The 1,153,433-nt window shown below is 37.5% G+C and overlaps 1 protein-coding gene across 7 annotated transcripts; it reads right to left on the minus strand.

Moving 5' to 3' along the window:
• Positions 1–27,377: 27,377 nt before the first annotated feature.
• On the minus strand, positions 27,378–706,759 carry CNTN5 (contactin 5). 7 transcript variants are annotated; one of them, XM_049823513.1, is made up of 25 exons: positions 706,674–706,759; positions 705,797–705,898; positions 406,198–406,327; positions 290,742–290,960; positions 277,972–278,095; positions 271,523–271,698; positions 224,848–224,943; positions 202,539–202,742; positions 186,549–186,651; positions 171,908–172,089; positions 163,365–163,501; positions 161,240–161,369; positions 158,875–159,025; positions 97,376–97,503; positions 96,286–96,461; positions 81,437–81,557; positions 67,514–67,672; positions 66,936–67,085; positions 56,242–56,312; positions 52,876–53,110; positions 42,638–42,747; positions 34,080–34,266; positions 33,513–33,625; positions 31,949–32,117; positions 27,378–30,266 (listed from the first exon to the last, which is right to left on the minus strand). In XM_049823513.1, the coding sequence occupies exons 3-25, from the start codon at positions 406,253–406,255 to the stop codon at positions 30,163–30,165; spliced, it is 3,303 nt and encodes a 1,100-aa protein (XP_049679470.1). In that variant the 5' UTR covers positions 406,256–406,327; positions 705,797–705,898; positions 706,674–706,759; the 3' UTR covers positions 27,378–30,162. The 7 variants fall into 7 exon arrangements, with proteins under 7 accessions (XP_049679470.1, XP_049679472.1, XP_049679474.1 ...); XM_049823515.1 differs by lacking the exon at positions 706,674–706,759 and adding an exon at positions 475,602–475,778 and having other exon boundaries at positions 705,797–705,947; XM_049823517.1 differs by lacking the exons at positions 705,797–705,898; positions 706,674–706,759 and adding exons at positions 475,602–475,778; positions 597,213–597,307.
• Positions 706,760–1,153,433: the final 446,674 nt, after the last annotated feature.

A 1,153,433-nucleotide genomic window follows, 5' to 3' on the forward strand; every position in this document is an offset into this window, starting at 1 on the left:
TCACAAGTTTAGCTTAAAATCCAATTATTGTCAAGGAATTTCTTCCTTAACAAGTTTTATTTGCAGTAAACTTATGCTGCGGTATTTCTGTTTTAATAGAAAGTTATTTTGGAAAATACCACATTAATATGTTTTTCCTATTCTGGGATGCTTTCTATCGTATAAAAGATGACTCAGTGTGGTTTGTGGAGTCTTACAAGATATACCCAAATACTTAGATGTCTCAGGAATGCAGTGAACTGACCTAGTAGGAACTGGAATCCTAGTAAACCCAGCTTGTTTGCAAATGTTAAACTAATGTGAACCCCAGCCACATTTTCGTATCATGTGCTTTCATTTCATCTGGAAAAGCCTGTGAGTGGCATGTTCAGCCTAAAGGTTGTTCTCTGGTATACAAAGATTTTATCACAGTCAGGAAGAGAAAAGATTACTTTCTCACTTTTAATTCCAACAGCAGGAGAATTTTGTACAAGAGATACGGTGTGCGTAGCTGTAAGGCATATTTCATTATTCCTTCTATACTTATATTTCTCCCTCTACCCCAATAAAAACTGCAGGGCCTGCCAGTGTGCACATTCCTTTGTGAACACCTGTGCCTTTCACAGCATCACAGAAAAAGACTCCATGCTCCCTAGAACTTAAGAGAAAACGGCTAGCTCTCTGCAGAAAACAATCATCTTGCCTCATCATTTCATTATATCCTGACGCAACAGGAAAAGAATCAAAATTTTCCTCTTGAGTTTTGACTTTTGCAAAACTAGGTAGTTGGGTAATGCCCAAGAAATGATATTTCTTTGCAAAGTGAAGTCTGCATATCTGTGAGGATGTCAGAGTTTTGAGACCTGAGTAATCCATTTTATTTGGAAATCTGTGGGCTGTGTGGCTCTTAGAAAATAGATACTTCTGGAACGCAGTGCTTTTTGGCAGTGATTTTTCATCTGCAAAAGTCGTTTTGCAGTTGGTGCAAATGTATATTGATGTATATCACTGAGACTGAGGTGCCTGCCTGGATATATATCTGGATGGGGCACATGAAAGGTTTTATTTGTACTTGCATATTTCTGTGAAGTGGAGAATATGGATGGAGGTCTCATGGAAAAAAACCATTGCAATCTTCACACTCTGTTCAGTGCGGTGGAGAGGCTGTTCCTTTTATGTGTCAGGAGGAAGAGGAGCTTAGAGGCACCAGTGCCTGTGGAGAATACCAGAGATCACTTTCTCCTCTTTTGCAAACAAGTTTGAAGAAAAAGCGTGATTGCCCGAAATGTAATCTCTTCCAGCCCCTGGGGTGATAGAGTTTTGCTGCACCTTCATTCAGGTTGCTGTCTAAACCCTACAGTATTATTTTAAACACGAAGAAGCTGATTTTTGTTTGCTTAGTTTTCAAAACACTGAAACAAATTCACCTTAGTGTTAACAGACTAAAGTAGGCAGAGCTTCAGGCATTTTCATCAAGGCTGAATTTAGTTTTCTCAGAATATGTTCAGAGGAACACAGTGCATGTGAAGTGCTTCTCTCTCACTGGCTTTCCCTGATTTTACTCAGAAAGTCTTCTTTCTTGTGTGAAAGTAGCCCTGAGAAATCTTCATACAGTGAGAGTGTGTTATATTGTGAACATGGTATATCTCTATTTTCTGAATGCTCATCAGCTGTTTTGGGCCATAAAGTATAACTCTTGTTAGAAGTAGTTTTAAATGAACGGCAATTATTTATCATCAAACATGTAAGAAATACTAAGGCATACATACCAGTTTGTGGTAAAGAGAGAGGAAAGATTGATTAGTAAAGTGTTCAAAGTTGACCAGACATGAGTGGGACCTCACAAATGGAAGCAGGTGAGTGTTAGCAAAGCTACAGTGCTGCAAAACATGATTGGAATTAGGGCATCAGCCTCACTGACAACTTCCCAGGATTTACATTTCAAAGGACTTCAACTTTTCAGTTCTCCATTCAGAGGTGGGTAACTATCAGCAGACAGCACTTATTTATAATGTGCAAATGAGCTTTCTACAGAAAATAGGAAAAATGAGGTTTAAAGTCAGATGCAGAAGAGATTAAGGGAAATACTTTAAATCAATGTAATAGGTGGGATGGAGCCTAATCTAACTAAACTTAATGAAAAGTTTAGCCCCAAGCTGAGGGCAAGGGTATGACAACCGCTTCCCTATTCTGGTTTTAAGCACCTCCTGCAGTGCTGTCATCATTCCCAGCTACTGTGGGAGCCAGAGCTCAATGGCTACTGCAGTCACTCACAACATATCAAAATTGTGGTTCAAGTGCTTTCCTTTCAGAAGCAACAAATTAGGCTCTTATTAACCACAAAGCCAATAGTCTTTGAGGGAAAATGATGAAAATGCTCATCTTCATCAGTGAATTTGCTGCACTTAATGGAAAAAAAAGTCATCCTCTCTCCCTCCCTGGCAATATTCTGGTCCTGAAGCCACAGAACTCCACTCCCCCGTGCAGTTCCGCCTGGGATGTAATGACTCTTTGCCTCTTCTGCAGAGCTGAGTCGCTCCAATAACACAGATGGGTTCACGGTGTCTACTTTATGTTTAGCTGTATATTTTTAACTTTGGAACATAATCATTCTGTACAGGCTCCTCTAGAGGTTGTTCAGAATAAGAGTTTGTTTCTGTGTCCTGATCAAGCACATGTAAGAAAAATGAGGAAAAACATTCAGCCTCAGTGATACTAAGGTGCTTTGGAGTGTGTGCCTTGTTAGCAGAGTTTTAGAACTTGTAAAACTCTGGAGCTCTAATCATAGAATATTTATGTAGTAAACTGAGCTATATCTAACTCCAAATGTTTGATTTTCAATGAAAAATGCAATATTTTTTTTTTCCCCACTTGCACTGATTTTGTACTGGTATAACAGCACTGTGGTGGGTTAAGCTTGGCTGGATTCTAGGTGTCCACCAAGCTGCTCTATCACTCTTTCTCCTCAACAGTACAGGGGAAGAAAATATGATGGAAGCGCTCAGGGGTTGAGGTAAGGACAGGGACATCACTTACCAGTTACAGTCATGGGCAAAACACACTTGACTTTGGGGAAATTAATTTAATTTATTGTCAGTAAATAACAGAGACATACAACAAAACTAAAAGCACCCTGCCCCCATCCCTCTACTTGTTCCCAGGCTCAGCTTCACTCTGCTACCTCCTCCCCCTGCGTGCCACAGGGGGATGGGGAATGAGGGTTGTGCTCAGTCCATAACACTTCATCTCTGCCACTCCTTCCTCCTCGTAGTCTTCCCCTGCTCCAGCGTGGGCTCAGTTCCATGGGATATAGTCCTTCATTAACTTCTCCAGCATGGGTCCTTCGCATGGGCTGCAGTTCTTCAAGAACCGATCTAGCATGGGACCCTTGTATGGAGTGCAGTCCTTCAGGAGTGGACTGCTCCAGCGTGGGTCCCCCACAGGCCACAGGTCCTGCCAGAAAACTTGCTCCTGCGTGGGCTCCATTCCACAGGCTGCAGCTCCTGCCAGGAGCCTGCTCTCGTATGGGCTGTCCACGGGCTGCATCTTCCTTCAGGGCATCTCCACCTGCTCCAGCCTGGGATCTTCCGTGGGCTGCAGGTGGATATCTGCTCCACTGTTCACCTCCATGGGCTGTAGGGAAACCACAGCGATTTCTTTGTATAACCAAATAAATGTTTCTTCTCCAGTCTCCTTTAGCTTCAATTACCTCTTTCCCTCTTCACACTGACATTGTTGTCTCCTCCATTTGTGTCTTCCATTTATGTCCCACAGTTACACATGCCCCTTCTCTCTCTTTCTAGGAAAAAAAAAAAAATCATTATTGCATCATTAATTGTGTCTGGTAATTGTTTATCTTGTTCTAAGACATTGAGCATACAACACTTTCCAGAAGAGAACACAGACCGATACAGTAAGAAACTCAAATCTGAAAGAAACAGGAAAGTAGTTAATCTTAACTAGGTGTTTCTGGGTTATTCTCCAGTGAACTCCACCATCCCTGCAACACTCACCCAGGATGCAGTATCCATTCATTAGAGTATGTGTCACACTGAGTCCTCATTAAGATAATTTTTTAAAAGGATTTTCTCTGGAACAGTGTTGCTATGAATCTCACTTGCAGTGCTTGCCTTGTGCTTGCCGACCTTAGGTTTGCCCATGACCAAAATCAGGCCTCTGTCTAATGTTAAAAATAAAGAAGAAGTTGCTTCTTTTGATCCAAATTACATGAGAAAGACAGGGAAAGGATAAAATCATGGGTAGACTTCTCTGACAACTTGAGTGTCTAGGCCAGACAGCACATGCTAAGGTTACCATTAACAGATGAACCCAAACCCAGACTGATGAGTTTACTCATCTTTTCCAGGTGTCTGAAAAAAATTGAAAAAAATTGGGTGTGTGATCATCTAATCTGCCACAATTACTAAAGGTTTCCTGAGGAAGGAGAGATTGGAGTTCTATGCTTGCACAACATGGGGAGTTGAGCATAAACGTGGTAGGTCTAAAGTTTCTCTGTGTTATATCTCTTTTCAGACTCTAGCATGAGCTATGAGAATATGCTACAATTATACATAGAATCGTGAGTGTAAAATCATTTAACCTCTGCTCGTCTATATTTTGCCCCTATCGGAGACAAAGACAGATAGGAGTCCATGTACTTACAATTCTGTGCGGTACAATATGCCAAATAAAATAGCAGGTTTCTTAAATGGTTCCTCATATTTGCTTATTCTGTGATTTACATGAAGTTTTGGGTATGGTGTGGTTGACTGGTAATTCTTAATTTCTGCTCTAAGCATAATTACATTGCGTACTCTATCAAAAGTGTGACAGAGCGCTTTGTTCCTATTTCCACTTCTCCTATCCTTGCCCTTTTTAAAAATTTTTTAACCACGTATGTGGTGTTGTGTGTTGAAGAATGAGTAATGATTGTGTAAATGCTGTGTTAAAAAATCTTATGAAAAAACATTGCTGCATATAATAGCCTTTGACATCTGAACAACAGTTGATTAAACCTGTGATGTAGAACTAAGGTTAAAGATTCAATTGTTTTACCCATGAATAGCTGAAGCATTCATGTGATAGTTATTAATTAGAGCTGAACCTAGACCTTCAGTTCAAAATGACAGGTTCAAATATTAGAATAAAAAAGCCAATTTATCTGTAAGATGGTGGTAACCCATGGGGATCACACTTTCAAAGGGCACACATCAGGACTTCACAAACATCAATGTGTTATAGGGACATCCTGGCTTTAAATATGAAAGAACAGCTTTTTGTTGTTTGGGGGGGGGGTGTGTGTGTACAAGAATGTCTTTTCACTGTCACGTATTTATCTTTGTCTAGCTGATCTGTTTGAATTCTTTGGTATTTCAGCCATATAAGGCTGTACCCTGCATGCATGTCTAAATGGCAGATGCTTTTTTGATACTTTCTTCCAAAGCCTGCTAAGTCAATGTCTTTCATTTCACAGTCCTGTGTGCTAGCTAGTCCCCCTGAATGCTTCTGCATGCCCTTTTGACTTTATTTTAGGACTTACTGTTTCAGCTCTTGTTTCATCTTTTTTCACTCCCCAGAGAGGCTTGGTTTCTTTTCTCTTTCTCAGTATCTTTGTTCTCATCAGCTCTAGTCCCTGTGGCATTTGCTACATCTGATAAGGCATTATTTCCATGGAGCTATTATATGGGATTTGGAAATGTATCATCACAAAGCACAATAACGAAGCTGAATGTTTAATGCTCTTTACACGGACAGGAGTTGGCTTCATGTTGTTTTCTATGAAATTAAATAACGAAATATTCACATAGAGAACAGGAAATTAGAGCAGAGGATTATCAGAATAACACAGAACCAGCTGAATTTTAGATCTATTCCTGGTGTTGGAAAGAGTAATTGAAAGGTGATTATAGGTAATTGTAGATGTTGTTCATATGTGTGGGAATGAGATTTTCTCTCTTTAATTATCAGTACAATAACAGCCTAATGACATATCTGTTTTCCCTGTTTTCCCTTACCAATTCACTTAAATTCCTCTTCAAAACAGCAGCTAGTACTTATACAGCATGGACCAACTATTGCCCCCTCAGCGTTGCATACAAAACACGCTATATTTCATCATATTTCTGTGTTGAGTGTTTTCCAGACCTTTGTGCTGTGGACCAGCTCTAGTCCTTCATCTTAAATTGTGAGAACCATCTTACAGTCTACCTGAGCCCCCCAAAACGCTGAAAAGTTGGCAGACTGTAGCTGAACATGGTACCAATGGACACTCAGCATGCTTGCTTGGAAAAGGGAAAGACGTTAGTTCATCCTGTCTAGAGAAGAACCTGCTCTAATTCAATGTGAGGTAGTAAATAATAGTTCTTTGTGCCTCTTGAAATAGCCTTATAACCAGGAGAGAGAGTCCTGGAAGCCCTATGAAGAAGCAGGCAAAGGGGAAGTCAGTTCTGCTGGATGAGCTCACAGGGCGAAGATTAGTCTGTAGAAAATTAGGTTACGCATTTTTTACTTTGGACTAGCTCTAGCCTGGCCACATGGCCTCTATACGTGTTAGTGGAGGGACCATATCTGGGTCAGTCCTGGAGTGCAAATTCTGATGTAGTTACATCTGAAGGAAGTTTAATTCGTGAGCTTTGAGACTGCTCCAGGGTGAGAACTGGAGAGCATTAAATTAGTGTGATCAGGAGATTCACTTCAGGAGTGTACTCCCAATCCAGGTTAAAATGCTAATGTAGATATACCCTTAGACTCCTAAATAAGGTGGTCTGAGTTGTCATGCTGGTTGCTAATTTCTATGGGTTATAGTGCACATATTATGCATGAGATATAGATGGTCTATATCTGAAGATACACCTTTATCTCTGCTTTGGTACTATGAAGCAGAGTAAAACTCTAATCCCAAAGGAAGCCTCAGAGCAACTGAAATGTCAGTTCTGAATGATTACAGTAAAACAATTTTGATATGAATTATTTAAATTATGGTGCTGTAAATAGAATCTAGAGTGTGAAAAACTAGAACTGTAATTGGGTCTGGCCAAGCAGACAACATGATCTGATGCTTATTTGTCTGCCTGAAGAATTGGAATTGGTGTTTTTAGTCTTTTTAATAGTGGATAAAGATCCACCTCTCAAAGAACATCAATACAAGTGAAGCAAGACGGCAGTCACATCAGACGGCTTAACACAGAAATTAATTTGAATAGTAAGGAAATCTCCACTTTCTACTTTAGCTCTGGAAATGGTATAAAAGTTCAATTTTAATTCTATTTTAATGTCACTTATTTGCTCAGTTCATAATTTTTAAGCAGCAGAGAATTAACTTTATGAATTATTTTTTGGATTTGCCATATTTTATTTGTATGAATGAAAAGAGGAAACTTGGGAATTCACATATACCTAGAAAAGTGGCTCTCAACAGCTTTCTCCATATTGTAAATTGTTGTAAATCACATTTTCATGTGTTTTAATATTTTACATTTTTAGACAATTCTGTCCTCAAAGCTCTGGATTAAACAAAATTATATTAATTTTAGCAATTTAAATGGAACTAGAAGACCAATGGATTAAATTCTACAGTACAAATGTATATACAAATCCAACACATAATACATCAAAGCATATGGATGCTACTAACTTGTCTTTTTACAGAATTACTCTCCAGGGACTACACCTCATTGACATCAGAAACACCAGCACTGTAAGATGCCAGTTTATCGTGCAATTTTATGACCATATTTGACATAATCAGTGTTTAGTTCTGGCTTCCGTGAGAAAGAGTTAGTCTATATTTGTAATTATTTTGGTTTTTTTCTTCCTAGTTTGTTCACTCTTTGCTACTGCAGGGGACATATTTGTCTTGTATGAGTGATTGAAGATGGTTTTCTGCTTGGACAGTAGACTGAATTAATTTCTGACAACAAGGCCTTTTACAGTGTACAGAAAAAGTTGAACACAAATAGACCACAGGTTATTGTTGGGGACAAGAACAATATATTTCCCAAGCCAGGGCTTAATGTTGTGAAACAGATTTATAGTATATTGGCATTTTCCAATTCTTCCCTTGAATTTTTATTCTACAGTCTCAACTTTGCTGAACTCCCTACAGCCGTAGCTGGGGTGTCCATTGAGCAAAAATAAGATTGCAGACTTCATAGTTTGAGTTAAGCAAAAGCTCTGGACTGTAGCTTAGACAGGACTGATATGATAATGTAAAAGTAGAATGAGACAAAGCAATGGAAAAATCATTTATAATATTACTACAAAATTTTATTTGATGCATGGTGACTCACAGGCAACTATTTTATTACAGTTAGCCACAGATAAAGAAACATTAAGCAAAATGATACCTCACCATTATTTAAGTATATATGACTATCTTCCAGATGGAATCTCCTTAATTTAGCTTTATATAAATTTTAACTTATATCTCTAGGGCAGAGACCACTTGGTGAATAATTGCTTGGTGACCTTTCTAACCTTAACTCTAGGGACTATTTTGTTGCTATCATTTTGTAAAAGGAAACAGATTTTCTATGACAAAGGGTGGAAATGCATAAATTCAAATACATAGGCAGATTTTTGTCTCTAATCTTTCTTGAATAAACTCTTTGCTAGAATTTTTCACATTTAAAGATAGGTGCAATAATGTCTCCATAGTAGGGACATTTCAGTGGTCGTTTAACATGGTCAAATATTTAACATTTTAAATTATCAATAAGTAAACATTTAATACCTCTTTGTTAGTATTTATATTTGTCTGTAATATTTTCATATTTTCAAATTTTTATTTATGTTTATCTGTAGTCTGTGTGCAGAAGCAATATGTCTAATCTCTTTGCCTCTGTAAGGACACTACACTAAAAGAAGAATTGCATTTTTATAGGTATAAACACGAGAAGTGATGTCAACAGGTAGCAGTTTAGAGTATGCAGTGTCTCTAATAGGGTTCATAGGATCCATTAAAAATGTCATGCCTTGAAAGTAGCTCCTGGTATGTGATTTCAACTCCACTAAAATTAAAGTCTCTGACATGACATTCTGCAGCTGTTTAACAATATTCAGTAAGACCATAAAAGCTTAAGATTGCGAAGAAAAGAGGAAGTTATGTCAATAACTGATTTTCGTATTTGTTATCTGAATAAAAAATATATTGGGGTCTGTGCAGAATTAATTTTTTACCTTCCTTAATGAAATGAGAGACTGAAGTGTTTTGTTTTATGAAAAATAATTCCATTTAATCTTCCGCCAAGTCCATAAATATTAACTTTAAAACATTTTCAAAATCTTGTAATGAAAAAGTGAATAATTATATTCTAGAAGTGCTGAAATTAAAGGTCTTTATTCTTTGTTGTATATGTCTATTTTGCTGAATCTGTGAAGTTTTTGTAGGTGTTGTGGTCTAATCCCAGTAAGGCAGCTAAGCAACACACAGGTGCTCACTCACCGTCCCCCAGTGGGATGGGGGAGAGAATCAGAAGGGCAAAAGTGAGAAAACTTGTGGGTCGAGATAAAGACAGTTTAATAGGAAAGCAAAAGCCACACATGCCAGCAAAGCCAGATAAGGAATTCATTCACCACTTCCCATGGGCAGGCAGGTGTTCAGGAAAACATTTCATCTCCAGGAAAGCAGGGTTCCATCACACATGACCGTTTCTTGGGAAGACAAACACCATCACTCCAGACGTTCCCCCTTCCTCCTTCTTCCCCCAGCTTTATCTGCTGAGCATGACGTCCTATGGGCTGGAATCTTCCTTGGGTCAGTCGGGGTCAGCTGTCCCAGCTGTGTCCCCCCCTCCCAGCTCCTTGTGCCCCCCCAGCCTGCTCGCTGGTGGGGTGGGGGGAGAAGCAGCAAAGCCCTTGGCTCTGTGTGAGCACTGCTCAGCAGGAACGAAAACACCCCTGTGTTATCAACAGTTTTCAGCACAAAGCCAAAACATCGCACTATACAAGTTGCTGTGAAGAAAATTGACTCTATCCCAGCCCAAACCAGTACAGTAGGCACAACAGTTATTTTTCACTACGCTCAAGTTTTTGTGCTTGTCCTCATGTTTGTGCCTTTCTCCAATCCCGATCTTGTGCAGAGTATGTGAAGCACATAAAACCAGTTTGTATCATTGGATCTGTGGTGCTGTTACTGTGTTCCTAGAAGCTTCAGCAACAGAAGTGACTGATAGAATGCAACAAAATCCAGCTCTTTTCCACTGTTGCATTAGAAGGCCGTGGGCTGGCCAGGCTTAACTTAAAGACAATGTACACGGTGTAATGGGGCAGGACCCTGCTGGGCAACAACCCCTCCCAGCTCTCTCGATGGTGCAATTCAAGTGTACAGCATCTTCTGTGCCTGTGACACTCCAGAATTTATCTAGCAATCTGTGTGCTATCACGTTCCTTGTCAGTGATAATAAAACCTGTCTTGCCTATAGAGGATTTCCTAATGAGGCACGGAAGGCAATACAAGCAAAGCCTCTGTGCATTGGTGATCATTCAATAAATCACAATCGTAAAAGGCGAGGAGGTAGCTCGATTTAAACATAGAGAATTCAAGACTTTTATTCTGCTGTCACTAATGCAGTAATTCCATGTGCATGGAAAGGTCCCATGATGCTTCAAGTTGTTAATTTAATGCTACCATTTAATGAATAATGTAATAGTATTGTACAAAACAGTGTAAATTGCCACAATGTCAGGCAAATTGCTTCAGGCTGATCTGGTTTATGCATGCCAGACTTCATGAAATTCTTTTTTTTCCCTGTGCTTAAGCTTGATATATTTATGCATACATAGATCATTCCCCATATTGTGCCTTTTGTGATATTTTAGTGAGGGGTTTTTTTGTGTTGTTTTTCTCACTCTAACCTACTTCATAGAAATATCTCAAAACAAACTGTAAATATGAAGGTACCTGCATAATGCTCCTCCTGATGTCTTATGTATGGAGGCAGAGGTCTTAAAATTCCTGGCAGGATTTATAAAACTTAAGCAAACCGATTTCCAATACATCATCTGAGGACTAGCTATGGCATTCCTATCTCTCGGTGAAATTGCAAGTATTTTCCAAAGTCTGATGGAGTATTCTGCACAGTGCAAGCAAAGCACAGTGTAAGGATGCTACAAACACTCATTTTCCCTTCTGTCAGCTCCATAGTCTGCTCTGACAGATGCGCAAGATTTTTTTTTTCTTTAGACTTTCATGCTCATTAAAAGTGAAGGGGAAGGATTACTATTTGCACTGAAATATGATGAAAAGACTTCAAATACAGCAATTTCATTTTGTTTTTATAAGAAAAAGTCCCAAATGAGCAGAACAAGATTGGTTCTGGCAGGAGATTGTTCCTGGAGGGTACTTCTTATGAGTGCATTTTGGATTCCAAAACTTCCATCCTTACGTTTTTCCTGAAAGGCAAGTATCAGTGGAGGAATTTCATATATACTATGTATTTTTCCTTGTTACACAAACTCTTGTCCCAGGAAACCTGTACAGGACTCCAATGTAGTGTTAGGAGAAATGGAGAACTTGCCCAGTGTGAGCAAAGATCTCAGGATTTGGCTCATGGTCTGAAAGAAACCTTGCAGCTTTGTGTACTTTAGCTGAAGGAAATCTTTCTAAGAACATGGCTTACTTTCAGGTATATTGGCACCATTTAGCTACTAGGTTGTCTTGGGCTTGCTGCAAAATTGCTCTTTGTAGAGCTTAGGAAAGGATGGAGGGATTTGGAGAGCGAAGGGATAGTACAGGCTGCTTTGTACCAGCTTCAGTGCATTTTCATATGCTGTACACTGCGGGAGAAGAGCAGTGGATGTCGTCTTTGCCTGTGACAACTCTTTCCTGAAATAAAATTACTAGAAGACGCCAGCATACTGTGGAATAGCACAGTCCTAACACTCACCCTGTTGGTTTAGTTTATCCTCATGGTTTGTCTGGGCTCTTGTTCTCCATGGCGGAGGCAGGCAGCCACTTTTTCAAAAGGGAAATTCTCCTCTACAGAGATTTCTGTGACCCTTTAGGAACCATGCTTTTACCTAGTTTACTCATCAGAACAAGTGCATATAGGAGCTACTTGGAGAGGTAATCTTCACTGACTGTCAGGATGCCAAGTCCCAAGGAAAAGGTGTAAAAGATCCAGAGAAGAGATTTCAAGTCTTCTAATTTAATTCAAGACTTCCAGCCTGCTAGGAAAGGAAAGAAAAGGACATTGTCTGAACATGCTTTAAAATCTTTTTTTTTCTGTCTTGAGGCATCATTTTTTTTCTGCTTAACAAAAGTGGGACATGTAGGAAGTTTGACTCTCTCTCTCACTGATGTTGGCATGCTCATCTTTCAAACGCTTAGCTTTCATGTTAGCCAGGGCTGCCTTTTGAATGTGTGCCACGTCACCATCACCTGCTGATTTGCAAAACTTGTTTAGTTGAAATGCTTTCTTTAACAAAAGGGAACCTGTATTCCCAAGCAGTGGCCTAACATGTAACTATTTGCAGTTGATAGTGTTTATAGAAAAGGTTGAGAACTCTTTGAGAATATTCTCATACATTTTCAGTAAGAGGCGGATGAGAAAATTTGATAGTTAAACAAAACTCAAGCTGTTTAAACTCATTTGAGCTAATGCCACCTACCCCTCACCTCTGAGCTTGTGTGTGCTCGCACATACATATATATTTTGCTCATTTATTTAGATCTTGCAGCCTTATCTCTTGCAGAGCGGTATTCTAGTTCTGATAACACTTGAAATAAATGAAGGCTGTTCCCTTAGCAACTGCCAGCTGAATAACCTTAAAATGCAGTGGGAATAAATAGAGTAACTAATATTTGCTGAACTTCTGGGGTTTGTGAAATATTCCTTTTCATAAATCTAGTAAATGGCTTCTGCTGAATAAAGGGTGGGTTTTAAAATGATGTGTTATTATTTTGATGTGCAGTGTAATTTGTTTTCTTGGACTGGGATGTCCTGCCACTTTGCAGCTGAGTATACTGAGGAAAATTCTGAAAGCCAATTTAATTTTTTCTCCTATTTATTTGTGATTTATGTTTGCTTTTTAAACAGCTCCTTATACATGAAGCTATTCACTTCAGAGATAACTGTTTATATTACACTTATATGCGAACTTAATTCTCTTTCCTCACTTTCTATTAATTTACATGAAAATGGTATTTACATTTTGGAGGCCAGATCCAAAAGAAAATACCTCCATCTTTTGAAGCATGATAACTGGGACTGTGAACTATTGTTTGCTTTCCAAGCTCTTTGGACATGTAGTGAATGTTACTCTATTGTTTGCACAAAGCCCTTGTAAAATGAAATGTTCTTTTTGGTTGTCCTTTGACTCTTGTGTTACAAAAATAAATAATTATGAAACAGATCAGTTTAGGGGAGAGGTTTCCTCTGACCCCTAGACTGCTGGTTAGCTGGATGTTGCTTGGCTTTCTGCCTCCTGGAAGGGCAAGACAAAGTCTGTCTGTTGCTGTGTTCTAGTTAAACGTGGCGAAGGCAATGGTTGGCATGTTTATTCCTCTCACAAAATCCTGGTAAATTCTGACTGGAGGAAAAAAATGATCAAAATATCATGATGCAATGCAGTAGCTGCCACTAATTAATTTTGAATATTAAACAATTTTTACAACAGAGGTGCAAGCTACAAAATGCTTGAAAAACCTTACAGGTGGAGCTTCTTCAGGAATCTTTCTTGGATAGCTGAAAGACTGCTGAAAGGACAATGGTGGTACTACTGTGCTGTAAAAATAATGCCAATAGTTATTATACATCAGTATGTTACATTCCCTGGGAATAGAATAAGAAGAAAAATATGATATGCTGATACTTTAGGTTGATAAAAGTTGGTATATACCAAGCTGCTCTGAGTTTATTCTTGTGAAAGAAGGTAAGAAATGTGCAATTAGAACAGAGATGATGAGGGTACCTGTGCTTTAGTTCTTGTAGAATTTCAATTGCTGTCTCGGAAAATTCTCAGAGGACATCTGTTGTGAGCAATGAGCTCTGCTTTTATGGTAGAAAGATTTTGTTTTGTTTTGGTTTGGTTTTTTTTTTCCTCCTGACAAATACAGCTGTTCACTACTATTTTTCCTCAGAAGTGTTGGATGACTTTTTTTAATATAAATATATACATGCACACAGTGGATCCGGGTGATCAATCATCTTGAAAATAAAGACCAAAAGCATTAAAATGAACCTGAGATTGTGGCAGAACTTAGTATAGAAGTGTAAGAACAGTTCAGATGTGTTGTCCAAAAGGCGGAGGGTTTCATGCCTACGTATAGTGCTTTATTGATGTCTAGGTGGAATATTACAAAGCTGGGACCAGGATGAGACAGAGGCTCCTAGCCAGCTTAGAATGGAAATTGCTGTGTGAGAGACTATCCCTGGCAGAGAAAGCTAATACTCTGATAGGTCCAGATTTCCTTAAGTGATATTAAATTGGGAGTTTCACAACAATAAGTACTAGCATTATGTTGCTGGTGGGTTTGAGTTACGTGACATGAACGTAAGCAAAAGCTGTTTTATAGAAACAGACATAAGACAGCTAATTTATTATACTCTGAAAAACCTTTCTCTTAATTAGGCTGCAAAATCACTTCCAGTTAGAATAATTTTCACTTATTAAATGAAAAAGCAGAATACATTAATCTATTTGAATGACAAAATTTAAAAGCAGAGTAATACTCTCTTTAGTAAAGTGTTGCTGCTGAATACCAACAGCTGTACTAACTGTGTCCGTAACAATCATCTGCACTACTGATCATTAACTTCACAATGAGTAAGAGTGCTGATTTATTTAATGAACCTGCAGGTAATTGTTGTTTCCTTTACTAATTACATCAGGAAAATGAGACCTGTTAGCACTGAAATGGCTTGAAATGCTTAAGCAAACCTTTCTGAAGGGTAAAATGCCTGGCTATTTTTCTCTTACTTTCTGCCCTAAGTTTTTTTTGTTATTCCCCTGCTGTTCTAATTAGCGAGAAACCTCTTTTTCATCCCTTAAATAGTGAGCTGTGGACACATCATATGCTTTGGTATTCTGGGAAATTCCCCCACATAATTAGAACGTACTGCTTATAAAAACTAGAACACTTCTGTGTTTACAAGGTAAAATTGTATAAGAAAACATTTAAAGTCAGTCTTAAATGCTGAAATTATTGAAGCTGTGTTTTCAAAAGCTTGGCCTAGCGCAGTACAGCTCTGCTGTTGCTGCTGGTGAGGCGGGTCTGGGGTGAGACCTGCCGGGCTCCTCTTTCACCTCAGAGCTCTGCACATGGGAGTAGGGCTCTTGCAACTTTTCTTGGCTTACACGGATTACGGATTCTCATAACAGAGGAGAATAGCCTGGCCAGTTAATCTTAACTTTCTGAGAAGAGCAGGTCATAATACTTGATTCAGAATTTCCTGCGTAGAAACCTTAACTTCTGGCTATCCCTAAGTACTTACTGGCCAGCTTCTTCTCTCTTGTGGCAAGTCCATGAGAAGCAATTGTTCTAGTGTTTATACCTGCTGTTAGAGACATATATCTTGCTCATAGTCTGTTTTTGTTTAGCTTCAGCTTCCAATCACTGAATCTTTTTATGTTCTTGCCCGTTTTATCTAACATCATAAATTGCATTTCCTCTCAGGTCCCCTTGTACTTTACCTAGTGAAGTGCCGATAAGTATACAACCAAATTTTACCTCATCCTTGTTCAGGTGTAAGTTACTGTGAGGACAGGCTCCTCTGTTATTGTGGCTATACTAAAAATTCATTAGGTCAAAGAGAAGTGACCTAATTGCCAGGGAGCAGGATTGACTGTGACTTACAATGCTTAGATAATCTGGGATATCAATTTCAGTTCCTGCTATCGCAAATACTTGACTTAATTGATTATTGGCAGAGCCTAACATCAGGACTTAATTCTTCCTATCTGAGCTTTAGCATTGAGAGTCATGCAACAATAGCTTAATTCCCTTGTAAAAACGTGTGAGGGGTAGTACACTTTACGCAGTAGGGCTTTTTCAGTGAATGCCAGCCTGTTCTGCCTAGATGATCAGAAGGCAAAAAGTCCTTGCAAAATTATGATTTGAATGATTTGAATTTGGTAACTTCCCAAAGATGAGGAAATTCACAAGCAAAGGGTGGAAATACAGGAGTCAGAATGTGTGTTTGAGAGGAGGGAAAATCAGTAGAATAAATTTCCAGAAGGCCTCTAAGTTCAGTTACCATCCATATTGGGGCAAACACCAGGATCCTGCTTTCTGGAGAAGCATCTCATGATAAAGTCTACATTCCCTGCTATCACTGTGCCATAGCTCCAAAGCCAAACCACAAAAAAATGTCCAAGCACTCATTTTACAACTGTGAAATACCTGATAGCAGAGAGGACAGTAGAAGCCATCTTGCCAAGGCAGAATTTAATTACACAGGAAGCTATTCTACCACATAAGGAGGGCCACCTCTTGGAAAAAGAGCACTGACCACAAAGGTCTTAGCAACCTGCTGCTGGTATTATAATTGAAACAGAGCAAGCTTCACATTAGTGATAACTTTGATGTGAAAAGACAGAATGATCTTGATGTTCTCTTGCAATTTATAAAGATTTTAAGTTGAATGAACAGTTCATCTGTTAGTCTTTTCATTTGTCCCCTGTTGTCTTTCCATGCCCTGAAAAAACAATCATTTTAATTGAGTTGTTGACTCTCACAGCTCCTTGTGCTAACCCAAGCAAACACTCGGTCACTACTCTCACCTTGCCTTGGTCTAAAACTGCTACCTTTTGCCAATGATTTTCTCGAGGACTATAATACATCTTTCCACTTCATTATATCGGGTGTCTGGAATGCAATTTAACTTTAAAAAAGGATCATTATTGAACCTAGTTTACTTTGATCTGTGAATTGACTTGACTGTAAGTTTTAAAGAGCTATGTTTTTGAAAATTTTTTTCTTTGTACTACATTGAACTAAATTTTTTTTAACTTGAAAAATAATTGCAGCAGAAATGAAATAAAATATTTGAATAAACATAAAGCTGTGGAATTAAAAAATTGAAAAAAATGTCTAACTACATCTAAATTAAACAACATGAGACTGGCATGACTCATTTCAAGGTGTCTAATACCTAATGAGCATCAGGTTCTGAGGTGAATATTAACAACTCAGCAATACTTGTGGGAATGAATAAATGTACATTAGACTTTTAATCTAAAACTCTCAAACTGCATTACAAATAAATACTTCCTCTTTTGCAAAGGTGATACACAGAAAACTGTGTCTATTTTTAAGTAGACCATTATTTAATCAGTCAGTATTGTCTCTGGGATTCCTAAGAATAGATTGTGAACCTGATACCTTGGAGTCTTACAAGGTAAAATACTGCCTTTTACACAGACTATGCTATAATCACATTTGGCTAGTTCATGGATAAAATGATATTTTTTCCCCCATTTTCATGACAGATTTCTTGAGGAGTGTTTTTACATTCTACTGTGACTACCTGGAAATATTTCTTTCCCCCATTCTCTGCCCTTGTGTGTGTTCTTGTGGGGAATATTAAAGGTCCATCTTCTTATGTGGAAACAGCTGAAGGTAAGCTCTTCTGACTCTCTCTCTACATTGAGCTGGTCACTTCACTCAAGGGGAAGAAATAACAACTTCTTCCTATGATACTCATTTAGAAATAGACAGCTATACTGACCAAGGACACCCCAGCATGAATTTCTCATAATCTTTCATAAATTTACAATCATCTCATGTGTTTTATACAGTAAATATAATTTCTATACTCCTTACCTTCTCTATGTGCCACCAGAATTTGATGTTACAGAAAGCAAGCTACATGTTCAAAGGAGAGATGGAAAGGTACAAAAAGACCACAAAATAAATCCCTGTGGAGTACATTTCCAGGTTTCTGCCTTAAGCAGAATCATTTTTTTCATCATCATAGGTTACTCCCTTCCCTCTCTTAAACCTCCCAGCAATAAAACAAGGCAGTAGAGCTTGAATAATTAGGAAAAAAGAGGACTTTTTTTTTTTTTTTTAATGTAAATGAACTTTCCCTGATATGTAAAACCAGAAAATGTCCTTTCGAACTGATTTTGTACCCTAGAAACCTGTTTCCTGTTACCTATGCATCAGAGGTCTTTGCACCCAATTATAGGATATATACTTAGGATCTTTGCAAGGTCAGTGTGAAAGATGCTTTAAGTATAACACAGATAATTTAAAATTTTCTTCTGTGTGAAAAAACATCTCTGCCTAAAATGGGTTCATTTTTACTTAGAATTGGGCCTTGAAAACTTTACAAAGCTCAGTGACATTTCCTCTGAAGTAGAACTATTTTTCAAGTTAATAATACAATGCAGTGATACACAAATCACAGTTTATTTTACATATTGTCTTGAATTTTTCACTTTTCCAGTAGAATTGTCTCTCTATACCTGGAGTGCACTTATAATAGGTATTCTTATAAATGATGCTGAGTATATTGCCTTATAAATTTTGTCACATTCAGCAAAATCATTAATATTTTACGAGGATTATACCATTAAAAACATACTTTGTTGGAATGAAAAGGTTATGAAAATGAAATGTCACACACTATGATTTTGCCTTAAAGATCCTAGTCGTTTACACAGCATTCTAGAGTGGTAGTATAAAAAAGAACAGTCTTTCTTTTTGATAGGTTTCATTCAGGAGCCAGAGTTTCACATTTCATGCAGCACGTTATGTATGGAAATCACTTGGAAAAGGTCACCATCTATCCTAGTCACTTCTTGCTTAATTAGGCTCTCTAATATCATTCATTAAGCAATGCTGTTTTAAAGGAATTCAAGGAAAGGTAAGAAATCCTAACGACAATGTCAACTGATATTTATTTCGGTACATCAGACACGTGCACATGCCTACATGTGTGCTTGACAATGAATGTGAATTGTATATAGAACCACTACATCACATAAAAAGAGGTTTTAAACTCCCACTTCTTTGCTGCTGTAGTATATGGGGGAATCCTTGGGCTGAAATACAGACACTACAAAACTGAATGGAAAACTCCTTTTAGCTAGACTATAATTTAGGTGAATGAGTAAAATTGTAAAATCAATTTTAAACTTAAACCTGGCCCAAATTTTTTTTATAGTTTCAGCTCTTTAAAATATGCTAACGTTTCAAATGTCATGAATGCCTTTGTGCATTTAAAGGAAAGGGTTTTTTATTCAGTGGCTGCTTTTCACTGTTTTGGACACTTACGAATGTTGGCAAAGTGAGAGGTAGTGTAACACGTCTCTCTCTTGCATGTCTGCATAATGTAAACGTGAATATATTTAGGTTGCACATGGGCCATTCTGAGATATTCTGAGTGGACAGTCAGGGAAGCTGTTGTTCAAGCAACATACTTGAAACTATTTCCCAGGGTTGTGATGAAGGTAAAACTTTTTAAGATATTATGAATTATGAAAAATGAACCCTTCAAAACATGTTCAATATTCACAAGCCTTTGAAGTCCACCTCCACAGTGTACTTTAGGGTGGGGTAGGCATTTTTATTCCTAAAGCAGGTCATGCAAGGCTATGCAGGAACTATACAGCTAAAATGGAAGCAGCTGCTCCTCAGCAGCTGCTCAGGTTAGACCTGTTACTGAGGGTCAGAATGAAGGCCAGGGTTTTGTCTTCAGTCAGTTCAGAATTACTGGTGGGTGAAGAAGTCTTCACCCTTCAGGCATGGAAGAGGCCATGAACATAGGGAGCATCTCCTTCCTCCGATCAACAGTTTAGAGTGAGATGTACAGGCAAGGGAAGGAGAGCTGGCAGGCAGGATCCCGTAGGAATCCAGTGTGTCTTCCATTAACATTTAATAGTGGAAGAATGGCCAAGAAACATTTCAAATTCACCAGACAGATAGGAAATTTAAGTTAATTCCTTCTTTGCTGGACCTTTTTTTTTCAGCTAATAATATGCAGTTTCTGAGATTTAAAATTATGTGCTTTGGAAACATGGGGGTTTTTAAGTTTCTTTTATTATACTTTCCTGCATTCATTTGTCACTCTTGTTTCCACCATACTTCTGATCAGTGAGATCCCAGTTTCCTATCTGAGTTCCTTGAATTGACAATTTGCATTTATACTTAGATGCTGCTGTGTAGATAACCCAGTTTCTGAAAACACTGAATGCAACATTTTTATTTATATAGGGTGCTTCCTCTGAATGATAGCTCAGTGCCTGTCCTTAGGAGCTCAAGGAATAGTTCAAACACTTTTTTTTTTTTTTTTTTTGTAAGCTCTTCTGCATCTATGCTAGTTTAAGAAGTTATTTCCCTCCCTCCTGATTTTCACTGTGCCTCTCTGGAAGCTGTGCCTCCTTTAAATTTATAGGGTAAGTTGAACATATGAGTTCCTTGTTTTTCTTAATCAGTTAATTCAAGGTTTTCATATTAACATGCAGAATTTAACTAGAATTTATTTGCAGATTCAACTCTTTTGGGCTGAAGTGAACCCATACAGAAGCAAGATGGAAGAAACACTCAATGTAGCTCTGTTAACCCAGTCTGAGATGGTGACCCAAGATCCTGCAGTCCAGGAGGAGCTTTGCCCACAGTTCAGTCAATTCTGTAACAGGCACGGCAGCCTCCTGCAAAGCCTCCCAGATTTACTTTGTCTCTGAAAGGGATTTTGTCTGATATTGAACAAGCTAATATGTTAAAAATGTGGCCCGATATACTAAAGTGTAGTCCTAATTGGAACTGAGGCTAAGGAACTAAAAAGAGTAACTGAATTGCCCATTTTTCAAGTGTAGATATTCTGTGCTCTGTTAGTAGTGTTCCAAATTACCTCAAGTGTATTCAAAATACCATCTATTTTTTAATCCAGGGGATCAGCTGATGTATTTAATTTCTGGATGTCTCTACAGCCCAGTTAGCTGAAGTATGCAATGGCTTTAAAAACTTCCAGAGTAGAGCAGACAGCCTCTGAAGTCACTAGGTTGCTTAACTGTGAGTCAGCAACAGCTTTACTAAGGTTAGTTTAGCTCAGCTATAATACTTGGAGCATATGGGACCACTAAAAATAAATTTGTTTTTTTTTTAATGGAATGAGCCAAACATACGTTTTATGTGAAAACACCCACAACAGTTTGAAAAATATGATTCATTTTCTTATGAACAGAAATGTAAAAGTTTAAAATGAAAATGTCAGTGATCAGATCTAGAAAGATGTCTTCCTATTTAAATAAGCTGCAAGTCCAATGAAAAGCACACCAAGACTTGTACCAATCCTTAAAAAGTGCTAGTGAGAGCTGAATGCCGAATAGCTTCCCAGGTGGCACGTTATGCTAATCACTATGGCAATCAGTTATTTATCATTCTTGCAGACATGTATTTTCCATTTATGCTAACAGGGTGGTTGATTGGATTTTGTTCATTAAATGAGCAGAGTCAAAACTGGTCTTATAAACTGCTGTTCAAGTTAATTAGTGAGTATGTGTGTACTCAGAAGCAGAAAACTAAGTTTTAAAATTATAACCTACATCAATCAGGCGTCTTTTCTGTATTATACCAAAATCATCCCACTTAGTGTGTTCAGCAGAAAAGAAAAAGTAAAAATGCTGCATTTTCATTTCCCCCATTCTCTGATGGTCTGGCAGTAAATGTGATGTTGTTACTCATAAAAGAGTAAGAACAGATATTTGCTTTTGCTCTGCTGTCTTCCCTAACACTGTCCCAGGTTCTGTGTCTAGCTTAAGAAATAGTGCAGGGATAGGAAGATCCTTAGTAAAGTTTTGTGTTTGTTCTTTTACAGTCTTTAGTTGATTAGTTATTAGCAGGTAACAAAGATGGCCTGCAAGCACTACCATGAGGTTACGACCTAAACAGTAATAATTAAAACAATAACAGTAACGATTTAAAGGCAATCATTGGTGGAAATGCTGGACTTTGATTCTGGAGATCCAGTTTCAGCTCTGTCCTGGTTTCAGCTGGGATAGAGTTTATTTCCTTTCTAGTAGCTGGTATAGTGTTAAGTTTTGGATTCAGTACAAGAAGAATGTTGATACACACGTAGGTTTTCAGTTCTTGCTAAGTGGTGTTTAGACTAAGTCAAGGATTTTCCAGCTTCTCATGCCCAGCCAGCAAGAAGGCTGGAGGGACACAAGAAGTTGGGAGGGGACACAGCCAGGACAGCTGACCCAAGGTGGCCAAAGGGATATTCCATACCGTGTGACGTCATGCCCAGTATATAAACAGGGGGAGTTGGCCTGGGGAGGGTTGCTGCTTGGGAACTAACTGGGCATTGGTCAGCAGGTGGTGAGCAATTGCATTGTGCATCACTTGTTTTGTATATTCCAATTCTTTTATTAATTATTATTATTATTTTTATTATTATCATCATCATCATCATCATTATTATTTTCTTCATTTCTGTCCTATTAAACTGTCTTTATCTCAGCCCACGAGTTTTACTTTTTTTTGATTCTCTCTCCCACCCCACTCGGTGGGGGCAGTGAGCAAGCAGCTGCGTGTTGCTTGGCTGCTGGCTGGGGTTAAACCACGAGAAACTCCTACATTTTATGTCCATGTGGGAGGGGTGGTTTCATTATCCTGGGTACTTTCACAAGTTTCCCATGCATGCTTGTGAATGTCCCTTTGTAAAACAGAGGCAGATGTGTTTTTTCTTCTGTCTACTGCAAGTGATTTAAAGATCCAGGTCGGGATTTCACAGATCTCAAACGCCTTTTCTTTCTAACTTGTATCACATGCCAAGGAGTAGATTTGATAGCTCTGGCCCTGGGAATAGGGGGTATTCTGAAACAGCATCTTTTCGATATTAGAGTTTTCTGTGTGACTAGTTCAATATTCATTGGACAGAAAAAGTAAGATCTTTAACTTTGAATTTAAAGCACTTGGGTTCCACAGTTTCCAAACAGGAAGAAGACGAGGTTAGGGAGTCAGTCTTTCACAGACCTTTTTAGTGCTTTGTCTGTTGCACAGGAGAGAACAATGGGAGAGAAAGTTGGGGTGTGATAGCTTCTTATCCATTGCCCACTTGTCTCCAAACCAAGGAGTCCTAGCCCTTTTAGCCTCTCCCCAGGTGGCAGATGTTCTAGATGATACCTTTGATCACTTTAGTTGTCTTTCTCGTCACTATTTCTATTATGTCCTTTTTGAGCTGTGGAGACCTCCAGTGCACACAGTACCAGTACTGTGATAAAACCAAAGTTTTTTCTTGCAGAAAAGTGTTGTTTCATCTCACTGTCTATAACCTTCCTGATGATACCCAACTTTTACATTGTAGCAGCTGCTATATGGTGAGCCATGAGTTTCTGACTCCCCTTGAGATTATTCCAAGTCCCCTTTCCTGAGTTTCACCTGTCAGTTCCACACTCAGCATGAGGTTAGTGCAGTTTAGAATTTCTTCACCTCACATGTATTGACATTGAAACACACTTGCTGCCTTTTTCCTCCATCACTCTCTTTTGTGCAGTCCTTCTGGAGTGCTTCAACATTATCTGCCATTTAATTACCTGAAAGGGCTTAGTATCACCATAATTTTGAGATTTAGATGTTCAAAGTGCATATAAGGTGGCCAGATGTCTCTCACCTTACTTCTGAGCTCTGTAAAACTGGCAGCATGAGCCACAAAACAGACAGAAAGCTTGTTGGTCCCTTTTCCTGGCATGTCTTCCTCCCCTATAGCATCTTGCCAACAGCCTCGTGAGAAGTTGTTACAGCACTACAGATCCCACCCTACTGAAATTCAACAAATTAAGGTGGGAGTGGGGGTGCAGGGGAACAGACCTCCCACCCCACCACATCATCTGGATGGAGAAGGTTATGTGAGTCCCATAGTTTCATTTTGGGTTTGGCTTGTTTGCTAGTCAATACAAGAAGACCTACTGGCTTTTGGGGCTTTTTTCCCCCCATATTTTTCTCACCTTTTTTAGATGTTTACAGTATCTTAACAGCTGTACTTTTTTACTAGAAGTAAAAAAGAGTTCAGCAGTCATTTGAGAACAGAAACGCTTCCCCACCTCACTGTAGTTCATGAAGGTAAATATTTTCTTGGTGGAGGGAAGAGTTGTGGGAGTAGCTATGCCTTGAGCAAACAGAGTATGTTTGCCAATTTGCTGTCACACCAAGGTTTAAGGTGCTGCAGATCTCTTGTGCTGAAGGACTTGCAGTGCCGTAGCTCTTAGTAAATCAGAAATTTTCAAGAAATGTTTTGGTCTAACAAAAAATGATCCAAAAGGAAAAACTCTACCATTCTGCAAAGCAAACTTGAAGAGATCCGGCAATATTCAAGCCATTTATGACCTAGAAATCTGATGAAATTTTTGCCTCTTCGAGCCTGTTTCTCATACTTCAATAATACATTCAGTCAGCAACCTGCCAGCTTTATCTCCTGCATTTAATGGCCAAAGCTTTTGTGAAGAGCATTAAAGTACTTTTGTTGGTACTCTGGGTACTCAAATGCTTTTTTTTAACAAGAAATTTGTAGTGATGAAATTCCCTTTACTTCCCATTCAAAAGCTGTGGGATTAGCTTCTGTTCCCCTGAGAAAGTCAAAACAGATAGCAACCCAACTCAGTGGAAGCTTAGCTTAGTTTTTTGGGTAATATCTAGTGCAATCATTCTCAGATGAGGAAAAATCCTTCCTCTTCTGTACATTTGGAAGGGAAAAGGCTTACCCTTGCAGATAGTTTGTTGGAAGGCAAACACTGCTAGGTCAAGAGGCTGGGTGAACTCCAGGTCATCCTTGTGGGGAACTGTGCCTGTGGATTTCCTCCTCCTTTTGGCTCTCCTCTCCCCCCACTCCATACACCTACATACCCTTTTGCACGTTGTCGCAGGACAGGGCAGGGGCAGGAAGAAGGGGCTGCGCAGGGACGTGCAGAGCAGGGGGAAGTGCTACTTTTTCATCTCTGTAACTGGGGCAGGAGAGACACTCAGTGTACCATGGGTGATTTGGGTTTTCCTAGTAGGACTTAAAATAAATGTAGTATAATGAGAAAGCATCAACAATTTGCTTTTCAGTCTTGTCCATGTGAGAAAAGAACTAATACCAGGCTTATGCATTACTTCTACTGATCATCGGACAGCCCATGTGATATAATCTAGTGGTTCACAGCAGAGTGGGCATTCAGTGTTTTCACCTAAAGCACATGTGAAACTTCTTCATTCGAACAAACATATATATAAAATGTCATCACCTAGAATGACTCTCTCCAAAACAATGATAGTTTTGTGTGTGTATATTACTCAAGAATAAGGGATTGAATTATACAAAACTAAGCAATTGAATTGAGGCTTCTTTTCTAAGTCAGTCAGTCACTCCACATGGTGAAGGTTTAAAGGAATATCAGAAAGACTACCCTATTTTACTATCCCATCTAAAAAAGTCCCCAACATAAGAGATGGGGTCATTATGAAATGGAAATGCTTGCTCAGCCAGGCATCAGAGCAAGGCAGCTTAGAGTAAAATTGTACTTGCTAAAGCTTTGACCCAGATATGCTTCAAATACATTCAGTATCTTTTTATTCACGTTTTCTGTTACTGAAAGTAAATTGAGGCATTTTCCCATCTTATTTTCTCTATGAAAATCAAAATATGCTGAATACCATTATTTGTGATTAACACATATAGTGCCTGACTTTGTTATTCATCTTGATAACTGTGTCTTTCAGGAAGACTCTGATGTTTTTATTCTCTATTTTTTTAGAATTGATGATTTTGAGTTTAAAAGTGTGTGTGTGGGGGGAAACCCAAAACAGCCAAAAGGAGGGTATTTTTCTCTAGCCAGACATACCTATTTCATCATAGTAAAAGATGAACCAAGAGGCATCACAGATTTCTTTATCGGTTTGATGACTAGGTAGGTTTCTTATACAAGCTGGGGTGCTTAGTTAATAATCTGGCAGCAGAAAAGGAGCACAGGAAGGAAGATTATCTGCACATCTAAACATCTGTGCCAGTTTGCTTAAGCAGCTGACCTCTCTAATAAATACTGTGAATGTTGAAATTGTTGCGTACAGTTTTCAATAGATTTTTCTTCTAGGCTTGTGAGTCTTTAATATATATACACTATCATTATCTTGTTTAAAGTATTAAAAAGATGTACTACAATAAAGACAAAGTCAGTGCTCAGGTCTCTCTTTACTGGAATTAAGAGAAAAGTCTTAGAGCAAACTCTGGACCTGTATTTTTGGAAGCAGCCTGTGCATCGGCATGCTTAGGGAGGCTGTTTGTAATAGCCTAAAGCCAACTAACCTATTGTGATAAAATGCTGTTCATTCTCTTTTATCCCTGACATTGTTTTACTCAAAAGCATAGGAAGTAATTAAGAAGGAAAATGTCTTTCATCTTCAGAGGAACTGGGATGATGGCCATAAAAGGGCAAAAGTGGGTTGCAGTTTGGTAGAAGTTCTGATAGGATATGGATTTTCAATATGCACAGTTCTCCATGTCAGCAAAAACAGGTCATTACAGTTTTCTGTGACATTCATAACTAATTTAATGGAAGTCTTGATATAATATGCCATTTAAGCCCTACCCATTTTGTAATTGAAGTCTCAGTTGAAATGGTGACTGTGGCAATCTATTTTTATTTCCTAAATGGGCTTTTTGACTTCGTACTGTGTTGCAAAGTCATCTACCCCTATAGATATGCATTTCATAAAGAGAAGTGATGGGGCATTATTAAAAACTCAAATAAAACTATCAAAAAAGAAAATATTTGCTGTAATTGGGTCATCCATTATTACCTTTTTTCCTCCAAAAGGGTATGTGTATTTTTGAAAGCTTTTTTGTTATGATGTATCACACAAAGTATATCAAATATAAGACAAAGCAACTAAACTTTTCAACTGATCATGAAATAGTCATGCTGTGCTTTTGTGCCTGCACAGCCATGGGGTATCAGTGACACTTGAAAGAATGTTATACATGCCAGAGAGGTCCCAGAATCTATATAATACTTCAGTATACAGAGGATTGCCCTTGGTGGTTTCCTTATAAAGCACTTCTTTTCATGATTTTTTTTTTTTTTTTTTTCTTTTTTAAATGCAGAGAGCTTTTATCTCTGAAACTAATTTGCAGACTTATTTTGAAATTTTTTGTTAGGTATAGTTTCATCTTGAGAGTTTCAGCCTTCTTGCACCTTTCAGTTATTTAATTATAAAAGTAGTATCTAGCCAGGGAAACCAACACATATGTGGAATTAGAATGATGCCAAAAATTATTTGATTTTTAATGGCTGCATTTTCCACATTCACTGTTGCAGATTCATCATTTTCTTCTTGAAAGTCATATAATTAAAAGGTTGCGGCTGCTGGAATCCAAAATGTTTGTGTCACCCTGTCCCATATGAATATAATTCAGGAGCTGACAGGAGATAAGATAAAAGTCAATAAAAAGAGAATTATTTATTAAAAAGGTCTAATGTTACAAGAACAGTACACAGGAACTATTATATTACTGTGTCTTCCACATCGTATATACCATTATATATAGCATATATACAGATTGTATACAATATATCTAACATTTTGATATGGGCTGTGACAGTATCTTTCTTTTGGTCTGCAAAACAAAGTTTTTCTCTATTTTTTTCCTAACAGATCTTGTGGCATTATACAAAAATACAGTCTCCTCAGTGACGCTGGACTGCACTATTACAATCTTTTACATGAAAAAGGACAGAGCTTTCCTTTGCAACTAAAAAATAGTATGTCATGATAAGGAAACATCTTCTTCTACAAAGTAACAAATAGGTAATACATAGGTACTTAAACATTTAAAACATGTTTATTAATATATTTAAGATGCAAAATACATATTCTGTTCATGTTGAATATAAAACATACCCCTTTTTGTCCCTGCAATACAACAACATTACCTGATGGTATGTTCAGTATTTCTATCTGTATCTTGATACTAGAGATCGAGATATATCTAGATGCAGCTCTATCTCCTTATCAGACTTTCATTCTTCTTATAAAGCATAGCCATTTATTGTATTCAGAAAGTTGTTTAACCAACACGCCACCAGCAGTGACTGTAGCCTTTTTGAATACTCTGAACTAAACTGCATTGGCAAGCAACTGTATAAAAAATAGAGGAAATTATGCTTAACTAATTTATAAAATAGCCATTTTGCTTTTTGGTTTATCACTTTACTCTTGTTTATTTTAACCTTTTGAAAAATGATGGTTTGCTAATGCAAGTTCTCCGCACAGTAGCAATGCTGCTGTATTACAAATGACAGCAGGTAGTTATTTTCTGTGAGTTTGCTCTATCAGCAAGGTTCATTCCACCTTCCTTTCTTTGATCTTGAAGGCTTTTCCAGACGCAGAGATATAGGTCTTCTGTCTGTATCTACAGTCTATGCTCGGATAGATATCCTGCCTTTGTTTTCCCAGCAACATGGTGACTAAGTAAACTTAAAACCTATTTTTTAGAAAATTATTTAAAATATTAGTGGGTCATAAAGAATTGAGTTGAACCATCTCTGAAAAATTTTACTGGTAAAATATTCAAGAGAAAAAATAACTTAGTCATCAGTCAGCTTTTTACCTTCCAAGCACTTGATTTGTGTTGTGCTTTCTTGGCTTCTATTTTAAAGCTGTGAAGAAAGGGCACAGTTAGAGAGTACTAGATAAATGCCAAGTAGTATTTTGCTAGTAAACTGGTGAAATAATAGCAGTTTAGACCTAGAACCCATAAACCAAAATAGATTTGCATGAAAACTTTTAGAGGGATGGACAGCTAGAACAGCTACTCTATTAGGACTTGCCCGTTAAACTCTTTTGACTTCATTTTTCCCAGGCAAGGGAATATACATCCTAGGTGCAATCCCTAGACATATGGTAGTAAAACACCCTCCGTCATAATACTGTGCACACCATAATTGTACAAACACGCACACCATATACTGTGGGCATCATCTTGATTCAGATGCCAATATGTGGAAAGGCCTTCCACTGTAGAAAAATTGTCCAAACTGTCTATTGAGTGAAAAATTGGTACAGCAGAAAGTGGGCATTAAAATTGATAGAATACAGTCCCTACAAGAATAATCTCTAGTGAGCTATAGAAATAGAGCCAATTAGCTAAATATCTGGAATGATGCTCAGTAGCACTTACTTATACAAGAATTTTTTTTTTCAAATACAGCATTCTGCAAAGTATATCCTACTGGAGTCTGTATATATGTGAATGATTACATTTCAAAAAATGTTAATATTGTCTCCATAATATGCTTTCATATACACTTCAACTTGATTACCAAATATACAAAGCACAGAATCTTACTTAAAAATGGACCCAGAGGAAAAAAAGAAAAGTTACAACTGAGAAGTGATTGGAAAAAGTATGTTTATCTCCTTGCATTTGCCCACTTAGCAGCCTAATGTATAACATGTTTAAACGCCCAGTGGAGATATCATTGTCATATGCATTAGGAATTGATTTTTTATTTGCTATTGAAAAGAAACATTTGATTCATTTGACATTAAATCATGTGGTATTTGATAAAAAACAAACTTGCTTTCCTTTAAGTTTGTGTTTATTTTCTGTTTACCTTGCAATAAGATAAATGGCTTTTCTGCTCCATTTTGCCACTTTCTGAGTGTGCTGTCTAGTATTTTATTGACAATTCTTTTTGTTAATTAAATACATATTCATCCATTTTCAGAACAAATTCTCTATACTTTTGCAGTGGGCTGTGTATCTAAACTATATTTTTCTCTCTTGTCAGTAGGAACAGCCAGCCATAGGGGATGCAAGAAGTGACAAAGCTGTATCAAACTTTTTTCTATATTTAAAAAAGGATTTTTTTCCAAACGAAACAGATGTACTGTACTAGACACCACTGTATAAACAGCTAATGATACATGACTGGGGTCACCAAAATCGAACATTTTAAAAAAGCAAAGTACGTTCGACAGAAATTACCTTTGCTTACAAAAGCTTATTACATACAATCTGCATATTTTGGGGCCAAGAAATGTCCCCTCCCCAGAGGACTTTTACAAGTAAAGGAGAGAAAAAAACCTGATGAATTATTGACCGTGTCTCCAACACTCCTCTAAGTGCACCACAGGCATTTCTATCGGTCTTTAAGCATTAGCTTGGGTTTCCAGTTTCTCCACGGACATAAAACTCCATCCCTTGGTGTCATCAAGCTAAAGCAAACACATAACAACAACAACAAAGTCTGCAGTCTTCACCATGAGGTTGAAGGAACCACCAGTGCCAAAAGCAATGTTACAGAGGACGAGGAAGCAGACAACACGTGTAAGGTGGACTGAGCACTTGTTACTTTCCCTCCTGAAATGAAAAACAAAGTAATTAAGGAACAAATGATGCAAAAGGTTCTCAGTACATTTAGGTACCAGATTTTGCCCCAAACTTGTGTTCTGTTACGCTCAGCAAAAGCCTAACTTTTAGGCAATGGATTACCTTATGAGAACTCCTCTCACAAATTAGGTTCCTTATGCAGACATAAGGAAATTGGGGTTTTTATGATGATATCTACAACAACTCACATGCTGAATTCTCATATTCAGTCTGCGAATGAATAGGAAATTCCAAAAGGGTATGTGGTTTTATACCTTAATCCTCAAAAAGTATTGGGATGCAGAAGATGCCCTGAGTCACAATCCCAGTGTTCTTCCTGGTACAAGGAATGAAAGCTAGCCCTTCATCTTGATGGCTGTCCGGAGGAAAAAGTGGTCTTTTGCCCAGTAGCACAGTGATGCTTTTAGATCACTTCAGTCCCTTAAAAAGCCATGCTAAGGGGCAATGTGCTATGGGCTGGTGCTGGCAACAGGTCACAGGATGGGAAGGGAACCAGACTGGGTTTCTTTGGAACACAGTTGTCCTAAGTAGAACTGATCTGTTGTGCATAGTCTAATAAAAAATATCAGATTAGAGGGAATGAAAGACTTTGTGGCCTAGAGTTATGGGTCAAAAGATACATGAAACAAATATTCCATGGTGTCTTCTGCATTCTGATAATAGCACTGTAGTTTGTGACTAGACTAGAGCTGAAATTTTAGGTCTAGATTGAAGTTTCAGACTCACACCTTTTGGACAGTACTCCTTAAGGACTAAAAAGTCAATGTTTAGTAGAATTTTGAAGTGTTAGCAGAAAGTTAGAGTTAAGATGCCTCGTTATGTTTAGGCAAAAGACACTGTCATTTTCTGACTGTTCTTGCCACTAATCCTTCCATCCCTTTCTTACCTGTGTAATACTGATACCTTAAAATCTTTCAACATATCCCAGTAACTGAGGAAATAGAAGCTAGACATCATAATTTACTTCATGATAATACAGTAATACTGTAATATGTTAATAATTTAATAAAGTAATGTCTACTCAAGGGAGTCAATGGAACCTACAGAGAAATTCAGCTTATTCTAAAGCAGGCACACACACAGGGTTCAGCTGCCTAAATGCATGCCATTTTAGCTGTGTTGGACAGTACACCTCTGGCTGGTGGTCCAGAATGGTGTGCATATCCTCTAAGTAAGTCCCACACCATATCTGTCAGCTCTGTGCAAATGTTTGGGATGCCTGAGGACGTCTCAGATGTCCTTATATGCCTATGTCTGAACATTTAAATTCAGAAGATCAGCTGCATTGCTGTCTAGGCAATTCCACTGTCAGTCTGTATGGATTACAACCCAGCTGACTATAATGCTATTTGAGACACCTAGTGCATGTGTAGACATCTACACCTCAATTAGGTTTCCAGCTGTCGTCCTAGAAGGGGAGAGGCTTCCTGTAAATCCTCTGCTTTGTTCTTCAGCCCCACATGGATGCCTCAGATACTCTTGAGCATCTCAAATATCACTAGATACCTTTGTTTCAGCATAGAACTGAAGTCTCTGATTAATGATTTTATCTAATAGCTAGACAACTGTAAGAATTTTTTTCGGGTAGAGAATAATGGAGTTAATGAGCATTGGTATAACCACTACTATTCCAAATATAAGTGTAACCTTACCTGAAAAAGATGGAACTCTGATCTGGGGACTCGCAGTCCCATCCCCTCCTTCACTGACTGCACACACCTCAATGATGTAGACACCAACATCAGGAAGAAGTACCACTGCAGAGGTTTTCTGTGTTTCTATAACTTGACTGTTGCTCTGGCCTTCTTGCCTAAATAATACCTATGGTCAATAGAGTAGATAGTGGTTATAGTGTTCATTCAAGTTATATACCAGACATTTTGTGTAGATAATGCAGTTACTGGAATGTTAACTGTTTCATGCTTTCATTAAGGATTTCTTGACATTACATTTGAACAGTTATCTGCTTTTACTCTCCCCTCCACCCAATGGCTTCAAAACATAATAGCAAAGTATATTAGCAATTAATGAACGTGAAAGGACATTGATTATGATCCAGAGTGAAGATATAGCATTTTCCCTATCCATCATTAGGTGTTACAAAATTTTTTCTCCAAAATTTCTTCAAAATGCATTTTAGGTTCCATTTGATTAAAATTCTTATCCCCAAATTCATGTAAATATTCACATTTTTGGCTCAAGCACCCAACTTCGAATGTAAAGAAAATGCCCTAAATAATGTCCTTATTGTGTTTACTGTAGCTGGCTAATTCAACCGAGAATAGCTCAGATCTGTCCCTTCATCTCCTGTGAAACTCAGTATAAGCTTATGGTGTGTGGGAGGGAAGCAAGTGAGTACATAACTGTCTTTTTGGTACTTCTGCGTACGAACTTCTGTTCCTAGACAAAATTGAAAAGGTCAGAGAGGTGTAAAAAACCAAAGTAGTCAACTCAACTTTTTCAGAATCTGAACTATTCTGATAAAGGTTAGAGCAGTTTCTGGTTTATTAGAACCATTTTACCCTTTCTTGGTGATATTTCCTGATGTATTAGAGGGAATATCAGATTGTAGTCTATAGAAATGACTGTATATATGCTTCCCCCCCGCCCCCCCCAACAAAAAAAAACCTTGAAATCATTCTGCTTTGATTTAAAAGATTGCAATGAATTCCACTGTTTTTGATGACTTGTTATGTAAGAGTTAATCTGGTTTTTACTCTTTAAAACTTCAAAACTTCAAATGCCAGATATTACCATCACTGATTGTTGAACATCACCAACATGATCACAAAACAAATAGAAATATTTGTGTTTCTGCTCCATAAAAATATTAATTTTAATGTCATTTTAAGATGCTTCATTCTTCTGCATTTCTCTAAATCCTACCGCAAACACAGTTAAATTGAAGTGTTAGTAGGAATTTCATTGCAAACTGGTCTTATTAATAGACACTTCTGAGTCAGATATGATGAACTGATCCCCTCAGATAGAGCTTACTTAGTTTATAATCAGTAGTTGAAAATCACAACACAAAACTTTGGGACATTTCACTCTTTTCAATTTTATTTATTGCTTTTCATGGTGATAACTGATTGCAGACAGTGTTTATAGCATACTTTACTAACAGAGAAAAAGAAGAAAGGGAAAAAAGCCAACAAGGAAGAGGAGTAGTCATTTGGAAGAGAGAAAGGTGAGCAAGGAATGGGAAGCACTGACCTTGTAACCCATCACATCAGATTCATTAGCTAGAGGTCTGACTGGCTCCCACCCAAGAGATACATGAGAGCCGTCCTGTATCCACATAATATTGCTTGGTGCTTGGCTGGGAGCTGAGGACAGAAAATAACATGTACATAAAAATAATTTATAGGTAGTTTCTTTAAAATCAAAAGAAAAATATTTCAATCTTTCATTACATTTACAACTGGTTGTATAGCAGGCTCTCAACTCTAGCTGGAATTTTTAAAGTGTTTTTTTTTTTTCACCAGAATTGTCATTTAATAGATTGCGGTGAATTTACTCAGCCCACCCCATAAGCTCTACAAAGCTTATGAACTTGAACTCTTTTCTCTCCCTTTGTCAAATATGGCTCATTTTCTAGGAAGATAACCTTTGTTATGAATGCAAAGTCATATGAATTCATGTCTAAATATCAAAGCAAAGCCATGAATCAAAACTGCACATGATTCCTGATTATTATACACTCTTATCAAAGGAAAACCCAAGAGGGCAGACATTGCTCCCTGACTTCTTCCTTTAAGCAAAGGTACTAAGATCACTTACGGGACTTCTTTGTTGCTGCACGCACAGCAGTGCTAGGTGGTCCATACCCTGCAGCGTTGTACGCCCTCACCGTTAGGTGATATAATGTGTTTCCTTCCAATCCTGTCAGGAGGATGGATGACTCATTTCCCTCAGTTTTGACCTTTTCTGCTGCTTCTTCCTGCTCCATGTCCTTCCAGTAACCAACCTGAGGAACAACCAACAAGTGACCAAATGAAGGATTAATATAGGCATCTAGGAAGTTCATGCTTCCAGATGCTCATACTTGTTACCTTGCGGAGAGTTTTTTTGCCATTTCTACCTTTTGTCAGATCATCAGGCCCTTTTAAACACATGGGATTTGCAGCCTAACCTCAGAGCTAAGCAATGCTTACTTCTCCAAAATGGCAAGACTCAGAAGATCATGGTATTACCTGAAGCACATTGAATTGCTCTGTACTGGCACAAGAAGGTGTAACTACAAGATGGAAGAGCAGAGGATGAACATTGGCAGGGAGTCAAAAGTATTTCAGAGAATTCAAGGAGAGCTCATCCTCTGGTAGGTCACCAGAATACCACGCTGGAAAGCTCTGACCACATCAGTTAAAAAATGTTGTGAGCAATATTCCCTTTCTGTCTCTATGCAACTCAGAGCCATGAGATTTCTTATCAGTATAATGAATGGGAAATGACAGAACACCAAAGGAAATCTTTCATTCATCTGAAAAAATCTTATCTGAAGAAAAAGACGGAAGTGGATTCAGTTTTAGTTCTTGGATATAAACAGGGTTCTGGTAAATGCAATTTTGATAGTCTGTTTATGCCCTTCCTTTTCAGACATAAACTCCCTAAATGATCTTTGGTGGGTTTTAGTCCATATTTCTGGTATCTGCACTGAGTTTATCATAATCTCAAAGAGCTTATAGAGCTGAGCTAGGAATTTGACTAGTCTCTTTCCTCCAGGTTTGCAGGGCATGACTGGAAAAAAGCAGTACTGTCTCCGTTTAATGTATTTAGCTGACCTACACAAGTACGGTAATTCTCATGGGGCCCTATTTTCCCTAACGGGAGATGTCACTAATGTGCCATTCAAAGACCTATATTCAGCTTACAATTATTCATGCTGAGACCTACTTGCATTTATTCCACATTTTGACCTTTTCTGTGAAGTTGGTTATTTCATAATAAGTTATTCATATTGTATCTGGATAACTTTTCCTCTGAGAAAAAGGTCATGGACAATACAGCACTCTTGTGAATGTATCCCAGAAAATGGAGAACCAAAAAAACCAAAGGGTTCATAGGAAAATAAGACCAATGAGTACAATGCTGACCTTTTATAATTGCACTAGGACTGCCATCTGAAAAAAAGGAAAAATCTAGAAAGGCCTGGCTGCAAAAATATACATTTGAGGTCATATCTTCACTTGTGTAAAGTTGCTCTGTTAACTTTGATTGAGGGTATATCAGTTGGTGTCAACTCAAAGTCTACTCTTTCAATTGTAAAATGCATGTAAACATCTTTTTTTGTGTGCCTGCATTGTCTCATGTTAAAATGCTGTTGCTTTAATTCTTAGGTTAATTGCAGCTCAGATAGCAGATCCAGCTGTCATTACCACTTGTTGAAACAAGTGTGATTCACTGAAGTATTTTTGTTAGCTGCATGCTTAACCAACACTGTTGGGATCTGAAGTAACATCTAGTCACATCTTTTTGGAAAGAAAAAAAAACAAAAAACCAACCACCATTTATTCAGACACTACGATCGAACCTGCAATGCTTATTTTTTCTTGGGCAGTCAGATTCCTTTCATTTTACTTGCAATGTATCTTTACAAACTTGACACTACAGTGATGAGAGCCACACAGTTTTAAGCACTGTATGAACAGGTAGTGAGAGAGAGCGTATGTCCTTGAGACCCTATCAGCCAGTTAATGAAGTCTGCTGAGGATCCAACGGAGAAATGGTCAGAAAGGAAAAGTGACTGGTCCAAGGTTACACAGGTGGACAGTAGCAGGGATGAAAATGCAACTGAAGTAGTGAAATCCTGGTTCTAGAAAGCCAGGAGCAAAATTATAAGTAGTTCAATAGCTCTCATTGTTTATTCACGGGGCACAGCATGTCTCATGTGAATGCAATGTACAAGACAGTAGATAGCCCGCAGCTTTTGCACTGAGCTTTTGTTTAGTATAAAGGAGTTGTGAAAACCTGATTTTCAAAAATTGGTGTTAGGACTACACAGATATAAAAACGTGATGAATGTGGAAGAAAGCTAGAAGCATAACTCAGCCCTTTTGATATTTTGCATGTGTTTGGAAATGCTCTCCACCACTGCTTATATGGCATTATCAGTTTGGGTACTAATTATGTTTTGCACATTAAGTCTGCAAAAATAACCATAGTATGTGCCTTACCAGTTCTGCTGCACCACATGGCAAAGGTGTTCCCCCTTGGCAAAGAGGTATTCTTGGGGGAATGAATATACTGTATTAAGCACCAAAAGCATGAAATGCAGTTTGGCAATACTTCTATTTCTGTTTCTCCTGTAGTTCAAAGCCCTTAAGTGTTTGGTCCCTGCTTTTAAAATTCCCCTTAAAGTTTTGCTATTTGAGTTTGGACTTTGATCTCAAAATATGCTTTTCTCTTTCTTTTGTAATGCCCACATCCGTTTGTTGATGGCCAAATGTACTAAAAGAAAAAGTGGTTATAAAAAAAGAGAACTCCAATGATTGTTGACTGACGTTGATGGTGGGGGAACATACATTGATTTGAACTGAAATGAAGATACTGCTGATGTTCAAAAGTGTTGGACATATTTCTTAAAACAGAGGGCTTGTTTATTTACACTTCTATGTGTTTGAGCTGTTTTTTTTTTTAAAGTCTTGCTATTTTCTGTAACCTTAATTAATACTGCTCAGAAGGGATTTACCATATTGGAGTAGGTTTTCATTAATATATGAATATTGATATAGCATGAGGCATAAATCACAAAAGAGGAGGCCACATTTGAAAAATGAAAGAAAAAGGTGGGGGAAAAAAGCATTTGGTCAATTTAATGCATTATTATTTGTGAGGTTTTAAATTTTTGCTGGGCTTTCTGTTGTTTTTCATTCAGCTAAAGAATAACAGGTTTTGATATCTGATTCCTATTTGATATCTTCCATCTCTTTGAGCTGGAGAGAAAGAAATAATGATATTTGAACAACCAAATAGAGGAGATGCAGGAACGTGCAACCTGCGTTGGTCTGACTGTGCGTTAAGCAGTTGTTAAAAGTAAATTATCACATTAAAAATTTGTTTCTGTCTAAAATTTTTCTACCTCTAATACTTACAGACCACTTCCTTGAAGTTTTAGATTACAAGAGATCTTAAATAATATTAGTCTTTTTCCCAAGTTGGTTTCTAGGGTGTGCATACTTTGGTATAAATTAGTCTGATCTAATTGCAGGCTCCTTTCTCTAAATTCAATAAAGTCAGAGTTATTGTCTGGATAGTCTTTCTGTTGACCAGATAGAATTAAAGCTACAAATTGTCCATATCGAGTAAGATCCTAAATTAGGTAGGATGAATCAAAGTGGGCAAAACACACAAACTTTCCTGGGCTCTCTGACTATTTACCAACATCAACAGTACTGACATAACTGAAAAAGAAATCAAAGAGAACTCAGAGTACAGAAAGTGCTAGGGGAGAAAAAGCAGTGAGCTGGAAGAACTGCTGCTAGCCCTGAAAAACAAACCAACCAACCACACCATGGTTCAGATTTGATAAAAACTGTTTTAATTATCATTATCAGAAAACCTATCAGTGCCTTGAACTGGTACATGGAAGTCATGCAGCTGTTAGCGCAATGGTAGAACCAAGCACTTAGGACAGAAAAGCTGCTTTGTGTATTGTCTCAAGACATTGATGTGACTGTCCTTCAGAACAAGGTAAGAGGTTCTTGCAAAAAGGTCGATCAACCTCAGTTCCTTCCCTCTCACCAAAACAATTGCTGACTGAAAAGAAGAAAGAAAACACTGTTCAGTACTCCTAGGTTCTGGAGTCTCCTCTGGAGTAGCTTGCATCCTCTACCTCTCTCCTCAGGTACTCTCTTCTCACACATAGCCCTGTGTACACATGGGATGAAAACTGATATTGTAACTCAGCCTTGAGGACTATCATCAAATATCTAGTCATATCTTCTTATGAAAAATCAATAATTATCTAGGTTTCTGATTGTAGGTAATAGAAAGCTAGTAGTCTTGCAACTAGCCATTCATGATGCAGACATTGCAAAGGGTATGGCTCTCCTGAGGCCCTCGTGAGAGATGTAGGGTGTGATCCAAATGTTAAGGACTTAAACAGCAGTAGTACTGCTCTGCTATAAACTCCTGCTTATAGTCTGTAGAATTTTAGAGGGGTTTGAATCAGCATATGAGTAACTTTGTAGGCAAAACTGACTCATATATAAAACCATTCAGTTGCTAATTTTGTGTTCGGGAAAATTCATTCATTCCAAAAGTGAAGTCTGATAAATTGATATTCAGGCTGGTGAAACACCAGTTCCTTTTTTTTCTGTTTTGCTTTACCAGCCTCTGGTAGAAACATCCATATGCTGTTTCTAAATTACCTCAAGATATACTTTACTAAATTAAAAAAAATAAAAAATGCCAGTACCATGTAGACATAATTTTCTGTTCCGCTGTAAAAACAGATGAAATACGTCTAAGAAACAGCAAAAACTTGAATAGTTCTCTTTGAAAAGACAGAATGTGATATAAACAAGTTATTATGTCAAGTAATCCTCTCTGAAAATAACATTCAAAATTTTCTGTCTTTTATATTTCTTTGTTGCAAGTTGATCTTTTGATTAGGTTAGTCAGGCTCTGATCCCTTGTGGGAATTCCAGTGAAAAAGACATGAGCTTTGTGATCTATACTTAAGTATTAGCCTTGGTTTTCTGGAAAAGAAAAAAGAAAACAAAAATATCTTTTCTTCCAGCCAGTAATTCTTTCGCTTTCCCTTCCCTACCAGTAGTGAGTGACAAAGAAAATATTGCCTAGGGCTGAAATAGATTTTATAACCTTCAGGTTATGGATTCTAAAGAATAAGTATGAACCATGCACTATATTTTTCTACCATTCTGACAAAGTTTTCAAGCTGCTTCTACTTTATCAGAGTGGCATATATTTAGTAAGGCATATATTTAGTAAGGTCGGGCGGACAGCTGACAAACCGGTACTGAAGTCAGGAATAATATGTGCTTTGGAAGATGCAAATGAGTACAGCAAACCTTGCATAAAACTCATGTGACATAACAGTTAATACTGCCTTTCAGGGATGACAATGTGAAATTGCACAAGTTACTTTGCCTTTCATTACTTCTTAGTACAAAGTGCAAACAGGACCGGAGTGAAAGCGTGTCACTGTGAACTTGTCCATATGCAGTAAATATTCTGTCACTTTTGTTGATTAGAGCCCAAACACTCAAATGCTAAAAAAATAGCTCACCCTTTTATAGTGCTGTTGCTAAAAGGCCAGGAAATGTGAAGACCATGTAGGTGGTTGTCACTGTTGTGGTGACCACAGGCAGAATACAAATTGAGACACGAAAACAGAGTGGCTAGTCAGATTATTTTGCATTCAACTTGAATTGAAGGCGACATTTTACTTGTGGTCCACAATAATTCTACATTAGGAAATAATTGTTAAAAAAAAAAAAGATAAATCTTTTATCTATAAAAGATAAATCTTTTATCATCTTTTTATCAAAGTCACTGGATTTCTGTACATTATGTATTTGCTATTTGTGGATTAAGGGAGTACTACAGGCTATGTTCTGTACCGTACTACATATGAAAAAATGTTCAGAATCAGTCCTCAAATTAAAACAGAAGCTGAAGAAAGTGAATCATATAGAAAGCATAAAGTTGCTCTGTACTTTTGGTTTTTTTTGGGGGGGGAGATTAGCCCCAGTGTCTTGCTATACAGATTCTTTTTGTGCTGAGGGGATGCTTTAAAGAGAAACTGTCAGTATGTTAGCAAAATTGGACTGATAGTGTGGACTTAGTGTTCCTAAGTGAATACTGTAATGCACTCATTGTACTGATCCTATAAGTCATTATCTCCTTTTTGATGAAATCCTTCCCAAAAATGGAACTGAAAAGATCTAGCAATACTGTCCTTGGATTGTGTTCTGTCCTGCTGAATTATGCAGGAGAGCAGCATTTACTCTTCTGTTTACTGAGTAAGGGCTGCCCTGATCATAATTCTTCCTGGGAATAAGGACAGAAAAGAGCAAACTACTCCCTGAAAGATTTATCTGTCAGAAAGCAGGCAGAGAAATTCTGGCTAAATGAACGAAGAGGGAAAAGGTGGGAGGGGGAGAAAAAAACACACCCTCCTCTCTCCAGGTAAAGTTATACCTCAAAAGGCTCCTCTAACTCCCTCATGGGACGAGGTAGAAAGGAGCAGTGAGGTATTTTTATTTTTATATTTCAATCTTTGTTCTGTCAACTGCAGGGCTTGAAATATTTATTCTGTAATCTTCATGCTAGAATCATAAAACCGGTGTACAGCACAGTGAGGAGCGAAATTATTATATAAGGTTCAATGTTAGTAACCCCTACTGTATCAATAACAATTTCCAAATTCATTCCTAGGAAGTCCCTGAAAGACATAGAATAGGTGAGTGTTACTGTTCGGGTCAGAGTAGGCTGAACTCCAAAGGTCTAAACACTTTCCAAGTCAGGAAGACCACCTCTGGTACAAAAAAGTACCCACTGTCTTATCTGTAACAACCATCTATTGCTAGGACACATCTGTAGAGCTAAGGGAAGTCTTATGTGACAAGCAGGTAAATGCAAAATACATTCAAGTTATGAAAGAATAAGTTTCTAGGGAAACAATTTTCAATTTTAGAAAGAAAATCTATTTTTCATTTTAAAATATGTAAAACAAAGTTAATAGAACATTTTGAGAATCAATGTGATCAGTGGAATGAGGATAAGAGTAAAAATAGTAGGTGTAATTTAAAAGACGTCAAGATATCTGAGAGGGAGTAACAAAACAGCCACCTTTCTGAAGAGAAAAAGACAGGGTGCAGCGAGTAAGTTATTTCAGAGGATAAAAGGCTGGCCTGGAAATTGAAGACAAAGGTTAGTAGCAAGTGGAACACTTCAATGCAGAGAGGGATAGCATCTGCAAGGTGAATAGCAACTCTATCAGATACAGTTTTGTTCTTTTTATATATAGCAGTTCTAAAGGTAAAATGGTTAGATATCACCTTTGCTGCATGAAACAAGCCATGTGCAAAGGGGTAAAAACACGTTTAACGTAAGGAAGGAGTGGAGATAAAATACCATGAGAGAGAACTGGCAGAGGGTTTGCAGAGTTCAGCATGGGGATGTATATGGGAAAGAGACCTGGACGAATGAGAGACCCGAGGGGACATGCCATAGTCACAGCCTGCTTGGACTGTGCTGGATAGCAATACAGGAGGATCTAAGTATCAAGAGGCTACAGCAATCAGGTAAAAAAAAAAGTTAACTGTTTGTGTCTAAGCTGTGGGGTAAATGTGCTGTGGTGGTCATGGCTGTCCAGCCTGAGGCTGTGTTGGAGAGTGTGGTGGCTGTGGTGCTGCCTGGGCACCGACGTCGTCTTCCTAAGGCCACTAGTGATGGTCACCAGCCCCCAGGTCTTGTCTGCACATGCTGCCGGGGAAACACTATGTGCTAGCAGATCACAAGATGTCTTTAGACATCCTTATGATTGGTATCTCGCTCAGATTTACCTTTACTCTCTTTTCGTTGTTATTGTAGAGAATCAGGAAAGAGTCAGCGCTCTCTAAAAGACTAAAGCAGGTCAAACAACCTGCACCCCCAAACTTAGTAAATTGAGCCTAGCTGAGTTATTTCATGAGGGTCAGCATAGCCTGAACCACAAGGTCAGGATGGGTCGTGGTGGCCCCAAAGGATAGGTTTAGCCCTAGATCTGATCTGCTCCTGGAGGTTTGGGTTGTAAACTGCATCTAAAGCTACAACTGGATCCAAAAGTGCGAGAAGGCCCGTGGCAGGGCTGGTTCTCTTTCCCAGGTGAGGAAAGGCTGTCTCTAGGCAGAGCTTTATTTGTGGGCTGTGCAGCTGCTGCTTTCTCTCCTGACACCCGGCCTTCCCTGACGTGCCCAGCAGATGTCCTGTGGCCACGGCGGGAGGACACCACATGGCTCCAGGGGCTCTTCCCTTTCTCTCTGTTGATTGCTCTCAGTAAATAACAAGTTTGAACTGGTCACTTAGAGCTGGAAACAGTCAATACCTCATCTTCCCCAGCCTGTGAAAGAGGCATGCTGGGTCACTTGCGGCTCCTTCAGCTCTTTTTGAAGTGTCAAAGAGATGTTAGAAGAAATGGTGTTGAACAGTTTTCAAGCACAAATAAATAAAAGATGCTCCGGTGCTACAGCTGTGACCGTTGTTCTACAGCTAGTTGTATGTATGCTAAACCAAGCATAATTTCTATTGAAGTTTCACTACTGCACATGTTAATAGAATGCAACGCTGGCAAAGGCAACAAGACTTCTCATTATGATATTCTGTGTTCATACCTCAAATCCCTGTGGTCTTCCTAGACTTTCTTTAATATGTTTCCACGCAACAAGAATCTCTGATACAGACAAACTCGTAGCTTTGACATCGATGGGAGCAGCAGTGGGTTCTGTATTAAGAAAAATTGAAACAATAAACCTCCACTGTAACAGTTTGTATTTATCAAAAACACTCCATCTGAAACTGTCATTTACTTCCTTTATTCTACCTTAGTACTCACAAGAAGGTATGACACTTATGGGGAACATGAAAAACTGAACAAGATGAAAAGATTATTATTGTTGTATTTCTTTATTTGTGTCATGCTACATCAATATCTCATCACTGATGATGGGCGCAGCAAACTGTGACAGAAGCTCTTGTCTATGATTTTTTTCAAAAAAACTTTAATATTTGTAAATGCCTCCCCCCTCCCCCCTTCATAGCCCTTGATCAGCCTAACTCCAGCAGTAAATGGAGCATTCATTCTCTTCCTGGCTTTTTAGTGCCATTCTGTCAGCTCAGGATGAGCAATATCTTGCTAGGGTGTTCAGTCAGTCCTGCTCCAGGGTTGTACCAAGTAAAAAGGGATACCCAGAGCTGTAGTGAAATGCTACATAAAAGAGATTTTTAGGACTATGTTCTTATGTCCTTGAAGTCACAAGCACTGGTGTTCGGGGCATGCCACCTTCTCTCTGCTGTGAAGCATTTACTGTTTTAGGCCTGGGATGCACATTTTTCTAAAGAAGGCACTAAGACCTAGGTTCGTCCCTCTGATTACCTGTATTGTTAGCATTGGCCCTATGTCTGTGTTTCTATCTCCACGCTATTCATAGGACACTGCAGTCCTGGCCTCCTTTATTAGGAGGACCTTTATTAGGATTATCTGGAGCAGAGGACCCTCCCTGCCTTCCGACCAGGGCGGGTGTCCTTCAGGGCTGCTGGGGTATGGCCAGGGTGCACACTGGAGGTTTAGGGCTGCAGCATGCTTTACCTGCCCAACGGGGCTGCCACAGGCATGTTTTACTTTGCACTTTCGTATCATTGAACACTTTGCAGAGGTCCAGCTTCTTTCAGTGGGTGGGAAGTTGGGTATATGTACACAGAGATTTCCCATGACCGGCAGTTGAGCATACCACCAATTTGTATCACCAGTCAGCGCACTGGGAGTGAAGAGTGTCCAAAAAAATTGTCACATATCAAACTGAGACATGAGTTAAGGAAATCTTTTGGATCTTTTGCTTTATTACCTGAATATTATTGAAAATTTGCTTAAGACAAGCTGTGGTGACAAGGCTTGAACACAGACAGTGAAGCACACAGTAGTGGCATTTCTCCACCGTTCTTGTGTAGTCACTTGCTCAGCAAAAAGGTAAGTTCACATTCCCCTGCAGTCACAGAGCCTGCGATTTCTTCCTTGGCCTAATGTTCCTCATTACTTTTCTAATGTGTTGATCTGCTCTTGAAAGGCAGGCAGAGGTCTTGGCTTTTATGTTACAGGGAGGCACATCAAAGAGCTTTCTAAAAATTTTTTTTTTTTGTGGCTCATTTAATAGGGTTACAGAAAAGGACTTTCCTTACGGAGCAGCCTGAGTTAAAATGATACATTTTTCTCAGTGATCAAACTGCCTTAGTAAGATGCCTAATATCAGACTTGACTCATTAGCTCCCCTCCTCTCTCTGATCATATTGCAGGCATTGTTCTGGCACTCCTGCCCTACACTTTGTCTCTGCCATGGCTTGTACGAATTTTTCATCCTTTTTGATGTCAGATTTTTAATGTTTGCAGCTCTTTTTGATCTTTTTTATTTACTTCTAAAGAAAAGAAGCATTTCTGATGTGATGTAAAACCGTGTTTGCCAACAATGAGTATGACTAATAAGCATAAAATATGTATGGAACTTTTCAGGTGACAAAGAATAAAAAAAGGTATCTCCAGAAATAAGTGAAATGATCTTCTGAATTCAATACTGAAAGAACTGTGCTATGAAGAAATATATTCCTCATAATTTGATTTCCTGTTCAATAGTTACACCCTACTTTCTATTTTATGTACTACTAAGATTTGTGTGGCAAAAGCTATTTTCTAGTTTTTGTATTATTGAAGCAATTACTTTGTTGTCAGAAAAGATTGCAGTGGGATAAATAATTTGAGATGTACACAAAATGTTGGTTGGCAGCCTTTACACTTTCTATAAATGTAGAAATCATTTCCTCTTCACAGCATTCACTAGGGGTGGTTTATGTATTGCTCAGAATAGAAACACAGAATATTTTCTGATATTTTAAAAAATTGTTTTCAACAAATGGAGTAGAAAGTTTGGATTTTTTTATGTGAAGAAAATGCATTTCTTACATATCCAGAAATTATTCACTGCAGTTTCACTGATATTAGACATAGAGAATGTCAGTGTTCAGCAAAAGAACAGAAATTATATATTTAGGAATAAGGTATATTAACACTGTCTGAAAGTTTATAGAGACTAAATAGCATTTTTTATTGATTCAGATAAGATGAGGACCATATAATTTCTAGTGATATAATACAGTCTGTGGTTCACTCCAATGTCATGCTTTATTCTGTGTGTCTAAAACTAATGGTAAGTTTGACAGGTTCATTAGGTTTTTCTATAATGGTCACTGATGTTATAATCATATTCTTTTCCTAATATCTTGGCATTATGCTAAACCTATAGGTGTCTGCCTGAGGTCATACTGCTTGAAAAAAAAAAAAGGGCCAACATCTTTAATGGTCCCTTTAATAGTCCCTGATTGAATTAAAGGTGCAGCATGGCAAGTTCTCAAAAGGCTGTGTGCAGTGTCTATGAAACAATGTCTTTCCATGTGCTGCAATCACCCTTTAAGGAAACATATTCAATCTATGTAGATCTTTGGGATGGCTATAACAAAGCAGGAAAAGGAATTCACTAATTGCATTGATCTAATGTTCAGAGAGGGATAATCCTGAATTTTGATTCTGGCAAGTAAGAGAAAGAAGAGTTATTTGCTAGCCCTCATTGTGTTCTCCCTATTTATGACCGTAAACTGATTTGTTTTTCTGAAATATTAATCCTGAAAGATTTCCACGTGATCTAACTTGAAAAACAAGTCCAAGGGCCTATTCATGTTTATGTTGTTTTAACTCTGCTGTGGAACAGAGCCCTAGTCAGGACTCCTCATCCAATCACTTAAAATCCATTCACCTCTCGTTTGGACTCCAGAAAGGATTTTTACACACTTTGCTAATTCAAAATCTGAGCTCTCATTTGAAGCTAAGAACCGCAGCCTGGGGCAGTTCCACATAGCTGAGATTTTGAGACTTCGGCTAGAACCCATGACTGTGATAATTCCTTTCTGTGGAAAAATCGGCCAAAGAGATCTGTCAGAAAGAAAATCACGAGGAGTAATCCCTCTTGTGACAACCTGTAGGTAAAGAAAGTGGTAGCGTTTGCTCCCTTGCTGGAAATAGCCACAGGGACTATCTTCCAAATCAGGGGATCACCAGTAAACTGTTTCCATCCCTGAGAAAAACCAAGAGACATTATGCTCATGTCCACCTCTCAGCCTGTTTGATGTGTGTCGCTGGTTTGGCAACTCCACTAGATCTGTGGTGGCATGGATGCCTGCAGGGTAAGTCTTTCTCCAGAATCTTGTGCTAGAAAGGAAACAGATGTCTGATTTCCAAAGCACCAAAAATGAGGTGACTGATTGTTTCCTGGAGATCCCCTCAGACTTTTCCTCAAGTCCTTTCTATTTTCACCTTCTCTCTGACCGGTGTCTTTGCAGAGGGCTTTAAAACAGAGAAAAATTAGAAGGGTGAGGAAATGAGCGAGCAGTGAGGCAGTGATCAGGCCGTCAGTGCTGAACTCTGCCCTGGACCTCTTTTGTTTAGTGGTGAAATACTCTTGTCAGGCAGAACTTCTGAAGCCCACTCCTGTAACGCTGCCCTCCTGCGCACTTGCTCACAGTCTACATCCTGCTGTGGCTCTCCCTTCTCCACGGAATAACCTGGATTATTACACAGTGGAGTGTCACGTGGGAGTAAGGAGCCGCCTTATTCCATGAAGGCTTTACCAGCATCTTACCTACACACAGCTTGCTCACCTTGGCACGTGAGTAGAAGTTGGACAAGCGGACTGATAAAACTCAGGCTTTGTTAGATTGAAAGTTCAGAGGAGCGTTGCCGTCTTCATGAATATAAATGGTTCATTTCCACCAAGTGATGTGGCAGCCAGAGTTATCCTCAGGATGTGAGGAGGGGATGTGCCTATTATCTTGATTTGCACATCTGATTTCCCATCGGGGCTAGTGGCATTAATCAAAGAAATGCTTAATAAACTTTTACATGTCATTTTGTTCTGTAAAAAAAACATGGAGAGAGCTCTAGCTGAACTTTTAAAGGATCTCTTCAGATGGATCAGCTGGAAGAAACAGGAAATCCGCTGTAGCTTACAGCTAATATGCCAATTTATTAATTTTCAGGTTCACCTAAACCCCAGGTAGTTCAACTTTAGCTATGAAATGAACCACAGGACTTCACTTCATGAATGTAAGATTTTAATTAAAGACATGGAGGCTGTACTTAAAAGTGTGTAATTGCATTTTCTTTCCTCTAAATGAAAAGGGTAGTTTATTTGTTTGTTTAAATAAGGGCTCAGGGTGAAAAGTGAGGGGAGGTGGGCCTAACCAGAACAACCCTTCATTCTACAGTGTCTTGTTTAATATCCCATCATCCACTAGCTGGCCTGTTGCAAAACTTCTTAAAGTTATGAAGGAATAAAGTCACAAAGGCTGTTATATGGCCCTTTCAGATAACTGAAAGCTTTGGCTCTCCATTGGCTCAATGAATTAGTACAAATCCATACAAAGCAAGAACAAAAGCTCTGTGCAGTATCATTACATCTTGTATGTATTACAGAAGTGTATCTGGGGTCCCTCAGGAGGTTTTAAACAGCAAGACTAAGAGTCTTCAGGCTTTACATTGTACTGCTCAGGGCTCTCTATTTCATATCTAGAAGTTTTCAGTAGTATTCACTACACTGTTTATCAAAATGATAGAACTTTCAAATTTTGTGAAGATAATTTTGTCAGGTGCCTGAAGGAGGAGATAGATACTGAAATTAACAGAACTGATTCTGTATCATCCATTGTGGTCATCATTTAAAAAAAACCTTTACAAAAAGACTTAACTCATCTTGAAACCAGTTGGGTTCCCTCTTTCTCCCAGAAGCTTATTTCTATTTCCTTTTATATTCTCACCTATCTCCACACTACATGTATTCTAATTCATATTTATTCTTGTGCTGATAAGCTGTGTCTATACTTGCAAACTAAACAGGGATAGAGAGACAAGACACGAGCCTGAGCATGGACATACAGTTGTCCATAGCATTAAACAGTTAGCATGATTTGTGGTGAAATAATGATTCTGGCCAGTTAGTGCCACCCCAAAATCTGTTCAGGAAGTGCCTGGCTAGGGATGTTCCCAGGAGGTGTATGGAGGCAGCCACCATCTGGATAGTGACAGATATGATCTCTTTTTGGCCAGATGGCTTCAAGGATAAAGAATGGCTGGCTTGTTTTATTTAAAAAAAAAAAAAAAAAAAAAAAAAAAATGTAGCATCATTGTCCTTTACCTTTACAAGCTCTTCACTATCCCTAATAATTTACCTGATTTGCAGACAGTGTCTTATCTAAAATCAGCTTTTTTTTACTAGGACAAAAGAAACAAGCTCCTCTAGTCTCTACTCATTTCCTGGGTATATTTTAGTGGGTACATCTCTAGATCCTCAGATGTAATGTACTGCCTTATAAATGTACCATTTCTTCTGCTTGAGGTAGATTTTACACCTTTGGCTCAGAGACACTCCAAAACACTTCCATTTGTACTCTCAACTGTTAATTTCAGCTTATTAAAGAATTTCCTGCTATTGAATGATGACTTGTTCCACTGTTATTTGTTATGATCAACTTTTCTATAGTGTCTTAATTATTCATCAAAACAAGACTATAGTACCGTTATTTCTTCTCAGTTAGTTGGTACTGGAAAAAGAATGCTAATTATCACAGCTAGAACACAAGGCCATTAGTTGTATTTACTATCCAAATTACTCTGAGCAGCTAAATTCTCTCATAAGTAACAGTGTCCTATAATATTTATCTAAAATTAGAAAGGTCTTTCACAGCATCCAAATTGATCAGGGCAATCAGCAACTGATCTCTAGTTCAACTCCCAGTTTCTTTAATTGCCCTTTTCTGAAAAGACATGGAACCCAAGGATATTCCATTTTGTCCCACATTGCGTTTGTATTTCCTGATATGTTATCACATAACCAGCATGTATGACATCCAACCATTTTTATTTTTATTTTTATTATTTTTTTTTTTATTATTTTTTTTATTTTGTTTTTTCCTGTGTAGCTCATACTTTGTCTAGTCATGCTTGCTAAAAGAAGCCTACCTGGCCATCATTCTTATCAGTACAGCCTCTTCCATCTTCTTGCAATCACACCTGTATGCTCTCATATTTCCTTTTCCATTGCTATATTTCTGATTTTCCCAGTTTTCCTCTTTCAGTGAATTAAAACTACACATAGAGATTGCATATGATTTCCCTGAGACTGAAAGCTTGTATTAGTAGTCTTGGCATTCTTAGCCCCTCAGTATTTAAGCAGAATGTAGTCATCAAGAAAAATCTCCAAAGAATATATAAATCTTAAAACAGAGAATGCTTAACTCTGCTTTTGTTCATTGTTTGTGGGTTTTTTTCAATATCTTGTGCCTTTACCATTTTTATTCTCTATGGATTAAAATCATCTGTGCCTGCACTGAAGTTCAGTGCTTTGTTTCAATATGTTCTAGCATGAATCTGATACCATTGTTTTCCTGGCAGAAAGTGCAGTCAGAAGATTTCTCCCTGCTCTCTTCATGCTCCTTTTCAGTCCCAGGCCTGCACATTGCAATTTTTTTTTATGGCAGGCAGCCTAAATTGCTGTGCTCTCCATGTGCTCTGGTGTCTCTTTCTCTTATTAAAGGGTTCCTGTATGAAAGGTTTGGGCTTTTCTTTGCCTGGTGCTGGAACATGTCTATTGTGTCCTGCTCTGCCTTCTTATTGAAGATAATTGTGCATCTTTTTTTCTGTCCTGTATCTTCTGTGTATCAGTCTCATTCCCACTTCAGAACAGGTCCCTGGCTGTCATAATCTCTTTTACTTCACTAAAACATCTGACCTCTCTTTTTCTTCTTCTCTCCTTGATTGCTTGCTTTCTTCCTTTCCTAAGGTCTCCAGGAAAGACTCCTCCTTCAAACTTTTTTACTGCATTAGGCCATCTTTTCCAGAGGGTCACATTTGCTTTTTTTCCTCCTGGGTTATCCAGCTAGTTTTCTACAACCTTTTTATCTCCATTCTATTCTCTATTCTTCCATTACATTCATCTGCATCCTTAGATCCTGGATAGTCTCTCCCATGAGCTGTATCCTGCTGATGTTTCCTATGAAGTCAAAAGGCCAATGAAGGAGAAGAAACGTCTTAAAACATCTATAACCAGTCAGGCTTTTTTCCTGCTTCAACTTTAGGTTATCACCACCGATTCCTCAGTAACCAATGGTATCGCATCATCTTCTAAACATTTGACTTAGAGAAAGAGATAAAAGGATTAGCCCCTCTTCTAACTTATGAAAAAGCACTCAGTGTTTTGCTCGTGTTTTCTGAGATTTACTCAGAAGGTCATTCTTTAAGCCTTTTGCCTCAGTCGGAGAGAGACTTTATGTAATCAGAGTGCAGCCAGCTGTGTTCACAGAGGGGAACATCCTCCTCAATACCACCTGCCAAGCTGCTTGCCTAGGCACAGCTCAGAGTCACCACAAATGGGCTCTGAATGTAGATCAGAGAGCACACAATATGCGGTCACAGACATACGGAAAAGAGAGAGATGCATTCGTTCTTAGCAACTGGGAAATTTCTTCCCTGTCCAGAACCCGTCCTATGCAAACTCTTGTTTATTAACTGTATGCTTAGCAGAGGCAACAGGTTTTAGACTTCCTTAGACACATTTGTTATGCCAGTAAACTGTTGTAGATCCATCTGTAGACATGGGAAATCCTTTAATACGTAACATAAAGTTTCCTTAACGTTTAATAATTTTATCCTAGGCCTTTATTCTAGATGTTTGTAGAGCAATGAATTGAGTATGTGATGAAAAGCAAGTAAGCTAAGGGCTTGCTAGATCAGCCCTAGGACCATAACATATTGTACTGTCAATCTTTATTTAATATCTCCTCTTCTGTAGAAATCCTTGAGAAAATGTGCCTTCAGTTGTTTAGCTCCTTAAATGTGAAAATCCATGTCTCTTCCAGAACTGGTTCCCCCTTTTTTTATAGCCAGCTGAAATGTCTATTGTCCTCAGTCTCCATATTGCCCAGAACTTAGCTGTAATAAATTGTTTTGTTATTCCTTTAAATTTTCATTATATCACCTAGGGTTTTTCTGGAGAAAAGCTTTTTATAAACTAATTTTGCACTGTATTGTCACAGCTTCCCATATTTTTTCCTTAATTATTATAAGTCTTTTAAAGTATTTAGCCCCATAGAATTCCTCTTAGCAAAGGAAAGTCTAATGTACAGACACATGCAGAGACTGAATTAGCAAAGCTATGATGGGTAGGTACTTTTAAATAACTGAATTATAATCAGAAAAATTGGTTTCTAGAGATAGTGTCTGGGAGCAGAGAGAAAGTTAATTTTAATAAATCTATTAAGATAATTTGTAAAGTTCATAATTCAAAAGGTATGTTAGAAAAATTGATTTATATATTACTGATTTTTCCATTTCCACTCTTGTCCAAATAACAAGCAAAGGACTACTTATTACAACTCAGCATTCAGCTTTTGTTAAAACAGCTTTTGCTCTTTAAAAAAAAAAAATCCCTTAACATTTTGCAAAACTTACCTTGCAAAACTATTTTTATTGAACTTTCTGATTAGAGTAAGAAATTGTTAAATAACAAAAACATTACCATTGGTCTCACAGTATCATTTTCCATTGAGCAAAACAGAAGTCAACTGTAAAATTTCCAAGTTGTACCGGCAATTTTTACATTTTAAAATGAAATTGTTTTTATAATAATATGAATACTTGGTAATGTTGATCCAAACAGTGGAACACAAATTACTGGAACTGCTTTTAGCAAAAACAGCATTTCCAACCTCTGTAATTACTGTGAGAGAAGAGTAGTAAATAATCTCTGCTACACCATGGCTCCAAAATTACACATTAATTGTGGGCAAATATGGAAAAGCATTTAATGTTTTCCAGCTTCACATGAAATACCATTATCTTCACACTAGATTTGTGTACAGATAGTAAGAAATTCCTCCCATCTGTACTAGGGCTATACTTATTTTGTTCTCCTAACAGGACACAGTGGGATAACTCAAAGGTAGTATAGTAAAGTAGAACTGAAGTATATGATTTCCAGTAATGGAGCTGCTCAAAATATTCCCATGGATAACATTTATTTACCTTTTGTGTGTATGGAAATTTCTATACATTGGCTGCTGTCAATACAGAACAACTTCTTTTACTAGTACAAATTAGTCTTTTTTTTTTCCCCAAAACATTGTTTAGAGTTATATCAAGTTGACATAGAAATTTTTGAGAAATATTTTTCATTTGTTCTTCTGAACTATTCCTATAATTCACATTGAATATTTGGACATTAACATAAATTCAGAACTTTCATACTAATAAACTAAAAAAGAAAAAATAATAGAAAAAAAATAATACAAATAAGAACAAAATTGCATTCTGTGCACTTTTAGTATCCATTAACTAGGAAAGGAATATTCATAAGTGAATTTATTTAGACTTTGAGCTATTGTCTGATTAACCCATCAAAAAAATATCAAGAAACTCAGAACATTAGAAAATATCAGCCTTTCTTTGATCCTTGTTAGAGCAGCCCAGCTTGAAGTTAAGACTACAGAGTTCATGTTAGGGATGAACCTTCATTAAAAGAGATTTTTTTTGGTTAAGACTGATGTGACCTGAAGTCTGTTCCTAAACTTTGTAACTTGCTTTCTAGGTAACTTCAACAAGGTAGTTCACTTTCTTTTCTGCAAAATATGTTTAATGTTACTTAGCACTTCTGGAAAGAATTTTGAAATTTAAGATTGAAAAAGCATGGTATAGTAGGACACATGATATAAAAACAGCTTAATATAGTTCATAATATAGAAGTTAATCTCATGTTCAACTGACCTCCTTCAGCTGAGCAGATGACCACAATAGGGCTGAAGGGACCATCACCTTTGTTGTTGTAAACACCAACTTTCACCTCAAAAGGAGTCAGAGGTGGCACACTTTCATCTCTGTAGATGAACTTTGAGGCATCTGAAGATGTCACCATTTTTTCCTTCCAGCCACGTGTTCCATTGGGTCTGAAGGCTACAATATATCCAAATCCTTCTCCATTCTGAAACTCTTCTGACACTGGCTAAAAAATAAAGTTCAGGTAATGATCAGACGCAGTTTTACTAATTGAGAAAGCAGTCACTCAGTGGCTGATCATAATCTGGCTGCTTGTGTGAGGGTGATCCCTTACAGCTGCAGTATAGGATTTTAGTTATCATGCCTGTGAACACATAGGGACAATTGCTTCTGAAGCAGAACCTTGTAAGAGAGTTTCTTCACCTAATAACCATAGTTAGGTTACTGTCCTAGGACTTAATAAGCTGTTCAGCTCAGAATGATTTTTTGTTCTGTATCTCCCACTTTGTGGTTAATGCTTTAACCAGCGGTCTATTAGTGGAATAACCCCTTCCAGTGACCTTGTTAAAATTATAGAGCAATATATTGTTAAGGGCTCCTAAAATATGATGTGAGTGACACTTACTACAGCAGGACTCTCTCGGGTTTTAGGTGCCAGCCTGTCTGATTTCTGTATCCAAATGGGGTGTCAAGTCTTAGGGATTTAAGTCTAGGGTTCAATTTGAGACTTAGGGTATAATGTCATAAATCTAGTTGTTCTAACTCTCACACTGAGTCTTGGTGGAAAAAAAATATCTCATTTGCTGTTCTATGCTCAGAGGATCTGCGAAATTAGCCACTTAAATGGGGACACATCTGCCATATTCAGGCAGTCAGCAAAGGGATTTATCTGTTGAGAGGCTAAGCACTGTAAAAGCTAGATCTTACATGTCCAGCTCAAGGAATGGAAATTTTCATGCTAATTTACTGCCTACACATTTCTTATAAAGTCAATGGACTAGTTTAGGAACTAGGTTATGTTTAACAACTGTCAGCATATTAGGCCTATTGAAAATGCCAAAAAAAGAGTGTCTAAATTCCCTCTCTTGAGGTGTCCATCCTAGACCTGCAACTAATGAACATGTAAATCAGAACAGGGGCACAGGAGACACCAAATCTTCCCTCCACATTGCAAGTGAACGTCTCATCACCAGGCACCTCACTTGCAGACACCATTTTCTACCCATCCTTCTGAAGCTGTGCACTGTGCATCCATGAGAAAAAAAAAAAAATAATAATAATAAAAAAAAAAAAAATCATGACTCCAAAGGCAGAGGAGGCAAAACCAAGACAGACATTGTAATCTAGTGAGTTCAGCTGGAAAGGAGGATCCTTGCATCTCTTTGCAATACTGATGGAGTTGGCAGTAGACAGTCACTATAAAAAAAGAGAAGTAGCAGAACCCTTGGATTTCACTGCAAATGCTAAATACAGAGTCTGTGAATTAAAGTTATGTGAATAAAATTTTGTTTGAAACTGCTGAGTATAATTCAGGACCCTAGGTAGGTTAGTCTTTTCCTGAATTCCCAGATACCCATATACCATCTCAGTATCTCTTCAGACTTCAAAGTACTTTGTTGAATTCCTATTGCCTGTGTAAGACTTTTTTGGATCCTGCGAAAGCACATGGAGCTATGGTAACCTACACTACGGTTGTGCCTTATGGAAATGCAGTGGCTACAGCAGACAGCACAGTAGTCTGTAGTCAGCTGTTGGAGTGTTATCCAATGCACTAGGATTAGTTCTTTAGCAGAAATTTCAACGCTTACTTTTAATTGCACGTTTTTGTGTGTTTTGTTCTATCTTTTTACCATTTCTTGAAGAGACAGTGACTATAATTAGAAATGGTAGCAATCTTTCAAACAATTAAAAAATGTAAATATGACCACTTCACAAATTATATTCAACACAGATGAAAAGCCATGATGTTTTTGTAATCTTAATTTGATTAATGACTTCATGCAGTTTAAGAGGCATGTGAAACAGTAGTGTGCTGACAGTATTAACACTAGGAAGAACAGCACTACGTGTTGATGGAAACAAGGACTTAATCAGAATCAAGGCCGAAGGATCGACACCTTCTGTCTTACTGGCAGTTTGCACTCCTTAGCTATAAATGAAGAAGCATCAGTTGGCCTTTGTGGGGAAAATGTTAATGTATATTGAAAGTTATGCTATCAGAATTGCTAGTTTTTAACTGTCTGTTGTATCTGTATCGCAGGATGGGACACCCATGGGCCTCTGGTTTCTGTTGGAAGAAAACTTCAACCCTTGACAGAGAGGGAGATATAACACACTTCAGTAGTCCTCCTTTCCAGTCACCTGGGTAACAATTTAGATACACTTAATGAGAATACGACATACTAATATATCGTGTTAGGTACTGGGATTAGGCTAGTTTACATCAGATACACCTCATGTTTTTGTTTGGGATTCTGCAAATTCTCTCCCAATAGAAGAGATGCTGCTGTTAATAATTATAGACTATAAAGCAAACTGAAATCAACTCTGTCTCAGCTGTCTCAGGTAGCTGATGTCAGAGAAAGCAGATGTGTCAACAGAAGACAGCCTCTTCAGATGTCCTAAAATTTACCATTTTAAGCAGTTAGTCAGAATTCTGTGTTTCTCTTACCATCTGAATCTCCTCAAGTTGGCTAGGCTAAAACTTTTTTCATTAAAACCCCAAATGCCATGTCTTTATTTGATGGAATTTTTCTTGGTTTTTCTGAATCTGAAACTTCATGATGAATCTGAAGTTTTGAAAACTCTTCAAGAAAAGTCTTTCTTCTACTGTGTTATCTATGATTAGCAGAGAGAGCAACTCCCACTTCTCCAGTTGCCCATTGGCACAGCCATACATCTGTGCTGCATCTTGCATTACAAATATCTTCTCAAAATAAAGATCTATTTCAGGTCTTTAATTTTACTTTTTAAAGAAATCCTTAAAAAAAAAGAATAAATTCTTTCTTAATTTAAATTTAAAAAAAGTTACAAGGCTTTCCTTCTCTTCCCTTAGCTATTATTTCATCTGGTATAGTATTTACATAAGATCCAGAAAAGTCAAATCAACCCAAGCAGTAGATCAGGAAGAAAAGGCTTAAGAATTAGCACAACTTTGTAGCTGCTGCCATAATGCCCTCTACTCAAACCACATGAAAATGCACATTACTTTGAAACTTTAGAACATATTTAAAGAACAGTATTTTGTGTTCATGTCTTGCCAAGATTTGCTGTAAGGAAACCCCGGTACTGTACTCTTTACTTTGCCCTCAAAGAAGTAAACATGAAACAAAACCTTTAATCAGAAAAGTCCCTTACCTCCCATGCTATTACTAATTCATGTCGCCTTCCACTTCTGCCACTTACATTACCTGGAGGTGTCTTTGGAACTGTGAGCAAAAAGGAAAAAAACAAAACAAAAACAAAAACCAAAAAACAAAACAGAATGTCCAAGTTATTGAAGTTTTCCCCATAGTAATAAGTTGCTGCAGAAGACATGAGGCTGTTAAATCAGAGCAGAAATAACAAACATAGCACTCCATGGTATAAAGAAAATTTGTTCAAGTTTCATTTCAGAGCATTCCAGTCAAGTTTGTAATCTCAAAGAAAGCATAAGCTGAGAAGAAAAATAATATTGGAATAAAAAGCTGCTTAAGCACTATGTCAAAATTTCAATGTTTCATCTAAGAGATAAAACAGGAATTATCTTGTCAACATTTGTATTTTTTGAATAGACAACTCAAAATCAAATGCCAGGGAACCTGAGATATTTCAGAATTCAGGTAAAATCCTAGGACATAAATAATGTCTTTACTATTTCCCAGGTCATTAGTGATTTAGAACATTTTAGTTCTTGTAAGTCTGTTCTTGTATGCTTTACCAAGAAGCCGTTTTTCAGAAATTTTAAAGTAACCATCCTTAAACACCTTTTATTGTTTATCGCAAAATGCTGGAAGCAGTACTACCGACAGTTCTTTAAAAATTGAGACCACCATTATGGCTTTAAAAGCACATGTGAACAGCTGATGAAATTCTTTAAAAGAAATTATAAATATCATCATCTGTGTGAATTGTGTTATCATATTTTGTAAAGCTTCAGAAATCTCAATTGTTCATTGGAATTGTATAATTTCTTTTATCTTACTTGGTGCCTCTAATGAAGCTCCTAAAATGACTAATGTCTTGAATTTATTTACTATGAGCAGGTTACACTTGGATTCTTTATTTGATTAAATATGTCCTAAGACATAATCCTTTCTCTTTTCTTCCTTACAACAGTACATAGGTCATTGGTAGAAATGTACTCTGAGGCATTAACTGTTAAGGCCTTATTGCATGCTGTTTAGCTTATTTATTGAGTAGCACTTTGCCTTTGAACTGTACATGGAAAAATACATTTAAATAAATGTACACAGTCCTCTCTATTTCCCAAGTTGATCATTAAGAGCTTAAGTTCAATGAAAGTGCATTTTTTACTAGATCCTGGAAGTCCACATAAAATTTCAGGATTTGTTTGTGTGTTATTTTTCTGAACTCTGAACTCCCCTTTAAAGAACATAAGCCCAATTCTGTTTTTTCTCATAAATGATGCAAACCCATAAAGCTTATGAATTGCTTCTGATTTACAGTGTTGGAAATGAGGTAAGAGCCCTTTTATCTGTGGTTCTTACCAGACTGATGGGGGAGATTTCTGATGTGTAAAACATGTCTCTCCAATAAAGCTGGGTTCATCTGGCAAACATGGTGCCTTCGACTTTTCCTCCCTCTCTCCCTCCCTCCCTTCCTTCCCACTACACACAAGCTAAATGATATCTCTCATAGTTACTCTCTGCTGAAAGCTCATGACTTCTGTATAATCAGATGATGAAATTGCTTTGCAGCTTAACTTTAGGTAGTGGGAAACCAGGTATCCAGACTGAGCTTGTAGTCCAGGCTCCTTCTCCAGTGAATACAGAGCTTTGGGGTGGTTCATCCCATCCAAAGATAACTGTCTAAACAATGGGGATGATTGTTTAGACTCTACTGACTGGAGAGATGAACTAGTTTCAACTAAGACCTAATCTTGACATGGCAAAAAGTTAATAAAATTTTCATTTCAGGAACAGAATTGCCCTCTGGACTGAAAAAAACCAAAAGATATCAGTGTGCAACACTGGGATGAATGTTCTACAGTGGAAAGATGCAGATGAAGAATAATCTGCCAGTTAATTAACATGCAAAAATTATGATGCCATCTCTAATGGAGCATATTTAAACCTTGTTTGGCACCCATTTTTCTTTTGCTTTTCTAAGACATTTTTTGGTTAAGTTATAAAGAAAAATGAAGTTTTTATGTTGGTGCCATGTTACTGATGAGAGAGTGTGCTGTACTCCTTTGAAGCATCCAACATGATGGACTTATTTAACCTGTAGTGTCCTCTTTCTAGAGTTTTACTGTTAACAAATTTGCAGACTGAAGCCCTATTTAAATGAAGAAACGTTACAAGAATAAAACTTCTAAAACAATGAATTTCTTTTGCACCAAACTAAAATGTACATTCACACAGCGTAACTCTCGCAAATGAATAACCATTAAAAGAATAAATGTGTCAAAGGAAAACATTTCCCCTGTACTGCATCAAAGCAGATTATACAGAGTTACAGGGGCACATTTTGAAATGAGTAAGTGAAGGAAACTATTAAAAGGAAATATTTTTTTCCCAGGCACTGAAGTTATATTTTAGCAACCCTTTCAGCAGCATCACCTTTATATCAGTATTATACCTGAATTTACTCACTCGTAGACTAAGTTTATTGCCATGCAATTAGTGACTTCCCAATCTTTAAGTTGTTAATTCTCAGCCATGACATTCGTGGAGATGCACTTGCACCAAATATGCAAGTATGGTGACTAAACTTGGCGCCTGGACACAGGATCCATGTGCCTGGGGCGCAATGACATGAGGACCTCTTTTCTTTAGTGTTTATCAAAGCTGAGAAATTCAGTATCGTTTCTTCTGAATAAATACATCCCAACTAGTAGCAAAGATCTCTTTGCTGTGCTAATATGCCTCATTTAACAAGAAGATGAGACCATGTCACCTACTGGAAAATTAATCACTCCTTGGCTTAAAACTGGTCCTTAGGATCATAAAATGCGACTACGCTTAGCTTGATCGTGTGTCTGTAATTCTGATCAAAGCCTTCTCATTAGCCCCTTTGCCAGCTACCTATTCTCAGTTCTCTCCTGTTTTATTCTTAGACTGCAAGCTCTTTGAGATCAGGTCAGCTCTTCTTTTCTTTTGTTAAAAGCAAGGTCTCTCCTTCATTCTGGTAATGTGAACAACAAATAATACTAAAACCTGTGTTCTGAAAGACATGGTGACTAGATGTAGTTCACAGTAAATAATGGGTCTATGCTGGCACACATTGATGTTGAAACCTTCACTTAAGGCAAACAAATAAAAATCTTGAAATTACTTTGCCGGGAGTTTGATTTAAACAGAAACAGCAGGATTTGTTTCTTATTATTTTCCACTTTCATGGAAGTACTGTGCTATGCTGAAAATGCAAGTGAAATGAAACACTAATAAAACTTATCTCCCCTAAACCAAACAAAAAACCCCTTTAACGTTTTCTCTAAAAGCAGGCGTGAAGAATGTAGCCCTCAGAAATCCTATGAAGCATTTGACAATATGCTTAAAATATAAAGGAAGAAAAGGTGATACGGAAAGGTAAAGCTTATACATGAAGCCACAGACAATTGTTTAATAATTCGTGTGTATCTTATCATTATAAGCTAAATATGCATGAAAAGCAGTGGGTTTTGTTTAGGACAAAATGTATGCACAGAACTGATGTTGCTGAAGGCTTTGTGTGTGGGAGCAGTGGTTATAAAGTGCTGAAAAGTGCCGACAATGCTACCCATATATTTTAAACCATATATTTAAATCAAAAGTTTAGGAAAGCTTTTGGAAGTGGTAGGTAATGCCACAGCTATGAAACCATGAACATTTGGGGTAGATGTTAACTTTACTTCCAGGATTCCACTGTGTCCCCCATTTTGAAAACTGCTCTGTACTTTAGAGTGCTTAAGTTAGGGGTTTGGTTCAGGGTTTTAAAAACTCCTTTTTCTTCACTCTGTATGGCTGATGGATTTTCTGTTTTGTTTGTTTCTCTCTCTCTTTTTTTTTTTTTTTTTTTTAAATGAACTATCTGGATTCTGGTAGACTGTAAAGATGAGCCCATTCAAAGATTTTGGGTACTCACTTTTGGGGAAAACATTGAAAATTACTAAATTTTTCATTTTGACATTATAACAAATGAAAAATAGCCATTTGTGTTTTAAAAAGAAGTATAAAGTGAATTTTACTTCTGTTTTTTTTAAAAATGGAAAAATTTAAACTGGAAAGACAAATAATAATATTTTGTTTTGAGTTTACAGAGATTTTTAATTTTAATCCAAAATTATTATTTTATTTCATATTTGCTGAAGAAAATAAAGAAAAACTACATTTTGTTTAAAATCATTTTAATTCTCTCCATTTTTACTTCAGTGAGTGAACTGAACTTAAACTGCTCAAGCTCTGGATTCCTTTCCTTACAGAGAGGAAAATAAAATGTCACTTTGGACCTAGAAAAACTGAAAGTACTTGAAAAATGGTTCATTCATCTTTTTAATATTCCAATCTTGTAAAGAAATTTTAAAAAATGTTATTGAATGAATAGTTAGTAATTTAAAAGGTTTTTTTTTGTTTTGTCTTTTTTTTTCAAGGAAATGTCAATTCTGTTTTTCAATTCTGTGTGTTTTGTTTATTATGAAGAGAAATTACAGCTTCTTAATTTTGTAGTGTATCTTAATTTTTGTGCAGAACAAAAGTATTTAGCAGCCAAGATTATAATTGATTTTAGTATTGCTGTAGAAACATGTAGCTAGATTTAGTCCCTACCCTTCAATTTTGCAATCTGAATAGGTGAGGTAGAGAGAAGACAAAGAATAGCAAGAGCTTTACTAATCTCCTGTTTTTAAGAGCAAGAAATGCTAAGGTGAATTGCCCAAATTCAGAGAGTTTTCTGATAAGCAATTGAGTCCAGAATTCCCAAATCCCAATTCTATACTTTAACCACAAGATCTTTCTTACTCTGCTTGAATCCCATATTCATGAAGATATTTTCCACATGGATATTTTTTTGTATAAAATCTGAAACATCTTGTCAAATAAAGCAAAATGAAACGAAATGTTGATATTGTAACGCTTTTGGGGGAGATGAATTATTAAACTTGGTTTTAATCCCTAAGAAAATGTTTGCTCAAGGTACAGTTGCAGTTATTTGTTTCTTTTATAGCTTTTTGTATCTTTTAAGATAGAGATGCAGTTTGAAAACCAACTCTGCTTAGCTGTGGAAATGGTATGGGGGGGGGGGGGGAAAGGTTTTGTCACCAGCTTTTCAGAGCTTCCTAATGTAAGGACCAAAGCAACAACACACTCAGTAGTTTTTTCTTCTCGGTTGTTTTCCTTTATATATCTATATCTATATCTGTCTCCTGCAGTACACAAATGGGAAACAAAGGGATGTTAACTGAAAACTCTTTCACTGTGTGAAAGACCAGCCCTCAAGTTGTCACCCTCCCAGGAAAACATTTCACATCTGATCTGTTCAGGAATGAAATGTAAAATGTGCCAGCATCTCAGAAGCAGATGATACACTGTATTCAACTATTGGAAAACAAGGATGCCCCAACTTGTCTCAGGATCTCAATTTCTATCGTTCTTATTTCCTCTGCATTTTTAATATTTGTAATTTAGTAGGAGATAGAATTCAGTTCTATTCACTGATAATAGTGTCCTGCGTGGCTGTGGGACTCAGTCTGAAAAGCCTCCAAATCACCACATATAGGACTGAAATCTCAAATGCTGTGGCACACATGCCAGAGAACCAGTTCCTTAGCTTTTTTGTTATGTCTTTTAGTAGCACACACATCTGGGGATTCTTTGTCAATATATACTGCATGTCAGTTTGAGGCTGCAATACTGTATGTTGGTAGCCTATTGGTTCTAAATAAACCCATGCAGTCAATGATTAAGGTCTGCTTTCTCTTCTCCTTTTGTTTTTCTCCTACGGAAAAGCACATTTTCTACAAAGGCTTTAGTAGCCCATGTAATCACCACTAAATGTCACAGATACAGCAGGTTATTAATTTTTTCTAGAGCAAAAATAGTTATGATGATGGGAAAAGCCGAAAATTCTTTTATACAGGTCACAAATAAATAAAACGCCATCCCCAACATCAACCAAAAACCCACCCAAAAACCTGAAAACAAAGCCAGTCTAAGACAGGTAATTTTTTTTTGCTGGGACAGAGGCATTTCTTGTTATGCTATGAAGAAATTCTAGCTGAGAATAAGGGCGACTTAATGGAAAATAAGGACTTATTAAAAATAAAGCCTGTGTACAATCTGCTACTAATAGAGTGCATTACATTGTTACCTCATAAAATGAAGTTTATATGCATGATTAGCAGGTTAAACTTTGATTCTACTCAATTTCTCTCTCCCCATGTTTCCCCATGAATAGATAATGTAATTGATGCTTTGCCCCCAGGCTTCAAATGCCCGACTGCCTTAGTGGAATGCCAGACATGTTTAAATTCATGTTATTGGCTCTTTTCACCTTGTGGACCTGTAAAATATGTATCAAGGCTAGAACTGACAGAAATGCAGCAGCTGGCTATAAGTTAGATGTGCCAGAAAATTGTGGTATTATCCATTTCGATGAAAGTAGCTATGAAAAGCAATCATGTTAACTAAATATGAACTAAGTAACAAGATTAGGGTTTAATTAGAAAATTAAAGCAAGTGGAAACCTGTTTATTATTCTGTTGATTTCTTTACACCAACCCAACTATTGTTTCCAGGGGTATTTTTAGATAATGGACTAGTATAAAATGTTGTTACTATCTTGGGGAAGAAGTGATAAAATAAGTGAGGTATGGGGAGAGAAAAAGACTTTAGTCTCCAGTCAAATTAGCTTGTGCCATTAAATTTCAGATACCGATTTAGACTGAAGTATAAAATAATGGAAGCAGAATCACACATTTGCTGCCTCTCTGGGTTGTCTACACAGCTGTCATTCAGCCTTGTGGATCTCAACTCTCATCTGAGCATGAGCCACAGTTGCCTTTTCTGCTGGGAGACTGGTATTTCTGGAGGTTTACCCAGTGCAGGGGCAGCCTGCCTGTTCTTACTTGTAGGCCACATCTAACATCACTGCAAATAGCCAGGTTATTCTGCCTGGGTCATGAATAGAGCGGTTGATGCCATGTTCTTTCTGAAATATAATGTCCTTTCACATATGTGTCTTGAGAACTATGAGATTAGAACTGGAGCTCATGTTAATAGAGATTTTCCCTTGAAGTTTTCAGTTAAAAAATTAGTGATAGAGGGACTCTGAAAAATAATGGATCACTGTACTACACTAAGATAGATATTAATGTGCCAATTTGGAAAACCAGGTATGAAACCCAATGAAAACTGTTACTAGCTTTCCTGTCTCTTTGACTTTGGCACCTAAAAACTACACCAAGTGTGATAATTCACACAGTCACTGAAAGTGTCTCAGAGGAGAGAGCTAAACAGGCTCTGGACATCAGGAAAAAGTGGCTGCCTGAATTAAGCAGATCATGAAGCCTCTGGCAGTTCAAGAGTGCCAAAAAATTATAAGCAGCATGCTATTTTGCAAAGAATTATATGTGTAACAGGTTTTTTTTTTTTTGTTTGGTTCTTTGTTTAAAGCAGAGTCCATTGTGTTATTGTTCTGACTTTACAACTCTTTACAGGTTCTAACAAATTGGGAAGTTATATCTTATTGTAACTTCTGCCTTCTCACTCCTGCTATAGAACAAAAATATGAGACTGCATCTATCTTTTTTTAATAAAAAAACCCCAAACCAAACAAAACAACCCACAAAACCTGAAACCATTCACAACTGAAACAGAAACCAACCTTTTTCTTAAGGAAAGGTCTCTTGAAATTGAGGCAATGGCAACAGACTTCCGCTGTACCATGCTGTGTTAACCAGGCACACCAAATAAATTCAGTTTCAGTTTCTCTGAAGGCTCTTAAGTTGTTTTACTGGCACCTGTCTGGATTTCAATGTCATGCTACAAAACAGTCCCTTCTAACATGACATTCGTGCAGCTGTAACTCTGGTAGCAAGAAGGTATTCCGAACTGGGAAGCTGAAAGTGCAAGTAAACATCTAGTGTGGTCTTTTTGCTATTTGAACTAATACGTTAGTGATTTATTATTCAAGAAGACCTGCATTATTATCAGCTACAGTGCTTTTTATCAGGAGAAGCCCCATGTACTGGAGTACAGATCATTGCTACCAGAGTTAAAGATTCTGTTCCTTCCTATGGCAGCTATAGTGGACTTACCCAGAAATTAATACAAATCACTGGGTGAAAATGCACTGCATACTTCATGCTTTGTCTGTCCTACATTTTTTTTTTACTGATCATTATTATGATTTATCAATTCATTTTTACAGAGGTAAAGTTGCAATGATTGTCTAAAGGAATATTAAAAATGGATGTGCATGAAGAAGACTTTCACTAGAGTTGTAGGAATATGTTTTAGTAAATACAGCCTTTGTTTGGTAAACACTGGGAAAGAAGAAGAAGAAGAAGGAACCTAAAACCCATGACAGCTAGATGAAATCTAACATTTTCAAACTTTAGTTTGTGAGAAAACCATTCACTCAGAGCTTAAATACATCTGGTCGATTACAATCCTGAACCATCCTTTCAAAAACAGGGAACGTACATACTCACAAATCTGAAAGAACATAATCCCAGGGGTGCAACCTATTCCAGGATAACTTTTTGCAGAATGTTTGTGTTCTCTCTGATATGTACCACCTGAATAAATCGAGAAGTCATTCAAATATTTGGGTCCAGCAGAGTTTTCATTGCCAATGAAATATGGTAAAAAATCAAGGAAAGAATAATGGTGGCGAAAGAAGTTTTTTGTTGAAAATCATTTGAGATGAAAGTAGCTTGTGTTTTTTATTTCATTTTCCTTTCCTCCTTTTCTTAATGGAACAAAGTATGTATCAGTGGAAGCTTCTGTTATAAAGTTATCAAGTTTCACAATGAGGAGAGCTTGCAGAAGATGAGGGGGAGAGATGGAAAGGAAGCATCCTTCCACATGAGTGAATGGGAATCAAATCACTTCAGTGCAGTTCTGTGATTGTACAGTGAAATTTAATATCAGCTAGCAGCCACACAGTTATTTAAAGCAGAAGAAAAAAAAAAAAAAAGTCTTATTACAACTGAAGATAGGTTTGTTAGACTTCATCTGAAATGTGTATCCAATTTTTGGTGCCACAGTGAGAAAGCTGTTGATCAGCTAGAGCAAGTTCAGGGGAGGCCACTGGGATGGTGGGGCTGGAGCACTTGCCTTAGAGGGAGAGGCTGAAGGAACTGGTCTTGTTCAGCCTGGAGCAGAGATGGCTTTGAGGGACCTAACAGAAGCTCCCAGTGCCTACAGGGAGGTCACTAAGGGGACAGAGATGGGCTCTCCATAGTGATGCAGGGTGGGAGGGCAAGAGGCAGTGGTCATAAGCTGAAATAGGGGGAGTTCTGGCTGGATATATTGAAAGAAAAATCACAATGAGATTAGTTAATGACTGGCACAGGTTGCCCAGAGAGGATGTGCAATCTCCCTCCTTGGAGGTTTTGAAGGCTCAACTGGACAAAGCCCTGAGCAACCTGCTCTGAAGCCAGTTTACCCAGCTATGAGTAGGAGGCTGGACCAGAGACCTCCTGAGATCCCTTCCAGCCCCAATTATTCAGTTGATTCTGTGGTTCTGTCTAAGAAAATCAGCCTGAACGTTCTGCTATGAATGGCATATATATGGACCCGTGACATATGGAGCTGAGGCACAAGATTAACATATCTTAAAAGATAAGAATTTTACTTCAGAGTGAGACAGGCGGACACATTTTGGCATTGCCACTTGTAACTCTTATAATCTCCCTTAATGAGAAGACAGAGTGCAACACAACTGCTGTATTCAAGCAGATTTTTTACAAACACAAAATTGGTAATACTTTCAAATTCAAGTGGAATCTTTGAATTTTCACTCTTGTATTCTGTATGATCAATAAACTATGTACAAATTATTCAGCTGAAGAAACATCAAAACAAACTCAAAACTCTCTAGGCCTCCTAAACAACAAAGAAGAATGAAGAAAAATCCGAAAGTGTTCTGAGATGCAGTTCTCTTTTGAGGCTTTCTTCAAACACTATCTCTATCTCTTTCTGCCTCTCAAAACATGTCTCTCTAGCTGCCCAGTGATTTTTCTCAGATTCCCATTCCTTCTTTATCTCCTTTCATTCTGCCCAAGTTACTGTCAAGGTTTCCAAACTTTCTGAGACCACTGCAGTTTTTCAAATAGGATATAAAAAGTTTTTCCTGGGCTCCCACTGTACCATCCCAGTTAGAAGTATAATGAAATTTCTTTAAGTGCAATAACAGCTCATGGTAGAGTGTGCATGACAAAGAAACACTTAAAGCACAAGGTATTTCAAATTAGGCAGCTTCCCATGGCTTCACTGTCTTGCTGAAAAAAATTCTGTGCACCTTCAAGGAGAGAGGTTATGAAGAATAAGTGGGGAGAGGCTGCTTGGGAGCAGTTGTTTGAAGAGACTGAGAAGCAGCCTACAATCGAAGAGCAATGGAAGTCTGCCAGAGGGCAGGCAGCAATGGCTTAAGTGTAAGATGAAGAGTAAGAAAGCCCAGATGAAGTAAGACAGCAGGGAATGGGTTTATTTGAAATTTCTGTAAATTAAACAATAATCCTGTAATTAAACCAAACTGGCTCCCCATTACAAAGAATATCACCCTGGAACAGTGATGACTGAACACACAGATGTGTACCAGGGAAAAGAGAATAGGTCTATTATTATACTAAAATAGTTTTTGTTTCTGGTAGTCCTGGAAAATTAACCTTTTTATCCTCTTCTTACCTGCTTCATTGGTTCTGATCAGTCGTGATGGTGCACTTGGGTCTCCGGTCCCAATTTTGTTGGTTGCTACAACTCTGAACTCATACTCCACCCAAGGGTTCAGTTCAACAGCCATAGCAGACTCCATGTCACCACTTATCACATCTGGAACTGTAGACAGTAAAGAAATGTGTAGGTCACTCAGAAAACTAAAGCCCACATGCAGTGCCTCAATGGCAAGTGGTCTTTGTGATACAATACGTCCATTAGAAATGATAGACATCAAGGATCTAATATGTTAGAAATCACAGCTAGGTTTTTGGCACTGTGGTACTCCTGAAAAGACACAGATTGAAGGATTTAGGGGAGAGCTTTCTGCTTATTCACAGATGCATCATGGCAGGTGTCTTTCTGTTGTCCTTTCAGAGCTGTTGCTAAGTAACGTGAAAGGAATGAAAAAAGAAAAAAAAAAAAAATCAGTGCTTTTAATTTATTATTGTTCCCTTAAGAGTATCTGTTCCTGCAGTTGCCGGTGGTTATTATTGTGATGAGCAGGAGTTTTGAACAGTCTACTTGTGCTGTGTGAAAGTTTTTCTCACCTGTTTTTACGGTCTGCCAGCCAAGAGAAAATGGACTGCGTGCTTGCAGGTTGTAGAGGGAGATAGGGCTGTGATTGTCTGCCCCAGGACTCCAGGAGAGAGTTGCTGTGGTGTCTGTAATTTCCTCCACTATTACAACCCCTGGGGGACCAGGAGGACCTAGAAATAAAGTGGAATAATCAAACAGACCACACCATCATCGCAGTTGAGCATCAATAATACAGGAGATGCATTCTGTAGAGACCCAGTGGAGTTCAATATCCATGAAATACAAGGGTTAAAATTCACACTACTACTTCACAGAGATACCTCATTTCCATGATTTCTGCTGGTAAATTGTGATTGTTTCTACTCTTTAAATGCTGTGTGGATGAGTATCAATTAACTTGTCAGAGTGACAGTGGAAGAACTAGAAATAGAAACAGATTAAAAAATCCTCCGTTATAATTGTTCTGAACCTAAAATTAAAGGAAAAAAAGAGCAACTTTAAGAAGCATCCAGGCTAGACTGAACAGTCGCATTCACATCTTCTCTTTGTGTGAGACATGACAGCAGGAAAGACAAATAGTCATCAATATGAAGCACAGGTGGATGTGCTTCTTGAAGAACAATAGTATTACTAATAACTGAATCAAGAATACAGCATTCATCCTTTCACTCAAATTCACTCATTCAGGGAAGCTGCTTGGATTACTACCATGCTGGAATTCCATTAACTATTTGATTGAAAGGTATTAAAAACAAAACAAAACCCAAACCCAAATATTTTGCATGCTGATAATTACTATGGTTCCATTAAAAACAAACAAAAATGAAAGGATTATTTATTTCACTTAGCTGCACCAAATGAGAACGTGCTAATCACCATTTGTATAGGCCATGTGACTGATCCAATAAGTGATATCTCTTGTAGCAAACAAGACTTTGCAAAGAAAAATATGGCTATAAGTTCCCACCCCCACCCGCAATGTTATTCTTTAATTCTTCCTGATACTGACGTTACTTGCGTTTGAAAACATTGTCCATTTGCACTTGCCAAAACAAATCAGAGGCAAAGTTCTCCTGCTTCAGGAACCTATTCCACAGTTGCTGTAACCAGATGTTTAGGGGAAAATGTGCATCTCTGTCACGGGTAAATGCAGAATAAACTTCTCTCTTGTGGTTTATTATACTCAAAAGCTTATATAAATCCTGAAGGACAGGACTTAATACTTTTGTAAAATATTAATATTATTAATAGCTATAGTTATTTAAGACAAGTCTGAATTTTCTTGGAATCCAAGAGCCTTCTGATTCTTTTCCATCCTCCTGTTTTTGAATGTTGAAGTTTTGCTTCTGCTCCTGCACACATGGAGGACTGTGAAATCAGAAATGCACTACTGGACACTTTCTCCCAAAATGAAACTGCAGGAAGCGTGATGAGAGAAACAACTTTATTAATAGAAAGCAATTGCTACTACACTTTTGCTGGAGCTCAGTGCTGTTTGCACGTATCATGAGCTGTAGTGGAGCAGGTCCTTTGGATATATCTGTTCCCATGGGCCGTGATGACTGGTGGTCCCACTTGCTGAACTGTCAGAGCTCAGCACCTGTGGATCAGGGTGGCAAACACTCAGGTTTGGTGCTTCAATTTGAAGCGGCAGTTGTAGCCAGGATTTCTGCAATACTGAGCTCAACATTATTATATCTTAGTGCTATTGCATGCAATCAAACCTTTTGCTGGCTAGAATCCTTAGTCCATGAGTAGAAACAAATCTATCTGAATATCAAAGGCTAAAAAATCCCATTAACTGAAATATTTTTAGTTGCTGTGATTTTTTTGCCATTGCAGCTGCAAACAGCTTTATATTTCCTTTGATATGCCTTCAATAGAAGCATGTTTACATGAACTATGACAACAGTATGATCAGAGTTTTGCAACAGTTGGGCTCAATAGCTTTAGAGTGAAAGAGACATTGAATCTTTCAAATGAGAAAGCAATTTATGCCATTCACTTGCCTCTGTTTGCTTGGCAATGATGTACAAGCAACTAATTGACATTGGAAAAATATGGCATTTAGAAATAACAGCAACAACAACAACAAAAGACTGATGTTTGAGATTCAAAGGATTCAGTTCCTTCAAGTCAAAGAATGGAAGGAATTCAGAAAAGTTTAGTATTATGGATGTACGATGGAGGAAGATTGTCTCCACAACACACTGCAGTCCTCTTCCCTGGAGCCCAGGGTGCATCTCTGGGGTATAGGAAGAACAAGGTTTTCCACTTCCATGGGTGGTGAGCAGCTTCAGTGCTGGGAGTCTCTCCTCTTCCCTTGCTCTGCCTGCTCAGCAGGCTGGACTTTGCTGCTGTCAGTGCCTTTCATCGCATCACAAACAGTGCTGGGAGAAGACGGTGCCACCCCTTGGACACCTTGTGACTCTTGGCCTTCTGGAGTCCTGTCTTCATTTGCAGTTGAAAGGTTTTGCTTTTCTTCCTGGGAGAAAACATGGCAGGCAGAAAGATGTGTTCTCTGCACTCCTGCTTTCCTGCCAAGTGTTTTCTGTTCTTTGATGGGAAGCACCAGGTCATGCCTTCGTCTCAGAATAGCAAGTCCTGGGGCTAATTTAATAAAATAGGGTGATCTTCAATCTCCATCATCTATTGTTTCAGGCTATCTGTTGATGTAGGAAAATACTAGTGAAATTTTTATTTGTAGCCATGAGGGAAAGTTTAAAAGAAAGCTGGGATCTTGATACAATCATATGCTTTTACTGGGTTGGAGCCCTAGGCCCAGAATTCTATCATGGTCCCAAGCACAAACAAAATTAAAGGGAAATATTTTAGTACTTTTCCTCTACGACAATATTTTTCCCATGCACACCGAATGCTGATAAAGAGTTTCTAGCCACTGTATTACAGGCAAAAGAACAGGCATCTTTCTTATATTAAGGGATGTAAAATATATTTATGCAGATGTCTCCTGCTAAATTCTCAATATAATTTGTTGTTGGAGATCTCTCATGTTTTTTAAACCTTTTAAATGCATTCCTAGGCATGACAATGTGTCATTATGCTTTCTGAGATGTGTGCTCTGACAGTCTGCAGGATGACTGCTAAAAAGCATTTCCATTTCCAACAGCAGGCATTCGTGAAAGCAGATTAATAAAGGACAAAAGCCTCAGTGATGACAAATGTATGACAGCTAGCCAGGACCTGAGTGCTATGCAGATGTCACTCATTTTTGTAGAAATCTCATTAAATTTTATGCTTGGATGTAATCATTCATGGTGTCAGCCGGATGGCTAATGCAGAGAAGCTTTTCTCCCAAGGGCTGTGTTATTGTTCAGGATCTCTAAAACAATTTTTTAGTTGAGAGTAGCCAATTGAGGAAAAAATGCATGGTCTGCTCAAATGCTTCTCTGGAAACTGTACAGAAAATGGTCATAAATGCACTACAGTGCAGTCGACCTTGATAGAGAAGACATTTGGGGATGCGATAGGCTCTTATGCAGCTCTAGGAGCACTGGAAACCCAGCGTCAAGGATATTAGTCAGTTATCTTCTCTCAGAGCAATTCCATAGATTGACACTTCATTTCAGGACATGCGTGACTGCATTTTGGCAAACTTGTTTTATGTGTCTTTTTATTGTTGAAATGATCATCCTGAGGGGTCCTTTAGATTACTTGCCATTGTACAATGTTAATGTGAGAGTTCTTGAAAGACTATTACCAATAATAGCCATAGTCATTCAGGGAGGCAGTGCCCTTTCCTGTGAATTCCAGAATGTGCACTGATTTACTCCACTGCTGCCTGACCAGGATAATTCTTACTTTTACCAAACAACTAAGAAACCTGATATGTAGCAGTTCACAAACACAAATTTCTCAACCTGAAGCTTTTGCTTTTTGAATGACAAGGTGTACTTGTTTGTCATCAAGGGGATGAGAGGTTAAGAGAAAGAGGAAAAGAAAGAAGCAGTAACTACAGAATAATAGAAAAAGTGCTTGATAAAACAGGAGCTTGACTGTTGCAGCATAAATCCCTTTTGCTGTGCCTGCCTATGGCAGATGATGTGTTTGCACATGGTGGGGGACAAGAGGATGGAGACAAAGTTCAATGTATACTAAATGCGATAGGCACTATGGCTTTAGTGGATACATCCATATCCCTAGTCCCGCCACGCGTGGTGTACCCAAATGATTTTGGTAAGGTAGCTACATAAGGGCCTTGGGCAGATGAAGAGGTTATACCCCAACCAGCAGCAGGATAGACAGGGAGGTTACACTCAGGGTTGGAAGGTAAGAAAGAGAAGACATCGATGTTCCAACTTAAATAGTCTTGACTCATTCCAGGGATGAGGGTCAGGAGAAATCCCTGGTGTCCTGCCTGAGAAGGCCTTTGGTGGTACATATGTCCTGTTGTGCTCCTTTGCCCTGATGACTTCTCTGCCTTGTACAAGCCTAAAAATAGGGGATTTGGGCAAGGCAACCTTGAGATCTGCTCAATCTTGTGAGCTCAGATGTCAGACTGCAGTCTGGAACTTCTGAGCTGAATCTTTGTGTAGCGGCAGTTGTGACTTGACACAAAATGTATGGCCAGCTCAGGGAACATGAACTCATGAACTGAAACTTCACCTTAGGCAGAAAAGCACCAGTAGCCTATGAATTGCATTGTGTATGACATAACTAGCAGGTCCCAAATAGGGTAAAAGGCTGAGGTTTAGACATGCCTCATTCATTGTGATGTCCTGCTGACTACCTTTAGCACTGTAGGGCATCACTTGCAGCTGTCCCAGTTCTGGTCCGTGCTGCCTCCTTCACTCTTTGCAATCACAGCGCAGGCACCAGCACTCCCAGAAGTGCATGGGTCTCTTTCTTTCAGGCACGAAGTTTGTGAACATCACCACATCTGATTTGTGTTTTTGTACTTGTTTCTAGGCACTTTTTTTGACTGAAGTTATAGATATAAGTTAAGTTGATGTTTGTAAAGAAGTTTCTTAGACAGAACAAAGGATCTTTTTTTAAAACTCTTTAAAAAAACCTTTTTAAAGATATGAATCTCTTTCCCTTTCACACCATTGGAGATATAACAAAGGTCCTGTTACAAGATCAGATTGCTGGAAATATTTTGGTCTGGAGTCTGTGGGTTAAAGGGCTGACGCTCCATCTATAGTAGTATACTATCTTCTAATACTGTAAACGTTTCAGTTGCACTGATATACTGAAAAGGGCCACAGCACACATATGAACTCTAGCAGTGATTCTATGGGCTATTATGTTGTCAGGCAGTCCCTATCGTAATTTCAACCCTCTGCAACTATGAGTTTCCCAGCCAATGCCTTGACACAATTAATGGATTATCATGGGCTGGGGCAGATCCCAACAGGCAGTTTGTCGTGCTCATCCTGTTTTGAGAGGGGAGGGGGACTGGGAATGTAGCTGTGTGGATGGGAACTCTACTGTACCCATTGGCCTTAGGGAGCAGTTTACTATTATGGACATATTCTGTGAGTCCAGTTAATGGGGGTCTGTGCTTAGGGCATCTTCCTGGCTTTTGCTACAGCTCAAATGTAATTTCAGGGACCAGCAAGAATCTGCTGACCTTGTTTACGTTCCATTTAATAATGTTGTGTTTGATGGCCTTTAAACCCAAGTGCTTGTCTTTAAGTTTTATTGGCAATATCACAACTGAAAGGAGCAGCGTGGTCAACCTAACCAGCAGTTCCTGCGTTATATTTGCTCCAGGTCAGCGGAGTTCAGAGGAAACATTACTTCTCCAAAAATATATCATGTGAGTGAATTTCTTGCTTAGATTGGTAGTTTTGCCAGTCTACAAGATGAATAGCTTTAACCTCTTTTTTATTTTTAGACCACAAAATTTGTACTCTTAAACCACAGATCACAGTCACAAAGGCTTTCATCCCTTCACACTACAGGATTGCTCTCTGCTCCATTTCAAGATCCTACAGCTTCCAGGTAGCTGTTTGATCTTAAAGCTCATTTTACTTACAGTAGGCATGCACAATGCATTTGGTTAGCTTTCCGTGCACAGTCTTACAATATATGTTATACATTGTAGAAGAAAGCTGGTTTTCATCTTATTTGTAAGGAATCTTCCTGCCATGAATGTTGTAGTAATATTTGTATAGTTCAAAGGATTTTACTTAGCTTTGTATATGCTAATAAGTTTCCAAGGGTGTACAGCATTGATACAGAGAATTAAGAAGACTGTACATTATTTTTTTCTTCCTCTAGAAAAGCACAATGTCTATTGACATCCATAACAATAGAAAACATGTTTTAAGCAGTAAGAGTGAAAAGGATAATAAAAGCAAAAAACAGTGAACAAACTATTACTAAAATACCCAGAAAATATCTGACATCTAAATCTACTAAAATCCTTAAGTAGAGACCAATGAGATAGTACTGGAAACAAAATTAACTCTATTAATTCTTAGAGAGCACAATTCTATCGGTAATAAGACTAAGACCAATAAATTATTTGTCTTTGGTTTCTCCTAAATCATATTATAGAATATATTTGTAATATATAAAATATTTTTATGTAGATATATGAAATACTAAAAGTACTAGATGTGTTGAAACAATCTTTTACATCATCATTGATGAATACAAAGAAACACTCATAAAATTTTCTGCATTTTATTTATTTGACCTCTTTTTGTTCCAGATGGCACTTTTTGTTAGTTAGCACCTCAATTTAAAAAATTGAGCAAACTTGCCTGGCTATTGCATTACTGTAGTTCCTTTGCAAAGAGCTACTTGTATTGTTCTTTGCTATGCAATCCAAGACTTAGTTACCTTGTAGCGTCATCTGTTGCTACAGGTTACAGTTTACACTGTTTCAATTGCAGAAAGTTAAACATCAAATAAGTCATTTTGGGACTAGTACCCTTTGCTCCTTTGCAAAACCAGATATCTAGAACAAGTAAGTGGAGCAATGTGAAAGAAAGTTTGGTAATCGAGATGAGCTGGTTGCTCCATATACTTTTGTAAGGCAACGTGTAATGCAGCATCCAGCATCTGAGTGGTTTGCAATCAATGCTACTTACTCTCTTGGGTATAATGTATTGTAAACCAGCTTTGCAAGAGTAATTTACAAATAGGACTTAAGTGATAGAATTTATTTGTCAAGTTAAAATTACTGAAACCACTAGTTTATTATGATAAAAAGCTTTCATTTATTAAATAAATATTAAAATACTGGAGACTTGGTACCGTGGATTAGGCATTGAAGCTTTTACAGATGTAAAAAAATCCTTTAACTTCCAACCTTGTATTTCTAACTCAGTCATGATGATCCTAAAAAGAAATAATGCATCATGATGATCCTAAAAACAGATGATGCAAGAAAGGGATAACTGTGAAAAATAACCTACACTGGTGTTTGTGGTGTCACTATCATTGCTAACAATATAGAGGTATATATAGAAAAAATCACTTGCTCAGTTCTAAATGTTTGAAGCATTGTCCTTATCCACATCAGGTAATAGCATCATGGTAAATTTTGCAGTGATTCTCTAATCTGCAAGAAACTTCCTGGTGTTTTCGGAAACTGCTGCTGCACTTGGAGTATTACTCACCTCAGTGCAGGTGACAGGGAACTCTACTCTTAACAAACTATAGGGAGCCTCACACTGATCTTTGTGAAAGCATGTCAGACTCCTGTGTGACATTCCCAACTCCTACTATTTTTCTTTGCTGATCTGTACAGATGCTTTTCTAAGCAAACCCTCCAAACTTGCAGAAGAAAGAGCAAGGAATATACAATAAGTAGTTTTGATAGGAGGTTTTTTACTCAAGCTTTTACTTATTGCAGCCTTTGGCAAAACAATGCTTTAAATGAGTTCATTAGAAACTTTAAAGAGCAAAGGGATACTTTTTTTTTTTTTTTTTTTTTTTTGCCAGAATTGAATGTAAGAAGTAGCCTTCTGCTCTTAGCTATAAGTTCTGCTGGTGTTCTTCAAAACCTCCCCGTCTATGAGTAACAGATTTTGTACTGATGAATTAAATACATACTAAGTGAAAACCACTGTTGACCTTTTTAAATGGAGTTGATTGGACCAACGTAAGGTAATTAAGGTTAGCCCTTCACAGTGTCAACCTTTTTTATGACAGAAGTATTTGGTGTTTTAAATGTCTCTACAGTGAATCATGGTGGAAGCACAGGGTCATGAAGACATCCTTTATAATGAAAATATGAATGCACAGATTGCTTTGAATTTCTACAGCATAATGGGGAAATAAGAATATAAGCCCTTTTTGGAGGACAGGCTTTAAAAACCAAATTAACTCACCAAGCAGGTATTGTCTTGAGGAAACCTGACACATTGCTGGCTACAAGATCACCGGAGACATCTGTGAGATGCAGGTCTCCTGGCTGGTACTTGGGTGCTTGGTAACCGTGTTTGTGATCATATCATTAGTGTCAGAACATGACGTGCATATTTATCCTGTATTAGAGCCTTATGTTTTGGTAATCACTTCTTTGTGAAAAATCAGTATAGAGACAGCTCAACTTCTGGTGTACCAGGGATAGATGGAAAACCAGCCAAGCTGAAACATTCTGCTATTCTGCTTCTCTGCTACTTAATATTCACTGAAACTTGAAGATCTGGGTGGATAAATAAAGGCTGGTAGCCAGACAAAGCATGTGACATGGGAAAACTATTCTTGGGCTGATGTCAAGAACAGTATTGACATTCATAAAAATGATAAATCACTTCTGCTTCGTAAATGGCTGATGACTTCATGTGCTGGGGAAAACATTTGTTGACTGTATAGCAAATATCTATATTCTCCTGTAAACATCCTTGTTTGCATGGCAAACAGCTATTCTGCACATATTTTCCTCGAGTGAGCAAACAACAGAAGGCATAAATGAAGTGAAATCAGGCAATGACTTGGGTGTCAGGAATGTAAGTCCATAGCTGTGATTTTTGTTGTATTCATTCACTCCACTAAAACTATTTCTTTGACCATCAGACATACATAATTCCTGTTACGGGATTCCTCTGAAGCGGCACATTTGTGCAGGCCTGGTGCCAGAATAGTTACCACTTAATGTGAAAAGCTGTTTTCTCTTCTGGATGTCCTTGAGCTGTATCAGCCTGCCCTATATGCCTTCTTCTGCTGCTAAGGGCTCTGATGACTGTCTTCCAGAAAATCTTGCAGTGACACTGAAGGTGTTACCACTACCTGCCTCATTGCCCTGCTGGAGGGCAAGTCCGGTGCAGAGGGCGCATGCCTGTTATTTAGCTTTTCCCTTTCCCAATACACACTTCAGTGTACTGCCTTAAGCTGTTGGCAATGGTTCCCCTGAGGTCTATGTTCATTTTTGGGGCAGCAGCCAACTAAATGAAAGAAGCAAATATTTGAGTTGCTGAAGATACCCTAAATTGTGCCTTACACAGTCAAGCTCTCATTTGTTTGTCTCCTGACTTCTGTACTCCTGGTTTCTCTGCCTCAGAAAGGGGGTTGAACACATCTTGATGCCACTTAATCTACTGCCTTCAGGGATGGCATGTTCTTGAGGAGAGACAAGTGTGATTCTGAGCCTGGGTCTGAGACAGCTAAAAAGAGATATCCTACCTTGTAGATGAGCACTGCAGTTACCGAGCTAAGCTGTAAGAAGTTGGCATCCCCTATTCTGCCTTAAATCAGTCCTTGCCTTTGAGCTGAATCCTCTCTCTCATCCTCCCCGTATTCAGATGGTAAAGGACCCCTCTGGGGACTTCCACAGCATTAAGGTGTTTGACTAGAGGGGATGGTGGATCTCGGATGGATGAACATAAGATCATGACTTACTTATTCAGGTGCATAATAATAAGAAAAACTCTTGATGATGAATTGCAGAGAATTTTGTAGAACCATATTTTGGAGAGGAAATGCTTTTGCATGTTAGGTAGTAGCCTACCTGAATATAAACAGATGATGTCAGGTATGTCAGGACAGTAGACCTCTGAAGGTTACTGTTGACTAGCATGAGACTACTGAAGTACTTCTCATTCACAACCTATTCCAAGATTAAAATGCAAGACACTTAAGTTGGAAAGCTAATGGATTGCCTGACAGGTCCAGCTACCAGCAGAACATCTCCTCCTAATGAAATCCTCATTATTGGTAGCATGAGAAAAATGAAATAGGAAGGGAAAAATAAATAACTTGGGCTGGGAAAAAAGCATTTAAGGAGCAGAGAAATTACTAGGGACCACTAAAGAGTTGTTTCTTACTTTAATATCCATAATTTAATCACATTTTCAAAGCACTTAGTAAAGTATTTAGGTTTGCTTTGAGTAGTAGGTGCTGATGGGACTTGAATCTTGGTTTTGGCCAAACATGATCTATAATATCTTCATATATAGTTTTGAAGTGTTCCTGAAAGAGATGCACTAGCTAAAAATCATTATGGAAATAATATTAGACATGTATTTCACTGCAACTTACCTAAAATCAAGAACTGTGAGGTAGTGAATTTGAAAATGGTTTAAAAATGGTTTAAAAAAAAAATCTATAACCCATTGTAGAAAGTTGCAGAATAGCACCTTGCTGCTATCTTGATTTCTTTTGTTGCTCACACACACACTTTCGTACATATGTAGTAAATTCAGAAATCTTCTTGCACCATTAATTACCTTCTTGTAAGTAGACTCAAAAGAATTGAGATTTACTTGGCACTATTCATTATCTGTTCTTAAGATTGTCTTTCACTGGTGACATTTTTGGAACTTAACTTCTACTGTATAATACAGAACAAAGAAGAACAAGGGCAAAAATAGTGACAGTTCCCTGGCATATATTCAAGGGATCTTCCAATAGAGCAATTATGAAGAATGGTTTAAAAAAAAATAATTATGGTTTAAGAATACTCCATGCTTTCTTCACAATAAATGATACTGAGACATTGCAATTGCTTGGAAATGCAGTGGTGAATGTCTGCCTGTTGAAGACCAGCGTGTTACTTATGAGCAATAGGAGTCTGCAAAGAATTTGTTTCTCTTTCCTCCATCTGGAGAGGCTGCAGCAAGGTATAGCTGTCTTCCAAGCCACTTGTAATAAAGTTCTGGAAAACTGTCCTTTGACTTAAAAATAATGCACCAGTTGAATACATAATTTGGTATACATTTAGTCATTTTGTTAACAGCAATAATTCTGATATACATGAATATCTAAAGGAAAGAAAATTAGATGATTTAGATTTAATTTATTCTGTATGCCCAATTTATTTCCTGTAGAAATGGTGTAAGCAGAATATTTTTTGGGGTAAAAATTACAATGATATATTAAAAAAAAACCAGATGAATCTTACAATATAACTGTTGTATGCTGGTATGATATTATCAGCATTCAAGTCTGGCATTCTCTGCAGAGGTAAAAGGAGAGAGAATAAGGTGAGAACAAGGATGTGCTGGAACTTTGCTTATATTGGTACTTCTAAGAGTTCATAACAAAGCTTCTGCTATCTCAGTTTGGCCATGGGCTGTAACATTTAAAACACAAAGATATTTTGTAATATGCATTAAATGAAATTATTTTACCTAGAAACTATACTGGAAATAAAGTGTAATATAGCTTTGGATTTCAGACTTTACTGCATGGTGGCAGTAATGGGTTTTCTTCATAGATGATGACTTCCTCTGTCAGGTGGGATTCTTCAGAGTTTACTCAAATATTTATTGAAACATCTGTTGCTGCTGGTCTCTTCTCCTAAGCAATGTCCAGTATGTCCAAATGCTAAACCTAAAGAAGTTTGAAAGGAGCTGCAATTTGGGATCATCAGTGTCAAATTGCAGACCACTGAGTGCACTCTATAAACTGAACTAGGGGGAGAAAAAAGAGTTAAAGATACTGAAATGAAAATGTAATGCCTGTAACAGTATAAGGAGAAATAGATTAGATTCTCCTGAATATTTTGGATTTTTGAAATGCTGAAGTCTATAAAGGATAATCATTAACAACTTTGCACTGAATAAGCTTTAAACATTTTCTGCAATACAAAACAAAGCCATCCTACATTTTTTGGCAAAAGAAATACTGTCACTGTAGGATCTTATTGCCTTCATTTGCATAAGTTTTACAGATATCTTAAGGAAATTAACTACTTCAACAAACCAACCATGTCCTATAATTTCATGAAAACTGAATTTTACATCAGGACAAAAGCAGTCACACAGTATAAAGCATTTTGTGAAAGCAATGGGAACATTTCTTACTGTATCCTATAATTATCCAATTGTAGAAACAAGAACAGGAGAACGTTGTAAGCGTAAATTCAAATATATTTGAATTTAAATTCCATTATAAAGCAGTCATAGTTTACATTTCATCAGCAAGGTGGTATGGTAATGAGACACCCACATGTATACATTCTGATACTGCTTACAACGCCCCCTTTTTTTTTTTTTTCATCTCAAACCTCTTACTCAGAGAAGCATTTATTTTCTACACAGATGCAATAAACTCATTTATATAACCGCTATACTTAAAAAAATAATTTTGTAGCCTGTCTGCAGTGTCCTGGAGAATAGTAAACTAAGAGATTATTGTCACTAATAAGTTCAATGGCATTAAAGTTGAGATTGCCTTGCCTATCCACAGAGCCTCCAGCTCCTGTCTGAGAGAGGTAAAGGTAACACATAAGGTCTTGCGTAAGCCACAAGGATGAATCAGATTTCATAAGGCAGCTCAAATGGCATTACATGTCTGTGTTGAAGCAACTGAATACCACCATCCCAATAGTGCCATAGCTCATAGAAATCTGATGGTCCTCAAAGTGACTTTATGGAAATATTTAACAGCTACTTTCATCAAAATGTGAAGAGCCCTGCAGTCAGCCAGAAACATTCTTTATCATTTAAAGCATCTATTTGTCCTGAAAGTGATGGATACGAACATATCAAATCTAAATATGTGGTGCAATGTGGTAGAATAAGTACTTTGAAAGATTATAATCTCTAAATAGTTTTGATTTTTTTTTTTATCTGCAGTTTTTCAAATGATAATAAAATATCTACCTTGATTTATTCTTTCAAAAAATGTATAAACCATAGTAAGGCTACCCAGCTGTGCTACCTAGCAGGCATCCATCTATCTTGACATTGGAGGACCCAGTGGTTGTAATGCCAGTAAGTGGAGTGTAAGTGCTCAAGTCCCATCAGGCACTGAACACACATGTGCGTGCACAGACACACAAGTAGTGCAGAAGGCAGAAATACTCTGCTTAACGGAACACACATATGGTGCTAATGTCCTGCTTTGGTGTAAGCTGGTTGGTGTCCTAGATATAATCTGGGATCCTGCAGGACAATGACTCTATGTTCCTGTGCATAATCAGGAACATTAAATGACAGGTAAAGCAACTCAACAGATTACGGGACTGGGTCTAAAGACGCAGTCAAAATTTGGCGGTGTCAATTCCATGTGTGAAAACCCCCAAATCTCTGCCATATTAGGGGGCGGTTGGTTCACTGTTCATATCTATCATTTTACAAAACACTGCATGGTCCCTCCTCTTTGGAAGTGAATGAACATCCCTAAACTGTTAAACCTGAGAGAATGGCTTGACAATAAGTTGAAGTGTAAAGCATCACATAAAAAAGCATAGAGCTCATCATACCTACCTTACACAGGCCTGTGAATGCTAATTATCTACATTTTAACTGATCTGGATGCCTTTTGTGCTATTGCCTCTCTTCAGACTGTATGTCCATTAACCAACTGCCTTCCGTTTTTCATTGCCATGTCTGCAGGTCAGTTTATGGTAAAAGTGCTTTCAAAGACAGTAGGTTAGTCACAAATGTTTTCAATGGTATAAAATCTGAATAATGCATAGCACAGATGTCCCCGAAGCCTACATATTTTAATTCCCTGGTACAATAGTTTCTGGTGATTGCATTTTCAGGTGGCACCGCGAGCATACTCACCCCTAACAAGCAGCTCTGTCTCATCTGACACGGTGTCCGCTGCGGTCTGAACCCTGCAGCCGTATCTCCCAGCGTGCATCAGGAGGATGTTCCTGATCATTAAATCTGCAGAGGACGCTTGCTGAAACAGGGATGAAGTGCCAGTTTAAAATTCAGTAAATCTGTGTTCAAGGTAGTTCACGAGGCTGTTTTTTACAGTGTGAGAAACTCATGATCGCAGCTTTCATCTTACGACATTTATGTGCCCTAATACCCTCTTTTGAGGATTATCAGAACACTGCATTTATACAATTATTAATAGGGATTAAAGAAGAGGATTTCAGGTTTTTAATAACTTTGACTTTGCTTGAAGCACACTGTGCATATTTGCATGCTCAAAGAAAATGATTCCAAACTAGCACAAAGAAATTCATTAAGGAGATGAACAGAGATATTTTGCATGCAATCCTTGGTATTAAAATTCCTTTTAGAAATGAAGGGCTCTTTCTTCCTCTTCCTCTTCCCTACAATGTAGCGACATTTGGAGTATGTCTCGCTACTGTAATGAAATTAAGATAACTTGAAAGATAATGTTGATTGATTTTTAGTAATATAGAGGACATTAATACTAAATATGATTGAGGAACTATGAACAGATTCTCATTTTTCTGGTTGAAATCTGTATATATTTAAATCTGAAACATGCAATCCCTGAATAAGTGTACACAGAGAATCAGTTCTAATTTTTATTTTTTAGTATTCTAGCCAACAGTAATTACAATGCCCCAAAATTATGAACACAAAAGAGAAAATTGGAAAGTAGAATAGCCTTTTGGAGGATAAATGGCTTTTGCTAAGAATCTCTGTATTATTTCATAAATTCAAAAGATAATATTAGATTTTGCATGTACAAAATCATTGTTATATCCAAAATTACTGCAGTCAATAAATGTTGCTCCATCAGATTTAATGAGCCCCAGTCCTTAGATATTGTTGATTTAATATAGTCACTACTCAGGGAAAGAACAGGTAAGTGAGAACAAAAGTCACCCTTACCACATGGTGTAGCAATTGCAGTTTACTTTCTCAATTCTGTCTCCTAAAAATGCTTACAACTTTTTGATGTAATGTAAGCACTAACAATTTTAGCAAATTACTATAAGTATTTTTGTTCCTTTCAGACCCTTTTTTTTCTCTTAAGAGTCAAATGGAAATAATTTTAACATATTAACCGAGGATAGGCAGAGTGTCCTGCAAATATCTGTAAATTCCCTTATCATTGCTACTTTGTACCTTATGCGAACCTAAAATGTTTTTTCAACATTAATGTAGGTTGTTTAACATTATATTCTAGATTACTTATAATTAATATTTTTATTTAATTATATAATGTATAATATAGACTTATTACACTTCTACAATCTATAACATATAATGCATAATTTTAATAATTACACAAACAATAACATATAATTTGCAATATATAATAATATATATAATATATTGTTGTATTACATAACCACTATTATATTATCCCACTATTCATTATTATATTATCCCTGTATATATTATTATTATAATATATCTACATATAAAATATATAAAAGATATTACATCATGTAAAGTACATTTTATCCAATAATATAATATGATATGATGTAATTAATAAAAATAATACAATCTGGTATATAATATATTATATAGTTGTTAAATTATATTTACTGTATGTCATATATTGTATATTACATATTAATAATTGACTACTATATGGCTAATATAATATATTATAGATTACTCTATATTCTATATTATATACAAGTGCACCTCCTCAGTGTTTCACTTTAAGAAACATTTATTGAGTATAGGCATTTTCCTTCTCAGTTTTTATTTACTTTGTTAACCAAGCAAAGATTGACAGTCTTTCCTTGAACGACGTGTTCCCTGTGTCATAATATTCCTGTGCAGTGGTTCTAATTTGAGTCATTTTGATCCTGAATGAGTAGAATTGTCCCCTGCATTCAAAATAAAGTCTTCCTATGTGTGTACATGTTGATATTTCTCTAGCTGTGCTGGAAATATGTCACTGACTTCCCCTAGATTTGTATTTGCCTAGTTTTTTTGGCACATACTTATTCTGTGCTCACGTAGTTGCACTCAGATCTTTATCCCTCTCAATCATTTCAAAGTTATGAGCTCCCACTTTATAACCGGTCGTCGATATGTGCATGACTTTGTGCTTTGAAGTATTAAATTTCTTGTCTGTTCCCATGTGTTATTTTCATCATCTGCTGTATTGGTAATATGTCTAATTTTCTACCATACAATTGTCATTTGCATAGTTTTATCTCTTATGCCAAGGTCATTAAAGACAAGATGAAATAGGATTGGTTCCAAGCTCCAATCTTCTATAATTTATTTTTTTCTTTCTAGGCAGAAGAATTCCTTTTCAGCACATCTTGGCACATCTTCTTCAGCCAATCTTCTCTTTGTTTGCATTTTTGGAACTGCACTTGTCATAATATTCCATGTAGCACCAGGGCAAAATCTTTACCAAAGCATATTCACATGCAAGGAAGGAAAAGGGAGGTGGGACATCAAGGTTGCCACTGAGATCAAAGTGAAAGTGGGCATGATCTATAGCTTAATAACCCTGTAGATCTAAGAGTGAATACAATGTGGTGTTTTGCCTTCTGAAGTGGCCTTGTTAATGATGCTGCTGGAGGAAAGATACTGAGACCAGTCAGGCCATAATGCAATTCTGATATTCTTGCTCTGGCATATCAGAAATCGCAACACTGGAAAAGAATATCTGAGTACTCTGCAGCTCTAAATGCAAAAGAAGAGCACACGCTCCTACCAGGAGTCAACTACAGGATACGAATTTTTTAAGTTGTCTAGCAGAGCAGCTCTCATCAGCCAGTGAAACAGGGGTTGCTCAAGATGATTAGTGATTCTGGTACAAAGCCTTAGCTATTAGAAAGATAAGACCAGAATCAGTCCACACTTGTCATCTCTTGAGGGTAATTTACATTTAATGTCTGTTTTGTTGTTAAGTGGGAGGAAAAGCATAATGGATAGCAACTGTCTGGTTTCATTGCTCAGGAGCTGTTAAAAATCTTGGCTGTCACTCTAACTTCCAGAGGGTTCATGACTGTGTGAATCCAAATATTCTTATCAGGAGAAATATATGTATTTCATCTGTACACCTGTGTGACTGGGCAGACAAGCAGCAATTGAAAGAATCATTGCTGTAAGTGGAGAGCAGTGCAGCACAATAGATCCCCATGAAACACTTACATTTATTACAGCATAACAGGATGTGCAGCCAGCATTGCTTAGGTTGTGTGAGTGGAGAGAAATTAAACTCATTGTGTTTAAGACGGGTGGATATACGCTCAGACATTAGATTCTTGATCATGGGAAATAATGAGACATTTTAGCTTCCATTTGGATAAGTAGGAACTATGTTTGACTGGGACCTCTAAAAAATACCACATTATTTTCTGTTCAGTAGTATTTATAAAGTTTTCATGAGCATTACAGACTCTTCCAAGTCTTGGAAGACAGATTATTTTGTTGATCAGTTTATCCTGTAATGAGAGCTTCAATACCACAACAGGGCCTCGGTGAATTAAACTGATGTGCTGGCCTTCCAAATCTTAACAAAATCTCTGCACCGTGTGGCATTCCTCAGGGGTCAGTATTGGGACTGGCGCTGTTCAACATCTTTGTTGGTGACATGGACAGTGGGATTGAATGTACCTTCAGCAAGTTTGCCAACAACACCAAGCTGTGTGGTGTGGTCGACACACTGGAGGGAAGGGATGCCATCCAGAGGGACCTGGACAGGCTTGAGAGGTGGCCCTGTGCAAAACTCGTGAAGCTCAACAAGGCCAAGTGCCAGGTCCTGCACATGGGTCGGGGCAATCCCAAGCACAAATACAGGCTGGGTGATGAGTGGATTGAGAGCAGCACTGAGGAGAAGGACTTGGGAGTGTTGGTTGATAAGAAACTCAGCATGACCCAGCAATGTGTGTTTGCAGCCCTGAAATCCAACTGTACCCTGGGCTGCATCAAAAGAAGTGTGACCAGCAGGTTGAGGGAGGTGATTCTGCCCCTCTACTCCACTCTCATGAGACCCCACCTGGAGCACTACATTCAGCTCTGGGGCCCCCAACATAAGAAGGCCATGGACCTGTTGGAGTGAGTCCAGAGGAGGGCCACAAAGATGATCAGAGGGATGGAACAGCTCTCCTGTGAAGACAGGCTGAGAGAGTTGGGGTTGTCCAGCCTGGAGAAGAAAAGGCTCCAAGGAGACCTTATAGCAGCGTGCCAGTACCTAAAGGGGGGCTACAAGAAAGCTTGAGGGACTTTTTACAAGGGCATATAGTGATAGGACAAAGGGTAATGGTTTTAAACTGAAAGAGGGTAGATTTAGATTAGATATTAGAAAGAAATTCTTTACTGTGAGGGTGGTGAGGCACTGGCACAGGTTACCCAGAGAAGTTGTGGCTGCCCCATCCCTGGCAGTGTTCAAGGCCAGGTTGAATGGGGCTTTGAGCAACCTGGTCTAGTGGAAGGTGTCCCTGCCCATGGCAGGGAGTTGGAACTCGATGATCTTTAAGGTCCTTTCCAACCCAAACCATTCTATGATTCTGTGATTCTATGTTTCTATGTCATTGCAGCTGCTGCTGAAATTTGAGCAATTACAATCCAGTTAAAAAAAAACCTGCTAGGTGGAAATGTAGCAGAAGCTCCATTAAGAAAAATATCTAAGGTCAGGAACTTTGTCTTCTGCTTTATGTCTTCTTTCAGTAAAAAAAAAAATAATGCTTCAGCAAAAGCAGAGACATACCTTCCCCTTTGGGGAAGACAAAAACTGGGTGACAGGGATGCATACATTGCGGAAAGATCTCTCATATGCAGTAACGTGAGTTAGAGCAGCCTGGTGTATGTGCAACCATGTGGTCCCAATATTATTGAAAGCTGAAATTAGTGGTGTTTAAATGTCTTTGCCTACATGTAAATTTCAACTATTAAGTGTATGTTTTTAAAAGCTGCTTTTTATTCCACCGATTTTGTGCTCTTCTGTGACAGGGCATATTTTGCAATAAGTGCACTATTTCAAAGTAACATTTTATTAGAAAAATCTATAGTCTTTGGTGTTCTGAATATCATATATTACCCACTTAGCCAAGTATCAAATGTATTTATATTTGTTCAATAGAAACTTCTACTGTATGGAATATATCTTGTACTTTACCAAAGCTAAGGCTTAAAAAAATAAAGACCAAAACAGATAGGTTTAACAGCCAACTTCTAATGATTTTAAGGAAAGCTAAATGTAACCTTAAAGGCCGGCATCAGCTATGGACCTACTGTAACACTGAACATGCTCCTGGTCTTCATTAAGCAGTGAATAAGTAATGATACAGCTATCAATGCTATCTGTAATGACTAATAGCTCTCTCTAGGACAACAAATTATTGTATAATTCATATTATGCTCCCAAGTATCCCATTCATCAGTTCTGGGCAGCTCCAGTGCTGAGTACTGTGTCAATCTATTGTTGTCTCTGCTGCAGTGTGGCACGTTATCAGAGGGCATAGTTGTATCTGTAATGTATCTAATTATCTTTACCTGTAAGGTATTGCTTGAAGTCATTTTTCACGAGAATTGGTGCCACCTATACATAACATTTGATTTTGATATGGAGATAATTCCCCAAACTAAAAAAGGCTCCAAGGAGCATGTAATATGCATACTTTGCTCCATAAGAATCAGCTTGTTTGTTTGGGGTTTTGCACCGATTGCACTAATACTAGGGATTTGTAGAGGAGAAAAGAAAAGCCAACTTGCAAAGAACTTACTGTTGGTGAATTAATACCTCTTCAGCCATCCCACATCCCCACAGAGAGGAAGTTGTATGTGGGTTTTTTCCTTTCCATTTCATAACTCCTAAGAGGTTGTGAGATGCTTTGCAATAAAATAACTTTTACATATGGTTCTTCAAGTGAAGAGAATTACACTTATTCTTCCTGTGAGAGCGAGTTCATTATCTTGAGCCAGTTGCTAGGAAACCTCCCTGTTAATCTGTCCATTCATTTGCTGAGCTTTTATCTCTAAACCAAGGTGGTTCATTCAGTATCCAACCTTTTCTTTTGAAGGTTTTGCACAAGGACAATCTATAATCTGCCTGCACTTGAAATGGAGCTCACAGTTACACCACAGAGAACTTTTTTAACATCTAGTAAGTCTCTTGTTTACTTCCCCCTACCTCTTCCATGGAAGAATTAAACGTTGGTTTGATTATTACACAGTTTATAAAATATGTTCAAACTACCGAGTCATATGTGGAAAATATATATGAAACCTAGGAACCTTAAATCATTCTTTTGTCATTATATCAATGCTAACTTTCATTTAATCTATTTCTAATGCTGTTCATTTTCCACATTGATCATCATACTTCCCTTCTGCACTCTAACTGCAGTTCTGTGAACGTAGATCTGATTTATCTTGGAAAGAGGGATAAAAAGGCAAGGAAGTTCAAAATACTGGGTAGTCAATAGAGATGATGCGGTGACTTGCAGCTCTCAGCTTCTGCACCACAAAGGCCTGGGGTCTAGAAAGGCTGCTTATTATTGTACTCAGGATTCAGGTTGGGAGCTCAGCCTGGGCAACATGCAGTGAAAATTGTCTCTATGCTTGGGAAAAATATGTCTAAAAAGGGTAGTGTGACTATTATAAATGTTCATGATTCAACAAAAGCTTAAATCAATGGGAAAAAAAGAGTTAGCAAACACTGACTGTCATTGCAGGAAAACTTCTATGATGAAAGCCTAAGGGGTGTTTGATTCATTTTTTTTACTGTGACTACAGGGGTTTACTGAGGCTTGCTGGCTGTCATCTAAATCTCTTGACAGTGAGAGGTGAAGATACTTTCCTACAAAGTGGTTTCTATGCAGAAATGCTTGGGAGGTACAAAAATCTTGAAAAGTACCTAAACATTTTTTAAGGTCATATTCTGTATAAACTGAGAACAATAAAACAATGGTCTATAATTAAATGGGACTGAGATTTGATCCTAAAGAAGAATGACCTGGGTTGTTAACGTTATCTTATTCAGCTTAAATAATTATTTAAAATGTATGGGTGTTTTTACAGATGACACACGTTAGGTGAATTCCTGACATACATTTAATGAAATGATTTAATGAAATAGCCTTTATTAATGAAATTCAGTCAGATTAAATTGAAAATGATTTCACAGTCGAATCTTGATTGTTTGACATACTTGATGAGCAATGGAGTTTATTTTTTGTGAATTTATCTGAAGCAAACGAATGATCTTACAGAATAACCTCATGGCAATGTTAGCTTTGTACCATCAACAGTAAGTGAAAAATAGCAATACAATAAAGTTCTTTTAAATTATGCTAACAAATTATACGTGCATTACGACAGATTGTTGGCTTCAAGCCAACTTCTGTTCATAATACATTTAGGACAATTTAAGTGCCATTTCATGCAAATTCTCAGGTTTGAGCACATCAACCACTTGCCCCTTTACTGCTTATGATGTTTACAAATTGCAAATATTTATTCTGTTAAAAAGCAGCAGATTTCTCAGTTGATACAGTGATAATGGAAAATTATGTTCAAAGTTCTGTCTGTTAATCATCTAAGCAGATTTGGAACAAAGAGGATGAAATAGTTGTTATTGGTTTTGTTGTGATTAATGGTTTGTGGTACCATAATAACTGGTGCAGGTTGACGGAGAGATACCTGATAACACACAAGTTAAGTTACATTTTCCTCATCTATAGGAATTAAAAAAGATGGTTTTCAAGATTTTCAGGTTTGTGGATCCATAAGAATTATCCAGGGGAGGTGTGGACACTTTCAGTGGCATTATTTTTAATCAATTTGCATAGACAAAGCAAGAATAATAAAAGCAGTTGTTTTGGGTGAGCGTTGGTGGTTGGGAGCAGATAACAGAGAGCATTGGGGTGTTGGGAATGGATAAGGAGGACTTTAAAGTGCAGCTTGAGTTGCTGCAAGTGGGTTTGATTCATTTTATTGAGAGAAGGCAGAGGAAGAGATGAAGTTAAATGACTATCAAATATCAGGTAGTATGTCAGGTACTGGGGTAGTTTTGTGAAATCTAGGGATTAAAGAAAACAAAAAAAGTATCAAAATGGGAAGGAATGAGAAAAAAAAAACCTGAGATGTGAAATGGCAAGCTTCAGGACAGAGGACCACTACACTCATGTTGCTAAACTCATGTTCTGTATCTGAGTTTTTATTACCAGAAGAAAAAAGAAAGAAAAGAACAAATAATATGGGGTACCTCTGGTCCTGTTTAAAGATGCAGAAAAAGGGGAAAAAGCGAGCAGGGAGCTACACGTATGATCTGAGTGGAAGGGTGGTGATAGTGATGGATGAAGATGACAGAAAGGAAAGCAAAACCCATCTGGGACAAGTGTGCCATTTTGAGAAGACATCAAAACAGGAAGCATGAAGAGCAGATATGTGATTGGGATTTCATTAGTGTGCTGCATGAAGAATGTTGTGACAGCCTTACGTGAATAGAGATTTATTAGCAGGGCCCATAGATGATGGCACACTCAACTCTAGCAAAGAAAGCTACCTAGGTAAGAAATAAAAAAGGCAATAAGGAGAGAGAAAGGGAAAATAGAAAACTCTTCCTGGTGGCCAGCCAGAAAGACTATTCTCCTCTTGAGGCTCTCTCCAGTGCAGTAGGTGGCAATGAGGAAGATGATGAGGAGGATTATTTTTTGCCTTTTTTTTTTTCCCCCTAGTATTGTAACCTTTTCTTTGGGACCTACTAAAGCTTCCTATATGTTAATGTTGATTGGAATATGTTAAGTAAGAGCAGCTGTTGCACAGTGGTTGATTGTTATGGTTCTGAGCAAGTATATTGTTGGATAATATTTATTAAGTATTTACATGACCATTATCTACTTCGCTGCACACTGTGGTTTGATTTACAAAACAAGAGACAAAGAAAGTGTGCAGGAGGGAGTAGTGAGTATCAGGCCAGTGGGAGCTTCTTGCCACAAGACCCCACCATAACAAAACGATTGGGGTTTGAAGGTGCAAGGCTACAAGAACAGAACCAGGAGATCAGCAGTTCAAGAACTGCAAGGGAGAAATACTGCCCGGGAGGCTCCAGAAAACACTGCCACACAGCTCGGGAGAAAGGTTGCAGAGCTGCAAGTGAAAAATAGACAGCAGAGCTGCAAACAGAAGGCCTTAGCCTTAGGAAGGCTGATATTGATCAGGTGTTCAAACAATTGGCTGTGTTTTTATAACCCCGATTAACACTGTACCGAGCAGTTAAATGATCCATCAGCTGCAAATAAGCAGGGGAAAGAATGGATTGTCATGAACTATCTTTTAGGTTCACCAAGATTTTTCTCTTTAGAAAGTTTCTTGTAAACAAGGGAAGGTACAAAATACCTTAATAGAATAAACCAGTGTAAAAATTATCTGACTATGTTTCATGACTTTCTTGTTACAATCATTTTTTTATAGTAATTGATATTTAGGAATGTTAAGAAACTCACAGTTTCCAAAATGCTCAGTTATCTCCCTCCTCCAAAGTAAAACTCAGTAGAGGAGATGTTACTTATCACCTGTCTCCCTTACTCTCTACTCATAGCAAAAGCCACAAGCACTTGGGCACACCAGTTTATGTACTTGTTTGGTTCTAGGAAATGTTCAGAGTGTCCCAGTCTAACACAGCATGCAGGTATGTCTATAAATTTAATTAGTTCACTGGGACTGTTTATATCTTGGAAGCAAAACATGGTAAAGTGCATTACTAGACCGTGGTCTTTTTGGATTTTGGTTTGCAGTTACCAGTCATAAATCAAACATTTCAAAGTTTTTTGATTAGAAAACCTTATTCCATTTTGTACCCTCCCTAGTTTACAAACAATTCGTGTTACCAAACAACAAGATAAATCTTTTATTTTGGAATTGCTTCTGATCACTCAAGTATTTAACTGCTGTAGCGTGACAAATAAGCAAAACCTGGTAATGAGCATAGGGCTGAAATATCTGGAGATTTGACTTGACAGTAATGGCTGTCAACTCCATCAGCAGGAAAGTATTGTGACAAACAGTGAAACAAATTGATAGCAATGAAGTTGATATAGCAGCACTATCATGAACAGAAATTCTCTGTGCATAGAACACGTATCTTCTACAAGTCTTTTGACAACTATTGCTGGTTTTCTCAGTGTGAGGAGGAAGGAAGGTGTTAAATAAAACCTCTATTTAATTGGCCTCATTTGGTTTTATGTCCAATAAAGAGGAAAGACATTATTATTAACAGCCTGCTGTTTTAATTGATTCCATGTAGTGTAGAACGTTGTGCTGCCTATGTAGAAAATGCTTAGGAAATTTTAATCTTAACTTCTAAAATATGATTAAAGTACTACAGCAGACTAAAGAGAGACTTGAAGATGTAAGGAAAGGTGTAAAGTTATGCTCTCTCGCAGGTTCTAGTTTATCAGATCGAAGTCTTCAGTGCTAGACAGTAGTTAATGTATTGTCCGGTCTGTATCTATTGGCCTTTTCTAAGTGAAACAGCAGCTTTCAATTCACTTCCATGTGAACAAATTACAACTGTAAAATATAACATGACAAATTGTGCTTATTGCTTCCCATGGTGGTGGTTGCAGTTAAGATCAAAGCCCAAGAAGATATTGAGACTAAATCACTTTCCTGAGTCTGAAAGGTACTCATGCAGGTCAAGGTGAGGGACACTAAGAGCAGTGCTGCTGCTTACCAGTCTCTGGATAACCACAATAAATCATTTTGCTTGGCTGCCATAAAAAAAGTATTGGCTTTCAAACACAGAGTTGGAATCAAGATCGTTGGATAAAAATCTACTTGCAAAATCAGATGTCTTTAGCTAGTAAAGGGATACCTCCAGGACAAAATTAAGGTCAGTGGAGATCTTAGAAAAGAAAGTTCTGAATAGAATTTTGAGCAGGACTTCTGCATTTGGCACAAAGGACAAAAATTCTAAGTTACCCTAATCAAAGCAAGCAAGTCTACATTTTCTGTGCTCAGGCTCACTGGTGTTGCTAGAAGGAAATCTTGGCAATTCAGACTTCCAGGCAAAATTGTTTCTATTAATTACACAAATTACTCCTCACAGACCCCTAAAATGTTATTGGGTCTTTTGCTAGACAAATTAAGACTTTTCTAATGCCAAAGGATTCTGGGTATATGTAACTCATTGCATTATTGTTCTGCTACCAGGTGTACCATGGAGTTGTGCATACATTTGGGATGTTTTCTTTTCCTAGAGTAGCACAGTCTACAACTGTCACTCTGGTGGGGTTCGGTCTCTTTTCCTTAATATTCCTTTCATGCACAGCTTTGTTCAACTTGACATCCTTGCCACACTTATCGTCTTGCCAGGCAAGTCCCTGAAGTACCTGAATTGCTATAGGTACTAAATCCTCGATAGCTCCATAAATAACAGCAAAACCACCTTAAATTTGTATTATACAATTAGTGTTTGTATTATATAATTAGTTCCCAGTATGAAAAATGGTAACACTTTTTTTTTTTGATACAAAAGCTACAGATAGAATTTAAAAACAAGCAAAATAATATGTATTATTAAGAGAAGCTTTTCCTTTCCTTTTAATTGTAATTGCTAGGGAGCATGCAATTTTAGCAAGTGGAAATATATCTACAGTCCAAATAAATGTTACTTTGGTGATAGCTTTTATAACACTGCATTAAACACCAGGATGTTCATCATACTTAACACCTGGTTCTGCCACAGTGAAAGTATGAGCAATGCAACCAGTGGTGAGAGGTTGGCAATGGTTTTGTTATTAACAAAACCCACTCAAATAATGTTCAATTTGTCAGGCTTTCAAACAAACAAACAAATCCCAAGCAAACCTGAACATTTTTTATCTGATGAAGTATGAGTGTGTGCAGAACAAAATGGATGTATAATACTATAACTTCATGCACACAAAGGGTATTATTTTTCTTAACTGTACTGCATTAACAAACAATTTATTCAGGATCAACTCATGAAATTTTTTAAAAAATTCATTCAGAAATGCAAAATAAGGGATATAGATGGAATTCTATCAGATTTCAAGTTTTCTTCAAGTTCCTTTTTTTCTATATTCTTAAACCCATGTCTTTATCACATTGTGTGTCACTCCTTTGAAAATGGATAGGTTAAAGGAGATTACATGATAGGAAAACCAGAAGAGTTTATTTTATCTTGCTTTCCACTAGTACTTAGTCATGCTTTAGGTTTCAATGAAGTAAAGAAATACATTTTCATCCTTGTGATTAATTTCACATGCTATGTGGTTAACAGAAATGATAATGAGATGCAATCGACAACATTTCACAAATGAGTAGTTACGGAAATTGTAGAGTTTTTGTGTCAAAACACAAAAAATTTGCTGTATTACCACAGTCATTACTTTTGAGTTTTGCATCTCTCAACTGTTTCATCTTCATTTGGGGACAATGCAAAAATCAAGATATGCATTTTGCTGAATGGAGATCCACATATATTTTGACTTCTACTTTCAAAGAGGGAGAAAGATGTGTTATATTATGTTTCCAATAGCATTCAGAAAATGTCAGTGAGGATTGTCCTAACAGGGTCATGTTTTGGTATCTCTGTTGTGAAAAGGAGTGTTCCCCTGCCTCCTGCCTGCAACATGTTAACAGCTATTTTCAGCCCTCTTCCAGTTGATACAAGCCTACCCATCCATTCTCTCTTTAGAATGAAAACAAGAAAAGAAATGTCTTGACGTTTAAATGAGTTAGAAGTGCAAGTAAAAGAAACATGGCCTCACCAACTCGTGTGAGCAATCTTCTAAAGGAAAATTAAGCTAGTCCAGTCTAAAACTATCAGGTTCTAACATTTCATTCTGGTATTTCTTTAGAGGTGCACAATATTTCACTAATCTAATTTTGTAATATTTTTCAAAATATGCAATGCCTTCTTTTCAGCTTGATCTTGTTTTCTGATCAGCTAAAGTTTGCTGTTTGTAAAAAAGTATATTTTAGGAAAAAAAAAAATGCTTGTATGCCTCTGAAAAGAAAGATGCTAGATTTTTACTTAATAAACAACTCTTTTTTTCCACTTAGTCATTTAGACATTGAGCATTGACTCCATTATAAGTGATTAATACTAGTTAGTTAGATTAATACTAATTTCACTTAGTAAAGTAGCAGTGACTCTTTAGCAAACTAGAGAAGGAAGTCATAAACTCATAATAAAATAGCTGGTTAAATCTACTAGGTTTTGGCAAAATTTTAGTCATGTCAAGACAACAAAAAGAATCAGTAATTTCAGTGAGGTTTGCATGAATATTTGTCTGAAAATAGTCCCAGTATGTCGTCTACCTAGTTCTCACCTTGAATGAGCCTTACTTCTATTAATTTGAGGGCTTTCTCTGGTAGAAATGAAATTAATAAAGAATTCTTGTTGAAAGATCTACAAAATCCCGTTTTCATAAAACAAATGAAATTACATTAAATTAGCTTTACTGTGATAGGAGAAATTACGTTGGAAATTTCCTAGCCTGAGGATTTTTCCCAGTGATTAAAAATTCCCTTCAGCACAGAAGATGTTGAAATGCATTGAAGGAACCATGTAACACATTTCAGATTTCAAATTTTTGGAAATGACTTGAAATTAAATTCTAATCATAGGGTGTTTCATTGAATCAAAGAATGTTTTAACCTTCAGGAAAAAAAAAAAAAAAAAAAAAAAGATAGTTTTCCTTCCTATATATTTAGTGCTGGATTTTGTGTATTGGACTTTCTCAGATGAAGATAAGTATGCTAAGAAACTTCACACTAAGATAAACCTTACTAATGTTTTTCATTGCAAAAGCTTATTGAAGTAACCCCAAATTTAAAAAAAAAAACCCACACCACAAAGTGAATATAGTATGACTTCCATAAAGGCAAGCAGAAGAATAAATTGATTGCAGCTGACAAGGTTTTTAATGCAAAGTTAACTTCGCTACATTGTATTCAAATTAGATACATTAACTTTTTGAAATTTCCTGACCTTTGTGAGCTTCATTTTTCTCTGTTAACATAGCATGGACATTTGATTTACATTTCATTAGTGGGAAGATTGAGTTAAATGACTGTAGATTCTATTTTCAAACTTGTTCACATTAAGAGATTTCTTTCTACCAAAAGTTCAAACCATTTTACATGGGACAGGTTTGAATTACTTTATCGTACTGTTTGATCATATTAAATTGTTTTTGAATTGAGGGGTAATATTTGAAATTGATATGCATATTTTTTCCATATGATTCTTATTGACTTAAATAATGATTGCACAGCTAGAACCTACCTCATGCAGGGGGAGTTGGAAAATAATGTATACTCCTTGCTATTTGGATATTAAAATATATCCTAGGGAAGCAAAAGCATTGGGAGGTGAAGGCATTCCAACAGCCATGTTATCTGTGAGAAAGACATCAATGCTTATAGCAACATCCTCTTTATATTAAAATCAGCAGAACAATGTAAGGAGGATTCGATTCAAACTACTTTCTGTTCCCTCACAAAGATCATCAGGTGCCTCACTAATAACAGGATGTATAAGCTTACATTTAATATCTTCTTGATTAAAACTACTTGAAGTAATTCTAGTCACCTGCACTTCGCACTTCCTCTAGCTAATATTTCTTTCCAACATTAGTGAAAACAGTCATCTTTCAATTTGGTCGGAATCTGGTGAATGGGAGACATGTAAAAGCATGCAAATTTCTATCAGTTCACAGCACACAGATGACAAACGCATGGTCACTTACTGCCTTGATGCTTTCAAAGTGTCCACCTTCTTTTTCAAAGTCAATTGGCTGCCCATTGAGAGTCCAATAGAAAGTGACATCTAGTGTGCTGTCATGAAGGGCTTTGCAGCTGAGGACAATGCTTTCTCCAACAGTTAACTCTATCTTCTTAGGAGTCAGCTCTATTCTTGTAGGTTCTTGAAATACAGAAGGATTAGGAACATTTAGATGGAAGTCTAGTTATAGTGCAAGGCCAAAGTAATATGTTTGAGTTCTGCTTAGGCTGCTCAGAGCTTACATTTACTGTTTGTTTCAAATACATAGTGTCAAATACTGAAATATACTCATAATGCACACTAAGACATGACAGTGGTGTACAGAAGGTACAGCCAGTTCCATGGAAGCAATAAGGCAGGATCCTAAACAACAATCTCTAGGACTTCTGAGATGGATTAATTAATTAATTTTATTAGTGTCAGAAAAAGCTGATAGCTTTTTTTAAGGCTGCAGCACCTGGAATCTTGTGTTTGCATGAAAATCTCAGTTTTGCCACTTAAAATAAAAAAAAAGTTTCCAGGCATACTGGATACAGGAAGAAGCTTGAAAAATGAAGTCAAAAAGTTGAACACCTAAAACCAAAAACCATGATCATATAAGAATTTGGCTGAAAAGTGGCAAAAATGTGGTTTAGAAATTAATTGCAACTCAGTGATTTGATTATTATTACTATTCTAAGGAGCTATCTTTCCTCATATTTTATATTCATACAATTATTACTTTAATCCTAAGCTCTGTTCCCATGCAGAAAGAAGTAGGGGTAAGAGAGTTCCCAAAGCTGAAATGTGTTAAAAGGGATATTGATTCTTTTATTTACAGAACTATTTATAATCTGAGTGATTTAATACATATACTAATTCTTCTGAGATACATCTATGATACAACAGCTGGAGTATACCATCTGATGCAGGAATATGATGTTTGAGCCCTAGCTTGTTGGAAATGTTTTTTTCTATTCTGCATCTACAATGCTGTCGTATGGTTGGCTGGGGATTCTAAGCAATAATGAAATATAAGTAAAGAGAAATTATCATTATCAAATATTTTTTCATACCTTTAACAGATACTGAAGCAATGATTTCTGCAGATCCAAATACATTTACCCCTTGGCATAAGTACCGTCCTTCATCAGACTTGGAAGCATTCAGGATTCGCAGGCTCCCATGTGGAAGAATAGTTATTCTGAAAAGGATAAATACATAAATATCTAAATATATCTCCTGTTCTAGCAGCCAAATTCCATAATGATATCTTTAGAGCTAATAAACAGGATTAAGGACTGCTGCCTCTGTAGCAAGGGATGATGAAGATGATAACTGAGTTATCTTCTGTTTCTTTCAAAAAGGTTGTAATAAACCCATTTTACTCCTTCACCTTCCTAATACAAAAAGTTTCAGGGAGTCATCAGTGGATTAGTATCCTTTGACACTTATCAGTGGTGAATTTTAATGAACCTTTTGTAGAAAGTAAAAAAAAGTGATTCTTCATAATTTGTCTTTAAAGTTTCACTGCTATATTATTGTCAAATCACATTTCAATATTAAGCACAGGCTATTCCATTTAGAAAAAAATGACCTTAAAAATCAAATCTGCAAAGAATGGGAAGTCAAATGTAAAAAAGGACTAGAAGAAGCATAAAATTAATTGTATCTGGTCAAAATATGATTTATGGCATCACTAAACAGTGTAACATAGGGACTTAAATATTCTCTGCTTTTTTGTAGCTCAGCTTTTATTTTTTTCCTTGAGTCTTGTATGATTGCAGCTCCACTACATCTCTAGGTAAGTAACCCCACGGAACCATACTCATGAGAAATGTTGTTCAACCATTTACATTTAGGAGTGTCAGATTTTGGCTTTGCTTACACTATATTAATCATAAAGTCCATGAAGATAAAGAGAGGTGAAAATTAACACATTTTTGCTGTTCTAAAATGACAAAGCCTCTGAATTTATTACATGTTAAAGCTGCAGCCCTGGAAGAGCATTAAATAATCATTGCTCCTTTCCTGACAAAGAACTACAAACCTAAATGGAACACAGCAACTCTTACATGGCATTCAATACAAGCTCTGCTTGCAGCTGTTGTCCATCCTTTCCCAGGTTGGGTAGTAATTATGGATCTCTCAAAGGACATGGGAGATGCAGGTTGGAAGCCCTCCGGCAGGCATGGACACTGAAAGCAGATAATCCTCAGCAGGTGTCACATAGAAGTGGAGGAAGAAACGAAGGAGTGCTTCCTTCTGTATTTTGACAGTAAGATAAGACCTCTTTCTGTGTTAGAGAAAGAGTCTAACTAAGTAGGTGGGTGGCTCTTCCTCAGCAATGGTTGGATTTTCAGAGATACCTCTCCAGAGAGGGCTTTCTATCTGTTAATGTGGTGTCTAGCACTTCTTCGGCTGGGGGGTCCCCTACTGAGGCTATGATCAGAAATCATGGAGGGTACCGTGTTGTGGTTTACTCTTGAGAAGTATTTAACCAGGAGTAAGGTGCTTTGATCATCCTGGTCTCGTTGGGCTCTTCAGCAGCCAAAAAAGGGAAGGAATTCCCTTTCTAGACTGGTCATGTTAAAATGCAAAGCTGAGTTACCTTTGATTTAAACTAGGAGTGATTTACCAAAGTCTTAAGATTCAATAATGTGCTCAAACTAAATCACTAATATCAGACTGTATTATTTTTTTTTTTTTTTTTTCTGGAAAAATAATGATGCCCCCTATTCTCTGACTCTGTTTGTGAAAAATGGTGTTTTATTATCTGAGGTTTATAAACATTGTGGTGGAGAAAACAGAATTTCATTCTAGTGAAAAATGTACTTCTATTCACTTCAGATGTGAAACCACTCACTGCTCTCAGCAGAGAGACAGAAGAAAATAATAGCTTCAAAAGTGAATGGGGCAGAGGAAGGACATGTCAACTCTCAAATTCCCTAGTGCAATCTGATGATGTATCTCCCATCTTGCTCTAAAAAAATATGTATCAGTATTTGAGTCACATTATTTGTCTAAAGGTAATTTTATAGAAAATATAATTATATTAAGAAAATGTCTCTGTATCAGAATTTTGAGGTTTTGGGGTTTTTTCCAACAAATAAGAAGGCCTGAAATTTTGTTCTAATATGTCACGCCTTTGAAGAAACAATCTGACAGGGATGTAAGCTTCCTTCCTTTCCTCTTGGTGTAAGTTTTGTTTTCCTATCAAGATGCTCTGTGATCAATGCTCTGAGGACATTGTATCATTAGTATGACAACAGCCTTTGCAGAAACAGTAGTAGTTTTCATAAATATACTGTCAGCATCAAACAAATGGAAGGACACTCCTACAGTGTTTACAAATTATAAAGGCTTATACACAGCGTTAAGTCCTGATATAAAATTATTTTTCATTCTGAGCTTGGAGGAAAAGGAAGTTAGATGCATATGGAAGATTATCTAATGAATCTTATACATATTATCAGCTACATTTCTATTCAGCTAAAAGCTCTTTCTATCCATGAAGAAAAGAGTAATCACTCAATCAACGGAATTGCAAATTATTTGGCTCAGAAATTAATTTTTTCCTTAAAATGCCTAGCATTCATCTGTTGTCCCTTTTTTTTGTGTTTGGCAAAAAAGCCAGAGGCTGGTTATGATGGAAACTGAAATGCTTTATTTATTCACATTATACTTGCTGCACACAGCAGGGACATAGACTTCTCCTCCTTCCCTGCCAATATCTCTCAGTCATGGAGAGACCACCTGTGTAGTATGTCTACATATTTTAGTAGAGAAAATACCATAGCAAAAGGTTTTTAACTTCATAAATAAAAGGGAAGCAACAAGAGAAGAAATGGGGTTGGGGTAGAATTAAGGTTAATTCAGGAAAAAAACCCCTAAATTATTAATGTATTAGAAACTGAGGGAAAGATGATGATAGATGAATGGGTAGAGAAAGGATGCATGAGAGATCAAGGTGATAGTTTGGAAATAATTGTATTTAAGCATAAGAAAAACTCATTGTAATCACATAAAGGAGATAGATGTTGTCCATCCAAGGACTCTGAAAAAATTGACATGAGATTAGTGTCTATCTAGAAAAGAATTTTCTTCTGTCTAATAACATGGAGAAAAAGAGATGAGCATTAATGTCTTGGAATCAATAAGCACGTTGGCTTAAGATCAATAGCAACAAAGATTTTAGCAGGAATTATTAGGAAAAATAATCAAGATATGACAGCAAATGGACATGAGATAAAAGTCAACATGATTTAACTAAAGTACACTGAATAAGACTACATTTTTATAATATTTAATAGGAATAAAAATTTTCTAGAGAAAATAAATGCAGATTTGCTCGTCCATGTGTTTCAAACATGATTTTCATGCTGAAATTCACATGACTGGTTAAACAGGTTTAATACAAAAATTTAAGATGGTTAAGAAACTGGTTGAACAGAAAAGAAAAATTAATATTTTTGAAAGAGAAGTGGTTCTTCGTACTATTGCCTTATTTTTCACCAGGATACAAAAAGAAAGGTGCTAGAAAATTGATTAAATACACAGTTCATTGACACAGCAAGATCAACATATCAAACAGGAGGGTTTTGATGACTCTGAGCACCAGACTCATAGAAAAGTAGTGAATGTGGCTCTGAATGAACAGTACAATGCAGCAAAGACAAATTCAACCCTAGAAAATATCAGATACCAACCTGCAGCTCGTTATGCACGTATTAATACATAAGGTGCTGAGGAAACATAATATGGAATATAGGACAATTTTGATCATCAGTATTTAGAAAGTTTAATTCTAATTGAGCTGGCACTCAGCAGGATCATCAGGATGACCAGGGAGGAAAGAAAAACTTTTGTTCTAGAGGCTGTTTGTAAAATGAAAGCTGCATGTGAGATGAGTTTCTATTTTACATGTTAATTTACGGAGCTTGTCAGTAGTCAGTGGAACCTCTAGTAACAGTAAAAAAGTTTAGATGTCTAATTCACATTGTCATTATCTGCACTCAGATATCTTAACCTTGCACTGATTCTCACCCTCAAATCTTGATTTAGTTGCCCAGATACAAGTCCCTGTTATAACCTGACATCATCTGAGGGACAAAATCCCAGCTGCTGTTCACATCAGGAGTGTGACTTGGAAATTAATTTCCCTATTCTCCTTACTTGCTGTGGCTTTGGTTTGTAAAATGAAGCAGTCTGAGCACATGAACTTCAGCTGATACTAAGCTGGCAGGGATGCTTGAGGACTGCATTGCTTTTCAGCTACAAATATGTATCCAGTCCGTGGAGTGGGACTAGAACTATTCCAAAGAGAAACTCAGAATTAGCCAGTGTGGACACTATCAAGTTTTTGCTGCTCCAATTGATCCATACTACCTGCTCGTATGGAAATAGCTGTAAGGTATCCAAGACACCTGCACAGGGCTGACAAATGTGATACAAGACCTATGAGAGGGCTTAACTGCTACAGCACAGACACAGAGGTTTACAGCAGGTGTAAGTGTGTCTTTTTGAAGTCTAGATGTGAGCCAGCATGACATTGTAGGACTCTCAAAGAGCAGCAGAATTCTGTGTGGGGGTAGCTGACTCAAGCCTGTAAGTGTAACGTTAGAGACAGTCTAAAGAATTAAGGGATATAAAGTCTGCTGATGGTGGTGAGCACCAAGTGTGATGCTGGTCTTTGAACTTAAACACCCACGGTCTCAGAAATCAATTAACCACAATCTTCACTGCATACTGTATGCCCATGAAGCTAAAAGACCCCAATGAATTAATACTGACAAGAGTTAAATTGAAATTGGAGGCAAATTACAAAGTGTATTTGATATCTGTGCATATGATATTTTTCCACTATGATTTTATCTGAAATAGTACAGCTGTTGGATGCCCAGCTTGCAATGCCTGTGGCTTTCCTGTATAGAATATCAGCAAGTTTGGAAATACATATTAGTAGCATTTCTATAATGTCAGTTTTGCTAATGACAGCATAACCCAACAAACTAAGTTGAGAATTGTTACAAAAGCATAGAAGCACGAATGAGAGTGTAAATTTTCTTCTTTAAGGCTCCAGGATTGGACTTAGATTGACAGTGGAAGACTGCAAAATACTGAGTAATTATAGTCTTCAGACAATATTTCCAAGTGATTATTTTCATTGTAAAAATATTTGCAATCTATTCAAAGCTACTGTTTAGTAGTAACACTTAAGATTGGAAACATTCCTAGTACATTTTTTTAAACAAAAATGCATTAGCTTACACGGATCAGTCATTTCATCAGTTTTGTTCTTCTTTTACCAATAAAGTATGTACCAGAGAGAGTAAGATCCCTGATAAAGAATGTGCTGTTTTATCTGGAAGGATGAAAGTTCATACTGTGCGCATATGGGATGTTGATGTGAACCGAAGGGTGTTCTCTGAGACCGAGTGTCTGCTGAGAAGCTGATGGATGGAAATTAGGCTCATAGGAAATGCTGGATCTTTGCTTATAGGAGGTGTTTGGAAGTCCTTTATCTGGCAGTCAGAAATGTCTTCTCTTAATCAGTGTTGACTGACAGAGACGTAAGGAAATATACTGATGGAGATGGACAAGATGGAAGGTCCCCACAAATGTGAATGACAATATTCAAGTTCCTTCAGGCTTCATGTGATTTGGAGAAGAGGACTGAATAGAATATAGTGTTTAAGAGTTGCTCATATGGGGAGTTTGGCAGGATTTTAAAGAAGTATCCTTTATTTTACAGTATTTTGATTAAAAAGTAGGAAGCTTTTTTCTTCCTGCTGTTTTATGCACAGAAAACTTGTGAGAGTGACCATAATCTTTGGCCTTTCTTGAGGGCAAGTATAAAGAAGTAGGAAATAGTCATCATTGTTTTCGTATAAAAAAGGAACGTCTATTCTGCCTGCCATATTGTTGTGATTATCCTCCATTCGATTAATTCTTAAGGATAAGTGAACTGTATGAGTAGTCTGGAGACTTTTACTGCTCCACTGTCTTACAGACAAAATATTAATTTATTAATATCTGGTACCACCCAGCCTGGAAGTTCTTAGATATTATTCACAGCCAGTAGAGGACATTCTGGTTTAGGTGGTGGAAATTCTCAGCTCTCTTTATCACCAGGGACAGTTTTACCTTGACCCACCAGGGCCAGGATGTGCATTTGTTCTTCCTATCACATGTAAAATCAATGAGCAGAGACTTTCATCAAGATTAAGATAATGCGAAGGGTAAACTCTAATTTTCATTCTGTTGCATCATTCATAGTGGATTCTCACAAATAGATGTCTTGATGCTGTGGCTAGAAACTGTTAAAAATTCTGCAATGGACCCTGGAGTCTGGGTGCTGAAGGAGCTGAGCAGTTAAGGCAACAGAAGTTACAATTGCTACACAACCTTTAGGATTTTACTGAGGACTTGTAGCAGAGACAGTGACGCAGTGTCTGGATCTTAATAGAAATGAATGCCAGAAAGTTTATACTTGGAGCTTTATATTTAAATAACAATTACAGAGTAAGAAAAAACACAAATAAATTGTGAGGAAGAATTAGCAATGAGTAGTTTGATTGGGCTATACACACTTTTACCTTTTTCTGTTTTCAATTAATTTTTTTGGTATTGTATTTTGACTTTATCTTTCACACTAAAGTCAAATTTTATAGGACTTTAGATAAATAATCACAGCAATTAGGGAAGCATTACAGTTAAAAGCTTTGCAAACTTTAACACCTACTAACTGGGTAAAAGAAAAGTGTAAGTTATTGAAGTGGTTAGAAATTTTTCCCCTGCATTTCTCATTGGGGTCTAAAACCAGGAGTAAGAAATTGTTTTGTGTGCATGTTGGAAATAAGAATTTTAAAGATGCAAATGGAGAAGCTGCACTGACTCATTTAGCCTGTGGCCCCTGACAGTGTTCTGATCTGAGCAATCTGTCATTTCACATTAGCTTGGTTATGGGATCTGTCAGTATCCTTTAATGTAGATTACAAGGAATCGGAACAAGTATTTGTAAATAGTTGAAACCTTTATTTCTCCTTGAATGGCTGTGGGCTCTCTCTTTTCCCCTTGCTTTCCCTTGCTCCTTTGTAATAGATGTACAAGCCTCTAACTCTCACATAAAATGGATACGAGTTATTGCTATAGTAAAACCACTTAAGTAAGCAGAATGCCATCTACTTTATATACATTTTTTATATCATCACCCTAGATAGAGTCTTTTTATTTAAATATTGTTGACCTAATTAGAAACCAGACTATGTTTGACCGAGTCCCTTGGCAAAACATAAAATTATTTGGATTTTTTTCACTTCAGATTTTCAAATATTTATAATGGTGTGATTCCTGTGTGTGATATCTTAGGTAATTGGAATATGCTAAGACTTATCATTAATGTACTGCAAACTACTTCCAGTGCTGTTTAAGCTAATGTATGCAAACTGTCTTAGGGCATTTTTTTTTCAAAGGAGCCACAACTGGGCCTCTCATTTTGTCCTTGCCATTTGCTGCACTGTAACATTTGTGCATGAAAATACACAGCTCTTGCCAGTGTGAATGGTGTCCACATATGTAAATATAATTTCAAGTGGCTGACACTAAAAGTCAGGTTTTGCTAACAAATGTAGCTTCTGTTGTAAGCACAGGGAATAAGTACGATTTCTGCAGTGTTGCTCAGCAGTAAACCCTGGAAACTACCGGTATGTCAGAAATAACACGGTCTATTGGAGTGTTTTTTTCTTTGTACGAGTAGGTTGGTCATTATTGGTTTTAACAGTGCTTCATGTTAATGACTTTATTCAGACCAGTACTTAAGCACATAGTTTGTTTTAAAGACTCTGTTAATTACATTAATGTCAATGATGATATAAAGGTCCTAAAATTTAAACAACTGCTAAGGTATTAAACTGAAGCAGAGCCTAACTGTAAATGGAACAGAGGTTCAAATCAGTAATCTGTTACCTACAGAAATTAAACAACCAAGATGACTTTTACATTATTGTATATTTTCACTGGTACACTTGAGGAAGAGAGATCAGTTGGTACATTTTGAAAATTTAGCATCACTTTGCTGATCGGCACCTTGCCATTCTGCTCAAATATTTTGCCCCAAAATGTGTTTGGTCTTATGTAAAGAAGAAAAACTGAAATAATTCCTCAAAAGATATTTCAGGGTAAGTGTCCCAGGGGGTAGGAAAGGCCATGTAAGGTCTTTTCTGCTCTGCATTTTAGCCCAAAAGTTCTTTTAAAAGGTTTTAAGAAATACATTGGGTTTAGGAAATATATACTGCTAAACATTCTGAAATTACTCTAAAATTATGAAAATATTATTTTTTATTTTTTTTTTACAATCCATACTGTACTCTTGATCCATCTAAAATTAAAATCTCTTTTAATATTTTAATACTTTTCATAATTAAATTTATTTCCTTTTTTTTACACACTATTTCAATGTCAGAAAAATTCTGCTACTTAGAAGAGGTTCCTGCTTTTCAAGGAAAAGGCTTTTATCACAGTAATTTTTCCCATGTTCCTAAGTGACAGCAATTAATTATTAACTTATTCTATTTTCCTCAGAAGCTTTAGAAATAATAAGGTGCTTGTAGGACTTCTTAATTCCCTCAGGAAAAGAAAAATACATGGGAAAACTTTAGTTACTTTAACATATTTCCATGTTTCACTTGTTAGCTAGAAAAGTAGCATTAGTACTCGAAGGCGGACTTGGTATTCAAGAGGCAAAATTCAAATAGACTAGGTGCTCAAGGGAGCAGATCTTTAGCCAGTGTAAAATGACATAATTTCATTCAACTACATGGATCTATTTTGATTTATACTAGATTAAGAGACAGCTCAAAACAGCAAAACTATGCTATGCTTGAACTGTTAACATTAACTTCAGCAATATAATATGAACAGCAGAAACTTTAATTTCATTGAAATGAGATTCTTGTAAATTTAAGACTGTTAATTAGATGTTTACATTGGAAGTTTTCATATGCTCAGGACAGCAGTCATCTAGCTAAACCATTATTGTTGTAAGCTCTGTAATAACGTCCAGTCAGATGGAACCTGCTTTCCAACATTGATTCATGTTCTGTAACAACACTACTAGAATACTAACTGCAAGTGGCATTTCCACGTAACACGGCAATGAAATTTAATCTTTCCCACCTCCCTGAAGAATTATTTTGTTAGAGATACTGTTACTGCTTTCATATGAATAGAAGAGTTGGGTAGATGAGAACAACTGACCACTTTTGCATTAGACCCTTGCTTTCAGGGATTAAAAAAAAAAAAAAAGAAAGAAAGAGAGAGAGAGAAAAAAACCCCCAATGTAGATTGTAATAAATTAATATGCATTGTTTAAGATCACCCTGATGGAGCTGTTTTCTGCTTTTAGTGTCTCTCCCTTGCATACATAGACAGTCAGTTATTTAAGGGTCACTGGGAGCTGAATGCTGTAATCCCAAGCAAGATGGCAAGGTACCAGCAGCCAAAGTGGCTGCTGACTGCTTGCAAGGGAGCCTGACAGCTGAGAATCAAATCAGCAAGAGGGCTGTGAATCCATCCAAATTAGCCAGCATGGAGGTCTGAAAAGGATTAGGGCTTGAATACATGCTTTCTATGTCCCATTGATATGATGCATTAAAACCCAAAGTATGCATCTTCTTGTCTGTCATTCCTAGAAACAGACACTAGAATGAGATGAATCTGCTCACAGTACGTGAGGGCTGAGATCATTTTAATGATCTACTGATACATGCTGTCAATGTATCATTCTGTTAATTTCTTACTTAATTCCTTCGAATTTGAGTGCTTTTTGAGAAACTGTGGTTTCAACCATCTCATATGTGTAATCTCAGTGTAGTTCAAAGATGGGACAGATGAAGATGGCAACGGCTACCACAGCCTCAGATCAAACTGACTCCATTGTCAACTGAAGAAGCTCTAATTGTATTTCTATCATATGGTAGTACAACTAGATCCTGAAAGAACGAAGACTGATTGCCTTCATCAGTCCCCTGTCTCTGGAAGAGTATATAAAGCCTGCACTTACTGCATGTTTGCCCAGGTAGAAACTCTTTAGGGGGAGATTCCGTTAGCATGATGAACATTTTGCTTAGATCAATAGCTACAAGTTCTTCACTAGCTGTTTAGAAATTCATTTATTAGATGCAATGCTCCACAGCACTGCTGGCCTTCTAACTATTTTTGTTGTGAAATGGCCCCTATTTTCTCCCCTTCTAATAACTATAAGGTCTCAGCTGGAGTACAGCCTAGTTTGACACAGTTTTCATGAAAGCTACAGATCTAGAGGGGACAGAGTAAGGAGGTAGAGTAAAAGAGTCTTTTAGTATAAAAATGACATCTGAAAATGGGAAAGGAATAATTTGATCATGTTAGGCTTAGATTATTTTAGCTCTCAAAATAAATTTCCTGAGATGTTTGTGGAATTGTCAACAGTGAGAAGCTTGGTAGGCTGTATGTAACAAACAATAGCATAAGTTAGTATAGTGATAGAAAAGATAGAACAGTAAAACTGGTCCTGCTTTGTAGTAAGAGCCCCCTGAAAGCTGTCTGATTATTCAAATCAGAGATCACCATGCTGTGACCAGTAAGTGGCAGTCCTTACTTGCGTGGTCAGTTCTGCAATAATTCTGAGTTTACCCTTGGAAATTCCAGCACTTCTTTCTTCTACCACCTTCATTGATAGTTAAATGTGGTGGGAAAGATCTAAATAATCTGTCTCTACATCCAGAAAGAAAGCCAAGGGTAGAGGCAAAAAGCTGCCTCATGGCTCTATTTTCACTCCAGACGACTTCCCGCACTGAGACAGGAGCTCTTAAGTGAAGAAAACTGCATGATAGAACAGACCACAAAAAATGTGACAAGTGAATGTGCACACCTGACAAGCAACCTTCCCTTTCTAGTCCCATGACACTGTCCTAATCTAGCTCTGTGATATAGTGACATTAGCTGTGGATTTCTACATTGTTTGCATCCAACACACTTCCTGACCGCGTCCTTGATGAGCGGTGTGTTTAGAAGTCAGTACCTCTTGTGAACACGTGCTTGTTTATTAAGATATTGGTGCAAGCTGAGGATTCAGAAACCTCAATTATGAATAGCAGTGCAGACTAAAGGCTGTACTGTTTCTGCAACACATGCAAAATTATCACAGGAACATTTGATCTGGGAGACAGCGTTTCTGGAATAGTACCTTGTTTCTTATCATTGACAGTTCTCTCTAATTATGTTTCTCTTTTGATAGTAAACCCATGGGTTAACAATCATACTGACAGGGTCTTGCAATGTTTAAACTTCTACGAGGGGTTAGAAAAATATATCTAATTAAACTGAAAGCTGACTGAGCTACATCAGCTTTCTTACATTTTGTGAAAGAACCAGTCTGACCTGTGGATGCAGACATATTGCAGGAAGGAGAGACAATCAGTTCAGTGAAGATGCAGTTTAAAAGCATTGGCTCAGCACAAAAATTCTTCTACACTGTAGGGATTGTAAGTGGGATTTTGACCATAATGGACTAGCTTCTTATTGACACCAGTTTTCAGGTTAGTTGAGTTCATTTTGCATTCTGGAAGAGAATCTGGTACTATGGCTGGAAAACTAGGTAAAACAAGATCTATTTTATTCTAGTGTCACAAGGTGAAATACAGTCTTTTAACTGGGAAAAGGCAGTTAAAGACATGTGTTCCCTCCAGAGAACTGTATTGCCACTAATACTAAGGGTGAAAAGGGTACAGAGTTCTTACTGACAAACAATCTATTGATTAGGGTTGTTTGAACCTTGAAAGCTTTAGTTCACTTTGGAATACCTTGCACTTTAGCCATGACTCAAAAGATTTTGATTACAAGTTGTAATAACAGTTCAGTAGGAAGTGCTTCTCTTTAAAACTGACATATCTATCTACAGCTGTATCACTGTGCATGAAAGAGAACAGATGGAATTACCCTGGTGACATAAGTTATGTGCAATAGAGCATATGAGACAGTAATAATGATAGAAGGAAAAAACTTCAGTGACTTTATCTGTGCTAGTCTGGCGAGCTGCTCCCAAAGATGGTTCTTGTTTTAGATTGGGGTGACCCATCATGCACAATGAGGGTCATAGACCTCTTTGGGAGAAACATTTTATGTGAAAAACAGCATGGCCTCAGGCTCAGCCCATTTTACTTTTTTGCACAAACCATCCATGCACATCCTTTACCTCCTCTCTCTCAATGTCTCTATTGCTTTTGCAATGATGGCAAGTTGTGATAGTCACACACTCTGGAGAGGACTAGGAAGCCAGCAAGAACCAGTGAGAAGCACCTGGGGAGAAGATGCAATTGTTAATGTGGTGATGCTGGATGCCCGCATCATTTCAAGGATTTGTATTGCTCTTGCATTACTCTTGCTGCTGCCAACCACAAACTCTCTGATGGATGGGATATAGTGCCCCTGAGCTCATATTTATTTATCATGGTAAGTCTGGGTACACATGATTACATCCCACTGGTGAGACCACATAGTCCCAGATGATACAGATGATCAGTTGTGGATTGCTAATTTCAAGATACAAACTGTCATGGTTGCGGTGCTACACCACCAATTGGCAGCGGGCGTTGGAGAGGATCCTTTATTGGTCTAGAGGCAGCAGTGAATTGTTGTGTGGCATCAGCTGTGTCACACCTACAGACCGGTGACACAGCAGCTGTGCAATCATTCTAAGGTCTCTGCTCCTGTAATTGTAATGGAAAACTCTAATGCCAAGACTTTCCGGTTCTCTTCATACCAAGAGCCTCAATGCGTCTTCCCTCACCAGCACTGAAACAAGAACTTGATACTTCTTCAGTGACATAATCTTCCATGTTTTCCTAAGCTCTGTTTGCTTTCTTCAACCTTTTTTTCTCCTCAATCTTTCTTCCCTAAATTTATTTTCCTGCACAAACCAGCATGCTATGGCCTTCCTAACTGTTGCCCCACCTCTTTTCTTCTCTAACCTTACCTATGAAGTGCATCATCAATGACATGGGTATGGAGCTAGCAACATGAGAGTACAGAAAATAGGATGAAAAAGTTACTGTGTCACTGGGGATAACTCACTGCCAGACAGGCAGGTGTGTAATATAATTATACAGATAGACTAATCTGAAAAACCCATTTTGTAAATGTATATAACTGTAGCAAGCTCCCTTCTCAGGATGGCAGAGGATTACTGCATCAACAGACCTCTCTGCTCACTATATAACCACATCTCACTTTGGCACACAGAATTAGTTTCTATAGTAATTTAAAAGTACTTTGATCTCTTTTTAATTACGTTGCTTGTATACTCTGAATCTATTAGACCAGGTCATTACTTCCCAGGGACCTAGCAAGGCTAAGTATCTAAAGCCAGTAGCGTGAATGAGTCCTTAAAGCAGATAGTGGAAGATGGCACTGGTTTTGCCTGCCATTTTGTAGTTCACTATGGCAGTACCTCTCTTTCCCTCTCTTCTGAGGTCTGGGAACAGACACAGTCAGGGATCAGAGGTGATGAAAAGAAAGATATTTTTCCTAGGGATACAGAGAGGACTACACAGAGCTTCTTGAAACCTGATGAAAGTTTGCTGAACCAAGAGCAAGCCTGAAGGGAAGGTTGAGACTTCCAAGGACACAGTGGATGGGAATAATCTGTTTATAGCTTCACTTTTCTGTTGCCAAGTTTGCATCATTTAAAAAATGTTCCTTGATTTTATTTCACTTCTAAGAAAACATAGTTCCTGTGGTTCAAAGATTTTTGGTGCTTTAGGAGTGCTCACTTTGACAAAAAGTTGCAGACAAATCCTCAAAACTCTGGTTGACTCATGCTCCTGTCACACTTATGTACATTTCTGCTGAACTGAGATTACACTGGTAACCTCATTCATCATTTTTCCCATAATTTTTGAGTGTTTGAACTTGGAACCTTTGCAGTGCTCTTCACATAGTTGCTTGGATATGATTACAACATTATTTATGAACTGCACAAAAGTAGAAGAATGTAAAGAGCAAATGACCTTTCTTTTAATTCAAGATTTCATAGCTTCTTCCAGGGACAATCAGCAAAAGCAAAGACCTTTTTTATAGGACTATTTTATTTATTGCTTTTATTGAAAGTTGAAACCTGAGCTGTCATTTAGCAGCAGGGCTGTGGAAGGGAACATTGTAAGATGGAGTCTTTGCTACAATGATCAGGTAAAAACGTCCCTTTGAGAGTGGAGTGTAGTTCAGAACCTAAAAAAAGGGAGGATTGACCTTGATAAGGTTTAACATGTGATACCCAGAAATACCTGTATATTAAAGGTGCTGCTTGACAGGTTCCAACATCACATATTGACTTTTATTTATGGACATAGATAAAGCACTCCAACCTCTGGGCTTATATTTATTGTAGAGGTATTTTGATTTATAACTTGAAAAACTGAATTTAATGAGATTTCTACACAAATACAAGCTGTTAGCATGAATTGGGACATATTTGAGCTAAAGCAAATTAGCTCAGTTTGGTATCTTTTTATAATTCAGTAACATTACCTTTTTGAGTTCTCTACCTCTAATCTTCCACAGCTATCCCTCATACTCAGAAAAGTGGCCTTTCAATACTTAAAGAGGGCTTATAAGAAAGATTGGGACAGACTTTTTAATAGGGCATGTAGTGATAGACAAGAGGTAATGTTTTTAAACTAAAAGAGGGTAGATTCAGACCAGATGTAAGGAAAAAAAAATTATGATGAGGGTGGTGGAGCACTGGAACAGGTTGCTCAGAGAGGTGGTAGATGCCCCATCCCTGGAAACAGTCAAGGTCAGGTTGGATGGGGCTCTGAGCAACCTGATCTAGTTAAAGGTAGAATCATAGAATCACTTAGGTTGGTAAAGACCTTTAAGATCATGGAGTCCAACTGTAAACCATGGTTGGATGATGTCCCTGCTCATTACAGGAGGGTTGGACTAGATGACCTTTAAAGGTCCATTCCAACCCAAACTATTCTATGACTATGAAAATAGGGACAGTTAGTGGAAGAGAAGAAAACAGACTTAATTTAATGACAATGTAAAGGGCCATGGGTTTTGTCTCATACAAAAGGAGACACAACAAATGCAGAATCAATGCTCAGCAATTTGAGTGTAGCTACTTTTGTAATCCAAGCAGGGAAGACACATTCTATGCCTGTAGTCTGTAGCAGAACAAATGGACAGCCTGGCTCTTCGGTTCAGCTGTGACACAAGCAGTAGATAAATCAATTTGTTAATCAGTTGGTCCCACTGCCAAACATGAAATAAGTATGGATTTGCAGTAATTATCCTTGCAAAGGGGACATTAGTGGTCACTATACCTTGTGTGAAGAGTTTGGGACCTCTGAGTCATTTATGAACTGTGGTCCATTGACTGCTCTTTCACAGGCTACTGTTTCAACCTAATTGGGATTTGCATCTAAAAGCTTTTCTTGGTCAGGCTGGAATTAGGTGTATTTATAATTTGTCTCTCCACATTTGGTATTTATTTAATCAACAAAGTAATGATTATCTAAATTACTAAGCATGTCTTACCTCAAGGCTTGATGACTGTTAAACAAAGGAATTTGTTAAGAGGGAGATTATTGCTATCCTTGCAAAGATATGCAAATAACAGTGAAGGTACAAGAAAACTTTATTATTACTTTCTAGGTAGTATCTTGCAAGGACGAGGCACTTTAATGAGTTTTTCATAGGGAGGACAGCAGATATTAGAAAAGAGTGGGGAAGGGCAATCTGGGATGGAGAAGGTGACAGAGGTTCTTTTGCAGCCTGTGCTTCCTCAAAATGATTTCCAGCTCTTTTCTGGACTACTCTAAGATTTGGGCACTGTGATTCAAAAGTCACAATCAGGTTGTAAACTAAGAGTATCAATGGCTAAGTAGTGTTGGAATTATCAAAGAATAAAGTACTACACACTGGAGCCCTTAGGCAGTGCTGTCATAAAAAAATAAAAACCAAAGGGTGAGATGAAAGATTCATGTTCACTTTGACTATAAAGGAATCTTATAGCTGCAAGGTAACATCACATCTTCCACAATTATTTTCATCTCAAAATGAGAATGTTTATGTTGTTGATATTATACATCATTATAAACTTGATGCCCAAAGTTCACCAAAAAGCAAGGGGTTTTGAATCAAGATATAGGTTTAATCCCATTAGACATTTTTCTGATCTGGTTTCACATCTGACAGTTTGAAGGCACAGTGTTTGAGATCTTGGTCAGGCTCAGCTATGCTTTAATTCTTACAATTCTGTGATCACTCAAGTGTTTTATTTTCTCTTCCTTTTTAGGTTGGCTTTAATTAAATTCTATTTTTTCCCTTTAAAGATGAAATCATCTAACTCTAAGAATATTTACAGAAGGCTAGTCTTTCTTGGAACACACATTAATGACAAAACCTTTGCTTCTGTCTGCTTTGCTTCTGCTTTGACTATAGAAATCTAACCAGGTTGTAGGCAGCACTGAAGCCTAACAGACCACTGGATACATGCATTTCCATGTTCACTTTTTCGGATAGGTACATTATGAAGGAAATTTTTGGCTGATCCTCTGCCTGAATTTCAAACTCAATCAGAATTCAGTAGACTACTACTTGCTTGTTCATTATCACAAGAAAAATGTAGACCAACAGCAAATTCTTGGATGTAACACTGGCCTTGCAACATATTCTTAGCTGTGATGGTACAAACATTTATTTAAAATATAAATTATGCTGGTTTCCTTTCCATGTGTGTGACAATTTGCAGGAAAGAAAGAGATAATATTCTAGGATAATATTCTAGTACTAGATAATTCAGGTTTAGATGATATTCAAGTGTTCTAGAGATAATACTCTGGTAGCTATCTCCATAGAATTAGCCATGGTTGTGGAAGGTTCAAGTTTGCTTCAGGATGTTATTTTTTTCCCCAGATTTCCAGAATTCCATGGATTTTGAAAAAATTTTGAGCATACTTTGAACCAAATATGTAATAAAAATGCTTTTAATATTCAACTTCTTACAACACTAGAGATATAAAAAAATGTAAAATATTTGTGTTCTGGAACACATTAAGACCTAAAGTACAGTTCGGGCATTGAGTCAAAGTATTCACTATAAGAATGGCATGAATGGAAAAAAATAAAGTTTGTGATCAAAGATTGGGACTTTAAAAAATAATTTGATAGGTTTTATCTGACGAAGCTTTGTAGCAAGTCACAAAATCATATTCCAAATAAATAATGGCAAGCCTTACCTCCTCCCCTTTATAACTTATTTTACAGATCAATATTCCTATGTATGGAAATTTGTTTAAATAATTCATAGCTGCTTGAACAGAAATGCTATTGGAGTATTATTTTCATGTGCAAAAGGTTGCCAGTTGGGCAAAAATCACCATCTTCCTCAGATAATATCAAATATTAGAAATTTAAAAGGATTCCATTTAGATAAAGCCTGTGTTCATCAAGGTTTACAGATTGAGTCTTGTTTCATTCAAGGCAATATGCCTCTCTCTAATTACTTTATTATAAAATTACCATTTTCATCTTTGTAAATGCCAAATGAATTAATCACCATGTCTAAACAATGAATATCTTGGCAATTAAATAATGACTTGCATTTCACTGTATGTTGTTAAACTAGGTCTTGGTCTTCATGTTGGGACACTAGCCATAAGATTTCATTTCATTTGATTTAATTAATAAGAAACTGTTCAAATGAAATTCACAAATGCAGAAATTTAATTTAAATGTTCATACACCTGACTGAAGACAGCTGAGACATAGATAACAGCACTTGAAAACAGATCTGCTTAAAGTGAAAACAGGGTGGATTGGTAAAAATATCTTGCAAAGTAGGAATATATTTAATCCAATTTACTATTTTCAGCTCTGGAACTTATGGAGGAATGGTGTATTTTTTTTAACAGATGAAAAAACAGTTTCTAATTCCTAGTGTCACTGGATCTTACTCTGTCATTCCACAATCACTCTGGATCATTTTCCACCATTAATTTGAGACAGATGAAGAATGGGCATTTCCATCCAATTAGCCAAAACTCAATATTAAGGGTTTATGACAGTCTTATGTTTTTATTGGCTTTCCAATGGCAGGGGAGGACAGACTACTTAATTCACACAGAGATTAGTGAGACTTTATTTTTTTAAAAACAATTCTGAATCAGCAGATTGCTTTTGTGCTGGCTTCAGTGTTTCCTTACATAGCTTCAGCATGTTTGGTTTCAGAAGAAGCAATCTAAAAGTGGATTTACTTTCTTGTAAGTCACAGCTATAGGAGGAGCTTCTGCAAAACAACGAAGATTCACCAGTGTAGGACACAGTGCTCCCACCAGGTGGGCTCCATCACTGTCCTGTGCATTTGACAGACCTTCTAATCTTAACAGAATAGGTTTGAATACAGTGCATGTAGGGAGTGAAATTACTCATGTATCACAGCACAGGAATTTGGATGTATACATGTATTATTTAAAATCAATATGTTGACATAAAAGAAAATGAATTTTAACATACTAATGGAACTTTCCCCTAATGCATGCTTTTCAGATTTGGTGTAAGATTAAGATGGAAGTCTCAGTAATAGCTGAAATATCTTAATTCATGAATGTAATGACTGCTTCCAGTTTTTATTTTATCTACCTGTCTTTGACATGGACACTTCCTCAGTTTCAAACTGGTAAAAGACAGTGTTTTGGGTTTGTGTGGCAGGGTTTTGGTAGCGGGGGAGGGGCCGCCGGGGCGGCTGCTGCTCAAAGCTGCCGGAAGCTTCGGCGGGTGGGAGCCGGCCCCGCCGCTGGCCCAGGCCGAGCCCGTCCGTGAGGGCGGTCGTGCCTCTGGGAGAGCAGAGTGAAGAGGGGAACCTGCAGGGAGTAGGGGATTGGGATGGGAGAGGAACCCCTCTGCGGGTACCGAGGTCAGGGAGGAAGGAGGGGAGGAGGAGCGGGGGAGGAGGGGATGCCCCCCCAGCCCGTGGGGAGACCGGGCGGCAGGCCGTGTCCCCCCAGACCAGGGAGGGAGGGCAGCCCCCGGGGGAGCAGAGGCCCAGCTGCAGCCCGGGGAGAGAGGAGCCCACGCCGGAGCAGGGGGACGGATGCCCCCCAGCATGGCCGGGACTCCAGGGGGAAGCCCGCGCTGGAGCAGGCTGTGCCTGAAGGACTGCAGCCCGTGGGAAGGATTTGCCTTAGAGAAGTTCATGAAGGACTGTTTCCTGTGGGAGGGACCCCATGGTGGAGCAGGGGAAGAGTGAGGACCCCTCCCCCTGAGGAGGAAGGAGCGGCAGAGACAAGGTGTGGCGAGCTGACCCCAACCCCCATTCCCTGTCCCACTGCACTGCTGGGGGGAGGAGGTAGAGAAAATTGGGTGTGAAGTTAGCTGGGAAGAAGGGAGGGGTGGGGGGAAGGTGTTTTAAGATTTGGTTTTACTTCCCATTATCCTTGTTTTGATTTGATTGGTAGTAAATGAAATTGATTTTATTTCTTCCCAAAGTTGAGCCTGTCTTTTGCCCGTGACCATAGGGGGTGAGTGACCCCTCCCTGTCCTAGTCTCTACCCATGAGCCTTTCTTTATATTTTCTCCTCATCATCCAACCAAGGGGGAGGAGTGAGTGAGCGGCCTGCTGGGCTTAAACCACAACACACTGACAATTAAACCACTGGCATAACATCACTTTTTCATCATTACAACAAGTTCAGTATTACAGTTCTATTATAAAGGAGCTTGATATGCAAAATGTACAATGAAGATGCAGTCAGATTGAAGCACGGAGGGTAGCACAGTGGTAACGTATTTACCTCAGTGCTATAGACTGCTTTATGTCTCTCTCTAGAACTGGACAATAACCCTGTTAATGAACATAAAAATCTAGTTCTGGGTTGTTGTCATAGAGACTTGATTACTTTTGATATTACAGAAAGCTCTGCTTCCAGCCTCCATAATATTTCTTTTATAATTTTTATCTAAGAGAATTCCTTAATGCTGCTTTTAGGAGGAAATGCAAATATTCTCCTTTGACCTTCCCATTCTGTCAAAACTGGTACTATTACATCTGTAGCTCAGCCAGATCACATGCATGGCACCCTGCTTCTACTTAAGTTTTGCTATTAGAGCTTGAAATCAGTGCATATGCCCTGGAAAAACTACTGATGGAAGAACGTTATGATCTTCATGCTCTTTACTGTCTTTATACCACATACAGAATCCTGTGAATGTAGCTCAAATAGTTTTTTTTAATCTATCATGTGGTAACTATGGCAGCACCTGGTTCTACTTAACCATGTCTTCTTGTAAAAACTATTAATCTGAAACAATTCGTCAGCTGATCAGTGTGCAGAGACACATGAATTTGGAAGACAAAACCCCCAAAACTCTTGGCTGTAGATTTAGAATATCTGAAGAAAGTAATCCCAAAACTTTATTTGATTCTGAACTGTATTCTTTGGCTAACAAAAGATAGTACTTTTCCTCTCCCTTGCCTTATTTGTATACTTAAAGTTTCATTGTGCAGCTACTCTGGATTAAAAATTCAGTCATGTAATAACTAAGAATGTCACACAATACTTTCATAACTATTTGTTAAAAATATGTAGTTTCTTCTTAGTTTTCTTTTAATTAATGTATTACAGGTTACACACAAAGCCATCCATTTTCTGATTTAAATAAACAAATCTTATGAACTTTATTATAACAAAGAGAAGGAAGATAGAGATGGGATTTACTATCATGCCTAGTTTTAAATTTTTGTGATTAATGCAGGTATATGGGGTGTGATCATATACATAGAAACAAATTTCTGCATCTGTTAAACATATATTTTATCTCTATAAAGCAGTGAAGCACTTTGATTTCAAAGCAGCTGTCTTGTTCAAGCTGAAAATAAGTGGAAAAGAAAAAGTTGCCTCCAGAATTCCAATGTCTTCAATGCACAGATGAATAAAAGCTGTACTATTGCATAAAAAATAATAATAAAAAAAAATGCCGGTGTAAGAAACTGATGAAGTGTATGCTCAAACATGAAAATAGAAGTGTCATCTTCATTTATTATTTTGAATAAAAAAGAAGTAATATTCAAAGACTAAGCGACGTAATTCAAATTCCCAACAGTGGTACATAGATGATTTTGCCAGATCCAGCTGAGTAAACTGAATAAATCGTTTCTATAAAGTTAACTCAGCAACAGAGAAATCTGTGGTTACAGAACAGTGTATATGTAACTGCACAGATAATGGTGACAGATAAGTCACATACCGAAATCAAATATATCGCGAGCAGTAATGAACAAAGGACTAAATCCTATAGCACATTGAAGAATATATCCAACAAAGTGGATAAGATACCATTATGTTACAGATAATTGACCTAAACCCAAACAAATGACCATGAACCCAAGAGGTCGAAGCTAATAACAACATGCTGCGAAAATAAAAGTTGCAGAAGCATCAGGAAAAGGTACCTATCACTTCTATATGGGATCTTTACAAAATATTCACTAGCAAATGTGAATTGTTTTCTTTCTCTTCCTCACTTTCTGTGATTTCTAAATCTAGAAATGTATTTAAGTATCACAGAGCTCTTAAAAAAAAGAATATCACCCAAAATTTGACAATTAATGAAAATTTTACTATCATTCAGTATCAAAAACCAAGACGGAAAGCTGGGTATGTGATTATTTATTTACATCTATAAAATGCAAAAGATCATCGATATTATTGTTTGTTCTGAGGTCTCAGAAATTAGAACATGTATGTTACAAATTTGTGTAGTAACTTAGATTTCTCCTAATATATAAAGTTAAATCCCACCCTACTGGAGTTGGCCAGATTTTTTCTAATAGCCATTGTGCAGCAATATAAAGAAAACATAATTACAAAAAAAAAGAGGAAAATGAAAAGGAAAAAGAAAAAAAAAAAAAGGAAAGAAAAAAAAAATTCAGGTGCAGATTTCCATACATTTATCACTGAAGATAACCTGCCATGGGTGTGGCTATATTTAGGCAAGTCTGGGCAATGTCAGTGACAGCCTTAGTTGGAGGTCCAAGGCTGCCTTTGGTCCTTCATCAGCTTTCAACAATTTATCTCCTCTTGAAGTTTTGGGAACTCATGTTCCCATCTCAGTAGTGCAGGCTGTCCATACTTTTTCAACATCACACAGGTGGCAGGGACCCAGAGAAAGCATAAGAATATTATGCACACCCAGTGACAGCTTGCTTTTCCCTTGCTGCCACCTAAATTCAAGGGAATGTACCCCTGCCATGTGCTATCATGCAGAAGACAGGTGGCCCAAAAATCCCTTGAACTTGCAGGTAATGGCTACACTTATGGAACAGCAAATACCATAATAATCCCATGATACTTCACTTTATTTTTTAAGTTATTTCTATTAGTTTACCTTTTGCATGTTTCCTGTCTCCATTAATAAAAAGTGATAGAAGAAATCTAAAACCTGAAGTCCAGGTGTGATTTCTTCTGTACTCAATGGGAGTGACCTGTCAAAAGCTTGTACACCAGTGCACGCGGGTGATGACGTATCATTTGAAAACCCTCCCTTACAACTAACACTAGTATTCTTAAACTTTAATATGAAAAAAAAAAGGTACATCTTAGCCAGGTTTGAGTGCAGCTTTGTGTTTTAATGTCCTAACACAACAGCAGGACAGCTGGGACAGCACTGGAGTATATCCTAAAGATGAAAGAGAGAAGCCTTGGTTAAATTTGTGGTTTTCTCCTGACTGCTTTCTTGTTTGCCTTTCTTCCCCTTTTGAAACTTATTTCATGTTTGACTGCCAGGGGAGGGGTGCAACTCCTCCTCTGAACTCATGGGTACTTGCTTCTTAAACATAAAGAGCAGGCTGAAAAACATTTCAGAAGGGAAAGAAATGGACAGTTTGAAGTTCAGGAAGAAGTGGTGGGCTGAAATGAAAAATTTTGGAGCAAGCTGAAGACTGCTCACAGACAGATAGACAGACTGATGGGCTGACTGACATTTATGCTGTACTATATGTGCCTGTAAATATGAAGAAGGAAAAAAAGATTGGGGCCCTCTATGAGAAGTTGGAGAACAGCTGTCCAAACTTGGGACTCATTCATGCAACTAATATGACTGCCTCAGTGTTAGCATATCTTGAAACTTTCTCTGACTTCTGATACTAAAAAAGACAAAAAGAAAACACACTGTGTTGTTACCTCCCTCACTGGCCAGTGATGTTTGTATGAATGTTGAACTACCTTGGTGTGAATCCTCCTCTAAAAAAAAACAAATAATAAAAATTAAATTTTTTGTTGTTGTTTTGAAACCCTGGCTTGGACTTTCTGCCCCTTGCCACTCCCCCAAAAAGAAAAGATTACATAAAATGCTGAATTCAGCTCTTTTTACTTTCACAGTGTGCTCACATAATACAGAAGGCTGTAACTTTGCCAGAGCTATCATTATACAATGTTGCTAGAAACAGAGCATGCTGTGCAAAAGCAAACTGGGAAGAACTTCATTTCTTAACCTGAGACTTGGGGGAAATATCTTCTTTTGGTGAGTTCTGGTGAGTATATGGAGCGTTTTCCCAATGACAAATCAACAAAACATGAAAAAGAGCATAGCCTCAGGCTCCAGAGAAACATATCAGAATCTCAGCCTGTAAAATTTTGAAGCTAGTTTTGAGCAGTGTAATTAGAATATAACCTAATAGGAAAAAAAAGAAAGAAAAAAAAAAGTAGTTTCAGCCTACCTTATTTGCAATACCTTTAAAAAAACACCATCTATATTTGGGCTAGGATTAGATGTAGACAATATTTATTTAAGGTAAGAGTTTTGAAAAAAAATAGTCTTATGAAATAATTAAACACTCCTCACAGACAAACCTGAATAATCCACACAATCAGCAATAACAATAGCAGTGTGATACCTTTAGTACTCATATACCTCTCAGCCCAATTGACAAGGGAAAAATTACTTCTCTTCTAACATGGGTAAATCCTTGATGAACAACAGATAATGTCATGAGAAGTTCAGTTCTATTTGACTGTAAATAGTTCCTTATTATTCACTCAGAATTGTTGAAGGAGGGGGGCTTGGCACATACAGGACAATGCTGCTGACTCCCCCGCTTTAAGATAGAAACTGGTAGATGAGACCATAGGCCTGTCTAGAGCCACAGTTCATCTGTAATGGTAGTGTTTGATAAATGCTTCTGAAGAAAAGCAAATAAATCTATCACAATCTATTTCTGGAATCCACATTAGAAATTAAGCCCCAAAGATCTTTTAAAAGTTAATAAATATAATATCTTACAATTTGGATATTATTATTCAATTAAATGTCTAATCCTCCACTGAATCTTGTTAAAACCTTAGTTTCTGTGATAGTCTATTCTGATAAACTCTACAATGAGAATATCTGGAATGGAACTACCATAATTTGCCTCAGATGACAATGGGCACGGTTTTCTATGAACTGCTTTTTCATCATGAAAGATAACTATACCAGATTGCATTCTGAACACAGCTGAACAGCTTGGACTGGAGCACTTTGATTCCACTTTTGTGTATACAACCAGAATTAGAAAAAGAATGTTGAGTGAATCTCAAAAATTACATTGCCAGTAAATTGATCTATATCTGTTTACCTAGACACATTTCTGTGGATGGGTATATTTTTTATAAAACTACCTTTTGAAGGAAAGAGAAATCAAATCATTCAGTGTTTTTGATAACAAATCAAAGACAAGGACATTAGCCAGGTGGTCATGCTTATAGTTCCCTTATTCCTTTCTTGAATGGCAGTTTAGTAAACAGCCATTGTTGGCAAGACATTTCATGCAGAGAAATTCTATGTCCTAACAGTAGTCAGCCAACTGGACAGATGAAGAGAAAAATGATAGACGTTGAGCTAAATGTTTATTGACTTCATGAGTACCTGCTTGTTTAATTCAGTCAAGGAATCTTTGCTCAGCGTCTTTTAAATCAAAACCATTACAGAACTCTGCCTGTGGCTTTAACTTTGTGACAATATAGTACTGTCCATGTGAGGAGAGTGAGTAGACCATCCAGGATTTTAAGTAGGAAAGGTGAGAGCTAAAATGTCTAAAGAGATGGCTCCAATTCAGATGCTGTAAATATATGCTCAGCTTCAGTCCTGATTTTTTGAGATGATAGAGTTAGACAGCTAAGCTTCCCATACTACCATGTCAACCATTTTTTAGCCAATATTTTATGTCAATCCATTAAGAACTCAATAATACCTCACTTCATATCATAAAGGGTAGGAGAGGAAATGAGGAAAAGAAACCCCACCAAACCCAAAACTTTTTACCTTAGTCTCTCAGACTGATGCTTTGGCTTACACAATAAGAAATCCTACCCTATCAAATCAGTGGAGACAGTTTTGGTTGGCAACTGAAACAGTCTACAAGAAGTACAGCAAGCCACAGGTAGCCAATAAAAAGTACTAGCCAGGGAATTTTATTAGAAAGTTGTCAAAGCCTGGGCACCTAACCCAGGTCTATGTTCTTACTTTTCATATTCAGCAAAATAACTTGAACTTCTAAATTCATATGAAAATTCAAGAGCCAAAGTATTAGGAACTTTTTTTCATTGAGGTTAGGCACACAACTGGAAGGTGCCTTTTTAAAAATTAGGTGCATAAACTCATCCAAAAAGTAAAGTTTTGGGTTCTAATCCTGCTCAACCCTAATGGTGCTCATATTTCTGACACCTCCATAACTGTGAGACTCTAGGAAAAAAAAAAAAAAAAAAAAAAAAAAAAAGAGTTGGTCAGTTCTGCAGCCTTCCCTGGAACTCAAGGGACAGAAGAACTAATAGATATTAACACTGTAGCCTCAATTCTGGCATTCTTAACTGGTGAAATTTTGTTTTATATTCTGTGCAAAAAAAGTTGTTCAGGACTGTTGAATCAATATGCCAACATCCGATGTGTTTTGTGTCAGACTCAACATTGTGTTAACTGTTTGAAGAGGACCCCTTGCCTTCACTGTACGTTCCAGAGCCTCTAATTCATGTTGAGGCTTGATTTCTATATCTTCAGTGTAGGCCAGTTTAGGAACAATATCTCCAAGTAAATTCTGCCCACACTCAGAGGGGCCTAATGAGATTTCTCTAGCTCAAACAGTCTAGGCTTTTGAAATTGTTTCCTTGGGCTTAGTTGCTTAAATTCTTATGGTTACTTCTATTCATATCAGTGAGGCACAGAGGCTATACTGTTAGTATGAGCTTCAGGGCTATGGCAACTCAGCTCCATAGTTTTTGAAAGGTCTGGACCACAGGCAGAACACAGCTATATCTGCCTGTTATGTAGATGAACCCTTGCTTTTATTTTGTTTGGCCCTGTTAAACACAGGACATGAGTGTTTCAGGTCTTCTAGCATCTATTTTTGAGTTCTACACAAACCTTTTGGGAGCCTTCTACTAAGCTTGGTTCCTTTATGGCTGTTTTTTTCCCTTTATCACCAATATTTTAGTCTGAGATAATTTTTTATTTGCTTATCTAACTGCTTGCCTCATTTCATTTAACTGTGGTTATGACTTAGGCTTTCAAATATGACCTAATGGAATCTATGAAATAAAACAAAATCTTTTATCATGCATTGTTCATTTTGACCCTGCTGTCTGCAGTACACTGGTTTGTTTTTTAATCTCTAAGATTTGCATTCCTGTTAAGTGATGTAGCAAAAATCAGTGAAGAATATAGTAATTATCTTCATTTGAATGAGTACATTAATGACTGACAATTTATTCTTGTTCAGTAGTAGTAAATGAGTATAGCTGACATTAAAATACTGCATTATTGCATTAAATTTGTGATTTCTCACAGAAACTCATTATATTCCTGTGTATTCCACCTAGAAGGTTTAGATTTATTATTTATGAATTTGATTCCTCCTTCAACATAAAATATTAAGAGTAGTTCTCTAAGCCACTGAAGGAAAGAACTCATTTTCATCTAAGATGTATACAATAGTAAAAAAAAAAAGAAAAGTGAAATAAAACAGCATCATAATCTACTTTTTGCTTTAAGAGCTGAAAACTTTCCTTATTTCCCAGCAAGAACTTTAAAAAGAAACATATTTAGTTAGTTTTATCTAGGCATTCAATTATTAAATTGCTAAAACAGACTGACAGATAAAAGCAGCATTTTCAAGGTTTGTCTGTTTTCCCACTTCCATTATCAAGGTCACAGAGTGGAGTTTGCTGCTGTTTGTCATGCTTCAGAAACGCAGCGATTGCCTGATGAATAAAATCAGAAGAATGACAGGTGCATGGAGTCGGACCTTCGGAAAGGCGTATGTACCTCATTTAGTAAGGATATCAGCTACTCCCAAGGCTCAGATGACTGGAATGGAATTTGTCTTTGATCCAAAGTAAAGAATTGAGAGGACTTAAAAGCAGCATGCTTCAGTGCTGTCGTGCTGTCTGAAACTGCCACTCGACTCCAGCTCTTCCACATTCACACTAATTGACAAAGATCGTGCAATATTTGACTAGTGTCTCCCTTCTAGTCTACAAAGAAAGGAATTCAGCAGTGCTTTTGGTTAAATAGCTCCTGGTAAAAAGTAAGGCACATTATGGGAAAAGAAGCTCTGACTCCTTTATAGTCCGTGCTATGTGTCTAGCTGCTCCATTTCTGCTTTATCAAAATTAATTCATCTGCTCACAGAGGTACAAAGGGGCAAACCTTGTAAAAGGATTAGCATAATCATATTCAAATGAAACTCAATTCTAGACTTTGGCATTTACGAACAAGTAAATTCAAGGAAAACAAAAATGAAGAGTTAAGACTGGAGATAGCAGCACTAGGTACTATCTTCCACCTCTGTCCGTATGAGTGCATGTTAGCCGCGCTGGCTGCATCAGCTTAACAGGTAGTGAAGAACGAGTGAATGCTTTGAATCTTTGGTTATTTCTTAGACTAATTCTTTACCAGTCTCCGTGCCAAACCTGATGCCCATCGTGCCCACACAGGCAGCCTGAGCTCAGTCTGTCTCTGTGACACCACGCTGTTACACTACACAGCAAAATCAGTGTCACACATTGTCGTGCACTGTCGGTGGGTCCTGTCCCAGTTGTTATAGTTCTGAAAAAAATGCCGCTATTGCACATGCAAACACTTTTGAAAGTAATTGTACATCTTTGGCTTTGCACGGAAGGGCTCAAAGTAGAAGAAAGTTAGGAGGCCCTGCCTGATCTTGCCCTCATCTTCACATGCCTACAGTTCTGTGGATTCGTAGGCACTCACACTGACATCTGCTTATCTGCACTGTGTCAGAGGGCTATTGATTTAAACGGTATCAATTATGTCAAAAGTAACTATCCACTCATGTAATTTTGAAAGGAGACATGCAAGAAAAGAGTTGCAATTAGAAATAAGCTTATAATAATCTCGATAACTAGCAGATTTATTAGTGTATACTGTTATTATTAGCATACATTTTGCCATACAGTACTCAAGACTAACCCTCCCTAGTCACAGAAACCAGTGCCTTAATTATCCTTAATATACTTGGGGCCAGGATTTCACTTTTTATAACACATTTGACTGCTCGTTGCTTAAAACTTCCTTTCAGGAACACTTAAATAAAGGGTTTATAGCGCTATAATTTCAATTATAGTCATAAAATACTGAGACAAGATGGGTCTGAGAAAATATCTAATGCCAAAATCTGTTATGAACTCTCTTCAGAAGAATAAATTAATAAGAATTTTTATTTTCATTGTATCACCTCTCATAATGCATTTCAGAAAGACAGAAACAAGCTGTTCTATCTGGAGCTCCTCAACTGCCGTCAGGTAATTTTGAAAGTGATAAAATATGACATTAATGTGATTAATGCCAGCATTTTGAAACAAAACAATTAAAAATAAAGCTGAGTATTAGTTAAAATTCATGGTAATTGCAAACCTTCATTAACACTGCACAGCTGAGGACATTAGATAAAAGTCTTAAGAACTGCTTGTTTTTCAATCAAGCCCCTGCTATTGAGTGTTTTGTAAATAGTAATTTATTATCAACTTGCAAGATAGTTCCTAACGTCCTTAAATCACTTAAAATTTTAATCTAAGCTGTTTTCTTTAGTTTGTTTTTCTGTTAAATGTAAGAAGAGCAGAGGTGCTGGATTTCAATGGCAGAAGAGAAATCTGAAATGGTTATTATTCCTAAGAAAACTGATAACATCAGAACAGAAGCAATCTTGTTGCCACACTACTTTAGCATAATGAAACCTGGCAGAGTAGCATCTGTTGTGTTTTAAAGCCTGAGTGGAGACATTTCCCTGCTACCTCTGATTGATACCAGAGATCCATCACTCAGTACAGAGGCTGAGCACAGCTAATGTATTTTACTGGTATCTTATTCCATCCGTATTTGACAAGGGGTAAGATAAACATAGCGACATATGAACATGGTACAAAACTTGAAAGTATGCTCTCTGTTTTTAGGGGTTTGTGTTCATTTTTCTCCCCCCCCCCCCCCCCCCCCCGAGGGCATGATTATTTAAGAAAAATAGAATACGACAATTAAATCATTTTGAATGGACAGTTTAGCCCTAATCTGTTAATATCACTCAGCAGTGCATGGTGTTCTCTCCTACATCATACGACAAGGTACAGCTTCACAAGGCCCTCCATTCTCATTTGGACAGCAATAGTCTGTGGCACTGTGTTACAACCCTAAAAGAGTAGCTAGGAGTTTGCTAGAGAATTTGGAAGTTATAAGCATTTCCCAGTCTTGAACAAAACAAATCCAAATTTGGGTAGTACTGCTGCTGCAGAATGCAAACCTCCTACAAAATGATGGATCCTCTTACTTCTGAATTTCTCTAACTCTTTTTGGACTCACATGATATTTAGGTAGAGAAAGAAGAGACTGGTGATTTTACTTTGACAGGTCACACTTATGAGAATGACACTGGAGTACTGTATACATTCTATGTTTCTAAATTATATTGTAAAAAGACAAATAATTTTTTGAAAAAATAAAGTGAATTAAGAGCTAGGAAAAGCATTATATATTGAAAAACTTAGAGTTCCATCTGCTTGGTTAGTTTAAAAGACTTATTTCATAAATCTTTTTGGGGCAAGTGAATGCTATGTCCCAAAGGGCTTCATAACCTAGAAGGGAAAGGGATTAAAAGAGCAAATAGCAGGGAGCTGCAGACAAATGAATTAAAATTAGAAGAATACATTTCAAACTGTGAGAGAGATTAGTTGCTGGAAGAAAATCCCCAAAATTACCAAGGGAAGAGCCAGTTCCCCAACTTTTTATGTATTTGTATTAAATCTAGTTTCCTTTCTAAAAGAAGACATGCTACAGTCAAACATGCTATTTGGCAGGGAATTAGGAAGATCTGAGGTGTAAAGCAATTCAGACTAGATTATCTAGTTGCCCATTACAGTTCTAACCTTTATAAAACTATGAAATATTCAGTTATTGTGTTCTCTTTGGCTCTTCTCACAAGCATTGACAAAGGAGCATTTGCTTGGCTGCCGTTAGATGTTACACTGCATCCAGCAACACACTTCATAGCAGAAGAAACCTAAGACCATTTAGTGTTACGGGGACGTCATTCCAAATATGCAGCTTCTTGTTTGAAATGGATCATCCCCTGGAAGTGATGTGAAGCATGTGAAAAGACAAGCTGCTTCTTTCATGTTTCCATGAATGCAGAAGATCCTTCTTGTCTGTCTATTGCCGCTGGATTTATGATACAGAACACATCGAGCTATTGTAGAACCTGTCCTGAGGTAGCAGAAATTATAATTCCTTGGATCTGACAGTTGCTATCTACCTCTATAGTAAATAGCTCCTTTGATATATTATAAAGTAGAGTACAGCAAGATTTGTTCGATGTTTTGAATTACCAGAGAAGCAGATCTGGACTGAGCTGATAAAAGCTCTTTGTTCTATTTCTCTTTGCAGTAAATCACAATACAATACTCAACACAGTAACTATATTTGATGTCAGCATGTTTTGCTTTCTTTCATAAATGTATAATTGCTGAATATGCTAATTTGGTCTATCTAATATTTGGTTATGGAGAAAAAACAAATACATCTGATAAAAAAAAAAAGCAACAGAAAAAGAAAATCATAGTTGATAACTAACACAGCCATTTCACTGCAACAATAAAAACATCAACAACAAATCAGAAGGCTAAACTCAGCCTTACCGTAGTTTGAAGTGGGGTAACTGAAGACACTGGAGCTGTATTTATATCAGGCCTAGACATGGATAGGACATGATAAAGCATTTGCAGGTTTTCTGACTGATAGAAGGATAATATAGTTGTGCCTACTCCTGTTTCTTATAGACATTGTGGAAGGTTCTTATATTTAGGTAGTGAGAATATATACAACATTTAAAGGAAAGGCAAGATACATTCAGGTATTCATCAAACATATTTCATTCCCACCTCAGTGGGATCAACTGTTTGTCTTCTGACTGGAACAAAAATGTGTATAGGCAGGAGATGTAGTACTAGAAAGCTATTGAACTAAATGTGTCCTTGTTACAATGTTTCCTTTGTCTTTCAAAGGGACTTCAACGGTTTATGAGTAAAATGTATGAAAAGAAAAGACCCCAACCTTGTTGACAATCCAAGCCAACAAGAAGTTAATATATGCTATTGCAAGTTACTGACATTAAAAAAAAAAAAAAAAAAAAAAAAGCTTTAAAAAGTACTCTATTCACTTGGCAAGAAGGATTACATTGAAAAAAAAAACCAGTTGGCAGCATTTCTGTTTTGTTCAGCCAGGAACCAGAAGCTATTGAGAAGTTGATAGTTATCAGGATAAACATGTCCTCTTTTCCAGTTATCTCTATTTATTATACATGGTTTGATCACATCCATTGTCTGGTAGTATCCATCATGTGCTATGTATACTTTTTCTAAGAGTATATATCACTGCTATCTTGGGCACAAATCATCACTGATAAAAGAGGAAAAACAGAAAGTAAAAAGCAGGAAGGGAAAGCTAGAACGTACAGCATACACTGTGTTGTCTGTTGTTGACTTGCAAATATCTTTAGAAGACAAGGAAGATATTAACAGTCCGAAGACACTAAGAATTTCTGTTCTTTTAAGGTAAAAACTTATAATCAAAGTGAAAACCCGTTTGTACACAGAACTTTAAATAAACTGGTTTTTTAAGTAAAGTAAAATTAAGCTATGTATTAAAATACCATTTTAATTTAATTGTAAGAAACATGCAGATAGGAGAAAGTTAGTAGATCACTGCAGTATTATCTCTTTTGAGGTATGGCTTCTATTGGCAACAACAGTATAACCAGTATTGGTATGATATGATTTTGGGGTTTTTTGGAAAAGTCATAGAAACAATGAAAGTTTCCAACATTTATGGCACAGTTTCCATTTAGCATGATGCTTATCAGAACATCACTTTGAATCATATTTTATCTATAGCTGTCATTAGATTTGTTTGGCAATGATACCAAACTGAGTGGGGAAGTAGTCACTTTGGAAGGGAGAGCCACCCTGCAGGAAGACCTTAATAGGCTGGAAGAGTGGGCTACCAAGAACCTTATGAAGTTCAGCAAGGACAATGCAAGGTCTTGCTCCTGGAAAAATGTAATCCAGGACTGCAGCACAGCCTGGGATCTACTTGGCTGGGGAGCAGCTCTGTGGAAAGGGACCTGGGGCTCCTGGTGGACAGCAAGCTCAGTATGAGCCAACAGTGTGCTGCTGTGACGAAGAAAGCCAACAGGATGCTGGGTTGCATCAACAAGGGGATCACCAGCAGAGATAAAGAAGTCATTACCCCACTCTACCCGGCACTTGTCAGGCCACACCTGGAGTACTGTATTGTGGTCCGTGCTATACAAAAAAGCTGTGGACAGACTGGAGAGGGTCCAGAGAAGAGCCACAAAGGTGATCAAAGCACTAGGAAGCCTGCCATATGAGGAAAGGCTGAGAGAACTGGGTTTGTTCAGCCTTGAGAAAAGAAGGCTTAGGGGAGACCTTATCACCATGCTCCAGTATTTAAAGGGTGGCTACAAAGAAGATGGAGACTCCCTTTTTACAAGGAGTCACATGGAAAATATGAGAGGTAATGGCTGCAAGTTACTCCTGGGGACATTCTGACTGGACACGAGAGAAAAATTTTTCACAATGAGAACAATCAGCCATAGGAATAATGTCCCCAGGGAGGTGGTGGATTCCCCAACATTGGACACTTTTAAGATCAGCTGGACAGGGTGCTGGGCCATCTTGTCTAGACGGTGCTTTTACCAAGAAAGGTTGGACCAGATGACCCCTGAAGTCCCTTCCAACCTCGTATTCTATGGTTCTATGACATATTTTATTTTAAAGTTAATTGAGGTCAGTGCCCCCTTAAGCAGTTGGTGCATACTGTCATTTCATTGCAAGGACCAAGAGCTTTTGAAGAGTCTATTGCCTTTACGCGTATTTGCTTCTATGCCATTTGTGACAATACAAGCACTTAATGTAAAATTTTCTCATACGTGACGGGCCATGATGGGTTCAGATGACACTGAACACTCCATCTCCTCTGTCACGGAACTGTGCCATTCACAAGCTAAGTATTTTTCTTGACACTTGAAAGCATTTTTTTTCAGAGATTATTAAGATATCTCTACACTGTAAGATAGGAAGAGGCAGGGTTCACAGACATATCTGGCTTCTCTCAGCATAAGCTGAAGTGAAGCATCAAATGCATGAAGATTAGTGCAGTTTTCCATCTTTATAAGAGTAAGAACTGCCTACAGGCTCACCACACATGGGAAATCCCCCATCAGTCAAAGGCACCAGGGGAGAGAATGAACCACGAGAAAACCATCCAGACAAAAGTTAAGGCTTAACTTGCTCACTTGCCGCTCTGGAGCATGCTGTGCAGTGACCTTTTACAAGCAGGTCAGAGGACAAACAAGAAATTTCGGTCATGTAATTTCCAGGATAGGAAATACAGGAAAAAATTATCAGGAAAAAAAAGCATCGACTTGTGACCATAACAAAATTGTACTTGGAAGGCAATGCCAGTGGTTGCAAACAATATAAGAAGCAGAAAATGTAAAGATTATTGCCTCAAGAATGCTGCTACTTAAGAATGCCCAATTTTGTTTTCTAATAAACTTGTTGTAATAATTCATAACATTCCAGGGCCCACAAGCTGCAGAAGGAGATTGTGTCCTTTTCAGAAGATAAATGAGTGGACAGATTTTGGACTAATATGTTACCAATTCTAAGTTTATTTACTGCATTTACAATTCTTATAGCTTTGAAAAAAGATAAAATCAGGCAGGAACAAGCCTAGCATATTAACTCACAAATTAGGACAAATGACACAATCAGAACAAAGCTCTTCATTTCTTTAGTATCTCAGATGATTTAAAGCTAGACAATTTTAAAATCTGCTCAGATAAGGGGTGTTTTTTGTGCAATCGTTCAAAAAAAAAAAAAAAATTAGAAACAGATTTGTCTTACAGTTCAGGAAACCAGAAATTTTCTGCCACGTATCCTGGCATAAAGTTGCACTAGGAACACTTAAATAACTTGAAAATAAATACTTTTAAGTTGAAAATAAATACTTTTAGAAGGTGTTGTTTTTTTTTTTAATTAAAGACATGAAAAATATAAAGTTTCAATAGTTTTTATTTGGCTCAAAATACCATAATGCCTTTTTAATCATATTGCATCCAGTACAAAATAAAACTAATCTGTCCTGTGCTAGGTAGCTATAACTTCTTGTTTGCACTACATGTAGGGACATTAGCCAAATTCTAAAAGTATGATCTCAAGACTAATTTCTATTTGAATGATGCTTTCTCCCAAACTCGGTTTATTCCATTGTGGCAATATGAAGCCATACTTTTTTTTCCCCCAAATGCTTGCTATTAATTTTATTATTTATTGAAAAATAATTTTTAAAGTACATTGAAGTACTGTGACAGGCTGGTCTGATTCAGTGTTTACTCTGCTTTGATCAAGAGTGACTACAACTAGTGACCCTCCAGGGTCCTTTCCAACCTGAATGATGCTCTGATTCTATGAGTGATTAATCCTGAAAACCTCTGCAGAATAAATTAGAACACTATTCCCATCCCACTAGTCAAGATGAGGAATCCAAAGAGTTAAGTGACTTAGGGCAATATCAGTCCTTGTCAAAGTCAGGTTTTAGTCCCCAGAGTTGCCCTATCTTCATTCAAAGAGACAACACCACACACTGACACTTTAAGAATGTTTTATGTAAAACTCAAAAGAAATTAAGACTGTTTCAGATGATTACCCAGAAGTTTTGATCTCTACTGAACTGAAACTTTGGAATATGACGAGGTATTGAACAAGAAGCAATGATAAAAAGACTCTTGCAAGGTCAAGGTTCTAGAAAAATAACTGAAAATATTCAGAGACATGGAAACACAGTGAGTTGGCATCTTTCCTTTGCTGGAGTTCTGTTCCTAAATTTAGGTTGACTTTCTGTGGCAGAATCCCTAAAAGTAGTAGAAAGGTACACACCTCCTCCCCTCCCTTACGAGATTATCAAACAATCTCAATGATTCTTGCCATAGGGAGATGCTTTCTGACTGGCACAGGGCATGTCAGCAATACCTAATCAGTGTATACCTGTTTTATTAACCTTTTGTTTCTTTGTTTCAGTTTAAGAGCTGTTCTCTATGGTCAGTGTAAAATAAACCATGAAGACAAGTAAAGGGGCATGGGACTGCCTCAAATAGTTGGGTAATTATTCTGTATCTGCGGTGTATTGCTCATTCAACCACACAGAAAAAAAAAAGAAAAAAGAAATCTTAGTGGTATTTACCAAAAATAGTACATGCACCTCCTCTATTATAGTAGCAAGAAACAAAATCCCATGATTAGATGCATATAATAACTTATGTGTATCTAAAAATTAAAATATGTATAAATTATTATGCATATTTATTATACATAGTTATTATATAAATACATTATTATTTATAAATATGTATAGTATAGTGTATATTCAGTATATAGATAAATAACATGTACCCCATAATAAATACGCCCCAGTATTTGCCCCAGAGCATACAGAAAACATTCTTTATATTTAACATACATTTATTGCAGGTATTTCATGTTGTAATACACGTGGATGAGGATTTTTTATCTCTTAAATTTTTTAATGCAAATTACTGTTTTGCTTCTTGTATTCCTGTATATACCATGTAAGAGCAGATTCTCTCTAGTTTAAGGGTTAAGCTCCTTAGAAAACAGTCTTGTGGCACTTCTAATTAGGTCTATATTTTTTGGTCATTCTCCTGAATGTGGCTGACAAAGGTACCAGATGATTTTTGCTATGTGCTCCTTCAGTAATTGTTCAAGTCGGTGATCTTACAGAGACCTTATCCTCATTACTCCAAATGGGGGTCACATTACAGGTTTTCTACACTAAAGATCAGTACGGTACAGCTCAACTTCTTAGAAATACTTCTATCCTATTCTAATTAGAAAATTGAGGAAATTAAACATATTGAGCCTGAATCTCGTAACATAGGAGGGAACTTGAAGATAATTGGAAGAATGTAGCAGTGCCATCCAAATATTCTCATTTTAACAAATGCCAATTAAAATCAGAGATATTATAAGCTGAAAGATATTTTTTCTTTAAAGTCCAGCAGCCTATGATTCTTTGTTGATGAACTTGGCTCAGTACCTAGAAGGAAAACCATCTCCAAATTAGAATAAAGGTATTCTGAACCCTTAAATGAACATATTTACACTGTTTCAGTCCATAGATATTCAATCCCCACTTAACTAGGATAATGGTTGAGCAAGTTTTTAGCACAGTTTTATCTCATGGTTATATGCAGTTCTTTGCATTAACAGAAGGAAGGGAATATAAACAAAAAGAATCTAAAACAACAAAAATGACAAAATCTATTAATTCCATGATAAGGTATGTCTCCATATCCAAAGGAGAAGTTGAGTATGATTGAAAGCAGTGTAATAGCTGGGCTGGAGTCAGAAAATTTATATCAGTGCCAAATCAATTACAGGTTGCAGGTGTCCAGAATTAATTAAAATAAATTGCTATAAATCAAGCATACCTGCCATGAGTGGAGAAAAGCAGAAAAGAAAGTCAAAATAAAAAAGTATATTTTTTTAATAGGGAAATGTCTCTTCTCAAACTCCATTAAAGTGTGCTTCATTTTTAGAAAGGGATTCATACCAAATGACTTTGTTGTATCTGATGTTTATACTTTCTGTGTTTAAGATTAAAGAAAATACAGCTAACAGACATTAAAATAACCTGAATTCTATACTACACAAACAGAAGCTTTGGTGCAGGTAAATAAATATTAATTGATACTTGCAAGTATACAGAAAAAAAAAAATATGGACAAATATTTAAGGATCCTAAATGTTAGAAACCATACATATAAAAGTGCTAATATGTAAATAAGTATGAACATTTTTCAATACTATTCTTTGTCATTAAAAATTGTTAATTTGTGAAGTCATATCAAATAGACAATTCAAAGGTCAGAAAAATTGCTGTCCTATAAAAATTCCTACAAAAACACAGAAGTCCAATAACTGAAATAATGCAGTGTGTTTTCCCAAATTCTAGGAAAAGGATTGGACAAAGTCAACTTCTACATCTACAAAGTTCCAAGGACAATGAATTGCAATACACGTGACAGAAGTCACAGCAACGTTGTTTTCACTGTAGTGGGTGACTTTCCAAACTAAAAATGTTTGTGAAATATATCAGTTTCCAGTGGTTCAAAGATCTGTCTGAACATCCAATACATCAGAGCCTTGCTTCTTCCTTTCTCTGAAGTTAAATTAAAACTTAAACTGTAACCAAAAAAAAAAAAGATAAAAGAAGAGCAGATAAAATTCCAGGAAGATGGAAAAAAGAGAGAGAAAAAGCAGAACTCCAGACAAGTATACATGCTCTGCTATAATTACAGCAGGATGAAGAACAGAGTATTAGGGAGTGAATAAATCTGATTCTGCAAGCTTGCAGCCATGAATGTGAAGGTCTATTTGAGTAATTGAGGCAGGAAAGTCACTACTATTTGGAATGCTCTTCAAATAGAAAGATCTTAGGTCTGTGCCCAAGACTCTATGTGGATTTACTCTCACAGAAAACTGCATTTGATGGTGAGGTCTTGAAGATGGGATTTGTCTTATCTCAGCTACTTAAGAGTGTTGTGTCTTGTCTAAACTACGTGTCTGGTTCTCTCTCCTATAGTGAGCAGACAGAAATAAGCATATCAGGACAATTCACATCACTAATCTTGGAAGGGTATTTTGGGCTGAGTGCAACACTCTGACCAGCTTGTGCTTTACTGTTTACGAAAAGACAAGATGACTAGCTTAGAAAAAGAGCCCATCTTCTGGATTGCTAAAGCCTGGTGTGACTCAAACCCTCAGTTTCTGCTGAGAAAAGGAAAGTAAAACCTGTTTTGCCCAAAGTGGAGCATGAGGCAATGCAAAAATCAGAGACATCACAGTTCCTCTGCTGACAAAATCACACCTGCAGGACCCGTGGGGCCCATTAAGCTCGTGAAATGCCTGCTCATTATAGCCATTCCTCCACAGACACTCTCCTGCAGTCTGGGCACAGACTGAGGAGGATGCCATCAAGAAGCTGCTGCTGCTGAACACTTGCGTAAAACACACAAAGATACTCAAATCATTATGAAAGGGCTACATAACATCTGAATGAAAAGCTGGGCTGACAGTGGATATCAAAATGAATCCAGTGCACTTTCTGATTTTCACAGACTTCTGCTTCTGATCCTTACTAATATTTAAATCAGGAAATGCGAAAAAGTGTATATGTGTATATATATATAAAAGCACATAATATGTATGAGTGTGTATGTATATATACATATATGTAACATGCCTAGCATTTTTTATTAAAACAATTGTTGTGCTGTATTTTAGTCGTGACTGCACATTACTCAGATGGGTGTTACATCAATAAAAACTATTGTTTTTTTTTACATCCTGTGATATTTGGTTAAATGTGTTTTTTTAATTGATAGCGTTTATGAATACAAAAGGGATGCCTACTAAGACAGGGCATTTAGTCCAAGATAACTGAAAGGGAGAAAAACAACAAAAGAGCTTGATGGTGAGGAGAGGAAGGCAATTTCTGTTGTGCATGGGAGCAGAGGGTGAGAGAAAAAGACGCTGGAGTCAAGGAAGATGAGGCGGTACTAGCTACAACACCCCCAACACTCACAAAAGCATCTCAAAACACAGTGTGGAAACCTCATGTGTGTCTGAATTGCATGCAGGGATGGTACAGGCCTGTAAATTCCCTCTGGCTTTTGCTGTGTGGTACATGACACATGCAGTCCCTTCTGCCTGACAGAAGTGTCAATAAATTTAGTTACCTATGCTATCTTGAAGAGGAAAAGGGGTGAGAAGAAAGCATTGTAAAAAGAGAGCTACCTACCAAAAGTAGTAAGTCTAGTCAAGAAGCTATTAGCAATGAATTTCCTTAGTTACCTGTGCTACAGATCCAAGAGCCCAGCTTTTGAACTGGCTTTTCAGGTAAGTTAACTGAAAGCACATACACTTGTAAAACAAGGGGATGACAGCGGAGAATGTGAGAAATCTGTAAAAGAGATGATGAAAGGAAGACTAACAACTCAACATTATAACATGTCAGCTAGTAGACAGTCTCACTGAATCGGTTTAGTGGAGACACAAAATACTAGAAACCTTGTGACCGGGGACAATGATTCTGGCCGGTTTGGGGGTTTGTGTACTGTAAAACATCTATGAGTTTCATTTGCTTCTAGATTTCTGGTTTGAAAGAGGAAACATTATGTGAGTCAAACCTGGGTACCACACAGTCTGAGTTACAGCCTCATTTTTCTGCTAGCTTGTTTCACTCGGCTCCCATTCACACATGGTTTCTCAGGGCATAATTTGGCCTCAGATCTCATCCACCAAATCAAAGCTTCGTATTGTTTTTTAGAGGCAACACACACAGAGGCAGATAGATAATAAACCTGCATCGTAGTTACAACCTGTGCCTGAAGATTTTTAATAAAATGTTGCAGATTAAAATGACTGTTCTCATATATCATCATTAATGTGGTAAATGGCTCCCATGACCCTTTGCCTGTCTATAAATCACAAACTATGAAGATGTACCAGGACGATCAGATCAGTCAGTGGACATTTAATTAAGTGCACAGTTTTTCAAGCTTCTATTTATAAACAAGCAGAAGTAATTTTTCTCCTGCAGTTGAAAATTAGAGTCTAGATGAAGGTTTAGATTAAGATACTTTTTTCTGGATTATATGTTTAACCAAGAAATGTGCTCACATTATCTCACTGAAAAAGCGCATATCAAATCCTACAATCTTTTATGGACAGTGTTTAGCATTTAAAGAAAGTCTGATAAGAGCTTCAGCATGTGTCAGAGAAAATATTTCTGTTGTTTCCATGTGTCATATTTAATATCAGTCTCACTAATACCACTAATAATACTTCAAAGTCTTTCATTATGCTGTGCTTGTGTCTCATGACAAGCAACGTGTCCTGGGACAAACTGCCAGTGCCAACTTTTCTACATGGAAAACATAAGCTTTTCATCTTGACTTTTGGAATTTAAATAATGAATTACATTTCTTCCACAAAGAATGACACCTGCTTACATAAGCAGCATTTGTTGTACCAACTTGCATCCTCATCTGGGAACTGCATGTGCCTAGCACAGTGGATGCTAAAAGCATTCATATCAAGTGTGTTATTTGCACATTTTTGGTAGTTGAATTGTTATAACAAAAAAAAAATTTCTTGGGAAAAGAACAAACGCAATTTTATTCATTCCTTTCCATTCAATTTTCTGCCTTTGTTTGGATTATGAAATAGCATTTTATGAAATTGTTGATCTCAATTCAGATGTTAGTAGACAAAGTTAAAAGACTATATATAGATCAGTCACATTTATGTTCCGATACCTTTTGGCTAAAAACTAACAAACCCATAAAATGATAAGCAAAGTTGTTGTTCAATATTTGTGATCCTCTGATTTTACCTGAATTCAATTATTCACCGTCCTTGATCTTTCTCTCCTGACTTTGAATAAATTACATTCATTCAAATATAACATTTTTTCTCTCTATAGACCTGGGATAGAAATCCCCTGGGATAGTTTTAAATGCTAAAAATAATCAGCTGGGATAATATTCAGTCAGATATTTCAGTTTCTTCACCATGTTTTGGGCTCAGCCTATGAATCTTTTAATGGGAAACTGGTATTTCCTACAAAATGAAAAAGATGCCAGTTTGCAGTGCTTTAACTGTTTCTTGTTTTGGCCTTGTCTGATGGTAGTTCTTTGCTTATGGTCAGTTTACTGTTAAGAATGTGGCAAGAGCAGCAGTTTGTAATTTGTCAAGATTCCTTGAGACTTCTTTTAGTTGCTTCAGTAAGTTTAATGCCTATCCACAGAGTCCCTTGTCTAGAATCCTTCCTATTGATCAAAGTCCTCTATTTGCTAAGTGCAAAATCCAACGTAACATTATACGGATAATAATGTCGCAGAGCAATCTACCACAGAGCTCTGCAGAGTGCTGTTAAGAACCTGGGGCATGGATACTCATTTTTTCAATCACCCTGCTATGAGAACGATAGCAGTTGAAGAGAAATTCCTAAGCTTCCAGAATGTGCATTAAAAGTATGGCAGATGTGTGGGTTTTTTCCTAGCAAGGTTTCAACATTGTACTAAAGAACATTAAGCCACAATCTAGCATGAGAAATTCCTGTCCTCAACATTTAAGGAGAAAGGAAACTGCTTCTGAAGCCCTGAATCAAGAGCTTTAAAGCAGAGTATGTTTTCCTGCACTTTGTGTTCACTGAAGAGTCACTTCTTTTTTTGGATGAGCTATTCTTGATCATTCTCAACATTCTTTCATGTTTTCCTCCATTTTTTACTTGAAATGTCTATTGTGGAAAAAAGAATGCAAACCTTGTTTTTTGCAATATTACCAGTTGTATTGGGTTTATGTGGCAAGGTTTTGGTAGCAGGGGAGTTACAGGGGTGGCTTCTGTGAGAAGCTGCTAGAAGCTTCCCCCATGTCCAACACAGCCAATGCCAGCCGGCTCCGAGACGGACCCACCACTGGCTAAGGCTGAGCCCATCAGCAATAGTAATAGCATCTCTGTGATAACATATTTAAGAAGGAAAAAAAAGTTGCAGCGGGCACAGAAATGGCAGCCAGAGACAGGAGTGAGATATGAGAGCACCAGCCCCGCAGCCCCCCAGGTCAGTGCAGCAGGAGGGGAGGAGATGCTCCAGGCGCCGGAGCAGAGATTCCCCTGCAGCCCGTGGGGATGAAGACCCTGGTGAGGCAGGCTGTCCCCCTGCAGCCCAGGGAGCTCCACGGGGGAGCAGATCTCCACCTGCAGCCCGGGGAGAGAGGACCCCACGCCGGAGCAGGGGGATGCCCGAAGCAGGCTGGGACCCCGTGGGAAGCCCGCGCTGGAGCAGGCTCCTGGCAGGATCTGTGGCCCCATGCAGAAAGAGAGGAGCCCACTCTGGAGCAGGTTTTCTGGCAGGACTTGTGACCCCATGGGGGAACCAAGCTGGAGCAGTCTGTGCCTGAAGGACTGCAGCCCAGGGAAGGGACCCACCCTGGGGCAGTTCGTGAAGAATTGTAGCCCGTGGGAAGAACTCACATTGGAGAAGTTCATGGAGGACTGACTCCCGTGGGAGGGACCTCACGCCGGAGCAGGCAAGAGTGTGATAAGCCCTACCCCTGAAGAGAATGAAGCGGCAGAGACAACGTGTGATGAACTGACCCCAACCCCCATTCCCTGTACCCCTGCACTGCTGGGGGGATAGATAGAGAATCCAGGAGTGAAGCTGTGCCTGGGAAGAAGGGAGGGGTGGGAGGAAGTGTTTTGAGATTTGGTTTTATTTCTCATTACCCTACTCTGATTGATTGGCAATAAATTAAGTTAATTTTCCCCAAGTTGAGTCTGTTTTGCCCTTGACAGTAATTGGCGAGTGATCTCTCCCTGTCTTTATCTTGACCCACGATCCTTGTTGTATTTTCTCTCCCCTGTCCAGCTAAGGAGGGGGGAGGGATAGAACGGCTTTGGTGGGCACCTGGCCCACCACACCAGTGAAATGCTTCAGTTGCTTCTGTAATTAAACTGTTAATTTTGTACTATCGTGAAGGCTCAGCTAGTTCAATAGATGATAATAATTTTGTCATAAAATATTTCCTTTTTCAGATGCTTTTAAGGCACAATTAATTATATAGTTTTGATACTTTCCTCTAGCTTAAGAAAGTATTTGCCTGATTTTCTTTTGTCTTCCACGTAAAAGTTGAGCAGAATTTTAATGTAATTATCTGTGTCTAGAGTATCCTTCCCTTCAAATCCTTCTCCAGTCTACCCTCTAGCCATTCTTTTAGCCAAGCGCTTCTCAGATGGGGCTAATAGGGCAGTCTGTCTGTCTGCAGCCTCCTTGTAATAAGGTCTGACCCTTTGTTACTGTGCTCATGACGTGATACAGACTGGTACTTTAAGGACTACTGGGAAGCTCCAAACAGAGAGAAATTTAATTGCCAATGTTACATTCTGATAATGCTTAAGTACTGACAATATATTGACATGATATGTAAAAATAATAAACTTCTTAGAGCTCATTTCTTTCAGTTTGATCAATTAAGGAAGTCTGTAAGTCTGAAATGGTTGCAGGAAGAATCAGATTTGGTTTTGGGCAGACATCTTTGAAATATTAGCAAGCAAGCAAATGCCTCCTAAAATCATGTCACAGTTGGAGACTATAGTGTGGATAGAATAATAAATAATAATCATGGTTAATGCAGTTATTTCTGAACATGACAGACAACTGACTCTTTTTTACCATGTTTTTTCACTGTCTTAATAATTCTGGATACAGGACCTGGGAGCAAGGACAGAAGCTCAGTGACTTGATTACGCTTGATTAAACCTTGGGAAGCTACTCACTGGACAAAAGACCTGACTGTAGAAAAAACTGATTTTTATTAAATCAAATGTGCAAAAATTATAAGGAATTTGTATCTCAAGAAAAAGGAGAAACTTACCAGTGGAAAAGGGCTTCAGAACTAAACTAGATAGATAAATAAACAGTTTGAAAATTATCACAGAAATCAGAAAAGAGGCTATGATAGAGGGAAAGGGCAATATACAGAAAGGTAAACTAGGTTTTGCTACACACTGAAAACCAAATGATGTATTGCATAGGGAGTTAAAGCAGGGGGAAAGAACCGTTGTTTGGGTCATTTGAAAGGAAGACAAAATGAAGTGTCTAAATTACAGTACTTTCTCAGTTAATGTCCTTCAATTCATGTTGAATAGAATGAATCGAGTATAAAAACAAGTGTTACTCTGAATAAAAGAACCCTCAGAATATAGGAGATAATACCCAAAGTTATCCTTTGGCTTTTCTCAGCTGACCTCACATCACCGAGAAGTTAACCATATGTACCACTAAGGAATATGCCTGGCTCCAAAGAGAAACATACTGTCCATGGAAAGAAAAGCAGCTGAAGACTGGTCCTCTGAAAATGAAATCATATGATACATCGAGGTAAATAGAACCATCTTTTTTTGTGTATTTACAAAACAGATGAGGTAAAAAGGGGAGTAGGCCTTCCTCTCTGCAGTAATCTGGAGAGGAGCTACCAGCAAGGTACAGTTATCTATTTCTAGGCCTTTTGTGCAATCAAGCATTTTGAGACCAAACAGATGACAGGGCGAGAATGGTGCCACAAGTTCAAGAATATAGGCAATATGCTTTTTATGTGTTCACAAAGCTGTGTGAATGGTAGTACAGTAAATGCTACATAACTGTCATTAAAAAAAGGGCCACAATAATTCCCATGTGTGAGTTTAATTCCAATGACTTGGTAGAAGTCTTTTTTTTTTTAAATTTTATGTCTTATTTCCTAAAATGATACTCCATTCCTGAAAGCAAATTATCTACATTTAAAAAACCCCACAAAAATCAACGCACACTCAGAAGCAAACAGTAACAGACAGACAGGGGTGAAATTAGAATGGCTTAATTACAGAATTAGAAGTTAAATAATTGAGGATATGATCTGCAAATGAACAGTGTTCCCTATTCTATTATCTGACCTATGCACAGTCAGTTTTATTACACAGTTCTCTATACTCTGGGGTCCTGTTGGAAGTGTCTGAATTAGTTTATTTCAATATTATGTTTACACAGTGACTTTTTTTCATTAATATTATAGGGCAAATTACATTCAACAGAACAGGAAACCCCTTGCTAAGGAATAAATGAATTTTAATAAATAAGGATTCATTTACTGCTGTAGTTGCAAGTATTTCTTTTTATAGAAGTTTGTATTAGACACAAGGGATCCTCTTCAGTACAAAATCTGGATTATACTTTCTGGTATATGCTTTTATCTAAGTGTCACATGAAAGTGCAGTTGAGCCATAATACAGAAATCAAACATCAAGCAGGAATCATGTCTTAAAGGAAAAAGCACATGTGCTTAAATTCAACAGTCTGAATCGCAGGAGTCTTTTAAGCAGACATAAGAGTTTAGAAACCACTGTGTATTAAGGGAATATCAAAGAAGATGTATGGTATCCCTGAGTGGGTATTCAGTGGACAACAAAGGACTATCATATTGGCCTTGGTCCTGAAAAGGGGCACAGAATGAAAACCCCAAACAAAACAGACCAACACAACTACAATAATACTCTCTGCCTTGCATACCCAAGTGAGGAAGTATTGAAAAACTGATCTAAGACAAAATCACCACTAAGGGGAATATGGTGGTAAAAACTTCAACTGATAGACCTTTCTGAATGTTGCACTTAGCTCTTGAAGTAGTAGGAATTTTAAGTCCCCACAAATACTACTTTTCATCTGAAGGATATTCAGTACAGAGGTAAAGTATATGGTACCAGTCATGGCTAATTGCTATTAAAACCAAGAACTCACAGTAAAAAACAGCATCTGTGTTGTCATATAACCCAGGCAATGTAAACACAGAAGGTCTTTTACTTCCCATGTTTTTACCTAGAAAAAAAATGTACTAAGTATTATAATTGCCATTACAAGGTTGTCAGAGCAAAATTAGTGCATGGTGTGCTCTGTGACACGGATTGTTCAGAGCTTGCTGATGCATGAAATCGGAATGAGGAGAAATGCTAGAATGAGGAGACAGGCTGAGAAAGATTTGTCTGCAGCTGCAGAGATGTCAGCCATGAAGTTTGAGCTGTTTAGCATATTTTCTCCTGAAGCCACTTAAGGTCTAAGGTAAATTAAAGGTACATTAATGTTAATAATTTTTTACCTTTATTTATTGGAATGTTTGCTTACAATATAAGGGATTTCAGTTTCTGAGTTGTAAAAGATTCTGTATATTTCTGTGTTAAATAGCATGCTACTTTCAATACATCTGCTAGCAGCTTACAAACACATGGCTTTGGCACCTTGTTTTACTTTTCTATAAGACTGTAGGCTGACTTTCTTTTGGAAAGAAAACTAGACCTATCCATTACAGATTCTAAAAGAAGATTTTTAACATCTAAATTATGTTCATTATTTAGATTGTTAAAGCAACCACAGTAGGGTTTGTGCTGCAGAGAAAATAAAGAATCCTTCAAAGAAATGGCCTGTTTTCTTCAGTTCAATGTCTTTAAAGTCCAAAAATGCTACTCATCAAAAGGTAAACTTTATGCAGAAAGGAAAATTTTGGGATGGAGAACAACAATTGCACCCACAACTCAATCCCAAGTGAGTCACTGATTCTTAAACCCATACATGAAGACAGAAATCCAGGGCGACGCATGTTACTGTTGTTGCAGTGCAGGGTTTTGAGTCTTCATGTCCTAAAATCTTGTTTGGCTCTTCCATCAGCCTGCTGCAGAGCAGCCGCTACTCTGCAGAAACCTCCGTCCAAGTCCATATACTGCCTGATACATATTGAAGCTTGAGGTCAAACATGTACCAAAGGCTGTAAAACCCTCTCCAGCACTGAGCTATTGCTACCTTTACAGTAAAGGGATTTCTTTCCTCTCTTCCCTGACCAAAGAGTTGCAAAGTCTTAGTGTAGCTTGGATTTATAACACAGGGTAATTATAAAAGGTGATTTTTAAAAAAAAAAATTTCTTTAGAAATATGAGGTGGACATAAGATGAGGTGACCAGGAAAGTATTGAGAAAAAAGCAAGTTGAGAGTATGTTCCCATCCCAGATGAAAAAAATACAAACGGACAATGAAAAAAATCAGCTATAGAACAGACACAGTTCCCAAAGCACAGCAAGCAGTAACCAGCTATTATTGCTACAGTTCCCATCTTCTTTTGAGAGCTCTTTCTGGCATCTTCTAGTGACTTACCATTGCTGGTGAGGGTTGTTTTCTGGAGACTTTTGCTTCTATCAACTAACAGGAGGCTTCTGTTGCCTGTATTCTGGTTAGAGGTGGTCTGTGCTTTCTGTCTTCAGCTGACTGCTGTCAAGAAGCGACCTGAGCACCTCTTCAGCTGGTGCTTGAGAGACAGCTGCGTAACTGTCAAGCTGGAGTGCCACTAACAGAGACCTAGCAGTTGTTAGTGCAGCAGGCGTGCAGACTGTGAGACGTCAGGGAGGACGGACAGGAGATTGACAGGGTCTTCTCAGAGACCCTGAAGACACAAAAGCCCAAGCTATGTGAAGCAAGAAAAGAGGGCCAGCTATAGGCTACAGTCAAAGGAACAGTAGGTGGAAACTCACAAGATGGGGGAGACTGGAAAAGCATGACTTCAGGCAACAGCAGTCTTTCTACGTCTTGACCTGAGGATTATTTACACCTGTAGAACTGCAACTTCAGGACAGGCATAGTGCCCTGAGAGCAGCTGAGGAGGAGGAGTACTCATCAGAGAAGGCATCAAAGCTGGCTGACCCTAGATGAAGCATTTGCGTAAAGAGGAAAAGGTGAGTGATCATCACTAGGGGCTTCTTCAGGTGTGGTGGGGAATGAATTGGTTGCACTGTCTGTTTCAAAAATCTGTAATCAGTGATATAAAATTCAGCTGGTGGCTGGCTACTAGCTGGTATCCCTCCTGGGTTTATGGAGGCGCTAGAGCTGTTTACTGGTCTTATAAATGGCCTGTACAATGGTGAGGAATATACTCAGCAGATTCATAGATGATATCAAATTAAGAGGGTGATAGATATGCTGTAGAGCAGGGTTGTTATTTAGATGGACCTCAACAGATAGAGAAATGGGCTGAGACAAATCATGGGATCTTTAGTAAAGTTCTAAATCTGTAAAAAAAATAGCTCTGTGCCTACAGACTCAGCATGACCAGGTCTGCAGGAAAGGACCTGGGGTCCTGGCTGACACTAAACTGAATATGAATCTGCAATGTATCCTTGCAGTAAAGAAAGTCAACCACCTTCTGAGAGTAAAAACGCAGCTGGCAGGTTGAAAGAGGCAATTCTTCACCTCTCTTCGGCACTTTCCCTTTTGGGATTGTATCTGGGGCATCGAGTACAAGAAGGACATTGACATACTGGAGTGAGTCCAGAAGAGAGCCACAGAGATGGTCATGTAGATATCCATGGAGATATTCAGGACTGGACTGGACATTGTCCTGAGAAACATGATGCAGTTAGTCCTGTTTTGAATGGAGCGTTGGACTAGATAGTTTCTAGAAATCCTATCCAATCTCAGTTATTCTATAAGTCATGCTTTCCAGGAGCACTGTCATGTTATGGAATAATGCAAAATTGAAGAGAAAAAAAGGAAAATAAAGAAAACATCAATGGAAAAAAAAGTGATATTTTGTTTATAGTAAGTCTTTACTAACTAGCTCCTCATGGATATACATTTTGTTATGGACTGATGACTGTGAAAGTCTTGGATTTGACATTGTTAACAAAGGTTATAAGAATCCATTCACAGCAAAGAGGTACCAGAGGTGTAGAAAGGAAAGTTAAAAAAAATGCTGATAAAAAAAAGAATAGGAAAGTAAATATGTTTCAAAGTTGTGTGTTACTATATCAGGAAGATAGAATTGTGGATAAGTCAAAGAAATTTGTGGATGTTAATTTCTGTAGATAGAGGGATAAGGAATTATCAAGATAGGCTGAGATTATTTGTAGACTTGTTTGGGCTCTTTCTAGGCTGGAACTTATTTGTGTATTTTTTAGTGGGGGGAGAGCTGTCTTTTGATTTTTACTAGACAAGACACTTTGAGGAAAGACTCATTAGTTCTTGGATTATGAGAATTTTCCAGCCAAGCTACAGAAAAACTTTTCAGTTCTAAACTCAAAACCATGAACAGTTAATGTTCTATGGGTGAAAGGGTTTCTTTAAAAAAACAAATTTGTATTATCACTAAGTATATGTCACTTGCCCTAGTAGTGACAAATGTACTACGCCAGGGGATGTTCTTGGGGTCATGTAGCTGCTGTACATATTGAACAGAGAGAAAATTTTGAAGAGGAAAGGGAAGATACAAAATTACAAAAATACAAATATAAGATTAATAAACAGTCACTAAACAGTCAAAAGTCTAAGAAAGAGTCCTCTGAATAGTGGTAGTTGTTCTTGCCAAAGAATCAGTAATGAATAGGTGCAAGAACGTTGAAAGAGGTCATTCCTACAAAAGTAACAAAAATGGGGAAGTGAAAGGTCTTTCTGCTCTACGGTTTGAGAACCTTGTAAAGCTCAATGGCTTATGGAAGCTACATCGAACACTTAGCAGCTTCAGAAAGTGCATTTTCTGATTCCTACATAATCATACTTCTATCATACTGTATCACCTTATTATAGTGGTACAATACCATATCATCACTTTCTAACAATATTAGACTATGTAATGAGGGGATTTTACGCATTGTGACCTTAAGTCACACATATGAAAATAACACACTTTTCTCATAGGTCTTGCTGAGTTTTTAACTAGAAACTGTAAATTTTTAATCCTTTAAGGATGTTTCAACAGCTTTAGCACAGTTAATTTAATGACACTGTGGTAAAATTTAAATTATACATTTCCCAGCTTTAGGCTGATTATATCTGCTGTGAACATAGGCAAAGAGATAATAGCCAATGAGCATAATACAAAAAGCATATTAGTGACTGTGTACAGAGATGACAGACTATGGCATCAGGGGAAGGAAAAAAGTATATTATATTAGGTCCAGTGAAGTAGTAGTTTTACTAAATATTTTTTTAGAAAACTGATAAACCCAGCATATTAAGTAACTTGGAAGCTATTACCTGCTAAAGTGTAAAGACAGAATACAGAAATGTTTTTTAAAAAGGATCTAGCAAGAGGAAAGTGGAAGGGAAGGGCAAGGTTGAGGAGTGCTCGTTGAAAGTCTTCTACAAATGCTAAATGCCTTAATTGTTTGCTCTTATTAGAATGTTTTCTCTTTTTTTCAAGGTTAGTCTACTAAACAGAAGTCTCAGTACATTTTTAACCTTCCTGTGTGCATTACACTTGTGATTCTTTTCCTTCTGCCTTTTTTTTCTTTTTTCTTTTTTCTTTTTTTTTTTTCTTTTTTGTAGGGACTGTAGCTGTATACAGCCACTGAAAAGAAAATGAGAAATACAGGAATCTCAGATATGTATGTTGAAAATCCACTTCCATGGAATTCACTAACATCAGAGTAGTCTGATTTTCACTGATGCTAGCAATTTGCCATGGCAAAACTGGTGTTATACACAACTAGATCATATTAGAAATGTTTTCTTTTGTGGTGGTAAATGGATTTACAATTTACAAGCAGTGATGGATCATTCATGTTGCTGTTTTTCATAAACATTTTGAAATTCTTGCTTCCTCTCTATCATTTATTAAGGAGAAACTTTTAAAGTTCTTTTAAATTAACCCCTTGCCCAAAGGAGAACATGAGATTGACAGTGTTAAAGACAAGGAATGTAACTCGTAATCAGTAATAGGATGATACTGATTTGTGATACTAATTGCCATACTACTTCAGTAAATTAATACTTTGGCTTTCCTTATAGATAAATTGGTATAGAATTTTCATGAGGAAGTATGATTTTATTTTTTTCACAGTGAAGCAAATCTGAACCTCAACAACCGCGAAGACTGATGTTCTACAGTACTTGAAAATATACAAAAGTGCAAACTTGACAGACACCCCTTGTCCTGACATAAAGTGTCTTTTTTTTTTGCTGGATAAGATGTAGTTTCATTGCCATATATTGCTTAGAAATACATCATGGAGACTGCTGATTGGATAGTAAGTTTATGGTCATTTATGTATTGAAATCTGCTCATAGAGTTAGACAGAGGCCTGAAAATCATTGATCTTGAGTTGTTATTTTTTTATCATCACTAGGTGGATTATTTGTAGCTTGTTTTCTAGCCTAAAGTCATTCTTTTTTGTTACTAATCCCATTAGACTGCTAGTTTCCACCATACTTTTTTCCTAGATGTCAAATCACTTAAGTTTTTGTATACAATTTAATTTTCTGCAAAGCATATCTAACTTTTTTTAAAATATGCATAGACTTATTCTTCTCTGGGAGCAATTAGCATATAAATACTGACAGTCCATGGATTTTCAAGATTGACAGAATGGAGACTGTCAGAATATAATGTGAGAGAAGATGCCAAATGCATCACAAATTCCCTTTAAATTTGGAAATTTATTAATAAATTTCATAATATAGCTACAAAGATCACTAAATCTTGATGCAATAGGTGATATTCTGTTGAAAAGCCACCCTAATTTAGATTTATGACAGATAAGGGAGAATATTCCATGGGAAGGTGGCTTTCCAGTGCAAAATGAATTTCAGCAGCCCATGTGTAGAAGATCTTTGTAGTCTGCACACAGATCATGGATGCTGACTAGCAGATCTAACAAAATACTGAGAATCACTTAAAATGTAGTTTATGTATAGGCCCTTTATCAGGCTGTAAATTAAGATACACTCAAAGTATATGCTCGTATTTTGAAGTCTGACAAGATTTCTCAATCCAAACAATCTGGGTTCCTTTCAAAAATTTCCCAGAATACCTTCGGAATTTCTTCATTAATATTCTGTTTCTTCCTAATTTAGAAATAGACTTGGTATCTACAGACTGAACATTTTATTGCTATATGGTAACATGTCACTGAATGACAGTAATTATTATTTATCATGACACTATTTCAGTGTGATTGATTCAATGATAATGCCCAGAGATTCTGACTGAGGTAAGACTCTCATGTGTTGCACAACTTCAACAGTGATTATTTCTCTATCAGGGAAATAAATAGGCATACTCCTTTCCTATATTGAAGCCAGCTATCACAGAACTGTTTCCATCCTATTAAACGCTGTTAGCCTTTAAAACATGATGGCAGCACGTGGACAGCCTAGCAGGAAAGGCTTTTGGCATGCACAAACTCCTAAGATGCCCAAGGACTACTTGGGACAGCTACTTGATATAGGCTAAAATCTACCCAGGGACTAACTGCTTAACAGCATAGCTGATTGCATCCCAGTGCAATCCCAGGTAACATTACAACCAGCTTTTAATTTACTTGTGTAGGTAAATCATCTGCCCTAACTGGTGTACAGCACATATAGGCATGAAAATATGAGACTTGCTCTGTGTGCTGTCCTGGACACTCCTCTTCTGTGAGCAGCTGTCTTTGTCCATGGCCAGTCACTCCAATCCTTCCTGGGCTGCTCTGGCACATGCATATCTGCATCTGTGTGACCAGCTGACAAGGGAAATGTTCTAGCAAAAAAAATAGCCCAGGTGAAATAAAGGGGCTATTTTTCACCCGAATCAGACTCCTAAATCTTTTCATTGTAAAGCAAAAGGCCTGAGAAGAGGAAGGAAATTTCAGCAATTTAACTTTGTCACTGAAACCAGACCTGATTGGACCCATAGGTACAGAAAAGCAAATCTCTTGCCTGAGGTCCACAAAGAAGGAAACATTTCAGGCATGATGGATACTGGACTGCTTCTTTAATTGTGTTCTCTCTAAGAGAACATGAGTAAAGAGTAAGAGTTGTTTAGGAGCATAAACAAAATCACTGTGTCATCAAAACTCGTGTAATACGATCAATTAGTAAAACAGTGCTGCTTTTGAACAAAGATCCTTTTTTGTGAAGGGATGGTCTTGCCATTTGTTTTCACTATTTAGTCAAGGTTATCATTGTTTCCCTTTCCTACTTTATAACCAGATCTCTAATTCCCATTATGAACCTGCCACAGCTAAATTAGACCATGATTTATGCAAAAATTTAAAAGAAGTGACTTGTGGAACTCTCTCAGGAAGATAAGAGTTTCTGTCATGAAGTTTCTCTTTCTTAATGCCCTCAGCATTTTTTTTCTTCACTATTTTTTGATCATTAAAGTGCCACTTGGGAATCTGGGGATCAGCTGGTGGCAGGAAGTTAAGTGTTTAAATTCCCAAGAATTTTAGATGAAGTTTCTGTTAAGGGCAAATTATGCTGAAAGTCATAGTCTGAAGAGCCTTAAGCAAAGAAAACCCTTTAGGTGACTGATGACTTGTCATATTCTGCCTGTGTGATGCATAAACAGGCAGCCATTTATAACAACAGCAGAGAAATGAATCACAGTTAGAATTCATGAAGTTTGCTCAACTGATAATTAGTTGAGTTGTGTGAGTAGATATTCAAGCCATGCACAGCAGATCAAATATCTTGTGGTTGTTAGCAACTTAAAAGTGTGGAGCTCTTCAGCTTTTTCTTTTCAGTAGGGCTATGGGATATCTATCTATCTATCTATCTATCTATCTATCTGGGATACTTACAGTTCAGTAACTGAGAAAAAAATCAAGAAATGCAATTATATGGAAATGCCAGAAAGTAAGGTCATATAGGGTAAGACTCAGCTTCCTAAGTATTAGTGTCTAGTCAGTAGGTGACTGAAGAGGTCCAAAACATCCATATGCGCTTGATGGGTACTATGGAGTAATTATGTGAGACTTGCTCTCTGCTGACAAAGCAGCTAGAGGCCAGGGCTGTTATTGTAGGGAACTGCATATCTGTTTTTACACAATTAGATCCTATTTGAATTGAAAATTGGTAAGATATGGTGGAACAACACTTCTTCAAACATCAACCCAACAAGTGAAGAAGAGAATGTTTTTCTAAAATAATGTATATTTCAATGCACTGTTATGTAAACATAAAATCAAGTGTTATTTCCCTCAAAAGAGTTAGTGAGTGCCTAAATAGCTGTACAGCAGTATATGAAGTACTCCATTAAGGAAAAATAATATAAAGTATTGTCCTGAATACCATTCCTGGGAAGAAAGACTGGGATGTTTCAGTTCAGAGAAGTCATTTAAGATCTAGATAACAATTTCCTTGAATATAGCCAAAGAATTCATTCGGTAGCCTGTGGGAAATGCTCTTTGTTAATGTAATTGAAACTCATGTGTAGCCATTTTCTTTGGATATTTAACTGGGGACACTAAGTAAAATCTTCAAACTGCTTAATATGCTGCTTAATGCTGCTATAGTTGGATTAATTCTGAAGATCTTTCTTTATCACCAGGAAAAAAAAAAAAAGTGGTATTTTCACCAAAAAGTGGAAGGGCAGTAGACTGAGCTACTGTGCTGTCTGTGTGGCTGATCACACAGGTGCAGAAAAGCTGGTGCCAGATACAAGTTGAGCCTGGTGCAACTTAGGAACTATTAGAAAAACTGAAAATTACAGTTCAGAGTAATTTTCCATCCATTTTACATATATATTTTCTTTTGCCTTCAAAGTGCACAGTTTTCAGTATAAACAAACTTTATATGCCACAGTTAGATGGAACTGAAATTCTTTTGGAAAGCTACCACCATGATTATGAAGAAAGCATATAATATATACCTCTGCTACATGCAAATATATTTAAAAACATAACACAACATGTACTAACCAAAGCACTGTAAAATACAAATTTCACCTGCAAACTCAAATAATATATTTTTTTCTTTTTTTCTGCTCTGAAACACACTCCTTTTTATTTTCTCCTTTGATTTTTTTTTTCATAGCAAGTGAGCTATAAAGCCATTAAAATAGGAATTTATAATGGAAACACTGTCAGGTCTTTAAATATGGTAGAGTGAAGAGTAAAACTGTAATAAGAACTTGTCAAAACTGAAAATGAAGGAGTCTGGGAGACCAGAAGAATATAAAAACATGTCCATTTCTAAGTTTTTGAAAGATGATATTTTTAGATTTAAGTACTCTGTGTGTTTCCACTAATAGCATAGCAAAGTGCGACAGATGAAATATCTATGCATACAGGAAAACTACTTCTGTAGTTCAAAGATTTTGGTATTAACCTGAAGGTAGGTACAAGGCAATAGTCTCAGGCTTCCCTGTGTCTCTGTCTAGAAACACCGTAGAAATCCTATATTAGTATTTGGAATTTAAGGTCCTCATACAAGATGTCTTTCTTCTCTTTCTTTTCTCTGACTTCTTTCACAGCTGCTGAATGTTAGAGACATGTAACTGAAAGAACACAAAATTATACAAACTTAGGTAAAGGCAAAATTTTAGCAGCCTCAGTTCACTCCCTCGTGTACTATGTTACACACAGCTTGAATGCTTTGTCCCCTTCAGTGGATTTATTCTTCATTTACTACCTATAGCTGATGATTCTCACTAAATGGGTACTGTTTAGTGTTTTCCTGCTCTTCATAGGTCAATGTGTGACTTGAAATTTTATATCCACATGACTATAAAGATGGAATTTCCTCATTAATATTTATCCATGTTTTTAAAGCCTGATAGCTTCACAAATATTCACGTCTCTCTATTTTCAGTATCCACTAATTTTATTTATGATATTTAAAGACTGACTGTCAGAGCACTTACTGTTAATATCCAGTACTTTGTTGTTCAATGACAGGCTTCTCTATGGCTGCAAATGAGTCCCAATGATGTCAGATGAGGCACACAGTACATGAAGGACATGTCAAGCAGACAGTAATTTTGCTACATGGCAATACACAGTGGGCAGGTTTTTGTATGAGTGACATCTTCATTTTATGAATTTGGGTGGCCAAGCAGGTTTGGGGCAGCTCTGAATGAAGATTTTCATGTGTCATGGAAGAATTGTTGATATTAATTCATTATATGGCCATAATTATTATAGATCAGAGCCTCCCAGCTGATCGACACACTGATCAACTGATATGTGCACTGATGGGAAGGAGTAAGCAGACAGAGCCAGACTCCTCGCAGTGGTGCCCAATGACAGGACAAGAGGCAACGGGCACAAGCTGGGATACAGGCAATTCCATTTATACATCAATTCCATTTAAACATAAGAGTATCTTTATTTTTTTACTGTAGGGGTGATTAACTGGAATAGGAACAAGTTTCCCAGATAGGCTGCGGTGTCTCCATCCTTGGAGATACTCAAAACCTGACCGGACATGACCTTGAGCAAACTGTTCTAGCTGACCCTGTTCTGATCAGGGAGGTTGAATGAGGTGATATTCAGAGGTACCTGCCCCTCTCAGCTGTTCCGTGTTTTCTTGATATCATTCAGAGAAAAAGGAATAAAAAGGTTTTACCCACTTGCAATCAATAAAAAACCCACCATGATGTCTACTGCAGGAATACGGATATTGAAGTTTGTGTCCTGGCCAAACCCAGGCCAGGCTATTGCATTAAAACCATCTAAAATTCCCTCTGCTGCTTAACTTGCCAAAAGTTTTCTTCACCTTATCTCCAGAACTCCTTCAAGAAGAAGTGGAATGCAGGGAATTAATTGCTCCATAGGAAAAATGGCTGAACTGAAGTGGCAGGTGGAGTAATGTTACCATTTATTTTCCTTACAGAAATGCTTAATATATTTAGGTCCTCAGGCAAAGTTAACCTTGGACCTAGGTGAATGAATATGAGCAATTATACAATGGTCACAGAGAGACTGTCACTGTTCTGCTCATGATGACTTATTGTGGGTCTGAACTTCAGAGACAATGTTTTTCTGCAAAGCTCGTTCTGTCATGTGAAGGAGAAAGCTTAGACTGTGCCATATGGAAAGGGAGCAGTCAATAAGTGTAGAACTATACTACTAATGCATACATATATGTTTAGACATTACTGTATTTAGATTTTTTTTTAGATTAAATATTAATCTGCGTACAAATTGAGATATACAAGAAATATTGATAAAATAAGCATTATTATTTGTGAAACTTCAAAAGGAAAAGGAACAAAAGCAAAATAAAGCAGCACACAATTGGCACTATAAAAATCCTGCTTCCTCAGTTACCCATTTGTTGGTTATATTGTGCTATTTTTCTTATTTCTTGGTGGTCTGAATGGAGAAGAAAAAATAGGGACTGAATAGAACTCTGAGCTGTTAAGAGTGCTTTTGAATGATTTTATTTTAACTATAATTAATGGATATGTAATGGAAATAATGAGCTAGAGTGAAAATTCAATAGAACTTTAATGAGAAGAATATTTTAGATGTAGGAGAAGGAACAAAACCAGATGAACAAAGACTTATAATGTTTTTTAATACCTATGACTCCTCAAGCGTATCTGTTTAAACATCAGCTGTAGTCACTACTACAGAGCAATCTAGACAAGAAAGGTAGGTGACTTTAAGAAAGGGGTGAAACAGAGATTACAGCTCATGGAGCAATGGCTCACAAAAATTTGTGCAGTAGTAAATCATTAGAAAATACCTGCAATTTACAGAAGCCTGAACACAGGAACTGAATGAATTTATAAAAAAATTTTGTCCAGAATTTAATCATTGACTTTATTAGCATTACTCATGATTTATATTGATGTAACTGACAGCAGATTCCAGTCTATTCTACTGTGTATTATAAAGTTTACGTCTACATAAAATAATGTTATTAAAATACCACTTTTGTTGCCTTCTTTTAACTTCATACATAAGTTTTAGAAATGTTTCATTAGAAACAGTCTTGTGACTGGCTTTCTGATCTGATAGTCTAGGTCTGGGTCTTGTTTAGAAGTTGATGTTGAAATAGTAAATGAGAGTTTGATTACAGATTAGGAAGTATCTGACTGGAATATTTAAGAAACTTCGCAAAAATGTTTGTTGATCACCATACTCTTGCCCAAGGGCCCCTAAATGCATGTTCCAACTAAAGATTTTATTACAAATCAAAGCTTAAACTTATTTTTTTAAGACTTGGATCCCAATAGAATCCACTTTTCTATAAAACTGAAACTGCTTATGAACTAAAAGATTCAGAAGTTCTTTACAAACTTCTTATGGACTAAAATCTCAATGTTCAAATCAATAACCAGAGTACACATTATCACAGACTGCCATAACTGACACACAGTCATCTATCAACCTATGAGGCAATACAGTCCAGAGGCAAGTGGTTAGTAAAGAAAGTTAACAATTTTAATTATTGTGAGATGACTAATGAAAATATGCAGCTTAAATGTGTTCCTCTACCTACACAACTCCCATTGCTGTTGTGCTCATGTGTGTTCTAATTTCAAAATAAAATTATAACAATAGCTTTTTTTCCCCTCCTCTTAACTTTTAGGTGAAAATGCTGATGAAATTATGTTTTTTGAATGTATTAACAACTCACTGAGATTATGATATATGAAAGAGTTTTGAATTTTACATGTAGTTCCTTTCAAATGCTGATAGTGATCATTAAATGTCCTGTATCAGTAAGCTTCACAGCCTATGCCTTTTTTTTTCTTTGAAGTTTTAATCTTCTGCATAGTAGACCTCCAATACCATATATTTTATTTCATTAAAATGAGGCTTTTGCAGCAGGTCTTGATCTTTACATCTGGTTAATAGAATGAATTGTGAATACTTTGGAATCTTTATTGAATAAGTATGTTTCTATAGGAGTCATTTAATCAAATTTAAAACAGTTACGAGATTGTAACCCTCAGAATGATATTTTTGTCAGCAGGTAGTTGTGAATATCCTACTTTTTTTGCACTATCATATAGACTTGCCACTCATTCAGAACCCAGTTCAAAAGAGCTGTTGTAATATACAGATGCTTTCCAAGTGGAATCAAATGATCTGATTGCTCAGAATAATGATTGCTCACCAGAGCACTCCTAGCATAGGTAGACTGTGAGTATGAAGACCTTGAATTGGATAATCTGTTCAAAGATAAAAACAGACCAAGAGATGGAGCTCATGAAGACTCTTTCCATAGCTATGTTGCCAAGTGAGTGGCTTTAGTCTTTCGAATGAATCTAAAACATTTGAGGCTTTCAGACTGCATCGAATTCCAGGAGCTGGAGTCACGGCCTGACTGCAGTGAGAACTGTACCTGGCCATGAGTCCCACAGGAACAAACTCAGCCTTCTGCTCAGTTACAAACAGAAATGTCACTTCAAGTAGTTCTGTCAACCAGCTTTTGGTTGTATGAAGGAACACTTAAGGAGGCACCACATCTTGGAAGATGTGGAATAGATGATAGCAGACCCATTCGTCAAGTGGAATTTCTTCTTCTCCATGGAGGAGAAGGTCTCTTTTGTATTGAGACTTTTCTAACAGATATGCATAAATGGAGGGAATCCCTTTTCTGGGCTGTCAGACTTGGCAAAAATAAACCACAGCATGTATTTGGTACAAGCAGTCTAGAAGAGGAATAAGCTGTGGTGGAAAAGAAAAAAATATATCCTGCTGTTCTATCCTTGCCCTTCCTTATTATTTAGTCAGAATGCTTTTTTTAAAAAAAATATTTGATGGTTTAACACTCTATGCAAACTCATTACACGACAGTTCCTAACTGGTTTTTGCTGGCATTTTTATCAGCAGTCTATGAAGAAAGCCTAGTTTTAAAGTATATAGATGTGCTCATCATACCAGATTATTCCTTTTTTAAAAATGTTTTACACAGTTCCCTTCCAATGGTTCCCTGTCAGAGTGCCCAAAACATGGAAACACAGATACTACCTCCATTGATTTACGGTTCCTTTCCCCAAATCATGATAAGCTTTCTCATCTCCTCTTGAAACAGACTTTATTATTGGTGTTTAAATCATACTGTCTGTAGAGGGAGAACTGAGTTCCCTTGAAACTGATATTCCCCTCACCCCTCTATAAACAGTAGATGCAAGGGAACTGCTCTGAATGACACAAGATACTCCCTGAACAGCTGACTAAAAATTAAGTTGAACACAACCAAAGTCTTTCAAAGCTTTGAAATAGCTTTCAACCAGCTTTTTATCTTCTGTGTTTCATCATTTGCCATTCCAGCTTCTGTCAAAATAAGCAAGTATCAAAAGCTGCAAATACCAAAAATGTACCACCAGATCTTATTTTTATGAGATTTTAACTTCAGAGTTAGGCTATGTTTGGACAGACATCAAGTAATTACCAAAATGCTTAACTGGTCTTGGATTAAAATGTGATTTACATGTGGTGATCAGAGAAACCATAGTAAGTTTTGTGGACATGAGAGGAAAAGGTCATGTAGTGAAAACAGTTAACTGTGTAGCTACAACATAGAGGCATCAGTCTCAGAATATTTGATATTATTGGCATCTTTGTAATATCCTTCTGTTATATCTTGTCAATGTGACAATACAACTCATACCTGTTAGTAAAATGTTGTATATAATGCTGTTTTGCTCCGCCCCTGCCCAAAGAGCCAATACGGCATGAAAATTTACACTTTTTTCCTTCTCAGAACAAAACAAATGGCATCAGATGAAGATAAAACTCACCTGAATGAAATGGCTTTTGCAGCTAACTAGGACAGATGCACTCTACTGCTTTCATCAGTATTGCACAAATGAACAAAAAGGCCTTGCTTTTATCTTTTTGACTAATGGCATACAAGTCAGTTTAAGTGGTTCATTCACATACATTACTGGAAAGAAGATAAGATTGCTCTGTGTACTTAAAGACCATGTGCAGGGTGGCAAAACTATTCTAGTGTAGAGACATGCAATCTTGTAAAGTGCAATTACAGCTGGCATTTAACCTGCAGTACTTAAACTGTGTTTAACATACAGAGCTGGACGGAACTTATTTAATTAAACTTATGCTGTTAAAACAGATGTGCTGCTGAGTACAAAAATTACTTGTATAATTAAATCCTATAACGGAATCGTATTTTTCTTCTCTGAATCATTTTAAAGCTATTCTTAGGCAGACTTCCATTGTGATCAAGCTGCAAATCTGCCTTATTAAAATTATTTCAAATGAATAGGCATATTTGATATTTTATGTGGTCCTGACTGCTTCAACCTCTATGCTTTTAATACCCTCAGATACTAAATTTGTAGTATCTCTACAGTGTAACTGAAGCATTTTTTGAAATGAGCAACAGAAAATAGAGAAAAAACCCAAAATGATAACTGCTTTTCATCTGTCTGCATCTCTGAACAATTTTAAGAATTTTTATTTCAATATTGTCAAAACAATAAAGTCACTACTGTCAGACAAATGAGCTTGACAATAATTATGCCATACCCATGTTAACATATGCATGTTCTTGTCACTTGCTGTATTTTCATATCGTATCACATCACAGAATCAAATATGCAAACACAGTATTTAGTTTACCGAACAGGCTTCTGACCTCTTACTCTCCCTTAACGCTCTGTCTCCTTTCTTCCAAGTAATGGTTGGCTTTGGAGAGGCTTGTGGCTTGCACTCAATGACAACTTCTTGGCCCTTGGTAATAATTATTGTTTTCCTCATTTGATTTATTGGGAAAGTGGGAGCTGAAGCTGTTAAAAAGAAGTACATTAACTCTACAGAGAACAATCACAGCTTCCTGTTTCATTACATTTTAATAGAAGATTAGAATAATAGATTCTGTTTTGGGGATAGAATCTCCATTTTTGGCTTGGAAATTACTACACCGCAGATTAGATGGAATTTTACAAAATATTTCAAATCAGCAGCTAAGACTGGATAGCAGGTCTATAATTTAATACAGTTATAAATTAGCAAGATCTCCTTCACATCAGTGTACAAAGGAAGATTGCTTGAGAAGTCCAACAGCTTTAGAAATTAAATACTATTGTTGATTTAGCTACACCTTTTCAAAAAATTTTGGATTTCATAGATAACTTGTTAGAAGTAACTAGTTCAAAATGAAAAGAAGGCTAAATTCCACAGCTAACCAAAATACACTCTCTATAGTTAATTCCTACAAAATGTATTAATGATAGAGAAATTTTATTGCCTTCTTTTTTTTTTTTTTATTTATTTATCTGAATGCTAGGAATTGAAAACTGAGAACTTCTTAACAGAAGATATTTAACCATGTCTTCTTTTTAGTATTTCACTTTTCAAGAAGTCCCATTGATTACAATACATCAGCTAAGTTAATAAATATATCACAAAATGACACTAAGTACTGTAATTTCACACCAAGAAAGGACAGTTGTTCTCAAGTAATCTCATTTGTTTGTGTTTTTCTTAAACTAGTTTTGCAAAACTAAATCCTGCGCTGCAACTATCTCAGCCATACATATAGGAACATATTACACTTCATTGCCTTAAATGTGTAGGAATTTCCTACTATTATTTTGGGTAATTTTCATACCAGAGCTATTTATATGGACAATTTATTCTGTTCTTTTCCCTTTAATAATCTAGAAAATTAAACACAACTGCTTTTTTAATGCAACATTATGGTTAAAATTTAACAGGGGTACAATTTCACAAATGACAAAATGAAAGGCTGATTTTACCGCAGCAACATATAATGCCTATTTCCGATATTAGTGAACATCAAAGAAAGTTTACAGCTACCTGATATAATAGGTATACCTATTTTATAATAGCTATAAAAAACAGAGCAAAAGAACCTTGCAACCAACAGGGATTTCTTTGCTGACTGAATAAAAAATGACAAAGGAAAGTGATGGAAAGGGAGCAACCACTGACTGTGGGTTTTAATTTATGGTTAGACAGAAATATCTTTAAGAGTTATCAGTGAAATTCTAATGTTGGCAAGCTAGGAAATAGTGGAAATGTACTAGACAAAAGAACCAAACCTTAGCTCAAATGTACTATATTGTTTCAGTAACTTCAGCTTTATTATTCATTTGACTGGGAATTTACAAGAATGGTTCCCAGGTGTAGGTTTTGAAATTTGCAAGGTTTGAGCAGTGCAGAGACCTCTAGTCTCTGATATGGCCATTGAATTACTTTGATAGACACCTGTCTTCCAGCTATACCATACTACAATAAAGATCATAAGACTCTTAAAAGTCTGTCTCACTTAACCCCGTGGAAGTCCTCTTATCACTGTTGTCCCATTGTGTATTACCACAGTGTGCTTTAAGGAAAACTAGAGTGTTAGAAAGACATGCTTCAAGTTTTCCTTCATTAACTCCCCACTTCAGCTTTTGAATAATGAAATTTTTATTGTATTTCCAGGTAACACTATGTAGTGTATTTGCTTTACTATGGATGATATTAGCTGAAGTATGTAATTTCCAGTATTCAATCAGTTCTGGTGACTTCATAGGAAATGTATACACCTTAAAAACTAAGATTATGCTTAATTGCCTTTGAATAATGGCCTTGTCATTCTACCTTGTCAGGTAGAAGTAATACTTTAATTTTAACAGAGACTGAAATATATTTACGTTCTCTAAGTTTCTTCTCCTGCATTTATTTTTTAGGTAGTAAAAAACATTTTTCCATTCATTTGAACTGAAATAGCTTTATATGAGAAATAGTCACCAAAGGTAACTGAGTCAGTAATTTATGAAAGAAAGTTTTCAGTTAACAGAAGGACCTGTGCTCTCTCTGGCAACAAAGGACCCACTCACACATAAAAAAACAAGAATAAAAAGAAACCTACTTTTATCTGCTCTGCTAAGTTTGGACTGGCAGAAGCTATTCTTTATCATAACAGAACAAGAACAAATGTAATTATCAAAGGGAAAAAAAGGAACAGTCTGTTCTTTTTCAATAATACTCACCTAAAATCTTCAGCTCTGCACTGGCATAAATGGTGCCATACTTATTTTCTGCTAAGCACTGATACATTCCAGCATCTGAGACATTCACACTGTGGATCATCAGAACACCATTAACCATCTCAATCCTGCTCTGTAATGGAATAAAAGAAAAAAAAAATCTATGAAAGCAAACAGGCACTGGAAATTTGCTGTGTTATTAGTTAAGGCAAGGGGACAGAAGACATTATTAAGCTAAAATAAAACTGAGCAACAAATTTCCTTGGGACTACTTTTTTCCTGTTATATAAGGAAAGACAAGAATAAAGCAGATGAGGAAGGGCAGAAAAAAGCTCCAAAAATATTTAAAGGTAAATATTTTTCAGTGCAAGTTCACTATCTCCAAGGCTTGCTCTTGTCTGTTTGCTTATTTGTCTGCTATTACCTTCACATGATTTTTAAAAGCAGTTCATCTTGGGAACTTTAATGAGGCAAGAAGTATAACCCAAGAAGTTGTGGGTATAACATATCTGATGATCTTCACATCTCCAGCAAATGTTTGGTTTCAGTCATGGTACTATATTCATGAAAGTAGATATCAAAGATTGCTTGCATGAGTAAGAGTGAAAGGGTCTAATCACCTTCATCATTAGTGCAAATTTCTTATTTGAAAGGTCCAGTAGTAGAAAATAGTTACCACAGCTGGAAGAGAAGGGGTATTCATAGCTGTTTATGGAAATGTGTACTTCACGGAGCCTGTATAATGAATAATTTGAACAGCTATAAAATATCTCTAGTTTCCATTATTACAGTTGTTGTAGGTTTAATTAAAAATTGATAAAGAATAAAGTGTTTGGGAATGCAGAGGAAACTGTGAAAAAAATTCTCTCACTTCTAAGCCCCCAGTTTAAACTGAAATTTAATTTGAAATTTCAGAGCCTGATGCAACTAATGGTTTGGAAAATCAGAAAACCAAAAAGTAAAGATATTTAAATTGCTTCAATTTCAGGACTAATAGCTCCATCTAAAAAGGCAGAAATGGATAAAGTAAAGGCATATAACCTTATTTTCAATGCCTCACAGCTTCAAAAGTAAACTGTGTTTATGTTTCCTTTCTCATTGTTTGCATAATTGGTTGATGTTCACAGATAGAAGCGACATTCAGTGAAATGAAAGACATTATATCTTTTATTTTCATAAATCCATTCTGTGAATTCATTTACAAATGGAGACATTTTCTCCCAGAATTGAACAGCTTTATTTTAATCTGGAAAAATGCATGAAATAAATTTAGAAAACTTTTCTTTCTAAATAATTTGAGACTATAAAAATGGAAAGGTGCTAGGCAGAAACCCACATGATGTGGGCTGATGTGTTGATGATTCAGTGAGAGAAACAGAACAAAGTGAAAAAAAAGGCAGGCCATGCCATAAGTGGTCTTTTAAAAGGAAAAGAGAATTTTATTTAGATCTAATTCTAAAATGTATCAGATAGTTAAGACTTTACATTCTAGGATTCTTACATGGAGCATTTTAATGGTCTTGATGGTGAGTTCTGTTACTTGCAGAGAATTAATGGAGTTGAAAAGCGATGAAAATATAATAGTCATTGTACCTCTTACATCTGCCTGCTAGTGTTTTGAAGAGTATGATTATGTATAAACAAAATGTGGTAAATAACATCAGGTAAAATAACATTGGGGAAAATATGAAGGAAGCTGATTCAGCAAATACAGCGCATCTCTGAGTTGTTAGTATCTTATTATACAGAAAAAAAAAAAGAAGATACAAACAGAGTAATACCACTATCTAAAAGAAAAAAACCACCAAACTAAGCATATTAGATATTGCTTAATTGTACATTATAGTACAATGGCAGATGTTGCTGCAGACACAGTTCAGAAGGTTCCATCTCCCATATATCTCTGAACTACAGTGAATTACTGGTGAATGCAATTTGACATTGCTTGAGATGGTTCAGAAGGGACGTGCACAGAAATCCTGCCTGTATACCAACACTTAAGAAACTAGCACAGAAAACGGTCATTTCTGAAGTACTTTTCTGAAGTACTTTTCAGTACCTTCTGTAACTGACTTTATCTGAATGAAAGGAGAAACGTAATATAGTGGTGACTCCTCATCTAATGTACCTGCGGCCAGAGAGGAACTCCATTTTTCAGCCAACGATATGTGGGCCTTGGCTTTCCAGTGGCTTTACATTCCCATCGGAGCTGATCTCCACTGTCTAACTGAGTATCATTAAGTTTCTCCACCCAATGTGGGTAAGCTGCAAGAAAAAAATAACATGCTGTATACAAAGCGTATAAACTGGTAAGTCCCTAGCAGATATGCAATGACCTAATCAATTATGGAACTTAAATTATGTCCTTTACAAAGTTACCTTACCCTCAGAAAGAAGCACATTTAAACAAACAACTGAAACTAAAAAAGTAAGTAATAAAATTAACAAAACTCCATAACTTTAAAGAAAATGCTGTAATGGCATCAGGTGGTGAGCAGTATCATGACCAGGAGTAGAAATCTTCCTGATTTAATAAAGTACAATGGATTAAATCACAGTGCTATATATTAATGCACATTGTTACTGAATTTAAGAGCATTTGCTTGGTAGTCACAACAGAATATTTAGTAACTTTTCAAGACCTAAGATATTTAAATTTTGGTGAGGAGGTTAATCATCATAGACTCTGTTTCATGTAGTTTTCTCAGTTTGCTAGGAAATCATGATTTATCCAGCTAGGAATAACTGGGCATTCGGTAAGATATTTGCACGTATTTTTCTTAAACTATCTTGAGTTAGATTCATATTTCAAGGGAGAAAATGCTTTTAATGTTTTTAAGCACAGAACCCACAAGAATTCTGGCATTCATCAGGAATATAAATCACACAGTAAGTCAATGTTAAAACAGACTTTTTTAAAAGGTAGACAGTTGTTAGGTGTATATGTAATCATTAGTACCTAAATGTCATGTAATAATCTCTTAAAATGCAGGGAATACTTTTTGCAGAGAAGCAGATATTTAATACATCAGTCAATCAGATAACTATATATAGGATCTTATAATTTGGAAAACTTTTTAAGACTCAGTGAGGAACTGAGCATTCATATGCAGAAAAAAAAATGTATGCTTAAAAGCCAGCTTTTGGGTTTTCATGCTGTAGCCATATCAATTTGTATAGCAAAGAGGATGATAGATGAAATTAATTAACTTAATGATATTAAATGTTGGGGTTTTTTTTTTTCAAATAGTAGAGAATAAGTAGCTAAAGGTCTTCATTGCTAAAGGAATGTAAAATGCTTCTGCTTGGTATGAATAGAAGTCCAGATCTGTCACAATGAAGTCTCTGCTTCAAACCTCAGATAATTGATAACGTACTTAAACATGGGGAAGCAAGTTTAAAAATAAATCTTTGAATCTAGCTGGCATTTGACAGGTCACCAGTCAAAGACGTGGGAAGATATGAAAAGGCATGGCAGGTGACTAACTGCTTCTAGCTTACATCTTGTGCATGGATGATAAAGAAAGTGAATGCGGTGTCTATCATTCCTAAGCAGAGAATAGTCTGCTTCAGAGTCCCTGGCCAGACAGTTGTCAGAAGCTGGAAACATATCAGGAAAAGAATCACTCATTTCCCCTTTGGTAGCGGAAAACAGATAAGATTGACCCAACCTCACTCCCAAACCCAAGACCAAAACCATCTGCTCCCTTATTCTTCTTATTACAGTCAAGGCAATGTATGACATGCTCCATATGTATTCCGCTGCGCTGAATCACTTGATTCTTAAGTTATACCAAAGTGTCCCATGAAATCCCCAGAAGCAGTTTGTGGGAGTCCCTGCTCACTTGTTCTCTATTAATTGTCCTAAAAATATAATGTATAGTCGATGCTGTTATTTTCTTTTTGAATGTTGCGGTATGCACAAAGCAGCATGCTGAGAAGCAATTGTTTCCTTTGAAAATGGGTACGCTAATATCACTTTGGAAGATGTGACAGTTAAATGTGTAACTAAAAAGTAATAAAAGTTAGCCAATGGTGCCAGAAAATCATATCATTTCAAAGAGGCACTAAACCAGTTCTATTTATATTTCATTCTTTTCATTATTTTGCTTTTCTGAAAAGTCTACTGTATGACCCAAAGCATATCTAGTCTCATTTTTCTATGTTGAATTTGATCTCACCATGAACCAGAGCATTCAGGATGAGAGTGTGCACCTGTTTACGCTGAAATAAAACCATCTCCCCAAGTCTGGCCACAGACACATTCTCCTCAGTATACCCTCTGTCTCTGGCTGTCTTGATAGCACAGTCATGGCTCAGGGTTTCCTCGGTAACCATAAACTTGCAAATTACAGTGGTATGATGGATTGGTATTAACAACTTTTTTTACATTAGTTGGGCTATTTCCACCCTAAATTTTCTCCTCATAGCCTAAATGGCCTTTGGTTTCATAATTTTCAAGCTGTTGAACTGGCCATCAGCCAAGGCAATGACTCAGGTTCTCACCTCTTTGAGAACAAGGTAGCAAAGCAACAGGTAGATGTAGCAGGAATAGAGCTAAATGCATGATTGAGAGAAATATTTTCATAACTTTTTGGCTTCCTTTCCTCTCTCTATGTACTCCTTACTTTGCCACACAGAGTTCCCTCTCTGCTTGTTAGCAGGCGTCACTCTCATAATATCATTACACTTGTTCTTAAACCCTGTCAAGAATTGAAAAAGTGAAATGTTTAACCGGACGTACAACTTCTGACTCAACGTATTATTTTCTTTTTTTTTAACAAAAATGTGTTAACATCATCCTAATATACATGTGGGCAAAGAAAGCTTCATTCCATAGTTGCATTTAATTTTAATTAGAAAATATAAATTCTAAGAAGCATTTAAAAAGATTTCAACACTAATAGGTTCTTTTTTCTTTCTATAAATGCAGCATCCATCTTGGGGAAAAATGGGTGTTTGCCTGGTTTTTAACTGACAAGTGAAGAGTTTTGGGGTGAATGTAAGAATAGAAGAATGTGGTTTATTATTCAGTAGTCTTTATGGATATTGTGCCACAGCTTTATACAGTGCTCCTGAGATTTTAAAATCACCATCCAATCCCTGATTTATTTTATGCTGCATTTCTGCACCTGTTTATTCAAGGATGTCAAAATGTTTTACAAACACAAATTGGCAATAAATCTACAAGCTTACAGGCCAGTTTTTACATCCTCTGTGCAAAATGAAATTCAGGTGCGGAAAACTCAGCCTACTTTCTCAAATTATTAAGCAACTTTTGACCGAAAGAAAATTCAGGACAAAATTTTTCATAGACAATTACCTTGGATAGAGTCCTAAAATGTGAATGAGTACAGTTTGGGGTGAAAAAAAATTAATTTTCTGAAAATGAGGCCAATTTGGAAGTATACAGTAGGAGAAGAATAGGTAGCTATCACAGTGAGAAAGATAAGACGGCAAATTTAAACTGAAGGTGCAAGTCTGACCAGAAAAATCTCTTCCTCTCTAGCCAGTTTTACTGCATGGAGCTAAACTGTAGTGGCACCAGTGGATTTTCTTCCATACAGGTTTTATAAGGAAGTGATCAAAAATGGTTTTGAAAATCAGGATGGTCCGTTACACTGCATTACAGAATATTCCTGCCCTCAGCTGCTTGTTTGACTCCCGTGTTCTGTCAAACCTCCCCTCCTGCTGTGGCAGCAGTGCTGCTCATGGGGCACTGCTGTGAGCAGGATCAGGGAACTGATCCAGCCAAAAGAAAAACAGCCAAAAAAAAGCTTTCTTGTGGTCTGCTTCCCATCACCACCCTCTGCTGAACTGGCACAAGTGAGTAGGTAACACAGAAGAAAGCCCAAGAGGTTCAGAGTGAGAGGAGCAGGAATTGCATAAACCAGCGCTTACTGTTGGGAAAATGCTGCAAGCCAGGATTTGTGGAGGAACTGTGATTACAAAAGGTTAATGGCCAATTTCTCCACCTAAATTTTAATTTTTGTGCTCTGTTCTATTAATCAATTTGATCTTGAATAAAATTTCCTGGAAACTTACAGGATGAGTGGATCACTTGGGGGGAAAAAAACCTCTTAAAATAGGTTGCGGTGCATATGAGCATGTCTTGCATTATTAAAATTATGTTTTTAATGTCTTTGTCACTTCTACAGCTGAATTTCCACTAAGTGCTGAGACTACAACAATCTGAAATTGTCAGCATCTGAAATACCACTTTCTGAACAACATCTGAAGTGTCAGCTGCATCAGGCAGTCATGGTATATCTGGATTGCAGCATCAGGTAAGAAACGGAAAATCACTAGTTTGTGATTAAATGTGACCAGACAGGCAGACTTGGGCATCCTGGGCTTTCTTCAAACTACTCTGTGGTGACCCAGATCAGATGCAGCTGACAAAATGAAGAAGATTCAAAGAGACAACGAGTGAGTTCCTACAGAGATACGCAAATAGTCAGGCTGCAGTAGGACACAGCTGGTCCTACAGCCTGCTCTGAAATTTTACAGGAAACGCCTGGTAAGGAATGACGGCCTACATCTGAATTTCTGAATTGAAATAATCATTGTCTCCTGGAGGAATAAGATGTCAGTGAAAAGACAATGACCCTAAAGGTAAATAATTCGTGTTGACTGTTGTTATGAGTAAGAGGTACAGCACGAAATGCCGTTTCAAATAATGCCCCCAAATCCTGCCATATCAGCTGTCAGCAAAGGAAGCTGACGGTTTTGTAAAGTAACATTTGGCTAAACTTTGCACGGCTAAAGCCTTCTTACCCAAATCCTCTTACACCCCTGGAAAGGGTTGTCAAGGTTTGTAGGCCAGTGAGACACTAACGCTGTCTCCGGGAGCACCGAAGGCTGCGAGCGGCCCACTGGGGACTGTTTCACCTCAAGGCCAAGAAAAGGCCCTTGTTGAAAAGGCTAGCAATAGTTTGTGCTTCTTGTTCTGCTGTACCAGAGGTTGCTGCCAGTCTCCTCTGTCTGGAAGCCCTCTGTTACCTGCTCCGGCCTTGCTCCCTGCTAGTGCAGATAGGTGAAACTCCGACTCCGATCTAGTTTTGACTTCTCTGTTAGATAGTCTAAAGTATCATAGTAGACTTAAAGGAAACTTAGTAATATACTAGTCTCACAAATCTGTTAGTCAGCGGAATGAGACAAGCTGAAGTGGAGCCCTTTTCTATGATGTTAATGAAGTTGGTCTGATATTATTGCAAAAAATTCCGATTAGCACAAACTGTGCAGTATCCATAAAGGCAGTGACTGTAAAAAATATAATTTTGACAGTGGTGGAGAACTAAAAATTTGTATTTCTATCTGAACAGAATGGAACAAACCTGACGTAGAAAATGTTTTCTATGGATTCCTAGATTTGAGTATCATCTTTATTTCTGCTCAAAACAAAAATGTGTCCAGGCTAATTAGAGAGGCAGAGTTGTGTAGAACACTACATCATGTTTGCTCTGATTTTATGCCACAGGTCTGCAGGGTGCTCTTGAGGAAATAATTTCATTTTCCAGCATCTTGGTTTCTCTCTTGAAGAGCACCTTTTATATTCCTTTAACTCTGAAAGAGGGAGGCAGAGATAATTATAGCACTTTATAAGGTGCTTTATCATCTAGTAGTTTCACAGCTCTAGAAAACAGCTAGTAAGTGTATAAGCTGGGGTACACCTTATAACTCAAATTAAATTTTTAAGAAATGTTGTTGAAAAAGACCAGGCATGCTGCTAAATGTCCCTGGACCCCAGGTCCCTAGCAGGAGCTGCTATAATTTCATGGAAGTAATTGACAGTAGGAATTTGTAATACCAGAGAAATATCGCTGGGGTATTGGCATAGTAGGAGGCATCAAGTAGTTCCTGGGCTTTGATTGCTGTTTTCAGTAAAAGCCTTACAAAACTATTGCTTCAAGTGCAGTATGGATGGCATATCCAAAACAAAAGGCGCAAACTACCATCTTTGCCATCACATATTTTTTCCAGCATGGACCAAAAAAAAATTGAAGACAAAAACCTGCCCTTGGCTCTAGATGGATGGAAATGAAAAGCAAGGAGAGGAGCATCATCCAGAAATATGCTGATACTCGCTAAAACCAAGGGAGCTAAGATAAAGATATTGGAAAGCTGGAGGAGACAGCAAAATTGATTATGGACCTGGAAATATTGACGTATGTGGAAAAAACCCTAAATATGATGCCAATCTATGGTTATTTGATGAAAGTGTGTAACAAAGACAGAGAACTGTGTATAGTTAGTAACTGGGGGGAAAGCACTAGGAACCATGTGATGAAATCAAGAAAAGAAAAAGAAAATTGATTAAAAGGAGAAATTCCTTCTTAAAGCTATCTATTAGCCTGAGGAACCTGAGGAACTGTCTAAACTGCAGCAGTTGGAATTCCACTGACTGCAATATTTGAAAATAGAAAACAATTCAGAGCTTGAAAGATTTGTTGCATGATTTCCTGCAGTAGACCTTTCCTGCTAAGTATTTAAGGTTGTAGGATTCATGGAATGGTAGCAGGTGATGTAGCTTTAATTTATAAGAAGTAAGTGGGAATCAAGCATACCTTCAATATAAGGAAAACTTTGAGTTGTAAGTATTCAGGGTATGTCTTATATAGGCTTTTGTTTCTAGCCTCTAGGATCCAGCAACAATATTATATAAATTCCATGATTTTTGCTTGTGCTGGTTTTGGCTGAGGTAGAATTCTTCATAGTAGCTAGTATGGGCCTATGTTTTGGATTTGTGCTGAAAACAGTGTTGATAAGACAGGGATGTTTCGTTCCTGCTGAGCAGTGCTCACACAGAGCCAAGGGCTTTGCTGCTTCTCCCCCCACCCCACCAGCGAGCAGGCTGGGGGGCACAAGGAGCTGGGAGGGGACACAGCCGGGACAGCTGACCCCAACTGACCCAAGGGGTATTCCACACCATATGACATCATGCTCAGCAATAAAAGCTGGGGGAAGAAGAATGAAGGGTCCGGGGGGGGACGGACATTTGGAGTGATGGTGTTTGTTTTGTGTTTCCATGGATAAGCCCGCGACAGAGCAGGTACAACCCCGGAGGGACTGCTGCCATGGGCAAGGCCGTGTTGGAGCAGGTTTACTTCTGAAGGGACTGGGGCTGTGGCTAAGGCCACGCTGGAGCAGGTCTATCTCTGAAGGCGTTGTGGCCCATGGAGAAGGCCACACTAGAAGAGGTGCACCCGAAAGCCCCTGTGGCTGTGGATAAGTCTCTGCCGCAGCAGGTACAGCCCTGGACAGACTCTGACTCATAGATAAGGCTCCCCTTGGAGCAGGTACACCCCTAAGGGACTGCAGTCTGGGGATCAGTCCAAGCCGGCGCAGGGACAAGGGGAGGAGTTCGTTGCAGTGTTAAACCTGACGGTCTGGTCCAAAGGGACCGGGGTGGAGACTGTAGTGGAAATACCTTTAAATTGTTGTAACCTGTGATTTGAGTTGCGTGTTATGGGAATTACTATAGCAGGAACCACCTGAACCAATGGAGGACAAGCCTTACAAGAAGCGGTACAAGGGCAGCAGTGACCTGACCTGAGCTGGCTTTGGTGCCCAATAACTCCAGGCAACTGTCCTCTCCTGAGTGACCAGCATACCAGATGGAGCCTAAAGTCATGGACTAAATGAACTCAGTGGGCATTTTGGGGACATTTGTGGACATTTATGAACATCTTACAGACATTTCACAGGGGCGGTGCATAGACTAAGGGAGTGATATCTGTGTACTGTATCAAAGGATGGGAAGGGTGGTGGTGGTTAATGAGGATGTATTGGATAATGTAGGACCTGAGCATGATGTAAATGGCATGGAATAAAAGGTGAAGAACGTGCTAGTTTTGGCTGGGATAGAGTTGATTTTCTTCATAGTAGCTATAGTTACCTCACTTTTACTCTCCTGATTATCTCTTCCATCCCACCAAGGGGGAGTGAGCGAGCAGCTGTGTGGTGCTTAGTTGCTGGCTGGGGTTAAACCATGACATTACTAAATATTTTTAATTTCTTTAATTAAAGGTTATGTTTTTTCTTTTCAATGTGATACATGATTCAGGTTTTTTTATGCTTACTCAAAACACTTTTAGAAAGACCAATCTGAGAAAATCTTTTGCACTTTCTGAAAATCAAAACTTTCAGAAATTGTGCATGCCTAGACTGATAATTTTCTACAAAACCAGAAGCACTACTCCTGGTCTGATTTCTGTACAATGAATTTGACAAAATGCAGCACTCAGGCATGGCAAGGGTGAAACATTAATAAAACTGTGACAAAAATCCTAAGATATTTCTAATATTGTTTTCTGAAATATACGTCATGCTTAGATTGCATGTCATTGTTATGTATCATATCAGGAGAAAAAAACAGACTTTTAAAATTATATTGATACTCTTAAAAAAGAAAACAAAACACAACAGAAACCCATAAACATCAATCATGAAATTGTATTTAAGCCAGTTCTTTGAGGGGGTCAACTTTATTTATATTTCAGACTTTAATGCATTGCTAAGGAATAAAAATTTATAGCTTAATTCAATACTTATTTTATTTCAAAAGAAAGATATTTTGTTTCTACCAGACCTTAGCATCATTCATATGCAGTTGAAGTCTTAAGTGTGGACAAAACATTGCTGGCTAATACTGTGTGCAATTACACTTACTGTACACTTGTAGTTGTCCTCTGAAGACATTTCTTCCACGAGAGTTTTCAGCCTTACATTCGTACATTCCCGCGTCCTCTAGCTGCACATTAGGTATTTCAAGCACAGCTTGGGATTTTCTCAGGCGGGCTTTACTTGGATTATGACCATTAACTTTCCTCCAAGAGATTGTTGGAACAGGGCTGAAATATTTATTAAAATTACTGTTAGCACTCTTCCACTATCGAGTATACAGATTCTGTTATCTGGTAGTTTAAACACTTAATAATCTAAGTAGCAATAAAATATAACCACAATTAAGGTTCATATAATGCTTGATATACCTCACTTCCTGTAGGGAATCCTTAATAAATGGTTTGCTACTTGGAATGTGTCTCTTTCATCCACAGGGGAGGCCAAGTTTTTATTGAGATCAAGTAAATCTTTTGAAATGCTCTCTCTGGAGCTTTTTTAGCACTCTGCGCTTTATTCCTGAACACTTCCACTTGATAGGCAAAAGAAAATAACAACTTCAAAACCTGGAAGAATTTAGCAAATTCTAACACATCCTAATTTTCCTGCAATGAAACTGCAATTCAGAGATCAGTAATTGATAACATCCATCTAGGTGGGGGATTTCAGTACCACTCTGTCTTGGATAAATTAAGGTGACCAAGGTTTGGAGACCTTTTCTGTTGCAATATTCTTTAAGTTACAAAACTGATTGTTTAAGAAGTATGTATTAATGGCATTACTGTTTCTGACTGATAGCATTACATGCCTGCTTGTGGGAGTAGAAGGGTTTTTCACTGTAGCTTGCTATTCCACACAGGTCTACATGGAAACTGTGTCATTTACATTTATACTGAGGGAAGAAATGGATTAGATAGTGCTTGCACTCATTCAATTTTCTTTTTAGCCCAAACACTCATCCGTCCTTGTGCACCCATTGGGCTTTTTGGTACAGACATATATTTGTTGAAATATGGCAGATACTTAAGGGGGAAGAAAAGAAAAAAGAAATAGAAGACCTGTAGTTATAAAATATTTGATTATGATCTGAAAAGTAGTCTGCTTCAGGTATTCCAAAAGAAGCTGGAGGACATCATAAAAGAAAATGTAACTGTTACATGCTGATACTTTTTCAAAAAATATTTTGTATTTATTTGAAATGATTTCAAGTCTAAGCTTAGATATAAACACAGTTGGATCTTGTGGCAGTTTAGATGGGGAAAAGTACTTTGTAGCATAGATTCAGATTCAAAGCTTCTATTAATTTCTTCCATCATTTGCTAACTTCCACTTGCTGTACTATATGAAGCTGCATTAAAAAATCACCTTTCCCTCAGTATTTCGGGGTGTCCAATTTGAGACACAATAAATACAGACATGTCTACCAGCCATGGGTAAAACTCTAGCTATTCTTCAGCCAGTTAAAATCAGGCTGTGAGTTACTGCAGTTGTACTCAGACTTCCAGACAAGGTGCTCCAAATACTACTACTTTATAGAGATCCAGAAAATTCCCAGACTTGTAGTTGGAGGTCAAATGGTTTCTCTAATCTTGTTTCCCAAATGTTACAAATCACTGAATTTCATTGAGCCTATTAACATAATTACCTTCACAAAGCTAACATATAGTCCCATATGGAATGGTAACACTATTTATTTGATTATATCAGAAGGAGACAATCATTGTTCCCCTTATCAATTTGCTGCACCGATTGCTTAACGTGACAAAAGGTATTTTATTTTGAGAGTGTGTGGATTCATATCTGAGGCATAGTCCCTACAATACCTCTGTATTCTTTCAAAATGGTCCCTTATCAATTTCTTCCCCCATGGAAGAAATACATGTGTGGAAATCAAATTACCTTTATTTTTTCCTTCGTCAACAAAACAGACTCATCTCTTTCTCTTCAGCACTCCAATCATGTATATCTTTTTCTTTTTAGAGAAGGCTGTGGATCATATGAGCTCTTTTATTTCCCCTACTGTATCACCACAGAAGCTTGATAGCTTGCTCATTATTAGTCTTAAATTACTTTCTTGCTGACTGATTTCAAATTTTGATGTCTTGTAAGTTCGGTTTGAGGACTCTTCTGTGCAGCTTATATGGGTCTAATTTATAAAGTTTGTTTCCTATTAGAATTTATTTTACATACTTTTCAATTAGAAGATTAAAAGAACTTCCATTCTTATCTGGCACAAGTGCTTCAACAAGTAAATATGAAGAATAAATAGAATATTTCTGTCTCTGATGCACTAATAAAACTTAGTGTCTTTAGCCCTACCACTTACAATATTCCTTTCACATCCTTAGCTACATATTTTGATTTGCTATACTTTGATAGCTATTTGTATATATTAGAAGTAGTACAATTAACAATATTAGTTTATTTTTATTCCCATTTATTAGCTCTCATATTTTATTTCTAATTGCACACTTCACTTTGACATTCAAATTTATACTCTCTCTTGAGTGACTTTCTGGAGATTTTGTAAGTCTCTTGTTGTTTTGCATTCAGCTTTAAGTGTAAACTCCTTATATGTTTGTCCTCTTTCTATATGGAATACAATTATGTCATGATTGCTGGCTTCAAAATAGCTGCCATGGCCAGGCAAGTGTTTCATTAATCATTATTAATCACAACACAGGTCCACAGGAGGAATACTTTATGCTGGTACAGTGCAATACTACTCAGCAAGTGCTGTTTTATGAATGAGATAGGTGTGCAGGTACATTTTATTTGGCACCATAAGGGTCCCATGCTCGTTGCCCTTATTATTGCTTATTTGCCCTTCAGCCCTACTTTTAGTAAAATCAGTGGCAAAAATGCTTTTGCTCTATTGTCATGGAACAAAACTGGTTCTGCTGAACAGAATTGATAAGTGGAATTTTTTCATAGTGTATATTTCTGAGAAAAAATGGCGACATTATAAACCATGAAGGTTGTCTCATTTAGCTGCTATGAGATTATTCTGAAATTCATGTATTTAGAAAATTTCATTTAAATTGCATTTAACTAATGTTTTTGAAATTTGCTTTTGTGTCTGCTACAGAAAGTAAATGTGTATAACATGGCAAATACAGAGGAAACTTGTTTTTCTCTGGGTCATTAGGAAACATATTTTAAAAAAACCTCAATCTTTTCTTCATCAGTATGAGGTAGTAAGTGTAGTTTTTCAGGGAGATAAAGTTACTTTAGCTGTGTAGATTTAATGATTTCAAAGGAAAGTACTCCCAAACTGCATATCGCTATTTGCAGACAACTTGTAGTTCTGTTTAATGAAGCTTTTTTTCCTTGCATAACTTACAAGTGAGTATGAATTTTACATCTAAAAAAAAAATTAAATCTGTATCTATTTCTCCTCTGTGACTTCTGTGAGAATGAAATGAAATATATCTGAGGATGTGAAGAATAAAATTGTGTGACTGTTCTAGAAAACTCCTAAAATGCACCATAAAAGCTACTTAACATATGCACACATCATCATCTTTTTAAATGATCCATAGCTTTTTGAAAAATAGAGCAACAGCAGAAATATCTCTAACTTTACTATGAGTTTAATGTAATATGCATAATTGTTAAATCTTATAATCATTATAATCCATTTTTATTTTGGTCTCAGCAGACACCTATGGAATATAGTTTCCTTGTTTATGATAACCCTGTTCACTTTCAGCTCCTTTGAGTAACTTTATTCAAGTTTCAATTGAGTTCAAAGATAATATTTCTTCTCACTTTTGGAAATAATCTGTTGAATACTACTGGTAAACCTTAGCACCACCGAGAAAAAAATCCTACTTGATTTCAGAAATACCATCATTAAACTTCTCATTTATCTGAGCTGAAATAAAAGTTCTAAGAGGTCACTTGTGACTGTGGTAGACATTACTGTGGGTTTGTTCACTTTGAAGAAAATATGTGTTACAGTTTTAAATTTACATCTAGAAGAGATTATAAAAGTCAATTTTCAACAATATATTATTTGGAACAAATGTTATTGAAATTGTTGGGAATAGTTCACAAGTTTCTTTGGAAATGTATTGAAAAAACTGTTGGAAGCAATTTTATTTTATTTTTTTTTTCCAATTTGATCTTAAAAAGAATTTAATTAGATCTATAAAGCATATGTTTATTTCAAGAAAGGGGTGAGGTATTTTGAACTACCTTCTACATGGATCTGAGCTCCTAGTTTTTCAGCCATATCTTAAATAAGAATGCATAGGTTACTTTTTCTATATTTGGTTGGTACAAGCTGATGTGCTCTTTTGAAACATTTTACCTTCTACTGTAATTTCAATTCCTCTCCACACTATTTCTCTTTACTGTGCATCACTGTTCTGAGCTGTGCCTTCAAACCCACAGGTTCACATAATAATGTATCTTGAAAACCTCTGCATGCCTGTGCATTTGAGACAAGAAAAAACTTTTCTCCTTATGCCCTCCAGCCTTGCAACTGTGTTAAATATCTTCTAAGTATTACAGGATAATTATGTAGAATTAAAATGTTGAGGAGTATCATGAAATTATCTCCATCAGATACTTCCAGAAACACCCATCAACCATTCACACGATTCTACCTTTAAAACGTCACATATAAATCTGTTCTGGTCAGGTGCAGAGATTTAGGAGACAAGGTAATAACTTTTCATTTGGTTATTAAAAGATAGTTAGTACTCATAAAATATAGCCGAGGTACTGGTGATTTAAGAATAGAAAAAGAATGGAAGGAAATAGTGATGAGTTTGAAGCCTGTGTGCAAGAACAAGTTCAGGTCTGCGAGTCACGTCAACACACATCCATAACCGTACTAAAAAGGTCTGATGCATGTATCAGTGTCATATACTAATGTGGATGTGCTTTCCCACCACTGCTGGCTTGTTCTTTACAACACAGAGCAAGGACAGTGTGCTTGCTTGGCTGCATGTCCAGCTCCACATCGTTTTCCTCACATTTTAAGTCCTAACATGTTAATCTCTACAGGTATGGCCAGTGTATGTGTACAGATGAATTCCAGAGGACTAGTTACAATGAGTCTAGGACTTCCAGAAACAACAGGTCTACTGCCAATCATGATGCAAATGTAAATGTAAATCCAGTGTGTCTGGGTTGCACAAGATGGCTTTGAACCTGCTGATCAGCTATAGAATTTGAAGACAGTAAGCGTGACAATTTCTGCAAGTGCTGGATTTAAGGCTCTTGTACCACACAGTATTATATGCCTTTATTTCTTTGTGGGAGATCCTGAAGAGAAATATGACGGTAACTCTGAGGACCTACTATTGACGATTGCCAGAATCTGTTTCCTTCTGATCCTCTCAACCTCTGACACAGAGACAAAACCTGCATATGTGCTTCTGGATAGTAAGTTTGGAATGCAGAAGAATGCTTCTCCATCTTTAAACCAAAAGCAAAGCTGTGTAAATTACTGAAGAGAGTTTTTAGTAGCATTTACAAGTTTTTTTCATGGTCATAAGAGAGAAAAGGAAGGAATTGGTAAAATTGTTTCTTCAAGAATGACGTTCTGCTGATGGGAACTTGCAGTTTGGTGGGTTTTTTTCCCAATTTCCCTATACCATATGGTAAAAACAATTAACTCTAAATTTTTAGATGTAAGTATGAAGCATTTAGTCAGACTGAGACAGAATGAGGCCTGGGAGTGCTACTTAAGATTTACCAGAGAATCTTTATTACATTACTATGAATGATCGTAGTATTTGTAACAGCATTATAAAGTTTATGCAAGAACAAGCCCACTTAAAGAAAGGCAGAAATCAATCCAGCCTGAAAAATAGGAACAAAATCCAATCTTGGTCTAGCACCTTATGACATAAATTCTTATTCAGTATGAGCTAAAAATAAACTTTAGATTGATGAAAGTCTTAGAGAGATTTATTTGACATAACCAATATGTGCTATGAAAGGGAAAAAAATCTTGGATCTATCCCTGTCTTACATAAACAAACTCAGCCTGAAGATGCCATGTTCACATTTAAAGAGGTTCCTTTCTCTCATCACAAATTTATCTCCAGGGGAAAGGAATTACCTACTTATAACACTGACAAATGCTGTTCTACTGAGAGTGTTCATTTCCCTCCTGAGATTGTTTTGTTATCAGTAAACTTTAGGAGTACCTTCCACAGCTTCCAGTTTTGGCATCTGATAGAATTAACAAAATATTTTTTCCTAAAGTGAGGTGTGAAGGGGCATGGAGGAACATGATTTTTTTGTCCTATGGGACTTAGAAACATATATTTATATGCCAGTTTTTGTCTCTATCTTGCCCTTTGATTTTGGGCAAATAATTCTATTTTAATACCCTATACCATGGTTTCTCTGTTTTAAAAAGAGAAAACAGTCTCTTTATGTCTCTGTGACCTGTAGATGAAAAATAGAACATCATGACAAGAGTTGTCTTTGAGGGTGAAGGCAAATTACTACTTGTGGACTTAGATTATGAATTTGCTAAATACTTGACAATGCTAAAATGCTAGCACTCCTTGTTCCCCTAGCAATTCTCCTATATGTAGGAAAAAACACTGAATATTTGAATCCCTAGTTCCAACAAGGAATTGGATGCATAGCATCTAGAATTATTTGCTCCATTTAATGCAAATCTTGGCAGGTCATTAAATTGTGAGTACCATAATATATTTAAAAGACAAGTCAAAATTAGCTTCGTCTTTGTCTGCAAATTGTATATTAAATCTGGTTAGAATTCCTCAAACCTCTGACCTTAATTTATCAACGCAGCGATTCATCATGTCCTTTCATGCTTTGTTTTGACCAGCGGTTCCCATGCAGGGGATAACAATGTATGCGCTACTGTCATAGGATTCAGTGGAAATGAGGGCTGTTAATGTGCTCTGAATGTCCTTAGTATAGAATCAGGTTATCTGTAATATCAAAGGTGTTTCCGTGTGTCACCATTATTGTGGGAAGAGGCAAGAACTTTTTTGTGTTCGTGGAAAAGTACAAGGAGGCTTAATCATTTCCGAAAGAGAATACCTAGAAAGGAGCAGCTGCTGGGGCTGAATGGCCATTCCATGAGCTATGTGTATCCTTAGCAAAGAGGTACTCACTCCCTGAGGAGCTTCATGCAGTTGCCCAAGGAAAAGACAGCTTGTACTCAGGGAAAAATCTGTGCTTGTTCCAGTCACTGAATTCAAGCAAATGCCGATCACACTGTGTCATATATGGAGGGGAAATACCTTCAGGTAGATTAGTTGCCTTAAAGTGGACTGAATTAAAAAAAAATAGCCTTTTCTCTTTGTTCTGCAATTCGTGCATCCCACTCAGGATGCAAACCTTTCATAAAATATGATTTTATGATTCCATGATTCTGTGTCTCTTGACTGCCACCACACTAGAAAGATCTGCTGAGATATCTTAAAGAAATGGCCAACGGAACTGTCATACTTGGCCCTAAAAACAGTGAAGCCTGTTTTATATCAAAGATGTTAGCATCATTTTATACTCATGTTATATTCCCATGTTTATACCCAATAAGACTCAGCTGCTGCTTGCCACCTTGACCACTCACTCATCTCGAAGCCCCTGGGAAGCAGCATAGTGCAGTTAACATAGGTTAAGTTTGTTTTAAACTGTGATCAGTGGATTAGGTCTGCTACACTTTAGCATGATAGCAGGGTTGGAGTAAGAGGTGGATTCGTGGATTTGTATTAAGGAGATTTGTGTCAGAAAAGAATTTGATCTCAGAATAGAGATACTCATGAGACCTTTTTTGACACTGGATTAGTGGGAAGGGGGTCAGGTTATGGGAAGGTCTTGTTGGTTTATAGCAGGAGATGCCTCCTGCTGGGCCTGAAGCCAGGAAGAATCTTGCTGTCTACAGCCAACACACAAATACCTGTTCTGAAACATTCTGGACCAGTATAAAATAGGTAATATTGGATTTACCAAGATCAGCCAACAAAAGGATAAATGTCAGGGAGAAAGATATGGAAGACCTGGGGCATAGTTTTATGAGGTAGACTGAAAGGAAAAGCTGTATTTTACAAATCTGAAGAGCAGAGAGGGTTAAGTTTTGTCCTTTGCAGTTAGGAAACAATATGGTGCAATGCTGGAAACTTCTACTCGCCTATGCTGAGGGACCAGATGGGTAACTGCATATGTTAGAGAAATGTGCAACCTGGATCTGTGACTCATTATAGGATTATAGTTTGTGAATTTTGTGTTCCTGGCAAAAATCACATATAGTTAAAGTTCCCAGAAAGAAAAGAAAGGACCCGGGTATGATAAAGCCTTTGAGCAAAGGCTTTGTACTTCTTGGGTGCCTTTAATCTTCCTTCTTTTCTGAAATCACTTTCTTCCTCATTACATTGTTTGCCAAACACTGACTAGACCTCACAGAAACATCCTTTTAACATGTGGACTTGCAAAATCTATCTTTTTACACCTCCAAAAAGATTTGCAATATCTAGAAGCCTTCTGTATAGCCATTACTGTATGTCATTGTCTTAATGAGTGACACCAGCAAAAATAACTTCTTCAGATACTTCATGCAGTTCTCCACAGTTGCAGTCAAATGCTCTTCACCAGATCATAAAGATTTTTTATATCCCCACCCTGATCTTTGCTTAGATATCGTATTCACTTATCCAAACACTGTTCGCTTTTATTTCTGCATATTGAAAAATCTTCAGTAAGGTCTCTTTACATGTACATAGTCTGCAATGAAAATATTGATAGTGACATAAAATAAATAATAGCATTTTTAATAAAAGCTTGAAGAACAATTTTAAAAGTGTGTTAAAAGAAAATCAGGTCAAGGAGAGAAAATAAAAACCTAAATTCTATGGATTGAAAACTTTGAGATATTTATTAATCTGAATTGATTCAGAGTTCATTCGTTCAAGAGAATATTTTAGAACATTTCCTGGATTGCGTCACTAAATTTCATTCACTTGTGTGACTTATTTTTATTTTATTTTATTTCATTTAGAAAGCAAGATTTAAAAATGGACTATCAGCTGAGTGTTTGCAAGCCATATTACAAATGGGATGAATGTTTGTGACTTAGCTATAAATCTCTTCAAAACAAAGTTCACAATAGAATTATTAAAGCAACATTAAATATAACAGCATGAACAATGCTTCTATCATAACAGCCTCATCATAATTCAGTAATAAAAGGCAGTCAATACCTCTGTTTCATTCTTATCTTTAACAAAGAAAATTTCACAGTAAAAACATAGTCTTGACATTACTAAAGTGAAATAAGCTAGCATTTAGAAAGAATATTGATACCCTGTGTAGATGTTACTATTGTACAGAAGCAGCACAAGCATAAAACGGTATCTAAAAATACAGAAAAACAAGCATATGGGTTGTAAGAAAAATTGGCTGTCAGCAATGTTCTCTATTGATTCTTTTGATTAAAATCTCTAAGTGTTGATCTATGTGGTTAAAAAATAACCATAGTGAAAAAAAGGATGCATAAAACTTAATTTTTTTTTAGCAAAACAATCCTTTTGGCAGTCTACATGGCTCAGGGATCCTATTTTAAAAGCAAAGATTGAAAACTTTGGGAACCTACAAGTACAGGAATAGCCCACATCCTCTAATTTGTTTTAATGAGAAATAAAATATGATTACTCAGTGTTGGGCTGTTGGCACTATCATAACACAAACTGTACTTTTTTTTTCCTGGATGGAGCCAGAAAACCAATGAAATAAGAGGTTTATATGGGAATAAAATAGAAGCTGCTGTATGGTGTGATGCATGACCAAAAATGCAGCGAGGAAAAGGCTGAAGTGTGAGGATCAAGTAGGTTGTGTGCATGATACACAATTTGACATTAAAAAATCTGTGTGAAAGAATGGGTGTGGAAGAATTATTTGAAAGGGAAACAAGAAGTCAACCTAGAGTTATATGCAGAAAAAAAAAAATAATAAAAAAATAAAAAAGAGAGAAAAAAGGAAAAAAAGAGCCATAAATTAGACACTTCCTTTTTTCTTGCTTTCCTGTGAGGGCAAGGCTCTGTGCTCATTGAGGAGGGTTGAAATTTACAGCTTTTCATGTGAGCTTGGACAAACCAGTCCTATATCATTGTTCAAACTATGAAAACTTGTTCATTTTGAGGCTTTTAAAAAACCCTATATATTTCCATCTACACCTGCTTTTAAGTCCCATGTTAAAATAATAATATCAAAATATATAACTATACACCAAAGTCAGGAACTGTTAAAGAATGCTCAGGTGGCCGTCACTGGAAATACTTCATTAATGAATATGTCATGTGGTGGGGACAGAACATAAAGTCCTTTTACCTATCAGCACCATTACCTTCATAGCTTTTTAATGGGGAGTTAAATGAAGACATCAGAATTCTTCCTTTTAAAGCAGTACATAAAAAAAGAAATGAAAGAATTAACCAGTTGCCTCCAGATGTTCTTGGAAGCAAAGTCAGTAATATTTGAGAGGAAATGAAAATGGCAACCTGCTGTCACAGAAGGCAGTGCCTGAGAAATTGCATTTCTGGAGCAGGAAAAGCCAGGAATGCTGTGATCTGTGCGAGAGTGTCAGCTGGGAAAATGATGGCTTCTTCACCAGAACTTAAGCAAAGAAGAAGGTCGTGATCTGTCTTCCTGATTTACATAACAAACTTAAGTTCTGACATTGAAATGATGGACTTGTTAGAAAAACAGGATTATCTGGACTACAAATAACCTCATTACTAATAATCTTATTTATTTGTTTTACCAAAAAATTAGCTTGTCTTTTTAAATAACAGAAGACACAAGCAGTGCAAACTGTATTACTCAAAAGCAAATACTAATATACTGCTGGTTAGATTTATTTTTTTTAATGTAGATGTTTTGAATTCTTCCTTTCAGTAAGTTTTAAAGGAGATTTTTTTCTTTTTTAAATTATTATTTTATTATTTTAACAATGCTTAATGTAAATCTTAATCAGGATTTAGCAATTATATAAAATAAAAAGATGTACTTCTCTTCTTACGAAAAGTTAAAAAAATAGAAGATGGTAAAAGTTTGTTATTGCCAGTGGTTTTTTTAATTACTCTTTTGAAAAAAAAAATGATCCTCTGTCTTGTCAGGAAACAAACAAAAATACAAGTGTTCGTAATAAAAATTATGTAATTAAATGGGTGGCAGAAAACATCTTTGTGCTAAATATACAGATACATATGAAACATAGATGTAATTGAAACACAAGTTTTTGTGCAGGTGTGACAGTGAATATGGCTCTAAAAACAACCTTTCAACAAAAGTGGGCCAGCATAAATACCCGGCACAAATCACAAAACATCACTAATTGCAAAATGCACACTCTGATACAAAATACAGTAAATTTTATTTGCCTTTTCTGTTTGTCATGTCTTCTGTTGTACCTTAGCAGTAAATCATGGCTATATGCAGTGATTTCTTAGCCAATGACTGATGCTCATTGTAAGCAGTATTATCTAATGCAAATAACATAATTTTGAGGTATTTCACTCCTGTATTACTTTGAATTCTTTAGCAACAACAAAGTCTATTTATAAGTGTCATCAGTAACATAATATTTTCATTTGTAACTGTACCAGCTACATATTGCTTGGGTCAGAATAAAATTCTTCTCAGAGAATTTCTGTCAAGCAATTAAGACATTTGCTTTTAGTTTGGAGACAAAAGCTGCACAGCTCCAATTTATTTAATTCCTACAGCCATAGTGACTGGCAGTTCTAAATAAACACTATTAATAAATCATTAATCTGTAACTAAAGACTAGGCTCTTTCTGGAATATTTGCCAAATGCTTACTTTAGGAAATCTCGCTGGAACGTCTGTCATTCTCACAATTACAGCAGAGAGAGAAGACCAAACGTTTCAGACAGCTAAATTAAAGCATGAGAAAACCAGCAGCATATTGGTTTTGAGACTGTAATAACTTCTGTGTTATTTACAATAAGAATTCAAAACACCAAATCTCAAAATGACAAATAAAGAAGGAACAAATTAGTTGCTGATTCAGTTAGGTAATGGGGACCTATGGCAGTGTAACGAGAAAAGATCCTTACAAGCTACTGGGCGGACAAAAATGTTAATGAAAATGAATAGGAAATCTGATGTATTTCTACCTCCCACCTCAGCCTCCAGGTTTTAAACGAAGCCTGAAATGTCATTCATGTAATTATTACCATATCAGGTTGAAAGCGATTTCAACTCAGCTGATTTGATTGTGCATTAATGGCTGCGAAAAGAAGATAAGGAATGTGCACGGTAAAAATAGCCACCCATTACAATAGCAGCAAATGGGGTCAACTTACTAGATAACCTTAAATTCCTTGATCATTCAGGTGGCGCTTTTTTTTTTTCGTTTATTAATGGTTAACACCAAATACGAACGTGGAAATAAGCTAATTGAAGCCTTTCCTGTCAACCTTCACCTTCCTTATGTGACTGAAGAGTGACTAACTCTTTTTGAGAGAGTTTACTGAATCTCAGGATGCTGATGATGGAAGGTATCAGTAGCTGCGATTCTTGCCTGTCAGTGATGGTTGTGAAGGACAACATGTGGCATACCTTCTCTTCACTGGAAAGTGACAGCTGACTTGTAATCTGTCAGCAACTGCAATTTAATTCCAGCAAAATGAAGAAAACAAGAACTAACACATTGGTGACTGCTTCAGCCAAGAGTCTAAAAGGGCCTCATTGCCAGCTATTGACCTGGCAGAAAATTGGTTAGTGTTGCTGATAGGAGAGAGCCTGGAGCCACCAGCCTCTACAGAACAATTCTTTTCCTCATATATTTCAGCATTTCAGGGAATCTCTCAATTTATTGTTTTTCTAACCCTCTGTCACGTACGCCTTTCCTTATCCTTAATATATAAAACATAAGACTTGTGTTTTACCCTACAGAAATTCTCCCCTCATGTTTGCTTTCTAAACTACTGCTTACATTTATGTTGGGAATGAATCTGCAAAAGCCGCTGTCACTGTCTAATGGCTCCGTATATGTGGGCTATGGTCTCCCACATTTTGTTTGGACTGGATTGGCTATATCTTGTCTCTCCTTTGACTTCACCGGGCCTAAATAGATACAATTAAAATACTTTGTCAGAATTTCTCTCTACTTATTTATGAATACTTTCTATTGACCTGCTTACTGAGAATATCTGGATGTTGGTCAAACAGGAAAAACAGGCAAGAAGTGAAGCAAGTTTAAGACATATCTCATTCAAACAGTAAATAGGAACTGTTAAGAGAAAAATCTGAACAAAAAAATCCAGTGACCAGAGATACATGAAGGTCAAAATGACTATAAAAACATATAAAGTCCTCTCAGGTAGTAGAGACAACCTTTGAAAAGTTGCTCCGGAAAACCTACTGAGCAAGCTGGAGTGGTGATTCTCAGGAAAATAGACTATTGTCTTAAAATTCCTTTCTTCTTATCTTTTGTTCCTGCTTAAGTAAATTAGTAAGAAGAATTGGTATGGAAGATACGGTACTCCTCACACTAATTGCTTTGTGAAGTTCCTCCGCAGGAGTTACAAAGACAAATCATTCCACTATTCTTAATCAAAGCCAGGCTGTAAGAAACTTGTATGTGCCTTGATAAGCTATGAAATAGACAAGCAGGATATATGACATTCAGCAGCATGACTTCGGGGGTTGGGAGAGAGATGGCTGAGAGAAACACCACTATAAAAAGGAACTGAAAAGAATTCAATACAGTAAGATTTCTTTCAACATCCCCCCTCACATCACCTCTGCCCCCTGAATTTGATGTGGTATTTTTGAAAAAAAAACCAAAAACCCAAACCTATGCTTTATATTTGTTTATATGTGTCTAGTGAAACATCACTGATGGAACACCTGGTTTTAGCTACATGCATGTCCAGAAGAAAGAATAATTTCTTCGAATGACTAGAATTGCTTAGTTCTGTTTGACTTCATACTACCCTTGCCACCCTTATTCTTGGCAGCAATAATAATAGTAACTGCCAAAGTAAAATTGAAATGTCATCAGTTTCATCCTACATTCTGTAATCTTAATTGTGTATAGAAGTAATATTAATTTCTTATTTAATTTGTATGAAATAGCAAAGAGGTGTTTCTAAAATCTTTCTCTGCCTAAACCCATTTATCAATAAACATATAAAAACCTCCTTGACATGAATACTAAACACCTGTTCTTTAGTAGTGCTATTAGGTCAGGTAGAAACTAGAGAATTGGCACTGCCACAAAGTGTGTTAGGACATGTTTAAAATGTTGTGCTCTCAGTTTCATGTATAAAATATGCATTTGGTGGACCCGACCCCCCCCCCCAGGTCTTGTTTATTCTTCAACTATAATATTTTGGCAGAATAAATTCTAATTTACTGATTTATAGGATCACAGTGAATAAATGGTTGAGTCTGGTAAAATTTTCAATACAAAAACTTCCCTCTTTTTGTTTACAAGAGAGTTACATTTCATTTTGACAGAGTTTTTTAACTTGTATGAATTACTGTCCACAGAAATGGCTGGGCAGGGAATTCATAATTGGCCACTTAGTCAGTTGGTTACTTTGAGTGTGAAATAAGGACTGTCTGTGAAAATGAGATCCAGCAAAATAATGAAACCACAAATTAGGCATGTCACATCTTAATAAACAATGATGTCTAATTATGAAAGAATCTGTACTTACTTGCCAAGTGCAAAACACTCCATCTTAACAGTAGTTCCCCTTGCAGCTGTAACTGTGTAAGGAAAATGAACTTCAATTTTTGGTTCATATTCTCCCATCACACCTAGAAAATAAGGAATGTTGAAAATATGAAATATCATCAGTTTTCCACTTGCTGACATTATCACAGAAAAAACCTATGGCTTGCTTTTTGAACCAGCCCTACAGTAAAGCTAGTAATTGATGGAAATAGCCTTGTTTGAGCTGATATGCTCTGCTCAGGTCCAGTACATATTCTAAAATGCTCTTCAGAGTTACCAACAGCACAACAGTGAGCTTAAGAAAAAGGATTTATTTTCTCAAACATGGGTTAATATTTACATTTTGAAAGACTAAAGCAGGCAATCAATTTTAGAAGGGTGAGATTTTTCATAGACCAAAGCTTTGTTTACTGGTGCAGTGACAATTATGACAAATAAATCAACGTATCATGCTGTGTTTGACTGAGTACCTTCTAAGCTCAGCCAGAAAAACTCAAATTATGTAGGAGCATTTGTGTACGGAGATACAAACACAGATATGCAGACACATAGAAAGTTCAGTTATTTCCTTTTCAGTGACCCTTTTAATTTGGGACATGATTAATTTTATCAGGACAACTGTATTGGCTCTGTGTGGCAAGGTTTTGATAGTGGGGGGGGTTACAGGGGAGGCTTCTGTGAGAAGCTGCTGGAAGCTTCCCATGTGTCCCACAGAGCCAATGCCGGCCGGCTCCAAGACGGACCCACCACTGGGAAAGGCTGAGCCCATCAGCAATGGTGGTAGTGCTTCTGGGAGAACAGAGTTAAGAAGGGGAAAACTGCACAATTGCAGCTGGGAGAGAAGAGTGAGAAGATGTGAGAGCACCAGCCCTGCAGCCCCCCAGGTCAGTGCAGCAGGAGGGCAGGAGATGCTCCAGGCGCCGGAGCAGAGATTCCCCTGCAGCCCGTGGGGATGAAGACCCTGGTGAGGCAGGCTGTCCCCCTGCAGCCCAGGGAGCTCCACGGGGGAGCAGATCTCCACCTGCAGCCCGGGGAGAGAGGACCCCACGCCGGGGCAGGGGGATGCCCGAAGCAGGCTGGGACCCCGTGGGAAGCCTGCGCTGGAGCAGGCTCCTGGCAGGACCTGCGGATCTGTGGAGAGAGTAGCTCACGCTGGAGCAGGTTTTCTGGCAGGACTTGTGACCCCGTGGGGGACCCACGCTGGAGCAGTCTGTGCCTGAAGGACTGCAGCCCATGGAAGGGACCCACGCTGGAGCAGTTCGTGAAGAACTGCAGCCCATGGGAAGGACTCACATGGGAGAAGTTCATGGAGGACTGTCTCCTGTGGGAGGGACCCCACACAGGAGCAGGCAAGAGTGTGATAAGTCCTGCCCCTGAGGAGGATGAAGTGGCAGAAATAACGTGTGATGAACTGACCGTAAACCCCAACCCCATCCCCCTGTGCCACTGCGGAGGAGTAGGTAGAGAATCCAGGAGTGAAGTTGTGCCCGGGGAAGAAGGGAGGGGTGGGAGGAAGGTGTTTTGAGATTTGGTTTTATTTCTCATTACCCTACTCTGGTTGATTGATAATAAATTGAGTTAATTTTCCCCAAGTTGAGTCTGGTTTGCCTGTGATGGTAATTGGTGAGTTGATCTCTCCTGTCCTTACCTCGACCCACAAGCTCTTTGTTATATTTTCTTTCCCCTGTCCAGCTGAGGAGGGGAGTGATAGAACAGCTTTGGTGGGCACCTGGTGTTCAGCCAGGGTCAACCCACCACAACAACACACTTAGTACTGTAAGATACAACTAGGAAAACATTCAAGAATGAGAAACTCAGTAGAGTTATATGAAATTTGGTGTTGAGTGACCGACAGCTTTGGAGCATCACAAGAATTTAGAAAATGAGAAATGAGCAGGGAAGGGAGACAGGTTTTACAAGGCGAGGTGAGAGGTTTGTATTTGGTATGACTTAGAGGAAATGACATAATCAGCATGACAAGAGAAGAATATGACTGTAACAGCTGTGTTTGGTTAGACAGAAGATGGGTTACTGGGGTAAGTGATACTCGGGAACTAAAAGCTATATTAAACAAAGTAAGAATTGTTCAGATTTTTAGATGAGGAAAACTGAATAAAATCTGATTTGTGGACACAGTAGCAACAAGACAAGTCTAGTCTAAATTTATAAAAATCAGTGAAGATTCTCCAAAGAATCCTAGAGCAAGCAAATAGGAACAAGAGAGGGAAAGAAAGGAGAGAAAAGAGCTATCTTATGCAAGAAAGAGAAAAGAAAGGAGCATAAGGAGGAACATGGAAGCAGGGGAATAAGATTTGCAGCTGAGAGACCAGCTGACAGGGTTAGATGGAAAAACAACCCACGACCTATTAGAGAAAAAAAATAATATATAAGGCTGAAACGGCAAAACATACACTTCTAGCCCTTCAGTTGTTCCTTATGGGACTCAGGTGTTTCCAGTGGGGCTGTGCTCTCTTCCTTCTGTTGTCCCACTGTCTCCTGCAACTTGGTTCGGGGAGGGAGTCTAAACATGTATGCATTTAAACATGTCTTTGGGGGCCTAAGTTTAGTTAGAAAATCTAAATGTGTCTGATACGTGACTCAAATAACAGAAGTAGAAAGCATAAAATGCTTTTAACTCAAACAATGTAATTCCATAAATAATGTGGCTTTATAAGTAACAGTAGATTTCTTTTTAAAAAACATAATCATGCAAGTATTACATGTACTAGCAATAGTGACCCATTTTTCCTCAAAAACATGACTAAATCAATGTTTTGACATTGCTTTATGAACCTGTGGAGAAATACTGCCCCTTGTATGAAAAGGCAAATTCTGAACCAGTTCTGTCATTAAAGCTTAAAAGATATTATTTCGTAGAAAAAGGAAATTAACCTTTGTGTCCTGGGTATTAAAATAAAGTCAGGGCATCAACCAAATTGTAGTCAATGAAAATTTTCCCTAGCCTAGACTGAAATCATTCCTAGTCTAATCTGGCATAAAACATATTTTCCCACTATTTTGTACTGTGTCAATAAATTTAATAATTTAATTACACTCCTTGTGACTTCTTTTACTGCTTTCTGGCACTTTTTTTTTTTTTTTTTTTTGTGATTATGAATACCAGTTTCTGATTCATCTCAGTTGAGTTATTCATGATTTTATAAGATAAGGTAAGTCATATCCCCTTTTAGGTGTGTCTTTTACAGACCGAAAAATTCCAGACTATTAATCCTTCCTTACAGTGAATCTTTAATAAACTTGTGATCATTCTTCATGCCTATGTTGCACTGTTTCAAGTTCTATTCTATCATTTTGAGATAGGAAGATGAGAACTGCACAGCAATAATGAAGCTGTAGATCTTTCAATCACAGGTTTTTTTCTTGGGTTGGGTTTTGGGATATTTTTGGTTTTGTTTGCTCTTTATTGCTTTCCTCATGATTCACTTCTATTTGCCTTTTTGCACAAGAGCTCATGTTCATCCACAATGGTACCCTAATCCCTTTACTGATAATATCTAATAAAGGTATCATATTTTTAGGTTTAGGTATTATATAAATTTGTACCAGGTGACATTATTTATCACCTATCCACTCTATTATCATTATATCCTTTTGCAGCTCTTCACGGTTAGTTTTAATTTTAACTATCCTTAATAATTTTAATAATTAACAATCAACAAATTTTCTAGCTCTGTGTTCATTTCCCTTCCAGATCATTTATATGTTGGATGGTGAAGTCCCAGAAAAGTATTCTGTGCCTTCACTGGCAATCTCCCAGTTCTCCAAACTGATCAGATACTGCTACAACAGGTGGATTTTTTTTAATCTGTTGTTAATTCAAAATGGGGCTGTCCTTCAACCCCTCTGAGAATTTCATTTTTTGGACAGCCTTTGATGAGTCACCCTGTCAACAGCTATTTGAAATGAAAGTACACAATGTTACCTTGACCATTCCTATTCATGTTCTCTCAGACTCCTCGGGAAAATTGTATACGGATCGAAGCATGACTTCCCTCTTTAAAAGCTGTGTTCATGTTATATGACTGTATGGTAAGATTACTGTATGGTAGTGTGATAAACACATTCCTACTAATTGTACTTTTCTATTTATTTTCTACCAAAACACTTGACACAAAAGTCAGACTTACTGGTCTATAGTTCCTCAGATGTTACTAGGAGTAACTTTTTTAAAAAAAGCACCTTTTCTACCTATGCCCCTTCTGGGCCTGAGGCCTGGTGAAGGAAAATGGTACATCCTGCTTCCTTCTGTATGTGAGTTTGGCCTTGGGGATTTGTCAGTATTTGTAATGTCAATATTTCTTCTAAAATGTCTTCTATTGAAACTTCAATTACAAGAACTCCAGTCTCGATAGGGGAACCTCCCTAAGTTCCCTTGTAGTGAACACTACTGAAAATAGTTCATTTAGGTTTTATGAAGCAGTCTCATACTCCTGAGGTGTTCCTTTTACATCTCTGACTGTGCATATGCACTGACAGGTTTTGTGACTGAAGGAATTTTAAAAAGTTGGGGTTTTTTTGCTTTTGTGTAAAACTTTGTTCCTGAAAATCATTGTGTTGAATTGTCATATACTATTAAACATTTGCCTTTTTTTAGTCCTGAAAAACATGCAACTTAAAATAGGATTAAATTATTCTTGCCTTTAAAATAATACAGTACTTATGAACACATCTGAGGGACAATACTATCTTTCAGATCTTATGTTTTTAACTTACATTAACTCCCTTTAGTAGGTGCAATCTGTACAAGCATTGAATGGTCTTTGTGAGTCATGCCATCATTTCATATTCCTAATGAAATGCCGATCTACTAAAGCTTTGTACCATGTCCTGTTCTTCTGGGTTTTTGTTACACTAGCAAGCAGCACGCCTGCAGCAACTGGCAGAAAAATGTAGAAAAATTACTGAGCAATTGCTTTGTGTCCCTATGAAAATTAGGAAACAAAAGTCTATTATTGCAAAAAGATATTTTTCATCCTTATTATTTATGATCTTTGAGACCAAGGAAGCCATTGCAGTTGCATAGACATCAAGGGAATTATCGAGGCCTTACCTTCCCACGTTACACTATAATTGCTTTGCTATGGCTGTTGTACCTCCAGGCTCTTTATCTTTCCCAGTTTCTGTTTTGGTCACTATAAGTCAGTAATGGTAAAACAACCACCATCTGCATTTTCATCAAGTTTTTTGTTCAATTGTATCAGGTGCTAAAAGGAACCTGAACTTTTAAGAAATATTGAGGCCTTGAGTTATGTGCATTAGAATCAATCTCTCTCAGACTTATATAAATGACTCTTTCAGAGCTTTGGTTAAGACCATAAAAAATTCTCTCAGTCATTTTTTATTTCCAGTTATCAAACATGAAATATAACAATAAATAAAATTGATCAGCACAGAATAAAAACATAATATACGATTTTCAAGCGGCTAACAAATCACAGAGCTCATGGGGTCTGAGTACTATAGAGGAAGAGGGAGCTGTTCTCAACGCTACTGCGCTCTGCCTTCCCATGAAAATACCTACTTTCAGACAATCTTTTACCTCCCCAGAGAAGCCCCCCATGATTCAGTGTTCCTTAGGCTAATTAGTTAGTTTACTACACTCCCTACTTCTCAAACTGTGCTTTTCAGCTGAGTTCAGATCTGGGTATGAAAGTGCTGAATTTGTAATTGGTATGAAACACACTGCTTCAAAATAAATCTAATTTATCACATCTTGAAATTTTGTCTGGGATTAAAAAAAGAGGTTAAAAGCCAAACTTTTCTGTTTGTTTAAGTAAATCTTACCCCTGGGCTTTATTCTGAAACAAGTCATCCCACCTTACATTTCCCATTCTCTGGGTCTCTGTCCTTTCAGTGTGTATGAGAAGGAGAGCTCTCCACATTTCTGTCCATTCTGCTCCTGAGATGAAACACTAATAACGCTTCTGTTTGTTGTATCTCTGATTACCGAAAAAGGCACTGATTGAAATGACTGAACATATCCCAGACTAAGCAGAGCTTGCCTTATTAGAATTAATGGCCTGTTAGTTACACAGGCAGAAATGGAGCTCAATATTTACAGAAGAGATGATTTCCCTATTCCCTCCTTCAGATATTTTTTTACAACAGTGAAATTATCACAGAGCTATTATTACATATTCTCCAACTCAGGTAAAGAAAAATCTTCATAAAATCAGCTTTAATTTTAATAAGTGGTTTCATTTAACAAGTTGTTCCTCTGACTTGGCTGCAAATCTGTGATTTGAGTTCAAATCTACACTAACCAAAGCATCCTATGAACCCTTAGCTACAGTGTTGTCTGCATTTCAGTTTTCCATCAAAAAAAAAGAGATGACACAATTCACTAAACCACAGTAATGTGATAAACTCTGATTGTGAGGTGCTTACATACCACATGAATAGATGTAATAAAATTTCAAACATTTACAGATTTTACTACAGCTAAAACTGTTTACGTTATCCCCTGTGGGCCATTTAATGGAAATGGAGAATGGAATAAAGTAGCAAGATCAGTTTCTGACTGCCAGTCCTTTCAGCTAAGAACTAGTGAAAGAACTACAGACAGGATAGCAGTCATTATCACTTTGAAAAGGAATGCTCTACCTCTTCATTTAGCCTGCCACTCACTCTGTGACTTTTACAACCTCAAATGAAGAGTGTAGAAAAATTGTGAGTCTATGACTATATCCACACAAGAAGGCTTTTTGCCTTCATGGGGAAAAAAAAATCAGACAATTGAGAAATCATGGCACATCATCTTACTCCAGCTATGTAGAGGGTAATGCTTCTGTTCCATTAGTCTTTCAGATATTAACTACCCTCTTGAATCTCCCAGAACATAAACTTCCATGATGGCTCCTTAAACCCTTTCAGCTAAAATTATTTGGGGTTGTTTCAAACTGTTTAAGTAATAGGTCTTTAACTTACTTCAGAAACTAATTTTGAATGGAACAGTTTACAGGGAATACTTGAATGAGTGGCTGATAAGCTTTTAAGACAGCAGCTAGAAAAGAATATAAGGTTCCTGGCTAAACATCATCGGAGTGCTAGGGAGAATATGAAAGCCACAGATTTCCTATACTCAGGAGCAAGATTAGGCACAGATTTATACTTGCCATTATTTTATTAGCAAAAGATACAACCCCCAGTGATTACGAGTGTTTGCCTGAGAGCTTTGGGTGAAGTCCCTGATCTTAATCAGATGGTGCAGCAATGTTAATCCAGTTCTCTTACCACATGGATAGTGCTCTAATCACAGAATTATTGGGCATTCTTATTGGTTTGGATGTTCCTCTCAATTTCTGGGAAACCTCTTGAGGAGTGATGAACTTGTCCTGCTTTATAAGAATTTGTTAATAATTTTACAGACGGGAAATTGAGTTTCCTACCACACCGTAATTATGATCTGTTACGTGAATATGTATACAAACCCAAGAAAATTTTGATTAAGAGACTATGGCAAGAATGTTCATGTATAATTTCTTCTCCTATCAATAATCTGTGATGCAAACTAGGGTTGTTTATTGTGTCGGTCTTTTTGTGACAAGTGAATATTTAGCATTTTCCCTGAAGACCTGCACTATTAAATGTCCCCAAATATTTATTTGGAAGAGAGAGCTCTGAATAGACACATTTACAGTGACAGTAAATTCACAGCACAAACCAAATTAATTTGAATATAGTGATGATACCCACCATTACATCCTGACTGCAGCAGAAATTTTCAATGCGTTGGGAAGAATTTATTGACTCACCTGCTATTAATCTTATTCTAAATGGAAGTACCAGCACCTGTTGTAAGTCTCTAAAAGTTTACTGTGGGTATGTTTGTTTTATGATAATTGTCCACAATATTCCTTCCACTTAGAGATTTCTTAGCCAAGTTTTGAGGTATAAGTTTATCCTTTGAGATGCCCTAAAAATGCTTATGTGAAATTGCATTCTGCAACGCACTGAACACTAAAGTACCACCAATGTTTTCATATGTTACTCAGAGAGAAAATCCTATCACATATCACTGGATGGAAAGAAGTCTTTACCAGAATCTATCCTAATATGAAAGAAAATTTAGTAATTCAGTTTCTGGAAAAAATATCTTAATGAATACACCACAGGAAGGGAAACAACTCTTCTTCAGTTTACAACTAGGAGATGAACTGTTCATGTATTTCTAATTATGGAGGTATAAACGTAGAAGAAGGTCACACTTAACCAAAACAAAATGTTTACCTGAAGCTTAAACAGAAGTCTCCTCTTCCTACTTTAAAATCCATCTTTATATTATACTCCACTTCACTAGTTCAGCAGTTACTCTCTGAACTCTAGAAAGCCCTTTCTAGAAATTGTATTCCTATCTAGAAATATTTTAAAAGTGAGTTATTTATAACTAATAAATGTTGTGTATGTATGTCATACATACAAGAGAGATTTCTACCTCTCTTAAACAGCAAATACAACTAAAACCACTTCATTCTCAGTTGTAAGTGGGTGTGTTATGACTGAAGTAAAGGGAACTGGGGCCAAACCCTAAGGACACAAAAGCAATGAGGTGAGCTCAGAATAAGCAATGAGGGGAGCAGTGGTATTTTCTCTAGTTCTTCAAACAAGAGGCCACAATTTCTAGTCTACAGTTTGGGCTGCAGAGATCTCTGTTTACCTGTGTTTGAAAACATCAAACGGTAACGATGACCAAGATTGTTGGCTCTCTTTATGTAGAGAAGTCTTTACTGAGTCATAACTTAGACTTCAATCCATCAAATTTCTCATCTACATGTAATTTAGCATCTAAGCTCTTCTGTTAAACTCAGCACATCTGGCATTGGATGAAACCAAACTTCACCCTTTGGACATTCAGAGATGAATGAGTGAGGCCATCTGAATGGCTTGTATACAACATTCCAGTACGAAGATTCGTGCATATATCATTGTATGGAAACATGATAAACTGAACATTTTCACTGACTATGTATATATATAATTTTTCTGAGCAGCCACACACATCAAGAAAAATCAGGACTCCACTATAATAGACAACATGCCATCTTGCTTGAGAAGTCTAAGAATATGAGTCAACAAAAAGCCAAAATAACTATCATTGGGGGTTTTTTTGTTCCATTTGTTTTTACAGGGGAGGAAATTGTGTTGAACTTGGCACAAGCAATCTGTGGCAGATTTCTTTTAGGCGTTGCTGGCCAATGTTTATTGTTCCTCCTTTCCAACTGCCTGCTGTTCATCCAGGTCAGGCTCACAAAAGCTATTCTGAAACCTGGAAAATATTATTTAATCTAAATGATTTGGAGGAGGATCGTATTTTCATGGGGTTTATAATTAACTTCCTGATGGCATGTTAACAGTTCTTGAAGAACTTAATTTATCCTATAGCAAATGACATAATTGTTTGTACTTCAGATATGACCTTAAGCTCCATTTTTCTTGCAATCTGCACTGTTCTTCTACAGGATGAAACCAAAATATCCCCTTTCCAGTTAGGTACCAAAAGTGTCAAAATTGTTGTAGTGTGCAGAGAGGAATTTTTCATTTGATTCTGATCAATTAGAACACAAAGTGGTGTTGCTCTAATATTCACTGTTATCTAATTAACTGGAAAGAGCTTCCTAAATAGAAAATGTTTTTCAGTTGAGACTCTTGATATAACCATGCAAATACAAGTACCTATTATTTCCTCAATAAGAAGGATCAGACTAACACTAAAATTTCTCCTCCATTAGCAACAGCTATTGAAATACCCGTTGTTTTAGACCCAGCAGCAACAAATCATCCCTATTATAAACTTATTGCACTCCTAATCTCAAGCAAAATTCCTGTTGTTCACAATCAAATTATTTCACTATATTGACAAGAACACCAAACTGACACATCATTCTTATTTGAATATTATGCTATATCCCATGATTGAAAAGCAAGCAGTCACTTGTCTATTTGTATCTAAGATGCTGAGACAGTAAGATACATAATGTTAGGTATGACCATTCTTAATAATCTGAGACCATTCACAATTATAAAGGTTATTTTAGTTATCAATTTGCACAAATTTTAATTTAGTCACCATTAATTAAAATATTACCAACACACTTTTGTCTGAAATCTTAATAGCTACAGTTTGATGCAATATCATTCCTAACCCTGAATTGAATTTAGTGGAACATTTTTTCTCCAGTTCATTTATTTTATGCTTTGTATACTCTGTATATGGATCAGTTAACCCCTTCCTTTGTGTAATAGTTTCATAAATCATCACGAGGAGAAGCAAAACAAGAAAACATGAGTACAAAAGATGTGTAAGATGATATATGTCTAGAATCTTAAATTACTTCAGCTAATTAAAAAAAAGCAACAGCTTCATTTCCAGCAGATAGTGTTTCTATAAACTAGTGGGAAAACTTAGCAATTAAAACTCCTTGAAAGAGGTTATCTTAACAGAGCTCAAAGTAAACTAAACTCAAAGCAAAGTGTTTCATGGTGTAAGAGATCTTGTTCTACACTGAATGCTGGAACCTAATCTTTTCCAAACCTTTCCCAGTTTTCCTCCTGAAATAATCCCCTGGGTTCAGCCCTTTTATATTGTCAAAAGACCATCCCAGGATGTTTTTTCTAGACTTTTTTTAGGTTAAATCTTTTACAAATAGTGTCTTTGAACTTTTGTGTGCTGTTTGATAGTGCATTTGAGCTATGCTACAATCCTTACAAAACACACTGTAAAGGGTTATTGTATAGGAGCCTTCCATAAAACTTCCTGCCTACCTATAGATTTTCAGAAAGGACCACTGGTGCTGACTGTAACAGATTTTCTAAATGGAGTGATTTTGGAAAAAAAACGCACCAAAACCCAAGACCAAACAACATTACCCCCTCTCCCCCCAATTCTGACTTTTATCCTATTATTTCTCACAGCCTTGCAGTGGGGTCTGAGCACAAGAGTCAGAATAAAGCAGACAAAAAGTGTTTCTTCAAAATACCTGTAACCCACAAAGGATGTATTCTTATTAGAGAAAAGCAGAGATTGTGGGAAGTGTTTTATTTGCAGTGTCATAATGACCTATCATTAAAATATCTCACTACAATTTTAGGGGAGAAACATGTTTACTACAGGACTAATGGATGTCCAGGGACATTGCCATTTTATCAGCCTTCCCCTGGAGCAGACTCTGAGTAGTTTGATGTTTCTGTCAGTGTTATCTGTCTTTGTATACCACTAGAGATCAAACTTGATTTTGCCCAGTTTGGCTCTGATTGAAAAAAATCAAAGTAGTATTATTTCAGGTTTAAGATCTGTCCTGGAGCATTAGGAGCGTTCCCACAATTTCCAGCCAGTCTTGCATAGTTTTTATGGACTTGCACAATTCAAGTATGAGATGTGACTGGACACTCAAAAATGTAAGTTAATGATCTTGCAATATGACCCACGTGAAGGAGGCAGCCTACAAGGTTGGAAACTAGAAAACCTGTCAGGATTAAGTCACAGCTGGATAAGTATTTTCAACTCCCATTACAATCCAGGTATGCTTTGTGTCTTCTAGAATTCAGCTCCACATGAATAAACACATTAGAAGACAAAACTAGTAATGCAAGTAGGAAAAAAACCCAAAAAACTGTGCATTTCTAGAAAGGGGAAAACTGTCAGATCATAAACATTAGGGTTAATCTTTAAGCAAAACTTCTTAACGCTAATTATCAGCTAATTAACAACTATCAGCATTCTTCAGGGATGGAAATAGTCTATGTCTGTGAAACTATTGCTTTTGCTCCATCTTTATTTTTATGTATTATTTATTACCTTACTATCTTATACTGGCCCTTTTTATTCCACCATCAGGGAAATTATTATGACTTCTTCCAAACTTTTGTTAATGATGGGAAAGAGATCTTTAGATAACCCAACGATGTTCAAACAACATATTCTAGAGTTCCATCTGAATAAACACATGCAGAACACATTCCATCATGGAAAAGTAGAAATTAACATCCTTAATACCTTGATAACTATATATTCTATCATTATGTACGACTATTAATCACATAGAATTAATCAATAGAATTAGGACAGACAACAATCCGTTCACAGCACTATAATGACATGGAAAATAAATTTGAAGGTCAAGGCTGCATTCAGTTACATGAGAATACGTCTGGTCTGATACACTGAGCTCTGTTGAAGTATAAACTAATTTGCCCTATTGGAACACACTAGAAAGTATCCTCCGATGTCTGAAATTGTACAGGTTCTCTTTTTCCTGGAAATTTCACCATAGCAAAGCCACTAGGCAGTATCTACACAGAGATAAAATGAAGAATTACTTAATTCTCTCCTGTACAGTAATAATGTTAAAGTTAACATATTTTCAAGAGAAATAAAAAAGATTTAAAAAGGAAGAAAAACTGGAATGAAAATGTGTGAACTTGAAATAACTGCCTTATGCTATCAAGCATCAAAGATTATTTATCCCTAGGTTTCTTTTTCCTAAATTTGAAGACGCTTTCTGTTGTTTTTATTAGTCAAGATAAATTACTGCTTCCAATCAGTATCCAAGCCTACAAAGATACATTTTAACAACCCTGTTTATTATTTGTAAACAGTTATTAAATAATTCCTCAAACTTTCTAATGCATTATAAAGGCAGTTAATGAAATTATGTATAATTTTTTTCCTGATAAAACTTTCTATCTCCTCAGATAGAATTTTAGAGTGTTTTTATAACTCAGCTTGAAGTGAAATTGAATTGTATGAAATGACTGATTGTCAAGGACATCTGAACAAATGAGGTATTCATTTTATTCAGAATCCATTGAAGGATTTCTTGATGTTTTTATTTAATTTGCTTCATATCAAGGAGTTAAGCTCCCCTTTGAGACACATCACAAAAGAAATAAAAGATTAATAAAAGGCCAGGAAGTTCCTACATTCTTGCAGAGTTTGACAGAAAGCCTTAATATTATTCCATTTCTTCCTCATAGATAAATAGAGACCAATGTTGTCATAGGAGTGTTTTTTGTCACAAGCTGTCTAGTTCCCTAGGTACCAGTATTGTTTATGTATCAAAATCCAAGAATGATGATAAATATATCAAGTAGAATATTTCTAAGTTAATGATACATGTGTCCAGAAAATACAGACTATATAAATTGTTTTATTAATTTAGTGCCATTTGTACAAACTGTTTAAAACCACAAGCTCTTCCTCTGTTTTCTGACCAATGTGCTGACTGCGTAGGATAATGTCAGTTGTGATGCCAATCATCAGAACTCAGAAAGCTGTATGATTTTTAAACTTAAGTGAATATTTGAAAAGTTGAAAGTGATTCAATTCATTTTATAATCAAAAAGCTTAAAAAAATCCAAGCCATATTCAAAATCATAGTGCCAAGTAAATTTTCAGGTACTTGGATGTTTGTTTTGATGTCATTCTTAATTTCTCACTTCCTTATTAGAGTCCATCCTCAGCTGTTTCTTTCTCCACAAATTACTTTAATTTTCTTTAACTCTGATGAACACCTCTTTACGACAGGTATAGTATCCCACATTTTGGAGTATAATGTATATATATTTTTAAAATTTTGTCATTGCCCTGTAATATTTGTCAATGGACAAAGCAATATAACCTAAAGCAATCTCTATCAAAAAGAAAAAGTACAGTACCATTAATGGAATATTTTAATTGCGATCCCAGATAGTTTTTAAAAGGCCCATATTATTGCATTCTGTGGAGGAGGCAGAACAAGGCAGACGTCCTAAATAATAAATATGATTTAACAACCAGAATATTCCTGAATAGTTTTTCAAGGTAAGTTTATGGAGACTGCAAGGTTAGGCAGAAAGTCCGGGTCTCTTCACTGAGAAACTCACTCAGTCGTACAGGAAAGCAAACAATTTACTAAGAAATACTAAAGAACTCCATTACAATCTACTAGGAAATACTAAAGAACTCCATTACAATAAAGGGGCTTTTCAGAAATCTGAACAGATAAAAATTAAGGCATAGAAACCTGGTAGAAACTCATGCGTGTGAAAAAATGAATCAGGAAATTGTTGAGGAGCAGTTCATCTATGTGCAAATGCCTCCCCAATACTCCAGCACAGTTCAGAAGGTTGGATTATCACAGTTGTATGACAGTCAGCCGTGAAACACTAATTTGCTTGAGGCTGGTATATACTACCCACTTGACATTTAAGAAAATCTGTGCAGTTTTCCTTCACAGATTTTTTTTCTTAGCGCAGTGATGTAGACTGCTGCCTTTATCCTTATTTACTCTCTCCATTTCTTATACTGTACTGTGTGCCTAGGTACTGTTAGTAAGATATGGATAATTAATCTGTTGAATTTCTGCACAAAACTGGAACCAAATAAAAGCATGAAGAAATGTCATTAAAAAATATAGAGCAAGATATGAATAATAAATATGACAATAAAATTCTATCTTTTTTTGTCAGAGTTCAAACTGATCAAAAATACAGTCAATGTTTGGGTTTTAAAATTTTCAAATGTTGGTATTGAAAAGATCAGGTCTGCTATGTTAATTCAGTAAAACTAAACACCTGGAACTCAATAATTAGCACAGGTACTAAACCAGCAAAACAAAATAGGGAATAAGAGAGTAAAATGTGCAGGTTTTTGCTGCAGAGGCTGCATTCTGTGCAGACAGAAATTTCAGCTTGTTATGATGAATAAACATTAACTTAATTCCATTCTAATCTGTGAACACATTTTTTACTTACTCTGTTAAACTGTCATGGGTGTTTAAGTCCAGCTTTTGTAATGCTTCTAAAGCACGGGACTAGTTTTAGTTCTAGTAAAAGCTATAAGCAAGAAAAAAGCCTCAGACTCTCTTACCCTCTCTCTGTTTCTCTCTCTCTCTGGTTCATGTAAGTATGGATTCACATACACTGAATTGCTGAAATGTATTTCTGAAGAACTAGAAAGCATCATTAAGTGTGGAATATCTTGGAAAAAAAGGAAAATATAGGAACTTATGGAATTATTAATTATTTTCAAAAATAACTTTATCTTGACAGAAAACAAAACCAAAAAGCAATGATAATGTAATTAATAAATACAAATCTTTTTGCTGCAAAAGAGCAAATAACACAGTTGCCTCTACAGGCAGATATTCCAACAGAATCAGTTACATATCATTTATATTGAAATGTCATACTGCTCCATAAGAAATATTATTGGAAGGTGTTTTCTTTCAATTTTGGGGAAAAAAATCACAAGCCACTTTTTGATAATAAGATTTAGGTACTTATTTACAGAAAAAATACTGCGGTTTTATGTCTTGCCGAAATTCAAAACTACTTGGGTAACTAACTAACATTGTAATCAAAGCTATTGTATTGTTCTTGGTGGTACTTAATCAGTGCATTGAATTGGAGCCTGAAGTGTAACAGGTCTTTAGTACAGCAACAGGTAAATTTTTAAGCAAAACAACCTCTGTTCAGTTGTCTAATGATGTGTGCCTTGTGTCATCTGAGATGCATATCTCCTGGCATCCTGATGCTGGTCTGTATGCCCTGCGTGGTATTTGCCAGTCCCCTCTGGATGTCTCAGATGCCTGAGGTTATCTCAGTGTGGCAGTGGCTACTTGGATGAGGCAACTGAACTGAGCCCTGAAGAAACAGACGTTACTGAGAAAGGAGATTTGCTTCTCTCTGACAGTGACAGAGCACCATAACAGCAAGAAGGAGTAACTGTTCTAAGCAAAATACATCAGGAGGTGTCAGATTGCACCTCAGCCTTCGGAGGTCTAAATGCTCTCGTAACTGTTAGATGTTTTAAAAGAAACTGTCTCCATGAACATCTTTCCTTTGCTGATTGCTGCAGTAAATGCATGCATATATTGAAAAACAACAAAATCATGGTTCTTAAATTAACTAGAGTATTTTTGTCTTTGTATTTTTGTTTCCATGTGGTACCCAGAAATAATGCCTTTCTTACCATCGTTTCTCAGTGTCAGAGGTGTAGGAGGACTCAAAACTCTGGCATTTGTCACTGTGTTTTTTACCAGGCATATATAGCTGCCAACATCAGATGTTTGCACCTTGGAGATGTAGAGATTGCCTGTCTCCTGAGAGATGAAGCGTCTGCTATCTTCTGCCACAAAAGATGGGAATTCATTAAATACCCAGCTATAGATGATCTCTAAAAGAACACAGAAAACAAAAAAAAAAAAAAAAGAGAGAAAGTAATTATGGAAACAATATTGTATCATGTTAATGGATACACTCAATAAATGTTCATTAACTTTATTTAAATAATCCAGTGCAAAAAATCTAAAGGGTTTTTAAACTTTTTCTTTGTTTGGTTTAGAATTGAAGAATTTTTTTCTCCCCTTGGAATCTTGAAAATAGCATAAGCATTGAATCCACAAGTTCCCTGGGAAGACAGGTTTAGTTCAGAAAAAAATAATTAAATTATTCAACAGACTCAGAAAACACCCATAACATATTAGATAATTCCCTTTTCTAATCTTTTGGGTCAGGCGAAAAATAATATACAAAGCATTCTTTTCTCGACTTGATCAAATTTGCAGTTGAAATATATCAAACTACTACTTATAGAGCTAGGGATGACTTTTGCAAGTGTGTGTATAAACAGTTTTTATTCTGAACATCTGTTTTTAAAATCAGCACATTCTAATAACAGTTTAACCTACCTTGCAGGTAGTATTACTGCACTACACTTCTATCTTCTTCTACATCTGCTTCACTGAAGAATCTCAGAACCCTTCCTTGTCCTGGTTTCAGCTGGGATAGAGTTAACTGTCTTCCCAGTAGCTGGTACAGTGCTATGTTTTGAGTTCAGCATGCGAAGAATGCTGATAACACTGATGTTTCAGTTGGTGCTCAGTAGTGTTTAGACTATAGTCAAGGATTTTTCAGCTTCTCATGGCCAGCCAGGGCACAAGAAGTTGGCACAGGACACAGCCAGGGCACCTGACCCAAACTGGCCAACGGTGTATTCCATACCATGGGACGTCCCATCCAGTATAGGAACTGGGAAGTGGGGGCGGGGAATGGCCGCTCGGGGACTGGTGGGGTGTCGGTCGGCGGGTGGTGAGCTATTGCCCTGCGCATCATTTGTACATTCCAATCCTTTTACTACTACCGTTGTCATTTTATTAGTGTTATCATCTTCATTATTAGTTTCTTCTTTTCTGTTCTATTAAACCGTTCTTATCTCAACCCAGGAGTTTTACTTTTTTTCCCGATTTTCTCCGCCATCCCACTGGATGGGGGGAGTGAGTGAGCGGCTGCGTGGTGCTTAGTTGCTGGCTGGGGTTAAACCATGACACCTATATGCAGCTTAAATCCCTATGATCAATGAGTAATTCCTTAAACCACAGCTACCAACTGCTTTGCTTCATAATCTGATGGATTAAAGACTAATCAAAGTGATTTTTAAAAATGGTAATTAAAGCCAGTCCTTTGGTTCTTATTTTTATCCCACAAATTATTCTGTACACCTGAAAAGCATATACTTTTCCCTTTAAACTCATAATAACTGGTCGAGAAAAAAGGATTATTTCCTATTATTCTGTATGAGATTATATCATGATTTATTGAAAACCTAGATGCATTAATGTCTCGGCATTAGAAGTATCAGTAAAGTTAACCAGATTCTGATTTAGCAGGGAGTTCCTTGCAGGGAATTATTCATGTGGAGTTCCCCCGATTCAGACTTTAAAGCCTTAACCTTATGCATACTTTTTTACATATTGTTCTCCTTCAGTCTTATCTTCCACTGTTTCATTTTGTCATCACACCTTAAAAAAATATTCTTTGCTACTTAAACCAGCACATTACCTATATTGCAATTTCTTCTGTAATCTCCTCCTTGTGACAGTCTTTAAAGAACCGACTCCAAAATCAGAAAAGCTAAAGCTAGCTGAGGTATATAAAGTCCCAACAACTGCTCCATTGCTATGGCAAGTTCCAAGCTTTTAGACTCAAATTTCTTAGGTGACTACTCTCAGCTTCAGCAGCAATATGAAGACAGTAATTGCATGTATGTCAGTCTGGTTCTCTGATACTTTTATCCCCACTGCATTAAAAATGTTTCTTCATATAAAGTTAGTTGGAAAATGAAAGGGTCAAAGGGGTGAGAGGAAGCACCTCAAAATTTAACCTTTTCTGTGTGCTTTTTAGCTAATGACAGGAGAGGAACTGGTATAGCTGTTCATGGTATGAGGAATGTGAAACACATTAATATCCTAGCTAAGTATATGCCATAGCGAGGTCTGCAGTTCAATTATAACAGTATAAAAAGCATTAGAAATTCCAGCTGTCCTTTCTATCCTTATGTTGTACTGTTCCCTGATGTGGTGGTCAGAAAAGAACAGAAACCCACCATGACTGCTTATTCAGCAAATATAAGGCAACAATGCAAGCAGTGATGTTGAGATGCAGGATGTTCTGGATTAATTTTGAAGAAGTTCAATCTAGTTTTGATGTCAGATGAAAATTTTCTCATGAAAAACTGATGGCATTAGTACAAAAACACTATGTTAAAGGACTAAATATATTTACCTGACAGTAGGGGAACACTTCTGCAAAACGAGGAATTAAGCTGCATACATTTACTTTCTGCTTAAAACCTTTTTCAAATCTAATTGTAATTCTGAGTGGTTCCACAGGACCCTGAGGAATTCAGGGCTCACAGAGAGCTCTCCAAGTGTTCAAAATTTCCTTCCTCTTCTGTTACGTTTCAGACAAAACACTAATTAACGCAAAATATTTCTCTCTGAAAATTTCATTGCTGTATTTTGCCAAGATGTCTTATCTGGCAGAAATGATTCATGGCGGCATAAAATTCTACAAAGTGATGATGAACATACAAGTTCAAGACAAATGCACAGGCTTTAATTGAAGACACCTGATAGCAATTCAAATGGAAAGCAATCAGTCTCACTAATTGCTCTGGCTTAAAAGTAGTTCAAACCAAATGTAAAGTAGTCATCATTGTGGGTCCATTGGTAGTTCACGTAGAATAGAATTTTCTCCATTTGTAGCCTAAAAACACATGCAGTTAATCATTCATTTATTAATTAGAACTAGTCCTAAGGAACGGATTTCAAGTAATAAATTTTTGTGCTTTTAAGGAAATAGAATATTTAGTCTTTGCTGGTGCTGAATCTGGGGGCATACTGTCATTTTATCACCTTCTAAATGATTTTTGCTGTTAAGAATTGAGTGATGGATGAATGGGTGTTGGGATAGGGTACTGAGAAAGAAGTAACAGAACTTCTGCCAAATCTAAAACTCAAATCATTTATGCTATTAAGCTACAGTTAATGCTTTTAATTGTGCATACCTACAGCATCTGTATTCCAGCCAGGAGCCCAAACTCCAAAGCACAGACAAAAGTGCTAACAGTTTACTTATTGATCATTGTCAGCCCACTGACATTGAAGGAGTTACTCCTATTTTTTCATTTCTGAAAAGAAAAACCCTGGGAATACACTTTCAAATCCTGAAGACTTTGCATCTGAATGCTCAGATCTGGAATTGATCTGGGATTCTGAACCTTCTTTGCAGGTGAAAAGCTCCTTACACACTTTATGAGGTTTCTCTCCTATGAGACCTGGCTAATGAGTTCATAAGATTCTTGAATACAGTTTTGAGAGTTATGTCCATACAGTTTGCATAGGCTTCAGTGGAAATATCTCAGAGAAACTGCAATTTCCCATGCATGTTATGCAGAACAGTCAGAAACAACCACAGCTGGCTTGGGATCTGGGGACCCAACAGTTTTTAGGTGACAGAAATAGATGGATGATTTTGCAGAAGTGATTTTACAAAAGGGTGTTAAGAGAATGACTGCAATTATGGGAAAATGGGTGTACCTTGACATTGATCCATTGTACAAATGTTTCACTCTTCTAAATTTCCAGCCATAGTAGAGGATGAAACACGCATTGTTGTTCATATTCTGGGGCTCTGACTGTTCCCAGTTTGTATGCCAGCAAAATTAGAATTTAGGGTTCTTAAATCACAGAATTGTTAATGAAGGCTGTCCAAGTACAAAACCTGGGGTTTTGTTTTGGTTTGTCTTTTTCTTCTGTCAGTATCATGAATAAGAGAATACCCAAATGATTGCAATGACATACAGAAATAACTAATAAAGTGAGAATTATGGTGAATCAACATTTAAAACATTTCTATCTATAGACAAATGTGTCATCTACAGTATATGCACAGTAAAATATTCTGAAACAACAGTGAATACAGTTATATTCCACAAGACCCACAGTAGTTCAGCATATGAGCACATGTAAAGTACAAGAAGAGAGGCCTGCCTGCATTTAAATATTATCTGACATCCCATTCTTACAAAATGGTAAAGTGCTAAGTGAACTTCTTGAATTTCAGAACAAGAAGCCTAACACCAGATGCACTAGGCCTATTTGTAATCAGCTCACTGCAGTTGTTAGAGAGCTTCAAGCCTGTATTTTCCTATAATGGTTTATGTTAAAATATTTTAGAAGCTGTGTCATTTGCCTAAGCACAAAGCACAACTGTCACTGTTTTAACTTTTTAATAGGAGACTAAACTCCAGAGGTACATCTCAAGCCTGACAGGTAAATAACAATGACCTTCAAGAGATTTTGAAGCTAAAAGTCAGTGCTACCAAAATCTAAATAAAACTACAACTGTAAAATCAGAAAGTAATTACTCTAGATATGAACCTTCTGAAGTCATCTCCTTTTGAGAAAAGACTGAGTAAATGGTTTCACCATACTGTTCTCATTTTGCTTTCAATAGGGAAAAAAGTTTAAGTGAAAATAGGAAACTTTGAATACTGTAGTATACAGAAGTTTAGAGTATTTTTACAGAATATATGCTGACCTTATTTTTTATTTTTGTGCCCATCTATTTTATTTTTAATGTGATGCCTATGCCAAAACCACAAAATGATGCAGAGCCCTTCCTGGAAATTACAGTTGACGGCCAACACAAAAGAAACTTTTATGCAGGTACTATTCATCAATACAAACAGAAACAGAGAGTAAAAAGACAGGGAAATTTTGAATTATAGGAGCAGTTGTAAATTGGCATTCTCCTGTGGCTTGGGCTGGAGGGCTCTTCTGCTGGGAAGTTCTGTTATATACAAAGACTTGGTGTGAAAACGATTTAAGTCATTTCTGTAACTGCAAAACTGGTATTTCCTTTTATGAATGACCAGCCTTGTTTACAGAGGAATGTCTCCAAGGAGCTTTCTATCTGTTTTCTGAAGGTCATTTGGAAAGCCTTCTGAAAGTCCAATTTGTTTCTGTGTTTTATTAAGTACATTCTAGTGGGCTATGTAGGTGAAAATCTGGGTTGCTTGGTGATAAAGTAGTGAGAAAAGAGCATCTATCTCCTGCCAAAAAGAATTTATAGTGTGAAATTTTGTTTACTATAATTTCTTAAATGATTTTTGTAGATCTATTATTTTCTCTGTTTAACAACACTAATTCCTAAACTGTCACAATGTGACGTACTTCCCATAATGGATGAAGCTGGAATACTGACTTATCAGCATTTTTGTTAGTGCTGTATTGTGCTTTTGGAGATATCAGTCTGATGCAGAAAATGTCAGTACTATGATAATGCAAAAGCCTTTCTGTCATTGTGGGTCAGTAAGAAATTACCCCTTAGGTATTGTAATGAGAGCTGTGCTGGAAGCATTCAGATAGCACCAAATATTCACTCCTGTGTTTGTTAGTGCCTGAATGTTTCCCAGATTTGCTTCAAGGCTTTTCTTCTGAGAAATTGCTTGTTTCGTCCTTTTAACATGAGGGTTTTGGACAACCTTCTCATCAGTCCTGTGAGCTAAGCAGTAATTTGGGTGGAAAGTGAAGACATAACAAGAAAGTTGCCATAAAACTCATTTAAGGCCACCTAAAACCTAAATGTACAGTCCCTATAATGGTTAAATATTGCATATTCTAGGGCAAAGCATGCAAACACATGTCCCATAATTGTAATTATGTGGAGTTACGGTGTTTGTACAAGAAGTCTGCTTCTTTTTCTTTTTCTTTCTTTTTTTTTTTTTTTTTTTTTGTTTTGTGATGCAGTGGAAGATCATAGAATGGTTTGGGTTGGAAGGGACCTTAAAGTTCATCTAGTTCCAAATGTCCTGCCATGGCGGGGCTGGAACTCCAACTTCTCCAGTATCCTGTTGGGAAAATATATTTCTCTTCCCTGTTTAGGATTTCCTCTCATTACGCCAGTTCCACAAGATGGCAGTACTTGATGAATAAATGGTACTGATGCCTAATGACAGCCAAAATCTGAGATAATCTGGGAGTTTTAGCAACTCAAAAGAAGTTGCTGCTTCTCTTTTTTTTTATTTATAAGAAAAGCAGCAAAAACTGCACTCAAGATTACAGGCTGAATTTACTATACATAGCTATAAACCATGAGATTTGCATGATGGCTTTGCTTTGCCATTCAGAAATATTCTGTTTAAACAAAATAAAGTATCAGGAAAAATATATGCCTAAATCTCCCTGCTGAAAATACTAAACTGTATTTATCTCACACCCAGTTTTCACCTTTATCATTACACTTGCTGTTTGAATATTCTGTGTACCAGCCACAAAATAAGGGTGCAATATACGGCACTTTCTAATGGTGGAGAACACTTCACATTCAGAGGGGGGAAGGCTTCTTTTTAGCCAAGATGAATGATAACAACGGGTTGTTCCTCCAGCCTCCCACCACAACCAGATAAATAATTTTGGTGCATTTCTTTGTGCTGCTGTGGCTTATTATCAATGCTCATTAATCCTCCAAGAAAATATTTAATGAAGGTAATTTATTTGTTGCATTGTAACGCAACCACAAAGAGCAAACAGATATTGTCAATTTATCAGCTAGCAATGAAATTGCTTTTTTTTTCTGCTCTGGGGGCTCTGTATCTACTGCTCAGTTACCTGAAACACAATTCTACCAATCACATATTTGTCTTTGTTCGGATTTAATTACAGTGATAAATCTTCAAATATTTTCTTTCTTATAACCATTCACAGAACCAATATCTAAAAATGTGGTAGAAAAGGTAAGTATACTGTCAGGACTGATCTTGTACTGGAGGATACAAATATTATATTGACGTTACCAGTGCACACAGCCAATATAGTCTCATTTGTACATTTGACATGTATGAAATGTATCCAGTCATTGAAACATGTAAAGATCGATGAAAGCTCTTTCTCATACATTTGCTCTTTAAAAAGACCACACAGCATTCAACAAAAATACGGCTTCTGGGAAAGGATGCTAAATTATTGCGTATATTTGATTGTAACTGGCATGATTTTCATATAAAAAAAATAAATAAATAAATCTGTTCCAGAAAGAATCAAAATATTGTGATCAAAAGGAACTCAAAAACACATGTTCTTCAGGCCCTTCTTTTGCCCTCAGGCAAGATCAGATATTCTCAGCCCAGTCTTTAAAAATGTCCAGTGAGTTATATTCGTAAATTTAGATCTTCAGAATAATCTATTTTATTACTCAGTTAATAATTAGAGAGTTTTCATTAATATTTGTGTGTAATTCCTTTTTTTTCCCCTATACTGTTTATTATTTATTCAACTTATCACATTGAAAGTATTGAAACCACTTTATTGATGACCTACATTAAACTTTTACAGTTACAATGAAAGATCATTATCCTTGTGTATATCAGGCTTCTGGGTTTGAGGCTAGATCAGCCAAATCTATTCAACTTTTTCTTAGAAGTCATGGTTTCAACTCCTTTACTTAGTTTTATTCTTGTCATCTCTACTGCTTTCCTATATCTTAATATGTAGGACCTAAAGCTGGACATGGTATTCTATTTGAGACATTAACACTATTGATAATTAAGGTAGTAGTCGTCTTAGTATGTCTGAGAACTGAAGTATGCAATTTTCCGTTCTACTAAGTATTCCATTTTCTGTAATAGCAGTATTTTTCTAAGGAAGAATGCTGTTTAATCACTTATTTCCCTTTATTCTATCTGTAAATTTGATCTTTGGTAAATAATCTTCATTTTGCTGAATTTTGTGTTACTCACTGCAAGTAATTTCTCAATGTACTGATCCTTTTGGATTCTGATTCTGTGCTCTGCATTAATTGTAACTTCTTGCAGCTAGGAGTCATTCAAAAAAATGCTAAATATGCCTTCCTTTCCACTAGGGCACTCACATTTTTAAAGAAAAAAAAAAAAAAAAAATTTATATGATTTGTTCTTGACAAATCTGTATTGGCTGTTTCTTAACACCTCGTTATCACCTTATTGCTTACAAAATCAGTGTTTAATATTAAGTCACAGTAACTTTGCAGAACTCAAACTCAGCCTGACTATGGTCCCACCTTTAAGCTTGCGGGGGGGGGATGTTTTAATAATCTTTTGGAAGTAAATGAAATAATCTAACAAAAGCTTTACTATTGATACTCATCTATTATTAGATAGGAATGGAAATCAATACTTATGTAGAAAAATCCTGAATGCTCCATATAAACTGATGTTCTGTGTTTTATAATATACCGGATAATGCAGATGTCACTCTATAATGCTATTTTCTATGAAAAGCAGAAAAAAGTGGATGATAAAAAGTAATAAACCGTCTAAGTGATACCAAAGAACTTAATTCAGAATTTAAGCATTAGCATTGCAGCTCTTTTAATCAATACTACTGACTTTATAGAACTATTGAAACATCTAAGGTCAGCAGGAGCAGGGAGGTGATCGTTCCCCTGTACTCAGCACTGGTGAGGCCGCACCTCGAGGCCTGTGTTCAGTTTTGGGCCCCTCACTACAAGAAAGACATGGAGGGGCTGGAGCGTGTCCAGAGAAGGGCAACCGAGCTGGTGAGGGGCCTGGAGCACAAGTCTTATGAGGAGCGGCTGAGGGAACTGGGGCTGTTTAACCTGGAGAAAAGGAGGCTGAGGGGAGACCTTATCGCTCTACAACTACCTGAAAGGGGGTTGTAGTGAGGTGGGTGCTGGTCTCTTCTCCAAAGAGACAAGTGATAGGATGAAAGGAAATGGCCTGACGTTGCGCCAGGGAAAGTTTAAATTGGATATTAGGAAAAAATTCTTCACTGAGGCGGTTATGAAGCATTGGAACAGGCTGCCCAGGGAAGTGGTGGAGTCACCATCCCTGGAGGTATTTAAAAGACGTGTAGATGTGGCACTTAAGGACATGGTTTAGTGGTGGAGTTGGCAGTGTTAGGTTAATGGTTGGACCCGATGACGTTAAAGGTCTTTTCCAACCTAAATGATTCTATGATTCTTTGATTAGTAGTTTCCAAAGACAAGAATTAGAGGTAATTTTGTACCAGCTTTAGACAGGGTAATCAGGAAGACTCAAATTATAAATTCATCAGCTTCAATCTTAGATGAAATAATTCAATGACTCATATAAGACTTGATTAATAGCCAATTTTAAAAGTGAGATATAATTAACAATATTGGAAGAAAATAAATCTAGTCAAACTAACTCAGTATACTTTTATTGTTCTTTTTATCGACAAAGACAACAAAGCTTCTGTAATGTACCTAGAATTCATGTTTTATAAAAGAACATGCTGTTTAAAAAGAATTGGAATAACTGACTGCAAAGAATGATTAAAAGGATCAGTTCTGGAATTCTTTGTCCTTTACTGCTGAACATTTTAACATTTAAAAACAATCCTATGCAGTTGTAATCATTGTTTTACAGGAGACATAAAACTTTGCAGTGACAAATGTGCAGGATGAGTCACTGGTAAACTTTGATTTGGTTAGGTTATTATTATTAGAACCTTTTTTTATGATAGAAATGTTTTGGATGTATAGTAACACAGATTGATTATTTCTTAATAAGTTGAATGAACAAGAATTCTGTGGTAATGACTAACTAACTATTGTACTCATGAAAAGTGTGGCACTGGAAAATAATGAGGATATTTTTTAATGCTTGGGAAAACACATCACTATAGAATATTTATATGCAGAAATTATTTTCTCTGGCAAAACAATGAACAGAATTTAAAGTAATTTTCTTTTCTCTTTTTTTCTCTTTCATACTTTACATCTCTCTTGTTCTCTGATCATGCTATGATACTTGATTTTGTCTACATTTTAATGGCTCTGGTGTGATAGTTACGCTTCCATGGTCTACTTTTTACTTAAGTCTGCTGCAGGGATAAGCACAATGAAAAGTCATACTCCACAGCAGTGTTACCTGCAGTGAACCCCACAATCCTGCACCTAAGTAGGCTGCTGCATTACATGGAAATTTCATTTTATGACTACTGCAATGATACCCATAAATTAATGCATTTTGAAGGCATGACTAGGAAATTCATCAAAACAAAACAAAACAAACAAAAAAGAAGTAATGATAGGATGATGATCATCCAAATTTGTGGAATATCTCTATTCCAAATGCAAGAGTGTCATTATCTCTTTTTCAGCTGAGAGATGCAAAATCTCTGCATCCCTAGCTTTTTCCCACTCCTTATTTAGGAACAGAGGCTCTGTTAAGCAAATTCTGTAATTTGCCTTAAAACACTCACTGATAGTTCAGTTATCAGAGTATCAGTGTCTCAAGGAGTTTATATATATGTTTCAGTTTGGCTTTTTGTACTTGCAGGAAAGAAAGCAACTTAAATTTGTCACTTTATCCCTCATTCACCCTAATTCCTAATGCCAGGAAGGATTAATAGTAGCAGAAAGATTTATTTAACAAGATTTAATTTCAGGCTTCTGGGTGTAGAAATGAAAATAAAATGCTACTGCAGTTCTAGTTTATACTTCAAAACACAATCTTTTCTAACAACCTTCACCACTCTATACATGCAGTTGTTGTATAGGCAAAACCTGAGTACTCAGAGTCCATAGAGTTGCCTTTGTATGGCTGCGCATATTGAACTCTAAGACATGCCCCACTGCCTCTCTGCTTTATATTCTCTTGGTGCTAGGTGTTTTAATATAAATATAAAGGCTTTTGCTGGGTCTATCTGCTGGTCAGTGTTTGGTGAATTCCACCATAGCCATGGCACGATATGATTGATGGATCTTCCTTGGGCCTGCTCCTTTGCTTATATGGTATTTATTATCCTAAGTTCTCAAATCAAGGGCAGTACCATTATTATCACTTTTATATAGGAAAACTGAAGAAGATGGAACAAAGTGATTTCCCAGCAGTCATGAATCAGGCCATACTTAAAGTGAAATCTCCACTAATACATAATTCTTTTAATTTCTATTATTCTTTCCTCTCTTCACCAGCTCTTTGTACATCTACCAGAAATGCCAAAACACACAGGAAAAAAGTAACGGTCAATGAATCCTTGGGAGCTGTGTAGATGAACATCAGAGATGGGTAGCTACCCCCTCATCCTCCCTCTGAATTTGATTTTCAAATGTTAAAAAAAAAAATTAGCTGTATAAATCACATAATCCCCTGAGTGTTCAAGGTCTAGTGCTCAGCTCCTTCTCGGTATGTTTTCTAGGCTTAAATGCAGCAAGGAATGGATCCGCCATTATATCTTTCTGAACACAATGGAACATGCGAACATATTCTTCAGAGAATAACGTAAAACCAAATTTATAGTCCCCAAAAGACAATTTTTAAATATCAAGAATGACAGTGACAGATTTTTTTTTTCACCTTAATTAAAAAATAACTCAAAGTGCAGATGAAAAGGAAGATACATGTCACATTAGCAAACTGCCCTAGAATGCTGATAATGCTGTTCAACCATGTTGTATAAATAAATCACTACAAATAACCTCAGCAACAATCAATCATTTAAAATTTAACAATGTAGAGTCTGGAACTCTTACCTGTTTTTACATATAGACAATACACTGTTGAGTCCCTGTGCACATTGTTCTGCACTACTGGAAACCCAGCGAACAGCTTCCATCCATCTTCTACTTGTCACATAATTGTTATTTAGAGATAATGCATAGCCTTCTGTTGTGTTTCTTTCAGCCTAGGGCAGTGTCCCATGATTATAATCTCTCCTCCTCAAGCCCTTAGCAATAGCAGTCAAAGTGACACCTAATGTGTCACATTATATATTACATATCACATGGAAAAAGAAGATATTTGTCCAACTCTCCCTGTTTTGTGTTTTTGTGGTTTGGTGGGTTTTTTTTCCTAAAAGAAATATCATTATTAAAGTAATGAAAATAACAGGCAATTCTCCCTCCTGTCCTGAGTACGTGTATAGTTTTCAGAAGACTAATTATGTTTTTCAAACAGGCATGAAGCATGATGTTATGAAATCACAAGATCTGGACTGTAAATCAGTGCAATTTTAGTCTTTTCTTGAAATTTTCTTTGTAGATCATCCTCTGTAAAATGGGTAGCACTCCTTCCTTCCATCTTGCATTTGGCAGAGCTTAAAATTGATTCTTTGGGATTGAAACTACATCGTATTTTACTAAACTCCTAAAGGATCTTGTGGTTCTGCAGGAAAAGCCAAACTGAGACAAACCCTTCATCAGTATTATCTATATCCTTCTTTCTCCTTCTTCTTCCTGAATTTTTATCCCTGCAGTCGCCAATGGAAGACTTTCTTAACTATTGAAAGAGGAAAATACCATGAAAATTAACGCTTCAAGAAACCAATAAAAGAAATGAAATTTTCCAGTTACAGATTCTCCACTCTAGGTTAATAGCATAAACTCAACAGGAATTGTATTAGCTTGTTAATGAAGTCATCAGCAATGATTTTAATGATATCAGAACATAACATGACAACAGAGGAGATGATAGAATGACAGAATCATAGAATGGTTTGGGTTGGAAGGGACCTTAAAGATCACCCGTTCCAACCCCCCTGCCATGGGCAGGGACACCTTCCACTAGACCAGGTTGCTCCAAGCCCCATCCAACCTGGCCCTGAACACTGCCAGGGATGGGGCAGCCAAACCCTCCCTGGGCAACCTGTTCCAGTGCCTCACCACCCTCACACTGAAGAACTTCTTCCTCATCTAATCTAAATCTACCCTCTTTCAGTTTCAAGCCATTACTCCTTGTCCTATCACTAAACTCCCTGGTAAAGAGTCCCTCCCCATCTTTCCTGTAAGTCCCCTTTACATATTGAAAGGCCGCTATAAGGTCTCCTCAGAGCCTTCTTTTCTCCATGCTAAACGAGCTCAACTCTCTCAGCCTGTCCTCATAGAAGAGCTGCTCCAGCCCTTTGATCATCTTTGAGGCCCTCCTCTGGACTCACTCCAACAGGGCCATGGCCTTGTTACACTTGGGGCCCCAGAGCTGAACACAGTACTGCAGGTGGGGTCTCATGAGAGCAGAGTAGAGGAGGAGAAAGTGGGCAATCAAATTATCAGAATTAAGTGTGGTATTCATTACTACATTGTCAAAAAGATGGCATTGTGATAAAAAAAGAAGTCACTTTTCCACTGCTGTTGCTCTGGAAAACATCTTCTGCTGTCAGAAGATAAAGGACTCACATGTGCTGCTGCACAGGGGTTTGGATTTGGCTGCAATCATTCAGATTTTTGTTTGAACTCTATATTATGCTTATATCTATTCAGTCGTTTTTCCTTGAAAAATCTAAGCAATTGCCTTTAACATATTTACTGTTAAGTAAGTTATAATTACCTTCATGCCAATTACAATTGTATTAGGTAAGAAAAAAGAACATAAATGCACCCAGATATGTATTTCTAAACAATTTCTAGTCTCCCCTTTGAAAAAGAAAAATGAAAACTAGATATCCCAACTAGAATTCGTTTTATACGGCTTCATTTATTTGAAACAATCTTCCTGAACTGATCAAATACGGCTATATGAAAATCTATGTTTCATTAAGCATTGTATCACTTCAAATGGTTGTAAGTTCACTTTCATATCGTACTTACAAAATAAGGAATAACTGACTTTATTACATAGGGAAACTTGTTAATGGAATCTTATAGATCTCAGATCAGTTCAGTCCAAAGCTTTCTCATTCTGAATCAAGACTGACCTCCTAACATTTTCAGGAGTCATCTCTACCAGAGTCACCATTGAGTTCAGTTAGTCATGCCTAGTCTGGGAAGAGTTGCATTTTCTGAAAACTCCACTGTTTTCACCCTTTTTTTAATCCTTTAAGTTTTCCCCATAATGGTAATGGAGAGAAAAAGCTAGACTCCAGACCCTTAGAAATGAATCATTTTTCACCTCTTCCTCCTTCTTATGTTTCGTCTTATTTCAGCTGTCTGATCAGCATTGTATTTCTGGCTGCTTCTCCTTAGTCACATTGATTAACATGCACTCTCACTCTATTCTTTTCTGTGGTATGAAGTGGAGAGGTAATTGGGATTAATTAGGAATTTTCTGTCTTAAACAAAATGGGCTTTCTGACATTTAACTAACTGACATGTTTGTAAAATGGTATTATTCCAGCCACCAGCTTAGTAAAACATCACAACTACATAGCAAATGGATTCTAATAGGAATGTTGTTATGAGAGGGTCAATTTTGCGAGGGCTGTGCACATCTGTGACTGTACTGTTGTATGCTACTCCAATCCTAGATCTATTAATGTTGGGCTTCTGCTATTTTAGAAGTTATATAGCCTGTGCCACAGAAAAAGTTTTTGCAACGCTGTTTCCTACTTTAATTGGTACCTTTACAATGTTAGTTGCAGAAATGTGGTTGTGCTAACGTGAACGTACATTTCTGTTAAACTTAGCAGGACAATGCTGTCATGTTTAATCACTAGACTGAGGGGTTCCTGATAGTTATGTCTAATTTGTTGGGACATCTCAGTAACAGGCTAGTAACTTGTCTCTAGGGAAGAGGATCTTGCCCACTGCAGAAACTTTTCATCATTATTGTCCCATTTGTCAAGCTGTAGACAAACAGCCACATACGGCTGGCGCCTGGCAGAAGAGCACCAGCCTGAGGGCCAACATACTCAACACATTTTTTAAATTAATTAATCTCCTGTGCTTCCTCCCTCTTCTCCTGGTATCTCCTTTCACTTTGATTCTCCTAACTGGCAGCTGGGGTAATATTTGTTGACAATAGTGTGGCTGTGAAACTACAGCACACGTCCCTTAAGCAGAGCCCTGTCAGGGCTGCCCCTTCATCCAATTTTGTGCACTGCCTTAATTGGCCAAGGTCAGCCAGCTTTCTCTCACTACATTTTCATAGTCCCTGAGAGGAAGAAGAGCTCCAGTGAGTGATCCGATGGGTCTAGGGACATTAAACTTTCAGTTTCTAGTGTAACAAAATATTTTTTGAAAGAATTATTAGTGTTTTTAAGGGGGTGGGCATGATTTATCAACAGTGACAACATTTGAAAAAGTTTTTCTTAAAAAAATACCAAATTACAAGTTCTTTGGGAGAATTTACTACAGTTGGACCAATAACTTATTTCTGTTCATGTATTACTTTTCAAATTATTTAAAAAAATAAAAATAAGAGAAAATCTAAACTTCTATGTCAAGAAAGTTTCAATCGATAATAAATATTTATCCATATGCTTACTATACAGACTTTGCCTAGAATTTGGGGCACATGCAGATCATTAAAATCTAATTAAAATATAATAGCAACCCATTGCCGAAAGACTGGGAGTAACTCCTCATTGGCAAACATAGCTTGTTACAATGCTACCTTATAGAAAATTCTATCATAGCCAAACTCTTAAAGTTCATATCCTCAGATGCATGCCTTCAACATGATTGAGGAAGGAAACCCTATAAAGTGCTTCAGGGAAGTCAGCAGCAAAATTACTGGTCATGTATTGAGTAATGAAAAGACCACAGGAAAAAAAAAAAAAAAAAAGAAGTTAATTGTGTTTGTTCATTTCATAATGAAAACTACAGGCAGAGTCATCAATCAGTTGCACAGATTTCTATATTGAGCTTTGTCAGTGGCCGTGGACATTCTGTTTAATGATAACACACACGGGAATTAGCATTACTAGACAAGAAAGTTTCAAAAGCAGTCTAGTAAAAGTGATAAAGTAGGGGATGCAAGAGGGAAACACCTTTATGATTCTTCCAGGGAAAAATGTGGGTGAAGAGATGAGATGACCCTATGGAATTAATCCAGAATTAGGACAGAAACATAGAGTTTAAGGGACTGTGAACCTCTCTTCTAACACTATTTTTTCTCCCATTATTGAAAAGCAAATTCAAGCTTTGTTAGCATCCAGTAAAAGTCAAATAAACACACAAATATAGTAAAGCCTAAGGGTGAAGTACAGGAACCCTTCAACTCATGATAGCTAACTCACTCATTCAGCTGATACATGTGGCTCTCAGAACAGTGCTTTTAAAATACTTTATATGTACATTATGATCATTTATATGTTATGGACATGTAAAGAAGTGATAGAGAAGTTGTGCCATCTTGTCCTCTATGTATGACATATTAAGGGCTTATTAAAGAAACTTTTCTGTGCTGTACAGTTAGCAATCATTTTCTAATACTGTTACTTAAGTGGCCTGTTTTTGTTACTCAGCATCATGCTCCCACAATGAATTAGAATGAGTGAAGAACAAACTATGGCATGACATTACAAAAGAAATAAAATTAAGATGGGTGTCCTGTATGTCTTCGTATAGATACCCTTACTACAAGTCAACTGTTTGTTAAGTCTAGGACACATATTTGGCTTCCATTTTTACATTAATATAAGTCTTAAGGAAAAAAAAAAAAAAAACAAAAACAAACCAAACAAACTCCAAACTTCAGTGTTCTTCTAACTCTCACTTTTGTTAGTAGAAGGAGAAGCATCAGGGTATTGGACAGTTCTACCTTCCCAGCAAGCCTAGAAGTTAGGAGGAGGTGATAGTTATGTCCAGCGAATGTGAAATGTTCCATTTGCCACCACCAGTTTCATACACATTCACCTCTACAGACTACTAGTAGAAGGTACTGACTGATGAATAAGTTCTGCTTAGCTTAGGGGAGAGTCATGGCTGGAGGCATGACCTGTCCAGCTGTTGTTTTAGGAAACCTGTGAGTGGCCAGTGCTTTGATAGGAACCAGCAAAATGGTCCTCCTTGTTCTCAAGATGAGAGGAGAAATGTGACTTTCACCTATACATTGCTTTCTCCTGGAAGCAAATTATATGAATTTATTTGCCAAAGTTGATTGGAAAAGCCAGATTTGAAAAAAATATATCACAGAAAAAACCTGGATATTACTTTACTTTTTAATACATACAGAACTATATTGATATCACAAATCAAGGTCAGGAAGAAATCTCCCCTGAAGTAACAGGTTAACAAGATGAAGTAGCATCCAGTCACGTCTAGAGAGAGATGGAGATTCACAGATCTAAGTTCATGCAGGCTTCCTATGATTTTGAAGAAACTGTAATGGGTAAGTCTATGTAAATATGGAAGTTCTCTAATGTGCACTGAAATGCCACTCTTAGGTGCCTAGATCCTGGGATTGAATACACAGCCTTAAGATAACCTTGTGGCCTTCATATACATAAAGTTAGACACCTGTGAATTGGATTCACAAAAGCCAGCTTAGTAAATGGAGAGCCAGAGGGTGCATGGATGCCTTCAAAACAGAATTTGCTGCGTCCTGCATGCAGATACCTGAGCCAATTGCCTGTAAACAAGTTAATGAGCATACTGAGGGCAGGCTAGCCCAAATATAACAATCTTGTTATCATAACTGATTTGCCTGGAGAAGTCTACTCCTAACAATTCTGTACCTGAATGAGGTCATTTAGAGCCTGTCTCGTTATTTCTATGTATAATTTGTGCAGTAAGGGCCTAACCAGCGGAGTTCTAACTAGAGAGCTACTGCGCTTCAGTTGGACTTGGTTTCCTACTTGTAGCGGAGCTGCACCCCAAAGCTGCAGTTTTAATGCAAACGCAGCCTTCAGATTCCTTTTGCAGACCCTGAGCAGCGAGAAGTGATTGGTTTGTGTTTACTTCTAAAGTGGTTTTCTGTGTATGTCCAAAGTACACACAAACAGGAGCTGAAAACAACTTAAAAAAACATTATTTGACATGACTTTCGCCATTTAATATGGGGACTAGGACAGCTGTGTAGGAAATAGAAGAATAGGACAAAGCCTCCTGAAAACTGGTAGAAGGAGTTGTATTTTAGCAGCTTGTCAGTTTAGCAACACACTATGCAGACATCTGGAAGATGCGTGGGAAGGACTGTGATCCCTATAGCACTGGCATTAATCATCTTCGGTGAAGAATTTTTCATGAAAACTACAGCTTTATAACACTAAAGGGGAGGCATAAAAGATGCAGCCTATAGCACAGTTTCCAAACTGGGTAAGATCAGCTTTGTCCTTTAGAAAGAGAGAAAAAACAGTTATAGTTTAACATCTGTACAGATGTTACATGCTGTGGAAAGATTATGTAGCAGTGCTTCTTCCAGACGGCAGCGTCCCTTTGAGGCGGGAGGCAGCATGCATCTGCCTTCCCCTGCACGTATCAATGCTGTTCTCATTCCAACAATGGGAATCGTCGTTCTCTATTAAGCTCATACTGAAAGCTTTGAATAAAAGCCTTAAAAAGCTTAGCTGAAAGTATTAATTCTGAGGGAAACATGTAAATCTGGATGAAATTTTCCATTCAATTTTAATCTCTCTATGGTAAACCTTGTAATTAAGATGATTAAATGAATGAATAAAACCCTATATTTACATCCTTTAGAATACCACAACGAAAAGCCATAATCCTGTTTATGGGAAAAAGCAGTAGAGGCCTTTTAAAATGGAGACATCAACAAAAACTTGTTTAAGCAGTTAGTAATGAATGAACCTCTCATTTAGCAAGGCTGCCTAAGAGTTAACTGTCTAGGAAACCCATCTTGGAGAAAAAAAGCTAATGTGGGGTGAGGAATAATCAAATGTTATGTTTATGGATGATCAAGTTATCGACGATTAATATATTTCACAAGGGACAACTTAAGGATTTGCAACAAAACAGTATTAGTAGAAAAGCTTCTAGAATAGACACATTAAAATGATACAGGACTCCCAATGAAATCACAGGAAGCATTTTTTTGGAGTGATGGTCCAGGAAAAGCAGGAGGTGAGAATGTGCTGGTGGCTGTTTGTCATAAGGAATCTGCACAAAATTCTTTTCATTGAATGTATTTTCCTTCACCGTTCTGAAAGAAAGGGTAGCATCTCTCCCAAAAACCTCCCTCATTTTGCAGCTCAGCTATTTCTTAGCAAGGATGACAATAACTTAACAAACTCATTTATTAAACCCAAGAAATAATTCTCTTACCTGAATTCACACTGCAAATATTCTGAATATATTTCAAGTGCACTCCCCCTCCCCCCCTTATTTCCTCTGTAAAATATTTGGACAACAACCTAATGAAAACTTACAAGAATTATCTATATATATCACAAGTTTGTGTTTGTTTGTTTATTGCATTACCTTTTGATAATATATCACAACATTAATAAACAGAAATCAGGTCTGTATACATATGCAACTTGTTTTCTGATTAAATTCTTGTCAAAAGAAATTATTTTTGTATTTTTTCAGTCAGTGGTACTTTATAAAGACTGAGATTTTTCTAGAGTTGTGTTCTGTAAGAATGGAATATAGGTATTATTCAATCAAAAGTATCTACTTTATCTTTTATTTGAAAACATGTTAATAAACCTATATCTCTTTTAATATGGTGTTCTTTCACTAAGGGATCTTTCTTTTCCCACAATGATATTGTCATTTTCTAAAAAAGCTCAATCCTGAAATTCTTAGGCAAGTTTATAAGTAGTTATTGACTTTAGAGATTGAGGAATGGGATTCTGTTGAAGGACAAATTGTTTACGAGGTTGTGGAGAATGATTAGGTTTGATATTGTATCATAGATTTATCTCCTGGGATAAGCAAGTGAAAATTATTTCCAAAGGTGCTGATCAATGTGAATAAATCAACATAGCGGAGCTTGTGGTGTTCATCCACAAAAAAAATCTCTGTCATCAAAAACACCCCCATAACTCATGGTCTTGTTAATGTTAGATGTTTACACATCTCAAACATGCTTTAAGTAGTCTTTAGCTTAGATTTATCTACTACACACTACAATAGCTTAGAATTCACTTGAAAGTTTGTCTCCCAGGTGATTTTAAAGGTCATAATTTCTTAGGAGTATTTAGAAGACAATACCATCTTTGCAAATCAGACACAGAAACTAAAATGGAGCATCCAGAAACTGAATGCTTAAAAAAAAGAAAAACAAAACCCAAAAAAACCCCAACCAACTGTGTTTTAGATGTTCCTGAACACAAATCTTTGAAGTTCCTCTACTCTGCAAAAGTGTTTTTGTAGCTGCAAGAGAAGTTTCATATTATCTGTTTAATTTCAGAATTGAATTCACACAATCCTCCTTAAAGTTCTGCTTTTGTCCAAAATTATTTTTCACAAACTGACTCTGATCTGGCAGTCGTCTTTCATTAATGTCTTGTACCTTATTGTCATAGTTTTGTGGAATGATTTACTGTTGAAATATCACCAGATGCAGAATTTTTTGGAAGGCCCATGGAGGTAGATCCCTGCTTTCCCAGAAGACTCCAGCCACTGTACTAATACCACTTGCAGTCCCATTGCAGTACCACAAGGACTTACAGCTCCTCAATATTTTGCAAGCAGGGAGCTGGAGGGAAATTGCATGTTGTTCTGTATAACATGATGACCAAAAGAAAGGAAGGTCAAGTCTCCTTCCCATTCACATGAGATTGTTTACATCTGCATATCAATGCACTTTTTCTGCTTTCAGTGATTACTGCTCTACACTGCAGAACCTTTCCTGGCATAGCTATGGTGACAAAATTATGCCAACAGGGGCTCAAAATATTTTTCTGGAAGTAATTTTCCTGCTGGCATAGCATACCGGTGCTCAAACAATATAAACTAAACCAACTGAATCCTGTCTGTGAGCACAGTAGTTTCCACAGCAGGAGTTTTGCTAGTCCATTGATGAAAATGAAAGATATTTGTTTTTCACCATCAAAGGCAATGTGTGTGTTACAGTAGAACACTGCATTGGAATCTGTCTAAATGTAAGTTTAAAAGCATCGTTTTAGGGAAAAATTTATAAACAATTTGATGACATAGAAGGTGCATTTTTTGGAATGACAGCTGTTAAAAGGTGTATGACTACTTCCCTACTAATACCCATCTATCCTCCTTACACACCCAGTTTGTTTGGGGAAATAAAATTCAGCTGTGGTGTTGAAACTATCTCTCACTTTTTCTGCCTACATCTTTTCTCTTTCAGTTTACTTATCATCATCAAGCCTTAACATCACACACTCAATTTCATCACATAAAGACTGTAGTGTTGAACTCAGAAATAGATTATAAAGGCAACTATAACAAAAGAATGTACTCAGAAGAGAGAAAAGCAGAGATGGCTAGAAGATAACAGGTGTTAATTACATTGATAATTGTAATACAGTAATAACAATCATTCTAGAATACATAGAAACTGAACACATTTCTCTAACAGAAACTCAGAGATTTTCTTTTCTGCAGCTCTTCCATCTGCAACATGAGTTTTTTCCAGGGCTCAAATTTGGAGGAAGAAAAAATCCCCTCAGTACAGACCTTCTTTCCCAAAGAGGGAAACGATAGGCTATACTGCATCTACTGAAAAACAAGTTATTCTGTCTAGCATTGTGTCTCCAGGTGTTACATGATATGCAAATATAAAGACATACTTAGCTATCTGCAGACATTGCGGGAGTGCCAATTTGAAAAGCAAAAATGTAACCTCTCCAGAATATCTACACTTTCATTTGGGAATCCACAGGCATTTCATGGGTTTTATGATATTTCTGACTTCTAGCAATGATGCAGTTGTACTGGAAACTAAGCTATACAGCAAGAGGAAGCAATGAAAATCATGGCTGTACTACTGACAAAAAAAAAAGACAATTTGTATTCAACAACAGTATCATGACACTGACATTTGGAACACTTTCTGAAGGCTTCTAAACTCTAAAAGAAATCTTCTGTGACCTCAAGGCAGCATATTCACCACTGGTGGCACAGAGACTATTGTTACGTTCAAGTTTTATACTGGGAATAAGGCAATCTTGTAACAGAAATTCTGCTGCTATTCAGTGGCATTTGCAGTATACAAGCTTTAATTACTCCTTTGGTACTCCAAAAACTGTCAGCAGAAGGGTGGATATTTCATTTTTGAAGTTCTGCATTCAAATACATGTTGTATCTAAAATACTGAGCATCCAATAATAAGCAAACTATAAAAGACCAGCGTACATGCAACCTGCAGCCTACCGTACCTGGTGAATGAAGTGGAGGGGAGCACATCAGAACAACTCCTTGACCTTCACGTACAGAGACAGCACTTCTTGTCCGACCGCTAAAATTCCCCAGATCTATCAAAAGAACGAAGCATTTTAGTTACATACCAAAGATTTAAAATTTTGTGGCTACTGTGACTTACATTTTATTTCCTCTTGTAAAGCTGACAGTTCCTTTTTTCATACCTTAATCTATAATAGGAGGGCCTTTAAAAATAAATCTATTTCCATTACAAAAAATTCCATGTTGCATCAGCATTTTATTACTCTTTATAGTGCACTTGGATACAGTATCAGAGGAAAAGCAGCAGACAAATTATATACCATTTACAAAAAACATTTAATAGTGCTTTTATTTCTTTTTGCCATATCCTGCTTGTTTTTTTTCACCAGCAGAAGTGATTCATAAGCAGTGAAAAAAAGAAATAAACGTGGAGAGAACACCTTGGCTAACATCCAGACTGATGATATTGCTAACATCTAGACAGCGCACAGAATGTTGTGATGAGAAGACGGGAAAACCAGCCTCATTGGTTCTAAAACCAAACCTGGTCTGTAGCTAATTCACTCTTTTAAAATACTTTCCTTCCAATGTCTGTGGTATTATAAACACAATCAAGTTGTGGGTAAACATATTTTCCCTCCAAAAGGTTCCCTCCAGCAGGGGAATAAGGAACATTTCACTTTTTGTACAAAAACTTTTGAATGAGGCTGTAGGGTGCTGCTATGAACAGGTCATTGTGTTTATTTATAAAGCCTCTCAACCAGAAGATCCGATTACTCCATTTACCACAGGGAACGCTGGATCTGGATTCACATTTGAGGGGGATATCTATGCTCTAGCATGCGTATCTGTAGCAGAAGAGATATGACAACTCAGTTCTGCCATCAGACTGGTGCCTTCATCCATTCCCCAGTGCCAGCAATGCCATTCAAAGCCTCTATTCACCCAGGGTTTTTCTAGAGACTTTTATTTCTGATGTGGATGAAGGTGCAGAAAGCTGCAATATGGGTACCCAAAAACATCTTTGAAAAGGATGCTGAAGCTTCAGCGGGCATTAAATGAGGATCCAAAATATGAATAGATAGGGCCAGTGGGAGCATCTGTCATTGACATTCCATGACCTCTAGTTGTACCTGTTCATTTCTGTGCACAGACCAAGGTGCTGGTATGAGCCAGACAGCGCTGAACAGTTTGAGTAAGTTGAGTGGAATTATTACTTTCTAACTGCACTCAGCTGACAGGTCTCTGTCAGATGCTAAACATCTTGCTCCATGCCTAGCAGTGCATAAACCTGAAGTTCAATGACTTTCAAAAGTAATACAAGTTGGTCTTTGATGGATTTCTGTATTGGTTTTGTGTGGCAAGGTTTTGGTGGGGGGGGGGGGGAGGGGGGGGGCGGTTACAGGGGTGGCTTCTGTAAGAAGCTGCTGGAAGCTTCCCCCGTGTTCGAGAGCGAGCCCATACCAGCCGGCTCTAAGACGGACCCGCCGGCGGCCAAGGCCGAGCCAATCAGTGATAGTGGTAACGCCTCTGTGATAACATTTTTAAGAAGGAAAAAAAACGTTGGGATAGGGAGAAACAGCCGCCAGAGAGAGGAGTGAGAACATGTAAAAGAAACAAGCCTGCAGCCCCCCAGGTCAGTGCAGCAGGAGGGGAGGAGATGCTCCAGGCGCCGGAGCAGAGATTCCCCTGCAGCCCGTGGGGATGAAGACCCTGGTGAGGCAGGCTGTCCCCCTGCAGCCCAGGGAGCTCCACGGGGGAGCAGATCTCCACCTGCAGCCCAGGGAGGACCCCATGCCGGAGCACGGGGGTGCCCGAAGCAGGCTGGGACCCCGTGGGAAGCCCGTGCTGGAGCAGGCTCCTGGCAGGACCTGTGGCCCTGTGGAGAGAGGAGCCCACGCTGGAGCAGGTTTTCTGGCAGGACTTGTGACCCCGTGGGGGACCCACGCTGGAGCAGTCTGTGCCTGAAGGACTGCAGCCCGGGGAAGGGACCCACGCTGGAGCAGCTCGTGAAGAACTGCAGCCCGTGGGAATGGCCCACATTGGAGCAGTTCATGGAGGACTGTCTCCCGTGGGTGGGACCCCACGCTGGAGCAGGGGAAGAGTGTGATGAGCCCTCCCCCTGAGGAGGATTTAGCGGCAGAAAATAAGGTGTGATGACCATAAACCCCATCCCCATCCCCCTTATGCCACTGGGGGGGCTTGGGGAAGGAATCCAGGAGTGAAGTTGTGCCCGGGAAGAAGTGAGGGGTGGAGGGAATGTGTTCTGAGATTTGGTTTTATTTCTCATTACCTTACTCTGGCTGATTTGTAATAAATTGAGATAATTTTCCCCAAGCTGAGTCTGTTTTGCCCATGATGGTAATTAGTGAATGATCTCTCCTGCCCTTATCTCAACCCGCAAGCTTTTTGTTATATTTTCTCTCCCCTGTCCAGCTGAGGAGGGGGGTGATACAGCAGCTTTGGTGGGCACCTGGTGTCCAGCCAGGGTCAACCCACCACATAATGGGTTTAGGTGCACTTTTTAAAGTAGACTTATAATCTTTCCAAACTCTTTTTCACATTTCTAAAAAATGTCTTCGGCATAGGCACAAGCCTAAAATTTAAATGTATCTGTATTTACACTGTCTTTGGCCAAAGTAAGTCAGTGTTCTCATTTCAACAATAGGTATCATGTTTGAATAGAGAAAAGGTAGATTGGCTTCAGTAGAATTTTAACAAATAATAGGGTAACATTCCCAAATTATAAAAAATTTTGTTAAGCAATAGTTAATGAAATATTATATTGCATTTTAAAATAAGCCCACCATGAGTTGTAATACAATCTGGTGTAACTTCACTTAAAAGTGTCACCTAATGAATGTAACCTGATAGTATGTTCTGCAGCAATGTAATTATTATTATTTTTGTGTCTAGAAATTAGCAGGCTGGTATATCCCTGCATAATCAGTTGGTTTGAATGGGAGAACAGCTTGCAATGTGTCCTAGTTTCAGCTGGGATAGAGTTAACTGTCTTCCTAGTAGCTGGTACAGTGCTATGTTTTGAGTTCAGTATGAGAAGAATGTTGGTAACACTGATGTTTTCAGTTGTTACTCAGTAGTGTTTAGTCTCAAGTCAAGGATTTTTCAGCTTCTCAAGCCCAGCCAGCGAGAAAGCTGGAGGGGCACAAGAAGTTGGCACAGGACACAGCCAGGGCACCTGACCCAAACTGGCCAACAGTGTATTCCATACCATGGGACGCCCCATCCTAGTATAGGAACTGGGGGGAGTCGGGGTGGGGAATCACTGCTCAGGGACCAACTGGGCGTCAATCAGCAGGTGGTGAGCAATTGCATTGTGCATAATTTCTATATTCCAATCCTTTTATTATTACTGTTGTCTTTTTATTAGTATTATCATTATCAGTTTCTTCTTTTCTGTTCTATTAAATTGTTCTTATCTCAATCCATGAGTTTTACTTCTTTTCCCGATTCTCTCCCCCACCCCACTGGGTTGGGGGGAAGTGAGTGAGCGGCTGCGTGGTGCTTAGTTGCTGGCTGGGGTTAGACCACGACACAATGAAAAGTTTTCTTACTTAAGCATGTCTGGATTTCACTTCCATGTGACTTTGAGTCTACAACTTTATGTATGTTTGTGTTAAGTCCTGTGTTTTTCTAACTCATATATCAACCAATATTGTCTGCAATCTATTAAGAAACCAATGCTTAGTTTTCATTTTAATGCATAATTTAGGAATACAATAATCTTTTTCAGTGTATTATTGCTAAATCCTTGTAAAAGCAGTGTAGGCCCTTTAGGATTTTTTTCAAGGTCAGTTTTTGAAGCAAGAATGACACTGAATTTCCATAAAATTGTTTTTGTATTCTTTCTTCTCAAGAAAATATGATAAATCTTCTCTGTATGGATGTCCTAAGACATGCGGTTTGATTTACTTCTCAAATGCCTTCAAAGCTCCAGACTGTATGTATGAACAAACCTCAGTGAATTTAAAATGTTGACAAAACTTGAACTGATGTGCCATGGCTTCAACAAGTTTTGAGAGAATGTTCTGAAACAAGAATAGCTGCTCTGTGAGAAATACATAGGCCATTCCTCTGTGTATTGGAATAGATATTATCATAGCAGTACTTCTTTCCCCAGCATTTGGAGGAAAAAAATAACCTACGTTGCAGACATCAGAAAAAGAGCTTTAATACTACCAACTACCTGAAAACCATACTTCAAGTCTGATATATGCACTATGAAAAGAGATTTTTTAAATTTTTTTCTTTAGAAAACATTTTGATCAAGGAATCAAATAGCTGAATAAATGAAAATACTGTGAGTTCAATAGTAAAAATTCATACAGGTGTGAGGAGAGATTCTCTGCAATTTATATAGACAGTGGGAGAAGAACGCAATCTTTTCTACCTCTAAAAAAAGTCTCTGAGATTTGTTTTCACAAAGTCTTTCTGCAATTTCTTTTAAGCCTCAAAATAAGTAATCAGAATTTTCAGAAACTTTTTTTTAAATAAGAACTTCAGTCTTTTGATTTCAATTCCAAACTAAATTTGAAATATTGAATTATTTTAAAAAATCTTTAATTTTGGAAAATATTTTTTGTTTTCTTGAAAAAACTTATAATTTACATATCTCTCCTGGAGGATAAAATATTTTCATTTTAATGTAGAAACCTGTGTCTCCTACGGTTATATGTTTTCATCCTTGAGATTAAGTTTTTACTATTTGTGATGCACAACCTGGAAGCTGGTCAGCACAAAATAGGGGACATCTAAATTGTAGCCTCTATAGGCAGAATTAAAAGTTCTATAGTTTTTGCTATTTTTTTCCCTTGGGTGAATAAATGCTATCTTCCAATTAGCTATAGAAACCTCACGTGTTTTTTTCCTATATCTTGTTTTTGTAAGTGCATTGTGATGGACAAATATTCTTTTTTTTTCTGCAAATGAAAAAAAAAAAGTATCTTCTTTTTTTAGTTAAAAATAAAAGTACTATGTGTGATTCAAGTTTCTATTTGTTCAAGCCAATTAATTTCCAACTAAAGAAGGAAGGTAACAAAGAGCTTTGAATTTCAGCTCTTTTTGGCTATCTGTTAGTTCTGAATTGGATTTCTTGTTAGCATACAAGGAAAAAAAGGATTAACAGGCACAAAAGCAGGGATTTAGCTGTAAAAGAAATAAATGTAGGAAAGCTCAAAAAGAAGGAAAGGTGAAGGATCATGCTTGCAGTTCCCCCACATTAAAACAGTAAGCCCAATATGGAAGAATAAAATTAATGGGAAATTTAATTAATTTCCTGCAGATCTCAGCCATTTCACATCCAGCCATATTGAAAAAAAAAAGACAGCTACTAACAAATATTGAAAACCCTCTCCTTTTACTTTAAAACCTCTAGAAAAATAGATAATAAAAGAAAGGATAGACAGAGGTGGGGACCATAACCTCTCACACAGCAGCACCAGCCATTGGTTCAGTATTCTTGCTGCAGTATAAACCTGCAACATGTGTGACATGTCGATTTAACCCCAGCCAGCAACTAAGCACCACGCAGCCGCTCACTCACTTCACCCCCACCCAGTGAGATAGGGGAGAGAATCGGGGCGGGGGGGGGGGGGAAGTAAAACTCGTGGGTTAAGAAAAGAACAGTTTAACAGAACAGGAAAGAAGAAAATAATAATGATAATAATAACAATAATAAAATGACAATAATAATAATAGTAATAATAATAAAGGATTGGAATATACAAAACAAGTGATGCACAATGCAATTGCTCACCACTGACTGACCAATGCCCAGTTATATCCTGAGCAGCAATCCACACCCCCCAGGCCAACTCCCCCCGGATTATATACTGGGCGTGATGTCACACGGTATGGAATACCCTTTTGGTCGGTTTGGGTCAGCTGTCCTGGCTGTGTCCCCTCCCAACTTCTTGTGCCCCTCCACCTTTCTTGCTGGCTGGGCATGAGAAGCTGAAAAATCCTTGACTTTAGTCTGAACACTACTTAGCAACAACTGAAAACATCAGTGTGTTATCAACATTCTTCGCATACTGAACTCAAAACATAGCACCGTACCAGCTACTAGGAAGACAACTCTGTCCCAGCTGAAACCAGGACAGTTGGACAGCCCCACATAAAATAAGTCTGTCCTTCATATTATGATGATGTATATGGTTGGTTGATAAGAAAATGCCTTTTTTTGCTCCATAGGTGGTCATCCTATGCACTGAAAGATATAATTTATTTACCCTTATCTCAGTGCTAGCAGCAAAGACGATAACACCTATTGTATTCTTTTCAAAGCGGTTCCTGGGTATTAGCTATATGAATTCCATATTCTCTAACATGAGGCACAACCTTGACCACTTTGAAAATGCAGTTAAGTGACAGTCACCACTTCTAATGTAAAAATAGTATCAGCAATATCTTCGCCAAACATGCAAATAAAGGGGGAAATATTCTGCCGTTGACAGAAAGATTTGTACAAAAGTCGGAGCAGTTTTTACCACTTAATAGCCTTCCAATTCGCGTTCACTGTAGTTTGCCTTTTAGGCATGCATAGGAGGGATCATTCATTCTCTGTGTTCATCAGCTGGCTGCAGCTGATGGGGACAACAGTGAAGGGGCAGGTTTTTGTGACCCAGAGAACGGTCCACTGCTGATTGCTATGAAATTTGGATCAAATTAAAAATGAAAAACAGATCTTGCTTTATTTTAGGCGATTACTACTTTGGAATCTAGCGTGGAATCTGTGGAAGGGTCTGAAATTCATTACCAGTGACAAACCAGTCAATTAACTTTTGAAGTAGAAATTAGATTGGTGAGAGCAATGTCCTCTGCCAGCCCAATTATGTGAGTTTAAACTATGTACAAATTTCTTATGGAGTTTAAAATGGACATCGTATGATATGTATTAAAATATTTAAGGATGTATGCTGCAGACATCTAAAGACAAGTGTAAAGCGGGCAATATTCTTTCCAATAAGGTAAAAATAGCTCTACATAAGGTAAAATTCTTCTGTCAGGCCAAGGACAAACTTATTCATTGCATTGTCACTATAGAGAGAGTAACATTCCTCTCCTTGTATTTGAAAGACAAGACTAAGAAATAGACCTTGAGCTAGAATTGTAGCTCTTTAAAAAAGGTAACATTTACAGGGAAAAGAATTCCATTAAAAAGATGTTTTTCAAAATTCCATTATAACTTAAATCAAAAACATGGTTTGACTGTACACTCTCAACAATGGGAAATATAAATGTTGTGTTTAATAGCCCATAAACACAGGCTCTAGAAGAATGAAAGGTAGGTATTAAAAAGAAATGACATGTATGATTGTATAGGGAACTTTTAAATTGGATGAATTAAATACGATACTCACAGGATCTCAAGATGTCCAAAGAAATTAATAGATCATTTTGTATTGATATACACCTATTTTCTAGGAATACCATTAAATAGGTAGACCCATATTATTGGAGTCACTCATTAGACCTAAGAGTAACTTTAAGTACTGAAGACATTAACTAGAAAAATTGTGAAAGAAGCTCAGACAAAAAGATCTCTGCCATGACAGAAACATCATCTCACCATGGTTAATGGGAAAAGCATGCATCTTGAACTTTTAAAAATCCCATTACCATATGACTTTTAGGTGACAAAATAGGGCAACATTCAAGTACTTAGAATGTATCATGCTTATTGTTGCTTTTATTATTTATTACTAGAAAGGTTTTAAATCCTTCATGGATCATCAGTCTGACATGACCTGAAAAACATCATTTTTTTTGTCAAAGACGTTACTATGCAAGTATATAACGAGGCACAACAGAAAGAGAGTACAGAGAAGCAATTATATATTTTAAGTCTGTACACCAGCCACCCTGTGTCTCTGTACGTCTGCAAACCTATTGAAGAGTTTTAAAGAAAGGGGGTGGTTATACAGGTGTTTTCAGGGAGTGCCAACAAAAGATAGATGATGAGGAGCACAGGAGAAATCTTAAAGACTCCTGTCTGAAAATGTAAAAGATGCAGAAGACCTAAGATACTGTATTTTCTTATATTTAGATCAACATCTTCCAGAATCTTTCTCAGATACTACAATGAAGTTTTTTTCTTGGGGGGGGGGGGGGTGGGGGGGGCGGGGGGAAGCAGTCATGAAGGGATTTTTGCTGGTCCTTGAACATGTTCTTGTAAAAAGAAAAGAATTTTCTTTCTACCATGCTGACAGCATGAACTATAAAGTATACACTATTGATTCATTAGCCCTGAACTAAATTTTCACTAGGAAATGCAGAGTAGTTAACTAAAGGAATGTTGTTTTTTCTGTCCTTAATGACATATTTTTATATATATCATTTTTATATATTATAAAAATTCAAAAATACCTGGTCTACTCCAGTTAGTAGTATTATCCTCTTTATTGTCCATCTTAATCTAGCTGCCTATGTCTAGTTGTTTTATCTTATAAGCAGAGAACATCTTTTTGTACTTTCTACATTTCCTATCACAGAGAAGTCATGAATCCATAAATGCGGCTGATACATGCTACCATAATAGAATTTATTATAGTAACAATTAACTATTCTGGTGAAGATAAGAAATATAAAAAAATATTTCCTAAAATGATTTATTGATTCTTGTATGAAATATAGAGTAATATTTTTTCTTTTTTTCATTTCCTTCACAAATTATATTATTATTTATAATTAATTAATATTAATTAGAAAATTAGAACTTTCTATAAAAAGCAAAAAATAGAATTTACGTCTATTTACTATGCCATACTTGTTAAAGGGAATACTACTTTTCAATTAAAATATTCACCACCTGTGTTCTTACATAGATTTTGTATAAAATATAAATTGATATGCTTCTTCCACAGTTTTCTCTGGACCAGCTACTCTTTTTTTTTATATTTTCTAACCATTCATGTAAGGGTACCCCAAGAGTCTTATGTATTTTGAGAACTTTGAACAATTTTTTATGTTACACCTTGTTCCAATAGCATCAATGAATACCATCAATATCATCAATAAAGCTTAATTCTTCCCAGAGCCTTGAAGAAGAAAGGGAATTTGTAGATACCAAAATCTCCCTGTACTTCAGTAGGATTTCTGCACTCATAAATCCTGAAGTACTGGATCAAAGAGAATTAGAAGAAGAAATATTTACATGCAGAAAAAAATAACAAGATTATGTGAAAATTATAGAGCTGTTATAGGATTCAACTTGCCATGTTAATTGCACAATATCTGGGATGTTTGCAGTTACAGCTGTTGATGGTTGTGATCAATTAAATACAACCATTCTGTGTCTGTTACGTTTCATCTATTCTCACAAGAATTATTTCAGCATGCTTCTCAGCTGTCTTTCATATCTGCATACTGCAATATCAAGGCAAAACACAGAACTAAGTGGAAATCTTATAGTTAAGACTTTTTCATCCTTCCATTCCATTCATGATCTGTCATGTAGGAGCAACAGCTAAAATCAAGCAATTAAACAACCAACCTTAAGTAAAAAAATAATGGAAAGATTTTCAAATACAGTTGCCAACATTTAATCACCAAAATAAAGTAGGTCAATAAATGGTACTATCTCCAAGGGTTCTGATCAAATAGACTTTCACTTGAGTAATATATGCAATGTGGTTTTTTTTGTAAACACATTGTTTTACATGATGTTATCTGCATCTTGAGAAACACACATTTCTATTTGCATTCTTTTTAATACACCTTCCTGGCACTGAGTGGTATACTAACCTATATAAATTCTGTATACATGATATCAAAAATTCTAGTTCCTTACTTTTTTCCTTTGAATGCTTCTTCCCTTTTTCTTGATTGCTCTTTCAGTCACTTTTTTCAATTAAATTAATTCGAAACATTCAAGCATATATTGCAAACACCATTTCATTTGTTTTAGCTTTCTTCAAATAGATGTAACTTTTCCTTCCTTTAATTAGTGACCAAAGATAGCAATGCCAGTTGGGATTTTGCCTGATTAAACATGGAATGACTAGCACAGTACAGTTTCTTATCATATGATGTCACAGAGAATTGACAGTGGCTAATCTCCTCCCTATAGTTTATTGGAAAATCACTATATAAGTGTTGTGGTTCATAAGAGAATGATCTGTAGCAGAAATACAGAGGAAATAAAACCCCCAACTTCTCTGACCACTCTGTGTGAACAAGTCATTAAGATATTCTGTATTTCATTAAGCTAATTCATACTGGAGAGTAAAACGTTGCTTAGATATATTTAATACTTTTAGTTCATGGGTTCTGGTCCCAAAGATAACATAATGGCTTCACTTCCATATGTACAGGACAATGTTGCAAACCTTTAGCCTCAAGGATCCTTTCTCCTACATCTCTGAAGTTCCAAATCTGGCTTTGCCAAGGCTGGAATTTGCCAGAAGAAAGGTATAAAACAGTTAAGAAATGAAACTATTCTCAACAGAGAAAGGTGGCAAGGAAGTAAGCTTTCCCAGGTTCAGAAGAGATGTCATTGAGTTCACCTAAATCAAAAGCTTTACAGCTTCCAGAGATTCTGCATCTGAGGCTGTCTTGCTTCCTTCATGCTACACTGACAGAATACTACCATATTTCCATAGCTTGTTTCATCTAACCTAGTTTAGCTCTCCAATTTAAGAAGACATTAATCCTACCCAAGATCTGATTATTTCACTTCACAGACTACAAAAGGGACCTAGATTTACAAATTCAGGCAAAGACGTTTTTTAACTTCATGGATTTTTTTATTTAGTGGCATAAATCAAGCAAAGGTGCTACAAAGACTTTGCAGAAAAGAAAGCCTGCTGCACCAGGGTCCCTGTTCTGAAGATAACATGTCGAGATGTTTGATAATGTTTTTGTTGGGTTTTGTTGGTTTGGTTTTTTTTCTGATTATATTTTGCATAAATAGAGATTTTGTTTCAGAATTGCAAGTTATATGTTCATGAACTAGGACAAATATAATATCTGAGAACTGCGGTTCAGATCTAAGGCTTGGAGAATGGCATGACTGGTTCAGGTTCTGGTAACAGCTGGAGGCTTTCAGACACCATTTCTGTGAGGTATGACATATAAAATTCTGACTTCACTCTAGAAAAGTCATTTTACATTGCTGACTTTTCACTAGACTAATGTGTATAAATGTCTCCATACTTCACTTCTGGTCTGTCATAAAGAAAAGAAGAAGGTCATAATCTCCCAGAAATTATTTATTTGCTCTTCTCTAAGAGTTGTAGTGCCCAGTATGACCTACAAGTCAATTGTGACAAGATAACTAAGTGCTTGGACACAACCAAGGAGTAAATCTGCAAGACCTTGGTCTTAGCTGAATAGCTCAACTGGAAATGAAGGCCTCACAAACACAGAGTATTTCCTAGGTAGCAGCTGGTTGTTACATATGATCCCAGGTAATGTTTTTGATAAAGCAGTTTGTATTGGAGCACGTTATTCTGCTTAATATCAAGGTGATACGAGTCACTGCAAATCACATTTTAGGATGTGAGCATGTAATTGAACAAGTAAGAGTCATCAAAGATAAATAAATTGTCACCAGTCAGCTGAGCTACTATAGATTACTGTCTATGTACTTTAACCTTTTCAATCTGTATACTAGAACACATCAATTAAAAGCCCTGTGAGGGTGGTTTGACCATTCATTTAATGATCTAATGTGTGGCCAATGAATGGTACACTATTTATTTATTTGTCATATCATTAAAGTTAAACCTTCATAAAAGGTTTCATAATTTCGTGACATCTTAGCTAAAGCTGTCTCAAATACTCTCTAAAGGGCATTTACTTGTCCCACTTCTCTCTTTGTATTCTAATGTTATTCTTCTTTGCCACTTATTTTCTAATTCTGCCACATGCTAGTGTGAGTTTGTTTAGCATGCAGTATGTCTCCTCTCCTCTCCTCTCCTCTCCTCTCCTCTCCTCTCCTCTCCTCTCCTCTCCTCTCCTCTCCTCTCCTCTCCCCTCCAGCTGTCTGTATAAGAAACAGAATTCAGACACAGATACATCAGTAGTACTACACAGGCTGCCATGTAGTGACAAGGTTGCACAAAAAAGTAATCACAGTCTTTGTTTTAGGAATATTACATCAGGCAGCAATCCCTCAGTAGTTCACCTGATCATTTAAACTCCTTTATCATTTGTCACAATTATATATTATTGCCTGTTGATCAATAGAAATAAAAGTAAAATATGTTTCCTGAACTAAGTCAGTTAGATGCTCCACAATATGCATTTCTTTAAGCAATCTAATAATTGCTTCTCTTTTAACCAACCTTCCTAGGGCAAAGCAAATTACTGCCAAGTATGTCCCAGCTGTAACAGTGGCACAGACTTCTGATGCTGAATCTAAGCACAATCAAAGCTGTGAAAGCCGTTGGTTTGGGAGTTATTGGTAATTTGGTAATATTACTAATGCAGCAGGGGAGGATAGCAGAACAGCTTCTCTTCTCATACGGACTGCTGACCATATGACATGCAAGAGAGTATAAAATGTTAGACTATGCTATTTAAGCCTGCAGCCTTACCTAACTATAGCAATTTGCAATCCTTCAAAAAAAAAAAAAAAAAAAAAAAAATCCCAAAAGACAGATATTTCCATTCAAGACAACTGAACTTGCTTACAGGACAGATCTGGGTGTCCTGCTAAAGAACCATACTTCCTCCTACATTACTGCTAATGAATTACACAACCACTATAAGCCTTAAAGCCATGATTGACCATTATCACAGGCCTATGTTCAGACAAAGCTTTGCCACAAGGAAACACTGTGATACAGGTATTGAGAAGTGTGGGCAAAATCAACCAGTGAGAGCTTAAAAAAAATAAAAATATTCAGGCTAGAGAAGTTTTGAGCCCTGAATACATGAATTCCCCATGTAATAGGAAAGCTTCTGTTAGAGGAATCAGGCCTGTTCGGAACTGGCCTTATAGGAAGGTACCATAAAGCAGTTGGAACAGTATTCAGAGAGACACAGAAGTAAAAGAAGACAAGGGGGAAAACGTTAAAAAGAATTCTAGCCATATTAAACATATGGGGTGTGTTTGGTAGAGCAGACTAAATACAGAATATGGTTTTACCAGCAAGGAGAGAATCCAAGCTTCTGTAGTGAATACACAGTATGAAGGAATTGAAAATTAACTTCAGAAAACCAGAAGTGGCAATGTGTTGAAAATAAGGTCTGTATTTTATACTGAAGTGGACTAAATAATTAGAAACTGTGAAATGAAGACTATGAAGGTGGCTGGTCAGATTTTAATATTATGAAATGCTGTAAAGAATGATTTGGATAGTAATGAATATCAAAGGGAAAATCTGAAAAAAAAATCCACAGATTAAGTATTTACAGAACAACAGTTTCTGCAGCAATATTGCCAGATGATCGCTGAATGGCTTAGAATAAGCAGATCAGTAACCTCAGAGGTGCTGAGAGGATTGTGTCTGATTATAAGGTATTAATTTACAAAGGACCTGACACAGCCGAAGAACTTTACTAACAAACAATAATGGGTGAAATTCTGCATATGTGATTCTGCAATATTTCAGGACAAGTATCTTATTCATACCTGTCAGCTTTAGGTGGTTAACATTATATATTATAAAAGTAGTTTGTTTTCCCCCACTCCAGTGAGAGTTATAGTTGTTTTTACCAAAAAGGGCTGAGTTTTTGCTGTCGGAAAATCAGGTCCTTTGAAAATTTCTCTGTCACATAAGTATGATATGTTGCTCTGATGCCATACTTGTGAAAAGAGGTTGACAAATCTGAAAGGCTTTAGAGAAAAGTTATGATATTAATTTGCATTACAGAAAACATCTTACAGTGATAAATACCTAAGCCTAAGAAAAAATAATCTGATGAAGTTAAAGGTGAGAAAAGGAAAAAGACTCTTCCAGTATTTCTTTTTCTTAGAAGAAGATATTTGGGCTTCTGAATCAATCTCCTAGTGAGTCTAGCCAATCCTACAAATTAAGATTATGTGATTGTTGAAGTTCACTCCTAGAAATGGTCCCCTTGAACTAATTTAAATATGTGCATAAATGTTTATATACATTGGAATATGATTTTTAACATAGATTTTATGCATAAATTGTTACACAAAAAATAATAGCAAACTAAGAGATACTCTCAGAAAAGATAAAGAAGAAAAAATACTGGATGCTTTTCAGTTATGTGTGGAAAATAATAGGAAAATGGTACCAGATTATTGCAGTGTTATCACTTTAATAATGATTGAAGAAATCTCATTTAAAGGACTGACATTTAAGGATATGGTACCTAAGTACCTGAGGAGAATTGCATCCATGCTATCAATGTAATTTAATATAAACTATTTTGTTTAATTAATTGTAACCCTTTTACATGTTTCACACTCTAAGGAGATGAAATGGGATTTTTATCAGTGTAATTGCAAATTATTGACAAGAACAACTACAGTGGTAGCATACATTCATTTTATCCAAGTCAATTACTACTGAATATTACATGCTTCCCAAGTTAACAATACCAGCATGGATTGTAGGTTCAAATTAACTGTGATTAAGCTCATTCAAAGTAAAAATGTCATATTAGAATATTTACACTTATTAATTAAGATAAAGTCATATCATAAATGTTTATGGTCTACCAAATACGAATCAAATGTAAGCAAACCTAAAATGAATGGTAGTGTGACTAAGTAATGGTGAGTAGTCATTGAGGACATTCATGTGGGATTATACTTTATGGTAACAGTATAATGTTAATGCTGAAAAAGCCTTTTTTTAAACTGTTTTTTATGCAAATGATTTTGAATGTAATAGAACAACATTTTAAATTGTTATCCCTATTATTTGGGATTTTTTTTTTGCTTGGAATATAAATGAGTTCTTTCCTTCGAACACATCACCAAAAAAGCAATATTTGTGTGTGCTAAATTTTATTCTTAGTGTGGGGTTCAGATGCCTGATAGCAACATCTAAGCCAGTCATCCTAATCTTCCTTTAAAGATAAAACAAAGAAATAGACACTTCAAAGGCCTGATTCATTCGACCTATTTTAGATGTCAGATTGACATGAATGAATTGCATTTTAGTAATGCAATAGATTGTATAGGGAATCTAAACAACTAGATCAGTTGCAGCTACCTATAATGTAGATATCTGACATTAAAGGAGAATGAATAAAGTGCATTTAGAGGCACTTTACTATTTCCTTGATCTTCACATTGTTTTCTTAATATCACTATTTTGTATACAATGCCCTGATAAAACTTAGTAGAAGATGGCAAAGGATTCCTCTGATATTTGTAAGAAAAGTAAAAAAAGGCAAGTACAAAATCCCTTAGCTGTGTTAGCCCTTCATTAGTAAAAGGTGAAGCAACAGTTTTTTACTCCTCTCCGTGCAGCAGTGAACTATTTTTTTTAAAAGGTACGCAGGAGATTAGGATAAGAGTGTAATACTTTTCCAAACAATTTCCAAACAAAGGCAAATCCAGCCTTCCAGCCTTTAACCTCACAGACTTCCTTATTGTGGCACTAACTGTATTGGAAGACACTGTTCCTGAAGGACAAAGATGATTGATAGCTTTAAATTTAAAACAACTTGGATATACACATTTAATTTTACACCTAATGTGTTTCATATTGTTCTGCAGTATAGAAAATCTAAAATTTACATGTATTAAAGGCTTTTACATTGACTTTTAAAAGAACTTTACAGTATGGTGAACTCCATCTTTTGCCTACCTGTTTGGTGATTAAAGTACGTATGCAGGAAAACCTCCAGCGCAGTCTGCTGAGCCTGAGTGACAACCTAATCTTCTGCACTTTGGGAAGACACTTATTGGAGAAAAGAGGGCAGCAGAAGTGCCACCACCATAATGCTGCATTAAATGTCCAGCTTCATATAACTAGGAGACTGAATCCAGCATACATAAAAGCAGCCAGCATTTCATGTTTATTGCTTGCAATTTCAGTGGAAGCAAAAGGCTTTCAAAATAACAAGGAAGAAATGGAAGTGCCTTTGTTATGCATCTACTTTACTGCATTGACTTTATAAAGAGTGTTGGAAACTATTTCCCTCTCTAGAAACACCTGCAATGTCAGAGAAACAATGCCTTTGGGTAGGTATTGATTTTAAGTAGACAAAGCAAAAGACGATTGTTATCATGTAAACATGCTCCTCAGCCTCAGAAATACAGCTTGAGTATTTCTGCCTGTTAAATACTTCCTTTTAAATGCCACCATTATTTAAACACTTCCAAGTTATTTGAGTGCTTCTCAGTTCTCTTAAGTCAGAGTTGAAAAGGGACTTAATAGATATATATGTACAAAGGCTAGAAAACCTTCCTAATTAAAAGTGGAAGGAGGATCGATATTTTTTTTACTCATAACACTAATTTCTAATGTACAAATAGTGAGAATGATGGAAGAAACAAGCAAGTCCTAAACTCTCAAAATAATTTTTCATAGCCATGCTCTATTGAATTGCAATTCTATCAGTAATTTTTTGGACACACCCTAGAAAATTTAAATACACTCATATATTTTAGTGTCTAAAATCGAACTACACAAATAGCAGCTGTTGATATACATACTTATCATAAATAACTAATGTGAAATCTTCTGCCTGTGAAAGGATCTCATCTGTGTTTCATCACTTCATTTAATCCAACTATCTCATTTAATACGTGAGGTCACACTGCAGTATTGTTTAAGTTCCCAACATCTTGTTACGCAGTATTAAATCTCTACTCCTTTGCATACATTCTTATTGCTGGTCTGTTAGAAAGAAATAGTTTTTCTCCCCTGTCTGCACTTGTCCTTCTTCAAAATAATAGGTGAATGGGACTAGGATATAATCGATATGATAAAGAAAATCCAAACTGTTGAACAAATACACATTCAGCAAGTAATGCAGTAAACCAGTGATTTCTGACCAACAGTCCTGGAATCCTCAGTCGGTCATGAAGAGATGTTACAGAAATATGTAGGTGGTGAATAGAAGCCTATTGCTTTTACAAGGATTTGAATTAAACACTTGAGGCTGAAGATGCAAGGTGGTCTATAACAACCTCTGAGAGATGGCACAATTTAATGTTCTGAAGTTTGGAAATAACTATTATAGAAAAAAACCCAAACACCTATAATTGCAGATTCAAGAGGCCAAAGGCAAAGGAAGTAAATACAATGTAGAATAATGTGACAATGGAAAATAATGTAATATAGTGACCTCTCATCAGAGAACGGGAAGTTTAGTTCCAAAAAGTTTAGTTTGAAAATGATTAATCTTAATACAACACAAATAAAGTCCATCAGCAGAGCAAACACAACAGAGCAGAACGTATTCATTGAAAATAAAACTACACCCATTAAGGCAAAAAAAATAATTTTTTTGTTCATTAGTTTGACATTACTTTTGTTTATCTCAGCCTTGATTTAGGTCCATTGTTTTCTAGTTAACTTAATGGTTGTGTTCTTGGTCACTGGGATCACTGGGAAAATAAATGAAATTGTTAACAGTTTTCCTAAGTGTCATTTTGTCTTTTTATATTACTGCAGTGAAATTCTCCAGAAAGCTTGTGAACATTTCCTGAAGCATTTTGTAGGCAAAGACAATGACTGGTCAGTCTTGTTAGATCTTATAGACACTGCCTTTCAGTAGAGCTGGCATAGATGCTCATGGCACAGTGCCTGTAGAGAAGGCACGTCCAATACATCAGCTATGAAGGGAATGCAAATTCTGTTTGCTTCCAGCAGACTTCTGAATAGCTGTTTGGTAAAATAGCTGTTGTCCTGCCTTTTTTCTTATATAATGTGAAATGTAATCTCCAGAATCATTAAGTTTATGTAATCTTTGGGGAAAAAGAAAAAAAAAGTGTTTAAATGTTTAAATAGATTTTGCTTAAAAGCAAGTGTCTATTGCCCAGCTAGCCCCATCCTAAGCATCCACCTTAATGTATCTCAGGTATGAAAAGTTTCAGTGAAGGTTCTTACCGTGTCCTTGTTTTTTCATCTTTATGTGTAAATAAGAAAAAGCAAAAAAGTTATGTGTTAGAGGATATACATATGTACGTATCTGAGCAGATATTCCAAGGTTGTTTTGTACTGAGAGTCTACACTTGTGAATTATATCAACGACGAGAAAATGCACAGAGTTTTTGCAAGCATTCTGAGAAGAGCTCTAGTACACTTGCAATGTGTAAGTGGTCAGCACACATCTTTACTATGGAAAGATGGCTCGTCATTCAGAAAGCACACACAGAGCCAAAAACCTTGCAGGATTCCAAAACTAGGTTCTTTCCCATTTGCTTATGCAATATGAATAATTTCATGTGTCAGCTGATTCCAGCAAGCTTTCACAAGAGTCTTAAAAATCTAAGTTTTCTACACATGAATTCTAGCCCATACGTGGCCTCAAACTGCTTATCTAGACATGGAAGGTCAAGCTTAGTATGTCTTCATATCTGAGAGAAAGGTTTCAAGTATTGCTCACAACAGCAAAAAGTGGCAGACATTCCTCTTTTCTCTGGAAGGAATGAACAGGACATGCTCTGTAGGTGCAACTCACAATCGTATGTTTTGGATACAAATGCAAATTCGAAATGCATTTTAACTACAGTGAACTAAAATAATTTCCATTTTCTTCATATTCTATCTTACAGCAAAGAAATTTGCCTACACTTTCTGTATAATGTGTGATTTTTCCCCAAGGTATGCCTATTCTTACTGGTTGAATCACAGAAACAGTATCAGAAAGGGGACATTTGCAATTCCTTTGCAATTCTTAACATAAGTAACTTCTGAAAGAACAAACACAATAGGCAAATACTATTTATTACATTCCCCTGTATGTTCTGTTATACCCCAAACCTTGTCTGTGGCATTAATCTGTTCTTTCATAAGTGAAGGATGGCATGTACAGGGGGAGATAGATCTGAATCTTATGATCCAGATGATATGTAGCAATGATGGTCAGGTGCTAAGCAGGAGAGAACATGCTCTCCCAGGATGACAGATATCAAGGTTTAGAAGGGGAAAATCAGGAGGAATCTGTCTGCTTTTCATTTGAGCCTGGGTGTCCTTCAATATCTCCACCGGTAAGCAGAGAGTTTGTGTCAAATCCATTAATGGAGTGGTGGAGCTGCTTTCATCTTTTGTCCCCCTACAAGGAATTGTGGCTGATGGAGTCAGAGCTTTCTTTGCAATTTGACCTTCAAATGCCACATTGCCACAAAACCAGATGACACAAGTCCCAGTTTGTAACTGTTTCTTTCCTTTTGCATCATAGAAGCTTATAAATCTGTCTTTCATTTTTTTCAGGGCACATGTAAAACCACTATTTTAAAACTAAAGCTGATATTTCTTGAGGATACTTTATGTCTTCTACCCATTAACTATACATTCAGCCAAATTCTGTGAACCTGAAAAGACAGCTTGTCATTTAGATACTCTGTCATATCAACAACCTCACAGTACTGGGGGGAAAAATTCCTTACTGTTCTCATGTTTTATTCTGACTTTTTCCCCTAAACAAGCATCAGTTGCTGAAATTCCTAAACTCACTGTAAACCCCCCTTAGTAGTAAGTTCAAAAATCTAAAGCTAGATGTTTAATATTCTGTTTTATGTTCTTCCTACTGTGAAGGACTCAAGACATCCTTAAATGAATTTTCTATATTTAAATCAATACAAAGAGGTGGATTTTTTCTTCCAGTTTCTCTTTGTAATCCAAATTGGTGTCCAAGGGCTTTCGGTCAGTCCTGTCTCTCAGAACCTGGAAATACACGCCTTTGCTCACCTTCGGAATAAACTGAAAATACTGCTCTTCACAGCCCCACCCTGCAGTAAATTTCACTTAAGTGCAACAATATAGACATGTGGTGCTTATTGCAATACCAAAGTCAAAGTTATTTAACAGATGGAGGGACATATAGAAGCTGGAACTCAGAGAGATCAGAGGATCAGAGGATAGATAATTCAGAGTGGAGGGGACCTCAGGAGTTTGCTGGTCCAATCACCTGTTTAAGCAAAGTCATCCAGAGGGTTAGACCAAGTTGCTTGGAGCTTCGTCTAGTTGGGTCTTGAAAACCTCCAAGGATGGACACTGCACAGCCTCTCTGGGGAACGTGTGCTACTGCTTAGCTGCCCTCATGGGGAAAATGTTTCTCCTTCTAAGTCTCACTCCAGTTTGTGCCTGTTTTCTCTTTTCCTCCTGGCAATCACCACTTTGAAAATCTGAATCCATCTCCATGTTAACGTCCCTATAGGCACTGGGGCAATTCCGTTGGGTCCCATGAAGCTGTCTCTGCTCCAGGATGAACCAACCCAGCTCCCCCAGTCTCTTCTCAAGTGCTCCAGCCCTCACCACTTTGGTGAATCCCCCCTGAACTCCCTCTGGTTTATCAATGTTTTTTCTCTACTGGTGAGCCTGAAACTGGACACAGTATCAACTTGTCATCCCAAGGAATAAATGGATCTTATCTTATCTGCTAAGTGTCTGAGTCCTTAATTTTGATCCCTTAAACTTGACCCTATTACTGCTGTAATTACTTAAAGAACTTTTAAAATAATTTGAAATTATTATTAAAATAATTAAAATAGAAGTACTTCCTTGCCTTAATATTTATAAAGAGGCTGCAATCTAGGTACTGTGACAAAGTCAGTCAGAATCTCTTAGTGCTAAAAGCATGATCCTCTACAACTTGAGCAAATGGGCACCCTTTAATGTTGACAAATATAAGGATCTCAGGGGACAGCTGTGACATTCAACACACTCTGATGAAAAGTTTCATTTCTATCAGACAAATTATCTAAATATAGTCACTGTGTGGTCCCTGTTAGAGGCAGGAAGACACTATTTATCTTTGTAAGTTTAGATTTTTCTCTCATTTACATCAGTGAGGATTTTATCAATATTATCCCCTCAGAAATCACGCTTTGAGTAGTCCATTTATTTTGTTGTCATGTTTTTCTCTAAATCCTTTCTGAGCATTCAACTCTTTGTCCTGAATTAGTACCAAGAAATTAAAAACGCCAGGTACAGTAATACCAGAATGACATAGGCCCTCCATATGAACTGTCTTTCTAAAAAGGTTCTGACAGTTCAGTAAGTAATTACATTAAGTCCTTTATGTACCTGATCTTTATTAGCTGTTTCTCTCATATACTTTGTGTCACCAAAATAAATGGAGTTATGCAAATATAACCCCACATGCAGATCAGTTTCCTTGTGCCTTTGTTATCTAAATAGGCAAAGCCCAGAGGCACAGAAGGTTAACTTGGGATATAAATATTTTCCAACAGCCTATTGTTGTGTAAAGCACAGTGTATAAGATAGACAAAAATGTATTTAATGAAAAGTGCTGGTGATAAAGAAAATAAACTACAATTATTAATCTGTTGAAACTGTATATGAAAGGGGTCAAATTAATCTCTTATATCATTCCATTAACTTCACAGAGTATCACAAAGGGTAAATTTAACAATTGTATGTTCAACTGAGAACTGAATTATATCTTTTTTATCACTTTGTGACTCTACTTTTGTGTCGGAATCAGTATTACTGAAGAGCAGCAAGAGAGTATAAACCACCTATTTGTGAATAATGCACATATATGCAATGCTTATAATGGGAAAAATATTTTCAGAGAATAATAATTCACAAAAAAAAATACCTTCTGGGTTTCAAAGGCCTGTGAAGGGACTTAGCTGATCACAAGTAGCTGAAGTCTGTCCAGAATCAGCTGCTGTTCTTAAACCCACATAAAGTGAACCTTGCTTTTTACAGTACGCAATGTACAGAAACAAGTAAGCCTACAATACACACAGGTTTTGTGCAGGGGGCTTAAAAAGGTTTTTATGGGCATCCTGGCTAGAGAGCAGTTCTGCATTTTCCATTGTGTAGAAGTACACTGACAGGAAGATCATAAGTCATTCTGTGAAATAACTCGTGTATCCAATCACTCTCCCACTAAAAACAGTGCTTAAAATATGTGGGTATGTAAAGGTATGCAATCAGCATTAGCACTACAGAGGAAAACAGCTTAGGAGCTGCTGCTCTGCACAGTACGCGCCTGTGAGTCACAGCAGCTCCAGGTTTTGACCACTCTCGGAAGCTGGAAATGCAGAAGAGCTTTGCTTTGTACAGAAACATAACTCTAGCTTCTCTCTGCACATGGCAACGCCTTCCCTACCTGCACACTCACAAAAATAACCCACCATCAACCAGAATCTTCCATCCACCTTGGAAAGAGGAATTATACCCACATTTTTCCCTGGCTTTGACCACTGTATGTGTGTGTGCAATTATCAGATGGAGGTCAAGTCATTTCCATCTTTTATTGTTTCACCCTCATAGAAGAGAAAAATGACAGCTTATGCCGCAGCCAGATCTTTTGCATTGTTTTTCTGTTTGAAGTGCAGTAGGTATGGACAGCCAAATGTGAGTCACACATATCCAGCCTACTATTCATAGCAAATTAATTTGAATTCAGACTTGGAACTGGAGTCTGACTTTGGCTGAGAAACTTTTCCTTTCTCCTCCATAAAACTGTCATAGAATAATTTAGGTTGGAAGGGACCTGTGGAGATCGTTTACAACCTTCTGCTAAAGGCAGGACCAGCTTTGATCAGGCTGCCCTGTCTGATCAAATTCTGAGTCTCTCCAAGAAACCTCTCTGCCAGAAGAGCAGAGTTAGCAAACTGCCTCTTGAGGCCAGACAATTTAGGAGTAAAATATAGGGAAAATAAAAATATATTACTAATAATTTTGGTTACATTAATGGCCACTTATTTCATGTCTAAAAGTCTGAATTTGTTTTATACGGTTAGACATGGCAAGGTTAGTACAATGGTTGTCACAGAGAATAAATCAGGTACTTCATATGTAGTTGACCAGAGAAGAGAAAATGTGCAAAAGTAAATTTCAGAGATCCCATGAGTAAAAAGATGGTATGTCAAAGCCAAGCAGCTAATCAGACTACATACCCTAAGCTATAACCATAAATCTAGTTGTCATGAGTGCTCCTAATGAAGGACCATTTGTGAAAGTTTTACCTTTACTGTCTTCAGCTAGAACTCAGCAAGTGAGTAACTGCCATGTTGCTCCCAACAGAAAATGCAAGAGAGTGAAAAGTATAGAATGCAATTTTTAAACATGTCTAGGTACATAAAGAAGTGATAAATACAGAAATTACCATTGCAATCATCTACTGTAGCTCCTGTGTAACATGAACTATAGAATTTCTCTAAATTAATTGGTGTTTAAAATAGACGTGTCTTCCAGAAAAAAAAAAAAAAGAAGAAAAAAAGAAAATTTGCACTACTTTCCTAGCCAAGTTCTTCCAGTCGTTATTTTTTCTCCTTGTGAAGCTGCAGTTTATTCCCAATTAAAAAAAAAATAATTACCTTTAAGTTTCAAGTGCTGAATTTTGTTACTGCTTTACCTGCTAGGTTGTGTTTTTATTGTCTATGTATCAGTGCATCAGTAACTTTCCTTTGTAGAGCTAAACAAACCAGATTTCATCAGAACAAATTCTGGTTTTCTACTCAGTCGTCCAAATCCTCTCCCATTCATCAGGCCCCATTGTAGGCCCCAGAAGTGGTAAGGTGGAGAAGAAGATCAGGAATCTTCATACTGTCAGTATGGAAAGAATAACCTTGATTTTTGATTAAAAGCTCCAATAAAATGGAAGCTGGAATAACTCAAAATAGTCATTCCCTTAAATGAGAAGTGCCATGGCCAAGGAGAGGCACACTGCCACCAGGGCTGACCCACAGGGTAATGTGAGCCATGAAGGAGCAACACAGGAAACATTGTACCACATCCTGAAGCTAACGAGTGCCAATACAAGACCCCTTTCATCCTATTAGTCAAAGGAGCTCAAAAATCCTGACCCTGCTAAGTCCCAGATGGGAAATCCTACAGCTAGAGAAAAGAAAATAAACTGCTGCTGAAAACTTACAATACATTTTTTCTTGTGAACAGTTTTTTGGGGTTTTTTTTGTTGGGTTTTTGGGGTTTTTTTTGGTTTTGGTTGTTTGGGGTTTTTTTAAACCAAGCATGCTCTATGTGAGCAATTGAACTCCATGGGAAGATGTGCGCTCTGGTAACAAGGTATTTGTCAACTTCATGCAAGGTAGCAGAAGCTATGTGTCAGTCCAGATCCTTGGTAATCTCTACAGTTTTCCAGCAGACTTAAGAAAAGCAGTTGTGATGACAGGCACAGAGTAAGCAGACTGATGTTTAGCAGGAATAGGTGGATTTTTCTTAACATTCCTCTCAGAGAAATGGAAAGAAGGCCTTGCATCCACTAACTCTTGGGACATTTCTAATATTACTGTCATTAAGATCTTCATAAGAATTGCAGCTTTTTAAGTCATCTAGCTGAACCTGGCAGAAGACAGTCTCCTAAATTCAATATTCTACATTTGTTCTGAAGTCTAGATTCTAAAAGAATCAAGGATTTATTTTCTGATAACAAAGAAGTTTGTGGTCAATTTTATGTAGGAGGAACCAGTCCCTTGAGAGTTCAGAGTAACCTCAAGATGCAATCACTAATAATTTCTTACAAGTTTCACTTATGAATTTCTTGAGGAGGACAAATCATTTAAGATTTAAATCTTAAGATTCAAAGCAAATTTGAAGGCTAACAGTAGGCAATTACTATTACAAGACTTTGTATATTCTGTGGTTCAAATCTCCCTCACATTACGTGTTCTTCTACCAAAAGGTTTTGATTGTGCTTCTCAGCCTTGGAATCTGCCCCTATTATCTGGCTCAGCTGCTGCTTTATAAAACCTTGGGCAAATGTGGTCCAATGGACAGAGCAGGGACAGTCAGTAGCATAAAGAGATGGCAAATAAACCAGTCCTATATAGACTGGCACTAAGTACAAAAGTCTGGGAATAAGTTTAAAATCTATACCTATATGCAGAGGTGTATATCTATATATATGTACATGTGTGTGTCTATTCATAGTTATAAGCTAGATAAATATAAAGCATACGATTGTATTTTAAATACACATGTATGCATATATACAACTTTTGTGACATTTGTTTAGTTGATTAGCAACAGTCTCAACAGGGAGACTGTTCACACTGATCTGAGCTCACACTTTGAGATTCAGACCCACATGCATACAATATGATGTAGAAAAGAAATGCAGTAAAATATCGATTTTAGGCTATCTAATAACTTATAGCAGAGCTGAAAAAGTTATACCATTGTACAAACATCTGCTACAGGTAGGCTAAAAAATCTGAGTTCAGACTCTGAGGAACTGCAGGGAAGAGAATAAAATGATACATGTGCTATAGTTACCACAGAGAGATGAATTATCAGGTGCTTCTGTTCTAAGGAAGAATTTGTGAGATATAGAGCTCAAGATTGGGGAAAAGAAATCCACTGGTATAAACCCAGGAAATATTAAGTTGTGCAAATTCAAGCAAATAGGATGAGGGTTCACACTCCTTATGATTAGCAGAGCTTTCTTTCTCATGATAGTTATGACAATAAGGCATAGCAGTTCAGGATGAAAGGAAAATTAGTGCAAAATACATTAAGAGACTGCCCAGTGTTACTTTAATGCTCCAAATACTGCTATATTTATTTAATACTTGGGGAAAAGTGCCATATGAACTGATACTGCTTGAAAGAATGAACAGCTGAGAAGTATATAAGAATAGTGCTTTTGTTGTTAATTGGGGTTATTAGAAACATTTTTGCCTCAAGCTTCCTTTAATATTTTCTGGTGCTTCTGAATATGAATAGAAGGAGTGATAGAAGAGGTGGGAAAGAATCATAATGTGGTGAAGAAATGATGCAACTTTTTTCTCTCTAGTCATATTTGTAAGGGTATGTGAAATGAGAGTGCCTGCTTCTTTAAAGGCATCTGCTCAAGGACCTTTTTCAATGCAAAAGGGATAATAAGAAAAGGAGCAAGCCATAAACAAAACATACAGGGCAGTGATAAAAACCAAACCTGGTCAGTCACACTAATTGATGAGGGCAAGTGAGATTTTGAGAACATTTATTCCAGCAAGGTTATCTGACGGGGCCCTTGTCAACTAGGAAAGGAAAGGAAGAGGGGGAAACCAGAAACAACATCTACAGAGACACAGACCTGACCAAATAAATATGGAGACAATGACAGGAAACAAACCTCACCAGTTACACTAATTGATGGGCTATCAAGGAACCATGGGCATCACTTCCAGGAAGATCAACCTGGACTTTGCAACCGATAAGATTGTAAACCATGGGGACCCAGACAGGGAGGGGTGCAGGGAATAGATAGGGCTGTACAAACCCATGGGGAGCATGCAGGGGAATGGGGAACAGGGAGGAACAAAGAGGAAGCAGACAGAAAAGGGTGTAAAAGGGGTTGGTCACACGTAAACTGGGGCTGGTCAATACGCTTGTGTGGTTGAGCCCTGTGCCTGATCGCTGCAGTTTCTCCTATCTTCATATAGCCTCTTATCAAACTATTTAACTATCCCTGCATAATCTCACACTCTCTCTAATGCATATGTGTGCTGCAAGGACTAAGTGCCAGCTACTGGTGAGACCTCTGTGTGTGTGAGTGAAAAGTGGTGCCAGCTACTGGAGCCAGTGGCGTCTTTAACCTCCAGCCACTGAGGCAGCAATGGTGTGTGTTCCCAAAACCAGCTACTGGGGGGACTGGGGTGTGGGGGGTGAGTGAGGGGCTCTGCGCTGGCAGCCGGAGTTGGACCGTGGGTCACAGCCCATGTCCCTTGTGCCAGCTCCTAGAGGGCCAATTGTCTGTATCTTCCTCAAACCTGGTGTGCATGGGGTATACATGTGCGCTCATTAGCAAAATTCAAGCTGGACTAGTCAGGTCCTGACTGGGGTATCAGGCGGGCAAGAGGTCTGTCCTGGTTTGCCCAGGGGGATGTGTGAATGGGTGGTGCCTGAGGGATGAGTGTGTGAGTGCTGCATGTTTGCCAGCAAGCATCAAGCTGAACCAGATAGCTAGTACTGGGCCCATGAAGTGGGAAAGGAAGCCTAGGATCTGGGCAGGGGTGGCGGGTGGACAGAGAAGCCAAGATGGTTCTGAGGGGGTCTGAAAATGTGAGTGTGCTTGTGAATCTGGACAATGTCATGTGTGTGCCTGCACTAGCGAACTTCTATCTCTATCAGCTGAAAAGAAGGAGGAGACTTGCCTGTCTGTTTGTTTTATGTGAGTCCTGTGTGTAAATGCTGTAAGGCAGCACTTTGTCTGTGGCAATCTGTGTGACCAGCTGTGTCCGTGTCCTGTGTGTGGCTGGGCACCAGGCTGAGCTCCAGCAGCCAGGAGGGAAGGTCCTGGGCTGGAGTGGCCGGAGGAGGCAGCTGCATTCTTAACATCTCTTAACAGAATTCTTCTCTGTATTCCTACTTTTGATACCAAAAATAGAAATAGGATTGCATTTTTGCATAAAAACACGCCAACATAGAAAGGAAGCCTACAGAGGGTGGAAGCAAGGACAGGTAGCCTTGAAGGAATACAGAGAAATTGACCGAGCAGCTAGGGATCAGGTTAGGAAAGCTTAAGTCCTGATAGAATTAAATCTGGCCAGGGACATCAAGGGCAATAAGAAAAGCTTCTGTAGGTACAGCCGTGATCAAAGGAAGACTAGGGAAAACGTGGGCCCTCTCCTGAAGGAAATGGGAGACCTGTTTACCTGGGACATGGAGAAGGTTGAGGTACTCAACAACTTTATTGCCTCAGTCTTCACTGGCAAGTGCTCCAGCCACACAGCCCAAAGTGTAGAAGGCAAAGGCAGGGACTGCCTGGGAGAATGAAGAACTGCCCACTGTAGGAGAAGATCAGGTTCAAGACCATCTAAGGAACACGAAATTGCACAAATCCATGGGACCTGATGAGATGCATCTGCAGGTCCTGAGGGAATTGGCAGATGAAGTGGCTAAGCCACTATCCATCATATCTGAGAATGTGTGGCAGTCTGGGAACTTCCCACAGACTGGAAAAGGGGAAACATAACTCCCATTTTTAAAAAAGGGAAAAAAGGAAGACCTGGGGAACTACAAGCCAGTCAGTCTCACCTCTGTGCCCAGCAAGATCATGGAGTGGATCCTCCTGGAAACTATGCTAGGGCACATGGAAAATAAGGAGGTGACCAGTGACAGCCGACATGGCTTCACTAAGGGCAAATCATGCCTGATAAAGCTGGTGGCCTTCCATGACGGGATTACAGCGCTGGTGGATAAGGGAAGAGCAATGGATGTCAGGTACCTGGACTTGTGCAAAATGTTCTTCAGGGGTCACTGTTGGGACTCGCACTGTTTAACATCTTTGTCGGCGACATGGACAGTGGGATTGAATGCACCGTCTGCAAGTTTGCTGACAACACCAAGCTGTGTGGTGCGGTTGACATGCTGGAGGGAAGGGATGCCATCCAGAGGGACCTGGACAGGCTTGAGAGGTGGACCCGTGTGAACCTCATGATGTTCAACAAGGCCAAGTGCAAGGTCCACATGGGTTGGGGCAATCCCAAGCACAAACACAGGCTGGGTGATGAGTGGATTGAGAGCAACCCTGTAGAGAAGGACTTGAGGGTATTGGTGGATGAAAAACTGAGTATGAGTCAGCAATGTGCATCTGCGGCCCAGAAAGCCAGTCACATTCTGGGCTGCATCGAAAGAAGTGTGGCTAGCAGATCGAGGGAGGTGATTCTACCCATCTACTCTGCTCTCCTGAGACCCCACCTGCAGTACTGTGTTCAGCTCTGGGGCCTCCAACATAAGAAGGCCATGGACCTGTTGGAGCGACTCCAGAGGAGGGTCATGAAGATGGTCAGAGGGCTGGAGCACCTCTCCTGTGAAGACAGGCTGAGACAGTTGTTCAGCCTGGAGAAGAGAAGGCTCTGGGGACACTTTATAGCAGCCTTCCAGTACCTAAAGGGGAACCTACAAGAAAGCTGGAGAGGGACTTTTTACAAGGGCATGTAGTGACAGGACAAGGGGTAATGGCTTGAAACTGAAAGAGGGTAGATTTAGACTAGATATTAATAGTAAACTGTTTATTGTGAGAGTGGTGAGGCACTGGCACAGGTTGCCCAGAGATGCTGTGGATGCCCCATCCCTGGCAGTGTTCAAGTCCAGGTTGGATGGGGCTTGGAGCAACCTGGTCTAGTGGAAGGTGTCTCTGCCCATGGCAGAGTTTGGAACTAGATGATCTTTAATGTCCCTTCCAACTGAAACCATTCTTTGATTCTATGATTGCAATTCAAACACTGAAGCTTGTAAACCTTTTATTATAGCCCTTTTTCAAAATGCCTATGCTTAATGTAAGAAAGGTATTTCTGCTTCCAGCAATTTGTGCTATCAGAGAGGTACAAACTGTGAATGTAATGTTACTCCCTGTAGGTACTTTACTTGTAGGCTATGTCTATAAAATATAGAAAAAGTACCATTTTTGTAAATACTTCAAACTTAATTTCAGGTATCATATCATGTAAATCTTTCCCAGCCTGAGTGTTTATTCACAAACCAATGTGCACCTCAGATAATTTATGTGAAGTCAGTGAATGAGACCCTTCTAATGGCAAAACAACCCATGGATACAAATTCCAGATTGCATTTCCCATAGATGTGATAACACAGATCACATTGAGATGTGAGATGCTCACCAATGATTTAGTTTGGGAACCAAGTCTCAGGATGTTGCCTATTGGCTTCTATCTTGAAAATCAGTGCCACTGGTTTTAGCTGTCTTCTTCGTACAGAGACAATAATTATTACCACGGAAGAGAGTGAAATGCCTTTAATATATAAAATACCTGTGTTTAAATATCTGCCTAATTCTTTATTTTTACCAGAATATTCCCAGGAACTTGTGTCAGCAACTGACTCCAAAAAAAAAAAAAAAAAAATCAAATTAAGAGAATGGGGATGTACAGGTAACCGTATGTCCTGGTTTCAGCTGGGATAGAGTTAACTGTCTTCCTAGTAGCTGGTACAGTGCTGTGTTTTGAGTTCAGTATGCGAAGAATGTTGATAACGCTGATGTTTTCAGTTGTTGCTAAGTAGTGTTTAGACTATAGTCAAGGATTTTTCAGCTTCTCATGCCCAGCCAGCGAGAAAGCTGGAGGGGCACAAGAAGTTGGCACAGGACACAGCCAGGACACCTGACCCAAAGTGGCCAACAGTGTATTCCATACCATGGGACGCCCCATCTAGTATAGGAACAGGGAAGTGGGGGCACGGAAGGATCACCGCTCGGGGACTGGCGGGGTGTCGGTCGGCAGGTGGTGAGCAGTTGCACTGCGCATCATTTGTACATTCCAATCCTTTTATTATTGCTGTTGTCATTTAATTAGTGTTATCATCTTCATTATTAGTTTCTTCTTTTCTGTTCTATGAACCCGTTCTTATCTCAACACATGAGTTTTACTTCTTTTTTCACGATATTCTCCCTCATCCCACTGGATGGGGGGGAGTGAGTGAGCGGCTGCATGGTGCTTAGTTGCTGGCTGGGGTTAAACCACGACACCATAGTGAGAATATATTTGGAAAAGCTTTTTCAAAAAGGCACGTTACTGATGGAAAACAGTTTCTGTGATATCTGTTTCCCCCTTCTAAATTTCTACGGCAAATGTTTTTTTTCAGTTCAGGATGAAAGTCCGTTACTACTATTTTACCCTCACTCTTTTATGAGAATATGCTTTCCAGCTACTTTGTGACATTGTTATAGCACTGGCCCTGTGTGCCAGTATGGTGGTGCTCACAGTAAGCAGTGTATCAAAACCTCACATGAATTTGGAGCTCACAAACTGTTAATTCCCCAAAAGGTGACGCAATTTGTCAAACAAAACGACCGCCTGATTGCACTAACTCCTGTACAAATATTTCATCTCAGTATTAAGGTAGATTTGAGAAAAAACAGAAGCAGAATCATCTGGAATCTAAAACATTTGCAAAATGAAGACTTATCTTCCAGCATATTGCAGCACTGACCTAGTTTGTGTGCATTTTCATAGCAACAACAGGCATATCATTAGTCTTTGCTTAAAAGATATCAATCATAATTGCAATCTGGAAACAGTATCTGCTAAAGTGGGTGAAAGCATTTTAAGACCATTAATAGTGAAAGCATGGAGCTGTGTGACAGACATCATTTACAGATTTTTCAGCTGCTAATCACAAACAGTATTTCTTGCTTTTAGAAAGTGTTTGGTTTGCGTTTTTTACATCAGTGACTGATTCACTTGCCTTGACTGGATTTCATTAACTGAGATAAGAATAAACAACAACATATATGCAATGTACTAGAAAACCCTTCATATTTCAGGATACTGAATAATATTAAAATAAATAAAAAAAAGAATAAAATTGGCAGTCCTGACTAACCTAAGTAGTCTGTTGAACACTGCCTTCATTACAATACACTGTCACAGAGTGCTAGGCTCTAAATTAATAAAGTCTGAAGACAAGAATTCTTTGTAACTGATCTGGAAAGCTTGGCTATTTTAAAATAGAAACCATTATGAATTTTACTGATCTCTAAACATTTTTGTAGGAAGTGAAAGGACTGCAAAGCAAGCTTATTAGATAGTGTTGCGAACAATTTATGGGGTGTACAAAACAACTGATATAAGGATTCATTATTATTTTCAAATAAAATATCTGCTAAAAAGATGAGATGAGAAATTTTAGGCACTGGTATGTGTCTAAATGTATTACCTAGAAAAACACACGCACTCTCCAAAAAATAATCTTTCTAGTAGGGTTCTCTCCATCTTTCTCTGTATACCATGTAATTTTTTTACACAAACACTATGTTACTTTAGAAGATAATACATGACTGCTTTAAAAATGAGTGATAGGAGGCCTACAGGAAAGTTGGGGAGGGACTCTTTAACAGAGAGTATAGTGATAGGATGAGGGGTAATGGTTTTAAATTGAAAGAGGGTAGATTTAGACTAGATACTAGTAATAAACTCTTCACTGTGAGTGTGGTGAGGCACTGGCACAGGTTGCCCAGAGAAGTTGTGGATGTCCCCTCCCTGGCAGTGTTCAAGGCCAGGTTGGATGGGGCTTGGAGCAACCTGGTCTAGTGGAAGGTGTCCCTGCCCATGGCAGGGGGTTGGAACTAGACGATCTTTAAGGTCACTTCCAACTCAAACTATTCTATGACTCCATGATAAATCAAGTCTTTAAAATACACAATTTTCATTATTCTTATTACCTCGATTCATAGAAACATAAAATACCTCAAGTTGGAAGGTACCCCTAAGGATCATTGAGTCCAACTCCCCGGGTTTATTTTATTTGAATTTATTTCAGTAAACATTTTATTTAAATCAGATAAGGTACCTGTGATGCTATGAAAGTAAACATTTAATTTCATTCCCTTTTATTCAAGTTTGGACAAGTTTTATACTTGCTATGTGCTTTAGATCTATGTCACTTAAAAATACTCACTTGTGTTTGCTCACAAATAATGTGGGAATAATTTTATATGCTGCTTTACTGTCTGTCTTAAAAGATCTTTGTAAAGCACGTTTCTTTTCACATTATTGGTCTGATAGAAAGTCCATTTAAAACAGTCAGATAACCCACAGATTTTGGGTCTGTATATGTTTTTCATTGTCTCTTCCATTTCTAATCTCTTTTACTCTACCGTCTTTTATGTAAATATTTTCCCCAGGGAAAAATATGTATACATGCTATGGTTACACATTTAGGAGCATATATGAAAAAAACCCCACCAAATCAAGGTAAGCTTCTGGGCTGTGAGTAAGTCTCACTTTAGGTCTAGGTGACTAGGTAGAATGTGCATGCCTTTGTCATTAGGTTGGTTCACTGAACAAGGATGATTTATTGGCTGTGGATCAGGTAGTTTAAGAAGAAGCTGTATGGAAGATCTTGGGAAGGAAGAAAGGGAGGGAGTTTAGACAAAATAGCACTTCAACAGTGGCAGTTTCACTACAACGTCATCTGTGGCCTTACCCTCCTCATCAGATTTTTTTCTTTTAAGTCCACTTCAACAACTGAATAACTATAACAGAATATTAAGGACTTAGTGGCATAGCCTTCAGAAAAAAATTATAAGATCATTATAATGACATTTTAGTCTTGGTATTGTAAGTGTTTATAAGTTTGCAAATTTATCAGTATGGAAATATTTTGTAAGAACAGTCTTATGCATAAAAATAGTCATTTAGGCTTTTTGTTCTGGCAATGCTGACTCAAGTTTCACCATGTCTAAGTACATATTAAATATACATATGAATTGCATATATGTTTAGCATAATACAAAGCCAAAATTGAAGTACTCAAAATGCTGTGCTAAAAATTATTTTACTTTGCTATAATAGGATCTTCTTAACCAAGGTATAAAAACCAATTTGACATTTTTAAAACCCCATATCTCATTGACTCCAAAACATATTGCTTTGGAATTTTATTGTGAAAGAAATAATAAAAAAGATCAAATTTGTAGTAAAAAAAATATGAAGTGCTTAAATCTCCTGTGGAACTAGTATCCCAGTTTTTAAACCTCCTTTGTTCACTTAGTACACAACTCTGTACATTTCAAAGAACTTTGACCAAAATATGCAGCAAAGATTTTTATCCTGAACGCAATCCCAATGACTTAGAGTGAACTACTAAAGGGTTAGCTCCTCTGTTGAGATTGCCACAAGGTAATCTCAAATTGAGAATACTTAGTGTCTTTTATTCAACTAGCTATGATTTTCTTGCCAATATTCCAGTTCAACTTTTACATTCACTGACAGATTTTATCTATGGTGCTTCCACTTTTTGTAGCAGATATGATTTTAAAGATGTCAAACAGTTTTAAGAGTTAATTAAAAATTAAAAAGTGTGCAACTTCCCAATATCACATAGTACACATTACCAGAATTTATATAACTAGCAGTGAAACAAAGAAAAATCTTAAGAGTTCTTATACATACTTGCAGTTTGTCATAGCTAGTGATGATCATAAATTGAGACTTTTTATATTTCTTATGTTCCAGTTCAGATGGAGCAATAGCTTTTCATTTGTAAACTGTAAAGGAACATAGTAGGCAAGGACAGGAAATGGAGAAGACAGTAGCACAGTAAAATGGTAGTGGCACTCAGAGGATGTGACTGCATAAAAGCTGTCTTAAAATTTCAAAATCTTGCAGTCACCAACCAAAACACAGGTCACAATTAATCACTGTTATATTAATGAGGAGTGAGGGAGATGGTTCAGAACTCATAGTAAAGAAAATGTTGATAAATGGCAAGTATTTAAGTAGAAATGCCTTTCCAGCCAAAAATTTATCCGAGGAACACCTGTTTCTTTACAGTGTATTGTGCAGTAATGATTTAATAATTTAAAAGAGAAAGTACCAGCTCCTGAATTGTCAGTAGACCTTCCTACTTAACGTACTGTAACAGTTTGCCTCTCAAAGCCTTGACCCACTTTGCTTATGAGAGCTAATGGAGTAGCAACTTAAGTTATTTATTCTGAAGATATATAGAATTTTTCTAATTAAAAAAATCTACTCTGCCAATGGGTATTTGTGCTGTCAAGAAATCCATCCATTATTATAAACACAACAGGTAGCAACTACTGTGATTAAGATGGCCAACACTTTCCATTAAAAGATCCTGTTTCAGTTACTGCCGGTGTTAGTTAAAAAAATAACTAAATGTTCATTTACTCTCTTAAGGGTGCAGCAGGTTATGGATTGAAAAAGCACGCTATAGAAGGTATTGAAGGAAACTAAGCATAGGAGCCTGGAAATGGGAAATGTGAGATAGAGGACCTGCAGGCAATGAAACAAAATGAGCACATAGAGACTAAAAGAGAGCTAGAAAGATGTTACTATACTTTTTAGTCAAATAGATGCTTTCAGTAAGTAAGGAAACCACAAGTGGGATCAGCAGCCTAATTGATAGTAAGAGAGAGATCAGAAACCAGATGCAGGATTGAGATATGACTGACACAAAGGCTTAGAAAAAGATTGGTCAGAGTGATGAATAGCAAAGTGATCAGTTCTGGCTCTGCTAAGCACTTGGGAAAAGCAGCTCCTCCTGAGCTCACGTACAGCTCCCCAAATTACTGGATATTTTACATTAATCTCTCATGTCTTAGTCTTCCATTTATAAAAAGGATATAGTAACAACTACTCACTTCACAGGGACATTGTAAAAATAAATGTATTAATGTTCATGAAGCATTTGGATGCTGTAATGATGAGCATCATAAAAAGCTTCTGAGGAAATTAATTTTGTGTTCAGAGTAGGTTTTGAATAGTCTGAATTAATGAAGGTGGGGGGCTGTGCACGGAACAATAGAAAATAGAATACTGTTTAGTAAGTGAGCAGTAATTTTTCTGTGACCTGAAAGAGTCTAGGGGGTCTGAAGTAAAAAAAAAAAAGTAATTGTGTGACAAATCTATATTGTAGGACTCTTGCATGCAAGGAGAAATTCAGATTGCATAGACAACGATAAATCCCTCATCCCGTAGCTTGAATGTTTGACCTTGCAACTCTAATAAAATTCAGTGTAATATTTAATGTGTAGTTAGACACCCAGTATGTAAGTTTCTGACTTAATGCATTGTCTTTTAATTAGTGTGGTGTATGGAGTGGGTAGGTGGGTGGGCTCAGGATTTACATATTTATAGAATCCTGAGGGCATTTTTACATATGTCCATGCTTGATGAAATATAGGGCTGAAATCTAATTAAAGGGTTTGTTTTGGGTTTTTTATTGTTTAGCTGCGTGTGTGTTTATATATGGAGACAGGTTACAATATATTTTATAGAGAGGATTTGCTCCTTTTTATATATGTACCATGTTATACAAAACCGACTTCTGCTATCTGACTTTAAAACCAGCACAGAAGAAATTATGAACTTCAGGGTCCTGGTATGCAGATGTAACACATCTACATGATCTCAGTGAATTTAAGACTATCATGTTTGGGGACCTGACATTATCATCACATGGTGGTCATCAGAGGTTGCTTTTGATGTTACCATTGTCACTGGTGAGAAATTAGTCTTGGAGCTTGTTTTGATTTTATCCTCAAAATAATTATAAGAAATGTTACGCAAAATGACAGCGATACTGCCACGTTCATGACTTTGAGTGCAAAAATTACAAATAAAATGTATAATTATTACAGTTGAGAATACAACTTCTAAGTTGACAATACTTCCTATCTTTGTATCATCAGATAATTTAATTAATTTTGTCATTGTGCTCTGAACATTAGTGAAAATATCAAGAACAAAGGACAAATTGGCCTTGGAACTGCACACTGTTCTGAAGTTATATCACTGAAGTACTAAACTTTATTAAAAAACCTCATGCATGTCGTAGGAGCCTCAGCTTTTATCAACTAGTACGTTTTAAGTGTGGATTTGTTTTGCCATTCTTGTCTTCCCCCATCCCCAAACTGAATGCATATCTTTCTGTTTCTCTACCTCATGCTTGACATGGAATCAGCTGTATAAGCTGTTCTGTTCTATGGAAAACCAAAGAAAGGCAACCACTGAATTTGGGGTCATATGTAGACTAACTTTAATTCTATCCCATCATCTTTTCTTAATATTTTTTATTAAGCTGGCTAAAAAGCTTATCTGTATTTCTTTTAATTTCCTTTGTCAGTCTAACGCAGTTTGCCTTCCGCTAATTCTCACTTTATCCATCTGTTTCACAACCTTCCAGATGTTGTTTTCTTTGATGATCATTCTCCTTCATTCATTGTAGGCTTTTCATAAACTTAATACTGCCTCTGCAGTGTTATTAACTCAGCTAGAACCCAACTCGTTCTTAGAAGTTCCCCTGCCTGAGTTCAAAAAGTATCAAAGGTGACTCTACTGCTTTTATATTCAGTGCTGTTCCTGACTAGGTCAGCTTAAATGCCCTGTCCACTTCCCTCTTCTTCCCTCCCAGCCTTGTGCTGCTCTCTCCCATGTGTTATCTATCACAAGTACCTGTGCACCTGCATTTATGAATGGAAGAATAACTTGTCAGACAAGTTTCTCAATCAGATCAGGAGCCTGATCTGCTTCTCAGGAAAGCTAGGATACATCCATGTCAGGATAATGGAGGCAGCATAGTGAGGGCAGGAATGCCATGGCAGCACTACAAATACCATGCAAGAAATCTCAAGTAAAACTACACCTTTAATTTGAAAGAAGGTAGGGTACTGCTCACCACAATCTGCAACACCTGGAAGGCTGTAAGTAGACAGATGACATGATAATTGCCAAAAGTCAGTCTGAGTTAGAACTTGCAAAGGAAATTTAGAAAGTGTTTGGTCTTGGCACAGAATTCTCCTTCAGCCTTTTAATATTTCCAGATTACTAAATATTAATGCTACTCTTAATTATTGTCATCTATATTTAAATGCCAAGACTAATGGTTCATTAGCATGATAGATTAGATTGTGAAAGATAGGTAAGTAGGTTATAGGCAGGTTAAACACCAGCCTTCCAGTCCTGCAGAGAAATGCACAACACTAAAATGAGAAGTCAGTAGATGCACTATGCATCTTTAAATGATTGTTGTAATTACATTTCAAACTGTGTCTCCCTACATGACTGATTTCTATTAATGCTTCCACAGAACACAAAACATAAAATGTATTATTTAAAGTACATTTTCAGAGTTAAAGACTGAGCAGAACTTAAACCTCAGAATACTTTTTTGGCATCAAAACTTATGTAGCAATAAATGAACTTGACAAGATTAATAAATCTCATTTCCATTTGAATACTTTGAAATAATCATAATTTTTTTGGTGTTTGATGGATACCAGGATCAATGAGGTTGAAGTTATGCCCATGTGCAATTCAAATGGAATGAGATAATAGATGTTGCTCAATGGAGTACATCCAGAATTGATACCCTTTTCTGAAGGGAGTAACTTATTACAATGAGAATCAAATTTGCACTGTATTGATGTATAATCCCTAATTAGTGATCTGACCTCAACTTTGCAAACTGCCTTCATTTTAATACTACCATGCAAAAGAGCAAATGCTTCTAGGTAGCTGCTTTAGAGCTTCCTTAGTTTTGGCTCTCAGTTTTGTCAAAATTCCCCTCTCAGGCTGACGTAATGTGTGATTTCACCACAGAAAAGTCAAATGGATGAAGTGAAGGACACACACAAAGGACACACACAGCTTCTTTCAGGAGAACAAGCGAAGTCTAATATTTTTGCCTCACAGAATACCTCTGGAACACAGTGCTGGTTAGTACGGTCTTCTCATGTTCCTGAGTGTTACCCTACAGAAAGACTTCATGTGTAGCTGGGATTCTTCAGATTTAATCTCCTATCTTAAGATGTCTGTCCCAAGTATTTTGTAACTGAAACATCAAGATGCAGACTGAGAATTAAGGAAGGATGGACACAAACTAGACCAAAATTTAAGTAGCTTTGTTTAGTGCTTTTTAGCATTAAAATTTTTCATAATTTTCTTCAGATAGTACAAGTCATAAAATTACATTATTTCATACAACTATAGCATGTCTGATTCATGTATTAGAGATGCAGTGTATGCATTTCCCCTAGTATGCTGAAGACTCTTGATTCAAGATACTCAGACCTTGTCTGTACTAGTATAGTGAAAAGTTTTAAGAAATACTCTCCTGCACTGGACTTTCATCACGGACACTGTCACAGCATTAGAAGTGCCCATGGGATTCAGGATGGGACCACAGCCTTCTCCAAGACAATTCTTGTCACATTTTGGGTGTTAGCAGGAGTGACTAGGGGCCATTCCCAAAAGACAGTTTAGAAGCACTCCATGTCTTTGAAGATAAAAGAGTTTAGAAGTATGGATGTGGACCTTTCCATATGATTTGTTCTCAGTGCTAGGGAATGTTTAATTTACTAGCATAGACACAGAACCCCTTTTGGAAATGACAAGATACTGATTCAAGGCAGCAGAGAGAAGATAAAAAAGAATTTCCCCACCCTCCTCTTGTCTTCAAGGAAAGAAAGCATTTGCTTTTGTAGATGGGAAGGAATTAGGTCTCCTCTGCTCTTTAAGTGATCTAATACAAGGGCAAGGCAGTTGGTCTTCAAATGTCGCAATGGAGAAATAGAAACTTACTGCAATTCTCAGCCAGCTTCAAAAGCAGAACTGGAGGGACAGAAATATACATAGCAAATCTACAAGACCTCTTAGCTGGTGTCATGCTGTTATAGACAAGTCACTGTAGATGGTCAGGAGACCATTTCTGAAGACATGATGCATGCTTTGTGTGGAAGGGGAATTCCAGGAGACAAGGTGTATATTTTTTTCCTGAAGCTTTCGGTGGATATGACTCCTGAATACAGTTGAAATCCCATAAGGTTTACTGTCTGACAATACTCATTAATGGTCTGTTGGGAAATCTGAACAACCAATAAACATTAATTCATTTGCCATTCTTGTCAGAAAGGGCGGATACTGTCTACACAGTTTGAGTGATCTTTCAAGTGGGGATTTTATTTATTTCTCCAGACTTGCTTTTGGACTGGATGGAAGATTAACCTATGTAAAGAAAGGTTGAAGGCAGATTTTCATCAAAGATTCTCCTTAGCCACAATGATGAACCCAGATCTATCTTTTCCAACAGGAAAGGTTCTTTGAGAACTGCTGTATAAAAGGAGTTGTAATGAGTTCTGCTATTTTTGTGGCATGAAGTTTATTATTCTAAGCTATTTGTTCATTTTAAGAAAGAAAGGCTCAAGAAATGAATGGAAGAAGGCTTAATTAAACCTATTATGTGTCTGCCATGATGACACTATGGTAACAAATCCATACAGACTGTTTCAACTCTTGTTTTAGAAATTCTTATGTTTAACAACAACAACAAAGAGTTTAAGCATGTGCTTAATTCTAAGCATGTATGTCATCCTATCAACTTCAAAAAGATTATGCAAATATTTTAAGATGAAATACTTTTTTACACTAGGGCCAAATTTCTTAGCATCTTGCACCATTGAACTTAGTTGTACAAACTATATGTTTCGATAAACAACAAAGTATCACTACAGCTAAAATTCAAATAACTTGGTTTTCCAAAGTTGAAATTAAACAAAAAGTTCTAGTTTGACTCAAAGCTTTTTTTTTACCACTTTTATATGAAAAAAATACATATCTTTCAGTTTAAAATTCTTTCTTATTCTCTTAACAAAAGAAAGGGCTAGATTTCCAGAGTTGCACAGTAGATACGTTCAAGTGGTTTGAACATTTATGTGGGCAGTTGTGGCCTGGGCGTTTGATCTGAGTCCTACAGTCTCTGAAGAACTTAGCCTTGAAATCTCATTTTGTAAGAAAGACCTCACAATTTTTCCTTCTGAAATTGTCCCACCCTGCACAAATAAACAATGGAAGAAGTAGGAAGCAGAGTCTCCACATCCGATCTAGAAGTCAGATCCTTTCTTTCAGTAAGATAACACAATTTGCTCAGTCTTCATTTAGATAAAACTCTTTGCAGAGTGTGACAGAAATTCATATTTATCTCAGGTTCACTGAATCATATTCTTCAATGAATAAACTATTTATGAATAGGACGGAACATGTCCTATATACAATGAACATTTCCTGGCATGTATACCTGTTTTGCAGGTGTCTCTTAAACATGCATTTCCCTCAGAGAGCAACTTGGAATTATGCAGAAAACAATCCAAAAATTTTACAGTGTAAATCACTGTTGTAGCTGTAGCTATTCTTAACCAACATAGCAACATTCTTCACACGGTTTCAGAGCAAAGCAATGCCCAACTTAGGTTTTATTACAGGATGATCAGGGACATTTTTAAAAATGAAAGTATGACTGGTTGCATTTTGATTTCTTTTCCCACTTCAGCTTGTTCTCATCTTTCTTTTATAGTATTTAATACTGTTTAGCTTTGTATGGTTTAGAAAGAAATGTGGATATTGTAATGTGACCAAACATTTTGTTATGTTGCATATTCTGGAATTAACATGAGAAATCAAGTTTTTTCTCATGTGTAGAGGGTTGTAATTAAATCAACACTTTACAAATTAATTCTAGGAAATTCTGGAGTAAACAGAATAAGATGTCCAGGGAGCATGATGGCAAGAAGGAAAACATGGATTACTAACAGCCTGTAAGAAGTATGCTGTGATGAAATGGGCAGTGCACAGGCTGTCTCCCCAGAAAGCTATTGATTTATATGTCTACATCATGGCTGACTTCTTATTCTGTACATCACTGGACAATCATGGTAGGTCATCAACTGGAAAAGTACATGTATATTGTGTCTAATCAATACCCTTCTCTATAGATTAAATGAGAAAATAGATTTAATTAAAAAAAAAAAAAGAAAAATTATAGAAAGGAGCCAGTGACAATCAGATTAATAAAATTGCAGTGAGGAGTTCCATAAATGACAGGTGAGAAGTTATTTCCCCCTACCACTTCTCTATTTTTTCTTAGCCCAGGTTGTAAATATCACAGAGATGGTAGGCTTGTGAAAGATTGAATAATCCACAGATAGAGAAAAGCAATTTTGTTTTGTGATCTAATGGAATACAGAGATTGTACATGTGGCAAAGGTAAGCACAAAAAACATCTGCTGTTGTAGACAAAGTTGTAGAACACTGTTCCAGAAAGAGACTGTGGAACCCAGCACAAAGACATGCAGATGTTGTACCGTAAGGCAGGTAGATTTAGTCAATTTGGAATCTCTAATTTTTTCAATTTCCCACCGGGTTCAAGTCACTTTTTTTTTTTTTTTTTTTTTTTAGCTCATGTACAGATGCCGAAAATAGCCAACATTCAGAAATTAATATTAGAGTTTAATTTTTAAACCTTCCCTTTATGTTTCACAAATTTCTAACAATAGAAATGAGAGAAGAGACCAAACTAAAGCCATCTAACAATATGTGTGCTTAGTGTATAAGTTACTTCATAAAACTTTTATACTTTGTTATTAAGTTTCATACCCTCAAAACACTCTTAATGTATGCACTTCTCTAAAATTACTAGGGGTTCAAAGAAGTTTGGTTTCTGCTTGCAGCAACTGTAAGTTTGCTATGGTTGCTTTCTTTGGCTGGTGCTCTTGCCTTCATATATACACACTTTTTCTTAATGCAGTAAAAACTTAAACTAGAATAACTACCTTCCTCTTTTCTATTTCCATTGACTGCAGAATCTTTAAAGATGTGTTTGGGATTTGAACAACTCTTCCACAGAGCTAGCCGCACCCAGAACTACAAAATTCATTAATGTTAAGATGGGCTAAAGGAATTCAGTAATTATTCCTCTAATGCTCTTACATTTTAATGAGCTGATTAGAATCTTGTTAAGAAAACAATACACTTCGTATATAAACTATTCCTTGTGATTGTGAAGTATAAATGACATTTGAAGCTGTAGCAAACTGATAGCTTTTTATCTTTTTTAACAACCTGCTATGAGCAAACTTCTGAAATGTGACTTTAAACGTGCGACTTTTGTGATCAAGAATTCTGATTTGCTTGACATTTTGTCAGTGTTATCTTTGGGCTTTTTTTCCTCAATTTTTCTGCATAAAATTCTATTGAAGAAAAAAGAAATTTCTGGCAAATATTTTCTTTTACTGAAAAATATATTTCTCCTTAATTTCTGTCACAGCATGGGGAGGTTTAATCTCTTTTTTTTTTTTTTTTCTTACTTTCTTAAAATAGCATAAAACAGCATGACCTTGGGCATCAGAGATCATAGGAAATGCAAAGAAGAGAAAAAAAGAGGAGAATTTTTTCTGTGTTTAAATATTCATAAATATTTGCTATGATAGTTTAAAATTTCGAGCAGACCTTTAACTGCACATAACCGGTCTTTCCATTTTGCTCCATAAAAATAACCAGTGATACAGGAGGCTATTTCAAATATTATATCTCTAGCAAGTATGAAATAATGTTCATTTTATATCTCTTTCTCTTTCAAATCCCAAAACATCATATAAGTATTTCAAAGTCCTATTTTAATTATGCACACATATGCAAATGATGTAGTACATAAACATTTCTATTTGTAATGCATCACCAATCCTGAACTACATGATAATAACCATAGCAACTGGGCTTTTCGTCATGCAATTGCAAGAAAACTAAAAGCCAATGCAATAAACATATTGTTCTTTTTCAAGTTTTATGACATTTTGCATAGGGACATTACAGCACATGCTTTATCCTGTAAGGCAGTGTCAAAGGCCTTGTTTAATGGTCCCTGTTGTTTCCTTTCAAGATTTATGTCATTTCTTTCTTTAGTTAGAACAGCTCTTCAGGCCGCAAAGATGTAACTATTTTCCACAGCAGTACAGACCATGCATTCAAGCAAGTCCATGAACTTAATTTTTAAATTTTTTTTCTGTGAAAGTGGCAAGTTTCTAAGCTTCTGGAATCCATGTCTTTCAGTGAAAAAAGGGAAACTGAATGCCATTATGTGTAGCTCTGTATCTCATAATCAGAAATGCCTTGGTTTATCCTTGGGATGAGAAATTACCCTTCAAGCCACTAGAGTCCAGTAACATTGAAGGGCACGGATTACTTTAATTACTTTAAAGTTAGGACCTTTCATTACAAAAACATTTTTCAGTGCTTTACTTTCTGTCTTACTGAAAATAACTGGAGATATGCAAGCCTACAAGCAATACTTCACTATGAGGGTGGTGAAACAGGTTGCCCGGAGAGGCTGTGGATGCCCCATCCCTGGCAGTGTCCAAGGCCAGGCTGGATGGGGCTTGGAGCAACCTGGTCTAGTGGAAGGTGTCCCTGCCCATGGCAGGGGGTTGGAACTAGATGACCTTTACTGTCCCTTCCAGTCCAAACCATTCTATGATGCTATGAATACAATAAAATGTGCTATTTCAACTATACTGAAATTTTATCTTACAGTATTTCATCACAAGCATGATATTTTAAAAATTCTTATATTTATTTCAGGGTAATGTAAGCTAATCTTTGTCTAATCCCTCTCTACCTATCTATATAATACTTTAGAACTCAATGCTAATTACTGAATGAACATAGTCTAATCTAAAGACCGTTTAATTGTATACTTCCTCACCCAAGGTTGTTTTCAGGTAATTAATTTAAATGCAAGAAAAAGAGTTATTAATAAATGAGGTGTTATATATTACTTGGTTAAAATACCCTAATATAGAAAATTTCCTAATTTATTTCAGAATGATTGTGATTACACTACAGAAGTTTTTCTAGATATGAAGTAAGCAGTCTCCAAAATATTATGTTTTAAATCATAAAACCATCCTTCATGCTGTAAGGACAAGACCTTCCCTTTAAGCATCTGAAAAGCTCATTTCAGTTTCCTACAGGAAATAAAGGTTATTAGCACTTTGGGAACCAGTGTAAACTTTATATCACCCAAGATGTCAGCATGAAAGAAAAGAAAGCTTCAAGAAAATTTGTCAGAGCTTTCTGGTCAAATTCAAGACAGTGTCTTAGATATTTTAAAGCTGAAATCACAATGAAAATCTTTATTTTAAATTTACTTTGGATCTGACTTACTAAAACATTTCTGTGATACAGGCTTCTAATAGGTTGCTATGAGTTTACAGTATAGTGACACCAATTTATACTGTGAGTTGCTGCATGGTGCAAATATTGTTTCAACAGGAACACATCAGCCATTTAAGATCAGGGATTTGAAGCATTAAATCAAGAGAAGAAGAGAGAGTGTCATGCTACAAAGAAGTTGAACTACAAATACACATTGAACTTGAAATTGCTCTTGTGAAGGAGTTGCTCAGGAAATTCTGAAAGTTCAACCAATTATGACTCTATCCTTTTTTTAAAGATTACTTTGTACTTATAACAGCCTCTTCTCTCTCACAAGTTCAGCAGCATTTTTTGCTACACCTCAGCACTTCCAGCTAGCATTCCTCCATTAACCTTGCCCAAGAAACTTTCATTACAATTCCCAAGTAAATACTTTAATGAAGAGAAATCACATTCAAGCCATTGTAGTGGCATAACAACTTTGATACCTGCAAAAGCAGGTGTGCAAACTAATAATAATTTCAAAATCCAATAAAAATAAATCCACCAAACCTAACCTCTTCTTTCTTACTTTTTTTTTTTTTTTTTTTTTTTTTTTTTTTTTTACAACTTTATCTAAATTTGTTTTATAGGAGGAGATAATATTTTAACTAGAACTGCATGGGGTCCTGAATGAACTGTCGATGTAGCTACTGAAATTCATAGGCCTTCTGTTGTTTGAGCTCCAGCTCTCACTTTCTCTGTACTTTTTTTTCAGGTGGAAGTCAAGTAGCCGCCTGTTAGCCTTGCTTCTGAAATGGGAATAGAAATCTGAGGTTCAGAGCCCTGGAGCTATCTATATTTACCAGTTGTCAGGTTCAAGTGACTTGTTTTATAATACTTTTCTTGTCTAAAAGATAAAATGTATCAGAATTTTCAGAGCTAGGTTTGAGACTGAGGTCCAATAACACAGTGAAAAACCACTGTTGCGATGTTTTAAACATACCGCCCTGGCATGAGGAAACTTTGACAAATGTCAGTATAGCTCCCTGCTCAGAAGTAGGTGGACAGTGCTATGATCTTGCTAACAAATACCTTGACAGGATCTGCAGCAGATAAGACTAAAGCTACAGAATTGAGAGGTGTGACTTTACAAGGGAGGGGGGGAATAAGGAGAATCTCAGACCCCACACTACCTCTGCTGAGTTCTCCACACGACCAGATGTGTTAGTACATATGCAGGTAGGCAACTTGTCCTTAACCCCGCTGTTTTCCAGATGTGGCTATGTGAAGATCTGCCTCATGTTTCATGGTAATGTCCTATTTTTAGGATCTGCGAAGATGGAGTTCTTTTTGCATCCTTGTCTCTTAAACCTCCTCCAAGGTAGGATTTACCTAGATAAAGCACTAAAATGGTGTTAGTTGCCTTCCTGTAAAGTGCTGAAGGGAAGTCAGGGTTGGAGGTAGAGTATCTGAAATTCTGGGACTATTTTTCCAGATAATATGTTTGAAAAAGAGCATTCTATGGATAGACCATAGCATTTACTTGGGATCATGAATTGCTGATAACTTCTGGAAAGTATATTGTAGTGAATGATTTCAAAAGCTATGACATTTTCAGTTTCCATTAACAACTGCCAAAAAAAACCCCTCTGTCTCATAATGTATGAGTGTATGCATGCTATGTGTGCATAAACGTGGACCTAAAACTTGTATATTTATATACATATATACATACAAAACTATGCTCACACACACATTGTTACAGGTGTAGACTATCCTACAGATATATAAGCAGTTTATCCCACTCTATTCCTAAGTTCACATTTTTCTCTCTCCTGCTCAGATAGTGTGACAAAATGATACGTGTTTCAGGAAACTAGCAATGAGTGAAATATATTGTTGTGGCTATCATTAAAGGATAGCATTTGAGATTACGTACTAGCGTTATTTTTCCTGATAGTTGGTTCTATTTTAAAAGTTAAAAGTCCACAGAAAATCACTCTTTCACACCACGTGTTTTATTTCTAATTTTGAGATTCTAGCCCACCAAAATCTGTAGACAGAGTAACTTCTGTAATGTATTCAAATTACAATTTAGAGCATTATCAAGCAATGTAAAGAACTGATTTATCCATGTTAAAAAAATTATTACTCACATGCAAACTGAAGAACAGCCTCTCTGCTTAAAATACTGCCAAACATGTTGGTGGTTAAACACTGATACTGTCCAGAATCCTTCATTTCACTGGGGCTGTTGATGATCAAACTTCCTTCTATTAAACTGAAGCGATAATCACTTTCAATGTCCATTTCAGTTCCATTTCGAAGCCATCTTAAGAAAAAAGAAAGAAACTACTTGAGCATTTGTTTTGGGTTTGTGTGCCGGGGTTTTGGTAGCGGGGGAGGGGCCGCCGGGCCGGCTGCTGCTCAAAGCTGCCGGAAGCTTCGGCGGGTGGGAGCCGGCCCCGCCGCTGGCCCAGGCCGAGCCCGTCCGTGAGGGCGGTCGTGCCTCTGGGAGAGCAGAGTGAAGAGGGGAACCTGCAGGGAGTAGGGGATTGGGATGGGAGAGGAACCCCTCTGCGGGTACCGAGGTCAGGGAGGAAGGAGGGGAGGAGGAGCGGGGGAGGAGGGGATGCCCCCCCAGCCCGTGGGGAGACCGGGCGGCAGGCCGTGTCCCCCCAGACCAGGGAGAGGGCAGCCCCCCGGGGAGCAGAGGCCCACCTGCAGCCCGGGGAGAGAGGAGCCCACGCCGGAGCAGGGGGACGGATGCCCCCCAGCATGGCCGGGACTCCAGGGGGAAGCCCACGCTGGAGCAGGCTGTGCCTGAAGGACTGCAGCCTGTGGGAAGGACCCACGCTGGAGCAGTTCGTGAAGGACTGTCTCCCGTGGGAGGGACCTCATGGTAGAGCCGGGGAAGAGTGGGGAGCTCCCCCTGAGGAGGAAGGAGCAGCAGAGATGACGTGTGATGAACTGACCCCAACCCCCATTCCCCCGTTCCCCTGTGTTGCTGGGGGGAGGAGGGAGAGAGAACCAGGAGTGGAGTTGAGCCAAGAAGAAGGGAGGGGTGGGGGGAAGGTGTTCTAAGGTTTGGGTTTACTTCTCATTTTCCTGTTTTGGTTTGATTGGTAGTAAATGAAATTGATTTTCTTTTTTCCCCAAATTGAGTCTGGTTTTTCCTGTGACCATAAGTGGTGAGCAATCCCTCCCTGTCCTTGTCTCGACCCATGAGCTTTTCTTTGTGTTTTCTCCTCCTTATCCCACCAAGGGGGAGGAGTGAGCGAGTAGCCACACGGTGCTTTGTTGCTGACTGGGCTTAAATCATGACAGCATTTTATGGCCAAAGGAAGGCATCAAGCTTAGTATACAGAACCTGACAGCCCCAGTTTTTATAAGGATAACAGGTACTCAAAGACAGCCTGTGCAGTAAGCCATTACTTTGGCAAAGCTTTAGATGGAGACATTCCATCCTGCCTTACAAATGCTGTTTTCCTGAAAAAAGACGAGTAAAACCAGATCTTCAACTTCTGAAGAGAAAGCATATTCTTTGTTTTGCCTGTGCTGAATCAAATTTGTTATCTCTTTTTTTTTTTCCCCAAAAAAACCCCTATCGTCCAAAAAGGCTTCAGACTTGAAACCTGTATAGCAGATGCACCTTTTATGTCAAAAATAGGACTTTTACTGTGCTTATGATAAACAAAGTTTTGATTTATGTTCTGTCATTAAAGCCTTAGGCCCAGATGAGCTTAGAGTTAGCAGAGCTGAGTCAGCACTGCATGAGAGCAAGGAACCTTTTTTTTCCATTCTTTCAGCATTTGATCTTCCGGGCTCAAGAAATAGAGAAACCTGATTTAAATACAGAAAGTAGAAGAGCAAGGCCCGTGAAGAGAGGGTGGTAAGTTGATGTATGTAGGCTGTTATGAAATAAAAGATGTTGGCAATGGACAAAGGAAAAATAGTATCAGCTGGGCCAGTATACACAAAATTCAGAGAAGACTGGCCCAGGGGACTCTGGAATCAGCTGGCGGCTGGTCAGGGGTAATGCCTGGCAGCTACCAGGTAAATGGAAGCTCAGATCAGAGGAGGAGTTAGCAGATGGAATGCTAAGTTTGGGAGGTGTTTGGGAGTGACATGAGAAGCCTGAACAGTAGAGACAGGCATGGGAGTGAAGATAACGTGGGAAAAGCCAGGCTATAGGAAACGTATTTGAAAGTATCACACCCGAGCCAAAGCATTGAATAATTCCTGAATGAACACTTCTTTTTCTGAGTTTCAGAAGTAACTTAAAAGTCTCATTTCTCTGCTGTGTGAGTGGGTTTGGGGTTTTTTGGATTCCCCCCCCCCCCCCAGATATTCTCTGCCAAAAAGCCTCACCCCTCTGATTCATCTCTAAGGACTGAAACAACAAACCCTGCAATAGTCCCCCAGCTGCAAGAGAAAAGATTTTGAATGGTAGATAAATAGAGTCTAGCACTCTGGAATAACCTTTGGGGGGTGTGTGTGCAATATCTCAATTAAAGAGTAATAATAAGAAGACTTTTTAGATTTGCTTCTGTGTCAAACTGTATATAACGTGAAATTGTTAAAAGAATACAAAGAAGAGATAAGCAGTGTAAACAGGTATGGCACAGCTATTATGATGCACATATATTTCCTTCATTGCTAGTTCACAGTCATTCTGCAATTTCAAAGTTGCCTCAGGAAATTGCCAGGCTCTCCCAAGCTTTGCCAGAGTTCAGCAAAGACTGGAAGAACTTGGCAACATCTAGACTCCAGAGGCAACTTTAATGAAACAAAATGATTATCAGTTCCCCCTATCTCGTTAACATTCATGGTGGATGAGGTACAGACAGCAGAATTCAGATGAAGTAGCTCTGAATTTCTCTTAATTCAAAGGTCAGCATTGTCAGAATTAAGATGAACTGTGAAACTATTATTTGCCCCTTTTTTTTCATGATTGGACTTTTGATTGCAGACGACCCCTGCTTCATTTAATGTAATAAATGAAACATTGTTGACAATATCTTTATATTGCAAAGGATATTAGGGAAATGTCTGTAGGATTCACTACATTTTTTAAAGAGATTCATATATAACAGAGCTAAAAAGAAGAGGAACTTTTCATGTTCAACAATTTATTAATGATTTGAGATTTTGAATGAAATCATAATGAAAGTTAGCTTTCACATATATAAAAATATATATGAAATAAAAATGCAAATTAATTTATCTGGAAATTATGGGAGATTTATATAAGGAAAATTAAAAATTACATGTTTTGGCATTTCTAAATGGGAACTGACAGAAAATTCAGTTTGCTTTAATTAACTTTCTTCAATTAGTTTTATTTTCAATTAAATTAAATTTAAAAATATGTTTTCATAATGCTACCTGAAAACTTTGGATCTCGATGGCTGCCTGCCTACATATCTTAGGGTCCATCCTGAATGATTGTATTCCCCTCATATAATCCAAGCACATTAGAGGAAAAGCACCACTAAATTGTGTGATATGTTTTCTTCTAGGTACCTTGACTGAGCTGGGAGGACAGAAACCTAAATATAATGCTCAAAAGGTAATGTGCTTACAGGGAAAATCAGCTACTTTTTTTTTTTCTTGAAGACAAGTGACAGATAACATTTTAAAATGTTCTAATCTGGCTTAAGCAGACAGAAAGTAATTTTTTAAAATTTTTTCAACTGCATTTTCTATCAGGAAATGATACTAACAAAAAAAATCTAGCCAGCTTATGTGTGTCCTAAGTAAAACAGGAAAAGCAGTGTTTCACAAGCAGTGAAAGCAGTGTAGTGAAATGGCATCACAGGGAATTCTGCACCTGCCTTTTTAACTCAGTAACACTGGTGACCTGTGAGATCCCCCAGGAAGCTTGTGAGTGTCTGTATTCCTCATCGACATGTCTCAGGTATGTTCTTAATTGTATGGGTCCTGACTTGTGGTACTAAAGCATGATTTGCAAAAATACTGAGCAAATGGAATCAGTTTATCTCCGGGAGTTATTCCCTAAATCAATGCATCTAGATACCTTAATGACTAGAACTCAAGAAATTAAAAATTGTTATTTCAGGGTAGAGCTTGAACAAGGGGAAAAAAGCTCTTGGAAGGAAGAAGAAATTCTGAAATGATGTGAGCGTTCTCCATTCTGTTAAAATGAAGTAATGTCCTAGTAAAAAAAAGAATTTGTAAACAGGTTATGAATACTGTGTCATAAATTATACAGACTAAGGAAATGAATCAAAATGACAGAGACAACTTAATTTTGGAAATTTTGAGTGCTTTAAATATTCTTTTAATGTAGCTTTATTAAAAAAAAAAAAAAAAAAAAAAAAAAAAAAAGTTGTACTGTGCTTTGGTTTGGGGTAAAAATAATTCCTAGCAGCATGGGCCTCACAGTCCATGTCAATAAAGATCTCTGTTCTCCAGTGCTTGTAGATAATAGGACAGGGTCTTTGGTGATATAGAAATATCCCTTCTCCTCACTATTTCATATACCAAAGGTTGGGCAGTGACATACAACAAACCTTTGCCTATCTATAGCTTTTTCTGAGACTAAATTCCTTCTGCACCTGCCCTGGAGAACAATATATTCCTCACAAAGTAATTTATACCCCTTTTCCCTTCCCCTGAATGGTAGTGTGTATTGCATATGCTGTACAGACAGGTGGCAGCAACAGAGGGAGAAGTTAAACTGTGCTGTTAGAATTAGGCCTTTCAGGTCAAAGCTTTCCTTGCATGAACAGCAGTCAGGAAAGTTTGTGAGGCTGCTGACACCAATTAATCTCTGGAGAACTGAAGGAATGGATATCACAAAATCATTAAACAGCCCAGGTTGGAAGGGACCTCGAAAGATCATTTGATCCAATCTTTCATGGGAAAGGGAGCCTAGATGAGGTTGTCTAGCACCTTGTTCAATTGCATCTTGAAAACTTCCAATGATGGGGACTCTACCACATCCCTGAGGAGGTTGTTCCAGTGATTGATTGTTCTCACAGTAAAAAATTTCTTTCTTATGTTGAGATGAAACCCCTCCTGTATGAAATCTCTCTTATATCTGTTACCCCTTCCCTTATCCATGCGGCTTCCTGTGAAGACAAAGCCTCTATCCTCTTTGTAGCTACCATTTAAGATATGCTGGAAGTCTGTATTTGTTGATTGCATTCCACTGCGAAAATGAAAAAACTACTGGATGAAGAAATAAAGAAGATGACATAGGATTTCCAATGAGAAAATCTCCACAAGAACAATGAGGTTGTCTGGGAGAGCTGAACATAGGGTTGCCCTCTTTTGGTGGGAATTTGTGCCTTTTCCCCATGGTCACATGCTATGTTTAATGGCTTAATAGCACTTTAACAGTGTGTGGAACTAATATACATATTTTTTTTATCAACAAAGCAATAAATATGTAATAGAAATTACACAAGGAATGTCAATAAGGAAGAATGCAACACAGCTTTCATCCCGCGTAGTAAGGAGTTCATGCAATTCCAGTTTGAAGAATTTCTGGCCATTCATTCCTAATCCCATGTTACATGTTTTAGTCATGCCTGTGTTGTATGGGGAAGTTGTGCCACGCATCAGATCCATTTAGTGACTCACATCTGTTGCAAAGAAGCAGATTCATTGTTGTTATGATGGGGATATCTAAAGATGGTACTGCCTCTGAATTTCTTCCAGCCGTAGAAATAGAAGTTTTGTGATTCAAATAAATCTAAAGAGAATTCATCCAGAATGCTAAGGAATCCACAAATTAAATAAGTGTAATAGGAGAAAAATAAAATGCAAAATTGATGATTGTCACCTATGACAAAATACAACAGTAAGAGTCCTTATGTTCCCTTTGTAAGTGAAGAATGACTCTACAAGAAAAGATAAAGGTTGTATGGAAAAAATAATCAACCATATGTTCCCCCAGCCCTCCTACATCACTTGTAATTTGTATAAAATATGAGCACAGTCAGATATAGGAAATGGATAAGGTGACTGCAACATACTGTTCTCACCTGTAAGTGGGCACCATTAATAAACGGAACTCTCAGACTCATAGGTGTGTCATAACAGATCTGTATAGTAGATATCTGTGACATAGTCTGTATGGAAAAATAGGCAGCAGACAACAGTTGCAAAGGAATAAAATGGTGGACTTGTGAGTGAAAAGACACCAGATCTGGCTCAGCCATGGTATCCTGTATTGCATAGCCATGTCATTTAATGTACCTGTTCTTTACTGCTTTCCGTACAAAATAGGAAAGTATTTCGTAGCTTTACAGATGTTTAGCAAAAAAGTCAATTAAAGATTTTGATCTTGTCAGCTGTTACAGACACAAGTTAAGAAACTGAACAGGAGTCCCTCCAAATGAATAGATAAGAAGTACAGAGGCCATAATTTGAAACTTCACATATTGCTTTGCCTTTACTCACTACCAGTTCTACTTCTTGCTTATTCAGAATCAGAAAAAGCATTCAATCAGGAAAGGCATTTGTGTCATAGAGCTGTTTCTGTTATGTTGTTTTCCAAAGCACACTGACTCTCAGAGTGGGAGTGCAGTGGCTAATATTCTGAAAACTAAAAAAAATCTTCTAAAACAGGTACCTGTACGTGGGAGTAGGATTTCCACGAGCTTGACAGTTCAGAGATACTTTCTTCTCCTCAGAATCAGTTGGAAAAATCACATCATCTGGCTCTTGTACAAACACTGGCCCATAATCAACACTTTCTGTGGAAATAGGAGTGCTATAGTTTAGGAAATCTGAATAAATGTAAAATCATTATAGCTTTTATAAAGTGAGATTAAAGTATACAAAATTATGTTTGTTTTCCAGAGGTTCATATCGCATTACTTCAGATGTTATATTAAAAAACAATAATTAAAAGGAAAAAAAGTATATATAAGGAAGAAATATTACAAAGTTAACAATAAAATACATAGAATGATTTAAGTGTTCATCATGCCTTAAAATGGCTTTCTCATCAGACGTGTTTTGGCCTGCAGTCTGATGAGCAGCTCGAGAGAATTAAGCCAGTAAAAGGAGTTCACACTGCTTGTAGAGAGCAGGGTAAACAAAAATTTTCCTGCTGCTTGCAGCAGCTAATCTTACAAAGAACTATGGCACAGTTTTCCCTTTTATGTCAAAGAGTTGCTAAGAAAAATCACTTGTAAAATTAATGGCAGCAACTCATGGCTGTTATTAAATAATATATAGCAAAATCTGACATTTCATCTTCCTCCACTGTCTTCTCTAATTTTGGCACGTATCTATATCTTCATATGAATTTACATTTCTGAATAAGAAAAGCTGGATAGACCCATAGAATACATCTATGATTCCAATTCATTTGTATTGTGAAGAGGGAAGTGTAACCTTCAGAAAAGTAAAAGGCTGTAAGTATAGCATTCCTGATCATGTAGGTCTGAATAACTAAAATTCTCACTGTGCCCTAGAAGACTGTGGAATTTTAATTAACTTAGACTTCCTCCAAACTCTTGGATGATTTAGTCCCATAATGCTCTTCAAATTTAGAGCACTAGCCTAATGATTTGGGTGAGGGGAGGTATTACATTGTCCTACTACTTGCAGTGAAACATATGGGAGCTGGGTTTTCTCTGTCAGTTTTATGGTTTCATATGTTCATGTCATAAAATTCCTCCAACTAGTACTGAGGACAGCATGACACATTAAGCAGTTTATAACCTCCTGTTATATTTGTCCTCCCAATACCAGCTTGAAGTAAGAAAGGTGCACCTGAAGACTTCGGGTTTGGGTCATTGACTTATAAAACTTATTACTGTATTGTTCTACCAACTCCACACAACTTCCACCACACGTTATGGGTTCACAGTTTTAGGAACTGTGACCTTTTCAGAAAGTTTGGGTGGACAGGAATAGGTGCATGGGGCTACGACTCCTGGCACAGACAAGAAAATTTTGGAGTCTGACAAAGGTTGAGAAACATGGGAGACATAAGTCATAGTATGCTAGTTCTGAGATGCAAATTTCCATGTCCTTACATTCTGTGACATTTTGGGTTTCTCAATTCTATTATTACCATACAGTGAAAAGACCACATAATACCCCATTATGCTATTCAACCTTCCTTTTTAGTGACTATACATTTATTAAACACTTAGGGTTTTATCTTTTTCCACTGCTATTCAAATACAGTTTGAAAATAACTTTATTTTCGGGTATGTATACTTCTGCTGAAATAGGTTCAAATAATTAGTCTTTCAATTTGTAAAGACAGCAAATAAAAGCAGCAGCAATTAGTGGTTTCTGTTTTGCATAATTTTCAAGTTTATTAGCCATTTTTGCAGGACTGTGTAAAGGAATGTGGGTTGCTGTTTTGCATATTTACATTACTTCCGTGTTTAGGTATGTTACTTCAGTTGGGTGTATTGGCAGAAATATATTTTCTGGGACAGATTATCTACATTATTTAAAAAACCTCAACCACAATAAGTGATTTCTGGTATGTGCTTATATTACTGAAGTTAAAATAACTCTAGTACTAAGTTTTGAGCACTGCAGCTGAGGCTGCCACAGGGGCAATGGACTCAGCTGGCAAAACTTATTTTAAGTAAGGAAAATGTCGGTACAAAAACATTGTATGGATTGTTTCGTATAATTTAGTTACCTCCTCCTTACATTGCACAAGAGAAAATACTAATGAATGTAGGCGTAAATAATCAGAGGTCTCATCAAGCTAGAGTATAGCAAACCCAAGAATTAATTAATGAATGCAAAACTAAATCATGGGTTTAGATTTAGGTGTTATTCCATGCAGATTAGTAGGTGTATGGATAGGGCGTGTATTCATGAAGATTAATGATTTTATCTTTTCCCTAGGAGTGACTCTGTAGATAAAATATAATGCCACAGCCTAGGATTACTGGAAAGAAAAGAAAAAGATGCAATGCTAGGTAGGTGCTGGTGTCACTAGCAGTACAGATGTTCTTTCTACCTGTACTATTTGCAGCAGTAATACTGAAATACTGTGTTGCACTTTCCTTTTGGAAAAATAGTTTTACTTCTGCCTGCAGTGAAGACAACGTTAACAGAGAAAGTTCAATGCATGCCAGTCATGTTCCTAAAAGATGAAAATATGTAGTTAGCTGCTTATCTGCATTTCAGATGGAGTGTGGAGTACTGGCAGAGATTATTTGGAGACTCAGAAGCATCATAATAATGAATGAGATATTCATCAGTTTGTAGCTAAATTGACTGAATGAATTCTTAGTTAGATCATCTGGACTGGGACAGAATAATTGAAGAAAAGGGTCTATTCTGAAGAGACCAAAGCACTTGCTGAAAAGACAAGACTATATGTTTATAAATTCTTAGGCTTAATAAAGGGGTGATTAAATAAAATGCAATGGGGTGTGATATCCGATATGCGAGAAAACATCACAGATCATCTAGTGATACCATCTTCATTTAAGCTCCAGTGACAGACTTGAACTTAAAAATCTTAAGTGTTCTATGCCTTCTCTCTTCATTTCAAAAGCAATGAAGGAAACACATTGCAGATGCAAATATTTCATTTAAATATTTTTAAAAAAATGTTAAAACTATTTTTTCAAATTAAAACACAGGCAGGTTTATAATTAAAGGAAAAAAAATATTTTTCTTATGCATAATTCTAATAAAAGCTCAAATAAAATGAAGTCTTGTGAAGACTTCAATAGTTGTATCAATGATGGGCACGTAGTTTAGCTAGCACTAAACATCCCATTAGAGATAATGGAAAGTCCTGGACTCTTCCAAAATTGACCTGGACCACCACTGGAGGCTTACTGTATTCTCTTTTCTCTGTAGGGAGTTTAAAGCTACACTGAAACTGTGGGGCTTGAGAAGAACATTTCCTAGAATCCAGCGCACACTCTGCTAATGTTGCTTGATGTCATTCTGCTTGAGGATTCCCACTCTGAAGAGTGCCACAAAATCTCACCTGATTACAACTGGGAATTTTTTAACTTCCCTTTTAAGAGTATTGCATCACTTTTTAAACACATATTTAGTCACCATCAAAAACCTAGATACAGTTTCTTCAGCGTACAGCATAACTGCACATTGATTAATATTTACAGAGATTGTTCATGTGTCCTTTTACAAACTAGACTGGAGGACTGCTCAATTATGCTCTAGAAAGCCAACACCAGGATTAATAAATTCTGGTTATTAGTTCCAGGTCTAATCAACTGCATGAGTCTGCTCTTTCTGATGAGAGTCTGCCTTGAAAAATTAATCTCTGCATTTTACCAGTTTGATCATGAACAGTTGTAGCAGTATGTTCTTTGAGACCTTACACTCGTCTCATGAGTAACCAAGGTTAGGGTTAGATTTTTAGATGACAGTAGACATGGATGATTGCAGAGAAAAAAAGAGAAAAAAGCACCTGATGATAAAATCCACTTGTGTAGCTTTACACATATGAACTACTCTACAGAAGCAAACACGCTTATATATGTGTTAAATTTTTACAGGATTAGAAACACTAACCATTTGAGAACCATATAGCAGAAGAGTTCACAAGCTAAAATGACCACCGCTCACCCCCTCTCTCTACAGTACATACACTCCAAGCGGCATTACTGCAATACATTACCTACTGGGGCAGGTTAACCTCGGCCAGCTGCCAGGTGCCCTCCAGCCACTCACTCACTCCCCCAGGGGAGAAAATAGGATGAAAAAGCTCCTAGGTTGAGATGAAGACAGGGAGATCCCTTACAAGTTACTGTCACGGGCAAAACAGACTTATCTTGGGAAAACTTATTTCCAGTTAAAATAGACTTGGGTAGTGATAAACAAAGACAAAAATTTAGGCAACACCTTCCCCCCAGCCCCTCCCTTTATCCAGAATCAACTTTTCCTCCACCCTGACTTCTCCCAGACACAGAGCTGCCATGTATGACACAGGAGCTACATGAGGTCTCTGAAGTGGCCTCTTGGGGTCAGGACAGACACCCCAGGGTGTCTGAAGTACACTGGAGACCCAACTTCAAGCACATGAATTAATCTGTACAGAGTGTTCAGTTCCTAACAGATAAATGACAGCTGGGAGGTCGAGGGGTGTCTGAGATGCCTGGCCAGAGCAGACCAGCACGGTGCTGTGTTTACACCAGCCCTGCCCTGTCCTGGTGTAGTGGCTACAGGCCAGGTGAGGCTCCTCGCAGCACCTGAAGTGACGCTGCGGAGCCTGTTTCCAGACCCCTGAGCCCTGCTCTGTGCAGCCAGGTGTGAGCTAACTGTCCATGCACAGAGCCAGCGGACTTCCAGGCGTTACAACTGGGATTCAAAGATGCATTTAGTGCAATGTGAGATGCCCTCATGTACGCCTCCTGGCTGATCTAGACATGCACCCATTTTTCCCAGGTCCCATGTCCTACCCGCCAGTGTCAGGTATATCCATAGGACATTAGGCTGTAAGGCAGCCCAGGTGGCACTAGGTCACCTGAATTGCGCCCCAGTGTTTAGACACCACATTTGTTTGTCTGCACTCTCATGCTGAGCTCCACCTGCCCCTGTCCCAGCCCTGACAGCAAGGAGGAGGCCCAGGGGAGGTGGGGTGGGACAGGTCAGTGAGGGGCTGTGAGGTGACCGCAGCCCCAGGTCAAGAGGCTGTCCCCACAGACAGGGGTGACAGCAGGCTCTCTGTGTTGGCCACTTTCCCCATGGGCCTGAGTTGTGGGGCTTGTCCATCCCACTGCATTTAACAAGGCTGAAGAGAGGCAGCCCTTTGTCCCCTGGCAGCCGAGGGCTGGACTTTACATCAGCCCCAGCTCCCCCCGGTGACGCGGTGGCCAGAACGTTGGTGGTGGCCGTTTCTCGTGGGGTTGGTGACACGGCTGCCCAGGACAAGTATAAAAAGGCCTGTGCAGTGAGCCGTCCCAGACTGGAGGTGAGCAGAAGGGTGAGCAAGGGCTGAGGTGAGATGGCGGGGAGGAGGGCAGGGAGGGGAGGGCAGGGCTGCTGGGCCCGGGCAGGGAGGCAGGGGTTGCCCATGGCATGACAGATGGCGCCTGGTCCTCCTTTCTCTTCCAGAGCCACAGACCCTCACAAGGACAGGACCAGACCATGGTGCACTCCTGTCCTTGGCCACAGAGCCAGGGAGATTCCACCACATCTACAACGACACTGACGCTACGTTAAGGAATCAAAAAGGACATCAGCTCTTGGCACCAATGTAATGATGCGGTGGCACTGCCAGCATGAGTGGGTGGTTGGCGGTGGGCAATGCCACCATGGGATGGGAGTCTACTGGCTGCCAGGGAGAGGTGGGACTGACAGCCTTGTCCTGAGGCTGGCAGAGCTCACAGCAGGGGTTGCCCATGGTCAGTGAGGGTCGCTGTTCCTTTGTTTGTTGATATTATCCTGCTTTTTCCAGCCACAGGCCCACTTAGGGAAAAGGACCAGACCATGGTGCACTCCTGTCCTCAGCCACACAGCCACTGAGATCCCCTACCGTCTACAAGGAAGCTGATGCTAAGTTAAGCAATCAAAAAGGACATCAGCTTTTGGCACCAAGCTAATGATGCAGTGGCAGTGCCAGAGTGGTTGGGTGGTTGCTGTTGGGCAATGCCACCATGGGATGGGTGTCTACTGGCGGCCAGGGAGAGGTGGGACTGACAGCCTTGTCCTGAGGCTGGCAGAGCTCACAGCAGGGGTTGCTCATTCTGATTGAGAGTGGCTGCCTCTTTGGTTTTTGTTATCCTGCCTTTTACAGCTCCAGGCCCAGACAGGGCCAGGGCCAGACCATGGTGCACTCCTGTCCTCAGCCACACAGCCAGAGACATTCCCTACCTTCTACAAGGATGCTGACACTAAATTAAGGACCAGACCATGGCTCACTCCCATCTCCCCCCCCCCCCCCCCCCCCCCCCCCCCACCATTCAGCCAGAGATTTCTGCAGCTTTTGACAAAACCAGTGACCTAAAGACAAGGAAGCACACACTGCCCCAGTCTGCACCATGCTGTGGTCCCACAGGCAGCTGGAGGCTCCCCACAGCCTTGGTCGAGGGGAGCTCCCCATAACCCGCCCTCTCTGTCTGAAGATGACCTTGAAATAAAATTTTCTGATTCATGAACCATTGGCTGGTTCTTCTGGTTTGTGTAGTCTTTTGGGGGAGACCTCCTGGGGCTTTTCCTTATTTTCCTTATTTGCTTATTGTATTTAATTTATATATCTTTGTATGTGTGCATATATATGCTATACAGATATATATACACACACATTTTTATATACATGTATGTTTTCTGATCCCTTCAGGGATCCAGAACATCAGGTTTGTTTGCACCCATGTTTTAACTAACGGTGACCCTTGCTTTTAAACAGGACAGTTCTGTGTAAGTGTGCATCAGAGGATTTGAACTCCACACCTTATTTTTTCTTTCTAACTTAAGCAAGAACATGAAGAGATTAATATTTAACTAACATATTAAGCATATGTATGTTTCAATTTACTATTTTAATTTCTTAAGAGAAATATTTCTGTTCCTCACACAGGCTTTTATTAAAAGGATGAGTTTTCTGTATCTTATTGAAGTGCTATGAGACCAGTGATTTATTATAGAGTGGCACATCTGTCTTGGGATTACAAGTACGCATTGCAACCAAGTAATGTGACAGCTAGTTTGTGGTCCCTTTACAAATTTTAAGTTGCCATTTTCAATCTAGGCAATTTAAAACACTAAGCACTCTCATTAGGATTTACTGTTTGAACTGGTATTGCCCAGGAAGGTAAGGATATGGAAAACATTTCAAATATTAGTAAAATCCCTCTTTTTAAATTCTTTAATATTCTTGAGAGCAGTACTCAAATATTCTTTTAATTCCAAGGTTCTCCTTGCAGCACATTTGCACTTAACAAAATACCAGAGTATATGACTTCTTAGTAACAAGTATTTAAATCCTCATAGGAAGGGAAACTGGAATCTGTGAAAAAAATCATATGTTCTTTAGTTCTTGCTGAGCAATGCAAATAGCATGACAAACTGCAGATGAGAATAAAGTTTCCTGTACTTTCAATTCTGCAGTAACTGAAATAGTGTCATTCCTCAACGCTCAGCTTTCTTGCCGCCATTCTTGACATAATTCCAGGTCAATAAATACACCATGAAAAAAGAATAAATTCCTGGAACCCTGGGAACACAGAGGTGGGCAGGAAGGAACTATGACCTTGTGCAAAGACCTGCATTGAAGCTGCATTGGCAATATTATTTTTAGTGTCTAAGAATTCTGCGTGCTGTACTTTTAAAGAATAAAAGAAATAAGGTTCTTTCAAAAGTTTTCTTAAATAATATTTTTAAAAGATAATTGTCTGCAGAAGGAGAAAGTGTAGCAAATTCTACACTGTAGCGGTCACTTATATCAAAAGTCATTAGTGTAGTTTGACCACTGCCTGCAATGTTACAGTACCATTCAAGTTATATGACTGGCATAAATAGTCGTGGTGCCATCTTCTCTGTCTGAGGTACTGGTGGGAGGAAACAGCTCTTTTCACTCTGGTAATTTTCACCCAGTGGACAAGGTATCTGAGAGGATATGCTCAGGCAGCATGTGAATATGGGGGAAGGAGATATTCCTTCAGGTCTTCTCCCCTTTATCTGCTCATGTCCCTTTATAAGCACTTTTTTTTTGCAGGTGATACTGGTGGATGGCTTTGCTAATCCATCTGAAGGTGGACTAGAGAGGTCTTCAGATAAACCATCTGTTTTCAGCTGTTATTCTGACACACTGGCAATTTGTCCAAATGGCAGCTGGAAAAAGAGTGATGGCAGTTCTCCTTTGAAAGCAGAGTAACTCAGCAAAGTTTAAAAACCACAAGTTTTTACAGGACCGAGAAAACAACATTTTCTTATCTCTCTACTTTTTTTTTCCCCATTTGTCAAAGGCCTGTTGAATCCATGTGGTGATGGAAGAATTTTCTAAAGAAAAGCTACAAGATACTGTAAAACGATAGAGCTTCTAAAGCAGCCTAAAAGGAGGGGTCACTAACAGATCTTCCATCCTAAAATACACATTGGACTCTGCATACAGACCCTACCTGGAAAAGTACTTGCTTGACATATCATGGACCAAACCATATCCCGATGACCTGTCAGTCCTGGGTATTAATCTGTTCAGGATACATTAGAAAAGTTGCAGGAGTTGCTGATAAGGCTATATATGTTGCTGAAATGTTCATATCATCAGAATTTCTTAAAACAAAACAAAGGTGTTTAATTTCAGATTGGTCCTACAGAGTGAAAGACACTTTTTGGTAAAGGTGGATCAGGTTTTAGTGCTACTCATTATCAGACTCGCTTCTGAATTTATTTCTTTCTTGGCATGTTTGCAGTGTGTGTTTGTTGTATGCACTTGAGGTGATGACTGTAAAGGATCTTCTGATTAACCTTTGTTACCATGCAAACAAACAGTTTAACCTGTTCAGTATATTCAGAAAATATTTTAGATGTAAATAATCACCCTGCTTTCAAAGAAAACATTGTTTTCTTCAACTAAAAGCTAGAAATCCTCCTTTTTTTTGCTTAAATAGTGAAGGAAAAAAAAATTAACTTCATTGCTAATATTGATTTTACAAGTAGGTTCTATAATATAACCTTTCACTTAACACCTAAGAAATAAAGAATTACTACCCATTTTAATATCCCTATAATCTGTCAAAATATAAAATTTCCTTTAATATAATGAAAAAGAAAAAGCCTACTAATTTATTACTGCAAAATATGTTCTAATGATTAAATCTGTGTGTAACAGATTTTAACATTAACAAAGGTGGCTGCAATTTACAATAATTATTTTGCATGTATAGAAGCAGACACACACATATATATATGTATATTTATAACACATGCATTTATAAAATACATTTAATCTTAAAACTGTATTTCTGTGAGCTTCAAAGTCAAGAAACTTTGAGGAAACTTTCCTTTTGGCAGGTAAGTTCAGGCAGATACACATGCCCTGATGTATGTACATTGATTCTAGTATGCTGCATGCTGGGAACAGTGCACAGTACATGCATGATGGAGTTTACACTGCAAGAGAGATAAAATTATTTTCTTATATTTTCAGATTTATCTTCTCTGAAGGAGATATGTTTATTTGCTTGTTAGGTAAGATAAGACAAGTTTTTCCTGTTGCTTGAAAAAGCTTTCTATGTTCTGTGGCTTGAAACAAACACACCTGTTCTGAACTTAGTTTATACTATCTAAATTGCATGCCACATTAATCAGTATTGCCCAATATTTTTTAGCAATGAAAACATTTTTAGTAGTTTGTGTCTTTAATTCAGATTGGTAAGTGCTGAATCTGGCAGATGGTGTGGAATCAGGAATTCTTGTTCAATAAAAATTAAATTCAGATCTTGCACATCTTCAGGTTCATTGATTCAAACACTTTCAGTTGTGAACTGGACCCTCTTCTTTATTTTATTCTAAAAGATATCAAACCAAAGATGGAAGGATAAAAAGAGTCTTTATTCAAGGTTAAGTTTAATTATTTTTACTGCAGCATTTCCAAAAGTTTTTAGAACAGCAAGAAAGTATGATAGTTTGCAGTTTTATGATTCTTCAAAAGTATTTAATGAATAATTCACAATTTCTATGCACATTTTTTAGTCGTGACTTTACACATTGATACATAGCTTGCAGAAAAGGACTGTATTGCCTTAACTGCATGTTTACAGAAAGTAATTCCATATAGTTTAAATTCAGCAGTGAACTACAGCATAGTTCTTTTAATTTGAGATATCAGGAAACACATGCTGAATTGAGAGTGCAAATTAAATGGCATAAAGTGATTAAAAGGCATAAAGGACCTTTATTAGAAACCATGTCAGGCCTCTGAGCATGTCTGCTGGGAAATCAATTGAGAAGTCGCTTGAGAACCTGTACACTTAGGCAGCTAATAAAAGTATTTTGTGTTTTTCTTATGGCAAACCTGGCTCCTGAGTGTATGACATATATTAGATGTTTGAATTATGCAAGTTCTCAATCGTAATAACATAAAATATGTTCCCCCCCCCTCTTATTATTGTCCATTCACTTGTAGCAGTGGTCACTCATGACCACACATGAGCACAGGATGCTGTAGCATATCCTCATTTAGGTGGCCCTGGCTAATAAACATGACCACTCTATTACTTATCACATACCAGTTGTAGGAAGATAACTAAAATATCTTTCCTTCAAGAGCTATAATAACTGAAAAAAAGCCTTGAGGCCAAATCAAAATCAAGAAATTTACTAATTTAAGCAAGTGGAGTGCCAGATGATTGAGATAATGAACTTATTTCTGTTTTTTAAATACCAAAGATATTATCTCAAACATAAAGTTATGAACAGAACTGAGAAAGGTTTAGAAAATAAGTTGCATTCAGCTGCTGTAGCAGATATGTTCTTGCCCTTTTGGATCATGCAGATTGTCCTACCTGGTCTCCTGCCACAGAGTCTTCATGCTGCACCAGAACTACGTTGGTCTTTTCTAAGCCCTGTTTCATATCTGTGCTTGTGCCATGCAGATGCTTCACATAATCAAGGTCTTAAAAAATATTACTCAGGTACCTCAGATTTACCTGTTTCTACACCATCTCTACAGCTGGTTGTACAAAAACCTGTAAGTCATGGAGTAACTCTCCTAGGACTATTTTAATCAGTCCTTGGAAGAAAGAGTTGAAGTCCCTCTCTTCTGAGTCAAGTGCTCTGTTCATTGGAGCTTATGAGTTATGGCCCAGTTTTGTCTCCACTCAGTGGTTCTTCACTTCCTGCTGCAAAATAGAAGTAGCTCAACTCTTGGAATGTGGTGCCTATGTTTGGAGAAGACTCATGATTGATGACCTATATCAGGTATGATCTCAGCATACCTCCTGGAAATGTCAAGGACTTAGGTGGTAGAATGCTTACCCTGAGGATCCCCAACCCATATCCCGTTTTCCTAGAATGAGATCGGCATAAAATTTTCTCAGCCCTCTCAAAGTAAGGATTTAAGCATAACAGTCAAACTTCACATCAAATTTAAACACAGTAAGCTGCGTCTTTGCCAGCTGGTTTTTTTTTCCCAAGAAAACACGATGGAAAAATCAGGGTCAATCAGGGAGAAGACACTTTATAGTTCCAACTTGCACTATATTATTTCTGAAGTCTGTATTCTTTTGCCTTGCTGCTACCAATTTCTTCTTCAGTCTCTAGACATTCATGCTGTTGAAGACCAGGATAATACACTCTGGTTCTAATCTTGAAATTTGATTTTCACATGCACATATTAGGTTGGCTGGAAGGAGTTATCAGTGTCTGGTGCACGGGCAATAGCTGACTGTAGTCCAGTCATCACTTACAAAGAATATTGCAGAGGCAGGACAAATGTAGAAACCTGCCCCAGTTCCAGAAATGCTATCAAACAGAATTTATCTGCTTTCATGATTCAAATTGTTTGTGTTCTAGATCAACCTTAATTCAGGGAATGTATTTATGCTTGAATATAAGCCATTTGTGTTCACACAAACACATGCAGACATTATTAGCTTTCAATACACGCAAGGTACTTTCCAGGGGAAAAAAAAAATAAAAAAAATTACTGAAAGGAGCAGTAATCCTGTAACCACATACTGCATGAATGTTGTTGAACTGCAAGGTATTACTCACAATTCTTTAGAATCTCACTTAGACAATTATGTTTAAATATCCTCTAACCTCTTCCTCCCTCCCTCTCCTTTCTTCCTCCTTGTCTTTGTGTTTTTCTTTCTACATTTCTGTGAACATAATTCAGCTAAATATTATTACTAAAGAAATGGTATCAGAAATGTGGCTTCTTTAAATGTAACCAAACGTGAGAAAATGTGTATTGTTACTGTGAATTGTTGCATTTAAAAGTAAATGACACCACATAACACTGGCATGTCTATCAATGCATGCACATGTATGCATGCACGACAGAGTTGACTACACAGAGTAGGTAATTTAGATAAAAAGTAGTTTTATAAGATTTACTATTCATGTTTGATTTACATTACTATAATTCATGATTAAATTAGAAAAATTCCAAAGAGAAAAAATATATATAAAAGAGGAACTGACATTTTACTACTAGATGAAATTGTGCTGTAATGGAATTTCAAACCACTAGTTTGCTACTTTCATGTAGCAGAAACTGCATAAAACTATTCTGCATAGGAATCTTTAAGAAAAAAATGTTTTAACTGATGACTTTAAGGCTAACCTGAAGAATCTAAAGGGAAAGAGGCTCGTTTCTACTTTGTGATGTTTAATAAAATTCAAAATTATTTTTGAGAAATACTGAAGTTGATAAAAATACACTGTTTTTGGAAAATGTTTCAAAGATTCAGAGAGGGAAACTAGACTTACCATCATGTTTGAAGGCCTCTGAAAAATGGTAGAGGTTTGTTGGGGAGTGATAATGTTGTGCAGATCCTCTCCAGCCTGGTGAAGATACACTTCCTAATGAAGGACTGCTTAATCGTGGTCTGTTCTTTGAACTGAATGAGGCTAAAGATGAACTACCAGATTTGATTCTTAGGATAGCAGCATATGAAGTGGGGAGACCAGGAACAGCTTCTGAATATTCTGAAAAAAAAACACCAAGAAGTGAACATTGAATAAATATAAAATTTATCACTTTTCAGAAGGATATTTAGTTATGCAGTAGAAAAGTAGAAAAGTTTTATCTGTAAAGGAAGTGTCAGAAACACCCTGGACTCCATGAGGGACTCAGCTTCTAGACAGAACTTGGTAACAGCATAGACCTCTAAGACAGAAAATTGTCCTGCAGTTAATATAAAACCCCACAATATAAAAATCAGGTGGTTATTACATTTCTTCTTATGGTAATATGAGTTTTCAAAATTTTTAATTCTATTTCTATAACCCTAAATCACTAGTAGAAAACTGGCTGTGAAGCCACCATTCTTCCTTCACATCCTTGTATTACTTTGTATATGCAGTGCAGAAACACTGGCTGAAGCTAAATACACTTATTTCAGCACTACTCTGCAAATCAAGTGGGCTAGCTAAAAAGCCCCAGAGCCCATATACGCACAAATTTCTCTCCCAAGAACATGCACATGCCAAAGTCACCTCCTTTTCTGTCTCTGTGAGTTCCTTTTTTTTTTTTTTTTTTTTTCCTTTTCTGCCTGTACTTAAAATGTCAGTGTCTACAAATAAAGAATAGTACCCAAGTTTTTGGTCCCTGTGTAATGACAAATATAAGAGAAATAAATAAATTAAATTATTATAATTGATTAAAAATATCACTCAGGAACTACAGGAACAAAGTAAACAGAACTATTGAAATCAATAGTCTTTAACATGCAACAGTTAAGGAGAAGAACATTTAAAAATATGTTCACACAGATGAGCAAAGGGACTCAGACTACATATTAAGGGCCTATGAACAAACTGATTTTTTTGGGGGACAGTGGAAGTGGCTGGCAGAAAAGAAGATCATTGTTCTGTCATCTCCACTGATGATAAATACTCATAAATTGGACATTCTTCACATTGGCATAACATGAACAATGAAAAACTATAGTGTCCAAAAGCTTTAAATAACAGCACACTCAATTGAAATAAAATCTCTTTAAAACACTAGATCATGGCCTTACTGGAAAGCCTTTGGAAAAATATTCTAAACATAAATATAGTTTGCACTATTTTATATTTCAAATAGTTTAAGTAGAGAAATATACATTTTACTTTATGAAGTTTGTGACAGAGAATGCTTAAGAGTCTTTCAGCTTTCGGAAAAGGTCATTTCAGTACAGTATTTATTGTCTCTGATCAGATGTTAAAAATGCACTTCCACCTTTTAGAAGAAGCTGCAATTCACCAAAAGCAGATGACCAGTATTTTAAAATTATCATTTTCATCTATGCAAACTCTAAATATATAGATTATCTGATGATGTCATATCTCATTTAAAAGTTGGATTTAAATACAAGTTTTGGCAATCAGATGGGAAAGGCACAAATAGGAGAACTCTCCTTTAATTCGTTTTTCATCCTGGTCTCACAAAAGATCTACTTTATAATGTGCATCACGCTGTTTTGTATATCATAAACATAATATCATCTTTCTGGCCCACAAAGAGAGGGCAAATAGAACATCATCACGATAACTTAAAATGTAGTATGAAAATATATCTTATAGGACCTCTTGAAACATTATCAACGGAATACAGGTGTTATTTCAGAAAAAAAAATCTTTAATTGTCTTTCAATACATTCCTTCAACATTTGGCAATCTTGATATATTTTAGCTCTTTTAAAGTAAAATTTTTCCATAGGGGGAAAGTAAAGTAATCCTCCAATATTGAAAAAATCTTTAAAAATTCATATTAAAATCTATCCTTATTAAAATAACTTATTTTCATTCTGATTTCCCTGAGAATCAGGTCAGAATCTCAAGGTCATTGAGGTTTCTTGAAGAAATTTTTGTATTTTTTTACTTATTTTGGTCTCGCCAAATGCTAATTTACATTATGAACAAAAATACTTTCGGCCTTACAAATATAAATTATTTCACATAAATGAGCTGCAGTAGAAATGTCCATGGTTAAACTTATCACATTAAATGCTTAATGCAGTATGGACATCTTCCTCGTGAACAGAGAAGGAAGACATTCCCTGGGGAATATGGATACAGGAAAGGGATAAGACTCTCTCTAATAATCTTCATCAGAGGATAGGAATGCTTAGTGGTGAACGTAGCAGTCCTGGTGGCAGAAGAGCTAATTGGGCACTGTGGAGCTCCTCAGATCCCCACAGCTCAGATCCTCTGATATCCCCAGGGTTGCTGATACCCTCCATGGAAATGCTGCAAGAAATCTGGAAATGGGCAGACTGGGATGCAGTCCTGTTTGTCTCACACACAGCTAGGACATGGCCAGATTGTAACTGGTAACAAGAAGGCAAGGCACCATGCAAAGGACTCTTGCTTTATAAAGATACTACATCTCTCTGTTGTTTAAATACACACGTATCTTGCTTCTAACCCAAGGTGAACAAATGATCTGTAATCTAAATAAGATGGACAAAGAAGCAGAAAGAAAATGCTAAATTAAAAAGTATGATGTCACAGAACTATTCCTGTGTATATTTTTATACATAAGTAAACTATTATGTAATTCTAACAGTGATACATATTTTGTTTTACAGGATCCATTTCTCCAGCTTCTAAAAAAAAAAAAGTGGAAACAGTGGTGATTGCTGTTGGGAAGGCAGTCCTCCAGTATGCACACAAACATAGAAAAAATACACAATGGAAGGAATTTTACTTTCTAATAAAAAAAGTGCAGACCTGCCTTTGGTCCGAACTTTACAACACAGCATCATAAACCTTAATAAGATTTCCAAAGGAAACATGATTGCAATCACATATATAATGAATATACTGTTCCTTGAGTATTTTCTGCAGATACAGGCACTTTTCTATTTTCAGCATGGTTTTTTAGCTCTATGCTATTTGCCCTATGGCAAAGGACATGGATTTGGGTAAACTTTATGTCAGTACTTTATCAGCAAATGATAAATACTTTCTGTGACTGAAATATGGTATTATTAGGCTGTTAAATGTACTATATGCCATACAAATATCAGTAGTAAAACTCTAATGTCCGAAGACCTTTTAAACTATGTAGTCCATTCGTTGACAACAGAAGATAGTTCCTTAGATGATGTTCCTGAGTTTATCAGCTATTCTAACTTGAGGAGATTCAAATAATTATTCTTAAGTCATTTCATTGGGAAAATTAGGAAACGGTCTTCCTTGACAGAAAGGCTTCCTGTGCAAGCTAGAGAGTCTGAGCTGTATATTGCTGCTTTTGCAAAGAAACAAAGATTAGCCATCAGAAATTCAATACTAATAATCCCGATTCTTAGATAGACCGTTTAATATAGCTTCTATGTTCCTATTGCCCTGTATTGTCAGCTTGGAAAATGGGTAGAGCAAGCACACAACTCTGCATGTTTCTACATAAACATACTATATTATAATTCTTCCTTTTGTTTTCAATATTCAGTTTTTCAGTTCAGTGACACACTGAGAGAAAAATGCAGCTAGGTCCCTGCTCTTCTAGCAAGTCTGCCACTTAGCTCTCCTCCTTGCTGTGTCTCTCATTCTCTGCCATCTTCATCTGCTTCCATAAAAGTCTCTCAGATGATCTTGCTCATAGGAGAGGAATATCCTTCTACTGGGTTCTGCTAGAGCTATCACCCAGCAAACAAATTAAGACAAATAAGCAGCCTTCCTCCCTGATGGCCAGGCACACAAGAGAAACAAAAAGCAATACGCATATATAAAGTTATAAACAAACACATCACAAATGGTATCCTCTATTACACTTAATTCATTTACCACCAGGCCAATTTGCAGGTTATACACACAGAAGAGCAAAATAACCATTAATACATTCAAAACTGTACTACGAAATACTTCTTTTTACTCTTTTTAATTGGAAGGGCATGCCAACTTGCAAGACGAGGCATACTAAAGTTCCTAGTAAGCTTGAGCTAACGAGTACTCCTGACCTAATTAGTTTAGGATCAGATTTATGTCATTAGGGTGAGTTCCTGGAAGAGCTTCCAGGTAGAGGAATGCATCTGGAGGGGAAGGAGGTTTGAGGAGGTATAGGAACCGGACAAACAGGGAGGGCTAAGAAGTAAGTGGAACTGGAAAAAGGACAAAGTACAATAGCGAGACCCGCTCCAGGCTGCTGAAGTTTTGCCAACATATCACATTGCTAGACAAAAGTAAATAAAAGCCATACTGAAATCTCCAGTCGTATGCCTCCTCCTTTTCTGCAGAAGTTTGAATCCAAGTGCAGTTTTTGCCAATGTAATATTTCTCATTTTTAGGCTATGACTCTCCTGTTTCTTTGCATATGTAGTTCAATAAGTTACTCCTGTAAATAGGATTCAACAACACTGAAATAGTTTTGACAAATTCTTTTTTCTAAAATAGTATGTGTAGGCAGCTTGGTGAAATGAACTTGTTCTGTGCAGTCTCACGAAGTCAAGAAGACTGTAATTCTTTTCCCACTTAAAAAGAAAAAAAAATATTTTAAAATTCTTTGTTATTTAGTTGAATGGGGAACACTTGTTCTGCAGTTGCAAATCCAGGGTCTGAAAGAACAAAAGAATCAGCATGACCTCAGATGGCATGAATATAAAGTACCATGGGAAGAAAGAGAAGGAAAGGATGCAAAAGTCTTTCTAAATGGTGAAAAGGTCCTGCAGTAATGGCAGTATTACGCAAGCTGGATTCTGACCTTTCATGGTATAACTGTTTTGTTTGGCTGGGATTAGTGATCAATGTGAAATTTCACCCTGACTCTGGTTGCTCTGTCATGCTCATGGGGATGGCGTATCTGAGTAAATTTTCTCTTGTAAGACATAACTGGAAATGGTTAATAAATTATACATAAGCAAATATTTCTTGTTTTGTTTACTGAAAGCCTGTAGCCTGTGATCATTACTGACAACTAGAGCAGAAATCACACTTACCTGAAAACAAAACCTACTTCCTAATCCGGACATTTGCCTCCAGAGATTTAGACTTCTGAATTGCCTAGTTGCACTGGCTTAATTAGAATGTATTTTTATTAGAGTACTATTTACAAGAAAAATTATTCCTTTAATTTGGTTTGGATTAGACTTCTGAGACTTTGGAGAATAAATTTATTTTCCATTATTTAAGCACATAGTTGAGCTGCTGGAGAGTAGATGTTACACTCTAATGTGTTTTTTAGCTTTACCAGTCTACCCTTAAAATCCTTGAGAAATTCCATCAAAGACCTATGGGTAGCTCTCAAAAGTCTGGTGCACTTGAGCTTCATGATGAAATTATATTTTCCCTAACCTCATTCTTAGAAATAACTAGTATTTTGGATGAAACATCCAAAAGTTTTCAACTGCAAGCAGACACAGAGAAGCAATATATAGGCCCAAATGGTAAAGATATTAAGCAACTAGAAACCAGACACAATAAAATCAGCAGCTTGGATTAGCCTTCATAGTTCTTTGCACTAAAACTACCAGATTTATAGTCATCTTAACAATAGTATGACAGTTTTAAGATAAACTATGTTTTTTTTTATTCTAAGTGCACATTTCCTTAAATGTGATTTCCAACAGCAAACTATGATTTGAATTAGTTTTAGTAACTTTTTAATGAATCTGTGTCAACTTATTAAATTATTCATGCATCTTTTATTATTTTCAGCACATGCTGCTCTTCAGCCTTTCTTTGGTCAGATTCGACGCAACAAGGAAAAACAGCGCCACAGGTAATAGAGAAACTGTCTTCTACTGATTACTGAGGTTTTTTTCTTTTAGAAAAAGCAAAAAATATGAATTTCAAGATCATTTGAAAGAAGTTTACTCCTATAATTTGTAATAGCTGTGTCAGGTTAAATTCGACTTCGTTTCATGTGTGCTGTGAGAGAACTAAGCTGACTCTGAAAGAAAGGAGATCTTTTCCCACAGGGTAGCATATGCTTATACATGTTCCTTAGGTACAGTCCATGGGTACAAATATAAACCACAAATACTATCCTGTTATATTTTATCTGACAGATTTGTTTCAAAAGGCACATGTCAACATAGCTCCAACAATGGCATTATGTAATTTGACTGAAATACATTCTTTCTTCAAACAGAGAAAGATGACAGTGCAAATTCACTGAATCCATCCCGCAAAATTCTTTGCAAACTGTCTTTGTAGCATTTGAAATCTATGGAGAGTATAGGATTCTAACTCCTGGGGTGATGTTTTGTTCTCCTTCACTGCTTTTTTTTTTTAAGTGACTCCTGGTCAGTTACTAACTCATTGACATTTCTCAACTATCTAATTAAAATGTAGTCTATCTTATAATACTTGCAAATGTGACCTTCATTTGTGTATTTTTGCTAGCTAGCATGTTTAATCAAATGTCACTAAGAATGCTAACCCATTTTTTTTCATTGTAGCTTTTAATTACATTGTTTCAGTGGAAGTGTTCAGTCTTCTAAGCTTATGAAAATATGTGCCTTCATTCTGTAAACTGGATTATGTCACTGTTGCTCCTCAATTTTTTAAAAAGAAATGTATTTTCTGTCTTGTTCTGTGCATGCACATTGGTTTCCTTTTAGACTGATCAATGACAACTAGCTTAGCAATAACGTGACTGAGAGATGCAAGAATAGTAGAAAACTGTGTTGATAAGGTGTCCATCCAGGGCATCTCCTTATGAGAACTAGGATTACTACTAAAACACAGCAAAATGTCAATAAATTATGTTTTTGGTTGAAATGAGATTAACCGTAACAAAAAAAAACAAAAACAAAAACAAAAACAAAAACCACCAGAACAAAATAAAGAAGGAAGCGGAAGCCAGTAGATTTTCTCGAGAACTGGTTAGTGCATCTGATCCTCCTCTGCACACTTCCCACTGAGTGTGGTTTAGTTTACATGTCAGAGATTTCATTTTAAAGATGTTATTATATCCCAATTATTTCTCAAAACAACAGGCAGTGCAACAACGTATGCAGACAATCATCAAAACCAAACTAAAACAAACAAAATGACTGACACCTTCTATGGGAACCTCATTTTAAACATCTGGAATCTGGATGTCTACTTGTGAGCTAATGAGGCTGGGTTCCATTTACAGGTAGTGAAGAGGAAGAGGAACATGGTATGTGATGTGATGGACATGCTCAGTAAATGGCTAATTTTTGCCACAGACTTTGAAAGGAAAGTAAGGTGAGTGGCTGAGATGTCAACATTTCAACTGGCTCAGATGTCCATTGTCTTCGTCCTCTCATCATAAAACAGTCAAGCTTCATTTGTGTCTTTTCTGCTCAAAATGTCCAGTTGTTCTGCAGAGGAGTTAAGATCAAGAGATCTGAATTGTTTTCCAAAGCAGCAGTGGAGGATGATTTAGAAGCTGGAAGTTTTCAAGGAAAATATGCTGATGGTCTTCATCAACCTTTTTCACCACAAATTTGATAGTATAGGAAAGGGACAAAATCCATCTATTTAAGATGGTCTTTCCTTGGGGGAAAAAAAATATTTTTGCCAGGACTTTGGACAAAATAAGTAAACTTTCAATCAAAAAATTCTTGCTGAACTTTTCATTAATTCAGTGTTCAAGGAAGATACACAATAATTTAATTTGAAAATCCCAAATAGCCTCTCACTTAATAGAATTTGTTTTTCTCTTAGAAATCTGGTCATACAAGGCAGCAAATTTGAGAACACAGAATACTATGGACAGATATGGAAAAAAAAAATAAAAATAATTAGGGATATATTTTGTTTTCCTTTAAAGTAACAAAGGGAAAGTGCTTTGAAGACTTAAAGAAAGCATTGACTGAAAGATAGTTAAGAATATTTCCAGTGGCTATTAGCAAATGAATCAGCATCTTTGGAATATTATACTGTTAGAGCGAATTTAAATGTCATGAATTTTTATGAGGAATTATTTTGAATAATATAAAGATGCCTTTGTAGAGTTAGTCATTGTTTCCCTTCCTACTGAAAAACCAATCTATTTTCCATCTTACTTCCACTTCACACTCATAATGCAGCAAATAAATGACTCAATATACGCCCAATTATTCCCACTTTGCATCCAACATATAACATCCACCCGATCAAGCAAAATATACTTTAAAATAGAAAAATTTCAGCTACAGAATCCTTACAACTGCAGTTACAAAAATAATAAAAGTAAAAATATATTCCAATTATGGAAGAATATTTGCCCCAAATAAAGTAATTTTAAACTGATATTGTGGTTTAAGCCCAGACGGCAGCAAAGCACCACAAAGCTGCTAGCTCACTCCTCCCCCTTGGTGGGATAAGGAGGAGAAAATACAAAGAAAAGCTCATGGGTCGAGACAAGGACAGGGAGGCATTGCTCACCACTTATGGTCACAGGAAAAAACAGACTCAACTTGGGGAAAAAAGAAAATCAATTTCATTTACTACCAATCAAACCAAAACAGGAAAATGAGAAGTAAAGCCAAACCTTAGAACACCTTCCCCCCACCCCTCCCTTCTTCCTGGCTCAGCTCCACTCCCTGTTCTCTCTCCCTCCTCCCCCGCAGTGGCTAAGGGGGACAGGGAATGGGGGTTGGGGTCAGTTCCTCACACCTTTTCCCTGCCACTCCTTCCTCCTCAGGGGCAAGATTCCTCATTCTTCCCCTGCTCCACCGTGGGGTCCCTCCCATGGGAGACAGTCCTGCATGGACTTTTCCAACATGAGTCCTTTCCGCAGGCTCTAGTTCTTCCTGAACTTCCCTGGCATGGGTCCTTTCAGCAGGTCAATCTTCAGGCACAGCCTGCTCCAGCGTGGGCTTTCCCCTGCAGTCCCAGCCATCTTCGGGGGCCTCCAGCTCCCGGGCTGCCCTCCCTGGGCTGGGGGGACACGGCCTGCCGCCCGGTCTCCCCACGGGCTGGGGGGGCATCCCCTCCTCCCCCGCTCCTCCTCCCCTCCTTCCTCCCTGACCTCGGTACCCGCAGAGGGGTTCCTCTCCCATCCCAATCCCCTACTCCCTGCAGGTTCCCCTCTTCACTCTGCTCTCCCAGAGGCACGACCGCCCTCACGGACGGGCTCGGCCTGGGCCAGCGGCGGGGCCGGCTCCCACCCGCCGAAGCTTCCGGCAGCTTCTCACGGGAGCCGGCCCTGCAACCTCTCCCCCCGCTACTAAAACCCTGCGTCACAAACCCAAATCAACTGAGAAAAGTGTTTTGAGGTTATTGTCATATTTCTTCTAGCAAAACACAATATTTTCTCTTTCAAAACATGATAATATAATATACAGATTGCAACTAGTTAGGGTATGTTTCTGCCATAGCATAGGCTTCAAACAGTGATTATGTTCAGTAAGTGCTTTTTACACCTGTTTCAAATTCACTGAAGCCATGTAATGAAAAGTGTTTTTCAGATGTAAAAAATATAAAACTCTTATTTGAAAACTCTTCTTATGAACTTATTGAAGGAAAATTTAACTCCAGATGATATCAGTAAAACTTTATAATTTAGCATATTCCATCTAGCTCAATATTATTACTTTTGTTTTATGCACTCTTTAAGACCACAGATGTGCCTGACACTTTACCAATGTGTGGAATTTTTCTGCCAGTTTTTATAATAAAAAAAGTTTCAGGTCCGCTTTGTTGGAAAAATAACACTTAGAGCAGACAGTGTAGGTAGCTGAGAGCATCACTATTCTCGTGCCACCCTAGAAAGAGAATGTAGAAATTAGCTTCTTCTACATATCTTGTGATCTTTGGCATGAAGGAATAGTGCTACTTACTAGGTGTAATTTGTAGGCATATAGGAAGAAGTGCCCTAAGACTCCTAAGTGGATTTTGTTTGTCAATTTTTAGATATACTTCATCATCCTACTTCTTCAGGTACTTTTCATACAATAATTTTCAGCTCAAACGTGACATGTATTCACTAGCAGGAAAGTATAGAGCGTTACTAATGTGAGATCCATAGATTAGGCTACACCGCATGCTTTTAATTGAAATTTTAACTTATTTTCCCCGTGGCTGATGATCATCAGAGTGAGCTATCAATTCTGAATGTGAAGGGAGAACCAAGTACCAAAGGTCAACTATTTCAGCACAAATCAATTAAAGTAATTAGATGGATAGAAATCCTTATTTATAGCCCTTCCTTCCTACAGTGATATGCATATCAATGTTAGGTGGATAATAATAGATCAATCCACAGCAAAGAAGAAATTTGTAATTGACATTGTTAATATAAAACGCTTGATTAAATTATTAATACCATCATGAAAACTGAAGCAGTCAAAATCTTCATAATCAATGTGCGAAGGAAACTACCTGCTGATTTTCTTGGCAATGGAAATGTGTTTACATTTGTAAACCCATGTGTTTTTTAAGAGATCAAAAAGCTACTTGGACAAAAAAACATAATCTAGGATGTTGCTCACTTTTCAGAAAGGTTTTGAAATACATCCTGAGCTAACTTGAAAATACCAGTTTGGCTGCTTCTCAAACATAAGCTCTGGTTCTACCTTAAAACTACCAGATGTTGCTTTCAAAAGCCACATTTGTGCTTTCTCCTATGTCCTTCAAAAAAGATATTAGCTTCCTATAAACACCTTTATTTCTATCTTATTGTATTCCCCCAAAAAACTACACCTGGAAATTTGCTTTTTTGTTGATGCCAGTGCATCCAGGCAGCTGGATATCTGGTGTGAGAGTTGTTATTACTTCGTGTTTTCTTGTGTACTCATCAGACTTCTTTGGTCTGTTTTACACAGTAACCTTGCTAGCAAGGACTATGTCTCCTTGCTTGCACTTCTACCTGTCAGTATAACAGGACCCCCTGCAACCATGGATCATACCTCAGCAGAAGCAGTGCTGACTCCAGACTGGTGTCCTATGGTGTCACTGGGGCAGTGATGGGGTTGAAATGGGGCCCTGGGCCCTGGGCAAGGTGGTGGAAAGCCCTAGAGAGGCCGAGCAGGGTCGCTCAAGCCTAGCAGGGCTCTCAGGGCCCTGACAAAAGCCCCCTTACCAGCAAGGTGTGCCTCATGGCCTGCGGAGGCCTGGGCTCAGCAGGGACCTGCCATGGAGTGGTTTCATTGCTGTGGGACAGCACGGGGCTGTTTTAGGGGACATAGAGCTAGGGCAGGGACAGGGACATGGCATGGGAGCCTTGGGGCTGTGGAGGGGTATTCAGGCCACCCATGAGGAGGCCTGGCAGGCTGCGGGGGAAGATGGGAGAGTTGAGTTCAAGCCAGACCAACAACTCCTGTGGTTTATATGTTATAAACAGAAGTACAATTCAGCCTATGATCTTAGAATCATAGAGTCATAGAATTGTTTAGGTTGGAAAAGGCCTTTAAGGCCATTGGGTCCAACCATTAACCTAACACTGCCACCTCCACTGCTAAACCATGTCCCTAAGTGCCACATCTACATATCTTTTAAATCCATCCAGGAATGGTGACTCAACCACTTCCCTGGGCAGCCTGTTCCAATGCTTGACAGCCCTTTCAGTGAAGAATTTTTTCCTAATGTCTAATTTAAACCTCCCCTGGTGCAATTTGAGGCCATTTCCTCTCATCCTATCACTTGTTACTTGGGAGGAAAGACCCACCCCCACCTGGCTACAACCCCCTTTCAGGTAGTTGTAGAGAGCGATAAGGTCTCCCCTCAGCCTCCTTTCCTCCACGCTGAACAACCCCCGTTCCCTCAGCCGCTCCTCATAAATCTTGTGCTCTAGACCTTTCACCAGCTTCGTTGCCCTTCTCTGGACATGCTCCAGCACCTCAACGTCTTTCCTGTAGTGAGGGGCCCAAAACTGAACACAGGACTCAAGGTGGGGCCTCACCAGTGCCGAGTACAGGGGGATGATCACCTCCCTGCTCCTGCTGGCCACACTATTTCTGACACAGGCCAGGATGCCGTTGGCCTTCTTGGCCTCCTGGACACACTACGGGCTCATATTCAGCTGGCTGTCGACCAACACCCCCAGATCCTTTTCTGCCAGGCAGCTATCCAGCCACTCTTCCCCAAGCCCATAGCATTGCATGGGGTTGTTGTGACAAGATCTTTACCACTAAAATGCAGATTTACTAACAAAATACTGAAAACAAAAAAAAATTATTAGAATATATGTATATGAATGGCTCACATCACCAGGCAGAGCTTTCATCAAGGCACAAGCACAATTCACTATTCAAACAGCTTCCCTGTCTTTAAGCCTACGTGGATGGAAGAAACTGAAAGTTAAGAGAAATTAGCCACTTATTTAAGAGAAACTGCTGGACATAATTTTAAGAGCCTATTATTACTTTTTATACATCATAACAAGTGTAGACATCTTTTCATCATTGGATGGAAGAATATGTGACATTTTTCATCAAAGTGTGGAAGTACCATGAACAATAAAGTTGTAAGGGTTTGCTGAAGTAATGAGACAAATATAGCTTTCTGAGAGGAGATCATGTATTAACAAGACAGAAAAACTAGAATTTGACAGGTTTGTGTAATCTATAAATTACGATTAGTTTGGAGAGGTAACAGCTGTACAGTGTATGACTTGTTTAAAGATTTTTGCAAAATTTTCTTTTATTATAAGGGAATGTCCACAGTTTGGAAACTGCAAGTAAACAAAGAACAATTTAGCATTCAATGCAATGAGTACAAGAGCAAGAAATTCAAACAGTACTTAATAAAATAACCCACTAAAGGTTTGTCAATTAACATTTAGTTTTCAAGAAGGATCAATTTTACTTTGACATAGAAATTTGTGGATAAGCCTTTGATTAGCACAGAGACATTTATGATTCTCAGCTAAAGTATAGCTTGCTTTAAATTGCAAACTTAATTAAGGGTTATCTAAGATAATTTAAGGTTTTTTTGTTCCCTGTAATACACATTCTTATATATTATCCCAGCTCTGTGTGTTTATATGTCCAGTGGAAACAGACAGTCTTTCATCCCCTTTAAAATATCTATCTCCTGGTTCAAAGCATTATTTTTTTTTGAGGCAGCTAATGTATTCTTCCCTACCCTTGGGTCCTTCTCTAGTTCTCTGTGGTTTGCTTTAGTGTTTGCTGAATATTTTACAGTGCACTCTCCACCTTGGCTTGCATCTTTGAGACCTTTATGTAGCTTAGTCTTCCCTTAGGAATCCTATGAATTAATCACTGGATGTATTGTTGGTGTAAACAGCTATTGCTAACAATTAAACAATCCTTATACACACAGAGTGAAATTATTTTCTGGACAAATACACTGGCAAAGCACTTCTTAAGCATTTTTGAGTATTTGAAGTGGCACATAGGTCTACAGACTGTTAAGGGCGGTAAGATTTTATGTTACTTCTGAACTGTTTTCAAAAATAATTAAGCAAATTAAAAAACCCACCTTGTTATTATGGGCATTATTCCACTGTCCTCCTGTATGGAAACAACAGTTCCATGAAAAGGTACGTGCCAAAGCTCTTGTCTTGTCTTCTTTGTCTGAGATGTACTAATAGAGGTGAATACACAAACCTTTCAAAACATCCAAAATTCTTGCAGTCTTTGCAATGAAATAAATTAGAGTGCACTGTGCAGGGATTTGTATTCGCATAGGGTAAATCCATAACACAAACACATCTGTACATTATTTTCCTAAATTTGAAATAACTTTATTGTACTAAACCCTTAATATTCCACAGTCTCTTCAGGTGATTCCTAATTCTTCTCCTCTATGTTCATTGTAGTCGTTTTAAACACAGGATCTGGTGCCTGCTTGTGTGCGTTTCTAGCTATAAGCCTATTCCGGTGGTGAGCCTGGCACCCTCAATAAAGTGTTTGCAAATTCAAAGGAAAGCCATCAAAAGGATGCAGCCATTGAGACAGACTAGCAGCTCCTTGAAGGACACAGACTTCAGCTGTTCATACAGTCCTTTAAAATAGAAAAAAGAGAGGCTTACAGCTGATCTCCAACAAAGTGCAAATTATTTAAAAACAATAGTAGGAGTACTGAGAAAATTCCCTAACACAACTGTTTTGTTATATAGACAAAGCAAAATGTGCAGTTTAATAAGGAGCTACCTAGTAGTTTAGTAAACCTTAGAAACATGATGATTTTAATTTTCAACTTCAGCAATAGATTTTATGGATTTGGGGCAAAAAAATCAAATTATCAAACTTTATCTCGCTCAGAACTTCAACAAAATAGTCCTAAATAGTGCTTCCATCTAACGCTTGTAGAAACGACAGTCTGAAAAAAACTAACTTTAGCAAAATGATGCCATATAAAGGTGAAAAAAAAAGGACTTTAAGTTATGATAAGTTGAAGTATTAAGACAATATTTATGGTTCTGTTTGCATGCAGAGAGATAACTTTCAAGGTTTGATTAATTAGTACAGGTAAGAAAGAACAGAAAATTGACTATAAACTCAAAATAATACTTTAAAATATATGATAATATTTTTAAAGGAGTATAGATGTCCAGGACTTAGTCCCATTTTCAAAAAAATATTTAAGCACACAGTCTCATCTTAAAGTGCTGCTGTATATAGTGGGCTTGGGACTCAGGGGATTTCTCCATTCCAGTCCTGTGGAGCCAGTCTGCTGTGCTCCTGTGACACCAGGCTGAGGCACTAGCAAGGATGAGCATTTATTCCTAGTACAGACAAACACATACATGCAAACTACACAGTCAACACTGGACATCAGTGGATCAACACAAACAGGGCAGTGCCCTTACCAGCAGCACCTACACACCAGCAGAACAGATGTTGCCCTCACCTAGGAAAACAGTTTGGAATAGGATTTAATGTGAAGGGAATGCAGAATGAGGCAAGCAGGAGCAGGGCATGGCAAGATGAGTACCAACCAGCGGCTTATCTGTACCCAGCTGCCCCTTTTATCACAGAATCACAGAGTCAATCACAGAATAGTTAAGGTTGGAAGGCACTGTTGGAGGTCACCTCTTCCAACCCCTCTGCTACAGCAGGGCCATGTAAAGCCGGTTGCTCAGGACCATGTCCAAATGGTTTTTCAATGTCCCCAAAGAGGGAGAGTCTGGGGACCCTGCCCTTGGTCACCCTCACAGTAAAAAAAGTGTTTCCTGATGTTCAGAGGGAAATTCCTGTGTTTCAGTTTGGGTCTGCTGCCTCTGGTCTTGTCACTGGCCATCACTGAAGAAAACCTGGCTCCATCCTCTTTGCACCCTCCCTCCAGGTATTTATAGACATTGATAAGATCCCCCTGAGCCTTTCCTTCCACAGGCTGAGCAGTCACAGCTCTCGCACCCTTTCCTTATAGAAGAGATGCTCAGGTCCCTTCATCACCTTTGTGGCCCTTCACAGGCCCTTCTCTCCAGTACATCCATGTCTCCGTGGTACTGAGGAGCCCAGAACCGGACACAGCACTCCAGCTGTGGCCTCGCCAGGGCTGAGCAGAGGGGAAGGACCACCTCCCTCCACCGGCTGGCAACGCTTTGCCTAATGCAGCCCAGGAAACCACTGGCCGCCTTTGCAACAAGGGCCCATTGCTGGGTCACGTTCAACCTGGTGTCCACCAGGACCCCCAGGTCCTTTTCTGCTGGTCTGCTTTCCAGCTGGGAGGCCCCCAGCATACGGAGCAATGGCACCTTAATTGAAAGTCTACTTCTCAGATCTTCTGAGAATTCAGTAAGAACATGCAGATAGATGTTAAAACTTAATCCTAGAGCAAACACATGTATACACAATACTCTGCTTTCAAAGATCAAAAGCATCAGTGTTTTGTATAATGGGATTTAACATAGGGCAGAAAGAATTTTTTCACCATGGTAGTAGTATTAATTAATATTAGAAGCTTAATTAGCTGTTTAATTAATATTAGCCATTTTCCAGCGGTGTGTTCCCCAACATCCACTGGTGCCTGAGGTTGTTCCTCCCCAAGTGCAGGACTTTGCGCTTGCCCTTGTTGAAGTTCCTGTCAGCCCACTTCTCCAGCCTGTTGAGGTCCTTCTGGATGGCAGCACGACCCTCTGGCATTATCAGCCACTCCTCCTGGTTTTGTGTCATCTGCAAACTCGCTGTGGGTAGAATCTGCTCCACCATCCAGATCATTAAAGAAGATGTAAAACAGGACTGGAACCAGTATCAGCCCCTGGGGTACACTGTGGTCCAAACTAGACTTTGCGCTGCTGATCACCACCCTCTGAGCCTGCCCATTCGGCCAGTTTTCAACCCACCTCTGTTCATCCAACCCATAACATCAACAACTTCTCTAGGAGTATCTTATGGGACACAGTGTCAAAAGCTTCCTGAAGTCCAGGTAGACAATAGCCACTGCTCTCTCCTCATGTACCAGCCATGATCCCTGGCATTATCTCCTGTCCTCTCTGTCTTCCCAGGTTTGTTCCTCCCTTACTTACCTCCATCCCTTCCTTTCTCTGCATTTGGCCTCAGAAACATCTTGTAACAGCTATATCTCTAATCCCCCTCAAACATCCCATAGGTTTGCTCTTCCCCATGGGACCCATGATGATCTTGTTTTGCTCCTTATCAGTTACAGTGTTCTGGCTGAGCCTCTCCATGGATACACTTGAGAGGTTCCATCAGTGGCCCATCAGTCAGTGACTTGAGTCTTTGACATTTGAGTCTTTGAGTGACCTTGGGTCTTTGACATTCCTTCTGTTATCTTCTCTTCATTGTTTGTGTATCTAGGTGTTTAATTTTATACTTTTCCTCCCTCTCATCCTCGTGTTTTAAGGATAGACCAGATAGCCTTACATCCCACATATCATTACAGCTCATGTAAGTGCGGTGTATTTCCCTGGAAAGCATCTGAGAGTTATAGCCCAACCAATGTTTTTCTGATTTTTTTGGGGGGATGGGTTTCTCTTCATTCACTATAGTGGAGCCTAGGGAGACTAGGTTTCCTAAATGTAGCCTTTGGGACTATTACCTTTTTTCTCAGTGAAAGTCAATGGCACCTATGTACATCAATCAGGCTTAGAAGTTGGACTTAGATCAGCCTCAGGCTATTTATAACCATTTTACCTTTCCAGTAACTTTCAGAAAACTGAAGGATCCATTTCATAGGTGTCATAAATGTCAATATCATACAGGTGCCATATATATTTACGGTAATTTATCATTATTATCATTATTAAATATATATATATTAACAGTATAAAGAGGTTAGCCTCTTTGAGCAAACTGGACAAGGTATTGTATAGACTTCCAGTGACTAATAATAGTTAACAGACAAGAAGGCAAATATTAAATAAGTTACACAAACAAGTTGGCAGATTATAACTGTTTTACATATTATACATACAACTAAAAGATCTCAGCATTACAAATAGACCTCACAATTTTATCCTACAGGGTGTTTGAAGGAGGGTGGAGGCTTGAAGTCTCAAATAAAGACTCACAGTCAGAATTATTTGACAATTAATATCACAGTGCAGCCCAGCAAAATTCCCTATAACATCATCCCATCCAGCAGTGGGCAAACACCTCTTTGTAGACTAGTCAATGACTTATTACAGCCCCGAAGAAATTACCCTGAGTGCTTTGCCTAGTCTTTTCATAAAGTCATCAGGAAGAATTCCTATTAGGAATTATTAAGAAGAAATACATGATATGATAATTATAAAGCTAGAATCAAAGCATGTTTTCTTATTACTAACAGCAACAGCAAGTCTAAAGAGAAAATTATACCAGCAAGCAACACTATTATAAGTTTGCACACAGGATTCTAATAAAACTTATAAGTACATTAGAGCCATCTATGTGGGAAACAAATCATCTGCAAGCATTGGCACTGTAGCAGATGTAATGGGTTTACAGTTGGAACCGGCACTGAAACACCATGACAGACAAACTTAGTCCCCATATGTACATCAAGTGAATAAGCAATGAAAACATAAAATACAGCAGAGAAAAATCAGCACAATTGATTTTAGAAGTCACCACAAAGGACTTTTCTAAGGCAATCAGAAACATCTATTACATTTCAAAGTAGCATTACTTTGCCAAGCACTTAGGGGAGTACACATGGGCAACAATAAGAAAAGAGTTGTCATGCCTTGCATTGTTTTGGCTTTATTGCTGATTTCCATTTCAAAAAGTAGTTGCCATTTTATAGACATGGAATACAGCAGGAATTTTTAAGTAAGGAAGATTTTGAAATCAATCAAGGCTGTCTAAAATGTAGATACCTTTCCGGGAGAATTTATAATAGTACTTTTTGCTACAATGTAATTTAGTCCTGTCATATAAGTAAATTTTTAAGCATGAATAGCACAGAACAGAAAGATTTATTCTAAGTCATCTAGTTGGTATATAGAACTTCACTGTAAACACAGTTAGTGTGACTGTTTTGAAGCCTGAGGTTATAGCTTTCATTTCAAAAACCTCTCTATAAAGAAAAGATATTGAATCAATAAGCCTTGTCATTTCAAGGGAATTTGCATTCCGCAGGTTTTATGTTCCCATCTACAGTTTTGCATTACTAAATGACAATGAATGTCAGTCATGATAATAGAGAAAATATCTTTGCTTACCTGAAATTTCCCTCACTTTGAAATATTAAAGTCCGTAGAACTGTTATTCCGGAAAGTTTCAGCCAGCGTAGCACAGTGAGTGAAGACCTATCAGTCACCAGTAGGAAGGGCATATTTTGGGATACACTTCCAGGCACATGGATTCTGGAGCCAAAATATTTCTACCCAGTTTTGATGGAAAATAGCTTGAGGGGAAAAGGCTACAGTATCTACTAATGAAGCATATGGGAAATTCAACTTTGCAATAACATACCAAAATCTTTTTCTCTCTGTGCCCATCTCTAGTTGTCTCCAAAGCAGGATGGATTTGTGGACCTCATTAGTCAAGAAAGTCAACTTCATGTAATTCTATTTTATTTGCCTTCAGACTGGAGTCCACAGATCTATGATGATGGAGCCTCCACTGTACTGCACACACTGGTAACCAGTGCACCATTCTGACACTTTGGCCTCCTAATTTAGCAAGAAATACCTATGTTTCTATTACATACTTCTTGAATGTGTGTCATTTAGAATTGGTGTTGTCTTCTAAACAGAGACTTCTGTTTTGAGACCTTTGAACATTTACACAGCCCATAGATAAATTTCAGAATTTTCACCATTGCTCTATGTATTCAGATTTCAAAATTTTTTAAACTCTCCTAGAACAAGGTTTTCACTCAAAGGTCCAGCAATGTTTCAAATTACTCAGTTGGCTTGCATCAGACATACAGACACTTCCTAGGCATACTTTCAAAATTTTACTCTTGTCTGAAGGTAATTTACATTTTTGAGAGTTACTCTTGTAATATTTGATTCTCAGAATATTTCAGCTGCTGGCCTTCCTATCCTACAGCGAAATACCATAAAGGCACATCTGGAAGGATTAGAGCATATTTTCAGCCTGGTCTCTTTTGTAATAATTTCACATCCTTCTGTATAAATAAGCAGATCTAGGTCCTGAGGATTATCTCCCTACAGCATTCCATGAGGATGAACAATAAAAACATTGACATTTTATTATTAATTTGTTTACAGTTTTGTAATCTGTTCCAGAGAGAGTGAACTTGAGCAGAGGAATGACTCTAAAAATATTTTAGAGCATGCGGCCCTCTCATTGTTCCCAAGGTTGAACTTTTTTGTTTCCCTACTTCCAATTTAGCACCAACAGGGTCTCTCAAAGGAGGAAGAGGCTTCCCAAAACTCAGATCCTTGTTGCTGTATCGGATCAGTGTTTACCAGATATTTCTATACTTCTGCTTTTAGCTGTCCGTATGGAATACAAATTGAGTTTCTGAAAGCTAAAGCAAGTGACAGCATGGAAGGGCTGTTTCTTTTGAGAACAACTGTTGCTGAATTTCTCCATTCTCCATTCCTTGTCTTCTGTCAGTGAGCTTCTGGAAAGCAGAAAGTTAGTGAGAACAAACTTTGTGGGCTGATGTTGTAGGCAGCAGAATCAAGGAGGTTCATCTATTTCACATGCTGTTTAATGAGATTTATATGTACCCAACTTTTTCAATCTCCATTACTTCTTTAAAATGGGACAGTTTTTTACATGTATGCTCATTATTAGCCAGTGGAACCATATTTGAAGGCAAATCCTCTGCAGAAAGTGTGGAATTTTAGTGTTGCTTTCATTTTTTTAATCCACATACATTCCCCATAGATGACTTTGAACAGTGTGGGAACCAGAAAAAGAAAGAGAATAAATAAACACAGGAGAGAAACTGTCAAATTGCAGATTATGGAAAATACATAGACTTGAGAAGAAGGTGGCTCAGTTGTGTGTCTTCCCTCTCCTCTTCATGATCACTTTAGTCCTGGCAATGGGGTAGAGCAGAAAAGAATACTGAAGGGGCAAAGAGAATCAGAAAGTCTGATATCATGAAACCAGAGAAGTTAAAAGAATCACAGTATATTGCTGATAGTAGCAATAAGGATTAAAATCTGTCTGGTTCCATTTGTAATTTTGCTGTCACTGGTAACAACAGAAACAGGAAGAAAATACACAGTCACCAGCATAATATTCTTGGAGCTAGTAAAGGATAATATATACAAGATTGCACCCAGAACAAAAATAGAGGTGAGATGAAGAATTCTAAAAAGGATCAAAACTCTATACCAGCAGGTACACTGCATGGTACTTGGCCAAAACACTTTTTTTTTTTTTTTGTAGAATCAGAACTGCCCATTGTGTTATTGATGAACACTCACTAACACAGCAAAACCAAACATCAGCTGCTGCTATTACTTTAACCTCTAAAAAGAGATGGTTCAGACTAAAAAAATAGCACCAACTCTCTAGTGCTTAGTCATTTAAAACATTGCTTGACCTTTGAGTGAAAACCTTGTTCTAGGAGAGTTTGCAAAATTTTGAAATCTGAATACACAGAGCAATGGTGACAATTCTGAAATTTACCTATGGGCTGTGTAAATGTTCAAAGGTCTCAAAACAGAAATCTCTGTCTGTTTAGAAGACACCACCAATTCATCAGTATAGAGATAGCAGAGGAAAAGAAGGATCTCTTATTTATGTACTCTGCTATGTTTGTAGTAGGATTTTCCATCACTTTCTTAGGCAAATGTCTTTGCAAAGATTTCTGCAGCAAGTTATTTATACAGTTACACTGAGATAGCTGTGATTATGGCCACCACATGCCTACTGAGTTGATTGAGGCCACAAATGACCAACAATGACCTTTACTATCTCTGGGAACTTACTTCTGTAGACCCTATATAAAAAAACTCTGTTCATCTCCTCAACTCTTGCAAGGCTATCTCCTTTCTCTGCATGTAATCACTATCTGTGAAACCCAGTGGCAGGCAGGTTGGAACTAGATGATCTTTAAAGGTCCCTCCCAACCCAAACAATTCTATGATTATAGAAGCAGAATATAGTCAAAGAAGATTCAAGGATTTCTGATCAGATGGGCAGATTCCAAAGAAGAATCACTCATGACACTATTGACTGTCTCAGACTTCCAGAAAAACCGCTAATCAGTGCTAATTTTGCTGGAGATTTTGGCACATATACTAGTGTCTTCGAGAGACTACATTGATCCCAGACTGAAACTGAGGGCCAGGATGACATGGAGGGAGTATATAGAAAGCCATCCCATTTTTAACAGAAGTTATTTGAAGGCATAATTAACTGTTCTGAAATAACAAGCTTTTGAGTTCAATAATATCAGTTGACAGCTAGTCAAGCTTGCATGGGGTATGGGAAAAACCTTCTAAAAGGACAGCACAACTAAAATCTTTACACTGCTAGTGTCAGTTTATTCTAGCTTCATTTTCTATAGCCATAGGAAAAGAAGGGTGGGTTTTTTTACTGTTCAAATGCAATCAAAGATTGTCTTCTACAATTATGCTGTAGGTCCTCTGTTCTATCTGTAGCAATCCAGATTGCTCATGTTTTAGTAAATTATGTGTTTGTCTGTAGTACCAATGTTCATGAAAAATAACAGCCCAATAGATCACAGGACATGATTTTTCATTTCCTCTGGACTGTTCCTCCAAGTCAGGTTTTACATACTGTAAAGAGAACATTAAGAACTTGCTGTGGCAATAAAGGTTCAAGCTTGAAAAGGTAAAATAAAAAAAATAGTTTGAAGTAAATAAATGTTAAAACTTTCCTTTTCAGGATATGAATCATGGCAGGTAAGACTGTTCTTAAAAAAACGAGGTCAGCTTTTCTGTAGAAAATGTTCCTAAAAAAGGATGTATCAGATCCCATCTACAAGAAAAAAGTTTGGCTTTGTATCATATTAATCAGCTTTCTACTAAAAGTTCACCTGGTTTTACTGGGTATTTTTGTTTTCTTTAAAAATATTGTTCTATCAGAAAATATCTATTTATCAAAGTGAAAAAAATGGCAAAAACATATCAATTTGCACAGATGTTTTACTGAAATAACTTCTTAAATACTGATATAATCAGAGAGTGAAAAGCAGCCTAGAATACCCAGAAGCTTAGCTATATCTGGCATTCACATAAGATGTGGGAGATACATATTCATGCATGAGTTCTTTTCAGTTCTCAGATAAGTATTTACTAAGCATAAAAGAAAGACTGATTCTAGAAGTCAACAGTGAGAGCATTCCCTTGTGCTGTAGAAGTCACTAGTTAAAGGCCCTGCTCCAATTTGTATTTTGTTATTCGAAGAGGTGAAAGAGGTAATGGGAACATCAAGACTATTGAGACCCCACTTATAAACTACCTTGGTGTTTAGAAAACTCATCTGTGGTTTGGGAAGATAGAGGATCAGACTCTGGAAAAGCATAAGCTGAACCTAAGCGACACATCCTCAATACGCATTTTAAACACTAGGTTACCTAACGTTACCCCGGGTGGACTTCACATGTGGTTTTGTTCTTAGGTTGCTTTTCATAGACACGGTCAGGCAGTGCATGTCCTCATCTTAATATTAAAATGTCTAAGAAGTCTTGATTCTATTCTTTCTAAAATGAGGACCTCTAGAAGCATTTATTCCACTCAGACACTTACTTTAAGATTAAAATAATCATATCTCAAACAACTACTGTACAGGTTAACACAAAAATCCTGTGGTACAGGATTTTGTAGAGGGTGGTAGAGGTTATTGAATCCACAACCAATGAGTACCATCCTAGTGTTTACCCAAACTGTACCTTCCTTTTGGAGAAGAGACTTCCACCTTGTGGGACTGATGCATACATGCTGTGAATTCCTGAATCTCTTTAGAACTTTCTGAATATAGTAAGTTTTTCCTGCCTGCAGCTCATGTAATAGGCTGCTGTGTTATGGTACTGCTCTGGAAGGGGCTGAATCATGCCAGCATGTTTCTGACTGTCATGGGTCGATAAGGTTCTCTGCAGGGCAAAGAGGATTCTCTAGCCACCAAGGACCAAAAGCAGCCACCAAGGACCAGAAATTTTTCTCAGCCATAAAGATAAGCTGAAGGCATTTGAAACATTCTGTCTTAAAGGAACATTCTGAAAACTCGAGTTAGTTATTAAAGGAATTTGATTTAAGCAGCATAGATAAACAAAAAATATAATGTAAATAAACAAATATTCATCTTACATGAAGAATACTACTGACATATATCTTTCTGAATTTTGTTCTCATACACATATGCAAATACCTTAAATATATAGTTTTGTGAGATCATGACAATGTAAGAGCATGTTACAACATGAATAATAGCATCTAATTGCCAAACTAATAGAACCACTAAACCATCCTTTTCCAGTCATGTATCGACTGAAAAGATCTACAGGTTTTGATTTTTTCTTTCCACTTTTTATTGTTCAGCCCACTGTATAAAACGGCATTTTGTTCAATGTCTCAGAAAATGCTTATTTCCCAATTAAACACATCTTATTATTCCATATGCCCACATAACATCATTTTCACATCACAGTTGCACTTCTGTCTCTAAGGATTTTGAATCAACCAAAGTAAAAAAAAACAAAAACAAAAAAACACACACACACACACACACCCCCCAACACTAAAATAAAGCATACGTTTGTGTATTTTTGAGGGCAAGATTTTTACAGTCCTTGGAATAAAAAAGGAAGTAAGTTACTTCTTTTATCTTCCAAAATCAGAACCAGAGGCACCTTATGACTCATTCACTTCTGCAGTATAAAGTCAGACAAATAGTACTGAAGTCATTGCAGGCTATTTTAACTGCCATAAGTGGAGAAACTATACAGAAAGGACTTTCTGAGAGATTTATTGCATAGCAGGCCTGTTTCACTAGTGCGATTCTGAGACCTTCATGTCACACACAGAGTTAATAGAAACTACTTTTCTTTTCCTGGATGCATAACAGTTGAGGTTTTAATATGTCATTTGTTTGATAAAATATTAGATATCATGATACTATTGAAACAATTAAATACATCCACCTTTTTCTAAATAGGTTTTGTTTCAGTAGGACAGAAATTGATCTTTCACTAGCCAGCAGTAATCCCAGTGTGTAAGCTGAAAATAGGCTTTATAATTAGAAGGCCAAGTAATAGTGTTTGCTGATGCAAATGAAAAACCTTTTTAAAGTCAGTGAAACAAAGCCTGGTTGTCCCTGAACGATCCTTGCTACAGCTCTTTGGGGTGAGTCTACCCTTTGTTATGCAAAGGGACAGCAGTCTTCACTCAGCTTAGTGCCTCATGATTTTGCAGCGGTTTTGTGTCTGTTACAGAAATCTTCCAACACACGGTGCTTTTGTGCCCTACTAGGGATCCTCCTACGCTGAAATGGTCCTTCTAACATCAGCTGAGTTAGTGTTATTACAAATTGCTCCTCCTAACTAACCGTATACTAGGCACTCTAGACCTGGTTCAAAATAAAATTTGGTAATACACTTCATTGTAAAGCAACATTCAAATTTAAATTTTAAATTTAATAGAAAAGAATATCCTAGACCAGAGGGCTCATTATTTTATAGATACAAATCACAAGGTACTACATTAAATAATAATAATAAATAATAATAAATAATAAAGGAGTTGAATTTTTTAACAATATAAGTAATCCATTGCACTCAACAGCATTTATTTACACCAAGGGAAAATATATTTCTTCTAGCTTTTGTGACTTTCAATTATTTCATTTTGTAAACTTTTTCTCTGTTTTAGCAGTATTGTTATTAGTAATTTACATTAGAAAGACCTATCATCCAAGTTTAACTCCAGCTTAGACCATAAACTCTAGTCTGCCTATATAAATACTTAATGAAGAAAATTCACTGAAATGCCAGGTTAAAACTCTGTGAATTACTTTTTACCCTCCTCACAGAAGATCAGTAAAACCACTTGGACAGATTGATGTCTATTTATAAGAATTAGACATAAAGGAAAATAAATGAAAGAGTGAATAGAAAGTTGAGCTGCATGTTCAAACTCCAGTGTTTTACTTGTAAATGCTTTCTTCTGTGGGTACCACAGTAAAAAGTACAATACGAATACCCTGGGATAGTAGATCACATATCTAGATTAACCAAAAAAGTAGATCTGGGATAATAGGCCTTGTGGAAATACAGTGATTCTATGTATAATAATGTGTTGTTAAAATGCAATTCCTTCTTCAGGTAACTTTTACATTGCAAATTTTGTGTTTGCAGCTGGGCAGGCTGCTGAAGACTACATCTGTACTGCCTGCTGGTGGGTGCCTTGTGAAAGACATTTGGGGCTGATTCCATAGCCAACATTTTGAAACTAATAACCAGGATTAAACCTGTCGAAGAGATTTTTAAAGGCTTGTAGGACATGTCACGCTACTGCTGTTTATACGTTTGCAGACCCTCCCCCATCCTATATATCATCAAAATATCTGCATATGATTTAATATAGTACACATTTTATAAATGTCAAGACCAAGGGATATATTGATAGCTCTCTGGCCTGACTTCCTGTATAATTTCCACCAAAGATCTTCACTGAATGAGTCATACTTGAGCTCTTGAACATCATACAAAACAAATCCAAAGCATACTCAAAAGTTTTCTTTGTTTTTATCTCACTGTTCAACTTCTACATATTTCTGCAGTTTCAGCTCCCAAGAAGTAATCCTCATTATGGATATATCTAGTAAATTAAAGTGACCATTCACTTCTGGAAAATGTTCCAATGTACCTGTATACAGATAACGTTCAAGCATTTTTTTATACTTTACTTTAGAAAAAAGATTTTTTTTTTTTTTAATTTATTATTTTCAAATAAGAATGTTATGCAGATGAGAATTTTTTTGTAAGCATTTTCATTGTTAACACAAACAGTCCTTAAAGATTTTCTTCATATTCACATTTCAAAAGCATTTTTAATTGAAAAATTATTGGAAAAATGCATAATGTACTCATTTAAAAGTACTAGATGAGTATCTATAATTGTGTGAAAGCAGGACAGATCTTCAATCTCTTCCAAATTGGACTTTGCTAAGAGTTTGTGATTATGCCCAATGCAGAAAGGCCCACATAATAACTTATTCACTATCAAAGAGCCCAAACCAGTCTTTTGTTGCACTTTTGCAATAACTGGTGAAATTAGGATTGCTGAAAGTGGATGCTTTTTTGAGAATATACACTCCATGAATGTGGGTCCTGAAGGGAGTGCTTCAGGCTAACTGAGAGAAGGCGTAGAGGTAGAGCAAGGTGCAAAAACTAAGCCAGAGAACCTTTAGAAAAAGTAAGGTGCAGCTGCTGCCTTACTGAAGTAGCAGACAATAAGATAACGGTCTGAACGAGATTTTGGAGTAGAAGGATTGTTTGGATTGCTTTGGGTTTTTTTCTTTAATATATATTCTTTAATTCAATGAGGATATCAATGTATTTACAGTGTTCTTAACATAAGTGCAAGTCATTCCTATGCATGTTTATAGTATAGAAGACAGTGGAGAATTAACTGAAGACAGTACTAGAGGCAAAAATCTGAAGGACTGGTTAATGATTTGTCTTTGGTTCAGCACTAAGAGGTATTGCATCTGTGTTTTGTACAGCAAAAGTATATGCTCTATGTAGAGAGACAACAGTCAACAGCAGGGAATGGCATCCCCAGGGAGAATGCTGAGAGGCAAAATAGAACAAGAAAAACATGCATTTCCCTTGCCTCCATCTTCCTCTTAGTTCCCTTCTGTGCCTGTCATGACTGACTGGCTTAATAGTCATTCATATTCATTGGTGCAGGTAATGGGCTGCAAGCTCCCCAAACTCTCCAGAAATGTCTGAACTCTACTGATTTACACAGGCAAAGGGGTTTGGGTTTAGTTGGTTTTGTTTTCATGTCCCCCTACTCATTAAGATAGGAACTTCATGATTCATGGATATCAAATTTTTACAACAGCAAGATCAATGAAAAATGAAGCAACAAGAAAAGGTAATCACAGTGTCAACCACTTTTAAAATGTACAAGTCTCATTTTTTGTCATTTTTCCCCAGGTGGTGGATCTCATGTACTCACACACAGGCGCCTCCTCTACATACTTGTCCCACACAGAGACAAACAGGCCACTATCAAAGAACCCCTTCTTTCTGTAGCCTGGAAAGTCTATTACTGTTCTTTCTAATTTTGACTATTTCATGAATGTCCACATAATGTGCATACAGAAAGTTCCTGAAAGAACCTGGGATGCCACAAAAAAAGAAAAGTTCTAATACAGTTTAATATACTGGCATGGGTTCTCTCTTAGCGGTTCAGTTTCTGTGTCTCAGAAATTGTGCTTATACAATGATTTGTATTTTTTTTCTGGACACATAATGACACAACACCGCCCTCAGCCTGTGCAGCCTAACCTGTCTGAGGAGGGAGTATGGTACTTCCAACAGTAAAGGCTCTTGTGTTGATACACTATCATGATATAAACTAAGGGAAAGACAAATGCAGTGAACCAGGCAGAACGCTAGCTCATCTGAACCAGCTTTTCTGCCCACATTGAAATGTGAATTTCTGTGTTGTAATTCTTCCTGAAGGAGGAAGGGAAGGAGGGAAGATAACTCCTGCCTCTGTGTGCCAGGTCATAATACAGAGCAGTTGTTTATCAGTGGGTTTATGTCATGCTTGGTTTTCAGGTCATGATTAAGGTAGTCTGTCTCCATGTTAGAAATTATTTCTCTTTTATAACTGTTTCCTTCATATTAGAAGATCCTATAACATTTCTGACAAATTCAATGAAAAATCTTGTTTCGAAAGTGCTGAATGGAGATTGTCCCTGAAGTGGAATGTGATAACGGCCGAGCAGCACAAGCCAGGACTAACGTCAAAGTGTTAGGGCTTGAAGAAAAAGATATATTGGTTCTTTGCCTAAGCATAGTCTTCTATATTGGAAACATTGCACAGAGATGGGCAACCTCCCAGAGACTGGCTTTTCATCCCCCAAAGAAAATTCCTCATGTAAATTGACAAAAGGCTGGCATTTCAGGGAAGAAGCTTTCCATAAAAATATACCTTTCATAACTATTTTCAGAGCACTTGATATTTTGGCTAGACAAGAAAGTAAAGAGATATGGAAGTTTAAAATATGATGATTTTAAAATTATGACAACTTTTCATCAGGTGATAGTTTGCTCAATGACAGTTTAAAATTGATCAGTGGTTATTTTAAAAAGAAGAATAAATCTACTAGGAATCTATCAAGAAAACGTTTTGAGTGCCTGTATTTTGCTCGCAAGTCTGCTTTATGTGAAAAAGTTTTCATAAATTTTACAGTGAATAAAAATGCAAACCCAGATAAATTTAGATATAGGGACTGCTTGAAACCTGCTCTCAAGTCTAACACTTATCTCTTTTTGTGATACTGGGTAAGTCCCTCAACATATTTGTGCCTCAATCTGCAAAACAAAACAAAGATTCTTTAGAAACTTTGCCTGTGTGCTTACACTGAAAATATCAAAAGAGGCTTAGTCAGAGGATTAAGTAAATAAATCTTACTAATTTCCAAGGGCAACTGGCAACTACACTTCTGTGGACACTGATAAACACCCTCCGTACTATTCTGTTTAATAAACTCTCAATAAATTGCATGCAAGCAGACTGGATATCAAACACTGCAGACCTTTGTTTCTCTTTCAAGGCAAATTCTGATATTTTATGCAGACAAAGATCCAAAAATATGATTAACTTTAAAAAAAACCATGTGTTATTCTTTAATAACTTCTGTAGACTAGTGTCTTTTTATTGTATGACTAGATTGTGTCCAAACTCTTACTGTACTTTTTGACTAAGAATCTGCAAAATAAATGTTCCATAAGTGTGAAATATTGCATAAATGTGTGGCTTCTTCATGGGTCACTAGTGCTGCACTAGGCTTACAAGATTTTCCAGCAGATAAAATAGAGAAAGTTGGATTGGTCTACATGAAAACTGGCTGCACTTCATGTCAAATTTAACATCTAATATTATAGCTAGGTAAAGAAATATATCCTAGGTCACCGCTAAACTCAATTTAATGAAATCAGAGAAATTCCAGTTGAAGATCAGATAACAGATATAGGACATTACCAGGAGAAGGAACAAAACTTGAGCTGTTCAGGTCAGTCCTAAAGTGCGTGGGCTAAAGGAAAAAAAAGTTTGAGGTTTTTTTGTCCTACTCTGATGTGCTGTAAAGCTCATTAACAATCTACTATACTGTATGCTTTAAAAGTAGACACATAATTAGAATGAGACCATGTTTTAATTCTTCAAGCTTCTATTTTTCATTATTTTATCTTCTTTTAGAATATATTGGTTTTAAAACAGATTTTATAAACTTTTAAATCTTTTTCATATAAACCTGCGTTGAGGATATTACGAGTAAGTATTTTGTAATCAGATTTCACTGAAAACTGTAGACCTGTCAGAAATTCCTGGTTATTAAAGGAAGGAGCAGCATACTGTACATCACATGTAGTTAGTGCTCAGAAAATAGTTTATTTGAAACCACAACTTCTCTTTTTGGCTTGGAAAACCTCTGCAAGCAAATATTGATTTCTTTATGTTTATTTTTCAGGTTTTGTATTCTATGGATATGATTAAGAGAAGGCTATTTTTTACATTCGATCTTGGGGTTTGGAAAGCTCAGTGAGATACTTTAGCTGGGCCTGATCAGATGAGTCACGCATATGTGTTTCTTTTCCCTGGCTACTTTCAGAAATAGATGATTTCAGAAGTTTGACAGTGCTGCATGGAGCTGTAATTCTGCTTTCTGGACTATTCAGCATGTAGCATTTTGAATTTTCCTAGGGCCGAGTTTGTAAGCTAGCAACAGTCAGACACTTACCTATTCACCAGATGGGCCCAGCAAAAGAAAGTGTTACTGCAGCTTGTAAATCTCCACCTTTTGGAAATGATACTGCTAGGTTTTCATCAGACAAAGTTATTTTTTTTAATTAAGAACATGTTTAATAATAAGCCAATGGACAAACAGAAATTGATATGATTCCCTCTCATGTACTGACTGTATTATCTACCAAAAGTTATGACAAAAACACAGAGAAGAAAATAGGCAGCTTTATGAGAAGAACTAATTAATTCTCATTTCTTATAGATTTGTATCTTAAGTTTGATTGGTTCTGACAAATAAACTCTGAGTGCCTGTTTGTGCAGGCATGTCCTCCCTCATAAGTATGACCTTAGATCCCAATATTTTTCTTCTGTTGCTACATGTTTGCAGCCCTTCTTGAACTTCTGCCTGGGCATCTACTGTCACAGAGCTTGGAGGAACTCAGTGGTTTTGAGACTTCTCTTTCTCTGTTCAACCTAGCAGAAATCAGTCAATTGGCAAATGTGCTATTGCAGAAAGAGGTAACATGATGATAAAATAAATAATAAAAAAAGAAATTGTGACCAAATATTTTCTTTGCTTTGTTCCGTAGGGAGTGTGGTAGGTTAACCCTGGCTGGATGCCAGGTGCCCACCAAAGCCACTCTATCATTCCCTTCCTCAGCCAGGCAGGGGAGAGAAAATACAATGAGAGGCTCATGGGTCAAGATAAGGACTGAGAGACATCACTCACTAATTACTATCATGGGCAAAATGGACTGAACTTGGGGAGAATGAATTTCATTTAGTACTAACCAATCAGAGTAGGTTAATAAGAGACAAAATCAAACCTTAAAGCACCTTCTCTCCACCCCTCCCTTCTTCCCGAGCTCAACTCCAGTCCTGGTTTTCTCTACCTCCTCCCCTGAAACGGTGCAGGGGAACGGGGAATGGGGGTTGGGGTCAGCTCACCACACTGTTGTCTCTGCCGCTCCTTCCTCCTCAAGGGCAGGACTCCTCTCTCTCCCCCTGCTCCAACATGGGTCCCTTTCCCGGGCTGCAGTCCTTCAGGCACAGACTGCTCCAGCATGGGTCCCCCACAGGGTTACAAGTCCTGCCAGAAAACCTGCTCCAGCACAGGCTTCCCACAGGGTCCCAGCCTCCTTCGGGCATCCCCCTGCTCCGGCGTGGGGTCCTCTCTCCCCGGGCTGCAGGTGGAGATCTGCTCCCCCGTGGAGCTCCCTGGGCTGCAGGGGGACAGCCTGCCTCACCAGGGTCTTCATCCCCACGGGCTGCAGGGGAATCTCTGCTCCGGCGCCTGGAGCATCTCCTCCCCTCCTGCTGCACTGACCTGGGGGGCTGCGGGGCTGGTGCTCTCACGTCTTCTCACTCCTCTCTCTGGCTGCAGTCACACAGGTTTTTTTCCTCTTCTTGAATCTGTTATCCCAGAGGTGCTACCACTGTTGCTGGTGCGCTCAGCTTTGGCCAGCAGCAGGTTCATCTTGGAGCCGGCTGGCATTGGCTCTATTAGACATGGGGGAAGCTTCCAGCAGCTTCTCCCAGAAGCTCTCCCTGTAGCCCCCCCACTACCAAAACCTTACCGCACAAACCCAATACAGGGGACCATGCCTTAAATCCACAAACCATTTCACTTCCAGCAGGGGCACACTGGAGCTTCACAACACCTGACTCTAGAATAGGTATACTTTTAAAAAAGAAGGAAAAAACCTATGAATTATAGAAAAATACAGAATAACGTTCAAAGAAAGGCCTCAAGAGACATTATCATCCAATGAATCTACTTTCCTTCAGTGATGGCAGTGTTAGATTGTGGTGGGCAGAGGAAAGGGCATTGTCATCCTCGCTGTTCAAATGCAGACCTCACGATTTATGTGAATCTTTAGGCTGCACATTTTATACAGTAGAGAAGTAATAATTTCAAGTTGAATACATATTCTTTCCTGTATGTAGTACAGGTGAAATGAAGAGTGTAAGAAGAATTAGTTTTTCAAGACTACTTAAGAGCACTGTTCAAGGAAACCAGGATCACACTTAAGTATTTCATTTAGATAATAAGGTTTCGCTAAGTTCAAGTATTATGCATTGAGTCTTGTCACATTTTAAAAAAAACCCCAAAAGGGTCTTTTGAAGTAACCACAGAAGTAATTGTCATTATATTTGTACTGAAAAGTTTGAGGAGTTCTTGTATTACATATTATGCAAACTATGCACCCTGGGGCTGTGCAGATGCATTTATAGAATAGCTGTTGTTTCCTATTATTTTATGATTGGAACCTAGAGATCCATGACGATTCTCAGAAATTCAGTGTTTTATAAGAAGCTCACTGCTTACTTTTACTTTTCAGTTATGTAATATGTAGGGAAAATCAGTCTCTAAAAGTCTAGAACATCTCATTAAATCTCTAACTGTGTAGAATAAGTGTGTTTGCTGCTCTGAGGTGTGATACAGTGATGAAAAGTGTAGAAATTTTTTGAGGAATACAGTTCAGAAAGTGCATGCCCCCCACCCCAAATCCCATGATCTTCAAAAGATCTTTTTGCGAGTAACCAACCTATCTGAATTTTTAGTGGTAATAAAAGAAACTGGACAAGAGAAGTGGGAATGTCATTAAACCTGAGCTCATACAGTATACGAGACCCAACTTCATGCATTATTTTCAACTACTGCCAGTTGCAAAACAAAAGCAGTAGTTTTGAACTTTAGAGGAAGTAACAGCAACAATTACATTTTGAAGTCATGTCATTTTTTCAAGGTTATTTGTTTGAAATCCATTTATTTTTTCAAAAGTGGACTTGCCATGAGAAAACCTTTTTTATCAGGCTAATGTCATCCTAATTATTTAAAAAGTTACACTGACTACAACTATGATTAAATATTTATTCAGATGCCTATTACCAGTACCTACGGGCATCAATAACCTACCATCTAAAATTGTATTCAGTCAACAAATATCCTTCTATATTTAAAGCTAGTAATTTTAAATATGTGTGTATAGGAGGTCTTGATTCTTTGAAATTACCCTTATAGCTGGCCTTCAATTTTTCAATATCATTTTTTATTGAATAATGAAGTATTTTATTGAATAATTCAAGTATCTATGTCATATTAAATTAGTATCACTATGTGCTGCAGTCTCTTAACATTATGTGTGAAATAACATTTCTGATTTACAAAGACACAGTAACCTGGACTGCTTAATAAAAAAGAGGCATAACTCCAAACATACCACTTTCTTACCTAAGCATGCACCCCTTTTTCCTCAAACTCTAGACATTTGGCAAGATGGATAAACCCTACTAGACTAATTTTAGAGATGAAGCAACATAAATAGTTTCAAAACATTCATACACTTCTGTGTATTCAGGGACCTCAAGGAGACAAGAAGCCACTGCTAGTGCCAAATATCTATACTTTTCGTGGCTATTGAATGAAAAGCTTGTGAAATGAGAAAAACCAACGCTAATCCAACAACCATGCAAGAAATAACACAGATATACCAGTAAGAAACAAAACTTCTTTCAAAGTTTCTAAGATTAGTCACACTACATTAAAGTCTTCTTTCTTTAGTTTTCCTTTTTTGGGGGGACAAGATGCTAGCTCAATATTACTGAAATATCTTAGTATGGAGAAGAAACAGCATAGAAGGCTGTAACCTCACTTGCTGGAGGTAAGAAGAAAGTGTAATTAGCTTCATAGTGGTATTGCACTTTTTCTTACGAATTACCTACTGCTACTACAAAAACATTGTCCTTAGTGTCCTAGCTTTGCCTTGTAGAAATTTTCATGGCTTTTTTCCCAATTTTCAGCACCAATAGTTTCTGTAAAAAAGTGTTTAAATGCACTGTATGATCAGCATAGAATACTGAAATAATGACTAGGTTTTATGGCTAATTCTAGAGACAGGAAAATCCATTAGTCCCTCTCTGCTTCAGCTTCATCATTTGTAATATTGGGATAATCTTCAATTTTTTCACAAGACAATGTGTTAAACTCCATTAGTTTGCAAGGAAAAATAAATAAAATACATCTTCCACATTGAGAGTAAATGTATGCTTAATCCTCATACCAAATATCACAAACAGACAAGTGTAGTTTAGTCTGGTTTGGGCTCTGCTGAGATCAGTTTAAATACTGAGTGAATACAATTTTTTTTTATTTCAACCATAAATACGGCAGTGCTTAAATATCTATTTCTCTATTTTTAGCTTCACAAATCTTCATGGTAAACTGACAGACCTAACTAAATGAGGTGCTAAGGGTGCCATCTATATCACAGGTGGGGTTTTTATAACTTTTTTTTTTTTTTTTTTGACCCAGTGTGTATATTCCATAGATATCAAAGAGTTGCAGTGGGGTTTGTTGTGGAAGTATGCTTACTTTCGTTGCATCAGCTTTAAAGACATGATCAGCAAAATTATTATAAGCATTAGAACAACTTACAGCCTATGGGAAGAGTCTGGCCTTGCCCCACAGTGGGATGTTTTCTTCTCACAAAGACACTGTAGAACTCTGCTCCGGTAAACTATAGTCATGCTCAGCCATCTGTCCCTGTGGTGCTCAGTTTGTGGGTCCAAATAGGAAAATTAAAATTAAAATCTTGGGAGTTCAGGAGATAATGATTTACACCCTTAGACCTCCTGAAGCAGGTGTGCAGCCTGCTGTTGAAGTTAATTACCAACCATTATCAGTGAAGCTGGCATATTGCCACTTTTCTAAAAGTAATTTTTTCTCCTAGTGTAGGCTGAAAATGCTCTTCCTTTTCATTTCAGTATTCCTCCCATTTATGTAAGTATGTCCCAGTTTCACCTTCAAATTAATCACCTTCAAATAACAATAAACTCTAGATAATTACCAGTTCAGAAACCATTTAGGAACACCAAATAGGGCAAAAAAACCCAGTACCCTACAGCTTAATTCATTTACTTTCGCTAGTAGCTATGATGAACTGAATGGATAACTAAAATATTCAAGTATTGTGACTTGTAAAGTCCGTTAACAGTTTTGCATACATATGTATAAATTAAATGATAGCAGTAATATTCAGAAATCAAAATATAGACTTATTTAGTCTTTTGTTCCAGGCCCAGTTACCGCGGCAGTGTAACTACATGGCACATCACAGTTTGGAAGGAATATGATGCTTCTGGATCAGAACTATGCTATCAGACAATGCACACTGGATAGATTTGGGTTTTCCTATGGCATTGTGGCAGGATGGGTACCGGTAAATCTTGTCCCACTTATGCAAATACCAGAGAAATGTACAAAATTCTCAAATTTCATATTGGAAAAAATTTCAGGAAGGAAGAAAAAAAAAAAAAGTCACTGAAACATGGTTATGCAATAAGTCTTTCTTACAGTCATGGTCAGAAAGTAGATAGCTAAAATTAGCTGATCAACTGAAAAATCTAGCAGCTAATGAGCTATTTTAATTTTAAACCCAAAGAACTCCAAAAGTGAAAGTGACAAACTGTTCCACATTACCATTTTCTTTGATCAAAATTCTACCCTCAAATGCATCTTCATATCTCTGTTCACTTTTGAGGGAACTGTAAATGCTACCTGCAATGTGGGAATTATAGATAAGTATGGAATTCAGAAAACTACATTTCATGATAAACAGTGCATCCCCTGTAACATTAAAAACACTTGAACTGACAACACATCACTCCTGTAGTAAAAAAGTAATTGGATGGAATTCACACAACCAAATGCAGGTGTCTACATTATGCAAGTCATTCACAGATGTTTTATAATGAGTGAAGAAAAATAAACATATCTCGGGTGAAGAGCATAATTAATATCCCACCAAAGTGGATGAATTCTATTCTTAGAGTGCCCTTGTTTTCCAAGATTATGAGCAGAATTGAAGGTGACTAGTCCAGAAGTGGAAACCTAAAGATCACTAAAATAAATCCCAAATAATATAACTAGTTCTGAAACCAGAAGCAAAACATGAGTTTTGTCCTTTTTGAAAAACATGAATTGTGCTTGAAAATGGTATCTAAGCTAAGATTGTGTTTACCATATGATTTTTAAAAATATTTTTAGTTCTTCATTCTTTATAAAGTAGCATCAGATTATGTTTAATTTAATAAAGGGATTCTTGCTAGTGATAAGTCTATGGCATTCTGATTATATGCTTTTAGCCATCATAATAAAAGGAAACCAGTTCTGAAATTGCCTCTACATCATTCAAAAATGCTTCAGTAGTATCCATCAAACCAGACCAATTTAGAGAATAATATGTTCTCCTTTTTTTGATGTTTCCAGAGAATATAACATTAGGATGGTAATATAAACCAGTAAGAACTGATATAATGCATATAACAATAGGGGAAATTAAAAATAGTGTTGGGATAAGGTGTTAAAATACTCTTGTTAAACTTTGTGTTACTTTTTAAAACAAAAGGAGAGCTTAGTAATGTAATTGTTATGTGTAATGATAATTTTATTAAAGCCAATGGAGCAGCAAGACTAATTGTGCTGGTTTTGGCTGGGGTAATTTTCTTTATAGTATCTAGTATAGGGCTATGTTTTGGTTCTGCGCTGGAAACAGTGTTGATAACACAGGGATGTTTTCATTCCTGCTGAGCAGTGCTTACACAAAGCCAAGGGTTTTCTGCTCCTCACCCCACCCCACGAGTGAGGAGGCTGGGGGGACACAAAGAGTCAGGAGGGGACACAGCTGGGACAGCTGACCCTGACTGACCCAAGGGAGATTCCAGACCATAGGACGTCATGCTCAGCATATAAAGCTGGGGGAAGAAGAAGGAGGCAGGGGGATGTTTGGAGTGATGGTGTTTGTCTTCCCAAGTAACGGTCAAGCGTGATGGAGCCCTGCTTTCCTGGAGATGGCTGAACACCCCATGGGAAGTGGTGAATGAATTCCTTGTTTTGCTTTGCTTGCATGCATGGCTTTTGCTTTACCTATTAAACTGTTTTTATCTCAACCCACAAGTTTTCTGTCTTTTGCCCTTCTGATTCTCTCCCCCATCCTACTGTGAGGGAGGTGAGCGAGCAGCTGCGTGGTGCTTAGCTGCCGGCTGGGGCTAAACCACGACACTAATATAGTACTACATCATTTTGACAGGTCCTGAAAGACCAAGAAAAATCTAAATAGAAAAATATTTAAAGATGGTGTTTGAGGGTTCAGAAATATCTATAGTATAGCACTTTCAAAATGTAGTTCCTTGAAGACCACAGCAGATCTTATTTCTTCATCAGTACCAAAAAAAATAAGCCATGTTACTTCATACTACCCTGATTAGTGTATATGTAATACAGACAAAGCCAAATAATGTATTTAATGATCATAGCAACATAATGTTCACAGAGTGTAAGGGTACGTGGAAGTTGAGAACGTCTGCTTCACTAAGGTCATCCAGTGAAGGACCTTTGCAATGCAGAAGGGGATAATATGTAAAGGGGGAAGTAATGAACAAGAGCAGTTGGAGACACAAACCTGATAGGCACAGGATAACATAGATGATGCCAAAGACCAAAGTCTCTAGTCAGTAACTCATAGGCCATTAAGAAGCTCCAGGCACAGCTTTGGAGACAGTCACCTAGACTTTGTAGCTGATAAGAAGGAGTAAACAAGAGGAACATGAGGATATGTTTGCTAGCAAGCCCCAAGCTGGACTAGCAGGTGAGGAGGAGACGCACCCAGTGTGGCAGGTACGAGGCTCAGGGCCATGCCAGTACTTGGGGATCTGCAAATGTGGGTGTGGTGGTGAATCTACAGCATCATGTGTGTGCTTCCACTAGTGAACTTCAATCCTGACCAGCTGAAGAGAAGAAAGAGTGCTTGGCTGGTTGCGCTTACATTTTGTGTGTCCTGTTAGCGTTCCATGAGGGTGCAGTTCAAGGCAGTGCCTTCCGCATGGCAGCCTCTGTAACTGTCCATGTCAGCATCCTCTGTGTGTCCTCTGTGTTGGTGTGTATGTGTCTCTGTCATACGCATTCAGCCTTGCTATTGGTTGAACCTGCAAAGGGGGAAGCAGCAGCCGTGTCCATTGGCCTGGGACAGAGACCCCGAGGTCCCCTGGTGCACCCAGCTGGGCTCCAGCGGCCACGCAGGGGGAATCCCCCCAGGCTCTAGAGCTGCCAGAAACCATGACCACATGTAACACCCCTCAATATGGAGGATCACGGTACTCTATGATCAAAATTTTTAGCGATCTGCCTGAAAAAAAAAAAAAAAAGTACCTTAAAAAAAAGATATGTGAGAAAAATAAGTGAATCTATTTTAAAAACATATAATGCTGTCAGTGAAGACAACAGCTCTCCTTCAGTTAAGTGAAACTGCAATCCCTCCTAAGTATAGCCTTTGACAAAACAGCTATTGTACACTTAGACACAGAGAAGGTTTTAGTGTCCTGAGAGGTTCCACTGAATCACAAGTCACCTGTATCCTATTGATGTACCTTTCTGGAGTGGCTTATTTCTCAAATGTACAAAACTCAAAGACCAATTTAGAGAACAATATTGTTCTGAGTGGCAATGGTAACAGAGAGAGAAAAGATGCTGACTTTGTTACACTTAGTAGGAATGATAGAAGCCTGTGGAGCTGAAGTGCAGCAAGGATGACATAGGGTGGCATGGAAATGGATGACATCTCTGTGCATATAGTTCTATTAAAGCTTGCAGAATTTAATTTATTATTCCTGCATATCTGTCACACACTTTTACATGCCTTAACAATCATGTATTAAATTAAGTCATGTAATTTTGTGCCTGCAGACTCTCTTGTTCTGTTAGTGTGCATAACTGCAAGACCAACATTTAAGTTTAATGGTGTTAGAAGAATGGTCTGAGGTTAGTGCTGTTTCAGAAACAGCAAGATCACATATTTCTTTTATCACAATTGTTACAAAAATGGATTGCATTTTCTGCCTTTTAATTAGGCCTGTCCTATTAATCTATTATTTGAACTTGTTTGCCTTTACCTCTTCCAAGTGAAGATGAAAAATGGTCAGGTTTTGTTTTTTTCTTTAATTCTCCACTGGTATATTTTGGTTACAAAAGCTGCTACTGCAGACCTACAGGCTGGGGAGCAGCTCTGCTGTAAAAGCCCTTGGGTAAACATGAGCCCTCATGGTGCCCTGGCAGTAAAGAGGCCGAAAGCACCATGGGCTGTTGGAAAAGGGGAAGAGCCAGGAGACCCAAGGAAGTGGTTTTCCCCTTTTACTCTTGTAAGAAGTCATCTAGATACTGTGTCCAGTTTTGGACCCTCCACTACAAGAAAGACAGGGACCAAATGGTCAGGGGAAGCCACTGAGATGGTGGGGCTGGTGCACTTGCCCTGTGAGGAGAAGCTGAGGGAGCTGGGCTTGTTCAGCCTGGAGCAGAGATGGCTTTGGGGGGACCTAACAGCAGCCTCAGTGCCTGTGGGAGGTCCTTGAGGAGATGGAGCTGGTCTTTTCACAATGCTGCTGCGTGGGAGGCTGAGAAACATTGGACATAAATTGGTAAGACAGAAGTTCAGACTGGATATAAGGAGAAACTTTTTCCCAGTGAGGAAGGCCCAGCAGTGACACAGGTTGCCCCAAAAAGCTGTGCGGTCTCTGTCCTTGGCGGTTGCCAAGACCTGACTGGTTAAAATGTCCTGAGTAACCTCGTTCGTCCCTGTAGCTGATCCTGCTGTGAGCAGGAGGTTGGACAGGAGACCTCCTGAGAGCACTTCCAGCCTGAATGATTCTGTGATTCTGTGACGATATTTAACTCTCTGTTGTTTGCAGCATCAGTCATGCTTTTAACCAGATAAGTACCATACCTACTTACTGTTCACATTCATTTACAGCCACTGATGAAATTACACATGGACATTCCTTAAACAGTTATTCCAATCTATTTTTCAAATCTTCAAGTTGATTAAGAGTGTTGGAAAAAATAATTTTTCTACTGCGTACAGGGATTTTGGAGGGTTTTGATTTTGTTTTTCCGAACAATTTTTCTAAAATATATAGTCTGTTATTTCTGCTGGCATGTCCAAAGTTGACCCTCACTGACATCAGTAGGTAATCCTTTCATGATCTAAAAGAGAGGATCAAGTATAAAATTGTTTATGATACAACAATAACTTGTAAAAACAGCTGTCTGGATTCACTGCCTTTGAATATTAATTTTTTTTTCTCCTCAACTAAAGCATAACATTTAAATCTGTATGTAGCAGACAGTACTTTCACTGATGGTGGCCACATGGGTTTTGCTACTGCAGTGAGAAAAGACAGCAGAGTACCAGGACAAGCAGGTGGAGAGAACAAAAATACAGGTGCATGCTTTGTCACCTCAGCTTTTATTAAAATAACACAGCATTGGATATTTTAATCCCAGGACAGGACAACAACTGGCACAGCAGATCGACAGCAGGAATGATGCAGGTGTGTGTTCTATGGACTCAGCTTTTTGAACAGCATTAGTGGTTAGCAGGCTGACACGGAAAGGACAACAGATAACATGCTTACAGAAAATACTGCATTACCTTTTATTACGCAGTGGTGTAAAGAAAAGCACAGAGCTGGTGGCATGCTTTAACAAAAATTTTTAGGCAGGTAGTACTTTGGGGTTGAAGAGAAGCCAAAGCTACCTGTGAATATGATGAGTTTCAAATTTCCCGGCTTTCTGATTCAGATTCAAGTCTGGAAATTGAACCTCCTATTTTGCATGACAGCCTAAACATGAGGCCCATATTGTTCTTGGGACTGGTTCCCTCAGGTTTTCTGGTCAAATCTTCTCTAGCTAATTAATTGAGAATTCTTCAGGCAGAGGACTGAATACAAGAGAGCTTCATGATAATGACATTAATGTGGAAAAGCAAGAGTCTAGAATTTTTTCAATACCTGATTAAATACAAAGATTTTGTCTTGTAGCTCAGTTTCTCACTTATTCAAGGAATTCTGACATTATCTGTGTTTTCTCACATTCGCGTAATGTTCTTCATAGAAATTAACAGTTTAAGAGCAAAATTTAGCACTGCTTTATTCTCTCTGTAAGCTCCCTGATGATGGACACTCTACAGGCTGATTTTCTGTACAGATCTGAGTGGTAGTTTCTGAGCATGCTGCAGGTGGTTTTGGGGTCTAAACCTGCAATTGTTTCTGCTTGCTTGTTGTAAACCTTCGGGATCCTTTAGTACACCAAATCCTCTTTCCTCTATCTCCAGCTAAAGCCAGATGATCTGTATTTTGGAAGTCCAAGGTAAAACTGTTACCTGAAAGTGGTCTATAAGGCATTTGGAAGATACTGTGAGTAAAAACATTTTAATGCTGAACAAACAGCCTTTGAATTGATCCCTTTCATTCCAAAGATTTTCCATGGGCAATAGTATCCCCTCTTATGTATGACTCTGCTTGCTTGACAATTAAATAATACATATATTTAGAATTATAATCGTTCCGCAGATTGCTTAGTTTGGTTAAGCTGCCTTATATGTAATTTGAAGCAAATGAATGCAATAAATTGAGGCAAGTGCTAGTAGTCTTCACATTTTTCATGCAAATTAAGGCAGTTAATGTATGAAAAGACCTTTAATAATTAAAACTTTTAAAATTTAATACTTTAAACCACTTTTTTCCCCTGCTTCCAACAATGGTTAACACTGATTTGATAGTAATAACATAATTTATCATGCTCTGCAGGTAAAGTGATGTCAAACCAGGGGAAGGATTTCCATGGTCAGCTCTCGGTAAGCAAACAGCCAAAAGTTATTAGAGAAGAAAAAAAAAAAAATCACCTTTATGTGCAGTTAAACACTGTCATTAAGGACAGTTAAGATTAAGAATATGTTTAGTCACAATATCAGTCTAGCTCTTTACGCAAATATCACCACATGCACCTAACTAGTTAGGGGTAGTCAGTTACTTTGCTGTGATTTGTTCAATCCAAAATCCAACACTGATTATCATAATAATTCATATAAAAACTATAATGTTGTGGTTTCACTTACCAATGACCAAATCTGAAGACCCTATGTAGTTACCGTTCTCTGTTACATTAGGCAGTTGGTCTGCTCTTCTGCTGACTATGGATTTTTGGGCGATATATTCCTTGAAGGAGTTATTTGTTCTGAATTTGTAAAATGCACAGCACAACAGGCTCCTACACACTGCTATATTATTGACAAACAAACACAATATTATACCCCCTGGTATTTTATGTCAGTGAATGCATAGGGTTGGATGGCTTTTGCTGTTTTTTGTTTTCCTTATTTCTATTGCCTAAGAGAAATTAAACTCTCAAAGCAGCACTTCTCTAGGGGATTAATGTACTTCTTAGGTAAAGCATTTGACCTCAGGACTTACAGCATATTTCTTATTCTTGTTTGTGTGTCTCTGGAGGGTGTTCAGCAGTTACCCAGCTGTATGGTATCTGTTTTGTCTTGATGAATTTTGCCTCTTTCTGTGATATGCTTTGAAACATTAGCAGCAATTTGTGACTGATAATGGAATATATTTCATATGAAGGTTTGCAAAAGATAAGCAACAGTAAATCCAAATGTCTCCCTTAGATTGTGATGGACTTGTAATGTAAAAATAAAATAGTGTTTAGGAAAATTTAAAAATGGGCCACTACTGTTGTACAGAATTCAGTGTACCAGGGAGCACACATTATGAAATGCAACTTCAAAATTGTATCAGTCACATTTGCAATATATGGCAAAATCAGGTGCTTTTTTTTTTTTTTTTTACTATGGCATATGTAATGCATAAGCAAGTGTGATTTCCCAATAGATTTTTCTGTATGTTTAAACTGTGCCCTTGAAATTATGCTGCTGAATATATACATAATCATCAACTGGCACTAAATTTTTAAACATGCATTTATTTTTCTGCTCTCTTGCAATAAGCTCATTCTTATCCCTGTAATTTTAAACCCTGACACCAAATTTATTTTAACATAATTATTGAGTAACTGGTAGACCTGAAGGACAATTGGAAGCTCTGAAAGCAGAAGCATTCTGACTGCATTTTCTGTCAGTCTGCATATACATTTGAATGAGAGAAAGATTTTTAAAGAAACATTGTGCATAAATATAAGGATTTGAAAAGTCTGCTTATGCAGCCTATGTTTGTATGTAAAGTTATGAATTCACTATACGGTCCTTAACAAAACTCCAGATTATGCTTGGAGCATCTAGCTCCTCTCCTTCTCCACTGCCTCCCTACCTCCTCCGAGCACCGAAATTCCAAGAAGCACACACCAACACTACAAGGTCAACAAAGATGCCACTGAAATGTAGCTGCTCTAAACCACAGGTTTTGCTCATTTGAAAGCATTGAGTAATCGTGCTGTAAATTACGAGAACAGCAGTTTCATCTGTCAAGAGTCTGTGAGCACCAAACAGGGGCTTTTCAGGCATTTGCCTGACAGAAAGCCTGGAAAGTTGTGAAAGGGCAGGGACTGTGCCCATCAATCCCACCAGGCAGCCGGACCTGCATCTACCAGAGGGCTACGAAACAAACGCTGCTTGCCTGAATGCAGATAGACCTTGATGGACTCCCATGGGAATGAGGAGTTAGATTAAGGAGCAGTGCATTAGGAGAATAATAAACATGCTAATCTCTTGCACTTCCTTTAAATAAAGCATCATCACATTTAGCAAATCTGTGCAAAGCCTATTTGCTTGCAGCTGTACACTTTTAACTCTTCTGATGGCCCGTTAAACCAAAAACATCTTTTAAGTGAGGTTCTGAGAAAAAGACTGCTTGGTCTTTACAGCAAATCCCAGGCATTAGTGCAGCAATTGTATTGAGGGCTACAGGGAGTTAAAGAGAAATTCTGCCTTTTAAAAGTATGGGGCATGAAGTGTAGCATCAGTTGCCTTTACAGACTCGAGAGACTTAAAACTCTGAGATTCAGTGTCTGGATCTTCTGCTAATAGTCTACTGATAGCTTGGAAAGTGTTTTATCCTAGGATTTAATTAGTAAAATGACAATGCTAAGGCAATTTCTAGGCCAACTGAGCTTACTGGAGTTACTCCAGATTTAAAAAGATTCACTGTAAAATGGAATTTAGCCCCTAATGTATGACTAATGGTATGAACCTAAATTAATGCAGGTTTTCTCACTTAAGCTTTTACTTGAAATGATAAAAAATGAATAAAATTTATATAATCATATTCTTCTATCAATCCTTCCAGAATATATCATTTACCAAGTTCTGTCTTCATTACTTTCTGTGCTCTGTAGATTTTCAGGTATATCAGAACAAAGAAAAGGACCCAAGAAAAAAAATCACTTGCCCATAAAAAAGAAATGTAAACTAGTTTTGAATGCACATCATGCTTTTTCATCTTTGACAGCAGCAGTATTTCAGAAGATACCAGATATGAGGTATTTATGGCAGGTGCATTACTACTTAGAAACTAATCTCACACACATGGCTGTTAAGGTGAAATATGGATTTTAATAATCCAGCTTGGTGAGATATGTGAGCCTGCCTGGTGGGGATGTGATTAGCCACAGTCTGCAAGATTAATTGAGATACACAACGCAAGATAGTTTAGTGAACTCCAAGTCAGTCTGATTATGCAAGAGACCACTTAGTTAAGGCTGTATCTTTATGGATATAAAAACAGATAAATCACAAACTCTACTGTGACAGGAGAGTCAGAATGGAGACTGTTTAAGTCAGTGAGCCCAGTGAACAGATCATCAAAGTAAAATATCCGAATATTTTGTGAGCAGGAAAAATAAACCACCACCCCCACAAAAAAAAATCCCATGTAGTTCAAACAGAGCAAAAAACATATAAGCAATGAGATTTAAAATGTCTGCCATCATCATTATTTTAAATTGTTGGTATGAAATTTGCTTTTTGTTTAAACATGGCGATTAGTTTACAGCGGAGTCTGAAATTGCATCAGGATCAGAGCTACATGAGATACCAGCTTGAATGATTAGATAACTTCAGAATGGCACTATCAGGAAAACTTTAAGTAGTTTTAATCCAGTACCATTATTCTTCCATAATGAGTGTATCTTCCAATCCACCACACTGCTGAAAACACCAATTTGTAATACAGAAGCAAAAAGTACAGGGCGGTACTTGCAGAAACCAGTGCAGCCTGGGTTCAATGCCTTTCTCTACAGGCTATCAGTAATTTGGATATTTTACCTACCCACTCATTGCCTCAGTTTTCCTGTCTGTAAACTCATTAGTAGCTAACAAAGATACTGAAGGATATTCAGATACTATTTTTTTTACTTTTAAAGCCATATGAATACCAAATGTGGAGAGTGCTTTCAGACAAAATTCATCGTTATACATGGTAATAACTTCAGAGGAACAAAGTACTGAACAAAACACTTACAATCACTCATGTAAAAGTGTAGCTTTTCTTTACATGCTCTTAGTTTTTCTAATAGGTACATGGGCTGCTAGCTGGAAAACCAGTAACTTCTGGAGTCATCTAACAGACATTTTTGCACATTCTCTCAAATCACAGTGAGCCTAGCACAGATTAGTCTGCTGAATTAGAGATGAAGTAAACACACACAATAAGAAATGGCAGAATAAGGCATTGTGAATTGTACTTAATTCATTTACTTTGACGGGTATGGTTTAACTTAAATATTCATGGGAATATTTTGCACTTACTAGTAAATGTAGTATCTTATACGTAAAAATACTCAGCTTTTAGTAATGTGAATATCAGTCAATAATTTTGCTACTAAAGGATTTTCTGAATAAGAAACAACTTGCATGTGTGTATGTACATGTCCCAAGGAAACACTACAGCAGTGACATGCAGAGTGAACAGCCACTGAACTCACTTTTACTCCAGTTCACCAACCACATCATGTTAACATTGGATTTAGGAATCCTCTACAGTGTGACAGTGTGATATTCAGTGCTACAGCACAGGTTCCACTACCTCTTTACTGGTTTTGCCTTCCTCAAGCTATGTCCCCTGAAGCTCTACAGGATACTTGCTCCTAACTTAAATGCTTTAGGTCACAAGGTAAGCTAATATAAGCAAAACAGGAGAAGCGATAGCCGCAGATAACGGTAGGGAAAGGATGATGGAGAATGATCAAATTTCAGACCTTGTCATTTGATTTCCAGCTCATGACTTGCCACCAGGAGGAAAAAGAAGAACCCTGAAACACCCTGAGAGAGTTGTATGCCAACACACAGTACAGAAGGGCATCCCAGTCAAACGGGACTAGACTATGCCAGTTTTGTTAAGGTTTTAATGTTCACAATACATTGTCATAGAATCACACAATCATAGAATATCTCAAGTTGGAAGGGATCCAAAAGGATCATCAAGTCCAACTCCAAGTCCTTCAGGGATTCTCCTACTGCTGTAGATTTTCCAGCAAAAAACATTTATTAATTTGTGTGATTACAGAAAGTTGCAGTGTTCAGGCAAAAAGCAGCCTGACAATCTCTTAAAAATGTATATTATCTTTGGGTTTTGATGCACATGAGAAAAAAAAAAAAGCATGTCGTAGAATCAGGGTACAAACTTTGATATTACTACCACAGTAAAACAACTCCTTTCTGGCCTACGTTAAATCCCATTACACAAAACACTGATGCTTTTGATCTTTGAAAGCAGAGTATTGTGTATACATGTGTTTGCTCTAGGATTAAGTTTTAACATCTATCTGCATGTTCTTACTGAATTCTCAGAAGATCTGAGAAATGTAGACTTTCAATTAAGGTGCCATTGCTCCGTATGCTGGGGGCCTCCCAGCTGGAAAGCAGACCAGCAGAAAAGGACCTGGGGGTCCTGGTGGACACCAGGTTGAACGTGACCCAGCAATGGGCCCTTGCTGCAAAGGCGGCCAGTGGTGTCCTGGGCTGCGTTAGGCAAAGCGTTGCCAGCCGGTGGAGGGAGGTGGTCCTTCCCCTCTGCTCAGCCCTGGCGAGGCCACAGCTGGAGTGCTGTGTCCGGTTCTGGGCTCCTCAGTACCACGGAGACATGGATGTACTGGAGAGAAGGGCCTGTGAAGGGCCACAAAGGTGATGAAGGGACCTGAGCATCTCTTCTATAAGGAAAGGCTGAAAGAGCTGGGACTGTTCAGCCTGGGGAAGAGAAGGCTCACGGAGGATCTTATCAATGTCTATAAATACCTGGAGGGAGGGTGCAAAGAGGATGGAGCCAGGTTTTCTTCAGTGATGCCCAGTGACAGGACCAGAGGTTCCCTCTGAACATCAGGAAACACTTTTTTACTGTGAGCACTGAGCATTGGCACAGATTGCCCAGGGAGGTGGTGAAGTCTCCATCCTTGGAGATATTCCAAAGCCACCTGGACACAGTCCTGGGCAACTGGCTGTAGGCAGTCTTGCTGTAGCAGGGGGGTTGGATGAGGTGACCTCCAACAGTGCCTTCCAACCTCAACCATTCTGTGATTCTGTGAAGGTCTTACTATTAATTGAAGAAAGTCACAGCATGAGCCTGAATCCTTTAATTAAAGTAATAGATGCTGTACTGATGAGGTAGATTCTAACATGTCATGCAAGTGTTTGCTTTTGGTTTCTATTAAAATGGTCAGCCACAGTAATTCGGTCATGTACATCTTTGCTTTACATTAAAGGACAGGATTCTCAGAAACATTTCAGTAATTTAGGAGCAAAAGTTTCATGGACAGATTTTTTCTATGGTTTTTTTTTGTTTGTTTGTTTTTTTTAATAGATCACTAACGTTCTTTAAAGCTGGATATTTAAAATTAAAACCAAAGAGTTCTCTCATCAGCAAATCATATACAGACACTTAAAATGCCCTTTAATTTTAGTGAAGTTTTGCTGACTACTTTGAAAAATCAGTCAAGTTTGAAAATTTTATGTGAGAAATAAGACACTGTAGGCTGTAATATTACTGTGCCATAAAACATCAATCAATGAAAGAGATCTTACAGTTCACAAGCATTCCTTTCACATTACTACATTTAAACAAATAAAATACTTTGTTTTGCATTTTATCCCTTAAAAGTACTACCCGAATATCTAACCAATGTTAACAGGTTTTAGTTTTGCAAGACTAAATGACTTATCCTTCACTTCTATTTATATTTCCTGTCTTATTTCTGGAAAGTCTGTAGACCATCATTATATAATACTCAGTGTTTTATACTTTGAGTCAAACCGAATTTAAATTGTGCCTGGGTTTTGCAGTTATTTGTTATAAAAAGAGGTTATAACAGAAAATAATTTACATATATATAAATGTATGTAAATTATATGTTCTGGATAGGCTAGTTTAGAATCTTATTTTTCATGAACACAGACATTAATCTAAAGAAACATTAGAAACTCCTCAGCACTACCTAGGTAGGTCTGCAGTGCTTAGTATGTGAGAAACGATGCCAGGTATCTTCCATAATAAGAGATAAACTTCTTAACAGTAAATAATAAAATACTTTTTCCCTTAATAATGTTTTTTGAGCTTTCTTCTTTCCATGCAAATAAAACAGAAGCAGATATCTGCACAAATTTTCAAAGGAAATTCAGAAATATTCTGAAGTATGACAGCTTGCTTATGAGTCTTTTGCTTATTTGTATTTTTCCATGTATATCAAATCTAAATCTTGTGCTCTTAGTGATGTCTATAACAAAACCACTATCTCTGAAACTATCTGAATGTAGAACCGGTTTACAAAGTAAAAATAAGCTTATGCAAATACAACCAGTATGTGATTTGAATAGTGAAGGTGATGTGTTGCCCATGAAGTAACATCCTTGGGAGTATGGTGAGGGTGCCTTCCCAATTACAGCTTTTGATACTGCTGACATAAGAACTTTGCATAAAATAAGGCAAAAGTAATGATGAAACTGTGGCAAAGTGTCTGGTTTATTTCCCTCTTATGTCTAAATCAAATCTTTTCTCCCACCCATTCTTTATAAAGTGGTATAAGAGTATAAGTTCCAGTCTCTCATTTCTTTAGGATAAAAGTGATATTCAATGGGAGAAAATAAATCCTTTCAACTATATAATACACAAAAGTGTATGTTCACAAGAACATACATGTAAACACACAGATTTATTTTAGATTTTAGAGAAAGCATACTGAAAATAATGAAGACAATTGTTTAAAATAAAGGAGATATTTAGGTTTCAACACATTTGAAAAAACAGTGCTTCATTTATTGAATGCTTTGAGATATCTTTGCTTTGATATCCTAAGCATTCTTTATAGTACATTGACAGTAACTATGAACAAGGTACACAGAGTTCATAATGCAATTACACTTATGTTACGCTTTCTCTTATGTTTAATTACAATTTAACTCATAGAGCCAAATGCTTAATTACATGATGAAAATATATTACAACATGTATTAAATATAATAGGTCTGGTTTCTGAACAATAAACTGTGAAATTAGAAAAGGAAGAAGTTATTCCTTCTATTAATAATGAAAGGGGAACAATAAGTAAGACTTGTTCTTTATTAACTCTGTTTTGCTTTATTGCTGGAATGGGTTTGGTTTGACTTCATCTTGTACGGAGAAGCTTTCTGTTTCTGCTTGACTATTTGATTTTTACAGTATGCTTAAAAATACCACTAAAGGAGAATGTAACTACTTTCTCTTTCATTTAGCAAAGGTGAGAAATCACATCTATTTGACCCACCTCTTTAGACTGATTTGAATTTTGGACTTGAGAATTAAGTACGTTCAGTGTTTGAGAAATCACATAATTCTGTCTTCTTCAGGTCATTAGAGGGTAACGTTTTTTTCCCTCAGAAGACATAAAAGTTAGAACCCTAACTACATTGTTAATAACAGAAGAATAATGTTTCTACTAAGCACTTTTTAATGCACTTTTTTACATTTGTGTACATATTCTAGCAAAACAATAAATCTGTATTAAATAATATTAAAATACACCACATGTTGAGTAAAATATTTCTTAAAGATTTTTCAGAACAGCTGTGTGTCTTGCACCTTTTCTTAGCAATAGGTACACTGAAACTATAAAATAGTTACCATTCTTCAGATGTGTACTGGCTTTGTGTGGCAAGGTTTTGGTAGCGGGGGGGGGGGGGGGTTACAGGGGTGGCTTCTGTAAGAAGCTGCTGGAAGCTTCCCCTGTGTTCGAGAGAGCCCATGCCAGCCGGCTCTGAGACGGATCCGCTGCCGGCCAAGGCCGAGCCAATCAGTGATAGTGGTAACGCCTCTGTGATAACGTTTTTAAGAAGGAAGAAAGTTGGGACGGACAGAAACAGCCACTGGAGAGAGGAGTGAGAAGACGTGAGAGCACCAGCCCCGCAGCCCCCCAGGTCAGTGCAGCAGGAGGGGAGGAGATGCTCCAGGCGCCGGAGCAGAGATTCCCCTGCAGCCCGTGGGGATGAAGACCCTGGTGAGGCAGGCTGTCCCCCTGCAGCCCAGGGAGCTCCACGGGGGAGCAGATCTCCACCTGCAGCCCGGGGAGAGAGGACCCCACGCCGGAGCAGGGGGATGCCCGAAGCAGGCTGGGACCCCGTGGGAAGCCCGCGCTGGAGCAGGCTCCTGGCAGAACCTGCCGATCTGTGGACAGAGGAGCCCACGCTGGAGCAGGCTTTCTGGCAGGACTTGTGACCCCGTGGGGGACCCACGCTGGAGCAGTCTGTGCCTGAAGGACTGCAGCCCGGGGAAGGGACCCACGCTGGAGCAGTTCGTGAAGAACTGCAGCCCGTGGGAATGGCCCATGTTGGAGCAGTTCGTGGAGGACTGTCTCCCGTGGGTGGGACCCCACGCTGGAGCAGGGGAAGAGTGTGATGAGTCCTCCCCCTGAGGAGGATGAAATGGCAGAAAATAAAGTGTGATGAACTGACCCAAAACCCCATCCCTATCCCCCTGTGCCGTTGGGGGGGTTGGTAGAGAAACCGGGAGTGAAGCTGTGCCTGGGAAGAAGGGAGGGGTGGAGGGAAGGTGTTCTGAGATTTGGCTTTATTTCTCATTACCCTACTCTGGTTGATTGGTAATAAATTGAGTTATTTTTCCCCAAGTTGAGTCTGTTTTGCCTATGACGGTAACTGGTGAGTGATCTCTCCTGTCCTTATCTCGACCCACAAGCTCTTTGTTATATTTTCTCTCCCCTGTCCAGCGGAGGAGGGGAGTCATAGAATGGTTTGGGTGGGCACCTGGCGTCCAGCCAGGGTCAACCCACTACAAGATATTATTCAGACAGCTATGTAAAGAATTAACACACTACTGGTCAGGGCTAGATTTCTGTCAGTGGTGGCATGTATGAAAACAGTAACAGATTGTATCATAACTTCATTTGATCTAAGCAGTTTGTTGCTTCTATTTTTTTTTCTTGTCTGAAAATTACATAAAATTAACTGATACTACCTGTATATAGTTTCTATAGTAAGAGCTTGTCAGCATGCATATGCTGTACTTCTTTATACTATACATGTACAACAATTTTTGTACAGCCTCCTTTAAATTGTCAACAACATATGGAGTTACATCAAAGGAAGATGGTTAGAAAATCAGAAAAAAAAAGGTTAGAAGGGACCTCTATGATCCATCTACGCTAGTCCCCCACCCCTGCAGCAAGATCAACTGCGTCTAACCATTCCTGACAGTGTTTGGCACCGATATATATCCACAATGTCCCACAGCAATTTTTCTGATGTTTAAGTATCCATATCAAATTAAAAAAAAAGTCCTTAAAGTCTATGCTAAATTGCTTCTGCTGCAATTTATTCCTCCTATTTCTTCGGTTGTTCTCAGTGGACGTTTTATTTGATTTCTTCTTTGCAATTACCTTTTATTTACTTACAAAGAAAAACCAGCCAAACCCAACTGCTCTATCCGTCCTCCTTAAAGTTTTATCTGCTTTAGAAGAAGAAGCAGCAATCTTTCTACCATTGTCCTTATGCTTGCTTGCTTGTTTGTTTTTGCTGTTGTGGTTTTCTGATCCCCTTTTCAACTGAGCATGTCGCAGTACTCCAGGCTGAGCCCTTACATTGGAAGCAAAGGTTTAGCTCCCACCTAGGGAGCAGTGCTAGTGTTCTCACATGGCAGTGTAAGGTCTATCTGCTTCCCCAGGTATGACAGCAGTTAACTCTGTTTGGCTTTTAACCCTTCTTGTTGTTTCTGAAGGACTACTGCATCTACAGGTACTTTCTTAGAGAAACGGCCACACTGGGACAGGACAAAGGTCCATTTAACCCAGTAGCTCCACCAGTGGCAATAAATGGATGCCAAGGGATGAGGAAAATTGAGGCAAGTGTACATGCTGCTTCCCACTTTGATTATTCCCCCTCCCAACCTCTGATTATTTTCAGACTGTGGAACTTCTTTAATTGATTTGATTATGTTTTTTTCTTGACATATTGCAATCTTCTTGTTACTTTCAGGTACTTTCTAACCTTGTTTTTCCTTATTTCTTTCACTTATTCCCTGTTATTCTTATCTTCTTGTCACCAATGTTAGTTACTTGCTGTCTCCTGAAACCTCTTTTTTTTCATTTGAGTGAAAAAAGATATTAAATATTTAAGATTTTTACAGAGCAATTTGTTGTTGCCTTTCCTGTCTGCTGAATTGCAGACTACCATTTTCTTTGTTCATTCTTTTAATGCTTATATACATATGGAATTAATTCTTGTTACACTTGCTATTCCTTGCTAGTTGTTTCTGATTTTATGCCATATTCTTACTGATTCTGCCTGAATATGCGTTTTTATACTTATTCTAATGTACTATGCCCATTTCTACGTTCAGCACACTTATTTTTTGTGTTTGAGATCAATGAAGAAATCTCATGGACCAGGAACTTGTTTTTTACTGCACACCCTATTATTTCTCTGCATCAGAATAATTTTGGTTTTGTGGATTTGCTTCATTACTTCAGTCCTTCAGACTTTCTTCCAATAAGACCTGGACTCTGGATTTATTGAAGGATGCCATAGTGAAGTTCAGTGACATTACTTTGTTGCTTTTCCCCATTTTTTCATAATCATCATGAACTATGCAATTCTTCATCACCTTACCCAAGCTGCCTTCTACGCTCACACTCTCCACAAATCCCTCTTTGTGATTACAAAGACTAGAAGCATCTTCCCTCTGCTTTCTTCACAATAAAAATCAGGAATTTGCTGTAAAAATTGCACAGATTTAAAACAATTTGATTTCTATAACACAGGTTTCTCATCAGATGATGTTACCCATTGACACTAAGTCTGCTTCGCACAGCCCTACTCACTAGTCACAAAACCCCTTCATTAAGTTTCCTGGTAGGTATCTCTAATAGAAGTCCCTCATGACTAAATGTTTGCTTATATCTATTTTATTATTGATAGAGTCTTTCAACAGATATATTTTCCGATGCACTTCATGAACCTGAGAATATCAACATGCATCTTTCATATGTAGAGCAACACTTCCTCTCTTTTCTATGAAAAAATAATTAATAAATCTGTATCAGTATTACCACCATGAGAATTATGACAAGTCTCTGTCATGCCAATCAAGTCACAAGTTAAGCTTGTAGCATTAAGACTCTCAGTTTCTGTTTATTCTCCATTCTTACAGCAGATGCACACACATGCGCACACAGATAGCGTCTTCCAAAATGTTTGCTGCCTTGTCATGCATGTCTGTCCACTGGCTGAAATTTCCGTGAAAGGATGGGAATTTTTGGAACTTTCTGGTTCAGGTCAAAAGAGGGGAAAGGATTTGAATTAAAAGTAACAAGCCATAGAAAATTATGACACTGCAGGTATTTCATTTGAAATATGCCTGGCTCCTGAGGATTCAATGAATTTATAATACTTGCTTCAGGTGCTTCTTATATAACAAAATAATAAGGGAGGAAAGGAAGTGTGGTCTTACATACCAGTGAAAATTTAGAGATTAATAAAAAAAACCCCTACATATATTCAATGCAGGTTTGGATGAAAAACAGAAAGAGTAATAGATTAATAAGGATGTTCTGCACACAACTGGAACAGACAAGACTTAGAAATTAAATAAATTTAACTCATGTGCCTATGTTAACTTTGTGAACAAATCAACAGAAGGCAAAAATTAAAATTACTGCACATACAATACTTGGTCTCTGGCTAATGTAACTTTAATAAGTGTCCTGGGTTCAGCTGGGATAGAGTTAATTTTTACAGGAACCTGGGAGGTGGGGGCATAGCCGGGGCAGCTGACCTGAACTAGCCAAGGAGCTATTCCATACCATGTGACATCATGCTCAGTATATAAATGGGGAGAGGGCCGGGGGGTGGTCTCTGTTTTTGGTGGAGGAAGTGGCGGAGCATCAGGTCCCGGGTGGTGAGCAGTTGCACTGTGTGTACGTCACTCTTTTTGTATACTTTTTCATTACTACCATTGTTGTTGTTGTAATTTTTCTTTGTGTGTTGTCCCAGTAAACTGCCTTTATCTCAACCCTCGAGGTTCCAGTTTCTTTTTCTTTTCTCTCCTCCGTCTCCTCCCCATCCCACGGGAGCGGGGCGGAGGAGTGAGCGAGCGGCTGCGTGGTCCTTTGTTATCGGCCGGGCTGAAACCACGACAGTCCTTTTTGGCGCCCAACGTGGGGCACGAAGGGTTGAGATAACGACAGATCTGGCCAGAGCGTGTTGAAACAAATTTGCCAAACGCATTTCTTAGATAAATAGATGTTAGTCACAATGTTGTTTCATTTGTTTACATGGTGGCGTTTTGTAAGCTCTTATATGCTCTATGTATTGCCTGTAGTTGCGTATCTCGTCTCTGGGAGAGTGATTGGGATTATCATTTTGCTGTACTGGGCAATGTCGACTTATGAAATGATTACATCACTGGTCATGAGGGTAAGCTGGTATCTGTATGAGGCAGTGATAACATTTCCGTACTTTGGGCACCTTCTGTCGGATTTTATTGGTAATTACACCCAATCCATGGGGAAATTAGGGGGGGATACCTCCCTCCGTCTGTTCACCTCCCTTTTCTCCTTCCGACTAATTACAACAGCTTTTGAGAATTTTGAATATCCTTGGGATGCGCAAGCCAGTGTGCTGTTAGTGCTATGCCTCCTGAATACGTTTCAGGTCTTGTTTAGGGCTACAAAAAGGCTCTTTAAGAGTACCACTCAGAGATCTCCCCCAAAGCTGGATATTCATGGGTGGCACGGCATGTGGGAGCATATGGGCAAGTATCTAGAGAACTTCTCACCGCCAGTGACTTGGAAGTTCACTCCCGAACAACTACAAAACCCTCATGAAGTGATAGAATATTTGAAAGCAAAATGCTGTGGCTATCCCAGAGACACACAACTCACTACATTGTGCTGGGCCCTGGCCAGTATCTACCAAACACTGCTTGATACTAGGCAGCACTGTCAGGGAGAAAAGATGGAAAACAGGGCAACAGGCACCGTGGCTGCCCCTACCCCAACAACAGACACCGTGGCTGCCCCTACCCCAACAACAAGCACCGTGGCTGCCCCTACCACGACAACAGGTACCGTGACTACCCCTACCCCGGTGACAGACACTTCAGCTAAACCAGAGAACCAGCCTGTGCCAGTATCAGTCGCCCCTGTACAGAAAAAGAAACACACAAAGAAATCAGTTCACTTAGCGAGAGATGAAGATGAACCAGGGTCATCGCGAGAACAGGAGGTAGAGGCAGAACCTGAAATAATTACCCGATCTCTATCCATGAGTGAGTTGCATGACATGCGAAAAGATTTTAGCCGCCACCCAGGTGAGCACATTGTTACCTGGCTGCTCCGATGCTGGGATAGCGGGGCTAGTAGTGTGGAATTAGAGGGTAAGGAAGCCAAGCAGTTGGGATCTCTGTCTAGGGAAGGGGGCATCGACAAGGCGATTGGGAGAAAAACACAAGTCCTCAGCCTCTGGAGGCGACTTCTGTTAGGTGTAAAGGGAAGATACCCCTTCAGGGATGAAGTTACATGTCACCAAGGCAAGTGGACCACCATGGAGAGAGGTATCCAGTACCTGAGAGAATTAGCTGTGCTGGAGGTGATTTATAAAGATCCAGAAAATGCGCAGTCACCCACAGATCCAGATGAAGTCCAATGCACACAACCCACGTGGCGGAAGTTTCTACGAAGTGCACCACCAACCTATGCCAACTCATTGGCAGTAATGTCCTGGAGAGAAGGCTATGGACAAACGGTGGATGAATTGGCTGTCCAACTCCGGCAATACGAAGGGAGTCTCTCTTCCTCCCTACGGGCCTGTGTCTCAGCTGTAGAGGAGTTGTCCCGAGAGTTCCAGCAATTCAAAGTGGATCTGTCCTCCTCCTCACCTGTACAGGCCCGCATCGCAGTTATTAGGAGTAAGCGTTCCTCTGCCCAAGAGAGAGGAGAGAGAAAGTACACTCGACGGGCTAACCTGTGGTTTTACCTGCGTGACCATGGAGAGGACATGAGGAAGTGGGATGGAAAACCCACTTCAGTCTTGGATGCACGGGTACAGGAGTTGCGAGAAAAAGCAACCAGAAAAGAGAATTCTTCTTGGAAAACTGCTGCTCCAGTTTCCCGTGAGCAGTCCCCCAGACGCAGTAGATGGGCTGATCTCATTTCTGATCCCCTTGAAGGGACTTCTGATTCACGTGTGCAGAAAGTGAGTAACGGATATTCTAACCAGGATTAGAGGGGCCCTGCCTCCAGCCAGGTGGAGGAGAGGGACAACCGAGTCTACTGGACAGTGTGGATTCGATGGCCTGGCACATCAGACCCACAGGAATATAAGGCTCTAGTGGACACTGGTGCACAATGTACCCTAATGCCATCAAGTTATAAAGGGGCAGAACCCATCTGTATCTCTGGTGTGACAGGGGGATCCCAAGAGCTAACCGTATTGGAAGCTGAAATGAGTCTAACCGGGAATGAGTGGCATAAACACCCCATTGCGACTGGCCCAGAGGCCCCGTGCATCCTTGGTATAGATTATCTCAGGAGGGGGTATTTCAAGGACCCAAAAGGGTACCGTTGGGCCTTTGGTATAGCTGCATTGGAGACGGAGGAGACTGAACAGCTGTCTACCCTGCCGGGTCTCTCCCAAGACCCTTCGGTTGTGGGGTTGCTGAAGGTTGAAGAACAACAGGTGCCAATTGCTACCACGACGGTGCACCGGCGACAATATCGCACCAACCGAGACTCCCTGATCCCAATCCATAAGCTGATTTGCCAACTGGAGAGCCAAGGAGTGATCAGCAAGACTCACTCACCCTTTAATAGTCCCATATGGCCCGTGCAGAAATCCAATGGGGAATGGCGACTAACAGTAGATTATCGTGGGCTGAATGAAGTCACGCCACCGCTGAGCGCTGCTGTGCCAGATATGTTAGAGCTTCAATATGAACTGGAATCAAAGGCAGCTAAGTGGTATGCCACAATTGACATTGCTAATGCATTTTTCTCCATTCCTTTGGCAGCGGAGTACAGGCCTCAGTTTGCTTTCACTTGGAGGGGCGTCCAGTACACCTGGAATCGACTGCCCCAGGGGTGGAAACACAGCCCCACCATTTGTCATGGACTGATCCAGGCTGCACTAGAAAAAGGTGAAGCTCCAGAGCACCTGCAATATATTGATGACATCATTGTATGGGGCAACACGGCAGAAAAGTTTTTGAGAAAGGGAAGAAAATAATCCAAATCCTTTTGAAGGCTGGTTTTGCCATAAAAGAAAGTAAGGTCAAGGGACCTGCGCAGGAGATCCAGTTCTTAGGAGTAAAATGGCAAGATGGGCGTCGTCAGATCCCTGTGGACGTGATCAACAAAATAGCAGCTATGTCCTCACCGACTAATAAAAAGGAAACACAGGCTTTCTTAGGTGTTGTGGGTTTTTGGAGAATGCATATTCCAAATTACAGTCAAATTGTAAGCCCTCTCTACCAAGTTACTCGGAAGAAGAACGATTTTAAATGGGGGCCTGAGCAACGACAAGCCTTTGAACAGATTAAGCAGGAGATTGTTCACACAGTAGCTCTTGGGCCGGTCCGGACAGGACAAGATATTAAAAATATGCTCTACACTGCAGCTGGGGAGAATGGCCCTACCTGGAGCCTTTGGCAGAAAGCACCTGGGGAGACCCGTGGCCGACCTCTGGGGTTTTGGAGTCGGGGATATCGAGGATCCGAGGCTCTCTATACTCCAACTGAAAAAGAGATCTTGGCAGCATATGAAGGAGTTCGAGCCGCCTCAGAAGTGGTTGGTACTGAAACACAGCTCTTCTTAGCACCTCGACTGCCAGTGCTGGGCTGGATGTTCAAAGGGAAAGTTTCCTCTACGCATCATGCGACTGACGCCACGTGGAGTAAGTGGATCGCACTAATCACACAACGGGCTCGCATAGGAAACCCCAGTCACCCAGGAAGGTTAGAAGTGATCACGGACTGGCCAGAAGGCAAAGATTTTGGAATGTCGCCAGAGAAAGAGGTTACACGGGCTGAAGAGGCCCCGCTGTATAATAAACTGCCAGAAAATGAGAGGCAATATGCCCTGTTCACTGATGGGTCCTGTCGCATTGTGGGAAAACATCGAAGGTGGAAGGCTGCTGTATGGAGTCCTACATGACTAGTCGCAGAAACTGCTGAAGGAGAAGGTGAATCGAGTCAGTTTGCAGAGGTGAAAGCCATCCAGATAGCGTTAGACATTGCTGAAAGAGAAAAGTGGCCAGTGCTCTATCTCTATACTGACTCATGGATGGTGGCAAATGCCCTATGGGGGTGGCTACAGCAATGGAAGAAGGGCAATTGGCAGCGCAGAGGTAAACCCATCTGGGCTGCCGCACTGTGGCAAGATATCGCTGTTTGGATAGAGAAGGTAGTGGTAAAAGTACGCCACGTACATGCTCATGTACCCAAGAGTCGAGCCACTGAAGAACATCGAAACAACCAGCAGGCGGATCAGGCCGCCAAGATTGAAGTGTCTTAGGTGGACCTGGACTGGCAACGTAGGGGTGAGCTATTTATGGCTCAGTGGGCCCACGATACCTCAGGCCATCAGGGAAGAGATGCAACATATAGATGGGCTCGAGATCGAGGGGTGGACTTGACCATGGACACTATCGCACAGGTCATCCATGAATGTGAAACATGTGCTGCAATTAAGCAAGCCAAGCGGCAAAAACCCCTGTCGCATGGAGGGCGATGGCTGAAATATAAACAGTGGGAGGCCTGGCAGATTGACTATATCACACTCCCACGAACACGCCAAGGCAAGTGCCATGTGCTTACAATGGTGGAAGCAACCACTGGATGGCTGGAAACATACCCTGTGTCCCATGCCACTGCCCAGAACACTATCCTGGGCCTTGAAGAGAAAATTTTATGGCAACACGGCACCCCAGAAAGAATCGAGTCGGACAATGGGACTCACTTCCGAAACAACCTCGTAGACACCTGGGCCAAAGAACATGGCATTGAGTGGGTGTATCACATCCCTTATCACGCACCGGCCTCCGGAAAAATTGAACGATACAATGGACTGCTGAAAACTACATTGAGAGCGATGGGGGGTGGAACTTTCAAGCATTGGGATACACATTTAACAAAATCCACCTGGTTAGTTAATACTAGAGGATCCGCCAATCGGGCTGGCCCTGCCCAACCAAGAGTTCCACGTACTGTAGAAGGGGATAAAGTCCCTGTAGTGCGCATGAGGAGTATGTTAGGAAAGACAGTCTGGGTTAGTCCTCCCTCAAGCAGAGGCAAACCCATTCAAGGGGTTGTTTTTGCTCAAGGACCTGGGTACACCTGGTGGGTGATGCAGAAGGATGGGGAGGTTCGATGTGTACCTCAGGGAGATTTGATTTTGGGAGAGAATAGCCAGTGAATTGGGCTGTATGATATTTAACTGCTAAATAACCTGCCAATGCATGTCATTGTATCTATAGTGTCTATATGCCATATCAAGGGTATTATTGTGAGAATTATCCAAATGACTACAGGATGGACTTTTGAAACTGAGCCAAGTACAACGGTGATAGAACTTGAACTGGCACCCAGCAATTTCCTCAAGATCAACATCTTCGACCTGCAGACCAAGGGCATGAGTTGCACCAAATGTACTAGCCACAAGTTCCAGAGGCAGCGTACAACAACCCAACATCTCACACCATCTCTCTCTTATCCTGAAGAACTGTTACAACAGATAGAGCCCCAAAATCGATGGACGCATTAGAAGGATAGCCCATAGGCTAAAGGAGCACCATGTGTGTGTGTGTGCGAGGTCGGGGGGTGGAGTCCATATACTTATATATATGACAAGGAAAGTAGTAGTGGTTGATTGGAAAAAAAAAAAAAAAAAAAAAAAAAAAAAGTAAGATCTGGGCATGATGTAGATGGTATAGAATAAGGGGTGGATAATGTCCTGGGTTCAGCTGGGATAGGGTTAATTTTTACAGGAACCTGGGAGGTGGGGGCATAGCCGGGGCAGCTGACCTGGACTAGCCAAGGAGCTATTCCATACCATGTGCCATCATGCTCAGTATATAAATGGGGAGCGGGCCGGGGGGTGGTCTCTGTTTTCGGTGGGGGAAGTGGCGGAGCGTCGGGTCCCGGGTGGTGAGCAGTTGCACTATGCATCACTCTTTTTGTATACTTTTTCATTAGTGCCGTTGTTGTTGTTGTAATCTCTTTGTGTTTGTCCCAGTAAACTGCCTTTATCTCAACCCTCGAGGTTCCAGTTTCTTTTTCTTTTTCTCTCCTCCGTCTCCTCCCCATCCCACGGGAGGGGAGCGGAGGAGTGAGCGAGTGGCTGCGTGGTCCTTTGTTAGCGGCTGGGCTGAAACCACGACAATAAGGAAGCTAAATTAAATTTTAAAAAGAAAGAAAAATATACAGGTCACTTCACTAGAGTTTGATTTCCTGCTGCTCACTGATACAGGTTATAAATTCAGTAATCAAAGCACCTGTCACTGTATTCTGTCAGACCCATCACAATTTTTTATGAAAATGCATATATTTATTTATTAGCAATGGAACATAACAGAAAAAAATAAGGTGGGAGGAATGATGAACTTTGAGGTGCCATAGAAGAGACTCATGAGAAGAAAGTTGCAAGCTTCCAGTCAAGGGACAGATTTAGGGATTTCTATGGATATTTTTCTATTTCCTCAAAGAGGAGCTTCATACAGAACTAAAGTGTTAAAGGGATTCATCCATATTATAATATTAAGTCTACTTTATATGATTTTTAAATAGCCGACATTAACTCCATTTAAAGGAAGACAAATGCACAGTTAAAAGTTATCCTACTTATTATAAATGAGATAATTTGGGAGATAATTATTGCCTGTGCTGCTTGACAGCAACCGGTTGAAGTGGTTTTGTGATGGTAGTACTTTTCATTAAATATGTCTGTTTCCTATGGATAACATTCACAATAAAAAAAAAAAAAAAAAAAAAAAAAAAAGGTTGGTTTGTTTTCAGGACTTTTTTTTGGTAGGGAGAAAAAAAGAGAAAGAACAAGGTTGAGCCAAAAAATAATTTTCCTTATTCACTGAATAGATAAGTTTCTGAAAATTATGTATGTTCATGAACAAAGCAAGGTGATTCTATTGTGATCTAATTACAAAAAAGGTTTAGAAGTAACCGCAGTACCTTCTGTTGATGTTTATGAGCATATGCAACATACACTACTACTATATGTAATACAAACATTTTTTCATTGATAGTTTGAGTGAACATGTGGATTTTATCAGGATAGTGGAAATTCCTGTGTTGCAAAAAATCTTTTATAAATGTAGGTAGTGACATGAGAAACTACGCAGGTAGAAGCCATAGGGGCTAAAGCACACTTCTTCAGTTGCAAAATACAGACACCTAAATTACAGGGGAAAAAAAAGGTGGCCTTCAACTTTGAGGAACAAAACTGGTAAAAGTGCCTGAATGTCCGGGGCAGCAAATCATCAGAAATATGGCAGAGTGGCCCTTTTAAGACATATGCCACACTGCTGTGAAAAGATCCTACCTGGTCCCTAATGTACCATGAACTCCATGGCTTTTGGTCTTGGAACTTGCTCAAGGTGGAACACCGAGGTGGGGCTCCTTTAAATTTGATTTTGGACATCCGTAGCATAGTTGTCCTGTACATGGGCTAATTCCACTTGGTCTCTTCATTTTAAGCAGAGAAAAAGATGCATTTTTTTTTAGGACAAAATTCATTGTCACTTGAAGGAGATGACTCATGCCCTGAAAATGCCTCCATTTCTTGCCATGAAAGGAACCTGGAGTGATGAACTCAACTTCGTATGTTTATAGTATAGAATCTAAAATTATGTGAAAGAAACCCCTAAACTCATTTCACTTGCAGCTCTTTGTAATGGGGACTGTGCTCCAAATATGCAGAGCCTCAGACTAAGCCAGTTACTTCATCTCAGTTTCCTTCTCCCACAAGCTAGTCCTGCATTCAGGGTTTGCCTGTTTGGAGATAGGAGATAAAACATCTCCACAGGCTAAGCCAAACAACTTGAATTCCATTATTCTTTTTCAAAGAGATAAAGCACTAGACATTTCAAGTGAGCTGGAATACACATGATCCAAACCTCATAGTTTATTTCAGTATATTCTCTGAGATCTTGTGGGCCCAACTAATATAGTAGGGAGCACATCCGTGCAGTTACTTTCAACCTGAAAATGGCTGACGCTCCAAATTAAGCCATCTCATGCCATTTCTGGTTTTCCAGTTTATTTTATATGGGGATTTCTGAACAGCCATAGTAAGTGACAACTGAACCCTACTTTACCTCATGTGAGCTCTGCTACAATAAAGCAGTTCTCTTGGCTATAAGCCAAACTAATGACTCATTAGCTTCATTTCTTTATTTTTAATTCTGGAGTCCCAATGTCTAACAGTTTTAACCTTATTCTGAGGAAAATTGAAACTGCAAACAGAGGATCCAATTCAATATGAAAAAGAAACAAGACTGCCTTCAAGATTAAAAACTTCATAAAACATTCTCAAAGAAATCCTCCAAAAGTTTACATGAGTGAAAACAGGTATTTAGAACGTCACAGTTACATGGCTCTAATAATTAGATATCTTATTAGTTAATTGAAACTACCACTAGGCAAGTCTGAAAATCTGTTTTATTTGTTATGTTTTAAATCACTCACCAACTATTTGATAATTTAGAAAATAAGACAATTATTTAGCTATTTCTTATATTGATGAAAGAGATTTAGACACACGGATCACAACATTTGGTAACAAAAATTTTCCATGCATCTAATTTCTTAGATAATGCCAGTATGCACATAGATGAAGAGAGGCAGTGTGCACTTCTGTACACATACTGTGAACAATCATTTACTTTATGGCCCCTAACCCAAGTGACAGTTCATAGAAAAAGTGTCATCTCTCCTAACAGAAATTACTGCAGCAAATTAGCAAAGGCTAATATGAAACTATTTTTATAATTTAAACAAATAGAATTAATTGCCAGCCTGTATAATATGATTTATGAATTTTTTTCTTTTGATACTGTTGTGGTTTAACCCCTGCCACCACCTAAGCACCACGCAACGGCTCACTCGCTCCCTGCCACCCAGCGGGATCGGGGAGAGAATCAGAAAAAAAAGTAAAACTAGTGGGTTGAGATAAGAACAGTTTAATAGAGCAGAAAAGAACAAACTAATAAGAATAGTAATAACAATACTGAAATGACAATAATAAGAATAAAAGGATTGGAATATACAAGTGATGCACAATGCAATTGCTCACCACTCGCTGACCAACGCCCAGTTAGTGCCCGAGCAGTCATCCCCCTCACCCCCACTCCCCCCGTTTATATACTAGACATGACGTCACACTGTATGGAATACCCCTTTGGCCAGTTGGGGTCAGCTGCCCTGGCTGTGTCCCCTCCCAACTTCTTGTGCCCCTCCAGCCTTCCTGCTGGCTGGGCATGAGAAGCTGGAAAATCCTTGACTTAGTCTAAACACTGCTGAGCAACAACTGAAAACATCAGTGTGTTACCAGCATTCTTCTCACACTGAACCCAAAACGTAACACCATACCAGCTACTAGAAAGAAAGTTAACTCTATCCCAGCTGAAAGCAGGATAGATACAAAAACTGTAAGTCTATTTTATTCCTTTTTTACTTTAAAAAAAGGAAAAAATAAAGCTGTCTCTGAAGAAGGACAATGTTGCAGACATGAAGTATATTTTTAAGTAAAAATGTAACATGAAGAAATTTGTGAAGATTATGTGATGAATGTATATCTCAGTTGTCATATTTTGCAAGGCCTGTGAACTTGTCAGGTTTTGCCTGAGCTTGTCTTGGCCTGGCTAAAGCTTTGATTTAGTTGACTGAGCTGCAATAGCTAATGGAAAGAGGATTTTTTAATTTATTAGTTTTACTTTTGCTTATCTTTAATGAAGTATGTACTATAACCATAACTTTTGTATAGATAGTGGCCCTGTGTAGAACTAAGTATTTATGACCCTAAGATAATGGTGTAGTAGAGAGGAATGCAGACACGGTACGGTAGAGACCTCAATAGTGGGGATAGAGGATGCAGTGCAGAGGAATGCTGTCATGGGGTCATAAGAAAAGGGACACAGGATGGATGACATTGGAGATCCCGGAGCTGCGTGCAGTTGATCTAGACTCAGTTAAAGAAATGCAGACCTGAAAAATTGGCAAAAACTGTTTAAGGTGTACCAACAACAGCAAAGAGCAGGTATCCAGTGTAGTGAGACATTCCATATTTAAAAATGCAGATGTAATGTGCAGATGAAGATCAACAAAGAGCAAGGCGTAAAAGCAGGGTAGAAAACAACAAAAAAAAATTAGCCTCAAGTGGGCCTTTGAGCTGGAGAAACAGACAATTAACATCACACTCCTGGGCAAGAGACTGGTGACTCTTTGTACAGAATGACACCGGGAGCTGCAGGACCAGCGGGGCCAGGGAAGGCTGAGCACAACAGCAGAGAATGGAGTAAACGAGGAGGAACTGTTGTGTAATCATTTCCACTGCATTCACTATTAAGACCTTTTCTGCAACAGCATTCTTTACTGTATTTTTTGCTTCTCTCTTTTTCCACAACCATAAGACCTGGGCTCTGTTTTGGTTTGTTTTGTTGTTGTTTTTTTTTTTGTAGATTATTCAAATTTCAGTTATATTAACAATAAATTCTTGATTTTACATATAAGGTGTGTTTCCTTTTGCCCTCCAGATTTTGAGTGCCGTGCTAGATTTTAATAGATGAAGTGCTGTAGTGGGATATTAGTAAGGTGCTTCGAGTAATATGATTAGCACATGACAGGGTGTCCTGGCTAAAAAGTTCTGTATGCTTTAGTAAGAGATGCATTGTTTATGATAACTTGCATTTAAGAATTTCTGCTGGCTGCTCAGCTGGGCAGTATTTCAGAGCAGTGTGCACATGAACAACCCACACTGCTTTAAACAATTCTTTCTTGGTGGTGGTGTACAATATGTTTAAAATAATTTCTGCTTTCATAAAATAATAATTTAAAAAGCAACAATGTAATGCTACCAAAAAGAAACACATATTTGAAGTCTTCATTGTATGACATTTTATAGAGGCTTTTGTAATGCAGTTGTACATCACAGGTACACTGACTGTGGAGGCACAGAAAGAAGATCTGTCACAGAGTTGTGTGATTCTTCCTAGGTAAACACTAGAGTCTGAATGTAGCTGGAGACTGTAACTGCATCCATACTATTTATTTTCCATAAGTGTACAAATACACCCATTTTATCTAGTATCTCATCTTGTTCAGTGCCTTCAAGCTTTTCGTCTCACTGTTACTTTCCAACTTTATTTCCCTTGCATATGAACTTTCTCCCTACAGGCAGTATTCTTGTCTGTTGTATCAGTATATTGAACCATTGCATTAGCCTTTACAGACATTACCTGACCTACTTCAACCTTGAAAATTAGAAGAGAATGCTTGTTTTAAATCCAAAATGTTGAGTTCTTTTGGACAAAGTTCATGAGAACATATAGTACTGTAAATCATGGGGACATCAAGCTTAAGAGTGGAAAAGGTGGGGAAAAGGTGCATCCTTCATTTATTAAACATTGTTTTGTACTAAAAATATAATGGAAACGTTAATAATACTTAGAAAGAGAGAATAATTCACAGAACCAAAACTGAGATATATTCAAGCAGAGATTTCTTAATATAGAGGGCTGGCTAGGCAAATAAGATCTATGTGCAAACATTAATTAATGGGTCCTTAGTGAACACTTTCTGCAAAACAACTGAAAACTTAGTGCTGTCAATTCATTCTGGTTTAGATTGATGAGAAAGTTAAGTGTTAAATGCTCATTCAATACTACATATGAAAAAGAATCTGAAAAGCTTTTAATAGGCCAAATGATACATGATTTGGGAGGGGGTTTTCATTACCATTTTCAGTTAATTACTTACAGCAATTACAGTCTACAGCTTTGTTACAAAAATATAGACATCCTTAACCAATTTCATTTTAGATCTAATTTTTTCCATATCACTAAAACATTTTTTGACATTAGGCATACTGTACTTAGCCAGATTTTTCAAAAGTGATAGAAATAGCACCACCTGAAGAAAAAGAGGAATATATACTGTAATTATATACTATAATTATATATCTAGAAATAGCTTTAAGAAGTAATGGATGCACGCAGAAATGAGTTAATTGTCAAGTGACATATTTTTCAGTAGCCTGCCACGAGCACCAATCCATTGCTTTCTCACTCTCCACTTTTTACAAGCTTTATACTGAAATTGATTTCCCAGTGAGATTCATATCTATGTGAGTTCTATTCATACTGTTATTCACTGTAAATATCTCCAGCAGCCCTATTAACTTTAATGCATTAGCTCTTCTTCTATTTATTGCAACTTAATGAATGCATAATAATTTTAGTTTAGGACACCATTAGCAGGATAGATTTTCCAAGCTCCTGTAGCTCAGCAGATGTACTATCATAAATTACCACAAAGCTACGTGCTTTTTTATGATGGCCATAAGAAAATTATTAGAAAACCATTTTTCTGTTCTCCTACAGACTTGGTGTTCAGAAAGGCTACAGGTTTAGTAAAGCATCGTGTCTGACTGGTATAATCAGCATATGTTCCACAAGTAACCAGGATTTAAGCAGAAATGAGGATATAAAACCAGACCCCACAGCATTCTTTAGGTAGGGCCAGAAGACAAGAGTCCAGAGGATATACCATCAAATACCAGAGAGCTGCTCGTGTCTGACAATTGGGACTATTAATTCACATTCTATACATAACAGAAGTTCTTTCCTTTCCCTACTATTTGGAACAACATAAAAATGAACCATATCTTTGAGGGCTTGTTGTGGGCCTCCATGAGCAAATGAAATTATGTTTGTGTCATTCGCTTTGCATCTATAAAGATAAAGCAATGGAACAGAGATGGGTGAGTGGATTTCAGGGAAATTTTGATGTACAAAATGTTTTCCGAATCCTTCCCACACTTGAAAGCATTCCTTAGACCCCTGGAGAGCCGTTTAAGTAACTGTAATATGCACTTGGGTAATACATGGAAATCCTACATATAAAGTGTTAGTATGACAAACAAATCAGCTTGCTTTGATCTAATTTTAGACTATTAAAAATACTAACCCAGCTGCAAGATCCAGATTATGAATCCTACAGACATCAAAATAAGTTAAAAGAAATAGATACCCAAGAGAGACTGTAACTTCCTAGTGCAAAATGTATGGTGAACACTGGATGACTATTTATGGCTTAACAACTTGTACTATATTTGGAAGTACAAATACAAATGAAATGAAAAAATGGTATTAGTTTTACATATTCATCATATTAAAAATAGCTATATGGAGCTGAAGCTCAGTTACACCCAAGAAAGGTTTCTGGAGTTGCAAACTGACAGACTGAAGAAGTAAGATATCCTTACAGACCACAGAGAAAAATGCAACACTTTCCACAACAAAGTTGAATTCTGTTGGTAAAATGACAAATCTGCTTTAATCTTTCACAGTGTTTTGGTTCTTCCATTAACCTGTTTGAAATACATTGCAAGACAGAGCCAGATATAAAGTCTTCAAGGTTTCACATTTTTCAGTGGTTCCTTTTTTTCTATGTGACCAGAAAGAAATGTTTCTTAGAATTCCCCAGTATAGCTCAATGTATCCACACAATGTTTATGATCTGGAATGCTTGCCTTAGGCATGGTTCTTGAACCATGCTATTTTATGTGTATGTAAAACCTTGTGATGTCTGAAATAAGCTCCATTATTTAAAGATTTTGGTAGCTATCTTTATATCAAAATATTGTGAAAATTTTCATTTGTGTCCCTTTTTTCAAAACTACTGGTGCAGGACTGAAATATGCAAACTTCTCTGAAAATCCTGGGATGCATCATCTTGATGTTCTACAGGTGACAGAGCACACAGCCTGCCCACCATCGAACAGATGTTTCCTTCACATTACTGTTTCTTGCAATAAACTATGATTGATAGAACAAGCATGTAACTGTGAGGAATCTCACATTTACTACACTATTATATTTTGTCTTAGGATAAATGTATACATTTAATATACTCCTACACCTACACCCTGCTCCAAAAAGTATCCTTCACAGGCAAAACAGAGATTAGCTTCCTTCCTGTTAGCTGGGTGAAGCCTTTCTGGATCAGGAATTCCTCACCTCCATGGGACCATGAACTAGCAGTTCAATACCACATGTATTTCTCTGGAAATAACAGGGAGGGACACAAGGACATATCACACCTTCTATTCTCAAACGGAAATCAGAAATTCTACAGAAATCACTAAATTTAGTTCTGACTAAAAGTTCGCATGTGTGAGCAGTTATTTTAAGTATCTTTGACTTGCATTTTGCATTGAACACAGCATGTCAGCAGCTGGAAACTCTTGCACGTGACTCATGTAAATGAGCCATACATATTCCATGTTACTTTTAGTGAGATATGCCAAGCTTCATGGAGTAAATTTCCAAGAACCATCTTTCAGGGCAGATAGCTTTGCACTGCATGTCATCATCTCTTTGTATGGCATACAATGATGGTAATGACATCATCACAGGTGTGCTAAATCAAGCGTGAGGCATCTTGGAAGTGTTTTTTTTTAAATAACATTTTCTCAAAGGAACAGTACCTTCCAAACGAGTTAAACTGTATTCTACTTTGTAATAAAGGTAAAGCTAAGCATTGCAACATTGATAATTCTTTGTAATTTGCTGGCCAAGGACTTTCCCTTGGTTTAATTTATCTACCTTTCTCTGTGCTTATATAGATATATATATGTACACTCATCTACTTGTGCACATTGTGTGGAATTTGTGGAACCTCAGCAATTACACTATCTAATCTACCTCTTTAGTAATTAATGGAAGATTAGAGAAACCTTTAATTCTGTTTATGTACTTAATTCCATTGGGTTTGAAAATATAATGGGATATTTTTTTCAATTTAGTTCAGTATGTTTTATGCATAAATAATAAATATTAAATCAAATTATTCTTGTTTACACCTTAAAAATTATATTCTGGGTGAACTAGAACCATAAAGATTTATTGTTTGTTTTTTTTTTTTTTTAATATAACTTCTTCTGCAAGGTATTTCTCTCTTTAAATAAGCTGTAAACTTGCTTTACACAGGAATTTCTAGAATTAAATGAGACCTTGCTGTGTTACTGTATTTCCATATTACACATTATGCAGACATTTTGCTGGGTATATTAGTGCTGTTGTATCTGCCTAAGTAGCAGTTACACACGAGTTAAATCATCAGTCCTAAATTCACATGCCCCTAATTAAGTAAATGTTAAAAAGTTCATTCCAGCTTTAGAATTACTTCAGTTTTCCTGGTTTTAACGTTAGTGTATAGGTCAGTACGCAAACTTAGCTAGACATACATGTGCTAGAGATCTGGAAGGACCACTAGCACAACTACTGCAGAGTCACTGCTGAACCCATAGGAATGACCCTGAGCTTTTGCAGAGAGTCCAGGTCTCAAAATGGTAAGTTGACATCCTGTGCTTCCCAGCATCACACTGTAACTGGGAAGATTGGAGGAGGAGCAGGAAAGGAAAGAGGCTGGGTATTCCTTGGCTAGCACTGGGCAGTTAGGTGAGTGAGATTTCATATAAACAAGCTCTTCTTTGGAAAAGTAAAACTTAAGTGTGGGAAAGGGCTAAGGGAGAAGATATCTGTAACTGTAATTCAGATTAATACAATATTTCTGCATCACAGAAAAACACCATTTCTGAAGCTGATCAAATAATAATAATAATTAAAAAACAAAACCAAAACCAACAGAAAGAGAGCAAGAGACTTAACTTTTTTTGTGTCAGTTCTTCTGTCAGCTTTTTTTTTTATTCAACAAATGCTGAAAAGATAAGTTGTCCTATAATCATTTATGCTTTTTTAAGCAGGAATGATCAGTATGAATAACAAGAGAAAAGTACACAAGGATTAGAGTTAGTGGATTAATGTTTTCTTGCTAGGAAATTAAGGAATACACAGAAACTTTCTTTCTACAAAGAGTGGGATTAGTAGAGCAGAGCTAATAAGGGTGATTTTATGAACCAGGACTTGACTTGGACTCCAAACCTCTGGATGGGTTCCCAGGTGTTATTCATAATACAGACTTAGATTTAGATTCTAGTTTTAGTATGTCTTCTCTCATTACTCTTGGTTTCCTTTGTAGACAATAGAGGCAGGCATCCTTGCGTTGGCATCCTACTTCTAAGTAATATTTCCTCTGAAGTCTCCTTAGGAATGTAGATGTGTTAACTACAAAGATTCACCAGAATCCACTGTCCCTGTGTACTGAATATGTATTATCCTGCACAAATGAAGCACTAGACTATGACTGCATGTAAGAGAACATCAGAGTTTGCAAACGAACTTAAGCCCCCATGATAAATCCATTTCCTGAAGAAGCCTCTGTTATTGAATGAATACTCATTTCTCTAAAGGTATTTATGACTGCTGTTGACTTGATAGTGACCTAGCAAACTGTACATGACCGCTTCCCTCCAGGGAAGGTGTTCTGCTGAAAGAGGCAGAATAACACAGGCAACAGAAATGCAGAAGCAGCTAAGAACAAGGTGCTTACAATCAAATGCTGCGCTGGGGCCTAAAGTAGCCTCACATAAGCCTTTACTAATGATTAAATTCAGCCCTTCTATGTGCAGGTGTATCTGTTCTATCATCTAGAGGACGTGCAAATCACTAACACATGCAAAGAAGGAGCTGATGTTACAACATAACAGTAATATGCACCTGTGATTTAGAAGGCAAATCAAGGCCTTAGAACAGTAGGCTACATAAATTATTATAAAACCCATTTGACTCTAGAAATGAAGAGGCTTGCTGTATATAACACAGTAGTTCAATGCTTATATTTTGATATCTTACCAAAGATTTAAACCTAACTACAAGCAAAAATCCCCACACTAAGGTTTATAAACAATCCCAGATATTTGTAATTTATGACTGGTTTATGCACAATTGTCAAGATAATTTTGCTGGAGCAGAGAAATGGGGTGATATTCAACAGACAGTGGCTGACTACTTGTCTTCTCTTTCTTTGAGTTAGCATTTCAGATTTGGAAACGTCTAACCTACTTACAGCAAAGTAAATTACCGATAGTACTTCATGTTTTCATGCTTTCACTCTGAGATTAATTACTTTTCAGCCACTTTACAGAATTTTGGTTTGTACTTCTTTGTATGAGCGTGTATTCACATACAAAGGGGAATGAGGGATTGAGACTAGGAAACTGCTTTCATTTTCCTCCAACCACTAAATAACCTGTCTTCTCAATATCAGGCTAAAAGGTCAATATCTAATTTAGGATCCTGTTTCTATAACCCTTGAGATGAGTAACTCTTGACTTCAGGTGAGATGGCCTTGTGATTTAATGCTTTTTTAATGTAAGAAAAAGCTGAAGAATTAGGCCCATGCTTAAAAGCAGTCATTGAAAAATGCACAGTGCAGATTTTTTTTTCCTTTTCTTTTCTTTTTTTTTTTTTTTTTTTTTTTTTTTTCCTGAACATGTATTTGCTGCAAATTCTTACAAAACTCTTGGGGCATTTAGCACAGCTTTGACAAAGCTCTCTGAGCTACTTCAAGTGGCTGTGTTTGAGTATATCAGTCGTCCAAAAAAACGGATTAAAGAATGAGTTTGGTAATTCTGGATTATCCACACTGCTTAATTGCCCACACTTACAATACTCTGGGCACGCAACTTTTAACTTCATATCCTACTTCTGTTTTGGGCAACACAAATTTCTCTCAACAAATCTGTTGGTGGAAGAGCTAGCCTTAATTATTTTTCCCTTTGACCAAATGACCATTTGCTGACATTTGTCCTCCCAGCCTGGAACTGATCTCTGATATACTTTTATTTAACATTTTAGACACAGCTTTTGAGCCCACTTCTTTGGAATAGGATCTGCAGCCTATTAAGTCTCAGATTTTTCTTTGTCTGAGTAGGTTGCATTAGATATCATAGAAAATCCATAATCTATCTGCCCTTTAGTTCTTTCACAGGTGTGAGACCTACCAGGTTCCCACAGTTTCAGTGCTATGGGCACACAGGTTTTAAGTTCATTCATGTAAATGTACATTTAGCTTTGTACAACAGAAAAAATAATTTATTCCTTCTTTAGCAAAAGATGGGTATCCAAAGAAAACAATAAAACCATCTGTATATATCTGTATTTCCCCCTCAATTACAGTCTTTAGAATTTGGGAGGGTGTAGGTCAGACCATTCCTTGGAATTTCAGGGTATTTTTTTGCACATGCCAATTTTTTTTCAAATCAAAGTATAATTATCTCACTGCTGCAATCAAGTTTGTTTTTATCTTAAGTGGCACTTCTGTTAAGATGAACCTTTCTTTAGCAAACAGAACCCTTCCATTGCTTTTCTGTGCTATTTTTTCTCCACGTCAGTGAATGCTGGTGAAATTTTATATATATATATATATATGTATATAAAATATAGGTATAAGTGAGAACCAACAACTTGAAAACTATGTTTCTCTGAGGGATTTTCCCCCCTGTGTGGTGGTGCAGCCCCCCCGGAGCCACTCTGAGATCTCTGGATAAGCCAGGCATGCTTTAGAATGCACCCCCCATTCCTCCCTTTGTGCTGTTATCTTGGTTGCAAGCCCAGAGTCTTAGGGGTGCCGGGCACCCCCTGGTCACACCTAGGCCACCTGCTCCTGAACAGTACCTCAGGGTGACTCAGCATGAATTCTGGCCAGACCAGGAAATAACGACCAAAGATGGTCATCGACGTTGTCAATAGCAAGAGCTCTGGAGCTCTCCAGGCTCATGGCGGGCTGCGTGACCCAGGGTTTCCCCAAGCCCGGACACCTCAGGAAGGGGGGGGGAGGTGGGTGATCATGAGGATTGAGAGATCATCCATTGGTGATTTTGACATGACTTGAAGGCCTGATGTTGCAAAGTTCACTGACGGGCCCTTGGTGAGCACCGGCACATAAGTGAGTAATTCTTGAACCTCACGAAATGGAAATTTTAATCCTAGGTTCACCTCTGTCTGTGTGTGTGTGTTGGGGAATGGGGGGGGTAAATTTGGTTCAGGACTGTTGTATCTGTGCTTGTGGGTTTGCAGTTTGGTTCAGAACTCTGTGGGGTTTGGTTAGGAACCATTTTTTCTGTCTGTGCGTGTGTGTGATTTGATTTAACCTCCATCTGTGTGTGCAGCTCTGCTGTACGTTTTGGGTGATCCTTGCCACTTTTGAATCTTTAAGTCACAAATTTAGTTGTAACAAATTCCATCAAATCACTTGTGTTGAATTGGCTGATGATTAAGTACTGTTAAAATTAGACGACCTAATCTTGTGATCTATCTCAAAAATATTAAGAACTCTTAAATTGCTACTAAAGCAAAGCCATGTAACAAAATCCCATTCACGACATCCTGGCACACTCCTTTTTTACCCAGAAAGTTTTTCCCAATTCATGTTGCCTTCTTAGCTTAACTGTCGTTTGGCCATAGTCCAGTCCATCAGGTTAATGGCTGATACTGTTTGTTCTGCAGCCTCTTCTAGACAAGCAGATTGATTTCTGTTAGAGAGTTTGTCAGTTTGTGATGGAATTACTTAATATTCCTTGAGGCATTTAGTAATACAGTGGGTTTAGGAGTTAACTAGCATTCTTCAGTGATACACAGACATGATCCAAATTGTTCTAGCATCTATATTCAAATATAAATTTTCCTGATTGTAGAAATGGGATGTGAAACATTTACTACAGTATCATAGATGCCTGTTACTTAAAAGACTCTCTCTTACTATAGCATGCATTTTAAGTTCACAGATTCCCCTTTACAGAGTCTTCCTTCATTTCCTCCTTATGGTTAATAAGCTACACATTCTCTTGCAATGCTACAAATACATACTGAACAAATATTTAAAGAATTTCAAACTTACTCTAACTGCCCTACAAACAGCTGATTTCTTATACCTTATATACAGAAAGTTACTATTTCCATTTCAATATACAAGGCTGAGCAAAAATGAGGATGAAAACTATAGCAAGAGACTGCTCAATGACATTTTAATGGATACAGGCATGCAGTGATCTGACTGCGGCAGAAGGGCATTGTTTGCTGGGCACTCTTATGCCATTGGCCTTTAGGAAAAAAGGATGTCTTTTGATCTCATTCTACCTCTGTCTCTGACTTTGTGTGACCTTTGGCAAGTCACATTAGTTGGGTGTGCAGCATCCATTAAAATTAGTAAACTATTGCTTTACTTGTTCTCTTGAGGTTTGGGAGACTTAATTAGTGAATTTTATAAATCTTTTCTAGACTCACAAATGCAAAGTGCTATAAGGACAAAGTTTTATTGTCACTATTCCTTTGGGAAATGAGTTTCTTAGAGCTGTGGGAGATAATTAGTCACATTTAGCAGGCTGTGCTGCAGCTAAAACCACCATTAAAGTAATCTTTATGATTATGAACAATACTTGTTCTCACAAGTTTGACAAAATCAGATGTGGGTTCTGGGTTTCTGACTTGGCCTTTTCCTGCCTTTTCACAAGTTGAAAACTGTTAGGATGATATGATGTTTTTAAATCGTGATAGATTTTCACTTCATTTCTAGAAAATTGCTCATATTGAATGCTTAGAAAATATGTTTTCACAGTCATAGCCATAGAAAATATAATTATCCTTCTCAAAATACTTGGAATACCCACAAACTTGCAAAGAAAACTTGTAATTTAAATGAAATAATTTGCTGTGAGTTTTCTTGTACAGGCTGTGACTGATGGCATTAAGCCTACCTCAGGTTGCCTCTCAGCTGGCCATTTGCAAATGGACTGATTTTTTTTTTTTGAGCAGCCGATGTCACCTTTCTTCATTATTTGGAGGAAGAGCACATCAACTGTCTGAGTCAGCCTTGTTTTGTGGAATTACGGTAGCCTGACTCTGTGACATTAGTAAAGGCATTAAGGCACTTCTGAAAAGTTTATCTTATGGGCCAGATTTTTTAAAGTAGGTGCATGAAGATACACATACACCTCTCTCATGTTTTTTTTCTCCTGATGTCTCTATCTCCTTTATTAAACTTTGTGGAATTTCCTTCTTAATGTTTACCAAAGTTGCATGACAATTTCATTTTTTCAGACAGATCCACTTAATCAGAGAAAACCGTCAGGTTATAGACACTAATCTTGTCCTTTAACTGTTTGTTTTTTTTTTTAAATAACCAACATATTCCAAAACTTGCTTGTCAATCTGGATGCTACTGTGTTTCTTTCTGAATTGCTGGCCAGGTAGTTTAAATCTTTCACTGCATCTGAGATCTATGCTTTGGGCAGCTCCACTAATTGCTCACAAAAAATCCTTATCCATGTGAACATTCTCATTTAGCAGTGACCTAAGTCACAGTACCCACATTCTTCTCCCTTTTCATTATCACACACAGACTTTCAGCAGGTACAGTTTCTCAGGTAAATCGAAGAAAATGCTTACATGGCTCTTAAACTGTGCCATGCCTCCTTTTTCACTAGCCAATCCTTCATAAGCAAGGACTATTTATGTTGCTGTTCCAGTCATGTGACTTCACCAAATTTCTGTTATGCCAACTAAGTTGTATATGTGACCATAGTCATAATATAAGATGCTGCTGTTTACATTTCTGGCATTAATAAATATTCATATAAGTTGTTAATCAATTTGATTTACTACTTGCTTTCTTCTCCCTGCTTTCACTATGACATGAGTAATCCTCTCGCCTTTAGTTCAGAGACCTTCTGCCAGGTTGACAGCATTTTCCTGGAGAAACTGGCTGCTCATGGCTTGGACAGGTGTACTCTTCTCTGGGTAAAAAAATGGCTGGATGGCCGGGCCCAGAGAGTTGTGGTGAATGGAGTTAAAACCAGCTGGCAGCCAGTCATAAGTGGTGTTCCCCAGGGCTCAGTATTGGGGCCAGTTCTGTTCAGTATCTTTATCAATGTCCTGGATGAGGGGATTGAGTGCACCCTCAGTAAGTTTGCAGACAACACCAAGTTGGGCGGGAGTGTTGATCTGCTCAAGGGTAGGAAGGCTCCACAAAGGGATGTGGACAGGCTGGATCTATGGGCCGAGGCCAACTGTATGAGGTTCAACAAGGCCAAATGCTGGGTCCTGCAGCTGGATCATAACAACCCCAGGCAATGCTACAGGCTTGGGGAAGAGTGGCTGGAAAGCTGCCCGGCAGAAAAGGATCTGGGGGTGCTGGTTGACAGCCAGCTGAATATGAGCCAGCAGTGTGCCCAGGAGGCCAAGAAGGCCGACGGCATCCTGGCCTGTATCAGAAATCGTGTGGCCAGCAGGAGCAGGGCAGTGATCGTCCCCCTGTACTTGGCACTGGTGAGGCCGCACCTCGAGTCCTGTGTTCAGTTTTGGGCCTCTCACTACAGGAAAGACATTGAGGGGCTGGAGCGTGTCCAGAGATGGGCAACGAAGCTGGTGAAGGGTCTGGAGCACAAGATTTATGAGAAGCGGCTAAGGGAACTGTGGCTGTTTGGTCTGGAGAAAAGGAGGCTGAGGGGAGACCTTATCGCTCTCTACAACCACCTGAAGGGGGGTTGTAGCCAGGTGGGGGTCAGTCTCTTCTATCAACTAACTAGTGATAGGATGAGAGGAAATGGCCTCAAGTTGCAGCAGGGAAGGTTTAGATTGGATATTAGGAAAAATATCTTCACTGAAAGGGTTATCAATCATTGGAACAGGCTGCCCAGGGAAGTGGTTGAGTCACCATCCCTGGAGGTATTTAAAAGATGTGTAGATGTGGTGCTTAGTGACATGGCTTAGTGGTGGACTTGGCAGTGTTAGGTTAATCATTGGACTTGATGATCTTAAAGGTCTTTTCCAACCTAAAGAAGTCTATGATTCTATGATTAAAAAGGTAACAATAATGCTATCACCTAATTTAAAGTTCTCAGTTACCAAGCCAGTATGGAAAGGTTGTCTGGTTTTATTTTTCTTCATGAGGCAGCAATCACTCAGCAAGCTTGTGGAACTTCATCCTGTGGCGTAGGAAGCCACTATCTGGAAATATCACAAACACAGCTAGGCCTTAACCTCCAGGATATCCCTGTCCCTTCCAGAGCCTTGACCTTCAGCTAGGAAAAGTGACAATAATGCTATCTATGCCTTGAGAATCCAAGTCTAGCACTATCTGTAGTACCTCTGTAAATGAGAATCATGGCCAGTGTGAAAGACAGCCCACAGCGTACTTTCAATAACAGCTTGAACTTGCTCTCCCTATACCTGCTGTGCCTTACAGATTAGCAACCAGAGCAACGTGGCATCCCTGGAGTTCACTACTATTGCTCGTCAGAAGATCTGGGTGTCCTGAGGAGTCTGGCTGCAAGATAAAGAGTTTACATCTAGGGCCCTACTGATTTGGGAGAGCATGCCATGGACTTCCAAAAGTGTATCCTGACAAAAGAATCAACGACAGAAAGAAATTCCTCTCACCTTCTTTCGGTAGCCCAAACCAAAACTAAGAGACATATCTTGAAATTTTTATGAAATCTTTAACACTACTAAGAAAGTTCATAAAAAAGAAGGGCAAGTGCAAGACCATCTAAATGATACTAGTATGATAAACCCCAAACCAAGACAAATATATGTTGGTGGCATGAAGCGTTTCAGCAGTTTTGATGTATTGAAAAGTGTTTGCTTTCGTCCTGAGATTTATAGAGCATTATGCACGAAACCTCCAGATACTGCAAGGGGCCAACAGGGCTCAGTCCTTTCTATAGTCCATTCAACATTTACTTGCAGTCACATACCGAATTTTCAGGTGGTGTCCTCTCAAGTGAAGCAAAATATGAAAGGGACCATTTATACTCATTATATGTAATCACAATACCAGTACCAGGACAGATAGGATGTGGAAATTAATTTTGACTTGTAGAGAACATCCGCTACAGAGACTTATGTATTGCAACATGCTCTCTCTAAAAATAAATATGTTTCATATTTTTATAATAATAATAAATGACCATTTGTGCAGTAGGTGAAAACAGTATTCTAATCAGTCAGTGGAAACCAAAGTATAACTTGTTCTGCTTCATTTCTGTGGTCTTACTAGATCATTCCCAGCAAGAAACCCTACAGTGAGTCATTGCTATACAGTATATAAAATCTCTTTTTCCTTCCAGTAACATGGTTCTTTGAATATTAAAGGTCTGAAAATCTTTCACCTGATGCTAGCAAAAAGCTTATCAAACATTAACATAAAAAATCTTTCTGAAGATAGAACAAAAATAATGAACTATGCAATCTGATTTATATACAGGGTTTATATTTTGCAGAGTAGAGTAGTGTTTATTGTATCTAGTTGTTTTACTTATGTAACCACAGGAAGAATGGTCTCAACACACTGCACAGAACAAAGGGACTATTACAGAGAGAAATACTGTGGACCTATGCGAAAGTGTTTTCCTATCATTTTGCTTTCCTATTCTACTAAATATTCATTCATGCATCTCATCCTGGTGAGAGAAAACAAGAGGGAAGCAATTTGAAATACACTCATCCATCTCCTACATAATCTTCTTTTCCTTGTTCTCTGCACGCAAGCAGTATTAAATTCCAACTGAACAAGGATCCACAGAGAAACAACTTAAGATATAGATATAACTTAGTGCTCACCTGTGTTTGGAAATGCCTCAGTCAAAAATAATTGTTTGCACATTTTGTGCTGATAGATGATATGTTGCTGGCATCCTGAAAAGTGGCATTTTGATAAGGCTGAATCAGACAGCTCTTTATGTGGATAACCTTTTAAATGGGAAGCAACATAATTTGTCCTTTCTCTCCCCATTTGCTTTATAATTGTCATCAGCTCCTGACAATTTCAGTTTACCTTTCAGCATTGTAAGATAGAATTTAATTCTATACTTTTCTAGTTTTTTTTTTTTTTCCCTCAAATCTGATTTTTTTTCAGCACATTTGTATAAAATGATACTCCAAAGCAATAAGAAAGTGAGTCTAAGAGGTGGGCAAATTTTATTGTTTTCTTCTTCTTCATCATCACGTTGCTCTTAACTTGATAATGTTAAATGTCAGCAGCAGGTGCTGTTTGAATCAGTGCTGGACAGTTTGACTAAGGCCTTGCAATTTAGGCATGGCTTTTGAAAATATTGCTGAATACTGTTTGCCTGTCTAAACTAATGAAATTTTATGGTTATTTGCTATCATCATTGATACAGTTAATGTTACGAATTAATGAAGAGACAGTTTATAGGTTTCAAATTACTTTTCTTCTGGGGGAAAGCCCTAATCAAAATAGTGCTGAAAACACTGTGTCAAGCCTGCTATGCAGCACCTCTTACAGTGTCGCCCTCACTGTTGTAACTGATGGGCAACATTTATTCCCAAAGAAGTCTTAAGATACTCAAAAGCTTGTAGCTGTAAGAGACTATGTTGACTCCATGCACCTGCTATTGATAGTCATTAATAGTCATCGTGACTTTCATTGTAGCAGTTGACTAAAACTATTGACAAATCAGAACTGAAATGTTGTACAGCAACTTCCCAGTTTTGAAAAACATACTCCCATACTCCTGGGAAGGTCTTTCAAATCCCTTTTTTTCTTTTCTTTTTTTTTCTTTCTTTTTTTTAATTTGAAGATGAAACAAAGACAGTCATGGCCATTGCTACATGCAGGGTATGTAGACAAGGCAGACCTGGTTTCAGTACTCTGATCCATTTTATTCAGAGAAAGATTGTGAATAAAAATATGTCATCTTCAAGGAAGCATCACAGCTGCTAGACTATAGGATAAATATCTTAGGGTTGACATCCCACAGTTTATCCTCGTGAAGGTTTTATATTTTGACTAAACCTGATTACACTGGGGCATGAGATGGAGATATTCCAGAATGAATACTACTGAGTAGATTACTTGCCAAGTTTTGTGAAACTTGAAATCAAACTTAATAAATTTGTCTCCCACAGATCTTTTCAATGCTTTAACAGTGTTTCACTTACTATTTTTTTCTTCTCTGGCTTGTACATTTTAATTTTAATTTTCATTCTAATCTATATTTTTCATTGCAAACCCCTATAACTGTTTATGAACTGAAATTGTCATTTCCTCTCCCAATAAACCTGGTTGCTAAGAAGGAAGCCTTAATCTCTTTGAAATAAAAACTTTTGTGCTGTCCAGCACAATAGAATAATAAAATATAGTTGCAATAATTTATTTAGATTAAATGACACTAAAGATTTTCCGGAAATTTCTGTACAAACTGCAAGTAAACTAGCTTTTAAGCTGATGCCCTGAAATTTTTATGAACAGAATGGAGAGATACTTGTGTGAAACAAGGAGCTATAAAAGCCAGCTGACAGAGTGCAAAACCTTTAACATAAGAAACAAAAAATTCCAGACAGAGGAATGGGCCCTTATTCTCAGCGTAGGAGATTCACTGGTGCATTTGGATATAGGTATCTGGCTCGGGATGGAGCCATAAGCTGTCCTCTGCAGAGCAGGGCTGAATCAGCTCTCTCTTGTGAAATGAGACAATAAACAAGAAATAGATTCCTGTCTTTTATTCATTAGGAAAGATTCAAACTGCTTTTTGTACTTTGGGAGCACAAGAGCTCCTGTCATCACCTCTGGCAGGGCTGCCCTAAACAGTGTGGCAAAAACATTCAGGATGAAGCTGTCTCAATCTCTGCTGCTAAAGATGCTCCAACTGCCATGGGATATTCCTTTATCACAGGAAGGATAGGGAAAGGCTTCCTTGCTTATTCACTGGGGACCACTCTGGGGAGCAAGGAGACCAGGGAAAAGTTCAGTTCTAGTTTATCTTATACCAATTTTAATTACTACAGCTTTAATTTTCCTGCTTCATGTCAGGTTGGCATTGTATCTCTCTAGGAGGCAAGTCCTGAGCTCCTCCAGCTCAGGGTCCACAGGCAAGGGAATACCTCACTGGGGAATACCCCCCTCCTTATGGGGCTGTGATGTGAGTTATTTTGCTGCTCTCTTTCACAATGTGGATTGTTAAGTGCACATCTACTGGCACAAACTTAGGCTCTGAAGGAACATCTGATAGAAAGTATATGCACCCAGAGTCTAAGTATTCAAAAGTTCAGGCAAAGGCTCACCTGGGATTTTGAGGTTTATTTCTTTATATTGGGTACCCACAAACTATTATGAAATGAACCCTGAAGCACTTCACATTCCTTCCTCTATTTTAAAAAAACACCACATTGGAATAAACAAAGCAACGCAACTGCTTTTAGCTGCAAAAATTCCAGCTCCTTGCAATGTATTGTCCAGATCAAAAATCAATACTGGAAAATGGACTCAGCAAAACCAAATTAACTGTGCAAGTGACTTGGACTTGCTCTGCAAACTTTTCTTGCTGTCTTCTGCTGTTTTTAACCATTTAAGATATCAGATGACTGTTACATAAAGGAAGAGGTGCAGTTTTATGATTTGTTTTTTTATGAGGTTTTAGCACAATTTGTCAGCACAGCTTGCAAGGTGAATCTTAACATAAAGTTTTCCAGGTACATTCCAATTACTATGATAAAAGATGCTTTCTATTCAAAGATGGATTAAAGAATATATGGTAGTTTTAGGACTTGTTTCAAATAGTAACAAAGGAAAATCACATTTGATCACTCAAGCATGACTTTATATTCCTTTCTGATATATAGATATGAAATTTAAATTTTTAGTGTATTTTATCTATTTATGTATTTTCTTCTCTCTTTTTTTTTTTTTCATGAAATACTTTAGATGCTTTTGTTCTGCAGTTTACTAAATGATGGCTGCATTCCAAACAGATTTAGTAAAGTGATCAAACCAATATATCATAATACAATTTTCTAAGACTGACTGATTCAAATAGGCTGCTGACTAAGACTGCCAGGAAACAATGAATGTTCAAGATTACTCAGAATGTTAATGTGAATTTTGCCTTCTGTCCTCTTAGTGTTAATTAAAATTAGAAGACACTCTTTCATCCTCTTCATCATTCCAGCTTAAACAGCTTCTGACTGACATCTCAGCTGACTTATTTTCCTTCCAAACTTTTACACATATGCCAGCCTGGCCACAAATCTAGATGGCAATATTTCTTCACATTACTTGTAAGTCTTAAACAGTGTTGATGGATAGAAGGAACTGAGCATTCCTTCTACTTCCAAGGACAACTTTTTTTCCTTTGTTCATTCCTTATGCTCTGGAGAACTTAGACCTTTGTGAAAACCAAAGAGTACATGTATGTACCATCTAAATGGTTATAGAAGTAATGGCAATTGAGGATAAAAATAAAAGTACTAGTTTTGACGTTAAAAACATGGTAAATTGCCAATACCATTAACTAGGCAGCATTAAGTTCTCTCTACTACATCAGGATATATTTAGAAGTATACAAACATTATATTCTATAATGTATTTCCTTTCCAAAATCTGCTCCTTGGCAGAATCACATCATGTACCTCTTATCACTTTTATGATGGAATTTAGCCAATACGTAATATGCTAGAAGGATTCCATACACCATTTCATCCCCAATTACTGACTAGAAATAGTGCTGAGAGAGAGGTTACCCCTAAGGCATTTGCCTTTGATTCTGAGGACTTTTCTAGACCAGTCCTAGTGCAGATTGCAGCTTCCAGGACTTTTTTAATACATGCTGTTGAACTATAGCCTTTGTAGTGATTCCAGTCATGAACTTTCATAGTGCAATACACTATGAAACCATGCCATCTAATTCCAAATATTGTGCTGGTGACTTCTTTTTCTTTGAGAGAACAGCCCAAGAGTTATAAGAATATGTCTTTAGTTCTTATGTTCCCTCTCTCTCTCCTGTCTGCTTTCTCATACCATCTCCCCAAATGCCAGGACAACTCTGAAAGAGAAACCAGTAAATTGTTAGCTCTTTGATACAGCTTTATAACAAAAACTAAGGCCTTAATACTTTTGGAAACATAGTAAATCTGTACTTAGGACAAGCCATTCATTCTTTTTACATTGGCCACTGGAAAATAAAAAGTCATTTGCTGATTAGAAGGGCTGGGAACAAAGCAGTGGTTACAATGTGAATTAATAGATGCTGAGGTATATGGCTCCAGAAAAGCTCATTTATATCACAAGAATAACATGGCAAGATCTTCATAGATCTTCCTCTCCTTCTTTTGTGCTGTGGGATGATTAATGGATCAGGTACGCTTCTGTCTTTTTTCTCCCATGTCTGGGATTCCCAACACAGACAAATGCCTCCCTGCTTCAGTACCACCACAGCATTTATTAATTTTCTAAAAGTAGGAACAAGTAGAAAGGAAAAATAATTTTTATTTCAAATTCTTCATCCTTTCTTAAGGATATTTCTCCCTTTTCACATTCTCTAGTAAAACAAAAGTTCTTTCTGTAAAAATAAAACACACACAAAAAGAGAAAAATTGTTTTGGGTTTTCATTTGAGGTATTTTTTCACTGTAGCTTTTGTACTTCTAAAACTTCAGTACACGTGACTGCAGTTAAGTGAAATCTTCAAACCCCTAAGTAACAGCTTGAGAGAACAGCAAAAGTGGTATTCACAGAAGTTATGCACATATTCCTTCAATTATCAGTGAGATACTTACCTTATCAGGGACATTGTCATTTGTAGAGTGAGCTTCCCTGCCTCCTCATCTGTTGTCACAGATACACTGAATGCATTTGAAACTAAAGAATGATCAAAATCTAAACAGCTGTCAGTTTGCAGAGTATCCAGCCTCTGCATATGTGCTGCCACTCTGCCAAGGACATCCCTAAATGCCAGCTATAACAAGGAGGATATGCATATTCTGTTATATTAGTTGTTACTAATTTTCCCAATTATTGTGGCTAGCACTATTGATTCTTCCATCAAAATTAACAAATGGGACAGGACAAAGCATTGGAAAAATCTCTGTCTAATTGTAAACACCCTTTAAACACTACCTCCATCAGGAATAATCATGCCCTTATCATTACTGCTACATATTCAAAATCCCAACTGAGAAAAAAAAGCTGTCTTTTTCTTACAATTAGTGCCTTATTTTCTACTTGCTCACACGAATTTTAAGCTCTGCAAAGTCTGGGATGTTTTGTTGTCTCGCAGTGTTCAGAACCTGACTTTGAAATTGGCAGTCTCTGTATGTACAAATCCCTCCCACAAATTTTCAAGAATAAGAACAGCTAGGGCCCAAAATCACAGGAAAAAATCCGGAAAACACATGTTCATGTTATTCCTATGACTGTGGTACCCAGTATACCTGAGTTGTCTTCTCAATCACTTCTTTTTGTAAGGTACCACTCCCAGGCTGTAAGATACTTCTGTAAAAATCCCACTCCCTCACGTACCTACCTCCAGCTTTACCTACTTACAGCTCAGGCATGGCAGCTGCATCTACTGATTCCCACTATGCTTTCTTGATTGTGTTTGATTATCTGCCAATGTCTTCCAAACTGATAGCATTTTAATAATAGCTCGATGTTTGGAAATGAATGCAACAGAAATGAAGGTTGTACAGCTAAAAGAAAGCAACAACAGATCTAGAGATGAAGCCAGTATAGAAGGATGTACATCTGTTGTATTAAAGTGGAGAAAAAACCCAAACAAACAAAAAAAAAGAAACCCCAACAACAAACCAAAAAAAAAAACCCCAAAACCAAACCAAACAAAACCCCAAACCACTGAGGAAAAGAAAATGGTGAAAAATTCAGTTGAAACGCATGTAGTCCTCAGGCCTCTTTGTATTATACAAAGATTCTTGAAGTTGTATTGAAAAGCCACAGAAATCATGGCATGGATGAGAATTAAAATACTGATTATATAAATACATTAAAAAGTGAAACTGGGCAACTAGGACAGTTTCAGGGATATATTTTGCTGGCTTTTATGTATATCACCATGCACTGAAAAGAGGAAACTCATGATAGTTCTTAATTCTTAGAGACAAAGATAAACACAGAGACTTCTTTCAAGTATTTTACTGCATGTATAAATCTATGCTACCAGTAGCTTTAATAATATTTAATTCTTCTCTCTGTCTACATCACTTTCAGTACTGAGGCTAAGGAGGCAATTGTTGTCACTTTTCATACAAATATAGATAATATCATTAGTTTCCTGAAACAAACAACCAAAATGGTATGAGTGTATTTGCTTTCTCCCTAAATCCCTCCAAAGCAGTTTCAAGTAGCGATATTCAATGTTGTACCTTTGCAATTGCTATTTGTCCATACTGGCCTTTACATGTAGACTACAGGATTTTAGCCTACCTTCTGGTACGAGGCTGTTATCAATTCACACCTACAGAAATTTCTCCCTGGAGAACAAGAGAAACCTGACCAGACAGTATTTGACTCCATACTGTTCTCTTTTTAAAATTTTTTTTGTCAGAAAACAAATTTTCAAACAGTTTAGCTAGTAAGGTTAAACTAGCTTGTTAATGAGCTAAGACTAGGATAGTAAGTAGAATTTCACTCTTCTTATCATATAGTTTCATAAATTTTGTGGAGGATGCTGTAATCCAAAGATAAGAGTATTAGAAATACTTAGATACTGCAATTCAATGTACATGTGAAGAGCTGCTACATTTCAGCAGTGAATTATTACCTCTGAGTACTTTTCATACAGTCATGCTGAGTCGCTAAGCACATTTAGGACCCTCCGTCATGAAATGCCCTATATAAATGTAAATTTATACGAATATCTAAACAGTATCGAGGTTATTCCATAAACTGCAAAGTGGCATGTGAAGTAGAGTAAGAAATGCATCATTGTGTATCACAGACAAAGCTACTTGCATACATGTAGTTTATGACAAATATTTTACATAATATGCTTCATCCAAGAAAGAGTCACTTTGTATACATAAACACAGAGACATATTTGCACATACTGCAAACGGTGACACTGAAACACAGGTATATTGGAAATAACTAACTGAAGAAGTAAACTATCTACCAGCCCCATTTCGTTTGTAGATTAACAGCCTTATTAATTCAAAACAAGGTAAGAAGCACAATACTATGCAATAGCCTAGCCTTATTTTGTATGGCTCCAGTTGATTTTCAAGCGGCTAATTTTTGGAGTCATAAAGGGAAGCAAAACCAACAGAAACACTATTTTTTTTGATTTGTGAATGCGGAGAGAATTTTTCAAATGGACCTTCTGGAACCACCCTTGCTTTGCTCTAAAGTCTGGTCCTACCATCCCTATTAACCCCACCTGACTTCAGCCACTTGACACACTTTAGAAATGTAGTAACTACAGTTTGTCTTTCAAGTCAGAGGCAAGAAGAAAACATTCTAGCGAGCAGCATTACTTACTGAGGCCTAAGCCAAGGCAACCAAACCTCATCCTTCATATCAAAATCTTCATATGGCTACACTCACAGGATTTGTGCTACATTTTTCAGGGGGAGGCAGGAAAGGGAAGCGATGCCCAGTTGTAAAAGCTCAGTGACAACTCACCACCTCATTACAGGAAGGAACTGGACTGGCCATGTCAAGACAAGAGCCATGACATGGGTCAAGAGCTTTCCCAGCTGGTTTCCTCCCACATCTGTGGGTTGAGCCTAGACAAAAGCCCTTCTCCTCTGTGGCACAAATCCCATGTGGTTGACCAAGCAGAGGACATAGTCATTAGCCATGTGCAGCCCAACAGTCAGTTTTGTCCAGCTGTGACCTGGCTTTCAGAGAGACAAAGAAGTCTGTAAATGTTAAACAATCTAAAAAGTTATAATATTTTACCTCATCTTTTATCTATAGGCTTTAGAAAAAGGCAACTGCAATATTAAAATGTCAAGATGTTTGTTGTTATTAACAAGGCCAAAAATAGATCTTCTAAGAATGTGAAAAATGAGGGCAGCAGAATTTAATAGGATCTCTGATGACCTGAAAAAAGCCCATTTACAGTTCTTTTGCTGTATACTATAACAAGCCAAAATAAACCTAATTTTTCTCCAAAACAGCAAATTGCTTTTTAGTAAATGGCCCACGAGGGGGCAATAAAAACATTAGAGAATCTTTGACATAGTAAATAATTAAAAGACTGGTCAAAATCTTGATAGAAAGTCCCTATTGCCTGCAAATTACAAGACCTCAAGGGTACTCCTGCAGAAAAGGAAATGTACAGTAACGCAGGAAATGACTCCAGTGCCAAGTCCAACAAAAAAGCCTTAAAGATTAAATATTAAGTAACAGCAAGCCCCAGAGGAAAAGAACTTTACATCATGGTCTAATTTATGCCTTGTATCATGGGGACTTATACATGTTAATGGTTCAAGTGATAAATTCAAATAAAAAAAACCAACAGTGTAATAATCTGAGAAAAGTAGTACATTAATAGGTCATGTATATGGTAATAACCTCTTAAATTGACCAATTAAGTCATAAAAGACAAAATTAAGTATCATAATTAAGTATTTTATAAGCCATTGTCTAATAAATACCCAACATTTTCCCTTCATTCGATGAAATTTTAAAGACAGTAGACCCATACTGAAGTATTTTTATTTCACTGAGCTACAGTAACTCTGAGCAAGAGTGATTTAGAATCCCAAAGCACTATGATGATTTTCACCAAAATCACCTTTGCTTTTAATAATCCAAGACCTGTGCTGCCAGAACACAATCAAATAATACCTCCCTCCCAACTGCAACAGCAAAGTCAAGTACCCAGCCCTCCATACAAAAAGACAATATTGTTCCCCTGAACTCTACTTATTTTTATTGGGGATTAGCTAGATTTGAAATTAATCATAAACACAAAAACAATGAAAATCATGTCATAAAAAAATGAAGTAACATACATTAGGAAGAACAGAAACAGGTTTTCAGAATGTCAGTTGCCCTACATTGTAAATGAAAAATAATATTTTTAGTTATTCTAGAATTCAAATAAATATAACAGTGTATAATCAGCTCTACTAGGTTAGCTTATAACAAAATGGAACCTCAGAATAATCTTATTACTGCACCCATTCCAGTCAATGATCCTTTTTCTTTTTTACTTGTTTCCTTAACCATTACACTCATGTTACAGCTCTTCAAACCTACAAGCAGCTTAATGTAAATTATGAGTAAAGCCATTAATTAACAGACATTACACTAACCTTATATCTTGAGACAGCACAACATATTTACACCTACACAAGGCAAACAAGGGCTGAAAAATATTCACACGTTTATGTCTGCTCGTACATTGCAGCCTTGTTAATATTTAAGGTTTGAGCAGCTGCTAATCTCCACTTTATACCAAAGTGCATGACGCTCTTCTTGTGTGAACAACTATTGCTCTGTGACTAATTTAAAGTCAGAGACTCTTTGACCACTTGTAACTAAGCCATGCTTTAACATTGGTCACAAATTGTGAAAAAGTACTATTCTCAGCAGGCCTTGGCTTATTAAAGAGGTAGAGATGAGCATACTTGTGTGCTGTCCTAATTCTTTTCAGACAGTGACAGTGTGCTTGGCACTATACAAAACTTAGAGATGAAAAAAAACCCGTTAAGAGGCATATAAAACCCAGATCTGGGGGGCCATCCCTTACATGCGCTGTCCAATCTTACCACAAATTCAGGGTGAAGTTTCAGGTGAACAACCATGATTTTAGGGGAATAGCAAGGTGCTATGTTAGAGAAATCAATAATATAACAATGCCCCTTTGGCTAGCTGGAATTGATGGACTTGACAGAAACAATTATCAGGAGCACTTTGAAATAGGAACCAAAACATCAGAACAGGAAAACAGTTTGAAGCACAGGACTAATGATGATGAGTATGGAAATAGAATGAGGAAAAAGCAGTAACATAGACTGTTACGCACATTGCTTGAAGAAAGTAAACCAGAACCTTCATTTTTCCTAAGTCCAAAAATATCAAAATGACCTGAAAATCTAAATCACATTTTCAAACTAATTTAAGACAGTAATCTCATATGACTTTCAGAGGAAAAAAAGGACTTATAAGCAAGTACAAAAATATCCCTTTGACCTCTAAATCTCTCCCTGCTCCTGCAGGACTTTCTAATTAAAACAGTACACAGTGCTCACAAAGCAACATAATTTACAGACTGCAAACAAATTTGAATCTAGTTGTGCAAGGGAGATGAGATCTATCTGTATGTGTTTGCACATCTGTATGTGACACACACTGGCTTCTAAATTACCTATGTCATGTAATCTTGCATCTGGTATGGAGTAATGCCAAGCAACAGGACAGGCTGCTGTCAACTGGTTGGAAAGCAACTTGGAAGAAAAGGACCTTGAAGTCCTGGTGGGTGACAAATTGAACATGAGCCAGCAATGTGCCCTCATGGAAAAGGCGGCCACCAGCCTCCTGGGCTGCATTAGGCAGAGCACTGCCAGCAGGTCGGGGGAGGTGATGTTTCTCCTCTGCCCAGCCCTGGTGAGACACATCTGGAGTTCTGGGTCCAGTGCTGGGCTGCCCAGTACAAGAGAGACATGAACAAACAGAATTGAGTCCAGAGAAGGGCCACAGAGGCGATTAAGGACTTTGAGCATCTCTCTGATAAGGAGAGACTGAGGGAGCTGGGATTGCTCAGTTTGGAGAAGAGAACTTGAAAAGGAAACCTTTATTGCTATCCACAACCACCTGATCAGAAAAGTTGAAGCCAGACTCCCCAAAGGAGTATAGTGATAGGAGGAGAGGCAACAGACACAAGTTGAAACATAAGAAATTTGTACTGGATAGAAAGAAAAAAATAATTACCATGAAAGTGGTCAAATATTCCCAGGGAGGCTGTGGGATGTTTATTCTTAGAAGTCTTCAAGACTGTAATGGACATAGCCCTGACTGTGCATCTTGATATAATTACCCCTGCTTTGAGCAGATGGGTGGACTAGATTACCTCCGGATGTCCCTTCCAAACTCAATTGTTCTATGATTATGTTTTCTTCTGTCTCTGCATTTTCACTGGCAAGCCTTTTTAAAAATTTAAAAGAAACCAACCAACCAGAAAACAACACATGCTCTAATAGGAAAATATACTTTATGGCAAAATAGCTAAACATCGTTAACACATTTGGTATTGTCACTTGGCCTAATGGTGTCTGTATTCAAGCAATTAAACCACAGAAAAATGCATAGCACATAGGGGTCACACTTTGAAAACAGCCCTTCTTTGAGCTGGCAGTTTTCCAGGTGTTCACAGCTCTATGCATACAGACATGAATTTAGCAGCCACCCATGACAATCATCTGAAGGGAACCTGTTTCTGCAAAATTGTGTTTTGGAGATGATGAAAGACAGAAGAGGAAACCTGGTTAGAACAGATCTGAATTTTGACTCCATAGTACTCTCTCTACATTTTTCTAAGAAATTGTGCAATGTCAAGGAGATAATAAAGACTTTTTTCTGTCAGTGTCATTTACAATTGACCAGCACTTGGTAACAAAAGCTTCTGTGCCTTCTCTGATTACGTTCAGTGGCTTTACACTGAGACTTCAACAATTGTATCTTTTCATCCTAGGGAAATTCCTTTGACAACAGATCTAGAAAATGCCAGAGTGTGTAAGATGAAAATTCACATGGTCTTCTGCTACTGTGTCAAAATATGGGAAAAGTTTCAATATTTATTATGAATTAGTACAGCACTGATATAACTGCTATGATAGTGGTTTATGTAATTTTTAGTATACTCTAAGAGAAAAGAACACTTATAGCAGAAGTGGAACTCAAAGCAAACTTATTATTTCTTTACCTAGGCTCCTGAGAAAAAAATTATTTCCACTATCAAGCACATTCATTTTAGCAGTACTTTTATGTTCTACTGAGGGCATTACAGTCCATCGTCTGACTACAGTCCAGAATAATTTATTCTTTTTGTATAAACACTCAAAGAAAGTTTTTAGACCTAATGTTTTGGGTTTATTTTAAAGGACCATCAGGAACTATCAAGTAGAGAGGGACTGAATTAAAAATCCAAGCTGTCTTTATGACTAGGAATAATGTATTAATTAAAGGCCAAACCATCTGTATGTCTTTGGCAGCAAGAAATTATTATGTCAAGGTGTTATGACACTGTATAACAATGTCACAATACTGATATTTTCATCTCTTTTTGATAGGAGATCATGTCACTGTAAAGAAGCTGAAACAACATCACACTAAATCAGCCATATCAATCTGTGTAGCTCCTGATAACTTTGTGACACCATTTCTGCTGCAAAAGCTGTCCTGCTGAAGGTACAACGGGTCCGTTACAAGGGAGACAGCTAAATTCTTATTTTCATGTATTTGAAATTCTAACATGTCTCTGAAACATGGACATAAAATATTTTATTTTAAACTTACCAAAATTAGAAAACTTACACAAAATATGCCACAAAACTCCCAAGAAAAACAAACTAAATCATATGCACACAAATACACACATATACACATACAAATTCTAGCTAAAAATGATTAATGGAAAGTATACCTAAAAGATACAGAATAAATAGAAATAAACTCTTTTTTCTTATAAAATAGGCTGCAGAAAAAAAAATGGCTCAATTATAAACACTGGTATTCTGTGATTAATATTGTTAATCTATAGATAGAGAATGTATTTCCCTTCCTGTTCCTCTTGCTAAAAAAGGTCTAAAGCATCAACATGTATTTTTACCTTTTTTTCAGGAAAAGTCCAAGAACAATGTAGATACCTGTGTAAACTGTGAATTTTTTTCTTCTTTCTGAACTCTGCTGAACAAGTAGAAAATAAATGTAAATGAGGAAGGAAAGCAGCCAGAGTTCCTCTGGTTCCACTGGGAATGTAAAGAACATGCTGCTGGTGATATTTCTGCTGTTGTATTTAGTGCCAACAAATCTCCAAAGAATTTTTGTTTCACAACAGCAAACTGTTGCAAACCTCAGTTAATGCACTCCACATAATAGTACTTCTGAATTCATACAAGGTTCCTTTCTGCTTTTTCAAGCTGAGCCTGAGCACCTAGAGACCCCAAAGCAAGACAGGGAAAAATAACCGCTGCATACATTAGGAGAGACATAACTACAAAGCCTTAGTCTGTAGAATTACTAAGCTTTTTAGTATTCTACTGTACTGTCAGTACAGTAGTTATTTTCAGTCAGTAGTCAGTACAAGTTATTTTACAAGCATTGAAGTCAACAAGTCAAATGGGTAGACTAATGTAATGGCTAGTACAGCAGTATTAGGAAGCATGTTTTGACCAATAATGAGATGGTAAGAAAATGTATGAAAGAAGAAGATAGGAGAGAAGTGAGAAAGACAGAAGGAAATGGTAACAAGTTGCTAGACCTAATCTATCACATATGTAAAGGTCAACTAACAAAAAGAAAAAGGGGTTTTTCACTTTGCTTGGCAGAAGCAATTCCCCTCTAACTAGCAAACTTAATGCCCGACATCTGCTGACTTCTCTGAGAGCAGAGAAAGGTCCTGAGAAAGAAATTAATGTCTACAGAAGACCTGAGGCATAAGGAAGATTAAACCATAAGCAAATGCATCCTTCTGTTACAGAAACCAACTGTGGCATATGATTGCTGCTTCTTGGCAAATTCATTGGTGTCTACATTGATTTTTTGAAGCCTTTGACTGTCTTAACCTGCTCTAGTACTGATTAACTAATTCACAGAAAGGCTGAGGTTGGAAAGGACCTCCAGAGGTCATCTGGTTCAACCTCCATACTACAGCAGGGCCACGTATTGCTGGTTGCCCAGGACTATGTCCAGACAGCTTTTTAATACCTCCAAGGAGGGAGACTCCACAACCTCGCCGGGCAACCTGTGCCACTGCTCAGTCACCCTCAAAGTAAAAAAGTGTTTCCTGATGTTTGGAGGGAACCTCCTGTGTTTCAGTTTGTACCCATTGCCTCTTCTTCTTTCACTGGGCACCACTAAAAAGAGCCTGGCTCTGTGCTCGTTGCACCCTCCCGTTAGGTATTTATAGACATTGATAAGATCCCCCTGAGCTTTCTTGTCTCCAGGTTGAACAGGCCCAGCTCTCTCAGCCTTTCCACATAGGAGAGATACTCCACTTCATGGCCCTTCATTGGACGACCTTCAGTATGTCCACGTCTGTCTTGTACTGTGGAGTCCAGAACTGGACACAGCACTCCAGGTGTGGCCTCACCAGTGCTGGTAATGCTTTGCCTAGTGTAGTCCAGGATACCATTGCTGGCTTATATTCAACCTGGTGTCTACCAGCACCCCCAGGTCCTTTTCTGTCCAGCTGGTTTCCAGGTGGGTGGCCCCCAGCACATGTTGGTGCCCGGGGTTGTTCCTCCCTCTTTGCAGGACTTTACATTTCTCCTTGTTGAACTTCATGAGGTTTCTGTCAGCCCATTTCTCCAGCTTGTTGAAATGCCTCTAGATGGCAGCATGACCCTCTCAGCCACTCCTCCTGGCTCTGTGTCAACAGCAAACTTGCTCAGGGTACACTCTACCCCATCATCCAAACCATTAGTGAAGATGTAAAACAAGACTGGACCCAGCATTGGTCTCTGGGGTACACAGCTAGTTACTGGCCTTCAACTTAATGCTGCATTGCTGATCACCACCCTCTGGGCCTGGTCTTTCAATCAGTTTTCAGTCCATCTCACGCATCAACAGCTTGTCTATGAGCATCTTATGGGGACAGTGTAGAAAGACGCGCTGAAGTCAATGGTAAACAATATCCACTTCTTTCCCCTCATCTACCAAGCCAGTATAAGGTTCCTAAGATTTCATCATTGAAGGTTATCATGTTGTTCAAGCTTGACTTCCCCTTGGTGAATCCATGCTGACTACTCCTGATCACCTTCGTGTCCTTCATGTGCCTGGAAATGGTTTCCAGGATTAGTTGTTCTATCCTCTACTCAGGGATCGAGGTGAGACTGACTGGCCTGTAGTTCCCTGGTTCCTTCCTGCCATTTTGAGGATGGGAGTGACATTTGCTTTCCTCCCGACCCCCAACACCTCTCCCAATCACCATGATTGTTCAAACATAATCAAAAGTGGGCTCACAATGACATCAGCCAGCTCCCTTAGTACTCATGGGTGCATCCTATCAGGTCCCATGGATTTACATATGTCCAGTTTGCTCAATTATTCTCTCACCTGAATTAAGCAGTTTGCTTAAGTATTCTCTAACCTGATCCCATTTCACTAAAGGTACAGCTTCCTTGCTCCAGAGTTTCCTTCTCATCTCTGGGTCCTCAAATTTCTGAAGGCCAGTCTCACTAGTAAAAACTGAGATGAAGGCAGCATTCAGTTTCTGGTTTTGAGGAATTCTGTGTTTGAGGAATTAGACTTTTAAGATTCTAGCTATATAAAACAAAATTCCATCAGTAATAATCTCCATCTGGATTCCTATACTTCTTCATATTCTGTTAGTCTCTTGTGCATTGGAAGTACTGGATTTATAGGCTAATACCTGGAATAAGCCCTCTCACTTTATTTTTCTAATTCAGGTTTCTTATTTACATGACTAAACATTATGCATACCCTTGACAGTGAGAAAAGGGAGACAGATTGCCACAGGATAATTTTGGCATCTTAATTTGGGTTGAAGAACCCTCTTGAGGTACTTACTTTTTTTTTTTGATACTATAGAGGATCAAGGAAGACTATTCTCTGACTTCTAAGCTCTTCCATTAATTCCTAAAATCTGGTTGACAGACCCCATTCCTATAAATATAACCCATTTAACAGCTTTTGCTTTTTCTGTCATTGTCACACAGTTACGCTGCTCACTCTGAGAGTTCACACTTACAGAGATGATGTGAAAAGGAATGTGAAAATTAACTGAATGACAAGAAGAGATAAACCTGGGAAACAAGCTGGAAGACCAGTTGGAAACTATTATGTCTCCTAACATCCCTTACTTCTGCTTTCCCTAAATATTCTCAGTAACTGTGAAGTATCAGTAGGAGTGGCAGTGTTGGTTATAATACACTGGTAGATGATTTGATTTGCTAATTATCAAAGAACAGTGAATTGAATGCTTGATCTATTCAAACAGTCCTGTGAAACTTTGGTATGCAGAAATTTGTGATGATATTGCCTTATCTCCTGAAACACTGTAAATGCTGTCATTATTCTTGAATAAGGCAAAATGGTTATGATATCTTAAAAAAAAAAAGTACCAAGAGGAGAAATGGAGACATATTCTTTTGCAGGTGTCTATCCAACATCTTAATACTAATTATACTTTTGTTAATCATTATCTAAATTCTGTCTGAGAGAGATATGATGAATTAATTCTATTCTGATTTTTTTTTTTTTTTTTAATTCCAAATGAAACAAGTGAAGTATTGCCATTGTTTTGTCTGGAAAATAAATGACAGTTGAGGACAATGTTATTTATCTAATCCTTGACAATGAAATAAAATAGAAGTATCATTGCACTAAACATGCATTGTTAGCACTTGCAGGTACAAAAAGTTGTGCTAATATAAGTATTATGAGACTCTTATTGGAATAGGTAGGAAAACCTAGAAAAGTGCTCTCAGGCTTTTAACACTTTCATCACATGAGAAAGTTCATATTTCACAACTAAGAATTTTCTGATTTTGAGTAACTGTTTCTGAATGTCTCATTTTGTGTAGAACAAGACTGAGAGACCCATGAAAAGGAGAGGTATGTAAAAATGTATACACTGTAGGAACTACACTGCACTGTAAGAACACTAGAGAGAAAGATTAATAAGGGTTTGGAGCCAGGAAACACACAAATGTGTACACACTAAATGAAATAATAGAATCAAGAAATAGATCATCCTCTATTAATTCAAACTGAAGTCAAAGTAAGAAATAATTACAGCCAGCTTGGCAGTTGCTAGTTCTACCTACTCAGTATGGATAATAAGAGAAAGAAAGGGGGTTGGTATGCACGTATCCCTTAAACTTATAAGACCCTTTTATTTCGAAAGGCTGTTTTCACAGCAGGCAAGTGGTTGGAATATAAGAAGTTTAGTATCCCATATATGAGATTAGATTATGGTTACCTTGTAGATTAGTGAGTTTGGAAACAATCAATTGGTCAAAATAGGCAACAATTAGGCTTTCAGCATGGATCCTAAAATAATCTCTCTTTTTTGTCTTTGTTGATGATACACAGAGGATAGACTCTTAATTTAATGTGCTTGAATTGGATGCCTAGTATAGGTAGTAAAAATATGTCCACTTATTTCCAAAGCTCTTAAATAGAAGGATAATATGCAAAGCAAATATATTTATACCAGTTTTATGAAGCATCAAATATTTTAGCAGATCTACATCCTATTTTACATAAAATAATGCTTTTAAAAATTAAATCTCAAAAACCTAATTGTTCTTCATCTTAATTAGAAAGCAAATAAAAACAAATCTTATAGACCTCAGGATCATTTCTGAATAGGGCTTCTGTTTGGAAGATAGTTTGATTTTGTTTGGTAGTCTACAGTTAAACATAGTAGAGGTTCAGTTTTACAAGGTGTCTGCAAGACACCTTTTATAAATGAAATTTCTATATCTCCACAGATGAGATAATTAGAATTTTGTAGTCAGATGATTAACTGAGAATATACTATTCTAAATCTTTCCTTAGTGTTTTGAAAAATTGACATTTCCACATGATCTATTTGGATTTTTACACTTGTATCTATTATGATTTCAGGCAAGTACCAGAGGACTTACTCTCCAGTTATACTCTATGGCTTTAATTTCATAAAAGCAAATTCATTGCAAGCTAGTTTACTGTTAAGACAGCAGGGTGCTGTAAATTTTATTTTAACTGTTTGGCATGTACGATCCAACAAAATTAACAGAAAAAAAAATACCCTCCTGCTGTTGTGAATGTACTGCTATTAGGTTTACTTGCTGAATCTCACTTGCCAGTGTGGGGAGGAAGAGTAAATTAGTCAGTTTTAAAAACCTCAGGAAAAGGCAACAGAAATTACATTTGAGCAGTGATTGGGCACAAATCTATGTTACAGAAATCTGCACTAATGCATTTGTATAAGATAGACGGATTTGTTTTAATCTTGCAAAAAAAGAACACTGTAACGAACATGCCTGACTTATGAGACAACTCACTCTATCACCAATAGAAAGAGAGCGAGCCATTTTCATGGAGCTACTCAGCTCATCCAAGGTCTGATGCAGACTCCATTGAAGGACCAGTACCTCTTTAACAATTGTTTGGCGTTGTTTTCTTTTTTTTCTTTTCTTTCTTTTTAAGAGGCAAGAGGAGTACCTGAAATTCATATTCATGCAAAATGAAGATCAAAGAATAGTTGGTAGTACATGCTGGTACAAGGATGCTCTTGGTTCTTCATCATTTAAGAGGAAAATATCACTGCCTGGCCCCACTTGTGAATTACAGGGATGCTCTTTGGGCCTGGTTCAGGGAATACAGAGATTAGAACAGTTGATTTGACTAATACTTTTTGCAGTTGCAGGAGCTACAGGGCTAAATTCTCTAGCTTGTTTCAAAAGTCCAGGAAAAACCATTTCTGATTATTTGATCTTACATTTATTAATCTGTGATGTTTCAGTGTTTCCTAAGATGCTCATGGAGATGTCTTGAAATAGGTTATACCAACACAATGTATCACAACGTCTCATTTTCTGACCCTTCTCAGTACATAATACTTCAACACAGTCCCTGAAATTTATTTTTTCTAACTTCAGTTTGAAGCAAGAATGAAGGCAATATGGACTTGCTGCTAGGAGAATGGGGTGTAGCATGTGAGGGACATGCAGAAACAGCTCTAAATCCTAAAAGTTGGATGATGGAGAAGTTTTTTTAAACAACAAATTATTTCCTAATATGACAAAGGGTTCCCTGCATTTTCTTTATGAACTAAAATATAAAGCAATTGTGTAGGTCAAACACAACTGATTAAATAGCATATGCATATAAATCAATAAATCCCATTAAAAGCAATCCCTATTTGCATTTTGGCCTGTTTGACACCATTAAGATGAAGCTGCTAATCTATTAATTCCATCAATATCTAATACTCTAAGATTAGAAATAAGAGGGACTAATTGTGAACTAATTAACAGAAGTCTTTGCCTGCTGGCATAATAATATGTTTTTAATCTAAAATCTGACTTACAATCTTGCTATTGTATTACATCAAGAGCATAGGGGCTTGTTTATCTTAGCTAGCATATGGCCTTGAGTATTAATCATCTCTAAGGGTGTGATTCTTGGAATTCACAATAAAAACTTAAAAGCAAAGTTAGGTATTTAGCCATTTGCAATTTAAACTTAGGGTGGAGGAACACTGCTGCTGCTATCACTGCCAGCTCTGGTCATGACTCACCTGACACAAGAACAAAACAACTTCCACACTAACAAAAACATCTCTGCAAGGAATAAAACAAGTTCTCTGGGTTTAACTGCAAGAACTTTTAAAATTATGTCCAACCACTTCCCAGAATACAGACTTTTAAAGACATGACAATCTTTTTACAGTGTTGCAATAACCTGGGCAGACAGCATAACATGCTGCAGATACGCTTTCACAACCAGAGCAAAGACAAGTTTCAAGGCTTGCAACCAAAAATGAACTCATCAATTGCTACTTTTGGCACTATTTTTTTTGGTGTGTGTGTTAGTTACTCTTGGATAAATTAAGCAAATGCTAGACCAATATACTTTGAAATGAATTATGAGAATATTGTGATCAGAGCCCTGGAAAGTAGTTTTGATGAATTTCTCTGCAGATACATTAAAATTCTTTGTGGATTTAGAAACAGGACATAGATCTATTTTTAATCCTTTACTTTTATTTCATGCCACAAAATCTTCATTAATAGCATGTAGGGACTAGAACTAGCTTTTTTATTTTACAGTTTCTCATTTCTCAAACATCAAGAAAATACCACAAACACTATGATTAATTCTGTCTTTAGTAAGACTTATCTCCCCTGAGCCAGTTTGATAAAGTACTTATATCTTTATATACTTTACATAGATGAATAATATCTCTATTTGATACCTCCAAATATGTAGGAATTATGAGCTTTTTAGAATATTCTGTGGCACTGCCTACATAGCTGAATGAAATAACATGGGGCTTCCCCTAACCAGCTGTTGCAGAAGGAAAACTGATGGACGTGTGTAAGTAAAAGAGGGAAATGAGAACTCTATTTAACAATTCATGAGAAAAGATATAATAAAAATGTTCAAGGAAGACTGAGGTTGGACATGAGAGGCCTTTGTAGAAAGGCATATGTTTCCTCTAGTTGGAAGATTAATTAGTATTTAAAAATGAACATTTTCACTGACATGAGTAATGTAGAAATGAGGATAATTAAGAAAAGTTCATTACAGAACTCTATAATTTATGATAAAATATACTTTATCAAAGTGGAAACTCAATAATTTCCTTTTCTTGCTAATAATCATAAGTATTTTTAATCATAACTTTCCTAAGCCTTAAGTCAGAAAACATTTCATTTAATCATTGTTAGAGTATTTTGCTTGTTATAAAAATTCTTATCAGAGGTATTTTAAAACTTTAGCAGCAAATATAAGAACAGCTGACCAGAACTGTTGCAAAAGGAGTGGTTTAGATCACTTACAGAATCACCATGCAAGGTATTAACAAAAGTGATTTTTAATGTGAATTTGTGAAAGTGTGACTTAATAAAGTTTGATGGCAAGGTTCACTCTATTACTTATTACATGGGAGAAACATACAAAGGAAAATCGAGTTAGAATCAATTTAGAATGATTTACACAGAGGCTGAAGATGCAAAAGGGTAAGGGAGACCCTTCTGTTGAATCACAATGTTCAGAGTGGACCCCCTTGCTTTCTAAATTCCTGATGGAGCTTAGGTGTGGCTGGTTCCAATCTTAGTTCCAGACTTGGTCAGTGGTTTACGTCTAATAGAATTAATATAGGGTAAGGAAAAATCTCCTGTTGAGTCATGAGATTGCTTTCTAAACTCCATTTCAGAGAGGAGTCTAAGTGCAGCTGGATCCAAACTTCGTATCAGACTTGAACAATGGTTTATGCCTAATGGAAGGAGTACAAAGGATAAGGAAAATCTCCCATTAAATTACTATGCCAATTTGTCAGGGAATGAGTGATTATAGATCCTGTATGACTTTGAGGTAGCAGCAATTTAAGATTTATTAACACCGTTACAGTAAATCACAAGATTACTTTATATGATTTTTAAAAATACTTAATCATCAGCCAATTATCAGAGTGATTTAATAAAGTTTGCTATCAGTACTACAGTTGCCTAAATCAAATCACACACACAGGTATAGTGGTTAACCTATAATCAAGATTTTTCTCTCTTGGCTATTTGTAATAAATTATTGGTACCAAATGATCTTTAAAACCTCACAAAATCTAATTGTAGTGAATTACTCACTATTCTCCTTTGTCAGCATTTGTCAGCAGATGATCTTTGACCCCTTCTTCTTCGTTGGCACCTATTAGCAGATGATCTTGGAAATCCTTGCAAAATCTACTCTTTGAAATCCTCGCGACATCTACTACTTAAAATCCTCATGAAATCCACCCTGAGAGGCTTCCCAACTCAGGGGGAGACACTGGGTCACAGCCTGCTGTGATCCCGGAGAGCTCAAAGGGTCTCACTTAGGATCACTATTTATAGGGTCGTGAGATGATTGACTTTGGTCAATGTATTTCCATTCTGGCCACAATTCTTGTCAGGTAATTCTGGCACCCTGCAAGGTGGGCCGTGATCCCAGCAGCAGGAGTTTCAGGTGCGGTTCCAGGCAGCAGGAGTTTCTGCCATGGTTAGGGAGTGCCTAATCACCCTGACTCACTGTGCCGTAGTCAGGATAAGAAAGTGCCAGACTGTCCCAGCTCACTGCGCAAGAACACGATGTTGGCTGGTCCTGACATCGCAACATGGCCTGGGGAGTGGGGGGTGGGGGGGTGGGGGGACTGTACTGCCACACCTACTTAATTTTTCTTAGGCTTTTTTTTTTTTTTTTTAAAGAAGATTTTATCCTCCCTAATTGCTATAGATGATCTTTTAAAAATCCAAGGAGTTGCAGTAATTGAGAGGCACAATACAAATTACAATAAAAAAGCTATCATTACTTCCCATTATTATATCCTGTGTTAAGCTCTGTGGATTTCCTTCACTGTCTGGAGAACTAAACTTCACAAACCTTAAAAATGGTGCTAAGAAAAGGTAGTCTGGCATGTCTGCTCTACTGTCAGATTGCACTACAGTACACAGTAATCTGCTGTGCAGGTTGGGAGACATGAAATTCATAGCCTTAACTATCACAGATTACAGTATAAGTTATAGCCATTATTTAAGAGAGAGTTTTGATGGAAATTTCTGGGGTTTTTTTCAGTTGTTCACAGAATTATGTTTTTTACAGTCTTAAATTTACTCTAACAGAGGAAATTCTGATATGCAATGGAGCACACATAGGATATCTTGCCAAACCAAGTATTTGTAATTTCTTTTGACATCCTTAAAGGTGCAGTTTAATATTTCTTAAATGTTGAATGATGATACAACCCTAAAACTAAAGAATGAACAGAATTCTAGAGGTATCAACTGGTCAGCTTTTAGATCTTTTTGTTTGTCTTGCACTCTTTCCTATTAGACAAGCTAAACTAATTGTAGATGAACTATACCAGAAGTTAGAGAAACTAAATCAGATGTTAGGCTAACTAAGTTTAGCACTAGGCCCCATTTCACCCAATGAGGTAAGCAATGTGTAAATCAGTGATAAAAGTAATTTAAGGAAATGTCTGCCATAGTTTCTTGTGGCCATTGCTGTTTGAGTTCCTTGATTTGTTCATTATTATGTCCATTACTACTGGTCAATAAAGTTTACATATTCACAGACTGTATCTTGCAGGCTCTAATAAATTGTTGCAACTCAACTCTTTTTTTTCTTTTTCCCTTGGAAATCATATTTATTATCATTCTTCCTTAGATTCTCCAGCTGGTCCACATATATATTTATGTGCGGTGCCCAGATTAAGTCCATAGCCCAGATGATACTGTGTCACTGCTCAATAGAACAGAAGGAAATGTTATAACACTGAAAACAGTATTCTTGTATATCTAAATATGTGAGCTCACATGTAGCAGAAGTGAATTTGTCTTTCAGATATCAGTACCCTATGTCTTTCCACAAAGCTTAAAAAACTTTTAGAAATGAAGTTTTGAAATACAAAGAGCAAAAGGAACTAATCAGGAAAAAATGTATTGGTACCATTGATGGCTAAGACAGTTGGTTCTAGGTCACTTATTTCACATGCAGGAAATAATTGCTAATGGATAAGTAAAAGTACTTGGTTAACTTCTGGTATTTCTGCACATCCAGGGTTTTTTTTTCTGTAGTTCTAAGGCACTAAGATACTGTAAAATCCATTTTTCATGAATGAGTCACATGATCTTCACCATTCTCTTTGGTAAAGTTTTACTGGTTTGCCAATTTGCAACTGAGTTCACTGGTCAAGTTTTTAAATTCTTGATATGTTAAAATAGAGATGTTGTTATACTCTATCCATGATGGTTTGTGTGGTGTTTCTGCAAGTCACTAATTAGAGTGAAATCAATATTTTCTAAAACTCTGCAGCATGCCAATATTTTATAGAATAACAGCACTGTTAATTGAAAAGTGTCTTCTGGATTATGTAAAATAATCAGAATTATTGGTTTTTAAATGCCATAGAACTGTACTACAGAGGCAAAAGTAAAAATTATGAGAACCTAACTTTTTATTCTCTATACCACCTTTCCTTTTTAATACCAGTTTTATCTTTTTTTTTTTTTTTTCAGTTTTCTAAGCTTTCACTTAAGTGAAGGAATTTGACAAACCATAATTAAAATTATGGTTTCTACTATCTTCAGTTTATCTTAATTCTCACACTTATGGACTTAAGTATCTTTTCTTTAACCTTTATTATGAATGTTAAATTTATTAAAGTGATAAATCCAACACGGTTAAGAAGTGTTAAGAACTGTCTGGCAAATGGAAAACACAAATTATATATTTTTTTTTTATTCTAGCTAAAATGATGACCAAACAATAAGAATTCAGTGAAGAAAAAATATATTACAAGCAGAAAAATATGCTACTTTGAACCGTAATTATTTTAGACAAGATTTATTTTTTCTGTTATATTACAGAAAGCAAACTATAGGTACGAATGTAAATTACAGAAGTATAATGTTTCCTGTAGCCCCAGGTGAGTAAGGTCACCAAATCAGAGTACAGGTACGCACCATCAGGGTGGGTTTATGTCGTTTCGCTTCTCACCTTCTGCCCATCTGTGACATAAATAGATTTAAAACAGATCATCACAAACCTCACTTTATCTTAGCACAAATTAGCTATGAGGCAAAAGGTATTCATTTTAGCACTCTCTTATTTCAGCGTATTTTCATTCTCCTCTTTATTTTTGTATATTTTGCATTTTAAACTCCTTTGTGAGAGGTTTTCCACTTTTAACTTTTTGAACAGGTTAGTGTTTCAAGGGCAAGCAAACAACAGTTGGAGAGTTAGAGAAGAATATTCACACCACTTGCTTTAGTCATCTAGATCAAGTACCTCATTTAAGAGTAGTTTCCACAGGGCTTAGAGAAAGGCAGCATCTCCAGAGAGGGATTCAGAACTGCTAAGTCACACTGGTGCTAATGTCAGGAGATATTTATCAATCTATTCATTTTTTTCGTCTGAAATCTGCTGACTCTGTCATCTATTGTTCTTTTTTTAATCACTTTAAAAATCAATGCTAAATTTCAATGATGCTGCATCCTCTTGCAGATGACGAGACTATATTCTTTCCTCACCTGACTCGCTTAAATCACAGGCTCAGTCAGAATGCTTGTCTTCACATTTCTTCCCGGACAAGATGAGAACGCTATCATTCACAGTGTTACAGGGAGTTTAAATACTATCACTTGCAATTCTGTACTGAGCAAAGATGATACTGCTAATGGCTGTGTGGTGAGCCATAACAAACCACCTACAGCTTTGTACTGAGCTAAATTGGCGCTACCTATAGTGCCGTGACTTAAACACTCCTTTTCACAGTTGCGCACCATATTAAGGGCAAATGCTAGAAGCACAGGCCATGGTGCCCTCGCCACAGGGCTCACACCCCAGTGGACATCAAAAGTACATGAACTGTTTAACCACCGAGCTCATGAGCTGCATTGGTTGTAGTGGTGCTAAGCTAAAAACATTAAAAACCTACACAACCTTCTCAGTCCCCCACCACAGAAACACACAAAAATCCCGACCAAAACCAACTCTGGTAGAGTATTTGACAAAATACTAGAAAAAGCCTTTCTACTTAAATACCCAATCTTAAGGTTAGTAAGTCTAGTGAAGTAAACAAAAACCACGACCGAAAGTGGCCTCAGTACATAGCACAGCTAGCCATGCTGAATAAAAGCTGAAACTGCAGGATATGTTCTTCCGTATTATCAGCATTTTCACATTACTGCACTTAATAGGGAAAAACCTACCTATGAAAGCAGGCCACTGTGCAAAGCAGTTACCAGTCACGGCACTGTACGGAGCTCAATAAACTCTGCCTCCCACAATCTTCGCACTGAACAATATATGCACGTTTCATACTTTTTGACAGGAGAGGTATTTATTTTTCTCACTTTATTTTCATTCAGTTTAGGGTATAGATTTAGTTACACCACAGTTAAGAAATTGCTCTCACTAAACTGCTAACAGCAATTTAAACAAAGACAGCTAGAGACCTGACAAGTGCATTTTTAAGTTTGGAACAGCAAGAGGTTCACTCATAGCTACCTATGTTCATGTGCTCACTTACATACGAAGTGTATTTATTCACTATTTGATAAGATACGTGACTTGTCCAGCCAGCCTGCCTCCAATGTGGAGAAACTGACAGATTTTATTCTTACACAATTTATTAATTTTTGCAAATATAAACCATGTTCTCAATACAGGGGATTATGCCCACTTTTTTGGGTGGCTCCAAAACAGAGCAGTGTTTTCATATGGTAGTAAGACCTTTTACATGATCAACTGATAAACAAACAAACAGAAGAAAAAAACCCACACCAGCTTTTTTAGCACATGAAGACTTCTTCAGGTCTGATATAGGCAACAAACATTAACTTCATATTGGGTAAGATTGCTCTGAGTTTAACCTGCCACCACTACTCAGATGGGAAAGTCTGAAAGAAAAAGATAGTTAACACCTAGAGAGTAGAGGAGAATATTTACAAGGAGACAGGTTATCTCATCACTACCTCTAACACATGTAATTACCATATACAGGTAATTACCATACATAGAGAAGCTATGGGCTTAAGCTGTGGGAGGAAAATTGTATCACTGCAGAAAGTTTATCCCCTTAATAGGTACATGACTTTTTATTCCAGCACAGCAATGACTTCAGCTCCCTGGATCATTTCTGAAGGTGTTTTATACACAGTCTATTTTTTTCCCCCCAAAAGTTAAACAATTATTTCCATCTTTTATTACCTAAACTTTTTTCAGTCCATGGTAGCAATTTGATTTTTCCCATAGAGTTTTTGTGATGTTATTTGCTATAACAATCTTTTGCATTTGAATGAGCAGGGAGGTTTCATCTACTCCAAATTGTGGTCTGTGGTTTGTCAGTTCAATCTCTTGTTGTCGCCAAATGTATTTGACAATACGAGGTAAAAAATGGAGAGATCCCCATACACACTTGGCAGTATACCACCTGAAGACCCCTGACTGGAAAGTTCAACCCAAGAAAAGTAAAACCTGGAAGTCTCAAGGACAGAGGGAACTTTTCCAATAATAGGCTTGCTACCTAATGGGAATTGAGCAGTGAGAAATAAATACATAAAACCCCCTTACGGTTATTTTTTTCCTAAGATCTTGATGTACAGTGTAGTACTTTTCTCAGCCGTTTAGGGCAAAATGATCAGCAATTAGAAGAAAGAAGGGTTTTCATACTACTATATTTTATTTCTATAGGTAGGAGGCAACTGGTAAACTAGACTCTATGAGGAGGTTTGAGCTTAGCATTTCTCAGGGCTAAAAGCACTACGTGCTATTGGTTGAAACAGGAGCTGGACACAAACCAACAATTTGGTTGTTCTTCTGTCTTGCTCATCTGGTTGTATGACAGTAAAGCCAGAAAGATTCATGAACACATCTAGCCTGGCAGTTTGATACCACATTGAGAAACTTCTGACCAGCCCTGTAGAAGAGAGCAGTAGAGAGCTTGCTATGCTCTCAATGAACCCCCAAGGGAAGGAAAAAAATAGCAAACAACAAAACAAAGCCAAAAACACCCACAAGGATCAATGCAATCCAAAATTATTTAGAAGACAACCCAGTATTACTCTGTTCCAACACAGGCACATACACACACACATTCACTCACATCCTCCATACAATTTCTATTAGAAACTTGATAAAACATTTAATTTTTAAAGATACTTTATTTTGCTTTCCGACTTGAAGCATTGTCATTTCTACCAGCTCTCCTAGTAGAGTTGTTCCAATATTGTTTTACCCTTATTACTAGAAAACTGTATCTAATTTGAAAGCTGAATTTGTCATAATTTCAAAGGTTTCACTGCCTTTTTAATGCATTCCTATTAGAAAAGGCCAGGCCAATGCTTAAGAAACATTGTTCTAGCCTCTAATGACTTTTTTTTTAAACGAAGTTAATGACTTATTTTATTATGTGTTTGTTATACTGTTAGTGCTGCACTGAAACTAGAAATTATTCTGCATTATAAGCTAACTATTCCTTGTACATGTCTGGCACTAGAAGAAAAGGAAACCAGACTCAGTTGCTTGTTGAGACCCAGCGTTACTGTTTTTATTTCTTCTGGTCATGAGAAGTGGTCATCTGGAAGCACACTTAAGGAAAATGAGAGTCACTTCATAGAATGAATTACTTTTGCCAGCCAACCTATTAGAGATATTCCTACAAAAGCTTTATCACTGTTGCAATGTGTTGCACAACTGCTGAATTCCTAGTAGTATGGATGAAAGCAGAAGAGGTTCCTGGGGATGAGGACTTCTGGCAAAGTGTCACCCACCGCAGTACTTAGAAAAGACATGGACTATCTGGGGAAAGTACTAAGAACTACTTTGAACATCTTGCTGGCCAGCAGTATGAATTAAACCAGGGGACCCTGAGTGCTGCCTTTAGTTTGGCAGATGCCATCTTCCACCGTGCTGCGTAGGGCTGTCCTCCATGGGCATGTTCAGCTGAACTTTTGGCTGAAGGTAAACATTTTGCACAGTAGCTGAGAGGCAGGTTTGGTGGTTTGTTCTAGTGATTACACTAAGTTAGTCTCTACACAGACTCCATGACCTTGTTTACAGTGGCTACAAATTTAAACAGTACTTTGGGGTAAAAAAAAGAGCAACATTTATGAAACAGAACAGATCGACTGTCCTAGTAACCAAAGTGCCCTATTAAATATTAACAGTGTATAAGCCTCTTTTAGAGACACAATAGAGATGTACTGCCTTGCCACACAGGGTACCTGGAGGTGCTGGATGTAAGGATGAAGTTCCAGAATATGCTCAGGAGCAGATAATGCAATTCACCACCTGCTGTTATTGTTAAAGACACTTGAAGTCAGGAAAATGCTTGGGGGTCAGAGATCTTTGCCTGGCACCCTATAGCAGGAACATTTTCCTTATCATGTGCCTGACTACACTGAGCCATCCCACAGCCAGGATGAGGAGACAACCTGATGAAGTAGCATTCACAGTCTATCCAGAGTCTGGGCATTTCTCACTGACACAACACTTAAAACTGTTCATTTCTCAGTCAAAGCTTTCACTGCTATTTTGGGATAATTCTGTAGGTGTAGTTTATACACTACCTTAGGACAAAATATTTTTTTTCGTATCTGCCATTGTTATGAGTATTTAATATCTGTTCAGAAATATGTTTTCTCTCTATGTTCTTTAAGCACCCAAAAACTTGAAAGAGCTCTGACTTCATATCTTTAGTGTTAGAAATTAGCCTGTTTTAGTGCAGAATTCCAGAAAGTAATTCAGATTCAGATGGGTTTAGCTACCTTTTATAAGTGGCTGTGTCTGTTCATTGACTATATAGCAGAGGAGAGCAATTATTCCCTAACTCAGACATTTCAGTTTAAACATTCAAGTTACATGAGATGAATCTGGGCCTGTATGGTTGCTGTTTTGTCTGGCTCTTTGTGACAGCTTCTAAAGAGCAGACTTTTCCCTACTAGCAGGACTATAAAAAGATGCTTTTATAGATTTATTACAATTGTTCTCCTACTAGCCCGCTACCTTTCTATTAGCCCATAAAAGTAAACAGGCAGTCTGAAGTCTCTAAGAAGTAAAAAATCAGGCAAAACATCAAGCAAAACAGAGTGACTCCTTCCTTATTGTACTCTGACATAAATGCTAGCTTATATCAGTGCTGTAGATGCTGAGCATCCTTAGCTTCAAATGATGGGAGTTTTGAAGTTAAAAGAGATTTAGTCTTTAATATTTTAATGACAAAGATGGAGAGGGATGAACAAACACTTTAATCTAAACCATTATAAACTGGTAACACTGACTGACGTTTTGACTCCAGGTCAAGATGAGACTCCTGGAGTACAACGTCAGGACTGAATCCCAACAGCATCTCATCTCCACTATCACTAAAAAAATATGAAGAGAAGCAGTAGAGCCATTATCCTATTGTGTAATCTTGAAATCAATAGATATTTCTGTGTAAACTCCCAGACAGAAAGGTAAAATCATTATCTTAACACAAAAACATTGCTTCATTATATTTTTGTATAATTCTATCAGTAAAAAACATGTGATTTAGCATCATATCTAATGCAATAGAAAATATTTTAAAAGCATCAGATTGCAACAGGCTGACTCTAAACTGTTTGTCACAATAAGACTTATCCACCAAATAAGAGGAAATAAAAAAATGAGGATAGATGTGCAGGTTAAGGTTTCTCCATATTGGTGGTGACAATAGAATGACTGGAATCTGTTTTTCAGTGGGTGTCACAAATTTTTTCTGGAGAAAGTTTTGTAATGCCAGTTCCAAAGTGGAACTAATCTAAGTATCAGTTTGCTAGACAGTTGTTTGTATGATTGATAAAAGCTTGTTAGGAGGTAGGAACTTCTTAATGAAAAAACTGAAGTGTAATAAACTGAGAAAGTATAGTTAGATAATTAAAATATGTTCTAGTATGCCAGTGATATTAGTGGATGCGTTACTACTGTTACGTCATGAACTATCAATCATTAGTTTTATTCTTTTATACACAACAATGTTTTTGTTCTGATTCTAATCATTGCTCACATTTATTATGGTGTTAGCCCTGAAGAGGCCTAGCACATCAATTAATCAATTACTTCCATGCTAAAAGAAAGGCTTCTGGTGGTTGCCTAACATTTGGTAACCTGCAAGTTGAAGCATCACATATCAGCATATGACCATATTATTACATAGCCCCATCTAGGCATAAAAACCTAAATAATTTATTCCAGAATAAAACCCCACACCTGCAAACAAGCAGAAAAGTTTCTCATAAGAATACTTTCCTACATGCATACTCAAAGTGCCTCTTTTCATGACCATTTTTCCAGTTTTTAAGACTCCTGAACGCTCAACATTAAAGACACTTCAGGATTCTGGCAGCAGTAAATGATTTCTACCTTTCCATTCGTCTTTTGAATTAAGAATTATACAAAGTGCAACATTCAGCAGATAAGTGCTTTCCTCCCCAATTCAGTTAAGCACTGAATCCAAGAGTGAGAAGGTGGGTAGCAGTCTACCTTGGATTTCAACATTGTGACAAATTGTTCTTCTCTTGCTTTGCACTGTCTGCAAAAGCAGTATTTCAGGATGGGCAGTAGAAGGGATAAGTGTGTTCTGACTTTTCCATTTTACTTGGAAGACTGAGAATTTGAAAGTCCCCAGGCGCTAGTACTTATCTAGAGGTCTGTCTCCGGGCTTTTGTGCTCAGCTATCAAAGATGACAAAGTTGCATGGTATTTGCTATGTCATCATCAGTGCAGAGCCCAGGAGGGGGCGGGGGGGGGGGGGGGGGGGGGGAAGGTGAGTAATTGTATAGGCTTATCACTGATGAATACTGGTCATTCATGTGTTCATCATTCGTTTGGCAGAGAAGAAACCTTTCGCATACTGTCTGCTCTGATGTAGCAAGGACCTTGTCTAAAAGGGGGAGGAATAAAAACGAGAAATAGTCCTGGCACTCAGAGTGGTATGAATATTTTATATGATTTGGTTAATGAGTTTATGAACCTTAGGCTATGAATTTTAATCCTGGCAGTGGCTGCTGGAATTCTGAAAGTCACATATTGAGCAGGTTTGAGATGCACTTTGGAAGCTGATAAGTGCAGATGAGAGAGACAATTCCTAAAAGCCTCCAAGTAGCCAGATGGAAAGGGATGGACATAATAAAAGACAGGCAGCACCTCAGATTGCTGCCAGCTGTAGGTCAAAGCTAGACAGGACACTTGTTTTTGTTCCACATATGCTCTCTTACTTAGGAGCGTTTTTTGTAAGTGTCCATTCATATCATATTCTAGCAAGCAACTGTTCAGAAAAAGTCATGCTGTTTTTAATTTTGAGCACCATACTGAGGGATACAGAGAAAAAATCACTATATTTAGTGAGTTTTTGCTTGGTAGTGAGAATGGTTTATGTGAAATGAACGGTACATAGAGATGAGGTTTAAGGACAGGTGTTTACCCACTTGGTGCTATGAGCAGTGACCACTGGGTCTCAGAGGTACTGCCTCGATCTTGCGAAGCCTTGCTACTTTCATTATACCCATAATTTTATTAATGCCATGAATTATAAAGTCTTACAGAGAAAATGAGTCTCGCTTTGACCTGATTAACATGAAACAGGTAATAACTTTGAAGAAGTAGATAAATGGGCAGGGGAGCAAAAAGGCATAAGGGATATATGTTAGATTAAAACAGAATCAGACCTCTATAAATGCCATTCACTCTATTATGTAATTTTTAGTATATATTTAAACTTTGAAACAACTTGTCAGAGGCAGCAATAATTATTGTAAAGAATGACAGGAGCCCTACTCTCAAGCTGGCTTTTGTCAAATGTCTTACATCTGCAAATAAAAGCCAGTCTTGCTTTTTTGATTAAACATGAGCTGGTAATCTGATGTGATTTTCTTCCATTTAAAAAATATTTCTCCTCTTCCTGAAACACAAAGAGACATACCTGTTTGTCTCATTCCAAGGTTAGGGAGTGCTGTTTTAAAGCAATGCCTTCCAGCAATATTAAACTCCAGCTTCTCTGAGAAATCAGTGCAAGAAAATCTTAGCAACTATAGACAAAGAAAAGGTTCTCTGCTTAGCTGTTACTAGCATGAATCAAAAATAAATAACCTTTACTATACACATAAAAGCAGACTACAAAGTGATTATGGGGAACCAGGACAGTAAAACCCCGGGAACATACCCCCAGTCCCATTGTACGTTGGACAGTGCAGCCTGAATCATTAGGTCATGATTATGCATGAAGAACAGACAGGTGACCAAATCCTTCAGAAGACAAAATTGACGATGCCATGCCCTGTATCATTCTATGGTTTTCCACTGAAAAATTACAATTGCACCTGTTAAAATGCCCTGAACATATAATTTGTAACTGTATTTATACATATAAGCTCTCAAGAAAGTTAAAAATTACCAACAGATCAAATTCTGATGAACTTGATTTAAATCTAAGCTGGCCAACTCTGAACTCACTTCAGGTATTATTGTAACCGAATCAGATACGAAAGGGTCCTTTGAATTTCAGATTAACAGTTCCCCCTCGGTAACCTGTTCCCTAAGAGATTGAGGTCTTTCCCTCCAGGAAAGCCTCATTGGAAGAAGAAAAAAAACCAACAAAATATAAGTATGTTTTCCAACTGTCAGTTCAGAAGTGAGGCAAACCCCAGGTCTAAAATGACAGCTTAATTCTTCTTCAGCTCCAGTTTGGCTGGAAGGGCAATAATATGCCATAAGAAAAGAAAGAATATATTATCAATCTCGATACCTTCTTTGCATCTGCTAATTATCAATATTTCATAAATGTAAACTTTCTGAGAATCTAAGTATATAACTGTGGGCTGTAGTCCCAGACTACCTTTTGCTTATACTAAAATTATTAAACTTGAGTAAGAGACATAATTCAGTCCTCAGTCTTGTATTCAGAAAAGAATACATTTTTCTCCATTTTTCTCCACCCCAAAATTATTTTCCACATAGCTGAAACACATTTGCATACATTCATGCATAAGGAAACCCCAAAATGCCACGTTCAGCTTTAAGATAAAAATGATATAAAAATAGTAGACACAAGCTAGGGAGGTCATCTATTCTCTTCTTGGATGATTTCCCTCACCATGGCAAAATCAATATAACAGTGTAGTACTCTCTTCCAAACACTGTCTGCTGCTAAGAGTGATCCCATGATCTGATGATTTAATGGATAAATACTGAATTTTAACACAGCTCAAAACAACAGGAATTGAATGAACTTTCTTACTGTAGCAGCATCAATATCTATTGCTCTATCGTTAAGAACAGTGCATTCAGGCATCTAACTTACTAGGCTACCTTGAAGTGCATCAGCTGTAGGAACTATTTCCAGTTGTAAACATGTTCTAGCAAGTGCTGTAATACAAAAGCAGCTCCAAATGCAGAATGATGTAATCAAATGTGAAAGGTATGGAGACAGTAAATTACCAGTTACACTGATGATCTAATTAAAATAACTTTGAACCCAATTTTGTCATCTTTGGTTAATTTCAGCTCTTACGGCATTAAATTTTCTAATAAATGATTATTATTAATGAAATCATTACAAAATTATCTTTGTGTATGAGAAAAATATATGTGTTATCCCATTAGATTCAACAGCATGTGAAAACAAGTACTGCAGTTAAAAATGATTTCTTACAAGAGTCTATATCTATGCCAGTAACATGGAATAAACCTTTAAGAATCCTAAAGAATCACAAATCAAAATGAAATATAAAAGAATGCTTTACAAACCATTGGATATAGGTAGCAAGTTAACATATGAGAGGAATAGTCAGTTAATTTGAAACATAGTGCTGAATGACTGGCAAGAGTTTTCAGGGTATTATGTTATTTAAATAAAATGCTTCTGTAAATACTGACTTTCAGTTTAAATTCCAAAGTAGTTACGTATTTTAATGCTATCTTAGCATTAGTCTCTGCTAATGCTCTAAAGGCTTTGCAAGATGTTGGTTTAATAAACATACCTAAACAATGGCTGTGATAAACAGCTGAAACTCGTTCCTGTATATGCAATTTTAGTACACAGAATTGCCAACATATGAAATGTGTCTCAGATTTTGCAACATGTTATTGTGTTGTACAGAGTGAGATAATTCTGTTTGGAGCAAACTCCACTACTTACAGGTGTTCTGTCTAACAGCAGTTGAGGGTAAAGAGATTTTAGCTATGTGAAACTAACTGTAGGCTCAGGTACATTAATTTCACTGTGTAATACCTTCTGCCAGATGTTGACTTTTAACTCTTAAAGTTTGCAAGGTAGAAGATATAATTCTTAAGAAGAAACTCTAGATGTGAATTTCTGAAATGCTTCTGAATTTTGTGTCAATGTTTTTGGAAATTGTAACAATAAAAATACAATTTTGAACTTAAAAAAAATTAAAAATGCATTAATAGATTGTGGTTGTAAGACACTACCAGTAGAATCACCAAATAGAAATGTTACCAAGATTGATAATGTGCCTGAAAATACAAGACAAAAAAGAAAAACATTCTCGGTCCAAAAGTAATGGACTTATGATAATGAAGCTCCATGAAAAAAACCAGATTAGATCAAACTGTTTCATGTATGCTTTCAAAGCATACATGCTGTTATCCACAGGCACTTTCCTTTATTAAATTCCTGTGTCAAACACCACAGTATTATAACAAAATATTTTATTTCATTGATTTTTACTAAATTTCATCTTGCGATGACCCAAAACCAAAAAAGTTTTGGAAGAATTTGAGAAAAGAGTAGCTGAGTTGAGAGGCAGTTGAGAGGTAGTATAAGCGGCAGCATTAAGAAAATGGGGCAGCCAAAGAAAGATCGATTAGAGACGATATGCTATCAAATTACAAAAATTCTCATGTGAGAAGCCTAAATGATTATTGATCATTTTATCACTTGCAAAGGTAAAGACAACTAAGCTAATGCCAAGAGAAAAACCTGCAAAAGAAATACACTCACTACACAGACAAAAATCATAATGATCAGTAAAACATACACAGAATTAAGAAAAAAAGAAAACAACCTAATAACTAGTTTCCAAAACCAGAACACAATCCTGAAGTGAAAAATTCCGCAGTGGTTAGTCTTTAGGAAAGCACTGTGTAATTAATCGTTTTCCATTGTTTTTCTTTTTTTTTTTTAATAATAACCTGTCATTGTCTTTTCAAATGAGATATGTAGCTGACCTCTCTTAATGTACAAATTAAAAGCAGATGGACAGTACTTGTAAATCTCTAAATTTTTACAATTTCAGCACCTAGGCAAATACTTTTAGTAATGATGATGTTGTTCTCTGGCATGCTTTTACATCTTCCTATTTCTGTTTGCAGTTAAAAGCCTTGAAACAATAAGCAGAGTTTTCTTGGGTTTGTTTTGATTTACCTGAAAGACAGCCAGTGAATGACAGAAACAGAAACAGTTTCCATGACAACCACATCATTGGTCGCAAAGGTCTTCAGTCCCTCTTTGTGCAGTTGTTAGCAACGTTGACGTTTCTTCATTAAAGCTTAGCCTAGTGAGACAAAGACAAATCTCTGTCAGGAAAATTAGAAACATCTTTCAATAATATGATAGACAATTCAAAAGACAGAGCTGGTCCTAATGCAACTGAAAGTCTAGTTTCAAAGAACTCTGTATGCACAGGGGCAGGTTGCCTGACAGATACTCAGAGGGATCTTGTTCCAGTAGTTTCCTGTGTTAATAGCTGAAATGTCTGTCTGTGGCAGTGCTTTGTACATATACATGGATATCACCCTAAAGCTGTATGTGTATTCAAGCTTTGAATTTCCAAAAAGCCAAACTTAGACAGAAGATAGTACACATATCTTTCACAGGAGACGTATTCAAAGCATAAAGCTTGGCATGTGTTCTTCTTTTCCTGAAAGCAATATGTTGATATTTGGTATAAAGCATTTATAAAAGCCCAAAACAAAATAAAAATTTGCTCTAGGAAAATTCAGGCTTTTTTACTACTTGGAAATTTGCTTGGAATAGATTCCAGTTTCTTCCATCTTACTCATTGTGTAAAGATTCTACCAATACATTTGAAGCAACCACCATTTATACAGAACAAATTATTCATACTTACCTCCCTCTACCGCTCCTCAGATTTTTGCTTCCTATGTGTCCCATGACTCTTGCATACATCTTGACTGACTACATCTTTGATCACTGTGTTCTTAGCTATCCCTTTAACAATATCAATAACTTTAACACACTGGAACTTAAGAGATTTTGTGTTCAAATGACTGAAAACTCAGTCCAAAATACGAGAAGTTTCAGGTGGTTATGTATGGACATGAGTGTACTTCTGGTCTTTGACTTGAAAAACGTCAAGCTGCAAACATAAAGTTCATTTCTTACACTTAATTAGTCATATCTGTTTAAGAAGCCTTTGAGATCCTCTTCTTGGAGCCCAAGGAATCTTCAACCCCTGGAGGTTGTGTCCACAGCTACAAGAGCAATTCCATGGGACAGAACAATGAGACAAAGGAGAATTTGCTTTGTTCCCCTATCAAACCCAACTGGGGGATAATATGACTCCTTCAGATTATAATCAGTTTAGCTACATGCCACACTTGCTGTTTCAGGGGTCTTACCTCTATGTTAGAACACTCACAGTAAGAGAGCAGAGGCAGAGCTCAACACAGTTGTCAAAAAAAATAACAACTTTGTAACGTAAGAGTAGGCTCCTGCTGGATTATTCCATTTCATCTCTCTGAGCATCTCTAGTTGTAACCTATTTTGACAGTCTTTCCCTCATATGTAGGGACAAACATGTATGTATACACTTCTAGGGAGAGACACACAGTGTGAGCACAAGACGATAGCATCTGTTTATGTTGCTGGGAGTTATTCCTGAAACAATCTAAAGGTGTAACCTGTCAGCTTTCATTTATACAGCACAGCAAGTACAACTCCGAGAAAAATTCCCATTCAGGATTGTATTTCCTTCCAGGTAACTCAGACCAGGCAAACTTAATATTGGGTGTACACATTAATATAAGCATCTCTGAAAGAGAACATAACAATCTGGTAGTCAAGTGACTTTACACATAGTGCCTGTAGCTCATCTAAACCTCCACAGGAAACCTTCTCAATTAATTATTAATGTCAGCTGCCTTTGTTTTTCACTTCAGTGATAATCTGCTTTTCAGTCACTGTGTTCCTTTGGTTAGTGAATTATCTCATTCAGCATTCTTTGCTGGCCAGGCCTTTGGGAAATAAGTATTTTCATTAATATTTAATTTTTTCCCTTATGGCCATATCTGTTAAAGAGGGTAAAGCACAGCTTCCCCCCCTCCCAACTTTATTACTCTTTCTTCTTTCTCTTTTCCTCACTTCTCCTCAGCTGCTTTTATAATGGTGCAACACAGAAATTATGTTAACTTGGTGATTTCTCTGTTGCATAAACAGGGAAAAATATACCAAAATTTCCATCATTGAAGTGGGAGATTGTGGTTATTGGTATTAGTATTAGGTATTATTGTGCATATTGGATCAGACTGTTAAAAAATAATACTAAAGGTTGTGATTGGTAGAGCAGAAACAGGATGAGGAATAACTGGAGGCAAGCAATGGGAACATCAAAATAAAAGATGCACTTAAACACATTTCTCTTGGAAACATGATGATTTTAAGCTCTCCGGGAAAAAAATTAAAAAATTAATGAAAGTTTCATTAAAAACAACAGAGTTATAGCAACTTGTGCCAGATAAGGACCCTATAGCTAAATAGCTATAACAACTTTTACGTGACAGCCATTAACTGTGACCTACATAACCTGACCTTATCAATGTAAAACAAACTTCAGTCCTGTTACACAGGCATATTAAAATGTAAAAGCAGAGCACAATGACAGCGAGATGCTCTGAATTAAGTCATGAATGTTGAACACCGACCTTCCTATTAGGATATTTGTTGTATAAATATGTTGGTTTATCTTGGTAGGACAATTACTAGCAAAACAAGCAGGGGCAAAATATGTCACTGTATACCTTTTTAAAAAACTAGAAATCTTGATTATTATCATAATAAAAGGATTTTGCATCTTTACTTTTTTTTTTTTTTTTTTTTTTTGTATATTTCTTGTTTCTTCAGGGATACCCGACAAACACTTTACTGGCCATATGGACAAACGGAATGCATAGCAACAAGGTAGGGTTATTGTACATCTGAGAATTGAGGAGTACAGTTCATACAGTCTGACAAAGTCATTGCTATTGCATATATTGGGGCTACCACATGGCATGAGGGATAATCACAAAAGGTGATTTCTAGGAAATAATAAAAGCAAGCACACAGAAATGCTATATTTAATCAATATAGGCATATAGTCTAATTTATGCTCTGGATTTAATGAAGGGATGTACTCCCAGATTTACTATCAAAGGCTGTCATCTGATCTTTTGGATAACTGGGCTCTCACTTTTATAAAGTCTTGGGTGATTGAAGAATTCCTTTATGATTATAGCAAAAAGACCAAAGCTGCACTAAATCCATTAAGAAGAGCATCTTTGTTCTTACAGAAAAAAGAAAAAAGAAAAAGGAGTGTTACTGCTTTAAAAACAGTTAATGAATATTCTCTTTAATCTTGTAAGAAAGTTGTCGTTCTTGCAACTGGCTCATTCTTAAAGTAGCTTGAGGGTGTATATACAAGCTGTATTCAGTTGTTCCTGGTTTGAAAATCACAAAAATCCAGGTGGCTTGTTTGGAACAGTTCATAGGCTTCATTGGTAATTCAGTGTGAGAAAAGAAAATGAAGTTGTCCAGAATATATTATGTTCTACTGATTTTTTTTTGCATAATAGCATGATTTGACAGAGCTCTACATTCTAGTTTTTAAAAGTAAGGATGGAATGTCTACCATTTGTTGAGTTTTTTTTTCCTGTCCTGGTCTTATTCTGGTTTCTTCACAAAATATGCAGATTCAGTGAGCTTTTTTTTTTTTTTTTTTTTTTTTTTTTAATACTTGGGATATGTACTTTCCTGATGACAATTTGTAAAAATCAGTGATCTAAAATAAAGTTGATGTATATAGTGTGCAGCAAGTAATTTATCTAACAAATTTAACTTCTTTTTCTGCACAAAGAATTAGCAGATGTGGTTTTCAATCTCCACATGATACTAACCATAGTCCTTTGTTTTCCCCAGAATTCTGTGTTCTGATTGTAGACAACTTATTAAAACATTCATCATCTAGTTTGTTTTAATGAATTGTTTCGGTTAGTGGTGACAGGGTGCTTATTGCCTCATGGTTCTGACTCCCAAAAAAATTTGTGAATACTTAGAGCATGTGTACTAATGCAATGTTGTCAACACCAATGTGCAAGAGACTTGAACTAGATTCAGTAAAACCATGGTCTTTCTAATAATAATACCACCTACTATCATTAATGTTTGTTTTCTAGCACTTAGGATAAATATATATGCAACTGCAAAGATTCGTTCTTTTTTAAGTTAAAATAGTTAAGAAGTGAAGCTTTTAGCATAGATGCTGTGATACTGATATCAAAGTGCTTCCTTCCATTATCACTACCTTATTTCCCTTTTCCATCCTATTCATATTTATCAGTTTATCTGTACCAACATGAAAGGGATGATTACTTAAATCCACATCCTCCCTCAAAGCAGTGTAACACAAGTCTTTGTCTCTACAGTGACTATACTGCTCGGAGGAAAGGATGTGACTTGTAGCAAAAAAAAGTTTTCTCTGTAATATTTCTTTTTCCTCTATCAATATATATTAGAGGAAAGCTCAAGTCACTAGCACTTCAAATTCTTTAATTTTCCCTTTCCTTTAGAAAAAGGAATATGCTCACAGGTAATGAAGACATAACACCAGTGATCAGCAATTCTGATGTTCTACATGGACTTGGAAGAGCAGGAACTGAAGAGAGTAGAAAATTAAGCTATTGCCACCCACATGTCTGAATGGAAAGAAAAAAATAGCATATCCTATGAAGAACAGATATAGTTACATGGTTTTAGACAGTATTTTTAGGAAATATTTTTCTTCACATTTAGTAAGTGGAGGATGTTGGCCTAAAGTACAACTAAACTCCTAGTGAGATTCCTCAAGGTGGCAAACCTATGAAATCAATAAATGCAATGAGCTAAGTATCACTGACTAGGGTCTCTATAAAAGGCTTGTTATACTCTTGGAAAAAGACAGAGGTCTAACTGAGGATCCAGCTTAAAGCACTGAAATAGAGCCTTCTAATCAACACCGAAGTCTCTGTACCTCCCTGCGCAATGAGGACTTGGAAGACATGAATCGAATTGCTGCAGTCAGCAGTTCAGCCCGTCTTCCTTGCTCCCATGAGTATCAGGCCTGGTAATGCTCAGTCCATGGAGAATGAGAGGCTTCAGAAAGGCAAAGGCTTAGATGTTAGGAAGTTCATCATGAACAGAGGAGATAGCTTGGCTGGAAGTTTTTAAAAAGAGCTTGCCTGTTGAGAGTTCCCTGATGATATATTTACATATAAAGTTAACTACTAGACCATGATTATGACAGACACTGGTTATACAGAATATAAATAACCTCTATTGAGTTCATGTTCCTGCTTGCTTTCAATAAAGAATTAATTTGCTCAGTCCAAAGTCTTTTTGACAATACTATTTACAAAATGGTTTAAATTTAATAAAAACATATTAAGTTAATATTTGATAAAAGTCATACCATAGACACTTTTACAAAGAAATGTCAGTGGAATTTGTTATAGGACAAATGAAAGTGAAATGATATTAAGCCAATGTAAACAGCAAGGCGTCTTGTAGGATTGATTATCACCCCAAGGGAAGATCATTTATTTTCAAGGTTTAATAATAGTTCAACCTATTGTAAAGAAAATTTAATAAAGCACAAGTTTTAGCACTTTCATAAAACAATTTCTGATTTGTTTTATGAACACTTAATTTACTGTTAACAATATTAAAAGTTTATTCTGCAGTGGAACCTTTCCCTGTCAGGTTCCTCCTGGCAAGCAACCAGGACTTTCAATATCTAAATTAATATTTTATAAGGTTTTTTTTTTTCTTATGCATGATATTAATATAGCTTTCAAACATACCAGTCAAGTTCGAGAAAGAAGCATAGAATGCTTCAAAATGCTACAAAAGAAGCAAATTGGCTATTTCTGAAATGTGGATCAATCACAATTTCTATATTGGTGAATGAGCATCTGAACTACTTCTCTGAAAAATAAAACAAAATATTTGATTTCAAATGCTGAATAAGAATCTCAAAATGCTTATGAGTCCAAGATTTTCTAAATTATTCAGATGAACTAAACGTGTTTTGAAAACTGTGCACAGTACCCATAAAATAAGAAATTAATACTGTATTAAACATTGATTATTTTCTAGTATTTTAATATATTTGCACATACATACTTATAAAAAGAGGTTTTGAATGAAAGATGCAGAATATCTCCCTTTCCAATACATTCATATCAAGCTGGTGATGAAAGCAAGGAAATGATAACATTTCAGCCAATCGACTGAATTTTCATTGTGTTTAATATTACTTTTTTACGAAATCAACCATTAATAAGTATAGCGGAGATTAACAAAATCATTTGACCAAGAAGGCTGGTTTAATGCTGAATTATTTCAGGGATCATTCAATGTTACTTGCTAGAGGAGCTAGATCCTCTTTGGGATTCTCACTGCAAATCCGGCATAAGATGTCATCATTGTGGCTCAGGGGAAGGAGTAGACGGCAGAAATGGTTCTCAGCTTCTCTAAACTAGCAGTAGTGAGACGCTGCTATTTGGCTACATTCACGTGAATATAGCATGAAAAAATCACAATACTGCTTAGGCAAGTCAAGTGACTCAGTATATACCTTTAGGTACTGGCTGCTTAGAAGGGCTACAACCATGGACTCCTGTGCTACTCCGAGGCAGCTCCAACATGCTGCTCCCACTATAAGGCATGGACGTGTTCTGTGGTGAATAAATACCTATAGGATGAGGTCTTCTGAGAAGGAAAGCAGTGGAATTAATTCTGGGGGTTTTTTTCCCCCATCCATTTGTCAAACAGACTGACAGCTTCTAAAATTCAGCTCACATTTCAGAGAAGCAGCAGCTGCTGGGGATGAAGCAGTTTAAAAAGACTTGCTGCTCTTGCTTAGGTATGTGAATGGGCACTGCAACACAGATTGACAGCATGATTTTCCAGTTTCTTAAAGCCTGGACTGGAAAAGTAACATAGATTTGCTCACAACTACCACAGTTAATCTCTCTGGTTTCTTGTATGAACTTTATGAACAGTTATTTCTTAAAGTCCCACAAGCCCTTATGACACTCTCCTCAAATTTTTTGTAGTTATGTCAATATTAATCACATTTAAGTAGTAGGAAATAAAGAGGAAAATTATGTATAACTTGACACTTTGTAAATTAGGTATATAACTCTCTTGTTAGTAAATGAAGAGAAATAGACAACCTGAAGGGAAATTCATTCAAATCATTTTTGAACAGCTATTTTGGGAGTGAGATGAACAACCTTATTCTTTTTGCTAACTGTGATGGAAACCTGATTGCAGCAGAAGCCTAGACAGCTACCCTAAATTATTCAATTAACTTTCAGATGGCTAAACCCGAGTGATAGCAGTCCTCACTTGTTTGTTCTAGCCTGTTTGAAAGCTTCCATAAGATATGAAAAATTGAACCGGTCATTTAACACCTATCCCAGTGGTCTTACAATAAAATCACTCTTCCTCTGTGATGAATATTCTTCAGTATTTTCCATTAATTATTCAGCAAATAAATTCAAGCGCTTTTATTAAGTCCTACAGATGCGCTCAGAGAACTCGAGAAGTTCAGGGTGGAACAGATACAGAATTGTGGGTCATGTTAGTGACCTGCCCTCAACCTGCATTGTTTGTATTAGACTTGATTTATTTGCAACCCAAAATTGCAGGAAAGAACGTATATTCTTATGCTACTCTTTTCAGCCCCACTTATTTATTTCCAGATTCCTCTGGGAGGTTGTAAGATGTGCCAAAGTAATCACATCTGGAAATTGTCTTTTCTCTGCCAAGCAGGGGCATTAAGGACAAAGACAAGACCAGCATGACACTGCTGTTGTTGTGTGTCTCAGCCCTACTCAGTAGATCTACCTCCAAAGCATAAGAGGAGCAGCTCATCTTGGCCTCTCTTCTGCAGCAGCCAACTAGTGCCAAGAGGGAAGATGACTGCAGTTAAATAAATATCCTTGACTGCCACTTGCATCTGGTATTATATCAGCCAGTATAAATAAGCACAGCTTAAGCCTTCCACTTAATGCAGCTGCCAGACTAACCATATTATGCATTTTAATAACACAAAACAGCATCACTACTCAGCTCTCTACAAGGATATAAAAACCTGCAGATTGTGTGTATATCATGCTCTGAAGTAGTGGCCGCAATCTCTCTGTGGACCTCTAAATTCAATTCATTTCTGTGCTCACTTCCAGACAAATCAGCTCTGGCAGAACAGGGTGCATTGTGCACCAGGGTGTTCAATACGACACATGAAAAGGATCAATAAATTTTCTGTGCCTAAGATGTGAGGTCCTATTCACTTTATAAAGCAGATGCAGGGCAGGCTCCCAAAAGTGTGTTAAGGAGAAATAAGATCCTTCAATACCCTGCTCACTTTTTGCATATGGGCCTTACGTGATGCTGTTAGCCTGTCAGAAGGACATTCATACAAAAAGGATGTCGGCTACATGCAGTGAGTGGAGGAGGCTGCTTCATGTGTAGAGAGGATGGGAGATACAAAGAAAGGTTTGTGTGGAAAGAGATTGTCTGCGAATGTCCCATCAGTGCTTGTGTGCTACAAGTCTGCCTCAATGCCAATCCACAAATTAGAAAAATGACAGTACTGTATAGAAAACTTGTCTTGATGTCTCATTCCTGAGGCCCAGGTCAATACCTGCGTTAGTCACTGTGGCAGATTTCACATAAGTTTAGCCCTCAGGTTTAGGAAATGAGACCAGTTTTAGTCAATTATTTTATTTTAACATAATATATAATCAACTAAATACAAAATCTTAGCTAAAAAGTTCAGTCTAATCACAGAGTCATAGAATCACAGAAGCATTTAGGTTGGAAAAGGCCGTTAAGATCATCGAGTCCAACCATTAACCTATCACTGTCGAGTCCATCATTAAACCACGTCCCTAAGCACCACATGTAGGCATCTTCTAAATCCCTCCAGGGGTGGTGACTCCACCACTTCCCTGGGCAGCCTGTTCTAAGCAAAACATTGCTCTGCTTTTCAAATATGAGGTGTCTTTTTGTAATTCTTATACTGTTATTTGAGAAAGAATAAAGCACATGTTCTCCAAGTTGAGGTGTTCTATATATACAGACCCCATGAAAAGGGTACATCATCATTTTACAAGGATTTTGCATAAGCACAAAGGTTTTATTGCGTACGTATTCAGATGAAAGGATTCTCTGCAGAAATGAAACGGGTCAAAAGGATTACATCTTCAGTTCGACAGGATAGAAATTTCCTAAGCTTAAGAGTAGCAAGTCACTTCAGACACTTTTGGAAACAAGTTTTAACAAAATGTATTTTAAAAATATATAGCTAATTCAATCTTAAGCTATTCAGATGAATAAGAAAAAAAGGAATAAAATATTATTTGCTTTAATTGAATGGTTTGACTAGACTATCTCATTACAATTAATAGTTGTCACATCTCAGGATAGTAAAAAATTTATTTAATATACAGTGAAAGACATTATCTTTGGAACTTAGGTGTTAGAGCTATAGATAAAGATGTAGAATTTGAAAATGCATCTGTAAAAACAAAATTAGTTTGGAGAAGACACTTAAAACATTCAGTTGTTCTGAAACAGTTATGGTGGTTTAAATGTTAATAATTTTGTTCTTAGCTATTTTCCACTTGAAACACTGCAATACATTTTTAAACTGCCATACTGAAGAATATTAATGATGCAACAAATTGACTGGTGCTACAGAGATGTATCTGGTTTTTTTATGAGCATATTTAATTGCACATGTTTCTTAAGTTTCTAATTACAACCAGTACTAAAAGTGTCTAAATGCTTAAGGATGCATTTTTATATTTAAACATACCTCATTATTATTACTTATATGGCAGATAGTTCACTAAGATATAATGATAGGATATTAAAGTGGATTAGAAATCTCATTATTAAAACACAAGCTTGTCTGAATAGAAAGGGGGAAAAAATAAGGTACTAAGTGGAATAAGCACCTCTTCATTTTCTTTCACAAATCTCATTTTATTATGAGCTAAATGTCAGAGACATAAAGACGTAACTGGTGGCACGATCCCATCAGGGAGGTTTGTATCTGTTATCATACTGTATTTAACATTATTTTTCCAAAGATTTGAAATGAAATCAGTGAACTTTACTAAAGGCTTAAATTTCAACCAAATGTTTTTTAGCCTATCTGGGGGTGGATTGTTTATTTTTAAAGAGTAAGATATGACTGCAGTCAAATAACAACTCTTCCTGTATTTTAACTCGGTATTAGGGCAGACACCAATTATGAAATTGTGCTGTCAGGTTACCCCTCTAAGGGCAGTCACACACTTCATGTTTTCAGTGGCAAATTGAATTTGACATTTAATTTGAAGCCCAGGATACCATAATGTAAAACCTTCTGCAGTATTAGTGATAAAGCAGGAGGGCAGACGTCCTGGCTGCCTCTTTTAAATAGTCCTCTCTATATTACCAGTGCCTTCATTATTTTCTATAGTGATATTTTTCCTGATCTTTAAAGGAAAATTCCAGTAAATGTTTAGAATCACAGTAGCTCACAACTAGAGCATTGCAGGTTCCTTTATAGATTCAAATAGATGATCTACTATAAATTTTATCCATACATGCTGTCCAGACAGCCTGTCATTTCTGAGTTTAGATCAATCCTTAGGTAGCTTAGATCTCTTAGTAGCTGGCCGTGCTGACACTTCCTTATTTGTTTATTCTCTGGAAGATAATTTAATGTTGCACAAGAAAGTGTGCTAATAGTAGTTGCAAGCCTTTTATTGATTGAAGATTCATTTCTTGCAGAGATTTCTGGGTAAGTTGGCAGCCTTTCCTTTAATGCACTTCAGAGTAAAGTATTGGAATGTAGTATTTTCAAGAAGCAGCTGGAATTCCTCCTTGCTTGACAGAATAGAGAGATATAGGGTCAGAAATTAAGAAGGTCATAACCTGAAAGTGCAGAGGCTGGTTTGGTGCCCATGCAAATGGATTTAGCCGGGATACTGGGTTAACCATCACCTTGGAGGTTACCATTACATGTCAGGGGAAAAAAAAAAAAAATATAAAAAAAAAAAATTAGGACGGTTCCTTGTCCCTGTAAGCTGTCATAATGCAAACAGCCATAAATAAGCTGTGAAACGTATACCAGCTCAGAATGGGGCCCGGAGGCTCCAGCTGTAGAGTACTACAGTAACTAATAACAGATCTCTGCGCTATTCGATATTCATACACAAATATAATCCAGACCAACTAGGAGCATATTTCTGTGGAATTATCCAGCCCACACACCCACACAACACGTTCATATCTAATTCAGCATAATGTTTAATTTTACATAAACTGGCACTATTTGATCTGCATGAAAATCTGCAAAGACCAAGTTATTTCCCATTTTTGTCCTACCATTTCTGCATTCTGTCAAGTGGCTGAAGCATTTTTAGTATCATTTTTGTGTTGTTGGCATCGTAAAATACAGTTTACTGTCATGAAGATCAACAGCTTTAGCACTCCCTACAGAGTACCCACATTTCCCTAATTATACCAAGAAGTTGTCACAGTTCTGTTAGGAGAACTGGAAGCGTATCTCCTGATATTTTCCTCATTCATTGTTTTTTATTTCTGAAATAGTTTCTGAAATAATTTCTTAAACATTTTTCTGGGGAGAGAACAGCCTCAACTAAAAGTCATGAGCCTCTTACTGGTTTCCAGAGAGCAATGTCACTGATTGCGTCAACAGCACTTACTTCCATTGATCTCCTCCATTTTTTTCATCTCTATCAGAACTTGTCTTGCAAAAATTCAACACTTTTCTTTAGCCTGTGAGTTCCAACTGGTTGTAGGTTGTGTTCAATGATAGAGGACAATTTCTTTTTTATTTCTCTATTACCATTCACGAAGGCAGAGAATTTAAAATTTAGACGGAAGAACACAAATTATACACAGCTTAAAGTTTTCAGCATGGCTTTTTCTTTGCTTCACTTTGGCAAATTCGTGTTGTCTATAAAATATAAACTAAGAACAACAATTCGGCAAAATGTAATGAAACATAATGAAGGAACTATGTATTTTTTTGCTGTTAGTGTGCTGAAATTCTCTAGTGCATCAGGCAAAAATCGGCTGTTTAAATACAAGCCTGGGGCTACTGGATGTTCTGGTACATGCTGGACAAGTGCTGGCAAATCCTATTAATCACGCAGAAAAGGCTCTATCGGGACAGAGTTTTCAGTCACTTCTTTGACAGGGAGCGAAGTACCAGACCCATCACTACACCTACTTAAGGTGATTTTTTGTGCTTCTGGAAGGTATGTGGAATGATGCCTGCTTTTATGAAAAGTTTAGCCATTCCCTTCCAAAAGACAAAAAACCCTCAGCACAGTCCCGAGTAATTAAGGGAAACAAGGTGGAATTGAGGCAGGAATTGAATGTGCTTCTCTTCCCTCCCTGATAATTAGTTGGAATCATAAGTGTTTTACAATTCAGTTTCTAACCTCTGCTGCCAAACAAGAATAGCAGGATGGCTAATAGACAGAGTGACACTTCTATCTGAAAATGACTGCTGTCTCAGGATGTCATGTCACCTTTCTGCTCTTCACTAGAGGTTTCATGCAAAGCAGCAGAGGGGGAGAAGATGCCAAGAGGACACAGGGTTATGTAAAACAAGCTTTTAGGAATAGTCTGGTAATGCCTGTTGTTAAATGGGATGTTATGCTTTCCATTCTTCTTATCTTGAGTGTTCCCTTAGATTCTAGTTGTATTAGTTATCCATAAAAATTAACATGATCTATCTGTCCAACTTGGTATGGTGACAGGTCACACCATAAAGATATCTGAGCAGTTGGAAAGAGAAAATAATCCCCAGCACATTCATTTCTTTTCTTTCTGTTTTCCATGTTATATTGGAATATTTAAAAATTATTAAAAATAAAAAAATGAGAATGTCATTAAGTAGGATTATGTAGATTACTGCTGAAAATGGAGAGGTAGGTATTGTCTGTGCTTTGAACATTGTTTCTAAGCCTGCGTAGTGTATTACTTGCAGTCTTTCTATTTGTATTTATGGGACTCCTTGACCCCATAAGGTAACCTATTAAAGGGCCAAACCTTTATATTAGTTAAAGTAATAAAGAAATTGAATAATTAAATAAATTAATTAATTGATTTTAAATTAAACTAATTTTATAAATTGAACCAGACTTAAACAAGGACAAAGGGACATTAGAAATATGATAATTCTTCATAGCTAATTATACAGGAAAGCAGTCATGTGTTAGCCTGACCTAATTCCAGTAAATTGAAAGAGAAAGTTTCTAATTGTAGATCCTCACTTTAGCACTGAAAGTATATAATAAAAGATAATCTCCCAGCTAAGGAAAATCCAAAGCTAAAAGCACATGAGAGAGTTCAAACCAAATGGGTGGGAAACATCTTTCTTATATCACTATTTAAAATTTTCAGTAAAGAAGACTTTGTAATGTATCTAGGGGAAAAAAAAAAAAATCCCTGATTTGAAAATATTGCCACTAATATTACCACACCTTCACTTACATCTTGCTAGTATTTCAGAAATTTTAGCTCATGGTAGCACAATTAAAAAGAATTTCATTTTCAACTTCACACTTGTAGATATGCGGATCTCTTTGGACAATTAATACACTAAGGAGGCAGACATTAAGGAAGCAAACTAGGCTACACTCATTCAAAATGTTTATAACAGTTATGCAGACATAAATAAAGAAAATCAGTTAATACAAATATTACAGCTGGAAGTGGATATTGTCATCTGCTTAGAGCTTATTTTCATAATCTACAGGGTGGAGATGTTTCCTGAACCACAGAAAACTCATGACCTTCAGAAAAGACATAGCACACTGATATTTTGAGGAATTAAATTATGATATAATTAATCCATTTAGTGAAATAATTAATTTCCTCTCTATATTCTTTCCTCCCAGACAAATTGGGGTGAGGGGAGAGTTGGATAACAGTTTATATAGTAAGAGAAGGCAGCAGCTGATGAGAAATGTAGAGCCTGGTTTCTCAGCTTCTCTGAAACGGTGGAAGATGGACATTCCTTCACATTCATTCTGTCACACACGACATCCACCTTTTGTCAACAAAATTTAGTCTGATTATTCTCTTATACTGGGGACAGAGAGAAGGAATCTCCCCCTCCTACTGATGGTTTGAGGACTTGCTAAACATAGCAAGGGTGCCACAGTTTTAAGGAGGATCATCCAGTATTTTCAGTGTTGCAGAAGAGACATGGAGTAAGGAAAACAAAACAACTCTATGTTCTGAATTCAGTGAGGGTGAGGCATTATGCAGTAGAAGTAATCTAAAGACCAGCAGAGAGCCAATGTTACCTTTTCTTGTTTGTAAACTTCAGATTTGAATTAGCTGGTTTACTTTCATTCTTTTTATTGTAATTTACCAATTTTCCTCAGCTGTTCTTTTACATTGTAAATTGTATGTCACCATTGATGACTGAGGTGAACGGCTAAAGACAGATCATCGCATTCTGCCCCTCAAATTACTTCTGTTTTCATAGCACAAGCAGATTAAATATTACAGGATAGCTAAAAAATCCAAAAATAAATCTGTTATGTCTCCCATTCCTATATACACCCCTGTAACATGTCTTACCCCCAACTGTCCTTGTTTGTTGGCCTCTGCAGGCCAATCTTTGCCCTTGCCGATTTGCATATAATATACTAGAAAGTTAATGCAGTATGTGTTGCCTCACGGTTTAGAATCTCTGCTTTTTTTTTTTTCCTTCCGCAAAGAAAACTTAAAATTTGAAGAAATCTTTTTCTCCCTTGTGAACACTTGATTTTTATCATTCCCCATCACCTTCGAGAGTCTTCAGGAAGAAATACAATCCCAAAAGACAGAAATAAATGAAAAAAAAGAAAAATAAACCAGTCACACCTCCTTTCTGTGGGTATTTGTATCAGAGTCTCTCAGATGATCAAGGACAGGACTGAAAATTGTCTCCAGCATGCCATCTCCTGCTGTTGCTTCAGCCAATTTCCCTTGGCTACTGCCTACTAACAGCAACTCCAAACAGCCATTGGCAACAACAGCTTCCAGGCTGACAAAATCAATTTTCATTTTGAATAATATTTATAAAAACAATCATGCCCTTTTTTAACCTTTGTCCGTCAAACAAAAGGAGATGATTTCATTGTTCATACAATTATAATGTGTAATTCTTCTGACATTGCAACAGGAAATGTGAACTCATTATTTCAGACATACAATGTCATCTCACAATAATTACAAGTGCCTGATGTGCCATTTTTCTACAGCTTGTGTTATACAGTAGTTTCAAATCAGGTGCGAATAAATTAAGAAAATCCACAAACCACTAGAGATTTTTAGCACCAGTCTCTCTCTCCTACAGGCATCACAATGTTCATTACACTCCCCTGCACGCCCCTTCTCTTCATGAAGATAAACCACCATGGTTCTTCCACCCATCACCATCATTTATCCTTTCAGCTTTCCAAATGCAATAGCCATTAGGCCCAGGTTTCTGGCTGTGACATCTATCACTACGTCGGGTCACAACAGTACCAGTTGGCTGGGTCTGAGCAAGTTGGAAGACTAAAGACATGTACACACAGTTGTACATATGTACATTCATTTAAACCTTACCTTATTGTCTTACACACTGACAAATTTAACTTGGCAAGACTTATCAAACCTAAACATTTCAGTTTAATGTCTAGATGTCAACCTAATATGATCTTTATAAAAATATTTGGTTCCATAGAGTTAAAAAAGCAAAATTTATTTTTTTTTTACTTCTACCATTTTTACCTAAACAGTAAAGATAGCAAAACTGTTGGGTTTTTTGGGTTTTTTTTTCAAAAGTAGAAGGGTTTTATGGAAAATAAAGCTATTGATGTTATTTTTTGTGTGGTATACCAAGAACAGTTTTGAGACTTAGATTTCATTTTTAAAGTTAAATACATAACTTTTAATTTCACAAAATTCTATGATACAAAGACTTTCTGGAAATTGTTGCATGGTCTTTTAAAAAAAGAATTGATGTACTAAAGAGCAGTATTGGTAGTTAAGGCATTATATTCTACCTACTAATTTGAGGAAAAGATCCAGTACAGTAAAAATAGTTTGTTTATTAAAGAACAGACAGTATTATGTGCAAGTAAAAATATTTCTTTTTTTCATATGTCAAGTTACTCATACATTTTACTTTTTTATAGACAATCTTGTTGCATAGGTATGTAAACTTAAAATATTGAAAAGATTAAGACAAGCTTAGAGGTAAATGGTATATTTAAGTACTTAGCTGTTTGTCAGTGCTTTGGCTTATGGAATTACAAAGTAAGCAGTAGGTAATTCAGGAAGGCTTTAGTGTGAAAACACAAGCATAAGAAGCAAGAAAACAAGAAATATATAAGTATAAAAGAAGGTACTTAAACCACAATTACTTGACTTTAAATGTTATGTACCTTTAATAGAGGTGCAACTGGGCAGTCATGACCTTCAGCTAAGTAAATTCCTCTGTCTACCTGTTTAGCCTTTTTGAAAATGAGTGAGACAGAATGCGTTAAAGAGATCATATCATTCATCTTTCTCCTTCAGGAGCAATTTTGATTACAAAAGACAGTCCATAGAAAGTAACTGGACATATTTATCACTCGCTGGGTATACCCCATGACAGCTGTAAACCTGTTATCATTAAGATTCAAACACTATTGTTATTTTCCACCTTGCTTGCAAGGTAGAGATATTTCTATGAAATACATCAATATTGCTAGTCTTATTTTTTAATTTTAACAATAAAGACAGCTGTTCAAACACAAGTTTTCTCTGAGCCCACAATTTTTTTGTTGTTGGAGTTACTGGAAATATGGGTAGACTAAAAAAAGATCTGTTTGATACTAAATTAAGTGACATGCAGATTAAGAAATTGAACATACACAAACAAAAAAAAAAGTCTTAGAGTCATTTCTTCTTCAGCTGGTATGAACTTGTGTGTGCAAATATGTATTTCTTCCCTTCAAAATAAAATGTTAGTTTAGCTTGGTAACTTGCTGAGAGAAATTAATCCAACATAATTCAAGTTAAAGTTGCTTATTTAAAAGCATCCATGAAGCAGTATAAAGTAGTTCAAAATGACTAGTTTAAAAATCAATTTAATTAACTTAGTAAAATGTACAAAGCAGCTCTAATAATTAGTGAAATCAAGGACATATACAGTCTAAAATTAATTGGTGACTATGTGGCCACTTGACCACATCACGGTCAGGTTTTGTGATCAGCGTAATAATCATCAGAGTTTTGAATCTAGCAGTCAAACGCACACAATTAACATTTAATGTTTCATGGTGCTTAGTCTTGCCAGAAGCTGAACTGCGCTTGCTCTTCCTATCATAAAACATAAAGAGACAGTAACTACTTAGTGAACTTCTAATTATTTATTTCTCTGTTAGTCTTTAGGCTTTATAGATCCATCCTTCTAAAGAGTGACAATAAAATTACTGGCACAATTATAAAGAAGGGTTAAAATAAGGGGCTGAAGTAAAACAAATGATGACCTAAATAATCTCACTAAACAATCCAAGTTAGTTCCAGTAAAAATCATATAAGGATTTCTGTGTGGTAGAGGAAAAAACCAAAAGGGCAATAAAAAAAAAAAAATTACAGAAGAGATGAGATATTTTACTGTGTGCCAGCTCCAAAACTTGCTCCTTCTTTGTTGCACATCAGATAATTTACTTATTTATGAATTAACTGTCATAATAATCTTGAAGAACACAGTGTATCATTATCTTCATTAACACACAATGGTGCCAAACTGCCATTAAAACATGTTTAAAAGTATGTGAAAGACAGGAAGTAATTTTTTGTTAACTATCCTAACTACCCACTCACACCACCATGTCTGAACATTTTTTCTATTAAGATTACCAAGACCTTTCTTTGTATTGGGTGCAAACAAACTCTTGCTTAAAAATATTCCAACCTTTTTCAAAAATTATTATTATTATTTTTATTTTCTAGAATATGTTATTCCCTAGGTGGGTTTCTAACTTTCCCACTTCTTTCCTACAAACCCTAAGATTTTCTCAATTTTATCAAATACTCAAACTTTATTTTTGCTCTCAATAGGGACTGTTATAGACAAGCAATAAGCCTTTCTGGTTTTCTGGCTGCTCTGGCCAGATATCCTCCTTCTTAACCAGCAGCAAGTCTAATCTGGGCACCTTCCCTTTTCCACTACCTACAAGCAGCTCTTTCTTAATTCTTAGAATAACTGATACCTGGTACTAATCGCAGCATCACAAGCTCCTACTTTGAAAAGCATTTCATAAACCACGTACCTCAACATGAACAGCTAAAGAGAAACAAAAATACATGAGACATTAAAACAAAACCGTAATGTTGTCTTATCTTCTGTTCTTATTAGTACATTAACTTTTTTTTTTTCCTAATTGAGAGCAGCCACGGAGTGTTAGAGACAGATTTTGTAATCCACGCCACTACTGTCTTGGATTTTTTCCCTCTGCTAATCCTTCAGCAATAAATTATTAGAACTACAGAGAGCTGAAAATCACATTAAATCAGAAAAGCATAAGAAACTGAAGAGAATCTGAAAGAGCTGTATTAAAAAAAAATAAAAATAAAGCACCTTTAAGTGCTATTTTTGCCTACAGTATTACATGGGCTTTTGTCACTAAAAAGCGTGAAGAGACCAGTTGCAAACATAGCTTCTGGAAGTAAACAAAACCAAACATGCTGAATCTTGAGCTATTCTGTCCACCACTGTTGAGTCACAGCAAGAGTTTTCATAACTGCTGTACACAGACAATACTGTCTGTGAATAGGTAATTCTCTAACACACCTTGCGCTGCAGGGCTTCGAACACTCACAGAAGCAGCCAGCAGGAGTTGTGCATGTACCCTGGGAAACCTCCTGACGCTGCCACATGAACTATCTTTAGCAGAACTGCAGATGATTTCGTCTTTGGTTCACACAATCCCAGTGGAGGGCTGATTTTTAACTCAAGAAAATCCTCTATGTGTGGGCCCCTACCTAAAATGGACATCATGTTATATTTTATACTAGAGGGACGAGAAAAATAGTTTATTTACTGCACTATGGTATCAATATTCTGGATTTTACAATCCAGTTGTGAGAACAAACGCTGAGCAACCACCTATGTAAATGGACCTGACTAACATAATCAGCATTGCAGAAGTGCACTCGGCAACTTCTCACGGGATTATATTTTAACTGAACATCTCTTATACATCTTCAATCATTAGACACATTATTTTCTCTTTGAAGAATCAAAAATAGCTGTATGGATTTTCTTCAAGCTATACATACATTTGTCTGATAACAAGTTTGAGAAGCTGCAGTCCGATGTCAGTTTATGGGGAAGTTAAAAATTACTGAAAATCATGGCACGAAACAAAAAATATTACCCAACAGCCTTAAAGAAGGAACAGTAGCAAAAACTAGAGAGGATTGCATCTTCAGTCTAGTAGGAGATATTAAGCATAGATCCAGAATCTAAGCATGGTATTTAATCCTTAACTGATTTATCTATCCATAGGAATTTTGCTCTGAAATCAGGTTACCAGATGAGGATAATTTGCAGATGCCAAAATGTCTACTGCAACTGGAAAAACTAGCTGACTGTTACCAGAACTAGCTATTTACTATTATCATAACTCAATACAGATAACACACTGGAATATATTTCTTGGAAAGCTGCCTTAAAGGGGGAACTCTCCAAACGGAAAGCGAAATTCCCATTTTTTTTGTAGTTATGACTGTGTTAATGCATGTGACATTCTAATTTTTTGTGGTTTGGCTTGGGTTTTTTTTACTCAAGATTAAATAGATAAATCCAGATCTCATTGTATTACTTAATTAAAGATCAATTCAAAAAGCCTGTTAAATAAATAAGAAAAAGTTATATGACAAATTATAACTACTTCCAATTTGTAATAGGCCCCTGCCATCAGTTGATATTTGATCTGTGAATGAAAAACAGAGGAGGGGGAGGAAGCCAGACCAGTCAACATAGTCTGAGAAAAAAATAAGCTGTTATATTAGGGCTTTCTGGAGGAATTCAATTGCCTTCATTTTGTTGATTTTTTTAAGAGAGAGAACTAAACAGCCATCTTTATAACATTACAGAAATTAAGTAGCTCTTCAAGGAAGTATGAACAGATGGATTAACTTTTCATGTACTAACATTTGTCTGCAGAGACATGCAAGAAAACTGAGACAAATTTCCTCTCCCTCCCTAAGAAAGTGTAAAAAGTGTATCAGTGCTTTATAGGAGACAGTATCTTCATTTTCATAATCAATTTGAATACTGTATCCTAAACAAGCAAAGTTACAGACATAAAAGTGTCATTCAGAAATAATGATAGCAAAAAAAAAGGTGTAAAAAGGTTATAGTGCATTTTCATTAACTTTTTTGCTCAATCAAGGAAGATTTAGTCACTTAACATTGTCATCATCGTATACAGATTTGAATGGCAGAATTCATATACCTAAATCTTCTGGTATCTTAAAATGGAAAGACTCCACTTTTTGAAAGTAAAAAGTATAAAAAGGGTTAAGGACTATTTTTAAAGAAACAAGTGCACATAGTAAAGATCTAGGAAAAATGAACGTACAGGACAACATTCTGCACATGGGAGAATCCATGAACCCAATAAAGTAAAAGAGGTATAAGACAGGATATGCTGTAACCAACACTTTTTCTAAGTGGATTATATTGTCAAAGAATAGTAAGACAAACACTATTTAGGAATTGGAAAGCAAAGCGAAACCATGGAGTAGTCAGTTTTGATAAAGAATACATCTTTTCATTGTCATGGTTTAGCCCAAGCCAGCAACTAAGCACCACGCAGCCGCTCACTCACTCCCCCCCGCCCCAGTGTGTGGGGGAGAGAATCCGGGAAAAAAAAGTAAAACTCGTGGGCTGAGATAAGAACAGTTTTATAGAACAGCAAAGAAGAAACTAATAATGATAATGATAACAATAATAAAATAATGGTAATAATAATAAAAGGATTGGAATATGCAAAACAGGTGATGCACAATGCAATTGCTCACCACTCGCCGACCGATGCCCAGCCAGCCCCCAAGCAGCGATCTGCCCCCTCCCACCCTCAATCCCCCCAGTTTCTATACTGGGCGTGACGTCACACGGTATGGAATACCCCTTTGGCCAGTTTGGGTCAGCTGCCCTGGCTGTGTCCCCTCCCAACTTCTTGTGCCCCTCCAGCTTTCTTGCTGGCTGGGTGTGAGAAGCTGGAAAATCCTTGACTTGGTCTGAACATTACACTTAGCAACAACTGAAAACATCAGTGTGTTATCAGCATTCTTCTCATCCTGAACCCAAAACATAGCACTGTACCAGCTACTAGGAAGAAAGTTACCTCTATCCCAGCCCAAACCAGGACAGTATTTAAAGATAATTTAACTAATATCAGTAGATTCTTTAAATATTGTAAGTGACAAATTACAAAAATAGAAAATGTGAATTATAGGATTTCTAAACCAAAATTCTAGATTCCCTTGGAGGGTGTTGCAGTATTTTCATTACTAAGTAAAGAGATAAAGAGTTTATTTGAATGCCAGTGTAAATAGGATTTTTCCAGTAGTTATTTTTGAGCCAGTAAGGAGTTGAGCAACACACCAATGAAATTGCTATCAGCAACAGGAAATACCCAGATTATGATGGTGGCAGAAGAAGAGCTGCAACACTTGGAGCAGTACAGATTTCCTGCAATGTCAGAAAATGTACTGCCAGAACTGCCTTTTTATTATAGAATATAAGGGATTTATAAAGACACTTGTGAAACAACTTTTTTTTACATATAGAGCTGACATGGATATATTACTAACAACTAACAAAACAACAGAACGATACTAAAGGTTTGTAAATCTATCTGAGAAAAATAAAACAAAAAAAACTCAACAAGCTGAATGGTTTTAATGAAACCTTCTACAGTACAAAGAGCCAAAACCCACTGGAGTTTAAAACGAGGAACATTGAATAGTCTGCTACTATGGCGAAGAGTCACCAGGAGAAGGAATTAATATTTTTACATTTAGGTCAATGGTGTTTTCATATTACTTTTCCTTAAAGAAAATTAGTTCTCATTTACTGAAAGTTTGAAAAAACTTTAAACAATTAAACCATTTCAGAATGTCCATGTTGAAGGTTACTGAAACTAATGAAATGTTTATTATAAAAGTTTGGGACTTCATTCATCTTCTGTCAATTAATATATCGTTACATTCTACTACATTACAATCAAGTACTTACATGTCTAACATTGAGGAATTGGCAGTTGTGTTGTCTGTATTGTTAGGACATCAACTGCCAAGATTAAAAATGCATCTAAAAAGTGTCATTATCTACTCTGTCCCATTTCTAAGTACTGTAAAACAGAACCATGTTAGAATAATATGTTTCCTGGAAAGGCAAGATGAGATAGTAGAAGGAGCAGAACAGATTATGAACTGGAGTTTCTGACGAGCATGAAGATATATGTTTGATAATAACCAAACTTCCCTCATTTATTAGTTCATTCTTTTTTCTTGTCAACAACACATGTTCAGGTCTCCAATATATGTGACCTATGCATGTTTTGCAAGGGCCATGGGTTTTATTATCAATAATATTTGAGATGTGGAAATCCCCAGAGAGAGTGCTAGATAATTATTTTGTTGTTGCTGAGAGTTAAATGAGAAGGAAAAGAAATATTTCTTTCATATTACTAATATAAATACTCCTTGCCAACAGTTGTCAGCAACAAATGTTAAGAATGCAGGCTGCCAAAGGAGAGCTTGACAGTGCAGAACTTCCTTTTGGAATGACTGTCAGCTAAAAAGATCAGTTGGACAGGAAGCTGAAGTTAGCCTCTTGAATTTGTTTGCAAACTAATAATAATTAAAAAAAAAGGTGTGGAGTCAAATGAAATACTTTGCTGCTGCATTCTAAATCAGTTTTGGTTTTGATCTTAAGTCGTTACTAAAACTATATTACCTTTTTGATATAAAGCTAATTATACAAAGACATTTTGTTTATGTTCCTTTACACTGTTTTTATGTTGCACAAAAGTCATATTGTTCCCTAAGAAAGGAATGAATTTAAAATTTCAGCTAGACTGATATCAAACACATTTCAAGCAATAAAATGAATTGTCTGAATCGTAAGTTTTATGTCATTCAAGCTTATCTCAACTATAGGCAGAGGTGATGCTTCACAGTCCTGGAAACATGAAATTTAAGTGCTGTAGTCACGCAAGCAATTGGAATCCCTGAAAGCTGTAGGGTACAACCAACAAGCACTTTGTGTTAGAACAATGAGCAAGATGCCTGGTAGTATAGCAAAAGATTGTCCAACGTCTACAGAAGTCTGGTATTGTATGCATATGGAGCAGCAATTTTTCAAACATGGTATTGCAAGGTACATAACATGCACTAAATGGATTGCAGTCCATGATTAGGGCTTGCATGTGTGTTTAGCAAAGGCATAACATGGTTACCTAATTTGTAACGCACAATAAGAGATGCCACTTAATAAGAGAACATGCCACAGGATGTATGCCTATGAGGATTATAGGATGCAGAGAGTATAAAGATGAATCTTAATTTGAGACCGTGGACTCAAATTGCTACAGGGTGAGATCCCACTGTGTGCTACATATCACCTAAGTAGAGAATTTAATTTGCTGCCGTATTCTATCATCCCAAATAAAAGCAACTGTGGAGTCAACCTCTGAGTCTAGAAAAGTCTGAGCGAAGTCAGCCTTTGAAAGAAGGGGAATTTGAAAGGCTTTGGATGAATTAGGGGCAGCTAGGTGCTGACTAGCTGTGTCTCTAAATGTCAGTGCTGGGCACTCAAGGTAGCAGTCCCAGCTGTAGTTTAACTGTACGCTTGTCCTTCCGCAGAATTGTCACCAGCATTGTTTGAAGTTGTGAATAGGCAGTCTCTATATAATTGACTTTAGCGTTTCTATGATGAAAAAGTCATCAGCTGTTGTGTCTGGAATGTGTAAGTCCCTAAATAACACCTTATATTGTTTTTTATTTATGTATTGATTAACTAATTGATTGATATGTGGTTTTTTCCTAAGATAGACACAAATGTGTTTGGGGAAGGTCTGTGGCACTGGCTGAGATTTTACATGTGCTCTCACATGCTCAATACAGACCTTAAAAATCTTCTGAAGCATTTTGTATGCCTTGGGGAAAGGCTGAAATGAAATATAATTACGATCTTCACCTTTTCCTTTTTCTTTTTTCTTCCTAAGGGTGATGTATCAGGTTTTCAAGTGGAAGATGCATTCTGATAAACAGCAGCATTACAGTTGTATTTTTCAGAAGACATCTACAGAATGATTGTGATAGCAGAAAAAAACGGCTCTGCAGAGTAAATAAAAAGTATACTACTGCTTTCCAACACAACAATTATTTTTTTTCCATTGGCTGATGGGTCAGCTGTACATAGTGTCCCTTTGGGCAGGCATTCAGATTAAACTATAATGTGGTTTGACTCTGAGAGGCATAAAGGGGGAAAATATTGAAAGGCATCACTGAAGGTTTAGTATTGCTTTTAGAGTACTGAATTTAATTTGAAGAGACACCTTGATCATTATTTAACTCTTGTGACCAACCAGACAGGCTGCAAATAAATAGTAATTTTTTTTTCTTTATTTTGTCTTACAGGTGGTCTTGGAGTTCCAGTATAATCTCCTGAATTCTCAGTTTAATATGTAGCTAGCAATATTGTCTTAAAAACTAGCTGATACTTCTTTAATTCTCCATCTATTTCTAGAACTCTAGATGGTTGAACCTGAAAACCAGGTAGGTCTTGACCTAATCATCCTCTCCTCTCTTTAACTATTTTGAAAAAGAAAAGGGTGCACTCACTGTAAATAGAGTAAGGTATGTACCCATTTCTAGAACTACATGTCCTACTTTAAGGGAGTGAAAACCATGAACCAATACATTTCCAAGAACACATATTTTCCATTTCAGTTTCAAAGAAGAGGAGATTCCAAAGTATAGAGAATACAGGAAAAAAGCTGTTGTTCTTGATGTTTCCTATGTATGCAGAAAGTTCAGACAAAGGTATAATGAAAAAATAAAGAAGCTGGCAAGTCAAAAGTCAAAATATAAAAGACCTAAATATCATAGAGTCTGATTTTCAGGTCTTTTGTCTAATGGAACTTTAAAAGCTTAAAGCAATGATGCTTTCAAATTAAAAACTTATCTTTCTATGAAGAAAGATTTCTATGGCGCTTTATAAAGAATGTAGGAAAAAGTCACAATGAATTAATGAAGAAATTAATTATTTTCAAAGAAATTATTACTTTTGCCTCGATATTTTCAACTTTGAATTACTTCTTTCATGGATGGCTGTATAGCCTCCCAATAATTTTGTATTTGCACTGTGATCCAGTGATACAGACTAGCAAATTCAAACACTGGTAGTGGCATAATTTTACAGCAAGAACATCATAACAAGGTTTGATCTTGAGTAAATATCCCTAGGTCATAGCAGCCATTCAGTCTGAACTCTGTGGTAGTGCTGATAACTCTTTTTGCCTTATTACTATTTTAGGGCTTGTATGAGAGTGTTTAGCTGTAAACATACCTTTAAATTACTATAATCATTTCTAACACTTCAAACAATTACCTTCTTTGAACTGTTCCTCTTTGGTTACACCAGTCATCGTTTTGCTCTAAGGTTTCCTTTTTTCTATCTGTCCATTTTTTCTGCATGTACCAGAGAAGTACAAAGACCTTTACGCAGTGTTCCAAACACTCCCCTTCTGTCTAGAGTATAAGACTTTCACAGATATGATTGATCCATTTCCAAAATGACACCCAGCATCGTACTAACTTCCCTCAAACTGTATGAAATTGCATTCTTTACTAGTAATTTGCTGTCCAAAATGAGACCTCCCAATGAAATTGCTTAGATTAGACAAGCGTTAAAAAAAAAAGAAAAAGAAAAAAAAAGAAAAAGACATGACAGACTTCTTGTAGTTTTCAGTTCCCTCTACAATTTACGGAGTTATCAATTCTCAGCTGCCCTTCTGCAGTACCTCAGAGAAGGTGGAGGTGAGCTGGGGCAGAAGAACGGAGGTGAGTTCTAATGTCAGGTGGTGCAGAGACACCCTCCTTTTCTGAAGGGCTGCTAGTGGGTAACACTGAAAGCTGTTACAGCAAAAAAACCTGGAAATAGCTAACTCGAGGAAATTCCAGTGAGCACGACATAGTGAAGATTTCCTCATGCTTCTTTTTTTCAGGCTCTTAAACAGTGAAATCCAAACAGCAACACGTGGAGTGATCTAGTTCTGTTCATTGATTTTCCCTGAAACTGTCCATTGGCACAGATTTGAAATTTCCATATCTAAGCCTTGCAGTAAACATCAGTAAACGGTCTTTATTATTCACCCATCAGACTGTGGTAGGAAGCAAATTACTTCGAGTCTTGTAGAACTTTTTTTGAGTTTTATAAGTAGTAACATTGTAGGTCTGCTTTAAAAACAAACGGTACTTGTCTCAGCAAAGGGCTTTGGAGGTGCCGTGAGGAATGCTTTCACTCATCACTGAGACATGGAAAGTCATGTGGAGAGTTCTGTAAGTGACTCACACGGCTTATTGCCTACAGCATCTGCAAAGGTGTTGATAAGAACAATGCCTAAATTAAACTGGCACTGCTGTATCCAAGAGGTTTTTCTGAGTTACACATGGTTAACAAGCAGCTTTACAAAGAGGGAGCACAAATGCCTCTCTTCTAGATGGCAGGAGATGGAGAACAACATTCCTTCTGACTGGCATTGGTCCAACTATTATTAATCGCTTCCAGAGAATAACTTTATGTTTGTGATAGGTTCAATGCACAAAACCTATCTTGCAGTTTATGATTTTGGGAGGGAGGGGGGTACTGGGTTAGAAGTTGGTCAAACAACTGCTGCAGAAACACATATTTGCTTTCCCTCCTGTTTCTGTAGCTGTGAATCTCTTTTTAAACATGTACACAATGAACACCCCCACAATTTCCATTGATATCCAGTCCCCAAATCTTGTTACTTTATCTTGTAGGTGGAAAAAAATCTTAGTTATACTACACTGCTAATTTTAACACTACACTTTTTTGTCTCTTAAATCAAATCATATAATCATATATGGGTATAATCATATATGATGCTTGATATTTCTTCCTAAGTCAGTATTGAACAATGTCAAACATGAAGTGAAACTTGTTGCCGCAGGAAGTCACTAAACCCAACATTTTACATTCAAAACTGAAAATGTAGTTTTTAAAGATACACACACACAGCACACACATTAATCTGAGCTGCTTGATGCTTTTAAGCTAGAGACCATAAACCCCCCAACCTTTTCACCTCTTAATATGCTGTTTATATAGTTACTAAAGTAGTTTTACTGAGCCATTTTCAGTTATTCTTTGCCTGACTGCTCCATTTCTTTATCCATGTTGGATGGGAATTTTCACCTTAAGGAGTCAGACACATGTCTGGCATCAACACTTCATAGGGATGAGTGGATAACATTTGAGATTGCTCTGTCAATCATGTTCTTGGGTGACTGCCTGTTGGATGCAAAATTGTGGACAGAAAAATACAACTATATTTTTCAAAAGCTACTATATAATGATAACAGTAAAAGTTGCCTGAGGAGCCATTTTAAATATTAGACTTCCGCATCAGAAGCCTATGAAACAATTGATTCTCAACTTTTTTTGTAGTCTTGAATATCTAGATTTTCTATGCCTTGCAGATCTCCAAACCCTTGAATTTAGCATGGACAAGTACATAAAACATACCTGCCAAAAAAACCTATCTTTTTTCAAGTTTTTTTACCCCTCATCAAGCAAAAGCAATACAGCTGTGTAAAACAGCTCACTGCAGCTTCTGCACATCCATAAACTTCTGTTTCAAGCACTAAACCATTGGCCTCTTCTGAAACCTAATGTTTCTCTAAGTGACTTCATTGTATTAGATCTTAGTACTCAAGATATGAAGAATGTTAGTTTATATTGAAGGAATTTCTTCTTTCAATTAAGCAAAATGGTAAACAGTTCAAAGTATACCCCATCGTGACTAGATGTTTTATGCAAATGGCTATGATTAAGAGCTAAAAATACTTAATCTTGAGTTGCACTTTACAATCTGGTGCAAGAGAAGTGCAAAAAGGGAGTGAAATTCCTTTACTTGCTTAGGTTAATCTGTATGTTTACTGCCTATTCCACTAAATCAGTTTTAGGTACTGACCTCATGGAATTAACTGCCATGGAAAATGAGTTAATGCCATATATATTGAGTCCTTGTAATAACAGTAAAGCTAAAGAGTAAACCATTGAAACACTTACAAGAACAGAGAATAATTAACCAAACCTTAGAAGAGTTAATACTACGCTGTTACTGCTTTCATCTCTTAAGATAAAAGAACTGTTTCTTTTTCACATCCGTCTCCTGCAGACTTCAGTTTTCTTTTTAAAAGCTGAAATGAAAGTTGACAGTGCTAAATTTACAAGTACACTAATGTATGCATATCACTGCTGTTCTAAATGTGACTTTGGCCCTTAAATATCTTTAGTTTTTCCAAGATGCTAACAGTGTTTTGAAAATTTTCCTACTAATCAAAAATTATTTCTGGAAGGAAGCCAATGTGTATTTTAGTGATGAATGAACAGAATTCAACTGGGAAATGAAAGAACTTTCTGGGTTTTTTTGCAAGCATCTTCCTGAAAATTGAAGTGATTTCCTTCCATAAAAGATTAGCTGATAGTCAATCTCATCAAAACATTTGATTTATAATACAGAACAATCACCCACAGCAATTTTCATAATAAGCACCTGAAAGAAAATCAAGATTAACATTTCAGTTACCTGAAAGAAGTATTAGGCTGTATCTATTTAATAACTGTCTGAAAGAAATAAAGTACAGTACAAATTGTATGTTATATATATTGCTTCAGGATTTGTATTCTTGCTTTGTGGGAATGGGAAATTACTGTTAGGACTACAAAGATGACATCAAACTTGACAGTTTCTCAAATCAAGTACCTGCCGAAAAAGAACTGCCCACCTACCTGCCAGCTTGTTATTTAAATACTGAAAACTAATTCCTTTTCCTTACTTTTGCAGAACAGTTGCTTCAGAGAATGTATCGTTCCCTAAACATAAATGACCACTTCAGGAAATAAGGTATGCATTCTCCTTAAAAAGGATTCAGGATTTCTTTGACCCACAAACCTAGGAAATCAGCACCGTAAGAGAGAACATGAGGAAACATGTATGTTCTTTTACAACCACAATAACAGAGCCTTTTCAACTAGAGACCTGAAAAATAATATTAGAACTAAGAACCACAAACCCATTAATTAAGAAATTTGAATCTAATACTACAGGATTTTCAGAGTTGAAGCACATACTAAGAGAAAGTTTGGTTCATGGAACACAAAAGTTATATACCGTGCATGTGAATAAAACAAACCTTCAAATTACCTAGCAGGCATTGTCCAGACAAGAATAGAACATGGCATTGTTCATTATTACAAATGAAACAGAATGTAAGGTGAGTAATTTCTGTCTCTTAGATCATGAATACCGCAGAAAGTTGTATTTTACAGGACTAGATATGAGAACTATGTAATACACATTTTAAAATACAGTTATAACTGAAAGTTGAAAATATATCTTCCTTTTATTGCAGGATAAGAAGCACCTGGCTAGAGCTACTAATATGAGGTAAATTGCCATCTTTCAGTAGCACAATTTTTTCTTTAAAACATAATTTAAGATGCCTCTCAGATATTTAATCCCTGCAAGAATGGGAAATAACGTCACCTTGCTTTCAGATAAATACAAATACAAGTATTATTAGAATAAAAGAAGATAAGATTATAGCACTTGATAACAAAGACATGCTTTGTAGTTCTTTGTAGTGAAATTACTTTTTTCTCAATGTAGTTGAAAATGTGATGATGATGATGATGATGATTATTAAACCTAACTCATCTAAGAAATTATTACCATGCTAAAGTAAAAGTGTTCATTGTCTAAGACCTTCCTTGAGATCTGTGCTAGAAGCATAAACTAAAGAATTGTGTCTTGGGTAGAGGGACCTGTAAAACAACAGTCTAGAAACACAGCATCACTTCTTCTACATGAAATATGACTACACAGGGAGGTGATGATGGATAGGAATTTAGTCTATGCATGCCAATCAGAAAAGTAACATGAATTTATGGCTTCTAGGCTAGAGTCAATAAGTGTGTGTTTATCTAAATGTACTCATAGGTATATTACAAGTGGGATTACAGATGACACCTACAGGTTAATATCAGAGTAGGTATTTCTGTTTTACTGGTAGTATAGTTAGCCATGTAAAACAGTATGGCTTGCTCTGGGGAGTTTATATTATTATGTAGGAAACCTATGAATGAACTCACAGCTCTGCAGGTTATTGTATTGGTATTGTATTTATTGTACTGTATTGTATTGGTCTAGATTTACTGTATTTAAAGTTTTCATTTCAAAAGTTATTATTTCACTATAGATGTGGGAGAAACGTGTACAAAACTCTGCAATATCTTTATGAAACACATCACAGCTAGGAAAAGTAGTTCTGGAAATTGTCATCTTAGTTCCCTGAGTCACTACCTTCAGATCCTAAAAACAAAAATATAAACATGAAAACTATTAATAATTTTCTCTTCTAGTGTATCTGACAGACACACTATATAACATGAAATAATCCTAAAGTCCCTCCTCAGATAGGCAGTGCTACATAATTATCTCCATATCCAAATGTTAAAGCTTGCTAATTTTCTCACAGACTTTTTTTGTATTGCATACTATATTATGTTATCAAAATAAACATGTATCACAAAGAAAAGTTTATTTGTGAAGGCAGAGCCTCGGAAGAGGAGGAAACATAAGACAAAATCAATACCAAAACAAAATCGATAAAACAAATTATATCTACAGTATTGTTCATCCTATTCCTGTTTATATTTTATTTACCAAGCCCTCAGCAGTTTTGTACTGTAAATTAGGTTTTTGAAACTCCTCCAGTGTACTACATGAAGCGTTCCAGAAACTAGATCTAACTCTAAAACTTAAAGGGTATATGAGTCTTCCTTCTTCACTTATGGGAAAAAAAAAAAAGAAGTAAACAAATATTAAACAGTTACAGCAGATAATCTGAAAGTAATTAATAGTCTGTAACTTGTGGGAATGTGTTTATCCTAGCAAGGATTTACCAAAGGGTGTGTCAAAAGGGGGATATTCTGATCTTCTGCTGACATGAACCACTGTGGCATATATGCTTCCATGAACACGGTGACTTTGCACTCGTGAGACTACAGAAAGTCTTGTGCTATGGATTGGGACTAAATGTCTTTGCATTTAGCTTGTATGAACTTGCTGGGTTGCTGCTTAAAATAATGGTCAAGCAATGTGCTGCAGTTCTTGAACTGATAGCCATGTGGGCTAGGCAGCAATATTCAAAGTGATGGGTGCCCGCATTTGAGAATGCTACCTGTATTGGGTTTACATGGCAAGGCTTTGATGGCAGGGACGGGCTGCAGGGGTGGCTTCTCTGAGAAGATGCCAGGTGCTGCCTCCGTGTTGAACAAAGCAAATTCCAGACAGCTCCAAGACAGAGCCTCCACTGGCCAAGGCTGAGCCCTTCAGCAACACTGGTGGCACCTCTGGGATAACAGATTTAAGAAAGGGCAAAAAGTGCTGTGCAACAGCATCTGGGAGAGAGGAGTGAGAGATGTGAGAGCACCAGCCCTGCAGCCCCCCAGGTCAGTGCAGCAGGAGGGGAGGAGATGCTCCAGGCGCCGGAGCAGAGATTCCCCTGCAGCCCGTGGGGATGAAGACCCTGGTGAGGCAGGCTGTCCCCCTGCAGCCCAGGGAGCTCCACGGGGGAGCAGATCTCCACCTGCAGCCCGGGGAGAGAGGACCCCACGCCGGAGCAGGGGGATGCCCGAAGCAGGCTGGGACCCCGTGGGAAGCCCGCGCTGGAGCAGGCTCCTGGGAGGACCTGTGGACCCATGGAGAGAGGAGCCCACGCTGGAGCAGGTTTGCTGGCAGGAACTGTAGCCCCTTGGAAGACTGACGCTGGAGCACTCCATTCCTGAAGGACTGCACCCCATGGAAAGGACCAATGCTGGAGCAGTTCATGCAGCCCATGGGAAGGACTCATGTTGGAGAAGTTTGTGGAGGACTGTCTCTCGTGGGAGGGACCCCACGCTGGAGCAGGGGAAGAGCGTGAGGAGAGGAAGGACCGCCAAAGACAACGTGTGATGAACTGACCGCAACCCCCATTCCCCATCCTGTGGTGCCGCTCAGGATGGGGGAGAAGATAGAAGAATTGGGAGCAAAGTTGAGCCCAGTAAAAAGGAATGGGTGGGGGGAAGGTGATTTTAGATTTCTTCCTATTTCTCATTATCCTACCCTCTTATTAATTAGCAATAAATGAAATTAATTTTCCCCAAGTCGAATCTGTCTTGCCCATGATGGTAATAGTTCAGTGATCTCCCTGTCCTTATCTTGACCAATGAGATTTTAATTTTATATTCTTCCCTCTATCTTGTTGAGGCAGGGAGTGATAGAGTGGCTTGATGGGCACCTGGTGGCCAGCCAAGGTCAACCCACCATACTAGCAAATGAAATGTGTATGAAATTGAGGATGAATCCTAAGAAAAAAAAAAAAAAAAAATTGCTCCTCCATTAAGTTGCAACAGTGCTTTTCCTAGGAATTAGGATTGCTTTAATTAAAAAAGTAAGTAAGTAAATAAATAAATCCAAGCATTGATGAAGAATGAAGACAAAACTGGGACAGAAACTTGTGGAATAGAAGAAACTAAAATAGATGTACTTTTGTATCACCCAAAAGTTTTCCTCAGTTTCTCATCTCAAAGAGTAATCAACAGCAGAAGCTTCAGGAGGGCTTAAAAGCAGGGCATGGAAAGAGTGGTCTAAAACCTGATGTGACCAATTAAGGTAATGCTGGTCTTTTTCAAGCAACAAACAGTATTAATGTTTGTAAGCACCATGCTGGAGGACTATGGGGAATCTCTAAAATACATTGAACTTCAACACAACTGTCCTGGTTTGGGCTGGGATAGAGTTAATTTTCTTCCTAGTAGTTATGTTTTGGATTCAGTATGAGAAGAATGGTGATAACACACTGATGTTTTCAGTTGTGGCTAAGTAGTGTTTAGACTAAGTCAAGGATTTTCCAGCTTCTCATGCCCAGCCAGCGAGAAGACTGAAGGGGCACGAGGAGTTGGGAGGGGACACAGCCAGGGCAGCTGACCCCAACTGGCCAAAGGGGTGTTCCATACCGTGTGACGTCATGCCCAGTATAGAAACTAGGGGGATTGAGGGTGTGAGGGATCTCTACTCGGGAACTAACTGGGTGTCGGTCAGCGAGAGGTGAGCAATTGCATTGTGCATCACCTGTTTTGTATATTCCAGTCCTTTTATTATTGTTGTCATTTTAGTATTGTTATTACTATTATTATTATTACTTTGTTCTTTTCTGCTCTATTAAACTGTTCTTATCTCAACCCATGAATTTTACTTTTTTTTTCTGATTCTCTCCCCCATCCCAGTGGGTGGAGGGGGAGTGAATGAGCAGCTGCATGGTGCTTTGTTGGTGGTGGGGTTAAACCATGACAATGACACAGGTGAAAAACAGAATAGAGAGCAAAATGTATCAGAAGAAGTAGGAGGATATTAAAACTTAAAGAAAATTAATTAGTCACCTCTACTGACCTCTGGAGTAAGTGGTCTAAAAAGCATGTTCCTGTAGCATTAATTGATCCTTTCTAGATGTACTTTTCTAGCTATACTCATTCTATTCTGTGGACATCCCTAGTATAAATGGCAACTCCCATATTTTGATTTCAAAAGATGTATAAGTTTCCACTATTGCAAAATCCACTTGTTTTAATGTGCAGGAAGCATAGCTGTCTAGAACAAAAGAAATTCGTGCTTGTCTCCTGATGAACCAAAATAACATGAGAGAAAAGAAAAGATTATTTCACAAACGTGAATCACCAGTGTTTCTGGCATGACATTTCAGGCTAAAATTAATTATATCCCAAAAAAATCCAAATCACCCAAACTCTCCCACATGTCAAGTCTGTATTTGAAATAGGCATATAGAGACAGCTCAGCTCATGTTTTCAGTCTAATCCCTCCTGGAAGTGATATGGAGTTTTAGCTTACTTTTCACAGTCAGCTTTAGCTTGCAAACATACTTTGTTAACGTAGCTGACATAGGCTTTACATGTAGGAGGCATACACTTTAAAGTAACAATGCATGTGAGAAGCTTGAAAAGTGTTACAGTATAGTGGCTACATGGAGGAGAAAATAAACTTGTTAGCTGTCACTCTAAAGTGATCCATTCCTTACTTCAAGCGATGTACTTTGAGGCCACAATGAGCCAAATTTACCCTCAGGAGAACAATGAGTATTTACTTCACTACAATAAATCGATGCCAAAAGCCAACGAAATATACTGGTATGAATTTGTCATACTATCTGCTTGGTCTGCTTACTATCTGCAAAATTTTCAGCAACTCTAGCACTAGATAACCAGGACCTGATTTTCAGACAGAAGTCAAGTCTGACTTCTCTTGTCTGTTTGTACACTTACTTGAAGTGTAGCTATTGCATCAAGAAGTCTACAAAGTTGTCACCTGCTCTTAGAACCCTTCCTTGACAGTTAACATCTTTTTATACATGGGCACGCACCCCCAGTACTGTGTGCATGCATGCGTGCATGTCCCAAATGGATTATAAAATCAGGTTGGAAATCATGCTTAAGATTATGTTTTCAATAAATTCTATCCTGATAAGGTACAAAAAACCTTTGAGATCCATTCACATTCATCGGTTTCTTTTACTATCTGTTACTCTTTCTTGAGAGCTCTCTCATTCACATCTCAAAGGCTCAAAAGGTATACAGCTTTACCAAATGTTACAGGAGTTTTCTCCAGACTAACAATATGGTCAGCTTCAGTCCCACAACCATCTGCTATATTAATTTCCCAACTGAAGGCTCTGGAACCGCAGAACTATTAGCAGAGCAATGACATCTCTCCATCTGCCCTTAGAAGGAAAACTATGCTTGAGATCAGCTCATTGCAAGCTTTATACATCTCATCTTTTGAGGTTATCATCCAATTCATTTATACTAGATCAGTCAATTAATTGTTAGTTCCCCCACTGCTTGTGCCTATATTTATGCCTAACTATAATGCTAAACACTGCTGCTCTTTTCTTTAGAAAGTGTGGCTCTGTTTCCTTCAGAAAAATATCTTCTCTTAACTAAGACATGATAAAGTATATTCCTTTAGAAAAAAAATATGCATATATTTGTTCTTTCAGCTCTTACCACTAGGCTTCTTAAGCCATATTCATTTTCTTCAAAGCAAGAATTCTGAACACAGTTAATTTTTCTTCTATCTCTACCTTTTTTGCAAAGTATGCTTACTGCCACCTCCATAATATTGCCAAACTTAATCCCTACTTTCACCACGACTTTGTTGGCATGCTTATTGTTTACTACTGTAGTGCTGCAGTAACTGCATTATTTATGATTTCCATGTATCCCTACTTCAGGGAACAACAAAGTGATACAGCCTGATTATCATTCTACTCCAAGGCAGTATCAACCTCTTGAAAGAAATGAGGCAAAAACAAAGTAAATAAATACCTATGGAATAGGTAAATGACAACTAAAGAGGAATATATTAAATAACAAATAATTTAAAAGTTGTAGATAAAAGTCTTGAGTTAATAAACTGTCTGTTTATTATTATTGTTGACAGAGTATAATATGCAAGCTAAATATCATGAAAATGAGATTTCCGAATGTCATCTGACTCCATTGCTTTTTAAAAGACATTTGAAAATTACAACTTTCTGCATTTAGGTATAAGACACTCACTCCATTTATCTTCATATGTTTATATTCATGGCTATCTGAGGCAAACCAATTTAGGGAAGATTTGAGTAAAATGGGTTTCAACATAATCTTTAAGAGCCCTGAAACAAGTCATTCTTTTAGGAGGGTACTTAGGAAGCCAGAGAGGTTGCCCTTCAGCATATTTAAAGAGCATCCAAGCAGCAAAGAAATATTTCAGTCCAGTTTGAAGGAGGTCTGTCATTTTTCCATTACTATCCAATTATAAATTTATATTTAAGGGATAGAATTATTCCGTTGGCTATCTGGATTAGCTATAGTCTGGCAAAGAGCAGCTGCTCTTTAAAATGCCTTCTTCAGACATCCTGTTGAGATAGGGTACTCTTGCATGTCAGGGTTTCATGGAAGGTCGGGGTCTCATAGAAGGTCAGGGTCCTGCAGAAGCTACAGTCCCAGGACCGTTCAAAGCACAGTCACCCTGAGTTAATCAAAAGGAAAGATCAATCAGAGAGTATCTCTGAATTCTCATTTTGTTCTGATATTTAATCATGACACTCATGATTATGCCTCTGTCCACGCAAATTTAGGATGCTGAATACTTTCCTGATGAAAGAACCCTAAGTAGACACCCCCCAGCCCCCAAACCTCACTCTGTTTAGGAACATCGATGTCTGCATTTTACATTTATTGTTTAAAACACCAGCAGAGAAAATGAGTTATTCTTTCTGATCTGAGTTCAACTTCAAAAACTCAATGCTATGTTTCCCATTTTCCAGTTCCTAAAATGCCAGAACACAAAATAGCTCTCAAGATTCTCATTCCTCATGCTGAAGCCAGTTTTGAAATACAAAATTATCAGACTGGACCGAAAGAAAAAATGAGAGCATTTGATCTCTTCCATCATTAGCAAACCTGCATTCCAGTTCTTGGTCTATGAATTGTTTCTGGGTTGAACTCGATAGGTGTTTAATACAAAGATGTTCTAGTAATCTGCAGTGCAGAAATGGGGAATAAAGTCTCCTCAGTGCCAAAAGATGTAACAGGAGAAGCTCCTGTTCAGCTCTGCATTTAATGGAAGAAGGGAAGCATATCAGGATGCTATCAGAGTAATGACCAGTTCTGAGTTGTGATGAAAGACAGTTGTCTGAGGAGGAAGGAGGAGAGCTGCAGGTTAAAACCAAACAAAAAAAGTCCATATATTTAGCAGATGTCACTATGGTCTCAAAGGCTGTTTTGAACTGGATTGTGGCCATGAGCTTTGGAATGTTTGGTGCATACATAAAAAACAGGTCTTTTACAAATTTTTTAGGTCACAACAATAATTTCTTAGTTAATTTTCTATAGAAACTGAAAGGTAAATGCTAAAGGACCATCAAAGTCCAATATGTGATGCCTTTTCATTTCAAATAAGCTTTCTGACCTGCTCTTGAATTTAAGCACCTAAATTGTTGTTTAGATCCTATAAGCCCCACATAGGCACTACAGCAGGCAGTCTCTTCTTACACTACAGCTCATTCTGCTTTTTCTCTCCCCTCCCAGATTATATAGCTAAAACAGACTTTTCTAAGGATAAACTTGTTTTTATGAGGTCACAAATAGCAAACCGAATATTTCTATTTTTTTTTAATCTTTACGCATTTTCACAAAAGCAATGATGCAAACTGAGTTCTTTTTTCTAGCATTCCTTACAGAAAACAGTTATATTCACTCTACCTAATATTTGATATGGTAGAACAGGAATTTCACATTGTACTACCATGAAAATGCAAACTGTTTCTGTGCTGCTTCCTTAAGAGAATATTTCTAAATAGTCTTTTAAAGCTAATTTAATTTCTTTAGCACTTTCCTTTTGGAAATAAAACTGTAGGTAGCTACTTTTTGTGAATATTCAGCGAGATTTTGTTCTATTACCTTTCGTAAAAACTAAACCATGTCAGTTTGTATCCAAATTTAGTCCAACTGACAAAGTTTTTGTTCTTTGAATAATTGGATATTGGTATATCTTTGGATAGGGGGAGGGTTTTTTTAATCTTTCTTTTGCTTTGTTTTGTTTTTGTGAAGAAATGCAATTACTTTTACTCTATACCATAAACTCTAGTAAATGGCTTGGAGCTAGAAAAGGTTTCACATTATACCAATAAACCAAGTTTTAGATGTGATAACATTTTTAGCTCATTCATTTTCTTATAAAAGCAGAGATACTTTTATTTTAATAGGATTGGTACTAGTTTGCTTCCCGGTCTCATTTACTGCTTTGATTTTTTACACCCAAATGTATTTTTTCCTACCTACTTCATCTTCTTGCAAGGCTCAGTCATTCTCAAAGGATCTATCCTGTGACCCACTGATCTTAGTTTTCTCTTTTGCCCTGACTTCCTTGAATTGAATCACGATGTTCTACCTTTGTAGAGACAGAAAGCTGTGGCCCATGCTAAGAAATCAGCAGAAGAGAAAGTCAAGCCTAGTGTATAAAATGGATTCTTACCTCTTCTGTGGGATTTTGTAGCTGCTAACATGCTTCTTTCTGTCCTCAGAGCTTTACTGAGCTTTTGCTAGCTCACAAAGGCGATAAACCTCTTTTTTTTCTGGAAATCTGGCCCTCAACAGTCATTGCTCAAAAACTGTGGCTCTTCCCTGTCCTCCATTCTGAAATGCTACCTTACAAGGCATCCTTTCTTATGGTAAAATTAATCCCTGGAGAAAAGAATAAATTTGTACACTGGATGATGTAGCAACAACCAAGTGCTGTAGTTGCACAGTGATACAGGAAGGAGCGCTCTGCATGGGAGCCAAATCCAGCCAAGAGCCTCATTATTCCATCTCCCAGTGTGTAAAAAATCCTGGTGAAAGAATGAAGGCTCAACTTGGTCATAGGAGAGCATAAGCTGGACAGCTACATGGTGCCATAACCCAGTGAGATAAGAAAATTTATCATTGTAATTCAGAGCAGTCCCTCCATACACCAATATTTTGCTTTTCCTAGTTTCTGTCTATTTTTCCTTTAACCTTCTCTGTTATTTCCATTTCCCCTTTCTGTCTACACTTTTACCTCTACCCTTCAGTCTTTCCCAGCTCTTTCCCCCTAACTCTTGCCTCAGGGTACCATCTATTACCCTAAAATACCTATTAATATTATCCTATTACCTACAGAAGCTTCTTCAGCTTTGCTATGCTGTGTTTACAGTCAGCTGATATCCAGACTCATCAAGTCTATAAACGTTTCCCTTTTTATTTTTCAAGTTCAGTCTCCAAATGGCACTAATTAATACACCATACTCCTTATTATCACAAAAATATTTGCTTCCAGACATATTGGAGTTATGCTTTATGGAAAATATACTGACTTCTACTTACACAGGCATCCATTGGCATTTGTTTAGTCACCAACAAGTTGCCAAAACTGTGGATGCCTTGCTAGAAGATTCATAATGTACTTTTGCATATCCAAAGTCAATATTGTCACTGACAGTACTTCATTAGCAAGTTCTTCTAAGATGATAATTTGATTTGATTAATTATGAAGGCTGAGAATGTTAGGAACCCCCTGGTGAGCAGCAGCAGTCAATGGGAATCACAGTGACTGGCAATGAGGGGAGGAGACCTCCCAGGAGACAATGCTTGTTATCAAGTCTGTTGGTAATAAACACTGCTAGTAATGTTAAAACAAATAGTTCCTGAATAATTTCAATTCCTTGCACCTTTTCTCAGTACTAGCAACAAGTTTCCAGTTAATGTCTTGTTAGAATAAAGAGGTGTTTACTTCTCCATTAAATTTCACTCGGACTGGTCTGGCAAGTACTGGGAATGCCAGTCCTGGAGGACTGAAGAAAAGGACTGCTAGGTCACTCTTGGAGTTTCACGTATTTCATTCATGCTGTCAGGATAAACAGGAAGACCCTTCATCAGACTGAAGCCACAAAGATGAGCCTGTTGATTCAGAGTATTTCTTCTGTTTTGGGAAATATTGCAAAGATAGACACCTATGAAACTTTGATGAATAAAATCCCTTGGTCAGAGCTCTGAATGCTCGTAAAAGACATTAAAATGTCATCCACATATATCTTTGAAAAAAATATCACATTAACCTTCTTTAAAAATCAAACATCTTGCTGTTGATGCAATAAAATAACTAGAATAAGTATTAATAAAAAAGGAAATTTTCCACTAAAGTGAAGATGTACCCTGTGGTCAGTCTAAGGAGAGCACACGGCAGGGGCTAGTCCTTTTCTTTCAAAGGATGATAAAGGCTTCAGCTGATATCAAAGGAAGAGTGTTGCTATTAAAATAGCTTCACTACAATGTCCAGTGATATTCTTTTCCTAATCCTTCCATTTGTATGATTCTGTAAACTAACATAAAGCTTGCAGTATGCACTGAATGCAAGACTACCGTTTCTCAGTTAAACCCAAGATGTCAACAAGAGAATATCTATTCAAATTGAAAGGAATTATTTATCTAAAAAAAATTTCAGAAATTGTCCTAAATGTCATGATTCCTCTAAAGCTCACCATTAAAATCATATACAGATTTGAACTGAGTAGGTTATAGTTTTAGAGTCTCCAGTACAAAAACATGAAAGGCATGGCTTAATGTACCGAGAAGCCCACCACAAACATTAATGGGCTTTATGATATTCATCTGAAAGTTCCACAGAAAGATCACAAGTTCTCCACTTGATTTTCTGTGTTCGGTGTTACCAGTAGGCCAGAATGCTCAATAATAAGCAGAATATCTAGATCTGTGTCAGCTGCTGTTTGTGTATTGATTTAAAACGGTGTTTTAGACAAAACCTATTTCCATAATCTAATTTTGAGGTGACAAAAGCAGATGAGATTCAGTGATTAAAACTGCAAGGTAATGCCGCTTTAAAGGTACAACTTACTCATACAGAATGTCAATTCCTAAATGAACAATTAAAGAAACAGACCAGAATGTCATTTGACAAAATCAAGAAAAACATCTGCTCTGTGTGTTGCAAGTGTCTCAAAAAGTACCTGAAGCTTATTTTCTGGAAATTACTTGCTATTACTATCCCTATACTATCTATTAGCCTTTGGAAAGGACTAGGTATTATTATTGCAATTGAATTTCCTTTTTCTTTTCAAGCTTGATGTTATATTTTCTTTTCCTTTGTATGTCTCCCTCTATTACAGAAAACAAATGACTGTCATTCTATGCATCATGGCTCAGTACTGAAAAAACATCCACTCCTGATCCACAATACAATCTGTTTCTTGCAATTTTAACAAGCAGACACTAATGTTTTGTTACCTTTTCTCACATTGTTGCTCATATTTAGGACAAATGCTTGACAGATAGACATCTACTCTGTACCTTTTTTTTCAGAATGATCCTCAAACTTCTCAAACAAGGATCACTACCGAAATCATGACAACAATTAGGTTGCCACAGGGCCAAAAGGACTCATCCATTCCTCCTGCTAGGAAGGCCTGTGTGCCTCTACTAATCTGTGTCTTGTCTTATGCTCCACTTTCTGCCCCAGAATGAAATTGTCTTATTATTCTTACTTCTTACACTATTTGTTATCTTTAGGGCTCTTAAGTGCTACCAGTATGAATAGTGAGTTAATCCCCTCCACAAAAAAATAAATCCAAGTTTTCCAATAGCTGGCTTTGTACCATATGATTCTTTTGTAGCAGTAACTTTTACAAGAGTGATGGATAGAAATTAATTTCAGTAGACTCTGATTTTCCTCTGTTGTCCTTGGTATATTAAGACTAGTTGTCTAGAATGTCAGGTATTTTGGTTATTAAAGTGTCTTGCTTTCTGACTTCTGTCTTTCCTAATGAACTGTCAAGTCATCTGTTCTGCCCATGGTCACGATTTACCAACCATAACTGATGGTGATATTTTATGACATGCATTTGTCTAATTTGGATGCCATTTCTATGTAGCAATTTTACCAGTGTGAACCTTATGCTATTTGTAGACCAACAAAGGTTTTGTAGTTTTAAATCAATTTTTCAAATAAATTAAAAAAATCTGCATTTCATTAAAAAAAACCCAGCAAACAAACGACCCTCTCTTGCAAGGGTACACAAGAATATTCAAGGCTGAATTTTTCCACTACAAAATCCGTGCAGCCACATTGCATAAACTACCTGAGAGGAAAGCCAATAACAAGGAATCAGTCATTTATGGGAACTAAGAATGCAGTTGAAGCCTCTTGACTCTTGAGCACTAACTAATATTAGTTGTAAACAACAGCAAGCAAGCTCTTACATTGCAGTAGACATTTTTAATATCATTATTTTTCTGTACAAGAGCAGTCCATAAATCATAAAAAGTATGATGTGATAATGAAGTCCGGTTTTAATTTTTTTTCAAATAGCTTAGAATATTTTCTCTCTTGACATATGTAAGATTTGATAAAATTTACTTTATATTTTTATTATAATTGGGGGCCTGCTTCTCTACATTTAACTTATATTCTGTGCGATTTTAGCCAGTACTACTGTTAAATGCATGAGAGACACAGCAGTTCTTTCTGATTGGTCAAACACCATGTATGAAACAGAGATTGTCACTATTAAAGCTATAAATGTGTGTATGCGTGCACACCTGTGTGTGTGGAGAAGAGAGCGAGAGAATGCTTCTTTAACTTGGTGAAAAGTAAAAGTATTAACTAAGAGCCATGGCAAGCTTTCAACCTTCAGTTGTTCTAAGCTTACACTACTTACACAAAGTATAGATCAATGCATTGTGAGCATCATATTTCACAGAAGACTTAGTTAAAAACTTCTAAGACTAGTTTGATGACAATTAAAAGCTATCTTAACTTTATTCTTATTTTGTGGGGTTATATTAAGTGCTTTTACTAGTACTTAATGATTTATCAAATGGTATTGTTAACAAAAAGTAAAAGCTTTATTTGGATATGACTTATTTCATCTTCCTAACATGTAGAGTTCACCAAAAAGAGATTGACTCCCAGATATTATGCTAATAGTATTTTTTCCTAGCTTTGAATATATTGTACGTAAAATCAACACAGATTATGAAAAAAATTGAATTACTATGTATCCTCACATTGATGACATAGCAAAAAAATATTACTTCTGCCAACAGATTTTCTTCTATAGTAAAATCTATGATGATAAGACACTTAGAAATGTTAGCACTTTTCAATCTCGGCACCTTGATCAACATGAAGATAGTCTCACTGTGCTTCCATAGAGTTATAAAAATCTGCAAATGACCAGCAACTGTAACAAAATAATTTATACAAATAAATATAAATGGCATCTGCTGCTCAAAATACTTTAGCCTTAAAGCTGGAATTTGAAAGGCATATTCTAAGCAAAAACGCTGCTAAGTTAGCATTTTCCTAGAGGTCTGTGGGAAATTAGAGGTCTATCAATGACATGCATCATCACTTCAAATGAACTGTGGAATCCAATAAAATAAGTGTGCAGATTCCACACACTTGGAAGTGGGCACAAAAATTTTGTAATTTCTCATGATTTCATGGAATGGATTTTTCATTATTATGTCATTTTTGGCACTTCTGAAATTGAAAATCTAATAAATAAATAGTCTAAAGCTTAAAATAGCTTAGTAGGAGGGAAATATGACTTAGGAGGGCTGAGGATTAGCCTTGATGTATTACTTGGACCATGAAGTTCTGTTTCAGTGGTAGAAGTACTGTCACAGCCTGTCACGCTTAGTCAAGAGGCAGAACATATGCAAATGTATAGCAAGGGACATACGGCAAAATCAAAGAGCTCTGCCAAATGTCCTCTTGTAAGGGTGGTTTAGCATATTCCTGCCCCAATGTGAATGTCCTGCCTAATGCCAGAAACTTTCAGCCTTGTAAGAGAGAACTGCATGTCCTGGTGTAGCAAAACCACACAAACCCCGTCTTTTCATTAGCAGTTTAAATTAATGCATCAGAATGCGAACTGAAAATGCTAGAATATGTTTTCTTTTCATCATCTGCCCCATAAGGGCAGTAAACTTTGCTAGGAAAAATGCAGGAGAGCTGGAGATAGATGTCTCACATCAGCTTAGCAGGAATCACTAGAGGATGTGTGTCAAAACCCAAACCATTCTGTATTAAAAGGGTGGCCAGCACTGATAAGGAGGAGAAAGGGAAATAATTTTTTAATCTTCCTAACAAAGATGGCAAAGAATGTATACTGTTCTCTGGATGACCAAGATACAGACCAGTGTGTTAGTACATCTGAATAAAACCACCCAAACCAAAACCAAAAGAAAAGTCGCTTTGGAGGCTGAGGAATTATTACCTGTTACTTTACCAAAAGATATTTGCCATGGAAAACATTGTGTGTATGTAGGTACTGTCTATTCTGGCACCACTCCTGAAATACAAAACAGATCCCTGCATGTGTCTTTACGCACAATGTTTTCAATAATTTAAGATTGATAACCATTTCCACGATTCATCAATTTAGGCATTCATCATGTAATTTTCCCTAATATTGATGTAATTCTGAGGCTATGGAATTTAAACAATTACCATGTATTCCACTTGTTTCTTTTCTGTTAACTTGCTCCTACTGTGGGTTAGTTATAATTTCTAGATTACTTCTTTTCTGCATAAAATGAAAAGCATAATTCTTTTTTTTTTTTTTTTTTTTTTAAATCATCTTTGCAGAGAAATATGTAGACTGCATAATTTTGCCAAAGAAATCTTAGAATAGAAACTTCAGATGAAATCCCGGATGTATTGAAGTCAAATGCAAAAGCCAAATTTGGTCCTTAACTTTTGGCACATATGTTTTTAATTTGAGCTTACCAGATAATCAAATACCTTGTAAATGTTCCTCTTCAAAACAGTAAGCCTTCACTGAAAGTTTCTGCTTCGATAAGAAACAAGACTAACACATTTTGTCAAAATTATTGCAACCAGAAGAATAGTTATTGATAATACTAGAATATAATTATATGGTATTATCTTGAAACTACCCTTTTACAAAAGATTAAGAGGATATTATTATTAACGTGAAAGACTTCAGGAATAAACAACCTATAGAAATACAGTAGAATGATTAAAGAACATCATACACTACAAATAGAGATGAGATGAAGAATAAACAGAGATTCAAAAGAGAAGTAATTAATTCAGTACATTAAGAATAATGCATTATTCCAGATGTCAGAATTGAAACACTTGCCCTGGAAAAAATGAAAAAAAGTTTTTTCAGTATTGTTAATTAATGAAAAGAACCCACTTTTTGCCTGGGATGGCACTTATGGTGGTTATTCTCCAAAGCCCCTAATCATAAGCATACTTTTTGTTCTAATACAGACTGTTTATTTCTTAAGCTTCGGAATACTATGTGATTTTTAAATTCATTTCATAAGTTGTATGAAAGCCATGCATTTGTTTCAAAAGTCTCAAAAAATTGTTGCTTATTTAATCTTAAGTAAGTGAAATTATACAGGTTTTGTAAATATATTAGAACAGAAAGTATTGACTAAATGTAAATGGAGAGAAGATTTTGACAGGGGAATAATTACATTTGAAAAATTGTCTTTTTCATCTGGAAATTTTGTATTTAGCCCTAGAGCCAAAATCCTGTCTGAGGCCTCATCTCTCAGGGGATCAGAGGTCTGTCCAAATCAACACAGTCTGTATAGTTCATATATGAGTATAAGCATTCTGATGTGAGGACTTTTTTCCTCCCCCAACAACTAGAAAATAGGTTATATATTGCAGAAATTCTGTTTTTCAACTCAAGATACAAAAACTTTAGGAAAATAATGACAGTTCACTATCTAGAATAGCAAATAATTTTACTATTAGAGTACTCAGTGGAATAAAAAAACCAGGAATTGAAGATGTTGCATTGTCATGCCTTAGACAAAGAACTTGATTTAGGGCACACCACATGCAGGCATCCTGACATATTGCTTCAGTAATCTCGATTGTCTCCTTGTTCTGACGAAAACCAGCCATCCTTATCAACCTTTTATTGTAGATAAGAGCTAATATGAAAGTAAGAATATCTTATGAAAACAATAACCAACCAAACAAAACCTCTTTCATCAGAATATTTAAATGATAGTTCTTGGTCTTCCAATTTTCTCTGTATTCTTTGATGGAAAACCATAAAAGTGCAGGATTACAAGCAGAGTTGATATGGTCAGTTTTAAGGATAGCAACTGGCTGCATTTTTGAGAGATTATCTTTGTCACAATGTTAAATTAAATGTGTCATTCTAAGTCTCTTGAAACTCATGCTTAGAAACACAACAGAAAAGGTTTCAGACAGAATAGATTCTAACAATTCTGTGCATAAGGGAGTAACTTGTTAATATAATAATCTTCTTTTCTCTTAGACTTAACCCCCAAAGATAATTGTAATATTTAAAATGTATTTCTAATGTTGACATTTAAGATCAAATGCAAACATTTTATTTTCTTAACGTATATCTAATATACCAAATACAACACTTCAAAAGTCATAAGGTTAGGTGTTTGTGCCTTCTGAACTAATTTTGTCTGTAACAGAATATTTAAAGCCTCTAGCAGGTACCTTTCCTTAGAAGATTTTTCTTCTTGTTAGAACTGCTTTATTACCTAGCTGTTCTTTAAATAGTTCTTAAGAAAGCCATTTCAATTTAATTTCCATTTTCGCAAAATTAATTATACCTTCTGTGTACAAAGCATGATGCGTGATAGTGAAAAGGAATTCTAGTCAAGTCCCCCAATATTACAGAGATGTACATTATAGTATCATTTTCCTGAACTTGACAGCCCAGTTCTCAAGTATGATCTTTTGTTCACACTATTCTTATTGGAACAACTTGCCATTCCTCAACGGCTAAGAACCATTGCATTTCTTGTGTTATTTTACAGGATGTATCCTTTTGTTTGTTTGTTTGTTTTAATTTGAGACACTGTTAAGTATTTCTTCCTCTGGTAAATGCTCTTTGTACCTGTTCCTTTCCTGTACATAAACACCCACTCATACATAGTATCCCACACAAAGTTTTAACAGTATCTGACAACACTCCATTAACATTATGTCATTGCTACTAAAAATATGTTGCTTAATGTATGAAATCATACTAGTCTCTTTCTCAGCCACATCGGACAGGTAGCCCACAGCCAGTTACTGTGCTACTAACACACACAGATAATTTCCTCTTTGGGTTCCAAGACCTGAGTTCCAAATTTATAAGATCATTCTCTTCTTTTTACCAATCCTCTTGAATGTTCTCTCCTGAAATTAGATAGTATTAGGAACTTGAAAGTCTACATGACTTAGTCAAACAAAATTGTCCCTGATATTCAAAGCACAACAGGACTTAAGACTATCATTCACAAAAGCTGAGGCATAAATAGTTCATGAGAGCTTCTACTGTGTGTAAAATGTGTTGCAGATCCATCTGACTTTACTAGCCAATACTACAAAGACTGCTTTTCAGTTCAACTTACAGCAGTTTGTGGTTTTTAAATGAGCAGAGATCCTATTTCAAACATAAAAGCATTGAAACAGGTGCAAATTTTGCACTTCTTAGACAAAAAATAAATAACTCGACTCATCTCTGACTCCGCTCAGTCTATGAATAGCCAATACTCAGAATTTACAGTCTGTAGTTCAAATTTCCAGCTACTTGCTTCAGAGGACTAAGTCTTCAGAATAGATATTAACAAAAGCAAAGGATATTGGTATGAAAGACTTTAAACAGACTAAAGGTCATGGGGAACAGTTCTGTTATCATCTCAGGAGCAAGACATTAGATAAATAAATCTTAGAACTGAATTTCATTCTTTACAGAATCTTCTCAGTATGCAAATATAAGATAAGGCTAGTACAAGTCCTCATTAAATAATGGATTTACTATGTTGTGTACTCTTTAGATTTACTGTGCTCAAGGAATTGGCTGGCTCAGAAGACCATCAGTATTTTTTTCGATTTGCAATGAACAGATTAGTACAGAATGCTCACTTCTGACTTTTTTAAAGTCAGACACATGGATGCTAACTGCCACAGCTCCTCATCTGTCACAAGTCAAACTTTGCCAGAAATAAGGAGATAAGACAGCAGAGAGCAAAAACAATATAGTTTCTTCGAAAGTTGTAAAAGTATTCCTCAGTTTAAGTATATAATCATAAAAATTTTATTTTGCAGTAGTAGGTTGACTCAAAGTGCTGCAATGACTAAAATGAAGATAAAAGAATAAATAAGCAAAAATCTGTTCCACATAAAATCACTGATAATACATAGTTTGTAGTTAGTAACTACAAACATAAGAGTTCTCAGTGGTAATTGAACAATATATTTCAAACCAAATTAAATAAATAAATTTCAAACTTTTTACCCCATTTCTTACTTTAATTAGATCTACCTTTAAATTAAAAATTGCAGTCAAAGGAAATGGTTCTAAAACATTAACAATGAAACATTTAGGAAAACTTGTAGGAGCCTGTCAGCTTTATTATAAACAATCTATTTTTTAAAAAATACAGACTAAAAATGGTAAAAGTCCTAAAATACTAAAAATTCTCAAAAGCTTTAGATTAATGTGCTGTATAGGTAAAAAATGCCATTTTTAATAAAAAGAATGCAAACAAAATTGCTTCAGGAAGTCTGTTGAAATCCAGATAAAGTACACTGATACTCTAAAGTTCAGGTTAAAGATTAAAAATTATGAAAGTGCAGGAAAAAAATAAAGCCAGTAGTGTATGATTCATTGAGTGCAAGATCTACACTAGTGAAATAAGAGGTTAAGCCCTAAAATCCAAACCAAACAAAAACAACTTCAATTATTTCAATGCAGAAATACATACTTTTCATATAAAATAAGACTTCAATAATTATTATCTCTTTAGAAAGCACACTAACTTGAAAGCTATGGTGTTACATGAACAAAAACAAACAAAAAACAAAGTATGACCAAAGACAGCTAGGTTAATAAACAATACTTATATTCCAGAAAAGCCAGTTTTCCTCCTATGCCCAGAAAATACATATTCTGAATTAGTCTGCAATACCACAAAATTTAAATGTAATTATCAAAATAAACTTCAGAATATATATTAACTACTCCTTACTGGCCCAGGCAAAAATTAAACTTCCAGGAGTGCCAATTTAGAGGCATCTCACAGTAAAGAAAGGAAGACTTTTTTTTTTGTATATATATATATATTAAAAAAAAAGAAGGCTAATTTTTACTCTAGTAGTACACAACTTAAAATCGACAGGCAACTAGAAAGATAACTCACAGAAAATAATACAATGCTGAGGAAGAGCAATTAAAAAACATGTTCCACTGTTTTCCATGGGGAATATCAAAAAGTTTTAAGAATGCTTCCACTGTATTTTCAGAATTCAGCATTTTTAAACTTCACAAGCACCTGATATACATTTAATGCAGCATGCTTGTAGTTTTGGAGGAAGTTTATACAGTGAAAAAAACACAAAAAGAAAGTTAAACAGTTGAGTTTTATGGCTAATTATGATAGTTAAATTCACAAAATCTCAGAGGTGCCTGTGCATTAAGAAGACTACTCAGCAGTTATAGTTGTAATATTAATATCTAATTCTCTTTCCACATATTTTTGTGTGGTTTTGGCTGGGAAATCTTAAGGTTGTATTCCTCAGATGTTAATTTATTTTTGGATAGCGTATCCCAGGCCTAAGCAACAGGGGAAAACAAGTCCCTTGTCATTAACTACAAACATCCTGAATCAACAACTTGTCAACTTTTAATCAAATAAAGACATTTAAAGCTAAAATGAATAAAGCTGCTTACAAATTACCCCAAAAATATACAGCAGGGAAAATTCCTGCTCTAGTAGCAAGGACTGAAAGAATAACTAACGTATTTGTCTGCCACACTTATAATCTCTATCATTCTAAAGAAGAGATCACATTGGCAAGTTAAAGGTCTCCACATCAGCACAAAACTCATCAAGGTACTTAAAATCATTGACAGGAGACTTCATGTTAATTCAACAGAGGCACTGTTTAGCTAATTCAGTTCCGTATTGCAAAAAGTCTCTGTACAGAACAAACACCTTAGACCTGGCTCGATTCCTAAGGCAGTCTGGTTTTCTGCACTATTCCAAGACCATTCCTATTGCAGCCATTCTGTATTGATTGCCATAGATCATTTCTCATCCTCAAGTAGGTTCATTTTCATTCTTGGTACATTAGGTGCTGTTTCAACCTCAGTCTGAATTGCTGTTTAATAAGATAAATAATCATAAGAAGTAATTACCCAACATTTAAGATGATTTGTAGCTGTAGCTGTGAGACTGCAAGATTATCAGGAATGCTATGCACATATTTCTGTTCCTTTGTCTTTTATCTGAGAAAACAAATGGGTTTAAGTTGTCTAAACTTGGACTAAGAGACGAGGAATTTGCAAAATTTCTCACATAGTTTTAAATTTAAATATTTCATTTATTCTCAAGAAAGTGATTCAGTATTTCTTGTTCAGTTCTCTCATCTGTCTAGTAATATCTATTTACATTGTATTAAGATCTAAAGATTCTGATCAAACTATCAAAAAGCTGAATGAATCTCTAGAGCCAGTTACCCTGCCTCAATACAGCATCAATTGCACCTACATAATTTTTCACAAACATTTGTCTCATGTGTTGTTAATCTCTGTCTTTAGTAATAGAAACTTTGCAACTGCCTCATGCGATTTGGTCAATCTGCAATTAGAAACTTTTCCTTATTGGACTATCTACATCTTTATGTCTGCAACCTGAGCTTGCAACTTCTCGGTTCATTCACTTTGCATATGGGGAAAATGGTTTTACTTGTCTGTGCAATAGATTTCTATGTTTTGGAAGGTTTTTTGTCCCCCATGAGTTCTAACTTCTTCAAGGTAAATGGCCTTAAGTAGGTTAATCTATTTTCATAGATAAATTCACTAGGCCTCTGATTGTTCTCATTGTTTTTCTCTGGACTCTCTGATAGCTGTACATATTTCTTAATCTGTCACACATGAAATGTTAGGGTTTTTTTCAGCTGAGACCTACTATTGTAGAGTTTAGCAGAAGGATTATTTCAAATATTTTTCTATATGCCTGCTTTGTCCTAAACTTTCTGTCTGTACATCCCAGAATAGTGCTGTTTGGACAGTAACATGGCATTTATGTTTCATTTTCACCTTGTGATCTCTTGAGCTCTTTCTAGGCAGCCCCTACGAAAGTAGTTGCTCCCAAACCTGTCAATTCATTGTTCTGATGTAAAATAGTGTTTTGAGTTTATACATGTTGATTTATATCTTTCCTTCCCCTAGGTGCTTGCTCCAGTCTCAGGATGATTTCAAATTCTGCATCTTCCAATATGCTGCAGTCTCAAAGACCTAGATGTGATCTGCAATTTAATATGGAGCTCTCTGTTCCATCATTAGATCCTTAATGAAAACAACAACTAGAAGTAGGCCTAAAATAAGCATTTTGTGGTTCAACAAAATAGACTTAGTGCCCTCCTCCTACCTAATTAGTAATTACTGGCAGCTATTCTGTGAGTGTAGTTTTCTAGCTAATTTTTCATTCACCACCTAGTCCTATGCAGATCTCTTTTAGATTTCTTTGAGTAAGTCCAAACCTAAGTGGAAAATCAAAATCTGTACTTTATACTCCCTCTCTATCCATGGGAACACCTAACCATGTTGTATAAAGATTATAAAATCTACAGTTAGATATGTATGAGAAAACTTGTTCTTCACTGATCCCACTGGCAGCCATTCATCTCCTTCCTACCTGTCAGGGGCTTAAAAAATGTGGTTATTTATTCCAGGGTATGTTCTTGTCATGAAGATTTACTTTTTTGAATTCCCTTCTCCATACAACATTGCCTTTATCCCAAAGATTTTACAATATAGGTAAAATAAGTCTAGGGGGTTCTTTACTTTCAATATATTGACAAATAAAGTATCACTTAAACTTCAGTCTATTGCGCTACATGAAAGTTGAGGCTATTCAAGAATCTAAATTGTGACAGGATTAGGCAGAAGGTTCTTTTTCAGACTGAAGTCTCATTAAAGGGTATGAAGGTAAAGATTAGTGATCAATTCTCAGTGTGGAAAAGAGTCAGCAGTGGCATCCTCCAGAGTGGAAAACACCCAGCTGGTTCAAATAGCAATTAGAAAAATTCATGGACAACATCTCCAGGAACAGATATTAAAATGTGTGTTTCCAGATGTGTGCTTTAATACCTCTAAAGCAATGACTATGGATGCTGGAGCAGAGCAAAGGACTACAGAAATTACCCACTACATAAGACTACAAAGGGCTACACAAAAAGGACAGGCTCCCATGCTCCTAACAACATAAGAAGATGGCCACATTACCACTCATGAGCGAGCTCTTGAGGCTAAGAAAGTTCACTGAAGATACTTGCTCCATACTCAGATGTCTAAAGGGAAAACAAACATTGGCTAACAGAAATAGCATAAAGAACAGAACCAAGAACATCATAAGGCCATCACAGAAAACCATGATTTTTCCACGCCTAAGATTCATTCTGTAACTGTAGTCCCTTTAGCACAAAAAGAATACAGTATATTTGGAAATGGTCCAAAGAAAACCAGCAACATGGTATGGAAAAAAATTTATGAGTAATGACTAGAGTAAGCTAGGACTACTCAGTCTGGAAAAGAGAGACTGAGGGAAGATATACTGTACAAAATCATGAAGGCCATGAAAAGGCATTATATATCTCTTTCAAAATATAAGACAAAAGTTATGAAATGTAACCAGCAGGAGCCAGGTCAAAAAGCAAATAAAGGATAGTGTTTTTTCCAAGCAGTGTACCTATGTTTGCCAGAGGATGTGGCGGTTCTTAGAAGATTATATGACACAAGGGGAAGACGGGCCTAGTGCAGGGAACCGAGATCTACAGAGAGCTGCTAAATATGTAAGAATTTCCCGAGATAACTGTGATTTCTGAGCTGAAAGTGATTGGTGGCTAAAAGATTTTATGGAAAAATATCTATCTATCTGCCCTGTTCCAGTCCTTCTCTAGGCATGCACTTTGATCAATGTCAGGGACAATAGAAGAATATTTTCTATGACCCAACATGCTTGGTCTTTTTCTTATTCGAATAACACCCTGAATCACTGCTATAAAGTCAAACTAAGGAAGTGTTTGCTGTTGACGAAACATAAAATAATTTATTGGATTATTAGATTTTGCCAAATACTGGATTTAGAATTTTTTTTTCAACTTACTAAAGAAGAAAAGTTCTTTACAGTTATTGACTCAAAGAATAAAAAAAACTTCTATTACATGCATATGCAAGTCTGTGACAAAAAAACCCAACTAACTTCAAGTTCTAGTAATCAGCTTTTTTCCCCCAAAAGCCTTTGGTACTACTCATAGTAATATAATGCTCCATAACACTGTCACACCAGTTGCAAAACTGTCTAAGACTAAAGATCAGTGTTAGTAAGAAATCATGCTACTGTTTCACCATGGGGATCTTGAATATCACTATACTCTGTGTTCATGAAATACTGCTAAAGGAAAGAGCCTCCTGGAGTGACAACCAGACAATAAGTTTGTGTTTTAAGCGTGCGACTGTTTTTCAGCACAGCTACACAATGTTGTTTCCCTGTTTTCTAAATTTCTAGCAAGGCTTCAGACTTGCCTGAAAGACAGTTGGTGTCTGTGCAAGCTAGACAAAGTAGGAAGTAATAGAGATTGACAGAGGGAATTGTCTAAGGTTTTGGATGAGTCTGCAAAAGCTGTCTCAATTTAGGGGGTTTGTTCGCTTCACTACTGGAGACCGTAAGTAGAGCAAATACTGTTACTGGCTTTTCGGATCGTACCATGCAAAGAAGCATTTTTCAACTAATGCTGACCATTGGATTATGGTCTACCATGCTAGAGGAAAATCCTTGCACAGCAACACTCTGGTTTATTGAGGAGTATTCAGAAGTTACATTACTGCAGGAGGCATTAAAATGAAACAGACTTTTGATCATTTTGCACTCCCCCAAAACTTTGTTGAACTTCATCTCAATACCTAGTTTTGTAAAAACTTAGATGGCACTTCCTCCCATCAGACTCTGGGTCAGCTCTGCTTCAGCTATGTGTCAGGTTAATGGACATCACTCACTTGGAGATCTGTATCTCAATGGGAAGCTGATTTAGAGTCCTGAAGAATTCATAGTTTCTAAAAATACTTCCCAAACCAAGCTAGATTAAATAACATCCTTTTAAAAAACTAAAAAAATGTCTCATCTGGAGTTCAAAAGGTCAGACGTTCAACTGGGATTGGTAAGATTTAGTTCAAGTCTGTTTTCCCAAATGTTATTCTGGTTAATGTAGTAGGTTTCTTTCTTTCACACTTTTACCACTCCAGCAGTACCACTCTGGTTCTATCGTTACATGTCTGGTAAAAGACAGAAGAGATCTCTAACAAAGAATGGAAGTTCAACAAAATAATTTTTTTTTACTGGCAACCGCTTTTGGTGAAAAAAATTCTGACCTGTAGAATTTGATGCTGATATGAAAAATACTTCCTAACACCATTATGTATCATGAACAGTAGAGTCTCCACATTTTGGCCTATACTCCAGAGTTTAGCTTAATATACTGGTCAGGCACATGTGAAGTTGAAAATTGTTCCCAGCTGTAGATTTATGTGCACAGGAGAACATCTCTGTCCATGCTGGACTCTGAGGACATAAAAGTAGAACCTTTCAGTTAGAGCAACATTTGCTCCAAGCACTCTTCCCATGCTACCTCCATCTTCCCAGTCTCAGAGCCAGAAGCACACAAGCCATGGGCTTGTTCAGCATCTTATCCTTGGGATAAGAAAAGTTACTGATAAGAAATCTTAACCAGTTCCATCCCAATATAATTCTTAACAGAAAAAGTAAATGAGATAATTTATTCTGTTTAATAGAACTAGACTGGTCTTTAAAAATATCACCTCCTGATTCTTTTTACATTCCATTAAAAAAAAAAAAAAATTCAACGCTTTTCCAGTATGCACTCTGGTAGGTATCCTATTTTGTGCAAACATATAATGAGTCCTTTTACGCTTCTCATTAACTGAGTTATTTTCAGCACGCCTATATTCTCTGCTGTTCATATCCAATTTTACCACATAGTCCAAATGAGAAGAAAAAGAACATATTTCAGACTTTTACTGAAGCTAAACATTTGCACAAAAGACAGTGGAAAGTATTTAAAAGTTCAGCAGTTCTACTGATATAACAGCAAGTGTCACAATTACGTAGTATTTCAAACAAAACCAGAAAATACTGATTTACTAACAAGTACATTGAACGTACCCTGCATTCAAAATTTTCAGCCCTGTACCCATAGTAATTTCCATCTACTATTCTCATTCTTTGTTTTAGCTGGCTGACCCTTAGAACACAGAGTCCAAAGACAACAGCAAATTTGTATTTGACCTAGATTTATTATTTAAATATTTATAAGTTAATAAAGCTCAGCACTTTGAAAATAAGAATTCTTTTTCATTTCCATTTCTTTTCATATTTCTGAGATTTTATTGCTGTCAGCTATGGCTAACCATCTTGTACTAGGAAGCAGTCAGGACTTAGAATAAGGTGTCCAGCATTAACCTTTCCACCTAATAAAACATCAGTACAGCTCAATTGCTCATGGCATTGTCCTCAGTCATTTAATTCACTTTCTATCTGGATAGAAAGTGGATAGCAACATTTTCTGCCACTCTGACTATCAAGTAATTCACCTCAGCCTGTGAAGGATTAAGAGGTAAGGCAGTTTCATGTCTTAAGTTTTCAATCTCTATGAATAAGTGCTGACAACAGAGTTTTCACATACCCATTTTCATCTCATGATCAAAGCTGCATTTCTATTGGTTAAGAAAAATGCATCTGTACACACATCATTTCAAGCCTAAGTTCCCAATAATCAAAAAGAAAAAATAGAAGTACAATTTACAGTCATATTGCCAATATACTAAGGCTCCTAAGTCAAAGTCTTCTCAAAAACTGTGCAGCCTCTGATTAATATTGAAGCAGAACTCCCACAGAAACATCACCCTGGTTGTACTGGACACTGTTCAGGCACACACATTCCTGTTTCAAAGAGCTCACAGTTTAATTTCAAGCAAGAAAATTGAACAGCAACAAGAGATACCGATGGAGACCAATAAATTAAGCTCAGGCAGCTGTTGAAGACAAGGTAAAAAACAGGATTGAGGCATGGAGTAACTTTTTCCTTAGGAGGCTAAGAAAAAAAATTTGCTTCTGTCCCATGGAAGCACCTATCAATACACATTTCTCCTTTTATTTTTCTGAAACGTTTATGTTTTCCACTTGTAAATGACAGAGCCATGTACACACTGCGATGGCCTTATAATAGTGGTTCATCCACTTGAATGAAAAGTGACTAACACTAACTGCCTTGAAGAAGCAGCAAGAAACCTCTTACAGCAGCCAACTGTGCATCCTGTGCATTCAGCCACAGCTAGTGTTTACCAGCAACAATTTCCTTTCAGTTACATGCAGAGCTTTGGTGAACCTACCTCATTTCCACACCATTAACTTCCAAACATTTTTTTCTTCCCACTGTCACTCACCATGGTCTCTTCTGTGTTTTTCTGTCAAATCCAATAGCTTCTCCAGCAGTCTCATGCTGTCTGTCTCTGAACAAATCCAGACCTTTCTTCTTCTAAAAAGCCTTTCTCTCATTCATGTCTGTCTTTCTGAGTAGTTTGGGCGGTACCTTGGAAATTGCTCACCATCATTATTCTGTGTTCACCCCAAAAGTATGAAGTGTCCCATGATCCCAGGTGTGGTAGGCAGAGCCAATTTAACTGGGTTACTTAAAGGAGAGAGACACAATGCTTCACTTGCCTGTGCAGCAGTATTATTGTGCCAAACACCAAGCAGTTCATGGATGGCAGTGCTCTGAAGCATGGGGCTTTATCTCCTATAAATAGGATTAGCAAATGAAAATATGTATTCTAGTTTCATACAGCAGGATTATCAGCAAACCAGTGCATTTCTGTGTTGTTCCTTTTAGCTCTATTTTCAGATGAGTACTAAGACAGCATTCGTTAACCTCATCTGTGAAAAAATGCACATATTCTAACATGTTTAACATTTAGATTGCAGATTTAGATTACAAATAGATAGATCATCTCTTTAGTAAGAATAATAGAAATACCTCAGTCACAAATTTTCCTATTAGAAGAGAAAAAAAGTTGTGTCATAGAATCACTACAAATAAAAGAGCAGCTTAATGCATCAAATATATAGCCACTCATTACACCATCTGAAATATTGTGTGCTTCCAGTTTTAAGGTATCCATTTTATATAAGCACATTTTTAAAAACAAAAGGAAATACTGCTGCACAAGTTTTCCTTCATGACTCTTCCAAATGCAGATTCTGATAGTTAATTATTTTTGAGAAGTCACAAAAAATGGTAAATCACCTGTTCATGTTAATTCGATGCCAGTTCAAGAACACTGTATTTGTCATCTGAAGCTTCATAACATGTCTAGGAAACAGGGTCATGAAAATTTATCACGTAGTCTCATACTGAAGAAACATAAGAAAAACTTCCCTGAACTGTTTCCATATTTACTGTAAGTCCATCCTCATTACAAATTACTAAGTTTTATTTGCAATTTTAAATGTAATCTAATGCACTTATGCACAAAAAACCCTAACCTTCTGAACTTTCACTGAACAGCAAAAGTAAATTTACCAGCCTGAGCATGGATTATCTGAGTTGATTCTACATGACAGTTGGAATATCCAGAGACTTACTTTCCAAAGAATAGATGGCATTTACTGTCTCTGGGACACACTTCCTGCTAAATATACGAGGGAAATAACAGCACAGCCAGAATTTGTTTTTCCCTCTACAGCAGTTGGAAATAAAGACATCAGGTTACACAGAATGTAAATCCCTCATTTGTATTTGCAAAGAGTAAAGCCAGGACCCTGAATTTTAGGAAAACAAACTTCCAGCTCTTCAAGGAATTAGTCAATAGGACCCCTGGGAAACTGCCCTCAGGGACAAGGGAGCAGGACAGACAGAACTGGCAGACCTTTAAGGACACTTTCCATAGACCACAAAAGCTCTCGATCCCCAGGTGTAAGAAATCAGGAAAGGAATACAAGAGACTGACATGTATGGGTGGAGACCTGCTGGTCAAACTAAGGGCAAGAAGGAAACGCACCGGTGGTGGAAGCAGGGACAGGTATCCTGGGAAAAGTATAGGGATGCTGCCCAGTTGTGTAGGGATGGGGTCAGGAAGGCAAAGGTGGAGCTGAACTTGGTGAGGGATGCAAAGAATAATAAGGGCTTCTACAGGTATGTCAGCCAGAAAAGGAAGGTCAAAGAAAGTGTATCCCCCCTGATGAGCAAGACTGGCAAACTGGTAAAAACGGATGAGGAGAAGGCTAAGGTACTCAACAACTTTTTTGCTTCAGTCTTCACTGACCATCTCTTTTCCCACACCTCTCGAGTGGATAGGCTGCAAGACGGGGCCTGGGGGAGCAAAGTCCCTCCCACTGTAAGAGAAGATCAGGTTCGTGACCACCTGAGGAACCTGAACATACAGAAGTCCATGGGACCTGACAAGATGCTTCCCAGAGTCCTGAGGGAACTGGCTGATGTAGTTGCCAAACCACTCTCCATGGTGTTTGAAAAGTCACAGCAGTCAGGTCAAGCCCCTGGTGACTGGAAGAAGGGAGACATTGCACTCATTTTTAAAAGGGTAGAAAGGAGGACCCTGGGAACTACCAACCTGTCAGCCTCATCTCTGTGCATGGGGAGATCATGGAACAGATCCTCCTAGAAGCTATGCTGAGTCACAGGGAGGTGATTCAAGACAGCCAGCATGGCTTCACCAAGGGCAGGTCCTGCCTGACCAACCTAGTGGCCTTCTATGATGGGGTGACTGCATCAGTGGACAAGGGAAGAGCTGCGGATGTCACCTATCTGGACTTCTGTAAGGCCTTTGACACAGTCCCCCACAACATCCTTCTCTCCAAATCAGAGAGATATGGATTTGATGGATGGACTGTTCGGTGGATGAGGAATTGCTTAGATGGTCTCCTTCCAGAGGGTAGCAGTCAATGGCTCAATGTCCAGATGGAGACTGGTGACAAGTGTCCCTCAGGGGTCTGTACTGGGACCAATACTGTTTACTATCTTCATCAATGACATAGACAGTGAGCTCAAGTGCATTCTCAGCAAATTTGCAGATGACACCAAGCAGAGTGGTGCAGTTGACACGCCTAAGGGACAGGATGCCATCCAGAGGGACCTGGACAAGCTCAAGAAGTGGACCTATGTGAACCTCATGAACTTCAACAAGGCCAAGTGCAAGGTCCTGCACGTGGGTTGGGGAAACCCCCAGTATCAATACAGGCTGGGGGGATGAAGGGACTGAGAGCAGCCCTGCCGAGAAGGACTTGCAGGTACCAGTGGATGAAAAGCTGGACGTGAGCCATCAATGTGCGCTCACAGCCCAGAAAGCCAACTGTACCCTGGGCTGCATCAAAAGCATTGTGGCCAGCAGGTCGAGGGAGGGGATTCTGCCCCTCTACTCCGCCCTGGTGAGACCCCACCTGCAGCACTGCGTTCAGCTCTGGGGTCCTCAGCACAGGAAAGACATGGACAGCTTGGAGCAGGTCCAGAGGAGGGCCACAAAAATGATCAGAGGGCTGGAACAGCTCTCCTATGAGGAAAGGCTGAGAGAGTTGGGGTTGTTCAGCCTGGAAAAGAGAAGGCTCCAGGGAGATCTTTTTGCAGCCTTTCAATACTTAAAGGGGGCTTATAAGAAAGATGGGGACAGACTTTTTGGGAGGTCCTGCTGTGATAGGACAAGAGGTAATGGTTTTAAACTAAGAGAGGGTAGATTTAGACTAGATACACAGAAGAATTTTTTTTTTACAATGAAGGTGGTGAAACACTGGCACAGGTTGCCCAGAGAGGTGGTCAATGCCCCATCCCTGGAAACATTCAAGGTTGAGTTGGACAGGGCTCTGAGCAACCTATCTAGTTGAAGATGTCCCTGCTCATTGCAGGAAGGTTGGACTAGATGACCTTTAAAGGTCTCTTCCAACCCAAATTACTCTATGATTCTATTTCATAATTTACTTAAAAACTAATACAAAGTCTACCCTTTAAAATACATACATTTTATATACCACAGAATGTAACAGTTTCTTCTCCATAATCAATTAACATGAATCACCTTGCTGATTCTTCTCCATTGACAAAATTTAGTCAGGTACATCTGGGTAGCAAAATAATTTCTTCTTATGTATGGAAATCATAAGTATTTGTACCCATGATAAAAAATATCAAAATATTTTAAAGCAACAGGTTGCTTCCCTGCCTGTTTCAATATTGTTATAAAAGGAAGAAAAAAATATTGCATACAAGTATCTTCTGATATTTCCTCATAATTTGTAAAACAAAAGCAAAACATTCCTTTTCAGTAAAACTGAGGGATAGAATGCTGATGCTGTCAGCTAATAGACTAGCCAATTGTTGCCTTCATTGCAGACAATGTTGGATTGACAGAACAACTAGGAAGTTGTATACTAGAATAATAAATGGCATTCTAAGCTGTCTTGCTGTCCAATCATTAACCAGGTGAAAGCAATTTTCAATACTGACCAACACCAGGTTCTGAAGACCCAGGGAAAAAATCCAAGCTACTAAATTCATTGGTTTAAACAATTGATAGACATGGGGGGGGGAGGGAGGGGGGAGGAAAAAAAAAAGAAATAGAGTTCCAAACTGATGCAGACATTCACAAAGGGAAGTGATTTTCAAAGCTTGCAATTAGAAAATTCTCTGTTCAAGGTCTGACACAATAACACCCTTCTTTTGGAGAAAAAAAATATAAATATACATAGGCTTTAGCATATTTAACAGCCATCTAATTTCACATAATCACATAATTTGAAATATCACTATAAACAAAGAAGCAGTAAAATACATGCAAATTCTTTTTATTAATTCTCCTTTCTAAAATATGTGTTCTGGTCTCTACCCTCCTCCCCCTTCTTTCTTCACCCTAGCAATGATTTCTGCCTCTCACAGACTTGATTGCTCTGATGACCTCAATCAAAAGGCAATTATCCAGCGAGGATGGAAGGTAATTATTCCCATCAAGGAGAGATTGAATGCACCTGAATAGACAGCTGCAGTTCTTCCAGGGATTACATTATTACTATAGAAATTGCCTCCATTAATTTGTGATGCATGTCAAACTTACGATAAAAAGTTGATTTGTTTGCAGGACAACTACTTTTCCTGTTTCACCCAACACTCACTTTAAGGCAAGAGCAACAGTCAATTGTAAGTCACTTTAGTACATAAGTGACAACTGTCAGCATGCAACCATCTGTTCAGGAGTGAATGTGACATAAAACCAGAAAAGGGAATTGAAGCTCCAGATTGATGTGCGTTATATAATTCACAGACAGAGCCAAAAGCATCGATACTTCAGCCCAAGCTTTCCAAAATCCTGCTGTAGGGACAAATGTATTGAGACAATAAACACTAGTAAAAGAAAAATGGTAAGGCTCAGGAAGAAAATAAGTTTATTCAACCTATTTTCCTTCAACCCAAGATGGGAAAATGTTTAATTCTAGAAGAGAAAGAATATAAAATCTGTAAGTAATTATGAAAGATTTATACTTCAATATTTACAAAATTGTCCTATTTTTTAAAAGAGGCTGACAAACTACCTGCTCTCAGACTACTGAGGACTTATAAGTCCTCAGACTTATAAGGTACATAAATGCTGAGCCTCTTCTGGAAATTCTGGATAAGGTCTGTAATCATTCCACATGCTAAAATTCTGTTTTCCTTAGGCAGACTTAGATGATTGAGAAATGGGATTTCCAAAATAAAAATTCAAATTTCAGTAGATTTGGATATACCTCTAAGTAATCTAGAAGTGATCAGGTGCTTCATAGTCGCAGTGGGTAAAACTGGTCCCCTTAGGGCTGGTGTTTGCCCTGAATTAAAGGGGACCATTTCCCCTAAGGATGCTTACCTCCTAAAAGGTGTAAAGCACAGAATGCATTTTACTCACTGCTGAACTATAAGGCATTTTAGTGGACAATCAGCCAATAAACATGTTGTTACATTTTATTAGATGTTATTTTGATGCATAGGCTACATCTGTAAATCTTGCACTTTAATGCAGGCAAAATATGTAAAACTTACCATTCTAATGCTAATAAATTGTCATGAATCTCAGCAGTAAGGTCATATAATGTAGTGTTAATTAGGTACATACGTGGCATATTTAATTTAGAAATAGGGGATTTTCTATTGTAATCTTACATCCCTTCATTCTTGGAAGTATACGATCTAGTCCCATTAACTAATCTTAAATTTATCATTCTTTTCTATAACCCTCTGGGACACTAAAGTCTCCAAAACCATTTGCATGCTTATTATCTCAAAATTGTATGACACAACACTCTCTCTTTTAATGAGTAGTCCAAAAGAACCAAATACTTTTCTCAGCATCTTCAACATTTCACCATCACCTCCATCTTCTCTCTGTAGTTCACTGAAATATGAGAGGAGAAGGGAGTAAAGTGTGAAAGAAAAAAAGCTGAGAACAGAAGGGGGCAAGTATTTACCCTGCCTATTTCAAAATTCCTTTTTTACTTTCCAAAGTAAAAGACACAGCTGAATTTCCAGCCTCCAAATGATGATGTTCTGTTCAACTGGCTTCGCTCTTGCAACACATGTTTTTCTGCTTCCTTTTTTTGTTCTTTATATGTTACAGAAAGTTTAAAGTACAGTCAAAGGTTCACTTCCTTAAGTCTATTTTACCACTGACTAAACATACAAGTCCTGGTTTGGCTTCACTTCTTTTTTATCACTAGTTTTTGCTGTGTGATTGTTTCTACCTTGAAATTCTCAATGATCAATGTCAGTTCATACATAAAATAACTTTTCTTTTTCCATGAAGAGAATAGCAGAAATGTACTGTAGAGTTTGGAATCTCTACTGACTAGTGCTTTATTAAGTGTGTGTGCATCAGATATGGATGAAAGAAAATACAAAACTGTATTTTTTGTCCAAGAGAATTTTTGATACATGTGTGACTTCTACTCAAATTATCTTTTGATTCATAATTACAGTGATTAAACCTAACTTTTGCAAGTTGCTAAATAACCTTCAGCCCATAGATTTTAAAAAATTGTCAGTTTCTGATTTAATTATGGTCAAACTGCTTCTAGGTATTGTGATATACTGTATAAAGATCCCAAGAATTCAGGCATGTTTTCCTGTATCTTAACTAGATGCCAGACAGCCTCCCGGTAGACACTTTTCTGTTTGGTCTTGATTCACACAACCTCCTCACCAGCATCATGAAATTTTTGTGGACAAAACTTTCCAATCCCTTTTGGGTATTTCAGAGAACATGGGGGAACTGGGTACTTAATGAGGCCAAGTGACCAGGTTTCTGGATTTGCCTTACTCTTCAGTGAGGAACATATTCTTGGTGGGTTATCTTAAGATCATTCTTACCTCAAGCAAGGTTAAAGAAAAATGCAAATAAAAGAAGCTATTCAAAACATCTAAAATACCTGACACAGTTACAAAAAAAAAGAAGAGGAAATTGGCATTTTAATCTACTTGCACTATGATTAAATAAAAAATCTCTTTATCTAGCAGGTGTGATGTGGACTTCTCTGGCATCTGTGGATTTTATTTCTCTCCATGCCTTGTACCTCAGGTTTTATCCCTGAAGGAAAATATTGTCTGGGTAGGATAGACTTGGTTTCAGAATTAATTTCCATTTTGGAGCCCTCCAGTGGGTCTAGAGAGGTTTAATCTGTTTTTCTAAAATAAGTTTACTTCTCTCTCATTCCATAGTCTGACCATCCATCTGAGTCAAAATAAGCTTTCTTTCACTTCCGTAGAAACACAAATTTCTTCTTAGAGCAGATCAGTTCTTATACATGACAGACAAATTACCCATTCCTTGACTCAGTGAAGGTATAAACTCCCCCTATCTCTTTCTCTTTGGGTGACTCAGGGTGACTTTTTACATGACACAAATCACAGCAGAACTCAGGCCCTTGGCTGACAGCTGCAGTACAATCGTTTCTTCCATCTCCCTTCCTGACACTGTAGCTAAGGCCTAAGGTGACCAGAAGAGAAGCTTTTATTTTGAGTTGGGTAGAGAGGTCCTTTTCCAAACAATCTGCTGGTTGAACTTACCTGTGAATAAATTATTATTAAATCTGATGGAAAGGTGACAACAGTGTCTGTCCGGGAGGGAGTCAAAAAGGGGCGGAACAATTGTTCATGGCATCAGCCTGTTATTTGTTGGACCGCGCACAGCGATTACACCCACAGCAGAAATGCTGTCATGTGAGGTACCTTCTCCATGGAATCTTGCATGTCTACATTGATGAATATAGTGGAAACAGATACCTAAATAGGATATATGGTTCATTACTGGTTCTTCACAAAGACACTAACATGAGTGTAATTAGCCTTTCTGGCATGACAATGGGCCTGGGAATATCAAACCCCAACCCCAACATCCCTCCTAGGAGGATGTTACAACAAATAGCCTTTTTATTCAAATCCCTACTAAGCTCTTGCGGTTTGCCAGTGAGGATCTCTTCTTTCCTTATCGCTCTTTAGCACTGAGGCAAGCTAGTTTGCAATCAGAAGAGTAATAGGAATAGCTGCTGCAGCAAATAAACCCTTTGAGAAACAGTGCAGTAAGAGGTTATCAATTTGGAGCAAACAGACAAATTGTGCCCTGGGCCTCTGGAAATATCTGCTACTGCATCCAGTACTGCATTGATTCACAAAGTTGAATATTCAGTTTGTTGCTGCAGAACAGTAATCGAGGTATCTTGGGTAATCTAAACAACTGAATTAGTCATGGTCATCCTCTACTAATTATGGTTATGGATGAACTGCTTTTGATTCAGCAATAAGTTTATTAATAAGTCCAAAGTACAACACGCTCCATGCAGAGACTACCTTAAGGGTAAATCAGAATAAGGTGACTTACAGGAAAGAGTACATTACCTGGTAGCACCAAACATATCAACTTTATATTGCCAAGAACTGCTGATAAGAAAATGTTATGGCATGCTGTGATATACAGCTTTAAATTATGGAGTTACCACTCACACTGTATATGCCTTACAAGAGATTTATTTGCATCTTTAAAGGTTTATACAATTAAATATTCCTTTAAAGATCTATACAAAATGTAGAATACTTTAAAAGATATACATCTAGAAATCATAAAAGCTCATAAATCATTAAAATGAGAACATGTTAATATAAAAAGAAGCAAAAATTAATAATAAATCATGCTATCAGCAGACAAAGCCCAAATTACCATTTTAAGAGTCCTGCTTTCATTTCTGATCACCACTAAACAAGCAGAGATAAATGAAAAGAAAAAAAAGAGGAAAACATGACAGCAGGTTAGCTCTGCTGAATTTGTAGAAGTTGGTAAGAGAGATATGAGCTTTCTACCATGCTTTGTAGATTAACATGTATGTTCTTTTGGGACTGTAATGTGAGACTGTTAAAATACATGATGCTGCTCCACATTCATTGCTTTTCTAATAATAAACAGTGACGAATGACTGCAAATATCTATTGCAGAAGTGGATGAGGGATGGATATAATGAACACACCAAGGGGACATATTTTTAAGCCAGTATGTGATTGTAGTATGCACAAAACCAATTATATAAGTAATGCCCACATCACTCATGCTCTGTTTTGCAGATCAGCACACATTTTAAAGTTCCCAGTAATGAGAACTTTGCTGATTGTTACCCAGGGAGGGGATTTCAAGCAGCCCTTTTTGAAAAAAAAACAAAAGACCAAGCAACATATTTTTACAGCTTTATTTCCTGCATTAGAAACTGATAACCTTTATGAAATTATGGAGGAGTACAGTAAAAAAGAGCACACTTCTTAGAAATATACTAATTCCTTGCTAGGGAGACCATCTGTAGCAGGAGATTAATCTTCAAATTCAGTCTCTCTCAGCTTAACTCTGAAGAGGCTAATACAGACAGCAAGTGCTAAATGGAAGGAGGGAGTCAGAGCTTGACTACCAGACATAATTCACTGTTTTATAGCGAACATGGTTTATACTAATCTGTTTTCCTTTGCCCTGAAGCCAGCTAGGAAAGCTAGGGAAACCTGGCCTTGGCTGCAGAGCAGCCCACAGCCCACCTGGCCATAGCCTGGCAAGCTCCTCTCTCGCCTCATCTTCCTCATCTACACGGTCCTCTACCAGTCTCCAAATACCTGGTTTTTTGGCCCAGTATCCAAAGTAAATATTTTTACCAAACACTATTAGAAAAATGATGTAATTTCAGAGTCGTGCTGTAATTTTAAAAGAACATATTTCATGCACACTTTGTGTATTCAGAATGACTTGCAGAGTTTGTGCCCTCTTCACTTGCATTAATTCTGGTATTGATGTGATTCTTTGCAACCTCATTCCTTGTGCTAACCTCGGAGAAAACTCACCTGAAGGTGAGCAGTTTTCTGCAAGGTTAGTGTGCTAAAATGCCTCAGGAAAAGGGCTGAGGAGTTAAAAGGGAGGTGGCAGGACTGCACACAAGCGGGGAAGGAGGGATGGCAGGTAGCTCGAAGCTGAGCTTAGGCTGCAGGGGAGCCCCAGGCTCCAGAGCCACATTTCTGCAGAGGAGAGGACACAAGTAGGACAAAAAGCATTTTACCTTTCTATGGCTGCATTGAAAATGAACTTAAGACTTAGATGGGTAAAGAGACTTAGATGGCTAATGAACTGACAGTTCTCATGGCTGCTAATATTCTCTAGGGTTTCCCCTCCCCCTTGCAACACCCAAAAGGGCTTTCCAGTATCCATCTGCTGTATCTTGTCTCTAGGAACGAGAATTAATAAATATGCAGTGATCCCAAAACTACTCCCTGCCAAATAACCTTAGTGTAGCAACGGCAGTCACCAAAAGTATGGATATAGGGTATGCTAGATGTCAGCAGCAGAGACAGCTGGGTTACTATATTAGAAAACTCAGCGTGCCCTGAGCACAGGGTGACCCACACCGAGGGACATTCAGCCTCAGAAAATGCAGCATCAGGGCATGATAATTCTCACGTTTTACAACAAGATAAATAAAATATATATAGTGCCTCTAAGACAGATGCATGGATGTCATCTCCCATCACAAAGGTTTTGCCCACTTCTTTTATTTTTAATTTCTTCATGGAGAAGTTGGTAGAAATCAAGGATAAATACAGAAGTGCTATACCAAAAATTCTGATCCATCATTATGCACATTTCAACATCCTACAGTAGATTTTTCTCTTAAATCATTAAATGATTTCTGGGGATGGATACCATTATTTAGGGAAAGTGGAAGTCCTACAAATACTGTGATGACACAACTTTTTTTCTCCTGACATACATAGGAACTGTATTCAGAATAGACATCCTATCTTCTCTCTCCAAATACCAGCTTACTTGATGTGGCAAATGAATTATGTATTCCACCAGAAACCATTAACAAAAAAGACTGATATAACTGCAGAATTGTATGCAAACTCAAAAAATACTTATTTCACACCCATTTCATGTATACCAAATGGTTTAAAGAATGTCAGCTGTAGCCATAACAACACAGAAAAAATGCACAAATATTTTCTGGATCGAATGTAATTATGAAAAAATAACTAAATAACACTACCCAAAAGACTACTTATGAACAGCACATTTAAATATTCTGTAAAAATAACCAAACAGAAAATTAAACGTCTAAGAACTTAACTTTGTTCTACAGGAAGAAAACTGAATAAAGCCTATTTATCTACAGCTCTTTGTCCTGAAAACCATGCATCCACAAATATAGTACCATCAGCTTCTTGCAGCATCCTTACCATATTGGTGTGGGTTAAGAGAAAGCATGTTCTGTGCTCAGTCTATCACTACGTAGCAGTTTGCTCACCAGATGTATTGAACAGAATGTAGAAAATCTACATTCTACCTAAATTTCTCCAAGTAAAGCATTTGGAGAGTTTTTTTCTCTGCTTAGCTTTTTCACTAAATTTTGGTGAACATTAATGTTAAGTACTTTTTCAAATTTCTCTGGAGTTGACTAATGAGTTCTGCTATTACTGGGATGGAAGAGAAAGAATGTCCTCACAGACAAATGACAAAACTGTGTGAACCCTATCTCCTGTTGAAACTCTCTAAATAATGATACCAAGATCAACATTCATTTTGTCTTTCTACATGTTATCATATTTATTCTACATTACTGCCACACCTTTCCACCCTACAATGAAGCTTGTTTGTGGCTCCCACCCGCCAATTACTTTTGGGAAGAGAAACATGAAACTGCTTTTCTTCCTACCAGTGAGAAGACAAAGAGAAGAAAACAAACACCTTCTATCTCCACTAAGCCTGCTTATCATAAACAGGAACGTATTGGTATGACAGAGAAAGAAAAAGGACTCTAACAGAGTGAAGTGAAACATTTAAGCGAGAGATATATTCAGAGAAGCCAAATGTTGAGGACTTCAAGACCCAAAGGATTTCTCCTGGCTTGACCAGACAGAGTAAGGACCAGCAGTATGCTTACACTGGACTGGCCATTTTTACCCTCTTCCTCTCTATTTTCCCAAACCTGTTTCTCCCCATCCACTTTGATCCCTCCCTTTCCCCACATTTAGCTCTTCCTTTAGACATCATATAGGTTTCATTATATCTACAATCCCCTTAAAACTTCCCATAACAAGATTTATACAATCCTACAAACCCCTCAAATATCCCTAGTAAGTTTGCTCTTACCCATAAGACCCACAATGATCTTGTTTCCTCCCTTTTATCAGTTACGAAGCTCTGGCTGAAGCTCTCCACTGATTTTTTCAGTGTTCTGCAAGTTCTTGGCCTTTGGTATTGTTCCTGTGATGTCCTAATCACTTAAGTTTCTGTATCTAGTGTTTAACATGTTACTTCTCCCTGTTCTTATTATTGGGATTTTTTTTAAGTTGAATTGCCAGATAACCAGATATCTTGACAATCCAGATGTCCTTACATTTCAGGTGTCCACATACCTTTTACCATCCACATATCCTTATAATACACATTTTTCAAAGAGAGAAACACTTTAATTAAGGGATTATTACAACTGCCGTTTAGTAGCCTCAAAACAAGAATATGACTGTGCAGATTGTAATCTTACTTTCTGGATTATTTTCAAATTTACAGCAAGCTACCCTTCAAAATCACCATATATATTAAAACATGGGAGAAGTACACTCTGTTTTAGACTTGTCAATAAAAACGTTTTGTTACTGATACGCTGAGTCCTTTGTTCATCATACCAATGAATATTATCAATCTTACCTTAATTTCATCCCTCTATCACTGTATGGCTTTATTAACTCTAAAGAAGAACAATTTTATTTTTGGTTTTTTCCTTCAACTGTGGGGTACATGGTATAGTGGAGTCCATGACTGCTACTGCTACTGCCTCATGAACAGAAATAACAACAACAACAAAATATTATTAAAGAACACACCTGCAGAGAATAGTTGAACTTCCCTCCACAGCCTTGGCCTTTGGCTGCTGATGCCTCTCTCTAGTAGTCTGCTGCCCTAATTCATTGCATCACTTCAATTTTCTGTATTAAGGCTCCTCAAGGTAGACACCCTATCTCACTCTGTCTGGTATAGGAGGGTTAATCTCCACCAGGCCACTGTGAAGAAAATAATAAACCCCAACAATTATGAAAATGTCACTTTCCTTTTTCTGGCAGGACCATATGTCACATCTTAGAAAAATGTCAGGGTTTCCACGGGCCACAGTGTTGTTATTGATGTAGTTTGTATTGCACAGTAAAGCACATAGATTCAGAGTTTAATGATTTTACATTTTCTAGTGGAATGCAAAACATGTTATCCCTAATGGTCATGTAAAAAAAACCAAAAAAAGCCTGAGTTTTCAACATGACACAGAATTCTGTTTTTCTATGTAAAGATAACATTTCATCATCAGTACAAGAAGTTCATAATATAATTAAAAAAACCCAACAGAACCAAAACATTTGATTTCAAGTTCTATAAGACAAATTTCTTACTTGTCTTACTTACATTAAAATTGAGTCATTCTGCACAACAAGCAAAGCCTGAGGAGTCTGGATGTCTCCAGCTCTTTTAGTGACATGCCCTCGAGGAGTTATGCCTCATCATTCCTCACTAGACAAAATCTTTGAGGGTTTTCAAGGACAGCTCTAAAGAGAGCTTGTTGCAATATTCTAGCCCAAAGGCACAGAGCACTATGGGCAGGTTTGTGTCCATTATCATCTTTGAATATTTCAGAAATTAAAATGGCTATATAAATGTGATGTCTGAACTATTTCACTATGAGGCATTACTAGTCTACACTTTGTTGTTACTGAATTTTACCAGAGACGTGATCTCTAAGTGAAACAGGGGAAAAATTGCCTGTATTCTTAAATAGAATTTGATGTAGAGAGAATATCTTAAGTTTCTGTAGCAATTGTAGAAGTGGAAAAGGAGAAAGGCAATTGAAATCAAGAGGAAAAATGGAAAGAATAGTAGACAATGAAACCTAGTTGATGCCATTACAAGGCATGCATAATTCTGAAAAGGAAACCTATTCAGAAGATGCTCTAATCTGTAGGACGTACTTTCTGAAGTTGTTTTGTGGTTTTGTTTATTCCATGGCATTAGATTACAAATTCAGTGAAAGAAGTTTACAGAAAGTTATGTATCATCAATTATTTATACAATCAGATGTATCTTCATTGTTTAATTACAATACAAACTTTTTTATTTCTTTCTAAATTTCTTTGAGTTTCTTTAAATAATTTAGATCTTTGGGTGTTCATAGATGGGGAATATTCATTCTGGAGAATGTGATGCTTAAAACCTAAACCCTCTTAAAAATATTTTTCTTTAAGCATTTATGAGTTTTTTGAGGAAAAACAAACAAACAAACAAACGAACAAACAAACAAATAAAACCACTTGGTTCCCAGGTCCAGGTGAATATGTCCAAATAAAATAAATACAAATAAAATAAAGTAAAATACAAATTCACAAGAAAACCAAAGTGACTTCAAAGTATTATTTACTATATACTTAGTTTTTACACAACTAAAAATTAGAACCAAAGTAATTAAAAAATTAATAAAATAGTATAGGAATAAATGAGATGTTACAAATTGGAAAAAGAAAAAAACCTTTCTTAAAGTATTGAAAATTAGTTTTTAGATAATTTTAAATATTTTCAGCTTTTTTAGGTATATCTTTATTGACTCCAGTCCTTTTTAATAAAGTAAGAATAATCCTGAATGTTCCACTTAGGCATTATGCTACTCAGAGAAATATTTATGCAATTGAAATTACTCATCTAAAACATACTACTTCAGTTGTCCTCTCTTTCAGCATAGCAGCCTGCTCAGATGGAAGTGATGCAAACACCTGTTTACATCATCTAATTCTCATTAGATTGTGTTCAAATGTTATACCTATAGAATCTCTCAGGGGTATACTTGTTAACTTGAATTTTGACATGCTCAGCTTAACAGGTTTAGGAAAAGAATATGAAGTAGAACAACAAAGACAGACAAACAACCAAACCCATCAATGATAGATTTCAGATACATGCTAAAAGGTGTGAAAGACAAAGGTTTTTCTGGCTACCTTACTGCAAGAAAAACATAACTCAGAAACAATTGTAATAGAATTTCTTTTCCCATTTCTTTATTTTATAGTGCATTGAGAGTTAACCCTGATTTAGCATATGATGGTGAATAGATTCAACCATTTATACTATGTACAGAAACTTCTGTCTTCCATTACACATTGTAAAGCAGCAATTACAAGTAAAGACGACATGCAGGAGAATAACCAACTTAGCATTTTGAGGACTCTGAGGATTTTATTTTTTTTCTCCCTGAATAGTTTGCAGACTCAGAGAATGTTGAGGTATGTGAAAAATCAATGTAACACAGTCTCTTCATGTGAACTCTTTATCTGGTAGTGGAAAAAAGAAACTTTCATAAGATACTGGTTGCAAAAGATTCACTACATAATTCTACAGTTTTAAGCAGTTTGGTTAACCAACACATACTTAACCAAATGCAACTCTGAACCTAAATAAAATCCACCTTTTTGAGATTTCTGCAGCGTTCAAAATACACCCTGACACAAATTAAATGTAGCATTGTACTGAAATTTTTATTAATGGGTGGTATCTCTGGTCAAAACTTAAGATTGGTTTTACAGTTTTTGTGAGTATCATGAAATATTTATAATTATAAGGATTTTTGTTTTGTAAAAATAATTATCACAAAGTGACAAACTGTTACATGCCATTTCTCATGATTTTCATATTTCCCTGCCATAAATGTCTGCAGGTTTTTCCTCACCTGCTAAATTATCAAGTGACAGCTTTGCTCAGAGCCCTCTTGAAATTAAAAATAAGCAATTGAACTTGACTCACTAGGGGTTAAACAACATTATAACAACTACTTCTGAAATTAAACTCTAGTTTGATTTCAAAAGTAATCAGACTTTTGGGCTGGATTAAGGAATGGCACTGTTCTTATAAATGTGATTTTATTAATTAAGAAATCATTAAGGAATTGCTAAATGAAACCCCACATCATGAGTGGCAAAAAGTCATTTCAGTTTCTAATCATAATCTGTTTAAACTCCTAGGGGCAAAAAGTAGTTTGTGATTTATATTTTCTTGCATTTTAACATCATTGAGGAACATTCCACTTCTACAAAATTCTTTTTAGCTATGTCCTGTTTCTGATCTTTCAGTTGTCTCCAGGGCAAAATTAATTTAATTGAATGAAGGATGGCCATGTTTAATGATTATTATTACTAAATTTATCCATCTGAAGTACTTTAGATTTCATCAGCTTCTTTAAAAGGACTAGCAAAAGTTGCTACTGAATTGGACACATAATTCAACAAGTTATCACTACAGCCAGAAAATAAGTAGTAAAGGTTAAGAAAATTCCAGAGTAGGTCTGCCAAACTTACCCAGGTCCTTATAGGATGATTATGCAGTGGTATTTGATTATTTAAAAGTATATGAAGATCTGCAATGTGTCTTTGGAAATATTATTTAATCTGTATCAACAATAGAGCTAGCCAAAATGCTAAAATACTTAACAAAATGTTCAAGCAAAAGAACTTATTTTTTCTTTTTTTGATAATCTCTTTTGGCTGAAATGGTATCTTTCATTAACAACATAACTGATTACAAACATTTTGACAAGATATCGATCTTTTCACGAACAGGCAATTACACTATGTTCTTCTATGACTGCTACAGAGATTTTTTTCTGTAGATGTTTGCAAGTGCTCCACAGAAACAGTTATGGTTGCTTCCTATAAAAGGAAAGAGAAGCTGGAATTTAAACAAAATAGTCGTGGATGTGCACAGACTTTTTTTCATTGAGTAATATTATCACACCAGGCAACAGGCAAATTATATAGCCATGAACTTCAAGTTAAGAAAGACTGGCAAGGATAAAACCCAATAATTAAGGCTTAAGACAGTCAAGATCTTGAAACACTGCTTTTCTCAGCTTACTTCCTTGGACATTCTCACCAATGCATAGCTGGTAAATTCCTGCTGATGTTGACTCCACCACTCAGGCAACAAAACCAAAAATTAAAGTGAAATGTTTCCATGAGTATCATTGGTCAGATTTGTTGAGATCACTCTCATCACTTTTGCTGAGGTGTGATATATAACACTACACATATCCAGTTTGATCTAACAAATTTTCAGCTAGTACATTGAAGATGCTCTTTATCTCCCCTATTCTTTATACAGTTTTATAAAGTATTTGGTCCATTACTCTTTATGAAAAAAATAATCATTAATCGTTCTGTAGACCTCCTGAAGTAAACTCCTAGTCTGTTGACAGGAATTTGCAGTGATCTTGTGTTATCCTTTTCAGTCCTATATTTCTGTGATTTAAGTCTTCCTGGTTTAAAATCAAATACTATCCTCATACTTAAAGGTGAAGTAGGACAGGCTGGCCTAAACCCATCAGAACAAAAATAGGAAAAGTGATAGATAATGCTGAAGCATAAAGAGAATGTTGTTGGTGAAATCATATTAAAATAATAGTATTTAGTGCTGGTATTTCCACTTGTGTCTTGCTCATACCAAACTCATCAGGATTTTGAAGCTAGAAAATCAGCCATATAGCCTTTAGTTTTCTCCTGTTTCCCAGCCATTCTATAAACACAGGCAGCTCACAAACACTTTTCAGCATGTCTTGCAATCATCACCACCTCTTCAGCTAATATCATTCAGCTTATGTCCAAATGATAGAAACTCCAATATTCCACAGGAAAAAAACAAACCAAAACATCACACACACACACACACCCCCCCCCCAATTATGGGATACTTTTTCTCTCTTCTCCCACTTAAGTACAACGTTATGACACTAAAGTGCTTCATAAGCCTTTCATCTCTGCATAAATGGGTGCCTAAATATCTTTTCAGATTTACCCCTGAATATCCCACCCCTAACTTCAGGGATCCTTTGATGTTTGGCAATCCAAGAGTTGTCTACGTTCAAGGAGCTAAACTCAGCTTCCGTTTGCTGGATCTCCATGTACATCTAGGTCAAGGTGGTCTCAACAATGAAAAGATTTGAAGCAGCACCCTCAGTGCTGTGAGACTCTACTCATGCAGTCTTCCTTACTCATACTCAGTAAAACTCTTTGTTTCATTATCAGCTCTGCCAAAATTGTCGAACACACTCGAAATACTTGCCTACTAAGAAAGATGCACAGCAACCATATCATTAAACCTCTGTTACTCTCTCTTTAACTCTCCTCAAAATGCTGCAAAAGTATAAGTTTCCAGAGCAGAATTGCAATTCAAACTAAAGTTGGTATTGAGAGGCAGAAGGACATTTTTCCCTACATCCTGGCTCTAAACTCGGCTAGAACAAACTCAGCCCTCTGGTGCAGATCACCCGTGTAGCACACTGTGCAGTGAAGAGTTTCAGCCTCAACATGAACAATCTCCACGTAAATTTTGTCAGCTTTAAGGATACAAGTTATAAAAACAATCCTGTCATTGACTGTAAAACAGGGTGTACAGGTGTGTAGGCCTGTATTTTAATAATGTTTTGCAAGAAGTTCTGGAGAAGTGCTCAGCAGAGGACATTTTGTTTGGTATCACCTATGACACCATTGTGCCAATTCTTACTTGCTTTACATCTGCAATTTACTTTGGTAGGATTGATTACAAAATAGTAAAATCTCCAGGTGCATTTGGAGTTTTCCAAGATATAAGTAGGATGCTTGCATTTAATCCTTAGCTATTCACCTCAAAGATGCAGTACCTCTCCTGAAATAGATATTTTAATAAATCTAACAATGTCAGAAAAAAAACCCTCCACTCTTTTGAGAGTAAGAAGGACAGACTGTCTCAGTTTAATATATGTATAATTTTTTTCAGCCATGGGGACTGAAAGAATGATGAGAAAATCCTATTATGCAACAATATCCTGTTAACCTGGTAGAATAAAGCCAAGTTCTCCCTTGTATTTTAATACTGTTTCCTGAAGAATGAAATGAAGTATTTCACTTTTTCATATGAGTGTAACATGTATGATGAAGGGTCAGGGCCAGCATCTGGAAACTGTGGTATATATGCAGGTCTCCAGGGTCTCCAGAATCATACTTCTCACTCCTGGAGATAAGAAACTTGTTGCCAAGAAATCCTCTGAAAAAGCCTGCCTGAGTAAAATTAGTGGTTTAAACCAACCTGAATTAAATATTTGGGCAGTTACAGAGAATTAAAATAATATTTGAAGAAATTACTGTTTCACAAGTCTTTTTTTTTCTTCAAAAAAGCCTCCCATTGAGTGATTACCTAGTTTTGGAAACTGTAATTTCCTGTAATTATTTCTTTGCCATTGGTGCCCTGACTGTCACTTGGGCGTTAGCAGTGTTACATGCTCTTTTAAAGGGTCACCATTACCAATTCAAGTCCAAGCTGGATAGACTGGCATCACAGTAACAGGATGGAAAGGTTACTTCTTAAACATATTAGCCATGACACACAGCACTATCAGACTCAAATGAAGTTTGACAGTTTTTGGTGTGCAATTCCTTCAGTTTTTAAAATGGACTAATGATCTAATTAATTTATACTGCTGAGAAACATCACAGTTTCAGGTATGAGAACTCTTAAATGATTTTATATCCTAACACTTCCATAAATATGTTAAGAAATAACTTATAAAAAAAAAAAATGGTCAGTGCATTTTAAACCTATTGAAATGAACTGGTGAACTGTGAGCACAGTATTTTAGGTATGCTTCCATATGAACTGCTTCCCTTTTGGAAAATGTCCCATTTAATGCTTTCTGCCGGCTCTGGAAATGATCTGTCAGAAGATGCTACTGCAGATGTTTCCATCTGAGAGGAACTCGGGAAAGAAGTAGAGGGAAAGGCACCTCTCCTCCCAAACTGCCTGTCAGTCTTGTTCAAGAGCAGGTCCAGAAAATAAAATGTATCCCCTTTGGCAGCAGAGGTTGAAGTATTTTTAAAAGAAGGTTTTCCATAAAAAAAAAAAAAAAAAAAAAAATCCGTAAAGTTTCATAGCACTGGTGACAGAATAAGGATACACCCACTCAGAAGGCTTCATGTAACATTTTTAACTTTCAGATTCTATTTTGACAGGAGGATGACATAAATACATTCACAATTTTTTTGAACAGGACCTTTCTAGTGTCTTGTTTATGTAGCACTCAGGAGTAAGCAGAGTGGGAGCATTGTCATTACTTTGCAGATTATTAATTTGATTTCTGCAGATTCTCCTGTGACTCTCTAGTCATCTACACCTGTGAAGTCATATAAGATGACACTATGCTGACTTCTGTGCTTTTCAGAACCTTATAAATGGATTATTATTTTTGAATTGGGAACGTGAGTACAGGGTACTATTTGTATGAATAGTATTAAGATAGAAGAGCAATATGTAGACATACCCAGGCTGGCAAAAAAATATAAAAAACAACTGACAGGAAATAAAATATTTCCACCTAATGAAAAGCAAATTTTTACCTGTACATTTTGCAATAAATTTTCCAACATTTATATCTTAATCAAGGTTAAGTATCTTGTTAGTTACCAAAACACCAGAGAATAATGTTACTCTTGGCTAGAACAAAAAGGCAAAAGTACATTTCCAGTTACAACTGACATAATATTAAGAGAAAATCCTAAGAGGTAGCCATGAAATTATATTTCAGACAGTAGAAGTTATCTATGGAGAGACTCTGTATAGTTTGTTCAGGCACACAAATTTCATTAAAATAATTGTGATATCAGATAGATCAGAAAAAATTGAAAGATTTAAAATAATTGAATTTGGTTCCCAGAAGCTATATAAAAAATTCAACTTTCTTACATTATGAAGAAATATTTGCCATAGCAGTTATGAAGTAAGGAGACTGATAAACAAAGTTATCATGATGCACAGTTTTAAGAGTTAGCCGAGGAGCAGTCTGGTCTGCTGATGTCCTGTTTCAAGCCTTGAAACACTAGAAAGTCCAGGGCTATGGAACAAAGCTGATGCTATGGCAATAAAAATAAAAAATTTAATCTGGATTAACCAAGTAATTACCAATCTATCATCCACATGCCAATCTGTTGAAACATAACAGGTAGGACTCAATTAATAAAGAAGGCCAAGGACGTGTTAACTTCCATGAATCATACAAAAGCGCTGATAGTGTACTTAATAATTAAAGGAAGATAATCCAAATCAGCATGGATTCATGGAAAGTAGATCTTAGATATCTTGGAAGGATCTTTCTTTTTTTATGCAGTTATAAATTTGGCTGATAAATACAATAGTGCTGGTACAGTATGTTTAGATTTTAAAAAGGCTTTTTCTTTTTTGATACTACAACTATTCAAGTTAAATTGTTCTCATTTCTTAATCAACATATAAAGTATCCTGAACACTGAAATCAATGAAACTCTGACTAGTTGATAATGTGAGTAAGAAGAACTGCCTATTACTAGGATAGTTACCTATCTGGAGATACCTAGTCATGCTTAATACCTATTTCACATAATCTAGAAATGACCTTAAAAAACCTCTAGTCCTAATAAATAAGATTTGTAAATGACACAGTAGTCAGACCACTAATCCTTGATTACCTGATGAGTCAGAAAAAAAGGCAACAAACACCCTTCTTCCCCCCAGTTTGTTTTTCAATGTCACTAAAAGCAAAATAACATTGCCAAGTATCAAGAACATGGGCCATATTTCTAGGATGAAAGACTCCGAATAACTTCAAAATCAAATCACTACAAGCCAATGTTGCAAGCAAAATAATAATAATAATAAAAAGCTCTGGTGGGTAAAATAATAAATATTGTGTACATATGTCTGTTCTCTTACACAACTCTTACTCAAATACTGTGTTTATAATTCACAGAGGATGTTGAGGAGATGGAGAGGGTTCAGAGAAGTGCTATTATTGATATAAAAGTGTGGAAATTATGCCTTCTAGTTAAAAATTCAAGTCCATATACTAATATAAACGTTAAAGATGCCCTGTCCAGAATTAAACTACATTTAGAGTACAGAATAGCCAATGGACCATTATATATTAACAGCATGATGTCACAAAATCAAAGGCTGAAAATTAAAGCTGGAAATACTTAGGCTGAAATAAGTACACATTTAATACTCTAAGAGATTAAGCACTGGATCAACTTTACCACAAGCTTTTGCAGCATCTTTGTAAAAAAATGTGTTTTGTTTTAAAACTTGGGGGGTTTTGTCCCCAGTTATTTGCTATAATTATAGAGATTTTATAAAGTCTATTGCTGATTTAGAGAGATCATGCTAGGTAACTGCAATTGTTCCTTTGGTGTTACTTGAGAATACTAGCTCAGTCTATTACTTAAACATAGTTCTCATCGATTATTTCTCTGAAACAGCAAAAGGTGCACACCTTATAAGAATAGGATAATCTCCCTGATGATATTCTACAATATGGAATACAGGTATTTAGGGGGTAAATAGAACAGCTTATCTGCAGTTACCATTAATGTTGTTTACAGTTTACTTTCTTATCAAGATTACATCTGTTCTTATAGCCTCATTCATTGCACTGAAAGAAAGAAAAACCCTTACAAATTCTCCTTAACAGTAATAAATTCTACTAAGCAAACTCCACAGCTGACCAGCTCGATGTTTTGCTAACGCTGCCGATCAATAGGCATCAGGAAGAAGTGCAAGTTTAGAAAGTCCAAGCATCACTTAAGAGATATTTTTCAATTTTCCCTTTTATCAGATCCAAGTTCAAAAAACTGTAGAGTACACACATATGTTGGAATGTATTCTGTATTTTTTAAAAAATATTATGGATTCTCAAAAGTGATGCTTTTGAGAAAATACAGAGATCAAAAAAAATTTACATGTTTGGAAACATGTATATAACCATTGTCTTCCATTCATTCAACGTACAGGTAGCATTAAGCTTTGTCTGAAATCCTGCTGTTCCAAGAAGACAGTTACTTGAATCAGACATATATTTAAGGATCTGATCCATGATATGTGTCTGTCATCCCCAAAAATCTCTAACATGGAAACAAAACCCCACAGGCTCCTACTTTAAGTGTTTGAATTGTCCAAATTTCTTAAAGGAGACATTAAATTGGCACTTACACTAATAAATTATTATTATAATTGTATGGAACAGTTCAAGATTCATTTTGAGTATGTTTTAAGAGAAAGCTACAGAAACCTTCTCAGCAGGCTGAAACTTGTTGACCTGATTTTTACTTTCATAACCCTTACAGGGCCAATATATTTTGCTGATAACATCCCCTGAGCCACACTCATTAAAATTCTTTGTATCCATTCATATCTGCACTGCAGGATCATCTCTGGAAAGCTGTATTTTCATCTTCATAAAATAGGTAAAATTATTCATAAAGCTGTAAAGTCATTACTTTGCAATTACCCATATTTATATTACATTTTCACTTAGCCAGTTGAGATCATTGGCCCAATGACATGAATGCACATATTTCTGCATGAAAAAAAGAAACAACATGCTAATGAAATGTGGTGGAATATAGCACTTCATGTTCTCATGTTAGATGAGAAGGATTCAAGGCCAGTGACGCTGTTTTGGAATTATGGATGTAAATACTTTAGATTGGGAAAAAAGAAGGATGTTCTTTCATGTCACAATTGAAAATTCTGAGATACACTGAAGTTATGAATTATAAGCCCTTTAACATTTATTGTACTTCTATTATTGACTACAAAGTTATTTAAACTCTGAACATTTTTATATGTTTGTCTTTGGGACTAAACCCTGAAGTTCTAATTCAGGAAAAAATGTTTCTATGACTTCCTCCTCCCCACCCACCCCCATGCCCCCCTTAAATCCAGAGTTATTCATGACAGAAATCAGAAATGTATTAAATTTTATTATTTCATCTGTGAAAAAATTAATATATCACCTTCAAAATAAATGATTTTTTTTTTTTCTTTTAAGCTAAATGTTAGCAAATACAAAGGACTAGCATGATGGCTAGGTAATGTTGCACCTTTGTTTTGTTCCATCTCTGGAGCATATAAGCAGACAAAAATATTTTACCCTAACTAGATACTAGCTTCCATATAGGAGTATCAAAGTGAAACTCAAATGAAGTCTAAAGAAACTAATGATTTCTCCTGGCCCCTTAATTCAGCCAAACTCTGCAAATGGTTCCCTTGGTGCTTTTTGAATCAGAAGAAAATGACAGGCTTTGAATTCATATGTGCAATGGTGAAGCAGTACTTGCTGAAATACACTGAATTCTTCTATTAATGATCAGACAGAGAATATAGCGAATACTCCTCCTCTTTCCAATATTTCCCTAGCAATGTATCCAGATCTCTTCAAGGCTATATAATGTCCAGCCACACCTTCACTTCCAAATGGTCAAGCCACCGTACTCTTAGCACCAATGTTGCTTACTCTGTAATGCATTACCATTTAAATGAAGTTTAACATCAATGCCAATTCAGTTTATATGAAACATTTGAATTCTATTATCTTATAGCAGTAATGGCAGTCCAAGGCAATCAATATAGGGCTCTTTGGCTCTGCATCCCAGGAAATAAACCTCAAATATGTAGTCCTCCAAAGTGCATAAAATATTTCTGCCAGAGCTATCCTTTATAACTGAGATGACCATCAATTTCTCAACTATTTCAAGCCAATCCTAATGAAGTATCAGTGCAATCCCTCTCTCTCCCCCTGAATTCATCAAAATAATGTATCTGAAGTATAACTGCTTTTCTGTTTATTTGATATCGTGGAATAACCTTCACCAGCTCTCCCATTTTTGTTGACTGAATTCTGCTAACCCCAGGTGGCACATGAAAAATGATGTAAATTAAATTTGACATCTCTATTGACTGAGTCATTGAAAGACAAAAAGCAAGTGCTATTGATTTCCTAAATGTTATTTTTTATGGAAAAAATTCCACCCTTATTTTTCTAACAAATAAAATTAAATTCAGAAGAAATTATTTCATCTTATGATAATTAGAATTATAATATAGGTGGCTCATGTGCCACTTACTACTAAAGTGGCTGGTTACGTTGAATAAACATTCCTTTGTTGCAGTTGCTCATAGTGTTTGACCATTCAGGCCACAGTTATACAGGTTTGTGATGTTGCTATGTCCTTTTGTCTTTCTGAAGTTTATCCTAAGTAATTTATAAGGCATTGCTGCTGAAATTAAAAGAAGAGATTGTTCTGCTTGTGTTAAACCCCAAGCTGCTACAATCATAAAAATCAGAAATACTAGCCCATCTATCTCATATATCTGGGACTTCAGGTTTGAGAAGTGTGTTGTCCAGACACCATAGGTGCTCTTTGCTTGTTCTTCTGAAAACACCTATAAACTTTACCTTTCATAAATCTCTGCATTGTCAGTCAAGACATGTTCAGATCTGTTAGGTCTCAGCAGCTAAATTCTCTGGGGACTCAGCATGTTTTACTTAACACAGCCTATATCCGCTACTCATACTGAACCTTGTCTTTGTGGAGAAAGCAAGATCTCTTCTTCCAGGGCTAAGAACTATAGCGGAACTTTGCACAAGACAAATAAGGAAGATGACTGTATTTTTCTATAGCTAATAAGAAAAGAAACAACTTTCTGAAACATGGAAAGAACAGGAAAAAGAGGAAAAAAAAAAAAAAAAAGAGGATGGAGCAAAGGGGCAAACACAAGTAGCAGAAAGAGGAAAAAGAAAACATTTTTCGCGGCCTGTGAAAACTTCCTGAAAACGAGACTGAACTATGAAGCTTCCCTAAAGGTAAGCAGAAAACAAATGACTGCTTTCCAGTGTCCATCACTTACATGCATCCCTTGGTAAAGTACTTTTGAAAATCCCAGTCTGAAGATGAAGATTAACGGGAAATTAACAGACAACAGGAAGTTACTGTCAAAAAAAAAAAAAAAATAAAAAAAATATCTCCATCTAATTAAAAACAACACCGTCTGCTCTCCTCCAGGCCCTGACCTCTGCCAAACAAAAATGCACCACAAGTATAGCAGGCTGTAAATAAAAAAATGAAAAGGTAGAATGTGCCAGACTATGTGTAACCTGAAATCACCCTGGCATATGTAGCCATTCCGATATAGTTTTTAGTTACATCATCACATAGTATTTCCCATAGGATCCCTACCTTATTTAGGTACCATGTACTGGAAATAGACATGATCATATGTTTCAGACAGCTGAAGTTCCATTTGCAGGGGTCCTAAGTGTTGAGAGTTGAGACTGAAATTAGTGGGAGCTCTGCTCTGAATTAAAGTTCTGTGAAAGTGCTAAGAAAACTGGAAAAAAAGTCAGCCTCTTAGCTTCTTGGGTAAGGCATAAAAACTGCTCAGTACTTTTGGATATGCTGCCTATCATTTGTGACCAAGTTCCCTAGTGAAGTGGGGACAATATAACATCACCTCAGAAAACCGCTGTAAGGATAACTTTGCTGACAGCCTGTAAGAGTGCAAGTATTCTGCATGAGGACTCCAGAGTCAAGCTCTTATGAAAACTAATAATTCTTTGTTTGTGAAAGATTTGCTTGGTATAAAACAGACCAGACTAGATAGGACTGGTATAGAACAGATAGGACTAGGTAAGACTCCACAAATAATGAAAATAATAATTTTTTAAGAAAAACACTAAATGCTTGTGTTTCAGCATTACACAGAAATGACTGCAGTCAACCATCCTGGACACCGAAATAAGCAATTTCATAAGCCACCTTCTGTTTATACGATACGTGGTCACTACCTTTTTAGAGCTAAGCATATGTCCATCACAGTAGTAATTTTCTTCATAGATAAAATGTTGACTGTTCAGGTACTAGAGGACAATATCATAGAATCGCAGAATCATAAAATGGTTTGGGTTGGAGGGACCTTAAAGATCATCTAGTCCAACCCCCCTGCCATGGGCAGGAACATCTTTAGCTAGATCAGGTTGCTCAAAGCCCCATCCAACCTGGCCTTGAACAGGATGCAGTACTGCAGGTGGAGCCTCATGAGGGCAAAGCAGAAGGGGAGAATCACCTCCCCTGACCTGCTGTCCATGCTGCTTCTTATGCAGCCCAGGACACAACTGGCTTTCTGGGCTGCAACCGCACATTGCTGTCTCATGTCCAATTTTACATCTATCAATATCCCCAAGTCTTTCTCCACAGAGCTGCTCTCAATTCATTCATCACCCAGTCTCTATTGATACTGGGGATTGCCCTGACCCAGATGCAGGCCTTGATGAAGTCCATGAGGTTCACATGGATCTACTCCTCACGCCTGTCAAGGTCCCTCTGGATGGCATACCTTCCCTGAAGTGTATCAACTGCACCACTCAGCTTGGTGTCATCTGCAAACTTGCTGAGGGATCAATTAACCACAGTCTATGTCATTAACAAAGATATTGAACAGTATTGGTCACCGTATGGATCCCTGAGGGACACCACTTGTTACTGATCTCCACTTGGACATTGAGCCATTGACTGTAACTCTTTGTATGTGGCCATCCAGCCAATTCCTTATCCATCGAATAGTCCATCCATCAAACCCATATCTTTCCAATTTAGCTACAAGGATGTTGTGGGAGTCCATGTCAAAGGTCTTACAGAAGTCAAGATAGATGGCATCAGTTGCTCTTCTCTTATCCACTAATGCAGTCACTCCACCATAGAAGGCCACTAGGGGTTAGTCAGGCACGATTTGCCCTTTGTGAAGCCATATTGGCTCTCTCTAATCACCTCACTGTCATCCATATCTCTTGACATGTCTTCCAAGAGAATCTGTTCCATGATCTTCCCAGGTACATAGATGAAGCTGACAGGTCAGTAGTTCCCAGGGTCCTCCTTTCTACCCTTTTTATAAATGGACATGATGTTTCCCTTTTTCTAATCACTGAGGATTTCACCTGACTGCCATGACTTTTCAAATACTATAATAGAGAGTGGCTTGGTGACTGCATCAGCAAATTCCCTCAGGACCCTGGGGTGCATCTCATTGGGTCCCATGGACTTCTGTATTCAAGCTCCTCAGACAGTCTAGAACTTGATCTTCTTCTCTGATGGGTGGGACTTCATTCCCCCATTTCCTGCCTTGAGATTCAGGGACTCGAGAGTGTTGGGAAGAGCAATTGCTGAGGCAAAAAAAAAAAAAAAAGTGAAGTACCTAAGCATTCTCCATATCAGTTGTCACCAGATACCCTGTCTCATTTATTAGGGGGCGTACAATTTCTCTTCCTTTTCTAACATAACTGTAGATGCCCTTCTTACTATTCCTCACTTCCCTCAATTTAGCTTCAGCTGTGCCTTAGTTTTCCTGATCCCATCCCTGCGCTTCCGGGTAGTATCCCTACGTTATTCCCGGATGCACAGCCCCGCTTTCACTATGTGTGCGTTTCCCTCTTGTGTTTCAGTTTGACCAAGAGGTTCTTTCTCAGCCACGCTGGTCTCCTGCCTTATCATCCTTATAGTCTGAGCAAAGTCAGCCTTCTGGAGTGTGCATTGTTTGGAACAGTGTGGCATTATCTACAGTAGACATTTTTTGTTTGCCTCTGGGACTAAACCCTGAAGTTCTAATTTAGGGGAAAAAAAAAAATAAAATTAAAAGATCATTGTACCAAACTGCCCTGTCAGCACCCAGTAGTAGCTCAGATACAGGATAAAAGCATTAAAACACAAACCTGCTATTTATAATCTTGCACAAGCACAGTCATTCATTGACACTAATATGAAATTCAAATGTCTGTGTTTTGTTTCTGGGGAAATGAGCATTGTTTTCAACTTATATGTGCTCTAAATAAAAAATAAATCATCCAGTTTTACAACAAAGTGAGTAAGAATTCTAGAGAAGATGAAACTTAGGCTGTTTTTCAGTGCCATTTTTGCCAAGTAGAGCTACACAAATACAGATACAGAGCAATCTTCTCTAGCTTTGTTTAGCATAGGCAATAAAACACACATCAGACTGATTTGAAAAGGTGTACCACAGTTTTTAAATTGTTTCCCAGTACACCTAATGCAAGGGCTGCGGGGTGTCTATAAGCCATAACATATGCCTGTTTATCTTTGCCTACATAGGAAGGGCAGCACTAACTTCAAATAAGCTAAAAACTCCTGTAAATTCCTGAACATTAAAATCCATTGTTCAAGTTCTCAAATTAATTTTGCCTACTTGAATGACTGAGAAAGATGAAAAAAATGCTAAGAATTCCTCCAGGCCTCTTCCAGTTTTGGCCCAACAAAGAAAAAAAAATATTCTTCTCAAGCTTAAAGCAAACTGTCAGACTTTTAGCACTTCTGAAAACACCTAAAAATACAGTAGAGGGAAGGAGGATGGGGTTGTGACAATGAGCTTTATAAAGTTTTTGGCAAGCATTATTATGAAGAAGGAAGGTGAACGTACAGAGACAGTGTCTTTCCTCTTTCTCCAGCTGGTAACTGAGGCAGAGAGACACCATGCTATGAAGTGGCCTCCCCTTCATTTTCACATAATTTTCTCTCTTTCTTTGCACACCCTTCTCTATCTGTAATTTGGTTGATTTCCACCATCTGTTAAAGTGGGCAGAATGGTGATAACGGCTGATCAACAACTTCCCTGTGGCTTCCAGGCAGATATTGCTTGCACAGACAAAACAAATTCAAATATTTTTTGAAGCAGTGACAATTAATTTGGCTAGCTGTTCATTTCAGTTGAATACTTAACTAAATATGCAGTTATTAAAATAATTTATGGGATTTTTAAATGATGATTCAGATTTTAACACTGTAGATCATAGCTATGTACTCCATTTTTGTATCAAGGTAATAAAAACTTTGAAAAGCATTTTAGAACTCTAAACACTGCATTAATGTATTTATACTTTATAAACACATATTAAAGACTGCTTATTCAAATTCCAACAGTGAAAGAGAATTATCGAATAAATGAGAATTAAATTGTGTCTCTTCAGCAAAGTTCTACACAGAAGATACTCTAATTTCAAACTACATTTATATCATCTGTATAATCATGTATTTCCATTAACTTCCATGGATTTCTCTGATATTTTTGCCTTTTCGGAGAAAAGGAGAATGAAGCTCAGAGTCTAGCCAAAAAAAGCAAGTAAGTAATAATCATCTCCAAAAAGGTTCCAGAGACTGCAACTTCATACTTTTTCATTCAAGACAATGTCAAAAATCCCACTGGCAGCACACCAAACAAATACCAAGGGGGAGGGAGGACCAACCATTTCTCCCTGCTTCAATAGATCTAGTAAATTATATGTTTATTCGCACATATACCCAGTCTTGCTCTTTAATCAGACCTAAATATTTGCAAGCACCCCTTGACTCGCTTTGTGCATACCTTTTCAATTTTTGCTTTTTGAAGAGTCAATTTGAGAGTTAAATCTGGAAACTTCTCAGCACAAGGAAAGCTTAACTTAATTGCACAGACATTCTACCTTGAACTGGAATTTGTTTTCATATTTTCGGGATTTGTGAAGTTTTGAGGTAGAGAGGACAGGGCTACCAAAAGAATCTACTGTCTGTACCTTCATCTAATCACAAATTTTAAGTAAATGGTGGGAGAAATAAACTACAAACCTGAAAGCTCAAGTTACAACCTATTTGTTATCTAATTTTCAACAGATATATTTGTTATGAAGAGTAAGTTTTCTCTGAGCTTTGGCAAACTGATCAATTTGTCTTGCAAATCTAGAGGACTTAATCAAAATTTAGGGTATTGATTGTCTGTCAAAGTTAAGCTTACTTTCCTACATGCCAAAACTGCAGATTATGCCAATATGGAAGTTATGAACTTCTCTGAAAACATCTTATGCCATTCTGCAGTGTTTCTATAGTGCTTCAAAGATGATATTTAATTTTAAATAACACAAACACAGCCATTTGTTTAAATACTAATTTTAGTATAAGCACTAGAAATCCATTTACTAGGCCAATTATTAAACAATCTAAATTCAGATGGCATTTGATACCTCTTCCACTGACTGACCAGGGAGGTGTTCTGCCATTTAAAAGATCAACAAAACATAATTCAGGACATTTATCTTCCTAAAGTGGTTATGTATCATGTGATTAAATCCTTAAAACACATTTCTGAACTAGATGATTTACACTTTTGTCAAGTAATTTTAAAATGCTCCCTGAATAAGGTCTTCAAAAATTTTAATACCCTTGTTTTTCCTTATATTTTTCAAATACTGAATGTATTAAGTCTTCCTCTGAATGGTATCTGTCAATATCACAATATGATAGCATTCAAACATTGTTATCTGCAAACGCAGAACATCTGTTATTTTGTCACTTAGCAACACTGTGCAATAATTGTGCCCTCCCCCACTCCCCATTATTATGCAAAATGTGTTCAGGACAAGAAATGCTTAGAGAAAAATTATTCCTGCAGTGAGATATTTTGACACAAAAATCTTTTCTCATCAAAGATGAAAAGCACCTTGTCATTCATTTCTAATTACAACCTCCATTCTGTTAGTACAGAAAGATGCCAACTCCCTGTGGTGATGTCATACATTGACATTTACAAAACTACTTTGGACTTTGTCTGCTCTTGGTGTTCATCAAGATCAGTCAGTGTCAGCACTGATACACACTGATAAAGGGAATTTATAATTACTAGAGTTAATTGTGTTTAAAGTCAAGAAAAGGGCATTATGCTTTCTGATATCAGTAGTTGCTGAATCACCTTCTAAACCAATGGAAAAATCTTCATTTCATATTCCTATTCTGAGATGCTAAGTCATTAAACTGCAATGACAACAGAGATTTCACACTCCAAGAATCAATTTGAAAAGATGTAAACTTATTAAAGATTAAAATGAACTATTTAGTGTTCTGCAATTAGTGTTAACATCCAGGCTAAAACTACTGGCGGGGAAATAACTGAACGGAAGTGGTAACCATGTGAGAATGCAAAGCCTCTGAGAAATTCTAATCCTGGCCAAAACAGCATTAGATGGTCTAATTCAAACTGTGGATGCACTCATATTAGCATAAATCAGGAAAAGAGATAAATAAATCCCCCTCATTAGTTCTACTTAACATAGTGGCTTTTATTAATTTTCTGACACTAATAAAAGATACTTGCAATTGTATGAGTATAAGATAGAAGTTTATTTTACTTCTTATTAGGAATTATTTACAACTGTCAAGATAACCACAATAGCAAGATCTTTGGAGCTCTTTGACAGAATTGTCCAATAGACATTCTTGGTAATTTCAAGATGTCTTCATTTGGAAGTCCAGTTATGAAACTATTATAGGGTCTCCAAGTTATTAATGAACTCAGCACAGATATGAAACATCACTAAGTTACCTATGGTCCATAATATTTTCACAGAATCATAGAATATCAGGTTGGAAGGGACCTCAAGGATCATCTGGTCCAACCTTTCTTGGCAAAAGCACCTCTAGACAAGATGGCCCAGCACCCTGTCCAGCCAAACCTTAGCAGTGTCCAATGTTGGGGAATCCACCACTTCCCTGGGGAGATTTTTCCAATGGCTGATTGTTCTCATTGTGAAAAATTTTCCTCTTGTGTTGAATCAGGATCTCCCCAGGAGATTTTTGCCTTCTTTAATGTAAAGGAAGAAACTTTTCTCAAGGAGAGCATGATATACTATATTGCTTCTAACACCTTGCTCTGAACTAGAACTGGATTTTCTTCTTGAGCTAAGACTATTCTTAGTCTCTTTTTAGCTACGTATGTTCCTTCCTATAGAAAACCGCCCTTGGGAAAACCTGCCCCAAAATTTTATGAAACCATAACCTTGAAAGAAAAAGAAAAGTGGGGCAAAATCAAATGCATATTGAAGGATTACATTTTTAAGAGAGAGTGCCTATGAATTATTATTTTACTTTCTACCTAAATATTCTTGCTCCATCAAGAAAATCAAACTAAAATGCACAAAATGTATTGAATCTGTTCCATGGATGACGATCTCTATGGGAATGGCACTGAACAAGTTCCATTTTAATATACAGCTATATAATAGAAATACCTGTTTATATATATTTATGGAAAATACTCTGCGGTGTCTGACTTATCATATATGCCTCAGTTATAAGATGGATATCACACTCTATGAGATGCTTACAATATAATATGTAATCACTATGGAACAACAGATTGGTTACTACTGTTAACTTGTATGTGTGGGACAATTGCATGTAACCCCAGGGCCTTTTTTTTTTTTTTTTTTTTTTTTAATTAGTATTCTGCAGTTTTATTACATTAGTTTCACAAACAATTCCTTTGGCAAGGATTCAAGGTGAATCCACCCTCCCAGTGCACACGTGAATCTGCAGTGCAGGAGGGTGTCCTTGTCGAACAGTCACCTCTAGGGCTGTAGACAGTGGGCTGAGATAGGAGTTATCAATATACTCCTGCTGTGAACCTCTTCTTTTCAAATTCGCTGCAGTGCTCTCATGCCTACTGTTGGCATTCTGGTGCTTTGAAGCTGTCCAGTTGGCAGCTTCAGTAAAGCAAGTATTGTTGATAGCTATAGGGGACCCAGTGTAGACATGTATTTATCAATAATTAAATATATGCAGCAGAATATTTGCTACTGTAGTTATCTTGGGTTGTATCCTTATTTAGAGGATAAATGCTACAAAACCAGTGCTTATGTCCAATAAAGAATCAAAGTAATTTTTGTAGAGTGGAATTTTCCAAACAGCCTGTGCAACTTTAGTGTCTGGCCTTAGCTGGATTTTCAAAAGTTTGACAGAAAGTACTCAAAAAGTTCAAGCCAGATGTTCCGAATGAAGTAGAAACAGTTACAAGAAACTTTATTTCTCAAAGATTTTCATAATTTATAGCAGTGACAAAGTGACAATACACACCTCCAGGAAACACTGTGAATATCACTGTGATGTTTCTGCAGAGCAAGGTATCTCTAGACACAAGCAAAATCAGGAATATTCATAAGGCACATGCAGTACCTAAATTAGATTTCATTCGTCACATAATCATTGAAAACAAAAGGATACTTTGTGTCATCCTCCAGAGATATCTCTGGAGATGCTCTGAAACTTCTGTTTGTAATAGTGGCTTTGAAATGAGGGCGTGGCACCATATGAGGATAACCTTGAATTTCATATTTTAACTTAATAAATAAAGAAACAGTAAAAACAAAACTTGAGGAAGGTAGGAAGAAGAAGGAAGCTTCCACAAACACAAATCAGTCTACTCATGTCACATATACCTGAAGCATATATTAAGGGAAACCTTTGCTGAGATTCACACAAACTGTAGCAGTTATGAACAAACAACACCTCAGGCACAATGAATGCATTCTCTTGGTGCAAATAGCAGTGAGAATATACCGTTAGAGTGAAAATAGTTTTATTATCTCACAACACTGATTCTGGTTTGTGAGTGTAAATGCAGCATATTGATTTTTCTAATCTTTGCAAACAAGCAACTCAACTGAGTCACAAGATATTTCATTTTAAAAATAAACACAATTATCACCTTAATTAAAATCTTAAGCTATCCAAAGTACTTCAATTCTATCAACGCTAACCAATTGGAAAGCTATATTAAATAGACTTCTTTCATTTTTAAACTTCTAACAAATGCCCATAAGGCACTAAATACTAGAGCATCTTAAATCAAAGTATCATGATTTTTTAATTAGTTTTGTTAAAAAGAAGACTGCCAGAAGAGATGGATATTGCATCTCTCCCTCATCTGTGGAGCAAAATGCTAAAAAATACATATCAATTTTACTTCTCACCCAAAATAATCAATAATGGCCATGAATACCAGGGTAGACAGTTTCTTGTTGCAGGTCTTACAAAGCTGGTCAGCACTGATTGTATTACAGGAAATGGAAACCTATAAACTAGAACTAATATAGGACAGTGAATTCCCTTTTCCTGCTTCATAAATTGATACATGGTAAGTTCTACCTTTGAAACTCTTCTAAGATGAATGATAAATTGAAGTACAGATTATTCTGGGAAGTGAAATAAGGGTAAGGACTACTCTAGGAAGGGAAAGTGACTGGAGGAACAATTCATGAGAACTAACCTCTCTCGTGAACTCAGGCGTATATTTTGTTTTCTGAACTAAACCAATAATCAGTGTAACTTAAATACATGACTCTTATCCAAACTTCTCATAGCATCAAAGCTCTGAAGCCACATGCTTTTATGTGTCACAGAAGCAGAAAACAGCCACACCTCTGGCAGTTTCTGGCCAAAAGCAAAGATCTTTAAGGGTTACTTTAGCTAATGCAATCATGGTAAAGAGAACTTTACTCTTCCTTTAGTAGATAGGGCATTCAAATAGCCTGTGGAAATGTCAAACTTGCCTGTAGTGTTAGGGTCCTGAAGGAGGCACCCTTGCATTTCATCAGGACATAAGTCTTGTTATTGATCCACATTTGTCTCCTGGATTGGACAACACCCAGACCCTGAGTGGGTTTTCAGGTGTAGAGGAGTGGAGAGGCAAAGTAGCAGTGGTGTGTTTGTCTAAAATTAGAATGCTAGCGAAGAAAAAGGAAATATTAACTCAAAAACCTAAGTGAAATTAGTTCCATAATTAAGTGGAAGTTCAGCAGGAAGGTGAACTGAGCCTACTTTCCTCAACTGTACTTGTATCATACTTTAGGTGCCTGAACTTTTACAGGCTTCATACATAAACTTCTGCTCTGGTAAATATGACAGCTGATTCCATAAAAATTCTGAAGGCAATGACCATTTCCATTCAGCAAAATCTTTCCAAAACCTGGGGTAAAACTTCACTGAAAGATTACCATTACAAGGAAGCCTCATAGATTCTAAGTACAGAATAATAAATTGCTTTTTTAAATTCATGCTACAGTGAGAATTGGCTCATTCTTTTTTATAAAATTCAAGTGTCCTTTTTTTTTCAAAGGAATCTTCAAAGAAAATTTGTGAGCAATTTCTTTACAGATCAGGATGTAGTGTAAAAAAATCATACAAAAAAATCTTTCCGAAACCAAGAGAAATTTAGAGTGTGGAATGCAAGCTCTTACTCTCTTTTCCTCACCATGTTTTCAACTTCTGCTGAAATTTAACTTATACTAAATCAATATCTAATACTGTTTTACAAAGGTTACTTGGCAATCATTTCCACAGAATTGCCATTGTTTTACTCTGCTGTATATAAAACAGAATTCAGGCCACAGTGAGATGAATTGAAGATACTTTCCACAAATCCAAGTAGACTCTAAAGCTTCTAAAGGGAAAAGACTGTTACAACTAGATAAAGATTATGAGCATTTGCTTTTCCAAATGCTGTCAAATTAAAAGCTTTTACATAACTCTGCTAATATAGAAAACTCTGGACACATTACTTGCTCTTCAGTGCTTGCTCTTAGTGACATTAATGTATTACAGTTTTAGCTTATAGTCCAAAACAGAATTATATTAGATGAACCTTAATTAATGTTTTATTCATTTTTAAAAGGCACTTTTAGATATAAAGAGGTTGACATTAGTCACATACAGTTATTCTGAAGTTAGCTGTAGTGTATTAAAGGTGTTGTAATTATGTAACTGCTAAAAAACTTTGATTTTTTTTTAAAACAAAACCAATAAATTCCACAAACAGAAAGATGTGTAAATGTACAAACATCGTTTCATTTTAATAAAGCCAGTAGAGCTGACCATCTATCTATTATCTGGTTTTGGGTTTGGTTGTTTTGTTTTTTTAATAAAACTAAAATCCCCCTTTGAACATATAAGGATTTAAATTTAAAAATGTACATAGGTAGCTGTATAATTAACTGTATTTGGTTTCTTGTTGGGTCCAAACCTCCAAATCCCTTGTCAAATATACTGTCCACACTTACTAAAGAAAGACTGTACTAAATAAATTTCAGGATTTTTAAAATTATTATTCAAAAGAAAACATTGGCTAGATATTTATTACTCTATTCTTGAGCTACATCCAATTACTTTTACAATGTGTGGCAGGCTTCAGTATTTGACAGAAAAATAAATTGCTGACAAAGAAATAAAAAATAAATAAAATGGCCTCTCACATCTCAAAGCACAAAGGACATTAAATACCAATTCCATTCCAGAGTAAATACATTTGATTAGCACAATGACTTAAAGGAATGATTTGTTTCACAAGATGCAGTAAATCTGCCATTTATTCAAATATTGGTAATCACTCTAGTTGAATTGCATAAAGAACATGGAAATTAGAGGAAGGATAAACAAACGCAAATTGGTTATCACAAGGTAAATACGCTATAATGAATTATCTATCCTATGTAAGCAGCAGCATCCCCAGCAGCCTAATTTGTTCTTAAACTCGTGAATATATATACACAGATGCTTAAAACTGACTTTAAGTCAAAAAATTTACAGAACAGACTTTTAAGCTTCTCCTGTGTGGCTGTAAGAGATCCCGTAGCACTCAGATAGATACGCACTGCTTCTTATTTCTCGACTATGGTGTTAGGTTTTCCTCCACACTCACTTTCGGCAAGTTCAGAGCCCTCCAGCCAGCCTGCCCGCACCCTGGAGAGGAAGACGCCAATGACTGACAGATTAAATGGTAAACAGGGGATTACCAAGAGATCCTGAAACAAGGAGGTGATCTTGAAAAGAAGTACGAAAAGACCATGGCAGTTTGAGAATGCCAGTCTCCCTGCCGTCATTGCCATCTCTGTCTAGGGCTGGCAGAGCATCCTCACCATCAGGGGCCACAGGGAGCCGCGTGCAGTCAGGGCGCTGCAACCCAGCACCCATACCTTGGGTCTGCACCCGTGGGGGCTGTCTCACCAGCAGATGGGCTGATACCAGTGCAGGCAAACCCAGAGCACACCAACCGCTATGCGAGTGTGTGCGATTCACATTTCTGGGGATTAGTTATAAAAGGCTGTTTAGAAATTTAAAGGGGTTTCTTACAGTTTTATATATGTCTAACATTATGGCTTATCTTCCATATTGTTGGTATTGATCCTGAATATATGGTTCATTGATTGTTAGTTAATTATGTGTCATTAATCAGTCAATAAACCACTTGGAACCAGATTTGATTTAAACCACCATGAGTTGAGCAGTTTTTCTGTCCAACATTGTTATAGACTTCATGCTCAAATAATATGTCTTTGAACAGGCTTGAAACATATGGCAGAGAAGGAACATCCAGGTGCCAGAAAGTAGGAACACATTTCATACCCAGATGTTAAGCAGAAGCTTTCAATAGTGGGCCAAAATGTGGTAAGAAAATGAAGGTTGTTGAACTTAGCTTATTGCAATAGAAGTGGCAAATGTAACTATGTATTAGATATATAGTATGGATGGGTCAGAAGGTGACTACAGTCTTGACCATACAGGTAAAAAAAAAAAAAAAAAAAAAAGCCAAATGGTGAGAAAACGCTCTTATAGTAAGAACTGTGAAGTTCTGTTTTGCTAACCCATAAGGACATAATTTCCTTAGCACTTCATAATAGGAGTTATATGATAAGGGCTGAATGCATAACACAAACAGCACATACTCTGAAGAATACTATTTCACACTAAACACAGGTTATATTTATTAAGATTTACAGAGTTACAACGTACAATCCTGTTACACATTCTCTGCATACCCCATTTTGTAAAACCTTAACAAGATGACTTCTGTAACGTGACACTGTAGGGTGTTGCCAAATGAAGTTTAGCATGTAATACTGGGCCAGTTCATCCCAACTGGGCATCCCAGGTTCCTTTTATTGACAGACACCCTGAGGATGATTTAGATGATGGTTGAACTGAATTACGTCCTGTTATTTCTTTCCACTGATTACAAACAGGGACTTAGCAATGATGCTCAAAAGCCAATGTGCCTTAGGCCTGCAGTAAAGCGTATGGAAGAAGAGTGACTTCTTTTTTTAGTTTATCTTTTTAAAAATTAGTATCTTGGACTGGCTGTTTCATGAATGACAAGTTTTGTATAAGCAAAGTTAAAGACAAATAATGAAATCACGCTCTTTAATTCATGCATGCATTTCTAACCTTTTATAACTGGAATTGAAAAATGCACAGTCATTCGTAAAAAGTGTATTTTAACTACATACAACTTACAATGTATATGTTATCAGCTAAATAGAAACTACTGCACATGCATCTGTCAATTCTGTTGCTAAGATCAGTACAGTTGCATTTATTTTAATGTGCAAGTTCCAGATTCTCGTTTAACTGAACATTCATTTGTCTGGAAGACTGAATTTATGTGGGCACTAATTTGTTATGGAAAATGAAAGCACTATGCAAGAAAAACACACATTTCTTCTTCATCAGCCAAATTATTTTTAAATTTAGCAACATGACTGATTACTTATGTATGACAATTACCACATTTTCAAATAGGGTCATTTCATAGTTACTTATACTGAGGTCTTAAGAATTATTAAGATTTTATTTGTTTTTACCATGAAAATCTATAAAGAGAAAAGGAAATTATATTGATAGATTTCATACAAGCATAAAGATATGAAAGAAAAGCATTTGGCTTTAAAATGGAGTCATTCTTCATCCCCAGCTGAATTATTACTCTTTTGTTATGTTCACAAACAAGTCTCTTGTACAAATTATGATCTACATATTGGAGTTTTAATAATGCTGTTGACTTGTTAGAAACTCAGTAGGATAATGACATATGTTCATTTTCTTTTCTAGGAAAGGGAAAAAAAAAAAGTAATAAAACCAATGTTTGAAAATCTCTTATTCTTCTGCTGCTCAATTATATAATCCATAGGAAAAGCAAAGGTAGAAGCATGGAAATTCAAGCCTAGCTCCTAAGAATCCAATCTAATTTTCACACAATCCCTTATGCTTCCTGTATCACCTAGATGGTTATTTAGTCAGCAGTTGCACTACCACTATATATACTATAGATTTTACTTAACTGTTAAAACCAGAGAAGCAGACAACGTTGGTTCCCTGGAGTAGTTCAGCTACAACATCTGCCTCACTAGGCTTTTTTTCCTTTTAAGTTGATGCAGTTTTATGCAATGAATATTTTTAGTTGTCCTGTTTCTATTTATTTTTTGTGCTCTGATCCCCATGCCATTCTAGTGAGTTAAAAGGTTGCAATGTGTGGCATGCTTTCTATTTGCTAAATGGTTTGGGAGATTATTTGAGTGGCACAGCTGTCCATCTTTTTTCACTTTATCTTCACATAGTGTTTATACTGGGTCATCTGTTTCCCTATTGACATGATGTTTTCAGCTATTCTATGAGCTCTGTTAGGTTTGTCTTCAGAGAATGACTTGTTCATTTATCAACTGTTATTGTTTTAATCAGATCATCTTCTGAGGGTTTTCTGCCACCCTCCCTTTCCTACTCCACTCTGAAAGTCTAAAATGTATTTTAGCTATGAAGGGGAAATTCTAATTGTAACTGCTTAGCAGTGGTAATTTGTGACTGAGGAATCATCTAGCATGGAGGGCAAGAAGGCCTAACTACAAGAATGGGTTAAATTGTCTGGAAGCAGGAATGCCAGAGATGGGAATCCTTGCAAGGGGCTGAAGTTTCCCGTGGTGATAGGTAAGAAACAGCCTCAGCATTGTCTTGTAGCCATCCTGGAATGGGAGCACTCGGGGGCCACTTCTGGGCAGCAGAGCTAGGCTGGGGGATGGACCCATGGGCGGCCTGAGCTGCCCCACACAACTGCTTTCAGGACTGGTGCTGGTGCAAGTGTATATAAGGAATCTGCTTGTGACACACCTTTGCAAACTTCACGTAGAATCGTGCACCGCGATAGGACTCTGCCCAATTCATTATTTTTATATATATATATATATATTTAAGCACAAATGTGTTTAATTCACCTCAAGGGATACCATAAAAATTCCCTAACAGCTACCAAACTGATTAGTCACTGTAGAGTTTTAAGGAATTTGTTTGTTTGTTGGTTGCTTTTTTCTTTCTTCTTTTTTTTTTTTTTTTTTTTTTCAATAGTCTATTTGATACAGAAGCACAAGAAGGAATATACTGCACCTTCTACTTCCATGCTACATCATATTTTCTGGCTTTCAATGAATCTGTATCTCCACTCAGTTCCTATACTATTAAGTTGGAATTAATTTGAGCTTTTTAGTGAAAGTTAACATGCTCACTCCAAATTCCCTGTAGCATCAATAGATACTTTGTATTTGAAAAGAATGCATATATAGAATTTTTATAGGATTCTATTTCCCAGACAGACTGTATGCTCTTCTTCAAATTTCTATAAACTTCATGGACTTATGCAACCCTTGGCACTACTGGAAGCCTTGCTATTAACCACAGTGGAATTCGAACTAGATTTTTAGTTGATTGTTTTGTAGACTTTCTACTTTCAAGGTCTTTTATAATATGAAAACTAGTGATTCAGATTTTTCAGCTATACTGCCTGTTGTTTTATTCTTCCTTGTATTGCAACAGGTCAGATCAAAGGCTCTGTTCATACAAATAATCATATAATAAGCCTGTAAAATACTTAACATTCTTCATAAGCATTTTATCAGATAGGTCATTGAACTAGAATAGTTAAGTCAGTTGATTTATCAAATGAAAGAGAAAGATTGAAAATAAAAGATTGTGGTTTGTAACTACACTGTTATGAGAAACTATGCTACTTTACTATATTATTTACAATCTCTTGAGTTCCTTCTCAGCAATAGCTCTGGATTTCCAGTGAGCAGTATTACTCATGGGACATAGCAAACTGATTTTCATATAACTGCATATGCTAGCTGGGACTTTAACCCACAGAAGCCAGTGGAAACATGTTTCTGACTCCCTGAATGACAGAGAATAGCTTTTTTATTTCCACAATTTCTGTACAGGGATTATTGTCCTTATCAAGTGACTAAGTACCTTTCCCGCCCCTCCCCTCCCCAAAGCTGACTAAATTTCATTTGTGTATGACTTACAGAGTTAAAGAGAACTTTAACTAAAAAACAAACAAACAAACAAAAAACAAAAAAAAAATCAAAAAAACCCAACCAAAACATTTTCTTTTTATTTTAGGACTTCTTGCACTTATCTTAATAAACACTATGAATTACTTTTCACCAAGTCTGTGAACTAAGCAATCCCTGCCTACGGTAAAAATGTAATGTTCAGTGCTGCACAAACTGAACCAAATAAATAGTGCTGAATGTTCTCTACCCCAAATATCAACCTAGCTTTCTTTTTTAAACACAAGAAGGCAATAAAATCATATCTTTTTCTTAATCTATAGCTAGTAGTACAGGAATCTACTTGAAAATTTGCATTACAATAATAGTTACCTAAGATCTATGGATCAATATATATTGAAAACTGAACAGATCTCCTTAAGTACATGTTAATTATCAAAATCACATTTAATATAAAAAAGAAGAGCAATTATTGATTTTATAAATTATCTTGGATAGAAATACATATAAATTCTTGAGAGATGGGACTAGTATGGACACATCAAAGTACTGCAGATACAAGTGAAATGCTCAGAAGGTAGCCTTGAAACTGAGCTCAGAGACCATTTACTGAAGTTTCTGTAACCAGTTTTATCTTTAGTAAGAGCTCCAGAATAACAATCCGCAAAAATGAAGATTTGCCTAAATAAGAAGGAGCTATATCTACCACATATCTTCAGCAACTCCTTCACAATAGGATGTTATGTTTACAGGGAAGTAGCTAAGGAAGTCTGGAGGATTAGAATATATTTTCCCACACTGCACAATCACGCTACTGAAGATGCATTTAGTTTATATACAGAAATTGAGATGTCTCCCCACTTTTCATTTCCTAAATTTGAAAAGAAAAAAGTTTCTTTCACTTTGAACAAAAACCCCAATTCTTTAGCTCACATTCACTACAGAAAACTAAGCCAAGTTTTCTCTCAGTTTGAAGTGAGTTTTGCCAAGGAACTGCTGATACTTGCTGTGCCATTCTGTTCCCCTTCTACTTATAGTTAGGTGTCTCAAAACTTTATACATTTGCACAAATCAAGGTTTAAACAAGTGTTCCAGTTTAAACTAACTCGGAGTGAAGGATTTTCAATATCTAATTCTGGAAATCGAATTTTGTTGCATAAAACATCTCAAGCACTAACTAGGATTACTGTTACGACATTTAGATGCTGCGTTTTACTTGCTAGAAATAGTTGTTTACCTAAATTTATTTTTATATTGCCTAGTCCTCATAAACTATTCAAGTATAAATTCCATAAAAGAATCCTTGCACTTTCAATAGGTTAATATATCACTTTTATTTGCTTACTGTATTAAAAACGTTATGCTGATTTTTATTTTCTTTTTTTCTCTTTTCTATTCATGAAAGAGCTTTCTTGAAGGACGGTGGCTTTGAAAGTCTGGCAAAAATGGGGATAAAATCTCTATGAAAAGCCTTGTTTTACAGCATTCATGAATACCTGTTTCTCTACTGCACACAGCCACACAAAAACTTTCTTGAAATCCAGAACATATTCAGCCCACCAGATAACATTTCTATCAAGACAATTCTTCCTTACATGTGCTTCCTTCCACGTTTTTTTATTTAGTAAAGAAATCAGTTATTTTTTTTCACCAGTAGTGTTGAGACCTTGTGGTCATAATGCTTTTGTTCATCTATCCAGGTGTTAACGCTTTATCACAAAACTATGTCAGACTATTCTGAGTGATAACTAACTTACTTGTTTTTTTCTTAAATGAATGCAGACTCCAAATTTCACTTGCCATGTACAAATAAATCTAAATGTAACATCTGAAATGGGATGATATTTAAATGAACATTCAATTACAATATGTTTGAGACAACAGGATTAACATTACATTTTACTTTTAGTGTTTCAATAATTTAAATCCCAGATCTTCTAGTAATATTTTAGGAAAGCTGCAGCCCTCTTTCATTTTAAATTAAGAATTTCTTTTTAAGATTTTGGAGTAAAAGAAGTGAAACACTGAAAAATCTACATATTTCTCCTCTATTTTGCTGCAATAAATGGTGAACTACACCATTCAGCTATTAAATCACAAAGACTCAACACTATTTTTTTTAACAGAAAAGAGGCAATCCATGCTTTTAATATTTCTTAAATAATACAAAAAACCCACCCAGAAAACGAGTGGCAAAAAAAGTGGTCACTTATTCACCATTCACCAGATCCCTTGACTGTAACTCTTGTGTCTCATGTAGACACACTTCTCACTTTCTGGCTAGAAACAAACCTGGGAGAAATCACCTTATAAATATTCCCCTTTCTCAGATATATGCATTAGGGTGATACATATTTTTCCTCCGCATGTATATACTTTTCCCTTCTGCCTCTCTAGAAGGAGTAGCAGTGAGCAGCCCACACTTACATATCTTTTAGAATCTAAAAGCACGAAAGAACAACCCCACCATGCGCAGTGATCAAACAGGAGATAAAGCCATGAACTAACAAGAAAAGCTGTGCAATAAAAACAAACAAACAAAAAATATGCACTAATAACTAGATTTAATAAGAGGCAAAAGGGATAAAACCAAAACATATCTATACTTAAGGGTGTCAAAGTTAAAAAAAAGAGATAATAAACTTGGGAGTGATGTGTAAAACTATGTCTTCCTTTTGTCAAATCATTCAGAGAGTGTTAATTTCTACCAGTTTCTTAAGGAGTTCCTCAGTATGTTCACTGTCTTGAAAGTTGCTGCTCTGCTGACTGCCATGTTCTTGGCCTGAGGACAAGGCTGGTTTCCTGGGAAAGCAGAGGTGTGCATGAGCACCTGGTGTCAACCAGCGTAAGTGGGGCAGCCCCATTCAGCCATTTCATTTTGGAATAGGAACTGGGACAGCTCCCCCCCATTTTAAAACAAGTAAAGAGGGATGTCTTTCACATCAGCTGAAAGCTGTTCTTTCTGTTTGGTCTCTCTCTTTTGAATGGAGAATGTGATGTTTACAGGAAACCGTAGCTGTGCAAATATCACCAAAAGAAGCAACTGAAGAATTCCCTTACAGAATCAAATTAGATCACTGTGGTTCTTACCTTATCTCTTATCTCCTTCTGATGTTTCTGAATTCAGGAATTTTTAAAAGGAGTTACATAAGATCCTCTTTTTAAAGAAATTTTGCATCCCTTTGGATGCATGCGTCTGAAGGCCAAATCCTGCTTTTGGTACATCAGCAAGAGTCTGATTCATGCTACTGTAAATTAAAGCTGGTCTTAAATCAGAGAAAAGTGCCAACTCAGTCACGTTCCTGAATTCTGTCTTCTTAAGATAAAGAATGTCTTATTTCCCACTTCTCTGAGAATTTCCATATCTAGACTACTGCATATGGTTTGGGCCACTCAGTACAAGAAAGGCAGCGACCAACTGGAGGCAGTACAAGGGAGGCCACCGAGATGGGGGAGGCTGGAGCACTTCCTCCATGAGGAGCAAGAGGCTGGGGCAGCTGGGCTTGTTCAGCCGGGAGCAGAGACAGCTTTGGGGTGACCTAAGAGCAGCCTCAGTGCCTGTGGGGATGTCACTGAGGAGACAGCGCCAGGCTCTTCACAGCAGCGCATGTTGGGAAGAAGAGAGACAACAGGTATAAACTGAAATGAGAGGTTCAGCCTGAATATAAGGAGAAGCTTTTTCACTATAAGACAGTCAGGCAGTGGCACAAGCTGAGAGACGTTGTATGCTCTCCGTCCTTGGGACGATTTCAAGACTCAAGTGGATGAAGACCTGGTCTGACCTCAGAGCTGACCTGCTGTGAGCAGGAGATTGGACTGCAGACTGCCTAAGGTCCTTTTCCTATCTGAACACTATGATTTTATGAACTTTGCTTTTTATACGGAGCTACTTAATTTTACCAGATTTGGTAGTTATCTGGTTTATTTCATGTGATAGAAAATCCAGGCAAACATCAGTTACAAGAAGTGATTTTATAGTTGCACAATCAATAAATCTGAAGCCTACACTTTCAAAAAGATCCCCCGCCCCCAATCCCATAAAAAGCCATGAAAACCAAGGTAAAAGCCAATTATGTGTGACTGCCAAATTCATTAACATTAACTAACAAGACTGTTGACTTCTATAATTGCTTGTGTCAGGTGGCAATGACAAACTTGATAAGACAGTACTTGCGAAATGTTATTAAATATTTTGCAGCTCATTTCTATCAGTACCAAATATTAGATTAAGACAATAACAATGTTCATATGAATTTGAAAGAATTAATTACAAAACTCCTTTAGAAACCCCACTGCATATGTGATTAAAAGGATGAAAATAGCTTTCATTCTGAGGACTTAAATTGGAAAAATACCCCTGCTATAACAAATAAATACCAATAATTAGTATAATGACAACAAATAATACTGAGCTTTTGTTCTCATGCTGTCAAAGCAGAAGTAATTATTTTTTCCCCTGAAACTCTGATAAAGGAGTTGTGTTGTGTATTAGGCATGTTAAATGGTTATTTTCAGAGTGTCTCTGTTATACTATGTAATATTTTCTTTCTTTTTTTTTTTTTTTTTTTTTTTTTTTTTTTTTTTGTGAGGTTATGGATTTTCTACTATTTTTTTAAAAGCATTGCAAAACCCAGATATATATCCCATTTGCCAGGACTTCTTCTCTAGTTTACAGTCCAGAACAGTAATCTTTTAATGAAGTGTTTTATTTTGCTATTTGTAGCCTAGAACCATTCTAAAAAAAATCCTCATGTTATGCAAACAAAACTAATTTTACGTCATGTGGATATTTGCAAGACTTGAGATATAAATGTGGATTCAGATTTGAAAACCTCAGACAAAAATCATTGTGTTGACAGCCTCTGTCCTGGAGTTGGCTGGGATGGAGTTAATTTTCACAGAAATCTGGAAGGGGGCACAGCCAGGACAGCTGACCCTAACCAGCTAAGGGGATATTCCATACCATGTGACATCATGTTCCGTATATAACTGGGGAGCAGGCTGGGGCTTGGTGTGGTATCACAGCACGGGAAGTAGCGTCAGGTTGTGGGTGGTGAGCAATTTCATTGTGCATCACTCATTTTGTATATTCTTTTATTCGTACTATTGTTGTCATTGTAAATTGTCTCCTTATGTTGTCAGGGTAAACTGTACTTGTCTCAACTCACCAGGTTCTACCTTCTTTTTTTAACTCTCCTTTCTGATTGTCGTCCCCATCCCATTGGGGAAGTGGGGGGGAGAAGTGAGTGAGCAGCCTCGTGGCGCTTTGTTGCCAGCTGGGCTTAAACCATGACAGCCTCTTTACCTGTCCTTCTAGTCATGTAAAAGGCAGCATGGTACAAACATCTTTATGGCATTTTAGCACTTTTTTTTCAAGTCTAGGGAGATAAAACAATTATAAGTGTGGTTTACAAATACTCCCGAAAACTTGAAATGTATATAAATGTAATACAAAGATGCACACATGCTTATATGACGTTAGTTATTCTGAAATGGTGTACCTTTATAAACCGTATAATGAAAAGCCTACACGAGACTTAAGCTCTCTCAATGGCTTTTTGCTAACAATTTCAGTCCATCAGTTTTCTGTACTGAAAAAAAGTCATGAAAAATATAGGCATCTTCCAACACTACCTCTAGCTCAGGGTTTTCTACAGCTGGCTATCACCCAAATCGCTGAATTCCACTTAAAATGGTAATAGTTCTATAATAGCTGAAAAGACATGATCAGTGAGCTGTCTTCAAGATTCAGATGCTTGTTGCTTTGAACATTTGCATTCACTACTCACAAAGTATGTATGGTTAACAATGTAAGACTTTCTCCTGTAAATTTCTTAGGAAAGGATGGGTGGCTGTGCAGTATCTTCCCCAACATCCACTCTGCCTGTATCTATCCCCATCACAAATGAGTGGCTGCCTTGTGGCTAATCTCAGCCTGGCTTCTGGGAGACAGTGGTACAATGAGCACAGTTGAACAAGTTTGAGACTAGGCTTTCATAATCACTATGTGGAAAGAAGGCATATTTGGTCTTTATGAAAATTTTAGAGCTGTTTTTAACAAACACTGGAGCCTGCTTGGACCTTAGTGGCTTGACAGGCTTGACCCATTGCTGCTTTCCTGAAGAGCACGGTGCCTCCTCAAAATCAGACAAGAAGTCAGGGTGAGGCCCTACCTCACTTAATTTTGCAAAAGTAGCTAATCATCCAGCAGTGGCAAGTGGCATCCCCAGGGGAGTGGCTCTGCATGCAGTTCGATTCTGTTCACATTGGGATTTCTGATGCTATATCAGTGCAGAATTCTTCCCTGATTTAAAAACTAAAGCATGCTTTGTGGCTTAGTGTGGTAGCAAAGCCAAACTGATAGCAAGCTGCCACAGAAAGTGGAAGTCTTGCTGCCTTGAAATTTCCATCGCATCTAGTGTACTGATTTAGCCACCAAACAAAATGAAATTAAACAAAACAAAACAAAAACTTTTCCACTGGATCAAACAATTATTTATTGGCTGTACAATCAGTCAATCTGCTACAGAGAAGAGAGGGTAGCAACTTCATCTGTGGTAGAACCACATCTTTTGCAGTGATTTGTCTTTGGTTAGGCCTCATTGTAAGGTCAGACGAAGCCCAAGTAACTATCTTAGGATAAAGTCTCTTCTCTTTAGATCACACTGAGATTTATAAAAAATGGCTTCTTGTAGGGAGAGAGATTTATAGCAGATCTGAAACCTGAATTCTTGCAATTACTTAAAATAGTATTTCTATTTTCCCCATTCTGCTATAACAGAAAGCAGTGAACCACTATTAATATTTTACACATTAGATTCTCATTAGTCTAGTGAACTGTGAACATATATATCACAATTTAATCCATCAAGTTATGTACTCAGTATTAATGAAAATGATACTAATATTTGAATACCTCAGAATTATAGTCTAATGAAAGTTCAGATGTTAATCTGAAAACTTTCCAAAAAAATTTTATATTAACATCAAGTCTTAATTTTATAGCATTTTAACTTTGCAAACCTATGCAGCAGCAAAATATAAGAGTTCATCACAAAATTAAAATTAAGCAATTTAATATAACATAAATTTGAAGTCTTAAAGTAAACGGGTTCAAGGTCTATACCCTCTGATATTCTAGTTATTTGTACTGCAAACACATATATAGGCAAGAGGGGGATCACTAAACCCATTTCAGGCCTTGAAAATATGTATCTTCTCTGAAAACAAGTGTCCCTGATGGCAACGAGATATCAGGCATATAAGCCCAAAACCTCTTAAACCTTCCTTTGAATATAAGTGTGATATACTTAACCCTACTACCTTTGATAATTGTCATGATTCCACAGCCTATGTTGCTCTCGCAACCTTGGAGAAGGAAGTTGTTGCTCATGTGAGATGATTCAGCTGCTAGCAAAGCAGCTGCTGAACTGCCACACTTTACATCCATCAGGCAAAACTTCTTCTGTAATATTGAAATTTGAGCCCTTCATGTGTGAAACAGACTCCAAAAGAAACCTCTTCTGATTAGAGCAATTACATCTCAAAAAGATTTGATGGCATTTTCCACCTCTAGTATTTCTAGTTCTAGAATCTATAATCAAGGGGAAGCAATGAAGGTGGCTTACTGCTCAATGCAAGCTTGAACATCAGTTCTAAGTTAGAAAATGAAGATTTATACATGGAAAGCCTAACTGAATCATTGGTGTATAGTAAGTATCCTTTGGTAATACTCTTAACCTGATTTTTGCATTGATAGGGAACAAGAATGATGTATATAGCATTTCTATAGGAACTTAAATGTGGTTAAAAAAAAAAAAACAACCCAAGAAACTAAATAAAAGAACCTATTTCAAATCTTTTTCAAACACTCAAGATTAGGAATCAGTTTGAATAAACAGGAAGCATTTAAAAGTTTAGATCCCTCTAGCTCTTCAAAATTAGGTAGAAGTAACACTCAAGAGCAAGGTAGCTCAAAAGCAGAACTCCGAGGAAGAATCTCTTTTACAAAATTATTTTGTTCTAATTGGAGTAGAGAAACACTGAATATTCAAGTAGCCAAAAGGCAGATTTATGTACATTTATTTAATCAAAGTCATTAATTAAATGCAAGCTCACTTTTTTTCATGGCAAAAATCACATGGTGTATCTGATTTCAAGCTTCCTGGTTCTCAGAAGATTATGTTAAAGCTAGAGACACAAACAATTAGGGTAAAATCTAAAATGATCAGTGTCTAAGACTGAATGCCACTATATGCACAGGTGGTGAGACTTTCTCCCTTTACACTTTTCTAAGCTCATGAAGCCCACAAACAATCAGAATTTCCAGGAAAAGGCTACATTCATCACCTTCAGAGCCACAGCTATTTCTCTTTTAGCAAGGAGAGAGTTAGCGTCTATAGGTTTCACTGGCTATATGCTGAAAAAACAACCTTGTTGGATTGAGGGAACTATCCCCATAGAGCATGAACTGGCAGAAGGCCAGAGTCTGCAAGGAAAATTCAAAACGAGCTGCAACAGAGCAGCAACCCAGAACTAAGGCATCAATTTTAAAACTCAAATCATTACTTAACACATGAAGAACTCAATAATACAATATATTATTTTATTTTCCCTGAATACATTATAACAACCATTAGAAGTCAATTCAGTAAACACTTTTTTTTTCACTCATAGTTTTGAGTGAGTAGAATTTCTGGCAGCTACCCAAACAGGTCACCACGAACAGGATAATGTGGCAATCTGTTATCATTAGCTCTGTTGGAAAGGTTCTGAAGACACTAGAGAGAATTAAATGACCTGGAAAACTCAGTGTATGGAAAAGTCTATTGTACTCATCTCCGTTATTTCCACCTCTATGCATCACTGGAACAGTGGAACAACATGATTTGCAGTGGTGACAAAGATAAAGGTCATTTTTCTGTTTTTCTTTTATCCAGCACGAGCCATTTAAGGATTGTTAAATTCCATACACACTGAAAATGACTAATTTTTGTCAGATACTTCCACTCTCTCTGTATGTTGGTCTAGTGAAATCTTCATATTTAGAAGATAATGCAGAGTTGTATTTTTGAAAATCACTGCTACATTTGTTCCTGTCCATCACTGTTACAACTGTCAGAATTTCCAGATCGTCCAAAATAACAATACACAACCCCCCTATATAGCCCATTTTAGCAACTGTTTTTCTTAACTGGTGCAATTTTTTCCAGCAAAATTTGAAAGAAAAAGCAGTTCCAAAAAGATCTATTAAACATAATCACTATGTCAAGGTCCACACGGTAAAGATAGATACTATAAAAAGACTGACATAGCCTATTCAAAAATAGGCATCAGAGAGATTTCTTTTGTTTATGTAAGCTTTGCCGCTGTTGTTCTACATTTATCTGAGTGATTAACTTAAAATGAAGAATGAGACTTTGACATGTACCAGCTATTCTGATTTAACAGTTGTGTACGTAAGCACTATTCCTGGGAAATCCAGCACAAGGTAAGTCCACAGAAATGAAGGAAAAGAAACAGCGGAATTAGCAGAATCATAGGCAAAAAAATGGAGACCTTTTGCTTTTCAGGAAAGGAGGGATGAAAGTATTCCTGGACCTCAGAGCTGAGAAAAAGTTCAAGGGACTATAGTCAGGGGAGTTCAGTGTTTTCCCTAAATCTGTTTTATTTCACACTGTGTACTTACTGAGAGGTTGAGGACATGGAGTACCAAAGATTGTTTTGAGGGCATATTCTTCACCAGTAAATAAGCAGCTCCTGCTTAGGCATAAAATTGTGCCAAATCATCTTCCTTCTTTATCAAAGTGGAACAAAACACAGCATGATTTGTGTTTCACTGGGAATTTATTTTATTTTTTTACATAGGAATTTCTATAAGTGAACACTTTAACATTTATTAAGAATGAGTCACATGGATTTAAGAAACAGACACAGGACTCGGTTCTGCTCAGTTGCAACTGAGGATGAAGTTAACATCATGCACAAGGCTGGCAGGCCAGAAGTTGGTTCTGTCACCTGATATTATAGATTTATGTAGAAAGACTATCTGCATAAATGATCCTGGCATATTTGTCAAAATTGGACTACCAAAAGCCTCCAGTCCAAAGACTAACAGAATTCTGACATAGAGTATACACAATTATGCAATCTGTAAATAGTTATTTTTTTTAAGAAATAGAAATCTGTAGGAAGTTAAATTCTCAAACAAAATTATGGCTTAAATTTATCTTTGTTGTTCTTTGGCAAGAAAGAGAAAAGAGAGTGATTTTTCATTTCTAGTCTGGGGAGAAACCCTCTTCCCTCTTCTCTCCTCCTATCACCTCTTGCTCCTCTTAGGTGCCAGAACGCCCACTTTACATGCATTCAGAATCAAAATGTTTTTTAATATAAAGAATATCCTTCAATAAATATGCTACTTTACTAAGGCTTGTACAGAGAAAACAAGTTAAAATTCACCTGTCAATCTTTCCGATGCTCTTAGTAGTTGCAATACATTGTCAAGAGCAGGAAAATAAGTAACTGTGTTATATTTAAAATCATACTGTGACCTTCTCACATCAAGATCATCAGTTTTAATTCAGTTGCATCTGTTTGGAGGTCACTGTCTGTCTCATTTATTACAACAGCTTTCTAGTTTTCTGATATGATTCTCAATTAGTTGGGTAGGCAGGTAAAACATCTGACATCCAACAATGAACTATGTGCTTCCAAACATGTTTGCACAGCCACACATTACACTTTAGCAAGCTCTTTATGTTGACCTATTAATAAACCATAGTTTGAGGTTGAGAATAAAGACTCAACTCAAAAATTAATTAGAGGTGTTCTGAACTACATGATCATAAGTCATTCAGCTATCAAATGATGAAGCACACCAGTTAACAGATAACCGCAGACATTTACTCTGTCTTATTTCCATCTGTGGCTGTATTCATGATAAATTTAAAGTGAATATCCATTGTTCATCTGGATATTGAATATTGGATTCAAATGACTCCTACCTACAGCTGCTATATCACACTGGTTTGTATCACAGTAGGCTTTTAATGAGCACACCTCTTTTGACATTCACCTGCTTCATTAATACAGAACTGTATTTATTCGAATATTCTAATAAAACATGCACTGAGTTACACAAACCACTTAATGTTAGTTGGGAACAATCTCTGACTGCCTAACAGGAGGCATTATCCTTGACCTTTAGGTTTGCCTTCATAAGAACTAGTGATTTCAGATTCCTGTAACAATCCTCCCATATTCTAGAGCTAGACCAAGCCACATTGAAATACCTGGGAGGTTAGAAGTGTAATATAGACTTTGTGTCTAAATCGTGTCTGCAGGGGTTTCCAGAACTAATCAGATGCTATTAAACATGAGACAAAACTTATTTTTAAAAAGCTATTCAGTGCATCCAGGTTAAGAGTATACTGCAGTGATTATTTTAAAACATTTACAAGGACTGGTAAACACTTTCAAGACAGAACCTTCTACATACCCATGGTGAAAAACATAACAATATTATCCAGAAAACTGGATTTTTTTTTTTTAATCTATGTTCCATTTGTAAGCTTATTCAGGTTAAATTGCTGGTGAGTGCTTCTGTGTTTGATTTTAATTTTATAAACTAATAAATGCAAGCAATAAAGGTCATAAACATATTCCAAAAGCAGTTTAGTTTAAATATCCACTACCTCAACTCTCCTATTGGCTGTACAGAAGTTGTTCTTTAAAAAAGAAATGGTCTCCACAGAATAAGTCTTGTATGAGAGAAAACCGATGATGCCCAGGAGCTGAACTAAATAAAAATGTATTAGGAGTCCTTTTTGTTAATCTGGGGTGGGGGCAGGGGAAATGTTACATGTATGTGTAGAGCTGTATTTGAAGCCTTAGATCACTCAAACCTTCTTGTATGTGGAGATCTGACATGGCAGTATTGGTTGGCTAAATTAAATCTGAGATATCTGTCTTGTTTCAGAATGGATACAGGATTCAAAAGTCCTTTGGTTTATGCTGTCAGGGGAAAAAATGTTATTTTTTACAACAGCAAAAAAAGAAAGAGGAATGAAGGGTTCTTTTTTATCTGCTACCCTATAAAGAAAGGATAGTACTGAGAAGAATGGAAAAGTTACAAGTTTACATTACTAGCATTTTATGTTGTTGTATACTCATATATAATGGAAGGAATATAAAATAATTTCTGTTGTTTGAATTTAAACCACCTCATGAGCATTTTTCTAAAGATGCTTTCTCATATTATTGGTTTTTTAAAGTGACCTTTTTGAGATAACATGCAATTACAACTTTGTTGATTACTTTGTTTTGAAATTACTCATTTGAAATTATGCTAAAAACATGCATTGGTCTCCATTTAGTTTATTATCCAAAAAAATACAGCATACAACTTCCTTAAAATAATTATTGTTTGAACTACCCAATCAATAACTTAAATTGAAAACTAGAGAGAAATTGCAACAAATTTGAAAAATTGTTAGCATCCTCCATTTGAAAAGCAAAAAAGAAAAAAAATAATCAACCCCAAACAAAAATAGACCACTGTTGTGGTGCTCTGTGAGTATTAATTAACTTTTGTATGAAGGCTGAAAACAAGTGTTTTTCCTGCAGAAGTCTCTACTAACTAAACAGTAAACACCGTTGTATCATCTTAAAGCTTTTCCTTTTTTTCAGTTTTTCTTGTACCCATCGTGACTTACGTTCTCAGATGCTTCTTCTCTTGACTTTTGCAGTACTTTATCCTGACTAAAGGAGTCACAAGAATGTCCTATTCCAAATTGTTGTCTACTTAAACTATTTTCCTGGGAATCAGTCAGCAGCTGGGAACTACATCTATTAAATGATTTTAGGCCTAGTCAATACCAACCAAATAAATAAATAAAAGGCAATTAACTGTCCTAGTCAGACCTGTCTATGTCATTGCCAGGAAAAATATGTCTAAAGTTCTTCTGCCAAAGGCACTGTGCTACAACTAACTACCAATTTCATAGTTAATACACTTGAGAATTATGAACAAACTTTTCTCACTGTATTGGCCTTGAAGTTTGAATTGAAAAATTTACCTAGACCATGCCTTTGGAAAGGCACTGAATTCAGGGACTGGAGAGCAGTTTTGACTTTTATTGCATATCATAGAAAGTCATGGTTTAAGCCCAGCTGTTAACAAAGCACCACACAGCCACTTGCTTGCTCCTTACCCCCAGCCACAGTGGGATGAGGAGAATATATAAAGGCAGTCTCATGGGTTGAAATAAGGACAGGGAGGGATCACTCCCAACTTATGGTCATGGGCAAAAGACAGGCTCAACTTGGGGAAGAAACAAAATCTAATTTACTACCAATCAAATCAAAGCAAGCATAATAAGAAATAAAACCAAACCTTAGAACACCTTCCCCCCACCCCTCCCTTCTTCCTGGCTCAACTCCAGTCTCGGTTCTCTCTCCCTCCTCCCCCCAGCGGCACAGGGGGCCAGGGAATGGGGGTTGGGGTCAGTTCATCACATCTTGTCTCTGCTGCTCCTTCCTCCTCAGGGGGAGGACTCCGCACTCGTCCCCTGCTCCACCGTGGGGTCCCTCCCATGGGACACAGTCCTCCATGAACTTCTCCAACGTGGGTCTTTCCTACAGGCTGCACTTCCTCATGAACTTCCCTGGCGTGGGTCCTTTCAGCAGGCCGATCTTCAGGCACAGCCTGCTCCATCGCGGGCTTTGCCATGGAGTCACCGCCATCTTGGGGTCCTCTGCTCCCCCGGGGGCTGCCCTCCCTCCCTGGTCTGGGGGGACACGGCCTGCCGCCCGGTCTCCCCACGGGCTGGGGGGGCATCCCCTCCTCCCCCGCTCCTCCTCCCCTCCTTCCTCCCTGACCTCGGTACCCGCAGAGGGGTTCCTCTCCCATCCCAATCCCCTACTCCCTGCAGGTTCCCCTCTTCACTCTGCTCTCCCAGAGGCACGACCGCCCTCACGGACGGGCTCGGCCTGGGCCAGCGGCGGGGCCGGCTCCCACCCGCCGAAGCTTCCGGCAGCTTTGAGCAGCAGCCGGCCCGGCGGCCCCTCCCCCGCTACCAAAAAAATTGCCACACAATACCCATTTATAAAAAAAAAAAAAAAGTCAGTACAAGGGAGAAATTCTGATGTTGTTCTCATTAATTTTTTGTAGACCAGCCTGGTGGATAAGAATTTACATAGGTGATTTTACAGCTCAGTCCTGTACTGCTTAAATGATTCCATGTTGCTTCTGCAGTCCAGCAACCATTTTGATTTGTGAAGTAGAGGAAGGAAAACTGCTCACCCTTCTGTTAGAGATGGCTCAGCTTGTAGAAAACAGTGACATTTTATAAAGACTGTGAAGAGATAGACTACAGAAAACCAGTGGTGAAGCCACCATATGGGAAGAGAGAGAATTAGATCTAACTTCCTGTTCCCTTACAGTATTTGTATGTTTTTTAATCACTAATGATAATAATCTATGTAATTATCCATGTGAGTAAGCCTACAAATACACTCTTCTCCCAGTCTAGTTGTTACCCAAATCACCAAGTAGTAAAAATTCATGATCTATGAAAGCTTCAAAATTGTATTTCATGGCACACTTTGGCACTTTTAATAAGGAATGTCATCCCTCCCTCCTGTCTTCTAAGCACCTGTTTGTTAGCAACCATTTAGAGACACATCCCGAAAGGAGTGAACCACTACTCATCTTTGAGGAGAACAGCTTCAGCTCCCACCTCCAACAGAAGCACTTCCACACAATCACTATTTACTTCATTTGACTAAAATATGAGCTTCTCCAATCAGCACCTGGATATTGTAGACCTCAACGAGGAAACATCTCATTACATAAAAGGTAGAAAAGGCGCTAGATACTTCTCTGAATGGAATGGATTCTGTAGCCCTGTGAATAAGGTATTGCCACTACTATTAACAGGCCATGGTCTTTGTACTAACTTTGCAAAGCCTCAAGACAGGGGCTTGTCAGGTTTACTTTGTCTGAACTTGTTTTACGTAGCTGAACTTTTTGGTAGCTGGTAAAGTTATAACAGCAAACTTTGAAATGACCAGGTAGCCAGGTCCAGTTCATTTTGCTTTTGCTTATCCTTCTACAGCACAATTTTCATATAGGTAGTAGTAGTTTTTCTGTATATAATCGAGTATGACTCTAACACAACAACATAGCATAGAGGAATATAGCTGTGCTACGACAAAAGAGACCTTGAAAGTGAGGATGCAGTATGCAGTGTAGAGAGGGGCAGGCACACAATCATAAGAGAAAGGACACATGCTGATGATGGAGATCCGGTGGCTATAAAAAACCCACTAATGGTCAGCTAAGGAGGTGCAGACCTGGCAAAATCAGTTTTACAGGCAACAAAGAGAACAAAGGACATGTATCTAACATATGTAAAGTACACCACAAATAGTAAATCCAGATGAAGCATGCACTTGAAAACCAGTGAACAAATAGCAAGCTGTGAGCATGTTGGCAAACATATAAAAATGTCCCTATGTGAGTCTTAGATGAGGAGGAATAAATCAAGAGTCCTAGTGAAGGACTCAGGATGCTGACAGCTAGCTGTACCGTCTACCCCATACTGAAGCCAACCTTTGGATTCAGGTGTTGGAAAATCAAACTTAACACCCTAAAAGTGGTAAATATCAGGAGTGTGTGCATGGAAATTTCAACTTCTTCTGCAATAGTATTATTTTATTTATTTTCTATTTCTTTCCTTCTTTTATGTAATAAATAAGAACTGAACTAGCAAGAATTCTTCAAGTAGGCAGCTAAGATTTAAATTATACTAACAATAAATTATCGAATTTTCATATAAGGTGTGTTTCTTTTTTGGCCATAAAAATATCTTGATGATAAAAATTCCACTTCCTTGCAGCCCCTTTTGGAACTAATTCCTGGATGTTATTAAGCTGATCAATCATTTCCCTGCAGGGTTTACAGCCACGCCTAGGAAAGGAAGACATTGCCCTCAAGTATCATGTCATCCTGCATCGTTTCATATATATATGGTGAAAATATATATATTTTAGTGAAAATGAGAAACAAAGATAGACATTCTCTGTTGGAATAATACCAAATGTTAGGTATGATTTGCACTTAACTTTTCTGTTGCCTTGAGTTTCTTTCTCTTGCATAAATACAGTGGTATATATCTGTGATCTGTTTGAGTGTGTGTATGTACAATATAAGCTATTACTGTGTGTTCATACATATCCTTATGCCTATATATTAATAGGGTTTTTTTTATTTTTAGACTGTTTTAACTTCATGTTTTAACATGAAGTAACAGGAATAATTCATCTGGGTTTTTTTACTACTAATGGTCACAGATTTCATTTTTTAAAACATGTTTTGTTTTTAAAATTAAAAAAATGTATTATTTGCAGCTTTGAACTGAATGTCAAAAAAATAATTGCGCAAAAAAGGTTGCAAAATAACATGGACGTATGACATATTAAAAGGAAAAGAACCACAACTTATTCAAACTTCTTATTAGATAGAAACATCTGCAGATCACTGAATTCCACAGAAGGTGGGCTAGCCATTAGGTTTCAGTAACTGGAAGAAACAATAAATCACAGCTTTTACTTTTACAGCCCATTACACCCAAAGGTCTAAAACCTTTCTGTGGTTATTTGCAAGCCTCAGAGTACTCCAGCTGCAGAGTCTTACACTTTCCAACTTTCGGTGACTAATAGATGCTATGCTATAGAGTGAACAGGAAATTAGAGTAGAAGAGAGGTATAAAGTCAGTATCCACAGAAAGGCTATGCAGGAAAGCTGTGAAGAATAGCTCACTGTCGGGCTATGCAGTCTCCCAGTGAACCTCAGACAAGAGAGATTACATTCTCATTAATGACTGTTCAAGAATGAGTGAATTTTTATATGTTAGAAAGGGGAAGCAGCGATAAAGTTATTAAATAATGTGGAAGGGCAATGTAGGAGAGGGAAATAGAGAGGTAATAGGTTTGGGGAGATATTTGATTGAAACCTGCTGTAATTAGCTAGAAAAAAATAGCTTGAGAGATGTATAGATCTCTCTTCTGCTTTTGTCCTCTCACAGGAAAGTAAGTTATGCCCAGTTAAAGTTTAATTCTGTGTAAAAGCACAATATCCTTCATTTTTCCTTAAAGTATCCTGGCAATTGACTTGCCCTTCTGCATTTATTAAACAAATCTACTGCTTCTTATGCAGCACAGTTCAGAAAAATAGTTACCTTTTGCTCACCTGCCTATTCAGTAATTCCACTTTTCTTCTTGAAGTGGCTAAATCAGATCTTTCTCCCAATTTGTTTAGCCTCTTTACTATTACGCCAAATGGGCTCATGGTTCCTAGCTAATTCGAAACCGTGTCAGGGGAACATCAGCTGTGTGGAAGAAAGAAGCTTCTCTAAGAAACATAATGCCTCCCACATTGAACTACAGAAAACTCCAGGCATCTTTAGACAGTTGAAGCGGGTCTCGCTGTCTGTGCCTATACTACAGGAAAGAGGGTCCTGCTGTGCAACCAGGCTACCTGGTGACTGCAAGGCAGACAGCACCATCCTCAGCAAACATAGTTTCCATTAAAATCAAAGAAGATTGTGTTCCTAAATCTCCTCTGGGAGGCCTTGTACTGTAGGTTGCACTGAAGAATAGGCTTGCTATAAAACCCCAAGTATTTCCACTATGTATATGTTTGAAGACTGTTTTTGAATTCTTAGTGCAATATTTTCCATTTAGCATCTTTTTCTTCTGCTTTTCTGCTTCAATCTATTTCTGATACTGTACAGTCTACACAGGTGAAGATTAAAAGGGAATATGAAAAGAGACACAGAGAGTAGGTATACTAGGGAATCTTAAAGGCAAGAAATTGCTCCTCAGGCTTCTTATCAAGTGTACTGGTCATTACACAGGTTGTCATATTTCAGCCCAAGCCTTTAAAAGACCAGGAAATTTAAAATAGAGCCTAAAACAGTTACAACTAGTTTATGAGTTAGTAATTTCTCCCATTTTCCATTATCCTTTAATTTCTGCTTTGCATTTGTCCATATAGAATAAAACGTATAACACATACCTTAATGGTATATGATCAAGGATTTCTACTGATTTTTTCCAGAAGTGGGAAAGCACTTCTGTACTTGTGCGATGGGCAATCACACAAGGGAAGCCGAGTCTAATTCCAAACTTAAATGAAGAAGAAAATTGCTCCACTTAGAAACTAAAAGCCAAATCCTGCAATGGTGAGAAATTGTTATTTACAGGCACAAGGCAAGCAGGCACAAGGGAATTATATATATCACATAGTGAGTGGCAGGTTATGACCCTCAGAGCGATTTTTAGCCTGTTCACTGTAGTTAATTGACTTGACCTCTAGGAAAATTTTTACAAAGTCTGTGAATCTAAGAATTTCTTTTAAATATATGCACACACTCTCTGGAGTTCAATAATTAAAAAAAAAAATAATAATTCTTAATAATTTTTTAGTCTGGTAGACAGAGGTGGAGAGTGTTACTAAGGTCTTTAAATATATAGCAACAGGTCCATCTTTAAATTTAAAGGATGTCTTGATATTCACAAGTACTTTTGTACTGTCTGCTGACATACATCTTCCTTTTACAAGCTTCAGAAACAGCAGGCATGATCTCAGAATAGTCCTTCTTCCCCACTGCATTATAATAACAATAATAATGATGACTGTAATATCTGTAACACCTAGCACTGGTGTTGTCTGCAGTGTATCACGAATTTTTCACAATAGATTTAAATGTCCATTTTCCAGAAGGAAAAACATGGAAAGATGAACTGACAAGTGAAAGGTCACCAGTAGCCAATGCCGATAAAGATGAAGGTTATAATGAGCATTTCCAGTAAACTGTAGAGTTCAGTAACAGAAGAACCCAATTGCTTTGATGCAGATTTTGAAAGAACAAAATTCTATGACAGGAAATAATTCCTAGCCTTATATATGAAACTTTGAGGACACACACTCAGCTCCAAAAGATCATTTGCCCAGTGGGCAAGCTTTTGTAGGTGGTGTAATATTTGGCTTCTGTTTCATGTTTCTCTAGCATCACTAAAGAAGTCTGTAGAAAGTGAGTAACAGTGTGCTTTAGTTTGGGATTGTACTCTAAGTCATAACTAATAGTATAACTTTGTTATTTGAGCAGCCAAAAATAGCCTGGTTAGAAAGTGGAAAACTACAAAAGAAAATGCCTGCTCGTCTGGCAGCTGAGGGTCTAGGAACTAGGCCCCACAAACGTCCTTGAAAAGTGCAGCTAGCCTCTTTGAAGTACAGGTGGGGAACCTAGACAGAGGTGACATCCTGAGAAACTGTAATGGCAACTTCCTGTCTGAAAAAGTGGAAGCAGTGTGAGAAAATAAAATCAGGCTGAAAGAATAGAAACATCATCACTTACTGGCTGTTCCAGGTGAAGAACAGACATTAACAGCACCAATTGGCTGCTCAAAGTGGTGGTGTCCTATGCCCTCTTATGTCTCTACAATATAAAAATGACTTAATTTTTATCCAAAATGGAGGGTATCTTGCTGAGAACTTCCCATTCTGTACATACTTTTACTTTCCTAAACAAGTTGAAATCTGCACAAACTCTCTACAAGATCTCGGACTCTCATTGTGGATGCCTGGCTGACTCTAGACTCTGTGATGAGGATCATTTTTGAAGTGAGACTCTGTCTGTTACCTTATTGATCCCCACTTTAGGCCCACTCTTGGGGTTGGTTCAGTTTGTCCTCTCACCTCTGGGATGGTTGGGTCCCTCTTGGTGAGCAGTTTGTCCTTCCTTTTGGGATGGTTTGGCCCTTTCTGAAATCTGTCTAATTCACTTGACACTGGTATTATATATCCATATAGATAATCTATCATAAGTGTATCTGCTGTTATATTGGTGATAAGTTGCTTCATTAATGATAAATTTGTAGTAACCTGTAACAGTTATTGTTTGCTGTTATATTGATTGTTGCTATACGATTGATTGCTGCTGTTATTGACTGTTGCCATACTACTGATTGATACTATATTACTGATTGCTGATAGTAATTTGTAATAGCTGGAAATATATATATATATTTACTTTATTGATCATATGTATACTTGCTAGTGGTGATTTTTGTGGTAGTATTCTTACTAGTGGTGATTTGTATGGAATTTGTGGTACTCTAATAAAGTAGAGAAATTTAGAGGATAAAAGCCTCCATCTCCTTGTGTATTTTGCAATCCTACAAACCCATGGTAGAAATCTCTATACATGCACAGACTGGGTAACCCTTTAGGTCATGACACTTTGCTACTGAGTTTAGTCTCCCATTTTTTTTCATGCATATTGTCTTGTCATAGTGTAATCTTCCTTAAGAGCCCTGTCATGCAACTAGGCTTTCTCCAATGCAGTAAAACATAGGTACATTGATGGGAGAAGGCAGCTGTGAGCAGGTTCACTGGCTAAAGCTGTTATCAAACTCCACGCCAACTGGATCTTTGTGTTCACAGACAGGCCCGTGTTGCTGTACCTTTCTACCAGAGATGATGTTTCTGCTGGCACTGCTGCTGCATCACTGTCAGTAAGATAATACATTTTGGAAACCAGCACACTGTCATTGTTGGTTGCCAATGCAAGTAATCATCTCATGATGAATTCCTCTGAGCTCAGCTTCTGTTACATCTGCTTGCTTGGATTCTTTTTTATTGTGGTGAAGTACTTATTTTCAAGTCTAATTAATAGGATGCTTTCTTTCACCTTTGTAACCACAGATGATTTTTCACAGATGTATGTCACTTTCTAGGAAGAAAGACAGGATTATGACTAATTCACTTTTTTTTTTTTTTTTTTTTTTTTTTTTAACTCATAAGGTACCCAATAATGTGGATCAGTGTGCAGTGAAGACTGACTGAATCTTGTTCATCAGAAGTCCTTGCAAATAGTCACAGTCAAGCTAACTGAGTCTAAGTTTCAACTGGGTTATTTCCATCCGGTATTGTTTGTAATGTTTCTAGTACATGTAACTTAATACTAACAGGGCTGACTAAATGTCTCATTCTATAACACAAGCAATCCTAAAAAGTTTTATAAACATTTCCAATCAACAGACCTTGTGAAGGCTATTATTTTCCATTTGCAGACAGGGAAATCAAGGAACAGTATTTTTCAAAGCAACATTTAAAGAAAATGCTTTAAATCACCTGAGGGTTTAAGATGTTGACTTTGAAACACTTTATTCTGATTTTTGAATATGTCAAGCACCTGCAGCTCTCACTGCCTTTAACTGCTGTTCTCTGTGTTGAGCGCCTCTCAGAACAAAACTCTGTGGTAAGTAACAAAATGAAGACACCCAAACTTTGTGCAGGTGCTTGTAAATTTGGACCTCCTAAGTGATTTGCGCAAAGTCAAACAGTGAGTCACTGTCTAAGCAGTAAAAGAAATTATGTCTCCTGCCTGTCACTGTACTTTACTTTGGAAACATGCTGCTTCTCAGATGGCAGAGTTCCTTCAATTAGAGAAGAGTGGTCTATTAAAGCTGCAAGGAAAATAGCATTACTTAATAAGTCACTACAAGAAAATAGGTAATGCTGGAGTAAAAATCAGACAATACACAGTGCCTGTCACTAAAAAAACAGTAGGGAAAAAAGGTAACTGAACTGTTCTCTGATCCAGACAAAGGTACTGAGGTGTAGCATCATGATAACTGCAGAGTGAAAAGGGCTCAGCTGCTAAGTCGTGGCCATGTTGGCTTGCTATGTCATTCAGAGCATTTTATACTCAAGCCATGGTAAGAGTAAGTTACACTGGGAATTGACACATAGATGTCCCAGTTCTGTGCAAATTAAATATAGGTGGAGTAAATAAGATAAAAATCAGAGATAGATTTTAGGGCCAGTCGTACAAGAATTTAAGGAAGATCAGCAGAGTACATTTCTTTATGAAGTGGATGTCCTGGGGGACAGATATGTGTTTTGAATGCCTTAAACATAGTAAAATTCCTTTCTAAAAGTATCAGTTTAGTTAAAGCCATGTTGAAATTGTGATAGACAAAGTGTGCTGGTTTGAACCAGATCCCAGGTTTGGAACTATTAAAGGATGAATACCGAAGACATTCATTTTTATTAGAAATGCTATTGCAACACACATGAATGTCTGCATGCAGACATTCCTTTCATTGCCTCCTTAACGGAAGCCCAGCTGACTGGGCTAATGACTGAAGCCCTCTCCATTACCCTGAGACTATTAAGTGCCTACAGTTGTCTTCTTCCTCCTCTTCCCACATCACCCTGTGCTTCAAATCCCAGTTAGGTTGCAGCTAGCGCAACTGTCTGTCCCAGAGAGCCCGTTAGATCTTTCTTTCTCCTCATTCCTGGTGTTCTGAGTGTCTTCCTTTCTGCCCTCCTTCCCTGTCTCCATTTCCCCTTCCCTTGCTGCAAGATGCTCATAATAGACAAGCTGTTGATGTATGGGGCTGCATGAGTAGTCATTGAGGTGGATCAAAAACTGGCTGAATGGCAGGGCCCAGATCAGTGTTGCAAAGTCTAGTTGGAGGTCAGAAAATGGCGGTGTACCCCAGGGACCTATACTGGGTCCAGTCCATTTTAACACGTTCATTAATGATTTGTATGATGGGGCAGAGCGTACTCTCAACAAGTTTGCAGATGACGCAATACAGGAGGAATGGCTGATACACCACAGGGTCATGCTGCCGTCCAGAGGGACCTTGACAGGCTGGAGAAATGGGCTGACAGGAACCTCATGAAGTTCAGCAAGGAGAAATGTAAAGTCCTGCAACTAGGGAGGAACAACCCTGGGCACCAACATGTGCTGGGAGCCACCCACTTGGAAACCAGCTGGACAGAAAAGGACCTGGAGGTCCTGGTGGAAACCAGGTTAAACATAAGCCAACAATGGGCCTTTACCACAAAGAAGGCTAACAGTATTCTGGGCTGCATTAGGAAAACTATTGACGGCAGGTGGAGGGAGGTGATCCCTTCCCTCTCCTCAGCCCTGGTGAGGGCACACCTGGAGTGCTGTGTCCAGTTCTGGGCTCCCCAGTAAGAGACACATGCACATACTGGAGAGACTCCAGAAAAATGCCATGGACATGATGGACTTTCCTTCTATGAGGAAAGGCTGAGAGAGCTGGAACTATTTAACCTAGAAAAGAGAAGGCTCAGGAGTGATCTTATTAATGGATAAAAACACCTGAAGAAAGGGTGCAAAGAGGATGTAGCCAGACTCTTTTCAGTGGTACCTAGTGACTAGACAAGAGACAAGAGGCACAAACTGAAACACAGGAGGTTCCCTCTGAACATCAGGAAACACTTTTTTTACTGTGAGGGTGACTGAGCACTGGCACAGGTTGCCCAGAGAGGTTGGGGAGTCTTCCACTTTGCAGATACTCAAAAGCCATCTGTACATGGCCCTAGGCAACCATGTCTAGGTGGCCCAGAGGTCCCCTCCAGTCTCAAGCATTTTGTGATTCTGTGATTATTTATTTAGAAGTAGTCCATGCTTCATTATTTTATTACATTCACAAAGTCAAAACTAATAGCAGTCTTTCTTTCAGTTTTGAACCGATACCTGTGTTACCAGGCAAAAAAGAAAGTAAGATTAAACTGCTGTATTTTGCACTGTAGTCTAAAAGAGCCTATCCATAACACCTACCCTTAAGAACGTCAGTGTTGTGGTTTAACCCCAGTAAGCAGCTAAACCCCACACAGTTGCTCACTCACTCCCCTCCCAGTGGGATGGGGAAGAGAATTGGAAGGGTAAAAGACAGAAAACTCATGGGTCGAGATAAAGCCGCACATGCAAGCAAAGTAAAACAAGGCATTTATTCACTGTTTCCCACAGGCAGGCAGGTGTTCTGCCATCTCCAGGAAAGCAGGGCTCCAGCACGCATAATGGTTACTTGGGAAGATAAACGTCATTGCTCTGAACATCCCTCCCTTCCTCCTTCTTCCCACAGCTTTTATTGCTTAACATGACATCCTATGGTCTGGAATATCCCTTGGGTCAGTCAGGGTCAGCTGTCCCAGCTGTGTCCCCTCCCAACTCCTTGTGCCCCCCCAGCCTGCTCGCTGGTGGGGTGGGGTGAGAAACAGCAAAGGCCTTGGCTCTGTGTAAGCACTGCTCAGCAACAGCGAAAACATCCCTGTGTTATCAATACTGTTTTCATCACAAATCCAAAACATCACACTATACCAGCCATTATGAAGAAAATTAACTTTATCCTAATGCAAAACCATTAGCCCAATATGTTGGTTTTTTTAGGTTTCCCTCTGGTTAACAAAGTAGGGAGTAATTTATGTTAAGAACTAGTTCAGCATGGTAGGATGAGACCACTATATCAAAGAGTTAGTTGAGTTCCCTACAGGAATATGAGTAGCTACATATGGCCCATGGGGTTTACTATGGGGTAGATTAGTCTGTACCAAACATCCCTACCATGCATGTGCTTTGAAGCTCTCCAAAGGACCTGCTGTTGATCCCTGTGTCCCCATTAGGGGCTGGAGAGCCTTTGCTGCGCACCTGGAGTGGGATTTCCCATTTTATGGCCTTAAAAAGAAATCTGCTTTGTATGTATCAAAACCACACTGTAAACCAAATATAGACACAAAGAGGCAGGGTCAGGGTATTTACATCAAAACTGCACTAGTGATTTGAATCAAAATGCTGATGTGTTCCCTTTTTCCTCCCTTCCTTTTCCATTTGTTTTTCTGTTTCCCCTCCCATTTTACCCTTCCCCTCTCCTCTTCTCAACAGGGGACATATCATGACTGATTGACATTTCCCAAGGAAAAGAATTATCTCCTGAGTAGCTGAGCTGCTAACATGGAACATTGTATCATGCTTAACAATTACCATCAATATTTATAACACTTTTATGTACAAGTTGAGTCACATTAGCAGAAAGGAATGAAACCTACATAGAGTCATTGTTAGAACTGTGAAGCAGCAGCAGCAGCAGGTCATCTGCTTAAAATTCGAGCTGCATCTCTCTTGAAAGGAGAGATCTCTCTCTTTAACCAGCTTCTCCTTTTTGAATGACAAACTCACCGGCTTTTTAAAATGCCATCCTGTTACTCTGGATACACGAATACAAAATGTTCCAAATTTTGATTTTGACTTTGATAAGGAAGGAGAATGGAGAAATAAGTTAGATTTTGTTTTGAATATGCTTGAGAATGGGAGAGCTAACATTTAATGTATTTGAGTATTGGACTTGGGGAATTTTCTAGTTAAGTTTGCCATGAGAACTTTGAAGAAAATATTGTAGCAAGAAAAGACTTACAATTGCATGAAAGGACTTTTAAAGACACAACAACAAATACATTCATGTAAGTAATATAAGCATTTGCAGCATATTAATTTCAGCACGTAAAACTGGAACACACCTGCTCCTAGACAAAATTGCCAGAAGCCACCTTAGCAAATTGCTATAACTTATATGCATACTTGTCCTTAACTTTTTAAAAGATACTGGTCCCCCATTGTTGCATAGGATGAGCACACATCTCTTTTTCTCCTATATAAGTGAAGAAGCAATTTGTTGTGAAAAAAATAAAATAATTTGAATTTACATAGACAACACATAATAACAGTTAGAAAGTAAGCAGATATAGAGGGGGTTTTAGGTGTGTGCTCATGCAGGTACAAAACTAAAACATTTCCTATAGTTATTTCTCAACTGAAAATTAGTAATAGTAAAAAAAAAAATGGAAAAAACTGTAAAGAATTTTCTGTACAGGTCTTTCTACACATGCCAGAATAACCATTACTCACCAGAAGAAAATGAACCTGTTCTTGAGAAGACATTTCATCTAAACAAATTGTTCTGTCTAGCCATGACTTTTTGTATTAACGAGTATTTTTCTAAAATCACTACTATTTAAATAAAAATGCTGTTTATTATCACAGACCAAAAATATAGTGTTATATGAATTTTCATTATTGCAACAACCAGTACATAAACCACAGTACCACAGAGGTTACAAGGTAGCTAACAATAGCTGTGGGCTGAGTCAATGAATGATCCTCTGTTCACAAAGGGATGACCTTCTTGTCTTAAGAAAACATTTTAGTTATGGTTTTTAGCAAGTAACAACAATTTAATACGCACATATGAAGCTAAATGGAAGCAGTTAAGAATTTCAAATACATTCTAAAAGAGGAATTGATTTTGGTATTCCTTTAAAAGCAATCTAAATTTTGTACTGTTCTCTTCCATTAAACCTGCCTGAATTAAGATCTTTTCATTAGACTGGAGTTGAAGCAGTATAAGGACTGTCTTTGGATGGAATATAACACAAAGTAGTGCCAATACTTGGATGAAAACATGATTTGCTCAAAATTACCCGCATAAATCTATATTAAGATTACTGTGACCTTTGTAATGTGTGAAGAATTGCTTTTTTCTCTAGTTACTGTACTTTTTAAAATAGAACTAATTTCAATTTGGGTATCATCCATATTCAGCATTGGATATGTACTGTGGATCTAACTGAAAAACTACCATATTCAAAGCATGTATCTTGTTTTCACCGAGCCAGTTCTAATTTGAAAGCAGGCTTGGTTTGCATTGTCACATATATTGATCACTTTTCACTTTGTCAATTGCCACATGAATTTCTCTGAATTCATAACACTTCTCTTTCCTTAGATTCATTGTGGGGAGAGATATTAAAATACATAGAGCACATATAGTAGCCATATATAGTAGCATAAAATTTTCTTGGTTTAAATTTGAAATACGCGCCATATATCCATTATCTGTTTGTTTGGGTTTTTTTTCTTCTCTTTCAGAATGTCCTGAGATTATTTGATTTTTAAGTAATAGTTTTCTTAATGGTAGAATACTAAGAATATGAGATGAAATTTTATATGACTGTACATTTTGAATAAAACATCTTTGTATTTAGACAGGTAATCTTAACATTGCATTCAATTTGTTACTTCTTATGCATTTATTTTTTCAGCTGCTTTTGAAAGTCAAAAGGAAAGAAAAAGGCATTAAAATCTCTCAAACCCTGACCCTTCAACCACAGCCAATCAAGGTAAACACTGAATTCCTCTTTTCTGACATTAACCAAGTTGAAGGGTGGTTTGTAATATGTGCTTCATGCTTTTTAAACTCAGTCAAAAACCACTTCAGAAAAAAGGTTTTTTTCCAGTTAGCCAAAACAAATAGACTTGATTATTTTTAAGGGAAGTTTTAGAATTGAGTATACATTTAAAGATGGTGACAGCATTATATCCTGACAGGTTATCAACTTTCAGCTCCACTGAGGAAACTGGTCATATGATCCTTTTTAGTCCCTAAAGGGAAATGCACTTAATTAGAGCAGGCCTAATGTATATGTGCTGACAGTATCTGGAATATAACTTTTGAGGTTTAAGTCCATGGAAAACATAAAACTTAGGTAGAAAATCACTTCTGAGTCTCAAGAATTTGTAGGAACATTAACTAACCTCAGTTTTTCAATTGGGTGAAATCTTAATATCCTGTAATACTTATTTTCTTCAATTTTCTTGAAGCTTTGCAAAACTTTGTCTATGGCAGTAAAAGTGCCATTCTTTAAGTGAAAGGAATTTGCAAAGACAAAGAAAATGGAAGTAAAACTAGAAAGTAACAGTGTTTAAAACTGGTAATTGTGAAAACCTGTAGACCCAGGGCACTTCTGTAGTAATGCTGAAACTTTATAGCAAAACTAGTATTTTTCTTGCACACTTTTATGTAGACATCTATCTCTTTATTCATACACCTATCTTCTCTTCCTCTTTCTCTATATGTCTTGTAAGACTCTGAACCATTACTCATTGCCTCATAAAATGAATGCACTTTAAAAGTTTTTGGGGACTCAGCTAATTAACTGATTCCTAAGGAATTTTAAATCCCTTTAATATTTTCAAAAATAACCTAGAATTGCACTGCAATATGTGTTTTCAGACAAAAAAACTGTTGAGGAGAATCTTGAGGGTATTCGTATAAACTGAATAATGATATTGTAAAGCAAAGTAATGAAAATGGGACTTAAGTAATATCTTAAACAAAAGCATTCTACAAGATCTGAAACAAAGACATTTCAGTGTAATTCCTAGGAAAGCTAAGCCAAGCAAAGCTGAAATTTGAAATGGGAATGATGGGGTTTGGAAATCAAAGCCTTTGGGGTAAGAATTAAATCTTAAATTTCTTGTTCTGTCAAGGAGGTCCTGTGTGACCTTGGGTAAATCAAGACAGGCCTGACAGCTACGGACCTGTCATCTCCAGATAGAGTATTGAAATAGAAAGTGCAAAACTCGCATGTGATGCTGATATGTAGTCTCTTCAGATTTCAAGACCTATTGTATTAATACCTGGTGACTTCTGTTAACTCCTAAATGGGAGTTGAGAAGCTTTGAGAGGCTGAAGTTAGTCCTTACTTGAGCAGGAGATTGGCATAGGTGATCTCCATTCAAACCTAACTTTTCACATGACTCTGTGCTAAACATCCTTGTAGATTTTTCCCTATTTGTAAGGGTTTTCTCCCTTACTTTGAGCAATCAGTTTGCTGAGCCACCAGCTGTCTTTTACTGGGTTTCTTAGAGTATGTAATACACAAGACATAATTCATAACCTAATCCCATATCATACATAATCATAAAATCAGGAGGGTATATCACTATGATGTTATAAAATTACCTGAAATCAGTTTCTGTCTTTGTAACTTGACTATATGTCAGACTTCTGCAATAAATTAATATATTTCTTCTAAGAATTATGCTAGCTATGTTAAATTATCCCTGCATGTAGATGCATGTAGCTAAGAGCTTCCTAAATGTCAGCAGACATCTTTGCACCCAGCCATTGATATTAGCATGTTTAGGGAACAAGCGCTCTACCATTCCAAGATATTTGAGGAAAAACTGTTCCTTGAGTTTCAGGTAACTCATTCTTCAGCCCTCTCAGATATGCATGCTTTGGTCAACAGCTCTGAACATCATTTGCATGGTTTAATTCATGTTACATCACACTAAAGTGAATAGGGGAATAACAATTACTGGTCCTTGAATAATAAAGCACAGGCCAGCTGAAATTGGTGTGTTCATTTAAAAATGTATTTGGATTGGGACTCCCCAAAATTAATTGCAAATGAGGTCAGGGAACACAACTGAAAAAATAAATTCATAAAAATACTTTCTTGAATTTTTAAGTTCAGGAAAAATAGAAAGACATCAGCTTCCATATACAGTGGAATGTTAGTGACCCTGATTTGAGTTTGAATGTAGTCTATAAAAACAGTAATTAAATTTAGTGCACATATCTCCAGTATAGCTGTGCACTTCATTTTATTTTTAATGTATGTGAAAAGATTCCTTTTGCTTGTGATGAAAAATATGACAGTGTGACATTTTCTTTAATTACAAACTCTGATGTGTTTAATAGCACAAATTTGGCCTCCAACTTGACAGTTCTGTCTCTTAGAATCAATGGTTAGACTCGAGGGCACCAGCTTGGTCATCAAGATCAATATTAGAAAAAATATAGCTTGTCAAGACCTCTTGGCCCCTTATTGATTCAAATAGGGTACTGCAGAGAATTTAATAATGATGTTACAGCTGTTGGCCAACAAACAGAAGCTTCATTCATTGATTTCAGTAGAGACAGATGAATAACACAAAAACATGATTACCCCAGACACTTTAGTAAGACTTGTTACAGAGCTTCCAAAGCATGTATTTGGGAGGTATGGTGGTTGCATGGAAGAACTTTAAGGCAGACTAAATTGGATTCATGTTTGAAAAAATGTAAATTGCTGAAACTGACTCAAGAGAAGGATTTTTGCATTCCCCTCAAAAACTATACCTCATTTTTGCCAACCTGGGCAAACCCCCTAGCTTTTCTAAGACAACAGGAAGGGGGTTTTGGTGTCAAGGTGGTTCTCTTTCACCTTTTTATCCCAACGTAATGCAATTTGAAAAAAAGTTACTTTAAAAAAGAACCCCATTTTTCTCAGTAACCCTTTCTGTGTTTTGTCTGTTGCAATGCCTCCTCTTCAAATTGAAAATGTCAGATATCATTCCAATACTGCAGTTTTAAACAAATAAACCCCTGTCATTTACTCCTGCTCACTGGGAAATTTAAATTATCTCTTTTGAACCTTTTGTAAATAACGGAAGTTTTTACAGAGCCTAGGAAGGTCTGAGCTCTTCATTTATGTTTAGTGCTTAGAAAAGTGCTTGGAAAGAAATTTCCCCGTGGGTCAGAGAGCACTTCAAAGAAAACAGAAATGCTTCTTAGGATCTATTTTTATTTGGAATTTATTCTTTAGATTTTTTATGGTAATGGTTTAAGAGGAATTAGTTAACATCAGCAGTAAGTAGTTAAAGAGGATCCTCTTTAGTTCACTGAAGGAAACAGGAAAAACCCTGCATCTTCATGTATCACTGTTATTTTCACAGATGATGTTTTCCTCCAGCTTAATTTCCCTTATACTATGACAAATGGAACTTTTTAAAACCTTGGAAATACTTTGCTAATGTTTTAAAATTATTAATATGTATAATACTTTTATTTAGCAATTGTAATAATTGACAATAGAAGCATAAACTGTGCTATAAAATAATAGAAAATAATTGTATTTGCTGAAGGCCTGCTATGATACATGAAAAATTCTGCACCAAAAGAGAGATAAGGACAGGAGTAGAGAAAAAAAGCCCAGAGTTTTCCTAGCTTTTTTTCCAAGAGACAAAATCCTTCCATCTCAGAAACAGATTTGGTGCAACCAAGTTTTCTATTGTTTTAAACTGGCAGACAGATAGCCATATATTCATACCAGTGGCCCTGTGGATGGAAATGTAGTGTTACCAGTTCCCACCTACTGAATCTAGTCTCCATCTCTTCAGAAGAGCAGAAACCTCTAAGGAGATGCATTTCCCCTCATCGCCTGCAGAGACCAGAATATTGAGAGCAGCAGAAGCTAAGGCCCAGAGGGACAGAGGAAGACATGTTGTACAGTTCTGTCCATCCCTACATGCAGACTGCAGTCAGCAGAAGAAAGTTCCTGCAAGCTCTCCAATGCTCTAATCACTGGAGTGTGGACTGGGAGCAATGCTGGAAGATGCTCACAGGGAGTCTTTGAGGGAATCTTCATGAGTCTCGCAGTGCTCATGCTCTTGCCAACAATTTATGTTTAGAAGCAGCCTCAATACGCTTTCAACTCCATGCTGAAGTTAGTTTTGGCTTGTCTATTTTTTATTATGCCACTTTTTTATTATGCTGACAAGGTATGGGAATACAGCTGTATGGCTGATGACTGTGTAGATTATTCTAGCGTTTGCTTAGTTTAATAAGCCATATTCATTTATTGGAACTCAGAGTCCTATGTGTTATAAATAGCAATTTGTGTTTAATTTAGCCACATAGAATTGAGATACCACTGGGATACCTGGTTCAACATAGCTTAATCCTACTGAAAAAAACCTCTAGCCTAATGAAAGGACAAATTATAAGAATGCGTCTTTCACTCTCTTCCTTTCAGTTGCACCTGAAAAAAGCTGCAGCGTTTTCCAGCCAGCTACTGAATCTGACACTTAAAGGTCCCTGATGAATCAATTATCTGCCAGTGGAATTTACTTCTCACTTAGCTACATGCGACTGTCAGTTCAAGGTCTTCACTTACCTCTCTCTACCTTCTATGTCTATTACTCTTTTAAGACGTATTATTATTGCCTTATGTACCTGGAGGGTGAAACAGCAATCAGGCCTTCATTATACTGAGCATTATCCAATCCAGTAAGGATGGTGTTTGATGAACAACTTACTCAACAGCAATGCTGGCCTAAACAACACTGCACTCCCTTTTATCCATCCCTGACGCAACCCTTGGTTGCTCATCCCAGGCTCAGTTTTGATCACTTGGACGCTGCCAGTGCAGGTACTATGCAAACTGGAGATCAGCCTTGGCTAACAAAAAAACCTATTGACATTCCCTCCAAGTATGGAATGATGTTCTGCCACTTGCCACTGACTGTATAAATTCTGGGATAAGGCAAAAAAACCAGGGGATGAAATGCTACCCTGACCCTCTTGTTCCTCTTTTCTGTGTTAGACAACAGGAATATGAACATGAAGATTATGTTCTGATCTTGCTTGATGGACCTTTTTTTCTGCCTGCAGTTTAAAATCAAAGTTAACTTCCCTCTTTTTAATTCTTATTATCCCACACATTTTTCAAGGTAAGTGGTAAAGTCTTGGCGCTTTGACACTAGTCACCATTTCTTCTGTTAGTCTGTTAGTCAGTTTTCTGTTTTCCGTATGGTACCTAACTTTGGGAGTCAGGTGCATCTGACTTTTCCTATCAGCTCTCACCTTTCTTCTGTAACCCAGTTCTCTCTTTACTGACAAGTTAGCCTCTCTGCCTGTTATATCATTCTGTTAGTTATGACCAAGAAGAACAAGTTAGATGTGGATTTTCAGTCGGAAATGCAGATGTCATTTCAGCATCAAGAAAGAAGAGACAAAGCAGAAGGAGTAAACAAGAACAAAAAGCTATTAACGACCAAGGAACAAGTCTAGAGAGAAAACATTTGTAAATACTTGAATCTTGATTTTTCTTTCACAATTTATTGTGTCTCATTTATTACTTACAGCATGTGGCAGATTAATGAGAAGTCATGTGATTTAAATACTGTGGCTAAATTACAGCTAATGTATAGGGCAGAAGTAATAATAATAAAAAAATACTCAAGGACCATAAATGTTCCAGAGTAATTTGTTTGTTATGTTATGGGAGAAGCTAAAACTAGAAGGAAGAGATGAAATTAAGAAAAGAAAAATGCACATTAAATATTAGCAAAGACATTTTTCCAAGTATTAAATATTTTCCATTATGGAATAATTGGTACCTACCAGGAAGTTAAAAATGCTGCTTCTTTGAAGCATTTACATTTTCCTGGGAAGAGGTGTAAAACAATATAGATAATTATGCAACAGTCATGGGTCATTCATTCAAAAAAACTAAGAAATTAAATACTTATTTATTCCAGGGGACTTGAACATGGCATTCTGAATGCTGCACACACCAGAAAGAAAACTGGAAGATATTTTAAAAATTTATCAGCTAATATGTGCTAATAGACATATTCTGAAATACTGCTTAATATTAATAGGTGAGGATGAACATCAAAAAATCCCAGAGAAAGCTAATATAGTTTTAATCACCATCACTTTTGTAATGGGTACTAATTAGTCTTCAGAATGGTTGATTACTGGTTAGCAAAGCCATCTGTATCCCATTAAATACCATTTCATTGCAACCAATAAAAGCCCACACATTTTGTACTGACCTGGCAGTCTGGGCCTGTCTATCTTTGGTTTTGGCTGAGCTGATTTTACCTTGGTTTAGCTATGACAGCAATTTTCTAGTAGTCAAGATACTACTGTCCAATTTCTTTAATTGTGAAGATCACATACCATAAAGTTATAACAAATCTGTGTAGCGGATGAATAACAAACAGTAGCCCAGGGAAACATAATTGCATTGATGTTAATCAGTGCTGGGGAAGACTATTAATGTAACTTCAGTAGGTAATGGCTGAAAACAGCCAAACTTAAGATGGAAATAAATGAAGGGAGATCAAGCCAAGCAATCTATGTTGTAAGAGCATATAAAAAAAAATTTCTAAGTGGAATCAAGACTGTGCAGGAAGATGTTCTCATCAGTGTCATGCTTCCTTAGTTAGAAACTCAAGATGCTAATGAGCTGTTATAAGTTCCTTTTTGAGGAAGACTGAAGCTGTCAAACTTTGGATGCAGAGAAAAATTGGGTGAACATTATGCCAGAGAAAGGGCATAAGGTACTGGAAAGTTTCTACTTATCAGTCTTAACTATACCATTAATTACAAGTGTTTACCATTGCAAGTGAACAAATAATAATACCTGTTTCTGTATTATGATTAGACCATTAAAACTTTAGATAAACAATCAATTTTTATCTGCAAAGATAAGGAAAGTTCCCTTTTCACCCGTATCAAAGTTTTGACTGTAACACATTTGCTAAACAAGTAATTTTTCTTGTGAAGACATGGAGTTGATTTCTACTTCATGTCACACCTATATGAAGAACTCTGAATCCAAAGCTCATGGGACCACCAAATTCTATCATAATTTAAAAGGACACCATTTGTCAGCTGTGTCAGTACACACTTTTAGCTCCCACAGGTGCTAAGCAAAAAGCATGAGCTTACAAAAACATTATTTTAAAAAATAGCCTGATTCCTAGAGATTGTAAACAAAAATGCTTATTTTAATAGCTTGTCACCTATGAAAAAGTATAGGTAACATGTCAAGCTCTGTTTTAATTTCCATACCTCAGAAATAGGTATAACCTATTATATACTATAATTGGAGATAGCAAATCAGTACTGAAAGTTTTTTAGTCTCAACATGTATGATTATTACATTTTCTGAATAGTTACTGGTAGATTATTGGCTTTTGCATGTCTGTTTTTATTATTTTTATGTTGGAACCTTTGTTACATATATGCAATGACACTCATCTCCATCTCCGTCATTTTTCCACCTCTCATGATCTTTATATGCTATTTTGCATCCAATAAATATTTTACCATTGTTCCTTCAAAAGAACACAAAAGGCTATCACAATATTTTAATTAATGATATGGTGGGCTCTCCTTTTACTGGAGAATAAAATTGTTATCTGTGATGGCTTAACCCTGGTAGGCAGGTAAGCCCTACACAAGTGCTTGCTCACTCCCCTCCTAGTGGGATGGGGCAGAGAATTGGAAGGGTAAAAGTGAGAAAACTCATGAGTCGAGATAAAGACAGTTTAATAGGTAAAGCAAAAGCCGCACGTGCAAGCAAAAAACCCTTGGAATTCATTCACTGTTTCCCATGGGCAGGCAGGTGTTCAGACATTTCCAGGAAAGCATAATGGTTACTTGGGAAGATAAACATCATAGCTCTGAACATCCCTCCCTTCCTCCTTCTTCCCTCACCTTTATTTGCTGAGCATGATGTCATATGGTGTGGAATACCCCTTTGGCCAATTTGGGTCAGCTGTCCCGGCTGTGTCCCCTCCCAACTTCTTGTACACCCCCAACCTACTCGCTGGTGGGGCTGTGTGAGAAACAGAAGAGGCCTTGACTCTGTGTAAGCACTGCTCAGCAATGACTAAAACACCCCTGTGTTATCAACACTGTTTTGGTCACAAATCTGAAACATAGTACCATACGAGCTACTACAAAGAAAATTCACTTTATCCCAGCCCAAACCAGTACATAATCAATTAAAATTCAGGAATTTGGTTACACTGAATTTCATGTAAAAATTCCAGGCTCTTGATTTTTGGACTTTTACTTCCACAGGATGAGACCAAAGCTCTATCTAGCCCAGTAAACTGTAGGAAAAGGACTCAATAATACAGACTTAGAAATAAGGCAAACTTATTGTAAAACCTTCACATTTTCCAGGAGTCTTTGATGCAGAAATCTTTCATCAGAATTTGTCCTTAAAATTTGCTATGTATGAAAGGCCAAAATATACATAAATATTTTATAATTTTATCCATAATAAGGGATGAATGTCTGAAGACAGAGTGGAAATCATTACTTGCCTAAAAATAGATCTTCTGCATTATATCTTCAATATTTTGCACCTCAAGGCTACATAATAGCATGTGAAGATGTCATTTGAATGATAGCAATTGCCTGAACATTAGCGTTAACATTGAACCCATTTCTACAATCACAGCCCAATTCAGCACATATCCATTGCTATTTATCTCCATTCTGTAGTCTCACCTGCCTTTTCCTTAGTATGAATAAATCATTAGAACAGATGGCAAAAGCTTACCAATAAAAGGCACTGTCATTCTCAGCGTAAGCCCACCATACTCAGTCAACATATATTTGCTAAAGCAAAACAGCACTTCTGTATTTTGGGAAGGTATTCTGTTAGAATTGCTGATCATATTATTTTAACAATTAACCTAAAAGGGAACTATTCACTCGTTCCATAGAACTAATCCTCTCGCTACAATCTTTAGTTAATTACAGATGGCTTGTTCTGACTATGTTCACTTCTTTGAAGGCTATGCACACACAAACCACACAAATACAATTTCATATCCTGTGGTGAGAGAACAGGATTCATTGTAAAGCAGTCAGATCTTGAAGATGAAACATTATTGAAATGCGGTGAGACTATTAGTCAAAGATCCTACTGATGGATGATTGCTTATGAATGTGTTTAGCTGCAGCTCAGGCTGATAATCTTGCAATTGTTAAAACTTCCTGTCAGCGTAGCAAAGTCAAGAGTGAACTAAGGTATTTTCTGCAATCCTTTCTTTCTATAAGTAATATGAATGGTGTAGCTTCACCATTGATCTAAAGCAATAATGATATTTTTCACTAAATTTTCTTACTAGCACTCACACTGTAGCCACCCATATGGCATAAAAATGTAGATATAAAAAGTGAATAAATATAAGAATAGCATAAACAAAAATAAGGATTGAAATAGTAGTCTTTGTTTTATCCCTAATACATCTCTGAACTGTCAGATTCCATTTCCATCCTTTGCATCCTTTGTTTATGACTGCTATTTCTCTCAGATTGTGTTCAGACACTAGCCTGGAGAATGTATTTTTTATTTAGAATCAATTTTCTGTTTACGTTTAAGTCTTAGTATGCCCCATTCGAGTCACCAGCTGAATATCATCCAGAAATCATATCATGATAGTGAAGCGGTACATACTGACTTTGTTTTATACTGATGTGCACCCTGCACAGTAATGCATTTTTCTACAATATTAACAGACAACTTGTAAGTCAAAACTGTAAGAATAGCCCATGAGTAACAAGGCCTGGACATGTACCCTTAATCCTACCTTGCCATAAAAAGAAAGGAATAAAAAATTGTTTTCAGGGTTTTTTTAGATCCGATGTAGTGTGAATTTATGTGGAGGTGAAACATTTGAGGTTTGCGATTTGCCGGTTAATATATTATGTAAAAACTCAGCAAACCCATTAAGGGTTAACCTTTCTGGGACCTCGCAACCTAGATTATAATGAAATGGATATTATTTCATTTCCTCCAAGTGACATATTTCTGAAATTTGTGAACTGCATAATCAAATTTTGACTAGGATTCATGCCATTACTGAAAAAAAGTAATCATTCAGGTAAGTTAAAAATGTTTTAATGGAACTTTTAGGCAGCTTTTTAAGTGAATTTAGTGAAGATCAAAGTGAAAGATTTGACAGTCCTAGAGCCCAAATTGAAAAAAAAAAATCCTAATTGAAAAAAAAAAAAAAAAAAAAAAATCCTAATTAGCATGTTGCATTAATCACAGACTGAGGTACTGTGTTTCCACAGCCCCCAGTATTATGAATCTACTAACTGAAATGACATTGATACACTTGTTGGACCCAAAAACATATAACAAAGAAGATAAGTATGCCCTTGGCAGAGCAAACACTGATGAGGAAAATATCTAAGCAAAACAGAGTATAAAAATGGAAAGTTCTTTTATCAATACATTAAATGGGTAGTTGTTATTTATTACATCCACAGACATTCTGTCACTGTATTACTTTGTAGTTCAAAACCTTTTAAAGTATCTGAGTGTTACAGAAGGTTTCATCTTAAAACCAGTAATGACCATTAAATTATAAAGTCTGACCCCTTCTGTAACACAGGCACTGTAATTTAACCCAGTTACTCTTGCAGTGAATGCAATAGCTTGTATTGTTATGAAGCAAGACTTTTCTTCAAGAGGTGAAGAATCTATCACTCCCAATACCTGATCAATTATTAAAGTGTTATGCCATATTTCTGACTAGAATTACTCTGTATTTTATATTACTCCAGATATTGGTTCTCATTACACCTTTCTTAGCTAAATTAAAAAGTCTTTCGGTATTCATTATTTTCAGTCCATGAAAGCATGACTCTAGGAAATGCTGAAAAAATGTGCTTGGCTAAATTGCACTAAGACTTTTAATACACTATAAACGTGGTTTAATGATAGTATAATCTTATACAAAATGCTTATGAGTACTGAACAATTACTTGCAGATATCTGACCAGTTAATTACCCATAATAATTTGGCTCATTTACTTACATAGCAATACTTGTATTTTAAGCAGAAATTTCAAAAGATAAAAGATTAAATCTGCTCTTCTAAGCATTCAAATATACACCTTTACCTGTGTGGAAGATTTTGGGATGGAATTCTTTGAACGTAAAAAAATGGCAATTTATAAAGTGTAGAATCTGGAATCGCATTGAAAACAACACAGGAAAATTTGGGTTCATATGGTCTAAGTGAAATTAAAGCAGTGTAATGGAATATGCATCGGCATCAAAACATCTTTGATATCCATCATTTTTGCTGTCATCAGGACATGAGTTACAGGACTGTATTTATGTTTAAAAATTGATGCAATGAGTAGTTGAAAAAACCTGAGCCTAAATAACATATAAAATATTCTGGATTTTATTTCAAACACTCAGATTCACACGGAAGGAAAGAACTACTGCAGAGGATTTTCAATGTAAGTTTCAGCTCACCACAGACTATTTTTCTGATGCCTTATAGCAAGTCATAAACTAGCTTTGCCTGTGAGCATCACATGTCCTGGGCTGAGTCTCTTAGCATTTTTTTTTTTTACTAAAAGATGCATGTATATGATCATAGTTCATGAGTGTGTGTGTATGTTTCCGTGTGTGGCTCTGTTTAATTCATATTCACATGCCTGTTTCCCCTCCCCCCTCATCCCATGGTCAATATCTACCAAACAAAACAAGTAAGTAGAAATCTCAATGTTACCAAGAACTCATAAATTTTGTCAAGATCAGAATTCCTTAGGTGAAAACTGGAGAGAGGCTTTGTCAGTGGACCTAATGAGAGACCCTATGGGGGAAATGTGCAGTGGAGATTTTTCTTGACTACACTTCAAATAATCCAACAGATGCAACGATGTTACAAATGTTTCAGCAGCAAGAAGAGTTGTCAGCCTCAGTTAGCACCTTGATAGACATGCATAAGTTTGTACAGGACTCAAATCTGTGGGAAAATAGACTTCACTGATTCTGCTGCTCAGAGAATAACTACTTTTTCTTTGGAATTCCTTTTCACTCCTGGTCTGAGTTTATATTCTTAGGGATTGGTTATGTGGAGACAGCACTAGTTATGCCAGCATCAGGTTTACTAGCTGAACTCCTTTACACTTTAGCCACTACATTCTAGACCGAGAGTGGCTTTTTCAGCACTTTTTTTTTTCTTTTTCTTTCCAAGGCGGCAAAAACTAAGATAGCAAAGAGATTATGCATTGTGCAGTGTCTAGGGACTACAGCTGTTGAGCTAGGAATCTCTTTTCAGTCTTTTAGTCCTTAAGTAGTTACACTATGGAACACAGTATTTTAGTCCAGACTTGTGTTGCGAAAATGTGGCTTCTGGTTCCTGATTCATTCTGACATAGACATATGTGGCATAAGGGTTATATCTCATATCTGCTGCACTTACAAGAGTTTGAATTAAACTCTTGTACTCACCTTGGAGAAAAATATGATAAAACGTTATTGTACAGCACAGTAAAGAATTATTGATTACCAAATTTAGATGAATAAGGATGCTTTCATTACAGTTTGCTTAAATGCTTCTTCTTGTTGTTGCTGGCTTTTAACCTGACTCTGCACATACTGAAATTGATCATCTTATTTAAATAGCTTGAGAGTTTGAGCCCAGGTAAGGTTCTCTGGAAAAATAATGCTGCTCATCTCTACAAATGACTACTGACTATTAGGATTGATAAATTTCTATTGTCTAGATAATGTGCAGGCTAAACCTTGGTGTACTGAATTATTCATAACCAAACAGCACTTGGAGTGGTTTCATGTTTACAAACCAGACATTTTAGAATTAGCCTAAATCAGCAACCACATTTCCATGTGCTACATATAATGAGGCAAAATTGATGGTAGATTTTGATTAAGAGACCCCAAGCTGACTGTGAATATCAGAAGTGATTTGTTCAGTTGATTGGAGGAAGAAAGCCAATGGCTTCAAGCACTTTCATCCGACTAGTCAGAAAATTACTACCAAGATCACTGAAACAAAGAGCTGTTGAACTCACTCCTTGGACCAGGAAAACATGTTTGGCAAAAAAATACCTGAAGCAGTGGCACTCATTTTTTTTTTTTTTTTTAGGCTTTTGTTATTCTGCTTTATAAACTTTGGTAGGACTGTGTTTTTTATCATTTGTTTCACTGTAAGGCTCTCATCAGCACTTCCAGATCAATATTTGTTTCTCAAGCAGTCCAAAAGCCATCCTCCAAAATCAACTGGTTTTGTTTTGTTTTTTGTTTTTTTTTTTTTTTTTTAAATTATTACTTTATAAATAGAAACATGCTGTTCACTGAAGTAAATACTGGAGTGCAATTTCCCATCCAGAAGACAGCATAAAAATGGAATATAAAGATTGCCTATTATGCTGAACCATATTCTGTTATTATTTCTTTGTATATCCATTCCTGTCTGTCCATGTCCTGTCTTTCACTTTTACATTTTAAAGTTATGTGTAGAATATAATTTTATATTATGTTACACATAAAAAGCTATATAATTTTCCTCTTTTGAATGGTTATATTAATACTTTTTCCATATGTGTGAATAAACTGCATAAAAGCTTTTTTCATTTCACTACATAAACAAATACATGCAAACCCATAATACAGAGCTCAACGTTTTCAATTAGTTTGGTTCTTTTGTATACAAAATCATAGAACTTACTCAGCTTTTGAATCCAAATAAAGATGTAGACACATCATAGACACAATTCACAACAGTAATGTAAGCAACTTATCTAAAAGTGGTTATAGCTAAAAAGTAGATGGAAAAGTTAAATGAAAAAAGTTTCAGCAGAAATCTCTTTTTGTTATCAACTCTGACTGATGTAGAAAGTTCACTGACAAAAAGCAAGGGCAGAGGGAGAATTTCACACATAATGAAATACATGGTTTGATGAGCAGGTTCACAGAAAGCATTTCATATAATATGAATATATAAGAAAAAAAAAAAAGAAAATAAGTTTATAAGGAAAGAACAGCCCTGACTGATAAAGGAGAAAATAACTTTAATATTGGTAAGAGGAATGTAAAAGGAAGCTGACTGGCCTGGCTGAACAGGGATCTTTCGCTAGGACTCAAGAAAAAAAGGAGAGTTTATTATGTCTGGAAGAAAGGGCAGGCAACTCAGGAAGAATACAAGGATCTTGTTAGGTCATGCAGAGATGAAATTAGAAGGGCAAAAGCTCAGTTAGAATTCAATCTGGCCACTACAGTAAAAGACAACAAAAAATGTTTATACAAATACCTTAACAATAAAAAGGAGAGCCAAGGAGAATATCTATCCTTTAATGGATACACAGGTGAACATTGTCACCACAGATGAGGAAAAGGCTGCGGTACTTAATGCCTTCTTTGCCTCAGTCTTTAATAAGGAGACCAGTTATCCTCAGGGTACTCTGCCCCCTGAGCTGGAAAGCAAGGACGAAGAGCAGAATATACACTCCCATAATCCAGGACTAAATAGTTAGTGACCTACTACGCCATCTGGACACTCTCAAATCTATGGGACCAGACGGGATCCATCCAAGAGTACTGAGAGAGCTGGCAGAGGTCCTTGCCAAGCCACTCTCCATCGTTTATCAGCAAACCTGGTCAACAGGGGAGGTCCCAGATGACTGGAGGCTTGCCAGTGTGACACCCATTTATGAGAAGGGTCAGAGGGAGGATCCAGGGAACTACAGGCCCATCAGCTTGACCTCAGTATCAGGGAAGATTATGGAACAGTTTGTCTTGAGTGCGCTCACATGGCATGTGCAGGACAACCAGGGGATCAGGCCCAGTCAGCATGGGCTCATGAAAGGCAGGTCCTGCTTGAACAACCTGGTCTCCTTCTATGACCAGGTGACCCACCTAGTGGATGAGGGGAAGGCTGTGGATGTTGTCTAGCTGGACTTCAGCAAGGCCTTTGACACTGTCTCTCATGGCATACTCCTTGAGAAGCAGGCATCTCATGGCTTAGACAAGCGTACTCTTCGCTGGATGAAAAACTGTCTGGGTGGATGAGCCCAGAGGGTTGTGGTGAATGGAGTTAAATCCAGTTGGCAGCAGGTCAAAAGTGGTGTTCCCCAGGGCTCAGTATTGGGGCCAGTTCTGTTTAGTATCTTTATCAATGTCCTGGATGAGGGGATTGAGTGCACCCTCAGCAAGTTTGCAGACAACACTGAGTTGGGAGGGAGGGTTGATCTGCTCGAGGGTAGGGAGGCTCTACAGAGGGATCTGGACAGGCTGGATCTATGGGCTGAGGCCAGTTCTATGAAGTTCAACAAGGCCAAGTGCCGGGTCCTGCACTTGGGTCACAACAACCCCATGCAGCGCTACAGGCTTGGGGAAGAGTGGCTGGAAAGCTGCCCGGCAGAGAAAGACCTGGGGGTGCTGGTTGACAGCCGGCTGGATATGTGCCAGCAGTGTGCCCAGGTGGCCGAGAAGGCCAAAGGCATCCTGGCCTGTGTCAGAAATAGCGTGGCCAGCAGGAGCAGGGAGGTGATTGTTCCCCTGTACTCGGCACTGGTGAGGTAGCACCTCGAGTCCGGTGTTCAGTTTTGGGCCCCTCACTACAGGAAAGACATTGAGGTGCTGGAGCGTGTCCAGAGAAGGGCAACCAAGTTGGTGAGGGGCCTGGAGCACAAGTCTTGTGAGGAGCAGCTGAGGGAACTGGGGTTGTTCAGTCTGGAGAAAAGGAGGCTGAGGGGAGACCTTATCGCTCTCTACAGCTACCTGAAGGGGGGTTGTAGTGAGGTGGGTGCTAGTCTCTTCTGTCAGGTGGCTGGAGATAGGATGAAAGGAAATGGCCTCAAGTTGTGGCAGAGGTTTAGACTGGATATTAAGAAAAAAATTTCTTTACTGAAAGGGTTGTCAGGCATTGGAACAGGCTGCCCAGGAAGTGGTTGAGTCACCATCCCTGGAGGGATTTAAAAAGCACGTAGACGTGGCACTTCAGGACATGGTTTAGTGGGCATGGATGATGGTTGGACTCAATGCTCTTGAAGGTCTTACGATTCTAAGCCAGAAATCTGCTGTTTATAATGATCTGGATATAAAACCAATACATTTAAGTATGAAGAAAAACAGTTGTGAACTTCTGTGAGTTTTGTGGAAGTTTTGTTGTTTTTTTTCTTTTTTCTTTATTTTTTGGCAGTGTCGTAGTCATGAATCCTTTCAGACCATTACCTTTACCTGCTTTTGAAATGAAAAATGGCGATTCCTGTTTCTACCAATAAAGGTCTACTATGCTCTTAGGCATACATTTCTGCAGCAACATAAAGAAAACAACTAATAGCAAAAACCTTTCAAACAGTGCTGTGAGTATGTTTCAAATTCTCCTTTGTATTTGGAATCTGGGACAAAAGAGGGTTTTCTTTTTCTTCAGCCAGTACCCTATCAGCGGGATATCCAGACTCTGTGTGTTGCCTTGATGTCATGAAAGTACCCACTGCCATGAAAGTATCTGACATCATACATTCAAAAATAAATAGATCAAGACACTGGAAGATTAACATACACGTCAATGAAATTTATGAGTGACAAAAATTTTGATAAAAGTCCAAAGATGAAAAGTAATTATTTCATTAGTAGAATACAATTATCTCCCCTGCCCCATCATAAAAATCCTGGTGTAATGGAAACAAGTTTCAGAAACACTGTCAAAGGGGATCTTCTCTATGTCAGTCTGTTTTCTTCTCTTACAGGTTACCTTTTCTATGCTGGTTTTCACTGTTATAGATGAGAAAGTAATGTTTTGGACATTTGTTTTCTTGCTTTTTCAAATCACAGACTCTGTACTATGTTGCATAATTTTTCATCATTATTTTGCCTGTTTCTGCACCTATTAAAGTGTAGGTTTTTTAAAGTATATATAACCGAAAAAAAGAGCCAGTAATCACTGATTTTCTTTTTTCTGATAGGAGTTTATTTCCATTAAAGCTTTTGTTTTTCAGTTTGCTTATGTTTCTCTCAAGTCCTTCCATCTAGCTTACACCTTCTCTGAGTTTCCAGGCAAGCTGTTATCCATTATTCATTAAGTCCTTCTTTCTATGCCAAATTTTTTTTTTTAGTTACCCCACATATCCATGACTTAAATAAATGAGAGTAATATTGATAGCCTATTATCCAATGCAAAACCACTGTCAGTGCAAAATAAAACTGGAGTGGCTTCCCTTGCAGAATGTTAATTTATAACAGGAAGTTTTACATCTAAGGAATAAAACTTTTCAAAGTTAAGCTTCCAACTCCTAGTAAAATATCAGCAACCATTAACTGTTCAACATTATTCCATGAATACCTCTGAAAGTACTTTTCATGAGTTTGTTTCAATTATTCTTAAAAAAGGATAGACATTTTTATACCTGAGAAGAGCAGCTGCAGAACTAATACAATTTTGGACTTCTCATGGCTTTTGATCTTAATGCAAGATATTTTTGTTACAACATGGATTTCTTATACACAAAATGTTAATCTATGCTTCACTTTAATTTGTGAATGCCATTTGACATTAGTTTGTCATTATTTTTATTACTTGATTTACTATATTACTTAATGCGGCATAATAATATTTTTTCACCAAGAACAATGAAGAATATAAACTATAATATTTTAATATATAAAGTATGTCATAAACATTTTCCAGATAGGGATACATAGTTTTTATGTCTGTGCACTTTCACCCATCAACAGCTACAAAAGTTTTTTTGTTGAACTCTGTGGAAATACAAGAGAAACATAAGCTTAACATGAATATTAATAACTTAATATGAAAAATTACATTGAAATAAACAGCATATTGTGCTTAAGCATATTTAAATTCAATTCAGTTCAATTAAACTGAACTCAAATAGGGCAGAACACAATTATGGAACCTCCTAGATATGTCATGTCCTTTCCTCTCTTTTTTTTTTCAGTTTTTGTTCAGTTGTTTGCTTGTTTAGGTCTTTAAAACTCTTTAGGCAGCCACAGACAAAAAGCCCATTTTAGGTAACAAGAAAGAATAAAGTGTAAAAACAGATATCTTGACTTGATATGTTTAAAATAAAGATTCCTGATAAAAGTAAGTTTCCTGCATATATAAAATTGTTTCATTTTAGGGTTAGCTTTGATATTAACTGAGATTTTAACTTGCTGCATGTGTGCTTTATAGTGTCATGCCATTGTATTTTCATGAAAGACAGAGACTCCTACCTCAGAAGAGTCGATAGATTTGAGGTTAAGCTACTGAGACTAATAAGGTGAATGTGGATTGCCATCATTTATGGTGTTGGCTGTAAGTCCAGGCAGCAATAAATAATTTTTTTATTCAGTTTGGGGAAAAAAACAAAAACAAACAAACAAAAAAAACCCGAAAAACAAGGTTTGTTTTCATGCAGAAGAAAAATAAATGATGAAAGCTCATCATTTTTCATGAAATTGAAGTTTTGACTTCTAACCAGGAATAGAATGACATAGTGTGATTAATAATGACTGACGAGAGACTGAGATGTGCTTCAGAATTAGACCAGAGGCCATATATCATGAATATGGAATTTCTGAGCATTTTTTGAAAGTTCAAGTGAACGAATAAACCTAAAAGGTCCTGCCATAAACTGGCATTAAGTAGCAGAGCACCAATGAGTTTAATAGTGTTTTTCTGATTTAACACATCTGAAGACCTGGCCAAGGGTTTTGCATGTTACAAGTACATTGAATTGCTTTGTTCAATTTCTTTATTTTAGCACAGTTCCTTAAGATTACAGTGTCCTGGTTTCAGCTGGGATAGAGTTAACTGTCTTCCTAGTAGCTGGCACAGTGCTATGTTTTGAGTTCAACATGCGAAGAATGTTGGTAACACTGATGTTTTCAGTTGGTGCTCAGTAGTGTTTAGACTATAGTCAAGGATTTTTCAGCTTCTCATGGCCAGCCAGGGCACAAGGAGTTGGCACAGGACACAACCAGGGCACCTGACCCAAACTGGCCAACGGTGTATTCCATACCATGGGACGTCCCATCTAGTTTAGGAACTGGGAAGTGGGGGGGTGCAGGGAATCGCCGCTCGGGGACTGGCGGGGTGTCGGTCGGCGGGTGGTGAGCTATTGCCCTGCGCATCATTTGTACATTCCAATCCTTTTATTACTACTGTTGTCATTTTATTAGTGTTATCATTATCATTATTAGTTTCTTCTTTTCTGTTCTATTAAACCGTTCTTATCTCAACCCAGGAGTTTTACTTTTTTTCCGATTTCCTCCCCCATCCCACTGGATGGGGGGAGTGAGTGAGCGGCTGCGTGGTGCTTAGTTGCTGGCTGGGGTTAAACCACGACATACAGTCATCGCAAAGAATTAGGAATTTATTCAACCTCATCTGGAATTGCAATTAGAAGGCATTATTACATGCTAGCCATTCACAAAATCATATCTTCAAACATGTAATTTTAACATGAAAATGTAAAAATGAAAGAAATGCTCAATTCTGTTACCGCAAGTATGACCAGAGCACTTTGAAGCACTGACATATACTTCTGTAAATCCAGAATTAAAAGTTCAGAAATTTACTCCATTTATTATTTTATAAGTAGATATTTCAAACATAGATCTTCTATAATAATTACATACTCTATCCACTACATACTACTGAACTCATACTATGTAATACATGCAGAGCTATTTTATTATATTGAGGTGCAACTTTTATCTACTAAACGAGAAGGAGATACTAGAAAGAGACAATGTTTCAGTTACTTAATGGAAATTATTTTTTTTATATATATTTTTTTTAAATAAGCTTGTTATGTGTATGGGGAAAGTCTGTAGAAGGTAAAGTCATCATAAGGACAGGGTTTGGGAGGGGGAATATGTCCTCTCAGCATGCCCCAGGTCAGTTCAGCTGAACATAGGCAAAACAGAACTTGTGAGATTTCTTCCAGAACCTTCTCTATTTTCAGGTACTGTTGTCCTCCTTGCCATTAAAATACAGATACTGCAAAAACACAAGGCTGGGGGAAACCTTAAAGTTTATCTAGTGTATTATCCTGTCCATAACTTCTGTTTCATTTACTTTCATCTTACTTTAAATATCAAGCATTTACCCACTGCAGTATTCTAAATCTGCTCTTTAGTCTCTTGTCCTCTGAAAGCAATGTATTTCTTTCTTGTCCCAAGTCCCTACTTATCTCAACATGTCTGTCTTTACAAAAAATATATAATTTTTCCAACTTTTCTTCCTTTTAGATAGGCACATACATAATAATAACACCAACTTTGTTTTCTCTTACATTACCATATAATAATAACAGTCAATAACAGCATAGATATTAACACATTCAAAACACATGCAAGAAGTTAAAAGTACTATAATATCACCAAGGACGGAAGGAAAGAAGAACTGAAGCAGAGATAACAGCAATCAGTCATATGGGTTTTCACATCACAGGAAGATGTAAGATACTGCAATTGTGAAGATAGCATATGAATGCAGAAGAATAAAACAGACTTTCTAGTTCTACTCTATCATTGAGTATAACTTTGAGGACCAATTTGTCAACTTCTGTTTAAAATATTTCCATGCTGATTCTGCTACACTGAACATTTCCTTTGAATTGATCTACAGTATTGCAGTCTTCCTTTATATCCCCTTTCATTTCTTGTCATAGAATAGACAATTGATATGAAGCCTAATCCACTGCAGACTGAAGTCTGTTAAAGACTCTTCTTTGACTAAAATGAACTGGATTGTGGTAGTACTGGTTTTAAAATAAAAATATTTGTGAAGGATTCAGAGATGTCAGGCTGAACACTGGACAGTGCCCTATAATTTGTTCAATACATTTTGTTATTTGTTATAGTTTCTGTTCAGGTTTCATTTATTTGCCAGCTTTTGAAATATTGAAATTAAGAAGGTCATAATTTACTGGATTCTATACCATGCCTTCAAGTTGTGTCCTCAAAAAGATACTTCAGCTTTTCAGCCTTGCATGGTTCAAAAATCCGCATGACTTTGCATTAAACTTTTAAATCAAAACTCATGTTTCATCCGGCATTTCAATTAGAAAAGTGGAATTTCCACCAATCATGCTATTATTAAGGAATTAGAAATTACAGCTGTTTTTTTTTTTTTTTTAATCTTAATACAATATTCATGAGGGAAGAATGGTATATAGACAATATAACTTAGAAAGCTAGTCATACTATGATCAATGTTTTAGCCACCTCTGGAAAGTCTGCTTTCTCTGGACCTTCTCTGAATAATCTTGTGGAAATTCTTATTTTTGTCTTTTGACTCTAGAAGGTACCTAGCTAATTTATATTCCTCAAAAAAAATGCTTAATGTCAAATGTTAACAAGGAAATGAATAGAGGAACAACAAAAATAGTACTAATACAAGAAAAGAAACTATGCTCCGTTGAGTAGAATGCCAAATAAATTCCTATGGTAAAGAAAAAATTAGAAGCAACAAATGTAACGAAGACATGAGGATATGATCATTTTCAGCTCAATAATTCAAAAAAATAATAATCCAAGGGCCAATGCCTAGAAAATGACTGCAGAATATATACTAATTCTTAAAGTGTGTCTAAAATCAAGTAGAAGGGTTTAGGTGGAGTTTTGTAATCCATTTTTTTCTGTAATGTTTCCTGTGCATTCACTGGACATTCATTTGCTTATATAAAGAAAAAGAAATAGAGGCTGGTTAAGTAATAATATAAATATGAAAAGAAGAGAAGGACAGAAAAGCGATTATGAGAGAGTACTTCTTGCAGGGGTTCAAGGGACTATCTCTTCAGTCTCTTCTGAGGACAAGACTGAAGAAAGAGTTCATACACCAGTTCTTTGAGTGAAGGAAAACCTCTCTCCGTAAGAGATGCTACAGATCATTGCTTGCTGTTTCCAAGTGCCTATTTCAATAAAAAAGAATTTGTAAAATTATATCAACAAGTAATTCAGGCACACTACCTGTTACCAGACCCCCTTGGTATGGTAATGAATGTTCTTCTCAAACACTGATCAACTTCTTCCTTCTTGACCTGCTCTTAGATCCTGCTCATAAGGAGAGCTTGCAGACCATCATCTTTTAGAGCTTATTACAAAATCCACTTAAACCCCTTGAGTTGAAGGATTCTCCTTATTAATTCCTTGACAAGGAAAATCTTTAACTAATTTTGACCACCAGAAACACTTCTTCAGTGACATAGCGATCAGAGCTATATACACTGACAGCTTGTACTAGCCTGTGCCTCATATTGAGATTGACTCCCTGCTGCCTGCAAATATGACATTGATAAAACTTAACAATCAAGAATTTTCTATGCCTACAGAAGCTTTCCAGAACCTTTTGTTCCTATGGAGTACAAGGAATAAAGATGCAGGGGAAAGAGTAAGAAATTGTCAAAATAATTCTGTAGACCCAAAATGTGGTTTTAGATTAGTTTTGCCAGTGCATTTAGCAGTAGGGGACAATGTCCGCAGTCTTCACAGTGTTGTTTTTCTGTGTTCTACGTCTTGCAGACTCTAGGGTTGGTGATAATAGCTATCATGGAGATGATCATGTCTCTCTTTTTTTCTCTGGGAAGGAAGATATTCATTTATTAAGGTTCTGCCATATAGACATATGTAAAGATAATACATAAACTTCTTTACAGTAATATTCTGTTGTTTTTGCAGACTTCAAATCAGTCCCATTTGTAAAGAGCAGCTTGTTCCTAAACTTCAGCTGAGAATAGAATAAAATGTTACCTCAAGTATCTCTAAGGTTTTCTAGCTGGTCCACATAACAGGCTGTAAAACAAAAACATGTAATTTCAGACTGCTGAATCTAGCCAGTGAAGCTTGGCAATGTCTTGCTAACCTCATCCTGAAGTAATCACAGACAGAAAGAGAAATTTTAATTATTTTTAAGCAAAACCCATTTTCTTATCTAGCCTGAAATACACTGATCTCTATCTGGCTGCCTATCTGTATGACCTATATGTATTTAGTTATTCTATTGCAGAGATCAGATATTCTAAACACATACCTTATGATTTAATTAACAAATTAGTGAGCACTGTAAAGCTGACCTTCACCACTTCATATGCAAAGAATTCTTTTTATAATTGCCCTTTTTAAACACAGAACATTACGAGTCTATGTCATTAATCTGCAGAAGATATAAAGAACCTGTCAACTTGGGATGGCCCAGCTAAAACAGAAAAAAACCAAGGCGCCTCACTACAAATCTTTTTGAAACTCCCAGGACATGGTCTCCAGACAGGCAATACTACGAACACTGGTTATCGGCGCTGATGAATTGAAGATTATGAATGTGTGATACAAGACACAACTTTTTGCTACTGATCACAGAAATTCATTTGCTGTAAATAAGTTAGCTTGCATTTTTTTTCCAATTTTGAACTCAGATTATTCATTATTTTTTCAACATCAATAGACATGAAAGAGAGCAAAGGCAGACTGTAGAGATAGACTTTAACAAGAGAGCTAGCCAGATCTTTGTGGCAGAACTGCTGAGATATCAGGTAGAGATCTAGAGTAGACAAACAACATATGGAAACTACGGAAATGAAACACCGATGGACTTTGGGTGATTTCAGTTCCTCTAATGAGATAAGAGTAAACAAGCAGCTTCTGTGTCAAGTTGGAGAGCATCATGTTTCTGAAGATTTTTTTTAAAAAGTAAAATTTTCAGGTAACTGAAATTTAGATGGTAAACATAGTTTAGACTCACATCATTAGGAGGTCCCTGGTTATGGGAGAGGGATGGCTGATTACTGACGCAGTGTATATAAAAAAATAAATCTGAGGCTGTTACAGTAGGGTCTGACCTAGACGCTGTGCAAAATATTGATTATTCCAGAGTTAATAACATATGTAAGATTAACATAATGACTCTAAATGCTTTGTGCCTCTGAAAGTTTAAGGACCGTAGGGAGGGAAAGTATCCAGGGAAATATAGATCTAGTGGTCCTACCTATAAACAAAAGGGGAAAATAATTGTACCAAAAATATATGAAGATAACACTTGAAAGCCATGTGTGTCTCGCTGTTATTACTTATTTTTGAAGAGCCTAAGAAAAGTCTAAGAAAAGAATAAATCACAATAGGTGACTATTATCTGTCTTGCACACATGAAGGTTTGTTTACAACTCTGGGAATTATGGTATGTAAGTATTCATTTCTGGTTAAGAATACCTGCTCTGTTATAACACTGGCACCTGCATGATATTTATGGAAACAAACACAAGAGAATGCATCTTCCCCTCCTTTCACACAGTAGGGGTAGGCAAAGCAGAAAAAATCAAGCAGAACATTATTTAAAGACAGTAAGGCAGATGTGTGGGTTTTCAAACTATTTTAGTGTACTGGAACACTACAGTGTTGGATTTTCTTATTGTGATCCTTTTCCAATTCTACAAGCAACAGCTACAGACAGAGAAAAAAAACAATACAAAAAATGATAAATCAGTGGCTTCACCATCCAAGAAAATTAGTCTCATTCAAGAGAAAACTCCTCCTGCCATGATAAGAAAGCTGACAAGTTTATCCTGGTTTTGGTTATATTTTCAAATACTTTATGTAATTGCATTTTTTTTTAATGTAGAAATTATGCATCATATGCAGACCTAATGTCTTTGTTATCACTCAAAATATGTTGAGAAATTAAAAATTAAAATAACTCATTTTACCAGATACATTAACAATAAAGTAAGTAGACAAAACCACAAAGAAGTCTGTGGTTTAGCTTACTTAAGGAAAATACCCCAGAAGGCTCTAGCAAATTTGTTTAAGGATGCTGACATGTCCTTTTAGTCCTTACTGGCTATCTAGTGAAGAGATGCAAATCAGAAAGAAAAATTCGTATTGTGGGTGAGATACTGGCCAGCTACTGAAAGTTCATTACTGTACAGTGTCCCATAATTGAAAATTTATGGTTTTGCTTAACAGTATAGTGACAGCTTGGGTAAGCATCTCCATTTTTCAGTAGTCCTCTTTATTAAAAAGATGAAAAGTAAACCCAAATATCTTATTTCTCTTTGTCTGGTCTCCTTAGCTAATATTTGAGCAACCAATCACTATTGCTATGGATGAACATGATAACTACAACCAATAGAATGCTGATCTGGGGTAAGGTTTGCCATATATTTTGTTACAGTAGGGAAAAGCATTCATTATTGTTATTATTTTCTACCTTTTCATTCTATTAAACTGTTCTTATCTCAACCCATGACTTTTACTTTTTTTTCCCAATTCTCTCCCCTATCCCACTGGGTGAGGGGGAAGTGATTGAGCAGCTGTGTGGTGGTTAGTTGTTGGCTGGAGTTAAACCATGACAACATCATTCAGATAAAATGTAGATATTAAGTTTTGAAATGGAAAAAATAATTATAAATTGTGTTTCCCCCTCCACCCCCCCGCCCCCCCACCCCTCCCAAATAAAGGCTTAGGCTTGAGGGGTTTTCCTTTTTTATTTATATATTTTTATTTTATTTTTTAATACCAAACATGATCTAGGAGCCATACTTTTATTCCCAAGCCATCATAGACAAGTTTCACAAGAGAATGCATTTGCACAATTTCAAAAAAAAAAATGTTGTCAGAAATTGAAGCCTATGTATGAATAAAACAAATTGCCCTTGTAAGATGTTCTATTCTAGATGCACAGGTCAGTTTTGATGTACAATTTCCATTTGTGCCAGTGTAGGATTCAGGGTTGCATTGGTCTTAAAGTTTTCTGCAGGAAATAGGTTTAGGTTACAAAATACGGTGTTCAAATTTTCTTTGTTTGGGGCTTTTTTTTTATATTTTATTTTTCAGATCAGTATTTTATTCTAATCTATTTAGGATTTCAAACTGTGCACATCACTGTAATCATCTGAACATGTTCCCCAAAGCCAAAAGTGCTTGCAGTCTCCTCAATCATTATCATTAAGGTGTAGCTGTGAAACTACCAGAGTTTTGTTTTAATGAGCTACATTTCTTGTTTTAACAAACCTCAGTGACAATTCTCATCTCAGTCTTGTGAAAGCAAAAGAAACACAGTTTTTGTTTTCTCTTTTTCTCTTTGTCTACTCTATTCCCTGTTACAAGTTTGTAAGGGCAAAATGCATTTTTTTAAATCTTACTGCATTGCAACCTAAGGCCCAGTGACACTCTGCAATCAGAATCCAGAGCTGTATGCTCAGTTAGAGTGAACTGGTGTAACTCTAGTCGCTCCACTGGTCTAGCATAATTTCATATCAGATATGAAACCCACTAAATTAGAAAAGACAGTAGAGTCCAGCCAAAGCATCACTGACCTGTTTTTCCTTAAAAAACTGCAGATAGGAAACAAGTATTTTAGGTTAAAAAGGATTATGTTAATATAGCAATTTCCCTGAATGCAACTCATTACACAAACAGAATTTATAATGACATTATCAAAACGTCTTTAATAAAGAAATAATATAGACCACCACAGTGAGTTAACACACTTGAATAAGAAATGTGCTGCTGCCTGCTGCACAGAACAAGTTGGATTTGGCTGTATGTGTCAGATCAAATCATAGTTACTAAAAGCATTCACTTTTCTGATATGAACAGAGCAGACAAAGAAACCTTCTTGGAGAAGATGTTTACCGCAAGGAGAAATGGAGCTAGAGATTAAGACATTGAGGAGCAGGATACCACTAAGCAGATGCTAGATGATGGCAGGAATTAGGGATGCTCGTGGCAGAAATGCCTACTGCCAGTCTGCAACCACCCTAATCACTGTGAGACGAGGTGCCAGAAACATGGGAAAATGTAAACAGGGGTGAGAGAGAGAAATGGTTGGCTGTGGTTGGCTCTATTGAAATAGGTGTTTAGGAATGACTGTCAGATTCAGAGCAGCAAGAAATGACTGAAAGTCACTGAGAATTTTCAAAAATACTCTATTTTAAAAGGACAAAAGTCTGGATTCTTAGAACCACTGTGACAGAAGGATTTAGAAAATCATTCTTCACTGGATTATGAAGATCTGTAGTAGGACCCACCACCAATGACTGTGTCATTTCTCATGCCATATCTTCCAAATCTCATCTCTAATATAAAGACAAATCTGCTTATACTGGAATTTGTTTTGACAGTTCAGCTGCTCCTGCTTCAATTTATACTTCAATTTAAGGTCCAAATCCTGTTTGATTTATCTGATATGAATAGCCACACATAAATCACTCAGTAAAACACTGAAGATGCATCTTTAGACCAAGATTTGCATCACCAAATTTTGGTGAGGAACTCAAGACCCGAATGGGACCCTGGTTGTTCTATGGACCATGAGCATCTGTGGGAGTGAAGATACATCCATCAGGACACTCCTTCAGTTGATTCCCACTACAAAATTCCAGTAAGATACACCTTTTTTTCCCATTCATTAACAGTGTAACATTGGCAGTATTTGTGGGTCTACAGAGAAAGAGGGGTGCCATTGCACTGTGCTGCCACTAGCTAGGTGAAACCCACTGTGAGCACCTATATGCAGTGCTCCTGCCCTAGATCCTTTCAGCTTCAGTTCAGTAATCAGAAGTTATCTACAGCTATTTGAGATTCATACAGTACCTGAAACATCTCTACCGTGCTGACAGATGTTCCTTTCTGCATCTCTGACGGTGGAATTTAGCTTTAACTTTAAGTGTCTGTATGTAAGTATCTGCATGTTCACTAGATGTCTGGGCCCCTAATACCATCCAGCATAGTTTTGAGAGTGATCTAGGTCCTCTGCAAACAGGTGCCAGCACTGGTCAGCCAAGTGCTTAAGCATCATCTAAGAGCTGACTTTGTCGCTGCGGGAACGTTTCTGCTGCTCACCCTTCGGCATCTGGTTTTATCTGAAACTCTCTAGTAAATCCCACCAGGCCTCCAGACAGCTCTCCCAGCAGGCATTTGGGTGCAACTCCCTGCATCAGATCTGCCAGCCGCACAGATGTCAGCTGTGTGTATCTGAGTAGCCCGAGTGTGTCAAATGGCAGTAGACACATCTGTATGGGCAGTCATGCTCTAGATTTACATTATTTATAACACAGGGTAAATACGTAATGCACAGCTGGAGGTCGCAGTTTAGGTATCTTGATCATTAACCAAATGCCAGTCCTGGATCTAGGCACATCAGAAGCCAAGTAACCCTGAAGTCCAATTGATGTCAATGGGAAAAGAAAATAAAGAATAAAGAGCAGGGATAGATTAAATCTTCAAATAGTCCTCCCTTTGAGGAAGGTGTCTATAATCAAACTCATACTATATAGCCCAAAATGAGTAAATAGAGCAGTTTTAGATATTTTTCAGGAGGTGTAGCAGGTCTAATTTTAAAAGGGCAGGTCAGACTGTAATGGTACAGCTAAGCTTTTATTTCCTCCATAAGAAGGTTAATACATTTTTAAAAGGTAAGAAAAGAAAGAACATGCTGTAACCTTTTATCCTTGTCTTTAATCTGACACTAACAAAAACCGAGGAAATGCAGCCTGCCACCTCCTCTCACATCACCACAGACTGCTGTGTGCCTGCAGTTCCCAGAAAGTGGTATCAGTTGCAGACACATGCAGATGGGTGGACAGATGCTCCCAGGAGACAGACATACACACCAGTCCCCTCACACTGCACGGGAAACAAGAAATTAACTCTCAGGAGAGTAGTGACATGGAAGGAAAGGAAAAGAGGTCACTCTCTCATGACTTAAATATCCGTTGATATCGTCAGTGCTGTTAATGGTCCAGCTATTTGGACTGAAGTCTTCATTGTGCCCAAAATATCCTACTAAGGACAACTGCAGAGTTCTGCTACTCTAGTGAGAATTTTGCCAGCATGATCCTGCCTGTATCTCCTCATAAAAATTATCCCATCTATGTGCTGACATAGGAGATAAGCACATTTCTCCTGTGGAGATGTTACTGTTGGGCTGGGAGTGGGGACAGAAGACTTGGTGTGCAGAAGAAAGAAGCTACTTTTCCTTGGCAAAATGATTGTTTCTGTAGGCCATTTGGCATATATCAGGACTAAAAGTTCTGGCAGGATGAAGCCATCAGATACTAAAGAAAAAAAAAATAAAAGGCTCTTCAAATGGTTAAAGGCTGGGAATGCTTTTCTATGTTTGAAGGAGCTCCCTCGAAGTCATGCCATACTGCTGATTACGGCAAGAGTCCTGGGATGGAGTAGAATGGTTTCATGGGATTTGAAGGCAGGCATGACTTGCAGGAAAAGCAGCAAGGGGAGATCTAACTCATAGATAATTACTGCGTTTTATTGGGTTTTTTTTTCCCCTGTTGAGTGCTTTAAAAAAAATAGTACCACAAATTTCAATGATTATTTTAGACAAATTCTAACCTTATTAAACCCTTAGTTAAATGGTAATTATAAGACTATATACAGTAATGCAACCTGCTGACTGGACTCCTGCTCTGCCAACCCTCAACTGGAAGAAAAAAAAGCAGACAGAGATGCTGATAGGCACATGGGGAAATATTAGCAGATACATTTGTAGGGAAAAAACATGAAGCCGTCTCCCACCATGCTTATTAGCATGTTCTCTACTTGCTTGTCAGAGAACAGTGGCTTTTTATTGCTCTCTACTGGACCTGGGCATATCTGCATTTAAAAAACAAACAAACAAACTACAGGCTGATAATACTGAGAGAAATAAAAACAAAGCAAAGATTCAATTAGGAGACTTCAGGAATATTTAGGAAACCTTACTATGTAGGGTTGGTTTTTTTCTGTTTAACTTTCATTCATTTACATAAATGCTAGCATAAATATAGAAAACTCATGAATATGTAGGAGGGATTCATAAAATTATTCTAAGAAAAAATAGTTCCACACAACTACCTTCCTGTGACTTGTCTGTACTTACTCAGTAGGACAGTGGAAAACAAAAGTCCATCTTACCCAAGCTTTTGGCAATTTCATCTCCTCTGCTGAGAAAGATCCCAGCTGACTCACTGCAGTACAGGATTTGTGTGTGTGTGTGGAATATTTGAAATGCTCTAGTTCTTACCACACACGGACTAAAAAGAAGAACTTTTAAGCATGAACAAAATTAGAGCTAAGAAATTTTATTTTAAATTTCTATAATCATCTTCTGTATTGTGAAAATCAGAAAAAAGCAAGTAAAAGCGTCACACCTGAGCTTTCATTTTTCTAGACTTCCCAATGGGGGTATGAGGTCAATGCCAACCAGACAAATGGGATGACGTAGCTACTTAAAGAGAGCAATTAATTTACTACAGTAGCTAAGAAGTTATCCATTTTTAAAAGCCTAGAAGTTTAACACACCAATGTTAATGCTGAAAAATGTGGCTGATACCTTTTAACAAAGCATAATATATATTTTATATCCCTGCCAGTTGTAACCAGACTGTACACAGTAAACTTAAAGTATCAGCCCATGCTTTCTCCCACAGCATGCAGAATTATTTTACACAAAACCTATGATTATACTGTTACCTGCTAACAATCAGATAGATGACTATAAATAAGATTAACTACTTTAGTTGCTTCTCAGCATCCTAAGATAATATGAACTGAAATTAAAAAAATTTGCAAACAAATAAATAAAATGGTAGAATGAGTTTCTACAGCATTGCCAACATGATGCTCGTGTCTAAAAGTTTCATTACACACAGCTATGGCCATCCCCAGTCACATTCTTATGATTGCACATACCTGAAAGAGGATAAACAGACATAAGAAAGCAATGCCATGAAAACAGAATTGTTCAGTTCTGTTTTTTTCTATAATAGAATCTGCATGAAAAGACGTATTTTCTCCAACAACCCCTAATACGCTGACTGCAGTGCATTACATCAGGTAAACAATATGTCACAAGTTCTCAACTACAAAAAAGAATTTATTGAAATTGCAAAGACATAATAAATACTTCTTATTTCTTATTACAGTATTTTCTTTTTCCACTATCTGCATGTAATAATTTTAAAACCTAACTTCATTACAGACAGATGTAGAAGCAAATTAAAGGATATATAACTGGCCTGGCAGAGCTTCCAGTCTCAGGTCTGAAGCTACTGCCAACAAGACTCAAACTTTACAGAGCTTCTGGTACCCTTTCTCTCAGGTATAAGTCCTATTTGTTTCCACATCCAGAAGCAGTCAGCACCAGGACTAGATAGATGTACTTCAGTGGCATCCCTTTCCCTGTGCCACTACCTTGAAAGGTTTTTACAAATACTGGTAGATTTTAGAAAATTACAGGTGTTATTTGACTGTGTTGGGTTTACGTGGCAATGTTGTGCTAGTGAGGAGGCTGCAGGGATGGCCTCTGTGAGAAGACACCAGGAGCTGCCCCCATGTCAAACACAGCTGGTTCCAGCTGGCTCCAATGGACCCACCACTGGCCAAGGCCAAGCCCATCAGCGACACTGGTTGTGGCTCAGTGACAACATATTTTAAAAATGGTAAAAAATTCTGTGCAGCAGCTGTGAGAGAAAGGATGGAGGAAATGTGAGAGAAACAGCTCTGAAGCCACTGAGGTTGGTGAAGAAGGAGGGGGAGGAGGTGCTCCGGGCATGAGAGCAGAGACTCCCCTGCAGCCAGTGAAGACCATGGGGAAACGTACCCCTGCAGCCCATGGAGAACAACATCAGAAACCTCTGAGAAAATACCACAGTGGGAAGTATCACTCTACACGTGCTGTTTCTTACATCGAACTTCTGAACATTTATTGGCTACTGCTGGAGACAGCATGTAGACTTACATGGACCTTAGGTGTAACACAGTGTTCACTTTTGATCTTATTCTGCTAGGGAAAGTGAGTTCTCAGAAGTCTTAGAAGTCTTAGTGTTTTCAGAAGTCTTAGAAAGACATACTAGACCTCAAACGGAAAATGATAAGCTAAAGGTAGAAATTTCCATGCAAGTTTCTTTGGGATGCACTGTGTGGAAGGTTTGGGGAAAAGGTTTTTCACCTTAAGAACTGCTAAAACAGGTATCTGCAGGTAAATCAGATCTGATTTCTGAAAGATGACATTTAAATAATTTTTAAACTGGTTAAGTAAGTGGTAACTCTGAAGTGCTCAAACTCCCTTAACAGACTTTGATATTCACTATGAGAGCTAAAAGCACTCAGTACAAGCTCAGATCCAGAAATTTTAAATAGTATTTTAAAATATTTTGAACAGTTTTACATCAGAAAATAGTAAGGACTTTTTATATTATTTTCTAGGTTTTAATTTTATATTATTTTCTAGGTTTTAATAGATGGACATTAGAGAGCTTAATGTAGTAGAATATTATAATAAAACAAGATGGGTACTAATATAAATGTACATTAATTCATTTGCTAATGATCAACATCAGCCATAGGGACAGCTGCCAGCAGTTTCATGTCCTTTCATCATAACGGAGAGAGAACCTATTTAAATGTTTTAATTGTTGGAAAAGAAATGGATTTGCTTTTATCCAATCAATATTACTTTGACCAAGAATCAATTAAACTGACAAGGCTTCTCTTATTGAAGTAAGTAGGAGCTTTAATTAAATTCCATTCTATAGTTTAAGCTAGGCATAGGAAGAGAAGGAGCATGTAAAGCCTACTTTTTATTTGGTGTGTATATCGGTAGCATGGTTTTAGGAGCAAATCATAAATTAAACTGCAGATACATCAAAATTTTACTTTGTATCATACTATACATCAAAATAAAACCACAGATATATACTGGGCCCACCTATTACAATATGTATTTCTATTTTGAATTAGCAGAAAATAGAATGCTCTGCATGATCCCTTATATTACAGTGATACAGTATGTAAAAGGGCATCCTTCTGTTTCCTCAGAAACCATCATTAGTACTAAACAGACTCTCTTTGCCTTTTTCTTTAGAAGATCACTGCACAAAAATGAGACACTGCAGAATAACAATGGGTTCCATTTAATTGGTGCAACCCTTCCCCCTGCCTATCAGCAGCACAACTCAATATTCACTCTGAGGCAAAGGAGTTATTAAAGCATTTCAAGTGATATTTTCAAAGGGAATTTTCCTTTTTTCTTATTACCTCTTCAAATCTGAATCACTGGGTGAAAAGGGAGGCCAAAGGGATGAAAAAAAAGCTTAATTCCTAGGAAATTATTGAAAATGATGTCATGAAATCAAACACTGCTTTGGTATAAAAAATCTTCAGAAGAGAAAATACACTTTAAGCAAAGGACCTAGAATACAAAGTCTTTCTGCAAATAGCAACACCACAGATCACCTAGCCTGGAGCTTCTATCATTTCAGTCTCCTAATGTGGTTCTATTCCAGTTTATTTTCCTCAGGCTTCTTTGCTCACTAAGGCAAGTAATTAGAGTTGCAAATAATAGAGCCAGAGTCCCAAATTAACTTTCAATATTATCATCTTGTTGCCAGTGGCTAAAACAATGCTAACATTGGTAAATCTATATACCTTCCTGCTAAACAGCTATTAAAATAAATGATTTAGTAAAAATCATCTTCAGTATCCTTGTTCTAAAATATGCCCTTTTTGTGCAAATTAAATAGCATACTAAGTGATTAGCAGGTTCCTCTGGTTAAATTTTCCTCTTAATTGCTCAATGGTTCAGTCCACATGTGTTTCACCTCTAGCATTTCTTATGTCATTAAATGTCTCCAACTTGTGGCATGGTGACAAGTTTTCTTTTGACATTAACAGTTTTCAAGGATTAGCTGATTTTTCTTAATGTGCTGGGGACATTAGGGAAAAATAAGATCCTTTTTGACTTAAAGTGTATTTTCTTTTTTCCTCAAAGTATGACAGAAATTACAATCCTTAAGAACTAGTTCAGTGTTTTCCATCATAAGAGGTTTTTTCTGCTTCTAAATGGATTTATTTCAAAATCAAGACATAAATTAATTGACTAGATAAAACCCCCATACTTATAAGTGTATATTTTATTTAACATTTTATATGATATCACTATATATAATATAGTGTTTTCATATATACAAATAATTTAAACTGAACCAAAAATGTTATGAACATGAACATGATTTTTAATTTCTGTTTCATAGTTGAGTTGAAAATTTCACTTTTTATTACGCTTTATAGTATCTACAAATTCTGATTTTGTAAAATTGCCCACAGATAAATGACATGTACTGAACATCTTTGATTGCAACAGCTGTGGATAGTTGTTCAAATTATGCTGGTATTTATGGCCAAGGTATAATCCTTCTATACTTTCAAAACAACAAATAATCTCCTGAAACAATATAAAGACAGAAAAAAAACCCCAAACCCAAACCCTGCAAAAATGGGCTTCATGCTTATTTCAGCTCTGTTCACAAAGTTATAGCAATATAACACCAATGGGACTGGGTACTGTATTCACGTGGTATGGTAATGCTAAACTTATGAAATTCCCTTTCAAAATTATTTTTAAATTTGGGTACACTCCTGGTTTTTTTGCTGTGGCTATGAAAATAAAAGTTTCTTTTGTGCCTCAGCAGTTTTGATACAAGCCTTCATGAAATTTGCAAATACTAAGTTTCTCAATGTCTTCCCGTAATGCATGTGATGTAAGACTAAAGCTCATGTTACCTACTTCTAATTGGTGAAGTTCAAACTGCTACTAAATCACAGTCATATAAGGGGCCATACTCCACAAAATGTTAATGAACTCCTGCATAGACCTCACTGAGCTATTGATTTTCTTACAGAGTTAAATACTTTGTCACTAATCATAGTGACCATGGCATGGGTTTTAAACCAAGAAGAAGTCATTATATAAAGTAATTTGTAATATATTTTCAGAAGAAATAATGTCATCCCCTCAGCAGATTTAGTCAAATTCTGGTCAAACTCTTGAGTATCTAGTTTTGAACTGATAACTTGCCAGTTACTTCTCCAAGCAGTGGATAATAGCCATGATGAGGCAGTTCTTTCTGTCTGTGGCACCTCTGTGCCAACAGCAAGGTAGCAACTTCTTTGGCACCTTTTGAAAGATTTTCTGAATAATTTGCTGTGCACAGATCATGAGCTGTTTTGGAAAATGTGGCATTTTAGGAGTTATGCAGAATTGAACTGCTTTTTAGTACCTTTATTAATTTTCCCAGGAGTACACAAGCACAACAGAATGTCTGTTCTAATAGCAGCCTGAGTGTTCTCCCGTGTCTCTCCATTTTCTAGCCTATTTTCTAGATAATGGACCAAAAGGAAGCATTGGTGAACATGTAGCATATAGCTCATGGTAGAGCAGATAAACTTTTTTAAGTAAAATGCTGAATTATTTAATCTTAAATGTATAAACCCAACTCTATGCCAACAAAACTGCAACAAAGTGCTTAAAAAATACTGAAGAAGCTGTGTTCCACATTTTGGACTTTTATTTCTTTTTGAAGGAAATTGTTTTGAACATAGTTATCTCTTTAAGAATTAAAAAATAAATGAAGAAGTAAATCTTTTAATCACATAAAAAAAAACTTCACTGTTTTGATCATCTTGCCAAATATGCTTTTCATAATTTTGCTTTATAGGAAAGGTAAAAATTGTGTTTGAGTGTTATCTCAGAACAAAACATTTCAGAACTGTAGCTATTTTCACATAATTAACAACCAGTGTTCCAACATTTCTCTATTCCTTTAACATTGTAGAAAATTGCTTCCTTCCTATAGCAGTTTGTACTTATGTTGAATAATAAAATATTTTGAAAGTATTATGATATTGTGTACCAGCTGAATAAACATTCTCTTTTTCTGTCAATGATGTCAGTAAGGTGTTAGTATCATGCAAAAGGAAATGTCTTTGGTTTCCTGATATACAGTTTGTAAGAGAATCCTCATCTTTTGCTACCTTCCTCTCCAGAAACAACCTGCAATATCCAGTTTACAGTCTTTAGGCTCATGTCTTAAAGGGAAGGTTTTTCCTACCATGGCCATAACACAGTTGTATGGACAGTTCTGGGTTCTGGCTTTCAGAGTAGGTTTTCTTCCAGACACTTCCTTTGAAAAGGAGGAAATAAGGATCCAACAAAGTCAGCTCTACCAGCTGCAGCTATTTTTAAAAAGGGTCAGGGCCACTATCAGGACAGGATCCGTACAGGTGAGCACTTTTTTTTTTTCTTGCATCTGTTTAATAACAACAGTTCAACAAAGAACTTTGCAAGGAAAAAGCCCTAGTAAATGCTCTGTGACATTGCATTTAATTAACATCGTGTTACACTTATTCTGGAGCAGTCATAATTTATTTTAGTAATTAGAGGATCAAGATTTCATGCTTTTATTTGACTGCTAGTTCCATTTCAATAACTCACATTTAAATATGTTGTCAGCCATATTAGACAGAGCTAGCCAGGGAGGTGGTAAACACGCTGTAATATTATGGCATGGATGATATCACAAACTTTACAAGGTTTATATGGGCCAAGGCACTGCTCTCCTCATGCACAAAGGAGATCTCAGAGAACCAGGGAACTGTGAAGGCTGGATTACCTGTCATGCAACCTGAGAGTATCAGGCAGTGATGCATGGGAACACAGGCCTTTGCAGAAATTAACCACTGCATATGTGCTTTTCTAACTCAGCCCACTAGTGAAGAAGCATTCGTATTAAGAAAGCCTATTCCCACTTGATGGTGGCAGTGTCTAGAGCAGGTCACCTCTCATTTGTATCTTCTGAGTTCTTTTCCCCAGTTTATCAATCATTTTGTCATGATTTAATGATTTTGATAGATGCCTATAAAGCTTCTAGAACGATAAACATATTTAATAGGGCTGAAGAAAACATCAGCTTCTTTTCTGAGAAGGTAGGCTGTAGAATCAACCTATGTACTTTCAGATTCAAGGTTAACTAAGACCACAGAGTGCTGCTTCAGCACAGTTGATGGTTTGAATCTTTTAGACATGGAAAAAAAAGCAGGATTTAACTGCTACACGAAATTTAGCTAGCGAACCACTTATACCCTTTTTGAGGCTATTTGTTTGAGGATTTGAAGACCCTGTTCTATTGGTTTTCTGTATTAAACACTTTGTGTATTTGTCAGTGTTTCCTGACAAGCAGTAGAATTTTCTATTATAAGTAACTGATACCGGGAAAGAATCTGTATCTGCATTTCCACAGATACAGCCTTTTTTTAACCAGTTTACAGGGTATCATTGCTGGGGTTAGCAAGGTTAGTTACAGGTGCCCACCAAAGCCGTTCTATCACTCCCCCAGTGGACAGGGGAGAGAAAAATATAACAAAAAGCTTGCAGGTTGAGATAAGGACAGGAGAGATCATTCACTAATTACTGTCACGGGAAAAACAGACTCAGCTTGGGGAAAATTAGTTCAATTTATTACAAATCAGCCAGAGTAAGGTAATGAGAAATAAAACCAAATCTCAGAACACCTTCCCTCCACCCCTCCCTTCTTCCCGGGCACAACTTCACTCCCAGATTTCTTCGCCAAGCCCCCTCAGTGGCATGAGAGGGACGGGGATGGGGTTTACGGTCGTCACACGTTATTTTCTGCTGCTAAATCCTCCTCAGGGCGAGGGCTCATCACACTCTTCCCCTGCTCCAGTGTGGTGTCCCACCCACGGGAGACAGTCCTCCATGAACTGCTCCAGCGTGGGTCCTTCCCATGGGCTGCAGTTCTTCACGAACTGCTCCAGCGTGGGTCCCTTCCCCGGGCTGCAGTCCTTCAGGCACAGACTGCTCCAGCGCGGGTCCCCCACGGGGTCACGAGTCCTGCCAGAAAACCTGCTCCAGCCTGGGCTCCTTTCTCCACAGGGCCACAGGTCCTGCCAGGAGCCTGCTCCAGCACGGGCTTCCCACGGGGTCCCAGCCTCCTTCAGGCATCCCCCTGCCCCGGCGTGGGGTCCTCTCTCCCCGGACTGTAGGTGGAGATCTGCTCCCCCGTGGAGCTCCCTGGGCTGCAGGGGGACAGCCTGCCTCACCAGGGTCTTCATCACCACGGGCTGCAGGGGAATCTCTGCTCTGGCGCCTGGGGCATCTCCTCCCCCTCCTTCTTCACTGACCTTGGTGTCTGCAGGCTTGTTTCTTTTACATGTTCTCACTCCTCTCTCCAGTGGCTGTTTCTGTCCGTCCCAACTTTTTTCCCTTCTTAAAAACGTTATCACAGAGGCGTTACCACTATCACTGATTGGCTCGGCCTTGGCCGGCAGCGGATCCGTCTCAGAGCCGGCTGGCATGGGCTCTCTCGAACACAGGGGAAGCTTCCAGCAGCTTCTTACAGAAGCCACCCCTGTAACTCCCCCTGCTACCAAAACCTTGCCACACAAAACCAATACTCTTCAATCAGGAAAAGACCATTGCAGCATACCATATTTAAATTAAAATAACAATCTAACACCAACACCCCCCCTTTCTTTTTCCCTTCAACATCAGCTAGAACATAATCTGCTCACCCCATCACTTCCCGTTCAAGCACTACTTTCACATAGACCAAATCTTAAGTTTCCCCCTTTTCTCAGATACCATATGACATATGGTTTTCCCCATCATTAGCATTGAGTTTGATAGCTCACTAGATTGCATCATGATGTTCTTTTAATTGGATGATTACGTATAAGCCCCAGGCAAGTTACTATGCTAACATCTGATGATTTAGCAAACTGATCTGATTTTATTTATTTATTTTACTTCTGGCTGAAACATCTTCTAGTCTCAGTGTTCAAAGTGTAATGCCTTTGTGAAAGCAGCCTAGATTCAAAACTTCTGGGTATTTGCATTTGTGGCAATGAGGGATGCCTTGAGCCACGGGAAAACAGTATTTTCTTTTTCATGTGCATGCTTAACTGTTGTGTGAGGTCCCTAACTTTAAAAAGTCCATCTTAAATATTTATGAAATGCCATTGTTAATTTTGGATAGAGTAACAACTGATTATCTTTCATAGAGAAATCTGAAAGATCTGCCATCAGGTTTCTGTGCTGAGTTGCAGGCTTGCAGATGTTGGCTTGGCTCCCTTGGGCCAAAGGTTTCAAACTACACTAAAGTTTTTCAAATGAAAATTTAATTGAAATTATAACCAAGCTGTGGGGGATAGTTCAAATTGGGTTAATGCAGTTAGAAAATAGAGATTTAGGATGGTGGGTTCAGAGCTTGTAATAGATAACAATTTTCTGGATTTATTTGGCATTTGCTTCTAAACTATAGAGGTCTCCACATCCAGACTGTGCCTGTACAACTTGTATTGAATGTGTCTTTTTACCTTTCAGCTCTCAAGAAATAGGATACTCCAAAACAAGTCTCCTGCTGGGCTTCTCCCCCCCCCCCCCCCCCCCCCCCCGGTACTTTAAGAAAGGAATTTCTACAATAAAGTCTGTAGGAAATGCAATAGGTATAGATGTATAAACAGGCTTAATCACATGCTACAATGAAAAAAGAGTTATTGTGTCCACATTTCAAATTGTGACATGAATGTTCTGCAAACATATTCTTTGACATGGGCAGAAATTTTCAGTAATATCAGCCAAAAATTAATCCATAGCCTTTTGGCTGGAAGAAAAACTCCACTAACTCAGTCCCTCTGAGGGTAAAAATTACTGGATAAATAATATTAAGTTTTGTTTGATTTGAATGAATAATTATTTTGTGCCAATACATTACTGCTTACATAGACGTTTCACCTATGCTCTTCTTTATTTCATTTGATTATAACTCTTTCCCCATAGACAAAACTGTCTATGAGGCAAATGCACTTGACTGAATAGTAGCGAATATTTAGATAAGGTACCAATGGCTGGAGGGCAACTGCAATATTCAGCAATTATATGTACAATACACCATGCCCCAGTGGGATTCCTGCTGAGAATGTGCTTTGCATTGTGTAAAAACAATCAAGGACAGAAAAGAGCCACAAATATTCACATTAGGCAGTTTAATGTTGGAGACTATTTCACAGGATAGGTTTAAAATAATAGATACCAGTGGAGTAAGAACTCTGGGAAAAACCTGAGATAGCTATTTCCTGAGGAACAGAAACCTTTCTGTGCAATTAATGGCATCTGTTACTTCTGCTCTACTAGTTCCATATTGTTTCCTCTCCCCAGACCTGAAGGAGAAAAATAAAGGCTTTCTAACCACAATGGAAAAAAAACAAAAACCCAACCTCTTTATCTTAAGCCAATAATAGTAATCCTGCTTATTCCAAGTTCTGCCATGGTTATTTAGCCCTCTGAATAGCATAACAAGACATTAAGTAGCACATTTTCAAAGATCAACCTTGTATCTGGGCCATGCAGGGTGAAGCATCAAGAAAATGGCAGAAAGATTTTAGCCACCTAAATTAGAGAGAAAATTAATCCCTTGAAAAGGGCTTCCCTGGACTCTATTATTGCCATTATGAAAAACACATTTAGTGAAAGAAATAAATTGGTTATTACTTATACATTAGTGATCATCACAGACTCAATGTAAAACACAGTTGCTAAACAGAAAACAAGTTCTGCAGAGGGTATTGGGTTGATGACCCCATTACAGCTAATGACCTTGAACAGCATGCAGACTGCATTTAACGCTCCAAAACCTGTCAGGCACTGCTCTGTTTTTTATATAAGTAAGTAACTCTCAACATTCTTACAAGCCATAGTATAAAAGACAAGAATAAACATCTCAAAGCTGCTTAAATTTAAACAGTCTTAATTTTTTTCCATATCTCTTATGGACACCAGGTTTAGAAATCTCAGCTAAAATATTTGAAATATCTATATGAAATGAAAAATTTAATTTTATGATGACACAGTGAATTTACTTTGAAGGCACAATGTTTATTTACAGTTCAATAAATATCCCAGGATTTTTGTATGATTAAGGTGTGGTTAACTGTGAACATTTCTCCTTGTTTACTTGTAACTTCTTTTCTGCGTACCATCTATTTGTTCTTTTTAAAATTCTGTCTTCTCTGCAGTTCCAGCTAAAAGTTTTGCTCAAGAGTGCCCTTAATCTGATTCCCGAACACACCCCAAAATGCTAGCTTGAATTCCATAATAGCTGCAATTTATGTTAGCTTGACTACCATGGGAGCTGGGCTGAATCTTTAGTGCTGCAGTGAAAGGAAGAAGCTGAAATTACAATTCCTGGGGTGCCGAACCTAATAATTTTGTTCTGCTCATTCAGCCAAGTTCTACTCATGCAACCTGACTACATAGTGGAGCTGGCCAAGTAGCAGCCTAGATACGGCCCAGGGGATGAGTTAACCTACGTCCCTGAAACAGAACAGCAAAATTTGCAGGTTAGAAGTGGAAGAAAAGATCTGTCAGAATTCCTACGTTGTTGAAATTGCTCCCAGGGAAGAAGAAAAAGAAAGCAAGAGAAGAGATAGGACGTGGTAGGAGTGTCACAGGGCATGTGGCAGTACAGGGATCTCCACAGGCCACTGGTGAATTATAGTGACATTGTCCCTGTGTGATTAAAAATAGGAGGACAAATTGTAGCAGGGGGGAGAAGAAAGAAAGTGCTGAGATAGACAATCTACTTAATCAAGGACCAGTGCAAAGTCCTGAAAGCCATTTGCTTCTTGCACCCATTGCAATAAGGATTGCATAAAGGCATACAAAGCCTGAAGACAGAGAGGTGGACTGAAGTAACTGTGGTCAATACAGTTGACAGGTTCACAGCATCACAAAGCATGAGACTTCATCACTGTTATGTTTACCTCTAAATGGAAAGTTGTGTTGCTTTAAAGCAGCACAATCACCCCAATCGCAATTGTATAGATACATACTGGTATAAGGAGGCTAACAGAAATATACCTATGGGAAGATTCTATAATAAACACTCTTCTGTCAAATATAAGTAAGTGCACATTAAGGATTTTACCATTAGGTAGAGGGCCAAAGGGTGGGAATGGGACTGGTTGGGATAAGATTGTGGAGAGCATATATTAATGGGCTTACTTTTTGTGTAGAGATGTCTGGGGAACTTAAGAGAAGATGGGGCCTGGAATGAGGGGCCAGGGACATAAAGAAATAAAGGAAATATAATGTGAACATAAGGGGCATGAGAGTGCAGAAGTGGAGGGGTAGGATGAAGGGATAAGAACACTGGTAGAATGAACAGGGAGAAGGATTTAATGGAGCTGTATAGCTCATCCTCCACTCAGTAACATTCAGTAACTCCAGGCAATCCACCATGACTTTGTCTGGATTACAGTTTAGCTATACCACAGTTGAAGAGGACAGCCAATATCAATCTTTGCTGGGTTTATTAGCTGACGTGAATAATGTGTGATGCCAGATAAACAGAGTCATGCCTATTTCCAATGCCAAACATTAATCTAGATAGCATAGGTTTGCATAGAACCAACTTGTGTTTTTTTGTTTTGCTGATGTTTGATAGCTGTGATATATTCACATGCTTGAATATCTTCTCATACTCTGTTATGAACATTTTTCCTTTCATAACGCTATCTTAGAGTTCCTTTTCCCAAATGATGGAGCACAGCTTATCTAGTATACTCCAGTGTATTTTTCTTACACCTAAGTATCCAGCTTGGAAAAAAAAAAATATCTCTCAAAAATCCTAAAAATGGTCAACACTAATAGAGAGCTGTGTTTCACAGTATAGTGAACGCTCTTCAAGTTTTAAATACAAGCTGCTTAAATAAGAGGAATTTAACTCTAATTTATAACCACAACATAACATAGCCTGTTAAAATCTTTATTGTCATCTTCCACTAATGCCACAACTTGCATTACTTGTAAATGGGGCTTTTCCAAATTGAAGGAAGAAGTATTAAAAATAAACAGTTTGTCAGTTTAGGCAGGTCCCCTCTCAAGACCCCAACAATAAACATCTCCCTGTGTTACTTCCATGCAGTTAACATGGCTATGGTACAAAGGCCAAAATTGTCTTGCCTTACTCTTGACAGTAATCCTTTTTAAACCAATAGGAGTGATCTGGGACCTTAGGCTGCAGCCATACAAGTCTTATCTCTAAGTGAGACTTATTAACTACTTAGGCAGTAAACACAAATAAGCAGACAGTTCAAGCTTCATCTTATTCAAAGCAAATTATTAGTTCCACATTTTCTGTGAAATTTCGATGAAGGCAGTGAAGTACTGTCACAGATAAGTATCATATAGTGATGCTAGTTTGTACTCAGTCAGCTTAAAGGAATGCTATCAATTTAGAAGTCTCTCTTCTTTATGATTTTTTCAAGTCTCTTATTGTTACATTCAACTTCTTATATCGCTAGTACTGCATGAGATTGGAAAGGGGAAAATTCCCTATTCAGCTTTGCTGCAGAATGTACAAACTCCTTTTTGTACATAGTTATTGTCAGTGCTGCTTTCTGTCTGTGGTTTTCTCTATTGTTTGCATGTCTCTTTAAAAAGACAGAGAAACACATGAAAATGAAACACCAAAAACTGTATGAGCTGTCTGCCTGCTTATGATTCCTGACTCTATTAGAGCTTTCATCTGATAGTAGTCAACCTGAGGTCTGGCATAATTTCCATGGACTGTTTGTGCATTTTATATTAGATTACTAGGTAAAAAAAGAGCTGATGGTGAGACCAATGTTTTGGTCTGCTGTCTGCTAGCTGGCTGCCTTAATCACTTAGCTAAAGAGTCAAGTTTCCAGCTGTTTGTCCTCTTTTTGTCCTCCAGGCTCTTCTGTTGCCTCTCATACAGAGGTTCAGATTGAAGAAAAGATGAAGCAGGTTCCTAAACCTAGGAGTAGTAAGCTTCCAGAAGTTATTTTACCTTTCAGGCTAGGAAAAGCCTGAAGTCTCAAGCCTCCTACTTTGTAGTTTAGAGATTTTATCTTTGGACTTCAAGCAAAAAATAAACAGTAGTATCAATGCCTCCTCCTTTTCTCATAGTTTTCAATAAAAATGATGGTGATACTGTATCAGATAGTGAACTTAATTATGCCAGTATGAGATAGGCATGTAAAACCTACTAAAGACCTTTACATAAAGGCCTTGTAACAAATCCTGCATCCATCAAAGGACTTAAAATCTAAGATATTTATGAATGAGCTTTGAAGGAAATATGTGCAGAATAGTTAACCTGACAGATTCTTGGATATCTACAGTAGCAGAACTTTAAGTAACTAAGCAAATGGTATAGCAGAAATGGGTAAGTTACAGAGTCTCAGATAGTTACACAAACCTTCTGTGGACTTTATGTCCTGGACTTAATTGACAAAATCTTAAATAAATGTCACATTGAAGTTAATATTTTTCTGTACATCCCAGCCTTAAACTCTATGTCTGTATTGTAAAACTTAGTCCTTGCAAGCTTTTCGATGGGCTTTGGCTCGGTAGGTATATAACTGAACTAAATTTATAGCTACATTACTGTGTTTGGCCTGCTTTCACCCATTATTTACAGTAAGGTGTTCTGGCATTATAGGAAAATATGTATCTGTGTGGATGTCACAGGCCATCTAAGCTGCACATTGGTTCTCAAGATTTTAAGAATCAATTTAGACTTAATTACATCTGATTTGATTATGCAGGACTTAATACATAAACTACTTGGTGCAATTGTTCCAAGAGGATCAGAGAGAAGAACAGATAAGATCTTTCTGTGAAGGTAAAAAAATATCTTTTCTGGATCCTTTACCAAGATGGTTCTGCAATCTTCTCAGAGCCATTAATGAAGAGGTACAAGTCCAGCCTTTTTGTATGGTCAAAGCTCAGAAAACAGTTTTGGTCAGCTTTGGGGTAGTCCATTGCAGATGGGAGTTAATCTTCAATGAGTAAGACAATCTACTATGCCTAGCTAGACCAAAGTTTTGGAACAGAAACAGAACTTTGATGTTACCTCTGTAGAATCAGGAATTACAGGCAGAACAACAAAGGACTGTCAGCTTCTGAGTGATTGATGGCCAGATTCTCCTTATAGAATTTCTGTTCATATATTTTAGACAAATAATATTTTGGAGCATTTGAATGTATGGACACAAGTAAAATCGCTTGTCAGACATGTGGGATATAAATGAAGGCAACATCAGTAGTTCAGTTCATATGCCAGTTCATACTTGTTAGAATCTTATCCTAAAATATGAGGAGCTGTGCTATGGGAAATTCAGCTGGAAAAAGTGTTAAGGTGAATCTGCCTACACATTACTGTTGAACAATGGTGACACAATTGGAGTACAAAGTTCCTGAATAGAAAAAATGAGATCTCCAGGGTGGCCCAATAATAAAGGTAGGGAAGCAAATCTCCCTACTGTACTCGTCTAGATCCCTAGATGCAGTCTTTTTTACTTCTTCCTTGCTAAGACCTTAGACCACATCTGTCCCTTGGTCTTCTCCAGGGCTACCCTGTGGCTGCCTATGCAGTCTCTCTGTGCTCACTCTGCATTTTCACTGTGCTTTTTTCTTCTTCCTGCACATCTCACCTTGCACTTGGGAAGTGCCCCAAGCCACTTATGAATTTCTAAATGCTATCATGGAAGGAGCAATCCCTGCCTGCTTCAGCTGGGTTTCATTTGACCCTGGTAGCAGGCTGCCTTCCTCTCCACAGACCAGCCTCTCGTAAGAGAGGAAAATAGGGCATACACTAGCACCTACTAGACAGTGAACAACCAAATAAATCACTCACTGTAAACTACTACAGTGACCAGTCTTCACTGGTCAGTCTTTGTTGCCCCACTCAAAGAGGAAGAATGTGCCCTCTGCAAATAAGCTGCTGGCAGTAAGGCAACTCCTTCTTGCTACCTTAGAAAGACAGTGACAAACTTGGAGAACTTTGAAGGCTGAACTGCTAATCTCTAGTCTTTCAAAAAGGGGATCTTTGTCCCCACAAATCCATAAATTCCCCAGCACACTAGAGGACCATTGCTTTTAAGAAAGTTTTCTACTCTGCAGATTTTTTGCAAAAAGGCATTTTGGGCTAAGTGTCACTAACGTTCCTCCCTCCCCTTTATCTCTAGAATCTCTCTGCCAGACCTTGATATTTACACATCCAAATAATATATTTTCTCCTTTTTTCTCTAAAACCGTGATGATTTTCTTACCTTTAAAATTACAAAATTTAGGAACAAATAGTCTCCTCTGAATTTCTCTGCCTTTATCCATTTGCAGCACAAGGTTATTTAAGTGTATGTCTTTCACTGTACTACTTAATGCCAGAGCCATTATTATTTCCTTCCCTTTCAGTTGATGCACGTATTCAGTTAAAAATCAATTGCGTGCCACATCCGCAAATATACCCTCGGTCTTATTTCCTCTCATTTATATTTTCCACTCTTTGCTTGGATAGTTAAACTTCCATTAATACCACTCAGGACATCTCAATGTTTTTTTAAAAGTTCCATCATTTCACAGTCCAATTGCCATCTGTGGCAAGATGACCTCCTACATAACGTTCATAGTGCTATTTATTCTACAAAGCTATAACCTCAGCCTATAATGTCCCTTCACTCTTAATTTCATAAATAGGTTTTGATAGAGGTCTCAAGTGCAGCTCCAAGTGCTTTTTCTTGGATCAGGTTAGGAAAGCTAAAGCCCTGATAGAATTTAATGGGGCCAGGAATGACAAGGACAACAAGAAAGGCTTCTATCAGTACATCAGTAATAAAAGGAAGACTAGGGAAAATGTGGGCCATCTCCAGAAGGAAAAAGGAGACCTGGTTACCTGGGACATGGAGAAGGCTGAGGTAGTCAACAACTTTATTGCCTCAGTCTTCACTGGCGAGTGCTCCAGCCACACCACCCAAGTCACAGAAGGCAAAAGCAGGGACTGGGAGAATGAAGAATTGTCCACTGTAGAAGATCAGGTTCAAGACCATCTAAGGATCGTGAAGGTGCACAAGTCCATGGGACCTGATAAGATGTATCTGTGAGTCCTGAGGGAACTGGCGGATGAAGTGGCTAAAAAACTCTCCATCATATCTGAGAAACTGTGGCAGTCCAGGGAAGTGGCCACTGACTGGAAAAGGGGAAACATAACCCATTTTTAAAAAGGGAAAAAAGGAAGACCTGGGGAACTGCAGGCCAGTCAGTCTCACCTCTGTGCCCAGCAAGGTCATGGAGTGGATCCTCCTGGAAACTATGCTAGGGCACATGGAAAATAAGGAGGTCATTTGTGACGGCCAACATGGCTTCACTAAGGACAAATCGTGCCTGACAAATTTGGTGGCCTTCCACAATGGGGTTACAGCATTGGTGGATAAGGGAAGAGCAACTGATGTCATCTACCTGGATTGTGCAAAGCATTTGACACTCTCCCACACGACATCCTTGTCTCTAAATCTGAGAGACATGGATGTGATGGGTGGACCACTTGGTGGATAAGGAATTGGCTGGATGGTCACACTCAAAGAGTTGTGGTCAATGGCTCGATGTCTGAGTGGAGACCTGTGATGAGTGGTGTTCCTCAGGAGTCGGTACTGGTCGGTTTAACACCTTTGTTGGTAACACATTCAGTGGGATTGAGTGCACCCTCAGCAAGTTTGCCAATGACACCAAGCTGTGTGGTGCGGTCAATATGCTGCAGGGAAGGGATGCCATCCAGAGGGACCTCGACAGGCTTGAGAGGTGGGCCCGTGCGAACCTCATGAAGTTCAACAAGGCCAAGTGCAAGGTCCTGCACATGGGTTGAGGCAATCCCAAGCACAAATACAGGCTGGGCAATGAATGGATTGAGAGCAGCCCTGAGGATAAGGACTTGGGAGTGTTGGTTGATGAGATGTTCAACATGATGCAGCAATGTATGCTTGCAGCCCAGAAAGCCAACCGTATCCTGGGTTGCATCAAAAGAATAATGACCAGGAGGTCGAGGGAGGTGACTCTCCCCCTCTACTTTTGTCAGATCCCACCTGCGGTACTGCGTTCAGCTCTGGGGCCCCCAACATAAGAAGGACATGGACCTGTTGGAGCAAGTCCAGAGGAGGGCCACAAAGAAGATCACAGGGCTGCAGCACCTCTCCTATGAAAACAGGATAAGAGAGTTGGGGTTGTTCAGCCTGGAGAAGAGAAGGCTTTGAGGAGACCTTATAGCAGCCTTCCAGTACCCAAAGGGGGCCTACAGGAAAGACGGGGAGGGACTTTTTACAAGGTCATGTAGTGATAGGACAAGGGGTAATGGTTTTACACTGAAAGAGAGTAGATTTAGATTAGATGTAAGGAGGAAGTTCTTCACTGTGAGGGCGGTGAGACACTGGCACAGGTTGCCCAGAGAGATTGTGGCTGCCCCATCCCTGGCAGTGTTCAAGTCCAGGTTGGATGGGGCTTGGAGCAACCTGGTCTAGTGGAAGGTGTCCCTGCCCATGGCAGGGGGGTTGGAACTGGGTGATCTTTAAGGTTCCTTCCAACCTAAACCATTCTATGATTCTATGTAGTAAAAATATTACCTCCTTCTACAAACATTGTTCTATGTATGTGCTGAGACCACCATGGTTACAGCAAAGCACTCCTGAAGTGTGTATTGGGTTTGCGTGGCAAGGTTTTGGTAACAGTAGGGCTACAGGGGTGGCTTCTGTGAGAAGCTGCTAGAAGCTTCCCCTACATCCAACAAAGCCAATGCCAGCCGGCTCCAAGACGGACCCGATGCTGGCCAAGGCTGAGCCCATCAGCAACAGTGGTAGCACCTCTGTGGTAACAGATTTAAGAAAGGGAAAAAGTTGTTGTGCAACAGAAACTGCAGCCAGGAGAGAAGAGTGAGAAGATGTGAGCGCCCCAGCCCCGCAGCCCCCCAGGTCAGTGCAGCAGGAGGGGAGGAGATGCTCCAGGCGCCGGAGCAGAGATTCCCCTGCAGCCCGTGGGGATGAAGACCCTGGTGAGGCAGGCTGTCCCCCTGCAGCCCAGGGAGCTCCACGGGGGAGCAGATCTTCACCTGCAGCCCTGGGAGGACCCCACACTGGAGCAGGGGGATGCCCGAAGGAGGCTGGGACCCCGTGGGAAGCCCGCGCTGGAGCAGGCTCCTGGCAGGACCTGTGGCCCCGTGGAGAGAGAGAGGAGCCCAGGCTGGAGCAGGTTTTCTGGCAGGATTTGTGACCACGCAGGGGACCCACGCTGGAGCAGTTTGTGAAGGACTGCAGCCCATGGGAAAGACTCACATTGGAGAAGTTCATGTAGAACTGTCTCCTGTGGGAGGGAGCCCACGCTGGAGCAGGGGACGAATGCGGAGTCCTCCCCCTGAGGAGGAAGGAGCAGCAGAGACAACGTGTGGAGAACTGACTCCAACCCCCATTCCCCGCCCCCCTGCACTGCTCAGGGGGAGGAGGTAGAGACAATCAGGAGTGAAGTTAAGCCCGGGAAGAAGGGATGGGTTGGGGGAAGGTGTTTTTAAGATTTGGGTTTATTTATTATCCTGCTCTGATTTGATTGGCAATAAATTAAATTCATTTTCCCCAAGTCGTCTGTTTTGCCCATGATGGCAATTAGTAAATGATCTCTCCCTGTCCTTACCTCAATCCACAGGCCTTTAGTTCTATTTTTTCTCCCCTGTCCAGCTGAGGAGGGGAGTGATAGAGCAGCTTTGGTGGGCAACTGGCATCCAGCTGGGGTCAACCCACCACAAAGTGCTACATCAACTTTAATTTGATTTCTTTTGCTTTTTCACCTTCAATGTGTACAAGATCAAATTAAGAGTAACGGACAAGTTTATGTTTGGTATGCTTTTTAACTTTCCTTATGATTGCCTGGTTTTCTTCTGATAAGCAAGAAACAACTATTTTATTAGAATTATGTTAGGTAAAGTGATCATTGATTTATTTATCAGCAAGTGTATATGCCAATATTTCCAAGTAATACTGCTTTTCTTAGTTTTATAGTATCAATACTTTTACATATGAGAAAATATTTTTGGCTCTATTAGCCAAAAAATTCAATATTGAGTCCTAAAGGAATAAATTCTGCACAGTGGTATCTGCCTATCCTGCTTTGAATATATCAGGAACACCCCAGTTTAAACAGGGGTAAAAGTCTATAAACAATGTATTATTTTACTCAAATACAGGGGGGAAAAAAAAGAGATTTTTTTTCCCCCTAAATTACATTGTTTATTATTTTCATTATCACTGATGTTAGTTGTAAATCATTTCTCAAATTGTAAAAAAATCAATAATTGAAAAAACACCATGATTTTGCTTAGTGTTAGACATGTTCAGTTTTCATTTACAACATATAGATATCTTTAAGTTCCTCTAGGAAACAGAAAAGGAGGAGTTTACAGCTGCAGTCAAAGCAAACATCATCTACAATTTATTATTTTTGTGACTCACCAAACAAGCACAATGAAAGATTTAATAATTTAACATTCAACAAAATTTTTGGCTCTGCCTTAGTATGGCTGAATTCTTTCTGCCTCTCTCACATTCTTAACTTTATGAAGCTCAACTAGTCCCAGGGATAGTTATTCCTCAGTTACTGTATTCTGAGTAAGAAAAATCCTGTGCAACATTAGCAAAGAGTCTCTGACAGCCATTGATATTTCTGGAAATAGCCACAGTTTCTTTGATAGTAGGTAAAGCAAAGATTCCTTTAAAAAAATCACAGGATTCTAGATGCTGTCAGTGCATCTGTGGAGATTAGGAAGCCATGTATATTTGTGAAATAAAACTGAAAAAAACCATAAGTTGTATTATTTAAAAAAAAATACTTATTTCTGTTACTTCTCTATCACCCAAGATTTTCATTCTTCTCTTCTAAAGTCCAGAACAACCAGGATACAGGAGATATAAATTTTGTGCTGAAAGGATTGTTGTTGAACCCATCTCTAACAAATTCCTTTCATTCTATTAATTTTGCAACATTGGTAGTTATTACATAGTAAAATTATGAGTCTGGAAAAAATGCCAAGCAAGGCTTATGGTTTTTTGTTCATAATAGCTTTTTAATTACTAGAGACTGGAGTTTTCCCGATACTCCAGGAAAAATCAATTAAAAATAATAAAAAAGAGTGGAGGAAAGATTGAGCCTGTGTTTGAAGAATAAAGTGTCCTTGTAGCTTCCTAAAATTCTGAATTTGAAACAAGGTTAGAGGGAGACTCATCTGACTGACTACATTTATATACTGCCAAGGTTGGAACCTTTCCTCAAAGTGTGGTTAATGGAGCATTTTATTGTGTTCAGAAAATTAAAACCAAACAAACAAGCAAAAACCTTACAAACTTTCTCTTAGAAAAATGTTATGAAAAGTTACCAACATATTTTTAAGCAGTGAGATGTTTATTAGAAAAATAGAAATGTCTGCCTTAAACATTGCTTTGCAGACAGAGAGTAAAACTGATTATAGACACTGAGACAGAAAATGGGGGATCATTCATTATTACTTTGTAGGAAGAATTTCAGTCCAGTGAGAAGAAACGTCTTCTTGTAGAAATACTATTTTCTAAATAGAAAACCTCCTTTTTCAATTTTTTACAAAAGTGCTATTACATTAGTTTCCTTGCATAATAGACATGTTACACTGGAAGCACAAAATGGCATCATTTTCTTCAGAGAAAAATATTTCCTTTTTCTGAAAAATGTATTTATTTGTTTTCATTTAATAAGCTGTTTTCTGCCTATTGATCCTTCAGAAGTAAGAAGACAATGCGAGGCACCCCAAATTAAGTATAAAGTACCTCTTAAAAATGTTAAAGGCATAAGGTAATGGTTTTAAACTAAAAGATGGTAGATTCAAATTAGACACAAGGAAGAAAACTGTTCTATTGTCTCCCTGAACGAGACCTACAATAATATGATCAGACTCACTCGAGTACACGAACAGATTTCATTTCTTTGTTGGACATCAACAATGTAGATGTCTCCGTTTGTTAAGATGAATCTTACACTATGTTAGTAATAAAAGGACCTACTGGACAGGTTACTAACTACGCAGTGATTTTGAAATGACGATACAGGTTGAGTTTAGACAATCCTCTGTCATGGATCTATTTCTACTCTGGTAAACATTTCTTCTCTGTTCCATAACACTTCAGGGTAAGTAGAGACTATGTATTTCCTGTTACAGGCAAAAATAACATTTGAAAGGAAGTCCTGGCTTTATTTCTTCACATTTGCATGACTCAGTGACTGATAGAAAAAAACCCGTAGTTTTGACTGTGCCTATCAGCCAAAGCATCCACTTCTTTAAATGAAAGGAGAACCTTTCAGTTACCTGGTATTTCTAACTGAGATACTGTACAAGGCACTGAAATACATAGTTGTTAAGGAAATCGACAGTGCCCTTCTGATGCAATGAATTGCAAAACACATGGTGTAGTGCTCTGCACAATACAGTTCTTTTGCCATGCCTTACTAGTGGATAGTGCCTCTATAAATGCAAGCAGGATCGCTTTGTGTATCTCTCTGATGTCATAAAACATGTCATAAGCTCCGGTGACATCACACACACTCCTTGCTGTTAATGGTGGTGGCACTTCTGAAAGAAAGTGGGTGGATAACGTCATGAGGATTTCCTACTAAAGCTCGATTCTTTGCAAGCCTTTGCTGTAGCCTGGGGACCCTGGCGATGGATGCAGTTTAGAACAGGTCTCTGTTTGCTCTAATACTGAATATGAAAATACTGTTCTACAGAACTGGCTCAGGGTGAGTTCAAAGACAACTTTACTCACTTTACTCACTCACAACTTTACTCAGCACTACATTTAAGTCACAAACTGGGCTGTGACATGTTATGTACCATATTTGCCAATTGTACAGTTCAGCTTTACACCGACCCCTCCTACCCCATTTTTGGAATGGCTAAAATGAGAGCTGGAGAAAGCATTGGCTTAGAAACAGATGACATAATTTTAGAATAACTATAGTGACTAACATGAGATTTATTAGCTGGATAGCAAGCATGTATGCTGTATTTCTGAGAATAGACAGGATTATAATTCACAGGTTTATCGGCCAAGTCACCAATTATTATATTAAACCATATCTATTATTTAGAATTTTCTTGTTCTTTCTTTGCTAATATTTGAATCACTGGGGAATGCTTTTATGTGTATGCATAGAACAGGAACAGGTGAACTTGCTAATGCCAAAACTGAGTGCTGTTCACAGTGTACACCTAAGTGGCAAATACGCAACGCCTGAGCACACGAGTTCGCCTACACTTCCAGCACTCTATCGCACTCTGTAATTTCTCTATTTTTTGTTTGCACCTGTCAGATTGCTGCTGCTACCTCTGAAAAGAAGTCACATCATTAAATTGCAGACAGGGATATGATTTTGAATCAGAGAGCTTTTAATACAGCTAAATGAATTTCATTACTTCTAAAGCCTGCTACTAGCTTAGGTCAGTGTTGCCTCATTCTGGTTAAATCGGGGTTTATACTACACATCTAACTACAGCTATAAAATAACAAAAGCAACAGCTGTTCTGTGTGATTCCACTCAGGACCAGTTCCCAGCAGTGGCTGGTGTGGATTAATAGAACACATAGCCATCCTGCATCAGAGGCATTTACACACAACTTTTTGGTCACAAATAATTAACTTTCTGAAGTAGACTTAAGGTACAGTTCTGTTATCTAGACTGCAACACATCTTTTATACTAACCTTGATCATTAAAACTGGCAGATTTCACTGTAGGGAGCGACAGGGTGGCTTTTTTGCAGTACAAGCTGTTAGACCATATCAAGTCAACATACTGATAGGAACTCAAAACTTGTACCTCATAGAGCCAAATTTAGAATTTAAAGGCTCACTTTAATAAAGACTTTATGGATAAAAACACACTAAAAAGCAAAAAGAAGGTAATTTTCATATTATGATGATTATTTCTGTAATACTGTGAAACAAGTAGATTTTACTTTTGTAAAAAAATACAGAGCAGTGACACTAGTTCCCTTTATGTAACTCCTCAGTGGATGGAAGTTGCTTTAACAATATATGCATTAAGACTTATTAAAACATCCAGGTAAGAAAAACACACCATTGTTTAAAGTTCCTAGGTCATATATCTTGTATGATGCCTTTAGACTAAAATTCAATTTAGATAATTAAATGCTGTCAATCTAAAATTCTCTTTGCAGTCTAAGTCAGCTAAGACTGTTTTCATACTATGAAAACTGTTCTCTACTGTTGGTCTGTGAAATACCTGAAAACAACAATAAAATATAAGACCCTATATGCAGCTTTATTGTGTTTAATGCAGGCTTCTACTAAATGTAGAAATGCTGTATAACTATAATCTATAAATCTATGTATATATTTGTGTGTATATATATGAATATGTATACATAGCTGCCATTAATGATAAAATTCTTAAAATCAATATTTTAATTAATGTTGGTTTTGTCAAAGAATAAAAAGTTCTTTTCTATATTATTGCAGTTCAAGGAATGAATAACTATGTGTAGTTACAGTTTCAGAAGGCACAGTCTATTTTACTGTTTTAAATGGTCTCGTATTGTCAGAAACTTGCCAAGGTCTTAAAAAATTACTGACAAATTAATCCTGGCTCACATTTTCATTGGTTTTGTTTGAAATAGGAATTGCTCTTATAATTGGGCACTGCCTATGTTGTTAAGGTAATGTAAATGTGTTAGCGTATGCAATTGTGAGTTGAATTCTTATACTCCAGAACAAACAGAAAAACAAACTTTGTTCTTCTGTTGCTTTCCTGTAATATACACTTTAAATAAATAAATAACATTAAAGAAAACAAAACAAAACAAAACCCAGAAGCATTTGCAGCTGCAACTGTCTTAAATTCTTCAGGTTTCCTGTTGTTACTACATTTTTTTTATGATTTGTGACACTGGTGGATGATACTACATAATAGATATTGCTCTCTTACTTAAAATCAGAAGCTTGGTTTGCTTCATAAGCAAAATATCTGTTGGGCCCATACTGTAGACTGAATAATACCAGCTACACTGAAGCATTAGAACCATATTGACTATCCTTACTCGTGAATCACAGAATAACTAACTGTTTAAGAGACTTCTGTGTCTAAACCCATTCATTCCTTAATTCTCTTTGCCACAAAACATTGCGCATCACAACCATTTTGGGGAAAATCTTCTGCAACCAAAATATTAAGCTGGAAGTTGCCTTCTGGTGATGTTTTCATTTTGGAAGTTAGGTTCCTCTAGAGCAAAAGTCATATCTGTATTAGGCCAGTGTTGAGCAAAACCGAGATCATTAGTGTGTTCCTGAGTTTTTTTTCCCAAGGAAATACTACTGTTAATTATAGTTTCTGTTTATGAATTAGAAGAAAATCTGTTTAGAAATCAGAAAAAAATCATAATTCACTGCACCAGAGGAACACTCATCAACTGTTTAACTGTGAAGCATCAGATTGGGGTTTGGATCATTCTTTTTCATATACAATCCGTTTAATCAAGTTTTGCCAAAGCCATGACTGCAAATCCTTAATAACACAGAGTAAAAATATGTGTAAAACAGCCAAATTCTAAGATAATAGGGAAGCCAAACATGATGAGACTCAAAACATGGGAAGCAAAAAAAAAATTAAAAAAAATATCACCATCATAAGTATCAAATTACTAAGAATTATTATCTTCTGTCATGTATTAAAAGTTTCAGCTCCATGAACCATATGATACAGAGAAGTGTAAGTCTTTGACTTAGCTATACATTTTGCCTTATTTTATTTAAAAGTAAACCAAATACAATATTGAAATTTTCTGATCATAAATGAGAATAATTTTTATTGTACCAGATAAAATTCTAAACACATTAAGGAAAATTTAGAAAAATATAAAATTTTCTACCTTCTGGAGATTTTCAGTGAAAACCAATATTAATTTCAGAATCATTACTGGTCAAGTCAGTAGTAAAACTTCTTGACTAAACAGATAAGTGGTCCAATATAAAAAAAAATAAAATCTAAAGTCCCCTCCATAATAGGTCTATTCCTTTCCTTTCCTTTCTTTCAGAGAGAGAATGTTTATAATCAGCACAGTGTAGGTAAAGTACAATGATGAATCAAAATGCTTGATATTTTTTTCTGGGATTTATATTTCTTTAGGTTATATACCTCTAGTGATACATGACATCATTATTTCCAAGTCTAAAATAATTCAGATGACTTGCCTCCTGGAAGTGCTACTCTGAATCACTATCTTCAGCTCTCCAAAAAAAGAGTCTAGATGAAGTCAGACTTCTACACTCTCGATGTCTAAAATTAGGTGAGATAACTGATGCATCTCAAGCACCTGAGAAGATCTTGCCAGTTTAGACATGTCTAGATGACAGAATATTATATCTTACATAATACTATTTAAAAATGTGTTCAAGTCCTCAAAATGTTATTGTAATTTCTTTGTGTCAGACAATACCATCACTGTCAAAAACAAGATGGAAAACTCACTAGAATGCTTTTTATGGCTTCCTGAACTTGAGTCTGTCTCTTCACAGAGAGTTCAGAAAGCTCATCAGCCTTTGGAAGCCATTGAGAGGATGAATTTACTCTCCAGTACACTTTTGGTGATCTTCAGGGCTGAGACCAACAAAAAATCCTGGAGAACTCCAGATGTTACACAATCTGTGTATTCCTTTCCTGTTTACCTCATTTTTCAAGAGTGGTCTTTGAAGTCTTTGATCAAAAGACTCCACAGCATTAAACTGAGTGAGGCAGAAGGGACGGATACCGATGTCGTAACTCCCACCCCGAGCAAAAACACTATTAGAACTAGCACTGCTGGCTTATCTAGCCATTTTCCAGGTAGTGGCTGTATTTATAGTGACAACTTCTCTCCTCAGTATGGCACGGAAGCAGTCCCAAGGAATATATATGTATGCTAGTGAAACATTAGTGTGAGGCTACATACTTATATACTGATTCCCATGCATTCTTATTGTTTCTGAGCATCCTTCTAAAACAATTTTGGCCCATGAGAATTAGTACTCTATAACACCCAGTCCCAAGGCCCATTCTCGATAGTCTACCCCATACTGGAGGAAAGAGAGTTGGGTCAGAGGTGTTAGTGGCAGTATGTGCCTTGGCCATTATATTTATTAGGCTAGGAATAACCCAGAACTCTATGGTAGAAGAACTAAAACTTTAATTTTAATTAGCACTAAACTGACAAATACTCAGAAAACATTAACAATGGAGAAGACTTCACATGTAAATGTATTATACATGATGCTGCAATATATTTTCAACAGGAGCACCCAAGTATCCATATTCTCCAAACACATCTAGGTGGAGTTGCGGAGTATTGCATGAGCAAAAATAAAATTATTCTGAAAAGTTAACCAAACCCTGTATTTTAAATTATGTAAGACCTTTTTTCAGTTGATGCTTGTTTATTTTCCATTTACTTGTATTTCTCTAATTCACGAAACTGACATTTGGTTCACACAGTAATATTTTTTGTACTTTATGAGAAATCAATTAAATTATGATTTAGACTTTGCAGGGAGTTAATGGATAGCAATTTAAAGAACTATTGCTATGCTTCAAGTAACATCAAGTATCTTATTCTGCCTACATAATTTTTGCGTTCCTACCGCTTAAGCAGCTATTAGGAAGTGCTCCTGACACTGTCTTATGCTGTGTATCTGCAGAATTCCACCCCATTGCTTCTGATCCAGATGTTTTGTAGTGGTTACCATAGCATTTAAGAGACAAGATAAGGCCATTACACAAAGGTAGTATAGCTGCATTTGGTTAGGGGAAAAAAAAAAAATCAAGACCAAGACAACAGATTCTAAACTGAAAAGCTACGAAATCAGGATAAAAATATTAATTAAATTTGCTCAAGAAACTTAGGAACCACATTCAGTCAAACTCAGTCTGGAATAATTGTGTATCTGAAGGTATTCAACATGCTAAAAGCAGCTGTGATCTAAATGGATGCGTAAGCTACGCGGAAAAAAATGCTTATGATTAGATGCAAATAGTAAAAGAGTGCAACAAGCAGCACTTCCCGTGCAGCAGGGCAGAGATACTGAGGTGTTTTAGCTGCAAAGCACTGCTTTGGTGACTCAAAGCAGCCATAAACCTCACCAACGGATTCATCAGCCTGAACATACCAGGGAATCTGACCTTTTTGAATATGAAGCTGTTGCACGTTACAGTCTATTTGCTATTTAAACTTATTTGTGATAAATTTAAGCATTTAGTGTGATTTGCATTTTTCTTCACTTGAAGTGGTATTGGCTTTATTTTGATCTACTCCAACAAATGTATAGCAGGAACAGCAAAGCAAAGGCACCTGATGCCTTGTTTGCTTAATATAAATGCAAACCTAACATGAGAAACAAAACAGTGCACTTACACCTCAACATTTTTAAGGGTGTAAAGTAGATGATAAATTTTTCTCATGAAGAAATTTGTCCCTATCTCATGACTGGTAATGTGAACACTCCAGAGAGACTATGAAGGGAGAGACCTTGATTAGATTGGCGTTTCTTCCACTGCTCCATGATTGCTGTTATCCGTTTTGCAAGTCTATTTATACCAGCACTGCATGTCGCCATTATTATTTTTTGATAGAGTTATAGTCAACTGCTAGCTTGCTTTCATCTTTCACCTGAAAAAAATCTAAACCCAGATATTTAGTTTCTCTAGCTGTATATATACGAATATTCTGGTTTATGATCCTTTCAGAATTAAATGTGCTCTTTCAAACTGCACCTAGTATATGGGCATGAGCACTGACTTTCCTTTGTCATGCCTAGGCACAGGTAAGCAGAATGTATGAGATTATAACTAAGTCTGCTGAGTCCTAGTTAACAATGCAACTGGAAATGGGGAATCCATGATCAGCAACTATCCTTGGTTTCCATATGCCAACACAAACAAGCGACATCATGATTCACAGCTCACCCCCTCATTGTCTGGAGTAAAGATAAACGTTTGCTGCATTGGAAACATTTATCTAAGATGTACCAACAGAAAAGCCTTTCAAGAATTCTTGACTGTCTCTAAATGTTTAGATTTGTACACTGTTGTTCTGAGTAATAATTATTTAACTTCTCTGTGAAAAAGAGGACCTTTTACTAATAGGCTTCACACTGCATGCTGACATTTCAGGAGGCTGCTATATTAGCTCTATCATTCAGAGCCATGAATTATTGATTCACCTACACTATTCTCCTTCAAACTACTGAACTACTCACCATTGTACTGATGCAAATAGCTAATAAATAAGCAGAATGTAAAATGACTTTATTCAGCTTTAAAAGAATATCATAAAGTTTTAGTAGAGCCTGTACCATTACTAGCGCTAGCCAGGTAGTAAATTTTGTTTGCAGCTTTCAGGCTTTATGCACCAGTCTGCCATCTCAAAATTAGTTTCAGCTTCATATTTCATGGAGATTATACATTCATTTGTAAGGTAAAAATGCTGCTATTCTTCCAGCAGTTCTTTACCACCTTTGCATTCTCAAACCTCTATATGCTGCTCCAGGAATCAGAGCTGTCCTTCACTTTCTCTTTATTTACTACAGGATGTAATTCTTTCCTACGTTACATTTGTGTAAATCAGGAAAGATTGTGGTAATAAGTGGAGTTGCGCCATGGAGGGAAGTATGGGGTACTGTTTATTTTCCAAGAAAGCATTTGTTATTAACAGCTTATATTGACAAAGTGAGATAATAATAGACATTCTAAAGCATAGCCCCTGACATTAGCTTTTAAAGGCATGTACGGTCTGCTGTAAAGGCTGGGAACATTATCCAGGGTATTTCAGATATTCCACAAGAGCTGTAGAGTATACTGTTACAGTAGCTTCAAAATAAAGATAACCTGAAAAACTTTGATTGTTAAGCATCCTGCTAGAGTGGGGATTTTTTTTATTGAAAACCTCAAAAGAGGTTTTGGTGATCTCACCCTGTTTGCTCTTGCTTACTGGGCATAGAAATTTAAATTTTTTCGTTTGCTGTAGGAACTATAATAGATTGACTACTGAGATACTGATGCGGTGTGTGCAATACAAAGATAATCACAAGACTAGAAGGCAGTTCTGGAATATTTCCCTGTTGTCCAAACTCACACAGAAAAATAGCAAAAGCAGTGATTAGTTACACCTGGACCATTTTCTCTGAAGGTAGTCATTATGCTACAGCACAGATTTAAGACTTATTTTGATGAGAAAGAGTGTTTTCCAGTCTTTTTAGAACTTCCATATACTTTTTCCATTTAAGAAGTTTTGCATTTTCTCTTAGACAAACTAGAAATTTTAGTAAGAAAGGTATCTGTAAAATATTTTATTTTCCATATAACATAAAAAAACCCCAAACCAAACACTGTGGTTTTATGGAAAAATTAAAAATCAAAAAACTTCACTTACCTATTTTAATACATGAAAACAAAATTACTGTAGAGATCATGATCAGATCTTTTGTCTCTTGGAAATATTAAGGCTCTTAAACAGAAGCCATCTAGCTGAGTTTCTGAAAACCAAATGAGTACAGACATACCTGCTTGATAATTTGGAAATACCTGCATGGAAACATCTACAAAACCTTCAAAATTCTGTTGTTCTAGCTTCTGGGAAATTGTGTGTGTCCTGCAGAATTCAGCTCAGCAACTCTCAGCACTACAGGGTTGTGAGGTCCAGGAGAGGAATGAGCACTAAGAGGAGCACATTGATGGTTATGAGACTCGCGAGAGCATTCTGATTCAGCACCAACCTCTCCTTTTGCATTGCATTGGGGTACAGCAGTCCTGAAGTGACAGAGCTGATGATGGGCAAATTTACCCAAAGGGGGTTTTATAGCTTAGGCTGCAGTCCTTGCAGCCTTGGGGGTGGCTATCATACCTGAAGTAGTCACTTCAGAACAAGCTCAAGTGTATCTCCGGTATACTCTAGGCATTTCTGTGACTGCAGTGCTGAAGTACTTTTATTTTTATCCACTGCACCAAGTTTTCATGCTTCGCTCATAACTGGCAGGGCAAAAAAAAATTACCTCATCCATAGTTTCTAGGTGCCTTAATTACTTCAAATGACATGATTCTTCAAGAAAACTTTTAGAATAGCTTTAAAAGCTCTCAACAGCTTACAGCTGAAAGCCAATTGTGTAAGTTATAATTCATTTACACTTTGTAAAACTATGTGCCACCTGTAAAACAGGTGCCACAAATCATTTCAGTATGGGGTGGTCTCACTTAAACTTCATAAGAAATGCAATCTACAGTCATTCAAGTAGGAAATCCTGGGGTTATTTTTCATTGGCATAATTACAACCTGAAACATTTCTTGTTTGAGTCTTGATCATTAGCCAGCTTCTCCAGAGAGCTTTCTGCATACTCCACCTGTTCCACGTCTAAGGACCAAATCTAGCTTTAGTGGTTTACCTGTCTTCAATTTTTCTATGTTACAAACTCCTCTGTTCTTTTAAACTGTAAGGTTCTGGGGGTTTGGGTGCACTGTAACAGTCAGCTAGCAGTAGGGGTGTGTAGCGAGAGAGAGAGATTTAAGTTCCTAATTACAGAGAGAGGAAATGTATGAAGAATACTTCTTGAATACAATTCTTATCCAAGGGATTTATAGGATCCCTAAGCATTATGGTAGCCATTAATTATATGATAAAGTGTTATTTTTTTCCTATAAGATCCTTTATGCTCAAATTCCTAATGTTTGAGCATTGCAGTTTTCAACTTTCATGTAGTTTCGAGGTAATACACAGAAAGAAACTTGTATGATACAGTAGATTGAAGCAATATTATATGCCATTTTCTCACCTAGTTTCTTTTGGAATGTGATTGATTTTTAGTGATTTTGTGTGTACCAGTGCAACTATAAAGCTAAGCAAGGCTATATGAGATAGACATCTTATTGGTTTTAACCCTCCACTATATTTTCATCCCTATCTTTCTTTTCTTCCTCTTTTAAAAGTGTCCATCCTCTGTGATAACATTTCTTATCATTCTCTTTTTTTTCTTTTCAAAGAAGGTTTTTGGTTTTTTCATAAACTCAAACTGAGATGGGTGTCAGTTAAACAAAAATTGTCATGTAAATATGGATATGTATCAGGTGAGGTAACTTTGAAAACAACCAAAAAACCAAATTACATTCACAGTAGTGAAGGCAGATCAGTTCTCAGTCTGTGTCTCCATCACCACCCTGGCAAATCTATGCTTGTGCGTTCTGGTTTTCTGTGGGAAGGTCTATATATTTACTTAGGACAGTGATTACCAAGAAATCTGGACCACTTTGGAGAATCTCTATGTAAACAGTAAGGAACACACTGAGCTAAAGCCGTTTCCAGTTAACTGAAGGGTGAGGGAGAAATATGCGGTTTCATGATTTATTGTCATTAAAGTGTCTTAAATGCATTTGGACAATTTTCACCTACATAGCAGACTACACTTTGAAAAATGGAGTAGCTACAAAGCTACTACATGTTCATGCTTTGTATATACTCAGCAATACTCACAAAAAGTGTACATGAAAAAGGAGGGTGCATATTATATAAATTAATTAAGCCCCAAGGTACTGTGTTCATGGTTGCTATCAATTTACATGTGTTGTATAGAAAATCTACTGCACAATAAAAGTAACACAAGGTTTTTCTCACATATTTAGGTACTGTTACATGGTATTTATCCTACCGCTAAGATACAAAATATAATTCTGGAGATCTTCTTGTACAGTATGTGGATTTTTTCCCTTTTTTTTTAATTGTTCTCAGGAGAAAAGGGAAAAAAAGAAAGATAATCCCTACTTTAATTTTGCACTTTGGGAAAAAAAACCCCACAAAACACTACATATGTGTAGAGCATTGTAAGCCTCATTAAGTAATTTCCTTTCTATTTTTAATTCTCGTAATTTGCCTGTATTTCATAAGGCACTCTGGAATTGAGCCAGTAAAGAAAACAATGACATGCTTTTCTTTGAACTGTGCAAAGTCTTCTGCATATACTGCCTTTGAGATGCATTTTTAAATTACTTCCACAGAAAGTCAGTGCAAACTTATCTAGTCGGTGCATGCGTAGTCACTTTGGGCAGGCAACCAGAGAGCAAAGAGCAGTGCCACCAGCAGCACCACAGCTGGCACAGGCTGGCAGTCCCCACAGGGGCTGGGCACTGGGTTCTCTGCCAGAAGTGTCAAAGTCAGCGTGATTTTAATAAATTAAGTGAAAATCATGTCTGTTTGCCATGTGAATAATCAGAATTTATATGATGTTTTACAGCATTAGAACCAAATATCTCTGACCGCAACGATTCCACGATACATCTTAGTACAACTAAGATTTTCTGAAAAGAGAGAGAAAAATGCTCATTATATCATGTAAAGTACTGAAATACATGTAGACAACCTATTCAATTTTTGAAAGTATGTTTTCCTTGTAGAGAAATTTAATCAAGAACTGGATATATGCTTCTTCTGAATTTGAAGCATTTTCAAAGAACAGGAATTACAACTCAAAAACAGTCCGGGATTTGAGTATATGAGACAAGACAAATTATGCCAGACAAACACTTAAATAAAATGTACAGACCAACCCAAAAGATAGGCTACCTTAAATTTAGGCCATGATTATCGAAGTACACAATGAGTTTAAAGTACAGTGAGATTTTTTTACAATGGGAAATGCATTAAGCCAAAGTAGGAGGGTGAAATTACATCAGACTTATTTGTGACCACAAGCCTAAGACAAATACACATTAGTATGACAAAGTCTTACAGCAAAGAGATTGCATTTCTTAGACTTCTATGATTCAGTATAATAGATAAAGTATTCTGAATAACTTCTATGTGGAAATACACTTTAATTACTTCCTGAATTTATCATATATTCACCTGGAAGTGAAATACTTGATATGAGTCAGTATATAACAGGACTTCAAATAGGTGTTTCAAATCTGCATACAGGCCCTCAGTAAAAATAGTCCTGGATGGAAATAAAGTAATCTTTACCTTTTTCACTAATGAATGAAAAATCTAGCAATATTCCCTCTGTTAGACAGTGAGAATGCAACATTTAGTTATTTTTCTATACGTGATAAGCAGTACATTTGAAGGCATATGATTGTGATATTTTCTCTGTAAGTCTAAAGGACTTTTTTTTCTTTTTTTTTTTTAAGTTCAGTTACTCATCTGTCACTAAAACTATGGTTTTTTATACATTTTAAGCCACTGTTTGTCAATGTTGGATCAGAAAAGCCTTTCTAGAATGGTCGGCAGCACAGTTCATGAGGTTCTTCTGTGATTTGCTCAAGATTTTTTACAAATAATGAGGTCTGAGTGATTTATTAACCATCTTCAGGTAGCATGCCATATGTTTACAAGGAAAACTACTCAGATCCATTGGTCCTTTCTTGCTTAAACATAGCAAGGGAGTTGATCCAATGTCATCTCATTGTCTTCAGTGGGCTCATAGCCACAGAAGAAGCCAACATCTCCTATAGCAATTCACAAAGCAGAAATGACTTAGGTGAACTGAGGATCATTTTGAAACACTGTAATTCCTTATGGTAGAAGAGATGCTTTTCAGAATGGCACTTTGTTGGTGTACATTTGGCACCAGAATTTGAGTTCTGCTTTTGTTAACATAGCAGTGATGAAGAAGAATATGAAAGTTATGGGATAGTAACTAAGTCCTTTCAGGAAATGAGGAAAAAAAAAAAACAAACAAAGCAAAAGAATCCCAGCACTTCATTGAAATTGTTAAAGCAGATATGGCAGAGGTAAAAAGATGCTGAGTCTAAATCAGTATTTTATTCACGTTGGACTGGAAATGTTTTTGTCCCTGCCCCACTGTCCCCCGTCCCCAGAAACCTGTTTGGTGGAACCATGTTTTAAAGAACATTTAATAGTAATTTCTAAAATAATAATCAGTACACTCTGTGCTGAAGGTTAATCTTTTGGGTATTAATTTAGCTTTATCACAAAGCAGACAGAGTGTCTGTATTCATCTCACTGCACTTAACATATTACCGAAATTAAGATCTCTATAGGCAAAAAATAGCTTTATTTCAAAACAGTGAAGCTTAGCTGATGCAAAAGTAAATACAGTGTTTATTGCAACCGCTTCAGTACACAGCACAAGGATGTGCATTTAGTACTTAAAGAAAGTGAATCATCTGAATCATTTGAAGAGTACAGGCTCTCCAGCTCGGCTGTTCATTTATACATGCCATATATTCTGCAAATTTCTGTTGTCATACAGAGAGTTCAGTTTCATACTAAAATAGCCTCTGATACCCAGTCTTTCAAAAATTGCAGTCAAATATCCTGTTAAAGCATATCTCTTTATACACCATATTAAATTTCAAAAAGTTATCTACTCGACTAAAAACATTCTCAGCTGTAATTAAGATCATTCTACAACTCTAAAAAGATCACTCCTATTATTAATAATAAAAATATAAAAGAACTAGCCACACTCACTAAAACAAACTTCTTTTTAGTTGTGGATTTAGCAATGCAGAACGTTGTCCTTCTTCAAATGTTTCAACACAAGTTGCTCACTGCAAAAGTGAGAATTTGCATAGCCATATGCTACAATGCTTAACTACAAAGTGTTAACATATACAGGGTAATCAAAGTCATGGCACTTTCCTCAGACTCACTGGAAACATTGCCTGAAATTACCACGAAACACTGAATGAATAGCTAAAAAATGCCAGTGTTCATATAGAAAACTATTATGTGACAGACAGGCTCATTTTGTCATTACCTATTATTAAGCATTCACAGGCTTGTGAGGCTTTTCATCAACATGACCATATCAAGACTGGTACAAAACAATAAATAAATATACGAGATGCTATGTTGATATCATGATCAGTTACCTGTGCTAACATGGTCACTTGGCATACGGTCAAATGCTAGACCTGTCCCGGCTCCTCCTTAGCAGATAGCGTTCCCATTACCAATCCAGTACAGCAGAAAGACAGTGACAGCTTAGCTGGGTAAAATTCAGTGTCTATGATACAATTATTGCGCTACTGATTACTTCAGACTTTGGCGAGTTAATCCTTGGGGTATTAATTTACTGCTCCGACTGTACAAAACAGATCCTAGTGCTTTACCCCTTTGAGGGTTGTCGCTGTAATTATTCCATATGGCACCACCAGTAAGGTTTTTCTGTGCATCTTTCCCAGTAAACAGATTTTAGGATATTTTCAAGTCAGTCAGCTAACCAAAAAGAACTTTATGCTGCTTTCAAGCACTGCAAAATACAGCAGAAAAATACAGAAGTATTTCATGATTTCAAAGTCTTGGTATATTTCAGTTAAGAATCTTCTTCCTTATTTCAAAAAGTCTTTCTGAAAGAAAATACTAAAATATTATTCTGATCAAACAGAATTCTGGTTTTATATATACTGATATAGGTACAGGTTTATCAACATGTATCATGAAAAAAAAAGAAAATTTAAAACATTTTATTAAAAAATATTGAACCAGGTTATCTCAACAAGTCTGAATACTCCAATATTATTTTTTGAAACTAAAATTGGAAAAAAAAGTAAAAGTAAAAAAAAAAAAAAAAAAAATCCCACTTTTGTAAATAAAGTGTACAGATTCCACCACAGTTTTATATCCTAGTGTCAAAGTTTTTCATAACAATTGATATCTACTTGGATTTATTTGCAACTTTAAAATTAAAAAATACTATCAATTGGGAGTAAAACCAATCAACATAAATTCAGTCTGCAGAGCTGGAAACTCCAAGGCAAGGATGATACCTACTGACTATGTAGTTAACCTTGAATTTGACACATTTATTCTATTTCCTTCTCTGTTACAGTGTCATATTTCAGTGCTACTTTTCTTTGTGTGTAAGTGGAAAGTGAAGAACAATGAAACACTTTCAAGAGGTCTTTGTCAAGATCTTTTCTGAGAGAGTCCTAAATGAGCTAATTAAGCTTGGACGATAGGGCAGTATTGTCATGGATTAAAGGCTGTCTGGGAGCAAGACGTCAAAGTTTGCAATTGAACAACAGTTTTTCCCTATGATAAAGGTCAACAGTACACATCTTAAAGTCTCAGGAAGAGTATATTAATTTATCTTGTTTATATTATCTTAAAAGAGAGCTAAGAAGCAAAAATTTACAATGAGACAGCACTACTTAGATTTTGGGAGGACTGGTAAAGATTTCACATCTCCACAAAACTGGCAAATAGGCAAACTAAATGTTTCAGACTAAATGTTTAACTGAAGAAATTGATCTCAGCATCATTTCAGAAAAGGCAGTTAAGATCTCTCTGCAAATTATAAAGAGTAATAATAAAAGACACTTAAAAAAGATGTTTGGAAATAAATAAGATAATGAGCAATCTGGAGCATATGTTAATGCCTCCATATGAATTGATGATGCAGACTCACTTGGTTACCTGAAGTAGCCATAAAACCCTCTTCTTACAGAAGAGAGGTATACAGAGTAGAGCGATGAGGCTGACTGAAGGCATGGAGCTCTTGCACAAAGAAGAAGGGCCAACATGACAAGAACTGTGATAAAATAGAGTATTTATATTGTAATTTTTTAAAAAAGTCTATAAATATAATTATTATTACATTGGCTGAATTACACAGACATGCTTATTACTGCTATTACCAGTGAATGGAGTTCATGAAAGTCACTTTATGATTATACGTATATAAGCCTGGATGGAATTTCACAGCTTCTTGTCTGACCGCTTTGAAAGATTTGTGCTCCTTTCTTTTCAGGCTGCAAACTAGCTCCTTCAGGTTTACCTACTGCTGACAAGCTTTTGATAATACTGCTCATTTGTTCTTTGTGGCTCATCTGAGCTGTTCCTTCCTTTTACACATCAGAACATTGTTATGTTGATGAATGCAAGCAGGCCCTTTGATCTCTGGGCATTTTTTAAAGCAGTCGGTAAGAAATGGCATAGCAGTTAACTAGTAATTTCTTTTTTGAATTTTTCTTCTTTAAAAGCAAAGCAGTGGTTTAGAGAAATAACCTCCCTCAATTTTTCTTTTTAATTACAATTTACAGATGTTCCTTAACATTGTCATTGTACCTTTCCAACAGCATTGGACTGTTATTAAAAAAAAAGTCATAAATACACTTGCAAAGTAATTTGTTCTTGCCATTGTTTGCAGTGTTTCAAAGTGGCATTTACTTAATGAAACATAGCTATCTACATGTCTGCATCTAACTTAGTCATTTTTGTATCCTTTTGTAGTCATGGAAGAGAAAAAGACACTTCTTAGGTGGGAATTATATCATCCTAAAGAAGACATCAAATTCCATCAAATGCATTCAGCTATAAAAGCAGATTTTTCTCTCCCTTGACTATAAAGGGAATCTGATTAGCAAAGTCTGCTTGGCTCAGACGTTGATGTCTACACTGCACATGTCTAAGATGAGGGGACATAAATCCCTGGTTTCTGCTTTCCTTTCACCTCTGGGCTCTTTAATTTGAGTATCATTTCAATATGTCGCCTGTACCTCTGGAAAGATTCCAAAGCCTTGGTATTCCTCCCTGAATTTCATATTACTGGCATTTCAAGCACTGGTCTAAGAAGCTGCTAAAAAGCAACTTTGGCCTGAAGGAATCAAAAATAATTAATTTCCTCTCAATATTCGCTGAAGAAAATGAATGCCAAATCCAAATTCTGATCTTTTACGTGACAGAAACAATATAGGTCTGCCTGGTCAGCCATAAGCTCTCTCTTACACTGAGGTGGAGCTTTAGTAATCAGGAAAAACATTTTCATGCCTGAGTGACATTACTTTGCTGCATTTGCCCTTCAAGTCTTTCGAAAGAAAAAAAGAAAGTTCTCAATGCCTTCAAGCTATGATTGGAATCAGAATTTATAATGCTTAGGGCATGGTGAATTTAAGCAAAATTTGATGCACAATTTAAAAGCAAAGTGATAATGAAAAGTATGTGATTATTCCATTCAAGTAAATCCATCTTAAAATACACTAAATATACTTAAATATGCTACTGCATGTCAGTCATCTGCCTAGGTGCAAACACAATTAACAGTTGGATCAGTAATTTTCGAACCCTCAGTTTAATATAAGTGAATGCATTCTTTGGACAAAATAAGCTGAACATTCCTCAAATATCCTGATGTGATACATTGCAAATTGAAGCAGGCTTTGTATTCTGAAGCAAAATAAGGCCAAAGTGAAACACCATTGTGCCAGATGCACAAGGTCTGTGTATGCCAACGATTATGTGTCTATAGAACACACCACAGGCCATTTGCTTTACTTAAGTGGACTGAGGAGAGGGATATAACCAGAAAAGCAATTCATTCAGTACTGTAGTTTAGAAACTTTGCTTCAACCCACTCAATACTTAGGTTCTAATTTTCTCTTTTTGCATGCACAAATTGAAGCCTCAACAGGTATTAATAAAATTCTTATAATAGATAGGTCTGGAAGTGATCTGTAGCTTAAGTGCACTCAGTAACACTCAGGAATGCTGTACAGTCCAAAGCTTTGTGAGGTTCTCAGGTGAGAAAACAGACAAGTGCAAATATTATTATTAGTTTCACAGGAAAACAAATCTCCAGATTCACAATTTGGCAAATTCCATTAACTAATGTGTGACATTAGCTGCAGGAAGGAGCATAAGAAAAATAATCAGACTATGATAGTCTGTTCCTCAGTGGGTATCTTCTTGATCTCTGTAAGAGATTGCCTTAAACTTTGAAATACAAAACTTAATACACCTTCCAAAGTTGTGATAATTATGATAATTCTGTTAGATATTTTTATATCTGTACAATTACTCACTTCTCTTTTGAATTGTCTTCAACTTGTGGTCTCAGTGATACTGAACAACAGTGTCTTGCATAGTCTTACATGTTTCACAAATGATTAAAACCCCCACCAATTTACCGAGCAACCTTCAGCGCCTCTGAGGGCTGTAATTTAATTGAAAATACTGTCACGTTCATATGTAATGAGATAGGAAAACAAAACCTCTCATCTTTCTTTCAGTCCATAATACACTACCATCATGTCCACTCTTATCTTCTAAGGCCGACTCTTTTTGTGAAAGGCAGTACTCTCTTCCTCATTTTCATCTCCATTCCTCCATTACTCTCTACCCCACTCTTTATTCATGTAATGACTTTGATGATTTTTTGACTACAGCTTTACCAAGAGTAGACTCCTTGTTACCTTAAATTCAGTTCTCCAAATTCAATAAAAGCTTTGCTTGGAGACACAAAGCAAATGAGCCAACCTCTTTTGAGGGATCTCATGTCCAACACGGAATAATAGAAGGGACTGAACAGAGTAGAATTTATTAAATTCCTAAAAGCTAGTTTTTGTTTAGAGCATGCTGTCTTCCTCCATGCCTTCCCCCTTATAACAGTTTGTTCTCATATATTTTCAATTTTGAAACATTCTACAGTGGTGGCCACTTATTTCAATGAGATTCAACAATACATCATCCAAATGACTTATAATTGTATGCATAGAACTGTAAGGAATGAAAAAAAAAAAAAAAAAAAAAGGAAAAGAAAAAGAAACTGAATGTAACTTCTCTTGGCAACATCATTATTATAACCATTTATTGCCCTGACTCCAGTAATAATAAATACACTTTCACATTTGGAGACAATATACGTCTTTCCAATGTGAACCAAGTAGTCATGTTTATCACACTCTAAAAGTTTTAAACATTTCTTTGTTTTAAATCCATGGAAGAAATTAATATAAGGTTCATCCTCTGAGAATGAGAATACATTATCTTTACTAAAATGCACTAACAAACTTAGATTGATTCATATAGGACAACCGTTTTGTAATAAATGAGTCAACTGTTATTGTGTCCTGTCATGGTCACTGCAATCACTTGACTCTTTTAATACTGCAACAAGAGAAATGTACTACACTAGAATGTCTTGATTCTGACAAAAAAAATTACCTAGCCAGAACTAAACAACTATGCCTGGTTTAAAAAGGATTTTCAGGACAATTTGCACTACATGCATGTCCTGGAACAAATTATTACTCACACCAGGGTGGCCTGTTCTTTAACTGGTTCAGTGGAGGTCTAAGCATGCTTCCCATCAGAATGCCAGACACAGGCTACCCAAATGTGCATGAGCTTACTACAGTGAGTGGATTAAAAATAGCAAGGATTGAAGAATGGGCAATAAGGAGAGTGGAAAGTATATGAAAAACATTTATAAGAAATTCAGCATAATTTACCTATATGCAAAATCTCAAATGCTTCTGAAGATCCAAAATGTTTTAGGCAATTTCTTTTAAATTAAAAACTAGCAATCATTTAACTAGAGATTTCAAGCCTGAGGGCAACAGAATCACAGATATGCATGCACAGCATGTGGTGGAAACATTGGAACTTTGGGGGAAAAAAGAAATGCACTGTTTGTGGTTCTTGATCCCTACTGTGATTTAAAAAAATAAAAAAATAAAAAATTGCTCATGACAAGTATTTTAAAATATGTGTTACTTAACTGGTAAGCAAAGGAAAAATGTACAAACAACTTTTATCCTGCTCAGTCTTCAATACACATTTTAATTGTCAGTGCATGTCCATTCTGGACAAATTTGCTTGACAGCATGTACAATGCATGCAGTTACTGCTGTGGATGACTGTGAAGTGTTTGTACAGATAGTTTCTGTTACACTGATTTTGTCACTTTTCCCAAGATCACTTTACACAGACTTCTTGTGTCTATCTATTTATAGATAATTTTTACAGGTTACTTTTGCCAACAGAGTGCCATTCATCTCCATTAATGCCAGGTCACAATTCCTCATCTTAGAGAAAAAAATAGTGCAGAAAACTTCAGTAGGGTGATTTGCAACTGCTGATGGTTATAGTGATGAGAAGAGTTTAATGGAAGAAGGTTATTTCAGTGCCCAACCTGGAATGAGTTACAGTAAGTCTATACTAAGGTGCCATTGCTCTGCTTGTATCTTGTGCTCACCATGAGCCAGCTCCAATACAGAAACTGCATGACTATGTTGTGAAACACTAAGTGCCAGATAATATACCCTGACTTTCCTCAGGAATTAATGACTCAAGTCTGGTGACCTAACTAGCATCATCACATAGCATTTTGTTAGTTTGAAACATTGGTAAATTACATTCACATTTCTCCTGAACCGACTGTATTATTAGTAATTCCTGGTTCTTAAGTCTAAGGAAAATACTGCAGCAGCTGGATGGGTAAACTGGGCAATCTCAATCAAAACAGAAGTAACTCAACAAAGAAAAAAAGATCTCTTCTGCACTGTTTCTTTTTCTCTACAGTGGGGTCATGTTTTAGCTTCCTTAGTGAAGTCTGTGCTTACTAGTCCGAGTTTTTCTGCCATCTATAGTATATCTGAATTGAGGATACCAGTTCCAGTTTTGCCAACAGGGCTCCTTTTCAAGGGACAAAGGGCTGAGAAGGAATTAATTTCCACCTTTCCCTCATCTTTTTTCCACACAAAAAAACCAGCAAAGGAAACACAGTGGTAGAGGTGATTTGTTCATTATTTAGCAGTATACTTCTGCAGCTTGAAAACAAATTCCTCTTCCGCTGTTTGATGTGCCTTCCACGAGGCTAGGGAGGTGGGGACAGTTTTTACCTGCAACAGCTTAAATGAGGTCAAAAGGAGCAAACTAGCAGTTGAAAAATTGAAAATTTGCTTGAGAAGAGAAAGGAAAGAGCTCCTTCTTGAATTCCCAGTTACATCAATGCCCTGCAGGAATTAATTTGAGTGGTTGTGTTGCCTGTGTTTTTGAGACTTTCTCTCCCTCTGCGACATGACTTCCTTGACACTATTGCAACGCGCACATGCATTAATGTACTGCTGGTATGCTTTACTTTTTTGCCTTCCAAAACCATCTAGATTCTGCAATAGCAAAAACTCTAAAAGCTTTGAAGACCAGTTATTCTCTGAAAAGTGACTCCAGCAAAAAGCATCTCAGTATTCCATCTTTATCCCTTGATGATACACCCATCAGCTCTGCTCCATTTACAAGCAAAATAACCTCTCTCCCCCCAAAAAAACAACATTCCTTAAAAATTTATTTGATATCAAGCAGGATTTGTACATGGCTAGGTCTCTATAATCTTACAGAACTATATGGCCAGCTTTTTCAGGCTGTGCTCTCACTCAGAGGTTCTCTGTTTTCTCACTGCAGCTAGAAATATAGATTTTGGAGTACTGGATCAGATAGAAGAGTCATCAAGCTTAATATCCTTCCTTCAACAGCATGGAGTAGTAAATGCTCTAGAAAGTGAAAAAACTCCTGACTTTGACAGGGGGATGATGTGACATTATAGCTCTCATGCTGAGCTGATATAACTAGAAATCAGATGAAATCTGGAAGTATGATATTATAAATTCCTCCTGAAACTTTTATATAGAGAGTTTTGATAACACCAGATATTGTTTTATTCAGTGTCAGTCCCTTTTTGAGACCTGTAAAGATTACTTGCCTTCAAAGGCTGCTGTTTTCAAAGAATTATTATCCATGTTTTATTGAGAAACTATATTAGCTGTCTGTTATAGGCATCTTTTTAAAAAAATATTGACTACAATGATTAAAGTACACTAAAAGTATTTGTAGATTATATGAGGTGTAAGAGTTTATAAGCACTCTGCAGGACAGGCTAGGATTTCAACATGATTTTGATAAATTGCAGAAATGGTTTAAAAACAGGAAGACAAAATTCGGTAAAGAAAAATGCAAAGTACCGCTGCTAGAAAGGAGAAAAAAATGCACAGATACAAAGTGAAGAGTAACTGGTTAGCGGTGATACGATACAAAAGGATGTGGGAGTTGTGATGGATCATAAATTGAATATAAGTCAGTAATGCCCCACAGTTACAGAAAAAAAGCAACTCAGTCTGGTTTGTCTTAACAGAAATTACTTATATTACTTATTATATAATAAGGCAAAGAGATAGTAATGCAATTTCTGCTTGACTCTTGTGATGCCCCAGATTTAGGACTATTTTAGATTTTGGGGACACCACACTTTAATAAAGGTGTAAAAAAATGGAAAGAAGGGCAGAGAAAACCAAGCAGGTTAAAAAAAAAAAAAAAAGCTTAGAAAATGTGTCTAGCAGAAAAGCTTGAATAAACTGATTTTTTTTTTAAAGGAAAGGTTCAAGGAGACAAAAAGACAGTTTTCCAACTTATAAAATACTGTCAAGAAAAGGACAATGAAACAGAGTTCTCCATTTTACCTGGGGTGAGCAAATACTGTAAGAAAATATTGCTTACATTTTCAGTAAAGATTAACAATTGATGTATGGGTGAAAATTCTACAGTGACTTGAGTGCCTGAACAGGATTTTTACATACATCTTACAAAATCTCTTAGAGATTTTTAAGAGGTGAATATATTTTGAAAATATGCACTCCTTCTCTGACTAAGACTGCCAATATACATAAAGACATGATAATAATAAACAGGTAAATTTTAGCAAGCTGGAAATTATTGCATATATTTTTGATATATCTATATATAAGACATATACCTGTATGTTATTAGTATGAGTTCTGTGGGAGCAAAAGTAAATTGCAAAAAAACCCCACCCTCAAAGATGACTAATTCCATTCAAAGCAATCACTACAGTAGTATCAGCCCCTGGTTAGCATCAGCAGTATTTCTCCAGATATATGAACTCTTCAGACTACTACCTTACCTGACTTTTGCTGCAAGCAAGGCATTACTGGCAGGGTCTCTGAGGGCATCAGGTGGACTTTGTTAGTCATTATATTTTAGTATTTTGTCTTATGCTAATATAAAGAGGACTTCATTGGTGAGCAACTATTTTCCATGTTCACGAGGGACAGGACAAGAATGAATGAGCTTAATAGAGAAGATGAGTTTTGATATTAGGAAAATATGTATAATTATACAGATAGTTAAATGCTGAAAACAGTGACCCAAGGAAGCCATGGAAACTCCTTTCCACTTGAGCAAAGGAAGGAAAAGTCAGGCCCTCGATGCTGAAGTTTATGAGAACTGCATGGATTTTCTGTATGCCCACAACTTTGTTGCCATTATTAATCTACAAATCATAAAATCACAAGACTAGAGAAAAATAGGGCTGGCAGGTGACTGAAAAAATTGTTTATTTCACAGTACAATAGTTGTACACTTTCTATCGTTAGTTTATCTAAACTGTTCTTAAAAACCTCCAGCAATGGGGGGATCTTGCAAGCTCCTTAGGCAAGCCACACTTGTGTTCATACTCTTAAACCAGCATTATGTACAAAACCCTACAGAAACACACTCTACGACAATATCCAAGGCCAAATGAAGAAAAAACAGAGGCAGAGAATGGGGGAAATATTGCTATCAGCAACTTCTGATGTTATTTTTTGATGTAGTTGGTACTGTGGAAATGTTACTGATAGCAGAAATTATTGGCATATTTTCCTCAATCCTTGTTTTACTAAATCATGAGTCCCACACAAGGGAATAATTTAATCAGCAGAAAACTGTAGAACCTAATTTACAGTCTGATCAAATCCATTACTACAGACAGGACTCACAGAGAGTGAGCAGACTGTCCAGGCTGTGAATATAAGATTGGCCAGTATCTGGTATCCCTGCAAACCAAGGCTTCTAAAAGAAACACAGAAATGTAACTTTCTGCAGGAATGCACAATTTCTGAAAGCTTACTATATTTTTCCAATTCTGTTGCCACTTGAGAACAATGAACTCCTATTAGTGGGAGGTGAAACAAAGAACACTAAGAAAAACTTATATGAACAGAAATGCATTTGTTTTTAAAATACGCTGTTAGCTAAATGTAATTTATGTTACACAAGTGACAAAAAGAAGTGTCAGTAGCATATGGATATGGTCATTTGTGTTGGTGTTTGCTTTTTTGTGCTGATGATAAAAAACATACATCTGCTTGAAACAGATGCACTATAATATTGCCTTTATTAACTAAATTTTATAGTGTATGTATTTTCTTTCCAGAGTGTGAATTTTTTGAATATGTGGTATAAAGTGCAATGCTGTGCTGACATTGATTTTACAAGTAACTTACTTGATACAATGTATTAATAACATATGTCCTAATACAACAAGTGTTAAGAACAGATGTTTTCTTCAATAATTTTTTCAATGTAAAATTGTATCCTACAAAGCTGAATGTTTACTGCACACATACACAACTGCATTTTAATAATCTCATTTTAATTGACTTTCAGTTCAGTGAACAAAATTAAAAAACCCAAACCACAATATCTAACTACTTAAAAGAAGAATCAGTCTTACATACCCAGTGATTTCTTTCTTTCTTTCTTCCTCAACCTACAACCAGACAGGTTGAAGTGGGGAAGAGAAACAAAGCCAGGAAATATTTAGACTGTATGTTTTCTCAGGTTATTGTGATACGACCAAAACTGCTTTTATACTAATATTCCAGCACAGTCATGCAAGCATTGATTGTATGTAAACATGATGCATCTTTCAAAACTACATGATAACCAGGGACAATATTCTTATTTAAGTTTATTAGTCACCAACAGCACTTTCAAGTTCTGGCACCAACTCATTTAGTAAAAGAGCACTAGATGCTATTAAAAAAATCTGAACTTTTTTAATAGATTACTTTTATTGGCTTATATTAAAAATGTATTTTTTTTCTAATCCTCATTAATGCTGAATCCACTGCTATCATTTTTGGCAGCTCAGGATATCTCAATTGTGAAGCAACAAGAGTTGTTTTAATTATTTGAAACACAAAAGAGAATTATTGGGTTTTTTACCCTATTTGCTAATATCTTTGTTACTGTCCTGGTTTCAGCTGGGATAGAGTTAACTGTCTTCCCAGTAGCTGGCACAGTGCTGTGTTTTGAGTTCAGCATGCGAAGAATGTTGGTAACGCTGATGTTTTCAGTTGGTGCTCAGTAGTGTTTAGACTAAAGTCAAGGATTTTTCAGCTTCTCATGCCCAGCCAGGGCACAAGAAGTTGGCACAGGACACAACCAGGGCACCTGACCCAAACTGGCCAACGGTGTATTCCATACCATGGGACGTCCCATCCAGTATAGGAACTGGGAAGTGGGGGCGGGGAATGGCCGCTCGGGGACTGGCGGGGTGTCGGTCGGCGGGTGGTGAGCAATTGCCTGCGCATCATTTGTACATTCCAATCCTTTTATTACTACTGTTGTCATTTTATTAGTGTTATCATTATCGTTATTAGTTTCTTCTTTTCTGTTCTGTTAAACCGTTCTTATCTCAACCCAGAAGTTTTACTTTTTTTTTCCCGATTTCCTCCCCCATCTCACTGGATGGGGGAAGTGAGTGAGCGGCTGCGTGGTGCTTAGTTGCTGGCTGGGGTTAAACCACAACAGTTACATGTAGCTAACAGCTAAAGTATTGTTATCTATTACACCAACAAATACTTAAGAATTATTTTTATTTCCTAGAAGCTGCAGACCAAGATCCCAATACACTAAGTCCTGAACACACACACACCACACACAGAGTGTGCTGCTGACCAGTATGACTACTAATGCCATCATATTCACAGCAAGGATAATACAACCAGCTTTTCTTAGGCCAAAAAGAGAATATGTGCTGTGAAGCACAAATGCTCCTGCTGAACAGATGCATGGCTGACCATAGTTTGATCTGGAAGTGTATGTACCATATACTCTTTTAGAGCCAGAGACATGGGACGAGATTTTCAGAGGCCTGGTCTGGCCTCTGGATCTGCACCTATCCTACATTTTGAAGCCATAAAGTTCATGTACTGGCTTCTCTAATCCATGCATGTCTGGAGAAGGAGACGGTCTAATACCCATAAACATCCCAGTGTCTAAGTAAACTGATGGATCTGAATACAAAATAGGATATAATGAACCCAGTACACACTTACATTTTAAAAAAATATATATATAAAAAAAGAAAGAAACAAGTACTCCTGGACTTTCTCTGTTTTGCAAAACTGAGTCTTCCACAAAAGCTTTAACAGTTAGATGTTTTATTTTCAGGTATCAATAACTTAGATTTGCTTTAATAAAGTCTTCTAGAACTGCTTTCAAATATTTAAAGTTTGCTTCTATGCATTTAATTTTGCTCCTTCTCCTCCAAAAGGAACAACTGATAAGGATGTCCAAGATTTAAGAACAGAGAGAATCGTTTAAGTTGATCCAGTGTTTATAAGGCCATTACATTTCACACTCATACATCTGTGTGAGTCTAAAGAAATTCAAACACCTTAGAAGTCTTAAACAGTGAGATGATTAGATGATATAAACTTAGATGACCTTAGCAGGCAATTTTTAACCTAAACAGTGTAGAGAAAGATAAACTTCTATACACTGGGCATGTTTAACAATATACAGTAAACAAGCATCCAAGAGGCATGCTTTTCTGTATGACTACCGAATACTCATTCATCCTTTCCTATATCCGTAAACTTGTTGGAAGAATGTTTTCTATTATTTTGGAAGAAAGAGGATGTAAGAAATAGAAGACACAGTGAATTTTGCATCTGTTAAAAAAATAAGCAAACAAACATTCAGAAAACTCTTTCCTGAAGCTCTGAACGATGTGTTTGGTTGTATTAAAATAAAGTTGAAAGAGCACAGTAATATCATTATGAGCAATCTGTTCGCTCCCTAGCCCCTGGAGGCAGAGGATGAAGAGGAAACTCAGAAGATCATATACTTCAAGGCCACAAGGCAAAGCTATGAGCATTCAAACCAGCATAGTGAAAAAACACAATGTGAAGTTCATTATAACTTTTCTTCTCAGATAAATAAATAAATATCCAAAATGATTCTTTAGAGTCTCTGCATATTCTAAACGTCATAGTTATTCTGGGGTAGATGAAAGCAACTAGCTGAAAGGAAAGCAATATAGTTTAGTTTGCGTTAGATTGCTTTTTATTTATGAGGAGAAGAACCAGCTATCACTTTTTGACATATATAAATAATTATTTAAATGCAAAGCACTCGGAAAAAAAGAAAGATGTTAGCTGAGAACATTTTCTCAACAAAAAGAAAAACTAGCAACTCTACTGAGGGCTGCTTTTATGTTGTCGTGGTTACACTATCTCACTTGAGGAAACCTTGCCCACAACTCAGAGAAAGTTAAGCATGTGTACCAATACTGGAAATGATGGTGATAAAACTTTTATGAATACTTGGGAATGAAGCAAAGAAAAAAAACTTACTGTGGTTTTTTTTTTAAATATTATACATGAGAAAGCCTTTTTTTCTTTCTCTTTTTCAGTATCCGCTGTGAGATAAGCTAAAATACATTATTGTATTAAAAAAGAATCTCCTTAGAGACATAAAAGCTCCTTAGAGGCTATCTCCCAGGTGGCAGAAGATCTGTCATGAGTTGGATTGCCCTTTTGATAAAAATGCCATCCAGCATTGTTATCTTTGAATTAAAGGGAATCATATTTCCTTCTAAAATGTATAATTCAGTTATGGAAAGGAAAAGTACTAATACGCAGGATTTAGGTATCTGTTCACCTATGCTACGGGCTGCCGATATTTGGAGTAAATTAATTAATTCAGCTTGTGGTCTTGCTTTTTCCTAATTTAAAAAATTTCTTAGTGATAGATTACAGAAGTAATAAAGGTACCTAAACATGAATTTCTGTCATGAATTATGAATGTTACAACTACTTTAAGGACAGGTTAAATGTCGTCAAGGGTCTCTGTAATTTATTAATGAACAAGATTAATAGTCAAATCCTTTATGTCACCGATATGAGAAATTTGGACTGATACTATATTTTTAGACTTGATAGTGAACTCATGACATCAGAAGATTTAAATGGAGATTTATTTGAAATATATGTGAATACACTATATATCTCCTATTATGAAAACAAATGACCATGTTGGGTCAGTTACAGCATATTATTTTAGTTGAAGTGGTATTAAAAGGGATGCACGCACTTGGGGCAATCAAGGAACTGCAGACAAAATGAATATTATGATCATAAGTGGTTTTGGAATGCAAATCTAAATAAATGTTGATTTATAACCACAATAGCTACTACAGTTTTCATCATGTGATAGACTACACTCGCCTCAGGTGTGAACTTTTCCAGCAGAGATAAGATCATGGCCAGTAGCTAGGAGACTACTATCTCTGACCTCAGTTTAAGCACATATCTGATAACAGCATACTAGTTTACTCATGTTGCTATTAAAAAGGTGAGATTTTAGGTGAGGAATCCGTTTCCAGCAGAAATCACATACAAAGATTTTGTCGAAAGACCTCATTAGGACTGACTCTCAGTAATCTCAGAATGTGTAGTTATACTATAAGTTTTGGGGCACTAGAAACATCTAAAGAAATTCCTGATCCTGATTCTCTCTTCTCCACCATTTTGAGAAGGGGGTGTGTGTGTGTGTGTGTGTGCTTATTAACACTGGATTAATTCAGGGTTAGTGTATATAGAACATGTCTAACTTGCAACATAACTGCATTGAAATGATTGCTTGTGAGAAGGTGAGTGAGCATATGTGTGGTGAATGTACAGGAATGCCAAAGCTTTCCCACCAAGGATAATGCGGTGGGTAACCACATCCTCCATTTCTAATTTGACTGGCTTTGAGTATCTTACTTTCCTGTTCCAATACATATAATCTAATTTTATAATTCTGTCCTTTGGGAGGATTTTGTGTGTGTGTGTGTTTTTCTCTTTTTAATAGGTTTAACAGACCTGAATACTTAAGCCACGGAATTTCACTTCGTATGAGGAGATATGAGTACGGCCCCAAGTTTTGTCGTCTGACTGCTGCATGTTCTGTCTCTGGAAGGTTACTTTTTTCTCATGTTTGCACTTTCTAGCTGTATTCTAGACTACAGTTATTAAAATTCATTTACAGGTCAGCTCTTTCAGAAACATTAGCCTACGATTGATGTAGACTATTGAAAATTTTTTAATTCCATTTTTGTGGCTCCAGGATACTGGTTAACAAGTTATTTCATGAGCTGATTCCAGCATGACATAACATTTCAATGAACAAAATATTGTTGCCAAACCCTATTTAGTTTTGAAAAAGAATTCATGAACTTCAAATGTCTGGGGTTGATTAAGAAAGAACCTGGCAGACTGCCCTGTGCCATATAGATGACTTTTCCACTTGCCACATGCCAATCCCTTTTACAGCTGCTTCCACATTTAGAAATTAATTGTCCCTCCTGCTTTCCATTTCTATCTTTGCATTTGCACTTACTTTTAATATAACAAATGTGATAGTGATGAACAACAGAACTGTTTAAGTACCCAGGATGAATGTCAACACCTGGATGGAAAATAAGTGAAATGAAAGCTACTGTCTTGAATGCCCCATCCATCAAAAATAAATAGTGGCTTACAGAAAAGCTTCTTTCCTATCTTTTATAGAATGTATTTCTCCTATTAACTTGAATGTATCTCATGTTATGCTGCATAGAAATCTGTGATAGCAAGGATTTTTTTAGGTAAAATGAAAAATATGGAATTTTAGTGTTTCCTTGTTATCTTTAATGAATTATGTTAAATAGAGACATTTAAATCAACTGATCTATTAAACTTATGTCTAGGCTAATTGGCCTCACAGGCTGCGTGGTGGGACAGGTCATGCAGCCACCTGCATTTAACTCAGTTTTAAAGTTTGCTTTGACATTTACTTTTATGCTTCAGGTGCTGTGATTAAATAGAAATGATGAATGAGCGCTGTAAATGACTACTCAATTGTCTGGGGTACAATGTTACCACTTCTCTGGCATAACCTCTGACTAATTTCCTCTATCACTTTCTCTCCTGATTTATTCAGAGTAGTCATTTCTGACCCCCAGATATTTCTAAATCCCCACATTTTTCTCCCTGTTCAGTTATTGCTACCTCCCCACAGGGTTTCCATTCACTTTTTTAATCAGCATGATGTAATTGTGAAAGGTGTTAACGTTCCTACAAGCACTAGATACCGAGGTATTGCCTGTTTCAATTGCTCTGTGACAAATTTATATCAGCTTACCCTAGGCACGCCCAGGTTAGATGTCTACACCAGAGCGACTCAGCTGGGTTTGCCTTATAGTCAAGAGAGGGCAATAATCACTTCTGGATATAATTTGTCTTATTCTAGACTGAGATGAATTGTGATCTACAAGTGCTTATTTCTTATAAGTGAACATCAGGGGAACAAACAGTTATTAGATAGGATACAGATGTTAAACCTTCATTGAATAGATCTGATGTATATGTTTATGTCTGGTCAGAGAATAAGACAATCTTACTCTTTCCAGAGTCTCAGAGATACAAAATACTAGTAATTGTATGGGCTGGATGGATTTCGGATGAATTTAGCTCCCCCTAAAAAGGGAAAAGGAAGACAAGACAATAATATCAAAGTGATTAAGATCCTGTTGCTCTTTGCCAAGGAAAGGAAATTATCAAGAGCCTCATAGACCAGTAATTACAGAGCTACTGTACAATCTTACTGGCTTGCTTATTTTCATTTTGGTAGAACTAAAGTTGATTTGATTTTAATTTCACTTATACATCCAAGCCAAATGTCCAAGTTATGTCCACACTCTTCATATCATGCATGGAAAAGGGCACTGTTCAGGGATGCCCTGAGTCTAAAGTTGGGCATGCTGTGGACAAGCTGACCACGTTTGGTCTTCTAGTCAGCCTGAACTCTTGCTACTAAACCCACCTGACCTTATGCCTCACAGTATCCTAACACTCCAATGAGTAACTTCAGATGCCTTCAAGGTAGGACCTTGTTTTTCCCAGCTCTACGACACCAAAACTGCAAAAAAGGAAATACATTTGATCCTTGGGAACATTCTATATTGCACCTGCAACTGAATTTTTCCCTCTGCTAATTGTAGCAGGGCCATCCCAGTTCTCCTATGTTCCCACATCCAGGCAGCAAAGGTGAGGGCTGCAAACGTGTGGGGGGTTGCTCCATGTGGCACTGAAAATATAGCCAGGCAGTTAGGACTTTTTATGAAGAAGAAAGTCAAGGTGTCTAAACCACAAACATTTAGCCACTTTGTAAAGAAGTGGGGAAGCCTTCCTGCCTAGAACTCAGAGAGGCTGAGGACAGTTTAAAGAAAAGGCTGCAGAGGTGAGCAAAATGAGCAAACTGGATTCAATGACTGTATAGTCATCACTGAAGAGATTCTTTATTCTGCCACCATCTACTTTTCCTCTTTCAGAAAATGAGTGATTCTTTCTTCATTTGCAATGGAATTTATCATCTGATTTATGGTAATAAAACTAGAGCTCTTGATGGAGTATTTAAAATCCTTGAATAACTCATTATGACATTTCTTTTTACTTTTTATTTTCTAAATAATCTTCACAATTGACTGTAATTTGAATCCAAGAATTGATTTTGATTCATTATCTTCCATTGTGCAGTCAGTAAACACTTTAGATTCTGTTTAAGGTGTACATACACGCTTAACAATGAATTCTGGAACACAAACATGGAAAAGACCATTTTAAATGATGCTCTGAATGACTGCATTATTAACATGTACAGTAAATTTCTAAGGACTGGTCTTAAAAAACTGAGTTGTGAGAAGAAACCTATTCAGTACTAAACAATATTTCATTTCCTATGGTATCACCAATTTTTTTCTTCTTCTACTATGTTCTGCTGATTCTATGAAGATCATTATTACTATTACAATTTTAAAATCATTCCAGATAAAAGGGACATTATCAATGGATTAAACAGATTTGACTTATTGCTTGGGCATTTTCATTTGACTGTGCGTCTTATCACACTTGGCAGTTGAACTTATTTTTACATTTCCTGACCACTTGGTACTCAGACTTCTGGTAGAAAAAACTAGTCCATATTTCTGTATTCTGGACAGAAGTCTTCCACTCAGCCACCAACTTTGTTTTGAGACAGGATTGACTTCTATTCTATTCTCTTAGTATTCAGAGGAATCTTGTCTCCAGTCAGAAACTTGCTTTAACAAGGAAAAATATCTTTGAGGAATATGACCATTTCCAAACTAATTCAAAGCACTTTGGTTATACAGTAGGTTATATGGGGCAGAGACAGTTTCCTTTGTCAAGATTATTTTTGTCCTATGGGCAACAACATAGTCAAATCTAACCAGAATTATCATTTCATTCTGAGGTACGTATGTTGCTCAGAACACCTGAATACCACAAACTTTAGAAGGCAAGGAAAACTCAGCAAGATTCTAGTTTTTAGCTGCTAATAAAGCATTCTTCTAGGCATTGTTTTTCCAGACTAGCAATATCTGGCACCTACAAAGATTCTGTAATCCAAGCACCAGATATCCAGCATGTGTTTAGGACAGATGGTTAGTAGGGTGGCTACAGTAGTTGATTAAATAGGCAACTATATTAAAATCATTGCAAATACAGCTTTTAGGGAAATATCTACACACTGATATTCTGTTTAGATTATTGCATGTGTCTACATAATCATTGGCCAAAGCTGTTGATATGACCTAGTTTTGCAATTACATCCTTCCAGCTGGATATTGTCAGTAATACATTCTTAATCCGATTCTTAATCTGTAGTAAATGGTTAGAATTAAATTCTCTGATAAATGTAAAGGTCTTATTTGAGTTTCATGAAGCGTGTTTGTCTTCTCACATAAAAAGGTCAGTGTGAAAAAGCGTTCTGTATACTCTGAGGGAAATGGTGCAGAACCTTTGTTGTATTTCTGTTTGAATAAATCCATACCCAGTTCTCAGCACTGTAAATGGGCTTTTAGGGCAAAATGCTTGTATAGTTCTGCCAACCTATCCTAAGTACATTTTAGGACTTTTCCTGTTTCTATCTGTAGAGGATTTGGATAACTTTGATACAAAATCAGTAGGAGATTAAAATTTTTGTTCATTTTTTAAAGCTTTGTGGCTCATTGTTACTCGGAGCAACCTAAATCTCTACTGATACTAATTTTGTCCTCACTTTCAGTGGTCAAGTGTCAGCACTCTGGTGGGAGTAAAATACCAGAAGGGAGGTGTTTGACTTGTATTTGTCCCTGTTAGGGGTTAAAGTAGAAAGGAGATTAGAAAATCTCTGATCAGAGCAACATTTTGCATCTGTCTTACTTCCCCCTTCCTCCCCGCCTCAGCAAAAGAGTTAAGTGGTCAAAAACGTGGAGAAGCAATGTTAAGTATTTCTTGATACATCAAGTCTGTATGTCGTGTTTCCTATATGGTAGAAGTGATCAAATGTCACCTTTCCTCCAACTGCTAATGCATGTCTAGTTGTTACCTGATGTAAAGTATGCATACCTCTGAGGGCCATTAGACCTACGAAAACTTTGCAGAAACTTCCTATTCATTTCATCCTTATCTACCTCCTCCTTAACTCACCGATACTTGGCTGGTGCTTTATTTTTACAGGCAATGAGAATCTGGATGACAGTGATTTCTGTTTCCTGATGAAACAATATGTACAGCTGTGCACCATCAGCATATGGCAGACATTTAAGCCTGTAGCATTTTATATCGCTGACTGGTTTAACACATATGTTGAACAGGGAAGAGGAAAAGACATATCCTTTGAACCTGCAGGGAAAAAAAAGGCTTCTCATTACTGACAGTATTGTCACACCTGAGATTTATCTACGAGAAAGGAGTATAATCATGGGTGATCCATTCTTTCAATTCCTACTGAGTATATAATATAATATCGCAGTATCCCGTGGAAGACATTATTACAAACAATGAATAGAGATACGAGGAACAGCGTGGATGCCTTTGCTCTGTCTTTGGCTAGGAAGAGATAATCTCTCAGGAAGAATGGCTCTATCTCTGTAGCAAAAGTTAAATATAAAACCTGATTCTGAATGTGGGAAAGTGGCGTAAGGCAAATGCTGCAGGAGATAGGTAGCAACTAGTGTCAACACACCTAGTTAGGCACAACCAGAGATGGAAGTAGAATACCTAAGCATCAGCTCCAGTGAGTGCAGAATGACTGTGCTGGCACTCAGAGCATACTAAAACATCTATCAGCTAATCTATTTTCAGTTTTCTGACAAATTGCAGGCATTCTCAAAAAAATTATAATCCAAACCAAAACAGCCCTCTGCCCCCTAACAAAAACCCCAAATCTTCCCAAGTTATGCATTTGTCATTCAGCAGCCTGAATTTATTAGCGACGGTGTCACAGACACTTGACTGTCTCTGGAGGACCTTAAAGTATATTTTATGCAAAACATGAATCCCCCAAAGTCAATGACACAACAAAATATTAAACTTCCCCCTTTTGATATGTGTCAGCTACACTGTTTCATACTGTAACCAAGTGTTTGTTTTGATTGCATGATGTAACTTGATGGAATAATAATGAGAAAATGGAGGAAAGTGGAACAACTGTTAAGCAACTTTACAACTTTTCTGGTAATATTATAACATAACAATGTAATAATTATATTCTATATGTAATGGACTTTTTGAACAGTTCACCTTGTTTTCTTCCATCTGCAGGAGTCCAGAGAGACACCCAGAATTACCTTCATTACCTTCGTGAGACATTATGCTGCCTCGCTTTGCAGAGGTGAGCCTCACCTGGGCCTCACCTTATGGCTCATAGGAGCAGTGCCTCTTATTGAGCAGCTCACTGTACAAAGGCAAGAGGTGACCGTGTGCCTCTGTACAGTTCTTTCTCTACAGCTCTTCACAAACCAGAAGATTCATGTCAGGCTGATGAAAAGGCCATTGACTTGAATTAGAGACTTTCTACATATTTCATTATACAGTTTCACCACCAGAAATGAAAAGGTAACAGCTTTACAATATCAAGGAGAAATAACAGCTGCAGTGCTGCCAGTAGTCAAGACGGGTGCAAGCATATGGCCAGAACCTGAGCATTGCTGCTCCTGAAAGACCTAAGAGTCAAACTGATAAGTAAGAAAAAACTAACTAGGAAGTATTTTTAGAAGCTGTAGTTGGCCATCACGATTCGTATATTTGTCTGATAATTGCATCTCATACCGAGGTCTATAAAAATTACAGCAATACAAAGTATGATCTTAAAATGGCAGCTGTACAAGGTATCATTTTAAAGGTGATTAACATCTGTACGTATGCAGCTACGATCATAAGCCTGAAGTTCTGCATCAAATAGGTGACAGGACAGAAATAAGTGTGCAGTTCACAGTACTGAATTCTAATAGCTGTAAAAAGAGAAGTGCTAATGTTGCTATGTTCCGTTTCCTTGAAATAACTCTGAAAGTCAATTCAGTTGAGGAACACAACTTGCCATGGCTAGCTAGTTAGGCCTGCAGAATTCAAGGTGCTGGAGAAAGCACTCCTCATGCCCAGTTTCTGTTTAACCTATTAAGTGGAGAGGTGCTCAGTTTGTGATGTGACACCTCAAGGCTTACAAAGAGCAGAAAGCAGCACAGTAACAAAGGGATGAACACCATAAATCACTGCCGTATCTACAAACCAATCAGATCACAGTGTTTCTGATCCCCTGTTCTTTTTGCTTTTGACTGCAATCAGCTAACTCTGGCATTAACCTTTATTATTATTGTTACTATTAATTTGGTTACTTGGTGAACGTAAAAAGTAAGAAAACATCCATTCTCTAGAAGACACCAAGTCTATTTTTTATGCCAACACAACCAAGGTGTCAATGATTATATAAGAAATAGTGATGCTGGCATTGCATCCTTCTTTGGGTATTATGTATGTATATAAACTATTTTCTGGCATATTGATACGTCATTCCCTTTGTTGAATTCATTCCTGTTTAGAACTTACAAACCATGGTGAAGAACAGGACACAAAATTTACATTAATTTCAGAGCAAGTAATGGGGAGAATTTTTAAAACAATTTTGAAAACCACAACTTACGCCTCCAGCTCTGACAGGCCATGTTATTTACAGCTTTAAAATAAAAGTATACTTCAGGTCAGGCGTGAGACACAATGCACACCATTTATGCCAGATTTTTGTATGATTTTGGAGAATAATAATTGGACCTGTGAGCTCAAAATGAAATGTTTGCATTTCAAACAATGACTTAAATGACATGGAATGGGAGCAGGGACCTGTTTCATGTCAGTGATCTTTCATGTTTATTCAGAGAAGTTGCTGCTGCTTGCATTTTGTCATTTTTACTTTTTCTCATGTGCGTACCACTTCGTGGCTATAGAAACAGCAAAGAAAACTAGTCTGTTACTTTGAAACCTATTATTCAGATGTTGTCTTTCTTTTTTTTTTTTTTCTTCTTTTTTTCCCCTCGATGTTACTTTTCTGCTTATTTCTTTGGTCTGAAGTTTTGAAGGTGGAGAGTAGAGGAGTTTTGTTATTATTATTTTAGTGCAGTATTATTTTAGGGAAGGCCAAAAAAACCTGCCTTCTTCAATTATGCTTTAAATTTCCAGAATGGCCAAGCCAGATTTCTTCTGGGGAAAATCTGCTTTCCCATATGAGTCCGTGAGCAAGCACAGTCCCCTGCTCACAGCTAATGGAAGAGAGACGGGAAGAACAGATGGCGGTAGGAGGTAGGGGGAGACAAAGCCGTGCCACAGTGCAGCATGCCAAGCAGCATTTTGGTCTGCTCTATGAACTGCTAATTAGCAAACAATTAAAACAACAATATACACAGTGGTGCCAGTAATCTCACAGTTATGGGAATTATCCCATGATCTAGTAAGATTAAATTTGAATTTTGCTGTTAACTATTTTATCCTCTTTGAAGAAATTGTTCTTATGTTATTGCCTTATTCAGTAAATCTTTCGAGATGTTGCTTTTATTGGGTTTTACTTAGATAGAAGTGTAATTGTACACATCACTTTACAAAACATGCTGAATGACTAATGCCTGTCTCAAAGAATTTGCGATGGAAATGAAAAAGATATCAAGAACAACTGTTCAGAAAACAGATGAGGTAATGTCAAGGAAGAAAAAAGAGAGAAACACAGGATGGTTAGGCAAAGAAGAGAACTCTAATTAAGTATTTGCTAAGGAGTTCTTGTAGAGTATCATCACCACTGTTGTATAAAGACATTGCTGAGGCAGAAGCAGTCAGATCTAAACTGGGAGCTCTGCTGCACTGTAGGGGTGCTGCAACAAGCAGCACATGTGGCTAACGGGGTGGATGGGCACCTGTGTGTATCTCACACCTTTCCCCTGTGCCCAGCCTCACTAACAACAGAGGAGAATGTTTCTGAAATGAAATATGGCCTCCAGACAGCACAGCTGTGCTGTGCCATTGCCACAGGTGTCAATTCCTTAACCATTAATTGCAGCTCCAAAATCGCTGGAGCGAGGCTTTCCAACAGCCCTGCCTGATGACTGTCCCTAGACACAAATCCCTATGGTCCCTGCCAGAAATTGCCCCTATGAATCTGGAAGCTCCAAGTTTCGTGGTTTCCTTGGAGCACCTGGATTTCCCGCTGTGGAAATAAGAACTTGGATCTATTTTGAACCTCTATTTCCAGTGGCTTCAAAGTTTACCTCTACATGGCAAGAAATGCAATATGCTCTAGAGCTGGCTGCTCTGAAGCCCTGGAATATTCCCACTGGCAGACACGTTTTCATACTTCAGGTACTCATAAGAAGGACTAGGTTGAGGCTTTCGCTATTTTGGTCTCACACTGGTGGGAGGACTTCTCCCAGTTCTGCAGGCCCAGAGCATCCTAACTTTCCGGCCCCAGACCTTTTCAAGGAATCCTATCAACTTCTCATTGAACACTTTTGGCTAATTTACATTTATTCAAGCTTACAAAATACTTGTCAGGATATCAGAAATACCAAAGTAGCACCAGTTCTGCACAAAAGCTGAAAAATATAGGAAAAATAATATCTTGTCCAATTCCTGCTATTAGTTGCAGATTACTTAGGGCCCAGTTAATCACTTTATCAATTAAACAGAATTGAAGATGTTGTTTTCAGTGAAAATAGAAATATCTGTTTATGCTATATTTTATACAGCAATAGGTGTAGAAATTTAGGTTTAAAAACCAAAAAAAACCCCTGCATTTTTAACATGAAAGACCCCAGATAAAAATGAAACAGGCCTTCTGCTTATTTTTGTGTGTGTAATATTTTATGCCAGATGTAGTTATTGCTATGTATACATACTACATTTTGGCTTCACTTTAAACTGTCAGGGAAGGGGGAGAGAGGAATTACATCCCCAGCTCCATTTATTCCTTCTGTATTTTAATACAAGTGTTGAAACTGGTACTAATACAACCCAAAACCATTTATTCAATATGAAACACATCTACTTGTGTAAATTTGGCAGTAACTTTGTGTTTTAACTGAATACACAGAGAAGTCATCTCGGGCAGCATTATTTCTCTGCAGTACCTGTTTAGCAAAACAAGACGGCTTGCTCTGAGCATTCTGGAACCAGGTCTCTGTGCAAACCATAAGAGGAAACTATGGTATTTGATTAGAATTAAATGTTAATTACTCAATAATACTGAAGAAAAATCATCTGTAGTACTTAAGCTTGTTAGTTATATAAAAGTCATAAAGGAGGTCTGCTTATTAAGAGATTTAATTAAGCAAACAGGTCTTCATGCCAAAGTCAGCTTTCCAGTCTTATGGAACAACAGTCCAATGATTCTGCTGGGTATACTTAGCTTGTTTGTTGTTAATTTTTAAGTCTCTATTCAGTAAAGAAGTCAAGAATGTGCCTAAGCACCAAAGAGATTTAATCTAACTCATTAAGACTTAAATTTAGGTGCATGCTAAATATCCTGCCAAAGCAAGAACTAAATGGTGTAACCAGTGTAATGTTCAACAGCTGTGGGTACAATTCAGTCTTCATTTTAAGCAGTTGCTTGAATTGTATATATTTCAAATTGACAAAGGACTTGGTATCTAATTAAGAAACTTACATGGCTTCACCACTGTAGCATCTGAGCACCTCAAAATCTTGAATATAACTCTGAGGGAATAGCATTAATTCCATTGTAGAATTAAGACACAGTGAGACTGAAGTGAGACTAAATGCATATCTTGCCCATTTGGAAGAAGTCATATTCCAGCCTTACATGCCAAACATTCTTGTAGAGGATTTTATAAGAATTGGGAGCCAAGAGAGAGATTCACAAAAACCATCAAGCGAGTAAGCATGAGCGGTTAAGGAGAGAATGACATTCACTGATTATATACTGAAACTCAATTCTGAGAAGACAATGCTACCATTGCCTTGACATTGTACATAAAATGGACCAAATTCAGCAGCCTTGAAGCGCTGTCAGAATACTTGACAGTGGCTGAGGGACTATCAGGGGAGACTGGATGTAAATCAGGGAGCTTTGAGTTCAGACAAGGGCGGGAATTTGAATTTCATCGAACTCCAGTGAGAATATAATCATACGGTTAAAGGAATGAGGAAGATAGATATACCTATTCTCCTTTCCTTCAGAAACTCACATCTACAAAGTGAGGTCTCATCAGGAATAAGGAAGGACTAATATTTAACACACAGGTGCTACCAGCTTTATGGAGATGTGAATTTTGTGGCTGTGGGCATCAGCCACAATAGAGGAACCTGGGGACCTGACTGATAGACGTAGCACACAGAAAGACGTGCCAGTCTTGGAAAACTCAGGAATTAGACAACAGCAGAACTTTTTGAATGCAAAAAGTTGGCTCAAAATTGTGTTTTATTAGTTTAGCCTTGAGCAACCTTGTGCAGATCTCCCAGTTTTCAGTTTGCTAGCCAAATCCCTGGATGGTTTTGGGGGTTCAATCAGAGACTTAAGAATTTCCACACTGACTCAGAGCCAAGCTTAATTTAACCTGCTACCACATGTCAAGTACAGACTTCAATGAAAGTTTTCAGAAATCCCAGTATGAATAGAACCTAAGTGTTTAGAAAAACCTTGTCCCATTCAACAATTGTTCCAAAATTTTTTATTAGCATGATGTAAAGCAGCTACTCAGTTTAAAAAAGTAAACCAAGTTTAGATGCTTTTTGGGGAGGGATAGATTTAGATCACGCTCAGTATTAAGTGTTTGCTTGATAGACTGCCTGCACAAGGTAAAAATAGATACTTAGATGACAGTGAAGATTAGTAAAAAATTATTGATCCTCATCAGCCAGCTCAAAGAGAAAAAAAAGCTATTCTGAAAACTGAGTTATCTAAACTATTTCATACTGTAAGTAATGTCATGGGCCATCCATTTCTCATTAACACTTTTAACAGCACAGTTCAGAGAAAATGTTTCATAAAGGCACAGTGAAATGAAGGATCAAATTAAAGAAATAGCTCTAGCCCCAGAGTAAATTATGAAATCAAGATTGATTTTGATGAAGTCAATCCTATTTATGTATATACTGCAATCCTTTGCTGAATTGAGGGTTAAAGCAACAACACTGTGGCATAAATAATGGATACAACTAGTTATAATAATACATGAAAATAAGAAAAGCATATTTATTGAAAATAATGATTCAACTAAGATGTCAGATATTCCAAATCTAAAATACAGCTCTGCATTCCTAGATAACTCCCCAAATACCTTGAGGCCAAGTTATGTTCATCTTCATGAAGAGTTTTTATATAAAAAAATAAAAAAGAAAACTTTAACACTGTGTGAGCAGAAGACCTTAGTTTCTGCTATATAGATATTCTAAAGTCCAAAGTTAACATTTCTTTGCAAATTACACCTGTTGATTTTTGCTAACAAAATTCCAGTCCTGCGTAGCTGTTACAGAAAGCCACCACTGTGGAGCTACAGGAATTGTTCAGATAATGTTATCTAAAATATGTCTATCTAAATAGATGCTGATACAGAATTCTGACACCTGCAACATGAAAATTCAGATTTGATCAAGTACCCAACCTCAAATTAACAAAACAGCACAAAATTCTGTTTATGAGCAAAATACAAAGAAACAATGAACACATAAAAAACCATACCCAAACAAACAAATAACCAACAACACCCCCCCACCTCACCGCCCCCCCCCCCCCCCCCCCCCCCGCCCCAAACTTTTAGGGGGAAAAAAAGTAACAAAAGTCTACTGTGGAAAGACCTCTCTAAAGATCAGATTGGTAGCACCTTGTTTAGCCTCTTTCTGATATTTTTTCTTTTATTACAAATTTTCTATAATCTTTTTCCCATGCAAGGACATATACCTTTCTAGTCATAAATGAGCACCGCCTATATGTGTGAAATTGAGGTATGAAGTATATTAAATATTACCAGTACTGAAAATGGTTTTATGTAATCTACAGACATTAATCCACTGAAGAAGGCTTCAGCTACCAAAATGAGCTGAAAGCTAAATGCAGAGTAATCCAGACTACAATAAAAAGTTTACTGTAGGAATTTTAATACCCTCTTGGTTGTCAGGAATGAAAAGAGGAAATGGAAATATCGACTTTTGCTGAGAGGTCTATTAAAAAAGAAGAGTATTACAATTCTAGTTTATATTTCCATACAAAAAATTGCCACTTGGGGAGACTAAATATGACAAGGCTATTAAATAATAAAACTACTAGACAAGTAAATATTCCTTAGAGAATTTCACCACACAAAACAATATCAGAAGTTGGATTTGCACATTTCTTCTGTCAGTAACGCTCTTCTATTTCAGAAATGGAAGCATATTCTATCTGGCTTGTATATAATAGCAGAAAAAACAAACAGTACTAATGTCCATGATTTTGACTCTGAAGTTAAGTCAAATCATGTCACATGCTCAGTGTAGACAATGCTACCTGCATACTACAAGATTCTCTATTTGTGGCTGAATCAGAAAAACTAACTTAATGCTGCCCTAATTTATACCCAGCAAGCCTTTTCAGTCCTGCTTCTATTATTTTCAAGATGACAATCCTTATACCTCTTTCTTTTCCCTGAATGGTTAAAATATGTTTAGTGACTAAATGTTCTTTACAGTTATGAAACAGTAGATAATAACAACGTTTGAGGTATTTTTACTTATTTTTAAACACCTCTTTTCGTAGTTCCATGATACCAAGAACATGTTTGCTTCAGCTTTTAAATAAATGAACATGACATTTCTTACTTCCTTACTCTTGTATGTGATTGATGCTGAGGATTTATATCAGTGTTGCTACTGGCACCCTTACATCTTTCAGCTGTGCAGCCACTTTCTGTGGTTTCTTTCCAGGATAGTCTTTTAGACACCCGCAAACTGGCTTCTACAAGATTAGTCTGTCTACTCTAGTCCTGACATTCTGTCTTGTTAGTGTTCATTTTTTCTAGTGAGTTCCTTTTAATTTTCAAAACATACTCTACCTTGTTGAGCTACTTGGAAACATGCTCCAGTATCAAAGAAAGAGGTTGCCTAAATGCCTTTATAGCCCGTGTTCAAGTTGCTTTATCATTTCTACCTTATTACCTACAGTCAGAATAATTGAAACACAATGTTGACATCTGCCTTTTTTTTACTTGTGTGTTATAGGGCTTTTCGTATTTTTTTCTATAAATTTGATAGATTTTTCCTCTGACTTTCACTTGTGAAATATACCAGAAAATACTTTGAGTATTTGAATAAATATTTGCTATGAAGCTTTAACTCTTAGGAAATTAATAATATAATATGAGTTCTTGTCAGCTGTGCTTATTCCTTACTTTTTCATTAAGCATATTCACACACACACACACAAATCAGTATAAACAATTTAAATGCTACAACTATCATGAATAACAACATTGGGACAGAAAAAATCTATGACATCTGGAAGTCAGTACCGCTGAAACTACTGAGTATATTTAAATAATCCCCTTGCTGAAAGACTAAATATACTAAAAATATGACAACATTCTTATACAATTTACATATAAATACATATAAAAACTATGATGTTTAATAATCTCTCCTGATCTTTCACTTATTTAACTAAAAATGAAAATCTGTGTGCAAGGATAGTTGAACATAGCTTAGTTAAGTGAATCTTTTCAAACTACTATACTGTTTTAGATATTTTTCTCTGGAGCTCTCAGTAGCACTTCTCCAAGGTAGGGATTGATATTCACATCTTAAAGGTGGAAAGAGTGAAGATCAGAAAGGTTAAAAGCCTGCCTGAGGTATTAGAGTTGGTCGATTGCAAACCTGCAACTGGAATCTATAGATCATAGCTGCCATCCCTGTACGCCATTTTCTGCTGGAAGACAGCTTCCTACTGAGAAAAAAATCTCAAACTTCCCCCCAAAACAAGCCCACCAATACCCCCCCCCCCCCAACTCTTACAAATCTCAAGATTTTTTTTCTGCTCCTAGACTTGATTCATCTTAAGTATATAGCAATGAACAAATGAAGGACTTTGTAAAACAAGTATAAGTCCTAGCCCAGAACTTGAAATGAACTGATAAATAAATAAAAACAAATATTTATGTGAATTTAAATTAAGAATAAGAAACTGCTGTCAAATAGATGTAAAAAAATGGAGGGAAGGAGATGAAATGTAATCAGGAGACCTCTCTGCTTGCTCTAAGACAGAGAAGAGACAGAAAAATTGCTGAAGGAAAGAACTGCATCAGGAAAGGAATCTGAATAAAATGCTGAGGATGAAGGAAGTACATAATGAAGCAGCACAAAAAGCAGAAAAAACCCCAAATTTCTGGTGGATTCCAGTTTCCCCATAGGACCTTAAAGAAATACTTTGAAGCCCCCAGCCCATTCACAGTGGTGAGTTTTTACAGGAACTCTCTGCTGAAGGAGTGGTGCATCCAAGCCTGTGCCTTGTGAGGGTACCACAGTCATCTCCCGGAGAATATGCTGGACCTGGAAAATCCTGTGTGCACGTACTGGCCTCTAGTGACTATTAACAGTGTCCTCCAGGGTCTGTACCCGAAGGGTATGTGTCCCTATGTAGGTATGTATGACACGCTGCTTCTTCAAGGACTGCCCTTGTTTACTTGGTAACACTGTTGTTATGCTTGTGATATTTTCATGTATTGCAGATACCAAAGTGGTTGGAAAGGCATGCTACAGGTATTGCCGTTAGAATGTTTTATGCTGCACCTTGTTATCTTCTAGATTCTCTTCTCCCATGCCTAAAACAACAGGGTGGAAACTCCGAGACCCTTGCTTGCAGGTGCTGCGGAGAGGGAAGAATCATGGTGCCTCTGAGCAGCGCCACACGCTCTGCAGGCTACAGCATCAGTATTCAAACCTGTAGCTAAACTATGCAGTTGTAAAGTTTAACATACTAAGTAAAGAACTTCTTGCAGCACAGGAGGGAGTGTGGTTGAATACAGAGCACTAGTGTCTGTACTGATGCTCATTCTGTCCTTTCAATTACTATGTTGAAAACACTTTTCTAGTTCAGTCTTATTCCAAAAAAGATATTTATCTTGTGCTACTCACTTTATCACGTTTCCATGCTTCTCACATTTACCACATCTGTCAGAACCCTATTGGTATTTCCTGACATTTTCCATCATTATGTAATGAAACCGCTTCACTTTTAATGGGCATGTGATGAAAAATTGCACAGGATATTACTCTAACGTATTAGTTTTAGCCCTAGAACCTAAGTCATATTTGAAGGACATGTAGATTCAGCGATATCTGGGTTTGTATCATCATTGAAATATTTTAATAACTTAATAAGCAATTTTAGAATATAATCATATCAAAGGGGGAAAAAAAGTACTAGTACATGCATTGTACCAAGTCCTGCAATATAGATAGTGAAGAAGAAAGCAGTGTCTTTTTAAGGCATGCTAAGTAAATAAAGCTATCACTGTATAATATCATTACTTGGAAGTGCACTACAGGTAACAATAATGCTTTTCTGAACTAATCTAACATAATTATTCCTGTGATTATCTGATAAATATATTAGGGTAAACTCTGAACATTCAGAAGGATTGCTATGGTCAATAATTTAAAGGATTTATTCATATTTCACATGTACAGATTTGTTTTAAAAAATCAACATAAAAATGAAAGTAGGTGAGGTTTTATCAAACACTTCTAATACTTGCTGCTTCCTATTTGTCAGGAAATACTGACAGAAGAGCAACTTTTACTTTATTGGACTTTTCAGACATAAAATCATCAAGAAATAAGAAATTAAGTAGCATTCAAAACATTTTTACTATTACCAGAAAAAATTTTGAATTTCAAACCATAAGTTTAAATTATACCAATGTCTTGATCCTGTTAGTCATCTCTGATATCTTTTAAGTAGTTCTTCTCTTATCTTTTTCCATATATCCATCTTAGTACTGTACTTCATTCACTATACATGTAAGATGATATATACATACATATATGTACACACACATATTCACTTTCAGGAAGAGAAATACTGAGTCACAGAAACAGTGGGAAAGCCAGAATGTATTTACATTGTGGGATGAAAAATTCAATTATGCTAAGATTAGTTAAGTCTGGATATTTGTAAAATGTTTTAAAAATATTTTTATATGCTTTATTTTTTATAATCTATGTGACTTAGATGTGGATCATAAAAAGCTTATGATGATAAAGCTACCAATTAATATATAGTAGTGCTTAAAATCAACATGGTGATTATCACAGCAGAGAAACCTATATATAAAGTAAGGAAAAATAGATTGTTATCAGTGTTTTGAGAAAACCATTTATAAGAGCCCTTTACCTGGGTACTTAGACCTAGCAATTGGCACACTTTGTATATAAATCATTCACCTTATTGTTCCTCTCTTCCAGACATCCCTTACCACAAGATGCAACCAGTCTCCTCCAGGACCTGTTACCTTCTGCAAGAGGAGGAGATAAAAAGGGCAGCTCAAGTCAACAGACTCTGCCCATGAGCTCAAAACCGTAGAGCTGTATGGTTAATGGTTTACCTAAGGTTGTATCACACATCTAAATGAGTAAGTTTTCTGATTAATGAGGAACAGTCCTTAGCAATCTCCTTTTTGGAAAAGGAGGGCCCTAGAGTGGGAATATTGGACTAGAAATTAAAAGACATGGGAGTTTTCCCATCTGCCAGTTTTCTTTCATGACCTCAGATAAGATATGACCTAAGGTAATGGTGAATTTCATCTGACCAGACATAGAAACCCTTCTCTTAGCCTGGGACTACATTTAGTAGAGGTGAATAGACACTTTTAGTAAGCAAATAATATCATTCTAATGTAGAATTTTAAATATCGGTGTCTGAATCATGCCTTTCACATATCTACAGTCAGTGTATTTCTATTAAGAATGAAAATATCAATAGTAATAACCTCAATATTTATACCTACATTATAAGTATAATGAGGTAAGAGAATAATTCTAAGATTTTGTTTTGTTTTGTTTTGTTTTTCTGTGAAATGGGATGGTTATATCCCCCTCCCGCTTTTCTTTGTCCTGGACAATTTATCTATGCAAAACTGCCATTTGACATGTATGGTCACAGCATCCCACCCAAGGTAATACTAACATTGACTTGTATCTCAGAAATTACTGCGAGATAGGTAAATAGTCAGGCCTGCTCAGTGTCCCATGTTATATAAAAGAAAAACATAGAAACACAAATTTGAAAGTAACTCAAACATCATTTTTTCACTCTTTATTTTAGCCTGTATTTTCTAAAATGTAAGGGTGGTTTTCAAAAGATATAGGTTATGATGTAAAGTATTATTTGGACATTTTCACACTGAGAAAGAGAATTTATGTAGATTATATTTAACAGTATTAAGCTGAGAGTTTTGTTTACATTGACATTAAGAGTTGGGAAGCTATACCTGTAAAATTATTTTATGCATTTAATTTGTATAAATTATACAACTAAAATTAACATAGCCTTAGTGTGTAAGATACACTTTTCCTGTGTCTATAATGCAAGGTCTCATAAAGATTGCATTTTGAATGAAAAATAAATTTTACTAATGCCAGTGGTCGGAAATCCTTATTGGGAATGGGGAGAGGGCAGACCAGGAAGATATCTTTACCTCTTTTCATACAGGGATCTTTAATGGAAGAAGAAGAAATAAAGCAGAGACTTTCAAGCCAGAGGAAGGCATTCAAACATGGCACCTATACGTCTTCCACTTTGCTCAGGTTCACTTTTAAACAATGGCAGCCAGGTACTGCTTTTAACACATTGGGGAAAGGTTCTGCATTATGATATTATAACATAATTGTAAATAAAAACAGATCTTGTGAAAAATACGGTTACATGACCATACAGTAAGCAACAAATCTAAGTGGGAGGTGAGAAACCTAGACCCTCTCCAAAGAAATGTCAGCGAGTCATGGGTAAAATTACTCAGGGACTTTAAAGAGAAGTCTTATTACTTTGCATTCTCATTAGTATTTATCTTACCTAATTGTAATTTAAGTTCTCCAGGGCAGGGAGTAATATTAATTCACTGTGAATATTCTGATAGAACAGGATCCCAACCTCCATTAGTACCTCTCAGTACTATGTGAGTATACATAACATTGTAGACAAAAAAAGAGATATGTCATTTGAATACTGTGCATCTACTATGAAATTAAAAAAAAAAAAAAAAAAGTTTCAAAGAGTTTTCTGATGGCTACACTTCTTTAAGTCAACCCCAGGCTTCTCCAGTTATCGTCACAGAGAAAGTGGTTCTTTTCACTCGCTATTACTGATACCCCAAAGAACAGGAGTACTTATGATGCGAAACTTACAGAAAGCTTCCTACAAGATACAAAGAAATACACCCTTCTCTTTATGAAATTCTCTGTCTTATTCTGCCTTTTAAGCTTTCTAACTTTAAGAACTTCATCCTTGTCCTAATCAATAAAGCGGTCAATCTAAACTGCAGTCCTTTGCTGGGCCTACATAAGAAATAGAGATTCAGTCAGTTATTCAAAGCTTTCCTTCTCAGTTGTCACTGGTTACCAAATAGATTACCACCTCAATTACCAAGATTCAATGTTTTACTTCACTTGCTCTCTTCATTTATCCTTTAATGTAAAATCACTATCTCATCTCTGAATATGAATAATCACAATTGTTAAGTGCAGATGATATGCCACATATTTAATTCTTAATCAGTATTACTGTGCCCATTATTGTATGTGTAGCAAAACCTCACTAATCAATAAGAGCCAGCTACCACTGTAAGAGAATCTGAGCTGTCTCATAGGTCTCAGTCAAGATTCAGGTACAATTGTATACTTTCATGTTATTAGAACTCTTTGATTTTAATAAATATTATAAAGTATCTTTACTGTTTTTCTCAAATTTAGAATTACTGAATAATTAAAAATTAAACTTTTTAAAATAAACAACATACTACAGGTCTTAGAATGTAGGATCTTTGCTTACTGTATTTCAGCTGTATCTTCAGCCTCCTTATTTCACGAACTCCCTCACTTGCTGAGTTAGGATTACTTTACTTGTCCAGCTTCCTCCCAGACCAGGCTAGAATGAGTGTATGTTTTTAGGGTTTAAATTCTTGGGGTGATTTACTGAATCTAAAAAAACCTCTTCAGTTGACCGCCAACTCACTCACTGTTGCTCAGAACTTTTCTTTCTACACTTAAAATTGTAATTCAGAACAACTGAAAGAGCTGCCTGGACTTCTCAGGGTCTTGAGTTCCCCCTGCCTCTGTAGCTTTGCTAATCGAGTCTGGATTATCCTGAAGTGCACTTCTTGTAGATCCACTTGATAGGTACTTGTTTACATCCTTCTCCAAACTAAGGTTTCATTCTCTGCCTGGAGGAAAAAATCTAAGATAGTTTTGACCTTATGCACATCACCCAAAGTTCCTGGTTATTCACAGATCTTACAAGTTCTTCTTACTGCTCTTTAAAAAAGAAATTAAGACACTCTGTGAGGTATACTGAGCAAATTTCCCTGCCCAAATGTAAGAAAAAGGTCCTGCTTTTCTTCCAACACTTTTCCCATGACCATCTTACCTTCTTTGCATATCAGAATCGAGGCTCCCTTCATGGCTAACTGGACACGTCAATATTTTTTTTTCTTCACCCTTTACACAGTTTCCTGCTTCCTCTAACAATAAGCTCGACCAAGCAACACGTTTGCTTTCAAGGGCCTGTTATTTGATGGTTTATCCTATTGTTTTTCTTATGGCTCCAGTTACTGAGGTCTGAGATAGTTTTAGTCTCCTGAGTTACTGAGCTAACTGTGTTAAGTACTAACTCAAATCAATATGAAGCTGGTAGGAGTTATAGATCACCGGTAACTTATCGTATCAAACTGAAACTGATCTAAGAAAAATGGTTTTGGCAGCAGTAAACTGTGCTCTACACTATAATAATCCTTTCTGCATGTACAAAATTATAGTTGATCAGCGAATCGCTGTGCAGATACTGTCTGTTGGTCAGTAAGGATGCTCTTACAAATACTGTCCTTAGCGTATCCCAAGATCATATGAGTGACTTCAGCACTTGTAATCAATGGGGACATAAGGAGCTCGTATCCTAAACTAAATATCAAAGAACAGAAGCCCCTCTCTCTCCCACAATCAGTTGACTGCTGTACATTATATGCATACATTTTAGAGGACTAATGTTTCCAATTTAGCCCATCTGGCAAGATAAATATATGTGGAAGCAATTCTCTATTTCCACCTAGTGTATTTTATCATCTTTTTTAGTACTGACCTGCTATTTTAGTATTTCTAACTCAATTCCACGAGGGAAAACTGGAGGTGCTCGTTAGTTGGAAGGAAATTAGGGTACGCAAAAACCTTTTAATCCCTCAGACTTTATATTATTTAAATTCATTATTGGGGCTTTCTATTCTTCATTGCATGATAAAACATATCTGCATAAAAGATTGGTTACTTCTTTCCTACAATGACAGATTTCTTTTCTTACCAATGGAGTCCCAGCTTCATGGGCTTGCTTGAATCCAGTGTACAGATTCATCTTAAAGAAAGGGAATTCCAGAAAAATTCTAAAGCAAAGGCTTTGAATACTTATTTAATGCTAATATAAATACTTTTAAACCCCCAAATTTCGTGTTAAATTAAATCCATAGTTTGTGCTTTTTGCCTATTTGCAACAACAAAGTTTTCATAGAATTTTCATACAGCATTTTCATAGAAGTTTTCATACAGGAAGAGTATGTTTTTATGTATACTATAAGTAGCTAGGTAACTAAATTAAGCATTATTCATTGCATTTTTCCATGAATACTGTTTATTTCAGCACAATGAACACCATCTGATAAAGAGAATTTTGTGGAAACTGGTTACTTAATTCCTATTTTACATTTAAGCAAAAAAACAGACTAGTGAGATAGAAATGAAAGTAGGGTTTTGTTGTTGTTTTCTCTCCTATCACATTTTTTAGGGAAGTAATACCCAAGGTAATTATTTCTCATGCTCTGAATTTTGTTATTCTTACTTCCAAAAAAGTTCCAGGCTTAAATTTTAGTCAAAAACCTGGAGGGTTCCATTCTTGCAATGGTGATATATCTTGGGAAACTCAAATTACTATAGTCTTGGAAGTATTTATATCTACCACTGTCACCTAGCTAGTAAGGAACAAAACTTTAAATTACAGACCTACTGAATTCAATCTTGATCCCAAATCATAGTCAAGAAAAGAACATAAGCATGTGTTAAACTGTTATCATGTGGACAATTCCCCCGAAGTCAGTAAGACATATATGCTGAAATTTAGATTTGTACTAAAATATCTTGTTAAATGAGGGTTTATACATGTAAGGGTTTTAACACTTTACCAAACATACTACCTCACAATACAATCTTCCTGATGTAACTAATGGAGAAAACAAATCTGCACTTATAAATTTTGAAATATGCTGTGATAGGCTTGCAAGTATTGAAGCAAATTATATATGGTTCGTCTTTGGAAAGCGCTATGGTTGACCAAGGGCAAATTAATTTAAAACATACATTAATATACTCTAAATTATCCTTGAACTGTAACTGCAATACTTTTAAGAATGCTTTTAGAGTTTCATTAACAGTAAACAGGCAGGCATAGTTGCAGGAAAGAAAAAATGACTAATTCTACTGAATACATGAGGAGTTAGCTTACATTTGCAACTGTCTGTGGTACAGAAAATGGAGCCTCTAAAAATCCTGTTTTCTCCTTTCAGTTTCACACACAACCCTGTGCAATATTTAGCTAATCCAAATATATAAACTAGTTAAATGATGCTGGCTCAAAACATGACAATGTGAGTAATAAAGTGGGCACAATGATGTCAAAGCCAGCTATGTAATTATATGTTTATAAAATACATTACACTTAACATAAACACCCAAAGTCCTTAAAATCAGCTCATGTTGTTAAAATATTTCTGGGATATAAGAAATGTATACCAAAATAAATAATTGTGTATATTTTCCACTTTACTTAAATAGTTAATATAAATATCACCATCTACTGGCAGAAGAAAATATGTAGTAGTGTTCACAAGTTTGTAGGATCAATAAAGTTAAAGACACAAATGGATTCCAGCTTGCACAGCTCTTAAAAGTCTGCAGAAATACTGTTATCTTCTTGGCTGCCTGGCAATGTCCACATAATTTTCCCAAGTTGCTACACGGAACTAAATGTGGCTTGCTGAGCAGCTTCACATACTTCAGTAAAATTACCCTGTGTGATCAAGATGCTCATCCTCAATTAAGAAGAATAATCTTAATCTGATTTTACAGTAAACTGTTTCATACTTGCTATGCTCTCTGATCCATATGAAAAGAACTGCATTTTATTGTTGTGATTTATTTTTATAGTGATAGTGGTTGCAAAGAGTTCCTCATATTAGTGTGAATTGTTATTATTTTCTGTTTTTTTCACAGTTTTTCATCTCTAACTTTGACGTGGAAATATTGCTGAGAAAGGAATTCTCCTGTTTTCTCAAATATGAGGCTAGTTTGCTTGGTAATGGAGGTAGGGGTAAAATGTTAAAAGAGGGATAGCCTGGGTTTTTATTTGCCTTTTTGTATCTGACTTCTTAATATGCTCCTTTGTGTGTTCAGGCTTTTTGTGTAATCCTGAAGGCTAAGCTTTTAGTAATTTTGATAAAAGCTAGGGTTTCTTGTTTTCAGTTGCCTTCAGGAACTGAAGCTTTAAGTAAAACATTAAATAGCATAAGACTTGTCATGAAATTGTGAGAGTTTGCAAGACTCAGATTGCAGAAATAAAATCTTGACCTGATTTGGGCTAAGTAAAATAGTTGTGAATAGAAAGATATCAAGAGAAAAAGAGAAAAAGAAATAGCAGAATATTATCACAGTTTGGATAACAGGAGATGAGAAAGAAACAAAGGAAAAAACTAAAATTGAGAACCTAGCAATAAGGGAATGGAAATACTGTATGTGGAAAACAGAGATAGTGGAGTAGGTTTTAGAGGAAAGATCGATAACCTGGGAGACATAAAAATGTCCTCTCTGGAAGGAAAAAAGGAAAATGAGGGAGGGAAATGTCATGAAAGTCAGAAAAAAGCAGGGTGTTGAGGTAAAAATATTGATGGGCCCAGAAAGACTGGGAAGAGTAAAGATATAGGATTAGAATTTGGCCAGAATCGACAAATCACTGTAGATTTGATCAAGATTCCTCCAAACAGAGGAAGAAGCTGAGAAGGCATACTTGAAATAATGTAGGAGCAAGACAATAATACAGCTTGTTCATGCATTATTATAGACTGGGGTCTTCCAACTCTTTTAATACCATAAACTAATTGCTTCATACTAGAAGACATCCTAGCAAAGAGTAGAAACTGGTGTTGCTGACGACACCTCCTGCCACCATACTGCTGATCATGCAGCGCTACTGGAAGATACATGGCTCACCAAATTCTCTGTTTTAGACAGAGCTAATTATGAAAGAGGTCTGAGTTGGAATTTTCAAGGTCAGTAACACAAGCAGCAGTTCTTTGTGCTGTGGGTGCAAGAAATGGAATGGTCTGTAGACAGTATGTAAGGAGTGAGCTGAAAGTAAATGCTTTTGGAAAGATATATAAAAAGATGTCAACAGTTCGGAAGGGCTGAGGGACTGAAAGATAACACGGCTTTTCTTTTTATGCCATTAATCACCCTTAAACTGCAAGGACACTTTTCCACAAATTTGTACCTTGCCTTCAATGCATTCAAATACAGAGCACAGCCTGTGTTCAGGGAAGATAATAAGCAGAGCCAAATGCTTGTGCTTGGAAATTGTCTTAAGGCATTCGTACAGAGTAGATTTCTGCGTCTCTAAGACCTCACTTATTTTTCTATGCTGTTGGATATACATTGTCCTCTTCTACTCCCCACCCCCTTCCTTTGGTAACCATCTCTATTTTTGCTTCTTTAGCCAGAGGAGCACTTTGGAACAACATCGGAGTTTCTAACAGATTCTTCCTGACAACTGCATTAGAGCTAAATGGCCCAAGATCAGGTTGTCTAATGGGACTGACAAATTCATCACTAGTCTTTTTGGCAAAGAGGTCAGCAGATGATTTCACAACACTCAATAAAAATATACTAAAATAACTACCCTATCTAGAAAAGAAAACAAAAAAATCAAACACATTTTGCTCTTTCAAACAAATCCTCTGTTCTATATTACACAAAACTTGAAGATCATCCTTTTTCTATCAATTATCTACTGATGCTGTCTAATCTTATTTACAAAAGTGTCTTTGAGAAAATAAGAATGTGAGAAGACTCATCATAATCCCAGTTCAATGCCTAAGGTAACTGGCAAGTAAAATATAATTCCTTACAAAGCAGGGCAGGGGAAAGGAATTCAGCACCTCATGCATTAAAAGCCACCTTTTCCCTATTTCAGAGAAGGGTTATTAGACACTGAAGTCAGAAAAAAAGGACTATTGGAAATCTGAATTCTTACTTTTCCAAGCTATATGGTGAAAACATCATAAAAAACCACTGATATCTTCAGGGCACAATTCTGCATAATGCCAGCAGACTCCCAGGGCCTTATTCTGACTCCTTAAGGATAAGTCCTTCTTTCTGTAGCACATGAACCACAATCGCTAGCACATTTCCATACTACCCCTGACAACAGGCAACAAGTTATATCTAGTTCACCAGTTAGGACTGAGCGTAGAAGTGATGCATATTACCCTGAATTCACACTGTAACCCATGAGCCTGTATGTGTCTATACCCTCTGTTCTGCCTCATGCTCTCATTGAAATCTGGAATGAATCAAGTCATTTTCCGGCCAGAGAAACCAGGCACAGAGGGGCGAGATTCACACCTGATTTTTGCCTTGACAGTAGGTTTGGACATAACTTGCTTAAGCTATTTGGCTGTAAAGGATTGATCCAAAACAAGGTAGTTCAGACATTTAGCTATCTGACTTTATAGGTCAGTGATACTGCCAGGGATATCTTAGACTGTCAGTCTAGAATCCTTCTATAGAGAGTGGAGATAAATAGGCATTTTTAGGGTTCAATTCATCTGAACTACTTTAGATTTCTAAGTCATGATGAGATGAATCGTGTCCCACAAGTGGCTGTTTCTCTTCCCTGACTATAAAAAGTCACCATGCTGCCTAGCTCAGACAAATACATACATATTAAGGAAGGATGTTTCAAGTTAGGTGAGATTAATCTCACACATGCAGGTTAAAGATTAGCTTTTAAAGTATATAAGTGGTTTACAATGTAGACAGGGATCATAGTGTGATTTTCCAATATATTTAGATGCTTTGGCACTTTTGAAAATGTCACTAGCTGCCTATCCACAATCTTTGGTACTTTAATACTCCTACCAAGTTTCCCCATGGAAATTCCCCATGGAAATATTCTCACAGAAAAGTCAAATGAAGCTGATTATGCTTAAACCCAAAACAAAATAAAACAAACCACACCATCACACATAGACACACACAAAGACAAAGTAAAAGTCTTAAGAGCTGGGCTTCCAATCCTATCCATACCACAAGATGCTCAGCATCTGTGAGGATCAAATGGTTGTCCAAAAATCTAACCACTGTAGATTTCTTTCTAATTGCAATCCTCTCCAAGGCAAACTGAGAAATGTGCTCCCTGAGCAAGAAGTTTTCCTATAAACATTTTTTGTGCCAACAATTTGCCAATCCTAAAAGTAACCAAAAGCAGTCCTACAAAATCTCAGAGAAGTGGGACAAAGGCAGTATTATGTATTGCATAATGTACTTATCTTTTCTAATATAGCACAGAAATGCAAATAAACAGAAAGCTCATCTACTTTAGTTGACAAATAAATAGTTTGTCTATTCCAAACAATGTGTTTCAGATGATAAAAAAAGTATCTTGCAAGCACATACCAACACCTATTAGAATAACAGCAAACCAGTGCTATATAATCAGACACAAACATGTTCTTCTAGCAATTACAATACTTTATTGCTTGGTCGGTTGGTTTGTTTTGCTTTTAAAGACTGAAACCTCTTGTTGTCTTACCAGGAAAATATCCAACACCACTAAAACCAGGAAAATACTTCTGCAGTATTCCAGAAAGACATTTTTTCTTTAGTACATCTAGCAAACAAGCAAATAGATGTGTCAAATGACTACCCCGCACGTTTTCTAACACCGGATTCTCTGGAAGCTCTTTAGATGCTGTAGACTTTCAGACTCCTTTAACACTGTTAATCGACCAATATGATGATTGGAAGACACAGTGAAGGGCTATTCTAGATGTCTCTCTTGACTATAATACACAGTCATAACCATTTCACTCATAGTACAATGCCATTTTAAATATGTTTTGTACTCCTTAAAATTCAAAATAAATTTGTAAATGTGACATTGTTCTGCTCATGCTTCTAACTGCAGTCATAGTAAATTAACCACACAGTGTGTAATGGAAAATACTAGCTAATGTCCAAACACTGTCTGTTTGACATTACTGTCAGCTGTGTATCATTAATATTCTTATTAAGTGCTGTGAAAGGTTGGTTGAATGGGCATTAATGGTCTTTAAAGATGCAGATGAAAAAAATGGCTGCTTGTGCATAGTTTTTCCAACAGAAAACATGTATTTATACAGCTGAAAGACTGTAATTTATCTGCAAGGGAGAGTAACAGTTATCAAAAGTAACACACCACTGTTGCATCGGGGGAATACGACATGGCATTGTCTATATTTTTTTAATGGGAATTACATCTATAAAACTTGTGATAGGAAGAATGTCTTTACTGCAATTAGTGTGTGCATACATGCACGCACACCCGCATCCTATAAATTCTTAAGACCAGAGTTTCAACATTTGACACCATTTTCTGTAAAAGCTTAACTATTTCTGTCAGATTCTCCCAACACTTGTGGGCTTTGCAGGTTATGACTCTTGCACCGTGTTAAAAAGCTCCTCTGTTATAAAAAGAATAAAGGTTTTGATGATTAATTACCAGTCGTCACCTGCTGTATTACTATCTGGATGAGACCATTAACATGGCAATCATCACTGCAGTCTTCTGAATAAAATAACTATAAAATGCATGAAATCAGACATGCACAGAGTGAATCACCAGTGGAAATGTATGTCTATTGGCTCTGTGAGGCATATGATCAAAAGGATGATCTAGACAGAGCCACCAACTCAGCAAAGCATGAAAGCTGGAAAAGCAAAAAAGCCAGATGTGCACAGAGCTGAGAATGACAAAGCAGCTAAGCCTGCAGAGACAGAAGGCCAAATTATAGCATTCTCATAGAGGTGTAACCACCTGTCAATCAGGGTTTTGTCTGCTGAGACTACTTCAAAGACTAAAGAAACAACCAACTAAAAATGGTCAAAATGAGCTAACGTGTTAATTGCTGTGGGAATCGAGGTTAAAGCTACAGTAATTGCAGAGAAAGCTAAGAAACAACCTTTGTAGCTACAAGAAATGTGTGCAATCTCTCTGCTTTGTTAAAAAACGTGCTGGTGCAGTTGGGTTTTTTTTCCCCCTTTTTCCACAAATCCTTGCTTAATTCAACAGATGGGGTGGCTAGAAGGTAGGGAATGACCAGCTGTTCACTTTTTCTTTATATCCTCTTATGCTCGTCACCCACTTTATGACCTTTACCTTACATACCATACGTCATCCAAACTATGCACTGAGCTCTGAATAAATATTTGCTTCCTAAGTCTTATACTACGGCCATGCAGTCTCTGACTGTCTCAAAAGGCTGGCAAGTTATCTTCTCTATCATTACATCTCCCTTATGAAAAAAAAAATACCAACACCAACCACTTTTTTGATCATTACTTTATGCTTGGGGAGCCAGAGACAAGGAAGCTTGGCAGGAATCACAAGAGGAAACAGTGTCGAGACCAGAATTGCAAAGAAGGAACAGGAAATACTTTTCCTATTTTATGAAACGTCAAAAACGTTTTCATTGCCTCACTGAAATTTTTTTGGCACTTTCTCAAAGTTAATCTGGGGGATGGGTGGGGAAGAGATTTTGAGAGAGAGAGAGAGAGGGAAAAAAAATAATTAGAAATAATCAAAGCTTCGTGACTAACCCCACTTTAGATACAGAGGGGCCAAGTTTAACCCCTCGTATCTTCTAAGCCTTCAAGTAAGAAATAGTTAAATGTGTTAAGTAGCAATTAAGTATTCATCTGTGGTGTGGAAGAACAAGTTGAAGACACTGTGGTCCCATGGTCTGATACTTCCTTTCATGTCTCTTGTGGACATCCATCTTGTACTTAAGAAAACTTCTCAAAAGCTGCATTGAAGCCTACTCATTCTTACAAAAAGTTTCATCCTAAGAAAGCAATTTTACAAAAGGTTCCCCGCAAACTCTACTTTTGACAAGTACCTCATGGAGCTTTTCATCCACTCACACAGCCCTGCCAGAGGTGTTGAGCAGAAGACCTTAACTGCCAACAGAAATGTCTTGAACAAAGACACTTTGCATATGATAGTAACATAAAATATTCAGCAGTGATTCCTGTGGAATGATTAGACTGCTTCGTGATTGCCTGTGAAGCTGTAATGATTGTGACTGGTGTGAATCGAGGAGGACACAGCAGATGCGGATTAGATACAGGCAGTAGCACCATGTGGAGGATGCCAAATATTGCTTCAGCCCACATGCCCGAAACCAGAATTGTTCCTTTTTCCCTTTGTTCCAGTTACATGTGGCTTCAGGACCCAGTTAAAGATGCAGGTAATTTTCTTCTGCCTTTGAGGAAAATTGGTGCATTTTGATATCGTTACATATTCCCATCTAGTTAATAGACATTCTGAATCTTACTTTCAGCTTAGGTACAGTGGGCACTTATAGTGTTGTGCCTGTTTAAAAATAGTTTAAGATTAACAAAAAAAGCAACTTTTAGATTTGGTGCACAGGGTATAAGAAAAAAATCTCACTGAAAAGGGATCTAAATAGCAAGACATGTATTCACACTTTTGACAGCAAATCTATGCTGAACACTGTCTGAAGAAAATGGATTGGGTAGGTCTTGCTCAACGCTTTTTCTTATGTCCAGATTCCCAGCTGCTTACACAGGTTTGAGTTTTTGGCAAATTTTAATTGACATTTAATTGAATTCTTGAGAGGTTTGCATCTCCTAAGATTACAGAATTCATCCAAGAAGTACTAAGGCACATGCATAATTTTTAAATCTAGCTGTCTTCAGCAGAACAGTCCACTGATAACTGGATTTGAGCTCATGCTCAAATTAAGCATATGCTGAAATGACCCATATGAGAATTTTACTACAAAACACTGTCTGAAAGCATGAAAAGCAATTACAAATTAGTGGATAATTCTTACACAACCATTTTCTTGGTCTCTGAGACACTTAGGGCAAGGTCCCTTTAAATCACTGTGGTATCATTGAAGAAAGTGTTTAGCCAAAATCATTCATTCACCATGACAATCTAATATATTTTTACAATTTAGACATATCTCTGCAAACAGATGTCTGTATATTATACCTGCAATCAATCACTTTTTAGCAGAAATCAAGTCTGTCAGTCCATAATACACACACATAACATATATACATAAGTTTATCTAGACACATAAATATATATATATAAAATTCCATTTTAGCACATTAAAACAATATAGCATAAGCAGACTCTGTGCAAACATCCATCCGTAGGGGCCACCCCACTATTCTCAGTCTCCATAGCAAAGTGTTAGTACCAGAAGACAAAGTGTGTCTAAGCGACTGAAAGACGAAAGCTAGATCCTCACTTTAGGAGAGGCAGAGGACAATCATTCCCTCTCTCAGTGGAGACACCAAAGCAGAAAGCATGGTACTTTAGCCCCACAGAAGTTAATCAAGCTATATATAAAGAGAAGGATCTAGGACAGTTTCCTAGATACAAGGTTTACAACAAAGCAAGACCCAGATTTGCATTGTTTTTATCCATTTTGTCACAGAAATTAAAAAAAAAAAAAAAAAGAGGTTTGGGAGGTTGAGGATGGAGACACAAGTGCAAAGAGTGATGCAGAGCACATGGTCTCACAACTTTTATTCATGATTACTTGAAGGGGACAAAAAATTTGTTTTCAGAAAAGAGTGGGGTTTGGTTTTATTTTTGCCTTAGACACAGGTGGGGTGAGCAGGAAGGTTGGGCATTCTCTGAATAAACTTGCCTTTACAAAAGAAAAATCATTTTTCTGGCCAAACTAGCACATTCAAACAACCATCCTCTTAGCCTCTCTGCTGACAGAGCCTGTATCTCTGAAGTCCTAGCTATTAATCTCCCATCAGCATGTTCCACAGATTATTCTGAATTTTATCTCATTCTTTTGAGGTTATTCTATATTACTGGGCAATAACTATGCAACTTGATAGATGATCCATTGACTGTGAGTTCCACTCCAACCTCAAAAGCACGTGTAGTTGAAATGTAAAACCAATTGTATAATAAATGTTTGAAATAAGGCATTGTGACATTACTGCAAACCATGAAATTAAGGCAATTGCCAATTAAGAAATAAATTAGTTTGAGAAGGAGAAACAAAAAGGATTAAAAATAAATCATCAATAAAGAGTTTAAAAAATCAAAAGACTTGCTGACATCTCAAAAATTGTCCACCAAAGTACCAAATAATGCATAGACAAACACTGGAATATCAGATTACAGGAATGATAGTATTTAATCTTTATTTTATTAAAAAAGACTTGGTTTTAGCTGCCCTAAACTTTACATTGTTTACAGAACTGAACTTAAATACTGACTTACAGATATAGTTGTGTTTCTGTTTTATGTCAGTCTCTTGAACCCAGTGACTGGGATGCTATCACAATGGCAACTCCAAATTCAGACAGCGATAATTAGAGCTGAGAGAGTATGTGGAAAAACATAAGAGTATATTTAAAATGCCTTTTGATTTTACAGGGTTCATACCCTTTAGACTTTGTGTTCTATAGCTACTCAAGCATTTAATGGTCATATGGACAGAAGTTAACAGAAACGCAGTCCTCCTCTCCAAAGCTCAAATATTGGATGAGAAAAATTTGAACTTGCATAGTCAGTCATATGGCTGAAAGCTGATACTTTGTTAGCTTCCATATGCTATTGATTTTGCTCTCTTATGGACTGTCTTCTAACTAATTAATATATTTATCTAACTGATTTACAGAGACCTTTGACTGCAAGCACTTATTTATGTGCTTAGATAACAACGCATAAATAGTTCTGTCACAATAAATTGGACTTAATGCAAACCTAGAACGAAACATAAAGTGTTCACAGAATCAAAATAGAATAATTTTCCTATTACATTTATGAGAAAAAAAATAGCAGAAATTGTAAATTAAGATTTTTTTTCATTAAAAATACTTAAACCAAAATAATGGTAAATATTTTTGTCTACAAACAACTCAATAGAGAACTTAAATTGTAATTTTGAATCATTTTGAAGACTTACTAATCTGTTTGCAGCTAGCACAATACTAATAAAAATTCTAATTGTAAGGATAAATTATTGTGCAGAACTTAATTCTCAGTCTTTTCAGAATACGTCATGAAAACTTACACATACAAACATCTAGCACAAAATGTATTTAGTGCTTTGGAAAGCAATTATGAATACAAATTTTCTTATATAAGCTCTTAATTAAAACACCTTCATTTCTTCATAAATCTTTGGGGCAAATAAAACCTCAGCGAAAATGATCATAAACTTTTATAGTCAGGATAAAGCTTTCAGAGTGAGTAAAAAAGTCAAAGCTGAATTCTGGAATTGTACCTTTTTTCTCAACATGGAAAACTGTCATGGAAGGAAAATTCTGAAAAAGGAACAAATTTCCAGAGCTGTGAAATTACGTGAGCTGATAAGAACTGCAGCATTTCTTTCGTTTGTTTCCCAAATCAAATCCTGCAGGTGGATTATTGATTCATGAGTTTTACCGTGGGCAATGCTTCTTGAATCTTTCTATTACAGGATAAAAATGAAGATAGTTAATTTCAATCAAAAAAGCTACAGCTGTGAGTGAACATACATTTTTCTAGCAATTCTGACTGTCAGTTTTAGCAAAGCGAAGAAAGGAAGCCGCAAGCTCATGCTCTGCCAAATGCACAACTACAGCAATGAAAAGAGCACGTACAAGTATATATGTGCATATTTGGGAGGATGCGTCTCAGAGCTGTGGCTGTTACATAGCCAGCCTGGAACACTTTAATGGAACATAATTTTCACTTCGTAGAGTTCAAGAGGCTTTAAAGGTTTCTTAAATTAGGTAGCCAAAATCATTAATCTCCTTAGAAAATTTTGGCAAAACACTGAATTCATATTGACACACGGACTAGGAGGTAGCAGACTCAATTAATGAAACCGTTTCTCTCCTCTGATGGCTTTGCTCTTTCTCTTTGAAATCGCCAGGGTAACGCTGACTTTATCGCAAGCGCAGAGAAAGAAGAGCTCATGGTTTAGGATGGGACCAAACAGGTAGTGATAAAAGAAGTACTGAGTCAAGCCTAAATCCAAACACCAAATCATTCTGCTTTCCAGGTTCAGGTAATCCCGAGTCCTGCTCCTGAACCTAACGTCGCTCGTCCAGTTCTTACTGCGGGAGGCGGAGGTTAGCCCGGATTGCAGCACTTGCTGCATCACTGCAGACCCAGAGCCAGCTGTGGCGGTGGAAGAGGTTAATGTCCTCACCTGCTCCTAGCCGTCCCTTTGCTAAGGTAGGAGCGGTTCGCTAAAAGAAGCAAGGTCTTACAAGGGAGTGTGATATCAATTAGCCGGGAGGAGACCGCGTGGCACTGCTCTGACTTTCTGTACCTCAAAGATACAGCAGACAGCTTGCTTCTTGGTGGTACTGTTAATTACCTTATGGAGAAGGAAATCAGCATTATAATGTACCTGTTATTCATCAGATATTACAATGGCTTGTGCCAAAAAGCCCGCAAATAAAATAAGGGGTCCTTTTCAACATTTATTTTGTAGCCTATAAGAAAGAATTGGACAAGACAAGTACAATTCGGTTTCCACAGATGCATTCAGGACACTTTTTCACTCACAATATAGCTGATTCTCACACCTATTTACTGAGAAACTGTGTTCTGAAAATAATTCTAGCAGATAGGTAAGCTCCTATTTACCCAGCAAAAGCAAGAATGGCTATATTTGACCATTTTCATTTCTTTACATCACCATTTTTATGGTCTATACCCTTCACAGCATTTTGCTTTCACACTATACCTCACTATTTCAAACAGAACCTGAACAAATGCTTAAGCCGTGAGATTCAGTAAGGCTTCTATCCTCATTGATACACTACATCATTAAGATTGTCCCCTAATGGGTATATTCTCAAGACATATTTTCTTCACAAGTTCCTTGTCTTCAGCTTTTGAGGCCTCCTAGTGATTGAAGCATTTTTAAAGTAAATAGATGCAACAGGTACCTTGCCAAAATGGGGCATATTTGTATACTCTACCTCTCTAATCCAAATAATTGTATGGGAGAATAAATGAATTTAACAGGAGAAGAAAAATATTGAGAAATATTGAAAAGATAATGGAAACCTCTTCTTTATTGCTAGAAAGATGTCTCATCTGCATGGTTGTTCTGAGCCATGCTTCCCTGGTTATTCTTTGTTTATTTGTTGCTTCAGTTTACCAAAGTATCCCTCCAAATGCTGAGAACCAAAAAAACTATAGCCATTTTAAAAGCTGATTAAAATGTACAGCCAATGAAGATGGGGTTAAATTTGATTTACTGCCTTTCTCCTGGTTATATCCCTATAAACTAGGAGAGTAGCACTCAGTGAGTAGCAACTCTGCCATGTTAAGCTTAACTATGAGTGATTATGTTTTTCAGGCACAAAGGCTTTATAAAGGTTTAGCAAGCTGGATGAGGACTCTTCATTAATATTAATCTGGGCATGGATTTTCTGGGCTGGTATGTGGTTTTTCTCCCTCTCCCTAGCAGGTCCTGGAGAACACAGAGTGCTAGTGGGCAGCACAGCTATGAACTCCCCCACTTCTCTGCCTTCTACTGGTAATGTAATACATCACTGTGTACCTCTACAAATTAACAGATGTTAAATTAGCTGCCAGAGAGTTTCTTTAATGAAATAAAATATGTCATATTTTAATGATCTAAGATAAATAAAAATCAAGATAAAGGTGACAGAATTCAGATAGGCAGTGTCAAACTCTCATTGCAATCTATGTATGATCAGAAAGTCGCTTAATCTACATCTCTAAAATATAGAAACATACAACGGCAATATTGAAATAAAGAGGTCTAATGTTTGACTCAGAGTTCTGTTAAATTTTCTTTTGCTTTTTCTACACGTCTTCTCATGCTTTCAAAAACAAACTTGAATTTCTAAAGTTGCTCAGACGTAATTTGCTCCTGATTTGTATTTAAGCTTCATCTCCATATTCATTGGATTGTGACATAATAGATTTTCGGCACCTCAGAAAATTAAGCTATACACTTAAGCATGGGTATAATACCAAACACTAGATAATCAATTAGGACAATGTAAGCCTCTCTCTTTATGTATCTATTGTAGGCCTCTCTCTTTATGTATCTATACTGTAATGTATATAATGTATTTGTGAGCACGTGTAGGTGTTTGTGTATGTATGTAATCAGCTTCTTCACCTGCAAAGTGAGGATAATTATTCTTTCTTTACAAGTATCATGAGGTTTAGCTTAATAATTTCTGGCAATTGGTGTGAGATACTCTTAATGAATAACTACATATGGTAAGTGGTAAGGTTAATTATTCCACTATGACAGAAATCAATCACTATTAAATCCTTTCTAGCTAGATAATGAGGCAATCTTACATTTTTTTGATTTGGCTAAACTGACTTGACAGAGTCACATTGCTGCCATATGTTGGAAACCCAGGAGACTCCTGTGGAGATTACAGTGTAGCTCACAGAAAGTCCCTGTGCAGGTTCCAAAGGACTGAAAGAGACTATAAAATACACTATGCCAATTTTAATTCTTTTTTTTGGTATGCTTCCCTTTGAATCAGTAGTGTTACTCTAGAAAATGATTTGATACCTTAACCATGGCATAGAATAAGCCCATGGCTTTCCTCATGAAATGCTGTTGTGATATTAAAAATAATTATCAAAATGCTAGCTTGAAATAATAACACAAAAAAAAAATTGTGATTTTATAACCCCAACCTTTATACTTGACTGTAACAGTACTTCTTCCATTGGAATGATTAAGATTCAGAACTTATGGATTTTTTTGGGGGGGTCCATTATTCATCACATTTGTCTTCGATATTTAAGTAAGCATGCAAGAAATGATTTAAGTTCATATGTGAAGAAAACTAGCAAATGAAGAGTGATTTGTGAGGCCAAAAAAACCTATGTATATGTGAATGTTTACCTCTCTCTTACACAGGCAATATACTAGTAGTTGTCTTTCATTCAAAATTCAATTTACGGATTCTACCACCCTCTGTTACTGACATGAAACACGCAACAGTATTGAGCAGTGTTCATGGGTGGCTGGATAAGCAAGCCTTTTCCAAGGATGGAACATAGACTTTCATGAAATGGGAAGTTCAAGCTTTCACATCATTAGTGGAGTTTTAGACCATATGCTGCCAAGCTCAAAGGTAGCCAGGCTGAGCTTTCTGTGTCAAACTCATTATCTCTCAAAACAAATGTAGTCTCATGCCTTCTGCAAACAGGAGATGAAAGTCTCAGCTTTCAGTCAAGGTCTGGTTTGTTCATAATTAGGATCTATAACAGTGCGGAACATTGTCTTTTTTTAAAAACCAACTTTTTTCCCTATTGAATCAAGGACCTTTCAAGTTTCTCTCTCATTCTTGACATTTTATTGCCAGCAGTTACATGTGTACAGCAGTTCTAACAGTAAGGAGGAACTTCACTGGAAGGTGGTTGTTTTTATCTGATTTGCCATTATGCAGTGTTTGAATTTCTCCCAGCATGCTCTCAGCATAAAATAGTTACAAATTCATGAAAAATTTAGGTGTTCACTGCTGATTGAATGTTTTTATAGGAAAATGTGATGGCCTAGGAAATGAAGAAGGATATCCCACTTCCCAAACTGGGCATGTCTTCCTCCCCAGCTCTTCTATTGCTTTTTACTTTATCACTGTTTTTGCTTGTTTATTGCCTCTGATCTTCCCTACCTTTCCTTGTATTTGTTTTCTCTCTTGTTTTATTAATCACACTATATTAACTTCACAACTAAGGTCAGTTCCATCTCAATAGGCCAGCGACAAAGCTAACTCTGCAAACAGTGATCCCCATAGGAACCACAAGCAGTTTTCAAGGCTGTGAATGTTTGTATACAGAACTGAACAGCCAAATATTTCTTGCTGACAAACTCTGAGAGTTTTCTTTTTTCTTAGTATGTTTGTCCTAATTCAGGCTGCCATCCTTACCAGTGTAAGTCATCATTAATCGGCAGAAATAGGAAATTCCTCACACTATAACTAAGTGGACTAGCAGAATCTTCTCAGGATTTTATCAGATAACTTTACTGTTTTGATATTTAAGATGCAATCTCTTTAGTCCCAAAATTTTATAGAGTACTCTAAACTATATTAAAAAACAATAATTAATGAGACATCAGCTTCTAAGCATCTGAGCCATCAAAGAAAATAAGTCTTAGGTGCTTAAGTAGTTCAATACTACAAGGCTTGAATGATATATAACTACCTTTATATTCTGGTTCTCACCATGCTTTCACAAGAAGCCTGGAACAGAGAATTGAACTTGACCTTCACAGTCCCAGTCAAGGACCTGACGCCACTTGCTGGACATCTAACTAAACATTTCTTTAATCCAGTCCAGACCATGTCCACTATTTGCGAAGAACCTCAAGTTCATGCATAAGCAAATTCTGTGCTAACCATGTATGGGCCAACTCCTTATGCTTAGTGGAGTCTGTGTAATTCAGTGTCACAAGAGCTTATAAAATGTGTTGGCATTTTTTTAAAGGGATGTCTGTGAATAATTTAATTTGTGAATATAAATGGAGCTGAGCGTTTGTAAAGGCTATGTTTTGCCAAGGCTGGTTAATCTCCTCAAGCTCTCACTGTAAGCAGTGGAGACAGAAGCTCCTCCACAGGATGTCAGAATAGGCACTTTTCTCTGTGCTAACTCCAGAAGGTGCCAGGGAAAATTAGGTTTGCAAGGACAGAATAAATCTCATGAACAATTAAGACTAACTCTGTGGTGAACTCTAAAATGCCAAGATAGAGTTCTTGTGTGTGTGTGTCTATTACTTAACTAGTGCAGTAGCAGAATGCTAAACAGGGCTGGATAGATACAGTTATAGCTATACTGCAAAACAAATTCCAGTGTCTAAAGCCAAATTTCAACTTGTTGCGAAGCCTTTCAGGATACAGGATGCCTTCACATTTTTTAGATGCCCTCACTCTCGAAGTCAGAGAGTAGTTTCTGCCTAAAAATCACATATATTATATATAATGATGTTCTTATTTCAAGAATATTTGGGGTTTGGTTTTTGTTGTTGTTTTTTGATTGTTTTTTGTTGTTTTTTTTTTTTTCTTGGAGAATTCAACACTCAAAAAAGTTGGTGTTATCTCAGGAAATTGCCATTTCACCATATGCGTTTCTCATGTCTTGTTAGACCTAAGCAATCAGACCTCCTGACAAAAACCCATGCTGAAAGTAAAAGAAACAAAATATTTTGTTTTGGTGTTTGCTAAAGAATCCTTCATTGCAGATGCAATATGTAAGGCAAAGTTAATGACATTAGGCTGTTAGTATACTTCAATTTAATAATGGAAGCAGAAAAGATATTTTTTGAAAATTACCAGAACCACTTAGCAGAGAAGGAGAAGGGCTGCCTGAGTATGATTTCAGTGAAGGAATGAGAAGAGGGATTGTCTGTGCAAAAAGAGGGAGAAGTGTTCTTCAGTGACTTCTGGAAACAGGACAAGCACTGTTTACACAGGCAGTGCTCTCTGGTGGAGCTGGAGTCGTAGCATGGTACCAGTGCAGTAAATAATGGTGCAGATGTGACATGGCCAGCAGAACACTTCCAGGACTGACATCAGGAGCCATGGTCAAAGATGCCATAAGCATGGCTGGAAGTGCTGATTTGACTGTGATAGAAGTTTCCTCAGTTCCTGGTTCACAGTCAGGTTCCTTGGATGGAAAAAGCTGGCCTAAGCAGAGGTTGTCCTGGGTTCTAAGAGTCTGGAGTCCTGCACAATGGGTTGCAAGAATGAGGAATCAGGTGTGGCTTGTTGGCTGAATCAGATAATAACAGTAAATCCTCTCTAGCAGTGAGAGGACTGGCAATCTGTCTGGTGAAAGTTATCTTTGATAGCCCAGAGCTAATAATTTAGATTCAGATAATAATTTTGGTTGAGAAGGACCTCTGGAGACCACCTCATCACCTTCCACTCAGAGAAGGGCCAGTCTCAAAGTTTGAGCCGGTTTCTCAGTGTTACAACTACTTGAGTGTCGAGTATCTCCAATGATAGAGATTCTGCAACTTTTCTAAGGAACTTATTCCAATGCCCAACCACCCACACTATGAACAATATTTTCCTTTACATCTAATCAGAATTTTTCTTGTCGTAACATGTGCCCATCATGTCTCACCCTTTTGCTGTCATCTTTGAGGAGTGCTTCTGTCATGTCTATAGCCACCATTAGAAGGTTGAACACAGTAACCTCATCACGACCTCTTAGCCTTCTCTAAGCTCAACAAAACCCTATTCTCTCATTTTTTCATCATATGCTGAATGTTAGCTTCCCAATGGAGAGGAAATCTTTTATGCAGAGTCTTCCTAAACTTCATCTATAATTCATTTCATATATAGACCAGCTCTAGAACAGATCTGTACACAATCCTTTTCTCCAAGAGTCTCGTTTCAGGCATCCATACTTTGTATAAGTATATCTGCTTCAAGAACCAGCTTTTCATTCAAGCTATAAAACAAACATCTCTCTTGCTTCTTAACCAAAAGTAACCTGAGAAGTTGCAAACTATAGTAATTACAACCCTTCCACTACATAGATGAAGTTTTCTTTTACATTGTAAATCTATTCTACAAAACCCCACTGTGTGAATAGTAAAACAAAGGTAAAATTTTCCATAATGTGTTGTGATCCTTAATTTATTGCTTCCAAAAGTAGTTATTCTAGCTGTGCCTAGGTGTGGCAGACAGCTTGATATATAGAATTTAGATATCTGTGGAGGACAAATCAGCAGTGAGAAGGGTGAGCATTTTGTCAGCATACTTCATTTTGTTTACACATTTTACATCAACTTTATAACATTAGAAGGTGATCTAAGCTTATCCAATCAAGATAAAGTTAATCAGTTCTCAAAAAATCTCAGCTTTCTAGGAAGTTGTACAGTGAGTGTCTTTAAATATAGAACATTAGGGAGAAAGATTGTTCTCTGTTATCTGCCACAGTGTCTCTTAAAAGCTTTGATCTAAAATGCCTTTGCTTTTATGGTTAAGAAAAAAAAAGAGTTTGCAATGAAATGGTACCATTTGATGATCTCTGACACATAAATGTCGTTTCATAGAGGCTCTATATAGAAAACAAAAATACTTCAAAATGCCACCTCTAACCGGCTTCTGAAAGAGCACATATTTCAGGTTTGAAGAACAAAATTGTTTTTCCACATATAAACATTCATTTAGGTCCCACTCCCCCACAGCAGTGACTCCTCCAGTGAGGAGTATGACTCACATCATTGCTGGTGAAGGATATTGACTTTTCTTTCTTGTACTAAACATCAGACAAGCATCAGAACTACAAAGTTATGAACTAAGTTGTATCACCAACTAGTATCCACTGACCCCAGAATAGCTTCAGTTTAGTAGTTACTGAGCTCTCCACATCCTTTCTGGGTGCAAGATTAGTTTTTGTTATTACAGTAAAACCACTGTCATTTGCTACCTCAAAACACATATTTTAAGTCACCTATATTGTCTCATCTAAGCCCTTTATTTATCAGTTAAATGCAAATCAGGCAAAAAATACCAAATCTCTTCTTTCTTAGGTAACTTCCAGAAACTTTTCTCTTATTTCTCTTTTCTTTCATATTTTCTGAGACAAGAGTCTTTCTAGTCCTAATACTCTTCACTCCCTGAATCACAGATATGTCCCTCCCTTTTCCACAATATTCTACCAGCTTTTCAACTAGGCACCTAGTCTTTAGTCTACCCCAGAAGACCAGGACGTTGAGACATCTCTTTCTATTCTCATAACAGCTTGACTCATATCCTCTGATTTTCTCTACTATCACTCTGTCACAAACACTTCTGTAATGTTCTCACATGTAGTCAATCAGGAAACAGTGCATATCAAAGCACTTTTTTTGTTTGTAAGGTACCAAACCTGATAAATAAATATTCAGTTTTAAGTTTTCAGACAATCTTTCAGAGTGGATAGATAAGATATGTAGTTACATATAGTAGCTTAACCATATTTCTGAGAAAAACATTCCTAGAACAGTGCATTTGCCCTACGAACAAGTGAATCCATGCATGTGTCAGTGCTACTTCTCTCACAGGCAGCCAGGTCTGTATTTATAGTCCTAAAAAGGAAAAACATGTACAATCATTTCCAGGAATGTAGAAACCCAGTCACAGGTGCTTTGAGGACTAGGAATGCCACAGCTGTTAGTTTGTCAGGGGTAAGGTCTGTTAATGAAATTGAATTGCTGGCTTATGGCAAATAAGCATTGCATGTGAATAAACTGACTGTGGTACATCAGTGGCTGAAAACCAACAATATGACAGAAAAAATGTTAGATATAAAACACTGACCTGGGGGACTCAGATGGAGAGTTACGCCTAATTAAAGTAAGTAGAGTCAAACACACAATTCAAACAACAACATCTGTTAGGAAACAAAGCAACTGGAAAAGCATTTATTATTATACTGAGTTTTAGGAATAATAAACTTCAGGCAGGTTAACTGTGCTTGTCACGTAACTCCCAGGTAGTTTTCCATGCTTTAATAATAGCAAGGCATCTATGGGATACTTAAATAGAGAGTGCCCTGAAACAAAGGCATTTAAGCCCTTCCTGGACAGCCAACTGTGGTTATTCCCATTTTTTTTAGCATAGAAGCTCAGATGAGAATAGGAAAAAGTCTTATTTCCCCAGAATCCTGCTGCCTCTATTCTTTCACTAAAAGTTGTTTCATCTCAAATGGGAAAAGGACTACAGTATCATAGTATATCCAGCTGAGAGAATGGTAAAGTTCAAGTCATGCTTTGAAAGTCCCACGTTGGGGGTAGGAAATTAACTGTTCAGGTTTTCATTCTCCTTTCTTTTACAATGTTTTTTTTCCTTCCTCACAGGTACCTTGATGCAAACTCCTGCAAGTCAGACATCAGTCTCATAGCATGTAAGTAGCTGATTTAGTGAGGCACAGTGGAGCCTCTCCATTGACTTCAACAAGCTTCCACACAAGAAACTTCTCTTCATGACAGTTTCCTCCTTTTGGGTATGCAAAAACAATATAGAAGAGAGAGAGAAGAGCAGGGAATGTGTGATGGTTTCCATCTGGAATCTTCTCACTGCATTATTTATACTCATTCTTGAAAATTAAAATGAGTATTACTCCCCTCCTTTCTTTCTCTGTGATTGATGCTCAAGAACATTGCAGAACCGTATTTTATGACATTGAGTTATTAGATTTGCTTATACAAATCTGAATAATGGTAAGTGCTTATATCCTAATTAACTCTTCATCCCTGGTTATGTAACTAGGAAGTACCAGATGACTACGCTTGCTTTGTTACAGGAAAGCTCAATAAAAATAATGTGGCGTTCCTACAGTGAATCATTTTTAGACTAGCCTGAATAGAAGAACATCTGCAAGCAAAAAAAAAAAAAAAAAAAAAAGTGAAAAAAGCTCAAGTAATCTTAATTTATGTTAATAGGACACTAATATGTTATATATATGTAAAGCTGTTTGTATGATCTCTGTAGTAGTTAATTTCCTTCCAAAGAGACAAGAACTTTTCTCTTCTTATTTCTATTAATCAGGATACTTACTTTTTTTTCTTTTTCCTGGGTTAGCCATGGAGTTACTCACAAATCTGTTCAATATTATATGCACAAAAATAAAAAGAAGACACTCAAGAAGAAAAATGTAAAACCAAAATTGTTTAGAGCTATCACTTACTGAACAAAGGAGAACAAAGGACTGAATTATTTATGAGGTATTGCTTTATGACGGGGAGGGGTGTTTGTTTTTAATGCAGTTTGAGGAGGTTTTGGTCACATTTCTTTATCTTCTTTTCACAAAATTGCAAAGTCTTTTTGATTGCCCAACAATAAACTTCTCGTCTGACATTATTAAAACAGTGTTTCACACTATATTTTTCTCAGCAGTCTTTTTACTCTTTTAGTTTGAAAAGATATCTGGAGAGAAAGTTTGCATATTTTTGTATAATCCACTTTATAAATATCCTAAGTCTCAGTATTATAGGACCTGGAGGAAATCTAGTCTCTAGTGATGTTACTACTTAAGGAATTTTTTTTTCCTTGTCATTTCCCTTTTTTTATTTAATGGACAAAAATCTATGATGTGTTCATTAATACTAAAAATCCTAAGACAACTGGCAGAAACTTGACTGAAAACTGTGTCAAAAAGCTGAATTAACTGTTTCATTATTGCAGCTGTATTATCCCCAAATATATATATACAGGCCTTTTCAACTCTTATATCTTAAAATTAATGGCTAATTCTCTGAAATTAAAAAACAGGAGCTAAGGGTTTAATTCAAAGCCTTGGATTTTTCATTTATTTCATAGTCTTTGGACCTGAGATCAGCTATATTAACGAGTGCTATGTCTAGTACCCACAGATACCATGCCAGCTTAAAGCAAAGCTACACAATTGTCGTGGTTTAACCCCAGCCAGCAACTAAGCACCATGCAGCTGCTCACTCACTCCCCCCCATCCAGTGGGATGGGGGAGAAAATCGGGAAGAGAAGTAAAACTCGTGGGTTGAGATAAGAATGATTTAATAGAACAGAAAAGAGGAAACTAATAATGATAATGATAACACTAGTAAAATGACAATAGTAATAATAAAAGTGTTGGAATGTACAAGTGATGCACAGTGCAATTGCTCACCACCCGCCAGTCGACGACCCGTTAGTCCCTGAGCGGTGATTCCCCACCCCCACTGCCCCCAGTTTACATACTAGACGTGACGTCACACGGTATGGAATACCCCGTTGGCCACTTTGGGTCAGCTGCCCTGGCTGCGTCCTGTGCCAACTTCTTGTGCCCCTCCAGCTTTCTCGCTGGCTGGGCATCAGAAGCTGGAAAATCCTTGACTTTAGTCTAAACACTACTGAGCAACAACTGAAAACATCAGTGTGTTATCAACATTCTTCTCCTACTGAACCCAAAACGTAGCACCGTACCAGCTACTAGGAAGAAAATTAACTCTATCCCAGCTGAAACCAAGACAGCAATACATGTGCATTTTGGCCAAGATCACTCTGGTAACTCTCTCAGAGATGAGAGGGCACAGAGCACACACAGCGAGGTGGTGTGGAGTGCTAGCCAAAATGCCTGACCTCATGCCATGCACAACAAAATCTCTGCATGACTCGGAGCCAAAAGACACAGCTAGCGTGCTGCACAAATTCAAAGGCAAGACCAGCTGTGAGAGAAGTTTCTACATGTAAGAAACATGGAGTATGTGGAATTTATGATTCAGTTATTCTGCATTACTTAAATAATTAACTCAATTAAGCGAAATGTCACCAAATAAATACAAACCAGTAGTTAAGATACTGCCTGAATATATCTAGAAGTGGAGAAAAAAGGAACCATTTTTCTACACAGCAATTAACCCATGCCATGATTTCTTTCAACCATGATATCTCTTTTCTGCACTGGAAGATCCAGAAAATATTCAGGACAAGAGTTTTCTCTGTTGAATTTTCCTCTGAATAAAAAATCGCTTGTAAGAGAGCTACAAACTCCTTGTAAGTTCTCCCTTTAGTTATAAGTTATACATGATGAGAGATTTTCAGAGGGTGAAAAATATCTGCTAAATCAGACTGATGTAGCAAGAATGCAGTGAAATTCAGAGGCTCCAAAACTTCAGGGTTATTCTTCACCCCAACTCGCTGTAAAATTCTAAAATTTTAATTATTTTTTTTCCAGAAATTATAATTCTGAATAAATTTGCTTCAAAAGAAGTAAAGCATTTCATTAAGATATTTTTAATCCTCTCATAGTTCTCTGAATCAAAATAAACAAACTGCCCTGCTAGGTTTCATTTAAAATCAGCTTTAATATTAAGCTACGTTTTGAGTATCACACTTCTAAGAGAAAGTCTCTACTGATGTTTCTAATATCGCTACTTTTCATCTTTTCTAATACATCGAGAATTGTATTTCTCATGAAATAGTATTGAAGTTGTATTTCTATCAAAGGGAGATCCACAGCATGCTCTTGAGGGATACAGAATTTCTGCTGGCCTTATGGGATAAAAGAAAACAGTGAAAAAAATTTCTGAAAACACCCCAAAACTGCAAGTGACTCACAATTTTCATTAGGCAGAGCACCCATAAGAAAATTCAGTATTAATTTTTTTGATGTTCCAAAATTGAATACTTTGCAGCAGTTAAAAAACATGAAATGTTCTTGGGTTTAACTGATCAGCATATGACATTTGGATTTTTCTCAGACTTTCTTCCTCATTAACAATTTGATTTTGAGAAAACTGCAGCTTCCTTTGGGTAAACAAACAAGGAAAAAAAAAAAAAATCTGTTTGTGATATTTGATTCCTAGCTAGTTACCTTGGTAGCATTTTACATTTATTTTGTGTTAACTAGCACAGGCTGGCAGAGGAGTATATGCAAGTATATAACAATCTAGCTCTATTAATAAGAACATAAATTTTAGTAGGAATGCCAAGGAGCAAGCTTCATTTCTACAACAGGCTATTATATTATGGAAATGTGTTTTCTAGCTGTTGTGCCTGTCTAGACTGCTATCAGCAGCTTGTATTTGTTATGAAAGCCTGCAGCTGGTCCATGCAAAGTTTGCTGTTTTGCAGCCCATCTGCTCAGAAGAGATCTGTAACACTGCCCGGTTTGGAGTAATGCTCCCTTATCATTGTAGTCACAGTTTCTAAATAGAACTCTGAAGTAATGATGGTTACTTTCTACTTTTAGATCCCAGTAAATTCACTCCTGTCTGGTCAGATGGCTATCCGGCTGGCAAAACCAGAAACAACTGAGAATTAAGCAAACCGGGCTGGGGAGCAGCATCCTTTTATTTCTGCGGCTCGCTTGATCCCTGTAGTCCCACCAAAACTGTGATGCTGAATGTTCTCAGGAGATGAGAAGGTGGCAATGAAGCAAGTGAAGTGTGAACAAATGGATGTGTTAAATGCAGGAGACAAAAATAGAAGCCCATGCTTGGAACTACGTGCACTATACACAGCTAATACGCTCTGACATTTCCAGGGTTTCCTGAGCAAGACCTGAACTTGATCTTAAATTTGGGCAAAAATTTAGTAAACAAGTCCAACACACTTTTTAGCAGTCAATAGCTGTGTCATTAGTAACACTTCAAGAAAACCCACATCTACATTGTCCTTATTTTTTACTGATAGTAGTAGAATTATTTTCCATTATCTACTTCTCATTTAATATTCTGAAGGGAAAAAATGCAGTTCATTTACATTAATTCTTTTCTGATATAAAATGTTTAAGGACCCACTTTCTGAATGACCACAATTAGCAAACTGATTTATATTGTTTAAGGTTTAGCTTGTTGTCTTGGGATCCCAGCTTACCCTTACTGATATCAATTATTACAGATTTAAAAAGGAACTGGGAAAGATTATTGAATCTATATAACAGATGTCAGTAATGAAAAGATCGTCCTTTTTTATGTACAGATTCAGTAATGGGGCTCTGCAGTGGACCACCTGTTCTTATTCAAACTCCTGCTGACCTGAGACACTAAGATGCTGATGGAGCCAGCACAAATGGTGTAATGTTGATCAGGGAGACTGATCAGTGTCCCTTAGCAGCATATATGAGCCCCTTGCACAGGTTATTCTCGCCTAATTTGTGTGCCACTGTGGCTTTTTCCTTTGTTCTGCCTCTTGCCTGCTTAGCTACGATTTCTGGCACCTGCTTCTGCCTTCTTGTCGCTGTTATCATTTGTTTTCTGGTATAAACCTCTCTTGCTTCTGATCACATTCTCTACACAGATTCTTAGCCTGGGAGAACCCTTAAACTTCTCTGTCTCCTGACTTGTGAATCCATGTCTTCACCTCTCATTCTAGCCTCGTTATAACCACCAGGACCAATTGTGCAGGTTCTAGTATGATAAACCTGATACAACCAGGTTACGGTGTACAGTGAGAAATAAGGCAAAAAAACCCAAAGACAAAGCAAGAGATTTCAAATCCAGAAATATACTATATACTAGTAATTGATATTTTTTGGTGCTTTTAAACTCAAAATTCCTGAAATTTTAAAATGGAAAGAAACTCATGAAATATTACTATATTGTGGTTAATGTAGAACTTAAAGTGTCATTAAATTCTCTCTTAGATTAATTGAGTTTGCATTGAAAATACGTGTATTATTCTGTTAAGGATTGCATCACTAGAACAGATGGTCTGTCTACATGGCATAGAACTTGACCTGGGTAAACTCTGCTCACACATATGGTATTCCTGGGGCCTGTTGATGTAACTGGTTTTTTATATGTGTATGTTTTAGAAGTGTCTGAGAAACAGCAAAGGCTGAGTTGTGAGCCACAAAAACATTGCTTCTATAGCATGATGCTAAATATATGTTTCATGTCCTGGGGCAGGATAGGAGGTTATGCAAGAATATATGAAAACATGAGGGCAGTGTGAGTAGTGTTGAATCGTGTTGGAAGATCAATGCATGGAGCATGACTAAGAGCAGAAACATATGAATAGTTCCTTAGAAAATACTAAGGTGGTAGTCAGCAAACCATAGTAAAATCAGAACAGGGAACACAGCTGGCCATCTTCCTACCCTTTTGAATGATACACATTGCAGGAAATTAGGAATAAAGAAAACCCTCCTCTCCTCCATTAATGGAACTCATTTCTTTCTGGCCTTTGCTGTTCTGTGGTAAAGGAAGAAAGGAAGAGAAGGCATCTCAAAGACTTTCCCATGATTTACATGCCCTAGACAGGCAGGATCTGACCTTTAATTTGGCTAGATGTGCATTGATTAGGACTGAATCTCATAAAGACACAATCTACCAGGGGTGGTGCAAGAGAAAATATAATATTGATTAAAAAATAAAATAATCCTCCTCTCTCTCTCCTGACTGCCTTAGTTCATAATTAGCCTTCCCATCTAGCTTTCCTCCTACATGTTATGTAGCTCTCAGTCTGACAGGAAGCAAGATCATAAGAATGCAATTAGAAATTTCAAATTAGCAGTCAAGCACAGACAAGGGATTGGAGAACCTGCATCATGCCCAGTATGTGGTTTGACTGAAGTGTGATTGCAGTAATGTGAGTTAAAGATTTTTAATTCAGCATAAAAATATGACTGCTATTATGATTATGCTACAGTTTGGGAATTGCATCATTTTTTTCTTAATGCAGGATGACATGAGAAGAAGCTGATATGCAGCAGCACAAATAGGGTCATTTTTCCCCTAAAATATAAGACAAAAGGGCTACTTCTGTCCACTGTGGAAATACTTTACAGATAAAGCCTTAAGAGGCAAACTTGGCCAACACTGGCTCTCTGTTAGAGCCATGGAAAGGAACTGAATCAGAAGGGGTAATACTCCCCTGCCTCCCTTTTCATGATCTTTTAGAAAGAGTGGTCAGTACTATGATAAAGGATCAGACGGTAATGAGACAACACCAGGCTCTTCCCAAGAAAAGCCAGACTTTTAAAAAAGTGACTGCAGCACTGACACAGTGTTAAATCAAAAGGATATTTTCTGTTGTTGTTTTAACAACAGAGAAGCAGTCCAAATTCTATTTTATCAAGAAGCATTTGAAATTATTTACTCAGTGGTTTTGGGGGACAAGATGCAAGGTATTAGCAGTTTATATGAATCCAGGGACAGACTGATTCTATGAGTTTGGATTAGCTTTGCTCAAATTTTATTTGAGACTATCAACATCTGGTTTAGGATTTACAAGATTATAAAGTCCTAATTTAACAATTATCATCAAGTTTATTCTGGTTGTTACTTAATTGTAGGTAAATTACATGGGAAGGGCTCTTTACAGAAAAAAAAAAAGTAGCAAATTTTGTGTATTAGCAAGGTAATTTTCTTTCTCAGAGAAAAATGTATTTGAGCTGACATTAAAAACATGACTGATTTAGTGTTTGGGCTCTTCACAATGATCACTCACTGAGTAATGAGTACAGAGAGCCACAGTAAGCATCTTCAGCTGGCATGTATCAACATAGCACCACGGAGTTCACTGAAGTGATGCTCTTCTGCTCTCTGCCAAGATGTGTGTCAAGCTGAAAGTTCAATAAGCTTTATTTCTAATGATTATTTAATAGATTGCTGTCTTTCCATGTTCATAAGCCAGGGTTTCAAAGGAGTTGTTCCACGTTATGTGATCTTCCTAAAAGACTTAAAGCAAAGCCAACAGCTCACCTTCAGCTCAGTAAAAGAGAAGCAACTTGCCTTCATCTGAGAGGAAATGGCACTGGAAACAAACCAGATGGGAGCTAAAATGATGGAGTCTGGGATAGGAAATACAAATTTCAGAGCTTCTGCTGGGGCTTACACATTGCTGCAGAGCATGTTGGCCTTGTGAAAACAGAAGACAATCTCCTTCCTCATAAAGAACTTTCAGACATGTAGTTTTTTCTTTCCATCTTGGAAAAGAAAAGAAAAGAAAAGAAAAGAGAAAAGAAAAGAAAAGAAAAGAAAAGAAAAGAAAAGAAAAGAAAAGAAAAGAAAAGAAAAGAAAAGAAAAGAAAAGAAAAGAAAAGAAAAAAGAAAAGAGAAAAGAAAAGAAAGGAGAAAAGAAAAGAAAAGAAAAGAAAAGAAAAGAAAAGAAAAGAAAAGAAAAGAAAAGAAAAGAAAAGAAAAGGAAAAAGAAAAGAAAAGAAAAGAGAAAATTGGGAAGCAAAAGAAAAGAAAAGAAAAGAAAAGAAAAGAAAAGAAAAGAAAAGAAAAGAAAAGAAAAGAAAAGAAAAGAAAAGAAAAGAAAAAAAACTGAGCAGAAGGAAAAACAATTGATGTAGTGACATTAAAAAAAGCTTTCCTTTGCATTTGGTGAAATTGTTTGCCATCTGACCATTTGGCCACATGGCAATGTACAAAGTCTTCTAACAGCAGCTACACAACATGCTGAGTGGGAATAGTATGTGGGGAATAGGGATGCTACTATAGCTTATCATCTGAACAAGGGAATCTGCCCCTGAAACCTGAAGTATGAAGGAAAGGGAGCTCATTCCCATCTGGACAACATTGCGGTATTGCTAACATGGTTTTGAAATCAAAATATACCTAGACTCAGAATGAGGTGGTGCAGTCCCTGTTTGCAACCATGCATCAGAGCTCTGAAATCTTCTGAGTCAAAACCCTCATCAGGAAAACATTCAGTACTTATATTGTCAATGCTTTTTAGCATGGTAGGGGCTTCTGGTGTCAGGAAAGTTAAAACCAAAATAAATAAATAAAAAAGAAACTGTGGAAAAGCAAGATCCTACTGTTACTTGATGAATAGAATGTTGTGATACTGAGACTGAGGAAAGAGCAGTAAATTTAAAGATCTTTAAATGAACATGATGAATTTTAGTTGTATGGTTTGAAGTTTCATTTTACGTGCTCTGGTACTAAAAACACTCTGTTCTACCCATATTTTACTGAAATTCTGTTCAGATATGTGCAGTTAATACTCTGTTTTAAACCTGTTTTCAAAAACATTTGAACTGATCTATGGCATTCTTTTAATTTAAATCAAAGCTGTCATTTCCTCTTTTACGTTTTTTCCCGTTACTGCAGGGGTTCAAAAGTTGTTTTAAAAAATGCACGTCTTCTCTCTTGCATTTTAAAAGAAGAGCCTTCCTCCTAGGGTTTCTAATCCTGTCTTGTACTGCAAACCACTTCTTCAGACTTAGTCATTTAAAAGAGGTAATAGCTCTGTGTCTGAGGATACTACTCCCAGCACTTTTCTGTTCCTTTATGCAAAATTGTTGGGTCTTCCTTAAAATGGTGATAAGAGAGACAACAGCAAGGACTGCCTTTGAGGAGCAGATAATAAAATCTACTGTCAAATTCACATGAAAATTTCCTAAAGATTATTCTATGCTCCACTTAACAATGTTGTTAGTATGTCATTAAGAGATAATTTTTTACCTTTAAGGTTAGTGGATAACATTCTTTATGGAAATTAGCAAAGAAGAAAAAAAAAATCTTGCCATTTTTTTCTTTCTATCTTCACTTAGATCTAGAAAAAAAGGGACACCAACATCAGCAGGCAGGAACAGAGCATAGTACGCAGCATTGCAACTACTTTCTGGAAAAGTCCAACAGAAAAAGATGCACCTGTAAGATCTGAGAAAAGAAAAATGTAGGTGAATGTACTGTTACTGCTGAAGATCTAATTAACAAAATAATTACTTGGTTTGTGTGCAAACAATGACACAAATACTGAAAAAAAAATGGAAAAACAAAAGTCAAGTGCTGTATGTCAGAGTTTAGTGTTGAGGACAAGAGTTAAGAAAAAAGTAGAAGTTCCTTTTCTCTTGAGAATAATAATAAGCATTAAATTTAGTAAGCAGAAACATTACCCTAAGGAGGGACTGGAAACTTCAAAATGAGTTACAAATGAAACACAAACCAATACTTTATGTTAGATATTTTTTTTAAAGCAGAAGCTGAAAAAAAGAACGCCAGCATCAAAGAAAGGAGAAAAATGCTGATCTTAACACACCTGGTTAGATATTTTTGAATGCTCACATTCACAGTTTGCAGGAGCCATCAAAACAGGAAAGTCCTCCCTCTCTTTCATCTTTGTTTGTTAGGTTGGTTTTTTTACAAGTAGTTTACAAGGTTTACACCGAGTTCATAATTTATTGCATGTACTAATTTTGGATCAAATGCATGTTTCCATATTTGGAAATACTTATGGGCATGGAGCCATGCTCACATATTACCAAAGAACTTCAGGGAAAGGTGCCCAATATGAGATTTAGATAGTTAAATTATTTCAAGTGTGTGTTAGTCAAATCATTTGATCTCTGGTGCATTCTACAGATATAAATATAGACACATACCTATATCCATGGACATATATGAATGAAAATGAGAATTTGGTATTTCTGGCACTAGCTTGGATTTACTTAGGAGATCTCCTTACAGACTTAATTATTGTCTCTAGTGATTTGTCAGCTTTTCAAACCTTTTAATTTAAAGTTGTTTAGCTGCCAGCATCCTTAGGGGCTGAAGTAGCTCTGTCACTAACTGGAAAGTCAACAGCAGCAGCTCCTAGTTTTGTAGGACCAATGTACTGCATCTCTGTGCTTCCTTGGGCATGGACACATCCTCTTCTTCTGACAACAATATTTTCTGACTGCGTTTCAGTATTTTAACCTTTGACCCTTCACCCTATTATCTGGAGCAACAGCAGCAAGAGAATGCAGTAAATTAGGATGGCAAGGTGGGACCTGCTGCTGGAGCAGAAGAGAAGGTAAAACACCCAGAGACTGCCTGGGACCGCCCCAGTTGGTGCGACACTGGCAGTGACACACCGGGAGCAACTTTGCAGGGCCAGTTTCAACGATGGCTCCCGGCACATCGTCCGAGTCCCCAGTACCTGGTGCAACTCCCCGAGTCTGGGGGAAAAGCAGCCTCACCTGTGGAAGATATGCGCTGGTTGAAACACTAAGTCACCAGTTGGAGGAGGTGAGCCGACTGCACACCGTCAAGAAGGAATCGGCGTGGCATCAATGGGTCTTCTGGCAGAACCTGAACCCCACACTGTGCGGAAGAAGGGGCAGGTAGAAGCTGCACCTGAACAAGTAGAGGATGAAGAATGCCAGGAAGGGTAAAGCCAGAATCTTGCAAATTCGGTGAGAGGAGGAAAGCTCTTTCCCCTCTTTGCAGCTCTGCATTTACAGAATAGATTTAATGCCCTGATAAAAGGTGAGGAGGAGCAAGTTTTCTCACAGCATAGTGGGGAGACACCTGAACTTTGATTTGGGCTTGGACCAGATAATCTCTAAAAATCTCTTTTAACCTAAACTCTTGTATGATCCTACTCAGCAATTCTATTTTACCATTATCTTTGAAATTTCAGAACTCCAGTCACAGATCATATCCAGGATCATTTGCAGGAAGGCTAGTGTATCCAGTGAGCTGGATTCAACTGACTGTGGAACAGTCAACATCCCTGGAAGCACTGGGCTTAATGTTTCCATGCCGCATTGCCCACTTTTCCTCTACCACTTATCACATGCCATCATCCTCAACGCTGAATTCTCCAATCTCATTTTCTGATGTTGCAGGATACATCTCACTACTCCAACAATTGTATTACATCCTGCTCCCATCTTCTGATTGAGAAATATAGACTGGTTGGGTTATTACAATACTGTGAGTTTAGAGCAATCACAACGCTCCTTCTAGTTTCCATTTTTAAATTATTTGTATACCACCAGTAGTACTTTGCAAACAATGCTCTGATTCTTCTTTCATTCTGTGCCCTAGAAGTAGTGAAATTATTTAAATTATCTATATATATCATAATCTCAATCCCTGATGTTCATCCAGACTCCATGAAGAACATCTAATAAGAAGGAAACATTTCTACCTTTCATTTCACATCTGCCTCTGCAATGGACTATTTTTAGAATATTTTAAAGCAATGTGGGTATTGCATTAAACAGTAACGATGTCCCCATAATCCAAAATGGGTTTTTGTTTATTCCCATATTCCAGATTCCCTGAGAATTCCCCCCTACAAGGTGTAGTATCTGTGGTCTTTTCCCATCTGATGTTAGACACCAGATATCCCCAGAGAAATTTTTTGTATTACCAGAAAATGAGAAGGAAAACAAAGCCATCTGGTCTATAGGATTTGGGGTTCACCAGTTGGCTTATGAATCATCTGTTCTGGGAATGGCATTAATCCATCTTGTTTGATGCTCTAACAATTCACAGTCTTTAGAGAAGTTAATCCTCATTTAATATGACAAGAATTCAGAATATATGTCAAATCAATCAACTCTATTTTAAGGAACTGAAACTTCTATTTTGACTTCATTGTTCCTATTTATTTCATTCATCTAATTGCTATTTAATATGTATTTTGTAACTACTAAAAGATACACTTAGTATATTTTGAATACTTCTTTTTATGCTAGCATAGCATGAAATGCCTGTACAAATGAGCCACAAATGCAAATGAACAAGAATGTTGTAATGAGTGAAATTCTTTTTTCCTTTTGATACATTTGCACAAAACGTTTTCATTTCTCATAAGCTGTATTTTCCAATAGAATACTATGTAATTGTAAAATTTTAATCAACTACAGTAATAAAATTTTGAAGATTTAAACATTTTTCTTTTTACTAAAAATTGAAAAATTTGGAGATAATTTTTGCCTGAAATAGACACTTTATATACCTTCACTGAATACATGTGCCTGCCACTGAAATCAGACCATTTGTATGATAAGCAACATATTTGCATGGAAATGAACAGATTTTTATTCAAAGCAGCACATTTTTGTTAATTCCAATAGCTTTTACCCAAACCCAATTATTTTTCAGAACCAATGAGCTTTAATTTATATCAAGATGCTTTTTATCACATTCTTTGTTTCACAGTCTGATACATGCAACTAAACTGGCAGGTATTATTTGGAGAAACAAATGAATTTGCACTAAAACTACTGAAAGTTAATTTAAACGTATGCAGTTTCTTTTAGCAAATTATGTAGATTAAAAAACACGCTGAATTTTTATATGTCTTAGAGTAGTGTTACATTAATGTCTTATTCTCAGAGGACATTAGGTCATTTTTAATGACACCATATTTACTAGTTCTAACAGTCACATTTATAGTGCTCACAGATATACACATAAGGGTTGGGTGGGCAACAACGATACTATTTCATGAAAAAAAAAAAAAAAACACAGGAAAAAAAACAGACTAAAAAAGGATAATTTAGTTCATTGTAGAACTGCAAGATATCTTGAAATTACCTATTAAAATAAGCAGGTAATAAGCATGATTCAGCTCACACTGAGGCAGAGAAGGGACTTTTCCAAGCAACTACTTGGTTACTGGGAATACTGTGAGTGCGTTCTTCCTAAATCATAGACTAATCATATAAGATAATTCAAGTCCAAAGGCTCTTCAGAAGAACCTCCAGTCCAAATTTCTGCTCAGTGCAGGGTCTCCCATAAGATCTGGCCAGGTTGCTCGGGGCTTTGTCCAGTTGGGTTTTGAAAAACCTGCAAGAACAGACTGCACAACCTCTCTGGGCAACCTTTGCCACTGCCCAACTGCCCTCAGGGGGAAAAGGTTCTCCTTATAGGTTCAGTATGGATCTCAAGTTTCTATTTATGTCCATTACCTCTCATCCTCCTGCGCTGCACAGCTGAGCAAAGCCCAGCTTCGTTTCCTTGATGATCAATGACCTCTGCTTAGAAGCTGACAAGTGCTGTTACGTCTCTCCTGAGATGTCCGCTCCAAGCTGAACAAACCCAGCTCCCCCAGCCTCGTCTCACAAGGCAAGTGCTCCAGCCCCTGCAATTTTGGCTTGGTTTTTTGCTCGCACTCTCCTAGCTAAGTCTGCAAGAAGCTCACCCACTTTCCATATTGCACAGCTCCAGATGCAAAGCTGGAACACTGAATAGATGTGGCTTCTACAAGCAACAGTTTTGAACAAGCCAAAATTATATAAAGATCTTTCTGGGCAAGAGATGAGGAAGATTTGGAAAAAAGCCTGTATTTATTGCCTGGAGGATTTAGATAAATAAAAGCAATGCTTACACACACCTCATTCAGCTCATTTACTCAGATTCTCTGATTGGCATACAAACTAACATCTGACTGCACATGGATAATTCATTGTTCAACACAATAATTTTTTCCATCTCTGTGCTTGTTTTGACATTGCTGAGTATATGCTTGTCTTTCTTCAGCTTTAATATGGCCATCTGCTCTTCCTTTCTCTTTCTGACCTCCTCCTTGATCCTGTTCGATGTGTTCCCCTGACCATTTATCTTTGCACAACAGCACAACAGGAACCTGCTCCTGTCTTCCCTCCCTAAAGGCCCATCTCATCTTCTCACCTTCTGCAAATCTCATATCTACTCTGACAATATCTCCTAATCTTCAGATTTATTACATTTGTGCTCCAACCAGTCTCACATTACATTCTCTGCAACACCTTTTTTGTAGTTATATGGCACAGCTGTTCTGAACCCCTGTTATTATTTTTGCCAGTGACATTTTTAATCTTTATTTATTTTGCTCTACTGCATTTAACTGAAGACCAGGAAGCTAATACAGAATCAATCTCTACTGCTTTGCACATGTTTGTAAGATTATTACTAGCATCTCTACGGCTAAACCAAGGAACTGCCATTGTATGACTTACTATTTGTATTTCACATTATACAGATGTATACTTTGCATCCAAGTATTGTAATCTTTCTATGATTTAGATTTTTTTTTTTCCAAAAAATTATCTCTCCTTAGTCCTTATCATTTATTGTTCTCCTGTTTTTGGTCCTGTAAATAGTTGGACTAGTTGATCACTGTAGGTTCATTCCAACTGAACTATTCCATTCTATTCTATTCTATTCTAATTAATGCCTTCTAGCTACCTCCTTCAGACTGTGAAAATGAAAATGTGTTCTTATTTCTGACCAGTTAGTTATCTGCTGGTCACAACTATCTTTCCAATCTGTTCTGGTATCCTCCTCTTCCACCTCTGCATTTTAAATTTATGTGTCAATAGTATGCTGTCAATATAATTAGATTTCTGAAGCTCATTGCATACCTACTTTTTATATGAAAACAGAGCACCTAAAAAGTAGTAGAAATATTGAAAACACATTCCACACTTGTGTACATCAGTCTCATAGGGATATTTCAATTAAAGTGGATGAGATTATAGAATAACTCAATTTCTGCAGATTTTAAAAATATTTTCATATTAGTTTGCTTTTATTAACCAATTCACCAAATGATAATTCAAATGTAGCCTTCCTGGTTGTTCTGACAATTCCCTGTATGGACATTATAATGGCAGTGATGATGAACAATATTTTAAACATGTATGGCTACAGTGAAGACATTATTCTTTATAATTATTATCTATGTCTTGATCCTGCAAAGACTTCAGCATAGCAGCAGCTTTCCCCATCTGAGTAGTCTGATTGTACTCGAAGGAACTATTCATGTGAGTGATATTTTCAGGTTTCATAGCCAGAAAGCAATCACAGCATCATCTGACCTCTTGCTTTACACAGGCCAAAGAACCTCGGGTGAAGAGGCTTAGAACTGTTCTACCTACTGAGGTACCAAAGCTGCTTGGTTACTTTGTACTCAATCTAACCCTTTTTTCTCTCTAACTCCTAAAATTTGCAAGTTAGATCAAATGCTTTGGAGACCACCTGAAACTTGGACTGCACCTACCTTAGCATCCTAGTTTGGATCAGAATGTAACGTTGAAAGAAATATCTTCATTGTTCCCATTTATCTGGATTTGGTTTGCATTGCATAGTGGCCTCAAGGTATACAAACTGGATTTTTTAAATTAAACTGAATTAGGAGACAAACTCTAGGATTGCACCTGAGGCACTGCAGCCACTAGCTGGTGCTCAGTTCACAGGACTGCACTACATCTAGTCCAAGGTAAAACTCCCCAGAATGGCTATAGTGTAGACACTGGGTCGTCTGCACAACCAGTTCTATAGTAGGAGCAATAGCTGGTACTGTTGAAATATGCTGCTTGCTACTGAAGACAGTCTTGCACCACTTATGTGAGGCAGACTTTAAAAAAAACACACTACACAACAAATGTGTGCTTTATGTCTTATTTGTATCAGTTAAGTTTTAGTTTCCAGCTATTAGGTTCTGTTAGGGTGTTCTGGTTTTTTGTTGGTTTTTTTTTTTTTTCATTTGTTTGTTTGTTTTCCCCCTAGGTGGAAAGTCCTTCTCTTCTAGCACCATTGTGTGATATTTAGCATGTCCACATTTGTTGAAAAAGGAATTAAATTCCTCAGTTCACTTTTTATTGTCATTCCTACTTTAAAATATATTTCTAAATTAGATTGATGCTGTCATCTACTGCAGAATGATTTCACTGATACTGTACAATGGCTTTTCCTGATACACTGGAGACAAGAGTGAATCCTGGAATTATTTTCATATATGGAAAAAAGGCAGCAATTGAGGGTAGATTTTCTGGAGTTAAAAGAAAATACTGTGATTCACTGTGACATCTTATTCTTATTCCAGTTCTTTAACATAATCACAAACAGAGCCACTTTATATTTTCAGGAAAACAGGGAGGTAACTAATTTAAGATTAAATATTTCAAAGTTTAAGTAATCTGAAAAAGGAAACTAAAATGTAATACAGATTGAATTCCTTTAAGAATGCTTTTTACCATTAAAGCTCGTATAGATAAGACTCTTGTCTGCTTTCAGAAATAGCTGCATCTCCCTACCAATAAAACTATTTAATAAACAACTGCATTTCAAGGAAGATGCCAGTTAATCAGACTTGAGTATAGTTTCAACACCCGATAGATTAGTTGTCTGTGACAAAATTTACAGAAAATGAGAATTTTAATTCATTGCAATTGCTAAAAGCATTTTTAATCCATGGAAATGTAGACAGATCTAAGATTTATAGTCATAAATGTGCCAAATGCATGTAGTTCTGTCTGAATTACATTTTACAGGCACTTATCTGTGGTTGTAAGACATATGTCAAAAGGACTGCCACATAAAAAGTGCCATTGTACAATAGTTTCATCTGTATTTCCTTGTTGAAAATTCATAATAAATGCCAGTAGTGCTAGAGCCTATGTTCACGCAGCTTTAATATTCTGAATCATGACCATGAAGACATACTTATGAGAAAAAAATAAAGAGGAAAAAAATCATGTTTAAAATTCCTTCAGTGCAAGCTAAAATTTTAGAAAAAAACCCTTGTCTGCTGGAAAATGCCATTAAAGAATATAGATATAGATTGTAATAAGGAAAGAGAAAAATATAATGAAGTGAGCCTTCACCAGAATGAGAAAAAGAAATTTAATAACTAGGCTTTTACCACACTTTCTCAGAGATTTTTCTCCCTCTTTTGTTTTCAATTCCATTCATGAAAACTTATAACTGAAAATGTGTAATAAAGGTTAAAGTTGACATAATCCATGACAGCAACATAATTTTACATAGTGAAGGCAATTGTGTTCACTGGGGAATGAGAGAAAAATGGAAAGAACTGTAACACCTGACAAATTTTAACTGGAAACATTTTTGCTAAAGGGCAAGGATTCAAAAGTACTTGCATTTGGTTAAGAACATCACCTTTCCTTTGTAATAGATATCCCTGATCAAGGAGAAGTATAATAATCACTGGACTACCTGTAAATGGTCTCATATAAGGCACACTGGTTTTTTTAGAATGTATCTTGAATTTTTACCTCTTCTTCTACATTTCCTAACAGTCCTGTACTACAGGTCTACGAGAAGAAATTCTTATTAGTAGAGATTTCTAATAGAGAAATCAAGTTGTGTCAAACTGTTTAGCTTTTCCTAAACGCTTTTTATTTTTTGAGGTTGGTTTTATTTTGACAAAGTGGAACCATAACAATTCACAGTCAAGTTCTGATTTTTCCCTCATTCCAAATCCAAACCAAATGTACAAATGCTTTCCTTCTGAGTGCAGTATAAAAAAAAACCCACGACTAATACTGTACTCCAAGTCCAAAATATATTCAGGTGATGCTGGCTATATATGGTCTTCTTAGGGTATGAGAGACCAAATGGATAGGACTTTTTATACATTAGTTATATGGAAACTGATGATGATGGTGGAGACAATGATGATCCTGAAATTCACAATCATTGAATTATAGGATGGTTTGGGTTGGAAGGGACCTTAAAGATCATCCAGTTCCAACCCCGCTGCCATGGGTAGGGACACTTTCCACTAGACCAGGTTGCTCAAAGCCCCATCCAGCCTGGCCTTGAACACTGCCAGGGAGGGGACATCCACAACTTTTCTGGGCAACCTGTGCCAGTGTCTCACCACACTCACAGTGAAGAGTTTATTACTAGTATCTAGTCTAAATCTACCCTCTTTCAATTTAAAACCATTACCCCTCATCCTATCACTACACTCCCTGATAAAGAGTACCTCCCCAACTTTCCTGTAGGCTCCCTTTAAGTACTGGAAGGCCACTGTAAGATCTTCCCAGAGCCTTCTCTTCTCCAGTCTAAACAACCTCAACTTTCTCACCGTGTCTTCATAAAGGAAGTGCTCCGGCTCTCTGATCATCTTCATGTCTCTCCTCTGGAACCAGTTCAACAGGTCCGTGTCTTTCTTATGCTGGGGGCCACAGAGCTGAACGTAGTACTCCAGGTGGGGTCTCACAAGAGTGGAGTTGAGGGGAGAATCACCTCCCTTGACCTGCTGGTCACACTTCTTTTGATGTAGCCCAGGATACCGTTGGCTTTCTGGGCTGCTAATGCATATTGCTGGCTCATATTCAGATTTTTATCCACTACACTGCCACGTCCTTCTCCTCAGGGCTGCTCTCAATCCACTCATCACCCAGCCTGTATTTGTGCTTGGGATTGCCCCAACCCACGTGCAGGACCTTGCACTTGGCCTTGTTGAACATCATGAGATTTGCATGTGCCCACCTCTCAAGCCTGTCAAGGTCCCCCTGGATGGCATCCCTTCCCTCCAGCGTGTCGACCGCACCACACAGCTTGGTGTCATTGACAAACTTGCTGAGGGTGCACTCAGTCCCACTGTCCATGTCATCCACAAAGATGTTAAACAGCACCAGTCCCAATACCAGCCCCTGAGGAATGCCACTCATCACTGCTCTCCACTCAGACATTGAGCTGTTGACCACAACTCTTTGAGTGAGACCATCCGGCCAATCCCTTATCCACCAAGTGGTCCACCCATCACATCCATGTCTCTCCAATTTAGAGACAAGGATGTTGTGTGGGAGTGTCAAATACTTTGCACAATCCAGGTAGATGACGTCCGTTGCTCTTCCCTTATCCACCAATGCTATAACCCCATCATAGAAGGCCATCGAATTTGTCAGGCACGATTTGCTCTTAGTGAAGCCATGTTGGCTGTCACCAATCACCTCATTTTCCATGTGCCTTAGCATAGTTTCCCAGGAGGATCCACTCCATAAACTTGCCGGGCACAGAGGTGAGACTGACTGGCCTGTAGTTCCCCAGGCCTTCCTTTTTTCCCTTTTGTTTAAAATGGGTTTTTTTCCCCATTTTTATGGGGATTATGTTTCCCCTTTTCCAGTCAGTAGGCACTTCCCCGGACTGCCACAGATTCTCAGATATGATGGAGAGTGGCTTAGCCACTTCATCTGCCAGTTCCCTCAGGACCCAAGGATGCGTGCCATCAGGTCCCATGGACTTGTGCACCTTCATGTTCCTTAGATGGTCTTGAACCTGATCTTCTCCTACAGTGGGCGGTTCTTAATTCTCCCAGTCCCACCTTTGCCTTCTGCAACTTGAACAGTGTGGCTGGAGCACTTGCTGGTGAAGACTGAGGCAAAAAAGTCATTGAGTACCTCAGCCTTCTCCATGTCCTGGGTAACCAGGTGTCCTGTTTCCTTCAGGAGAGGGCCCACATTTTTCCTAGTCTTCCTTTTATCACTGACATACCTACAGAAGCTTTTCTTATTGCCCTTGATGTCCCTGGCCAGATTTAATTCTACCAGGGCTTTAGCTCTCCTAACCTGATCCCTAGCTGCTTGGACAATTTCTCTGTATTCCTCCCAGGTTTCCTGTCCTTGCTTCCACCCTCTGTAGGCTTCCTTTTTGTGTTTGAGTTGTCCAGGAGATCCTTGTTCACCCGTGTTGGCCTCCTGGCATTTTTGCCTGATTTCCTCTTTGTTGGGATGCATCACTCCTGAGCTTGGAGGAGATGATCTTTGAATATGAACCAGCTCTCTTGGGCCCCTCTTCCCTCCAGGGCTGTATCCCATGGTACTCTACCAAGCAGATCCCCAAAGAGGCCAAAGTCTGCTCTTCTCAAGTCCAGGGTAGCGAGTTTGCTGTGCGCCCTCCTCGCTGCCCTAAGGATCTTGAACTCCAGCATTTCATGGTCCCTGCAGCCAAGGCTGCCCTTGAGCTTCACATTCCCCAACAGCCCCTCCTTGTTGGTGAGAACTAGGTCCAGCATAACACCTCTGCTCGCTGGCTCCTCTATCACTTGGAGAAGGAAGTTGTCACCAATGCATTCCAGGAACCTCCTGGATTGCTTATGTCCTGCTGTGTTGTCCCTCCAACAAGTCCCCCATGAGGACGAGGGCTTGCGAACATGAGGCTGCTCCTATCAGTCTATAGAGGGCCTCATCTGCTCAGTCTTCCTGGTCAGGTGGCCTGTAGCAGACCCCCGCTACAATGTCACCTGTCCCTGCCCTCCATTTAGTCCTGACCCACAGGCTCTCAGTCGGCTCCTCATCCACCCCCAGGCGGAGCTCCATGCACTCCAGCTGGTCATTGACATAGAGGGTGACACCCTCTCGTCACCCCTGCCTGTCCTTCCCAAAAAGCCTGTATCCTTCCATTCCAACACCCCAGTCATAGGAGCCATCCCACCACAACTCTGTGATACCAACAAGATCATAGCCCTGCAAGCGTGCACAAGTCTCTAATGCTCTTGTTTATTCCCCATGATATGTGCATTTGCATAGAGGCATTTAAGTTGGGCCCCTGATGAAGCTGACTTACTGGCTGGAATTCCTTTGTGCTGCATCATACATATATACCTATGTGGAAGTTGGAATAGATGACCTCCTGAGGTCCCTCCTAGCCTTAATTATCCTATGATCCTATATTACTTAAAAAAAAAAAAATAAATTGAGAATATACAGAGATATTTTGCCACCTCACCAACATCTGATTTCACTGAATGCTTTTTTTTTATTTTTTTTTTTTTTCTTTCCAGAAACGCGCAGTACCTTACAGGACTGTACCTTCCACCTCAGAATAATAATAAAACTCCTTCAAATTCCAGCACCTTTTCTTGATGACATTTTTGTCTCAACAAGGGGAAGAGCAACATTTATTTAGGTGAATGTTTTCAGGTCTGTGCAGTGCTTTTGTCACAAAATGTCACAGTAAACAAGTAGACGGAACCTGAGAAATTATCTTTATTATAGCAGTCTCTGCAGTTTTCATTAATTGAACTAGGATAGCCTTCAGTTACACTACTATGTTTATTGTTTAACAGTTAATGCTGAAGTGTTACGCTTTGTAGGAAACACTAAAGGGGTGGAGAACATTATGGGCAGTGGAGGGATTTATTTTCTTGACAGGATAGCTTTTTTTTCTTCCATTCAATAGGAATAGCAAAAATATACAAGTCCATTCATTAATATTATGAAAGCATTAAAAAAAAAAAGTAGGTAGCAACATATTTTTTCCATTTGTAATTCAGTCATTGGATATTTATAGTTAATGTCATAAGATAGAATTCAGTGCTGTTTTCTGTCTATATACTTTTCTCTTATTCCACCTCTTTCCCTCCAGCATACACATACAATATAGTCAGTGTATAGTCTAAAACTAGGAGGAAGTGATGGAAAGGAAAGCAAAATTATGTTCTCTTTCTGAACTTTTTCAAATATTCTTAATGCAGCAGTGATAGATACCATGAAATCCAGGTGGAGTGAAGCTTTGTACCACCTCCTTCTCTCCATAAAGCTCAAAGACTGCCCATCTGAGTTCCAGCTCCAGGAGAAGTTCATTACCTTGGCCTTCAGGGGCAGGGTTAGACTCCAGACAGCTCGTGGTGTAAGCATTGCAACTTTTCCTCCTTTGTGTGGCAGACAACTCTGTTTAGTAGCAATCTACTTTTGACTTTCCAGTGTTGTGGTTTAACCCCAGCTGGCTACTAAGCACTCCTACTAGGGTGGGAGGGGGCAGAGAATCAGAAAAAAAAGTAAAACTCATGGGTTGAGATAAGAACAGTTCAATAATTGAAATAAAATAATAATAATAATAAGGAAAATAACAAAAAGGGAGAGAAATAAACCCCAAGAAAAACAAGTGATGCACAACACAGTTGCTTACCACCCACTGGCTGATGCCCAGCCAGTCCCTGAGCAACAACCAGCCCCTTCCAGCCAACTCCCCCCAGTTTATATACTGAGCATGAAGTCCTACAGTTTGGAATATCCCTTTGGCTAGTTCAGATCAACTGTCCCATCTATGCTCCCTCTCAGCTTCTTGTACGGGTGCTTGCTTGCAGAGCACGGGAAACTGAAAAATCCTTGACGTAGGATAAGTGTTACTCAACAACAACTAAAACGTCAGTGTGTTATCAACATTATTCTCATACTAAATCCAAAATACAGCACTGTATCAGCTACTAGGAAGAAAATTAACTCTGTCCCAGCTGAAACCAGGACATTCAGCAATCTGGAAAATCTGATGTGTTGTGATTGCATGTACACATACCACTAGTCTAATGTAGGGCCTATTGGATGTATTATTACTGAATCAACTAACACTGATACCATGTGATACCAGAGGTAAGGTGTATCAGAAATGGATTCTCTCTTTTAAACGAAAAAAAAGGGAAGGTAATCTATGCAATGAAAATGCACTTGTAGGAGTCAAGATCCTCAGGGAAGATAGTCTATGCAATGAAAATGGACTTGTTGTAGGGGTCAAGGTCCACAGAAAAGGTTATTGTGTAAATTACAATGAATGCAGGAATTTATGCAGGATGACTGACCCTTATTTCTTCAGACTGGCAACGCAAATGGAAGGTTTGGAGGTTGCAGAATCATAGCCTTTTATATAAATAAATAGATACTAACAAAAATATTTGCAGACATGGCACCAACAGCATATTTTCATTAACATGCAAAACACCTTGGCATCAAATGTATCAGTCTTGCTTTCTTAATGATCGTACAATTCTCCTGCTTGAGGATTACTGATAAGGCCAGCTCCAGTTTCCAATTAAATCAATGACAAGTCTCATGCTAGCTTCAGTGGGATATGGACCATGTCCACAGTGCATCATGTCATACAACTTTCTATTATAATTCCATACCCTTTGTTAAGTTAAAATATGTGATTTCTAAAAATGCAAGCTGCAGCAAAATCTCCATTTTGGTCTCCATAAAATGTTAAAAAACACCTTTAGGCACACCACAAAAACTCTAAGCTAAGTAAAATCCTAGCTCTTGGTTTCACATGATAAAAACTACTGATACTCATGCTCAGGTCTCCTGAGTGTGAAACAAAAGTAAATTACAAGGAACTCTGTAACTGCCTAGGCAGCACTCAATTCTTACTTGCAGCATCTATAGAAAAAAAAAATTGTTATTGGATCTGTGGAATAGAGGAAAATAAATAAAAGAGATAACTTTCTCCTGATAATGCAGAGAAAATACTACTACAAAATACACAAAAGACAATGGTTTATAAGGGTAAAGAACTGTATTAGAGGGTAAAAGATTTCCTGAGCTTCTAAAATGCACGGCTGGTTGCACTGCATCTGTGCATGTGGAACAGATCTTTGTTTTGATTTATAAGGTACCTGTGGTAGTTAAAATATTACAGCTAAATTTGTCCTTAAAAATATTATCAGGGATAGGGAAACTCTGCTCTTTTGTGTCTTTTATGTGCTCACCTACTTACTCAGTGGCTATACCTTGCCATTTCATAATAATGCATGAAGTTATTACTGATGTATTCTATAACACCAAGAAACAGTTAAGGTAACAGATCCTGTAGGATTTCTACATTTATGGTATAAATGTAATTATTGTTTAGGGGTAAATGAATTAATTCAAATCTATGTCATAAATCAGTAAAAACTGTCTCAATGTTGTTAGTTTTGCTCTCAAATACAGATGGTTGAAAAATTCTTGGTGGAACAGCTTTGTCTCCAAGTGTAGTTTTGTTAAAAATCAAATTGAATAATGTTGATTTCAATAAAATTTTAATCTAGGGAAAAGTTAAAAAGAAACATTTACGCTTTACTGGTTTGTTCTTACAATACTGAACAACTTTGGTATGTTAAATTATATTTCATTTTTATTGTTTTGCTGCATTTCAACCTCTATAGCAATGTATTACTTTTTTGGTGATTGTATGTATACAACATTACACAGATTACATAAATACCAGAATGTGCTCTGATACTAAATCAAAATCCTTGGCTTTACTGAAACACACAAAAAAATCAAAAGTTCCATATTTTAAAGACATTGTGGAAAAAAAATGCCTTTCATTTTGGTGAAGAACTTTATCTCATATAAAAATGTCACATTTTTCCATGAAATTAAAATTCCAAACACCACTAATCTTGGTAGAGCTTCCAGAAAACTCATTATATGACTGACTTCACAGCATGACTTCTGTGATTCTTTTAAATGTAAAAAATTGTAAAGGATTTGACAAAGTGACACATTGTGTTGCTCTTGAACAAAGTGACATGCTCTTAAGATATTAATGAGTGAGATTACATGCATACTGGAGAAAAGCATAAGCATATGAGGAAGGATAAGGACCCAAGGAAAACACCATCACCAGTGGCTTGAAATAACTGGCCAAGAATATGCTTATTTTAAGCAATTCTTGGAGCTTTTTTTGCTTCTTAGTGAAGACAAATACATTGGCTTAGAAAATGGAGGTAGCAGCAGCGTAACTTACTCGGCATGGTACCGCTTTTGCACTGCCCTCTGCATTACAAATCACAAATCCCCAGTCACTGTTTGAGAGAAATTTTAAAAGCCTCCTACAAATTAGGTTACATATGGGAGAAAATCCATATTCATGAATGCCTACCAGCTGTTACATGGCATTGGCTGTTCTCCTGGAGCACAAGTTTAGTTCATCCAAGAGGAACCCAGTTCATGTTCTCCAAGCCTGCTCTGGGGTTTGAACCAAAGCAGAGTTGGTGGGGATGATAAGGAGATTCAGTTCAAAAGTGCACTCTTGATTTGAATTAAAATGCTGCTGTAGATTCATCCTCCACCTCTGGGTCAGATACAATCCGCACAGAGAAAGATCAGCAATGATTTGCAAAGAAGTTAAAGCTATGACCATGTTTTGTGTCTCTCGGCATATACACTGGAAGAGTGACAGGGCTGCATAGCTTATAGAAAAGGTGAGTTAAGCTTAAGTGCTACCAGAAGAAAAAAACATCAGCTTTTCTGTATATGTAACACTGGGCCCTGAGCATAAAAAAAATCTTATATAAATCTTTCTGTACATCTCTCTGCTTGCTGAATCATTTACTGATGAAATACATGTTTCTTGGAGCAAAACAACAGAATTGAGCACGGTGAGATAAGGCACACCAATGACAGAATATCTATCAGCAATTGACAGAGCACCGATTTGGCCGAATTCCCACAAGATGTAGATGTAGTACTAGGTTTAAAGAGTTTGGGTTGTTGCTATGTCAGACAGGTGTAGAGGGAGACAGAACAAAATGCATTCTGGAGATGGCTAAGTACACACTAGAGTTAGTCTCCTGTAGGAAGCTACCATTGGAGTTTAAAAAACCCTAGGAGATACAGTCCAAAAGGCCTTATGTGTTTGGCACACACAATATCACAATATGGATGTATCCATTTTGAATAATAAGCAAGTTTCATGCTCTGAACCATGCTCTGCATCCTGATTCTCTTGTCCTGGCCCCATACAGTCCTTACAGCTACTGAAGCTCAACTTGAAGAAAGAAAAGTATGCAAGTGATAAGTAAGTGATTATTTCTACAAATCAGTTTAGGATCCTATTAACATCTTTACTGACTTGGTAAATCTGGCCCTTAGAAACCTTTGTTCACATTTAACTGTTTCAGCGGGCTTCTCATAACTGGAGTTGATAGTTATGACATATGGCCAGAGTTAAATAACCTCTGATGATATATACCTGCATTCAAGGGTCTAAATAGCAGCTCTTTGTTGAGGGGAACAAAGACAAACATTTTGAATTTCAAGCATTCAGACATGTAAATTACTTCTGGGGGAAAACAAACAAAAAATCCTCCTTCTGAAAAGGTTGTATATTTCCATATTCACTTTTACACTAGTTTATCTCAGAGATAGTGTTTTGAACTGGTTTAATATCAAGCTTGTGCATCTCTAACAAGGAAAGGCTTTAGCACAGTATATCCTTTGTACTCTCTCTGCGTGTTGCAAGTGAACATAGCAGATGCAATGGACTGAAGTATCTCTGTTTTGAACATAAAAAAACCTGCTATAAAGCCCAGTGAAAGGATGAGAGGCAAAGGGCACAAACTGAAATACGACAAATTCCATTTGAATGTAAAAAACCACCTTTTTTTACTGTGATGCTGGTCAAACACTGAAACAGGTTCCCCAGAGGGGCTGTGGAGTCTTCATCCTTGGAGATATTCAAAATCTGACTGGACACAGCTTGGGCAACCTGCTGTAGGTGACCCTGCTCTGAGCAGGGGGTTGGACCACCAGGCGACCTCCAGAGACTCCTTCCCCACTTCGCTGCTCTGCGATTCTGTGGTTCTGTGAAGTAGTCACAAATAATCTTACCTTAGCTTCTTCCTGCCCCAGTGCAGCAGCATATAGCTTGGCCTTGATAGAGTACAGCATGCATGAAATTTAGAAGGACAAGGAGCCAGCAGAAGAAATGAACTGTTTTTCTGGAAAATCTCTAGGGTTAAACCAGTCAGGCACACTGAAAGCAACATATAAGAGAAGTGAGCAGTTCTGTGTGGAAGCGTGTGTAAATTATAAAGGCAACATCCCAAACATTTGCACACATGCTGTCAATGTTTGGCAAGTCAAAGGCACATTTAAATGTAATACTGTCATGGAAAGTTCGATCAAGAAGACTTGTCTTTTGGAACTGAAGACTCCAGTAAGCTCTAGAAGTATCATTGCATAAAGAGATGGACAAATCCTGTGAAGGTTGATGTGGCATTCTAAAATGTTTAAAGAAAGCACTTGCGCTTCTTCACGAAAGGGAAAGCATACTCTGAATCCATTTTAGTTTTCATGTTCAAATACAGAAGCACCTTGCAAGTGATTTCAAGAAACTCCTAAATAAATAATCATGAGGATTCTTACCATGGTGCAACACTGAATGCGCATAACATTGGAAACAATAAAAAAGTCCTGAACAAGCCAACTAAGTGAATATTGAGAAATGTAAAAAGGGAGGCATCATCAAGGAGAGCAATGCAACTGTGTCTAACTGAAGCCTGACACAAGAAAATACTAAAATGGAAAGTCTTTTAAAGTCAGTGGGTCTTTAAACCCTAATACTGAAACTGAAAGGTGAAAATCTCAGGGCATCAAGAGCTCCATCTCTGAAATTGAAACTGAAAAGAGACAACCCAGAGGCGACATTCATTCAAACCCTGATGATCAGTGTGAAAGAATAGAACCCGAGGGCAAAAACCATTCAGACCCTGGCAGTAAATTTGAAAGGAGAGAGCTTTAGGGCAGGAATTGCTCAGGCCTTAACAATGAACTGGGATGAACAGATCTTCAGGACAGCCCCCACTCAGGACCTGGGACTGGAAAGGTAAGGAGGTAGCAGGGGACTGTGGGCATCCTACAGCCTCTGATAATGAGCCTCACTGAACCTCTGTTATATTCTAGGCATTACCAAATACTGAATTTAAATTAATGCATTGCACTGCATACTAAAGGGTCTGGAATTAGAATGAAGCAAGGGATAAAACAGGAGAGGCAACACAGCTAGTCCAAGAATGATGCTACAGCCTTCAGTGTGCAAATCCAAGCTATCACTTTACATTAAAAAAACTGACTGGTCAAAGAGCTTGCCTAATGTGAGATATGTCTAATCAAATGGCATTATCTTTTTTCAGGATATTCAAAATCTGCAATAAAACGTAACAGAAGTGACTTTCTCTACACAGTACATGGGCTTTGTAACTGCATTTGCTTTGTTTTTTCTTACTAGTATAGTAATCAAACCCAGGCTGCCTAAGTTAGATATCCTCGTATCTAAGAGAGGTGTTTCTTCCCCTTTGTGCAATCCTGACTTCCTAAATCAGGCTCTTAAAATTCATACATAAGGCAGTTGAGTGGGAGAAGCACCCCAGAGGTCTCCAGAGGGCAGCTCAGAGCCCTGACAGTGGTCAACTGCTTTGAAGACTCAGTTTAAGAAAGGACATTTTGGAGTTATGCTCCCTGGAAGTCCTCTGTGTTCAGCCAGTTAGCATCTAATGTCATAAACACCCCTGACAGCTACAGATAGCCAAATCAGAAGCTCTGGAATAAACCTAAAGAACTGCAAAATAGAATGATACCTCTTTAAAGGCATAGTTGCTTTCACTGCCTGTATTGTTCTATCACACACTGAATCAGGTTTCATTTTTTTGTGGTTTGGGTTTTTTTTTCCTTTCTTAAAAAACACCTTCAATTAAAAGCATGTCCACTTTTCAAGACCAACTGCAACTGGTTTTAAGCTATACAGGGCTTTGTCATAGTATTTCAACCATTTCAAACATATGCTGAGTGTGTTATTTCTACATAGGAAGTAATAAAATTTCAAACCTTTATTCTCATTAGCCTCAAACTATTTTAGGTTTTAATTTAGAAATGGGATGACCTGTAGATTCTTCCCATGTCCACAGAATCTCTTTTTTCCTTTAATGAGGTAGCAGTTGATGCCTCTTACTGGGAATGTCTGACTGTTCTGCTTCACAGCAATTCTTATATATTCAAGAATTATGGAAGTAATCACGCTCTGTAGGAATATGTCCCACTACAGCTAGTGATATGGTTCTCAGATTTCCAATTTCCATGTTTTAAATTAATGACTGTTTACTCTGCTGTATAATAAAAAGGGTAGTTATCACTGGAGCTAATTCATTACGTAGTACTTTATTTCTGAGATTCATAGTCTTTCCATGTACAGGACACAAAGTAAGCAATTACAATAAGCATATATATCTGTCAAGATATAAGGAAACATTTAGAGTAACTAAACCAGTCTTCGAAAAGACACATCACCATGTCATTTAAAAGACTTTTAAAGAATAAATTTATCATCTGAAACTGATTAGAAAAAAAAAGTAATTTGGGAGAAACTGAGGGAAGGAGCTTTAAGCACCAACAGTCTGAATTTTAATATAATGTGGATTTCATTCACTAGTAGTTCCATTTATAACGTTTGCTCTGCACTGCTTTCAGCATTTAAGTGAAGATGAGACTGAATGGCGTTGCCTGCTCTCCAACATAGCACTCAGTAAATAACCTTGAACATACATTTCATCACTTTTACTTTTAGTATATGAAAAATTTGAGTATCTTTATCCTTCAGAAAAGATCTGGTCTTTGGTCTTTGGAGTCTTACCAGGTTAGTTTTAACCAGAACAGCCAATGCATGTCACCTACCAGAGGAAGAAAATCCATCTAGAAAGGGAACTATCACCTACCTGGTGGTTTTTCCAGTTTGCAATGCTGTCTCAGATTTAAGAAGAGGGGGATAACAGGGACTGTTTAGAAACAGTGAGCTAAGTATTTGGAATAGAAAAAGATTCCCAGTTGAAGAAAGCTGTAATTGCCTAGTAGATACACAGATACTACTTTAAATGACAAAAAAATATGCGCAAAGAAGAGAAACTTCCCTCAAATGTTACCTGCTCTGTTGTTTTATTTTTATCATCATTTGCAATGATTAAAAATACATAAATGCTACAGCTAGAGTATAGGATGAGGTATTAGAGCCTTTAAAGGGAAACTACTACTATTGAACAATTGGTAGTATTCATTTAATCCATGTATGTATGGCTGTGTTGCTCATCCAGCATTGCAAGTGGAGAGTACTGTCCACAGGTGAATTACAAAACCGTCGGTCTTTTTCAAAACTGTTGGTACTGTTCAGCTTTACAGTATTTAGGTCCTTAGTTGATGTCAGCAGAGTTGGCCTTTGCTGCACAGTTTGCAATGGAAGAACAAAAGTGGGTTTAATATTCTTAGGCAGTGTGCATATGTATTTTCATATGGATTTCCTTAATTTCTTCTCTTAATTACTATTCTCAATTTAAGTTAAGTTACACTCCAGAATTCATAGTGTTTTATAAGGAAAAACAAATTAATTCATTCATTCCTAAGTGTATGTATAGTTCTCTCTTATAGGATTCTGTCCTGTTGAACTCCCAGAAGTATTTATCTATTAAGATAAGTTTTGTTAAATATTCTAAGTATGATAATTTTTATATTTTTGGTGTAAGTTATGCGATCACCTCTTTTCCTCTTCTTAAAGGCAAATAATGAACATACTACATAATGGGAACATTTTGAAAGGCAGTCCTAAAACTCTCAGTAACTAAAAAGCTCCTGGTACATTATGGAAGTATTGAAAATAGCTGATTATTATATAACAAAGGAAAAGATGTCTCTGAGCATGAGCAACTTCATGCACTCTCTTTTATAAAATAAGTTGATCTAATAAAAGACTTCAAAGCTTTACTATTACTGTTTGAGAAATGTTATGCTTACTTCTTTAGTCAACAAAGCGAAATAATAAAAGAATGCTGAAATCCTTTATTGTGATGCAAAGTATGTTCAAGATACAAAAACTTATTTTTCAGTTCAAAGTCTGAGAAAATATAACTGAAATTGTGGTTCATAAGGTCTTTGAGGAAATAAGAGATGTTCTGAAGTTGCACAAATATTGTCCGGTGGCCAACACTATGCTAGATTAAACATCAGTATGAAATTCTGAATCAAGGAATCACATTAGTGGCAGACTTACTGAGCATGATGTCATAGACATTGAATTAGGGTTTTGGCCAAATATCAGACCCATAGTCATGATTCTGGAATTCAGCTTGTCTAGCTAAATACATTTGACTTCAATAGAAATTATATATGTGGAACTCATTTCAGCATCTGGTCCTTCTTGTAGTTTAGGTCATCTTCAATTAAATCTATGAACCACTATAAACAGTCTGACATCTTAGGAAGTACAGGCTGTAGCTGTGCATTGACTGTAAAATCCTTTGGGCAAAATGAAAGACTTGAAGAGTGTTATTCTGAAAGTGACCTTACCATGCATGATTTTATTATGCTTCTGAATTATAGATATGGCAGCTCATTCCTGCGTCATTCATGAGCCTGGCATTGTAAGCAAAAATAAAGAGTATGTTTTTACATGTATATGTATATTAAAACACTATGTGCATATATATGTATACACACACACAATTATTCAAACCTCTACAGAACTTCTTCCTAAATATACCTTTTCAAAATCTAAATGTAAAATTTTAAGTGCAATGCTGATTTAGTTCTATTTCATGTATGAAGTAAATTGGGAACAAAGAGCTGTTATCTGAAGACTTAAAGATGGTCTTTTCTATTCCTTAAATTTTTATTTACATTTAAGTAATGAATCCTTGGGTAGTTATTAATTAAACCTAAAGATAATATTTTTAAAGTAAAAAAAAAAAAAAAAAAGGTTTCACTTCAGTTAATAAGACGCAAAAATCTTTCATTTGCCTTTTGTTTGCTTACGGGGGGTACTTTCTCTGCAAGCATCTCAGAACACAGGAGATTTCAGTTAGGAAGATCTGCAGTGTTGGCATATTCAGTTGAAAATGTAAAATACAAAATCAAATACAATAGGACAGAAAAAAAAAAAAAGCCCTCTTTTTTTGAACAGTTCATTTTTCAAACAGTGAATTCAAACCTTTAGAGTCAACACAGAAATCCATGTAATAAAATTTCAAAAGAAATATAGTGCATAACATACTGAAAAAGGTTTACCACCTTTAACAAGAACATTCTCTTCTTTTGTCAAACACTTCTCTACTGCTTTTGAGGAAATAGGTCTGTACACAAAACACTGCACTGGCTCAACAGAGGGACACTCGACATGAATTTATGAATAGAAAGCAACATTAGTGCCAACATTCACAGTATAGCACATGCTAACATTCAGCATTAATATCTTGAATTAAAGCCTAATGAACTCATTGGGAGTGTTTCCACTGAGTTCTGTGAGTTGCGGATCAAGCCCACGGTGTCCATCTTGGTGTGTGTCTCACCAGGCTTTGCATCAGGCACGACATAGAATGGACCGCATTCCTCTGAAAATTATTATAGGTCTTGTGGTGCAATATCAAAACTGACATAGTAATTGCCTACATTTTGTTAAGTAAATATTTCCCAGATCCTGGCCAGCTTAACTGACCGTTAGCTTTCCTTTAATATCTTCCTGTCTGTACTTTTAGAAATAAAATTTAGACAATGAACACATGCTGGGACACAGTATCCCCTCTCATGCTGTAGGTTAAGTTAAATGCTTTAATAAAGATGTAATAAATTAAGTAAGAGTTTCAGAAATTTATTGGTTTATGCTGTATCAGCAAATCCTATTTAAAAAATAAAGCCAAAAGACATCATCTGCCACTGAAGGAAGACAAAGGGAGCCGCTGGTAGCTTGGTATCTGAATTTGGTTTTTGGAACCTAGCTGTACATTCTTACCAAATACCCTTATATCTTCCAGAATTCTCATTTTCTTTGATAAAGGAATACCAAGTAAAATCAATTAAAAAATACATGCCTCCCAATTCCTCCAACAATTTATATAATTTACCTTAATGTTACCATATGATTTATAACAAATGGATATTATGACCTTGTTTGCTGTCCTTTCCTCATGACAGTAATTGCGCAAAGTATGGTGCCGTGTCCCAAGGACTACCCAGAGACTTGGGTGATGGATCTCAATGCTGAAGCTACAGCTCAGAAACCACCTACCTAAAACAAGGGCATATGCAAAGAAGCCTTCTGTCACTCCTCAGGCTTTTTGCCTTTTCCCACAGCTCTCTGACAGCATCTCTATTAAAGAGTATAACCACCTACTTTCCTTTCCTGTCTAAGTTCCTCCTTCCCCCCCCCTGCCTCAACAGTTCACTATGCACATGCAGATTAAAGAAGGCCTTTAACCTTGTTTCAAGGGTAGGGCTGTCATAATTTTCCCTCCTTCTTCCATGAAAGACAATGTCAGTAATTTCTGAGCAAAAGTCCAAGGGGAGCGTTCTCACACTGCTGCAAAGAAATACTAGAGCACCCGAACCAAATAGTATTACTTAGTGAAAAACACCGTGAGCATACCTCATCTTTAAACTCATTTATTGCTGTTACTCCTGTTGAGCATCTTTCTCCTCAAACCAAAACTGGAAGTTTTTCATTTGCAGTCCAATTCAGTTACTGTGGAATCAGTGCACAGTGAATGTTCCCAGCACCTTGTAAAAATAGTGTAACATCCAGCAGGATGTGGTGTTTTATGCCAGTCCAACTTCTGGCAGTGTTTCTATTGACTTATAGGATTTTTTTTTTTAGCATTCAGCAACGGCAGAGAGAGTTTGAAAATTAAATGGAAAAACCTAAGGAACACTCATCTTCTCTTGAAACAGTCTTGTGTGTGTGGAAACGAAGATTTGCATGCATTTGTATTTGCTAGAAATGACTGGGCAGAGGATAATATCTTTACATGAATTGTAAAGCTTTCAGACACCCACATTTCTAACTGTTTTAGTACAATTGCTTTGTAGATAATGCACTGTTTAACTCTTACTAGAACACCTGGTTCATAATGGTCAATCTTGACATTAGAAAATTAATTAAAATATATTAAATTCATAGTACTCCATCATTCTATGTAATGCAATGTTTAGTGCTAAAGAGCAGCTATTGAATGACACTTCTCGTGAATGGAGCCAGAATGTCTGGTCATTAGGCAATAGCAGCAATATTTTAGGTAGTAAACAGATGTCAAATTAATTCATCAATACAAATAAAAATCTGCTTAACAGGATCTAAACTCAATCTTTTAGAGCATCAGTAATTTAATTATACTTTCCATACACAAAGAACAAACTTGTATTTTTTACTTGGAATGACGCTTGATTTGGAGTGCTACAACAACAAAGCAAGCAAGGGAGGAAAAGAAACATTCAGGAAAGTCTCCAAAACCAGCACAGTTCCTCCTTCCCTTGTGACGGGCTGCAGAACCTTCCCATAACACATTGGCCATCATCTGCTGGACCAGCAGTACACAGAAAACTATTGCTACAATGACATCCAGTACAAACACACACAACTGATTTCCCTGTTGATAGTGCTCATAAATGAGAAGGCTGGATGGAATGAACTACTATATATCTATAACAGAAAGAACATAATGTAATTAGACTACCCTGTTGCCTTCTCCATGTTGCTTTTTTCACTCCCATCCTTCCTATTTAAATAATATCTTTCCAGAAATGAAAATAAAATGAAAGCTCATGGGCTTGTTTGAATCTGCATAGTACCATTCCAGATACTTTGCTTTATCTTTGGCACCCAGTAATAATTAGGGAAACGGAGCCTTGAATTTGGAAGCCCAATTTTCTACAAAGAATATGGTCCTTAATTACACAGAACAGGATTCAACAAAACTACGACCATGTAGTCCGAAATACCATATACGCTTCCCTTGTACTTCTGATGTGAAAAAAAGTCATCTAAGCTTTTCGTCTTCTCACAGTGATTGTCCTAACATTTTCCAATCTGTTTGGGGTTTTGAGTGTGGTCATGGCTCTTCTCAACATGCTTTCAGCTGCAGAATCCTACAAAAGGTACAAATTTAACTTCTCCGTATAAATTAAATCTTCCTTAAATGCTGGAAAAGATTCACTACTCATGTAATTTTCTCTGCATTATCATACAGATATCCTTCTTTTCCATACAGTACATATGATTTAATTTTTAGGGGCACACAAAGCCCTGGGGTTCTTTGTTAAACACACTTCCTCTTCAGACATCTCCCATCACCCAGTTCTTCACTATTTTCTATGACAAATCAAAAGGAATAGTGACAAAAATACTTGTTGGTAGCAAATGTTGATTCAGAAAAAAAGGAGTTTTGCAGGAAAAGTTGTAATTCGATTGATTTATATCCTTAACAAAAAGTAAAATGGAAAGTTTATTTTTTATTTTTTTTCCTTCAAAATTGTATTTAAAAAAATTAATTAAAACCCAAACCAGTCTGCCTTGACTGACTTGAAACATAGGAATTTTTAGTTTTAGATCACTAGTGACTATTGAAAGTGCAGCCTTTCATATATAAAAGGGTAGGAAAGCTCAAGGTTAAGAATGTAGTTTTGATATTTCAGATTTGTGGAGAAATGGAGGAAGATTTCCCTTTCACTTCTACTAATTATTTTATTTTCTGTTAGTCTTTTCATAGCAACGCAGAGGTGGCACCTTGGGAACAGATAAACCACTGCATCCCAATGAAGGGGGGCCAAATATTACCTCACCATCTTGGCCAGCCAGATTAAAAAGCTAGTATCCAGGCAGCATGGTGCTTTGGCTATATTTTACTTCTTCTCATGGTCTTTGAGGTGATTTGTACTCTTTGAGGAAAAATATCTACACAGTGATCAGTTTTGCCTTATCCTTTCACAGAACTGAGACCTTTTCCCTTGATGTCCCAATACTCTCAATGAGACTAGACAGAAACTCACCCAGAGAAAATTATACAGATCTTTTTTTTTTTCCCTCTTCTTTCTGGATTCATTTGGTATTCTCTTGCTATCTAATAGGCTGACCTACTTCTTCCCATTTAACACACTTTTAATAGTTTCATCATGTATAGTCAAATAATTCCTGATGTCAAGTCTATCAGTGTTGCTTTTCATCAATGTAAAATTTTCTTTGGCTCTGCTATAATTATATATCTACCACCTTCTTGTCTACAACTCTTCAGACTATTTAAATATCATCTTCATTATCCAGTTTATAATTTATATTTGCTTTAATATTGCTAAGCAAGATAATGTATACTTAATCAGTTTGAACTTCTTAGTGTAGTTAATGTTTATCTTATAATTCCGAATAAATTGCCCACTGTGTAAGGGGGATAGACTGTCACTAAAAGGGGATGCTTCTAGCTGTAGTTTTCCAGTTATAACTGTGCTACCTACAATCAGGCTTTACAACAGAGTGTGGGCAGGTTGGCTAGGGATGAGGTCATCCGCAAGAGGCTAATTTGTTAGAGGACGGAACTGTGTTTTTTCACATCTGTCCTTATTAGTTCTAAAGTGAACGGAGCAGGAACTGCAAATAATCTGAATCAAACAGGGTGAGACCATAGAGACTAAAGGTTCAGGATGGAGTGCTTGCATCCACTGCTGGTTGTTTCATTATTTTCTACTTAGGAGATGCGTTCCTGGCAGCAGATCTGAGGACTCCTTCTCAGTGGTTCAATTATTAGCAACAATGAAGTTTCCTCTAGCGTGTGCTCTGTCTCCATCCAGCAGCAAGCACCTCATTCCTCTCTGCACAACCAGGGAGCACTATCCATGCTACACCACTGTACCTGTGCATCTGCATCGTCCTTGACTCCTCACAAACCTGAACCCATGACTCAGACTTGGGCAACGGCTCTAACCACAGAGATAGTCCAATAATGAAATTAATCCTCTTGGATTTTAACAAAATAAGTGTTATACTTTAATTTTAAAAGCATAACTCTCTAAAGAAGTGGTTCAGTGATATGCATTGTGAAAGACCGGGTCAAGTTCTAGTGCCCCCGCTGGGATATAGTGCTCGTCTCTGTCACTGTTCGCCTTTGGCGTGCTCTAGGCATCGGCATGCTGAACATACAGATTTTAATTGGCTACTTGCTGGTGCCTAACTCTCCTCCTACTCTACACCATGAGTCTCAGTGCTAGAAAAGGTTTCTAGATCCTGTTCTGGTAGTTGAAAGAGTTGATAGCGATATATGAAACCTTTAATAAATTTATTAATTAGTCTATTCTTCCATAGGTTCCAGTGTAGGTAACATACAGCATGCTAGGAAAAATAATAAAATAAAAAGAGGCCCAGTATGCTACTTCGTCATACTCCTAGCCCGGAATTTCTCTGCAGTAATTAACCTCTGAATTTTCAAATCCGTTTTTAATTTTCACCTATACTTTCACTAAAAACACATACTTAAAAAGTAGCAACCATGCTATGGTCTCCAATTTTTTTATTCCTGTTGATTTCTGAAATGACCATGATGGGAGGGTGAAGGATGTGTTAACTAAATTAGCAGTCACGTTTTAGTGACTGTGTCAGTGGCCAACGTCTGGCAGTCTGGTACTGACTGAGGCTTGCATAGCTTTTCATATTCCCAGAAGCCTTTTGAATATTAAGAGCTGATGTTTTGACACATTCTCTTCCTCCTGCAGCTTGGTTCAGACTTGCTGACATTTGCAAAATGGACAAAGCGCCCACAGTTTTCACATGGTCAACATGCACTGTAATTACTACAGGTATTCTGCAGGGCTCTTGTTGACCTGCAGATGTTGGCCTTAACTATTCAGAGCCAGTGGCTTATGCGCAATGATTAAAAAAAACCCCTAGCACACAGCACCAAAACTCATTGCTGCATGCAGGAGGGGTGTGCATGGGTGTGAACATGTGCATATGTGTGTAAATAAATCCCTTCCCGGCCCCTGTAGTGATGTAGTGGCCCTGTAGTTGATGCTGTGAAGCAGGAAATCCAATTATACTTCACTTAGCATGCATAACTAAAAACGTTATTATTGGTCATAAAATTATCCAGTCCTTTAAAAAATCAAATCTATGAACTATGTGCCTGTATTCCTCAGGCTGACTTCACACTGTGTGAGGAAGTGCTCCCTTTAATTTGTTTTAACTTTGCCTGAATCATGCAGGCCTTGTTTCGGTGTGAGATAAGGTTGAGGCAAGGCAGCTAATTTTGATTATAAAGTGTCTGGGAATTTGAGCTCAGGCAAACTTCAGTCACTCCTGTGACTGTGCAGAGCTTTCACATACACTATATGGCATTTCCCAAGTCAAAGTGCCTCAACAACAACAACAATATCTGTTTTCCAAATGTGTCCTAAAATGAAATGTCACCACTTTGATGAACAGCTTCTGTAGCAAAACAGCGTGTGTGTGACCAAATGGCAACAGACCACTGTTTACACAAAAAACGAGCATAATAAAATAAAATGATGCTGAACAGCAAAATTCCATGTTATTTAAAAAAAAAAAAATAATCCCCATTAGAGCCAACAGCAAACCACATTATCTTTTGAAAACTTGACCATATACAGATTCATCATCTTGACAAATGAGGTAGATGAGAGTTAACAAAGATGATCACTATTTACCGTGCTGTGAATTTCTCTCATAAAACTTCAGTTCAAAGGGGAAAACTGACTCACAGCCCCACAGTGGACAGGCTGCAAACCACAGAGGTTTCAATGGCAAGGCATGTGGATTCAGCCCAAAACTCTTGGCTATCTTTTTTTCTGTGGCTGGAGGGATATTTTCTGTCCACTAAAATCAGTTCTTTCCCCCCACATTCAGCACCTTGGAAATATAAGCCCTGACATGACTTACTTCAGTTTTCCCAGAAATATCCCCTGAACATTAACATCCATAAATGTATTTCAGGACTCAAGACCTTGAGGAGTGGAAAAAAATGTCATATTTGTGAATATCACCATGCTGCTAGTAAACTAGACAAACTTAATGGTGCAGTAAAAAAACATATTCATCAAAAGTTCAAGTCAGATTTTTATACACTGATGGCAGAGGTTACAAATAACACGAACAAAATCCCAACTGAGATTGAGTCCTTGCAAACCAACTGCTCCCTGGCTGGTCAGCCTCCCTTACCGAGTACAGTAAGACATATCACAGAAATCACAGGTGACAGTCACAGTTCAAAGTCTTTCGAATTTTACTCACAATTCTGAAAAAAACCATCAGCTTTCCCTGTGCACTCATATATGCATACATTTGAAATTACTGTTTGAGGTACAAATGCATTTGGCTTGGGCCATCTTGGGTACTTAAAGATCATTTCTCCCCTGCTTGGTCCACACCTCATGTAGTGGAGGCCCTGCAAATTGCCCAAAAGCTGCAAATCTCTATTCCAAAAGATGGGCACCTTATCTGTTACAAAAAGCTGTTACCTTTTTTGCTTAGCCATGAACATTAAATATCATAGAAGAAATCTGCTTATTCTGAAAGCTCGTGGATTTTATTACCTTGGCAACAAAGTGATCTGTTCAAACTGCTTTGTGCTGCAAGTTTTAGAGGTTTCTGTGTCTCAGAGAAAGCCATGAAGGGTGGATGAATAGGTAAGCGACCCCTTCCTTTATGCTTGCATCAGTTTCTACGGACTGTTTCTACTGTGAAAATGAGGTCCCTGATTGGTCAGAACCAGTGGTAGTTAATAGATGAACAGGATTAAAAGTAGATTTTTCAGTTTTGTGACAATCACTAATAAAATCCCTGTTGGGAATGGAATTTTATTTTCAATGTATCAAGAGAGTATTCTGAATCTGGAGGAGAAAAACAATGGGAACGAAACAAAATATTTGAACAAAGTGAAACGTTTATTTTTTCACATCCATCTTTGGATTTTCATTAACAAATAAGCATCCAAATGCTGTCATCAATGCTTGTTGTAAATAAAAAAAAATAAATCAAACCACTTCATATGGAAGCTCCTGTAAGTCTCCATTTTTCTCAGATGATTGCGGTGTTTTGTTGATTGTTTCCAAAGGAGAAAACAAAATAGTGACAGTGACACATACATCTAATGTTTCAGTGCTGTTGTATTGGTGCGTGTCACTGACAGGTGAAAAGCCTCCCACCCCACCACGAGGATGAGACGGAGCCAGTTTCGCACACACCAGAGCCCCTATTTGTGCCCAGACAAAGCCTCCCGTCACTCAAGAACACGCTTCCAGGAAACTTCTCCTCCTCAAATGGCAAGGGGCTTGCAGCACGGTCTTTGAAGTGTTGAAGGCAGCAGGGTCTACAGAAAAATCTGACCGAAGCTTGATCTTTCTCTGGAAAACAACCATACTGGCACAGTGGGGATCCATATTAATCATTGCATAGTGGATTTTGTACCGAACACAACACGTTAGCAAATATTTTTGTGGGTTTTCTGTCCACCCTGCAAATTCGGTATGAAATAAGAAAATCAGGCAAGGTTCTCTCCTAAGTATGTTCATGATTAATAAAGGAGTTGGAGTGGAAAACTGCCCTGAGTTACAGCTCAAGAGCTTCATTGTGGGCTGCAGTAATAAAGCTAATTAATCGAAGTGGGCACAGTGAGAGAACCTCGTGGACAATTTTTTTGAGGGTTGAGTGGTGCGCCAGGCAGAAAATAATATTATTCGCCAGCATCACACTGCACTGGTTGCATCTTCATCTAGTCTCCAGAAAAAAAAAAATAAATGGGAACGTGATTTTCTGAATATTTCATGCTCTTGAAAGTGAACTAAAATTGACCGAATCAAACAGTTTGTTTAAAAATAGTTTCCAATGTATTTATCAGATATTCAATATTTTTGCCATTTTGAAAATAATGAAGAAAAACACCTGAGAGAAAAGAAGTATTCAGGTTTACAAGACATAAACCACAAAAGTGAAGAGCTTTTTTAAGGTTAAGGAGTATGTTTTTTGAATGTTTTGGATAGAGATACAAAATGGTTATAATACCTAAAGTACTATTCCATGCCATGAAGTAAAGATTAGGTGTAATTAGCATTCCCTTCTTAAAGGTACTTGTCTAGGACTTCACCTAAGATTAACTAAATTGCAGTTGAGATTGTTTAAGTGTATATTGAGTTTAAGAGTGTGTATGAAGTTGTTCAGAACATGCATATATGGTTCCTGAAGTCAAAATTGCAATCACTGCTGGTTTTCAGCACGTTCAACACATAAGCTTTGCTGCTCTGTGGGCAGGGTCTGGGTTTTCTCTTCCCCAGACCATCAATGTTTATGAGAAAAAGCCAGTAAATTTAGAGGGGTATGTTTTAGCTTTTCTTGCCCTGAATATACAAAGGAATGAGAATAAGCCACCACCTGAGATTTAAATGAGTATGAGACACTTGTCTCCTATAGGACCTCACATGGAGATCGGTTAGTCACTGAGCTGCATTAAACTGCTTTCTATCAGCTCCCCCTCCTGTCTGGTTTGTTTTACCTTTTCTTTTCCAACAGCTTCTACATTTTCATACCCTCCTTTTTAACATTTGCTTTAGGTCTTCTTCCACCTCCTGCAGGCCTTGCTGGTTGGAAGCGGTTACGGGAACATCCCGTTGCTCACAACTCAGCTTTCTTGCCCAGATTGTAGCTGTAACCTGGCACCCTGCAAGAATTGACTCATCACTCAGATCAAAACATTAAATATTTAAAGTGGCACCACACCATTCATAAAGTGAAACGTAAAGTGATTGTTTACTCTCTGCTAATTATTTTAGTCCAAGCAGGCAGATTCAACTGTCTACATTATTAATTAAACTTCTAAAAATGAGCTACCAGCTTCTCAGCTGGTAACAGTGCTAAAGAATAAGCTGTAACTCTCATTAGCCGTATTATAACATTAAAATCTTTTTTCTTCAAACTGTGCCAATACAAAACTAAACAAATCATATCAGTCCATATTTCCAACTGGTTTGGATAGAAGCTTACTAGTCATGAAATCTCAGATGTTAACCATCTTTAGGAAGTATAACTAGTGTTACTAATTTACAATTGTTTGAGGCTATCTGTGGACTCAAGTAGCAAAGATTCATGGTCTCTATAATAGCATGCTTTAAAACAGATTAGTTTGAAGGTTATCTTAAAGGAAAATGAAAGGTGTCCCCATGGGCCATCCAATAGCCATATATAATAATCCACATACACAGCTATATACATTTGCTATAGGAACAGAATATAAATACTCATCACTGGGCTTTGTGATCAGGATCACTGTACAATGATTGAAACCACAAAAATTCACATTCATGCTGAAAAGAACTGTGTGAAAACTCCCAAGAGTTCTATGTTTTCATATAAAGTTTGATCATTTCATTGCACAACCTGAAACAATGTAAGATTCCTGAGTGGGGATTTTCAGCGATGACCTGAAACTCTGTTCCGTTCTGTCAAAAGTTTCACACAGTGGTCGAGCGCTGATTTGCAGTTTAGGACCAGAAATACTCAAAATTCTCATTTTTCTTAGACACAGGGGGACAGATCCAAAGGGAATGGAAGAGACTAGTTAGAGCATGCAAAGAGGTGGGGTAGATGTAAGCACACATGTCTGTGAACTGCAACTTTTAAGTGTTGCAGAATATAAAGCCTACCACTCTACTGTGTGTCTCCACAGGACTCTGGAGCCTAATTATAGAGCTGTATGAAAAAGTTCTGCTTGTCAGCAGAACCGGCAGGGGAAAAAAATAATACACATTTTTGCACATTCACAGAAGAATAAAATATTTAGGCAGAAAATCATCATTGCTGCAGATGGACACTTACAGAACAAAAATGGGTAATTTTTGTGCAGCTCTGCTTGTTGCTAGCATAGCCAGAATACATTTGGTAGCAGATTTAAAATCCAGCCTGGAATTTCTCAGTCGCTGTCACTGGCAAAATATGCTTCACAGGGTAGTAGGGGTTGAGGGTTGCAGGTAAATTCAAGGTGGGGGAGCCATCCTAAAACGAGCAGGCAGGACTCCACCGAATTTAGTGTTGCTACACTTGCTTATGCCAGCATGGAATTTGGCTCTGGGTGGTTCTGAGTCCTTCTGAGTAAGTATTAGCCACAAAAGCCTGATCACAATTTAAAAAAGGCAAAGCATGAGGATATGTCCATATTGCGGCAATGAGGAAAAAGAACTAGAAGCAGCCTAAGAGGTACGCACAAACTGTTAAAGAAAACAGCAGTGAGCAGTTGCTAGTGGTCAATGGACTTCAAGTGACTGCTTTCATTATATTTAAGGACACAGTCTTTAAATGCATGCTTTGGGTGAGAAGAAATACAGCTATAAAAGAGCTACCCTATACCCAGAACATGTCATAAGGATCACTAAGGTATTTTTAGGAGAAATTTACCTTGACAGGCTGGTAGGCACAATACCCCTGATTCCCAATGGTGTTCAGGTGACAGCCTTTACCCAGTATATCAAAAAACCTCAACACCACAGATCAGTGTTCTCTGTGTGTGTTTTGTGTGACCCTCCACATCCCCAGCAGAGGGATTGTCTATTTGCAGGTGCAGGTCTGTGACACAGCAGAGGAGTAATTTATGTGGACTTTCCCCTTCTTCACCCACTTAGTAGTGAGCAGAGAAAGGGGGATCCATCACTGCCCGGTCCCCACTGTTCCTCTACTACCCAGCCTGTGCTTACAGCCTCTCAGTGGAAAGCATGGCTCTTAAGCTGTCGCGTCCTGTGCTTTCAGCTTTGGATAAGTGTTTTTCTCTTAAGCTTGTTAAATGCAGTGTGAATTTTATGTGAAAGTGCTTTTTTCTTATTTCTTTTTTCTTTCCTTCCCCTCAGCATCGTCTAATTTGGCAGTCCTTGGAGTGCTAGAGAGTCTCTTTAATGTATCTCAAGCCACAAGGACTCTGACTTTACTGCATTAATAAAATACATTTATTTGCTGCCTTTATACATGGGAATGGGAGTGATGAAGGGTTGTGTTCCCAATACTTCCCTCATCTCCTTCTCCTTTGTCTGACATCGGCAATAAAATCCAAATTACAGAAAAGGCAAATCAAGCATACAAATTAAGAAAATTAATTTCATGCCAGCCAACATGTGGGAAAATCTCAGGTGATGAGGAAATCAAAGGAAAATGGCAATAAAATAGACTGCACTAGAAAAATAAAATTTATAACTAAAGTCACAAAATCTAATCATATTTTTCATACACTAGTAACTAATAAATTCAAAATAACAATTACTAGAAAGCAATAAAAATCTCCTGTGACAGAACCTTCTGTCCGTAGTCTGCCAAAGTTTCTATTGACTAATCTGTTGGACTGTTTTCTTAAACAAGGAAAAGGGATTTCCTCTTGTGTCTCTGAGGTGTCTTAAAATCTGACGTATGCTATAAAGAAGTAAAATAACTCTATGTCCAGTGTGCTTGATCCTAGAAGTTAGTTTTGTTTAGTTTAATCTTTATTTTCAAGTTAATGGATAGAATTTTTCTCAGCCATTTCAAAGAACAAGATTAGGCCCAATAAAAAGCAAACCTTTGTATTTGCTTTGCTCTGTTACCTCATTACAACACTATAATAAAACCAGAAACAATAACCAGAAGTCCAAAATCACTGCCTTGCATATAGCTGTTTACAGTCGGTTTCTTCCACTGACAAAATATTCCAGATCTTATTATACCACCTACAGGTAGTTTTTAGAGAAATACTTAGGATCCCCTAAGCTCCTTCGTTACACTCCTGTAGGTTGCAAAAAAGAAAGCATGTCCCTTACAGTTTTTGGACAGGTTTCTGATAACTCATGTTCTTTTGACTTTAAAACAGTCCCCACAAAGCAGCCTGCTATCTTTTCTGAAATTATAGATAACACATGTAACTAGCATGCAGTTGTTGAAATAGACAATATTTTTAGTAAATATTAAGAGTTCAACTGACCATACTTTCTTATATGCCAGCTTTTATTTGATGCAGAATGTCACATATGAAGACATGTAATCATTTTCTGTTAAAGCAAAATAACCCAAAACTTTTTCTCTCATACCTTATTCTCATTTACAGATCCTATAATCCTATATAATCATGCACACATTGTTTATAATTTCAACATATTTTTGTACGCTTTGAAAGAAATCCTTAGCAAATTCCTTTACATTCTTTTACAACTAAAATTGTGCTGTTTCAAAATAACTCTTTTGCAAAGATTAACAGAGAAGGAATCTTGATAGTAACTGATGGATATTTAATAAAACCTTACAGAGATAACAGAAATTTTGAACAAATAACTTCTGGTGGTAAACGACCTTCTAAGGGTCTAATCTTTAGTACTCCTGTACGCTTAATGTTTCTCAACTTGCTCAACCTTTATTTATTTTCTAGAAAAGGGCTTTGCTTTTTGCAGGGCTTGATCAATCAGTCCAACTGTCTTGCTTCTTCTTTGCAGAAAATATGCAAGAATTTAATCCAAATTCAACTGAATTATGCTACTTTGATGCTGCATATTTTCTTCTGTTGTTGATTAATATGCCCCTTGTGCAAACATCCTCCTCCTACCTGATGCCTTCAGTAATGTCTCAATTCGTTGTTGATGACATTCAAATTTCCTCCAGAGATGCCTTGTGAAGTCACAAACAGAGGATTATACCCATCAGTGAATGACTCAGGCACAAAGTGATTGATAAGGCAAATAAATACTTAGATGTTAGCAATCAGTCAGTTGTGATATGCAAGGGGGAAAACATGACTGCAGACATTTCGGCTATATATCATGTTTTCTAAATTATCTCTTTGTGTGATGATGGTCCTCTTAATAAATTATCCTCCCTTGTTAACTGATCTGTTCTATGTTTTCAATTACGCGTCTTCTCAAAACCATGTTACAGTCAGTCTTTCTCAGCCTTAAGCTATTTCAATGTCCAACCTGCATCCCCGAAGTCCAGACAGAGGAAATACTACACAACTGGGTTTGAGTTGGGAAGCTGTGCACACACACATCAAAGCGATGTTATGACATCAGAGAAGTCATGGCTTTATTCCCAGATTCCCTGAGCTGAGTTTTATGTAAGCAATAATACATGACACTGCATATGTTACAGTGGAGTGAGAACATTTTGAAAATCTTGCATAGCATGAGACTGAGAAAGCAAGAGCTTGTATCACCTCAGATGTGCAGAAGTCAAAAACCAAACAAAGAATAAGGCCACGGCCCAGGAATGAGTAGGTTATTTGGTTTCTTTAACTCATGATTTTTGGATTGACAAAAACAAATAGAAAGTTTTAATAACTAGAACTTATCTTCTAATGGAATCTCATGTGAAAGTCCATATACTTGTTTTTAATAAGATTTGATCTGCATGAGATTTTGGAAAGCTGAAAAATGAATTAATTTAGAAAAGAGGTCCAAAAACTCTTTCTAAAAATTTCAGAAGTAATTGTGGACTGCTGGTACAGTCTTTAGACAAATTTGCAAGACATTTTATAGCACGTATGTGTGATCGTTACATGTCACAGTGTTGCAGACCATATCTTGTTGTGTGGTTTTTTTCTGGTGTGGGAGTGATTTTTAAGTCTGTACATGATCCTAGTAGCATGGCTGTGAAACACAGATGTCTACCCTTAGATGTAAGCTTTTCAAAGGTCACAAATAACAGCAAAAAGGGAAGAGCTCTTGAGTTAAGTTCTTTGATTCAGGGACCATTTTGTGTTTACAGCTCCTAGAACAATGCAATCTTAATTTATGATTATAGTGCCTAGTCGCTACAATGATGATACTAATGATAAGGTTTATAATGGAGACAGAGGACCTTGCTAATAAAACAACAAATCTTTTATGGCAATCAGAGTTCTAATCTAAATACTATTTAGTATGGACTTGCAATGTGAATTAGACAGTTGGGGCAATTGCATTTTAAAGTGGCATCTGCATTTTTGTAAATAAATGTAAAAAGGTGTACCTACAAGTTATGCCAGAATAGAAAAATCAACAATTTATATATGCAGTTGGTGAACTGTACATCAAAGTAACTTAAATAGTAGGTACAGAACTATATATCTTCTTTTTTTCACTTTTGAAAATGCGTATGTGCAACCTTAGATACAAAGTTCAATATTATTAATTTGGTCCAGAAAGTGGGCTGTATAAGTACAATATTCCAGGCAGTGAATGCTTGTGGAAAAGACATTAGTAATTAAAGAAAAAACAAACTGAATGGAATTTTAATTTCTCTCTATGTCCAGAACTTCAAGTGTTTGTTTGGAATACAGCCATGTTTTTGTGTGCAGGCATACTGAAATTCCTATACAGGAACAAGACAGCTCATGAAATTGTCAGTATTCTCTATTCCATCCATTTAACAATCTGTCCATCTTGTCCCCCGTCCAAGCCATCACAAGTATAAATGTAAAGATAAATGAATAATCCTGTTTACATCACAGTAATATGAACATGACAAAGCTGAATTACTCTATCAGACCAACGGTGCTGAATGTCACTAAAGTCTTCCGGCATGTCCAGAATAATTTTTTTGAGTGACTATAATACTTAACTTTCGGAAAATGTTCTCTGTGACAACCATCTCAGAAGAAGAGGTAAAATATATACTGTGACTTTGTTGACTCATTTTCATGCGGTTTTGTTCATTACACTCCAGGTCTAGGTGGAGACCTGCAAATAACTGAGAGTAGATAGCATATGAAAGTCTGTGGAGTAAGCTAACGGGGATAACTGGTCATCTTTCAGAAAAAAGTAGTGCATGTGTACTTAAACACGTAATAATTAATCACCTTTTTCCAAAAGTAAATATCTGTTAAGCTCCTTGCCAATTACTACTTAGTTTTGAGAGCACATTTGGGGGGAGATTATTGCAACAAACACATTCTGGATATGTCTCTTTATGTCTAAGCAAGAATTACAACCTTTCAAGTTCAGTGCATGAATTTCTTCTCAGAATAATATTATGAGGAGGTTATGCTGTTAGATTAGCTTCTGCTGATGCTATGACCACAAAGACTTCTTCTTTTACCTGTCCATCTGTGTAGCTACTACTCTTGGTTGAATGCATTGCTGTAGCAGGTTGGTTACAACCTATAGCAGGAATGTTACAGCCACAGGGCAATGTCCCTCACATACTTAATGAAGACTATAAAACCAATAAAAATAAAATGGGCCTCATGAATTCTTGCAAGGTGATGCTACTTGGTAAGGGAAGACACCCAAAAGGCTGAGCTGATACTATGCCTGCATTAATTACAAAGCCGTACATTTAGTTTTGATCAAAATGTTTTGCAGGCTAGGAGTCCCACTGGATACATAGTAAACCTTAAACTTCTGGCTACTAAAACCTGAGTATTTCTCACTCACAAAGAGGCTGAAGCCACACTCCCTGTATGTTGAATGGAAAGTTGTCATCCTTTACCCCTCTCGGCAACTGCGATGAACTAACTTCAATGTTTGTCTGCTTTTAGTTCCAGCAGCAGAAGGTTCTCCAAAGATATCATCATGTTTTAACACCATTTACAATAAAACCTTTAGGAGCATACTGAAAAAGGAAACTCCCCGAAGAGTTTCTGATAGACAGAAAGAGTTGATGCGATTTCTGTTTCTAGGTATGGAAATGGAGAAGAGTTATCAATTTTTCCCGAGACTGACATGTAAGTTTGGTACTGAAGGAGATGTAAAGGAGCGAACTATGGTGTTGGTAACTACTACGTGACAGCATGAATGACTTTATCATTCCAACATAACCTCATGGCTCTCTAAGCTTAGGAGCTAGCCTGAGTGGATGACTACACAGAATAAGTATGGGTATGTGTGATCAAGAACATCTGCTGTATCAAGGATGGTAATTCTTGTGTATTATTATATTCACAGCAGACAGGATCTGACATCATAATGCCTTGTTATACATCCACTTGCAACACCTGAAACTTGATTTGTGGCCTTTATGAAGTACAGTGAGAAAACATCCCGAACTCCCTTTTAGAAAGCAGCATATAAACAAAGATCACATTTTCTTATGATTCATACCTTTTTTTTGATATTTTCATAAATCAGCCAAGAAATTAATTACAAAAACAAAGACATTACATTTCCTTCCACTAACCAGAAAATGTTATTGTTGCTTCCACTCCAGCTCGCAAAGACACAGAATCATTACTCTCACATACAGTATATGTGTGTGTATAAACACAGATATACATACATATACACACATTTTGAAGCTTTGAAATCTTAAATTTAAGTAAAATCAGAATATTTATCTTAACAAGTATTAACAATTTTATAATTTTTTAAAAGGCACTGGCCTGTAATATAGCATTATTGATCAGAATTGCTCAGAAGATAAAACTCTGTAGGGACTCCATCACTTCCAGACAGAGTATTTTTCCCTTGTAAAGTGCTAAGAAGTTGATAATACAGGGTGTAACAGACCCTGAAAAAAAAAAGCATCAGAGAAGCTACGCACACAAGGAAGAAAATAAATTCTGTGAAACACCTACCAACAAAATACTAGCAAGCAAATGTCTGTTTGACACGGATTCTCAGGAATTAAGAATGCAGTATAAACTGTGGTGGACTTCAGTTTAGTATTTTAGAGTACAAGTAATTGTCCAAATGATTGAGGTGGTTCTGAAACTGAGGGAAAGTGCAACACAGAAGCGGTTAGCAGGAGCATATGGAGGAAGCAGACCAACAGTGGCAAATTATGCAGTGAATTCAGAGGAACTAAGATCTGGGTTGCAGGCTACATGCAGAAAGACAAAATCATTCAGAAGAACCACTTTTTCAATGCCACTGAACCAATCACCTCAGATGGCTCAATGCCAGCCCCTTGGCGTGTATATTCTTAACACATAGTTTCCGATGCCTTTAGTAAAGACTTGCATTAATTACTTAAAATAAATATTCCTATCATTAACCTAATCAGAAAACTTTCAGTGTGCTGGATCTGTTCAGTGGAACAGATTTTTCTGTACTGCTTTTTCTTTGAACATGCCAGCTTTATAACAAGCAAGAAAGAAAACTGGATCTCAGAATGTCACTTAAAGCATCATACTTTTAACCTCCTCCTTTCATCCAGAGCTCTTTACCTTTACTGACACCCTCTGGTCCCTATCTCTAAGTCAGGTTTGAATTCATTCCAGCACTCCTTCCAAAATTTACTTTCCAAATCAATATTTTTGTGGAGCACAGAACTGGACATTTTCTGAAACCCCCATAAATCATATCACTGATTCCCCAATAGTTTACCACGTCAGCAACTTATTCAGGGGACTCAAGCAAATTTGCCAGTCATGACCTTCCTGTACAGAATCTGTGCTGACAGTCCTCTAAGTTATGCATTTCTCTTATTTCCTAACAGCAGAGGTTTTAATCATACCTTTTATCTTAGCTGCTAGGATATTTTCCGTCAAGATCTGTTGTCAAAGCTGTTTTCTTCCACATTCTCTGCTGCAGTTCAGCCAGTCAGATTTTTTGTATTTTCTATTTTCATTCTTAGTACATCTGCCGCTGTTATAAAATGAAGTTAAAAGATCCCTTCCCCTGACATTTTAACCTAAAATTCAACATATGACCTTCAGCTTCATATTGACCGACAAAACTAAAGTCTACACTCTTAGTCACCAGACCTTCCGTAGCTCTCTTCACACTTTTATGTCACACTCTGCTACTTCTGACTTTTTGCATGGGTGTTTGCTGTGTAAGTGTATGAAACAGAAGAACTGCACGCTGAATAGTCCACTTTTAAAACTATTTAGCTGTTACCACCTTCAAGAATGCTTAACACTTCATCCTCCTTCCTTTATATATTTGTTGTCTTCAGGACTTTGTCTTCTTAACCACATCTCAATCATTCACATGGTTAAAAGCATATTGCCACAGAGGGCCACTGTACCTGAAATATCCCTCAGTTACTATAGTTCACATCTCAGTTTTCTGTCTTTCATGTAGCATACCTCACACTAGTAAACAAGCATCTTCCCTCCCAACAAGATAGATATTGAAAGGGTTTTAGGTTTTTGGGTTTGGTTGTGGGTTTTTTTTTTTTTTTTTTACTTCAAACTTTGCAGATAAATGCTATAGTAATTAAAGGCAATTTATGAAAATGTATTTTTACAAATTCTAATAGGTATTTTGATAGGACTTTAAAGTAATGGCCCAATTATTGCTAATTCTTTTGATATCCACTGTAATAATATTAATCATGATGAACTGATCTTGCATTAATATTGATTGCCATAAAGTACTTCTGAAGGAGTTCTACTATACTCAGCAAGAATTAATTGCACTTTTATTAATTGGAAAATGCCATCCAAATTTTAATTATCAGGAATCTCCCTTAGCTTTTGGCTAACAGTGAGCATGTAATTTATTTGTAGTTTCAAACTTCAGTTTCTCATCCAAAGCTCACTGAAGACTAGGGGAATGCTGCAACTCCTCAGAAAAAATTGGCATCGGGTCCTTCATTAAAAAACATGACTGAAAGTGTGTCATTCAAGGAAAGTATTACTTTATAAATTAAACAAAAATGAACAAACTTTGCAAAAACTTTATGTTAAATTTCTGAAATATTCCAACACATAGAAAACTTTAGTCCTAAGTAGTCACATTACACTATCTTGTGTAACTTCTGTTTTATTAAGTTTCTGTGCTCAACAGGAATGAAACTAAACATCTGAAGAAGTACAGGTACAGTAATGGATGCCGATTTTTCTCCCGAGATAAAAAAAATCTTAAAAACACAGTATCATGCTCTGCGTTACAGAAATAACTCTCGGTTCATCTTCTAGCCAGCTCATAGACATTCCACACAGTCTTATCCGGTCTTCACATCAGAGAGGAAAAATCAGTGCATCTTTATGTAATTCCATCTCCTCTGCCTGTCAGCAAAGGAGAACAGTCCAGGCACCGTACTTTTTTAATTCAGGAGATAATTGTTTATCCCAAAGCCGAGTACCATTCCGAACTTCATAACACAACTTGTAGTGCATCACTATAAACTCAATACGCTAGGTTATTTTCCGTTTCACCCTCGAGCATTAGCACGGTACCAATCCCAAACATAAAAAAATTAGCACATTAAGATAGGCATTCTTTCTCTGGAGTATGTATTTGTTCTAAAAGCCTCACATCTCTCTTCACAACTCATTCACTGCGGTAGTTTGCTAGCTAGTTCTACGACAGGAAGCATATAGTAGATCACGGTAATTTCTGCTTCAACTTTTCTGCTCAATTATGACAACAATTTCAACGTAAGACTCCAAACAAAAAGCAAAAACACATAAACCTGCAGTAGGAGCCCAAAAATGGGATCTCTCACCATTGCTGGCTTCACAGCAGACTGCTCACAGAGATGCCGCGATGGATATTACAAGAAATAATCTGCACACACTCCAAAGTCTGACCGGGGAAATCAGTGCCTGGCTGGGGGAACGGCAAAGACACTTACCGCTGCTGTGGCACCGTCTCTCTCTCGCCCTGACTCTCAGTCTCTCTCTCCCATCCTCCTGACAGCCTCAAATATAGCAAGCAGTCCCTTATGGTGCTGAGCCTGTGGGGAGCAGAGGATTGCGGAGTTGGGGGGTTTTCCCTCTTTTTTTTTTTTTTTTTTTTTTCTTCCCCTTTCTCTCTCTCTCTCTCTCTCTCTCTCTTTTTTTAAACCATCCAGAGGTAGTTCTCCAGACCCGACCGCCTCTCCTCCTCGCCTCTCTCACGGATGAAGAGCCCCAGGTGAAGGCATCCGCGCCGGCAGCTCCCGCGAGCCCCTCCCGGCCCCGCCGTGCCCCCTCCCCGGCGGGGGGGACCGAGGCACCTCCCCCGGCTGCTCCCGGGGGGGCGGCGGAGGCTCTGCCCGCCCCCGGCTGGACGCGCGTGTACGTATAGGCGATGGGGATGCGTGTCGATGTGGGTGCCGCCTCACACCGCCGCCCGCGGCTCGCCCCTACCCCTAAGTGCAGGAGGGCCCCCCCCCCCCCCGCGTCCTTTCCTCCTCCTCCTCCTCCGCCTGCTCCTCGCCGCCTTCCTCCCGGATTTGCTCCTCTTCTCCACTCCTCTGCCCCGGAGCGTGAAGGCGAGTTGGGGAGCGCTCTCCCCTCACCTGCTACTCCTCTCTAAGCCCAGAAACCGCTTTCTGCCCCCATCCTCTCCTTCCCCACCCTCCCTCCAGGTAGATCCCCCCCAGGTGTATTTTATTCCCCTCCAGCGGCGATGACGCCCCCCATCCCCGCGCCCTGCAGCCGGGGCCAGGCGCCGGGAGCCGCCGCGGCTGCTGCCTGCACCGCGCCGCCCCGCACCGCGCCGCCCCCGCGCGATCCCCCTCTTTATACCGCGGCTGCGGGCGGTGGGAAAGCAGCAGGGCCAGCGAGCCCGGCGGCTCTAACGCCGCGGCTCCGGCAGCCCCTCCTGCCCGCCCGCCCTCCCTCCTCCCTTCCTTCCCCGCCGCCCCTCCGCTCTTAACGGCGGACCGCTTCAACAGATCGCAGCGCCCCGCCTCGCCCCGGCCCGGGGGGTGGGGGGCGCCCCGCTCCGCTCCGCCCCGCCCCGCCCCGCCCTACTGCGCCCCCCTCCCTCCCCCCTCCGCGTAGCCGCGCCCCGCCGCGGCCCCGCCCCCGCGGGCGCTGCGCGCCTGGCCCCGCGCGGGGAGCGCGGGTGCGGAGCGGCGGGGCGGGGCTGGCGGCGCTGCTGCTGCGCCGGGTTCTCCTTCCGCGGCCGCTTCGGACGCGTCCGTGCGCGCAGGGCCCGCTCCCGCTCCGGGCCTTCAGTGGCTTCCCTGAGGATTTAGGCTGATTTTCCGTCTGCTTTTCCTTCTGCTCGTTCCCTTTCCCTTTTCCTTTTCCTTTCCCTCTTTCCTTTCCCTCTTTCCTTTCCCTTTTGCCTTTCCCTTCCCTTTTTTCCCTTCCCTTTTTCCTTTCCCTTCCCTTTTTTCCCTTCCCTTTTTCCTTTCCCTTCCCTTTTTCCCTTCCCTTTTTCCCTTCCCTTTTTCCCTACCCTTTTTCCCTTCCCTTTTTCCCTTCCCTTTTTCCCTTCCCTTTTTCCCTTCCCTTTTTCCCTTCCCTTTTTTTCCCTTCCCTTTTTTTCCCTTCCCTTTTTCCCTTCCCTTTTTTTCCCTTCCCTTTTTTTCCCTTCCTTTTTACCTTTCCTTTTTCCCCTTCCCTTTTCCCCTTCCCTTTTCCCCTTCCCTTTTCCCCTTCCCTTTTCCCCTTCCCTTTTCCCCTTCCTTCCTTCCCTTCCTTCCCTTTTTTTCCTTCCCTTTTTTTCCTTCCCTTTTTTTCCTTCCCTTTTTTTCCTTCCCTTTTTTTCCTTCCCTTTTTTTCCTTCCCTTTTTTTCCTTCCCTTTTTTTCCTTCCCTTTTTTTCCTTCCCTTTTTTTCCTTCCCTTTTCCCCTTCCCTTTTTCATTACCTTTTCCTTTTTTGCTCCTTCTTTTTCCTTTATCTCCTTCTTTTCCTCCTTGTCTTTTCCTGTGGCAACAACTTCCTGCTTTAACATTTAATACTTCTCTCCTCTTCTATAGTTTTCTTTACTTGCCCCCCCCCCCCCCCCCCCAGTAATTAGGTCTCTTTTCTTAACTTATGCATTATCTGAGTAACTGTTGTCTAGTTCCTGTTCTCTGAGATTTTTCTCTGCTTCAGTGATTCCATTTCAATGGTTTATGCTTTCTGAACCTATGTGGTGTACAAATATATGTGTGTATGCATTTTTCTCTACTAATTTGTCTTTCTATTTGTATTTATTTATTTTTCCTGTCCCAGGTATTTTCTAATTATTTTTTAGAAATTGTCCTTTATTTGGTTTAGATTCATGAAGAAGAAGAATTGTTTAATTTTGGAATTTGCTGGCGTTTCTTACACAACACTAGTTTTAAGCCCTGGCAATACTAATATGAGGGTTTTTTCTGTGTCTTTTGCTTGTCTTTTATATTGAAGCCTCTAGCAACCTAAGTTATCAGTGGTGAGTGACACAGTTTTATACACTTTGTGGTCTTGTATACTATACGCAAGTCTGCCAGAGGATTTACAGCTCAACATCACGTTGAATGAATTCTGTCCACTAATATCAGTGAGGATGAGCTGAACCCCCTCCCCCCCCCCCCCCCACTTTCAATTCCTTTTTTCATTATTCTAAGATTGTAAATTTCTGTTCCTTCATCACCATCTACCACTGTCTTAACTATCATAGTGAAAGAGTGAGAATGAACCCATCATTAGAAACAGACTTTCTCTGCATACACTATGCCACACAAACACAGAAGAAAATTGTCCCCACGTCTGTGGATGGGTGTCTAGGCGTATTTCTGTTGGGCAAGTAGTGTTGCAACTTCACATATCGGAGCTTCTCTTCATTAACTCAATTCGCAGAAAATTATCATCTGGTCATTATTTCCAGTGTTACTAGGTTACAAGACAGCATTTAATCAGAAGCCAGGAATAGTGACTGCATTAATTCTGATCTTATGAATAACTTATGAGGCTCCATTTCTCAATATTTCCAAAGTGAACGTTAAAGCCAGAAGCATTTTTGCTAATAAATGTATTTTTTTGCATACTGTAGTTATTTATGACAATAGTGAGGAATTACTTGCAAAGAGGTGACTTTCATTGCTTATTTATTTTTACAAGTAGACATGGAATTAAAAGAAATGAAGAATTTTTTTTTAAGTCATAAAGACTGGACTTCATGGCCTTTATCTTCCCTTGTGATTTTTATAGATCAGGGTTATTTTTAAAGACTACTGTAAGGCACACATGTCATACCCATTGGGCTACAATATTTTTGCTTTTAGGTCACTCTAAGAGTTCTTGTCAAGGTACACATTTATTTTGAATGGTAACTTCTTATGTTTGCTTCCTTCTTTTTAACTTCACATCACGAATATTTCTACAAGGACATATTTTTACCTTTTCCTTTAATATAATTAGGAATGGACTGTATATGTATGAGTACCAGTTTTATCTTTCTTTGAAAGCAAAGTGGCACACAGGTTTTAAACAGGTTAAAATTTCATTTGATTGTGTGTATCCTTTGCAAGGTCAGTTCTGGTTTTACTCCATCACTCTAACATCATGAGCTGGCTTATGGCATATATATTCAATGTTTAATGCATAGACAGTGAATTATATTCACCCCTTTGTTACAGTATTATTGTTGCTATAGACCTTAAGTCAATCTAGCTGCATTTTGCGTATCTGATCTAGTTGTCTAACCATCTCTGTATAAATGCCTTAATCGCTCTATCTAAGCATCCCCAGTGGGCAAGCAAACAGATGCAGCACATCTGCAGAGTCTGAGTTGTTTCTGAGCTCTTCTCTTATTTGTTTTGTACATCTTTCCTTTTCACTCAGTCTCTCATCTTCTTTTAAGCAGAGTGTAATGTATACTTTGCCACATGGAGAGCTCTCTGAGCAATACTGTTATTATTGGGATATTTCACTGTTCTTCTTAACCAAGTTGCACAATATAAGTAAAAGATAGGGACATCTGCGTCTGCAACAGCACTGGGGGTATAGCTTTACAGTAGCATGAGAGCTTCTCTCTGTCTTCCCCTCCCCATTTATAATAAGAAGTTCCTTCAGGTACCTGGAGGACAGTATTTGACAAATACTAGTTTTTGAAAGGTATGCATTGGCCCTGTTCTAGTACATAACTGTATAATTTCAGTGGCAACCACTATATTTTGTCCTCCCCTAGAACATCTGGATAGACTCATTCAGCTCCTCATGGCTGCATAATTAGAGTTATAAGAAAATTTTGTAGGGGGATAAGCAGAACTGTGTGTAAATGTGACACATAATTCTTCAAGCCTTCGGCAAACAGCAGAAGATTCAGGGCCTACCATGCAAGCTTTCAGTTATAGCAGATAATTAACAAACTGGAGACGTTAGCAATGGGAAGAAGTTGCGGCATAAAATAAACAATAAAGACCAACCTCTGGGGACTTGAGCCTCCTAAATTTTCAGAAGTGCAGACAGATGACAGCTGGTCCAACATAAAGACTGGGAGAAAGTTAACCTATTTGAAAAAGTTTTGAAGCAGCAGAATGAAGCATGTTCTCTATCACAGCTTTATACCATGCCACAATGGTCTTTGATTCTGCAAGAGAAACTTGTAAACTGAATGTATTCTTCCATTGACCCATGGGCTAAGTAAGAAAGGATGACAGAGCTGTGCTGCAGGTGGTCAAGCACCTCAAGGATGGTGAGGCCATTCTGTTCCTTGGTGGACAACCACAGGGTAAACTTCCACTGCTGCCTGGTTGAAGAGAAAATTGGCTGGGTACTACATATTTTGGTATATCCAGGTGTAGGCAGTATGCTACTACCGAAACAACAGCCATCAATGAGCAAACTCGTAATACTGTGGTATTCAGTTATTAACAGAAGGGGACAGGCTGGGAGTTCTCTCATCTCTGCAGAAGCCACAGCCACTGGGAGAGCCATAGGGAAGCGACAGATGTCAATATCTTAGCCTTATACCAAGTCCATTTATACACTGAGTCTCTGCTGAGTGTTACTGGCTTTGTGAGGAACTGCTTCAAAGGAAACTAGAGGAACAGGTTCTTAAGAATCAGTCTCCTGGCTACTGACGGAAGCAGGATAAATTGACCATAAGAGAGGGTTCCTCTTACTTTTCTGCACGTGCCTTGTGCAAGTGCAATATAGTTTTGTAGTTAAAGAGGCAGAATAAAGATCAGAAGGGATTTGCAGCTTCATATTCTCTCCTGGCTTTCCTAACCTTGTGAGGGAAATACCTGGAACATCTGTTATGAGATACAATGCATTGCTTCTAATGCTGTGATACAACTGTACTAGTTAGTATGCTGGGAAAGGCGAAACCGTAATTTTCCTCATTCCTTGCAGCTTGATCTTCACCATATGCACAGGAAGGATCTAGTGTCCCCTGGAGACTGATTTTACTTTCTACAAACATGGAGCAAAGCTTCTAGTGCACATGGGAGCAAAATGCACAAAGCGGTAAAGAGTGGAGAAAGAACAGATCTGTTCACCACCGCAGCCATCCCATGGTAACATGAGCTGTTCAGGTAGTGAACTGGTTAGGGGATATGGTGAGTCATAATCCTCAAAGTAGAGAGAAACAAAAAGGGAAATGAGAGGTTCTCTGAGCACCACAGAATTTTAGAAGAACAATCCATGAATGTTCCAGCAGCAAAGAAAACTGGTTAGTAACAGATAAATCCCAGTATCTTCCTAACCCACATCTCAAAAGAGCCAAGAGCATGAAGGATGGAAAAGACTGCCCTCCATTCAATTACAGAATGGTCAGAGTCCACGACTTCTGAATGCAGACAGGGGTAGATACTAAATTTAGGTTCCTAACTTATATTTCAATACCTCAATATAAGTGGCCTGATTTTTTCAAAGATGTTGAACAATTCCAGATTCCTCTGATTTTTGTTGGTACTTAAGAAAAAACCAGACTCTTTTGTTGAAGTATCTAACAATGGTACACAGAGTTCTGCTCTTATAGACTAGGGCATTACAGTCTACTTTGTAAAATATTTGAAGACACCTTTGTGCCTCCCAAAGATGGAGGATGCTGCGAAAGAAAATAATTTCCCTGTGTCTTCCTGTTAATGAAGCAAATGAAAAGCAGAATTCCCACGGCCCTAAGTATGCAGAAACACGTGCTCCCTGCCCCCTAAATTCAACAGAAATACACTAAAAGAGGAGGCTTGATGTGGGAATCATCCTTGGCACTAAAAACCTTCGTAGGAGTGTAGTACACCTGTAACTACACTAGCGGAGAATTAATCTTTTCATTACTATTAAATAATGAGCCTTCAGTCCTAGGTGATTTTCCTGTTGAGGAAAATAACAAAAATCTGGAACTTATGACATAAGCAATTTATTCAACCCACAGTATATGCCATTATCTTTCGTTCCAGAAGATTTGTTGCTCTGTGAATGAAGTATTAGGAAGACAAAGTTCCTGTAGTTTTTGGACCCTCATTGCCTTCTGAAATAGTCACTTGAGCATTTCAGGGTCACACAAAAAAAAAAAAAAAAGAGGGAATTCTGGAATATAGCACAATGTACAAGAAAATGCAATAACTTATGTAATGCATAAGTAAAGCTGGATAAAGTTATCCCCAAGAAACCTAAGTGACACTATCAGAAATTCCTTATTTGTGAAGTGTATACAACTGAATTTGTGAACTCTCATTTGAAAACAAAAAAGCAAGCAAACCAGACAACCATTTTTCCAAATGCCATTATGAAAACAGAAAAAGGGATGAAGGAGGGAGGAAGGAAGACTTTATCTGTAAATCACTTCCCTGAATCTGAGAAGATTTCAGATTATTCTGTTACTCTCAGAGTCTCCCAGAAGAGTTGACAATTCTACTTTGCTGAGTTCCCTACCATCGTGTCACCCCATGGAAGAAAGCATTTGACTGAGAATGTCTGAAACTGAGGGAGTTTGTAGTAGCTGAAATTAAAATAGCACAAATCAACATTCCCTAGTTTACCTACCTGCCTGCCCAAGGGGATCAGATTCAACACTTGACTTTCCCTTTGATGTTTTATCCTTTATATGAGTTTCTTAGGAACAGAAAATTTGGAACACCCTATGTGAAAATAATACAAAAGAAAGCTAGAATGAGGTTATTTCTTCAAGTACAACATAAACAGCCTGCTTGACTCCAGTATTAACATGCTGAGTACCTGATAAATCTAGGTATGTAAAGATGGCATTAATTTAATAAAATAAATTGATTTAATCTAATAATAAATTTTATTGATGGCGACTTGGCAGGTGAAAGCACAAGTGAAGATGACTTTGAAACCTTTAAATGCTTTCTGAAGAAAGTACAGTTATCTGAAGATCTTTCATCTTAAGAACCAAAAAATAAATAAATTGAACAAAGGTTATAACTTATTATTTATAAAACACATACATAGATTTCAGTGTAACCCACAGAACATTAATTATAGCACTTATTTCACAGCTGTTCTATGAAAGCTCAAATAAAATGTGTCTACAATTAAAACTGAATATATACTGACTTCATTAACTTAACAGCTGCACCAATAACCAATACCAAGGAACATACCCTACTTTGTTAATGTCTTGATACCATCTGCAACAATCAAAACTATTGGGTTTTAAAGCGGATGATGTCTTACTAGTATTGTGATCACAGCTACCACAATATGCTTACACATGCTACTAAAGTGAATTGATCTATTTCAAGGGAACTTCAAGGGTTATGTGCTGCAAGACGATTTCCTAAACACAAGTGTGTTTGCCGAAAAGTCAGAAACAGAAATTTCTGGTGGCTTCTTTCCAATTCTCACGTGCTCAAACATGAATTTCTCATGTGTCCAAACAAAAATCCAACTTTGGAATAAAAATGGGAGGAGACTGAACTAGCAGAGGAAACTTTTATGCTAACAGTTACTTTTTGATGTTTTGACAAGGCAACTCTGTCATTTTAACCTATATTTCAAAGTGTAACTTCCAGCTTTAAAAAGAACCTCAGCCCTCAAAAACTCAGAAATCCCACCATACAGAATGGTATGGTATAAAGAGATTCAAGCAAATGATTAGATTTGTAAATCTGCTTCACAAACTTTCCTAACACGAAAGCAGTAACAGATAACAAGAGGCATAAAATCGTTCCCCAGCAAGGCATGACTCCATTAAATTTATACAGCAGTGTGTCTTCGGTGGGGGGGTTCTCCTCCAGTCCCTGGTTTAGGGTGTGAACTTAATCCTTTCTATCGGCTCTTCTGAGTTTTGACTAGCAGTGTCCTAAGTATCGCAATCTGTCTGTCACTCCAAATGTTTAAGTTATATCCTTACACAGTTTGGTCCTCTCTGTAATTCTTCCAAATTTCCACTACAAGTCCTACTTTTCCGTTATAACCTTTCCTGCCTCGTTTTCTCATTTCTATTCTTCCACACTCTTCTAATCTTTTGGTCACAATTTATGACTCGTGTAGCTTTCACAGCTCTAATTCCCATGTTCCTTATGTTCCTCTTCCCAGAGTCCATCTCCTTGCTTATTAGTTACAATCTCTTCCCCATCTTCTACCTTCTTGCACTCCTTCTCTCAGGTTCCTTGTCCCAACTTGTCCCAGTTCTCTCTTGCCATCTGTTTTTTGTCCTTGCCTCAGATGTTGTGATGCCTTTTTTCATATTTCCTACATTTCCGTGTTGCTTGAGCACCAACAAAGAAATACCTTAAAGCTCTAGGAAAATAATCTGTTAGTTCACAGGTTCGCATCCCATGGCCCACATTAACTGGCACTGAAATTCAGGAAGAGTCTTCCTTGGTCTTTGTAATTGTGGTCTGGACTGTACTCGGTCCCTCTCCAGGGGTGGAACTTGCTCAGACAAGTCAAAGCTCTGAGTTGGAAGGCAGAAACTGTGTGGCACGTATCTGTCAAACCTTTAGGACTTTCCAAGTTACTGTGTAGGGATATTTTTTTGGGGGGGTCCAGCATGGAAAAATGCAGTTTTATCACTGGGATGGTATCAGAGACACCTCTGGCTTAAAAACAAATTCTGCTAAAAGGCCAAGCTCTTTTTGTAAAGTGTTCTTAAAGTAACTGCTGAATTTGTTATACTTTAACATCAGTGAAAGAACATTTTTCCATTAGCTTTTTTTCAGAAATAGCTGAATCATTTTTGCAGAAACATGAGTAAAAAAATAATAAAATAAATCATCTGCCTGACAGACACCCAGTGGAAAAAATTTCAATCCAAATGTAACATTTTGGCAAAGTTAAAAGGACCTTCAATCAGAATCTTCTAATAAGAAGTATTAAACAAGAATAACTCCAAAGACACTACCAGCTCCATCTATAATAAAATCTTTTTGTATTAAATTATCAGCTATGTTATTAGTAATGAAAGTGAATATTAAGCACCTGTTTGCTTTCCTTTCAAAGTGTTAACATAAAGGATGTGCGGGCTTTTCAAAGGTTTTCTTCTGTTAGTCTTCTTTGTGAAAGATGTGACAGGCTGGATAACGGTTTAATTTTTTCATGCACAGCCGTATACGTTCCTTTAACCAGGAACGGCTCCCCAGCTGGATGGATAGCTGCTTTGCTGCTTGTCCCTGGAAACTGGTTAGGTGGCATCCTCTGAAGAGGAGAACTGTAGCTCTCCTGGGGCATTCGAAATGCCAGGGGACAGAAGATTATGGAAGGTTTCACTTGTCTCTCCAAGTCAAATGGGGAGGGACGGACAGACAGGCAGAGACAGCTAGCATGGAAACTGCAGTGTGGTAGAGGCTTGTGAAAGCAAGCTCACAAAGGGGCCTCGGGGACAGAGAAACCAGCTTTTATAGCCAGTGTGGGATTTGCTGTTGAAAAGGCAGCACTTGGGAAGGACATAACAGGAAATGGGGAGGTGGTTGTTGTTGGGTTTTTGTCTTGCTCTTAGTTTTCATTGTTTTAAAAAGGCTATTTGCTAGTTTACATTTCCATAAAAAACAGCTTTTGAGCTTCAGAGTGCATTGGTTCTTTTGAAGGGTGTCTCTAGCTGTAAGGAATCGAGGAGAAAGATCCACCTCGGAGCTCTATCTTAAGAAGATACTCCGTACTGAACTACTTCTGAATGATTAGGCAAAGGATGCATTAAGTATTTAGTAGGATTTCACTTATTGTTCTGAAACATCAGTCAGTTAGTTTGAAGTGTAAAGAACCTTTGCCACAGGAAAGATTGGAAATAATGTTATAAAATTAACTAAAATCTGTTCTATAGAATTTATATTAGCATAGGATTAAGGTTTTGACAAATACATTCTGGTTTTAATTGGACAGACTGAAAGCAAAACTGTTTACGTGTGAAAGACATTTTGGCAGATGTAGAGCCAAGTACCATTTAGTGAAATTTAAAGAGTGATGACAACATGTAAGAATTTTTTTTAGCATACTAATAACATAATTTAAAAGCAGAAGCGATTTGTTAAGAATTAAATTGCATACTCTGCATGTGCAGTAAAAATGTTTGGTGCCCCTCCAAAGGTTTTATTTTCTTAGGGAGACTATACATACTAATTGAATAATAAACTTAGAAATAGCTTTTTTCAAAGCATCTTGCTGTGTCGTCTGTGTAACAGATTCAAAACGCTGATAGACTAATCCTGCTCATATTAGGTACATAATGCATGTTACATAAACGGCATAATTATGTTTTTACTGTACTTGATAGATTTTAACATGCACTTTAAATGTCATGATACTATGAGCAGCAGCTGTAAAAAATGCCATCTTGCTGCTTCATATTTATGCTATGACTTCCATAGCAGTTTTGAAAGCCTGAAGGAGTGTTAACTGCCACTATTGCCTTCTCAGAATGGTGCGTGAATTTCTTTCTACCTGACGCATCCTCCTCCTCCACTAGTGCCAATTATAACAGAGATGGTCTCCAGAGATTACTGACAATTTCCTTGATGATGCATGAGCGCTGCCGTTGCCCACTTAGAATGACGCCGCAACACTGACAGTGACTAAAAGGTGTGTGTCTTGGCTGTGAAATGTACTCGGTAACAGCACACCATTTCGTGTCATCTCTTGTACCTTGAGAAGAGCCAGATTTTCTCCATGTGTCCGTTCATGACAACTTTCTGAGTGTCAGTGTGACTGCAGGTTCGTGGTTCCAATAGAGGGCCCGCATTGTCCATTTATACCCACATATGTGTCACAGGAGCAGCGAAATGTATAGGACTGCTAATTGTGTTTGCTGTGTGCATGCCAGGAATTAAATGACATTGATCAGGATTACTAAGGTGCCAATAAAAAACAAACTTGTGGTAGACAGTGAGGAATTAGTCACACCTAAAACGTTTAGTCCTTTTTTAAATAGCGGTGCTGAATCTAGTTTGATTATATTGTGAAAACAATCATAATAAATGCAGTCTGGAATATATATAATATCACTAGTGATTCAAATGGGGAGAGGCTTGATTTTCGGTAATTACCTCGGGTTTTGCAAAGTACCTACAAGTTTTATGGATGATTTCCTCCAGAACCTGCAAAGAAGAGTATGAATAGTTTTGAAAAGGAGGGTATTAATAATTCTGAAGTAGTGTAAGCTATTGTGGAAATCAGCCGAGTACAGAGCCATGGCTGATGCACCTGTCAAGGACCTTATCAGAATTTCCTTAGAGTCAAAGATGGCTCAAATTAATTTTACTAGCTTTTAAAACAAGGCCTCTAATCCTCTTACAAATCAGTTGGTAAAAATCAGGTATATTGTCACACATTTATACTTCCTATGTGGGAAAAGGAATACTTCATTGTGTATTGATATCCTTGTATCAGTATTGGTGATGACAACATGGTCTTAAGAGGATTAAAACAAGAGCAACTGCAGGTTTCTGGGATAGCTTCAATTCCCCAAATTCCATGAACCACCTCCTCCAATTTCTGTATTTTTATGCAGGGAGGAAGCTGAAATTACATTCTGAAACTGCTGCACATTTCAAGTCTCTATAAAATCTCGATGACTGATCAGTCGTATCTCTAATGTCTTGTAGTTAAAGCACTGAACCAGTTTTCATGAGATTCAATTTCTTCTTGCCCTGCTATAAACCCCTTGGATGGCCCTGGACCAGTGATTTGGTTTTTCAGTTCTTCATACTTTTCCTAACTTTATCAGTATGTAGGGTATATTTTCTGAGCTGGAAGACTATGTAGTAATAATTCCTGTTATGTATTCGTAGGAGTGTTTAATGTAACGGTCTGATTTTGGGTATTAGTTAGGGATAGGGTCTCTAGATGTCTGTTTCATGTATGGTGTTTTTTTTAACTATCTTTCATGGTGAGTTGCAGATTTCTTTGTTAATTGATACCTAGGAATAATGCTTTCGCTCTGGAAATAACTATGCAATTAATTTAAAAAAATAAACTGATTAGAATATGTTTGTTTTGAATAATACTTCTACACATGAATGTTAATTAAAATTCATTGCTGCTGATAATAACATTATTAACATGTATACAGTGTACAGTTAACAGAAACAGAAGTAGAGGCAATTAGTGGAATTAGGTGGTTTTTCTACCGAGAAAGAATATCCCAAATGGTAATTGCTTATATTCATACATTCTCTGAAGATATTACTAATAGCATCATTAAATCAATATAACACCACTTTAGAAACACTAAATAGATTTAGTGATTGGGTACTTGATAGGGACTCCATTATTTATTTTTTTTAAATGTGTATGACTGTCAACAGAGTTGGGCATTTTTGGGTGGCAGTCATGACCTGACTTTGTGTTTTGCATCACAGACAGTAAAATAATGTATGTGTAATGTCTGTTGCTACCAGGTTACTGCTTCTAAAGCACTTGTTGTCTTATTAAGTAACAACTGTGTAACTTGTCTTATTAAGTATACCTGTTCAGGTAAACGTTCCCACTTATTTTCTCAGAAATTTAATTTTGGCACCACTTGAATCATTGTGCACATTTATTTTACCATGTTTGATATCTTGGCTGGGTGCTACAAACTCTGGCAAGAATGGGTAAGTGGGAGAAGAAACTTTTCTGTTTCCCAGAAGATCGAATGAAGGCAACAATAATTGAAATTAATTTTATAGCCCTTCTATTCCTCTTCTGTGTTGGGGAAGGAGTGAGGGACTTTGGCAGCTGTGAGTGCTCCTAAGGTACCTTGGTTTCACCCTGTTGAGTACACTGGGGGACTGTGTAACCTGTAGTCCTGTCCATCCCGAGTACAGTGCAATCACACCAACTCCCCCTGGAAATCCCAGTCTTTCTTTTCTCTTTTAGTGATATCTTGACTACAATTTTACAAGGATTAATTCTCCTGACACTTCTGTGAGACAGATACAGTAAATAAGTTTACAGAGGGAAATGCCATGACAGAGGAGTTAAAAGGTTTCCCCAGAGGTGTTACACTCTGTGTGAGACAATTTACAATTTAGCAAGCCTGACTGCCAAACCCTGCACTTAGACCGCAAGTCCAAAAGACTCCTTGAAATTTAGCTGCTTATTTTTAATAATGTAAATAGTGTGTTATTATTGCAATGAATTTGAATTATCTTTGTTATCAACTCTTGGGCAGAAAGATGTAGGAGATATGTGCTGTGTAAACCCTTCTATGGATAATATGGAGTAAAAATCAATGCTCAGAAAATTAGGTGTATGTGATTAAGGAAGCTAAACATGGCATTATACCACGTGAATGGTCACCTTGTACCGATAGAGCAAGTTGACTGATTAAAGTCAATGTTAGGCAGGGACTATGCTAACACAAAGAGAAAACTAGAATTAATATTGAAATTGCTGAAATTTCTATATTATCAATACGCCTTTATATGCCTGAGTGTTGTGTTCCTGGAAGGACAATGAAAGAGGCTGACAAATCTTTACATTTAAATTTAAAAGATGATACTTACCTGGCCAGCATGCATTTAGGACAGTTAAGTGTTACACAGGTTGACGGTGGTTGAGAAGTGCCTGCCAATATTGGGGCTTTCAGAAGATGCTGTTCGGTATGTATGCCATAAAACAGTTTTTCAGCGGCATCCACCTGTCATTAGCAAAATAAGATTAAAAAAACAACAACAAAACATGCAGGGGATAGAAGACCGCATAATACATAAACAACATGAGGTGTACTGAAATAGGGTTTAAACTGCAGACAGTCTGTTTAGTGCCAGACAGAAAAATGTGGAACATTATGGTAAAAAATCTCTAAATCGTATATGCAATGTACAGCCTCTCAGCTCTTTCCCTTTTTCACCTCAGATGCCATCTCCCTGAATTGCTGTCAATGGATGCCATGGAAATCCTGTCAATGCCACTTCAGAAATTTGCTAGTGGGGGAAGAACAGCTTAGACACACGTTTCCTTTCAGGAGCTAATTCCCTTCCCAGAGGTCAGTGCATGGCTTAACTTCGAAAATCCTCACCTCTACAACAAGGAAAGCAAAAACTAGCCTGGGGATTCGAACAGGAATGCTCAGCTTCAGCTGAGGCACAAGGCTTGGCACAGATTGGGTGAGAACATGAGAAAATACAGCAGAAATCGTCCTTTATACATGACCCACAGAGAGTATATTGCACGGAGCATCGTGAGGAGCAATAAATGTACTAGCCGGGACTGGAAGATTAAATCTTCCTTTGTATGGACTATTCTTTTGGGGAGCCTGGATATACTTTGCCCAAGGCTTCTTTTCCCCAGTTCCTTTGTGAGGAGTGAGAGGGTTAGTCATGATATAGCCTATAATTCTCCGGTTTGAAATAGTGCTACCTGTGTGATACCTGCTGTGGGGGCCTGCAGACAAACTACGTTGAGGGTTACCTACTGTTGCTCTCACTCACATTGACCTCTAGTTTATTTTATTACTGTTCCCACAGATTAATAAGACAAACCACATGGTGTAGTGGGCATTTCTAGAGGACATTTCAATTAAATCACATTAACATACTACTGAATATACAAACACTATGAAACCATGATGAACCTTCATTTTTAACCTACAAGTTTAAACAGTGTATTTAAAGGCACCTTGGAGTTAATTTAAAAATAAAATAAATATACCAGGTTAAAAAAAATTTAAAATTCCTCACTAATTTATCATTATTTTATGGAGAGCAGGGCTGAAAATAATTATTGCCTGTCTAAAATATGCCTTCTAAAGAAAGAATACAACATTTAAAATGAAATAATTGTATTCTTACAAGTGGAACCTGCAGGAAAAAAAATGTAGAGTACTGAAATATTTTTACTACTTTTAAAGGATAATTATGTAATTGTATAATTAATGATACATTTCTAACAGGCAAGGTAGTAGCTTTACAAGGAAAAGTCTAAAAGATATTACTTTTATGTTCTACATAACTGTAGCCTGTTCTGATATCTGAAAACATTATGGTATAATAAAATGTGACGTGTTACAATATCTATTGATAATTTTTTTTTAAATATACAAAGAATATCAACGAATACAGACATAAGCCAAATCAAATCATAAATCTAATTTGTTCTATATCTACGGCTACTTTCTTTCTCATTTTAATACACTGCGAATAAAGAAGTAAGAATTCTTTACCATCAATGTCGTATTCATATATTAATATATTTAAAGACAATATTCAGATGACAACACATCGCTGCTCTCATCAGTCTAATTCCTACCGCCATAGGTCTGTCATATAATGGATGGCATATGGGCAAACAGCTGAATTATAACTGGGTGCATCAGATTGCCCCAGGGCTGCCAATTCCAGGATGGGGACAGTGGTTTATATTGGTTCAGTAAGTTGGGAGTTTATATAGTATGCTGGCACTAAGCCTATTTCCTTGGCAAGTGTGATCCAAGCACCCTGCCATGTATACAGTCTTCAGGGAATGTGCTGTCAGTACTGTCATTTCTCAATCACAGGGAAATATCCATATTCTTTAAAATGCACAACTATGTGTGGAAGTTAACACTTTTGCAAGAAAGTATCTGATGCCAATGAATTACTAGATGGCAAGCCATGTGTGCATTATTTATGGTACGAAGAAAGATGAATGGGGCCGGGGGGGGGGGGGGGCGGAAATGGAAGCTGAATACCAGGGAAAGTACACTGATTAAAAATGAAGAATCTGTGCTTTCCTAGTCCTCCAAAGGCAGACAGTACACAGGCACAGTGCTAATCTCTTGTCTGCTTGTACAGGCATTGGGTGTCTAACTGTCTGTCAAACATTATTTACCATGTAAACAATTAAAAAAAAATAAAAACATGCTTTGTTTCCAGCATTTTGTGTTCATTTTCTTTTCCACAGTTTATTTCTCTAATCTACTCCTTGCTGCTGCTTTGGTTTTCTGCATTATTTCCCTTCTCTGTGAAAATACAGTCTTCTAAAACTGGCATTCCTTTCTCTTGCTTTCATTCCCACAGAATATGAACCCTTCTTCCATGTACTGTCACATCACTGAACAGTCCTTGTTCGCTATGGTGTGATCAAAACTGGATGGGGGTTGGCTTTCCCAGACCAGCCTCTATTCTTGTCCCTCTCTTCTGTGTCTTGGTGCCATCTGGCTGGCACCTGGAGCTCAGCGCTGGGGAGGGCTCCTGAATCACATCCATGTCCCTGACACTGACTTGTTTTGTGATCCTCAGAAATGACAGAACAATGCAAAAATTGTTCTTTCAATAAATAATTCTAACATTCAGACTGGAATTCAAGCACTCATGGACTACATACACTATTCCACCAAAAAAATGGGAAAGTGCTCTATTTGACTAAAGTAACAGAGCCAGCTTTTGTATTAGAGTCTTGGTAAGTATTAGCAGTCTCAGTTCTCATCCTCCAGCTGCTGTGAGTAGGAAGCTGCCTCTGTTCCTAGGACAGTCCTTTTAACATATTTGTATATGCCTAGGTTTTTCCATCTGCAAAATGAATTTACCTATCCTGCAGGGCTGTGAAATTTAATTACTACATAAAAACAGTAGTTGTAAGTTTTTATACAAGGAGGAAACGTTCTTACCCTCACCCTCATCCCCATCCCCATCATTATGCTCATCCTCATCCTCATTCATGTGATTATTATTCATCTCTTCTTTCTGTTATACTGTGCAAGGATATTACTTTTTCCCTTCTTTGAATTTACATCCTTTTTTTTCCCCTAGCCCAGTCTGTTTCTGCACACAGTTTCCTTCCTTTGCTGTCTATGTGAGAGTTGCAATAACCTCTTCTGTAACAAGTTATCTTGTCATTTTATCTCTTGCTATAAAGCGTTTTGAGAGGCTTTGTAAGAAAGATGCTGTATGAAAATGAATTGAATTTTACTGTTTTCGCCTGAAGCAGGTGTTGCACTATGAGTTGATTCCCCTCCTCTCTCCCTTCTAGACTTAGCTTGTCATCTTTTTAAACAGATTTTACATTTGTATTGTTTTTTTAAATGTTATTTATCAATTCAGCACACAACTTGGATTTAGCAGTTTTCAAAAACAACCTTTTTAGTAAGGTCCTACTCTCATAAAAGAAAATAAAAACTAAACCAAAACAGAACCCTGAGAATAAAGAACCTGCAGAATCCAGTTGCCTCAACAAAGATCTCACAATGAGCCCATGAGTCACAATACACTTGAAAAAACACACATGAAAAAGGCCAGATTGGAGAAACTCCCTAACAGAGGACCATTCTTTTTGGTACATTGATCTCTACAGCTTGTTTTTTAAATTTTCGGCTCTGAGACTTTATGTTAACTGGTGACAAATTCTGTCATGTATTAAATAAATTGATGACTTGTTTCTCCCTCTAGTTTTATGTTTATGGGACAGTAATGGTGTCAGAGTCTTCCATGGGACCACCTGAGTAAGCAAATGAATATGAGTACAGGGCCCCTGTGTAAGATTTTACAACTCTAAAGCTCTGTGCTGGCCCAGCCAAAATGAACAGGAAAGCTTCAGTCAAATGCCCACAGCACCATTGCTGCTCTTTAATGGACAGCCTTTGGCTCTTCAAGTCACCCAACCAAAAAGGTCTGAGAGGACATTGCTCACCCCTCTGTTCACATCAGTAGGTTGAATTCTGGCATATGGAAAGATAAGGTTTGAAGCTCACATGGTGATTACTCAGACTAAACTTGCTGCATGGATGAAAGACTGTAATCCAAAGACAGGAAAGTATGACTTCACTGAAGTCAAGATGAGTTTTACCACTGACTTCAGTGGAGACTGTAGTTCATCCTTGTTTATTAGTGCTTTCAGGAGTAAAAGTATTCACAAAATAAAGAGGAATCCCATACAAACAACATCCAACAAACACTTCTTAACTCTGTTCTCCCAGAGGCACTACCACTGTCACTGTTGGGGTCGGCCTTGGCCATCAGCAGGTCCATCTTGGAGCCGGCTGGCATTGGCTCTATCAGACATGGGGGAAACTTCTAGCAGCTTCTCACAGAAGCCACCCCTGTTGCTCAGCCAATACCAAAACCTTGCCACACAAACCCAGTACAGTTACCATGTTAAATAATTCTGCAATCACAAATACAGGATTATGTCTTTAGGTAGGGGATATGATGATTACTTTTATAGTAATCTCATATACAGACATGAGACAACAGGTACTGACAGATTTGTGCAAAACCATGCAGGGTATCAATTGTCAAACAAAGCCATCATGGGGATTTACTTATCCCATTGAAATTGTTGTGAATGTTTTTCTTTATTTTTTTTCTTCTGTATGTTTGGTAATTTGCATTCACCAGAATGACAGAGATCCTTGAAAATACCCAGTTTACTGGGTAACTACCACACGGATAGGTTTGCCCATCATTACCCATGATATTTTGGTGCCAGTCATTCTCTCATAGGAAGAATACAGTGTTGTCGGTGTGACAGACTGTTTTGCTGTTTACAATGGCCTGCTCTTGGTAAAGATTGTCTTCTTTCCTTCAGGACTCCACTCTGTATAGTCTTTACTGGTCTACTTATTTTAGCTGGTCTTTGATTACTCACAGAATATATACGTGTGTAGAGAGAGATCTATTCCAATAAATTCTCTGAATCTGGGTGTTTGGTTAAATCTTACATCTCCTTAGGTTCTCTGCATAGAGGATAGTGAAAAATTCCACAAAATGACAAAATTACCTGGACAGCTCCATCTTTCTCCAGTAATTGTACAGAGAGATCATGGACACCATCTACCATTCTTTTCTGAGGCGAAAGGAGCTTCTTATAAAGTTGATATGCACAAGAAAGCAAAAAGAGATCTATCACCACTGCCTCTTCTCAGATTAAGGCACTGAATGCAGCTTTAAGGGAATTGTCTGGAAAACTGAAAGAGTAACAACTCTTCCACTGTTCCAAATAAAATTAGTGAATTATCTGAAATGTAGTGAAAGCAAGTGGTGCTTTAAAATGATATGAGGAAAGCAACTGGAGAGACAGAATGCATGACAGATCTATAGGTACTTGGATGTGTGCCCAATGTCTTTCTAACAGTTGCGTGTCCATATGAGAAAACTTGGAATGTGCATTGTAAAAATGAGCTAGACTCTCACATGTTGGTATCATTCTTCCTCAGGAATAGGCTGTTACAAAGGTGTGTACATTTGGCACATTCTGTTTGCTCCAGTTTAGCTTCATTAAATTTGTGACGAAAAATCAGCAATATTATTTAGGAGGGATCTTTGGGAGAAGGATTGCTCACTCTCCTAACCAGTATGACAATAACAGAGTACAAAACCCCAAATAAACAAACAAATAAATAGAGCACAAATACCACTATGTTAACCCTAATCAGGTAGGTGTAGTTAGTTGTTAATGGTTCAGTTATTAACCTGAGATATATAACACTTTGGTTCTCTTTGTTACTCAACTACATTCTGTTATTTGACCCCTGCTTTCAGTTGAAGATAGTCATGGGTACCAAAGCTGGCTCAAAACAGGAATCCTTTTGTCAACAGTCTGTTAGAACATTTTGCATTTTTTCCCCACTTGACCAAGGAAAATCATTATGTGTTCTCAAATTCTCTTGTTTTATTACAAAAATATATGTTTGAATTTCTGATGATAAACCTTTGGGCACAACATGTATATTTCCTATTCAGGTTTGTCAGAAGGGCTTCTTTCTAAGAAGTTTCTAGTATCAACGAAGAAAGTAGAAGAAGAAAATGAGTCTACCTATCTCCTGCATTTATTTTAAGAAACATGATTGCAAAATGAAGATCAGAAGGCCAAATCCTACAAGAAGATATTGAGTATCTGAAGCATCTGTTCCAGCTAATTGGTACATACCCAGAAATTATTCTGCATGCATATATTTGAAACACTGAGGATCTGAAAAAGATGGTTTTCATTCCGATCAGCAGACAAAGGCAAGATATTTACAGAACCACAAAATCACAGATTGGGCATCTCTAAAGATATCTAGTCCAATCTCCTGCTTAAATCTGGGTCTTCTAGTGCAGGCTGCCAGGGCAATGTCCAGCTGGGTTTTGAAAATGTCCAAGGATGAAGGCTTCGCAATAACTTGGGGAACCTGTTCTATTGCTTGACCACACTCACAGTAACATAGGGTTTGTTTGCTTGGGTTTTTCTGCTTGCCTTCCCCCCCCTTATATGAATTGTACTAAATTAAAGACTTAATACTGCAATTTAGTATTAACATTTGGACCAAAGGTGAGAGATATGATTCAGGAGCAAAAATGTTTTATATGAGAGTGCATTCAGTGCTTGTATTTATGGCACCAGTTATAAATTTGTGATGGTTCTTTCCAGGAGTACAGAAAGAGTACATAACAAACTGGGCTCCAGGAGTGCCATGTCAGTAGTTGCCCTCTTCTCCTTTCCTCCCATAGTGTGATTTTCACAGAAAGGAAAATTCAGGCAGGTAGGTCAGATGTGTGTTGATAATATCTTGTATCTCTGTGTTTTGGGGACAGGAAGACACTCCAGCCTACACCTGCAGGTCAGTTTAGAAGTGGCCAAAGGGAGCACTGACAGTTCTGGAGGCATTTTACAGGAGCAGAGGACTGCAGGTGCTGGCTTGTCCTTGCCGTGGCAAATGGCTTTGTGCTGACTAAGACTCCAGAGGTCACTTATAGTTTGCCCTCAAAATATGAGTTGTTAGAAAATTGTTTCACCTGCAATCTAAGCCATTTTCAGAAAGATTTATGCTTTAAATCAACTCTTTACAGCATGACTTCTTTTGTTAGGAAAGCTTAAAGCACTAAAAGTACATTTTGATTAATTTAGTTTTCTCGGATTTAAAACAAAGGAAAACCTTCTTGCTTACAATGCAGCCCTTTTTGCCTCAATGTGCTTTTGAGTTTGAGGGGTTTTTTTTGGCTGGTTTCAGTCTGACAGATTTCAACATTAGCACAAGAAGCAAGCAAACAAAACTTAGATAGTGAAGCGGGAAGAAACAGTTGTTCCAGCATTCTTCTCTTTCACCTCAACAGTTCTTTAAAATCCATACCTGCATATATGCTTATGCATATAAATATGCATATGTATACTTATAATACATAGAAAAGTCAAATTCTGGAATTGGAGAATTTATTCTGGAAGGTTTCTTTTTTCATGAAAACTTTGTGAAGTCTGTAGGTCATCCCATTGCACACTACTCAAGGTTTTGAAATTTCAGAATCTTCCAGAGGATGGAAAATTCCTTACCTACTCCTGTTTTACTTGGTAGCGCAATATCAGATGTTCTTTAGCACTCCCAGCATTAACAGAACATGTGAGATTTTAACATCTCTGTGTGCCAAGTGAATAAGGGCAGAGACTTTAATTAAGATATGCTTTGATATATCCTGTTAAAAAGACAAACTTTCATACACACAAAATATCTCAGAAGGTGTATGAATATCAAGGAGATTGATGCAAATAGGTGAATCAGTCCAAAAGCCAAACCAGGAGTCTGTGAGTCTTCTAGTTTGAAGGGAGATCAGGCACAAAAGGTTCACAGACAGTCATGGTTGCACAAAACATGTCTCAGGCTATTCTCAGTGAACCTGTTTGGTTTTCAACCACCCAAACATAATCTGTAATATTTGATTTATTCTTTTAAACTGAGTTAAAAATCAGGTATTAAATAATGCCAGGTCTCTTTCATTCTCCAATCAGTGGAGAATCTGGGGTTCTAACCTATAATAAAGCGGGGACAAAGTCAAAGATGTAGGGCAGAGGCAGAATCAGATGCATTATGAACAGGAGGCTAGGGAAAGAAAAACTTGATGCAATGATCCAAAATGGAGAATTCAAAGAATTGCAGACAATCATGGCATTTTAATTTACCTCAGAGAATGAAACCATAGCACAAAAAATAGGAAAAAGCCCTCACATTTTCTTATGAGACAACCATATTTAAAGTATTAAGTGCCCGGGGAAAATGCTCAAGGTTTCCTTCCTTTCTCCCCATGCTTCTCACCCAGACTGATAATGGCCATAAAGAAGCTCTTGGATAAAGCTGAACTGAGCAGTCACAAAGCAGCTGTTTAAAATGTTCAGAATCTGGAAGTTTTCTCTCTTTCCCAACTTTACATGGAAGCTAGCATTAGGAGACACTTGGAAAATAGCCCTGCAGCTTTGTCATGACATTTTTTTTTTCTGCAGCTGAACACTATTATCAGTCAGAAACATTCTTTTCCCTATGAGTTCTTGTCAAGGCCATGACGTCACCTGCAGTGACTGTGGCATTATTGCAAACATCAGTGGAACGTGAAACGTACGGTCTTAAGGGTGTATGTTTATGAATACAGTTATGGCTGTGCTGAACATATGCTGTATATTTAAAGGACATCTGTGATGAATATCTCCCAGGTGATAATTGTATAAAGGACCCTCTGCTCTGAAAGGAACAGCTCCATCACTGAAGCAAAAGAATATAAAAAGCTGTTAATGATACTTTATGCTGACATAGCACCTTTGTTCTAAAGATATCAGGCATTGTACTAACGTCAATGAGCTTCTCTGAGCATCCTTTCCTTGGAAAACTTCATAGTCAGGAACCTAGCAGAAAAAGAGGTTTAGCAAGCTTCCTTTAGCTGTCAGACTGTCCAGCATGTTTTGCATCCTCTTCCCCTTGCAGAATGGGCAGGGGCTTTTATTAACAGATTTTCAGACTACCTCTCTGATTTTGGCTAACTGAAATCATGCTTTTCAGATACCTGATAGTGCTCATATCTTCTACTCTAAAAGTCACAAGAATATTTCCTGAGAAAAGTATACACTGAAAAATGACAATGGAGCTTTAGGCAGATTTTTCACATGCTGCCTGAAAAAAGCAATATTATACCAGGCCTGCGCCTGTGCCCAAGACATCATGGAAAACTCTCCATGGGATGTCAGAAATTATAGAGAGCTTGAAAAGAATGATAAGACACAGAAATTGTTGCTCACTTCATTTGCTCACAGGATTGGATGTCAAAGAAAGATGTATGTCCCTTTTACAGTATGACTGAGGCATTCTGTAAATTCAGTGTTATCAGCAGTCATATTACGAATTTTGTGATATGATTTCTTTTTCTAGGCACAGTTTTTGTAGTTGTATGCTTACTTAAAATTATCAGCATTATTTTAAAAAAGGAAAAACCTCGTAATGCATGTTATAATCTCAGCATTTGTGATGGGAGAGCATAAAAATCCAATTTATATTACCGTCTTAGTTTTTAACCTCTTTATTGTTCTGGAAGGATGTTGGCTTTAGGTGATGAAAATAGCATTGCCACAGAGATATGTAGAGATAAAATGAGAGCTTTGGAGATATAATCTAATCCTCTACTTCCTTTCTACAATGCATTTAGAATTGGTCCCTTTCTAACATAGGAAGTAGGACTGATCCTGGATCTGGTGTAGTAAATGCCATGTCCCTGCAGAGAAGACTCCACAAAGGTCTTTCTCTTTTCCTTCCTGCCTTCCTGCCTCCCTCCCTCCTACTCTACCCCCTTCCCCTTCCCTTTTCAGACAGTGACTTAAACCGGTCGCTGGGGTGAAAGTTTAGCAAGCTCTCTGGGGTTCGTTTATTTAACGGTCACTACCGCACACTCAGCTCTGGCTCAGCCCACTCCTGTTTCCTTCGCTCTCTGCTGTGCCCTATCCCCTCCAGCTGTGCCCCAGCCAGGACAAAAGCTCCATTTTCAACCCAGCACAAACCAGTTGTGTCTAAGGGGGGCAGTACTACCTAAATTAGTGCTACTGCTATATTATTTTCAGAGAGGTGTTAGTAGCTGAGATAGCTTGTCTGTGTCTGTGATTTCTACCCATAGTGATTACCTTAGGAATGAGGCTAAACAGATAAGCTTAATTTTTTCTCTACACTTATATGACTTCCTTTTTTCCGGTGGGTGCTTGGGGCTTTCAGGAGTTCCTTTATTCACATTCTCGGCAGACAACTGGCTTTGCTCAATGTTCGAAAAATGAAATGAAAAAACCCAAACAAACCCACCTCCGCTCTCAAACCCAGCCACCGTCCTTTTGTAATATTTTCAGACTTGGAGACTTAGAACGTGGACAGACTATAAGCCATTTGAAAAAAGACAAGCTTACCTTACCTTTACAGGTGTTTAGGTACTTGAGCTGTTAAGTCAGGGTGTGGAAACCCCATGTTCAAGTCATTCTGTGTTCTGAAACAAGCTGGCTACACATGTCCCATGTTACAGGCGATGCTTGGATCATACAACAGTGTTTGTCCTCCTTCTTCCTTCCTCACTTACCTGCAATTCTCTATCCTCCCCCTCCCCTGCACATTACTCTTCTGCACAACGGCCAAATATCTGATGTCTGTAGTGATTTCAGATGCAGGGAAAACCATATCATATCTAGTTCTAAAATAGACTTTTTTATACCTTGCTCTTGTCACTGTCTGTTAAGGTGGTTTACATGCCAAAATTTTTGAGAATTTACCTTTTTTTTTTTTTTTTTCCCATTAGGCAATATTGAAGAAGTTCACAACGACTTTCTGTGAATTCTTCATCAAAAATTGTATGGAAGTTTTCCTCTAGTTATTTTTAAGATCGACAGATTTGAACTTAACTGCTCGACAGGATATAATTTTGTGGACCTTTGTCTTATTTTCCAGACAGAGCATCATTGATAGATGCTGAATTTTTGAGGTTTACTATTAGCTGCTTTCTTTTCCTCCTTGCAGTATTTCAACCTTGGAAGTTCTCAGACAGAGCCTTTCAAGACAGAAAAAGAGCTCATTCAGTGTTTAAAATATAAATAAAGTAACACACATTTTCTACATAGTCTTATAAAGAAAACAACTATTAAATTATCCTGTGACTTTCTTCCAACACTTCTCGTAAACTGTCAAACTCTTTTTAGGCTTTCTATCATCCTTTTTCAACTCAATGCTTTTTGTGTGCGAAAGGAAGAGATGATCAACGTTTTAGAAAAAGAAAAAAAAAGGCCTTTGAGAGTACAATGCAAACCTATTTGTGTGATAGCAGGATCTCAAATTGTAACCTTGCCAGAGTCCACTGTTTGAAAGTCTCTAGTTTTCAGTGACAAACGCCAAGTTCTGCTGTCTCAGAGATTTCTGGGTAACACCTGCATAGAGCTACATCCAGTATTGCTCCACTTGGGAAACTTTTCTTGCAGGTGCTGCCTGGCTTGCAGAAAGGGATGGGACTGTTTCCATAATTTATTAAAACTTCTGCACCATCATCTGTGTTGAGACTGTAGGTTTATTACTCAGTTTTGATAAGATATTAGCTCTTCTGTGGAATCCTTACATGTGTCTGTCTTGCTCTGTTGGGGTTGGCTAATGTTCACTTCGGGTCGGAGTTCTGCAGACAGGTAGCTGGAGCTGAAGTCCCATAATTGAGGAGAAAGGGGGAGAAGGGCATGGATGGGGGCTGGAACCCAGGACTGCAATGGGAGGGTCTGGAATAACACCTGAGCTGAGGTGGGAGCTGTAACCCTTGTTTTATCAGGGTACAAAACCTAATTCATCTGGGACTCTAACCCTCACTGTCTTTAAAAAGTAAAAATGGATACTTCTGAAAAGAATATTGGAAAGACCAAAGTACTATGTGGATAAATACACTTCTATTTTCTTTATAATATTAATCATAGAGTAGTTCTAATAAAGTTCTATCTTAGAGCATAGAGACACAGTAAGGCAGGTAGGAAGAGAAGCAGAAAGAGAATTTCAAGTTGGTTAAGGAAAAATTTTCCATCCTGGTAAAAATAAAGCAAGAATTTTAGAGTTGAATTAAAAATCCAGTGAAAATCAGTGATTTGGCAACAACAACAACAAAATTACAATTATGTGTCTGTGTCTGAAGGACTGTTTAAATCAGGGAAAAAAAGGATAAAAACTTGAAAAGGTAAAAATGTTGCAAATTTTCAGAGACATTAGCTTTGTTTCAATTTTTGCTTCCATTTTTATATAAAGCAAAAAAGTATTTGAAAAATTGGAATATTTTGTTTTGTTTTGATTTACTTCTTCAAAGCATGTTTTTATGGACCTGCTTGTGCAGAGTACAATGCATTATTCACAGCTTGGTACTGTGGATTGAACTTGAAGAACAGATCTACACTGGGATTTCACAAGATTTCCTCAAAAAATAAAGATTTTTTTAAAAAAAAACCCACAACAATAGGCAGGATGACCTTTGGGGACATGCAGTTCATTTTCTGCCAGTAGTTCAGATACTCTGGATACCTTGTTCAGGATACCAAGATATAGCAGAAAAGCTGTAAAACCTGCTTAAACCCTAATGGGAGTTTTAGTAGAATGTGGTAATTTTGTTTTTTTTTTTTTTTTTTTTTTTTTTTTTTTTCCCCCCAAACAGATCTGAAGTTAATTAACTTCCAGTGCTTTATGGTTCATAAATTTTTTCTCCTGCAAGTGTTGTTCATGTGTTTATTCTCACAGACCTGAATAGGCTGAAGCTGGCATAAAAATGAATTTTCGTGTGCCACATTAAGCATGTAGACCATTGCTTACAAGATGAGGGTTTTATCAGCTGCACTCACTGAAGTGACTGACCAAAATCAGAGTTCACAATTGGAAACTACAAACTCAGGCCCAACACTGATACTGACTCCAGATAAGAAATATTTGGGGTTTCTCTGTGCTCAGTCTTGGGTTTACCTCAGACATAGTCCTGAGCTTCCTAGAATGAGAAAAAGAAGTAGAAAAAAGAAACCAAGTAAGGAGGCAATCAGAACATTGCTACCAAATCAACATTAATTTTACTAACAGGGTCATTCCCTTACTACTTCCAAATATTAAATTACAAAAATCAAAGCTTAGATGCACTTTTCATCTGAAAGTTTCAGAGTTCTGTGCCAATAAGTTCAACATGGAATTAAATTTATCCTTTTCTTACAGACTGTTTTTAGAAAAACTATTTATTTTTATGTCAAAATTACCTTTTAGATACCTTGCAAATTTAAAGGCAGCTGTAGTCATATAAAAATTAAACATTATTAACCCTAAACTACTGACGAAGCTGCCCTCATCAAGCTGCCTATTGAATAACAATTTGTCATGCAATGATATTGTGCTGCCCTATTTTCTCCTTTTCTAAGAAAGGCCTGGATAATTTTGTCTGTCTTTTAACTTTTGTCAGCTATAAAGGAAGCCAGCATTTGGCATTTTTCGGGCTACTCCTAATGCATCATGGCTTTCTTTCATAATGAGTCAGACTAAAGCTTTGTCCCACTGAAATTATTTAACAGACCTCAAAACTAAATTTCAAATGCTGTTGTGAATTTGCTGACACTTCAACACATTCAGCAACTTCAGACAGTCTGTCCAGATCATCTGCTTTAATCCCATCACAAATAATGACTCCTCATTAAGAAATTAAAAGGAAAAGTCTGTTGTTCTAGACAGAAGCCTCTGAAACAAGCTTCAGTATTAAATATGTATGTATATATACTATGTATATGTTGTATAAATTTGTGCATATATATATATTTATACACACAAGCAGGAAAGTGAAATCAAGAAACTTGAAAATATGAAGTATGTCACATAAATACAACCAAAGTGTATGTCATTAATGACTGACTCTCAGGCATAGGAAATAAAGTCAGAAATATGCAATAGCTGTAAGACCTTTTTTTTTCACTTTCTCTGGTTTAAAGTTCTCTGAATGATGGAAAATGGTTACTGTTGTGTTGATTGCTATTCTCCCTTCAGTTGCCCATTTAAATTCAGTAATATTATACCTGTCTGTACTTGCTACTTGAAATAAGAACATCTCTATTCTGCTTTGCCTTTTATTGCTTTCCAGAATTCTGGTAGAGCTGAGAATTCTCAACTGACAAGTCCCATTGTGCTCAGTTCCACATAAGCCTCCAGTAGGACACATCTCTCCCCCCAAAAAAGTTCATAGAATAAGTGACAAACTGACAAAAAATAGGTTGAATAAAATATCTTTTGTGGTTTATGGATAGGAAGAAAGGTTAGCAGAAGGAAATGCGACTTGCTCCTCAGTGCACACACAGCCAAATCAAGACTTTTTATCTCCTGTTTTCCTAGTGCCATCACTACAAGACCTTCAATCCTACCTTTGATTTAACTTTCTTTTATACTTTCCCCATGCACCTGCTGTTCAATACCAGGGGTTCAGATTCTACAGAATGACAAGGTGAGCATACAAATGTGCAAGCGTGTAAATGTAACCAAGATAATTAACATGGAGAGGCATGCTCAGCATATTTTTGCTTTTTTTCTTCACAGATAACGACTTTCTTGCCTTTGAATTTAAGAAGAGGTACCATGTAGTATTCCTACTGAAATTAATTGATGAATACATTCTCGCCCCCAGTTTCTTCTTTGCTCAGAAACCTGCCACTATGCAACCTAAATATGTATATTCAAAATAAGGAAAAGAATAAAGAGACAGGTAGGGGGGTGGGTGGGGTGGGGTGCGGGACGGGAAGAGAGGAACTAGCTGATATGTGTCAGTTACATTATTTGTATTCTGAATTTATTCTTCTAACCTCACTTGAAATCCTAGAGAAATTAGGTGCTTCAGTTAAAACTGACCTTAGGCAGTTTCAACTCACATGATGATTATTTGCTCAGAAGTTCAGTAAAGGTCTATTTGACTGTGGCAGTATTACAGGAGGTCATATTTTTTCAAAGATGAACTGTTCTTGAACAATTTTTACAATTTATTGGGCAGAAATAAGCTCTCCATCAATATCAACCACATACCTTCTTTTTTTCACATATTTCTCTTGATTTGTTTTTTGGTGGTTTTTTTTTTTAATCACTATTTCTTGAAGATTTTAAAAGAAAATGCCACATTTTTCTCAGTAATAGAGTTCTCCACGCCCTCTCTTACAGTACAGCAAAACTATAATAGATTATAATATCTCATGACAATCTTAGATTTTTAATTTTATGATGTGAAGATCTGGGACCAAGCAGAGCAACAGGTAACTACTGTTTTCAGAGTATCTGGAAATTTTAAGTACGATATAGGCCTATTGTGCTGGCAACTGAACATGTATTTGGTAAGCTTCTGATTCAGTTGCTCTTTGAAAACGTGAGATAATAATCCAAAGAATGAAACTATGCAAGAAATTGATTTAAAAAAAAAAAAAAAAGAGAGAGAGAGAGAAAGAAGGAAAATTAGATTCTGTTTTAGAATAATACTGTAGTCCTTTTTTGGCAAAAGCTGAGAGATTGTTCTGATTAGACATATTTGATCTCACAAAAAGTATTTCTCTCTTTGTTTTGCCTGTCAGGAACGTAAAATGGTACAGAGCTGTAAAAGCTGTTGCAATATAAGCATTGGTAAGTTGAAATCTAAAGACTTTTCATAGCTAGCCTTCTGAGGCTACTCCACTAAGTCTGAGCAGATACTCTGAGTCGTGCTAGTGTGACAAAATTAAACATCTTTCATGTAGAGCATTCTTTCTTTTTTTTTTTGGGGGGGGGTTCATTATAATTTTAAAATAAAGGCTTTATTTTTAAAATTCTCTGTGACAAAGTTCCAGATCCAGAAACCCTGGAAACCCAGTCTCTGTATCACAAGAAAAACAATGTTTTTACTGGGCTGCTGAGGAATTAGGCAGGAAATAAACCTGAATTCTACTGGTACTTTGCCTGAAGAGAACTGCTACTGTGCAATATTTCAAATATTAAGAACCACTGGCTGGTTAAAAAATGTTTCATTATAATTTTTCCAACCAACCCTGCTACTTAGGGATTTTTTAATGGGAAAATAAATGAAAAATAAATGAAAGCTTCTTTCCTTAAAGGAACTAATGAAACAAAGAAATGTCTAGAAGAAAGTGATATCAATTTTTCTAACACCCTGATGCAACACTCTCTCAAAACCTATATATTTATTATTGGCTCTACTTTTAGCATCATTATAGAAAGTACATTTAAATAATTATAACCAAAGATGTTTGGAAGAATTTTTTAGTAATCAACAACAAATACAGATTTTCATAGGAAAAAAAAATTATATTATAACAAACTTTCAGCTATATATTAAAAAATACTGCCTCTGGCAGAATTTATGCTTTATTCAAGGAAGTTAAGAGCAAGGGAAATACAAGATCCATAGAGCAAGGGTTTTGGTGATGTTTCCTTTAAAAAGTTTATTAAGACAAATAAGTGAGACAAGTATGTGAAGTAATACATTGTTAAAGAAATGGAAAGTGCCTTATACTGCAATGCAGACATGAGGAAATGTTCAACAAAATAGAAAAATTCAAAATGAAACAAATTATTTTCCTCTCCTAAGACATGACTGTGGAGCTCATTACCACAGGATATCAACAGGACAAGAGATTAGTGGGATTCAAAAGAAGGTGAGGAATGTACATGAACTAGAAGAAGAAGAATTATATCAGTAATTAATGTTTTTGAAAGGAGCAGAAACCTAATTCTTCAGGAGTTAAAATTGAACTGGGGTTAGAAAGGAGACCTTTCCTGGTCGTGATTAGCCTCTAATTGTCTGTTACTGGGTTTTTCTGAAATTGCTTAGTGACATAGCAAGCTAATGGACAACATAAACCCACAGATCTTAGGCAGAATGATATCTGGTGTTATCATATTTGGAAGACTATTATTTTTCCCAATTCTTGTCTGTTACCACTGTGTGGTTGAAATCATGATGTGTATATAATTTATAGGGACTAAGATTTGGGGTTTTATTGCTACAAAGCTCTTTGGATCGCAGAAATTATTCTTCATGGTAATTATTGGCTGGATTAAGAAAGGGAAAAAAAAAAAGATAGCTGTACTAAGTGCAATACTTCTTTCTTCTTCATCATCAGAAAGAATAAGTACAAACCTTTGTACCACTTTTGCTAGTCTATCTGCAGATTTTTATACCTGCATCATGTCCTCTTGTATTTTTTTGTCTTCCTTGAATAAATAGTCCAAGACTCTTCACTCTCTCCCTGCAGAAGCTCTCACATTCCTCTGTTTGCAGTAGAAGGGTATAATAGAAGATGCTAGTCCTCACACTTCATTCTTTTGTGTAATTGGAATGCAATTTTTTTGGTATTATTTCCTATACCTGTTCCTTACTAATCATAGTGGGTTTTTTGTCTTTCAGCTGCTACTGAAGGCTAGCTGAAATTGCAAAAATCATAGTCAATGGCATGAGCTGCATAAAAGGATGCTGAGTAAGATCTGGATTTTAAAAAAAGGTTTTAATGAAACAGATAAAAAGTTCTTTGGTACATACCACCACAAAGGGTTTACACATGTGTTTAAGGTTATATGTGAGCATATCTATACCTTCAATGGTATAAACTAAGGTCAAATGGCAGATTCTGCACCTGGGATGGTGTAGTCCTGGATGTACATACAGACTATGGGACAAGATGCTGGAGTGCAGTCCTGCAGAAAGAGATCTGGGGGTTTTGGTTGATGGTAAACTCAAGTCAATAATGTGCACTGGTGGCCAAAAGGGCCGGCCGCACCCTGGGGTGCATTAAGCACAGTATAGCTGACCGGTGGAAAGAAGGGATTGTCCCACTATATTCAGCATTAGTGTGGCCTCAAGTACTGTGTGCAGTTTCGGGTTCCACAATATAAGGATATAAAAATATTGGAATATGTCCAAAAGAGGGCAAGGAAGATGGTGAAAGGACTAGAGGGCATGACTCGGGAGGAATGGCTGAGGATACCAGGTTTGTTCAGCTTAGAGAAGAGGAGACTGAGGGGGTCACCTCATTGCTGTCTACAACTTCCTCAGCAGACAGGGAGTTGCTGACGCCTTCTCTCTGGTGTCCCACGATAGGAAGCGAGGGGATGGTTTAAAGCTGTGTCAGGAGAAGTCCAGATTGGATCCTGGGAAATAGTTCTTCACTGAGAAGGTGGACTAACACTGGAACAAGTTCCCCAGGTTAGTGGTCCGTGGCCCCATGCCTGTTGGTGTTCAAGAAGCATTTGGACAACACTGAGATAAATGGTTTAACTTTTAGGTTGCCCTGTGTGAAGTCAGGAACTAAACTCAGTGATCCTGGTGAGTCCCTTCTGACACAGGAAATTCTATGGTTCTATGATTTTATGATATGACGAAGTGTTTTCTGGACTAAATTCACTAGGGGGAAAGCTGAATGGAAAAAAGACTGGAAAGACTGCAGCCTAAATAAATAACTTATCTGAGTAACATGTTTAAGACATTTATCAAATCCTTTCCATTCATAATAAGAAAGGAGACTTAAAATGTATATATTTGAACCCCATGGAGAGTAATTAGCATTCCTGTATAAAACTTCATCTCCTGTTCCTTCTTCCAAATAACACCTGTTATTCATGAAGTAAGCTTTATAAAAGTCATTGCTTTCAGGTAGTAACAGCATAAATTCATCTGTTCTTCTTCAGGCTCCATTTCATGCTTTATTTAATAAGAATAGCACAGAATTATTTTTTTTTTTCCTGAATTCCCACATAATTCTTTCTTCTGCAGCAAAGATCAATCAATTGGCATTACATTACTCTTGATACTGATACCATATCATTCTGTAAAAAAAAAATAATAAATCGGCTTTGAAAAAGGCCATAAGTCCTTTTGTTCAATTAGTTCCATAGAGATAATGGTTAATGAGATCAGGAAATGCTTGTGCAAAGGAATAGCTCCAGGGAGCTAGTCATTTGAATAGAGTAAGGGGTATAACTAGGGCTATTGCATACTCCTTTCGAGGCCACCTCTTCTTTCCTTTTGAAGATGGAAATGTGCTTTGTTTGAAATCTGTTAAGAAAAGTGTCAAAGACTTGATCAAGAAAGGTAGGAAATCCCTACATATTTTATTTATATTTTGTTGCATGAATTACAGTTATTACTGGCCCTGACTGATTTAATTTACAGTATTTTCCCTACACTTCAGAGTACTCTATACATTCAAAAGATATCTGTGTGCTCAGTAGGCTCATAGTATAATTCAGGCTGGAAGGGTTCTCAGGAGGTCTATGGTCCAATCGCCTGCTTACAGCAAGGTCTGCTAGAGAGTTGGACCAGTTTGTATCCAGTCAAATCTTGAAAACCTTAAAAGTTGGAGACTGCATGTGCTGGTTTTGACTAGGATAGTTAATTTTTTCCATACTAGCTTGTAAGGGACTATGTTTTGGATTTGTGCTGAAAACATTGTTGATAATACAGGGATGTTTTTGTTACTGATGAACAGTGTTTACACAGAGTCAAGGCCTTTTCTGCTTCTCACACTGCCCAACCAGCATGAAGTGCTGGGGGCGCAGCACAAGAAGTTGGGAGGGGACACAGGACAGCTGACCCCAACTGACCAAAGAGTTATCCCATACCATGTGATGTTGTGCCCAGCATTAAAAGCTGGGGAAGAAGAATCATAGAATCATAAAATTGAGGTTGAGGTTGGAAGGGACCTTAAAGATCATCTAATTCCAATGACCCTGCCATGGCCAGGAACACCTTCCACTAGACCAGGTTGCTTAAAGCCCCATCCATCCTGGCCTTGACCACTTCCAGGGATGGGGCATCCACAACTTCTCTGGGAAACCTGTTCCAGTGCCTCACCACCCTCACAGTGAAGAATTTCTGCCTTACATCTAATCTAAATCTACCCTCTTACAGTTTAAAACCGTTACCCCTTGTCATATCACTACACTCCCTGATAAAGAGTCCTTCCCCAACTTTCCTGTAGGCCTCCTTTAAGTACTAGAAGGCCACTGTAAGATCTCCCCAGAGCCTTCTCTTCTCCAGGCTGAACAACCCCAACTGTCTCAGCCTGTCTTCACAGGAGAGGTGCTCCAGCCCTCTGACCATCTTCATGGCCCTCCTCTGGACTCGCTCCAAAAGGTCCACATCCTTTTTATGTTGGGGGCCCCAGAGCTGAACACAGTACTCTAGGTGGGGTCTCACAAGAGTGGAGTTGAGGGGAGAATCACCTCCCTTGACTAACTAGCCACATTTCTTTTGGTGCAGCCCAGGATGCAATTGGCTTTCTGGGCTGCAAGCACACATTGCTGGCTCATATTCAGATTTTTATCCACTAATCCTCCCAAGTCCTTCTCTGCAGGGCTGCTCTCAATCCACTCATCGCCCAGCCTGTATTTGTGCTTGGGATTGCCCCGACCCATGTGCAGGACCTTGCCCTTGGCCTTGGTGAACTTCATGAGGTTCGCACAGGCCCACCTCTCAAGCCTGTCAACGTTCCTCTGGATGGCATCCCTTCCCTCCAGTGTGTTGACCACAACACACAGCTTGGTGTCGTCAGAAGACTTGCTGAGGGTGCACTAATCCTGCTGTCCATGTCACTCACAAAGATGTTAAACAGCACCGGTCCCAATACTGACCCCTGAGGAACACCACTCATCACTGGTCCCCACTTGGACAACGAGCTGTTGACCACAACTCTTTGAGTGAGACCATCCAGCCAATTCCTTATCCACCAAGTGGTCCACCCATCACATCCATGTTTCTCCAATTTAGAGACGAGGATGTCGTGTGGGAGAGTGTCAAATGCTTTGCACAATCCAGGTAGATGACATCAGTTGCTCTTCCCTTATCCACCAATGCTGCAACCCCATTGTGGAAGGCCACCAAATTTGTCAGGCACGATTTGCCCTTAGTGAAGCCATGTTGGCTGTCACCAGTGAATTCTATATTTTCCATGTGCCCTAGCATAGTTTCCTTGTGGAAGAAGGAAGGGGAGACATTCAGAGTGATGGTGTTTTTCTTCCCAAGTAACAGTTATGTGTGCTGGAGCCCTGCTGTCCTGGAGATGGCTGAACACCTGCCTGCCCGTGGGAAGTGGGGAATGAATTGTTAATTTTGCTTTGCTTGTGTGCATGGCTTTTGCTTTACCTATTAAAGTGCCTTTATCTCAACCCATGAGGTTTCTCACTTTTACTCTTCCGATTCACTCCCCCATCTCACCATGGCGGAGTGAGCGAGCGGCTGTGCGGCGCGTAGCTGCCGGCTGGGGTTGAACCAGGACACTGCAGTACTCTTGGCAATCTGTGCCCTGCCTTGACACTCATGGGGAACAAGCTTCTTTCTATAACCCGGCTAAACCTCTTACTTTTGTACTTGTGTCCATTGTCTTTTATGAAAAGCATGGATCCAACTTCTTGATTACTCATCGTAGGTACTGGGGGCTACTGTGAGGTCCCCTGAAGCTGGCTGCCCAAGCCCAGCTCGCCCAGTCTCTCCTCACAGGAACAGTGCTCCAGCCCCCACAATTGTGGTAGTCTCCCCTGAACTCCCTCCAGTTTAACAATGTCTTTCCTATACTGGGGACCCAAACTTAGGCACAGTACCCAGCTGTGGTCTAACGTGTGCTGAGTTGAGGTCTTATTACCACACAGAAGAACAGACTAGTGGTTTGATTTCAGTAACAATGCAACAGCACTACCTACCACCTTACTCAGATACTTGCATGTCTGAGGATTAGCTTGGTTTACAGATAATCACAGCTGCATTATCACATCATGGCCTGCTCTGCTGGTCTGTTTTCAATCCTGAATATACTGGTACCAGGCCCTCATAGCCTTCAATGGACAATCTCAAACTTGTGGATTAGGGTTTTCTCTTCGTTGGTTTTTGTTTGGTTGGTTGGGGTTTTTTTAAAGAAAAAATATTAAATTTTGTCATATTTAATTTATATCTCTGCCATAATCCACCTGATGCTCATTTAAGGTGCTATAAACATTCTGTTCTACATAAAGAAGTGGAGACATAGAAATGCAGTTATGGATAGTATTTTCCAGAGACACTAACATAATTAAATATTTACCTTCAGCAGGACCAAGGATCTAAAGTTGTCATCAAATCTTGAAAATTTTCCAAACTATTTCCTCACTGTCTCTTTCCCCCTCCCCCTTTTTTTGGCATATCAAAGTCCATGTATTTGGAAATTAATTATAATTTTCAGATGGGATATCTGTTTGCCACCACCCTTTAAAATTCACGAAACAGATATCTTAAAAAAAGGGAATATTCTCTTCTTAAGGAAAAATAATATAACTATATATACTGTGGGCTGAATTTTGCTTTCCATTGGGTCCTTCTGTTGCAATTAGGTGGATACTGGAAATTATCGTGACTTGAGGGCAGTAATTGTCTCCACAGAATATGGTTTAAGAAGTTCACAGAGGAAAAATATAGTTTTAATCATCTAGTGTTTCCTGAAGTTATCTAGTCCTCATTGTTGAATTTTGTGCTTATTCTAAGGTATCCCACAAAAAAAAAAATCAGAGATGGACATAAACCAAATGTGAGTTCATGAAAGGCACTTGAATGTCAAGATTCATAACATTTTGTAATTTTTGTTGTTATTCTTTGGAGATACTAATTTTCAATCTGTGGTATAAAAATGAAAGTTTAAAAAGTTATGGTTTTTTTTTTTTCTTTTTAGCAAACTAGGATAAATAATTAGAAAATATAGTAAGAAAAGAAAAGATTTTGTTTACCCACAAGAATGCATGAAATGTGAACAATTGGACTGTGGGTTCAATTTCCCTTTGCATGATTTTTACATTAATATTAATCTAATGATTTGCCTTTGATTTAGCATTCAGTATGGAGATTGCAACCATGGTCAGAGTAATTCTGCAAGAGCATTATTTAAATTCTGAAACAGGTCATTTGTAGTAAGAGAAACAAGTAGCCATTATAATCATTTGACAAACAATATGTATACACATTTTTTCTTCTTCACAACAAATATATTTAATCTATTTTTTGTTTATTAAATATTCTACAGAGCACATTCCCCTTTTTTGAAATAAACACTATCAAAGCTGTGTATTTACTGTTTAGTAGCTTCAAAAATAAGCCAACAAATTTATTTTCTGAGACAATTACTTTTGTCCATGTTTTTAAACACTTTCCGAAACTAGGCTTCCCTTTAGGAAAAAAAAAAAAAAAATCCATATCATCAAATGGCCAACAAATTTATATCGGATGCAGCATTTTAGAATCAGCATTTTTACATGCTGTTTAAATTTTTTTTTTTAATATCCACACAGCACCTAAAATCAGTACTTTGAACCTTTGCCCGTAATAAAAAATCATAAAGAGAACCTGAACCTCCACTTGTTTTGTCATGCTTTGCAGTGTATTCAAGTCAGACTAATTCCAGGCTAATGCAAATATTCATTTCAGCTCTGCTGTGCTCCCTGTCCAGGCAGGCAGAATACAAAGCAGTTGGGAAGTGTTTGAACTGATCTTATCATGACAGCTGTTTAGGAGTACAAGATACAGTGGTGACATTAGTTATAATACACACAGTATAATCACAAAAACTATTGCAAAGCATTCACCAAACATACATAGCAAATGTTGGTCCCTTTAAAACACCTGAAAACTTAAAGCAATAGTAGTCTATTAGTTGATAGGCATAAGTAGAATTCTATGCTTCCAAAATAATTTGTTTCTTATGTTTAACACAGGAAGGAGCAGTCTGCAAATAGTTATCATTGTGTCTTTTAAAACTTTTGACATCCAAAAGTAAATATTATTATTTTAAAACCCAAGATGGACATCAGGACACTAATAACTATTTTTAAAGCCCAGCATACACTTTTTATGTTCAGCTTAAGTGTTGAACCTTACAGCTCCTGAACTTGTTGTAACTGTATACTGTTACACCTTTAAAGATTAAATATTCTAAGATCTTCCTGGCTTGTTGCTGTTAAGAAATGAAAAACACACTTCTCTTAACGCAATCTGTATTCTAATACTGTTTTTGTTAATTAAGTACTAAAAAAGAAGAATTGCATCTAATTTAGATGGCTGCTCATCACAAGGATTTTTCCACTTAATAAAAACTTTGAGAATATGTGTGATGGCTTCCCCTTCATCACCAAAAACCAAAACTCTGAAGTACACCCTACCTATGCAAGTTTATACCTGCTTTCATGACTGATCCAGTAGCCTTAACTGTTCCAAAATAGGAACTATTCTGGAGATTTATCGCAGTTAACTAGTTGCAATTAGAGATTTTGCTGTTTCTGTTCAGAAAAACAGTAGATATGGTTTTGATTAGAAGGGTGTTAAAGATAGTTCACTCTTCCAGAATTTGTACAATGTTGCTAGTATGTTATTCATATGTTATAATTTCTTCAACTTTGATTGCATCTTCACAGATTGCCCCAAATAATTATATTTTATTTAATTTCCATTAAACCCAAATTTTCAGATTTCACAAATTACAAGGCATCCTGATGCCATGATAACAGCTATGGTTTTTGTGATTTTTGTTTTTTTTTTTTTTTTTTTTTTCTTTTTAACAGTTTCCATACCTCCTGGTCTCCATTGGTAGAGTTTGTGTTAAATTAAAAACCAATGCCTTTCAAAATTGGTCAACATATTTCAACTGTGACATTTTTAAGTGAAACACATTTTCTTAAGAGACAAACCCACCCACCTTTCCAGTGTAGTGAATTTTTATAAGAGATTAAGGAGTAACAATCTGATTTTATTTTATTAACTAATGTTCTATTCCTAAATTCTTAAGTCCTAAATTTTGAAAGAAAAAAGAATGAAAAAAGATGAGTGGAAAGAAAAGAGTAGTCCTCTGTCATTTACTGCAAATATTTTACTGAATAATACCCCTTTGTGATAGCTCAAGTGGATCAAATTTTTGAAACTGCCAATCTTGTAAAAACCTTATATTTTTGGCATGGGAAAATTCATATCATCTTGGGCCAAAAGCTTTGGATGACAGACCAGTTGTTTTGGAGACCAAGCTCACTGACGACCCTCCTAAGTCTCTGCTCAATTTTTCATTAATTGTCTCCCAGAATCCCAGATGGCTGTAGATAGTATGATTCATAGTTTAATTATTTGAGCACCATGAAGCAAGAAAAAGTTAAAAAATCCAAGAGTTTGTAAAGGAATTATAAAATCATCCATTTTGCTGTGAGACAGCATGAGAGAACTACAGATTTACTCAAAGCAATAAACAACTTTCTGTTATTAAATATCACTCAGAACTGAAGATACTGGCAGGTTTTCTTTGTCCAGCTTCTCTTAATTGTAAGTAATCTTTGGAAGATGACTCTCTACAGCAAATAGCTATCGTAAAAATTTTTATCAGTGCAGTTCTTCACAAGCTGGAATAATGCTGTTACTGTGCACTGATGGCCTGATCCTACACTTCCAGTTGGGTCCGATGCATCTCTCTCTTTTGTTGGATGCTCCCATATAAGCACCACAGCTAACCCAGCTTGCTGCTGGCTGTGCTCTGTCTTTCCTACACAGAACATTTTCTGCCTTTCTTTGCTAAAAGCCTTTGAGAATTTGGGTTCCAGTCATAGCAAGCTCGTATACATTACAGTGTTATTTTAGAGTGTTATTTCACAGGTAACTTTCTATACCATAACAAGCTGTTCTTCGTGTGACTTTTTAATGGGTTTTTCCCAGTGGAAAAGCACCCCTCTCTCTCTTTGTAAAATATCATAACTCAGAACAAATACAGCAAGTCAAAATTCTTGAATCACACAGTGCAAAGTATAAACAGATACTAAAATGGGAGTTGTAAGCAATGGAAACAGTTTGAATAAAAATTTTTGTACACAATCAGAATGAAATTCTTTAACCACGATAAACATATTCCAAAATTATTATAATCTGCTTAGTGTCAAGAGCAACTGCTTCTCTGAAATCAGCCTGTCTAGTTGCTTATATGGTTGCATTTCCCTGGTTAGACCATCCTTTTATGCCAGGATATTCTGATAGCTATCACTGAATCATATTTCACCATGTGTAAATTCTGAAATGTGCTAACAATGAAGACTTAATGTAGAATTTCTGAGACTGACACTGGATGTAAGCATCTTACCAAAAGTGGTATCTTTTATAAAAAACAGCTGGAAGCCCTTTCTGGGAATGGGAAATACCTGCCCTCTGGGTTTAGAAGAGTTCCATGTTCTATAAAGATCTTCCATAAAGAGCACTGTCTTCAGATAATTACTGCATCTCTTTGGATGCTTAAAACTTTTACGATACAGAAACTGATGCATGGAATTACTGCAGAATAAAAACTGGAGTGTACGTTGGAACCTTATGTGTCCTAATACTGAAAGGAAAAGTGTCAAATAAAAAGCAAAACAGAGCTAATACAAAGCAGACAAAAGAGACAGTGCCTGTAATTATTTGAAAAACTTCAGAGGCTTAGTTCACAATTTTACAGGTTCACAAAATACATCTTTATGTGTGAACTGACAGATTGACACACTGAACAAAATCCTGAGATTGAAAAAAAGATACAAAAATGAAACAGAAATGCAACAATGGCACATCAAAACTTCTTAATACTGTGGAAAATCAAATGCCAAGCAGAGGCAAGTGTAGATTTAATGCATAATATTGCCATATATTGAAACACAAGGTTATAAATATTATGTGTATACACAGAGTTCATGTTTAAGAAAAGACTTCCAGCGTGCCAGTGTATCAGTTTAACATGTACGATTTACAATGTTGGAGTGGGAGCATATGCACATGAATTAGTTTGGAATATATTTCCACAACAGGATAGTCCTACATTTGAAATTTACTGCATATCCAGTTGTTACAGAAAGTCACTGCCAGTACCACTCAGCAATTACCAGGAAAGCCATGTGTAAAAACTGGCTTGAAGTATTCTTTTATCACAGTTATTTCAGGATGTAACTTGCTTTGAAGATTCCAGAAGTACACCAAAGCAATCATTACCAACTGAGATTACACACGCTCATGGTGATGGACACACAGCAATTTCAGGAAGTGAGAGAGAGAGAAAAGGATGTTAATCCAGTAATTCATCTAGTAAAGTTATACATCAATAGGTCCTTTCTCATAGATCTTAGCAATAGACCTACTGGGGAAAAAAAAAATCCACAAATAAATGGTGAAAAATCCCCTATTTTTCATTTTGATTGTAAACCAACATTTTTTAGTGGGTACAGCAGAAGAAAAATATATAGGAGACATAAGGCTTGAAGGCCCTGAAAAGTGAAAATGTGATGAAACTGAATTGTAAGCATACTGAGGTCTAGGTGCTACTTCTAGCGGTGACTAGGTTAGATGAATTAATGTAACACTCACTGTGAGTTTTCATCTACTTCTAGGGAGGTGTGTGAAAATGAAAAAGATTCAGCAGACGAAGTGGAGGACTAACCCCAAGTCTGTCTGTGTCGCATCCAGAACCTCACATCTTCCCTCATCTCCTTTTCAAAACAAGCATTTTAACTCCTAGAATCTCCTGCATAATAAATGTTAGTTTCTCACTAGTGTAACAAAAAGGCTGATAGCTAAGACATTCAGCTCAGAGTTGGAAGAACATCCCTTCATGAAGGTAAAGAGCATGAAATTGGACTTCCGATCTCCAGGGAGACAATGAAGGTGACATGTCCTGCGGTGTTGTTTTGGAGTGGGTGGAGGTAGAGGAGGAAGAAGACATGGTGTGGCCACGATTATTATTAGTGCTTATACACATCACACTGGGCAACAGTTTTGAAAATCTGCTGAGACAGAAGTTGTTCTAAGGGTTTAGGCAGCTTTATGCACATCCAATAAGAGAAATGTGGATACTGCAAGTTTCATATATAGATTCCATATCTTTTGACATCTAAACATGCCTGTCTCAAGAATCTAATCCTTATATTTGATCTAATGAAGCAGAAAGTCTGTGACTGAGCACAGAACTGGGATCAGATATATCAAGTTTAGTGCTTTGCCCATTGAATCATTCTTCCTTTTCTTTTCCAGGCGTATTCAAGTTTGAAAGTTTTCCTCTACAGCATCTCTGGGGCATGCTTTGTTTTGCAATTCACAACTCTGCTTGTGAAGTAAATACCAATAAGTCTCACACCAAGCATATAAAATCTTTGCCTGGCAGCACGTACAACAGCTTTGTTGCACTCCTGCACGGCTCTGTCTACATTTTCTAACCTTCACCCACCACCTCTAGAGATGTGAGGCTGGTTTGATCTTCATCCTCATTCAATCTGTTCTCATTCTCAGCAGAGCAGGAATCGCCAAGGGATGCTAGCTATTGTGTGCCTTTTGTGAAAGGGACACATGCCTACCAAACTTGTTTAAAATGATTAAACACTTTTTCACATGGTCCTGTGATTAAATCTGAGCATGGGAGCTTGTATATCTACTTCAAAGAGTTGGAACTTTATTTTTTTTAATATTTTTTTTTTCAACCAGGGAAAAGAGTGAATCTGTTTAACATTTTATAATTACTATAATTTTCTTTGAGACTTTCTGTCATTTTACCCTTTGGTTCCTTAATGATTCATTTAAACTTTTAAGTGAAATTATTCTTTTTTTCTGTTTCATATACAGACCAAAAAGAAAAGGATGAAGAGCTGGTCTCTCTTTATCAAGCACTTTTTCCTTCATACCTTTCTTTTTCTAGTGATTGATATTTCTTTTGCCATTAGACACTCATCTGATTAATTGCTTTGGCCTGTCTCCTCCTACCGTGTATTTCCATAAAAAAAGAAAAAAGAAAATCACAGTTAAGAAAAAAACAGGTTTCTAAGGCTATCTTGTTCTTCCTACGTATGTAAAAGGTAACATAAAATGATGAGTTGCTTTGTGTTAGTGTTTCATAATAGTCTGCAACATTTGTTGTTATTTTTAAATAAATTCTTTAAATAATCACTCACTTGAGGAAACACATAATAAAAAAACTAGTATGTAGATGCTAAGACAGTGTAGCACATTAAAGAAGTGACAAACTTATTCTATAATCTGTCCATTCCATATTCTGCTGTTATTATCTGGAGAGAATTCTCCCTTACCATTTTCTATTTTATTGTAATAAGATTATGTGGGGATTCAGGATACAGACTTCTTCAGTCTCTTTGTTATTTTCCCTCTGGGGTTGTCACTCATGTCAGCATTTTTAAATCATTGCAGACATGATATTTGTTTATAAGTATATTTGGATATGTATGCACGGATATGTGTTTATATGCAGAGAGGCAATCTTGAGAAGTACAGATATTAGAAATTGAAGAAAACATAAAAGTTAAAATGATACATTCTTCCTGTTTTAATCTCACAAAGACATTCTTAAATGATGAATGGTTACAATTTTTCCTGAAAGTCATCCTGCTTACAGTTACCTCCTTGCTGACTGCAGGAAGTCACATCCTCAGCAGGCTAAATTGGCATCTCTCCATCAGTAGCCATAGAGCTACACCAGAGGACAATCTGTCCCTGTACAAGCATAAATCATACAAGCACTAATTTTCCATTGCCTTGAACCTGGTATAGTACATAGCATGTAGGGGAGCAACGCTAAAGAATGAGTGAAACTCTCATTGAAATCCTAATGGCCAATGTTTGCAGATAGAAATTAGTAGTCCTAGTGCATGGTTCTGCAGAATTAGGTTCAAATTAAATAGAAACAGAGAAGAGTCAAAATAGACAGAACTGTAAAATAAAATCAATAGAAACCACCACAAAATAACAGGATTTTATCTCCAGGAATTTGTAGACAATGCTTTGGACAGAATTACCAGGAAACGTTAGTACCTGTTTGCTTTCCTACCATATACCTAGGGCTCACTTTAGTGCCTGAAAAAACCTTTGACCTCACTGTTACGGACTCTACTAAAAAACCTTAATGTGTTATGAATAGTATGTGTGAGTTCATGGCATTACAGAAGTCAGAAATGTTTTAAAGAAATGGTGGACTGGTGGTTTTATTATGAATCTCTGTGTCTAGCTAGGCATTTATATTACTAACTACCTTTGTTTCCAAAAATGTCTCATCTGAAAGGAGGCTAAGCTCATAACCTGGAGGAAAGATTTGAATAGAAACCAAGAGAAGTTTTACGTTCAAGTAACTTTTGACTCCACACCAAATGCCAAATGTACATCTTGGTTGAGTTTCATATTGAAGCAAAACAAAAACAAACAAACAAGACTTCCCCCATGGAAAACAGCAATGTTGATGACCAGAAACAAATCTGAATCACCCTATGAGTTAAGTTTTACACAAAGTTACACATGTAAAGCTTTATTTGAAGCTCTGGAATATAATTATAATTAAGACTTCAAAACGTCTTTTTCATTACATTCAGAGCTTAAATTGCGTAACTTACTTGCATTTGAGATAAAAAGAGATGCATATTTTGTATGTTGAAATTAGATTTGTAGAAGCATAAGCTCATTCCCAATGGCAAATATTACTAACTCCAATTCCAGTTATGAAACACTAAATTGTTTTTTAAGTGGGAGCCAGCTCTCTTAATAGGCTTTCAATATTAATCCTCTAATGCTTATTGTTGCTTTACTTTCTAGAGGTTATGTTGGAATGGATGAACCAGGAAAGTCTGAATTAGATTTAAACTAGAATTTAGGGTTAAGAATTAGAAATACCTGGCATGAGAGTCACAGTTTAGATTTAATCATGTTAAAATTGTGGCCATAATTCTAGCCATTTTTTTTCCAAAAATCCTAGAGATTCCTGTTGCTTAGATGAGCTTCCAAGTCTTAAACTATCTTTAATATTAGACTTCTCAATGTGAAACTATTTTTGAAAGTTTTCAGTGTGGTAATATTCAGAAGGTACCTGTGCTCACACATTTCTGTCAAATTGAATAAGAGGATCTTGTTGCATAGAATAAGAACATTTTGCATTTTGAAATCTTACCTTGGACCAGACAACCAAAATTATAAATAAAACATCAGAAACTTAAATTCTGGCCTTGATTTATGCTGCAGTGACAGACACAGGAATGTCTGAGAAGTTCAGTGGCAACCATACAATGTAATGCACTAGTGCCACGCTGCATGGTGGAAAAGGAAAGGAGGCAAGAAAAAAATTCCCTTTACCCCACAAATCCTGCAAACCTGTGCTGGTATTAACCAGGCACTTTTAGGAATGTGGATAACCAATTTTAGGAAAATAATCTAAATATCATTAGACTCAAGAAATGAAAGGTCTGAAACGACCCTACTTTCTAATATTAATTAAAAGAAAAAAAATCACACACATGAATTTGATGGTTTAAATTTTCCTGAAGGTGTATATGGCCCAGCAGGGTGTGGATACAGTTCTTTTCTGAGAGAAATCTTTAAAATCTCTAAGATTTCTAGGTTCTTCAGGATACTAGTAATCTTCCTCTGATCCAGCAAAGCTTCTCCTTATATAGCTCTTGACTTATAGATAGGGTTAAAATTATAGTGATTAAAATCAAGCATGTATATAAATGCTTAGCTGCACCAGCCTTCTGTAAGAACAAGCTCTCTGTCTCTGCCATCTCCACTGATAAGTTGTGCCAACAATGATGCTAATCAGGACTATGGCTGCCTCACAAGAGATAGGAGAGTGTACTGAAAGCCTTCAAAATTTAGTATAACAACTTGAACAATTTCATTCACTCGATTTTAACAAGTACTTGCCAGTGAAATTAGAGAAAAAGGAAAAAGGTCAATAAAAATGCAACTCCCAAATGTAATCATTTCCCCTGTGATACTGAGTTTCCTGCGTTTTTAATGGGCCATACAAAATGTGCCTACAGCAGGTAGGCCTGCTCCACTCTGGGATACTCCAGCCTCTGATAAACCTCCATGAGCCATGAAACACAAGCGTGGAATGACCTTTCCATGTGTTTCTGCTACCGTGGCCATGTACTTACCCTAAAACTTTTCCACCTTTTGCAAAATACCGTTGGGACTTCAGTTATCCGTTTTTCATAGATCTCCACACACTGGCTCTGTGCAGAACAAAGCAGTAAATACATCCTCTTCACTGACTTCCATTTCCTTATCCCATCACTGAATTTTACAGAAGTACAGATACATCAGCTAGGCAATGAACGTTTGCTTTATCATTTTTGCATCAATGTCTAGTTGTGTGTGACTGTCTGTTTTGGATGTTGCTCCACATTTAGAGGACACGTAAGAGAACATGGACTGAAACAGGAGCTGGAATCCAGGTTTCGCAAATGCAGGCTACCACTCAACCCACAGTGACTACAGAAACAAGAAAACTAGAAAACACAACACTAAAATGCACATGTTCTGATCTTCCATCCTCACCTGACTGTCTTTCCTAGGAAGACGATAGCTTAGAAAGAGCTTTCCACCTCTCGGAGTACTCCTGATTTTTAAGGTTATATTGGGTAAATGCCAATTTCACTGCTACTTCACACTTTATTTCTTCAGGATCTCTGGTCAATATCATCCAGTTCTGTTGGTTCATTGCAGCTGAATTTCCAAATTGCTCTGTAACTTCTTTATGGACTTCAATGTCTGTAAAGGCTACACATGAGGAAGGCCATTGGAAACTGAATTTTCCTGCCATGCAGGTTAATAAATGCCAATACCCCCCCAAAATGTTATTCAACTGTCCTCATACCTAAACATTTTCCTGAAATGTCAATTCAATTGCTGTTTATCTTTACATCTATGAACAATTAAGACAAGATAAAATCTACAGTAGTCCACATTTCATACTATTGTAATTTCACCTTTTCATGAGGGTAAAAGGAGAAGCAAGCACACAGTCCACATGATTTTGGCATTCTTGGACCACAGAAATTATAATAAAATCAAATCCTCTATTTTTTTTGGTTGTCATTTTCACAACTTCAGTTTCAACTGACTTGAACATTAAATACTGAATATATGTGATTTAAAACAGGGTAAAGGACAAAAAACTCACCAGAGAGCTTTACAGGAGCATAGGACTAGAAAGTCAGATGCACCCATTGAAAGATTAGAGTGGTGTAACCTGTGTTGCTTCTTGGAATCATTTGGAACCTGCTTTGATCTGCTGTTGCTGCAGCAGATCCTTGCTGCCAGGACACAAGCTAGCTAGTTTCAGACTGTGCTGAATATATAAAAAATGTTATAGTAATGCATGCATATCCCTGCAACTGATCATAGTCAATTGCTTTTTTTTCACCATATCTTCTCTGTGGTACAAAACCTCTTTCCCTGTTTCTAGAGCAGCACAAGATTCATAACTTCTATCAGACACCAAGGGTATAATGAGACTGACACATATAATACACAAAAAAGGTACCTCCAAATGTGAGTGGTTAAGCATAAATATACCTAGGAAAGACACCACATCGAACTGGAGATTAAGTAGTAGCTCTTTGCTTTGTAACTCTCAGAAAAGGGGACTCTGTCTTTGGAAAGGGAGTCAATGAACGCGCATGTCTAGAGATTGAAGTATATTTGCATTTGTTTTACTAAAAAGGCTTGTGGTTTATCTGAAGGACAGGAATACGGCCTATAGAGAAGTCTTTCAGAAATCCATGACATTTTTAAGAGTACAATCCCTACAACAGAAAGTCTAAGCCTAGACTTGCCTAGACTAAGAAAACTGGGATTTTACTTTAGTTACTAGCTCTATCTTTATATAACTTTCATAGCAAAGTTTCTTTCAAGAATATCAGTACTCAGTTTGGTGGTGGGCCTGGGATGGATACTTTGATATAGCACTACGAGGAAGCACAGAAAAATGTTATCAGTCCTTTGTCTTTTACTTTCTTTCCTGCCTGCCCGCCTCCTTCTGTCTTTTCTCTCTGACAATAATGTGAAGAGCATAACATTTTTTGAGGAAGTGAAAGGCTGTTTTTCCACCTAGTCCATGCTTTGCCCACATGTTTGGGAGTGACATGCTTCTTGTCTTCTCCCTTGAGTCCTCCCCTGTAAAAAGATGTATAGAGCTAATACAGAAGGATGCAGGGAAACATCTGTAACAACAGCATTTTCTCTCCCTGGGGGAGCCTAGGCTCACTTTGTCACTTTGTGGCAAGGCAAGCTCTTAAACATTTAGGTGGCAGGTGATTTTCCTGACAGTTCTTTGCACACGTGGGAGAGGGAGGAAAACGGTCAGAACTGTGTTGGGAAGGTCCTGGAAAATAGTAGAGAAAAGAAAGGAGGGAGACAGCAAAATGTTTGAGAATGTCTGTGCTGGAACTTTTCATTATCCCCTTCTCGCTCATCTCTTGCTGTATTTTTAAAGGAATAATTATATATATCCTTTGGGTAGAAACAGATACAGACCAGCCTGCGATTAGACAGACATTCAAAGAATATTTCATGGATTGTCAATTAGAATCAGTGAACTCTGAACTAAGTATCAAAGACTGTCTGATTTGTAAATCTGAACTGTACAAAGTAGTGTTAAAGGGAGTGAGTGAAATTCACTTGACAATTCACTTGACATAGAGACAGTTGAAAAGGTGACAGGACCTTTTTGAATTTCTAACAGATATAATTCACTGATACATAGAAAGCACTCCACACTAAAGTCAAATGACAAATACTATAAGGAAAAAAAACCCCAAAATATCCTAAACTCAGGATAACTGAGCTGATTAATACTTTTTTTTAATTTCTTGATGATTAGTAGAAGATATAAATAACAAGTAAGATCTTATTTTTGAAGAAAGCAAGTAATTGAAAGTGATACCTGATTAGGAAAAAAGAAATCTAAGATCTAGATCCTTCCAAGAATCTAGTTTAAAGACCATCCATCTGAGTTTTAGATATGTGAAAAACATTGGAAAGATTTATTATTGCAACAACAGCTGATAAAGAGCTTCCTAGTGGAAAGGATAACAAAGTCAATGCAGGAGACAGATGTGGCCGTTCTTCTACAGATCATGTCAAGCTAACACTGGATGATGTTCACTATGTTCCTTTGTATGACATATGAAGGGTTTTTTCAATGTTAAAATACTGTCTCCAATACCTTCCCTTCTTAGCTGGTCTGTGAGCTGCTTATTACGATGACCCTGTGTGCTTCTACTGCCTTTAAAAAAATCTATGATGATGTTCCCATAGTTTTAAAAAACCCTTCTTATGCGGTATCTGCTACTGAAGTAGCATGACAAAGTGATATACAATGAAAAGCAGACTCACGTACTAAACAAAAAGTTCTGTAATCAGCTATTGAAGCCTTGCATTCTATGGATTTGTATGTCATGGTTGACTGCTTTTATAAATGAATAAAATTAAAGCTGCCACTGGAATCCACATGTTCTTAGGCATCAGAGAATGGTGGGGCAGGGGGGAGGCAATGTCTTTGTAAATGTCAGCAATATTGAAAGGTAGGAGTTCATATCTTTTTTTGACAGTAGAAATTACACGTGACGGAAGAACCTGGACTGAGGAATAGATTCTCTCATTTCTAATAAGGTGTGAGGTCTACCTGAACCTTTCTCCAAAGCTGGGTCATTTGTAATAAAGCTTTCCTGTATTGATTCTCCAATGTCTTATGTATTGTGCTCATGCCAGATCCTTTCTTTCTATGGAGACGTTCTTACTTGGGTACTCATTTTCATGAGCTGTGTAGGCACACAACACATTTGAACATCGACTCAACTGAAATTGGCAATGGGTACAAAAGTTGCTAAGAGCTTCCAGACGTACAGACATACATACATAAATAACATGATCATATGACCTTTATTCCCATAGGAATCAAAATTACAAAATAATTGTGTTTGTAAATGAAATAACTATCTATGGAAGATAAAGGATCATATGTATTAGCAATGAATATGCATGTAGATTGTGGAAGTATCTATTAATTAGTTTTGCTAAAATAAAGATTATATCATTCTGCTAATACTTGGGCCATTCATACTATTCATGGACTAAATAATATGTGTATTTTGGCAAGCACCCTAATACACAGTATGGTGCAAAGCAATAAATGTACTTAATTTTACATATCCAACATCTCAAATTAATTGTTGTAACAGAAGTCTGGAAAATGATATAAAAATATATGACAAGTAAACATATTCTTTTGTGGATTTGCAACAATTCCCTAGGCACTTTTATTTCTTCATTAGGCTGAATACAGAAAATCTCTCGATGTAGTTGCATTAAAACATCTTTGCACTTTAATGATGATTATTTTTCATGGAGAATTTGAAGTCCCCCAGTATGAAGGAAGATCTAGATTGTCCCGAGTCAGCTATATAACTTATGCCTTTTGGCTTTTCTCTGTTGATAAAAGGCCTCTGACACATTTTCTGTGCTGAAGAATATAAGAAAGAGAAAATAAATACAGTGAAGAGTAAAGGACAGGCACTTGTTTTGTTCTTTGCAGAACCGTTGTATTTCTAAACCTAAAAGTTATTTTCTTACAAGGTCTTTGCAGTCTCCATTAATCATTTCTTTAGCTAAATCTGCCTGTTAGTGTATTTCTAGCTGCCATTGCATGCTCCTAGCAGTTTCTTTAAGCAACCCATGCATTTGTTTTTGACAGAGGTTGGCCTTAAGACAAAATCATCCATTCAAATCAATAACCATCATGCAACAATTGTTGACTAAGCCGATGTCTTCTGCTTCGGAACAAAAATCCAGTGGCAATACTGCATAATTTAAAATTTACTTTTATATCAGGACTCCTCTATGAATTCCTGCTCTGTCTCTCTCCACCTTGTGGTTAGTTTGTATCATTGCAGTCAATTATTTCAGGGATCAAGCTGAACATTATTCTTTTCCTGCACATAAATCAAATATTTAACGATGTTTTCCTTTTCCCTTCAGTTATCTATCTGCTAGCTGATATAGCTGAAATTTATATCTACCAACTTACTTTTAATGGAATAACTTCTTCTGCCTTGTTCAGGAAAAGGCAAGCTGTTGATTACAACATGCTTTGAGCTTTCTGTGTCATGTCAGATATACTTTGTGATACTTTGTCTTAAGACCTCAGCTAAGAGCACCTTAAAAACACGATGGATGATCAGAAAGCAGCCTTCAGTAGATTTTCTGTAAATTAAATCATTTAATATTTTCAAAGAGAGAAAAAAATCCAATTCTGCAATCAAACCCAAAAGACTATTCCCTCTCTCCTTTTTCCAAAGTTCAAACTGGATTAGAACAACAAAAGGCCAGTTCTGATTGTTGTTGTGCTTAAGTTTAAAGCTAACTGCTTAGTGACAGCATAGATTTAGATTTTTTTTGCCTACCTCTGTAGCTCACAGGTAGCCTATACTGTGAGTTAGTCCTCTGAATGCTGGGGAAGACAACAGGTGCATCACCTAGATCACAGCTAGCACTGAAAGCAGCAGTATGTCCTTAATCCTACCTGCAGGTGCAAGTGCTACACCTTCGTCTGGAAGCAGGACTTTGTCTTCAGTTGGGATTCACACCTATTTCTGGACTCTCGCGTTTAAATCACTCCCCCCCCCGAAAAGATATAAAAATTTCAAGATTGCTCATTTTATTCAGTTTATGAGTAATTAGCTGAAAAGAGTTGGAAGGCCAGCATCTGTCGTTCATGAGAGTCCTTTGAGTTCTGAGGGTTGAAGCAAAAATCACCTCATTCCATGTGGTTAAAATGTTTTCTTGTTTCGACTTATAAACTGGGAACTTGAACCTCACTCTAGAGCCTAGCAGTTAAAGCCTTTGGGAAGGTAAAAAAGAGACCTGAGGCCCTTCGTTAATCTAATCAATACTGAATATGAAAGTATTCACAAAGTGGAGCACCTGGTCATTTTTGTCTCCCAGATGAATGCATCAACCATTATAATCACACTCATTCTGTCTTCTGTGCCAAATGAATGTTCATCGATCCCATGTAAAGTGGAACGATTTTAGCTTAAGAAAAAAAAAGCAAAAGCATTGCCTTTCCCTAGACTCCACCTAAGTGTGGCAATTAGGACACCCCCATAGGAAGCATATATTCCAGGACCAGAACAGCTAACCCCCATGACATAGGTGCAAGCTTTTTCCATGTGTTCCTAGATAAAAGCAGATCAAGGAAGGGATAGGGGATGTTTCCAGCTTTGCTTTTTGTGGAACCAAACTATTTTGAATATGCTCTGAGAAAGCCAACACAAACTAGCCCTATCGGTGACATAAGCAGAGATTTAGGTTATGAACTGGGACATGACTAAAGCATGAATTAGGCCTGGAGCTGCTCAGGTTTACCATGATTCAGCTCAGGTGGGTGACTGGTTTTTAGCCGTAAGCAACCTTTGAGTCTCTGCAGTAACAAATAGCCAACTATTTCAACATTTTTTTTGTATGCTGTCTATTATGTAAGATACTTAATCAATAAGGTGGGGGGTTTTTTTCCTTGATTAGAACTTCCTGTAATTCTTCCTATGCCTGCAATTTGGGGCTGTTTTTCTTCCCAAATACAAGCTTCACGAAATTATCAGTCATGCAGGGTTTCTAGCAGGTGAGTCATTAATTATTCATTTTGATGAGTGTGACCACTGCTGTGAGACAGCCCCAGGAGGATTTCCAAAGGACCATTTGGTAATAAATATTCAACAATTTGTAATGTTTAGTTCTGATTCATGTCCCAGTACCCGTCAATGGCTGGACGTGTCCACTGTCCATACATAATATCTCCTTTCACCATCATTTAATGACATCAAAATCATGCATTGCACCATCTTGAAACAGAACATTAACAGATTTTTAAAGTCACCTTGTCAACTCTAAGACTACACTTCAGCCTTGTAAGTCCATAAACCCTCTTTAAATGCTTATTAAAGCTTATAAATGATGCTTCTACTTCAGTGGAGCTGCTCTCATTTACAGTGTAAGATGATTTGGTTCATTATTTGCAAATGGAAGTGAAGCAGAATGGAAAGATGTGTGGAAAAAATGACAGTGGCAGCAGGCAGTATACTCTTAAAAGTCTAAGAATGATAGTTGGGAGGTATTTCCAAACCTAACCACACAGTGAATAATCAAATAAGATGGATTTAGAAGCTAGTGATGTGTTTTTTGTTTCTTATCAGGCAAATTCATACAATTCTTGTCAAGCTGATTTTGCATGTTGTTTCTAAATAACAGAAACATGAAAATCATAGTTATACCAAATATATGTGAGGATATGAATCATCAAAACTTGTTAAGAGGTGTTTCGATCTGTCATTTTTATGTGTTCAAATCAACCCATGATTCCTGAGAAAGAGTTGAAAACTGAATGAACATTGACAATGCCTTTCTCATTTTAAAAAAGCCCACACAGACAAAGGAATGAAACTTTTGACTGTCAAGTGCTTCTTCAGTAAATGCCAGTAGTGATGACATGGTAACACCAAAGTGCCAGGTTGAACTGAGTTTGGCATCAGGAAGGTCAGGGAGAAGAATATGGAATTCAGTATGAGGTTGTAGTTACTACAAATGAGTAAATCTTGGTAGAAATCAGTGAACTTACTTTTTTTTCCTTCAACCTTCTTTATTTCTCCCTTTTATGATATGATAGGAAAAAAAAAGTAAGTTTCTTCAAATGAGATTGACAAGCATAAAGAGCGGGAAAGAGTGAAGATAAGGAAATAGGTGTTGAAGTTGACAGTATAAGGAGCAAGAATAAAATTACCTTGAATGTCTCTGATACTGAAATTACAAATAGTTATGCTCTCATTTACACTTTCAGTAGCAACACTAATATTACTATCGATGCACGCAACTGTGAAAACAATGTAAACTGGAGTAAAAAAGATTCCTTATCTTAAACATTTAAAATTTGTCAAATTTGTAAAGTAATTGTCTCCAAAATCTGAACTGGATAAAACATTCATATTGATAAGTTAAATTAATTAGCTTCACTATTCATAATTTTTTAAAATGCACCTCTCTGCTACCTAAAATTTCACAATGAATGAAGTAATCCTGTAAATAAAAAATGTTGGATTTTTACTCACAGAGGCTGGGTTGATTTTACTTAACTTTAACCTTCTGAAAGTTAAGTATCTTGTCTAGGTTAGTTGACAAGACTCTATCTATAGCCCATTCAGGGAGAGAGACACCCCCAGAAAGTAATTTATCAACTGCTAAGATTCTGTCTGAGATAGAGAAGACAAGATGTCCTCAGGACGTACCTGTCTCTTTCCCTTGGCAATTGAGAAAGCCTGCACAAATCTCAAATTAGGTGTGATGCCTAATGTCTAGATAGTTAATGTCAGGTAAGTTGAATCTGCTCTAAGTTCCCCAGGTTGTTTTGAATTATAAGGGACGGCAGCATTTTCATACTGACCCTAAACAGAGAATTCTGTTGGATCGAAAGGGTGAATCACTCACTATGGATATGTAAAAACAATTAGTATAATTTTAGAAAGAATAGGTATCAGTAGCATGACATGAGAACCTCTAAATATTCCTATATTTATAAGACTCATTTCAGGCCATCTCATGCTTCCATTATATAATGAATCAAAGCAGTTGTAGAATTTGGACTCCAGAAATCACAAATCTATTACTACTTTCATTGTAGTGAACCCTCATTGCCTATAGGTTTTTGACAGAAAAATTATTTTTCACCTAGAAACAAGCTACTGTATTCTGAAAAGGTTTACTGAGTGGAAGAATAGAATCATAGAAACAATTAGGTTGGAAAAGACCCTTAAGATCATCGAGTCCCACGGTTAACCTAACACTGCCAAGTCCACCGCTGAACCATGTCCCTAAGTGCCACGTCTACGTGTCTTTTAAGTACCTCCAGACATGGTGACTCAAAGAAGCCCAATGAGATGCTAAAGAAGATGCCTAAAAAGGGATTATAGCCTTCTATGGCACCTTGTTAACTCTGTCCAGTGTGGGCTGCACCTCAACTGCATGACCCAGTCAGTGTATGAGCAGGGAGCTGTGCGAAACTCTCCTACGCCCATTCTCCCTTCTCTACAGGGCTTCACATCACCCTAAAATTTCTTCATAAAATGTCTTTATTAACCCCCAAAATATGCAGCAGATAGAACTAAAATAATGGAAATACATTTTGGCATGTGTCAGAGGACAGGGTGCTGAAGAGACATGCATAGAGTCTGTTTAGTTGACTGTGATGCCTGAAGTTATATACTTTAGATCTGCTCATTAGTGTGCCTTTAGTCCGAGAAAACGTATTCTAGTGATAAATAGTATTTCTCACAGTTCTGCTCTGACTTGCTGTGATCTCTATTTATTTTATTAATTTCATATGCTTGAAATCTTTTCATTTATCTTGTGGAGTTATTCAAAATGGAGATCTGGTACCTTCTGAAGCAATATGATTGTTAGTGTGAAATAAATAGGAAGGGAATGAAAAGGTGCTCCACATCAAACTCTTCAAGGTATTTTAAAGGTCTTAAAGGTGTTAGCTAACCAAGTAGCTGTGGCAGCCTAGAGATTTATTCAAATAACAGGAGAAACTGTAAATAAAGAAAACTAGGTAGATAGGTAGTTTTAATAAAAAAGACAAGTCGTATAAAATCTTCCAAATACGGTTTTTGATTTTTTCTGATCTTTAATATTTAATAATATCACATTAAAGCGATAACAAGTCTTAACTGCTAGAACTAATTATGTCCTTGTAGAAGGAAAGTTGATCATGCAACCATCACAGAGCCAGGAATCAAAAAATAAGATCCTGAAAAACTAGTATCTTTAGCCTTACATTAAGACAAAGATATAAGGTAAAAAAATTGCGGATACCTGGAATTGAAGGACATCTGGCTTATGATGTTATCTCATTAACAGCTTTTCAACATAAACAAACAAATCCCCCACAAGACAGAGGAAAAATAAAAAACGAAATACCTAGATACAGAATCTTTAAGAAATGTAATATAATAGAGACAATACCAAAGGCCAGACCTTGCAGATCACTGAAGAGAGCACTGGAGCATAGCCTCAGAAACATTAGAAACTGAAAACAGGGGGAGGGAACAAGATCACCATGGGTCTCATAGGAAAGAGAAAAATTATGGGATATTTAAAAGGAATTATGGAAATGTGAAGCTTTTTATGGGAGTCTTATGGGAGGGGCTGACAGTTGGCAAAGGGAAAAATCAAAGTGGATGGGAAAATCTATCCAAAGTGGGTGTGAAAAATGAAAAGGAGAGGAGAAAAGGTCAGTCCCACGCATGCAAGGACTTGGACCATATGTCCTTCTGGTTGTATTGGGTTGACCCTGGCTGGATACCAGGTGCCCACCAAAGCTGCCCTATCACTCCCCTCCTCAGTTGGACAGGGGGAGAAAAAATATAACAAAAGGCTCGTGGGTTGAGATAAGGACAGGGAGAAATCACTCACCAATTACCATCACAGGAAAACCAGACTCAACTGGAGGAAATTAATTTAATTTATTGTCAATCAAATCAGAGGAGGATAATAAGAAATAAACCTGAATCTTAAAACACCTTCCCCCCACCCTTCCTGAGCTCAACTTCGCTCCTGATTTCTCTACTTCCTCCCATCGCAGCAGTGCAGGGGAATGGGGAAGGGGGGTCGGGGTCAGTTCCTCACATGTTGTCTCTGCCAATCCTTCTTCCTCACACTCTTCCACTACTCCAGCAGAAGACAGTCCTTCATGAACTGCTTCAGTGTGGGTCCCTTCCCCGGGCTGCAGTCCTTCAGGCACAGACTGCTCCAGCGCAGGCTTCCCACGGGGTCCCAGCCTCCTTCGGGCATCCCCCTGCTCCGGCGTGGGGTCCTCTCTCCCCGGGCTGCAGGTGGAGATCTGCTCCCCCGTGGAGCTCCCTGGGCTGCAGGGGGGACAGCCTGCCTCACCAGGGTCTTCATCCCCACGGGCTGCAGGGGAATCTCTGCTCCGGCGCCTGGAGCATCTCCTCCCCTCCTGCTGCACTGACCTGGGGGGCTGCGGGGCTGGTGCTCTCACATCTTCTCACTCCTCTCTGGCTGCAGTTTCTGTTGTGCAGCAACATTTTTTTGCCTTCTTAACTGTTCTCCCAGAGGCACTACCACTATCACTGATGGGCTCAGCCTTGGCCAGCAGCAGGTCCATCTTGGAGCCGGCTGGCTTCCCTCTGTTGGACATGAGGGAAGCTTCTAGCAGCTTCTCACAGAAGCCAACCCGTACCCTCATCACTACCAAGACCTTGCCACGTAAACCCAATATGCTGGTCAAGCTGTGCACCTGGTTGCTTCAGTCTGTCCTGTCTTATTAAACTGTTCCTGTCTCTTTTCTGTGTGACATTGGTGTCTGTTGTGTGTGTTGTGCTAATGAACCTCAAGCAGGCCTAGCCCATGAGTAGGAGGCTGAATCTGGCCAGACCCAAGGATGGGGCTGTGTCTTCATGTTTATTCTGGTCATGCCCACGGAGCCAGGGCTCAGGGGACCCACAGATGTGCCTGTGCCCAGGGTGTGGGAGAGTGAAGGCACCTATATATTTGTGAGTGAGCTATAATCCTGATTACCTGAAGAGGGGAGACACAGGATGAGCCCTCAGTGCTCTTCATAGTGATGAAAGTGCTGCTGGTGCATTTATGGCTTCCAGTAAAGGATTACTCTCTCTCTCTGTTGATCTGTATGGCTGGATGCATATCTGCGTGTGTATTATACAGGTGTTTGTGCATTGTGTGTGTATCTACATCTTTACAATAGATGCTTAGCCTTGCTGCTGGCAGAACACACGCTTAGGAGCAGGAGCAAACAGACAAGAAAAGAGAAATCCCCTGTGTCTTCTAGTCCTCCAGATTTGACTTCCCTTAACAATTAGAAAACAGAATGTCATCTAAATGCAATGTTTAGAACATTCAACAGTGTTCTTGCTGTTAAAGTTATACAAAATTTGCATGTGGATTTTTAAATCTCAACTCAGGGTTTTTTAAATCTTGATTTGGAAATATTAATTATAGACATATACTTAAACCAGTTAATATTAAGTTAAGTTAGACATATATATATATTATATACTCAAAGAAGCAGCCAAATCTAGGAGACTCGGAGATTAAAAAAACACATGAAAAACAGTTGAATTCCCTAAAGAATGAGGAAGGAGGGACATTGTACCTATTTTTAAAAAGTGATAAGAGGGCAGACCTAAGTCCATCAGCTTAGCCTCAATACCAGAAACATTCTGGAACAGCTTGTTAATTAGTTTGGATGCACCCTGCAGATAAGGTGATAGGGAACAGCTGACATGGATTTGTCAAGAAAAAAAAAAGTCATATCAAATCAATCCAAGTTCTTTCTGTGGCAAGGGTAATTGCCTAGTGGACAAGGGAGAGGCTATAGATTTGATATATCTTGACATTAGTAAGCATTTTCACACAGTCCCATTTGGCACTGTCATAAACAAACTCCAGAGGAACACAAGCTAGCAGTAATTGTCACATGGAGGGTGCACAACGGTTTGAAAAGCTGAACTCAGTCACTAACCAATGGACACCATCAAATCTGGAGGATTTTCCGGTAAAAGTAACCAACATAATTAACAACAATATAATACCAATTACTAAATGAGTAGCAAAAGCCAGTACCAGTATGATTAATTGATTGAATAATTAATTAATTGGTAGTACAAGGAAGGCTTTCTAGGGAATCTGTGGAATCCTTGTCGCTGGAGGCATTTAAGAGTGAGTTAGACTACTGTACGTTGGGGATAGGTTTTCTTAAGTTTGATGGATAGATTTGACTAGACAGATGTTTGATGCTTCCTGTGCCTCTGTGATCTCTTCACTACTTTCTTTTTCCTTGGCTCTGTCACAGCTTCTGACATTACTTTGGGGTGGCTGCTTGCTTCTTACCTCAAGCTGTACTGCATCTTCTAAAATCCTTAATGTCTTTTACAGGATCTAAAATAGAGGCACTGCCTGGCACAGTTTAGAAAGGTTTTGGAATGAAATCACTGTATAAGCACAAAGTTTTCCCATTATGTGTCAAATAAGAAGTTATTTGTGCCATAATTTTCTAGCAATAGCTAGAAGTTAAAGAGTTATCAGGCTGCCTATTGTGTGTGTGCATATATAGATGTATTAAACAGAAAGATTGTATATAATTTCCTTTAATTATATCTTTGCCTATTAAAAGCCAACTGAATGAATTTTGTACCACATGATCAATGTTGTTAAATCACTTGTATTTCATTGCTGAAAATTTATTTTTGAGATTCAGTACTTGAGGCTATAATAGATTTCCTAATTGTAAATCTCAAAATTATGTTCTGCCTAAATTACAGTGTAACTTGCAGCAGAACATGCTTTGTATCCAAATATAGGGTTTTATGTTTTGTATGAACTGCAAAAGCACTCTGTTAAAGATGGTTTTGCATAAACTTGCATTTGTTTTACTGTATTCAGTGTGTTTATAGAATAATCTATATTTATGTAACATCTTTTTTTCCCACTACACACACACATGAACACACTGAAAGAACTATGAAGTTGTAAAGTCAAATATTTCAATTCCGGAAACCACAAAGTGCTGAAATTCTGTGGGTTGTTTTTTTTTTGTTTGTTTGTTTGTGGGTTCGTTGTTTTTTTGTTCGGGTTTTTTTAATCCATCTGCTAGGTGCGCATCATTGGGCAGTGTTTCCCTACACAGTCTCATAATATTCTTTGTGTTTATAGGCTCTGCTCTTGAGTGTGGTCTTGGAGCTGCTCTTAACTGACAGATAAATAGACTTGGCAAACCACACGCAAACTGTAGAGAAAGATCTGTTTCCTTGTAATGAAAAGGAAAGTAAATGATGTCTGTAGCTAATGGCAGCCAAAATGCTCTCAAAAAAACTTTAATTTCCTCCCTTTACCAACAGACACTAACCTCAAAAAAGAAAACTGCAGTGTGAGCGCTCAGAGGAATCTACTAGGAAGCTTCAAGTATGGCACCTATTCGGACACGTTCCTCACGTTACATGTGCTGAGATGGCTGCTTCTAAGCAGCTTCCCACCCAGCGTGCAGACACCCAGAGACATCTTTCACTTAAGTGGTGAGGGTCTCCCTACAGTTAGGGAAGATTCTCAATGTAACCTGTCAAAATACCTATGTAGAGGCTTTCAGAGGCACCCTGTTTCTTCTGGCCTACATCTGAGCTACCCCACAGTTCTGGGCTTTCTTCTGCAGACCAAGGTAGAAGAGGGAAGGGTTGTGAGATAAAGGTATCCTGGATCTTATCCCAGCAATGAGTTAAAAATAGGGCATTTTGCCATAATGCGTAGTTACATCACAAAACAACTCCCAGTGCTGTAACTCAGAATGAGTCACTTCTTGAACTTCTTGCTAGTGTTAGTTAATGGATCAGGGTTAACTTGATGAAAAAGATGAAAACATGCTTTTCAAGGAAACAATTTCCACCCATTTTAAAATGCTGTCATTTTTCCCATTTGAACTTCTAGGGGTGCAAAACTGTTTTCAGTTAAATGACACCGGTCCTCGAAGTGTTCAAATGGCCTTAAAATTAAAGGATTTAAGTACCATAAATCTGTAATTAAGTGAAAGCCATTTATAGACAGGAGCATAAACAACACTTGCATCTTTGGACCATAAGCCATGTTAGCACAATTACTTCTTTTACGAGTCTAATATGTATAAGCATAGCATAAGGAATCCATGTTAGTAGAGCAACCAATCAATATTATGTGACAGATATTTGTCCTTTAAATAGCTTCAGTCTTCCACTCACCTAGAAATTTTGCTCCCTTTTCTTTGAATTTCCTCTCTTGCCTTCCTAATTAACAGGATCCCTATTTGTCCCCAAGCATTATGACCTTCAGTTGGCTTTGTCAGTCTGTGCCTTGGTTCATACTCTTCATGGAAGACAGTCTCTGCATGGGTTAGTCACTGTTAACACCTGAGCTCCTAGTGTGTGAGATGGCTTTTGGTTCAAATCCTGTCTGATTTCCTAAACCAAAACCAATGCTTCTGCAGATGTTTCTGTCTTGCACAAAAATTCTACGGCCTGAAAACCTACATAAGAGTGAAAATTTGAGACTTATTCTCCCATCTGTGTTTTCCCAGTCTGGAAGCCAAAGAACTGACCCCTATAACACAAATAACCTTAAGCCCAGAATTTTCATTTCTAATGGATGGACATTCCCTGACAAAAAAAAAAAAAAACACAAACAAACCACCTTTGTTCAAAAATCTTTGTCTGCCTGAAGTCTCGGTTTTCCTGAAATACCCAGAAAGCCAGTCTTATGGATGGGTAAATTGAGCTTAGTGAGGACACGGTGAGGAGGCCATTGGAAAATTCGTATCATCTCAGGCATCATCAATAGATTCAGGATCAGCTATACAGAAAACAGAAACCACAGTCATACTGCTGTTTTTCTTGCTTTACACAATTTTTCCATTCAATTTGTCACCTCTGCTTAAACCCTGATTCATCTCACCTATGTTTATGTACCTAACAGAGGTACTTAAATTGGAAGCATAAGCATACTTAACAGTTAAGGAGAGAGAAAGGCACCTCTACAGGATAATTCAGAATTAAGATGGTCTCAATCCACAGTAGAGATGCTTGTCTCTGTCCTCTGACAACAGCCAGTGCCTACAGCAATCATGTTCCCAGATTAGGTCCTTCAGTTAATTGGGTCAATCGGGATCCATCTGGGGCATTGTCTTAAATTAGAATAAGCACTGCTGCTCTCTTTTTTTATGCTTTTTTAACAGTACCTGAACAATAAACTCTTATACTTGATTAGTTTTTGTTCCATGGTATAATCTAATATAATAACAGAGGGTAAGCAAATAGCTAGTTGATACTATGCTATGATCCTGGCAGACTGTCTAAGCCAATTAGGGTCAATGTAGATCAGTTTTACGCCTACAGGGAGTAGTTGTAGCCATACACTAAATGATTCAGAGAAGCGGCAGAGACTATGGTAGCAGGAACAATAGGACTGCCTTGGGTCTTTGTATTAATTTAAAAAATACTGTGGAGGAAAATGCATGAATGAGTTTGTAAAACTTTAGCTTCCTGGCCTGTGTGGAAATGCTGGTTCCAATTTGTAATATTCCTAGTGGCAATAGCTACCCAGAGGGTGTCATCTTATCTGCTGGACAGCTGTACGTCTGCATGTGCTGACTGTACTTAGTATATTGGCAGGGACTCTGGGGATGGAGGCCAGAACTTACACACATGGTTGTTAAATTCCTAAGCTGAACCCTCCAATGAATATTGTAAACATATCTTCAACACAGCAGGAACAATTCTACATGAGCATTATACTTCTTTTCCAGAAGGCATGTTGACACTAATTCTTATGAAAAAGGAATGAGCATAGGGAGTCTGTTGACTACAGTGTAGCTGAAATGGGTAAACGAATGAGATCCTATTGCTACAGGAAGGAGAAGTCAGACAGTAATGATGTGACAGTAAACACCAATCACAAGATATCTGGGAAGACAAAAAACAAGGGTTAAATCACAGATGTGGCAGTTCAGCTTCCTTTCTTATACATTACATATCAGGTGTCATGCTCAAATACAAGAGAGATGAAAAGCTGTACAAGGATGTGTGCAGGTGACCTCTATATACCTCTATACACAATATATTTATATTTTCAAAGGGTGAACTGAAATTCTGTTACATTGGAGAAAAAAATTGAATTTGTTGGACTCAGACAAAATATCTGTAACGCATTGCCTCCTTAGCCTTTTTTCATCATCTGTAAAATAGGAATAATAATCTCACCCTGCTGCCCATTATCTACGCAGTAGGGTTCCCATTCAGAGATTTTAAGGCCAGAGGCTCAAATAGTTCATCATATCTGATATGCTTGGATGCATAAATTTTCACTCATTATTCCTGTATTTAGCCTAATAATTGGCATTTGAATAAACAGTAGCATCTCTTGTAAAGGTCTGAGCTTTTTTGGAAGACTGTAGGATATGGAGTCTATATTCCCTGATAGCTTTTGATTAAAAATATATGTTTCATTTCCAGCTTGACTCAATCTAGCTTCAGCCACTGTTTCTTGAGATGTGTTTCTTTCCCAGTCTGTAGATCTCACAGGGGTAGCACAGTGAGCCTTGAACTCAGTACCACTAGATATCCATGTAATAAGAGTAAGAATAGTTCTTCATTTTACTCAGCTGCAGTAATAATATTTGATATGGGGAAATATGGGGGGAGGGTTTGATCTAAAGGCATTTGAATTACCAGCAGTTTCTCCTCAGCCTGGCTTAAATGTATTAACGTTCCCACTTTCAGTTGGTAAAGGGGGAAATAATGATAAGTGTCACATTACAGGGCAATTTGAGCCTGTTCATTATAAGCATATGGGAGATATTTTCTCAGCAGTGCAAGCACCAGAACACAATGCAAGTCCAAGTGCAACAACTCACCGCAATAAACCAATGTTCAAAGAAATTAATTCAGATAAAGGATAAGAAAGCCCAACAGTTTTAATTTCCTTTTATCTTTTTAGACGTAAAAATGACATTTAAAGGCAGAGTCATTACACTGTGCTTTTCACCTGATAAAGAAACAAATCTCTGCTAACATTTTTTAACTCTTTCTTTGCTATAATTGAACCAGTTTATGTTCATTCTGCTTCCTGATGGTTTGTTGAGAATCAAATGATAAGGTAGACTTACAGCTCCAGACTTGTGTATTGAATATGGCTGTGTTGACAAAGGTGGATTAATGCCCATGTTTGGCACAATACCTCTATGCCATGCGAAGACACATGCTTTAAAAGCAAAAAAAAAACCAAACCCAACCCTAAAATGCTGCAGCTTTTAAAGCACGCTCTTATGTCAATTCTGCTAGGCTACTTTGTGAAAGAAGGAACAGGACTGGAATATGGCATTATTTACATGAGTAGATATTCCTGTAAAAGTAGAAAAACCTGAAATTTATTGACCTCCAGCTTGATATCTCTGGTCTTATATTGCTGGATGGTAGCTGCTGAAAGGAAAGGAGAGGAACTTTTGTACTTCCTTACACAGAAGAACAGAGATAAGTGATGCATCTATAAGGCTAGGGCACATATTCCCTTGCTGTGGAATATATTTCAAGTTTTGGAATAGCAACAGATTTGTGGACAGAGTCAAACAAAACCCCAAAAACAAACAAACAAAAAAACAACAAATAAACCCAAAATGCTCTTTAAAGATTTTCCTTTTAGGTTGTCACAAAGGAAAAAATATCATTGATTATCACCACTGTTATACATGGCTGAATTAGGAAGGCTTATCTTCTGCTTCTGTCAATTTATACCACGAATTACAGTACAATAGCATTGTACCTGAAAGTTACTATACACTGCAGCACACCACATTATCCTGCTTTAAATATTTCTGTCTTGGGCAACAAATACATCCCTGATGAGGACTGAGTCATGTCATGTGGCTGCAGAAGACAGAGTCCGCAGAGCTGAGTTTTTCCAAGAATTCCAAGAAGTATCTGAGAATCAGAGAACAGTGAGTTATTTTACCTACAGAATGATCTTCATTGACACTTGGTTTTGGAAGCAGGTTGTTTATATTGCGTATTTTGTCTGTCACAGTCAAAAGGCATACTATTTTACATTTTCTATTTCCCTTTTCAGATGTTTCTTGCATTTCTATGTATTTTCTTTTCTTTTGCTATAGAAATCTTTTCACAAAAGCTAAAAATCTCAGCATAGGTATAAGAATGTTTATAGACAACTGAATTTGGTAATTGCTGTTTTTCAAAAAAGCTTGGAATTTTTTTTCTGTATTATTTCAAGCTTTAGCATTTAAAAAAGAAGTCCTTGCAAGACCAAATAATAAGCTTTATTTATTGATCACAGTGTTTGAAAATGTGGAAAATCAAAGCTAAGGGTTTGGAAAACAAGAGCTCTCAACAGCTCAGCATCTCGTACAACATGCTTGCTGACATGTCTAAAATACCAAGGAACTACTTTTTTATCAAAATAATAATAATAAAAAAATCAACAGCCCTTTGGAAAAGGAAAGAAATGTCTAAAAAGTAAAAAAGGAATTTGAAATCAAACACTTAAAGGCCTGCTCAATTTAACATATGACTCTTAATAATCCAGATATTTTCTTATTGACTAGTAAAATTCAACTGGTTTAATAGCATTGCATTTAAGTGTTTACTGCCATGTAACGATAACCCTTGGTTTTTTTGCTTGTCATTCTTGCAGGTGCAGTGATAAAGCATTATTTAAGAGTGTGGCTACTCTACTTTTTTTACCATTTGTGGTGGCGGACTTGTATTTCAGAGACGTACAAGAGGTACAAAAGTGCAAATGGTTTAGATCTAGTCATTCATTCACACTACACTTTGCAGTAAAGAGTTTCCATCTATTTCATAAATTATGGGTCTGTTCCCCATAAGGTCAAAACTGTCCCCTTTGAACTTATCAAAACCCTTCTCTCTTTCTTGAGATTAAATTGCCAAGGATTTATTTTGTGAGCTACTGGAGTGGACTGTTCTAACACTTTCTGTATACTGTCTGTCGGTTGTCTGTCTTTAATGAACCCAGGGTGATCTCTGTTTATAAAAATGAAGTTATATTTTATGAAGACCATTATTTAGAACTGTAGTTAGGATTTTTAGATCTGTGTTTAATAGTGAAACAGATCTGCAGGATTAACATACCATTAAGCCTTTTCCAGGTGTAGGCAATAATGTGATAATAACATCTCACAGAAATAAGAGGCTCTTCCCCATTTGACAGTCCATTAAATGTATCAGTATCATTATTAGTACTATTAAAATTGCGATTTGGTTAAAGTCTTTATTCACTGTATGAGGAGCTGTATGGATATATATTGAAAAATCCTATACTGCAGTTAGATTAGAAATTAAACTAATATCTATTAGGTAATCAGTATCAGTAAGTTAATATCCATCAGTTTAGTAGTTAAACAGTGAATTGCACATATCATAAACCTGACACATTCACAGACAAAGCTGTGCGAAGTCTTCATAGGATTATTACCCCAAGCTGAAACACTTTCATCATTTCTGAAGTTGCCTCTTCTCTGCTCCTCCCCACCCCCTTTTCTTTCCTTAATACACAACCCAATCATGTTAAACTGCTTGATTTCCAACAATTAAATCAGGATAAGACTTTTAAAGGGGAGTGTGACAAACTAGCAAATGCAAGGCTCCCGAAGGACAAAGAGGCTGGACCTCAATATGGGAGACACAAAATTGTTCATTAACTACCTCTTCTACATCATAATTCATTGTTCCGAAAACTCAGGATTGGAATAAAAGAGAATGTTAAAGGTCTGACATTGCTCAAAGTGTTGGTGAGAATGCGGCAGATTGAGTTACAAAGCAAAACAGGCAAGTACTCATGTCCAAAAGATGATGTTGCTGAGCTGAATGGAACTTGCCAGGGACATACGTACATGCAAAATGTTGTGTTTGTTGGGTTTTTTTACACACTTAGAATCTTTGGGGAATTAGCAAGTCATCTTTGCAGCATGTCATGGTAAATCTCTGCTGTCACATGAACTGAGTCAAGGACCAAAATTGAGATAGGTGTATAACATTAATATGGTTGGAAAGCTACTTTTTTTTTTTAGCTGTATCAAAGTCAGATTGAATGGGTCTTGAGACTCTACACCCAGAGAAATTCAGGAAGTCATTTCTGTCATTAAAAGATTCACTTGAGAAGTACTAAATTAGGAACTGTGATGACAATAATTGTGTAGTGGTTATATAAGGACATAAGACTGGAATGAACATTTGGAAATTATAAAATCCAGTCTCTATTGCCACACATAACCCATATAATATTTCACACTGGTCACAAAATCAGAAAATCTGACTCTCTTAGTCTGTATTCTACTCTAAAAAAGTAGAATTAGTCTTCAACTCCTCAGTTAGTTACAGACTCTCCAACTGGGTAAAACATCCAGAGAAAGGAGAAATACTTATCCCATAACCACCTTCTCTATAAATCCTGGTACAAGTGACATGAAGGAAAAGACATATTAGAAATGATGAGGAAGAGTATTCATGAAAAAATTGCTCTCATAATCATTTGATTATAGAAAGGGCGTTTTCATTCAATATACATTAGACTCCAAGGGTTGCCTAAAGTAGGATTGAAATAAGACTCAGAGATCTAATTAGTGACTTTACAAGTAATTGTGTCTCCATAAACACTGACTCATGTGCGTAATAGTGTTCTCATTTTCCTCACTGACAATGTTCCAGTTCTCCATTTTGTATGATAATATAAATGTTTATGGCCCTCTTGGAACTGTTTCAACTGTGTTCTACCTAAGAATTAAAAAGAGATTGTGAAGACAGGTCTGTGTTACAATTTTTCTAGTCTCAGGAAATCTTATACAGCTAGTGATGTCACTCCCATGAAGAAGAAAAGATTACATTTATTTTACTGGCTTCTGAAGCATGTGGGGAAAAGAATTACTAGAATAAAAAAACAAAACAAATTTTGGGGGATTAATAAATAATGCAAGCTACAAGGAATCTGCAACTGCTCTTAAAGTGGGTGATTTTTTGCAGTAATTCCATATGTTCTCTTTTACATACAAAGTTGAGATAAAAACCTGAAATTCAGTAGTCATATAGTAAAGAGTATGCATTGAACTCTGATTTGTTTCTATTCATAATATTCCCTATTCAAGGTCTTTTCAACGTGTCATGGTTTAATCCCAGCCGGCAACTAAGCACCACACAGCCTCTGGCTCACTCTCACCACACAGTGGGATGGGGAAGAGAATCAGAAGGGTAAAAATGAGAAAAGTCGTGGGTTGAGATAAAAATAGTTTAATAGGTAAAGCAAAAGCTGTGCAGGCAAGCAAAGAAAAACAAGGAATTCATTCACCACTTCCCAACATCAGGCAGGTGTTCAGCCATCTCCAGGAAAGCAGGGCTCCGTCTTGCGTAATGGTGACTTGGGAAGACAAAAGCCATCACTCCAAACATCCCCCTGCCTCCTTCTACTTCCCCCAGCTTTATATGCCAAGTGTGATGTCATACAGTCTGGAATACCCCTCGGGTCAGCTGGGGTCAGCTGTCCCAGCTGTTTCCCCTCCCAACTCCTTGTGCCACCCCAGTCTACTCACTGGTGGGGTGGGGTGAGAAGCAACAAAGCACTTGGCTCTGTGTAAGCACTGCTCAGCAATAATGAAAACATCTCAGCATTATCGACACTTTTTTCAGCACAAATCCAAAACAGCCGCACCCTAGCTACTATGAAAAATATTACCTCTATGCCAGCTAAAACCAGCACACAAGCTTTAATCTCCTTTACATTACTAGACTTTCAATCATCTATGATTCTACCCCTTAATTTATTTGCTTTTTGTTCTTTAGTTTATTTCTTCCCATGAGCATTTCCAAGTTGTTTTGTCAATTAAAACAGAATAAGAAAGGAAGACCTGCCTAACATATATAGATTTATATAAATGCCCTATGACATGGGTTTAGAAATTGGACAAGCATTGTCCTACATTTAAAGTGCAATTGCATTTGCTCTACTGTTTACCTCATTAAAGGAATCACACTATCGCTGTATAGAATTCCTGATTCTATACCATCTTCTGATTTATGTTTCTCCTTGTTTGCATTCCACTGAGTAATATTAAGTAATTGCCAGTTAAATGCAAAGGTGTCTTTCAAGAAACAATGGTAATCAGTTACATGTTGCCTTCTAAAATGTATTAACTGTGTTAATCAAACACAGTTCAATAGATGTAACATTATGGCAAATATTCTACACAACAATCACTCCAGGGTTGTTTTTTCTGTGGTTTTTGTTTGTTTGTTTGTTTGTTTTTAATATTAATTGCAAAGTTCTTAGTAATTTTGAAGACTCTGTAAGTAGGTGATAGGTGATGGTAACGGGAGGTGAGAAGGCAGTGGGGAGACTCCTGAGGACTGAACACAAGCAAATGTCACTGGTGTATTCATGAAGGGCAAGAAAAAGGATCTAGGGAACTACAGGTTGGTCAGCTTCACATCCCAGGAATGTGGCTGGGAGAAGCCAGCATGGATTTTTGAAGAGAAGTTCATAACCCATCAATCTGGAAGGCTTCTACAACAAGATGATTCGCTCAGTGGAGAGCAGTAGTTGTTTTTTCAGCTTGACTTCTGTAAGGCTCTTGCATCACATCCACATGGGAAAAATAATGATGAATGGACTAGATAAGAGAACAGTAAGATGGATTGAAAACTGGCTGAACTGTTGACTCAAAGTGTTGTGAGCAGAGACACAAAGTCCAGCTCGAGGCCAGTCACTAGTGGTTTGTCCCAAGGGTTGATACTGTGGCCAGTACTGTTTAACATCTTCATGGATCACCCTCAGCACATTTGCAGATGATAAAACTGGGAGGAGTGGCTGATGTACCAGAGGACTCTGTTGATATTCACAGGGACCTTCACAGGTTGGAGAAACGGGCAGACAAGGACCTCATGAAGTTCAGCAAAGGGAAATGCCAAGTGATTCCCCTGGGGAGGAATAACCCCAGGCACCAGGACAGACTGGGACCAATCAGCTGAAAAGCAGCTTGGCAAGGAAGGACCTGAGGGTCCTGGTGAACAGGAGCCATTGATGTTCTCCTGCAGCAAAAAAGACCAACAGGATGCTGGGCTACATTAGACAGAGTGCTGCCAGCAGGTCGAGCGAGGTGATCCTTCCCCTCTGCTCAGCCCTGGTGAGACACATCTGGAGTGCTGTGTCCAGTGCTGGGCTACCCAATACAAAAGAGACATGGACATACTGGAGAAGATGATTAAGAGCTTGGAGCATCTGTCATATGAGGAAAGGCTGAGAGAGCTGGGACTATTCAGCTGGAGAAGAGAAAGCTCAGGGGGATCTTATCAACGTGCCTAAATACTTTATGAGGGGAGGAAGGAACATGGAGCCAGACTCTTCTCAGTGGTGCCCCATAACAGGACAAGAGGTAATGGGCACAAACTGAAAAATAGGAAATTCCATTTAAACATAAGGAACACATTTTTTCCTATGAGGTTGGTCATACACTAGAATAGGTTTCCCAGAGTGGCTGTGGAGTCTCCAGTCACAGAGAAATTTAAAATCTGATCAGATACGACCCTGAGCAACCCTGTATGGGTGACCCTTCTTGAGCAGGGTGGTTGGACTAGATGATCTCCAGAGGTGCCTGCCAACCTCAGCCATTCTGTGATTGTGTAAGAAACTGATTAAGGCTGAGAAATTTCCATCAAATCAGTTACTGTTTACTTGGTTTTGCCAAGTGTTGAAATTTTCCTCTGAAAAACATAATAATCTCTAATGTTGACCCCAACACTGAAAAGACTGTGGTTAAGACATTATTCCTTGATTTAGAAGCTGCATGTTTAGTTTTCCTTCAGAATGTGATTCATGTAAAATACCTAAGACATATTTAGATCTCAGTTGCCTGCTAAGCTTGTTCTTTAAAACCAGAGGCAAGCTCTGAATTGTAACTGTAACTCTCTATTTAACTAACTACCACAGAGAAAACTTTCTTTAAAAAGCCTGATATTGTGTATCCAGTGGTCAGAGATTTAATCAAAACTCCCAGATTATATCTTCAGCTTTCTCCTCACAGTTATGATTTTGGGAAAACTACCACCTCTGTTTTTTCGATTTAAAAAATGAATGAATACTTGCTGTATTCTCTAGGGTATTGTCAGGCTTAATAAGTATGTGTTAAAAGCTTTGTTTGAAAGTGCTATGTAAAACCAGATCTCTTTGTACATACTATTATTTTACAAGAATACACAAATCTGTATCCTATGGGAGTGTCCTTGGTGGATATCATTAGCATTACCTTTCATTTTAGAGTCCTAACACAGTAAAAAAAACCCAAAAGCTAAAGTATCTTCCCCCCAACCCCCCAAAAATAACATTTACCCAATTAGAAAAAACCTGCAGAACAGCTTCATTTCATAGGTCATAGGATTTTTGTTTATATGCTTCAAATGTAATGATAGTCTTTTACAAAACTGTTGCTCTTGTTTTGTATTTTCAGTTACCCAAGCACAAGCATACACAGACATGTGTCCGCTTACAAGAGGCCAATTTGTAAACCCCTGCTTTTACTTCAGTTTGATAAAAAATGTTTTAATAAAAATTTCCTTTTCAATTAAAAGGCTAATTCCTCTTTGAGATGAGAAGCTTCGAAAGGGTTACCTACAGAGTCAGAACAGTTTGCCTTTAAACTGCAACATTATGAGTACCATAGAAGGCTTTGGATTCTTGCTGGGCTTTAAATCTTGTAGTACATCATCATTTATTTAACACTACTTGAAAAGAGCAGGGGTTGTAGAAAGAGATATTAATTGTTCCTCCTTTCTTTTAGGTTCTGTATTTCAACCAGAACTAAATTTGACAATGAATTAAAAAAAAAAAGCACCAATAAAAGTTCTCATAAATAAGCACAGTGTAATAAACAGTAAGTTTTTTGAGAAGGTTAGTGTGAACACTACCAACTCAGAAGTGCAGAATAACTGCTAGTGTTAGCAGGTCATGGTATGGATTTGTATGCTGCGAGAGAGTTAAAAGTTTAGCCCTGACTGGCACACTCATTCCTCATTCCATAAATATAAATGCATTTTGTAGTATAAATATAATAGAAAAGCAATTCGTATAAACATAATATGAAGTTGGTTTATTATTACTGCAATGTTCATGCCAGGAAAAACTCTTAATCTGAATGCAACTGATTATACATATGAGGTTAGTATCAGCAGCTATATATGAGAGAAGACTGTATCACTTTACCTGAACTATCATACTCATAAACTTCTAAGACAGAGATTTCTGTAAGCTACAGTACTTTCAATGGAGCTCCAAAGGCTGGTCAGGGGCTATGTGGTTCTGCAATAAGAAAGTCAGATGTGAAAGTTTTGGGCAGATAGTTTAGTAGGACTTTCTGCTTAACTTCTCTTTAAGAGCTATCCCAAAACCATAGACTACTGATGATTGTTTAACACAGTGCAGCTACTAAAAGTTTTGGGTTTTTTTAAATTGTTAATTGCTTTTCTCTTTCTTAGTTATCTTTTACTTTCAAATTCGAAGCCTTATCTCCTTTTGTTATATGACAACTCATCTCCAACATATTTTAAAGAAACCTTTAATCCTGCTGTCTTTCCTATAATTAATCTGTCGCTGTGTTTGTGTAATTTAAATAAGTAATAACAATGGGGTTTTGCTCCCTCCCCCCCACCCCCCGAACCCAATTTTGCCAGCATGTTTTCTTATTATGACCCATCATACCTTGATATTTTGTTTGCTTCCTCAGCAGTTTCCCCTGGGTTATTGTCCGGGATTCTACAAGCCCTTTTCTTGTATTATTTTCATGGCTGATGGGCATGTGAAAATCATGCTGCAACCCATTCAATCCATTTGTATTATGGAAGTCTCTCCTTGATGTTTCATAACTGTGCAGGTAGTAATTTAATAAAATCTGGCAGATTTAGGGGTGATTAAAAAAAAAAGGTCTTTGTAATACATCAATTCAGCTCAAGGGTAAATAATGAATTTTCAGTAAATATCATTAATTTAGTGATGAACTTCCAGCTCACTTCTGATTACATTCAACACTATTGCACACTCACACTGTTGCAAATTTGTTTTGCAAAACTGTTGATTGAGAAAAAAAACCCAGTGTGATGCTTGAAACAGGTCTATGTAGTAGAAAAGGCATCCAATATCTTCATTTTTTCTCCAACAGATATTACTTTGCATGTGATGCTGTTTATAGTCTAACATACTTTCTTAATCAAGAACAAACAGTAGAAGTTACATTGATAACTGACTTTCAAATACTCTGCAGTACTGCAAGTGTCAGACAGAAATAGCCATTTAGTTCAGATGGGGATAGTTTTCTCAGTGTATTTGGTGAGTGGAACCTCCAGGTCAGGGGAGAAGACAAGTGGTAGATCGGTGGGCTAGGTGGCTACTATTCATCCAATTTTGTAGTTAAAATCACACTCCTGGTTTCCTGCTCTCAATAATTGGTTTCATTTTTTCCAGAGCATAATTTTTGGAATCTTACTTTGGTTTGTGTTGCCATCTGTCTGGTTGTTGCATTGAGTAAAACTTGTCTCTTTAATAATTTTAACAAATTAATTATAAGCTATTTTTCTCTAATTCTTCTACTGTTTTTAGTTTGTCCTCTAGGAAAAAAAATAAAATATATTGACAGATCTCTAAAATTTTTAACTTGATAAAATATATAAATATATAACTAAGAGGAATAGCTATGATTTGTTTTTGTATTTTTACTGGTAAAACCAACCCTAATTTTCCTACGGTCTTTAGACACTAAATAAAAGCTAGAAAGGTGTCACATGAAACATTAACACTGACTTGCAAGCCATACATTAATGACACTCTCATTACACTCTGAAGAGGGTGTTGGATTGGGTAAGCTAAAGCAGTACTGAAATTCGTAAGTTTAAGGAAGCATTGATATAACAGTATAAATAAGAGCATACTGACAAGCCATAGAAAATTAAAATATAGAGCCTTTAGCCTCAACAAGCATTTCACTTCTTGAGAGGTACTACTAATCTCTGTTAGTAATGAAATAGAACAGAGCCTTCCATTCATAGGTACAAACCAGCTGTCTCTTTTTTAAGGATGGGAAAAGAATGACAGAGAAAAAAAGACAACAATTTTTCATCCGGAAGGTTGAGTAGTTTAAGAGAGCTCGGAATTTGTAGTGCTCAGCTCAGACTGCAAACTACTAGAAATAGATTACACTGGCCGTTTTCAGGCACTTGAGTATTTTGAACATTAAGCAGCTGGGCAAGAGCTGTCTTCTTTCACTATTATGTTGAATACATCATCAACCCAGAAGCATACACATTTCAGCAAAGTTAATTATCTTTCAGTGACTAAAGTAGCATGACCATTGCTTGTTTATCGAGTTACGTATGAGGCACCCAAACTAGGTCCAACCTGAAACACATGCAGTTTTGAATTCTTTTGATTCCTGTTCATGTTTTCAGACAGTAAAACCTGTATATAGGAGGTGCTGCTTTTTTTTTTTTTTTTTTTTTTAAATGAAAGGGACTCAATATTATCCATATAAATCACCTTGTGAACATTCATCTCAAACTTCTCTGCCAAAATGGAATCCAAAATTCAGAGCCAAGCAAGTTCCATGAGGCATCATTGCTCTCAAAGAATGATTAATTCACCACAGTGTGTGTGATTTAGGCAGAAGGTAAACTATTTCTCTTCTCCTATAGCACCTCTTCATTCCTGGCAACATGTTCTTACTTCTTGACCCATCATACATTTACAGGCTATTTTCTTCTCATCTGCTTCATGTCTGCCTCCTCTGTACACATAACTTCAATCCCAGCAGTTCTTTTCTAGTGTTCCTGTGATTGCCAAAGTGCACATGTAAATCCTACCGTAAAACTCCATGTTCCAGCAGGTGCTGGCTGCCCTCCGTGGAAGGGTGGCAGTTATCACAAATTGAAGGACTGACTTTGTTTCTGTGTGAAGTAGAAAGCTACAATCTTTAAAGACTGGAAGAAACAAAGCCAGTTTATTACACTAGTCAGAATGATTTGCGAATGCTGCCAGCTTAGTGATGTTCTGCTGCTTTATGTGCCCTGCATCCTCTTGGCCTTGCATTTAAGTAAATGAATACAACTGTTAATAGATCACTTGCTTCAGCCAGGTGAGGCTACAAGTGTATTATAAAGAAAAATAGGTGAAAAGATAGCATAGGTGAAGCTAATGAAAAAATGCAAGTGCGTAAGTCTTTTATCGACTGTTGACTTTACCTGCTTCTGGCTCTGGGAAGATTCTCTAGCTTCTTCAGATAATTTTCTGTGCAAAAAAGTGGAAGAGCTAAGTCTTGGAAAAATACAGAGGCAGTACCTGGAGTGATATGCTGAAGCTGTTCTCTTTCCACTGCTGGTTGGTAAGTCCTGGGCATTGGAACAGGTTGTTCTGTAAGACGGAGCAATCTGGCTGGAGAAATGTGGAGCGGGGAGTAAGTTTTTGTACCGTTAGGGGGCCTTATGCTCTGGAGTTCAGCGCAGAAGAATTGCCTGTCTGACCTTCCAAGTCTTGCTTACCTGTGCCTACAATGACCTTATTGGTATTCAAGCTCTAGTGCTAGGATATAGGGAGGCAAATTAGCCTCCTTAATATCACACAGAGCAAAGACCTCTTAGAAAAGGGTCTCTGATTCAATATTCATCTCCTGCCAATGCCAGAGGCATTGGGTAGCCCATGTTGTGGTTCACTTTTGTGTCTTTATAGCAGTGGTCAGAGCTGCTGAGTGGTCAAGTCCATTGGACACCAACTGTTTCGCTGCAGCATTGCTGTTAATAGTGCAGGAAGAGGTGTGTGGACCTTTGCAAAAGAAGGGCCCCTAGTCATTGCTGAAATGTCTAAGGACACTGCATGCAAATACGTATATTAAACAGACTTATGTGATGAAACCACCAGAATTTCTGAAACAGAATAACTAACATGGAGTCATATTATTTCCCAAATTTGAAATGATAAGCAGTGTTCTAGAACTGTTGCATGAGCTAACATGTCCATATGAGCTTTGTTTCCTCAACCCTGGTGTCGCCAACGTGAGTGGGAAGCCAGCACATGTGCAAGGAGTTACGCTCCTTCCCTAGAAACCAGCCACCTTTCATTGTCACATGTATGTGCTAATCATTTTGACATTGGAAAATCAACTGTCTGCCTGGCAGTGCTGGAGGACTGTCATGCTCTGCTAAGAATTGTTTGCCTGCCATTTTTGGGCAGGGAGAATATGCCAGGAATAATATTTTTGTCAGGAAGAAGGGAGGGTCAGTGAGTTCCTGTGGGCCGGGCGCTCCCTGGGAGCAACAGGGGCTCCCTGTAAATGGCAGGGCCTGGCAGCCAGGATCTGTCCCATCGCCCCAGCCAGAGGGCACCAGGGGCAGCCACAGCCGTGGGCACCGGGGACCTCCCTGGGGACGGGACTGGGCTGAGGCTGGGCCGGGACTTTGGCCTATGGGTGGGCCTACCGCGGTGGGCCCTATGGCTGGGCAGGGCTGTGGGGAGCTGGGGACCACCATCCCACAGGGTGGCTGGGGCAGGGACTGGGGTGACCTGGCGTCCTGGGCCATGGGCAGGGCGGGGGGAGGCCCAGGGGAAGACAGCTGGTGCCCTCAGGGTCCTGAAAACTTTGTCTTGCAGAGAGTGAGATTTCCAAGCTGGGCCTGAGCCTGTGGCGTTACTCATAAGCTGTCTACACCATCCTGCCCCTGAAGAAATAGTTTATTTATCAATCTTTCTTGGTTTGAAGGGACAGTAGACCCAGTTTTTGGATGATAACGTGAAAAACACCAATAATCGTCACAATACTCTGAGAAGGTCTAGGATGCACATATTCCACTTGGTCCTTGGTGCTTTCCAAGGTTTTACTGTAATCATTGGGTTTCCACCTTATATGGAGGAATCCTTCCTTTCTTTGTCTGATATAGCTTATAACTATATGGAGGACCCCAGTGAGAACTCTTTTATCCTCTTACCAGCTGCAGAGTGATAGTAGAGTACTTATTTGGACAGCTGAAGGAAGGATGGAGTTGCATCCAAGATTACTTTCATTATAATAAAACAGGACAAAATATTAGAATATAACAGTTCAGTGAGAACATGCTAGTTTTTCATATCCAATATATATAATTCAAAACATCTATGTTTCAAGAACTTTCCCAAAGCCCACAACAGGGCAGAACTCAGACTGAACTCCTGATAACTCTTTCTGGAGCCTGCACATCTGGGGACCCTAAAGCCATTTGGGGAAGTTGGCATTCATAAGCAGGCTTTCTGGAGATAAAATAAAGACTTAATGGACAAAAACTCAATTAAAAATGAAATCACATATACTAGAGACTGTATTTTTGGTCAGCTCTATATGTACCTAAAATATACAGGTTTGTGATCTTTAGTGCTCTATAAAGGTGAAGTATGTGGTCCATGAGTGAGTCTTACACATTCATGGACCTATTTACCAATTCATACAGCTGGAAAGAGTTCCCCAAAATCATGTGAAGCTATGGTCAAAAGAGGCCTGGAAAGCAGGAAGTGCTTGAATACATTACAGTAGTTTCTATGAGTGACTGGTTACTAGTGCACATGTGGTTATTACATTGTGGAATACCAAGGAATTCAGTGATAGCTTATAGATTGGTAAAGTAGCTTTCCACATGCTTTTTAATATACCTGGGGTGAACGGCCTGCTAATCCATATGGAGTATATCATGCCTGATTAGTTTTATGGAGTGTGTAGTGTAAGGTTTAATTTATTTGCTGAATAAAATATCAACTTACATGTAACTCTGTGTGCTTTCTACTTTGGGGACATGCAGTGCCATTTAATTGGCTTTTGTAGATAGCTTGCTGTTTTTTGATACTTTAATAAAACCTTCTAGTAGAGCTGTCTCTTCACATTTCCTTACAATTAAGTGGATGGCAATATGGTCAACAACAGGTTCTTAAGAAGCATAGAACTTTATTAAACTTACATTTATAATGCAAGGAAAAAAATAGGAACAATGAAATGAGACTGTTCAATGCTAAAAAGTAAACAAGCCTTTAAACTAAATTTTGAAGTTTAACTTGCAGAAGTGAAGTAGGTGAAAAAAGGAAAAATCAAGCAACTTAATTAGTTGTGATATGCATGACCATCAGCATCCCCTGTGTTTTGTTTTCCCTTTTCACTGTCTCTTAAGCATTTTCTGTCGTGAATGTTGTTCTCTGGCTTGTCCTCCAAAGCTTGTTTGGTTAATGCTATAAAAGTTCTGTAGCTACCACTTGTACAAGTAAAACATTTCTTTGTTTTTTCCCTTTCACAACCTCATGTCACTAACTCTAGGCTGATACAGGAGCATAAGTAGAAATACACCCAGTTAGTCTCGAAGTGGCCCTGTTAGATCATCTCAGTATGTTTGATTTTACTGATCACACCAGTAGAAGATAAATGCTGAATATCTAGATCATCATCCAAGGAGTCAGTTTTACTGTTACACAATATTTAAATATATTTTTACTTAAAAGCAAATCCAGTGTTTACCAGAAAACACTTTTTCAGCATTGGGACTAAGTTACAAAAGAAAGAAGACAATGAAATGCCTTATTAAGATTAAACCCAAACCTACAGCCATTTGTATCTTCTTTCTAGGTATTTCAGCCCTAACTTAAAATGAATTGTTTTTTGTTTTTTGTTTTTTGTTTTTTGTTTTTTTTTTTCAGGGTGCTTTCTTCTCCTTCTTCCTCCTTCTTCTGGTGCTGCATAAAAGACTGAGTAAAAGCTATGATCTTTACTATACCAGAACACCCCTCCCTTGTCTTTTACCAGGTGTTGTTTCTTTGCTATGGGACATTGCATAGTCCTCCAGGGGTGTACCACGGTACTTCTGAGGCTTATATCACTTCTTTCTTTTACTTTTTTCAAGTTCTTTGATTAATTTTGTTCTATTATAAATATTAATTAACACCTTCCTGGTTCCTGGTTTCTTCACTTTATTATAGACTTCTGAAGACATAAGAACATAAGAACGGCTGTAACAGGTCAGATTAAAGGTCCACTTAGCCCAATAGCTGCTTTTCATAACTGGCCAATAACACGTAACACATATCCTAGAGAAAAGTTTGAAAAGGATAAGCAAACAGTGGTACTCCCTTCTTCTTCTTCTTCCCTTTCCCCCCAAACACCAGGTAATATGCTACTTATGGACTATCTGAACCGACAATGACATCTTTATTCTTAATTGCCTTTGATGAATGTTGCTTCCAGGAAGCTCATAAAACCTTCTGCATCTTATTCTGAGATCAGTAAATGCACAGCCTTCATATTAGATGCCTCTCATTTTTTTTCTCTTGGAATGTTATGTATAGGCTAACTACTTCAGAAACATAATAGGATGTAATATCACAGCTAATTAAATTAGGAATGGGTTGGTTAGATTTATCAAAAATCCCTTCTCCCTCTCTCACTGCATTTCATATTTTTAGTTTTATGAGAATACTACGTACCTGTGTAGACCCACTTTTCTCATATATTAGTAGACATCTAATGCAGTAGACATCTGCATTAGGAGCAGGGTCATCAGTCTCTGTGAGCTTTGTCATAGGAGCACTGAAAAAATTACAATGAAGTGAGATATATTTGAGTTGTCCTCTAAATTTTGCTGTATTTTTTTATGGAGCTGTGACTGTGTGACTCAGTAAGAATACTAAACTTACTTATTTTCCAAGCCTGTATCAGAAAAAAAGTTGGAATGTTTCCTCCTTGCCATCTATTTTATGAATGTAGCTCTAGTTGTTTCTTCCTGAAGCAGTTTTCTTGTGAGTTTAAAAAATCAGGAAATCAGTCTTTAATTTACCTTTAATTTACATTCCTGTGTTGCTGATACATGGCTAGAATTCTGAAAAGATTTAGCCTTAACATTCTTAAACTCCCTTCAATCATGACTGTTGAGCAGATATGTTTGAACAAACACATGAAAATAATTTCCAGTTAGAATCTGACAAAATACTAAAGTAAAAATTATTTCTCAGTTATGTAGTCTTGGTTCCAAAATCATCATTACTTTTAGGCCATGAAAAAAGGTATTTTAGAAAAATCTATTGCTCTGTGGGTTCCCTTTTGTGCTCCTGTGTGTGTTTCTGGATTTTTAAGAACAAAATACTAGGAATAAAAATGGAAAAGCAAAAAAAATTCAGTTGATTTTTAAGAATGCTTAAATATACATGAAGGATAGTGTACAGTCTTCAGCTGAAGATGGAGGCAATCCTTCTAGTTCCAGAAAGGGAGAAGACAAAGAAGGCTTTTCTATAACCCATTTTCCTCATTTGACTGAGAATCTCAAAATTAAAAAAAAATAAAAAATCATAGTTGTTCAAAATTAGAATCATCGGGACATGTTACCATCCTTTCTACTTCTGTACTCAAGGTTGAGGAGAGGAGGAGCCGATAAACATACCTCACTTCTATTTCTACACCTCTTTTCAGCTCTTATCCCATAACACACTAGCTGCAGCCTTTTAGGAAAATGGTTTCTTTCCAGATTTTTGTTTCTGTTGAGAATATTCTAATGATATCAATGAAGTGACATAAAATACATGTACATTACATGAAAAATTACAGCCCCAGGAGATTTTTTTTTTTTTTTTAATTTTTTTTTTTTTTGGTGTTACAGCAGAAATGTTTACATATTTAACTAAAGTTTTGCTTTAGGTATATTTCAGTAGGAAAATACTTTTGCTCTTTATGCTTTAATTTTTATACTTCCCTTTTAAATCAGAATAAATTGAGATCTTTTTTTCCTCCATGATACAAACCTAATTTTTCATTTAGTAGTGCAGTAACTTAGTAAAATATAATGATTTTCATTTCTTGAAATGCCTTGTGAGATGGATTTTCTTTTTTTTCTTCAGCAGCCATGCTGTGACAGCAGATACTGTAAATCAAAGGGATAGAAAGGTTATTAAATAAACTTCAATATTTCTCACTTTGCAAGTCCTGCTCTCATCATCCACACACAGCTCCAGAGTCTGCAAAGACTTTGTACTACACGTTCTGCACCTCTGAGAAAACACTACTTGGATGTGTCTCCAAAAGCACTATATGATCTGAGTTCTCTCTGCTCTCCTCCATCCTCTTTGCTGTGGACCACCCTTCTTAGATTGAAACTAATCTGGAACCTGGTGAGGAAATTACAGCCTATACTATCTGTTTTTTTTTTTTTTTTTTTTTTTTATTTTATTTCTACATAGAATATCTAATTCAAAATAATACAAGAGTAATATTTTGAATGCATCAAAACTGAAACAATCTTGTTCCTCAGGAAAAGTCAAACAAATATGAGGAAAATAGACTTGTAAAAAGGAGAAAAAGAACAATGAATGCAAGCTAAAGTTCTTTTGTAAAACAATTAGGAAAAGGTGCAATGTAGTCTTAATAATGGGTGGATCAGGAATGAGATTTAATTACACAGAAGATGTTTAATGTAGTTTAGAAAGATTTTCTACTGCAGAATGTAGACTAAGAAGGGAAACTGTCTCTCACAACAAAGCAAAATTTCATTATATAATTAAACCAAGTCCTTGTAATAATTTCTAATTTTACCTTAAATTTAAGGCCACACTTTCATAAGTTCCCATCCAGAACTGAAGAACAGCACTTGAAACAGAAAGTTTAGTGAGATAAATCACAGACAGTCTGGTTTCAAAAGCCATCTTCTGACATGCTTATCCAAGCACTCTACCTTTCTTAGAGAGAAAGTAATAAGAGCTGTCATTGTTTGAAAAACAACAGTGATGAACCTACTCTGTCATGATACTTTTTGGAAATACAAAAAAATAATTATTTTTGCAAAAGCCAAAATGTGCAGTGTGTGGAACTAACAAGGAAAATTAGTTCAATTGCTTTTATTATAGCTATACTAAATTCTATATTGAATTCAATCTAAAAAACTTGTATTCATAGGAATACAACCTGAAGTGTGTTTTGCTGGGTGATAAAAATACTCAGATTGAGGACATCAGGAGTTTTTGAAGATAGGTCCCAAAGTTCAGCAAATTTATTTGTTTAAGGGTCAGAGAAATTTAAAACTTCTCAATTCATATTGGCAAAAATAATGCCCCAGATTATAATAAAATCTGCTTTCCAGACATTGAACCTGTCAGAAACAAATACCTCATGTTTCTGATTATCCCAAATTTTTCACAGATTCAAAACAAATCCATTGGAAAAAATATTTATAGGTAGGAGGAGGATGGATCACAAACATTTAATTTCCCAGATGACTGCTCTAACGACTAGAATTGGGATAATCTTTAGTTGGATTACTTGGGATAGGCTTTTCCTCTTTTTCTTCTTTACAAGAATGGTCTCCTTCCTACTCTACAGACATTTAAAATAATATTTTTCTAAAATGCATCCCCCCCTTTAAGATTTTATGCAGTTATATTCTTTTCAACAATATATCAACATTTTCATCAGTATTTCAATATTTAAGCATAGTTTGGGGCATAAGGTGGATCAGTGTCTACAGCAATGGAAAAGGATCATCTTTATCAGCATATCCTTACTGTAACAGTCAAGACTCTTGTTAAAAATGCTGTTTAACCTTCCTTCTGAAAAGGGACTGAATATGTGTCTCTTAATCCTGATAAAGTGCCTGAATAACAACAATTTATTCTGTTTCCTAGCACATCTCACACTATTATATTTCAAAAAATATTTATTTGACTTAAAATTATTTTTTTATTGTGTTATTTGTGGAGAGTTCAGCTTCCACAGAAAAACAAATAAACAACAACAACAAATCACTCTTAGAGTCCTATTTAGGGTATTTCTGCTCTGTGTGTCTGTGTGTGTGCGTGTGCACAAATATCAAAACTGATAAACAAACACACTTATTTTTGTAAATACCAGGAACTCTAAGATAACTGAATTGTAAGACATTGGATCACTAGTTTGGTGGTAGCTAGAATATTTCAGCCAGCCAGTTAGGCTATCAAAGAGAAGTACAGAAAAAGAAAGTAAAATAACTTCTATTTCAATTATGCATAAAAATACAGGAGTTTGATTTTGAAATTCTTCATATCTTGTACAGAGGCAAATGTGTGTTCTCTTGTACCCAAACACATCATTAACAAAAAACCCCCACGTTATGAGGAAAGATTGTAAATAAAAAGGAGCTGTACATTTTTCTAAGACATAGAAACAGAAAAAAAGTGTGAAACAGTTTATTAGACTTGAAAGTATTTTAATTAATGAAGATATTTTTTAAAGATATAATATATCTTCACAACATTTCTCTGATAGCTTATTCTCAGTCTGTTTCTCATCTTTGAATAAAACTTCATGTTCTCTTTCCTGATAACTTGCTCTGAAGCAGGCACTGTGATAATATCTGCTGCTTGTAGTATCTTCCTGAATTAAGAAAGAGAAAAGTTTTCCCCTTCTTAGTCTGGTCTCCACAGTTAGAAAATCAAACTCATAACTTTTCTTAAAACTGGAACCATCCACCATCCCAAATTCAAAATGTTAACCATTTGTTTAAGACATCAAAGCTATGAAATGGGGGTTTTCAATACATCCTGAGCACTCAGCTGGAGTTTCAGGTTTGTACACAGATTTTGTGCATAGGGTTGTATGAAAGGTGTGAACCATCTTCCCTATTGAGCTAAATAATATTTTGATCTGTACTGTCCTGCCTTCATGCAGTGGCAATAAAGTAATCTCAGGTAAAGGAGAAATTAAATGAAATCAAGCACATTGGAAGGATTCATTTGATCCCATCCATATCTCCCTTTCTAGTTTGGTCAGTGGTGAGAAATAAGCACTTCTAGCTCATGATTCATCTCATCCTAGACAGCTAAAGTAGGTCAGATGACTCATACTCTGAAAAATGCTGCTATTTTTCCATTGATTATAAAGGGAGCCTAGAGGGAAAACCACAGATAAGGATGAGTCTGTGGTAGATTTCTAATGTTACATGAGATGAATCCAACCCATGATATATCTCCTAACAAGCAGCACTGACAGCAAGCATGGCTGCAAAAAACTTGTCACATTTTCAAAGGAAGGGACATGGAGAACTGAATTTGAAGGAAAATTACTGATCAGTTAATGATTGTAATCAAGATGTAAAGTACCAGTGTTTGTCATGGATCAGTTTCAGCATAAGTCAAGTATAAAGTTATACCTCATTAATTGAATTAATTGGAAATAAAAAGCAGGACAAGCCAAAATGCTATCCGAGTATTCAGCAGTTCAAATCCGTATGGTTGATTTTGATTCAGAGTCCTTCTCTAGCCACTCAGCATCATAAGATCCCTCGTGAGCTACAGTGCAGGACCAATCGGCACAAACTTTATGGGTTTGTATGAATAAACACAAGTGCTGTTGCTCTCAACTTTAGCACTTTGATTTTTGTAGTTAAAAAAAGAAGAAAATTAATGTCACTTCAGTAGATTTTAAATAGAACATTATGGAACTTCAGTAAATCACTTCTATTGAAATTACACAGAGAACAGTATAACAGATGCAAAGTGACTGATACTTGCAGAAGTAAAGCTATTGCTAAACATTATCTGAAATAATTTCACTAAGCCAATCTAGAGGAACTAGTACATTAAACTCCAATAAACTACTGTAGTGGAGCATTACTAATTTGCTGCTTCTGTGCAAATGAGTTGAACAAGTAGCTATACTTGAAAGATGAATAAGAATCAACAACATCTGCAGCATTAGATGAAGATATTAGGCCTGGAGTAGTTGGGAGAAATTAGTAATAACAAAGAGCTAGGAAGAATATCAATAAAATTGTTGGATCCTTGTAGAAGAAACAGTGACCTCAGCTGTGACCTGTTGCACAATCGGTTAGTTTACTAGGTAGGGACCTTAGCAAGAGAATGAACAAAAATCAGAGCTCCAGAGCTGATTTTATTTTCTAGCTAAGGTTGTCCTTTGCACTGATAATTACTATTTCTCTTTTTGTTTTCCATCTTACTTGCTTATGAGTAGTTCTTCTATCACAGCAACAGCCTCCCAAGTATACAAGCTTACACCAGAATTAAGTGAAAAGATAAGAGTCTTTGTGTGGTTTTGCTAACAAAAGAATCAAGCAAGTTATAGCAAAATACTGGTACATAAATGAGTCTTCTGGACTTGCTTCAGTAACTCCATTTCTCCCTCGGACTGGTCAGCCCAGCACTAGACACAACACTCCAGATGCTTCTCACCGGGGCAGGGGAAGTTCACCTCCCTCGACGTGCTGGCAACACGCTGCCTAATGCAGCCCTGGAGGCTGTGAGCCTTTTTTGCTGCAAGAGCACATTGCTGGCTCATGGTCAGTTGCTGGCAGCCAGGACCCCCAGGTCCTTTCCTGCCAAGCTGCTTTTCAGCTGATTGACCCCAGCTTGTCCTGGTGTTTGGAATCACTCTCCCTAAGGTGTATTTCCCTTTGTTGAATTTCGTGAAACTCCTGTCTGCCTCTTTCTCTAACATGTGGAGGTTCCTGAGAATGTCAACACACTGCTCTGGTACATCAGCTGCTCCTCACAGTTTTCTATAATCTGCAAACATGCTGAGGGTGCACTCTGTCCCATCATCCAAGTCACCAATGAAGATGTTAAACAGTACTGGCCACTGGTATTGACCCTTGGGACAAACTGCGAGTGACTGGCCTCCAGCCGGACTTTGTGTCTTTGATGACAACCCTCTGAGCCAACAGGTCAGCCAGTTTTCAACGCTTAGCTGCCCTACCTACTGTCAATCCTTTACTGTCCAATCAATTACTGTCCATTTATCTGGTCTGTACTTCATCATTTTGTCTATGAAAACGTTATGGAAGACTAACTAAAGGCATTGCTCTCCACTGAGATGGTCATTTCATCATAGAAGGCTGTCAGGTTTGTTGAATATCATTTCTGCTTTATAAATCCATGCCAACTATTTCTAATCACCTTCTTGTCCTTAGGATGTTTGGAAATGATCTCTAAAATTATTTGCTCTATCACCTTCCCAGTGTAACATTATATAGAGCTTTACATAGAGAACTTTTTTTTTAAAATGGCTGTATTAGAAAGATGGTAAATCTTCCTATATGAAAATCTCAATTTTTTTATTGTACCCATACCAAATATTTGGGTTGTGCACAAATTTTTTCAAGATAGAAACTTCAAGCTAGAACAATACCTGGATCAACCAAAAAAAGAACTTGCATTCAGCCAAATTGTTTAGGAACTAATCAAAACAAAAACACAATGGACTTGAAGGCAAAACAGAATTAAGCAGCATCCCAATGAAAATAAAACTGAAGAAACAGGTAGGCTTTTCACAAAATCATGAGTGTCATACTACCCCAGGCTCTGCAACAAGGCAGAAGGGAGCTGATTCAGGTCAAATACCATCCAGTGTAAAATATTTTTTTCTTAGCACATAAACTAGAAGTTAAAGAGTAAAAGAGTAAAATTTATCTGACCTAAGTCATAGATACTGCACATATATTTCTGATAGCAGCAGCTGAAATCAGATGGGGAAAACATCATTATACATGTTTAAATATATCCAGAAGCAGGCCGGAAACCAGGAAACTGTTTGTGTTGTCCAGGTAAATAAGTTCCCTGCTTTTACAGTGCAGAATATCAGTAGATTTAAAACAATCCCCTTGTATTTGGTTTATGTATGTGACAAGGTTTTGGTAGCCAGGGGGCTGCAGGGGTGGCTTCTGTGAGAAGAGAGCAGGGACTGAGCTGTGCCAGACACAGCCACTTTCAAGTGCCTTCAAAACAGACCCTCTGCTGGCCAGCTCTGAGCCATCAGTGATGCTGGTGGCCCCTCTGTGATAACATATTTAAGAAAGGGTAAAAAATTCTGTGCAGCAGCTGAGAAAGCAGTAAGAAAGAACGTGAGAAATGACATTGCAGATCCCAAGGTGAGTGAAGAAGGAAAGGAGAAGGTGCTCCAGATACCAGAGCAGAGATTCCCCTACAGCTTGTGGGAAAGACCATGGTGATGAGGTTGTCCTCCTGCAGCCCATGGAGGACCATGTCAGAGCAGATATCCACACTGCAGCCCATGGAGGACTCCACAACAGAGCAGGTGTACATGTATTCTCAGTAGCCTTAACTAAATGAGCAAATAGCAGCGGAATGCAATAATAGTGCAGAATCACAGAATCACAGTATCATTGAATGTCTGAGGTTGCAAAGGACCTGTGGAGGTCCTTTAGTCCAAACCCCGTGCTCAAGCAGAGTAACTTACAGCAGGTTGCACAGGACTGTGTCCAGACAACTTTTAACACCTTCGAGTGTGGAGAAGCCACAACCTCTCTTGGAAACCTGTTCCAGTGCTCAGTCACCCTCACAGTAAAAAAAAAAAAAAAAAAGTTTCTTGATGAAGGAAGATAAAGACAGCAAAGTGTGAAAATTCTGGTGATTGTGAGTCATGCTGAACTTTTGCACCTGAAAAAAAGTGTGTCTTGAACCAGATATACTCAGAGAACTTGACTGGTCTGATATATAAATCACACTTGTTTCCAATGTATTCAACATTGGAAAAAGCTATCTGAGCCAATATGGAAAATGCCTTGCAAATGTTCAAGTGTGGAATCACAATAGAGAGGCATAACATGCTGCTAGGCTGTACCACAAGTACAGAACATTGTTAATTATCTTATCTTGAGGGACAGGATCTGACCTCTTTATGCCCCTTGTAATTTAGACGTGCATAATTTAAAGTGGGAATCATTATTCTCTGCAGTTGAAAATAGGTAATTGTGCCTTCAAAGAAATATGTTCTCAGGGAATCTTCTCAGGTCTACATACACAGGGTCAAGAGATGTGTATTTTCTTCAGATATAAAATAGACCAAAGAAACACATTTATTTCAGATGGCCTTGTGCTTTTTTAACTTGTAGAGTGCCCTCAGCCTGGGGAATCAAAGCACTTAGATTGTACAAGTTGTATCTACGTTTAAATTGAAACAATAATTCCAGCATTCCATAGAAAAACAATACTACAGCTCTTTATTTACTTCTACAGTTAACATCCCATTATTTGTTTACATAACAATTATAGAACCTTCTTTCCTAGAAGCTATTAACTAAATTTTAATACATCATGTACTGGGTCTGGCTGAGATGGAGGTAATTTTCCCCATAGCAGCCTTCATACTGCTGTGCTTTGTATTGATAGCTAGAAAGGTGTTGATAACACACCAGTGTTTTGGCTACTGCTGAGCTGTGCTCGCATGGCATCAAGGCTGTCTCTCCAACATTCCCTCCTCGCCAGTAGGCTGTGAGGTGGGCAAGATCTTGGAAGGGGACATAGCCAGGACAGCTGACGCAAACTGACCAAAGCCATATTCCATACCATATGACGTCTACTCAGCAATAAAAGCTAAGAGAAAGAAGGAGGAGAGGGGGCAGTTGTTAGTATGTTTGTCTTCTGGAGCAGCCACTACACATGCTGAAACCCTGCTTCCCAGCAAGTGGCCAGACATTGCCTGCTGATGGGAAGTAGAGAATAAATCTTTTGGTTTTCTTTGCTTCCATGAATGGACTTTGCTTTTGATTTATTGAACTGTCTTTATCTTGACCCATGAGGTTTTTTGCCGTCTTATTTTCTCCCACCCATCCTGCTGAGGGGGGGGGAGTGGTAAAGTGGCTTGGTGGGCACCTAGGATCCACCCAAGGTCAGCCCACCACAGTCCTTTTTGGCACCCAATGTCAGGCATGAGAAATTTGAAATAAGAATAGTAACTGGGAGACACAATGGGCAAAACACATACTGAACACAGGTAGAGAGTAAAGAGTGGAATGATTGTGGGGAATTTCAGTTATTGTAATTTTGGTGAAGGGGTGAGGGGTGGATTGTGTGTAAATTGTCCACTTTTTTGGGGGGTCTTATTTTGATTTATATGATGTTATGTTGATTTTGGTGTGGGGAATTCTTTTTTGTTGATGTCAGTGAAGTTTGTGAAGACTGTGAAGATTGTGTGATGAATGTGGATTTTAATGATAATTCTTAAATATGCGATGCACAGAGGGGAGGGGTGGAATGTATGGGGTTTCAATAGCAAGGTTTTGGTAGTGATGTGGGTACAGGTTGGCTTATTTGAGAAGCTGCTAAAAGCCTCCCCCATGTCCAATACAGCCAATGCCAGCCAGCTCCAAGATGGACCTGCCACTGGCCAAGGCTGAGCCCATCAGCAATGGTGGTAGTGCCTCCGGGATAATGTATTTAAGAAGGGCAAAAAAGTTGCTGAGGGACAGAAACTGCAGCCGGAGAAAGGAGTGAGAAGATGTGAGAGCACCAGCCCCGCAGCCCCCCAGGTCAGTGCAGCAGGAGGGCAGGAGATGCTCCAGGCGCCGGAGCAGAGATTCCCCTGCAGCCCGTGGGGATGAAGACCCTGGTGAGGCAGGCTGTCCCCCTGCAGCCCAGGGAGCTCCGCGGGGGAGCAGATCTCCACCTGCAGCCCGGGGAAGACCCCACGCTGGAGCAGGGGGATGCCTGAAGGAGGCTGTGACCTCGTGGGAAGCCCGCGCTGGAGCAGGCTCCTGGCAGAACCTGTGGCCCCGTGGAGAGAGGAGCCCAGGCTGGAGCAGGTTTTCTGGCAGGACTTGTGACCCCGTGGGGGACCCACGGTGGAGCACTCTGGGCCTGAAGGACTGCAGCCCAGGGAAGGGACCCATGTTGGAGCAGGGGAAGAGTGAGGAGTCTTGCCCCTGAGGAGGAAGGAGCAGCAGAGACAACATGTGATGAACTGACCCCAGCCCCCATTCCCTGTCCCCCTGCACCACTTGGGGAGAGAAGGCAGAGAAAAATGGGAGTGAAGTTGTGCCCGGGAAGAAGGGAGGAGTGGAAGAAGGTGTTTCTCATTACCCTACTCCAATTTGATTGGTAATAAATTAAATTATCTTTCCCAAGTCAAGTCTGTTTTGCTTGTGACAGTAATTGGTGAATGAGCTCTCCTGGTCCTTATCTTGTCCCACAAGCCTTTTCTTATTTTTTCTCTCCTCTTGTCCAACTGAGGAGGGGGAGTGATAGAGTGGCTTTGGTAGGCACCCAGTCTCCAGCCAGGGTCAGCCCACCACATGTCCCTTAACGGGAAGTTCTGCAGCTTGTTTATTTTCCAGCACGTGTCCATGAGAACGGTCCTTAAAATAGAACTGCAGTGTCCTCAAGTTCTGTGTTAAGATCAGTCACTTCCCTGCTCCCATTACAGATAAAAATGGAGTATGTTTAAGAACTCAAAGACAAATGTATTTGTTGTTGTGGGGTTTTTTTGTTTGTGTTGGTCCCGTCCCCCCCCCGCCCCGACTCTTTATCAGTGCTTAGGAGCTCTATCTCAAAGGCTTTATGAATAGAACAAGCAGAAATGTACTTCTGCAATATAGGAGAGGACAAAATCTTAATGTCCATATTTTGCCTACTTAATCAGCTGTATGTATTCTTGCACAAATCATTCCCTGAGATTGTCTAGAAAGGCTTTTAGAGCAATCTCCTGTGGTAGGTGCCATCCAAACTCAAAACGGCACAGGGCCAGCATAGAAATAATTTAGTTAAGATAAGCAAAAGATACAGAGAGAAAATTCAAAACAGAATTTAATTCCACAAATTAAAAAGAGATCTCACAATTTGTGAGTAGGTATAGTTCCATTTGAACAAAATTGTCTCACTACATCACAAATCTCAGCTTTCTGTAACTTGCAAACTCACTTGTGATAGTGCTAAATGGTAATAGCACATTTTTTTTTTCTTATGTGAATGATCACACTCACCCTTCATGAGTGTAAGGGTCTTCCCAGGGCTCAAAACCACCTTCTTTGATCAAGAACAGAATCTATGGCAGAGCGTAGGCTACAGAGGGTGTAAAACTTTAATCCCACATGACTATTTTCTCTGCTGAAGAAACACAGACTAAACATCAAGATTAAGCACAATAAATTTCTTTTTCTTTGAGTGTGGTCAAATTTGAACTTAGACCCACAAGGAGCTATGGAAAAAGGAGAGCCTCTTGAAAAACGTTGGCTCTAACTTCCTGGGTTTTGTCACTTAACAGTTGGACAATCATTTAAACGTGCTCTACAGCTTGTTTTCACTGGGAGGAATGACAAAAAAACAAAAAACCCTGAGAAAATTAAATAATTTTCATGATAAATTTTTCTCTGAGGAAAAAAAAAAAGTATTTCTCAATCAGAAACATTTTTGAGCCCCAATCTGTTAAGAACAAGGTCTCCACACCACTATATAGTTTTCTCTGTATTCATTATATAATAATCTTTTGTTGTCTACCATCATTTTATAGTCCATCTTCAATTAAATCAAGATATCAAGTGTGACATTAAGTTTCATTACCAGGTTCCATATGAATAGACCGATATTTTCTGTACCACTTTGCTAGAAAGCCATGATTTTACAGTACAGTCTTCATTGTAAGAAGTGAAGTAGTATTTGAAGGTGTTTTTGATGTCCAAGAGGGGAATGTAGAACAATAAACATTAAAACTTTGCACTGTTTTTTCATTTTCAAATGTGAAGTTCACAGCCAATTCCTAGGGTTTGGGATTTGGAATAATAAAGACTCAAGTACAATTTGGCATAGTAAGATACTTGTTTAATTTATTTAAGTATTCTTCAAACAAAACAGGGAAAGAAAAATGTTTGTCACCAAAAAGGGAATTTCTTAAAATTGAATATCAGCATGAACTCTGAGCTAACTTTTACTTGTTGTGAAAACAGTGTTTAGATTCCAGCACACTAGGTGCTTGACAGTGGTCCCAATATACTAAAATACAAACTAGGAGTATAACAGAATAGTAAAATTCTGAAGAAATTTGGTAGATATTTAGGGAAATCTCCATCCAGAGAGCATGGATCGATCTATAGTACATCAGGGAGAAAAAAGATCTAGCTGCAAAGAAAAGGTAAAAGAAAACAAAATTTATTTTTAAGAAACCAAGGTACAGATTTAGGTGAGACACTGCTTTTCTGACAACTGTGGAGTTTTTAAAATAATTTCTTAAGATCATCACATAGAAAAGGATCAAAGGGAAAAGGAATATATGTTAACAGGTAATGATCAAAGAATTTTTTTAAACTTGTACACTGCTACACAGGATGAGACTTCATGTATTCAGGCACAGCAGCAGCCCAAAATGAAGATATTTTCTTTCCTTTGTACTGGCTGGCTGGAAACATTTGTTTAAGAAATCTTTTTCAGGAATTTCTTCACCTGCTTGGATTGTTTGATCCCTTGTGTGACATACTGTATGGAACCCTTGATTTACAGATCTTTAAGGACACTTACATTAAATATTCAGTGACAGGATAAGAGGCAATAGGCACAAACCGAAATCCAAGAAATTCCATTTAAACATAAGAAGAAAAAAAATATAATTTGAGGATGATTGAACACTGGAAGAGGTTGCCGATAATGATTGTGGAGTCTCCATCCTTGGAGATACTCAAAACCTGAGTTTCAAGTAACCTGCTCGAGGTGACTCTGCAGGGAGTTGGACTAGACACTCTCCAGAGTTGTTTTCAAACCTCAACTATTGTATGACTGTGTGGTTAAGTGATTCTGTAAAATAGCATGGTCTTTGTCAGACTTCTGGTAAAGTCCTAAAGGAGAAAATTTTAATGTTGAAAGAAGTACTGACATGTTTCTACATAATTTGCCCCTTTTCTCAGTGAGTAAGACATGTATTTGTTTTTAACTCTTAGATCAGTTGGAACAAAACAGTTATTTAAATTTGGATCTAAAATCTTCATGAATTCATAGGGAAAAAAATAAAAAAGCCATAGGTCACAGTATTATGACTGAGGTAATAAAATCTTGTAGATAGTATTTGTGTGATATGTACCATCTTTTTTCCAACTTTCACTAAGTCATCCCAGTGGACCAGAAATATATTTGCCTTTCTGAATAATTTAACCAAAAATATTGCCAAAACCCAAATTATCACGGAAGTCTGAGAGGTTGGAAAAGTTTAAAAGACTTAAAAGTCCAAAAAAACCCACCAAAATCCTGCTCCCCACCTGTGATCCACCTCCAGGACAGGAAAAAGGAGACAGGTGGATGACAGTTAGGAGGGTAATGACAAGACAAGAAGATGAAAATTTTTTCTATATTAATCAGAATTTGGCTTGCTTTAAAGTTATGCAGCTAAATTTAATCTGATTTTCAGATGTAGTAAGTGCTGCAGCTTCATTAACTTCAATATGGATGCTCAGCCTCCTTATGAGAGTAAGGTCACCTTTCGTTAGGTGCTTAAGTATGCGTTTCATGGCCTGACTTAGAGGTGTGCTACACAACTATAACATCCACTGAACATTGAGGACTTTCAACACCTGTGAAAAATACGATGTTAATGTCTACTTCTAAGCATGGAATTTTGTGATAGATTCTGATTAAAGAAACTGCTAACACAGTTGTGGAAGAACAGAGTTGATTGTATGCAACAGCACCTAGAAAATTTTATATTCTCATCATACTGTGAAAACAAAAACCAATACTGTTTAAGATCATTTTTTATTTCAAGTGACATTAAATTTCTCTGATTAGTCTATTTCTTCCAAGAAACTTTGTGAAGTTTTTATATGTCTTGTATTTTTAACCTAGCATCACATACTGAAAAAAATATTGAAATAAAGTGTTAGTCAGCTTGGACTTAAAAGAGGACTATTTGTACCTGCACAAATTAGCAAAGTTCATGAACTGCACTGAAGAGTTAACAAAGAAGTTTCTATTATTCAATGAAGCTTTTGGCTGATTACAGATATTGGTGATATAATATATATATATAAAGAATATTGTATATGAATATACTGATATTACTCACTTCATAGGTAGTAATGATGGCTTAAGTAAAAAATATATTACCAATTTTGAAGACTATTCTGTTTTGAATAGCTTTCGACTAAAGACTTCAAACTTCTCTAATGGGAAGGACTTTATCTGAACTGAAGGAGTTCTGTCCTAGTAACCCTAAGTGGGAAATAAACTGATAACAAAAGGAGAGAGAGTGATTTTGGAGAACCGTTTTACCATTTGTGATCATGTATTGCCATACTGGGGCTCCTAATATAGTTATTCATTAGGATAGGATGATGTCCTTCATGGTTCTGTGTATTTCATGGGGACCATTAAAAATACTTGTACCTAAGTTGGCAGGAAAAAATCATAGTACAAAAAGTTGAAAATTTATGCTAGTCTTATTTATGGACTGTTATAGGATTTCATTGAGTTTTGAGTATGCATCATAAAAAACTTATCATATCTATAATATTCTAAATTATCACAGAGTACTGTTAAGGGGGAAAACAGCAGATGAGTTTTAAATTTCATTTTATTGTTCAGTTGGGAATCACTTCCAGACTAAGAAACTTAAATATCAGTGTCAACATATATAGGTAGGAGGGTAAATTCCCATTATGTAGGCAGTAGAGATGTAGCTAATTCTGAGCTGGATCTAGAATGGAGCTATGGACTGATTTGACTCATGCTAAAGCACATGGTTATGAATCAATCCATTTATTAACATATGTGTCCAGTGACATTTGAGAGGTTGTAGGGGATTCAAGAAATCTGCAAAGGAATGGTAAATATTACACTAGACTTTTGAAAGGTCTATGCAACTCCAGACCACAAGCTGAAGGCCAGATAAGATACCCCACAGAACCTAAAATGTCTCTAGATGTCATTTTTAGGCAACCGAATAAAGATTTTTTCCAGGAGAAGATTCAGTTACCTGACAATAGGTGTCTAATATAGCAGGTATAATTTCTGCACCGTATCTAATAGTCCTTAACAGATGTTGTATGTACCACGGGGGTGTCTCCCATAGCACCACTCAAGCTATTCAGAGGTAACTAAATTTTGTCCCCAAGTACATGGCCAGTTGAATAGCCAAGAAGACACCAGTGACTATATTGACTAAACCTTTTTTGGTCATAGACACTTAAATTTTATTCTCTTCATCTGAAAATGGGTCATGCTTCCTTTTCTGGAAATTATTCAGATTCAATTACATAGGTGAAAAACAACAGAGATTTTAAAGAAAAAGTTAAACAAAGACTAATCTTCATAAGAAGATTTGTGATGTAACAGTATAAGCACACAACTGATAATTAATGGCTCTTGTATTGCTTATAATTAATACAAATACAATTCCTAAAAGAAGTTCTGCCAAGTTCTAATAATTTTACACTAATACTAAAGACCATTAGCAGTTCCTGTGATATCAAGATACACACTCTGCTAGTATTGCGTTAAACAATATTATGTCCAATACCATTTTTTCCCCAAGTGAGACCATTTTTCCCCAGGTGAGCTTAACTTTACCATAGAAATTTATTCCCAAGACTCTTTAGCAATAGTTTGAAAAGGGTAGTTCTTACTACTTTGCAATGGTAAGTCAGAAGCTGCACCAGCATTTTGCTCTGAAGCCTGCAATGCTGTCTTACTCAGTTATTGACTATTCATGCATTTAGCATTTGTCATTGATGTTTACTTTTAAAGAAACAGAATTGTTTTTAGAGAAAAGCTATTCAAGACAATGAAGTTCTGCAGTGATCAATGCCCAGAACACTTAGCTTTCCTAAGCAGAGTAATAAATATATTGTCATAAGCAGAGAGCTTGCATGCAATTCCATTTATTTCATTAGATATGCAGTACTTATTGCATGCACTTTTACAAATACATTTTAGCATTGGCATAATTCCGCAGTAATTTATGTGTGACTCTTAGCAAGACTACTCCTTTATGACAGAGTTTCCAAGAAAATACTCTAATGTTTTCTTGTAATTCCTGAAATGGCTTATGGCTTCCTATTCCAGTAGAGTATAGAATTGGGAATCTTTATTTAGACAAATTATTTATCTTTCTTTAATGGCCTTTATAGGAAATGGATGCTGGAAAGCAAATAACTTTAGGAAAGCAATATTCTTCTTGATATATATCATGGCAGATAGACAAAGAACAGAAATCCACCAAAAGTTCTTTTTTAATGCACCCTTTCCCCTAGTTATTGTTTGTTTTTATTTTTTCTTTTTCCTTTTTATTTTTTTTTTCCTTTTTGTAATTATTATTATTTTTTTAATATGTATATAACTTGAGATGAGACAGAAACTTAAAAAGAAGAGATTTGGAATCAAGTAACTTATCAAAACTTAATAATTTTCCATAATTTTGTAGTAAAAATAAATTCTTAGTGTAGATATATAAACACCAAGGTTCTCAGGATCCATAGACAATCAGAGGAAGCTTAAACACTGCCATCGCTTATAAAAATAGGTGACCTTTAACATTTGTAAACAGCTAGAGTAACAGCTCCATTAGGAACCAACTGAAAAGATTTTGTATATCAGCTGTCTTCAGAAGGGAACTGAAAATATCCTCATGATGTACAGGGTAATTGTGAACATACACAGAAAACTTTAATTTACATGGTACCAAGCACCACTGAGATTATTTTTATCTATCAGCCTCTCACAGGCAAAAATTAATTCCATTCTCGAATGATCCGTGGTTGCTTATGTTGCAGCCTTACAAGAGACAAGTTCTTATTCCTGCAAACTAACAGGCTACGAATACAAAAATAATGAAATGAAACAAAGAAATGCAATGAAGTGAATGTGGATGTATGTGTGGACAGGGAAAACAGCATAAATGGTAACAAAATAAATACTAACACCATTTGTTCATAAACAGAGAAACAGACAGAGTTTATGAAAAGACTTGAAGAATGTTTTTTAACAAGCTTGTTTTTATAGTGTTTCTTTACAGCATCTTTTGGGAAGTACCTCCAAAATCCAGTGAGCAGGACAGGAGGAGGTGTTAAAGAACAGTGCTGGGCTAATCAGTGGTAGATTCTGCCTCCAAGGGTGCATGCTGTGTGATGACTGTTGATAGAAAGCATGGCCCTATAGAGGAAGGCTGTATCTGGTGAACGCTCAGTACTTAGGAAATTCACAGCCAGTGCTGGATAAAAAGTAGGATATCTGCCAAAGAGATGTTGTTGGTAGCATTAATAGTAGGGTTGGTAAATGACGGGCTTTTGACCACCTGTCATGGATGGAGTGGTTTAGATTACTTAAAGAATCACTGTCAAAGTTATTAGCAAAATGGAGATTTTAATGTGAATTTGTAAAAGATGCGACTTAACAAAGTTCAATGGCAAGGGTCACTCTATCACTTACTACGTGGAAGAAACACAAAGGAAAATCAAATTAGAATCAAGTTAGAATGATTTATGCAGAGACCAGAGAAGGAAAAGGGTAAGGAAGACCCTCCCGTTGAGTCACAAGGTTCACAATGGACCCCCTTGCTTTCTAAACTTCTGATGGAGCTTAGGTGTAGCTAGATCCAATCTTAGTCCCAGACTTGGTCAATGGTTTATGCCTAATTAAATTAATGCAAGGTTAAGGAAAAACCTTCCATTGATTCACAAGGTTCAGAAAGGACTCCCTTGCTTTCTAAACTCCATCTCAGAGAGGAGTCTGTGGCTGGATCCAAACTTAGTCTCAGACTTGGACAATGGTTTATGCTTAATGAAGGAATACAAAGGATAAGGAAAATCTCTCGTTAAGTTACTATGCCAGTTTGTCAGGGAATGAGTGATTACGGATGCTATACAACTTTGAGGTAGCAGCAATTTAAGATTTATTAACACCGTTGCAGTAAATGACAAGATTAGGTTGTGTGATTTTTAACAATACTTAATCATTAGTCAGTTATCAGAGTGATTTAATGAAGTTTGCTATCAGCACTACAAAGTTTCTTAAATCACACACACACACAAACACACACAAATAGATATAGAGATTAACCTATAATAAAGAATTTTCTCTCTTGGTCAATTATAATAAATTTTTGGTACCAAATGATCATTAAAAGCCTTGTGAAATCTAATTGTAGTGAATTACTCACTATTCTCCTTTGTCAGCATTTGTCAGCAGACGATCTTTGACCCCTTCTTTGTCAGCATCTATCAGCAGATGATATTGGAAATCCTCGCGAAACTACCCTTAAAATACTCGCAAAATCTACTCTTTAATATCCTCGTGACATCTACTACTTAAAATCTACCCTGAGACGCATCCCAGCTCAGGGGGAGACACTGGGTCACAGCCTGCTGTGATCCCGGAGAGCTCAAAGCATCTCAGTTAGGATCACTGTTTATAAGGTCATGAGATGATTGACTTTGGTCAATGTATTTCCATTCTGGCCACAATTCTTGTCAGGTAATTCTGGCACCCTGCAAGGTGGGCCATGATCCCAGCAGCAGGAGTTTCAGGTGCGGTTCCAGGCAGCAGGAGTTTCTGCCATGGTTAGGGAGTGCCTAATCACCCTGACTCACTGTGCCGTAGTCAGGATAAGAAAGTGCCAGACTGTCCCAGCTCACTGCGCAAGAACACGATGTTGGCTGGTCCTGACATCGCAACATGGCCCGGGGGGGCTGCAGCATCACACCACCTCATATCCAAATCATCAGAGATGTTAAGCACCTCAACATTAATCTTCATGTACATCATCTTCATGCCCAAGGTGACTTTTTTTTTTTACATTTCCAATTAAAAAGTATATTTGCTAGAGTTAAATTTACAGGCTGTGTGCTGTGGCAGTCTCAAATTTTTCTGTACCTCTTCTTGTTTCAGGTAGGAAAAAGACATGCTAATTTCTTCTGTTATTCCACCTCCTTGTATTTTCTTCTTGTGGAAAGGGATGAAAAGCACCTTCTAGCTTGTGTAGAACTCTACATTTTCATTGAAACCACATTACTTTCTCTATTAAATGATCTGGGGAAAAAAAAATCACAAATATAAGCAGTCTTGATTTTAGAAGAGCTTGATTTAAATCTAAACTTTGGAGCTTTGCTTTATGTATAGTCTTTACACTCTAACTGAGCTTAGCTAGAAAAAGATTCAGAGAATAAACCCTCTGACTGTTGCTGGGGGTGGTCTATCTGAAATTTTAAAGCCAAGCATCAGGTGTGCTACTTGCACTCAACCAAATCTGATCTGAGTGGGAAGATAATATTGTAGTTTAATTAAAGGGGGGGAAAAACCCATAAAAAATGAATCTATGAATCACACTTGGATGTGAAATTATTTTTAAGAAGGCAAAATTTATTCACTATGTACCTGTCACATTAGAATCTTTCATCTAATATTTCTGTTGCTTGCGATATTCTATTAAAAACATAATATTTCAGAATAGTCCTCTGATGTTGACAAGATGTTGAAAAATTTTATGGTTACTTTTTAATGATCAACAGGAACATTTAATCATGTTTGCCATATGTACAACAAGTATTTAAATTCTACAGCATATTCTATTAGTCAAGTTTACTAGTCTTATAGCCTGGACTTGCTTAGGGTAGGAAGTTAGTTTTCCTGTCCAAAACCAGAAAAAGCTATCAAAATCATCATTAAAAATGTTGGGATCTCTTCTTCAAGGTAAACAGCTTAAATCAGTTGTCCAAATCTTCTGTTTATCAGAGTAAAAATTGTGTGTCTCAGTGCAATTTTGTACAGTTTATTGTGAAGTAAATTCTAGTACTTGTGAGATATGTTTTTAAAAATCATGGTTTATTTTCAATGAGTTTACAAAAAGAAATTACTTCTTTTTAAGAAAGTATATATGTATGGATATCTTCCAGAAATTCCTGACCTTAAAGGACCCAAACTTCTGCCTGCCTATTTTGGACAGAAGTTTCATTTTCTTGAATGACAGTTTCATCCATAAAAGAGAAATTGCAATGCCTTTTGAAACTTCAAACATCTCCACTCATACATAGCCAGAGTGCCCCACTCAGAACTTTGAACAAACAGTCCTGTGATGAATTTTACTCTTTGGTTTATAAGAAACAGAAAGAATTGGGATTAAGTCTACTTAGAAGGCATGTTTTGTATATACCAATGCCATAGTAAAGTGACCTTAATAATAGGAGAAGACAGAAAGATTACATGCTGTAGCTATTTTTGGTGTAATGTTGCTCATTTATCACAGAAGTCCTCAGAAAATATTTTGTGTGAATGTTTCAGTCCTCTCCCTTGAGGAAACTCAGAACCAAGCATCAGTTTTTACATGAATTCTCCAGGCTTCTGTTCAATAACAGTAATCCCAAAGTGAAAAAATAAAAGGAAGAGCAGAAAAAGAGACCAGGTTTTGAAACACCGTTGGTCAGACAATTTACTTTATTCACAAATTAGAATGAAAAATGAGAATGTGGTTTCTTTGTTTATTTTATGAACCTTGAACTTTTATGGTGCATTTCATTCCCATTTTAAAATGGTTATCAAGATTGATTTATAGAAAAGGTGAGGCTAGGCACAGTATCTAATTATTAGTATCTAATGCTAAAAAAACTGTGTTGAAAGGGCGCATTAAGTATTTTTACCGAATTCAAGTTCATAATTTCTCAAAATATCTTACTACTGAATAATCTGCTCCAGTGAATGATTCCAACTTGAATGATAATTGTAGAAAATTCTTGCATTTTAGTTTACCACCATCCAGGTCTACTTATTTTGGTTCCACAGCATATAATAGATTTGTGCCGTAGGTGGAGGAAATTCAAAATAAAAGTTTGATGTCAGGTTTGAAATGATTCTTAGTTTCTACACGATAGAGAACAAGAGATGATTCCACACAGAAAACTCACTATTTGCTTAAATTGTGGCATCATCAGGTCAAATTCAATGGCTTTTTCTGGCTTTTTAACTATTGAAAGAAAATTCAAAATCTGGTTAGTGCTATATATACACGAATACTAGAAGCAACAACTGTTAGAGGTTTTGCTTTTCCAACTTCCCTTTTTCATGCATAAATATTCTCGGTGTACATAGTGCAATGTGACTACAGATCATTAAGCACAATTTTTGTGTTTCTTCATGGCATAAGAAAAAACCCTCTTCTACAATGAGGTCCAAAATGTTTAACTTCTATGCTTTCATAGTTCAGTATATCGTTAGAAACACTATCTTTCTCTAATGTCAGTGTTCATGTTGACTGAATCTTGGTTTGAATCTTAAGTGGCACCAGTGGCAATTTTTTTTCTATTTAGATGTGTTTAAGAAGACCTTGGAACCAAGAAATATCCTTAAAATATTGTAAAGTTAAAGACCCAGATTAAGTTCTGACAACTTGCATTATTTTTTTTCTCAATAAAGATTTCATGATTTCATTATAAGTTAAGAGATATTGCCTGTTACATAGAAAAACATCTAGGATAAAGTCTGGATGTTTATAAACAGACATGCACATAATCTCTTATGTGTTTTTACTGCAGGTACTAGTTTCAATGCATAAGAAAATGCAGCAAGACAACATCATCTATGAGGGAGGGGCTGTCAGAAATGCCTGAATTCTTTTTGATTTCAGAGAAGTCTCAGGCTCCATTTAGGAGTATTTATGACAATGCAAACTTGAAAATTTGAAGTTTTGAGGACAATGAATCTGTGATTGGATTATTCTGACTCTTCCTTTCAGAAAGAGCATTAACTATACAACAGGAAATCCAAAAACTGAGTGTGCTGCCTTATGGAGTTGCTCTGTAGCTGTCTAAATCTAACTTCTAAAATATAAATAATATTTTGACATTTTTCATTTTAATGGAAAGATCTTTAAAATATCCCCAAAGAAAACACTTTGTGCAATTCTAGATGAAAAATATATTTGGTTACTGAATTCTAACCCCCCTAAGGAAACCTTAACAATAATATGAATAGAAAACAAATAGATTTGATTTTTCACATGGTTGTACCATTAGGTGAGCACAGAAACAGAGGAGAACATAGCTTTTGAGAATGCTGTTGTTGCTTAAGAGAAGTACTTCAGCCACAGAGGAGCTGAAGAAAACAGAGTAATTTATAAATACTATGACAATGACAGCAAACGTGAATGCTTGATGAATTGTTTAAAAATGGAATCAGTACAAAACGTAAAGATTATTTCTAAATAGTCTCCTAAATAAATAATCTGGTTGTCAGAATTGTTTAACATCCAGAAAGTCACATTGATCTTAATAGTTCCTTTCAAAATCCACATGAGGAGGTGGATCTTTCTAAAAAAAATCACCATGACTATATGAACTTTTATTTATTGTGCATTCTTGTATTTCTTTTTTTCACTATTTTCTTAAGGCAGCTCCCTTCAAGACTCTGACTTCATTAAGAATGTTTTTATGGTCATTTACAAAAACTCTGTAAGATTTATTTTTAATGGCTCTATTGTACCGATATAATTATTTGCATTGTATAAGTCTCTCTGACACCTACAAAACTGTTTGCTGCTTTGAATCAAAGAGTTAGCTAATTTTAGGGCGCTTTTTTTTTTTTTTTTCCTGGAAAGACCGAATAGCTGATAAAATCAAGTAAAACAAAAGATTGACAATGATAATGTGAGCTATTAACTGCAAAGGAGTGGAGTGCTGCTGTTTTCCCAGGTGACTGGAGCTCTCATCAAGGACCTCATGGCAGTGCAAAGTTTCAAGAAGACAGTATGTGAGATTCATCTCATCTAACTATAGACACTGAAATAAAAGAGATCATATCCAGAAAGTGCCTACTTTATTTATTAATTTTAAGGCAATCTAAGCTGTATTGCTCAAATACATATGCCTGCATGAATCATACCAATTTTGTAGGTATTACTTTATTTCAATTTCTTTCCAGTTGCTATATTCTAGTAGTGAATTAAATACAGTTTAGAAAAAAAAAAAAAATTAAAAAAACATCATAGTTATTTTTCTTTATACTCTTTGCAGTTTCCAGGAGTTCCAAATACAACTTAAATGGCTGAAGAAACTTCATTTTTTGAGAGATTCTATAAATATAAAACACTTTCTACAAGTGGAACAGAACATGTGATACCATTCAAAGATATGCAGGTGCCAGACATGTTAGTTGGAAGGATACTCACAAAGGCACAGACAGAAGCTGAAGATATTGCTAGTCCTGGAACTATGCCATTTTCTTTGAGAATACTTTTTGTATTTCCTTGCTACCCAGTTTGCACTTTTTCCTTCAGTAGGAAATATGATTATTGGCTGCCTTCCCAAGTTCCCTCAGTGCACTTCCTAGTCATTTTAATGTTAGCAATTGCTATTCTTAAAAATATATTCCCTTTGTCAGGAATGAATCAGCCTAATTTCTCTCCTGATGTCCCTCTATATATTCCACTGAGGTTAAGCATGGACATGAAAATTCACAAACATGTACCTGACCATGATGTCATATATATTAACTGTTGCATCAAGTCACTGAAATTCCAAAGGCTAGTGAACAGTATTATTTCCATGCAGTATTAGATGAAATCTAAGCATGATTGTCTCTTTTTTATCTTTGTCATATTCTGTTATAAATACAACATTTACATTTGCAATCCTTACTTTGAAGACACTCTCGTCTGAGGGTGAAACTTTGCCTGATGTTTTAGTGAAGACACAGATATACTTTTTTTATCAACCTGGTCTATGAAATCAAAAGGAACCTTCCTAAGTGTTTACACAGCTTTAACCACTGAAGTTTTGAAATGCCTTACAATCAGTAGTGTATTTTTAAATTTTCACATAACCTCTAAGATAGAAAAAAGATTTTTCTATAATTCACATTTCTTTAGAAGATTGTCAAAACAGAACATAAATAGGTTACAAAATTTGCATTAGATCTATTCACTTTCAGTTTGAATTAGGAACTGACTCCCAGGATAGTGTTCAGTTGCTTAAATTTAAAAACTTACTGCCATTTGAAATACCTGATTATAGCAGAGATATCTGCAAGGGCCCATAAGATATGCCAGAAGATCTGCTGGAGACCGGCAACCTTTTGAACTGGCTGCAGAAAGTAAAGGAGATGTCCAAATGCATCTGAAAAGGCACTAAGCTTCTCAGGTTTAGGCAACTGAGTCAATTCGGAACCTATTCTTTTTACTCAGGCTTGACGTTTCTGTGTTTAGAAAGCTGAATCAAGCTTAAGTTACTAATGTGGACTATATTCCCTGGAAAATCTTTCCAACTCCAACACTTAAGTGGTACAAAGAAAGGAAAAAAATGTTCCAATACTATGCAGCACTAGAATTTCTCATACCACACTAAGATGTACAATCAGTGACCTTGAAAAAGAAATGCTATTTCATGTAACAAGGGAGACCAGGCAGCCTTGGATGTTAGATACTGCCACAATATATCTGGAGACAACGAACAAGCTGAGATATTTTTTTCCAAAACTTGAAAATGATCACTGGCTAAGCCCTAGTGCCAAACGAAGATTATAAAGGAAGAGTAGATTTTTGTAATGGGAAAAACTCAAGAGGTGTGTATGTCAGTTTGGGCTGTCTTGTGATGTTGTGTAAAAATGACAAGCCTGACAGAGTCACAACACAAATTGTTGAAAAACAAATGTGATTCTTTTAAAGTATTGACACCTTAAATCCACTAAGTTTTCTAAGAATTAGTTTAAAGGAAGGTTAATAATTAGATCTCTTAGTTTTAAGAACTTTAACAGTGATGTGACAGATATAAACATTACAGCTTTTTTCTCATCCAGTTTGTCCCAGAAAGCTGAAACCAACCTATACAGGAAGCATTTTTCTTCTAATGGAAAATGGTTGAAGAGGCAAGTTTTACTGGACTATTCCAAATTGAAATTACAGAAGATTCTATACTTTGTTGTTTTGGTGGTCTAAATACTTAAAATGTTATGCAGTTGACCTTATTCTTATGCTGAGAAGTGGCCTAGCAGCAATACTGTATGGTTTCCTGGTTGCCTACTGGGAACAGTAAGGCCAAAAGTCTTAGGATTTTGTTTCTTGTCTCCAAGTGTTTGTGTGAAGCCAGTTTAGAGTAAGGTATCGTAAGGATGACAGCAACTGCTTTTAGTCACTGCAGATCATTGGAAAACCCTAAAATTCCATCATGTAAGTACACCTGATTTGTGATGCGGGGAGTAAAAATGACTGGAATCAAACTGCAACAGGAGAAAAAGCTTTGGACTGAGGAAAAGACAGTGAGCAAAAATGGTAGTTATTCTTATAGAGGTAACAGTCTTATGGTATAAGCATTGCCCTCTCAATTTTATATTTTGTTTCTTTCTTTTCTTCCTTTTTTTTTTTTTTTTTCTTTTTTCTTTACAACCCTCTGTTTAGGAAGCTTGCTGTTTTAGGAAGTGTGCCAGATCCCATGACAGGGATGAAAAAAGCTATGAAATATGAGGCTGAGGTCCTCAAAACAAATAAAATCCATCAAATGAAGCAAAGTGACCTAATACAAGTGACCTTTCTTTTAAATGCAGACTTTATGAAAGCAACCCCCTTCTTTGGAAACTTCAGAGTATGTTACCGAAATACAATACACATCAATGAACACGTCATATATTTTAGCCTGTGCACAATATAGCTTTGTGCTAGCTTAGTGGAATTTAAGGATGAAGTGTAGATTTCACCCATGATCTCCTTACATGGCAGGCTTCCATTTTGTTTTCTGTTGCAAATCCAGGCACTGATTTTACTGTTCAATACTTCATGTTCTAATATGAGTATTTGTTTCATTTTATCTTTGAACTTTAACAAAAGAGTAAGCTGAGATGCTAAGACTGTCAGTCCCTAAATTTTCATAAGGAGATCCATTTATTTCTTTATGGTCTACATCATAGGTTGAGGTAGTGGCAAAAAATAGAACCACTTCACTGATTGGCATAAATTTTAGATTTTTATTTACTAAACAGCATGAGCATAGTAGGTGGATAACTTTCTATTTCAAGGTTTCTATACTGTGACACACTGATTTACTCTGTACATACACTCACACCAGTCGAGGTCCCTGCCTCCTTGGTCCAGCTGTGATCAGCACCATAGACTCAGGAGTACAAGACACTTTATTTGAACTGGTCAATATGTCTGATTCCTGGAAGGCTTACCTGGAAGGTAGTCGTTCCACCTTGGGTTCAGCCTTTCACATGGTGTTGGATGCCCATGCATTTGTTCCCATGGAGGGGCTAATATTTTCACTATTTATTGTTTTCTGACTTAGATGGTTGGTAAAAGCTGACAACGGTCTTACTGGCCACATCACCCAAGCCAATTGCTTTGCCTTTCTCCATAACTAAATCCAGGTATCTGTGTTCCCCCAGTTTACTATCATGGTTTGGTCTCCTGTACCAAATGTGTTATAAGTTAAAGTTATTTAGAGTTCACCTGTGCTTGAGTCTTTTCCAGCATACACTTAAAACAATTAGCAGGGCAGATGCATGCTGAGCATTTGGAAAAAATTCCCCCATAGCAATTATCTGTGCTTTGTTTTTCTAGCACTGCTAGAGATAAAGGTACAGTTAGGCAGATGTGGTTAGTCTCATTCACCTGAGCAATACTTTCAGTCAGGCTTTACTTTATGGCATGGTAACATATAGAGGAAAACTTGGTTGAAGCTAGACTTTTCCCTCCACATCATCCAAGAGGGAACTACATACCAGCTCATAGTTTATTAGATCAGAATATCTATCTGAGCGTTTTTGGATGTCTAACTTCAGACTTTTTAGTTTAAATGTCAAACTTGAGTTTCAGGCACTAAGAGCAAATCACAAGAATTACATCGCAAATGAAAAACACAACTCCGTTTCAATGAAGGGTGCTGACTTCTGACTAGCCAATCAGAAGCCTTCCATAACAAAATAATAACACCTTGAGATTTTAGTAAAAAAAATTAACAGGTGGTCTTTATTTTTGTGTTTTCACACATCTAACATCCATTTCTAGGGACTGCTCAAAAAAAACCCCAAGCAACCCTGCCAGCATGACATCACTGGCAGGGTATTCTTTCCTCATGGATGACAAATTTCTCCAGTGTAGTATGCAGAACCATCTTTTGTTGTCATTCTTAGGAATACCTTTATCTTTGTTCTTTCCACAACAAAGCTCTTAATCATTTGCCAGTGCTAGGGAATTCTTTGTTTTAATTACATCCTGTTTTCCCTGTGCTGTTTTTAGCATTATATAGCTGACTACACTGCTTTCATATAAGTTGATTATTTCACTTTCTCACTAACACTAGGGAAAATCAGTAAAAGAGAACACGAAAAGAACAGAGCATGTATTAGAAAGAGAAAACAGAGTCACTGAAAGAGACCTGAAATTTGTAGGTACTATGACTCCCTTATGATCTTGTGACCATTGTATTAGTTGAACTATTGAAACTAAAAGACACAGCATATGTATCAGTATTATTAATGTTAATATTGAAACACACCTAAACATTTTTCAGGAAATGTAATAATGACCTAGTGCATTCTCAAAACCTGTATGTATTCAAAGGTGATCTTTATGTACATCATAGATTTCATATGTTCTAGAAACATGGGCATCCCTGTGTATGCAAAGAGAGTAATTATAAGTAATATACAAGCATATGTGTGACAATCATATTTTTTCTTGGAGTCATGGATTATGCCATGGTTTATGACATTCAGAATTCATAAACAGAAGTTATCCTCAGCCTGATAATTCACTGATGAGAGCAGTAGGGTAAGAGTTTATAGATTATTGAAAAAGTCAGAACTGAAAATCTTTGCTTATAGTTTCCTGAAAAACCATGGATGTCACACTGTGTGTAATCATATGCTAAATACTAAAATAGAACAACTATTTAAAAACAACTGTCCCATCACTTCCATTATTGTTTCTTTGAGTGCAGTTCTTAATATATTGCTTTTAATGCGTTAGGCTTGATGCAGGTGCTTTTGAAAATCCAGATGTTTCTATAGTCCTTGGAAAGGTGAAGAGGCATATATAAAAGGTGAAGAACTTACTTTGGAGTCTCATTTGATATTTAGTACAACAGGCCTCTTGGGATGCTAATAGGGATACAAGATTCCATCTTCTGTTGTTAGGCTTTGAAGATCTTCAGATGAATATCCATGGATAAACTGATGCTGTTAATTTTCTTTTTTTCTTTTTCTTTTTTTTTTTTTTTTTTAACAGAAATGTGATTAGACTTATTAGTGTCCCCTTACTTTCTAAATAAATTTAGATTACCATCCGGTTCATCCACTAGGTCAATATCTTCTAATCAGTTTTTCCATAAAACGTTATTGTAATGTGAGCTTTCTGCAGTACCAGCATCATAAACATCAGCAGTATTGAGTCATTTCCTCGTTTACACATGTACAAAATATTGCATTGAGCTCTCTGAAGAGCTACTGATTACTGGTATTACATTTGATGATGATTTGCAATAAAGAAATGATTAGAGGGTGTTCATGTGAGCACCTTGCTAATATGTTATTCCCTCTTCAGTCCTATAAAAGTACCTCTGAAGTACTCCAGGATCAATCAAGTACTACAGAACAGGACTTCAAACCTGTTTGCAAATATACTCTTCAAAATATTGTCTTCTGTAAATAAACTGGGAGAAATATGCAGTTTGATTCTACCCTTGCAACAGGAACTTGCATGAGAGGGAAAATAAGATAGGAACCGTGTACAAAAGTACTTACTTTGTGGTATGTTCCAGATAATTCATTTAACTAATTGTCTTGGAAGATGGCTGGTTTCTTTTGATTTTCATGTTAAAATAAATGTATTTTATACAGGAGAATGTGTCAGTACTCTACCTATTAAAAAAAAGAATCTTTGTGTTTGGAAGGGACCCTGGTATTCTCTAGTCCAGCCAGCCTGCCCGCCCGAAACTGCTTCAGGTCAAGCTGTTTGCTCAGGGCCATGTCCAGTGAGATTTTGAATACCAGTAGAGATGAACACTTCACAACATCTCTGGGCAACCTTTTCCAGTGTTTGACTACCCTCAAAATCAAAAAGTTTGTCTTATGTTTAAGCGCAATTTTCAATGTTAATATAATATACTACTATACATACCTATTATTATATGTATTTCTTGTATTGCTATTTTACTATTCATGTTATTATAACTATGCACCACCTAATCACTTTGGAAAACAGAAATGATGAGATGTTATTCTGGCAGTTTCAGTGGTGAGATTTTCAGCTTGATGAAAGCATAAGATCTACACTGATACTATTGCATATTACTTAAGATAAAAGCTGTGAATGCTCTCTCTATATATACACAATTAGCCCTTAGCTGGAAACATCCAGAATGGCTTATTTCAATGCCTGAATCTGGATTCTCAGTGAATAGCATAGTCGACTCTTTTTTACAATGTATACATTAAATGTATAAATCTAAAGATATAGCTCTATGTCCAGTGCAAAAAGTATTGATCACCATGGAATAATGAAAATCTGAGTTTTGTAGTAAAATCTCATAACAGAAACAAAAACACACATCAAAATTGGTTTTCATTTCTTAATAGGGCTGATTGCCCAACAAATTCCCTCCCAAAACACTAGACTGAGTCCTCCATCTCTTCAATAGTTGTCGGCACATATTTTATTCTTCCAAAATGTAGCTGAAGTTTAACTTTATGTTTCTATTAAGTAATATTTTACAGATGCTAAATTACAATTGTATGCTGAGAACATATATGTGACGTCTTTATAAACGTCAAATGAATTCTTTATGATCAGTGCTATTATAATGAATACCAAACAATTCCATTATAATTAGTACTATTACAATGAATACCAAAGGAATTCATGATAATTAGCTGCAGTAGGCTGAATAAGAAATGAGCTCAAAATGAGAGATTGGAGAAGTCTCTTGAAAAGAATCTTTAAACTTCCTGTGATTTAGTACAATTTTATGGTTATTTAATAGTGAAAGGCTGACAACATTGCAAATGCAGTCTTCAAAGCAATAAGGTCTGTTTCACCCAGGCAATCTCAAGAGATGTGACTTTGCATTGGACAGATTTTTAGTGATTCTTCTGGGAGAGGACATAGACAGATGACAAGAGGGATTCTTCAGGTTTCTCCGTGGCCTCACTCTGTCCCACGCTACACTCAAGTGGAAAGGGAACTAGTATGTATATGTGTTAAAATCTTTATAGCTGCTTGGAGGAATAGGGAAACAAGGGACTATGTGTTAGAGTGCAGTGTTTAAAGCATGTTGCCTCTAGGTAGTGCAAATCATGAGTCATTTAATTAGACTTGCTTAAGAGGGTAACACCTAGCACTCAGAGGTACTAAAGTTAGTGTGTTGTCAATCCTATGTATAATGCAGCACTACTCATGCAATTCCTTAAAAACTGAGGTAATGGCTGCCAGTCTGACCAAGTTAATGAAGCTTTCATTTCCATACAATTTTCAGTTTTAATCTGATAGTTGTAGGAGGATCTGTCATGTAAAATGCAATGGCTTAGTTTGGGGTTTTTTTTAATGGTAACAGAAATTAATTTCTTTAAGCAAAACTCTCCCATGGTTTGGATAATAATGCATTTTTTTCTAAGGGATAAATGATGTGTACAATCACTGACAAGCTTATTAGTGTTTTATAAAGAAACTTAATAAGATTTTTAAAAGAATTCCCCTCCACAGTGTTCTATATTTCTATTTCAGTGATGATGCTTGATGTTCCCCTTCGCTTCCATGGATTTCGTTTTCCTAAAGAGAACTGAAAATACTTTCCATGTTGCCATTAGTTTAGCTGCAGCAGAGAAAATAATTGTCTGATGGTTCTGTATAGTTATGGCTGCTATTCATTAGCTGCAGTTATTATTATTTTATAAAATTATTGACTTCCATGGTACCTGTGGCAAAAATGGCACATTCTTGTGGATCCTGGAGATAATTAAACTCACATACAAACTAGTGTACTATTACACTATTACTGTAGTGAACTACTGTTCATCCAATGCTTGATTGTTCCACATGTTCCTGTTAGGGTTCTTCAGAGTCTATGCAACTGCTGTGCTTTGTTCTAACAGTAATGACAGTTAAAAAAGAAACAAATTAGTGTGTCTTTCATTTTACAAAACAAAAAGAGATTTCAGAAACCAGAATGGAGAATGCAAAGACAAATGGATTCCAGTTGGATTGCTTTTTTTTAAAGAAAACCCATGTATCTGCATTTATATTTGTATCTTCATTATGCCAGCTGGTTTTTCTGAGCATTGATATAGAAATAAAACTTAGAAAATGTACTCAGACTTTTCCTTCCTCACTGACACTTTTATTTGAAATCTTTCATTCTTAAAGGAATTCAGTTAAATAAAAAAAAATCACAAAACATTTATAAGATGTAATTCCCAAGATTACACTAACCCTATAAATGGCCCCTTGATTAAGATCTTAATTGAGGTAGCATAATGCATCCCTCCTGGCAGTATAAAATGAGGGAAAACATCATGCACAGAATGAACTGAGCAGGCAAGACCTTTAGATTGACTTTTATCAAACAGAAGGCTTAATCTGCATTGTGACATGTCTTAACAATTCCCACGAGTTTCATCACGAGTCCAAAGGCCTAATTTTACCTCTGAAGGAAAATATGTCATCTCTGCCAAAAGAGAAAAACCAAAGACATTGAAGTATTGGTAGGACAAGAAATTGTCTTCTTTGTGTAAAGGTCAGTTACCACAGCCTTGTACTTTAGCGTGTGCCAGAGTAGGAGCAGAGCATAATCTAACTGTTAAAAAAACAAACCAAACCAAAAACCATGAAACCGTTCAACCTAAAAATCAAAACAAGAGCTATGAGGCATTCGACTAACCTGAGGTGTAGTTACATAATTTTGGGAGGAAATAAAGGATCGATAATAGCTTTTGATAAAATTGGCAAGTCTGAAATTGTACCCTACGCTTTTATAGAGTTTTTAAGAAGATCTCAGGATTTTTGGAAGCTAGAATTAAAGCTAGATTTAAATACTGCTTGATGACTGCCTCTTTGTAAGGTAACTCACAGGAAAATTTGAAGTCAATGCTGAAGGAAGCTGAAGTAACTTACACATTTTGGTGTAGACGTATTTTGCTGCACAGGGAGGAGAACATATTTTAACTTTTAACTAATGGGAGAGGAGTAGCTGTATGTGGGAGGTGAAATATTCTAAAATAAAAATGATTTGAAATGTTCCTGTATCTTGGGAAAATTATGATTCTTAAATGTACATAATAACAAAATTGCTAAATGCCAGTAGCTCTGAAGCAAGGGAATGGCTTCAATAGTAGACCTGTGCCTCGTCTGTGCTGGTTAACTTCTGTATTTCTGTTGCTCTTGCCAAATTTAAAAATATGGTACGTGGCCTTTTTGTTCCTACCGTTTTCCTTGATTAGTGAATAGGGGCTTAGAGGTACATGATGGTTCCTTCCTCTTTCCTCAGTCAGTGGAATTTCTCTCTATATCCAGACAAGTATAAGTATCAAAACATGTGGGATCAGTATGGGCCTGTGATACCAGGAAAGAATTGTTTAATAATTAGTTTATCCTATTCATATACATCCAGAGAGTTAGTGATGGATGTGTTTGAATAGTTTTAAAGGATGTTCAAGAAAAGAGAGGAATAAGAATAAAAAGTAAGCCAACATGGAGGTGTATCACAATCCTTGTTAATTTCTGTGGCTTTGGGCTCTAAGACAGAAAGTACATACCAATGAACATGGCTATTGTTGCAGAAGTCTCAGTATAGCAAAACAAAATAAAACAAAATAAAAAGTAATACTTTATTTAAGTACAGTTTCAATTTAAAAAGAATGTTAATCCCCCTATCCGTTTGTGTACCATGACATTCCCGTGTCTCCTTGCTTTGCACTAGAGTTTCAGGGTCTTTGTTGTCCATGAAATAAATAAATTAGTTTGATTCTGGGCTCCAAATAAATTAACTAAGTGACATCCCAACTACAGCACAGAAAGAAAAATTATTTGCTTCAGGTCTGTGCAAACTGGATGGAACTGATCTGGTTTAATATGGAAATATAGATGATGTGCAGCTACCTACAGAGTGCAGAATGCTTTGGAAGTTCAAGGTCTGGAGCAGAGATAGATGTAGGGTAGACACAGCTGTCTGTCCAGTGAGACACAACATTCAAAATAAGATAACCTGGTTTTCTACAATATGAGAAATTAAGCTTAACGTTTTATATATGGACTGCAAAGTAGGAGAGGGAAAGACTTTTTGTTGTTGTTCTGTCTTGTGTGGACAGGACATATCTGTTATTTTCAAGGTATGTGTAATACTTGTAAGCACTCATCGAGACAGATGCTTTCTGCCCCTATAAACTTAAATGTGTTTTATTTATTTATTTTTCTCAGTAAGATAGGTACTACTCATAGAGTCTTAGGATTGGCTGATATTCCCACATAATTCTTTGTTGTTCATGAAATGACAGAGCAATAGCCCCAGGTAAACTGAGAAGGAAAAATACCCTACCATTAATATCATAGGTCTCTTAGCAAAGGACTGAGGACACTGGTGACTCTTCATAACCCCACCCCTGTTCTTCTTGAGGAAAACTCTCCATTGACCTTAGGAGCTAGAAAGTATTAGAAGGAGGAGTAGAACACAAGAGAAAAAGGGTAGATACTAAGACAGTTTATATGTAACAGTTTTAACTGTATTATTAATTAAGCTGTTCTGTAATAACGAAATAATTTGTAATAGGACCATTAGTATCACTGTAATTTGACTAGTGATAACTAGTTGTTACATTTTTATTAGATTGTAAGAACTTTTTCTAGATTAACAACAAATTCTTGCTTTCATAGAATCAGAAAATCACAGAAAGGTAGAGGTTAGAAAGGACCTCTGGAGATCATTCAGCCCAGTGAACATGAGATTTCTTTCAGTTGTCTAAAGAAGATGTATTTTAATTCTTCTTCCTGATCATGTGAGCTGTAGCAGAAATCCACCATGCTGTTGCCATGTTACACTAATCTTAACGCATAAAATCTGTTTTGGCTCCACATCCATCCCTAGGCAGAGCTCTATGAATTCCATGCTTGCAAACATCTAATTCCTCCTGATTGTCCCCAGGCTCTGTGCATTAGCACACAGACACTTCAGAGATGTACTCAGTCATGCACATTTCCCAGAAAAAAAGTATGAGAGCCAGCACCATCATGCTGTCCTTCTGGCATTTCCATATTTGTGCATACATTTGAGATGGGTTTCCTTCTGCCTTATTTTATTGATTATAAGTTCTTTCCTGTCCACTTTACCCAATATCCTTTTCTTTCCAACTAAACTCACCACTTCCTTATCTAATTGTGGATCATAATCTATCTCCCTCCTCCACTGTTGCTAGTGTAAAGCTCTCTTCACCAGTTTGGCCTCCCTGTTTGCAAAGAGGCTTTTGCCCCACCTGAATCTTGTTGCTACGTAACAGTCCTCAGTCCTCAAAGAAGGTCCTATGGTTGTAAGACCAAATCCTCGGTTTTGACACTAGCTGCACCACCAGTGTTGACCCTCAGGATCCATCTACTCCACCTCATGCCCTTTCCCCTCACCAGTACAACTGAGGAAGAACCAACCTGGACCTCCAAGCCTTTGACCATTGCCCTGGGACCCATGCAACCACACTTGATATTCTGCAGGTCCCCCCTGACAGTGTCTTGGATAAATCTTCACATGTGAGTTCCTTTTCTCATATTACAAGATGTTGAATATAAGCAACAAATAGTAGGATCTAGATTTAGTTGCTTATGTGTAGGCACATCAGTCTGCCACAGTCTGAGATTGTTTGGGTGTTCTACCTGGTCTCTGCTACTGTAGAAGGACTTGTGTTTCCCATTGATTCTATCTGCTGCATCTGTGAGGTCTGTATATTAAATCTGCCAGCCCACTGCAGATATTCAGACACCCTGGAGTGCCAAAAATATCATTCTAGTCATGAACGTGTAGGACATTAATCAGTCCCCAGACCACTGAATAGGTTTCTTGTCTCCATTGATGGTAGGGACTAGATTCAGTTGCTTAAATACGGCATCTAGTGACATTTTGGGTGCTTCACGCTGCTTTATACTTTCATTTGCCAGCCATAAAGGACAGGTCCCATATGTTCTGGGTCATATATGTCAGTCCCATTTGGGCATTTCAGATACGAGCAGTCATCTCCGATGATACTCGGCAAATTAATAGATTCCTTAGATCTCCACTGCCCATACTAGGAATTAAGACTCTCGGCATATAAACACATTTTAATTTACATTTCCGAACCTAGGCCTGAATCCCATCCCTCTGGTGTGTGTGAGATGGATTTGGTGTTCACATCCACAGTGTGAGGAACTGGATATCTCTCATGTCAAAGTGGACACAATATGAATGCACATGATCTGTTTGAGGTAGCCTTTGCTTTGAACAGTGTAGATGTTGTCCAAGATACACTCACTGGCTTAGTAAGCAGTGCTCAAGTCCTAACGCAAAGATAATACAGACATATATACTAAACTGAGTGGGAACTGTGCCAGAATTTCACCTCAGAGGGAAAGTACTAATCTTCTGAAAATTATGTGCTCTTTTCGGATTGCAGCCAAAAGGATAGAACTGAGCTTGTAATGTGTGGCAGAGTTTTAGAAAGTTACACCTGTCAGAACTGTATGTAATAAATGGATTAGTTTGCTAATATCACAAGGGGAATTTAAGTAGAGTAGAGGAGGTTTGGGTTTGGGGTTTTTTGGGGTTTTTTTTTCCATCTAGTACTAAACAAATGTCTATACCTCTGAGTACAGGGTCTGGCTGGGATGAAGTGGACTTACTGCATAGCAGCCCAAATGGTGCTGTGCTTTGGATTTGTGACTAAAACAGTATAGAGAACTTACCAGTATTTTGGCTATTGCTGAATAGTGCTTGCACAGCATCAAGGCTTTTTTTTTTCCTCACTCTGCCCTGGCTCCCCCTTCCCCTGGATGGGTAGGCTGGGGTTGGAAAAAAATTGCAAGGAGTCACAGCCAGGACAGCTGACCTGAACTGACCAAAGAGATATCCCGTACCATATGACATGGAGCTCAACAGTAAAAGCTCCTGGAAAGGAAGAGATATGGGGGACATTTATGGTTATAACATTTGCCTTCCCAAGCAACTCTCATATGTGCTGAGGCTGCGCTTGTCAGGAAATGGCTAGACATTTACCTGCTGATGGGAAATAGTAAATTAATTTCTTAGTTTGCTTTGCTTGTGCACACAGATTTTGCTTCACCTATTAAACGGTCTTTTTCTGGATCCATGAGTTTTCTTGCCTTCGTTCCATTTTCTCCCTCTCCTTCAGGAGAGGGGAGCAAGCAAGTGGCTGCGTGGGTGCTTGGCTGCTGGCTGGGGTCAACCCACTGCAGTCTGAGACTCCTTGCCATAATCCTGTCCTTAGTTTGACCTCTGTCATGAACAGCAATTTTATTTTATTTTGGTTTGTTCTCGACAGAAAGAAAGTGATTTTACAGAAAAAGTATACACTAACATGACTTCAGCTGAGCAGCTGGCAAGAAATATTTAATACTGTTCTGTATTTTTTTTAGTTTAATTACGATTTCACAGCCAGCTTTTATTGCACCAGTCTTAAACTCAGCAAAGTAACTGTCACCTCGGTAAGAGCAAACATACAGTTCTTCCTAGCAGCTATTTCTCTCCGTGCAAGCATTTCCCTCATGACATCTCTTAGAACTGTGAAATTTGCTCACATGATCTGTCTTTGCACCTCTGTAGTCATAACACGAGCAATGACACTTTCAGAAATCAGTAACTGAATTAGTTTGAGAAGTGTGGGATCAGCTGCAGAAGCATGTAAGGAAAATAGTCCAATTCTCCTTTCATTGCCTTCAGTCCCTCATCTTCTCAGGATGGATTCCAAATGTGAACACTGAGAGTTGCTGAATTCCTGCCAGCTGGAGCACAGCAGAACACAATATTTGCAAAGTGTTAAAGGAAACCAGTGAAAGGCAGTCCAGATATCAGCAGGAGTGGGGATGGGGGGATGGGGAGAGAAAAACTAAAAATAAAAAATTGTCACTTCAGGCACGGATATGGCACTGCAAAGTCTTTTTCTGAGCTGAGCTAAATACGCTCTTAAAGATGACGTGTAGCTGTGAAAACAATTCATAGGTCACAAAGTCTTTCTTGTTGGAATGAGTTTTGAAATGAGCCTAGTTCAATTCATTAGCCTCATGTCACATTTAAGCTGTCACAAATCCTTCCATTAGGTAGGAAATTAGTTTACCCACTGGTGAACCAGAGATGAAACACAGGAAATGTATAACTAGAAGTTGGACTCCACAGAAAAACTGACAGGATTGCTTGATAAAGTAGATGAACTTCTCAGGGGGGTTGTAAATCCTTCATTCAATCCGTGCCCCTAAGCAGGAGCAGGTGCACGGTTCTGACATGAAACAAATTTTCAAAGGTTTAGTGCTTGAATGGGAGATCAGGCCTCAGTATATTTCAAGCCCAATGAAGCTCCATCACTAATCATCTCCCCTCTAGAATACTTTGACATTGGCAATGACTGGAAAGAAAGATATTCCCCAAAGTCTGATTAGCATAACAGGCAATTGATGTAGTAGAGGACCGCCCAGAAAATAATCAGTAAGTTACCATGATGGAATTTTGAAATATAAATCAGTATATAGTAGAAAGGTAAAAAAATAATTGTTATTTAAATCTTGACTTTGCATCATAATTACCACACAGTGATAGGTACTAAAAGCATGAAGATGTTGAAGATACTGGTTTTCAATGACAATTACAATTTCAATTAAAAGCTGTTCAATTTCTAGAGCTAGTAACACAGTTAAGGGCCTTAAATATAAACCAGTTGTGGTGAGTAGAAAGCTGACATACATCTGCTGATCTGTGGTAACTTATTATGTAGATGGAACTAAGCCCAAAGCAAATACAATGTAATTCAAGTTAACATAGCCACTAATGGAAAAGGAATACTCTAAATTTAGTTATCTTGTATTTGCCATGAGCCAGGAGCACAAACATGGATATTTATTGCAGATTCGTTAATGTGTGCTCTTACTTAGGATAACTTGTTTATGTTCCCCAACCATAGGTTGCATTTGTGGCAGAGTATTCAAACCTTTTTTATAGTCAAGGTACTTTCTTTTTTCTTTTCTTTTTTTTTTTTTTTTTTTTCTGTATAAAATAATATAAAACCAAATCAAAACTTTATGATATTAGTCACATGTATTAAAAATATTTCAAGTTTCAAGATAACCTCAGTATTATCAGAAATCGCTACTTTTTCTTGTGTCTCCACACAAGAAAGACATGGACCTGTTAAAGCGGATCCAGAGGTGGGCCATGAAAATGGAACTCGTGGATGTCCCATCATCGGAAGTGTTCAAGGTGAGGTTGGACAGGACTTTGAGCACCCTGTTCCAGTGAAAGATGTCCATGGTGGGGGGTGGACTACATGATCTTTAAAGGTGAATGATTCTATGAATCTACCATTGTATGGTTCTATCATTCTATGAAATAGTCACAAAAAGCTACTTTTTGCTTTCTTACAAAGTTTTGGGAAACTTAAAATATTTTAAGAAACACAACTTGCACTGATAAATCTCACCAGTCTACAAGGCTATTTTCAAGATTGGCAGCTCTCTGAAAAAGTCAAGGCGGAATGAAAGGATGTAAAATTTTAAAAACAAATTAGATGGGTTTTTTGGTGTTTGGTGGTGGATTAACAGATGGCTGGTGAAAGAATGCAGATACTTAGTAAGAGTGAATGTGTTTGTATTTCAGGAAAGAGAAGTTAGAGAAAGTTAGAAAGTGGGAGAACGGTAGTGCTATAATAAAAATAACACCTACAACAGATGTTCTGGAATTGAATTTTCCAGGATTTTATTTTTTTTCTCAACATTATTTTTATTATTTTTTCATGTGAGATATTGAAACAGAACAAGAGACATGCACTGGAAATGTAGAAAAGGAAAACAATACGTGAAATAAAAGATATAAAAGGATAACAAGTAGGGTTTTTTTCAGCTGTCTTGAAATAATAATTTTCTCTTTCTCATTTACACATATATAAAGGAAATTTTGAGATGGATGAATGAGTTTGTATAAAGCCAGAGTGACTCTTTGTATAGATACAAAATGAAACCAAATCACAGACAATCAGGTAAATTAAAATATTATTTCTTGTTGCATGGATCTTTTTTAAATATGCTAGGTGAAAACCTTTTCAGTTCTTCCAAAGTTTGCCTACATACTTTAGTAAAGTATTATATCTCCCTACAAAAATGTCTTCACTTGTAACTTTAAAGATAACTGTAACCACACTCTACTGCTTGTATTTAGGAAACTCAAAGTGCCAAAAGAAAAATGCTTCAGTACTGCAAGAACAAGTACCAAAAGAAAAATCCTGAAATAACATGAGAGTGAGTACACTATAAAAACCTGTGTTAAACAGGAAGAAAACTTTTTCTGTGATGCAGATGCATAGAAAATATTTGCATATAAAAGCCTGGTTTTGCAGAATTAGTGTATGTTAAAAGAAGAGACATTCAACTGAACATTCCTTTACAACATAATCTTTGGAGACAAAATAGTCCCCAGTAGGCAGAATGATAGTTTTTATCCCCTGAGGTTTAGACGTTTTATTTAACTCTGACATTATCTGCTGAATTATCATGGTTGAGAGAGAAATCTTCTGGGAAGTAATACTACTTACTGGGTTTTTTTAAATTACTTATATTTATCCAATGATATAATACATAATAAACACACATGACTAATCCCTGTTTAACAGTGTAGTTTGCTTATATGTCCAATACTTGAAAAACAGGGTGGAGTATAAGACAAGCAAACATAATGTTCTAGTCTGTAAGGGATCCCTATTTCTGGGAATCAAGTATGATAATGTACAGGCTATTGGATAATGTCTGGAGAACATGAGAGACTGATATTTTTTCTAGAATGAGAAAACGAAATGACTACACGTTCATTGTCAAAGTTTATCTTTAAAGCTGGGAAAATGTAACAAAGGACAGATTTTGAGGCTAGTCTGTTCTCCAATATGCTGTACAGTATCAGACGCCTCTGAGTTAAATCCTGTCATAAGTTCAAAACCTATGGTTAATTTACCTTAAAAAAAATATCCTTTCTTGATTTAAAAACATGGAGAATCACCACAACTCTGGATAAGGTATTTAAATAGTCAATTATCTTAACTTTTGAAAGAAATGGGCGTCTTATTTTACTTTGAAGTTCGCTGCAATTTCTTGCCATTTGACTGTAATGTATCATTAGGTTCTAAATTTAAGAGCTTTTTATTAGCAAGTGTCTGTTTCTTTCTCTATTAGCAAGTGTGGGCACTCATAGACCATAAAAATTCATAACCATTTCTTTGATAATATAATAGACTGAACTACCTGTGTATTTCATTGGAATGCATATTTTGTAATGCTTCGTGTATTTTGGTTCTACTCTAAGACTTCTTCAATTTTTCAGTAACCTTTCAAAACAGATGCCAGAACTGGCTACAGATTTCAGGAGTGTCACAGTAGGACCAAATAAAGAAAAAATGTAATGTCTAAAGATGCTCAATGTTTACCTCTTTGCAGAACCAAATGACATATTAGTCCTGTAGTTCAAAATATCCACTTGAAATAACATGTCTAATTTTTTACTAACTGTGATACTTCAGAACCCTCCCCATACCTCCTCCATTCCCTAGACATCTGTTCCTCAAAATCTTATAGTTTTGGCCTCCAACCTCAGTTGTGCATATCTATATTTGTCTGTAACAAAACATGCATCTTTTTGTTTACAAGCTAACTACCACCTTATGGACTGATTCAGATATGACTTTTCTGTTACTTACTTTTCCTCCAATCTTCATGCCATCTGAAAACTTCATCAGTGCCTATGCAATATTGTCTTTTTGAGTCATTGATAAAAATATTAATCCAGAAGAAATCAAGAAAGTGTTCTCTTCAGGACTGTACTACACATTACTTATCATTGATTACATTTTTCATTTCAGAAAGTAACCCCTTTTTAGTGAATAATTTTATTCAGCTTGTCTTCGTAGAAACAAAAAATTCAGTGTAACAAAGAATTTCCTAAAATTTATAGATATTAAACTAACACACATAAAACCACATTTAAAACCCCTTTGTATTTCATGACAACCAGGCTAATTAGTGGCAACCCTAAAACACAATTTCAGTCATTAATTGCACCCAGTTAGGTGTATGACACACAGTTCCATAGTAGACTTATTGCAGGTTCAGGTCTAAAAATGTTTGGTTTTGTCATTTGTCCTCATTGTTTTTACACTGTTTCTATTGCAGATTTGTGCAACACTTACATAAGTTGCAAGTGAACAAAGAAATGCAAGGACCATGAAGCATATAGATTAAATGAAGCGTGTCCACGAATTCTGAAAGAAATACCAATAGGAAATATCAACAGTACTGTCAGATATATGTAATATCCTCAGCCTACCCTATTTCTCGATAGTGTAAAGTAGTGGGAATCACAGATTACTGATATTTTAGTTATAGAAATTGATCATGAGGCTAAAGTATCCTGGAACAGCAATATTTAGGCAAGCTTCAATTCATGGAGACACACTTACAATGTTTCTGCTCAGGAGAGTTGTATATATGTTGTTTAATAATTTAATTAAGTAATAAAGCAAGAGATTAATGAGATCCTTTTTTTTTTTTTTTTTTTTTTTTGTATTTGATGAAATCCTTTCTCAAAGATTAGGGACATAAACAGGCATAGGACAATAACAAAAGTTCTGTCATAATTTAAAATTATTAATGAAAGCTGGGGGAAAAAAAGAAGGAAAAGAAGGAAGGAAGGAAGGAAGGAAGGAAGGAAGGAAGGAAGGAAGGAAGGAAGGAAGGAAGGAAGGAAGGAAGGAAGTCTTTTAATAGGAAATATTTCAAATTCTCCTGGCAAATGTACAACTCTAGTTTTCAGTAACCTGGGCTCTGAGAATTTCTGAACTTCTGAAGACGTTGTTTCACAGCCCTTGATGTATTTTATTCCATGGATTTGTCCTGGCTGCCTTTGAAAATGCACAGTTTTTTAGCATGTAAGTCTCCTTCAACAGGAAATACCATCTCAGTTATTCTTTGAAAAGTTCTCCTCCATTTTGAACCTGTGTAATAGTTTTACTTTATGCATCCCATTTCCTATAGCAGAAAAGAAATTAGATGATTGTTCCTTCTTCATCTCTTCCATGTCACTCACAATTTTATAGACTACTATCATGCTATTTTTCTTTTGTTTGTTTTAGGTCTTAGTCTATTAAATCCCTTATTATATGAAATGTATTCTCTATCTTTGATTGTCTCTGATGCTATTCTTTGAAGCTTTTAAAGTATTAATGGATTTTTTTTTTGCACTGAAGGGGCACTGTTAACTTCCATGCAGTTATCAGAACTGAGTGCACCATGTATTTCTGTAATGTCAGAATGACGCTCTCTTCCTAGTTTCCTAATTTTTTCCTAATATTCTGAATATTTGATTTGCCTTTTTGGGTGCTGAGGTGGTGTTTGCATTGAACTCTTTCTCATAACCACAATGTTTCCTGCATAAGTGGAAACTGTCATTTGAAATTTTCAGACTATGTATGTGAGAAAAGGATCCTACATGCACTATTTTAAATGTATATACTTTTTCTTTCATTGTCCATAGCTTACTTAAGAATCAGAATGTCTCACAACGTTCTCACAAAGTTTTGCAACCCTTTGCAACTGGCTCTTCTCTTTCCCATCCAGCAAACTTTCTCATGGCACTATTCACTCTGTTTCCAACTGCTGACGTTGATCTGAAAGAGAATAGACATCATGTAGTGCAGTTCTTCAGTGTGATTACCTGTCCTTTGACCTTTTCTTTTTCCTGTGGAAACAAACAAACAAACAAGCAAATATGTATTTTTTTAATTATTTATTTCAGGTAAAAATGGAATAAAATGGAAATAAAGACACTTACAAATTAATCTGCAACTCCTACCTGTATCCATATGTACATACTCCCTATAATCCCACTGACTTCTGCATGCTAGGGTATTTGTCCAAACATATTCTTCTGAAAATGTGATGTTTCGTTAAAATGTGATGTGATTCAGCTCAGGAATACTATTTGCAGTAAGCCAAATTTGTCCTTTGGCTATCAACTCCCACAAGTTTCTTTTCAGTAATCCATGCTTAGACTTCACCAGTAATAGCTACATTTTGCTTAAAGCAAAATCAATGTCAGCTGCCTTAAACCTCTTAATTTTTTTCACACTTTTAAGAAACCATCAGAAAAAGCATTATTGTTTCATATACGCTTACTAGCCCACTTACTCTGAAAGCTGTGAAATTACTTGATTGTCTCTGTTCAGTATTCCTGTTTAAAACAAACCAAAAGTTTAATTAGAAAGAGAAAAGTGATCTCTTACACTTACGAGTTAGGAGTTGAGGCTCATAGGTAGCTCAGTTCCATTGAGATAACTGTAAAATAGCTTCTTAAAAGGGTGGATCTGGGCTTCAGCCTCTCTTATAAGATTAGTGATGAAAGATAAGCAATTCCAGTACTCACATTTCTCCTGTGAGATTATAAAAAATAACAAAATCTTTGAATCTAAAAAAGGGCAAAAGTAGTACTTCCAAAACAAATTATTTTACTCAATGGCTGATAAAACTTGGTTTTGAATTTCTCCTTTACTTGTACATACTGCAACTTATTTCTCCAAAAAGAGAAACCTAACTATCATGATACTCACACCTCATGAGAGTCTTCAGTCTCTCTTCAACATGGATGAAATGCCATTTTGCATTTAATAGTGTAATATTCTTCTGAGCTGGTGATGAAAGGCAGATTTGCCCTCTGATTCCTCCAAATGGAAGGCCTTAAGTAATGGCTTCTCCCAGTCTCTCAGAAGTAAGTATTCTCTAACTTTTTATGTGAAATAGATCAACTGCTTTCAGGAGGGATCAAGAGGTATCTCATTAGGCCCCGCTAGAATGCTATATAGAGCGGCAATTTAAGTTTGGTTGTTAGAAAGAAGTTCGAATAGTCTCAGGCAGATGATGATTGAGGCTTTTCTCCCCACATACTTTGCAAATGAACTCATCATAAACCCTTCTTGTTCTGTGTAGGCTGAAGTAGTCTGAACGCACACTCACTGCATCAGGCACAGATAGAAAAGAAAATAAAGCGTGTCCCACTCTTAGTGCTAAATCCCATTCTTAGATAAATGAAAACCTTAGTTTAAAAAAAAAAAAAAAAAGGTCTTATTTCAAGGAATTAGGCTTTTTCTGATTACTCAAAATATAGAAATTCTAGACAAATTCATTTCAGTCTGTAATTCATTAAACATTTTCCCACTAGTTTGACAACTATCTGTGGGCAGACACTGAGAAGAAACCTGTGACTTGTTTGATGTAAGCTGTTTATATGAAAATCTGTAAATATGTGAAAAGCCCATGACCTAATGGCCATAGTGATTGTGATTAATCAAGCTGTGGTTGATCAGCTAAGAGGTATGTCATATTTCTAAATAGTTTATGGACTAAATGCAGTATATCTCCTGTTGAAGTATCTTGGAATGTTTACACATTGCTGTGTACATAAGCTCCTAGACACATTGTTAGGGTTAGAAGACTGTTCTTCATGTTAAATAACCTGCAATTCTACCTACAAGAGTCTGAAGCTACATATGATGTGAACATTCGCTACCATATTTATTCAAGGAATGACATTGGCTCGAGAGGATCAAATTGTCCTTAAGCTTCCCATTGTACAATGGACCCCAATAAACTGCATTAAAAAGATAGCTCAGTGCCTCTGCCATGCGCGGGCTATGATATTGAATTTCTTTGTCTTCTACTACTGAAAACAATGCAAAAGTACAAAGAGCTTTATAGTCCTAGTATCCCAATTTATATAATACAATTAATTTACTGAAACCTGCTATCTGCTCCCAGGTCTTCACTGAAAACAAAGCGAGACAACTGATCTTTGTGAGGCAATTAGCAGGTTTTCAGAATAGCAATGTGAGAATTAGTTGCTACTTTTCACATACAGCTTGTTTTTGTAATTTCTGGCTGCCTGAGAGATTTGTGAATGGAAAAACAAGGGGGCTGAACTGTTTTTTACTCCTCAGGACTGTGGAAATCAAAACAAACAAAACCCAAATTACCTCATGTCCCTTTAGGATGAATTAATAGCAATGACAAGGACATTTCTGTACCAGTTTAAAAGTAGTGTAAATGAGAGGTGAATTGGGTTTATAAGTGAAATTCTATCCTAAGTGACTCAAACAGAAGGGGAGGGTGTTTATTAACTCAGTGGTGCTGGAATTTCTCCTTCAGACTGTAAGTCCTTTTAAGAGTACCAGGTCGTAGTAACTTTAAGGTATAGAAATGTAGTTTCTCTTGCTATAAATTTTTATTAGCTCTTGTCTACAATAACTTATGTTTGTGTCTTTGAATCACAGATATTTTAACTTGTCATTTTACAAAAAATTGTAAATTCCCAACGTTTCCATTTGGGTGTTCCAAGAGATCACAGCATCTCGCAAAATGGTCAATGTTTCTAAACATGTACAGAAGAAATGCAACAGAAGAAATGCAACAAAAGAAATGCAAGATAACTTAAGAAAGAAAAGCCTAGGGAGATTTTCAACAGAATAACGGGAAAAATATAGCATCAGGGAACATAATACAGAGGGATGATATTGTTTAGAATTCACTACATGCAATATAATTCACAACATGTGAAGATATGCACTGCAGAGGGGGAGATGGTTTCTAAAATCTTCTAAAAAACTTCCTTGGATTCCCCCCCCCCCCCGCCTTGAGGTTGTCAAGGGGTTTTTCGTGTTTATTGTTAGCCCACAATGATGAGACTTTGATTCCATTTTGTACTATAGGCCATTGTTGCAACATGTGGAAGTAAAGATTTAGTAACAATAGTAACAATTGAATGTCAAGAGTATGTAGCAACATAATTTCTGCTACCCTTCCATTAACATTTGTTCTTCAGGCTTCTTTAGAGAGGAATTTTTACTTGATAGGTACAGAAAAGGAAGTAATCACAGACCAATAGGTTGCTTTCCAACGCTTAGGAAGTTTTGTGTCTGTATGAGGTGGTATTGCTTTATATCATGCCCTTCCGACTGATGCCACTGCCTGACATCAGAAATTTACAATATGGGGATTATCTACAGAGAGACTATCACTGAAAGGAATATCATGGGAGAAGAACTCTCCCCTTCTCTATTGGCTGAAAAAGCAATGTTTTATCTATTCTTTCTGTTCTTATTTTATTTTACTACTAGAAATCCCAGTAAAATAGCAGGGGGTCATTCACAGCTGAGTTAATTAACATGCTACCAGTGCTGATGAACAAAGTCTGATAGAAAGCACACACAATCTTGGAAGAAGCACTGCGGGAGTCCGGCTTAGCTCACGGCAATTCAATATAAAAACAACAAAAAAAAAAGGAATTTAAATGGAGAATTTAGTAGAAAATAAAATATCTCAATTAATAATAATTAATAATTCAAAGAATAGTCAATAAATTATTGGAACATTTGCATATTTGAGATTTATAACCTCTAACTAAATTTGTTGTGACTTCTTCAGCATACTATAAACTGTAGACAAAAACTATCTGGAAGTTGAAACACATGTAAACACAAACAGTCAAATTATATTTCTACTTGGAAAAGTAGTTTTGTTAGAGTTTCACAGGGTGAAGATTTGATGTATTCTGCATAAAATATGTGCCTATCTGAAAGTATTAAATTTTTTTTAAAGTAGAGGTTGTTCATTTTTCTCCCAATATAGTCCTTGACTTAGCAATCAAATTATATCTTTTTTTTTTTTTTTTTTTTTTTTTTGCATCATCCCCCAATATGTAGGTTCTGCAGGCAAAACATGGTCTTCTGGGAGCAGCCAGACAACTTTATTGCCTGCTGTTTACACACTGCATGAGACTAGAAACACAGCTCTGCCGAGGGAGTGTACTCCAGCTCACTAATCCTAGAAACGCTGACTCTGAGTGCTGCTCTGAAAAAGATGGCAATAAAAGATTAATTTTTCTCACTCAAGGACACTCAGCACAGAAGGGACCAGCACTCCCTTTTGAAGGGACCATCTGTCCCTGTGCTCTGCTTGTACAGGCTGCAGAATTTTTTCCAGAAACTTGATTAAAATATGTTTCTCAGAGAACTATCTACTCTGTTTTTAAAGACTTCAAACAATAGCAAGTCCATGGTTTCTTCTGGCAGGTTGTTCAAATAGTTAATTAGCTTCACTAATGCATCTTACTGCATCTTATTTCAAGGCTGAATAAGTCTAACAAGTGCCCAGGCACCAAACCTTCTTAGGCCTTCATCTGCAAGAATAAGACACTCTCTTCTATCAAATACCATTTCTGTGGTTAAGGATCTACGCAGAATGATCAAGTAAATTCATTTTCTCTTCAATAAACTCATAGATTGTATTCCATAAGAATCACACTTCAAGGATTGGTTTCTAGTACATCTGGGTCATTTTTGGAGGCCTCTGAATTCTCTTCATTAAATTCATATCTTCCATGAAGTGCAGACCTCAAACAGGATGAAGAATTCTTCAAATTCTTATGAATGCTGTGTACAGAGGTTATCTGATTCCCTTCTTGATATTCTTTTATGCATTCAGTGACAACATTCACTGAACATTATACTGAGCTTCTCCACTGACACTGTTCTCCCTGATAGTAGTGAAGCTTTTTCTCAAGTTGCTGCTTTCCAGCAAGAAATTCATTCTGCTGCTGAAGTCTGCACCGCTTCCCATGTGTAACAACTTGTGCTGTCAATGCTGCACTGAAACACATTTTTGCTGAATTATGGCCTTGTACCTGGGAGATTTGGAACATTGTGTAACAACACCCTCATCTCCTCATTGTTTAGTGCTTCCATTGATCTATACACTGTACTAGCAAAGATCTTACATGATCATCTAAATACACACAGTATGATTATTGATTAAAACACTGAGTAGTATCAGATCCTGAAGAATTCTCAGTGCTCCCAGCTATCATAAACCCTAGCACTGATTTCTTCCTCCTTAAACTCCATTTGCTACCTTTGAATACATCAGGTTTTACCCAACTAAAGCGTTTGATCAATTGATTATATACATTGCATGCTTTCTCAGAATGTTACTATATAATGCTGTATGAAAAACTATGAAATATTTGAAGAGTGTAACTATATTTATCAAGTTGCTTTATCACCTGATCAAAGACTATCACAACGTTTTTGTGCTCTTGTTATATTTTCTAGCAAAACATGACAATTGTATTTTTGTATTAATTTCTGCTGGCACACTGCACGTGTTCTGAATATATATATTTAGTGAAGAAAGAAAAACAGTGAAATTTCCAATATGATGTTAAGGGTTCTCGCTTAAATAAGGTTTTTAGGATCCAGATCCTGTACAGTATATAATAAGAACATGAGAAGGATGAAATTATTCTCCCCTTTTAAGGATGAAACAGACGGAGACCTTTAAAGATAAAAAAGTCAGAAAGGATCAGTGAGCTAATCATCCCAGCAAACAGCACCATCTTTGATGAGACACACTATTCTCTTTCTGTAACAATTGTATTGATAGTGTAAGAATAGCAGTCTATAAGCTGCATTTTCTAAAAAAAAATATCATTTGTTTCAACTTCTGTCAATGATGCTGAGTATTTTCATTGTCTCTTGCTATGTAGTTTGCATTTTCTCATTCACATGACATTGACTCATCAGACCTTCCATTTTTATCCTCATCTATTGTACTGGTTTTGCCTGGAATAGAGTTAATTTTCTTCATAGTAGCTAGTATGGGGCTATGTTTTGGATTTGTGCTGGAAATAACGTCCATAGCACAGGGATGTTTTCGTTCCTGCTGAGCAGTGCTCACACAGAGCCAAGGGCTTTGCTGCTTCTCCCCCAACCCCACCAGCGAGGAGGCTGGGGGGGCACAAGGAGCTGGGGGGGGACACAGCGGGGACAGCTGACCCCAACTGACCCAAGGGGTATTCCAGACCATATGGTGTCATACTCAGCATAGGGGAAGAAAGAAGGAAGGGGGGGATGTTTGGAGTGATGGCATTTGTCTTCCCAAGTCCCCGTTCGGCGTGCTGGAGCCCTGCTGTCCTGGAGATGGCTGAACACCTGCCTGCCCGTGGGGAGTGCTGAATGAATTCCTCGTTTTGCTTCGCTTGCATGCGTGGCTTTTGCTTTACCTATTAAACTGTCTTTATCTCGACCCATGAGTTTTCTTACTTTTACCCTTCTGATTCTCTCCCCCTCCCTCCCCCCCCCCCCCCATGGGGGAATGAGCAAGCAGCTGGCTTGTGCTTAGCTGCCCACTGGGGTTAAACGGTGACACTCGTGACAGTGGACATGCTAAAGCAGCTGTGGCTTTCTGGCTAAAATAATGTACTTCAAATCATTTTTTAGAAGGTTTTTTGTTTTCTTGACATTCTTTTACCTCTTTTAAAGTTCCAGTTGCTATTGCTGTCTTCTTGAGAGGCATATATAGCTTCTCTTCTGGTGTCTGGAAGTACTGACAAGATGATGAATATGAGCAGCTGAAAATGTCTTCTATGTATTTTGCTCTCAAGTCCTTTGTGGTCCTTGCTTTGAAAATTGAATATAACTGAGTTGACTGAGGGTTTTTCATTCTACGCTACCATCAGGTTGAAGATCTCTTTCTTGTGCAGTTGCCATTTTTATGCTATAAAGTTTGGACAACAAGTTAAATATGCTTATCTCCATCCCCTTCTTGCTATACACATTAAAACTATAGCAGTGTAAATTAAATGAAGGCATTTTGGAACTGTATATAGTATATTGCTAAAAAAACCTGTCATCCAAAGCAACTCTGTGAGTTTAGGCATGTTGATAGAACTTCATACATGCAAGCACTACTGCAAACACTTGTTTTCTGTACGGGCATATTCATTCTAATGGCAGCAATGACCATGATTTAAGTTATTTCTTGTTTTCCTTTCTGAGGAAGATGCACAAGCCTTCTCACTCCCATTATTTTGTAGGAATCTTTCTTCATTTATAAGCAACTATTTGAAGGTGGCAGGTGATGAAGATAACATGTTAAAGAAACTAAGGTCATTTCTGTCTTTCTCCAAGTCTTTTCACACATTGGAAATGCACCAGCAGAAATGAACGGAGATTTCATAAGGCTTTTTATTCTCTAAAACACATAAATCTACGCATGGTATATAGTGCTTTACATTTTAAGAGTCAGACTGTAGCTTTTGGGTGACCTGCCAGCACACCCTTTCTGATCCTGCGTGAGTCATCTTTTCACAGACTTTCATCTTTATCTCCTGGCTCTGTTTAAGCAGAGAGATGAGTTGTGTTCATGATATCCCACAGCATCGACAATGCTGTGCCTGCTTCCATATACCAGAGTGATACTGAAACCTGCAAACTCTGTTACTATGCTTTGCCAGTGATTTTTCTGCTGCAGGTTTGTTTCCTACTAGTATTTTCAAACTATATCTACCTGCTGGCATGGCAGATGTGGTGAGGTACTTTCTTTGTCTTTTCCCATAGCATGTGCCAATATACAATTTCTCTTTTATGAAGTCATTTAATTTTTCTTTCTTTGACAATTTGTTACTCAGTAATGTTTTGTTTTGTTTTGTTTTTTTCTTACACAGCATCAGGAAGATTGGCAGTATGAACTTGAGAAGATTTTCATACATTTCACCTACAATCAACCTGATTATTCAATCAATGAGTTCAGTGAATTAACCAGCAGTGACCTTACTTCTCATTCGCTTTCTTACTATTATTTTTAATATTGATGTGGCAGGGATGCTATGTGAGACTAATGATTTCCGCACATGAGAGGAACTATGTACTCTCATGACTTTAGAAGTTAAGCTAGGAGATTGCTGGATCTCACAGGCTAGAGAATTTGAAGAACAGTGACCATGTGGCATCTCACAGCTGATCATTCTGTAATGTTCTCCCTGCAACACAAATGCAAAAGTAAAAATTATTTTTAAAACTCAAAAAACCTCTGGAAATATAGAAATGGTAGTATGATTAAATAGTCACATTTAGGGAAAAGGGACCAGAAATATGGAATGGTTTGAGCACTTAATAACTGAGAACAAGACTATACCTTTAATAATTCTGTTGTGAGAAATATAATAAAGCCAAAAGTATAGCCAAGCATCTGGTAAAACACCATTGAAGACAATTTTTGTTTGAATTGATAGAAAACATGCATCCAGGCAGAAGTATTACTATTCTGGGAGCATTTTAAAAGAGCATTATTGCAGGATACCAAACAATCTAATAATAAATGAAAAATGAAAATGCTTTGGCCACAAAATAGTAATATAAAAACTCCATAGCAAAACTGAGCCGGGTACACAAGAAATCAAGGCTGGTTTGCTTAAAGTAATTGCTAAAGTTGCAACCGGTTTGTGAAACAAGTGCAGCGATCCTACTCTCTCCATCCTTGCTACTCCCAGTTCCTGGAGCTGTGATGACTGAGCTGCTTTTTACATGTTTCCTCTTCTCCTTTCCCGCCATGTTCCTTCCTTCTTTCTCCCAGTCATCAGGTAGCCTTTATTTCGGTATTCTCTGCTCTTCTGTAATTAATTCTCTTTCCCACACAGCCCCACCCCCCTTTCCTTCCCCAAATTGGATGACATTAGATGGACTGGCAGTACTATACTTCAAGTATGCAATTTTCAGCTATGTATGTGAACTGTCTAAAGATGCAAATTTTGAAGAGATTTAGGAGACAAACTGAAAGCAACAAAGCATGAGGTATTGTAATGGTGAATTAGCAAAGAATGGACAATTAACTCAGACACTATACAAAATTGTTTCATTCATATGAAGAATTAAAACAACACAACAAAGTGAGGAAATCACATGCCCCATTTTGGAAGAAGGAAACATAATGGGCATGACAGTGTGGTGTCTCCTTCCTTATTACAGCCCATCAAATACAATTTTTAATATATACATACTGCCACTTATGAAGAGCGTATAGTGAGAAAAAAACAATCTTGGTTAGGCAAAATATGTTATTTATGGTGGAATAAGCTTCATCTATAAGTTTAATTTTTTACAGACTTTAAGAAAGCACATGAATAGCGTGCACGTGCTACAGGATATGGAGTAGCCTCTACACTATAATGCAAGAATGTGAAGTACCTCTTGAAATTGTTATGCTGGTGCAATGTTGCATTTGCATTCAGAAAGTCTAACATGAACACAGAGTAAAACTGTTGCTGCTTTTGACTTCAGTGTAGGATTAAAGTCAGAAAATTAATTATCTACAGGACTTAATAATGTGAGTAAGAAAGGAGAAAAAATGAACATGCAATACCTTGATATCTTGGTGATTTGACTTATTACTGAAAGAACTGAGCATACAATCATAAAGATGGTCAGAGAAATGGAAAAAGTAACAGGAAAGATTGTGCTCAAAACTTATAATGATGAACCCAGAAATACGGCAAACATATCTGGTCATCAAGCAGATCCGAATGTGTTTCTATACTAAGTTTGAATACCTAGGAACAATCTCTCACCAGCTTCAAGGAGGAATTGGAGACACTGGCAGAGAGAACAAACTGATGTTAAGGGTATGGAGAGCGACTATCTTAGACAGCAGCTTGGTGTGTCTAAAAGAAAAAAATCACAATGGTGAACAATGGCATCTGGTGCAAATTGAGACAGTGGCCAAAAAAAAGGGAGAGACTTGCTTGTTATTTTGAAGGAGTCAGGAAATTAATATAAAAAAGTTATAACATTCACTTCTGCCTAATGCTAAAGCAAGCTGGCAGTACATAGAAATGCTGTTTTTTCTTCTGTAGGGATTCCTTAGTGAGAAGGCTGAGTTTTAGGTATACATTTCTGGTCATTATAGTTGGGATTTTTTATATAGATGTGAGCTCTGGGATCTTATTACTGAAAAGTAAGCTAGATAACTAAATACTTCTGGCAATAACATACTATGACAGATTATAGGGCCAGGAAAAGGAATCGTGAGAAGTCTACAAACACCCAAATAAAATAAACACAGTAATATCTCAACAATATCGGTAGGTAGAACATATGAAGATAGTGAAAAGGGTAGACATTATTTGTCTTTTGAAGGAAAAAAGAAGAAAAAAGAAAGAAGGATAATAAGAAAACTCTAAAAATTATCAACATGAAATTTTAACAAGAGGAACAATCTTGACGGAATGGGTTGAATAAAACTGTGAGAGTAGCTAAAGGTTTAAACAGGCAGGGGAGTAGTAATTGCAGTACTTCACAAGGCAGGTGATGTACAGGGTGAATTGCTTTATTTATTCACCCATGTAATATGAGGAAAGAATCCAGATCTTCAGATATACAAGGAATTTTAAGATTTTTCCACAGGTTTGCACAGAGGTGAATTCTTTCTTCTAGGTATTGTTACTTTGTATGCATAACTGTTTGAATGATTTGTTCCAGGTAATAGATCCCTTATTCTTGCATTCACTGATTTTAGTCAAAAGTAGAGGTTTCTGGGTTTTACACAGTTCCTGCTTGCCTGGCCCATGGACTGCTCCCTGGAATTCGGGTTGTAAATTACTCTGCTCTGGTGATGTTAAGAGAAATCCGTCATACTAAGTTGCCATTTCTTTTTTTCTTCTGTAAAATTCCAAGGAAGTCTTGTCGGCACTTCACTGATTCCCCTGTAGTGTCAATTTGGTGCTCAGTTTTCTGCTTCTGGGCTGCTGCCTAGTCTTTGCATCTGGTAATAGCCTGATCTATACAAGTCATTTGTTTTAGTAATTTTTCATTGCATTAAAGTGAAGTGTAAAAATCTTAGCCTCTGAACCACAGTTTGCTGCTTTGTCATGTCTTGCCTTGCCTTGCCTTGCCTTGCCTTCCCTTCCTTTCCCTTCCTTTCCCTTCCCTTTCTCTTTTTTTTCTCATTCCCTATTTTTATCTTTAGCATAATGCATTTCTCCCCATTATTATTGCATAATAATCTAGGAAAACAGTATTATCATTTTCACAGTTTTCCTCCCAACACCCATAGGTCTTGCTTGGTATTTTGTCTTATCTGCTTGCGATTTTCAATTTTTTTTTCCTTCACGTATAGTGTTTATATATTGAAATGATGCAATCTTACATTCATAGTGTCAATTTAATACACTTTCAGACTTTTCATACATGGTCTTCACCTTCTTAACTTTTTAAATTTAGGAACTTGAAAAGCTTCTCCCCTGCAAGAAATGTTACTGTCAAGTTATGTTTCATTTATGGATTAATGTTATAGTTTTTGTCATAAGTAATATTTAAGTCTGAAATACTCACACAAAGAACAAAAAGAAAAGGCTTGAGTTGTAGGGCTTTTTTAAATCCATCAACAGTGTCAAAGATAGTAGTGTTAATTCTTTCCTTTACTGGAAAGGGAAAATATGAGTTCAAGTTGGACTGATAGAAGTCTCCTAACCAGAGGTTTGCAGGAAAATTAGGAGAAGAAGAGAATTGTAAACCTTTCCCATTGCTGCAGGTTAATTTCATCGCTATGTAATATTGTACCAAGGAAAAAGTGGACTCAGATTAGCTTTCCTGTAGTTCCAGAGGTTTTCCTTCATTTTCCAAGATTTTCAAGCTTTTACTGACGTAGGTGAAGGTGGCACTGCCTTTTCTTTTCTTCTTCCTTTCTTTATTTTCAGAATCAAGTTGATGACAGCCAAACTGTGACATGATCACTACCAAGTGGCAGCTATGGTTTGGTCATTTGTTTCTTCCCCATAGCTGGTTCTGCAAGTGAGCAATATACCAGTATTATTTAATCAAATAAAACTCATTATCAGTTTAAACATATTGGTGATTTTTACTGCCACCATTATCTTTACAAGATGATATGTCATCTTTATCTTGAACTGAACCTCACGCCATTGGTAGGTTTCCCTTACCTGAAATTCATTTTAGGGACTCTGCACTATTCTATCATCTAGTCTTCGGCTGCACCTCCAGACTTTCCAGCAATGTGTCTCATATTTGTAATTCCAACAAAGTGCTTTAGGGTACTTCAAATAGCACAGTGAGACTAAATGTTTGCAACTGAATCCCATAGCATATGTGTAAATGTAAATTATCTCTCCAGTGCAGAGATCCTCCATAAAGGAGCTTGTATCACTTCTTCTAGACTGGTACGTACAAGGTCAGAAAGACACACAGATTTCTACACAAATACTTGTGTAGAGAAAACTCAGGCAATTTCACATTGTAAAGAGCCTGACATTTATGGTCTTCCTAAAACATACCTTCATAAAAAAGATGCTATCTCATATTGATCTCAAGACCCCAAGAGGCAGAGAATACATTACATTTACTGCAAATTGTTTCAAGTGTCATATGTATAATACAGACAGCTTTGAGTTTTAAAACATTTAAATTTGTTTGGCTTAGCCTTTAGCTTACTTTAGAGATATTGTTTACTAATATGATTTTTAATAACATATCTTTGCAGGGTGCTTCACTCATTATATTTAACTAAGCATACATAAATCACCTGTTCTTGAGATTTGGATTATATATTTTTTTTAAAATCTGAATACATTTGAAATGTTAATGATCACTAAAAGTGAAGAAAAAAGTCTGAAGAAGATGATGTTATTATTCAGCATTGATAAGTACACTTTCAATTAAGATAAACACTGACCCGCCACTAATGCTACAGGACAAATTCTGAAAGTTACATAGAGCTTGGAGGAAGGAGACAACTTATTTACACAAAATAGATCAGGGACTCATGTTGCTTTGATTACGTCTTGCTTTATTCTACAGATCTTTTCTTTATAGTTAACGGTACAAATTCTGGAGAGAACATAAACTGGAATTTCTTGTATGATCATGCATGAAATTCTGTTTTGTATTCAAGAATCATTCATATTTAACAAATTTATATTTAAAATATACATTAGAGATCTTCAAAGCAAGCTGCTAAACATTATGTAAACCTTAATTGTTATTCTGATTATTGCTTTTATCACTAAGCATATGCATTTCCATATATGAAGATTCCCTTCCAGCCCTTTAACATGCTATTAACTTGTTATTAAAACAGAAAACACCTGATTTTCATTGTCATTCTTATAAATAATGTAGCCACTTCTGATTATTTTTACTTTATTTATTATATACGGAATGTTTTGCATAATACAGAAATTGGTTTCGTGTGTGACTTTGCAGCTATAGAGCATTGACAGACACCAGGAAGACTATATGCCCAATGAAGAGCATTGCTTTTTCCTTCATCTGTTATCATAAGCTTGTCTGTTATATTGCTGAAATATCTCATAACAAAAAATGGGGTCAAACCATACCATATGTTTATTCCTTTTTAATTAAGAGAAGGGAATGCTGTCAATTTATACAATACGATCCTCATTAGCCCTGAAAGTCTATATTTATCTGGACAAGCTTATTATCCTTAAAGGTTTTCTCTGCTAATTGGCAAGATGAGGTCACAAGTTATGTGACTTCTGCTTATTGAACTTTGAAAACTCTCTTTAACTACTGTGGCACAGGGAATAAAACCTGTCATTCAATTCTAAGAACCCATAATCTTCTGCCATCTGATCCCATGTACAATGTCAGCCTAACAAGGCTTCCTCTCCGGTGGGGGAGGGGGCACTCCGGTTGGCATTTTCTGCATGCATGTCATTCTCAGGCATAGGGATAGTGCAAAGTTCTTATACCACTGAAGTTCCTCACTTCTATTAATACCGTTTCATTAAAAAACGAACAGGAGAAGAAGAAAATAAGCTTTGACTGCCACCTAATAACAAGGATCTTAATTATTCAGTTTTCAGTCATGCCCAGTCATTTTCCACTCAATACTTCAGGTAAATTATGACTGCAGTAACTTCCAGAGACCCTGTTCAGGAACCGGAGCTACATTTTACCAGGCAACGAGACAACTAGCTGTGAAAGCAGCTCTTTCAAAAGAGTGCTGGGACTCTATAAACATTTTTATGTAGCACAGTGTTGTGCCATGTAAGAAATTCTCAATTTGCCTTTGAGCTAGCTGAAAGAGAGAGCCATGTGGGACACAGCAACACTAGTCTGTGGTTCCTAAAATCACAGTAGCAATGTTAACACATAGGCATTCAGAGGCCAACTATTAAGGCTCTAAACAGAACTCATGATCTGTTTCAAAAGCTGTTAATATTGCTTCCCTCCAGAAAAACGTCCTATCAATTTCATGTCAGAAATGCTTGCTGTTCTTGTCTGTACTACTTTGATATGAGAATTAGCAAGCAGGTATTAGTCAAAACAAAGGAAGAAGACAAAATTAAATCATCAGCCACAATGGCATATATAACTTCACTAACCTGCTTATGATAGCCTGTTCTTACAGATCTTGTTGTGCCTAGTTTATCCATTCTTTCCTCTTGGCTTTTTCGTAAGGGTCTTAATCTTTGAAAGCATGGTTGATAGGCAGTAAGACCTCTGGGTAGAGAGAAGTGGCATAAAACTACTACAGAGTAAGAAGCACGTGAAGAAATTGACCTGTGAGCAAAGAATCAATATGGAACAGGGATGTAGCAGGAGACAGAGTGGAAGTGAATAGAGGCAATTTGTTAAATTGACTTTCTCCCATACACAGTTCGCCCTTTATGGATAAACACGATCATCCGATATAAGTACTAGGTAAGCTTAATCACAAACAGTGTGTAAGCTAATATGATTTCTCCATTAGAAGCTCAAATCAAGATCCAAGGAAAACCTTGGGCACAAACCTGTGTAGCATGAAAGAAGGAAAGACATTATTTGTTTAAGCTAAAAGGCAGCAAAGAATCAGAGTGCAGAAATAGTCACAAATTACTGAGGTACCCACGGTAGGAGAGAACAGAGATTAAATGGAAATTTTGGGAGTGGTTAAAAGAACTGGAAAAGTGGATGAGTCTTGGAAAGCGATAGGGAAGACTGTAACTTGATGAAGAAAACTTGAGGGTCACTATGCCTAATGAGAAGGGAACTGCACACCAAGGAGAAGACAACAAAGGAATGGCAGAGAAGAGGAACAAAATTCAGAGGAAATGAAAGAAAACATGTTTGAGAAAGGTATGAGACCACCTAAGTCCACAGAAAATGTGGAACAGGGTTTAGATGCTCTTTGTTTCCAAGTTTACCAGTTAGATCACTATGCAACCATGCTTTAACTAGCGTCCACAAAATAGTACCTTCCAAACAGAACACATCTCAGCAGGTAGTTGGGATAGAACCTGTCCTGAGACTACGTGTATAAGTGGCTGATATGTTTTCTCTGACACATGCACACATGTAAGCCTTAACTCAGACCCTGTAACCTAATAGGTTACAACCCACACAGGAAACCAAAGCCAAATGAAACAGCCTCTTTCCAGCTGTATATTTGTCACTCCTTTCATCAGAGATAAGTCTGTGTCCTAATAAAAACTGAAGGAAAACAGCTCATGTACAGAAATGGGCAATTTCAATGAATAGTTTATTAGTCTTATTTGCTAGTTAACTATCATGTTTCTCCTCTTATGATCGTCACACCTATTTTAGTTGAGTAGCTTTTTGTTAGCTGTGGAACAGATAACATGTCCTGTTACTTCTTTATATTTTAAAGAGAAGTGTATTTTTTAAAAAAAATCTATGCTTTCCAATATGTGAATAAAATTTGGGATAGGATTTCTTATTATAGAGTATTTGTCCCTCATCCCTCACTGGAATCTTTATGCTGATTTTTCAGGTCCATTAAATGCAAAAAATAAACTATTAATTGGGAATTATTGAGAGGAATTAGTAAGCTCACCATTCTTTCAGGGACATCCTGTATCCTTCAATGTACCATTACAACATGCTTATTGGTCAGACAACATTTCCCAAGACAGCACTGCTATTTCTATATCAGATTTTGGGAGTTTCTGGTTAGTTCTTTATTTCTGCTAGAAGATTTCTTCGATATAAGTTTTAGACTATTGGCAACAGCAACAGGAGAAGAGAGTAAATCCATTAATGCAGCAATATGTGCTTTATAGTCATCAGAGTGACTTTGGCTACAGACTGGATATTGAAGTTGAGGGTGTGAAGTCTAAATGTACTGCAAATAGAAAACACTTAATTGCTAAGGGACTAGAAAATAATTTTCTATTGACTGAGACATCACACATTATTAACCCAAACACCAGACAAGGAGGGAAATGATACAGAGCCTTTGCGAAAGAGACCAAGGATACAAAAATGTGGGGAAATAACAAAGCAAATATTTTGTCCTACAATAATTACTCTGTAATTATACTAAAATAACCACTAACAGCAGAATTAACACCGTATTGATATCCTGGTGTTTCAGGAGAAAAAAAAAAGAGAGAGAGGAAGAGAGAAAGAGAATGAAAGGGAGGGAGGAAGGAAGGAAAAGGCAGGCAGAGAGGGAGGGAGGGAACAAAGAAGGAGGAAGGAAAAGAAAGAAACCAGCTTGATTCCAGAATTACCCAGACTTAAATAGTTTTCCAAAATGGTAACATCTTTTCCTGTTATTCTTTTAAGTGAATTGGTTTGGAAATCTTTAACTGTGTGTAAGGAGAATCTGCTAGCAGGCTATACTCTGTTTAAGTGCATATAACAATTACATATTGGCTAATACACACAGATGATAGTTGGGATTTAATGAGCTCTTAGGCTCCATGTGCCCACCACCCTGAAGGCTTTGGCTGGCCAGCAATCACCTTGTGGAAAGAGCAGTTCACCTCCATAGCTTCCTATACCGGATCCTCAGCCATCTTTCCCAGCCTCCGTCAACAGTGAAACACCAACTCAACCTGATGGTCTGACAACTCCTCAGTAGACTCCATGATGTTTTTCTTTTAGTTAAGAATGTTAAACCATTTCATGTTGATGTTTCCCATCTTGAATCCAGAGCTACTAGCAATACTTGTCTCAACAATTCTTCTTTCTGTCTAATTTTACATTTTAGATCTTCCTACAGACTTTATCACATGACACTGTCTCCTGGCTTAGCCACTTTCTCAGCATCCAAGGCCAAGCAATGGGGTTGTATTAGAGTTGCCTCTTGGATCTTGGAAACACATGGATCCAAATCCTGAGGTGGCTGGAGGGAAGCTACAGTTGAGTTTCAGGGGAAGAAAGATACAAAACTCAGGTGGCATTTTTCAAATGTTTCAAATAGACATTTGACCATTATTAGCTTTACTAAAACTACATGAATTTAGACCACCTGAGTATCCAGTCCACTGAACTGGAGTGGAAAATCTAATTCTGCAATGTGTAACCTTCCATCTTCAACAGTCTGCCATCAGTGTGTTAATATCTCCACAAGAAGTTGGTTCAGCTAATAAGAAATCTTTCATTTGTGTATCCATGACATGGTTTTTGCAGGAAATTTAAACAAACAAACAAACAAACAACTCCCCCCTCAAAAAAAAAAAAAAACAGAAAACCCAAAACCTAAACCAAACCAAAAGTTGTTTTATAATAAAAATTAATAAATCAAGAGGATTTTTTCAATCCTGATAATGTAGAACTCTGTACCTGGTTTGTTTTCTAGTGGTCATGAAACTAAGTAAGAGTAAGTCATCTCTGTATAATTGGTCTGCTCTGTCCGCGTAAAATGTTTAGTTGAGTCTTCTGTGGCTTAGTGACATGAACAAGACAAACTACTAAGGTGTTTAGAAAATGTAGCTTCTTTACATTCTGAATTGTCATTTGAATTTCACTGCTTCAGAGGTAGAAATTAAAGACTCTTAATCTGGGGAGTGATTTTTATGGTGTTCACAGATTTCAGTGTAACTCTCTGTAGATGTAATATAAGTGCAGCAATTTTCAAGATTGGGACATAACTGATTCTTAAATCATAATGCAGTCAAAGAAATGTTAAGAGCTAATAGTGTCTCTATCTTGTTGCAAATTCTGCCTATGGTAGATGATCATATAATATAGAACATGCAGTAATTGTCTTCTCCATATGGGAAGTCCTATGAAAAATAGTTTTATTTATATCCATCAGTAATACATCTGCTTCCAGACACACTCATTTCAAAGACTTTAATGTTCACATCATTAATTTCAATCCATGGTGAGATGCTTAAATAAAAATAAGAAGACTCTTGTCAAAATTGTAACTATAAAAATTATTGTATACAATCATATGCCAAAGTTGGTTACTTTTATATTTGGTCTCCAACTTTTCAACAAAGCAGATGGCATTAGGACATCTGACTTCTAGAGAAGCTCTGACATAAATAGGTGTGTGATGCTCAACGGCTTTCTGGAGGGAGATTCTCAGACATTAGACAGAAAAAGGAGGAAAAAACGTTTTGCTTCTTTTGTAAAATGAAATAATCATATTTTACCAATCCTAGAACACTTGCTGGTGCCCCCTGTAAGTAAAAACTTTTATTGCTCTTCATGATTATTTTCAGGATTGTAAAAAAACTGATGTAAAATCTCCCTTATGTTTCCCTCATTCTTTGGGAACATATTGGTTTATGATATTTCCTTGAGTATTTTCACCTGTCAAGCTTGTGGTCTTTTTTCCAAAAACTAAAAAACTGCTGGAATAAGAAGCTGTTGGGAAAATATAGCAGTGTTGGAGACACAGGCTCTGGTCTCTTCTCCTGTGCAGATGAATGTTGCAGCAGTGATGATGAATCCAGACCTATTCTGGAAGTGTACAAACCTAATATTTTTCTCAAAAATTATTTTGTTTTTTGAGGCAGGCACTGAAATTATTACCTTGCACTTGTGAAAATAAGAATAAAGGGAAATAAATGATTGTATGAAAGGCAATTAAACTGCTGGATTTTCTGAACAGCTATGCAAAGCACTAGATATTTTCAGACTTATACAAATTAATGAATTAATAACAAGTACTGTACTCAGCATGTAAGGATGTAGAGTCACGCTTTGATACAAAGTCATAATTTGGGAAAATTTTTCTTACAGTGCTGAACAATGAGCTGTATGCCATCATTAATATATTCCAGATTACTGTGAATATAGGAAGAATAAACTCATACATTGTGATGGGACCCTGAGTCAGCAGCATAGCTTTGAGACAGAAGCTTCTAGACTTTCTCTTTATTCTTCAGGAAGACAGAAAGGGTTTTAAATACACTAACCTCAAAAAAAAAAACAAACCAGGTTTTATGTGAGCATAAACCACAAATACTTGAAAATAAGTGAATGAAAAATTTGCTTTTTGCTCACTATGTCATTGAAGGCAAATTCTTGCTTCTGGCCTTTTTCCATAATTGACCAAGATTACCAAGTATCAGAAACATCTTCTCAGTTACCTCTGGTCCTTGGAAAGTTCTGTCTGTTCCCTTTGTGGTCTGGCTGTCTCCCGTCTCATCTTCAGGCTGTCTCTAAGTCTCCCTGCATGAAGTTCAGGCTCCTGCCTGTATCCTGTGCCTTTCTTTTCATCTTTGTCTGTAATGTCCTGTAGACTCTAGGAAATGTCCTTTCCAGTTTCTTCTGGTGCTCACAATGTGAACTGTAGTCTACTTCCTCTCTTTTAGAGTTTCAGTTGATCTGGTTAGTTCTTATGGAAAAGTAACATGTAACTATCCTGAATAAATAATGCAAATATGCTTGCTAAATTTAAAAAAAAAAAAAAAAAAAAAAAAAAAATTCCAGGCTTGGTAATCCTCTTTTTCTATCTGAACTTATGTGCAGGCTGCAAGCATTTGTTCTCCATGTACCATGCCACATTATATTTGTTTCAGAAATCTCCAGACTGAGTGGCTAGAGGGACAAGAAAACTGCAGGGAGAGTCCTTTGTATACTAACACGTGCAAGCAGCATTTGTTATTAAGGCACATGTATACGTCCACTACAAGGAGTTCAGTAGATGTTTTTTGTTTCCAAATATCAAAATAAATATTTGCCTTTAATTATTTTCTTTGTGAATTTCTTGAAAGGTGCTGTTTTTCTTAGACTTTTGCTCCTGACATTTAAGAGACACTTAAGATGGCTGGTTCTAAGCTCATGTGTCTGACATTCTCAGTAGATGATCCTTGAGTAGACAAGAGCTTTTCTCCTGGTCTCTGACAGGGCCTGAGCAAGACAGAGCCTGTCTTTGGTAACCTTATGGCTAGTGAGGCTGGTACAAGGCTGAAACTCTGGATTTCTCTGTGGAAACAATACAAGAGTTTGATTAAATGGCTAATGGTCTAACAGATTTGTTCTAGTGAATTTTCTGCAGGCAAAGGTAGCTCTCTTATACTAGTGATAGCAGAAGGCAATATACTTAGTCACTAATTAGGGCAGACACATTCCTCCCGTTGCAGCTCCACTTCAGGGCATTGGATGTATTTGGTAGAGGTAAAAGGAGGACAGCTGAAGAAAATAATATTTTAAACTGCCATGCCAAGATTCACTCAAATATGTTTGTCGGTGCACAGCACCATGACATTTGCACCAGTTCACATTGATTATTTGGAGCTTTACATTGGATTTGATTGTTTTGACTGTCTAGGTTCCTAGAGGCCAAACAACATGTGCTATAAAAATGACAATTTAAGGAGTTTAATTTAGAAACCAAGAGGGAAATTATGTGAGGTTAGGAGAAACAAATCTATCAACCAAAATTAATTCTTGTGGATGTTGTGGTTTAACCCCAGCTGGCAACTAAGCACTACACAGCCACTCACTCGCTCCCCCCATGGTGGGGTGGGGGAGAGAATCAGAAGGGTAAAAGTGAGAAAACTCATGGGCTGAGATAAAGACAGTTTAAGAGGTAAAGCAAAAGCCACACACACAAGCAAAGCAAAACAAGGAATTCATTTACTGCTTCCCATTAGCAGGCAGGTGTTCAGCCATCTCCAGGAAAGCAGAAATGCATAACAGTTACTTGGGAAGACATACATCATAGCTCTGAACTTCCTTCTTCTTCCCCCAGCTTTATCTGCTGAGCATGACGTCCTATGGTGTGGAATCTCCCTTGGGTCAGTCGGGGTCAGCTGTCCCAGCTGTGTCCCCCCCCTCCCAACTCCTTGTGCCCCCCAGCCTGCTCGCTGGTGGGGTGGGGGGAGAAGCAGAAAAGCCCTTGGCTCTGTGTGAGCACTGCTCAGCAGAAACAAAAACATCCCTGTGCTATGAACGCTATTTCCAGCACAAATCCAAAACATAGCCCCATACTAGCTACTATGAAGAAAATTTACTCTATCCCAGCCAAAACCAACACAATGGACTAGAAAGGACTATCTCTAAATAATTGTACTTCTTGAAATGAAATGTTAGTGCTGGTGCTTAGGTACTTGCATTATTGATGTATTTATTTCAGGTGTATTACTTTCCAAAGTGGAAGCATCCTCTTTAATGTTTTCTAACAGAATTAGTGTTTGAGATGGGAAATACGCTGAAGGCTCAGTTCTGACATTGGCAACACAGCCTTTATCCTCATAATATTTCAGCATTTACCCTTAGCTGTGCAGTACAGAATTTTAAATCATTAGATGTGTCAGCAAATGACCTGGATGTATTCAGATCTTTGAAGGATATACATGAAATTGTTCTATACCAGTAAATAATTACCACTTCTACATGAAGATGCATGGAAAACAATTTTCCTGACCATTTGAAAATCCTTATCTTCTCTACTCAAAAGATGGAACTAAAATACAGTGTCTTAAATAAACCCAAATGACAGAGTTGTTGGCATCAGGTTAGCTTGCTTAGCTTATGGAACATTGTGCCTGAAAAAAACAGATGCATACCTTGTAATAACTTTGCTGCTAAACAAAACAAAATAAAAGTTCTTGTTGGAATTTTTTTATACGTTAAAAGTAGCAGTACATGGAGGTAGACATGAAAGCTTATTTTGCTTAATCATTTTTGACTCAGTCCTAGAGTGGAAAGTTAATATTATCAGTTAAATTTACACTGTACAGAATTGAAATCAAATTAACACACCATATCTGAATATGAACTCAGCACTTCTCTGAATTACTTAAGGCTGCAAGGGTTGTGAATCTCATGAGTTTATATATATTTCTGTTCAAGTTAGGTGCAAAGAAAGAAGTGTCTTATATATAATATAGAGATAAGAAACAGAAAAACTCTTTATAAAATATTACCTGTTATTGTTCTAGAAACTTTGTGAAGTCTTATGTTGACTCTCTTCACCTACCTTCTTTATTTTCCTTGTAGTGAACACTTCTGCCATCAGAAATCTGCGGAACAAGCTGGGTGAGGGCTCTGTGTTCAGTGTCACACAAGATCACAACAGTTTCAAAGAGATGTCGTGAGATTAAATATGGCAGGAGATAAACATGGCTATGTCATAAAACATTACTGTTAACAAACACCCATGTTAAAACTCTTCATTTTTGCAAGATAAAAGGCAAATAATCATGTGGAAATGTCAATGAGCACTGCATTAGGGTGGCGTATTTTCAGCTCTAAACATAAAGCATGCTTATTATTTCTACAATTCTGCTGGCTTCAGCGAAGATTTTGCTCACCTCAATTGATTTTCATGCATTTTCAGACTAAAGAAATATGTTATTTTTACCAAGGCACAGTAGTCCGTGAGACTCACTTCTAGCTCCTACATTGCTCCAAGTGTATAACCCAACTTTGCGCTGAGAGAAGCACTCCTAAGGACAAACCCACAGTTTGTTTCCCATGGTCAATTTGTTCTCAGACCAGCAGCTCAGGCAGCAGTTGTCATGATGAGTGAACATAATGTTTTCTTATGAAAATGAAATGAGACTCCTATTCTGAGACAGTGCCAACTGAGAAGAATTTTAAAAATGACATATTCCTCTGTTGTAGGCTTGTAATATGACAAAGCTTCTAAATCATTTGATCCAAGGCTGAGATACAAAACATTCTAATTTCTTTATCACCATTTTTATTCAAATATTTCCCAGAAAACAATAGTAAATGTACTTGCACTAGTTCTTGTATAGATATACAACAGGCTCCTATTTTATTCGTATTTCTTAAATTGTCTTCTAAATAATATTCATATCAAATATCTTCCATTTTAAGATAAAAAAGTGGAAAGTAATCTATTTTTTTAAGTAAGTCTGTGACTGACTTTATAGATGAGTATTCTGCAGTTCACCATTTCAAAGAAGGTTCTACAGTGTGTTAAATAAAGGCAAGAAGTTGAACAGTATAGGGAACGATCAAAACATGGGGAAAAGAAGGTTCATTGCATTTGGGGCCACATTACCTGTGGGTTTTCATCACTTTGCAGGAAAAGGGTACTATGCCTGCATTTTTTCATTCAGAAATTCAGGCGGTTCACTCAACCGTTTTGTTCAGTTTGGGAGATTGCATGAGTGTGAATAATTTCTCCAGTATTTTCTTTCTAATTTCTCTCTTCCTTCTTCCCCCCACTCCCCCCCCCGCGCCCCCCCCCCCCCCCCCCCCCCGCAGATTTGAGTGACTTATTATCCACTTCTATCCTCCCATGGCATATGTGCTTCATAGAAGCTCATCAGCTTTTGGTGTGGTCATGCAAGTCCAAAGATTTGTTCTCCACTAAAACTCCATTTGTTGTATAAAGTGAGGACAATTGCTAACATGGGGCTTGATATGATTTACTTTGGGAATTGTGTCTTATTACTCATGTAATTATATTTTACCGTTATAATCTGGGAGGTGATAGGGACACAGTGCTGTAAGCAGCAAAAATGTATCAAGTTTATATTGACCTCCCATGTTACTGTTATTTGCAATATAGTTGTTGGTGATGGTTGTTAATTTGGGGCATTTCAGCTTTCAGGAGTATATGATCTAAAAAAGAAATTTCTCAAGCCAAATCTAAAGCCCCATGGAGCTTCAGTTCGGCAACAGGTTTGCCCTTGGGTTCATTTACTCTTTTCACCCTCCCCCACTGCCTTTTTTTTTTTTTTTTTTTAAATGCTTCTCTTGTTTCCTTCACCAGTCTCCTTTCCATTTATCAGACTTCTGTGAGAAGAATATGTTCAGTTCAATGCTTCTTTTTCCTATGTCAGAAACCCAGAATCATTATATTTGACCTCCTGAGATTGTTTATACCAGGGTAACCTGCAGCGGATTAACCAGGACAATTCAAGTTTTAAATATTTCGTGAATAGAGACTTCACAATCTCCTTGGGCAACCTGTGCTAGTGTTTGACCACACTCACATGAAAACAAGTGTTTGCCTGTGTTCAGATGGAATTTCCTGTTTTTTAATGTTCACCCATTGCCTCTTGTCCTGTGAGTGGGTGCTGCTGAATGAGTGTCTCTTCTTTTCACTCCCTATCAGATATTTATACACATGGATGAGATCTTCCCTAAACCTTCTCTTCTCAAGGCTGAACATTCTCAACTCTCTTAGCTCTCTGTCGTCACAGGACAGATGCTCCAGTCCCTTAAAAATCGCGTGCTAGACTTGCTCCAGTACGTCCGTGTCTCTCTCGTACTGGGCAGCCCAGCACTGGACACAGCACTGCAGGTGTGTCTCCCCAGGGCTGAGCAGAGGGGAAGGATCACCTCGCTCGACCTGCTGACAATGGTCCGCCTAATGCAGCCCGGGAGGCCGGTGGGCTGCTTTGCCACAGGAGCACATTGTCAGCTTCTGGTCAGCTTGTTGTCCACCAGCACTCCCAGGTCCTTCTCTGCCAACCTGTTTTCTAGCTGGAAAATCCCAGCCTGTCCTGTTGCTTGGAGGTTGGAGTAGATGACCTTTAAAGGTCCCTTCCAACCCAAGGTACTCTATGATTCTATGATTTATCTCTCCCCAGGGGCTGGACTTGTCATTTCCCCTCGCTGAACTTCATGAGATTCCTCTCTGCCCGTTTCTCCAACCTGTCCACCCACCTGCTCTATAAATGAGGCCTCCTCGTTTTGTATCCCCTGTGAACTTGCTGAGGGTGCACTCCATGCCATTGTACATGTCATTAAGAAGTCGATAAACAGTATTGGCTGCAGTATTGACCTCTGACGTAGACCACTAGTGACTGGCCTCCACATGGACTTTGTGCCACTGATACAGGATTTTGTGTCACAGATTTCAGTTGTCTATATCAATTTTATAACCTTCCAGTAACTATTACTTTATTGATAGTATGTATTCTAGTCCGTAATGCGTGTTTAACTGTCTAGCATTCGATCTTTCTCCTCTCTCTCTCTATTATAATGGTTTCAATTATATAACAGGGTACTATTTTCCCAGATTTTTGCCAAATACCATGCACATCCCCCATGAAATGAATTATTTTTTTAGGTGGCCTCAAGACAGATATGGACCAGTTAGAGAAAATCTGGAGTTTAGCAAGAATATTAAAGGGTTTAGTAGGCATAGTAAGGTTGAAAAATGAAGGGCCATTTAATCTAGAGAGAAGACAGTGAAGAAAGACATAGTTGCAGTTTTCAAATCCATAAAAACATCTGCAAATGTGAAAGGAAAGAGTTATTCTTAATTTCTATTTTTTTCTGGTATGAGTACAATGTGAAGACATATATTAAAAGAAATTAATACTGGACTTAAGGGAAAACTTTCTAATGGTTATAATAGGGGACAACTGGAGCAGAGACTGTAGTCTTTAGAATTTAAGTCTTCAGAAAAAGTTAGGAAAATATTTTAGGGGAATGGCCTCGATATTTGGGGCAGATACTCTCCTGAGGACCGATTTGACTTTAATTCCTATGATTATGACTGTTTCCATTCCATTTGTTGCTCATGGGTTATCACCTCCTTTAATTTTTGAGAATCTAAGTGTCATGGGTAGTCTTAGAAACTATAAAATGACTGGAAACTTAGAGCAAAAAATGAGCTGAGCCATTTTTAGAGTAAATCAGCAGTTATGACAGACTTTCCTCAATATCTCCAGCATCAACATTATTCAGACTAGTAGCTGAACATTTGGTAAAACCAGATAGAAATTTATGTCCATCTCCCAATCAGAACAGGACAAAAAGACTAAAAAGTATAGTTCACAATTTTATCTGAGCTGCTGCTTTTTTACTGCTAAGCATAATTCTGCCTTAGATAATCACATTTTAACATTCTGAATGAAACAGGCTGCACAGAAAGCTCAGATTTTAGTACGTAGTAAAAAAAGCAGAAATCAGATACATGTTGAAATGGCAGTGTAGTGACAGAATGTAGATAGTAGCAGTTAGGAACTCCAATTAAAGCATGTAAGGTCAGAAGAAATGTTCTCCACATAGTAAATAAAATTTGAGGAGTATTCAAAGAATCTTAGATTTTAGAAAAATCAATAGAAAAATTCATTTTCATGACAAACAGATAAATAAGAAAAATGAGCATAATGAAAGCACTGCTAGGACTGCAAGCTATTTACTAATAGCAAACAAATCTGAAAATGAGATTAAAAAGTTATCTGTCTACTCTTCATGCTACAGTTTTATTCCTGGAGTGTTTTCTCAGAGAAATCATATTTTTATACATGACAGCTTAGGGAATACATTTCTACTAGGAACAAGTTTGTTTCAGATATCTTCCTTTTCAGAAAAAAAAACCAAAAACCAAAAAACAAAAAAAAACGAAAAGGCTAAAAGTTGATTTTAAATAAATATACAAAACCACTTACATGATACAAAGTTAATGACAGGCAAACAAACCTTTTTTTTTTTTTTTTTTTTTTTTTTTTTTAATATCAGTCCAGTTATAACCATCTTTTCCCTTTGTCACTGAGGATGTGTTTTTATCTGCTTCTCTTGTTCTGTCCCTGACACCTGTCTGTTTTTTACATCAAGTCCAAATTGCAATATTTGTCTGCACCTTCTTGAACCTGCATGTCTTTTTTTACATGTATGACATTTCTTTGTGCCCCTAGCTCCTTGACATGTTTTTCTCATACTCTGGTCTTCATACCTTCTCATCTCACAATTCAGTACCTAAAGGTCTCTGTATTCAAAGCACACAGCAATTTAAAGGTTCAAGCACATGGGCAAGATATTGTCAAGTAACAAGTTACTGCTTGGCTGATGAGCTGCTGTGATTCTCCTTTTGTATGCTCTTACCTTTTGCAAATATCAGGTAATTCACTCAGCTTTGCCCAGAGTGGAAAACTGTTAATCTATGGTGAGTGACTTTATGTCCCCTGCGGGTTAAGAATGGATGTACAGTGAGTTACCATGCTTTCACTGATGGCTGTTAACTTTCTATTAACACCTAACAGGAATTCGTGTTTGAGTTCAATTCCAAAGAATGTCACTGGGACCAAAATGGATTAATATTTCCCCCCCATTTTTGTGGCAGGAAAATTAAAAGAGGAAAATGAGCTCAGCAGTGGTGACCAGATTCCTAATTCTGAGCTCAGACTTCGATGAGAGCCCACAGTGACATCCAAAATACTGCTCATGTTTGCAGTTGTGCTCTTGACCTCTCATGCTAATCAAATGTTTCCTTCTTCCAAGTCTTTCCTTTAAGTTTATAATCTTTATAGTATGACTATAATCTCAGTTATAATCTGTGATGGTATGATAAATGTTAACATTTCTATTTCCATTCTACACTAATTTACATCTTCTAGTTTCAATAAATGTGATGAAAGTTTTGCCAGTTGCCAAGACAGTAGAAGGACCTCCCTTAGGTGTAAGCTTTGAGCACCAGATGCTTTTTCAGCCATGAATATCTGTAGGAATGTGTGCAGAAGAAATGCAGAGTAGGACAGAGTTGAGAAGTAAGGTTTTTGTCCATAGTTTGCATCTATATAAATATTAGCTCAGAAATGCAAAACTTTGTAATTAGGCCCACAGAATTTTTAGCCTGCTTTTCATGAGAAGAACTCTACTCCACTCCTAAGAAGGGCAAAATGAAAACTAGGCCTTCTCTACTTGATGTTGAACACTTTGTAAGCTTGTTTATAATTTAAATTGCTTCAAGTAAGGTGGTATTCTTTAAGGTACGCAACAAGCTGTTGCTTTTAAAACATATTTTAGGATTGGTAGTCTAGCTCAAGATGTTGGTTTTAATAAAGAGCTATCTGGAAGCCAGTATGTGCGATTGTATATTCCTTCTATACTTTAATTCTATGAGTGCATGAAACACTTGCAATTTGCTGGCTTCTAATACCCCACATCTGTTATTCTTCCCCGCAGACTCATTATCTTTACTTTGAAATTTTACTCAAGGGATGACATGATAAATTTGGAAAGTTAATTCAGTGAGTATTCTTAGGTTATTAACTCCATGACCTACTCAGGATTAGTTAACCTTTTTGTTTAATGCTTTTCATTAAATGATGCAGCGTTAACTTTAACACCTTTGATTTAAGTAAGTGGCCTGTATACAATAGATGTGATTTTGCACTTGTCACAAGGCATAAAACATTACATTCAAATAGTAAAGGGGATAAAGTTTTTCCTTAGAGCAGGCTGTCTTACAAAGACCAATTCTATTCATATAAGGTCAAATTCTTCCAAGGAATCTGTGTAAAGTTTCCAGGGATTTGGTCCCAGTCCCCCAGCTGAAAACTATGTTAGAATGTTCTGAGTTCACAGGCTGTATTTTTTTTGACTCAGATGTATGTGTCCTGGATATACATCTTGTATTTGACTTACATCATATTGATCTGAGAATACAGAAGACAACCTCCTCCTGGCCATCAGTCTTTTCTGTTTATTACCGTGCTATTCATTAACACCAGCAGTTGACAACATAAGTAGCACTTCAGGAAATCCTTTTCTTTCACATAATGCTTTTCTGAAGATTTTTGCCCAGAGCAGCCTGCCTTCTTTCCATCCTACTTTTGCCCATAGCTCAAACTGTCTTTCCTGCCTCCCTCCTACTTCAGCATTGCTATTTTCTTGCATTCTGGGTACCAGGCTGATGTAGGGACAAAAGCTGAGAAGAGAGAGGCCAGGCCTCCTGCTCTTGCTGATAGTGCTTTGTTGCAGAAGATCATGGTTCCTGAAAAAGAAAAGAGAAATCACAAGAGAGACAGGATATGCAGCCCTGGCACAGAGTCAGACCAATCACTCTTGGAATGGATTATTACGCAATTAATTTGGTGACAAAACTTAAGGATGGGAACTTGTAGAAAGAGAGCTTTCAGAGACCTCAACCTTCCACAGAATTTTGCAGTGTTTTAGTGACATTTAAGAAGAAACACCCTCTCAAATTCTGTTGCTTGAATTTGAAGCAGACATGTATTATTTCGAAAAGGAGAAGAAGTGTTTCTTAACATGACATTTTGGGTTGCTTTTTCTTTTATTTTATTTTTCTCCATACTTCATGTCAGGAGTGTTTTTTATCATCTTTGCTGATACTCATGAAAGTGATTGATCCTCCGTTGGATTTAACCATAGCTACAGCCACATGATCCACTTACAGTCCAGTAGGAATTCATTGGAATTGGAGCGAGAGAAATGCATCCTCTCATCACATCTACATCTGTTATTACAGTTACATACAGCTTTGAACTGCAGTTGGCTACTTGGCAGATGGGAGGGAGGTGGGTTAAAGTCCTCACGGAGAGGAGACAAACCCAGGTCTCTCAGATTGACAGTGAGGTCGATACTGTTAAATTAAAAATGTAGGGTTGTTTTCCTTCCCTAGTGATGCCAGTGTTTCAAAGAGAAGCACAGTCCTTGTTTCCATTTCTGAAAGAATATTCAGATATCTAATTCGACAGTGTGTTTCAGAGCTGCATATTCTAAGCAAAGATGTCAGGTGACTTTCCAGAGCCTGAAGTTTGATTTTAAGACTCAGGGAAAGCTGGGATCTAATACACATATTTGTCATCAGCATTCTTTATTTGTTACTTTGATGATCTATGCTTCCTATTCAGGCTATTATGAAATTTTATTCTCTCTCTTAACATCGCCCTGGTCTCATGTAAAGCATAGGGAGTCTAATCACCTAACTCAGAATTCCACCCCAGGAGTTCAGGAGCCTTTAAGTTAGGCATTGAAATGACCAAATTCTTCAGTGAATCTTTCTAAGTTAATTGCTCAAGATACCATCGTAAATTTATAGCAGACTAGGTAATTAAACTCTGATTCTGTATTCTAGGCTTGCAAACTGTCATGCTTTCTGTCCCTTGCAAATAGTTCACCAGCTGAAGAAGTCAAAGACACCAAATATAGTAGAAGCAGATAAAATAGGTGGGAAATATGGTCAGAAATATAACTTCAGAAAGGCTTTTAAAGTGAGTGTTGTAGTAAGCAAGCAAGCAAGCAACTTCATCTGACTGCTATCCCCCCCCCGCCCCTTGTCTTGAACTGTAGGAGATGCTCCTCTCTGCCCTGGAAAGAAGAAGTCTGATTGCTGGCCAGTTCAGCAGCTGTTCACAGCTGCTTCTGTGTTACTGCTTAACTGTCTGTGGTGCAGTCTGCACAGCCAGCTCTGCTACTCCCACAGGACTGGTAGCAGAAACCATTCAGGAGGGGTGGTCTAACGCAAGCCCAAGATTGGAGGCCAGAAATCACTAGAATAGTGAGGAAGACCATTACTTTTACTTAGGGAATCTGAGGGAGGAAAGAAATAAACATCTATAAAGAGTAAAGCAGCCAGAAGCCAAAACTCTGAGAACTAGGCTTCCTTTTACACAACTCTTATTATTCTTAGGCAAGAAGGAAAGGGTGCTCTGGGAGATCAAAAGAAAAGGTGAAATATGCTTTCTTTCTACAAAAATGAGGGATTACTACCAGTGGAACTTCTTATTGTAAAGAAGCACACTAATAATTGACAGATTATATATATATGTGTCATACATAGAGCAAGATATTCTCTATAGCTTTCCTCCCATAATTCAAAGAACTTGACATAGCTCTATTATCTGAAATCTGGGTTACATTTTGGTTAGAGATTTAAGGTTATTTGGCTAACATCATGATCATTAAAGTGGTACCTATACACTTTTGGAGATCAGCACATCAATGTCTCATGTTCTCTCTGAATCTCTGGTTTGTGGAGTGAGAAGTAGGGCACTCTTTCCACTTGGTACTGTTGATAATAAGGTGATTTTCTAATGTAAGTTGTTCACATCCTGGAGTCTCTTGAGGCAGTTCTAAGAAGTGATTAATCTTGTCCTAAAGTAAACTTCTAAAATGAATCAGGGGATTAATATCTCAAACTTGTTTACTTTTTGTTCTATTAACTGTAAAGGAAGCTCAGGGTGACCAGGAGCAGACATCTTCACATCTTCAGTGTTTAGGAGTCTCAGTCATTACTATTTTAAGATTTCAAAGGAGATACTAATCAGATGACTTTAATGATCTGTTCACTATCAATAATAGTATTTAATGCCAAAAAAAGTGCCTTAGACAGTGACCCGGCCTAGAAATGGATGGACACATGCATTATCTGCACAACACAATTCACGAAAATAAACAATAATTGTATCAAAGTTAAGATTCATAACTTGGCTCTATTTATTCAAGAAGTACTGCATTTGCTTTCATAATCTGTGGAAGTCACCACGTACATATGTCACAGAACCACACAATCACAGGGCAACTGATAGGGGAAGGCACCTCTGGAGATCTTCTACTTCAACTAGCAGTGCCAACTAGAGCATATCCAAATATGACCATGTCCCGTTGGGTTCTATATATCTCCAACCATGAAGACTACACAACTTCTCTGGGCAACCTGTTCCCATGTTTGACCAACTGTATTGGGTTTGTGTGGGAGGGTTTTGGTAGTAGGGGAGGGGCTATAGGCAGGGGTGGCTTCTGTGAGAAGCTGCTAGAAGCTTCCTTGGCTTCAAGTTAGACCCGCTTCTGGCCAAGGCTGAGCCAACCAGCAAGAGCCGTAATGCCTCTGTGATAACATATTTAAGAAGGAAAAACCACAACACTTGCAGTGGAGGAGGGGAGTGGAATGTGAGAGGAACCCCTCTGCGGGTACTGAGGTCAGGGAGGAAGGAGGGGAGGAGGAGCGGGGGAGGAGGGGATGCCCCCCCAGCCCGTGGGGAGACCGGGCGGCAGGCCGTGTCCCCCCAGACCAGGGAGGGAGGGCAGCCCGCCGGGGAGCAGAGGCCCACCTGCAGCCCGGGGAGAGAGGAGCCCACGCCGGAGCAGGGGGACGGATGCCCCCCAGCATGGCCGGGACTCCAGGGGGAAGCCCGCGCTGGAGCAGGCTGTGCCTGAAGGACTGCAGCCCGTGGGAAGGACGGTCCAGTTGGAGCAGTTAGTGAAGGACTGTCTCTTATAGAAGGGACCCCACGGTGGAGCAGGGGACAAGTGAGGAGTCCTCCTCCTGAGGAGGAAGGAGCGACAGAAACAACGTGTGGTGAGCTGACCCCAACCCCCATTCCCTGCCCCCCTGCACTGCTCAGCAGGAGGAGGTAGAGAAATCGGGAGTGGAGTTGTTTCCAGAAAGAAGGACGGGTGGGAGAAGGCATTTTGAGATTTGGGGTTATTTCTCATTATCCTTGTTTTGATTTGATTGGTAACAAATTAAATTGATTTTTTTTCCCCACATCAAGTCTGTTTTGCCTGGGACCATAAGTGGTAAGTGATCCCTTCCTGTCCTTATCTCAACTCACAAACTGTTCAGTATATTTTCTCCTGCCCGTCCCACCAGAAGGGAGGAGTGAACGAGCAGCTCATGGTGCTTTGTTGCTGTCTGGACTTAAACGGTGACACCAACCTCACAGTAAAAGTGTTTTTCTTATGTCTAAGTGGAATTTCCTGCACATCCTGTACGTACATTGTGTCCTCCTGTGCAGAGTATGCCTTTTTTTTGCTGCATTGAAGTTACCTCTAATAATAAAAATTTATTTTCCATCAAAATATTTAAAGACCATTAGCAAGTGAGTTGCATAAACTGAATAGACTAGTCTTCCTGTCTTAGTGCAAAGAAAGTGGACTTCTGTAAGGCCTTTGATACGGTCCCCCAGAACATTCTTACCTCTAAATTGGAGAAGTATAGGTTTCATCAATGGGCTGTTAGATGGATAAGGAATTAGTGGGATGTATGTGCATAGATATGTGTTACATTTCTAGTTCCTTTAATGTTATGTTAGTTTTTCTGGGAGAACAGTTATTTAGGTCTTCTGATTAAAAAGGTACTGTATCTCTTGTCTACATCATGAATAAAAAGTTCATCATTTTATAAGTCCTGCAACTTTTTTTTATTTGTCCTTCATACTTTAAGTAGCTGTGTTCCATTTTCCTGTTCCATGTTAACCAGAGATTTTTCATGGATGCACTTTTGTTACTTTTATGTTGCCTGTGTTCTCTAACTTTTTTTTTTCCAAATATTTATTTAAATGAAGTAATTCATTTCCATTGCAAATGTGAGAGGGGCTGACTTTGTTTAACTGCTACTTTCACTTCCTCTCTTGACCCAGATTTTTTAATAAAAGTCCTTTAGGTGACTGAAGAGTTGGGAATTGTAGGCAATTAGAAAAAAACCATAATAAATCATTCTTAAACATTTCCTAATCATTCATAGTTTTCATTATTATTTTTTTTTCTTCCCACTGAGTTTTGTTCATGACTGTTTTCAGCTTAGGAGATAAATCCTTTTAATGTGTTATAGCCCTGATCCTCAAAGGCTTTTGGATTCTTAGCTCTGACTGAAATAATGAGATTTAGTTTCTTTGGAAGCACGGCTGAAAACAACCCTGTGTCTGTATCTTGCTGGTTAGGATATTCTGCTTGGAGGCAGGAAACCAAATTAATCCATGAGCACTTGCAATCGCCTTGTCTTTAACTAACACAGTGAAGTTTCTTAGAGAATTGTCCTATGCTGTTTCTACTTTTTTTTTCAAAGCACCTATTACAAATACCTGCTTCATTACTTTTTAAAAAATCTGTATTAGTCATTGCTTTTTTTAACCTTGCTAATAATTTTTACATGTTCTCTGAGAATTACAATCTATCACGTGGCAGGGTTATATCGCTTTTAGAGTGATTCTGTGCAGAGATGTAGTGTGTGGTTTAGATTTAACATGCCTCATTAGCATTTAATTTACTCCTGTTTTGAGGGACAAAGAAAAGCCATGCTACTCCACTGGCAACCTTTGAAGATTTCTGTTCAACACTTCCTTCCTGAGCTCACACAGCACAGGAAGACTTATACTCCATTAGAAGAGGTGGATAATATACCTGGTGAAATGGGTTTGTTTTGTTGACTGTGAATAAAGGAAAAGTGCATGTACCTGCCACCTGTAGGACTGAGGATGTTCAAGATGCTTCACTATAGGTTTGCAAGCACTAAATCTTGCAACGCAAGTGTAATTACTTTTTGATGTTATTACAAAGCTAGAAAATGATCTTACTCTCAACTTTAATTAAAATCAACTTGGAAAGTTACTCTTTCGTATTGATGGGATCTAACTACAGGGCTGTAAAATAGAGCAATGATGAGTAACAATGTTTCAAGTTTTGATGAGGTATGGTCCTGTTTGATGGGGTCCTATTTTAATATTTTCATTAATAAACTTATGTGGAGCCTTGGCCTCCCTGAAGTGAATGGCAAAATGTACTCACTTGGACAAGCTAGGATGTACAATAAAATGATACAGTAATGTAAGTCCCATCTAATATTACACTCAGCTTCAAATAATACTGGGGACAGAAAATACATCAAAAACCCACCTATTGCACACAATAAAAACAGATGGCAGGAAATAAAATTAGTTTCAGTTTGAAGACATATTGTCTCATTAATGTGTGAATAGAAAAACATCCCAAAGTGTAAAATCCCCTATTTGAGCTGTGGGGAAAAAAAGAAAGTAAAATAAAAAGATAAGACCTTCCAGAAAAGTTGTAAAGCTGCCGGAAAGACCTTAGGGTAGTATTTAAAAATATGTTTGCATTTTATATGTGAAACATCTGAAATCTTGCATAACACAAAGCTGAGAGCAACATTAGTTAGAGGTTATCTTAATAATTTCCACACACGGGGATGAACACCTGCCATTGTTTATGGGGTGAAAAAGTTATTGTTTGTATTTGGTATTTGTGTTCCTAAACTGCAACTGAACAGAAATAAAAGATACATTCTAGAAGAGCCAAGGCCTTATTCGAGAGTCTAAAGAAACATTAATCTGTATGATTAAGGAAAACATGTAAAAAGGGTGGTTAAGAGAAAGACTGACACTAGACATTTTTCTATATCTGAATGAGTCATGAACAAAAAATATTCATATACGTCACTAGAAACGGTAACACATATTTTCCCTTCGTTTAATTTAGAATATGCAAATTCTATAAGAAAAACAAGTACCAGCAGCATGTTAATACCAACAGCATCGGGGCATAACCAGAGAAGAAATCTGGATTGTTAAACAACAATTGTATTGATTTACCTAATCAACGTTCTTCACTAATTGATAACATTGTTAAGTAGATTAAAGATTTGGTGGAAGATATATTCACATTGGCTTGCCCTCACATCCCTCCACTACTTCATCCTATGTCATGTCATGTTGTGTCATGCCATGTCATGTCATGTCGTGTCATGTCATGTCATGTCATGTCATTGTTAAAGCATGAAGGACACAGTTTTATTTGTAAAGACTAAAGTAAAAGAAACAGCAAAACCTTGTTTTTCTGAAGAGACAAATTCTACAGATATCTTTCATGGGAATACTTATTACATCTAACAGCTATACTGTGCTTCTAATCCACAGATATCAGAGATATTTACAAAGAAAGAAAAGTGGGAAAAGAAAAAAAATCCTGGAAAGCTGAAAAGTTCTCCTGCTCTGTAGCATCCTCCAACATTACCTGGTGAGCACTGATGCTTAAGAATTAACACAGCTTCATGTGCCATGCCTTGAGGCAAGCAATACACATCCTGAGTCTCATGCTATAAAAAACCTCTCCCTAGTGGGACTAAACAGAGATATCTCATTATTTCAGAGACAGACACAGGGGAAAAAAAAAAAAAAAAATGGGGGGGGGGGACACACGATGACAGACGATGACAGGGAGGGAGGGGGCACTGCACATGACACAGATCTAGGGCCAAGTGTTATGTGGCTCTGCCCTGAAGGCGTCTGGCTCTATGTGGTATGTGTGTGAACCACTGCCTCTGGTCACTAAGGACCAAAGACCACTGGGTGACATAGATACATTTAGCAATGTAGATATGTATTTTGTTCCTTAGAAAGTTTGATCCAAATCAGACCAAACCCTAAGATGCTGGAATTTCAAGTAAGCAGCAGTTAACAGTGAAAACTGCTTGGGTGTACAGTGGTAGTACACTCGCAAGAACACCAAAGCTAATGGCAAGATGTGCTACTGTCTATGGCATGGTGCCAAACACAGCACCTCTTCTTGCAATAGATTCATAAAAAGTCCTTTGAAGCCAAGATTTTTCAAATGCAAACAAAGGGCCCAGAGGATTGACACCACTCGTGCATACAAGTTCACAAGAAGGATCTAACAGCTGAGATGAAAGACCTCTGAAGATGTTAAGATTTTAATAACCTGGGACACTAAATAGTTTCTAAGCCTACACATTGATGCTGTACATTTCTGATATGTGCCATACTCAGTATGTACTGCTGAATCTTATTCTTCCTTCTACTTGGATTGATATGATACTAGTGAATGAAGTTACAATGTAGATGGAATAGATTATGGGTGCAGTCCAAAAGCAAGTATCTATAAAGTTTTAGATATTGATTTAATAATAATAATAATATTAATAATATCCATATGCCTAATCACTGGGTTGCACTCTGTTATCACCAGTCAAAAGAATCTAAAATGTTTGACAGAACATTACACTTGTGATATAAGGGCACAGCATTCATAAGTGTGTATGTGTAACTGTTAGAATTTACTTTAAAGAACTGATGGGAGCCCTAGATTATTTTTATTTCCCCTCATTGTATTTATGGACAGGAAATTTACTGAAAAAAAAATAAAGAAACACAGCAGGCGATAGGCTGAAAGAGTCTTGGTTACTATAGCCTTCATAGTTACCGTAAATACAACTGAAACAGAATTTGAACAGGGACCACATTACAACCTTACAGTCCACAATCTCAGATATTCTTTTTATCACAAGGAAGAAAACCCTTGAAACTTGATTCTTATTAAATGGAATAGTACAAAACTTTGAGTTGTGAATTGCCCCATCTCTCTTTGTAAGAAGCAGACAGTGATGTCTGATACACTAGTAGAGTTGGAAAAAAGTACTATTGCTTCTTTCCTCCAGCAAAACCACTGAGAAAGAGACTGGCCCGGAGAAGAGCAGAAACTAACTCACTTAGTATGTCCTACATTTTGTTACTGCTGGATAAACATTTAGCAATTTGAAATAAAAAGAAATTGTGTATATTTACATCAAGATTTTGGTGAAAATGGAGGTAGGCTATTTGTCCACAGTTCCTTTCACAGTTCTCCTTTCTGGTTCTCCAGCTCGAGAAAGGGAGGAGGAGAATGCTTTTGCAGCTTTCAGCATTTTGTAGCTCAGAATTGCAATCAGATAAATTCTGTCATATATTGTCCCTTTATTCCTTTTCCCCATTAATTCTCTTTTCTGAAATGATTATGCTGAAATACCAACCCATTCCTTGTTCGGATTCAACAGTAATAATCCTCTGTGTGACAGATGCACCAACCCATTTTACTTGATAGGTACAAACTACACTGATGCACAGAACAGTTATAACACAGTTGTGGCTAGGGCAATGTTTGATGCACTTCCTTCCATGACACCCTGTCATCTATTAGGGAATTTGCTCTTTCTACAGGAAAGACCTCATACACCACACTGATAAACAGCAACACAAAATCTTGGGACAGATCAGAAGAGCAGACACTGCACACCGATTTTGTGCCAAGAACGTCAGAAGTAATATGAGATTTTAAAGGCCAAATGGAGAAATATATAAAATTGGTGGGCTCAACATGGGTTTAACTCTCCTCTTGCTGAAGGAACTGACAAAAGTTTTTGTAGACAACGCTAATCCCCTGTGGAGAAGAGACCTGCAGTCATGAATTTCATCCTATGGAATAAATGCAGCTTTTTTTTTTTTCAAAGGGTATCTCTCCCAATTTACATTAACCAAGATTCTCTCACCTCAAATGTTGCAAGATTAAATAAGAATGTTTTCTGCTATGCAGCTGAGGTCTATTAAGTTTCTCTCAGAAACCTTAGCTTGTGTGTGCCATGCACAGTGTAAACTCAGAGGTAACTAACAGTAAAAGGAAGCTAAAATGAATGTTATCCATTCCTTTTCCCTTTAGAAGAAAAGAAAACAGAACCCCGCTTTGTTCATGAAAGCCCAGCATTCACAGCTCAGCAGTCAGTCTTTGATTTGGAGCTGGTTTGCACCAGGGGTGCCATGACACTGATTTTTTATGGGCAAAAAATGAGGATAACAAGGCACTTAATAAGATTAAGTGATTTAGAGATACATCTGCAAAGCATAGTTTAAAAACATCAGACATTTTCTTTTTCTCTCTTTTCCTCCCTTTTTATCTTCTATGCAGGAACAGAGAAACAGATTTCTGCTGTTGTGTTGGGTTTTTTTTTTTCTCTCTCTCCAAACCTTATAACTTTATTTAAATAGTAAAACTATATCCTTTGTAACCAGTTGACGTATTTGTCACTACAATCACAAAAGAACAGTAAGAAAGACATAGAGAGAAACAATGAAATGGTGAACAATTCTTTAATGACAATTAAGAATTACACAGAAAAAACACAATCAAGTTGATCCTAAGATAATTAGAATTAATGGCACCTAGTTGTTTCCAGCATCCTGTGACTAATTCTTTCCCCCTCTATGTCCACCCCCACCCTCCTATTCTCAGCTCCCTTCTATGTCTCCACACTCAAAACACTTGTTGCTTTCTCAAATCTCCTGTTTATTTTCCTGGGTCAGAGGTAGTTTATGATCTGTCTGATTTAAAGGTCCACAGTAAGTACACTCTTAGATTGGTTGGGTGGCTGCTAACTCTTGGAGCAGGTGGGGGATAAGTTACAACTGCTTTTCTCCCTTTATTAAGTAGAAATGATTGAAGAAATTGCAATCTCTTACTAATGGTATTCATGAAACCTGAAGAAATTTTGTCTCTTTAAGACCTCATCTGTTATTTTCAATGTTCTTGAAAGCTGGTTGATGATTTCAGTGCTATTAGAGGAGGACTGAAAGATACAGATAGTCTGATCATATAAAACTTGTTGCCTTAGAAAAACATGCTAAAGGATACAGAGACAGCTTATTTCTGGCTTGATATGGCTTAGTGTTGCTTCCAGAAGGATTTAACCTTTAACAATAACTCAACTCCAAGCTTTCCACTGTAAGAATGTATTAAAGTTCCTTATAGGAACTGAATTTTAGTGATTTCTGCTCATAGAATGTCCTTGAAATAATTTATTTTCAGGGTTTGTTTTTTTCTGTTGGATTCACAGATAAACTCAGAAGATCAAAATAAGGATGTCTACTCCTGAAAAACTTTGCTTTCTTTTTTCATTGCAAATATGAATTAAAATGTAGAAAATTAAAAGCAGAAACATGGGGGGAAACATCTGTGAAACATGGTTCAGAGAAATTATATTGTTTCAAGACAGATTTTTAGTCCCGGAACAACAGGTGCTCCTAACACCTGGAATCCCCAAACTCCCCTGTGCCAGTGGTCAAGTTCATAGTTTGCTACCTATGATGGAAAGGACCTAAAACTGGGAAGAGACTGTGCTAATCATTAAGGAAGCTCTGAGATCTATTAGGAAAAAAACCTGGTGAGTATAGATGTATTAAGCTGATGGTTTCCATTCTGAGGATACTCAGCCAGTCTAACCTGGCTCAGGGTCACAAACCTTGGAATTTTTAAGACAAGACAAAAAAAGGAAGGGCTTTTTTTTGATTGAAAACTGAAATAAAATAGCATTCTAGCTTCAAAGGAACAGAAAACTGCATTTTAATTTTGAGATTTCTTGCAGAAAACTGCTTGAAATAACTGTGGAATTCATCATTTGCTCAACCCCTATTTTTCTGTACTGAGAGTCATCACAGCTATACAGAGTCAAAGAATCACAAAATGGTTGAGATTGGAAGGGACTCTGGAGTTAATCTGGTCCAACGCCTCTGCTACAGCAAGACCATGTAGAGCCAGTTGCCCAGAACCATGTCCAGACAGGTCTTGAATATCTTTAAGTAGGAGACTCCACAACCTCCCTGGGACACCTGTGCCAGTGTTCACTCACACCCACAGCAAAAAAGTGTTTCCTGATGTTCAGAGGGAACCTCCTGTGTTTCGGTTTGTGCCCATCACCTCTGGTCCTGGCACTGGGCACCACTAAAACCAACCTGGCTCCATCTTCTTTCCACTCACTCTCCCTTCAGGTATGTAAACACATTGATGACAACTCCCCTGAGCCTTCTTTTGTCTAAACAGTCCCAGCTCTCTCAGCCTTTCCTCATAGGAGGAAAGTGCTGTCATCATCTTTGTGGCCCTTTGTATGACTCTCTCCAGTATGTCCATGTCTCTCGTACTGGGTTGCTCAGAACCGTACACAATACTCTGGGTGTGGCCTCACCAGGGCAGAGAGGAAGGATCACCTGCTTCAACCTGCTGGCAGTAGTTTGCCTAATGCAGCCAGGATACCATTGGACTTCTTTGCAGCAAGGGCCCGTTGCTGTCTCGTGTTCAACTTTGTGGCCACCAGGACCCCCAGGTCCTTTTCTGCAAGACTGCTTTCTAGCTGGGTGGTCCCCAGCACATCTTGGTGCCTGGGTCATTCCTCCCCAAGTGCAGGACTTTGCACTTCTTCTTGTTGAACTTCATGAGGTTCCTGTCAGCCGGTTTCTCCAGCCTGTCAAGGTCCCTCTGGATGGCAGCGTGACCTTCTGGTGTATCAGCCACTCCTCCCAGTTTGGTGTCATTGCAAACTTGATGAGGGTACACACTTCCCCATCATCCAGATGATTAGTGAAGATGCTGAACAGGACTGGACTCAGTATAGACGCCTGGGCTACACTGCTAGTTACTGGCCTCCAGCTACATTTTGCACTGCTGATTACCACTCTCCGGGCCTGGCCATTCAGCCAGTTTTCAATCCACCTCAGTGTCTGCTCATGCAACCCATACATAACAGCTTGTCTGTGGTGATCTTATAGGAGACAGAATCAAAGGCCTTCCTAAAGTCCAGGTAGACAGTATCCATTGCTCTTCCCTTATCTACTAGGCAAGTCATTTCATTGGAGAAGTTTGTTAAGGTGGTCAAGCATGACTTCGTCTTGGTGAATCCATTCTGGCTACTCCTCATTATTTTATTGTCCTTACTGTGCCTAGAAATTCTTTCCAGAATTAGCTGCTCCATCACCTTCCCAGACATCGATGTGAGGCTGACCAGCTTGTAACTCCCTGAGTCCTCCTTATCGCCCTTCTTGAAGACAGGAATGACATTTACTTTCCTGCAGACTTTGGGCACTTCTCCCAGTTTCCATGAGTGATGAAAGATTACCAAGAATGACCTCATGATGTTATCAGCCAGTTCCCTCAGAACTCGTGTTTGCACTACCCCTGAAAAACAAGACAGGAGATGTACTGACTGGCTGATGAATGGATTGAAAGCAGCCCTTTGGAGTAGGACTTGGGGATACTGGTGGAAGAGAAAAAATGGTATTTGACAGCAACATGTGCTTGCAGCCCAGAAAGCCAATTGTAACCTGGGCTGCATAAAAAAAAAAAAACATCGTCAAAGGTCGAGGGAGGTGATTCTCTCCATTTACTCTGCTCTTGTGAGACCCTACCTGGAGTGCTGCATCCAGTTTTGGGGTCCCCAGTACAAGAAAGACATGGACCTTTTAAAGTGGATTGAGAGAGAGGCCATGAAAATGATCAGAGGGCTGGAACACCTCTCCTATGAAGAAAGGCTGAGAGAGCTGAGGTTGCTCAGCCTGGAGAAGAGAAGGCTCTGTGGCGATCTTGTTGTGGCCTTTCAATACTTAAAGGGGGATTAAAATAGAGAACTGGTTGCCAAGAGAAGTTGTGGATGCCCCATCCCTGGAAGTGTTCGTGTTGGATAGGGCTTTGAGCAACCCGATTCAGTGAAAGATGTCCCTGCACATAGCAAGGGGATGGGACTAGATGTTCTTTAAAAAGCCTCTTCCAACTCAAACCATTCTATGACTTTATGATCCCATCAGTGCCCATGGACTTATGTATGTCCAGTTTGCTTAAGTATTCCCTGACTTAATGTTCTTCCACCAAGGTTAGATCTTTGTTTCAGCCTTTCCCCCTGATCTCTGAGAGCTGGGATGCCCAAAGGCTGGTCTTCCTAAGAAAGACTGAGGCAAAGAAGGCATTCAGTATTTCAGCCTTTTCCATGCCCTTTGTAACCAGGTCCCCAGTTCATTGAGCAATGGGTCCACATTTTCCCTAGTCTTCCTTTGCTTTCCTATGTGCTTATAGAATCCCTTCTTGTTTTCTTTGACATGCCTGGCCAGACTCAATTTCATTTAGGCTTTAGCTTTCCTAGCTTCATCCCTGGATGCTTGGACAATGTTTCTGTATTCTGCCCAAGTTACCTGTCCTTGCTTCCACTGTCTGTATGCTTTCTTTTTGTGCTTTATTTTGTCCAAGATCTTGTTGATCCATACAGGCCTCCTGCACTTTTGCCTAACCTCATGTTCATTAAGCTGGAACACTCCTGAGCCTGGAGGAGGTGATCCTTGAATATTAACCAGCTTTCTTGTATCCCTCATCCATCCAGGACCTTATTCCATGGGATTCTTCCAAGCAGATCTTTGAAGAGACCAAAGTCTGCTCTCCTGAAGTCCAGAGTTGTGAGCTTGCTTTTCCCCCTCCTCCCTGCCCTCATGATTCCGAATACCACCATCTCATGGTCACTGCAGCCAAGGCTGCCTTTGACTCTCACACCCCCAACAAGCCCTTCCTTGTTGGTGTGTATGAGGTCCAGCAGAGCACTGCTCCTTGTTGGGTCCTCTATCACTGCGAGGAGGAAGTTGTCGTTGATAAACTCCAGGAACCTCCTGGGTTGCTTATGTACAGCTTCTGTCCATCCAGCAGATATCAGAGTGGTTGAAGTCCCCCATGAGGATGAGGGTCTTTGAATGTGAGGCTGCTCCTATCTGCCTGTAGAGGCCCTGATCCACTTGTTCTTCCTGGTTAGGTGTCCTATAGCAGATACCTACTATAATGTTACCCTTACCTGTCTTCTTTTTCATCCTCATCCCTAAGCTGTTTGTTGGCTCTTCATCCATCCCCAGACAGAGCTCCATGAACTCCAGCTACTCTGTCACATAAAAGGCAACTCCCCCTCCTCATTCTCCCTTCTTGTCCTTCTTAATGAGCTTGTATCACTCCATTGCAACACTCCAGTCATGGGAGCCATCCCACCACATCTCTGTGACCCCAAGAAGATCGTAGCCCTGCAACTGCATACATATGTCTTAACTCATTGTGTTTATTCCCCATGCTGTGTGCATTGGTGTACAGGCACCTTAGAGAAGCACTCTAGCATGTTGAGTTGCTGGAGAGGGTTTTTTGAATTTCTCCATAATGGTTCCTTGTAGGCACTTCCTTGCTGACATGCAAGGGCTGGAGGTGACCTCACTCAAGCCTGATTTTGTTGGTTTTGTGATCCTTTCCTGCCATGTGACCCCATGCCCTTTGCTCAGCGATCCCATCACATTACCCCATGTCCTTTGCTCATCTTGATATAAGAAAGCATTTATTTTACAGTGAGAACAATCATTCACTGGAACAACCTTCCCAGGAATGTGGTAGAGTCCCCATCACTTGAGATTTTCAAGACGCAACTGGGCAGGGCACTAGATAATCTTGTCTAGGCTCTGTTTTCCACAAAAGGTTGGGCCAGACGGTCTTTCAAGGTCCCTTTCAACCTGGGCTGTTCTATGATTCTATGATCCTGTCTGTCAGTCTCTCACAGGACTGCTGGTTACAATCTCCCTCCCCCGTTATTCTTAGTTCAAAGCCCTCCTAATGAGGTCAGATGTCTTATTGGCAAAAATAGCTTTGTCCTATTTAGGGAGGTGGATTCCACCTCTCCCAAGCAGATGCTAACCTGCAAATAGGATCCCATGATCACAGAACTCAAAACCCTGTTGCCAACACCAGTTCTGCAGCCAGACATAAGTGCAGTCCAGCCTCACAGTGGTATATTTTTAGCAGGGGCGACCTGACTCCAGGGATGGTCCAGGGATGTCTCATAAACCAAATTAAGTCTTTCTCATTGATGTTTGTGGGGTTTCTAAGAACTTCATTTGGTTCATTTGTCTGATTAGAAGAGGACTGAGATTGGTTTGGACTCTAATAAGGAGGGAAGGCTTAAAATCACAAAGCAAAAATTTCAAAACCTGCATATTTTGCACTCTGAAAGGGTTAATAAGATTAGGACTGGCAGTTGATATTCAGAAGTTGAAGTAAATACACAAAATATGCAGATCCAAACCTTAATTCATTTGCTTATCTGCCACATTTGGAACTATCATTGAGTTATATAACATTTCTTAAAATTAAAACATTTCTAAAACCTATAAAGCAGCTTGCACTGCTGAGTATATTGTTCTTTATAAACTGTCTTTAAAAAACCCAACCATATGGATCTGGCTCTTTTGCAATATCTTTTACTGAGCCAGAGTGTCTTTAAAAAAGAATTAGAACAATAATAACAAGAAATGCTGTCAGTATTTTAAATGTTTTGACCCAAAGGCATTTAGCATGGATTCATCTGATGTATTATAAACCAGAAAAGCATTGAATTGATCACATTGCCTTAGAGTTTTGGTTATATTTTGCAAGCCTTTTTTTTTACATTTTTGTGATAAGTGCACACCATCTAGGAAATTAAGAGTTAACAGGAAGAAAAATTGTTGGATTACTTCTAAGTTACTGTCATTTTTTAATTTAAAAAGTTAATTGCTGTCTATAAAATGAAGTCTCTGTGTCTGTTACTGGCTGAAAAACATAACACTTACTTTTAGAAGGTCTGCTTTCATTGCAAAAATAAAGAACAAAACTGCTGATTATTCAACTGACAGTGTTTTTACGTAACTGAAAAAGTGTTAATTGAAAACATGTTAGATTGATTTAGGAACATGGGGCTCGATTACCAAGTAAAATTATGGATAATTAAGGGAGTATTTCACATCCAAGTTGAAATGTAGTTTCTCTGCAGTGAAATAAGAGCTTTGCTAGTGGTTGGAATGAGGCAGGATTTCATCTTTATGTGTTCAACTACTATCAAAACGGTTTACACGTGAAGTGCCAAACCCTGAGTACCTCTGTGATGTCTTTATAGAAACCCACCTCCCAAATATTAGTTTTTTACAACATACAGCCTAAAAATAAACAGCAAAATTGCTGTATCACCATACCTATCTAAAAAGTAGGTACCCGCTAAGGGATTTTTACCCTTTGCTTCAATTAACTGTTTTTCTCTCAACTTGTTTTATGCCTATGCTTATATCCAGATTTGTAAAGAACTTTTTGCTGAACTTGAAACTCAAAGCTGCTTCCTTCCTTATGTGTATTCTTTGTTAGAGGTGTGCCTTGCAGAGGATTGCAGTGTGCTTTGTGATCCAGCACAGTGCTGCTCCATGCCATGCAGAAGATGAGACTTAAGGAAACTGGGTCCAGATCCCTGACACTGTTTTGGAGAGCTATCACCAAGATAAAGATGGAGATGTAGATATACTTGTATATTCCTTTTAAGTAGAGTCATAGGCCTTACTTTGCAGAGCCTGGTACCTAATATGTATCAACTATAGTAGAAATAAATGTGGGTCTGCAGTAACTAATGTTTCCTATAGTTACGGAACGCATAAAAGCTGAGTTATGCGTCTTGAATTTGTCTGAAAACAAACATTGTTTCTATTTCAGTCACAGAGAGAACTGAGCAGTGATAAGCCCTCATCTCATCAAAATTCATTTTCTGTCTCTCTTGCTGTGGAGCCTCCACTGCCATCTGGTATATTTTATTTTCTTCCTCTTCAGATGCGTATCCTTAAGAGCCAGCTGCTATACAGCCCTCAATCTCTCAATGCCTTTCTCCAATAGTTCCACACTTGAGTTACACCAGCTATTCTGTTCACTGCTGGGGAGTCTTTAACTTACATGGACTCACAGAGCCCAGTATCACAGGTTGTGACCTTGGATGAAATGATAGGGTTTTAAGCCTAGTACTATTCAGGCTAAACATGATCCAGGTGAGTGAGCAAAAGTCAACACTCAGGTATTTATAGGAGTTGATTGGACTTCATTCAATTTTTTTCAGAATCTACCTCTTATTAGTACTGCATGAATAGTGCAATGATCTTTGCAGACTTTCCAAAAAGACATTTTGGACCCTAATTGTTCTACACTGACTATTAACGGATGTTCAGTGGTTGGAAGAATTGCTAAGTAGACGGCTGTTAATTACTTTATCGCATGAACTTCAACTGATTTACCATGCAAATGGAAAATCTGAAGTTGTCTAAAAGTAACTTCTTTGGGGCTTGGTTTGGACCTGTTGTGTTTCTCCCTCCTCCTCTATACACATACATTTTACAGCAGTGATAGCAGCAGAAGCAGTTCCAGTCTAGATACAAGATGTTATCTATATGCTGACGACACTACATGATAGGCTTGGCCCAGCATCTCAGGAAGTGGGATCACCTTTGCAAGTTGACTATGTGGTATTTCAGAAGTGCTTGATGAGTAATAAATTAGTGCTAAACTTTGAGGAAAAGTTATAAAATTCACCTTTAATTCCAAATTAAGAACATTAGTATCTCAGTTGCTGTTAGGTAGTGCATATATTAATGATTTTTTTTTTTTTTCTTTTTGAGCTATTCAATTTCTTTAAATACCCTGTTATTTGCCTATCTAAATTAGTTTTTGCCTGGCCTGAAGTAAAGAATTTCAACATGGTCCTCTGAAATTGTATCTGAATACATTATCTCTCAGGAACAACTGTCACTGTCCTTCATGTAATCAGTGGAAACTGATTTCCTGAGCAAATTCAAATCAAAAACTCCACATCTAGAAATCACATCTTGATTCATAAAGAGAGTGTCCTCACTGTTTGAAACTTATTACAGTAGTTACAAGACTTTTTAAGCTAATGCCCATTGCAGACCAAGGACAGTTTTTCAGTCTTAAAGTCTGTGACACAGCTGGACCATTTGTATTTTCCTTCATATGATGATGTGTGAAATCCTTACAAGGGCCTTCATCTGTGGCACAGGTCTGCAGCATTTCTGTTTTGTTCTGCTTCATTTTCCATGCAGTACATGCAGTTTCCTGGCCTCTTCTTTAGAACTTCATATATCAGGTTGGATGAGGGCAAATTTCTAATGACCATTCCTTTTGTGCTGAATTAGTTTTGAGTTGTTTTGCTGGACATGTTAGCTAAACCTGGTTTTGTTGACACTGATATATCTCTGCCTCTTACAGTATATCTTAATGGCTTGCATATGTTCAGGTCAAAAGTATTCTCAGTTCATGGAGGTTTTTTTTAATGAAGTTGTGGTAAATTTCCAGGAAGTTTATTAATGCTTCTAAATTTTCTGTAGTGTTGCAAAGGATTCTAACCTATAGAATTCTATAAAATAAAAGTATTAATGTAAAGAAAGCACATAGTTTCTTTTTTCTATTCTTTTCTTGGTAGGCATTTTCTCTGAAAGCCTGTTGATTTCAATCATAGGGCATTTACTAAATATTTTTTTAATGACATTTGTGACATTAAATTTCTTTGTTGAATACTGAATTTTGTGGTTACACTACCCAGATAGGGGAGATTTCCATACTTAATACAAAATTCCTTGTGAAAAAAATGTTTTTGTTATTTCTGTGGTTATTTTAAAGAAATCGTAATTTTCCTATAACAGTATGAACAGTATTAGCTTTGGTAATGACAAAAGGAGTGAAGTATCAGAAAAATCAGGGAAGAGAAAGAAATGAGGAAAAATACATATAAAAAGGAGGATGCCAAAGTATCTACTGTGTGAATAGTGTGACAGTGAGATGGCAAGACAAAATCTATGTACTGATATGAACAATTCTTGTTCAGAGGGATTCACTATCACATTTACAACCCCAATCTTGTCTGCTTGCATGAGAGTTACAACAAAAGAATGAAAACTAAAAGGAATGATGATCAAAAGTAAAACTGATCATTCTGTATATATGTCTTTAAATGAAAATGGAAATAATAATTAAATTGAAATAATAATAACAACCCACAGATTTCCTAGTGAAATTACTCCTTAGTAATGGTCCTGCTATACAGAATACATACAGAATAAGTATTAGCAAGTAATGTAGTAGGAATAGATCAGTAGGTCATGCAGTTGGTGGAAAAGTCCAATTATATACAGGTAAAGGCATGTAGATCAGACAGATTGCATTTGTTCCATTGGACCAACCATATCTGCTATGTATTCAGTTCAAAGCTTCTGAAGGAAAGTTATTTCACAAACTAAATAGTCCTGCAATGATCATCTTAAGAAGTCTCACCTTGTCCTTTCAAATATTTTATTCAGAAGAGAATTGTCTATCATGGTCCCTGACCATATTGCCAGACAAGGACTCACACCTGAAAGCTTTATTTATGTTCCTGTCTGTTCCATTTCTGATCACACTGAAATGTATACTGCTTAATCCATCTCTCTTCTGGGTTTCAGCAATGTTCAATCAGAGATCTCAATAACCTGGCCCATACACTTCCAAAAACATATATAGCAAAGTGTTATGCTTACCCAAACTAGAAAATGGAGCATGAGCTCCTGGGAATACTGATGCCCACTGTGCCCAGGGTGGACCACTGAATTGTGTTGGATGTGCCTCTTTGGAGGATACAGAGAAGGAGACCTGGAATTACATGGGAGGGTACCACCTCTGGCTTCAAACTCTGTAAAAGATGGATGTCTGCAGTACCACTCCCCAAGTGCAGTTGTTGTCTCTGGTCTTCAAGGACATAATTTTCATCTTCTTGAATGGTCTGCACAGTTTTCTACCCATTCTTTTGTATTCAGCAGCAAGCACGTGGTTAGCAACCTCCTGATATTGTCACCGGGTTATTCTCCTTCCTGAGAAACTTTTGGTGCTTTCATGATAGGTGCAGTGGTGTTTTTTCCCGGACCTATGTTGCACCTTGCTGAATTTTCTATATGTGGCAGAGCAGACCTTACTATAAAGATATACAGTGCTAGGAATGCATTATTAAAATACTGTACATTTCTTTTTTTTTTGTTTTCTTGACTAAAACTGTTCTGAAATGACTCTGAAGAAAATTATTGGAGGGGCTCGAACCCTAAGCCCTTGGGGGTCTTCTTGAGACAGTCAATGAGCTCAAGACAACTATAAACAGTAATACTATGCTCCCAGTAGATCAAGCATTTTCTGGGCTCACCCAATCCTCAGTTTCATATATGTTTCTAAGATAGCCATAGCCTTAGTTCAAAGCTCATTCTTTTGGGAATATGGAAAAGTTGTATACTACAGTTATCAAATATTACTAATTAGGGAGGCATCTGCTGTAGGTTTGATGTTATGGAAAGCACATTAAGTGTCTCATCTAGCTGAATTAACTTTTATATCTGGTTAACAGTTTTCTTATGGGGGAGGGGGAATTTTTCTTTATTTTTCAGAAAAGGTATGAAAAGGATTCACCACCAATTATGAAGGTTATTCTGTCTATTCTTCTGGTTAGCTGCCTGGAGAGTGCTGAGAAATAACACAGGTGTATTTCTAGGAGAGAATTTGAGGCAATCCTCTAATAGCTGTGACAGAAGATTATCTGGATGTAAGTTCCTAGTCAGAATAGATTTTCTGTCTATCAAATGAGATCCAAACCAGTTCTTTCAAGAATCATTAATTCTCATAGCATTCAGGCTTTTAGAAATAGTTCACTAACCACTGAATAAAAAGCTGTTTTAAAGACTGACCAGGATTGTACCAGCTTTAAAGCTTTTATCAGTAATTAAACAGACACATACAGGCTGAAGGTTCCCATGAGTGATAGGGTTATGATTTTCTCCCCCCCCACACACACACCCTTTTTCTTTTCTTTTTCTTTTTTTTTTTTTTTTCCCTTTTTTTTCACTTTATGTGTAAATACAATGCTTCAGTATGACAAGTAAATTGCTGGGCATGTCAAATTTTGTTACCGTGACTACTGCAGCCACTTACTTTATAACCTTTTGTTTCTGTTATTGCACCTCTCAACTTCATCCAGCAACTGTCACTAAAATAATTTTCCTTTGTCAATGCTCAGATCATATCATTCTACTGCTCTGTAGCTCCCTGCATTGCTGTCTTATCTTCTTCTGAATCAATGCTATATGTTTTATCTCAACTGACAAGGCCTTTTAGAAACCTGCTTACATTTCAATTTTAGATAATAATTAGGTCTCTGATTGAAGTTTACTTTTCTCTGGGTCACCTTTCCTGGACATAGTTATTATGAAGTTTTCATCTCATGATGAACTCAGTCCCAAATAGCTGGGAGATGGAAACACACAGTGTATCTTTACTATGTGCTCTACCCTGTGCTTTACCATGTGAAGCAGAAAAAACTCCAGGAGTTGAGGTAACCATAAGAAAGGGAACCCACATTACAGCTCTGCAGTTACTTATTTTGCCAATTCCCTAGCTAAGCAAAATACTGAAAAAAAAAAAAAAAAAAAAAAAAAATTTGGAACAAGCCAAACTTATTTTTTTCTTATTGTTACAAAAAAAAGAGACATTTTCTTTCTGGTTCAAACAAATTTTTGATTGAAACACAGTATGCTGTTTCTTTTATTTTTTAATTGGAGGACAATTTCTTCAGAAATCTATTTCAAAAGAAGTGGTCACTATGTTGACAACAGACATTTTACTTTTTCAGCTTTTCATCCTTTTTGGTTTTTTTTTTTCTGGTTAAAACATTGCAACACTCAACAGGAATTTGCAAGTAGTCACATTTTTTATTGCCATAGCTAAAAAAGAAATAATCCAATGAGTCCATTTGGTAGTCTCAATCTGTATAAAATTTTTGCCTGAGGATCTGCCTGTGCATGCAAATCTTTATGTAACGATACATAACACACCTGTTCAGCAAAGAGTACTGTTCGAGCTCCTAAGACTAGTGCAATTTAACCTCTAATTAAAACAGGCCTGTGTTTTACAGGTCCAGGTGATCTCAGCAGTTACAGACATAACCACTGTGCTTAGAGATTCATTTACCCCCTCTCTCAGCTTGGGTTTTTCTCTGTACCGAAGCAATCTTTGGGTCTCTCATACCACCCTCCCAGTATCTCACACCCTTTCATGCTGCTTTGTCTTGAAGAATGGCTAGAGTTCCTTCAGGTATAAGGTATTGAGTACTTCACAAAACAACAGACTATCCTACAGGCTTCAAGATATCTTCTGAATTCCTCCTCTAAGGCTTTTTTGAGGACATCTGTCAGGCACCTTTGTTATTTGCCTTCACGTGTTCTTTTAAAAGGGGGGGGGGGGGGGGGGGGGAGGGAACAACATAAGTTTTTTTCATCTGAGAGATAGCAAACCATTTGACAAAATTTGCCCATGTTACAAATAGATAAGCAAAGAATCGTTAAAACAATCTTGGGATTAGACATTTTGGAAGCAATATCTAATCTTAGAAAGTAAATTACAAAGGAATCCAAGATGACACAGATGAATTGATTTTCATACAGTGATATCAGCATGGGAATTTAGCCAAGTGATAACATCAGAAGTCAATTTACAACTCAAAAAAATACTTTTCTTGATAGTAACACGCTTGAGGTTTAGGAGTTAAGTGAGGTGAGCCAGGCAGATGTAAGAGGGTTTTCTGTTGCTCTTTAGAGGTTTTTTTCTTTTTACACTTTGTTCACAGTGTGGAACAATTCCAGAAGAATGTTCAAAATCAAAATGAATCTGATAGGCTTTCCCTACAGCATTTGAAGTAATAAAATAAATTATGGAAGAACAAGCAAATCCTACCACACAACTGCAAGAAGACTATGGAGAAAAAAAGCCCACAAAACAACTTTTCACATTTCCAGATAAAGAAATTGTTAACATATTAATTTAGAACTTAACTAAGGCCAAGGGTGGTTTCTTCTGGACCAAGATATGTCAGTAAGTCATTATGCTAGCTGCTCCCCCCCAATGCCCTGCTGGAAATTATTGCCACCACTGATGTGTCAGGAGCTTAGTTCATATGTATACCTTGTAATATGCTTCAGGCAAGAACAGTCAGACAAGCTGGAGCCACCATTATACACTGTTTAGGGAAACCAGGCTGAGTTTTGCCTCAAGCAAATAAAAGACACTTGCTGTTCTCCCAGAAATAATGAAGAACTGAAAGTAGTCACTTCCACTAGCACATCTGTGTCAGCTGGGAAGGCATTTTTCCAGCGTTGGATAGAGCTTGATCCTGCTTCTCTTGCTCTGACCAAGTAACACAGTATTGTGCAAATAATTGTCATAGGTTGAGATAGCATTGTGGCATTTTTCTTGATAACAGTCACCTTTACATAACTGTTATTCTGTGAACAGTCCCGAGGGTGTCAGTTATTGGAATCCTATCCCCTTCAGTACTAAGGTCAAAATTACTAATCAAAGGCATAAACAAAACATTAAATCTGGGGAACTTTCAAATATTAAGGAGATAGTATGCTTCACAAGATGCATACAAATTCTTATTTTACTAGTTTTCCACTTTCACTGACAGTGTATGTGTTATAGGTTAAACAGATTAGTCTGACCCTTCACAGATGAATGCAGGCAGCCCTGCATTCTTCGGTTTATGGAAGGGCAAAGAATGATGTATATTACAGGCCTGTTCAGTGGATTAAACTAAAATTTCTGGAATTTTAAGTAGATCCCTCACTTTTTTAAGTAGAAAGGCATAGTCTCATTTTTTCTTTAGTGTTATAATCAAACCACATGAAATTAAGGGGGCATGGGCATGAAAGAGACAATAAAACAGAGTAAATAACCGAGGGCCTAACTGAACAGAAATTCTTAGGATCACAGGGTAGTTTCTGTTGGAAGAGATCTCCGGGGGTCTCAAGTCCAATGTTCTGCTCACAGGAGGGTCACTCAGGTGATCAGACCAGGTTGCTCAGGATTTCGTCCAGTCAGCACTTGAAAATCTCCACGGATGGAGACTGCACAACCTCTCTGGGCCACCTGTGCCACTGCCCAACTGTCCTCATGGGGAAAAAAAAAAAATCCTTATATCCAGTCTGAACCTCTCGTTTCAGCCTGTGCCTGTTGTCTCTCCGGTGCACTGCACAGCTGTGAAGAGTCCGACTGCCTCCTCAGTGACCTCCCCACAGGCGCTGGGAGCTGCCGTGACATCCCCCCAAAGCTGACTGAGCCTAGCTCCCTCAAGCCTCTCCTCACAGGACAACTACTCCTGTCCTCACCACCTTGTTGGCCTCTCCTGAAATCTCTCCATGTCTTTCCTGGAGTGGAGGCTTGCCCACTGTGGAGCCAGAAGATCTCTGGCCAGCTCTGTGTGTGCGCCTGAGACAGTCGGCACCTGCAGCTGGAGTGGGGCTGTGGCCCCTGGGGCCTGTGAGCCCGTGTGCCATCAACTGGACTGCGGGGGAAGCTACTGGGCAGACTGGCTGTCTAAGCCCAGCTGCTGGAGGCCTCCCTGTTGTGCATACATGTATATATCTATACATAGATATAGATAGCCACACACGTTCTCACTAGTAAACCTCCATCCTGCTCAACCAGAGAAGGGAGCAGGATAAGGCTTTTGGTGCTGTTTGTGTTTTTGTGAGTACTCTGTCTGTCTGTGATCAATGGGGTCAGCTGGGTATATATGCATAGAGGTATACATGTCTGCACGTATGTATGCATGTATATGGCGTATGCATGTATATGGCGTATGCCTGTGCTCTTTGTGTGTGGCTACTAGGAATACATGCTCAGCTTCACTACTGGTTGGACCTGAGGGCATGGAGCTGGGGCACTTCACACCTCTCAGGCTGTTGGGTCCAGCCTGATTTCCCCTAATATTAAACTTTGAAAAATCTTCTCAGCAGAAGAGATGAACACTGTTTGCATTACTGAGAACATATTACAGGGAATATGCTATATCAGGAAGGTGATTTGATTACATAATCAGCCATTACATAAAGTCATAATAATTAAGTTTTGGGCAGTAAGTTTTGGGCATTTGTAACTGTGATTTTTATTTCCAAATCTTTGGGTTTAGAAGTGAAAAAAGATTGTCCTGATCAGAGAAAAATTATGCATTGGTTCATAAGCTGATCTAAATAAAGCAAGCTCTCTTAAAACCATATGTATATTAGATAAAATTGTATTTCAATAGCATTTGTAATAATGTGATCTTTGATCAGACACAGGAAGATGGAGGTATAAGGTTAAGAAAAATTGTTATGATTTGGTAGGTGGACAAACGGATTGCACTTCTTTCCTGCTTTCTAATTTTAAATAATTGAAAGGAAGCTCAGAGCATTGCAATTGGTGATTGTGAGGTATTCTGTCTCCCAAAGAATATATAAAAAATTATACACTAAGAAAAATATAAATAAAAATATATACACTAAGAAAAGAATACAAGCTTACTAAATGCCATGCCATCTAATTTCTTCATGTTCACTCTACCATGAAGACAGCAGGATTCTTTCAATGCATGCTTTTAACAGTGGAGTGTGTTCTGGCATGTGAAGTGCATTTCAGCAACACATGAAACTAAAGCTGCTATAGATTAAATTGTACCCCCAAATCAAATACTACTAACCTAATTAACAAGTTGAGTTAAGAACCATCAAGTACTCATCAAGAAGATTTTCCTTTTCATTAATCTCTCTAATCACGTAATCCTCAGAGTACCAACCAAGTCGCTTGGTCACATCAAATATTATGAGGATAATTAAACTAAAGCAAGAACTGAAATACTTTTTAGTATTCACTCATTCCAAAGTGATAAAACGTAGTAGTACCAGTGTTTCACAGTAAAAGGATTTCTGAATTTCCTACTCAATCTTATGGGCCACAAACTGGATGTGTCCAAAATACAATTTCCTCCACTATTTGGCAGAGTTAGGACCTTCCACCTGATAGATATGGTCTTTGCCTGGGCAATAAGACTATTCATGTTCTCTAATAGCTAAGGAATGTCTTACTGCCTGAGCAAGATGCAATGCCTTTCCTACAGTCTTGTTATTAGTTGCAATTATATTGAATTTTTATATTCAGACTTATAAGTGTTCAATATCTCCTTCATTCTCTGACCCAGCAGAGAACTCTTATGTGAGTTTCCAGGTTCCATAGGTTGCATGAAGAAGGTTTCTTTAGTCTTCTTCTATGAACCAGAATTTTTTTTCAAACATATTCATCTGTGCACTCAAGAAAACCAATATACATATAAAATTTATGAGACAAATCAGAAGCTAATGAGACAAAATAAAATCTTAAAATGAGGCACTTCTTTCCTACTATCTCAAAGGACCTGGACATCAGTGAAAACCTGCAAGGTTTCCTGCTTTATTGTGTCAACTCTGTTTCCAAATATAAGATTTATTGGCTCATCCATTTATGTGAAGGCATCCCTGCCATACACCATGCTGGTTACGTTACATAAAATAAATACAATTTCAGTCACCTGGACGTTTTCATTCAGGCCTTACAATAGATTAACATCTTCTTCAGGGTCACAGCTTCATCATTTTAGATACATGTGAATCCATTTGAAGTAAAAATTTTGTGTATTTCATCATCTTTAATTGCACAGATGGAGCTTGTCCTGTATGTCTATTTCTATATAATTCTAAGTTTAAAAAAAACCAAACAAGTCAAGACCTCAGTTTGGGAGGCTACTCTGGATAGTCCTTTGAAAGCAATATCATGAGTTTTACTATTCTAGTCTTTTTAATTCATAGGAGGACAATTTATCAGATAGACCACTGCATAATTTATGGCAGTAATACATCTCTAGGCACTCAGCGAAAGAAATCTGTCTTACTTTCGAAGGACTTTCTTCTCATCCTAGATGTACCTCGCAGATGCAGAGCATGTTTTGCAGTGTGTTTGTCTCTTAGTAACTGGCCTTGAGTTGGTGATGACTGTCATCTAAATTCAACATCTGTATAAATTCTTCTGGAGAGGTGATTTGAAATGCAACTTACTTTTAGCCCTTTACTTTGGGCTGGGAGCCCAAATTGGCCTGGGAGATACTTATGAGTAACTCAAAATCAAATAAAGGTCATTATAAAGATCTTTCCCCATATCTTACCATTCCCGTATCTTCTCTTCTTGTTTTTTTTTTAGTATGTACTTCTTGAGTCTTTCCTTCCCTTTTTACTTTTTTTCTCTTGTTTAAAGTTGTAGCAGTCAGAGGGTGATAGTGCTCTTCTAACTGCTATGGCCAAAGGATTATTATATGAGTAATCAACTATATATTAATCTAAATAAAAAGGGAAAAAAGGAATCCTTGCATTAATGCTTTGGGTTTCCACCTGTTCTAGAAAAGCCAGACTCATACCATGTATTTTCAGGCTTTACTTTAAAAAGTGAATTTAGGATAGACTAATCTCTGTGAACAGTGAAAATATATGAAATTACTCAAAAAATATGTAAGTAAAAAAAAATATTAGATTTATGTTTAACAGAATAACACTGAAGGTTTTTTATTCCTTTATTTAATAGTCTAAAAAATTGACACAAAAGCTGTCAGTGATGTCATGCTCAAATCGATCATTTGTAAGAAATAGGTCTGCATATCTTTTACTAACAACACTTCCACTTTATAGTAACAACAGTGTACTCCATACACAATATTCCTACAGCATTAAGAAGTCTAACCCTTGTGTTTAGCAATGTCTAAGATCTCCAGTAATGTCCTCTTAAAGTAGCTATTAGTATAGTAATAGGTTAAATATAATTTGCATTTTGTTATCTAAATATTAAATGAAAGGCATATTTGTATTTTTTTCACAGTTGTGGCTTCATTTTCCATTCTGTATGTCCAGGAATTTTTCTTCTAGTTAGCTTGCATGTAAATTATAATAAATTTTGTAGTTGCATGTCTAAAAATATATCCAGTTAGGACATGGGAATAAGTATTGTAATGAATGCTTAAATTTATAACACAATTTAAAAAACCACTAAAGCTCTAATAAAAGCTTCAGGTCAGATACTTTCATGCATATTGGTGTATCTTCTTTTTTTATGTGGAACAAAGTGGATGTGAGCTAACTAGGATATTTTACTTAATATTGTCTCTTTCATGTGTACACTAACCCTCGAGCTTCTATCCTAGATCATCTAATCATTTCTATGTGTTACCTTCCTCTGGGCCACTGCAGAGGGTAAAAGTGTTTATCAATTTATCCTGGATGACTGAGAACTTCTGATGTCTTTTGACTCATTTTCTAATCTCACTATATGAACTGACTGTTTTTACCTGTGGCTACGATGCAGTTTCCTGTTCATGAATGTTTTGAAGACCTACTTAATATTCCAGGGAAAAAAAAATATTTTTTTTCTTTTAATTGTAGATGGAGGTGTATATGTATATAACCACACACACACATATATATATGTATATATGTATGTATATAAAAGTATTTTGTAATCAGATCTTTATTTTGCACCCAAATCAGAAATATCAGTTGTCTTGAGTTTCGTTCACCTTTTACTTCTCCCTTGACCATAGATCAAAGGAATTAGAAATGGGGAAGATCTATCAGTTCATGCACTTCAAACCCTGGAGACAAACACAGGATTGTTGCCTACACTATATCTTGTGTGCTACCTATTCTCATTATAAAAGTCTCAAGTGACAGAGTTTAAACATTTCCCTTGGGAATTTGTTACATAATTTGAAATCTATCACTGGCAAGTAGTTTTCCTTAAATATAGTATTTTTCCTGTCTTTAATATCAGCTGTTATTCCTGGTAATGACACATTGTACTCTCCCAGATCATTCTTATTATCTCTAACTATACATATCCTTCAAAAAAAGCACTTTCTACTAAGCAGGCTATGTTATTTCACTTTTTAAATTTTCCATTTCTACAAATCTTTTCTATTTATTGCCTTTTAATGTAGACTTTGTTCACATGAGCATGGGTGAACAATTATACCAATTGAAGAAAAGGGAGAAATTATATAATTCAGTGCAACTGTAAGTTTGGATTTTTTTTTTTTTTTTTTTTTTTTTTTTTTCCAATTCTTGCCCCAAGCTTAATACAAGTCCTTATGTAGCTCGGTGAATAAATAATGTGAATTAGATATTGTAGGTACTAGAAAACCCACAAAAAAATGTCTTTTTTAACTCACTGTTGGTATCAGTCTTGCTACTCTGTTCATTATGACGCTCTGCTGTTGACATCTATTTACAATGTGTTATCTTCCTAAATGTTTTAATATCTTCCTAGCATTCAACTCCCTCTGAAAAAAATAATATCATAAATAAAAATTCTCCAGTGATCACAAATATGATTTTATAGCTTGATCTGCATAGTTTCTATAATTTTCATTAATTCTGACTTGGTTTAGGAAAATTATTTCTTTATTCTTGTGGGTTGTATGTTGCTAAATACTATATTGTTGCTAAGCATATGTTAAATAAATTAATCCCCTGTAGTCCTTAGGCCCAGGAAATATATTGCTATCACGTTAGTGAGAAGCCACAGGTTTTGTATTAATTTAACAATATAGGTCTCAGAAATTGCTCATCCCTGTCTGGACTTGTCTAGTCTTGACTTTATTTTAGATCATTTTATCTGAAGTAACAAATCGTCTAACTGTGAGGTGATCAGTGTGTGACTTGTTTTAGTATTAATGTAGCTTTTTGCAATTGCAAAGTTTTACCCTAAAACTTATACAAGCTATGGTAATGATCTAGCAAACAGTGTTTATTGGTAACTAACTGTGTGGATCAATAAGGAAAGAAGCATTAGAAGCAGACCATTTGAAACCTTAAAAAAAAGCACCAGCAGCATCCAAAGAGAAAGAACCCCTCACTTTCAACATCATACTACTCCCAGTGAAGGACTTGGGATTTTGACAAGCTTTTGTAACAAGAGATAGGAAAAGTAAGCACAAGAGAAAGGGGCTGATACCCAAAAAATTATGCAAATATTTTGAGACTGAATTTAAGAGCAGTTAGAAACAACTGGTTTTTTGGGTTTTTTTTTCCTAAATGCTACTAAGTAACTAACTGACTATCTAAGTTACTAAGAAGGGCTATTTTTTGTGTTTTGATCAGACCATTAAGACATTAATTAGTCAAATAAATTGTAATTCCTGGTTCTGCATATAAGATGCTCCCTTTTTTCAGAGCTGTTTAATTTTTTTTCCTCAAACTTTTAAATGTAATACATTTGTCAAGGTTTAAGCCTAGTCAGCAACAAAGCACCACAAAGTCGCTCGCTCACTCCTCCCCTCTGGCCCCAGTGGGATAAGGAGAAAATATAAAGAAAAACATGGGGGTCAAGACAAGGACAGGGAGGGATCACTCACCACTTATGGTCATGGGCAAAACCCAGACTTGACTTGAGGAAAAAAACAAAATCAATTTAATTTACTACAAATGAAATCAAAACAAGAATAATGGGAAGTAAAACCAATTCTTAAAAACACCTTCCCCCCACCCCTCCCTCTTTCCTGGGCTCAACTCCACTCCTGGTTCTCTCTCCACCTTCTCCCCGCAGTGGCGCAGGGGAACAGGGAATGGGGGTTGGAGTCAGTTCTCCACACGTTGTCTCTGCCGCTTCTTCCTCCTCGGGGGCAGGAGGACTCCTCGCTCGTCCCCTGCTCCAGCGTGGGGTCCCTCCCACATGAGGCAGTCCTTCCCAAACTTCTCCAGAGTGAGTTCTTCCCACAGGCTGCAGTTCTTCACGAACTTCTCCAGCGTGGGTCCTTCCCACGGGCTGCAGTCCTTCAGGCACAGCCTGCTCCAGCGCGGGCTTTCCCATGGAGTCACCGCCATCTTGGGGTCCTCTGCTCCCCGGGGGGCTGCCCTCCCTCCCTGGTCTGGGGGGACACGGCCTGCCGCCCGGTCTCCCCACGGGCTGGGGGGGCATCCCCTCCTCCCCCGCTCCTCCTCCCCTCCTTCCTCCCTGACCTCGGTACCCGCAGAGGGGTTCCTCTCCCATCCCAATCCCCTACTCCCTGCAGGTTCCCCTCTTCACTCTGCTCTCCCAGAGGCACGACCGCCCTCACGGACGGGCTCGGCCTGGGCCAGCGGCGGGGCCGGCTCCCACCCGCCGAAGCTTCCGGCAGCTTTGAGCAGCAGCCGCCCCGGCGGCCCCTCCCCCGCTACCAAAACCCTGCCACACAAAGCCAAAACAATATTATAAAAATATTTATGACTGATGAGGTTTCATCATAAGCACAGTAATATTTTGAAATGACCTTTCCAGAATTGTATTTTGATTTTGGATGTCCACTTTGAAACACCCTGGAACCCATTTTTAGAAATCTTGACCTTCCCTACATCTTTAAAAAAAAAAAAAAAAAGTCAGACACCACTGTTTGAACATAGAAATCTAAAATCTGTAATATTGATTTTTGGTGGATATATCTGAAAATATGACCAACTGTTTTTCTAGCTTTTTCTTTCTTTCTTTTTTTTTTTTTTTTTAAAATTAATTTTATCACTTTACCAGAGTCTGAAGTGAATTAAGGCAAACATCAGTTTTTTACTGTTTTTTGAGGATGAGAGCATCACAGGGGGCTCCAAACTTCCTAAGCAATGTAGGGGAAAAAAAGATTTTTCATCCTAACCATCGCTAAGATAGTAAGATAAGGTCGGCTAAGATAGTAAGCTAAAATAACAGTACTGGAACATCATTGTGCTGCTCTTGCTGCTTCTACCTCTCTCCCTTGCCTGCCATAGTGACAGCTGCATAGACCCAGCTCTTGCCTCATTAGCAGCTGCCTCTGAAACCCTGGGTTTTCAGGACTTTGGCATAAATAAACTAGGCAGCAGGCTCATGGCTGTTTTCCTGCCCTTGATTGTATGCTGTTCTCCACATCTGCTTACTTTTCTTGTGCCAATGGAGAGCTCTGGATATTTCTCATATGCTTCCCCTTCCACTCCTCCCCTCCACTGTCTTTGGCACTTTCTGAATTCTTCCTGGCTTTTCTGTAAAGGTTGTCACTTGAAGCACCCTACAGTGCTTATCAAACTTCCTGAGTTCATCAATATTCACCGAGTCTCCAGGTGACCTAGCTCTTTCCCAGTCTCAACTTCCACTCTGTCTCTGCACTGCTTTTATTTGTGCTTCCATCTGTATGAAATATTGTCCTCTTGTCCCTCCTTTGTTAATTCTGTAGCCTGATATATAACTTTATTAATACTCTCAGGATGAAACCATACTAAGCTATGCAATGAACACATGCTTCCAAACAAATAGGCAGAGATTCCTTCATGTTACAATATACTACAGGTGGGTGGTCCCTTTGTATTGGGTAAGAAGACAGTTGTGTTCTCCTATTCATACCTCCTTTGTAAGCATCTCTCTATAACCTTGTCTTCTGAACTGGCAAGTCACAATTCTGAGAGAAGAATTAAACAAGTGATGGTGGAATGCAGATGAAAAGGTTTTATAATTTAAAATAAAGAAAAGCTGACTTTCCTACCTCTTGAATGCTGCCTTCTTTTAAGATTTCTCTGGCTACATGGAAAATATATGGCCATAGAGCACTCCCAAATTACTGAATGTGGATGTCCATTTTGGCCACATGTTAGGAAGAGATGTACACATAGATCATTTCTCTCCTAGTTCCTCCCTGCCCCTATTTCTATTTTCTAAAAGAAAAAAATGGGAATGAGGATGGGGAAGTGGTGTTTCAGGAAAATCCCCAGTCTGAGCAATTAGAAGAATATAATGAAAAACACATGCTAAAATACAGCCTCTCTCAATCTCTTGGACTGCAACCTGAGGAACATGCTATTGGTTTATGACTGCTCATTCATCCATGTGTTACTGTTACACTGAAAGCAAATGTTAGGGCACATTTTTTTTTACCATTACTATTTATCCTTCTCACTTTCATTAAGAAGATGACCAAAAAAGAAACTCCGAGAAGCTGAAGAACACTGAAGAAGAAGAAGAAGAAGATGGTTTGGGCCATGAGTGCCTATGAAACTGCACCTTTATTTGACCTAATTCAGCACTTTTGGCCAAGTAGCGTGGGTAGTTTTTGTGGGGGTGATAGGAGATGGCTATCAGAAGTTAGCAAAGAAGCTGTTATTAGTAACTGCAAAGATGGCTTGCACAATCCTTGCTCCATAAGTATTATGAAAGGAGTCAAAGCCAGGCTGACAGACCTTGCACTGCACATGCTGCTTTACCCATCACCTGCATCTTCCAAATAAATGAAGGAATCATAGAGTCATTTAGGTTGGAAAAGACCTTTAAGGTCATTGAGTCCAACTGCCAACCTAAGACTATCAAGTCTGCCACTAAACCATGTCCCTAAGCGCCACATCTGCATGTCTTAAATACCTCCAGAGACAGTGACTCCACCACTTCCCTGGGCAGCCTGTTTCGATGCTTGACAACCCTTCTTGTGCAGAAATTTTTCCTAATGTCCAATCTAAACCTCTCCTGGCGCAACTTGAGGCCATTTCCTCTTGTCCTATTGCTTGTTACTTGGAAGAGACTGACATCCACCTGGCTATAACCTCCTTTCAGGTAGTTGTAGAGAGCGATAGTCTCCCCTCAGCCTCCTTTTCTCCAGACTAAACAACCCCAGTTCCCTCAGCCGCTCCTCATAAGACTTGTGCTCCAGACCCTTCACCAGCTTCATTATTCTTCATTAGAAGATGTGCTTCTAAAGACGCACATCTAAGGATCCATCTGAGAAGGGCTGAGTCTTCTCACACTGTCCTTCAAAAAAAGTTACAGACCTAAAGCATGTTCATCCTTTGAAGTACTTCAGAAAATAGTCACTGTATTAGGATTCTGTAATAGAAAGCTTAAAAAAAAAAAAAAAAATTCTCATTTCCCCCTCCTAAGACAAATAGGTAAACTTCCCAGAGCCTGGCCATTTAATTTGTTCTCTTTCTCTTAAGAGTTAAGTTTTAAATATTTTTGTAGTTACTGAACTAAGACTGCTAACAGCCATTCACTGTTGGCAAATTTAAATTGTTACCGCTTATCATCATAAATGAAGTCAAATGATCGTATTTCATTGCCATCTCCTGTTGTGATTCTGTTATCCTTGTGAAAAGTAATCATTAGCACAATAAATCTGTGCAATCTAATTCATGAATGACCCATGGCACAGGGTCATAAAACCTAAAGATGCCGAAGCTTATTTCCCATCACAATTGTTTCCAGTTGCACATTATTTCAGGAGTTTATTTTTAAATTTTAATTTTATAAATTAACAGACCCTTCTCTGTACTGTCTCAGAAATATTCTACATAACATGGTATATTTTATGCTCAGGAACATTAACATTTATGAAAACTATATTTTCTGTTTATTCATGTAAAGAACAGAGATGGTACAGGAAGCATTTGTTTTCATTTATTATACACAGTATTCTTTCAGATATAGTTGGTGAGATGTCCTGGGAAAGGAGTACTATAATGAAACAATAAAGCACATGGATACTTTTCAGAAAGGAGTAGAGTTTATTTTACTTTTCAATAAAAGTTGATGTTAGACTTACTGCATAAGGAGATAGAGTTAAATTTGAACATTAGTGGGGTTTTTGTTGTTGTTAAGAAGTTCTGTTTTGTCCCTTAATTTGAAAATCTGAAAAGATCAGGAGAATTTTAGTAGACCTTGTCATTGGTTTATTGTTGCTAACAAAAAAGCAGTTTTATTTCTCAGAATGTTATTTCCTAAATATAGCAACTCCATTATAATGAAATATTTACAATATTTTATTTTTTTTCCCTGTCAAGCAGTTGAAGAGAAGGGAAAAATTAAAAATAATTTAAAAAATTGCTTTATTTTCTTTATATAGAAGAATAGTTTTGTTGAAAACCACTTTCCATTGGTTCTGCCTTGAATGTTCCTAAAATCTAAGTAAAACACTTTTATTAGCTAATTATTCCCAAGACAAGTATCTACACAATTACGATTAAAACTTGGCATTTTCAAATTCTTTTACATCTTTAGTTTTATTACTGTGTTCCAGTGCTATTGAAATCACATATAGTATTAATTCAGAAAAATGAAAAGAAGAAAACATTCACTTCTATACTGAGTCCTTAAAAATCTACATAGCTTTTTAGTGATGGGAAAAGAAGGAAACATCTACTTTAATAATAATGATATAAATCAACTGTTGCAATCAGAATATTTAGAAAGAGCTGCGGTACCACCAAAATTGTTGAGATTGCTTGACAGTATTTCAATTTCCATAGGCTTTTAGCCTGCTGTTGTCTTTGCTTTTACTAGTTTGAATACATTCATTTTCAGCTGGTTTAAATTGGATACTTAAATTAATGCATTGTCAATTTGCTCTTATGGCAGAATAAAATTAAAGTAGGAAACATAGATGTGGCGTAACGATAATATAGTTTTAAAGATGCTCCTATATGCCAAAAATACATGTTGTCACTAGCCAAGTAAACTTAATGACACTCACAAAATAGTGTTGGTGAAGGCTATTAACAAGATGTTCTCTTTAAAAGTTAAACTGTTGTTCAAAAAGAAATTATATTATTGAATTTAACTGGCTGAATGCACACCTATTACTTTTGCAAGTACAAATATAAGAACAAAACATAATAGTACCAATTAGTATTGTCACATGCTCAAGCACTAGTTTCCTTGATATTTAAGTTTAATATTCTTGGGATAAAAATGGAGAATCCTAGAATACTAATATAGTGTTTAAACATCAATTTAATTTAACTGGAAGGAAGTCAGTAGGCAAGCAGCAAGAAGTCCAAAATTTAAAGTGTCGCATTTTAATCTCCAGGAAGCATTACAGTGTTTTGTAATAGCCTTTCTGATGACCTCTTGCTCATGCCAAATAGCTGTGCATACAGCCCCTGGTAGCCATGCTTAGGTGTCAGTGTATTAGACATCACTGTTTGTCTGGTCTGAACTCTTCATTACTGAATTGCTACTTCACAATGAACCATTGAAGTTATATGGTAAGGAGGAGGGGGTTTTTGCAAGAAGCCCCTTCCTCTTAAAATCTCAATGGGCTATTGACAGCACATAGTAAGAACTATTTGGACTTTATACTTGTTTTTCAATTTGGGCTTTCCAAATTTTCTCTTTAGCAGCACTACAGAGCTATTCCCATATCTGATACCCATAAGATTTTAGGTTGCTATCCAACTTCTGAACTATAGGGTTGCTATTCAAGTTTTTTTGAGCTACAGACTATTTTTAATAGAAAACTCTATGTGCCTATTCCTTTATGTTCAAGAGCATAAGCATCTTCCTATGTCTATTGTGTGCGTGGGTCACATTGTGCCTGTTTGTGTCAACAGAGAAAAAACTGCCTACCTGGCTGAATTCAGTGATAGCAAAGCTGTTAACAGTTCGGTGCCAAAACCCTGGAGTAGGAGGGACAAAACCAGCTGAGGTCTTGGCACTTCCTCTGGTCTGGTTGTGTCCCAATGCACTTGGCAAGTGCTGAAGGTGTCCTCTTGCATACGTCTTGGGGTAGGCAACCTGGCATCACCTATCCAAATGCAGTCCCAGTTTTGCTACAAAAGTATTAAAAAAAACTAACCCAAAGAGTTTGACCTTATATTTTAAAATACTGCTTTGAATTACCCCATTTCTGGAGTGTCCTGCTTCAGAGCTATTAAAAGGCTTTACGGTTTCAGGGACAGGAGCGACTGCTTTGCACTTTTGGAGAGAACATACTTTGGAGTCACAGTTCTGGCATCAGCAGTGCAATAAAGATCTTGTGTTGTCTTGGATCAATAGGTCTGTGGACAAAACAAAACCCTGGAAGCATGCTTTCACATAGTAGCTCAATACCCACCTATTCTTATTAACAGAGGGTGAAACATACTGTCTAACTGCTGTGGCATATTTTTGCTTAGTAACTCAGCTACGCATCTTATTATTTTTCTTTTCCTGTTTAGGGGGTAGAGCTGACAATGTACTGTCTCTGTAGTTTGAAAGCCATTTATGTTTGAATGTCACAGTGCACTATGCACTCTTTTTCAAATTCAAATTTGCTTGAGTTAATTCATTTAACTACAGAGAACCATCTTCCTCTGGAGACTTGTGGGAGAGGTCACTTCTTTCACATCAGACATTTTAATCATTGTGATCGAGACTGTCTCCAGTGCTTGCTGCTGAGAAAGTGTCATTTTCCTATCTTTAAATCTTTGTTAGTTTATGAGGATTATATTGCCACCATCTCTTTATTGCTAGGTTTTGGGGTTTTTTTTTACATCTTGGAGAAATTCACTGGTTGGGGGGGGGTGGGGAGTGTTGGTTTGTCACACAATATTACACACAAGCAGTTACTTCCATACATTGAAGCAGAGAAGTTATACTACAATACCTAACAAGAAAAGATATATGTTTCTAAATGTAGTGAAGTTGGAGTAATTTTCTTGTCATTTTGAAATTGTAGACAAATCAGTCTAAGCCTTTTCTACCAACTGAGGCAGAAAAAAACCATAAATTTTGAATGAACTACTGATGTGATGTGAATAACAAGAATCAGCGATGCTGGGAGACATATTTCTTACTAGGGATATTTAAAGTCTTAATACAAAGTTGAAAACTGATAATGCTCTTCAAGGTTATTTTTTATTTCTTATTTTCCCATGAGAAAAATATTTTTAACATTAGGTGTACTTATAGTGTTAGATCAATACTACATACAAACATGAAATCAAATATTTAATTGGGTTTGATGGCCAAACCACGTATAAAACTTTTTATTGTATTTGTTCAACAGATACATTCACAGCAGAACAAGCATGAGATGGTCTACAAAGATGAGTAAGACAAGTGGGACCCTATTTTATTACAGAATTAAAGTGGGTCTATTTGAAGCACTATGCTAGTGCTGTAATAGCATGAGCTGGCATTTCTAAATGACACAACCTATGTGGTTTCCAGTACCATTGTAGTCATTTTAGTCAGATCTGGAAGAAGCAGAATCATTACCATGGGTATTGTTCTATACTATGTGTCTTCTGGGCCAACAGCTAGTTGGTTTGATGGAAGTGCAGGGATCTGCACTACACTGAAATTTGTGATGTGTGCAGGTCCCAGAAGGATCTGGTTTATTTGTTCCAGCAAAATAGAAGTCAAGAGGGATATGATTGCTTGCTATAAATATATGAGGGATATAAATGCCAAAGAAGGGGAAAAAATCAAAACTGTTTAAGCTAAAGGACAATGTTGCCACAAGAACAAGCTTATTTAAATATCCTCCAATGAATTTAGGCTCAAAATCAGAAGAGGGTTTCCAGCCAGAAATAAGGTCCCGAATAGCTTTCCAATAGCTATAAGTAGGCATAGAGAATATTAACTAGTGTTAAGATGGAGTGCAACCCATTTGTGAAAGAGATTGTTTTATGCAGTTACCTGAAATAGTGGAAAGAACATAAGCTGTAGAGTACTTCTCCAGTTCTCATATCACCTCCCCCCGCTTCCCTCCCAAATGACAGGTTGGAAAATCAAACCACATTCACCAAACCTAATCTTCACCATCTAACAGAATCTGGTCCTTGTGGCTTATTGCACTGTCATTGGAAAGAAGCAGTGATGTGCAGAAAGCTGTCCCATTCGCTAAAAATTTGAATTGTCCTAGGTAAGTACTATCTCTCTTTGCTTTTCATCTATAAAGTCATAGCAAGAATGTATGCTTAAATTAAATACCTAAAATCAGTGGGATTAAGGTTGGCTGTTACCATCTCCTATCAGACTGACCATTATTATCACATTTCCCCTTTTTTCTCCAGCTTTTAGTTATTTTTTGATATATGTTTAGACTACACAGTCTGTTAAGAGTTTGTCATGGCTTCAAGTCTTACTGCAATAAAGACTTCTTAACAACTAAATAATGGTAACACACACAGTGAATTTTTAATCATTAAGGAAAGTGTTATTTAACCTGTAAATAATAGTTTCATGGTTTTTTAGCTCAGTATCTTTTTCCTCATGTGATGCCCTGTGGAATAAGTTAAAACCAATATTTAAGATGATGTCAATATAATCCTATTTCAATAATAAACACAAAAGACAACTTTCATGAAGCCTAAGTAGTCCTTAGGGTACAGCACACAGTACTGGAAGCATGACAAACATTTTAACATAGCTATATTACCATAGCTGGAAAGAAAATCTTTAGGACCAAAGAATCTGATGCAGCAGCAATTACCTTTGCAAGACTATAGCTGATTCTGCCCAAGCTCAAAACAAGACTTTGCAACCTTGGTCAGATATGTAGGAAATAAATGATGATGAAAGAACTGTTGGATAAGGAAACATTTCTGACTGTGAACCTTTAGTCTCCAATTAATCTTTTAAGAGGAAAATTTTAAGCCAGCAGAGCATTAAATTTAATAAAAGATAAACATTTAGTAGACTCATGTGCACAGTTGCTTTACATGGTGTCCCTCTGCAGTCTGTGTTCCTCTCTAGAAACACCATTTACAAAGGCTCCAGCTTCCTTGGACAGTGGCCCCTGAGGACAAGAGTCACAAAATCCTCCCCACTAAAATTCTGAGAAGCAGTAAACCCAGTTATCAGCTTTGCTGAATTTCAGTTCTTTCTGTGAGTAATTTACTAGCACTGCAAGATTTGGCTGCAGTGTTTGCCTTTGCTGTGAAGTACTCCCACCGAAGCCACTCTGAATTTGTCCTACAATACCATAAAGGCTTGTTTCCTAATTCAGAACATAAAGCTACATTTGCTTTTGTGTTACCACGCTGCTCATCCCAGCTAGTCGAGGACGCTGTGATACCACCGTGGAAGGACCACGCTGGGGCTACAGTGGCACTGCTGAAGTGTTTACAGCAGCTGAGGAGCTGAGGTATATGCAGATCTGTATTTCCATGCATCTGGATTGTGATTAGAAATGATCAGATGTCTCAGACTTTTTAAACAGTTCTAAGAGGAATGCCAATGCTAGTCTGACTCTGCCCAGAATCAGGCCCATGGGGATATGTCTCAAGTGGGAAAATATATTAGGACTTCACATCACACACTCTAAGTTTCTTACTAATCTCTTTAACCATAATACAGCAGTATTATCTGGCCATGCTCCAGTAACATTGGTAATAGCTATAGGTGAAGATTTCCCTAGCCTCCCCCAAGACACAGACTCATTTCCTTATTGCTGCAGAATGAAAAGTTTGTAAAACCTCTGGGAGACAAAAAAGTCTTATTTTATCCAAATGAATCTTCCATCTAAATGAACATATGGTACACTTTTAAAACAATAATTAGCCTACCATCAAGCAGGAAGAAAAGAACAGGCTCAGGGTACCAGTGCTTTAAGAAACAGAAACAACACATCTTGGAACTGAGTTTGCAGGTCTCCAAAATATGAAATGTAATTAGCCAGTGAGAATTTGAGCTTAGTATATTATTAAACCTTGAAGCTGAAAATTAATTATTGCTATCAAGATTAATTTGAATCTAGGGGAAAAAGAAGGTGAGCTATAATCTAACAAATTCAAATAAATGTGCTCTTCTTCATATACATTTGCAAATTGCTGTGAAGACTTTCTTGCCTTCCTTACCTGTGCAGGCTAAATATATTGACAACTATTCAAATGTATGAGGTTTTTTTCAGAAAAATAACTGCATTGGCATGTGTGATATGATCTCAATATAAAGAGAACATGTTGTAGAGTCATACAATAGTAAACCAAGGCACTAAAATGTTAATTGAATTTCCTGCTCTTACAAATCAAATCCAAGGTGGCAGAAGAAATCTAGGTATCTTTCATCATTCTAAATGCTGTTTTCAAGGCAGCTGAGCCTAGAAGCTCTGCTTTGCCTTCTACCACTGGAAGGCAGAAAACCAAATTCTTCCAGGACTCATTTTTTACTGTGGTTGCTAGCTTTGGGATACAATTTACAAGCTTTTTCCTATATTCCTGTCATGGTTTAACCTCAGCCGGTAACTAAGCACCACGCAGCCGCTCACTTACTTCCCCACCACCCAGTGGGTTGTGGGAGGGAATTGGAAAAAAACATAAAACTTGTGGGTTGAGATAAGAACAGCTTAATAGAACAGAGAAGAAAAAACAAATAATGATAATAATAACAATAATAAAATGACAATAATAATAATAAAAAAAATTGGAATATACAGGTGATGCACAATGCAATTGCTTACCCCTCGCCGGTCGATGCCCAGTTAGTTCCTGAGCAGTGATCCCCCCAGGCCAACTCCCCCCAGATTATATACTGGGCATGACGTCACACGGTATGGAATACCCCTCTGGCCAGTTTGGGTCAGCTGCCCTGGCTGTGTCCCCTCCCAACTTCTTGTGCCCCTCCAGCCTTCTTGCTGGCTGAGCATGAGAAGCTGAAAAATGCTTGACTTGGTCTAAACACCACTTAGCAACACCTGAAAACTTCAGTGTGTTATCAACATTCTTCTCACACTGAACCCAAAACATAACATTGTAACAGCTACTAGGAAGACAATTAACTCTATCCCAGCTGAAACCAGGACAATTACTTTTGAATTTGTCTCCCTCTGTCATATATTAATGTGTGTTGACTAAACTACTTTTTCATATAAATTCTTTCTGAAGATACACAGAGCATATTTATAGAAGTATAAGGACTCACAGATATTCATATAAATTTGTGGCAAGATTTAGCCTTTGTCTTCTGTTTTTTAATCTGCACACATCAGCTAGGAAAGTGTTGAAAAGTATTTTTATCTTCACTATATCAAAAATAATACTGAACCAAACTTATATGTTGATAGGCATAGAGTCCATTTTTGTAGGAAATCCAGGCTGCCTCATTCCTCTTCAACTGCTCTACTCACCGCTGTGCCTCAGAGGAATAGCAATCCATCTCAGATTTTTTTTTTTTTTTACTTTTTTTTTTTTTTCTAAAATGTCTACTCAAATTATTTTCATTTTATGGCACTTAAGTTCTTCCTAATTTTTACAGTCCCTCCATGGGAAAGACATAAGATTTAAATTAGGTATCCTCTTTCATTTGTCTTGCTTTCATCTTCCATATTACCTTTGGGGTACGAAAGATCCCTTTAGCACTCAGAATATTTAAGAAGGCATGCGCTAAAACTAGCTGGAAGGCAAGATCTTGGGAATAAAAAGCCAACCCTTTATGTCCAGGCATTGATTGTAAGCCACACTCAAAGCCACTTCTGTAATTACAGAAGCATTTGTATATCTGAGTCTAGGATGAACACAATCTTTGGATATCTTAAGATATCTACATGAGACAAAAAATCAGGAAGTCTACACATTTGAGCTTTTATAGTGGATAAGTCCTTACAGGTCTTTCTTAAAGGAAGGGGAAAACCCAGTGTTTTTAATTTAGAATGGAAAATGAAATGGTCCTGGGCATGAGCTGTTGGTTATTTATCAAATTTTTAAAATCTTGTCTAGACTATACTGTTCATTACAGATTACTGGGCCACTGACCATAATGATAAATATGTTGTGAAAAAAAAAAAATCTGAGTCATATGTAGGTTAACATTATGTTTCATTATATCATGGAGGGACTAGAGCACGAAACAACATGACAATGAGAAGTTCAATTTAATAAAATGAGCAAATGATAGATAGTAAAAGATTTTTGTACATTCCCACCCAAAGACATACATGCAATTAACAGAGACATGTCCCAATTAGCACTCCAGTGATTTGGTACAGTGAAGCCAAGGGGACTGCCAGACTCCCTCCAGGCTTGGACTCCCTCCAACTACTCTCCACGTCGGGCTTTTGGGTGATGAGAGCACAATACCCTCCAACATCTTCCTGTGGGCAACAGATACAAGGCATCCATTGAGAAAGGCTAAGAGAACAAATATCTGCATATTTCACAGCTGAGGGCTATCAAAGACTCTGTAACGATCCTGTTATTCCATGGCAGAGCACTGTTCCCAGGTAGCCCACTGACATCAGTCTTCCAGCACTGCAGCCTTGCTTCTTCCTACACTTGGGGACTTGGACGATGGCCTGCCTTACAAGGCAACCCTTACTGGTCACATGGCATAACCTTACCAGTGGAACCACACCTGAATTTCTTGAGAGCTTCAAAGACCTTGGGTTGAACATTCCCTTTTTTTTCTCTTTGTTGCTACTGTAGAAGGCAATAAAGAAAACTAAGTAATGTACATGCAAAAAGACAGCAGTTATTAAGCGTCTGGTCATCTATCATAGGTTATTGATCATTCAGTAATCTGATCTCAGATCTCTATTCTACTATTCTTCCTCTACCACCATATTTGCTGGAATTTCTCATAGGGAGGTAAAGAGCATGGGAAAAAGAATCTCAATCAAATCTATTCTCTGCATTCATTCAGAGAGACTTTAATCTCATTTGCACCCAATTCTAGTTTAGCATGGACCCAGAACTTTAATGACTAATTATTTTCTTTTTCTGAACAGACATTTATTCATGTTAATAGGCTTGTACTGTGTGAACTATGGAATTTTATGGTGCAAGCCATTATCATACCTGCAGGATGCTGAAAGGCAGATCCCACATTGCGAATGTGCGTTCGTTGACAAGGCAGAAATAGACAACTTACTTGCATGATAGGCATAATAAATTTTATTTCCCTGATGCACTGTGATACAAGGTGAAGGGTAGACAATTCTATCCTCTCTGCAAGGGTGGTGTACCCAGATAGGGAACCAACCCAGATGTGGGACCATCCCTGGCAGAAGGCTTAATTAAGAAGAAGAAGAAATCTTATTGTAAACTCAGACTCACACTTTTGTAAGATCAGAATTTACAGGCTGGTAAAACATCACAACTACAGTCTGAGTTAGTGTAAAAATGAACTTTGTTTTCTGTTCAGTGTTTTCCCTCCTTTGAAACCCAACTCGATTGATGGTGGTTTTTTGGTTTTGTTTTTGTTTTTTTTAATGACACAAATTAATTCTAATTGACCATATACAAATATGAAAAAGACACCACTAAAATTATATTATCTAAGTCGTCTAGCAAAGGTTGTAAGTGTAAATAGGCTTAAACACCATTAATTTATATTCCTCCAGACCTTTTGGAATCCTTGGTAAAATTTTTATGAACTTCTAGAACACCTGAATCGTACACCACCTTAAAATTATTATTCTTAAACTGTACTGGTGTCCCTGTTTTTTAACATCAAGCATCAGATTTTCAACTGCCAAAGGTAGATTGGCAGGATGATTATGGGAGATACAAAATTCTATGTACAAATAGTAAATAAAAAGAGAGCTCATTTACTTGGCACATTTCCATAACGCCAGAGAAAATTTTCATTTGAAGTGTTTGAGACTTCATATCAAGAAATGAGTGACACTGAAAATACCCATGACAAATGCATATTGACAGTAGCTTTCAGAACTTTGAAACGCATTCAAACATGTATTTGTGAAAAAAATTGAAGTGCTTTTAAGAAAATGTATCAGAAATTTATTTGCTACTCTCTACACCATCTTTTATGTTTAGGAAGACCACCTTCTGCTTTTACAGATGCTTTTGATGGGCTAGAGAGGTATTTTCCTCTGCTGTTTGCACACAGGAGTCTCACGGCAGAAGCATGCTTGTGAAATAGCTTCTGACCATTAACTGTGTTTCTGGGGATATGGTGTCCCTGCTGTCAGCCTGTTCAGTTAATAGTGAGGAAGCAGGTAGTGGTGATGCTATTTGTTTGTAAATGAGCTGTGCAGTTTTCTCCAGATTTTGACTTCAAAATGGAGGTGTAAACGATAAGCATATTTGTTTTAAAAGTTTGTCTCTCTCTTGCTCATTCCCATACATATATGTATCTGTATTTTGGGCAAGCACCATGAGGGTATAGAGCAGTGAATAGTCACAACATCCCGAGGGACCATAGGGTATATTTCTCCTCAGAGTCTTATCCAGACGTTCTCTTTTGATGGCATGACAGTGACTGAAGAAAAAGTAATTTCTGACACTTCCATAAAAGTTTCAGTATTTTTCTCTCGGAGACAATTATCTCTGCTTCTTATAACCGAAGGGAGGATCCCTACCTTCAGCTCTTCTTTCATGATCTCACTTTGCTTTGTCAAATTCATCTATGTGTTCAAAAGTAACTCAACAGCAACAGTAATGTTTCCAAGAACTGGCATTTTTAATAGGCATAGCTCTGATTTTAGGCATGCAAGGGAGAAAAGCTTTTTTCTTTTTTTTTCTTTCCCATTCCTCACTACTGTGCAGTGGAATTATACAGAAATACAAAATCTTGCTAAGAAAGTGGAAAGACCAGTGAACTATTCTGAACAGAAAGGTATGCAGTTAAACTGAGTCAGAAAATATGTTCCTCCCATGGGAAAAATGTAGAGTTATTAGAGAAAAAGTTTAATATCTGAATTCTCCAATGCTTTTGTAGGGCCTTAGAGTTTGGAAGAATAGATACCTCCTTATCTTTTTCCCTTTGTAGACCAGGCTTGAAAGTCACTTTGTACTGTCCGTTGTGAGTTGTGTTCTCCCCTTTGGAAAGGTGAAGCAGCACATCCAGAGATTGCATAGCTACAGTGTGTCAGATGAGGAGGGAATCTAATAAGGGAATGTCAGACAGAAGCATGGGAGAACAATGCACCTGAGTTATCAAATATTTCAGCATGATATTTTTGTTGTTGTTTTGAGATGCTTTTAGAAGTTCGGAATGGGATTAATTTCATCAAATGCATATATAAGCAGTGTAATTCTACATCTGAGCCAGCAATATACTGCCTTTAATTGAATAATGGAGAAAACCAAGTATTTCTCAGGTGCAGTTCATCACTTTCTAAAGTAGATGTCTAAAATTTATTAAAAGTGAAGCCAAAGGTAATTAGCTTCAGTGAACACATCTATGCTACAAACTTCTAAAGCTAAGTGAGATGAATCCCACCTTACATTTTTGGAAACTTTGTTTTCCTAAGTTTTTCAAAGAAAAAGAGAGTTTTCTAATTTCAGTCAAAAAGTTTTGATGGAGAGCTGTGGACCCGCTTTAAATGACACATGAAATGTATACTAAAAGACTGTTTTGTATACATTTGTGGGTTTTGATCTTGGAATAAAAACAAACTCTCTTTAAAATGTACTGACTTAGAGTCAATACAATAAAGCTGTAGCTGTAGCAAGAACTTTCTTTGGGCAATGAAGTCAGCAGATTTGACAGAGAACAAACATTTGGAGCTCACCTGTGGCACAAGAATTTGTTATTTTTATAGTCACAGACAAGAAGAGAGTTGTGATTTGCAATTGATCAAAGCTCACTGAAGACAGGAGATTTTCTGTCTTTTATGTGACTTTGGGATGGTATGTATAAGGTACTTGTATATGGTATGTATACAGTACTTTTAATATATAACACTATGTACACATCAAATATTTTAACTACTTCTATGTACCTCTTGCACATAACAGGGGTCCTTCCATAATGCAAAAAGTAATATTATTAATAGTGGAAAATTATAACTAAATAATACATTTTCTTAGGTAATTTTGAATACCAGAAGCATGATAATAATTACAAATACAACTGCATTATGTTGACCAAAGTTTGACTTTAACATATTATATAGAAATGTTCTATTAAAAATATTTTTTTATCTTTTTAAATTTTTTTCCCTTGAATTAGCAGATAGAAAAATGCCATTTTATATAGCTTGACTTACCTTTGTAAAAAGTTAGTGCACATAGAGGGACGATTGGCCTGTTTCTATTGATCATAATTCACAAGATTTTAAAAACAGCAATAATCTTATTACCCCAGATTACCAGAAGGGCTTTTAAAAATCTTTTTATAAATATTGCTTTTCCACAACAGGAATACATTTAAACACCATTCTGCTTTAGGGCTTTGAATTACACTGAAAAACAGATTCCTGTCATTAAGAGAGTTATTCCAGTTTGGTGCACTTCATTGCTCCAGCATTCATTATCAATCCATATTTACTGTCAGGAGGTTAGCCAATATCATCATCTTACATTTGGATGTGTTCTTCAATTTTAAATTGAGGGTACACTTTTGATAGCTTTTTCCAAGTTATCTATAGGATTGCAAAAAAAAATAATAGGTAGGATTAAAATAGCATAATATACAGCATAATATTCAAGAGGAAAAGTATTTTGATTCAGGTTTTTGACAACGATTCAAAAGCAAAAGGAACTGCAGTTAAACAAACTAAAATTATGGTTGCACATTAGGGAAGTGAGGTCCAGCAGATAGAAAGATTTCAACATATAATGCTGGAACCCCCATGTTAATTGCTGAACAGACTAGAGACACCACCAGGAAACATAGCCATAGTTCTGAACTGCTAAGTGTAAAAATCACATATTTTTAACAGAATATTTTTACATTAAAACTCCATGGATCCATTGTTTCAGGGGTATTTTGCTTGTTGACTGATATCGTCTGAGGTAAGATATCCTATATTATGAAGTTGTTCCATATGCAGCATAATGCTATCTGATATAAACACTGACTGTGAAGCTACCTAGATGGCATTTACTGTGTTTCAGTTCTCTGCCCCTGGACAGATTGAACCGGGAAAGTTCCAGTTCCATATTCACAATGGACAGTCTTTCTGCAAAGTTCTGCTGGTTGTCTATGGTCCTTTTGTGTTTTGCTGTGTAGATTTTCTATAATTCCTCTTGAACACTAAAAATAGTTTACCACGCTTTTTAAAAAATTGGAGCTAAATTAAATGGTGTATAGTTTCCCACTGTGCTCATGGTTTTTTTCTCTCTAGATAATGGTAGTACACTGGCTATTTGCAGGTATAAGGGCCCTTTCTGCGCCTCAGTCAGCTTTTAAAACTGTCACCTACTGTCAGAGATTCTGCAATTTCGGTTCTTACCTCATGCTGTTGCTATTTAGTCCTGCTCTGCAAAGATTTGAAAAAATGTATAACTTTCACATCTTTGTTATAATCTTCAATATATACATATGTTTGCATTTATAAAACAATTTTACTATTTGCCATTTTTGTGAAACTTTTCCTATTGATTTAAAATAAGACTCTGATTTAGTTACCATTAAAGTAAATGTCAAAAAAAGTATTGATTTTAACGATGCACAAGTGGGACCCTAAATACCTAGTTTCTTCTTAAGCTGCAGTACGGCTGCCCTTGTAGCCGGGACTAAAAACTTGTAATTCAACTATTCTCTTTTTCAATGTCTACTTCTACCTTAAATGATCTTAATTTCTTTTATAGTCAGTAGAGAGGTACAGGCATTCATAGCTCACAGCAATGACCTAATTTAGACACTGCTTCAGAAGAATGAATTTCGTTTGAGAAGTATCAGGCTTTTGGTTCACTCTCTGTTCACTAGGGCATCTATGAGATTAGGTGAGATACAGGTATCAATGCCATAGACCCTCACAGTTGATTTAATTGTGTGAATAGGTATCTAGTGTCAAATGGAATGTCCCAAGGTATTCACCTGGTCTCTAGCTGCCAGTCCAGAATGGTGCAAATCCCCTTTACTTTGTCATTTGTCAGCACCTCTCAAACGTCTCAACTACCCTGCGATGTCTCAGGGGCCCTAGATGGCTGTGTTAGGTAACTGAATCATATTCCTACTCTCAGCTCTCTCAGATGAGATAAGTAACTCCTACAGGGTGGGCTTCAGCTCCATGTTAAGATATCTAGGTGTCTACATGTAGATGTTTATATGTAAAGTAGTCCAAACTGCAGCCATCAGCCGGGATCAAGTTGATATAACACTATGAAGGCTGGAGGTGGGGGTTCAGCTCACCTTGAAGTAGACATTTGGGCTTCAGACCAATACACTTCTGGTGCAAGTCGAGATTCCTTAGGGAATCTTGCTTGACCTACAGAAGTTGGTCCAGAAACGCCTGGTCTCTTTCAGGTCCTGTGCCCCACCTGCCACCCTTGTGCAGGTACACTCGATAGCCTATGAAGTCTACACTGTCCTCACTGGAAGGTAATGTACTGAGGCTGCTTTTCCATGAATTCTTTTCCTCGAGAACATATCTGAATTCCACTCTAATTTGTGCACTCAAAATTAGTTCTAATACCAATTTTTTGCTTCTGATGCCTATGTCTATACTCTGTCATTTAATGGCCTGCCCATTTTCTCTATCTTTTTTTCCTTTTCATATTTTTTTGTCTTTGTTTATGTTGCTCTGCTCAGTGCAGTCAGATTAATGCAGGATTTTTGCATGCTTTTAGTTTGTTTTCTAGCTAAGCTATACTTCATTCTCCAGGCATATTTTTTGTTACGCTCAGAAGTGAGGTCTCAAACAGCAGATAATGCCAGATTTTTGTCCATGTTGAACATTGTTGTGGTTTAACCCCAACCAGCGACTAAGCACTACGCAGCCACTCGCACACTCCTCCCCCATCCGTGGTGGGATGGGGAGGAGAGTTGGAAAGGAAAAAAAAAAGTAAAACTTGTGGGTTGGGTTGAGTAAGAACAGTTTAATAATTGAAATAAAATATAATAATAATGATAGCAGTAGTAGTAGTAATGAAAAGGAAGATAACTAAAAGAGAGAGAGAAATAAACCCCAAGAAACGCAAGTGATGCACAACACAATTTCTCACCACCCACTGACTGATGCCCAGCCAGGCCTTGAGCAGCGATTGGCTCCTCCTGGCCAACTCCCCCCAGTTTGTATACCGAGCATGAAGGCCTACAGTATGGACTATCCCTTTGGCTAGTTTGGGTCAGCTGTCCTGGCCATGCTCCCTCCCAGCTGCTTCTACGGGTGCTTGCTGGCACAGCATAGGAAACTGAAAAATCCTTAACTTTGGATAAGTGCTACTTAGCAAAAACTAAAACATCAGCATGTTGTCACCATTATTCTCGTACTCAATCCAAAATACAGCATTGTACCAGCTACTATGAAGAAAATTAACTCTGTCCCAGCCAAAACCAGGACACACATAAGGACCATATATATCTAGAAGCCTTTAATTTACTGCGACTTGCTGTTCTTCAAAACAAAGTACCAGCCTCAGCAACGATGTTGGTTTATCTTCTGGGGCACCTTTCCTAATCATCTTATGAGCATGAGGTGACTGAGGTGTAGTCATCTCATTCAGTAGCACCACAATCACAGCCTAAGTTTTGTCAGTGGGTATGTCCCTGTCACCTGCAGTTTTACATCTTTATAGTGTTTTTGTTAGAACTGAAATATAAACTACATGAAAGGAAGGCATGGGCTTACCAAGACGAAAAAAATACAGCAGTTCAGCAAGATTCCTGCTCTGATTCTTTTCTCACATTATTGTGTCCTGAGTTCAGTTGGGATGGGGTTAATTTTCACAGGAAGCTGGGAGGGGGAACAGCCAGGACAGGTGACCCGAACTAGCCATGGGGATAGTCCATACCATAGAATGTCACGCTCAGTATATAACTGGGGAGTGGGCTAGGGGTGGTGTGGTACCACAGCTGGGGAAGAGATGGAGCGTCAGGTTGCTGGCACTGAGCAATTGCATTGTGCATCACTCGTTTTGTATATTCTTTTATTTGTACTATTGTTATTATTGTAACTTCTCTCCTCGTGTTGTCCCAGTAAATTGTCCTTATCTCAATCCACAAGGTTCTACCTCCTTTTTTTTTTTTTTTTTTTTTTTTTTTTTTTTTTTTTTTTTCCTTTCTGATTCTCTTCCCTATCCCACGGCGGGGTGGAGGGGGAAGGAGTGAACGAACAGCCTGGTGGTGCTTTGTTGCCGGCTGGGCTTAAACCACAACATATTGTGAAACAGGTTTCACATCAGTATCACCTCATCATAAAGTTAGAATCAAGCCTTACAACTCCTTTTTCAAAAATGACTGATCTCATATGACCTTACCTGGTACCAGGTCATTGACTCACAGCTTGGCGGTAGGCAGACATTTGCTGTCAAGCAGAGGTATTCTCAGCTGACTCTGAATCAACATATTGCCTCCATCTCACTAAATTGCTAGCAAATCTCAAACCAGACTTGTAGGGGAAAAGAATTTCTAAAGCTTGTTGAAAATCAGCTAGGACAACTAACACTGAACAGAAAGCTTTGGATTGATGCATAGTTTGCTTTCTGACTGAAGTTTCTCCAGAACGGTGTGTTCACCACTGTGCAAGTTTATTACTCGCAGCCTTTGGGATTTGTTTGTTTCCCTTGCAGTTTATGCTCTGGCTTTACTTCGGCTACACCATCTGTTGTTCTTCTTTCCTCTTTCTTAGTGTTTCTTTTGCTCTGTGTCCTCCATTCCAAGCTACGTTAACTGTTGTGTGTCTCAAAGGGTATTTGGGATCTTTTAGCTGCACTATGCAACACAGTCAACCGCCAGTGCTGGAGAACCCTGAGTTCCTTCTCACACCCTCCAAAACATATGAAACTGCTTTAAAATATAAATTATTTTTAGCCTTCTGGGAGGTTTCTTCATGTACACTTGGTTCTTGAACCTTTATTGCAAAATGTGCATATGTTTCTTCTTTCTCCCCCAAGATTAAATTTTCCTATCTGAATATTGATAACTCTTGCAAAAGAAGGAGTCTTGTCATAGTTCACTTTTTTTTTTTTAGTCCTTAGTCCCTGGTATCATCTAAATGCAAAAGAATTCTCAGCTTTTATTTTAAAACATATTTCCAGATCCTTCATTTGAAAAGATATCATGAAAATCCTGCCACAATGAACATGGCCTATAAGACTGGAACATTGATGCAAAAACTGACACACAACTATTTCTTATATCTCACAATTTAAAAAAAAATCACGTAACTGAATAATTTTTAAAATATGATAGAGGTTTTTCATCTGTGTATCTTTTATCTTGCTTGAATAAATGTTCTTAGGTGTAAACATTGAGGGAAAGTTGGAGCAGGACTGAATGATGTCAATCTTTTGAGTCTGAATTGGCACTGCAATATGCATATTCTATATTTAGTCTGAAATAGCTTGCTTTTTTAAAGCAAGCCACACTCATTTTAAACATTTGTGAATGCATGGAGAGCTGGAACACTATGTTAGCTCAGCCACGTGGTTATGTGCATTTACACTCTATTGTTTGGATTCTTGTGTGTGCTTTGTAGCTTACATCCCCTGTGCACAGCTTTATTTACTTCTGTGCAGTAGCTAGGGCTACTTCATGAATCATGGTTTAAGTAAGAGGGAGAACACACAGAGCTGCTTTAATAAGGAGACAGTGAATGGACGAGTACTTATTTTGTACATAGCTACATAATAATAAATTTATGTCACAACTAACTACTTCGTAATTTTAGAGTATCACATTTGGTTGTTTTCTTGCTCATAAACCATAATTTTCTATCGAAACCCCGGTGTTCGGTGAGAGAACTTTTAACACAAAAAGCCTGGCCCATTCATTCTTCTACTTCATATAGTGGCACACATAACAACTGATAAATTGCAAAAGATTTGCCATGTGGGCAGCAATAGAAGTGATATGGAAGTATATAACATGGACTTTGTGTTATTTCCAGTGTCTCGTACTGTCATGTGGGTTGCTTTTAATGGTGGTTTGATTGTTTTTTATTGTAGGGAAGGAGGCTGGTGCCCTTGAAATAGCATTTTCAGATGTTACAAAACATACACGTTGAAATGAATTCCCTCAGAAGAAGAGGAGGGCAAGTACATTAATGCAAGTATTAAAAAACTTGATCAGCTTACCAAGTCAAACTGGTTACAATGGCTATATAATGTAATCTGTGCTACACTGTAAATTATTACCTTCTACTTTTCAAGAATGGCAAGCAGTTGATAAAGCCCTCCGAGGAATTTGCCATCCCTCTGCCTATCCATCTGTCCTACCATCTCTGGCTTTTGGAGAAACAGCTGTCTTTAAACATTATACAGTAATTCTGTGCCAAAGGAATGCATGCATTATCGAAGCTAGTATTGTGTTGTGCATCCTAAAGGTGATTAATTTTTTAACAGGTTTTAAGAGATGCATTCATTTATTCAATAGGCTGAACAATAAGCATGAACTGTGGAATGTAGATTACTTCCTATTGTTTCAGTTGTTAAGTAGCTGATACATCCCAATGGAAAAGCAAAATATTTATCCACAGTTTCTGCTAGTGTCACACAAAATTATATACAACATTCATAGTGAAGAGATAATAGTAATGTTGCACTGTTTTGAACAAACGCAAACAGTGAATAAACTTCAAGGCTCAACAGTTTATTCCAATGAGAAAATTAAATTTTTGTGAAGTGAAATAACAATTCTGTTACTACGCTGTACCACATAATGTGTACTATTTACATACTACTATTATTGAATCAGTGTTTTTCAGCTGTGTGGTTTAACAAGTAGCAGGAACTATGAAATACTGCAGAGAGAAAAGTAGAGAATTGCTCAGAACATGATACATTCAATCACTTGGATGGGATTCATCCTGTTTAAGGGTTCAAGCTGGCTGCCTAAGTGTAGTCAGTTGGGGTTTTTACACAGTCAAGGGTACTTCCCACCACAGCCTCCGTCCACCACTAGAGAATACCATGAATCTCCCATAGACCTTGTATCATATTTGTGAGCCTCGTGTAGACATCTTAGGCACCTTCAGGCACCTTAAGTGCCAATACAGAGCTATCTTCAGGCTTATGAATGTTGATCTAGATGACCACAATGTAGATGTCTGCACTTGAGCTAGCCATCCTATTTTACTATTCATAAAAAAAAAGAAAAAAAGAAAAAAAAATATTAGGGCATGGTTTGTATTACTGTGCTGTGTGTGTGGTGAACTGCCTGCTAAAATACTTATTGTTCTTTGCTGTACAAGGATCTTAGTGCTCAGCTGATATACAGACTTAGATGTGGTCAGATGAATCCCAGGCTTTTTTACCAATAAATGAAAAGTGCCTGTTGAAAATATTAAGGCGCTGGCAATCTGGATCCTCTTCTTGATTAAAAAGGTAACTCAGAGAAACTCCAATCTCAGAAAGCATTAGCTTCCTTGTCACTGTTGAGCAGAAGCAGATCAATCCAATTACCAGATTAGTATGAAAAAGTGTGATAATGTCCACTTATATTATTTACTGGGGCCTTACTTCATCCAAGTGGTTAGTGCACTTGGATCCCTGAAGTGCACTGCTATTCCTTTTGAAAGAATATTAGTGGGCAGCAGACAAGAGAGTGGTAAATTACCTTAATCTCCTTTTAATTACAAATGTGCGTTCCTGCAGACGGGCTTTGAACTGAGTGGATTTTAATAGTAGAGCAGCACAATCCTGGCTTGAACATTAGAAATTAAAAGTTAAAATTCCTCTTGCTTGGGCATGCTGTGCTGTTTTTTCTCCAGCAAAAAGCCGGATTTTGGTACAGATTTTCCTTCTTATCTCTGTTCAGTGGGACCTTAACTTGGCAACTGACAATACAAGGGTTCTTGGTGAACACTTAAATAATGTTCAACCCACCCGGGGTTGTCTTTTTTTTTTTTACCTTCCATTTATTAAAAATTATTAACTGTCTTTGTCTCAACCATGAGTTTTCTCACTTCTACCCTTCCAGTTCTCCCCCCCAGTCTTGCTGAATGTGGGGGGGTTAGCTACCTACTGGGGTTAAACCATGACACTGACCCTAGGTTAATGGTTGGTTTAAAATAGGCATATTCACAGCAGTCACTCCAATAAAGTCTCTAATTTGGAACAGGGCATTGGATTTGATTGCTATGTTAGTCTGTTGAGACTATAAGTATCTCTGGAGTAGAACCATGTCCTATGCAGTACTGAACACATATAAAACAAATTAATAACAGCACTCCAACATGTTCAGGTTTGTCCCTTGGCTATCAGGCTTACCAGTATAACTAGTTAATGACAGCCTTTTGATGATTATTTACTATGCTGGTCAGAAAGTTTCAGTAGGTTATTTTCAGTAAGATTGGACTAATTTACTGGCATGGGGGTGGGTTTGGGTGGGGAACTAATAATTAAAAAATATATCTGAAGAACGAAGAATCAGGGAGATTTCAGCAAGGTTTCTATTGAAATTCCAGATTCAATGAGAATCCATTGTCAGATTCCTAACAATGTCTAGTCTGATTTTCTGCTGCATGTTCTCAGCAGCCTCAACGTAAAGAGCTTTAAAATAATAAAATATTTGGGCTCTGGGATAATATATCTATATATTAACCTAATGTGTGCTATTGCGTGACTCCTCAGGATGTCAGCTGGCTGCTTTCCAGTTTGGTCGTGTCCTAATACACCACTTCAGCGATTCATCCAAATTATCCCTTTATTGATGAGGGCATCAGTAAAGCTTTATGCTGTTAATTCAGTTGTTTTTTTCTCAAAAGCTACTCTGAACTAAAAGGGATAAAAGAATTAGATGTAAATTAATGTCCATATTTATATCTAGTTATTTAGAATACTTCCTTTTATGTCTCTAATTTGATACTGACACCATGCCCTTTTAAAGGCCTGTCTTATTTAAAAATGTTGGAATCCTATTCAAAACTTTCATTATAATCTACCTGATCTTTATTTTTTATTTACTCATATCTTGATTGTTAGACTGGCTGGTGCTTTTCCATTTTACTTATATTTGATGTCCATTCCATTCCAATATATAAATATTCATTTCCAGAGGTGTTTGCAAAACATAGAATGCAGGGAGTTTGGAAAACTCCTGTAAAAGTTGCAGATTGTGACTTCAGATATTAATTAAATAACAAAATTTATTTTGTGTATAAGACAAGAAAAAAATCTGGGAAACTGTAAATCCAAGCAACTGAAAATGCATGACATATCTATCATTTTTTACTGGCAGTCTATCCCTTTTCTCTGGAATTTTCAGATTACCAGTAGCCTGGTCAGGCTGCTGGACACCACAAATCAAATAGCTGCTGGGCATGTGCAGATCTATTTTACATCGTATGACCAAGAAACAGGTGAGACCTAGCCATAGTCTGTACACTTGATTTATGCATGTATCACAAGCCTAACCTGATTTTACCTCACAGATCCAAATAATCCCAGATAGAAATATAGGGCACTGAACCACAGAAGTAATACTCTGCTTTTTGATTTTTAAATGTTAGCAGGTATGGAAATACTTTACCAATAAGTCAAGGGAAGTATAGGCTGTCCCTTTTGTCCCCAGTCAGTCCAGTCTCACTAATCTAGAAAATGAATAATGATCTCAAAGAAATATTTCTGTATTTTCTATGCAAATATTTTAGGCTTTTATATCATTGTTATTAATTATATTTTACACAGTAAAAGCAATGTTGTTACTTGTTTTCAAAAAATATGAATGAATGAATGATTAGGTGAATAAATGAATCAATGGTGAAGAGACAAAAAGGTAAAAAAGACAAAAAAGGTAAATAGCATCACCATTATAGTGACTTATGAAACCATTATGTCTTAAGATGTACAAAAAATGCTTGTCCCAATTATTCATAATATCAAAATAACCATAGTATCAAAAGAGTGCAAAGAAGGATCATGTTTATCAGAAGAATGTTTGCCTATTTAACTTAGATAATATTGATAAAAAGCTCTGTTAGGTACTGAGGGGTTTTTTTTGTTTCCTCTTTTAAGCTGTGTATCTGGTCTGATAATATTCAAAGGGGGAAAATAGGATGATTAGGCTATTTTTTTGGACAGTGATGGCACCGTGACAAGAGATTCTGTTTGTGAAGATTAAAATGGCAATCAACATGGTTTTGTGGAAAATGTATCTTGTCAAACAAATGTGATGCCTTTTTACATTATAGGTTTAGTTGATAACTGCATTGACATAATACAGTTAAACTACTATAAAGCAGTTGTCCCTGTCTTTCTTTAAATTCTGATGAAAATACTGCTATGCAAAATCAACAGAGCTTAAATATCAGCTATGAAAAATGTTTCAGAAAGTAATTAAAAATGAAGTGTCATTGCACAACAGGATGCATAACCAGATGCCTCTGAAAAGTTAGTTCTTACTTTTCAACCTCTTCATCAATGATCTGGTCAAATTTGCTGGTAATTGATAATTAGTGAGTGATAAGTAATGCAGAACGACCAACTCTACTAAATTATATTGCTTAAGAAAATTACTTTTCTCTGGACAGCATATGTTTTAACAGAGCCAAATGAAAGGGCATACATCAAGAAACAAAATATGTAGGTCACACTTGCAGGGTGGGAAATGGTGTCCTGGTGTTCAGTGACATTGAAGGACTTAGAGGAAATAGTAGCTAATTAAGCGAACATGAGCTCCCTGGGCAACACTATAGCTAAGTAGGTGAACATGTTTTTGAGATGCATAAGTAGAAAAATAATAAATAGAAGTGACGCAGCTGTATTTGTGTATAGCACTTGAGAGACTTGCTGGCATACTTACATGCATTTTTTTTGGTGCCTATCTTTAAAAAGGGTATTGAAATATTAAAAATAGTATAGAAAAAAATTACAAGGGCAACTCAAGTTTTGGGAAACCAGCAAAGTATACCCAAGATAAGATTATGAAATCATTGTCTACAGCTCATACAGAGAAAGAAACAACTGTGATAGGACACAAAGCTTTAACACACTAGAGTAGCTACTGTTTGGAAAATACACTAATTCAGAATACAAACAAGAAGCAGATCTTAATGTTATACATTCATATAATTATTTAGGTTGGAAGGGACCTCTACAGGTCGTCTAGTCTAATCTCCGGCTCAAAGCAGTACTAACCTTAAAGTTAGATCACTTTGAGCAAGGCCCTGTCCACTCAAATTTTAAAGACCCTCAGTATGGAGATTTCACAGCTTCATTAAGCAGCCTGTTCCAGTCCTTACCCACTCATTCTGAGATTCTTCTTCCTGTATCCAATTGGAATTTACTTCAGCTGATAGCCATTGCTTCTTATCTTTCGACTGTGTACCTCTGAGTGGAGTCTGGCTCGGTCTTCTTTATTATTTCCTTTATACATTAAAACCAGGTTTTAAGTAGATACTTAACAGTACCATTACTGAAAAGTTAAATATGGTTTGGTGACAAGAAATTTATTCTATTTTTGTGAGTGATTTGGGTGGGGTTTCCAAGAGATGTAGGGTTTACACAAATTGTAGGCCTGATGCAGGAATTGCTGGATGAAATTCTTTGATTCCTACAACTTAATTTAGCTAAATTAAGTTTTAATTTACTGTAAAAGTTCCTGTCAGACATTAAAGTCATGATGTTATGAAGTCAATGGATTGAGAAAATACTCTGGTGTAGTAATTAACAGCACTAAACTGTTTCTGCACAGCGAGGGAGTAAAGTCCTTCCCTGTCCTATTAGTGATGCTCATCATATTTTCCCAACAGCACTGAGCTGGTAGGTTCATTATTGGTTTGGACTCTTAGTCTTAGTAGTCTTGGTAATGATATTTACCATTTTATGGAGATTAAATAATAGGCTGAAGTTAATACTCAAAGCATAAATCTGGGATTCTCCTCACCTACATTCACATGTCTATAACATAGACATTCATACCTTTTATAATCACTGAAGACTTTCTTTTTAATCACTGAAGAGAAAAAAGAATGTCTAATGAAGAAAGCAATCATGATCCAGGTGGTCAGAAAGTAGGATTAATTGTGCTTCAAGTTGCCTACTCCTATCCACTGATCATGGAAAAGAGTATAAGTGAATGATTCAGGAACTGGTATGGTAGACCGTAACCATCTAAAGTTGGGTGAGATGAGTCCCAAGAAAGATTGTGTAAGAAAATAAATATTCATAAAGAAAGCATACACATAAAACCCGAATTTCTCAATTCACACACCATAATCTTTATATTATTGCTCCATCCTAAGGACAGTAACAAAGATGATGAAAGGACTAGAGGGCATGACTTCTGAGGAGCAGCTGAGGATACCACGTTTGTTCAGCTTAGAGGAGAGGAGGCTGAGGGGTCACTGCGTTGCTCTCTAGAAGTACAACATGAGGGGAAGCAGAGAGGGAGGTGCTGCTCTCCTCTCTCTGGTGTCTGGGGACAGGACACAAGGGGATGGCTTAAAGCTGTGTCAGGAGAAGTTCCAACTGGATATTAAGAAAAAGTTCTTCACTGAGAATGTGGTCAGTCACTGGAACAAGCTCCCCAGTCATGGCCCCCAGCCTGTCAGTGTTCAAGAAGCATTTGGGCAATGCTCTTAGATATATGGTTTAACTTTCAGGTTGCTCTGTGTGGAGTTCAGAGTTTGACTTGATAGCCCTCATGAGTCCCTTCCAACTAAGGATATTTTATGATTCTATGCATCTTTTCTTTCATGATCCCAATGTTTGGATAGATTCATGTGTCAGCTGCTATTTGTATTTCATGGCTCATAGTGACATTTTTAATATAGAATCTGCTAATGCATGTGCAGAAAAATTGTACTTCTTCAGGTCCGTGATCATATTTTTATGTGCATTCTGGTAATTATCACTCTGAATATTTCAGAATCTAAAGATAGAATCAACACTTTCATTTATTTGATAAATTATCTCAAATATTGATTTAGTTTTTTACTAGGGTTTGGTGCAAGATCAACTTTTGCTTCAAATGCCTACCTTCAGTAACAATGCCGTTTAGTTCTAAGAATAATCTTTTAAAACTTGTATGTTTTCTGAAATTAAAGCTGAAGTCTTCACTGGTCACTTGAGATCTAAAGGAGGTAGTGGATTTGTTTATTTTTCTTTATTTTGATTAACACTTGTTGATGTTTTTCGTGTTTATGAAGTGGCTGCCACATAAATAATCTGTTTCATGGACCTACAAACTAATATTTACATTAACAGTCTGTAGTTAAATGACTCTTTCCAAATAAATTGTATGGGTTACAGATCAGTAACTAACCCATGTATCTCTTTCACAGCATGAAGGAAAATAATAGAGTATTAAAGAAAGATAGAGTTTACGAAGTTGTAGTTCAATCAACATACAAACTCATGGAAGTAATAAGCACACTTTTATGTTTAAGGACTCATTTTACGCTACTATTTTGGTGATTTCCAAGTAATATCCTTTAAAACTAATACAGCTATGGATTATATATCAAGTATATAACTAACAGTAAGCATTCTTCAGAATCTAGTAAGTGCACTTAATAACCTGAAATTATAATAGATAACAGTTTAAAACAATGATTTTAAATAAATATTTAGATCTTTGGGTAATTAAATTTTCACTGTTTTCATTGTGCAAGTATATACTTACACTGTATACAGGTAGTACGCAGATAAAATAGCAACATTGTTAAGATTCATCTCAAATACACAAAAAGAAATATGAAAAGCCTAGCTTTAACCTTCAAAATTTATAAAAGCTTACAGTTAAACATCTGTACTTCTCTTCTCTGGACATATTTAATGAACTTTTTCTTTGGGTTTCTACTTTCTTAGAAGCAGTAAGATGAAAGTGATGCTGCTAACTGAATTGAGAAGAGCATTACTACTAACTTGCAACTCTTGCCTTGAGTTCCAATAGAAGACAATCATGAATTAGCAATTATTTCAGTGGAAAGTACCCTATTGCAACTTCTAGCTGCTTTCCTGTTTCTAACATAACGTGACTGGTTCTTGTTTTCTGTCTCTCTTTGCTTATTACAGCCTCCCTGTGTACTTCCATATCCTCTGATTCTGATGGATCTTCTCATGGCATCTAAGACATTTTCTCCCTTCTTGTATTGTCTCCTCTGAACTTTGAGACAGAGAATGTAGCTTTGCTAACCTGGGAATTGAGAGGGAGCATGTGCCTCTCCAGGCAGAATAATCAAAACATTTGTGTATCCTTAATAACTCAGAGCTTGTGTCTAAATATCAACAGCACAGGGAGTTCTGCCATGCTGTCTCACCACCTACCCCCTGGACTGTGTCTACAGGTAGTAGGCATAGTTTCAGGAGTTTTGCGTGCTATATAATCAAGTCCTGGGTAGCCCACAGAAAGAATCTTTTGGGACTATGGTTAATAATATTTCTGTTGCAGTTACTGGAGCTTATGCTTGCGAGATACAGCTCAGATGTTGAATTTGCATCTTTTTACTGAGATGTATGAAAAAAGCAGAAGACCAAAATGTCTGTCTAGTATTATTCATGTAAGTCCATCATTAGGCATTTAAATACACACCCTATCTTCAAAACTTTTCACTCTTCTTAAACTCTACCTGATTTTATGTAGAGTCTGTTGTTAAAACAGGCAGAAGTGTACTCAAAGAATGTTGCTTCTGCAAGTATGTCAGTACATCGATTCCCTCCCCCCCTCCCCCCTCCCCAGGTAACTTCACAATTAAACAATTTAGTGAATATTATTAGACAGACTAGAGTGGTCACCAGCCAGCCCCACATAACATCTTGCATGCTGTATAGTCATGAATGTTTGTAACATTACCAATTAATTTGTGGTGATAATATTTAACAAAATATGATTTTGCCAGCTGGAAGCAAAGTTATTCCCTATTCCCTATCCTCCCTACCACCACCATGTCCCTCCAGCCTGTATCATGAGATCTTTATCATCTCAAAGTGATGTTAGGAATAAGCAGATGGGACACCATTTTAATATCTTACCTGAAGGATAACATCTCCTAATATTGGACCTTGGCATTAACACACTGCAGAAACACACTCCCAATGTGCGATTATTGCTGTGTGCCCTGATTAGATGTCTTTTGTTTACTACCTCCTTTATGCACAGTTTCATCAAACAACTAAAACTGACATTTCAAAAGCTAAGAGAATTTTACATAACAGCACCCCTCTTGTCATTCTTCATTTCCTTGAAGTCATCTTTGAAAATAATTTGCTGCATTTTCATTATGTAGTAGATCATGCAGCACATCAGTGTAGAAGTTTTCTTCCTTCCTGCCAGCAAGGTACAACCAGAATAACACACAGGGCCAGAAAGTTATTCTTGTACAGGATACAGAAATGTCTTTTACTAATTGGGGCTAACCAAGCCTATACCAAACAACTGGTTTAATGCGGGCAGAGGAAGAAGCTAAACAAAATATTATGAATGTTCTCATATAAAATGTTCTACACCATTGCAACAATGATGTAAAAATGCAACAAAGTAGAGAAGATGCAAAAGAAAGGCAACTGACTAAATTAGTTGGCGCAAAAGACCTAATAAGCAGAAGATTCTCTTGGGGGTCATGTCTGGTTAAAAAAATAAGGTCAGATCTCAATAGACAAAAAGTGATCTGCTGCAATTCAGCTATATTTAATGGAAAATACAGTAATGGAGTAGGTTACCCCATCCATCATGTCTTAAAACAAGTTTTTAAAACGGCAGCTAGATGTGGGCAGAACATGGAGAAATTTTGGAAAAATACTTCTGAGAACAGGAAGGTTGTTAGGTTTCTGCTCTTCTCCACAGGTTCTGGCTTTATGTCTACCATTTAAAGACCACCAGTTTGGTGCTCTAGCAAGACTAAGTAACTCACAAAGAAACAGCAGAACTATGACTTTCTTACCTGCTGCAATGGACTGCTTGACAGAATAAGAAAGTGTAACCAAAATCCACAACCTGAAAAGGGAATTTTAATAGTTTTTGATTGATTACTCTTCACAGCCAAGTGATCTCAACATATTCAGTGGTGCCTTCTGATGATTCTTTTTTGTCTGATCTACCTAACACATGTTCATTTACTCTGTAATTTTCCAAACTTTTTCATAAATTTACAAGTGTGCTTGCCATGTTAACCATGCAATTTATGATCTCCTCAGAAATCTGAACCTTATCTATTTAATACTGTACTGAAACAAGATCACATTTTTAATAGTGTGTCTGCTTATTTCTCTGACAGTCAGATTACCACAAATGGTATCCCACAAGAGAAGTCCCTGATCAAAATGCTTTATGCCTACTTTCCTTTATTACACCAACATATTGACCAGGGTGTGAAGAGAAGAGAGAGTTCGGGGTGTGTTTTATTCCTTCCCATTGCATAGCTGGGAGCATTTCTCAGTAAGATTTGTCCTTCCCCTTTAGATTCCTTTAAAATAATCCATGTGTTAGAAAGCACCTCCCTCAGGAATGACCTAACACTTCTGAGGCATGTTTCTTTGTATTGATATATATGCTGGCATTTTTCCAGGTTATTTATAAAAATGCTCAGGCAAATATTATCAGGCCCTGAAACACTCTACCAGAGATCTTCTTGCTTAACAATTTCTGGTTAAAAATTTAATTTTGATGTATGACGAGAAAAGTGCAACTCTAATTATACACCATTTAACCAAAATGGTTTGTGGTCCCAAATCAAATGTCCCGCAGAGTTCCCACTACAGCATGTAAACACTGTTACTTTTTCCAAGCAATCTTTAGTCTTTTCAAAAAAACAAGCAGAAGCAAGCGATAGATAAATCTAGTTTGACACAATCTATTTTACATATGTTGATTATCATTAATCTATTTTCCTTTAATTCTTTAGTAGTCAAGTCTAAGCCAGCTATTGACCTCAGAATTAATGTTGGGCTAACAAAACTGTAATTATCGAGGTAACACATCTTTGTTTTCTTCTAATTTAACAGAACATGCTCAGTGTTCCCACTTTGAGTTTCACAATGGCAAGGTTTTTTTCTATCTAAAGTTTAAGTGCTTGGACATACATAATTAGTGGACATGCTTGGATTTCATTTAAAGAAAAGTTTTCAAGTCTTTCAGTGCAACACTATTCAACTATGGATTTTCAAGTGCATCCCAAAAATCTCAAAAAGGCAAACAAGCAGCAAAGAAAACTAGTAAGCTTTTATTTATTTATATATAGAGAGAGACAGATTATAATATATAATAAATAAATAATAAATAGATTTTATGTATGTATTATATATGTGTGTTTGTATATTTTTTAAAGACTTGTCATTAAAAAAAAAAAGAATTATCAATCCTGCCTTGTAGTACTATGAATTAAAGACTTCATACAATATAAAAATCAAGACATTATATAAGATGTCCTCCTCTCTTCACCTTCTGTTTTTGTAAATCATGCATTTTTTAGTTGCTGCTACTAATCTATGTGTCCCTTCTATTGTTTTCTTCACTGATTGCCTGAACAGAGACTGTGGAAGATAATCGGGAATTGTTTATCTCTGTCTCACTCTACACATCCCTTCTAACAGCTCTTTAAACAATTCTGATTTGCCCTCATTTACATGAAAAACAGATAAGGTTTGGAAACAGTTGTTTGAAAAAAACAGTGTCATTATATATGCCCATGCACAAGTCTACTTTTGCCTCTGTACTGTTTGCGTCAAAAGGGTCTTCTTTTCCTCAGACTGTTCTTCCTCAGTTTTGATTCCTCCTTGGATTCTTTCTGAACCTAATTTCATTTTTTTCCTGAACATTTTGCTGTTGCATGATGCTTTTCCACTCTGAAGTTTTTTAAACTGAGTTAATTTGGCAGCAGTCTGCTTTACCCTTCAATAACTATTACATTTATAAATAGTGAACTTCCAAGTCAGCATGAAGAGAAGAACTTCTCCCTGATTTACTAATTATGCCGCTTTCAATGGTATTTTATTTTTCCAACAGTGACATCATCTTGAAATGCAGGAGCTCTGGCAGCTTAAAGGAGCTGTGTTTTGTGAAGAGATTCCATTTTATATATAAATCTCCAAGCCTGAAAAAAACTCAGGTGGATTTACGATTCATTCAAATTTCTTTTTCCACCATCCTTAGTTGGTAATATATTCTTCAAAGCAATTTGTATGCAAATATTTATTTGAAGAAAGGAGAGAGTGAATGAGGTAAAGAGGCAAGCTACACCACATGCATTACATTATATTTTCTTAAAAGCCAGAGTTCTCCCTTCAGCTACAACAGCAGAAAGACGGAGCAGCAGCAATGCCTTTGTTGTAGGACCTGTTGCTCTTTTTCCACATTGCTGTGTTAGAGAACAAACCAGAGGCCATGAAGCACTTTTGGCCAGGTGAGCTGTAGCACATTTGTATGTTTGTACAGGTTCTTAAGCCAACTTTGGTCAGTTAAAGCCCATGTGGCAGCTGTAGTGACTTGCATGGACCACATAGTCCCTACAGATTGCATACTCCCTTATGGAGTAAGATTTGGGGTTAGCTGATATAACATGTGCTTAGTGCCTGAGCTAGTTTTGATCTAGATTCCTATTGCTGCAATCACACTTCTAATTACAATAGGCTTATGGCTGGCTATTCATTGCCATAAGGTAAAATGCTGAACGGATTTCTTAAGGCAGTGGGATAAGGGAAAGAAACGCTGCTAAGGTTTGAGTGTCAGGTGCAATATAAGAAAGAGATGAGAGCCAGACTTTGAAATACACAAATACACACACTATCTATCCATCTGTCTAGCTATCTATCTGTCTATCAATATGTATTGTATCTGTGCACATATGATCAAAATATGCAACACTGTATACTTAAATAAGCTGTGATTCAGGACTGAAGCAGAAGCAGCACTGACCAAGTTTCTCATGAAAAAAACAAATCCAATCAAAAAACAAAAATCAGAGTCCAAATCATGGCCAACTTTGAGAACTACATAAATACAGTATGTACTCAGCTTTGAATGTTGTTGCATGTACTGTTGCTGAATCTGCAAAGAAAACAGCAATGAGTCCTTTCCTCATTCTCACTGGAAATGGTTAACAAAGGAAAGCAGTCATTTTAGAGCAGGTGCGAATGCCCGTAACTTACAGTTTCAAAAGGATCATTTCCATTGCTAAGGCTGGATTTTTTTGTTGTTTTTCTACTTACATGCCAAAACATACCACATGCCACACGATGTGATGTTGAAAAAGAAAACATAATTTCTGAGTAAAAAATGTTACACTTCAAAAACATAATAAAAGAAAATAGTGTCAGTCATCAGTCAGCTTCCTGGACTGAAGTCCTTTGGGCTGACATTTTTGCTTCTACATCCAAAAATAAAATACTGAGCCTGATCCTCACTTTTGAACTACAGATATAAATGGTGAACAAATTAATAACGGTAAGCTGTTCTCAAGCCTCTGTTATGTGATCATTAAGCCTTCTCTCCTAAGATTTCTACTGATACCATTCTTTCTAGTGCCTTGAAAGTATAGCTGAGAGATCTTATCTCTCATCCTCAGAAAATCCTTACATCGCATTTTTATTTTTGCAGTATTTTTTTGAAACATTTTTTGTGAATAATTGTACATCTGAAGCATCTTTCCTTTTGCAGCTTAAAAATGTGTCATTGCTGTCATACTCGTGGCTTTGTGTGATTATTTGAATTATTGTACATTGGAGGGTGAATAATTGCATTTGAGAGACTTACTCTTTAAAGATTTTCAAAGGCAGGAAGAACCCTGCAAATTTAATACACTGTTTCAAAACATGAAAACTACCCGAGCACTGAATAAATTTTAAAAAACCCTGAAAGGATGGTTTAGGACTATTTTGTCTTTAACTTTAAATTCAAGGCCAGATTTCACTGTTGACAAGGTAGAGGTCTAATGTGGGAATACAAATAAGCCAGTGATATTGTAGGCCTGTTCTTCGTTGTCTGTCGGTTTTGCTTTTTGTCTGCATAGAAGTAGGATTGAACAGAACTGGTTCTGAAGGTAAGAAACATAAGTCTATGCAATTGGAATGACTGAATTTTTGAACAGGGTATTGAAAAAAAGGTAACAATTCTTCTATTAGCTACAATTCGTTATTTTGTGGGTTATTTTATGAACACCTTATGTTAATGATTCTATACGGAAATACATCTTTTCATAGTCATGGATTACATTTTATTTTACAATTTTAAGGCTAAATGCCAAAACTGAACTTAATGGAAGTTCAGGCTGTATTGGTTTGTGTGGCTAGGTTTTGGTAGTGGGGGGGCTACAGGGGAAGCTTCTGTGAGAAGCTGCTAGAAGCTTCCCTCATGTCCAATACAGCCAATGCCAGCTGGCTCCAAGATGGACCCAACGCTGGCCAAGGTCAAATCCATCAGCGACAGCAGTAGTGCCACAGGGAGAACAGATTTAAGAAGGGAAAAAACCCCTGTATGACAGAAACTGCAGCCAGAGAGAGGAGTGAGAACATGTAAGAGAAACAAGCCTGCGGACACCAAGGTCAGTGCAGCAGGAGGGGAGGAGATGCTCCAGGCGCCGGAGCAGAGATTCCCCTGCAGCCCGTGGGGATGAAGACCCTGGTGAGGCAGGCTGTCCCCCTGCAGCCCAGGGAGCTCCACGGGGGAGCAGATCTCCACCTGCAGCCCGGGGAGAGAGGACCCCACGCCGGAGCAGGGGGGTGCCCCAAGAAGGCTGTGACCTCGTGAGAAGCCCATGCTGGAGCAGGCTCCTGGCAGGACCTGTGGTCCCATGGAGAGAGGAGCCCACGCTGGAGCAGGTTTTCTGGCAGGACTCGTGACCCTGCAGGGGACCCACGCTGGAGCAGTCTGGGCCTGAAGGACTGCAGCCTGGGGAAGGACTCACACTGGAGAAGTTCATGAAGGACTGTCTCCCGCGGGAGGGACCCCACGCTGGAGCCGGGGAAGAGTGAGGAGTCCTACCCCTGAAGAGGAAGGAGCGGCAGAGACAACGTGTGATGAACTGACCCCGACCCCCAATCCCTGTCCCCCTGAGCTGCTGTGTGACGGAAGTAGAGAAAATTGGGAGTAAAGTTGAGCCCAGGAAGAAGGGAAGGGTGAGGGGGAGTTGTTTTAGGATTTGGGTTTGTTTCTCATTATCCTCCTCTGATTTGACTGGTAATAAATTAAATTAATTTCCCAGAGTTGAGTCTGGTTTGCCCATGATGGTAATTAGTGAGTGATCTCTCCCTGTCCTTATCTCAACCCACTAGACTTTCATTATATTTTCTCTCCCCTGTCCAGCTGAGGAGAGTGAGCGATAGAGTGGCTTTGCTGGGCACCTGGTGTCCTGTCAAGGTCAGCCCACCACAAGGGGACCTTGCAAGGTCATCTGTTTCACGGGGTCTTTTTGTAAAATGACAACTTTTAAACATTCATTGTGCCTTTAATGTATAGAAGGAGGCTGAACTTTGCAAATCTTAGATGCACAAAGTGGTTTTAGTTAGACAAATAGAGATCAACTTACTTGCCCAAACTGCCCAGCCTGCCTGGCGTTCAGCTGCCAGCCTGTAAGACTTAACCCAGGTCTTCTCACTTTCCTGGGTCATAGCTGTCACCTCTGTGTAGCTATCCCAGCTACCACAAGGTGCCTGAAATACTGCTTGCTTCCTATCTTTGAGAACATGAATTAAGTCCATACATTTGGTAAGCTGAAACAAGGTCTACTGTGTGTCCATTGACTTTAACAGGAGGTTGCACATGTGCACATGTAGGCAACTACTGCTTTGAGAAGCAGAGCTTTGATCCATATTGTAGAGTTGTGTGTTAACCCCTGGCTCTTGAAACAATGTCTGCTCCCCAGTGTGACTTCTGTCTCCTGAGAGTCCTACGATCTTTGATCATTTCCATAAGTGGTTGTTCCTCCTCCATCTGTCCTCCTGGCACTAATGGTTTGCTGAAGAAGTTTTTACTCCAAATCCTTGTGTCTGCAGCAGCTCAGAAAAAACAAAACAAAACAAAACAAAACAAAACAAAACAACCCCCCCCCAAAAAAAAAAAACCAAAAAACCCACAAAAAAACCCAGGCAGATTTTGCCAGATACATGACACTTTATGACACCTCTTTATGATAAAGGTTTTGACCACATCTGGCAGTTCACTATATGTGGGCACATTTCTACTGTGATTGAGCAAATTCTGATCAAGATCTGATCAAGCTTAAGCAGAAGAAAGCAGTAGGCATGCAAGTCCTGCTCTTTTCCTCAGTTAAACATATAAAGGGTGCATCTCAATTTCTGTGTAATTAATACCCACTAAAATGAATCACAAAGCTAGTGGAACAGGTTTTTTTTTTCTTTTTTTTAAATAATTATGTCTTTAAACATATATTTTACCCTTATCTTTTCCCTTTTAAGTAAACAAAGCATTTTAGGCAAAAAAAAAAAAAAAATATAATGAAAAACTAACAGACTCTTTCAACCAAATGACATAAGTTGCAGAACAAAACCCATATATCTAAAAGCATGTTTAATTGCAAATGTAAACATCAGAATTACTGCTTGCAAATGGAAATATCCCAACGCAAACATTAAAAGGTTTGCCAGATGAATTGTTCTAAATGCACCAGTAAGCTCATTAGGTGAATCAGAAACTTTCACTTTGCCATCAGTCTTTATTAGTTGCAGTTGAGTTCTGGTATTGAATCACAGTAGATTAATTCAGCTCACGTCACAGGTATTTACATGCTTGAGCACTTCGTCATGTAGATAGATTAATTTACTTGCAAAAATTTAAAAGCATGCTGATAGAAGAGGTTAAAAAATAGAAACCTTTTTACATCACACATTGTAAACACAAATAAATTCCTTTATAACCTAATGCAGACTTCAGGCTATTATATTTTCTAGCCATTCTTTTCTAATAAATATATAAGTATGGGACAACTAATTACAAGAAATGTAATCAGCAACCCTTTCCAAAATCATATGTCTTTAGGACAGAAAAAAATGTAGACTAACATTTGGGACAAAAAGAGAGAATTTGCAGTGGGCTGCTTTAGGAAGTGAATGTAAACACATAGACCTGTCATTCTATTGCTGTGCTGGAAGTTAAAGCCATGTAAGTTACTGCGACGCATTGGCTGACCCAGAGTTTTACATGTTTATTTCCTGAAGTCATTGTTTCTGTCCAGTAAATACTCCCAGTACATGAAAACAAATATCACCTTCACTGGACATGAAAACAAATATCACCTTCATTGGTCTTTCCTCAGGGTTACAGCCGCCTTAGTGTTGAACAGGCTGCTTCTGTTCTGGTTTAAGGTTTATGAGATCTCCACATAACGGTCTTGCATTAGAACTTCTACACCGCTGCAAAGTAGTGGAGGAGACTGATCACTACAAATTAAATATTAAAGGTGTATTTTCTTGATTGGCTTCATATAAAATTAGTTTTCAATGCATTATTCATTTGGTATTAAAGTTTGGATGACGATATATTACTTTCCCTTTTAGGCTGTCAACCCAGGGCACACGAAAGGCCTGTTGCTATTTTCAGTTAGCTTTATTGGCACAGGAGTGTCACAGCTAAAGAAACCATGACTTATACAACTCTGTAAATACTGTTAAGCTGTTAGCTGTTTCTTTTTAATGAGGTGCACAGCTACAACTTACATTAGATCTCACCAATGAAATAGTTGGTTAGTGCATGAATGGAAGTAAAGGGCACAACAGCTAAAATCCTGGTCCAGGAGAGGAACAGGAGATCTGCATGAAACATCAGTGAGGTTAAGATTTCACCTGGCCAGCTTTCTCCAAAGCTACCACTTTCTTTTTAATGAGATGGAAAATAAGTTCCTAAACAGGTGTATCTTTAACGGATGGTGACAGTTTTAGCAAAAGCTGACGAATATTAACAACTTCTGATCAAATTCCTCCTGGAGAAATTGTAAGCTGTCCTCGCACATTTAAACTAACCTTTTTTCATTCATACTCTCATTTTTCTCCTTTTTGTTAACAACTGTCTTACAGTATTGTCATGCATAGTTAAAGAGCTGTGTCTTCTATCCCCATTATGACTACAATGACTCTTCCTGCCTCTCAGCTGTCTGTCCATTTTAGCATCTGTGCAAGGGAAGATGCTGTTTCCCATCAGCTGATGCAGTAAGAAGGTAAATCCAGCCAATTTTTTACTTGCAACAACAATCAATTAATACAAGGTCAAGAAAGAAGAATTTTTATTAGGAATCTCCTCTCTATAAATATCTTTCTTTGGGCAAACAAATAATTTCTGTAGGTGCATTTTATCAAACATTAATATCATCTGCAACCAGTCTAAATACATATTTGGAGCAGAGTAGCAACCAGGTGATCACCTGAATAATATTGCAGGTGATGTGGCTCTCTCTAGTATGTATCTCTTCCATCTGTTAACAAAATGCAGCATTTTAAAAGAGAGCTTAGTACTTGCAAAGGTGTGAGAAAACTGAGCAACTGTTTCAGCCTCTGATGTCACCAGTGAGGTCAGTGATATTCAGGCTAGCAGTCCACTGAGGATAGTGACTAAGTTTGCAACAACTCTGTTATCAGCAGAAGAATGATAAGGTTTATAGGTAAAAAGTTGGAAAGTCAGGGAAATATGAAGGATAGCTATAAGAAGTAATGCCTGAATATAGGTGGATTTTAATGATGCATATAAGCAAAACCACCTGAGATCTTTTCAAAGTAGCAAATTTCAAATATACTATTGCAAACATACTCCAGAACTCCAGAAAACTGGAGTTATCTTGCAGCTCTTTGGTCTTGACTTCTACTCTGATATGCATAACTTTTCGTAAGTATTGCTTGAACACATTTGTGCAAAAAGCTGCTTTCTTGTGATTCTGACCAACGCATTGTTTTAGCAAATCTTCCCCCAGCCTCCAACTCTTCCCTGCATTACCACACTTTAAAATGTGTTGAAAATTAGTTTGGCACAATATTCTAAAATATCGTATGTCTGAGGGGGAGAAAACATTTCCAAACATTTTTAAATTCTTTCTCAAACCTTACTGAGAGAACAAAAAAACCCAGAAATTTTTCATTCAAAGTAGACCATAGTATGGTCCATAGGTTTTGCTTTGGTTTTGTTTAGTTTCTCTATTGTTTTGGGCTGTTGGGTTTGGTTTGTTGTTGGTTTTGCTTTGAACTGTTCTACCGCACAGATTGGCAAACGCAGACTTGACATAACAACTATAAGGCACAACTAAAGAAACAGATACGTGGCATCCTTTCTGTTACTGATGTACCTGCCCCTAAATACATTGTATTTAATGCTTGCTAGAGATGGAAGCTAAATCCTATGTTCATCTTCCTGTCAAAAAAAAAAAAAGAAAAAAAGAAAAAAAGATATTATCTTTTATATTTTTGCTCAGAGCAAAATAGAACTTTCAAAAAACTATTATTTGCTATTTTATTTACTAGCAGACCTAAAACTGATCACATTGGTGATAGTCAGTGGAAGACTCATAAGCATTCGGTGACAATACATCAGCTCTCCAGTACAGCTATGTTAGCATGGGACGGTGCTCAGATGGATAAGCTGCAAAACAAGAATGATTAGGCAGACACAGTGTTCTAGCCTTCTGGCTCTGCAGCTTCTAGGACATGTGCTGTAGCTCTGCATACCATATACATGTACTAAAAAAACAATAAAAAGCCTTTACTGTTGAAGCCAGCTGATGTTTGTCCATTGGTTGCAATGGACTAAATGAGAAGTGAATGAGAGGAATCTGCAAAGATTAAGAACCGAAACACGTGCTGGGTGAATGTATCTGTATATTTCATTGTAATGCTTCTTCAAATTTTACTCCACCAGCTAAACATACTAAGATAATTTTCTCTTAATCATGTCTAGAGTAAGATATCTATGCATTGTATTATTTAATATTGATGAATCCATTTTCTTTTCAAAATGCAAAACTGTATAAATTCATAGTAGAAAAGAATTCTTTTAATTCCTATCCAGGGACCTTCCATGTAGGGATCTTAGCATGTACTAGGTACTGATTTTAACCTCAGAATTCTGTAAAGTGCTAAGCAGAGAGAAGACAAGTGACTTGTTCAAGTTCATACAAAAATAGAAAGCCAAGAATAGAAATCCAGGAATAGAATTCATGGGGCAGGCTCACTCACAGCTTCAACTGAGGTAGAAACTTGGACTTTACTCTTCAAAACAGGTCTACTTCTGTGGTTGACAGGAAGAATTATTGATTTCACCTATTTATTCATTGCTAGTAAGAAAATATGCCAGATTTGAAAACCCTTCTCTATTCAAATTGATGGAATAGTAAAATGAAGAGGTAAGGGTGACCATGTATTAGCTTTATGTTTCAAGGTTTTGGTAGCTGGGAGGGGGCTGCAGAGGTGGTTTCTGTGAGAAGACACCAGAAGATGTCCCCATGTTGGACAGACCCCCATTCCAGCCAGCTCCAAGTCAGACCCACTGCTGCCCGAAGTTGAGCCCATCAGAGACATGGGTGGCACCTCTATGATAACTTATTTAAGAAAGGGTAAAAAACACTGAGCAACATCTGTGAGAGACAAATGAGAAAAATATGAGAGAGTATGCTGGTTTTGGCTGGAATAGAGTAAATTTTCTCCATAGTAGCTAGTATAGGGCTATGGTTTGGATTTGTGCTGGAAACACTGTTGATAACACAGGGATGTCTTAGTTACTGCTGAGCAGTGCTCACACAGAGCCAAGGGCTTTGCTGCTTCTCCCCCCCACCCCACCAGTGAGGAGGCTGGGGGGGCACAAGGAGTTGGGGGGGACACAGTTGGGACAGCTGACCCTGACTGACCCAAGGGATATTCCAGACCGTATGACATCACACTCAGCATGTAAAGCTGGGGGAAGTAGAAGGAGGCAGGGGGATGTTTGGAGTGATGGCTTTTGTCTTCCCAAGTAACCGTTACGTGTGATGGAGCCCTGCTTTCCTGGAGATGGCTGAACACCTGCCTGCCCGTGGGGAGTGGGGAATGGATTCCTGGTTTTGCTTTGCTTGTGTGCATGGCTTTTGCTTTACCTATTAAACTGTCTTTATCTCAGCCCACAAGTTTTCTCACTTTTACTCTTCTGATTCTCTCACCTATCCTGCCATGAGGGGAACAAGCGAGTGGCTGTGTGGTGCTTAGTTGCTGGCTGGGGTTAAACCATGACAGAGAGACAACCCCGCAGACACCAAGGTCAGAGAAAAAGGAGAAGGAGGAGGTGCTCCAGGGTCTGGAGCAGAGATTCCTCAGCAGACCATGGTGAAACATAGAATAAAATCATAGAATAAGCTGGACTATTTAGAATAGGCTATTTTTTTCAGTTGGAAAGGACCTACAATGATCACGTAGTCCAACTGCCTGACCAATTCAGGGCTGACCAAAAGTTAAAGCATACTGTTAAGCGCATTGCCCAATTGCCTCTAAAACACTGATAGGCTTGGGGCATTGACGACCTCTCTAGGAGCCTGTTCCAGTGTTTGGCCACCCTCTTGGTAAACAAATACTTCCTAAAGTTCGGTCTAAACCTCCCCTGGCACAGCTTTGAACCAGTCCTATGCGTCCTGTCACTGGATCCCAGGGAGAAGAGCTCAGCACCTCCCTCTCCACTTCCCCTCCTCAGGAAGCTGTAGAGAGCCATGAGGTCACCCCTCAGCCTCCTTCTCTCCAAACTAGACAAGCCCAAAGTCCTTAGCCGCTCCTCATAGGACATGTCTTCCAGCCTGTTCACCTGGTTTGTTGCCCTCCTCTGGATGCATTTAAGCACCTGAACATCGTTCTTAATTTGTGGGGCCCAGAACTGCACACAATACTCGAGGTGAGCCTGCACCAACACTGAATACAGTGGGATAATCCCCTTTTTTGACCATCTGGTTACGCTGTGTTTGATGCACCCCAGGACGCAGCTTGCTGTCTTGGCTGCCAGGGCACACACTGTTGACTCATACTGAGCCTGCTGTCAACCAGCACCCCCAGGTCCCTTTCTGCAGGGCTGCTCTCCAGCCACTCCTCTCCTAATTTTTACTTGTGCCTGGCATTATTCCATCCTAGGTGCAGAATCCGGCATTTTGACTTGTTAAATTTCATCCCATTAATCATTGCCCAATGCTCCAATCTATCTAGATCCCTCTGCAAGGCCTCTTGTCCCACAAGAGAGTCAACAGCACCTCCCAGATACCTCCCAGGTATCATCAGCAAACTTGCTAATGGTGCGTTCAACTCCTGCATCCAGATCATTGTGAATATATTTAACAGAACTGGCCCTAGAAGTGAACCCTGAGGAACACCGCTGGTGACCAGTCACCAGCCAGATGTAGCCCCATTCACTACAACCCTTTGAGCTCTGCCCTTCAGCCAGTTCTCCAACCAGTGCACTGTGACCCTGCTCATCCCACAGTTGGACAGCTCATCCACAAGGATGTTGTGAGGGATAGCATCAAAAGCCTTACTAAAATCCAGAAAGATTACATCCACGGACTTCCCTTCATCCACTAGGTGGGTGACCTTATCATAGAGGGATATCAAACTAGTTAAACAGGACTTACCCTTTGTGATCCCATGTTGACTGTGCCTGATGATTGCACTATTCTTTAATTGTCTTTTAATAGTATGCAGTATAATCTTCTCCATAATTTTTCCAGGAACTGAGGTTGGACTAGCAGGTCTGTAGTTCCCTGGGTCTTCCCTCACGCCTTTCTTGGGGATTGGAATAACATTGGCTAGCTTCCAGTCAGTAAGGACAGCTTTGCTGTTCTTTGCTGTTCTTCTTTGGTTGTGCTCCAGCACCATGAAGACCATGGTGAAGGAGGGTTTCACCCTGCAGCCCATGGAAGACCACAGTGGCGCAGCTATCCATCCTGCAGCCCACGGAGGACCCCACACCAGAGCAGGTGGACATGTGGAAGCTGCAACCCGTGGAGAGCTCACAAAGGAGCGGGTTCCTGACAGGAGCTTGCAACCTGTGGAGAGGAGCCCATGGAAGAACGTTTTCTGGCAGGAGCTGCGGCCCCTGAGGGACCCATGCTGGAGCAGTCCATTCCTGAAGGACTTCACCTGTTTGGGTGAGGGGCAGGGAAGTAGAAGAGTTATGAGTGAATTTCAGCCTGGGAAGAAAGGAGGGATGAAAGGAAAGTGGTTTTACTTTTGTTCTTATTTCTAACTATCCTACTGTGTTATTAATTGGCAATAAATTAAATAAATTTCCCCAAAGTCAAGTCTATTTTGCCCATGATAGTAACTGGTGAGTGATCTCCCTCTCCTTATCTCACTCCACAAATTTTTTTCATCTTACTTTCTCCTCCTGGCCCACTGAGGAGGGGGAGTGATAAAGTGGCTTGGTGGGCACCTGGTGGCCAGCAAAAGTTAACCCACCGCACTGTTACGTCTGCTACTGTATGAAAGCCTTCAAACAGATAGGAAGTTCCTGTCTGGATCTTGCAGACTTTGGCTGAGTTTGGGTATATTCCTTCCTGGATTTCATTCCCTTGCAATAAAGTGACTCCTAAATGAAATTATATGATAACAGAATGATGGAAGATGGCAACCCCCCCCCCCCCCCCCCAAAAAAAAAAAACCCAAACCTTTCCCAGCTATAAACACTGCTGCTTAAGCTCAGCTGTTTCTTCTTTACATATTAATGTGAGCATTCTTGACTATGACTTTGACAGGTAAATCATGGCATTATCTGTGATTTCAAGTGCAGTGTATGATCTTGAAATGATCAGCAGTGTTATTATTGATGCTGCTTTTTGGATTTTTCTTGTCTCTGGGTGTTGGTCAAGTTCCAGTGCAGGAATCTGACTGATATAAGCCAGAACCATACAGTTGTTGACACTTTATGAAGCTCATATCTCTACTGGTCATGGCAAATTGCACAACTGGTTTTTGTTTTGGTTTTTGTTTTTTGTTTTTTTTAAATGAAGCCCGGAACTGGAAATAAGAGAACAGTTGCATGTCAGGGTTGAAATAACTGGCAGATACCTGAGCTGGAATACTTGTCTACTTCTTCTCAGAGTAGAAAGAAATACATTCACCCCACAGTACAAACTTTCAGACCTTGGACGTAGATACATCACAAAAACTGCACAAAGTATTGCTGAAGAACTGCAGTGAGCAAAGAAAACTCACTCTATGTTTGTCTGTTAACTCTTCCCCTAAGAAAATTAAAGCTATATTAGGCCATAATGAATTTATTACCCCAACAAGCATTCTGAAAACCAACAAAAACATACAGCAAGTGTTTTCTTTCTGTCTTACAATGACTTCTGAACTGCTCCTGGAACATTGCTCATCACACTGTTCTCTAGATTGTGCATAAAGTTTGAATGCAGCCTGTATTGATACCCTAAAAGACAGATGTGCAAACATTTCTTATTACTCTGCTTGGAATGAAAATTAGAAAAAAAATTAACATGGTTTAGAAATGGAACATTGATGCAATAGCAGTGAGCCCAGTGGAAACTCCAAATTATCATATAATATACTGAATGCCAGATTAGAGTTAGCATAAAATTAATCTAAGTTAGACTAACTCTACTTTTGCTTATGCTGCCTTAAAATTGTTTACATTTACTTCTGTGTTAATGAGATCAGACTAATGAAAGCTATGATAAACCTGCAAAGTGAAAGTAAGAGTAGTGTTTAATTAAATAAGCTATTCATTTGCAGGGGGAAAAAAAGCACAAGAATGTAATAGAACATGGCAAGAAGCAATATTGTTAGTGAGATGGTTTCATCAGATAACCGACAATCCTGAGGATACATTACTTGGTCCAGCCACTTTTGAGATCATTAACTCTTCCCTGAATGTCATATGTACCACAGCTTTTATGAAGATTAATTTTAAAAGTCATCATTATTATTACTATTATGCAATATGTAATAATAATTTCTGCTTTACAAGAGCACCTCATGTTACAAACTTCACAGAAATGGAACAGAGTCAATCTCTGCCCTGAGAACCTACAATCTGCATGCAACTGCTGATGCTCAGTCGATGAGACAAGCAGCTTGCGTGATGTAATAGAGACATGAGAACCAGCAGATGATGATACAAACAAAGTAATAGTTTAGGAAAATTATCTGTGAAACAGTCTTCTTAATGAACAGAAGAAAAGCTGCAGCTGATAAGACCAGAGCATGGTGTAGCAAGCAGCAAGATGAAACCAAACTGGAAATTTTAAGCCCTTTATACAGTTATTATTTTACAAGCACATAGCCAGGCTATGAAGACAAGCAAGAGGTCAAAGATGATGCTCAAGAAATAGTTTGGATAGTGATATGTTCCATAGTACTTGAGAAAAGGAACTGCTAGGAAAAGCTTGCCTAAGCAGGACTCTCATTTCACTACCCTATTTCATCAGACAGCAGGTTTCTAGACATTGTAATCCAGTTAAGTTTTAAAAAAGAAAAGTGAGGTGGCTATGAGTCATCACTCATCACTCCACTCAATGTATTATTTGCATGCAGAAGAGCAACCATTGATTTATTCAGGGTTTATCCAACTCCATCTCTGTGTTTCTCTGAGAAGTACATTTCCAATTTTCTATGGAAGGATTTCAGGGTGGTTTAGGGCATTTGGATGTTTTTAGTGCTGTTGTTCATAAGAATTGCACAAATACTCTAATTTCCCTATAAATACCTATCATGTAGATCAGAACTTTTTAAACCATGCATATGAATTAAAAAGAAGTAAGTAAATCACAAATTATTTTGGTTTATATACTACAGAACTTCCCAGATTTATGTAAAGGTTTTTTCAGACAATAAACCTCAACTAGAATTTGTCAAAATTCAGAACTGCTCTACCAGTTTCCCAGCAAAAAAAAACTTTCAGTAAATAAGTCCTCTGTAGAAAAACTATTTTGTTCTCAGAAAGTCACTTTGTTTAAAGATGATTCAAGGCCCTCTAATGAGTGACCATCTACAAAGAGCAGAGAATTCATTTCATGTTATGAATCCAGTGTCAAGAACAAAAAATCTCTCTTTTATTAATCAAATTAGAAGTTATGCAATGAAAGAAAAATTTTTATTGTTTCTTAGTACACAGCAGGTACTTCAGTCAACTCATGAAGAAAGCCGAACAGTGTACTGTTTACTTCAGGTACCTGTGGACAGGTATCTTGCAGGTACTAAACAGAAAAAATGTCGTGTAGCCCTTGTGACCATTTCCCTTTAATACCTTTTTAAAAAGTTTATTAAATAATTACAGTGGCAATTCTCTCTTCAAAATCATGCAAAGGTAACAGGTTCTTCCTTGCTGTACACAACATGGTTAGTTTATATGAGTATCATTGGAAGAGTTGGGATCGAAATAACAATAAGAAAGAAATCACAAAAAAATGAAAACAGGAATGTGATTGAAATGGCTCTTGCAAGTTTTAAGATGAGCTATCTCTCTAAGGAAATTCTCATCTTTGCTTAGGTTCATTCCCAGCAAAGACATTTCCTCACATTTATTTTGATGAAATGTCAATGTTGAGATCTGACTTCATTACCACAGTCAATGGCATGAAATGGGCCCTGACCTAGGACAATGGGTTCTTTGTCTAGGCTAAAGTATCCAAATACCATGAAATTACAACTAGTAGCTATTGACCTTAACAATATCTATTGATTACAGTAAGTAAAAAGAAGGAACAGTCTCTATTGGTAGCAATGTTGAGAGATGAGCAAAATGCAAGACCTTTTTTTTAAACTGTTTGTCAGATCTCTAAAGAAAATGGATATTGAGCTGAGTGATTCTGTGAAAAGTGTTAGGAGAAGGGACATAGCAAGACTACTCTACAGATAAATTGTGAATGGGATGTAAGACACATATACAGAAGAAAACAGAGAGTTTTACTTATGTCCATTAAACTAGTGCATGTAGGGGTAATTGGAATTTAATTGCTTCTATGTTAATATTTTCCACTTTTCCTGGAATTTTATTTTATAAGGGTACAACTCACCTATTTTTTGCTGCTGATAGAGTTGTCAGTTGGACCTAAAGAAAAAATTTCATACTACTTTCTTCTTTGGCCATTTAAAAAAACTATGTTGGTGGTACATAAATAAATAAAATGGAAAATGTGTCTACTAGTTGACTTATCTCCCCAAACACTATCCCAGCATGCCATAAAGGAAGAGCTCTGTAGCACCACTCACTAGTCTCCATTATCAGTTGCTACACTTTTATGAGGCTGTAGAAAGGCATCTGCATGTATAATCTACCAGTGACACAGTGAAAGCAATCTCTCTAGTGCTCAGCAACCACAATGACATTACTAAGACAACAGAGTGAAATACATTTCTAGAATAGTATGCTCAAATTTAGGTAGAAACATGTAAATATCTATATGTGGACTAAGTGCGTAGTCCATGGAAATCAAGATAATGCCAATAATGGAGTCTAGAAAGTGATTTCCAGTCTCTAAAATAGAAAGATACCTTGTGCTCAGCTCATTAGCTCCTAAGTACCAGTGTCCAGAGCTGATTTGGTTAAACTATAATGTTTAAGACATCTTGTTGATGAATTTAACTTAGGAGCTATCAGAGGCTACAGCTTTTCAGCTAAAGACAAAACATACCAGTGCATCCCATTAGTTGTTGAGGTGGATCATTTTCTAAACTCTAGTGAGTTTGTTGATTAGGGGCCAGAATTCAAGTGCTTATTTCAGATACTCAAAGGAGTTTGATCTCCATGTAATGTTCCAGAAGGTACAGGTCTTCCACAGATCCAGTATCTTATTCTGGGTCTACATACTAGCCCCATGTAGATGTCTTGGAAACCTAAGGAAAATGAAATAAATGAATGCTTATGCCTCTGAACTCTGTCCTTGATATCCATTGGCTATGATGGCAGTTTATGTACCTTAGTCACAATTAAACAATGAACAATAAATCTAAGTGTCTTAATCTTGAATGGGATACCAGTTCAATTTCAATCTGGTAATCATAGGCTGAATCCCACCTGGTATTTCCTAGCACTGAAGTCACACCACTGATATGTAAAGTTTAAGAATCTATTACAATTTAGCTGTGTTATATATAGCTGGTATATATTGGCCTGATCCTAACTATCTGAACAAGATGACCTTTCTCAGCTAGAAAACTCCAAAGAAGGATATTTATTTTAATCCTTTTAGTTAACTCTTTCTGTTTTTTGCTTCCTGAACAATTTTCAGGGCTTCATGTTCAATCTTTATCTTATTAATCTTTTGTGAAAACCAGCATGTTTTACAAGCCAAATGTTGCTCTACATTTCTTTTTTTGTTTTGTAAGAGTTTTCAGTCTTTCTGGATGGTGAATGCCTTTCTGCCTTCCCAATGGAAATCCCAAAGCTGCTTCCTCAGCTTGACTGCTCTCTGGTTTGCTCTTCACCTTTACTGTCACTGCTTCACATCTGCCCTCCAAAAATAATTTGGTACAGACTTCACTGATGTCTCTCTTTGGACTCTCACTATCTGCTCTTTCAGATAGCTGCTGCTCTATAGTAAATTTTCCTTTCCAGTCACTCTAGAAGTAATAAGATCTATGATTTATATATTTATATATTGATAAATATAAAGTTCTCCTAGAGACTCTGACACAGCTTTGTAACAAAATGAATAGGAATATCTGACGATAAAGATCTGATCTCAAAAATTATCTCTGAAATGAAGTTGGAGACTTATTCTTAGAGATTCGGTTCCAAAGAACCTAACTCAGCCTTTATCAAACTAAGCAAAGGCGGGGAACCAGCCCTTTTATAGTGAGAACAGAAATAAGGCCTAGAGAATGGAGCTGAGTGCTGTGGGAGGGTAGCCATTATCCTGCACATTTGCAGTCAGGTCATTTCATTAAAATTTGCTCCTTACTCCTGGTGTTCTAACTCAACAGGGAAATACTTTGCAGTTTATTAGACTCCTGTTTCTCCTGAGAGACATAGGATATCACAGGGCTTGTCTGTTTAATGCAGTATCAACTTTTCCTCTTGGGAGAAGATACTATTTTCACTCCCTCAAGTGAGCAGCATTTGAAATCAGTTCTGATTAGTGTTCTCCCTATTTCATCCAGGTTCAATTAGTGGAGGATATTGAAGCTGTGAATTACCTGTCATCCAAAGCTTCCTGGTATGTTTACAAAAGCAAATGGACTATATTATAAGAGTATTGTATATGAAAAAGGAGCTATTTATTAATATTTTTTTACAACACCCTAGTGCAAACATTAGCTAGGAAATAAACCCTATGGTTATTTCTCCTTGCAGTATATGCTTTGATTTCCATCCCATCAACACTACCACCCATTTAAAAAGTCCAAAATGCTACAAGAATACAGAATATTTTCACTGCAGCTTCAGGAGTATTTCACTGCAGAAAAAAATATTTTGAGCTTACAGAAGAAGAGGAATTTTAAGAAGTCTAGTGGATTTTTTACCAAATAGTCTGTTTTATTATCTGACTCTCCACATAATATCTAACTCTCCACGGAAGAAATGAAATTATATCATGTTTTCAAAGATGTCTGAAATGCTGTGAAATGGATGGCAATTTAAGGCTAGATTTTGTTTACAGGCAAGGAGCAGGGGAATAAGGCTACCTTTAAAACCCCGTTTGTCTGGCTGCACGAGGTTCCATTTGAATGCTGTGTAGCCAATGTTTGTGATCAGACAGGGCAGGAAAAAAAAGTGATAAATGGGTAGAGTAATTTGGGGAGGAAGAAAATGAGCACTTGAGAGAGGGTATGTGCTTTGATTTTTCTGTCTACCTTTTGTCTCAATAGAGTAAATAGGACTGTTTTTTATTTCTTGGAACTATTAATGGGACATGACTGTCATTCATTTAAGTTACATTTAATGCCTGAGACTGCTCTTTACATATCTGAAACTGACTGCCGTATTTGTTAACGTACTCTATAATCGATGTCCCCAATGTTCAGTATTAAAATAAAAACCATTAGCACAAATTACTACCCACTGCAGTTCTCAGCATCTATTCATGTGCATGCAGAGCATAGAGTGATTCATATTTGCCTCTGTAGCAAAAGACACAAGATACCTTACTATTGACTGTGGAGTGAAAAATCACACACTGGTATTTGCCACAATATAGCTGCAACTCCATGCATGCCCATCTTTATGAGTTTTATAATAACTTTTTTTGTGGGCCCATGGTCATAATGTTATGCCACTCTTCGCTGCTTCAAGAGGGAATAATAAGCCAGCCGATTTTTTTTAAGCATTTAGGCACCTAAACATGTAAACTAGTACCTACTGATACTTCAGAACTGTGCAGAATCCTAGATGACATTGATTCTTGTAAGAAATTGATGCTTAGGCTCCTCAAAATTGTAGTAGGAACCTACCTGCATCCTTAAGCACCTAAATGCCTTTGCAAGTCTGGCCTAAGGTCTCTCAAATTACATTGCATTATTGGCTAATGCTGTAGAGTGGTGTGAATAATCCAGATGCATACAATTTTTTGACGACATGGATTTATTTTCTTTGCACCTATGCATCACTAATAATGCTGAAGGATAAAGAGGTGCAACATGATCTCTTCAGCGGGAAAAATACATTCTCCTAGAGTATTTTGTATGCTAATTACATCTACAGTGTTTCATTAGTTGCAGTATATTTAAGACAAATTAGTCATTACTAATGTAGCTTTCTAAATGAAATAATTCGATTACTGTTTATGTGACTTTTTTTAACTCACATGTTCAAGTACAGGAAGAAAGATACTGTAACAATCTAGCAGTTAACTATAGTAATGACTGATTTCAGAAAGTTATTGCTATTGTGAACCATATCCTCTCACTTATAGAAGCAATAATGTATCTTTTTAAAACTCGGAAGATTAAGGACAGTTGAGTATCTACATTTCAAAATCAATTGGTCCCCAGTAATAAGTGAAAATTCCCACCAATCAGAACATGGAAGTCAGCCTCTAAGCCTGTAGACAATGTGGAAGTTTGGCTTCTTTTAGTCCTTTTTTCCTTATTAAATCTAAAAGAGGATTAAGCTCTAAGCATTAGCTCCAAAGAATTCCTGATTATCTCTGTCTTGATTCATGTGGTATTTACACACATAATAAGCTGCTGAAAAATTCTGTCCTAACATTCTACAAGAATACATAGAGCGTATTTGATTATTTGCTACATTTGTTTTGAGACTTTACTAGAAACAGACACCAGACTTGCAAACCAGTGTTCTGTACTCTAATGGTAATTCATTATTTTAGTTACAAATTTTTCTTTGGAGAAAGAAGGCAGATATTAAAAACTGCTTTACAATAAATTTGGCAAGCAATACGTAATTTCAAAGAAGTATTTCCTCAAATAGTATTCAAGAGGTATGTACTCTATAAAATTACAGTAAGCTTAATAAGGTGGGTTTTTTAAATACTTTACATATCTTTTAATGAGAAAGAGAACTCATATGGGGTTTTTTAGGCTTTTATGTGCTTATGTGGTCTCTGTGGTGATTAAGTAAATGCTTAAAAATGACAAAGGGATATGATTTGTACTATTTTCATTATTTAATGACATTAAATTCACTGACCTGCTCTCTGTTTAGGGTAAAGGTAAAGTCTTATGTTCCTTATGTATCAGAAAGGCAGACAGGAGGTTCAACTTCTGTTGCATATGTGAATCCTTCTGGTTGTTTTAATCGAGATTTGCACTGTTACAATGCAAAATGGAAATGTTATGCAAGTAATATGAATACTTGCAGATGACATTATGAGTTGTCATTATGAATATTATTTTCATATTGGCTGCATAAACATTAGTTGCAATGTTCATCAAGATTCCTGCAGTGCATTGAAGAGTTAGCTGACTTTTGTCTAAAATATAAAATCTGCTGTTTTGCTATAAATTAAAAAAGAAACCAATAAAAACAGACATTTAAGTGTTCTTTTTTCACTTGAATACTTACTAGCGAAAAATATTTTTCTATAAAATGAATAAGCTTGACACAAAAAATTGAATACAAGTTGTGTGAAATGACAAAAAAGAAACAAGTTGTTTAAAACTGCCATGAATTGTAATGGAAAGACTTTGCAAAAATAATTACTACTTTGAGCTTTAAAGCAACAGATTATTCTGCAGAGACAACTCCCTTTCTCATGAGTCTTCACTGTTTTTTAAAATAACTTCTACTTTTCTGGCATGCAAGTTCCGTATCTGAAAAGGCTACTGCAGGGCAGCTTTTTTTTCACTATTATTTTTTATTCCTATTACATGTTTCATCATTCACAGCAAATTACTTTCTGGGTTTATTGAAGTTCAAATGCAAACTACACCATTTGGCTGTTCAGCTGTCCCATTGTGAACTATTCATATGGTCTTGACTATAGAATCACATCAGGGAGAGGATATTTGAAATTGTTTACTTTTTCTCTTTGCTCTTAAAGACTTCTAAGCTTTCTAATAAGTTATTGCATATACAATGTCAGTGGCTGGTAATAGAGGACTACGTGCATCAGCTGTTCTTGTTGCCTGTGCTATTACAATGTCCTTGTATTTTGTCTGAGCAAGAACTTACCTTCTTTTCCTGAAATTCTTTGATTTGGAGACATAGCTCCTATCATGCTATTTTAATAGTACTAGAGATATTAGCCAGTGCATAGAAAATGCTGTTATATATAATTTACTTGACATGAAGCAACTGATGCCTCTTGGTTTGAGCCAAACTAATTATTAATCTGCCCACATGTCGACATATCATACTTGCAGTTACACACTTCATTCTGAAGCTATAGCATTTCCAGCTGTGGTCTTCATATGGAGTATACATTACTCAGATTAATAGGATCTTTAATAATCAAAGATTATTGTAAAATGTGATCACTGTTGATAACAAGGGAGTGCACAATGAGGAAAGATCATATGTGGGGAAAACAGTTTTAGTTTACGGTTGAAGCTGTTTTGTTAAATGTGTGTAAAAGAGCACATGGGGTTTTGCTAGTGTGTAATTACCCTAACTGCTAGTGAAGTCACTCTGGTTAGCAGCAGTGTTCTTATTTATCTATTTCTGTGGGTCAAAGCTGTCTGCCACTCAGTTGTGCGTCAGCAACCTTCTCTAAGTCAAGAGAGCAAGACAATTTTACTGCACTCAGGCCATTCATTCATGAAATGCAAAAAAAATCCTTTTAAAACAAAAACTATTCATATCCTTACCATCTCTGTATCAGTGACTAATTGATGTGAATCCTGTATCATAAATTTACAGAATAAAGTGTGATTATAAAATGGCATCTTACTATACAGTAGTAATAATAATAATACATAGACAACTTTTTTTTTTTTTTTTTTTCTGAAATCCATGTGAAAACATATGTTGTGCTGTTGAAACATAGAATTATTTAAAAATTGTTCCCAATGCTACCTACATCCTGGCTTCTCTTCCAGCTTACTTTAGTCACCTTCAGTTACTGATGCAGAGTATTTAGATGGTTAGTATTTTGTTCAGTTTTACTTCTAAATTCTCCCGCCACATACATTTCTGTTGTGACATTATTAATTAAATTGCAGGAGTGTAAATAACCTTTTCAAGAATAACCGAGAAAAGAAGAAGGGGAACAAAAAACCCCACTAGCATCAACATTTCGTATGGGGCTGGATTTTGATAGATGGATTGTGTTTGTGTTTGACAAGTCATCTGTAGTTGATAGAGTTATTGTGTATTTGGTATCTGACAGAACACTTCATGGCTAAAAAAACCCCAATATTCCTCAGCAGAAAGGAGCAAGAAAGACTGTTTTCAGGGCTAAACTTCTTTTGGGGCTCATGCATTTCTAAAAAGTAAATCACATTTGTAGTGAAACTGAAAATCTTTCTGAGAAAAGCTATTTTAACATTTAATTTTCCTTTCTTTCAGCTTGGACCAACAGTGCTTCCTTTGGACCTACACCTTGAAGAGTATATCTGTTCTCTATAATCTTAAAGAAAAACCCAAACTGGATTTTTTGGTGGAGGAGGTAGTTATTATTTTAATTTAATTACTGTTTAAACCTTAATATGGATAAGTCTTTCCAATGGCATGTAAAAAGGTGCAGAACTGTTTGGTTTCCTTTCATTGCTTTAGTCTTGCAAGTAGCTATTGTGAGTTAAGATAGTATATAACTTCAGAATGTATAGGTTAATTATAAGTAAGATCTGGCTTTAAGACCCTAAGACATTATTGGAGCTTTACTCTTCTTCAAATTCTGAAATTCTGAAATCCATTCTAGTGACATTTTTTTACAGCCTTTATTTTTTGTTGTTAAAAAGGCTGTTGGCACAATGTTAGAGTTTAGATGGTAACACTCATAACAGATTAATTGCACATGGAATATAAAACAAGTAAAAAAGTTAAATGTCACAGTGTGATTTGGAGAAATAAATAAATAATAACTACTGTCTATTTTCAAAGCGACCGAGGAGAGGAACCGAATTTTCTTGTAGCACAACACAAACAGAATTATGGAAAATTTCCTTAGGGACATCTTGTACCTCAGGATAAGCTTTGGGAACAGGTTCTGCTACAAAAATGCCAGAAGGACAATACTGTTGGAAGGCAAAAATTAATGACTTTCCCAAGCTATGAAAATCAGGATATAATCCAAAATGATAACTGATGCCAGGGTGTGGAGCATGAATCTTTCCACCTTTGCTTGAGAGCTGCATTAAGCTCAGGGCCTTGCCCTTGTGTCCCACCCAAGCTGCATATGTGCATATGTGCTAAATGGCCCATGAAAGAGTGGGTATCGTACTGGGAACTGGGTTATGTTCTGCAGATATATCAGCTGCAAAGCTCAGAGCTTCCTGGGTCCTAATTCAAAATTTAGTGGCAATGGTATGCTTTCTCTAGTCTGTTCCTGTGTCATTTCTGTCTCTTCTATTCATCCATCTTTCATTATCTGCTTCATACTGAGAGTTCAAAGTAATTAACCCTTTCAGCACTCCCGAAAGTTAAGGATATTGAACTGTGCGTTGAGAATCATATAGTATGGCTTGGTTTTGATGGAACAGAATAATTTATTCTTTCTTTAAAAGAAATTGACAGTGACCCTTTTAAACCCAGCTCATTTCAATATCTTCAACAATTACAGGAGAAGTTGACAGTAAACTGAATTTCATTCAGCTGCAACCAATTTATTTAAAAGAGCAGGCTATATGAATAAACCTAATTTTTCTCATGCTAATAATCTAGCATGTGTGTCTGCAACATATTACATTGTTCAAATTCATGAGTCCCATTTCGCAGAGAAGTTGCAAAGTTTTTTTTCATGTAAGCATAGCTGGAATCTGACTAGGAAAAGGACCTAATATGATCACCTATAACAGCCAGTTTTAGGTTAAATGCATATTTAAATTTCACTAAATATTTGTAGTGTCACTTAACTTTCTTCTAAATTATTGCATTGAATTCCTAGGCTATTAAAGCAGATTAGTTATTTAAATTATCTAGAACTCTGTGAAGATTTTAAGAACGGACAACTAATTTCTAAACAATTTTGGCATTTATTTATATTGTTACTAATTTTTGAAGTAAACAGATGCAAATTATAGGACTTTCATGTTGGTCCATTCTGACTGACTCAAATAGAACTTATCTATATGAAAATAATTTACCTTTATGAGCTATACTCCTGTTCACAGGCAAGAATAGTAATTCTACCAAACACTGTGAAGACATTAATTTTGTCCATTGTGAAAAATGTAAATAATAATGTTAAAAAAAATTAAAAATTTCAGTGTAAATTTGGTTCTCCATTTCTCAGACTTTTTTGCACACCTGTTTTTAAAAACAGTACTGATGTCTTGGTGCACTGTGGAAATTAGTTAGAAGTTATATTTTCCTACTTTTGGAAATCCGAGATATATCTTTTAAATATTCAGAATAAATGTGTAGATGTGTAGCTTAATCAAACATTTGATCAAAACACACAAATCCAATTTGTCAAGGAAAAAAAGATACATGTAGATAAATAAGTGGTTCAAACTTTCCTCTTTGCTATTAAAGAACTTCCATTCAGCATCTTTCCTAAAACGTAAGGACAAAATAAAAACCAAAAAATGTAAAAAGTTGTTACATTATGTTTACATAGTTCATTGTTGCTGCTTGTTAAGAGTCTTGTCTGGTAGTTTTCCATCAGGCTCAGGCTTCAGTTAAAAGGAAGTGGAAAGATAAACTTAAAAGAGAAATCATGAAAATTTTTTGTATAAAACTTGCTTGTGTCATTCCAGGGAAAAACTTGTTGACTATTCAGAGGGAATTGTAAATTTAAAGCTTGCAGTAAACTGAAAACCTTTATGGGAACTAAGGAAATTATTCCTAAAGGTATGAGCAAACATTTTTAAACAAAAAAAATATTGTGTTACATTGGATAAGAGTAATATGTGCCAGGAAAAAGTTGACACAAAATTGGTTTTAAGAACACACAGATTCCCCTATTATATATTTCAAGGTTATATACTCATAAGAAACAATTATCATATCATTACCCTTGTACTATGAAACTAATTTTCTATTTCAACACTGATATGAACATACTTAGTTGATTGAAAGGGATGGAGGAAATCCATGCATAATTTTCTTTAATGGCTTGAGTCTAGGGAGAGTCTACCTTTCATAAAAAATAATAAAGGCTGAAATGAAGACACACAGAAGACTTCAAGTTTTCAGTGCTGATCCATGCTGTGACTAACACCATATGACAGTGTTGAAGAGATCAGTCATAGTTTAATTTAAAGGTTTTCTCATATTTCAACTATTTCAGTATAGGTACATAAGAAAAAAAAACTTGGTTTGGTTGTGTGCTATTTAATAGTATTCTGCTTCCCCCTCCCGCCTCCAAATGCATTGACTTGCAAGCACCAACTCTATTACATGTTGTTACAGATTGGGTTTTTTTTTTAATAGAGAATAGATTCAGATAAAGTTGGTTTGAGGGGAACCATTTATGAGCACCTATTAAAGTAGGAACTATACAGACCTTAGCCATATTGAGGAATTCACAATTAAATGGGATGAATGCATAAAAGAACTGCAAACTTTTGAGGAGTGTTGAATTCACAGGAGGAATATTATCATAGTCACCAGCACAGCTCACAGCGGTTTAGTGCCTGCCCGCCTGGATGAATCCACAGCACCGGGTGACACATCAATGTTCCTTATAGGGTGAGTGGGGACAGTTGGGTCCTTCAGAGAGAGATTTTTAAAAGTATCATGTTAAATGGGAACCAAGTGGAAAGGCTGGCAAGTGTTTCTTATGACCCACTAAAGAGAAGGATCTGCATTTCCCTGATTTTTGCTAAGAAATGTTTCATGTATTTTCTGCAGTAACTGCTTCCCATACTCCAATGCAGTTATTAGCTCAGCCAGTTAATCCCAGATTCTTCCATGAAGTGCTGGTTACTGAACTAAAGAGTCAAGTTTTCTTTGACACCTCTCTTTAGCCTAGTCAATCTTTAGGAATTCCATGATTAGTGGTTATTTTTGGTAGGAGGGCTCAGTGTGTCCAAACTAGTCTTTAGGTGTAGCCCTGTGAGTAAGATACTGTCCAGAGAGGTAAAAGAACCTTTTGGTCACTTCAACAAAGGAATCTTGCATCTAATTAGAAATTGTTGTAGAAAGAGGAAACAACGTTAAGGAAAATGGAAAGTGTTGCACAGGAGGAACGCTTACCTTAGTGACTACATCAAAGGATTCAGCATGAAATGGTTTTGTGTGGTTCTTTCATGACTAAAGCTGTCAGTGCCAGGCTAAGAAAATATTGACTACCTGTGGCACTTCATTGTAAAAGAAAATGCAACAAGACAGAACACACACTTAGGTACCTATTTGATTATACAGTAACTGAATAGGATTTTGAAGATAAATATTTATACTCAGTCACTGAAGTAATTTTGGAAAACTGGCCCCATGATGATTTGTCCAAAGTTGCATGGAATACTTTTGAAAGCACAGGGAACAGAACATCTGTAGCTAAGCCCTCTCTGAGCACCGCTACACCACCTTCTTCTGCTCGCTGTTGGCCTGGCAATGAGGTGAGCTAGAAGCTCTGCGCAGGAGCAACTTGATGCCCGCTCTTCTCTCTCTCATATGTCTCCGCACTCCTGTAGGTTTGCACAAACCATTACAAAGCCCAGTGAATACTTCCTATTAAGTTATTTGTTTAAAGTCAACCCAAACAAATAAAATGGCATATTTTTCAGATTAAAAAAAAGTAAATAAAATGAATGTAGATTGAGAAGATTTTCCTTCCCTACCCCTCACTTTAGAAATGTAATTCAGGAACATTTCAAAAGGGAACTGTCAGAACACAATACTGTAAAAATTACTCATTATTCAAATTCATTTGGAATTTTTCAAATTAATAATTTTGGAATTTTTAAATAATATCCTTTTTTAGATTAACTTAAGTAATTTTGGTTGACCTGAGACTGTATTGTTCAGCCAGTAAACTAGTCTCCAGAAACATCTTGCTCAGCTCTCTGCCAGCTGCACCCTCTTGAAGTTTCAAGCAGCTCCCTGTTTTCTGCCATTGTGAAGTGAAGAAGGGGGAAATGAAAGGAAAAGAGATGACAGATTTATCATAATTTCTTGTGTATAATTCATCATTGTCAAAAATAACCTCTCGCCTGAAAAAGCAATGAGGTTAATCAGGTGTCTGCTGAAATCTCTGCTGCTCCTTTACTCATGACTTCTTTTCTCACTCTCACAGGTGCCATTGCTGCTGCCCTCACCACCACCTGTGTTGCAGAAGTGACAGTCACACTAGAGGCCACGGCAGAAGCATTGGCATGAAATGGGTAGTAACAGGAGAAATTGCAGTGTCAAGAAGCAACAGTGAAAGGTGACAACAAAAATAGCACTTGTAAGCAGCCTATACACTGGAAAATATGGTTAAATCCCAAATGATTCCACTGCAATTATATTTCACTTACCTTTTCATTAGCATCATTTACTGATGTTTTGATTTTTTTTTTTTTTTTTTTTTTTTTTTTTTTTTTTTTTTTAAGATAGCAATTGCTAATATAAAAACTTTGTCTATGGGAAACATTTGGTGGAAAAATACCGGACTGCACTCTTCATCTAAGTGTAGTTTAGCCCACATATCTTCTGAATGTTTTCATTCTAAACAGCTGGCGTTATTTAGTCTGACAAATGAAACACTTCAGACAGTTTCCCAATTGTTGTAATTAAAAACAGGAAACAGCAAGGTAAATAAAGTAATCATGGGATCAATAAAGCATTATTTTTTTAATGACAATCTCAGAAGCCCAGATCATAAAGTGCTAGGTTTCAAAGTGCAGGAAATCTTAGTGAACATGCAGTGGTCTCTGACAGAGCTCTTGAGCAAAGAACTGAACAAAAATGAAGTATCTTGCTAAAATTCAGCTCTCTGTCTCTGAAAAGAACAAAATAGATTTCTGGGGAATTGCCATAAATGAAGGTGCTGCAACAAAGTGGGGGGGGTGGAAGATCAGACAGGAATCATGACTGAAAGAGAAGATAGGGGACAAAACCTGATACTAATGTAGGGAGAGGTAGCTCCAGTGACAGAAAATATCAAATACCAACGACTCTACATAAGGTACGTGGAGTTAATGCTTGTGAGGGGAAATAGAAAGCTGAAGGCACCTTCACTCACATTGTGCTCCTCTTGAAAAATGAGGAGCCTACCAGACCAGGAGAGTCTCCCCTAGTGTTAGATGCAACAAATTAATATCTTAGTGAGTGAGTATGGGCTGTGACAGAGGGCAAGACAAGGACACTGAATGCAGCGTTCGGTCACAGTTCAGTGCAGTATTATGGCTAAGGGACTGTTTCCTTTCAGTGCTTTCTCTTTCAGGGATCTTGGGGAGCATCCTCCAGCATCCATAGTTTTCTCTCCAGTCACTACCTCTTTGTGCTTTTCCTGCACTTTGCCCTTTCCTATCCCTGTGAATTGGCCAGATGAACTGAAAGGGTTAGTGACACTCCATATCAGAATTTGCCTGTTAAACAATATGATGACTAGTGTGAATATTTGTGAATTTCTTAAGATAGGTTTGTACTTTCCAGTCATCCATTAATGTTCTGGTAGAAACTGTCTTATTGTGTTAGCTCTTCTATGTTCTTCGGGCATAAAGTTTAAGCGTGTAAGTCTTAAATCTCTGATTATTGTAAGAGCTACATATTTTGCAGGCTTTACAGGTTGTGACTTGAAACTGATTGCTGAAGCATTTACCTCATGAGGGTCAATAATTTTACTGTGTGTTGCAGAAGTACTTTGGCAACTTAGAGATTTATAAGAACTGTGAAGCATTTGCTTTCCTGATACTGATGACCTTTAGATGAACTAACAGCAGGTTTATATTTTTACAAAAAATGTGTAACAGTAAATGCCTTCTGCCGTATGTGATAAATGTTAATATTTTTCTCAGGGATTAGTATTTCCTTTTAATTTCTTTAAGAACAGTCAAATGAGGTCCAATTAATTAAAAACTATGTTAATAACTCCAGTAGGATTTTTGTGAGGACTGTAAGCATTGTGAGGGAAGTGCATCTTAAAAAGAGCTAGCAGAAATACCATTGTAATCAATACACGTCTGGAGTTAACTCATAAGTTCTCAGTTTGTGGGTTTAAAATACAAATATGCTTAAAGTTGAAATTAACTTTTACAAAGCAGGAAGATCAAAGGCTATCCAATGCCTTTGTGGTTGTGCTAGTGAACAGAGAGCAGTTCAGAAGGGAGAAAAGAGCAGAAGCTTGGTAAAAATCTTTGAAAAAAAAAATACTGTGATGGTAAACTGAAGCTAAAAGATAGGAATGAAGGTAGGCTAGAGCAAGAAACAGCAGGGAATAAGCATCATTTAAGAGGAAGCACCAGCCTTCAGAAATGGTAAGCTTGAAAGGGAGACATGGGGTGCCTAGGAAGGTCTGAAGCACCAATCATGAAGAATATAGAGAGTAAAGCTGGCTGAGGATTATCAGTGGGTTGTGGAGATGTTCCAAAATCAGATGAGAGATGAACTTCCTAAGGAACTTGCTTTCTGGCAAAGACTTTGTAAAATCAAAAGGTAAAAGCTCAAGCATCCTTCTAATGATGTGTCAGAGCAGGGATTAATAAACATAAAGTGTATGTTAATTGCTCATTTGTTGTCTGCATTATTCACACCTGTTTTCATTTCATGATATTGCCAACTTGGAAGTATGCCTTTGAACCAAGAGGTGTCATACACTAGAGGTTCTGATCCACTCTAACTGTGTAACGTTTGCTCTTACACAATTTCAGTGAAAAAGGATGCTTCTTTTCCTGTTCTGACAATATCTTAAATTCTTTCAGCTTCATCATTCACAGAAACTGTTTGCTTGAACTTCCTGTTGGAAGCTGTCACATAAATTTTGTTGAGTCATGTCAAACTTCTGTTGCTGTCCTGCTAGATGTGGCAGTAATGCTTGTAGGAAAAGGTCTCTGAAGAACTTTTATTTCCTTGAGTGTGTTGTGAGATTTATAAAGCTATTTATCAGACGTGATTATTGAGTGAAAGCTCCATTGCAGCACTACTGAAATACTTGAAACAATATTCTTGCACACATTTAAGTGACTACTATAAATATAATGAAATAAATATCCTAACCATCATCAAATTTTTGTAATAAAAAATAACAGAATTTTTAGCAGGCAAAAATTATGTATACATTTGGTCCAAATTCTTCCCTCTATTACATGGCTGCAGATCCAATGACTTTGCCATTGTATTATTAAACTAGACCAGGCCATTTGTGTTTGTCAAAAATGTTCTTTAATGAGGAAGAATTTCACAGGTAATTTGGGAATGCCAAAATATTGAGCTATATACTGTCTTCAGAGGATTTTTCTACTAATGCACCATCTGCAGCAGTAAGCTCAGATTCCTCTAGTTTCTAAACCTGTAATTCGTAGCCTTCCATGAGTTTCTGTTAAAGTGGTAAGAACACTCATAAGTATGTATGTTTCTGCTTCTGATCATCTATATATCATCAGAGCTTTATTGTTCCTAGGTGTCTTTTTTTTTTCTTCCTGACAGTCCTCTATCTATCAGTGATTAGATACATTTAATAATTGCTTCATATGTTTATATTTTTAAAGAATTAATTACATTGGCAGAAAGGTGTAACACTGCAGAATAGAAACTGGTAAACTTTCCTAAAAGGAGAAACATTGATCCTGTTGTTGGTATGGAGAAAAATAGTAACACATATTGAGACAGCAAGAACATATGAAATTCAATTATATTACCAGAACAGATCAGTAATCTTTCTAATATGGTAGTTTGTCTCTGACAGTAGCCTATAGATGATGCTTAAAAAGAACATTTTAAATCCTCTGTAGAGCACCTAATTGAGCAATGCCATGTTATAAAGAAAAAAGTCTTCTGGCCTTTAAGTGCTGACCAGCTTGAAGTGCTTACGCATGAAAATTGACAGACTTCACTGTTGTTTCCTGTACATTGTATACATCTGTATTAGAGTCAAACTGAGTTAGGTTTTGTCAAAAGTGGAAGCACATTCAAATGTTGGTGACAACTCAAAGTCAAATCAGAACTAATTACTACATTCAGTTTTTTCCCCCAAACAATTCAATACACAAAGCTCTAAACATTTCATATTTTGCCATGTATTTTGCTGATAGAAAAACAAGTTATTCAAAAAATTCAGAGTAATTGTAAACAGTGTATTGAGTTAGTCATTGCACATAGGCATTTGAATTCTGGGTTGATTTGGAACTAGAAGCTAAAAATCTCTGCTCTTCTATCAACTCTTCTTACATCAGGTGGGAACCTGCATTTTAAGCATTGTCTTCTTCCTGTCATGGAATTGTTCTCAGCTCTTGGCATTCCAGGTAAGAAAAGACTGAATGCATTAGTGTTGCCAGTGCAGCTAAAATGCAAGTAGATTCCTCTGAGGATCAGAACTCAATGAGGACAGTGTAAAAAATCCCGTTCATATCAAAACTCTTCAGGTTTATGTATCTGATGCTGTGTGTGTATGTAAATAATGTGGCAAAATTGTGACAGCATAGACAGAATAAGATGATTTTTATCATACAAAATACTGAGTTTTCACTCACTTTCATATTCATGCAGAAAAAGAGACATGTACATTCTAATATTGAGATCGTTATTACGTGTGATGGGATAGAGGACAAGAAATGCTGCCTCTTGATTCCTCTTCATATCTTCTAGGCTCATCTTCAGAGGCATTGCTCTTTGCAGCCTTTACATGCTCTTGACAAAGGCATATAGTCATGCTGAGCTGTATCACACTGAGATTGCCCCACATCTGTGCTGTGGACTTAGCTCTTGTGTGGTCTTGTTGCCATCAGCACTCTGCTCAATTCCTCGTTATCTGTGGATGGCTGCTTTCAGTGTCTTTATTGGCTGCATGTTCACCACTTGTTTAAACCCTACTGTGACATTTCTTCTGGTGTTTTCACACACACACACACACAGAATCTCTCTCTCTCTCCTTCATACTACATGCAAACTTGTGTATTGACTATACTGTATATTTCCCTTAGAAATCTCTACATAAAAGCTTCAGCTTGGAGAATGGAAGTTAAGGAACTAAAATGAACCACACTTTAACAGTTCAGTAGCTATCCCTGTATTATTTATGCTTAATGTTGAGGCCACAGGTTAATGGGAAGAAGTTAATCAATACCTTTACAGATGCTAGAAGAACAATTCCTGTGAAATATCACTTTTACTTTTATATTGCAACTGCCAGACTGAAACCCAGGGACTGCAACTTCCTTCTTTATTACAGTGTGTTTCATCTCTTTGCCACTAAGAAAGTGAAAGGACTGTTTAAAACAACAAAAAAAAAATTGCAAAGTTGGTCTTCTCAAACAGAGCACAAGAGGTTGTCAGGTCAAAATGTCCAAGGAAAGAGGAATAAGTTAATCACCAAAGATCTATTTCTAAGGCATTAGATGACTTAATTCAGACTTTATCTTTCTATATTAAAAAGTGTAAATATATCTAATACAAAAGTACATAATATGTTAGTCTCGGGGAGGGGGGGGGGGGGTAATAAGATTTGTTACTCATATTAAAACTAGAAATGGCCTTGCCTTCATCAGGATACTGCTAATTCAGCTTAACTCCATACCTTTTCCTGTAGGGAAGCCCCTAGTTATCAAAAGTTACTCAGACACCAAATAGAAAACAGATTTTTCCTTGCTTTATTCTATGTACCTGAGCTTAATAAATTCAAGTAGGAGGAAATCCTCCAGTAGATACTTAGATTTTCTTTTCCTTTGGATTGTATGAGCAGCAGATCACATTCTGTTTTGATGTCTATTGCGCAGCCACATCTGATATAAACAGAACACAAATTTTAGGCCACAGAAATTTAAAAAATGTAAAATGAAACATAAGCAATGGAAAATATATATAAAAAATAATAATTGTGGAGGCCTCTATTTGCCTTTGGACTTCTGAACCTTTCAATTTTAATGGAAAACTTATCATATTCTGTAGTATTTATAGTGAACTCTCCCAAGAATCCTGACATCCATTTTGAAATTTGAATGCATGTTTTCACAAAAATTTTTACCTGAAAACACTTTTTTGTGAATGACAGATATCTCTAATGGGAATGTAATCACCTTAAAAGTTATACATAAAAAACCACCTAGACTTGATTTTTAGTTGTTAAAATTCTTCAATTACAGGAAAGGAAAAAAAAAAATCTTGATCATGATGAAGTGTCATGTTTCCCCAAAGCTCTTGTAGAGATTGGCATGAAAATGAAAAAATTTTCCTAATGTTTCAAAGCACGAACTTGTCTTCAGCAGAGTGTATCTTGGCAGTAGCTATCATCTACTTAAAATAGAGCTGTACCTGAAATGTCTTTTTTGGACTATAATGCCTTGTAATGCAAAATTTTACACGCCTCATTAATTTCACAGTGCATGTAACCCAAGAAAGAAAGAAGGATTGCATGCCTTTGTTGGACATCTCAATAGTTTTGAACAATTTTGAGCAGTGAATTAGTACTACAGTTTTGGACTGACAGATGTTCAGGCTCTGAAATACTATCAGACAAAGTCTGAAAAGACTTAAAAATTGTGTAATTTTTTCACTACCACAGGTTTAAACTTCCTTCTCCTCTAATATTAAGGAGAACCCAGAATCTACTCCCAGGTGAAGGGTTAGTGGTTCTCATGGGAAACATGGGAATTGCTCATTTTAGGTGCTGGACAGTACAGAAAATGGGGATCTATTTTTGTCATCCTGTTGCTGGCCTTTTTCTAACATCCTACTTCAGTTTATAGGAAATAACGTTAAGTGAAATACAGGCAATAGTACAAAAATCATTAACATTACTATTTGTATTTTCAAAAAAAAAAGTTGTTAAAATGACCTTACTTATGCAAATAACACATAATTACTGCCAGTAAAAGATCGAAATTGTAATATATATGGTATCTTGGAGTAATGTCAGGATGTATAGTTCCAAATATTTCAGCATTCTAGCAACCAACATTACATGCTTAGCGTCTCTTTCAAAACTCACCACCTGCAATTAAGCCAAGTTTCAGGAACTGGAGGCACCGTATCTGGTGGTTGCAAGTCAGGTAAAACAGTGTCTCTGATAAATAGAGAACTCAACAGTTTTGCTTGAGCAAAGAAAGCCTGAGCTGTGGATTATGTCGTGATACCATGTTATTAAGAGAGAAATTAGTTGAGTGTATGAAAACAATGACCCAGAACAGAAGCTGAACCACTGCAAAGCTATTTCTCTTTATTTATGAAAAATGCGATTAATCCTTTGCGATAGTTTTATGTAGAAAATTCTTCGGGGGGGGGGGGGGCAATTCTTCTTTAGAAATGAAGTGGGCAGAATTCTAAGCTCCTGCAGAATACAGCATACATTGTCATTTCTGAAATACTTCAAGTCATGAAAGAAAAAATCTCTGCTCATGAGATTTTTACCTTGTCAATTAGATTTTAAGAAGTTCAGGGAAACTTATAAAAATAATTAAACAATATTTACATCAAGAGCTGCTTTGCAAGTTGAAAGCAGTTAAGATTAATTGCAACAACATTCTGCAAATACTATATTCCATATTTTATGAAAGTAATAGTCTATAAAAGTCAAGATGGAGAAATTAAATTGTTTTCCAAAAACTAAGGAGAACTCAGTCCTTTGAGTAATGAAGGCAGGAAAGACTTTAGGACTTTCTTCTTTCTAAACATGTTGATTGTTATTGCAGACATCTCTGAACAGTTGAATTTGACTGTTCTATTACTCAGGTTTTTTATTTAATAACGTAAAAAGCAACATTTGTCTGAGAAGAATGCAAATTTGCATTCTGCAATTTGCATCAGCAAAAGCACAACACACACAAAATATAGCCTTGAAATCCTTCACCCAGGACATCTGACAAATACTTTACAAGAGACAACATGTGGATGAAAAAGTCCAGCTTTGTTTATTCACTGCCTTGTACCATCTATTCCCAATTGACTGAGGCATTCCCAGAGGGGACATGCTCTGATGTTCTAAAGAGGTTGGTCATCTTCTCTCACCCATTTCCAGAACCACTGCAGCAGAACAGAAGAGAGCAATTCTGCTCCTACCTCACCAATTTGACCTTATTAGTGTGAAGGCTTGAAATATCTGAAGAATAGGGATAATTTACCTATACATTCTTTCCAGTCAGCAGTCAATTCTCAAAAACTTTTTGATAGAGGGCAAAGGAGGATAGAAATAATACTTTCTGATGAGTGCAGTACAAAAAAGTAGACAATCTTCAAAGGTTGTTCTCCTCTCTTTAAAATGCTGGCATGACCAAGGCTTTAATTTGTAACTAAATTTGAAAGAATAGTGTGAATGGCTTGTATCCAACTCAACCCATCAAATTTTTCTTGGCTTGTAATGAGCAGGGTCATCCTCTATAGACTTTTTAATGCAAGCCAATAAACTATCTAATACTATTGTTAGCTAAAGTATTTTGTTTCCAGCCAACTTGATTTTAACTGAATACCCAATTAACTGAAGAATAACGAACTAAATTCATTCAAATAATAAAGTAATACCTGACAATTTATTGTAGGAACATTAATTTAAGAGAAGGCAAGGGGACAAAGTCCTTCGGTTTATGGGCTCTGAATAACCCTTAATAGCTACTAAGAGATAGACAGCATTCTTGTTAGGGAACTGTTTTTCCTTAACCTGTCTCCTTTCCTGCTTTTTAGTGAAAAATGAAACGTGGTTGACTAGGATGTGTGTTGTCTACAGTAAGTGTCCAACTATAATCACGTTACCAAAATTGGGTGGATATACTCCATTCTGAGGTCTGTCAGGATGTTTCCCTGTCCTATAAAACATGGGGAATAACAGAGTGTTCTAGTCTAATATTTATACTCTATACATTTAATGTGGACTTTTTACATTAATTAGAGAGGAAGGAGAGTACTGAGATAAGAACTGAATTCACTGTGGATTGTGCTTGCCTACAGTGAACTCTGTGAGCACAGTCATCCTTGAGATCAAGAGAGAGACGAAAGGTGATTTTTTTTTTTTTAAAGTGCTATATAAATTAAACCCCTCAGACTTAAACCCAAAGAATATTCTGTTCCTCAACTAGCTTAGATCAAATCTTTCCAAATGTCATCTGTAGTTAATAATATCTTAGGTTTTGCTTCGAAGGAGAGTTTAGTGGTTCTCTTTTTGAACTTTTAAGGAAAAGAGAGGGGTAGTCTATGGCTGGTCAAAGGGTGTTACCCCTTTTGTGGTCTAGACCTGCTTCACAAGGCTACTGAACCTTTTCTTATCTCCTGGATAAGAATCACTGTATCACTTTGCTCCGTCCATTTCATAGGTACCATCTGATCCACTGCTTGTTAATAATATGTTCTCTTTCCAGATTTGATGACTGCGCTCTTTTGTCCCGTTTTTGTGGAAGCTGCAGAAACGTTTTATTTCTTGTTCCTTTATTGTTCACTGATCACAAGCAGGACAGTGACAGTTAGTGAGAGGCTATTGGTTTTTGCATCCATATGCTTACCATAAACTGATTTAGAGCTCCATAGTCCTTATGTGACTTTCTAGAATTGTATATTTAATTTATTTTTATAAGTTTATTATATCCCTGTATATAACATGAACAGTGATATATATATAGGTAGTCAGCAATCTAATCTTCCTATTGAGAAGTATCTTTTTGTAGATTATTTTAGATAGCGTGAAGATTGTTGTCAAATAATGGTCCTTAACTAACAGAGCACCCTTTTTATAATCTAGATACCTTTTTTCCCCTACAACAGAGTGAGTTTAAAATAATGGCCTTGAAATCCAATTAACTTTGTGATTATTTTAATGGGGTTTCTTATTTACCATGGCCGTAGTTGATATACCAGCATTTTGCATGTTACTGTACATGCTTGGCTGCTGTAGTCTCAGTAAATGTTGGTTTTGGAGAGTGAAGCTAATAACTCTGTCCATGAGACACAAATAAATCAGTATCAACGTTGGACCATGTTCCACAGTTTTCTTGAAAATGCCATATAGGCAAATCACACACCAGCCTTTGCTGTATATTTTCTCTGCCTTTTCAGGACATTCTGTCCCATTATCTTCTTCACAGCATTTAGCTCATGCAGCTAACTGTTTAAGACAAAAATCTTCTAAGTGGCATTACATCTTAGAACCAGTATCTTTCAAATATAGCTACCTTGGCATTTATGGAAGAATCATATTCTTCAAAGCTTTTATTTTTAATGTAAACCATATTAAACTAGAATTTTGATAGTATAAACCCCACAGCGTAAGTCCCAGGCAAGAAGTTCTCTTGGGGTCAGTATGATTACTCACAAATACAAGTCAATAGTTTGGGAAGAAGTATTGTTCATAAGGAGTTTGGTGCTCCAGCAAACTCCCAGTTTTAGGTGTAGCACCTATACTTGTCGTAATATAGCACAGCAAAAGGAAACTAAATCTTGTCACAGAGTATTCATTAGAAAAATGGATTTGTTCACAGTTTGGTAAAACATTTGGGGTTTTGGGGGGTGGTGGTGGTGGTGTTTGTTTCCAAAAGAAAAGATGGAGCAAATACTGCGAATACTAAAGTGTCATCATAAAAACAAGCATAACATCAACTCAGTCTAATAAGTAGAGGTGAAATGAGAAAAAAAAGTCCTGAGTGAATTTCTGCCATTTCACTAGCTTCCAAAGTGCTAGCTAAGGAGGTCTGATTAGGATAGTATCAGTTAATATAGACAAAACATTGCTGAGACACTTTTTTTAAGTCAAATGCAACTTAGTTTAGAGATTTAACCAGAATAAGGATAGAAGTAATAGCAATTTTTTCAGCATTATTTTCCACCTAGGCTGCCATATATATCAGATCACTTTACAGTCACACAAAGAAAAGCAATGTTTGTAACTGTGGCTCTGCCACCTTTGTCACATTATTCCTCTTGGAGGTTTACTATATTAAGTGTTTCTACCATAGCCATCATCATAATTTTTTACTTGTCTCTCAGAAATCTAACAATAGTCAGACAGAAAGAAAAGGCAGAAAGCTCCTGGAAGTAAATTTCCCTGAAAACCAGGTATATGTTGCCATAAAGAAAGTAGTTCACCATCTCCCCTGTTTCTCCAGCTCTTCAACTTTTCCTGAAAATAAGAAAGGACAAAGAGTCTTCCAGAAACATAGGTAGCAGAAAACGTGTATCACTTTGGGCATTACGTTTAAATCACTGTATCCCTACAGCATCGTAATTTCTTTAGTTCCTTAAATTTTGCATGCAGCTCATTTTGCACATCTGCCTCAAATTGAGAGCAGCTGAGGTAGATTTTTGTATGAAGTGGCAATTCTCTTCCCTTTGCAATCACATGGAGCTGCATTAGTTTAATAGACGTTGAACAGGGACCTGCTGAATGGATCAGATTTAAGTCACATATTCCCTCCCAAACATGGGCAACCTGCTGTATGGATATTTCCCTTATTAACAGCAAAGCAGAAACTGCATCTTTGCTATGTGTTTGGCTAGAGATGTGATGTTTTGCACATGACCCATAACAGAGATTACAAATTTAAAGTTTTAAATATAATTTTAACTGAATATTTTCAGAGTTTTATTACATCTCTGCCTTTTTTTTTTTCCCATGAAAGGAAAAAAAAAAAAAAAAAAAGAATAAAAATCAGTGTTTAATTTCCCAGGCTGGTGCACCATATTTTTGATCCGACACATTCAGTTCTACCAGTAATATTGTGTTCTGCTATGTCAACAGAGTAATGAAACGTGACTGAAATAACTAGACACAGCAATGAAATAGACCACAAAATGTAAAAATTTGGAGTTTTCTGAATAAAAGAGAGAAAAAAAAGGCCCTATATTTTCATAATTATAATACATTTTCTTACTTCAGCATCACTTAAATGAAAATAATTTCTTAATTTTAAAAATATGTTGTATACTGAAGTCCTGGGAATTTTCCATGCTTGACCTGGACTCGTAATTGCTATGACTATGTTACTTCATGCGGAAGGCGCTTTTTAATTTGGTGCTTTACATTTCAGAATCTTATTTTACTTTACAAATAGTAAACAATAAGATACTGCTCTGAATAAATGCATACACATGTGTGTATGTATGTGTACACACACAAATGCATACACACAGAAAAAAAGGCAAGGTGTGGAAGGCTAAAATATATCTCTAAGGCCAAGCCTACACTGCTCGTCATGACTAGCAGCTAACTTCGCAGAAGTTTCTAGTGAAATTTCAGTCATACTGATGAAGTGTATTTTCATACATGTAGTTTATTCTGAATCTGAGGAGTCATTTTATTTTACCAATAAACAACATACTTTTGCCATGAGTGTCCTCTGATATACTGCAGTGATTTTCCATATGAGGAAGTGTTCCTAATTCTAATTAGAATTTCTAAGCTTGAAGTCATGGCTTGTCTAGAAAATGGTGCATGAAGATGGAAACCTGGTAAACACCATGGTTTAACAAGTCTTGACAGTATAAATCATATACATAATATTAAAAATAAATAAAAATACTCTGCCCTCAAACTGAGATCCCCAAAATCCCTGTGACAGCATTAGCCAATATTTATTAGTTCAGACCTGGCATTCTGCTGCCTTTTCTTCAGCACAAACTAAAGGCACAGGATGCTTATTTATGCTTAGAAAATGAATACAATATGAACTACTGTCTTCCCACATCCCATAATGTAAACTTTTTTATTAAAGGACAATTATTCCACTTAGTTGAGTATATTGACTAACCTAGAGAGTGACCAGTTCTGAGTCCTTGCACCTTGTCACAAAAAGGCATACAAAATACTTAAACATCTATCTCCTAAAACTAGCGGTAGAGAGTAGGGAGTAATTTCTTATCCAGTGGAAGGATGGTGAATAATAAGGAGAAAACCTGTATTTGACATAACAGGGGCAAGTTAGAGACCAGATGAAGAATTTCTCTGCATGTATTCAATGACAGATTTTATATACAATAATAGGTTTTATAGGCCCTGTCTTTATTTTCATCTTGAAGCAGCACCACAGCCCGGTCAGTATGTCCTGATCACATATATGGGGTACAGTAATATTCAGGTTTGGAAAAAAGAAATGAATCTCAGTCATTCTCAAGGGCTGATACTGAGACTGATGTCTAATGGCTTTGGTGCTGGCCTGAACAATGGGATGAACTGCATCTTCAGCAAGTATGCAGATATTATCAAACTGGGGAAGCTGGCAGAAACTTTATGAATTTGAACAAACTTGACATACTGGCTAACAAGCAGCTTAGCAGAAAAGGATTTAAGTGTCCCAGTGGACAAGACAAACATTATTCAGCAGTGTGTCCTTGCACAAATGAAGAATAACTGCATGTGGGGCTATGTGAGGAAGAGTGTAGCCAGCAGGCCAAAGTGATTCTTCACTGTTTGGTACTAAGGATGTAGCAACCAAGGTATCATGCCCAGTTTTGGGCTCCCCAGTACTCAAAAAACATTGACACAGAGGAATTAGCCAGTGCCAGACCACCAAGGTGTTTTGGGGGCTGGAACACAAGATGTACAAGGAAAGACTGAGGAATCTGATTTTGTCAGTATGGAAAAGAGAAGATGAAAGGGACCTGTTTTCAATTACCCAGTAGGAGAGTGTAGAAAACAGACAGCCAGATTCTTCTTGGAGGTGCACATTGAAGGTATTAGAGGCTACAAACATGAGCTGCAACAACGGAAATTCTGAATAGATGTTAGGGAATAAAGTTCACCATGTAAGTGGTCAAAGTCTGCAACAAACTGCCCGGAGAGGTTGGAGATATTCAATGCTTCACTGCGATCTAAAGTCAAAACTAAATATAGCTTGGAGGTTGGCCATGCTCCGAGTGGGGAGTTGGATGAAATTACCTTCAGAAATCCCGGATGGCCTTCAGAAAACCCTTGCAAGCTAACCTATAAACAAAATATATGATTCCCTGAACTTATATTAGCAGGTTCCATCACAGTTTTTTGCCTTAGATATCCTGTTCCAAAGAAAATCTTGATTTTTAACACACAAAAAAAAATTCTGCTATTGCAGGGACTTAAAACATTGAACTCATGACTAATGTTTTGCACAATAGGAATTAATGAACCAAGCAATTCCTTCTAGCCCTGTCTTCCTATGTTGATCTTTTCTTTGTGGATATTCTGCTGTCAGTTACAACTCTCTGAGCCCTGGTTACAATTATCCACTAAAATGAGTAGGAAACATTACTGAAGAAGTTTTTCCTGGAAGCACTTTTCTTTTATCCTCTTCTTTATATTTTCATGGCAGGATAAAAGAATGAACAGAGATACAGTATCACTGTCTCCTTCCCATTTTGAACAGTAATTTTCCAGGGGTCCTTTACTTTTATGTTAGAACACCTTCATACCTGACAGGATCAAAACCCAATTGTATTGAAGAAACTATCCCATGTCTTTTCTCTAATCTCTGAAATTTTATATGTCAGTGAAAAACTGTGGAAGTGGAAAAAAAACAAGTAAATTTTATTACCTAATGTAGATTTTATCTGATGTAAAAAAAGCTAAGGGCTTCATTTCTCTAACTGAATTTAAGTGGTAAAAATTTTTTTTTTTCTATTTGTCATCAGGCTAGAAAATGGTTCAATATTCTGAACTCAAAGTCATATCCAAAAGTAGAGTCAAATATTCATAGCTTGTTTATTAGATACTAATTTACATTTGGAGGTTATTTCTATATAATCTATTTTCAAAAGACAATCATTTGCTTAGCAATGCTTGCAAAATAAACTTAAATCCAGAATCTTGAACATTATGACATGGGTTTTGGGTAGTTTTGTGGTTTGTTTTTTTGGAGGGAAGGGAGGTGATGGCTGGTTTTCCTTGGTTTGGGTTGTTTTAATTTTTTTAATTTTGTTTGTTTGTTTTGGTTTGTTTGTTTGTTTGTTTGTCCTCAGGACGCATAATATCTTCCATTTGCTCAAATTTTCTATATGCATTTTATGTAGAAAATGTCTTCCTTTAAACCCTACCATTTCCAAAGTTTCATGCAGCACACAGGTATGGTACAGACACATATCAAGAGTTTATGTTTAAGAAGATGGTGAAGAACAGACCACTACCCTGTGTTTCAAAAAAAAGAGGAGTGCATACCATGGACTTAAGTGGCATGTCATGACCCAAGTGAAAGCACAGTGTAGTGGCCTTTAATATACTATCATCTGACTGGTATTACTGTTGGCCATCAGCTGTTGTTATGAACCACAGTCAGTAGAGGGATTGGCCAGCTGTGAGTTCCTCTTTAATCATGGTGTTCTGGATACCCTGTGATCTGTTTCCATGGTTTCACAGACCATCAGCAATCCATGGATTGACCACAGTCTGGCAATCAATGTTATATTTTCTGTTTCTCCTCCTAGGATTTTCTACCTTGCTTCTTGGCAAAACTGTCAATTTCTGCAAATGTTAAAATTAGCAGGGTGTTAATTACCCTCCCTGTCTATTAACCAAAAATGTGGAAGACTATCATTCACTTTCGTAACTTACACAACTTTTGAAAGCCTTTTCAGACTTTAAGCAGGGCTTTACATTAAAGTTCCTTCCTCCTGTAAAATTCCCACATGGATCATTATTTTCTGCCTACCCAAATTTCGAATTCACTTTCAAATGTATGAGTCACTGTTGAGTTGAATATGTATTTGTTTTGAGTCTTGGTATTCCATCAAAGTGATATCAACAGAACTGCAACCTTCATTTTCTACCTTATATTTTCTGTGCACTGTTGTTGTGCCCTAGTGAGTAATGTATAGTATGGTGCAGTGTGAAGCATAGCTTGTACTCTGTTGAACTTTGCTTGTGTTTCACTCCAGAGATGTAAGTCTGTGATCAGTGAAAACAAAGTTCTGTAACATGAAAACATCTAAAAATAGCTAATTGTTTTAGAGTGACAGGAACATATCATTTAAATTGGACATACCTCAAAAACCATAACAGTACAGTGTGCAGAATGATATAAAAGGAGTTTGTATGGTGTTTTCTTTCACTGAACTTTAATTAAAAATTTCTCTGGTGACTCATATGAAAATGCTTATGACACAAATGATTTGAGTATCATGTGTTATGATTCAGTTACAGGCTGAGCAGATGCAAAGTCTACAGGTATTTTGTAACTAGGTTCTTCATCTTTATAGGTATTGGGAGTTCCAAAATACGGGGTTTTTAAGAAATGCTTAATACTCTTTTATTTTGTTGCAACTCTTATCAACAGAAAACTAAAAAATGTTACTTGATTGCTATAAACCCAATCCTGGACTCCTTATATGACTCAGAATATTTGCATGAAAAGAAAATCTATAAAGTGATTACCAAAACAATGTTTTATTTTTAAATAAAAAGCTGATTCTGACCTTTAAAGGTTTTTTCCATCTTTCTTGATTGATACTTAACTGTATCAAAAGAAAACAAACAAAAACCCCAAAGAAAAACAGTATCTATTTTAAAGTTTAAGAGTTTATGAGCTGCATGCGGAGATTCCTTTTTGAACCTTCATATCAACATCTAGTACGCCACAAAGACAGAGAGAATCAAATGCCTACATATTCCTAAGCTACTATCATCTATAGCAGTGGATCCTACATTTCATTCTCTTGATGTGTCATGGACACTAATGCAGTCATCTATCATGTATGATGCATCAAATACCATGTTCCAGAAATGAAGTATGGAGATGTTAGTACTGCGTAGCAGCAGGAGGAGTATATCATCCGGTGAGCTCCCTTTGAGACTGATCGTATGATATGAGAGCCCAGTTCCCTGACCTACCAAAGCATTAATGATTGAGAGACCATGAGCTGGGAAACTCTGACTTGTGTCCCTGCTTACCACTCTTACGGGTCCTGCCAATTACTGTGAAACTCATGGGTTGCTGTAGGTCAAGTGCACATGTGAAAGGCAGCAAGAGATCACGAAACCACACTGCAGTTCACCTCCACAGAGATGGAGATGTGGCAGACAACCAGGCTGTACAACTGATGTGATTGTGATAGCCAGCTATTATTTTGTTTGCTTCCTGTGGGATTATGTCCTACATAATCAAGCAATTTTTGTGAGGAGGCATGGCATAATACTGAGTTGTGGCACCATGTATGAAGATTTAATACATTGTCTTAGAAATTATTAACCCATGTTAATATTCAGCCTGCATTTAGTCTTTTTGCTATTTAATAATAACAAGGTGTTCTGTGAAGAAGGTATGTTATTTGTTATTCTTTTTTTTTTTAGATGATTTTTTCTTGTCTTCTAGAGAAGACTAGAGACATTTTTATTTTTTTTTAATTAACCATACCTAGACATACATTTTAAGCTAAGTCAGCAGGTTTTACTAGACCAAAACTACACTGATGAAGTAAAATTTTTTAGTTCTTTGAATAATTATCCTGTTTGAAATATCCTTCATGCTAGGTAACAAGTCTAAAAATCACTTTTTTTCTTTTTAATAAAACAAGATTTCAGTAATTTGATATCTAAAAGTGTCATTACGTGGTGGGATGGCTCCTGTGAATGGAGTGTTGGAATGGAAGGATACAGGCTTTTTAGGAAGGACAGGCAGGGGTGACCAGGAGAGGGTGTCACCCTCTATGTCAATGACCAGCTGGAGTGCATGGAGCTCCGCCTGGGGGTGGATGAGGAGCCGACTGAGAGCCTGTGGGTCAGGACTAAATGGAGGGCAGGGACAGGTGACATTGTAGCGGGGGTCTGCTACAGGCCACCTGACCAGGAAGACTGAGCAGATGAGGCCCTCTATAGACTGATAGGAGCAGCCTCATGTTCGCAAGCCCTCGTCCTCATGGGGGACTTGTTGGAGGGACAACACAGCAGGACATAAGCAATCCAGGAGGTTCCTGGAATGCATTGGTGACAACTTCCTTCTCCAAGTGATAGAGGAGCCAGCGAGCAGAGGTGTTATGCTGGACCTAGTTCTCACCAACAAGGAGGAGCTGTTGGGGAATGTGAAGCTCAAGGGCAGCCTTGGCTGCAGGGACCATGAAATGCTGGAGTTCAAGATCCTTGGGGCAGCGAGGAGGGCGCACAGCAAACTCACTACCCTGGACTTGAGAAGAGCAGACTTTGGCCTCTTTGGGGATCTGCTTGGTAGAGTACCATGGGATACAGCCCTGGAGGGAAGAGGGGCCCAAGAGAGCTGGTTCATATTCAAAGATTACCTCCTCCAAGCTCAGGAGCGATGCATCCCAACAAAGAGGAAATCAGGCAAAAATGCCAGGAGGCCAACACGGGTGAACAAGGATCTCCTGGACAACTCAAACACAAAAAGGAAGCCTACAGAGGGTGGAAGCAAGGACAGGAAACCTGGGAGGAATACAGAGAAATTGTCCAAGCAGCTAGGGATCAGGTTAGGAGAGCTAAAGCCCTGACAGAATTAAATCTGGCCAGGGACATCAAGGGCAATAAGAAAAGCTTCTGTAGGTATGTCAGTGATAAAAGGAAGACTAGGAAAAATGCTGGCCCTCTCCTGAAGGAAATGGGAGACCTGGTTACCCAGGACATGGAGAAGGCTGAGGTACTCAATGACTTTTTTGCCTCAGTCTTCACTGGCAAGTGCTCCAGTCACACCACCTAGGTTGCAGAAGGCAAAGCCTTCGCTTGCCTTTACTTTCCTACCATAGAACATCAGGTTCAAGACCATCTAAGGAACGTGAAGGTGCACAAGTCCATGGGACCCAATGAGATGCATCTGCAGGTCCTGAGGGAATTAGTGAATGAAGTGGCTAAGCTACTCTCCATCATAGTTGAGAAGTTGTGTCAGTCTGGGGAAGTTCCCACTGACTGGAAAAGGGGAAACATAACCCCCATTTTTTAAAAAGGGGAAAAAGGAAGACCCATGGAACTACGGGCCAGTCAGTCTCACCTCTGTACCTGGCAAAATTATGGAGTGGATCCTCCTGGAAACTATGCTAGGGCACATGGAAAATATGCAGGTGATTGGTGACAGGCAATGTGGCTTCACTAAGAGCAAATTGTGCCTGACAAATCTGGTGGCCTTCTATGATGTGGTTACAGCATTTGGTTGATAAGGGAAAAGCAACGGATGTCATCTACCTGGACTTGTGCAAAGCATTTGACACTGTCCCGCACAACATCCTTGCCTCTAAATTAGAGAGACATGGATGTGATGGGTGGACCACTTGGTGGATAAGGAATTGGCTGGATGGCTGCACTCAAAGAGTTCTGGTCAATGGCTCAATGTCAGAGTAGAGACCAGTGACGAGTGGCGTTCAGCAAGGCCAAGTGCAAGGTCCTGCACATGGGTCAGGGTAATCCCAAGCACAAATACAGGCTGGGTGATGAGTGGATTGAGAGCAGCCCTGAGGAGAAGGGCTTGGGGGTATTAGTAGACTAAAACCTGAGTATGAGCCAGCAATGTGCATTTGCGGATGAAAAAAGCCAGTTGTGTTCTGGGCTGCATCAAAAGAACCATGGTTAGCAGGTCAAGGGAAGTCATTCTCCCCTGTACTCCGCTCTTGTGAGACTCCACCTGCAGTACTGTGTTCAGCTCTGGGGCCCTCAACATAAGAAGGCCATGGACCTGTTGGTGTGAGTCCAGAGGAGGGCCACAAAGATGATCAGAGGGCTGGAGTAACTCTCCTATTAGGATAGGGTGAGAGAGTTGAGGTTGTTTGACCTGGAGAAGAGAAGGCTGTGGGGAAACCTTACAGCAGCCTTCCAGTACTTAAAGGGGGCCTACAGGAAAGATAGGGAGGGACTTATTATCAGGGAGTGTAGTGATAGAACAAGGGGTAATGGTTTTAAAGTGAAAGAGGGTAGATTTAGACTAGATGTAAGGAAGAAGTTCTTCACTGTGATGGTGGTGAGGCACTGGAATCTGGTGTGGATGCTCCATCCCTGGAAGTGTTCAAGGCCAGGTTGGATGGGACTTTGAGCAATCTGGTCTAGTGGAAGGTGTCCCTGCCCATGCCAGAGGGCTTGGAAATAGTTGGTCTTTAAGGTCCCTTCCAACCCAAAACATTCTATGGTTCTATGATTATGTCTGGTTTTGGTTGTGGTATTTCTTTTTCTTTCCATATAACAGATAAACAACCAGGTTTTCTGTATATATTTTTGTCTTGTTGAGGTTTATGAAAAGAACAGAAAGGACACATTACTTTTTTCTTAAGGCCTTGACTAGGAAGGATAGTATCTATGGTTTTGTACATTCTCTTATTCTACTGACCAAGTGCTCTTACACACTTGACTGCTTTTATCCACAATGATCCGTACTGAATAGGTGGGGTAGCGGGTGATGTGCGATATATTCAGATCCAGTAGACATTTTTTTATTTGTTTTAAAGGACATGTGCAACCTGTACTACTGTCTTGGATACCTTGATTTTTTTTTTCCCCATAAAAATACAAAAGAAATCATTCAAGTGGAAAATATGAATTTGTCCTTTTGTGTCTGATGTAGAGCCGAGAATTAGGATAGGCACTAAAGTAAAAGTTGCTTTCAGGATTCTATTTATTGGGAAATCTGCTCTAAATAGCTTTGGAACTCATTTATCTGTTATTTCCCACTTTTGTTTTCTCATTAAATAGGTAATATAGAGAACTGTTTGATGCCTTCTTTCTCTCTTCCAACCTACCTTTTTTGTACGTCATTGAGCTTTTATACACAAGATAATGAAAAAACCCAAGTAGTCAGGCACTGGTGTTGATGGATGACAGTGATTTAAGACCTGGTTCCACCTCTTTACACATTTTAACACAGCATTTATTCACATAAACAATGACTTTGAGATCAGGAAGAAGGCGGACTCTGTCACAGTCATCATAGCTCTCAAAACAATAGGTTCACTCTTTCTCAATAGCAAAATATCACCAGTCAACTTAATTAACAGTGGAAAAACACAGTTCATTTAAATTATTCACTGGAATAAAACCTGAAATGACAGAGGATCAGAAAGGGTCGTCTGATACTTATGACAGTGGCATTAATGTTAGAATTCCTCTTGCTTGGGAGTGTTTCTGCTTAACAGTCCTTGTGAGCAATTTGTGTGACACCCCCTGATGATCTCCTACATCTAGCAGAAAAATACAAATAGCCAAATTGATATAATAGCCATGGGAAGAAAAGGGTAATATTAACCAGAGTAGGTCAGATGCAAGATAATTCATTTTTTTAAATGATCTACTCTCTGGTTTAGGATGTCGACAAGTACTTGCCTTCTATTATCCTCATGCCTCATGATGAGGGACATCTAGGAGTAAAATAATATGGAGGTGATGAGCTGTGATGGCCTATATAAGAAAGTGCACAATTTCAATTATCTCCATGTGTCACAGTGTGTCAAATTCAGCAGCCAGAGACTCTGTTTGGCATTAGCTATGTAGCATGGGGCTGAAACCAGACAACCTGCTCTTGCAGAGATCCTCCTTCCTTTGTAAACAGCCACAGACAGTCCAATGAGCCTTAAATATCTGGTACCATGCTGAGATTCTAGATATATCTGAAGTTCATCAGTGCTTAAATGGACAGCTTCGTCTAAATGAAAAACTCTGTAAAGTAGCTCCACTCTTGTCTCCTTTTCACTTCCCACCTCCTGCCAAATTACATCAACACATACTAAAAAGGTTGGATGCTTAAGTTATTTTAAAATGGTAGAGAGATGTTACTAACAAACCCATGCATTGAGGTAGTGGCACAAGATTATTATTTTCCCACTAGAATAAAAAAAGATAGCAATTTTAAGTGCCTAACTCACCTACCTGAATTAAGACCTAGTCATCTCATAAAATCGATGTTGAGAAATGGACATATTTGATGGGATTAAATCAGCTCTTGGAGATGACTATCTCCCTTAGCTATATAGGAGAATGCCCATAACCTATATACCCTTATGTAGGTGCATAAAGTTAGATAAAATTTCAATTCAATTCACTGTAAATTATACAGGGAACATAGACATTGATCTTAGGTTACTTAAAACTACCTGTTGAGCCCAGCATCTTCCCCTATTTTTCCTTCCACTGTCCCCAGATTAAATGTACATTAATAATAAAAGGGATGTCTTATCCAGCACAAGGGTATTCAGAGCTTTCATTCAAAATATGCCTGTAATTTATTTTTCTTATTTGGCCATGGAGTGTTATTTGTGTGGGTCTAGTCTTCTAGAAAAGCTGTTGCATTTCCTTTTGGTTTTTTTTTTTCATTGGCTGTTTTTCTCAGTTTCATGTTGTTTTCCTTCTTGCAGCATCCCTTCTTTCTTTTCCCTGGGCACCTTTCCATTCCCTCCTCCAGGGTTACCATAGAAATATGCAGTCACAAACCCCAGCAGAGAAACTCAGGCTGAAGCAATAAAATGAAATGTCAGGAAGAACTATTTTGCATAAGTCACAAAACAAATTGTACATTTGGATAATTATTAATTATGTGATATTTTTACAGAATTTGGGCATAGCTGTAGGAGCTTGCTTTTAATGTTGTGCTTTTAGTTTGTACTCCACTATTTGCATTAATAGCATTGGCAATAAACACACTGATTTGAAGCGTATCAGCTTGGCAAGTCCTTTTATCTTCTGCCTACAGTATTCATTTTAAACAGCTACAAAAATAAAACTTGGCACTTTCCAAAACAAGACTACAAACAAAGCTAAATATACTATGCACAGTATACATCTAAGTGTGACACAAACCTGTCGTTGGCTACATGTTGGTGATTGTGAATAGGCAAGGCAGAAGAGTTCCCCTCATACAAGAAAACTAGAATTAACTGGCTGTCCTTGGTCTAGATATTAGGATATAAAACTTACTAGGGTGAAAAAAAAAACCTTTTAAAAAAATAAATATAAAAAAGCTGTTTACTGCTAGATGTGAGGACATTAAGAATATATTTTGTCACTAGATATATAGCTAGTTAAACTATTAATTGGAAAACCATTTAAAAATCTGGCCTGATTCTTCATATGATGTATAAAGAACTGACCTCAGTTTATGTAAAATGTATTTGATGTGCAATACTACTACGGTAACAGTTTGAAGTGGCAATTTTCAGCCCTGTAGATATTGGCTGATGGTTGGATTTGGGAGTTCATTCCTTGCTTGTTATGGTGTCTGATTGGTCACCTATTGGTTTTGCTTCTAGATTAGCTGTTTGGAACTATTAAAATAGTAGAATTATTAATATGACCCTATAAATAGCACTGAGTAAAATATCATTCGTTTATTATTAAGGTATATACACACTAAATTTAAGCAGAAAAAATGTCCAAGACATTTTTATCTATTTCAACATTTACTGTTCTAGTTAATGGAAAAAGTCATGCAATTATTTATACAGGAAAGAAATCATCCTAAAAAAAAACCCCCTTAACTGGATATTAATTTTAAATACTTTTAGTGCCAATGTCTGGATCTTGAAAATTTTACTGGATAAGGTTAGGTACATTAGAAGGCAACATCTGAAGGCATCTTTTGTCTTTTTTTGGGAGTTCAACACAAGTGTAAACTTCTTTCTCATTGTGCATTTGGTAAAAACCTTTGGGTTAGTATTATTCATATTTAAATATAAGGAATCTTGGGAGGACAAGAAAAAAGGTAAAGTGTAATTGGTCACAGCTGAAATTAGAAAGAAATTTAGGCTAATTTAACCCTTCCAAGTTAACAACAAAATAACTGCATATGGAATTAGGATAAAAAGAATGACCTCTTAAAAATTTTAAGTATAAAGAAATGTTTCTGTCAGTTACTTTTGTATCATTTTTTTTCCCTTCTTAATATTAATTTCTCTAAATTTTTCAAAATTCAAAACAAAATATTGCTTTCACACAAAGATTTCCAAAATGGCCAATAAAAAAATTGAAATGTAATTTTTCAAAAGTTTCAAAATGTAAAGCATAATTTGACTTAAGAGAGTGACTGTCAGTAACACAGTATCTAAAAAAATTTCAGTTTCAACAAGTTTGAATATTTCAATTAAACATAAAAAAAAAAAAATTATAAACAAAATTGTTTTAAGGTACCCAATAATTTTGAGTCCTTCACCTCAGTGCTCAGTGTGTGTCAAAACTGTCACTTCAAAACAGAAGGACTCAAAATTAGAGGTCAAAGTGCTGTTCAATTCCATATTGTATAGGAAGTCCTTCCATTATTTGTTTTTAGCCAAGAAAAAATGTAGCAGGAATGGAAAACCTGAAATGAATATTCATAAATATTAATGGATATTCAGTGTTCAAGTTTAGCTCTTAATATTAGATTTTCTTCATGGAGGAGTGTCATGAAGGTAAGGGGTATCTTTAAAAATAGAGGTCTTCATGTTTTAAAGCTTATCTACAAAAAACCTACCAGAGTTAGTGAAAGAGTCTTAGCCCTTAAACAAACAGCCAAGACATATCGGTTTGTGTTGACTGGTTACAAAGTGTTATAGACCTCTTTGGTGGCTTAGATGACATAAAATAATTTGTCAAAATGAATGAATTTTTTCACAAAATCACAGGAAGAGAAGGGGAAGGCAGTCTGTGAGTTCACTGAGACAAACCCTGTCTTCTGCTGCCCGTCACACACAGGATCAATGACTCCTGACTGATGTTTACTTAACCTGCTTCTTACAGACACTTTAAGATGTATTTTCTGCCAATGTCTTTGGCAAATTATTCCAAAGTTCGTCTGTACTTACTGCTAAGAAGTCTTACCTTAATGGTTAAACTAAGGGTTGTGGTAGATTTGCCTTGGCAGACAAAATCAGATAGATGAAGCTGTTAAAGCGCTGAAGTGTTTGTCTCTTCCCCTGTCCATTAATGCAGGGATGCCTGATACCACAAGTGATCAGCCTCTGACTTATCACAGCATTCAGTCCAGTATATTAAGGTAAATGAAAACTAGATGTCTGATTTTAATCTTCTGCCATGAGCCTGTCAGAGTCCTAAGTATCTTTCACTGCAATATAAGACTATTGCTTCTTATCCTATCTTCAGCGAACATGGGGAGTGATTTATTTATTTCTGTTACGCCACTTCTTATGTATTTGAAGACTAAGAAAGATGCACAGTTTTGAAGTGTAGATTTGTCTGACTGCCTGCACGGAATCGTGCGTCAATACATCAAGAGAAAGCTGGGAAGAATTAAATGTGGGATTAAGGTAAGCCATAGGGCAGTGAGCCCTCCAGGAGGGTGGGGTAGGGGGTGTTCTGCCAGTGATAAAAGGGGAGTTTCATGTCTCATGTTGTTCATGGAGTGCACTGTGAGGCAGATGAGATAGTTAGCTGGCCTTTTTTCATGAAAACCTGTCTTTGGGCTAGATAATTTTAGGATAGCTGGTGGAGTTTTCTTCACACAATTATTGTGAGTCCCTTTAATACAATGCCAGATCCCATGCTTTGACTTAGGGATACAACACGCCTTGAATGAGTCATCCTGGTGCCAGGAGTTTGAATGCTCTGGAGATTCAGAGATATCTTTACTGAGTGCTTATATTATGTCTAACTAGGATACCAGGGAGGCTGGAATATTCATCTAAGGCAGAGAAGAGTGCACTGAGAAAAGCTAGAAAGAGACAAGCCTGAGAATAAAGGACACAGCAAAGTTTGTTCAGTCATCATTCCTTAAAAATAAAACTACCGAGAAAGAATGAAGAGAATGACAATATATCAGAAACACACAGCTAAATTAGTAAAGGGAAATCAGAATTAAAGTCTGTGCCATTGACCTGCCACACAGCTCCTCTCCAGGACTGTTGCAGTACAACGCCATACCAGAGATCTGAGAGGATCTCTTTCACCATTAAACATAGCTTTTGCTACCTCATATTTTTTATTTCTCTGCGTAGACCTTGTCTCACTGTTAATCAGAATGTACTCTTCACTCGGCTATCTCAGTTTTCTAACATATTAAGGAAAAGTTTCTTTCAAGCATTTTTCAAGAGCATACAAGTTACTGAACGATGTTCACCTGGGGATATCAGCCTCAATGATAGGTGTTGTTTAACTATATTTCTCAGGAGGCCTGTGCAAGCAGAAGCAATGAGTGGGCAGTGTCTGGGGATTTATAAATTAAGAAAAATATATACTTTTTTTTGTTAACTGCGCTGAAATCAGTCATAAATACAGATTAGTTATTGCTGTAAAGTAGTGATGTACCTAAACCAATTGTTTTTTACAAATGTTTGTTGTTTTGTTTGCTGTGCAACTAGATAGGATAGTTTGCAACGTTCCAAAGGCTCATCATAAATATGTGGAAGACATTGCAGTCTTTCTGGCTAGATGTGAATAGCAGAAATTCAGGGACCCAATCACAAGGAGATGAATAGAATATGTGAGAGTCCAGCCCTCAGAAGAAATGAAGGTTACAAACCCATCACAAACAACGACCAGAGAAGTCAAGAACTAATAAAGTCATTGATATCTAAAGTTGTCCTTAAACTAAGGAGATGATGAGATGGCTTTCCCATTGTCAACCCATTTACAAGGATACATGTTTAACCTGAGGGCTGCGATGGAAGAAAAATTCTTCAGGATTTCAGCAAGCCACCACCATAGCTCATCACAACTACATGCCCTCTTCAAGCAATGGGAAACAGGCTAGACCAGGACAGCCCACATCAGTCGCTGTGGACATGTTGTTATGCATGCAAGTGAACTCTCAGGCTGCTGAGGAGGCCCTGGCTCAGGGTAAGTGTTGGAGCAGGTAGAAATCTGGAGAGGACACTAGAAGCTCCTGAACATAACAGGTACCTGCGTGGGAAACCAGCAAACGTTAGAGTCGTGAGGGTTGGCTGAATCTCACAGGTGGTTAAGTGGGAGATATGTGAGAAAATTACAAACTCCACAGATAATTGGAGGGGAGTGTTGGGAACCTTTGGAGGATTACAACATTGTAAGGCCAACAGCACCCAGGTAACCATCAGCAGTACCATATAATGCCAAGATTGCCTAGGTAACGGGATCAGAAATAACATATTTGCGAATGGATGAAGTAAAACTAGGAGCAGCTGGTAAAAACAGGTTTGGTCTGTTTACCTGGGGAGAAATTGAGAGGAGAAAGGGAGATACAAGGGTGGTGAAAAGAAAGTCCAAGGAAGGGGAAAGAGATGCTGAGGTATGGAAATGGTGTGAGGGCAGAATATGAGGATGCCTGTCGGGACCCCTGTTCTTGCTCGCAGCATCTGGAGTAAGACAAGGAACCAAACCATCTCATCTGACCCTGAACGAAGGGTTGAGCCTGTGTCTGCAGTCAGTGGGTCTGGGGTGGGCATGGGGCAGGCAGTCTCCCTCCCCAGCAAAGGGAACACATAGATTGATGGAGCGAGCATCCCAGTATCACTGTGTCAGTGCCTGTTCCAAGCCTCACGTCATCAGCAACCACCCACCTTTTCATAATCCAAGTAGGGGTTTTTTCCTCACATGACTTCAAAACCTATCATCCTTTGATTTCAAAGCATCGACAGCACACAGACTGATCATTTGCAAGCACCTGCTATTTGATCTCTGTTTGCTCTTTGGTCTGTGTCTTTCACTGGCCTATATCATTCATTGGGATGGCAATGAGATGCTCTGGGAACCCTTTCCAAATAGTAGGGTTTGTCCCCAGAGTTCTCTTGAGCGAAGCTCTTCAGTTCACCCTCATGCTCTGTATTCCCAACCCACTTGTATGGTACCAGCTTATCAGCTGTGCCTCTGCTCTAGCATGAACGAGACTCTTCCGTCACTTGGAGCTGCCCTTTCAGGAGTTTGAAAAAAGTCTGTGAAAGAGAACAATCTATTAAAACAGGTCCTTTTTTCAAACAAAAAAAAAACCCTCCCAAAACAAAGAGAGAGAGGGAATGGGTAAAAACCACAGAAGACTAATATACATGTTATTATCCCACCTGAGCTTCAAGGTGTATTTGTAAGTTTATTCAGAAACACTAAATCCTGAATCTTATCCTTCCAGGAGAGAGGGTCGAAAAGCTATGTCTGAATTTTTCTCATTGTAATCATCACTGAAAATTCACTGCTGAAGTTCACAGATTGTCATTTTATCTTCTTTAGAGACACAGCCACCCCACCCCACCCAAGCCTTAAACTGGTCACCCCTCGCCATTTTTTCAGCAGATGAGTTAGCAGCAGTCTTCCAACAGGGTTTTTATTATATTGTCCACTAATATTCAGTAGCAGTATTACAGTCATTACCTGATTTCTGCATAGGCAAGTCAGGCTCCAGAACAATTAAAACTGTAATAGTCCATATAAAAAACTACAGCACACTCTTCAAGCTAACAGATTTTTATATGCTATTCATAAAAATAATATGTTCTTGGTAGACTCCACACTGAAATTCAAGCAAAGAAATCCAATCCTATTTCCTCAGAAAAAAAAAATAGCTCCCTTCAGATGAGATGGATTTTATCTGTAAAGAAACATTAAAGTTTCACACAGCAAAGAAAATTATACTGTGATAAGGGGGGCACTGAATCAAATTAAACAATTCTCCACGCAGACACTGAAAGAGACCTTGCAGAACTACTGCAGTTATAGTGCAGCCCTGTTAGACCACCCCCTGCTCTGCTGGACGCTCCCTCTGCTGCTGTATTTGAGTTTTACTATGCTACCCACACTTGTGCCTGTGCTTCCTTTGGTCTGGGAGGTTCCCTGGCATATTCACAGCGGATATGTTTTTGTTATCTCACCACAGAAATATGATTATGTGGACCAAGTGGCATCATCCCACAGAACGGGTGCTGATTCCTATCCCACCCCTCCGTCTTTTAACTATATTGCATTTTGTGGGTGCTCCAGGTTTGTGGGGATGAAAAGTGAGTAAGGAGAGAGGGATGTCAAGGGTTTTTAGGTACCTTTTCAGGTTTTTTCACTTCAGTTAATGAATGAGACTTACAGATCTGTATAAAATCATATGCATACCCCAAGATACACATTTGCCTGCCTCAGTACCCACAGCATTTAACGGTCACAAACACTGTAACCTGAAGCTTCTTAGAAGGTCTTTTTTCCTGCAAGCAGTTTCTGGACCTCAAGTTTCTATGTTTCTCAGTCTTGTGTTGTTATTTTCTTATTTCCTCAGCAATGGTGGTACAGACTTCTGATACCAAATATGCATTTCCCGCCTCCCCCTCACCGCCAACACCCTTGTGCTTCCTGTAGAGGCCTGTGTTTTTAAGATTAACAGGCCAAGAAATTGCTTTGTTCTCTCTTTTTGACATTTTTTCACTCACTTGCTCTAGTCCTCTACAAAAGATTTACAAATCAAAGAAATCAAGATGATATCCAACCTCCCCCTGTTCAGTCATCCCACAGGAGTTCCCCAAGGCTGCCTGTTTCAGATTTATTCACTAGTTAATAGCCCTTCTCAAATATCTTTTACTAATGTAGTTTTATAGATGGTTTTCCTTTGTTTTCTGGTGTAAAAAGCAAACAGCAGTTAATAAAATGCAGTCAAAAAAGACTAAATAATCCCAGACTTCCTCATGAGGCAAGCAGGTATGACACAGAACCTAGGGAAGACCAGTGCCCTTCCTTCTAAAGTGGCAGTTGCAAGCCAAGCAAGGCTGTCTTACATGGCAATAAATGTTTGTGTAAAGACAACTGAATTTAATTTCTGGCCTTTACTGCTAATGCAGCTTAAAGAGTACTCCAGTCCACCTTAAATGAGCCACTGATGATGGGATTAATATGCCAAAATGCAGATATCTAGTGCCATTTTAAATACTGTGGGGAGTGACCAGCAGTCTCCAGCTGCTTTCCTTTAGGGTTCAGGTCTCTGACAGACCACACCTTCTAGTCCCAGACACTTATTTTTGATACCTTTGCATGCTTCAGCTGGTACTAGGCAATTCTGAAGAGGATGATTCCCACACTTAGTGCCGGGTAAACTCATATGCCAACTAGGCTCTACTACCTGTAATGGCTGATCATCATTGACTACATTGGGAGCTTAGAAAACGAGCTTGCATGTGGCATCTACAAATAGACTATTAAAATATGATGGTTTAGGTTTGAATTGAATCCCAAAGAAAAATCAGATTGGTCCAGAACTGGAATTCATAGCTTGTATATAGACAAATTTCTTCATTTCGTCTCAGGAGCCAAAACAATCTTCTCCTTTAGCACAGACAAAACAGAAAAGTTCAGAAGCTGATATGATTTTTGGTTTGGAACTCACTAATTGCTCTCCAAGCTTGTTCTTTCTCAAATCATCTATCAGAAGTCCTCATTAAATGAGGAAGGATGGAAGACTAGAAAGAAATGGTGAACATCTACTACCAGCATAAAAAAAAACCAGCCTAGTAGAAAATCTGATTATGAAACAGAAAATAGAATCATGGCACACATCAGACTGAAGTTTTCTTTCCAGTGTAGGTTTTTATTGTGCTTTACTAAGCATGATGTAGACAAAGCTAAGAGAATTACAACAATCATCTGATTTTTCTGCTGTCCTGCTCCCCTAGACTCCATTATCTTACCTCTCAGGCAGGCAAAGAAGGACATTTATTTTTTGTCAGTGTTTGCCTTTAATATTACTTTATTTGATTAACTTTGTATCTGGTAAAATACAGAGTCCATAAATTCATTTTTAAGAAGGCATTTTTAAATGGAAACACAAATTGCACACTTGTTTTGTGTTAGTATACCCCAAATGGCACTTTCAGTCAGCTCAGTATTAAGTCAGAGTTAAAAAAAGAAAGATGGAAAAAAACAAATGAGTGTTTGGAGAGGATGAGGAAGAAAGAGACATGTTTCACTGAAGATTTCAGCATACTATACTCCAGCTTTTACAGCTTTTTTATTATCATTGCAGTGTAACAAATTTCAGAGCTTTCAAAACATCACTCAAATGGCTAATTTCTGCACAAAGTGCATCTGAAATGGAGTGAATGCCTGTTATGTTTATTAGGAAATTTCAAAAAGAGAAATAAAATGGGTTTTTTTCTTTATAATTAATAGATAAAAATGCAGTTTATATTCTTTTTGCTTGAGAAATTCACACAATAATGTTTAACAAAGGCCTGTTTCTTCTCATAACTACAGAAACCTATTGATTTTAATGCTCAGACAGCAATAGATTCATTTATTTAGGTTCTTCTTCCCCAGAGGAATAACAGATGTGTGGAGACATTAAAAAATACACTATTTTTCTACTAAAGAGAAACTTTTAACTCTTTATTCACAAATATACACATACGCAAGCATGTGAAAGATAAAAGGAATATCATGCTCCCAGGAATCTGAGTTTTACCGTTAACCTATCAACATCAAGATATAGGAGTTCAAATGTTTATCAGAAAAGCCTCATGTAGTAGCCTTTGGGCTTTTTTTTTTTTTTTTTTTCATTAAAACATTCATTTGCATCTTTTGCAACACCAGAAGGAATAACAAAATCATTTCCTCATGTCTAAACCAGCAAGCTTCTATTCTGACTGGCAGGGTTCAACTCCAGGGATGCAGAAATCTTTTACTCTCTATAGTCTCCCTTAGCAGGTGCTAACAAGGGCAGCTACAAAAAAAGATAAATCCTTGTGGTGTTTGTTTGTTTGTTTTTCTTGACTGCTCATGTTCACACCTGCCCACCACAACTCTTTCTTTTTTTTAATCCTATTTAAGTCATGTGGTTCACTATATCTCAAAGGGAAGAAATTAATAATGCTGTATTTTAGGCAAAAGTAAATTGATCTTAATTGGTATGTGCAGTACAATATTTTTACCTTGTATTTTCAGATGCAGTTAAGTAGGGCTAGTGTTCAAAAGGCTTATAAACAGATTAGATACCATATATTTGAAAGAGTTTATATACTGAAATCTGTCTGTACAATTACATTGTACATTCACCAAAGGTGAATGTTTCTGATTTTTTTGCCTTGTACTTGCCTAGTGTAAGTGTTGATTTTCATATGGAAGGGCCAGCAGTTCAACGTAGGGAAAGAAAAGGTTAGGTAGGGAAACGGTCTTGAGACACTGAAGCATTCAGAAAGCAGGAGGTTAAGCAGGGGCAGTCTGTTTTAGGCAGCTGCCTCTTTGTCTCATTCCTTATGGTGCAGGGGGTTAGAGGAAGCGTACATATGGATTCTAATAGTGCTGGGGAAAAGGGAATTTCATCTAACACAGAGCCAGAAACTTCTACAGCATACAAAACCAGCCCTGCTGCAGCTTGATCTGCAGTTTGAATGCAGTTATCAACAGTGTGCTGGGAATGCTTCTTCATTTGCCTAACCGGATGTGATATGCCATTCATAAAGTAGTGTGCCCATCTTTATCTTAAGACTAGTTATTGACCAACGCTCAGCCAACAATAATTCAGAGTCTGATAGCTAGATATTCTTGATTGATACCCTGCGTAGGTAGCAGAACATGTTAAATGGATTTGGTATTTACCAAATGCATGGGCAGTAATCTTATATAACATTCTTGATTTCTAATAACAGTGCAGGTTCTCACATTCCCACGCATCAATATAATAATGCTGATCTCAACCACATTCACCTCTTTGTTGAAGATTGCTAGCAGTATATGCCAGATTTTTACAGAAATATAAATACTGGACGCAGGTTAGCTATTCAATGCCACTTCCACTGGCATTAGTAGGACCATTTGTTGAAAATCTTGCATGTGCTTATTGTTTTTATTTTTGTATCACAATTAATTACCATTATAAATTCTTTATAACTTTGGGAATTACACATAACATGCACTGACACAGAGAAATGCATACATGGAGGAAGATAATGAATAAGGGAGAATAACGTATTTTCTGACTCTTTAGCAGTCAGGCTTCCAGATGAGGAATGAGTAAATGCTTCTCTGGCACTAAACAACTTTTATTTCTGCAACTCAAGCTGTCTAAGCCACATGGCCAGTCAGCAACATGTCATGTAACCTATCATGCAAGATCACTAGCCATAGGTTTGCAAGTGTTATATGCAATGCAGTTGGCCATAATGACACAGGTAGTTTTCATGTCAATATCCATGGTTTTTAAGTTATTTTGTTTTCAGCCTTCCATGTGCACACCTCATCATTAGATGCCTCCTCAAAAAGAGTTTATACAGCACAAAAATGTTGTGCAACAAATCTGAGGCAGTGTCAGTAAAGAATTTTCCAAGTATTAGTAGCAACTTCCCTTGGTGATTTTACAGCATGGATGCTGTTGGATGCTGTTGCCACTGCTTGCTGGGCAGTATATTGGATTATCTGGTGTATCATGAAGAAGTCTTGGAGACACTACAATTTTCCTGTGGTGTGTTCTCATTACTATGCCAAATATTGAATGATATGAATATTTTTTGTATTTATGAAAAATATAATCAGTGGTAGGGATTCAATGGGAATTGCAACATTGGTCCTGCCTGTTCAAATTTCAGTTTTGAATTAACCTCATTTTCAGAAGTAACTTCCTCCTGCATTGCGTTTCTGAACTTCTATCCAGCATCATGGCTATTCAACCAATTATTTCAAATACATGATTGATAGATGTAGTGTTGCCAGAATTTTAGCCTGAGTTACAAAGTTTTGAGTTGCAAGGTCTGTGTTTGATAATTGTTTTGCAGATACTTGTGACCAGCCTGTTTTGAAGTAGATAAATTGACACTTTGTAATATCGTATGGGTATCAATTTCTTATTCCCCAGTTCTGATAACATAATGTTAAGTTTGATAAATTAGCTATGGAGGCATTGTAAAGGGCTTCAATAAGTAACAGTTAGGAAGAAGAGACCTTGTTCAGTAAACAGGATATTAGCAGTAATGAACAATGCAAAGCATTCATAAGGGAACATAGTGTACATGTTTCAAATAAGTCTCTGGAAGAGGTCACAGCTATGTGATTTCTATGCTTTGCAAGACATAAATTCAAAGAGGTAAACTTACAGGTCATCTTGCGTGAAAAAAGTATATCCATTTTATTCTATCTTGCGAAACAACAGGCAAATAACCTCTTATTGGAAAAAAAAGTTGAACATGAACAGTAAACACTTTACTGTTAAAACACAAGAAACTGAATGCAGTTCATTTGCTATGTTTTATAACTGAAATATAAACATTGAATGGAATCAGGAAGCTGTGCATATACAAGTTATATAACAAACTGATGGGGGAACTCGCACTTTCACTTAGTCTAGAACTGAAAATCAAGTATACACAAGAGTTGGGAGGAGAAATATTTCCTTTATTGAACCTGTCTGGTATAACTGTTTACTTTTACATTTTTACATGCCATCCATTGTGTCCCTTATGCCCTTTCTTCACCTAACCTAGCTCGGTTGCATTTATTTACACCTTGAAAGAAAAGGACTTTTATATCATTAATTAATATCATCTCAGAATATGATACATTCCTTTACCCAATTGTATAGGCCTTTACCAGCTTTAACTACTATTTGTTGGCATTAGAGTGCTTAAAGATGTGAGCTGAGATCCGTAACTCCCTGTAGCGGGAAGTACTGTACAGAACCATTTGGACAATGCAGGCATCTATCCTACATGGGGAAACAGGATGCTCAGATTGGTAAGGCCCACTGGTGAAGCCCATAGTCCTTTCTGACTTAACATGCAAGGATTCACAAAAATTTAAATGGGACAGTGTGCCTGTCATCAATCTGTCTGATTTCAAATTGCCTGGCGTGGAGTTACGTAATTAGTTTTCACCCTTTACCTACCCTAAAGAGTCAAATGAATTAAATAGACAATACAAACCAGTATGGGAGAGGGAAGAGGGTGGCAGATGTCATCTCAGACCTCTACAGCAAGTAATTGACTGGGTGACAGTACGGCCCAGGCCTCCTGCCTGCCCAGCCAATGCCCTTTCCTTTATAATATGCTGCTTTCTCTGTAGACAAGAAAAACTGGCAGGTAATTCTGAAAAAAAAACCACTTCCAGAAATGACATCATTTTTCTCTTGCACTGTCATATTTAAAATGGTCTGAGATATTATTTATTGATATAAGGAGAGTCACTGGGTTATGTGAGGGTTGAGATATAACAGTTTCAGAAGATGAACTGTGGCCTTTTCTTTCACACTAACGTAAGACTAGGTTTTTGTACCAACTACAGTTTTTGCTTATATTTGTGTCGGGCAAGATTTCTTCTGAACTCAGTATACAATAGATTTTTAATAATGGTCAGAGAATTGGGACTTTGTACGTATATTTTTGTAAATAAATCGATTGCTCTGTACCTGCATGATACAGATTTAATACCTTAACTGAAGTCCCTAACTTCAGTTTAAGTTGTCAACAAGGAGTGTAACAACATGATCAAAGAAAGTCCTTAAAATCCTTTTTTTAAGAAAAATTTAGAGTGAAAAATGTGTAAAATGTAAAGCAATAATGCAGTCAATTGAGATTTTGCTGAAGTAAATGAAAATATATCTTTAGACTGGGTCTGACATTATTTTATGAGGAAATATCTTGAAAGTAAACTTGATGAACAAGAAAATTTGAAAATTACACTTCTAAAGAAAATAAATAAATAAATATTGAAACCTCATTCAAAAGAAGCAGTGGCAACCAAAAATTCAGTTTACTTTAATGGGTCACAAAACATGCAGAAATCTATTAGCTCATCTCAGCATATAACTTATAACATGATTTATTAAGGTTCATCTATGCAGTTACATTTTTCACTTTTACTAAACCTGTTACTGCATTCCAAGATTTTATGGGGACTCCTATGTCAACACAGTATTGATAAAATGGTTTTTCACTCTGTTGCATCTGAGAGCAGTAAAAATAGATGCATGAATATATTTTTCCATTTCTTCAAAGCAAAGAGAAGTCTGGAATAATTGCTAGCGTTACAAATAAGTTAAGGTCTACAGTTAAGTGAAACTGAACATTTAAAATCCTTTTATTTCTTAATTAATAATAAAAATTCTAAGCTGATACTGCCTACATGCAATAAATGAATTGAAAACATTACATTGCAGTATTCACAAAAAGTATATTTTTGTTACATGAAAGGTGTCATTTGGCTGACCTGGAGACTGTACTTCTTTGTTAACCTACCAATCAAGGGCAGCCGGAAAATTGAAAGTGCAAGACCCTCAGTACAACCCTGCCCAGATAGCTAAGTTTTGCTCTGTGTTTTCCTTGCAAAACATTCTGGTTATTACCCAGGGACACTTTGAATTCTCAGACTCTTCACTGAGGCAGTTTATGAGTGCAAGCAACAACTTCAGTTGCACCAGAGACACCAGTATAATGTCTGATCCTTCTGCAGTCAAAAAAATTTCTGTGTGGACCTCATCAGAGTATAGAAAATCCTGACTGTCAGAAAATTCAGGTAAGGTTTAAACTCCACAGCAATGTTTTAACAGGTATTCTTGTTCATTAAATAGAAAGTGGACATTTCCATGCTTGATGTTTTAACAATAGTTTCTTTCTAACAGCAGTTGTTTATGTTCCAGATCTACTACTCTATGATGTAAGGTATACCAACACAAGTCCTAGTGGGACAGTGAGAAGCGGGGTTTCTTACCCTCTTACAGTCTGTACCACTTGACTGAAATTTCTGATGAAATTCACTTGCCCTATTGTTTTAAAAAAATATAAAAAATAAAAAATTAAAAAAAAAACCAAAACAGAAAACATTTCTTTTTAATATTAAAAGAGGTTCTGGATTGCAAAGATGATAATATGATTTAACAGTGTTATACAGTCACAATAATCTGGTTTGATATAGCAGATAGTAAGAAAGTCCAAAGGCATTACAAGGTTATATGAGTTAGAGAGGATTGATACTGGATGTGAAGAAAAACAAAACTAACAAAAATTTCACAGTGGCAGATTAAAAGCAAAGACTAAATCTGAAAATAACTCTATGAATGAGTTCAATTAGCTACCTTTGAGTCAAGCAATTTTAAGAAGATTTGAAATGTCCCTTAATGACTACATTTGTTTTAGCTCTATTAAAATTATTCAGTGATGAATAGGGTTTTGATTACAAGCATATAGGCCATAGTTTTGATTAAAAATTGATTGTGCTGGATCTCCACTACATAACATGTCATCTATTAACTATTAACTATTCCATTTGAGATTTTCTTACACAGTCTAGGTGAATCAAATTGTCGATTACACTCTCATGTATATTTGCGTGCTATCTTCTGTCACAGATTTTTATTATTTTCTAGAAATTTCCTCAGTTCATTGGCAAAGTGGAGTTTTGTTAGCCTGCCCCAATGTCTTGGCTAACTGTGAAAGACTGAAACAGTTAATGTCTCCGACATTGTGGCGGGGCAAGTTCTGCCTAAGGACGAACTCTGCCTAACAAGGAACCTGCATAGCAAAGAACCACAGGTGGCAAGAAGCCCATCAGCACGGATCAGCACGAGCAAGACAGGGAGGGCTTGCAGGAGGGTGCACAGCTCAGTGTTCTGATAATGCTGTTCTGATACGCTGAGCAGGGCAGCTCACCATGCATGGCCAAAGATCAAACAATGGTCACGTCTGCAGGGAGGGAGAAGTTACTCCCCAAACGACCCCCAAGGCCACTGACGCATTTCCTGAAGGTTACACCTAATTAGCCGAATGAGTTCGAGTGCTGGCCCGAAGGAGAGGTAAGGATGATAAAAGGACACAAACTGAAGCCCCACGCATGCAAGCCCACTGGAACTGGACCCCTTGGCTGACTGGACCGTTGTTGGACCCAGAACCGGTGAAATATTTCGATTTTCTCTTCCTTTTTCTCTCTCTGACTTGCTCTCTCTTTCCTTTTCCATAACCCCTACACGTTATCTCTTTAGACATAAAACCATTGACCAAGTCTGGGACTAGGAGTGGATCCAGTCACCCCTGGGCTTGTCTCTGAGAAGGAGTCTAGAAAGGAAGGGGGGCTGCTCTGAACCTCGTGACTCAGTGGGAAGGATCTCCCTATTCCCTAAATTGATGTATATGGTTACCACAGGTTACACCGTTTACTGAGGTAGTTTCATGCCAATTCCTGTTGTGAGAAACCGTGCCACCTACTGTTTGCGCCCTTCAAGTTCCAGCTGCTTCTGCTATGAATAAAAGGTTTAACTGATCCTTTGGTGACCTTTCGCCTTAATTTAGCCTGAGGGAATTCCTAATTCACCACAACCCCTCCCTGGGCTGTCCAGCCCCGGTCCTGACACTACTTTACTCTTTCCAAGTATGCAGCTTGGTCATCTGTAACCTCTGTTGGACTGTGACATGAAGTCTTAATGTATATTCTGAACTATCTACTACTAGGCACTGCATTGTAAATAACAAAAACCAGCAAGCAGTTAGACACAAAGCCATGTACTGGCTAAATACTGCTAATAAGTATTGTTTCATTGAAGTCACTATGCAATGAATATTCTGAGGAGAACTGCACTTTTGTTGACAGTTTAGGAAGATCAAAATTAATTTTAGTTTATGTAGCTTAGGATACTGCACTACTTAGTGTAGTATGCAGGCAACTTCTAGTCAAGCATTCTGTGGCATGACTAATATCTATGTGATGAGAGAAAAATTTTTCTTCAAGATCAAATGGTTAAATACAGTAGGGATACACAAGTTTGGAAAAGTGGATACATTAAATGTGAACTTCAAAGGGGAAAAATTCCTTTGCTTGAGCCTTTTACTGATTCTGTTTGTTTTGTAAAGAAGGCCTAGTGGCTCATTTATTTATGTTTTCTTTATATAAGATGATGTTGATTCTGTGTTATTTAATCTTAGCTATGTGAGAACTGTAAGTTCCAGGCTTTTTTTTCCCTTTCTTTTTTTTTTTTTTTTTTTTTTTTCCCTTAACAGGAAAAAAACTATAGTGAAATATTTTTGACCTCCAGTGTGAATCTTAGGCAAAGATAATGTTTTCCTTTGTTGTTGTCAGTACCTTTGGATTCAATGGCATTTAACATAACAGCAAGAAACTTACCTCTTTTTTTTTTTTACATATATATTAATTTGATAAATTAAACATGCCCCTTTTTCACTATTTACTAAATTCAGACTTCTGTAAGACTATATTCTCAATGGTTCTCATCTAGACTAAGTAGAACAAAAGGTTGGTCTACTACCTGTGCATTGAAAGAACACAGAACACCCATCCACCTTGTCCTTTTTATCCTTCATACAACATCAGAATTTTTCAGATTACCTAAACCAAAGAGAGAAACTACATCTGGAACACTCACAGCCAGTTCTCACAGTGGACTTGACTTAATTATGCAAGAGTCAAAACACTGACCCATCGCCGGGGATATGAGTTCTCTTGTGAAAGTAGGGATTGCTAATTAATTATTTCAAGAAAAAAAAGGAAGAAAAAAATCTAGAAGAAAAACATAGACAAGTGCACTCTCTATTTTCACTTTCGGAAATCTTTTAGGCTGTGTTCACTAGTCTGTGGTTAATGGACAATCACCTTGTTGCTGCTCATGGATATTAAAAAGCTAAAGAGCAGACTAATAGAGAACAAATTAAGTTGTTTGCAAAGTGTTACTTTCAGATGGTCTTGAGCAAATTTTGGGGATCAGTGTCTGCTGGTACATTATTTTTTGTTTGTCTTAGCTTTCACAAGTAATTTCTGAGTAAAGAAGTGCCTTTGTAAAAATTTCTGTCTTCTTTCTAGCTAAGGCTGAGCTGAATGATAAAGAGTATATATGATACTTCTAAACAGGTTATGATATTGTTTTCACATATGGCTTTCCACTTCTTCAAGCAACTGATCCGCTTATCGTATGAAGTCATAAAATAGAGTGGCTGGATTGTCCTGTCAGTTAACAATCTGATACTTGATGATGTTGCAGAGGGACAAAAATACCCTTTCATATAATCTCCTCATGTTCTCTTTCAGATACTTACTGAGCACATTTTGAAACCTCTTTCTAATAGTCTCAATTTAATTGGCCTCCTATTGGCTTAATTTTTCTTTGCCCATTTAAATACTGTATTATAAGCACATTTATAAATCAAGTTGTTCTTAGGCCAAAACATTTCATTCGATGAATGATTGCTTATACACTTTAACAATTACCCTGGAAAATTAATGTCTCTGAATAAAGATGGCACTTAGTGATGCTTTAGTTCTTTAAATTTCTGCATTTATGCTCCAGTTAAACAGGATCTGTCACTGCATTGTACTAATAACAAATTAATTCCTACACTATGGAGAAATAACAACCTATCAATGTTATTCTTCCCCTATAAATTAGATGCAAAATAAATTATCTTCTTGGAAAGTTTGTTAGTATAAGAGGTATTTTGTTACGATTTTGGGGAAGAAAAAAGTGTAAAGAAAAAGGAAATGATAACACTGATCCTAACGTTAGGACACTGCCACTTCCTGAGGCAAAGATACATCAGGTCAGAGCTGTGTTTTGTTTCAGGGTCTGCAAAACATGCATTGCATTCATGCTTGCACAATTACTGCAGAAGTGAATTATGTGAAGAAGTCTATTTGGCCACAACAGGATTACCAGGATGAGCGTCTAACCTTCTTTAAGTCTGATTTACATTGGGGAACTTTGCATTTTCCATAAGGGCAGTCATGGGCAATATGTCATCATAGTAAATCCTGTAAGAATTACACTTGATATAATGTTCCCTGGCTCCTGAGCAGATGGCAAGGCAAGCTTTTGAGAAACACGGCAGACATCAGTGAAAAGTGGCTAAAGAAGGAATATATGCCTCTGCATTCTTTGTACCCTTTAAGAGACATGCTTGGATAAATAAATCAGCATTTTCAATTAGCAGAGCTGGACCATTAGGATCCAAACCTAGTCTGAAATCTGGATTTTTCCAAATTCCAAAGGTATTCAGACTAGTGGGTTTGGTTGAAGGTGTACATCTATTAATTAAGATGCCTATTATACTTCGCAACCCCCCAGCATTTCAATGAAACAGAGTGCAACTTTTTTTATTAGATACTTCTTTTTAATTACATAGTGTGATCATTAGGCTGGCTTAAGATTTCTAGGGGTCTGATTGATTGGTTTTATTATTTCTTTTTTTACAGGAATGTGATTCTTAGAGAAATTGCACACTAACACTCGGACTCCTCAACAGTTTACGGACCTGACCCAAAACTTGGAAGATACTAGACATCCTTCTGAAAAGAATTGAAGTAAAATGGGTAATGGAAATCATCTTTGGTCTTCATAGGTGCTCCTGTCACATTCTTGCTCATAATAGCTGTTAATAAGGTGAGAGCTATAATTAAAAGAGGGAATGGGAAATAAAATATTAAGGATGAACCCAAGCAACTGAAAAAAAAAAAAGGGGGGGGGTTCTTTATGTGGAAATATTTGTCTACCTTGTGGCAATAGCTTCGGAAAAACAAAAGCAGCTTAGGCTCAGGACTGAGCAAAGCAGAGCAGAGACACCAAAGACAGACACAATATTATCAATTAGTGTGATTAATTCATCACATTTCAAAGGATATAATGCATTACAAAATTTGGCCTTCTGTTCTGTAGTAGAACACAGATATGGTCTTGCTTAAAATGCTGAAAGCACCATGATACAGTTTGCATGTTAACAGTTCAGAATTGTATACTAGTGGGCTGAATACACAAGTTGCCATACTTGTCTGTTGTGCTTATAAAATTAAAGTTATAAAATTAAAATTACATAATCCTTATTTTTGTACTTTACTAACAGATTTCCTTTCAAGTGATGTGCCTGCTACAATGCATCTTTACACAGAAAATAGTAAAAAACATTTTAGTAATGTTTCTTCGCTAGGCCACCCATGAAAAACAGCTTTAATTATAACTCTTAGTCTCACCAATCAACATTTTTAATTAATTTTTAGATCTCTGTACTTAATTTATGTGGTGCAAATTAAAGCATCTGTTAAGAGATTTCTGTTTATTCACTGCATTTATCCATTTGTGGTGTTTGTATGCTTGTGTAACTTGTGTTCCATAATAGCCCATGTCATTTAATCTCAAAAGTGCAAGCAAATCAAGCAAAGACCAAACAGAGTATACAGAATAACTTGCTAGAAAAGTGCATGGTAAAGACATACTAATGAAATTCAACTGAAAAAAAAATCAAATATATACATCAAAAAAAAAAAAAAAAAAAAAGAAATAAAGCAAAACCAGGTGCATTTATAGATAACATTAAATGGTTTTGATCCACTTAGTCCAATCGTGGTGAAAGCATACTGCAAATTCAGTCCTCTGCTGATGAAATTGAATTAGATTCATCTATGATTGCTGAGTTTCTGACACTGGAATTTTAGACTATCTGATGAGAGGCTGAGCAGCATTCAGAACATCAATCTTCACCCATCTTAAGACACAGTTTATGGGAAGGTTCTCAGTGCCATCTTGACAGAAGGGACACACAGAAGTCTAGCTTTGTCACAGACATTAAACTAAAACTTCTATGGGATTGAGATTGGTGTCAAATGATGTTCAAACCATTAAATATCTTAAAAATAAAGAAAAAACTATTAAGCCAAATTATGCACCTACTCTCCATGACAATCCTGAAACTCTGCTTTAGAGTTTTGAGTTTTAGAATGATGATTGTAATCCAGCTGTTTTACCACCCAAAGGTAACTTCGCTGTTCTCTAGGGCATAAAAAAATACTGTATTGAGCCATTTAGTGATTGTTTAAAAGAACCGTAATAACAGTACAACTTTAACAATCAGTTCAATATAGCATTCAGTATAGAAAGCAATACAGTCTTTTTTCTCTTTTCCCACGTAACAAGGAGTTTCAATGAAAGCATGTACTAACAGGTGTTAAATCCATTTATTTACTGTCTTGCTCTCAGATGTCTCATAATCACATTATAGCTTTCTATTTATTCACACCTCTATTAATTTAAATTTTCATACCATAGTACAAAAGATAAAAGAGGTAGAAAGTAACAAGAGGTTTCACTATTTATAAAAAAATTACACTTGCATTACGCATGAAGAGTATGATTTCCAAAATTCTACGGTTATTATCCTAGCAATTTTTGTTTCTACATTTTAATTTAAATAATGATTGCTTTTAAGAAGTCAAAATCTACTCTTGGCTCTGGTAGGAGATAATTTTGGAAGTATTTAATTCTGCATACTTTTTCACACAATCTGTTAGCACAGGCTTAGCCTGTGCTTTGACATGTGTGTACAAAAGTAGGTATAATACGATGATGTTATTGGGTGATCAAGGATAGTCTTAGATTTCCAAGGTTAATAAAAGGATGCACAGTCTGAGTTCACTGTGGGCTCAGTTCTGCAACTGAATTATAGTGGGTATAAACGACCAGCATTGCCAAGACACGTGCAATCTAATGGATGTAATTGATGGAAGTAGTTCCTTGCAGAGGTAATTATTGGATCAGAATCTAGAAGTACAGGAAAGAGTTGCTTTTCTCTGTGATACTGGGGAATTGAATTCTGCTCCAGCGCTTTCATTCTGCTGACAGCTGTAGCAAAGAAGCAACACTGTAGCAATTGGCCATGATTGATATTAAACTGCTGTTTATTACTGTGAAGACCACTTATTAACATATGCAAAACACATAGTTACTGTCATAGGTAGCATCTTGTATGGTCAGAAGCACTTTATGAGAAGTTGCTAAAGGAAATTTTGTGCTTTTGTTATAAGCAACTTATTGATTATTAAAGAATAAGGTAACACAGTTGTTCTTCTGTGCAGTGCAAACACCATCAATAACTGGCAAACCAACAGTTTCTACTACCAAAATATTAACCACCCTGTTGCTATATATTTGGCAAGGCCCACTTCTCTAACCACCTGATTTGAATTGTGTCTTGTATTATTGACAACCTCTTGACATTGTTGTTATTGCCTCTTCATCTAAGCATGAAATTAGAAGTATTCCAGATTAAGTAGTTAAAATTTAGGAAGAAAGCTTCAGGTTTCTAGGAAGACCTTGTGGGGAATCCAGTGGTCCTATGACATGTGTTCAAGAAATCAAGCTCAGGTAGAAAAGGAACAGTGTTCTGAATGAGGGATTCAGAAAATGAATTGCTCGAAGTAGAATATTAAGTATTCATGGCATGTGATTATTTCTATCTAATGGGGCTTCATTTGTAGATTTGTGTATAAAGAGTTTATGATTCAGGGATGGCTCATGCTCCCACTATGTTCTAAAACATTCCCAGTTTAGGTATAGTGCACTATATCGGTATTGTCTAGAAACAGTTATGGGCTGCACTCTTCTTGAAATCTTGGCTTTTCATAATTTCGTGTCTTGTTCACTAGTTATAAAAGTTAGTCTTGGACTTAGAATACATACTCTGAAAAAAAGAGAAGGTAAAATAAGAAGGGAGATAAAAATTCCTTAAGGTGTGACTCTGTGTTTAGCTACATTTTGTTACTATTATTCTCAGTGAATACTAAACATGTTAAAAAGTTAGGCAGGCTTCACATGCCTTACATTGCACTTTCTTCATAGCCGCAGAGTCTGGGTTTTCTTGGCAGTACTTGCTTTGCTCTTAGATTTTTTTTCATGTCAAAAAGTAGACTGCATTACATACATGCATCATGTATAATTTTTTTTTTTTTTTTTGTTATGTCATATGCATTCAACATCCTTATCCCTTTTACTATTCTACTCACTTCTAATGGGAAAAAAAAAAAAAAAAAAGCTTAACATTTCAGCTATATTTTTAATTCTGGGCAAAAGGAGAAGTCAACAGTAAAGTTTTAGAGCTCTGCAGTAGGAGATCAAAAGCTCTTTAAAGAGTATCACCTAAGAGAGAGTTCACTCTGAAGGCAAGATAGTACTCTAAATTTCATGAGGGCTTGGCTGGGTGTCAATCAGACATGGCAATAGCTTAGAAATGAGCTGTTCCCTAAAGGGGAAACTAGTTAAAAATCCAAAGATATAAAAAGGTTTAGGAAAAAAAATCTGTCTTGAGAGACAGTGAGAGAGTGTCAGCAGTAACAGGGAAAGTGGAGAAGTCATGTAGGCTCTCCACCTGCCCAGGAGCATAGAAGCAGGACTTCCCCATAAGTGAGTGTATGCCAGGAGCCAGGAGTGACCTTGGCGTGGGCAGTGGCCTCACTGATGGGGTGCAGTCCACAGTAGCAAGGAAAAGCTGGTGTGGTAACACATTGTGTTGGCTATCCCGTGACTATCTCTCAAGGAGAGGTAACAAACTGGGGCCAGGATATACCCAGGAAGCCCACTCAGTGCAGCAGGAGACAGGACCGGACATGAGGATAACTAGAGCATGGCTAAAGACAGGTCTTCTAAGGCCTACCCTGAAATGGGGCCCCTGGACCCATGGGCAGGATGTGGGCAAGGGAACCAGGTGAGGATGGCCAGGGCCATTAAGGCCTATTAGTGCCCTCAGTGTTCTTATAGCAGCAGCAGAGAATTTCCTTGGCAGGGACAAGTATTCAGAGCATTATTTTTTGTCTTTTAACGATTTTTTTCTATAGTTTCCTTGTGGACTTCCCTTTCTTATTACAAATAAAAGCATTTTAATGCATTGGGAAGAATTAGTAAGAGTATACATTATGAAGCTCCCATAAACTCTTCACAGCACCCAAGATACTTTAATGTAGGCTTCCAGCTCTGCCCTGTCTGGAGTTGCAGTAGAAGAAATGTTATTACCATGGCACTTGAACCATGTCACAGAATCAAAAAATCACAGAATAGTTGAGGTTGAAAGGGACTTCTGGAGGTCACCTTGTCCAATACCCATGCTCAAGCAAGACCACCTAAAGCCAGTTGTCCAGGACTATGTCCAGGTGGCTTTTGAATGTCTCCAAGGATGGAGACTCCACCACCTCTCTGGGCAACATATGTCAATGCATCACAGTAAAAAAATGTTTCCTGATATTCAGAGGGAACCTCCTGTGTTTCAGTTTATGCCCATTGCCTCTGGTCCTGGCACTGGACACAACTGAAAAAGGAGGCTGACTCCATCTTCTTTACACTCTCCTTTCAGATATTTATAGACATTGATAAGAACCCTCACAAGCCTGGAGAAGAGAAAGCTCTGGGAAGACCTTATTGTGGCCTTTCAATACTTAAAGGGAGCTTATAAGAAAGATGGGGACAGACTTTTTAATAGGGACTGTAGCGATAGGACAAGGAGTAATGGTTTTAAACTAAAGGAAGGTAGATTCAGACTAGACATAAGGAAGAAATTTTTTATAATGAAGGTGGTGAAACACTGGAAAAGGTTGCCAGAGAAGTCGTAGATGTCCCATCCCTGGAAAGGTCAGGTTTGACAGAGTTTTGAGCAACCTGAGCTAGTTGAAGTTGCCCCTGATCATTGCAGGGGGTTGCGACTAGATGATCTTTAACGGTCCCTTCCAACCCAAATCATTCTATGATTCTGTGATCCTGTTGAGGTCCTTCTGGATGGCAGCATGACCTTCTGGTGTATCAGCCACTCCTCCTGGTTTTGTGTCATCTGCAAATTTGCTGAGGGTATACTCTGCCCCGTCATACAAATCATTAATGAAGGTGTTAAACAGGACTGGACCCAGTATAGACACCTGGGGTCTAACAATCCTTGTTACTGGCCTCAAACTAGACTTGGTGCCACTGACCACCACTCTGTGGGCCTGGCCATTTGGTCAGTTTTCAAGTCACCTCACTGTCTTCTCCTCCAGCCCGTATATCAACAACTTGTCTGTGACGATCTTCTGGGAGACAGTATCAAAGATCTTCCTGAAGTCCAGCTAGGTAATATCACTGCTGTCCCCTCATCCACTTGTCCAGTCATTTCATTGTAGAAGTTTATCACAGAACTTTGGGAGTGATGTTTACTTTCCTTCAGTCCTCAGGCACTTATCCCAATCACAATGATCGATGAAAGTTTGTCGATAGTGGTCTTGCCATGACACCTGCCAGCCCCCTCACTTGCAGGTGCTTTGCATCATGGGCCATGGACTTAACACATGTCCAGCTTGCTTAAGTATTCTCTATCCTGACCCTGTTGCACCAGGGGTATATCTTCCTTGATTCAGACTTTTCCCCTTAGATTTCTGGAAGTTGGTCTTAGAAGTAAAGGCTGAGGTGAAAAAGGCACCTCAGCCTTCTTCATGTCCTTTGAAACTGGGAGGCCTGCCTCATTCAGCAGCGGACCCATATTTTTGCTAGTCTTACTTTGCTACTTAAGTCCTTACAGAATCCATTGGTGCCTTTAATATCTTGTGTGAGATTCAACTCTGGGTGGGTTCTGGCTTTCCTAAGCATGTGCCAGCTTGCTCAGACAGTGTCACTATATTCCTCCTGGTTTACTTGTACCTGTATCCACTTTCTAGTCTGAGTTTTGTCAGAAACTCTGTTCATCCATGCAGGTCTCCTGGGGTTTTTGCCTGACTTCTTGCTTGTTGGGATGGACTACTCTTGAGCCTGGAGGAGGTGGTCCTTCAATACCAAACAGCTTTCTTGGACCACTTTTCCCTCCAGAGCCTTGTGCCATAAAAATCTTTCGAGTAGATCTCTGAAGGGGCCAAAGTTGGTTCTCCTCAAGTCCAGCACTGAGATCTTGCTTTCTGCGCTTCTCCCTCCTCTCAGGATTCTGAACTCCACCATCCTGCAACCAAGAAAGCCAAGGCATATAATCACAGTGAGGTTTGAGAGACCAGGAAAGGGATTACATTTGACCAAAGTACATGGCTGGAAAAAAAGCAGAAAAGTTTTGGGGTATATATACTGAAGAAGTCCTATATGGAGCTGAAGAATTTAAAATTAATTCACACATTTGACCGACAACTAACAAGGGAAGAAACTCATTACATTCTAAACCTAGTTTGGCCCCATGATATTTCTTCTCACATGCAAAAATTTATTTTGGTTTTTATTTTCTGGCATATTTGGGTTTGGGGGTTTGGGGTTGTTGGGTGGGTTTTTTTAGGTGGGAAAATATTTTTTTTTACTTTACAAAGGTATTTCAAGGTTTAACTCAGCAACATTTCTCAGTTTCTTTGATCATCTGTGATCAAAGATCCTCTGTAAGTGCAAAGTATCAATTATTGAAAAGAAATTTAGAAACTGGTAAGTATTGAGGTATGTCTTCTCTGTTTTAAGTTTTAAGGCAACTGTAATGTGGGGAACTCTCAAATTTGTAACAGAATATTTATTCTTCTTAAAATAAATTCCGTGCTTAATGAACACATCAGGGTAGGCCTGTTGCAGATAGAAACTGTAACAGATCTTTAGCTTTCTGTTACATTCTGTTAGTTTTTCCACTTCTTCTGACACATGTTCCTACAAGGCAGATCTCATTCTATTGTTTAAAGAATACTTAACTAGAAACAGTTTCTAATTCTCAAAAATTACTGTAGCAAGTATAGTCTTTTGTCTTGAAATTGGTTCTGATATATGCAAGACTGCTGTGCAGTGAATGGCAAGATTAGTGTCTGGTTAACTTTAGTTAGCTGAGCTTTCTTGCCCGATTAGCTAAATAGAAATGAGAAAAAGCACCAACTATGGTACAAAGTAATTTTTTTTGATATTTGTATCCCTTCTCCCTTGTCTGTTCAGTTTTTCCACAGTAGCTTTAAGGGTATTGATGTGTTTTGGGTTTGGTTTTTTGTTTTGTTTTGTTTTGTTTTCCCTCAGCAATTAGGCAACATGAGGGGCAGATTACAAGAAATCATGTCGAAGGCCATATTTGGTGCCATTTACTTACATACAAAGAGGGTTGTTTCTCTGAGCACTGTGGATGTGTGCCAGCTGGGAGATTCAGAAGTATTTTCTAACTCCCATGTCTGAAACCTGCTTGTGACTTTATTGAACACACTTTGTCCATTGGAAAAAAAAAACAACTTGCATGTGCAGAGAGGGAAGCAATTGCAAAGAGCCAGTAAGAGTCCCTGGTCTGTGTGAACAGGAAACTTCAGCAGCACTTGCAAAGGAGCTGCTTGTATAGAAATTGAGTTATACTCTCGGTTCATAAATCCCAAATTGTCTTTTTAGTCAGTACTCTTTCCAATTGTCTCTCTTAATTGCCAGCTACTTAAGTAAACAAAAAAATGTTCCTCTTGTCATCTTTTTGTCTTTCCCCCCTCTAGGGCTGTTTTGGAGTCATAATGCTGCACAAACTTATGTTGTTAAGCCTTCAGCTGCAGTTGCTGGTATTTCCATTTAGCCTCATTGTGGGCTAGTGGTTGTTTTGATTAGTGCTGAGCAGAGAGTTTAGTTATTCCTTAGTGGAAGCTATTCAGAATTCCTCAGAGGTTTAATATGATTAGTAATAGCACATGGATAAAAAAAATTACTATGAAAGGCTTGTCCAGTAGAATACTTGTAGGTAGAATTCTGAAGTCTTATTTTTGCCAGAAATCCTAAGAGCACTAATAATTTCTGTGCTTTTATTAAATTTTATATATGTATGTGTGTCTCCACGTGTGTATATGTGCATATGTGTATGCCTATACACATACTCACACAACGTTTTACTAGACCCCTACTAACTCTGACATAGGTATTTAAAATCATTTATTTTATCAAAATGTCATGTGTATTTATCAAAGGTCATTCAAATATCAAACTTAGTTTGATTTGCACATCCCAGGCTTTGACTTTGCTAAGTACCAAGATAGCTATATACTCGGCACTTCCAGAATATAGTAGAACACACATATTCTAGAGGCATCATAATTACTATGTGATTTCTGCATAATGTAAAATGATGGACGTTCTGAATCAGGAATGAAATTGCACAAATTAGAAGAGCAAATTTAATCATTATCTTAGATTGCAGTATACATCTAGATCCTCGTTTGGATTTCACATCATATTTTCTGAAAGTATCACAAGAAAATCAGCAAATTTATCCTTGTAACAGTGTGAAATAAAGTTTTCGCCCAATTAAAGCAAATAAAGAAAAGGAAGACTGTAGAGTTGAATAAGGAAATGTTTTGTGCCCCATGCAATTTTACTTGTCATATAAAAGTGGTTAATGCATTAGGTGCAGTCTTGCAAGTTCAGAGCAGAAGCAACTTTTTGAGGATAACATTGATGTTGTCTTGGATACTGGAGCACTGTCTTTAGCAAAAGTTTCTTATTTGGCTTTCTGTTTCAGGCCCCCAAAACTCTGTGGAACCTATATAATTGGGTCTTGGTTTTCATCAGAATGAAACCCCTAACATTCAGAATTTATCAGCCACATATGAACAAATCAATAAGCAAGTGGTAAAGTCATGATCATCGAAAAGAAACCCTTGAACCAAGCCTTTTCTCTGCCCAATTTGAAAATAAACCTCCATTTTCACAGCCTATTGTATCATTTTATTGAGAATAATATCTGGACCTGAATACTTTCCTAATAACATTTTCAGTTATATTTTTTTAAAAACACCTCAGCTTGACAAAGGTTTTCTGATAGATAAAATATCATACTGGAAAAAAATCCTATACCAGCTGCACATTTGAACTTCTAATGCAACACAAAGATGCCCATTGCTACCTACCCATAAAAGAGAAGAGTTTCTATTTCAGATATTCCTGATCAACAGTTTATTATACCTACAAAAAAGATTGGCTACAAAATCCAGAATTTTTTCAAAATGCAATCCATTTTTGAGCTTGTAGAGGCGGTTATGTTTGACAAGATCTTCTTTGTAGGTATGGGGATGAGAAAATTGCTTCTTCTTGTTCATCTTTTTTTTTTTTTAATGACACATCAGATTTTCTGGTAATTATAGGATTCTAGGAGATTTAAGGAAAACCAAAACAGCTAGAGATCACACAGTGCTAAAAGGGTCACAGAGTGCTAATCTTTGCAGAGTTCTCCCAGTTCCTTTTGCTTCTAACAGAAGCACATTAACTACAGTGTCACCATCTCATTTTTTATGCATTTGTCTACTTTTTGTCACTGCTTCATTTTACATCTCAGCAGGCCTGACTACCTTGGAAAATACACCTGCATAAAACCTGCAAGGAACAGACAAAATACATAACTAGTGGTGAAAAAGGAAAAGAGAGCTCTCTGCACTCTTATCACACCTTTTAGCATCTATCGGTTTCAGGTCTCTTGTGATTCATTCACCCTTTCACTATGTAAAAGGCCAAACAGAAGCTGCAGTGATACTAGCATTCAGGATGAATATCAAGGAGGCAGGGACTCAGAGAAGAGCAATATTCAAAAATCCCATGGGAATAAAGGTCACAGAGGAAGAAGGAGAGATTAAATAAAAGCAGCATAGAGCAATCACTCAGACAAGTTCCTGCATCAGAGTGGTCTTTGAATAGTAAATGATAGGAAAGGAACCATAAAAACAAGAACACAAAGACAACATTTTGTGAAGATGTTGCTTTCCTGTGTTGCATTTGCAAACCCGGGCAAACAAAAATGTTGTTTTGTAATAAAACCAATCAGGCTTTTGTTTAAGATCAGTTAAAAAAAAAAAAATACAGAGGAAGCTGGTTTATGCTTTCCTAAAGGACAAGGCATATTAACTCGTGCCCACTATTGGGTTCACATAGCTAGAGAGCTTCCACTGTGTCTTCAACCAGAAGGTGCAGGGCAGGAACAGAGCGGTTTCTTTCTGTGAGAAATCATCTGGGAGCAAATCCTTGTGTCCTGACCCACCACAAAACTATTCTTTTGTTTGCTGTCATGTGTTTTCCATTTCCTTATTGTACCAAGGAAATTTTTGCTGCCGCTGCCAAACATCATCGGTGGGCCATCATGAGAAGTTTCTCCATGCCAAAGCGTGGAAGTTGAAAAAGGAAAATCAGTTCTGCTTTTCCCTTTTGTTTTTCCCTTAGCTCCACCTGTGACACTCAGAGATGTTTTCATACATTCAGAAAACAAAGTTTTGAATAGTTAGGTGGTGTAAATTTTTAATATGGGGAAAAAAAGAAAAAAACCCCAACTTTTATTCCACACATGATAGGTTGAAAATGTGGTAACTGAGAGGAATGTCAGGGGACAATGACTGGTCACTTTAATTTTCCTTTTCAGACATTTTATTTATCTTTCTCTTCTCTTTCCAATTCTTAAAAATCTAGCAGAATTTTGAGGTTCTTTTCTATTTGACTCCCTAACATCTTTTATAGAAAGCATGAAGACACTGTCTTCTCAAAATCAAGTCTTACTTGAATGTCTTTCTTAAAGAGAATATACATTAATGCATGTATTACTATGTGTTGTATGTGTTACTGTTGTAGGTGAAAAAATAATTTAAACTATGAATGCCAGCAGATAATTGGGATCTATGTGTGTGTGTAGGGTGAATGTCCAAAACTGAACTTTTGAACTCTCAAGCAGAAGCCTGCTACTTGCTAGCTGCAAACAGTACGGGCTGGTTGCAACTTTTTTATTAACACCCTCACTGAAAAAAGTGGCAGGTCCTGAAACCGTCAGTTATTAAAGAGACATAAGACAGGGTCAGCTGATCACATGTGCTTCTTCACATAGACTATTTAGGTGAGGAAAACTAAGGGAGAGTGGTGGAAAAGAAGGGTTCCCAAAAAAATGGTCTTAGAAGGAAGAAGGGGACCCAGTGCCAGGTCCTGCACTTGGGTCACAACAACCCCATGCAGTGCTGCAGGCCTGGGGAAGAGTGGCTGGAAAGCTGCCCAGTGGAAAAGGACCTGAGGGTGCTGGTCGACAGCCGGCTGAATATGAGCCAGCAGTGTGCCCAGGTGGGCAAGAAGGCCAACGGTATCCTGGTCTGTATCAGAAATAGTGTGGCCAGCAGGAGCAGGGCAGTGATCGTCCCCCTGTACTTGGCACTGGTGAGGCCGCACCTCGAGTCCTGTGTTCAGTTTTGGGCCCCTCACTACAGGAAAGACATTGAGGGGCTGGAGCGTGTCCAGAGAAGGGCAACCAAGCTGGTGAGGGGCCTGGAGCACAAGTCTTGTGAGTTGCAGCTGAGGGAGCTGGGGCTGTTTAGTCTGGAGAAGAGGAGGCTGAGGGGAGACCTGATCGCTCTCTACAACTACCTGAAAGGAGGGTGTAGCGAGGTGGGTGTTAGTCTCTTCTATCAAGTAACTAGTGATAGGACAAGAGGAAACAGTCTCAAGTTGCACCAGGGGAGGTTTAGATTGGATATTAGAAAAAATTTCTTCACTGAGAGGGTTGTCAGGCATTGGAACAGGCTGCCCAGGGAAGTGGTTGAGTCACCATCCCAGGAGGTGTCCAAAAACCATGTAGACGTGGCACTTCAGGACATGGTTTAGTGGACATGATGGTGTTGGGTTGACAGTTGGACATGATGATCTTAGACGTCTTTTCCAAACTTAACGTTTTGATTTGATTTGATTTGATTTGAAAAAAAAAAAAAAAGTGAAGACCCTGGCTGGACTAAAGGTCCTAGAAGTGGGGATACTCTGGAGATAGGGAAGATGCATGGAGAGGAACACCAGAGGGTGCCCGGGATGCCAGGGATGCCTGGAACTTATAACTGTGAGTGTGGACGAACACAAATTTCTGACTGACCTTCCCAGACCAGCAGTGACCTCCCTGCCAGGAAGGAAAGTTAAGATCTAGTGAACATAGCACTGAGGGGGAGTGAGTGAGTGAGTATATGAAGTAGCCAAATAGGATAAAAGCTGTCATCTCGTTGGATCTTAAATAAATCCCTATATCCAGATCCACTACAGGTTGTCTTTTACCTTGTCCTGCCTGTGACAGGTACTCTACTAATATCACAGCTAATCAGTTTACAGCTTGAATGGTTATCTGTAGATTCATTAGCAGTTGCTGCTGTGACTGCAATTAAATTGCTCATAAAATACCAAATTATCTGAACTGTCCATTTTGTAATATAGCAAACTAAAAATGTTGCTATCATGTAAAAGAAAATTATTATAGTTTTTAATATTATTTGATATTTTTAATACATATTTTTTCCATATATATCTGTATATAATTTTTCATAAGTTTTAGACTTTTACCTCCTTTTTTTTTTTTTTTTTTTTTTTTTTTTAACCTTTGCATCCTTTCCACCAGTCCGAAACCCTGCAGACTACTTTTGGAAGCTGCCTCTTTGTGCATGTTTCCCAGCAGGTAGACAGCTCCTGAAATCTGCAAGTGAGAGCTCTCCTTCTCAGCTAACGGCTGCACACTGACTACCTATAGCTTTCTGACCCTGTTTCCACAGAAACCACCAGAACATGTTAACTTTAAGCAATCCTATTTGAATAATGGAATGGTTCAACTTAAACAATATCACTTTTGGTAAAGAAACTGCTGTTCTTTTGGTTTTAGTTTTGCATTATGTGCCTCCCAGCTATTTCATGAATCTTTGTCACTCTACTTCTGTCTTTTTTAAATAGTAACATTTGCATCAAACATCTTAAACTAATTAGATGATGCAGTATGTGGTCTGCCCCTAGTAATGTAAAAGTCTAAAGTTTCGAAAGAGCAAGTTAATTTTAAAACCAGACCCACCTATTGCTGCTTTGGTATGTACAGAAAGATGGATGAATAACAACCTGAATAGTTATTTATGGAAGAGAACAAAGGCATGCACCCCACGTCTCAGACCCATCATCTGCTATTGCGGACAAACATGTTATATAATCTCTCTGATAAACCAATAAATCTCTATATGAAAGTACCTTTTCTCCCATACGTCTCCGAAAGGATGTTTGGAATCTCACTTCTAGCAAGGCCAGATACTTTCTTTAGATTTTTAGCTTAAATTTAGGGGCCTATTTGTTATTTTTAGAATTGCATCTTTTAGGTTATATCCGTAATAACTTTTTTTTTTCTTCTTTTTCTTCCAGAGGAAGCCACACAGTTTATTACAGAGACATTTGAAGTGTGACAAAGATACCATGATCACACACATCTTCATGTGTAACCATACACACATACCCCCAGCAAAAGACCTGACCTCTGATCTCCATGATCACACCTCATTGCTCAATGGTTATTCTCGCACCTTCATTTCCCATTCCTAGCTTTCTCTCCCACATTTAAATATTGTAAAAGGAGTTGCGTAAGGTGTCAGAACAATTCACACAACTCAAACGTCTCCCTTATTGTCACCACAGAAGATTTGTCTAGTCAAAGCCTGGGTAGTACCCAAGCAATGCTGAAATAAGGCAGAGAAACTCTGGTAAATTCTGGAACTATTTATGTTTTATTTATTCCTCTTGGCACATAGTCACCTTCTCAGATGGACACTGACAATATCCTTGCCAGGTTTCTCATTCAGTTTACCAGAAGAACTAAATTAATTGCATTCCATCTCATAACAGGGACTCCTCACTTATCTTTTCCTCCTAATAACCTTAACTGCTCTACTTAGACTCATCTTCCACTTAGTGAATGTGATCAGAACTGCACCTATCTTGCAGATAACATTTTGTTGGTGCTTCATGCAATACTTTTAGTACTTCTTAACCTCTACTGGCAATGCCACTGCTGAGATCTTCTTGTGTTGTGTGTGCACCTTTTTCACGCACCCAGAGTATGGTTAACTCACTCTAACGTGATTTTCTTCCTTTCTAATTTCCAACTAACATATCAGCATTTATAGCAGAAGTTCTTATTACTAGTTCACAAGTAGATAATCTCACACTCTGTACTGTAGCACTCCATACAGTTTTTAGTATTTCAATGATCCAGCTGTTCTGATATACTCTCATGATTTCCCTTTGGTTCAATGACGTATCTATCTTTAACAAGTTCATTTTGTGTGTGTTCTTACTTTTTTTTTTTTTTTTTTTTTTTTTTTTCCAACAAGCTTAATTACAGTATTACAATTAATAAGATTGGCCAGAAGAAAATAACAGAATGGTATTATCTGTTGAACTAGCCTTACCTAGATTCACTAGAAAATATTGAATGCTAATCAAATAAATGCATTTGAGAGTTATTAACATATAAATGAGAAATTGAGGAATGTAAGCATAGCCCACTGTATCCTGCCGAAAGGTAGGACTACCATTACTATTAAAATGCAGAGAGTGATGTCACTTAACAGTGTCCGTTGGGGCTATTATGCTTTGATGATTACTAAAGAGAATTCTGAGTAGTACCCTTAACATAGCCTATGAGTCTGTATTAAAACAAATAGGTTAATAAAACAGAATAAAAGAGCTGTGGTGGAAGATCTATGTGTCTTAGGTTAGAATTACCTGAACACCAATCTAAGAGGTAACTAGTAAATTCTGCAGTTCATACTCCAAGACACAACTCGATTCAAGATAGGGTAAAAATCAATACAAAGTTTAATATCTTATTTTTTGATGATTGCAAATAGTTCATGTTGAATTAATTCAGTAAAATGCTATGTTACTTATCGCCACTGCTACCTTGCCTTATGGCAGGTGGATAGCGCCTTCATCATATTCTAGATAGTCAGCTTCACAAAGATTACATTCCCATGATGTGATGCAGATTTTCAAAATCTACTGATCCAGTGGGGTTTTTCAGAACAGTCATAATTTCAGGGGGTACATCCATGACAGTTAAATAAATTATGACCAGGAATGTTCCTGGGTATTGAGTACAATCATAGAGAAATGTCCACGTGGTCGTAGTAGCAAATTCTTTTACTTCCAAAGTAGGCTGCATGCAAACTCTTTATTGAGAGTGATTCCCGAGGTGTTTTAACTGTCACAGTGTGCCTGGAAATTGTTTGAAAAAGTGACAGATTGAACTGACAAAAGCAAGCTGGGGTATGTCCTATCAAACCATGAGGACAGACAATAATGAAATGTAGCATGTGTCTGCTGTAGCCCACAGTCACCATGCAGGAGGGTCTCAACACGCCGTGGGGATGTCATGGCAAGGCCCACTCTGGCACACGGGATGCCACGCCAGAGCAAAGCTCCCATCATGGTGCAGCCATGCCGGGGGATGATGACAGTCAGGTGCTCTTCCACATGCTGATGTCCTGACCCAGCCTTGGCCCGTTCCTGTCCTCATGGAGATGCCTGATGCCTATCACTGGGGGCAGCACCCTGGTCCACAGCTCTAGCTGCTATGATGCCCTAATTGTGACTCAGCAGATCTAAAAGAAATGTTTCAAATTTGGGGAAAATTTATTTAGCTCTAAAATATCTAAACAAACTCAGTATATTTCTGGGTCAATTTCTAAATTTATGTGAAACAGTCAACACTTCAAATTTCCATCTTGATTTTGGATTCAAACAAGAAGTTGAATTGTCAGATTTCCTACAAGGAGAAAAATGCGTTTTTTCTCAGTTCTACGTATAGCTAAGGTTTAAAAGGCCAGAAAAGAAAAGGAAAATATCTATCAATTGTAAGAAAGAAAATTCAGTAAAAAAACCAAGCTTCAAAGTGTTACGTGTTCTGCAAATTAGAACATAAGGCTGACTGCAACCTGACTTACATAGGTATAAGCCATAAGCAACATTAAATGCATCTGATACGATTCTTTCTATCCCAGTTCATCTTTGTCTTGTAGATAACTTTGTACAAATATCATTTTTGAACGATCACCTAAGTGTAGAGATGCCTGTGTGACATTTGTCCACTCATTAATCCTAGGAAACAGTATCCTGTTGAAAAGAACCTAGGAACATGAAGAATGCTTGCAAGCCAACTATCAAAATCAAGCTATTTAAATAATTTTTTTATCCTGTAGCAAGTTTTTATAATTTTTTTTAAAAAAATATTTCTCTTTATAATGTTTGCCTCTGAGCTACTGAATACTCCTAGAGGCTTCAGAGTGCTAAGTCTCCTATTAAAAATACTTTATGCCTAGAGCAAGCATAAAAATAGAAGACTGGATTATTTCATATAACATATGCATATTGTATAATTGACTGAACAAAGGAAAGGCATCTACAATTTCAACAGCTGGAGCAGATTGTCATTTACCAGAATAATACTATATTCTAAATTATGGGCTACATTAAGGGTTTGAATAGTCCTGTAATAACTACAAAAGCTCAAACCCGTGATAGAACTCTAAAGAAAAAAGGAACATTCATGAAGAGATATGGCTTACCAATGGGATATCCATATCCCTGGGAGGAGAGAGGCTGATCAAAGAGATGCTATTGCTCTTCTTAGACAGGATTCAAGATATAAGCATCCAACAGATGATTGCCTGGAAGGTGTGCATACTGAATTCACACCTTCTGACACATATAGAGAATCTCTTTCTTGTGGACAGTACAAATGCCATCCTGACTCTACAGTTCTTCAGATTTCACTTAACATGATGGGGCATAGAAAGCAAATGATCTCTGAAGAAACAGCATCTTAAATTATTTAAGACTTTATAGACAATAATATCTTGAACAGAACCCAGAGTGGAACACTGGTATAAAGTGGTCTCTCCACTGTGTTGTATCTTAGATGAATAGCCACATTTAAATCCTGCTTGAGTAAGGATTCTTATAGAGGGGAGCAGTTAACTTGCATGGATTTCCACTGAAAAGGAATGGGAAAGAAGGGAAACATCTGAAAGAAAGAGTTCTTGAAACTGAAAAGTTTTTAGACTTTCTGAGAATATGATTTTACTTCTCTTATCATCTAAACTTCAAGGCTTCTTCCCTCCAGTAAATTTATGGATTGAAAAGAGATTGGGGGCTGGAAACCACAGGGGGGATGAAACAAATGAGAAATGGAATACTGTTGAGGGGGAAAGAGGCTCTATGAATATTTCTAAAGAGAAAAGTGAAATTTTGTACACTTTGCAAAGATATGGAGATGACTGTCACCTTTTTTGTTGTAGTCCGCATTCAGGAATACGTTGTATCCAAAACCAACTGAATGTGTTCAATTTTCCTTGCAAATGGAAACAAGGAATAAAAAGTGATGCAACTTTGGACACAAATTGTACCATTCAAACCAAAGCATTTCAGTTTGTACAGTTTGCAAGGTGGGCAGGGGAGATGGAGTTGTGTATTCACAGACCTTAAGACAGCTGTTCTCACCCACTCGTTGCATGATTATAGCTGCCTGTGGACCTTGAGGTTCATAAAACTTGAAAACAATGTAGAGGAGGCTCTCATGTTCAGGTTTAGCATGTGGCTGGAGCACAGGATCGTGCAAGTACTTGAATCCCATAGGGGAGGAACTATGAAAAATGCTGAGGCCGATGTTATCATGTTACTCCAGACCTCATATATACAATCTGTTCAGTCTGGGTCCATCTCCGAAAAGCTTAAAGGGACCTCCAAGAGAATTGTTCCCCCTGCACTATAGCATGATGTTTTCAGTAAGTAGCCCATAATATCCAGAGGATTAAAATGGATTTATGACCCAGATTCAAGTTTATATGCTTCCTGATGGCATTTCTATCCATTGGGATAGTCATCAGGACATAGATATCCAATGTTTCAGGTTACTATTATGTACTAAGAAGTAAAACAGTTGCTATAATAACTCTTTAAGTATTCCCTGTGAACTGGTAGAGTTCCAAAGGGGATCTGCAAAGTTACCATCCAAGAATGACATTTGCCTTTAGACTGATGCAGTTAAGTATGAACCTAGTCTGTTCCTCTACAGAGATTTGAATAAAATTCTTGAAGCTTTCAGGTGAATGTCCCTCCCTCATAATATTGAAATTTTTTAAGTTCCTCTCTTAGAAGCTCTTTCACTATTTGTACTCATGTTAAGACTTACCAGTGTAGGCTGAAGTCTCTGAAAACAGAGAATTTGCAGCCATCATATGCTGAACAAGTATCTTAATTTCTCCTCTTTTTGTTCCAAAAGCTTGCACGTATATCTTGTTATATCATCTATATACTATAACCATTGGTATGGTATGGTATGGTATGGTATGGTATGGTATGATATGATAATCACACATATGATATATATATGTTGCATGATAATTTTATATATGTATCTATGTAAAGTTAGTTAATAGTATTTGTAAATCTGTATTGAGTTGGCCAGTTTTGGAATGACCAAATTTTAGCAAGTGTACTGTTCACACAGAATTTTTGCCTGACTCTTTAAACCTAATAAACATCCTTGTTAGTGATCTCTAAAATCCTGACCTAGCAGTTTGATATGTTTACTTTCAACCTATTTTTATTTCAGGTGATTCATCTAGCAAATTTTCCTACTGAGGCACCAAAATCTCATACACTTTACACACACACTTTGGTAAAATGATCATTGCTGGTGCAGGAAAGATGAAAAAGGAGGTAAAAAAATCAAAGCAGAGGCTAAACCACACAGTATCACCTTCACAGAAATGTTAAGGGTTTGACTGAGATTTCTGAATGGCAGCATTTGAGTCACTTCCCAAATTGTTGCTTTTTCAGAGCCAAGTCCCTGCAACTGGTATATATCCCCAGCCTCTCCTCCACACAGACTCTTGGGGATCTTCAGGGGTTTACTTAGTTTCTGCACAGCTTACTATGCTGCATGTGAGTTTCTAGTAAAATACGATGATAAAAAATATTAATGAAATGTAAACATGCTGTCTACTGCTAGCAAAATTAATTTGGCTTACAAATATACAGTAAAAAAGGAAAAAAAATATATATTCTTATATAAGTTCATATCAATTAAAGGAAAATTTATACATGGAGAATCCAAAATTTCCCAATGAATACCAAGCTAAGAAATAGAGATGTATTTTGAATGACAGAGCTTTCTACTTGAAAAGCTCTTTTGAAGTAGTTTTCATGTAGCTGGTCTGTAAAAATGCTCTCTTTCCAGGAAGGCTTGTACCCCTCTTTCTTCCTTTTCCTCAAAGGGCTTCCAAGGTAGAGTTTGGAGTATTGCAAAGGAATTGCTTTCAGGTTTCTGCCAAGAAGATGCAAATGAGAATTCAAGGCCCCCTATTGCTAAGTTCTGCATACACATGTAGTAAAGATTTAAACTACAAGGCCTTGACCCTGCAAATACTTACACAGCTGCTGCTTAACTTCGTGAATTTTAATAGATTCTTTGAATTATCTACTAAAATCAGGCAGGTGTGTAAAAATGTGGAATCGAGGCCTGGTTTACACCACTTAGTGAAGCAAAAAAGAATATATAGACAAAGATATGTAACTTGATAAGCTCTTATTATCTAATTTAGTTACTAAGCCACTACTTTGATATTAAGTTCTTTGGAACAGGGATTGTGTTCTTATCTTCTGTCTGTGACTTTCTGATCTGTAACAGGAATTATTCACACAAAGAAACCACATATACAAAGCAAGCTTTATATTTTCTCTGAAAAGAAAGAAATATTTTTAAATTAAACTGTGTCTTGGCCTAGAGTTTCTCAAATATAAAAATTTTTTCTCTTGTCAGACAGTATACAATCCACACCGATTAAAATTATGTTTGCCATTGAAAAGATATACCTATAAGTGCATATAACAAGCAGTCCTCTATGAAAGTAAATATTTGTTTTATAAAGGACAATTAAAAATAGCAAATAAAACTCATACTGTGGAGATTAGATTGTTAAAAGTCAAATGGTGGTCAAGACTGGTAATCTAATAATTAGGAAACAACACATTATTGCAAAGTAATATTGTTTAACTACCGACGCCATTTATTTCACAGCATATTTTATCTCTCTAGAGTGTGAAAGCCTCCAAAACATTCTTTTTATCCTTCCAGTCAAATTTGTACTTCACTTGGTCAGTGTGACTTGGTGTTTTCACAAGGCAAGCAGCTCCTAGCAAGTCTTTTTAGCTTCAGCAAAGAAAATGATAACAGGATCATCCTTGGTTATGCTGTTGCTAATGCTTGGTTGGTTGCTTTAGCCTGTTTTTCCAGAATGGGTGATTGCTAAAGGAGAAGCTGAGCTGGGGTATTAGTTCACCTTCAGTTCAGTGATCTGGATATTTTCATAGGAGATAGGAGCTTATATTCCCTTTTTCCTTCAACTAAAGAAAGTCTAAAATCCTTATCTTCTTCTGCACCGTGTCTTTCAGTCACCAGGAAATTATCAGGAAAAAGAGGCAGTTTGTTGCTCTTCTGGAAGATGTGTCTCCAATTCAGAATAGTGACCTTGTTCTCCACGCTCACAGTTCTTTGGAAGAATAACAATAGTAATTTACCTTCTGGAAAGCAATTGGGCTTTGGACTCTTGAGAGGGCTTAAAGGCATCTCTGTAGCCCTAAAAGTTTGTCCACTCTGAGGATAAAGAAGGAAACTGAAAGGCCACTCCTCTTCCCATGCTTAGAGCTTCCAGATGATTCTCTCCATAATTAGCTCAGTATGGGGATGGATCAGATTGTCTTTATGAGGCAGCTAACTCTTTTCTTATCCTACGCAAGAACTTATGTGCCTATCTCCAATGACATTACACTCCAAAGGCAGAGTGCATTTCATCTTCTGTAGTCTGTCATTTGCAAGAACTTACATATCCTATAGTATTTATTGCTGGATTGTAACTAGACAACTATGCAAATATTCACAGAAGAACAGGCTGAATTTCAGTGTTTATGTTTACTAAGAAACATCAACTTTTCAGAAAAAAAGGTATCACACTGTACTGGAATATTTATTTATTTTAAAATACCAATAAAGGAATTTTTCAAAACTATTTCATTTAAGCTGAATGAAAATATTATACCTGAACTGATACTGCCCTTTAAGAATAAATGATTTGTTCAGACATAAACTAAATAAGTGAAACACTAGCCTAGACATAATAAATAGATTTCCAAGTAAAAGGGTTCAGAGTTCTGTTCTGATACAATTAAGTTTCTGACCCATACAAAATTCTGATTTGGATGAAATAATATTTTTCCAATGAAAAATATTCCATGTTTTGTGTAACTCTGTTTCTAAGGATTTTATTCCTTAGATTTTTCTGATCTATAGACTATAAAGTTGTTTGGTTTCTGCAGGGAAGCAAGACTAAATTCTATTTATACCTTCAAACCAAAAGAAAATTGTTACAGATCTTGTTATATGTAATTGTCATATGATCTTGATAGTTCATAACTTTTTTTTCTTCAGGTACCAGAAAGTAAGTTTCAATTGTCATAATCTGGCATGCTGTTGAGATTATTTTTTTTTTTTTAAAAAGTGGTAAGAATACCACAAAAAATACAGTATAATCTTGTATTTTCCCATGTTTTTACTGTTAGTGTATCAAAACCTTTTTCTTATATTACATTAATGACACATTATACCATCTACTAATGCAAATGGATATAAAATAAATTATATCACTCCAGTTCATACACATGCTCCTGAAAGTTATTAGGATAACATGAAGCAGCTTACCTTAGATGACAACCAAGTACTTGTTATTTATATCATGTCAAACATCCTGGGTTTATATTTTTTAGGCAGAAATCTTCCTTGAAGTAAGGAAAAAATATTTCCTTCTAAAAAGCTATTCTGTGTTGAGCATCACAAAAAGGTAGCTGCCAGTACATGTGTGTCAGCTATCTATGTTGAAAGTAATTTACCCGATGGTACTGAAATAGATCAAACATTTAAATAATGATTTATCTTCAGGATCTGCATGCTTCAGTTTAGGTGTGTAAATGTATGCATGGTGAAGACAAATGCAAGAAATTATGTAAAAAAATTTTGTGAGTAGAGTTTTGGTTTTCCCAGGAGTGGGACCTGAATGAGTGTAGCAGTAATATTTTACTTCCACATAGTCAAGCAGCAGCTAGTTTGCAGATATGCACTGCAACAGAGAGCTGATAAAAACGAGCAAGCCTTTCCTTTGTTTTATAATACTTCGAGATTTATTAATGTTTCTTGGAGGCATAACACAATACAAAAACAGTACGGTTAGAATAAACTTGTGTTGAATAAGCAACTTCAGTCCCAAATACTATTTTGGAAAATAACAAAAGATATTTTTTTCCCCACAGTAGAATTATCTCAATAGCTGAGGATTTCTCTTAGCATGTAGGAGGATGAGATTTAAATCCTTGCTCCTTTGACTTTGTTGTGGGATTTGAACCTGGAGATTTAATGTGCTGTGGTGCTCAGTCCTGTGTGAAAAGCCATTTTTTTACTAGCAAAACAAATTTTGAGCAATTTTTCTATTTTTGTCATTTGAGTATATCCAGAGAATTCCTATGATTAGGCACCAGCAAGAACCTGAACATGGACCTTTCAGGGCCCATAGGAATCCCAACCGCTGCCAATATCTATTCACTAGTTGGAGACAGAATATTCTATTTTTTTCTGATTTAAAAAACATCCAAAACTCACAAAACCAAACCCTCTTGTTTTCTTTCCACAAAGAAATGTAAACAACTCCAAAATCCCTGAAGTTTTACAGAAAATATAGTTTTTCTTTTCTGGCCTCCTCTACTGCCAGTGATCAGCTGCTACAAATGAATAAGTGCTTTTTATTTGGTTCTTCTGGAATGTACTCATTGAGATAATGAAGGATCAGAACAGTGACTTGTCATTTGCCCATTCTCCTATTGGGTGTCAAGTCACAGCTCCAGACTTCACCACTGCCATATATTATCCATGCAGGTTAATTTTACGTTCAGGAAATGGAGAAGTAGCTATAGGTAATTATGAATCATACAGAAGGACTAAAGGCATAAATATTTAACACATGAGGCTGAAAAAAAGTGAGAATAAGACAAACAAAAGGTGTAAGGGTTGCAGTCAGAATGTGTCTGGAAATAGGATGAATTTCAGGAAGAAGATGTAGAACAAAATAACATACACACAGGTCAAACTAACATTAAAGTGGGTTGGCAACAAAAAGGGATGCAACAATGGAAGCCTTGGTTAATATGATAATGTTATGCTAGGTTCTGTATATCTCATAACAAGGCTCACGCTCTGCCCAGAAAGCTTGCAGTGCTAAACCCAAAGAATTCAAAGAAGTGGAATTAAGATGCAGAGAAATCAAGCCCTGAGGGCACAATCATTTTTCTGAAGTAGAAGGAGCATGAGGAGGATGTGAAAGTGCCCAGCCCTTCTTGAGGAGATATATAGGACGACTTGAGGTATGCTCTCAGGTCATTGCCCTGCAGAGTGGAAAGAGCTCAACCAAAGGAATAACACACAGTGCCCTCTTACCATCCTACTCCTCTAGACTCCTTAAATTGCCCTGAAGCCCATTAGTTCAGAGCCCCCCACTTTTCATTAAACACAGTACTTCTCCTGACCCCAGAACAAAGTTCCTCTCAGCTGTGCCCTCCACTCTTCTTATGCTTCACCTGTGCCTCCTGATTTTTCCAAAAGTCCCCAATTTTCCACTGAAAAGCTGCCTGTGTTTACTTACACCAATTTAATCCTCACTCAATCCTTTAAACCTTCTCCTTCCCAAGGGATTTGGCATTTAATTCCCAAGTCACCTGGTCCAGCACTCATTCCCACATGACATCAGTATTGCCAGTCATCCCAAAACTGTGGCTGTGTTGCATCCTACACCCCTTTAGTTCCCAAGACCTTTTGCTGCTCTCTCTGACTGACTGCTGGAGCCAGATGAGTCCTGACTTTTGGCAGCAAAAGTGGCCCAGTTCTTGCATTTTCTGAGGATTTCAAAATCCAGGATGCTGAAGACTGTTATCAAAATGTACCTGAACAACAGACTGGGGAACGTATTGGCCGCTATTTTTCAAAAAACACTAATTCTCTAGAATGGCAACCAAAAAAAGGCAACAAACCTGGTGCCACGGTGAAAAGACTAAAGCTTGATCACTGATGGCTTCTGCTTGCAAAAGGCCCAGAGCTGAGGAGACCTGATTTTGTTCTAAGCTGATTGTACATTCATTGTAGTCAATGAGAAATTTGGATTACAATACTACAGTTCAGAAATGGCAAACTATCTGAAGGATGAATCCCCTTCAGGAGTAGCCTCATCTCACCATTGATTCTCCCTCTCCCCTTCCTGTATGTAAAACTCAAACCACTCTGCTTTCTTCATTAAGAACAAGCAAAACCCAACAACTTTGTGCTAAATTGAGCTCGTTTTGTGGTAACCAAAATATCCAGGGTAAAACTAGGCAGATCAGCCACCTGGCTGAACATTAAGGTAGAAAAACATGTATCTTGCTGATGTTGAGGCCTAAATAGAAAGTAAAAACCCCACAAGCTTTCAGCTAAAAATCTAGCCGGAGGCATGTCCAGGAAAGGAAGGTCACTCTATTGACATCTGGTGGAGTGATGGAGAAAGAGATAAAAAGGACTGATGAGGAAAATAAAACATGTTTGCTTTGCACATGGAGAGATGTAACAACTGAGAGGCACTTGGGTGTAAAAAGAAGTTGCTTTACAGCAAAGGTAAAGGTTAGTAACACAGAACTGTACCAGGCAGCTCTGAATGTGCCTGTGGTGAGCCCTCACACAACTGATAGCTTTTACTTCCAGAACTGAAGCACAAAGGCTAAAGGCTGCATAAGAGAGTAAGAAGGCAGGGGACCATATGCAACCTTTATGAAAGACAGAAGAAACTGCTTAAGATTTTTTTGTGAGATAGAGAGGCTGTGGTTAGTTCACAGTGCTGCACCAGCTGTGCTGAGAACTGAAAACTGCAACTAAATCTGCCAAAGTTACCTTGATCAGCTTGTGAAGTACCAGTGCAGTGCAAAGCATGGCTTATGGAAGCAAGTAGCAAGGCAAAAAGTGGCATTAGGTGTAGCATAAAGAGTTAAGATTTTCTTTAGAGAAGACACTTTAAAATAGCATATTATGCTTCTAGAGTTGGTTATCATTATCATGTTCATCTGTGTTATAATAGTTTTCTTTACTTCCTGAATTAAAACATTGCTTTTTAAGCTACTTCGTTCACATTTGTGAGTGTGAAAAATTAGCTCCCAGAACACCAGGAAGTTTAGTATAACTCTCCCAAGAGTTTTTGCAGTAACCTCCTCAAATTTGAATGAACTTTTTGCTGCCCATCAAGACCTGGCAGCAAGGTTGCAGTGGGAAAGCCAGGCATATGGAGTAAGAGTCTGTGGTGCAAATAGAAGCTAAGTCAAGACTTCCCGAGTTCCACTCTTATCTTTAAGTGATACCTCTTTAAGTGATATCTTATCTTTAAGTGGTACCTCTTTAAGTGATACCTTATCTTTAAGTGGTACCTCATATTTAGCATATGTGGGTACCCCTGCTTAAGTTACAGTTTCTAAAGTCTATTTTCCTTTTATTTTTAATGTCGTCTTTGCTGGCTCAGATGTGAGAGAACTAAAATAAAGAGGGAGAGTATCAGCAGTAAACCTGACCTGCACAAGATGTCAAATAAACAACTGAAAAATTAAATTATTTGTTTTGTGTAATTTCTTACACTTAACAGAGGTGAGTTCTTCTTATTTAGCAAGAAGCTAGCTAATACATGTTAAACCTGATGAATTTTAGCTCATAAACATCTACACTATTATATGTTTCTATTTCTGTAGTACTCACATTACTTAAGTGGGATTGGTTCAAAAATGGGGAAAATACATTAGGGTTTTAAAAGCCTAAAAGTCCATTAATTCAAGTGAGACGAACTCCTTTTTCTATAACCAAATCCATAAAACATGTTGCCATAAATGGGGAAAATTTGACAAAAGTACCACTGAGGCTTAATTACATTTTTGGAGTGGCTCCATGCTACAGCACGCAAAGAACATTGACCACTTTTCATTTTTAATGAAAAATAGCCATGTTTTCTGCCAGGGTCAGAGAGCTCATTATGCTTAATCAACTAATGATTCCTGTGATGCTGATTTTTCAGCCATGAAATGTTGTTTGGCCAAGCTGCTCCATCATACCTATAAAAAAGAGCAGAGAAAAAGCGTGCAAGAGTGACTTTAGGCAACACTTTGATTCTCTTAATCCTATAAAAAAATCGTGCTAGTCTTGTTCCTTGCTCTAAGTGAGAATAATTTAGAAGTAGCCCTCTCTTGTAACAAGTGGCATCAAAGAGTAGTCCCAAAGGTGGGGAAATTATAGTTTTGCATGCCAAATGGATTTAATTCCAAACAACTTGAGTTCAGCTAACTTCTGCTGAGCTGATGGGAGTGTTTCACTGGAATTAATGTAGATTTTTCTCAGGTCTGGGCACTTGAAAAATGAGGGGACCCTGGGACAAAGGCAAACATGCCTGAAAACTCCAGTAGCTGAAATACCACCAAAAAAAAAAAATATTAAAAAAAAAATAAAATTGACTTGGCTCAAAATGAAATACAGTGTATATATCATTTTGAGTGGTGGAATGTAGTTTATTCACATAATTTTGAAATAAAATAAACAAAAATAAACTGCTGCTGGATCAGTCTGAAATCGTTCGTTCATTTGCCTCTGTAATACTGAAAAATTGTTTCCTTTCAGTTTAAAAACTGAAAAATGACATTTCAAAACAAACAAAAAAATATTGCGTTACAGCTGTCAAAATACAATGTTTGGACATATATTTTGAAAAAAAATATTAAAATGAAGTATATTTACAAAATTTGAAATCCCTTTTTTCTCACAAATGTACTAGTCATTTATATCCCCCTAAAATTCATTTTTGGGACCAAATTTCCATTAATTAAAAAATGTCTAGCTCTGTGGATAGGGCACAAAGAGCATCCATAGAAGCAGGATTCTATTAATTATTTTTTTTTTTCAAGTAACTAGTATTGTAAATCTCTGTTAATTAAAAAAATTCTCTCTTGATTTTTTTCCTGTCAGTCTGTTCCACTGAACTTTCCCAGATGGTACTCCCTTGTTAGGGAACCTAGAGATGAAGTCTTTGTTCCATATTATTTTTTTGTTACTCTTGGTAGCAATGGTCTAGCTCCATATAAGTAAATGATTTTTTTTTTTCTTTTTTAAGGATTCTAAACAAAACCAAACAAACCAACCAACCCATCCCTTAATCTGTGCTTACATGGCAATTGTCACCCAGAGCTCACCATCATCTATAGATGTGTAATACAAAGTATGTTACCACTGTGCTCAGCCCTATGAGGAACCCGATAGCTGGTCCTAAGGAAGCAAGGACTAATGCTGTCCAATATACAAATTTTCTCTGAAGTGCTCTAATGTGGCAAAGCACCCAGTTCCACCAAAATTGAGCTTATGATTATAAACTTCCGTGCACATAGATTTACCTTCAACTGTAAGAATCCTCAAGAATCTCATGCAGAGCCAACAAATCTGTTTTATCCACCATTTCTGCCCTGGTAAAAGATCACTAAGCACACTGTACTCTATGGAAATTTAACTGTTGGTATCCTCTCCCTTCCTCCACTGACACCAAAGAAAGTATTTAAGAATAATTATAGTAGCCATGGACTGCCCTAGTTTGCATTAGTGCCTCTGTCTTCAGTCAGGCTGAATTATTTTCACCATTATCATTTAAAACATTGAAACAATATATTTCTTTGGCTTTGCAGTCTTGCAGCACTATCTAGACTCCATATCAGTGCAAGGAGGAAAAAGTCATTAAGAAAAGAATTAATCCTGAGAAATGGCAAATTAAGTTATTGATTGAGAGGTTTCCTGATACTTTGCCTGATCCCAGAAAAAAATAATTTGTCTGCTCTTGGAAAGCTTTCAAACATTTAGAAGTCACCTTTCTATTACGTAAAGGAGATGCTGTATAAATAGCCTGTAAGAAGTATTTCATTTTATCATGCATAATTATCTTAGACTGTGTGCCATGCTTAGTCCTGAGGAACTGGCCATTATTGATGCTGTGATGTATAATGTAGCCCTCCATAATGAACCCTTAAAGAAAATAACTTCATTCTATTATGCATTATATATTTTTTTTCACAACACCTAAAATGAAGGCAAAAGGGGCCCTTATCATACATGGGTTAGCTCTTACTGAGATTCAGATTCCCAGGTCACAAAATTTGCTGAATACTGTACTCCTTTGCAGGAGAATTATGCTCCAACAGAATTCCAAGTAAAAAGTAAATATAGTGTAATACCTCGGTATGAAAGGGAAGCTATTGAACAAATATATTCATTTTCATAATTCACTTGCTATATCTCTATCTAACTTTAAATCTTAGTAATGTCAACAGGGGACTGCAGTCTATCAGAGAAACCCTCCTCTAAATCTCTTGTAAGAACATGTGTCCTGCTTGGAACTGCACAGAGCTTTGCTTGTGAATTGCCATAATTGATACAAGCTGCAGAGAGGTGATAGTGCAGGAAACAACAGAAAAATTAATGAAATACCTTGGAAAAGCAAACTTGTACAGCATGAAAATTGTCTTTCCAGCTGTGTGTTCAGCAGAATATTCTCCAGGAATTGTTCTCAGCCCTGGGTAGAGTCATAATGCAAAGACGACACACCAAGGAAGCTCCCCAGCAGTCCACGCAGCAGGGCTTAGACAGAGCTTAGCGGGTCCAGGTTCCTCGACATGGTCCTCTGCTTAGTATTGCACACTGCTTTGCTTCTTGAATGTTGGATGAACTCATGAATAATCCATGAGAGATTAAATTTTAAAACAAAGAGAACAAGACTGTTCTTAAGGGTAGGCCTAAGATGTTTAAAAGAATAATTGACTACTCTAAGCTTGTCATCTAACCTAGTCAAAGCTGTCCATAATACAGGAATGAAGGCTACCAGAAAGGATTAATCTTGCAAAAAACCAGTTCCTGACAAAAGCAGAACTGGTGATGTCCATCTCTTCCTATCAGCTGTAGATGGACCCTAGAAAATAAGTTTATACTACATCTGCCTCACTATTTTAAATGGCTGAAGTTAGGTGATATTAAACTCGTGATAAGGGTAGGAAGTAGATCGCTTTTGGAGAATAAAACCCCTTTTGTTTCAGTATAATAGAATTGAATTGATTAACCTGATCTGTCTCTAAATCAGTCAACCTCAGCACAAAACTCATGCATAGACAAAGCCAGAAAAAGCCAGATCTGTGTCTGTAACTTTGTCAGAAAATTTTTACCTCTGCAAAGTATATTTCTAGGAGTGCTAGATGGAGTCAGAGATATAAGAATACTTATTACCCTACAGAAAAGGTGTGACAAGTGCAGCTGGCTGGAAAACCACTTGCCTTATTTTTCTTTTCTAGGGAATTCAGATATTTTCTTGTTCTGCTGCAGAATATAGTTAGAGGTGAGCAACTAGATGTGGTGTTAAAGAAGTGTGAGTGTGAGGGGAAGCCATGGTTCAACCCCAGCTGGCAACTAAGCCCCACATATCCACTCACTCACTCCCCCCATGGTGGGATGGGGGAGAGAATCAGAATGGTGAAAGTGAGAAAACTCATGGGCTGAGATAAAGACAGTTTAATAGGTAAAGTAAACGCCACAATGCAACCAAAGCAAAATAAGCAATTGATTCAGCACTTCCCATGGGCAGGCAATTATTCAGCCATCTCCAGGAAAGCAGGGCTCCATCATGTGTAACGGTTACTTGGGAAGGCAAATGGCATAGCTCTGAACATCCCCCCCCTTCCTCCTTCTTCTCCCAGCTTTTATTGCTGAACATGACATCATACGGTCTGGAATATCCCTTGGGTCAGTTGGGGTCAGCTGTCCCAGCTGTGTCCCCTCCCAACTCCTTGTGCCCCCTGTCATGGCTCAACCCCAGCGAGAACTAAACACCACGGAGCCGCTCACGCACTCCCCCCCCCCACCCAGTGGGATGGGGGAAAAACCGGGAAAAGAAGTAAAACTCGTGGGTTGAGATAAGAACAGTTTAATAAAAACAGAAAAGAAGAAACTAATAATGATAATGATAATGATAATGATAACACTAATAAAATGACAACAGCAATAATAAAAGGATTGGAATGTACAAATGATGCGCACGCAGGGCAATTGCTCACCACCCGCTGATTGACACCCAGCTAGTCCCTGAGTGGCGATCCCCCACCCTCTCTCCACCCAGTTTATACACTAGATGTGGCATCACACGGTGTGGAATACCCTGTTGGCCAGTTTGGGTCAGGTGCCCTGGCTGTGTCCTGTGCCAACTTCTTGTGCCCCTCCAGCTGGGCATGAGAAGCTGAAAAATCCTTGACTTTAGTCTAAACACTACTGAGCAACAACTGAAAACATCAGTGTGTTATCAACATTCTTCTCGTACAGATCTCAAAACATAGCACTGTATCAGCTACTAGGAAGACAATTAACTCTATCCCAGCTGAAACCAGGACACCCCCCCCAGCCTACTTACTGGTGGGGTGAGGTGAGAAGCAGCAAAGGCCTTGACTCTGTGTAAACACTGCTCAGCAGGAATGAAAACGTCCCTGTGTCATCAACACTGTTTTCAGCAGAAATCCAAAACATAGCTCCATACTAGCTATTATGAAGAAAATTAATTCTATCCCGGCCAAAACCAGCACAGGGGAATAACTGCATTGCTCTCCAGAGAAGCCAACCCTCTGCCTCATGGAACCGTTACGTGGGACGCAGTCATGCCTCCAAAGTTGAACACATTAGTCCTAAATACTGAATCCCTGGGGACTGTCTGAAATTACAGTTGCTTCATTGGTCTTTCCAGAGCACCACTTCCACAGGGCCAGAGCTGCGATCTGGGTAGAGCTGCAAGTCCTGGGAATTCTGTCTCTGTCTTCTGCAGCGGCTGCCTGTCCTGAAAGTCATTCTCTCAAGCGTGCACTGTCAGGCAGCGTGTATCACGCAGGGCACGCAGGTACTTTTCTGGTCCACATCGTGTGGGAAAGCCTGCAGGCAGGCTGACTTGAAACTGGGAATTGGACATTTCCAGGTCCTGTGACAGGAACCGGCTTTATTGACAGAATTGGGTTTGTTCTTCCAAACATAACAGGTACAATGCCAGGTACCACCAGCAATGTTGAGAATACAGGCAGTGTGCTTAGCGCTAGTGCATTAGGTGTCCAAGAGCTGCTGCACTAGGAGTAATATGCCAGGAATCTGGACAGAGTTATGTGGGGCTTTACTGGCTTTCAGTGAAGACTTGCTCACTTAAAGCTCAGGAGGTTTTTACTAAAATACTTTATACTCAACCAATTCATATCTCTACAGTTCTTGTAGTATATGATCTACTTACAGTGTCTCAGCATTAGCTGGTGAACAGACAGACAGGGAGGTAAGAGCTTCTATGGCCAGATACAGCTTTTGTTTTAATTATTATTTACTTGTGACATCTAGAGTTATGTTATGCTTGACTGTGCCCTTGGACTTTGCATTACCAACCCCAATGACTATTGCTTCCTGAATGCTAGTGCTGTTTACTTTGAAAGGAAGTAAGCCCCCATCTTTTTTTTGTTGAATACACACCTAGCACCACCACAATAAAATGTGTATACCTAAATGAATGTGCTTGCAGAGTACAGACAAGAATAGCATTTGTTTCTCTTAATTCAGTGCAATTTTTTTTGTTTTCTGATGTTGGAAAGCCTTTCCAAATATGGTATCTGCAGAATAAGTGCTTTCTCCTGGTTTGAATTTTGTTTTTTTCAGCACAGCTGAAAGTTGCACAGTCTGACATTTGTGGGCTGTTCACACCACATACTGTTTTCAATTGCTTATGTTGCCATCTTTTCAGGCTTCTGTGCTTTTTGCTATTTATGACCTCAGGGACTCTTCTAATAACATCCTTATTACTCTCCATTATTGTCAGGAAAAGGCAGTTGCAAAACTTTGCTGATCATCCCACAGAAAAAGCAGGACTCTCTGTAGCGTAGCGAGCCTTATTAGCCAATTTTTAAACAGATGTGCAAATCAGACATGGTATTCAGGTATAACGTTTCTTCTGATACTTTGGTACCTCTGCTTACGTCCAGTCAAAACCTGAAAGGATTATAATGTACCAAGAAACTGAGTACAATTTGAAGGTCTAGAGTAGCTTCTTTACTAATACATCTTCATGGATAGGGATGTCTTTCACAGCTAATATGGGTAGCTTTGCAGTTTACTACCTTATTTTCTAAAGCTCAAATTTATAATTAAATCCATCATGGCTTGTCACATTACTGAGCAGCTCTAACACTCTCGGTGCACACTCTCAGTCCATGGCAAATGAGAGGTCATTCAAGTTAGGTAAATTAACAATGAAAAAGGGTGAGGGTAAACTGCATTACTATGCACCTGTCATAGTGCGTGTATAGACAGGTACTTGCAACCTGGTATATAATAAATTGCTAAGCTGTGGGAATTTGACAATTTGTTGGAGTCCCCAGAGTTGAATACATTTCAGTACTGCTGGTTTATGTTTGAGGCTCTTTGGGCTCCTTAGCCTACAGTGTGCACTTTAACAGTATGATGCTGGATCAGCTCTTACGTCCCTTTTAAAACAATGCCTACAATCTACAGGGCTAAGCTCCACTGGTAATAGAAAAGGCAAGTTTCTCTTATTAATAATTTATTTGGGAATATGAATGCTATTTGTAGCACACAATATTTTGTTTTTCTAATAATGTTGTGCAGTGACTTCACTTCTGATTGAAATCCATCCTAACATCATGATTTTGTGTTTCTAATGGTACAGAGGTTGACTTGTAGGATTTTCTTTGCTCTTTTATTGGAAGCACAGTGATTGAGCACCATGTTGAAGGCATAAAGTAATTTAAAAACTAATCAGAGCAGTTCAAAATCCAAATACAAGTCAGGAATATCTGTGTCTAGAGTATAATGAATGAATGCGGTATATTGATCCCTTATCTACCCTGATTGGGTAAAATGAAGACATAGAGACATGCAGGTCTTCTGGCAGGAGCAACAGCCAACCAAAATGTCTAGGTTTAAATTGCTGAGAATAGTCCCCATCCTATTTGCAAAAACAGACCAATATTGACCATCAGTATTCTTGTAGACCATGACATAACATAAAAAATTTAATAGAAAATTCTGCATGTCCAAGAATTTTCTATAGTTCTGTGAATTGGATTAAGTCAGTAGCATTTCCTGGGCCACAGTTTAATAACCTCTGGATTATTAAACCCTTGGAAAAATTAAGGAATTTTATAGTATTTTTTTCTGCTAAAAAAACCCAGAACAGAATGCTAGTCTCTTCTTAGTACACTTGATAGATTTTTTTTTCCTCACATTATCAATTATATAAGCAAAGAAAGCTTCATTTTCAGTTTAAACTGAAATACTCCAAATTGTCTTATAACACTCAGTTGGTTATTTCGTTTGTGAAATAATACATTTCAGGATCACTATTCCTCTCTATACAGACTTCTTATTTAGATGTAGTTTTCCTTTTTTCTTTGTTCACCATCAGGTGTTAAAGAAAGTTGGGTACATTATAAAGATCTTAGGACTTACACAGGCAAGAATGCACATGACACCAGATTCAGCTCTCATAAAACACCTTGTTTCTAAAATTTAAATCATAAAATCCAGATTTTAATAAATAGATGTCAGGTGAAAATGCAGGGGAGAGAGCTGTTCTGGATTTTACCAAATTTATAACAGTGTAATTCCATTGACCTAAGATTCACAATGGGAGAAGGTAGAGGAAAGCTACTCTCCTGGTCTTTACCCTGAATAAAATATATTTTTAGCATCAAAAAGTATCCAAATGCCCAGAAGTTACTTAGGATTCTACATTCCTTTTACTCTCAGTGTACCTCAGTACTTAGCAATTTAAGATTATTTTTTTTTTTTTTAAATTAAACATAGATTCTTTAATCAGTTGGATACCATTAAAATTGTTATCCTGTGTCTACTTTGCTCCCCATGACCATGCATTAAGAGGTCCATTCTTCACTATCCCTCGGTCACTACAGAGGATACCCCTTATGCATGACTCAAATTACCTTTGAAACACACAGCTCTCAGCTTGATTACTTCTGCAAAGAAGTTCATTTCGTATAAAAAAGAACTCTGTGTTTCCTTTTTCCCTTCTGTGCAGAGAATATTCAGAGCCAAACCTCCAACCACAATGGATTTAACCACTTTTTTTTTTACCTTTTCCAAAAAACTTGCATGTAGACCTTGTATTCTGTGTACACTGAAGAGCTACTCTTCAGGGCACTTCTGAAAAACACCACACACCTCTTCTCCTCTGGCTGTCCCCCTTAATATTTCTTCCACAGTGCTTTGTATGTTTGCAAGTAGTTATGTATCCTCTTTTAGAAATACTATCCTCTCCAATAGGAAACTCTGTGCCATTTAGATGCACTGTCTCTATGCTATGCATGATTTATTATCAAATAAGCTGAAACATTGCCTGAGTATTAAGACAGGTAAAAGTTAAAGGAAGGAAAGATGAAGGTCTGAAATAATAAACCTTAGGAAAAGCTTGACAGATCCCAAGACAATAATACAGAATTGTGATTTCCAAGAGCAGAAAAAGAAGAAAAGAAGGAGGGAAGAAGGAAAGGAAGATATGGATAAGGGGAAGCATTATGAAAGTTGTAAATCACACTTAAGTCAAGACACCAGTGATGACAATATAGTACAAGGCCAGTCCTCATTATGACCAGAGTTGTCAGGTAACATGAATTTTTCTTCCTTGCTTCCAATTTGTACCAGAAAGTACAGGAAAGAGAGGTATTTTCCTCATTTGGTCTAAAACTGTTCTTTATTATCATATTTATAAAGCAATTACAGCAATGGGAAAGTGGGCACATGATATTCTTCATGTATAAAAAATAACTACAATATGTTTACAGCATGTATATAAAGAAACAGCTTTCTTCCATTTGCAGACAACAGACTGATGCAACAGCCTCTTGTCTCAGTAAACAAACATAACAAGAAAAAAAAATACAGCTTATTATTTATACAAGAAAGAAGAGCTAGATCAAAAAGTGTCATCCTCAGTGCCAGTAGCTGGGTTGCAATCTCAGCTCCTCTAGGAGCGGTGCATTAGGAATTGGGAATCTTGCCAAATTTGTAGCCATGCAGAAAATCAGGAAGTCTTACTGGGGTGTACCACTACCACCCTAACAGGGCCTACTACAACATTTTCCTGCAAAAACCTCTAGAACTACTGGAGATATTTTGAAGAAATTTTTTTCTGGTTGAAAAAATGTCATTTGATTTAATGTAATATTTTTTGAGAGGAATATATTGGTCTTAATAAATATCTCCAGTTAAAAAAATATGTTCAAATATCTCGTTTAATATTTTTGAAAGTAAAAAAGTCATAGCTGTAAAATGCCACAATAATGCACAGCCCATTTTTAAAAAATTATATTAGAGAATTTAAAGTATAATTAAATACTTTGGTGGCATGGCAACACCTGAACTAGAATCTTCTTTTAATTACCAGGTGACAAGTAGGTATACATTTCTATATATTTTCTTGAGAGACATAAAGACAGAGACAGAGACAGAGATAGAACTGAAAGGAAAAATGTTGTGTACTGAAAATTTTTCTAAAGCAGTAAAATCATCTTCCTTTCTGGACAGCTCTTTAAGTGATGATCACCTCTATGCCCCAAATATAAGGGCATTCATTGATCTTGGAGGCAACATATCTGAATTGAATTGTTGAGCAGAAATGCTCCCACAATGATAAAGGAAGATGACATCACCTACAAAATCCACTTAATAGTCATTCCATTGCGTCCCTGAAAATGAAACAGAGCTGGGATAAGTTTGGTGGGTGGATGCAGCAGATCATGGAGGCTGACTTAGTCATGAGCATGACTTAGTATGGAAACCACTGCTGGGAATCTGATGAGGGCAGCAACCACACGGACACATGGCTCCTCACGACTATCCTGAATACATCTCTGTGCACCATAATGACAGTGAAGAATTTGTCCGACTTGTATCAGCTGCAAGAAAAAATGAAGGCTTTGTCCCAAAACTCAGGCTGTTAGGGAGTTTCAGCCTACCAAAGCTGGCTGTCGAGTTTTAGGATTTTAATAGGACTATAAAGACTGCTGCATCAACAGCCTAAACTGTTAAAATGGCATTGAATAGATAGATATGAAAAGGACTGGAGTGTTAACCTAGATGTGTTTGAGGATGTGTGTAAGGATGGAGAGAATTAGGGTCTAGTTTCTCATTGTAAACAGGTAAGTCTCAGAGTATCTTCCCAAGGGAAATATTTGTTAAGTATCTGACTTCTGAGGTAATTACATCCAATTGTAAGTGCAGTCCAACTGCACTTCAGAAATACTCTGTGACAAAACCAATTTATGTGAAGAACAGCAATTTCTAACAGTGACAGAGAAGTCATAGTCCTCCTCGCTTAGCTCTGTGCTAAATTTTAACAAGTTATCTTGATTGTGAACAAGATTAATGTTCAGGATGTCACTCCCAGGACTTCTCAGTCAGAGACACTCTGACCCTGCTCTTTGATCTTCTAGCTATGTTATTGGCATAGGTAAATGTGTGGGGTCCTTGGTGGGCAGGCTTTAGGAAAGTGGAGTATACAAAACCAACACATAATCAAAAAGTTTTCCCAGTGAGCCACTTCAGAATAAATTAAAGAAAGTTGTATAAAAAGTCCAAATGAAAATGAAACTCACATGTGAGTAAATTCAATTGCATAGACTAACTTAAGGAAAATTAAATGTAAGTGCCTGTCTTCAGAAGCTAGTCCACTCCAGCTGCTTTTGTACTCCAATAGAGGGAGGTTGACACCTCCAGAGGGAGGGAGCCCTCTGAAGGCACAGCCTAGCTCTCACTGTCTCCATTTAAAAGATGGAGAACCCAGCAATTAAGCTGCCCTAGTTACATGGAATTAATCCAGGATGAGCCATCTATTTTTTTTTCCATTAATGATAAAGGGTGCTCAGAGGAGGCAGTCTCCTAGTTTGAACCCCTAAATTAGATACTAAAAATTAGGTAGAATGAATATTCAAAACCGAAAAAAACTTGAGCACAACCACAAAGTTCTGCAAAAAACTTGATCACATTCATTAAATTGCTTAGTACAGGCCTATATCCTCAAAACAATTTAAAAACAACCTAAGGTCATAAAGAATGATAGATGACAGCCATTTTTGGTCTCACTTACCTTTGCGAACACCTGGATTACTGCCAGTTTTTTCAGGAAACAGACTTTGGAATAACACAATGAAAGATGAGTAGGACCTTTCTTAATGTTAAATGAATAGTCATCATCAGGACAGGCCTGGGCTCTGATGCTCTTGCCTCACACTGTGACATAAAGAAGCTCTGAAGATAGTATAAAAAGCCATAAAAGCACTACCTAGCTGATGGACAGTCTTCCTGTGATGCTGATGGAAAAGTTACTAACCCACCTCTCCTATCTCCAGAAAAAGTAAAACAGCCTACTGTGGTGGGTCTGTGGTCCATCAGGCAGAGCCAAACTTGTTTAAGCCATGTTTTGAACAGGGGATGCTGAGGACAAAGTTGTCTCTGAAAATCCACTACTTTATACTTGATTGTATATAGCCTTTAGTCTTAGCTGTAATTCAGCTAATGACAACAAGCCTAGGTGTCCCAAACAGGTAATTTGGTTAAGCCCTTTCTCTATAAAGTGTGTTGATTTGTTTTAAAGGAAGTTGAAGCCCTGTCACATTCACAAAGACATCTATATGTGTCACTTCTACAAGAGTCCAGACAACCAAACTCAGCCCCTCTGTAGGCTCAAAAGAAGTCAAATCCACATTTTTCTTTTTCCAAGATGATTAGATCACTAATCACAAGATTGCAGGCTTTTCTGGATGTCAAGATATTCTTATGTTGACTAAACCATTAACTGCTTTGCATATGGTTTATGGAAATCTTCACTAACACATTAAACCATGCTATGGTCATTTTGTTGAAGGCTGGTATGTATTCTTGAGTTTGATGATTTAAACAAAATGAGTTTCTCAAGTTTCATGGTTTTTTGCACTCTCTTTTCTTTTCTCTTTTCTTTTCTTTTCTTTTCTTTTCTTTTCTTTTCTTTTCTTTTCTTTTCTTTTCTTTTCTTTTCTTTTCTTTTCTTTTCTTTTCTTTTCTTTTCTTTTCTTTTCTTTTCTCTTCCCTTCCCTTCCCTTCCCTTCCCTTTCCCTTTCTCTCTCTTCTCTCTTCTCTCTTCTCTCTTCTCTCTTCTCTCTTCTCTTCTCTATAGAAAGTCTATAAGGCATGTAAAAACTGGTAAATACTTTCTTATTATTTTCTAGGAGGCAAAAGTTTTTAAAAATGTAAGAAATACAGTTTTACTCAGTTTAATCTAAAAAGAAGAAAAGGCATCCTAGTAATGTTTATTTCCCAGGGAGAAATTAGTGACTTGGGATTCCTGCAAGAAAAATATTTTGCATTTTTCTTTTTCTTAACTCAGTTCTGCTAAGTGTGGAATTGCCAGCCTTCAACATATTTGTCAGAAGCTTGGAAGTGAAAGCAACATTGTCCGGATAGCGTTGAATTGGTAGGGATTGGAGAAGAAGAAGTTAACAATTAATCTAGCTGTAAATGGATTTATATTAATTAAGTATTTGGTCTTATAAATAGAAAAGGTAGTCCAAACAGATAAAACTGAAATAAGCATCTTTCAGAGCAATGGATAAACAAAGTTTGTCTGTTATAGCAAGAAATGCTACCGACAAAGGAATGGGATTTGACAGTTACAGAAAATTCCCCAAAGCGTACAGCTTCAGAAGGAAGCAAACATTGTTAGGAAGGAAATTACCAGAGGAATACAAGAAATCAGCAGAGCATATCACTACCATGCAAAGCTACATTCAGAACTTCTGAGAGTAAAATTCTGTTGCAGACCCACTAGGACTGGTGAGCAGAACTCACTAGGGTTTTCATCAAATTTGTCCTTAATGCACGAAGACACAGCACTAAATTTTCTAACAGAGGGCTTGGACAGAACTAAAGTGTTCTTGGTGTCCCACAAACATGCTAATTAAAGAGCTTGAACTTTAATGAGAGTTGAACTTCCCCCCCCCCCCTCCCCCCTGATAAGAATGGTGGGGATATTTGTATTCCTTAACAGGTTCCATTTGTTTACTTGAACAAGCTAAATAACCAGCTAGTACCTTCAAAAGCTAAATGGCCCGATGGCAAACCAGCATTTCAATCATTCTACAATCTGCTTTTATCCAGTGCAGGTAAAGTGATATGAGCTTACAAAAAGGCTATGCCTTGACCTTTGTAGAACTAAGATCAGTCAGAGAAATAAGAAGTTCACCCATCTATCAGCTCAACCACCCATGAATTACAAACAAGAGGCCAGCAGTGGCCAGTGATAAACAACAGCTCCCACAAGCTAATACATTGGTTAAAAAGGATGCTGTGTACTGGGTGTACTGTGCACACTGCCACATATCCCTGAACTCGCAATGGGATGGAGGGTTCCTCCACAAGAGTACAAGGCAGAGAGGGTAGAGGGACAAGCCTGTATCCTCAGAGAGATCCAGCCAAGCTAATGTAGAGCTGTGATCCTGCTCTGGCCCTCAGCAAGTCTAAATAACATCAGTACTCCACTGATGTGCTTTTACTGCTTTTAGTTCTGTAACCAGTTTTCTCTGACTGTGCTCCATTGTCTGCTGTACTTATGCCCAAAGATTACTTAAATATTTAGTGGCTGGTGAAATAAAGAAGCAAAAGCCATGTTTAAGTGAAAGTCGACAGGAGAAGGTCTTGGCCGAGTGCCTGCCCCAGGACAGCCCTGAGGTTCTGCACAACATTGGAGTATATTTGCTTTAGTTTTCCCACCAGTGTTTCCTTCTACAATTTCACACATTAATTATACGTGGACATGGCCTCACCTTTAGCTGTCTACCATGACTTCAGCTCTTCCTCCTTATATTGAATAGCTAACACAATTACCTTGTTCACAGGTATTTAAAACATACATCAACTTACCCGGAAGTCTCTAGGATTTTACATATCTTTAAAATCCTTAAGGTGCTTGACAAAAAGTTTTAGTAATGTTAATAATCAATGGTCCATGTCATAAACCACTGTCCATCTAGCTAAGGATTAGTATGCTTTTTAGAGCACCAGCCTCAGCTCTGTTCCTTATAAGGACTTGTGTGCTTCTGTTAGACCCTTCAAAGTAAAGGCCTTGGCTCTGCAAAGAAAACGCCAGGTCTCAGCAGAGTTACTAAATAGCAGTTATGCCTTATCACACAATCATGTAAGGCACACGGCATGAGTGCATGAGCATCTACCACCCCACTGTAAAATGGTAAATAAATTACATGGAAAGGCATAGGGAGTAATATCTTAAATACTTTATAGTCCTGCCATTTATTGCCTCATCTATAATACAAAGGAAATTAGTGGTCAGAGCTTCGATGTGCCAAATTTTACTGAGAATTGTAGCAATTCAAAAAGGAAAAGAAAAGTTAGAACAATAAAATAAACCAAGCCAGTCATTGCTATGAGTAAAACTCCAGTACCAGTAATAATGCTACAGTTTGGACTGATGAGGCATTGTTAGAAGGAAATAAAGATTTCCCAGTATGCCTCGCCTGGACAATAAAAATTGTCCCATGGACCAGCAGAGACACCTTCCCCATGCAGTATTAAATATGTCTGGTCAAAACACAGAATTTTTCTTCCAGAGGCAAATTGGTTTGGTTCCAATTCAGTGTCGAAAAATTGTCAGAATTTCCCATGAAATTTAAAGACAGAAACATTCTGAACCATAGAAAATAATGTTCTTTGACAAAATCAAAATATTTATGGTTTTGTCTTGTGAAACATATATTATGATTTCTGGGAAAATGAAGGAGATGGAGGTGATTTGACACTGTATCCCACAATATTCTTGTTTCCAAGTTGTGATTTTACAGCCTGAATGGGTGGACAACTAGGTGGCTTAAAATATCATTGTATAATCATGCTTGGAGGGTGGTGCTTAATGGGACATTGTCTGTCTGGAGCCTGCTAACAAGTGCAGTACCACTGGGCTCTGTCATGCAACTGTCCCATTTAATATCTTTGTCAGGGACCAGAAGATGACGGTGCATTCTCATCAAGTTTGCAGATGACACCACTCGGGGGGGACTAGTACATGGGCTCCAGGTCTCCACCACCATTCAAAGGTGTCCAAGACATGCTGGAGGACTAAGCCAGCAGGGACCTGAAGAAATTAATTAGGGACAAATTCAAAGCTCCTCATCTGGGAAGGACAAGCCCCTGCAACAGCACAGGCTACGCACTGCCTGCCTGGGAAGCAGCTGTGCACTGAAGTCCTTGGAGGTCCTGCTGGGCACCAGAGGTGAGCACGGGCCTGTAGGCTGTCCTGGAAGCAAAGATGTTAACAGCAACCTGGGCTGTATGAACAGGCAGAACCAGGAGATTCAGGGAAGCGAATATTCTCCCCTAGTCAGCACTTGTTAGATTGGAGACACAGTGCCCAGTTTGGGGCTCCACACTACAAAGATGACACTGGTGAACTGGAGAGAGTTGAGTGGAGGCCACCAAGATGGTGGGGGTTGGAGCACTTGTCCTGTGAGGAGAGGCTGGGGGAGATAGACTTGTTCAGCCTGGAGCAGAGACTGTTTTGGGGAGGTCCAACAACAGCCCCCAGTAACCAAGGGGAAGTTATCAAGGAGCTGTAGCTGTAGCTGAGCTCTTCAGAGCAATACATTGAGGAGCAAGAGACAGTGAGTAGAAAGAGAAGAAATAGAGGTTCAGGCTGGAGAAACTTTTTGCCCCTAAGGACAGTTGAACACTAGCATTGGTTGCCCAGAGAGGTTATGCACTCTCCACCCTTGGAGGTTTTTAGGCCTTCACTATATGAAGCCCTGAGAAGCCTGGTCAGATCTCTTGGGAACCCTGGTTGGAGCAAAAGGTTGCTCTAGAAACCTCCTGAGGTACCTTCCAAACTGTATTATACTGTGATCCTATGATTCTCTAATTTATAACAGAAAGAAAACCCATAGTTTTGATATGAAGAAATGAAAAAAATCAAAACGTTCAGTTTCAGTTAAAAAAAATTAAACTTTGTTGTTGTTTTTGAATATTTATTACCTTTTAATTTCAACCCATATTTCAGAAAAAATCATTAAACTCCCAGAGGAAGTTTTGATGCTGATAGAGCAGCAATCATGGATTGAGGATGGTCCTTTAGGAAATTTTAAAATGGTTCCTGCAGGATTTATTTACTTCAGGAAAAGGGACCTTAGTTTGCTGAATGTTTTATTAACATAGATTGGTAGTGATCACTGCATAAGAAAGCTACTAATCTTAAAGATACACAGGAAATAAATGGGGGAGAGAGCAGTCTGACAGGGGGGATCAATGCATTTAAGATTTAACTTGTCTCTGCATAACTTGGCTGCATGCTAGAGGCATTATTTCTGGCAACATGACTCTCAGAACCGGTAGCTTCAGGAACTGTTTGGGTTTCTTTCAGACCACATCTGTTAGTTCTTTATGAAATCTGTAGGAAAACACAAAGAGGAAAGTTACACTCCAGTGGCTGGAACTTTTCTTTTTTTTCTTCATGTGGCCAGAGGCAGCAAAAACAAAGAATTTGAGATCTCCCTGTTTCCTGCTTCATTTACAGTAATGAAGGACCCACAGAACAGTTGTATTCACAAAGTGGAAAATAAGGTTTGTTTTCAGTGATCTGATGAAAGCAGCTTTGTGACAGAAAATAGTAAAGTCTTCTTTCTGAAACAGTTCAGCAGTACTTCAGGAAAGCTGGCTGGAATAGCCCTACTCCGAGTCCTCCACTTCTCTTCCTCAGAGCAGAGCCTCCTCCACAATGTCTTTCTGTCTCCTATTGGACCTGATTGGTAAGGAAAGCATTTCTACACCTGTATGGGAGCAAGTTAGAAGAGTCACATTCAAAGCATTATTCAAATAGTCTGTTCAAAGAAACTCATGTAAAGACCTACGTTATAACACTAAGTTTTTCAAACAATCAAAGCAGAGAGGCTAGTTTCTAAGCAGTGGTCTGTCTACCTACTGGAGGAACTTCCCTCCTTTGAGAGTTTCCCCTATAGTCACTGGAGAGGAATAGGTACCTCCACATTTTTAAAGGGCTGTTTAACCCACTTATCCTAGATGGTCATTTTAACATGAGATTAATCATCCTCTGGAGACAGATATCTATACAAAGGACAAATACTGTGATTTGAATACCTTGGGAGAGTCCTTGTGCATTTTGGATTTATTGACGTATTCAAACACATAAATGAAAAATACCTTTTAGATTACATTTGTTTAGCTAATCCAAGTACCTGACTAGTGGTTTTGGCAGTGCACAGGTGGCAATCATTTACGAGTCTATAATAGCAGGAGATAAAGACAAGCAAGAAGTGCAGCTCCTGACAGACCTGTACAAATAAATTGGTCACTTTCCTCCAGAAGTGCCCGACTTGTCTTTGTGCCTTTATTAATAAAGTCAATTCTTCCACTGTTTTTAGGATATCTCCTTGCTCATAACATACCAAAAAGTCAGGTAGAATTTGCATGTGATATTATATCATCCACTAGCAGGCTTTTTCTCTCCTGCAGGAAAAGTTACCTGTTGCCTTATATTCAATAATAGATTATGTGGCATCACCAGTGATTTTGGGAGGGTTTTTATGCACACCTGATTTTTTTCTTCTGGTTCATATGTAGTTAGCATTAAATGTATGCATGCCTTAGTTCTTTATTATTGGGTAATATTTTAAAGAATGACTGTGGTGGGTTGACCCTGGCCAGCAGCTAAGCACCCACCAGGTTGCTTGCTCATTTCCCCATCAGTGGGGTAGTGAAGAGAATTGGAAGGGCAAAAACTGAAAACTTGTGGGTCAACATGAAGATAGTTTTTGGAAGTGAAACAAAGCTGTGCACACAAGCAAAGCAAAAAAAGGATTATTATTTATTTTTTTTTATGTTTCCCATTGGCAGGCAGACGTTCAGCCACTTCCTGGAAAGCAGGGCCTCAGCAGACTTAACAGTTGCTTGGGAAGATAAACACCATAACCAAAAACATTCCTGCTTTCTTCTCCTTTCCCTGGGCTTTTATTGCTGAGTAAGATGTCATAGGGTATGACCGTATCCCTTTGGTTATTTTGGGTCAGCTATCCTGGCTGTGTCCCCTCCCAACTTACTCTTCACCAGCAGCCTGCTCACCACAGGGGCAGAATAAGAAAAAGAAAACCTCACTACTGTGCCAACACTGTTCAGATCCAGTATAATGACCCGAGTAATTTTTTTTCCTAGAGTAAAAATATTCAATGCAAAGGTCATGCAAGCACAAGCTCAATGGGTAAGAGGCCTGAAATGGGTGGGAGCATGCAGCAATGTAGAAGCTTAAGTAGTACTACAATAACTTATGTCTTATATACCTCTCTAAGCAGGTTAGGCTGGAGAAATCTAAATTGATAGTCAGCTTTTCCAAGGTTCTGAGCATCTTATCAAATTTATTCGGTATATGGAATCAATTATGCAATTATGTTATGCAAAATAAGGAATTGTGGAACTTGACTATGTTGTTTATTAAGAACAACTATTTCTTCAACTTTTTAGATCTGCTGTAGCCATGATGGTCTGGTGACATAAACATGCTAGGTTTGCAATAAAAGAAGTATCTTTTATTAAAATATTGACATAGCTAGGTAAAACAGATGAGCTTTCAAATACATAAACCTCTCTTCCATCCTTCTTTGGTGTAGCCAGATACTTGTCTATTTTTTCAATTTTTTCAGGTATAACAAGGAATTGAAAATAAGAATCATTTAAACACCAAGGTATCTTAGAATTAAACAGTGTCCATAAATAATTGGCACAGGGGCTTAGATGTACCATTTCTACTGCTTGCTAATCTATCATAGTACTAAAGTCTATCAGAAGTTTTCACTCCCTTTACTCACCATGTTCTAGTGAATTTTAGATGTAAAACCCACTTCTACCACATTTTTCTTTGATATATTTCTCTTCAGCCTTTTTTTAAAGGTTAGCTTAGATAGAGTCTGCAATCAACATACCGAGTAAATCCCATTCCTTGGATTCTATCTCTGTAACATGCACAGTATAAAAAACTTAAGTGTCTAATTTAGGGGTTTAAAGTACACCCTAGGGACTACTTGCCCGAAGGTATGTTTTAAATGCTTACATTCCTCACCCCTAATACTTGGGGTTAAGGAAACCTCTAAGCAATAGGATGTCTGAAACTTAAGCTTTGGAATGCTAAACCTTAATTCCCACTGTGAATCTAGCCTCAAGAGATTAGGTGATTTTTTGAACTGAGATCTTCCAAACTGTGGTGTAGAAACCCTGTTCTCAGCATAAAGTGTGTCAAAATTTAGATTAGAATAAACCTATTATTTCCATGAATTAAACTAGCAGTTTAAGAGAAATACCGGAACTCTCTAGCCATAATACATAGTCCCTGAGCAGTACCTGGTCTTACTACAAGGCACTATGGGGACATGATAACCAATTTCAGCAATCATGATATAATTACAAAGAGGTAACACCTTCAGAAAGCTCTTCTTTCTTGGAAGACATAGTATACTTAGAAAAGAAATTAAACACAATAGGAATATCACCAGCCTCATGAATGAAGAAACTTGAATTCTGAGTCTGTAAAACCATGCAGAGCTCTGGGGAACCCATCTTCTGTCTACTACAAGCAATTGACCTGTGACGAAATAGCTCTTGAGGACAGCGATAGTCAAGACCAAAGCATGAAAGAGTGTTCAAAGTTTCTCAGAGCTGACTGATGAAGCCAGTTCAGGCTACAATCATCAGGAAAGATGCCTACTTTTTGATAATTTTACATGTATATTTCATCTTTCTCTTTCTGATATCTCTGTATCTCTTTCCATTGCTCTCCCAGGGAGGTCAGTTTGTCTACATTTTTGCCCCCGGGGCAAAAGAAATGAACCTTTGAAACATAAAAACATGCTACATTTTGCTGAAGCCTTGTTTAAAGGCTCAGCTTCACAATGAAATTAGCACAGGAGTGTGGTAAAGAAACTTCACATTGCTGGGATAATTTTCTTTGTGTATGCTTCAGGCCTACTTCAAAGACAAGATTACCAACCTTCATTTGCTATGGGCTAGGAGAAGTTATGTATCCTTGCATTTGTCATGGGTCTAATGTCCAGACATAGGTAGCTATAGTGGCACAGCAAATATAAAGTCGTCTAACTATGATTGCTAGATGACAGGTCTGTGTCTTGCATATTAGGACTTCCCCTGCATTGATTTTAATGAAAACTGCATTAAGAAATCACCTCTTTTATGTACCACACACTTTCCTGGACATTACAGAGAGTGTAATTCCTTAAGGACAGTGGAATTTTTTCCAGTGGAACAATTTGAATTATTTTTGTTATTTCTTGTTTTGCCCCAGCACCTGGGTAGCAAAAGGAAGTTCCATATTTCTTATTTCAGGATTGACATAAGGACCTGAGTGCTACCCAGCCATCACAGTTTAAGCCCAACCAGCAACAAAACACCACAAAGCCGCTCGCTCACTCCTCCCCTCCGGTGGGATCAGCAGGAGAAAATATAAAGAAAAGCTCATGGGTCAACACAAGGACAAGGAGGGATCACTCACCAAGAATGGTCACGTGATAAAACTCAGTTGTGACTTGGGTAAAAACCAAAGTCAATTTAATTTATTACCAATTAAATCAAAACAACAATAAGGGGAAGTAAAACCAAATCTTAAAACACCTTCCCCCTCGCACCCCTCCTTCCCAGCTTAACTCCATTCTTGATTTTTCTCTACCTCCGCCCCTCCCAGCAGCACAGGGGGACAGGGAATGGGGGTTGGGGTCAGTTCCTCAAACCTTGTTTCTGCTGCTCCTTCCTCCTCAGGGGCAGGACTCCTCACTCGTCCCCTCCTCCACCATGGGGTCCCTCCCACACAAGACAGTCCTCCATGAACTTCCCTAGCATAGGTCCTTCCCACAGGCTGCAGTCCTTCACGAACTGCTCCAGCACAGGCTTCCCCCTGGAGTCCCGGCCATGCTGGGGGGCATCCGTCCCCCTGCTCCGGCGTGGGCTCCTCTCTCCCCGGGCTGCAGGTGGGCCTCTGCTCCCCCGGGGGCTGCCCTCCCTCCCTGGTCTGGGGGGACACGGCCTGCCGCCTGGTCTCCCCACGGGCTGGGGGGGCATCCCCTCCTCCCCCGCTCCTCCTCCCCTCCTTCCTCCCTGACCTCGGTACCCGCAGAGGGGTTCCTCTCCCATCCCAATCCCCTACTCCCTGCAGGTTCCCCTCTTCACTCTGCTCTCCCAGAGGCACGACCGCCCTCACGGACGGGCTCGGCCTGGGCCAGCGGCGGGGCCGGCTCCCACCCGCCGAAGCTTCCGGCAGCTTTGAGCAGCAGCCGCCCCGGCGGCCCCTCCCCTGCCACCAAAACCCCGCCACACAAACCAAAACACCAGTTTATACACTTTTTATATGCTTTGTATGCTGCCATCACTTCTGTTGTGAAGTCCTTTCTGCTCTTCATCTTTCTCTTTCTCACACCATGCCCCCACATCTCTATTTCAACTTCATCATATTAAAAACCCTATTTAGTAGATGAGAACAGGCCTCAACTGTCACAGACATTCAAAGCATGACCATCATTTTTCACAGATCCTAAAATCCTTCCCCTGGGATCCTTGTTAAATCCACTCTTGGGAAAAGTGTTAAACATATTGTAATTTTTTTTTTCTTTTTGCCTTTTGAAGTACAGCTTGATATTTACATATACTCCATATGTGACAATGTAGAAGAGCTTTTTTTTCCTTTCTTTAAGATGGCTTCCCATGGCAATGTGGTTGAAGTGTCCACAATGCCACATCCTTTGTCACAGTCATTACAGGCATGCCTCTTTTCATCTATTTTAATCACTCGTGGGGAATAGTTCCTGAATTCTGAGCAGTGATCTAGGAGACAATAATCTGAATTCTAAGAATTTGTGTCTATATCTATGTCAGTTCCACATAATTACTGAAGGGAGGTATATGTAGAGGCACTAAATAATACATTACACTCCGTAAAGTCAGAAGGAATAATAATTAAAAAACTACTGAAAGGTCTCTATGAAAGGGGACATTCTTTTTTTTTGTTATGACCATGGATAAGGTCTAGTATTTTATATAAACATGGTGAAATCTACAACAAAACAAAGAATGTTATTTCTACTCTAGCCTAAATATATATTTTTCTATTGTTGTTATTTGCTGTAAACACAGTTTCTCTTTTTCTCAACTATGAGAAGAATTGTGTTTCTTTACAGAAATTTTCCAAATTGTGCGTTTGAAAAATTCAAATACTTTAAAATTTAGACCGAATTCAAGGCCAACACTTTTCCTTTAAGCAACCCAGTGTAAACCCTGCTTCTACATGTTAATTATTTAATCTACTAAAACACCATCAAAGGTAATATCACCAGTTGTGTTAATTTCCCTGAATGACTATTCATCCTTATCTTGTACAATGAAATTACTTAACAGATTGTAAATGTTGTATTTCACTGAAAGAGACATTTAGCAATATAATTTTTCCAGCTTAAAAAATGAGTAAGAAATTTATATACATACATTTTTCTTTTTGGTTACACGTTCTTGGTTAAATAAAACAAGAAAAATGTTGCTGCATGTGACTTCTCAGGATGAAACTGAAGTCAAAGGAAGAAAATTCCCATAAATAGGGCCGAGATCTCACTCACATATTTCCCTCCAGTTCTAGAAAATATTACAGTTTTATTGCTAGTGTTTTCCTCACAATCTCATCTTCTACATCCTTCATATCATGTTCATTTACTACTTTTTCATCTAACACAATCGATACTTTTAAAAGATTTCTTTGAGTGATCGATCAGTGATCTGCATTAGTAAATCTCCTTCTTTGTAGAGTTTGTCCTTGCAAAACATTATACATTTTCTGAGATGTGGTGAGTCCCCAAGGCTTACTGGGAAACGACAAAATCTACAGTCATTATCAGGACACTGTTAAAACTGAACACACAGACTGAAAGCATGGAACTTGTTGATGATTTCAAAATACACTAAGGTATTTTAAGTCTATTGAGCATCACTGTGATAGCCTGATCTGAATTTACATAAAGTTAGACTATTTCTTTCACAGATTTACATTTTGACTTGGGTAGCTCAGTCCTCTTCCTTGTATTCCCATTCTCAAATAAAACTCAATTTGCCACTTATCTATTTCAACATAACACCACAAGAATTAACTAGCTCATATTTGAGAAATGCTTTGAAGATTAAAACTTTGGTATACATGATTTCAGTGTAAAATCTGTTACTAGTAAAATATACACTTGATTTTTTAAATCTTTCTGGCCTTAAGACACCAGTGATTTCTGGAAAGGACAGCTTTAAACTCCGCTTGGAACTCTGGAATAGCTGTTTTGAAAACCACTCATCTTTAGAAAGCTCACAGTGATGCCTAGTCACCTTGTCATTTCCAAGGAAATAGAAGTGACTCTTCACACTCCTAAAGAGTTCCAGGATTTTGTTAGGCCAAATTATTTGGTGAAGATAATTTGACCAAAGATTTACTTGACCTCTTAATCAAGTTTGAGTTCAGCACTGAAATCCATTGCTTCTATTGGTTTCAGGGTGCACTAGACCAGGCCCTAGACATTTGAAGAACTTAAATCTATATGCATAGATGCATGTGTACTGCATTTAGACTACCAAAATAAAGCATTCTACAGCAAATGCTACAACACAAAGAACTATGTTTTGTCCTGAGCTTATTCTGTCACTGTGATGATGTGTCTTAAAATAAAAGTTCTATTTATTTATACCATAAGCTTCCTAAATGTGCAAGGAAATTGTATAAATTCATCCAGTGTGACAGTTTTAAAAGCAGTTAAGTAATCTTCTGTAATAAACTTGATATGTCTGAAACAATTCCATGAAAATCCTGTGAATCAAAAAGCAAGCCTCTGCTCTTCTCAGAAAGACAAAATATTTACAAATGAAATTCAAATAGCTGAACATCAGAGCAAAATCAATGATCTAATATAAATAGGCAGTCTGGTATTATGTATTTTATCCATTTCATTGCATTTTCCTTGATTCTCATTTTTACAATTTGTTCTAAAAAGCCCATCAACTGTCACAGGAATTCCCATGTTGCACTACTAAGATAGGTTTGTATGAACCCATGGTGGTTTCAATACCCATGTGTCAATGGAAAAAATCCTGATCTTTATCAGGCAGACCTTTTTTTAGTGGGTGGATCACTAAAGCCAAAGGATAGACCCCAAAGAAACTTTTCAGTCAAAATACAGGTTCCAGACAGAACCATGTGTATGTGTGTTTTTCACTTTAAATGAAATGGGCAGAAGCTTAGACAATTTTAATTGCTATGGATGCTAAAGAAATAGAAATATCTAAAGGTTAACAAAAAACAATGTATATTTAACTGGAAAATATTAAGTACATTCCAGTCACAGGAATAATTCTTCCTTAGTCAACTGTGTTTATTCAAACTGCTATAACATCAAGAAAATTAAGAATCCAGAAGCCAATGACAGAGTAGGTTTTTATCACAGTTCTTTCATGTTCAGAAATTATCGAACAGCCCACTTCATTTTTCCCTCAAGTTAAACCCCACCTGGAAACTGCTGTCTTCAGAGGCCTTGCAACTTAATACAACCCCCACAGTTCTTCAGCCTCCAAACTTTTCTAACAAACACAGCTAGCAGATTGTTATTTCCTGACAAGCTTCTCAACTTCTCTACTTACAGTTTTATTTTCTTATGCTATTTCCTTATGTCTCATTTTGGCCTAAATATAAGCCTTTGACATGTTTTTCTTTTGACTGCAATATGTTACTCCCTTTACCAAATTCTTGATAAGAGGCATCATGGCAGTTAACAGTTTGGAAAAATTTATTGTTACCTAATGAGCCTACTCGTCTTGCAGCCAGTGCTGTGTAGGTTTATATTTGAATTGGTCAGCCTTACAAGGCTATTCAGTAAAATATAACATTTGCACAGATTGTTATTTTTACATCAATTAAACAGAGCAGATGATGGAATTGTACAGCTCAAATTGAAACTTGTTTTAAAGTGTAATGACATTTATTTTACTAATCTTGAGTGTTCTGTAATTTCTGTCTTCCCTTTTTTGGTTATTGCTTATTAAAATATCAATGTATTTTACCAAAACATCATTTTATGTCCAGAATTTCTCACCAAGACCTTTTACATACTCTGCGATGTCTCAGTCCTTCACTTATATTACCAGAAATCAACTGTATTAATAACAGAGAACAATAATGTTTGAAAAATTGCCCTAACAATTTTTTTTCAGCTTTTAACTATCTTTGAAACTGAATAATTCACCAAAAACTATCAAAAAATGGACAAATGTGATCATTTAGACCTTATTTAGGGACACTGAGACACAAAACAATGTAACTGGTTTGGCCACCATTGTATTCTTATTTTGAAATATAATCCATGAATTAGAATGAAATTTTATCACATATCACATTAATGTTGACAATATACATTTCCAAAATGATAAAATAATCTATTTAATGAAAACAGAAGGTTGTGATAAAGTATGTTTACTTAAAGGCACTTCTAAGAGTGGAAGTTTTTTAACTTTTGGACTTATGTGGGTATACAGATCACTTGGTCTAAATAGTGAGCTTTTAGAGATGAAATTTTGCCAACTTAATTTGAATTCTGTGGGTTTTAAATTGTCCACTGCTGTAGTAGTATCCAATTAAGGAGCTATATTAAATTGCAGACATTAGTGCAGTGCTATCTGTTACTAATTCAACTTTTATGGGCACTATCAGAAAGTTTTATTTCTAACAGGTTGCATATATAAATTACTTATAAATGAAAATTATCTAAGTACTGCTTTTTACAATGCCTTTAACAAGTCTGAAATAAAGAATTGTGTTAAAGGAAATAGCCTTTTTCAGTAACTGTCTTTTATAGCTATTTATATAGATTTTAGACCAATGTGGATTTGATTTAATCATATGGAGATTATATTTGTACAAAAGGTGAACAGCAGTGAAGCACTACACATATATCATAAGCTATTTTTAATTTCCTTTGCATTTCAGGTCTGGTTTCTTTAGCTATTGAAATATGAATGCCTCAAAGTGCATATAATACTTTATCTTATTCTTAAGGTAAGGTCACTCATGTAAAATTATAAAAAAAAAAAAAAAAAAGATAAGAAAAAAGAACATACACATGTATTAATAAAGAAAGTGCACTGTTTTTTAAAGACTGTTTTTCAGACACTATAAATTTAAAGCTATTCTATCAGAATAAAAGAGATGAAGTATTGGGTAGACAAAGTTTCCAACTTCTATAGCTGAGTAACACTCCTCTAATGGATGCATCAATACAGGATAGATTTCAATGATTAAGTAAATTAGAGTGTAGAATATTTATAAGTTGTCATCCACTAATTGTAACAAGAAGTATCTGTGGTCAGTTCTAGAATGGGAAAGATGCAAGGAGAAACCTATGTACTCAAAGAGGTTTTTTGTCTGAATGTATAGCCTAATAAAGTGATTAACATTTTCTCCTCTATTTTTCTGGCTTAGGCAATCAACAATTTACCTTTGCATGGTGATTCTGTCTGGTCATGTCTGACATCCATGTCTGTGGGTAAGACAGAGCAATTAGGACATAAAACTTTCTTTTTTTTTTTTTTTTTTTTTTTATGTGACCCAGGATGCTAGTTGTACTTTACTACCAGGTAGGATGGAAGATTGAAGGGGAGACCGTTGTCACACTGGTTGCAAGGTACTAGTGTCCCATGGCCCAGGAGATCTACAGGGACTCTGTCTTTGCTACTGCAGTTGTCTTCAGATTCAGTGTTTATATATCCCTGACAGCTGCCTTTAGCACCATTTCAGAATCACATGTGCACTTTTTGAAAACAACTTGGTGGATGTCCAAATGCTTACCCCTTGCAGGATCTCCTCAAGCTTTGCTGGTGTTGAATGAAAGGCACAACCGTTATGGCTTGGATGATCAATGCTCTGCTGCTGCATGCTTGTCTGATCCCCATGCTGTTTAACATAACATTTGCCTTTAAGCAAGGGAGAATCAGTGGTGGGCTTTTGCTGAAATGCTTAGCTTGAGACACAGTTTTGGCTGAAATGCTGTTCAGTTTAGTTCACTTGGAGACTTTGGAGAAAGGATGTTCAAGAAAGGGCTGTTGCAAGGTGCGATCAGTAGCTGTGTACAAAGCTATATAATAACATACATTTATAGGCAATCCAGCTGGCAAATATTCTTCAATCTGTGTGCAAAAAGGAAAAGGTCATAAATAGAGGATTTAAAGGCAGCCACACTGATTTGCTTGTCAAGAATTTTTTCTCCTGTGAAGCGTGACTCTTTGCTGCTCTTTTCAACTTTTTCTGCTGCTGAGTGATATTTTGGTTAGGTAGAGGTGAACACACTTTGGATTTATTTAGTAGGGGAAACTTTTAGTCATTAATTCAGTAATTCATCAGAGGGAGGTTGGGGACCTGCAGAGGTTACTGGAAATGGAACAGCTCCAACCTCTGCCCATCTCAGCCGGCTGCCGTAAACTATTGTTCTGTCATATTTTAAAAGTTAAGACAGGCAGACAGATGAGTTCTGTAAGGTCCTATATATGTCCTGAATTTAATAGACTTTTTAAGGTGTTTAGGAAATACTAGGGAGTAGCAGCCAAATAGGGACCCAGATAAGACTGAGGTTTGTTTTGTGTAGTAGGTTAGAAAGAGTATAGATATTTATATTTCATGAGTAGCTTGAAGACAAGTGAAATGCTAACCCAGTGGCTGAAATTATATAAGCTGTGCTGACCCTCAGCCTATCTGTTGGCAGGAACCAGAAATGTTTGGAAATTAGCTGAGACAAAAGATCAGATTAATTGTTATTCTATTTTGCTAGTTTTGATTCCACCTTCATCATTGAAAGACAACTTGTAGAACTGAAATATACCTACGGAAAAAAATGTCTCAAAGAATATCAGAGAATGAATTTATTCATGTTATTAAAAGGCAAAGGTTGACATATAAGGCTGAAAAATTTCATTTACATTAAAATATGTAACAGGAACTATTATCTAGTGTTATGTAACCAGAAAGTTTGTAGAAAGCACACCACCACTTTTTCACATTAGACTCCGAATAATCCATCTATTCAAGTATCCACTTATCAGGTGTTCTAACTACAAATATTATGTCTCTTTAGTTGCATCCTATGTTATGTACGGAACCTTCTTTCTGAAGCTGAGTAGAAAAAATTAACAACTACTTAAGCTAAGAATGGTGAAGGAGGGAAAGAGTAACCCGCAGCCCTGTGAGAGAGCTATGGACAGGGTCAATGAGCAAAAAGGATGGGGACATATGACAGGAAAGGAATAACAAAATCAACCAAAAGGGACTTAACCGGGGCGACCTCCAGCACTTGCATGTCAACAAGGAAGTGCCTAAAAGGCACCATTATGGAGAAATGCCCCAAACCCTTTCCAGGAACTCAACATGTTGGGATGCCTTTCTGAAGTTCCTGTATACTAATGCATGCAGCATGGGGAATAAACATGATGAGTTAAAGAAATGTGTGCAGTTGCAGGGCTCCGATCTTGTTGGGATAGTGGAGATGTTGCAGGATGCCTCCCATGACTGAGGTGTTGCAATGGAGGGATACAGGCTCAGTAGGAAGTAAAGGAAGGGAAGGCAAGGAGGGAGAGTTGCCATTTACGTGAGAAAACAGCTGGAGTGCATGGAAGCTCTGCCTGGGGATAGAAGGGATGAATCCAGGGATGAAGTTAGAAATGTTAAAGTACAAATGGAACTGAATCTGGCCAGGGAAGTCAAAGACAACAAGAAAGGCTTCCATAAGCATAGAGTGGACAAAAGGAAGCCTAAGTAAATGTGAGCCCATTGCTCAACAAGATGGAGGACCTGGGTGCACAGGATATGAAAAAGGCCTAAGTACTGAATGCCTTCTTTGCCTCAGTCTTTACTAGCAAGACTGGCCTTCAGGAATCCCAGGTCCCAGAAATAAGGCAGGAAATCTGAACCAAGAAAGATGTACCCTTGGTGGAAGAGGTTCATGAGAAGTGGTGGCTGATGTACTAGAAGGTCACACTGCCATCCAGAGGGACCTTGACAGGCTGGAGAAACCAGCTGACATGAAGTTCAACAAGGAGAAGTGCAAAGTCCTACACTTGGGGAGGCACAACCCCAGGCACCAAGATGTGCTGGGGACCACCCAGCTAGAAAGCAGTCTTGCAGAAAAGGACCTGGGGGTCCTGGTGGACACAAAGTTGAACACGAGACAGCAACGGGCCCTTGCTGCAAAGAAGTCCAAAGGTATCCTGGCTGCATTAGGCAAACTACTGCCAGCAGGTTGAAGCAGGTGATCCTTCCTCTCTGCCCTGGTGAGGCCACACCCAGAGTATTGTGTACGGTTCTGAGCAACCCAGTACGAGAGACATGGACATACTGGAGAGAGTCATACAAAGGGCCACAAAGATGATGACAGCACTTTCCTCCTATGAGGAAAGGCTGAGAGAGCTGGGACTGTTTAGACAAAAGAAGGCTCAGGGGAGTTGTCATCAATGTGTTTACATACCTGAAGGGAGAGTGAGTGGAAAGAAGATGGAGCCAGGTTGGTTTTAGTGGTGCCCAGTGCCAGGACCAGAGGTGATGGGCACAAACCGAAACACAGGAGGTTCCCTCTGAACATCAGGAAACACTTTTTTTCTGTGGGTGTGACTGAACACTGACACAGGTGTCCCAGGGAAGTTGCGTCTCCCTCCTTGGAGATATTCAAAAGCTCCTGGATGGAGTCCTGGGCAACTGGATCTAGGTGGCCCTGCTGTAGCAGAAGGGTTGGACCAGATGGCCTCCAGAGGTCCCTTCCAAGCTCAACTCCTCTGTGATTCTAAGATTGTATGACTCTCTGAAACTTGTATTCCATACACTATAGTTGCCTAATACTATGCAGTATTTTTGAGAAATTGTGCATAAACATTGTGGATCTGTTCCTTGGACTTCTTATTTACTGACTCTTCTACTTAATGATAAAATAAAAATATCTACTGTCTGGTCCCTACAGAAAGTTACTAGTCATTCAACTTGACTTTGGGAAAACATTGAATTAATTCACACAGTAGTAAACAGGCTTGATTCATGTATGTTTTCCAGCACTTCAAATTGCCCTTCATACCATCAGGATGAAACATCTTTATACAGCTTTAATCTCTCTGCATCTACAATTGTTTGCTATCGTTTCTCTGTTCTTCACTGATGAGGATGGATCACCTGGGTTTGTACAGTGCTTCTAATCAAGCTGTTAGCAAACCTCTGTGGCCATTCTCACACTCTGGTTGTGTTTGCTTTGAAAAATATTGCAACATAGTATTTCTACATCCCTATTTAATACTTTGACCAGTTCTTGATGTTACATGGATGCCATTGATACACATCTTTGTTAGACATCAAGGATCTTCATTAATTATCATTATTATGCTTTGTCTTAATTTTTAAAGTAAGTACTCTCATGAGTACGCTCATAACATATCTACTTTTTAAGATACCCTTGTCATTTTAGTGTGTGTTTGTATAGAAAGTTTAAACAGCTTCTGACAATCATTTAATAACTGGGACATTTAAATCAATTTTTTCCAAATCCCCAGTTAACAAAAAGAAATCCACAACAGATAGTTAAGGCATAGAGTAAGGCAAAAAGAGCTCAAAGCAGATGAAATTGGTGGAATACAACTCAACATTTAGAAACAGCAGTTCAATAATGGCCTATCAGTGTTGGTCAGTAGATGTTGATAATATATTTTCCTTCTCCAGGGAGCTGTTCCCTGCAGTCACTGATGGGTTTCACAGTGTTGTCTACTCTTGGTCATTGTTTCCCAGTTTGTATTAGTGATGGCTGACCAACAGTCACTGTCTGAAAGTCCTGGTCTGGTCGTTGACTTTGATTCAGGACTGAATTTGTCATGCAGTTTCTTAGGTATCTATATTTGACACATTCAGGGTGGGTTTTTTTCCTCTTTGATAATACCAAATGTCTCCACATTCCCTATAGATGGTGAATTGTATCCTCTGATCTGACAGTCTAACAGCCAAAATGCAAAAAAAATACTGCTATTAGAAAAATTATAAACTATTATTTTTATATGTTGAATCTGCTCCTTATGTACTATATAATGAATTTTTCTGCCTGGCTATTTTATTTGGCTAGTTCCTCAGTGAGTATCCTAAGCACATAATCAGGCTCGAGTTATTAGCAATGTCTTGTGTTCAGTTAATTTTATGTATTTCTGAATATATAATGTGTCCTGGTTTTTAGTACTACTAACTAGTACCTAATGTCTTCAGTTGCACAGCTATAATAAATCCGATCTAAGGTCTGTATAACACTGATTTACCATGTTCTAGGAAGGTAGAAAATTAAAGAAGTTCTTGTTCTGTAGTCATTTGTAGAACTGGAGGGAACAAGTGTATTCTTAAACTATTAACCTTCCATTATTTTCAGTTTTGTGGTCTTATGAAGGTTCTGTTTTTGTATCAAGTAATCATAATCATTTCACATTAATGTTTTCCCCTTGGTTTGATTAGCGCTCGACCTTTGGCTCTGACAACCAGAACTCCATGACAGCTGTCCACACAAGAATATAACTATCCACATCTTTGATCTAATCAGAACTTCAGTCCTATTTTTTTATATAATCAGTACTCCTCCTGTAACACAGCATACAGAAAACAATCTGTCAAATAGACACATTACAGTTTCTATAATAAATGTCTATGATGACTAGTAAAATAATCAGGGCTCCTTTCCTATAATTGAAGCATTTTGATTGCAGTATTAGTTCCTTACCTGTGCAATAATTGTAACATAGCATCAAATGCCTGCAACATCATCACTACTTTGGGCAAAGCCAGAGGTGCATTACAGGCCCTCATAAAGATATATTTCTATACAAATCTCTAAATAGGCAGAGCTCCATTCCTGGCTTAGTCAGTTCAATGACACCACCATACACTGATCCTGGTTTCTTCCTTAACCCCTTATTTCTACATTACTCTGTGAAATCCATTTCTATGTAGCTCTGTGATAAAACATGTACAAGAGCTCCGTGCCTTTCACTAACACACAAATGATTGAGGTATCAGACATCTATCCACTGTAGATGGAAGATAATCAAATATAATAGAGACATATATGCAAGGCAGCTGTATAGAATCACAGGATTACAGAATGGATGATGTTGAAAGGGATCTCTGGAGATGATTGTCTATTTCACTGCCTCTGTGCAAAATAGGTCAATCAGAGCAGGTTTCTCAGGGTCTCCCTGATTCAGGGGAGATGGAGACTCCACAACTTCTCTGAGCAACCTGTTCCAGTGTTCTGGAAACAAATCTCTAAACTTGGCAGAGACCTGGAGTCATCCCTGTCTTGGCATAAACACTGTTCTTTGACACACAAATTAGTGGTCCCTTGCTTATTGTTAGTGCATGCAGACACACACCCACACTCAGCTGCAGAAAGCCACTGTGTCACCTCTACAAACACCAGGAGTCAGTGACCATCTCTGATGTACAGAAGAACACAGTTCTGACCCAGGCAGACTTCTGTTACCTTGCCTTATACAAAGAGGTCCATCTCTGTTACTGCATACATGGACTCAGTGCCTACTCTGACATAGGCAGGCCCCCGTTCTAATGCCTGGTCAGTTTTCACATAGGCAGAACTGTAGCATGTCTCCAGAGAGACACAAATAGATTTTTATTGCTGGCACAGGTTTCATGAAAATCACTGTCATGGGAAGTACTCCAAACCCACATTGAGGTAAGTAGCTATCTAAACACATTTTCTAGGTCTGCACAGCTACCTAAAAAGCTTATACTTACTAAAGCTTAATCTCAGTTTTTGAAAACTACTGGGAACTATCAACTTCTCTATATACCTGGGCCTGCTAAAAAAATCAAGCATATTTGTATATTGAATACACGTCTGTGATACCTTGGCCTCCATAGCATCGTACCTATGTAGATACATACAAGTATATTTTCTGGTCACTGATACCAGCAGACAGACTAACAGCTAGATTCAAACAAGACCATGTCTTGTAGCAATAACTTTATCTTTTGCATATGAATTTTTTTATATCTGCTGTAACCAGAATATTTTCCTCTTCACCAATATCAAATGGCTCCATATTCCCTATGAATGGTAAACTATATTCTCATCTCTGACTTTAGGGTTCATTTGCAACTCAGCTCTTTATTTCCAAAATACAGAATTTTAAATGATCACTTCTCTGGTGTCCAGGGTTGCTGTAACCTTTGAATAAACATATCACTGCATGCAAACCCATGCATGCACAAAGATGTATCTACATCACTGACAGCAGTTCACTGCATCTGTTAGATTTTTGAGACTCCACCATAGACCTAAAGTGTCCAGTTTTCTATCTCTTCCCTTGACATATTTTATATGGGTAAAGATAGAGCCAGGACAGCACACTGGTGGCAACTCAGCTTCTGATTTATACAAGGTTCTGTGTTCATCATTTGCATGAGAATGTAAATATGTGATAAATAAAAGACAAAATTAATGGCATTCCATATCAGCCATTTTTGTGTTCTGCACAGGGATTTTCCTCCCTCTCTACATTTGGAGTATACCAGACCCTGTGTTCCCATCTTTGGGCTCCATTTCCATCTTTGCTGTAACAGTCTTCTGTTGAAATGTTGAACTCATTGAAACTGGTTCCTTATGTTTAATGCAATCTAATCTCTATTTCTTACAAAGACAAAATGTCATCCCTTAGTCAGGGGTATTTAGGGGTCCATGTCTGTTTCTGAAATAGTTGGATCTTCATCTGTGCTTCTGAGAGATGAAATTTTGCCTACAATTCTGACTTACTTAAGACTACAATTTTCACTCCTGACCAGTAGAAGTCTCTAACCCCTTCTGGGGCTCTGTTTCTCTCTCTGATATAGCAAGGTTCCAGACACAAACAGAGATGCATCTCTATTTATGTACTGATAACATATACATGTCTGTTCTTCCTACAATCCCTGAGGGATGCCATGAGTCGCTATTTGGCAGTAGGACTTGGTACTGCTGATAACCATTGAAGATGGTAGTCTGGCCAATTTCACACCTGCCTTATCACACACTTATGTAATCCATGTCTCACCAATCTGGCCTTGCTAACATCAAAGTAAACAACTTTGACTTCTCTTATCAAGGCAATGACCAGCAATTCCAGTACAGAGGGCTACCAAGGTAGTCAGGAGCATATGAAATATAAGAAAAGGCTGAGAGAAATTATTTTATTCAGCCTTACAAAGAAAAGGAAAGGAAAGAGGTTACTCCTATCTTCAACTCCGTGATAAGAAAATGTAGAGAAAACAGACCCAGATTCTCCTAAGCAGTACCCAGTGATAGGAGTAGAGGCAATGCACCCAAGTTGTAAACTTGGAAATACTGATTGGATATAGGGAAAAAAATCTTCTTCTTGTGAGTATAGTCTTTGTAGGTTTTGCAGGAACCTCCACCCTTGCAGTTATTCAGGAGGCACCTCTGAGCAACCTGCTTCAGGCAGACCTGCTTTGAGCAGGCGGTTGCACTACATGACTTCTGTAGCACCCTTTCAATGTACATGGTGCCACAATTCTCTGATGTCTGAAGATTCACAGCACTGAGGTAATCAAAATCACAATCAAGTTTGTTTTCAGAACCTTGCACATAAGTGTAAGAGTTTTTCATGATCTTGGAAAGACTTATGATCGTGCTTTAAGTTTACAGAATTTGAACAGTATCATTGCCTTTACAGGTTTAATTTACAGTGCTCCGAATGAAGTATGAGTATAAATTGTAACAGTTGTCTTACTCCCTCTCCTTGTAAATGCAAATATGTGCTTATTCTTGAAGCATATATATAATCCCTTTGGACTGTTCTTATTTTTAAATTTTAATAGTAAATTGCAAGTAATATGAGATAAATCATGAAGTGGTGTAGGTTTTGTAACTTATGCTTTGGTATATTTGGATTATTTCATTCTGCATTTTGAAGAATTAACAGACTCTTTTCTCATTCAGTATATGGGAGACAAAGGTTGAATAAACAGTTTCAAATTCAACCTCACTGCTTTGCCTGCTGATATGTTTCAGAAAAGAGTGCTTTAATTATGCAGAGGAAATACTTTGAACTTCCATTTTTCAGAAAAGCTGCCTTTACATGGAAAGTTGGTATAGGATAGGTACTTCCACAATACAAAAATACCCCAGCACACTGGTTGGGTTTCAACTGAAACTGTGAAAGTCCTTCTACAGTCTGGTATAAAATACTTCCTGAATCTTTAAGAAATTTTTCCTAATGCCTTCCCGCAGCCCTTCCATTTTCCAAGCAAATTTTACTGTTGGAAATCCGATGGTAAATTCACAGATTTCAAATAAGATCAGAAAACTGCCATTTTCTTCAGAACTGGAAATGAAAAGCCTAATCAAAGTGTGTGTATTCTAAATATATTCCTGCCTGATCACTTAAAATAGTACTCAAGAATTTCACCATAACAAAATTAAATTTATTGGTTTATTTGTTAGCAATATGTCCCTGCAGTGGTATTTTGAAATGGCATAATCAAAGATATTGCTCAGTTCTGAAAACTGTTTAAATATAGCTAGAACTATAGAACAGTTTTCTTTAGGACTTAGAGATATAGGTTTTGGGGCTTTGGTATTTTCTATATGTTTAACCAAGCCTAGCTTTAAAAACCAACCAACCAACCAAACAAACAAACAAACTAAAAACAAGACAAAAACCCCAAACAAACCAACCAAACAAAAAAAAACCCCAAACACACACAAAAAATATTTTGGAATTCTTGTTAATGTACAGTACATTCAGTATTTTCTTCCCTAGTAATTTTGAATTCAAATCTAGCATTTTTCAAATGAAGACATGCAAATATTTTATTTATGGGCTTTTTTTTTTTTAAGATGGCAAGTCATTTCCATGGAACAGTTGTCTCCTGCATCTGTGCATCCTTTTATTGCTAGCTGAAAATTTCAGAGTTATTTCCTCACTCAGATGAGTATATTTAAACTATGACCTATTTATCCTTCTTTCTTCAAGATCTGAATGTTCTCTCTCCCCTCTTCATTTGTGACATACTTCTATGTTTATGCAACGCATTGATGGGGCTGCAGATGCTGGTTTTAATTCGTCCTACCTTTGTTGAGCCAAGCAGTTGCCCCTGTGCTATGTTCAAGCAACACATTCAGAAGCAGAGAAACCAGCATGCTTTTTCAGTTGCTGATTTAGAATCAAGTAAGCAGCTGAACCAGATGACTGGCTGTATATAGATACATGGTAAAATAATGAAGGCTTTAGAAGCTGTTAAAATGTGATAGTGATAACAATAACAGCCTTCCAGTGCCTAAAGGGGCCAACAAGAAAGCTGGAGAGGGACTTTTTACAAGGGCATGTAGTGATAGGACAAGGGGTAATGGCTTTAAACTGAAAGATGGTAGATTTAGATTAGATGAGGAAGAAGTTCTTTACTGTGAGGGCGGTGAGACACTGGCACAGGTTGCCCAGAGAGGCTGTGGCTGCCCCATCCCTGGCAGTGTTCAGGGCCAGGTTGGATGGGGCTTGGAGCAACCTGGTCTGGTGGAAGGTGTCCCTGCCCATGGCAGGGGGGTTGGAACTGGATGATCTTTAAGGTCCCTTCCAACCCAAACTATTCTATGATTCTATGATAAAATGATTATACAGGCTAATGGTTTTACAATGCTGAACAGATATTGTGCAATACTCACCCCTAAATAATGGGAACTGAAAATATGTAGGGAAGCATTCCACATTCTGCAGGACAAGGCCAATATGGTGAGATATAGTCTCTATCTGTTAACACTCCCAGAAAATACAAGAACGCTGTTCTTTATTTTGAGAACAAAAGAGACATGGTGAATGCATGTTCCTTTCATATTTTATGCTGCAACATGCTAAAGATGTTTGAGATCTAGTTCTGGCAAACAGACTAAACCATGCTTCCTTACAGAAATATTAAATTAGCCTGGAGCTATAGCTACAGAAAATAGGTTTATTTCTAGGATAAAAATATACATTAATAGTTCTGTTGACAGCACTTAAAATATGATCTATGACTGGACTTGAGTATATAAAACCATAAGCCTGTGAGTATTCCCACATGCCTGATGTTTTTCATATGCCTAAGAGCCTAGCTAATTCATGGCCCTAAGAATGTTGCTGGATCATGGCCCAAATAGCTTAATTAACTATTCTAAAAATACTTATCACTGAAAAATTAAGAAATAAAATCAAAGCACTAACACCTTTTTTATCAGTCAGAAAAAACCATAGCTTTACCCACCACCATCAGCTTCCAGCGGTCTCCTCCCAATTTTTCCTTACTTCTCCCAGCCACTCTCTCATAACAGCCCCTCACCCTTCCAGCCTTTGAAACTATGACTGATTTTTCCAGATCCCTCAATGACCCCTCTCAGCTTCCTTTACCCTCACAGCTCCTCAAACCCTATTCTTCTTTCCAGCCCTGGTATCTTACCTCTGCCAACCAAATTCGCGGCTCTTTCTTCCTCTCTTTCAGAATCAGCTCTGTCACCTCTCAAAAACTGAATTTAGACCATGCTTCTGATGAGCACTGAACCTGTTCTGTGCCAGTGTTACGAGCAAAACTGCCTTGGATTGCCTGTCCAGTATTACTCCAGTCAAGGTTTTCTGGCTGGTAAAGAAAGGCCAGTGAACAGAAAAGACAAAAACAAGGGAGACAGAGAAAAGAACAAAAGAGAGGAAAAGTATATATATATTTTTTCAAACAGATACCAAATAAGATATTATATAACAATCCTGAACTTTTCGGTTTATGGAGCTATATTACATCTTTGCATATTGATGAATAAGTAAACAACCCAGGCTTTTAGTGGGATTCCTCTGTTAAAATAAGAACTTCATAATGCACAGATAAGTACTATTACTTTTCTTTGTTTTCTCACAGTCCTGACTGTAACAGTCTTTTTAGTAATAGTGCCTTATCAGCAGCATTCATCTAATCCTATAAAATTTTGAGTTTTTTATATTGAGTTGTCTGAGTTTTGGAGAATGATCTTGTTGTCTGGGGCTGCATTGTCTCGTGACACTAATATGGCTCTAAGTTTGTAGACTAGTTTGCTTTTGCCTTAGCATAATTAATTTAATCTTAGAGATTAAAATTCAGGTTTTTTCTTTTATAGTTTACAATATTTGTCTGACAAATCATTTAAAACACAAGATTTAGACAACTTGGGGGGGGGAGGGGGGCAAGGTTTTCCCTCTTCATTCAGCTCTCTTTCTTTCTTTTAGCATACTAGGAAGTTCTTTCACCTATTGTGAGATGTCATAGTCTAAGTAAGTCATTTTGATTCATTGTTTGTCTCAGCCCTAATCCTTCCTTTCTACCCTTTCTTTTTCAGCTATTCTTAAATCCTTTGAATCACTGAAAAAAAATCTGTATTGTTGATTTCCTAGTCTAAACTAAGTAGCTGTGTATTTAGGCAGTAAATCATTTAAAGAAAATATATCAATGTTTGACGGACAAAACTATGAAGAAAATGTGAAGAATTTCTTCTCTAAGTAGCTGAAAAGTAGAAATAAGATTGTGTGAAAATGAGAAGAGGAAAGTTTTACTTAACTAGAGTGGAAACAGTGACATTTCTTCACTGGAGAATAGCCTGCCAAGTGAAAATGAGCCTTCTCCAACTCTTCTGACAATTACAATTGCAATTTTACAAGTCCTGGGAAATGTGATCAGTCCTCATTAGAGAAAATAGTCCTCTTATCAGTCTGGGGAAAAAGAAAAAATTCTACGTCTTATGGCTGCTCTGATGCTACTTTCCACCCCTGCTTTGCTGAAGGGCCATAAGTTAGAAGATGCATTCTGGCTGGTATCACAGCATAACACCCATACCTTCATAACAGTCCCTCTGCATGTGTGCTCCTTATCTTTAGTCCTAGATACAGCTCCACCCATCTCTCACGTCATAAAAGAAAGTCCAGTTGTTTTATCCTGACCCTGTCCATTTGTGTTCTTAAAGTTTCTCCTTTGTAACCTTGGACTTCCAGACTTTCCACTTTTTGCTTATTAGCTCTTCATGTGTCTTCAAATCTGAGTCTGTGGCTTCAGCAATTTGTTTTCTCACATTCAGGGAGTCCAGAAATCAGCAGACATTTAGTTAGTATCACAAAATGGCTTTTTTTTAGAACAAACCATAATTTTGTAGTCAACCGCAAGACAATATCTAGCTATTGCAGGTGGCAATATTATCTGAAGTGTCAAAATTTTCTTTTGTGCATAGTGGCCAGTTCTTAAAACAGCATCATGACACATCAGTGGGTTTGGGTTTTTTTTTCCAGATTTTATTTTTGTATTTTTAAATTGGTTATTCAAGATCTCCTTCATTACTCTTTTTTTTTTTTTTTTTTTTTTTTTTTTTTTTTTTTTTTTATCACTGAGGTACCCAGTTCACAGGCTGATATTCCAGGAGTTTTCTCTCATATGAAGCTTAATCGTTTACTCGACCAATTCTCTTCTTATCAGAATTCAGAAAAGAAATTAAACTCTTCAAGCATAATAGGTACAGTGAAACAGTAAGTCTAACTGAGCCAAACATACTTTTCCCAAAAATACAGATTTTGGGTTTTTAGATTCTATGCAATAGGTCACTTGGGTCAAATACTGGCTTGTAACTTGGCAGACTCAAGGATTCCATGAACTAAACTGGGATCAGACACCTGGCTGGGATTCACATGGCCAGATGTAAGTCTGTAATGTAAATAACTATGTCTGAGTGAGTTATGTTCCTTCATAGTTTGACTGGGAATAAACTTTTATAGTTTAACTGGGAAAAAGAACATGCCAAAGGAGAGTTTTATTTCATTGCAATGTACTTGCCTAAAATAGGTCATATGAATAAATGTTCTGTAGGTGTCTAAAGTTAGATGAGCTAAATCATGCCCTGATTCATTAGAAGACATAAGTAATCTGTGGACTGCCCATTAACTCAATTGTAATTTAGCCAGGTGCTTGACTGACTGAAAGAGAGAAAAATGGGATGTTTTCGAAAATGAACTCCTAATATGGCCCAATGAAGTAATGTTAAGCAACGGCAATCAGAAAAGATGCTTGAACATACAGATGAGACAAAATAATAACATTTGAAATTAGATTACTTACTAGCTTAGACGCAGTTAAAGTGAATTTTTAGCTCAGTTTGCATCATCTTATAGTTTAGGTAGCTGTTCAGACCTATTTTCTTTTTGCCTATACTATTTTATCTATCCTTAATTCAAAGTCTGTCAGCAATCATTATGCACCCCTTCTTTATTGCAACAGGAATCTATCAATTTACAGCTTGGTCACAAGAATGACCATCTCCATTCATGTGTGTATCGTACAGAGGCTTCTGATTATTCTTAATTACTATGTAATAAGATTGTAATAATAACATTCTATCGTTATGGCAGCAAACATCATGTTTACTGCCCTTCTAGCATCTTACATAAGCAAGGAGAAAGCTTTCAAATTTGTATTTGTTCTTTGAATTTGTACTTGTTCTTCTGTTTCTTTATTCAGTAACTCTTCACTTTTTAGATGTTGTTTGCTGCATCTAGAAACAAAGGCAGACTTTGTGGTAGGTTTTTCATCATGAATTATTATCGATAAAATGGACACAGGCACCAGTTTCACATTATAGGAAGGAGACAAATGAAAAATAAGGTTTTGTTCATAACAGAATCTTAATAGCAATTACTTTTTTTTATTGGAACATGCAAAAAAATGAATTAAAAACCTTAGTTCCACTCCACAGAGCACACTCACATACCAGTTTTGGAAACCAACAACAAAATAGATCTGTGTGTAGATGGAAAACAAAATCCAAGTTATTTTAATGTAGATTATTAGTGTTGGGATCATTTTAGGAATCTGTCTTTGTCAACATTAAAAGATGTACTTTTAATATGTTGTTTATCAGCTTAATGATATTAGTGAGTCTGTCAAAAAAGCAAAAATCTCAAATAGGATTCAAACATAAGATGCTAGCGCTTTGTAAATTTTTAAATTTTCATTTATTCTACTGTTGTTCTTTAATACTTCTTTTGATGTTAGTAAGCTTCTCTCTCTCCTTAAAAAAAGGAAATGTCTGTTGTGAATTAGTCACTGGTAACTAGGAAGTAGACTGTAGCCACCCAGCCTGATGGGAAATACAATGACAACTGGCAGGATTGCCGACATTTCTATATACATAACATAATACTAATGTGCTTGTGCAGTGTATAACCACAACTGATGGTTGGGAAGGCCTAAAAGAAATTTTAAAAAACCCAATGAGTCAAAACAACAAAACATTCTTCTGCATAGTGGGACTGACTGAGAACAGATGAATTATTTTTTTCATTATTCTCTAAAAGAAGTAGGTTAGCTCTACTGTCCTACTGCTTCCTAAAATAATTGGGTGTTAGTTCTGTGATGATTCAGATAATCTTACATCCTGAAACAGAACTATGTGTGCATATTTCATGAAGTTAAACTGTATGCAATTTTCAGCAACATATCATTATATAGTAATCCTTCTCCAATTCATTCATCATAGATTACAAAATAACAGTATGATCAGATATTATAGTGCAGTTTTACTTGCCACACATGAGCTGAATTACATTAGTAGGTAGGTTATCAGATGTTTGCAATGGTTAACAGTCCCCTTTAAGCTTGAACACTCAAAAGTTGGAATGAGAGTTTCATACGAAATTTTAGCATTTTAAATTTGAATTAAAACTTAGCAAACCATCCATAAAACATCATGCCAGGAAAAATCACTTAAAGTTAATATAAAATGAAGAGTAGTCCATAAGATTCAAAAAGCAGATGAATAAAACTGATGTTAGCTTTGTGGTTTTGCTGCTTCTAACCTTTGAGTAGAATCCAGTTTTGTCTGCTTCTTTTAATACTTAATCACTCTGAACTGTGGTTTAATTGTCATTTGAGTTTGTTTGACTTTAGGTTGCAGAACAGTGTCACTGTACAATCTATAGGCTACTTAAATGCAGCTTTTTCACTTTTCTTCTTTATAGTTTAAGAATGAACAATTAGAGATAATATATAGCCTAATGATCCCCACTTTGTATAGCTTAATGATCCCCACTTTAAAAGTTGTAATTTGCTTTCCTTTCTCTTATTAGTGGATGGGCTGGATTTTCAAAAGTGCACATGTGATTTAAAACCTTTAATCCTACTGCATTATACATGATTGGTTAGTATTCATGTTTCAATCAAATTAGGCCTAGAACAATTAGGAAAAGAAGGATGAGTTCATGATAGATTATGTTTTTTCAAGTCTTTACTGGCATGATAATAAAATATATCTACATATCTCTAAAATAATATAACATGCCTTATCATGCGTTTGTGCTAAACTGCTGCATCAGTTTGAAATTTCAAAAGCCAAAGTACTGTGTTTTCATTGCATCTATAATCTATTGCTCTGAAAAAAAGATGTCCCATTCTTAAAAAAAAAATCAGTGGATTAAAACCATCCTTCTGAATTTATATTTAAAGTGTGTTCAGGTTAAATTGTTACAACATAATTTTCTTTTCTATTTCATAGAAAAACTACACTTGACCTGGAAAAAAAGAATTAGCATATTTCGTCCAGAGAACTTTATCATTGTCTCAGATGAATCTTACTGAATTTAGAGAAAACGATGGCAATATCTCTGGGAAGAAAATGGCCATCGAGGGAGAAAAAAAATCTTTAAAACCAAACCGTAAAGATTGCAAGAATAAAATAAGGTTAATATGAAATTCAGAAAAAATTATGGACTGCTAGAATGCAGAATTCTTCTGGCATGAATGTTTGCAAGATGAAAAGTTCTGATTTAGATTTGGTACAAGATCATATTCAGACTACTTCTAGTTATGCAAAAAAGATTGACAGTTCCCAAGTGTCCTTACTTCTAGGAATTTGTTTGAAAATAGAAAGCAGAAGAATGGCTTTCATTACTAGAAACCACATTGCAAGAATGATTACAAATAAAAATATCAAATAGATTGTTAACTCAGTCCCTAGTTCCACGAGGGCATTGTAGAGTCACAGTTTTAATCTGGGAGTCAGCGTGAACAGGAAAAAAAAAAAAAAAAAGATTAAAAAAAACTAAACCAGAAAATAAGAGAATCCAAAACAAATCTAAGAGTACACTGAGAATTAATCATATGCATCCCACTATGTTTTTTAATGTAATTACTGAGGACATATCTCCTTGGAGATATTCAAAAGCTCCTGGACACAGTCCTGGTCAACTGTCTCTAGGTGGCCCTGCTGTAGTAGAAGGGTTGGACCAAATGTCCTCCAGAGGTCCCTTCCAACCTCAGACACTGGTTCGGCTAGTTCAGGAAGAGAGTATCTAAGTATCTCTATTGATTAACTCAAGGAAGGCTATTTAAACAACCAGCTGATCCACTTAACTGATATAGCCCGCTGATCCACTGAAATCGTTGTCTGTCTAAACCAAAAGCTACTCTCTAGTCCTCTGGGTACTCAGATAAATTCAGCTTCCTTTGCAATAGTCAAACATTCCTGAGTCAGGTTCTTCCCTGAGCTTGCCCAGAGCATGGTCCTTGCCAGTCTCCTCTGAGCCTTCTTCCATTGTGGAGATTTGTTGATTGATCACAATAGTTCCAGTAAATGTGCCCTGGAAAAAAACATTCTGCAATAGTTTAGGCCCTTGAGACCACAAAGGAAATAGCTATAAGAATGGACAATGGGACAAATACCTTAAAAGAAATCTAATACATGTTATAAAGATTTGTTTATTTTTAAGTATACAAGAGATTTAAATACAAAAACAAACAAACAAAACCTGTCATAAGGATTATTATCGTGTTCTGTTAACATTTTTTTTAAAAAACTTCTGTGTGAATATAATAGCCATAAACAACTAAATTTTTTTCAGACTGGAACAATTATTTTTTTGCATCTGACCATGATTTACAGCAAGACTGGAAGACTTCAGGTCACCTTACAAATTCTGTCATGTCTAAAAATTAAGGCTTAGGACTGAAAGTCTTTCCCCATTTAAAACTGGTGTATTGCAACTTTATTTGTGGGCTCCATTTTTTGTAACCTTGTACAGCTCTACTGAAATTTCCACAGCATATCACAGAATCATGATAGCTAATACACATAACTTCTTTTGCAACCTTATAAATTTAATTTTTGGGAAATGACAATATGCTTAATGGACTGTAGCTTTGGAATGTGCATGAATACGTAGAGCATTAGATATGACAGGGGAACACAGGTAAATCATTCATCTTCTGTTTATGAGCTACTTTAACATGAAAAATTACTCAGAGTTTTGCCCCACATTTCTTTTAATCTCTTTTCAGGTTTCTAAAATCTGTCTCTTTTCACCATTTTTCCACTCCCTTCTGCTAGGTAAAAATATTAAAATAGTAATAAAAATCATAATTTGAAAGTCAATAGAACACATTGAAAACAGAAAGTCACTTAGATGCTTTAGAAATTTCCTGGTTTAGCCCATGTCTTCTCTATAGATTGAGTCTGTCTTTGAAATAGAATGAGATATTTGTCCCTAACAAGTCCCACCTGCTTTTTGTGTATTAAACATTTTGATGCCAAAGTCTTTATAAACTGCTTTCATTATCCACTCTGTACAGTTGATAAACATCAAGTCAGTAGTCTATGGAGATTTCTGATAATTATTACTCTCCTTTTAGTCAAGTCATGTTATCCATAATGCCTACAGAGCAGAAAAGACTTTGATTTAATGTTTTATTGAAAGGACAAATCCTTCAGCAGGATAACAGTCCCTAATGCAGGGTAGATACTAGTAGATGTAAAAAGTCCTGTTTATTGCAGCCTGGGATGTAGATTTACTTTGACCCTTTTAGCCTGGAGGTGGAAGAGCTTTCTATTAATGGCCAGTTACAAAACTCACTGTACTATCAGTGTTTTTGACATCCTTTCTTACTCTGGCTATTGATTATATATCCATGCAACTGCTTTACCATCTACACTCTGTTGGCATTCTAGATATATGTTATTCTCCTTTGCTTTCTCACGGAGATATATATAAACAAATATAGTGAATTTATTGTTTTCCTAATACTGTCATAATTGTATCTATCTACCCTATTTCATTACATTTGTTCTCTAAATGTGTGAAGAGTACAGGTCACAGAACCAGCAGATATAGAACTCACTAATTTAAGGAGAGAAATGAAGTGGCCTTAGATGTAGTTGCCATCAATATGGCTGCGACCATGAGATCTCTAAACTCTGAGACGTTTGTATTCACTTTAATGGGAGAAGAGTAGGCTCTCAGTAGAGGAATTTATGAATGTTCTCCCAAATGCTCTGTTCTATTCAATGATATTACTCATCAAAGTCCTGCTTCTGCTAATGAAGTTTAGGCCTTTGTATTAGAAAGTCTTATGCACTCAGATCTGACTGCCAAAGCATATCCTTAACTTTGGGAAGACAATTCATGACTCTGGCTTTGGTGAAATTATTTACATTCTGAAAGAGGAGCAAATGATTTCCACATTGGATTCACAGTTCTTGATAGACTGAGAGGTTGAAAGTCCTATACCAGAACTGTAACAAATGGAGAAAAGGAAATTTATAAAATATCAAAGTCTGATTTTACTTGCATGAATTGTGGGATGTCCCATTTGCTTGAGCAGCAGAAACACTAGCATGATTACTAATTTGGCCCATCTCATGTGTAACACAGCAACAACTAAGAACCAGCACTTAGATTTCCAGTTTAAACACAGTGAGACACTCATCCAATATGTTCTTATCCACAAGAAAATTTACCTTAAATAAATGACATGTTCACCAGACTGCACAGCTACTACTGTCAAGATATTGCACATAAGTAGTTCATAATATGCCTACAATTTCATGAGCCATTTAAAGGAACTGATTCTAAATAACTATATTTTAATGTAGCTAACATACTTAGATGACATCTGTAACATCTGCGTTAAGCTTGACTTACCATGTGTTAACCTTCACTTACCTACTGTCTCTCCCTCATCCAGTTCTGATGTGCTCCTGCATCAACCTCAGCTGCAGCTTCCTTGCTATTAATTCAGACACCAGGGGCAGCATAAGAGATGACAAATGACAAACCGCTACTACGAGCTCCTACTGCAAACTGCTACATATCTCACAGATCAGAAAACCCAGTAAACATCCGAAAAACATCAAAAAGGGGGTGATGTACAGCCAGGCCATTAAAGCATTTGCTTGAGATACAGAGGTCATTTGATTAAAAGAAAACTACACCACTAGGCTATTCTCCAGCTTGTATCTTTGAATGACCTCCCAAAGAAATATATGGAAACCTAGTAGACTACAAGCAAAACATGTCACTGATAGTACACCCCTAGAAATCACATTTTGCCATAACCCAAAAAAGTTATTAAAGAAATGCTATCCATATCTTGCAATACATTTTCAGATCTCCCTTATTGCATTTCAAATGGCACCCCCCAGAGCAAAATGTAGTGCCTTCAGGCACCTATGTTGGTGAAGCTGAACAACCACAATACACTGAGGTGAGCTCAAAGAGACATCTGATAAAGGATAAACCACATAATTAGCCCTAAGTGAGCAACTTTTTACAAAATGACCGCTTACCAAGGTCTCATAATCCTGATTCTTAAGAAAGAGCTTTAAAGCTTCTTTTCGAATGCACAAATCTACTGAATACTTTCAGTCATGGGCTCAATACATAGGATCTTCTCTACACTGTACTTGTCCCACCCCTGGCCAACCCTGTAGTGTTGCAAATTGGGTGGGTTTATGTCTGTTTCACTCTCGTATATAACCTTAACATGACTTTCATCTGTTTTGCTGTCAGCCTTCCACTCCATCACAGGTGCCTATCGTCCTTTCTACTCAACTGTCCTGTAAAGAAACAGTATATTACACTTAGGGCAACTATCCTAAACCTTTATTTATCTCCCTTCAAAAGTCGCTGCTTCTATTTCAAAGCACACTACAAGAGCGTGAACCTAGGAAGTCACCTGGGTTTTTTTTCTAATTATATAAACCATTCTAATACAGGATCTGTTTTACCTGTATCCTCATACCCTCACAGATAAAAATCACAGTGAACACTGACTCTGAATGGTATCATTCATTTTAAAGGTAAGCATACTTAATTCTTAATATTTACTTCAGCAAACTGGATTTGGAATATAGAAAGCTCTGCTCTTTGTCTGAATGGATTTTGGCCCATAATTATCATTCCCTTTCTTGTCTTGCCACTGACTGTATTGCCAGTGAATGTTCAAGTCAGGTTCTTAGGAATGTCATGCTTCCTCAGAAATGGCATTAATCTATAAATTTTAACAAAGAAGTGTTACAAAATAACCCCCAAAGTCCAAGCACTTCAATTTAAGGCTTCTGTCCTCTCAGTATGCTTCTGCTGCTGCGCCTCTGTCCTCCCTCAAATTTATAAAAGACTTTTTTCCTTAATGCAAACACTTCCCTGGTTATTTTGTGGCTGGGGATTGGATAAAACCATAAGAAAGCTGCTGAGTAAAACAGCTGACCTGATTAATGACAAATGTAAGTTTAAACAAAAAAAAAAAGAAGAACTAACAAATGACTTCTATGATGGAGAAAATAGTTAGAACAACAGACATTAATGCACAAAACAGAGCCCATAAACTGAGAGATAGTAGAAGATGAGCTTTGCTATCCAAGTTATTTCACAGAGCTTCACAATAGTAAAGGTTAGTATTTGACTGGTTTCGTGGTATCTGTGTCTGCACTGCTTTTCCGTCAGCAGGATCAAACAGAAAAGGATTTGGGTTTGTTCCCATGGGGAAGTTAAGGGGCAGAATTATTCTGGCTAAACTGGTGGTTGGAAGGAAGCTTGTAGCTCATTCCTAAAACACAGTGCAATGCCCAACTGAAACTAAAAACCTCTGGGAATGTGGAATATCACATTTCAGCCCTGTTCACAAAATGACTCTAGGTGAAATATCTCATTTCCTTCTGCTTGGAGTCATATAAGTTATGTTATTTTTTGACCCATCACAGCTGGAGTTGGGGTGAAGTATTGTCATGAGAGGCTCATTACACCAGTAGGTTTAACGTCTTCTGTTTTGTAGAAATAATATGAAATGGCATTGGAGTTCTGTATGAATGAATTAGTCAGGACAGTAGGAACTTATGTCCCAAACCCAATTTCTTTTTCTTCCTGTCACAGAATTGGATACCAAAATAAGATGATGTCACACTCCAGAACAACACCGGCTACCCATTAACACTTTACAGAGGCACTACAATAAGCATTCAAGGTATGTGTGTAAAATATTTCCTTCTGATGTCTCCTCTAACACTTTTTTCCCTGTGATTTATGCTCCCAGATTTCCATGAACTTTACTATGGGAACCTTCTATAATGCTGTGGTGGGAGATGGTTCTTTGGGTATCATACAGACAGAGGTATGGGGGTAGTTTGAATTGCAACCATCTCTGTGGCGGGGGGGGGGGGGCGGGGCGGGAAGGGAGCAACCTCAAAAACAAACAGCGAGAGAATTAATATCTTGACTATGATGACTGGGAAAATGTTAGTAATACACCGGGAATTCCATCATCACTTTGTCTTTATAGTGGAAATGATTAACAAGGTCCCAATTTTCAGTTAATGGTTTAGTTTAAACATATTACACTCACACATTTTTACTGCAGTATTTTACCTGCATATCATTTTGGAATATCATATGTCAGGGTAAAGCTTGAGATAAACTACAGTTTATGCTTAGCAGTGTGGGAGTAATTACCTGAACTGGTATATGATTTACATAGCACATGTTATGTTACAAGGTACACTCGCTGTCTCAAATTATTCCTTCCATAAAGTGTTTATTATTTCAGTAGTTAACAATGTTGGGAGAGTTTACTATAATTAATTTTAGACCATTTTCTCTAGTAAGCATAGTTTCTTCTAATGTTAAGTCTTCTGGAGCATTCTTTCCTTTAATTTTCCTTCTATATTTTTATGTCTAAAATAATTACAAAACAAACACTGGGTTTTCAAAAGTTCTCAGAAGGCTCTCAAATACTGTAGTGAAGAACTGTTATAGAATACACATATAGTGTAAAGAAGGGGGAAAAGGAAAGGAAAGGAGGGGAACGGAGGGGAGGGGAGAGAGGAAGGATTTTTGGATCTCACTGTAGCTATGAGTCATGATAAAGTTTTTTAATTTACTTTTGAAAAACCTATAATTATTTCACTGTAAGTAATTAAGTCTTTTTGGGGGGTAGGGTTTTTTCTTTTTTTTTTTTTTTTTTACTTTTATTTCAGTACCCATTTTTCACACTTTGGTCCAGCCAATTATTTTTAAATTTTAGGATAGAATTTGTATTTATTTATATTTATTACCATAACATAAAATGTCTATCTATTATTTGTTATGGTTCTGTACTATTTACTACAGGTCAGGAGTGATTTGAAGCAAAGCATATGAACAAAGACATATTTTCTCATGAACAGAAGGGTTATTTTTTAAATGCCATATACTATAAGTGTTTAGCATATAGCATCTGTCCATATGTTTAAAAAAGTGTTGGGTGATATTTTTTACATGTCAACCCCCAAAATGCTTGTTGAAAATTGTTATATGATATTAAAAAATGTTTAAAACAATTTCTCAGAGCATAATGAGAGGGAGAAAAAAAGGAATTATATATGTGCATGTGAACTGCTTTTGAGACTCAAAACTTCTGCTAGATGCTAAAATGAACCCTGAGAAATGAGCCCACAAGACTAAGAAAATTCCATTCCATGACAGCTTCAGATGTTTCAGATCACAAACTAGATCCTTTTTTACAAAATTAAACCAGAAGGTTCCCTCCAGGGGTATGTTTAATGCACTTCAACTGCTAAAGGGTGCTCAGACTCAGCAGACTAAACCCACTCCACTCATGAAACGCGCCCAGTGTAGGCATCAGATCCTTGGTGCAAACCGTTTGGGTGTACAAACCCACCCTTGTTGGGCCACGCAACTTGCTACCATAAACAGAGCTACAGACTCCACGGGACCTTACAGGTACAACCTGTGAACCAACTTTTCCTATTAAGAGGTGTTGGCCAGGTATTTTTGACAACCTTGCTAACACAAAAGACATTTGATCTGATGTTGCCAGAAAGGGCCAGAACCAATAGAATAGGGATATAACCACAGGGAACTTCAGTCATTCATATTATGTAATTCCTATATTACCCATCAGGCCAAACCCCTTTGATTCTCCAGATGGTCCCGTCCACTGATGTATGTTATAATGCTTTGCTTTTTTATGGAACACATGATGTTGTTTATACCTATCTCTATGCAATTTAAAATGGATTATAAATAAAACTAATTCTAGAATAAGATGCTTGATCAAAGTGGAAAACATTGTGACTAATACGATCTGGATGGTATGGGGTATCCACTTCTGCTTGAATATCCTAAGATAAAATATGAAAAGGAAGTGAAAATAATTTTTTTTTTTAATATTTTTTACTGTAAGACCAACTTGGAGATTAATTTGCACATGAATAATGTCAGACCAATTGTATGGGTACAAATGTACATATCTATGTATGCTGTATCAGTGAATAATTTCTTGCACTTGTCAAATAACAGGAAAAAATGGAAATACTTTTACTACTTTGTGTTTTGTATCATTCTTAAAAGGTCACTGAATTAACTTTAAAATATTGTAAATCATCAGAAAATACAACTGTCAAATTTTCCGTAAGATAACACTTACCTACATAAGCTTTGGCTTTACAGAAAGCAAAATGTTTTTATTCCAAGACTCCAAATCTTCTGCCTGTATAGTCAGAAAATAACAAGAGAAATTTTTCAGAAGAAGAACAATCAGGGATCTTTATTTATATATGCTCCTTGCCTTTACCTTTCCCTGTGATCTTCCTTCTTGTTTTCTAAATTACAATAGTGTCACTACTTTTTTTGTAAGTGATAATCCATTTGTCAGTTTTAGGCCAATCATGTATGTTCTCCATACTGTATTAGATGTGAACAAGCATACTATCACTTCATCTGGCTGGTTGAATTTATGGCTAAATATATTTATGGCTAAATACATTACCTGAACACATAAACATACATACACATGGAAAACTTTGAAAGATTATAAGTAATATTTCATATAATAATTTCCAAAGAAGGTATAGAATCTTAGACTTAGTTACAAGTTTTAATATAATTTGCTATTTTCTGAATGAAAAATCTTACAAAGAGAGAGTAAAGTACAGTAAGTGAATACATTTTTAAATTTTATTTCAGTAAAGAGTTTATAATATAATTAACCCAAACAATATGCAGAAAGAAGTAATCAATATGATACTACAATATGATTTTTTTATTATTAGGTTGTGGAACCTCTTCATATGCTCTTTTTTTTTCCTCAGTTACATACTTTGAAAGTGTGTATGGAAAATAAAGTTGTCCATAGCAGAGTAGACAATGGTGGTTAACATACAAATAAAAACAGCTGAGGGTATACATATTCCTTGACCATTGTTTTGTTTGTTAAACCTGAACTGAATCTAAGATTTGCAAGAGGAATAAATATTGCAGATTTGAAATTAAACAGCCAGCAGGAGAAAAACTCTAGAGGATCATTCACCCTTAAAATCTAGCTTAATGATGTCTAAAAAGTTTTTTATCGACAGTAAAAAATCCAATAGAGTTCCTATAAAAAGAGTGTCCCCTGAGTAGAGAAGCTATTGGAAATGACAGCAATTAAATCAAGCTTATGAAATATTTAGACTCATTCCAAGGTGAATTTGTTTCAGTGAATATCAGCTATTAGACCAAGTAATGGAAGAAAGAGAAGATTGAAAGAAATGTATACGGAATTAATAAATTTAGCATTTTCATAAAAAGGGATGGACTTTATTTAATGAGGAAATATGTTAAACATTTTGTGACAATCCTGACTAACTGAATGTAGAAGAATAAGGAATCGAAGAGTTATTGCAAAGAGCAGTATAGATATGTAAGCACTAGATTGCCATTGCAGGCTCATACCTACCAAACACAGAATGCAGTACAATTCAGGTTTACAAAAAAAGTCAAAAAACACTTTAATTACTTGCAAATGCTCTTGGTGTCTTTTCTTTTTTATGTGCCTTGCAAAAATGGATGATTTGTAGATAGTAGATTTTATGTATCTCCTTTAACAACTGTATTATGCACTGGAAAACGATAGCATATTTATCCGGCTTAACAGGCCACTCTGGGAGAAGTGATAACAGAAAAATCCACCTGAAGCAAGCAGGGATTTTGATGTTCTGCATATGTGAAGCTGACGTTGTGTTGGGGTCATAAGAAGAGTGACTAAACAGCTTGTATGGAAGTGAATATTACAGCTAAAAAGGAGTATTTTATAAGTCTCTCACATAGCGAATTAAGTGCTTTTATCTCTACCTAATTAAAATTCCATTTTAGCAAAGCAAAGACTGTAAACTAAGCTATTTATAATTGTTCTTTTTGATAGAAATTCAAGGATGCTCTGCTCCAATACATTGCAGAGGTTTTCTTTATGCTCTAGGGTATGTCAAGACGTATGTAAACATGAGAACTGAAAATTACTATATTGAATAATTCTCTCTACAAATGAAAAAAAATAACCAAAAAAAACAGAACCAAGCAATGGAAATCTAGGAGCTAAGCTACAGCCTTTTGTACTTCTGCTTGAGAAAGCTTCCAGCTGTGACTACAGCTTCAAGGAGTTTGTCTTTAGTGTAAACTTACGTTATAATTTCAAGGGATCCTCTTCATCTATATGCTGTTTACAGACAGAAGGCGATAGTATCCTTTTGCATTGATTTACCAGCCAGCAAAGGCAGTTCATACCTGTTAAGATCACACCACTCAAATTTAACTAGTTTTCTCTTTCTTAACATCCACTTACATATAAGCCCTTTCTGCAGGTAGGTGGAAATGAATACGGAGAGCAATACAGTCTATTGCACACACTGCGCTGTTACCTGTGTTGTGGTCAGACAGTCCTCCAGAAAGGGCTGCCAGAGCTTCAGAAGAAACCTCTCAGCTCCTTGTGTTTTACCCCATCAACAGAGGTTACTACTTTCATTGTTCAGTTTTAAAACAGTGTGTCTTCTCACACGTTTCTGTGCAAAATCATCCAGGTTTCTGGCTACTGGTGAAGGTGCTTAAACTGGGTTTTCACAAGCAAATGAGAAGCACTCACAAACTCTTTCTTTTTGCATTGCCCATAGGAATCGCAGAGAGAGGAACAGCTACTCCTTCCTACTTCGGTGGGTGGCATCTTAAACGCCTCAGAGATTTCCTGCAGCGATCACGTCTGTAAGGCTGCGCGAGTTCGAGGGCTGCTCTAACATGGACGCAGTAGCTCAAGTCTTATCTCACCCTGCACACACAAAACAGACTGGTTGAGTACAAACAATCTTAAGTGCTTTGAACACGAGCCTAATAACAATGGTCTGCATGCTTTTTTTGACCAGTAAATCACACATACACACACACACACACACACATATTTCTCATGGAATTCTCTGAATGCTTATTAGCCACTTAAAACTGCAAATGCTACAGATGACACAGTTCTGTGGTGTAGACATGGTTCATGTCCTCCTGTACTTGTAAAGCAGAGACTGGTAATGACTCACTGACAATAATTTTCATGGACACTTTTGTACCAAGAATGGCAATTTTATTCAGCGTAACAAAATTGAAATTATATTGTCATTAATGGTAGATTTAAATGTACACTCAACGATTTAATGAATTAAGGCCATGGCAAGTGTGCTGATTTCTGTATTTTTTGACATAAATATTTGTTGTACTCCTTATTTTAAACTAAAATGAATATACAATCTAAGAATATATATATACACATATAAGATAAGATACAGTAAGATAAAGTTAATCTACCACCTTAAGGAAGTGTTTTTGTTTGAGCAAAACAGTAAAATATTATCAAATAAAATTTCTGTAAAATAAAATAAAACATTTCTGTGTACGTATACAAATCTTGGAAAAAAACCTTCCACATCAGATGCATTCTATAGGAAAATTCAATATTTTAACTTTCCATGACATCTCAAAAAGTCTGAATAAATACAACTTTTTTTTTTTTATTTGCAGAATAGAAATGCATTACCAACTACCTTTAAATTACCAGGAGAACCAGAGACAACCAATATAGAGAAGGCTACGTATTGAACAATATTTTTGCCTCAGTTTTCAATGGTAATTGCTCTTCTCCCATCTCTCAAACCCCTGAATCTCAAGACAGGCTGTAGCAGAATGAAGTTCCTCCCATCATAAGTGAAGATCAGGTTAGAGGCCACCTAAGAAACATGAATGTATGTAAGTCCATGAGACCAGACAAGATATATCCCAGGGTTCTGAGGGAATTGCCTGATGTAGTTGCCAAGCCACTCTCCATCATATGCCAAAAGTTATGGCAGTCAGGTGAAGTCCCCAGTGACTGCAAAAAGGGAAAAATAATGTCCATTTTTAAAAAAGACAATAAGGAGGACCCTGGGAACCCCTGAACAGTCAGCCTCACCTCTATGCCTAATGGAGCAGATCCTCCTGGAAGATATGTTGAAACAGATGGAAGACAGGGAGGTAGTTAGAGACAACCCATATGGCTTCATCAAGGGCAAATCATGCCTGACTAACCTAGTGGACTTCCACAATAGAGTAACTGTGTCAGTGGATAAGGAAAGAGCTACAGATGTCATCTATCTAGACTTCTGTAAGGCCTTTGACATGGTCCCTCCAACTTTCTTTTCCGCAAAATTGGAAAGATGGGTTTGATAGATGGACTGTTAGATAAGGAATTGGCTGGATGACTGCATCCAAAGAGTTAGTCAGTGTCTCAATGTCCACATGGAAAGCAGTAATGAGTTCTGTCCCTCAAGAGTCCATAGTAGGACTAATATTATTTAATATTTTCATCAACGACGTAGTGGGAGTGAGTGCGCCCTCAGCGAGTTTGCAGATGGCAAGCTGAGTGGTGGAGTTGATTTGCTCAAGGGAAGGGTTGCCATCCAAAGGGAACTTAACAGGCTGGAGGAGTGGGTCCATGTGAACATCATGAATTTCAATAAGGCCAAGTACAAGGTCCTTCACCTGGATCTGGGCAATCTCCAGTGTCAATACAGACAGGGGAATGAATTGATTGAGAGCAGCCTTGAGGAGAAGGACTTGGGGATATTGGTGGATAAAAAATTAGACATGAGCCTGCAATGTGCACTTGCAACCCAGAAAGCCAATTGTATACCAGGCTGCATAAAATGAAGCATGGCCAGCAAATCAAGGAAGGTCATTCTCCCCATCTATTCTGCTCTTGTGAAACCCCGTCTGGAGTGCTGCATCCAGCTCTGGGGTCACTGGTACAAGAAAGTCATGGACCTGTTAGAGTGGGTCTGGGCAAAGGTCACAAAAGTGGTCAGAAGGCTGGAACATCTCCCTGATGAGGACAGGCTGACAGAGTTGGGGTTGTTCAGCCTGGAGAAGAGAGTCTCCAGAGAGACCTTACTGCGGCCTTTCAATACTTAAAGGGGGCTTATAAGAAAGATGGAGTGAGACTTTTTACCAGGGCATATAGTGACAATACAAGGGGCAATGGCTTTAAACTGAAAGAGGTTAGGGTTAGACTGTACATAAAGAAATTTTTATGATGAGGGTCATGAGACACTGGAACAGGTTGCCCAGAGAGGTTGTGGATGCCCCATCCATCCCTGGCAGTGTTCAAGGCCAGGTTGGATGGGGCTTTGAGCCAACCTGACCTAGTGGAAAGTGTCCCTGCCCATGGCAGGGAGATTGTAAACAGATAATCTTAAAGATCCCTTCCAACCCCAATTATTCTATGATTCAGTGATCATCCTTCACTTTATTAGGTTCATAGAAATTAAGATTTCTTTATATTCTCATTAAATCTCACACATTTTGTCTAAGTTGAATGTCTTCTCTAAGACACCTACTATTAAGATTTAACACACAATATTAATACATCTTAAGTTATTTTAATATTCTACCATATGATTTCAAATTATGTTATTTGTAAAGCTATAAAACCTTTGGCAGTACTTATGCAGACCTGTACCTCATCAGCTCACTACAAGACTTGAGTCTGACACCTGACCAATATGTGGTCAGTGTGTGGCCTAATATTTTATATCCTGCTGCTTTTCACTTTCTGTTTTCACCATGGGAGGTAGTTCCTTTTTTCACTATGAGTGATAGTTCTCTGGGTTTTTTCTTTTTTTTTTTGCTTGTTTTCTTTTTCTCTGTTCAACTCCCTTCTGTTTAGACACTTTTTAAAATAAGCATATTTATATTTCCATTAATGTCACAAAAACCCCTTCAATTTAGTCTCCAGAGTTTTCCCCATCATTCTTTCTATTCTGATATTCATTTTCTTGACCTTGTTTCTACATGGCACTCAGTATGATACACCGTATGAAATTCAGTGTGGATATCTCATCTGTGTTTTACAATAGGAGGGAAATGAAAGATTGTATAGTTTGTATAAAGTCATAGGAATAGTCCTTTGGATAACTGGGAATCAAATCCAAAGTCCTTGAGCAACACCCTAATAATTTAGCCTTTTTTTGTATGCAGCAAGCAAGCTAAATTTAGGTGACAAATTTGCGTGTTACATACACCAATACTGAAAGAGAAGGACCCGTTACTGAATAAATTTGTGCGCAGAAGATCTGCGTCCCCTTAGTATTTCAAGTTTCTTTAACATCCTGCAGCAAATGTATTGTAGCTTTCCTGCCCTGACAGTCCTATTTGGTCTTGTGGTTTTGATTTTTTAAAAAAATAGAAAGAAAAATCTTACAAGGGATTGAAAACACTAGCAAGCAAATCTGCTAACAGTAGCCATAAATTATTTTCAGTCCAAATTACTACTTATTAATTCGACAACATTATAGCTTTCATTGGCTTTTGTCTTCAGTTTTCCTAGAAGAATCAGGTATTATTGCTCATGTTGACTAGTGGAACCACAATGAAGCAGAAATAGTTTAATCTATAAATATCTGCATGATTTACTTTAATAAAATAACACCCTACACTTTGTTTACTTATTAGCACCACAGATCTCTGTGTTGCTGCTTCCTTTCCTCTTGCAGACACTATTCATCCCAATGACTTCAATAACCCTTTCTACCATGGGCTCATTACTTTCTTTTCTAGGAGAGTCCTTCTCCCCCTAGTCCAACTTAAATTGAAAAGATATTTCTATCTGCTAAGTTAAGGGCTTGAAATGTCTTTACTTGTCATATCTGAACTGCAAGTTACTACACTCTGCATGACTTATAGCCTACTCAAAGTCCCAGGAGCATAACTGGTCACAAGTATGGGTAAGAACACTTTTTGGAAAGAAGGCACTGTTGTAAAATTCCCAACTTTCTAGAGAAAACATTAATCTAAATAAATGCTGCATCTAACAAAGTGTTGTAACATTAAAGTTTCTCCTTCAGCTGCATTTTGTTTTGTCCACCGTGGTAAGTGTAGCCTTGCCAAGAGTTCTGTACTTAAAGAAGAGAAAGAAGAAATCACAAATAACATTTGGCACTTGTGTTTAGGTAACTGAACTAACTTCTAGGTATGGGAGCAAAAGTCCTTTTAAAACCATACAGCACTGTGAGAAGACTTGAAAATTAATGTTTCCAAAACTTGTAGGAAGGCCAAACTGTAACTAGAAGCAGCTAGATAGACACTTCTTGTGCAGTATTGCTTTGTGTTATATTTAACACAATATTTCAATGTTATTTTCATCACCTGGTTCCCCGTATGTTTATTCATTTACTGTCTTTCTTCCTGCAAGCTCTTTGGGAGAGAGACTTTAATTTTTATTATGTATATAAAATGCCTAAAGCAAAAGGTGTCCCAGTGCTAGCACTGCATATCTCATAACAGTTGATGGGTAAGGAAGAAGGAAGAAAAAGGAGGAAATGGCTTTCAAGGGTATTTAAGCAGCAACCTGTGATCTCTATAGTTTAATACATTATCTCAAACATGAAAGTTGTTTTCATTTTTAGGAACAGAAAATCAAGCTTATGGAACAAGATGGAGCAACCTCCTCAGACTGGACTTCAGAAATGAAAGGCTGAAAAGGCAGAAAGTTTTGGAAAAAAATTGGTTCTGGTTAGTGATGGTTATAGAAATTGATTCGAAAAAAAGTCATGGGAAGTATGCAGTGAATGACTATTCTGGTTTTGATCCACAAACAGACCAAATCTCCTCTTTTTTTTCTAGAATATCATCTAGCTCAAAGAGGAAAAAGGCTATGAAAGTGCTAAATGACAATGTCTTGGTATGATGTGTAGTAATTAATAAGTTAGACTTGAAAAAGTGTTGCAAAAAAAAAGCCCGAGTGCTCTAGATATTGAAGATCAACTATAGGCAAGACGGAATACTTTTTAATAGCGAGAATAAGGATTACTATGACAATAGTCAGTTCTATTTTAAAACTCCAAGTTCATAGCAATCTATGAATATTCATAATACCATTTTTGCTGCTACTCTGGGGAAATCTTTCCTGGGCTCAAAATACAGATTAAAATTGACAGTAAAGAAGGGTGGAGGGAGGGGAGGAGAGAGAGAGGAAAAAAAATGGCTAAGACAATTTGTTGAAGCAGTGTGAGAGAGAATGAAAGTTCAGGCCTATCTGGGGAAACATGTAAACAACCTGGAAGTATTCAAGTATTCAGTAATTAGGAAGAATATCTGCAGAAGCGAGGAGAAAAAATTTGAGACATAATTTTAGTATAAATTCACTGACCAAATGAACCAGAACAACGAGACTAAAAATAAATCAGAACAGGGGAAGTCTGGAAATGGTGTTTCTGCTTCCTAAATATATGTATAAAAACAAATATATAAATATGTAAACATGTAAATAATAGATAAATTAAAGACTATAAATGTTGCTTATTTAAACTTTTTGTTTTAATCCCCAACTCCTTCTCCCTCAGTTTTATTGAGCTTAAATTCTATGCTTGAGGAATATTTTTAGAGTGGAATTGTTGTATTATTCCCAAAACCAAATATTTGACTCTGCTCCTTGGGTCCAACTTCTTTTCCTTTCTGCCGATCAAAAAGAAGAGCAATAATCATTGCCTGGAGAACCAACAGTGTGGGTACCTAGTGACATTGGTAATCAAACTGCCAATTATGAGGTATGTGAGCAACATGAGGACCATCTACTTGGGCATCCACTTGGTCTAATTTCTGGAGATCTTTTACTTTCACCTGGAGATTAAAACCATGGTGATACCTATCAGGAAGCAGGGTAGTTTGTACATCAAGGTCTACCATAGGTGGTGCAGAGCATAAGCTGCCAAAGCACAAACCTAAGCTGGTGCCATGTGTAGCTCATCTGAACTGGAAGCAGTGGAGTCACATCAGCACTGGTCAGTTTGGTGGAAAGACAACACTAATTAGGTCAAGTACAATGCCACATTGATTCCGGAACAGCACAGGACCAGGCAGGATTGCCAGCTTGTTCATTAATGTCTTAGACACCTCAGTATCATTGCATTGTGTAGACATGCCTTAAGACACCTGAGAGCAATGGAAAGAACAAAAACTAAGTGAGCTTTATTAATCTACATGCTTATTTTCCAGTCCAGTTTCCAACAGAAAGCGTGTAACCTTGAAGAGGGTGAGGAGGATGGAGGCACAGGTGGTGTTCTGAATTCTTGCAGTTAGTGGAAAATTTCTGTTAGAAGCCATGTTTAAGTGGGAGTTTAAATGGAACAGTTATTTCAAATGGCAGGGATGATCAAGAACTTCATGTAACCTACTGGAGATGAAGATTGACTTAATATTTAAAGGAGTCTCTGGATAAAAAATTACTCTGAATAAGCTGTTTGGCTCTCTGAAGTAGAATTAAGGAAGGGATATTAAAAACCTGGCAGGCAATAACTATCATAGTACTCGATTATTTGGGGAGATTCCTCAAGGAATTACATGCTTACAAATGTAACTGGGCATTTTTCATTCTGATGGGTATATAATATGTTTAAATTTACTGTAGAGACCATCTTGACATGCAGTAGCAATCACTGAAATCTCTAGTCAGCAAGTATCATGTCACAAGTGAGTGCGCTTTATTATCAGGTAACAAAAAAAAGGCTGAACCACTTCTAGAAATATGACTTTATAAATCTCTGTGAAAAACACCTGCCACTGTTCTTCATGCTGGTACTTTTGAAAAACTGGGCTGGTATGAACCTAATATTCAGGAATCATACATTTGCTTAGGTATGATGCTAATAAGGACTAAACTGATGGTATCATGTGTACTGGAGAGATCAGTGCTCCAACTTTTTCACAAGACAAGGTCTTGTAAAGATACATGGAAGAGAAACATCCAACTATTTGAATAATAAGCAAGACTTCACTAAACCAAACAAGGAACTCTAAGCCTTTAGAATAAGTCAAACCTGTGCATTGTATAGGTCGTCATTGCCTTGATTCTGACACCATCTTGCTGACATTCAGAGCCTACAAGGAAAAGCAGCGTTTTGCCTAAAAAAGCAAAGCTGGATGAATGGTGATACTGTTCAGAACTGAGCAATTCATACTAATGCATTTTGCTTTTATGTGTTATCTCTGGATACACATAAAAGTCCAACTATTTGTAAAACTTAAAAAAGCATTTAAATAAAATTTTGGGGAGACTATTGGAAGTTAGAAGGAAGAAAATCAACCACAACTGCCTATTCAATATCATGGTGTTCACCTCTGGACACTACAGTTGTTAAAAAAGAGCATGTTAAGCATTTAAACCCTACTGTGATCCTATCACCAGCTAGTCTAAATGAATATCATGTTTCAGTGGCCTATATGTAAGTGTTTAATACCATTTTAGGTGCTATGGACTATCCTGCTTGGCCTCAAGTAGTTTCTTCATAGGGATGTGCATGACCCATTGTATCAGCCTGAGTTACATCAGCAATCTCACAGAGAGCCTTCAGTGGCACTTGGCACTTCTGTTTAGGCAGCTGAATTCTGCCTTAGCAAGTTAATTTAGCTAGCATAAGAAAGAAACTAATTTGCTTGGGGTGACAATCTTCCTGACATCTGCCTAAAACTACATTTGGGCAACTAGATCAAGATGACCAGATCTTCATTTTTCCTATGAAAGGCAACAGGACTAGGCAACTAGACTTTGCTATCAAAGGCAACTTTTACACAAGGCTGTGAGCTTGGGTAAAAGATTTGGGTCTTTTGTTCACACATTTTGAAGAGAATTTGTCAAATTAAACTGAATGTTGTCAATACAAATCAGCACCATTTTGCAAGGGGTCAAAGTGGGGGCACATCAGAATCTCAGAATCACAGAATAGTTGAGATTGGAAGGGACCTCTGAGGGTTATCTGGTTTAATCACCCTGCTCAAGAAGAGCCACCTAGATCAACTTGCCCAGGACCATGTCCAGATGGCAAACTTTAGTCAGAAGTGAAGCACATAGTCTACCTCGTCATCTATGGCTTTTTATAGTCAGCATCTACAGAGGGACACTTATAACTCCATGGCCTAATGAAAAGTCAGATTCAGCTCCAGACTTAGACACGAACTTAGATTTCTACAGCCTGTGTCAACACATGAATTAGATTTCTAATATTGACTACAGTCAGTAAACATCTACTCAAAAGAGTTTAAAGAGCTAGTCAGCAGACTATATAAAGTTATCAGATTTAGAATAGGTTTTCTAAATTGTACCAACTCTCATGACCAGATCTCCACAGAGACACTAAGGATGCTTATAGACGCTTATATTGCAAACAAATTTTGATGTCCAAGTTCAGAGCTGAATTCCAGCCCTTCTCTGGCAGAAGTTTTTGTAGTTCACTAAATAGTGTTTCCTTTCTATTTTGATACCTTTTGCAGTATGAAGTCAAGATTTGTTCTCTGATTAGGAAAAGAAAGGCCTTCATAATAACTTCATAATAAAGCATGTAGTTTTTCAAAACTTAATTTGATGGATTTGCTTAATACCTTTAAAAGTTATTTTGTTGTCACTAAATGTGAGTTTGGACTGCTGTTACAAATGACGTGATACCTGCATTCCTGGATGCAAATCTAACCTCAGTGGCATCCATTCTCTAGCAGAATTCAGACACCTTCAGTGAAATGAACGTGAAGAAAGAAATCGCTAACTGAGTTTTCAAACTGTATAGGAAATGGGTCATGCAAATTCTAGTTTTTCACCAACTAAGGAGTGACTTGAATAGGAAATGAAACAGTGATGACAATGTGGTTGTAATGACTTAAAAAGCTTCAGAAGTCTTTCTGAATTTTTTTCATCATGAGCATTATTGTGGTGCACTCCCTAAAAGTCTATTTGTCTTAAACTAAAAGGAAAGATTTTCTTACAAGTCAGAGGATGAGCATATTTTTCTTTTCTTTTTTTTTTTTTTTTCTTAAATTCCATGAGCTATAAGACAAATAAAGACAGTTTTCTCATTTCCTCTGCAAAGATAAAACTGAGATAGTGTCCCCCAAGGCACGTTGAAGAAATAGAGACAGAAATTTAGGCCAAAGTATTGTCAGGTTACAAAGCAAGATAGGAGTCAATGTACAATTATCTTTTGGTTAAAATTGTCTCCTGACCTGGATATTGTCAAATGGGTTTTGATAGTTGAAGGTGACTGATAATTATTATTGCATAGTTTGTGTTCATTATTTCAGGTTATAGTATTTGTGGTTGCACAATTCTGTAAATGAAACATTGAGTAAGAGTTTTTTGGTGTCACAATGAGAATATTTAACAATTTTATGACCTTAATGCAGTAATAAAAGGGTTGAAGTCAATCATTAAAGCCAGTTTGATTGCATATAGCACAGGAGTTTGGAATGTACGAAAAGAATCATAGAAAAGTTGACCTCTGGATGTCATCTAGTCCAGCTGTCAATTCAGAGATAAACTACTGTCCTGTCTGGCTGGGATGAAGTAAACTGTCCTCATAGTACCCCATACAGTGCTGTGCTTTGCATTTGTGGCTAGAACAATGTTGATAAGACACCAATGTTTTGGTGCTTGCACAATATTAAGGCTGTCTCTCCATCTGCCCTCTCCACACCCAAAGGCTAGTAGGCTGGGGGTGGGCAAGAGGTTGGGAGGGGACACTGATCCAAACTGACCAAGGGGATATTACAGACCATATGATGTCATGCTCAGCAATAAAAAGGAAGGGAAAGGAAGTGGGGGAGGAATTTGTGGTTATGGCATTTGTCCTCCAAAGCAACCACTACACATATCGAGGCCCTCTTTCTTAGGAAGTGGCTGGACGTCTGTCTGCCAATGGGAAGTACTGAATAAATTCCTCTTTTTGTTTTGATTCCATACATGGCTTTTTCTTTTATCAAGTTGCCTTTAACACAAGCCATAAGCTTATCCATCTTATTTTCTCCCCCTGTCCTGTTGAGAACATGGAGTGAGAGAGCAACTGGGTGGGAGTCTGGCAGCCACTCAAGGTCAGCCCACCACAGCTGCCACCAACACTATATCAGATCAGCCCTGAGTTTGCCAGCCAATGCATGAAAACCTCTGTCGTGGTTTAACCCCAGCCAGCAACTAAGCACCATGCAGCTGCTCACTCACTTCCCCCACCACCCAGTGGGATGGGGAAGAAAATCAGGAAAAGAAGTAAAACTCGTGTGTTGAGATAAGAACAGTTTAATAGAACAGAAAAGAAGAAACTAATAATGATAATGATAACACTAATAAAATGACAACAGTAGTAATAAAAGGATTGGAACATACAAATGATACACAATACAATTGCCCACCACCTGCCGATCTATGCCTGGTTAGACCCTGAGTGGCGATTCCCCCTGGCCCCACTACCCCCAGTTCCTATACTAGATGTGAGGCCACATGGTATGGAATACCCCTTTGGCCAATTTGGGTCAGCTGCCCTGGCTGTGTCCCCTCCCAACTTCTTGTGCCCCTCCAGCCTTCCAGCTGGCTGGGCATCAGAAGCTGGAAAATCCTTGACTTTAGACTAAACACTACTTAGCAAAAACTGAAAACATCAGTGTGTTATCAGCATTCTTCACATGCTGAACCCAAAACGTAACAGTATACCAGCTACTAGAAAGACAATTAACTCTATCCCACCTGAAACCAGGACAAACTTCCTGGATGGAAATTTCACCACCTCTCTGAGTAACCTGTTCCTGGGCTAAACAAGCCTCCTACAGATTTTCTTTTTCCTGATGTACATCCTAAATAACCAAGACAAAATTTGTTAGTATTTTCCTGTTATATTTTCTGCTACTACCAAAAACAACCTGGCTGTAACATTTTCATAACTGTTCTTACTTGTGTCAAGTAAATGGGGCATGGCCCCATGGCCCAAAGTATTAATGTCCATAGATTGTACTGCTCCTATAGTTTGCATTATTCTAAGAACTTGTGACCAAACTAAAAATGAAATCACCACTAGTTCCCATTTATAGATGTAGCACAAAAGGTTAAGATCTAGATCAAAAGAGTAACTTATGATGCTTAGTGCTGCTATGGCTAAAAGCTAAAGGTCTTTATCAGTGTAGAACTGAAAATTAAAGCCAAGAATTCCCTACCTAGTGAACAGAAAACTTTCAGATCTATAGGAATAGGATCAACAATAAGCAGCTAGCAGCTGCTTGCTGAAGTACAATACGTAACTTGTGAAGAAGGGAAAAATAATTATGCTTAGGTCTTCTGAAGAGCAGAGCACACCATAAAGAAGTTAAAATATTTGATTTCACATGGTCTAGAATTGTTGGTGTGACAGTCTGCCCTGAGAAATATACCCAGTACAGTGCTTTTCTCAAATATGTAGATGGATCTGGACCATCTGGGATCCAGGTATCAGCTGGTTCACATCTACCAATTCAATGCGTGAATGGAGGAAATCATACTTGTCAGTATACATCAGCAATCTTCTATGTCTCACATAAGTATAAATTTAGGTTCTGTGTCAAAATGAATTCAGCCAAAACACAGTTCTTAGCTCATTTCTTTGAACACGCATCTCTCTGAGTCTTCTCTCCTGACAGATGTGCTGTTACTGTTGCTGAAGTCTCTATTTTATATGAAGCCTAATAGTTGCAACATTTGCCAAAGAAGCTTGAAAGACTTCTTCAAGCCAGAGCCCCTCTTTACCAGGATAGCACTCCATCTGTTGAAAGGCACAGACCCTTCTCTTCCACTTGAAAAGGTGTCTCCATGGATTCAAAATGCAGCATCTGTGGGGGCTGGATGCAAACAGACAAGTGAAATCATTTTTTATTAGTCTAGTGGCCTAGATAGGCAAAAGGAAGTCTGAACTAAGCTGCTGTTCTTGAAAAAATGGTGTATTTTATTTTACAGAGTTAACAATTAAGGAAAAAAGATATTATTTTAATCTCACTGAGACTGACTTGCTTATAGCATTTAGAAAGTTTCTGGCAAAGCTGGTAATTGAGTCTGTATCATCTAAGTGCTCATCTAGTGACTTGCTTATAAAATCACCTTTCCTCTTAGCCCTGACTGTGCAATAATAATATATTTTCAGTGCATCTGGTTGCAGCTGGAATTCCATTTCCAAGGGAAATCCCAAAATGCTCTAAAGAAAATTAATACAAGCAGTTATAATACGGAAGGGAAAAACAAAATACTCTAAACTATACAAAGATAAAAACTTCTTATTTTTTTATTTGTTTTTACAGTATTCCAACACTAAAATATCCATCTTGTGTCCCCTCAGAAAGGGTGTGAATCAGTGAGAGATTTGTGTACAGAGCTACAGTGCGAAAGCTTCTAATGGAAAGAGTGGAATGGCTGTTTTCAATGTTTCAAAGTTTCATGTGCCTTGTATTTAACCTTATTTCAATTGTCTCACCAGAAAACAAGCACCTGTAATGAGAATATGTGTAGAAGAACATGGACACCTGGACAACAGTAGTTATTTAAGCAAATAGAAAAGGAGCTTTGGACTTCACATGAATGGCTTCTTTTTTTTTTTTTTTTTTTTTTTTTTTTTTTTTTAACTTGAAAGTTATTTGAGAGTGTTAAAAGCTGAACTGGAGATATTGGTCCTTCATGGAGACATTTAATTAAATTCACCTTTTAACTGCATGCCAATGAAGTAAAAAAGGACAGCTGATGTATAGATGTAATTCAGAGCACAGTTTAAACTATTCCATGAAGAAGATACAGACATGAAAAGCTATAGTGTCAACACGTCCCATGGGAATAGTACAGGCCTTGACTAATTTATGAAGCAAATAAACCAGACTCCCAGATTAATCTTAAACATCTTCATCCCCATTTCAGAACAGTTTTTCATAATATTTAACTTAAGTGTTATATGCTTCCTTACTTTTCTGGTGTTACTGAATCTTCTCCACTCTGAACCCAACACTTTTGACATCAATGGACATCTTTTCACTGACTTCCTCAGGGTTAATGGTAGTCTTATTAAAATAAAGTTTCTCATTTCTGTGGTCAAATTATACATTTACAAGGGTAGCCCTATAGTGTCAAGAGATGAAGTGACTGTACAGTATTTCTGGTTTGTTAGTTTGTGTTTTGCTTGGCAATAGTATCTGTCTGATTGCCCAGAAATATTTAAATACTTGTCCGAACATGGGAGTCTTGAACATGAACCATGAAAAGAATAAACTTTATCAAAAGGCTGCTCTGCAGTCTCTGATTACTACACCTATGTTTTCTTCTGCAAAAGCTTTCTTGTCTCACAAATACTGACATCTCTGTTGGAAGTAATTGCTCCCCTGAGCTTGTCAACAGCTTTTAGAAACAAGAAGCTCTGGGGATACAATCCTCCTGGTGCCTCTGAAATAAAATGTTTCCTTCTGAGTTTCCTTCTTTTAAAGAGATCAGGAGCTTCTGAAAGAATTTTGTTTTCCCTTTAAATTGTAACACTTTGTTCTATCTGCTCTTTAGGTAGGGGAATGCATAGGCAATCTATAAAAGCATGTCTGCCAGCATGAGCTGTCACAGCTGCTTCATGAACTCATCTGGCATAGCACATGTTTGGGAGGCTTAGGGACACACCACAGTTCCAGTCCCATTTAATGTACTGTACTAATTGGCATGTAACTCAATTAAAGTAGGTCTGGGGCCATTTCCAGTGGTCCATGTGTGTGCAGAAAGCAGTGCTTCTGGAGCACACCTGCAAATCCACCTAATTGTACATGTCAGGATAAAAACCTTGTCAACTGGTGTCAGCTGGAGCCAAGTTTAGTTATTCTCCCTTCTCCTTATTTTGTGTTTAAACAGGGTCTTGACTGGAGAGAGGTATAGGCAAAACAATGAAGGCAAGGAAATCTTCTCATGCCTAAAGAAAAAGGAATGTGGTTCTGTGCATCACATTATAAAGGGGGACTTATAGTCCTGTATAATCTTTAACTTTCTTTATCAGTATCAGTAAGCACTCAGTGTTCACTGGCGCAGGGAATAAGAGCTTTCAGTTATTCTCCTACATGGCAAAATACTGTGCTGATATTGCTAAGTCACACGGCAGGCACGATCATTTTACAGAAAGGTGAATGTATTTGAGCTAACAAAGGTCAAGGGACTAGTTGTATTTTTAAAATTTTCTCTGACCCTGATGTCCAGTAAATAACTTTTACTGAAAGGAGCTTAGTGCTGAGGACTTTGTGAACAGGCCTGTCAGTTGTGTTGAATTAAACCATAAAGGTTTGAGCCATATGCTATTTTCTGAGCTGCAGCCGATCCTACAAAATTCATTTCATTTCATACCATAATTCAGCCACAGTTTATATTTCCAGAGTTTAAAGACTGGTGCTCACAGCAGGTAGGTTGGAGAGAACATTGAAAATGTACTCTTTTTTTTTTTATTTTTGATATCTAATGTCTCACATTGCTTAAATAGAACATGTCCATGGTTGCATAGTATGTAGTTACATCAACCTTTTATTTAATTAAATATCTTCATTACTTCAACTTCTTTCCCTTAGAAAAGTGTTTAATTTGCTGCTGAGTTTTACTGACATATTTGACTTTTTTATGGGTAAAAAATAAGCAAAGGGTCTTAAAAGACCTTTAGGTTTGCCATTTTTAAAGCTCATGCTATTTCTGAATACTTGTATAAATCATTTGCCTACACCTTTATCTTCCTGGTATGATATTAGTGGTATTTCATCCTCTCTATGAGAAGTGATACGCATCTTAAAATTCCTTTCACATTGTGTTAACAGTTGTGGCATGTGTCTGTTTCCTACATTTTTGAAAGATTCTTAGATGACACATAATGTTTTCTTTTTGTTGTTTCGCACGTGGTGTGTTGCAGCAAACTCAAAGCCACATAGCATTTGTCATGTAGTACCACCTCAAAACAACCATGTGTCTACTGAAGTATAACTCAGATCTACTTTCTCAAAAGTAAGAATGTCTTAAAAAAAAAATTTCATGGAAATAAACAGGAAAATATACAGACAATTATGAATATTTTCTGTATGTTCCATGAACAGAAGATTTTCCAAAAAGATCTACTCGTTATTAACCTTTCCGATTTCTCAAATTTGGTATCCTAAGGTCAAACTTTTACCACATTAAAAGTTCAGGGGAACAATCGTTGCATTCTCATATCTGCCATGGTCATTGGGTAGCACAGTGGGTTAATGATATCACAGTTTACTGCTGGAAAGATATTTTCCTTCTTTTCATAACATGATGTGAAATCTTTTTTTCTAGTTAATGAGTTGCATAATGTCACTGTATGGCTCTCTGTATGATACAGATGGGAATTATTGTCATGACATCTCAACTGCAGCTAAAGATCTTCAGTTTAAGAGGAAAAAAAAAAGAATAGCGTGATGTTGTGGGATTTATCCAGAGCAATAAGAGGCCTACTGACTCTCTTAAAATGCAGGAAAAATGTTGGTCTGCAACTGCCAGAGAATTCTTTAGCTGAACTTGGCATTAGGCAGCACTTGCTCCTGCTCATGCTCCTGGCTGTTGGCAGGAAGCACTCTCCACTCCATGGGTTCCTTAAAGATGTTTGGGGGTACTTATTCCCTCAAAGGTGCGTGCACCGCTATAATATTTATACTTAATTAACCAGGGAGACTGTCTACTTTAATATCTCAGTTCCATCCTCAGTTCGCTTTCTCCTCTCAAGATTAGGCAGTCTTCAAAATGAAAAGTAGATTTATTAAGCATCACCTAAAGTCAGGGCTCCGCCAAAAAGTCTGTAAAGAGTGGGTAACCTGCAAATCAATACATAAGACTATCTTGGCCTCATTAAATAACTCCTCTAGCTGTATAGCCTAGAAACAAGCCCCATTTTTTTGTGCAAGCAGCAGCATAGCTCTGCAGGGAGCCCTAAGACCTAAAACCTAAACTAGCCTAGAGTCCCCCAGCACTTTGCTGCAAGCCCTCCTTTAGCAGTTTCCCCAGATTTCTGCCTGGTTTTTGTAATTTAAAGATCTCACCCTCTGGGGATAGTCTATCTTTTCAGTGTGGTCATTTTAGTTCTTTTTTTCCTCTATTTTTCTCAGGTTTGCCTTCTGTTTTCAAAACAGGCATGGCTTTGCTGATTCACCTCCCTCCACTTCCCCTGTCTTTCAAAGCTGATTTTAAAAGATCTGTGCAGTTATCCTTACTGGCCTTCCCTCAGGCTGAATGCCTTGGGTACTTAAGGTTATTATATTTGGGTCACTCCTACTCAGCCCAATAGTCAGCTACCTTTGTCAAACATGGACTGTTTAATTAATTCTATAATCCCAGCTGGAACCTCACTACCTTATACTGAATACTAAATAAGCTGAGACTGACTTGGTGTCTAGTATACTACCAGCTCTTTGAAGAAATCATACATGATTCATTTTCTATAAAAATGAGAGCTGTGGTAGAAAAGCACTTCAGATACATTTAAGAGACTGCATATCCCTCCCTAGTCATCCTGCTAACTTTCTATTTACCAGTATTCCTTTATCACAGTTACATATAATTTACATTAAGCAGAAATTACCTGCTGAAAAGAATAAAGAGTAGCTAAAAGTTATGAAAATGCCTGAGATGAAGTGGGCAGAAGCATATATAGCAGTAGGTAGTAAGTAAATCAAGGTGATTGTCAATACAGCAGTAAAAAACTCTGATCCTGCCACAGGGAGAAAAGAAGGGAACAATCTTAAGAAATGAACACAAAAGAAATTTGAATGCTATTGGAATGTAAATATTAGAAGGAGACTTCAAGGGCTAGGAGCTAAAAACCCAACAAACTCCCTCTACTACTCCAGATTTGAAACGCTGAGAGTAAACTGGGCATAATCCTAAAGTGTTCTCTTTATAATGGTCTACACAATGAAAAAGTCTTGCCTGATAATTTTTACAGTCAGAATGAGCAGTGATGGCATAATTTTTAATTAACTCCCTGGGAGTAAAACAGTGAAAAAACCACAGCTTCTAACCAATACAGGTTGCGCAATGAATAGCAACATATTTCCAGAGAACCTCAAGATTTTATGGGGAAACACAGCCAGAATATATTCAGCTCATGAAACAAAACAACCTTGCATTGTTTGATAAGTAGCAATAGCAATACAAATTGTATCCAAGGAAAAGGAGCCTAATTTCTTCAGTGGCAGCCTTATCAACCAAATCTCACCAACCTACCCTTCCCACTGAAGGTAATTCCAATCATCTTTGGGTATGGTTAGTACCATTGTCAATCCTGTAATAAGTGCAGTGTGCATGCAGTAATTATAGGTGCAACATAGAGCTTTTTACTATCTGAGATGGTATGTAAGTTAAAATTTCTTATTTACAAAGGTATTTTGCCATAACATATTTTTTTCCCTTTGTGCCCTTTGAACCCAAGAGAAGGGATTGCTCACTTTTAATTTTTTTCTTATTTTATTAGCAATCACTGTTTTATTTTTCTTATTTATTTTTTGCTCATTTATTTTATTACTAAACACTGTTCCAAATCAACCCAAAGTGAGGTGATTGGAATATGTCATATTTAACTTTGTCTGTTGTGTAATTACATCTTGTTGTCCCCTGTTGGACCCATACTGGAGGTCCAAATTAAAGCTTTGGAAGCACTGGAAGAATTTCTATTAATGTCGGTGGTTTTTCTGGCTCAAGCATGAAGTGTTTTGACCACATTTTCTAGCACTAAAAGTGTAGCCAGAGGTTTTCTCTATCAGAAAGGATCATTTAAATGTTTTAGAGAGGGAAAGAGCATCAGTTATAATAAATGTATTCATTTTCCCCTGTTTTTTGGTCTGCCCATACCTCTGAGCAGTAAATTAAAAGGAACAGATGTATAATTTGGGAAGTTTTCCAGATTCTGTTTTTTTTTTCTCCTAAGTGAAACATTAAACAATGACTGCTGTATACAATGTACTTCTGCCTATATCAGTTTCACTAAGAATCCTAATTCTGTGTTGCATGCACTGTGAATATACCAAAAAGAAGGGAGATTTGTGGAGTATATTTTATTTCTAGACACTTGAGCATCTGATTTTTAATCAGAAATTTGTAACTATTTACAACATAGACACCTATATCTGAGCTTGTCATTGAGTCTCACTTTACAGTTTGTGGTGAGAAACAGATAGTTTAATGTGTGATTCACTTCAGGCTAAAGTAAGCATTTGAAATATGGTAGATCAGGTCCTAAAACATCTATTTCTCTCATAACACCAAGTAAATGCTTTTACTAGTGTCTCCTTTCAAACATCACTTTCATACTTAAGGTTCCAATATAATTGTGAACATAATATTCTGAATACAATATAATATAATATTCTGTATATAATATAATATCCTGTATATAGTATATTATAGAATAGAATCATACAATCAGAATGGTTTGGTTTGGAAGGGACCTTAAAGATCATCCAGTTCCAACCCCCCTGCCACGGGCAGGGACACCTTCCACCAGACCAGGTTGCTCCAAGCCCCATCCAACCTGGCCCTGAACACTGCCAGGGATGGGGCAGCCACAGCCTCTCTGGGCAACCTGTGCCAGTGCCTCACCGCCCTCACAGTTGAAGAACTTCTTCCTTACATCTAGTCTAAATCTACCTTCTTTTTGTGTAAATCCGTTAGCTGTCGTCCTATCGCTATGCTCCCTGATAAAGGGTCCTTCCCCGTCTTTCCTGTAGGCCCCCTTTAAGTACTGGAAGGCTGCTGCAAGGTCTCCCTGGAGCCTTCACCTCTCTAGCCTAAACAACCCCTCTCTCTCAGCATGTCCTCATATGAGAGTTGCTGCAGCTCCCTGATCCTGTTATAATGTAGTGTCTGTGGTATTTTTATAATAACTATAGTATTATCAGGATGTTCAGTAAAATGGGGCTAGTTCCAAAGTTCTGTTACGCTGACAAGACTCTTTCCTCTTTTCTTTACTCTTGATGGATGTGTCTCAATCTCTGATTTTAGCTACTGTTAGGTACCTAAGGGGTCTAAGTCCAAGGGATCTAAAGTCCCTAAGTGCCAAAGCACCCTAGTTCAGATTCTGTTCTTCTTAAGCTCCCTTAGTTAGGAAAATTAAGCTATTCATTCAAATGGTGGAGAACTTTTAGAAAACTAGAATAAAACTGAGCTAGAGTGAAGTGATCTGGAACTTGGTTTTGATGCAAATGCTCCCAAAAGACTAGACACTCTCTCTACACATGACCAGAAATCCCCTAAAATCTGATCATGTAAGCACCTGCCTCAAAATGAAACACAAATGAGGTCCAGAAACTATTTCAGAAGGACTACATAAGTTGCTTGAGGTAAAGTTAACAGAGTGTAACTAACAGAGGAGTGTCTGAAGGGCTGGAAAAGTTAGAGTCTTCCAACAGAGAAGTTGTGCAGGGTTGTAATCACAGTGAAGCAATTTCCTCTTCCCAGCAGTACAAGGTATGTCACAAAATCAGCTTCAAAGGTCATCCTCCCTCTGAATACAGTCAAAATATTTTATTTGCCTAAGCAAAGAATTAAGCTAAGGTGTGTTTGGACAGACAACAGAATCACACAATCACAGGACTGACTAGTTCATTCCCCTTGTTCAAAGCAGGGTCACCTAGAACAGGTTGCTCAGGACACTGTCCTGTTTTTATTTTAGTGTCTCCAAGGGTGGAGACTCCATAGTCTCTCTAGATAACCTGTTCCAGTGTTTTTCTGCACTTCATTTTGTGCGCATTGCCTCCTGTCCCATTCACTGGGCACCCCTAAGGAGAGTCTGGCTTCATATTTTTACTATGTCTAGCGGGTATTTACACACACTAGTGGGATCCCCCTGAGCCTTCTCTTCTCCAGGCTGAACAATTGCAGCTCTCAGCCTCTCTTCATAGGAGAGATGATCCAACCTTTTCACCATTTTTGTGCTTCAGCACTGGGCACACCACTCCAGATGTGTCCCACCAGGGCTGAGGAAAGGGCAAGGATCACATCCCTTGACCCACTTCCAACACCTTTCTTAAAGGAGTCCAGGAGGCTTCTTTGCCATCAGAACACATTGCTGGTTCATGTTTGATGTCCACCAGGACCCCTGGGTCCTTTTCTGTAGAGCTGCTTCCCCCAGCCCTTCCTGGTGCATGGAGCTTATTCCTGCCTAGGTGCAAAACTTGACATTTCCCTTTTGTTGAACTTCAGAAGATTCCGCTCTGTGAAATTTTCCATCTTGTTGAAGTCCCACTGAATGGCAACTCAAGCAGCTGGGACGCTCCTCCTAGTTTTGTGCTGTCTGGAAACAACTGCTCACATAGGTGCAGATACTAGTCCAATTCTTTATGCTTTTTGACATTTTTATTTAAATTGTTGGTACCATGAAGTTCTGGAGTAGCTATGGAGGATGAGCACCTCCAAGTGATACATCATGCACACAGAAGGGATTTTTGTGTTAACTTCATGACAACACAGCAAGCTAGGATTTAAAACTATGATTGCAATTAACTTATTTATGAAAGTAAAATAATGAAAACAATAAATGTTTTTATTTCTAAGGCAAGATGGGAACAGAAAAAAGCTCACTGAAGTCTAAAAACTTTCAAATTGCTGAAGCACATCATGGCAACTGCAGAGAAAAGCTCCTAGGAGAATGCAAGGGTCTTAAATACTACAGTGATCAGCACTTGATGGTAATTAAATTAAAGATCACAGTTGCAGTGCAGAAAATCATTATTACTGTAGTATAAGAAATGTAATATCGGAAACTCAGATGGAAATCTGGAAATATAAGTATTAAAATTATATAATTGGAACTTCTTTTTTATTTATTTTCCATGAAAAACATTTCCAATTTCAAAGCCAAGTGCATTCACAATTCAGAGTATTAGAGTTTAAGGACTTTTTTTTGAAAACTCCAAGGACTTAGATCTGAAGAGAAATATTCAAGATAACAGTTGCTACAAATGCAATAAAACTAATGAAAGAGCTTAACTGGAATGGATCCTGACTGTAGCTCATGTTACATTTCAAAGACTGCATTTAGATTTCCTCTGTAACATTAGAAACAATTGCAAGTAATACTCCAGTAAATCCCAAAGGGAGTTGCTATTTGTGGCAGTTATCTGCGGATAGAAGAATGAAAGCAGGAAGAGAGAGTTTGGAGAATCGTCATAATGTGATAAAATGTTGTATGCAGGAGAAAATCATAAACATTGTGATTAATAGTGTGATTCATTCTTGAGTCAATGATGATGATAGGTTGGGATGATGATGATGAAGAGAATACAGAGCAAAAGAAGTTAGGAGTTAGAAAGCAAGCCTTGTTTCCAGGATACCACTTGATGTAGTATAAAATATCTTTCCCTGCCTGGTCTTCAGACATGCTTTTCTGCCTATCACCCCTGCTTCCTGGCAGAGATTGCATCTCTTCTCCTGTACAGTTTCAGATATTGGTGTGGTCACTGCCTGTTCTCAATCTAAGAAGTAACTGGATCTTTGTGGACACAGCAGCCATTTCTTATATCAGATTAGTTACAGAGGATCTGTCATTTAACCTACAATACATGGCTGACAGAAATGAATAATTAAAAAAAAGAGTCTCTTTGAACTGAAATATTTGAGAAACTTTAAAAAAAATCATTTCATGTCAGATTAAATAGTCTATTTTTTTCTCTCACACAAATGCATGCAAAATTACCACTCTTACATGTTCCTACAAGAAAGAAAAAGAAGGGGGGGGGGGGGGGGGGGGGCGAAGGAAATGAGATCCTACATTTAAAAACAAGAAGCAAGATGGGGAAATTTTTTTATGATTGATCTGTGGAGAGAATAACTACAGTGGCAGTGGAGATGGTGAGATCTTATGCCAGGTTAGGAAAACTGAAAGAGGAAATATGCTCATGAAATCAGGAGAAGAGGACTCTGGATACATTTTTTAAAAGATGTAGTTTCCATCCAAGATACATATGTTGTTAGTATTAGTACTAGTATTATTTTAGGCTTAGATTACAGTAGTGAGTACAATGTAACAGTGATAAGCAGTTTGTATCCTTTAGTGAGGACTCAGTGACTGAATACAATTTCCATATTTTTGAATATTGCATAGTATCCAAAATCTTTCCTGCAGTAATAGAAGAGAGAGATTGTACAAGTGTTGGGGTTTTTTTCCCCTCTTAGTTTCAGATCAGGGTTTTGCAGGCAGCCTGGAGATGATTGCCTATTTACAACAAAATTGTCTTCACAGGTTAGTGTTAGGATAAGTCTTCTTCTGGTTGTTGGCTTAATCATCGATCAGTGTTTCTCCTTATCAAGGTTATAAGCAAGGGAAAAATATTTGTTAGAAAGTTGTTTTTCATTGAGTAATTCATCTTAGATTAGAAATCAGGTGGCATACTGATGAAAGGTGGGTTTCTTTCTCTACAGATATTTTGTTCAGTGAATGTTATTATGCTCAAGGTTGCCACAGGGAAAAGCATGTTGAGGAATGGCTTTTTTTGGCTGTTGGAAAACTATTGTAGGCATACACCAGAAATAATCCTGTAATCCCATTTTTACTAGTATGAAATTGGACTACTTTTCTGGCTGAAATGCAGGCCTTCAATAAAGACAAACGATTCCAGCCGTCTGAGCAGTTGTTTGGATGGGTTGTTCAGTAATGTTCATGAACTCCCTATGTGCTGTCTCCTGTAAAATTTCTGCTTGCTGTGATCTGTGAATACTTTGCAGTGTATCAGAGGGAGCCTACACATTTATGTCAGGGCCATAGATTTCAAACGAGAAAGGCTAAAAAGACAGCCATATGAGATTCAGTGAAGTGCCTTTGTCCTTCCTTGGATTTAGCTCCATACCTACAAGAACAGAAAGCACCATTGGCCTCTACTTTACTCCATTTACCACTGTGACAGGCGAGGATTTATTACAGTACACCTTACCCGTTATTCTACCTGATTTGAACAGTGGACATTGTTTGTAATGGAAGAGATGCCAAAGGCTGCCATCATCCCTCTTTCTGCACATAAGTTTGGACCAAGTTGTTCCTGCTCATAGAAAGCTGGCTGTAACCTAGCCTTTCAAAAGCAAAATTCTCTTTGCAGAATTTTAATTCATTTAATATGACCCTCTGCTAAATGGTATGATTTTGTGCATTTCTTCTTTGATGATTGCTTTTATATTTACTACTTACACTGAATACTGTGGGTTTAGCAGCTGCAGTGTTTTGAAGTTGATTATCACACCAGTGAGTGGTACACAATAACATCATGTGGTGATGTGCTATCTAGAAGAAAAGGAAACAAATGTTCAACTGCCTGTAAAGAAACAGATTCACTCAGCCTGGTGACCAGAGTCACCAAGGTAAAGATGTGGTACTCTGCAAATGCAAGAGAAGGCATATATGCAAAATGTGACTTTTCTGTTAATATACATGGTGTACACTGGAAAATATTTTCTGTTGAGTTGCTTATGAAATCTATTACCGATGCTAACACCCCTTCACACATATACACAATCTTCTTTCAAAACCTGACACTAAATTATATGTTCTGACTCAGAAAGAACTCTGGCAGCCTTTAGTAGCCTTTCAATATTTCCCACAGGGAAAAAAAAAAAAAAAAAAAAAAAAAAAAAGGCAAAAAAGCAAACTAAGTCTAAATGACATCACTAGTTGAAATGGTTGTAGGTTCATTTTAGATCTGTTGGGACACTCTGTGTGTGCAGTGCTCTGTAGGCTAACAAAACAAGGCAAAGTGATGCAGTAAGAAGTCTCTTCTTCTGTATTTCTGGGAACTAATTTCTTAAAGACAGATGTGTGTTTCTGGTCCCAAGTAATCAGCTAACCAACCAGAAACATCTTGTTCATCAGTATCCCCTGGGGTTCTTTGGGGAGGTTGTTTTGGGGGGTTTTGTTTTGTTTTGTTTTTTCTTTTCTTTCCAGCTGTATTTCCAGATTGAAATCTGTCTCCCCATCACTCTGTTACTGTCACATCATTATCTTCCCTTTTTTACTTCTGAGTGTTAGAAGGGTTGTTAAAATAGCACTCTATTGGCAATTTTGTTTCCTCTTTACCACACCAGGAGCCATCTGCTATGCTTGTTTCCCCAAGGACTGCTCAGAATTGAAACTCTCAGACATCCTCCACTCTGCATAATATTAAGATCTTTAGGATAAATGGCATAACCCACCCACCTAAAAATTGAAACATTCGAGGTCCTCTAGTTGTAACTGATCATTATCATCTAAAAGAAAAGCAGTCTTAAATAAATTCATAACATACCTTGATTTGCAACATGTTGCCTCAATACTCCATGTCCTAGACAGGCACACAGTGACCACTGCTTGTACACTTCTATGGTTTTTAGCAAGAGGAGGTGCTGGGTGTAGATAGTACTAAAAGTCGGAGCTACACATTGGAATAAGTGGTGGAGATATCATCTCAGAGCTCCAGCACTGCTTGCAACCTTTCAGAGGGTAATAAACTGTCATTCTTGCCTGAGGATTAGCAGATAGGACTCTGTCTGTGGTTCTGGATATGATCCTCATTACGATAGCATTTAGGCACCTATGTAACTATCCTAGATTGTTTCTACTTGGAAGCTTCCCTGGATATCTGTCACCAGCTAAGTAATACTGCTTTTGCATTATGTTGATAATGAGAGCTTTAATAAACACAATTAGATAAAATTAGAACAGACGTACAAAATTCAAAGCATAAGAACAGACTTGAAGCGCTTCAAACAGTAAAAGCAGTCGTATCACTCAACAGAAATTATTTGTACATATGTAAATGTGTATGTCTGCTTATATATTTATATACAGATATAAATGCTATCTATATCAGTATGCAGATTTTTATCCATTGAGCATTTTTTTCTAATACATGTTGCAAACATCAGTTTGCTAAGTCTTAAAGGAGTTCTTTTATCAATCTTTTAGTCTTGCTAAAAAACCTAACCCTCTTCCACCCTATTGACTTTGATAAATGTCTGGCTTGTAATATGGGCCACTGTCAGCAAGGAATGAAATTCCTTCTGGAGTATGAGTTGATGGTCTGATCTAAAAAATCAGGAGTTATTCAGGCTGTAAAGAACCCCTTGAGATCAACTAATCCAACCTCTGCTCAAGCAGGGTTGGACAGAACAGGTTGCCCAGGACCCTCTTCAGTGAAGTTTTGATTATCTCCAATGATGGAGATTTCATAACCTCTCTGGCCAACCTGTGCCGGTGTTTTACAGTCCTCACAGTAAAAAAAGGGTTTTCTTGTGTTCAAATGGAATTTAATGTGTTTCAGTTTGTGCCCATTACCTCTATTCCATTCATAGGTCACCACTGAGGAGTCTCTGGCTCCCTCTTCTTCATTCCCTCCCATCAGATTGATGAGATTCCCCAGAACTTTTTCTTCTGTAGGCTAAACAGTCCCAGTTCTCTTGGCCTCACCTTGCATGATAGATGTTCCCATTCTTTAGGCATCTTTATGGCCCTACATTGCACTTAGTCCACTAAGGTGGTATCTTTCTTGTGTTGGGAAGACCAATACTGGACACAGCACTCCAGATGTGTCTCACCAGTGCTGAGCAGAGGGGAAGGGTCTCCTCCTCTGACCTGCTGACAACACTCTTCCTAATGTAACCCAGGAAGCTGTTGGCCTTCTTTGTTGCAAGGCAGCATTGCTGGCTCATTGTCAGTTTGATGTCCATCAGGGGCCCCAGGTCCTTCTCTGCAGAACTGCTTTCCAGCGGGAAGGCCCCCAGCATATACTGGTACATGGGGCTGTTCCTCCCCAGGGGAAGGACATGGCATTTCCCCTTGTTGAGCTTAGAAGTTCCTCTCTGCCCAATTTTCCAGTCTGTTGAGGTCCCTTCTGAATGGCAGCATATCCAGCATGTGAAACAGCCACTCCTCCCAGTGTTGTGTCAGCTGCACACGTATGGAGGGTACATTCTGCCCTGTCATCCAGGTGACAGATGAAGGTGTTAAATAGTATTGGCCCCAGTGTCACACCCTGGGGCACACCACGAGTGACGGGCCTCCAGATGGACTTTGTGCTGGTGATCACAAGGCCTGGCAATTCAGTTTTCAATCCACCTCACTGCCCACTTATCTAACCTTTGTCAGCTTGTCTGTGAGGGTATTAACTATTGCCACAGCACACCATAAATTAATGGTGAAAAGGAAAGTTCAGGTTAATAATGTAATGTAAAGTCAATAGGAAAACTTCCAATGCAAATTAGAAGCTGTTTGTCTATCTGGTTTTACTGAAAAATGAAACCAGATAGGAAATTCAAATACAGTCATCATAAGTGAGGTTTGCTTTCAGGAAGCTGGAAGCAACCTTCAGAGTTTATAATGGAATAGACAAGCTGCTATCTATATAAAATTTATATATATCAAAAAAAAAAAAAAAAGGGCTTGATGGGTTGATACTTTTTATAATCAATTTGTAGTAGAGAAAAATCTCAGGCATTAAACTATAAAAGGTAATAGCACAGTTCAATGGGAAAATGTTAACGAATATCCAGAACTAGCATATAAACTGATAATGCACAACACAACATTCTTATCTTAAGTAGATTCATGGCAGACCACAATGAAGTTGGAAAACAATGCAAGACATGCTGTATAAGGCTATGCCTTAATATAAGATCAGGCTGATGATCTGTGGTTGTTGTTTAAAACCTACCTATAAATGGTTTCCAATTCCAATTGATTGATAGTGAAGAAGTTTTATCCTCTCTCACTGTAGACTGTGTTTGGATAATTGAATTATCATAGGACACTGATTTAATGTGTATTTCTGTAAGTTTTGTTTTAAATGTCCTGGGATATCAATTGCTACTACAATAAAACTAAGCATCTGTGTATTTTTGGACCATTTGCTACTGCAAAGCTGTAGAGTAATAGGGTCCATTTTTAGCACATTATTAAACTGGTTTTGTTCCAACTCTCCTAAAGTATAAATTCCTGTGAAGATTGTCTTATTTTGTCTTGCTTCATCTCTTCTTGTCTCGCCTCACCTCTATTAGTGATATGTTCTCTCAGAACTTTATTTGGGCTCTTCTACATATTTAGAGATGCAGTCAACAGCTCACTGTCCAAGTGGAAATCAGTGATGAGTGGTGTTCCTCAGGGGTTGGTATTGGGACCGGCATTGTTTAACATCTGTGTCAGCAACATGGACAGTGGGACTGAGTGCACCTCAGCAAGTTTGCTGATGACACCAAGCTGTGTTGAGTGGTTGAAGGCTCTGGGAAGACCTTACAGCAGCCTTCCAGTACTTAAGGGGGCCTACAAGAAAGCTAGAGAGGGACTTTTTACAAGCGCATGTAGTGATAGGACAAGGGGTAATGGCTTTAAACTGAAAGAGGGTAGATTTAGATTAGATGTAAGCAAGGAACAAGTTCTTCACTGTGAGGGCGGTGAGGCACTGGAACCGGCTGCCCAGGGAAGCTGTGGCTGCCCCATCCCTGGCAGTGTTCAAGGCCAGGTTGGATGGGGCTTGGAGCAACCTGGTCTAGTGGAAGGTGTCCCTGCCCATGGCAGGGGGGTTGGAACTGGATGATCTTTAAGGTCCCTTCCAACCCAAACCATTCTATGATTCTATGATCAGGCAACTGTCTTGTGAATTCATATCCTAGTTTATTTACAGAGTTGTTAATCTCATTGCTTTGCTCCCCCGGCCCCACTACCAGACACACACCCCCTTTTAAACAGGAATATTAACATCTTGTGATTCAGAAGTATACCGTGAGACTAAATGAATTGTGCATTTTTCAGATACTAAGTAAACAGGCACCATGTAAGTAGTCTGGATAGAAATTTTGCATAATGGATGCATGTCACAACAAAACTGGGTCTTATAAACACAGGGAGTTCAAACAATCCCATTTCCTATCAAAAGTGTATTTTTTAAAGAATGGGAAATCTAGGACTGATTTTCCCTTCATATTCACCTACGGATATTTGTTATTTTCATATTGACATAGATCTTAGACATAATATTTTTCTATCCAGTGACTTATTTCCCATATTATACTATCTTTAACTTGAAATCTGACATTAGGCTTTCTTTGGTGAAAATTCTCTCTAAAAGTCTTAAGTGGGCAGAAAACCACAGAATAATAAAATATAAAAAAGTACTGCCAATTTATATATGCTGTTAATTCCACTGATGGCATCCAAATTCCAAAAGCAGCCCCTGGGTATTACATTTAAGCATTATCCTTTTTGCAACACTCTGCTTTGAGAAAAGAATATGTCAGGAGTTGCTCAGAATGGTGACTACAAGGTTACGAATAGCTGTCAGCGAGGTCTAAAATTATTATCTTTCCTTGGTGAAACTGGAGACACAGAAAAAGTTGGGCAGCAAAGTAAAATGTGGACATAACCAGCTACAGCAGTAAGGAAAGCAAAATGTGTGCTGCTACATTTCTACCATGTGAGAGAACACTAGCATAAATGATACTGTTTAAACAAGTGAACAAATTTGAAGAAATCCTACACTGAGAAAACCAGTACACTAATCTAGGTTTTCAACTAGCTGAATTCATTTACTTCGGGTAAGGTTAAATTTAGAGTGTGTGAGTGTGTGTTAAATATAAATAAAATATGATTCCTTGTAACAATACCCATTAGTTCTATATTAAAAATTTTGTTAAACTATGGATGCAACTTGTGGCACATCTCTTGGTATGTGCTAGTTCTATTCCCTTTTGGCTGGTTATTCACCGCTCATGAATGCCAGTAGACCATTTGGACTACTAGAGGGCAAAGAATGGCAAATTTCATTATCTTCCACATGGTCAGATTTCCGTCCTATGACTATATTGAAGATTGTAACAGAGATTATGTAGGGTTCTGTAATGAGGGAGAGGAGAGGAGAGGAGAGGAGAGGAGAGGAGAGGAGAGGAGAGGAGAGGAGAGGAGAGGAGAGGAGAGGAGAGGAGAGGAGAGGAGAGGAGAGGAGAGGAGAGGAGAGGAAAGAGGAGAGAGGAGGGAAGGGAAGGATGGTTACAGTAAGGATGGATGAGATGGAGATGGCCAATAGTACTGGAGTGTGAAAATGAGAAGTGAGATCTTGAGGAGAGAGGAATCTAGCAAAGAAGGGGGGATCACTGAGTGTATGGGCAGCAGCCTACAAGGAGAAGGATAATGGAAGAATAACTACAGTAGTTTAAAGTGTCTAGAGTTGTGTTAGTTTTGATTCCAAAGAGTAATTATTGTACAGTCTGACCAGAAAGAAAACACAGGCATATGAAAAGCAGGTAATAAATATACTCTATTTGAAAACATCAGAAAAGTACATAATGATGACTTCTGTTGATTAAATGGCATATTAAATGATGGAAATCCAGATTTCTTATCATATTCAATATGACTGAATTCAGTGTGACTGACTATGACTGAGTAAATATGTGGTTTTCTTTGCAAAACCTACATGATTTCTGCCCTATGGAAGTTGTATTAGTAACTTTACCACTTAAAAACATTCTCTTCCCTTCTTTACCATATAACCAAATAACAGATATGTAATCATCTTGAAAATTTTTAATGAACCTAAATATGAATTCTTATAGCAGACAGATACAGTACCACCAATAACTGATTATTTAGTTAAGGAAAATACAACATCTTTTCAGAATAACACTGCAAAACAGATCGCTAAGCAACATATTAAAAAATAATGATTAGGCCTCCAATGAGGACAAATAACTATTCCTCAGCAGATCACCTTTAACCACATGTATTTATAATCTTAGCTTAATACAAACACACACACAAAACCCCCCTTAAAATGTAACCTGCAAAAACAGAGGCTAAAATTGATCCAAATTATAATATATTTGCTTTAGGCAAAGAGTTTACACATGAGTAGTTGCTTTAGCTCAACTGTCTCATAATTTAAGTCATGATAACCTGATTGTGTAACAGATCTGTTTCTCCTAAACTTATTTACCTACTTTTGAAAATTAGTGAAAATTTTATTTAGAACATATAGAAACATAGTTTCTTGTGAAAATTCATGTCTATTAAATAGAGGTGTAAATATGAATTCAGGAAATGAATAATAGTCACCCTGATGTAGTTACTACCACAGACAAAATGGCAACTGTTATTTGACCCTGAGGCTACCTGGTACAGCACAGCCTGTGTCCATAGAGCTAAACTGAGTGGGTGCCTTCAGACTGTCTGTTGCAGCCTCCAAATCATCTCCAGGCCATTGCATCTAAGAGTAGGTCAAAACAACACCAGAGACTGTGCTAATAGTTCAGGTCTCTAGGAGATCCTGACCTGTCTAGCTGTATTGGATTTTTGTGGCAAGGTTTTGGTAGCAGGGGGGCTACACGGGTGACGTCTGTGAGCAGCTACTAGAAGCCTCCCCTATGTCCAATACAGCCGATTCCAGCCAGCTCCAAGACAGACCCAACACTGGGCAAGCCCAAGTCCATCAGCAACGGTGGTAGTGCCTCTGGGATAACAGATTTAAGAAAAGGAGGAAAAAACCTGTGCAACAGCAGCCAGGAGAGAGGAGTGAGAAGATATGAGAGCACCAGCCCCGCAGCCCCCCAGGTCAGTGCAGCAGGAGGGGAGGAGATGCTCCAGGCGCCGGAGCAGAGATTCCCCTGCAGCCCGTGGGGATGAAGACCCTGGTGAGGCAGGCTGTCCCCCTGCAGCCCAGGGAGCTCCACGGGGGAGCAGATCTCCACCTGCAGCCCGGGGAGAGAGGACCCCACGCCGGAGCAGGGGGGTGCCCGAAGGAGGCTGGGACCCCATGGGAAGCCCGCGCTGGAGCAGGCTCCTGGCAGGACCTGTGGCCCCGTGGAGAGAGGAGCCCAGGCTGGAGCAGGTTTTCTGGCAGGACTTGTGACCCCGTGGGGGACCCACGCTGGAGCAGTCTGTGCCTGAAGGACTGCAGCCTGGGGAAGGCACCCATGGTGGAGCAGTTCATGAAGAATTGTCGCCCATAGGAAGAACTCACATTGGAGAAGTTCATGAAGGACTGACTCCCGTGGGAGGGACCCCATGCTGGAGCAGGGGAAGAGTGTGAGGAGTCCTGACCCTGAGGAGGAAGGAGCAGCAGAGACAAGGTGTGTTGAACTGACCCCAACCCCCATTCCCCGTTCCCCTGTGCCACTGGCGGGGGGTAGGTAGAGAAAATCAGGAGGGAAGTTAAGCCCGGGAAGAAGGGAGGGGTGGGGGGAAGGTGTTTTAAGACTTGGTTTTAGTTCTCATTACCCTACTCTGATTTGACTGCTAATAAATTAAATTAATTTCCTCAAGTCGAGTCTGTTTTGCCTGTGACAGTAATTAGTGAGTGATCTCTCCATGTCCTTATCTCAACCCACGAGCCTTTTGTTATATTGTGCCTCCCTTGTTCAGTTGTGGAGGGGGAGAGATAAGGCAGCTTTGGTGGGTACCTGGTGTCCAGCCAAGGTCAGCCCACCACACTAGTTTAGGATGCCATGTTGGTACAGCTTAGAAAATTACTCAGTTCACGAGTATAGATACTGCCACTTTGTCTAAAATCTGGCCTTAGGTATGACACTAAGTCATGAGGAAACCAAATGTTCAGATGATGTTTTATCTGAGAACAGTCTAAGTTTATAGACTCATTTTTCCCCAAGGGACTACCCTTGTGGATAGAATAGCAAGGCTACTTTAATGAGCCCAGCTGTAACATTAACATAGATTCAGGATAGCTGGATTCTGTTAATCAGCTAGCATAGCGTATGATGCTGTAGTAACCACCTACATTATATCTAAACCATGATAGCTTCCCAAGCCATTCCCTGGAAAATCAAGACCCAATAGTTAGCAATAAGAGGAAATATGGTAAACAAGCAGGGATGAACTACAGCAATATTCAGCCGTGTCCTCAGCATGCATAATTAGATGGTCAAAAAACCAGAAGACACACCTGCTTACTGGTGTAGATAACCTGATTTCAGCTTGTGTCAACTTTTCACATGGTACTTTTCAGATAAGTACTGATGATGAGTGTAGGGTTTTCCATGAAACACATATTTAATCTGTTGCATTTTTTTTTCATTGAAAAATGAGAAAAAAAGTATTAAATTGGTTTGGTATTCGATTACTTTGTCCACAACCTTAATACCTTATGAATATAGTTTGGTGGTAAGCAATCACAAATTTTAGGATATCTGATGTGTGGTTCATTGGAATTCCAACACAAACTTTAAGGAAGGACTTTTTTTTTATGACTATAATTGAAGGAATTAAACAAAACATAACTCACAGTAAAAAAAAAAATATTTCCTAAACACCTTTCAAATACAATCCCTCCAGAATAGGAAAAGAATATATAAAACACACCTCATGCTTGTTTATTTTACTTGATTTACTGCACCCTTTACCTAACTGTCCAGCTGACTTGTGCTATATTGTCAACCACTGACAAGTCATCTTCAGGTACTGCCCAAAGATTTGATGTTAAATAATCTCTGGGCATTACTCCAGGCAATTCCTAGTTGAAGTATCGCAGAAAGTGAGGATGTTATTAGCCACTTTCTTACCTTTAGTTTTTCTCTGCGGACTGTCTGACTCAGTTTCATGCACAAAAAAATAATTACTTGTTTTATTTTATATGTCATAGACATTTCTACTTCCATGTACATCTTCTAGTTGGTGAAGAATCACCAGTACTGTAAATTAAGGAGCCAGAGCACAGCTTAGATCTTCAATGGGACCATGTGAGGATGAAACGGCCCATCTACTCAGATGAGTAATAGGAACCATTTTGTATTTCAGCTGTTAAAGGAAGAGCAGTGAGCAAGATTGAGCAATATCACTACTTGAATAATAGTAATAATAAATTCTTGTGGACACAAGGATATTCTTTTAACTATCTGGTATATCTTCAGTTTGAAAATCACAAAACTTTGCTGAAAGGAAAGAAAGGAAAGAAAATTTTCAGTTTTCTTTGATGTATTGGGGAAGGGCTGACACCACCACCACAGTTTTTCTCTGAACTCAGGATTCCATATGAAAGCAAGTCTGGATAAATTGCATTTATGAGTTACAGAATGTGTTTAATCTTAATTCACATGACAGCAAAATCTTCATTAGAATTCTGCATTTTAGTTTAAAATATCATTGTATGGCATTATCCTTGCTATAGAGGGCATGCTCAGCATTTTTAGGGGAAAAAAAAAGTCTTAGGTATATGAAAAAAGTAGAAACTGCACTTAAAATATAAATACAAAATAATAAGTAACATCAATTCAGAATAGCTATTGCTACCTTTTTGTATCATCATGAGGTCAAACTCATTCTTTGTTAGATTGTAGTCTTCAACTTCCATCTTATTATTTTGATTCCCCAGGGGTGGCGGATAAGTAGACAACATAAGACACGCTTGCTTTATTCCCTATAGTCAAGCTTTACCATGTGGTTTGTCAAATTATTATGTATGGAGAACTAATCTTTAGATGCAAAGCTACAAGCCTGCAAGGATTTAAAGTACAAGCTGGAAACTACGTGCATTACTGTTACTACTCATATGGGGTGTGACTACACAAAGATAAATAAAGTTGCATGTCCTTGGATAGGCTCAGACTACTTCTCTCAGTTACTGAGTCCTTTTCAAAATATCTATTTAACTCAGATCAATTAAAGAATAAATGAATAACTTGGTGATCTGTCTGCACAGCTAATTGCTTGTCTGGTGTCTGAAGTTTTATCTTTAATATCTCTTCATTGCAAGAAAGCTAGTATCCCTTTGAGAGGGATGACTAATGCCTATTAGAAATATTTTAATGAATTTCTGAATTGCTGGGGAAGGTGTCATAGTTAATGGTAGATTTTTGCTCACACAGCTGTCTGTGGAACATTTTAGGTGCATTGTTATCTATTAAGCTCACAGTGGGGTAAAAGCATAGTGCTAAGTATATTTGCTGGCCTTGCAGGAGATTGAAGCTCAACTTTCCATTCTGTTGGACTCTTATTACAAACTTAAACATCGCTCTTCTAGAAATGAGCCATATCTACCAAACTGGTTTGGAATCTGCTCTGTCTTCTGGAAGGTTTCCTTTCAGAATTTGCTACCTGAAAACTCAGAAAGTTTAGCAAAAGGAGAATAATATTTCCCTCATTTTCCATTATACTGACTTTTAACATAAACTAGGACTACAATTAAGATTTGATTCACTTGCCAGTTTATATTTACACTACTTCCTGCACCCAGGTCCAAGCAGAAGTGCTCTGGACTTCAAACCTGCAACATGCATTAAGGTCACAGTTAGATTAGATGACAAGAACAAGTTTGTGCTCTGCTCTTTACTGAGTCTGGATAACCCAGACTTCAGGTTAATTGCTGCAAAGTGTCCCATCTGAAATTAACTTATTCCTCTTTCTTAAAGCATGCGGTTTTTCAAAAGAATTGCTAAGACGGTATTACTGAATGCAATGACTTAACAACAAAACACATAATTAACTGGTTATTTGTCTATAACATGTCAGCAACAGTTGCGTAAAGTTCAGTCTCTTGGGTAACCATCAGAACTGATATCTGCATGACATGACATCACCAAAATCCAGCGAGATTGCTATATTATATCAAGAGAGAAGCATTATCTTGTGACATTTGTGTCTTTTCTGTGAAGATTCAGATGGGGATAACAATGGCACCATTGAAAGAAAGAAAAAGGAAAAGTAGGATTATTATGTGATAATATGTTGTCAGTAACTCAAGGTCAACAATCATGGTGCTATGTTACTTCCTATATTTGATTCCAGAGAAAAGGGATCCTGATCTTGATTAGAGGTGAATGTTATCCTAATATAAAGAATACCTGGACATAAATTGGTTGAGCCTGAGGCTGTGTTAAGTCAGACCCTGTGCTGGAAAAACAGCATGAGTTAACCCAAACCAGTACTATGTGGAACTGTGATTCTCAGTAAGGATGCACTTGTCATAGCGTGTAGAGGAAACTGAAATTCAAGCTATTCGTTCATCTGATTCGTCAATATCCTGAAAAGTAAACTGTAACTCAAAAAGCATGCAGATCCAATATCTTAAGTGAAAAAGAGACCAACAGAGGAAAAATATTGTATGAATTTTAGAAACTAGTCATTACAGCAGAAATTTGTTAATGTAATTTTTGTGATATAGCCCACAAGACCAAACACTTACAAATACAGCATGGATACCACAAATATAACATAGGTACCACAGAAAGTGAGTAAGACTATAAAGCCTTATTCATTAAATCTTTTCTTCTCCTATTTCAAAGGATCTGAAAGGAAAGAACTGGCAAATATTTGTCATTTCTGACTCAAGATTAAAATTCTTCTTTTTCTTCTGCTGTATCCAGTAGTTTATTGCAATGTAGGAATGTTCCAGCCCTGTTTCTCAGATTTCTGCCTTTTCTCAGCTGTATGAAGAAGTTTTAAAAGATGAAGCAAAGATTCTTAGATTGTCTATAAAGGAAAGAGGGGGTTTTTTAGAATAAGGGACAACAAGGGTTTCTGATTCAAAGACTGAATGGCATCAACCTGAAGAAAAGTGTGCTTGAAAGAGTATGATAAAGATATAACTTCTTTCAGAAACCAGGAATGGACAGAAAGGAGCGGTAAGTCAAACCTACATGCTGAGGAAACAATTGTGGGAAGGAACAGGACACACAGGAAGAAATTGAGAAGAATGGAAGTGGTGTTGCTGAATAGCTTTGAATTACTGCAAATACTCTTAAGAATTTTTGCAGGACTTGATGAGGAAGAAGTAAGAGAGAGCACCTTGGAAGAGACTATTAAAAGCATTTTATCCTTGCAAGAATAGATGTTTAGTTGTAGGTAAGCATGGACTGATATCCTATAGAATTTGCCAATCATGAAGTCTTTCTCCATCCACTGTTTAAAAACAGCATGTTCCTTCAATCTTTCTTCTCTACAGCAGGTAGAACAAGGCTAAAAAAATGTTCTGAATAATCTCCAGTGCATTAGCACAAGGTGAAAGCCAGACTAGCATAAAGAATCCTCCCACTTCCATTCCACTAAGAAAACTTGTTTTTAAAAGGTTTGCTTTTTCTCTCTCTTTGTATGTGTTTGTCTGTCAGAGTTTTATTTATTTTGGTGAAGTTAATGGCCCCTAGGATCCCTCTGTTCTGCATGAAGCACACCGCATCAGCAATGGAGACACATGTATTTTCTACCCACATGAGTTCAGCACTCCTAAATCTAATCACTGGTAATACCAGGAGGCTGGTTTGAAACCACTGAGTAATTTGGAATTGACCTTAAGCACAAGATCTCTGCAGGCTTTTCATTAACACTTCGTAGTACAGGAGGTAGCAAGGCATTGCTCTTTCCACTCAGTGTTATAAGTTTAAGTTCTAGGAATGGAAGATTTGTCACAGGTGTTACTTAAAAGATAGTGCTGTATTCCTTTTGGAACAAGTCCAGACATAAATTCTAGCTCCCAGAAGAGAAAATGCTTTCTTTGTCATGGCAGTATCAGTAACAAAAAGCAGAACGTCTCTGCAGTTTACCTACAGTGTGCTGGTAGAGACGTTCTGGAAACCGTCTCCCTGGGCTAAGTAAATCAGGGTATCTAATAATACTTCATTGTAGTTTCATATGCAGTATTTCCTCCATGTTTTGGGTACAAATCTTTTCTTATGTTGCTAAACTTATTCTGGGACAGGTTTTTTTCTGAAACTGTATTTTGGGGAAAATTTCCTTCTCTTATCTTCCTTTTCTGTTTTACCTCTTTCCTCCCCTCTGGTTATGAATTCTTTGGGGGATTTAGTCTCAGCAAGGTAAATAATCCCTTAATGATCTTCATGCTTTTATTCCATGGCCTCAGTTGAGACTTATAACAAGGTTTGTTTTCATTGGGCTGATTTTCTTTATATGGGCATTTTTCTGTAGAAAGCTGTGTCAAATAGATTGCTTCAGTTGAACTGCCAAAGAGCCTTCAAAGGGTAACAAGTTTGAGGCACTGTTAAACTAGGTTAAAAATCAGTGATCTACAGCTGAAAGCTTAAAAAACTAGAGCTCATTAATCCTTAAAGCTTAAAATGCTTTCTAAGTTTCTATGAACTGTACTTGTAGTTACTTTTTAATACTTATTTTTGGTTTTAGAACTTATAAATTTAATGGAATTAGGCCATGTTATGTTTCAGTACTGGATATCATGAGAAGATGGATCATAGGCAGACATAAATTATTGGGAAGTAAGTACAAAAATTACTTTAAAAATCTGTACTTATGTGTATACTTAAGCCCTACTGTGACTGAGTTTGTGTTATGGAATCTTTGTAAGTCAGAAGGAAGTTCTTATTTCAAATTCTGAAGAATTTCGTTGATAAATGTGGGAATACAAATCAAGTATAATTTCTTGTTGAAGAATAACAAGCAGTTAAATCTTCTGTGTGCATCTATAGCTCTGTTTTGTCTCTGCAGTTACAATCACTAAGGAAAAAAAAGTAGTTGTATGTTATTTCTTACTCATTTTGTAACATTGTGTTTTCTGTACAGTAACTGCATTAAAACTCTTGTCTTCTCGACAGTTTCAGAGAAGAATAGGAAAGAATATTCCTCAACAATAAAAATATTATAAACATTTTGCTGAAGTATGACAATTTTAGGAAATAGACTTGAGATCCTTATGACGTCACCAAGAATATCACTTTTTATTCTGAGTGGATGTATTATCCATGAAAGATACTAGACTGATGATATTAAAGACGAATTTACCTTATTCTTTGGCATATATGCTTCAAAACTGACCTGCAAAAGCTTTCTCAAGGGGAGGAAAATAGTCAGATATTCACTTTTGGCTAGACACTATCATCTTTGATGAATGATATCTTACTGTAGAAGGACTCCATTGGGACTAAATGCCACTGTAATCCCAAACTGTATTTATTGAGACAGTTATTGTTGCATCAGTCCTTCTCAACTGTATCTGCAATCAAGAATAACTGGCAGTAAAATGCTTGTGTATTTACATTAATCCTCCCAAACCCAGTGACTGGATAGGGGCAGCCATTATCAGTTCACTTTCATAAAGACTTCATCTTTTCATAGCTCATTTTTAGAAAAAGCTGGTATGATCCTCTTTTTATGTAGAACACCGTGCATATGGCTGATGGGAAAATCAGTACTGAATGAAGTGAAAATTTTGTGAATGTGAAGAAGAATCTAAGAAAACAGTTGGGCATTTTGTTTTGAAATAGTAGTCTTAAAAGGGATGACAAAATGGGGTCAGTTTGTATCAAGCTGAAATACACTCATTTTTCTGGAAAAAAATGCTCTGCATTTGAAATTATTCTGCCTTTTATTCAAGTTAAAAAAGGCAAATTTCAAAGCAAAAATGCAGTGATATGTCTAGTATTTTAAATAATAAAATTTTATCATTACATAAATATTGAAGGTTGCAGGATGACATCAATGCGAGAAGCAAGGAGATAGATGATTCAAGCTTGTTGTCAATAAACTGCAAGGGAAAGGAAATTTATCTCTTGATTTTAGACTGCTGTATGAATCTGAATGTATTTCAATATTCTCCCCAATAAATATTTCTGCTTTAGTATTTACCTATATTCTAGGCCCATACAGTAGTGAAAAATTCTGGTTAGCTCAAATGTAAGATGCACACAAATCTACTTACTCCCAGTTTTGGCAATTTTTTGCTAGGACCAGGAAGACTTCCTTTTTGACTCTCAGATGGGAGACAAAGGTTCTTCACAATGTTCTGTACAAACACTCCTGCAGGTGAAGTTTTGCAGAAGCCTCTCTGTAGAAGTCAAATGTATCAGTACATCTCTGTGTATGATAATCTATTTATCTCCTACTGAGCATATAAAAGGATTTCACCAAAAAAGGGGAAAAATAGAGTTGACTCTCACCTCACACCTATCTACTTCTTTGTAAAATCACTGTTTCCAGAATTATCTAGCCAAAGCAAGAAAAAAACTCCATAACCAAGTCTGATGGTTTTTGGCAAAAATTTTTGCTTTTCTTGTGAGTGCCAGCATTGATTTTCAGTAATTCTTCACAACTGAACAAAACCCTAAAATGTTTTTTTTCCTGTATTTCAGCCTATTTCTGTCTTACCACACACACTTTCATGTACTGTGCCTGACTATGTCTTCAATTTAGGCATGTTAAATCCCTTATTGACACATGCAAATTAATATTGGGGTTCTGGGTATGGTCATGTCTTGTTCACAGACCAGTTTTATTATTTCCCTCAGCTTGTCTTATTTATATGGAATAGCATAAGGCCAGAAAAGGCTCAAACCATCATACAAGGACAAGCAAAAATGAATTCTGCATCTGAAGAGGAGCAGCTTGCCTGAGGACGTGGAAGCTGCATCTGACAGGAGCAAAAACTGCACAGCAGCAAGGAGCAACCCAGCTGGAGAGACAGAAGAGTGGCTGCCACATAGCCATACACAATGCTCGATGACACTTGTTTAATTATTATTTTTTTTTGTGATAAACTCGGTATAGGTCAGGAGCATTCTGCCTTTACGGCTTGAGGAGGAAAATTGTGGTGAGGGGCCCTGCAGTCACAGGATTTACAACTGGTTTTGGTGTCTGCTTCATTCTGTTTCCAAGTGCTTACGAGTAGGATGAGGCCAAACTGTATGTGGTGATGCAAGAATCAGAAGAATAAGAACTTTATCTAAAAGTCCAGTAAGATCCAGCTAAATCACAACATAAAAAACTGGCCAAGTACAGCTTACTGACCTTCTATAATGACTCTCTCCAGCTACCTTCCTCTTTTCACAATACACCCACCACAACAGACCCAGCTGGCCTCTGGGATCTATAATTGTATGTATGTGTATCTTTAATGGTCTGCAGTGTTTAATAATGAACTCTTTCCTGCATGTACTCCACACTATAACTAACTAAAACAGAAAAAATCATAAGTGTCTTACTCTTCTATATTGTGGTCTATCTTATTCTTTTTTCCTAGTATGTTTGTCTCATACCAACTCTTTGCTATTGAAATATAGCAATAACATGGTCATATTCATATGATTTCAATGGCAATTGTATTTTCTTATGAAGACTCGGCAATCTTGACTCATGTTACTTTTCCTTTCAGCTTCCCTACCATAATGATGAAGGGATGGTGCATTCTTGCAAGACTACAGGTTAAACTTGTAATGTAACAGTCAACAGCCTGTATATATATCTCAAACTGTTGACAATTTGTGTAATTGTTTTTTCTTTTACATTTAATGAAATATTCAACAAATAACACTGCAGTTTCAAATTTGTCTTGTCCTCTGTGTTTTTGCTGTGTTTTCAGGTTTCACTGTGACTGTTTCATGAGTTTCTCATTTTTATTCTGCTTGCAACAGCCTGATTAGATGTTAGTTTGTAATTTTCTCTGTCAAATCTCACTGTTCAGAGCAGAGTATCACATCAAGGAAGCATGTTCATAACAATTTGGAAGTTCTTAACTTGATGTGTATGACTTTTGAGGCAGGTAGCAGTTTTGACTATTATGTGGAAAAGCACAAGGACTACCAGAAACTTTCTTAACTTAGAAGTTGTTTTACAGCATTATAAAATTATGCTTTTTAAATGATTTTTATTATTTTTTGTCTCTACTGAATCTCATGAAGAGATATAGGGATTAGCCCATGGATGTGTGGTTGTCTTGCACATTTCAGTTTGGTTTTGTCACATCCCTTTTGAGCACTGAAGGAGTCTTAAGGATTCAACCAGTTTATTTTGCAACTGTAGTAAGGTGTTGGAAATTTCAGAGAAAGACAGAAGTTTTCTTATGATTTGCATATTAGAATTTCTTCCATAAATTAATTTCAAAATAAAAGATGTTTCTTTCTAACCTCAGGCAAAATCTGAATGTATATGCAGAAGCATCAGGATTTTGCACAACTAATACACCTTAAACTTTCACATGTTCATAATCTTCTGTGTCACCTACTAATTCATTGGGAATGGTAAAAGGAGGTAGCAATGAATTCCACAGGCTAATTAGAGATTTCTCATTTTTGTCAATTGCCTTTGCATATCTTTTGCCTAGCTGTCATCTGATAAGCTAAATAGGAGCAGTTGTATGACCTTCAGTATATCATTATCTAATACAGGTACAGGTAACACATTGCCTATTATTACTTCTTTCCAAAAACTAAACAGCACACGTACATAAATATTATTGTGTAATATTTTTTCTGTCCTGCTGACATCTATCTAATTTCTTTCCCTAGATTATTTCTCTTTTCTTTTTATCTTGAGTATGGAATGATCAGAAATATAAGCAGCATTTTACATGAGAAAAAATATCTTGTCATTTTCTTTCTTGTTGAATTAAACTTTGTACAGGTGTGGGTAACTTAATATGGAACTTATACATCTTGAACCATCCTACTTGCCATCTACTAAAATGAAGAAATGCCCTGTCAATGGGACCAGGTACACAAATATCTTGCTGCAATAAAAGTTTTTAATCACTTTACATATGTAGAGACTGCCCTCAACAGGAGATAATCGCTAAGAAACCCAATTTTAGCATGTAATATTCTAGATCTCGGGGAATGTTAGACATGAAAATTTCAGTTAATGAAACAGTCTGTTCACTTTCTTAGGTGAGCTTGTTTTTAATATATGTACATGCTAATTAGTAAAATAGCAACTGTTTTGCATATGATGTTTTTACTTCATCATCCTTTAGTAACGCTAGACTTTTCAAGACATAAGGGGTAAATTTACACATTGAAGAGAAAGCAATATAACTACTTTTAGAACTCTAAATCTTTCAAATCAAGACACAGAAAATAAAGGTAACTGTGTTTGGTTTTCCTCTTATCAACACAACACTGTGGAGATAATGCTTAGAAAGGCCAACAGGAGGTCATGGGCAATGATTTTACTGCTCTGTTCATTTCTCTCTTCTATGCCGTCCTTCAGAGGATTTGCTGGAAAGAAATGTTATGATAAACTCAACTTCCCTAGCAATTTTTCTCAAGGTATTTATTACTATTTCCTGTCGGTAAAGTTTATATTTTTTTTTACGTCTTTGTTCTGCAGTATGATGTATTTTATGACAAGTTGACAGCCATTTCTGTTTTTCTCTTTCTATAGGGTCCAGCAAAATTATGCTTTTACTGTTTTTGTCAGATGGGAAAGAAATAAAGACAGACAAACAACTTTAAGGAATAGTCTGTAATGCACTAGTGCTGAAGAGCCCAAAACACTGACTGGCTCCCTGCTGTGCAAGATGTTGCACAAACATACAAAAAAGGCAACTTTTCCCTAGAAATCTGACAGTCAGATCTGTGTGCTTTGAAGGAAATAGGTAATATTATTCTATGAGAAAGAGTAGGTTAGTGAGTGAGTTGAAATATTACCCCTATGTTAAGTCCTTTTTTTCTCCCGTTACAAGGCACTTGAGGTTGGCAGTTCAGGAAAAAATGTGGTATTAAAAGGAAATATTTTGGGATTTCTTGATTTCAAGGAAAGAACACAGTTACCTCAACCTTGCCAAGTACTCAAAGAAAATGCATATGCTCTGCATGGGTGCACTGTGGTTCCTGCTCAGCACACCTGATACGATCAGAGCCCACAGCAATCTCACTGTCTTTCCACACTATCTTGTCATGTTTGATTTTAATAAAATATCATGAATACAATTTGTGATAAAGGTTCTCCTTCTGAACACAAATCACATAAGGAAAATATTCCTTTTTTTGCTGCCTAAAGTTAAGGCAGTGCAATGCAACAAATAATACCAGCCTGAAGCAGAGTAATGTGTTTCTCTTCATTGAAGAGATAGAGCAAGCATGCAGTCTTCCCTCAGCTGTAATCAAAACCCACATCTTCTCTGTCCAGAAATCCTGAGCTCTCCTTGGGCTACGTCCCAGAATATTCCTGTTAGCAAAGTGATTAAGAGGGCTATTAAATACAAAATACCTGCATTCTTCCAGAAGCAAATACTAAAAGCTGGGAGACCCTATTCTTTGCTGAGTGACTAAACTAGGCTAAGTTCACACTCCATCATTTTACCTTCTTTTCTTCCATGAAACTTGTATTCTTTGCTTCACAGCAGGGAGTGGTACAGATGGAGTAGGTTTTCTTGCCTACCTAAACCTATGACACAGTTATTAGTTCACCCTTTTGTAAAGTAAAGGTTTGAGTCTGAACGTGCTCAGGCAGAAGAGAAACCTGAAACTGGATTTTCATCTTCATCAGTAGGTTATCTAACACCTATGCCACTATATAAAAGTCAATTAGTTGATTGCTTAGCTGCTTATTAAAGCAAAATTATCTGTGTGTTAGGTGTACTCAAACAGTACCTTCAAGTGACTTGGGAACTCTTCTGTATAGAATATGGATCATCAAAAAACACAGACTCCAGACATGTTCTGGATATGTTCTTAAACCAAACTGTTGATGTCTTTATTTGGAAAATTTATATTCAAGTAAGAACACGCCATGGCAAATGTAGACATCAGCTAACCAGAGTTATTTTGATATTTTGGATTTAGGTATATCAAGACAATTCTTTTTATAGCTGTTAAAGTGCTTCAAAAATGGACTGGAAGTGATTTTTGTGGCATTATTCTGAGCAAAGTTTGCAGTCTGAACTCAGGGTTCAAGCCCTGTGGTCTTTCATACAGCACCGCTTCTCACTTTGGGATGGTTGATATGCTGTACACCATTCCAAGTTTTTTGTGTTATGTATTTCATTGTCCTTCAGAAATACAACAGAGCATATAGACTATTTAGAAAGGTATTTTTTTGCTAGAGCTTTAAATAGTTGAGAAAAGGGGCAGAAGAGCAAAAGTAATGAAGTTATTCTACTGACAGCTAAATTAGCTATTAAGGTATTTTATATTAGCAGAAATCTGAGGGAGAAAATGAAATCTTAAAGTTATTTTTGGAGAAAAAGTGTAGAGGGATTAAGCATAAAATCTTAAGAAGCCTTGATTCTCATTTAATGCAAATATATTAATAATGAGAACAAAGGAAAGGAAATTGAAATTGCATTTCTAGGTTGACCACATAATATCAGTTTTATAGCTCTCTGATGTTTCCACATTTCCCAGCAATGTGGGATGAAGGAGGGTTCTTGTTTCCTTTGCCATTTCTGCCAAGGAGAGCTGGTTTGCTTCTGTCTTCTTGCAGCTAAGTGGTAGTGGTAGTGTGAATTTCTTTTGTATTCTTCTGCTTAAATTCTGGCCAAGGAGACAGAGAGGAGACCGGTGGCACTTTGCTCAGTATCCTACACTCTTGCACCTTTTCCTCTGTCAGCCTAACTACCTGAAGATATATATGCACCTCTGAAAGGAAAATGATCTAATCCCACAGTGCACCATGAAGAGAGCTGGCAGGTAAATAAACAACTGACAGATTTCTAATGTTCTTTTATGTGCTACATTCTTTGCCCTACAATCTTCAAGCTCTGGAATTGGACCATTGTCAACTACTGCTTCATTTCAGAACTCCTTTGTTTGAATTTGTTATGTTTAATCAGACGAAGTGATACGCTATGCTGAGCAAACAATGTTGAGTTATCCACTAGTAATCCATTTTCTCCAACAGAGGAGTGTTTAAAGATCTGTCCTGCAGCACTATGTTCATGGAGTTCCTTGGGTTTGAATCAACACAGCTGAAATAAGAGAGAAAAAGATAGAGGTTTCTGGTCAGCGGAACTCTAATACAGGAATATTTTCCTGTATCATTCATTGGGGTTTTGGGAGGGTTATATTATTTTTCCTTTTTTGTGTTTTGTGCACTGTGTTTCAAACACTTCATAGGTGCAGAAGAACTGAAAAAGTCTAGTCTATTTTTTCCCAAGCTGCCATTTTTTTCTGGGCCAATGAGATACTCTAAACTAAAAAAACCCACCTGATTCTTATTGTGTACTAGTTTTTATAGATTTATACTTTTAAAGCAGAACAGTCCGTTTTTAACACATGGTTTGATAGCACAGTTCAGAGAATTTCATGTGGTTAAGCATAGCAGAGTGCCTTTTCACAGTTAAATAATTGTATGACTTGGTAGTAAAGATTTACACCGGTGTAACCTGATTGAAATCTCTAATCAATGGTGAAAAACTACTGACAACCACCTTGCAATCTCTTGGTTCTTGTTCATGGAAAAAGACTAAAGATAAAAGACTTTAAAGATAACAGAATGTCCTGATGCATAGCTTTATAACTGTCCATACTGAAACACACTACTTGCTGGGCTTTTCTGAGCAATCCATATGCTTCAGATCAGTGTCCAGTTCTTCTTTGGGGTATTTTCTTTACCTTTTTGATATCAGTAAACTTTCTCAACTGTAGTTTTTTTCTCCTATAGATCATTGTTAAAAATACTACTAAACATAGTTAGAAGATATTTCCTTTTTTGTCCCCCCCAATATTTCCGAAAAAACATTCATAGCACATCTTACATAGTATTGCCACTATGTTTTGCATCTGTAGTCAAATAACATTTAATAACAGCCATAAACGTCAGCTATTTATCTCTTACTTCTCCCACATTTTCTTTACATACTCTTTTTTTGAAGCCATTAATAGAAATGTTGCTGGATGAATTGTCTCCTTTCCCATGCTTTTCTGTTTTGGAGTCTATTCTGTCTAAGAAATAAATAAAACAGTAACTATTATCTGGTGTCTTATAGACCTCCAATAGTTCACAGGCCACAAGTTGCAAGACACTGCACTAAAGTACTTAAGAAATGTGTCAATCAATTTCTAACCCATTAGCAATTATCTTTAAGAACTCCCACAGGACCAGAGAAGATGGACGAGTGTATGGCTCCTTACAAAGGAAACCTTTGTGAACAGAACAGTATACATATTAATTCTGAAGCACATAAGTATACCAGGGAAAGTACTGAATAATCTGTAAGCACTTAACAAGTAACAAGATGATAATAGAATGAACATATTGCCAGACATTTGTATCAAAGCATATTGTCCGACCTAATCACCCTCTATTAGGTGGTAACTGACATGGTAAATCAGAAATTTAGAATCTTTTTAAAACCTTCTTATATGCATTTTTACACTGATTTGTATGACTTTGATAGGAAATTGTAGTATAGATGACCATATTACAACAGAGTGGTTATAGACCAATTGAAAAATATATATTCAAAAAGATGTAGTACTTATTTACAAATTTTGAAGGAAGAATCAAGTGTCCTAAGTCCCATACCATTCAACATTTTATTAATAATTAATTTTCATTGCAAGTGGAATCTTGGAATAAATCAATGAATGTGGGAATAGGAGAGGCAGTGCTGTTCTCCATCTTGGAAGGGATCAATAAGCAGCACTGAGAGACATCAGAGGTGATTTCTTAGTTCTGCTTCCCCTTGCAGCAGACTTCAGGAAGCAGTGTCAAGTTTTAAGCACAACATGTTACAAAATGTACAGAACATTAGAGACCAAGAGAGAACAGCAAATAAAACTATGAGCTTTAGAAAAATAGGAGAAAGAAAAAGCTGGTGTCATTGACAGACAAGTTTTGTTCAGTTGAGGAAAGACATGCTGAGAATTAACCATTTATGGACTCGAATTTTCCATTTATGGACTTATGAAGGTTTCTTGTTCTACATGTCTTTTGAAGACAGAATGAGAAGTACTTACATTAATTTTTAGCAGAAGAGATCCTTTTTGGAGGGACTTTCAGTCCAAGAGTACAGCTGAACACTAACTGATGGAGGCTGTAAAATTCTCATCATTAAAATGAACACAGATTAGACAGACACCTGATTAGGACAATCTAGGTGTACTGTGTTCTGCCACAGGATGGGAGAAGGGACTACAGGACTTCTATAAGTCATTTCGTCAATTTGTGATTTCTGTGTTTCACCCATCAGAAAGACAATTTACTAAGGATTTTTGTTAACTCCCTCTGAATATTTAAGGTGGCTAGCTAAAATGGGTGTTGTCTGCTTGTCCCATATGTTAGGAGAAAACCACTTACATTGTCTGTTGGATTGTAAGTAGCGGAGTTGAGAAAACTCCGCCTTTTACAAACGTTATTTAATTTAACTGTGTTGCTGAGATGTTGCCATAACTCATCACTTTTCAATGGAATACCATTTATAAGAAAGACTATGTTTTATTGTGGAGTTGAAGCAGTGTCTACTGCAAATACATTTTCCTTCAGCAAGTGTATAATTTACTATATTACACTTCAGTACACTGAGCACTTCTGAAAAAAAGTTACCATTATTAGTGCTCAACTGAGTAAACATCAGCAAGGTTTCTTAGTATGGATACCATTTTTTTGAAACAAATTTACAACACTGATTTCTTTTGGAGATTTTTCATCCATTCAACATGCTGGAATTTGTGTCCAGTTTTGTAAAACGCAAAAGCTGCTAGGTCATCTGGCTTTAGAGCTGCATGCCATGTCTGAGAATTAAATGAGTAATTAGACAAAATTAAATTGTATTCATTTAAAGATTAGATGTGTAGTCTGTTTATTTTACCTGATTATGATATAACAACCGGATATTTTAGTTGCAAACATGATCAAACTTCTTATACTTACTTACTTAAGACTGCAGTTCTCCACTTACATTTCACAAAGATTTATTGTGCTTATTCTAAAATGTTTTTTTGGTTTGTTTTTTTTTTTTTTTTTTTCACATTGCATTCATAGAATCATAGAATGGTTTGGGTTGGAAGGGACTTTAAAGATCATCTGGTTCCAACCCCCCCTGCCACGGGCAGGGACACCTTCCACTAGACCAGGTTGCTCCAAGCCCCATCCAACCTGGCCTTGACCACTTCCAGGGACGGGGCATCCACAACCTCTCTGGGCAACCTGTTCCAGTGCCTCACCACCCTCACGGTGAAGAACTTCTTCCCTATGTCTAATCTGAATTAAAAATGTATGTCTATGCATTAAAGGTGTAAGTTTATTATCTAATATATATATTTATTTTGATCTAAGAGGAATATCCCTAGGTAATTATACTGACTATTTAACTAATTATTTGCATGTAAATTGAAGTGGAGACAATGTTTTTCAGTTATAAATCCATAATTGACTTGTCATTCAGATCTTTTCTGAAGATTTGTCTGTACTATGATAGCTACAATTTGTTATACAGTATGCAGTCAAATCAAATACTAATTAAAAAAAACACTTTGCATTTTCCTCTGGTTCCTTTAGTTTTTCTTGTTTGTTTTTCCCTTTCCGGCTATTTTTTCAGCTCTTCTGGGCAGGAACTATCTTATATTTTATAATTTATAGAATGCATTATAGACAGTAAGGCTATGATATATCAAATTCCAGTGATCCTGCTCCAGTAGGAACAATCTTTGAAATGTATTTCATTTGCGTTGCGATGGTCTCTGAATAAGCACACTGTTTTCAAATAAAGGGCTTTAATCACAGAATGATAAGGTCATGTAGTAGTTCCGACTGTAAGGGACTTCAGTAGTTCTTTAGCCCAGCCTCCTGGTTAAATCCATGTGGACTGTTCCCATTTACCTTCTTCACCTTTATGTGTACAAGCAGTGCTGTGAAGAGGAATAGCTTCTTGATTTTCCCAGGGACCAAACTGGGGCTGAGCAGCCTGTAGCTCCACAGATTGCCCCTCCTGCCTTTTTTGGAGATCGGTGCAGTAATGGCTTTCTCCAGCCTCCAGGGACCTTGCATGGTCTTCACAACCTTTTAAAAATTACAAAAGTGGCTGAACAATTACATTAGCCAAAGAAATTAGATTTCAACAGCTGAAAGGGTGGGATTCAGCTCCAGATGAAGTCCACAAAATTTAGGTCTCAACTATATATAAGCTAGATATTTAAGCTCCTCTTCTAGAAGCACTTTAAATCTTGCCTATTGGCAGGCAGCTGACTTCTTACTTCTTGGATGCCGTTGACTGTTTTGACTACTTCTTCAGTTACTACAATGGAAGTTTAGATATTCAGTTCACAAGTAGAAACGTGCATATAAAAATAAATCTTCAGGTGTCTTCATTGCAAACAGCGTTCTACTGCTGGCGTCAATGAAAGGCAACAGAGGAATTAGAGTGTCAGAGTGGATCTTTCTTAGGGTAATTAAAATAAATAAGCTTGTTTGAGTAAACCAATTGTTTCTTAAAATATGATTGCTTTGTTATTGATTAGAAAATATCTATCTTAAATTGCTTTGCTTAAAAAATCATTTTTAAGTGTTCACAATTTTTCCATAAAGCACAAAAGCATGTGTAAAAGCATAATTTCAATTCTACTGGCAGGCGTGAAAAATTCTGCTATCTCCACTCAAATACAGGGTCCTTACATCTCAAAGATTATTATTAATAAAATGTGTCATTCATTGTGTCAAATACATCTTTAGTAATTATCCTCTGCCTTCTATTCACTTGCATAACAGTTTAGTATGGGGCTCTCCTTTCCCATCTGCAAACCAGGAGCAGTTTCATTACTATTATTTCCCACATCCAGACATAACCTGTCAATGCAATACTAATTTTACATCACCTTTGCTATACCTTCTACTCCTAAAGTCATATTCAATTGAAAAAAAAAAAATAAATTTTCTTGTATAGCTGGGAGAACCTCAGCACCTGTACCTCTGTGGGCTTAGTGAGGTATAAATAGAATAGAAGCTGGTCTGTCACTCTCTCAAAGCTTATAATCTAAATCATTGAGGTTGATAGGGATTTGCAGCAACATAACATATATAATCAGAGTAAATATTTTTGCCAAGGGCATAAAAACTAGTAATAAATCTTTTCTTCCACAGAGCTGGAAATCCACAAGGAAGAGCATAAGGTCAAAAACTCAGCAAGTAATAAAATGAGCACTCAGGTAAGATAAGCAATGGTAAAATGATTTAGCTTTCTCATTAGTGTTCACAGTTTACAAACAGAAGCTTACAAAGACTCTCATTTGAACCTTTCTCTACAGGGGTTGTGTTTCAAGTTGAACTGCAAGCAGAACTTACCAGACAAAAAATGAAAAATATCAAGTTGCCACTGATATTCACTTAGGATTTAAAAAAACAAAAACAAAACCAAAAACAAAACCCCAGAACCCCCTACAAATAAAATCCTGTTTAAAACCATATTGGTATTATGGGACTGAAAGATAGCAAAGGTGATGCCAGTTTTACCAATGGTGTCCATGAGGAATCCCGAGAGCTATGAACAATTAAGTCTTATGTCTGTAGCAACCCTATTGGTAAAAAAGTGTAAGAAAAGGCAGGATTTGTGGATAAATGTGAAATTCAAGGAAACAGTCTTCCCTTTCTTTGTAAAGGGATATTATACTTGAACAAACTTGTTAGTTTCTTGTGGGTGTCAGCATGCAGACAAAAGAGACATAGTTTACTCATATTTCCAAAAGATGCTTGACAAGGTTCCTCACCAGTTGTTCTTCAAAAAAGTAAACTACTGTGGGATAAAAGAGAAGGCCTTTGCATGGAAACATGCCTCTTCAAAAGGAGAGAAACAAAAGTAGGAGATAATGGTCTATTTTTCCAGTGGAGAGTGGTAACTAATGGAGAAATGTCCCACAGGGACCTGTGCTGGTGCCTTTGCTATTCATAAACACCCCAGGAAAAGGAGAGACAGTGAGGTGATAAAGTCTACTAATAACAATGAATGTTCACGCAGAACAATTCAATGCATATATATCTAAAGTAATGCTCTTAGGGAAAAAAAAAATAAAAATCCAAATTTCCTGTACACATTCATGGCTCTAAGTGAGCAATTAGAACTCAGGAAAGAGATCTTGACTTGTAATAAGTAGCTGTGTGAAAACATCAGCTCAGTGATCAGTAGCAAAGCAAAACCAAACATGTTAGGAATGATTAGGAAAAGAATAGGGGTTTGGTTTTTTTTAAAAGAGAAGACATCATGTCCCACTATCCAAATCCATCCACCGTGTTGTGGTTTAACCCCAGCTGGCAAATAAGCACCACAGAGCTGCTTGCTCACTCCCCCCCCCCCCCCCCCCCCCCCCCGCTGGGATGAGAGAGAATTGGAAGAGTAAAAATGAGAAAACTTATGGGTTGAGTTAAAGACAATTTAATAAGTAAAGCAAAAGCCATGTGTGCAAGCAAAGAGAAATACGTAATACATTCACTACTTCCCATGGGCAGGCAGGTGTTCAGCCATCTCCAGGAAAGCAGGGCTCCATCACATGTAACGGTGACTTCGGAAGACAAACGCCATCACTCCAGACGTTCCCCCTTCCTCCTTCTTCTCCCAGCTTTAGATGCTGACCATGATGTCCTATGGTCTGGAATATCCCCTGGGTCAGTCGGGGTCAGCTGCCCCAGCTGTGTCCCCTCCAACTCTCTGTGCCCCCCCAGCCTGCTCGCTGGTGGGGTGAGTGAGAAGCAGGAAAGGTTTGACTCTGTGTGAACACTGCTCAGCTGGAATGAAAACATCCCTGTGTTACCAAAACTTCATTCAGTGCAAATCCAAACACAGCACTATACAAGCTACTATGAAGAAAAATAATCCTATTCCAGCCAAAACCAGCACAGCTCTTATCTTTAATACATAGATATTTGACTCCCCTATTAAGGAAAGGATACAGTAGTTTTAGAAGGAAAAGGCACAGAGAAAAGTGACAGGAATGATTTACTTCCAGACAGTAAGGAACAATTCCACATGCAAGGAACGACTAAAGAGAAAGACGTTCTTCAGTCTGCTAAATTGATTCAGGGGGGAAATGGACAAGGAGATGCAACAGAGATCTACAAAATCATAAATGACATGGAGAGTATGAATGGGAAAAGATTTGTCACTGTCTCTTCAAATATAAACATTAAGGAGCATAAGATTAAATTGACAGCGGAGCTCTCTGGCACAAGTTACTTTGAATGTCAATACGCATCAAAGGCTTCTGAAAGCAACTTTAAACTCACAGAGAAATCACAGAATTTCTGCAAATTTCTGGGCATGTATTGGAGACCATGCCAGCAAAAACATTCCTATTTTCACTAGTCTTTTCCTCATACTTTCATCTATGCATCTATTATTAGCTATAGTCACAGATCAGATACCAGATTTGACAAGCTTTTGATTTGATGACTCTTCCAATACTTCTAACAGTTTGTGTATTTTCAAACATGATTTCCAACTGTTTGTGAAATAACAGATTCTTCTTACATTTGTCTAGCTGTTCCGAAGCCTTTTCTGGTTTTATCAACCCCCTAAAAGAAAACTTAAAATCATTACTACTAAAATTTTTAGGTCATACTACAGAATGTTTTGATAAAAATAAGAAGTCATTATTTACACATACTGACTAGATTTAGGAGCAGAAAAAAATATAAGGAACTCCTAAATTATGAAGATCTGTATTTTACAATAAAGTTTCAATAAATTCTTTGTCATTACTAGTCCTTTTGTAGCGCAATCAAGTTACAGAATTGTTAATAATGTACTTGATGGTCTCTATATGCAGCTGGCCAGTCAACATCAGAGCTTTAAAATGCTTGGATCAATGAGTAATTGGCTCAGTTCTACACCCTCTGACTTTGGGGCCATGGTTCTGAGACTCATCACAAAGTCTAGACACAAGTAGAGTCTACTGAATCATTCTAATAGTTTTCTCTGGGTTTTATGTCATGCCTGTTGCCATGAGATTGAACACACAGATAATGAAAAAATACTGCTGCCTTCAGCCCAGGCACTTTATACAGAATTCTTACACTTCAGCATCCTCATTGATTCCCAGATCCTTTGCTTTTTCACTTATCCGGGGGTTCATCAAAAATCCTCTTTGACCTAAAGATTTGGGAATCGTACTGACTTTGGTGTTGCAGTGTGCATCTCTGACTAAATAAATCTTAGAGTGCACCTCATCATAACTGCCTGTCAGTCACCAGACCTGAAATCTCATTATTGTACTATGATTATGCTTTGGATTTTATTATTTACTACACTTATTGCTTTCTTTTTATCTGTTTTCTTAAGTGATGGATTCAACTGTGCTCCTGATGTGCTTTTCTTTTTGAGTTTACTAAAAGGACATGAGATGTCAGATAATTTCTGCTTCTACTTTGCTACTTTAGCTGAATCCTTTATTAAGAAATTATTTGCAAGTCTTCCACATTTGTATTAGAATGCTTTTGTTGTTGCTCTGCATTGAAAACTGCTTTGATCTTTCCAGTGTGTTTACCATGCCACCTTTCTCTTTTCTCCCACGAAATACACCTGGTCCCTTTAGCAGTCATTTAATAACACAAAAGACTCTAAAAAGTTCCGAGGACAGTCACTATGAAAATCAGCCTGTGACTGAGCTTTCATGCAAACAGAAGACACAGGTAGACCAATTCAAGGATGTGTTACATCCTTGGCATAAGACTATACCTCTGGGAGACTATATGTAAGCTGGAGCTAAATTGTTGTGACTACAATGTACTGTGGCTACATAGTTTAAAAAGGCCAAAAGATGTTAGTACTCCAAATACTTTTGCCATGTAAATGTAGCTAATGATGAAGATATAAATCAGTATAAATGTAAGTCTTGTTTTGAAAGGAATAGTGCTGTGTGCTACTGATTTTTTTGTCAACCTTCATTCTAATAATTTTCTTCTACTTTTCATCTCTATGCAAACTGCTTTTTAATTACATATGTCTGTATAATAATCTGAAAGTTGGAGTACACTTTGCTGTTACACATATCGTACCAAAATTAAGGGTGCTATCAAACCTCATACACAAAAATACAGTCACCAGCTAAAGTAAAAATGAAATTTCTGTTCCTGATATTATATTTGTATTATACAATCAAGAATGGTAGTGAATTAACTCCTTTTTAGCAAACATTCATTTTTCAGCTTTACTGGGTACAAAAAAAGTATAGAGGATAGTAAGAGAGCTCTTATACTAAAAATATATCTTTTAGATCAGGTTCAAGACCATCTAAGGAACGTGAAGGTGCACAAGTCCATGGGACCCAATGACATGCATCCTTGAGAAGTGGCTAAGCCACTATACATCATAGTTGAGAAGTTGTGGCAGTCTAGGGAAGTTCCCACTGACTGGAAAATGGAAAACATAATCCCCATTTTTAAAAATGGAAAAAAGGAACACCCAGGGAACGCCTGACAAATCTGGTGGCCTTCCACAATGGGGTTACAGTGTTGATGGATTAGGGAAGAGCAAATGATGTTATCTACCTGGACTTGTGCAAAGCATTTGACACTGTCCAGCACAACATCCTTGTCTCTAACTTGGAGAGACATGGATTTGACAGATGGACCACTGGATGGTTAAGGAATTCACTGGATGGTCACACTCAAAGAGTTGTGGTCAACAGCTCAATGTCCGAGTGGAGAGAAGTGACCAGTGGCATTCCTCAGGGACCAATCAGTATTGGAACCAGTGTTTAACATCTTTGTCAGTGACATGGACAATCAGATCGAGTGCACGCTCAGCAAGTTTGCTGATGACACCAAGCTGTGTGGTGTGGTCAACACACTGAAGGGAAAGGATGCCACCCAGAGGGACCTTGACAGGCTTGAGAGGTGGGCTCATGCAAACCTCCTGAAGTTCAACAAGGCCAAGTGCAAGGTCCTGCACATGGCTCAGGGAAATCCCAAGCACAAATACAGCCTGGGCGATGAATGGATGAGAAAAACAGCCCTAAGCAGAAGGACTTGGAGTTGTTGGTTGACGAGAAGGTCAACATGAGCCAGCAATGTGTGCTTGTAGCCCAGAAAGCCAACCATATCCTGGGCTCCACCAAAAGAAGCATGACCAACAGGTTGAGGGAGATGATTCTACCCCTCTACTCCACTCCTGTGAGACCCCACCTGGAGTACTGTGTTCAACTCTGGGGCCCCCAACATAAGAAGGACATGGACCTGTTGGAGCGAGTTCAGAGGAGGGCCATGAACATGATCAGAGAGCTGGAGCACCTCTTCTATGAAGACAGGCTGAGAGGGTTGAGGTTGTTTAGCCTGGATAAGAGAAGGCTCCAGGGAGACCTTATAGTAGCCTTCCAGTACTTAAAGGGAGCCTACAGGAAATATGGGGAGGGACACTTTATCGGGTAGTGTAGTGATAGAACAAGGGGTAATGGTTTTAAACTGAAAGAGGGTGGGTTTAGATTAGATGTAAGCAAGAAGGTCTTCACTGTGAGGGTGGTGACGCATTGGAACAGAGAAATTGTGAATGCCCCATCCCTGGCAGTGTTCAAGGCCAGGTTGGATGGGGCTTTGAGTAACCTGGTCTAGTGGAAGTTGTCCTTTCCCATGGCAGAGGGGTTGGAACTACATGATCTTTAAGGTCCCTTCCAACCCAAACCATTCTATGGTCCTATGATCATCAAGTATAAATAGCTGCAGAACTACTTTTCTCTAAATTCAGTTTAGATTCCTTTGCTTAGTGTAAAACCAAAAATATAATAAATTGAGGCTTACTAAAATGAAAATTAACTGGGCAAAATTTAGTAGTTTGCTATTTCTTTTGTGTATAGACAATATAAAGTGCTATAATACCCTTAGATTTCCCTATGCAAGTGTGGAAATGGATTCAAAAGGTGCAAGACAGTGAAGGAGTGAACACATTATTTTCAAGGAACATAGCATGTCATCTTCTGGAAAATATTCTGAAAACCATAATTCATGTATGACCACTTGCTCTCTGATTTACAATGCCACCATAAGTCCTAGTAAAGTGCCTGCCAGCTTTCTCAAGGAAAAAAAAATAATCTAAAATTACAAGTTTTAAAACAGTACATTATTTCCCTTCCTTATTTCTAGGGGACAAGAAAAGTTAGAGCAACAGTATTTCAGCTGGAAAGGTGCTTTCAATTTGGCAGCATATTTGTGTGAGTAAACATCTAGTTTATTGGGAGAAATTCTCCTTGAATCAAATATAAGCAGAATGTATATTGTGACTCCACTTTTGTACAAATGGAAAATCTGTAATACTGACAAGCTGATGACATCTCAGTGTCTGTGGCATGAAAATCTTTCTGTTGTCTTCAGGAAGCATACGACTCAACTTTTATTCTGTAGTGTGCCATATAGAACTAGAAACAATTTTCTTCATGCTCATGTATGCATAAAAATACAGCTATGTAACATTCTTGGGTTTGATTGTTAAAATGGCTATATGCATAAATGATTTCTGCAAACAAATCTAAAAAAAAAATTTTCAGGACAAAACCTGCACAACCCTGTGACCTCAAATGATCCCATGCTTAGTTGTAGAAGCCCGATGAATCTGTTTCTTGGAATGGTTTATTGGGTGTTTGCTATGAGACATTTGGATAAACCCCATCTTCTGACATAGAATCATTTAGGTTGGAAAAGACCTTCAAGATCATCGAGTCCAACCATCATCCATACACACTAAACCACGTTCTGGAGTACCTTGTCTATGCGCTTTTTGAGTACCTCTGGGGATGGTGAGTCAACCACTTTCCTGGGCAGCCTATTCCAATGTATGACAACCCTCTCAGTAAAGGAGTTTTTCCTAATATCCAACCTAAATCTCCCTTGCCGCAACTTGAGGCCATTTCCTCTCGTCCTATCTCCAGCCACCTGACAGAAGAGACCAGCACCCACCTCACTACAACCCCTTTCAGGTAGTTGTAGAGAGCAATAAGGTCTCCCCTCAGCCTCCTTTTCTCCAGACTGAACAACCACAGTTCCCTCAGCTGCAACTCACAAGACTTGTGCTCCAGGCCCCTCATCAACTTGGTTGCCCTTCTCTGGACATTATCTAGCACCTCCATATCTTTCCTGTAGTGAGGGGCCCAAAACTGAACACAGTACTCGAGGTGCAACCTCACCAGTGCAGTAACATATGCAGGTCTGGGTTTGCTTCTTCTCAAGCTGCAATTGTTTCTTTGATTTCAATGGAAGTCTTCTAACTTGCCACTTCCTTAATTCAAGGTCTTCCTTAGGCAAGCACTTAAGCAAATGTTCTGCTACAATGGGGCTTCACAGAAAAAAAGTTTGCATCCTGTCTCAATCAGAAAAGCTGCATGAATTGCAATAGGAGTTCAAAATCTGTGGGCATGTCCCTGATAAAAAAGTAGAAGTGGTAAATAGGCAGCAGTGGAACACGGGCATAGCAGTTGATTCCTTCATGTTTGATCCTGTTCTCTTTATTCATAGGCTATTCAAATCAACTGAATTTTTTCATGCTTTCAGTAGGTCCTTTTAATTCACCATAACAAATTGAATGAAGCACTGGGTCTCTTAAGTTCAATTAGCATCAACTGGATTTTTATATTATATTTTACATATGTTAAAATAAAATTATAGGGGCAATGTCTGGCTGAAATGCCTGCAGATCATCACATATACAAACATTTGATGCTGAAGTGAGCTTTAGAAATTTCTGAACTGTTCTACATGATTGCATAAAGCAGTCATTTTCCACTTACCTGGACTGATTTGGAGTCACACACTAAAACACTAAACACCTGCCCTCAAGGCTGTAATGGCACAGGCCTAATGGGTATTTTTAGAAATATTGGAATATTTGAAGGATTGACATAAATTTGATGTGAACTGTCTTCTGTTCAGAAAAATAAGTAATGACAAAAATTGGAGGGAAAATTGAATAAAGCAATTATGAAACTATGCACTTTTGGGAAGGTCCATCTTCATGGGCCCACACTCCATCTTAACAATTTCACCACCGTAATACTGTGGGTTGCATCCTAGTGGGATGCTGTTTCCTTTAGGCTGTTTTCTTTTGTAGAATATACTCTTGAAGATGTTTTGCCAGCATCTATACCCTAAAGTAGAATACACCAATACCTGTTATCTACTATCCGTATCAGTGAGCAGTGAGAGAGCTGGCTCATCATCTTGAAATTTTGCTCTTGCTTTTTCTCCCTTTCCTCACAAAACAGTATAATTTCTGTTCTTAAAAAAAATCCAAGAAACCACCCTCTCAGCTGGAAAGCAGAGTGAGTTAAGTCTGTGTGAGTTGGAGCCTATTAATGCATGACTTTAATCTCATTGCAGATTTGAAATATTGTTTTTATAAAATAATTTTTAATTAAGTAAAACAGAGCGACATTGAGAGATGGATTCTGTTCTGCAGTCTGTGCACGGAATGGCCTTGGCACAGAGAACAGGTTTATCTTTGGCATGAACCACCTGATCTTCATCTTGCTTTCTGAAACCTGGAGCATGATGATTCTTCCTGAAATTGCCTTTCAAATATTTACTTAACTGCATGTATTTGGTCTTAGGTGTTAGGTCCACTGACCCTCCGACCAGGGTCTGCTACTCAGAGAATCTTCATATAGAAGGAACATTTACAACTTCACTGATGGTACCATGCTGTACAGTGTACCTGGCTTACATCCACCTCTTCCAAACTAAGCAAATAAGAAGATTAAAAAAAAAAAAAAAAAAAGTGCAATAAACTCCTTCAAAGATGATTTTGTAGAATAGCACACACAAAAAGGCCTTAAAAAACAATTAGTTATTTTATTGAATTAAGCCTTTATTTACTTGCCATGCCCACGTATTTATTATTTAATTTATCCGCAGGGATCTGTGGAAATGAAGTCAGGGAACAGGACTGAGGAAAGAAGAGGAGCTGCAGGTGAGGAAATGTTTTGGATGATTCTCCAGTCTTCATAATGGAAAGTAATATCAGCTGCTCTACACACAGCAACTCTGGAACCAAGGGGCCACGGAGTCATTTTACACTCTCCTTCCCTTAACTGCGTTGAATACCAAACTGTCTGTTTTGAGTATCTGGTTGACTATACATAGGCAAATTCCAATTAAACTCCTTAATGCTTTTAAACCTCATCACCAAACCACCTTTTCCTTCTGCTATTCAGTGGTGGTATGAGCTGCACAGTGGCAATGGGAGTATAATGCCATGAGCTGCACCCGTCTGTCTCATATTCTGGGAAAATTCAGTCCTATAAAGTGATACCAATACATATAAATTTGTAGTCTCATGTGGCAAAATAGCTAGCAGTCTGTGGAGCTAATGCACACCTGAGGAGGAGATAGTGCCAGCATGTGTCACTATTTTCAATTCTGTTGTTTTCTTTATGTGTCTATGATTATAAATTTGGAAATGAAGCTTATCTTTAAGTGTTTTGCTAGTAAACATCACTCACCGAGGTGATCAGCTCCGGTGCAGGTGTGTTCCCGAGTAGGGGATGGTGTCGTACAGGGGGGTTTCCTGAGCTGGGGAGACCCCAGGGAGAGCGGAGACCCACCAGGAGCCGGCAGCTCTGGGGAGGGAGAGCGGCTGACGAGGTGTGGGCAGGGCTGGGGGTAATGTCGGCCACCCCCCACATAACCCCGCAACCGGGCACCATTCTGCGACCATCTGCGCAGGCCAAGGGCAGAACTACCCGAGGCTCGAGGCAGAATGTCGGGCACTCGCCTCAGAGCGGAGGCTGGGGGGTCTGCACCACCTACCGCGGCGGTGGGCGATGCGTTCCCCCGGAGGGAGCTGCTGAGGGTTGAGGCTGCAGGGCAGGCCTCGGGCTGCAGGAAGGACCGAGGCCTTTCTCCTGGGGCAGGGACGGCGGCGGAGCTGCCTGCGGAAGGTGGGCCCAGGGGGAGGACCTCCCGCCGCAGGTGGTGGAGCTGCAGGAGGCGGTGAGAAGGCTGCGTAGCATCGGGGTGGCTGAGGAGGAGTTAGATAGCTGGTTCCAAGCGCAGTCTGTGGTGGGCCCACAGCCAAACAGCCAAAAACCCCCTCACCGGCACACAGGGAAGGGAGCGAGGCCATTAATGCGGAAGAATGGAAGCTTGCAACGGCAAGGACCAGCAGGACGAAGAGGCTTCCCCCAAAGACTCAGGTGCCCTTGCAGAACCGTTTTCACCACTCTGCAGACTGAAGAGGAAAGACGCGTCATTTCAGGAGAGACGCTGGAGCTGAGTGAGGCAGCCTGATCTGCTCCTGTATAACAACCAGCACAAATAAAACAAGGCAAGGGGTGGTAGTAGTAGGCGAGTCTCTTCTGAGAGGTACGGAGGCACCCGTTTGCTGACCCGACACACTCTCTAGAGAGGTGTGTTGCTTACCAGGGACTCGTGTCAGGGGTGTCACAGGGAGACTACCAAGCCTGGTACAGTCCATTGACTATTATCCACTGCTGTTGTTTGACATGGGCACCAGTGATACAGTCAGGAGCAGTCTGAGGAGTCTCAAGAAGGATTATAGATCTCTGGGAGGAGTGGTAAGAGACTCTGGAGCACAGGTGGTTTTTTCATCAGTCCTCCTGGTCAAAGGGAAGGGGTTTGAAAGGGTCAGTTGAATCTGGTGAATCAACAAATGGTTACAGGACTGGTGCCACCACCAGGGCTTTGGCTACTTAGACCACGGGACTTGCTTTGAGAAACTTGGTCTACTGTGTCACAAGAAGGGGAAGAACATCTTTGGTCATAGGCTTGCCAAGCTGGTGAAGAGGACTTTAAACTAAAGTTGCTGGGGGAAAGGAACCTCAATCCATCCCACTCCTACCAGTTTGATGCTAATGCCAGCAGCAGATGCCCAGAACCTGGAGGGAGATCACAGGTCAGCAGGAGAGCACCTGAAGAATAGCACAAAGGAATTCCAGCCAGTCCAGCCAGTAAGTCAGCTTCATCAGGGGCCCAACTTAAATACCTCTATGCAAACGCACATAACATGGGGAATAAAGAGCATTAGAGATGTGTGCATACCTGCAGGGCTATGATCTTGTTTTTATTATGAAGATGTGGTGGGATGGCTCCTGTGAATGGAGTGTTGGAATGGAAGGATACAGGCTTTTTAGGAAGGACAGGCAGGGGTGACGAGGAGAGGGTGTCACCCTCTATGTCAATGACCAGCTGGAGTGCATGGAGCTCCGCCTGAGGGTGGATGAGGAGCCGACTGAGAGCCTGTGGGTCAGGTCTAAATGGAGGGCAGGGACAGGTGATGTCATAGTGGGGGTCTGCTACTGCTTTAGAAATACATTTTTTGGATGGCATGGACAAGCACACAGTAAACCAGATAAGGGTGTTCAGAATGCCAAGGGACCAGTTCAGGGAAGCCTTTGAACACTTAAAACAACTGTATTCCCTAGCTTTGAGATATTCAGGCGTATACTTCCCTGGATGCCTACAGCATGTGGATGTATTTGGAAATGTCCCTATTTTTATTGAGTTGATTAACTCTTGTCTTCTACATAAGACCAAATGGAATAAGAAAAAAGGACATTCTATTGGTTAATGCTGTGGCAGTACTTTCCCCACCCCCACCCCCCCCCCCGCCCCATCCTGCCAGCAGGAAACAAAACTTCTCCAGGAAGGAAGAAGGGGAAGGAAACCCTGGAGGCTGCATGTTGAAATTTGAACTGGCCAATCGAGATATGCTAAGTACACTGAGGTGACCATCCTGGCCAATAGAATTAAATGACCACAGGTCAGATTCGACAGGGGTATAAACGGGGTTCTGCTGGAGGACGTGTTGGCAGTCCTCCTTGGAGCAGCGAGTCTGCAGTCGGGGACTCCCCCTTGGGTCGGGGCACCACCTGTGGTAACTCCTTGAGGGAGAGAGACCTCTGCTTTTAGGTGAGTGATAAGCGCGTTTTGGAGCCATCACTTTAAATCTTGGGGATTCTTAAGTCAGCCGTGTAGTATTAATTCTCTTTACATCATTAAGCCTGTGGTTTTATAAAATGTTACTGGACTTCTAACTCACTTTTGCTGAAGAATAAATCTGGGTTTTAACACCTATTGGATTTGGTTAGTCATGCATCTGTAACAAACACTCAAAAAAATCCTACATTCACCAAAAATCTCATTAACATGGGGAACTTGTGAAGTGGGATGTGTGATCTCTCTGGACTTCTTAACACAGTGATATTGAACTGGATGCATCTCAATCCCAGGAAAGCGTCCTAACCACAAAGTAATGGAATATTCCAGGGGAGAGTATTTTCCATCTTGTAAAGGGAGTATAAGGCCTTTCAGCTTTTCTCTCCCAACCTAAAATCTATGCCAAGCCACAGAACAGGGAACTCATTTTGGTATGTGCTTTTTTGGTGCAACGATCTGGATGAAAATTCACACACTTGGCCCCACACCACAGGGAGGGACAAGCTAGGCTTCAGTTTGGGGATCATGTATTTAAGAGGAATCTAGATTTGCACATTGCCACAGCTGCTTTCCTACACCAAGATCCCACTACCAGCTGTTACTGTCTGTTGAGTACTAGGTCAGTGAGACTGACAGCATACATAATGGAAGACAGCAAGCTGACCTTTAGTGGAAGATTGTGTCCTGGGTTCAGCTGGGATATGGTTAATTTTTACAGGAACCTGGGAGGTGGGGGCATAGCCGGGGCAGCTGACCTGGACTAGCCAAGGAGCTATTCCATACCATGTGCCATCATGCTCAGTATATAAATGGGGAGCGGGCCAGGGGGTGGTCTCTGTTTTCGGTGGGGGAAGTGGCGGAGCGTCGGGTCCCGGGTGGTGAGCAGTTGCACTGTGTGTGCATCACTCTTTTTGTATACTTTTTCATTAGTGCCGTTGTTGTTGTTGTAATCTCTTTGTGTTTGTCCCAGTAAACTGCCTTTATCTCAACCCTTGAGGTTCCAGTTTCTTTTTCTTTTCCTCTCCTCCGTCTCCTCCCCATCCCACCGGAGGGGGGCGGAGGAGTGAGTGAGCGGCTGCGTGGTCCTTTGTTAGCGGCTGGGCTGAAACCATGACAGATTGTGAACACAGGACAGGTGCAACTCATACGGAAGGATAAAATCTCAATGCAGGAGACAGCTTCATCTCAATGCTCAATTAGGAGAGCAGGTTCACCTACACAGTTCCAACTGCCATTAAACTGTCAGTCTGCTACTCTAAGTATTTTCCCCCTCACCACTTTCTAAGGCAATACAGTTCTTATTAGCTCTCAGTGTATCAAGTCCAAATTTGAATTTTAACTGTGAAACAAGTAAGACTAGTGATTTGCATAGAGAGGTCTGAGAAAAGAAAGAAACAGATGCATCAAGAAGTGCAGGAGAGTACTCAGTTTACACTGGAAATGGTGTGATTTCCAGCTAGTATCCAAAATATTGCACATTACAATACAAGGTCATGAAGATCTAGGGACATGCCTGACAGCTAGAGAAATACAATTGTTGTTTCCAATTTCAAAGAAAGCCAAAAGGACAATCCACGGAACTATGGGCTCCTCAGCCTCACTTTGGTCCCAGAAGGGTCATGAAATGAGTGCCCTTCAAGCACAGCACTGAGCAAATGAAGGAGAAAAAGGTGATGAGACATTGCATATTAGTGGGTTGTTATTCATCTCAGTTTTAACAAGGCTTTCATCCCTGTCTCCCACATTATTGTTGTAAAGTTGGGCTGTAGTAGTCTGGATTGGTCGATAACTGGATGGATAAAAAAGAGTTTACATGATAGTGCTCAGCAGATGATGGTTAGCCGGTCATTCTCTGCCTGGGGACAAGTGTGTAACCACAGGGGTTGGTACTGAGACTGTCCTGTTTAATTTTGTCAAAGACCTGAAGGAGGAGCTGGAGTGCACTTTTATCAAATTTGCAGACACCGACAGATTGGGGGGTACCATTCAAGGACATACTAGACAGACTGGAGGAGTGGCCCAGCAGGAACCTCATGAAACTTAATAACGATAAATGCAAATTTCCTCAACATAGAAAGGTGAGCCCCTGCAACAGCATGGGCTGGGCGCTGCTTGCCTGGAGAGTACCTCTACAGAAAAGGCCCTGAGGGTACTGCTGGAAGGCAAAGCTACGCATGGACCCACACGGACAGTGGCAGCAAAAGGGCCAACAGCAACCTGAACTACATGAACAGGGCAGAGCCAGGAGATCCATGTAAGATATTATACTCCTCTACTCAGCTCTTATTAGAACATATCTAGATACTGCGCCCAGTTTTGCGATCCCAGTTCAAAAAAGAAAATGGCAAAGTGGAGGGAGTTCAGGAGACACCACTGAGACAGTGGGGACTGGAGCACTTGCCCTGCAAGGAGAGGCTGGGGAAATTGGGCTTGTTCAGCCTGGAGCAGAGATGACTTCAGAGGGACCTAACATGAGCTCCCAGTGACCACGGGGAGGTTGAAGTTTTTCAAATACCTTGAAGGTGTTCAAAACTCAACTGCATAAAGCTCTGAGAAGTCCAGCCTGACCTTATAGATGAGCCTGCTGTGAGCAGGGGGTTGGTTGGACTGGAGAGATCCTGATAGCCCTTTTTGCCTGAGTTACTCATTCTGATACTGCAGTTCCTTTTTCTGAAAGACCTGAATGTACTAGAAGTTTGATTGAACAGTGTTTGAGGAATGCAAAATGAATTGGCTTTTTCAGCTAAGGATGCAGATGCTTGGCATCACAAAGTGCTATATATCACACAATTGTATTTTTATTTATTCAGCCTGCAAATGCCTTCAGTAAGTATAACAAAACCAAACAACAGTCACAGATCTTAGATAATGAATTATGAATAAGTGAAGCAAACAGATCACAGTAATTCACATAAATAAACTTCCATGAATGTTGTGGAAACTATCTAATAACAACAACATTTACAGAAATTGGAGTCAATTTGAAAATAATTTCCTACAAGCCTGAAGTCTAGATTAATTTGATGATTTATTAATGAGAATATTTGATTAGTCCTACTATATAAAACCTGTGTATGGCAAACAGTGTGAGATCACATGTGCAAGTGAAATGTCATATTTCTGTTGTGAATTATTTGTATTCACCTGAAACTGCTTTAGAAGAGGAGTTACTATGAAAACAGATTGCTGTGTACTTATTGGATTAAAGGGAGGGCAGGGACAGGTGACACTTCAGTGGGGGTCTGCTACAGGCCACCCAATCAGGAAGACTGAGCAGATGAGGCCCTCTATAGACTGATAGGAGTAGCTTCATGTTCGCAAGCCCTCGTCCTCATGGGGGAGGGACTGCAACCACCCCAATATCTGTTGGAGGGACAACATGGCAGGGCATAAGTAATGGAAGAGCCAACGAGGAGAGGTGTTATGCTGGACCTTGTTCCCACCAACAAAGAGGAGCTGTTGGGGAATGTGAAGCTCAAGGGCAGCCTTGGCTGCAGGGACCATGAAATGCTGGAGTTCAAGATCCTTAGGGCAGCGAGGAGGGCGCACAGCAAGCTCACTACCCTGGACTTGAGAAGAGCAGACTTTGGCCTCTTCGAGGATCTGCTTGGTAGAGTACCATGGGATACAGCCCTGGAGGAAAGAGGGGCCCGAGAGAGCTGGTTCATATTTAAGGATCACCTCCTCCACGCTCAGGAGTGATGCATCCCAACAAAGAGGAAATCAGGCAAAAACACCAGGAGGCCTGCATGGATGAAAAATGATCTCCTGGAGAAACTCAAACACAGAAAGGAAGCCTACGGAGGGTGGAAGCAAGGACAGGAAACCTGGGAGGAATACAGAGAAATTGTCCAAGCAGCTAGGGATCAGGTTAAGAGAGCTAAAGCCCTGGTAGAATTAAATCTGGCCAGGGACATCAAGGGCAATACGAAAAGCTTCTGTAGGTACAGCAGTGATCAAAGGAAGACTAGGGAAAATGTGGGCCCTCTCCTGAAGGAAACGGGAGACCTGGTTACCCGGGACATGGAGAAGGCTGAGGTAGTCAACAACTTTATTGCCTCAGTCTTCACTGGCAAGTGCTCCAGTCACACCGCCCAAAGCGTAGAAGGCAAAAGTGGGACTGGGAGAATGAAGAACAACCCACTGCAGGAGAAGATCAGGTTCAAGACCATCTAAGGAACGTGAAGGTGCACAAGTCCATGGGACCCAATGAGATGCATCCTTGGGTCCTGAGGGAATTAGCGAATGAAGTGGTTAAGCAAGTTTGCTCATGACACCAAGCTGTGTGGTGTGGTCAATACACTGGAGCGAAGGGATGCCACCCAGAAGGACGTTGACAGGCTTGAGAGGTGGGCAGGCCTGTGCATACCTCATGATGGTCTAGATGATCTTTAAGTTTCCTTCCAACCCAAATTATTCTATGATTCTATGTTTGTTGCAAGCAACAAGCATTTTTCCACATGAGGGATTAAGATCATAAGTGCTTGTCGTGGTTTAACCCCAGCCAGCAACTAAGCACCACACAGCCGCTCACTAACTCCCCCCCATCCAGTGGGATGGGGGAGGAAATCGGGAAAAAAAAGTAAAACTCCTGGGTTGAGATAAGAACGGTTTAATAGAATAGAAAAGAAGAAACTAATAATGATAATGATAACACTAATAAAATGACAACAGTAGTAATAAAAGGATTGGAATGTACAAATGATGCGCAGGGCAATTGCTCACCACCCGCCGACCGACACCCAGCTAGTCCCTGAGTGGCGATTCCCTGCCCCCCCCCCACTTCCCAGTTCCTAAACTAGATGGGACATCCCATGGTATGGAATACACCGTTGACCAGTTTGGGTCAGGTGCCCTGGCTGTGTCCTGTGCCAACTTCTTGTGCCCTGGCTGGGCATGAGAAGCTGAAAAATCCTTGACTTTAGTCTAAACACTACTGAGCAACAACCGAAAACATCAGTGTGTTATCAACATTCTTCACATGCTGAACTCAAAACATAGCACTGTACCAGCTACTAGGAAGGCAGTTAACTCTATCCCAGCTCAAACCAGGACAGTGCTTTAAATCATTTAAAGTTGATTCCCTTCAGGCTTCAAAATTTTTATATTCTTTGTACTTACCTTTGGTAAACCAAGTGCTCAGCAGGTACAATTACTGTCTCTGCAGGCTTTGTATATTTAGAGAAACATTTTAGCTATTGAAGAAGACATCAGTTTTAGGGTTCATTTTATCATCTTTGTTATTGCATGACATTCTTCAGTCCCATTCTGGACACCCCAAGAAATTAAAATACAAAATTCTACAAGTTTTCCATTAAAAATACAAAAATTGTGAAAAAGATACTTTTTTTTCCCTAATTTGGAATATTTCATAAGGAATATCAGTTCTGAGGAAGAATTCCAAGAAGTTTCTGGAGGAGTAGGATGGAAGTTCTGCTAGAAACAACACCCCTGCATCAGAACACCCTGTAGTTCAATGGCCATGGTACAGATGTGGTAATCCAGGCTTCAAAATTCCACCCTGTTTTAATGGAACAAGGATGTGAACTCATTTCGGGTGAGTGACCCACCAAGTCAAATTGGTAGTTCCTGCATATGAAGTCCACTGTACCCCAATGAACAGCTGTTTCCTTATTGCTGCAGATGACACTGATTAAAATGCTGTAAATGACTGATAAGATAACTACTATAGTCTCACACATCATCTGTAAAAGGATTAAAAAAGAATTAAAGTCATCACGTCTCAAGCCTGACCTTATGAACAACTCTCTCTGTGGTTTGGTTTAGATGAAGATTTACTGTAGGAAAACATGCAATTATCATAGTGCTTTTATAAATGTCAGAAGAGGAATAATTTGTATAATAATTCCTGGGAATAATTCTTTGGAAGTATGGAGACAGATTCAGGCTAAGTATCAAAACAAGTAGTAAAGGTAGAAAAGGCTTAAAAGTCAACAGGCTTTAAAAGCTTATAATGATAATTAAAAAAGGGTAGTAATTACCAATTAAAAGCTTAAGTGTCTGACTTAGACATTCATATAACTTTTCCCTCTGGAATCAATCTTTCTGGAATGCTCATTTCAAAGAGTTAATATATTTTGTGTAAGTACTACAACAGGAAAATCAAACCTTAAACAGAAAGCATAACTGCTACAGTTCCATCTGAATCAAAAGTTTAACAACTTAAAAACTTAAATGCCCCTTCCCTTTGAAATACACACATCTACGACTTTGGCAGAAATTTTTATGTGTCCTATTGAAACTTGATTCCCTTTTTTTTGACTGGGTTTTTAAAACCCTAAGAGGAGAGAAAACAGTTTTGCCCAAGTAGAGTTTTATGCTAAGAAGCCAATGGAATTGTACAGCAGTGTTTAATAAAAATCTACTTATTAACATAGGAAGATAGAATTTGACAGGACCTGCTGAGGAAGATACTGGTCTTGTTGCCTACTATTGCAGGCAGGGTGTCACCCATCACTTTCATGTATTATTCAACTTCCATCAGGTTCAGATTTTGTTTTCTTATAGCTCAGTAAATACCATACTGCCATTATTATTAAAAGGCTGCAGGCATTACACTAATTTTCCTTATACTAATTTTTCAAGGCATCAGGGATAGAGCCTATTTTACTTGTTATGAACTTGGTATGAGAATTTGCTGTGGGAATCACAGAACAGGAACTTGGTACCTGTTGTCTCTTGTTACAATGTGGAATTGAAGGGAAAAACTGCCTTAAGAAAGAGAAAGAAAAGAAAGGAAGGAAGGAAGGAAGGAAGGAAGGAAGGAAGGAAGGAAGGAAGGAAAGAAGGAGTAATCAAGCCAAATAGCAGCTGAGCAAATGGAATAAGGCAACTGGTGCAGCATGGGCATGTAGCACCTTCCATCATCATGCACAGTGTAGTCCAGTAGCTAAACTACATTTTAGCCAAAGGTAAAGAACTCAAACAATTTTATAAGAAAGTAAGAACTCAGCACTTAGAGGCAAAGGTTAATGTCACTGAATTATGGGGTGGTAGAAGCTGCAAGTTTGCTGCCAGCACAAGAATCTCGGTTCCTTCCAGCTGTATCATGAACCCTGACTCTCCAACAGCCTTTTGACCTGCCAGCAGGTTGTCCAGGACTGCATATGGCAACCTGAATCTGTTATGTGTCTCAGGGTATGTTTTCTCAACAAAATCTATGCATTTTTCCTCTCTAACAAACCCTCAAACTGCTCCATAAACAAAGCCTTATGGATGTGACAAATAAGTCTTAGTGCATGTAAATTCAATTTGACTAGTTACTACTTCAGGTAACAGCTTGCAGAATACCACTGATGGCATTTCTGTTTGAAGGAAAGGGAGAAAATAAATGCACAAACCCCTTTAAACCTGCACAAACTACTCCTGAACATTTTAAGTCTCAGTGAAGAAGAAAAAAGGTCATCTTCCTGTTAATGAAACTTAGATAGGCCACTCAGCAACAGCACTACTGCATGATTTAGATGATCAGTAATATAAATCATGACGAGAGTTTATGTAATCAATTATACAAAACATCCACAGAATAAGAGATGTGTATGTAGACTAAGCAGTGAGCAACCATTGTTACTGATCAAATATATGATAATAGTGATGTGGTTTAGACAATTATTTAAGAGTAAAAAAAATTATAAATTTAATACTAAATTCCTATTCCACTAGTTTTAGATGTGCTCCTCAAAGGTAAGTCTGGGAAGACATGGAAGTAAAAAGATATACCCAATTTTAACTGGAGATTCTGAAGCATGGGTTTAATATATAAAAAAAAAAAAAAAAAAAAAAAAAGAGTATATTTTAGGGAAGGAGCTTCCCTTGATGTAAGTAAGTGTTGACTCAGATGAAACAAAGAGATATTTTTGCAACTGAGTTGTTTGAAGAGTGCAAAAAGAGGAATCTCATCCAAACTGTATGAAAATAAACAAAAGACACTATGCAAACTTACCAAAATAAGAGGAAGCACATCTTACAGTACATCTTGAAAACCTGGAAATCTCACAGAAAATAATTTGGGATCTTTCCGAGTGTTTCTTTTGTTTGGGCTTTTTTTGGTTGGGGTGTGATTTTTTTGTTTGTTTGGTTTTGTAGCAAACTTTCCCAAACAATAGTTGAACAGAGGCCTTGCCAACAAAATAATTTTGCTTAGGATGCTGCTCTTCTAAAGTTGGGCAGAATAAATGATTCAAAAGACTCAATAACAAATTTAAGGGACAGTTTGAACTGAAAAATTATGCAGAATGTCTGAATGATGTTAATAAGTGTTTTTACAATAAATGCAGTTGAGTTTAGGTTTGAGGGAATTCACAGGAAGGAATCATGAAAGTGAATAGTGAAGGAATAATAAGTTGTCACTGATCAAACAGGAAAAAATGATTGAATTTATAGAGGAAATCCCTGTTAATGGATTGAATTTTATCCTAATTTCTATTTTACAGTAGAATGAAATATTTTAAACCAGTCCTATATGGTTTATTAAATCATGAAACTGTCTCTGTGACTTGTTTGTGGAAGACATATTGTATGAGTCACTGTAAAGTGGACTAGACAGTGGACTGTTAAAAATAATCTGGGTTTGGTTGAGAGGTGATTTAGATACACACATAAATAATTTATCTGTATTTACTATGATCCAGTGATGGGCAAGGCAAAGTTGCAAAATTTTCTGATGTATTTGGAACTAAGACCAAGACTTTTCATATAGTGTTAGCGCAATGCATTTCTTGATGCATATTTTAATAACCTATTCTAGTCTACTTAGGAAATACTTGTTGACATTTCCCATTTTAGTTGAAATGTTGCTATCTTCTTCCTTTAGGCATGACATTCCTGTAGATCCAATAATAGCATGCTAATTTTTCAAGCTTTGTTTGGTAATCTTTAGTTGTGAATGTCTCCTTGTATCCCATTACTTCTTTAAGAAAGGCTAAGTTTTTTGTGTGCCCAGGAAACTGAACAAAAATGCATTTAATATCTGCTAAGAAGCTTCTCTAGCTGTTTATGTACTTTGCATGACATGCTTTCTGAAGAATCCAAAATTAAAATTAAATAAATAAATGTGGACTAAATTAACCTTCACTATGAATAAAAGATCTATGCTTTTTGTTCCCTCTCTACATCCTTACATTAATGAAAGTATCTGGTAATATCTTTATGTTGTTCTGACAACTTGATTTTCTTTTCTATATTTTGATGTGCCATTCACAAAAAACATAAAGCCTAAATCCAACGCACAGCACAAAGTCTCTACTGTGAGGTATCAAATCATTCAGAAAGATAATGCAACTACTAAGGAAGCAAAACCTGTTTGTTTCAGAGTGTAGTTCAGGGATGGTTATGAATGGGTTTAAAAATGTCAGCCTCTGCTCCATTAATGAGGAAGCTGGTGCTGGAACTGTCAGAAATGGTAGCACTCCTTTCCTTGTTCTTTTACTAACTTACATCCTAAACCAGACATCCTGACACTATTTATTTCTATATTGCAGGCTCCAGTTCCGGTGTGTCTTAGATCTCCTGAAACTGCACTTGGTATACAAAAGCTGAAATTAGTGGTACTGATGTTGACTTAAAAAGAACCTACTTGAATGCTTCTCCTGATAGCTGATGTTTCAAGAGCCACAAGGAGTAAGCAAATAAAATGAAAATATGAATGGAACACTAAACCTGCTATCTATAGATAACTTGTCTATGGTGAATTTTTGAAAGTCCTAAATGTCTTGGCTTTCCATGTTACAAGCAGTCACTGATTGTCCCCACTGATTGTGTTGAAAACTGGTCTGGTAGCCTCAAACATCAAATGTTTTAAATTGATCACTGTTCTGTTGACTTCAGATGCAATAGCAGCTGCAACAAGTTATGCAAATTTAATATGTATCCAAACAATAGATATGAATGGAAATATTGTTGGGTGAGTATCTTCTTTCTTCTTTAAGGAATAAAAAAGACTAAATCTCAATGCCACCTGTCACACAGTGTCAGTGTAAGAACAGCCTTCATCATAAGACACCACAAGATTTTTTTTTCTCAGTAGGAAGAGTTTATTGTCATTCTTCTCATCCAAGCACTATTCTCATACTGAGAAAAACTCCTCTTTTGTGATAGTATCATGACAAACAAAGCTCAACACCTCTCTGTATCCATCCAACTGCTATTCTCTTCCAGTGAGGGGTGTTAGGCAATGGTGTGCATGAAGTGCTATTCTTTTTGTCAAAATTCATTGTCATTTGTGCAGTTGAGTCTCCAGTTAAACCGAGGACCTATATATATATATATTGGATAAAAATATACTAGAGGACTCTCTGCTCTAAAGACATTGTTTTCTGACTAGTTCTTAAGTGAGACTTCCAGGATCAGACCTGATAAGTGTTGATGATAATTTTGTTACAAGGACTGTCATTCTCTTGAAATCCAAAAATGTTTTTTTACAGTGCCAGAAAGTGGTCAGATGATAACAGTTTCCACTAGTTAGAGACTTGAGCTATTATTTCCACTTGAAAGGGTCTCAACCACTCATCTTAACTTGAAGGTAGAACTTCAGGTTCCAGCAAGTCCATTTACTCAAAATATGCAAGGAAGTCCATAAAGTTGGTATTCCTATCAGGATCTTGAAACAGCGAATCACACATTAAAAAAAAAAAAAAAAAAAAAAAAAAAAAAGCCAAAAACATTAGAAGTGTATCATATTTGTTTTCTTACATCAAATTGAAAGAAACTTTTCAATAACTAATCAGAGCTCCAGACTTTAATTTCTTAGATTTAGTATATCAGTGCATTGTTGCTTAAAGGAACTGAAATCCTAAGCAATTATTTTGCCTTTCTTCATCATTTTAAATCTGAAAAACAATAACTTTTCTGGGGCAGAGGTAATTGATAAAGGCATTAGTCAGGTATGCAGATTTCAAAATAACATAAAAGACAATTTAAAAGATAGTTGCCTTTTTTTTTTTTTTTTTTTTAATTAACATGACCTACTATCCATTAATTTAGTTTGCTTATTGTCAGACTTGCCTTTTGACAATTGTGACTTCCTTCATTTTAATTGTTGGTATTGATCATATTTCATTTTCACATGATACTGAAAGTATTCTTCCCTGCTAACCAGCATGGGAAAATTGAGTGTTCACTGTTACAGAATTATTCTTTCCTCCATGCTCTGCCCACATTCAGCTTACTCATAACTGATAAACTGATGGCAAACTTTTGCCCTCTGAAACTGAAACAAGGAAATTTTAACAACTCAGAGTAAGAAAAAAAAGTGAAAAAAATTCCCTTAATTCACTTGTCCTTTACAGCATTTTATCTACCCTTCTGAACCTTTATAATCCATGGTCACCAGGTTTATACAAAATAATTAACACTGTGATTTTGATACACATCCATCATGGAGTCTCAGTCTGCGAAAGTAGGAAGTACAGCTGATGGAGGATTTTGGCTAGTGCACTATTCTGAACTATCTAAACAGCCCAGGGGACATGAAGATGAATAAACACCAGCTAGGCACCCCTGAGGGGTCAATTCTTTGATAGCCACCAACTGTCAACGCTGTTTGTGCAAGAAGCTACATACACAGATGAGAGTATCATAGAATCATAGAATGGTTTGGGTTGGAAGGGACCTTAAAGATCACCCAGTTCCAACCCCCCTGCCATGGGCAGGGACACCTTCCACTAGACCAGGTTGCTCCAAGCCCCATCCAACCTGGCCCTGAACACTGCCAGGGATGGGGCAGCCAAACCCTCCCTGGGCAACCTGTTCCAGTGCCTCACCACCCTCACACTGAAGAACTTCTTCCTAATATCTAATCTAAATCTACCCTCTTTCAGTTTAAAGCTGTTACCCCTTGTCTTATCACTACATGCCCTTGTAAAAAGTCCCTCCCCATCTTTCCTGTAGGCCCCCTTTGGGTACTAGAAGGCTGCTATAAGGTCTCCTCAGAGTCTTCTCTTCTCCAGGCTGAACAACCCCAACTCTGTCAGCCTGTCTTCACAGGAGAGGTGCTCCAGCCTCTGCATTTTTGTGACCCTCCTCTGGACCTGCTCCACCAGGTCCATGTCCTTCTTATGCTGGGAGCCCCAGAGCTGAACGCAGTACTCCAGGTGGAGTCTCACAAGAACAGAGTAGAGGGGGAGAATCACCACCCTCGACCTGCTGGCCACACTTCTTTTGATGCAGCCCAGGGTACAGTTGGCTTTCTGAACTGTGAGCGCACATTGCTGGCTCATACTCAGTTTTTCATCCACTAATACCCCCAAGTCCTTCTCCGCAGGGCTGCTCTCAATCCACTCATTGCCCAGCCTCTGTTTGTGCTTGGGATTACCCTGAGCCATGTGCAGGACCTATTTAGCATCCTGCTAAAGAGTTTAGGAGAATTTCTGATACAAACTTTGAAATTTGAAATCTCGGTGCATTGTAATAAGTGAAAAATAGGTGAACAAAACCATTGGACGACAAAGCATGTTGATACAAAATCATCTTTTATTGATGTTTCTTTCTTCTGACTAAAAAGGAGGTGATTTAAGGACAACAGGGCTGGCAGAAGGGGTGTTTTGAAACATTTTCTACGTGGTTCTTCAAAGTGGCAGACAACAAGAAAAGCTTTTCTCATTTGGCTGGCATTTTTTCTGAAATCAGTAAAGATAAAGCTTGCACCTGCTTAACACCTTGAAAAATCCAGCAACACATATCTTAATCTGGCTATACATCCCATCATGACTGCTGTAACTAACAGAAGAGGTTATATAAGGTTTAAATAAATTCTTTTTTTTTTTTTTTTTTTTTTTTTTGAGATTCTGTAGAGGAGGTTTTAGTGCTAATAGAAGTCTGAGCTTTTGTTTAAGAAGCTTGCCAGTGAGAAATGTTCAGATCAGCTCATTTCACATTATTTTTATTAATAGCTTCTGCTTACTTCAGCAGGGCGTCATTATTTATCTTTGTCAATGACCGTGACATACAGCTAGTCTCATAGGCACCAAATGGCTAAGCTAAAGGCTAAGGTTCAGCTCTGGAGGGAGTAGAAAATCAACATGAGTGATGCAGATGGCTCATTCATGGTGCTAATTATCTTTTGTAAAAGATATCACTGAAGGCAAAATGGAAACTAAAGCAAGGAGAATTTAAATAGAATCTTACATTTGTCTTCTTTTGAGAAGACAAGTGACTTTTTGTGTGCATCAGGGCAGTAACAAGCTGGCTGGTTATAGCACATTCTGATTCTAGGTACGCTTTTGTTCAGATGAGTCTGTGTCTAGGTCATTTTGGACATGGTCTTTGATAGTGGCAGAGAACAGGAGTGAAACACAAGACTCTCTGTGTCTGCTGAACTGCCATGGGAGGTTAATTACAGCTTAGGGCTGTGCTATATTACTTCTGGGTTCTCTTTGGCAGCTGCTATTAAATGCATACAAACGGGTCAGGATCTAACAGAGCAAGTCACCAACACATTTCAGAATCAACTGTAGAATTTGATAATGGATCTGGTCCCTGAGGTAGAGTTCCACAGATGGCTCCTAACTCCTATATGTTAAAAAGTATCTTAAAATAGTATTGGTGAAATTATTGTTTGTTTTATGAATGGTAAATTTTATAGGGATTTTGGAAAAGAGACAGCTGTTTGGTCTGTATTGGGTAAACACTTCCTAGTGACAGTATTATCATATAATCATTGGATGTGTACTGTGTTGCAAAGATACTGATCATGGTGTTCTATAATTGGAACTGAGCTGAGGTTTATATCTCCACAGGATGCAAAGTATGCTCTCATTTCTGTGAAATTTTGTACTAATTGGGGCTTAAAACGGTGCTTTCTTTGATGCCCATTTGCAAAATGATTTACTTCACATAGAAAATCTCCATTTTTGGTTTTAGAGTTACTATAACCTACTGAGAAGAGGTCCCCACATATCATACATTTTACTAAAATATTATCAGCAATGGAACCTGAATGGAATAATTTGAACAAAGTATCACTATTAGAAGAAGTATAACTGAATTACTGGATTCGTGTGCCTAAGCAGGGCTAATTAGAATGGACAAATCACTGTTCTAAAATGACTATACTCCTCAAGCTAATATCTCTTCAGAGACCTGGTATCTCAATCAGAGCTTGCTTGGGAATCTCTCATGTTGGTGGATTGCACTATGTCCAAAAAAAAATCCCAACACCTCTAAAGACTATAATGAACCGTATTCTCATTCACAGTGCTTTTCCTTAAGTACCAATTGAGCTGCAAAAAGAGGTCATAAAATCTACATCTATGACTAAAAGAGCTTCAAGGAGTAAAATCAGGACCTGATTGTCCATTATGCTTAATCATCATCTTGTTCCCTCACACTATTTTGGACTGCTTCAGCTCTCTGAGACAAATCTGTTCTAAAGGAGGCTAATCCCAAATGATGAAGATGCTAGCCAATACATATCCTTTGGTCTGAGAACTAGGATTGAACCCTAGCTGTCTTGTCAGAAATATCCACATAGCCTCTAATGCCTTCTGCTGGTATTTGGGTCCCTAATCACTCAAACTCTGGGAAATTGTCAACAGAAGTGAAGGTAGGATAGTGAGTTTTATTGGTACTTGTCTTTTGAGAAGGATGTGGTGAGTCCCTGGCAACTCATGTACCTCTGTGTGTTGCATATAACCTGATGAAGGTGAAGATCTTTCCCTTTATGTTATATTCCGTTATTATTTTCTTTCGTTTAAAGCAGAAAGTAATTTAGACAGAAACATATGGTTTCTTGTAATACATGGAGAAATACACCATCTGGGAATCTCTCAGAACAGGTTCTTAGAAACTACCTTACATTCATAATTTTGGTAATAAACCAAATTCATTGGCTCTAGTGAATAACTAGCCTAACATGACTTAATGCTGTCTTCTAGTTAAAATTCCAGTTAAGTCTTATTATGGATTTGCCACTTAAGCAGTTAAGTAAATTACATTGCTAAGCTACCATTGCTAATATGGTCTCCTGTGCACTGTGCCATATTTTTGTTTACCTACTTGTTTGATTTTCTCAAGCTGTTTAAGTTTCATCCCCTTAAGGTTTACAGATCTTAACTTACACATACATGAAATAGCATTCAGCTCAAGATTAGACACTTGCATTTAAGTATTCATATGTAGGTGTCTTCATGCACACCGTATATCTAAGCTCTCATTTCAGTCCGTGAAGAGCTGGTCAATACAATCAATAGAACCTAGAGGATGATTTGGACATAAATTGAAATTGTAGAACTAGAAATTCTACTTAAGACAAAAAAAAAAAAAAATTACTATGAGGGTGGTCAGACACTGGAACAGGTAGGTTGTGGAGTCTCCACATCAGAGTTATTCAAAACGCAACTGGACATGGTCGTGAGCATCCTGTGCTAAGTGACCCCCATCTGCACAGGGGTTGGACTAGAAGATCTCCAGAGGTCCCTCCCCAACTCAGCTGTTTTGTGGTTTTGTGATTCTGCAAGTAACCTTGCCAGAAAGCATCAGTCTCCTCTCTCCCTGTTGTTGAATTCACAGGGACAAAGAGAAGGCAGTACTAGGAGAATGAAAACAGGAGCCTTGTGTTACAGACGTTTATATGGGAATATTGAGTTTTTGTTCTTCTGCTCCTGACACATTTTATGCAATGATTCTTTAAAGCACCATATCTCCTAGAGTGGGCCTAATATGAAGCCATATAAGGACCTTACGCTCCAGTCCCATCCCATTATGTCACCATCTGTACACTTGTCACGGCACCATCACACAACTCAAGGAGCAAGTGTTCACTCTGTTACATAGCTGAACATGACCATGTTTCAGACACTGACTGTCTCTATCATATTAAATATGCATGCTTATATTTGAGGGACACCTGGAAAAAACAGGACTGGGGACAAGGGTGCAAGTCATATGGATTAGATAGTACATAGGCCATAGATAGTACAGTTCAGCTTTAAAGTAAATGCAGAAAAACTCTTGGCAGTAGGCACCACAATGGCTTTAGCCATCTCTTTGCTAAAGATAGGAAGGACCAAAGGGTAGAAAGACAGAAAAAAATTTTAGGAAGGAAGCTGAATTACTACAGCTGCATCTGGAAACAAGGCAACAACTGTAAAAGAAGAGATTCAAGTCTCTCCCAGGGATGTGTAAAAACTTCATCTCATAATCATGTAAGGAATTTCAACAGTCCTAATCTATCTATTGCTTGAAGTGCTTTTTGTTCATACTTCTTTTTTCTTCTTTTTTTTTTTTTTTTTTTAAATTTTTGCTTTGTAATACATGGAATTGGTTTTGGGGTGTTAAAGTATTTAACCTGTGTCAATCTATAGCTTTGACCTGCATCAAAAGAGGCAGCTCTGCACTGAACACTCTCAGCTTTTAATACTGCTTATTACAATGCACTTTTAATATGAAATAAAAAATGGACGTACTTTAGTAATCTCTAACTGACATTTCATAGGGAAATGTCTATCAGCTTCTGGAAGAACTGCAAAAGTGAAGGGAATGCAATTAATCACCCTGCCTCTTTCATTGTTTGATTCTGCAGCAGCAATTGAACAAAAGCCACTCTCTTATTCGCATCTTGAACACTGCCAGTGTCAATATCTCAGAAGAGGAGAAAGGTGTGATCTTTTCAGGTCTAATTTTGGAAGCCTAACATGCTGAAGTTGCTGCAGAGGATTACATGGCTTGCTTGTTTCTTAAAGGAAAGAAGTCTGAAGTTGAGTCTGTAAAACAGATCTCTGATCTGAACTCCCAATCTGTTGCTAAAAAGGTAGAAGGAAAAAAAAAAAAGAGATGCCGCAGTGTGCATCTATGTCAGAAATTTAGGTCACACCGGTACAGTGTTTTTGAAGGAAATCTCCTGATGGTGCCCATTTATAATGTTTGGATTTGTATCTTCAAGTGAATTTGGAGCTAATAAATCAGATTTATTTCCAATAAGACTAACCTAGAAGATTCACTCTGGGATTACATCTACCTCCATCAACTACCAGGCATTTAGCGCACAGTACTAGAGAGGAGCTAGTCTGAAACAAAATGGAGTCAGTACTGAGTCTTCAGAAAACTTTTTAACTGCTCTGACTGCATTACACTGCTTACTAGTGTGGATAATGCCCCTTCTAAAAAAGGGGACTTAATTGTGTCACAGCCTCATTACCACCTACACAATAATCTGCCACATACAGTTATGTTAGTGACAGCTGGAGTGCCACTTGACAGTTGTGGTGGGGTTTAGGGGGCTTTTACTCTTTTTTCTTTTCTTCCCCCCCCAAGAAAAAAGACATCTGCTAGTAAGATTCTGCAAAAGAGGAACAGAAGTATATTTAGGAGGGGAAGATGCAAAGTGCGACTAGACAACCTTTTAAGTTATGTGTCATAAAACCTTAAGTATGATTAATCAGAACTGATTGTCATTAGTATAAAATTTCCATTACTTTCAGTATAAAGAGGACAGGAATTAATGATTTCATGAACACTGAATATTAATTTTTGGCCACCTGGACTGGAATGGAGTTTGTGAGGCACTTTTCTCTCTATTTTAAAGCAATTTCTTCACCAGGAAATAATAAGCAATTTGTCTACAAATATAAAATATTGTTACTGAAGGATATTCTGATGTTTCATATTTATTTTTCATTTCAACTCAAAGTGGGAATTCAAGAAGCATTGTGAAATGAAAAACTCTGTCTGTGATACTGTAACAGAAGTTATAACCTAGAAAATTTAGTGTGTTTTCTCTGGAACATGTTGCTATTTTAAAAATGGTTTAAAAGAACAATGGTTCTTTTAAATTAATATTTTGAATTTATACAGGTTTTATTTTCATAACTGCCAAATGCAACATTATTCAAAAATTATTTCTCTCAAACAATATTTCTGTGAAACTGAAATTTCTGATAGAAAAAACTTACACATTAAAAGTTTGATTTGGTTTGGTTTAGTGTAATATATACTGCTTAGTTAAGTAGAGTCTGTAGTTCAAACTATCACAAAAGTATTTTTTCTTCTCTTTATTCTTTGAAAATAGACCAGTACAAACTTTTCATAAGTTGTTTCTATTCTTTGGTTCCGGATACAGTATTAGAACATCAGTATCCAAAATCTAGCATGTGTTATTCAATTTTCAGGCTAAAAAGAACTAACTTTAAATGATCTGTTTCACTGTCTAGCTGCACAGTGCAAGTGGTGAAACATTCTCAGCAACCAACCTCTGATTTTTTGAGAGATACACTATTTCAGTGTTTAATTGAGGAGAGGAGAAAAAGGGAGAGGAGAAAGAGGCAAGGGAAGGATGTTTTCTGGCTTGAATTTACCTAGTTATATTTCCCATCTGATGGATATCATTAGCCATTTTTGTTTCTAAATTACGTAATGGTCTGTTACTGGAGATGTTCTTGGATTTATGTCTGTGGATAAACCAGAATGAAATTTTTGAACAATAATTTGTTTATTGAGTAGTCTAATTTCCTTTCATTTGCAACCATTCGGAATTTGGGGTTAACTTCAATAACCAACACAAAATGGGAAATGCAATTTTTACTATAAAATACTGTTTACATTTCAATTTTGAAACTCTTAAAAGGCTGAACAAGTCTAAAGCTTCTATTGAGAGTCTTTTGTAGATAAACAAGGTAGGTACTCGTTGCTTGCTTTGCTGAAAAAAAAAAAAAAAAGATACAGTTTCTCCACACTATATTTCCTTCAATTTGGCCAAAATGAACTAAAGCACCAAGAGGTCACATCACTCTGTCCATAGGCTAAGTCCTTTCTTGTTCCCCTGTAAGACAAATAGGTTCTGCACCACTAGGTTGTTGCTACCCTATAGGTTCTGCAGACCACAGACCAACCAGGCATTTCTCTGGATCCATTCCATCTTCTTTACATATATGTTACAAACTAAGGACACTGGAACCAGATACGGTCTTCCAGTCTCATTACTGCCATTTATAGAAACCATGCCATCTTCCTACTCCATCATATTTCTTATCTTACATAAAGAAAGGTCTCATTTTCCCTCTTTGCTATGGCATAACACAGCAGCTCAGACACAACTATTTACAAAAATTTCAATCCTGTTCAAAGCCATTGCTTCTTAAAAACAGTTGGAAAAATTTGTTATTTATCCTCTGTTCACACGTTTGACTTTGCAGTTAGCTGTGTTAAAAAAAAAAAAGTTAATATAGCCAAGGTCCATTTTATCTTCATTTGTTTATTTACTTATCTACCTATAATTCTACCTTTTAAACACATTTTTCTCTCAATACAGAACTTGAATTTTGGGAGATAATTTTTTACCTTTTCCCTCACTCAATTTTAAGGACTGTTTCCTTAGAAAATAAAATTAATAGACCAAAACAATGATGAAGTAGGGGAGGAAGGCAACAGAAAAGGACAAGGTGTTAAAAAAAGTAAAAGATGTTTAAAATTATTGTGATATTGGTATCAAAAAGAAGTGACAGGGAGGTTTGTTCTCCTGGTAAGTTGTCATCTGCTCAAAGGTGAGAGTATGTAAAACAGCACTGCTACAAATGAAAACATAAATGAAAAAGATATTTAGAACACACCACCAATGTCAATAAAGAAAAAAGTAATTACACGGAGAATAATTCTACAGGAAAAATGGAAAGAAAAACAATTTAAACAACTGCTTCCTTAAAGATAAGCAGACTAAATGACAGCAAGAGAAACATGTGGAACAACAATATGAGAGAAAAAGTCTATAAAAACACCGAAGCCTAAAAATAAAACAGCATGTATAACTGTAATAAAATAAGTATTTGTGGGAAGCAAAAAATGTACCACCCATCTTTCTGTTAGCTGGAACTTCAGTTGAGCATGGCAGCATTGGAAAGGATGCAAAAGACCCCTCAACAGTAGACAATCTGTGCAATTGCTTCTGTGGTTTGCAAAAATTTTCTTAAATACATTTTGATATGCAGACAGATGATATCAGAAAAAAGGTCATTCTCATCTGGGACTTGGGACAGTTGTGCTCTCTTGGCCAGAAATGGTTCCAGTCACAAACCAGAGAGTTTGAAATTTCTAGGTTCCTCATTTGTAAGACTTTTGTACTTGTCAGGGGATCAATTGCTGTGATGACAGAAGATCATATATCTTCTAGAATATCATATATAGCTTTATAAGATATGAACAGATATGTGTGTGACAGGCTTTTGGGCAAGGTGGACTTTTGGCCTGATTCAGGTAGAGCTAATTTTATATTATTCTTTGTGTTTGACATATCACTTAATAATGATTGTGTTCTTGCAGACAGAAAGCTTTAAAAAGATAAGTCAGGATATGGTAATCAATCTACAGACTCAAGTGTTACATTTGGAGCTAAAATTAAATTTCATCTTTCTTTAATGGATAAGACTAAAACCTAGGATAAAACCTTCCATATGACTTTGAAATACGAATTTTCCTGTTGTGATGCTTGGATTAGGCTTCCCTTGAAGATATGTCAAGAAGCCAAAAATATATCTGCAAAAAGAAATTCCTGTGTCTGAACTCTAGCACAGGGTTCCTCTAGTTTTTTCTTACATGTAATGACACCGCTGTATTGTAAAAAAGTGAAAGGGGATTAGACAAATATTTGATATAGAAAAGGCAAACATGAAGTCCAGTGAAGTTTCCCAAGTTTGTTAGACACCAGTACCTGAGACATCCCTTCACAAGTGGCACTTTTTGTAATTTTTATCTCCTCATAAAAAACCAACAACAGTCTATTAATTGTATCTACTTTGCCATACCTGTATTAACATATATTAATCTGTGTAGAAAATAAAGCCTATGAGGCCTCATCTTCCCTGATGTGAGTGTGATGAGAACTCTTAAACATAGTTTCTCAGTCTTTCTTTATTCTGCCCACAACAGTAAGGTCTATAGCCACAACAGAGTAATCAGCGTTGAATTAAGGGTAACCACAGGAGCCTCTAAAAGACATAAATTCAAGAGTGGATCCTAAAGTTCTTTAGGACTGGATCCTAAACAAGCCATTGACTAGAGTGGATGGATAGGAATACTAAGTTAAAGTATGAAAAGGTAAATGAGAAATGTTCAAAGAATAGCTGTTCAAGGGGAAATAATGAACTTCAATTTGAAGTTTGCTCATTTTGGGTCTTCACCTACATATGTTAACAATGGCTATAAAACACTCCATCCACAATACACTGCATGTCTGCTGTCACAGGGAAGAGGAGGACAGATATATTGGGAAAGTGTTTACATCCAGTTTTTACTTGGACTGCTTCTATTCATTTTCTGTAAATAATCAAGCAAAAAGAGAAAATTATTCAGAGACTTATTCTGAAGACAGTATCCAGAGAATATTAAGTATGTTCTTCCAGGATAATAGTGCACAGAATATTTTTAATGTTCTGATGCAAATATTTGCCCCAGAAATCCAACTGTAAGAATTGTCAATTTTAGACAGGGTGTAGAGACAGAGCAATACGTCTAAATGTGTTAACAAAACAGATGAAATCTGAATTTCTGAATAAGCTAAAACCCAGTAAATGATACATGAATATTCATAAATATGAAAATCTGTACACTGAAATATTATTTGTTCAAGACATTCAGTGAATTATTTTGAATAATGAAAAAATCATGCAAACTATGAAGTGACTCCTAGTAATTCACACTAGGAAAACAAGAAGTAAATTCCATCATTGATTCACAATTAATAGCTCATCGTGCTATTTTATTAGCCTGTGGAACTCTGCAGATGTATAATATGTCTGTGACTAAATATGGATGTGTTTGTGTGTGTAACTAACTTATTCTTCATTCACTTTCTATTTAACTTTTACCAAATTAATCCTTCGGTCAGTGAACTTTTTCCTGTCCATGCAGAAGTTATGCTCCTGCCTGGGTTGTAGGTTTTTGCTCTAGCTATTGTTGGATAGCAATAGATATCCAACACTGTATGTCTTAGTCCTGTTTGATTTCATCAGCTTTGTGATTGTTCATATAACTTGAGTATATAGGAAAATTGGGATGCCATTTATTCTAGAAATTGTTTGCTATTTGAGGAGACGATGATGCCTAGGAAGTATTAGGTCCCATCAAGAAGGTTTACTAGGCACAGAGAGGGAATCCATTGTATATGGTTTTTTTACAGTTGGCCAGAAAAGCTGATTCATCTTGGTTTTGTTTTAACTTGAGCACAATGAAGGAACAATCCCTGGGTAGAGATGAGAGCAGGAAATACTACTAAGTAGAAGCAAAAGAAATTTCAGTTAGTCTTCATATCTGATAAAAAATGGTTATAAATGTCAGTGAAATACTTCTAGCCTGCCAAAGAGAATCCTCATAAAACTGCTAAATCCTTCTTGCCGTCTGGGGTCTGAATGATCTCAGCAGCCTCCTATGGGAGCCTGGTGTTTCTGTTATGCTTGTTCTGATGGAAAAGATAATGGCAGCTCTGCAACATTAAAGTGACCAACACCGTGTGAATTGCCTAACAGTCAAGCAGCAATAAGTTACAAACTAAACCCACCCACATTTAGCATTTCTTTTTGTAAGAATATTACAGTAATTCTATTTTTGACTCTAACATCTTCCTCAGAGTCCCTAGTTGATTACTGGAAACCCGGAGTTTCTCTACCACTTGTGGAAGCACAACTGCAAAAACCAGTTTTCCCCTTCTTCTTGAAATCATGCTTTAAACCTCACCTTTTGTAGCAATGTCTTTTCCTTTTATGATAGCGTTGTTCTTATTACCACTAATTAATCCTTTATTTCTCTTGCTCTATCTGCTATTCTATGTTTTTTCTTTGGTACTTGATCCATTTAGAGCACATTTTCGTTTCACATGGAAATGCAGACAGTCACGGGTTTGCTATCCACCCTTTTACAAGACAGTCAGAAA

The sequence above is a fragment of the Accipiter gentilis genome, chromosome 19, assembly GCF_929443795.1.
Source record: "Accipiter gentilis chromosome 19, bAccGen1.1, whole genome shotgun sequence".
Taxonomy (NCBI): domain Eukaryota; kingdom Metazoa; phylum Chordata; class Aves; order Accipitriformes; family Accipitridae; genus Astur; species Astur gentilis.

Bases quoted from the DNA above. Each gene is read 5' to 3' on its own strand.
- CNTN5 (XM_049823513.1), bottom strand. From the start codon at position 406,255: ATGATGTGGTTGTCATGGAAACTGTTTCTGTTTCTGTCATTCACTGGC. The intron at 172,090-186,548 runs GTAAGTACAGAT...TAAATATTTCAG, and splicing joins GAGTGTTTTGCACTTGGCAA to CCCTGTTCCAACAATCTCTT. The intron at 34,267-42,637 runs GTATGAACACAG...GTTGTTCCTCAG, and splicing joins GAAGACCACAGGGATTTGAG to GTTGGTTACTGGAAGGACAT.